The 1,153,433-nt window shown below is 41.5% G+C and overlaps 2 protein-coding genes and 1 long non-coding RNA gene across 7 annotated transcripts; 2 read left to right on the plus strand and 1 right to left on the minus strand.

Moving 5' to 3' along the window:
• Positions 1-44,863: 44,863 nt before the first annotated feature.
• Positions 44,864-569,098, plus strand: TRPS1 (transcriptional repressor GATA binding 1). Of its 5 annotated transcripts, none has more exons than XM_033933036.1 (7): positions 44,864-45,005; positions 45,659-45,848; positions 130,574-131,490; positions 248,701-249,827; positions 293,743-294,352; positions 551,688-551,810; positions 567,698-569,098. In XM_033933036.1, exons 2-7 carry the CDS (start codon positions 45,839-45,841, stop codon positions 568,757-568,759), a joined length of 3,849 nt encoding a protein of 1,282 aa, XP_033788927.1. In that variant the 5' UTR covers positions 44,864-45,005; positions 45,659-45,838; the 3' UTR covers positions 568,760-569,098. The 5 variants fall into 5 exon arrangements, with proteins under 5 accessions (XP_033788927.1, XP_033788929.1, XP_033788928.1 ...); XM_033933038.1 differs by having other exon boundaries at positions 45,659-45,845; XM_033933037.1 differs by having other exon boundaries at positions 44,868-45,005; positions 45,669-45,848.
• Positions 512,957-515,163, minus strand: LOC117355067. Its single transcript, XM_033933041.1, has 2 exons — positions 515,098-515,163; positions 512,957-515,001 (listed from the first exon to the last, which is right to left on the minus strand). The coding sequence occupies exon 2, from the start codon at positions 514,981-514,983 to the stop codon at positions 513,601-513,603; it is 1,383 nt and encodes a 460-aa protein (XP_033788932.1). The 5' UTR covers positions 514,984-515,001; positions 515,098-515,163; the 3' UTR covers positions 512,957-513,600.
• Positions 569,099-1,118,945: 549,847 nt separating the features above from the next.
• On the plus strand, positions 1,118,946-1,146,431 carry LOC117356026. Its single transcript, XR_004538516.1, has 3 exons — positions 1,118,946-1,119,160; positions 1,142,552-1,142,663; positions 1,145,218-1,146,431. It is a non-coding gene; the product is annotated as an uncharacterized LOC117356026 (long non-coding RNA).
• Positions 1,146,432-1,153,433: the final 7,002 nt, after the last annotated feature.

Below are 1,153,433 nucleotides of genomic sequence, written 5' to 3' on the forward strand. Positions count from 1 at the left end.
TACTCATCCATTTGTGAAGGCCAAGAATACATCTATGGTGAGGATAGTTTTAAAGACAGCAGAGGTGCCTATGGCCTTTATTTTAAAATCATCTCCATATGTAAATAGTGGTATGCACACGTGTTTATCAGCAATGTGAAAATAGCAGTTTTAGAAAGCTGCTGTTTATACATGGAGATCCACAGTATGCAGAAATTTCAGTGGGGCATGGATAGGTTGTGGTTTGGGCAGACCCAAAACAGAGATGAGTATTTTACAAGGAAAATACATATACTAGGTGCAAATAAATAGGATGATTGTTTATAGAAACATGAAGGCAGATAAAAGCCAAATGGCCCCTCCAGTCTGTCCATCCACAGCAACCATTATCTCTTCCTCTCTTTAAGTGATCCCACGTGCCTATCCCAGGCTTTCTTGAATTCAGACACAGTCTATGTCTCCACCACCTCTACCAGGAGACTGTTCCACGCATCTACCACCCTTTTTGTATAAAAGTATTTCCTTAGATTACTCCGGAACCTATCACCTCTTAACTTCATCCTATGCCCTCTCATTCCAGAGCTTCCTTTCAAATGAAAGAGGCTCGACTCATGCGCATTTATATCACGTAGGTATTTAAAAGTTTCAATCATATCTCCCCTTTCCTCCCTTATCAGTGCCACTTGACTCAAACGATTAAGTGGCACGTGCAATGTGGTCATGTGGCCACATTTGCACGCACAGCTTTAGTCACCTTTTATAGAATCTGGGAGTTTATGCTCCATGGCTTTGGGTTGTACAAGGGAATTACTGTAAAAATAATAAAATAAAAATACAAGGTGGGTATTTGGGCTTACTTTATTAAAGAAAAGAGATCGTATGAAAACAAGACCTCCTCTTTTCAACATCGATATTCTTGTGTGTTTTTCCCCACTCTTATTCAATATCTTTCTAGACCCTTTGTTGACACTAGGACAATCTATCTGATTTATATCGTATGCAGATGATATTCAGCTTCTCCATCCCTGCAACCCGAATGGCCAAACTGAGATTGCTAATATCAACCAAAAATTGGATATAATAAGCCAAGGGTTAAAGAACAACATCCTGGCCTTGAACATCTCCAAGTCAACAACAATGTTATTCCCCTGCAAAGACAGTATTCAATTAAATACCCCAATAGGTCTCAGTTCCATACCATTTCAAGAAACATCATCGATAAAACTCCTGGGGGTTATATTAGATAACAAATTAACATATTATAAATAAATCAGTTCCGTTGTACAAAGATGCTTTTATAGGTTACGAATGATACGGTCTCTCTCTAAGGTGTTAGATTCTTCTGTGTTGAATATTCTCATCCATTCCCTTTTTTATATCCAGTCTTGATTACAGTAATGCGCTTTACAAAGGAATCACGCAAAAGGAGCTAAGGCGCTTACAAATTATTAAGAACACTGCTATAAAGATAATTGAGAATGCAAAAATATTTGATCACGTCACCCCACTTTTAATAAAATCTCATCGACTGCCAGTAACACACAGAATTACATATAAAATTCTACTTCTAACATTTAAAACATGCAACAAGAAATTCTTAAACAGACTTTTGATCCCTTATACCCAGGCTAGAACCCTGAGATGTAATGCCCATCAGTATGTCAGTTTAGCATTCATCAATCATCAATGTTTTCCGTTACAGCTCCCACGCTTTAGAATGCTATGCCTGCTGATCTATGAGAAGAATCATCTTTGGAACGATTTAAGACATTTCCATTTAAAAATGCTTTCGAGCTTTAATTTAACATACTCACACTTACTTTTCTTCTCTCTTGATCAGCACTTACAGAAGGGTCCCAACCAACTGTTCTTCCCTTTAATGTCTCCCTTTTCTATCGGTTATATAGTTCTACCCCTCTACCCTAGTGTACCAGTACATTAGTATGTCTTAACGCTCGTGTCCCCAGAGTTTACTTATTAATGTAAACTTGTACTCCACTTAGAAATTCAAAAAGCAGAATAAACTTGGAAACTTGGTAATGAAAGACTGAATGTTGCAGAACGATCAATGAGCAACCAGTCCTGAACTTTAACCCGTTGTGAACATCACTGCTTCTGGTTTCATAATGCAGATCGCAGCTAAGAGCAACAAATGTGTTTCCATACATTCAGCCAAGCTACAAAAGAGCACATTTATGAAACTTTATGTAGACTTAGCATTGTCCTAGTTGTTCAGAAAATCATTTGAGAGCTACGATTATTTAATTAAGCCCAAGGGACATATTGAAGTTATGTCTAATGCGAACTTAAATAGAGTTCATCTGCTTGTGTTACATAATTCAAGTTCAGGAGAAATGAACATCAGTGGCCCTTGTGAAAACAACCTTGATGCTGAAACACTCCTGGCTCTGCCATGAAGCTGCCATGAACCTGTGCCAGGTTAGATTTGACCATCTTTATGCAATACACACAAAATAGATCTTTTCTGTCTTCCAACTGATCTTTATTAGAAAAAAAATCCCAATATATCTAAATAGTTGAATATGTTCTGCCCCCACTTTATGTGAGCATTTACTCAGTTCTTGTATATACAAGTGCCTGTATTACAAGCAGACCCCGGGTTAAGAACGAGTTCCGTTTTTTAAACCGTTCTTAAGCTGAATTTGTATGTAACTCGGATCCTGTACAGTACACAGTCCATAAAAGCATTAAAGAACATTAAACATTAAAGAAACAGTCCCTCTCGTCTCTCTCTTCCCCATACATCCCTCTCTTCCCTCACGCCTCTCCCACCATCATGTGCAATATTTCCCTCTCCCTCCCTATGCCCAACAATTCTTTTTTCATTTCTCCATGTGCACCATCTCTCTTTCCCTCTCACTCAAACACCCATGCCCAACAATTCTCCCTTTCTATTCCCCCACCTCAGCATCTTTTTCCCTCACTCCCTCTATTCTTCCATCCTATGTCCCTCCATTCTGTGTCCCAATTCATGCTCCATCCCTCCTTACTTCTCTCCTTTTTCTGAGGTTTGTGCTCCCTCCCTTCCTTCTGTGCCCTAATGCGACCCTGCCTCTCCCTTCCTGTGCCAATGCAACCCTTCTTCCTCCCTTCCTGACATAACGTGACCATCCACCTCCCTTCAGTGTCCCAACATGACCTTCGTCGTCTTTCCCTCCGTTCAGCATCGTAATTTTTTTTTCCTCTCGCAGGTGTTTACCTCCTCTGGCCGTCTCTCTCCTCCAAGTCGCACTTTGCAAAGCTGCAGCCACTGGTTCCTTCATGCGGATCCCGGCTACCCGGAAGTTTTTCTTCACATCAAAGGGAAGGCTTCTGGGTCAGCTGTGAACCACAGGAACCAGTGGCTGCAGCGTTGCAAAGTGAGACTGGGAGGAGAGAGCCGGCCAGAGGAGGTAAACTCCTGTGAGAGGCACAAATTTAGTTCAATCACTAAATTAAAAATAAAATCATATTCCCTACCTTTGTTGTCTGGTGATTTATTTTTCTAATCATCTTTTCCCAGTCTTTGATTGAACATCCTTCTGTCTGTACTCTTAACTATGTTTCCAGGGCCTTCTTATCCATTTGCTGTTTTTCTCTCCTTCTTCACTTGCTGCCCTACATCCATCTTTGGCATTAAATTTTAATATTCAACTTTCTTACATTTTTCTGCATTCTTCTCAAAATCAATCTACTTTTCCATGTCTTCCCTTCCCATCTATCTATGTGTACTATCTCTTACCTCTTTCTTCTCTTCTATTCCCATCTATCCATAAGAAGCATTTTTTCTATCTCTCTCCCCTTCCCTCCCTGTGCACCATCTCCTCCCTCTCTCTCCCTTTCCCCTTCCCTCCCTGTGTTCCAGACAGAAGGGGAAGAGATGCCCGAACCACATACTGGCCATGGTCACGTGAGGTCTAAAAATATTGGGGGTGCTCAGGTACCCACAGCACCCACAGAGCTCACCACCACCACGAAAACTGGGAAAAGCACAAACAACATCAGGTGCCATAAGGCGGTAAGAGGGGCCAAAAGAGACTACAAGGAAAAAATAGCCAAGGAGGCAAAAAACCTCAAGCTGTTCTTTCAATATATCAAGGGGAAACGACCCGCAAAGGAAGCAGTGAGGCCATTGGATGACCATGGAATAAAGAGAGTAATAAAAGAGGACAAAGCCATCACCGACAAACTGAACAGATTTTTTTGCGTCTGTATTTACCGAAGAGGATATACACAACATACCAGAAGCCGACAGGCTATACACAGGAAATGAAGACGGGAAACTGATAGGGTTGACGGTAAGTATAGAAGAGGTGTGCAGGCAGATTGATAGGCTTAATAACAATAAATCCCCGGGACTGGACGGCATCCATCCAAGGGTAATCAAGGAACTGAAAGGGGTTATAGCTGAACTTCTCCATCTAATAGCCAATCTGTCAATTAAATCAGGAAGGATTTCGAAGACTGGAAAGTGGCGAATGTTACGCCGATCTTCAAGAAAGGTTCGAGGGGAGATCCGAGAAACTATAGACCGGTGAGACTGACCTCGGTACCAGAAAAGATGGTAGAGGCACTGATAAAGAACCGCATCATTGATCACCTTGATGGACACAATCTGATGAGGACCAGCCAGCACAACTTCAGCAAAGGAAGATCTTGCTTGACAAACTTACTGCACTTTTTTGAGGGAGTAAACAGGCAGATAGACAATGGTGACCCGGGCGACATTGTATATCTGGATTTTCTGAAGGCTTTCGAGAAGGTCCCGCATGAACGACTACTTCGAAAAATTGCGAGCCATGGAATCGAGGGTGAAATACTCACGTGGATTAAAAACTGATTGGCGGATAGGAAACAGAGAGTGGAGGTAAATGGCCAATACTCGGACTGGAAAAGCGTCACGAGTAACGTGCTGCAGAGTTCGGTGCTTGGACCCGTGCTCTTCAACATATTTATAAACGACCTGGAAATTGGTACGATGAGCGAGGTGATTAAATTTACAGACAATACAAAGTTATGCAGAATAGTGAAGACACAGAAGTATTGCGAAGACCTGCAATGTGACATAAACACACTTGAGAAATGGTCCGCGACATGGCAAATGAGGTTTAGCATGGATAAGTGTAAGGCGATACATGTCGGTAACAAAAATCTTATACAGGATGTCCAGTGCAGTACTCGGAGAGATCCCCCAGTAAAGAGACTTGAGATTATTGGTAGAAAGGTCAATGAAGACGTCCGCGTAATGCACGGTGGCAGCAAAAAAGGCAAACAGAATGCTAGGAATGATTAAAAAGGGGATCACAAACAGATTGGAGGTTATCCTGCCACTGTACCAGGCCAAGGTATGCCCCCACCTGGAATACTGCGTCCAGCGCTGGTCGCCATACATGAAGATGGACCTAGTAATACTCAAAAAGGTCCAGAGAAGATTTACTAAAATGGTTAATGAGCAGGAGGAGTTGCCGTACAGTTAGAGATTAGAGAAACTGGGCCTCTTCTCCCTTGAAAGAGGAGACTGAGAGAGGATATGATCGAAACATTCAAGATAATGAAGGGAATAGACTTAGTAGATAAAGACAGATTGTTCACCCTCTCCAACTTAGAGAGAACGAGAGGCACTCTCGAAAGTTAAAAGGGGATAGATTCTTCACCCAGAGAGTGCTAGAAATCTGGAACGCTCTTCCGGAGGCTGTTATAGGGGAAAACATCCTCCAGGGATTCAAGACAAAGTTGGACAAGTTCCTGTTGAACCAGAAAGTACGCAGGTAAGGCTTGACTCAGTTAGAGCACTGGTCTTTGACCTAAGGGCCACTGCGGGAGCAGACTGCTGGGCACGATGGACCACTGGTCTGACCCAGCAGCGGCAATTCTTATGTTCTTATGTAAATACCTATCTGTGTTTACAAACATCTCTTGAAAGTTTGCTCCTGTGACAGCTATTATATATTTGTTTCCCACTCTGTATGCTGCAAAAGTCCAAAATGACATGCCTCCTCACATCCATTCAGAATCCTATAGCTTGGAAAAGAGACGGCTGAGGGGAGATATAATCGAAGTCTACAAAATCCTGAGTGATATAGAACGTGTACAAGTCAATTGATTTTTTTTACTCCATCAATGAAGTTATAGGGAAATACTTTTAAAACTAATAGGAGGTAATATTTTTTCACTCAGAGAAAATTAAGCTTTGAAATGTGTTGCCAGAGAATGTGGTTTTAAAAAAGGTTTGGACATGTTCCTGGAGGAAAAGTCCATAAACTGCCAGGTACTTGTGACTTAGATTGGCCTCCGTGAAGACGGGATGCTGGGCTAGATAGACCATTGGTCTGATCCAGTAAGGCTATTCTTATGTTTTCTTACCCCAAGTTCGAATCACTCCTCAAAACCCACCTGTTTATAGAATCCTTTGGACCAACTGCTATATAACTTTTTCTATGACTCCCCCCACCCCTCCTCCTTTCTGTCTGTCTTTTCCTGTTTTTATTGTAAACCACATAGTTGCCACTACAGATCATTTGTGGTATATCAAGCCTCTGGAAATAAATAAAATGTGTCTGGGTGCATCAGTTCCTTATTTTCTGGACTGCAATTTTTTATCTATAGAATTGTTTACTAATAACTGTTAAATCTATATTAATTAATTGGAAAGATTTCTCTAAATTAGATTATAACATCTGGTGGAATATGCTGTGTTTGTATGCTAAATATAGAAAAAAAATTGCTATTCAGTGTGGTAATTTGAGTACATAAGAACATAAGTAGTGCCTCCGCCGGGTCAGACCATAGGTCCATCCTGCCCGGCAGTCCGCTCCCGCGGCGGCCCAAACAGGTCACGACCTGTCTGAATCACCAGAAGGGGCTCCCTTGCCACCTTGGTTTCTCATTGAAGTCCTATCTTCCCATCGTAGTCCTAACCCTCCGGTCTTGCACATGCACGACCTGTTGGGTTTCTATACTTATTACCTGGTTAGCTTTCTATACTTGTGTTACATCCCAGCTCCTCCCTCAGTATCCCACGATCCCTTTATCCCTCAGGAATCCGTCTAATCCCTGTTTGAATCCCTGTACCGTACTCTGCCTGATCACTTCCTCCGGTAGCGCATTCCAAGTGTCCACGACCCTTTGGGTGAAAAAAAACTTCCTTGCATTTGTTTTGAACCTATCTCCCTTCAGTTTCTCCGAATGCCCCCTCGTACTTGTTGTCCCCTTCAGTCTGAAGAATCTGTCCCTATCCACCCTCTCTATGCCCCTCATGATCTTGAAGGTCTCTATCATATCTCCCCTGAGCCTCCTTTTTTCCAGAGAGAAGAGCCCCAGCCTATCCAACCTCTCGGCGTATGGGCAGTAAATTTAGGAAAGTATAGGAATCTGTTAGTAGATATGGTAACATATTTATTTAAGATTTAACAGAAAATTATAAACACAGTATTTAAATAATTTATTAGAATTGGATCCAATGACGATTGGGAGCATAAAGCCCGGCACTATGAAAGAAGTTTGAGTGCCTGGTGGCCCACTGAGGATCAATAAGACAGCTTGTATTTCTGATGAATGAAATGCTGCATAAATGTTAGATTAGTTATGACATTTTCTGATTGATAGTTATTTGATGGTTCTTCATTTAAGTTTATTTAAATAGTGCCAAAGTCTAACAACGTTTGTAATATATGCATATATTTATCTGATTGTGTTATAATTTGAGAGTAAATGTGATTCAGTTTAACTTTTGTCTATATATTTTATTTTGGGTCTATGATTACTTACTGGTCTTGATTCCTCCACCCCTCTCCCCCATATCATCTATGATTCTTCATTTAAGATCATATTTTCTCCGTAACAGCCCCTATGCTTTGGAATTCAGCTCCTGCCCGCCTAAGAGAGGATACGTCACTAAACACTTTCAAGAGTAGCTTTAAAACATTCCTGTTCAAAGAATCCTTCGGACTATAATTGTCCTTTTAAGGATGTTTTACATGCATTTTAATCCCACATTACTGCTGGTTATTTTGTTCTCTCTTCCTTTTGTTCTTCCCTACTTCTTCTTTTGTCTATAAATATTGTAGTTCTTCCCCTTATCCTTTCATTTCAGTCCTGTCTGTGGAGTACTGTAATTTATTATTATTTATGTCCTGTCCATTTGATTATATATACTTTTATGCTTCCCTTTTTTATCTTTGTAAACCGCTTTAAAGTTTGATCAGGCGGTATAACAAATTTTTATGAAACTTGAAACCTCCCAGGACTAATTGGAAATTCATATTATAAGTATTGTTATATTTGTATACTTTTAGGCTTGCTGTTATTTGTGTTGTGGGTTTTTTATGTGGGGTTTTTTTGTTTAAAATTTCAATAAATTATGAAAGAAAAAAAAATACTTAGAGCTATGGATAGGAGACAGTTCAATTTTCCATCTATGTTACAAGCTAATTAGAGTGATATCATACCTTCAAAATCTGCTTAAATTGTGCTGATATTTAATTTTATGATTGCATATCTCTCCATTGCCTAACCAATAATCATATATGCTTGTATTGGTCTTGAATAAAAAAACAAAACATGGCAGCGTCTGATTGGTAGCAAGCTTTAATCACCCAAATATCTGGAATAGGTGTATATCAATTCTATCAGTCACATCATTCATATTTTTTTACATTTGAAATATGTAATCATAATTTCTATATTTTATATCTCTATTAATTAAGCATGCATTATCTGTCATCATGTGTCTATGTTTCTATTAGAGAGAGGTTAGTGCGGATGGGCAGACTGAATGGGCCATTTGGCCTTTATCTGCCATCAAGTTTCTATGTTTCTATGAATCACAATAGCATGTACCTGTATATAATAAAAGGCTAAATAATAGCATCTATTTATCTTTCCATTATGGGTGTAGCAAGACATTTATGCTCATTGAGACAAACCCAGTGAAATATCAGGGCAGCACCCACTGATAATTTTGTACACTGTAACAACACGTTATGAAGATAAGCTGATTAAGGCTTCATTTCTATGAAATTCAGAGATGTGTAGAAATTTAGACATAAATCTCAGTAGGGCAGGAATAGATGCCCTAAGCCAGCCCAGTAAGTTGTTTATCTCTAGAAAAAATGCCACAGAGGGAATATTGATAGATTTCTCTAAAATTTTACAAACCTTCTCATCTCCCTACCCCTCTCCACACAAAGAGAGATAATGGAACATAAATTGCTCTTATGAAAGTCTCCAATGACCTACTCCTGGCCAAATCCATCCTCATCCTCCTTGATCCATATGCAGCTTTTGATAGAGTAAATCACCACCTACTCATCGATACGCTGTCCTCAATTGGATTTCAGGGCTCTATTATCACATGGTTTTCTTCCTATCTTTCCCATTGCACCTTTAGCTTATGCTGTGGTGGATCCTCCTTCACCGCCATCCCACTATCAGTCAGTGTACCTCAAGGCTCTGTCCTGAGACCATATCTTTTTTCCATCTACACTTCTTCCCTTGGTGCTCGAATCTACTCCCATGGCTTTCTGTGCCAAGAACTCGCAGATCTATCTCTCTAAATTTGAAATCTTGACAAACATTCAGTCCCGGGTTTCAACCTGCTTGTCTGACATTGCGACCTGGATGGCTCACTGCCATCTAAAATTAAGCATGTCCAAGGCTGAGTTCCTTATCTTTTCACCTAAATTGGTCTCTTCTCTTCCCCATTCTCAATTTTTGTGAACAACACCCTCATCCTCCCTGACTTGTCAGCTCACAACCTTGGGGTAATCTTTAACTCTTCTCTCTCCTCTTCACATTTCCAACAGACTGCCATATCCTGTCATTTCTTTTTCTACAATGTTGCTAAAATGAGACCTTTCCTTTCTGAGTGCACTGCCAAGACCCTCATTCATACCCTCATCCCCTTTTGCCTAGACTACTGCAACCTGCTGCTCACTGGCTTTCCGCTAAACCATCTCTCTCCCCTTCAAGAACTCTGCCGCATGCCTCATGTTCCACCAGTGTCACTATGCCCACATTACCCCTCTCCTCACTTCTTTGGCTCCCTGTCCCTATTAATATTAGTAATAGTAAAATAAAATATGTAGTAAACCAAAAACCTTTGAGTCAATTTATTAAGCTTATACATTAGCTGTTAATGCAGGTGCATCATAAACAGTTCATCTAGTGCCTTAGCAGTAAACTTGTGTTATATGCCACATTAACATCTAATGTAGAACAGGGAGGAGAATGGGTGGAGGCTAGGTGGGGACTGTTTCTTGCTCATCATACAGAGGTAGTTACCATGCCTTAACTGTTAAAGCCTCTGCATATCTTGTAATCATTAATCCAGTTCAGCAATTCTACAACATTTTTATATTGTTATTCATCAGTGGTACAACATATTTCCATATAAAAGTGTTAACTATAACTCTTAAATTGGATGGAGGATATTTGATATGAAGACAGTCAGTGAAACATGATCCATACAACACCCCCCCCCCCCAGAATAGTATTATAATCCATGTAATAACAGTTATGTACATAGATGGAAATAGTAGTTAATAAGGAACACTAATATGTTTGGATTACATATACTCAGAATTGGAGATTAAAGAATGACATGATAATAAAATTCATCACAGTTCCCATCCCTGCGGAAAAACTGTGGGAAGCAATCCCATGTCATTCTTTCATGTCTATCTCATCCTCAGTCCTTCTATATCAGCATTCTTCAATGCAAGGCTTGAGAGTCAGTAGTTGTGCCCATTAAGAACATAAGAAGACATGGTCCATCAAGCATGTTCTCACGGTGGCCAATCCAGGTCACTAGTACCTGGCCAAAACCCAAGGAGTAGTAATATTCCATGCTACCGATCCAGGGCAAGCAGTGGCTTCCCCCATGCCTTTCTCAATAACAGACTATGGACTTTTCCTCCAGGAAATTGTCCAAACCTTTCTTAAAACCAGCTACGCTATCCGCTCTTACCACAACGTCTGGAAACCTCTGAGTGAAAAAATTTTTCCTCCTATTGGTTTTAAAAGTATTTCCCTGTAATTTCATCGAGGGTCCTCTAGTCTTTGTAATTTTCGACGGAGTGAAAAATCAATCCACTTGAATCCGTTCTACTCCATTCAGGATTTTGTAGACTTCAATCATATCTCCCCTCAGCCATCTCTTTTCCAAGCTAAAGTGCCCTAACCTTTTTAGTCTTTCCTCATGCAAGAGGAGTTCCATCCCCTTTACCATCTTAGTTGCTCTTCTTTGAACCCTTTCTAGTGCCACTATATCTTTCTTGAGATAAGGAGACCAGAATTGAATGCAATACTCCAGATGAGGTCGAACCATGGAGCAATACAGGGGCATTATAACATTCTTAGTCTTGTTAACCATCCCTTTATAAATAATTCTTAGCATCCTGTTTCCTTTTGGGCACTGCCACATGTTGGGCAGAAGGTTTCATCATATTGTTTACGATGACACCCAGATTCTTTTCTTGGACGCTAAACTCCAAGGTGGACCTAGCATCCGATAACTATGATTTGGGTTATTCTTTCCAATGTGCATCACTTTGCATTTGCCACATTAAATTTCCTCTGCCACTTGGGAAATGGTAAGGAAGAAACAAGAACACTTCAAAAAAATGGCAAACGGTAGAACATGCCTGGTATTTTTTCAAGGACACCGTGAGCGAGGCGCAAAATCTGTATATCCTCAGATTCAGAAAGGGGTACAAAAAGAGTCGAACAAAAGAGGAAGCGATAGGCAATAAGAAAAATTCATTTAGGAAATGGAAAAAGGACAAAACTGAGGGGAACTGGAAAGAACACAGGAAGTATCAAAAAGAATGTCACCGTGTGGTTCGAAAAGCAAAAAGAGAGTATGAAGAAAGGCTAGCCAGGAAAGCACGAAATTTCAAACCGTTCTTTAGATATGTTAAAGGGAAGCAGCTGGTTAGGGAGGAGGTGGGACCGCTGGACGACAGAGACAGGAAGGGAGTGGTGAAGGAGGAGAAAGAAGTAGCAGAAAGACTTATGTTCTTTTTGTCTGTATTTACAAATGAAGACACATCCAACATACCGGAACCTAAGCAAATCTTCAATGGAGATCAAGCAGAAAAATTAACATCCATGGAAGTGAGCCTTGAAGACATACACAGACAGCTAGAAAAACTAAAAACTGACAAATCCCCGGGTCTGGACGGAATCCATCCAAGGGCTCTGAAGGAACTAAAGGAGGAGATAGCGGAACTACTGCAGCAAATTTGCAATCTATCCCTGAAAACAAGCGTGATCCCGGAGGATTGGAAGATAGCCAACATTACACCCATCTTTAAAAAGGGATCAAGATGTGACCTGGGAAACTACAGACCGGTGTGTCTGTTCTCGGTTCTGGGGAAAATGGCGGAAGCACTGATAAAAGACATCGATGAACATTTTGAAAGAAACAAACTTCTGAAAACCAGCCAACATGGTTTCTGCAAGGGGAGATCGTGCCTAACAAATTCATTGCACTTCTTCAAAGAAATTAAAAAACGGATGTACAGAGGAGACCCCATAGACATCATATATCTAGATTTCCAAAAAGCCTTTGACAAGGTACCCCACGAACGTCTACTTCGGAAACTGAAGAACCATGGGGTGGAAGGAGACGTACATAGATGGATCAGAAACTGGTTGGCAGGTAGAAAACAGAGGGTAGGAGTGAAGGGCCACTACTCAAATTGGAGGAGGGTCACGAGTGGAGTCCTGCAGAGCTCGATGCTCGGGCCACTGCTATTTAATATATTTATAAATGATCTAGAAACAGGGACAAAGTGTGAGATAATAAAATTTGCGGATGACACCAAACTATTTAGTGGAGCTCGGACTAAGGAGGATTGCGAAGAATTACAAAGGGACTTGAACAAACTAGGAGAATGGGCGACGAGATGGCAGATGAAGTTCAACGTTGAGAAATGTAAAGTACTACATGTGGGAAGCAGAAACCCAAGGTACAACTATAGGATGGGAGGGATGTTATTGAAGGAGAGTACCCAAGAAAGGAACTGGGGGAATGGTGGACATGACAATGAAGCCGACAGCACAGTGCACAGCGGCCGCTAAGAGAGCGAACAGAATGCTAGGTATAATCAAGAAGGGTATTACTACCAGAACGAAAGAAGTTATCCTGCCATTGTATCGGGTGATGGTGCGTCCACATCTGGAGTACTGCGTCCAATATTGGTTGCCATACCTTAAGAAGGATATGGCGTTACTCGAGAGGGTTCAGAGGAGAGCGACATGTCTGATAAAAGGTATGGAAAACCTTTCATACGCTGAGAGATTGGAGAAACTGGGACTCTTTTCCCTGGAGAAGAGGAGACTTAGAGGGGACATGATAGAGACTTACAAGATCATGAAGGGCATAAAGTGGAAAGGGACAGATTCTTCAAACTTTCGAAAAATAAAAGTACAAGAGGACATTAAGAAAAGTTGAAAGGGGACAGATTCAAAACGAATGCTAGGAAGTTCTTCTTTAGCCAACGTGTGGTGGACACCTGGAATGCGCTTCCAGAGGGCGTAATAGGGCAGAGTATGGTACTGGGATTCAAGAAAGGATTAGACAATTTCCTGCTGGAAAAGGGGATAGAGGGGTATAGACAGAGGATTACTGCACAGGTCCTGGACCTGTTGGGCCGCCGCGTGAGCAGACTGCTGGGCATGATGGACCTCAGGTCTGACCCAGTAGAGGCATTGCTTATGTTCTTATGTTCTTCCAATTTCCTAAGGTCCACCTGTAATTTTTCACAATCTGCATGCGTTTTAACAACTTTGAAGAGTTTAGTGTCATCTGATGGAGATGGAGACAGCAAACTACAGACCAGTGAGTCTAACATCGATAGTGAGCAAACTAATGGAAACTCTAATCAAACACCAATTAGATAAGATCCTGGATGAGGAGAATCTACGGGATCCCCGACAACATGGATTTACTAAGGGGAGATCCTGCCAATCCAACCTGATCAGCTTCTTTGACTGGGTAACAGGGAAGCTGGATATAGGGGAGTCCCTGGACATCGTGTACCTGGACTTTAGCAAAGCATTCGATAGCGTACCACACCGCAGGTTACTGAGCAAGATGAGTTCTATAGGATTAGGTAACACATTGACGAAATGGGTTGGGAGCTGGCTTGGAGGTAGGCTCCAAAGGGTGGTGGTGAACGGCACCCCCTCCGAAATGACGGAGGTGATTAGTGGAGTACCACAGGGCTCAGTCTTGGGCCCAATCCTATTCAACATCTTTATAAGAGACTTGGCAGAAGGGCTTCGAGGTAAAATAACATTATTCGCCGATGACGCCAAACTGAGTAATGTAGTGGGCAAATGCACAACAGACGAAGATTCAGTGCCCGACAACATGATGCACGACCTACTCCTACTGGAGCGATGGTCTAGGACATGGCAACTCAACTTCAATGCCAAAAAATGCAAAGTTATGCACCTGGGCAGCCAGAATCCATGCAAGTCTTATACCCTTAATGGCGAGATCCTAGCAAAAACGGTAGCAGAACGAGACTTGGGGGTAATCGTCAGTGCACCATTCCCGACCCTCAAATTTAAGAGAAGAGTTCTCCTTCCCGGCTGGCTGAGGGGGGGGGGGGGCGGCGGAGCGAAGCTCTCACACCTGGCAGGAACGGGCTGGTGTGCTTCCTGAGAGGCAATGGCTGGTCCCGCCGCTCGAATTTAAAAGAAGAATTCTCCTTCCCGGCTGGCTGCAGGGGGGAGGGCGGAGCGAAGCTCTCACGCCCGGCAGGAAGGGGCTGGTGTGCTTCCTGAGTGGCAATGGCTGATCCCACTGCTCAAATTTACCTTGTTTAGGAAGGGCCTTAAACAACTTAGGCCAATCAGAGCCTTAGGCCCCTCGCCAGCGCATCCCAGGATGCACCAAGGAGGGGAAGGCCTGCCATTTTGAAAAGGCTTGCTGGCCGGAGGGAGTAGGCATCCCTCCGGCCAGCCATTATAAACAAAGTAAGGAGGAGGAGCTGTGGGTCTTCAGAGCCACGGGTGGGGGGACATGGGGTATGTTGCTTGGTGGTGGGAGGGTGTTGGTATCTCTCCCACTGCCTGGGGAAGGTGTCAGGTGGTTGCTTGACGGCGGCAAAATTTTATGACAGGTCTGAGCTGTCAAGCCTTACTTCCCTGTCAGTGCCTGAGCCAATCAGTGCTCAGGCACTGATCAGAGAGTAAGGTAACGACAGCTCGGACTTGTCGGCACATTTTGTCTGCAAATGTGGCACAATGAGGTTTAGAAAATCACTCAGCGATTATAGAGAATCGCTTGTTGTACTACATTTGCATGGCAGTATCAGAGAATGCTAGAAAACTCGGAAAAGATCACGGTAAGCTGTTTTTAACAATCCGCCGCTAAAATACATCCACTCTAAATCAGCTGGACCTAGTTGAGTGAGCACTTTAAAGGCTTTTTGAGAATCTGCCCCTGATTGAATTATGCTTATATTTGTTCATTTTACTATTGTTTAGCTGTTGACATGATATTTTTTATTTTTAATGGTATCTGTTGTATACTGTCTTGGGCAAATCTGTTCATGAAGGGAGTTAATAAATCCTAATAAATAAATAACAAATAGCTGCAAAAGGCCATTCTGCTTTCTTAATACTCGAGTATTCTGCGAGTGTCTGTCCAGCGACTTCTTCAGTGATTGTACACGGCAAATAATGTATTTGTTGAGCTGAGCTCAAAACTCGCCTGATCCTCACCCTCTGCGCCTGACACAGTGACCATTAAAACGTTCTCAGAATCACAACCCAATTATTCAGCAAGCCAGGAAACCACTGAAAGACTGTCCTTTGGAATTTAGCAAACATCACATATAATGGGGGTTGTCTATTCACAGGTTGCCAGGTTCTACAGCACTGACATGTTTATAATCATGGGTTTAAGAAATGTGGAAATTTAAGCTACATCAGCATTCCCTCATTCTAGTGGAGCATATGATCTTCAGTCAAGGTGCATTTGTATGCAAAGGAGAGTTAGTATTTGTCTGCAAATTGCATTAATTTGAAGGGAAAAAGAGGGAAGGGGTGGGGGTGGTTCCCTGAGCAATTCAGATCTGCAACCAGCTTAGTAAAAGCCCTTAAGGTCTTCCACTTCGATAATAAGAAAAGCTCAACTTTTCGCTGCAGTGTGTTCAAGGGGTGTCATTCGATGCATAGTTAGAAATGTGCATATTTTAACTGATGTGTGCATCTATGTCCGAAGCATGTCACATTAATTTGCCCTGTTCACGTGCAGAATTTATGTACATACTTTATTTTTTTGAGGGCGCGTGTAAGGGGCAGAGAGTAGGCTTTGTTGCGCTAACCAGTTAATGCATCTGCATTACCGCATGGGCACAGATAATAATAATTTTATTTTTTATATACCACCAAAGCCAAAGTAGTTTGAGGCGGTTTACAACAAGAAGAGCTGGACAGTCAGCGAAGAAATAACAATGAAGTCCTGTTATTGAGTGAGAGTCCCCAAGAAAGGGACTTGGGGGTAATAGTGGACATGACAATGAAGCCATCGGCACAATGCGCAGCGGCTGCTAAGAAAGCAAATAGAATGCTAGGAATAATCAAGAAGGGTATTACAAGCAGAACGAAAGAAGTTATCCTGCCGTTGTATCGGGCGATGGTGCGCCCACATCTGGAGTACTGCGTCCAATATCGGTCGCCGTACCTAAAGAAGGCTATAGCGATACTCGAGAGGGTTCAGAAGAGAGCGACGCGTTTGATAAAAGGTATAGAAAACCTTTCATACGCTGAAAGATTAGAGAGACTGGGGCTTTAATCTCTGGAGAAGCGAAGACTTAGAGGGGATATGATAGAGACTTATAAGATCACGAAGGGCATAGAGAAAGTGGAGAGGGACAGATTCTTCAAACTTTCGACAACTACAAGAACGAGAGGGCATTCCGAAAAATTAAAAGGGGACAGATTCAGAACCAATGCTAGGAAGTTCTTCCAGAGGGAGTGATAAGACAGGGTACGGTATTGGAGTTCAAGAAGGGATTGGACAATTTTCTGAAGGAAAAGGGGATAGAAGGGTATAGATAGAAGGCTAGTATACAGGTCCTGGACCTAATGGGCCGCCGCGTGAGCGGACTGCTGGGCATGATGGACTTCAGGTCTGACCCAGCAGAGGCACGGCTTATGTTCTTATGAAGTCTTAGAATAACAATGATGTCTTGGAATACATGAATATTTGTAGGGAGGAAGAGAGAGAGTGAGAGTCACATTGTAGGGACGTCAAGTGCAAGTAAGTAGAGTACAGGGGTGAGGTTTTTTAAGAGTTCTTGTTTACAAATCGGTTGAACAGGTTGGTTTTAACTAGTTTTCTGAAGTTAAGGTAGGATGAGGAGTGCTTGATGAGATTGCCTAGCCAGCCGTTCTGTTGACTTGCTTGGAAAGCAAGAGTTCTGTCAAGGAATCTTTTGTATCAGCAGTTTTTTATTAATGGGTAGCTAAACATATGTATTCTGCGTGTGGGCCTGGTGGGACAGTCCAATTTAAAATGGGCGACTAAGTATAGTGGGACCAAACCAAGAATGGATTTGAAACAGAGGCAGGCAAATTTGAACAGCACTCTTGCTTCTAGGGATAATGCGGGAGCCCTTAGGGCCTGATTCTAACTTGTAGATGCCACTCTGTGCAGTTGTCAATCAACTAGGCATCCTTTATAGAATCACACCTAGCGGCCCCTTTGTGGTAGATGCCAGTATATTAGGCCAGGGTTTTCCTGGCCTAATTTACCAGCACCTAACCACAATGCCTAGTGACACCTAAGTATGCCTAATTAGATATTTTTAAGATGCCTGTTAACAGAGGCATTTTGACTGAAATGCTTGAGAGCGAGCTTTTTTTTTTTTTGCATGCAGAAGGGTGATAGCAGACGGCTATTACATATTGTAACATGCATGTTCCATCAAGTACAATCTGTGTGATTGCAGGCTCTAGTGCTCTGTGTCAATACTGAAAGGTTGAAACTCTAAAACAAGCACGCTTCTGCTTAACTGTTAATCCCCCTTTATGTCTGCGCTGAATAAACTACATGAAAAACAAAACTAAGTTAAACAGTGCAGGTATGAATGGCATGTCATCCCTTTCTGCCAAGTAAGGAGCCCTGTACACTCTCTTGCTCTTTGCTTAGCATTTTTACTGTACCTGCCAGGACCCAATGTAGTGGAGTTAAAAATAATAATTAAATGCTAATAAAGCGTTCCAATCTTTTTCTGTTAAAACCTGCTGCATTCTTTGTTTACTGGCTTTCTAAGGTTGTCTTTTTTTCTTTTGTAATTTAAGTATTTCTTTGAATTTTCCATTGCATACAAACAGTAAGCGTACTTAAGTTTTTCAACTGCTATTCATATTGATTGATCTTCACCAATATAAAAGAACTCCATAGTACTGTATTATAAACAAGACAGATACTCCTTCTATCACCCCTTTCTCTCCACATCTCTTCAAAGCTAAGACTGTGTGTCTAGTTATTATCTACAATCCTGGCTTTCTAGGTATTGATGTACCTCAGAAACCCATCACTGTACAGTATGCTCAAAAATATTAAACAGCACAGTTGTATCTAGCATGGGTTTAAAGAAATGGAAAAAAAGAGAACAACAAAAAAGTTAGTCTTTAAAAAGTGAGTGTGCCTAAGAAAGAGAATATTCTAAATTTTTTTAAGAGGAAAAAAAACCTCTTCATAATTTCTCTTAATGCATCTTAAGCCATGTAAATGTCAGGAGGATAAAATGAATCAACAAACATTTGAATGAAAACAATATATATAAGTTATTTTATATATTAGAAACAACTGTCAAAGAGTTATGACCTCATGTCCCAGTTGGTTGTTTTGAAATATTCCTGTGAAGATTAAAAAAACAAACAAAAAATGCTGTAAAGGGCCTTTGAGTCCGAACATGTTGTGTCAATCTTGAGCATATGCGACATATCGAAGGCATAAGGGAAACATTTTCTTTTGAAATAATTGCAGAAATAAATAAAGTGATTTGCCTGACCAAAATAAAACAGTTAATGAAAATATTTGGTGCTGTTATTAAGTTCTCCCCCTGGATCCTTTTGCGGTTGCTGTAAATAAATTGATCCGGACAGCATCTGAAGCTGCTTTTATTTTAACTTGCAGTACAAAATGTGACATGCAAGTGATTCTCGTACTGTACAAATCCAACAGCTGCAAGTGAAGTGGTCAGATCAAGGTTTCCATGAAAACAGTGAAGGAAAAACAAAGCTGTCTTCCGTGCATTTCCAGGTGTCGGTGAAGAGGGACCCAAAGTTTTGCTGCAGAGAAATTCACGGTAGCGTACCCTGCAAAAACTACCTTACAAAGTGTGAATCTTTTATATCATCGCATAGGCTTAGTGTAAAAAACAAAACAAAACAATAAAAGTAAATTAAATAGGACTTCAATTGGTATTTATATATTGCTTTGCTCAAAGATCTACAAATATTGAACATCACAAAAATATGAATTCTTTATTTTCCCAAATATATTCTTTCTACAGAGTAAACATTTATTACAATGTTAGTGGTTACTTTCTGTTTTAGATACCTTATCTTAACTTATAATGTATAATTTTATATAGCACATATAGCTCTATGTAGCATGTATGATTCTATGTATAATTCAGTGTAGCAATATGGGAAAGGGATTAGGATTTATATACCGCCTTCTTATAGTTTTACAACTACATTCAAAGCAATTTACATACAGGTACTTCAAGCATTTTCCCTATTTGTCCCTGTGGAGTATTAAGTGACTTGCCCAGAGGTCACAAGGAGCAGCGCACACATTAAGCCATGAACTCCGATTTGCAAGGATTCGGCAGGATATAAGAATGCACATAACATAACAAGGGAAAAGCTGGAAAAATGGAACTATGTGGCATGACTCAAGCACTAGCATATGCTTATTGCAGCAAAAATGGCGCACCACGGGATATGCTGAGATGTCCAACAGTAATGTTGCCTTGTGCGCGCGCTACCCGCATACTGTAAAATAAAAATTATTTTTGGGGTGCAGAGGTGCATGTTCTGTGCTAATCAGCATAGCTACATTGCCAAGCATGCTTAGCGCATGAGCCCTTCCCACCTACTTAATGGATGGCAGTAAGGGCTTACGCACTAATCTGTTTTAATGTCGGTGCACTAATGGCAAAATTGACATATAGCCGTTAATGCACAAAAAAGGAAATTCATCCATTTTACTCAATTGATAAAAATGGCCTTAGTGCACAGGTTCCAAAATGGGCCACAATGACATCCAAAAGGTTATCATACTGCTATACCGGACCATGGTACGCCCCCACCTGGAATACTGTGTCCAGCCCTGGTCGCCGTACATGAAGAAGGACATAGTACTACTCGAAAGGGTCCAGAGAAGAGCGACTAAAATGGTTAAGGGGCTGGAGGAGTTGCCGTACAGCGAGAGATTAGAGAAACTGGGCCTCTTCTCCCTTGAAAAGAGGAGACTGAGAGGGGCCATGATCGAAACATTCTAGATAATGAAGGGAATAGATTTAGTAGATAAAGACAGGTTGTTCACCTTCTCCAAGGTAGAAAGAACGAGAGGGCACTCTCTAAAATTAAAAGGGGATAGATTCCGTACGAACGTAAGGAAGTTCTTCTTCACCCAGAGAGTGGTAGAAATCTGGAACGCTCTTCTGGAGGCTGTTATAGGGGAAAACACCCTCTAGGGATTCAAGACAAAGTTAGACATGTTCCTGCTGAACCAGAACGTACGCAGGTAAGGCTTGACTCAGTTAGGGCACTGGTCTTTGACCTAAGGGCCACCCCATGAGTGGACATATGTTGATCTATTTATATATTGCAAGGATTTTAAGTGATATATAAAGTGTAAAATGAATTTTTCTTGTATTCACTTAATGAAAGTGTTAAAAATGAATAAAGATATTTAAAGATTATCTCATGAACCCTTCCCCCCCCCCCCCTTTTACAAAAGCTGCATGGCAATGGCACCGATGCCCATTCATTTCCAATTGGTTTCTATGTGATTACCGTAGGCTACTGCGGTAATTGACTTCCCCCCCTTATACAAACTTGTAGCGTGGTTTTTATCACCAGCCGTGGCAGTAACAGCTTGGATGCTGATAGGAATTCTATGAGTGTCAGAGCTGTTAGTCTGGCGGCCAGCGCTAAAAACGCTAGCGCGGCTTTATAAAGGAGGGAGTACATTTTTTGGGATCCACTTCAAATTGAACAATTTTTGAAAGACTCTGAAAATAAAATATCTTGACAAATGAATATTTATGCAAACGCAATGCTGATAGATAATGTTGGGAAGGTATATCCTAACATCTTTTTCCTTATGTTGATTTCTTTAAGTTATTGGAGGCAACTTCTCCATTGATGGGGGCTGTTTGATATTTCTTTAAATTGTGTTTTCTTTTCCTTTGTATAATTGAAATGATTACCATTTTTCTTATAAGCTTTTTGGATTGTATGTTACAATTTGATAAAATAAAAAAAAAAGCTCTCCTCATATCTAGGGCCCTAAATTAGGTATATATTTCGGAATATCTAAAAGACTTGAAAAGATACATATGAGACAATTAAAAAAAACCCCAAACTATGGGGTCCTTTTACTAAGCTGTACTAAGAAATGGGCTTTGCACATCATTAAGGGGTCTTTCCTGTGCAGCCATAAAAAAAAAGCTTTTATAAAAAATATGTTTCATGAAATGGCTGTGCACTAATTTTAGCATTAGAGTGCAGTGCAGTTATTTTAAAAAATTAGGGCAGGAACACATCCTATTTATGTGGTGTTAAAGGCTTCGGCGTTATGGATGCGCTAACCAGTTAGCATGGCTTAATGTGTGTACCCACTAGCTGATTAGTGTGTCAGGCCCATTCTCCAACCCCTCCCAAAATACCTATCTTTTTTAGGCACCAATTACAGAATCTGGCCCATAGTGTTTGAACACTGGCCACACGTATGTCAGTCTCATTAGAAAGGTATCGCCCACAACTCGTTTGACTTTTATATCTAAAGAAAGCAAGCAGCTATCGATATAAGCTATCGAATATAAGAACATAGAACATAGAACATAAGAACATAAGAAGTTGCCTCCGCTGAGGCAGACCATAGGTCCATCCTGCCCAGCGGTCCGCTCCCGCGGCGGCCCATCAGGCCCATTGCCTGAGTAGTGGTCTATACCTATCTATACCCTTCAATCCCTTTTTCTTCTAGGAATCTATCCAAACCTTCTTTGAAACCATTTAATGTTTTCTTGTCTACAACAGCCTCTGGAAGCGCGTTCCATGTATCCACCACCCTCTGAGTGAAAAAGTACTTCCTAGCGTTTGTTCTAAACCTGTCCCCTTTCAATTTCTCCGAGTGCCCCCTTGTACTTGTGGTGCCCCATAATTTGAAAAATCTGTCCCTGTCTACTTTTTCTATGCCCTTCAGGATCTTGAAGGTTTCTATCATGTCTATCATTCAGAAAACTCTTTTGTATGTGCAAAAAGAAGACTTTACTAACATTTTTATTGATAAATGATACGAGTTCCATATTTCTAGTAAAATTCCCTTCTCTTCCTGGCACTAATATGTTTCAGCATTTTGCCCTGTCAAATTCACCTTTCTCAATGATGACTGATTTTCTGTTTCTGAGCTACTTGTTTGTTTTTATCGTAAATGTTTTAAATTATAACATGTGTTATATTATAACATTTTATTGCATGAAATGATTGGCGGCTGCTTACATTGTTTTTAAATTAGTATTGATGATAGAAAACTATTTATAAAAGCTGAATAAAGAAACCATCCTATCAGAAAATTCAACTCAAGTATTTAATGGAAAATTTGTGAAATTTTGCATATCTGATAGTGTAATTTGGCAAACCTCCTCTGTAGCCTCTATTCAATTATTAGGAAAGATGTAAGAGTATATTAAATTTAAAAAAAAATAATTGAAAAGAGTATACATGTATTATCAACTAATCCCATATCCTCAACAGATTTCAATAAACAATAAATATCATGACGCCTTGATGTGCTATAGATTATATGGTCTAATGTTTCACCTTTAACAAGAATTTAAGAATTTTTAAAGAAAACTCTAGGGAAATCACAGTCATTTGCCTGAGAATTAACTAAATGAGTTCAACTAAAGCTCACAGGAACACCTTTGCACATTATCATTGTGTGTAAACTCTAGGAACCAGTGCTCAAATCTAATGCCTGCTTTGACATGCTGTCAATGCCAGGTTTGCATGCACATTATTGTGGGCCAAATAGTTTCAGTGCAGACGGAAACTATCACCACAGACCACATTAAAATGCATTTGAATGCATATCCATGTGGTCATTATCCTCCCTGCAGCCATGCTAAAAAAAAAGTTTCTCATGTATATTTAGCATGGGAAATATTTTACCAGGTTTGGGGCAGCGTAATAGGGTTGGCTAGAACCATATAAACATGACGGCAGATAAAGGCCAAATAGTCCATCCAGTCTGCCCATCCACAGCATCCTCTCTCTCCTCCTTTCCCTAAGGGATCCCATGTGCCTGTCCCACACTTTCTTGAATTCAGACACAGTCTTTGTCTCCACTAGCGGATGACACAGTGGCAGTTACCCGCGGCTAACCGCGGGTAACCCACCGAAACGGTGGTGGGGGTTGGAAAGTGCTGACTGCGAGCACGGGGACAAGGCCATCCACCGCCACGTGGAGCGGTGAATGGCCTTGTCCCCGCAGTTAAGGGAGGGAAGGCGTGCAGTCACCGATCGCGCACGGCCCTCTCCCTCCCTCCCTATCTACCTACGGCCAAATCTATCTCCCTCCCTCCCCCTTACCTTCGTGGTGCTTTAGTAAAGAAACTTACTGAAGCCGGCGAAGCCTACCTGCCTGCAGTCGCGTGTGTGTGGGCGGAAGCTTCTCCTCTAAAGCAACTTTCTGTAAAGAAGGATTTCCTTAGATCAGTGTTTCTCAGCTCGGTCCCGGAGTACCCCCTTGCCAGTCAGGTTTTCAAGATATCCATAATGAATATGCATCAACTTGATTTGCACATACTGTCTCCATTATATGCAAATTTCTTTCATGCATATGCATTGTAGATACCCTGAAAACCTGACTGGCAAGGGGGTACTCCAGGTCCGAGTTGATAAACACTGCCTTAGATTACTCCTGAGTCTGTCACCTCTTAACTTCATCCTATGCCCTCTCCTTCCAGAGTTTTCCTTCATTTGAAAAAGACTCACTTCCTGTACATTGATGACAGGGAGACATTTAAAGGTCTCTATCATATTTTCTTTCTCTCATTTTTCTTCCAGAGTATACATATTAAGGTCTTTAAGTCTGTTCTCAGATGACTTATGACAAAGACCACTATCCAATTTTGTAGCAACCCTCTGAACTGACTCCATCCTATTTATATCTTTTTGAAGGTGCATTCTCCAGAGTTGCACACAGTATTTCAAATTGGGCCTCACCAGAGACTTATACAATGACACTATCACTTCCCTTTTCTTACTGGCACTTATGCACTTACTTATGCACTTAAGCATCTTCCTGGTTGAGATGAGAGGTGTCTAGTGGCATCCCTTTGCTTTCTCCAATGTGACCACTCTGCCCTGGACTGCTGTGTGCAGCATCCCCAACCTACCCGAGCACTCCCCTTATCAAGCTTAGAAATTCAGCCCTCCTCTTCTCCCCCTCCCTTTATCCAAATATTTTAAAAAAAATCCTTGGTGGTCTAATGGACCCTTGGCCGTTCCTCCCTCCCTACCTCCTGAAGTCCCCCTCCAAATCCCTGGTAGTCTAGTAGAACCCCGACCTGAAGCCCCCTTCACTTCTTTACCAACTCAATCCTGCCTCCGAGCACTACCATCTACAAAATTGCGATGCCTCAACCCTGCCCCACCAGGTGTATCTTCCTCCTCAAAAAGCTAAGCATAACAAGAGGCCTTTATTGAGGCAGAGTTTCTTGAGATTGTGTACAAAGTGGAATTTTTTGGATTGCAATATCAATGAAAGATTATGGACAGCTACAAGATAAGTTTATATTTTTGGACTTTGAAATGTTTCTGTGTGGATTGTTTTTTTGGTAATTATTCAGAACTTTTGGTTGCTACACAGGTAGTTATGCTCACTTACCCTCCCCCCCCTTAATTAAGCTTCAGTAGAGGTTTTTACTGCGGCCTAGAGCGCTAAATGCTCTGACGCTGCTCCGATTCTTATAGAATTCCTTTGATCATTTAGGCCCTGATTCTCTAAAGTGCATCCCAATTTTAGGCGTCCTACAGCTGTCTAATCAGCCAATCGGGATGCACGTTTTTTTAAAAAAAATGCTCCCCAGGCAAGCCTGAAGGCACCTCCGGGAGCCTAGGGAGACCCGCAAGATGCCTAAGCTCGTCTAAGGGCCTTAGGCGGGCCTTAGGCTGAACCTAGGCGGCCCTACGCATCTCCCTAGTAGAGGAGAAGCTTAAAATGTACATTGTAAGTAGATGCGGCCACTATACTTATCGCGGCAAGGGATCTCTCTGCCGCTATAAGTATAGCGGGCCGCGGCCCCCTGACCAGGATGGTGCCCAAACCCTCTGCCCGAAGACGCACTCCCCCCGACACTACCGACCGCCCCCCCCGACACTACCGACCCCCCCCCCCCGACATTACCAATCCCCCCTCCCCCCCAACAATATCGATAGCTGGCAGGAGAGTGCCCAAATCCCTCCTGCCCGAAGACGCACCCCCCCCGGCGCTAACCCCCCCCCAAACCTCCACTCCACCAAATCTGTTCTTAGAAGGGTCTTGCACGTCTTGAGCCGGCAGGCACGCCTTGTCGAAATGAAGCAGGCCCGCCCCTTCCCGGCCCATCCCGCCGAAGCCTAAGGCCTGATTGGCCCAGGCTCTAGAAGCCTGGGCCAATCAGGCCTTAGGCATAGCGGGTCCGCTCATCCCCACTTAATCTAAGGCCTGGGCTTCGGCGGGATGGGCAGGGAAGGGGCGGGCCCGCTTCATTTCGACGAGGCGTGCCTGCCGGCTCAAGACGTGCAAGACCCTTCTAAGAACAGGTTTGGTGGAGTGGAGGTTTGGGGGGGTTAGCACCGGGGGGGTGCGTCTTCGGGCAGGAGGGATTGGGCACCCTCCTGCCAGCTATCGATATTGTCGGGGGGGAGGGGGGGATCGGTAATGTTGGGAGGGGCACTCGGTAGTGTGTGTGGGGGGGTGCGTCTCCGGGCAGAGGGTTTGGGCACCCTCCTGGTCAGGGGGCCGCGGCCCGCTATACTTATAGCGGCAGAGAGATCCCTTGCCGCGATAAGTGTAGCGGGCTGTTTCTAATCTAACCCGTTTCTCTAACCCGCGTCTGTAACATGGACGCTGGTTACAGAATCGGGGTTTAGTTTAGGCCGATTCTGAATAGGACGCCTCTCCCGGGCGTCCTATTCAGAATCAGGGCCTAGGTGTCTTGCGGGCCTCGCCTTCAATATAGGCGGCCTGCCTGGGGAGCATTTTTTTTAAAAAACGTGCATCCCGATTGGCTGATTAGACAGCTGTAGGACGCCTACAGCTGCCTAAAATTGGGACGCACTTTTAGAGAATCAGGCCCTTAGTACTCTGGGCTGTGGTAGAAACCTCTACTGTGGCTTAGAAAAAGAGGGCCTTAATTTTTATTCTTATTACTATTCAAAATTGGAGTTTTTAGGGACAGAAGATTTTTCTCCATATTTTTGATACACAATGTTTTTTTTTCTTCATGTTAATTGAAACCATTGATAGTAACAAGAACTCTCTATAAGACTGGTGCAATTAGGCATGGTATGGTTCAACCTTAGGAAAGGATTCCCTAAATCAATCACAAAAACAAAGGTACTTAACTTCCGGGGCACCGACTTCACACGCATGGGAGATTTCGTCCATCAGACGCAGCAGGACCAAGCAGAGACCGGTAATGTGGAAGCTATGTGGTCGTACCTGAAATCTTCCATACACGAAGCTACTAATCGCTACATAAAATCGGTAGACAAACGGCAAAGAAACAATAAACCCCAATGGTTCACTGAGGAGATCTCGCACCTCATTAAGGAGAAGAAAACAGCATTTCTTTCCTACAAACGTACGCAGAGAAGGGAAACCAAAGTAGAATATAAGACCAGGTCTGCAGCGGTCAAAACAGCAGTTAGGGAGGCCAAACTTCGAGTGGAAGAAACTTTGGCAAAAAACATTAAAAAAGGGGACAAATCTTTCTTCAGGTATATTAGTGATAGGAAAAGGAACACAGACGGCATAGTACACCTTAGAAGACCAGACGGAAACTACGCAGTGGCGGATTCTGAAAAAGCCGAAATACTAAATGAATATTTCTGTTCAGTCTTCACCTGTGAGGCACCGGGACACGGACCACAGCTGAAGGCAAAACAAATTGCGGAAGACCCGTTTCAGAATTTTGAGTTCACACCTGAAGACATCTACAGTGAGCTGACAAGGCTCAAGGAGAACAAGGCCATGGGACCGGACAATTTACACCCAAGAGTGCTTAGAGAATTGAGAGATGTTCTGGCGGAACCGTTGGCCGTACTCTTCAATCTCTCACTAAGCACGGGGAAAGTTCCGTTGGACTGGAAAACAGCCAACGTCATTCCTCTGCATAAAAAGGGTTGCAAGGCTGAGGCTGCGAACTATAGACCGGTGAGTCTCACTTCAATAGCGTGTAAACTCATGGAAACACTAATTAAGCATAAATTAGATACGGTCTTGAATGAGGGGAATCTCCGGGATCCCAGTCAGCATGGATTCACAAAGGGTAGGTCCTGCCAATCCAATCTCATCAACTTCTTTGACTGGGTAACAAGAAAGTTGGACTTGAGAGAGTCTTTGGACGTCGTATACCTTGACTTCAGCAAGGCTTTTGACAGTGTCCCACACCGCAGACTGCTGAACAAGATGGAATTAATGGGGTTAGGAGTAACACTAACTGCATGGGTTAAAGATTGGTTAAGTGGCAGACTTCAGAGGGTGATGGTTAACGGCACCCTCTCCAAAACATCGGAAGTGACCAGCGGAGTGCCGCAGGGCTCAGTCCTGGGTCCACTCCTCTTCAACATATTCATTAGAGATTTGACTCAAGGGCTTCAAGGTAAGGTAACCTTATTCGCTGATGATGCCAAACTATGCAATATCATAAACGGCTACAATCTGCAGAATACTATGGAACAGGACCTCCGTACTTTAGAAAGCTGGTCCTCTGTCTGGCAGCTGGGCTTCAACGCCAAGAAATGTAAGGTCATGCATCTCGGAAATGGAAATCCATGCAGAACTTACACCTTGAATGGAGAAACTTTGACCAAGACTACAGCAGAACGAGACCTGGGAGTGATCATCAGTGCAGACATGAAGACTGCTACTCAAGTGGAGAAGGCTTCATCTAAGGCACGGCAGATGATGGGTTGTATCAAGAGAAGTTTCGTCAACAGGAAGCCTGAGGTCATGATGCCATTGTACAGAGCCATGGTGAGACCTCATCTGGAATACTGTGTGCAATTTTGGAGGCCACATTACCGTAAAGATGTGCTCAGAATTGAGTCGGTTCAGCGGATGGCCACCAGGATGGTCTCGGGGCTAAAAGGTCTCTCATACGAAGAGAGACTGAACAAATTGCAGCTCTATACTCTCGAGGAGCGTAGGGAGAGGGGAGACATGATTGAGACATTTAAGTACATCACGGGACGGGTCGAGGTGGAAGATGATATCTTTCTTCTCAAAGGACCCTCGAACACAAGAGGACATCTGCTCAAACTCAGGGGAGGGAAGTTTCGTGGAGACGTCAGGAAGTACTTCTTCACGGAACGAGTGATAGAGCATTGGAACAAGCTTCCAGTACAGGTGATCGAGGCCTGCAGTATCCCAGACTTCAAGAATAAATGGGATACCTATGTGGGATCACTGCGAGAGTCATACCAATGAATAGGGTCGCTAGGATATAGACTTAATAGAGCAGGTCAGTAGAGTTAAGGGGGCCAGTAGACTTAAAAGGGGGTCAATGGTATGGGCAGACTTGATGGGCTGTAGCCCTTATCTGCCGTCATCTTTCTATGTTTCTAGGCATTTCCAATGTGTGAGTTTTGAGGTTTCTTATATATTATTGTTTGTCAGAGTGGTGGGTAAAGTTCTTCACTGTTGTCTTTAAGCAAGTTGTTTTTTTGGGTTTTTTTTTTTTTTAAATAAAAAGGCCCATAATTTTTTTAAGGTGGGTTAACTAAATAAGATCCAAAAATACAAAACAGTTGAAATCACCAGTACAGGGGATCTGGAAACCTGTATGCTTAAAGAAAAAAAAAAAAAAAAAAATGAAGCCAAACCTTAGAACTAAACACCACCCACAGAAATTAATGTTCCAATCTGGGGGGGCTTCTGTTGAATAATCATTGGTTCAGAAGATTCAAACAGGCAATTTCAAATGAAAAAAGTGGAAGAAAAAGCTACAGGTAGAAAATACTCCACTTATGTCATAGTTCAAAGATCTCCCAAATGAATAAATATATAACTGCAATGCAAGCAAAAATTTGTTCCGTAGAAAAGAGAGAATGAAGTACTTATATAAAAAGCTAGATAGAGATTTAATAGTAGACATTCAGAATATATCTAAAAAAGGGGAAGTCTTGCTAATAGGTGATTTTAACATGCCGGTTGTTGATTGGAGTATCCCTATTGCAGGGTCTTCTAGAAGTAGGGAGATTCTGGATTCTCTACAAGGAGAACTGTTCCAGCAGTTGGTAATGGAACCCAAACAGGATGGGGGTCATACTGGACTTAGTGCTTACAAACGGGGAAAGTATTTCTGATGTTACAGTGGGTGACCATCTAGCATCCAGTGATCACTGCATGGTATGGTTTAATATTAAGATGGGTATATAGGGGGCTCATTCAAAAGCAAAGATTCTAGACTTTAAAAAAACTAACTTTGTTCGGATGGGGGTTTACGTCAAGGAATCATTGTCTGTATGGGAACGTCTGGAAGGAGTTGAAATGCGGTGGGCATAACTGAAAGGAGCGATTGTAAGGGCAACAAAACTTTTTGTGAGGCAAGTTAGTAAAAGTAAGAGGAAAAGAAGGTTACTTTGGTTCTCAAAAGTAGTAGCTGAGAAGGTAAGGAATAAGAGGTTAGCTTTCATAAACTACAAAATATCACAGAAAGAGGAAGACAGGCAAAAATTTCTGGAAAAGTTAAGAGAGGCTGGTCTTGTAGTCAGGAAAGCAAAGATGCAAATGGAAGAAAAAATAGCTGACATGGTAAAACGGGGAGACAAGACATTTTTTTTAGATATATTAGTGATAGGAAGAAGTGCAAAAGTAGCATTGTGAGACTCAAAGGTGAAGGGAAGGAATATGTAGAAACTGATAAAGAAAAGGCAGAATTGCTTAACAGATATTTCTGTTCTGTGTTCACGGCTGAAGCGCCAAGATTGGGACCATAGAAGACAAATGTGAATAGGGATGGAGGAGTAATCGACCCTGATCGATTTTCATAGAGTTGTATTTGTGATTTGCTAGCTAAAATAAAGATAGACAAAGTAATGGGGCCGGATGGTATACATCCTAGGGCAGGGGTGTCCAATGTCGGTCCTCGAGGGCCGCAATCCAGTCGGGTTTTCAGGATTTCCCCAATGAATATGCATTGAAAGCAGTGCATGCACATAGATCTCATGCATATTCATTGGGGAAATCCTGAAAACCCGACTGGATTGCGGCCCTCGAGGACCGACATTGGACACCCCTGTCCTAGGGTGTTGTGTGCCTAGGGGTCCTCGAAGAATTAAGCTTGCCCTGCATATCCGCTTTGGCCGCTTTGGCAGTTTACCGTATCCATGACCCTTTACAACAATTATGTGGAGCTGCAGATCCTGGAACTCCTGTGATTATGGAAGAGCACACCAGACCCTGAGGAGACATCCTGAAAATTGCTCACATGATATAATTGCATGCCTCAACAGCTTTGCTATTATGGAGGAAATCTTTTAACGAGCACAAAACCTGAATAATTGTAGTTGGAAAAGAGTGAGAGTTGATCTCTGTCAAGACACGTCTCCTATCACATTGCAACATCATAGAGACCTTCAAGGGATGACCTGGTATCTTAGAATAAAGGGTCTGCATTATAAATGGCTTCACCTTTTTGCTCTGGCCTATACCATTAAGCATATGATTAAGAGGATTAAGACCCAAGGAGGTGTGGTCTGAATTAGTGACCCTTTGAGTTGAGAACCTGCTGGAGGAAACATGTGCAGCAACCAGAAAGTGTAGGGACATACAGAGGCCCCCCAATATGGCAGCGAGTGCATAGAGATAAGTGCCTCAGATGTGGTGCAGTAGGGATTGGGACTTGTATACCACTTTTTGTAGTTTTACAACCACACTCAAAGCTGTTTACATACATGTACTTTCAGCATTTTTCCTATCAGCTTACAATCTATCTAATGTACCTGGGACAGTGGAGGATTAATTGACTTTCCCAGGGTCACAAGGAGCAGCGCAGGGTTTGAACCCACAACCTCAGGGCGCTGAGGATGTAGCTCTAACCACTACGTCACACTCTCCTCATTGGAGATTCATCTTTGACTGTGGATACCCTCAGGAGAGGCTGGCCATTACTGCTGGATTATAATGCTGAATTTGCTGAAATACTTTCAGGGATATGAAATTTATAGACTCAAAGCCAGAAAAAGCTATCAATATACACCGAAAAACTGGCCTTGTAAATAATAAGACACAACAACTGGGTGTAGAGTAAACAAATTATTGTTCCAAAAGGTAATAATCACAAAAAACGTAAAGGGAACAATACAAAGAAATTTTTCAACACCTTTTTAAACCCAAATGGTGCTCAGAATCCACAAGTGGATAGGAAAAAGCTTTAACATGGGGAATAAACCCCTAAGGCATTTTCACGGAATCTATCATTGCACCACCGATTTTGGTAGAAAGGTGAATAAAATGTCTCTAAAAAACCGGTGTAGTAATTGTTATATATCCATAAAGTGAAAAGATGTCCAATATGTAAAACTTCAAAACTAGTGAACTTAATTAAACTTATCTTAAATGTCCATGCAGCGATGTTTTTTGTGCTTGTAAATAATAAACCAGTGAAGGGTGATTGAAACAAAATTATAAGAAAGCTCAGAGATTTGAAACTCTGAAGGGAAGGTTTTGAGGCCTCCCTTAGGGAAAGAGTTTACCTTCCAGTCATAGTCCTCTTATGAAAAATGTTTAAACAAACATTTTTCATAAGAGGACTATGACTGGAAGGTAAACTCTTTCCCTAAGGGAGGCCTCAAAACCTTCCCTTCAGAGTTTCAAATCTCTGAGCTTTCTTATAATTTTGTTTCAATCACCCTTCACTGGTTTATTATTTACAAGGCCAGTTTTTCGGTGTATATGGATTATAATGCTGAGCATTTCAGATTCTCACTTGAAGAGCTCTTTATTCCCATCACAAAAGAATCTGTATGCTCCTTGGTAACTACCAGAAGAGGACTTTGGAGGCTGGGGATTTGTGAGTGTAGGGATATGAATGCATAATTGTGGGTGAGTAGATTACTAAAAGATATGCTGGGCGGGGAAAGGGGATTTATTTTTGGTGTTTGATGTGTGGCTGTCTGGATTTTGTAACTCCTACCAGCAATGGGAGCATTGGCTGAGCAGGCTCAGCTAGAAATGAGGGGATAGTTAATGGGGGGGGAGGGGGGGAAGAGAAGGGTCTAGTAAAATGATGGGTAGGATGTCTCTGAAGGAGTTGGGCCTGGGAAAAAGGACAAAGGGGTAGAGTTCAAGGTAATAATATGGGCTCAGTCAGGACCATTAAATGCAAGCTAGTTACTTTTAATGTGAAATGTCTAAGTTCACCATGAAAGGAGTTTACTCTTTAAGGAACTCCGTACCTGTTTTTATGAGAACTGCTATAGGGTTTCTTCAAGATTTAAAAAAAAAAAAATTATCCTCAAAATTAGCTTTAATAAAAAGGGAAGAATAACGCAGGCGTAGTCATCCTAATCAAAAAGGATTTTCCTTTTACTGTAGTATTAGATATGGTGCATGATTCAGAGGGGAGATCCTTTTTCCTCTAGGGAGAGCTTATGATGGAGAGTTACCTTGCTTAATGTTTATGCACCCAGCGAATCTCAATCTGATTTTTGGAAGACCTTGTTAAGATCCTTTGAAGGAGGGAAGAAAGTCAGCTAGTGATAGGGGGAGACTAATCTTAAGACCCTAAATGAGATAGGCATCCTTCAGGGCATATTGGGTGAGCTACTCAAATGGTTATAATAAATTTATGAATGATCAACAATTGGTTGATTTATAGAGAAGTCAGCATTCCAGGTTCAGGAGCCATTCCTTTTTCTCCCCTCCCCATAATATCTATTCAAGGATTCATTTTATTCTAAGAGATAAATACCATATTGATATCTAAATGTGGTCAGATCCTGCACCTGTTTGGACTGAATTTGTATTTGGAGAGGAGGAAAGGAGCAGAGGGATGTGGCACTTGAATGAAAGTCTCTTAAGGGATGAGGAAACAGTAAGAGATATAAAGGAAAACATTTAAAAAACTTATTTGGAATTTAATAATATGGAGGTGGTGAGGGATGGGATGGTATAAGAAAGACAAAGTAATAGTAAGGGGGGAGGGGTCTTAACTAAATTGGGAATGATTAATAAAAAGGCAGAAGATAGCCAGTGAGCGTGATTTGATGGAACAAATTTGGAATTTAGAGGTAGAGGTTTCCCCTTTAACAAAGGTGTGGTAGCGGCTGCTACATGGCAAACGTTCCGACGCCCATTAAATCCATATGGGCGATGGAGCGATTACCCCCACATCCCATCTCGATAATCACCTTTGTAAAAGGGAACCTTAGGATGAAGCTTAATCAACTATATGAGTATACTGAGGATATTGAACATAAGTTACAATAGTAACCACTATACCACTCGCAGGAAGCATATACTGGAGGGCAACTTAGGTATGTCAGACCTTAAGGCCTATTATGAGACAGCCCAGTTGTGCTATTTCTAGGAATGGTGAGAAGTCATTTAGGATCAATGGTAGGTTTGCTCGGAACAGCATTTTTGGGGGGACATATCTCTGTATAACTTAATGTGGGTGAGGTGCAAGTAAAGGCCTGGTGTTCCCATATCCAATCTTTACACTCACCTCCTTTTACAACTATAGTGGAAAATCTTGTGGGAGAGAGTGATTAAATCAATTTTAGCTCCATTTAACTGGGAGATTCCTGCAGGAGGGAGGCGAGGTTGTGGTGGTAACGTTAGATGGTATCAATATGGTACAGAGTGGAGCTTCCAACTTTTGGAGCAAGGCTCCATAAAATCATTTCCTACATTCAAAAAGCATTTTGGAATCTCCACGAGATTTCTACAATTATCTCTAAGGCAGGCATTTTATACAACAATGGGAGTGGAGGGAATTTTGGCCGAGGGCTCTACCCAAAGAGAAACTTTTATGATTAACATATCAGGGGGACAGAGCTTAATATCCTTGATATATGCTCTTATTTCCCAGGGCTTTAATAGATTATCCTGTATGATGGACTGGGAGTTAGATCTAGAGATCATGAGTTTGGTGATGATGCTCTGGAAGGATATTTTACTCAGTAAAGTTCCTTTCATATTAATGTTGATGTCTTGAAACTGACATAATGATTGGAGATAAGGTCCTGATAAAAGCCATGATCTTTGCTGCCATCCAGCCCATCTGCTTCCATGAGCCAAGCCGGGTTCTTGGTACAGAGATGAGTCTCTCCTACCTTATCTCTGGATCTCTATTACTACTAGTATTTAGTATTTCTATAGCACTACCAGATGCACGCAGCACTGTACATTAAACATGCAAGAGACAGTCCCTGCTCAAAAGAGCTTAAATCTAATTATGACAGACACACAGGAAAAAAGGGCGAATCTCCTCCTCTCTGGTGCACACAGTGGGCAATGGAAAGAACCCTCCCCAATTCTTCCACTCCCCCCCCCCAATCATCACTATCAAGACCACCACCACAAATACAATCCAGGATCAAGTCTTCCAAGAACAGAAAACATTTCATGGCTTTAGGCAAAGTTCCACCATCTTCTAGCCTGTCCGGATTATTGCCAATTAATTCAATAAGTACATAGAGCATGACTGCATTATATTAAAAAAAAACAAAAAAAACAACAGCCCAAAACAAAACAGAAAGGCAGGATAAAGGTGCAAATGCAAATACAAAAACAATCATTTGGGGGAGTAGGATAAATTAGCCTTTTTAGTTAGTTGAGGACTTTTCTTTTTTTGCTTCTTGTGTATGTAAATATTGTGCAGGGATGCCAAGGGTTTCCCATCCCAAAGTTGAGTAGAGTTTTCTGGAGGTGCATCTGATTTGCATGTTTTGCTGACTCCAGGGCAATAGTTTGGTGACCCTAACACAAAGGACTAGCCTTGCACCTTCACTCTCCCTCTCCCTGGTTCATTTTACCCTCTCTACCTCCCATGGTCCAGCATCTTTCCTTCTCTATTTGCCCCCCACCTTCTTTATGGTCTAGCTGTTACCTGCCTTCTTGGCCCCTGTGGTCCAACATTTCTCCTTCCCTTCTAAGCCTGGGTTCAACACCTCTTTCTCTGTCTTCCCTCCTATTGACCAGCATCTCTCTGCCACTTCTCCTGCTCTTGGTCCATTCTCTCTCCATATCCATGCCCTATCTTGAAACATGTGTTTAGCATTAGAGGTCATTAGCACAGCACTTCACACATGCAGTCTGCAGCCAACACTGTTTCCTGTGAGGCAGGATGTGCAGAAGACTCAAAGGCTGGTTGCAGGCAGTGTGTGAATTGTTGCTGCTTTCAGTGAACTCTAGCACTGAACACTATTTAAGGTAAGACAGAGATGGAATGAGGGTGGGAGTTCAGAGAAAGGGACTAGACTGTGAAGGGGGAGAAGAAATGCTAGACTGTGGAGGAAGTGAGGGATGAAGAAATGCTGGACAATGGGAGGGAGAGATGCTGGACCATGGGGGTGGTGAGGAAAGCAAGAGGGAAAGAGAAGCTGGACCATAGGTGTGTGTGTGTGTGGGGGTGGGGGGAGAGTGGATAGGGAAGAGAGAAAGAGAGATGCAAGATACCCTCTATGCTACAGGACCCAAAACTATTGCCTTAGAGAAGTGATCTTCACTCATATATAAGTGGGGACCAGTTTGGATCCAAATATGAGGCCTCGACAGACACTACTGATCAGTGTGTGCCAATAACATTCACCAATGTCTTCAAACTTTTCATTGGATGTATCCTCAAGAGGTCAACTTTTCCAAACACATTTTGTCTAATGAAAAATGCCTTGTCCTTCATGCATATGGCTCTTCCCCCCATCTACTTCCCCCTTTCTGCTATGAACTTGGTTAGAAAGGCAGAGAGTAGCAAAAAAAAAAAAAAGCCAGAACATAGTAACATAGTAGATGACAGCAGATAAAGACCCGAATGATCCATCCAGTCTGCCCAACCTGATTCAATTTAAATTTTAAAATTTTTTTTCTAAGCTATTTCTGGTCAAGAATCCAAAGCTCTACCCGGTACTGTGCTTGGGTTTCAACTGCCGAAATCTCCGTTAAAACTTACTCCAGCCCATCTATACCCTCCCAGCCACTGAAGCCCTCCCCAGCCCATCTCCCACCAAAAGAATAATGATGAGGGCTGCCTTAGAGGTCTCCAAGAGTCAACATGACCTCCAAGGTCTTGCACTGAAGAATACTGCCCTAGAGACTTGGCAGCATTTGTAGATATTTCCAAAAGTATACCCTAGGTGCACTGCTAGAAAACCTTAGTTATTGGTATTTTATCTTACTTATTATTGTGGTGAACCTCATTCTTGAGGATGGGCTACCCTTGGCATCTCTTTATATAGCTGCTGTGCTTTTGTTTTAAGCAACAATAAAAATTCACCATCACAAGTACAGATTACTTTACAGATCGAATATATGAGAAGTGCTCAGCTGTAATGGTCCTCATTTATCAACTTGTTTTGGTCTTTGCTCCCTTTTTTCTTGCAGCGGGCTTTGCTGGAGAAATATCTTCTCTGAGATACACCCCAAGCACCACAGTACCGAGATATTGCTCCTTTAGCACAGACTCAAAAGGCCCTGCTAGACAGATCTGTTATGCCAAAGACCATAACAGTCTAGCCAGAGTCAGGCACTGGTCCAATTTATATTCAGATCTGAAGATAGAATGCCAAGTTGGCTATGGCAGGCCTGGAACTTATGAAACACAGGTTTAGAGAGATGGCATTAGATAGCTATCACATTCCAACAGGTGAGAAAAAACTGCATTAAAAAAGTCATAAACTTTCAGTAATATTTTTTGAGCAGGGAAGTGAGCCTAAAGCTGCACTTCTTCAAGGGAGTAAACAGGCGGCTAGACAAGGGCGACCCGGTCGACATTGTATATCTGGATTTTCAGAAGGCGATCAACAAGGTTCCACATGAACGACTTCAGAAAATTGTGAGCCATGGAATCGAGGGTGAAATACTCATGTGGAGCATAGGAAACAGAGTGGGGGTTAATGGACAATACTCGGACTAGAGGAGCGTCACCAGTGGGGTGCCGCTGGGCTCGGTGCTTGGACCCATGCTCTTCAACATCTTTATAAACGATCTGGACATTGGTACGAGTGAGGTGATTAAATTTGCAGACGATATGAAGTTATTCAGAGTAGTGAAGACACAAGGGGACTGTGAAGATCTGCAACGTGACATAATCAAGCTTGAGAAATGGGCATCGACATGGCAAATGAGGTTCAATGTGGATAGGTGTAAAGTGATGCATGTCGGTAACAAAAATCTCATGCACGAATACAGGATGTCCGGGGCAGTACTTGGAGAGACTTCCCAGGAAAGAGACTTGGGAGTTCTGATCGATAAGTCAATGTGCTGCGGCGGCAAAAAGGGCGAACTGAATGCTAGGAATGATTAAAAAGGGGATCACAAACTGATTGGAGAGGGTTATCATGCCGCTGTACCGGGCCATGGTGCACCCTCACTTGGAGTACTGCATCCAGCACTGGTTGTCATACACGAAGGAGGACAGGGTACTCAAAAGGGTCCAGAGAAGAGCGACTAAAATGGTTAAGGGGCTGGAGGAGTTGTCGTACAGTGAGAGATTGGAGAAACTGGGCCTCTTCTCCCTTCAAAAGAGGAGATTGAGAGGGGACTTGATAGAAACGTTCAAAATACTGAAGGGAATAGACTTAGTAGATAAAGACAGACTGTTCACCCTCTCCAAAGTAGGGAGAATGAGAGGGCACTCTCTAAAGTTGAAAGGGGATACAAACATAAGGAAGTTCTTCTTCACCCAGAGAGTGGTGGAAAACTGGAATGCTTTTCTGGAGTCTGTTATAGGGGAAAACACCCTCCAGGGTTTCAAGACAAAGTTGGACAAGTTACTGCTAAACTGGAACGTACACAGGTGAGTCTGGACTCATTTAAAGTACTGGTCTATGACCTGAGGGCCGCCGTGTGAGCAGACTGCTGGGCAGGATGGACCACTGGTCTGACCCAGCAGCAGCAATTCTTATATTCTTATGTAAGCTATACTAAACGCTGTTGGCACTGGAGAAGAGGCTTTTTTTTACATTGAGGGCTTTTAATAGGAGAAATGGTTGAAATCAAGCGGGTTTTGTGAAACAGTAGTTCTGATGCGGAAGGTTGTGTGCAAAGGATGTGGCGCATAAGATCCTTGAGTTTAAAGTTCTTATAATTCACTCCATTTCAGAGGTGTAAAACCGAGGAATACCCGACAAAAGAAAGAAGAAAATTACTGCTAGTAGACAGCTTTGATTGTCAGAAACATCTACCTCAATCAAGACTTTGTTTAGGAAATGATGATTTCTGAACAAAAGAGAGAACCAAGTCAAAAATTTACAAACTTAAAATACTATTTTATTTATTTATTACATTTATATTCCACCTACATCCTATGCAGATTCCAATATAATTTCAGTGTTTGTTTCCTTTAAAGATTTTATACAAAGAGTGCAAGATCCAGACTCTATCGTCCTCTTAGGCAGGTGGATGCTCTGGCCATTCCAGCTGGCTACATAACCTGTATAGATTACACCAGCTACATCAAAGTGAGGTTAAAAAAAGGTTTCCTACAAGCTGGTAAAGCTCTACAGCAAGTGTCCAGTTAGAGAGCCAGTGTGTCCTTGATCAGTCTCCTCACCATAGTGGTGATAGAAACATGATGGCAGTTAAAGACCAAATGTCCCATCTAGTCTGCCCATCCAAAGTAACCATTATCTCTTTCTCTCTCTGAGAGATCCCATGTGCCTATCCCAAGCCCTCTTGAATTCAGACACAGTCTCTGTTTCCACCACTTCTACCGGGAGACTGTTCCATGCATCTACCACCCTTTCCGTAAAAAAGTATTTCCTCAGATTACTCTGGAGCATATCATCTCTTAATTTCATCCTATGCCCTCTCATTGCAGTTTCCTTTCAAATGAAAGAGACTCATGCACATTTATGTTATGTAGGTATTTAAACTACTCTATCATATCTCCCCTCTCCTGCCTTTCCTCCAAAGTATACAGATTGAGATCTTTAAGTCTGTCCCCAAACGCCTTATCACGAAGACTACACACCATTTTAGTAGCCTTCTTCTGGACCGACTCCATCCTTTTTATATCTTTTTGAGGGTGCGGCCTCCAGAATTGTACATAGTATTCTAAATGAGGTCTCACCAGAGTCTTATACAGAGGCATCAATACCTCCTTTTTTCTACTGGCCATACCTATCTCTATGCAACCTAGCACCCTTCTAGCTTTCGCTAGAAGGATGCCATGTGAATCTTTAACTTCGTAGTAGATTTTGAACAAAGGCTGAACTTCCTTTAAACTCCTGTCAAAACCACTGTCCAATTTACATGCAAAATGTATAGTCAAATACAATTCTATGCAGTATATTTTTCAAGCCTTCACAGTCCCCTTTAATAGTAAGAGGTAGTTTTGAGTGTAGATTCACTGTTGTAAATCTGCTGTAAATCTAAGTGCTTCTGGACCATAATGCTTTTTTGTTACTTTTTCTTATGTAAGCCAATAATTAACTATTTTTTCTCAGTTTTCTGTCATTGCCTTCCTCCTATTGTGGGCTTGATATATTGCTATTGAGGTATTTGGTTTTGTTCATGATATGTAACTTCAGTTTTAACAGTTTATATCTTAAACATGTTTTGTAAAATGCATAAATACAAAATACAAAAAAAATAAAAAAATATATATCTAGTCCATCTCTCCCCCTGTGTTGGCATCCTTGGCAGGTATGCATGTCTGTTCATCACTTCCACAATATTGTTGAACTTTTCACCAAGTTTCTCCCCCACCATTTCCTGGCACATCTGCTGCTCTTCCTCATTGGCAAAGTTCACCATATTGACCTTGATGGTCCACACCTCTCAAGGGATGCACTCATCTAAGACTAACGTCAATTTTGTTAGTAAAAATCCAGGAATTTCTGTCCTGATCCATCACTTCCAGCACTCTGAAGGACATTCTAGAAAAGAAGGGAAAACAATTATTGAATTACAACAGAAATATGCCCTAAGATAAATATTGCTGGAATTCTAGTTAACTATACAAATGACTATTCAATTTTCGGGGTATGTACATGATCATCTCTCCCTTCCTCTCCTTCACCCCAATTCTTCCTCTTTCCTTTCTCTCCCCAACATGTGCAACATCTTTCCTCCCCTCTCACCCATCCCCTTGTGCCTTCCCTCTGCAGGATCTTTCTATCCCTCCCATCCACCTGTGCAGCAGAACTCTTGCCCAGCTTCCATCCTTCCCTCCCTCCCATCCCTTGTGCAGAACACAGACAAAGTTTTATTTTATTTTTCTTTCCAGCTTATGATTTATCTTTAATCTTATCTATTGTTTTGCATTTTGTCTTTGTTTTGTTCTATTTCTATCATTTAAATTTCTCCAGAATTCTACTGTTCAACGTCTCCCCCTTCTGCTTCTATTCCTTTCTCTCCTCTCTTCTACCTCCCAAAGTATTTAGATCAATGCTGTCTTGTTAAAATGTTTATTTTATTTTTATTTTTCCTCTAACTCTACTTTTCACTTCTCTATTACCCTCCAGGTACTTTAGTTAGATTGTGAGCCTTCGGGACAGTAAGGGAATTTTTCAAGTACCTTTCCTATTTCTAATCTTAATGTATATTTTCTGTAAACCGCTTAGAACCTAACGGATGTAGCGGTATATAAGAAATAAATTACATTACATTACATTACATTACATTACACTGCTCCCTGCTGCTGCGCAGCCATCCTACCCTCCCATCCAAACCGCCAATCGCGAGCGAGCTCTACATACCGGCAACTCCCTCCAAATCAGCTTTGGGCCTGCAGCACTCTAAACAGGCTGCTTTGGCCTTGTCCACCAGTGAATTCTCTCTGCCATGTCACTGATGATGTCATCAGTAACGCGGCAGAGAGAATTCACTGGTGGACAAGGCTGAAGCAACCTGTTTAAAGTGCTGTTGGCCCGACAATGATTTGGAAGGAGGTACCGGTATGTAGGGCTCGCTCGCAGTCAGCGGTTTGGATGGCTGCTCGGCGGGGGAAAGCGCTGCCAGAGAATCCCAACTAGGGCTTATTTTGGGGGTAGGGCTTATATTAAGACCTACCCCATAAATCATGCTAGGGCTTATTTTTGGGGAAACATGGTAGTATTTAAATTACCAGTCAAAGATGTCTTTCCCCTCCCCGAGTTACACAGCACCCTCACTCATGCCACGTAATGTGTTCCCCCCTACATTTCATTATCTTACTTCGATTTAGATCTCATTTGCTGCCCTTTTGAAAATGGAGTTCTTTTCCTGTAAATTATATGCTGTAATTTTTAGTTTTGTGAACTGCAAAAGGCGGTACAGAAAATACCTAATAAATCCTCTCAGGGACTTTACTAAGTTGACTATAGCACATCACCCACTAGACCAGGACTGGGCAACTATGGCCTTTTAGGGCCAAAACACAGCCAGCTTTTCAGGATTTCCACAATGAATATGCATGAGATCTATTTAAATTGCCCACCCCTGGATTAGGCTAAGGCAGTTGTTAATACATTCATGGAGCTCCTCTCATTAGGAAGAAAACATCCTTTACAGATTCAAAAATCTTTATTGGCCTAACATATGTTGCAAAAGTAATGGAAAATAATTTTACAACAAAGTGCCAATCAAAATAATCAACTCACACTTCTATTTTATAAAGATAAATTCTGTGTTTAGCTCCATATACCCCCTCCCCCGAGACCTCCGTTCTTCAGACAAATCCTTTCTCCTCTACTGCCAACTCCTGTCTTCATCCCTTCTACCTTGCTGCGCCGCATGCCTGGAACAACCTGCCTGGATCGTTACGTCAGACTTCATCTCTGGCGGTATTCAAATCCAGGCTGAAAGCCCACTTATTTGAAGTTGCGTTTAAATCCTAACCTTACCATCATTTCTGCTATCACCTCTCAATAGTCCCTACCACCACTTCAGTCCCCTTCTAATCCCCTACATGATCACTGCTCTGACTCCCTTTTGTCCTGTATGTTTGTCATTATTAGATTAAAAGCTCCTCTGAGCAGGGACCGTCCAACACTGCATGTGCCTAGGAGCACTATAGAAATAATAAATTGTTGTTACTGTTTATAAAAGAAGCTCCTACTACCGTGTTTCCCCGAAAATAAGCCCTAGCATGATTTTTGGGGCTCAGTCTTAATATAAGCCCTACCCCCAAAAATAAGCCCTAGTCACTGGCAGCAGCAGCGCTCCCCCCCCCGAGCCATCTCTCCCCCCCATCCGAACCGCAAGACAGAAATAAATACCTTATAACAAACCGGCAGCGTTGGCAGCAATCTAGACATGCTTCTTTGCAGACTGAGCCATTCTTCTGTCACGTTGCTGATGTCATCAGTGATGCGGCAGAGGAATGGCCCAGGCCATGAAGAAGCCTGTCTAGATTGTTGCTGATGCTGCTGATTTGTTATAAGGTATTTATTTCTGTCTCGCGGTTAGGATGGGAGGGAGAGATGGGTTGGCGGGGAGGAGGCAGAGGGGATAGAAAGATGCTACATGGGGGATGGGAGGGATAGAAGCTGCAAGGGTTCTGCTGCACAAGGGATGGGAGGGAGGGATAGAAACTGCAAGGGGTCTGCTACACAGGGGATGGGAGGGAGGGATAGAAGTTGCAAGGGTTCTGCTGCATACAGGATGGGAGGGAGGGATAGAAAGATACTGCTCAAGGGGATGGGTGAGAGGGGAGGAAAGATGCTGTACATGTGGGGGAGAGAAAGGAAATAGGAAGAATTGGGGTGGAGGAGAGGAAAGGAGAGATGATCATTTTACATGAAAAAAATAAGACATCCCCGAAAATAAGACCTAGTGCCTTTTTTGGGCCCAAAATTAAGACTATAATCCTCAGCAGTGCACAAATGCTTTCAAAGTTACATCTGATTTAAGGAAACTGCAATGTTTGCCCTTGGCACCGTCATGGTGAGGGCGCAGGCACCCGTCTTCCTCTTTGCACCCCTGCTCCTTCCCCAACCCCTACTGCCATGCATATTCGCTGTTTCCCTTCCCCCATATCTCTGTAATGTTCTTGGTGCGAGCAGCAACACCCAACCTGCTGTCCCGCCAGCTCTTCCTCTGACATCACTTCCTGGACCCGCGCCTAGGAAGTGACATCAGAGGAAGAGCCGATGCTGGTGCGACAGCAGCTTGGAGGTTGCTGCTCACAGCAGGAACATTACAGAGTTACGGTGAAGGGAAGCAGTGCACGTGCACATGCGGCAGGGAAGGTTGTGGAGGTGGGGGGTGAGGAAACAGCGCAAGGGAGGGGTGCTACCGCCACAGACAGATCTCATCCTCACTACACCACTGAATATGTGCATATTCCTTAATGCAGCTGATGGCTATTTTATAAAATAAAATCCACAGGTACACAAAGGCTCACCCAAAGACAGACAAACCTCTTACAAACAAGTATATGAGGGTCTGCTGAAAAGTTCTCAGCCCAACCAAGAAGACAATGAAGTGGAGCCATGAAACTTACAAGTCATTCCACACTTTTCGTTTCATTTCATATCACTGGACTGAGAACTTTTCAGCAGCCCCTCATATGTTTTTGTTTCCACATGTATGTAGATATATATGAACATCCAAACAATTATATAAAAGCCATTTCTATATGTACATGCCTCTTACAGAGGATACTCTATAAAATTACATTCAAAATGATTTAATAGGACAATCATTTTCCAAAATTGCAACAACACTAAAATAATGCTATAGGGTATAGAAAGGGCTTGCATTTACAGATTAAAAGGCGGTAAGCGTGGGAAGAACAGTACATGTGGAAATCCATGCATGCATATTATGTAAACCAGTACCACTGCAAGGAGTCTAGGGGCCGCTCTGCAGGCTTGTGATGCTCTTCAAGGACCTGTTGCAAACGGCGGTTCTAGAGGAGCGCTCTCTCCCTAGGGATGTCAAAGGACTGGTCCTGCGCCTTTCCTCCAGGCAGCAACCAGACAGGATCCTCAACGAAGTCGGAGCCGGCCCGATCCATCAACGTCCCCGGCGCGGTGAAAGGCAAAGCAGACCCTCAACAAGCAACGTGCGCCACCCCCCTTCCCCGCCCCCCACCTCGTCTTACCTCCAAACTTCTTTAGGATCGACGGCAGCAGCACTAATTCATACAGGTTGCCTAGGACCGGCCCCGAAGCCTTCCTTCTCCGGCGCCCCGCCCCCCCTCTGACGTAACTTCTTTCCCTCGGCCGCGTCCTGCCCTGCAGTAAATAGTAAGTCGCGTCAGAGGGGGGCAGGACGCGGCCGAGGGAAACAAGTTGCGTCAGAGGGGGCGGGGCGCCGGAGAAGGAAAGCTCCGGGGCCGGTCACAGGCGACCTGTATGAATCGCTACCGCTGCCGGCGACCTCAAAGACAAGTTTGAAGGTAGGACGCGGGGGAGGGGTGTTAGAGAATGAGGGAGAGATGCCGGGCCGCGGGCGGGGGAGGGGAGCGGAGGGATAGATGCCGGAGCGTTCGCAGGGGGGGAGGGGGGGGAGGCATGCTGGACCGGGGAGAGGGAAAGAGAAAGGGAGAGACGCCAGACCGCGGGGGAGGGGAGAGGAAGGGTCCCGGGTGCCCGGTTCTCCGAATGCATGGGGAGAAGGGGTGCGCTGCGCGTGAGGGCAGTTAAATGCGCGTGTCACACGCCTAATGCGTGTGACTGGGCAGCTCTGATTGCGGCGTGCGTGGCGCTGGCGAGCGTGCAGGAGCTGCTGCTGCTGTCTGAAATGTGGGGGATCGGGAGCCCGGGGGGAGGCGAAGGGAAAGTGAGTTTCACTCGGAAGAAGACGGCGAGCCGGAGGGGGAGGGGAGGAGAGAAAGCGCAGCAAAAGGGCTTCTCGGGTTTCACAGCCACTTCCATTCTTGTTGGGTCAAAGGCAGGAGACATGGAAATTGGCTTCTTCAAACTGCAGTAGCCCCTGGATTAAGGGGTCAAGTTCAGACGCAGAGGAAAAACGAGGCTTTTTGTTTTTTCTTCCCCCCCCCTCTCTCCCTCTCTTTTTTTTCCTCTCTCTTTTTTTCCTCTCTCTCTCAAGTAACTTTCAGGTCTCTTGCTGTGTGAGGAGAGAGAGAGAGAGAGCCCCTGAGCTGGAAAGCTGATTTCCAGCCTGGACTCCGTGCACAGTCTCTGCCCGCCCCTCTCCCGAGCCTAGTAGTACAAACTCCTGGAAGTTGGTGGAGACCATGAGCGGCTGCAGGGGCACGGAGGGACAATCATGAATGGTAGTAAGTTTTGCAAAACTTTGTTTTGGTGCTTTCAACTTCATTTGTTTAGTCCTATCAGGAGAAGCCACCCTGGTGACTTCTACAAGAGATTAAAGAGCAGTTAAAGAGCGGCAACCATCTTTCCCTTACCCCCTCTCCCCATCCTAAAAAGGAAATGATCCCCTCTACTAACAACTTAAGCTTTCTGTCAAAAGTAAAGTTCTGCTAAAAGAAGTGATGGGTAGTGGCATGAGTTCAGGGAATTTAAGAAAAGTCTGATGTGCCTTTTCCACTGCACTTCTGTCTGACCCATATGCAAAGAACAGAATGAATGGTGACTTCCTAAGTTGGTGAAAAGAATTGCTGATTATTAAAACAGTTATTTTATTTTATTTTTTTGTTCTTTCTAACTGGTTTGCAGTAGCTGCTGTTCAGTCACAACATGAAATGAGTCATTGGGCTTTATTTGTAATGCTTGGCCATCAGTAACTTCTCAGAAGGAATACAGTGAAAGGCAATATGACTTAACAGCATTGCTTTACTGTATCTTTATAAAGAACAAGTTATTAGACTACTTGAGGATGCTGGTGTGTGTTCCCCCCCCCCCCCCCCAAGAGTTGTTTTGGCATTTCACATGGGAATGTACACACATCAATGTGTGTATTTGTATATAATATATACAATCTAAATTTTGTAGTTAAAAAACACATTGTTTATAGTAGTATATTTCTTTCTTTACACTAAAGAAAATGATTCTCAGCTGTTCAGGCACCTTGGAAAGCACACTTTAAAAGTGAAGGGAGTAGAGGGGAGGAAGGAGTGTTGCTGATCGAAAAGCCAAGCGCTGAAGTTAAGCCACACCATTTAGAGTCTGGAAATGTATTTTTAAACCTTATATAAATACATTGTATAGTAAGGAGGTGAGGTCAGAAAGACATAAGTGTAAATGGAGCATTCCAGAGAGGACTTGGTTGGAAAATATAAATAAATGTAAATCACAGGCCTGGGCTTCATTACACCAGGCTGAGCAGAGCTTAAAAAAAAGTCCGGAAACTCCAAACCATACAGTCAGCCTGGTTTTGAAACCCTGCATATAAAAACTTAGTGATCAGTGTGGCATCATGTTACTTTCACATTGGTTTTAGGAAAAAGTGGATCAAGTGAAGAAAGCTGCCAAAGAATGAAGGAAAGTAGAGCAGGGAGCCAGTTCCCGACGTGGACAAAATGAGAATGAAAAAGTTCCTGGGTTCCTTCACGTCCCGTTATTCTTACTGGCTTCTGTGAATGTGTTCATTTATTTTATTTTAATTAATTTTTTTTTTTTTTTAACTTTCCACCTTAGCAACTCTGAGGCGAGGGAAATGCATAATGTTGAACTTGTATTTCTCTTTTCAAGCAAACCTGTAAGTAAATATACACCTTGCTTGATCAGATGACTGTACAGCGCTGCGTAAATCTGGTAGCGCTAAGGAAATAATAGTAGTTATAGTAGATACTCTTTCTGGTAAACTGCCATGGTAGCAAGACTTTGGAAATACCATTATTTGGGTGAAATACATGTAGTTTTATTTTCTTTCAGTATCATCATTTAATCAAATAAATGAAACATACTCTTTTTGGAGGAAGATGGATCAGGCCTCTCTTCTTTTTAAGTTACCAGATACTTAGGGGGTAGCTTAGTCTGCTGCTTGTGGATATGCAGGAACTCTGGAGAGACAACAGTACTTTATTTCAGCCCTTGGTATAGTACATACAGATGATGGATTGTGAATAGTCTGGGACGCCCAACTTGTGAAATAGTTTATGGTTAAGTTTGTGGACATGGCCGCGTAGAAGGGAGAGCAAGCTGATCAGTATGATAAGTTTGTATCAACAGTTGCAAATTTGTAGTAAATGCTGGTCATGAGCACAGATATGTTCAGATGAAGGTATTCTTCTAAAGTGTAAAATGAAGCTATTCATTCAGGCAGACTGATGACTTTCCAGTCAATGTTTGCCTTTGCTTAATTTAGTTTCCACAGGACGACCAGTGTGGAAGTCTGGATTTTCTGTTTTGGCAGGCTCAAACGCTGTAACCATTGACATTTCTTTCCCAAATATGACACCTTACAAGTCAAAGCACAGCTCTTAATGCTAGACAGGTACTTGAAAACAGAAGGAAGAAAAGGCATCAAAACATCTTGCTTGCTTCTGTGTTACGGGGACAGTTACAGTTAGTTATTTTATTTGATATATTGCCATTTTTAACAAAAAAAAAAAAAAAAAAGGTCAAATCAAAGCGGCATACAATAAATAAAAATAGTGGTCAATATTTAGAACAAAAACATAACAAGGGGAATGTACACAAATTAACCAAACTGGACAAAAAGGACAGGAAAGGTTTACAATATTTTAAGAGAAAAACAAGCAAGATAGGAACAAGATAAGCATAAAGATAAGCATAAGATAGTTACTACCTGGTCACAAGTAATATGAAAAAGTTACAAGGAAATTAACTACCTAGTCAGAATTATGAGAAAATATTGCAGAGATAAAGACTCCCTAGCCACAAGTCATGGCAAAAGTTGCGACCTGGTAGATTTTTCAGTAGCCGAAAATTAATTTTGTTCAGTGGAATTAAAATCTTAAAATTAGATTCATATATTTTTCAATGCCTATTGATGTTTTAGAGGAATGAAATAATTGCATTGTATTTGCTCTTAGTGTTTCAATTTTTCATTTAGTAAAGAAATAGGAATCTTTGATATGTTGTCCCATGGATTCTTCCCGTTTAGATAATTTAAATTAAAGGTACTTGCCAGCATAATTTTAATACCCTGAATAGTGTCTTGTCATCAAGAGTATACAGATTTTTTTTTTAAAATCTACTATGTAGATATAAGCATTATAATTGGTTCTCAGTTCCACCTTGCAATTTTTCTGTGCTAATGTTAGCACTGGGTAATTTATAAAGATGTGACATGTTCATCTAGTATTTTTAGATCTGGTTTATCCAGGGTGATAATGGCCTAGTCATAGAAAGCTTGTTTTAATTTAACAATCCTCTCTCCTCGGTGGACACATGTTTACAGATGTAAACACTATGAATGAGTGAACAGTTGCATTGTTTGAATTCCAACACAGGTGAGCTGTCCCTTCCTTTGAATTTTATCTGAATTTCACAGTTAATTTGAATTAGAGCTTGATAAATATATTTTGTGTGGTTTTTATTATTGACTATTAGTTATTTGTTCTGTTGAAGTTTCCTCATATGATCTGGCTTGGGTTTGCCTGATTCATCAGGTTGGATCGAAGGTTTGTTGTGATCTAAGTGACTTTCCTACTAGCCTGTAAGTTTTGGAGGTTATACTCAGTTAGCAATTTTCCTCTTAAAGAGGGCATCTGATACTGGTCCAGTCCACAGTGATTTTAAGATCTGAGAAAAAATGTAAAGCTGAGTTATATTTATTTATTCAATTTTCTATACCGTTTTCCCAGGGGAGCTCAGAACGCTTTACATTAATTTATTCAGGTACTCAAGCATTTTTCCCTGTCTGTCCAGGCGGGCTCACAATCTACCTAATATACCTGGGGCAATCGGGGGATTAAGTGACTTGCCCAGGGTCACAAGGAGCAGCATGGGTTTTCTTGGCTAACCTTTCTTGTGGTGGACCTCATCATGCTCGTTTGGATGTAATCTAAGTTTTTTTTATCGGATCCGTGCTGGCTGTTTCTTGAGAAATTGTAAAAATTGAATCTCGTTGGTTAAAAGAGCCCAGAGTCGGAATTATTTGTCCATTGCAAACATAAGAACATCTGAATTTGTAGATTGAATAGTTGGGGAGGTTTTAGTATCTTTTGTCTTCTAGAGGTGGTCATTCTAGGTTTGATCGACCATTTGATTTAGCAGTAGAAGGATGCTTGGTTTGCTGTTGTCTGTCGTGTTTAATTTCTGATGTATGCATTGAGGATTTTTTGTTTTTGTTTTTTTGTTGAAAGTGCATTTAGTTATTCCATTTTGGCTTTCTCTGGCACGTATACATGAAGTCCTGCCAATTTAAAAGTACACAGAATGAAAGTGATGTAGAAAAGGAGGAGTAACCTAGTGGTTGGGGCACTGGGCTGACAACCAGGGAAGCCCTGTTCAGATTTTCCTTATGATCTTGGGCAAATCATATAACGCTGCATTGCCTTAGGTACAGACTTTGAGCTCGTTTTTATTAAACAGCGCTAGAGGTTTATAGTGTGGGTCAGCAAGGCAAATGCTCAGACGCTCATAGAATTCTTCTAGCGCCGTTTAGTGAAACCCAGTGTTAGATTATAAGCCTTCCAGAGATGGAAATACTAATGTATCTGAATGCAAATCACCTTGAGTTAGTATTGAAAAGATGTGAACTAAAATTAAATTACTATTACTACTACTAAAATATATTTTCAGGTGTTGTGAAAAGGAAAATTTAAATGCTATGTTGAGGGCTTTGACTTCTATAATCCTACAGTGGCAGTTGGAACATTCATGGATAATATTTGATATACACACAAATGCACATCTAAATAGTACTTTATTTTTTAATGACGTCAATTCAGAATCAGTCGAGTGCAGGAGAATATGTACAACGTATTATCTTGTTTGCAAGTGCAGTCTGTACTTTCCAGTAATGTTTCGGGGGGTTTTTTATTTTGGTTTTTTTTTTCATCTGCTCTCCCCCCCCACACAATCATAATAGAACCCATGAAAATCGAACATCTGGCTGACTAGAGATATGTGCAGCCTGGAAAGGATTGCAGCTTTATAATGAATGGATGAGACTCTTGGCTTATTCTTATCGAGGACTGTCCCATTCTAAATTTGGCAAAATTAAGTGTGAGGGTCTTCCATGCTTGCTCTTAATGTTGTTCTACAACTGCCAAGTCAATACAAGTGCCAATCTGCTGCTGAAGTTGCATCTGTGTTTGAAATCTAAATATACATGGGTCTTAGAAAAACACAGAAGAATAAACATGGACTGGTGCTTTATTCTGTGTTGTCTATATGCAATAAAACACAGGCAGTTGCTGAAATGTTTCTTGTTCTGTAAATACTTGAACCAGTGGCTAGACATGTTCCCTAGTGGTTTAATTTATACAGGCAGGAAACTTTCTCTGCTCCCCCCCCTACTCTTCTGCTTCCTCTCCTCCTTCTCTTTAGTCCTAGTTGATAAAATGCCAAAACTTGCTTTAAAAGAACAGACAGAAGTAATTGGTAGCTTTTAACTTTTTAATAATGTTCTGAATTTTGGTTTTAGTAGCTATACTGCCCTGTTCTTCCCCCCCACTACCCCCAAACACACTTAATGACACAATTATGTAAAAGGAGTTTGGGGCCTGAGGAAATAAAGGCTTGCAGTTGATATAGGTGGGTTTAACCATTTAAGAAAAAAAATAATCTCCTGTTAAAGTAATATCTTCCCTGCCTCACTGTGCTGAATCTTTCCAGGTTTCTCTTTTCTGCATTGTGCAGTTCAGATTGTGGTAACTTACTTACACCTTTTGGATCTCTTGCATGCATTACTCTTACTACAACAGAGAATCGATATTTGTGTATATGCTATAGATAATTATTGCCAGTATTAATCGGGATTATGAAACTTTGCTTTTTCTGTGGTCCCAGCCTGGAGAATATCTGAACATGAGAACTGTTAGAAGTGGAAGGAATAAATGCTTGAAGATTGTAACTGCTGGACTAGTAGGTTGCAAAGCCCTTAAATTTTCACTTTGACAATCTGTATGTCAATTATTACTTCAAATCAAGGTGTTTTTAATTTAGAATTTGAAGACTCGTTAAGCAATTACCCTTTTTCCCCCTAATTTTCTTTTTTGATATGGGGGGAGAGGGGAAGAAAATTTTTCCTCCCATATAGCTATACTATAACACACCAAAAACATATATATGGTCCTTTGCAGGAGAAAGTTGAGCAACAGATTTCCCAGCAGAACTGACGTCAGTCCGATCTTGCATGTTGACAAGTAGGGATAATGCTCAAATATACCATGTCAACTTAAGCCAGACTTCCTTTCCTCTAGGGGTAACACTCCACCTAGCAGGAGTGTGTTCCACCCTTTATAAGAGATTGAAGTTTAGGAGGAACACTGTTACATTGGCATTCTCTGGGGTTTGAACCCAACATGCTCTGGCTGTGAACTTCTTTTGTAATTCTATTTTTACATAATACAGTATAACACTTCACTTTTCCTTCAAGAAACATCTTGAAGTAGCTCGGCAATCAAAAAACAGAACTACAGGAAATATTTTTTAAAAAAGGCCAGAAAGGCAGCACTTTGCAGTCCACAAGTAAATTGATAGGAAAGACCAATTCCACAGTTCTTAAGAGAACTTTTGAAAAAGAGAAAATATTGGCATAACAGCATGAACGGGATTATTCATAATAACAATCAGTACACTAACTGTTTTTAAGATTCAGAAATCGTAGAGGGAGCAGAAAATAATGTAGTGGCAACTTTAGAAGAAAGAAAGAAATCTAACCAGAGAGTTCAAAAAATATAGTTTACACCGCTATACTTAATGACACATTTACAAAGAAAATTGAGCCAGAACAATATTTTCAACTGTGGAACTTTTGCGGGAGAAAGAACTCCCTTCTTTGTTTCTGAGCAACTTTGCACATATCCGGCTATACTCTATTTTCAACTCATATAACAACGAATTGTTATAATAGGGAAATCTTACTGAGACTTTTTTTTTTTTTTTTTTTTAATCTGAGTGTAATGACAAACCCCACTCTTTTACAAAAGCCAGCAATGCAGGCTGGCACGGTAAATGCTTTGCCCCGACGCCCATAGGAATTGAATGGGCGTCGGAGCATTTGCTGCGTGGCACTTGGTTGCGCAGCTTTGTAAAAGGGAGCCAAAGAGGGGGTTAGGTAAGGGTCATGGATTTGATATACTGCCTTTCTGTAGATACAACCAAAGCAATTTACATATATGCAAGTACTTTCTGTCCTTAGTGGGCTCACAATCCTAAGTTTTATACCTGGGACAGTTGAGGGTAGGTGACTTGTTCAGGTCCATAACGAGCTGCAGTAAGAATCTAACCCAGTTCCCCAGCCCATTGAATGAACCATAAGGCTACTCCTCCATTCCAGTGGGTAAGGGGACAGTATTTCAATAAGATATTTCTTCAATATATTGAGTAAAGTAACCAAGCTTTTTATTCTAGGAAAATTTTAATTGGCCAAAGATTCTTCTGTTCCACATTTTCTATTTTTTTCCAATTTATTTTGAAAGAAATTCTGGTTGTTAAGTTTCAAGTTTATTAAAAAGTTTGGTTATATTGCTTTTTCAAAATTTCAAAGCGATGTACAATAAAAATGGGGGAGACAAAGTGTTTTGGTAGACAATGATGTGAACACGGACAACAGGTATCTATTTTAAAACAAGAGGGAAACGGGAAGAACTACAATCAATATAGGATAGAGTACAAAAAAGGACCCCCCCATAAGGTTTAAACATATCTGTTAGCGAAAGCCTCGTAAGGATTAAGATTCAAAAGCATTTTTAAACAAAAAACTTTTTAGTTTCCCTTTGAATTTATCTAGGATTTTTTTCCTCCCTCAGCTGAGCCGGTAATAAATTCCAGGTCTGAGGGCCTGTAACTGAAAAAAGGGTATTACGCCTTGTGTTTTTGAACCTCAGGGAACGTACCGAAGATTTTTATCCTCTGAGCTTAGTATTCTTGAGGGTTTATAAGGGATGAATACTCTTTCCAAGAATAATGGAGCTTTAAACATTTGTACCTTAAATGTTATTAAAGCTATTTTATAAGTGATTCTATGATTTATGGGTAACCAGTGGGCGTTCTTTAAGAGGGGCATAGCATGGTTGCCTGCGGTTTAATAGGTCCCTATTCAAAACAGTGACCTTCTTAAGATGACCTACGTCAAACCATAAATTTGATATTCTATTCTTACAGCTTTATTTTAAAAATTTATAGCCCGCAGGTTACAAAAATAATAGTATAACAAACAAACGATTGTCTCTCAGAATATATGCTAAAATCTCTTACAAAAATTCTCTCTCAACTAACATTCATTTAGCACTTTTTTTGAAAACAGCAATAAACTAAAAAAAATCTTGCTGAATATCAATTAAGACATCTATTTATGTATATTCTCTTTCAGACAACATTGTTTTTACACTTTTTCTAAATTGCAAAACACTAGAAGCCTGCTTGATCTCGATGGGTATCCTTTCAGTGCAGGCTGTATTTGCTCCATAAGCAATGACACTGATTAACTTACAAACTTTATAGGAAACAATTTTTAGCTTCAATTCCAAAAGAAAAGTCAAAGTAGGGGTTACCTCTCCTGTGTCGATGTCCATAGTAGAGGAGACCACAGTTGCTAGATCAACAGCCAGTTAGATAAGACACCAGTCCTGCCTCCCCAATTCTTCCTCTAAACTGGTTGGAGTGGGGATAAAAGCCATCAACTCTATCCAGTTCCCTTCATTGTTCTTCTCTACTGCAAAAGTGGCCATTAGCAACCTCTTCAAGTTACCTGGCCCCCCTGATGACATTGAGTGAGGTGGTATGTACATCTAGGTCCTGAGAACATCAGTTTGAGCTGCACCCAGGCATGATGCTCGCGAAATGCTGATCATTTGTATCATGCTGGACCTCTGCAGCTGGGTAGAACCATTTAGCCTTACACTTCCCCATTCAGCTTGCATAGAAAAAAGTGAGCTCCATCTACATGTCTCATACTGATGCCATCTTGCTGTTATATCCACCCACGCTACCCCTTGTGATCCTGGGCAAGTCACTTAATCCCCCCATTGCCCCAAGTACGTTAGATAGATTGTGAGCCCACCGGTACAGACAGGGAAATATGCTTGAGTACCTGAATAAACTCATGTGAACTGTTCTGAGCTCCCCTGGGAGAACAGTATAGAAAATTGAATGAATAAATAAATATCAGAGAGGAGATATTCCCTGGCTGTGAACTTAAAGTAGAGAAGCTAGCAAAAATTGTATTTGAATGTTCATCTTGCGGTCAAAATTGTTTTTTGAGATTACCTTCTTGTTCTGATTTACTTGACTTTTGAAGGAAGTATTTGTGTTCATGAGTTTTGAAAGTTTTCCTCTACTCTGCCATTCCAGTCGTTCTCGGTTGAAATAAATTTAAAAATTCTACGTTGAACCTCATTGAGATTCCCTGAAGGGTTGTGCATTTAAAGTGTGGATACAGGGAGATTTTTAAAATGCATGCTACTTAAGAAGTACATAATGTTTAGAACATAATAACCAAACTAGATCAGAACAACGGTCCCTTTAGCCCAGTATCCTTTTTCCAACAATGGTCAATCTAGGTCACAAATACCTGGCAGAAAGCCAAATAATAGCAACATTCCATGCTGTCGATCCATTGCAAGCAATGGCTTCTTCTGTGTCTGTAATAGCAGACCGTACTTCTCCCTCCGAATGTGCGAGGGTTAGGGGCAGAGCTGAGAATATGGAAAAATCACAAATAACTTTTAGGGCTGACTCTGACCCACCCCCGCCTCCCTCGCCTCCCTCTTGCATACCGGATCTTCCCAGACCTTATCTGGTGGTCTAATGGTGACACTGGGCAGGAGCGATCTTCCTATGCTCCTGCCCTGTGCAGAGCCATCTTAAAAAATGGCTGCCATGAGTTCCTGTAGTAGTTTCATGAGACCACAGGAACTCACGGCATCCATTTTTGATGATGGCTCTGCACGGGGCAGGAGCGTAAGAAGATCGCTCCTGTCCCACGTCACTGCTAGACCATCAGGTAAGGTCTAGGGAGGTCCGGGATGCAGTGATTCAGCCTTTAAAAACTAGGGGGAGTTCCATGACAAAAAAATCGCAAATAACCGAATTCACAGGTACTAAACCTACGGATTTGGAGGGAGAAGTATATGGACTTTTCTTCCAAGAACTTTTCAACCTTTTTTAAACCCCACTGTTGCAACCTCTGTTTTCCCATTCTCTGGCAATGAGTTCTAGAGCTTAACTAATTGAGTGAAAAAATATTTCCTCTTATCTGTTTTAAAAGTATTTCCATGTAATTTTGTTGTGTTCCCTGGTCTTTGTACTTTTTGAAACAGCAAAAAATCAATTTACTTTTACCCGTTTTATACCACTTGGAATTTTTAGACCTCAATCCTATTCCCCCTCACCTGCCTTCTCTTCCAGGCTGAAGAGTCCTATCCTTTTTAGCCTTTCCTTATGACAAGAGACATTTCATCCCTTTATCATTTTGACCTCTTTTTTTGAAACTTTTTTTTTTTTAGTTTTTCTAACTTCATAGGGCTCCTTTTACTAAGTTTGGTTGTCCTTAATGCAGGACATTCCAGTACACTGTGTAACTGGTTCCAGACGAGAATAATATTTTAGTGAAGTGTACTGTAGATGTTTTTTCTTGAATTTTAATCTAAATCTGTATAAACATACTTTTAAAAAGGAACACTCCAAGTCGGTGTGTAAAGAATATATAGATAGCATAGAACACATTTTTAAGTAAATCATTATAAACAATTTTTTTTTTAATTTTGACACATTTGCCCTTCAGTTGGTAGAAAGTGTTAATAGCTACTGCTGGATCCAGTAAAGATGTGTCCTCTAAACAGAGAGTGGAGATGTGCCTTGAGGGATTGCAATTTGCTGTCTTCAAATGTGATCATTTAGCTTTTGCAGCGACTCTAGAATCCTGGTTCTTCAGATAAGTCGGCATAATAGAAAATTTACTCTGCAGTATATACCATTTTAGAGTTGTTTCATTCTTTTGGAGGCAGGCTACAAATTTTTGGCATGTCTGAAACAATTTTTTTTCAAATGTTATTTACTTTACTCTTAATAACATGTCCTTTCTGAAGATCTTAGAGCAAGCCACAATAATATATGATGATTTTTTTTTTTTAAATTACAATACTATATAACATACATTTTTAACTTTTGTGCTTTGCATATGAAGGGTTCATATTATTTACAAGTGAAGATTGCCCAATTATATTTCAGGGATCCCAGGGTGGCATAACCATTGAGCAAACAAAGCTGCTGCCTATGGTGACATTTGGGGAGGGCTAAGGGGAGATATGACAAGAGCAGCTACAGTTTAAGTGAAATAGATCCTGACAGTACACACTGTCAGAACCATCAACATATGCTTTAAAATTTTTAATATTTAAGGACTTCCTTTTACAAAGCCGCAGTAGCGATGCTGCCTTGATAAATGCACTGTTTTAAGTGTACCGCAGGCTGTAGGAATTGAATGGACTACCATGGCAGCTTTGCTTCTACAGCTTTGTAAAAGGGGCCCTAAGTTGCTCTGGGATCTGCATCCAACTTTGGGCATGAGGATTTACACTAGCAAAACTGGTAGAAATCCTGATGCATTATAGGCATGGATCCCATACTGTGCTCATCTTTAGTGAACATCCCCTGATCCTCCTATGGCCATACTTCCTTTTAAGTTGCATGCTATAAGATTTGTGTGCAGATGTTTCTAGAATAGTACTTAGCAAGATGTGCAAATGCAAATCAAAAATGGTACTAATTAACGCCAATAGCACCCAGTTAGTTTGATATGTCTCATTAGCCAGTTTAGTTGTGCATACATCTCAGGATTACATACATTCAGAAATTTGCGTGCCATTCATAGAACCTGGCCTATTATGTCCAATTTATCCTTAGAGGATCATTCTTGAAGGAATGAGACTGAGGTAATCTTGATTGCAAGCTTAAAATCTAGTGATGGTTGTGGGGTTCTTTGGAGCCTGAAAGAAAGGGGAGGGTTTGATTAGGGTGCTGAATGCTTTTGCAAAGGCCCTGAGTAAGACGTTTCCAAAACTTTCTGTGAGTGCCTCATCTTTATTGAATGGTATGCTAGAGGATTTGCAATTAGAACTAACTTACCATATGCTGTTCAGAAAAAGAAAGACCTGGCTTTTCTCAAGGTAAATTACAAATTACAACATAGTGATTGGTGGAAGAGTAGTGCAGTTGTGTCATCTAATGAGGGCAATGTTATCTTAGAAGATGAGGTGTTAGCTGTAATAAACATGTGATGGGTGTATTGGCTTTTAAGATGGTTTGTTTTTTTACTAGATAAATTTTTTAAAAATTTGTAACCTATTTTTAGTTTGGAAGGTAGCATTTAACATTTTTTTAAACCACAGTGGGCTAGATGCACTAAAGTCAATGATTGTCGCTAAACCAGTTTTCACAGCTTTAGCAACGATCGCTATTACCGACCCGATTCACAAAATGGCTCACCGCATATTTTTCCCCTCAATTGCCCATTTTCTGATCCGGTCATGCAAATTAGCTAAAACCCCTTGTAAAGTAGCCAAGTGATGCACTAACATCGCTTGGCTATGCAGAAAAACAAAACAGGGGTTTTAGCTGTTGGAAAAAATGATGGGTTAAACCTGTTGGTTGGTTTTTTTTTTTCCCCTTTTTCAATGGCACAGATATTTTGCGTGCGCTATACATACAAAATATCCCATAAAAAAAAAAAAAGCACCTCCACCCCACCAATGACAACCCTCCTGGATGAACTGTAACCATGAAATGACCCCCCCCACCCCTGCACCAGCGAAAACCGCAGGAAGAATGCTCACTTCCTCCTGCTATGCTGAAGCCCCTCCTCCCTGTGAAAGAAAATTGGTAGGAGGGATACCCACTCCCTCCTGCCAACGTGACTCGCCCCATGGTGGTGATATGGCAGAGGGATGCTCACTCGCTCCTGCCACTGGAGGTCCTCCACCACCCCCTTGAACCTCACCCCCGTACCTTCTCAGAGATGTTGGAGCATGACGTAAGCTCAGTCCGTCCTGCTTGTAGGCTCACTGCTTCCGAAAGGTGGGGCTTTCCCTCCCTGGTGACTCATGTGATATACGGGTAGAGCTCTAAGGCCCTGACTGGCTCATACACCTAAGGCCCCTCCCAAGAGGCCAGAGAGGGAAAGCTCCGCTATTTGGAAGCAGCGAGCGTACAAATAGGATGGACTGAGCTTCCATTCTGTTACAACGTCTTTGAGAAGGTGGGGGGGGGTTTGGATGGGGGACATGGACCCTCTGGTGGCAGGAGGGAATGGACATCCTAACTGCCTTTTTTGTCGGAGAGAAGGGGGAGGGTAGAGGATGTTTGGGGGGGGGCACCTGGCATGAGAGTGGGCCTTCAGTGGCAGGAGGGAGTGGGCATTGCTGCATTGCTGCTGTGGGGGAGTCGCTTTGGCAGGAGGGAGTAGGCATCTCTCCTATCATTTTTTGCTGCCCTGGGGGGGATCATGGTGCCCTAACAGCAATGACAGGAGGCGCAGAGCCCTGTCACTGTTAGGGCTCTGCGCTTGTGTCAATCGCTCACTTGCATGCAAACTTGGTAGTGCATTGATAGCTAGTTCAGAATTGGCCAAGAGCGATCCAGTCGATATTACCAACTGTGTTTAGTGCATCCAGACCAATATTCTTTAAAAAATGCTGTTAACTGCGTTTTCTTGAAATGGGTAAAACAAGGGCCATGACTTTGAAAGACTGGATATGTAGGAACTTGGGAGGGAGTTGCTGTGTATGCTACAGAATTTTTTTATTTGGCTGATTACTGGCGAGTTAACTGCTTTTATTTACACAGATACCATATATTGCAAAGGTATGGCTGAACTCCAGAATGTAACTGGGCAAACAAGACATATGCAGCATATTATTTGGCAGAATGCTTAGGGATAGGAAAACGTGCAGATTTTAGTTTGATATTCTACATTGTCTGTAGTATTTATAGAATTGGTGAAAAATTTTCCCTTGGCAGCAATGCGAACTGGAAGTCAGAAACTGGCCGAACACTTTAAAAATGTTGTAGAAGTTGTCAGAATGCAAATAAACTTTGCTGAAAATGCATTACCCAGTACTATCCTCTTATGTACTGTAAATACATTTTTTGCTGAGCTTACCTGGTGAAATGGCCGAGTGGGCATCCCAAATAATCCATGCAGGAAAGCTGGCAAAAGATTCCTGTTTTTATTTGCCGCAATGCAAGGTGCATTTTCCTGACGTGGCGATAAACTGCCGGAATGGGTTGTATCCGGTCCCACGTTGCCTGTGTTCTACTGTTTTGCTCAGCGGGCCTGCAAAAACATCTTGGGCTGACAAACTTGCTAATTAAGTGGCATCTAGTTTCCCTTTATTTGTTTTCCACAAACAATAGTATGTTGAGATTGTGCTACCATTTGGCTGAAATTGAAGTTGAACAGGATCCTTGGTGCAGTCATACTTAAAGAAACTTAAATAAAACAGCAGCCAGCCAATTGAAACCACCCCCCTCTCCCCAGATGAAGAGAGATTGCAAACCTGGGCACCCTTACTTTACCTTCAACACACTGGTTCTTAGAATTTTTTTTTTTTTTTTTAACGTGTTGGCTCATCTCTTGTTCTTTGGTTTCTTTTTTTTTTTTTATGAGATTGCCTAGGCTTTGAACAATGCACTTCAGTTTTGCCTGAAACCATTTGAAAAAGCGCCTCGGCTTCAAGAATTTGCCAGTTCTGGGCTCTTGCGAGGTGAAAGTCTGACAGTTTCTTTCTGTTCCATAATGAACAGCGGCATTGTTTGAACAGAAGTAACACATCTTGATTTGTGTACCTCTCTCTTTTTTTGGCAGTTGGCACCAGCACAGCTGTGAAACGAGGGGGTGATCTAACAATGTAAATATCTGAAGATACTGGGAACATACAGTATATGTGTAATGTGTTTAAATCATTGCTTCGTATGTATATACAAAGCCCAAAAAGGTCTGTTCTGTCGGTAGCTGCAAAGCAGAGTCTCATCTGTCTTTATGGAGTTTGAAACGGGGAAGGTTAGACTTGGAAAATGAAGCTGGTCAGTATCTGGTGGTGATTTTTTTTGGGTTTTTTAATTAAATTGTACTGGGCAGCACTGTGTGACTAGAAGTTGTGAAGGTGATGCTAATCTTCACCCGTAGTAAATGGTAGTGTATTTGTGCTTTTGCACTGATATCTTTTGTGTTTTGACATTTTAGCATCATTCCTGAGGGATAGAAATATCCCTCGTAAAAGGAAAGTGCTTTTGTAAATTGGATGGATGGCTAAAAGTGTATCTAACTTTCGGTAAAGTTTGTTCCAAATAAAGGCATATTGTATTTTGTGTGGGATATGCATGCATTTAGTCTTGGGTGCTGTTTACTTCTATCCAACCAATTGCCTTTATAGACAGACAATCAATATTCTCGCACAAAGGAGTCTTATATGGTGTTTATCCTTATCCTATGTCTAGCGGAAAAAGCTTAGTAAAGGAGACCCAAAATCAACTTATGGTGGGAGGAATGAGAATCCAGAAAGAGGATGGAATCTGGATTTACCTTTCACAGTAGGTAATCCCCTGTCCTTGGAGGATTTATAACATTTAGGTTTGTACCTGAGGCAATGAAAAGTTAACCCCCTCCCCCCACTTTAGCAAGCTGCACTAGAGGTTTTTAGCTTAGCCAGTGCTGTAAATGCTCTAACGCTCATAGAATTTCTGTGAGCATCGGAGCACTTGCCTCACCAGCCCGTGCTAAAAACCTGTAGTGCAGCTTGATTAAAGAGTCCCTAAGTGACTTTCCACTGGCCTCCTTATCATCTTGGTAATTGAATTGGATTTCCCTGGTTCTTAGCCTGCTGCTTTAACCTAAACTTCTCTTCTACATAACACAATTATCTTTTAAATTGTAGTATTATAGCACAACCACATTTACATAGTCATTGGAGATGATGGTCAAGTAAAATTTTGATATACTGTATGGCAAAAAAATGCACCCCCAAACCCCCCCCAAACAACCAAAAACAAACCCCCCAAAAAATTTTGTTGGATGCTGCATGACAACTCTTACTAGAACATGCTTGGTTCAGGTTCTTTCTTTGGTTCTGCTGGAGTGTCTGTAATAAAGTAAAATTTATTTGGGCTTTTGGATTTAATTGAAAAACAAATTTATGGCATAAGATTTGGAATTAGGCATGTGATCATGAAATAATAGGCGTGAACTCCTGACAATGCTTGAAACATTTCTATGTTTTGCCTATTTGAAATTGGTTATGCTATAATTGATTTATAAGCTCTTTCAGTTTTTATTTATTGTTTCGCTTCTCTTATAATACTGATAATTACTTATAATACTTATAATAATGGCAAACATCCCAAACTTTTCATATAAGTAGACTTTTTTGTGTGATTTACTCAATCTACAGTATCTGTTTAAAAAAAAAAAAAAGTGAGATATTTTAGCCTTTTGAAATAAGACATTTTTTGAAGGTTGAGGATTTTTCATATATTAAGACACATTTATTGAAAACTTTTTTTTAAACTAATGCATCTATATACAGTCCTAAAGAATTTGGCAGGATTTCTAAAGGTATTCTGAGCAAGTTAAAATGCTGGGTTTACTTTATCCCCCAAACTAATCCATAACAGTGTGTTGTGTTTTTTTTGGTTTTGAAAAACTGTTTAAATTTCAAGAGTTCTTGAAATGGAAATCTGTGAAAGTTGAAGTGTAACGTATACCATTGAAATATTTTATACAGATACACATACACATTTATGCATACATGCCTAGTTGCATATGAGGTTGGGTTCTAAATCTATTGCATGGCTGTGTTTTTTTTTTTTTTTCTTTCTTGCATAAAAGAAAATAAATTAGCATTTGCATTGTGTCTTCTGAGCGCTTAATGAGAAAGTACTTTTTCTATCTGGAGCGAGTTCTAATTCTGGTTAGGAAACTGAGACTAATGAAAGAGCAGGAGAAGAAATTAAAAGGCAACTTTATGCTTGTGGTTGCTCTGTGATGTTTCAGATGCAGTGGGACTACAAATGCTGGAAAAGTTTAGAAACTCAGGCAAGAGTCCATTTTTTAGTGCTGCTGTTAAAGCTGTTTACAACAGCCCCAAAACGCTCTCGGGGAGAAGCAGAGCATGCAGCAAAATTCGCTGTTTGCTTTGGGCTAACTTTCAGAGGATAGATTTATGGCTTTGCAAAAGCCGAACCTAAATGTTTTTTTGGTTCTGAAAACTTAAGAGTCTTTCACCAGTGACGAGGTGAAATGGAGACAAACCCATCTTAACTTCAGTGTAACCAAAATTCAGTAAAATATAACCCGCATTGTGCTCCTCCCTGACGCAGTCTAGTTTCATCTTCAAATACATTTTCTATTTATTTTTTTTGTAATCCTGTTTTTACATGTGTTTATGGACAACTTCAAAATGTAGTGAAGTATGTCTTGGAGTAGCACATTATATATTCAGATGCATATTTGTTATATGCACAACAAATATAATTTTTATGAATTCTATGTGATGGTTGTGGCCAATATATACGTAGTGTTATTCCACTGGACACTTCAGTGCAGAAGCATTTTCTTCATTATGATGATTTACATTGCAAAACCCAGACCACCTCCTTAGCTTAAGATACTGCATTATAAAAAAAATATTCTCTCTGTGAGGTCCTGAATGATGGTGTTAAGTAACATGAGGATTTATTTTGTGCATCGTTTCAAAAGGTGAAGTAATGGTTTTGCCCAATCAGTTAATAAATGGGAATAAAATTGATTAGAGTTTAGCAACTGAGATGCTAAGGAGTTTTCTTATCTTGTATGTATTGGAGAAACATACTGTACTTGTCTAGTTTTTAGCTTCAGGCCATTTTATAGCATGTATCTGCTCTGAATCTATCTAACTTTTGGGGAGGGGAGGGGGGTCTCCAAGTTTAAGGGCTGTCAGGAAGGGTTAGTATGTTGTCAGTAATTAAAAGCTCTGCTGGTCACTGGTTTGTGGAATATTACCGGCAGATTTGGATTTATCTTGTATTTAACTGAAAACGTGCACCCAGCAGCTTAATGGTGCAGTATGAATTTCCGGTGCTCTTTTTGCCCACTTACCTGTTTTCCAAAATTTAGATGCAGGCATATACACAATACTGTATATTCAAGAATACTTAGACTACATTCAGCATTTTTACAGTAATAGCACAAAATGCAAACAGTAAAATAGACCTAAAAAGAACATAAGAATATAATAAAATGGTCACGTAAACATTCATTTCAGAAGGCGACAGGAGAATTTACTGCTGGAAACTTTTTTTTTTTGCTATGTATGACTTTTATTATTTTTCCCCCCGGATTTTTGTGTCGACAGAAACAAAAGTTCAATATCTTTCTGAAAGCTGTTAGAATAGTTTTCACAAACTCTCGGCATTAAATGCAGAATATTCTATGTTCACGTATTGTAGCTCCAGTTTTCAACCTCCTCTAGTGAAACTTGTGGCTTTTTGGAGTCCCTCGAAAGTCTGGCAGCAGTGGATTTCTTCTCAAATCAGATGGAGATTTTTCCATTAGAAAATACGTTATCCAGGAAAAGGAAAGACTTCTTATCAGAGTGCTGCACATCTGGATAGTACCCTCTGTTATTTATCACTTGGGTACCGAGTTGAATTTCATAGTGCTAGAGCTCCAGGGATCTCTTGGGGGATGACCCAGCATTGGTTGTTGCATCTGACCTGCATATTCCCTAGTTAGTTCCAAAATGTTTTGTGCCAGCAACACTCAGCTGTTCGAGCTTAAGGATCCCCATATTCTCGGAGGAAACTTTTTTTTTTATTTTTTTTTGGTATTTGGAATCGAGAAGTTTTGCTATCCATTTTTCCCCTTTCTAGTTTTTCCTTAAATATTTGGAACATATATAAGGCTGGGTTTGCCTGGAGGGGGGCTCTGAAGGGAGGAGGAATTAATATGCATGTCTATACGTCATATAAAACACAAGGCAAGAGATTTACTGTTTATTGTTTGCTGTTAAGGCAACCAGCACAATTAACCTTCTGTGAAGAAGCACATAATTGCTTGCCTGGAATTAAGTTGTGGTATCAACCCAAGAAACTTTTAAGCTTTGTTTGTCAGATTCCTGGCAAAATGTTTATCAGGTTTTGCAGTGTAGTCTGTGTGTTCTCCAGACCTTTACAGGGAGATTTGAATGGTGTTTTTTTTTTTAAGCCTTTTGACTATGAATGGTACCTGACATCCTTTTTTTTTATTGCCATCTTGCTTTAACAAAGGACATTTTTATGATTACAGACTCTCGCATTTCTTTGACTTCTTCTTTGGGACTGGGGATGTGATGGAATGAAGTGTTACCTCCTGTAGCTAAGTACTATAGCAGAGCACACAGTTCATCTTTTTTTTGCCTTCTTTTAAGTCTGGTCAGTGAACACACTTATAGAATACATTTTAAAAACCAAAACCCTGACATGTTTGAGTATTTTATACAGTGGTGAGCAGTGTGATGGCTAAGATTTGGGAAAGGTTTGTTGGTACTCTGGATTAAATGCCACTTGTTTGTGCAGAGCAAACAGGAAAGGGCATCTTTTTCTGCATTTGGAAACTGTTTTTATTAATCAAAGGAGAGGTGCCAGTTTGTTTACCTTTTCTAAATCTGAACCTGGCTGTGTGGGTTTAGGGAAAATCCTACGGAATATTTTTAGGAATGCTCTTGGAGTCTCCATCCTCCAGTGGTGGTATGAAATGCTAGCAAGCTCTGTTTACTTTGTTAGACTCGTTTATTAATAGCTGTGTGTTTCTACAGATTTCACAGTTCTTAAACAGATTTGACAGCTGGATTCTAAAATGTTGCTTCACACTTAAAAAAAAAAAAAAAAAAAAGCATAGCCTTAGAACAATCTAAATACTATAGAATATCTTACTGTATAGCCTGGCATCACAGTTTCTCAAAGGCCAATTTAAAATTCTAATTACTACAGAAAATCCAGGCTACCACTGGGATTAAATTTGCCTTTCAGTGTCCTAATCAGATTACCATTTGCAGTTAAAATTTGGGGACAGATTATAACAAAGGAGGCAAACCTGTAGAACCTCAGTCCCCAACCTTTTTTGTACCACGGACTGGTTTCTTCATATAAGACCATTTTTTCATGGACTGCGTAGTGGGGGGTGGGGAGGGATTCAAGCGCATAATAAAGTGCATAATATATAATTTTATTATCACATATATAATGTAAATGTAATTATTACATTTTATATTATACACTTTATTTCTATTATTATTACATTGTAACACACACAGTATATTAATACAGCTTATCATAATGCGGAATCAGAGGGAGCCCTGAGTTTATTTCTCTGCATCTAGATCAGGGCAGGTGTTAGGGGAGGGCAAACAGGGCAGCTGCCCTAGGCCCCATGGCCTGACACCTTTTCCCCAGCACAGCCTGGAGCTGCTCTCTATCTTTCTGTCTGTCTTGATCTTTTTGGAGCTCCTGTCTGTGTCTTTCTCTCTCTTTCTGGAACTCCTAAACTACCTCAGTCACTGCTGGCAGAGACACCACAGCGATTGAAAGGAGCTGACCTGGGGCTTCAGTCTTCCCCATGATGCTCCTCCCTACCTGCAACAGGAAGTTGTATCTGAGGAGGCAACTTCCTGTTCTGTGTAGGCTGGACACATTATGGGGAAGATTGAGGCCCCAGGGCGTCTTTGCCGGTAGTGATTGAGGCAAGTTTGCACACAAAAGAGATAAGTACATTACAGAGTCAATAACCTGCTACAGGATCAAAACACAAAGCTATAGAATAAATCTCTTACAACTTATAGAGAATGTGACTAAGAACACATGCTTTGCAGAATCTAAGAAAATAAATCATAGAGCCACAAATAACAGTAGAAGAACTGGTTAGCAGGTACAGGTGTTCTGAGGTAAGGTACGTTGAAGCGAGGTCTGTCAAAGTTTGAGACCAGGATTGATCGGGTCTATGAAAAGAAGCATCTTTACTGCTTTCTGGAAGGTCAGTAGGTTATCAGTTGCCCTAATGACAAGAGGGAGTTGATTCTATAGTTTAGGTATGCTATAGGAATATGATCGCTTTCAGGCTGTCTCCCGGTGGAGACTGTTTGCTGGAGGGTTGGAAAGTCTGAGTTCCTGTTGCGAACTGAGGGATCGCTGAGAATGATATATTGGGAGTTTCTTTTGCTACGTAGTCATCTGAAGATATTGTGTTGTTGTATTTGGGAGCCAGTGGACCTGGATCAGTGCTGAGGAGATATATGTGGTTAAAGTCACTTACAAAGCCAAAAAATACGACAACGTCACCCGCTTCTCCGTCAATCTCATTGGTTGCCAGTCACACAGAACAACATATAAAATATTTCTACTTGTCTTTAAAATTAAACTTTCCCATTCTCCTGCTTTCTTGAACAAATACCTTATCCCACATGCTCTATCCAGGGCTCTCAGATCCTCCAACCAGAACCTATTAACTCTATTAGCAGTTCCCTCAATCAAAGACTTATACTACACCAGAAACACCATTTTTTCTGTAATTGCCCCTTCCCTCTGGAATGCAATGCCATCGCATATCTGCAGCGAAAACTCTTTAACCAAATTTAAAATCAATCTCAAAACATTTTTATTTAAAGATGCATATCAAAATAGCAGTTAACCATCTTAATCATGGATAAATTAAATAAATAAATAAACAAACAACATAGAACCTCTTCCTACTTTCCTTTCGTTTTATTTTCATAATGTAATTAAAACTTTCCTTCCCCCCCCTTGCTCCCCACAAATTATACCTATGTCTTGGTCTTCACTACCCAATTTTTATTTCCATTTTATTTTTTTTACTTTAAAGATATTTAAAATTTTTAATATTGTAAACTGGCCAGATACTTGTGATGGTCGGTTTATCAAATTAAGAATAAACTTGGAAACTTTAATTTCTTGGGGTTCCCAGTTTAATTCTGGTCTTCATATTTCTATTTGCAGTCCCTTGTTCTGTATTTGGTGAAGGACTGTGTTTTGTGTATGAAGAAGTCATCTCATTTAAAGTTTTATGTGTGGTAATAATGGCAGGTGGTGAAATCAGGGGGTTGGGGTGGTGAGAAGCAGGGAGAAGAGAAATCTGGGGTCCCTGTCTTAATTTCTGCCCTGGGCTTCAGGATATCTAAAACTGGCCCTGAACTAAATGGTCCCATCTGGGGGTGATTGGAGACAGTGACACTTGAAGAATGTTCCTTTTGTCCAGCCTACTCTATAATCTCGTGTTTGGTTGCTGTCACTGCAGAAACCCCACTCACAAAGATAGAATGTTGATAGTGGAAACAGCGTTTTCAGTGCATTTGTGGTGATCTCAGGATATTCTGTCTTGACTTTAATCCAGAACATATGGAGATTTGAAGTCTTAACCTTCATTCCTACCAGAACACCTGGCCTTGGTCACACATGCAGAACCCAGATAACTCCTATGCAAATGCAGGACTACAAACTAAAAGTACGGTACTAATATACACAAAGAAAATACTAAGATGTCAGACTCTACAAGCAGTACAAAACCAGAGAAATAGAAAGAAATTAATTTCTTCCTGAATAGTGCAAAATATACCACCACCCCCTTTTATGAAGCTGCATTTTTTATCGCCGGCCGTGACTGTAAAAGTCTGACGCTCATAGGATTTCTTTGAGTGTCGGAGCTTTAACCACCGTGGCTGGCGATAAAAACTCCCTGCTAATGCGGCTTCATAAAAGGGGGTATAGACAACAGATATAAATTCTCAAAACAGACGCATTTCAGTAACTAAGGGCTCCTTTTACTAAGCCGCGTTACGGCTTTAATGCATGGAATAGCGCATGCTAAATTACCACCCGCGCTAGACCTTAACACCAGCATTGAGCTGGCGTTAGTTCTAGCAGCATAGCACGGGTTTAGCGTGCGCTAAAATGCTGCGTGTGCTAAAACCACTAACACAGCTTAGTAAAAGGAGCCCTAAATTAAAAATAAAATCATTTTCCCTACCTTTGTCTGAACGGTAATTTTTATTTTTCTAATCATCTTTTCACAGTCTTTGGTGGTTGTTCTTCTGTTTGTGCTCTTAACTCTGTTTTCAGCGTCTTCATATTCATTTGCAGTTTTTCTCTCCTCCTTTACTTTCTGCCTTATATCCATCTTTGATCCAAACAGAACGGGGATTTTAAATTACAGTACACATGAGGGGGCAATACTTTCAAAACAGAACAAAACACAAAAGCCCCCCCCCCCCTCATCAATACTGGGCAAGTTTCTCAAATAATATCATGATATAACATTTAAAGGCTTTAAACTATTTAAATGTGCTCATAAGCTCTTCAGCAAGGCACCACAGCAGCGGCACAATGTCGCTGGAAAGGTGCTTGAATTTTAATTATAACACATTGCATGGAGCAAGGATTCTTGCTTCTACTGGAGTGGCAAATGTTATGGCTCTACAAAAGCTGTTTAACAGTAGACCACTTACGTGAAAAAGTCAGTTCACGGCTCCAACACAGTCTGTGTTTCGCCTTGCTACATCAGGAAGCCGGAAGGATAAGCTTTTTATATTGATTTTATTTGCAGTGTGCAGTGCCTGAGTCCTTTTGGTCTACACACTTGATGTTGAAAAAAGACGCCCTTTTTTCAACATCAAGTGTTATATGATGATATTATTTGAGAAACTTGCCCAGTATTGATGAGAGGGGGGTCTTTTGTATTTTGTTCTATATCCATCTTTGGCATTTTTCGCTCCATAAGGCGCAGTTTTTCCACCCAAAAAAGTGGGTGGAAAAAAGGGTGCGTCCTATGGACCGCCCCTCGCCTTCCGCCGCTGCTGGTTGCTCACTGCCAAAATTAGAAGGGAAAGGCTAGGTGGGTGCAGCAATTGCATGCCGCCGGCCCAGAAACCTAACCCCCAATGTCAATCTCCTTTCCATTTCTTCCTTTCCCTTATATGCACGTGTACCGTTTTTACTCGGATATAGGATGAAATTTTTGGGCCAAAAAATGGTCCAAAAATGGGGGTCTCGTCCTATATTTGGGTCATTACCCGACCCTCTCCTGGACTTGATGTAGGCCTCTGTTAGGCCAGAACAGGAGGGATCCCTCCTGTCTCCCATCCTGGCCGATACTAGTAATAATTAATTTTTACTCTCCCCTGATAGGCCAGGAATAGTAGAGATCCCTCCCATCTTCCATCTCGTCCGATACTAGTAATAATTAATTTTTACTCCCTCTTGATAGGCAGGGAATAGTAGGGATCCCTCCCGTCTCCCGTCCCGGCCTGAAGATACTACTAATAATGTATTTTTACCCCCCTCCCCCTGCATACCTTTTCTAGTATCCCTGGTGGTCCAGCGGTGCAACTACTTCCAGGCTTGAGGCTCGCGGCACACAGATACACAGGAGCGAGTTTCTCGAGTTCCCGCTTGGCCCTGCGCCGCTCGCTGAATGTCTGGCGCCAGGTCCCGCAAGAACTGGCGGCAGCCATTCAGCGAACCGCGCTGGGCCGGGTGTGAGCTCGAGAAGCTCGCTCCTATATGCCTGTGTGCCACGAGCCCCGAGCTGGACCACCAGGGATAATAGAAAAGGTACGCAGGGGGTATAAATAATTAGTATCGGTCAGGACGGGAGACAAAGGATATCTCCTGTCCTGGCCTACCACTAGATCAGGTGAGACCTCATCTGGAATACTGTGTGCAATTCTGGAAGCCACATTACTGTAAAGATGTGCTCAGAATTGAATCGGTTCAGCGGATGGCCACCAGGATGGTCTCGGGACTCAAGGGTCTCTCGTACGAAGAAAGACTGAACAAATTGCAGCTCTACACTCTCGAGGAACGTAGGGAGAGGGGAGACATGATTGAGACATTTAAGTATATCATGGGACGTGTCGAGGTGGAAGATGATATTTTCCTTCTCAAAGGACCCTCGGCCACAAGAAGGCATCCGCTCAAACTCAAGGGAGGGAAATTTCGTTGAGACGCCAGGAAGTACTTCTTCACGGAAAGAGTGAATGATCATTAGAACAAGCTTCCAGTGCAGGTGATCGAGGCCAGCAGCATCCCAGACTTTAAGAATAAATGGGATACCTATGTGGGATCCCTACGAGGGTCAAGTCAAGGAATAGCGTCACTAGGGTATAGACTTGAAGGGGCAGGTCAGTAGAGTGGCAGTATACTTAAGGAGGTCAGTAGACTTAAAAGGGTGGGTCAATAGAGTGGGCAGTCTTGATGGGCTATAGCCCTTTTCTGCCGTCATCTTTCTATGTTTCTATATTCGGATCAACTTATATTCGAGTATATACAGTACCCATCTTTTCCCCTATTCCCTTCTATCCATAAGAAGCATTTCTTCTCTTCCCTTTCCTCTGCACCATCTCCTTCCTCTCTCTCCCCCTCCCTTGGTATGACATCTGTGTATTCCTCCTTTCCTCTCTCCTATGTTCTGGCATCTTTCTTCTCTCTTTCCCCACAGTCCTCTCTCCTTATCTCCCTCTTCCTGTGGTCTAACATCTCTCTCCTTTCCCCTTCCCATGGTCTGATATCTCTCTCCATCCCACAGTTTGGGATCTCTCTCCCCTCCTTCCCATCCCTCTTCTCCCCTTACTGTGGTCTGGCATCTCTGTCCTTCCCCCTCTACCATTCTGGAATCTCTCTCCTTCCCTGGTCTTTCATCTTTCTGTCCTTCCTTCCATCCCTCCCAGTGGTCCAGCATCTCTCCCCTTCCTATGGTCTGATATCTCCCTCTTCCCCCCCCTCCTTCTTTGGTCTAGTCTGGCATCGCTCTATCTGCCCCTCCAAATCTAGAATTTCTCTCCTCCTTCTCTGGTTTCACATCCGTCTCCCCTTCCTCTCTCCCTTCCTGTGGTCTGATATCTCTCTCTCCTCTCCCTCTTATAGTGTGGCATTTCTTTCTTCCCTCCTTCCCTTCCATTCTCTGGTCTGGCATCTCTCTCTCCTTCCCCTTCCAGTGGTCTGACATTTCTTTCTCCCTCCTTCCATCACCCTTCTCTGGAATCTGACATCTTTCCCTTCCTTGAGTCATCTCGCCTCCCCCCAATATAATATTTCTCCCTTCCTCCTTTCTGCCCCCTGCAGTCCAAAATTTCCCCTTCCTTCCTCCTTTGAGGCCCTCTCCTAGTTCAAAATTTTCCTCCTTTCCCTTCACCAGTCCAACATTTTTTTCTCTGCCACCTGCACACTTCTTCCACGGTCCTCATTCCCTACCCCAAACTACGGTACATCTCTCCCTTTCCCTCCTTGAGTCCAGTTTTTCACTCCTGAGTGTGACATTTCTCCTTCCCTCCTTTCTGCCCTCCACATCCATCTGTCTCTCTCTCTCTCTCAAAGTCTAACACTTTCTGCCTCCTGCACACTTTCTCTCCTCGCTTCCATACTGCCCCCCTCCCCCAAGTCCATCTCTCCCTCTCTGTCTCCTTGTGTGCTTTCTCTGCCCTGGCTCTTTTCTACCACGCCTCACGATCTACCTTCATTTGTGGCCCAAAGGATGCTGCCAGCGGCAGCCAATCACATATACTACACTGTCACCAGCACTGGCGTTTCTCCTCTACTGTAGGCCTGCCTCTGATGAAATGGAAGTTATGTCAGAGAGGGTGGTCCACAGTAGTGAGAAGGTGACGGTAGCAGGGCAGCATATGTGAGTGGCTGCTGCCAGTAATGCCCTTTGGGCTGCAAATGAAGGTAGGACCATCCCCTGCTCTGGAGGATGATCTTACCAACTTGGGGGGGGGGGGAGGCATGACTCCCCTGTTCTGATACCTATGTTGCAAACTAATGTAAATTAAAATAAAAATCATTCTTTCTGTGTGGCCCGGTTTGGCACAGGCCACAGCCCGGTACTGGTCCATGGCCTGGTGGTTAGAGACCCCTACGGTAGAGTGTTGACTTTTTTTTTTTCTTAAAATTTATAGGAAGAATAACACATTTGTAACTTCATTCTACTAGTATTGTGCTTCAGTAAGGAGTGGGATTTGGCACAGTTGGAGGGCATAATTTCAACTAGCAAGTAGGGATATGTATTTCTCCATTTTATCACATTTGCACTGTCAAAAAGGAAATGTAAACCACACATTACATTTCACATGATCCACTATGTTTTCGACTGCTTTCCTTTCACTTCTTTGCTAAATCTATCAGTCTATCTTGGCATTCCAGTTGAAATCTGTGCCTCTTATTTTCCTGTGAATATTGATATCCAATCAGTTTATTACAGGAGTTTGATACCTTCATTCCAGACTAAATCTTTTTACAAGGTCAGTATAAAAATATGTAATTAAAAGTATTTTTGGACTGACTGCTTCCTCATGCTATTTCCATATCTAGAGCTGGATTCTGATACTATGAACCTTCATTTTGAATTAACCTAAGGATTTCCTTCCTCCCTCCTCCAGCATACCTAGTTTTGTCATTTCAGTAACAGCTCTTCAGTCATCATTCATGCATGAGAGCTGCTTCCTGCAGGAATTGGTCCTGTATCTTTCCACTAGGTATCACCCTTGAGCAGTGACAGATTCCTTCTTTGAAGGACTATGAACGCTGCCTTCATAGTATTGACTGCCAGCCAGGTGGTGGAAAGGTTGATTTAGAGATTCAACTGGAGATTGAATTATTGCATGGACCAGGTAGGATTGTGGATATCATCAAATGGATTGCAATTTAAATGTTAACAAAACTGAAGTTATGTTTGTGGGACATGATTTAGACTGGATCTGCAAGTAGATTCTTTAGATGTGTTGGGGTTACAAGTGAAAGTGAAACAGGAATTGAGAATTCTGGGTATCTGTTTAGATTCGGTATTAAAATTAAGCAAACGGATCTGTAAAACTATCCAAGGGAGATCGCACCATTGCGAAACTTGTATAGATTGAAACCAATGCTAACATCATATGATTTTAGGATGGTGGCACAGGGTTTAATCCTGCCAAAACTGGATTATTGTAATTCACTTTACCTGGGACTGACTCAAGCAAAGAATAAGGCTTTGCAGCTAGTAATGAACTCGGCTGTAAGGCCGATTACAAACACACCAAGAATGGCACACATCTCACCGGCTTTGAAACGGCTTCATTGGCTCCCAGTAAGACAGAGAGTACAGCACAGAATACTTACAATAGTCCACCAGGTTCTGTATAGGTCGACCCCAGCCTATTTTGGGGCATTGTGGGAGATATACAAACCATGAAGGGCATTAACCCCCCCTCTTTTACTAAGGTGCAGTAGCCATTTTAGTGTGCGCTAAATGCTAACGCGTGCCAACTCGTCTATAGGATATAATGGACACGGCACTCGTTAGCGTTTATCGCACGCTAAAATGTCTACCGCACCTTAGTAAAAGGACTGTAAGATCAGAGGGAGGGATGAAACTAACAGCAATAAAAGAAATGGGAGTACAATATGTGACTTACAAAACATTTTTGTTTTTGATTGCTGGTGTACATCTGTGGAACAGTCTTCCTGGGCATCTGAGATTGCGCACAGAATGTGTCACAGCTTTAAGAAACTACTAAAAGCTCGATTATTTGTCGATGCCTATATGTAAGAGGTATAAATGATTCCATGCTGCCTTGGATATGTGACCGCCATATGTATGCGATCAGTGAATGATGGTCATGTTCATGTGCTTATTGATATGCAGATAAATTGTAATTATATCATGCTAGTTTGCCCCTCACTTAGCTCAATCTCACTTGAAATGTTTGTTGTTTAGGTGATGTTCCGTGTCATGCTAATGCCTGGATGTAAGACATTTTTAAAAAATTATACTTTTTAAGGACAGACCTGATAGCTCACCAGCAGCACTGTGTATTGTTCTATGGGAAGTCCACAGATTTTTTTTATTTATCTATTTATTTAATACATTTATATACCGCCTTAAGTCTAGGCAGTTTCCAGTATCAAAAACAAATCATAAAATTACATAAAATAGACAGACATAACACACATTGGGGCTCATAATCGAAAGTGAAAAATGTCTAATAAACGGCCTAAGTCGGAACTTGGACGAACATTGTCAAAATTCGTCCAAGTGCCAATAATAAAAATCGGGTTTTGGATGTATTTAAAAATGACCTAGGCCTTCACAGTGCTGCTGAATGACCAGAGCTAAACGGTAGTTTCAGGAGGAGAGTCGAGGGCGGGAATTGGGCGGGACGTGGGCCGGCTTAGACTTAGTCATATTGCATGTGTAACCGAACGTTTTACAACACAGCAAAGACGAAACTGGGACGTTGTGACTTAGACTATTTAAAACATGGTCTAAGTCACAAAAACCCACCTAAAGTGACCAGATGAGCACTGCAAACACATAACACAGACCCCACACAATACCCCAGTGATCACCGCCCCCCCCCCATAAAAATCATAATCGCAACTTTTAAATTCTGCCTCCAGAACATCAGCACCTGGCAGCCTGGCATAGGAAAGCCTAGTCGTGCTGCACAGAGGTGTCTTAAGTGGTCTTGGGGGTTAGGGACCCAGGGGAAGGAGGACCCATGCCCATAAGCCACTGTAATGACTGCATTGATGGTGAAACGTGCACTCCTCTAAAAACCTTCCAAACCCTTTTGTACTGCCCTATAATTGGCTCCTGCAGCAATAAGGGCTATTGGAGTGGTAGAAAGGTGGGTCTAGGAGATTCTGGAGGTGGTTTGGGGGGGCTCACCATTAACTATAAGGGAGCTGTAATTACGGTAGATGATTACGTGACACCCTTTTTGTGAAGTTCAAAGCAGTGCCCTGTAAGGTAGCTCACTATTTAGGTGCCCTGTGTGGGTGTCATCACTTTGCAGACCCCTTCCACGTCCAAAAGGTCTGTTTCTAGGCGTTTTGGACTTGGATGAAAATGTGGTATAAAGATGGACGATGTAGCAATCTGGACGATCAGGCGGCTGGATGTATTTTTCGAAAATGTGTCCTAGGCTGTTTTTTACTTTGGATGACTTGTGACATAGACGAAAATGGACATAGATGTTCCTTTCGATTATGCCCCTCATTGTCTGCATATCAATAAGTACATGAACATGCTGTAATTACAATATGGAATCCTTAATGATAAATTTACTGTAAAAATCAATTTTGTTTGGCTGAAATCTGTTTTTACTGTGGGCTTTGAGAGGGGTTTTGGTCTGTGGTCCCCCCCCTCATTTTTAAATGCCCATACCTGAATGACATGCAAATTAATTTGCAGAAAGATGAGTGATTTATTATAATTCCCTTTTTACTACTAATAATTAGCATTTGACTTAGAACTTCAGAAGTTTAAATGACTTTGATTTAAGATGATACATTCAAGAAGAATGATTGCGACCAGGTAGTTTGTGGCACAGTGTGAACACTTCAGTAGTCTCTACTTCTTACATTTCAGTGAAGATGAGTAGGATCTATTTTGCTGTTAAAATATCTTGGCAAATTGTAGTGTTATTGGGAGGTGAGGTTCAGGGTTTCTGCTAAGGGTATGGGGTATCTGGCAAGATGAGAGTACAGTCTGTGTTTGAAAGAAAACTTGAATATTTTTAGCAGGGTTCACTTTTCTCTAATGCCTGTTTCTGTTCTAATCTGGCTGGTTATTTCAGCTTATAGCATGTCTGTCTTTTCCATGTGGCTTCAGCCATAGTTTTGGATTATACCACACATTTGTTCTGAAACAAGACCAAGAGCCAATATATGTCCATGAGGTGAAATGTGTTTAAAAAAATCATGTAAAACTCTTTATTTGGTGACATACAGGCAGACGGAACTGTACACACACAGTGCATCATATATAAGATTTTATACATGAATGTTACTTGCTTTACTATTATTGAAAAGTCATGAGCTATGTATAAACCAATGTGCTCTTTTGTCTTCATTGGCCATTTTTTCTAAAACTCAAGAATGCTAACGACAGGGGGTATCATTAAAAAAAAGGGGGTATCATTAAAAAGGGTATCACGACCAGGACGAAGGAAGTCATCCTGCCACTGTATCGTGTACTGTGTTCAGTACTGGTCGCCACACCTCAAGAAGGACATGGCAGTACTTGAGAAAGTCCAGAGAAGAGCAACTAAACTAATAAAGGGCATGGAGGACCTCTCATATACTGACAGACTGAAAAAGTTGGGGCTTTTCTCCCTGGAAAAGCGGAGACTTAGAGGAGACATGATAGAAACCTTCAAGATCATGAAGGGTATAGAAAAAATAGACAGGGACAGACTTTTCAAATTAAGGGGAATCACAAGTACAAGGGGGCACTCAGAGAAATTGAAAGGGGAGAGGTTTAGATAAAACGCCAGGAAGTTCTTCACACAGAGGGTGGTGGATACATGGAATGCGCTGCCGGAGGATGTAGTAAGCAGGAACACGCTACAGGGCTTCAAAGAAGCTTTGGATAGGTACTTGGAGGACAAAGGGATAGAAGGGTACAGAAAAGAATAGAAGTAGAGGTAAGTTATAAAATTAGTCTGGGAACACTGTTTCAGGCAATAGGCCTGATGGGCCGCCGCGGGTGCGGACCGCTGGGCAAGATGGACCTATGGTCTGCCCCAGCGGAGGCAACTCTTATGTTCTTATGACAAAAAACTTTTTAGTGGGGTTAGGAATAAAGAGGACTGTGAAGATCTACAAAGGGACCTGAACTAACTAGGAGAGTGGGCAAATAAATGGCAGATGAGGTTTAATATAGAGAAATGTAAAGTCTTTCATGTAGGAAACAGAATCCCGATGTAGCTATATGATGGGAGGGCTAGAAATGAGTGAAAGTAGCCTATAGAAGGACTTAGGGGTACTGCTGGACAAAACAATGAAGCCGTCGGCACAGTGCGCAGCAGCCTCTAAGAAGGCGAACAGAATGCTAGGTATTATCAAGAAAAGTATCACAACCAGAACGAAGGATGTTATCCTGCCGTTGTATCGGGTGATGGTGCGCCCGCATCTGAAGTACTGTGTCCAATATTGGTCGCCGTACCTTAAGAAGGATATGGCGATATTCGAGAGGGTTCAAAGGAGAGCTACGCGACTGATAAAGGGTATGGAAAACCTTTCATATGCTGAAAAATTGGAGAAACTGGGCCTCTTCTCCCTGGAGAAGCGAAGGCTTAGAGGGGACATGATAGACACTTACAAGATCATGAAGGGCATGGAGAAAGTGAGAGGGACAGATTTTTCAAACTTTCAAAAACTACAAGAACGTGAGGGCATTCGGAAAAATTAAGAGGGGACAGATTCAGAACCAATGCTAGGAAGTTCTTCTTCACTCAAAGAGTGGTGGACATCTGGAATGCGCTTCCAGAGGGCGTGATACGACAAAGTACGCTACTGGGTTTCAAGAAGGGATTGGATGATTTCCTGAAGGAAAAGGGGATTGAAGGGTACAGATAAAGGATTACTATGCAGGTCCTGGACCTGATGGGCCGCTGCGTGGGTGGACTGCTGGGCGTGATGGACCTCTGGTCTGACCCAGCAGAGGCACTGCTTATGTTCTTATTTTTTTCATATATAAACTGATGCTGCATTTTAAAAAGCCTGGTGAAAAATAAATAATTATGAAAACAACTTGGTTAACTTTGTAACAAAGTATTTGGTTAGTCTTACTTGCTGCTGCAATAATTTTTATCATATATTTTTATTGGCTTTTTTTCTATTGGGATTGGAAGATGTTGTGTAACACTTCAACCTGTATTAGTGACCCCATGAACTCAGAGTGAAAAACTCAATCATTCATGCTAACAAGCTGTAGATTTTGAATGTTCTAGCCAAAACGCTTTTGTAAGTACAATTCTGGAAGAGCAAAAGTGACAATGAAAACATTCTAAAAAAACTTAGTTGGTGGTATGTCCTGCACTAGTGATGAGTTCTACTTCCTTTGGCTCTCAGAAAGAGTTTCCTGATATTCTCAAGTAGCTTCAAACTACTGTGCTGGACTGAAGATAGCTGAATAATGGACTCGGAAAAAAGAAAAAAGTTGTAAATGTTGGCAATGTAAAAAGCCCAATTCATCATGTATTCAAGAGAGGTGTACTTTGCCTAGAGTGCCAGGACTTGGCAGAAGGTTGATGAACATGATATGTGAACTAAAGCTTTCTTATAACTAGCTGTAGAGTACTTGAGTGACAGCCATTAACCTGGTCTTTTTTTTTTTTTTTAATTGAAAATTTGGAAATGTAAACAAAGAAACCTGGTAAAGGAATTCTGTAGAAAACTTTATTTATTTAACAATTTATATACCGCATAAAACTATGCGGTTTACACATTGCATACATGCTGGTCGCCCTTTAGTCATTCAACATATGACACAAACCATAGACAATGTTAACCCATGGAACTAGTTTAACAAACTTGAATGAAGAACTATCAAGTAATTGTCAGTCAAAAAATGTCAGAACTAATCTAACATTTGTGCTGTACTTCATTCACCATAGTATAAACTGTCTTATTGATCCTCAGCGGACCACCAGGCACCCATACCTCTTTCATAGTGCCGGGCTTTATGCTCCTGAATCGTCATCGGATCATCGGGTTCAATTAAATTTTTTAATTTACTTATACTTTTATTTTTATTTTGTATACTCTCTTAAATAGATATGTACTGAAAGTACTTAGCTGTGCAAAGACGCTTCATGCGGGGATAGATTCACCAGCATGAAGCGTCTTTGCACAGCTAAGTGCTTTTAGTACATATGTATTTAAAAGAGTATACAAAATAAATATAAAAGTATAAGTAAATTAAAAAATTTAATTGAACCCGATGATCCGATGACGATTCGGGAGCATAAAGCCCGACACTATGAAAGAGGTATGAGTGCCTGGTGGCCTGCTGAGGATCAATAAGACAGTTTATACTATGGTGAATGAAGTGCAGCACAAATGTTAGATTAGTTCTGACATTTTTTGACTGACAAACCATAGACAAACACAAATTTCCCATCCCCCCCAGGAAAAATGATATAGTATCAGTACAAACATTTTCAAATCATAGTTTCAACAATTAGAATGCAGAAGAGCATTGAATGTTATAAATTGCTATCTGAACTGTCTCCATCTTACCTTCTTTCTCATTTTAAATTGTATACAGTACTCCCCCGATATTCGCGGGGATTCTATTCCAGGAACCCCCGCGAATCTTGAAAAACCGTGAATATGTTTTTTTGTGAGGGAGACTGGAGAGGGCAGTGGGAGAGGCAGAAGAGAGCAGCCGGAGTGCCGGCGAGTGAAGGAAATCACTCGCTGTGTGTTCCGACCGCCTCTTCCTGTACTAAAGTCGGGCCTTACCAATCAGGAGCTGCATAGAAATTAGTTAAGATTTATGTGTTAAAAAAAATTTGTTACCTGACTGATGATTATATCATAGTATTCATACTATAGTTTTATAAAATGATATATTGTACTGTGCTGCTTTTTTATTATTTTTTATTTTTTTAATTAAAATTTTAATAAACATATAACGGCACAAAACAGAATGCAAGCAGAATGCCACATACAAAGCATATAGCACCCCCACCCCAAGTTAGCCTAACTAATACAAATAATCATAGGCCAGCAAACAACTGTGTTTCTTATGTGTTTTGTTTCATCACTGAATGGTTCAGTCCTCTTACTTTGTGAACCGCCTAGAACTCTTTCGGTATTGGCAGTATAGAAAAATAAAGTTATTATTATTAGTTAACCCTAAGGTCTCCTTTTACAAAGCCGCGCTTGGGCCTTAACGCGCGGAATAGCGCGCGCGCTAGCCGCTACTGCCTCCTTTTGAGCAGGAGGTAGATTTTCGGCTAGTGCGCTAAAACCGGTGCATGCGCTAAAACCACTAGCGCACCTTTGTAAAAGGAGCCCAAAATATAAAATCTGAAGAGACTAGTGAAATATTAGCATAAGAAAGCATTGACAAAAAGCTGCTTTTTTTTTTTTTTTAACATTTTCTTAAAATTGATCTTCCCTGCACAGAATTGCAGAATACCAGGCAGGGCATTCCAAAGTTTCACACTAGCCACAGACATTGATGCTCCAATCCTGACATGCACAATAGACATCTGACCCTCTATACTCAATTTCATTGTATTTTCAGATCTTAGATTTCTTCTGGGTTGGTAAATTTCAAACATATCTTGTAGTACCCTTGGAGAGACATGGTACAGTATCTGATGAATAATTGCAAGAATCTTAAAATGCACTCTTTGCTGCATAGGCAACCAATACAATTGTTTAAATACAGGAGATATATGTGCACTCCTTGGAACCCCTGTGATCAATCTTGTGGCAGAATTAACACCTGCAACGCCCTCAATTTCCCTTTAACAACTCCCAAGTAAAGTGAATTACAATAGTCCACTCTACTCAGGATTAAATTCTGAACAACACTGAAAATTGAATGCTGGCAACAATGTTTTCCATCTATAAAGTAATTGCAATTGCATATAGCCCTGCCAGATCGTTTTCAAAATTTGCTTTCCCATCATCAGACAACTATCCAAACACACTCCCAAAATAGTCATTCCTTTTTTACGGGCAGTTTCTCCCACATCACAACCACATTTTCTATTTCAAAATTGTCTTTGGCTTTTTACCACCATTACCTCTGTTTTGTTGATATTTAACTTCAAATCATGATCATCCATCCACTTCACAATTGTTCCTGTGTATGTTTGTAAACACAATTGTGTGTTAGAGACATCATTAATCGAGAAGAAAAACTGAATATCATCAGCATATATTCTGTATTGCACTCCCATCTCCTGAAGCTCCCTCCCCAGAGAGGCCATGTAGATGTTGAACAAAATTGCAAATAGGGCTGATCTCTGAGGGACCCTCTTTACCTCTGCTTTTCTAGATACAGTTTCCTTACTCCTTACCCGCGAAACTCTTTTCTTTAAATAGGATGTGAACCAATGCAAAACATTGCCTGCTAGTCCTAACTCTTTCAACATCCCCAATAAAGTTTCAAGTTTATTTCGTATTTGATAAAATCGCTTTTTAAAGATTACAAAGCGATGAACAATAAACAAAAAATCTGGTAAAAGAGGGAGACATACAATAAAGGGATAGACAGACGTACATTTCATGGGAAGAACTACAATTTGATATAGGAAAGAGAACAAATTTACAGTATCGAACGCCCCAGAAACATCAAGGGTTGTCATCAGAAATTTTTTCTGTTTATCAATCCCCTCTTTCAAGACCTCCAATACTGAGAGCAGCAGCAACTCCACATTATGTGCATGATGAAATCCAAATTGGAACTCGTCTAAACAGTTTTTTGAAAGATGTATTCATTTAGTTGGTTTAACACTACTTTCTCAATTATCTTCCCAAAAAAAGGCGCAAGCTAAATGGGACAAAAGTTTTTTTAGATCCTCCTAATCAAATCCCTTTTTCTTTAACACCGGCGTTACTGTTGATTCTTTACACGCTATGCATAGGTAATTCTCTTCCAACCAATGATTTATTAACAAAAGCACTTAACGTTGCGGGTATCTGACGTAGAATGTTTGAATTATAGGGATTCAAAACGGCATGAGCTGGAGAGATATGAGTAATTATTTCACAAATCTCCTCCTTATTTACAAGCTCAAAAGATTGCCACTGTTCAATAGGTTCAACACTATCAATCTCTGCACATATCTCACTAATAAAAGCAATAAGACAAGCCTTCCCTACCTTTTCTGTAAATAGCTAGCATATTTATTAGCATCTGGTTGTTCATCACTATTTGCGAGGCATTTCCCCTGTAGAAGAAATTTAACTGTCCGAAATAACTCCTTAGACTTGTTTTGTGCGTTATTCATTTTATCCTGAAGATATCTGCTACACTCATTATCACACAGAATCTTATATTCCATTAATCTAATACTAAACCATCTTTATCTTCTGGATCCCTCGTTTTTCTCCATTTCCTCTCTGCTTTCCTAACCTCTCTTCTTACCTGAACAACCATGTCGGATCTCCATGGACAAGGCGTTGTAGAAGAACGGTCAATAATTGATTCCTGTGGTGCTGCTACTACAAGAGTAAATGTTAAAGAGGAGTGCCATAGTTCCACATCCTCATTTACAGGCTAATTATCATCCACAATTATTCTTTTTCAACAACACAGCTAAATTGCTAGTCTCAAACTTAGGCCTTACCACTTTAATTCTTTTTTCATTCCCTATTTGAGGTGTATTAGCAAAGCAAAAAGTGATCTGACCAAATAATGACCTTAACCCTTACTGATCCCTCCAACCTTTCCACCATAAAACATGATAGGAACAAAAGATCAAGAGCATTCCCTGCTTTATGAGTACTTTTTGTCATTAACTGAGATAACTCCATACCTTCCATACTGCAAAAAAGCTCATCCACTTGCTCAAATACATTCTCTTCAGGAGAAAGAGGCACATTAAAATCACCTATCACACATAAATTTCCCATATTTATTGTTAAACCCAATAAAAATTCTAAAAAGGGGAATCCTTCAGAAACAATGATACCTGGTGGCACATAACTCACACACAAATCCAGCCATCCATTTCTTAACACTAAACATTCTCCTAACTCACATACCATTGATCCCACTTCCTTCATTCCTATTTCTTTCTTAACAAACATTACTACTCCTCCCCATCTTTTTCTTTTTTAACAAACATTACTACTCCTCCCCATCTTTTTCTTTCCCGACACGCCCAAAATCACTCATACCCGGGTGGGCAACATTGTCTCACCACCACATATTAGTCTTCAACTTGATGCTTTTTTCCCCATAACATTTTAAGAAATCCTCAGTGGAAGTTCTTATATTGAGCACCAGTTGTAGAAAATGCTTTATCAAATATCAGTACTTTTTCATAGTCTATTTTGCTGCCTTTATTGATTTACATTTCTACTATAAATCTGTGGAGGCTGAGTTAAGTTCTTGCTTAAAGTTTATACATCCAGAACAAACAAGTGTGTATAAGTTATATGGTAAAAACTAGCACTATGGGTTATTTTTTATTTTTGATTAATTCCTTTAAGTTTACAGTATTCTCACCAGTAATACATTAGTATTTTTCTACTATTGGCTCATCGAGTCTGCACACTCTATAAAGATTATATTCCAGCTATGAGCTCTAGAGTGACACCCTGCAAGATATTGCTCCTTATTAGGGTGTATCATAGTTTTAAAAGCACTAGTGAAAAATGGTACAATTTCATGTGGAAATCACAACTAGCTCTACATTTTACACAATATGTTTATTTACCTACCTGGAATGAATTTCTAGGAAATTATGCAAAAATATGTGTAAGTGCTCTGATAATGTGTTCTTTTAGGCTTCCATGGCTGGCATCATGATTGTAGCAGGTTTCCGGTTCTCGCTGTATCTGTGTAGAAAGAACTGACGTTTCAGCCATCACGATGTGGCTTTCTTCATGGTATGCTGTAAGGTCTGCGGTGGTATCTATCTATCGATCTATCTATCGTCTTTGGGTCAAGAAATTGAAGTTTTGGTGGGAACATTTGTTGGGCTGACCTGAAAAAAGTCACAGCATGATGGCTGAAATGTTGATTCTTTCTACACAGACATGGCAAGACCCGGAAATCTGCTACAGTGCTCTGATAATACTTCGTATATGTTTATATTACATACTAATGCCGTTTGTGCCTCAATTATCAATTTCTTATGTACCCAAATTGACACTAACGCATTAGTTTCATTTTCTCATTCACAGGTTTTCGTCATAGCGATAATCTAATATTGAAAATGTCCATACTAAAAACAAGACTACAAGTTTGGACTCATTTACATCATTTGGTGGGATCAGCCAGAGAGCTACCTGTAGCTGACTACCAGAGATTCTTAACTGAGGACTGATTTAATTTATTGCAAAAAATTTTTATTCCCTTTATTATTATTTTATATTATATTCTTTTAAACTTTGTTAACCGGCTCGAGTCCTTGCTGGAATGATCCGGTATATAAGATGGAAATTAGATTAGATTAGATTAGCTGTTGGGTATATCATTAGAAATGGGTTGTATTTGAGAGACATCAGCGATCAAGACAAACAAAATTACAGCATTGATGAACTGGTCAATGACCTAATGACTGGATTATTTGCTCAGTGGTACAAAGCAAATCTAAAATTCAGTGATCCTGTTAAACAGCCATGTAGGATTAAAGCAAAGTTGATATCCATGTGGGAACAAACCAGCAAAGTTTCTGTGGGCAGAGCTAAATAGGAAAAAGAAAGGTTTATGGAGAAGCTTGACACTCTGAAGGACATAGTTACCTGCAAGTGTGAAATAAACATTATACTGATATGGGATGGAATTCTGCTTGTGTCGGTGAAATACACATACTCTGTGACTGCAGCAGAGAGAAGATTCCTGTGATTGAGTTAGCCTTTATAAAAGGTCAAAGAGACAAAGTTGGGAGTGTTGGACCAGTTGACCTCCCCGAGACCAGTTTATAAGAACTCCAGAAGGAAAGGCAAACTAAAAGGAAGGAGGATGCCCTTGTATCGCTGTATAGTATGCCGCACCTTGAATACTATGTGCAATTCTGGTCCCATAACTCAAAAAAGATATAGTATAATTAGGGTACAGAGAAAGGTGATGAAAATGATGAGAGGGATGGGATGACATCCCTATGAGGAGAGGCTGAAATGACTAGGGCTCTTCAGCTTGGAAAAGAGATGGCTCAGGGGTGATATAATAGAGATCTATAAAATACTGAGTGGAGTGGAAAAGGTAGATGTGAATTGCTTGTTTAGTCTTTCCAAAAATACTAGGACTAGGGGACATGCAATGAAGCTACTAATTAGTTGATTTAAAACAAACTAGATAAAATATTTCTTCACACAACATCTAATTAAACTCTGGAATTCATTGTCGGAGAATGTGGTGAAATTGGTTAGCTTAGCAGGATTTAAAAAAGGTTTGGATAATTTTCTAAAAGAGAAGTCCATAGATGGCTTGGGGAAATCCACTGTGTATTCCTAAGAAAAGCAGCATAAAATCTGTTTTACTACTTGGGATCTAGTTAGGTACAACAACCAATGGGCAGGTCTTTTTGGAAAAATGCTGGATTATGCTACCGAACTGGAAATAAAGCCTGATTTTACTAAGATCTCTGTTGGCCCTGATCTTCCTCAGCTCAGCAATGAAGTGATCAAAGACTTAAGCACAGATCATAGCTATGGCTATAGAATTGTAACTACCATTAGAACAGGTATGTTGCCAAGGATCTAGCCCTGTTGGAAATAGGATCTGTGCCACTTAGCAGATGGCTCACAACAGCTCTAAGGTTCATAAAATGGATTTCCAAGCATGATTTGAAAAACTTAAGAATATTTGTAGAGTTCTGTGTTGGGATTTACATAATAAATTGGTTCAGTATAAAAATATTTATATATATTTGCTATACTGCCTTTGCTGAAAAAAAGGTCAAAGCGGTGTACATAAAACCAAAGCTATCATTCTTTAAAAGGCTTAGAAAGGTCCCAGGCATCTCTCTTACATCTGCAACTGTTGAAAGAACAATGTGAAGAAGTAAATTAGATAGTCATGCCTACAGTGAAAAGGTCGGCTTGCTATGGTTATAGAGAGTCTGTTCTGCAAGCTATGTTGTACAATGAAGAGGAACAAGAGAGAAGAGATGCAGTGGAGAAGATCAGAGAAGTGAAAGAGATGAGAAGACACAGCTTGGAGAGTGAGACCCCCAGGAATACACAATCCATCAACACCGAGACAACTACACTCATCCAATTACTTGACGAGTTCCGGAGTCTCTCAACCTGTACCACAATAGCAGCAGACATCAAGCTGTATAAAATGATGATTAGCAGGGAACTCATGAGCTGAAAAAGAAACAAGCAAGATATGGCCCATTTGCTGGATTTTGTTAAATAACCATTAAATTAACTGCATAAATGACATTTTAAAGACAAATATGTGGCTACAGATATAGTTCAGACTATTTGTACATTCAAATAAATATTACCTAATTTCTCTTTTTTTTAAAAATCTTTTAATTCTTTATTGATTTTTAATCAAAAACAGTGTCATATAAATGAAAGAACAAAAGATATTCTACATATTACACTATTATCTATACAGGTAACATAAATATCATTCAATAATTTCATTTTCCTGCATTTAATAATATCATAATATATCCTAATATATACAATACAAATAAAGAATAAAGTTACCCAAATATCACTATCAATATTTATTCCCCTCCCTCCAACCTCCCACCCCCCTGGATGTGTAAATATAAATAAACCAAAGAAAAGAAGAGATATGATGAAAATACATTATTATGTTTTACAAATTTAGTCAATGAGCTCCAAATTTTATTAAATACCTCATTAAAATCCCTACATTCTGCGTTAATTCGTTCATATCTATATGTAGTGCACACATTCACCCACCAAAATGTATAATTAATTCTATCATGGTTTTTCTAATTACTTGTAATCAATTGAATGGCTATACCTGTTAGGATCATAAATAGACGACTCTTATATTTATCTAGAGTGGGTTTCACATGTTAAATTGTTCCACAAATTATAGCCTCATATGACATTGGGACATTTGAATCTAGTACTAAATTTATTTGTCCCCAAATTGACTTCCAAAAAATTCACTGTTCCCTCTAAGCTGAGCAGGAGTCCTCCACCCACAGTCTCACCAATAGAGGGTGTTGTTTTACTGTCACATTTTCAATTGTGAGGGACAGGCAAGTTCTGCAGGACTTCAGGGAACATACCTGTTCTTAGCGACTGAAAATATTCCACCCCCTAGTGGTAGCAATGCAGCTGGAGGACACCTGCTCAGCTTAGAGGGAACAGTGAATTTATATAAATGGACAAAAATACAACAGATGATCCAAAGTCCCTATACCAGTATGACAATACCAGCATTTATTAGACTTAGAACTATCTATTTTATTTAATCGAACTGGGGTCCAGAAAATCCTATGTAACAAAAATAACCATGTTTGTCTCATAGATGCTGACACTACATTTCAATCTCCAAGTCCAAATTCGTGGCCAATGAGACACATAAATATACTGTTTTATCTCGATGCTCTAGATGTCTCTTAAGACTATTTTTTGGCTTTTTGTTCAAAAATCCAGAAATCAATTTGTACCACAGATCAGCCTGATGACCTACTAAATCAGTTTGGTAGCAAAGGATTTGCAGGCTAAAATATGTTTTAAAATTTTTCTATTCAGGGAACCCATTCTGAATAGCCTGCTTCAACTGCAACCACCTATATTGTTGAGATTTTAAAATTCCAAATGACTGTTGCAATTGTGAAAAATCAAGCAGATTTCCATTAGACATAATGTCATCTAATATCCAAATACCTGCCTGCATCCAATTCTTCCAAGTGATTGTAGCACTGCCTATTTGAATCTTGGAGTTTAACCAAAAGGACTGCAAAGTAGACTTTATTATGGGAACATCTGTTAACTTATCAATAAATTTAATTGTTTTCCATGTGTCCCATAAAATCACATTATCCTTAGCGTACCTAGGTATTTTAATACTTAATATATGAGACAGACTCATTGGGGACATGATTTTTCACTCAAGATATAGCCAGTCTGGGTAATGTTCTAAGAGCTCAGGGAGGATCCAATATATACCTTGACGCATTATATAGGCTTGATGATACCTATAAAAATTGGGAAAATTTACCCCACCCTAATTTCTAAATATTTCAACTGTGATTTGATATAGGTAAGACTCACTATAAATAGTTTCTGAAGATAGCTTCAGATTCAGCATGCAAAACTGCATAATTTGGTCACTAATAGTTTGTAAAGTTTGAAAAAATTAAAATTGACATGTTCTACTCTTTATCCAGAACAGTTGTAATCCATCTCTTGAGCAGATCAGCTTGAAAGATCCCCTATTTAGTTCACTCATAACATAGAGTTTTATTTGTAAACCATGATACACCATGGAGTTCAATGCGGTTAACAAGAATTATCTAAAGACCGTATATAATCAGTGAAGGTACAAATACAAACAGCCTAGAAGTAGGACAAGATCATCGTCAGATACAATCATGGTTAATTAATAAGAAAGTCTAAATAGGTAAACACCCTGAGATACAGTTAAAGTTATGGATAGAGATACCCAAATATGGGTAGCAAGGGGAGAGGTTAGGAAATAGTGAGTACTAGAAGTATCTATGCATGGAGAATTTACATCTGAGGGGTTGCATGTGAGTAACATGCAGAGAGAGTGCAAGGTTTAATGCTCTGCTAGAAACTTATTGAACAGGTAGGTTTTTATGCTTTGCCAAAAATGATGGGGAGTAATTGTTTAAGTGAGCTGCTTGGTAGGATAGCAATTTTGTAATGTAAGCTTTTTTTAGGCCTTCCTTGCAGGAATGGAGTTGGATTACAAAAGGCGGGCTGGAGAGGCAAATTTGAATACTTCCATCATGTAGCTTGGTAGGAGACTGAACAGCCTCATACATAAAGCAACCCAGTTGGAACAATAAGCAGGCCTCAATCTGGAGCAAAGTGAAGTTGCTTATAGTAAGGCGTGACATGATTGGTTTTTCTTAGTCTGAAGATTGGGTGCACAGCTGTGTTGAATTGTTCAGAGTCTATTGTATTACTTCTGTGGGCATGAAAGATAGATAAGATTATCCCAGGACAAGCAGGCAGGTATTCTCACTAGTGGGTGATGTCATCAGACAGAGCCCCGGTACGGACGTCTCACAAGCACGTGTTGCTTGTAGAAACTTAAAGTTTCTAGATGCCCGCACCGCGCATGCGCCGGTGCCTTCCTACCCGGAGATCCGGGCGTGTCTCCTCAGTTCTTTCTTTTCCGCGGAGCTGAGAAGTTCAACTTCTTCATGCGCTAGCTGAATTCAGTTAAATTTGCCTTCCTTGTCCGCGTTTTCGCTTTCTTTTAATTACAGTTAACAGTTCTTTTCTTTTTCAGTTAAAAAAAAAAAAAAAAAGAAGATTATTTCCTCCGGCGGGTCGAACGGGCCGGCCACGTGGCTCAGGCCCACTGGCTTCGACCTCGCGGCGGAGATTTTCCGGCCTATGTCCCGGCCAATCACCGGGTTTAAAAAGTGCAGCAAGTGCCAACGCGCGATTTCACTCACGGACCCTCACTGGCGCTGTTTGCAGTGTTTGGGCCCTGACCACATCCCGAAATCGTGCAGGCCTTGCTCTACCCTTACGGCACGCTCATTCAAGCGGCATTGCCTATTGTGGGAATCGATGTTCAAGATGGACGCAGCTAAGGATCCCTCAGCCTCCACTTCATCTGATACCTCCCCGGTTCGGGCGAAACCGGCATCGACCCCTCCTGCATCGAGTGTGGTGAAACCGGCATCGCTCACCCCGACACCATCCACGAGCTCGACGTCGGTGCCTGCCCCGGTCTCCTCGGTTCAGGTACCTCTTCCTTCCACAGTGCCACCAATGGTCATCAAAGTGCCGAAAGCTACTAAGCAGAAGCACTCGGCCTCGAAGGAGCGCGATGTCCGTGCAGGAGGACCCCCTTTCGGTGCGGATCCCTCCTTATCGGCTTCGCTACGGTCCGTGCTGGAAGCTCAATTCGTTGAGCTCATGCAGACCATCGGACCCGGGCTCATCGCTGCCATACAGGGTGACCTCCCGGTACCGGTCCAAAGGGGCGGTCCGCCCCCTCCCCCTCCCCCACACCGTTCGACCTCGACAACCGACGAGGACGAACGGGGGAGGGCGGCGATGCCCGCGCGGCAAGCCTCGCTTACCGATATGCCGCCATTAGAACCCATTACGCCTCCGCGCCAACATGGGACCAGACCTCCGATCGATACTCGAAGCCCTGGGCATAGTCAGGAAGAGTTCTTCCGTACTCCTTACCAGACTTGGGTAGCATCGCAAGAACCCGCATCGCAAACCCAGTTGCGATCCACTGCTTCCAGCCCTATCCACTTGGGGGCCTCGGGAGACCATGCGATGCACAGACGATCCCGATCCCCGTCCCGCCACCGAGACGGGCACCGATCGAGACACTCATCCTGGCACTCCTCACGCCATTCGGAGGTGTCACCGCAGAAAAAACTGCAACGTAGGGGATACTCCTCATCAGAGGTGTCCCCTCCGAGGGGCCCGGAGTACGAGGAGACACCGGTGCCCGATTCTCCTTGTCACACCCCGATGTCCACGGACCTGGAGGCCTCCTCCTCCTCCAGCCCGTCCCACAGACCGACGCTGGCGGAACAATTGTCCTTCTCATCATTCCTCCGACAAATGGCGGATGATCTGGATGTGACCCTTGACACGGGCTCCCGATACTCCAAAGAGTATCTGGACACCATGCATTTACCTAACCCTCCAACGGAGTCGCTTCGGCTCCCCTTGCATAAATTACTGGACCAGACCTTCATGCAGTGCTTCGAAACACCGTATTCCATACCGGCGATCCCCAGCAAACTCGATGCTCGATACCGCATCGTGCACCATAAAGGGTTCGAGGGCCCTCAACTCTCCCACCAATCCCTACTGGTCGAGTCCTCCCTTAAACGCTCTCATCCCTCCCAGGTCTACGCCTCTGTACCGCCGGGCCGAGAGGGGAGAACGATGGACAAATTTGGTAGAAAATTCTACCAAAACTCCATGATGGCGTCACGGGTGCTAAACTACAACTTCTTTTTCTCTTCCTATCTGGAGTTCTTCTTGCCGGTGCTCCGCAAGTTCACTCCGTTCATAGACAACCAAGCTCGATTCGAGTTCGAGGAAGTGGTAGCCTCCCTCTCCCAATTACGCCTCCAGCTGATGCAATCCTCCTTCGATGCATTCGAACTCTCGGCACGCGCCGCCGCAAGCGCGGTAGCTATGCGTCGCCTGGCATGGCTCCGTACTATCGATATGGATCCCAACCTACAGGACAGACTCGCCAACGTACCATGTGCTGGAGCTGACCTGTTCGATGAGTCTATCGAAACTGTTACCAAGAAGCTGTCGGATCATGAAAAATCCTTTCAATCCATCCTGCGGCCCAAACCCAAACCTCAACAGTCTCGACCTTCCAGGCCACCCCTGATTTACCAGCGGCGTTACATGCCCAGACAAACGCCTGCTGCGAGACAGCCTGCGAAGAGACAACCTCCCCAGAAGTCTCAGCAAAAACCTCAGCCACCGGCTGTACCTAAGGCTCCCCAGCCCTTTTGACGCCCCTCCCGGGAGCATAACCTCGGCCTCTCCCATAGGGGGCCGCCTCCATCTTTTTTACCATCGATGGGAGGCCATAACCACGGACCTATGGGTCCTCACCATCATAAGAGAAGGATACTCTCTTCAATTCCACCGGGTCCCCCCGGACCATCCTCCAAGAGAGTATCCTTCAAGCTCGACGCAGACCGCCCTTCTTCTTCAGGAAGTCCAAACCTTACTTCAGCTTCGGGCTGTCGAGCCGGTCCCGTCAGACCAATTGAACCGAGGGTTTTACTCCCGGTACTTCCTCGTCCCGAAGAAAACGGGCGACCTGCGACCCATTTTAGACCTTCGGGCCCTCAACAAGTTCCTGGTCAAAGAGAAGTTTCGCATGTTGACTTTGGCTTCTCTATACCCCCTCCTCGAGCAGAACGACTGGTTATGCTCCCTGGATCTCAAGGAGGCCTACACTCACATCCCCATTCACCCGGCCTCCCGAAAGTTCCTCAGATTTCGGGTGGGAAATCTGCACCTACAGTATCGAGTGCTACCATTCGGCCTATCTTCATCCCCCAGAGTCTTCACAAAGTGCCTGGTGGTAGTGGCCGCAGCACTCCGGGACAGGGGTCTACAGGTGTTCCCATACCTCGACGACTGGCTCATCAAGGCCCCGTCAGCCCCAGAGGTCACTTCGGCGGCCTTGGCTACAACCTACTTCCTCCAGAATTTGGGCTTCGAGATCAACTTCTCCAAGTCTCATCTACAACCCACCCAGTCCCTCCCCTTCATCGGAGCGGTCCTGGACACCACCCGACTCCGAGCATTCCTGCCTCGGCAACGCATGGAGTCTCTTCTTCATCTCTGCCAGTCGGTGTCTACTCGCCAAACCCTACCGGCGAGACAACTGATGGTGCTCCTGGGCCATATGGCCTCCACAGTACATGTGACACCCTTTGCCAGACTCCACCTCAGGATCCCCCAGTGGACCCTGGCATCACAGTGGAATCAGACGTTCGATCCACTATCCAAACGCATCTTAGTCACACCTGCTCTTCGGCAGTCCCTACTTTGGTGGATGACCTCTTCGAATCTATCCAGAGGTTTGCTGATGCACTCTCCCCCCCATCAGAAAGTTCTCACAACCGATTCGTCGAATTACGCATGGGGGGCCCACCTGGAGGGTCTCCGCACCCAAGGATTCTGGACCAGTGCGGAAAGACTACACCAAATCAATCTACTGGAACTCAGAGCCATCTTCAATGCGCTCCAAGCTTTCCAACACCTACTCCACGACATGGTAATCCTCATTCGCACAGACAATCAGGCCGCCATGTATTATATCAACAAGCAAGGAGGCACGGGCTCGGCCCTCCTTTGCCAGGAAGCTCTACGAGTCTGGGACTGGGCGGTGCGCCACAACACCCTACTCAGAGCAGTATACATCCAGGGGGAGAACAACGTCTTAGCAGACAAACTAAGCCGTCTGCTACAACCGCACGAATGGACTCTCCATTCCAGCCCCCTTCACCAAATCTTCACGCAATGGGGGACGCCTCAGATAGACCTCTTTGCGGCTCCCCACAACGCCAAACTGCCTCAGTTTTGCTCCAGGATCTACACTCCTCATCGCCTCGAGGCAGATGCTTTTCTACTGAACTGGGGGAAACGATTTCTATATGCGTTCCCACCATTCCCGCTGATCCAGAAGACTCTGGTCAAGCTGAAACTCGAACGGGCCACCATGATTCTAATAGCTCCTCGGTGGCCCAGACAACCTTGGTTCTCCCTCCTACTTCAACTCAGCAGCAGGGAACCAGTACCACTTCCAGTGTTTCCTTCACTACTTACTCAACATCAAGGATCACTACTTCATCCCAACCTGCAGTCTCTCCACCTGACAGCTTGGTTCCTCTCAACGTAACCCCTCACCAATTCTCACAAGAAGTGAGGGAGGTCTTGGAAGCTTCCAGGAAGCCCGCCACTCGACAATGCTACTCCCAGAAATGGACCAGATTCTCCTCATGGTGTGTTTCTAAGTCAAAGGAACCTCAGCGAGCTTCCTTATCCTCCGTGCTGGACTATCTCCTACACCTATCTCAATCTGGGCTCAAGTCCACATCCATACGAGTCCACCTGAGCGCTATTGCGGCGTTCCACCAGCCCCTACAAGGGAAACCCCTCTCGGCCCATCCGGTGGTCGCCAGATTTATGAAAGGACTCTTCCATGTTAACCCTCCTCTCAAACCACCCCCAGTAGTTTGGGACCTCAATGTAGTCCTTTCCCATCTCATGAAGCCCCCGTTTGAACCACTCAACAGGGCCCCTCTGAAGTATCTCACCTGGAAAGTGCTTTTCCTTGTAGCCCTTACGTCCGCTCGCAGAGTCAGCGAACTCCAGGCATTGATGGCGGATCCACCATTCACAGTATTCCACCATGACAAGGTGGTCCTCCGCACTCACCCGAAATTCCTGCCTAAGGTGGTCTCCGAATTTCATCTCAACCAATCCATTGTACTTCCAGTATTCTTCCCTAAGCCTCATTCTCACCACGGAGAATCGGCCCTTCACACTCTAGACTGTAAACGTGCCTTGGCTTTCTACCTGGATCGCACCAAGCCACACAGAACCACTCCTCAACTTTTTGTCTCCTTCGATCCTAACAAGTTGGGAAGACCCGTATCAAAGCGCACCATCTCTAATTGGATGGCGGCTTGTATCTCTTTCTGCTATGCCCAGGCTGGATTATCACTTCCTTGTAAGGTCACAGCCCATAAGGTCAGAGCAATGGCAGCCTCAGTAGCATTCCTCAGATCAACACCAATCGAGGAAATTTGCAAGGCTGCCACCTGGTCCTCGGTTCACACATTCACCTCACATTATTGTCTGGATACCCTCTCCAGACGGGATGGACAGTTTGGCCAAACAGTATTGAAAAATTTATTCTCTTAAGTCGCCAACTCCCCCTCCATCCCACTGAGGTTAGCTTGGAGGTCACCCACTAGTGAGAATACCTGCCTGCTTGTCCTGGGATAAAGCAATGTTACTTACCGTAACAGTTGTTATCCAGGGACAGCAGGCAGCTATTCTCACGTCCCACCCACCTCCCCTGGGTTGGCTTCTCAGGCTAGCTACCTGAACTGAGGAGACACGCCCGGATCTCCGGGTAGGAAGGCACCGGCGCATGCGCGGTGCGGGCATCTAGAAACTTTAAGTTTCTACAAGCAACACGTGCTTGTGAGACGTCCGTACCGGGGCTCTGTCTGATGACATCACCCACTAGTGAGAATAGCTGCCTGCTGTCCCTGGATAACAACTGTTACGGTAAGTAACATTGCTTTATAGTAGTCTAGCATACTGAGGATCAGGGCTTGGCATAGAGTTTCAAAAGGAAGGGCATCAAAGTAAGATTGAATGGATCGCAGTTTCCAGAGTGCTGCAAAAGCTTTGCGAACTACAGCAGCTACTTGTGTTTCCATGGTCATCTTTTGATCTAATGTCATTCCCAGGATTTTAATAGTGGACTGTAGTGGTAGAGTTTTGCTCCTTATCACGATGTTTAACTCGTTCAGGTTTAAGGGGTTTGAGAGAGAACTTTTTTTTTTTTTCAAGGTTTAATGTCAGTTTTTCGGCATCCAGTCTTCCATTGTTGTAATAACCTCCTTGATTCGTTATGACTCCTTTGAAGGCAGAGGGGATTGGGAGAAGGACTGTGATGTTGTCAGCATAACTATGGGGTCCTTTTACTAAGGCGGGTTGTCAGCATAACTATGGGGTCCTTTTACTAAGGCGCACTAGCCATTTTAGCATGCGCTGAACGCTAACGCGTCCACAGACTATAATGGATGCGTTAGCGTTTAGCGAGCTCTAAAATGGCTAGCACACTTTAGTAAAAGGACCCCTATAATTCTTAACTCAATTTCTTTTCTTTTTTTTAATTGAATTTTTCAAATTGTGCCATACAATCCAAAAAGCTTATAAGAAAAATGGTAATCATTTCAATTAAATTGTTTTTTTTTTCTTTTCCTTTGTATAATTGAAATACCAAACAGTCCCCATCAATGGAGAAGTTGCCTACAATAACTTAAAGAAATCAATATAAGGAAAAGATGTTAGGATATACCTTCCCAACATTATTTTTCAGCATTGCAATTGCTTAAATATTCATTTGTCAAGATATTTTATTCTCACTCTTTCAAGAACTGTTCTAATTTATTTAAAAATGTATATACTGCTTTAAACCAAAGTAGTGTACAAGCAACATACAAAATACATTTACAGGGATAATGATGTTTTAATTAAACATTTACAGGGAAATTTCAGAAAATAAGTAGCACTTGGAGCAACCATTCCAGGCTTCAAAGCTAAAAAGGCCTTCCGTCTTAATTGGGTTGCTCTGGCTACATCCGGAAATATCATTACCTTAGCTCCACAGCAATTCTCGTCTTTCTTTTTAAAGTATAACTTCATTATCAATTATTTTTCACCTTCATTAAGACAAGTTATCAAAAGGGTTGATCTTTTCTGTATCTTATGTTGAGAATCCTCTTAAAAAAAAACAAAACAGTGAGCTCTAATTCTGAAGATAGTAGATGATCAACTCCTTGATCATCTGGGAGCTTTTTCTTATCAGGAATTTAATAACATTTTAAAAAAGTCATTGTAGCAGCATTTTCCATACCTAGAATCTCTTTGAGGTATTTCCTCAATAGGATCTCAGGTGAAAGTAAATCTATAATAGGAAATTTAATAAATCTCAGGTTTCTAGCTCTATCTGCATTCTCAAGCATATCCATTTTAAAATGTATATTACAAGAATCTTTTATTGCAGGAGCTGAAACAGCCTGTAGAGCTGAGACCTGAGATTCAACCATGCTGCAACGTTTATCCAATAAAGTAACATTTGAATCCACATTAACAAATTTTTCGACCACTTCTTGTGAAAAAACCTTATTCTGAGAAATAACTGATCTTAACATCCCTTCCATTCTTTGATTAATATCCTACAAATCTTTAAGGGTAACATCTTGCTTGTCTTCAGATACTGGGTCATTCAATGAAGGATCTAACAAAGTCACCATCTGAGGTATTTTTAGTAAAAGATAATTTTGTCAGTCTTTGTACGTCCTTCAGAGATCCAGTTTCTGATAAAGGGCCTTCTAATAAAGTCCTCTTATCGGAAGTAATAGAAGGAGGAGAGGGAGGAATATGCTCCAGAGGGGACAATGAGACCTCTGTTGGGAGGCAACCTCAGTTTGCCTGGCAGTGTTGGCAATTCGGAGCAAGCCCAACAGACACCAAGATAGCTGGAAACTCAGGCTCAGCGATCCCCATTCAGGTATGTTGCAAGGAAACAACTTCTTATATATTCACAGGAGCGCAGGTCTCTTATAGGGAACTGCGAGGCCTCCTATGATGTCATTGGGTGATGACCTCGGTTTGTCTGGCAGCATCGGCAACTTGGAGCAAGCCCAACAGACGCTAAGATAGCTGGAAACTCAGGTATGCTGCAAGGAAATACTTCTCCTCTGAACTCCATTTCTAATGATATTACTTTTTAGAGTAACCTAAATAGCTACTAACACTAGTGTGGCTGTTACCATATACCATGTAATATTTCACAGTTTAGTTCATTCATTTTGTAATATACTGCTTTTTGATCCATAAGGCCAGCAAAACAGTTCACAAGAACAAACAAAACAAGACTGAGCAAAATAAAGGCCATTTTGAGTAGTATAGTTTATTTCTAGTCTGCCTTTATCCAAGGCAGATCACAAAACTAAGCTGAGAGCTTTACAGGTTATGATGAACTCCGTGGCCAGATTGATTAGTGAGATAACGAGAACATCTCACATTACTCCTGTATTAAAATGTCTACACTGGTTACCAATCAAACAGAATTCATTTTAAAGTATTATCTTTGGTGCACCAAACTTTGCATCGAACGGTATCATATTGGTTTCAGAGTCTCTGGGAAATGTACAGACCCGCTAAAGCCTTGCCATCTACAAAAACGAAAGTGTTTAAGATTGCTGGGATGTCGTTATGGAATATCTTATCCGGTCAAATAAGATTGTGTGGAGTATTCTATTTTTTAAAAAATTGCTTAAAACTAAGCTATTCGATGCTTACTTATGATATGGTATGACAATCATTCCTTTGAAATTGTTTTGCTTTCACTTTACTGTAATTGATGAGTACTTGTTGAAAGTATTGTTAAGGGCATTTTTCTTATGTCATTAACTTATATGTATGACGATTTTGGATTACTGTGTGTGTGTATTTTTATGCTTTTATGTATGTTACTTTGGAAACCACTGAGACTTTTGGCGGTATAAAAATGTTTTAAATAAATAAATTACAATTACCCTTATATTGACTGGGAAAATGTATCATCAGGACATGCTAGGGAAATAAAATTTCTTGATGAAATCAAGGACTGCTTTATGGAGCAGCTAGTTCTGGAACTGACAAGAGGTGAAAATTCTAGATCTAGTCATTAGTGGGGCACATGAATTGGTGAGGGAGATAATTGTGTTGTGGCTGCTTGATAACAGTGATGATAGCACAGCCAAATTTGATATAATCTCTGGAATAAGTATACACAGGAAATCCAATAAAACAGCACTTAACTTTAAAAAAAAAAAGGAGACTATGGTAACATGAGGGGGAATGGTACAAAAAGAAACTTAAAGATGCAGCTGCTAAGGTAAAAATATACATCAGGCCTGGATGCTATTTAAAAATTCCATCCTGGAAGCCCAGAATAGATAAATTCCATGTATTAAAAAGGAGGAAAGAGGACCAAATGGCAGCCAGTGTGGTTAACAAGTGAGGTGAAAGAAGCTATTAGAGCCAAAAGAAAATCCTTCAGAAAGTGGAAGAAGGATGCAACTGAAAATAATTGTAAATAACACAAGGAATGTCAAGTCAAATACAAGGCGCTAATAAAGAAGGCGAAGAGAGATCTTGAAAAGAAGATTGAGCTGGAAGCAAAAACACACAGTAAAAACGTTTTTATATATATTAAAAGCAAGAAGCTGGGAAGAGAATCCATTGGACTCCTAGACGACCAAGGAATAAAAGGGGCTCTCGGGGAAGACAAGGACATAGTGGAGAGATTAAATGAATTCTTTGCCTCGGTCTTCTCTGAGGAAGATGTGGGGAAGATACCGGTACCAGAAATTATATTCAATTCTAATGAATAAGAGAACTTGTACAAATCTCTATAACACTGGATGATATAATGGGTCAATTTGACAAATTGAACAGTAGCAAATTACCTGGACCGGATAGTATATGTCCCAGAGTGCTGATAGAATTGAAAAATGAACTTGCAGAGCTATTAGTAATTTTGTAATTTTTCAGTAAAAACCAGCATAGAAGACTGGAGGGTGGCCAACATGACGCTGATTTTTAAAAAGGGTTCCAGAGGTGATCTGGGAAATTATAGACCGGTGAGTCTGAGGTTAATGCCTGGCAAAATGATAGAGGCTATTATAAAGAACAAAAACGACAGAACATATACATAAGCCATTTCTTTGAAGGGGTGAATAAACATGTGAATATATTGTAAGTGAACCGGTTGATATTGTGTATTTGGATTTTCAAAAGGCATGAGACAAAAGTACCTCATGAAAGAAAGTTATGGGATAGTAGGTAATGTCTTTTTATGGACTGAGAACTAGTTGAAAGACAGAAAACAGAATGGGTTTAAATGGTCAAAATTCTCAATGGAGAAAGGTAAATAGTGGGGTTCACTCAAAATATAAGCTGGATCAGTGCTTTAGAATCAACAGAAGCAATACAGAAACAATGGATGGGGCAGGAAAATAAGCTTGCATAGAGCCAGAGATAAGATTGTGACCCACAGCCTGCATAAGAGCCACAGATAAGTTTTTGTAGTTTTGTTGATACAATGTTCCATATCTGCATTTAAGAACTGTTTGAAGGTAGCATTTACATTTGGTTATGTGAACATTTGACCAGCACTTTGAGAAGCACTTTGAAAGCACTTTAAAATGTCAGCACTTTAAGATGCATTTAGCAATGCACTGTTGAATATAATTTTGACTGCAGTAACAAATGCAGCTCTTTAAAATTCAGCAGTTGTAAGAGTTTCAAGTTTATTTAAGATTTCTTATGTCGCCCAATCAGTCTTCTAGGCGGTGTACAATGTCAGAAAAACATGTATTAAAACCAACATTTAAGATGACAGATCTTTTAAAACAATAATTATTAAAAACATTTTAAAAACAAAGACAAACAGGAACAAAAGGGAAAAGGGCAAGAACTACAATAATCAAGTAGAGAGAAAAACATATAGGGAAGAAAACAAAAGGAAGGGTAGCTAAAAATAAAATAAAGCTACGTAGCCCTGAAAAGGACATTTAGGTCTCGAATGCGTCAAGAAAAAGAAATATTTTTAACTTTGTCTTAAAATTATTAAGAATTGATTCTTTCCGTAAATGAGACGGAATATTATTCCAAAGAGATGGAGCGCTAACAGAGAAAATGGTAGACCTCATTGTATTGATATTCTTCAGAGACAGGATAGAAAGAAGATTTTTGGCAGACGAATTTAGAGTCTTAGAAGGACTATAGGGGATAGGAAGATTATTAATAAATTTGGGTTGGTTATTTTATCTAGTTTTAAAAGTTAGTAAAATAGTTTTATAAGTGATTCTGTGTTCTACTGGCAACCAATGAGCTTTTATGTAGGAGGGGGGTGACATGGTCAAACTTCTTTGCATTAAATATAATCTTTACTGCAGTGTTCTGTATAATCTGAAGTCTTCTTATTTCTTTCTTAGTTATATCTTTGTAGAGAGAATTACAATAATCAATGCAGGAAATCACAAGAGAGTGGATCAAAATATTCAGAGATATGGGCTCTAACAATTTGGATATGGACCTAATCATGCGTATCCGATAAAAGCAGCGCTGGTCCACTGTGTGATTCCGAGTAGTTTTAAATAAGGCACAACTTTAAGAGATTGAGTTTTAAATGTAATAGAAGTTTGCAGAGAAAGTCCATCCTTATTGGGAAAGATCATTAAATTGGACTTTTCGATGTTCAAAGAGAGAATAGGTAAATCTATCCAGGAATTGATTTTTTCCAATTTTTGGTTCATGAGATTTATTTCAGTTAAGTTGTTTAAGTCTATAGGATGAACTAATGGTACGTCATCGGCATAAGCGAACATTGTGAAACGAATAGATTGCCCTTGTGATATGCAAGGTATGCCTGCTAGGGCTGTGCATAGTAGAAATCCCACTGTTAGAGCAGATATCCTTGTGCCTACTATTACTCCTGTGTCCAGCAGAGGGAGTGCAGGTGTCAGAAGGCAGATTTCCCTTCCCCCACCTAGTCAGGGAAAGGAAGGGAGGATTTCCGGCACACCTGAGAGTTTGGGGCGTGGTCCCAAGTTCCTAAACCTCAGGGCTGCCTGGCTGGAGGGAGAGAAGCAAGCAGGCAGTGAAGGCAAACAGTCTCCAAGCTCAGGGCTGAGGGCTCTGCAAGGCTGTTATGTTCCAGAGCAGATGGAACTGGTAGAGGCCGGGGCAGAGCCACCTGAAGAGCCTTTCTCAGAGTTCCAGGAAATGGAACTAGACTTTGTACCGGAGTCCTGCACGGAGGTACCTGCCAACCCACAGCCCATGGAAGTTTGCTAACCAAAGGCAAGTGGTCACTGTGGATTACAAATGTACCAGTTTTTCAGTATGGACTATTCTTGAGCAAGTCTGACAGTGTTTGTTGAAAGGTGGTGGGGGGATTAGCCCCACGTTAATTGTGGAGGGATAGAGGGCCATATCTTGGCAATATTCCAGCACGTGGAGCACACCACCTTCTCCAGCACTACTGCGGCTGGAGAAATCAGTGCGGGTGCACTGGTTCAAGCTTAAGTCTGTTGTTTGTTGGAAGAAAATAAAGACTTAGGCCAGGACTTTATTTTGGATGTGCAGCAATCCTTTACTGGGGAAAAAGGAAGAAGAAATTTGTTGTTTTTTTTTCTTTTTTGAGTTTTAAAACCTCTTTGCTGTTTGGAGAAATACTGGTTTGCAATAAGACTCTTAAAGTTACTTAAACTGGAGGTTCAAGGACTTACCGATGAGCGGCTATGACCTGACAAAGTTTAATGTGCTTGATTACTTTATTTTTGAAGATTGATATCAAGTTGTTTTGTAAAGTAACCCATTTTGTGTGGGGAATCGCTCCATTAAATCCAGTCCAGTTTTTGTTAGTTTCCATACTTACCAGTTTGCAGTGTGTTTTTTTTTTGGTCGTGTTGAATCCTGACATTAATTATCCCTGTGTTGCTAGCCGCAGCACACAGGAGCCAAAACTTCTATGTCCCAGCGGCACAGGACGCATTGCCTTAACCCCGCTGGTGACACCCTAAAGTTAGAAGGGGTGCAAGGAAAATATTAAAAAGTAGGGGAGATGAAATTGAACTCTGTGGGATACCATAGTCAGTTGTAACTGGATCTGATGATGTTATATTGAAAACTACCTTGGAGGACTGATCGATAAAAAAAGATGAGAACCAATCCAAGATCTGATCTGTGATTCCAATTTCATACAGACATGCCAGAAGAAGCTTGTGATCAATCATATCAAATGCATATGGTAGGTCTAAAGAAATGAGCAAAATGGACCGATGGTGATCAAGATGATAAAGAAATTTAGTAGTCAACCCAATAAGTGAAAGTTCTGTGGAGTGATGTTGGCGGAATCCTGTTTGGTTTGGATGTAATACATTTGTTTGTTCAATGAAATCTGAGATTTGGCGGAAGACAATTTTCTCTGTAAGCTTAGCCAAAAAAGGGGTATTTGAAATGGGTCGATAATTTGAAACTTCATGTGCACTAATTTTGTAGTCTTTAATTATTGGGTGGATGATTGCTTCTTTCCATTCTTTTGGAAATGTTCTTGTGGTTAAAGTAGTGCATATCAGATTTAAAATGTCTGGACCAAAAAATGAAAAAAAGCGTTTCAGAAAGAGTGGTGGAATAGTCTCTGATTTGGAACCTTTTATGTTTAGTGTATTCAAAGTTCTCTGTAGATCCTGAAGAGTAGGTAGGTTAAATCTTGAACATTTAGAAAGAGGAAGGTTTATGAGTACAGACTTATTAACAGAGTCCACTGAACAGGGGGAGCTGGCAGCACTTGCTTTGGAAATGGAGCCTCTAATATTTTGAACTTTTATAATAAAATAAGAGGCAATAGTTTGAGCAGTAGGTAATTTTGACTCTGTGTGCTGTGTAGATAATGTTTTTGCTATGGTATATAATGCAGAAGAGTTTTTAGCTTTTTTTATTTGTTTGGAGTAGTATTCCTTCTTAGATTGGTTTATTTGGGCTCTATAATAGCTAGCCTGTTCCTTGAATTTGTTTAGGTTTTGTAGTCTTGTTATGCTGCCATTTTCTCTCAAATGATCTCAGTTGTCGTTTGATAAGGGTGAGATGAGGGCTGTATTAAGGATTTCTTTGGTACGTGGAGAAATAGTATAAGTAACAGTGGGAGCTACCGAGTCTAAAAATTTGGTTATAGTAGCTTTCTATGAGGCAACTTTCTCATCTATGGATGATTCTGATAGTTCTGCTAGATTGGACTCAAAATTAGAAGAGATGGAAACATCATCCAGCTTTGAGTAGTGGACAGGAGGGTAATGCAATTTCTAGCTGATATAGGGTTTTGGTTTTGATGATAAATAGTGGGGCCTGTGCTGGGACCGCTGCTTTTTAACATATTTATCAAAGATTTAGAAATGGGAATAACTAGTGAGATAATTAAATTTGCTGATGACACAAAGTTGCTAAATCACAAGAGGATTGTGAAAAATTGCAAGAGGACCATGTCAGACTGGAAGACTGGGTGTCAAAATGTGAGCACGTGCAAAGTGATGCATGTGGGAAAGAGGAACCCAAACCCAAACTATAGCTATGTGATGCTGGGTTAAAAGGAGGAAAAATGCTTGTGTTTGATTACCTGTTGATAGTTTAGTATTCAGCTTAGTGGTCTTCTATGCATATGTAACGTGACCATACGCCCTGTTTTGAATGGGACCATGCTGTTTTTAGGTAGCCTGTCCGGTTGTCCCCAAGCACAGCTTCAGGAAGCCAAAATGTCCCGTTTTCAGAAAGAGAGCAACTAGAGTCTAGTTGCTTTCTTTCTGAAAACGGGACATTTTGTCACAGAGGCTACGAGAGTCTATCGCGGAGCCTCGGTTCTCTTCATGCTCCCCGCTGAAGCCACCGCAAGGAAGGGCCAGGCGCATGCAGCGATTGCATGCCACGGCCCACAAGCCTTCCCACCCGACGTCAATTCTGACGTCTGACAGAAAGTTCTGGTTCCTCTCCGACGTCAGAATTGATGCTGGGGGTAGGCTTGTGGGCCGGCTGTTGTGCAGTTGCTGCACGCGCCTGACCTGGCCTTGTTGCTGCGTTGGCGTTGGTGGCGGGGAAGCAGGGAAAATTGCCGGCGGTAGCATAGGGGGTCAGGCAGGGATAGAAAAAGTGAACAGAGAGAAAAAGTGAATGGGAAAGTTGGAGCTGGAAGCAATTTGAGGAGCTCAGTGTGTCAAAAAGATGGCAAGGATTGGAGCCAAGAGAGAGTTTATCAAATTGATGTAGTTGTCAAGAAAGTCATGGCAGGGAGAGAGAGAGAAAGAAAAAGTTTGGGGAGGGAATGGAGTGTGGCAGGGGGCAGGCAGGGAGAGAGGAAGAAAAAGTTGGACTCGTGGAGGAACAAAAAGAGATGTTGGTTAGGGAATGGAATAAGGTCTAGAGGAGAGGAAGCATGCAGAAGGCAGAAAGAAATATTGGATTTACAATCAGAAGAAGAAAGTGCAAAGAGAGACTCATGAAATCACCAGACATAAAGGTAGGAAAAATGATTTTATTTTCAATTTAGTGATCACAATGTGTCTGTTTTGAGAATTTATATCTGCTGTCTATATTTTATACAATGGCTCCCTTTTACTAAACTGCGATAGCAATTGTTAGCGCAGGGAGCTGTGCTGAATGCCCTGTGCAGCTCCCGATGCTCATAGAGTTCCTATGAGCGTTGGGAGCAGCGCAGGGCATTCAGCGCAGCTCCTTGTGCTAAAAACTGAAACAGGAAGTAGATGTCCCGTTTTGAGGAAAAAAATAAATGGGTCACGTTATGCATATGGTGTGGGAGAGGGGATAAAAGGAAATCCCTGAACCTTTCAATTGACTTGAAATGTACCAATCTGAATATCAGTTTGCCAGTTTTTGATTTGTATCTTATTTTAGTGACTTGTTTACTACTCTTTCCTTTAATTTTACACTTGTTATAGTCACATGTATTTAAAATAAAAAAGTAATTAGAAATCTCCTTCTCTAGCTCTGTTTTACACCATTTGGTGTGGTACCATTTTTTTCTGTAGTTGCTATGATCCATATGTGGCATTCTGCAGAGGGTCAACTCAGCTTTCCCTATATACTTAAATTCCTGCTGCTTGGCATGACTAAGAGAAAAATAAACTTTAAAAACTAATATCTCCTCAGGGATCAGGCAAAAATCACAATTTTTTTTTAAAAATTATTTTTAAATTGCCAATTGAATTAAGAAACACACAAGCATGATCTTTTTTTAAAAAATATTATTTTTAAATTCCAGTTGCATTATTAGGAAACTGTTGCTTATACAGCCAAGTTGAGTTTTTACTTTTTTTGTTTAAAATGTGCCTAGAATGGTAGTATTGGAAGTATTTTCTTAATTTAATTGGCAATTAAAAATATTTATTTTTCAAGGGATGGTTTTGAAGACATATAACCCATACACATTATGCTACAGTTTCATAATAAATTTACGCGTTAAAGGCTTCAAAATGGTGAAGTCTCTATAGAAGGGTAAATCATATGCAATACTTGAAAGGGTTGTTGTGGTTCAAACCTCCCTTAAACACCTCCTATTCCAATGTGATCTTATCAAAAAGTTACCCAGGCCCTCAGCGGTGCCACCAAAGGTTCAATAAGTTTTCATAACCATTGGATTTATGCCCCTAATCGACATCGGGTACCTGGTGTTCTAGAAATCTGATATTTTATCTTTTTTTATATATTTTTCCAATAAATTAAATAAGTTAAATACTTTAAATAGTAGAAATGCTTAGATAGTAAATACTATGCACTTAGCTTGGGTGGTTAGCCTAGAGGGACAGAGTCGCCAACATGTTTCACCCCGTTAAGGTTTCCTCAGGGCAAAATCCCTCATAACTATACACTCAACACGACGTGGCCATCCGTAATGTGATCAAAGATTTGATCACATTACGGGTGGCCACATCGTGTTGAGTATATAGTTATGAGGGATTTTGCCCTGAGGAAACCTTAACGGGGTGAAACATGTTGGCGACTCTGTCCCTCTAGGCTAACCACCCAAGCTAAGTGCATAGTATTTACTATCTAAGCATTTCTACTATTTAAAGTATTTAACTTATTTAATTTATTGGAAAAAATATATAAAAAAAGATAAAATATCAGATTTCTAGAACACCAGGTACCCGATGACGATTAGGGGCATAAATCCAATGGTTATGAAAACTTATTGAACCTTTGGTGGCACCGCTGAGGGCCTGGGTAACTTTTTGATAAGATCACATTGGAATAGGAGGTGTTTAAGGGAGGTTTGAACCACAGCAACCCTTTCAAGTATTGCATACAGTTTCATAATAAACACTACCTTCTTGTCACCCCTGCAATTCCTGAGAAAATGGTTTGGGGGTAACGCTCTGCTTTCTTTGTCACTGTTTTGGTTTAGGAAGAAAGGAATCTTCTTGTGCTGGAATGTTTTTTGACTCTTGCTTAATATAACAAGACCTGATGCAGTGGACTTATAAGAACGAGATTAAAAATTTAGCAGAGGGCAAAATGCCACCTAAGTCTGCATACAAAAGCCCTAATATGGAGTTATTGCTAGAATCCCCCAGACTGGTTTAGGAAAACTAATCTTCAAGAAAGCATAACTTTAGTTTGTGGAAATGAGTGTCAGCAATCCAGTTGTAGGTGTTATGTCTGTTGGATCAGGTGACATCTTTAGTGCATTCTTAGTAAATTCTCTACAGTATTGTGTAGAAGCACTAAACAAATGTTAATGATTTTACAGTGTTAATAGAGTATACTAATCAAGATAATCATTTGGAAGTACAGTACTGAGTTAGCCATTAAGGGCTTCTTTTACTAAGGTGCGCTAGCGTTTTTAGCGCATGCACAAGATTAGTGCGCGGAGCCAAAAAATTACTGCCTGCTTAAAAGGAGGCTGTAGTGGCTAGTGCGCCTTTTGTAAAAGGAGCCCTAAATTGTAGCAACAAAAGAGCTTAAAAAGAATCATATCTGACACACAATCTACTTTTTTGATGTGTGTTTTTAATGTTTGGGATGAAAACTTTGATGGAAAATATGTAAAAGAAGCATATAATTTGTTGATGACTTGGACCCAAAGAATCTAGGATCGTATGTCTAGCACTCCTACCACATCAAAATTTGAAGCTTTATTCATACCAAATGCAGAAACAGTTTCCTAGGAATTGCCAAAATATTGTCTGTTGTTTCCTATTTGTTTTATTTTAGTTAATGTAATGTGTTTGACATGGAAGGGTCTGTGGAATATTAAAAGCAACAGGCAATTCTGCTCTGGAAACTGTGCTCTGGTCTCGGTTCAATACAAATTTTCCCAATTGACACAAAATTAAGGAAAACAAAACCCTTACTGGAATGGTCTAGTTTATTTTACACGGAAGATTCGTTATGTTTTTGCACCTAGCATTTCAAAATGTGATTACGGATTGCCAATATGATTTCAGACACAGAGGTACATTACTGCATGAAGATATCCTGTGGTTGCTTAAATGAGCACTGCTGCCACATGTCATATTAGCTGATTCAATGTTTTCCAGGTTCTACTAAGTTTTCCAGTATGTTGAGATAGTTTGAACTGACATATCCATAAGCTCAAACCTTTCACTAGAGATACATGATGGAACTGCAATTTCATTTAATTCTTTGTTGGTAGGATCTTGAATAGATAGGCAGATATGGCCTATCCAGTTTGCCTATCCATGCCATCTACTATCCTTTTCTTTCCCTTAGAGATCCAATGTACATATTCCATGCTTTCTTGAAATTGATTACAGTTTTCATCTCCTTCATTTCAGCTGGGAGGCTGTTCCAAGATGATAAAGGGGATGGAACTCCTCTCGTATGAGGAAGGACTAAAACGGTTAGGGCTCTTCAGCTTGGAAAAGAGATGGCTCAGGGGAGATATGATTGAAGTCTACAAAATCGTGAGTGGAGTAGAAGAGGTTCAAGTGGATCGATTTTTCACTTTGTCAAAAATTACAAAGACTAGGGGACACTCGGTGAAGTTACAGGGAAATACTTTTAAAACCAATAGGAGGAAATTTTTTTTCACTCAAGAGAATAGTTAAGCTCTTGAATGCATTGCCAGAGGTTGTGGTAAGAGTGGATAGCCTAGCTGGTTTTAAGAAATGTTTGGACAAGTTCCTGGAGGAAAAGTCCATAGTCTGTGATTGAAAAAGATATGGGGAAGCCACTGCTTGCCCTTAATCGGTAGCATGGAATATTGCTCCTCCTTGGGTTTTGGCCAGGTATTAGTGACTTGGATTAGCCACTGTGAGAACGGGCTACTGGGCTTGACGGACCATTGGTCTGACCCAGTAAGGCTATTCTTATGTTCTATACATTCACCACCTTTTCTCTGAAAAAGTATTTTCTAAGATTACTTTTGAGTCTATCCCCTTTCACTTTCAACCTATTCCCCCTCATTCCAGAGTTTTTCAATTGACTCGCTTCATGTGCCTTTATACTATGTAGGTATTTAAACATCTCTAATCTATTTCCCCTATCCCACCTTTCCTTCAAAATATATCTATTGAGATCTTCAATTTTGTCCCAATATGCTTTATGATTAAGACAACTGACCATTTTATTAACTGTCCTCTGGCCCAAATCTACCCTGTTTTATCCTTTTTGAAGGTGCCATTTCCAGAATTGTACACAACATTCTAAATCAGGTCTCACCAGTCTTTTATGGGGGCATCATTAGCTCCTTTTTCCTACTGGCCATTCCTCTCCTTGTGCACTCAAGCATCCTTTTTTCGTCATCACCTGTTTACCTGCTTAGCCACCTAAAGATTAACATATACGATCACATCCAAGTCCTGCTTCTCTTTTTTTGCACAAAAGTTCTTCATCCTCTCTAAACTGTACCATTCAGTTGGGTTTTTACAGCCCACATGCATTATCCTGCATTTCTTGACATTAAAAACTTAGCTGCCAAATTCCGGCCCATTATTCAAGCTTCTCTAGGCTCTTCTTCATGTTATCCACACCATCAAGATGTCTACCCTATTGTAGATTTTAGTATCTGCATAGAGGCAAACATTATCAGATAACTATAAAACAATATAATTTAAAAATATGTTAAAGAACAGCCCAGGATCCGAATTTTACAACACATTACTAATTTAATTTAATTTAATAGATTTATATTCTGCACTAATCAATAGATTCAAGGCGGATCACAAATTGCAGTGATCAAAACAACAATCTCAGTTATTGCAAAACATATAGCTTAATACAGATACATAAGAGAGTGATTTTAACGGTGGACAAATAAAAAACATTCTACTAAAAACATCCCTTTCCTCAAGAGCGAGCTCCGTTTTTACCACTACCCTCTGTCATCTTCTGCTCCTAACCTACGGTAGTCCATCACTTTGGAGCCTATATTGAGGGTACTCAGTTTATTTATTAGACATCTGTGTGGAACAGTGTCAAAAGCTTTGCCGAGTTCTAAATATACCACAATTAGCACTCTCCCGCTTTCTAACTCTTTCTGGTCACCCAGTCAAAGAAATTGTTCAGATTTTTCTGACAAGACCTGGCTCTGAAACCATGTTGCCGAGAGTCCTGTAATCTCATTATTCTCTGTTTTAATTGTTTCCATTAATTTACTTACCACAAGTCAGACTTACTGTAGTTCCATACCTCTTGCTTATTTCCGCTTTGGTGGAGAGGGATCACATCTGCCCTTCTCCAGCCTTCCAATACCACTCTCAATTCCATAGAAGCATTGAAAAAGGTCAGCCAGTGGAGCTGCCAGAACTTCTCTAAGTTATTTTTCAGGACCCTCAGATGAATGCCATCCGGCCTCAAGAGTTCAACCAAGTTTCAGTTAATGGTGCTGAAACTGGGCCAAAATCTTTTTCTGCCTGGTTTCAATTTTGGCCAAAAAGCTTTCTCCATGGTATCGATTTTTGACAAAACAGATGGTGTGTATTTGGTGGAAACCAAAAATTTGTGTTTTGTCCTTTTTGTCTCCCTCCCCTCACCTTTGAACAGAAGTTGGTGCCTCCCTCTGGCCTATCTTTCCTTCCCTTACTATATTCCTAGATTGCTAGGAATTGTGTGATCCCCAGTTTCTCCTGTCCATGCTGGCTTTGCTCTCAAAATGGCTACCATGACTTATAGTGGCCATCTCAAAAGAGGTCACAGCAGCCATTTTGACAGTAGAGCCAACATGGGCAATCCTGCCCTGACTACACCACTAGAGCACAGGACTATCCCAAAAACCTGACTGGCTAGTGGTCCTCCAGGACTGGGTTGGGAACCACTGTTCTAAAGAATTTCCAAGCTCTATTGGGTATGATGAATGAAACATTTTAATCAAACTTGTGTGCAGAAGCTAGATTCTACGAGGGGAAATGTGCAGTGATTGTTTTCAAGCACAAATGTTAGTAAGGAAATATTATTACAATAAAATGAAAATTATATATTTTGAAAAATTACAGTCAAAAGCAATACACATCTCAAATTATTTTCTGAGCATTCAGTAACATCAATGTGCTTTTTTAAATTCTAAATTGTGCATCAAGCTAGAACAAGGTGTTTCTGCCCAACTCACACCAGGAGAAGCTTCGACAGCTGATACGTGCCTTTCTGGAGACTCTGGCTTTGGCAGCCTTGGCAGTTCCTGCATGTCCTGGGATCCATGGTTGCGACCATAGATGTGGTTCCCTGGGTGAGGGCCCACCAATGCCAGCTGCAAGATGCGCTTATTTCCCATTGGAATCCGCAGGGGGATCCGTTGCATGCCTGTCTCCCTCAGAACAGTCTGGCCTGGTGGTTGAATCCTCTTCCTATCTCCTCGGGTCTTCCCCTCCGGGTCCCCACCTGGGTTATCTTGATGATGGATGCCAGCCTGTATGGCTGGGGGGGGGGGACTCTTGGACAAACTGGTTCAGGGCCAGTGGTTCCTGTCTGAGAGGAAGTGGTTGATCAATCGCCTGGAGCTTTGGGCTATCCAGTTGGCTCTCTGGCACTATGCATGTCTTCTCGGTCAGTGCCACAGTGGTGGCCTATGTCAATCATCAGGGAGGCACCAGGAGCTCGTCCCTGCGCTTGGAAACCTAGCTTCTCTTCCGTTGGGTGGAAACCACCTTTTAGCAATTTCTGTGGTGCACATTGCCAGAGTGGACAACTTGCAGGCAGATCAGACTCTGGATCCGTGGAATGGTCACTGTCCCAGAGAGCCTTCAGATGCATAGTAGAGCAACGGGATTGCCCAACGTTCGACTTCATGGCATCGGCAGCAAACAAAAAGGCAGATCAGTTTTTCAGCTGCCATCATGAGCCAGGAAACGTAGGCTTGGATGCGCTGGTGCAGTGCTGGCTGCTGGATGGTCATCTTTATGTCTTCCCTCTGTTGTCCATGATAGGCCATCTGCTGAGACGGATCAAGGCACACAGAGATCAGGTGATTCTCGTGGCGCCTCTCTGGCCGAGGTAGCCATGGTTTGCTGACCTAGTTAGCTTATAGCTGGATCAGGGGCTCCGGCTTCTCTGTCATTGTCATCTCTTTATGCAGGGTCCAGTTGCGCTCCAGGATCTGGACCACTTTGGTCTTATGGCTTGGCTTTTGAGCATGCAGTCTTAGTCCGCAGAGGCTATTCTTTGGGAATGATAGCCACTCTCTTAAGCAGTAGGAAGAAGTCGACTGTGGCGACCTATGCTAATGATTGGAGATGTTATCAATCTTGGTATGTCCAGAGGAATGAGAATCCATTCTTGCCTTCAATACCACTGATTCTAGTGTTCTTCAAGACGGGCTGGAAAAGAGTTTGGCTGTCAGCTCTCCGAGGGTTCAGATTGCCGGTCTTTCTTGTCTTCGTCCTAAGCCTCTGAGAGACTCTCTGGCCACTCATCTGGACTTTGTCAGGCTTCTTAGAGGCACATCGAGGCTTTGGCCCCTGCTGCGGCTAGCCTGTCCGACTTGGAATCTCAATCTAGTTCTCCAGTCACTGGCTTGTCCACCCTATAAGTCTCTGAAGCAGGCTTCCTTAATGAATTTTCGCCATATAGACAGTTTTCCTGGTGGCTATAACTTTGGCCTGCAGAGTTTCCAAGCTTCAGGCTTTATCTTGCAGAGATTCCTTTCTTTGGATTATGAATTCCTGCGTGTTTTTGTGCACTGTTCCTTCCTTTCTTCCAAAGATGGTCTCTAGTTTCCACATCAACAAGGAGGTCCGATTTCCTACTTTTACTCCCTCAGGTTTGAGGAAACATGATCGAGTGCTGGGATAGGTGGATGTGCACAGATTTTTATTGCGGTACTTGAAAGTCACAAATGAGTTTTGGGTTTCTGATCACATGTTCATATTGGTAGGTCCTGCCCATAATGGCAGGCTGGCTTCGAAGGCCACCATTTTGAGATGGATCCATATGGCTATTTCTTCTGCCTATATTGCTGCGAGAAAGAATCCCCCTCTTTCTGTGAGAGCTCATTCTACTAGAGGCATTTCCTTCTCATGGGCAGAGCCGTTTGCAATTTTCTCTTGATTTGCAGAGCCACTACCTGGTCCTCCTTGCATATTTTTACAAAGTTTTCCAGGATCGATGTGGCAACCAAGCAGAATGCTGCTTTTAGTTCCTCTGTTTTTGCAGCAGGCTCATCAGTCCCACCCTGACTGTGCGGGACTGCTCTGTTATGTTCCACTTGTCCAGGAATAGAGTGGGATTGTACAAGAATGAAAGATTAGGTTCTTATCTTTGCTAATCTTCTAGATTGTGAGCCCGCCGGGACAGACAGGGAAAAATGCTTGAGTCTGAATAAATTCATGTAAACCGTTCTGAGCTCTCCTGGGAGAACAGTATAGAAAATTCAATAAATAAAAAAAAAAAAATAAAAAAAAATATATATATATTCCTGGAACCCTCCCTGGGAGTTGCTGATTCGCCTATTGTCTGCTTTGATAAGTACTGGTAAGATGGACTTATGGTTTCTTGACCAGCCTTTCTAAGAGTACTATCCGAACATGTTATACAGTTTGCCTTGGGGTCTGTAGCTGTAGCGCTGTGCCCCCCCCCCTTCTGTTAGTGCCGGCTGTTTCATCTTATAGCACAGTTCTTTTTAGGTATTTCCTGTTTGTTAATCCAGAGGTTCTCAACACATGGTACATGTACCCCAGGGTTATGCATGCCATTGTCAGGTGGTACAGGGCACCGGCGCTGTATGTCTCCCAACTTCCTTCTGCCGTTGCGTATCTCCCGACTTCCTCATCTTCTCTCCTCTCTCCCCCCGGACCAGCATTGGCAGCTCAATGTGTGCTTTTAACTTCCCCTACACTGCTAGCGTTAGTTTATCCGGCGATTCCATCAGGCAGCCTCGGGCATTTGCTAGGCATGCCTGCCTCTCATGAAAGTGGAAGTTGCATCATTGGAGGTGGGCCGGCCTAGCAAAGGCCCTGAAGCTGCCTGATGGAATCGCAGGCTAAACTAATGCTAGCGACAACTGTGTGTGGAATTTTAAAAGCACACAGTGCTGGACATGGAGAAAGGCCGGGGGAAGGAGAAGGGATACTACTGGACATGGGAAGAGGGAGAAGTGCTGCTGGACAAGAGGAAGTGAAAGGGAAGGGAGAAGAGGTGCTGCTGGACCTGGCAAAAGGGGAGGGAAGGGAAAGGTGCTGCTGGACTTGAAGGAGAAGAGGAGGGAAAGCAAAGGTGCTGTAAGCTGGAGGGGAGGATGAGATGGTGCATGGGGAGAGAGCATATTAGTTGCGAGTGGGGTTGGGGGAAGCGAAGGAATGAAAATTGTTGTAGGATGAGCGAGAGTGATGAGAGAGGGAGAAATGGTGCATGGGGAGAGAGCATGTTGTGAGTGTGGTTAGGGAGAGATGGACTGGGTTGTGGGAAGGAGGGATGTCACACTTGAGGGAAGGGGCGAGGAGAAAGAGAAAGCATGCAGGAGGCAGAAAGTGTTGGACTCATGGAAAGAGAGAGGGAGAGATGGGGAGTGCAGAAAGGAGGGAAGGAGAAATGTCACACTCGGGGGAAGGGGAGAGAGCAGAGAGTAAACAGTTGGACTCGTGGAGGGAGAGAGAGAGAGATGGTTGGGGAGGGAATGAGGACTGGAGGAGAGGAAGCATGCAGGAGGCAGAGAAAAAGAAATATTGGACTGGTGGAAAGGAGGGAGAAATGTTGGATGTAGCAGTAGAGGGCGTGAGATAGATGTACCCTAGATCTCTCTCTGTCTCCCCCTACTCCCTTTGCAGCAAGGGAGGGAATGAGAGAAGGACAGTGAGAGAGGGAGACATGTTGCCGATGCGGGTGGAAGAGAGAGGAAGAAAAGTTGGACTCATGGAGGAGAGGAAGCATGCAGGAGGCAGAAAGAAAGAAATATTGGATGCACAATCAGAAGGAAGTGCAACCAGAGACTCATGAAATCACCAGACAACAAAGGTAGGAAAAATGATTTTATTTTCAGTTTTAGTGTTCAAAATGTCTAATATAACTGACTGTATGTGTTTACTGTAATCTACTGTGAATATTCTTTTGTAACCCGTTCTGAGCTCATGGGTGGATGGGATAGAAATCTAAATAAATAAATTATATCTGCTTTCTATATTTTGTACTATATTTGTTTATTTTTCTATAGTTGTTACTGAGGTAACATTGCATATTTTAAAGTCATCTGCCTTGACCTCTTTGAAAACATAACAAATATAAATGATAATTAACATTTTCTCTGTGTACAGTGTTATTTTTAATTTTGTGATTACCATTCTGTATTAATAAGATTATAGTGTATATATATGAAAAATGGATGGAAGAAATTACATTACAATTAGTACTATTATTATGGGGGTGGATTGGGGCGGAGCTTGGGCGGGATACTCGGTTGATATTTGTTATACTTAGGGGGTACTTGGCTTGAAGAAGATGAGACTGTTTCAATTCATAAAATTTTGTTGTTATGAGAAGATTAGACTTGTTTATAGGGGAGTTTCCCCATATCCCTTCCTTTTATCGAACTGGAGACTAGAGGGCAGTTCTGAGGTAAGAGAGGATGGTCTGAAATTATGTAAATGAAGCTTCTTACAAGCAGTCTCACGACATGGGATGCATAGCGCACTTGCCCTGGAATAGAGTGTGGATTTACAAGAAAGAAGATTAGCAAAGGTAAGAACCTGATTTTTCGTTGGTCTTATTTGCCATCCCTTTCCTAATAATGCCTTGCATCTTGTTTTCTTAGTGTGTGGCTGCAGCAAAAAATATTTCAGCATAGTGTCTACAATGACACCCAGGTGTCTTAAGGTAACTGTGACTTGTATCACTTTGTATTTTCCATGTTAAATTTCATCTGCCATTTGGATGCACATTTATGACTGGGATAGCTATGCAGATGGTGACTCGTAATTGGAAAAATTATGATCACGTCAATTTTCCTTTTTGGTGGGCGAATTTATGCTCCAGCTATAGGTATGAAAAAATGAATGCTGACATGTTGGGGCATGGTAATTTATTTAAACTGGTTTGGGGCCCGTTGACATCTTTTATTACTTCATTATAGTTGTCTTTTGTGTTTAATTTTTGTTTATTTCCATACACATCCAGGAAAGGGTGGGGGGTGGGGGGCTATTTCTATCTTAATCTTAGCCCTTTGAGTATATACATCCAGGGTGGGTGTGAGGAGGGTGGGTTTACATTACTATTTTAAATAGGAAAAGGTTATTGAAAGAATCTATGTATTTGTGTTTTTATTGATTAGTCATTGGGTGGTGGGATAAAATGGTTGCTCATGTATGTCTGTAAGATGAATGTGTTTTTCTTGATTATATACTTGTGTATTGCACTATTAATATTTGGAAAATCAATAAAGAATTTTTTTTTTTAAAGAATCTCAACACAATATAATATAACATAGATTATATGTATGAATAAAAAGGGAAAAAACCCCAAAACAATTGTAATGATCATTAATACTATCATAAATAAAGTAAAAAGACAGTATGAATATACACCTTATTCAGACAAACCAAAGTATAATAGAACATGGATGGCGAATAGTATGATATAGTGTGGTAGAACATTGCATAGTCAAACATAGGACGAAGCACATCATCGTTTGAGACTTGAGACAGTGGAGGGTCAGGGCCCTTTGTCAGAAGGTCTGCAAATTTGGATTGGCGCGCACTCATAGAAGGTCAGGGGAAGAGGTGAGTTTTATTGCCTTCCTGAAGTTCAGTAGATCTTCTAATGATTTGATGTGGGTAGGTAGTTGGTTCTAGATTCACGATAGGTAGTGTAAGATCTTTTTGGGCATCCTCAAAGTGGAGGGCACATCCTGAAGGTGTGTGCAATTGCTTTTCTTCTTGCAAGTAGAAGTGGTCAATTTGGGTTGTAGGGCGAAAGTTTGGAGATCATATTGGCTGGTACCATGTCATGGAAGAGTTTTAGGCCATTACTAGGCCTTTGACTATACATCGTTTGTCGATCGGCAGCCAGTGGACTGTGCACAATGCTGGGATGATCGGGTCTCGTATGTGGCGATTTTTTTGGAGTCGGATGGAGACATTTTGTACTTGTAGTCGATGGAGGATTATTGTAGTGAGCCCATTTAGGAGCACGTTGCAGTAGTCCATAAGGGAGAGGGCATAGACATAGAGCAGGGCTGCCCAAGTCCAGTCTTCGAGATCTACTGGCAGGCCAGGTTTTCAGGATATGAACAATGAACATACATGAGATAGATTTGCATACAAAGAAGGCAGTGCAGGCAAATTTCTCTCATGCATATTCATTGTGGATATCCTGAAAACCCGGCCTGCCAGTAGATCTCGAGGACCGGACTTGGGCAGCCCTGGCAAAGAGTAATTGAGAGAAGTCCGGTTCTGAGAAGTGTCATCTGATTTTCTGTAGTTGCTGGAGGTAGTAGAATGAGGCAGATACTACTTGGGAGATATAGTCGGAGAGCAAAAGGTCACTATCAAGGACAGGGGTGTCCAATGTCGGTCCTCGAGGGCCGCAGTCCAGTCAGATTTTCAGGATTTCCCCAATGAATATACATGAGATCTATTTGCATGCACTGCTTTCATTGTATGCTAATAGATCTCATGCATATTCATTGGGGAAATCCTGAAAACCCGACTGGATTGTGGCCCTCGAGGACTGACATTGGACACCCCTGATCAAGGATCACCCCTAGGCTGTGTACTTTGTTTTTGGCCGTCAGGGTAGCTGTTTCCCAAGAGACTTATGCTAGCGAGTATTTAAAACATTATTTTCTAAGCCCTGTAGTTGTAGTAGCCATTTACACTTATGAAATACTATCCATATTTAGGTAGTGTGCTTCAGACATTTCATTATTTCAGAGGCTCTGGATTTTCTCTCTTTCTTTTTATAACATTTCCATTCCTCAAAATGCCTCTGTATGAAAAGCTAAACAAAGAGTTTGTGGTGAATGACTAGGCTGTTCCGTCTCCTGGGAGAAAGAAAGACTAAGAGATGGCAGTTATTTCACTGCAGTGAGTAATTAACTTGGATTTTCTCTATAGCAAAATAACAGATTGGAGGTCACAAATAAACAACATCTATTCATATTAAAGTGCAGTTAATGCACCAAACTTTCTCATATAATAAGCAGAAATATAAATGTGAGTTGATATACAGGATAGATATAAAGGATAATTCAGATGTAGAGATGAGAACAGAGGTTTTCTGTTCAGGTATATTCTCTTATGGTGGCCAGTTTATATACAGGTAAAATTTGAGCCTGTTTGGACAGATTGATGCATTAAGACTTTTCCCTGGATTTTGGCCGTTTTTCTTAGTGCTAAGTTAAAACAATTTCCCAGTTGATGTGAAGGGAATGGTGAAGTTTAGCTGTGTAGTACAGAGAAAAGCTATTGCAATGATCTTCGCTAGTTTTTAAACGAGGGCTAATTTGGGTCCGAAAGGGTTGATGGACAGCCGACAAATATCTTCCAACTTGGGACCATGACACCAATAACACTTCATGGCATTTATTCTTATCAAAACACATGGCCTTGGTCACACATGCAGAACACAGATAAACCCTTTGCAAATACAGAATCATAAACTAAAAGTCCTAATATACACAAAACCCTAAGATGCTGGTCTCTGCATGCAGTACAGCACCAGAGAGCGGTAGGGGACACTAGATAAAAAATTGTTTGACCAAACTCTTTGAAATAAGAGTTAACTATGTATATATTATCTTTGTAGAGCAGTCTAGTTTATTATAGTAGTTAGAAGACTACTGTTGTTTCCTATATGTGCTGAAGTATTTTTTGAGACCATCTTTTTCAGTTTGATCAGATGTGTATTATGAAGAGATTTAATTGCTTTGAGCCATCTGAAGGAGATTTCACTTTACATTTCATTGGGTTAAGATACCCGAAAGCATTATTTTGTTTACAAATAATTTTAGGATAGAACGAGGCCTTTGCGTTCTTATTTATAAATGCTGGGTTTTACTAAGCTGCTTTGGAGGTTTCTACTGCGGCCTGGTGAGGTAACTGCTCCAACACTCGTAGAATTCCTTTGAGCATTGGAACAGCTACCTCGCTGGACCTTGGTAGAGATCTCTACCGCAGCTTAATAAAAGGAGCCCAAAGTTTGCAGCATGTTTTTAGAGGACTGATTTGTTTTTCAGTTATTGTCTTTGGGCAAGATGCTTTAATCAAAATTTATTTATTTTTAAGTACTATATGTGATTTCTGGGTAAAGGTAACTATAAAGTAACGGATCTAAAATGTTGAAAGTGGCTGGCGTCTTTTTTTTTTTCCCCCCTATATCATAGCTCCACAAGCAAACTGAAAAGATGGGGATTGGACTGCTGTATTACAAATTTTTTGCTCTAACAGAATTCATTAAAACCTCATGTTTTGTTTCTGGAGGTGTTCACTACCTTTTCCTAGAGATGGTCACATATGACAGTAAATATAGGATATGAAAGCAGGAGAATATTTCAAAAACTGGGAGAAACGGATTTTAAATTTGTTAAAGGAAAACGTGGAGCAGTTGAAAACTGCAAGAGTGGAGGAGTAGCCTTAGTGAAACTGGGTTTGATTTTCACTGCAGCTCTTGTGACTCTGAGCAGGCCACTTAACCTTCTATTCCCCAGGTACAAAATAAGTTACTTGTATATAATATGTAAAACGCTTTGATTGTAACCATAGAAAAATGATATATCAAGATTCAAGTTTATAAAAAAATTTGATTTGATCGCATATCAGATTTCTAAGAATGTACAATAACTGGAATGAAGCAGTTGAGAAGTTAAATATAGTTGCTTCATGAAGAATTAAGTTTGTAATAGGAAGATGGCCGCTGGGTTTCATATTAATAAGAAAGTTAAAGAAATAGAAATTGGAAAAGGCTGGAAAACAATGACTGAGGCATGTGCTTGATGAACATGCTTTAAGCAGGCATTTTATATTGGTGATCCTGTTATTTGTCCAGTAATGTTAGAAAGATGCAATAGACTGAGCACCTCTTGCTTCTGTTGGGCCAAATCCAAGCAAAAAAGCCTACCTTTTCCCCTTGTTCAGTACCCATGTTTTAATCATTCTCATAATTGAAAACTTCTTAATTCTTTTTGTCCTATCCATCTTGCTTAGACTCTAAGTTAGAGGTCTGCATGGGGATCGCAGGAATCCTGTGGGGATCTCCCCCACAGATCATGAGGACCCCTCCAAGGCTGACGGGACTCCCACGGGATGGACCCGAGGTTCCTATCCCGAGGCCTACCTAATTTCAGCTTCAGATGAGACTGGTCCGGCGCTGTGGCGGGAACATGTATGCTAAGCAGTGAGCTCAGCACGTAGGCACACAGACTCTGTGTGCCTACGTGCTGAGTTCACTGCCAACGTGCTGAGCTCACTGCCTACGTGACAGAGGCTGTTGCTGCTGATTCGTCAGGAGGTGTCAAGCGCAGGCTAGAGTGGGTGGACAGCCTGCATTTAGTGAGCCGCCCGAGCCCCCCAAATGCCCTGATACTAGCAACTGAGAGAGAGACCAGAGGAGGAGACCAGAATTTAGATTCAGCAGCGGCGGGGATTTTAAAATAGAAAGGAGGCTTTCTCCAGAAGCCAGCATGAGCAGCAGAGAGACTATAGTCTACACTTCTAAAAAGTAAGTGCACTGAAGTAATGTGGCTTTTTTTCTAATATCTGAGTAATGTGGTTTCTTTTCTAAGATTTGATCAGTGCCACATTACTCAGATCTTAGAAAAGAAGCCACATTACTCAGATCTTAGAAAAGAAGTCACAGATTCTGTGGCTTCTTTTCTAAGATCTTAGTAATGTGCCCTATTGCCCAAATAACGCCCCTAGTCTTCAGTAGGGCATTCTACCGAGGATACCAAAAACCCACACAATTTTGTGGTTTTTTTTTTCTGTCGTGTGTTAATGACAACATGAGACGTGTCGTTGGCATTTCCTATGATTTCAGCTCTGGACCTGAATTTAGGTTATATGATGGAGCGCTGGTCGCTTATTTGCTTGTATTATTCAAAACTTTCTGAAGTAATTGCTGCTTATTATAGGGACAGGTAACTTTTATGGGGAGACGGGCGGTGACGGGAGGGGATTTTAGTGGGGATGGGTGGGATTTCTGTCCCCGCGCAACTCTCTACTGGGTCATTCCATGTCAAGTGGACCAATACTGAAAACTGCCCATGCTTGACCCACTTGAAATCCAACCAAATTTTACAGGGGTGTTTAGGGTCTCAAATGAAACTCTGTAAAAAATTTTGGATCTATCTCAATTTGGATCTATCTCAATTTGGAGCTAGGGGTGGTTGAACAAAAGCAATCGATCACTCCCATGCCTCGTGTGACCTAAAATGCCAACTTTGCTTAAGTACTGCGGCAGAAGGAAACTACCTAGGAGTCTGAAATTGTGCAGTTTGGTACAACACCTTGGGGCAAGTTTCTGTGCCAAGTTTGAAATCTTTCGCAAACGTGTTTCCATTTCTACAGGTCAGCAAAGTAGGCAAAAGAATTTATGAATGAAAATTTTTGACAAAGTTTGGCTCCATACTGCTGCTGGTAGGTAAGTCAGCTGAGGGTACAACTTTACCAGCAGACATGTATCATGAGGTGCTTCCAAGATTTGCAATATGAGCTTTTACAGTGAAGTGAAGCTGAATATATGACCAACCCAAAAAATATGGCTTTATGCATTTATGCAAATTTTCACTGTTTTTCAGATTCAAATATCTGTGTAGTTTTTTTTTGTTTTTGTTTTTATGTCATTTGAAAGAGCGTATTATTTTTTGCTTCAGAAGCTATCCTGTTTCATCTTGGACCCGACCTTTCTTTGGTGAGAATTAAAGCTTCAAAAATACCCATTAGTTTCTTTAAACTCGAAAGGAAGCTGTAGAAGAACAAGTTATAAGATGGAGGATAGACTCAAGTTATCTAAGGAAATATTTTACGGAAATGGTGTTAGATGCATGGAACGATCTCCTAGTGGAGGTGGTGGAGATGAGGACTATATCTGAATTGAAAAGAAACACAGGACATGATTTCTTTGGGGGGGGGGGGAGAGGAGAGCAAATAATGGCCATCCAGTGTACTGTAATTTTCTATAGGGTCCTTATTAAGATGCATTAATGATTAGTGTCCATTAAATGCTAAGAAGCCTGTAGGAATAAAATAGGCTTTTCAGCACTTAGCATGTGCTAATCATTAGCACACCTTAATAAGAGGAGCCCTGTGTTTCTATGTTTATATTTGCTTTCACTGATTTGACTTACCCTTTCACATTAATACCCCGTAACCTCAAAGAAGACTAAACAGTTTGCTAAAGAATAGAGTTAAGAAATAACAGTTCAAAAAATAAACTCAATAAAATACTGCTACTATTTATTATTTCTAGAGCACTACTAGATGTATACAGCACTGTACAGAGTTGCAAAGGAGACAGTCCCTGCTCGAATGAGCTTACAGTCTAATCAATATAGTGTAATATCTTATCCAGAAATCCTCTCTAGGAGAGATAGTATGGTGGGTGGGGAACAGGGTTCTTCTATCAAAACGCATATTTTAAATTTGTAATTAAATATAGGGATTAGAGTTTAAGTTAAATAGGACAAATATAGGTGTTTTTTTTATTTTTAGGATGCTGGTTCTGTTTTTACTGAACACTGCTGGGAGCAATGTTAATAGCAATTGTGGTATTGTGTCTGATTGTAGGAGTTAAAAGGGTGGTGTTCAGGTTAAGGATAGTAAGATTGTCCTTTGTTCTGGTAACAGTTGTTTATCCAGCCTCTCCTTGCCACGGTGATCATTAGTCATATGTGAAGGTTATTTGGGGACATCTTTTTAGTCCATGGATGTGACCTAGTCACATAATTATGTATGTAAGAAATTATATTATTCCTTGACACGAAGCCCTGTCTTGGCTGGTTTTGTACTATCTTAAATATCTTCATTTGTCAGTGAGACTTGAATGTTCTAACTTCATGCTTGTTGAACTGCATATAAATAATGCTTAACCTCCAATTTAATTTAATTGGCACTTGTATTCCACTTTTACCAGTAAGGACTGGCTCAATCTAATAATCACCTAGGGTGACAGCTATTAAAATGTATTTTTTTATAAATTTACTAAGTTGGTTATGAGTTCTTTCCTGGCTTTGCATATACAATTTTTTTTGTTGTTGTTTTTTTAATCTAGATGTGCTTCTACTAAAATATTTTTGTAGCTACCTGTAAAAACATTTATACTTGTCATGAGTAAGATGATTACTGTAGAACATGCAGCCTACTAATAAGATACTAGCGGGTAAGTAACTCTTGGTGTACTCTGCCCTTTTGTACCTGCCTATTGGGCTGTAAGAGCTGTTACATGATTTTAGGTCGTCACACTTTTTCCCCTATGTTGTTCTGTGTCTTTCCCAAATATGCTTGCATTATGAAACTAAACATTGTGATATCCTGTAAACTTGACTGGCTAGGGTCCCACAAGATAGATTTGGGAACCATTGTTCTAGAGCAGTGGTCTCAAACTCAAACCCTTTGCGGGGCCACATTTTGGATTTGTAGGTACTTGGAGGGCCGCAGAAAAAATAGTTAATGTCTTATTAAAGAAATGACAATTTTGCATGAGGTAAAACTCTTTATAGTTTATATATCTTTCCTTTTAACTGTTAACGGAAAGTTTTATAAACTATAAAGAGTTTTACCTCATGCAAAATTGTCATTTCTTTAATAAGACATTAACTATTTTTTCTGCGGCCCTCCAAGTACTCTATTTTTTTCTGCAGCACTCACATTTAAAGTTCAATATCTTTTCTTTCTCTAAACTGACACATTTCAATCACTAAATTGAAAATAAAATCATTTTCCTACCTTTGTTTGGTAATTTCATCAGTCTCTGGTTGCACTTTATTCTTCTGACTGTGCATCCAATACTTCTTCCCTTCTTTCAGCCTCCTGTATGCTTCCTCTCCTCCAGACCTCATTCCCTCCCCCAACTTTTTCTTTCTTTCTCTGTCTGTATTTCTCCGATTCCGTGCCCCATTTTTTGCTTTGTTTCTGGTTCGCTGTCCCCCCCTCCTTCTTTCCTTCTTTCTTCCTTCCTCCGCGCCCCATTTTTTGCTTTTTTTTCTGGCTCCCTGTCCCCACCCCACCTTCTTTCTTTCTTTCTTCCTTCCTTCCTGCCCTCCCCATGCCACCGCCGCCACGGAATAGGCTGCTGCCGCTGCCGCTATCGGGAACAGGCAGAGATCTCCCTGCTTCTCTTCTGCACGGGGCCGACCAACTCTCGCCGCCCAACATCAATTCTAACATCGGAAAGGACGTTCCGGGCAGCCAGGCAGCAATTGGCTAGCCAGAACGTCCTCTCGACGTCAGAATTGACGTCGGGCCTCGAGAGTTGGTCGACCCCGCAGGGAAGAGAAGCAGGGAGATCAAAGAACACGGTGCCGGCCTGATCCCCGATGGCAGCAGTGAGAAGGGAAGGGAAGCAGGTTCGGCACCACTGCTTTAGACGAGCCGCGAGCCGCACTCTAGGGAGAACAGTGGACCGGGGCCCCTTGGTACGCCACTGGAGCAGCAGCGTGTCTGGCCGCCTCGTTCGTTCAAAGCTGCGGGTGGCGGCTCCTTGCGAGATCCGTGCCTGCGTCTGAAGCCTCTCTGATGTTGTGACATCAGAGAGGCTTCCGATGCAGGAGTGGATAGCGCAAGGAGCCGCCAACCCGCGGCTTTGAACGACGAGCCGGCTGCTGCTCCAAAAGGAAGAGAATGATGCCTCCAGACCGCGGGCCCGCGGGCCACCTGTTTGAGACCACTGTTCTAGAGTATATGTTCAATTTCTTTAGTTTGAAAGTATGGCTTGCATTATTTTGGTGGTTCCTTATTGAATTCTTTCTACCTTATCAGTGTCATTGTTCAATTATGATTTTGAGAAGTATAAAACATAAGAACATAAGAATTGCCGCTGCTGGCTCAGACCAGTGGTCGATTGTGCCCAGCAGTCCGCTCACGCGGCGGCCCTTAGGTCAAAGACCAGTGCTCTAAATGAGTCCAGACTCACCTGCGTACGTTCCAGTTTAGCAGGAACTTGTCCAATTTTGTCTTGAATCCCTGGAGGGTGTTTTCCCCTATAACAGACTCTCTGGATGAAGAAGGAACTTCCTTACATTTTATGGAATCTTTCCTCTTTTAACTTTAGAGAGTGCCCTCTCATTCTCCCTACCTTGGAGAGGGTGAACAACCTGTCTTTATCTACTAAGTCTATTCCCTTCCGTATTTTGAATGTTTTGATCAAGTCCCCTCTCAGTCTCCTCTTTTCAAGGGAGAAGAGGCCCAGTTTCTCCAATCTCTCACTGTACGGCAACTCCTCCAGCCCCTTAACCATTTTAGTTGCTCTTCTCTTTCGAGTGGTACTGTGTCATTCATGTATGGCAACCAGTGCTGGATGCAGTACTCCAGGTGAGGGTGCACCATGGCCCAGTACAGTGGCATGATAACCTCTGATCTGTTCGTGATCCCCTCTTTATCATTCTTAGCATTGTGTTTGTCCTTTTCGCTGCTGCCGCCGCGCATTGCACGGACGGCTTAATCGACTTGTCGATCAGAACTCCCAAGTCTTTTTCCTGGAAGGTCTCTCCAAGTACCACCTTGGACATCCTGTATTCGTGCATGAGATTTTTGTTACCAACATGCATCATTTTACACTTATCTACGTTGAACCTCATTTGCCATGTCGATGCCCATTTCTTGAGCTTGATTGTCACGTTGCAAATCTTCGCAATCCCCCTGTGTCTTCACTACTCTGAATAACTTCGTATCGTCCACAAAGTTAATCACCTCACTCTTCGTACCAATGTCCAGATCATTTAGAAAGATGTTGAAGAGCACATGTCCGAGCACCGAGCCCTGTGGCACCCCACTGGTGATACTCTTCCAGTCCGAATGTTGTCCATTTACTCCCACTCTCTGTTTCCTATGCTCTAGCCAGTTTTTAATCCACGTGAGTATTTCACCCTTGATTCCATGGCTTGCAATTTTCTGAAGTAGTCGTTCATGTGGAACCTTGTCGAATGCCTTCTGAAAATCCAGATAATAGAATGTCGACCGGGTCGCTCTTATCTATCTGCCTATTTACTCCCTCGAAGAAGAGCAGCAAGTTTGTCAAACAAGATCTGCCTTTGCTGAAACCGTGCTCCCTCATCAGATTGTGTCCGTCAAGGTGATCAATGATGCGGTTCTTTTATCCTGGTACCAAGGTCAGACTCACCGTTCTGTAGTTTCCCGGGTCTCCCCTCAAACCTTTTTTGAAGATTGGCGTAACATTCGCCACCTTCCAGTCTTCAGAATCTTTCCCGATTTGATCGATGGATTGGCTATTATTTGAAGCAGTTCAGCTATAGTCCCATTCAGTTCCTTGATGACCCTCCCAGGGATTTATTGCTCTTAAGCCTATCGATCTGCCTGCATACCTCTTCTAGACTGACCGTCAACCCTATCAGTTTCCCGGTATGCTGTGTATATCCTCTTCGGTAAATACAGACGCAAAAAATGTGTTCAGTTTGTCGGCGATTGCTTTGTCCTCCTTTAGCACTCCCTTTATTCCATGGTTATCCAATGGTCCCACCGCTTCCTTCGTGGGTCTTTACCCCTTAATATATCGAAAGAACGGCTTGAAGTTTTTCGCCTCCTTGGCTATTTTTTTCCTCATAGTCTCTTTTGGCCCCTTTTACCGCCTTATGGCACCTGTGATGAAGTTCGTGCTTATTCCAGTTTTTGTCTGTTTTTGACCTTTTCCATTCCTTAAAAGAAGTTTTCTTGTCTCTGATCTCTTCCTTCACCTCTACAGTGAGCCAAACCGGCTCTTTGTTCTTTTTCCTCTTAGATCCCTTGTTGATACGTGGTATATATAAATTTTGTGCCTCGGTGACTGTGTCCTTAAAAAAGGACAAAGCTTGCTCTAACATTTTTATAGTGCTTATCCTCTTCTTAATCATCTTCCCCACTATGAGTCTCATCCCTTCGTAATTCCCTTTTCAGAAGTTCAGTGCCGTGGCCGTCGTTCAGGACCGATGTTTCGCCCCTATGTCCAGGTCGAAGCGGATCATATTGTGATAGCTGTTTCCCGGCATCCCTTCTACTTCTACACCTCGTGCTGGTCCTCGCAGTCCATTTAGAATTAAGTCTAGAGAGGGTTCACGTGATGACAACGCTCTGATTGGACACCTGTTGCTCGAGTTCCGACTCTCTTTTGAGCAAAAACCCCCAATGTAGCGCTTGTCAGCATTACTATAGCACTCTTTTAGTGTTATCTGCTCCTGATTAGCACTCGCTTTCTTTGAAGGGCCACAGGGAGATTCAGCTGTCCCGACTAGGCAGTTATGCCTATTAAAGCATCGTTGCCAGGAAGAGAAAAACTCACTAAGCCTTCCATCATGGTGGCTGCCGCCCCGGAGCCTAGCGGCACGCCCTCGCACGAGGCCAACATGCAGGTCTCTGTCCGTCACCTCTCTACCCTGCTAGATGAAAAACTCTCTAAACTCCATGCCATGCTAGATGAAGTGAAGGATAGCATAGCCTGCCATGCAGCTCGCATCCAGCAGACGGAAGAGCGCATCTCGGCGCAGGAAGACCGGGTAGAGACGGCGGCACAGCGTATCGCTGTATTGGAGACCCAGGTGAAAAACTTGGAGGAGAGGGCGGAGGATGCCGAAAATCGTAGCCGCAGAAACAACCTCTGCATCATTGAGCTGCCGGAGACGTTAAAAAACGCGGAGCTGCGTGCTTAGTTGGAAATCTGGCTGCCGCAGACTCTGGGGCTGGTGTCTTCTTTGGGCCCAGTACACGTGGAGCGGGCCCACCTGAGGGATTAGCTCTCAAGAAGATGAAACAACAGCTCAAGCTGGACGCCTTGTCCATTGTGGCAGGCGTACAGGCCATCATTTTTGGGGGCTATGGGGCTTGAGCCAAGTTGCACTGATTGGAGTACTGCAAATGTCCTCAGAGGTGATCCAGCTGGAATCAGCAGAAGTTCTCTGATTTGATGTGAATAACCTCTCATTCTGTGACCTCCATTGTCGTGGCATTGGCTGCAACACTGGGTGGCAGATGCAACCTCCACAAAGCATCTTCCAATTTCCTTTCATGAGCCATCTTCTTTATGGGGTGATCTGAAGAAGCTGGTCAAGAACCTTGGGGAGGCTTGCTCCCTCTGTCTTCCAGAGTTGTGACAGAAAGGGTCCCAATGCACCTTCTTGGTCAAGCTTTGTTCTAGGGGAGGAAAGGGGTAGGTAACTAACTTGGTTACATTTTCCAGCTAGGGGGAAAGAGAGAGAGCGTGCAATTCTTCTGACAGTTGAGCGTTTATAGTTGACTGCTGAGAATATGCTTATTATGCAGGAAGGCGCAGAGTATGTTTACGGATAAAGAATAGTCATAGCTAGAAGAATGAGAATGATTAAGCTTGTATGGCTAGAAAAAGGGAGAATTAACGCAACATGGCACTTCTTGAACACAGTAATTTCAGCTAAGCATTTTCTTTAACTGTTGATTAGTCTCTTATTGTCCTTGAGGAATTTATTTGGCCTGTTCTATATAGAACTTGTTCAACTTGGTGACGTTTGAGGGCTTCTGGTCTTACGTTTGTGCCAGATTTAGGGTGGTTTATTGTCTTGGTCAGTTTAAAACACTCTTCTATAGTGTTTTCAAGTAGGTTTATTTACTTGATGTTTATGATTAGTGTCTTGCTGGAGGACCCACTTTTAACTCAGCTTGAGCTCATATATGGAAGGCCTGACATTCTTCTTTCAAAGTTTCTGATTATAAAGCAATGCCACCCCATGAAACCTCCACCATCTTCCATAACATTTGAGATAAAGTTCTTACTTTGGAAGACAGTGTTTGGTTTACATCAAATAAGTTAAATTTTTGACTCATTTTGTCTAGAGAACAATATTCAAAAGTCTTGTGGATCATTCAAATGGCCATTGGTGAATCTGAGGCAGGTAACAATGTTAATGTTAATTTTGGAGAGCAAGTTAAATTTTTGACTCATTTTGTCTAGAGAACAGTATTCAAAAGTCTTATGGATCATTCAAATGGTCATTGATGAATCTGAGGCAGGTAACAATGTTAATGTTAATTTTGGGGAGCAATGGTTTCTTCCTAGCTATATCTTTTATGAACACCATTCCCATTCAGATCTGCTTGTGGTCGATGCATGACTTTTATATCAGAGTAGTAATATAGGGCTTTTTTGCTGCACCTTACACCTTGAGGTGAAGAGAGTGATGCTTAAGTGTGCCTGCTTTCTTTATAAAATTATGCTATAAAAGCTCTAGAATTGTGGTACAAATAAAATTGCAGACATTTTGTATATGTTGGGGAGTAGGCATAAATGTTCATGTATAGTTTATAAAATACCTGCATAAATGACTCCACCTAAAACTTGCCAACACCTAACTCATGTAAAAGATTATACAATCTTGTCATTTCACATATTAGTAGTATCACTTTGAGAATAGCTGGTAAAGAGATACTTGAATCACAAAAATAATAGTTTTAAGGCCCTTGTGGCAACCAATTCAAGTTAAATTAAAGTATTAAATCCATTGTACATCAAATATCAAAGTAAGAACAGCATAGGCAAATTACCAGATCTAAAGAGACTGGGCACTTGTCAACAAACTTCAAGGGGGAGCCATCTGTTCTGCAGACTCTGAAGGGGGACTCTTCTGGAACCCTGTCAGTGATTTTAAAATGTCTTACTTTGAATGTTGGGAGATTCACCCTTTTAAGGCAAGAATTGAACCAATACTCATCTTGCAACAATGCTGAATGGATCTCGTTATACCAATAAGATTTGTATTTGAGAAAAAAATAGGGAAACAGTTGATCATCATTGGGAACTCCACTAACTTGGAATATGAGGATGTTACTGGCCAGACTTTACAGTAGCTATTCTGCAAACAATGGGAAAGTTGGATAGGCTGGAGTGAGCTTAGATGGCAACTTCAGCAGTTGGAACCTAAGATATTACCAGGTGGACTTTAGTCTATGGCCCAGAAATATCATAGAAGAGACAAGCTAACTTAATCATGTATTTCTAATGAGAATAACTAATGGGCAGACTGGATGGACCATTCAGGTCTTTATCTGCCATCATTTACTATGTTGCTATGGTGGGCACTAGATGGTGAAACCATAAAGGTCCGGATTCTCAAAAAAGTCAGCTAAAGTTATGCACCAGTAGGCGCATATTTCACGCCTGCTGGCACCTAACTTGTGTGTTAATTGGTTTAAGTGGTGTGATATTGGTCACGCAATTAAAAAACAATTTTATAACTCATAAAAAAATATTAAGCACTGCTAGGCACCTTCTGGGACTGGTGCCTGGGTCCATGGTGCCTTGCAGCGACTAGTGACATCTAAGCTTAGAAATGAGTGTGTTTAGGGGCGGCACCAGACTTCAGCGTCACTGGATGTGATTCAGCAAGGAACTGGAACTGTAGGCCTCTAAAACCCTGGCCTACATTTCCAGTGTCTAGGGTCTTTGCTGGGCTTTGGTATCCCCGATTCTAGAAGTGGCGCCTGTCCGTGATTGACACAAGGCAGGTGCCACTTACAGAATCAGCCCCAAAGAACACAGTTTATTAGCATATTGGAAACAATTATGTTAAAGAGTTGATAAAGAGAACATTTTAAAAATCAATACTGGTACATGGCTTTCTCTAAGATATATTGAAAAGGAAATGAAAGTTCGATCAGTTGCTTGCTCATATAATGCATAGTGGTGTTTGTAAAATGTTCAGAATTCATTAGTTGGTGAAGAGGAATTATTAAAAAATATTTTTACTGCATTATCTTGTACATTCCATGAACTAAGCTTTTTCGACAATCCGCATATATTATTTATTTAGAAATGTTCCTTTTAAATAAGATTATTTTTTCCATTATTTTTGTAGATATGGTCCGAAAAAAGAATCCCCCTCTGAGAAACGTCGCTAGCAAAGGTGAGGCACAGGACCTTGAATCTGCTGATATTGAGAGTGTGCACTCTGAGCGGAACAAGGAATTCTCTGCTGAGCAGATGCAAGAAAACAATAACCAAGGTAGTGCTGTTGAGCTCAACAACATTAAAGATAATTGCATGCTTGTCCAAGAAACATCTGCAAGCACTAAAAAAAACTCTGCATTGAGTGAAAAGATTGGCTTCAATTATGAAAGTCACAGCAAGGGTGGAAATGCTCCTTCCTTCCAGCATGAAGAGGTAGCAGACAAAAATATGCGGTCTCTCCCATCTCCAGCTGTTGGAGGAGTAGGTGAGCCCTTGAAGTCTCCTTTGAGATCAGACACAGATGACACCCAAGATGTGGTTTCTGCCTCCTCTGAGGATTCAGGGGAAAAGAAAGAACATCCGATTTCACCAAAGTCTATGAATGATGCAGTGCACATGAAAAGTGGTCAAGTGGACTATCAAGGCTCAAGTCCAACCTCTGTGGCCTCAGAAAATCCACAAGTGCCTTCCGAGGGGGGTGCAGGACTAAATAAATCAAAAACTGATTTGTCTCTCAGTGATAATCCAGATTCAGCTCCCCTGTCTCCAGAGCTTCAGGACTTCAAATGCAACATCTGTGGCTATGGCTACTATGGGAATGACCCTACAGATCTGATCAAACACTTCCGCAAGTATCACCTTGGACTGCACAATCGTACAAGGCAAGATGCTGAGCTTGATACCAAGATCCTAGCCCTTCACAACATGGTGCAGTTTAGTCAGTCCAAAGAGTTCCCAAAGGTCAACCGGTCTGTGCTTGCAGGTGTACTTCCTGACATCAACTCCCAGAGGCCTGCACTACCGAATGGGACATATGATGTACAGGTTGGTATTATTTAGTGTGTTACATTTGTGCAACTGCAGTTATGAAACATGAGCAGGATTAGGTGACCAGTTATAGGCTAGGAGCTGAGCTAGTATTGATGGCTATTTTGAATTAGGATGGGACCTTTCGTTTCAACTTGGGAGGGAAAGGTGGTAAGTGTAAACTGAAAAAGGAATTCTAGTTCCCAGGAGGATGTAGTACAATGGAGGCAGACAACAAAAGTCTTGGATAAGGAGAGAAATCCCAAAAGAAGTCATGCTCTATAGATGACAGCTGAAAATGTATCCTTGGCAGCGTGTGCAGGAATAACTAGGTAAACTGGATGGACCAGCTATTTTTTTTTTTTTTTGCTGCTATCATTTAATATGTTACTGTAAAATGATTCGTATAAAGCAAGTAAAGAATGTGCACTATAAATATGTCTTCCTTCTATGTTTAAGTGCTGTAGATACTTTTCTGGCTCATGAGTATATCATCTTTACTGCTTGTTGTCTTAGAAGATTAAAATTGTTAAAAGGGAAGAGAGCCAATTTCTAAAATCATATTTCAAAATACAATAGCATGATCACTTAAAAAATATAATCTGTGTACTTGTATACACGACACATACTTTATTCTTAGGGGTGATTCCCCCCCCCAAACCCAAGATGGTTAAGTCTGTAGATATGTTTTGGTCATTGTGAAGAGAGATTACTGGGTGCACAGCTTGGTATGGGATGAAAAGCTATGTGCATCTACTGTATATAATATAAAACATATAAATATACATTTTACATTTACAATTGGAAGCATCTTAAATTACCTACATTCTTATTTGCAAAACCACCCGATTGACAACATAATCTGTTAAGAAATATCAGTGTGTTTACATTGTGTTAGTACATCAGATATCCATACATTAAAAGATGAATGTTTTTCCCATTCATGCATGCATGCACCTTCTCTTCCCTTTCCATCTTCCCTGCTTTACAGGGGAAAATGTTTTTTGGCATGCAAAGCATATACTTCAAACTCCAAATTAAATGTATCAATTGGATTAGTCCACAGTCTATTTCTCTGAGTCAGTATTTAGTAGTAACATAAGAATAGCCTTACTGGGTCAGACCAAAGGTCCATCAAGCCCAGTAGCCCGTTCTCACAGTGACCAATCCAGGTTCCTAGTACCTGGCCAAAACCCAAGGAGTAGAAATCCATGCTACCAATCCAGGGTAAGCAATGGCTTCCCCAATAACAGACTATGGACTTTTCCTCCAGGAAATTGTCCAAACCTTTCTTAAAACAAGCTATGCTATTCGCTCTTACTATAACCTCTGGCAATGCATTCCAGAGCTTAACTATTCTCTGAGTGAAAAAATATTTTCTCATATTGGTTTTAAAAGTATTTCCCTTTAACTTAGTGTTGCCTGTAATTTTTGATGGGGTAAAAATTGATTCACTTGTTTTCTATGATGTGGATGCATTTTTCTTGACAGTGGTGAGGGTATTGACTAATGCAGCAATTAGAGGCAGTATGATCGTTATGTGTGCATAGGTGAAATGTGTGAGATCTAGGCTGGCTTCCAAAGATTGCATTAGGAGGTTGAACGCTGATTGTGAAAGTGGAGATCCTTTGGGGACCCCACTGGGAGGGTGTCTGCTATCAGAAAGATTACCATCCTTACGTACAGCATAGTGCTGAGTGGTTAGGAATCCTTGGAACCAGGAGAGGACTGGGCCACTAAATCCAAAATCACTGAATATCTCCGCCATTTGATCAAAGTCTACTAGGTCAAATGTGCTGCTTAGGTTGAATTTGATTGTGATTACGTTGTGACCCTTGCTTAGTAGTTCATTGCTGTATGTTACTAGTTCTGTGACCACACGCCTCAGTGCTGTGATTGTCCTGAATCCCGATTGTGAAAGATGGAAACTATTAAAGCATAAGTAGCTTTTAAATCGTTCTGTGACATATCCCTCCATCATTTTGATGAATAGGGGGATTGAAGCTGCTGGAAAATGACAGCCACCAGAGGTTTGTTAAACCCAATGGAATTCTGGTCACACTACGATATCTCGTCAGACTCAGACTGCCTCTCTGTAGACTCTTGGACCAAAATGAGCATGCAGATTCTTAACAAGATGGCCCCCATCAAATTAAGAAAAACGAGAAATAAAAACCTGGATGGCTGGTTTGACGCTGAACTAGGAACAGCAAAAAGAGAATTACGAAAACTGGAAGACAATGGCTGAAATCGGGAGATAACAAAAAAAGAACAAATTGGAGACAAATTAAAAGAATACAAAAAACTTATAACTATAAAACGCACAAATTTTTATGCAAAAAAAAAAATAGACTTCCCCAACACCAACACCAAGAATCTATTTAAACTAGTGACCAACCTTTACGATATATAGGCCTTTTCTCGCCCCACTACAGACTCCCCACTGTCAGCCGATGCACTGGCTTAATTTTTTAACCACAAATTCAATAACCTAAGATCCAATCTATCAACCTCCACAACAAATCTTTTGAACTACCCAGTTGCCCAACACATTGACGAACCCTGGGTAGACATGTACTGGAATAATTTTGCTATCCCCACCTGGAATTAATTCTGCAAACTCTACTCAAAATATGCCGATTCATACTGCAGATTAGACAGTTGCCCACCAAACGTCATGAAAGACGCTCCAATCACCTTCAAAGCCAAGTTACACAATTGGCTCTCCTCTCTATTACTGTCTAGTACATTTCCCGAGGAGTTAAGTCAGATACTAATCACACCAATTATAAAAAATCCCAAGGAATCTATCAAGTTGACATCGAATTACAGACCCATTGCAAAAATTCCCTTTTTTGTAAAGCTGATGGAAGGCTTGGTAAACCAGGATTTAGTATCATACCTGGACAAATTCAGCATACTTCATGGCAACCAATCAGGTTTTCGTTACGGGTTCAGCATGGAAACAGTTATAGCTTCATTGCTGGATTCCCTCCTGAACCTGTTCAGCCAATGTTCTAATGTTCAGTTAGACTTGAGTAGTGCCTTTGATTTAGTCGATCATGCCAGCCTAATTGACTGCTTGGAGACAATTGGACTCACTGGTAATGTATTAAAATGGTTCCAAGGTTTCTTGACTAAACGATCATATCTGGTCCATAGCGATAATAATCAATCCTCCAGCTGGGTAAACTCATGCAGAGTCCCACAGGGTTCCCCCCTATCCCCCACTCTGTTCAACATTTACCTAGCCTCATTGGCAAATCTACTGCAAAAACTAAAAATCAAATTTTACATCTACGATGATGACATCACCATAGTCCTTCCCCTAACAAGCCTGACCCCTGAGACAAGGAATCATCTAACATTAACTTTAAATCAAATTGAATCATGGATGACTAAGTTCAAACTGAAACTGAACTCTGAAAAACCCAAATTCTTCCTGATAAGCCCGAATGACAAAATCGAAGACACTTCAATTTCCCTGAATGGACATAACTTCCCTATAGTCGACACCGTAAAAATCCCGGGATTGACGCTGGACTGTTATCACTCTAGATATTCACACAAAGCAACTGATCAAAAAAGGCTTCTCGACACTATGGAAGCTAAGAACCATCAGAAAGTTCTTTGACGCAGCATCATTCCGCTTACTGGTGCAATTCTCCATTTTAAGCCTGCTCGACTATTGTAACATCATTTATCTGGGGTCTTTCAAGAAAACCATTCAAAGACTCCGAATCATACAAAATTCAGCAGTGCGACTGATTTTCGGTATAAAAAAAATGGGACCACATAACCCCCTACTATCAAAAACTCCATTGGCTGCCCCTAGAAGCAAGAGTACTGTTCAAATTTGCCTGCCTTTGTTTTAAATCCATTCTTGGTTTGGCGCCCCTATACCTGGTCTCCCATTTTAAATTGGACTGTTCCACCATGCCTACACGCAGAATACATATGTTTAGCCACCCAATAATAAAAACCTGCCGATACAAAAGATTCCTTGACAGAACTCTTGCTTTCCAAGCAAGTCAACAGAACGGCTGGCTAGGTAACATCATCAAGCACTCCTCATCCTACCTTAACTTCAGAAAACTAGTCAAAACCAACCTTTTTAACAGACTTGTAACCAAGAACTCTTAAAGCCTTACCCCGCGCATGTCCCCCGGTATTGTACTTACATGCGACTCTTACTCTGTCTCTCTTCCCCCCCCACAAATATTCATGTATTCTAAGACTTCATTGTTATTTTTTTCACTGACTGTTCAGCTCTTCTTATTGTAAACCGCCTCAAACTACTTTGGCGGTATATAAAAATAAAATTATTATTATTATTTTTCACATCAGTGGGGCTGAATTTGGGGTTCTTGGGAATGGGCGTTAGGATAATTCCTCCTGATTTGGGGAAAAAGGCCAATTTTTAGGTGATAGTTGAGCCATTGGGTTATTTTTCCTAGGGTTCTTGGGATGGCTTCTTTGATCAGGTAAGGTGGGCAGGTGTTGAGGCTGCAGTATACTTTGGATAATTTTTAGGAGTAGCCATTTTGTGTCATTGAATGTAATCTGTTCAAAGTCATTCCAAGATCTGTCTACTGGTATTTCCATAGATGGTTTTGTTGTAGTGGATCTGGCTGATTGGTGGATGGGGTGGGGTGGGGGTGGGGGCAGCTGGTTTCATGTGGATTGAATCTTTGTTTTAAAATAGTTAGCAATTTCTGAGGTTGTTGGAATAGAAGGGTTGTCACCATTTGTGATCTTGTTCATGTTAGTTAGGTTATCTTATATTGAGAACAGTTTGTTGATTTTAAGATTATCTGTTAAAAAGAACAGGCCCAAGAACAGAACCTTGAGGCACATCACTGGTAACATTCCTTTCCTCAGAGCGATCTCCAATAACCACTACCCTCTGTCTTTTGCCACTCAACCAGTTCTTGACCCAGCCTGTCACTTTGGGGCCCATCCTGAGGCACTCAGTTTATTTATTGGATGTCTGTGTGGAACACTGTCAAAGGCTTTGCTAAATCCTAAATACATCACATCTAGCGCACATCCTCTATCCAATTCTCTGGTCACCCAGTCAAAGAAATTGATCAGATTTGTCTGACAAGACTTACCTCTAGTGAATCCATGTTGCCTCCGGTCCTGTAATCCACCGGATTCCAGAAACTTCAGTTTGTGTTTTAAAAGCGTTTCCATTAATTTGCTTACTACAGAAGTCAGACTTACTGGCCTGTAATTCCCTACTTTTTCCTTGCTTCCACTTTTGTGTAGAGAGACCACATCTGCCCTTCTAGTTCTCCGGTACCACTCCCGACTCTAGAGAAGCACTGAATAGGTCAATCAGCGGAGCCACCAGAACTTCCCTAAGTTTCTTCAGCACCCTCGGACATATACCATCCAGTGCCATCATTTTGTCTACCTTTAATTTAGCTAGCTCCTCACTAACACAACCCTCTGAAAATCGATCAGATCAGCGTCTACTACTTCTCCATCCCTATTCACACTTCTCTTCTGTGATCCCGCTCCCAGTGCATCAGCCATGAATACAGAACAGAAATATTTGTTAAGCAATGCAGCCTTTTTTTATCAGCTTCTACATATGCCTTGTCTTCATTTTTGAGTCTCACAATGCCACTTTTGCACTTCTTCCTATCACTGATATATCTAAAAAAAAGTCTTGTCTCACCATTTTAACTTGTCAGCTATTTTTTCTTCCATTTGTCTTTGCTTTCCTGACTACTCGACCGGTCTCTCTTAACTTTTCCAGATATTTTTGCCCGTCTTCCTCTTTCTACGATCTTTTGTAGTTATAGAAAGCTAACTTCTTATTCCTTACCTTCTTAGCTACTACTTTTGAGAACCAAAGTGGCCTTTTCCTCTTTTACTTACTTGTCTCACAAAAAAGTTTGTTGCCCTTACAGTGCATTTCCACTCCTTCCAGACATTCCCATCCAGACAATTCCTTGACGTAATCCCCCATCCAAATAATGTCAGTTTTCATAAAGTCTAGAACTTTACTTTTGAATGAGCCATCATAATATTAAACCGTAGCATGTAGTGATCACTGGATACCAGATGATCACCCACTGTAACTTCAGAAAAAACTTTCCTCGTTTGTAAGCACTAAGTTTAGTATGATTCCATCCTGCATGGGTTCCATTACCAGTTGCTGGAACAGTTCTCCTTGTAGACAATCCAGGATCTTCCTACTTCTAGAAGATCCTGCAATAGGGATACCCCAGTCAACATCCTGCATGTTAAAATCACCTGTTAGTAAAACTTCCCCTTTTTTAGATATACAATGGAACCTTGATTTGCGAGTAACACGGTTTATGAGTGTTTTGCAAGACGAGCAAAACACTCAGCAAACTTTTGTCTCACAAACCGAGCACTGCCCCGATAAATGAGCACTTACAGCTGCAGGAAGTGCCGCTTCAGGGGGATTCCTCTTCCATCTGCCGGCCAGCCTTCCATGCCGGGTGCCTTCCGCATGTTGGAGAGCCTCTATCTAAGCCTACGCAGCCAAGTGCCATCCCAACTGCACGTTGCGTATGATCACGCACAACGTCAATCATCGACATGCGTGATCATACGCAACGTGCAGGTGGGACGGCACTCGGCTGCGTGGGCTCTCATAGGCTCTCCAACATGCGGAAGGCACCCGGCATGGAAGGCTGACCGGCGGACGGAAGATGAATTCCCCTGAAGTGGCGCTGTGTGGGCTGGCGGACAGAAGAGGCATCCACCTGAAATGGCACAGGAGGGTTCTCCAGCAGCTGGCGGACGGAGGAGGCATTTCCTAGAGACTCGGCACCTGACAGCCGGCACCCACAGGTACACACTCCTGGGCCACCCCTCGCCACTTCCTCGGCACCTTTTGGGTTCTGGAATGAATTGTCAACGTTGCCATTAAGGCCTATGGAGAAAGTTGCTTTGATATACGAGTACTTTGGATTACGAGCATGCTTCTGGAATGAATTATGCTCGTAAACCAAGGTACTACTGTATTCTGAATGTCTACTATTAAATCTCTGTCCACTTCTTCCATCTGTGAAGGAGGCCTGTATATCACACCAATGTAAATATATTTACCATTCTTTCTCTCCAAATTGATTAACAGTGCCTCTTCTTTGCCCTGCAGATCCTGCAATTGTGTGGCTTTAATATGATCTTTAACATATAATGCTACTCCTCCCCTCCTTTTCTTCCTCCCCTATCTTTTCTGAACAAATAGCCCAGTATAACTACAGTCTCAGTCATGGTTCTCCGTGATCTCCACTATATCCAACTCATCTTCTTCCATCATTGCTTCTAGATCCAGAATCTTGTTTCCCATATTTCTAGCATTAGTATATACTGCTTTCCAGACATTACCCCCTTTTTCCATCTGTGTAGAGGTATTCAGTGCTTTACTTACCTGAGGGCTTATACTCATCCAGGGGCTTTGATCACCCTATCCCATCATTGCTAGTTTAAAGCCCTCTTCAGTGCCAAAGACACTTCTTCCCTTCTTTGATAGATATATACCCTCCCTGCTCAGCAGCCCTTGGAAAATCATACTAAAGTCCAGGAAACCAAAATGCTCTCAATGACACCATCTACGTAGCCACACATTCATCTCCAGGATGCATGCTTCTCTGACCTGATTCTTTCCCTCGAAAGGGAGGATGATCAAGAATTCCACCTGCGTATCTGACTGCTTCTCTCTCAGAGCCACAAAGTCACTTTTGATACTTTCGTAAGGGTACCTGACAGTATCATTAGAGCCAACGTGGATCAGCAGCATCTGATGTCATTAGGCTTGATGAGTTTTGGCAATCTTTCAGACATCATGTCTGGTCTGCAAATGGACTATTCTCAGTAGGGAATCATCAACCACATTACCTTATGCCTTCTAGTGGTCATAGATCAAACAATTTTTAGGATTTCAAGCCTTTGTCCGTCCTCTCCCTGGGATGCTCTCATCACCTCCACTTCCAGGGTAGCATGCTGGTTCTTCAGTTCCAGATCAGATGGAGTCATAGTACTAATCCTGCAGGGTTTTGTAATCTGAGCCAAGTTGTCTTCCCTCCGCACTGCCTTCTTCTTCACCACTGCTGGAAATCTTTGATGCCTCATGAACCATTTCATCGATGTACCTCTCATTCTCATTCTCAGATGCTTCTCAGACTTGCCACTTCATCTCGCGGTTCCTTTACTTCCTTTATGAGAGATTCAAACTGAAGACAGATTGCACATGGGACCACTCCCTCTGCCGGGGTACCATTTTCTGTCTGCACAGAGACAGACTTAAGCTATAACCTGAGCAGCAGCTTTGGTGACATGATGTTTACCAAAATGTTTACCAGCCATATTGTGGTTGCAGAAGTACTTATACCTGGAAGAAAAAAGAAAGAACAGAAAAATCCTACCAAAATCCTACCCTGTTCCTGTAAATTGTAGATTGGTTTCTATATATAGGATAAGAGTGAGTCTGTGATAGTTAAGTGGGGTAATGAGAGGCTTGGAAGTAGGATACTCAGTGTCTTATAATTTATTTTGGTATTGTCTAGTATCCCTAACGTTTACATTTGTTCTTATGTAATTTTAATATTGTATACCGCTTAGAAACCTGATTAAGCGGTTAAATTTTTTTTTTTTTTTTAATAAACGAAACTTGAATAAACTTGAAGATTTTCCTTAGTCAGGATCTCCTGGAGGATTGAGAGTAATGCATACTGTAGTTATATAAATGTAATGTGAGCCAAGGGGTAGGTGGGATGAGGAATATTAATAGAAGTACAAGGTGAGAGGAATCTTAATATGAATAGCTTGGCTGAATATTTTTATGCTTAATTTTCCATGGGCTTAAGAAATGTTAATCACTTGACTTGCTGGTTGAATTGTGTGGATGTATGTACAAACATATTTAAAATAGTGTTTTATTTTCAGGCTATGAGGGAACAGAAGATGAATGATTTGGTAAGGGATGTAGGTTTTTTTGTAGCATACTATTTGAAGATCAGTTTGTTTTTCAGTTAATCGCATGATAAAGTACATGTACAAAAATGTTTCTTAATGTTTAAGCCTAAAATAATAATCTTTGATGTACATTTTGGAGTTTTGGATATTTTTTTGAGCGACATTACAGGGAAACAAATACTGGGTGGAGTTTTGGATCTTTTCCAAAGTGGTTCATGGCATGTGATAAGTTGAATATCCCTGAATCATATTAAGAAAACAGTGACCTTTTTGTCTGACACCATGGAAGAAAGTTCTGTTCTATGGGTCATTCCATGTCTAGTGGGTTAATGGTCCACATCAATGTGTTTCATATTTTGTTCAAAATTTGTACATAGGAAAATTCTCTCTTAGTGCCCTGACTATTCTAACTGCAATAGTCACTGAGCTAGATCCACTTGTGTGGCTGGATGTTGGCAACATTGTGCACAGTGATAAATAAAGCGTCATCTTTAACTGCTTGTAAAATTGACAATAATTGGTCAAGTGCTAATATTTGGTAGTCCAACATAATTTTTTGTGCTACTTGCAATGATGCTCGTATGAGCATCATGGATACAAAAGCCCACCTGAAAAATTTGCTCAAAATGTGCCCAAAAATTTGTTGCAGTTTATTGCAACAGATTTTGAACAGTTTATCAGCTGTTATAGCTCCAGAGCAAGAGTAAATGCAGACTTCATATTTTTATTATAGATTATCCTTGCATTGGACATTACACTCTCAAATTTGCAGCAATTCTGCATGAATAGCAGCATCATAACATTCCTTCAAATTTGGCATCTTTGACACAGGGGCTGAAATTTGTCAATTTTCAGAGTCAATTATAAAAAAAGGAGTCTGCCTATATCTTCCTAAAAGCAACATTGTTTGAAAGAGAAACTTTTACTTTATAAGATAAGTGCCTTTTGGTTTTGTCACAAATGTACAAATTCACCTCACAGTTAGGAATTCTTTACATTTGTGTGATATGCAATACAGTAAAACCTTGGATTGCAGGTAACTTGGTTTGCAAGTATTTTGCAAGACAAAACATTATTAAATTTTAATTTGATATATAAGCAATGTCTTGCAATACAAGTAAATACAGTAAACACACATCACAACTGAGCAAATGGTACTTCTCTCTCTGACACTGCAAGAGTGTAGTGACTGTTCTAAATGAGCAAGGTCTTGCAATACAAGTACGTATAGTATTTTGTATTAAAAGTTTTTTGGGTTGTGGAGTTTCCATTATTTCTTATGGGGAAATTCGCTTTGATATACGAGTGTTTTAGATTACACTTCTCCCTCTGTATTCGCGGTTTCAGCATTCGTGGTTTCGATTATTTGCGGTTTTTAATTTGCTGGCTATTCCCCCCCCCCCACAATTACATTAGTTTGCATAGAGAAATCGCTGATTCCAAGTGTTTACAGAGAAAATCGCTGATACCCAGCACTTTCTTCACCGTGTTTTGCCTCTCCTTCAGGAACAGGCCAGGTCTCCCACCATGTTATTCGTGGTTTCTCCATATTTACGATAGTTTTTAATAGAAAACAGCGAATAACATATGAAAAAGTTATTCACGGTTTTTCTGTATTCACATGTCTGTTAATCCCCTATCACAGCGAGTACGGAGGGAGAAGTGTACAAGCATGTTTTCGGAATGAATTATGCTCGTAAACCAAGGTTTTATTGTATTTGCATTTTTGAATACCATTGTATTTCTAACTTTTTTATGCTTGTCAAAGATTTCTAAAGGTTCTACAGTATTGTTGTAATATGTGAGTTTAGTGATTGGCACTATATTTTGTACTTTATTTGCTGTTCATTCTCCAGTGAAGGCAGCGCTGGGTTTATCAGTCGGTTGCTATGTATAACATTTGTGTACCATTCATATTTTCCAGGTATTAAAATAGTTTTTACACTCAGAATTGATAGGTTTAAGTAGGCCTTTTTGAACCTATTACCAATAATTTTAGCCATTTGTTTATTGCTTTGGCTCCATTCAAGTGCTTTAGTCAGGTATTATAAAATTTTTGAACCTGTGCCAAGATATCCGATTCAGACTGTTTTCTTCGATATTTAGGTTATAGATTCCAGATTTTAAAGGGGATATAATTTTCCATGTACACAAGGCTGCATTGAAAAGATTTGATGATTTTACTGATCATGAGCAGAAGCTACTGATCAGACGCTCAGGAGCAAAGCTAGATCAAGCGTCCAAGTTTGCCTCCTTCATGAAGCTCTCTTCTCACCAAATATGAGTCTTTACAGAAGAAATGCTGTAATCCTTTTGGCAAAATAAACGAGGTTTGAGATCCTGTGGAAAAGAAACCCACCCGTGGTTGTTGCATGGCTATTGGCCCTATGGCGATGGGGATACTGGTTTGGTCATTTGGAAACCAGTAGTGGCAAAGCCACCATGGACAACGCAACATCTATTTCATATACATTTTCTAGCCTTGTGATGTATATATTATGGGCCATGCACACAAAATATCACAATGAAAAACCAAGAGGACTGGAGGGAAAATCACAGACAAAATAATTTTATCAACACTCCAGTGTCAACAACACTACATAAAAAAGCCAGAAAATATATTTCTTAAAGCTCTACCGTCCTAGAATCACAGGCAGAAAAACTTTCGTAAGTGATTATTAAATGCTGACAGGTGGGAGCAAAAATGTAGCCAAAACAACTGAATGCTGTGGAAAAAAACCACAAACGCTAGGCAGACCAATCAAGGCAGAGGGAAAATCTCATTCAAAAAACGTCGCATCTATCGGTTGTTTTTTGTTTGTTTATTGAATGAGATTTTCCCTCTGCCTTGATTGGTCTGCTTAGCGTCTTATGTACCAATCATGTGATTGGTCACCTGATCAGCTGGGACGGTGCTTAATATACCTCACTGGAGCCTGTGTGGTACTAATTGGCAGTTGGTCTCCACAAACTGTGAGTAAAGGAAAGTTACTTTTGCTCCTTAATGACTTTATTTTTGAACAATTTGTGATAGACGTTACTTTCCATTTTAGATTAGCCTGACTTGTTAGTGTTCAAGGCCCTGAAGCAGTGGTTTTGTACCACGAAATGATCGTCGGCCTGTTTCCCTGCTTGTGTTTTTTTCCACAGCATTCAGTTGTTTTGGCTACATTTTTGCTCCTACCTGCCAGTATTTAATAATTTTATGCAAAAGTTTTTCTGCCTGTAATGCTAGGGCGGTAGAGCGTGGGCACACCTCTACGCATATCTGAAGCTTTTTCTTTCACTTTAAAAAATATATTTTCTGGCCTTTTTGTGTAGTGCTGTTGACACTGAAGTGTTCACAAAATATCACACACATTTAAACAAATTTATATTTCAATAAGGGTTGCATTTCAAAATAAATAAATATAAATCTTGTAGAGAAATAATTCCTTTTTCAGATGATACTAGTTAGAAAATGATCCAGGCAGACTCATTATAAGTATAATTGACCATGAAAATTGACAAATTTCAGCCCTTGTGTCAATGGTGCAAAATTTGAAGGAATGTTCTGATGCAGCTATTCAAACTGAATTGCTGCAAATTTAACAGTGTAGTGTCCAGTACAAGGATAATTTATAATAAAAATCTGAAGTCTGCATTTACTTTTGTTCTGGAGATATAGCAACTGATTAACTGGTCAAAATCTGTCATGACAAACTGCGACAAGTTATAAGGCATACCTTGAGCAAACATTTTATGCGGGTTTTTGCATCCATGATGCTCATACCAGCATTGCTGAAAATAACATAAAAAGTTATGCTGGACTGCAAAAAAAATTAGTATTTTTCATCAATTATTGTCAGCTTTATGAGCAGCTAAAAGTGCCATTGTATTCACTGCTGTGCACGATGCTACCAGCACCCAGTAAAATGAGGGGGTCTAGCACGGTGACTATTGTAATTAGGGATCTGATATTTTGGGAAACTTTTTTTTTTTTTAATGCTGTGTTAGTTCTGCATACAAATTTTTAACAAAATCTGGGACATAATGGTGGGGAGGTTTTTTCCCCCCCCCCCCCCCTCCAATCACTTGGCATGGAATGACCCTTATACTTGTCATTTAAAATGGGAAATTAAATCCTTAAAAAACTTGTAAAACCAGTATGTCTGCTCTGTTCCCCCCCCCCCCCACTGTAATGGGATGGACAACTGTGAGTATCGGTACTATCTGTAGTGAGCAACAACATTACATAATTCTGAACATATTTGTAGTATAAACAAATAAAACAAAACAAGAAAACCCCCCAAAGGAAATAAGGTGATACCTTTTTATATTGGATTAACTCAATGCATTTTATGATGAGTTTTCAAAGGTAACCTTCTTAGATATTTATGAAATACAATATTTTAAACTCGGGTCAATGTCATTTTTAGTGGTATACTTCCATGATCTTGTAGGCTGCATAAAATTCAGTGGCAGGCTGCGTTTGGCCTATGTGCTACAGGTTGCTCATCCTTGCATGTAATCAGTAAGGCAGTGGCCTTCACTAATTTTTAAATGAGGACCATTTTAGTTCTGAAAGGGCTTTAGAAGAGCCAACAAGTATCTTCCTAATTGGGTCTATTATGCCAATCGCGCTTCTTGACATTCATTCCTACCAGAACACCTGGCCTTGGTCACCGTGCAGAACACAGACAAACCCTATGCAAATACAGGCCCACAAACTAAAAGTCCTAATATATACAAATGAAGCCCTAAGATGCAAGACTCTGCATGCAGTACACCCCCTAGAAAAATAGAAACAAATGCAGATGTAATTTCTCAAAACTGACATATTTCAATTACTAGATTGAAAATAAAACCATTTTCCTACCTTTTTATTGTTTGATGATTTTATTTTACTAATCATGTTTTCCCAGTCTCTGGCTGCACTTCCTTCTGTCTGTGCTCTTAACTCTGTTTCCAGAACCTTCCAGAACCTTCTTATCCATTTGCTATTTATCTCTCCTTCACTTTCTGCCCTATATTCATCTTTTGGCATTAACTTTTAACATTCAACTTTTTTCCATTTTTCTTCCTTCTCAACCTATTTTTCCATGTCTTCCCCTCCACTCCATGCATATGCGCCATCTCCTCTCCATTTCTGCCCTTTCCCTCCACTCCATGCATGTGTGCCATCGCCTCCCCCCTTTCTGCCCTGCCCCTCCACTCTATGCATGTGCGCCATCGCCTCCCCCTATCTGCCCTGCCCCTCCACTCCATGCATGTGTGCCATCTCCTTCCTCTCTCTCCCCTATTCCTATCAATCCTAAACAACGCTTCTTCCATCTGTCTTTGCTTCCCCACTCCTCACATTCTTGTGTACCTTCTCTTTCTTTCTCTCTTTGGCGTCCCCAGAAGCTTTTTCTTTACTATAGCTTTCTACAAGAGGACAGAAAGCTGAAGCAAAGGGAAAGCTGCTGTGGCTGCCGAAGACAGTGTGTTTACCACTGTAGAAATTGAACTTGCATTTGAAGTTTATACAGAAACTGAAAACCTTCCACCTTTTTCCTCAAAGACTGCATCTAGCAAGGCATGCCTTTAGCTCACCTCTGTGTTCGTTTATCCAGTGATACACGGAATTGATATAACGGAAATGCGACTTTGACTTGTTATTATTACACATTCCAGCTTGATGTCTTATCTAGGGGTAAGTTGATCCATTTGGACAAAGTGGAACCACAACATTCTAGGGGCTGCAGACTGAACCAAGGAAGTGGGAATTTAAGTGGATGTAACATGGAGTATGGAAAGCATCAGTTTTTAGAGGAGACCTGAATTCAAAAGACTGACGATGAACCTTTCAGAGGGCTCTTGGTCCCTAGCACCCATTATCTCAGAATGTGTGTGGTGTGGTTGTGGTAGTGGTGGGTGGGGGGGGTGGGGGGGGTGGGCTGTGGCGTGTTGCTAGTTCCTGCTTCTGAGGCCTTTCAGCTATGTAATGCCTGATCCTCACCCTGAAAAATATGCCAATATTTAGACTACACAAAAAAGGGGGCTAATAACTCATCCAAAGTACATCTATTGAGTGACTCAAAATGGCTATAATAAAAATATGCAAAAAGAAGTCACTCTATATTCTATAGCAGAGAACTAGAAGCAAATGTACTACAGAAGGGATGGACTACACCTCAACAAGGAAGGAGCAAGAGTTTTGGCAGGCAACATGAAGAAAGCAATAGAGAAGGCTTTAAACTGAAGGGCAGGGGAAAGCCGACAGTCGACCACCGGTCGATGGTATGGACAACAGGATGCCCCGACGTAGGAACAAAGGACTACTACTCATACATAAGAGAGGTCGACCTCACAGCTAACAAAGGAGAACAAGCAGGAAGGGACAACTCAGACACAGGAGGGGAAGACCACACAGCAAACATGGAAGATAACACAGGAGCAGTAAAGGATACCGTAAATAAAACTGTAAGGACAGCCAAGAGTAGAAGGTCCAATAAGGTAACACGAAGGGAACTTAGATGCATATATACAAATGCTAGAAGTATAGGAAACAAAATGGGAGAACTAGAGATGATAGCAAGACATGAGAACATGGATATCATTGGCATAACAGAAACATGGTGGAATGAAGAAAACAAATGGGACACAGTACTACAGGGATACAAACTATATAGAAGGGATCGAGAAGGGCAGAAAGGTGGAGGTATTGCCCTATATGTTAAGGAAGAAATAGATTCTGTTGGAATGATTACAACAGACAGGAAAGAGAAGCTGGAGTCCCTCTGGATCAAAATTCCTGGTCAAAATGGCGCAGATACAAAAATTGGCCTTTACTATCGTCCCCCAGGACAGGCGGTAGACACTGACTCAGAAATGATGGAGGAAATCAAACAAGTATGCAGGACAGGCAATGTAGTTATATTGGGAGACTTCAATCTCCCAGGAATAGACTGGAAACTAGGAGCCTCCAACTGCGGCAAGGAGGCCAAGTTCCTGGAGGTGCTAGGGGATTGCTTCCTGGAGCAAATGGTAAAAGAGCCGACAAGAGGCGACGCCATCTTGGACTTAGTCTTAAATGGTCTCAAGGGACCGATAACAGAAGTAGAAGTCAGGGCTCCATTGGGAACGAGTGATCACAATGTAATCAACTTTAAACTGGACATCGGGAAAAGGAAACATGCCAAAACCTTAACCACCACCTTAAACTTTAAAAAGGGTAAATACGATTGCATGAGAGCCATGGTAACAAAACGACTCGAGAAGATGGTGGACAAACTTGAAACAGTAGATCAGGCATGGTGCCTATTGAAAAATACTATTGCAGAAGCACAAGATCTCTACATTCCGAGGATTTCTAAAGATCGGAGAACTAAAGGCAAAGGAGAACCGGCATGGCTTACCATACAGGTGAAGGAAGCCATAAAAGAAAAGAAGGACTCTTTCAAAATATGGAAATGCACGAAGACAACCGAAGCCTGGAACAAACATAAAGATGAGCAGAAGAAATGTCACAAAGCGGTGAGGGATGCAAAACAGGACTATGAGGAAAAAATAGCCCGGGAGGCCAAAAACTTCAAGCCCTTTTTTAGATACGTGAAGGGGAAAAAACCTGCAAAAGAGGCAGTGGGACCCCTGGACGACAAGGGAATAAAAGGGTACATCAAGGAAGATAAACAAATCGCAGACAAACTAAATTCCTTCTTTGCCTCCGTCTTTACGAAGGAGGACACCTCAACAATACCTGAAGCGGAGAAACTGTTTACAGGAGAAATAGAGGACAGCCTCACCACAGTTGAAGTGAACTTGGATCAGATATACTACCAGATCGACAAACTTAAAAGTGACAAATCCCCTGGACCGGATGAAATTCACCCGAGAGTCTTGAAGGAATTGAAGGTTGAAATCGGAGAGTTATTGCAAAAACTTGCAAACCTGTCAATCAGAACTGGACAGATACCAGACGACTGGAAGAAAGCAAACGTCACACCAATTTTCAAAAAAGGATCGAGAGGAGAACCGGGCAACTATAGACCTGTGAGTCTTACGTCTGTCCCCGGCAAGATGATTGAATCACTGATCAAGGATAGCATAGTTCAGCACTTGGACACACACGACTTGATGAAACCCAGTCAACATGGATTCAGGAAAGGGAAATCGTGTTTGACGAATTTACTCCAATTCTTTGAGACCGTGAACGAGCAAATTGATAGTGGAAAGCCGGTGGACATAATATACTTGGATTTCCAGAAAGCGTTCGACAAAGTTCCACACGAAAGACTTCTCAGGAAACTACAAAGCCATGGCATAGAGGGAGATATACAAAGATGGATAGGCAAATGGCTGGAAAACCGAAAGCAGAGAGTGGGCATAAATGGGAAGTTCTCTGACTGGGAGAAAGTGACTAGTGGTGTACCCCAGGGCTCGGTACTTGGGCCGATCCTTTTTAATATTTATATCAATGACTTGGAAAACGGAATATCCAGTGAGATCATCAAGTTTGCAGACGACACAAAACTCTGCCGGGCAATCAGATCGCAGGAGGATAGTGAGGAACTCCAGAGCGATTTGTGTCGGTTAGAAAAATGGGCGGAGAAATGGCAAATGAGGTTCAACGTGGAGAAATGCAAGGTAATGCATTTAGGCAGTAAGAATAAGGAATACGAGTACAAAATGACAGGTGCAACTCTGGGAAAAAGTGAACAAGAAAGAGACCTGGGTGTACTGATAGATAGGACCCTGAAGCCGTCGGCACAATGCGCGGCAGCGGCAAAGAAGGCAAATAGAATGTTGGGCATGATAAAGAAAGGAATCTCGAGTAGATCGGAGAAAGTAATAATGCCGCTTTATAGGGCAATGGTCAGACCTCACTTGGAATACTGCGTCCAACATTGGTCTCCCTACCTAAAGAAGGATATAAAACTGCTGGAGAGGGTGCAGAGACGAGCAACTAAACTAGTGAAGGGTATGGAGAAACTGGTATATGAGGATCGACTTAAAACACTGGGATTGTTCTCCCTTGAGAAAAGGAGACTGCGGGGGGATATGATCGAGACCTTCAAAATACTGAAAGGAATCGACAAAATAGAGCAGAGAAGATTATTTACATTGTCCAATTTGACACGGACAAGAGGACATGAAATGAAGCTAAGGGGGGACAAGTTCAGGACTAATGTCAGGAAGTTCTGCTTCACACAGAGAGTGGTGGACATCTGGAATACTCTCCCAGGGGAGATTATTGCGGAATCGACAGTCCCAGGCTTCAAAAGCAAACTAGATGCATATCTCCTTGAGAAAGGCATATAAAGATATGGTGGCTATAAATAAACCAGGTGTATACCTGGCGGGGCCTCCGCGTGTGCGGATCGCCGGACTTGATGGACCGAAGGTCTGATCCGGAGATGGCGCTTCTTATGTTCTTATGTTCTAACTGTTGTTAGAACTAATGCTCAGAGATATGAAGGCAGATAAAACCGCCTCACCACCCAATCATTGCATTGCTCAATACAGTGTCAAAACAATGACAGTGGTAGATGTTGAACTTGCAATTGCCTAATTGGCTATAAGCTCTATATCTTAAATAGATAACTTAAGATGGTCAAACTTAACTTCAGATTAACTGGTTCTGACGTGCCACGTTTCAATACTGCTTCAGGGAACCGACATAGCACTGCTAAACCACCTCAAACAGGGTAATGAAGTCTCATTAAATTTCACTGCTTAAATTTCAACGCTAGGAAGCAGTGAAATTTCCTGACTTGACTATGGCTAGCTGCTTATCAGGAGAAGCTTTTCAGTGCCTGTTAGAGCCTAATGAGAACTAAATCCACCTCTGGAATGTAAACTTTTATCGGTGAAACTAGCACATCTGTTGTTTAGACTAAGCAGAGGTTTTGGCCATAACTCTCATGACCTGTTTTTCTCTCTTTATGGGAAATGACTTGTTTTTATTCATTTTGTGTAACCTAGATATAACCTGATATTTTTGAAACATTTATTAATTTCATATTTTGAACATGTACCATACTGAGTTTGTTTAGGAGGTAAACATCACATAAGAATATTACTATAAGAAAATCCACTTAGCATGGTTATGTTTGAGGTTCGCCTGCAGGGTAAGTGCACTTGCAGTTGCAGGGCCCTCCCATGAGCTCTTCTGGCCAGACCATGCTTTGGGGCTTCCCAGTCTTTGAGAAGCTAGAAGATGCAGCCAATTTTCATGGTGATGTATTATTTCTTTTTGTTGTAAATACTCTGCCATTTCTTTGTTTCAAGTTCAAGTTTAATAAGGTTTTTGATTGATCGCTTAATCGTATTTCTAAGCGATGAACATAATAAAATTACAATATTTAGGGAACAATACAATACTTAATAAATTAAGTCCGTGAGGACTTTTAACAAACTTAACAAACCCATTAACACAAGGAAAAAAAAAGGAAAGTAAAATACAAAATTATTAAAAGAAAGCAAAACAATCAGGGAAAAAAATATAAGGCAGGGAAAACAGAAAGTTGCCATAATATTGTACAGTAGAAGTAAAATTAACCAGAGAACTGGTTAATTAATTATCAAAGGCATCTTTAAAAAGAAAAGTTTTTAAATTACTCTTAAATTTCTCCAGATTACGCTCTTCCCTTAAATAAATAGGAAGAGAATTCCAAATTTGAGGTGCTGTAACAGAAAAAATAAATTGCCGTCTAGTATTAATAACCTTAAGAGAAGGGATCGTCAATAAATTCTGTTCATTGGATCTCAATGTTCTATTTGAAGTATAGGGGATTAATAGTTTATAAATAAATGCTGGGGTTTTATAAAGGAGGGATTTAAAAGTAAGCAGACATAATTTATATGTTATCCGGTGAGATACAGGAAGCCAATGCGCTTTCCAAAGAAGGGGAGTTACATGGTCAAATTTCCTAGTTTTTGTTATAAGTTTAATGGAAGCATTTTGAATAATTTGTAAACGTTTTATTTCGTTCAGAGAAATTCCCTTAAAAAGGGCATTGCAATAATCAATTTTAGAAATTACCAAAGAGTGAATGAGGATATTAAGAGATTTTGAGCAAAGAAATTGTGAAAGTGAACGGATTTGACGCAGCCTATAAAAGATTGCTTTAATAATTTGTTTTATCAATCTTTTACTAATAAATGCTATATTCAGTTGTAAGAAACAACTAGCGTGGACAATTCTGTCTTACCCTGAGAATCAGTGGGCTAGTAGATTGCTTTGGCTCCAACTATTGGCCTTTAGGTAAAACACTCACTCACGCTGCCTACAGCCTGAAGAGTGCAGCGCTACAGAAAAAGGGGGTAAAAAATGCCAGATTATGCCCGGGGGTGGGGGTGAGGGAGAATGAAATTTTGGACAGTCTCTGCAGGCTGCCTCAGCGGTTTTAGACGGCCACCATTGTCTTGTGGGCCTTCCAATAAAGACCATTGCAGTAAGGTGTATAGCATGTTGGAATCATGGTAATCTTCCTTTTTTTTTTCTGAGCAGCTATGGTATACAATCATGTTTCAAATGATGAAAAAGTTAGGAACTCTTTATCAGTTCTTAAGAAAAATGATTATTGCATACTAATTTGTTTCAGCAGCAATAGGTATCATTCTTTAAGGCTGATAAAACATGTAAATAATTCTTTATAGTACAAAATGTTTAATGGTTTTGTACAAGGGCTTGTTAATTGTTGGCTTATAGTCTAAATTAAGTTTGACAACATTCAGTCCAGCTGTCTCTCTGTATATCTTTGATTAGAAGTTATGCTCAGAAAGACCTCCCCTCTCCCCCTACTCCCCCCAAAAAAACCCCCCAAACAAACAGCAGGAGGAATGCCCACTCCCTCCTGCCAGGAAGACCTTCCCCCCTCCCCCCAAAGTATGTCCTCTTCTTCCTGCCACCGGATGCCCCCCCTCCCCCTTTCCAGGTCCCGTGCCCTGTACCTTAAAGAGGTACTGAAAACACCTCCTTCTCTTGCTCCTCGACGACACTGGGCCTTAGGCCCCTCCCTGGTGCATCATGTGATACACGGGGAGGGACCCAAGGCCCTGATTGGCCTTAGGGGATTTCCAGCAGATGTTTGTTCAGTCGAAAGTGGGTTCACTGCTGTTGCAGGTCCAAAACAAACCTCCTTGCCTAGTGGAGGAGGAATGATGTTAAAGGATACTCAAGACTGTAAAGTGGATGTTATCCTCGAGACAATTTGAAGCTTTGGCCTTAGGGATTAAGGTGGCAGCCGTGGCTTCCTTTGTGGCACTTGCTTGCAACACTCAACTGTCTCGAGTCCCGGTCTTGGAGGAAGACTATGAGCCCCAAATGCTCCTATCTAGACTGAATTATATAGCGGATGCTCTATATAGAATATGATGGCAGAAGAGGGCCGGCGGCCCAACAAGTCTGCCCATTCAACATAGAAACATAGAATATGACGGCAGAAGAGGGCCGATATGAGCAAGGTGTCAACTATGCTATCTCCGTCCGGTGGATGCTCTGTATCAGCCAGTGGACAGGAGATTCATCCTGTAAAGTCACACTGAGCAGGCTTTTCCTTTCAGGGGCAGATTCTGTTTTGGCAAGAGTCTTGATGACCTTATGGGGCAGTGTTATGGACCCTTACCCTAAGGCCTTGCCGGGTAACATTCCCCAGATGGTTCAGGGTCTAGGTTGTGGGAATTTTTGAGGCTCTCAAAGATTCCATCCTTATGTAGGAGGCCAAGCGACACAGAGGTCCTTTCAAGGGTCATGGCAGAGGTTCAACGAGAGCAAAAGAAGCTCCAGAAACAGAGTTTAGACCTGCTAGAGAGTCCAACTTCAACTGTGTGGCATTATCCTAGGACAAGCAGGTAGCATGTTCTCACATATAGGTGACGTCATCCATGGAACCTGGTACGGAAAGTCTGAAAAGTGAACTGCCACTTTAAATTTTAAGAGCTTCGCGACTACCCGCACCACACATGCGCAACTGCCTTCCTGCCTGAAGAGACTCGAGGTACCTCTGTTCTTCGTTTTCTGCAGAGCTAAGAAGTATTTTTTTGAATGAACTCCTTTCAGTCAGCGTTGCATTCCCGCTTCGTGTAATTTTCTTCTTTTTTCTTATGTTTTTATTTCCTTTAATTAAAGATAAGTAAGAAGAGAAATCTTTGTCATTTTGTTCCCATGTATTGGGGTATTTTTCCTTGGCAAGTTTCGTGCTTCGAAATTGAATTTCATAGCACCAAGAAAATTTTTCCGTCCATGTTGAAACTTTTGACGGATTTTAAGAAGGGCAGTATGTGCCAGCTGTCTATTTCTGTAACAGACACTCATAACAGGTGGCTTCACAGTTTAAACCCTGGACTCTGCATTGAGACCTATACTCTGTGTTCCTCTTTAAATTGTGCAGTCTTAAGGCCCATCAAGCAGGAGCAGTTCTTGGGTGTGACCATGGCTATTGCCAGATCTTCTTAGCCGTTCACATCGACAGCTTCTGCATTGGCATCGACTTCGAACTTCCAGCATCGAGGGAGCCAGCTCAGAAGCATCCACTCCCCAACAAGCGTCATAGGTCCCTACAGCATCGAGTCTCTCTTAATGCAGACCAATCAATGACGCCAACACTCCCCAGCTTCACAGGTTGTCTCTTCCTCATGGTATGCATCCTCATTGAGATCATCCATTTTGAGACAACCTGCTGCACCGATTGTACTGGCTGTTGAACCATCGGTACCAGTGCATGCTTCCTAGCATCACAGGTCTCAATGGCATCGAGTCTCTTGATGCAGACTGAACATCGATGCCAGCGCTTCCCAGCATAACAGGTTGTCTCTCCCTCATGGTATGTATCCTCATCGAAGTCATCCATTTCAAGACACCCCGCTGCACCAATGGTACCGGCTCTTGAGCCATAAGTACCGGTGCATTCTTTTAAGGCATCACAGGTCTAAACTGCATTGAGTCTTTTGATGCAGACCGAACGGCAACATCAGAGACTGTCTGAATTCAAGAGGGCCTGGGATAGGCAAGTGGGATCTCTAAGAGAGATAAAGAGATAATGGTTACTGCGGATGGGCAGCTAGTTGGGCCATTGGCCTTTATCTGTTGTCATGTTTCTATGTTTCTATCATTGTTCTTCATTTATAGGTCGTTTCTCTTTCACGCTGTGCGCTCATCGAGGCACTCTCTTAAAAGCAGCCTGCTGCATCGAGGGTACCGTCTGTTGAACCATCGGTACCGGTGCATATTTTCTTGGAGACACTCCATGAGTTCTTACGGAGGGAGCTTTGTAATATGCTTAATTTGCAAAAAAAATGCTGCTGCTAGCATCAACTCCCTCTGTACTGCCTCACTTAAGCATAGTGCTACGAGACTTCAAGGTACTGATGTCAGCTGTCCATCGGAGCATCATGCTATTTCTCATTGGATCTTCTCTGAGATTGACATTTCTCCATCAAAAATTTGATCCACTGCTTTGAAGCATCGGCACTCTTCTTCAAGATGTCCAAGCTGAGGTATTATCCTTTCTCATCGTGTTGATCTTATGCATCTGACCGAATAAGAGAGATTCATAGATCTTCATCATTGTCTTCATGGGATTGGTACTGAGGATGTTGTAAGATTTTTTTTGAAGAGACAAACTTCTCCATAAATCAAATTTTCAATGGGACTCAGATGGTGCACTTTATATAAGTCTGAGTCTTATGGCATTCCTTTCAAACTGTTCCAGGAAGTCCTTTTGGGAGAAGTTCTTAAGTGGATCTTTCTTTTCTTGGATATATTTGGCAGCAGGGCACAACCCTGCCTGTTAATTTGGAAGCTGACACTAAACCTAATGCTTCGTTCATACATGTTTGAGCTATGATGAGTCTTCCAAAGAGCATCTCAGGTTGCCATTATATAGCAAGCTTACTGAGATGCCTCTCAACAAATTGGGGCACATCTTTAAGTATCATGGTTGCTCCAAGAACACTGGACTCAGTCTTTTCTATGGCCCACATCACTCATTACTGATGGACTCAACCCTTAACAAATATTCCAGTACGCAAGTTTATGCCTCAGTATCACTAAGGTGTCAAGGCCAAATTTGGATGTCGCCTTTATCAAAATTCTAGACTGGTGACCAGAATCCTTTCTTACACTTTCTATGTGCCCATTTATTTAAAGCAACTGATCAGGAAATGGCCTGCCTTTGAGCAGTATATTTCTTCAGAGCAGTGAAGTTCCCTCTAAGCTGAGCAGGTGTCCTCCAGCTGCATTGCTACCACTAGGGGGTGGAATATTTTCAGTCGCTAAGGACAGGTATGTTCCCTGGAGTCCTGCAGAACTTGCCTGTCCCTCACAATTGAAAAATGTGACAGTAAAACAGCACTCTCTATTGGTGAGACTGTGGGTGGAGGACTCCTGCTCAGCTTAGAGGGAACAGTGCTTCTAGGATATCATCAAATTCTAGACAGGCTGACCTTGATATATATATGCCAATCATGCTTTAGAGAGGTCATCTAGACCAGTGATCCCCAATGCTGTCCTGGAGGATCACCAGGCCAATTGGGTTTTAAGGCTAGCCCTAATGAATATGCATGAGAGTGATTTGCATATAATGGAATTGACAGGTATGCAAATCTGCTCCATGCATATTCATTAGTGCTATCCTGAAAACCCAATTGGCGTGGTGGACCTCCAGGACAGGGTTGGGGACCACTGATCTAGATCTTCTGCAATATCAGGGTCTAAGAGACGCCTAGAATGGCTAACAATCTCTTGTACCAGTGTGGTGGCCACAGTATGAACAGAATGGGAATGCAATGAATAGCACAAAGTCTACTTCCTATTCATATCAGGGGCGATATACCTTTACATCTCATAAAAGCAGCAAAACTAACAGAAGCCTCAGCAAACTCACATGGCAGCTCCTTCTGAACATGCTTAGCCTTTTTCATTTGCCTCTGAAGAGCAATGCTCTTTCTTTCTCTTTTTCTGACGCTTCCTCAATCAATCTGAGGTCTACAATGTTGATTTCTGATTACACCGGTGGGTTCTTAAAGTTATCAACAACGCTTACTATATCTCATTTCAAAGTGAGGCCTCGTCAACCCTCGGCAGATGCCCTTCTCCTTTGACAGAAGCTGACTCTACTTCAATTACATGCTGTAGGGGTAGCTTCCCCTTCTCAAAATCATCAGGGACTCTAGACAAATGATCTACGTCTACTTGACCTCTGAGACTTACAACTGCAGTTGCAGACTCGCCTTCATTATTTTCAATACAGAGTTTTGCCTTTGAGTTTCAGCCTAGCCTCTTTCCCAAGAAAGCTTGCTACCTTTCAGCTTGACCTCAACAGATGCTAATCTCTCTGATCCTGTTAGTTATTTTAGCTGCATCCAGAAAACCTTCCACGTGGCAGTGCTACCAACAGAAGTGGACATGGTTTTCAGTATGGTGTGATCTTCACCTACCGTATTTTCACGCATATAACGCGCGCGTTATACGCGTTTTTACCTACCGCGCATACCCCTCGCGCGTTATATGCGTGAGCGCGGTATACAAAAGTTTTAAAACATAGTTCCCACCCCGCCCGATTCACCCTCCCAGCAGGACCACTCGCACCCCCACCCCGAACGACCACTCGCACGCGCTCCCACCCGCATCCACGATCGGAGCAAGAGGGAGCCCAAGCCCTCTTGCCCGGCCGACTCCCCGACGTCCGATACATCCCCCCCCCCCGGCAGGACCACTCGCACCCCCACCCCGAACGACCGCTCGCACGCGCTCCCACCCGCACCCGCATCCACGATCGGAGCAAGAGGGAGCCCAAGCCCTCTTGCCCGGCCGACTCCCCGACGTCCGATACATCCCCCCCCCGGCAGGACCACTCGCACCCCCACCCCGAACGACCGCTCGCACGCGCTCCCACCCGCACCCGCATCCACGATCGGAGCAAGAGGGAGCCCAAGCCCTCTTGCCCGGCCGACTCCCCGACGTCCGATACATCCCCCCCCCCGGCAGGACCACTCGCACCCCCACCCCGAAGGACCGCCGACTTCCCGACAATATCGGGCCAGAAGGGAGCCCAAACCCTCCTGGCCACGGCGACCCCCTAACCCCACCCCGCACTACATTACGGGCAGGAGGGATCCCAGGCCCTCCTGCCCTCGACGCAAACCCCCCCCCCCCCCACCGACCGTCCCCCCCCACGAACCCCCGACCGCCCCCCAGCCGACCCGCGATCCCCCTGGCGACCCCCACGACCCCCCCACCCCCCTTCCCCGTACCTTTGGTAGTTGGCCGGACAGACGGGAGCCAAACCCGCCTGTCCGGCAGGCAGCCAACGAAGGAATGAGGCCGGATTGGCCCATCCATCCTAAAGCTCCGCCTACTGGTGGGGCCTAAGGCGTGTGGGCCAATCAGAATAGGCCCTGGAGCCTTAGGTCCCACCTGGGGGCGCGGCCTGAGGCACATGGGCCCAACCCGACCATGTGCCTCAGGCCGCGCCCCCAGGTGGGACCTAAGGCTCCAGGGCCTATTCTGATTGGCCCACGCGCCTTAGGCCCCACCAGTAGGCGGAGCTTTAGGATGGATGGGCCAATCCGGCCTCATTCCTTCGTTGGCTGCCTGCCGGACAGGCGGGTTTGGCTCCCGTCTGTCCGGCCAACTACCAAAGGTACGGGGAAGGGGGGTGGGGGGGTCGTGGGGGTCGCCAGGGGGGTCGCGGGTCGGCTGGGGGGGCGGTCGGAGGTTCTTGGGGGGGGGCGGTCGTTGGGGGGGAGGGGGGTTTGCGTCGAGGGCAGGAGGGCCTGGGATCCCTCCTGCCCGTAATGTAGTGCGGGGTGGGGTTAGGGGGTCGCCGTGGCCAGGAGGGTTTGGGCTCCCTTCTGGCCCAACTACCAAAGGTACGGGGAAGGGGGGTGGGGGGGTCGTGGGGGTCGCCAGGGTGGTCGCGGGTCGGCTGGGGGGGCGGTCGTTGGGGGGAGGGGGGTTTGCGTCGAGGGCAGGAGGGCCTGGGATCCCTCCTGCCCGTAATGTAGTGCGGGGTGGGGTTAGGGGGTCGCCGTGGCCAGGAGGATTTGGGCTCCCTCCTGGCCCGATATTGTTGGGGAATCGGCGGTCCTTCGGGGGGAGGGATGTATCGGACGTCGGGGGGGGGGGCATCAGGCTTTCAGGATGAGGACAGACCTTCAAGGGGGGACAGTGCACGGAAGTCAGGGGGGGTGAACGGAGAGTCGGGACAGCGCACGGAAAGTCAGGGCAGTGCACGGAAGTCAGGGGGGGTGAACGGAGAGTCGGGACAGCGCACGGAAAGTCGGGGCAGTGCACGGAAGTCAGGGGGGGGTGAACGGAGAGTCGGGACAGCGCACGGAGAGGCGGGGCAGTGCACGGAAGTCAGGGGGGTGAACGGAGAGTCGGGCAGCATGCGCGGTATAATCGTGAGCGCGTTATACCAAAGTTTTTGTGCTTATCATCGTGATTTCTGCGCGCTATACACGTGTGCGCGTTTTATACGGGTGCGTGTTATTTGCGTGAAAATACGGTATATCTTCAGTGTTGGGATATCTTCTTCACTTCTCCAACTCCACTCTTAACACCACTTCAGTCAGATTCCATCAGAGTACTATCAATGCTTTCCATGTTCAGATAAACAATAAATCTCTGGCTGCGCATTTTCTTGTTTCCAGATTTCAGACAGGCCTTTTTAATATCAAACCACCTTTTAAACCGCTTCCAATAGTTTGAGATCTTACTGTTGTTCTCACTGCTCATCTTAAATTTCTTGCTCGGATAGTGGTATTTTAATTTCCATCACCTCTGCACATCGCATGAGTGAGCTTTAAGTGTTGGTGTGGGATCTACCCTTTACCGTATTCCACCATGATACAGTAGTCCTACGCACCCATCCCAAATTTCATTTCAATCAATTGATTGTGCTTCCAGTTTTCTTTCTAAAACTTCTTTTTCATCCTGGTGTAACAGCTCTTCATATCTTGGTCTGCTAATGGGCCTCTGCTTATTACTCCAACTTTTCATCTCCTTTAATCTTACCAGATTGGGCTGCCCTGTATCCAAAAGAGCTATTTCCACATAGCTGGCGTCCTGTATTTCATTTCACTATGCTCAAGCTAAGCTGCAGCTCGGAGGTTGTCTAACAGCACATAGGTCCAAACTATTGCAGCTTCGGTTGCATTATTGCATTCCACTCCCATTGATTGAATCTGCAAAGCAGCTACTTAGTCCTCAGTTCTTAGTCCTCAGTTCTCACGTTCACCTCTCATTACTATCTGGAATCCTATTTCAGACTGGATGGTCACTTCAGTCAAGCAGTATTATAAAACTTATTCTAGGAATGGCCAGCTCTCCCTCCATCCCATTCCAGTAAGCTAGGGAGTCCCATATGTGAGAATACACTACCTGCATGTCCTAGGATTTGGAGACTTCTCTGTCTCTCAGATAAGCTGAAAAAGTAAAAAAAGCACGCAAGACAGTAAAGTCTGGGCTAACACTCTGCTCGATAGCAAGATATGCGAGTAGCTACAAGCTCTATATAATATTAGTGCTGGTTACATATAGTTTTGGCATCTGTTTTGATCAATTAGTTGAATGTTATAATGTTAACTGATATGTTTGTTACAGAGCAGACTATTTAAAATTATATCATGTCTTTTGAACAATATTTAAACCACATGTGGGGAATCTCAGAACGCCACCTGTCCGCTATCATATCATGCAGTACAGTGTGGCAGCACTCGTCACTGGCTCACCCAATCGTGTTTTTTGACCTATTTTTTTCTTCTTTTTTTTCTCAAAGTTGTAAATTGTTGTCTTTATTTCATATTTTTGCTCTTCATGCTATTTCCTATAATGCTCAATAAATAAATAAATACTCTAATAGTGCATATCAAAACCATTTCCAGGATTTCAATTCATCATAGATTATCTATTCCATATTAATTCTTTGTCATTTCATTTCAATAGACTTTCATTCATTTCAATGAATTTTCAATAGTTTTTCTAATTTTTTAATTTCCCCTAGATAACTTAGCTTATTGGTTCAATGTCGCTGTTACACTACACCCCACTAACGCGTTTCGTATGTTCCTCAGGACGGGAGAAGTGCCTTAACTACAACAAAGCAAACAAGACAAAACGAGCCTTAGTCATGGGGAAAATAACCAAATTGCTTTTCTACAAACTAGAGGGGCAGGAGCAGCTTCCTGGGAAGGAGGCGGAGTTCAAAGATGATTGACGGCATTCTGCAATGGTGGCACAATGTAAGAATTTTTTTGTTTTTCACCTGGTCCAAGGCAGCATACAAAAGCTAGTGAGTTTGTCTTTGGCAGCTCCTCCTCCTTCCCCCCTGACCTAAGTTCCCTATCCCCAGCAGATTTTTGCATCAGTTGTATCTAGTAGGGGCCTCCTCTCCCTCCCTGCCTTGACTTGTTTCTTTAAAAAGAACAAAAAATCCCTTGGTGTCTAGGAAGGGCTCTACTTAAGAAGAATTCCCTGGTGTCTAGTGGCATCCTGTATGCCTCCCTGAGATAGGAGCAATGTCCACTTCTCTTGTCTTGGGTACCACCATCTTGGAAAATGGTTGCATCTGACCCTGTTAGGTACATACTGGCAGGGTGCACTGCATGGGGGTCAGGCACCACTGTTTTCCAAGATGGTGGCTGTGTACACAGGTATAAGTGGGTATTGCTCCTGCTTCTTTTAAGGTACACTATTCAGGGAGGGAGGTGGGGTTGATGCAGGTGTCTTTTTTTATTTTTTTTATTCTCACCTTCCTATCAAGTGAGTAAGCCAGTCATTACACATACACATTTTTTGACATTGCAATAATTAGCGTGCTTATTGCTTACTGCATAGGGTGGAATTTTTTTCATTGTTAATTTCATTGTAGAAGCTGCATTGAGCTCGCTCTACTTGGGGCTTTATAATTTTTAGAGGAGAGTCTTCACTTCATATTTGTATCATTATTAGACCATTCACTTTTCCTAGAAAAGCATACTCCTTTTTCAGGTGCTTGTAAATTAGTTTTTCTAAAAAATAAATATATTGGGGCAAAAAATTTGTGATTGTGAGCTCACTAGTGGTGACTGGAAATTCATAATGGGCAAAGGAGTTCCACTGCTGTTGTCATGCTGGAGCTGTAGTATGGATGGGCTGCAGGATCTAGGAGACAAATGCTGCTTTCTTCCCTCCTCCCATGGCATATTGCATATTGTCACATGTGCTCAATCTATGCTTAGACCAGCAATCTTCCATAAGAGAAACTCATCCTTCTTTGAGTACTATGGTACCACCAAGCTGAATGGTGCAAGAGATGTGTGTGTTTGTGTATGTGAGGTGGTGGGGAGAGATTGGGGGGAAATAGAGAGCATGGGGGACAAATAACTTTAGGAGTGCCAACAGATTCCCGTGCAAAGCAATCAGAAGCCAAGAAAATGTGGGGAGAAAGATAAAGAAATTTATTCTTTTTACTGGGCACTTCCAACCTGTAAAGATGTGCTTGCACATTTTATTTAACCTTTTAGTATCCAATATTCCCAATTGAACAAAAATTTGTTGCATAAAATACCTACTGAATCAATAGGGGCAAAATACATATTTTCCTATTATCAAGTAAGAATCACTCTTTGTTTAAATCAAATTGGAACTCGTGTAACTTTCTGCAACCTCAAAGTTAGTAAAACAAACAAACAAAAAGAATAAATTTACCAGTTTAACTAATTTTTGTATATCATGAAACCCATGCTGTAGCTTATGGTCTAGCTTTCACAGAAAATTGTCAGGGAGGAATTTCTAATTATTTTGACACATCGCATGCCAATATTTATACAGCATGTGAAAAGCTATGATACAGATTGTTGATGTTCCTGTTGGGAATGTTGGCTCCCCGGAGGACAATAATTTGCAGTTTCTTAGCAATTACTCAGAAATAGAAGGAATGCAACAAATATCATGTTAGCACTGTCAACAAAAGCCAATTAAGTAACTACATTATTGCTTTGCTATATAGGCATACTGTAATACACAGAAACATAGAAACATGACGGCAGTTAAAGGTCAAATGGCCCATCTAGTCTGCAGTAACCATTTTCTCTTTCTCTATCTGAGTGATCCCACATGCCTATCCCATGCCCTTCTGAATTCAGACACAGTCTCTTGTTTCCACCACCTCTTCTTGGAGACTGTTCCATGCAGTTACCACCCTTTCCGGGAAAAAAAAGTATTTCCTTAGATTACTCCGGAGCCTATCACCTCTTAACTTCATGCTATTCCCTCTCATTGCAGAGTTTCCTTTCAAATGAAAGAGACTTAACTCTTGCACATTTATATTATGTAGATATTTAAAGGACTTTATCATATCTCCCCTCTCTCACCTTTCCTCCAAAGTATACAGATTGAAATCTTTACCTGTCCCCATACGCCTTATCATGAAGACCACACACCATTTTGGTAGCCTTCCTCTGGACCGACTCCATCCTTTTTATATATTTTTGAAGGTGTGGCATCCAGAATTGTACACAATATTCTAAATGAGGTCTCACCACAGTCTCATTCAGGGGCATCAATATCTCCTTTTTTCTACTTGGCTATACCTCTCCCTATTCAACCTAGTATCCTTCTAGCTTTCACCGTCACCTTTTCAACCTGTTTTGCCACCTTAAGATCATCACATACAATCGCACCCAAGTCCTGCTCTTCTGTCATGCACATAAGTTCTTCACCCCCTAAACTGTACCATTCTCTCTGGTTTTTGCAGCCCAAATACATGACCTTGCATGACATATTATAATAAAGTAGCCCTCAATACCTTGTTTTTCAGGTATATTATGTTGTATGACATAGCTGTACAGAATTTTCTCAAATGGTCAGCAGCACAGGATCTGTCTAACAACATTGTGCCAATAGTAATGTCCAGAAAGCAATTCAAAGAACTCAATAATTATTTTCACTTGGTTGACAACACAAAGTTGGAAGAAGGAAAGGCTGCTAGTGGACGGATGAAAGTTACCCTATTCTACCACCACCTTGCAAAAATGTTTGTTGAAGTTGCTGGAGTATTTACTGAGAATTTAAGCATTGATGAATCATTGGTACTTTATTATGGCCATCATTACTGGCAAATGTTTATTTGTGGAAATCCAATACACTTTGGTTATAAGATCTGGATGATGTGCAGTCCAGACGGTACCCATTTACCATGCAACTATACACTGGTGCAAAACAAACTAATCCATCAGGTTCCAAAGAAAGGATGCCCTTTAGCCACAGTATTTGCTCCAACGCCCATAGGGATTTGGTGGGCTTCGTACTGCTTGTCACACGGCAGCCCCTACCACACTTTTGTAAAAAAAAAAGGGGGGGTTTAGTTTTGTGATTTTATTTTATTTTTTTGTATAAAATACTGATAAAGGAGCAATCAGCATTTTGGTAGTTGTAGCGGCCCACCTGCACAGGATGGGTGTCCAGGTGCATCCTTTCCTAGACAATTGGCTGATCATGATCCCCTTTCTGGAGGACAACGAGTACACAGCTCAGCAAGTGGTGAAACTTCTACAGAACCTGGGTTGGATAGTCAACTTCCAAAAGAGTCACCTTCATCCAACTTTATCTCGGACTGTGATTCTATACGGCACAGGGCTGTGTTTTGCTCCTGAGCCTTGCAAGCAGCTCAGGAAGCAGATCATGGAGATCTGGGCTCTTCTGAGCCCCCACTGCCTGGCATTACCTGCAGGTGCTACACTCGATGATGGACTCCCTGGAGGCTGCTCCTTGTGTGAGAGCTCATATGTGCCCACTTCAGTACTTCCTTCTGTTCAGGTGGTCTCCGCAGTGCCACAGCTCCCCTGGACTGTGGAGGCAAAGTGCAGCTTGCGTTGGTGGTTCCAGGAGAGGCCTTGTTGAGGCGTATGCAGATCGTGGAGATCTGGGCTCTTCCGAGCCTCAAGGCCTGGCATTACCTGCAGGTGGTAGGCTCGATGGTGGCCTTCCTGGAGGTTATTTCTTGTGCCACTGCTCATTTGTGTTTGCTTCAGTACTTCATTCTGTCTAGGTGGTCTCTGCAGCGCCACTCCCTGCTCCCCTGGACTGCAGAGGCAAAGCACAGCTTGTGTTGGTGGTTCCAGGGGAGGCCTTGTCGAGGGGTATGCTTCTCAGAATCAACACATGGAGTGACCTTATCAACGCCAGCCTAAACAACTCGCCAGCCTAAGCAACTGGGGGGCTCCCTGCTGTTTTTTCCCTCTCCAGGGCTTGTGGTCCCCATCAGAAAACAAGTGATCCATAAATTGTCTGGAATTGAGAGCCATTTGTTTGGCCTTGCTGGAGTTGCAATCCTTCCTGTCAGGGGAGGCAGTCGGGGTGTTTTCAGACAATTCCACCACAGTTGCTGATGTAAATGGACAAAGAGACACCAGAAGTGCTTCCCTTTGCCTAGAGGCACAGATGTTATTCTAGTGGGTGGAACTACACTTGCAAGCTCTCTCAGCCATCTACATGGCAAGGGTAGAGAATGTCCAGGCCGACTTTGTCAGCTGGCAGACTCTGGACCCATGGGCGTGGTCTCAGAGTATCCTAGAGAATGTTTTCCCTCATTATTCAGAATTGTGTCAAACCGGACATGTATCTTATGGCCACAGCCAAAAATGCAAAGGCAGTTCACGTGTACAGTCAGAAGAGTTGAATGTGGAAGCGCAGGGCTAGACACCCTAGTTTAGCCCTGGTCCACATAGCAGCTTCTCTCTTTTTCTGCCTTGAGCCATGGTGGGTCGGATCATTCACAGGAAAGTGACTCTTCAGGAGCTGGTGATTCTGGTGGACCAGATGGGCTTGCAGATCTTGATATGCGGATCTAGTGCATCTGCAGAGAGGCAGATGCCTGAAACTGCTGGTCCATCCAGGGCTCCTCAGAAAAGAGAGGCCAGCACATGAGCCGGGAAACTGAATATGTAATTAATATTGTGTAATACTTTAATTCCCATTTTGAATTCCTATAAATAAATAAAATGTTTTCCAGATACAAGGGTTACTGTATTTTTCACTCCATTAGACACACCTGAACGTAAGACATACCCTAGATTTAGAGGATGAAAACAAGAAAAAAAAACATTCTGAACCAAATTCTCCTTGCCAGGCTCTGCACTCAACCCCACACTCCTTGCCAAGCTCTGTACCCTGTCCCCTCTCTGGTGATGTAATGGTAGGCCAGGGCAGGGACAGGGCAGGCAGTCCTAGTGGCTGGTAGGCAGGTAGGCCTCTCCCCACCCCCCCAGGAGGCAGCAGGCAGACCCCAGCCTCTCCATCCTCCATCCCTGTTTTTAATTTGACAAGCAGGCAGTACCCGGCCTCTCCCTCCTCACCCCCCAGGCAGGCGGTAGGCATCAGGTAGGCAGGATGATGTATACATGTTCTGAAGAAATGCCAGCAGCCTCTGCTATCTCATTTTGGGTCAATCGACAATCTTCCATTAAGGTTCGGTGAACTTCATCAACCATTTTGTTGGTTCTGTTTTTGGATGTCCTGCATATTCATCAATAATGCTTGCACGGCCACTTGGCAACCCACACTTTCACCATTGAAAATGAAGTTGATGCATCACTTTACACTGTGTCTAACTCAGATTTAATTTCAGTAGGCGATTTTCCTTTCAAATGAAGGAATTTTATCATGGAGCAATACTCAATTTTGTCCATTTTTTATAAAGTGGAGCAATTTACTTTAAAAGGCTGACATGACAAAAGTAGACGTCAGACTAAAAAATGTAGCTGTAGACATTTGTGAATGGAACGTGCTGATCTTTAAAATGGGAAGACCACGTAGATATATAGGAACCTGCACTAATAAAAACATAATATGGAGCCATGTCTTGTAAAAAAAAAAAAAATTGTTTAACCATACAGGCTATTTTCAGATAGATTCATGCCTCATCCGTCAACCAATATAGGTAATTTAACATAAAGGAACTTTCTCAAAAATATGTGCATTACAAATCTACTCCGTTGCTGCATTCTGCAAAAATTGTAATGTATATTTTGCTCCATAAGACGTACTTTTTTCCCCCCAAAAGTGGGTGGAAAAGTCTGTGCGTCTTATGGAGAGAATTTAACCCCTGCTTTAAATTCTGGTGGTCCAGTGGTTTATCAACAGGAGTGAGCTTTCCGCTGGACGGCTGCCTCATTATCTTGGGGCCAGCAGCGCACATGGCAGGAGCGAGATTTTCATGCTCCAGCCTGGCCCCATGCCGTTTCCTGAAAGGCTGCCATCAGTTCTCATGAGTCACGCTATTCAGAGAGTGGTGCGGCCCAGGCTGGAGCGCAAAAAGCTCGTTCCTGCATTGTGCGCTGCTGGCCCTGAGATAATGAGGCAGCCATCCATCAAGGGAAGGGCAGAAACATGAAAAGCTTGCTCCTGCCGATACACTGCTGGACCACCAGAATTTAAAGGTAGTGGGGGTTGGGACTGCTTATCACTTAGACCTGCCCTACCATTTAGACCTATCCTGTACCTTGTCCTGGCCTACCACTAGACCATGGGTACAGGGCAGGGATAGGGGGGACAGGGTGCAGAGCCTGGCAGGGATTGAGAGGGGCTGAGTGCAAAGCCTGGTATATATTAGTACACAATTTGGTTCAGAATGGGCTTTTTTTTTTTCTTGTTTTCATCCTCTAAACCTAGGGTGCGCCTTATGGTCAGGTGTGTCTTATAGTGCAAAAAATACAGTAATTTTCTTAGGCAGGTTTTTACAGAGCTGTGCTGCCAAGAAGCACATGCTAAATGCTAAGTGGTATCTTCCTTCTGCACTGTGATTTTGGCTCTCTAAGCTTGAGTTGTGGCACTGAAATTGCGAGATCAGCCCAAACTTCCCTCACTATGCAGCTCAAGCTTAGAGAGCCAAATCGCAGTGCAGAAGTTTTACTTGAGAGCTGAATTTCAGAGCAGGACTAGGAGGCATGCCATTTCTTTTAGAATTGCAACCAGTGAGGTGAGGGGAATAGATGTAGGAGTTTGAGAGAGAGATTGGGTGAAAGATGAAAGTTCTCCAATCCCAGTAGATCTCTGCTCACCAAGTTACAGAATGATTCATTGCCCTAGAAAATTGAAAAAGGAAGAGGTCTCCTTAATATACACATCTTTTCTCTCACTAACTATAGTAGACAGCTGCAGTGATCGGGGATTAGAGTATATGGAAAGGACCAGTGATCCAAATGTCTTAAAAAGAAAAAAAAAAAAAAAACTCAACAAAAAAACTCAACCAAACTTCCTTACTTTCCAACTCATAAAGATGGTCACTTCTTAGACTTTCCAGTGCAATAGGTATGTCATTCTAGACAGGCGGGTTATCTCTCCATGTCCATGAGCCATCTGCAGAAGGAATCCACTCTGGATTTTTTCTATAACCCTCTTACTTCACTGAGAGCTTTAATGCCACCTACAGTTTTTCCCTTGTGCACTCGAGCTTGGAGTGTTTCTGTTCTGCTCTCCCTTTTTTCTTTATTTTATTAGATGTTTTTCAGTTAATTTTTCACAGTTTCTGTGCTCAGAGCTAACCAATTTCAGGGTTGGCTCTGCCTGCATGGAGAAGCAGACTGATGTCTGCAGCTGACAGGCCACTTGTGGTGCCTGTTGGTCAGCCTGCAAAAGTATTTTGGAGCTTGGGGTTGTCCCCGTTTTGCTGCTGTGAGTTCCAGCGGCAGTGTCATGAGACTGCTGCAGGAACTTGTGGCAGCCATTTTTAATTACAATTTTCATGGGGCAGGAGCATAGGAAGAGCGCTTCTGCCCCGTTTGACTCTGGTCAGAGAGTTGGTCGTAAGTTCGGGCAGTCATTAACCAAGTAGATTGTTAAATGAGGAGTAGCTGTATATAGAATATTGAAGCAGTTAACACCTTTTTAAAAGTATAACTTTTCAATGGGAGAAGTGAAGAGACAAGTTTAGGTAGAAAGATAAGGAGCTCAGTCTTGGATATGTTTTAATTTTAGATGGCAGCAAGTCATCCAGGTAGTGATGTCAGACAAGCAGGTTGAAACCCAGGATTGAATGTCTGTCGAGATTTCAGGTGTAGAGAGAGAGAGAGAGAGATCTGCGAGTTGTTGGCATAGCAGTGATACTGAAAACTATGAGAGGAGATTAGAGCACCAAGGGAAGAAGTATAGATGGAAAAAAAGAAGTGGTCCCAGGACAGAGCCCTGAGGTACACCGACTGACATGGTATGGCAGCAGAGGAGCATATGCTTAAAGGTGTGATGGGAAAGATAAGAAGAAAAATGCGATAACAGAGCCCTGAAATCCAAATGAGGACAGCGTATCGATGAGTAGGTGTTGATTTACCGTGTCAAAAGCTGCAGATAGATCAAGAAGGATGAGGATATAATAGAGACCTTTGGATTTTACCAGGAGCAGGTCATTGGAGATTTTTTTCGTAAGGGCAGTTTCTATAGAATGAAGAGAGTAAAAGCTCAATTGAAGTGGGTCAAGGATATCTTGAGATGAAAGAAAGTCAAGACAATGGCGGTGAACAGCACGCTCAAGTAGCTTGGATAAGAAGAGGAAGAGGGAGACGAGATGATAGTTGGAAGGGCAAGTAGGGTCCAGTGAGGCTTTTGAGGAGTGGTGTAACAACAGCATGTTTTGAAGGTGTCGGACATAGTTGAGGATATAGCAGATAGAGGGGATGATAGTAGGATAGACAGTGGTAAGTAGATGGGTGGGGATAGGATCAGAGGAACAGGTGGTGACTGGAGGAAGAAATAAATTGTGTAGTTTCCTCAGTAACTTCAGGAAAGGAAGATAAGGTGGCAGTGGACGAGGGGGAGGATTGATAGGGGGCAGGGGAAAGTGGTTCGGTTGAAAACTGAAGGTTAATTTTGTGAACCTTGTCATAGAATTACTCAGCCATAGTCTGGGGGGAGAGTGGTGGTGGTTGGGACCTTGAGTAAGAAGTTTAGGGTGGCAAAGAGGCAACAAGGGTTGGAGTCAAGAGAGCCAGGTGGGTGTAGTAATCTTGTTTGGCAAGTGAGAGCACAGATTAAATGAAGTCAGGAGAAATTTAAAATGAATGAAGTCAACATGAGTATGGGATTTGAACCAGAGCCATTCTGCAGACCAGGTATAGAAGCATAAGTAGTGGATCATAGAGTTTTTAGCCAGGACTGGGGTTTGGAGCACCTTACAGTGTATGGAATAGGGGGAGCGAGGATATTTAGAACGGTGTCAGGTCAAAAGCGCGCCGGGACAAAGGCGCGCGCAGACAACTGAGCGCAATGTGGAGGCGTGCGCCGAAGAAAATGACTGTTTTAAAGGACTCCGACAGGGGGTGTGTGGGGGGAACCCCCCCCACTTTACTTTATACAGATCGCGCCGCATTGTGGGGGCATTGTGGGGGGTTTGGGGGATTGTAACCCCCCACATTTTACTGAAAACTTCACTTTTTCCCAAAAAACAGGGAAACAGTTAAGTTTCCAGTATAATAAGGGTGGTTACAACCCCCCAAACCCTTCACAACGCCGCCGCGATCTGTATTAAGTAAAGTGGGGGGGTTCCCCAACAAAACACCCCGTCGGAGCCCCTAAAAACACTCTTTTTCTTCGGCACGCGCTTCCATCTTGCGCTCAGTTGTCGGCACGCGCCTTTGTCTTCCGCGGTTTTGTCTATGAACCATTTAGAACACAGGAGAGAGTGATGTTATTGGAGGAGACAGCCTCTTTTACAAACTTGTGTAGTATAGTGGTAGAGCCTACATGGTTGCAATGTTTCAACCTCACCGTTTTTTGCCATTTCTAATGGCATTCTTCAGTTAACTTAGGCATCTGTAGGGCACCTACCAGCACCTAAGTTTAGACGCTGGTTTTAGAATTTCCACCTAAATGTTGCTGGGTTTAAAAAAAAAAAAAGGTTTGGACAAATTCCTGAAGGAAAAGTCAATAAACCCATTATTAACTAGTGGCTTTCACCAGATTTGCCTTCTCTGCTACTTGTTTAGGATTCTACCAGGTATTTGTGCCTGGACTAGCCTCTGGAAACATGATACTGGTCTTGATGAATGATTGGTCTGAACCAGTATGACAATAACTATGTTCTTATTAAGAAATACAAATATGGAGGTCCCACTTTTCTGCAATCAGCTGCTGTTTCCAAAATCATAACTTCCCATAGAAAGTGATTTCAGGTTCATTTATGTAAAAATTCAAATAAAAATGTCTGATCTCCCTTTAAAACTACTGGTAGCTTCTGATGTTACACAGGTGTGTTCCATGTTACCAAGACAACCTGTTATCTGTGCTATTGTAGTCCCTGAAGCCTCAGAGGAATGTCACATCTTCTGGACACAAACCTTTTACTATTCAATAATTGCCATCAGCGTAACATGGACGGTACTGTAGCAATGGTTTTCTTTTTTATTCTTTATTTTACTCTATGTATGTTATGTGACATAAAATAGAACAAGTTTTTGCATAGGTCATGTGACTAAACATTTTGGAGGCAATTTTATAAAGGATTTTGTGCACTTAAATACTTTTTTATTTCTGTTATGAACAGGCATAAATGTGTGCAGCTTCAATCTAAGCCTTATTTGTGCCATTTAGCCCTTAGTATTTTAAGATATGTGGAGAGGAATTTTTGAAAGAATGTCCAAAATAGAATTGAATTATCTTTTTCATAACATCCAACCCCTCCCCCTGCCCCGTCTACCACAGCCATTTTCATATAGGAAAAACATCAAAAATACAAGAAAAGGATGTTCTGATGCTGAAAACATCCAAAATGAATAGCCATTTTCCACATTGAAATGTGTAAAATAAAAACACCTTAAAAACAGGCACAAGAAGTCTGGCATCATTTTGTATGCATTTTAACAACTTTGAACAGGAATTTGTCATTTGCAAATTTAATCACCTCGTGTGTCATTCCAATTTCCAGATCATTTATAAATAAGTTAAATAGCACCGGTCCCAATACAGACCCCCTGCGGAACTCTACTGTTTATTCTCCTCCATTGAAAAAAAATGACCATTTAACCCTACCCTCAGTTTTATATCCGATAACCAATTCCTAATCCATAACTGAACTTTGCCACCTATCCCATGACTCTTTAATTTTCTTAGGAGCTTCTCATGAAGACCTTTATCTAAAGCTTTCTGAAAATCTAGATATGCTACATCAACCGGCTCATCTTTATCCACATATTTATTCACACCTTCAAAGAAGTCAAACAAATTGCTGAGGCAAGATCTCCCTTGGCTGAATCCATGCTAACTCTGTGTCATTAAATCATGTTTGTCTACATGTTCCACAATTTTATTTTTTATAATCGTTTCCATCATTTTAACCATCACTGAAGTGAGACTTACTGGTCTGTAATTTACCGATACTTTTCAAACCAATAGGAGGAAATTTTTTTTCACTTAAGAGAATAATTAAGCTCTGGAACGCATTGCCAGAGAATGTGGTAAGAGCAGATAGAGTAGCTGGTTTTAAGAAAGGTCTGGACAGTTTCTTGGAGGAAAAACCCATACTCTGTTATTGAGAAAGACATGGGGCAAGCCACTGCTTGCCCTGGATTGGTAGCATGGAATGTTGCTACTCTTTGAGTTTTTGCCAAGAACTAGTGACCTGGATTGGCCACATTGAGAACGGGCTGGCTGGCCTGGAACTTCATTTCTGTAGTCAGAATTTATGTGGGGGGGGGGGAGGGGGAGAGGAAGGCTTGTTGAACCGGCGCTTGTACGCGCTGGGCCTGGCATCGGGGAAGCAGGGAAAAATTGGCGGTAGTGGCTTGGGGGGCAGGGAGAGAGAAAGACAGAAAGGGGGGCAGGGAGAGAAAAAGAAAACAAAGAAAGAAGGGGGCAAGGAGCGTGAAAGAAAGGGGGGGGCATGGAGAGAGAAAGGGGGCAGAGATAAAGAAAGGGGAGGGGGCAGGGAGAGAGGAAGAAAAAGTTGGACTCATGGAGGGACAGAAAGAGATGTTGGTTGGGGAATGGAATGAGGTCTGGAGGAGAGGAAGCATGCAAGAGGCAGAAAGAAGAAATATTGGATTTATAGTCAGAAGAAGGAAATGCAACCAGAGGCTCATGAAATCACCAGAGAGCAAAGGTAGGAAAAATGATTTTATTTTAAATTTAGTGATCAAAATGTGTCCGAATTTATATCTGCTGTCTATATTTTGAACTATGGCCCCCTTTTACTAAATCGTGATAGCAATTTTTAGTGCAGGGAGCCTATGAACGTCGGGAGCAGCGGGGAGCATTCAACACAGCTCTCTGTGCTATAAACCACTATTGCAATTTAGTAAAAGGAGAGGGGGGTATATTTGCCAATTTTTGTATAGTTGTTACTGAGGTGACATTGAATATTTTAAAGTCATCTGCCTTGACCTCTTTGAAAACCCCCCTAAATATAAATGATAATTAACATTTTCTCTGCGTAAAGTGTGGTTTGTTTTTTTTTTTTTAAATTATTGTTGGTAGATCATTTTGACTTAGTCATTTTAAAAGTAGCTCACAAGCCAAAAAAGTGTGGGCACCTCTTTGCTAGCATGATCCACAATGTCAAAAGCTGCTGAGAAATCTAACAGTATTAACACTGTTGCAAATTCCTTGTCAATTTTCTGTGAAGATCATCTAGTAGGGATAGAAAGATTTATTTTTTGTTCCATAACTGGGCCTGAATCCAGATTGACATGGATTAAGCCAGTGGTTCTCAACCCTGTCCTAGAGGACCCCCCTGGCCAGTCGGGTTTTCAAGATATCCCTAATGAATATGCATGAGAGAGATTTGCATACCTATCACTTCCACCATATGCAAATTAGAGAATGACACAGTGGTAGTTACCCACGGCTAGCTGCAGGTAACCCGCCAAAAGCGTGGTGGGGAAAAGTGCTCACTGCGGGCACGGGGACAAGGCCATCCACTGCCCCATGGAGAGGTGAATGGCCTTGTCCTCGCAGTTAATGGAGGGAAGGCGCGCGGCCCCCTCCCTACCTCCGGCGAAATCTATCTCCTTCCCTACCTCCCCCTTACCTTCGCGGCGCTTTAGAAAATAAACCGAAGCCGACAATGCCTGCCTATGCTTCCGGTTGTATCAGAGGGGAAGCTTCCACCCCCACACACACGACTGCAGGGTGGCACAGGCAGGCTTTGCCGGCATCAGTTTATTTTCTAAAGCTCCGAGAAGGTAAGGGGTAAGAAGATAGATTTTGCCGGAGGGAGGGAGGGAGGGAAGGGACCGTGCGCCTTCCCTCCCTTAAGTTTTTTTTACGCCGTGAAGGTAAGGGCGAGGGAGATTCTCAGGCCGCTGAAGGGCGGTGAGGTGGCAAGAGGGAAGGGTTGATACTGCGGGGACGAGGTGGTGAAAGAGACGGTGGGTTCGGGGATGGAACGGTGAAGGGAACGGCAGGGATGGGGCGGTTGAAGAGGATGGTGGTCTGGTGACAGGGACAGATTTTGTGCCCATGTCATTCTCTAATGCAAATCTCTCTCATGCATATTCATTAGGGATATCTTGAAAACCCAACTGGCTGGGGGGTCTTCTAGGACAGGGTTGAGAACCACTGGATTAAGCAGTTTCTCTCTTCTAGTTGGATGCAGACTGTTTGCTTTATAAGTTTTCCTAGGAATGGAATATTAGATTCTAGCCAATAACTTTCCAGTTTGTCCTGATTGTTTGTTCTTCTTTAGCAGAGGGTGCACCACTGCCCTTTTTATTGTTGTTGGTAGTTGCCCATTTGAAAGAGAGGAGTTCACAATTTTTGTGGCACCTTCTATGAGGCAACTACTTGTCTGTTGTACTATCTTTGATGGCAAGGATTGAAGGAGCAGGTAGTTTGTCATAGATCTCTTAGGATTTTGCCAATATCCTCCTGTGCTACTGGGTTAAGAGTCCCATATGTACGAGGGTGGTTTGAAAGCTGGTGATAGTGATGGGCACATGCGTAGAATAAACATAAAAAGAAAAAAACCCCAAAAGCACAATGAGAGAGATGCCCACTCTGCTCTGCCGCCAAGTGACACTCCCCCCAGCAGCGGGAGAGATGCCCATACTCTGCTGTCACAAACACCATCACCCTCTGCAGTGGGAGAGATGCCCATTCTCTCCTGCTGCTACGCAACCCCCCCCCCCCCCGTGCCTCCGACGACCGGCTCCCTGTCCCCCTTTCCTTAATTTAGATGGCTGACTGGAGGGATGCCTACTCCCTTCAGCCAGCTGGCCTGCCTCTTCAAAATAGGCCTTCCCTGGTGCATGCTTGGATACACTGGGGAGGAGCATGGGGCGCTGATTGGCCCAGGTTGTTTAAGGCCCCTCCTATGGGTGGGATCTTAGGCGTCAAAGCCAATCAGAGCCTTAGGCTCCTTGCTGATGTATCTGTGGAGGGACCTAAGGCTGTGATTGGTCCAAACGCATAAGGCCCGTCCCATAGGAGGGGCCTTAAACAGCCTGGGCCAATCAGTGCCTCATGCCCATCCCCTGTGTATCCCAGGATGCATAGGGGAGGGGAAGGCCCATTTTGAAGAGACTGGCTGCAGGAAGTAGGCATCCCTCCTGTCACATATCTAAATCAAGGTAAGGGGGAGAGGGTACCGGTCATCAGAGGCACAGTAGGGGGAGGGTGGGTTGGCAGTGGGAGGGAATGGGCATTTCTGCCGCTGCTGGGGTGGTCGCTTGATGGCAGGAGAGAGTGGGCATCACTCCCGCTACGGGAGGGGGGTGTTTGGCAGGAGTGAATGGGCATCTCTCCTGCTGGGGGGAGAAGAGTGCCACTTAGTGGCAGGAGAGAGTGGACATCTGTCCTGCAGCAAGGGGGATGTTTGCGGTGGGAGAGAATGGGCATCTCTCCCGCTACCGGGGTTTTAAAGAGTGCTATCAATGTACTGGCACCCCTGGACAAGTTGCTGAATTTTGTTGCCAAAAGCCGATGCCACTCTTGGAGAATGCCTCAATGATTTTTAAGAATCCACCGGAGTGCTCATTTCAATATTGAAGAGCCCATTTGCATGGCAGTGTCAGAGACTGCTAGAAAGCTCACTAAATGCCAAGATAAGCTGTTTTGATAATCCATCTCTAAAATGCATGCAGGCTAAACCATTGGAAACCAGTTTAGTGACTGCGTTAAAATTCGGAGAAACTGGCCCTTAGTCCAATGAGTTTCCAGTTTTTTCGTATCATAGGAAAAATAGCTTATGACAAAAACTGGAAACTCACTAGACTGTGTATAGCCCTCGATGGAGAGTACGTTATTTAACTTGCTTTCTAACCAAGCTTTTCAAACCACCCTCATACTTGTCAGGAGGGGACGAGCTTGTGAGCTCTATGTTACCTGAATGGAGACTGGGTGGGACTGCCTGTAAATCCTAGAGGAGACTTAATTTTGTTGGCAAAGTATGCAGCAAAATCACCACAGCTCAGTTTTGAATCGTATATTAAATAGGCAGACAGTGGTGAAGAAATTGAAACGGTCACATGATCATATTTTTTGGCATGACACAGGATTCTGATTGCAGTACTGTGCAGTTTTAATGTTTAAATAAAGTCCACAATAGATAATGTGTCATAGCTGAATTACTGCAACAATTAAGACATATAAAAGGTGCTGTTGCAATATAGGCTTCTGTAACTATTTATGACACTACCCTATCAAAACAGACCTAATCTTCATTCAGAAAATTTCATCTACTGACACAGTAACTCCAAGCTGCTCCATTAAACCAGTATCCTGGCCGACCATCATCTAATCACATTCAACCACATATACACAGAGAACCAACCATCAACCATGAAACAGCCCCGAAATAGAAAATTTACGACAACTCAAATCAACCTAGGGGATCTCTCCTCAGGCCTTTCCAACCTAGCGAGAACATTAAATCCTAATCCTAAAGCCATTGACGAAGTTGTCATTGCTTGGTACACCAAAGTAAAAGCCCTTTATGAAGGCTTAGCCTAAGTCAAAGAAATCAAATACCATCCCTGCAATCTCCTCCCCCTAGTTTACTGACAACCTAAGAACTAAGAAGAGTGGAAAGGGAATTGTGCCAAATTTATACCAAATGGTAACAAATCCAGTTGGAAGATACTACACGAAGAATAAGCTACTCTCGATGCCAAAAAGGTCTGTTGCTCCCAACAACAACTAAAGACCTCCAACAGATCAAGAAACCTTTTAACACTAACTAAAAAGATATTCACAGCATCATAAGGAGACAACCAAATCCTAAACACCAACCTTGACAGTGAAACACTTTCTGACTTCTTTGCTGATAAAATAGGTATAATACGATCTCATCTTGACACTATCGCTCAACAAACATCAATCTCCCACTACCCAAACAGAACATTCAAACCTACATCTGAAAGACTAACCCACTTCCAAACTGTCTCATATGATGATCTTACCATGATTCTAGTGTCCAGTCACCCTTCCTGCTCCGTCTTAGATCCCTGCCCATCACACCTCCTAGTTTGTGAAAGACTCTTTTGTATGCTCAATCCTTCCACTTATCAACACCTCTTTACAAACAGGGTCAGTACCTACAAACTGGAAATCAGCAATCATCAGACCACTTTAAAAAAACCTACACTCAATCCAGGGGTGCCCAGCAACTCCAACCTACCATTTATTTCCAAGATCTTGGAAAAAAATGTTCTCATCCAACTACACTTCTTCATCGAAAACCAGAAAGCCCTATCCACCTTCCAGTCGGGATTCAGGAAATTTCACAGTACTGAAACTGTCCTTCTTGACTTTAATGACTGCTGGAAACTCATGGATAAAGGAAACGATGTCCTATTGGTGATATTAGATTTTAGTGCAGCCTTCAACACCATCAACCATCCTTTCCTCATCACACGACTCACGGAGCTTGGCATCCGAGATATTGCACTACTCTGGTTCACATCCTTCCTAAGCAGTAGATCCCAAAGCATAATACTTGACACTACCCCTTCGAAGCCCAAACCAATCACAGGGGGCTTTACTATCTCCTCTTTTGTTTAATCTCTACTGTACATTACACCTGGATGTCCCAAAGCAAACTGCAATTAAATGCCTCTACAACAGATCTCCTTTGGATCCACAAAGAGCACTCCACCTACACCTGTCCCTCTCTTCTCTGGGAATCAACTACCATAATTAAGGTGACCATTTATTTTTTTCATCAAAAGGGGACATCTATTAATTGTCAGTCCTGCCCCCAATCCCGCCCCCAATTTCTTCCATTCATTTTTCATGTACACATAATATCTTCATATTAATTCATAATGGTAACCTTAAAATTTTTTAAAAAAACTACAAAGCACACTATACACAGAGAAAATGTTAATTATCATTTATATTTGGGGAGTCAAGGCAAATGACTTTAAAATATGCAATGTCATCTCAGTAACTATAGAAAAATAGATAAATATAGTGCAAAATATAGACAGCAGATATAAATTCTCAAAACTGACACGTTTTGATCACTAAATTAAAAATAAAATCATTTTTCCTACCTTTGCTGTCTGGTGATTTCATGAGTCTCTGGTTGTGTTTCCTTCTGACTGTGATAAAATGATAAAAGGTATGGAAAACCTTTCATATGCAGACAGGTTGGAAAGGCTGGGGCTCTTCCCCCTTGAAAAGCGGAGACTCAGAGGAGACATGATAGAGACTTTCAAGATCATGAAAGGCATAGAGAAGGTAGAAAGGGACAGATTCTTCAGACTATTGGGAACCACAAGCACAAGGGGGCACTCAGAGAAACTGAAAGGGGACAATTTTAGAACCAATGCTAGGAAGTTCTTGTTTACTCAGAGGGTGGTGGACACCTGGAATGCGCTTCCGGAGGTTGTGATAGGACAGAGTACACTATGGGGGTTCAAAGAAGGATTGGATAAATTACTGAACGATAGGGGGATTGAGGGATACGGATAGAGGTAGAGGTAGGTTATAGATAGAGTATAGATAGAAGGATAAAAGGGATCAAAGGGCTTAGAAAAGGATCACCTTACAGGTCATGGGCCTGATGGGCCGCCGCGGGTGTGGAATGCTGGGCGCGATGGACCTCTAGTCTGACCCAGCGGAGGCAACTTCTTATGTTCTTATCCTTTCTTTCTGCACTCAGGCCCAACAATTGTCCCTTTCTATTCTCTCCTTCCTTCCTTCTTATGTCCTTAGTTCCCCCAGTGCCTCCTTCCTATGTCCTTAGTTCCCCCAGTGCCTCCTTCCTATGTCCTTAGTTCCCCCAGTGCCTCCTTCCCATGTCCCTAGTGCCCACGGTGCCTGTTCTGTGTCCCTAGTGCCCGTCCAGTGTCCCTAGTGCCCCCAGTGCCTCTGTTCAGTGTACTTAGTGCCCCCAGTGCCTCCTTCCCATGTCCATAGTGCCCCAGTGCCTCCTTCCCATGTCCCTAGTGCCCCAGTGCCTGTCCTGTGTCCCTATTGCCCCCAGTGCCTCTGTCCTGTGTCCCTATTGCCCCCAGTGCCTCTGTCCTGTGTCCCTATTGCCCCCAGTTCCTCTGTCCTGTGTCCCTATTGCCCTCAGTGCCTCTGTCCTGTGTCCCTATTGCCCCGAGTGCCTCCTTCCCATGTCCCTAGTGCCCCCAGTGCCTCTGTTCTGTGTTCCTAGTGCCCCCAGTGCCTCTGTCTTGTGTCCCTAGTGCCCCCAGTGCCTCTGTCTTGTGTCCCTAGTGCCCCCAGTGCCTCTGTCCCGTGTCCCTAGTGCCCCCAGTGCCTCTGTCCCATGTCCCTAGTGCCCCCAGTGCCTCTGTCCCATGTCCCTAGTGCCCCCAGTGCCTCTGTCCCGTGTCCCTAGTGCCCCCAGTGCCTCTGTCCCGTGTTCCTAGTGCCCCCAGTGCCTCTGTCCCGTGTCCCTAGTGCCCCCGTCCCGTGTCCCTAGTGCCCCCAGTGCCTCCATCCCGTATCCCTAGTGCCCCCAGTGCCTCCGTCCCGTGTTCCTAGTGCCCCCAGTGCCTGTCCTGTGTCTCTAGTTCCCCCAGTGCCTCCTTCCCATGTCCCTAGTGCCCCCAGTGCCTCCTTCCCATGTCCCTAGTGCCCCCAGTGCCTCCGTCCCGTATCCCTAGTGCCCCCAGTGCCTCCGTCCCGTGTTCCTAGTGCCCCCAGTGCCTGTCCTATGTCCCTAGTTCCCCCAGTGCCTCCTTCCCATGTCCCTAGTGCCCCCAGTGCCTGTCCTGTGTCCCTAGTGCCTCCAGTACCTCCTTCCCATGTCCATAGTGCCCCTAGTGCCGGTCCTGTGCCCCTAGTGCCACCAGTGCCTCCTTCCCATGTCCATAGTGCTCCCAGTGCCTCCCTTGCCTTTGTCCCTTCCCTGAAGCCAGCCTGCCTGCCTGTCAAAATTGACGTCGGGAAGAAGCAGCAGTGGCGGCCCAGGGTTAGAATCGGCGCGGCAGGGAGGGAAAGTGATCGTCCGTCCTGGTGTCCCCGCGCATAGCTTCGGGACGCTGTCCCTGAAAACGGAACATTTCGGTGTCCCGAAGTGGTGAGTCGGGACAACGGAACGGTTGGTCCGAAAACGGGACTGTCCCGTTGAAAACGGGACGTATGGTCACCTTAACCATAACTGCAAAAGATCAAGCACGCAACTTAGGGATACTCCTCGACTCTAACCTATTACTTTCCAACAATGTCTCTCAAGTGGTCTCTTCTTCATTCTAGTATCTCTGACAACTCCAGAAAATAAGAAACTGCTTCTTTGAACCCAGCTTTACCCAACTTCTCTATGTCTTCATCCTTTCCCGCATGGACTACTGCAATACACTGTTCAATGTTCTGACAGCTAAACATCTTCAACATCTCCAATGTGTACAAAATGCAGCAATTAGACTTCTAAAGAACCTTTGCACCCACAACCCCGTATCACAAGTACTGTCGTCAGCCCACTGGCTACCCATAGCCAAATGCTGCATCTTTAAAAGCCTAGTGCTAGCGTACAAGTCCTTACATAACATGGTACCCTGCTACATATCAGCCAAGCTTGCACCTTACTTCCCAAACAGACTGCTACGTTCCCAGGAGGAAATGTGTCTACAATTACCCTCTTGCCATAGTGCCAGATGCCTATCCTACTCCCATTTCTTACCAAGTTATTGCAATCAACTGCCTCTACATATCGGATCCCTCAATGGGCTTTTGAGCTTTAGGAAAGCAATGAAAACTTACCTCTTCACCTAATTCTCTTAGCCTAGTATCCTTATGGTAAAGTATCTAGACCTCCAGCACCCTCTTCACCTCAACATTATTAAATAGACTAATAGAGCATCTAACCCACCAATCTTCCTTCTTCAGTTTAAACGACCATCCAGTCTGTAATTACCAAGCAAATGTATACCACATGCATGTTGAACTAATTTTTCTCTATGAATGTTAATTTAGGATGAACAAACTATATTATATGAATGCCATTGTAACACGTTTGTTTAATTATTATGTATGTTACCTTGTAACCGAACTGTGCTCTCTGGGGAGGACATGATATAAAACAAAATAAATAAAAGTGCACAAATTATCTCATAAAGTCTATTTCAGCTTCATGGCAGGCACAGCTATGTATGCGTACTCTGTGGGAATATGCATATTTTATAAAGTCATGTATATTTCATAACTTCACTCTAGTTCCATCCAGATGCTGACCCCTGGAATGCCAGTGCCTAGACTGCATGGACATGTGTTCTTTAGGTACACATACTTGCAAGCACATATACATCCACACTATATTAAACCATTTTCTTCATGTAAAAATATGCTTTACATGTAGAAAATGCATTATAAAATTACCCCATAGTGACTCACTGTAGGATATGAAAAGATTCAGTATCAGAGCTGAGATTACAGTTGAGAATTCTGATTGTTCCCACTTTTTCTCTAACTATTCCTGACTTCTTACCTATGCTGTAGAACTGTTTTGAAAATGATACTACATTGCTAAAACCCAAACTATAAAAAATGAATAGCAAAAAAAATATTAAATAATCCATAGCACATATTTTAAACTTGTGGACATTTAAGGGGGAAAAGAGTGAAAACAGTTTCAAATATTTTCTTTTTCCTATTTCAGTAGAAGTGTTCAGCCTATTTTATTCATCTCCTGGTTTTGCCTCAACTGATTGGTGGCATCTATAATAACTGTAATTGTGTAGCTTTGTGTCTTGATTTGGAACTCATACTGTTAACAGTAGGATACCTTGCAGAATCCGATTTCCTTCATCTGCTTGTCAATTTTTAATTAACTGAACTTCACAACTACAATGTATAATTAATAACTTATCAGTTGTATAGTGTCATTTTTAATTGAATTATGTTTGTTTTGTTTGGCATGTATATACTTTGCCTGTAATGCAATGCCTGGAACTGATATTACCATTTTATGTATGACTTTTTGAAATTGAAAGATATGCACTGTGCCTGAAAGGAACACAGTGAAGCAGAAGGGAGAAAGTGTTCATGTGAGAATGTACTTTTTTGTGGTAGTTGATATCAAATAGATTAAAGGCAGTATAATAATACAGAATATGTTGATATGTAAAGATGACTTGACTCGCTTTGTCACTTTAGACCCTTGACCCTAACACCATTCTGTAGGTCAGATTTCAGGGAAGATATGAGGTTGAAAATGCATTTAAGGAAAAAAAAAAATACTTTGCAGACACTTTTTTGATTTCATCATCTTCATTGTCCAAGCTTCCTATTTCCGGAAATTATCTGAGACTAAATTCTTAGAGATCCATCCTAGAGTATTGAGGGAACTCAGGAAAGTTCTTGTGGGACCTCTTGCGGATTTGTTTAATAAATCCTTGGAGATGAGAGAGGTTCTATGGGATTGGAGAAGAGTGAATGTGGTCCCTCTTCACAAAAGTGGGAACAGAGAAGAAAACAGAAACTACAGACTGATATGTCTCACTTCGATGGTTGGAAAAATAATGGAAGCTCTGCTGGAAAAAATAGTGAACTACCTGGAATCCAGTGGGTTACAAGATCTGAGACAACATGGTTTCACCAAGGGGAAATCATGCTAAATGAATCTGATGGATTTCTTTGACTTGATGACTGGAGAACTGGATAGAGGATGTGCACTAGATGTAGTCTACTTGGATTTCAATAAAGCCTTTGACATTTGTTCCTCATAGAAGGTTCATTAATAAGCTTAGTGGGCTGCAGTTAGGATCCAAAGTGGTGACCTGAATTAGAAATTGGTTGATGGACAGATGAGAGAGAGTGGTGGTGAATTGAATTTGCTCAGAGGAAAGAAAGGTGAGTAGTGGTGTGCCTCAGGGATCGGTATTGGGGCCCATTCTGTTCAATATATTTCTGAGTGATATTTTTGAAGGATTGGAAGAAAGAGTGTATCTTTTGGAGATGCCACAAAGATTTGGAATAGAGTAGACATCCTGGAAGGAATAGAAAGCATGAGAAGAGATCTGCGAATATTGGAAGAATAATCTAATGTCTGGCAGTTAAAATTTTAAAGCAAAGAAGTGAAGTGATGCACTTTTGGGGTGTAAAAATCCAAAGGAACTGTATGTGCTTGTGGGTGAGAAGCTGATATGCACAGACAGGGAGAGGGACCTTGGCGTGATTGTTTTGCAGTCTTGAGATCCTCAGATGCAATGTGACAAAACAGTGGCCATAGCCAGAAGGATGCTGGGCTGCATAGAGAGAGGAATTGCTAGCAGAAAAAGAGAAGTGTTGATGCCCCTGTAGAAGTCATTGGTGAGGCTCCACTTGGAATACTGTGCTCAGTTCTGGAGGCTGTACCTTGCTAAGGATATTAGAAGACTTGAAGCGGTTCAGAGGAAGGCAATGAAAATAATATTGAGATTGCACCAATGAGAAACATAGAAACCTGATGGCAGATATGTTGACAGCATAATATAGCAATAGTTGATGCCTGAGCACTGGCCCTGAAGCAGCGGATAAGAGTAAACTCTGCAAAACGCTGGCCGCATCTGCATTTTTAAGAACAAGCAGCATTGCTGAAGATAAGTAGTTTTTTTGTCAATCTTTTTCAACCAGATGGATAAGTGCACACTAACAAATTGTTGAATATGTGGACACTGGTGAAGAGATATGGTGAAGAAAATACCATTGTAAATAAGATTTAAAAATGGTTTAATAGAATATTTATGAATTTTGAGAATAGATATATAAAAAACCAAATTTTATTTAAAAAAGTAGAAATAACATCCGTTGATTGGAGCAGGAGCAAGAACACTACGCTGAGGATCTCAGTTTGTGATGTCACAACTGTGCATAGGCTCCAACTCTGAGGCCTGTAAAAAATACCTGCAAGACTAGCTGAAAGCTGTTAGATGTACTTTTCTAATTGGTGCATATCATGAAGGTAGAAAGCTTTGGCTTAGTCTGCCCATAGAAGTTTAAAATGATGTTCGATTTTGGCAATTATGGATGTTAGACCTGATACAAGAAATGAGGCTACTATTAACATCAGATTCCAAACAGCATTGGTGATTTTCAAACATTTTTTGAGTGGAAATATTTTGATATTTATACTGACACATTTTGGAAAAAAATGTTTGTTTATACTAGAATGAAGATTAAAAAACAACTTTACTATGTCTGTCCAAATTACACCTAGTGTAGTTTTGCACATGCAAAAGCTGCACATAATTTTGCATATGCTGTGTAGAATTCAGCACAGGCAGCAGCTCTTCTCCTTTTCTCTTCTCCTCCAGCACTAAATACCCGTGGCAAGAAGAGAAGGAAGTGACCTGCTGCAATCCCGCTATTCATATAAAATAGTCTAAGTTGGCAGAGGGGGAGGAAGTGACCTATTGTGCAGCAAGTCACTTCCTCCTTGCTGTGGGAGCTCAGCAGGGGAGGGGAAGAGAGTGAGCAGAGTTATTGCTATGGCTAAAAATGAGAGAGAATCAGAAAAAAAGATGTGTACAATGGGGAACTGGGGGACAGAGGAAAAGGGTGTGTCATGAGGGAAAGGGATTTTGGAGCAGTAGAGCATGACAAATTTGTCCCTGTCAATGCAGGATCTCAATTTCCCCGTCCTGTTCTCATGAGTTTTGTCTCTGTCCCTGCCCCATTCCTGTAAGCTCTGCCTTAACCATACAAGTCTCGAACACTTGTGATTTTAAAGTGTTTGAGGCTTGTGCAGATGAGGATTGAGCTTGCAGGAACACAGGGCAGGAACAGGAAAAGAACTCGTGGGGACGGGATGGGAAAATGAGTTCCCGGGGGGACAGGGAATAATTTGCCCCAGTGTCATTCTCTATGGGGAAGACAAAAGGGTGAGGAGTGTTGTATGGGGTGGGAACAATAAGCTGATGGAGGGGAGGACAAATACAGTGATAGCTGGGTAGGTGAGGATAAAAAAATGAGAAGAGATATTGCATGTGGGAAAAGGCTTTAGGAAAAGACAATTATGGGTTATGTTGGGATTTAGAGGGAAGCAGAACTGTAGTTGGAGTGAGAAGGAGAACTGTGGAGGCTGGAGCCTGAGAAAGGAAAAGGCAGGATGGGATTTTAGGCCTTATGATGGGCTAATTCCTACACAAAACACTATAAATATACCATATTTTTTGTGCCAAAAGAAGCACCTGACCATAAGACGCACCCTAGATTTAGAGGAGGAAAACAAGAAGAAAAACATTCTGAACCAAATTCTCCCTGCCAGACTCTGCACCCAACCCCATACTCCTTGCCAGGCTCTGCACCATGTTCTCCCTCCCTGCCAGGCTCTGTATCTTGTCCCCTCTCTGGTAGTCTAGTGGTAGGCAAGGACAACAGGGCACAGGATGGGCAGGGATAGGACACAGAGCAGGCAGGGACAGGGCTCCATTGCTAAAAGGACACCAGAAATGGCACAAAACAAGGGTGCAATGACAAACCATATCTCAGAGCATGTTACAGAGCAATCGTCAATAAAAGAAATAGTACAAGGCAAAGGATTAATCAAAATGCATATCAACAGAACCAAAGCAGCAAAATAAAAGTGCAGATTAATAAAACATACCACAAAGCATAACAAAGAGCAAAGGATCAACTAGATTGCAATAGAATAAAGTCATATCGCCAAATGCAGGAATAATGGAACAAAACATATCCACTAAGCAACCATATGTGGACTAAAATATAAAATAAGATATATAAAAGTATCAGAGCACAAGACAACAGATAAGTTAAAACACAGGGTAGAGACCCAGCCGACCAGAAGTGAAAAAATGGGCTGTCCCAGGCAATAAGTTAATTAACAGAGCATGCTGAGCCCATCAGAATTCCAGTGAAACAGAACATGAACACAGAAGACAAACACATGCAGGATCAAAGACCCGGAGCAATAAAGCAAAATACTGCAGCGTGGTGCCCAAAGCTAATGAAGAACTAGACGAGACCCGCTCAAGGCCAAGGAAACACCGTTGACTGCAAACCAAATCGGATTTCTCCATGGTGCGACCCAGGCTGAAAATGCTTTGATTTTCCTGCAGGGGGATGCCGACTCCAGCTGTATCAGCAATCAGTCTTCCTTCAGTGTCGACGAAGCCCTGGCCTCTCCCTTGCTCTCTCCTTGCTGGTGGCCGCTGCGCGCAGATGACAACTATTATGCACTGCTTCCCTTCGGGTGGAGTCTGCCCTAGGATTAACGGCGTTGATAAGCTTTCTCCCCTCTCTGCCGCCATCCCTGGCCTGCCGTGCTTTTCCTCCTAGATGTCTGCGGCAGTCTCCGCTTTGTCAGTTGAGAGTGTCACCAATGCCGATCTCCTACTTTGCCTGATGAAGTGTCGCGGTCCTAGGCATTAGCACGCTTGTGCGCCACTGGCCCCGAGGCAGCCATCCAGCGACCACAATTTAAAGGTACCACCGGGGGGGGGGGGGGTTGTGTCTAGTCACTCCATAAGACGCACCCTTATTTCCATCCACTTTGGAGGGGAAAAAAGAGCGTCTTATGGAGCGAAAAATATGGTATATTGCAGAATTTTAAAACTTTTGTGCAGAAATCTCAATTTGCACGGAATTCTACCAGGAATACCAAATAATACACTCTTGAAGAATGTTAATCTGGAACTCTCTTTCAGGATATTCAAACAAAAAAAAAGAAAATGTATTTTCATTCTCTCCTCTAACTTTGGTTTGTCATCTTATGAAATTTCTAATAATGTTTATGCTTGGTTAGAAAGAGCTGGGTACTTTCCCTTTTCAGTATTTTCAGAAATAAAACAGACGTTTGAGTTGTCTGAATTTAAACTAATGGAATTAGAAACCAAACAACTCACTAGACTGCTTCTGCGATAACAAAACTGAGGATGGGGGAAGAGAGAGAATACAAAAAGCAGTAGGAAACAAACTTGGTTATCTCTGTGCTGTCTCATCTCTGACCAGGAGTATCTTGTAAAATAGAAACAAGCATGAGCTGTCCAAAGAATTAATGCCTCTGAAGTATTCTTTCTTTTTTTTTTTTTTTTAAACCATGCAAATTTTCTCAGAGTGAATTGAGAACAGAAAATGAAATGAGCTTATCTGCCAAATTCTAAACTTTATCACTCGCATGTACAACAGATGTTGTAGAGCAAATTGGACAATAAGTGACTGATTAGTATTTCTGTGCTTTACTAAATAGTTGTACAACATTATTAAACATACCCGTGTTTCCCCGAAAATAAGACCTACCCTGTAAATAAGCCTTAGCATGATTTCGGGGTAGGTCTTAATATAAGCCCTACCCCCGAAAATAAGCCCTAGTCACCGGCAGCAGCAGCGCTTCCCATCCCCCAACCCATATCTCCTTCCCATCCAAACCGCAAGACCGAAATAAATACCTTATAACAAACTGGCAACATCGGCAGCAATCTAGACAGGCAAATCACAATGTAGATAGCAAACTCTTAGTGGAGAGTGATAAGGGTAGTAATAGATGCTGGGCGCTTCTGCAATTTGGATTCAACTCAAAAGGGAGGGCTCTTATTTGATCTGATTAACCATAATTAATAATCATAAGCTTAGAAACCATTTGGTGAGTATGTTGGGATTGGTTTGTTTAAGCTATGAAGGGCAAAAGGATGTTGTATGCGAATGTATGGTCATATTTGGTAGCTAAGAAATACAAGGTCATGAATTTGGGCTGCAAAAACCCAAGGGAATGGTATAGTTTGAGGTGAAGAAAGTTTGTGCACAAAAGAGGAGTGGGACTTGGGTGTGATAGTGTGTAGTGATCTTAAGGTGGCCAAACAGGTTGAAAAGGTAACAGCAAAAGCTAGAAGGATACTTGGCTACATAGGGAGAGGAATGGACAGTAGGAAAGAGGAGGTATTAATTACCCCGGTATAGGGTTATCAAACATTCAGATTTACCCTGATATGTCCTCTTTTTAGAGGACTTTCCAGGTGTCTGGACGGGTTTTCAAAACCCGGCAGTTTGTCCGGGTTTTGAAAGCCATTGAGCTTGGAACTGTGTCTGAAGGGCAGTGGAGTGCCACAGGGGTCGGTACTGGGACCGGTGCTATTTTACTTATTTATAAATGATCTGGAAATTGGAATGAGTGAGATGATTAAATTTGCAGATGACACTGAACTGTTCAAAGTTGTTAAAACGCATGTGGATTGTGAAAAATTGCAGGCAGACCTTAGGAAATTGGAAGACTGGGCGTCCAATTTGGAGATGAAATTTTATGTGGACAAATGCAAACTGACAAATTAAAACTTATTAATGTAACTCCAGTGAATTTCGCTGGGGATATCTGCCTTTACAGCTCAAACCAAATGCTTTTAGAAAACAGACATATTTAAAGAACAGGATTATTAATTTTCAGAAGCCACGGGGCAAAGACGTTGCACTGGATCTATGAAAGGGAGTTTAAAGACTACTGTAGCCCCCCCCTTCAAAATTCTATCATTGGCCTTAGTGCTCCTTGTTTCTCTAGAGCACTAACTGGCAACTGTTCCTTTTCTATTTAATTAATTCTAATCTAATCTAAGACTTGGCTTTATATACTGAGTCATCAGTCTAAGAAAGCTCGACTCTGTTTAGAATAATTAACTTAACAAATAAAAACCATAAAAAATATGACTAAATTTCGGGAAATTAATTTTCAAAGTGTTTAGCAAATAAAGTAGTTTTTAAAGATTTGCGAAAAAATTGAAGTGAGCCGGAACTCCTTAAAAGAAATGGAAGATCATTCCAAAGTTGAGAAAACTTAAAGATCAGAGATTGACTAAAAATCTTGACTCCTTTAATCCCTTGTTTGGAAGGAAGAGATAATATAAATTGTTGGTTAACTCTTGCAAAAGAAAGTCTGTAAGCATTCCAAGATAAAGGAAGGAGAGAAGTAAAGATACCATAAAAACAACACAAGCACATTTAAATTGAACTCTAAAATAAACCGGGAGCCAGTGGAGACTCTGGAGCAATGGAGTCACGTGATCAAATTTATGTTTCCCAAAGATCAATTTCGCAGCAATATTTTGAATCGGTTGCAATCTAGAAAGACAAGTTTTTGTGGTACTGAGGTAGATAACATTGCAGTAATCAAGGCGAGATAATATAATTGACTTAACTAATATGGAAAAATGACGATGATGAAAGAGGTGTCTGACCTTCCTCAACAAACGCAGGTTAAAAAAACATTTATTGACCACAGAGTTAATTTGATCCTTAGAAGAGAGAGAGGAGTCAAAGAGGACTCCCAAAACCTTGGCAGAAAACTCAATCTGTAAGGAGGATCCAGAAACCAAAGCTGCAGAAAGGGGAAGACAATCCAATTTTGGGCCTAACCATAATAATTTGGTTTTAGTTGTATTAAGCTTCATCTGGACCGAATGAGCCCAGACTTGAAGTTTTGATATACAGAGGTTCGCTTTAGATACTAGGTCAGTAATATCCAGATCTATCTTTAGCAATATGAAAATATAATCCGCATAAGCAATGGCAGTTGCAGAACTCAATATCAGCAAATGTAGCACAAATATCAATGAAGCAAGCCTGTCTTATCTTTTTTGACATATGCTGCTTGTTGGTTTCTCCACTCCTCTTTGTCCTGTGCAGATCAAATTAGTTACGGGATATCTTACTAATTCTATTCTACCGACGTTGGCCAGCGTTTCATGAGAAAACTCATTTCTTCAGGGCTCTGCACACAAGAATAAAGAAATTACCACAATACCAACAAAAAATTGCTAAAAAGTCGCTGAAAACAAACTTTTAGATCACCTGAAGTGTTCTGGTCGCTGCTGCTGTCTCAGAGGTAGAGCCATAATGGCGCCCCAGTGTTTATTTGAATGATGTGCTCAGAGCCAGTCACGTTATGACCATCACGTGATAGGAACAAGCACACTTACTTCTCCTGAAATCAGGTGATGAATTTCAGCTGCAGTTTCAATTTTGGCCAAAAGCTTTTAGACAGTTTAGGTTTTGATGAAAATGAAAAAGCAGTTTTGATTGGCCTCTAGCTCCAGTTTTGTATACTGATATTGTTTGCAAAACAATTGCTGCTTTGACGTAGTTTTTCTGACCTGAAGTTGTACAGCATTAAACAATCACTACAATACAAACTCTTACATTATCTTTGTCTCTGAACCCTTCCTTGCACCAGGGCAAACCTTTTTTCCCTTCTGAATGAAATAGTCTCTCCTTTCTAGAATCCACTTCCACACAAATTATTATTTCAGGATTTATATACCATATCTGCGAGTAACAAATCACACACACACAATTTGAAAATAAAAAACTATAATCTAAAACAGTTTTTTAACTTTTTTTTTCTGTAGATACCCATTGCCAGTTGGGCAGGATTACCTTGATGAATATGCATGAAAGAGATTTGTATGCAATGGATCTCTGCATGAGATACATTTCCATACAGTGAATTCTTTGTGTAAAAAAAGTTGAGGATTTAACTTTGTCAGACTGATATATTAAGGTTTCCCAAATAGCTGAAGAAATGGGCATCTCGGCAGGTACAGTTTAGAAAATAATTCATGAAAAGTTGGGCATGTGCAAGATGGATTCCAAGAATTCTGACACCATGTCAGAAGGCCATGAGGCTCCAGTGCTGTCAGGAGAACTTTGAGATGCTCCGTGATGACCAAGTAAATTTTTTTTTCAATGTTTGGTGACTGGAGATAAGACTTGGGTTTATCATAGAGATTCTGAGTCCAAAATGGAGTCAATGCAGTAGAAGCACAAGTCAGCTCCCACCCCAAAAAAGTTCAGAACAGAAAATCTGCAGGCAAAGTCATGGCACTGTCTTCTGGGATGATGAAGGATTTTTGCTTCTGGAATTCATGCCACACAAGGCAACCATAACTGGGGAGAGTTATGCCAACACAATGATTGCTTTGTGGGAATCAAGGAGAAAAGAAGAGGAAAACTCATAGCAGATGTGCTGCTTTTTCACGACAATGTGCACATGTCACAACAATCAAAGGCTGCCATCCGAGAATGTGGGTTTCAGCAACTGAACCATCTACCCTGACCTGATCTACAGTCCTGACCTGGCTCCCTTGGATTATTTCCTGTTCCAAGTTTTGAAGAAATCTTTCTGTGGACAGCGGATTTCAAGTGATGAAGATGTCAAGGAAGCTGTGATGTCCTGGTTTAAAGGTCAAACAGAATAATAATTATTAAAGCGGTTAAAGTCCTTGCAGGAAAAGTGGATGAAGTGTATGAGGACTATATTAAAAAAAATAAAACAAAATATTTTTGAAAACTTCTTTTCTTTCCTACTGAGGTAGATAAATTATTGAATGCCCCTCATAGTTATGATTTGGTGTGCTTCCAGGGGAGGGTTGAGAAGCACTGATCTAAAGCTTATAGCACTTACTAGATGCATATAAATTGATATTACAGGCCTATTATGAAAAGCTCCAGATTGCATTCCCCATGACTCAGCCTGTTTCTTTTCTATTGTTGCCCTATAAACATTAATTGAACATGAGAGAGCCTGTCTAAACAATCATACTTTCAGTTTTCTAAAGTCATTGACATCTCCGATGGCAATCTATTCCATGCCACTCTTGAAGATTTATCTTTTCATCTCTCCATCGACACATCAAGGTCCGAAAAACTGTTATTGCAATGTTGCTGTTAATTATAATACCATCAATCATCATTAAAGCACACCAAGCCAACTCACAATGGAGTAAAGCATATTTGTGACCTCAGCAGTGCTGATGTTTAGAAAGTTGTTGTTTTTTTTTCTAATAGATTCATGCACCAGCCTCTTCATCGGTCTATATATATATATATTTTTGTATATTCATTATCAATTGTTTCTCACTTATTCCTATTTAAATTTTATCGATATTAAACTTATAAATATTGAAAGGCAATATTCATCTTTAAAAGATCTAACAGCAGGGGTAGATTATCTGACATGGAATCTACGTTTTGCTACCACTTTTTCAAGGAAATCCCTGTAAAACATGACGGCATATTGTTACAAAATCATTTCTTATTATAAACTTTTTCTTAAATTACTTCAAAGCTAAAAAATAGAAATAGAACCATACCGTTCATAGCCATCATTATCACTCTTGCCTCTAACTCTTAGCAAAGTTGGTGGCAATATTCTTTACACACTATTTAATGTCTTAATGATCAATAATTATCTCATCTGAATACTAAATTTGCCAGAGACAAAAAACTAAGGGCTCCTTTTACTAAGGTGTGCTAGCGTATTTAGCGCACGCGCGCTAGCCGAAAAACTACTGCCTGCTTAAAAGGAGGCAGTAGCGGCTAGCGTGTGCTTAGCACACACTAAAACCGCTAGTGCACCTTTGTAAAAGGCGACCTAAATAAGGGTCATCCACTCTAATTCCAAATTTATTGCTGAGGTAAAACTGAATTAAGGTGAAAAATCTACCTTTGTTCCATAAAATTTAATTTGTACTCAGAATTCCCACCCTCTCACTCTATTGTCAAACCATCTATTATTCTCCTTCTTAAATCCTCAACTTTATGATTATGATTCATCCAAATCTGCACTAAAGGTGCCTGAACTACTTGATTAACAACCCGCGATTTACATTCATTCAAGCATATTTTAATCTGTCTACTCAATCTCCCTGTATAAGTCATCTCACAGGGACATTTAATCAAGTAAATAATAATACTTTACAAGTGGATGTCCACACGACTCATCAGAATAAACATTCTGATCATCGTTAGAAAATTGATCATTCCTATTTAATGCCAAAACTTTACCTAGTGTACGGCCCTTTTTATAAGACAGATAGGATATTCATTAAAGACAGAATACAACTATAATACTGACCAGTGCTGCTTAATAATTTTTAAAGAATTCCCCACTCAGTTGAGAAAAAGCTCACAAACACTAATAGGCTCTCTTCAGTTTCCTTTTCTCATTCAAGCAACAATAATTCCCTTTGGGCATATCTAGCTCTTAAATATGCTGTTTGTATTGATTTATAAGGGTAACCTAGTTTAAACCTGAGTTTTAGATCTTAAGTTTTGGCATTAAATAGGGATAATCTATTTTCTAACGATGATCAGAATGTTTATTCTTATTAGCCATGTGAACAATGCCAATGGTTTTCCCAGATTATGATTGTGATAATAAATACAGGTACTTGTCGAGTTACGACTGTAATTGGTTCAGACTGACAGATCGTAAGTTGATCAGCACGTAAGTCAGCCTATGTTAGACTAAGGTAAGAATACTGTATTGTAAAGTAATATTTTATCAACATTTTCTTACTTTCTAAATCAAGCACATCACAATCCTTTTGTGGTGAACATTTGTTGTGGCGTCTCCTCCTCTTTATATTATTACTGCTGCGTAGCGAGACTTGAGAGTGTGGGAGACTGGGGCTGCTAACAGCTGGTGGGGGAAACTGTGGTAAACGTGTCATAAAATCGAACAGTCATAACTTGAATAGGTTGTAAGTCGACGAGTGCCTGTATACAAAAAAATTTATAGACCGATGAAGAGGCTGATGCATGAATCTGTTTGAAAAAAACAGCTTTTTAAACAGTGGCGCTGCTGAGGTCACAAATATGCTTTACTCCATTGTGAGTTGACTTGGTTTGCTTTGGAGGTGATTGATGGTGTTTGGATTGATTAAATACTTCAGAGAATAAATTATTTGGTGCTTGTTGAAAAATTGCTGTTAATTATAAGGCATCCTTGGTCATTAAGATTTCAAACACCTCACTACCTGACAGGCTTAAATTGGTATTGGCGCTACCAATGCCTCATGGGCCTTTGCCAACATTGGTACCACTCCTACCCCTAGCCACCAGGTACCCTCCTTGGTATTGGCGGTTACTGCTACATGATATGGATGTTGATCAGGAGGGGACTTTAATGAATGGAAGGGAAATGAAGGTGTTACTCTTCTAGTCCTAGCCTCTTTTAGAGGCTCCCCAGTGGGCCGATGCTCAAAGGTTTGGAGTAGAATAAAATTCTACTCCAAATCTTCTGCCACAAAATTACCATGGCATGGTGATTAGAATAGTGAACATGCAAATTTAATGCTGCATTAAATACATGGTATTAATTAGCTGCTCACTAATCTGCACTGATTGGCTCAGACACTGAAAGGAAAGTTGACCCCCCAAAAAGCATGTTGCAACAAAAAAAACTGGCCCTGGCCTGAATTTCCTGCAAATAACCAAAGCCCTGGTAATCCAATGGGACCCCTGAAGCAGGCCAGACACCTACCTCTGCTGAGGTAGCTCACCCCTACCACCCTGTGGCCCCCAACTTACCTAGCGGAAAGCAGGGAGAAGAGGGTAGGCATTCTTCTCTCCTCCCTCTAGGGCAGTGTCCTAAAAATGGCAGTGTTGTGCCCTGCTTAGTGCATTCTGAGATGCACTGGGCAAGGCCCAGCTACCAAATAAGGCAGGGTGCTGCCATTTTGATGATACCACCTCAGAGGGAGGAGAGGAGGATACCTACTCCTTCCTCCTTGCTTTCTACCAGGTATGCAGTGGGGTGGGTCTATGTCTAGGCCACGGTGGGGGAGGTTTCACTGGACCACCAGGGCTTTAGCTATGAGTTTTGAGGGAGTCATGGTCCACTGGACCACCAGGACCTTTTGTGAAGGGGACCAGGAGGAGTCTACTGGACCTCCAGGGATATTTTTGTAGTTGATTGGTGGGGGGAGAGTGGCATGGGAAGTCCATTTGAGGCAGAATGGTAGTGGGTTGTTGTTTATTTTTTTTTTTTTCTGGCACTAAATGTACCTGACAGTTCTCTCTTTTTTTATTTTTAGCATGCTGTGCCCTCACTGAAACCATTAGATTATTGGGCAACACACTAATGCTAGCGCTAATCTCTTTTAGCACCTGTAGGGTTTTGAGTATCAGGGTGCAAATTGTGTTTGTTATCTATGCTTTGCATTTCATTATTATTTTTTAAACTTCCATTGTGGCAGGATAATGTGTTAAATGGCAAAATTGTGTGTTGTTTCTCTTTGGTGTGTATTATTTTCATGAAAAAGGCATTGTTCCCTTCACACATTAGGTACTGCCCTAAAATGTTTTATCTTGGATTAACAATTTTTCTCGTTAATGCAAGTCTCAGGTGCACATAACTGTTTATTTTCAGAAAAGACAATATTGGACAACTATAGAATAAGGTTACAACTAAGTCCTAAATTTTTTCCAATTTTTACCTATCTCAAAAAATCCAAGACTAATTCAAGTCTGTAGATGTTTTATGTGTGTGAATGTAAGACTTCCATTTGATCCAAGATTTGTATTTTTCAAGAGGATAACATTCTAAGAAGCAGATAAGGGATATCTGAAATATTTTTAGAAGACTTGGCAACTGGCCTGAATATTTTGGCAACTTTTGGAATGTCTGGTTTTCCTTGTGAAAAGAAAAGACAACTTTTGATTGGAATATGTAAAGCTTAGTAGTACACAAGTAGTTTCACATGTATGGCCTTGAAAATTACCAAAAGAGTTACATTATTAGGATGATGGCTTGCACAGCTTACCTAGAGAAGTAGGCAAGATTGCTTCAAAGTTCAAAGTATTTTATCACTTAGAAATACTGCTGAAACAAGCTGTAGTTTATCAGGTTTTAAAGATTTTATTAAATAATATCACTAGACTTACAAGAGAATTTATTTTATTAACAGAGTATAACATAAGAACATAAGCATTGTCATACTAGGACAGACCTATGGTACATGAAGCTTAGTGTCCTGTTTGTAGCAGTGTCCAATTCAGATCACAAGTACCTGGCAAGATCCCAAAAGAGTAAAGCAGATTTTATGCTGCTTATCCTATATATAAACAGTGGATTTTCTCAAGTCCATCTTAATAATGGTTTATGGACTTTTAGGAAAATATCCAAATCTTTTTAAACCATGCTAAGCTAACTACATTTACCACATTCTCTGCAACAAATTCCAGAGTTTAATTGCACATTGTGTGAAGCAATATTTTCTCTGGTAGCTTCATTGCATGCCCCCTAGTCCCAGTATTTTTGGAAAGAGTAAACATATGATTCAGGTCTACTCATTCTACTCCACTCATTGTTTTATAATCTCTATCATATCTCTCTATATTCATCTCTTCTCCAAGCTGAAGAACCCAAGCCAGTTTAGGTTTCCTCATAGTGAAATCATCTCATCCTTTTTATCATTTTCATTGCCCTGCTCTATACCTTTTCTAATTCTGCTGTATTATTTTTGAGATTCGGTGACCAAATTGCACACAGTATTCAAGGTAAGATTGCATCATTGAGGGATACAAAGACATTACAACCAACAAGCTGGAATTGCTATGGGTTAAAATACCAGGAAGGAAAGGGCCTGAAATAAAGATGGGCCTATACCAGCGATGGCGAACCTATGGCACGCGTGCCAACTGTGGCACGCGAAGGCCTTGCAGCTGGCACGCGGGAAGGTCCGCAATTAAGATATGCGGCGTGGCGGGAGGCGAGTGTGCCTGTGTCTGCTTTGCAGCTCACCTGGCAACAGGGCCGGACTGGCCATTGGGAGGACCGGGTATTGTCCCGGTGGGCTGCGGCCCATCCTCCTGTGCTGGCTGCAGTCCTGTGAGTGGATGTTTAGCCTGCCTGTCTTCCCCTTAGTATCCTATGAGCCAGGCAGTGTGTGAGAGGGAAGTGGGGGGAGGAAGAGAAGCTTCACACTGAGTCTGTCACAGGAACTCAGTGAGGCTGTAGTGTGACTCCACATGTGACATCTGTAATCAGGAACAGTTCCTAGTGCTCCCATGCTAGAGAGGTGAGGATATGGATCTTCTCTCCCCCCCCTTCCATGTCCCATCTTCTCTCTCTCCCCTCCCCCATGTCACATCTTCTTGTGTGTTGGCTGTTGCACTCCTTACTTATTAGTGGCTGGCCGTGCCTCTCAAGTGTGCTTCTGCATTTTAGCCCTGCCCCTGGACTTCAATGGGCGGGGCCTGCATGAGGTCATGTGATTGGGCTGCTCAACCTAAAATGCCCGGGCCTATTTTTTGTCCCAGTCTGGCCCTGCCTGGCAATGTGTTCCTCGCGGCTGCCTGAACCGCCGCGGGGCTGTGAGAAGCAAAGTCTCACTCCCCGCCTCCGCCTCTGAACCCGCCCAGGTACTCGCCTACAGCACCGAGCGTTCTTCTGTCACGCCCTCCCACCCTGGCGGGAGACTTGAGGAGAACAGGAGACGCAATCTGCATTCTACATCATTTATTATTAGGTAAACTTCTACTTTGCCCTACCTGTGCTGCCTAAGTTTAATTGGACCAATAATACTAATGTTAATTATAAACTTGCCTGGGCTCCTTTTTAAAAACCTATTAAATTATCTGGCTATTTGTCTAGGTGTCCAGGTTAGGGTTGCACAAGTCCGGTTTTCACCCGGACAGTATATTTTTTGACCAAAACGGATGTCTACAATTAGTAAAATTCCCCATTCACATATTTTTTTATGGGGCCGGATTTGTATACAGCACTTCATTAGATTTTTTTTATTATACAAATTTTATCTTTTTGTAGACTTGAAGTCTTGAACAAAGAAAATGAGTACAGCAAAAAAAGCAAAAACAGATAGTGGAAGACCATTCCAAGAGGCCTGGACAGAGACATATGGAGTGATTGAACGCAGTGGGAAAGCATTGTGTATTATGTGAAATGAAAGTGTTGTGTCTCGCACATCAAGTGTCAAACGTCACTTTGAGACCAACCATAACAGTGTTGCTGAACTTGGTTTAGCTCAAAGAAAAGAGTTCCTTGTAGGAAAATTAAAGAAATATCACTCCCAGTCTCTTAGTTTTAGCAACTATCTTTCAAAAACTAATCATCTTACAGTTGCCAGCTTTCAAATTTCACTGTGCACGGCAAAACATGGTAAGCCCCTCTCTGATGGAGATTTTATCAAAAAGGCAATTTTGGCTGGGAGTAATTCACTCTTCCATGATTTCCAAAACAAGGATAAAATTGTGCAGTGCATCTCTGAGATGCCGCTAAGCAGAAATACTGCAAAAGATAGGGTTCTGCGAATGGCTGCTGATGTTAGTCAACAGCTTACTTGCGACTTACAAAAAGCACCCTTCTACTCCATGTGCTTGGATGAAAGTACAGATATTACTAACCATGCAAGACTAGCGCTCATTTTGCGTTATGCTACTGGTGACATCATGAGAGAAGAGCTGGTAAAACTGCTGTCTTTGCCTGGAAGAACACAAGGGATAGATATCCACAATGCTGTGATGGAGGCTTTTTCATCACTAGACATAAGTCCAGAAAAAGTGGTTTCAGTTACTAGCGATGGAGCACCTAGCATGGTGGGGACAACATCAGGATTCATTCATTTCTTTGCTAAGGAAGCAAAACATCCACTGATTCAATTTCACTGAATAATACATCAAGAGGCTCTCTGCGCCAAAGAAAGCAGCAAAAAACTTGACGATGTCCTCAAAGATGTAACAAAAATGGTGAACTTCATCATGGCGCATGCTCTTAATTTTCAACAATTTCAAGCCCTTCTTGATGAGGTTCAGGCACAATATAACACTTTACTGATGTACAATAATGTTCGGTGGCTGAGCAGAGGACGAGTGTTAGAGAGATTTGTGGCCTGCTTGGAAGAAGTTAGGCTATTTATGAACGAAAAGGGGGAAGACTATCCTCAACTCACCAACATGGCCTGGCTTACCAACCTCATGTTCTTTACAGATTTTACTAACCACTTTAATGTACTAAACAAAAAATTACAAGGCATGGGAAAAACAGCAGAAAGCATGTTTAGTGATATCAAAGCTTTTGAGAGAAAATTGCATGTTTTTGAAAAAGATCTTGAGAGTGGACAGCTAAAATATTTTCCCAACCTAAAAATACATTTGGATAATTCTACAACATTTGTGGACAGTCATAAAAAACACCAGAAAATCCACAAAGCATATTCCACCATTGTAGCCGAAGCAAAGGAGAATTTTAGTAAAAGATTTTCTCAGTTCCATAAGATGGAGACAACCCTTTCATTTATAACTTCCCCAGAAAAGTCCACATTTGAAGATCTTTCCTGCTTACAGTGGTTGGATATTCAAAATTTGGAAATGGAGCTACTGGAATTTCAAGAAAGCTCTATCTGGAAAAGTAAATTCAATGACCTGCGTGCGGCTCTTGAACGTATTGAGTGTGAAAGGGTGACAAATGAAATCACTGCTAGCAGTTCTGAAAATGAAATCCTAAAAGCGTGGAATTCTCTGCCAGACAATTTTAAGTCCATGAATGCACTTGGGATTGCTCTTCTTACTTTGTTTGGGTCATCCTATGCTTGTGAGCAGCTGTTTTCGGCTTTGAATCATATAAAATCTGATGCTAGAAACAGATTAATGGATGACATGAGTGCTACATGTGTTGCTCTGAAATCAACGCACTATGAGCCAAGGATTGACAAGTTATCAGCATGCATGCAACAACAAAAATCACATTAATTTTTTTCAGAGCATGCCCAATGCATATGTTTACATGAAGCAGTGTTTTCAGTTTGCAGTTAAGACACTTTCTAAGTTATTTAAATATTTTTTAAAGATGTTATTTAAAAAAGGGACTTTACATGGCCCTGTTGTATTCCAATCTGGAATTGTTTAATTGAAAGCTCTTTTGTTTTCTTTACATCATATTATTAGAAATGTAATGATTTAACTATTTTCAAATTTGATTGTAAATTTTACAAAAAAACATGTATAGACTCTTTGGGAATACACACCGAGTCTTGACACAGTTAACAGTTTTAAGAAGTTTATCTTTTTTTTTACTCAGGATACATTTGACATGTTATGTGAATAATACATTTAAAATATATTGTGTAACTGAATCAAATTCTTCCTAAATTCATTAAATTGAATGAAATCATTAAAACATTATAAATTGCCAATAAATTGAAATGAAAACCAAAGGATTGTGAATCAAATTGATTCTCTGACAATACAAAGATTCCAACCTTTAAAAATGATGTTACATAGTTCAGGCAACTTTATAAAGAGTTTTTAGATACTAAAATCTTGTTATTAAGGTTTAATTGACGTGCTGGCACTTTGAGGAAATTCTTTGGTTTTGTGCAGCAGTTTGGGCACTCGGACTCAAAAAGGTTAGCCATCACTGGCCTATACTATCATCCACCCGGGCAAACTGGAGATATCGATGAAGAAATGGAAGCCGAGATGAAGCGAGAATGCAAAAGCGGTAACACGGTTATTATGGGAGATTTTAACTATCCCGGGATAGACTGGAGTCTTGGAAGCTCAAAATGTGCTAGGGAGACAGAATTATTGGAGGCTACACAAGATTACTTCATGGAGCAGCTTGTTAAAGAACCAACGAGAGGAAATGCCACTCTGGATCTAATCCTAAATGGGTTAAGGGGACCTGCAAAGGAAGTGAAAGTAGTGGGACTGTTGGGAAACAGCAATCATAATATGATCAAGTTGAAGGTTGAAGTAGGAACACTAGAAACAGTAGCAACCTGGATGAAAGATCACAAACTGAAAATCAAATCAGACAAAACTAAATTCATCCTCCTCAAAAAAGACAAAGTCCCAACCATAACCAATATAGAAATTAACACAATCAACTATCCCATTCAAACTACCATAAAACTACTAGGAATGACTATAGACCGATGCTGCACCATGCAACCACAAATAAATAAAACAATATAGAAATCCTTCGCAGTGATGAGAAACCTAAGACAAGTCAAGAAATTATTCGAAAAAACACAATTCCAGCTTATAGTACAATCCCTAATACTAAGTCTACTAGATTACTGCAACATCCTCTACCTCCCCTGCCCTGCTACAATGACTAAACAACTACAAACAATCTAAAATACAGCTCTGAGACTCATCTACTCATTGAGAAAACACGACTGTATTGCAGACGCATACATCAACTCACATTGGCTACCAATCCAAGAAAGAATACTATTTAAATTCTACTGTATGTTATTTAAAGCCTTAAACGGAGACAGCCCAACCTACCTGAACAACCGCCTCATCCAATCCACCTCAATCAGACATAGAAAAACACACACCCCATTCACACACCCCTCGATCAAAGAAGTAAAATGGAAAAAACTATACGATGGCCTCCTGGCTACTCAAGCAGCTAAACTAGATAATCAAATCTCCAGTCTACTGATAACGACACCAGACCACAAGACGTTCAGAAAATAAATAAAAACTATACTCTTCAAGAAATTCCTGAAACAGCCTTAACTTCAAACTTACCGTACTTCCCCCCTCCCTCTTCCCGCCACACTGAAACTACATAACCTACGCTTTACCTCTCTAGAAAGGACAAATGTTCTGTTTTTTTTAATCTCTTTTGTAACCCGCCTTGAACTGCAAAGTAATGGCGGAATAGAAATCTCTAATGTAATGTAATGTAATACCGAAAGGAAAAAGAACCAGAGCGACAACTTTCAACTTCAAGAAAGGAAACTACGAAGCAATGAGGGAAATGGTAAGAAAGAAACTTAGGAATACTTCCAAGAAATGGCAGACGGTAGAACATGCCTGGTCTTTTTTCCAAGGACACGGTGAGCAAGGCACAAAATCTGTATATCCCCAGATTCAGAAAGGGGCGCAAAAAGAATTGAACAACTATCCGGCATGGATAACTAAAATAATGAAGGAAGCGATAGGCAATAAGAAAAATTCATTCAGGAAATAGAAATAGGACAAAACTGAGGAGAACTGGAAAGAGCACAGGAAGTATCAAAAAGAATGTCACCATGCGGTTCGAAAAGCCAAAAGTGAGTATGAAGAGAGGCTAGCCAGGGAAGCATGAAATTTCAAACCATTCTTTAGATGTGTTAAAGGGAAGCAGCCAGCTAGGGAGGAGGTGGGACTGCTGGACGACGGAGACAGGAAGGGAGTGGTGAAGGAGGAGAAAGAAGTGGCAGAAAGACTTAACATGTTCTTTTCATCTGTATTTACAAATGAAGACACATCAAACATACCGTAACCTGAGCAAATCTTCAATGGAGATCAAGCAGAAAAATTAGCATCCATGGAAGTGAGCCTTGAAGACATACGCAGGCAGATAGAAAAATTAAAAACTGACAAATCTCCGGGTTCGGACGGAGTCCATCCAAGGGTTCTGAAGGAACTAAAGGAGGAAATAGCGGAACTACTGCAGCAAATTTGCAATCTATCCCTGAAAACAGGTGTGATCCCGGAGGATTGGAAGATAGCCAACGTTACACCCATCTTTAAAAAGGGATCAAGAGGTGACCCGGGAAATTACAGACCGGTGAGTCTGACCTCGATTCCGGGGAAAATGGCGGAAGCACTGATAAAAGACAACATCGATGAACATTTTGAAAGAAACAAACTTCTGATAACCAGCCAACATGGATTCTGCAAGGGGAGATCGTACCTAACGAACTTATTGCACTTCTTCAAAGGAATTAACAAACAGATGGACAGAGGAGATCCCATAGACATCATATATCTAGATTTCCAAAAAGCCTTTGACAAGGTACCCCATGAATGCCTGCTTCGGAAACTGAAAGCCATGGGGTGGCTTGTGCTTGTGTGTATACCTGGAGGGGGCATGGAAATGTGGACAGAGTGAGGGGGACTGAAGCATAGAGAGGTGGCAATTAGGGGGCTGGATAAAAGTGGTTTGTGTGTGTACAAGTTTTGTTTATTGAATTGATCTGTAGAAGAAATAAATAGCAATATAGGATGCTCATAGGTTTAAAATTTACTTGAGATTCCAGTGAAGAGACATTGCTTCAAGAATTTGCAAAGATCACCATCTTGGGGATCTGTCCTTCTCTCCCTAAACCAGTTATATTTTGTGTGTGTGTTTGTGTGAAACTGAGAAGGTGGAGGAGGTAAAAAGGATCTGTTTTACACGATCATGCACATTTTGGAATCAGTGTCTCTCCAGTGAATCAGGATTCCATAATCACAATACGGTATTGCTTGTTAACCTACTAGATTCTGTGGTCCAACTTAAGAATTCTTTATACGTTGACGGACAAAGAACAAATCCAACAGATCTGCAGTGAAGATACAATAGAAAAAAGGCAAGAAAAGAATTGCAGACAGATTTACAAGATGCATGTAGTCTATTTAAACCAACAAACTATTTGTTGCGTATAAACAGACCACTTGGTACAAATTATGGGACCCAACACGGTCCGTGTTCCGATCAACATGTCTTCATCAGGGGTCCTAATAAAGAAATATGTATTTTATCACTAAAATATATACAAAACTTCCTGATCTACTCGTTATCTTCCCTGGAAATGACCAGATATCTTCTTTTGTAATCCGCCTTGAACCACAAGGTAATAGCGGAATAGAAATCTCTAATGTAATGTAATTTACAAAAGTAGCTTTATGAGCTGTACTTTTTTATTAAATGAATCACCTTGATAATGGAATACCTGTCATCTGGTTTGATAGGACAAGCATTGGTACAAGTGACTATGTTATTGAAAGTTTTATCTCCTACCTCAGTTTTCATCTATCTCCCTATCCTGAAAGAGCCATCATCTTCAGGAAAACTCACAGAATGAGAGAGAGCTGTAGGAACATGTTCATTTTTGGGAGTGACACTAAATGATATTCCAGTGCAATAGGTGAGACATTCTAGACAGGTAATATTTCCATAGTTGTGTGCATTTGCAGAAGGAATCCACACTGGATTTTTCATTTTGCCTCTGCTGTACTTCACTGGGCTTCTTAGATCTACCTACAGTTGTTTCCTTCTGCACATGTTCCTGTAGGAATGTTTGTTCTGCTCTCCCTATTTTATTATTTTATTCAGTGCATTTTTCATTCCTTTTTCAGAGATTCTGCTGCTTGGAGCGTTTTTTCCAGCTCTGCCTGCTTTGAGAACACACAGACTTCGGTCTGTAGCTGACAGGCCAATCCCACTGGGTACCTATTAGCCAGTCTGCATAGTTTTCTTTGGAGCTCAGGGCTATCCCTGAAGTGGTCTCACCTACTGTTAAGCAAGGGTCGAGCATATGCTGTTGGGCGTCCTTAGGAGACTCGGTGATGTCTCGCAGAGTGCCGGCTTTGTCTTCTCACCTCTGTCCATTCTGGTGCGCATCTGTTGATAGGACAGTTGGGAGGTTCAGTTGGGCATAGGGTCTGACTGGCAGCCTGAAGATCAGCTTTGCAGAAGCATTCTCAGCACTGAGGCAGTGATTCTCCCTTTCAGCTACTGTGAGAGAGCTGAGGCAGACAACAGCACAGATCCTCAGACAGGTCACAGTGAATACAGGCTGTCACAGCCTATGAGGTGAACTGGAGGTGGCTGGAAAAGTGGGGTTTTAAGTGTTTCTGCATGTTTTCCTGCTCCTGGAAAAAAATCTTAAAATCACTGTTTTTTGAGTTTGGGAAGTGTTAAAAAAAATATTGCTATTTTAATGCAAATTTCTTGACGGTAGCCATCTTTGATTTTTATCGATCATTTTCTCTACAACAACCTGCTTCTCTAATACTACAAATTTTGCCTAGAAACTTGTTGGGATGGAGTCCTTGGGCTCTCCTCATGTGGATTCTTGCCTGGATTGTACAAATTTAGCGCTTTTAGAATGTCCTTGCGCTGCATGGTGCAGCTAGGGAAGGTGACAGTGTCCCGCTTAACCTCTCCCCTGCTGAAGCAGGTGACCGAACACTTAACTAGCCCAGCGGGTCTGCCTTCTTTGCTTTTGGGGCTCAGCATGGCTGTTAGTTACGTCTGACCTCATGGATTCAATGATGGACCGTCGCCCTAAGACTCTGCCTGATAGCAGACCCAAGACTTCTAGGGGTTCTGGTTGCTCTAATTTTTGTGGCTCATGGCGATGCCAACCGTATGCATGTGCAATGTTGTAGAGATTTTCACAGGGCTCCTGGTGATGGTATGCTGGCTACAGGCATTCCCTACCTTCCACCCTCCATTCTGTGCCCTCTCCCAAAAAGGCACAATGACGCCAGGCTGAGGGATGCCATTCTACAGATAGAGCCAGGCTCTTGACTTTTCTTCTCACCTGAATTCATCTTACATCCGTCCAGTGGCTCTTGGACATTATTTGGTCAGTCTACAAACTGGACTTTGCCCAGCTTCTGTGAAATTGGTTTGGGGACTCTCCTACAGGTCGCTCGGACAAAGCGCTCAAGATTCATGCCATTGTTCAGTACTTGCTGGATATTCAAGCTATAGAGCTGGTGTCGCCCAAACACTCGGGCTCAGGCAAATACTCTAAATCAGGGGTGTCCAACCTGCAGCCCAAGGGCCGTATGCAGCCCTGTGAAGTATTTTGTGCGGCCCCGATCGAGGGCGATGCAGTGCTTTCCTCTGCTGCCCCGGGTGTTTACCGTCTTGACGGCTCCCTCCTCTGTCTTGCTGCAGCGTTTGCGCGTTTGTGTGGCCCCAGAAACATTTTTTTGGGCCTATGCGGCCCAGGGAAGCCAAAAGGTTGGACATCCCTGCTCTAAATACTTTATCATGCCAAAGAAGAACTCCAAAGATTGGAGACCTATTCTGGCTCTTCAGCACTTGAATGTGGCTCTAAAGGTTCCACGCTTTTGCATTGAATACACTGTGGTTGGTCATTGCAGCAGTGGCTTCAGGAGAGTTTTTTGCCTCTCCGGATCTCACGGAGGCGTACATGTGCATTTTTTCTGGTCCACTGCAAATTTTTGTGGTTTCATGTTTTGGTACAGCATTACCAATTCTTGGCTCTATCTTTTGGGCTTGCGACAGCGCCCTGGACCTTCACCAAGGTGATGATGGTTGTGGTGGCTTACCTGTGGAAAATGGGTCTCCAGGTTCACCTTACTTAGACGACTGGCTAGTAAGAGCTCCCTCATTGTCAAAGGGACGACGATGGTGAAGCGAGTGCTCCAGGTGCTGGAGGACCTGGGATGGATTGTCAACTTCAGAAAGAGCATTCTGACATCCATGCAGTTGCTATAATATCTGGGAGTCCTCTTCGATACAGCTGAGTGCCACATCTATCTACCAGAAGCCCGCAGGCAGAAATTGTGCCCAAATTTCTTCCCTTATAGAGCAGCTGACTCCTGTGGCATGGGACTGTCTTCAGGTTTTAGGATCTATGTTTGCAAAGTTGGATATGATTTCTTTGGCGAGGGCATACTTACGTCCTCTTCAACATGCTTTGCTTTCTTGCACAGAGATGCGTTACCGGCTTGTCTTCCTTGGACTCTGGAATCTTGAACAGCATGGACTGGTGGCTTCTCCCACAGTCACTTTGCAGGATCATGGTGATGGCAGATGACAGTCTTCGGGACTGGGGAGCCCACTACAATTGTTGTCCTATTCAGGGGTGTTGGTTAGCAGAAATGGTCAATCAGAAGGGTGGAGCTCATAGCCATTCAGCTACCTCTGATGTGATTGCAGAAGACTTTTGGAAAGCCAAGTGTTCAAGGTCTTCTCTGACATTGCGACGGCAGTAGCCTGTGTCAATCGCCAGGGAGGGTCAAAAGCACTTCTCTGGCTCAGGAAGCCCGTCTTCTTTTTCTTTTGGCAGAACGTCACCTCCAAGCGCTAATAGCAGTGTATGTAGCGGGAGTTGACAATATTCAGCCAGCTTTCCTTAGACTCTGGATCAGGGTGAGTGGACTCTGTTCACAGTGGTGTTCTGAGCTCTATTGTGGTGCTGCAGTCAGATGCACTTTGACCTAGTGGCCAAGGCGAGAAACCAAGAAATCAGATCGATTCTTCAGTTGAAGATCCAAACTCAGAAGCGAGGAGCTCGATGCTCTGGTGCAGCCGTGGGCTCAGGAGATTCTTCTGCATGTCTTTCCTCCTTGTTCAATGATATGCTGGGTCATTTGGTGGATGTGGTCGATCTGGGCCATTTAATTCTTGTGGTTCCAGCTTGATCTCGCAGACCGTGGTTTACTGATCTGATGTGCCTATGAAGGGGTTGCAGCCTTCAGCTGAACACCCATCCGGACTTGTTCATGCAGGGTCCCATCTGCATGGAGGATCTGGGTCATTTTGCTCTTACGGCATGGCTATTGGGTGCACAGCCTTAGAGCCCAAAGGATATTCTGCTATGGTTATTGATGATCTTTTCTCAAATCTAAGAAGTCGTCCACAGTTTCTGCTTACACTAAGGTGTGGAAGGCCTTCCAACATTGATGCGCACAGGCCCAGCTGGACCCTTATTCAGTTCCAATATGGCTGATTCTTGCCTTTCTACAGGCTGGCCAGGATAGTGGCCTCACTGTGGAATTTCTTCAGGTTCCAGGGGCTAGTCTCTTGTTTTGGACACCGAGTTCGTCAATCCTCATTGGCGTTTCATCCTGATGTCGCTAGATTTCTGAAGGTGGCTCTTTGTCAGATTGCCGGTTCAGCAACTTTCCCTTCCTGGGACCTTAACTTGGTGCTGTCTAGCCTTACCAAGACTCCTTTAAAGTCCCTTCAAGAGGCTTCCCTCTTGGACTTGACGCTCAAGACTGTTTTTCTGGTTGCCATTACTTCAGCGCGACGTGTGTCGGAACTACAGGTTCTTTCTTGCAGAGACCCGTTTCTCTGTATCTTGGAGATGGGGCTTTTCCTAAGGAAGGTTTCTTTCTTCTTGCTGAAGGTGGTTTTGGCTTTCCATGTTAATTAGGAAGTGTGTGTGCCTGCCTTTCAACCTACTGGTTCCAGGTCACAAGATCGCTTAGTAAATCTAAATAAGCGATTCATCAAATTAAAATAAAACTTGAAACTTGTAAATAAAAAAAAATAAACTTGTTGAAGAAACTGGATGTGCACATAGTGCTTCTGCATTATCTGGAGGTCACTAACGAGTTTCGTCTCTGATCATCTGTTTGTGCTGACTCATTCGATTCGGCAGGGCACTCCCGCTTCCAAAGCCACAATTTCCAGATGGATCAGTAGGGCCATTTTGTCAGCCTACATTCTTTCTGGGAAACAGCCCCCTGCTTCCGTCAAGACACATTCTACCACAATTGTGGCTTCTTAGTAGGCTGAAGGAGGAGAGTGTGACGCAGTGGTTAGAGCTACAGCTTCAGCACCCTGAGGTTGTGGGTTCAAACCCCGCACTACTTCCTGTGATCCTAGGCTAGTCACTTAATCCTCCACTGCCCCGGGTACATTAGATAGACTACGAGCCCACTAGTCAAATATCTTGGGGGCTGGGAAGAATACTGTATATATGCTTCCGTTTTATATGGGAGTAGTTATGAGCTCCTTTGAAGCCTTTGTTGGCGGTTGACATTACTGTCAGATTTACTTCTTGAGCAGAACAGTTTGTTTCTAAGCTTGTTGCTACAGGTGCCTCTACTTCACGTGTAGCTCCATTGTAGGTGGAGCTAAGGAGCCCAGTGAAATACAGCAGAGGCAAAATGAAAAATCTGTAGTGGATTCTTTCTGCAAATGCATTCAGCTGTGTGGATATTACTCATCTGTAGAATGTCTCGCATATCTTTTGGAAAAGAGCTTACCAGGGTAAGTACATAATCTCTTTTTGCAGACTTCTCAAAACTTTGCTTGTATCTCTGTGCAATGCACAATATATTATGAGCAGCCTTTTTGGATTGAAAAAACAAGAAGGAAGTTTAATGTGCAAATTTTCATCAGTGATAAATTAGCAAGATTAAAGTTTAGTCAAAATAAACTATAATTTACAACTCCTCAGCTGTAGAGCATAATAACATGTTTTTCTGACATTCAAAAAAGTAATTAAAAATAAACAGCTGGGATTATTGTTACTCATGCTTTTTGGTCTTGATGCCCAAAGGATGCCTTAAAATATGAGTGTATAAATTCTAAATGGACTCTTAAGGATAATAGATGTGTTTAATCATTAGAACCACTTAAGGTAAAGTGTGCCGGCTCATTTTGTAAGCATGAGTGAAAAGCAAAAATGAAACATAAATAGCTTGTGAATTTTAGATATGCATTGTATCTTATCTATATCTATACTTCATGCACGCATATGCATTTTTTTCTAATCCCTCTACTACAACAGTGGGCTCCTTTTACTAACTAACTGATTTAGCATGTGCTAAATCCTAAGGCACCCATTATATTCTATGGGCGACTTATCATTTAGTGTGCGCTAAATCGATTAGCGTGCCTTAGTAAAAGGACCCCAGTATTATCTAAATTAAAGATTTTTTAATGTTCGTGAAAGCAAAGATATTCTTGACATTAAACAAGGTTCCACATGAACGACTACTTCGGAAAATTGCGAGCCATGGAATTGAGGGTGAAATAGTCACATGGATTAAAAACTGGCTAGAGCATAGGAAACAGAGAGTGGGGGGTAAATGGACAATAGTCGGACTGGAAGAGTGTCACCAGTGGGGTGCCACAGGGCTCGGTGCTTGGACCCTTGCTCTTCAACATCTTTATAAATGATCTGGACATTGGTACGACGAGTGGTAGCATCAAAGATGTTAACTCACTCTATCCACAATTACATTCAATCCATTACCTGATTTATCAATCAAGCATATAATTAACCCACAAGAAGACAGGATAAATGATATTAATGTAATCTCAAATAAAGGAAGACATCAACGAACCCTTAAAAAAAGAATAAAGGAAGTAACACCTATCAGAACCACTACTCCTACCAAACCTATCACATCCGCCTCTATTCCCTGTGCATATCTTAATACTAGATCTATCGGGAATAAAGCTTTTCTAATTAAAGATTGGATTATCAGCAAGCAAAGAGCCTGTTTTTTTCTAACCAAAACATGGCTATTGTCTGAAGATAATTGATCTTCTACCAGATAATTTTAAAATCCTTACGCTAAATCGTGAGGGTAGAAAAGGCGGAGGATTAGCAATTATTCTTAAGGAAGGATTTGAGTTTGAACTATTGGATTCCAAAATGACCAATAAGTTAGAAATATTAGCCTGTAAAATCAGTAATAAGGAACTAGAAGAATCCCTATCTTCCATATTATCTATGTCCCACCGAAAAGCTGGCCAAAAGCCAAGGAGGACTTTTGTGAATTTGTTCTACATAATTCAATTATTCCTTCTTAAAATATCATCGCAGGTGACATAAACATACACCTAGATGAAGAGGACAATCCAGATATGAAAGACTTCAAAAACTTTCTATCCCTACTCAATTACAATATCCCTGTTTTTCAAAATGGGATTGGATGATTTCCTGAAGGAAAAGGGGATTGAAGGGTATAGATAGAGGGTTACTAAACAGGATATTAAATGATTAGGGGATAAAAAGTTTTAGGTAAAGGATCACTTACAGGTCATGGACCTGGGGGGGGGGGGCGTGGGAGTGGACTGCTGGGCATGATGGACCCATGGTCTGACTCGGCAGAGGCAATGCTTATGTTCTTATGTTCTTTACCCACACAAACACATGATAAAGGTCATCACTTAGATGTGGTAGCTATGTCCACAAAGGAAATATTAGACCCTGCCATCTCGCTACCTGATGGCACCTGGTGTCACAATATCTGGTCTGACCATTTTACTTATTATTTTAAGTTCATCTGGATTCATTTAAAATCTAAAACACATCCAAGGATAAAAAGAGAACATCACACAAGAGGTTATATTAATCTAGAAGAATATTGGTCAAAATATGAACTACAAGTGGAGATAGGTGAAGGAGTCGATTTCTGGGATCACTGGATGAAAATTAGCACATTCATTTTAGATAAAATTGCCCCTAAATGAAATAGCAAAATCTGCACAAATAAATATAACAAATGGTTTGACACCAAACTTCGAAAAATGAAACAACTAGTAAGACGACTGGAAAGAATTTGGAAAAAAACAGAATTGTCAGACCGTAACAACTGGAGATCTAACATAAAATCTAACATAAAAATCTACAAACAACTGATAAAAGACAAACGTAAAGCATTCTAATCTTCTAAAATCAACTTATCTAGCACTAGTTCAAAAGGAATCAATACAAAAGAGCTGTTCAACTTGGTTATGAATTTATTTGACACCACACTCTACACTCAACTCGTGCACAATATTAAACTACCTTCAGCATTTCGATTAAAAAAAATTTAAAACCTAAGAAACAAATGTTCGACAAATGACACTAATGATCATCAAATAGCTAACATACAAGGAAATGAAATACCAGCAGACATGATCTGGAGTTCCTTTCAAGATTTAGAATGGAATAATTATATCAAACTATATAACAAATACTCTAAATCAGGGGTGCCCAACGCGTCGATCGCGATCGACCAGTAGCTCAGGAAGGCAACGCGAGTCGATCGCGGAGCCTATCCCGGGCTCTGTGATAGACTCGTGTTGCCGTCCTGATCTACGGGCCGATCAGCCTTCCTCTCCAGTTTTCTTTCTCCCTAGGGCCTTTTAGCTGGGCGATCCGCCCAGCTGTCATCTGCCGCTGCTGAACAAAAAACCGGGTCCTGCCTTCGCGGAAACAGAAAGTAGGCAGGACCCGGCAGGAAGAAGAACAAATGCTTGTCTCCCGCATTAGCCCGTAGCGAACGCTTGCTTCAGGGCTCTCAACATGTGCGTGCCGGCTTCTCTTCTCTTCCCTCCGAAACCGGAAGTTATGTCCGGGGGGGGGAGGGGAGAAGGGAAGCCGGCGCGCACATGTTGAGAGCCCTGAAGCAAGCGTTCGCTACGGGCTAATGCGGGAGACAAGCATTTGTTCTTCTTCCTGCCGGGTCCTGCTTACTTTCTGTTTCCGCGAAGGCAGGACCCGGCAGCATTTCCCCTAATAGGTCGATCGCGATCTTGGGCTGATCAGCCTTCCTCTTCCCGATGGCAGAATTGACGTCAGGGAGAGGAATGCTGGTTGGCCGAAGCAGGGAGAGCTTGGGGCCTGTTATTGGTGGCGTTTGGGTCCTGGTCCCCGATGGCAATGGCAGTGGCAGTGGCTTGGGGGAGGGCAGGGAGAAAGAAAGAAAAAGGGCAGGCAGGGAGACAGAAGGAAAGAAGAGAAACAGAAAAAAATGAAAGGGAGGCAGAGAGAAAGAAAGGGCAGGGAAGAGGAAGGAAAAGTTGGGGGGAAGAAATGAGGTCTGGAGGAGAAGAAGCATACAGGCTAAAAGAAGGGAAGAAAGATTGTATGCACAGTCAGAAGAAGAAAGTGCAACCAGAGACTCATGAAATCACCAGACAAGGTAGGGAAAATGATTTTATTTTAAATTTTGTGATCAAAATGTGTCTGAATTTATATCTGCTGTCTATATTTTACACTATGGTCCCCTTTTACTAAACCACAATAGAGGTTTTTAGCGCAGGGAGCCTAGGAGTGTCGAGAGCAGCGCTGGGCATTCAGCGCAGCTCCCTGCACTAAAAACTGCTAACGTGGTTTAGTAAAAAGGGAGGGGGTGGGTATTTGTCTACTTTTGTATGGTTGTTACTGAGGTGACAGTGCATAGAGTCATCTGCTTTGACCTCTTTGAAAACCCTGGAATAGGAATGATGATTAACATTTTCTATGCGTACAGTGTGCATTGTGTTTTTTTAAAATTTTATTGTTGGTAGATCATTGTGACTTGGTCATTTAAAAAGTAGCTCGCAAGCCCAAAAAGTGTGGGCACCCCTGCTCTAAATCATACTGCGGTCTGGACTCATGTCCCCCGGAAATTATGAAAGCGGCTCCATTAGAATTTAAACTATCTTTGCTGCATTTCTTAGCCCATAACCTAAAAAATGGAAAGTTCCTCACATGGTCACATAATAATAACCCCAAGTCCAAAAAATAGTAAAGAATCATCAGCACCGGTAACCAACTATAGACCAGTAGCATCCATTCCATTTATTGTAAAAATCATGGAAGGATTGGTACATACCCAATTGATAGAATATCTTGATCAGTTCTCTTCTCTTGCATGAAACTCAATCCTGTTTTAGACCTTTGTTCAGTACTGAGACAGTAATTGCGGCTATCTTAGATAATCTGTGTCTCTTGTTCAGCAAGGGCCTTAATGCCCATATCATGCAATTTGATATGAGCTCTGCCTTTGACCTAGTTGACCATGGGAAAATGCTACAATGCCTAGATGCAATTGGTATTAGGGAAGAGGTGTTGGACTGGTTTCGAAGCTTCCTTATGTCCCGAACCTATCAAGTACATTTCAATTATGATCTCTCCGATACCTGGAGCAATCCATCTGGAGTACCGCAAGGGTCACCACTATCCCCATTGCTTTCCAATGTATACATGTCCTCACTAGGTGCGCAATTGACCAAGCTGCGAATAAAATTATTCAGTTACGCAGATGACTTTACGATCATCATCCCATTTGCTAACTCTCTCTCAGAAGTTACTCCCAAGGCATCAGAAGCACTAAATTTGATGGAGCAATGGATGACTGAATTAAAACTGAAAGTTAATTCAGAAAAAACAAAATTTTTTGTAGCTTCACCATACCCGCTTGACACCAAAACACCACTATGCATCAATAAACTTAGTTATCCTATTCAGACTACTATGGTATTGGGTGTAACACTAGATCAGTGCCTAACCATGAAAGACCAAGTAGACTCTTTAATCAGAAAGGGTTTTTTCACTCTGTGGAAACTCCGATGCTTGCATATTTTGATATGTCAGCATTTAGAATCCTAGTACAATCCCTCGTACTGAGTCAACTTGATTACTGCAACATCGCCTATTTAGCAATTTCCCAAAAGAATATGCGACGATTACAATTAATGCAAAATGCAGCAGTCAAACTGATTTTCGGGCTGAAGAAATTTGATCATGTGACACCTTACTACCAACAGCTGCATTGGCTACCGATGGAGGCATGGGTAAAGTTTAAGTTCGCCTGTCTCTGCTTTAAAGTACTATACGGTCTAGCCCCTAAATACATAACTGACCTTTTTTTCTTCTCAGCCAACAGACATAAGAGAAGCTCACATTTGAACTTCGTTTCCCCCCCAGTTAGAGGATGCAAACTCAAAAGACACCATCAAATCCTTTTCTCACATCAGGCAGCATTATGGGGTAAAGATCTAGAACAATTGCTTATGCCTACTACTTATGAGGAATTCAGGAAATGCCTAAAAACATATCTGTGTCCTGAAGTATCTAGACAGCTGACCCGTACAACTCTTTCTCTTCAATAACTGTTCCCTTGAGCTGTTAACCACTATCTTTCACCCCTGTTAAGTTCAATCAATTTGTACCATTTTTTAATCTTTGTAAACCGCATAGAACTTCACGGTCCTGAGGTATATAAACTGTTGTTATTATTATTATTATTAAATTTGCAGACGATACAAAGTTATTCAGAGTAGTGAAGACACAGGGGGATTGTGAAGATCTGCAACATGACATAATCAAGCTTGAGAAATGGGCATTGACATGGCAAATGAGGTTCAATGTGGATAAGTGTAAAGTGATGAATGTCGGTAACAAAAATCTCATGTACGAATACAGGATGTCTGGGGTGGTACTTGGAGAGACCTTACAGGAAAGAAACTTGGGAGTTCTGATCGATAAGTTGATGAAGCCATCCGCGCAATGCGCGGCGGTGGTGAAAAAGGCGAACAGAATGCTAGGAATGATTAAGAAGGGGATTACAAACAGATCAGAGAAGGTTATCATGCCGCTGTACCAGGCCATGGTGCACCGTCACGTGGAGTACTGTTTCCAACACGGGTCGCCATAAATGAAGGCACTATTCGAAAGGGTCCAGAGAAGAGCGACTAAAATGGTTAAGGGGCTGAAGGAGTTGCCATACAGTAAGAGATTGGAAAAACTGGGCCTCTTCTCCCTTGAAAAGGAGACTGAGAAGGGGACACTATCAAAACATTCAAAATACTGAAGGAAATAGATTTAACAGATAAAGACAGATTGTTCACCCTCTCAAGTAGAAAGGGGATAGATTCCGTACAAACGTAAGGAAGTTCTTCTTCACCCAGAGAGTAGTGGAAAACTGGAACGCTCTTCCGGAGTCTGTTATAGGGGAAAACACCCTCCAGGGATTCAAGACAAAGTTGGACAAGTTCCTGCTAAACTGGAATGTACGCAGGTGAGGCTGGACTCATTTAGAGTACTGGTCTTTGACCTGGGGGCCACCACGTGAGCGGACTGCTGGGCATGATGGACCAATGGTCTGACCCAGCAGCGGCAATTCTTATGTTCTTAATTTAGATGATTAATTTTGTATTTGAAATGGCTCTGAGCTGCAAAGCCTGGAGCCCTGTGTTCCCTCTAAGCTGAGCACTTGAGGAGTTGCTCATATGTTCTAGGAGCGTTGCTCACAGGTTTTACATGATCGCTCACAAAGATATTTGCAATTCTAGAAAATTGTTGGCTTTTAGAACTTATCGCTCACAAAGATATTTGCAATTCTGGAAAATTGTTGGCTTTTAGAACTTGTCGCTCACATGAGAAAAAATTTGCATGCACTCGACCAATCCTGAGGGAGCATTGCTAGAGCCTTGCATTTCTTTAGCAACTGCTTTCCTTTGAGAATGAAATCCAGCTGTCTGTGCTTTGTATTTCTGATTTATATCAGACCTGTATTCAGTCATATATCTATATAACAAGAAATATGGACAACAATGCATTATTCCATTAAATTCAATGGAAAAATATTGTAATGAGTAGACATCACTTTTTATGGGAGATTATATTTTACGTATTGGGGGTGGGGGGTGGTATATTTTCCATTGAGAGTTTGTTTTTATTTCTTTAGGTAGGGCGGGAGGGAGGGGATTAATATTTTTATTTAGATGATTTGGAAAGATGTTTAAGTGTTGTATTGAAAGTATAATGATTATATTTCTGTACACTTATTGTCTGTTTGAAAATGATTCATGAATTTTAATTTCAGTAGGGTGGGGGGTGGGGATATATTATTTTGTTCTTGATGATATGATTAAGATTTTCAAGTGTTACATTGAAATTTAATGGATATATTATTGCACACTTGTTTATGATTTAAAATGAATAAAGAATTTATAAACAAAAGTGGAAAAATGTTCCCGTTTTGGACAATTTTTTAAATTGTGATGTAAGAGAGAAGAAAAAGGCTTAATACGTCTACCCCCCGGATTTTAATTTTTAGAGCTAGACTCTTCACCTATGATTATCCCCTTAAGGTCCAAAAAGGATCTTAGATGATCAGGTGCATAAAACCCATATACTTAATTATGCACTTACAAGGATGTGCTAAAGTAAAAGTAGTCCCCAGCTTCTTTGTATCTTCTTGCATTGCTAAAAATAGCTTATACCTTTCTTGTGTTGGTTTTGTAACATCATGGTATAGCCATATACGTTGACCACAGAAAGGTGTGCCTATTTTCTTAAAAAGTAACCTCATAATTGAATTGAGATCCTGCTCAAATATAAAATTTACAATTAATGTAGCTCTATCTGTTACATACATAAAATAATTTTCCAAAACTGCTGTTACATTTTGAAGTCCATATCAGCTGGTAAATTTTCAGAAACTGGTAAATTTTCAGAAACAAGTCATTCTTCTGAGCCACTTTTTCTTTTTTGTGTTGGTAAGTAATAAGCCTTATTTATAGGTGGTAATTGATCTGGTGGAAAAGACAAATTCTCCACTAGAAATTTTTTGAAGACATCAATCGGTGAGATAGAAAAGATTTTAGGGCAATTCAGTACTCAAGACGACGATTGTAATTTTCAATCATTTCTATCTTGCGTGAAAAAGTGGTTTGGTCTCTAATTATAGTAGTAATGGAATTTGTCAAAGAAGTAGTCTGAGTCTACCTTCTCTAGACATTCCTGTTTCACTTTTTCAATGCTTGAAGTAAAGGAGTCTACTTTAGTTACCAATGCTTGAACATCTGAAGCAGTTTTCCATTCTCCTTATGGCCTCCAGAAGGATATCCAGGGTGTTAGCAGAGGTTTTTGCTGAGGCTTCGACTCCCTCAGAGTTCTTCCTCCAGGCGAGAGTGTAGCTACGCCTGCTACCTGCTCTGGGACAACTCCCTCCTCCCTTCTGGAGAACGAATCGCTGCTCTGGTCGCCCGCTAGCAGAACGGTGCAGAGATTGTAGGCGGTGACAGAGATGTCTCCAATTCTAATGGCTCGAGTGCTCCCTCACTCAAAGCTGACACGGAGGTCTGCCGCCACTGGAAAGTCCGAGGGTCAGCAGCGTTCCACGGCTCAGAGAAACACTGAAGTGTTTGTTGCATCAGTAAAGAGGTAAGGGCCGCGGGTTGAGATACTCTCACGGTCCCTTTCCTCTTAGTATTGGGGCATGTTGGTAATGTCTCTGAGAAGCAAAAAGCAATATATCTAATATAATAAAATGGTAGACGCGCATGCGCACTAAAAAAATCGTGTTCCCTGAGCTGTCCCGTTTTTTTTTAGTGCGCATGCGCGGGTTGTACGTCACCAGTCAATCCCCTCCACAGGTGCAGTGCTGAGGTCCCGCCTCCGCCCTACACGGCGCCGCCAGACCCGGCCCTACACTGAGATCCGCAATCGGGTTGCCATGGAAACCCCGCCGCAGCCTCGCGGCTAGGTAGGGGGACAACAATCGCGCTTATGTTCAAGCCGCCGCCACGACTCCTCTCTCGAACCGCACCAGGATCGAGAGAGGAGCTGCGGCGGGGGCTTGAGCATAAGCGCCATTGTTATCCCCCTACCTAGCAGGCGGCCTTCCTCACCCGGCCCCACCGTTCCTTCCCTTCAGTTCAGCTCCGCCTATGTTAAAAAGAGCTGCTTTGAAATTGGAGCCCTGCCGCCATCGTAACACGTTCCCTTTGCCGCGGTCCCATATGTCAGAGAAGGAGCGGGACCAAGGCAGAGGGGAATGTGCTACGGCAGTGGCAAGCCTCCGATTTCGACGCGGCTCCTTTTAACATTGGTGGAGCTGCACTGCACTTGATGGAGGGAGGGAAGGAAAGGTGGTTGTGCGCTGTTGAGCCCCTCTTTGCCCTCAGACCCTCTCCTAACTGCTCCCTCCTGTCTCAGACCACTGGGGGGAGGTGCCTGTCTTCAGCTGCCAGGATGGAGGGAGGGAAGAAGAAAGAAGGGGCCCTGGCAAGCGAGTTATCAAAAGCCAACCATAGCCTGGGACCCCTACATGATATGAATAATGACCAGACAACAAAAGGTAAGAAAAATAATTTTATTTTCTGTTTTGTGATTACAATATGTCAGATTTGAAATGTGTCTTGAGGGAGGCTGCTGCCACGGCTTTGGACAGAGGGGTATCATTTTCGTGGGAGCCGGTCTTCGGAGAGGCTTGGGACATGGGGACGGATGCGGGAGGGGCTGCCGCTGCGAAGGGCTTTGGTGGGGGAGCCAGCCAGACCGCAAGTATGGGGACGTTGTAAGCGCGGATTGGTCAAGGAGCCGCCGCTGCTGAGGCTTTGAAATTGCTCTCCCACCGTCACTCCCTCCCGCCCCGGCTCTGCCTCTGCCCAAGTTCAAAAGCAGGAGACATCTAGCACCCGTTAATCTAACGGGCTTAAACACTAGTATATATATATATATATATATATATATATATATACATATATACACATACATTTTTTTTTTGGGGGGGGGGGCAGAAGCAGAAAGGGTCTATGTTTCAGCCCACCATATCACCACCAATCATCTATGGGTAGGTCTCAGGGGTGCTGGAGGGGTGAGAGCAGGGTTCTAGATGTCTTGTGTAGACAGGGCTTGGGTTCAGGGAAAGGCCTATTCAGATGTGAGTTCTGGTGGTGGCAGAAGGTTGTGATGAGGTGGGTGGTGTAGGATGTCCAGGAGGAAGGCAGGGGTCCTCTGAACTGCCACCACTGCTTTGTAGCCATGCTACTAGATTGCTGGTAGCACAGTTTCGATTAGTGCAACTATTCTATCAGTCATGATAGCTAGCACACAGTACTGACCGAAGCAATGGCCATCACAGCCAGAAACACCTCCAGCTTACCCCGTCATGCCTGTTTTATTTATTTGAATATATATTTTTCACCTAAAACATAGGCGAGTTAGGCAGCTTCTGTGGATTTGTTACTATGCTGCTGGTTTTAACATAAGGTAGGACATAATATGGAAGCTCTTGTTACATTTTTGTGTCGCTTGATATGTTATCTGCATTTCATACTCTGGATTATGGTATTTTGTTATAGTGTTTGTGGGATTTATTTTGTATGTTAATATGTTACTCGCCCTGGATAAAGGCGGTGAGAAATAAACAAACAAGTCTGAGGGGGAAGTCTATGGGTGATTGTCCTCATATTTGGAGACTCACAAGATGATAGTGAAATGGGCTGATATGGTATCTGAGGTTCATCTGTTGAATCTGGAGGTGACACAGGGGTCTGTCCTATTGGCAGATACAAATTTGTATTTGAAGCCATTATGTGATGTTTTAAGAAGTTAAAATGTAGAATCTAGGGTTTATGCTGACAATATTGTAGTTTTCCTATTGATGATTATTTTGTAATTGGTTGTATTAAATTGCAGCATTTTATGCAAGTTATTCAACTGTTGATAAAGGATAATAGATTATCGTTGAATTTGGCAAAAACAAAAATTATGCTTGCTTACTGGGAGGTTGTAATTAGATGAACCCAGTACAGTTCCAAGACCTGTTTTATTCCAGTTAAGCATCCAATTGTCTTGGAGTGATACTTGATGCACAGCTAATTTTAAAGCATAGGTAAAGAGTAGTATAAACCTGTTTTATAACTGCATGTTTTAAGTATAACTAATGGACCTTTTACAAAGCTGTGGTAGTTATTCTTGTGCAGCAAATATGACACAGCCCATTCAGTTTCTATGGGCTGCATTGCATTTGCCTCGCTGGGACTCACTACTTCAGCTTTGTAAAAGGGACCCTAAATCTGATTCCTTGATCTAATTTCAGGATAGTAGTTCAAAGTTTGATTATGTCTAGATTAGACTACTGTAATAGCCTTTATCTGGGTCTATTTAAATCTTGTTGAAGTGTTTCACAGGTTGTATCACAAGCTGTTGTGCACTTGATTGTGGATTTACTGTGTAGTGATCATGTTGCATCATCTATGAAGGTTTTACAAAGGTTACCTGTGCAGTTTAGAGCACATTACAAAGTGGAGTTTCTTATTTTTAAGAACTTGACCAGTACTACTAATGAATAGTAATACTAGATTGTAAACTCTTTAGAGCAGGGACTGTCTCTCTTGTGTTTTGATGTACAGTGTTGCATATGTCTAGTAGTGCTATAGAAATGATTAGTAGTAGTAGTGATATTTAAGAAAACCCTGAAGCTCTGTGAATCAACTTGCTCCCTGAGATTGACAGAAACTCGGCTTTTGGTGCCGCTCTCTTAGCAAGAATTAGTTATGTTGACACCTGTGATAGTGCGCTAACCCTTGTTGGACTGTTCTTATGGAATAAACTTCCCAGAAATATTTGGATTCTATCATCTATTTCAGAATTTAAGGAAAAAGGTAAAAACACATTTTTTTTGTTTTGGGAATAAACTGTCCAAGTTGACTGTGTATACTGTTACATGTATCATAATTTGAAAAAGACGGGTAAAAATGCACCTGTTTGTTTAGGTTTATAATTAGTGTATATAATATATGGTGTCTCTCTTAATATTTAATTATATGTATTTTATTATGTGCGTGGTGTTGTCTCTCGCCTAGTTAATCTAACAAGCTGCAAACTATGCCAACCCATTTCATAGGACCCCCACAGTCGCTCACATGGGAAAAACATTCATTATCCTTCACATGCTCATCTTCTAATGTGGTATATATCATTCAATGCAAAAAGTGTAAAGAAGAGTGCTTTATTGGAGCAACAAACTAGATAGGACTAGGATCAATCTACTAAGATATCATATTAACATTGTAATGCCAATCAGGAAATCACCTCTGTAGGACAACTCTTCAGAAAACCAGAACACTGCATCAATGATTTTGGGGTGAGAATACTAAAAGGAAATTTTAAGACAATCCAGGAATGTAAGACCTTTGAAATCAAAATAAAATATTTTGACACCCATCAGACAGGACTTAACAAATATCTTGATTTTCTGTCGCATTACAAATCATAAAATTATACTACTTTGTCACCTTATACAAACCTAAGGATTAGATTAGATTATCATGCATCTATATCCCTGTCTCTCGCCCACCTAGTCCTCCCTGTTTCTCAGTCTACCCACCCCTTTCCTCTTCCTGTGAGATTGCCACTGAAATGCTTTTATGTTTCACTTATATTTACTGATATGTGTTAACATTTGCTTATTTCTGATTTGAAGAATGATTACTTTCAAAAGTTAGTCCAATCACCATATTTTTGTTTTGTTTTATTTCTATATGTTACCACTGAATGTGGAAAATCTCCTCAAAATTCAGTGTATTAGAAAAGGTGAAAATCTTTTTAGTTTGATTTCAGTCTTATGTTTGACACATCTCTCTTTTTGTTAGAAAGTGTAAAAAAAACCCCAACTGCTTCTGAAGATTTAAAGATTACCACCTGGTTCCTTGAAAATAAGCATAATTTTGAAAGGAATTTGAATTACCCTTTTCTTCATTAATCATTAATTCCATTTTAGCAAGAGGTACACTATAAAAATCTGGTTACACATTACCATCAAGAGGGCAGTTCTATAAAGGGTCACCTAATTGGGGCCTATACTATAATGGCAAGTAGGTATCTTTTTTTCTTTATAGAATATTAGTATAACAGGAACAACATGCATGTATAATTTAGGGATGACTCTTAAACCAGCCAAAGAGCTGGTGCAAATTGTTTACACTAATTAATTAATTAATTTTTAAAAAAAGTTTGACTCAATATTCTACAGTATAACATAAGTGCATTAATGTGTCCCCTGCCCAGAACCTGTACATGTTTATGCCTACCTTCAAACTATGTACCATTTTATAGAATAGCAAATAACAGGAATATATGCAAATGACAGTATTCTAGTGATTTTTGTATGTTCTTGTTATATAAATGTTGGAGCTTTCTTTATAAAATTATCCATTCTATCCTTAGGTCCATAAAAATAGCTGCTACCACCTTGTAAATCTGCTCAAAAAAACCTTATTTCACTTCAAGAGGAAAACAGAATCTAAAAAGATAAATGAACATTTTGGTTTTATTCATTCTGTTTCCACAGAATACTTAATCACTGCTGCTTTCGATGCATAATGTTCTTGCTTGATGTCAGTGAAAATGTATCACACTGGGGGAAAACAAAATGAAACGAGCAAATTCTACAATTTTTCTCTTCTGATCTTTGCTTATTCAACAGCATTACATGACGCCCTATGCTTTTTCTTTAGGCACTTGATCTGTCATTATTCTTGTAAAATGGAAAACAAGCAGCAGGGCCAAGGATTAGTGTTCTAAGATAATTCAGTTGGTATTTTAAATAAACAAGATCACTATGTGCCCTGATTTGGCACTCTGATTTTCATGTCATTCCTTAGGAGATGTTGGTGTTAGCAAAAATGTATTTTTATTAAGGAATAATTTTTCTGGTTGTTAAAACAGAGATAGGGCCATCCCCTTTCTGTGTTATGTTTATTTTAAAAAAATGTATACCGTTTTACCAGAACAAAGTGGTTTACATCTTAAAAACAAATCTTCATTAAAAACTAAGAACTCCATTTATATACAGAAAAGCCTAACCATCATACATACCAAACTCATCATGATCATATTATCCCATCATGTAAAAACATCCATTATTCAAATTATGATTACATTTCCCAGAATTACTAAATTATTCTTATACTATCCCCTGAGTCTGTATTAAATGCTAACAAAAATAGTCTTCAGTAAAATTTTGAGTTTCTTAAAATTTATTTCTCTTAAATAAGGGGGAAGGCCATTCCACAAGGAAGGAACATAAGAATAGCCTTACTGGGTCAAACCAATGGTCCATCGAGCCCAGTAGCCCGTTCTCACAGTGGCCAATCCAGGTCACTAGTACCTGGCCAAAACCCAAGGTGTAGCAATATTGCATGCTACCGATACAGGGCAATCAGTGGCTTTCCCCGTGTATTTCTCAATAACAGACTATGGACTTTTCCTCCAGGAACTTATCCAAACCTTTCTTAAAACCAGCTATGCTATCCGCTCTTATCGCATCCTCTGGCAATGCGTTCCAGAGCTTAACTATTCTCTGAGTGAAAAAAAAAATTTCCTCCTATTGGTTTTAAAAGTATTTCCCCATAACTTCATTGAGTGTCCTAGTCTTTGTAATTTTTGACGGAGTGAAAATTCGATCTACCTGTACCTGTTCTACTCCACTCAGGATTTGTAAACTTCAGTCATATCTCCAATCTGAAGAGCCCTAACCGTTTTTGTCTTTCCTCATAGGAGAGGAGTTCCATCCCCTTTACCATCTTGGTTGATCTTCTTTGAACCTTTTCTAGCACCACTATATCTTTCCTGAGATAAGGAGACCAGAATTGAACGCAATACTCCAGATGAGGTTGCACCTTTTTTTGTGTGTGTGTCTCCAAAAGTTTTATTGGTATATATGATATAAACAAAATATTTAGTAATACAAAGTAAACAAAATGTACAACTTTTTGGATGTGAAATTGATGATTTAAATCTTGTAAAGAGCTTAAAACTCTAGCAGAAGAATATGGAATAACCATTACAGTTTTATTTAATTTATGAGGTATTGGTGTTTGAGAATTCTTCCTGCATAACCACTCCAGACATTACATGCATAAGTCTCAATGTAGAGAATTTTTTTTTTTTTTTAATTATTTATTTATCAAGTTTTCACATTTTACAAATCAAGTATCCACTTGTACAGAAAGTTGAAGAAAAGCAGGAAAATAATACTCAAGATTTAAAATACATGATAGTTAAATAAAATAAATATTTAGCTTAAATTCAGCTCAAGTCCTCCATTTAGATCCAAGAAAGATTAGGCGAACGTATTAACAAATATTAACAAAATATTAAATCAAATATATAGGAAAACAAGATCCCTTTAGCTGAGAAAGGATACCATTATTCAATTGCACTTCACTTTACTTTCCCTTCATCCAGTCAAATTTCTGCCAGAAGGGCTCAAAGAATACATATTTTTTCATATGATATTGTATTACACATTTACAAGGGTGCCGTAGAAAAAAAGTCCCTCCAAGAGATGTAACCCCTGGCTTCATCAAAATAAATTCTCGCCTTCTTCTTTGAGTGTCCCGTGCCAAATCTGGAAACATTAAAATTTTATATCCAAGAAATTCTTTCATTTTATTTCTAAAGAAAAGTCTAAGCAACCAGTTTTTATCTGGTGCAAGAGCCACAGTGAGAAGCAGTGTTGCCGGAGATGCGGCCTCTCTGTCTGAGAGTTCCAGCATTGCTGAAACATTAAGTGGTTGATTATCCTCCTGTGGTTTAGATGGTGATTTAATAGCTTTCACTGGCAAATAATAGACTTGAGTAAGTGGTGGTAATGTATCCTCTGGAATACCTAAAATCTCCAACATATAACGTTTCAACATATCCCTAGGTGTCACAGAAGCTATCCTGGGGAAATTAATCAGTCGGAGATTATTATTACGAGAAAAGTTCTCCAAAGTTTCCACTTTTCTGCGTAAATTTGTATTATCTTTTACTAATAAATCACTAAGCTGTTTTGATACTTTTAGTTCCTGTTGTATATTCACAATAGAATTCTTGGATTCGTCAATTTCAACCTTTATATTTTTTATCTCAGTTTCTTGAAGTATAATTTTATTTTCCAGCTGCAAAAGCTGGGGCTTAACAGACTTGGCCAGGTCAGCAACTAGGTCCCAAATTGAATCCAGTGTTACTTTTCTGGGTTTTTCTATAACATATGAAACGTTAGAAACTTGAATAGTCTCACCAATTGCTAGCTGTTCCTGGCAATCCTTCTGCTGGGCTGGGGTAATCCCTGATGTTTCCAAATCCTCAGTACTTCTTGGACTCGCCTGAAAACTCAGGGAGTCCATCTCCTGGCTCCTCTCCATGTTCTTCCTAGCCTCCGAGGGTAGGTGCATGCCTTCTTCCGGTAGCTCCTCCACTCATGGGGAGCTAGTAACCTGAGGAGGTGGAGGAGGTGCCCTAGCTTCGGGGCTCAACGTTGTCTCTAGCCCCAGGGAGATCGCCTCATTTCCGCCCCTCTGAGGCGTCTCCAGCGGGGATACCGATGCTGCTGGGATATCCTGCATCCGATGAAGGAGTTCTTCAATATTGCCGAAAGAGGACACCGCAGAACGCCGCGAGGCTCCAGCGGCACTGCGACCTCTCCTCTTCGGCATGTTCAGGTAAGTAATTCCCCTCCAAGGAAAATTTTAAACAGTCTCCTCCGGCGTGCTACTCAGCCTCAAGGACCGTCGGCCATCTTGGATCAGTCAATGTAGAGAAATTTTGAACCAACAAACATTACCATTTGCCTTCTCTGATGTACTGTAGATGGTTTCATTTGAAACATAGTGCAATGCAGATTTTGAATAGGCAACTATAATAGACAGTATAAATAAAACTTATTTTGATATGCTTTGTATTTTCACAGATAAATAAATGCAAAGCTAACAGGTCAAGTTTTTTTAATGAATGGGACCATGAATGAACTATTACTTTATGGGGCTCATAGTCGAAACAAAAATACGTGTAAAAACTTGCCCAAGTAAGCATTTGGACAATCTAAAAGACAGATCATTCAAGTGCCGATAATTGAAACGGCTTTTTGGACATATCTAGGGACATTTTAGGCCTATGAAGCCCGCTGTGCACCCAGAGCTGAAAGGGTCATTTTTGGAGAAGTGAAGTGGTTGGGATGTGGGCCAACCTAGACTGTCATCCTGCAGGGATAATCAAATGTTTGACGAGACTGCCTAGGCGAAACTTATACGTTGTGAATTAGATAATGTAAAGACAAGTATAAGTACCCAAAAGGCATCCAAAGTGACCAGATAACCACAGCAGAGACAAAGTAAAGACCCCCCCCACACTCCCTCAGTGTTCACTGACCCCAATGTACCCCCCCCCCCCAAGTTCAGAATAAAAATGTACATTGGCATAGGAAAGCCTAGTAGAGATGCACAAAGGTGGTTTAAGTAGTCTTGGGGGGAGGGGAGGGGCGGCGGCGGCTAGTGAACCCTAGAGAGGAGGACACAGGCCCATAAGCCACTCTAACTACTACATTCATGGTGGAAAATATGAGCCCTCCAAAACCCTGCTGTACTGCCATATAGGTGCCATATAAGGCTATTGGGGCTGTAGACAGGTGGGTATAGTGGATTTTGGGGGACTCACCATAATGTATAAGGGAGTTCTGGTTAGATGTTTGTGGCACCCTTTTTGTGAAGTTCAAAGCAGTGTCCTGTAAGGTGGCCTACTGTTCTGTTGCCTTATCTGGGTGTCCAGTCCATCATAATACTGGCCCCTCCCATGTCCAAAAGGTTTTGTTCTGGGTATTTGGGACGTGGACAAATTTTTGGTTGAGAATGTGGTATAAAGATAGACATAGTGGCGGTCTGGACAATCAAATGCCTGGACGTACAGATAGACGATTTTCAAAAAATGGAAGAGTTTAGACGTACTTTTCGAGGATGGACATTTTACTGGTGCTGACTTTGGGCGACTAGTGCCCTATGTCCAAATCGGACTTAAATGTTTCTTTTGATTATGGCCCACAATGTAGCTATTTTATTGCTTTGAGATTCATGGTCCTACAAACATTTGGATGCAGATTCAAGAACCACACACTAATTAATGAGACAATTAGGTACTGATACTAACAATGTCACTGGAGTTAACAAGCACATAATTGGCAGTATATGTATATGTACATATACCTTTGTATCATTTCTAATATTACGTAAGCTGCAATGATTCCTTGTCAACATTTGTGAGATACAAGAATCAGTATTATATGGTATGGTAATTAAGACTCATTCTCAGATCTGGAGTTCCTTTCTACCCTAACTCTTGTTAACCGTGTCGAGCTTTACGAATGTAGAGATGATGCGGTATACAAACCTAAGGTTTAGATTAGATTAGATTAGATTAGATCTGCCATATGCCTTATTCTATAACATGCAGGCTTAAATTCCATAGTGCGCAACTCAAAAGGGGGCATGACCATAGGCAGAACATGGATGGATCTGGAACATTCCCTGAAATTAGGCATGGTATAGAATACCTGCATTTGTGTGCTTGTCATCAGTTGGGTGTGAGCATTTACACCAACCTGTGGCATGTGTAAATGGTTGAATTCCAAGTTAGGTACAGAATGCATGCTAAGCTAGTATTCTATAAATAACACTGCACAGATCACCCTTAACAGAATACTAGCTTAAGCACAGGGATAATCCTCCATTTATTGAATTTACCCGTACTACGCAGTGGAGCATAATTTCATAAAGGGCCTCTTGGTTAATTGCTTTGTTTGCTACCACTTTACACTAAGCATAGGGTTTTAACTTAAACCCAGTGCTGACACCTACATCATTGTATTGGGTGGTGATTCCTTTTTTTAAATTTCTTTTATCAATTTTACGTAATTTTAACAAGCATAAAACATCTTGTAGATTGCTTAAATTAAGAACTTTATTATAAACATAGAAAAGAAAATGTTATATTCACAATACATTAATTTAAACAATCTCCAGTCCACCATGTGGATCCAAAACTTTCTTTTTTTTTTTTATTCTTTATTTATCATTTTAAAAATTTTAACAAAATCAAACATTTTGTACAGAAAGATTGTCAGATTGATCACAAAATAATAAGTAAATTATTAACATAAAAAGAACAAAATTCAAATCGGACAATCTCAAGTCCTCAATAATTATGTGATCCAAGATATATATAAGAGTGAACTTTTAAGGAAATCAATTATAAATTCTATATAATAAAGAACAGTATCATGTGTCTGACTTGAGGAATTAATCTATTACCAAGTCCAACAATTACTTAGTTGTTATTGTGGTAGTTGTTGTTATACCCTCTTTTTCCAGACGTTTCAGTGTCAGAAAAGCTGTAAGTTGAGATGGCTCAAAAAACACATACTTATTATCACGATATCTTACTATACATTTACATGGGAAACGTAAAAAGAAAATGCCACCCAGCTGTGTAACTCCTGCTTTCAACAAAAGAAACTGACGTCTACGATTCTGAGTTTCTCTGCTAACATCTGGAAACATTTGAATTTTCAAACCCAGAAACTCCTTACTCTTGTTCCTAAAGAACATTTTCAAAATCCAATCTTTATCCGGCAACAATGCCACAGATAGTATAAGAGTTGCTGGTTTAACCAAATCTTTATCTGATGTTTCCAAAATTGCTGTCAAATTTTGTTGAAGGTCTTGTATTTCCTGTCTCTTATCCTCCGAATGTTGACCCCTTACATTCATAGGCAAATAATATACTCGAGTGAGAGGAGGCAATGATTCCTCAGGAATATTAAATATCTCCATGAAGTACCTTTTTATCATCTCTCTCGGGTTTACTGATAAGATTTTAGGAAAATTTAACAGTCGTAGGTTATTGGTCCGATAGTTGTTTTCCATAATTTCCAATTTTTTTCTAATACTTTGATTATCTTGTATTATTGTAGATTGAACTTGTTTAATCATTTTCACTTCATTTTCGATACCTCCCAATTTTTCTTTGACATTAGAAATTTCCTGTTTATTTTCCTCTATTGTCTGTTTTTGAATTTTTATATTCTTTTCACCTTCTTTAATTTGTTTAGTTAGTGAGTCTCCCAGTTTGGAAACTAAGTCCCAAATTGAATCAAGAGTCACTTCAGCTGGTTTCTCATATTTAAAGAAAGTCTCATGTAAAGTTAGGGAAGACTCACCTTGACTGCCTTCTGTCTGTTGGTCTGGACTTTTTTCTCCTTCTGCTCTATCCGCTGGAACCATCTCTGGACTTAACAAAGCCATAGAGACTTCACCTTGCTGGCTCCCTGATGTTACAGCCTCATGATCAAAGAGTGCTGCTACTTCTGGCCCACTCCTTTCACATGGGGAACTCGCACTCAGCGGTGGGGGAGGTGGACTCCTCTGGTCGGGGCTCAGTGTGGTATCCAGCCCAAGGACTTCCGATCCGGCGTCACTCCACGTCGCAGAGTCCAGCGGGCGATTCCCCGAACCTACTGTCTCCCTCTGAAGACGCTGAAGAAAATGTTCAATTGAAGCGAGAGGGGGGTGTTCAAGACGTCGTGAGGCTGCAGCGGCGCTCTTACCCCGTCTCTTCGGCATCGCGACTGACAAATAGTCTGATCGCTGTTGAAATATAAACAATCGTGCCCTCAGCGTCTCACCAGTCACTGATACAAATCAAATCATATATCCTGGATCTGAAGATCTCCTGTATTCGTTCCTATATTCCAATAGGCAAATCAATAATCTCCAACTCCCTGGCTCCTCGTGGCTCCAAGGGGCTCCCAAGGGGCCTGGCGAGCCCCTTAGGGCACGCCCCTTCGGCCACGCCCTGCGGCCGCGCGGCTGCGGCCGCAACCGCGGCGGCGTTCTGTTTTTAAATTGTTGGAGACGGACCCGGTGACGTCAGGGGTCCGTCTCTGAAGATGCCTGCTAGGAACCAGTGGAAAAAAGCAGAACCGCTGCTACAGGAAGCCAGGGAGAGAGGCACAATCCCCTCAGATGAAAAGCTCCGATGCAGGAGATCTCCCGAGTCTCCCGCGGCGGCGTTCTGTTTTTAAATTGTTGGAGACGGACCCGGTGACGTCAGGGGTCCGTCTCTGAAGATGCCTGCTAGGAACCAGTGGAAAAAAGCAGAACCGCTGCTACAGGAAGCCAGGGAGAGAGGCACAATCCCCTCAGATGAAAAGCTCCGATGCAGGAGATCTCCCCGATCCAAAACTTTCAGAGTTACCAATCAAAAAAATTTAAACAAGAAAAAATAAGTGACTGCAAGCTGAACTTGGGAGTCAATTTGTACATTTAGATCTTTGTTGTTCCCTCTTTCTCAAGACGTTTCAAGGCTATGAAATTAGAAAGGTGAGTGGGATCAAAGAAAACATACTTATTAGAACCATATTTAACAATACACTTATAAGGAAATCTAAGAAAGGATATACTCCCCACTGAGATTACACCAGGCTTTAGTAATAGGAACTGTCGTCTTCTCTTCTGAGTGTCTTGGGAGATGTCGGGAAAAATCTGTACCTTCTGACCTAGAAACTCTTTACTTCTATTTTTAAAGAAAAGTTTAATTATCCAATTTTTGTCCAGCATTAATGCCACAGTTACCAAAAGGGCTGCTGGTTTTGCCAGACCTTTAATTGAAATTTCCAAGAGTGTGGTAATATCTAATTGAACTTCTTGTTGCACTTGATCTGTTACCTGTTGATCCAATACTTTAGCAGGCAAATAGTATACTTGAGTAAATGGTGGAATTAATTCTTCAGAAACATTTATAATTTCTAGAAAATATTATTTCAGCATTTCTCTAGGAGATATGGAGAGAACCCTTGGGAAATTTAACAACCGTTAATTATTGGCTCGATAGCCATTTCAATCATATCCAACTTTCTCCTTAAGTTTACATTATCCTTGCCCATAATTTCTTGCACTTGTTTAACCTCTTACTCAACTTCAATTTTTTCCACATTAGATTTTACTAAAGTTGATTCTTGCATTAACTCTCTTAGTTCTTGGTCTTGTTTATTTAACTTTTTTCCCGCCTCTTTAATTTGCGGGATTCAAAGAGTTTCACAATTTAATTACTAGGTCCCAAAGAGCATCCATAGTAACTTCAGTGGGCTTTTCAACTTTAAAGGTACTATCGTGTTTTGTTACCAAAAGCTCATCTTCCATATTTTCTACTTGTTCATCTTGTTCCTCCTTTCCCATCGCTGTTCTGGCTGCAGTAACCATCTTAGGACTCAAATGTCCTACAAGGTATCCACTACCAAGCTCCCAGATGAAAGAGCCTCTTGGTCAACCAGCACTGTCTCTTCGGACGTGCTTGATTCCCGTGGTGAGCTGGTACACTGTGGTTGAGGGTGAGTGTCTCTAGCTTTGGGGCTCAGCATGACATCCAACCCTGAGACTTCTGTGACGGCATCACCTTGCACCAACAGGTCTAGCGGGCGACTTCCTGATGCAACGGACTCCCGTTAAAGGCGACTCAGGAACTGCTCAATTGCCGCTAGAGGGGGATTCTCCGGTTGTTGCGAGGCTCCTGCGGCGCTTCTTCCCCTTCTTTTTGGCATTGCAAAGGAGAATGTAGGCAAGCTGCAAAATAATCAGGTAAAATGATAAAAGTACTAGAGAGTACTCCAGAACAAACTTCCAGCGTTCAGTCACTTGCGGCCATCTTGGATCGATCTCTCGGTGATTCCTAATGTGGTACCTTTCATCATGTAGCTATATTTTGGATTCGTCTTTCCCATATGCATCGCTTTACACTTGCTCATATTAAATGTCAGCTGCTATTTTGATGACCAATCTTCAAGTCATGCAAGGTCCTTTTGCAATTTTTCATAATTATTTTGATTTAAAGGATATAGAAGTGAAAATAACTAGTGAGTTAATTAAATATACTGTCACTTTGTGTCATTAGCACTAGTTATTCCCATCTGTAGATCATTTATAAATATACTTAAAAGGCAGTGATATCAGCACAAATGCATGGGGAAACCCCACTATCTACCCTTCTCCATTGAGAATACAGAACATTTAACCCTACTCTGTTTTCTATCTTTTAACCAGTTCTTAATCCAAAATAGGACATTACCTCCTATTCAATAACTTTCTAATTTGTTCCGTAGTCTTTCATTAGGTACTTTTGAAAATCCAGATATACACATTTATCCACATGTTTTTTAACCTTTTATCAGAAATTACATTGGTTGCCAGTCTATTATCGGATACAGTTTAAGATTTTGAAAATAATCCATCTTGGAATATATGACACCCTTCCAGACTATCTGACCAAATGCTTGAAAATGTATAAACCCAAAAGAGTTTTGAGATTAAAAAAAAAAAATAAGATGATATTAAATGCAAGAATAAGAGACAAAATTAAGTATGCCTCCACTAGAAAGTCTTGTTTTTCAATTGTTTTGGAATGGTCTGTCCGCAGCAATACATTTTTGTAACAATGTACTATTTTGAAAATTACTTAAGGCTCATTTTTTCGTCTTAGCTTTTAGCTGTCCTTATGACATCTAATAAAATGTTTGAGAATGACTACAATTTTTTGTTTAACAATGTAAACAAAGCTGATTGATGTTTGTAATATATTGGAAAATGTATGGTAAAATTTGACCTCTACTGTGTATATTTACGCGTAAGCCGCTTAGGAGATAAGTGGATAATAAGTTATTTGAATAAATAAATAAATAAACCTCTTAAAGAAATGTAGTAGATTGATGAGGCAAGATTTCCCTTGACTAATCCATGTTGGCTTTGTCTCATTTAATTCATGCCTACACATATGCTCAGCAATTTTGTTATTTATATATCCCCTCTTTTATTAAACCGCGATAGCGTTTTTTAGTGCAGGGAGCCGCACTGAATGTCCTGCGCTGCTCCTGACACTCATAGAAACTCTATCAGCGTCAGGTGCAGTGCAGCTCCCTGTGCTAATAACTGCTATCGCGGTTTAGTAAAAGGGGAAGATAGTCTCTATTATTTTGCCTTATGGCAACATCTGGCTCGCTGGTCTGTAGTTTCCTAGATCACCTTTGGAATCCTTTTAAAAACTGGTATGACATCGGCCATCCTCCAGTCTTCCAGTACATGCTGGATTTTTAAAGATAAATTATAAATTTTTACCAATAACTCTGCAAGTTTATTTTTCAAATCTATCCGTACTCTGGAATGTATATCATACAGTCCAGGTGATTTGCTTCTCTTCAATTTGTCAAATTGCCCCATTACATATGTTAGTGTTAGAGATTTGTTTCAGGTTCGCTAACTCATCAGCGTTGAATACTATTTTGGCACTGGTATCTCCCCCACATCTTCATCGGTAAAAACCAAAGCAAATAATTTGTTTCATCTCGCCGCTATGGCCTTTTCTTCCCTGAGTGCCCCTTGTACGCCTTGGTCATTTAACCGGCCAACTGATTCTTTTACTTACTTTTTGCTGCTAATATTTCCTAAAAAAGGGCCTCTTTTACAAAGCCATGGTAGCGAATCTTAGTGTGAATAAGAATTGAATGGGTTGTGTCGCTATTGGTGCAGGGTACTCACTACCACAGCTTTGTAAAAGGGACCCAAAGTTTTACTTTGTGTGATTTTCCTCCAACCATCTTGCATATTATAACTATCTTTTTTGTGTAATATATTTTAACTATCCCATCTTTCTGTGCCTTATCAGCGTCTTGCATTTTCTTTAAAGATTTTTTTTTTTAAGTCTAATACCTTCCTTCATCTCAGTTGTTAACCATACCAGCTGTCTTTTTACCTGTCTTCCTCCTTTTTGAGAACATGGCATATCTGGTCTGCGCTTTCAGGATGGTATTTTTAAATAACATGTATGCCTGATGTAAATTTTTGACCTTTGCAGCTGCTTCCTCTTTTTTTCTACCATTCTCATTTTGTCATTTTAACATTGTAAACCAGCTAGGTGTCCGTCGATGGTCGGTATATTAAAATTAATAAATTTGAACTTGAACTATCATAGTCTCCTTTTTGAGAGTTTAAATCCTAGTGTGTTAGATTTCCTGTGGATATTTACTTCAGAGATTACCGGTATATCAAATATGATCAGGTTATGATCACTGTTCTTAAGAGGCCCTAACACCACCTCTCACACCAAATTATGTTTTTCAGTAGACACTATAGAATTGTTTTCCCTCTTGTTCCTGAGCCTGCTATTTCATAAAGTAGTCCTTGATTTCATCAAACAATTTTACCTCTCTAGCATGTTACATTTATCTAGTCAGTATTAGGGTAATAGAAATTACCTATTAGTATTAGCCTGCCTAATTTCTGATGGCTTCAGATTTTCAGTCTGGTTTCAGATCACTCCACAGTAGAACTGTACTTGTTTCTTTAATAAATCACTTATTTAGCATTTTATCTTTGGGACAATATGCCTTGATTTTACAATTTGATTTGAGTTGCACCTTTGATTTAGTTGGTCACAATATTTTATCTCACTCTGGATTCATTTGGTCTATCAGGTAATGTTCTACAATCTCTGATATATCTGGTTAGAAGAGATGAAATTTTCTCTCATAGAATATACCATGTGGAGTTCCTCAGGGATTTCCCCTTCCTTCTTTAACGTATATCTTCATTGATTAAGGAATTAACTGAATTACAAGTCTTACACTGCTGTATATTTATACACTGCTGTATATTTATGGTATTATCTTGATATTACCTGTTTCCTCAAATTTACCATTAGAAGTATCTTGGATAGAAAAGGTTTTACTGTTGATACATGATTGGATGGCCGGTTTTAAGTTAAAATTAAAGGAAAAAGCTAGAGTTTTCTTTGCTTCTAATAAGACAGATGAAAAAAGTTACAATTAAATGGAATTACATCATTCTGACAATAAAAATTGTAGGGGTCCAATTAGATTGGAATTTATCAATTAAATCACAAGTAGATTCAGTAGCTTGAAAAGGATTTGTAACGCTATGGAAGTTAAAGGTCCTTTCATTCTTATTTTGAACCTCATCCATTTCAACTATTGATGCAATCTCTTTTATTAAGTATCCTAGATTATTGCAATATAATATACTATAAAAATTTCAAAAAGTTACAAATTAGCCAAAATTCTACAGTGTCTGATATTTAATCTGAAGTAATTTGATCATCCTTTGGTTTTTGGGTTGATATTTTTTTTTTTTATACCAGAAATTACATTGGCAATACTGGCCAGGGTATTATTCAACTTGGAATATTTTGTTATAAGATCATTGGTTTAGTTCAGTGTTTCTCAACTCAGTCCTGGAGTACCCCCTTGCCACTTAGATTTTCAGGATATCCATAATTAATATGCATGAAATAAATTTGCACATAATGGAGGCAGTGTATAAAAATCAAGTTTATGCATATTAATTGTGGATATCCTGAAAACCTGAGTGGCAAGGGGGTACTACAGGACTGAGTTGAGAAACACTGGTTTAATTCCTTCTTACTAATATGCACATCTTTCATTTTCTTTACCAAAATGATCTTTCTGACATATTACCATATATACTCAAATATAAACCGAGATTTGTTTTGGCCAAAAAATGGCCCCAAAATGGGGGTCTCAGCTTATATCTGGGCCATCACCCACTTGCCCCCCTCCAGAACTTGTTGCAGGCCTACGTTGGGCCTGCCATATGGCTTGAAGGGATGGGCTGAGACAGGCGAGATCCCTCCCATCTCCTGTCCCAGCCTACTGTCAATTTTTTTTTTTTTTTTACTTCTCTCCCGCCTCCCCCACATACCTTTTTGAATCCCTGGTGGTCCAGCGGTGTACTGGACAGGAGCGAACTTTCCACGCTCCTGCCCTGCGCTGAGCCCCTCCCTGAATAGCCGCCTTGAGTTCTCGTGGCCCAGCGGTGTACTGGCATGAGCGAGCTATCCTCGCTCCTGCCCAGCGCTCATCCACTTGCTGAATGGCTGCACCAAATTCTTTTGGGACTTGTGGGAACTCAAGGCAGCCATTCAGTGAGCAGCTCAGTGCTGAGCAGGAGCGAGGATAGCTCACTTATGTCCGGTACACCGCTGGGCTGCAATTCAGGGAAGGGGTTCAGCGCGACAGGAGCACAGAAAGCTCGCTCCTGCTATCAAGCTGTTACTGTAAACACTGTACTATTTGTGATTTGAAAACTTAAAAAAAACTAAGACTGAAAAAAAAGAAGGTATGCGGGAGGAAGGTTAAAAAAGATTGACACAGTTGACCGGGACAGGAGACGGAAGGGATCCCTCTTATTCCGGCCCACCAGGTCTTATGGCAGGCCCAATGAAGGCCTGGAAGACATCGGGAGAGAGGATGAACAGGGTATGGGGCAGGGTGCAGAGTCTGACTAGAAGGGAGGGGGGCTTTGTGCAGAGCCTGGCTGGGAGGGAGGGGGACATGGTGGAGAGCCTGGCAGGAGTGAGAGGGCCAGGGCACAGATCCTGGCAGGACACATGAATATTAACCCCCCCCCCCCTTGTCTTATATTCAAGTCAACCTTTTTTCCTCCTTTTTTGGGGGAAAAAGGGTACCTCATCTTATACTTGGATCGACTTATATTTGAGTATATAAGATACTTCGCTTTTCCATCAGTAAAGGAATGAAAGATTGTTTATATAATGTTTATACTACTTTCCTACCAAGTGGCTAAATGGGAGTTTATAATTTGACTGTTAATTTCACTATCATTCTCTTACTTGCATTTTAGATTATTGAAAACTTTTGTTTAGTAAATTCAGAAAATTATTATTGTATGATTTTAATTGATTGTAAATTCAACAGTTAATGTGCATGTTTTAGCTTTTGTAAATTGCATAGGACCACAAAGTATCTGCGATTCATAAATAAAGTTTTATATTATCTTAGAAGTTGGACTTAGACATGGGGGAAGTCACTGCTTGCCCTGGATTGGTACCATGACATGTTGCTACTGTTTGATTATTGCCAGGTACTTGTGACCAGGGTTGGCCACCATGAAGACTGTTTACTGGGCTAGATGGACTGTTGGTCTGACCCAGTAAGGCTATTCTTATACTATGCTCTTATGTTGTGGAGGGAGGTAGGGAGAGATGCTGGATGGAAGGGCAGTTGGGAAGAGAAAGGTGGACTTGAAGGTGGTAGGAAGAGATTGTGGATGGGCATGTAGTCTGGAAAAGAGACATGTTGGATCTGGGGATGGGAGGAGGGAGGGAAGACAGGGAGATAGATGTTGAATTTGGGGGTAGAAAGGAGGGTAACATGCTGAACAGTGGGATGAAGGAAATTAAGAGATAGGGATGTTGCTTCAAAGGGAAAGAACAGAAAAGAGAGGGAACATCACTGGACTATGAGGGATGGGAGTGAGAGGAGGAGAAATGGACCCCTATGATGGGATAGGAGGAAAGAGGTAGGACAAGGAAGAAGCTGGTGGGGTGGAGGGGGAGGGAAAGGAATAAGGAGATGTCAGGCAATGAGGTAGAGTGAGGTGGGCTGCATGAATGGAGAGAGGAAAGGAGATACTGGAATTGGTAGGGCCATGTGGGAGAGGTTAAAAGGGGATGGCCAGAAGGTTAGTGAGAGGAGGATAGTGAGTACAGAAGTAGAAAAGTCATAGTGGGGTATAGATGGAAGGGAATAGGAGCCTGGGAAAGGAGTGAGGTGGGAAATGGGAGCTCAGGACTGAGAGGAGATGGAAAGTTGATAGGTAGGGAATAAAACAAAAGAGAAGAGAGGAGAAAATAAAAAAGGACATCAGACATTGGAAAGAGTATTTGTAGAAGGCAGAAAAGAGAAACTGGGACTAAAAAAATGTTAAACCAAAATGTCCAGACAACATAGGTAGAATGATTCAAGTTGCATTTATTAACTGGAATATGTTAGCTTTGGGATATAAGTATCTCACATGTTTTTGTATTGTATTCAGTTTCATAACTAGATGGCTGATGTGAGGAGGTTGGGGCACTTGATCCCAAAATTGGTGGGCACCACATTTTCTCTTCACTTGAATGCAAAATATAAATATCTGAGATGGTGGGGATCCCCCATACTTCAAACTCTTTCAACTAAAGACCTTCTCCTCCAAGGTGGTGGAGGCACTTGATCCCCAAATTGATGGGCACCAAATTGTCTCTTCACCTGAGTGCAAAATATAAATATAGATCATTCCATGCCAAGTGTCTAATGGTCCCCACTAGTATTTTTCAGATTTTGTTCAAAATTTGCACATAGAATAGTCAGGGTACTAAGAGAATTTTCCTAACTGCAATAATCACTGAGCTAGATCCACTTGTCTGGCTGGATGTTGGCAGCATTGTGCACAGTGATGAATAAAGTGCAACATTTTTAGCTGCTTGTAAAATTGAAAATAATTGATCAAGAGTGATAATTTTTGGTAGTCCAGCAAAACTTTTTGTGCTAGTTGCAATGATGCTAGTATGAATATCAGAGATGCAAAAGGTTACCTGAAAATTTTGCTCAAACTATGCCTAAAAATTTGTTGCAGTTTGTTAACAATAGAATTTGACCAGTTTATCAGCTGCTATAACTCCAGAGCAAGAGTAAATAGAGACTAGAGGTCTGCACGGGAACGGGGATCGCGGGAATCCCCCCTTAACCCATGGGACTCCCACAGGGACCCGCCTATGGCCCACGGGACTCCCACGGAGGCCCCCCTCTAGCCAACGGGACTCCCACGGGGATGGAAGGCTTTGGAAGCAGGGTTCATCCATATAATATAATGGACACAGCAGCCTTAGTAAAAGAGGGGGTTTATAAGTTAATTACCTGAACAGAAAACAAAAAAAGGGTTCCACCAAACACAAAAGAAACTGTGGAATTGATGATCCTGTCAGAAGTAATTGCTGCTTTTTATGGGGACGGGCGGGGATGGAGGTAATTCCTTGCGGGTCCGGAGAGGATCCTGACGGGGACAGGTGGGGGCGGAGAGGATACAGGTGGGGACGGAGAGGATCCTAGCGGGGACGGGCGGTGATGGATGGGATTTCTGTCCCCGCGCAACTCTCTAATAGAGACTTCAGATTTATATCACAGATTATCCTTGCATTGGACACTACACTCTCAAATTTACAGCAATTCTACATGAATAGCTGCATCATAACATTCCTTCAAATTTGACAACTTTGACACGGGCTGAAATTTGTCAATTCTCAGGGTCAATTATAAAGAGAGTCTGCCTGAATCTTCCTAAAAACAACAGTTTGAAATAAAAAAAATGTACTCTTAAGATACATGCCTTTTGGTTTTGCAGTGCCACTGTTATAAATGTACAAATTCACCTCAAAGTTAGGAATGCTTAGCAGTGTGACATGCAATATTTGTATTTTGCATTTATGTTTGAGAATTTGAATACCACTGTGTTTGTAAGGGCTCCTTTTACAAAGCTGCGCTAGGGCCTTAACGCGTGGAATAGTGCACGCGAAATTGTCGCACCTGCTAGCCGCTACCGCCTCCTTTGGAACAGGTGGTAGATTTCCAGCTAGTGCGGGCTAATCTGGTACATGCGTTAAAACCGCTTGCCTGGCTTTGTAAAAGGAGCCCTAAGTGTTTTATGCTTGTCAAAGATTTCTAAAACTTCTATAGTATTGTTGTAATATGTGTTTTTCTGGTGGTGAGTGAGTTTAGTGATTGGTACTATATTTTGTGCTTCATTTGCTGTTCATTCTCCAGTGAAGTCAGTGCTGGGTTTATCAGTTGGTAGCTATGTGTAACATTTGTGTATCATTCATATTATCCAAGTATTAAAATCATTTTTACACTTACCCCCTCTTCTACGAAACTACGCTAGCGTTTTTTTAGCGCAGAGAGCCACGCTGAATGGCCCGCGCTGCTCCCGACGCTCATTGAGTTCCTATGAGCGTCGGGAGCAGTGCGGGCCATTCAGCGCGACTCTCTGCACTAAAAAATGCTAGCGTGGTTTCGTAGAAGAGGGGGTTAGAATTGATAGGCTTAATTAAGTAGGTCTTGTTGAACCCATTATTTCCAATCATTTTAGCCATTTGTTTATTGCTTTGACTCCATTCACATGCTTTGGTCAGGTATTTTTAAAATTTTTGAACCTGTGCCAAGATATCTGTATTTGTTGACTTTGAAGAGGGATATAACTATGCCTCCTTGTTCAAATTGGGCAAGGTACTGGTGCATCAAAATGCCATGTAATTTTCCATGCAAAAAAAAAAAAGAAAAAAAGGCTATATAGAAAAGATTTGAGGATTTTAGTGATCTTGAGCAGAAGCTGTTGATCAGACACTCAGGAGCAAAGCTAGATCAAGCATGCCGAGTTTGGCTTCATCATGGAGCTCATTTCCTCACTAAATATGAGTCTTTACAGAAGAAATGTTGTACCATATATGCTCTAATATAAACCGGGATTTATTGGCCCAAAAATGGGGGTCCCGGTTTATATTTGGACCAGTACCCACCCGTTCCCCTCACAGACTTTTGCAGACCTCTGCTGGGCTACCAGGCTGTACACCCTGTCCCCCCTCCCTGCCCTGTCCATCGTACTTCTGCCACTGGAATCCCTGGTGGTCCAGAGGTTTAGCGGGCAGGAGCGAGGTTTCCATACTTCTGCCCTGCTGCTAACCCAGTCAGTCGCTGCCGCGAGTTTTCCCCATCCCTGCAGGAATTCAATTTCCCTGTCCTATCCCCGTGAGTTTTATCGCTGTTCCTGTCCCATTCCTGTAAGCTCGGCCTTAACCTCACAAGCCTCAAACACTTATAATTTTAAACTATTTGAGGTTTGTGCAGATGAGGATGGAGCTTGCAGGATGGGGCAGGGACAGGAAAAGAACTCACTGGGATATGACGGGAAAATGAGTGACAGGGAAAAATTTGTCCCCTTGTCATTCTCTACTCTCTCTGTTAGGTCCTAGCTCACGCTCACTGTCTGGTCATTTTATTATTCAAATCACGTTGGTCCCAGGCTCTGGTTTCTGTTTGTCTTCTATTAACTCGCTTTCCAGGGTCTCCTGCCCATTTGACGTATTCTTCTTTTTCCGTGCTCACCATACATCTTCCATCTCTGGACCTTCCTATCCACTGCCATATCTTTTGGTAAATTGGGGAATTCTTATATTTTCAAGCTAACGGAGATTTGGAATTGTATTCCATTGAAGATAAGAGGATTAGATTATTTTCAATCATTTCTTAAAACACTGCTGTTTTCAAAGCAGTTAATGAACTAGCTCTGTTAAGTAGTCTTTCTCTTTTATGTCAATGATTTTTTTGGCTCTGTTTCTTTATTGTAATTTAACTAATGATTGTTAACCGAGTTGAGCTCCAACTTATGGGGATGATCCGGCCTATAAACTTAAGTTTTAGTTTAGTTTCTTTTCTCTCTCTCCCCACTCTGCACCATCTGTCCCAGCCCTCTTTTTCTCTCATTCTCCTCCGTGTACCAACTATGTAGCAGCTTTTCATCCCTCCTATTCCCCTGTGCAGCACCTCCTGACCGACTCCCCCCCTTTGGTCCTCCTAAAGTAGCAGCAGTGGTGGTGGCTTTATGTGCAGCTCCCCATCATTATGTCTCAGATTATGTTCAAAATTTGTATGCAGAACTACCACAGCATTAAAAAATGTTTCCCAAAATATCAGATCCTTAGTTGTGATAGTCACTGAGCCATAGTAGTGAATACATATAATTTATAGCTGCTCATAAAGCCACGGTGATTGGCTTGGCAGAAGCAGCGTGGTAAACAGGCTTCTCGTGGCCTGCCCACAAAGGCTTATCTCTGCTGCTTCATTGGTGACGAGGCAGAGGGAAGGCCCTGGCGGGACAGGCCAGGAGAAGCCTGTTAATCGCTTTGCTTCTGCCAAGCCAGTCACCGCCACCACTGCTGCTACGTTTGGACGCCTGGAGGCATATCAGGAGTCACTGAATCGGTGAGTCTGCTTTTTTTTGAAAGTGCATTACCTTCCACATCCACATCTGTGTAATGTAGAACCTAGGGGCTAACATTATATAAACTGCAAATTAGGGCCACTTAGTGTCAGTTATCTCCGATATTAACCAATTATTGGTTTGCACGTAATTAGACAATTAAGGTGCACCGGCAGTATTTTATAACCCATACTTACAATTTTGTATGTTAAGTGCAAAAATATGCATGTAAGATTATACAGTGGAATAGGAGTATTATCTGTATAACTGGAGTGCTCTTGTACTCTCTATTCATCTAGGAAATATGGAATACAGGATGTGAAGCTGCTGGACTGCTGTGCTAGTTCTTCCAAAAGGGACTAGGCAGAAGAGTATTATGTGGGTGTTTAAGTGTTTTGAACTTTAATGTAGATTTCCACACCTCAGAAATAATGTGCTGTCTTCTTGAAAGGATTCTTCTCACGATGTGCTTAAAAGCTTAATAGCAACCTCCCATCACCATTTCCACAGCATCTTTGCTCTTTGCTCTGCTCTCTTCTCACTCTGTGACATAATGGCACAGGTGGTGTTCGCTCATGGGAAAGGTAGGAGACTGCTATGACAACACTGATTTTAATGATGTGTGCTCCGGTAACCTTTCTTGCTTTCTTGCAGTTGGTGTTCTTTAATTAATAAGAACAGTTAAAGAGAATGATATTCCGGAGTGCATGAGGTTGTGTTGGAGAGCTTTTTAAGTTTTCTGACATCTACCTTTGCTTTATTTAAAACTGTTTTCTTTAATTAAGAAACTACTATAAAGGACAGAATAGCTGTGTAAAACCACTTGGATAGAATGACTCAGTATATCTATTTCCCAGTATACTGCTCGATTGTTGGTGTTTGTGTCAGGTTCTGTGGTCCTGAGGCAGTGGTAGAACGCCAAGAAACAATCGTTGACCCACTCTCCGATTTGAATCCTGTATGCTATAATAGAAAGTTTTGTTAGTAGAAAATCTTTTTCACTTATTTTTCACATGACACATTAAACAAATAATGAAATTGTGCGTTCATGAAAGATTTTTATTCCTATGATGGGGAGGAGGTAGGGTCTTGTGACTCACTCGATAGTAAGGCTTTTTCTTTCATGTGCACAAATTTGTTTGGTGTTTGAATTTGATTATTTTTCTGTGGAGTGTTTTTTTGGTTTTTGCTGTGATATTATCACCTCCACACCTCACACTTTATTGATATTGTGTTACACGTTTTTGGCTTTAATACATGAACAGCAAGAAAAGATATACCAGACTTTTAGTCTTGACCTTTTGCTTTATTTTTCATGTATCTCTTCATTCCCAGACCTGCACAGGCTTTGATTACAACAGTGGCAGCTTTTTTTCTCTCTTCCTTAGAGCTCAGATGTGTCACTTCCTCAAACACCTCATAGTATTTTAACCTCGGTACCATAGCATAAAATGTGTTTTGTTTTATTTTTTGAGGGGGGGGGCCTTGGGGGGGTCCAATATTCTGAAGACTTCAGAATGCATATAAGTTCAGAATGGTCATATAAATTTAAATATGGTTGGGATTTATTGTATAGGAAGAGGAATTACATAGGGATGAAATCCATTTATTACTAAGTAAATTCTACAGTATAATCTAGGTGCCTACATTTACCCACATGATAAACATAAATGTTTAGAATAATGGCAGATAACATGTGTACGAGCTCACATATTCACATACAGTAAATGCAGAAATTCTGCCTAAATACTATTCTGCAAATACCCACTTAACTCACAGAGTATGTATTTGCAGGGGGGAATGGCATGCACAGGGACACAGCATGGGTGGGACATAAACTGGATTCCCAGTACTATGAGTTATGCAAGTATCTTTTGGCCTTTTAGGTGCTTGCACTTAACACAAGCTTTATGGCTGGCGTAAGTACAGAAACCTTACACATTAGATACATCAATATTGGATTATGCTAGTATTCTACAATATAAACAAACCTAGAAACATAGGTTCCCTTTATACTATAGATAGGCCCTGATTCTACAAAATGCGTCTAAAGTTAGGCGCCTAAGAATCGCGCTGAGCAGCATTCAGCCCGTTTAGATGCCTAACTTTTTAGGCATCCTTTAGAGAATTAGATTTAGGTGAGATTTAGACGTCCAAACAATGTCCTTAATGTTATAATATTATTATGTTATTAGAATGGTGATTTTATGCTGTTTTTCATTATAATTGCAATACTGGGAGTTGGATCTCTTTAATGCTTTTATTTATTTCTCTTCTATCAGACAGAGTGATTGGGATTCGAAACAGCAACATTAGGGTAGAAGGCTGTAGGTTTAACCAGTGTGCTACAGAATGAGCTAGCAAGCTGCATAGCAATTGTAAAACTGGGTCTTATAGGCCTTGTAAGGAAGTCTACTTTTGAGCATAGTTTAGGCTTCAGATAGACCTGAGTTCTAAGGACGGAACATAGGCACAGTTTGGATGTCCTTAATGCGATCTGCTAAAAAGCTCTTTGTTTTTTATTTTTGCTGTATTAAGCTCAAAATACATTTAATAAGCCAATACATAAACAGGGCACATCAATACAAAAATATTGCATGCAAAACCTTCTATTTTTCTGGGCAAACAGTAATGGTATTTGCTAATTAGAGGAAAAGATTCAGGGCTCCTTTTACGAAGCCACATTAGCAGCTTTATTGCACGTACATTTTTAGTGCGCGCTAACCCCCGCGCTAGCCAAAAAACTACCGCCTGCTCAAGAGGAGGCTGTAGTGGCTAGCGCAGCCGGCAAATTAGCACGCGCTATTACATGCATTAAACCGCTAACGCGGCTTTGTAAAAGGAACCCTCATTAACTGAAGCACAGCACATGAAAAAAAAAATCAGCTTTATGTTTTTTGCTAAAAAGCTACCCTTTTTTTCTCACGAAAGATTGCTCCAATGAGGTCATTCTTGAAACAGATGGATTCAGTAAATAAAGCACATGACAAAAATATATAGATTGCATACATAACTTCATTTGCAAAAGGTTAAAAACAGAAAAAAACAAATACAGACCTTAGTATGGCTTCTACTTCATTGCAAATGGAGGTTTGCAGCTGCACAGTGGTGACCTCATTGTGAGATTATCAAGGTGCACCTGCAAGGTAGAATGCCACAATTAAAATATGTACTAGGGAGGGGGGGTTGAGATTCAAATCCATGATCTCTGGAAGAGGAGCACAGGGCTTTTACTTATTGAGCTATAGCAGCTTCCAGGCAGGTGTCTCTGACTGCCCTGTGATATGATAGCATAGCAGATCCCTAAACGATCATCTCACAGGGCAGTCAGAGACACAGTGCAGTCAGGTGCTCCTTGACTATGCTAAGGTCTATATCTGTTTTTAATTTTTTGTAAATGAAGTTACATATGCAATCTATATATTTTTGTCATGTGCTTTTTTTGCTTTCAAGAATGAGCTGATTGCAGCAACTGTTTAGTCAGAAAAAAGGGTAACTTTTTAGCAAGAAAACTAAAGCTATATTTTTCATGTGCTGTGCTTAAGTTAATGGATCTTTTCCTCTAATTAGCAAATAACATTGCTGTTTGTCCACAAAAATAGAAGGTTTTGCTTGCAATATATCTGTTTTGATGTGCCCTGTTTATGTGGTGCCTTATTAAATGTATTGTGAGATTAATAAAGCAAAAATAAATCCCAGAGAGCTATTTAGCAGATCACATTAAGAATGTCCAAAGAGTACCTAAGTTCCGTCCATAGAACTCAGATCTATTTGAAGCTCAAACTAAGTTCAAAAGTAGACCTGGTTTTCATTCGCCTACAATAAAGGCATGATATGGACGCCCTAGGTCGCTTAGGGCTCCTTTTACTAAGGTGCGCTAGGGCTTTAACACGCGGAATAGTGCGTGCTAGACCTTAATACCAGCATTGAGCTAGCGTTAGTTCTAGAAGCATAGCGTGCGGTAATTTCCTTTGTGCGCTAAAAACGCTAGCACACCTTAGTAAAAGGAGCCCTTAGTGTTATGTAAATGAATCGAAGGACGCCCAAATTGAGTCATTGCTGAAACCACACCCATTCCATGCCTATGCCTATTCAGTTAGGTGCAAATTTTAAACATGGACGTCCCTGAAATTGTGGCTGCGCCTAAGTGGCGTCTATGTCCTTTGGACGCCTAAATACCAATTATCACTTGTTAAGACCCTTAATTTGCTCATTAACCACTTAGATTGGGTGCCTAAAGCACGCCTAACTTTAGGCTTGATTTGGGCGCCTTTTATAGAACCAGGGCCTTACCGTACACACTCAGGGTGCCTAAATGTAATTGCCCTCTATTGGTATAACACGTGCAGAAGAGTCTCACTTGTACAACCTTCACATCTGTGACCACCTGGATTATCTGACATACCTAGATAACATCGAAGTATCACTGAGATGCATGCATGTTCCTCTCTTGACATTATATTTAGTTTAAAGGCAGCACTGCTAGGTAAGACTTTTGGACACAATCATGTAAACTCTTGTTACTGCTTCCTTTAAAACATTCCTTCAATATGCCTTTTATTCCTCATCTAAACTAAACTAAACTAAATCTTGGTTTTATATACTGCATCATCCATTTTTTTCTATATTATCTGACTTTTCACTTATCCAATAACCTATCAGTTCCATTTGTCAGATAATTGTGTCTCTCAAACTTTCTTGAGCTAGGGCACACTAAAGGTAGTGGCCAGTGCTTGTGGCACCCAGAAGTGCGTGGACGTTGCCTTGATGACATCATGCATTTGTGTGACATCATCACGTCGATGTCTGCACATGTGCAGAGGCCCTCCAGATGGGCCCTGAGATACCAGTAGGGAAGAGGGCTGGAGAGAAGGCGAGGCACTGGCGCCAGCTGATTGCCTACAGCAGTGTTTCTCAACTACTTCAAGCTAAGTACCCCCTAAGTCTAACAAATATCAACTGAGTACCCCAACCACAGACCTCCCCAGGCCCACCCAAATGCTGCCCCAGATCCCATCCCCTTTACTAATTATAATGCAATGTTTTCCATTCATTTTTCATATACACAGCAGATATAAATTCTCAAAACTGACGCATTTCAGTCACTATTGAAAATAAAATCATTTTACCTACCGGTGATCCTCTGCAGACTGCTGTAATTAGCTTTAAAGGTGAGGCCAGGGGGATAACAGAGGATGCTAGAGAGAAGGGGGAAACATGCAGGCCTTCAGTGAATCGGGAAGCACTGGCGCTATACCATGTAGGGAAGTCAGCTGGCAGGTGCCTCTCTTCCTCTTCAGTGTGCCGTGGCATACTTGGAATCTCAGGAGGCACACAGTTTGAGATATACTGCTCTAAATATACTCTAGCTCAATGCCTATAATAACTTGACCTATTTAAATGTAGACGGATGGTTATAATTTCATATGGTTAACTTATCTGTAGAAGATTTTACGTTTTGTAATCTGTTGAATATCGCTCTCCTATTGTTTTCCTTTCCCTGTTAAAACTCATCTAATTCAGCAGCGTGATTCAAAATTAAAACGTGGATTTCTTTTCTCATTTGTATGCAGTCAGATTTCTTTTAAATCCATCCATTCTGCGTGCACTTTATTAAAATAAAAGTTTTCCAGATAATAAATTGACATTTTATTGGCTTGAAGTTAAATGTGTTAATGCATTTAATAGAATTCCTTTATATTCAATTATAGCTTCATCTAATTTGGGTGGCATATGGGTGTGGTATGCATGCTATTGTGACAAGACCTCGGTGATTGGGGCTGCAGATGCCAATTCTCAGGTGGGAGTCAACTGGTTGATGGAGCCAGTGCCTTTGGCACAATTCACCCATGTAGTTCTGAGGGGATTTCACCATCGAGGTTTTTGACCATATAGACCTGTGAGTTTAGAGTAACATGCTGGTATGTGAATAGAGATAGGAGATAGGTGCTGGGGTTGACAGAAGTATAGAACAGTAGGGTGAAGCGAACAATCCTCTGCGGAATTTCATCAAGTGTTGACTAGTATAATCTTATCTTTTATCTAAGTAGTTGTTAAAACTAATGGCAACACTGGCATGATTAACTGGTTAATCCATGCCATGGATTAACTGGTTATGAACCTTTTACATGTACACCTGTCATATAAGAGGATAATCCTTTAAAAGGATTCAAGTGTATAGATCAGCAATTTATGTGCTTAAGTAGGTGCTTATGAAATTGTCTATAGGCATATAGGTGTAAAAAGTAAGCATACAGGAATCTTATATACAATGTATATGCTTCTGCAGAAGTATGATTGATATTTACTAAATACACACCTTTTCTTACTGGTGTATGCACACATATAATAATGCATGACTTGTAGTAAGTATAAATATTTTTGTCTAATTAGGTTTAATTTGTAAAGCTGCATAGGCATTTAAAATTTTTTTTTACAAAGGAAACATAACTCCAAAGTTGTGTGAGAAAATATTCAAACACTTATCAGCAAAACTCATATCCTCAAAAATCTAACTTCTAAATTATCTCGACACAATACTGCTTTGAGCATATAGCTTTGCTTCAGGGTCTCCAATAATGTCAGCTGCAGATCTCCTCTTTGTAAGGCAAAGAAAACAGCATCAGCACATTCCTTCTTGCATATCACATGATCAACTGTGCCCATCTTAAATCAACATCATTTAATCGAAGTCTCCCTTTAGTTTCATGGAAGTAACTAGAGAGTATAAATCCAAAAATGTTCTGACAATTTAATTGAAAATCATGATCACTGCCTAGTAAGTGATAATCTCCCAATATCCTCGTACATTTCCAATTCCATGTTTTTCTTACTGATAGGCTACCAAAGAAGACAATACATACCAATGTCAAGATATTGTGGAACTTACAGTAGGTTGAATAACAATTGGTTTCTACCCTCTTCTGATGGTCCTAAATTTTTTCTTAGAAGATGTTTTTAAGGATTTGAGTTTTGTTGATGGGTCCTTTATAAAATAGGCCACCTAAAAAATCAGCGCCAAGTATAATTCTATAAAAGATGCACTGTATAGAATAGTGCTTAGCGCTGCCTAAGCGGTGTTGAGCATTGCTAAGCATCCTAATTTTTTGATGCACCATTGTTATGCTGGTTTTCTTGGCCTAAATATATGCATCTATGTTAGGCGCACAGTTGTGCTTAAGTCAATAACAGGTAGCTAACTGCAAAACACTCCCACATTCCATCCCTAATCATGCCTACTTTTAGGTAGGTGCTTTGGACTAGGAACCTAACTTTCAATCAACTCCAATTAATGTCAATTTTGAGGTGTTAAATGCCAATTAAGTGCAGATGGAAGTGCCTAACTTTAAGCACACTTTATAGAATTTGGGGGTGTATGCCTTTCATATTCATGTATTCTCTTATAAAATTACCTTCTGTATTGGTTTGTTCTAAGGGTGTGGGTTTGGGTGTGGGTATTTCATTCTGCTGTGAGTTTATTGTATCATTAAAATCATTCCTACCCTTTTCCCCCTATTTCTCTTAGGTTGTCTTAGCTGGAACCTTTATTGGCATTGGGCGCAAAACTCCAGATTGCCAAGGCAACACCAAGTACTTTCGCTGCAAGTTCTGCAACTTTACCTACATGGGAAACTCGTCAACTGAGCTGGAGCAGCACTTCTTACAGACGCACCCAAATAAAATTAAAGTGGCCCTTTCTTCCTCAGACAGTAGTAAACCTGCTGAGAAAACCTCCAATAAATGCAGCCCAACCCCTAAATTTTGTGATTCCACAGATATGGGAAAATGGCAGGACAAAATCACTGTCAAAGCAGCAGATGATACCCCAGTGGGATACGCTGTGTCCATCAAACCAATTGATTCATCTAAGCAAAATGGCACTGAGGGCACCAGTTATTATTGGTGCAAATTTTGTAGTTTCAGCTGTGAGTCCTCCAGTATGTTAAAGCTTTTAGAACATCATAGCAATCAGCATGGTGTTGGCCATTCAGGAAGCCTTAATTCAGATTCAAATAAACTGTCTAGGGAATTGGTCAACAATCAAAATGATATGGTTAAAGATGCTGATGTTGAGATCACTGTAAAAACAGAAAAGGGCGCTAGCATGACAAAAAAGAAAGATTTCTCCAGCAAAACAGCAGAGGATAGCATGGTGACCAGCTATAATTGTCAATTTTGTGACTATAGGTACTCTAAGAATCATGGCCCTGACGTTATAGTGGTGGGGCCACTGTTGCGTCATTACCAGCAGTTGCACAATATTCACAAATGTACAATTAAGCACTGTCAGTTCTGTCCTCGAGGCCTCTGCACGCCTGAAAAACACCTTGGAGAAATTACGTACCCCTTTGCATGCCGAAAGGGCAGTTGTTCCCACTGTGCTCTCTTGCTGTTGCATTTGTCTGCTGGAGTAACGGGAAGTGCAAGAGTCAAACACCAGTGTGATCAGTGCTCATTCTCCGTTCCTGATGTAGATGTACTCCTCCTCCATTATGAGAATGCACATGAAGCCCAGGCATCTACTGTCAAACAGGAAGTGAATCACTTGCAGGTGATGGAGGGACAAGGAAATGTCCAGGAGAACAAAGAACATTCATGCACCAAATGTGACTTTATTACCCAGGTAGAAGAGGAGATTTCACGACACTACAGGTAAGGAAGAAGTGGGAAAACAACCAATATAGCCATGCTCCAGGTGCTGGTGTTAATTAGGTATAAATGTTAAGCCACCTTAACTCAGAACTTTAAAATTTTGTGTCTCATTTCAAATACCACATGTAGTTCCCCATTTTCATCATTAACCATATTTGTCATTTGATTGCTTGGGATGGAAAGGGGGAATTTCTCAACGTAGGCTACCATTAAGGGGGTAACCCCAGTTATTAGTAACTAGATCTCATTAAATAAAATGAGACCAGTGCTAAAATAGCACAAGTTATTGGTAAAATAACACATCTGAATGGTAATCTGTATTTTTGTAACACACTGTTTTCTTGTTGCAATTTAAGAATTATAGGATCCTGAAGAATTTTTAGAACATGATCATCTTTTCCTCACTGATTAACTGCATTTTCATGTTGCTGTTGGTCTGGCAATGGAATCAGGCTTCAATTTTATTCCGTCATGTAATGGTCTACGAGCCCAATTATAATACATTCTTCTAGTGCAATAGGCACATCATTCTTGAACTTGTGGGTTGTGTACTTCTGATCACAAGATCTGGTGTAGAGAACCTCATTTACATTTTTCTGCTCTGCGTCCCCTTCACTCCAAGCTGTTCTATAATTCCTCAGTTTTATGCCATTCACATAAGATGGTAAGAGCCTTTCTGTTGTGCTTGTGTTTATTTTTCCTCTAATTTTGGGGTTTTCCTAATCATGAGGCTTTTTGGTGCTACAGACTATCCCAGAGACATCTCTGGCTGCAGGAGAACAGGCTCTGAGAACAGTAGTCTGAAGCCAAGAGGCAGCCTGCTTTGCAGGGTACTTGCTTGACTTACTGTACTATCAGTTCAGGGACTCAGGGACCATTCCCTTGGGAGCTAGGCTCGCTTCAGGTTTTGTCTTCAGAAAGCTTGAGTGCAGGCTGAGTGGCCCTGTGGTGGTTTTTCATCAAGATCAGGTGTTGACTGGGGATCCTCCCCGACTTCGTGCACGGGATCCAGTAGGGGTTGAGGTTTTAGTCCAGCTGGTTGGACTGAGGGGCAGTCTGAAGAAGAAAGCTATCTGGGTTTCCAGGCTTGTCTGAGGCAGAAATTCTCTGGATGCCATTTCAGCCAGAGCAGCTTCCAACACCTGCATGGCACAATGAGTACAGGCTGTGACAGAGGCCTATCTGCATATTCCTAGTTTTTTGGATCACAGGAAGTTCTTGAGACTCCATGTTGTAGAGCAGCACTTCTAGTTCTCGACCATTCCAGTGCTACACACCTTCACCAAGATGATGATCGTAGTAGCAGTACACCTCCACAAGAAGAGGGTACAGGTGCATCTTTACCTAGTTGATTGGCTAATATGAGCTCTGTTCAAATCTGAAGGAAGGACAGCCATCTGGAGCTGACACAATCCTGGAGTATCTGGGTGTTGAATTCAACACAAAGGAAAACAAAGTTTTTCTTTTGGAAGTCCACAGAAGAAAGTTCACACATTAGATCAGGGAGTTTCAGGACAGGCCAACACCGACAGCTTGACATTACTTGCACGTGTTGGGGTCCATGGTAGCAAGTGTTCCCCTGGATGAGAGCACATTTATGCCCTCTCCAGGATGCATTCTTATCCTGTTGGTCTCCACAAATGGTTGTGTTACAGATGCCCCCTACCTTGAACAATGGAAGTGTGTCACAGTCTGAACTGGTGGCTAGAGCCGCAGTCGCTATCTCAGGGAGTGCCGCTTCACATCTCCACATGGGTTATTTTGATGACAGCTGCCAGCCTATTCTATATGGCTGGGGAGCGCATTGCAAGGGTCATCAGGTGCAGGAATGTTGGAACCCCAAATAGAGGAAATGGTTGATCAACCGCTTAGAGCTGAGAGCCATTCGCCTGGCACTGCAGGCATTCAGAAGCTCACTGCTGGGCAAAGTGGTATGAATTTTCTTAGACAATGCAATGGCTGTAGCCTATGTCAATTTGCAGGTAGATACCAAGAGTGCTCCACTATACTTGGAAGTTCAAATGTTGTTTCAGTGGGCAGAGATCCATTTTTTAACTCTTTCGTTGGCACATGTAGCAGGAATAGATAATGTGCAAGCAAATTTTCTCAACCGGCAGACTCTAGACCCCGCAGAATGGGCTATATATCTCAGGAGGTATTTCACAGCATTGTAGGTTGTTTGGACACCCAGCGTTCGATCTGATGGTGTCAGCGGCCAACAGGAAAGTGGCTTGGATTTTCAGCCAAAGATACGAGCCAGGAAGCGCCGGCTTGGATGCCCTGGTGCAGCCTTGGCCACAAGGAGGGCTTTTGTATGTGTTCTCTCCATGGTTCATGATAGGCAGAATCCTGTGGAGAAGGTCACACCAGGACTGGTAGTTCTTGTTTCACCAGACTGTCTTAGGTGCCCGTGTTATGCAGATCTGGTACGTTTACAGAGGGACCAGGGCCTCGGACTACCTTGTCATCCAGTTACTATTACAGGGCCCAATCACCTTGTCTGATTCAGAGTACTTTGGTCCTATGGTATGGCTCTTGAGCGCGCAACGACTATTCAGAAGTGGATACTGCCATTCTTCTAAGGTCTAAGAAGCAGACAACATTGGCCACCTTCCAGGGCTGGTGTGCACAGAAGAACGAAGACCCGGGCACGGCTCAGATTCCTTTGGTTCATAGAAACATAATGGCAGATAAAGGCCAAATGGCCTATCCAGTCTGCCCATTCGGAGTAACCATAATCTCTTCCTCTCTCTAAGAGATCCCATGTGACTCTCCCATGCTTTCTTGAAATCAAACACAGAGACTAGGACACAGTCTCTGTCTCCACCACCTCTACTGGGAGACGGTTCCACGCATCTACCACCCTTTCTGTAAAAAAGTATTTCCTTAGATTACTCCTGAGCCTATCACCTCTTAACTTCATCTATGCCTTTCAAATGAAAGAGACTCGATTTATGCACATTTACATCACGTAGGTATTTAATCGTCTCTATCATATCTCCTCGACTTCATCCTTTTTATATCTTTTTGAAGGTGCAGCTTCCAGAGTTATACACAATATTCTTAATGAGGTCTCACCAGAGTCTTGTACAGGGGCATCAATACCTCCTTTTTCCTACTGTCCATATCTCTCCCTCTGCACCCTAGCATCCTTCTAGCTTTGCAGTCACCTTTTCAATCTGTTTGGCCACCTTAAGATCATCACATACAATCACATCCAAGTCCTGCTCTTCTGTCATGCACTTAAGTTCTTCACCCCCTAAACTGTACTGTTCCCTCGATTTTTGCAGCCCAAATGCATGACCTTGCATTTCTTAGCATTAAAGTTTAGCTGCCAAATTTCAGACCATTCTTCAAGCTTTGCCAGGTCTTTCTTCATGTTGTTCACACCATCCTGGATGTTTACTCTATTGCAGATTTTGCTATCATCTAGAGTCAAATCTTACCCGACAACCCTGCAGCAATATCATTTATAAAAATGTTAAAAAGAATAGGCCCAAGAACAAAACCTTGAGGCACACCACTGGTAATATCCCTTTCTCAGAGCAATCTCCATTGATCACTACCTTCTGTCGCCTTCCACTCAACCAGTTCTTGACCCAGCCCAACAGTTTGGGACCCATCCTGAGCACACTCAGTTTATTTATTAGACGTCAGTGTCAAAGGATTTGCTAAAATCTAATTACTCCACATCTAGCACACTCCCTCTATCCAATTTTCTGGTCACCCAGTCAAAGAAATTGATCAGATTTGTCTGATGAGACCTACCTCTAGTGAATCCATGTTGCCTTCACTCCTATAATCCGCTGGATTCCCAAAACTTCACCATTCTCTGTTTTAAAAGTGTTTCCATTAATTTGCTTACCACAGAAGTCAGATTTACTGGCCTGTAATTCCCTACATCTTCCTTACTTCCACTTTTGTGGAGAGGGTCCACATCCGCCCTTCTCCAGTACCACTCCTGACTCAAGAGACTCATTGAAATGGTCAGTCAGTGGAGCCACCAGAACTTCCCCAGGTTTCTTCAGCATCCTAGGATGTACACCATTCAGCCCCATCGCTTTGTCTACTTTTATTTTAGCTAGCTCTTCACAAACACAACCCTCTGAAAATCGAAAAGGGTCTACCACTCCTCCATCCTATTCATGTTTGTCTTTTGTGTTGCTGCTCCTAGCGCTTCAGAGGGGCTTGAAAAAGGCCTGTTGGTTGGATCCCTCAAAATACAGAGAGCAGGTATTTTGTGCTCCAGGCCCTAGATTAATAGAAGGCCATTGGCCTCTCACCCAGGTGTGTCCAGATTCTCGAAGGGAGCGTTATGTATACATCCTCCAGTACGTCGGCCTTTTCCATCGTGGAATGTTAATGTCATTCTGCTGGCTCTTACTAGAGCTCCATATGATCTTTTAGAGAAGGCTTCAGTTAAAACAGTGTTTTTAGTGGTGGTCACATCTACATGATTGAGCTGCAAGCTTTATTCTGCAAAAAAATCTGGGATAGCCTTGCAAACAGCCCCCTCTTTCTTACCGAAAGTAGTCTCAAGTTTACATATCAACCAAGAAGTACAATTGCCTGCCTTCATGCCCTTGGAGGTCCAAGAAGAGTGGCAAAGTTCTTAAATTCTTGGATGTTCGCAGAGTGTTGCTTCGTTATCCAGAAGTGACTAATGAGTTTCAACTGTCTGATCATCGCTTTGTACTGGTGGGTACTAGCCGCTGGGGCCAGCCAGCTTCTAAAGTGACTATTTCTAGATGGATTCATACCAACATTTCTTTGGCTTATATCGGCAGTGGAATGCGACCTCCTGTATCCTTAAAGGCACATTCCATTAGGAGTGTAGCATCCTCCTGGGCACAGTTCATAGTAGTTTTCCCTGAAGTAATTTATAACATGGCCTTAAGGTCCTTCCCTCATACTTTAACAAAGTTTTTTTATAGAGTGGATGCAGTGGCCAAATTGGATATCGTGTTCGGACCTTAAGTACTTTCAGCAGGCTCATCTGTCCCACTTTAGACTCAGGAGATTGCTTTGGTATGTCCCACAGGTTTAAGAATGATGTGTCTATTGCATTAGATGTGAAGATTAGGTACTTATCTTGATGATCTTTTTTCTAGTAAATTGGCACATCATTCTTGAAGCCCATCATGAAGATGTACATTATCCTGCTTTCTTTTTGACGTGTCCATATTACCAGATAACTTGTTTTTTTCATCTGCCCAACAAATGCAAGGATAGGGGAGACCACTTCTTTTTTGAAGAGTCCGTGAAACATTCTCCAAAGCTCCAAGATTGTTAGTGCAGGTTGCACCCAGGTAGGTGGCTTGTTCGTTCCACCTCATTATATGTTATATGGTTCATCTTATAAATGGTTGAAAAGGTGATGATGAAAGCTAGAAGGATGCTAGGTTGCATAGGGAGAGGTATGGCCAGTAGGAAAAAGGAGGTACTGATGCCCCTGTATAAGACTTTGTTTGGTGAGACCTCATTTAGAATATTGTGTACAATTCTGGAGGACATACCTTCGAAAAGATATAAAAAGGAGCCTTGTAGAAATAGCCACGAAGGTGCAACATTTCTCATATATCGGGGGAGTCAAAATGGCGGTGGTATGTGAGCCGAGAGTAAGACGCAGTTAAGAGCTTTCAACTGCTGAATTTCCTGTCTCTATTACCTGTTTTTCAATCGCTGTAACTTTTCAGCATTGCCAGTATGCCGCATGCGAAGAGGAAGGGGGTGATTAGAGCCATACCCTCAATGGCACTAGTGTCTAACCCAGTCCAGCAGACGGTCGATTGCTTCTTTGTGACACTATCAACGACGATGCAAGTATCCGGAGATTTGGATAACCCGGCTTTGGACGTAGGTCTGGGAGAGCCTATCGCCCTTTCAGGCCTGGAAACATCATTTTCACCTCCGCCTACCTTTAACCCTCCGTGTCAAGCTGCAACCAGGACTCTGGGGCAGGAGACTCGTGATCCAGGAAGTGGATACATGGGGTCTCCCTGCGAGAGCACAACGTCAATGGCAGAACACCTGATGTCTACAGTCAGGAGAGCTGAGACAGTATCAGGTCCCACTGAGGCTTCCTTGAATGATATCTGGCAACTGCTGCAACAAATGGAGACTAAAATGTCCAAGTCCACAGAAGTGGTAACTAATATTACAACTAAGTTGGATACCTTAACTAAGACTGTGGACTTGATGAAAATGGAGTTTTCAGTCCAGGCCAGGCAAACACAGGAAGAGATACTACATTTACAGCAGTTTGAAGCAACTACAATTAAGGATAATACCTTAATTCATAAGAAACTTGAACAGATAGAAAATTATAATCGGCGGTTAAATCTTCATTTCCTGAATTTTCCTTTGGCCCCAGGTGTTACCTATTGATTTTCTTAAGAGATACTTATCTGAGAATTTGAAAATGCCCCTAAATAATATTCCTCCAATTAATAAAATTTATTATCTGCCAAATAGAAAGGCTTTACAAAAGGAATCAGGAAGAAAGAATGGTCAAGAGACAGGATTGATTTTGAAAATGTGTCTTTACTTCTTGAACAAACTTTAACAGCTGACACGGGAAAAAGCTACTCTCTTGGTGTTTTTTGTTTTTGAACAGGACGCTAATATGATTCTGGAACTATATTTTAATATTCTCAGAAATTATTTGGAGGTCATAAAATATGGTTATACCTCAATGTTTCTAAAACCATTCAGGAACGAAGAAAGGATTTTCTTTCCTTATGTTAAGAGACAATCAAGTTAGGTGCTACATTTCTCTTTGTGTATCCCTGTAAGTGCCTGGTTAGGTACTTGGATGTCAAATATACATTTTATTCTCCAGAACACCTGAAGCAGATCCTAGATATTAAGAAAATCGTCAAGGAATGATTGGAAAAGGGGACTTTTTTTGAATAATTCAGTCATTGATTCACACTAAGCTTTTTCTGCAAATGATATGTATTTAATTTCTCCTTGTAATATACGTTGACTACCCCTATTGTTGTTGTTGTCTAAGAAAGGGGATTAAGATTTGGTTATATTATAAGAAATTTTCTTTTTTTTCCTTCTTGAATAATTTCCTTCTCTGTGTTTCATGCAGCAAGATGTATTCTTGTGAATTTTATTTGAAAGTTATAAATAAATAAATAACAAAAATATATAAAAAGGATGGAGTCTGTCCAGAGGAAGGCTACTAAAATGGTGTGTGGTCTTCATCATAAGGATTATGGGGACAGACTCAATCTGTATACTTTGGAGGAAAGGCGGGAGAGGGGAGATATGATAGAGACATTTAAATACCTACATAATATAAATGTGCATGAGTCGAGTCTCTTTCATTTGAAAGGAAGCTCTGGAATGAAAAGGCATAGGATGTAATGTAATGTAATGTAATTTATTTCTTATATACCGCTACATCCGTTAGGTTCTAAGCGGTTTACAGAAAATATACATTAAGATTAGAAGTTAAAAGGTGATAGGTTCAGGAGTAATCTAAGGAAATACTTTTTTTACAGAAAGGGTGGTAAAAGTGTGGAACAGTCTCCCAGAAGAGGTGGTGGAGACAGAGACAGTGTCTGAATTCAAGAGGGCCTGGGATAGGAACGTAGGATCTCTGAGAGAGAAAGAGATAATGGTTATTGCGGATGGGCATAAATGGGCCATTTGGCCTTTATCTACCATCATGTTTCTATGTTCTATGAGCAGAACAGACTTGTTCCTTGGATAGAGTCCCGTACCCCTCCCTATTATATTTTCTTCTCTAGGCCTAACCATCTGCTTTGATACAACTGAGGAAATTACAGTGTAGCCCAGAATGAGGGAAGTCATAACAGAGGTGCACACACCACAGGTTCAAGAATGATGTGCCTATTTACAAAAAGAAAGTTTATCAAGGTAAGTACCTAATCTTCCCTTTTTACAAGAAAGCTCACCTTTGTTATTGAACTTAGAAGATTACAGACTGAACAATGTGTACATTATGACTTTAAAGATCAAACTGTCATATCCTACACTATTTCTTCATTCTAGCTCAGAACATTCATTAAATGTAGTTTGTGACAATTTCACCTGTGCTATAACAAACCAGCTTATTGTTGAAATTACTCTGCTGATGAAAACATGTCAGTACCCCCATGGTTCCTATATGCAGCTTTGATTAGTTGCCTTATCTGGGCTAACCAACAGTTGTAAGCAACATAAAGTAATATATCATCTTGTTTGGTTAGATTTCATATAATGAGCAGACCATTGATGGTTTGTAAACCAAACTAATAATTCATGCATGGTTGAAGACATTCTTGATTGATGTTGCTCCTAGTTGTGTGCTTGGGAGACAGGGACAAGGACAAAAGAAAATCCATGGAGATGGTGAGGGAATGATAGCAATATGATGAGGATAGGGTCAAGGACCAGATTATGTTCTGTGCATATATGTAGTTGTTTCATTTAATTTTGGTAGGCCAGAAGAGAAAACTTTCAAATATAAGGGTTCATGTTAAAAACTCTGCATTGATCCAATTGAAGATCATTATGCAAAGTCAATACATGCCAAATGATGATAGCTTGAACAGTTTTATGTGAAAATTATATTCATAGACTTATTGATTCATAATCTACATGCAGCTCATATTCCAACAAGGTACAGGTTGCTAGACTTAAGAGTAACATCAGAAAATACTTTTTCATGGAGAGGGTGTTAGATAGGTGATATGGACAAAAACAGTAGTGGGATAAACTGGGTGGCTTTAAAAAATGTTCTCGATGTACAGGTCTCCCTCCATAATTGCGGTTTGGGGATTCCCTTTCTCCACAGCTTACCTTTAAAGCCCTGGTGGTATAGCGGTGAAGCAGGGCAGGAGTGATTTTCATACACTCCTGCCCCATGCAGATTTGCTCTCAGTAATGGCTACCTCAAATTCCTGCATCGGTCTCATGAGTTCCCACAGTCTTGCGAGACCGACATGGGAACTTGAGACAGCTACAAGGACAGCTACAAGGAGAAATGTAGCACCTAACTTGATTGTCTCTTAACATAAGGAAAGAAAATCCTTTCTTCGTTCCTGAATGGTTTTAGAAACATTGAGGTATAACCATATTTTCTGACCTCCAAATAATTTCTGAGAATTTTAAAAATATAGTTCCAGAATCATATTAGCGTCCTGTTCAAAAACAAAAGACACCAAGAGAGTAGCTTTTTCCCATGTCAGCTGTTAAAGTTTGTTCAAGAAGTAAAGACACATTTTCAAAATCAATCCTGTCTCTTGACCATTCTTTTTTCCTGATTCCTTTTGTAAAGCCTTTCTATTGGGCAGATAATAAATTGTATTAATTGAAGGAATATTATTTAGGGGCATTTTCAAATTCTCAGATAAGTATCTCTTAAGAAAATAGCACGGGGCAGGAGCGTAGGAAAATCGCTTTTGTCCCGCTTCATTGCTGGACCACCAGAGTTTTAAAAGTAAGCTGTGGAGGGGACTGGGAGATGGGAGGGAGTTGGGGTGGGGACCCTAAAGTTATTTGCAAATTTTTAATATTCACAATGGAGCTGTGCCTCTAACCCCTGGGTCCTGAACACTGGGATAGTCACCGTCTTATAGTGAACATTGGGATAATCACTGTCTCCACACACTAAAGAAGTCTCTAAAAGGCTGAAAACTTCACTTTGAAAAAGTTTTCAGTACTGCATTGGCATAGACGTTGAACATGGTGGAGGACTCAGAATCCACTGGTTCTCCACTATCAATATATCTGTTCACTGTCTCAAAAAAATTGAAGTAGGTTCGTCAAACATGATTTCCCTTTCCTGAACCCATGTTGATTGGCTCTCATCAGGTCGTGTGTGTCTAGGTGCCGGACTATGCTATCTTTGATCAGCGCCTCAACCATCTTTCCAGGGACCAAACGTGAGACTCACAGGTCTGTAGTTGCCTGGCACTCCTCTCGATCCTTTTTAAAATATTGGCGTGACGTTCACAATCTTCCAGTCATCCGGTATCTGTCCTGTTTTAATTGACAGGTTGGCAAGTTTTTGCAATAGTTCTCCGATTTCAAATTTCAGTTCTTTTAGGAATCTCGGATGAATTCCGTCCGGTCCAGGAGATTTATCACTTAAGTTTGTTGATCTGGTGGTAAATCTAGTCCAAGTCTACTTCTACTGTGGTGAGGATGTCCTGTATGACTCCCTTGAACACTTTCATTCCAACATAATTTTTTGGACATGGACAAATGATTATGTAAACAACATAATCAGTTTTACATGTACTAAAATTATTAAGTTTATATGTCTTGTTGGTAACAACATTGGTGAATTCCTTAGTTTGAAGAGAAAGTCACAAAAAGAACAATTTCCACATTTGAAATGACCTGCTGGAAGAACATTAGTTTTCATTTTATCAATGGGCTGTTGTCTAAAAAATTATTTCAAATTTTTTCCCCTAGAAAAAGCAAATCTCAAACCAACTTGTTTAAAAAAGGGATAGATTGAATAATGTCCCATCTCTGTCTGATGACCTTGGTAATGTCTGCACTTAATGTAGAATGTTGTAACACACATGTGACAATTTGATCATGATCAGAAGAAGAGCTTTTTTTATTCAAATGTAAAAGATCTCTGTTATTATATTTTGCTCTCCTGTATGCTTGATTAATAATTTGATCAGGACAGCCTCTATGTCTTAACTTTAAACTCAAATCTTTAGATTGTATCTTAAAATCTTTAAGCTGCGAACAATTTTTTCTAAGCCTCAACATTTGTGAAAATGGTAAACTTTTTTTTAAAGATGTTTCTGATGGCAAATCGTGTATTCTAAAAAAGTATTTTTTGCCATTGGTTTATTAAATGTTTTAGTAACAAACATATTGTTTTCCCAAATCGCAATATCTAGAAAATGGATGTTTAAAGAGGAAAAATTCATCGTGAATTGTATATTGGTATTACATGAATTGAGCCAAATCACAAAATTGTTGAGTTGAGACACAGAGCCAATCCAAAGGAGAAAAATGTCATCTATATAACGCCACCATGTATGTATTTTTTCTTGAAATGGTGAGTGATATATCCATAGATTTTCAAAAGAGATCATGAACAGGTTTGCTATAGAGGGGGCAAAAGTTGCCCCCATTGCAACACCTTGGATTTGCTTGTAAAGATCTCCATCAAAAGAAAAAAAGTTTTCACACATCGCTAATCTTGTGATTGATGTAAAAAATTCAGTCAGTATGCTGTGCGGTTTGCTTCGCAATTCCAAGGTATTCTTGATTACATCCAAGGCATCCTGTTGGGGAATTGATGTGTATAGGGCTGTAACATCAAGAGTGGCCATAATGAATGGCCCTTTAGTAGTATCTATAGATTCTAATTTTCTCAAAAAATCTTTGGAGTCCTGTATGAACGATTTGCATTTTGGAACTTCAATTTTTAAAAATTCATCTACAAATACAGAGAGTGGCTCTAAAAGTGAGCCGCGCATTGTAATAATCGGTCTAATTGGAGGGTTCTGACCATCTATGTGTAATTTAGGTAAAAAATAAATATACGGGATTACTGGATATGTTCTATTTAAAAAAAAACAATATTTCTTCTTTGTAAGGAACCCATTTTTAACTCCTTTGTTTGTCAAAGTTCTTATGATGTTCTGCAAACGTTTCGTTGGATCAAGATGAATTTTCAAATATGCCTGAGTATAGTTCAGATGTTCGATTGCTTTGAAGTTATATGTAGATTTGTCCTGAATGGCAATGGCTCTGCCTTTATCAGCATGTTTGATAGTGATCTGATTGTTTCTCTGTAAAGTGTACAAGGCTTGATGTTCTTTATGAGATAAATTTGATTTAAATTTGTGCTTAGTAGGATGTTTGAAAAACTCGTTACAATCTTGAATTAGTAGTTGTTTGAAAACGGTCAACATTGGGTCCATAGGACCAGGAGGTTTCCAGACAAATTTTGTGCAATAACTGTTTTATCGATATTGCATGATTTATCTGCAAAAAAACAGTTGCAATTCCAATCTTCTCATGACCCTTCCAAAGTCTGTGGTAAATTGAAACTCATTGCTCTGTACTGTCGGTACAAACGATAGTCCATGAGAAAGGAGATTTTTTTTCTGCACATGTTAATTGATGTTTAGATAGATTAACAATTACGGATTGTTGAACTGTTGGGATCGTGTTCATGGTCTTCCTCGTTGTTGATTTCTTACTCTTCTCCCTCTTCTTTGTTGGAAACTCTGACTTTTCCCTTAAAAGTGCTTCCAGAACTAGCACTACTAAGTGAGCTAGCACTAGACGAGGAGATTGCTTGATTACTTGGTGGATTTTGGAAAGACACTTGTTGCTCTTGTCTAGGAACCATCCAAAGATACACTCTATTATTAAGATAGTCTTTTTCATCCCTATGGAACTTTTTAAGCTTAAATTTTTTGATGCTCTTCTTAAATTTCTCAAGTGCATCTTTAGTTTTCATCATCTGATTGTCAAATGCTTCAACAGAATTCGATTCCTTCAAAGAGTTTTATCATTTTATCCAAATCTTTTTTTCTAATTATCCATAATTTGTCTACTTTTTCAATGATCAATAGCATTAAATCAAATGAACATTTGTTCAGAATCATGTTCCATTTTGATAGAAATTTAGGATCGTCTTTAAAATTTTGTGGCTCTTTATTAACCCTTAAGCCTCTTGGTATACGTTCACATTTACAGTACTCGATTAGAATGCCACTATTGAGATCTAATTTGATGATCTTATTTGAATTGATCAAAGTAATTGTTCCAGTCATTGGACAGATTACCTTCTGTTTGAGAATTATTTCAAAATTAGAAGGAATACTTACTAAAGATTCCGTTTGTTCAGAGTTGAAACCAAAAGTTGCATTCCAGTTGTTTGAAGACATAATTGTATAAATAGTGGAAAATCCAAAAATACAAATACAATTGGGTGTGTTTTGGGTATTAACTATTTATTTGAACACCCTTCATTGTATTTGTATTTTATGATCTTAAGGTGGCCAAACAGGTTGAAAAGGTGACGGCAAAAGCTAGAAGGATGCTTGGGTGCATAGGGAGAGGTATGGCCAGTAGGAAAAAGGAGGTATTGCTGCTGCTGTATAAGACTCTGGTGAGACCTTATTTTGAATATTGTGGGCAGTTCTGAAGACCACACCTTCAAAAAGATATAAACATGATGGAGTCGGTTCAGAGGAAGGCTAATAAAATAATGCGTGATCTTCATCATAAGGCATATGGGGACTGACTTAAAGATCTCAATATGTATACTTTGGAGGAAAGGCGGGAGAATGGAGATATGATAGAGATGTTTAAGAACCTATATGGCATAAATGTGCATGAGGCGAGTCTTTCTTTTTAAAGGAAATTCTGGAATGAGAAGACATAGGCCCGCCAGGTACTATTTTGAGGCCCTCGGTATGTTAACATTGTTCTGGAATGTTGCCCGCGTCACTTCTGTAACCTCACGCAAGCGCTTTCCTGCATCTGTATGTGATTGTAGAGTGAAGATGACAATCTCGTAGAGACGCAGGAAAGTGCTTGCGTGACGTTACAGCAGTGAGGCAGGCAACATTCCAGAATGTAAGGTAACCATTGGAGGCAGTACAGCTTGTGCATGTTTATGTAATCTTGTGAACTCTTTTGAAATTTGGCACCTCTCCTGGTGGTGACTGTTTAATGTAAGATGACGGTTGTGTCTGGTGCTGAAGGTGGTTGTGGATGCGACCACCGGACACTTAAGGCACAAGTTTTCCAGGCACAAGTCGGATATTGATTCTCCCCTCAACAAAAAAAAGCCTAGAGGACTACACCAAAATCTTGTCTCTTGCAGTTGATACTTTAGAATCTACCGTAAATCACAATTTTGCATGAGGGTAAACTCTTTATAGTTTATAAATCTTTCCTTAATTGCTTCTGATAATTTCAGCTATACACAGCTGAAAGCAGTGCATCATGCAGAAAGTGAAAAACTATCTAAATTTCACTTTCTGCATATTGCACTGCTTTCAGCTGTGTATAGCTGAAATTATCAGAAGCAATTAAGGAAAGATTTATAAACTATAACGAGTACCTCATGCAAAGTTGTCATTTCTTTAATAAGACATTAACTATTTTTTTCTGCCTACAAATCCAAAATGTGGCCCTGCAAAAGGTTTCAGTTTGAAACCACTGAGTTAAAAACCTGAGTTCTTAAATACTTATATATGCTCCTAAATTTGTGAATTATTTTCAGCCAAATTTATGAGCACAGGTTTTCAGTTGCCACTGTGGTAACTGCTCCGAAGCCCATATGGATTTAAAGGGCTTGGTGGGTTTTGCTGTGCGGCTTTGTAAAACAGGGGCTTAATTTAGAAGCTTAGTGCTCCTTTTATCAAGCCGCGCTAGCGGGGTTAACGCGCGTGACTTTTTATCACGCATTAACCCCTACTCTGGCCTAAAAACTACTTCCTGCTCAAGGGAGGCGGTAGCGGCTAGCAGTTTAGCGTGTGCTATTACATGCGTTAAACCGCTAGCGCAGCTTGATAAAAGGAGCCCTTAATTTATACTCATAAAGTTAGGACTTGCCAAGTGAGAAATCATAGTGGGCCTTCCAAGGATAGGTTGGCATCTAATCAAAGGACCTGACATGGGCTGTTTTTTTGGCAAAGCTGTTGCATCAGAACTCAATAAGAAAATTATAACAGTTATAATGATTTTAGACATTTTGTTTTTAATTTTATAACTTTCAAATGTAAATATTCAAATTCAGACATGATATAATGACATCTTGGCAAAATAAAACAGGAAAGGTATCAGATGTAAATGTAAAAAAGTACAGTTAATAAAATTACTATTAAATAAAGTTCTTTGTTCTTTCTAAGACTGGTGTTAACACATACAGTGATTAAAGGATAAATTAAAAAAAAGATTTTGACTTTTACTTACATATGACATTCATTTGCCTAGATTTGAGTCTAATGTATGAGCCTAGTGCTGAAAATTAGTGCTAAGCTATTTATCCCCATCATAAATCTACCCCTGTTGCCAATTACTTTTTATGCTTCTATATTCCAAAATTTCATTGCACCCCTAAATTTAGTTATGTACACCATCCTAGGAAATTTTTAAATGGGTCGGTTAATGAGCATAACTCTGTTAGGAACATAAATCTTTTGAATATGGGCTCATAGTTCTTAAATTGCACTAGCAAACAATGTTCTTAAAGACTGAATGATCAAATGACAAATGGCATTTACTGTGGTTATTACAGCAAAAATTAATGCGTCGTAAGTTCAAAGGCTGTATGGAAACTTTTAGAAAGTGCTCAGCATGTTTGTATTTATTTATATATCCTGTCTTTCCCAAGGCGTGTCACAATAGAGTACATATACAAACAGAATCACATACATTACAACAAATCGAATATCAATAAAACATAATAGTGATTAATGTAAAGCCTCTTAAAATTACAAAGAGGCAGTTACCACACAAAACTTATCTGTGCATTGTTTGTTCACTGATACACTTAATGCTTCCTCTTGAAGAAGATGGTCAATACACCCAACTGCACAAGTGATAGTGCACAGTACTATGCTCTCTGTAAATTTCACATTCGTTCTTCTGCAATAAGATGTTCAGTTACTTCTTTTAACATTCTATAAAAGGCTCCCCCTAAATAATGAATTGCTGTACTTTGCAAAACATTTGGGTGCACTCATTTAAGCCAAGTAGAAAACCCCTTTTCAGATTCATGCACTAGAACCAATTTATTACCACTTTATAGAATGTGCCTACCACATTGTGCATGTTTTCTTTTTATTAGTAAAAATCACCACTCAAAAATCAATGAAAAATAAAAAAATACTAAAGCTGTGAGCTCCAATACCACAAACAAATAGAACCAAATAGAGCAGGGGTGCCCACACTTTTTGGGCTTGCGAGCTACTTTTTAAATGACCAAGTCAAAATGATCTACCAACAATAAAATAAAAAAAACCCACAAAGCACACTGTATGCATAGAAAATGTTAATCATCATTCCTATTCCAGGGTTTTTCAAAGAGGTCAAAGCAGATGACTCTAAGCACTATCACCTCAGTAACAACCATACAAAAATAGACAAATATACCCCCTCCCTTTTTACTAAACCACGATAGCAGTTTTTAAGTGCAGGGAGGTGCGCTGAATGCCCAGCGCTGCTCTCGACACTCATAGGCTCCCTGCGCTAAAAACCTCTATTGCTGTTTAGTAAAAGGGGACATTAGTGTAAAATATAGACAGCAGATATAAATTCAGACACATTTTGATCACTAAATTTAAAATAAAATCATTTTCCCTACCTTGTCTGGTGATTTCATGAGTCTCTGGTTGCACTTTCTTCTTCTGACTGTGCATACAATCTTTCTTCCCTTCTTTTAGCCCAGGGGTGTCAAAGTCCCTCCTCGAGGGCCGTAATCCAGTCGGGTTTTCAGGATTTCCCCAATGAATATGCATTGAAAGCAGTGCATGCACATAGATCTCATGCATATTCATTGGGGAAATCCTGAAAACCCGACTGGATTCCGGCCCTCGAGGACCGACTTTGACACCTGTGCTTTAGCCTGTATGCTTCTTTTCCTCCAGACCTCATTCCTTCCCCCCAACTTTTCCTTCCTCTTCCCTGCCCTTTCTTTCTCTCTGCCTCCCTTTTGTTTTTTTCTGTTTCTCTTCTTTCCTTCTGTATCCCTGCCTGCCCTTTTTCTTTCTTTCTCCCTGCCCTCCCCCAAGCCACTGCCACTGCCATTACCATCAGGGACCAGGACCCAAACACCACCAATAACAGGCCCCAAGCTCTCCCTGCTTCGGCCAACCAGCATTCCTCTCCCCGACGTCAATTCTTCCGTCGGGAAGAGGAAGGCTGATCAGCCCAAGATCGTGATCAACCTATTGGGGGAAATGCTGCCGGGTCCTGCCTTCGCGGAAACAGAAAGTAGGCAGGACCCGACAGGAACAAGAACAAATGCTTCACTAACCTGTCTCCCGCATTAGCCCGTAGCGAACACTTGCTTCAGGGCTCTCAACATGTGCGTGCAGGCTTCCCTTCTCCCCCCCCCCCTCCCCGGACATAACTTCCGGTTTCGGAGGGAAGAGAAGAGAAGCCTGCACGTACACGTTAGAGCCCGGAGCATAAGTTCGCTAGGGGCTGAAATCTCCAAGCCGTTTTTTTGGTTTTTTTTTTTAATGTTCAGTAGCGGCAGATGACAGCTGGGCAGACCGCCCAGCTAAAAGGCCCTAGGGAGAACACTGGAGAGGAAGGCTGATCGGCCCGTAGATCAGGACGGCAACACGAGTGCGATTGACTCGAGTTGCCTTCCTGAGCTACTGGTCGATCGCGATTGACGCGTTGGGCACCCCTGAAATAGAGAGTAGCAAATATCATGGGAGGAGGAAAAGACCTCAAGAGCCCAGTAAAACAGAACTGTGAAGCCAAATAGCATTCATGTACTAATCACATACTTGGAGCAATCATTTAATCTAATCGAGTCTTCAATTTATATACCGGGTCATCTCTAACGGAGCTCGACTCGGTTCACATCTAATTAAGACTAGAGTACATAAGAAAGAGAGCATAAAAGAAAGAAAGCTGGATTATCGTCAATTCTTTGATACTATAGTTAAGCCATTTAAATGTGTGAACAGCAGAGTTTTCAGGGCTTTATGAAATTGTTGTATCTCACCTATCAGTCTAATGGAGTCAGGAAGTCCATTCCACATCTCTACCAGCTTGAAGGCAAAAGATTAACTAAGCTTTCCTACAGATTTAATACCCTTAAAAGAAGGGAAAGATAGTTTATATCTCTGTGTATTCCTCAAATGACAAGATCTGAAGGGGTTCCAATATAAGGGAACTAAATCCCCACAATTTAAATTGAAAACTCCCTTTTAACTTATTATACTGTATATATTTTCTTTTTATCAGTGTTCATACAAAGCAACGTATTTAAAGTCCATCCCATATACCAAAAAAGAGAGCCACGGAAGAACTATGTTCACCCAAACAGTATAAGTTCACTTAGCTGAAAGATATAGTTAGTCCAACAGTTGAAACAGTCCAATGTGCCACACAGGTCTTGTAAAGTTGTTAATTAAATGCTCAATGGAGCATCTCCGTTTCACTCATAAATCAAAAACTTCATCAGGAGCAGGGCATCATTACTGATCATGTAAATTGCGAACTTGAGTGCAGCAGTAACCAGCAAAACAGGTAGGCACTTCCTCTCTCTCTGACACGCTGAAAAAGGAATTCCTAATTGTCCTTTTAAGGACTGCTCAAAGAGTTCCCAGTACTCTATTCCTTTCCTTTTGTTTCTGCCATAATGGCACTTTCTTTTCAAGATTCTAGTTCTTCCCCTTTTCCTTCTGTTCCAGTTTGTCTAGAATTTGTTTATGTCCTACTACCCTCCCCTGTATCGTCTATTTCCTTTTTTAAAAAACAATATTTTATTGAATGTAACTTATGTATGCAGTGTCCTTTTTTTTAAAAAAAACAATATTTTATTGAATGTAACTTATGTATGCAGTGTCCTTTTTTTTTAAAAAAAAACAAAACAACAACTAATGTACACCGCCTAGATGCAAGATTAGGCATATCAAACTTTTTAATAAACTTGGCTCCCCCTCCCACCCACCCCTTTTTCTGGTATATGGGAAGGACTTTAAATATGTTGCTTTCTATGAATACTGAAAAAGAGAAAAAGAAAAAAATATATATAGTATAATAAGTTAAAAGGAAGTTTTCAATATAAATAAGGGGGAGGTTTTTCTGACCAATGATTGCTCCAAGTATGTGACAATGTACATGAACACTATTTGGCTTCGCAGTTCTGCTTCACTGAGCTTTTGAGGTCTTTTCCTCCTCCCATGATAATTGCTACTCCCTTTTTTGTTCTATTTGTTTGTGGTATTGGAGCTCACAGCTTTAGTACTTTTTGTTCTTTTAATTAGTGCTGATTAGCCTCAATTATAGAAACATGATGGCAGATAAAGGCCAAATGGCCCATCCAGTCAGCCCATCTGCAACATCCACTATCTCCTCTTCTCCCTATAAGATCCCATATGCCTGTCCCATGCTTGCTTGAATTCAGACACAGTTTTGGCATCCACCACCTCTGCTAGGAGACTATTCCATGCATCTACCACCCTTTCTGTAAAAAAAAAAAGTATTTCTATAGATTACTCCTGAGCCTATCACCTCTTAACCTCATTCTATACCCTCTCACTCTGGAGTTTTGTTTTTCAATTGAAACAGACTTGCCTTGTGTATATTTATACCACATAGGTATTTAAGCGTCTCCATCATATCTCCCCTCTCTTGCCTTTCCTCCAAAGTATACATATTGAGAGTTTTAAGTCTGTCCTTATGACTTAGACCAGAGTTTCTTAACTTCAAGCCAAATAGCCCCTAAGTCTAACAAATATCAACCAAGTATCCCCAAATAAGCTCTGCCCCAGACCCACCCAATCTCCACCCCTAACCCCATCCCCATAATAATACTAATTGTATACAGTTTTTTCTATTCATTTTTCATATACCCATAATATAATCTTAATATATAATGGTAATCACAAAATAAAAAAAAACATAAAGCACACTTTATGCAGAGAAAATGTTAATTGCACAAGGCAACAAATTTTTTTATTTTCAGAATCTGACAACATAGCACATTTTTCTAAATCAGTTTTTTTCACTCTGATTCTTCAGATCTGTTATTAGTTTTTTTAAAGCATTTTAGCATATAGGGTTTTAAGAATTGCAGCATCAACTTAAAGAAATGTTGCAGTATCTTTGGTCCAAAGTCAAATAAGTACACAGCATAGCATAATTATACTGGACTGTGTCACTTAGCAACCAATATTTCTTCAAAAATGCTTAGAGTATGATTTATTTTTGTGAGTTGTGTCTGGATTGTTATGGCACAACATCCAGCAGTAGTCGGCCATCATACTCTCATTCCAGAAACCTTGGTAGCGACGCTCCATTAATTGAATGTCCTGGTGAAAACATTCTCCTTGCTCATCACTCTCCATACCAAGATTGTCTGGAAAAAAGTCAAGATGAGTGCAAAAAGTATATTTTTAATTACATGTAACAGCCAAGTTTCTGATATGAGTCAAGGAGATTCTGAACTCCCTCATTGTATGAAGGAGATTTATGGTTGCCCAGAAAGTTTTCCACTAACCACTTGAATGTCTCCCAAGCTTCAAGCTCAGCTGTTAAGAGTGATTGCTTAAAATCTTCGTCCTGCATAACGAACTTGATCTGTGGTCCTATAAATACCCCTGCCTTTAGTTTCACAGTGATGATTTTTGGGAAATTTCTTAACAAGATATTGAAAACCTGGCAAGTTTGCTTTTACCCATGGCCTTTACCAGGTTCTTCATCAGCCCCAGCTGGATATGAAGAGGTAGAAGAAATATTTTATGAGGATCCACCAATGGCATAAATTTTACACTGCTTGTCCCTGGGTTATAGGTATCCCTCAGCTGCCAGACATGCTTGACATCATGTTCAGCTGTAGATTTGCTATCCCACAAGCACAGGAAACATAGTATTTAGTGAATCCTCCTTGCATTCCCATTAGCATGCCAATGACCTTCAGATCACCACAGATGTTCCACTGGTGTGTTTTATAACTGATTGCTTGTAGTAAATTCTTCATATTCTCATAAGACTCCTTTAGATAAGCTGAATGGGCAATTGGTATACTTGGTTTGGAATTTCCGTTGTGCAGTAACACTGACTTCAAGCTTCTCTGTGAAGAATCAATGAAGAGATGCCATTCATCTGGACAATGCATTTGTGACAAACTGTTAAAGAGCCATTTACAGTGAAAAATGTTGTTAAGTTATGATTCCATTTTCTGTAATGAGCTATATTAGCATCTTTTGCAAGCAAGTGCTTTTGCTTAACCCTTTCAGGACCATAAGGATCGTAGGCCAATTTTTGTGGTTTTGACGACATTTTTATGGTAAAAAGGGCTTGCAGATGCCAAAAAATTGATTTTTTTTGTGAAATATCATTATTTTTATTTAAAAAAATCACACTTCTGGCTTATGGACAGTGTGGCAAGTGAATCTTCTCGTCAATCTAGCAACGACGCTAATGAATGAATGTCGGAACCAGTTTGTTTACATAAAGGCAGTATCATGGAATCCGTACATATCAAATTTAGAACTGTAGACTATCCCAATCAAAATTTATAGGATTTTAAAGTTATGGGACAAATATGTCCCTTGGTCCTGAAAGGGTTAAGCTTTGAAGCAAGAAGTTCTGCTTTTTCTTTTGAAAGATTTAGAACACAAATAAGATCATTGAGCTCAGCTTGTGTAAAGGTTTCTGGTTCTGAATCTTCATCATTCACATCAGAATCAGATAATTCTGCATTGTGACCAGCTGCTGCATCATCATCACATTCCTCATCATGTTCCACAGAAGCAAGTCCATCTTGTGGAGGTACAGGGACAGGCAGTGAGTCATCATGAAGAACAGGCCTAATAGCAGAATCTAGAGTAGGATATATAATTTTGTGCTTAGTTTTAGCTGAGAATCCACTTGTGTTCACAAGACAAAAGTAGTAATCTTTAATATGGTCTTGCGGTTCCCTCCATATCATTGGGATTGCAAATGACATCGCTGCCTTTTGTCAATTGAGCCAGTCACAAAGTCCATTGGAACAACTGGTACAGATAATATGTAGAGCCCATGACATCCTGGTCACTCAGTAGACAGCCAAAGTACAATTTGTATACCTTCTTCAAATCTATGGTAATTGGGTGACGTGATTTTGTCGTGACTACAGACATAACAAACTATCTGGATGATTAGTACAATGTTTTGGCATGATAAAGACTGATATTAATCACCATCTGTAGCATAAAAAAAAACAAAGACAGCTGTAGTTAACCCTCCTTATACACATAAGATATATCACCCAATTAACATTTATAATTATATACGAGTCTCATTACAAAAATGTGACGTGCTAGTGAAAAACTAAACACAGATTTGAAATCAGCATGAACAATATTACAAAACCTACCCAACATTATCTCTGATGAAAATGATGTGTTGACCTGTGTTATTTATATTGGGTTTTTTTTACAGAGAGGTCAGGGCAAATTTCTTAAAAATATGCAATGTCACCTCAGGAACAACTTGGAGACCTGGTGGAAGGAGGACAATCAATGGGACACTGTGATACCTGGATACAAATTATATTGCAAGGATAGAATAGATCAGATTGGAGGGGGGGGTGCGCTATATTTTAAAGAGGGAATTAAATCAAATCGAATAAACATTCTGTATGACATAGATAATAGTGTGTAATCCTTATGGATAGAAATTCTCTGTGTGAAGAGAATGAATATAAAGGTAGGTTTATACTACCGTCTCCCAGGACAAAATGTGCAGACAGATGAAGAAATGTTTTCAGAGATTAGGAAAGCTGGAGAATTGGGCAACAGTATAATAATGGGTGATTTCAATTACCCAAAATTGACTGGTTAAATGTGACATCAGAGAGTGCTAGGGAGGTATAATTCCTAGATGTCATAAATGACTGCTTCTTGGAGCAACTGGACTAGGAGCCGACAAGAAGGGGGAGCTATTTTAGATTCGGTCTAGGAACCAACATGAAGGGCAGCTATTTTAGATTTGGTCCTTAGTGGGTCCGCTGGGAAAGAGTGATCATAATGTGAACAAATTTGAATTGATACCGGGAGTGACGTCGGAAAAGAAATCTACTGTCGAGGCGGTTAATTTTGAAAAGGGTGACTATGTGAAATGAGGAAAATGGTTAAAAGAAGCTAAAAGGATCAGTTGCAAAGGTTAGGACTCTAAACCAGGCATGGATGTTATTTAAAAATCCAAAAAAATACAAAGAGAAAATATGTATATCTAAATAAATTCTCAAATAATATCTATAATGACTTGAGAATTTAAATAAAATCAAAATAAATAAGTATCATTAAATTAATAGATGTGTGCTCAGTGACAAACATCAACCACTCCAGCTGGACAGCTGTAAATATGTTAAACCTGTTACATCATGGTACACACCCTCCCTACCTTCCTAACAATATACTATCTCAACCAATATCATCTTTAAAGAGTAAAAAATTACTTATCTTAGTTGTTTCTTTAATGTCCTGATTGAAAAGGCAATGAGCAGTTAAAGTACTGTAACATTGCATACCAGCTGGCAGCAGAAACCATGTGCTCCCATTTCCCCCAATATCCACAGTGAAATAATCAAATTCACAATCCAAAAATAATTCAAAAATAATCCATACAAATTTCACATCCATGATTGTAAAATGTAGTGTCAGTGCAAATTCCACTCTGCTTCTCTGCTTCCTTACTCTACTTCCTCGACACAGATCATGTTTTAAAAGAGTCTTTCTCAAGAGGAAGAAATAAATATGGGTTGAGAGAAAAAAAATTACCATCGTGGAAACCCAGACCAGATGTATTCCACGTATTGGCAAAGGTGGAAAGAAGAGGAAAGAGAGCCGGCGTGGTTAAAAGGTGGAGTGAAAAAGGCTGAGCCAAAAAAGCATCCTTTAAAGAATGGTCAAAAGAATCTGAATGAAGAAAATAATAAGAGGCACAAGCACTGGCAAGTTAGATGCAAAGCATTGATCAAGACAGCTAAGAGGAGTTTAAACTCATAACAATTTTTTTTTAGGTACATCAGAAGCAGAAAACCTGTGAGTGAATCCTTAGGACCCTTGGATGATCAAGGAGCAAAATTGGCGCTGAGGGAGGATAAGACCATAGCGGAGAGACTGAATGAATTATTTGCTTTTGGTAGCCAGTGCTACACCAATTTTAAAAAAGAGTTTCATGAGAGATCTGGGAAATTACAGACCGATAAACCTGACTTCATTGCTGGGCAAAATGATGAAAACAATTATAAAAAAATAAAATTGTGGAACACGTAGACAAACATGATTTAATGAGACGGAGTTAGCAGGGTTCAGCCGAGGGAGATCATGCTTCACCAATTTGCTTGACTTCTTTGAAGGTGTGAATAAACATGTGGATAAAGGTGATCTGGTTGATTCAGAATATCTAGATTTTCAAAAAGCTTTTGATAAAGTTCCTCATGAGATGCTCTTGAGAAAATTAAAGAGTCATGGCATAGGTAGCAAAGTTTAGTTGTGGATTAGGAATTGGTTATCGAATAGAAAACAGAGAGTAGGGTTAAATATTCATTTTTCTCAATGGAGGGGAGTAAACAGTGGAGTGCCTTAGGGGTCTGTACTGGGAACAGTGCTATTTAACTTATTTATAAATGATCTGGAAACTGGAATGATGAGTGAGGTGATTAAATTTGCAGATGACACTAAACTGTTCAAAGTTGTTAAAACACATGTGGATTGTGAAACATTGCAGGTAGACCTTAGGATATTGGAAGACTGGGTATCCAAATAGAAGATTAAATTTAATGTGGACAAATGCAAAGTAATGCACATTGGGAAGAATAATCCAAATTATAGTTATCAGATGCTAGGGTCCACCTTGGGGATTAGCGCACAAGAAAAGGATCTGGGTGTCATCGTAGACAATATGATGAAACCTGCCTAGAAACATAGAAAGATGATGGCAGAAAAGGGCCAAGGCCCATCAAGTCTGCCCACTCTATAGACCCTCCCCTTAAGATTAGCCAATGTTTTACCCTGACCCACGTAGGGATCCCACATGGGCGTCCCATTTATTCTTAAAATCTGGCACGCTGCTGGCCTCGATTACCTGTACTGGAAGCTTGTTCCATTGCTCAATCACTCGCTCCGTGAAGAAATACTTCCTGGTGTCGCCGTGAAATTTTCCGCCCTTGAGTTTGAGCGGGTGCCCCCTTGTGGTTGAGGGGCCTCTGAGAAGGAAAATGTTATCTTCCACTTCTATACGTCCGGTGACGTATTTAAACGTCTCAATCATGTCTCCCCTCTCCCTGCGTTCCTCGAGAGTGTAGAGCTGCAAATTGTTTAGTCTTGCTTCGTACGAGATACCTTTAAGCCCTGAGACCATTCTGGTGGCCATCCTTTGGACCGACTCGACCCTCTGCATGTCTTTGCGATAATGTGGCTTCCAGAATTGCACGCAGTATTCCAGATGAGGTCTCACCATGGTCCTGTATAATGGCATTATGACTGCAGGCTTTCTGCTGACGAAACTTCTACGGATGCAACTCAGCATCTGCCTTGCCCTTGAGGAAGCCTTCTCCACCTGATTGGCAGATTTCATGTCCGCGCTAATGATTACTCCTAAATCTCGTTCTGCTGAAGTCCTGGTCAAGGTCTCCCCGTACAAGGTATAAGTTCTGCACGGGTTTCTGCTACCCAGGTGCATGACCTTACACTTTCCAGCATTGAAGCCTAGCTGCCAGGTTGAGGACCAGCATTCCAATGTACGCAGGTCCTGCGCCATACTATCTTGTAGATTGCCCTCGCTTACCATATTACATAGTTTGGCGTTGTCGGCGAATAATGTTACTTTACCTTGAAGCCCTTGAGTCAGATCTCCTATGAATATGTTGAAGAGGAGCGGACCCAAGACCGAGCCCTGCGGCACCCCGCTGGTCACCTCCGATGTCTCAGAGAAAGTACCGTTAACCATCACCCTCTGAAGTCTGCCACTCAGCCAATCATTGACCCATGCCATCAGAGTCTCTCCTAACCCCATCGATTTCATCTTGTTTAACAGTCTGCGGTGTGGGACGCTGTCAAAAGCTTTACTGAAGTCTAGGTACACTATGTCCAGTGAATCTCCTTCGTCCAGTCTTTTTGTTACCCAGTCAAAGAAGCTGATGAGGTTTGATTGGCAGGACCTACCCTTGGTGAAACCATGTTGATTGGGGTCCCGTAGATTCCCTTCGTCCAAGACCGTGTCCAATTGGCGTTTGATCAGTGTTTCCATGAGTTTGCATACTATCGATGTCAGACTCACCGGTCTGTAATTTGCAGCCTCTGTCCTGCAACCTTTTTGTGTAGAGGAACGACGTTAGCTGTTTTCCAGTCCAAGGGGACTGTCCCTGTACTCAGTGAGAGATTGAAGAGCACGGCTAACGGTTCTGCCAGGACATCACCTAACTCCCTGAGCACTCTGGGGTGCAGATTGTCCGGTCCCATGGCTTTGTCCACCTTGAGTTTTGTTAGCTCAAAGTAAACCTCGCTGGGTGTGAATTTAAAATTCCGAAATGGGTCTTTTGTGTTTGACTGTGGCTTCAATTGAGGGCCGGACCCTGGCGCCTCGCAGGTGAAGACCGAACAGAAGTATTCATTTAGTAGTGTGCCTAATGTGCAGTGGCATTCAAAACAGCAAATAGGATGCTAAGAATTATTAAAGAAGGGATGATTAACAAGACTAAGAATGTTATAATGCCCCTATATCGCTCCATCATAGAAACATAGAAGATGACGGCAGAAAAGGGCCATAGCCCATCAAGTCTGCCCACTCCAATGACCTACCCCCCCTTGATTTTAACCCCTAGAGATCCCACATGTGTATCCCATTTCCTCATAAAATTCGGCACGTTGCTGGCCTCAATCACCTGACGCGGAAGATCATTCCAATGATCAACTATCCGTTCGGTGAAGAAATACTTCCTGGTGTCGCCATGAAATTTCCCACCCTTGATTTTCAGCAGATGCCCTCTTGTGGCCGAGGGACCTTTAAGAAAGAAAATATCATCCTCCACCTCAATGCGGCCCATGATATATTTAAACGTCTCTATCATGTCTTCTCTCTCTCTATGTTTCTCGAGTGAGTATAGCTGCAATTTATTCAGCCTTTCCCCTACGGGAGATCTTTGTGTCCCGAGACCATCCTGGTGGCCATTCATTGAACCGACTCAACTCTCAGCACATCTTTTTGGTAATGTGGCCTCCAGAATTGTACACAATATTCCAGATGAAGCCTCACCATGGATCTCTACAACGGCATTATAACTTCGGGCTTCCGGCTGATAAAACTTCTACGGATACAACCCATCATTTGTCTTGCCTTCGATGAAGCCTTCTCCACTTGATTGGCAGTCTTCATGTCTTCGCTAATGATCACGTTCTGCCTTAGTCCTAGCTAAGGTCTCACCATTTAGTGTGTAAGTTCTGCATGGATTCCTGCTGCCAAGGTGCATGACCTTACATTTTTTAGCATTGAAGCTTAGCTGCCAAGTCGAGGACCAATGTTCCAATAGAAGTAGGTCCTGCATCATACTGTCTGGCAAAGTGCTCTTACTTACTATGTTGCATAGTTTGTCGTCATCAGCGAATAATGCGATTTTACCCTGAAGCCCCTGAGTCAGATCTATGAATATTTTGAAAAGGATCGGGCCCAAGACCGAGCCCTGCGGCACTCCACTGGTCACCTCCGACGTTTTTGAAGGGGCACCGTTCACCACCACTCTCTGAAGTCTACCTTTTAGCCAATCATTGACCCATGCAGTTAATGTTCCTCCCAGTCCCATTGATTTCATCTTGCTCAATAGTCTGCGGTGTGGGACGCTATCAAAAGCTTTACTGAAGTCCAAGTACATGACGTCTAGGGACTCCCCCACATCCAGCTTCCTTGTTACCCAGTCAAAGAAGATAATTAGATTGGATTGGCAGGACCTTCCCATGGTAAATCCATGTTGGCGGGGATCCCGTAGATTCTTCTCATCCAGGATCGCATCTAATTTATGCTTAATTAGTGTTTCCATGAGTTTACTCACTATGGATGTGAGACTCACCGGTCTGTAATTCTCAGCCTCTGTCCTGCAGCCCTTTTTGTGGAGTGGGATGACATTAGCTGTTTTCCAGTCCAAGGGGACTCTTCCGGTACTCAAGGAAAGATTGAAGAGCACGGATAACGACTCTGCCAGGACATCACACAGCTCTCTAAGCACCCTGGGATGTAGATTGTCCGATCCCATGGCTTTGTTCACTTTGAGCGCAAATAACAGGGGAAACTCCGGGGCTGATTGTAGCGAAGCTGAATGAATTGTTGCCGCCACCACCGCCGCTGCCGGCGGCTACCTTTAAGACAAGTTTGAAGTTGTGCTCCAAGAACCCTTCACGTTTAAGAGGACCTTTGTACAAGCAGCTGACAAATGTGTAAACTCTGAAACATAAACGGCATTCCAAGTGGTTTACATTATTGTTCATATATCCAAAGATCTTCAAGACTCCTGACGCAGGCCTTAGGGCCGAAACATGTACGTGTCGGGTCGAGTAACTTTGGATGAATAAAGATCAATCAGATGAGTTGAAAGACACTTTTATCTGTGCACCTTTCTGATTGGACAATTCCACTCATTTTTGCTACTTTGTTCACTTTGAGTCTTGATAGTTCGCAGTAGACGCTGCTGGGTCTTTTCCTATCACTGATGTCCCTGAAGAAGGATTTATCCCCTTTCTTAATGTCCTTTGCTAGATTCTCCTCTATTCGAAGCTTGGTCTCTCTGACTGCTGTTTTGACAGCTTTGGACCTGGCCAGATAGTCTTCTTTTGCCTCTCCTCTTCCTGATTGTTTGTAGGAAACAAATGCTTTTTTCTTTTTTTAACGAGGTCCGAGATTTCTGTAGTGAACCACTGGGGTCTGTTATTTCTCCATCGTTTGCTTACTGTTTTTATATAGCGATTTGTTGCTTCATGTAGGGTAGATTTCAGGTTTGACCACATAGCCTCTACATTATTGGTTTCAGCTTGGTCTTACAGCGCCCGACGGACTAAATCTCCCATGCGTTTGAAGTCAGTGGCCTGAAAATTGAGGACCTTTGTTGTTGTGTTTGATTTGGTGAAACCTTTCCTAAGGTTGAACCAAACCATGTTTATGGTCGCTGGAGGCCAGCATATCACCTACCGAAACTTCCGATACGCTTTCTCCGTTGGCGAGTACCAGGTCCAGTATCGCCTGGTCCCTAGTGGGCTCCATTACCAATTGTTTGAGCCGTGCACCCTTTATGGAGGTTAACAACCTTCTGCTGCCGCTGGTTGTTGCGGAAAGTGCGTTCCAATCTGCATCGGGCATATTGAAGTCCCCTAACAGTAATGTGTCCCCACGCAAAGTGATGTTTTCTATGTCTTCGATTAATTCCATATCCTTGTCTTCCTGTTGTCTTGGAGGTCTGTATACCACACCAAGATACAGGCATTTTATGTTTCCTCTAGCCAGGTTCACCCAGAGGGATTCCCCGGTGTACTTGACATCTGTGATTGTGGTAGTTTTGATGTCTTCTCTAGTGTATAGAGCTACCCCTCCTCCTAACTTGCCCTCCCTGTCTCAAAGAAGTAAATTGTAACCCGGTACAACCATATCCCACCCGTGTGAGTCTGTGAACCAAGTCTCGGATATCGTCACTATGTCTAGGTCGGCGTTCATTATTTCCGTCTCTAAATCCAGAATTTTATTGCCCAAACTGTGTGCATTGACATACATAGCCCTCCATACTTTATGTTTGCTAAGTCCCTGTGCAGAGTTTCCCGCCTGAATTAATGTGATCCCTGTTTTCTGTGTGTGTACTTACCTCGGACTCAGAGTGGCGACTCACCTCCTCAGAATAGTTACTTACTGCTCCGGAGTATGAGTGGGTACCCTCCCCCAACTTACCTAGTTTAAAGCCCTTCGAAGTAGGCAGGCTAGTCGACATCTGAAGACGTTCTTACCTCTTCTGGTCAGGTGGAGTCGTCTGGTCCCTGAAGTGCCTCTCCATGGTCTAGAAATCCAAAGTTCATCTCCTTGCACCATCCATGTAGCCACTCGTTAGTCCTCTGGATACGCTCCTCCTGGGCTCTATCCTTGCCTCTTACTGGGAGGATCAATGAGAAGACCACCTGTGCTCCCAACTGCCTCAGCTTCTCACCCAGGGCTCCAAAGTCTTTGGGTATGTTCTCCGGGGTGTTCCTGGCAGTGTCGTTTGTTCCAACGTGGATGAGAAGCATGGGGAAGTGGTCCTGGGGTTTGAGAAGTCTATCCAGAGAGGTGGTGACATCCCGGATTCTGGCTCCAGGCAGACAGTAAACTTCCCTTGATTGCATATCCGGTCTGCAGATTGGTCTCTCGGTGCCCCTCAGCATGGAGTCCCCAATAACTACCACCCTTTGCTTCTTTGGAGGAAGCCGTTCAGTCGTCCCTGGATTTGGAGTCATGCGTTGGACATCTTCCTGTACCTCGTCGGCAGTCCCTTCCTGTAAGATTTGGAATCTGTTCCTCAGGGTGATTTGTGGGGTTGATGTAAAACTGCCCTGTTTGAGAGAAAAGGAAGAAGAAGAAATTGAGAAAGGGAGGGGTCTTCTGTGCTTGCCTGTGGAAGAGGTTACCAGCTGCCAGGAGTCGGCGTCCCCAGCCATTTCCTCATCTGGAGTATTGCATTCAATTCTGGTCTCCTTAGCACAAGAAAGATATAACGGCGCTAGAAAAGGTTCAAAGAAGAGCGACCAAGATGATAAAGGGGATGGAACTCCTCTCGTATGAGGAAAGACTAAAAAGGTTAGGACTCTTCAGCTTGGAAAAGAAACGGCTGAGGGGGAGATATGATTGAAGTCTACAAAATCCTGAGTGGAGTAGGATGGGTACAAGTGGATTGATTTTTCACTCCATCAAAAATTACAAAGACTAGGGGACACTCAAAGTTACAGGGAAATACTTTTAAAAACAATAGGAGTAAAAACAATAGGAGAGAATACTTAAGCTCTGAAACGCATTGCCAGAGGTTGTGGTAAGAGCAGATAGCTTAGCTGGTTTTAAGAAAGGTTTGGACAATTTCCTGGAGGGAAAGTCCATAGTCTGTTATTGAGAAAGACATGGGGGAAGCCACTGCTTGCCCTGGATTGGTAGCATGGAATATTGTTCCTTGAGTTTTGGCCAGTTACTAGGGACCTGGATTGGCCACTGTGAGAAGGAGCTACTGGGCTTGATGGACCATTTGTCTGACCCAGTAAGGCTATTCTTATGTTCTTATGTCCTTTGTTTTTTAGTATTTGACTAATTGTTTTATATTCACCTCTTGTTAAAAAGTAGCTGTCTTGTTTATTTTGAGCTACTTATGAGGGGTGTACAATAATTTATCTACCTCAGCAGGAAAGAAAATAATTTTCAAATTTTTTTTTATTTTTCAGTATAGTCCCCTGATAACTTCATCTACTTTTCCTTCAATGACTTTAACCCCTTTGAAAAGAATTATTTTTGACTCAGACCAGGCCATCACAGCTTCCTTAACATTTTCATCACTTCAAAACTCGGAACAGGAAATAATCCAAAAGAGCCAAGTCAGAATTGTAGGGTAGATGGTTCAGCTGCTGAAACCCACATTCTTGGAATGTCAGCCTGTGATTGTAGTGACATGTGCACAGGCACATTGTCATAAAGAAGCAGCATGCCTGCTATGAGTTTGCCTCATCTTTTCTCCTTGATTGACTCCCGCAAAGCGATCATTGTGTTGGTGTAACTCTCCCCAATTATGGTTGTCTTGTTTGGCAGGAACTCCAGAAACAATGTCCTTTATCATCCCAGAAGACAGTTGTCATGAGTTTGCCTGCAGATTTTTTGTCTTGAACTTTTTTGGGGCAGGGGATGACTTGTGCTTCCACTACATTGACTCCATTTTGGACTCAGGCTCTCTGTGATAGATCCAAGTCTCATCTTCAGTCACTAAACAATGAAAAAAATCACTTGGTCTTCACAAAGCATCTCCAAGTTCTTCTGACAGCATTGGAGCCTTGTGGCCTTCGGACATGGCAATGGCATTCTTGGAACCCATCTTGCACTAACCTTGGACATGCCCAACTTTTCATGAATTGTTTTACAAACTTACCTGCCAGGATGCCCATTTTTTCAAATATTCGAGAAACCTTAATTTGTCTGGCAAAATTAAATTCTTAACTTTTTTGCACATTTCTATGGAAGTTGCTTCCACAGGCCATTCACTGTGAGAGTTATCTTCAATGGGGATTCTACCTCACTTAAACTGCTTGTTCCAAAATTTTAATTTGTAGAATGGTGGAACAGATTCACCATAAACTGCAGTCATGCATTAATGCATCTCTTTTGGCTTTTCCCCTTCTTTTGTGAGAAATTTTATCACTGAACAGTGCTCCTAATCTAGCAGTTTCTTAATTGATTCGCACAAGGACTCTCCTGACATTCTGACTCTTGGAATGTTAGACTCACACGGAGCCACAGCTGTGTATGAGTAACCTTGTGACATGTCACAACATGCACAAACTTGTTTAAACACGTTTGCCACTTTCTTTCATATTTGGGTAGATAGTGTGATTGGGCGTGGCCAACTGGGCACGTCCAGGAACCAATACCCTAAGTCGCACAAACTTCAGCTGAGATATGGGGTAGCTTGGAATGTCTGCAATAATGTTTAAGAATTGTACAAAACATTCAGGTGTCACAAAAAAAACCAAAACCAAGCTTTATTCCATACCAGAACTGGTGTACCCAAACACATGTCAGCAAAATTTTTTTTAAAAAAACTTCAAATGCAGACAAAAGTCTTTTCACAACCCCCACCCCAGCCCCACACACATACAAAAAAAAAAAAATCCACTTTGCAACCTTTGTCCAACTTTTAGCTAACTGCTGGCTTCTCTCACTGTCTTTCAGTGGCTTTTCTCTAAAGCCCACAAGCATGCAACTGCCACACTGTGTTGGACCCTTCCAGGGCCGTACTGCAGCCAACAAGGCTAGCTCAAAACACTGCTGCTAATGGCTTCTTGCTAGACTTTTCATTGGGGATTTCCCCTTGGGATTTTATTAAACAAACAGCACCCCCAAGGACTTGTGATCTGTATCCATCCTGAAGATTTTGTATACAAAATCCCATCCAATATCCCAATAGATTTTGGCCTATAATCCACACAGTGACTTCTGAACAGCAATGCCCGTTTACATTCACAGGCTTAATTAGCAAGTCCTTTATGCAATGCACAAACAGAACCAAAAACAGTTCTGCCTGGTTTTATCTGTGCAGTCTTTCTTCAAGGTTTAATGTAGCAAAAGATAAGAAAACAACACTTTCAACTTGTAGCTTTAACAATTGCAGCACTGACAGCTTGGATTTTAACCACAAACAGTTCCTGTAAGCCACCATACCATTTCCTAGGAGCACTACCTCGCCTCCATTTGTTCAGGGTCAGTAGTAGCTGCAAAATTCTCATCCATTTCCGCAACACTTTCTTTAACACTTAATTTATCCTCCATTTCAATTTCATTTTCAACAGTGTATGGAATATCTCCCAAATCCTCCCAGTCAGGGGTTCCTACCTGACTCTGCAGAGTGTATGGTTCTGGAGCTCTTCTGGTTTTTGGCAGAGAAGGCCTGGCAACCTTCTCTCTCTCTCTTGCTATCTTCCCAGTGTTTGGCTGCTTGAAAGTGTGATCCCCACCCTTTTCTTTCCCTGAACCTAAATGATTGAGCTGGAGTGCAGGTGTTCTCCTGATTCTGGCTGCTTCTGTGCTCAGCTGTTCGTTGGGCTGGCTCAAACCAGTTCTAGATTTATAAGAAACTGGTGCTGTAGAAACTGGTGCTATAAGAGTCCTGGCTTTGGAATTCTTCAGTCCCTGGCCTGATGGAATTTGAAATCCTGCCACCTTTTCTTTTACTTGCTTCCTAGAAAAAGGTAAACAGGCATGAGTAGTTTCTAACTCATTTTGTGCACTGTTTTGCAAAGAAATTTTTCTTGCTGGCAATGTCCTAGGTGGAACTTTAGGTCTATTTAATGTTGACCTTTGGGACCATTCACTACATTTATCATCTGTTCTTGGGCACTGCAAGGATTCATTTACCTTCAAAGGGACTTCCCTGTGACACTACATTATTGAACACCCCTCGTAAAATAAGTATATCTGTCATGGATTTGACCTTTCCTTGCACTAGTTCATCAAGATTCACTTAGTAAATTTTTCTTTGTAGTATTTTCCTTCTTTAACTCCAACAGTGAGTGAGTTGGGTTAAACACACACTGCTGTTTGTATGGTGCAGCTACTTGTTTTTCCGATTGATACTACTTGCAAAAGGAATGCCTTGAGAAATGTGTTCTGGTTGTTTTCTATTGTCACTTTCTATGTAGGGTTATTTTGTACAGGTAAAGCTTATTTTGTTTCTTAACTAGAAAGGAATGCATCAATTTAACAAGCCATTCCCTCTATCCCACAACAGGACAGTCAATTCTCTTTGAAACATCTCTTCAATTTGCAAAGTAAGGACTTGTGCTGCAGATAATTACCCTGAACAATGACAGTGAAAACCAATAAGCCCAAAAAGCAAAACAAAGCTTATTTTCAAAGGATTCTTGTTTGGAAGTTGAGTGCAATGATGTCACTGCTAAAATTTTCAATTTGTAAACTCCACTGATAGAATAAGCATGCACAGACCCTTTGCAATGGTTTGTCTAGATTTCACTAATTTAGAACACCAAACTGACAACAGAAGACTTGAGAGTTGATGATTCTCTCATTTTTGGAAGAAAAATGAATCCTTTTTCTTAAGACTTTTAATAAGTTATACATATTTCAGAAAATATTTTATTTCATTGTTTTGAAAAATATTATCTATATAACATTCTACCCATCCATTCTTCTTTATTTCATTTATAAAAAGGGATATTTTGAGTTTCTAGCAAATTGTAGTTAAGCATTGCTACAGACCAGGACTGTTTCTTCAGCATTTGTAGAAGCTGTTTTTGACACCAGCTGATTGTATGTCCATGACCCAGCTGTGTAGGCAAAACACGGCCATGTCGAGGGTGTGTTTTTTGAGAGTGGGTTTGATAATAGCTGACTTCCAGCTGAGAGGTACTGTCCCTGTGGAGAGGGAAAAGTTAATGATGGAGAGGATAGATTCTGCATGGCGTCTTCTGTGGACAGTAGAAAGCTGAATGGGCAGGTGTTGAGGATGGTGCGGGAGGGCTTGAGTTCTCTCAGGATGTCGAGAACCTCAGCTTAGGTAGCCAGATGAAGTTGGGAGAGAGTGGTAGAGGATGGGGTATTTGTGTTAGGTTGGGGATGTGCTGGTGGAGGTTTGGTGCTGGTGGTGGTGTCAAGATTATCGCAAATTGTTTGTACCTTGGACTGGAAGAAGTCCGAGAGAGTCTCACTATCAAGTTCTGTTGGGTTGACCGATGCAAATGTTTAATGAGCAATAAAACTTGTGCCAGCTGCTTAGCACAGCTTAGTAAAAAGGCTCCAAAATGGTAACTACCGTCTGAAAAAATTGCAACTATTTTTAATTTTTTCTAAGCATGGGCAGGCTAAATTAGTGCAATTTTTTTCAGTACAAGGTCTGAGGACCAATGGATACTTCTGGGGAGGTCCTCATCATTCTGGATTTTCTTCTGCTACTCTTGACTGTTTATTCAAGCTCACAACAGAAAGGAGGAAGTGAATGAGAGGAAGAGCCACATGCTTCAAATGCAAGGCATTTCTCAGTAGACAAAGAGAATGTAATTAGAAATGCCCAACTTCTTGAGGATACATGTAATAAAATGTTTGAAAGTAGACTGGTGGGTTGGATATCACTGACACACACTGGTGAGCAGTTTTGAGGTCTTGCACAGGAAGATATTTTGTGGCTCTCCTTCAACTTGTTTGAGTACAAAGTGAACCCAGCTTAAAAATTAGTGAAGAACACTGAATTAGGAGATCATGTGTATTGGGTCATACCAAGGTACTTTGAATTCAGGATCCTGTCTCTGATGATGGCCATTCTGGGTTACTAGTACTAGGCAGATCCTAAAATATACTCGTAGATCCATTTCTTATAGTTCATTACCAGAAATGAGCAATGTTTTTCCTTGGTCTATCTGAGACAGTTTCATTTTTTGCAAGCCTAGGATATCTGGACTGACAAATTGAGAACAAGTTTGTATGCATCTTTATTCTTATTGTCACCTAATTTCACAGGAGATTTTGAGTTGATTTTGGTATATATGCTGAGCAGATTTTCCAGATTAGTTTTTTCTTTGGGTAGAAATATCTGTCTGTAATGCAGACCCTATCAGCTCTGCCTTGCATTGCTTTCCTTATAATAAAACAGAAAATAAATGTTTCTTTCCCTCTAGTCGTTTCTGGATATAACTAACTGAAGAAATGCAATCAAAAGAAAATGCGATTAATTTTTCACATTGTATTCTCTGTAAGAAGAAAGATGTACTTCTTTTAACCTCACATTTATTTTTCTTGACATTCACTTCTACGTTGGTTTATTGAATTTTCAGGTAATAAATAGCACTGTGTTGGAATTTAGTAGCTTATAATACGCATGCTATGTCGTCAGGAAAACAAATTTAAACCAGTTCCAGTACATTTCCTGTTTGCCTATCTGTCTTATTTTTTTGCAGATGACTAGCTCAGCAGGTTCTTATGTTTCTTTTTTTTTTTATGTGTACATGAAGAGCTGTAGATCTCAAATTTAAAGGAAAATATTCTTTTTTTAAATTTAAATCTTTATTGATTTTCCAAACCAACAACAGTGCAATAAACAATTAGATGTACATATAATAAATCAAGAAAAAGCACATTTATCTTTCAGAAAAACATGAACAATCACTTTTACCCTTCCCATCCACCCACCCAATTGACTGAACAAAAAAAAAATGATATAAAGATTCCTTCAATATTCATTCCCAATTTAACATCTATGAAAATCTAAGATATCCCCAGCCCTCCCACCCACCCCTTGGATATGTAAGTTATAACTGGAAGTATATTAATAAATCAGTCAATTATTAATAAAGTTAGTTAATGGACCCCACGTTAATTGAAATACTAAGTAATACCCCGTTGATCATTAATCATTTTTTCCATCCTGTAACAAAGACATAATGAGTACCACCAAAAACTAAAATTCAAGCGATCAAAGTTTTTCCAATTTTTTTGACCATTTGGATGGCTATCCCAGTCATAATTCCTAATAGCCTATTTTTATGTTTATCAATTTTTTGGCTTAAGGGATAATAATGATCCACAGATTACTGTTTCATAAGATAACGGAATCACAGTCTCTAAAATCAAATTAATATGTCCCCATATTGACTTCCAAAAGTTGAGTATCAAAGGACAATAGAACAGTAGATGATCCAGTGTCCCTATATCAAGATGACAGTGCCAGCATCTATTAGATTTGGAACTATCTAATTTCTGTAAATGAACAGGGGTCCAGAAACTTCTATGTAACAAAAAAAATCCCCATATTTGTCTCATAGATGCTGATGCCGCACATCTCATCCTCCAAGTCCAAATTCGTGGCCATTGAGACACAGAAATCTGCTGCTTGATCTCAATGCTCCAAATGTCTCTAAGCCTGGTTTTTGGTTTCTTATTCATATAACCAGATATTAATTTATACCACTGGGTGGCCTGATGCCCTAAGAAATCTGTCTTGGTAGGGGAGAGTCCAAACGGTTAAGATGATGATTTTGCCTGTGGTTTGCTACCAAATGAGTATGTTGCCAGTTTATTTTCAGGGGTCCTTTTAGAAGAAGTTGAATTGCATTCTTACCAAATTTATTTGGCTAGGTAAAACTTATGGAATTGCTGTAGTATCTTTACAAAAACCAATTGCGGTGGGTGGGGTAAATTTCCTAAACTTTTATAGGTACCATCAGGCCTATATACTACTTCAGGGTATGTATTTGGTCCTTCCTGAGCTCATGGAACATCTTCCTGATTGGTTGTACTTAGAGTGGCAACTTATGTCCCCATTATGGCTGTCTCATGTGTTCAGTATCAAGTTACCTTGTTATGTTAAGGACAATAGTATTATATTTGACACCTGGAAAACCTTGAAATTTATTAACAATTTAACAAATTCCTGTAGAGAAATCCATGTGTCAATCCTTATGGCTAAATTCCAAGATTCAAATTGGCGAGTCTAAGATCGCCTGGAAGCACTGGATGCAGGCAGGCATACGTATACTAGATGATGTTATATGAAATGGGAAAATGCTTAATTTTTCACGACTGCAACAATCTTTTGGTATTTCAAAGTCTCAAATTTATAAGTGGTTGCAGTTGAAGCAAGCCATTCAGAAGGGTTTCCCTGATTGGCAAAATTTAAAAAAATCAGTATAACTTGCAGGTCCTATGCTTCCAGACAGATTTCCTAGGGGGGAAAATATTCTTTTGGTGGCAGTATTTATACCTTGAGTACCAAATATCTATTCATGTTAATATTGTGTAAGCTGCAGTGATTCCTAGCTGACATTTGCGGGATACAAGAGTAGGTATGGTATGGTATATCTGTTCATTCTAAGCACATTCTGATCACATTGTAAAGAGTCTTTCACTCAACAAAGGTTGTGGATATAGAGCATTAAGAAAGCATAAGAAAATGTTTTACAAAAATAATAAAAATAATAAGAATCATTACAGCATTATATTTTTGATGCATTCTAAATGTTCAAAATTCTGCTAGGTCCGGGGATTACATCTTTGGCCATCAAGAGATGTCCACAGACCTATGGCTTCTTTTACAAAGCCATGCAGCCCTTTAAATCTCTATGGGTTTCGGTGCCATTAGCGCAGCACAGCCGCTAGTTCGGCTTTGTAAAAGAGACCACTAGTCTTCAAGGTATACATGATGAATAGTTGGCAGGTATAATTTATAACCTTATCTTGAAAGTAAATGACATAGAACATAAGAATTGCCTTACTGGGTCAGACCAATGGTCCACCAAGCTTAGTAGCCTGTTCTCACAGTGGCCAATCCATGTCCTTAGTACCTGGCCAAAATCCAAAGAGTAACAACATTCCATGCTACCGATCCAGGGCTTCCCCCATGTCTTTCTCAATAACAGACTATGGACTTTTCCTCCAGGAAATTGTCCAAACCTTTCTTAAAACCAGCTACGATATCTGCTCTTACCATAATCTCTGGTAATGCGTTTCAGAGCTTAACTATTCTCTGAGTGAAAAAAATATTTCCTCCTATTGGTTTTAAAAGTATTTCCCTGTAACTTTGATTGTCCCCTAGTCTTTGTATTTTTTAACAGAATGAAAAATTGATCCACTTGTACCTGTTCTACTCCACTCAGGATTTTGTAGACTTCAGTCATTTCTCCCCTCATCCGTCTCTTTTCCAAGCTGAAGAGCCCTAACCTTTTTAGTCTTTCTCCATACGAGAGGAGTTTCATCCCCTTTATCATCTTGGTTGCTCCACTTTGAACCTTTTCTGGCTCTGTTATATATTTCTTGAGATAAGGAGACCAGAATTGAACACAATACTCCAGATGAGGTTGTTTGAAAAATTCATTTCCTAGTGTGGTTGCGTCATTATGAACTGTTATTCTAAGTAAAAGTTTATATAGTATTGTCTTAAAGAACATTTGCACTTTTAAGAATTATTTTGTATTTTCCTACCATCTTGTATTTTACTGATTGTCCAGTCTTCTTTGGTGTAAACCGCCTAGAAATCAGCCTTTTATGGTGGTATAGAAGAATAAAGTTATGTTATGTTGCACCATGGAGCGATACAGGGACATTATAACATTCTTCGTCTTGTTAACCAACCCTTTTTAAATAATTCCTAGTTGGCTTTTTTGGCCGCCGCCACCACACATTGGTCAGATCCTTTTCATGGGCGCTAGCCTCCAAGTTGGACCCTACCATCCAGAAACTGTGATTCGTGTTATTCTTCCCAATGTACATCACTTTGCATTTGTCCATGTTAAATTTCATCTGCCACTTGGACTTCCAGTCTTCCAATTTCCTAAGGTCTACCTGTCATTTTTCACAATCCGCAAATCTGCAAATCTGCAAATTTTATCACCTCACTCGTCGTTCCAATGTCCAGATCTTTTATAAATAAATTAAATAGCACCGGTTCCAGTACAGATTCCTGCGGCACTCCACTATTTACTCCCCTCCATTGAGAAAAATGGCTATTTATTCCTACCTTCTATTTTCTATCCGTTAACCAATTCCTAATCCACAACTGAATTTTGCCAGCTATCCCATGACTCTTTAATTTTCTCAGGAGCCTTTCATGAGGAACTTTATCAAAAGTTTTCTGAAAATCTAGATACACTACATCAACTGGCTCACCTTTATCCATATATTTTTTTGTTACCCTCAAAGAAGTGAAGCAAATTGGTGAGACAAGATCTCCGTCAGCTGAACCCATGCTGACTTTGTCTCATTAAATCATGTTTGTTTACGTGTTCCACAATTTAATTTTTTATTATTTTTTCCACCATTTTGCCCAACACTGAAGTCAGGGTTACCAATCTCCCCTTTAACCCTTTGTAAAAATTGGTGTAACATGGCCACCCTCCAGTCTTCAGGTACTATAACCTCTAATTTATTATTATGTCCTTCCTTCATTTATTGAATTACCTGTAAACCGTGTCGAGCTCTATCTTTATGGAGATGATGTGGTATAGAAACTTAAGGTTTAGTTTGGTTTACTATAGACAATTTTAGCGACAGGTTACAAATCACAAACAGCAGGTCTGCAATTTCATGTTTGAGTTTTTTTAGTACCCTAATTTATTTATTTATTTTTTAAATAAAAAGTTGTCTAGGCTGTCAAGGTACAGTATTCTTCTGGGAAAGAGATGGATTGAGCCACACTAGTAAATACCAAAACTAGAAGAAATGAAAAATAATTGCTATAATTTATTACTATTTTGTTATTTTTATTTTCCCTTATTTATTTTGTTCTACCACACAGCATAAGAATTGCCACTGCTGGGTCAGACCAGTGGTCCATCGTGCCCAGCAATCCTCTCACGCGGCAGCCCGCAGATCAAAGACCAGTGCTCTTAAATGAGTCCAACCTCACCTGTGTATGTTCCAGTTTAGCAGGAACTTATCCAACTTTGTCTTGAATCCCTGGAGGGGTTTTTTCCCTATAACAGACTCCAGAAAAACATTCCAGTTTTCTACTACTCTTTGGGTGAAGTAGAACTTCCTTACGTTTTTATGGAATCTATCCCCTTTCAACTTTAGAGAGTGCCCTCTCGTTCTCCCTACCTTGGAGAGGGTGAACAATCTCTTTATCTGCTTAGTCTATTCCCTTCAGTATTTTGAATGTTTTGATCATGTCCCCTCTCAATCTCTTCTTTTCAAGGGAAAAGAGGCCCAGTTTCTCCAATCTCTCACTGTACGGCAACTCCTCTAGCCCCTTAACCATTTTAGTCGCTCTTCTCTGGACCCTTTCGAGAAGTACCGTGTCCTTCCTCATGTATGGCGACCAATGCTGGACGCAGTACTCCAGTTGAGTGCGCACTATGGCCCGGTACAGCGGCAGGATTACCTTCTCCGATCTGTTTGTGATCCCCTTCTTTATCATTCCTAGCATTCTGTTTGCCCTTTTTGCTGCTGCCGTGCATTGTGCGGACGGCTTCATCGACTTGTCGATCAGAACTCTCAAGTCTCTTTCCTAGGAGGTCTCTCCAAGTACTGCCCCGGACATCCTGTATTCGTGCATGAGATTTTTGTTACTGACATGCATTACTTTACACTTATCCATGTTGAACCTCATTTGCCATGTCGATGCCCATTTCTCGAGCTTGATTATGTCACGTTGCAGATCTTCGCAATCCCTCTGTGTCTTCACTACTCTGAATAACTTCGTATCGTCTGCAAATTTAATCACCTCACGTGTCGTATCAATGTCCAGATCTTTTATAAAGATGTTGAAGAGCACGGGTCCAAGCACTGAGCCCTGCGGCGCCGAGTATTGTCCATTTACCCCCACTCTCTGTTTCCTATGCTCCAGCCAGTTTTTAATCCACGTGAGTATTTCACCCTTGATTCCATGGCTCGCAATTTTCCGAAGTAGTCGTTCATTCAGAACCTTGTCGAACACCTTCTGAAAGTCCAGATATACAATGTCGACTGGGTCACCCTTGTCTATCTGCCTGTTTACTCCCTCGAAGAAATGCAGCAAATTCGTCAAACAAGATCTGCCTTTGCTGAAACCATGCTGGCTGGTCCTCATCAGACCCTGTCCATCAAGGTGATCAATGAAGCAGTCCTTTATCAGTGCCTCTACTATCTTTCCCGGTACCGAGGTCTGACTTGCCGGTCTGTAGTTTCCCAGATCTCCCCTCAAATCTTTTTTGAAGATCGGCGTAACATTCACCACCTTCCAGTCTTCCGGAATCTTTCCCGATTTGATCGACAAATTGGCTATTAGTTGAAGCAGTTCAGCTATAGTCCCTTTCAGTTCCTTGATGATCCTCTGATGGATGCCATCTGGTCCCAGGGATTTATCGTTCTTAAGCCTATCGATCTGCCTGCATACCTCTTCTAGACTGACCATCAACCCTGTCATTTTCCCGTCTTCATTTCCAGGATATAGCCTGATATAGTATGCTGTGTATATCCTCTTCGGTAAATACAGATGCAAAAAATAAAATAAGGGGCTAGTCCAGTGGCTCAAATGGTAAGTTCTGTGCTCCTACTGCTATTCTCAGTCTGGTTGAGGATGCTGCAAAGGCAGGGTTCACAACCCCACCGGATGAGGAGAGCTGTGGCCTTTGTATGGTGAGATACTTAGCCAATTAGAGGTGCATGACTGCTGAAAACAAAATAGCTGGTATGATACTTGGTTGGTATGTCCCATTATCTATTTGTGTTCTTTAGGTAAAAGTATTATGATTTAGAAATCAGTTTAAACATGCCTGGTACATATAAAGGAGATGATTACAGGATGGTTAAACATCATTTACTGTATGTGTGTAAAATACTGATGTACTTCAGCATACACATATAAGTAGCAATTTTAGAATAGATGCTAACCATATTGGTGGGATGCAGAAGTCTGTAGGTAGCATTCACATCTGTGGCCTTTGTATGGGAAGACACTTGGATGCCCAATTTAAAGTACACCATTGTTGGGTTCCAAATGAAGGAAATATATGACTGGTGTTGTTATAGTGGTACTACAGTATTTCTTTTTTTTTTTTTTTGTGGGGGGAGGGATGGTAATAGTGTAATAATCCCTAGTTACTGCACATGAAGCTTTATAGCATAAGATTCTAGCCTGGTTCCAATTATCTGGAGGAAACAAGATTAGAAGACTCCCAGGTTTTAAAAAAAAAGTCAGACTTACTGGCCTGTAATTCCCTACTTATTCCTTATTTCCACTTTTGTGTAGAGGGACCACATCAGCCCTTCTCCAGTCCTCTGGTACCATTCTCGACTCTAGAGAAGCTTCAGATGTACACCATTCAGCCCCATCGCTTTGTTATAATGTGACAAAATGAAGTGTGTTTGTTTCCTCTGTTTACAAACTCATGCATTTCTGTTCAGGGACTGAAGTGACAGACATAAAGTATGTGTCTTGCTAGGGTTACAGGGCTGTATGAAGTCGGCATGAATATGCACCTAGGAGTACAGACAGATAAATGAATGGCACCTCCACAATGGACATTATTGCTTGGGCAAAACATGCCTTTAAATACTCTAGCTTTTCTACAATGTATGTGCAGAGGAAAATGGGTTCTTTTTCTAGTTTTTTCAGAAAATAAGCCTAATATGTTTAGTAATCATTCCTGGTCCCCTTCAGATTAGTTAGTTTGTCCCTTTATTTCAGCATTTTTTAAATGTTTGAAAAGTAACATCTTACATTGGATAGCTCCTAACAGTGGAAGTTCTACAGAAGTACAATGGAAAAGAATTCAATCACAAACTGTACTCTAATCAGAATGATCAGATTCTAGTTCAGTTAGTTGGAGAGCCAGCAAACCAGTTATTCCAGTATTTTATCAGCTTTGTATTAATTTACATGTTAACTAAAACATAGCAAAACAATTTGCATTCCTCATCTTGCATTCCTTTCTGATTTCACTTAAGGATTCATATTGCCATGTTTTAGGATATATAAAAAAAATAAATAAATCTGTGTACATGAAAATAATACAGCCTTGTGTAAAATGTTGTTTGTTTTTCATCATTTTAGGAGAGCACACAACTGCTACAAATGCCGGCAGTGCAGTTTCACAGCTGCTGATACTCGGTCTTTGTTGGAACACTTCAATACTGTGCACTGTCAGGAGATGGATGTCGCTGCAACTAACGGAGGAGGGGACACTCATAGCACATCTCCTGTCAAGGAAGAGTCCAAAGCTGATGTAAAGGTGTACAACCTGGTTAATTCCGACTCCAAAACAGCAAATTCTGTTTGCGACAGTATAGTGAAGAAGGAAAAGATAGAAGAGAAAGAAGGGATGAAAGAGAAAGATTGGGCTGATGCCTCCAGCGAAGACCTTCGAAGTATGTCTTGGAGAGGAACGGAGATTCTGAGGGGGAGCCCATCTTACACGCAAGTGGGTTTGGGTCTCCTGACAACAGTTTCGGTCAACCAAGAACAACCAAAGCCTTCGAGAGAGAGTCCAAATGTAGAGGCTGCCCATCTGGTGCGCCCTGTGTATGGTTTGACTGCAGAGCCCAAGGGCTACCTGCAGGGTGTGCCAGGAGGAGGAGGGGGAGAGAAGCTTGGATCAGTCGCTTCACAGTATCCTACATCAGCAGATAATAAATCAAAAGATGAATCCCAGTCACTTCTACGGGTAAGATTCTTTCTTGACTTATTAAATTTTGTATTTATTTGAAAAGAAAACTTAACTTTGGAATAGCCTAGTATGATGTTGGAGTAGGTGTGATGTTCATTTGTGATCTTTTGACACCACAGAGTTAAAATTAGTTGCAAATACTTTGCAAACTTGTGTCGGTTTTGTCCTGTGATAAAATGCCTCTTTGCCTTTGCTGTTAACTGTGTTTGAATTTCTTTTAATATTCCTGATGATCAGGCAAGATGAAACTTTTGGAAGGAGATTTTAGAGACCCAGAATGCTGCACATCTGTTATGCTAAAATATCCAAATGCTTTTAAAGTGTAAGGCAATGTGACTGTGCATATTTAATGAGCAAATTATCATCAGACAAAATGTCTGGTGAGTTGATAATGTAAAACCTGAATGTGGTGATAATGGAGAAACGCAATGCTTTCAGAACACAGGATTCCAACAAAACTGCTGTGCTGGCTACTTTTAGCTTATTTATGAAGGTACCCATGTTGATATAAATGTGCCAGGGTCTGGTATCCAAAATTAGAAAATTGTATCTTTTTTTTAATAAGAAAAATAGCTCATTATCTCACTAAATACTTTATTTGGGAGAAGTAGATCTGTTTGCTTCACTGGGCAGTTTGTAGAAATGTATCTGCTTTTGAAAGTACTTCCAAATTTTGTTTTTGCCCTTTTCTCATATTTTTATTGGATGTACAAGAGTAAGATAACAAAATAATCCAGTAGACAGGACCTGCTCACCAGTGGATGAGCAGACAGATGAAGAAATGTTTACAATGATTAGGAAAGTTGGTAAATTGGGGAAACAGTGTAATAGTGATTTCAGTTACCACACATCAAAAGGGTCTTTGATATATGTCAAACAAAAATCAAAACATAAGCTCTAAGGAATCATCCACATCTTTTAACTTAAGAAAAATAAAATGTGGCGAGAGAGCCTCAGTTTAAAAAAAAGAGCTCATAACTAGTCAAAACCATAGACCTGCTCATTCTTTTATAGGCTAAAAAAAACCCTCCATACTAGAAAAACTTATAATAATTATTCAAAAAGTAGTTTCACATGAAAAAAATATTGCTGTTCCTCAAAACATAGTCCAGTCTCATACACAACATCCTATAGGCAGCTATAGGCGTTCTACAGCTGTCTAAATCAGTCAATCGGGAGGCATGTTTTCTCAAAAAAATGATCCCCAGGCAGGCCGCCTATATTGGAGGCACCTCCAGGAGCCTAGGGAGGCCCTCAAGCCTGCCTAAGCTTGCCTAAGGCTAGGCGGTAGCCTTAGGTGAACCTAGGCGGCCCTATGCATTTCCCTAGTAGAGCGGGAGACGCTTACAATGTAGGCCAGCAAAATGCTGGCCTACATTGTAAGTAGACGCAGCTGCTATACTTAATCGCGGCAAGGGATCTCCCTGCCGCGATTAGTATAGCATCCGTGGTTACGGCCGCCAGTCTCCCCTCCCCCCACCCCCTAAATGAATGAGGCAGGAGGGATGCCCAATTCCTCCTGCCGAAAGCCCCCCCCCCTTCTTCAAGCTTCGCTAGGTCTTTCTTCTTGTTATTCACACTATCTGATGTGCCTACTCTATTGCAGATTTTGGTATCATCCACAAAGAGGCACATCTTACCTGACAACCCTTCAGCAATATTGCTTATAAAAATGTTAAAAAAAGAACAGGCCCAAGAACAGAAACTTGAGGCACACCACTGGTAACATCCCTGTCCTCAGAGCGATCTCCATTAACCACTAATCTCTGTCATCTTCCACTTAACCAGTTCTTGACCCAGTCCGTCACTTTTGGCCCATCCTGAGGGCACTATGTTTATTTATTAGACGTCTGTGTAGAACACTGTCAAAGGCTTTGCTAAAATCTAAATATACCAAATCTAGTGGACTCCCTCTATTCAATTCTCTGGTCACTCAGTCAAAGAAACTGATCAGATTTGTCTGACAAGATCTACCTCTAGTGAATCCATGTTGCCTCTGGTCCTGCAATCCACCAGATTTCAGAAACATCGCCACTCTCTGTTTTAAAATTGTTTCCATTAATTTCCTTACCACAGAAGTCAGACTTACTGGTCTGTTATTCCCTACTTCTTCCTTACTTCCACTTTTGTGTAGAGGGACCGAATCTGCCCTTCTCCAGTCCTCTGGAACCACTCTTGACTCTAGAGAAGCATTGAAAAGGTAAGTCAGCGGAGCCACCAGAACTTCCCTAAGTTCTTTCAGCACTCTTAGATGTAAACCATATGGCCCCATCGCTTTTTCTACCTTTAATTTAGCCAGCTCTTTACGAACACAACCTTCTGAAAATCGATCAGAGTCTACCACTCCTCCATCCTTATTTACATTTGTCTTTTGCAGTCCCGCGCCCTGTGCTTCAGCCATGATCATAGAATAGAAATATTTGTTAAGCGATTCAGCTTTTTCTTTATCAGCTTCTACATATTCCTCCCCTTCGCTTTTGAGTCTCACAATGCCACTTTTGTACTTCTTCCTATCACTGATATATCTAAAACATGTCTTGTCTCTTCGTTTTACCTTGTCAACTGTTCTTCCATTTGTATCTTTGCTTTCCTGACTACTTGACCAGTCTCTCTTAATTATATTTTTGCCTGTCTTCCCCTTTCTGTGATCTTTTGTAGTTTATGAAAGCTAACCTCTTATTCCTTACTTTCTCAACTACTACTTTTGAGAACCAAAGTGGCCTTCTTTTCCTCTTACTTTTACTTACTTGCCTCACAAAAAGGTTTTTTGCCCTTACCATAACTCTTTTCAGTTTGCCCACTTCATTTCTAGTTCTTCCAGATGTTCCCATCCAGACAACAATTCCTTGACGTAATCCCCCATCCGAACAAAGTTAGTTTTTTTTTTGTTTTTTTTTTTTTTGGGGGGGGGGGTTAAGCCTAGAACCTTTACTTTTGAATGAGCCTTCTATATACCAGACTTAATATTAAACCGTAGCATGCAGTGACCAGTGGATGCCAGATGATTACCTACTGTAACATCAGAAACACTTTCTCCGTTTGTAAATACTAAGTCCAGTATGACCTTACCCTTTGTGGGTTCCATTACCAACTGCTGGAATAGTCCTCCTTGTAGAGAATCCAAGATCGCCCTACTTCCAGAAGACCCTGTAATAGGGATTCCCCAATCAACATCCGGCATGTTAAAATCACTTATTAGTAAAACTTCCCCTTTTTTAGATATATTCTGAATGTCTACTATGTTTAGCGCCCCAAAATTATAGACGGGGAGGGGGGGAAAAACTTATCACACAACGCTGAATCCAAAATTGCAGAATAATCCACTTCATGAAAAATCACTTTAGTAATGCTCACTGTATAGCTTAAGAAGTGCTCAGAACCTTTTACAGTAGAAAAACCACAAACTGGGGTCATGTCCCTAAATGTGCCTGAATGTGCTTCTAGGTCAGCCGCGGGCAGGATTTGCTGCATGTGTCTTTGTGAAGAGAAGTATGACAGGGAGGAGGGAGCCGGCCAGAGGAGGCAAATACCCTTGGGATGGAGGCATGAATTTGGAACAGAGGGGAAGAAGAATGACGAGGGGTGTGTTGGGATATGGAAGGGAGAATCAGGACCCCTGTTCGTAAGTACGAGTCCGATGTAAGTCGGAAGATCCTAACCCCGAGACTGCCTTTACTATCACCCTGTTACTGGGTATTTCCCATTGGCTGGAGTTTCAATTAGATCAGATAGAATTTAGCTTCAAATATTATAGCAAGAAAATTATATTCTTTCTCGTATTCCTACCATAAAAGAAAATAAAAACCATAAATCTTACTCTAAGATAACCAGGAGCTATTCTGCACATGACTGACTGGAGGGTGGAGGGTGAAAATGCCTCAAAATTATGTACACCAGTGAATTCCAAGGGTAACTAGTAATAGAAGTAATTGTTGGAATTGATATTCAGCCTGGGATATTCAATACCAAAAGCCATATAGTGACCAGCACTGAATATCCAGGAATTAATGCTGACTTGTGGAGCTGTATAGTTAGACTGCTAAACCATATAGCTAACAGAATAAAGTTCAGATAGCCTTTTTACTGACCTAACTTGATGTGGTTAGTTATCACAGCTAACCAAAATAACCTCGGCACTATCTGAATATGTTAAAAGCTCTTGCATAGATTATTTCTCTAAAAACATTTTCTTTTTATCTATTTTTGTCTGCATTTTATGCTATGATTTCTGTAATAGTCACGGTGCATGTCAGCAGATAGTGAAAACTATGGAACGTGTATAACATGATAGGTTTTTGGGATCAAAAGTAATATGAAAATGAACATTAGGATCTACAATATTGCTCTGGCTCGATGCCATGCTTGTCATTAAGAATAGCTTTGCTATTCAGTGTGAAAGTATTGTTTTACAAATTTCAAACTCTTCAACTCCTTATTTGCTACGTTAGAATCTCAGCAACTAAATGTCCTATATTTATATTTAAGGCTAGAGTTAATTTTTAATTTTCTTACACGGACACAGCGTGAAGGTACTGTCAACTGCATCATGAATTACATTTAATAAGTGGATAAAATAAATTATTACGCTAGCTTGTAATTATCAAGCCTTGAGACAGGAAGTAAGCTTTCTTAAATTAGGGGGCCTCGATTTGTCAGCCTTCACATATGGCAAGCATTATTTCAAAGATTGCAGATAATGTCCCTTTTTCATTCACAAGCATACTGTAGCTATTTAAGAGGGGTTCATCTGACCTACACACTAGTCATCGTTTATTATCTGTGGTATATTAAAAAGGAGTATCATATGAACTGTAGGAAAGTAAAACTAATTTTGAAAACTCATGAAGTATTGGATATGGAGGATGTCTTTATCAGGCCAGCAGACCTAGACACAGGGATCTGGGAGAATTTGATTTTAACACTATATGCAGAAACACAAACTTTACTGTTAAGCTGTCTTATTTTGAGGGGCAGTTTCCAAAAATTCTCAGGTTTGGGATAAAGTCCATGGGTGCTTTTCTCCACTGATTTTGCACCAAGATTCAAGGGAGAAAATATTCCTGTGTTTTCAAACTTGCTATGGGTATGTACTTTAGCACCTGCTTTTTGTGGGGGAAGATTTTCTATGGACAATGTAGGTAGACTTGATAATTCTGTCCAAAACATGGTCCTAGGAATGGCTGCCCTAAAGGTAGCTAAAATGTGGGAGAATGCAGATACTCAGGAGTTTTACTAAGCTGCAGTAAGCACTTGCAAGCTTACAACAGCTTGAAAAGGCTCACATCAAGATGTGCTCAGGCATCCTATGATAATTCCCAAATCTGAATTCTAGGCATAAGTTAAAAATGTATTTTTTATTTTTTGGTTGGGGGGGGGGGTGGTCAAAAAAGGACATTTCAGTGCATCAACATTAGTGTGTGCTGTTAACGTGGGATTACCATGTAAGCCCTTAGGCTATGATTCTATAAAGTCTACCTAAAGTTAGGTGGTGATATCAGCGCCCAATTTTAATTGAGCAGTAGTACTTAATCTGTGCCTATATTGACACTTAACACTGCACAGTCAGCTTTAATTGGACTTAATTGAAAGTTAGGTGCCTAACTAGAAAAATGCAATCCTATTAAAAAATAGGCATCTAGCCAAAAGTGGGCACTAAAAGTGGGCAAGGTTAGGGGTGCATTATGGGTATGTTTTTGAGTTAGGCGCCTCTTTGTGAATCAGGTGTCATTAGGCTCTGATATCGAAGATAAGGCTCAAAGGTTGACATGAATTGGAGCTATTTTAATGCTCCTGATTGGCATCAATTTCTTATGCTTTACTCTAAATATGTAAAGTCCAATTGTTTATTAGACAACTGTCCACCCAACATTATGAAAACTGCTATTTTTTTTCTTTTAAAGCTGAATTATTTAACTGCATCACTTTATTACTGAGCAACAATATGTTTCCTGATATTCTTGGCCACATTCTTATCACTCCCATTACTAAAAGCTCAAAGGAGCCTGTCTCTTCCATAGCTAATTATAGACCTATCGCCAATATCCCTCTTTCTGTTAAATTGATGTTGCTAACTATTTAGAGACATTTAATATTTTGCATGTTGGCCAGTCTGGATTTCAGACACTGAAAAAGTCCTAGCTTCTATGACTTATTACCTTTATCGCTTGTTTAGTTTGGGCAAAAGTGCATTAATTTTACAGCTTGACTTGAATAGTGCTTTTGATTTTAGTAGATCACAATATGCTATTCAAATGCTTGGATTCGATTGGTATGTCAGGGAATGTACTGAATTAGTTTCAGGATTTCTAAAAGAAAAGATCGTACCAGGTGTTTAGCGAAGTTAGTTATTTCTATTCTTGGACCAATTCCTGTGGATCACCACTATCCCCTTCGCTTTTCAACATCTATTTAGTCTCACTGGGAAATCTGTTGTCCGCTTTAAACTTGAAATTTTACGTTTATGTGAATGATATCAGACGTTTACAGATCATCCAAAATGCATCAATCAAAGTTATAATGAAAGCTCAGAAATTCGATCACGTGACTCCCCTTCTTAAGAAAGCGCACTGGCTCCCAGTTGCGCACCGTATAATGTATAAATTAAGTCTGCTTACCTTCAAATCTTTGCTGATAATTCCCATCACTTTAGAGATAAAGAATTATATTTCATCCGTACTTAGGTTGAACAATGGAAAATGGGTTTTCCAAGAGAGAATATATTGATAATACTGATACAAGTACTAATTTACAAGAAACAAAAGGAAAAAGAACATTCAAGGTAAAAACACTGAGGAAGGGAGGGGAATTTAGCCTTAAAAGGCTAGTTTCTGGTTGTTGAAGAGTCTGTCTATCTCTGTAAATATATATTATAAATCCAAAAGTTCTCCCATTTCAGTGCTTAACTCTGAAAGGCATCATTAAATAGGAAACTTTTAAGTTTACTTTTAAATTTATCTAATTGTTTTTCTTCTCTTTAAAAAGACAGAAGGCAATTCCAAATTTGTGGTGCTGTTTAGAGAAAATCTCTGCTCTTCTTGTATTATTATTTTAAGTTAAAAAACTCGGACAAGATGAAAATATTTTTGACTAGTCCAAATGATAAAATCAAAGAGACCGTACTGGGATTGAATGGTCAGGATTATTTGATAAATTCCATTATTAAAATACTCAGGGTTATATTGGACCACCATCTAACCTTTGATTAGCACATTGACTCATTGGTTAAAAAATGTTTCTTTGTATTATGGAAACTCCATACTATCAAAAAATATTTTGATTCAGTATCTTTCAGACTCTTGGTTCAGTATTTAATATTAAGTATCCTTGACTATTGTAACATAATATAACTTGGATCTTTATAAGAGAATCATCAAAAGATTGAGCATCATTCAGAATTCGGCAGTTTGCCTTATTTTTGGCTTGGAAAAAAAAACCAAAAACAGATCACGTTGGCCCCTATTACAAAAAATTGCATTGGCTACCGGTAGAGGCCAGAATTATTTTTAAGTTTGCTTGTATTTGCTTCAAAACTTTAACTGGCTTGGCTCCAAATTCTTTTCTACCGTTTTGAGTTGGCTTGTACCATCAGATGCACTAGCAAATCTCACTTGTTTTCCTTCCCTACATTGAAAGGTTGCCTTTACAAGAGATTCCTAGATAGGACTCTTTCATTTCAAGCAGGTAAAATTAATGATTGGTTAAGTGAAATTATTTTGAAAGCTTTTTCCTACCAATTCTTTAGAAGATCAGTAAAGACTTTTCTCTGATAAATTTGTAACTTAATAATTATGATGTTGTATTTCCCTTACTGTTTAAGAACATAAGAATTGCAGCTGCTGGGTCAGATCAGTGGACCATCACGCCCAGCAGTCAAAGACCTGTGCCCTAACCCAGAACAGCCCTACCTGCGTTGTAACTCCGCTGCTTGTCAGTTGTCTCTTTTATTGTGAACTACTTAGAACTGTTATGGTATTGCGGTATACAAAAATAAAGGTTATTATTATTATCAGTGCCTAACTTTAGGCATATAAAACCCTGGCATAAAATGGGGGATGCCTAAATATTAGAATGCTGAGCTTGCCTAAGCATGCTTAGGTGATGCTAAGCGTGATTCTATAATGGGCGCCTAAAGTTTTATAGAATCAGTGCCTATATCAGCGCCTAGCTTTAGCCTTAGTGCACAGGAAAGACCTGTGTAAGGATGCACTAAGAGCACTCTAATACACTTAATGAAAGAACCCCCTTAATGGGTAAGACGGGTTTTTAGGGGGTGGAGTCCACAGCGAAGTTTCAAGTTTATTATAAATTTGATTGATCGCTTATTCAAAATTCTAAGCGATGAACATCTCAGTAAAATTACAAAATTAAGAGGGCAACAAAACAAACAGAGAACTAAACCTTATGAAACATATTGAAAACTAATTTATAAACATAATAAAACACGAGGAAAGGATGGGAAAAGAAATACAAATTAATTGATAAAAGAGAAGACAATTATGGTAAAAGAACAATAGGAAGGGAAAGAACAACAAATCTCAGAGAAGTTATGGGATTGAAATGAAACTGCTAGTCAGGTTTTCTAATTATTAAATGCATCTTTAAAAAGAAAACTTTTTAGTTTTCTCTTAAATTTATCCAAATTTTTTTCTTCCCTTAAGTAAATAGGGAGGGAATTCCATGTTTGAGGAGCTGTAACGGAAAAGATGAAATGCTGCCGTGTGTTAATAATTTTAAGTGAGGGAATAACTAGTAGATGTTGATCATTAGACCTCAGTGGTCTGGTTGAGGTATAGGGAATCAAGGATTTGTAAATGAAAGCCGGAGTTTTGAATAGCAAAGATTTGTCGGTAAGCAGACTTAATTTATACATTATACGGTGTGCGACTGGGAGCCCAGTGCGCTTTGTTAAGAAGGGGAGTCACGTGATCGAAAATTTCTGAGCTTTCATTATAACTTTGATTGATGCATTTTGGATGATCTGTAAACGTCTGATTTCATTTTGGGCTAAATAGGGCATTGCAATAATACTCTGTGAATGGAGGGCAGTTTTCAGACAGCTAACTTAACGCATATAAATCGATATTCATCTACAAAATTGGCTTTGAAAATTATCCTCTGAATGCTTAAGCATTTAAGTTTTAATTTATCACTTCTACTTTTTTTTTTTTGTATTTTTTATCCCATAAGTACTAGGCTCTGTTGGTATGCATACATGTGTGTTTAAGTAATTTGGTCAGCAATTAGAAAACAGAAATAAGCTCATACATTTCTTCCTTTGGTTCTGGGGTTTTTTTTTTCCTCTAGGCAAAATAACATTTCTGAAAGATGTCTATTCATATCCTTCACGTCTTCCACTGTTACTGAACTAAGTAAATTTTGAGTGCATGTCTATTGTTCTCTGTCTGACACACATTGTGGATGTTCTCTAACATTCATTGGAACAAATTTTCCTTCATTTAAAAAGTGAGATGTTAGGTTTTCAAACTCTGCCGTCAGAGTTATTTCAGCTTTCCCTTCTCTTTCCAATACATGTGATTGTACTGTGGTATGGGCTCCAGCTCAGCTGGAATCAGCTCCTGCCAGGGTTTAAAACACTAACGGCCTCGTTTACAAAGTCGCGCTGCGCTAACGGCCCCAAAGCCCATAGAGTTTTAAAGGGCTTGGGGGCTGTTGCCGCGTGGCAGACGCTAGCACGGCTTTGTAAATGAGGCCATAAGTCTTCTTTCTTAGCTATCAGGGTGACTGTATTCAGACAGCTATATCCTTTAAGATCCCTGAAGAGTTACACTCTTAATCCTAGCATCTTGGAGTCACCATTGTGAAACAAATGATATCCCTCCTTCTTATATTTCAGATAATCTGGTAATCTGAAGGACAGTTCTCTGAGGATCACACTGGTTTACATAATTTATAACACAATTAGTAGTGCAAGGACAGCTAGAGATCTCAAAAATGAATTAAATTGATTATTTTGAAGCAAAGAACCTTTGAAATTAAATTGTGAGGGTTTTTTGTTTTATTTTTTTTGTCACTTGGGATTGCAATTGCTGCTTTTCTCCCCTCTAGTTTTTCTGATGAACAGAAGTCAGGCTCGGGTAGCAGCCAATATTATGCAGGGCACCTCGTACCATTGCCGTTGAGTCATTGGCCTGGCCCTTCCAAGTAATATACACTTTATTGTAAGAAGATGAGAACAGGGCTGAGGTGACCTCGGTATCCTCTTCTAGATGTAATTTAATCATACGGATCTACATGTACTAATCAGGCAGTAAAGATTCCCATTTTGTTATGAGGGATTTTTGGAAAGTATCTGTAGTCTAGGTCTAGTCTAGCGAATAACATTAAAAAGGGGGACAAATCTTTCTTCAGGTATATTAGTGATAGAAAAAGAAACAAGATGGAATAGTACGCCTCAGAAAACCTGACGGAAATTATGCAGAATCGAACACAGATAAAGCCGAACTACTAAATAAGTACTTCTGCTCAGTCTTCACCTGCGAGGCGCCAGGGTCAGGTCCAAAGTTAAAGGTGAAGCATAACTCGGGAGACCCATTTCAGAACCACGAGTTTACACCCAGTGACGTATACGACGAACTATCAAAACTCAAGGTGAACAAAGCTATGGGACCGGACAATCTGCACCCAAGGGTGCTCAGAGAGCTGTGTGACGTCCTGGCGGAACCGTTAGCCGTACTCTTCAATCTCTCTCTCAGTACGGGAAAAGTCCCATTGGACTGGAAAACAGCTAACGTCGTTCCTCTGCACAAAAAGGGTTGCAAGGCAGAAGCTGCAAATTACAGACCGGTGAGTCTCACTTCGATTGTGAATAAGCTCATGGAAACACTAGTCAAACACAAACTAGACACGATCCTTGATGAGGAGAACCTACGCAACCCCCACCAACACGGTTTCACCAAGGGTAGGTCATGCCAATCCAATCTTATCAGCTTCTTTGACTGGGTAACTAGGAGGCTGGACCTGGGAGAGTCCCTAGACGTCGTGTACTTGGACTTCAGCAAAGCTTTTGACAGTGTCCCCCACCGTAGATTACTGAGCAAGATGAAATCAATGGGATTAGGTGATACACTAACTGCATGGGTCAGCGACTGGCTAAGCGGGAGACTTCAGAGAGTGTTGGTTAACGGTACCCTCTCTGAAACGTCGAGGGTGACCAGTGGAGTGCCACAGGGATCAGTCTTGGGCCCGATCCTTTTCAACATATTTATAGGAGACATGACTCAGGGGCTTCAAGGTAAAATAGCATTATTTGCCGACGATGCCAAATTATGTAACACTGTGAGTGACACCGCAAGTAAAAATGATTTGTCCGACAGCATGAGGCAGGACCTGCTTTTACTGGAACATTGGTCCACAACCTGGCAGCTGGGCTTTAATGCGAAAAAATGCAAGGTCATGCACCTTGGTAACAATAATCCGTGTAAGACATACACACTGAATGGTGAAACCTTGTCCAGGACTACAGCAGAGCGGGATTTGGGGGTAATCATTAGTGGAGACATGAAATCAGCCAATCAAGTGGAGAAGGCTTCATCTAAGGCTAGACAAATGCTGGGATGTATCCGTAGAGGCTTTGTTAGCAGGAAGCCAGAGGTCATTATGCCGTTGTACAGAAGCATGGTGAGACCTCATCTGGAGTACTGTGTGCAATTCTGGAGGCCGCACTACCGTAAGGATGTGCTGAGAGTTGAGTCGGTTCAGCGAATGGCCACCAGGATGATCCTGGGGCTCAAGGATCTCTCGTATGAAGACAGGCTGCACAAGTTGCGGCTATACTCTCTCGAGGAGAGGGGAGATATGATAGAGACGTTTAAGTACATCACTGGTCGAATAGAGGTGGAAGACGACATTTTCCTTCTAAAAGGACCCTCGTCCACAAGGGGACATCCGTTGAAAATCAGGGGGGGAAATTTCATGGGGATACCAGGAAGTACTTCTTCACTGAAAGAGTGGTGGACCATTGGAACTAGCTCCCGGAGCAGGTGATCATGGCCAGCAGCATACAAGATTTTAAGAATAAATGGGATGCTCATGTCGGATCCCTACGAGGGTAGCATAGAGGAGGGCAGCTTGGGGACGAGTGATAGAGTGTAGACTAGGGGAGGGTTGTTGGAGTGGGCAGACTTGATGGGCTATGGCCCTTTTCTGTCGTCATTTTCTATGTTTCTATGTTAGGTTGGTCATGCCGCTTAGAAGTTTGATTTAATAAACTTGCACAGTTTATTTCTACATACAGCTTCAGTGCACTGAGGTAAGGATTAGCTGTGTTCTGACATCTTTGTAAGAATACTTATTCATAGAGTATGATAGCTGAAAAATGTACATTGTTATGTATTTTAAATATAGCACTAGAAAACTTCAACTCTGGGAGGTAACTTACTGTAAAAGAGATGGAAATCAGCAAAGTAGCTGGGTGGAAAAGTACTACTATTACTTATTTCTGCAGCACTGCCAGACACACAGCAGCACCATGTGTGTAATTCTTTTAGACTGTGACGCTTCCTCCTTTGAGAGGAAGTGACATCACTACCCCCAATTTAAGAAATTCTGGTTTCTAAGGCTTGATACTTTCAGCTCTTCCTTTAGTGTGAGAGACTGTGCCATCAATTTTTTTTCCACTTTAGTGAGTAAAATTGGACTCCCAATACAGGTGTGAGTGAGAAGTGACACGACTACCCCTGATTTAAGAAACACTGGTTTCTGAAGTGTCAAACCAAAGGGGCATGTTTTGCCCCTTCGTTTGCAGATATATATAGTGGTATATTGTTTAATTCAGGGGTCCCCAAAAGTCCCCCCTTGAGGGCCGAATCCAGTCGGGGTTTTCAGGATTTCCCCAATGAATATGCATGAGATCTATGTGCATGCACTGCTTCCCCAATTCATTGGGGAAATCCTGAAAACCCGACTGGATTCGGCCCTTAAGGAGGGACTTTGGGGACCCCCTGGTTTAATTCATAGGAAATAAGTGCAGCAATTCCAGTTATTTGGGGTAGAAGAAGTAGGACTAAAAGCAGAGGCTTTGTTTCTCCTGTTCAGTCTGGTATTGTTTTACTGATTCAAATATTAAATTGCACATTGGACTATTGAATACTACTAGAACAGTGAATTATAAGAAATGTCAGCTTGAAATTTCCTACCGGTCCACAGGGCTGGCACATGCGTCGAGCCCCAGACAGTGCTGTTCAGCCGCCGATCCATGGTGCGATTGATGTGACATCTTCGGGCCGGCTCCCTCTTCCTCAGTGCTGAGGTGCACAAAGCTGTGAGCAGAGGCTCCTATGCCTGAACCAGAAGCCTTCTCTCTGATGTCACAATGTCAGAGGGAAGGCTTCCAGATGAGGCGCAGGATGCTGCCCATGGCTTTATGCACTGCAGCACTGAGGAAGAGGAGCCCTTAGATAACACTGGGGGGCAGGCCAGAAGGCAAGGCACAGCATGGAGGGAGGGAGACAACAAAGGTAGGGGGAATGATTTTATTTTTTAATTTAGTGATTGATTTACATCTGCTGTCTGTTCAAGAAGAAATGCATTTGTTTCTTTTCCTCTGGGGTTGTCTGCATGCAGAGTCTTGCACCTTAGGGTTTGTTTGTATATACAGTAAAACCTTGGCTTGCAAGTAACTTGGTTTGCAAGTGTTTTGCAAGACAAGCAAAACATTTTATTAAATTTTAACTTGATATACAAGCAGTGTCTTGCAATACAAGTACATACAGTATAGACACATCACAACTGAGCTGGTGGTACTTCTCTCTGACACTGCAAGAGTGTAGTGACTTTACAGTCTACGGCCCAGAAATATCAAAGAAGAGACAAGTTAATCTAATCATGTATTTTTTAATGAGTATAACTTATGAGCAGACTGAATGGACTGTTCAGATCTTTACCTGCTGTCATTTACTATGTTACTATGACTGTTCTAATCAAGCAAAGTTTTGTAATATGAGTACATATGTATACATGCGTCACATCATCACAACTGAGCCAATGGTTCTTCTCTCTCTGACGCTGCGGGAGTGTAGTGATTGTTCTAAATGAGCGAGGTTTTGCAGTACAAGTACGTGTAGTATTTTCTATTAAAATTTTTGGGTTGTGGAATGAATCGTCTGAGTTTCCATTACTTCCTATGGGGAAATTTGCTTTGCTATTCGAGTGCTTTGGATTACAAGCATGCTTCTGGAACGAATTATGCTCGCAAACCAAGGTTTTTACTGTATTAGTACTTTTCGTTTTTGGTCCCATATTTGCATGGGGTTATCTGTGTTCTGGTAGGAATGAATATTGAGAAGCATACATAAAGTGTGCTTTGTGTAGTTTAATTTTGTGGTTAACCATTATGTGTTGTTAATACGATTATATTGTGTGTGTGTATATATGAAAAATGAATTGAAAAAATGGTGTTACAATTAATACTATTATGGGGGTGGGGTCTGGGGCGGAGATTGAGTGGAAATGGGTGGGGTCTGGCCCGCGACTTAGCCCACTGTTCTTCAACTATCGGTCCACAAAATAATTATTTTATTTCCGCCGGTCCATAGGTGTCAAAAGGATGAAGAACACTGGTCTAGATTGTGTGGGTTTAAATGAAACTTAGCTTATTGAGGATGACACTATCTCACCATTACAAATGTGCCCCTTAGATTATCAATGTATGTCACTGACAAGAGATGAAAAGGGTTTGGTGGGTCGACCTTTATTTTCAAAAAAATATTATTAGTTTTATAAAAGAGAGATTATAAATGTGTTTCCTATAGAATGCTCGCTTGTTTCATCAGACCTTTAGGTCATTCTACTATTGACATTTTTCCATTTGTAAAAACAACCATTTAGTCTTACTATTTGTGGGGGTTAAATTCTTCCCTGCCATAATATCCTCAGTGTATCCCAGACTTCAGTATATTTCTAATCCTCTATGTTGGAATGTAATTTTGCACTGTACACAAACTTCCTGGACATGCCTGCCTTGCATCTAAGAAAGACTCCTATCTATCCAGTAACACATCTAGGTCAGACTGAAGACATGTAGTAACCTTAGGCAAGGACATTTATCTGCTTCATCCCCCAGATTGATTAGACCTCAGTAACTGGAGGGATATCTAGATAGTGTCAAAAATAATTAGGCATGGACTAATCACATATCAAGATGCTATCATGATTTTAAGGACACTTCTGATAAGACTGTGTATAAAAGATGTACCTGCAAAGGGCACAGGGCAACACTCACTTGGAGCACCAAGATTATCAACTATACATCAAAAGGGGTGTCAAACTCAATCACATAAGGGGCTGAAATCTAAAACACAGGCTAAGTCGCGGGCCAAATTTTTTTATTAAGATACTTAGGGGTCCTTTATATTAAGGTTTGCTAACTGATTTAGTGCGTGCTAAGTGCGCACCTTAATAAAAGGACCCCTTAGTCTTAGAAGTATAGGGTTACAACCTCTCCAACCCCACGCCGGCTCTGTGATGTAAACAAAATAAATAAAAAAGACTTTTCCTCTCTCTCTTAGGACCTAGTTCACGCTTGCTGTCTAACACCAGCTCTGGCAAGAAACACATTTCAAATCTGACATGTTGTAATTCCAAAACAGAAAATAAAATTATTTTTTTCTACCTTTAGTTGTCTGGTCATTAGTCAAATTAAAAAAAAAAAGAGAGCAAAGCGTGAGATGTAAAAGGAATCACGTTGTCATGGAAATCGGAACTACCTTTACCTTGAAGTAACAGAAAACTATTGATCTGTATCTAACATCTACTTATGTAAAGGATATTGCATATTCAAATGTAAGGCACAGAATTAAAGAGACAGCCTTTAGCCAAGTAACTACAACAAGCCTATTACTACCCACTACAACGGTTGTAACGGTTTTCTTAGCCCACTCATGATCCCTCATCTGTTGTGCTATTCCCAGACACCTAGCCTCACCTCATCCAGGTCCACATAAGGCCCTGCACCCCCTGGGAACATTTCATCCACCGCCGGCTTCATGGTGCACGCAGCTTCGGGCAAAATAAAAACACCACCAAGCTCTAGCGATCACTGAGCTACGGACATCTGGATGCTCTCTTCCGGTCAGATGACCTCACGCAAGCAAACACTCCCAGAGTGAAGGCGTGAGGCAAGAAAAACAGAAAGCCTCTGCAGGCTGCTTCAACGTCCGAATCTTCCTTGTAAGTTCCCAGATGCTCGTGAAGAGCAGCAGCAGACGTGATTACGCCGACGGCAGGCAGGGTGCAGGCAGCCAGGAGAACCAGGAAGCCTGGATGGAGGGAGAGAAGGAACGGCAGGCCAAATCTCAGCGATGGCAGGAATTGTCTGGTGGGCAAAATTTTATCACTCCGCGGGCCAGACAGAGTTTGACATGTCTGACCTAGACCATCAATCAGAAGAAGATTCTCACTACCTGCCTTCATTGGAAACTAGCTAAAAGATAGGAAACGTGTGGGGGTTAAACCCCTCCCCAGCCATAATGTTTTCTGTGGATCACAAATTTTAGTATATTTACAATCTGTTTTGATGACATCCTAAGCTAGTATAACATATTGGAATAATATAAATACATAGAAAGTTAAAATAAACCGTTCCCAGAATTTTAGAATAAAAAGGTATATGACCTTGGCCTGTATTCCTAGACAGCTTGTGTTTCATGTGACATCAGTTTGAGATAATACAAATATGTAGAACGATAAAATCTGCTATGCCGGCTTGGGATATGTATCATCATAGCAGATCAGTGTGTTATTCACTTTAGAAATATACTAAAGATGTATATAGCCGGGGGGAGAAGTTTTACCACCACATATTTCCTATCTTTTAGCTAGTTGCCATTCCGTAGTAGGGCATTGCCACCTATCCTGTGGATTTTTTAATGTCCCCAGCAAGCATCTCATGAAAAACTTGGTCAAATACCTTCTGAAAATACAAATATGTTATAGCAACCAGTTCACTTTTATCCACATTTCTTTGCACTAATTAAAATTTGTAATAAATTAATAAGACATGACTTACCTTTGCTAAACCTTTCAGCATTAGCATGTTCGAATATTGGATTTCATATCAGCAGTCTGGCTAAAAGCTAAGGGGCTCATAATCGAAAAAGAAAAACATCCAAACACTAGCCTAAGTTGGCACTTGGATGAACATTGTCAAAATGCCGGTACTAAAAACTGATTTTAGACGTATTTCTACACAACCTAGGCCTTCATAGTGCCGCTGAACAACCAAAGCTAAACAGGGTGTTTCAGGAGGAGTGTCGAGGGCAGGAGTTGGGTGGGACATGGGCCGGCTTAGACTTAGTTGTACAGCATGTATAACCGAAAGTTATACAGCCCAGGATCGACGGAACTTGGACATTGTGACTTAGACCATTTAAAACATGGTCTAAGTCACAAAAACCCACCTAAACTCATCAGATAAGCACTGCAAACACATAATACAGACCCCCACACACTACCCCAGTGATCACTGACCCCCCCCAAACCCATAAAAATCATAATCACATCTTCAAAATTCAGCCTCCAGACCATTATCACCTGGCAGCCTGGCATAGGAAAGCCTAGTTGTTCAGCACAGAGGCAGCTTAAGCCATCTTGGGGGTGGGTTAGGGACTCATGGAGAGGACGACCCATGCCCATAAGCCCCTGTAATCACTGCATTGATACTTAAACATGTACACTCCCCTATACACCCCAAAACCCATTTTTACTGGCATATAAGTGGCTCCTGCAGCCATAAGGGCTATTGGTGTGATAGATAAGTGGGTATTCTGGAGGTGGTTTGGGGGGCTCAACATGACCTATAAGGGAGCTGTAGTGAGAAGAAGACATGGCACCCTTTTTGTGAAGTTCACAGCAGTGCCCTGTAAGGTACCCCACTATTTAGATGCCATGTCTGGATGTTTAGTCCATCACTTTGCAGACCCATCCCATGTCCAACAGGGCTTGTTCTAGGCGTTTTAGACTTGGACGAAAAGTTGGACAAAAATGTGGTATAAAGATGGACGGTTTTGCGACTTGGACGATCAGATCGGCAGGACGTATAGTTAGACGATTTTCGAAACAAAAAAAAATTTGGACCTATTTTTTGAAAATGTGTCCTAGGCTGTTATTTACTTTGGACGACTTGCGACTTAAACGAAAACTGACTTGGATGTTCCTTTTGAATATGCCCCGCCATGTAATTTACTGTCTACTATTAATCAATTATTTGGACATATCTAGAAAATAAGCCAGTAAAATAATAAGCTGATCAGAGGGGAGGTTTTATGACTAATGATGGCTCCAATATAAGGAAACAAGGTAAGAATTTTCTAAAGCCTTGATTTCTGGAGCACTTGAAGTCTTTTGGATAGCTAAAAAAAAAGATTTTAACATGACTGTGAGAGGGAAAGGAGGAACTATAATGTATATAGAAAAGTGGGGAGGGAAGTACAATAGGGGAGCTAAATGTGTCCTGGATATTCATCCAGAGTTGAGAGAAAGGACAAAATTTAATTTAGTTTAAACAATATACATCTCTAAAAAGAAATATATTTTTAAATCTGATTTGAATCTTTCAACGAGGTGTGAAGGTGTAAACTAACAGGGAATAAGTTCCAGAAAGTTGGGCCATACACAAAAAAGGAGGATTCGTGGATATGTTCATGGATGATTTGTTGGTAGGTTAGGATGACTAGTTGTCTTTGATGCATATCATATCCTACGAGGGGCATAAGGTGTAAGTAGTCAGAAAAGACATAGGATTCATCTGTTTGTAGAATTTTGTAGACAAGTAGTAATGTTTTCTATGTTATACAGTAGGGAATAAGGAGCCAATGGGATTGTTTTAGTTTTAATGAGGTGAAGTGATCATGTTTTCCAGCATTATATATTGGATGGCAGTATTGTGGATGTAGCCATTATACATATGAGCTCAAGTTCTTATGACCAAAAGGCACTATGATAAAAACCCCTATGATCAACTGTCCTTTGGCCAAGTAGGTATGACCAATTGTCCTATGATAATAGTCCATACACAGGGATCTCAAAAGTGGTTTCATGAATGTTTATAAGTTTCTATTTTTTTAAAAAAAGTGTTTTTATTTACATTACATTACATTAGGGACTTCTATTCCGCCTATACCTTGCAGTTCAAGGCGGATTACAAAAGAGCTAACTGGACATTTCCAGTGAAGTTACAACAGTTTTGGGGTTTTTTTGTTTTTTGTTTTTTTTTTTAATACAAGGGAGGAGAGGTAGCTGGATTAATTCCGGAAGAACTTGCAAATTGGATATTAAATTGACTGTACGTTACTGTGTGATATAACAAATAGATTACAGTTAGAGTACAAATAAGATTACGTTACATTTCAGGGATCTGAATACTTGGTTGGTGTTTTGGGGAGGAAGTGATTATTTAAGTGGAGGTATTCAAACATATTTAGCATTTTTAATTAATGAAGATACTTGCAGTAACTTGCTAATCACAAACACACAAAAAGAAGCGAGATCGGCATCCACTCCTCCCCCAGCTGATATAATTTTCAAGCACCATTCTGAATTCATTTGCAACTACGAGGTCATGCCAAGGGATAGGGTCACTCGGACTGAATGAGCGGGTCAGTAGAGTGACAGTATAATTACAAGGGATAGGGTCACTAGGACTGAATGAGCGGGTCAGTAGAGTGACAGTATAATTACAATTATTCTTTAGGGGGTCAGTAGATTTAAGAGGGTGGGTAAATAGTGTGGGCAGACTTGATGGGCTATGGCCCTTATCTGCCGTCATCTTTCTATGTTTCTATGTTTCTATGTTTCTTCAAATTAGTCCTCTTATTGTCTGACTGTTGTTACTCTGTCTTGTCTATCTTTAATTTATTCTCCATCTTTGCTTACACCCTTTATTGTCTATTAAAATGTTTTATTGTGTATTGTGTTAACATTGTAATGTAGCATACTATGCCATACAATACTTTGGATTGTAATTTGAATATTTTTAGTGCTGGAATTTTCTTTTGCTTATGTTTGACTTATTTTAGCTAAACACTGCCTTGAGTGAATTCCTTCAAAAAGGCAATAAATAAATCTTAATAAATAAAAATAAAAGAAATACATACTTGCCTGAATATAGTTCTTCTTGAGCTATTGATGAAAAGGCATTAATTCTTAACAGGTATTGAAAAACATGGAAGTTCTCAACATTTTGCATGTAACAATTGTCATCAGTTCAATAAAACAGTCACGCTACAGGAAAAAAAAAATCTTATCTATATGGAGACTCATAATATGAAAGCCTGGAACAGCATATGGCTCTGTGCAAAAGATAGATCTTTAATTTGAATTGCCATACTGAAAGAAGCAAGGTGTCAAGGATCTTTTGATAAGTGGCATATTTATACCATTCATGATAAATTACATTAGAATTACCTTAAAATATTAATTTGAGGAGTGAGGATTATATTGGATCAAAGAAGTTAAGAGGGGCAATTATATAGTCAAACCACCTCGCCCATTGCAACTACACACACACCCATAGCTATGTGAATTTCTAGATAAAGATAAGGGTGTAATGCAGCTTAAATACTAAAATCTTCATTTGGGTAGTTATTACATCAGAACCTGGAGAAAAAATGAATCATATTTCAGAACTGAGAGCAAGAGACCTCATTTTAAACCTGCTGCCCTGTTTTGTAAACAACAATGCAGGTTGCAGTTGCTAGGTGCAGTCATGCGATGGAACTGGGACTAAACTGCATGGCAGCCTTTGCTATATGGAATCGAGCCTAGCCTAGCCTTGAAGCAGAGCAAACAGCTGACATGGCTAGACATGCAATTTCTCATTTAAATAATATGTATTTAAAGTCTCAACTAGTGGCTCACATGATAGAAATGGAGGAATTCCTATATTTGAACACTTCATATGACCACAAAAAGTAGCTCTGCTATTGTAGCTCCCTTCAAGATGAAAATTCCCTTGTTTAGCTTGGTAAATAAAGGTAGTTCATTTCCATTCATAAACTATTCTTTATTTTTCTCTACAGAAGTAGTATCCAAACTCTAGCTACAGGGGAACTTGCAGCCTGCTCAGAAACTCATTAAATATGTTGTGGAGAAGGGTATGTTAATGTACCAGTGAAATAACCCCTTACTCAAGGATTTAGAATACATTTTCTTTAAGGCTGTAAAATGTCAGAACCAAAATAACAGCATGGCAGAGAGACTGTAGGAATATAAGAAATCTAAAACAGTGCACGTCTGATGGTGTAATTTATAAGTAACCAATTCAGTGGTAGTCTCTGCCTTGGTAATGCACCTGATGTATTAAAAACAAAACACAATAGACTTCACTTTCTACAACAAATACTTACATTAACACAACCAATGCATTACATAGTAAATGACAGCAGATAAAGACCTGAACGGTCCATCCAATCTGCCCTTTAATTACTTGCATTACAATTTTATGATTAAATTAAAATGACATTTTTCTTTATTTCTGGGCCATAGACCTTAGAAGTCTACCCGGTACTGTCCTTAGGTTCCAACTACTGGAGTTGCCGTTGAAGCTCACTCCAGCCTATCCAAACTATCTCCTTTGTGGGATTCAGTTCATGAAAGTTTGCCCATGCATTTTCTAATTAGAGATCCTCTTTGTTCATACCATGCTTTTTTTAAAAAATTCTGTCACCGTTTTCCTCTCCATCTCTCTCAAGAGAGTGTTCCAGGCATCCATCACCCTCTCCATGAAAAAGAATTTCCTAACATTACTCTTAAGCCTACCACCACACAACCTCAATTTATGTCCTCTGGTTTTACCAATTTCCCTTCTCTGGAAAAGATTTGGTTCTATATTAATACCTTTCAAATATTTAAATGTCCATATCATATCACCCATGTCCCTCCTCCCCTCCAGAGTATATAGGTTTAGGTCTTCTAGTCTTTTCTCATACTTTTTTTGCTGCAAACTCCTACCATTTTTGTAACCTTCCTCTGGACTGCTTCAAGAAGTCTTAGATCCTTGACCAGATACAGTCTCCAAAACTGAACACACTACTCCAAGTAGGGCCTCACCAAAGACCTGTACAGGGGCATCAACACCTCCTTTCTTTTGCTAGTTACACCTCTCTCTATATAGCCTAGCATCTTTCTGGCTACAGCCACCGCCTTGTCACACTGCTTTGTCGCCTTCAGATACTCGGACACTATCTCTTCAAGGACCATCTCCCCGTCTGTCCATATCAGCCTCTTGCCTCCCAGCACATACATCTCCCTTGGATTTCTTCTCCCCAAATACATCACTCTGCACTTCTTTGCTTTGAATTTTAGTTGCCAGACATTAGACCATTCTTCCAACTTTTGTAGATCCTTTATCGTGTTTTCCACTCCATCCTGCATGCCTACTGTGTTACCAATTTTGATATCATCCATAAAAAGGCAAACGTTTCCTTTTAACCCTTTGGTAATATCGCTTACAAACATATTGAACAGAATAGGTCCCAGCACCGATCTTTGAGTCATTCCACTACTCACCTTTCCTTCCTCCAAGCAATTCCGTTAACCACCACCCTCTGACATCTGTCTGCCAACCAGTTTCTAATCCAGTTTGGGTCCTAACTTCAGCCAGTCAAGTTTGTTCTAATTCTCTGGTCACCCAGTCAAAGAATTCAATCAAATTTGTTTTACAGTTTACCTTTAATAAAGCCATGTTGTCTTGGATCATGTAACCCATTAGATTCTAGGAATTTCACTATCCTCTGCTTCAGCAACACTTCCATTATTTTTCCAATAACTGAAGTGAGGCCTACTGGCCTGTAGTTTCCAGATTCATCAATGCGATCATGTTTGTGTGAAGAGGAACCACATCTGCTCTTCTCCAATCCCATGGAACCACTCCCATCTCCAGGGATTTATTGAATAAATCTTTAAGTAGAGTTTCCAGAACCTTTCTGAGCTACCTCAGTATCCTGGGATGGATCCCATCTGACCCCATGGATTTGTCTACCTTTGATTTTTCAAGTTGTTCATAAACACTTTCTTGCATGAATGCCAAAGTATCCTCTCCATTCTCATGTGTAATTTTGCCTGCCAATCGCTGTCCAGGATTTTCTTCCTTGAATACAGAACAGAAGTATTTGTCTAGCACGCTTGCTTTTTCCTTATCACTCTCCACTTAGCAGTTCATAGCTTCTTTCAGTCTCACAATTCCATTTTTCATCTTCCTTCTTTCACTAATATGCCTGAACATTTTTTTGTCTCCTTTTTTTATATTTCTAGCCATTTGCTTTTCTACCTGCGCTTTCACTAGATATATCTCTCTTGGCTTTTTTCATTTTCATCCAATATTTCATCCAGTGCTCCTCTTTTGGAGTATTTTTATATTTCATAATCACCAACTCTCTTGTCTTTATTTTTTCCACAACTAATTTGGAGAACCATATTGGTTTCCTTTCTCTCTTGTTTTTATTTATTTTCCTCACAAAGGTTGGTAGTCATTTTTATTGCTCTGCAGTTTGTATTCATGACGTTTTATAAATTTTAATAGATTAAACATTATAGTTGGAGATTTAATATTTTCAGTAAAACCAAATTACTGTTTTAATAAAAATATTTTGTGTGTGTATGTATATATATACATTATATATATATATATATATATATATATATATATATATATATATATATATATATATATATATATATATATATATATATATAATGTATATGTGTATATATGTAACATAACATTAAATGTCAAGAAGCTGCAGCTTGATAACTCCAGATATAGAGCAGCTTGGTTTTGGACAAACACAGACATCCTTTAAACTTTCAGCCCTTGTAACTAATAGAGATAATGGATACCTTGTTTAGTAGATTGATATCATGAATGATCGCAAATGGTGTTTCCTGTTCTTAGAACCTATAGTTAAAACAGCAATGAATTTGAAGAGAACCAGATGCCATGAGTATGACAGCCATAAGAATTTCAAAGCCCTAAATGCAAAAAGCAAATCAGTCTGAGATTTCATATAGACATTTTACAGAGGAGTTAATCTGTCTGATTGATGAAGGGTTGCTGTCTTGTGTTTAGTGGAGTCTAGGCAGCAAAGAAACGGATGCTAAACTTGTGTTTTCCCCAATAATCTCTAGCTTTTATGGTAATGATGCAGTGGAGTCACTCTTTTAGGCTACAATGATATGTAGAAATATTTCCTGGTCATGAGCTGATGTTTACTAACCTGTAGAACCCACTTTAGAGCTGCCCAGAAAGCCTAAAATTGGAAATACTGTGTGAATTGTAGTTTTTCCCATGAATTTGATTGTGCTTGATCAGAAAATAAAATTTGAAACCTTTTCAGAGGTTCCTCAAAGCCACTGATTACATAAAGAACAGTTTATCTTAAAATTTGATATTATTTTTGCTTAAGGGAGCAAATTTCTTAGTATTATAACTATAACTTTTATGTTTTCACACTCGGGAATGGTACATTGATAAAAATTCATTTTGGGCCAGATTTTCTAAAGGGTGCCTAAAGTTAGAAACATAGAAATATGATGGCAGATAAAGGCCAAATGGCCCATCTGGTCTGCCCATCCGCAGTAACCATTATCTCTTTCTCTCTCTGAGAGATCCCATGTGCCTATCCCATGCCTAACTTAATTGGCAAAATCCTCTTAATAGCTTCAATAATTTAAAAAAAAAAAAAAAAATTGGGTGATTAGGCATCTATCCAATTCTATAAAAAGTAGGTGCATAGCGACACCTAATGCCTAAATGGGCATTTTTATGGGCAGAGTATGACTTGGGTTCCGCTAATCATGATTCTTCTAACACGTAGTCACCAGAAAGATAGGTCTTTAAAACCCTGGCCTTCATTTCCAGTACCTAACTTTTTACATAGGTACCGCTAGGCACAATTCTGTAAAAGGCACCTAAGCGTGATTGACATGCGGCTGGTACCATTTTTCTAGGCGCTATTTACAGAAACTGGGCTTTTATGAAAAAAAAAAATCTAGTAGTATTTTATTAAATGAACCTTCAATATCTGCACTTATTGTGGAAAATAACAGAAATTTAACATGCTTTGCTAATAGCTAAACACGTACACTTTGGTGTAGTCATCTACCAATAGCGTCCCATACATTCAAGCATTCAATATATTCTTGACATAAGATAAAGCCTGGGATGCTGTTCAACTCCTTGCAACAAGGCCTCATTTTACATTGGTTCTGTGATGATGCCAGTGGAAAGTCAGTTATCAGATTAGCACCTTGCTTGGCTGTATCATTAACCATCCTGTGACAACACTGACTTTGCCACTGGCATCACCACAGATCCAGTGGTTAATGACACAGCAGCTAAATCAGACCCGTGCTTTCTGAGCGCACTGCTAAAACCCTCATCCATACCTTCATTACCTCTCACCTAGACTGCTGCAACCTGCTTCTCATTGGCTTTCCACTAAGCAACCTCTCTTCCCTTAAGTTTGCTGCATGCCTCATATTCCATCAATGTCGCTATATCCACATTACTGCTCTCCTCAAGTCACTTTATCGGCTCCCTATCCATTTCTGCATACAGTTCAAACTCCTCTTAATGACCAACAAGTGTATTTGCTCTTCAGCTCCTCATCTCCTATCTCTTCTCTCTCGTCTCCCCCCACACTCTGCTCATTGGGTAAATCTTCTACTTTACTGCACCATTTGCCTGCAACAAACTGCCTGACTCGTTTCATCAAGCTCCATCTCTGACAGTATTCAAATCCAGACTCAAAGCCCACTTCTTTAAAGCTGCTTTCAATTCCAAACTCCAAACCACCTGCTGAGCACCAATATCTGTCTTATCATTCGCTCTGTAATTCTCTGTTTTTCTTGACTAGTTTGTAAGCTCTTTAGAGTAGGGACTGCCTCGTTTATGTTTTATTGTACGTATGTCTAGTAGTGTTATAGAAGTAAGTAGTAGCAGTAGTAGTAGTAACAGCAGCAGTTGAAGCAATATATTCAAATAAGTCTCATCTATATTCACTGCAGATATTCTGAAGATGTGACTGGTTGAGGTTCTCCCAGGGAAGGCTTTGGGAATCACTAGTAAAGTAATAGCTCTACTTTGTATTACATAAAGGCAATGATGCAGGAACGGGTAGTGCCAGAATCCTCGGGTAATCAGAAACAACGTAAACAAAATGCAGAACAGAACCTCGTCAAATTGGAATCTTAGGAACTCCAGCAAGATAGGCAAACCAGAGTGATGAACCAACAGAGGGCAATTCCAGAGGCTCACTTCTACCTTGACAAGCAAACAAGAGATGAAGACCTTCAAAAACGTAAAGCAGCACAACATGAAGCAGACCAACAAGTGTGCAAAATGTATGGATTATTGAACAAAGCACCTGATGTGGACATGTTTCGCTCTAAGGCTGCATCAGGTAAAATCCAAAACTGGGCAGACAAATACTTTTCCCTAATAGCGAATCAATTCCACAGCAAATCACAAACCAGACACGCACTTCTTATTCAGAGCAGCAGCATTTCACCTTACCAGGCAGAATAAATGATTAGGTACTTTTGTAGTGTCAAGATCAGAATCAAGAGTCTTCAAAAGTGCATTCAAGTACTGCAGACTTGATAGGTTCAGACTCGAGACTCACTGAAGAGGAGTAGGTGGCCCAGCTAGAGCCAGAATCTAAACTAAACTAAACCTTAAGTTTATATACCTCATCCTCTCCATAATTATAGAGCTTGGCATGGTTTATAAAAGCTTAATATAAGGAAGGAGCAGCATAATGGGGTTGGAGGTTGAGTATAGGGGGGAAAGAGACCCTTATATTTTTGTGAATAGCCTAGTTTTTAGAATCTCTGAACTATGTTGCCACTACTACTACTACTACTACTCATTTCTATAGCACTACTAGACATACACTGCACTGTATACATATTCAGATACTTTCTCTGTCCCTAGTGAACTTAGATTCTAAGTTTTTGTACCTGGGGGGGGAGGGTTAAGTGACTTACCCTTGATCAAAAGGAGCTGCAGTGGGGATTTTATTAGTTTTATATGTAAACTGCATAGATGTTCTTCCATTGTGGTATATCAAGAGACTTGGAAACCCAATTCCCCATTAGGCTGCTTCTGGTACAGGAGCACGAATGGTCAGGGTCAGATCCCCTACAGCTGTGTTTTTCTGGTGCAAGATCCAGGAGCAGGCAGAGCCAGATTTTCTGTAGCTAGAATCTCTATCTCCACACACAACATAACCAGAGAGCTGTAGTCAGTGCCAGTTCTGCCTCCTTGTTAGCACCGGTTCCCTATTTCGATCACTACAATCTGATCTACTGAAACTTAAAAAAATAAATAAATAAATTCCCTCCATCAGAATATGACTGGTTAACCTTGGTTTTTTTTGCAATATCAACAATCTTTTTACGAGATAGTCTTGAGGGTTAAAGACGGGTGTTGAATTATCTATTTGTCAAAGTTTGCAGTGCTGCACTGAGAGAAGGGGAAGGAGACATCTCACTTGTGCTAAGTTCCTACAGTATGGAAGAACAGTGCTCTCCTATCCTCTCTGGAAGAAGTGGCAGAGGGTAGGCTATAGAGACAGTCTCCCTGCATAAGGTTACCATATTTGTGAAGCCAAAAAAGAAGACACGAGGCCCCACCCCTGCCCCTATCCTCCTTTACGCCCAGTCAGGGTTGCAGCAAGCTATTATTGCACTCTGTGCGACTTGCCCTCCATGATGCCCCCATCCTTTGTTGTGCTGCACCAATGATATATGAGACTTTTAGTTGTGAGTTTATAAAATACTGAGGCCCAGATCCACTAGACAGCAATCGTCACTAAAACTGATTTGACAGCTTTAGCGACAATCACATTTGCTGACCCAATGCAGGAAATATCTCACTGTGTGGTTTTCTGCACAATCACTCATTCCTCGATCCAACCATGCAAATATTAAAATACCCTGTAAACTAGTAAAGCGATTGATGCTCTAACATGGCTTCCCGATGCATTAAAAAAAGTGATTGCTTACCTGTTTAGCCTCTTTTTTTAAAATGGGCACAGATGCTGTGCATTTTACACATGTACAATATCTGCCCCATTAGGGGAAAAAAGCACCCCTCCCCCGCCGATGACAGCTCTCCCCAATGCACCAGCACCACAAACTGACCTCCCCCCCACCCATGACAGTGAAAACAGCAGGAGGAATGCCCACTTCCTCCTGCCATACCAACTCCCCCTATGAAAGAAAATTGGCAGGAGCAATGCCATGGCTTCTCCCCCACCATGCAAAAAAAAAATTGCCTACTGAGTCCCTGTGAACCATCCCCTATCCTCCCTGTTCCCCCCCCAAAAAAAAAAAAAGGCAGGAGGGATGCCCATTTCCTGCTGCCACTGGGTGCTCCCCTGAACCTTTGTCCCCGGTACCACCCTGGGTACCTTTGTCCATTGGAAGGAGGAGGGAAGTACAGTCGTTTCTCCTTCAAGGTCCGCCAATCCTAAATGGCGGGCTTTCTCTCCTCGATGCATTATTCGATGCATGGGGAGGGGCCCAAGGCCCTGATTGGCTCAGATGCCTAAGGCCCCTCCCAAGTGGAGGGGCCTTAGGCATCTGAGCCAATCTGGGCCTTGGGCTCCTCCTTCTCTATCCCACATGGACCCCTCCCTCTGTATCCCACATGGACCCCTCCCCATGCATCACACGATGCACCGAGGAGGGATGGCCCACCATTTAGGATTGGTGGGCCTTGAATGAGGAGGAATCGTGCTTCCCCCCTCCTTACAATGGACAAAGGTACGGGGGGGGGGGGGGGTTATGGGGGTTCAGAGGAGCATCTTTCTTGTCCTTATCTTCTCCCTTTTTTTTAGCTTTGCTTCTGTGTCTCTATTTCACCTCTCCTTTTACAGCATTATCCCCCTTCAACATTGTTTCCTCTCTGTGTCCTTATCTCCTCTCCCCTTTTGAGCATTGCCCCATCTGTATACCAATTAATCTTCCATTTCAGTATTATTCCCTTTTGTTTGGCCATCTAGCCTCTTTCAGCTTTGCCTCCCTCTGTAAACCCCTCTACCTCCATTTCATCATTGTTCCCTCTTGTGTTCCTATATACTCCTCCTTTCAGAATTTCCCCTCTGTATCCCTATCCTTATATTCCTGCTTGCCCCTTCTCTGTTACTGTTTGTCTCCATTTTCATCATATCCCCTCTTCCCTTGTTCCCGCACCCTGTAGCCAGCCTGGTATGACATTATTCTTTTCCCTCCCCACGAGTCCTGAATTTGTCCCTCTGCCTTCCACCCACACTTACTTCCCCATGGCCCTCTTTGATGACTCTGCATTGGTGGCGATCAAGACAGGCTGTTGATGTCTTGACCTTCCCTCTGTGAGTCCTTCCTCTTTGTTTCAACTTCCTGTTTCTGCAAATCACACCCATGACGGCCTTAGGCATCCCTATGCGCCTCCGTAGGCACAAGACTAGCACCTTAGAATGGCATTTTCAATTTTTTTTTTTTTTTTTTAAGTACCCCCTGATTGGTCAGTTAGGCAGCCTAACTGCAGTGTGTCATTTACAGAATTTGGAACTTAAGGTGTCAGTGGTGGAAATTTGGATTTGAACATTAGCCTGTCCATTATTCTCATCACTAGATTTATGGATGTTTTGAGGATGTCTGCAAGACCTGCAAGCCCATATTCAAAGGAAAATTATGTTATTTCCCTGTGAAACCAATGGCCAGCTACTGGAACAGGCTTTCCATTTCAGTATCCTTTGCTCTCCCCTCTCGTACTATTCTGTAAAAATATATATGCCAGTCTTATCCTGTGTTTTTACACACTGTGGGAGGAGAGGTAGATAATCCAAGTAGATTTTCAGTAGATAAGCTTTTGCTATGGAAGTTCTTTTGATATTTTAATTATTTTTTTTTGTTGATAATGAAGAAAACTGTTATAGCAATGGGTGTTTGGAATCAATAGGTGGTTGTAAAGTTGTGAGTGAAAGCTCATGGTGCCAGATTAGTTCCTGTTCTGATGAAATAAGAAACTTAAACTAGCAGGGATTTAGAGAGTCTAGTTTTGTGAAGCATTTTGAAAAGATTTTATCTTTAAAACGTTTCTTTTACATTTGTCTGTTATTGAAAATATAATTCTATTGGATAAAAATCGTGTAAGCTATGTTAATTTTAAACAGTTCTATTATGCCCTGAGGGATTCTAGATTTTATCATTGCCCAGTTTGACCCTATGTTCTAATAGCTAACAAAACTATTGAAGGATAGAGGGCATAATGAATAGATAGCTATACAATAAATTGGCTAACTTTGCAGGATAAAGATAAAAGCATTAGTTAAATTTGACTTCTCCATTTTAAAAGAATATAAGCTACAATAGCCTTATCTATACATTTTTCATGTTCTTCTGCAGTCAGTCAATAGATGTAAAGGGCAACAGAAATTTTATCTTTTCACTTGCACAGAATTATGCATATGGATGTTTGATTAGATCCAGAAAAAAATATTTGCCCACTAGTATATGAAAAACATAAATGAGAAGACAAGACTTCTAATGCCCCCTAGCTTAGCTGATAACTTGTCAGGATAAGAACATAAGAATTGCTATACTGGGACAGACCAAAGGTCCATCAAACCCAGTATCCTGTTTATAACAGTGGCCAGCCCAGGTCACATGTATCTGGCAAGGTCCCAAGTAGTAAACATATTTTATGCTACTTATCCTAGGAATAAGCATTGAATTTCCCCAAGCCATCTCAATCATTTATTTATACCTTTATTTATTTATTTCATTTTCTATCCCGTTCTCCCCAAAGAGCTCAGAACAGGGTACAGGTTAAACATACAGAATACACAATACTGGCCTATAGACCTCTCTTTTAGGAAATTGTCCAAATCTTTTTTATAACCCTGCTAAGTTAACTGATTTCTCGACATTCTCTGGCAACGAATTCCAGTTTAATTTCAATCATTGGTCACAGAAACTCCTCAATAATATACATAAAGTGCATTTGCAATAATATATAACAAGTTTCTAACAACCACTATTCAAATGGATATTTTGAAAACTCAGCTAACGGCCACATTCAAATAAAAATTCTGTACTTATAATACAAACTAGTATCTTACATATCACAATTCTTTACAAGGAATCTATGTGGTTTACAATAAAAATGAAATCAAGTTCTTGACGTTACATTTTTAAACCTGATCTTCCGGTTGTTAGAAGTTAAGAGTTCATTGCTACTATTTAGGTTTCTGCTAAGTACTTGTGACCTGGATTGGCCACTGTGGAAACAGGATACTGGACTAGATTGACCATTGGTCTGACCCAGTAAAGCTAGTCTTATGATGTTATTCTTATCCTCTTTAACTACTGCATCTGTGGTAGAAAATCCTGAACAACCCCTTTTCACCAATAGCTACTTCAGGGGTATTTCTGATAAACCATCTTACAAGCTTTTACACTCTTCTGGAACTTTGGAAGACATTGGTTTACCAGGAACCAATGATAGAGACAGGTTGGTCTCACAATCACTAAGTGGAACTCCTTGCTTCTTTCCCTTACTTTCCCTGGAGGCTTGCAGCTGATGCTGTCTCCTGATCAGCTGTTTTCATAACTACATGACTGTGATTGAATGCGAGTTTGGATTTGAATCGTGTCAAATTTGAACTCTCTTTCTATCTTGTGAGATTATGAGAACAATGGCAGAAGTTCAGCAGAGAACTGATTAGTGCAGGAATAAAATATATATATGCCTCCAGAGAAGGGGGAATAACAATCTGGGGAGGAGATCCTTCTTGGAAAATAAGGTTGATGGAGGACAATTGGTGAGAGCGGCAGGTTGGGGTTAGGGAGTGTGGTATTGCAGTATAGGTTTAAGATTGGATTACATGCGTTGATACATCAGGCCAAATGTATTGAGGGGTAAGCGAATAGGGAAGTGTGCTCATGTGGGAGAGGGAAGAGTGGCTGAACTAAATGATGCATGTCTATGGGGAGGGGGTGGAGTAGGCCAGGAGAGAGAGGTATGGGATAGCAAATTTCATTTTAGTTTGAGTTGATTTTCCTGACCTAAAGTGTCAGACATTATTGTAGCTGCTTCTGCCACTGTTGCAAACGTGAAATAAGCCTTTATGCTGCTTTGATATATTGCTGTCCTGAATGCTGCTGTAACTTTTATTTTGTGCAATCAAATGAAAAGAAGCCTTGTTTCTGAGGGAACCAAAGTTGCAGCAGTTTAAGAAAAGCTCTTAGCTCTCTTTTTCACTCTAAAGGCAGTTGACCACCTCTAAGTTACTGAATAAATCTACTGTATTCTCATACTTTTCTCACTGAGACAGGCCATTTGTATAATAAATAATGAATACTAAATAATCTAATTCCATGGATCCTTTTATATTTCTATTCTGAAAGATGTGTATTTACTTTGACTATGCTTCTTAACTGGTTGGACATTATACATACACGTAACTCTGTGTGTGTGTGTATATATATATATATATACATACATACACACACACACACAGACACAGTATATATATATAGTATATATACTATATATATATTTATATATAGTATATATATATATATATATATATATATATATATATATATATACACACACACACACAGACACACACACAGACACACAAACACAGACACACACACAGACAGACACACAAACACAGACACACACACAGACAGACACACAAACACAGACAGACACACAGACACAGACAAGCACAGACACACACACAGACACAGACAGACACACACACACACTCACAATGTAGAGTGTAATGTAGTGGTTAGAGCTACAGCCTCAGCACCCTGAGGTTATAGGGGCAAGTCGCTTATTCCTCAACTACCCCTGATACATTAGATAGCTTGAGAGCCCACTGGGACAAATGGGGAAAAGGCCTTTAGGAGGACAGGCTAAAAAACTGAATATATGTGTATGTATGTATATATACATACACACCCACCCACCGCTATATACACCTAGCTTTGAGTTTTTTTCAAATCATTGCAATCAGGGAAGGGTAATCCTATTGGTCTTTTGCAGGCATCAAAACAATGATAAGATCTGTCTCAGAATGATCATACACATTAGCCTGATATTGGGTGTTGCATAAAAGAGCCAAAAGATTAAAAAGACACTAGTATTGTGTACAATAAAAAAATTATTGGACACACCCGATGTCATGTTTCAGCAAATGACTGCATCAGGGATAGTGTCCATGGTTATTGAAGGAAAGACATACTAGAAACAAATGGGTTACAATCTCTGATCCAGGTTTCACCAAATGCATGCACTGATCACTTAGAAGGCACTTTTATGATACTCCTAGTATCTCCGTACTCGTTATGTTGATCATCACTGATGGACCATTGCCTTTCGTTTGAACTTCAGAATGATCAGATGCAGATAAGAATAGTAAATACTGCTTCTAACATACACATCAGCTTTCATTGACAAACTTTTGATTCCCTATATTCCCTCATGGACACTTTGATCTAACAATCAAAATCTGTTAACCATTTCATCTATACTGGAAGTATTTTATGATATAAACCATAAAATCATCTTTTCGGTCACCACCCCCTCTCTGTGGAACGCTGTCCCACTAGATACCTGAATCGAACCTTCCCTAGACAAATTCAAGTTTAAACTCAAAACCTTCCTCTTCAAAGATGCTTATAACATCTGAAATGAACCTCTTCTAGCAGCGTTCATGTAACATCAAACTTAGATGTCGATAAAATGCTTCTCTAGAAGCGAACCTATCCCTACTGTATTCTTCCCTCCATTTACTACCTTCCTTTTTTTTTTCAATCTCTATGTATTTATTTACCTTTCCTGTCCCTCCTTCCTTCTGCCCAATATGTCATTTTGTTACATATTCCCCATTATCAATTTTTTTTTACTATACTATTTTCTGGTATGTTTTTTATTTCTTTTTATTTATCCATTGTAAACTGTTTAGGTATTATTTGATAAACGGTATAGCAAACAATGAATAAACTTGGAAACTTGCAATAAGAGATCTTATATACCATCTCCAAGAAGCAGTATCTAATGCGTCCAATGTTTTCTTTCATAAGTCTTGACCCACCACTATTTTGCTGTAATCTGTTGTGTGTACCAGTTTGATCCCAGTAAGGGATTACATAGAAACATAGAAAAATCATGATAGATAAAGAATGCATGGCCTATCAAGTCTTCTGATGGTGATCTGAACCATAGCACCCAGAACAGTGAAACCTCAGTGGTTGAAACTGACTTAAGTATGAAGAACTTAAGTCTGACTTTTCACAGGGGATATCTGTAATTAAGGAAAACATGAATTAAACAAGTAAATCCTAATAATTGTAATGGAAGTCTGATAAGAATGCCTTCTTTTGATCCCTAATTCTCTTACTGTAAAGAATGTTTCCCTTCTGTCTCCCTTTTTTGTCTGGGGGAAATGGCAAGAAAAGAAAAATATTTTCTTGACTTGCAGCACTTGATTTAGATTTTGACAAATGCTTAAAAACAAATGTTTGCATGATCTAAGATTATGACCTTTTTATTTAAAAAAAAAAAAGAGAGAAAACAGCTGGACAGGCTATTATGAGCTGCTCATTTCTTCCTTCCATCCTTGCCTGACCTGCCTCACTCTGGCTTTGTGGATACAGAAGCAGAATGAGTATGTTTTGTCGGTGCTTAATGAAGACATTTCCAGCACTCTTTGCCGTAAGAGATTCTGAATTTCTGGAGATGTTCACACTTTTATGTAAATTGGGGATCTCAAGATTTGGTCCTGTTTTCCTGCTCCAAGAACTGGTGGGATTAGTAGAAGGGCTGGATCAAACAGTCCACATCTAAGAGGCAAATGCTTTTGCAGTAACTGTTGCCAACTGAGTGATCTGGGCATCCAAATTACTTTCTTGCCAGAGGGGTTAGGAACATAAGAGCCCACTCTCCAAACAGCTCATTTGCAAAGGAATGTTTTTACTAGTTTGGGGCCAGTTTTCTTATCTACATTGCCTCTCTGGGTAGAATAGTTCTTATCTGCACCTTTTCAGAATAAATATCCTTTTCAATTGCTGGATTCTTTTGCTTCCCTCAGGGATGTACTGTAACTTCTTTCTGAGAAGAGCAGCATTCTCTGCCGGTTGGCACCCTGAGGTTATTGTTCCATATGTGTGCAACGTGTCTCGGAAAATCATAGTTCAGGACCAGGTCTACTAAATACAGTATAGGACAGTGCTATGGGATGCTAATATCTGCCTGTGGCAGAGAAACTGTACATTTAGGGCTCCTTTTTCAAAGGTGCGTTAGGGCCTTAATGCGCGGAATAGCGCGCGCTAAAATGTCACGTGCACTAGCCGCTACCGCATCCTTTTAAGCAGGCAGCAATTTTTCAGCTAGCGCGCGCTAATCTTGTGCGTGCACTAAAAACGCTAGCACACCTTAGTAAAAGGAGCCCTTAGTTTTGAACAGCTACTCCTCTCTAAATAATTGAAATGAAATCAGAATGTAGCAATAGTTGGTGATAAAGGTTTAGAAATGTCTGATATTGAAAGAGTAAAGAAGACATTTTTTTTTTTTCAATCCTTGTATGTATTCTATTCCTTTTGGTCCTTGAAGTTATAGAATTTTTAGCTTTGTTTTTTTAATGCTTCATATGTTTGGTGATGATCTTTCTTTTTTTATTCTCTCTTAACATTTCCTTTATTGATTACATTTGCAATTGATAAGGCAAAAATGAACAACATTCTCTAATCTTCAGTATAGATTAATGTGCTTATAATTGAATTACTAAAACAAAAAAATAAGAATAAAAAAGAAACTAGGCCAGAACGTTCAAGCCAAGCTCCTTCAATTATGTTCCATTTCCAATACTGGCACTGGCCTAATGTTGGAGCCCTTACCTATAACACGGTTAGCACTGAAGATTACTGCCAAGTAAGAACACGCTAATAATTCAATATTGCAGATACAGATGATTTTTGAGCACAGAACAGTTCTTAGAGGACTTCTGATTTGGTCTTTTTCTTGTTTTGATGTTTTTTTCTTTAAAAATTGGCGAAATCAGGAATTCAGTACTTGTGAATTTGTCACTACGTCGCAACTTGCTGGCCAATGAAGGTTCTTTGTATCTTCCTCTTTGTGTGAGATCATCTTTCAATTTTATCTGGGCTGCAGTGGAGGGATCCGAAGAGACAAGATTGGTACTTGTTAAATCTCGGAGTACAGTGGAACCTTGGTTTACGAGCATAATTCGTTCCAGAAGCATGCTCGTAAACCAAATTGCTCGTATATCAAAGCAAGTTTCCCCATAGGAAGTAAGGGAAACTGCTTTGATTGGTTCCACCTCCTCCCCCCCCCCTCCGCGAGGCTACCGGCGCTGCTCCATTCTCCCCCCCCCTTGAGGAATCCGACGCTGTTCCAAACCCTTCCCCGCGATCCAGCTTCACCCCCCCTGTGAACCGGCATCCACCCCCCGCTCGCTCAAAGCAAGTCCAGCCCAGACCAGACCAGAAGAAGGAGGATCTCCAATGCACCGCCCAGCCCAGGCCGTGCCAGAAGAGGGAGGATCTTCGGCCACCGGCACTGGTGCCAAGTCGGGTAAAGGGTGTCATTGACTGCTCGGGGGGGGGGGGAAGTAGGATCACGGTGGAGGGGGGGCAATGCGAGCGGGGGGGGATGCCGGATCGCTGGGGGGATGCCGGATCGCCGGGGGGGGGGGGGGCGCTCGTACAGCGAGGCAAGCTCGGTTTACGAGGCACCAAGTTTGCAAATGTTTTGCTCGTCTTGCAAAACACTCGCAAACTGGTGCACTCGTAAACCGAGGTACCACTGTACTTTGCTTCCTGTCAGTGTTCCTGGAATGTCAGCCTTTTGAATGAAATTCTTAGTAATGAAATCTGCTTTCTTCAACTCATTTCTATGGTGTGTTTGTTCATTAGTTGCACCATTCATGCACCCTCCAATCAAAAACTTCAAACGAAAAAAAAATGTACGATGCCCTCCTAGCCACCCTAGCAGCAAAACTAGACCACCAACTCTCCAACTTACTGATCTCAACCGCAGACTAGAAAACCTTCAGAAAAGAAATAAAAACTCTGCTATTCAAAAACTCCATAAAGACAAACTAACACAGAAAGATCCATCTGAAGCCCCATTTGCAATCCACTTCACCCTTTAGCACCTCCGAAAATGTCCAGACAACTCATATGTAATCCGCCTTAAACCGCAAGGTAATGGCGGAATAGAAATCACTAATGTAATATAATTTAATCAACAAAGCAGAGGATTTTATGTTATTGTCATCAGAAATGTGGTTTTCTGAAACTGTCAGACTCTCCATTAAAAAACTGATCAGATTAGAGCACGATGATCTATTAGACATAGCTGAGTATTCAACCATATTTGAATTTTGTAGAACATAATTCAAATATCCCAAATCACTCAAAATCCTGTTCTGATTTTGTACCGTCACAGGTTTTGTTGAATGATCTTCAACAGACTCGATATTTTGTTTATCTGTACATTCCTCTGAAGGAACAGGAGTTTTTGGTTTTCTTATTTTGGAAGAGATTTTTTTCAGCACTTTTACACTGTTCTTAGTTTGTTCACTTATCTTATTCAAGGAGCAGCTATGCAGTTCTTTATTTATATTTTCGACTCTGGATAATTTGTCCTCAATAGTGGACACTTTTACATCATCACTTCCCTTTTTTTTTTAAGGTGCTCAGTGTATGCAATTTCACTACCTTCCAAACACGAGTCTATAGAAATCAAAGGTATTTTAGGATATGAAACAGCCTCATCCAAAATCGGCTCAACAGTAATAGGGACCAGTGCAGGGTCTGGTGCATGAACAAAATAAGTTCCCCTTTTTGGTTTGTCAATATTTTTTGAATAAGGTTCTATAGAAACTAGATTTCTAGCTTTTGGTTTAATGTTACCTTGCAAAAAAGGTTCCATAGAAAGATTTGGTGTTTGTACAAAATAAGTTCCCCTTCTAGGTTTTGAAATGTCACTATTCAAAACTGGTACTACAGCTGCTGGATCTAAAATGGAGTCTTGTACATGTACAAAATAAGATTTTTTTTTTATTTTTATTTTTTACTGTTTGCATCATCATCTTCCAAAACAGGCTCTACAGCAGGGATCTCAAAGTCCCTCTTTGAGGGCCACAATCTAGTCTGGTTTTCAGGATTTCCCCAATGAATATGCATTGAAAGCAATGCATGCACATAGATCTCATGCATATTCATTGGGGAAATCCTGAAAACCTGACTGGATTGCGGCCCTCAAGGAGGGACTTTGAGATCCCTGCTCTATAGAGAAAGCTGGTTTATATACTTATATATGTAAATATTCCTTTGATGTTGATTAAGTCAAAGGTGGAACTCGTATCAAATTGCTTAATCAGAGCATTGAGGCCTCTACTAAACAAGGAGCGTAAATTATCCAATATGGCTGCAATTACTGTCACATTGCTAAATAAAGGTCTGAAACCAGATTGGGTTTCATGTAGGAGAGAAAACTGGTCGAGATATTCCATCAATTGGGTGTGCACTAATCCTTCCATGATTTTTGCAAAAAATGGAATGGAAGCTACTTGTCTGTAGTTGGTTACTAATGCTAGATTTAGATTGGCCCACAGGGTGTTTAAAGTGATGTGAGTAGGTAATGTCTGCCGGGCACCCTTGTGCTACTGGCGGTATTGAACCCTGGTGAACTAGAGAAAAATGTTTATCTGAGTTCCCATTTACTGATTTAACACCCTGCATGTAAGAATTAAGTATGAATTTTGGTAAAAAACCTAGTTGGCCCGTAACCCTACAGGTGTCCTAAGAAGAAAAAGAGAACAGGTCTCATTTTGGAATTGTAGTGATATGTGATATTCACACTAATTTAAATATTAAAATATATTCATGTAGTAATATGTGAATATTCATACATGAATCTAGCTAATTATATTGATCTAATTGCAATATTTACATGCATAATATAGCCCAGGGGTGTCAAAGTCCCTCCTTGAGGGCTGCAATCCAGTTGGGTTTTCAGGATTAACCTAATGAATATGCATGAGATCTATTAGCGTACAATGAAAGCAGTGCATGCAAATAGATCTCATGCATATTCATTGGGGAAATCCTGAAAACACGACTGGATTGCGGCCCTCGAGGAGGGGCTTTGACACCCCTGATATAACCTATGATTATTGATTTGCTATATACTAAAACCCTTAGCCGAACATGAGCGATTGAAACTCCGTGCCTGTGTTCCTCTGTGCCACAAACGCATGCACAGTACAATAGAACTGCCGAGCAGGCAAGCCGAAATTGTGTGATTCTGGAAGCCTTTTCACAGGTGAACAGACAACCCAGAAAAGTCTGTCTTAAGCTCCCTCCTTCCACCCAACTCACACTCAGTCCTTCCCCTTCCCAACCTTAACAGCACAAAGGTGCATTTACCCACCTGAGAAAGAAAGCACAAAAATAAGGCGGTTTCCACCAGTCTCTCTCCCCCCCCCTCCCGAGGTCTTGTGGCCTACTCTGGGGCTACAGTGTCCTGCAAACCCTCTTCCGCATCCCCAGAGGTGGCCTGTGAGGAGCTGCACCCGGTTCTGCGCTTATCTATCCGCTGCCAGGCCTGGAAGAGTCCACACAGCAGCCCTTTCCAGTCTTTAGTGCCCCCAGTGCCTCCTTCCTATGTCCCTCTCACTGCCTTCCACACTTTGTCCCACCCCCACCCCAGAAGCCTGCCTGCCTGTCTACCTCTCTCCCTCCTTCCCTGGCCAAAGCCAGCCTGCTTTCCTGCCTACCTCCTTCCCTCCCTGTCGCGCAAACAAACAAACCTCCCTCCTTCCTTTCCCCGGGTCGGCTACTAGCCCCGGCGGTAGCCCTGCTGCTGCTACTGCTAAAGCGACTGGAAGTCTTCTTTCCGATGTCAATTCTGACGTCGGAGAGGACGTTCTGGGCCAGCCAGGCAGCGATTGGCTGGCCCAGAACGTCCTCTCCGACGTCAGAATTGACATCGGAAAGGAGACTTCCTGTCGGCTTTAGCAGCAGCAGCAATCTTACCAGCCCTGCGCAGACTGGCAGAAATTTCCTGTGGACCGGCGGTTGAAGAACAATGGACTAGAGTATTTAAATCTGTTTGATCTGCGGCAGTCCTTCAATCAATATATTTCCTGGACTCCACAGAAACTCGTCAGATTTTCTAATAAAGGCTCCAACCTATGCCTCACATGATATTTCATTGTCCACACCTTAAGACATATTGGGACAGAGTTTGGAATACTATATCCACTATCTTAAACATTCATGAACTCTTACACCTTAACATCATCATTCTAGGACAACATGGCCTTACACAACATTTGCTCGAACCTAATGCCCATCTGCTCAATATCTTATTGTTCTTGGCTATAAAAACCATAATACATAACTGGAAAACTCTATCCAAAGTAGAATGCGTTGTATGGTGGAATACTGTTTGCATAACTATCATATGTGAAAGAATTATTGCTGAAAAACATAGTTCCATTAGTTCATTCCACAGAATATGGAGTCCAGTCTTACTGTGATTTGGATCGTTGATATACAGTGCTTCAGTGTAAAATCCAATGTTATTGTAAATTAAGTTGCTTAAAGATTCTCATTGGGAAATCTCGCACATTTTCTACTAAAATTACATGTACTGGTTTTGCTATACTGTATACATCTGACAGGAGACACTAATTGTACAGTCTGATAATCTACATTCAGCTACAGAGTGTTGTTGATGATTGTTACAATTAGATGTGAATGTGGTCTTTCTGATGATGGATCAGTGTTATCTTGTTATGTGTTGTGTGTGTTTTATTTATTTTATTTATTTATTTAGTTTTCTATACCATTCTCACAGGGGAGCTCAGAATTGTTTACTTGAATTTGTTCAGGTTCTCAAGCATTTTCCCCTGTCTGTCCCAGTGGGCTCACAATCTGTCTAATATACAGGGAGCAATGGGGGACAAGTGACTTGCCCAGGGTCACAAGGAGCAGCGCGAGTCTGAGCCCAAGGCTGTAGCTATAGTGTGGTAGGAGGTAGCATGGCAAGCATTATCAGACAGAGATGGCAAAACATTCCAAACATGACAAACGTGGTGTGGTGAGACATAGCATGGTGAGCATTGTATTGTACTATAGAACATAGCATGGCAAACATGGTATTATGAAGCATGACTTACATAGCATGACAGGACTTGGCAGAAATAGTATCAAGTGTGCATGATGACGCATAACCATGGAAGACATAGAATGGTAAACATGGTATGAGAGATTGTAGTATGTTACTCATAGGACGGCAAACACAATATGGTAAATATGATGTATAATATATTATAATGTAGTAGGACAAAGATGGTGAATAGTATGACAGAGTGTCGAGGAACATCATATGAGAAAACATGGTATGGTGTGACATAGGACAAAGTGCATAGCATTTGAGACTCGAGACAGTGGGGGTTGGGGCACTTTGTCAGGTTTGGGGAATTTGGATCGGCACAGAGGGTCAGGGAAAGAGGTGGGTTTTTATTCCCTTCCTATTCAGTAGACCTTCTGGTGATCTTATGCGGGCAGGTAGTTTGTTTCAGAGGTGCAGTAGGTGGTGCGAATAAGATCTTTTTCGGGCGTTCTCAAGGTGGAGGGCGAATCCCCAGAGTGCATGTAGTCACTTTACTTCTTGCGAGCGAAGTGGTTGATTCGGGGTGGAGGGCAGAAGTTTGGAGGCAATATAGGCTGGTGCCATGTTGTAGGCTACTACTAGGCCTTTGAATATGCATACTCCATCCAGAGTCCTGAGAAGAAAGAAAAGCTGGTGTAAATGTGTGTATCTTAAGTGCAAGAGAGAACCTTTGTAATTTACAGAATACAGGGTTGTGCTAGCATTCTATAAAGGAAAGTAGATGCCTAAGGCGAAAGTGTGGCACAGTGGTTAAATCTACAGCCTCAGCACCCTGAGGTTATGGGTTCAAACCCACACTGCTCCTTGTGACCCTGAGCAAGTCACTTAGTCCTCCCATTGCCCGAGGTACATTAGATAGATTTTGAGCCCGCCAGTACAGACAGGGGAAATTGTTTGAGTACCTGAATAAATTCATGTAAACCATTCTGAGCTCCCTTGGGAGAACTGAATAGAAAATTGAATGAATAAATAAGTAAATAAATAAATAAAGTTCCTTTATATAGAATAGGCTCCCATCAGGTACCCTCTCATAGAAAAACTACCTTGATGACATAAGCTGATTTCAAGCACAAGTAAGCTGGGGAGAAGATGACACAATACAATATTCTAGATGCTCTTTGATCTTTTCCTTCTTTCTTATCAATATGATTCAAGGATTCTGGATGCTGCAGTAAAGAAAAAAACCCAACAAAACTTTATAGAAATTCTGTAGCTTCAAGAACCAAAGGTACAGAACACATACAGAGCTTTGAAAAAGCAGCCCTGTTTTCTTTACTCTTTCAGTATTACAGAATTTCTAGACCTGTGCTACTAAGGATGACACCAGAGTTATCTGGTGGAAATTAGCTGAGCTGGTCACCAAGGTTAGGAACTTTTGAGATAGGTGGGGAGAGGTGAAGGGAGTTAAAAAGGGTGAGAGAGAATAAGGAGTATATGGTAGAGTAAGGTAGGGACTCATAGAAGAAATTTGTATGGTGAGTTGCAATTGGTGGAAGTGGAGAGAGCATTGTTGAGAAGGATGCTGGATGGGAGTGGTTGGGAGTTTTTGGCGGGTTGGGAAGGTTTTGTGGTGAAAAGGACGGGTAAGGTAGGATGGGATTAGGACATTTTCCCTCCCTCCCTCCCTTGGTTGAATGGTGTTTATTTTGTTTAAAGGGCTATGTTGGGTTGGTGATAGTGGGTGAGGGTCACAGCTTATTTCTATAAGTAAAGTAATACGGGGGTGCGTAAAGAGTGCTTTGGTACATTTGGGGCAGGTAAATATACAGTTGAGAAATGAGGAAATGTGAACCTCGTAGGTAGCACCGCTGTGAGGGAAGCATGGCCTGGCGTTTCCTTCAAAATTCTAACATTAACACACAAAACACGTCATGCCAACCAGCCTCCTTGCCTTTCCTCACTAATCATTCCCTACATCCCGTCGCGAACACTGCACTCATTAAATGGAAATTGTTTGGTGCTCCCTGGATCACGTCAGGCCGAATATGAATCCAGCAGAGATGCTGCCTTTGTTTTTATCGCTCCTAAATCCTGGAATGATCTCCTTCCTTATATCCGTACAGAGCCAAACTTCCCTAAGTTCAGAACCTTGGTGAAAATGCCCTTTTATGAAAGGGCTTTTTACGTCATCCCTTCGGTGTGACCCTATATTCAAAACTCATTTGACACTTGGGGAGACAGGGATGAATACATATATTGTAACCATGTTTCTGAAAATGTATTTTATATTTAACTGTCAGTTCTTTTCTCTATTTTAAACTAGTGACTATAAACCGCATTGATCCTTGCATAGGAAAAGGCGGTATATTAAGAAAGAATAAACATAAACATTTCCAAAAATACTAGGATTGGGGTGCATGCAATGAAGCTACTAAGTAGTAAATTTAAAACAAGCTGGAGAAAGTATTTCTTCATTCAGCATGTAAATAAACTGGCATTTGTTGCCAGAGAATGTGGTGAAAGCAGTTAACGTAGCAGAGTTTTAAAAAGGTTTGGATAATTTCCTAAAAGAAAATCCATAAGCCATTATTAAGATGGACATGAGAAAACCCACTGCTTATTTCTAGGGTAAACAGCATAAAATCTATTTTACTCTCTTTAGATTTTGCCAGGTACTTGTGACCTTGATTGGCCACTGTTGGAAACAGGATACTGGGTTTGATAGACCTTCAGTCTGGTCCAGAAAGTCAACTATTATATTCCTATGAATACTCTGAGTCATTATTAGAACTTTATAGGGAGCCAGTGAGCATTTTGAAGTAAAGAGGTAACATTGTGGTCTTACCCCAAAATTAATTAATGGCTGCATTTTCAACCAATTGTATACACTGCAGCAGCAAGTTAAGGAGCCTGTTACATACAGTATTGTAGTAATCACTTCTCCCTCCGGATTCGCGGGAGATAGGGGCAGAGCCGGACCGCAAATGGTGAAAAACCGCAAATATCCGGCTCTAACCCACCCCCGCCTCCTTCCCGCCTTCCCGGCCTTACCTGGTGGTCTAGCGGGCTTTCGGGGAAGGAGTGATCTTCCTATGCTCCTGCCCCGTGCAGATCGCCATTAGGAAATGGCTGCTGTGAGTTCCCGTAGTCTCTCGAGACTACGACGAGAACTCCCTACAGCTATTTCCTAATGGCGATCTGCATGGAGCAGGAGTGTAGGAAGATCGCTCCTGCCCCGAAAGCCCGCTAGACCACCAGGTAAGGCCGGGATGCCGGGGGGAAGACTTAACAATGTTTTTTTTTTTCTTTTTTCCCCCTCCCCCAAAAATCGTGAATATGTGAAATCGCAATTACCGAAACCGCGAATGGGGAGGGGGAAGTGTAGTCAATTGGTGCAAAACCCGAATAATCTAATGAAAAATGGATTTACTGCCCTAATGTATTTAAAAAATGTAAATCTAACTCTTTAACACTAAAGAGGTTTGGACTGGGAGCTCTAAGGGGAAGATTCTCAAAACACACTGTGCCTTTAATGATGGTTGCTAAACCAGTTCCATCCAGTTTAGCATGGACTTATTCTACCAGCCAATTCTCAAAAGGGCTCACCATTGTCTTTTCTGAGTTTCCTGGCAGACTCCAATTCTGCCATGTAAATATATTACAGCGTGGTCATTAATATTGAAACGAGCACGATTCTCTTTTTTTGCTGAGTGATTCCCTAACCTCACTGTCCTACATTTGCAGGAAAAATTTCCCAGCAGGTCTGAGCTGTCATAGCTTTATTTTCTGGTCAGTGCCTGAGCGCTGATTGGCTCAGACATTGACAGCTCAAACCTGCCAGAAAATTTTGCCCCTACCCCCAACACCTCTGGCAGGAGGGATGCTCACTCCCTCCTGCTACCACCATCAAGCAACTCCCCCCTACCCCCCGGCAGCAAGGCAGATTCCCAGGCCCTCCCGTCACTGCCATCGTGCACCAATGTTCATGAAGGCCAGCTAAAGGAATGCCTACTCCCTCCAGCCAGTAGGCTCGGCACTTCAAAATGGCAGGCCTTCCCCTCCGCATCCTGATTGGCGTAAGGCCCTTCCTATGGGGCCCAGAAGTCCACAGACTTCTTAATCACCTCTGAGTCATCACTCTCAACTGAGCCTTTACATGCAGAATGTCTGAATTAAAAGCTTTGGGGGATGGGGGAGGATTAGCCTTTTGTGCAGAGTGTACAAGATACCTTGACTAGAGAGCTGCACGTTAACGGGGACGACGGGAATCCCGCGGGACCCACGGGCATCCTGCGGATTCCCCCTTCGGGTCACGGGGATCCCGTGGGGACGCCCCCTAGGGTCGCAGGAATCCCGTGGGGACGCCCCTCTAGGGTCGTGGGGATCCCGTGGGGACGCCTCCAAGGGTCACGAGGTTCCTGCGGGGCTGGATGTAGTCAGTCGCACGGCTCCTCTTCTCCCTACCTGCTCTGCTTGCAGCACAGAGCCGAACGGAAGTCTTCCCGACGTCAGCGCTGACGTCGGGAAGACTTCCGTTCGGCTCTCTGTGCTGCAGGCAGGGCAGGTAAGGAGAAGGAGAGTAGCCTCGCAGCTCGAGTGGTGTACCAAGGGAGGGGGGCGGTCTGCCCCGGGTGCAACACAGCCGGCCAGGTCCCCTTACTTTTGTGGCGCTTCCCCGACCGACCAATCGACAACAGCCCCGGTCCGACAAACCTCCCTGCCCTGTAGCTGCGAATCTAAATTACCTTCTTACAGCAGCTGTAAGAAGGTAATTTAGATTTGCGATTAAGGGTAGGGAGGTTTGTCGGACTGGGCCTGTTCTGTTGTCGGTCGGGCGGGGAAGCGCCACGAAGGTAAGGGGGCAGGGAGAGAGAAAGGGAGGAAAGGTGGAGTGGAGAGGAAAAGACGCTTAAGGGAAATGGGTAAAACTGAGGGGGGAGAAGGACGCTGAAGGCACTGGGGAAGACAAAGGGGTGGAGAAGGACGCTGAAAGGACATTGGGAAGATGGGGGGGTGCAGAAGGACGCTGAAAGGACATGGGGAAGACAGAGGAGGAAGAAGGACACTGAAAGCACATGTTGAAGACAGAGGGGGGAGAAGGACGCTGACAGGACATGGGGAAGATGGAGGGGGGATAAGGGCGCTGAAAGGAAATGGGGAAGAGAGAGTGGGGAGAAGACGCTGGCAAGGAAGAAGACAGAGATGCCAGACTATGGTGGGAGCTGAGGGAAGAAGATGGGTGCCAGACCAATTTGGAAGGGGGAGAAAGGGAGAGGCACAGTAACAGAGCAAATGGAAGACGCAGAGGGAAGAGAGACAGTGGATGGAAGGAATTGAATGAGAACATGAGGAAAGCAGAAACCAGGCAACAAAGGTAGGAAAAGAATTCTGTTTCTTTTCTTTTTTTTTTTTTTTGCTTCAGGATAAAATAGTATATTAGTTGTGTTGATAAAAATTTATAAACATTAGAGGCTCTGGTAGAAACCCGTTTACAAAGTATGTATTCTTCCCAATTAATATTTCCAAATTAATAAAGTCTTTTTGCTTATTTGTAAATGGGTTTCTACCAGAGCCTTTAATTCAGTAGCATAATTAAATGAAATAACTATTTCTGAAGTTTATAGGGACGGGCGGGGACGGAGGGGATTCCTCGCGGGGACGGGTGGGACTTTGGCGGGGATGGGTGGGGACGGGTAGGATTTCTGTCCCCGCTCAACTCTCTAACCTTGACTGGCCAGGTTTGGTATAGACACCTGAACTAAGTGCCTTTATGAAAGAAAAATAAAATTCTCTCTGAAAAGGCATCCTCTAGGTTACTTAACTGCTATGAAAGTGGTGATTCTCCTGAAGATTGAACATTGCAAGCTTGATTCTTGAGAAATATCTATTGTAACTTAATGTAATGTGCCTTGAGATACTACTGAAATGTCCAAAATCTTAATGCATATTTTATAATCTTCCTAGCAGTTTTGAGCAACATATTTAGTAATTTTGAGTCTGTGCATAGAAGAGACGGGCATCTCAAATCATAGAATCTGCACTTGGCTTGTTCAGACTGGTAAATTCTAATTTACCTAATCTGTTTGATCCTGTTATTTGCCTTAGGTAATCAGCAACCTTTAAAGTAATTCCTAGCCAATGTTATAAAACTACTAGAGGGAAAAAAAACAGCAAGAGCTTTAGTGAAGTCTTCACTGTGAATAGCAGCACTGTCATAGAAAGCTAGATAAAGTATGCATTGTGTTTTCGTATACACCTCCTTTTCTCTTTCTTTTGTAAAGAAGTTGCTCTTTAACAAATGGAAATGGTATCTTACCACATTGCCTTGGGCATCATACTTCAATAAACACCTACAGTTTAATTCCTCCAGAGTTTCACACAGTGCATCACATTAACTCGCAACTCTAGAAGTTGTGTTTTTAGTGATGCTTCTCAATTCGTTTATAACAACCTTCCCTGATAATTAGAATTAGTGCATCAGTAATTGGAGTTATACATGACAGCTGTATCAGCAAAATGCATCTGGTGATTTGGAATAGTTATCTGGGTTTGTTTTTTTTAAATGAAAGCTACACTAACTGTTGAATAATAACAGTATTTTAACAGGGGATCTAAATTAATTCAGCAACGTCTGATTAAAATATGAAAAGCAAGAACAAAGTGCAAACGATGACCTCCCTGTTCAGTCGGGATGGTGAAAATCAGTGGGGGATGCCTTGGGACCTCTGATTCTACAGAGACTTAACTTGATAGTTTCACACATTTGCCTTTTTAATGGAGGCTTTGACCTCAGAGTGAAATGGAGTCTAGGTCTCAGCATTGTCTAAGGCCAGAGATAAATCAAGGAGGACAAAAATGAGCAACAATTATCCTTGTGAGCCATCCGTGCTAAACTCATTCCTCATTCCTTTCTGGGAATTATTTTCCATTATGAAACCACTCCATAATAGAATTATAACTATGATTTATAGGCTACACCAGTTTTTAGAACATTTTTATTTCTTAAAAGTATTAAAACTATTTGAAAGGTAGAAGAATGCCTACATTTACTAAGGCCCTCTTTAACTAAGTCACAGTAGAGGTTTCGACTGCGGCCCAGGGTGCTAAATGCTCCAATGCTCATGGGTGTCAGAGCAACGTTAGAGCATTTAGCTCTCCGCGCCGTGGTAGAAACTTGCACCACAGCTTAGTAAAAGAGGGTTTAAATGATCTTTTTTTTTTTCTTTTCTTTTGTGGTCACAAAGGGTGCTGTTTAAAAATTTAGGGTAGCTAAAACAAAAATACAATTATGTTGAAATCATATTTATTGAATTTCACAATAGTAACATTACAGTCAAGAAAAAAGTATAAAACTCCAGTTAAACAATAATCAACAACCCATCTAAACCTCTAGAATCTCCACCCCCACCACCCTCCCTCCCTCCACCCACCCACTCCCAGGAGCAGCAGCAGCAATATAAAGCAAGAGAAAAACAACCTAGCTATCAACTATACCAAATTTTTCCCTAAGATATGGAGTCAAAGTAGTATAAAAGGGAGTCCAACATTGTACGAAAAGATGACCTAAGCGAGAGTTCAAATCAAGAATATCTCTACGCTCCAAGAGGGCTTGCTGTATCATGAAGGATCTCCATTGAGAGAGTGTAGGCGGGTGCGATGAAATCCAGCAGGCCAAGATACTCTTCCATCCCAGCATAATAGCCCTACGAAGGAAAGCCTTACAGCCAGGCCTTAAAGGATGGAGTCGTGCATTCAAAATAAAAAAGAAAGTTAGTGTGTAGTTGCCAAACACAGTTCCAAAGGCCCGCTACATAAGTCAAGAGTTGCATCCAAAATGTAGAAATGTAAGGACAAGTCCAAAACATGTGTCCCAATGTAGCATGTGCCTGAAAACATTTAATACAATGATCACTGCCACAAATCTTTATCTTGTAAGCTCAATTGGGAGCACAATAAGCTCTTAACAAAAATTTGTAATTTCATTCCTTTTCTGTCGCTTGAAAAATATACTTGACATCCAGGCGAATCCCTTGATGATTCATTTCAAGTGTGATTGGAACTTGTAGATCCAGTGTCCACTTTCAGGCAAGTTCTGCAAAATCCAACTCTCCCGCCATTTCCTGAAGATATTTGTGATGGAATTTCAATGGGCTAGGAACTTGAGCAGTGAGACACAATGCCTCTGACAGCTTCTCCTGCACTTTCTCAGTTAAAACAGAAGATGATAATTGTGTTAAATAATGGTATAACTGTCTATATGCATACCAATCTGCAGCTGGTAAATTGTGGATCCTCTGTAAATCCGCAAAGTCAAATGGTATGCCCTCAGAGGACACCACCTGGGATACAAAAATAAGTCATTTGCGGGCCCAATTCGCAAAAGAGGATTGATGCAGACTGGGAACAAAATCTGCATTGCCACCAATGGCAAACAAGGGGTAGCAAATGGCAATATATGTAACATCTTACAGAATCTTTTCCAAACCCACTGCATTGCAGGCAAAAACAAATCTGCCTGCAAAAGCGGTGAATTCGGTAACTTCCCAGTATGTAACAAATAACTAAAATGATAAGGGTGATAAGGAACACATTCAAGCTCTGGCAGGGGAAAAATAAGCAGTATTACAAAACCAATCATTAATGTGTCTTAATTGACAGGCCACATTAAACCTAGCAATACACAACAATCCCAGGCCTCCCTGATCTTTAGGTAACATCAAAATAGAAATAGGTATACGTGCACGCCTCTCCTTCCACAAAAATGCAGACAGGGAAGCAACATGATGAGCTAAATGTCGAGTAGATAACGTAAGTGGAAGCATTTGGAACAAGTAAAGCCACTGGGGCACCACCAGCATATTATAAAGAGCTGTTCTTCCCAATAAAGAAAGAGAATAATCCCGCCATGCCTTCAATTTTGCATTAGTGCGCTCTAACAAAGGAAATACATTCAGATGGTATAATTGGGTCATATCTTGTGGTATCTTAACCCCTAAATACACTAAGTACTGTTCTGCCAACTGTAAGGGAAAAATCCCCACCCATCCCTCCCTAACGGAGGACTCCGTAGGGAGCGCCATAGATTTTTGCATATTTAAAGTTAAGCCAGAATAGATATGAAATTCATCTAGTATCTCTAAAGTTCTCCGCAGAGAATGTTGAGGGCTCCTCAGAGTAAGCATGAGATCATCACAAAAGCCAAAACTCAAAGTTGTGAGTTGCCCTCTGGTAAGCCCTCAAGCTCATCATCTTTCTGAAGCATGCGGAGCAGTGGGTCCAAATACAAAATGAACAGCAAAGGGGATAACGGACACCCCTGTCTTGTCCCCCTCCCAACAGGAAAGGGAGCCGTGGGAATTCCATTTACTATCACCGATGCTCGGAGTTCCCTATATAAAGCCTGTAATGAGGCAAAATACCAGCCATTAATTCCCAGATAAATTAATAATTGGAACAAATAATGCCAATTGACCTTATCAAAGGCCTTAGCCACGTCAAGACCTACCAACAAACCAGGCTGATGGGTACCCTGATCACGAGAGTAAGCCATCAGCACTCGACGCACATTTAGGACTGATTGGCGCATCCTCACAAAGCCCGCCTGTTCAGGAGTCACTATCTCAGGTAAAAGGGGGTGCCAATCGATCCGCCAATATGCGAGCAAAAATTTTAATATCTACGTTTAAAAGCGAGATTGGACGATAAGATTCTAATTCAAATTTAGGCTTAGCCGGTTTTGGTATTAAAGAAATCAAAGCTGTATTAGCAAAACGCGGTAATGTCCCCTGAGACTGAATAGTGTCAAAATACGCTAAGAGTGGACTATGGATGGAAAATGACAAAATTTTATAAAATTCAGGGGAGTTACCATTAGGACCTGGCGCCATGCAAGGCTTCTGAGATTTAATCGCCTTTAACACCTCCTTAGGTCTATTAAGAAGGGCTATCTGGTCCTCTGTTAGTTTTGGCATACCAGCATCCTCCAAATAGTCTAACACAGTGGTTCCCAACCTTGTCCTGGAGGATCACCAGGCCAATCGGGTTTTCAGGCTAGTCCTAATGAATATGCATGAGAGAGATTTGCATATAATGGAAGTGAGAGGCATGCAAATCTGCTCCATGCTTATTCATTAGGGCTAGCCTGAAAACCCGATTGGCCTGGTGGTCCTCCAGGACAGGGTTGGGGACCACTGGTCTAACACATCCGGGCCATCATAAGAGGCTGAAGCCGCATAAAAAGTTTTTAAATATCGATAGAAACAATCAGATATCTCCTCTGGTCTAGTCAAAGTCCGACCTTCCCCATCTCGTATAGCCGAGATATATCTTGACCCCTGCCAGCTTTTTGTGATCTGTCCATATGGTCCCACAAGGAATCCGAAAGTAAATACACTGCAAGAGTGACTGAAAAAACGATAATTCGTTCAATATGACAGAATAGTCCAGGAGCAAGCAAAGCACCTGTCTTTACCCGCTCATTGCGTCACGTGACTTCCAGAAAAATACAATTAAACACAGTCGGTACTCCAGTCCTCTGCAATTCCATTGCTGAGGAAAAGACCCCAAATTCCAACTCTTGACAGGAAATGCGTCAGTCCCTCAGAAATTAAGGTCCTGAGCACATTGGTAAATGGGGATTAGGTAGCTGCCGAGCACATATGTTTGCAACCCATTCTTCACACTTCTTCAGTCCACAAATTAGCCTAACCATTGCATTTTGTACCAGTTGCAATCGCCACATAACTTTGATATTTACAGTTCAAAATATCCATGTGAGTTTATCTCCAATTCTTTCCCCTCCAACCCATAATTCAAAAAGAAAAAAATTCACCTTCCAGTTCAGTGTTGGTCCACCAGAGTATCAGGAAACAGTATGTGCTCATTTCCATCTGATTCTCTTACATTCCAGAGTCTTATCACAGAGTCCTCAAGATTCTATCCCATCCCAGAACAGGGGATTTCCACTGACACAATGGCTGTCCTGCCAGATGTTAGGAACTCCCCTCTCCCCCCCCCCCATTCAACATCCCCCCCATTCAACATTAACCCTCTGTCTCTCTCGTTGTACCATAACCAGATAGCCCCTCTTTCCCACCATTCAGCATTGCTCATTCCCTACCTCCCACAATCCAGCTTTGACCCTCTCTTTTCTCTTCCCTAGCTTTTAGCTTTGCCCCTTGGGCTCTTCCCCACTATGTCCTCTCTCTCTCTCTCATCCCATTTTTTTGCCTTCAACATTACTCTTTATTTTCCCTCCCCTGGCCCCCAAAATAGAAAAACAAACTGAACCCTAAATCTGTTATCCTTAAGTAATGATGATAATCCCTATTGCTCAGTCCTAATCAACTTGTGAGAGCAAAAGACTCAGTTTGGGGATTGAATTGCCAACTTTCCATATAGCGCTGTACAGTGATGCCTGCAAATGACCAGTTGCAATTTTTTTTTTTTTACTCGACCAGTTTTCTTCTTGCCATTTCTGTTTTGGTAAACTACACAAGTGTCTGGTGAGAAGTATTCATCAAATGTCAGAAGAGCTAAATATTGTTGCAGAAAAGGACACTTGTATGCCTGCAATATTTTTGTTTTGTTCTCTAATGTTATAGTGCAATTTTGAGAGTTCCTTGAGGCATGTACTTTTAAAACCTGTCTGAAAATATGATCCTACATGGTTAAGTGACACATAGTAAAACTATGGTTTGAGAACAACTTCATTGACTAAGGTTGGTGGCAAAAAATGTATCTCCTCATAGAAAGAATTTGTAAGATGCAGATATCAGCTGAGGCTAAAGTGTTAGCTGTTCTGTTCCTTCTTAATATATGAGTTACTTTTTTTTTTTTTTTAAAGTGAAGGTTTTGTTCATTTTACATTAAAGGCATATCTTGGCATCCAAGTTAATAATTCCATATGAAGCTTACCATGTGATTTTTCATTAAGTACGCACTTTCCAATATTGCATCCATTTGTAGATACATGCTTTGGTAGGTCCCACCCATAAGCCAGTTCATCTGCTGATTTCCAAGTCCACCTGTCTTTCTCCATGAACTGTACATAATTTTCTACACCCACACTTTCATGTACAGTAAATCTGTGTCATAATTAATGTCTTTAAAGTAGACTAATTTTCGATTAGGATTCCACAAGATCATTTCAAATGTTACTTCTGAGCTTAGCACACACACTATAAAATATTATTCCAGGCAACACAGAGACAGTGCATTACAGCAAGCCATACCTTGTAGAAAGGGTGTTTGCAATAAGACGGTGGAGTTATGATTTAATGTTAAACATCAAATAAGGCAGGAATATAACTCCTTTAATCCAAGCATTTATTGAAAAACTTGGGAAAGCATTCTGATGTTACATCATAGGAGCCAGCCCTGTGGGTGCTGAATCATCTCAAGTATTGGGCAATCTCCTTGACTTTATCCAGGGAAAGATATTTTCCATTGGTTTTAGCCTCTCAATAATTTTAAAAGTTGGTTCTTATGTGTCACGCTAAGTGGTCACTTGAGGTCCAGTGTTTACTAGATATTGTGGTTTACTACAGAAACAAATATATTAATGCAGGGGTTCTTAACCAGGGGTGCCCACAGGCCTAAGAGGTATGGGAAGAGGTCTTGAAATTTGAGGCAATTTAATGAAACTTTCTAGACAGCGTAAAGACAATTCTTGTGCAACAGGACTGGTAGTCTTGACCATCGGGTTTTAACCACCACTAGTTGTGGGGGTTGTAGAGAGCTCACTGATTCTTTTCATTCTCCACCTCCTTTCACTCTGAGATGAGCTCCTCCCCCTCAGTCTTATTCTTTACAATCGAGGAGTAGAAAGCTTGTCATACTCGAATGTAATCTTTTTTTTTTTCGTATTTTTTATTATCCAGTCGAGGCTTTCGGTGCTGCAAAGGATCCCAGTCACCCCAGGGCATCTTTGACTGCAAGAAGATACAGACTTTCAGGGCTGAGGTTTGTAGCCCGCATGTACATGCTTTGCATGATTCCTGTGTGGCCAGTCTGCATCAGTAGTTCTCAGAGCTCAAGGTCCGTCATATTACCCCAGGTTCTGTCCACAGTAGGCTTGATTACAGACTGAGCAGGTCTTAGGGCAGTTTATCCAGGATCGGGGCTGATTGCATTCCTCCCCCCCATGACGTTGCATGGCTCCAGTGGAGATCTGAGGGTCAAGTCTCACTTGGGGACTCGATGGCAGTCTGAAGAAACAAGCCATCTGTTGGACTCAAGGCTTGTCTGAGGCACAGATCTTCTCTTACCTCTGATCTGCATTTTTTGAGTTTACATTTTTTCTCCACAAGCTTTTTAGAACCAGAATTGCTTTTACATTTTTTCTCCACAAGCCGTTTTAGACATCAGAATTACTATTGTGGTGGCCTGCTTGGATTTCCTGATTTTATTTTAAAAGCCTCCATCTGCCTCAACACCCCTTAATTTTGACATAAAACAGAATAAATAGACTCCTCGGGTGGGGATACTTCAGATTCATGTCAAATTTGCAGCAGATGCCTATCTAAAAGAGGTCGTGCTGTGCGGCACATGTGGGGGTGGGAGCTTTGGACTTTACCTCCCCTTCTGTTTCTGGTGGCTTAAGTGCTCGTTGGAATTTTTTTGGGGGGCCAATAATTCCAGCAGGAGCTGGACAAAACAGACTTGGTGTCTCTGGCAAAGCGCAGCTTCGTGCCGATAGACAAACACCAGAAGCCACCATGGGAGACCCTACCAGGACCCTCTGAGCAACTTAGAAACATGAAGGCAGAAAAAGGTCAAATGGCCCATTTAGTCTGCCCATCTGCAATAGACATGATCTCTTCCTCTCTCTGAGATCCCACATGCCTATCCCACGCTCTCTTGAATTTGGACACAGTCTCAGGCTCCACCACCTCTTCTGGGAGACTGTTTCATGCATCTATCACCCTTTCTGTAAAAAAGTATTTCCTTAGATTACTCCAGAACCTAACACCTCTTAACTTCATCCTATGCCTTCTCATTCCAGAGCTGCCTTTCAAATGAAAGAGACTCGACTCATGTGCATTTACGCTATGTAGGCATTTAAACCTCTCTATCATATCTCCCTTCTCCTGCATTTCCTCCAAAGTATATTAAGTCTGTCCCCATATGCCTTATGACGAAGACCACACATCATTTTAGTAGCCTTCCTCTTTACCGACTCCATCCTTTTATATCTTTTAGAAGGTGCAGTTTCCACAATTGTACACAATATTCTAAATGAGGTCTCACCAGAGTCGTATACAGGGGTATCAGTACCTCCTTTTTCCTACTGGTCATACCTTTCCCTATTCACCCTAGCATCCTTCTGGCTTTCATCATCACCTTTTTGCCCTGTTTGGCCACTTTAAGATCATCACATAAAATCACACATACCCCGCTCATCTTTGTGCATATAAATTCTTCACCCCCTAAACTGTACTGTTCCCTCAGGTTTTTGGAGCCCAAATGCATGTCCTTGCATTTCTTAGCATTAAATCTTATTTGCCAAATTTCAGACCATTCTTCAAGCTTCTCTAGGTCTTTCTTCATGTTATTCACACAATCCGGGGTGTCAGCTCTATTGCAGATTTTGGTATCATCCACAAAGAGGCAAATCTTACCCGGCAGCCCTTCAGCATGCCTTTGTCTGTTCATTCTTTAATGACCCATTTTATGAAAGGCTTATTCCATATGAAACCGCCTATTAAGCATCCTCCAGTCGCTTGGGATCTAGATATAGTTTTCTCTGTTCTCATGAAATGTAAAAATGAACAGGCCCAAGAACAGAACCTTGAGGCATGCCATTGATAACATCCCTTTCCTCAGAGCGATCTCCATGAAATCTCCCTTTGAGTCACTTCCATCTTGCTCTTTCAAATTCCTCACTTAAAAAGCTGTTTTCACATAAACATTTGCTCGATGAGTCAGCAGATCCCCTTTATACAAGATTCTGTTTATCTCCCTGAGACCCAACTTGCCAAATGTATTAGGAGGAAAAAAGACCTCAGTGGGATAGCTGCAATGGTGCAAATCACCATTATAGCTCGCTCATTCTGAGGTCTTTTTTCCTCCTAATATATTTAGCAAGTTTGGGACTTAAGGTCACGTTTGATGTTTGCTTATTTCACAATAATTTTTGCAGGTGAACTCTGGTCCCCAATTGAACTTTTACTATTTCTATTGAGGACATCTGCAAAGTGGCTACTTTGTCCTCAATACACATGGTTACCTCTTATTACTGTTTAGAGCAAAACTCCAGAAGAGGCAGTTGATTTTGATAAGCAGTACTGCAAAATCATTTTACTTCCTAAGTGCCAACTTTCCCTCCAACCTTATTGGATTTCATCAGGCTATCTTTATCCCATGTATAACCTCTTCCAGTCATTATCCTGGCAATTTGGAAATTCCACATGCAAGAATATGTGCCTGCTGTCCTCGGAGAATATATGCTACAGGTAAGCAACCTTGTTTTATGGTATTATGGACAATGTGAGCATGGAAAACTCATTTTATCAATAAATTTATGTCAAGAAATGTTTGGTGTTGGCCGTGGTTTGGAACTGATAGAAAATAGCAGGGTTCTGTTTATCCTAACATGCATTTCCTTATTAATACATCCTTCTTATAGCTTATTATTATTATTAAGGAAATAGCTTCACTAATCAATGATTTAGAAATCACATGTACTAAATGCATAATTTTTGGATAGGGCTTAAACTATTTAATTTAGATTTAATCTGCTAATTTCTAGTAATAATGTATATTATTTTCAATTTAAAGACAGGGTCTTGAGTTAAAGTGTAACTGATACCCAAGTAATTTTTGGGATATTGTTAAATAAAGCACCCCTCAGACCTCCAATGGAGAGAAGTCTAATGTGCCTATTTGAACATGTCACTAGGGAGTACGCTTGGTTAAGCCGATTCCCATTATGTTGATGCCTCAGGAATCAGTAATTAAAACTGAAGAGGATGCTCATTAGTGCCTAGGAAATGATTCAGCCAGTATGAGGGAGAATCCTTGAGGCACACCTGCTGAAAACTGGTGTTGCATAGCTGATGACTGTTATGGAGGTAGCATTTTCTTTTGCAAAACAGTTAGATGAACATAATTATAGATAAAATCTGTTCCTTTTTATTCAAAGAAATCTTTTGTTTTGCTTCTTCACTGAAGATAATTTACAGTGCAGTTTGTCTTTTGCACAATGATGTTTTAAGGTTCAAACAATTTTTATTGATGCAAACAACAGAGTAAGCAAAACAATGGAACACAAAGGGTTCACATCGCAAACAATAATGCATCGTACTCAACATTATATCAAGCATTAACGGGAAAAGAGTAACGGCAACAACCCCCCCCCCCCTCAATTCTACTCTTGGCAAGTGAGGCCAGAGTCAACAGAATGGCACTCTGAGGCCCTAGACTCTGATGAGCCCCGAAGAAGCCACTCCACCTCCCTCCCTCCAATCATCCCCCAAAGAGTATACACGTGACTAAGTGCCAGAACTGTACTCTCCACCCCGCCCCCCCATATCTCACCATTGCTCTCTCACCCCAGCAAGCTGAGCACCCAGATTAGGACACCCATCGTAAAACCTCACTTCGTCCCTTTGGATGTAAGGACTGCAGATATGGCTCTCAGATATTCAAGAACACCATCTTCCGCTTTCGAGACCCTCCCACATTCCTTGCCTCCCAGGTAGCCAACTGGTTCCTCCAATGCCAAAATGCCAGAGGGTCCGGGACCGTCCAGTATTGAAGAATACATTTCCTGGCCAGCAAGCTCATCTTCTTGCAGAGAGCCCAGTTCCCCCCAGGCAAATGGCCATAAGCTTCTGACAAATCCAATACTAAGTGGGCCGGGGTACTGCGCAAGGCTCTTCCAATCAACCCTAACATGTAAGAGACTATATGCCTCCAGAAGCACTGGATTATGGGACAAGGTCAAAGGGCATGCCTCAAAGTGTGTCTCCACCCCCCCCGTCCCACATTTATGACAGATTGGTGTGAGGAGACCTCCACTGTGTACGAGTATAAAAGGTGCATAAGGTCACCCTGTAATACGTCTCCCGCAACCAAGCACACAGGGTCACCCCAGGCATCGCCCTCAAAGTACGGGCAACATCCCATTGTCCCAAATTAATCTGCAATTCCATCTCCCATTTACCCCTGACTAAATAATAGTCCTTACCAGGTTGTAAGTCTTGCAAACTAGAATGGATGCTGGACACCGAGAGGGAAACGCCCTCCTCCCGGCCGAAAAACTCCTGCAGCTGGGCCCCCAAATGCTTGCTCAATTGTGCTCTGTCGAGGGATCCCACATAATGCTTCACTTGATGACACGCATACTGCGCTCCCCAGGTATCTCCCACCACAGCTTGCAAATCAGCATGGGCCAACATCTCCCAATCGGCCCCTAAGAGTTTCCAAGTTTATTATATAATTTGATTAATCGCCTATCACAGTTTCTAGGCGATGTACAATTTCATAAATAATCAAATACGGGTAACAAATCAAGCAAACAATAGTCATATCAAATTAAAATAACAAATACAAACATTCCTATACATAGTTTAACCTATACATATAATATCAAACAAAGGGAAAATTATTAATGGGTTACAATCAATATTTAATTTAAATATGTTTAAGGAAAAAACAATAGGAGGGGAAACAGATAAAATTTATAATAAAATATAAAGTAAAAAGAGACCGAATCTTTGAATTTATTCACTAAAAGCATCTATAAAAAGAGACCGAATCTTTGAATTTATTCACTAAAAACATCTATAAAAAGGAAACTCTTAAGTTTGGACTTGAGTTTGTCTAAGTGCTTTTCCTTTCTAATAAATAGTGGGAGGTCATTCCAAGACTGGGGAGCTGTTATTGAGAAAATGGTGTGACGCCTCGTATTGATAACTTTCAATGAAGGAATGGCCAATAAGTGTTGATCTTGTGATCTTAACTGTCTTGAGGTAAAATGAGGAATTAGGACTCTAAAAATAAAAGCAGGGGTTTTAAATAATAATGATTTAAAAGTAAGCAAGCAAGAGAGGTGTTCTAACCGGGAAACTCCTCTCTCTCCCCAGGACAAATACTCCCATGATTCTCTACCCGGAGGAAAGGCTGGATTACCCCACAAAGGCAAAAGATCCATGACCGTCTGATCCACCCCTCCCCCCCCCCCCAGTGCTTGCACAAGCCAACGCCAGGCAGCTTGCAATGTACAAAATAACACACTGGTTCTGATACAAGATGGCAGTTCCTTCCGGAGACTATGGAGTAGCGCGAACACATCGAAGGGAGCAAAAAACTCACTTTTCATCTGAAGAGGGGTGTAACTACTAGACAAATTCACCAAGTCCCCCAAATGGCGTAGCAAGCACGCATAATTATAAACCCGAACATCCGGTAAACCTAATCCCCCTCCTATGCCAATTCCCCCAAAATATATTTTACAGTAAAAAAAAAATAATGTATATATTAATACCTGTTTTTGGTTATCTTACTAATGTCACAAAAGTTTTGTAACAACAAAGAAGGAATTGGCTCACAGTAGGAATTCTCCCAGGAGGGAAAGATTGAAAGGAAAAAAATAAAATTGAGATTAAGTTTAAATAATGTTAAGCAGGCCTGTAATTCATAAGCCCCTTATATATAATGGACATCAGTATGAGCCTTTTGGATGGCACACACAGTTTTTTGAGGGCTCAGGCAGTAACTCACTGATGACTAGCATCAACCAGACAAACGTCTAGATAAGAACTACCTCATACATCATATTGTCCTTTATAATATGTGAACAAAACAAACATAAATAAATAAATACCTTTCAACTATTCACTCCTGGAATAAGGCGAATAATCTCCCAAAACGTAATGAAATAAAGTGTCAATGGCTATATAGTGCTGTGCAAAGTTAAAAATTATATCAAAAAAGGTAATAAGATTACGCCCTAGTGAAATATAAAAGATGTAAAAGAGAATAGAAAAATGGAAAACAGTTCATCAAAGTGTCCGGTGAAAAAAATCAAATCCTTCCTCGTGCAAGTTCATAAATAGAGAATTCATTTAAAAAGTTCATGGACTAGGTGTTAATAACAATTCATTGGATGAATGTCGATTCCCTTGTTTGAAAAACGTGCTGAAATTCATAAGATTCATGCATTTATACTTTCTATAGTAGTTGATAAATGCTATAGCAGTTCAAGAAAAGTTTAAATAACGTCCATCATAACCAGATTGCACACTAGCCCAAATTTGAAAAAATAAATACTTAGCTGAACAATAAAAAGCAGAATGTTGCCTGTAGAAATCTCCACTCAACAGAGCTCCGTTTCGTCACCTTCATCAGGAGCGGGGATTAAAAAAGTGCTGTTTGTAATTGCTCCGGGATATGTGGCTGATGGCATTATTATTTAACCGTCGCCCTCTTTGACTTTATGTGGCTGACGGCCTTATCAGTGGTTTGTCGCCCTTCCAAATATTTTTTGGCCCCCGCTCCTGGTTTAAGCATGGGTGACTGGGGTCTGCACAGAGTGGTGGCCATAGCTCTGGTCACCTTGTTGGGCAAAATAGATATCTGCCATAATAGATATCTGCCATAATTTGCTGTGTTAATGTTTCCATTTTTGAGTAGATGATCATGATCTGCAGAGAATGGACTCATCAATTTTAAATTTTTAGCACTGCTTATCTGAATATTCATCAAGGGGCTCTTTTCTAAAGTGCAATAAGCAGTTAATGCATGAATTAGTATGCATTGATACCACATGATCATAGTGTGTGGTGGGGAGGGGGGACGTTTATCATCATGGGCCACTGTTGTTATAACGCAAGTTGGATTATTTTAGCACAGGGTCTCACTTCATTAAAAGGGACCCTGTGCTAAAATAGCCTGACTTAACAGTAGCCCATATTAATACTTCCCTCTAAATATTCCTGTAATAGCATGATAGTGTGCGCTGATTTTTTTTTTTTTTTTGTTAAACGCATGTTCTGTTAGTGGGAAGAAAGAAGCTGGGTAGGTTATAGGTAGAGAATGCTGGGGAGATCTTGCAGCCCATCTACATATTCCTCCCAGCATTCTCCAGTGTGACTTGCAGGTCCAACCCAATCCACTCAGGGCCTCTGCCCCAGGTGCCCAGGGCTCCCACCAGCTGCTTCCAAGGTACTGAGGAGGTCTTGCAGTCCATCTGCATATTCCTCCCAGCATTCTCTGGGGTGACTCGCAGGTCCTCCTTGATCCACTGTTTCTATTGCTTTTCCCCTTAATCTGTTTCCATGGCTTCAGTACACATTCTCTTCTTAATGCCAAATTTTCCAAATCTTTCTCCATCTCAAACCACTACATCCTCAAGACCATATTGCCCAGCTTTTGAATTTATCACCTCACCTTTCTTTTTATCTCCTACCTTCTCAGATCTGAAGCTTTAACATTTCATCCTCTCAATCAACCATCCCCACTTTGTCTGAGTGCATCTCTTCTGCTGTGCTGTTGTCATGCCTCTCTTACTCTTGTCCATACTCTCTTGTTCCTTCTTTTGCTCTCTGCTGCGGATATCAATCCCAATCCTGGTCCTCTTTTCAATTTTCACTCTACTCATGCAGGTCATATTGCAATGTCTCCAATCTTATTTCTGTTCCTCTCCCCCACTCCCCACTTTCTCTGCCTTTCTCATATGCCCTGTGGAATGCCCACTCTGTCTCCAACAAGCTTGCTTACAACAATGGCCTCTTTATTTCTCAAACTCTCTGTCTGCTTGCAATAACTGAGACCTGGCTCTGCCCTGAAGATTCTGCTTCAATTGCAGCCCTATGACATGGAGGTTACCTTTTCCTCCCATACACCTTGCCCAGTTGGTCACAGAGATGGTGTTGGGCTGTTACTCTCACCTTTTTATAGATTTCAACCTCTTCTTCCATCTCAGCTTTCTACTTTGGTCTCGCCACTTTCAGTACAAAGTCCTACCCCTTTGGTCTGGCTTCAGCTCCATGAATTTTCACTAATTGCCTTGTAGTAGTGTCGGCAGCCCTTCACTCATGGAGGGGTGGGGGTGTTCACATATTTCCCTAATTAGATGACTGGTTGATCAAGGCTTCATAATAGCTACTATCTCAGCATGCCATCAATGCAACAGTTCATCTCCTAGAACTCTTGGGGTTTTCCATGAACTAGCAAAAATCAAATCTGTATCTGACTTAGACATTAAAGTTCATAGGAGCTCTCTTGGAAACTGTTCAAGGTCAGACTTTCCTTTCGCAGTAGAGGGTCGACAATCTCCACCTGTGTTAGTCAGTTTCCACCCTACCAAGCTACACCTTCTAGGTCACATGGCCTCCACAGTACACGTCATTCCATTTGCATGTCTCCACCTCAGAAGCCCCCAATAGTCTTGGGCCACATGATTTCTGCCCTCTCCAATCCAAGTCACTTTGGACCTTTAACATTCTCTCCAGTGGTGAATGATTCCTTCCAACCTCACTCGAAGTCTTTTCTTTCAACCCCCACACCATCAAAAACTCCTCACCACAGATGTTTTAATGTTAGGCTGTGGTGTTCATCTAGACAGCATCCATGCACAAGGAGTCTGGTTTTCTCACAAAAAAACCTCTCCATATAAATATACTCAAGCTCCAAGCAATATGGAATTATCTCCAGACTTTCCAGGACCAACCTCTCCGACAGGTAGTCCTCATTTGAACCGATACTCAAGTTGCCATGTTATATCTGAACAAACAAGGAGGCATGGGCTCTCACCCCCTTTGCATGGAAACAATCCAGATTTGGACTTGGGCAAATAACTCATGATTCTTCTTCAAGCAATTTACCTAGTTGAGAAGCAAAATGTATTAGCAGACAGATTCAGCAGATTCCTCCAACCTCACGAATGGTCTCTTAGCATGTTGATCTTGCAACAGAATTTCTGCAATTGGGAGAATCCAGACATAGATCTCCTTCCCCCCAGAACTACAAATTTTCTCTCTTCTGCTCCAGACTGTATTGTCCCCCATTTGAGGAGGAAGCTATTGGATTCCAGAAGATTGGGGGCAGATTTTTTAAATACATTTTTTTCTAGTACCTCTCTTAGGGAATACTTTAATCAAACTTTACCAAGATATGGGAACAGTGATACTCATAGCATCTCATTGACCACATCAACCTTGGTTCCTTCTCCTTCTATACCTGTCGATCCAAGAACCCTTGCAGCCATAACCAACACTACTAACACAAAACAAAGGCTCTATCCTTCATCTCTATCCTCACTTTTTAGGACTCATGGCATGGTTTCCACTACTGAACAAGTAGTCTTCAACCTCTCTGCTGATGTCTCTGATATCATTCATGCATTTAGGAAACCATCCACTCAGCAATGTTATTTCAAATGGACCAGATTTTCTGCCTAGTACTACATTCTCTTAAACCTGTCATATGTCCACTCCATCCATTCTAGACTTCCTTCTCCATCTCTCTAATTCTGACCTAAAGACAGACTCTAAGTACATCTCAATTGCATCTGTGCATTTTATACTCTTTGGACAAGAAACCTCTATCAGTTTATCCCTTGATAGCCAGGTTCATGAAAGACCTTTTTACTACAGAAAACTACCTATCAAGCCTCCACCTGTTGCCTGGGATCTTAACGTGATATTGTCTGCTCTTATGAAGTCTCCTTTTGAGCCATTCTCAACTTGCTCTCTCAAACATCTCACTAGGAAAGTGTTTTGTTTTTTTCTCATAGCCTTCACATTTGCATATAACATTAGTGAACTTCAAGCATGTGTAGCAGATCCTACCTGTATAAGATTTTACTGTGACAGAGTAGTCCTTTCAGCTCATCCTAAATTCTTCCCTAAAGTAGTTTTGGAATTCCATCTTAACCAGTCCATTGTTCTCCCTGTTTTCTCCCCAAAACCACATTACTACTACTACTACTATTAATTATTTCTATAGCACTACCAGACGTAGGCAGTGCTGTACAGAGTCACAAAGAATAAAATAATCTCTGCTTGAAAGAACAGCACCTCAAACCTTAGGCTGTAAACGTGCTCTAGCATGCTATATGGACTGGCCTAAACTTGTTGACGTCGACCTTAACATACTCAACAGATGAGGCCTTGTTGCAAGGAGCTGAACAGCATTGTAGGCTTTATCCTGACTATCTTGAGAAGACATTGAGGGGCAAATTCTGTAAAAGATGCCTAAAGTTACTCATCTACAATGTGGACATCCAGCAGCTTAGGCGTCCAAATACATTGGATAATAAGCCAAATTAACGACTTTAACAAGTAATAATTGAAAGTTAGACATCCAAAGGCTGTGCACGATTCACAAAATAGGCGTCCACAATTTTGTGGACACCCATTAGGAAAAGCTGCATCTAATGGGATAAACGTGGGCGTGACTTTGATATAGACATCCATTTACAGAATTGCATGCCGCTCAGGATCCTAACGCGTCTACATTCTTGCCTAAAATGTAGGCATTGCAGAAGCAGGTCTACTTTTGAGCATTAGTTGGGCGTGAATTATGTGGATGCGACTTAGGCGTGTCAGAGGTGTCCACATATAGGTGAATGGGGCTCCTATTTTGGGGAGTATAGTGGACTCCAATTTGATATTAAGGTCAAAAGATATTTAATAATGCATTATTTAAACAAAGAACTTGAAAAATATATACATTATATACTAAACCTTCTATTTGGGGGTGGGAGGGTAAAGAGGACTCTTCTTTGGTAATAGAAAAAGATGTTTATAAAATATGAAATATAAGATTGGGCTGCCTTCTGCATGCCATTTTACTGCATATAATTTTAATGTAATAAACAGCATGAAATTGCCATTCTAATGACATCATGATGCTAAAATGCGAAAATATTATAGATGTTGTGAAGACCTAAAAGGCAATTCTATAAAGCACACCTAACTATATAGACACTCTTACATTTGCTGAGCGCTGCTGAGTATGATTCTCTATTGTGTGTCTATGCTTAATAGAATTATACTCAGCATTGTGCTGCTGGACGTTTAAACGATGTCTAACTTTTAGATGTCCTTTACAGAATTTGCCCTTGAGGTTTGGAACACCATTTGTAGATGACTACACCAAAGTGTATGTGTTTAGCTATTAGAAAAGTATATTCAATTTCTGTTATTTTCCATTATAAAGCGCGGATATTGAAGGTTAATTTAATAAAATACACCAGATCTTTTGCATAAAATGACTTTTCACCATTGTTTGATGACAGGAAAATGTTTTCCTATTCTTTTGTGATTGTAACACTATACTAATATGGTTCTAAGGAATTCATCCCCACTTGTTATAATAAAGTGTATTGAAGACTCTGTAGTGTTATTTATGTACTGATTTATTGTTATTTTTCAATAGAACAGACTTGACATAAAATGTCTTTTTATCAGTGTATCATTGCTGAGTGTGAAAACATAAGTTATATCTATAATATAAGAACATAAGATTTGCCGCTGCTGGGTCAGACCAGTGGTCCATCATGCCCAGCAGTCCGCTCACACGGCAGCCCTTAGGTCAAAGACCAGTGCCCTATTTGAGTCTAGCCTTACCTGTGTATGTCCTGTTCCAGTAGGAAATTATCCAACCTTTTTTGACTCCCTGAAGAGTGCTTTCCCCTATAACAACCTCCGGAAGAGCTTTCCAGATTTTTACCACTCTCTGGGTGAAGACAAAGTTCCTTACGTTTGTGCAGACTTATTTTCCCTTCTAACTTTAGCGAGTGCCCTCTCGTTCTCTTCACCTTGAAGAGGGTAAACAATCTCTCTTTCTCTACCAAGTCAATTCCCTTCAATATCTTGAATATTTCGATCATGTCCCTCCTGTCTCCTCTTTTCAAGGGAGAAGAGACCCAGTTTCTCTAGCCTCTCATTGTACTGCAATTCCCCCAGTCCCTTAAACATTTTTGTTGCTCTTCTCTGGACCCTTTCAAGTAGTACTATGTCCTTTTTCACGTACAGCGACCAGTGTTGGACACAGTATTCCAGGTGGGGGCGTACCATGGCCCAGTATAACGGCATGATAATTTTTTCAGATCTGTTTGTGATCCCCTTCTTAATCATTCCTAACATTCTGTTTGCCCTTTTCGCCGCTGCCGCACATTGCATGGACGGTTTCATTGACTTGTCTACAAATACTCCCAAGTCTCTTTCCTGGGGGCTCTCTTCAAGTATATCACCAGACATCCTGTATTCATGCATATGATTTTTTTTACCGACATGCATCACCTTGCACTTATCCATGTTGAACCTCATTTGCCATTTCGCAGCCCATTCCTCAAGTGTATGTATGTCTCATTGTAGGTCTTCGCAATCCTTCTGTGTCCTCACTACTCTGAATAACTTTGTATCGTCTGCAAATTCAATCACCCCACTCGTGCCAATTTCTAGGTCATTTATAAATATGTTGAAGAGCACAGGCCCTAGCACCGAACCCTGCGGCACTCCACTCGTGACACTTTAACAGTCCGAGTATTGTCCATTCTCCCCCACTCTCTCTTTCCTATCTGCCAACCAGTTTTTAATCCACGTGAGTATTCCATAGCTCGCAATTTTTCAAAGTAGACTTTCATGCGGGACCTTGTCGAACGCCTTTGAAAATCTGGATATACGATGTCGACTGGGTCACCCTTGTCTATCTGCCCATTTACTCCTTCGAAGAAGTGCAGTAAGTTTGTCAAGCAAGATCTTCCTTTGCTCCATTAATCAAACATAATAGCAAATTTTAAGAAAAACAGAGCTTTATATAATCAGGTGCTTTGAGGGACCCTAGGATGGGCTTTAAATTTTTAAAAAAAATTATTTCTGATCAAACACAATCAAATTCATGGGAAAGACATCATTACACACAGTTTTCCAACTTTAGGGTTTTCTGGACAACCTTATTGTGGAGGGGAATAATGCCCTGCAGAAATCAGTTACCTGGGTTCAGTAAACTGATTTAAGTTTATGTTTAGTTCACATTCACTTTGAAGTAGGCAATTTTATATTTAGGCTGAATAATGCACCACAAATAATAATAGTAATAAAAAAAAAACTTCTCTAAAGCAATCAACAAGTAATTTATGTGCTTTTCTGTAAAATTCAGTCTTGCTAGCTATACAGATCTGTTCAACAGTGCTGTTAAAGAAATGGTAAGAAGAATAATTTTATTAAATCGGAAAAATAAAACCCAGTGTTCCTCTGATGTAGCTCATTTCAATCTAATAAAGTACAACAGACAATGAAACTAATAATGGCAAGATAAGACTATACAAGATCTGTGGGGAAAAAAAGCACAAAGAAACGATCATTCTTTCAGCTCAGTAATTTGCCTTGAGCAAAATGAGACTTTCTGGATTATATAAAGAATAAACTTGGCACGGATTCTTTTAAGTATTCCGGCACAGTTGGGAAATGTCTGTTATTGTGCCAACAGTGGGCAGTAACTTTAAGACACTCCATTATCTAATGACTATTATCGTTCTAAAGTTGATAGCACCACATGGGTTCCAGTACCTTCTTCAGGGCTATTTTGGCTTTTAATATTTAATCTTATAATGTTTAGTAATTATTTCCAATATATTCTTCGGTACAGGGCCAAAATGTTTTTTTTTAAGGCATACCATAATGCCATCAATAAGAATTTATTTTCTTTTTTATGCAATACATTGCACAGTTCCCTGAGGTGTTTTATAATGACAATCAACCTCTTATATCTTGAAAGAGCTACAGTCCAAATCTTGGATCTGAAAGAAGATACTGTGCACGTGGCAGTTAATTATAAACCATTTTGCAGATGCAGAATTATCTAAAATTAAAGGAAGGTAGTTGGTCAAGCAGTCAGAATAAAAAAAAGTGAGCAAAACAGGAAGAAAATGTTCATGCCCCCCTAAACATGGCCGCAATAATAACAGTTTAAACTAACCACTGGCTTTTAAAATTATTATTTATATATATTTGTGAAAATATTTCTTCAATTTTTTCAAATAAATGATGAATGTGAAAACAAAATCTAAAATTTTTTGTGAATATGTGTATTATTATATATTATTTTATAAGTGTTCAGTGCCCAATCTCCTGCATTGGAGCCACAGGGAGATCATTTTGGGACTATCATAACACTTATGAGTCCCTTTAGCTCAGGGATCTCAAAGTCCCTCGCAATCCAGTTGGGATTTCAGGATTTCCCCAATGAATATGCTTTGAAAGCAGTGCATGCACATAGATCTCATGCATATTCATTGGGGAAATCCTGAAAACCTGACTGGATTGTGGCCCTCAAGGAGGGACTTTGAGATCCCTGCTTTAGCTGGTACATATGTATATCTCAATGTTGATCTTGTTTTGATCACCAGAGTTGGAACTGCATTTTTTCCTCTATTCTTTACGATGTTAAAATAACACTTATCTCATTCTCTCCAGCCTTGGTGGTTATACACTGTGGCTCCGCAGGATTCCTTCACCTTGTGTCAGTATATGTGAATAACTCTCATGGTAACTCCTCAACTCAGTCCTGAGTTTCAGTCCTGAGTGTCAACAAAAAAGACATCAGAAGATCTTTAGCAGGATACACTGTCCTGCCGCTCTGGCAAAATAGGGCAGAAATATTGCAGAAATATTTTCATAAATATATATAAATAATCAAAATAAACCGTAGTTTAAATAGTATAATTCATACACTAGTATTGAATATTTTGAACTCCTGATAGTAATAAGTTGAGCAATAATAACTGTACAGAAATGTTGTTGATAGACTGAAAATCTCAGGAAACTTGTTATCTATACATTTCCACTGTTAAAAGTACAGATAAAAGGAAAGGCTGATCCATAGCACTTTAAATGGAGATGGTATCTCCAGGGACCAGATAGATACCTACCTGAGCTAGGAAAAGAATCAGTTGGACAACTAAGGGGTAAAAGAGGCTCTCAGGAAAGACAAGGCCATAGCAGACAGATTAAATTATTTATTTGCTTCGATCTCCACCGAGGAAGATGTGGAAGAGATACCAGTGCCAGAAATGGTATTCACTGCAGATGTATCGGAGAAACTCAAACAAATATCTGTAACTGGAAGATGTAATGGGTCAATTTGACAAACTGAACAATAGTAAATTGCATGGACCAGATGATAAACATCCCAGAATGCTGATAGAATTGAAAAATGAACTTGTATAGCTATTGGTATTTTATAGTTTATCTTTAAAATCAAGCTTAGTACCGGAAGACTAGAGGGTGACTAATGTGACACTGATTTTTGAAAAGGGTTCCATAGGTGATCTGGAAAATTATAGACTAGTGAGTCTAATGTCGGTACTGGAAAAAATGGTAGAGAATAATTATAAAGGACAAAATGACATAACATATACATGAACATGGATTAATGAGAGAAAGCCAATATGGATTTAGTCAATGGAAATCTTGCCTCACTGATCTACTACATTTCTTTGAAGGGGTGAATGAACATGTGGATAAAGGTGAGCTGGTTAAAATTGTGTATTTGGATTTTTAAAAGGCATTTGACAAAGTACCTCATGAAATACTTCTGAGGAAATTAGAAAGTCATGAGATAGGAGGTGATATTTTATTCTGGATTAAGAACTGGTTGAAAGATAGAAAACAGAGAGTAGGTTTAAATGATCAATATTCTCGATGGCGAAGGGTAAATAGTAGGGATTCCCCAGGGGTCTGTGCTGGAACAGCTGCTTTTTAACATATTTATCAATGATCTAGAAATGGGAATAACTAGTAAGATAATTAGATTTGCTGATGACACACAGTTGTAAAATCACAAAAAAATTGTAAAAAATTGCAAAAGGACTTTTGAGACTGGGAGATTGGGCATCTAAATGGCAGAAGAACTTAGGCCCCGATTCTGTAAACTGCGCCTAGTTTTAGGTGTGGTTTAGATGTCCGCATAGGGCAAGTTGCAATGAGCGTTAGATAGGCGTCGGGTAGACGTCTGATACCCATTCCCAAAAATCACACTTTTTCTGATGTAGACGCCAGATAGACGTCCCTACAATGTTAGTTATATATAAAAATGTGTTTTTTACTGATTTGTTATCATTATTTCAGGATTGTAAGCTTTAACATAATAAACCCAAAGTATACCATCATTAAAAGGATAATAAAAACACAGTATACCATGTTTAAAAGAATATTTATAATATATTAGTTTCAGTGGGAGTTGAACTGGGACTATCAGTGTGAATTTTGAAAAATTGTGACATGCTTACATGCTAACCTTCATTCTAATCCGCTGTGCTAGACAATGAGCCATACAATAATAGCAATTCCGATTTGATTATACTGCTCCTTATAGGTAGTGAATATCAGTTAATTCTGCTAGGAGACGGCACAAGGTAGATCTCACTGCCCTGTTATATCCTTTTTCTTCATTATTTCAGAATTGTATACTTCAACAGTATAAAAACAAAAAAAGTAACAAAGTATGCCATGTTTAAAACGATAAGTATAATATTACTTTTTGACTGAGAGGTACTGTTTTGTGGTTGAATTGGAAACATCAGTGTAGAAGGGTGTAAGCTTCACACCTGTGCTACACAGAAACTTGTATAGTAATGGTAAAATTAGTTGCTATAAGAAGTGTAAAGCATAGGAGTTTGGGCATTGTATAGGCTTTACATAGACGTGGTTTAAGCTTCAGAAAGGCTTTAGCAGGATATATGCTATATAGGCAGCCTAGGTCATCCAATGAGCTTTCTCTGGGCATCCCATAGATGTTATTTGAGAGATGTTTTTAGACGTTTCCAAAGTGATCTTTTAAATACAGTTCATGGATTTTTATTTTGTTATTCAGGCACCACAAAAACAGGACACATCCATAAAGGCATATTGAATTTAAAATTGCTTAAAGAAGCAATGTTATTAGCTAATTGCAGCACATGAAAATCTCAGCTTTAGGTTCCTTGCTCTAAATAACCCTCTCTTTCTCATTAAACATTGCTACAATCAGCTCATTCTTCAAAACAAAGAGAAAGCCCATAACTTCATTTGGCCGAGCTTAAAAACAGAATAAAACACAGAACAGACCTGAAGGTGGCTTCTAGTTCATTGCAAATGGAGCTCTGAAGTTCCAAAATGCTGATCTCATTGTGAGATCATCAAGGTGCACCTGTTTGAGCAGCACACAGCTTTTACACATTGAGCTATACCAGCTTCCACACAGTTTAAAGCACCTGACTTTGAATCATTGCCTTCACGATTGGCTTGCCAGAAACTTCCTCTCCGACGGCAGAATTGACGACGGAGAGAGGAAGGCTGATTGGCCTGGTAGATTATAAAGGCAACACGAGTCTATCACGGAGCCCAGGATGGGCTCCGCGATCGACTCACTTTGCCTTCGCGATCTATTGGTTGATCACGATCGACATATTGGGCACCCCTGCCCTAGTTACTCTATCTCACTTTTGTCATTTATTTAGTCTGTGTAGCTTGTACTTATTTGTTAAAATGTGTATTGTGTGAGCTGAAGTACATGAGGGAGTCGAACTCAGACCAGGCTCACACACCAAACTTCATTGCTACACAATGAGCCATAAAATCATAGCAATTCTGGTTTGATTATACTGTTCCGTTTAGGCATCATTACGGTAGTAGTTACAGCATGCTTGTGTCTCCATAGCAGAGCGCCCAAAGCACGCCGTAACAGCTGTAGTTAAGCATATCTTAAGCTGTCAGGGTAGGAAACTTCTCCCCTGACTGAAAAAAGCCATTTCTGGCGCACCAAGTTAAGGCACCTTGTTGCACCTTTTCATCCTCTCCAGCTCTCATATAATCTCATTTTCTCAAATATTATGCTGGTTGCAAGCTGGGAGGCAGGAGACATGGCTGCTACCCTGTTTGCCACCCCCTAAGGGCCTCCCCACTTCTCTCCTTTGCAGCCTGGGCCTCATGGAACACTAGATAAGACAAAGGTCAGTGTGATGAAGTAGCTGAAGTGGTGCTTATTAAGGAAACACTAATGCCCGGCTGCTACTCAAAGTAAATAAGCACAAGGCGAAAAATGGTTTAACATTTTTATTGCACAGTCTAGGAAAGCAGCATGCAAGTGTAATATCAGGTAACTGCAGTTCGATGAGAAGGATGACAGGTATGCAGAGTAAGCCACTCCTAGGTCCAAGTTGTTACTGTGGTAGAATTGTTAAGGTCCCATAATCTGCTCCTGGTAGGAGAAAGCAAGCTGTAGAAAAAAGAACATGGATTGAGACAAATTATGAGTTTATTGGTGAATTTTAGGATCTCTCTTACGAAGGTGCGCTAAATCAACGCATGCGCTAACTGCTAACATGTACATAGGATAACACGCAAGCGCTAACATTTAGCACACGCTAACATCACCCTAAACAGCACTGCTTTAAGCGTGTGGTAAATGTTAACATGTGCATGTTCCTACGGATGCGTTAACAGCGCATTTGTTTATTTAACACACCTTTTTAAAAGAGAGCCTAAAACTCACCAATTTATTGTTCTCTCAGAAAATCATCAATAACTACACCCATCTGTAGGAAAAAAGTGTGAAACATGTTAGTATTGTGAAAATGTATATAATTCGTCACAAGGGCAAACAAAGGTTGTAGTACATCATTCTCGCCTATTCTTTCTGTTTTGGTATTTGAGCTTTGGCCAGGTGCAAGCTGGTGTGCTAAACCCAGTTTGAACAGACCTGCTCTGGCCTCTGGGAAACACAAGGGGAGTCATTAGCCACTCTGGGAACTTGAAATCAGGAGAAAAAGGTGAAAATGTTGGATATCTGTGGCAAAAATAAAAAGTAGAAGTCTTGAGAGAATATGTCACAGCACAGTCTCAGAATGAAGAGAAGCACAAACTGTTCCCTTTTTATAAGGATACCTAAGAATTATGACTCTAAAAAATTTACCTTTAGCTCTATGAGGAAAAGCACTTCTATAGGTTCCACATAGTCTTCCACATAACTTGCATATCCATTTTGCTGGCACCAAAGTTTCAAACAGCATGGGGGGTTTTCAGCCAACACTCCTGGAACCAATTTTTATCATCACTAATTCTCAGACCAGCTAATGACCCTATGGAATGGAGAGAGTAGAGTATAGGCACCAATAGATGCTTAAATATAAGCACATTGTTATAGAACTGTCAAGTTCAAGTTCACGTTTATTTGATTAATCGCCTATATAAGAAATTCTAAGCGATGTACAGTTAAAACAAATTAAGGGAAGACTAACTGTCTAATTATTAAAAAGTTAAAAAACATATAACAAATTGTTAACAGCTTATATAAAAGAAACAAGTTTAAATTAAAAAAAACATATATCTCGTTAAAAACACATAAAACAATAATAACCTGCAATTTAAAGAAAACACTGTCCATTGTTAGACAACCAACACCTACAGCAAGGCCAAGCTATTTATTTATTTATTTATTTTATTTTTAGTACAGAAACCTCTGATCTATATAAATAGTAGAGAGACCTCTTGTGGCTCTTCCAATGTTGCATTTTTAACTTGTGAATACCCTTCAGCTTCCAGAAGAAAGGGAAGGCTCTCATGGCTATGAATATATTTATTATTATATTTCAGTTAAGATCCTGCTCATAGCAATTGATTTTAATTGTGGAATATTACAAGATGAACTTTGTAGAGAGGCAGAAGTGGTTGCCTTTTGATGGGATGTAGCATAGCTGAGGTATGCCAGAGGTTTATATGGCTTCTGTTTGAGAAAATCCTCATGAGTTCCTATAATTTTGTATCATATGAATCTTTATCATGTCAGAATATGCCTATCACTGAAGGTAACGTTATGTAAGAGTATGAATTCCATCACATTAATTACAGTTGACACTAAATATTTGGTATGGATTTGATGGAGGATTTTAGAGAGAACAAAAGACTAAAGAAACTGTGGAGCTTTAGCTCTGTTCATTTGGCCAAAGCAGTAAGTCCCCCTCTGAACTGTGTAGTAGTACCATCAGGAGAAAGCTGATAGTTTTAGCACATCAGAAGCTGGAACATTGGCCTTTGATTTTTTTTTTTTTAAGCTCAACAGGTACCAGGATGCTGTTGAATATGTTCATAAGTAACAATGATGCACCTGGCACAGCCGTGAAGAAGGCAGTTATGGCCTTCCCCTTCCTAGCCTTAAGGGAAACTCTTGTGAATCTCGCATGCCTGGACTGGTCTGGCAAAGATGAAAAGGAAGGTGAATTCTGCTTACTTAGTAATTTAATATTCCTTGAGCTCTGCCAGCCCAACCTGGTACCCTGGAAGGCTGCAGCACCAGGAAGATTGGGATACTAGAAATCCTAAGACACATTAGGCTAGTTTACTGTAACACATTAGACAAATACAGTGGTACCTCGGTTTACGAGTGCACCGGTTTGCGAGTATTTTGCAAGAAGAGCAAAACATTTGCAAAATCGGTGCCTCGGAAACCGAGCATGGCTCGATTTACGAACACCCCCCCCCCCCCCCGGCAATCCGGCACCCCCCCCTGCGATCCGGCACCCCCCCTGCCTCGAACCGGCACCCCCCCCCCGCCACGATCCGACCCCCTCCCCCCCGACACGATTGGGCACCCCCCCCGCCGCTTCTTACCCTCATCTGGGCACTCTTGAAAATCGGCCTTCTCCTCTGCTGGGCCTTGAGCATGCTCAGATCCATTATTTTCTATGGGGAAATTCGCTTTGATAAACGAGCATTTTGGATTACGAGCATGCTCCTGGAACGGATTATGCTCGTAATCCAAGGTATCACTGTAAAAGTAAATAGTAGCGAAACGGTAACTTTTTTCATAGAGATTGTTGCTCTTTTGAGAGGAAGCAAGGATCTGGATCTTATAGAAGTCATTGCCTATAAGAGCAGGGACATACCTAGCTTTGGCATAAGAATGCTAACAGACTGCTGTTTGCACCAGCTCATATACAAAAACCAGAGTTCAGCTCTATCTCTGTCTACTGGCAAAAGAAACATTAACTTATTGCATCCAGACTGATCTGGAAAGGAAATGATCAAATTGATATGTATAATTTAGCTATGCTTTCATCAAATATGTTCTGTTTTATTTTTGTTTGCTTTCCATCTTATTTTTCCCCGTTGTGCTGCTTTATTTTGATGTTTCTATCAACTTCTAAAATCATGTTTTCCTCCATTTCAAATGTTAATTTTGCTGTCCCCAGGGAGGCATACCAAGGTATTTTGCACGATGCCAATTACTTTCTTTATATGATAGTGTATAAAACATTGTTGGCAGCATTCATAAACATATCATATTTTAAGTCGGATAATTTTATAGCTTTGCAGATATTCTTCCTCAGCAGGCCACTTGCCTTATCAATTTTCATTTTTCCAGTCTTTACCAGTTACTGCATGAAAACAATTAGTATTTCCAGAATGTTTGCTTTTCATGAGGCTTTGATGCATTCCAAGTATGACATCACTTGTAATGAAGTGGAACTTAGGTAGGCATATCTCAGTTACTCAGAATCCTATCACTGTTTCACAATTAAAATATTACTTTAAAAAAAGCATCTGAAAACTATACAAATGCACGAATTAGGAAAGGAAGAACAAAACCCAATAAAACAAGTAGAAAAATCTTCATAAAAATGGATGAAAACCAAACATCAAATAAAAACAAAAAACTGAATTATGCAGAAAAATATTATAGATCTAGCCCTAGCATCCTGCCCTGCCATGAGGAGGGACACACCTCCCACTCTGTACTGGGGCTCACAAAAAATATTGAATTTTCTATTCACAGTCACTCATAGTTCTTTCATGAGGTTGGGTGCAAGCTGGGACCAGATGATTCAGGATCGTCAAATTCCAGGATCTTACCCCACTCAAACTCTTCACCCTTTCAAATGAAGGACAGCTCAATTCAAGGTGTAAGTGAAAACAACTGGAACATTTATTAAACTTTTAACTGTTTACCATCTCTATCAATATCAGTAGTCAGCAGAGGTTTCACAAAGTTCTTAGAGCACCAGTCACCGTCAAATCGTTTTCTTTGTTGGTCTTTACCCGCTACTAAGATCCAATGAGAAGTATTATCCTTTATTGCTCTGTTCTTGGGAACCACCATAAGTACCCTATTTTCCTCTCTTGGTGGTTTTCATGTGGCAGCCGGATTAGGACTCTCTCTCCCACTAGAATCCAGGAACTTCCCTCTAGGTTAGAGCTCAGGTGGGAGATTTAGACAACCAGTCTTTGTTTTCGCCTCAGTTCCCTTCCAAACTTATTCAGGAATCTCCCTTGTTCTCAGGGCTCTGGTGGGAGAAAGGAACAACCAAAAGCCTAGATTACACTCCCTCCTTACTCCAGGGAAAAAAGGACCTCCAACTCCTCCCACAGGTCTTCTCTACCCCTGGTGACTCAGCTCTGTGTCAGTGACCCTCTGAAAATCTATAGTCTTTGTCTATACAGCTGAGAGATTTTCAGGTGGGCGGGGCACTTTCAAGCAACTGTACTGGCACTTTTCAAGCAACTGGCAAAAAATATCCTACCAAAACCACATTCACTGCTACCCTCCACTCCAAACCCTCCTCGTTAAGCCCCCGTCACTGCTATCCTCCACTCCAAACCCTCCTCATGAGACTACCATCGCTGCTACCCTCCACTCCAAACCCTTCTTTTGAGGCCACCGTCACTTCTATCCTCCACTCCAACCCCCCCTTCCAAAGACTATCTTCTCAAGATGATCAGTGTTGCTGTCCTCCTCCTCCCACTGACTGGCACTGTGATTACCATATTTGTACCTTTGCTGAAAAAGCCTGTCGCTGATGATCAGTGCTAGACCACTGTGGGGCCTTGAGCATCTGCATATGCTCAAGGCCTTCCTCCCTCTCTGAGAATCTTGAAAACAGCAGGAGTCAGAAGACCTTGAGCATGTCCAGATGCTCAATGTTGAACATGGTTGGTAGGCTCTTTCAGCACTGGCATGTGTATGATAAGCACAATGCCAGTCAGTGGGGGAATGAGGTTGAGAGCAGCGCCGGTGGCCTCAGGTGTGTGTGGGAGATTGGAGTGGAGGGTGCAGTGACAGTGGCTTTGGGGGGGGGGAGTTTGGAGTGGAGGGTAGCAGTGACAGTGGCCTCAGTGGGAGGGGGAAGTTTGGAATGGGAGAACAGTGGTTTTCAGTGAGGGGGGTCAAAAATGAACTGAGCCCCTATTTAGGGCCCAAAATTTCAGTTTATATTCAAGTACAGTGTATACGGAAGTTAAGACTTCTTTTTTTGTATATAAATTTTCAATAAATATATAACATAACAGATTAAATATGACAATAGCTGCATTAATAATATAAATTGCAAATGTATACATAACAACCTCAAAAGTTAACCAGGTCAATGAGTACAATATGGGGCTCATAATCGAAAGAGAAAAACGTCCAAAAACCGGCCTAAGTCGGCACGTGGACGAACATTGTCAAAATACATCCAAGTGCCGATAATAAAACCAGGTTTTGGACGTATTTCTAAACGACCTAGGCCTTCATAGTGCCGCTGAACGACCATAGTTAAATGGGGCGTTTCAGGAGGAGTGTCGAGGGCGGAATTTGGGCGGGACGTGGGCAGGCTTAGACTTGGTTGTACTGCATGTATAACCGAAAGTTATACTGCACAGGATCGACGGAACTTGGACGTTGTGACTTAGACCATTTAAAATGTAATGTAATGTAATGTAATTTAACATGGTCTATCACAAAAACCCACCTAAAATGACCAGATAAGCACTGCAAACACATAATACCGACCCCCACACACTACCCCAGTGATCACCAACCCCCCCCCCATCCCCATAAAAATATTAATCACAACTTGAAAATTGTGCCTCCAGAACATCATCACCTGGCAGCCTGGCATAGAAAAGCCTAGTCGTGCTGCACAGAGGCGTCTTAAGCCATCTTAGGGGGTGGGTTAGGGACCCATGGAGAGGAGGACTCATGCCCATAAGCCCCTGTAATCACTGCATTGATATTGAAACATGTGCATTCCCCTATACACCCCCAAACTCTTTTGTACTGGCATATATGTGGCTCTTGCAGCCATAAGGGCTATTGGGGTGGTAGATAAGTGGGTCTAGGGGATTCTGGAGGTTGTTTAGTGGGCTCACCATGACCTATAAGGGAGCTGTAGTAAGGGGAAGACATGGCACCCTTTTTGTGAAGTTCACAGCAGTGCCCTGTAAGGTACCCCACTATTTAGGTGCCATGTCTGTGTATTCAGTCCATCACTTTGCAGACCCCTCCCACGTCCCAACAGGGCTTGTTCTAGGCGTTTTTGACTTGGATGAAAAGTTGGACGAAAATGTGGTATAAAGATAGACGATTTAGCGACTTGGACGATCAGATCAGCAGGATGTATAGTTAGACGATTTTCGAAATGAATTTGGATGTATTTTTCAAAAATGTGTCCAAAGCTATTTTTTACTTTGGACGACTTACGACTTGGACGAAAACGGACTTAGACGTTCCTTTCGATTATGCCCCTCCACGTGTCTAAGATGTTCCTAATAAAGATGATATATGATTGTGCTTTAATGCTATAATCTCTTCATATTTCCTATATGCACATAAGTTATTCCACCATTCATGATAGTTGACATACTGATTATTCTTCCAATGGAGGATCACAATATGCAGAGCCAGAGCTATCATAAAATCAAATAACCTGGAACTAGTGGATCTTAGGATTAGTTAAGACTATTTTTAATAGTAAGTCTCAAGCAACCAGAAACTACGGTGATGGGACAAAAGCGCGCAAGACAAACGCGTGCTGACAATTCAGCACAAGACTTCAGCATGCCGCAGGAAAACCTTCTTTTAAAGGGCTCCGACAGGGCGCGTGGGGGGGAACCCCTCTCTACTTAATAGGGATCGTGCTGCCTCGCGCTGCTGTGTTGGGGGGGGTGTGGGTACCCCCCACATTATACTGAAAACTTAACTTTTTCCCCACCAACAGCCCCCGTCGGAGCCCTTTAAAAGAAGGTTTTACTGCGGCATGCTGAAGTCTTGCGCTGAATTGTCGGTGCTCGTTTGTCGGCGCACGTTTGTCTCTCGTGCTTAAGACTATAAACCGAAACTACACTTATCTGTCATCTACCAACCCTCATGAGTGCTCATTTTCAAATATTCATGCCAGTGGTCATATAAAACATTATTTAAACAGTAAGGTACTGTTTATATGTGTATGTGAGGTAGAAATCCATAACTTAGATTGCGTTTATGAAAATAGTGATTACATTTATAAAGAGTGAAATAGTAATTGTCATTAGTTAAGCCCTGCCAGTGCATCTTTGCCACTCTGACTGATATGTAGAGATTAAAATTCAAGTTAGCTCATTTGAATTGTAAATTGTCGCCTCGTTCATGCTGAAGTCTTATTGTGTGGTATGACAGATTGCAAAATGGAATATTGGCCGAGCTTTCCTCTTAGTCTTTCTCTGCTAGTCGTTTCTGTTATTATCATTAGTCTGTTTTTGAGGAGCTGTATAGCGGTTCTTGACATGGAAAGTACATTAAATTGCATTTTTGGCTGCTTTGACCTGTGACACTTCCCTCTTGGTTTTTAATTCAGTACAGTTGCTACTAGTTTTTTGCCCTGCTGTGTGTGGATGTTGGAAGTTCTGGCACTGCCTATGCCCGACAGCTCATGTCATAAATATGAGATAAGTTTTGCTAAATTGCTTCTCAAAGCTTATAAATGGGTGATGGAATGTAATCGTTTTAAGATACAAAGACACGTTAGCGTTTCTGTGGCTGAGGTCATAGCAATTTTACTTGATGTATCAAGGGAACTTGTTAGGATCAATGTCTGTAAGATGATAGTATTGAAATTACTTATGAAAATGGAATGCCAGTGAGCTTACTCCTGATCTCATACTGAAGTTTAACCTTCAAAATAAAGTAGTATACATTAATATTTTTATATAAATACTAGTGTTTAAGCCCGTTAGATTAACGGGTGCTAGATGTCTCCTGCTTTTGAACCTGGGCAGGGGCAGAGGCAGAGCCGGGGCGGGAGGGAGTGACGGTGGGAGAGCAATTTCAAAGCTTCAGCATCGGCGGCTCCTTGACCAATCCGCGCTTACAATGTCCCCACACTTGTGGTCTGGCTGGCTCCCCCACCAAAGCCCTTCGCAGCGGCAGCCCCTCCCGCATCCGTCCCCGTGTCCCAAGCCTCTCCGAAGGCCGGCTCCCACGAAAATGGTACCCCTCTGTCCAAAGCCGCGGCGGAAGCCTCCCTCAAGACACATTTCAAATCTGACATATTGTAATCACAAAACAGAAAATAAAATTATTTTTCTTACCTTTTGTTGTCTGGTCATTATTCATATCATGTAGGGGTCCCAGGCTATGGTTGGCTTTTGATAACTCGCTTGCCAGGGCCCCTTCTTTCTTCTTCCCTCCCTCCATCCCTGCAGCTGAAGACAGGCACCTCCCCCCAGTGGTCTGAGACAGGAGGGAGCAGTTAGGAGAGGGTCTGAGGGCAAAGAGGGGCTCAACAGCACACAACCACCTTTCCTTCCCTCCCTCCATCAGGTGCTCCAGTGGTCTGAGACAGGAGGGAGCAGTTAGGAGAGGGTCTGAGGCTAAAGAGGGGCTCAACAGCGTCCAACCACCTTTCCTTCCCTCCCTCCATCAGGTGCAGTGAATCCACCAATGTTAAAAGGAGCCGCGTCGAAATCGGAGGCCTGCCACTGCCGTAGCACGTTCCCCTCTGCCTTGGTCCCGCCCCTTCTCTGACATATGGGACCGCGGCAGAGGGAATGTGTTACGGTGGGGGCAGGGCTCCAATTTCAAAGCAACTCCTTTTAACATAGGCGGAGGTAAACTGTACCTGATGGAGGAAGGGAAGGAACGGTGGGTCAAATTTTGGCAACGGCAGGAATTGTTTTACGGGCCAAGCACCGTGAAACTTTGTTTCTTTAGGCAGCCCCAGTTATTTACTTGGATTCAATGTGAGCCGGGTGAGGAAGGCCGCCGCAGCCTCGCGGCTAGGTAGGGGAACAACAATGGCGCTTATGCTCAAGCCCCCGCCGCAGCTCCTCTCTCGATCCTGATGCGGTTCGAGAGGGGAGTCGTGGCGGCGGCTTGAACATAAGCGCGATTGTTGTCCCCCTACCTAGCTGCGAGGCTGCGGCGGGGTTTCCATGGCAACCCGATCACGGATCTCAGTGTAGGGCCGGGTCTGGCGGCGCCGTATAGTGCGGAAGCGGGAGGCGGGACCTCAGCACAGCGCCGCCGGCCCCCAGGAGCTCGAGGCCGGCTGCGGACATGCCTGGCGTGGCATGGTGCAGGAGGAACAGTGATCGGTGGAGAGCAGGTGATGAATAGGTGGCGCGAGGTGGAGAGTAGGTGATGACGTAAAACGTGCGCATGCGCACTTGTGTTTTCGGGACGGATCAGGGAACACGTTTTTTTTAGTGCGCATGCGCGGCTAGCATTTTATTATATTAGATGCACATCTTGAGCAGCACCCATAGGAGTAAATTTGCATTGATTGCACTGTAGTTGGGAAAAAGAATTTATAAAATATTAACAATAACTTTAAAAGTCTAGGAATATATAGTAGTCTGAAATTCAAGCTACTAATTTGTGACTGTTCCTACAAGTGAGCTTTAAAAGAGTGAGGAAATGTGTATATACAGAAGAGAAAATATCTTAAGCTGACCAGATCAGTGGTGGTTGCGTTTTGTGGTTGTTGTTTTTTTTTTTTTTTGGGGGGGGGGGTTTGGAGGGGAGGGGGATTAACTCTGTTCAACATTCCTATATGTTGATGGGGAAAGCTTTCTAGCCTTTGATACTTTCCACAGAAGTAAAAATTGATACACAATGTCCATCCAATTTAGTCTGGCAGAGATAGATGTTGCATTAAAGTGCTTAGCATGATGATGAAAGTGACTTTTCTTATTTTATGAATAATGTAGGAGATTCCTGCCAAAAGAGCTAATTTGGCTCACTGGCAGAGAGAATTCATGACTAGTTTCTTCCTGACCAGATTCCTAATCTCACTTGTATGAACACTGACATAGGTATGAACTTAAGTATAGACCAATGGTTCATCTAGCCCACTATTCCATCTTCATGGAGGTCAATCGAAGTCACAAGTACCTGGCAAAACCGAAATAGTAGCAGCATTCCATGCCACCGATCCAGGACAAGCCTCAGCTTTGGTATAGATCACTGTCACAAACCAAATGGACAGGAAAAATATTAAGGCTCAGATTCTATAAACAGCGCCATTGACGGCAGCCACTTTAAAAGTGGCCATCAATCGTGTGTCAATCACGTGACTTCATTGTTTATAGAATCATTCTTTTGGAAAAGGTAGGTGCCAGAAATGTATACCAGAATTTTCAAGACCTACATTTCTGGCACCTACCTTTAATGTGAATTGCTGAACCACCACATTTGAAAGGTATGCGGGGGAGGCAGGAGGGAGGTAAATGTTCTTAGTCAGCCGGGACAAGAAGCCAGGAGGCGGGAGGGATCTCTCCTGTCCCAACCCACCAGGGATTTAAAAGGTAAGCGGGTGGGGGAATAAAAATTGTTAAAGCCGGCTGGGGCAGGAAATGGGAGGGATCACTTCTGTCCCAGCCAATTGCGGGATTACCAGGTTTTATGGCAGGCCCGGCAGAGGCCTGCATCAGGTTTGGGAGGGGGATGGGTTAGTGCTGACCTGAATATAAACAGAGATCCCCATTTTAGGCCATTTTTTAGTCCAAAAATCTCTATTTATATTCGAGTATATATGATATAAAGGGCAATTCTATAATCTAGGCACCGAGAATGCGAACACAGGTTTATGTGCACATAACCTTATAAGTGCTAGCAAGATGCATGAGCACTATTCTGTAAAATGTCTAGTTAACTTACATAAAATGTATTTGCAAGGGGAGGCATATACAGAGGTGGAACATATGCAGGGACCCCAGTTATACTTACTGAATAATTTACACATGCCGCTGCCAAACTCTAAAATAGCTCTATCTTCGTTGTTTTGGTAAGACTCATGCGTTCAGCACAGAAAATTATCACTATATAAGTCTTATGTATCACTATAGACCTCAGATGTTTACAAGTTACTATGGCAGCAATTCTATGAGTAGGTGACATTATTTAGTGTCCCAAGACTGCACAGTGGAATCCTAAGTGTAACCTAGTATTGGTGTGTCTAACATTAAGAACCTGCACTTACATCAGCCATAAAGCAGGTATGAGTGTAGATGCCTAAATGTGGCAACACCACCCGTATGTGCATTAGACTTTGTACACATACAGAAACTGGGCACCAAAGTTCTTCATTGGTCTCAATATTTCAACTATTTTTTGAATGTTTTATATATATATTCTTTTATAAAGAAATATAAATACTCATCTTAATCTACGCGGAGGGGGGTAGGCACTGGAGTGGGTGGACTACGCTCTACTAGAATGCGTACCCCCACCCGCATAGGTTAAGATGAGTATTTATATTTCTTTATAAAAGAACATCTATATAAAATTCAAAAGATAGTTGAAATATTGAGACCAATGAAGAACTTTGGGGCCCAATTTCTGTATGTGTACAAAGTCTAATGCACATACGGGTGGTGCCCTTTTCTGCCGTCATCATCTTCTATGTTTCTACACTCATACCTGCTTTATGGCTGATGTAAGTGCAGGTTCTTAATGTTAGACACACCAATACTAGGTTACACTTAGGATTCCACTGTGCAGTCTTGGGATACTAAATGATGTCACCTACTTATAGAATTGCTGCCATAGTAACTTGTAAACATCTTCACACCTTTTATAAGAACATAAGAATTTGCCTCCGCTGGGTCAGACCAGAGGTCCATCATGCCCAGCAGTCCGCACCCGCGGTGGCCCATCAGGTCCAGGGCCTGTCAGGTTATCTTGGTGTTTTTATCTATACTCTTTCCATTCTGCTATCAAAAAATACAATTCCAAAATGCATTAAAATAAGTTTTCATTTGCCTATGCAGCATAAACTAATTTTAAGTGTTACATACTTTTTGAATAGTTACATAATCGCTTTTAATATTTAATGTGACTTAAGGCTCCTTTTATTAAGCCGCGTTAGGGAGGTTAACGCACGTGACTTTTCATCATGCGCTAACCCCCGCGCTGGCCTAAAAACTACCGCCTGCTAAAGAGGAGGCGGTTGCGGCTAGTGCGGCCAGCGATTTAGCGCACGGTATTACGCGCGTTAAACCACTAGCGCACCTTTGTAAAAGGAGCCCTTAGCATTTTGTTTTCATACTGTATATTTCTTTGTAAATGCTATGTAGTACATTGTGCCTTTCTTCAGCAAGGCTTTCTTCTTTCCACCCTCCCTACACCCATGTTTGGGTAGTAATTTGGAAACTGTTAATCAGCATTTTCATTAGTTTCAGCCAGAGACTTCTGTTCTTTCAAAGTAATCGTAACCCTTTTAGTGATCTTCCTCAGCAGTTTCATTAACCCATGGCTGCTGACTTTGGAGGAAGGCCTGGTTTCACTATGCTTAGTATTTCTTTTCAAATATCCTTTTGGGCACCATTGAATTCATCTATGTAAACATTAGGCCTGATATTCCAAAAAATAACTCTGTGGTCAACAATAATGCCAATCACGTGTTGTTGGTTTTTTTTGTTTGTTGTTTTTTTTTTTTTTTTTTCCTTCTTTAAATTTCCAGCAGAATGTATCACAGATTATGCATGCATGGTGATTTACCTGTTTTGTTTGTTTATCCATTTATTATGTGCTTATAGCCTAGTGGAGTACAAAATGAAATGCATAAATCATAGAAAATATGCTATTCCTTTATGTTAGGTTGGTGAACTAGCAGGCTGCTACCTTTACATACATACATAAATACATACATACTACTAAACTGTGCTACTTAACTGTATAATTGAGAATAAAAATAAAGAGCCAGTGTTGGCTCTTTAACTTATCAGTGGCCACTGCTACTGATGGCCTTCCCCCAATCTGTGCTATTGAATAATTTATACTGGAGACCAAGCAGCAGCTCAGTGTTAGCACGTTAAGACCTTTGCTTCAAACTCAACCACTTAATCCTTCATCTAGGAGTATTCAGAATAGCTCATCTAATTAGATGTAGTTGATTCCTATTTCTCTTTTTATGGACTTTGAAAATAAGTTTTTGAAAATGGAGCTAATTTGGGTTTCATGTGACATAAGGTGTAAAGACTTCTCCAATTCCTAACATAGTAAATAATAGCAGATAAAGACCTGAATGGTCCATCCAGTCTGCCCAACCATATACTATCTATAAACTGATAATTTAATAAATTGTTCTTATTCTTAGAAACTCAGTCCAGTACTGTGCTTAGGTTCCGTCTACTGGCTTCAAAGCTCACTTCAGCCCATCTAAATCATCCCAGCCATCAAAGTCCTCCCTAGCCCATCATCAAATGAAATGGCTATATATGGGATATAGACCTTGCAAGTCTGCCCAGTACTGACATTAGTTCTTCAATATACACCATTGTTTTCAGCGTAACTTAGATGATGGCCTGATGCTACCATGGAGACACTGTTGTCCCTGCAATAAGCTTTTTTCCTGATACTGGATGGTAAAACATAAATCTGAAGTCCAGGTGTTACCGGACAAAACTGTTTTACCTACAGGCACAATGGATGCCTTTGTGGAGCATAGCTCTGGAACACGGCAATCAGAGATATCCACGGCTGGAGAGACCGCACAAACTGAGGTGCGGGATCTCTCCTTCGAGGGCGTCACACTATCCTCCGATGAGTGTAGTCCACCCAGTTGTCCTGGTGCGACGGGACGGTCCTTGTTGGATGAGCCGGCCCAGGAATCCTTCTTGCTGGTCCCACGGAGTGGGAGGACCGACTCTGGCAGGGGGCAAGAGGAGGTACTAACTTCTTCCCAGTTGGAGACGGGAACACAGCAAACTCAGGAAGAATTTTCTACAGCTGAGGCAGTTATTGATCTTTTAGGCGCTGCACAGAGCTCTCGAGTAGAAGTAGTTCCCTTACAGAGGCCTAAAGTCTTCACAATGGAAACTATATGGGATGCGATATCCAATATGCAATCTTCTCTAGGGAATCAAATCCAGCAACTTTCCACGAAATGTACTACAGTACTTTCAGAAAATCTGGAACTTAAGACCAAGGTAACTTCTTTAGATAGTAAAGTGACTGAATTGGAGACTAAGACAAAATCCTTGGAATTACAAGCTTTAACTTGGGCGAAGGACAGTGCTAGTTTGCACTTCAAGCAAGAAATGATGGAAAATTCTATTAGGAGATGCAATCTACGGGTTATTAATTTTCCTAAAGTCCATACTACGACTGCCTTAGCAATGTTTAAAAGATATTTGAGTGAAATTCTGAAAGTGCCTGAAACCTCATACCGACCTCTCTCAAAAATTTATTACCTTCCTACGAAAGCTAAATCTCAAAATCCTAACCAGCAGAATGTTTCTGCTGATAGTTTGGATCTGAAGAACTTCCTAGAGAGGTCGGATACAGAGGTTCAGGTTTCAGCCACATTGATTGTACAGTTTGCTATTGACTCTGATAGAGAATGGATGCTTAAGATGTTTTTTAAATATAAAGATGTTCCTTTTATGACGAATACAATAACAATGTATCCAGATGTCTCTCGTTCTACACAAAAGAGAAGGAAACAATTTCTCATTTTGAGACCTCAGGTAGTTCATTTCGGGGCAACTTTTGCTTTAAGATACCCCTGCAAGTGCGTATTGGTATATAAAGAAAATAGATATGTTTTCTACAAACCGCAAAAGCTGTCTAAATTTATTTCTACGAGCCGCAACAGCTGTCTAAATTTATTTCGGCTAGAGAACAGCCTGTATCTAACTTATGAGTTTTGCTGTTTTTCAAGAAAGCTCAGGAAAAGAATTGTTCTAAGAGCAATCAGACCTCCATTTGATTTCCTTTGATTTAATTTCCTATGTTCTATTTCAGTTTTAATTTAGCTATGTCCTCCAGAATATTGTGGACTAACTATACTTTGTATTAATAAGAAGATGTCTTCGAACAATTTGGTATATTATAATTATAGTTTACATTGTATTTTTCTTGTTTGACTTGTAAGAATGCCAATTATTAAAATTATAAATAAAGAAAAAAAAAAAATTAAAAAAAAAAAAAAAATATATATATATATATATATATATATATATATATATATATATATATATATATAGTGGTACCTTGGTTTACGAGCATGATCCGTTCCAGCAGCATGCTCATAATCCAAAATGCTCGTTTATCAAAGCAAAGTTCCCCATAGGATATAATGGAGACTCAGACAATTCGTTGCTACTGCTGCCAGCGACCGACATAAGCATAACAGAACTGGGGCACTGGGGCTCTTTCCACAGCCGAACCAATCTCACTGGGGCCTTGCAGCTTTAACTTCTTTTTTGTTCGTTTTATGCCGTGGGTGCCTACATTCATGCCGGCTTTCTCCTCCTTCTTGCCGCAGTGCTCATTCAAAGCCGCGAGCAGCGGTTCCCACGTGCCCCCCGAGGCCGACCCGGAAGCCCACCCTGTGCCGCGGTGCCTACCTTCATGCTGGCTTTCTCCTCCTTCTTGCCACAGTGCTCGTTCAAAGCCACAGACAGTGGTTCCCAAGTGCCCCCCCCTCCCACCGCGGCCGACCCGGAAGCCCTCTCTCTGATGTCGCAACGTCAGAGGGAACGTCTACGGGCCAGCCGCAGGAGGCATGCAGGAGCTGCTGCCCGCGGCCCTGAGCAAACACAGCAAGGAAGAGGGAGCCGGCAAGAAGGCAATCATCCAGGGGCGGCAGAGGATACAAACGCATTGCCCTGGAGCGGGCCGCACAGGGCAGCAGGTTGGACATCCTAAAAGGCAAAACTGAAGTGGAAGAGAATCAGAAAGAAAATCTGCAGTCGGTGTGTGTGCATTGCAAGGTATGGAGAGGGGGATGCAGAATGTTTTACTTTGGGACACGCTCGTATAGCGAGTCAAGCTTGGTTTACGAGTCACAGATTTTACAAATGTTTTGCTTGTCTTGCAAAACACTCGTAAACCGCGGTACTCGTAAACCGAGGTTTGACTGTATATATATATATATATATACATCATTGTTTTTTGATTAGAGATCTTCTGTTTTCATCTGATGCTTTTTTGAACTCTGTCACCGTTTTCCTCTCCACCACCTCCTTCAGGAGCGCAATCCAGGCATCAACCACCCTCTCCATAAAGAAGAATTTCCTAACATTACTTTTGAGTTTACCACCCCTCAACCTGAAGTTATGCCCTCTGGTTTTACCATTTTCCTTTCTATGTAAAAGATTGTGTTCTATGTTAATAGCTTTCAAGTATTTGAACATCTGAATCATATCTCCCCTGCCCCTCCTTTCCTCTAGGGTTTACATATTCAGGGCTTCCAGTCTCTCCTCGTACGTCTTTTGGTGCAAACCTCCTACCATTTTTGTTGCCTTTCTCTGGACTGCTTCACATCTTCCCATGACCTTTGCCAGATACGGTCTCCAAAATTGAACACAATACTCCAAATGGGGACTCACCAACAAACTGTACAGGAGCATCAACACCTTCGGCAGCGTCTCTCTCTATACAGCCTAGCATCCTTCTGGCAACTGCCACCGCCTTGTCATATTGTTTCTTTGTCTTTAGATCTTCTGACACTATCACCCCAAGGTCCCTCTCCCCATCCGTGCATATCAACTTCTCACCTCCCAGCACATACGCCTCCTTTTGATTTCTAATCCCAAAATTCAATACTCTGCACTTCTTTGCATTGAATTTTAGTTGCCAGGTATTAGACCATTCCTCTACCTTTTACAGTTTCTTTTTCATGTTTTCCACTCCCTCCTTAGTGTCTACTCTATTACAAATCTTGGTATCATCCGTAAAAAGGCAAACTTTTCCTTCCAACTCTTCAGCGATGTCACTCACAAACATATTGAACAAGATCAGCCCTAATTACCTTTCCTTCCACTGAGTGAATTCCATTAATCACCACCCTTTGGTGTCTGGCCGCCAACCAGTTTCCAATCCAGTTCACCAGTCGCACAGTGCCAGATCCAAGGTGGATGAGAACATGCCATATTTTTGTGACAGAAATTGTCATACCAGAAGCAATGTGTGACACAGAGCGTTGTCATGATGGAGGATGAAACCGTTTACCCATTTCTCAGGTCGTACTCACTTACCTAATGTTCAAATCTGTTATTAAAATGTTTTGAATGGAACCATAAGAGATGTTCAGATCTTCAGAAATTTCCCTAATAGTCAATCGCCTGTTTGATCGAATTATGTTGCTTACTCTTTCAACATTCTCTTGGGTTTTTGATGTTGAAGGACGTCCCGATCTTTCCTCATCTTCAACTGATTCACAACCATTATGAAATTGCTCAAATCACTTATAAACCATCTTCATGGCCACTGCAGCATCACCATAAACTAATTTTAACATTTTTTTGTGTTTCTTTAGCACTTTTATGCAGTTTGAAACAAAATTTCATGTTGTTCGTGATCCATGATTTACGTCACATTTAAAAACACACATTCTCTCAACCATAGCTCACAACCGACTGACTGCACTGAATAAGCTGAAACTTGTCACAGTTACTAAAGTTCGATGCACTGCTTCCTATATTGAAGACTCCTGCCTTTCTGTTGGATGGCGCTTAGCAGCAGCATTCACTGTATTTTTTAAATCACAATCATATTAATGCAGACTTCCTAATATAGAATTGTGTGTGGTTTTTATTTCTTGGAATACTCTGTTGGTAAAATGTAGCAGAATCCATGGATTTATCAAAGTAATTAGTCAATGTTTTTTAAAGTAATAGACCAGTTACTGAGAAAATTTAGCAGATTCACAGACATCTAGTTCCATTTTATTTTATGTCACTAGATACATCATCTTGGATTTAAATGGATTTTACCAAGATAAGTAAAAACATAGATGGATATTCCCTTACATGTCAGGGAAATCCATGGATTTTGTTTAATGTGAAGCAGCTGAAATTTGCATAGCATATTTCCTTAATTTTAATGTTTCTGTAATAGTAGTCATGCTTCTTTTCACCAGGACTGGTGTTTGCATTTTTTCTTTTTTTTTTATTTCCTCCTTTACTTACATGGAATTAGGAATCATTAGAGAATTGGGGCACTTTTTTAGCTCAATAATATTGAATAACCATAAACAGAATAACAGTAATAATCACAGACATATTACATATGACTACTGAAGTTTCACAATTTAAATCTCAAATATGCAATTTAGAAATCAAATCCTAGATGGCAGAAAACATCATCAAAACCTTACAGCGTCAGATTGAGCATTTTAAAATTGGGAAGTATTGTAGCTTCTGATATTTCTGCATTACATGGTGAACCTTCTCAGTGTGTGGCCTCTATCTAGCTCATGATGTTGACATTGAGCAGGTATTGCTACATGTCGAGAATGGGATTATAAGAGCATGTATCGAGTAGTGAAGATAATCATTTATTATGTGATTGAGCTGGTGCTGGCCTAAAAGCTTGCAAAATGAGGATTGATTCTGTTTTCTCAAAATATACAGGTCCTCTGAACTATGGTCTTTTAACGTAGGATAGGATTAATTTTTACCAAATTAGCTTAGTATCTTTCTTCTGGAAATTCTGTTGTGAATGACTGAAACTGTTTTGTAAATTTCTTCCTTAAAATTCGGTGGTTTTTATCATCCACTTTAAATTTGCTTTGAAGAAGAGCAAATAAATATAGTAGAATCTGTTTAACTTTTTTCTCTCAATGAGTTTGAATATAGATTCAAGTTGAAACTGTGATTGACTTCATTTGCTGTGGAATGTGTTTAAATGTTCTAGAAGGGCTTTCAAATGAGTTACAGGAAAGCTAAGTGAGGATTTCATTGTATCTAAATGGAATATTTCAGCTCATGAGACACACTTTTGTGATCTAACATGTTTTACTTCTTTTTTCTTTTTTTCTTTGTCTATCTATTAATTTTACTTGTCTGGATAAGACAAAAAAGATAACGAAGAATGGTTTAACAAAAGACAAGAGCGAAATAACAATTCCAGCCTTATATTTCAAAGAATATCCTCAAAATCTTATACAAAACGGAGATGATAAAAGTCTTCTCGTGCTGTGTAATTAACAGATGTGATTTGTTTGCCTGAGTTTAGAAACAAGTGACTTATTTTGCAGAATAGGTGAACTGGCTAAAGGGTCCGTTTACTAAGATACTTTAAGTTCTTGAGGTATAAATTAGCTTGTTTTGCTCATGAATGTGGTAACTGTTACCATGGTAACATGACGGCACATTCTAATCGCACATGTTAGGGTGGGAACTGGGTAGGATATTAAGAAACTTAAGAATAGGCATGGCGTGCACATTGCAGTTAGTCCATGGTGTTTACTGTGCCTTATACAGTTAGTATTGGTGCACTTATGCCTCTTGAAAAGGAAGCGTTAAATGCATTTGCACTAATTGAAATCAGTCTGAACATATGATAAATAGCATTTCAGCATGGTAACACCACAGGGCATGCTGTAGGCATATCCCCAACAATTTCCACACAGCCTTTCCAATTCCTGCATGTTAATTTTTGCAGTTAAATTCAAGAACTTGGGCCTGATCTGTTTCTGGCTCCAGCCTGTTTTGCTTCTGGCCCAGCCTGTTTTGCTTCTGGGCTGGAACCCTTGGTTCACTATTGCCCAAATCTACCTGACCTGTTTTGCTATAATTTGGCAGTAAATGCCTAAATGTATGCTGTCTTTATTTGTTCCTCAGGGATAGGGTTACCAGATTTTTGTTCAGAAAAACCCGGACACATGGTCCCACCCTGTTCTACCCCTAACCCCACCCTGTTCCGTGTCCAGCCCCTTCTTATTCCACCTTTCACCCCGCCCTGTTCTACCTCCAGCCCCCCTCCCCCAACCACATCTGTTTTCTGACCTTTGGGCCGCACCTGGAGGGTTTTTGAGGATGCGTACGATGTCATCCGTGCATACTAAGAGGCCCTCTAGACACGGCCGAGAGGTTGGGGCTTTCCAAAACCTGGACAAACTACCGAGTTTTGGAAAGTCTGTCTGGGCACCCAGACATCTAGTAACTCTACTCAGGAACTTGTCAGTATACCCCACATGATTCATTTAAGACCCATGAATTTTAAATCAATGTTAATCCAAATTAGAAAAATCTAAAATTGCATCTTCCTCCAGAGAGAAATAGTAACATAGTAAATGACGGCAGATAAAGACCCAATTGATCTATCCAGTCTGCCTAACCATACACACTTTATAAATTCATTATTTAATTTAAATGGTCCTTTTTCTTAGATATTTCTGGGCCATAAACCCAGAGCTCTGCCCGGTAGTGCGCTTAGTTTCTATCAAAGCTCATTCCAGCCCATCTAAACCATCCGAGCCATCAAAGCCCTTCCCAGCCCATCCTTAACTGAATGACCATGCAACTCCACCTTAGTTCCTTCAATATATACCCATTATTTTCTGATTAGAGATCCTCTGTGTTCATCCCATGCTTGTTTGAACTCTGTCATTGTTTTCTTCTCCTCTACCTCCCTCCTTGGAGGCATGGTTCATCATATCCAGTTTTTTGTCTCTGATCTTGTCTGGTGTGAGTCAAATGAAAGTGTCAGAAAGATCACCTCACTGTTACTCATTCCCAGATATAGGTGCTAACAAATTCAAGGCTGTCCACCAGAAACTTGTCCAAATACTGCTATACTGTAACTTTGGCCACATCTTTCAGCAACAAATTTCCAAGTTTATTTATAATTTGATAGACCGGCCATCAACAAATATCTGGTCGGTTTACAAAGCTAAAATTTCCAATTAAAAAAAAAAAGATAGATAAAAATGAATAAATAAATAAAAAAGGGGGTGGGGGGAGTGACTTGACAAAGACTATTGGGAAGGGAAGGGTTGTTACATAAGGTAATAGGGGAGGGAAGATATTAGAAATACATCTAAGTGAAAATAAAATTAAAAAGAAGGAAGGAAGGAGGGGGAGGGGAAAATGTTCTCAGGTTTGTTTTTGATTGGGGCTTCTATGATAACAGAGAACTAATTGAGCATCCACTTCTTGCCTTGGTTTTGCTTATGACTTCCCTCCTTCCCACACACACAAAAAAACAACAAACCTTACTTAAAACTCCTCATTCACTTAGGCCTATGTGTTTGGAGATCAGCTGATATATTTTGATGAATGGTGGCAGGAATCAGAAGATTGATATTGAGGTATGACGTAAAGATTCTATAAAAGTCTAATTTGTTGGAAATTAATTTTACTGGTAGCAACTTACAATGTATATCAGAAATACAACTGTGCTCCCTATATTTTCTCTTCTATATTTAATATCAATTTTCTTTAATAGAAGACAAAGCCACACCAAAATTGTCATCGATCTGCTGTATTTTTTCTTTGTTTTTACATTTAAATTGAATTGTATTCTTTTAAACTCATTATCTCCCCTCCCCCTTTTACTAAACTGCGTTAGCGGTTATTAGCACAGGGAGCCACACTGAATGCTCCGCACTGCTTCCGACACTCATAGGAACTCTGTGAGCATCAGGAGTTGTGCAAAACCATGTAAAATGTTTTGGCTGGATCTCTGTTGGTTTGAGACTTACAATCAGCTGAATGGAGGTCACCTTCAAAGTGCCATGCTCCTCATAACACAAAATAACCACTTTGTCCAGGTGCAGTAGCCCAACAAAACTTGTCAGGGGAATGAAATTTTTTGGATTAGTATAACCCTTGATATCAAGTTCCTGTACAAAGTTTGGAATATAATATGAGCTTGCCTCCCTCCCTTTTTTTATGGCCCAGCAAATTATGTGATAAATGTTGCAATAAGAAATTTAATTTTCTATACCATTCTCCCGAGGAAGCTCAGTATGGTTTATGTGAATTTATTCAGGTACAGTACTCAACCATTTTCCCTTTCTGTCCCAGTGGACTGGCAATCTATCTAACATTCCTGGGACAGTGGGGGAATTAAGTGACTTGCCCAGGATCACAAGGCACAGCGTAGGTTTGAACCCACAATCTCAAGGTGTTGAGATTGTAGTTTTAACCACTGTGCCATACTCTCCCCTATTTTGACTCCTCATTGCTCCTGACCTATGCTTTTATTCAGGCCATAAACAGACCAGTGGCCCATGATGTACATTGAGATTTGATATACACTTCTCCCTCGTCATTCGCTGGGGATACGGGCAGAGCCGGACTGCGAATGCCGAAAAACCACGATTATCCGGCTCTGACCCACCCCCACCTCCCTGCCGCCTTCCCGACCTTACCTGGTGGTCTAGAGGGCTTTCGGGGCAGGCGCGATCTTCCTACACTCCTGCCCCGTGCAGATCGCCATGAGGAAATGGCTGCTGGGAGTTCCCGTAGTCTCTCGAGACTACGTTGGAAACTCCCTACAGCCATTTCCTGATGGCGATCTGCACGGGGCAGGAGTGTAGGAAGATCGCTCCTGCCCCGAAAGCCCTCTAGACCACCAGGTAAGGTCGGGAAGGCGGCAGGGAGGTGGGGGTGGGTCAGAGCCGGATAATCGCGGTTTTTCGGCATTCGCAGTCCGGCTCTGCCCGTATCCCCAGCGAATGACGAGGGAGAAGTGTATACCAAATCTCAATTCCTTTACCCTAATGATGGACGTAGAGTTTTACAGGCAGTATCAGTGTGTTTACTTAATTTTTCAGAATAACACCATCTTTATAGTTCAGCCCAAATTAAAAGGTTCTGGCTAATGCAAACATCATCTCATACAGACTAATTGATTTATTCCTGTGGCCAGAGAGTTAGTTTTAAATGCTTTAGAACGCAACTTTTCAAGTTAGTGATGTATATGGTTAATTATAAACAATGAGGCTTCTAATTAACCCCCCTTTTTTAATTTTTTTTTACAAAACCATAGCATGGTTTTTAGCACCGGATGTGGCAGTAACAACTCCAGTGCTGATATGAGCATCAGAGCTGATACCGCCGTGGCCAGCACTAAAAACTACATTACAGTTTTGTAAGATGATGGGAAATCATTTGATGAAAAGTTTAAGTTGTCAATTATGAATTTAGAGGTAAAGTAGGGAAATCATGTATTATGTATAATTATAAGCACTTGGAACTAATTTAAATGAAAGAATTCTAAAAATGTTCCATTCTTCTATATAGGGAGTTTTTTTACTTCTTCGGATATGAATTACAGTATTAGTCTCATTGTTCTTTCATGTTACTAAGGAAATAATAAACCAGTAGCGACAACTATATATTAATAGTTTAGAATTGGGCTAAAGTTTATTTTTATTTTTTTAATTTAGCTCATACATTTTCAGTAGTAGCTCAAGATGAGTTATATTCAGGTGCACTAGATATTAAATATTAAATCACCTGAGAACAGTATAAACAATTTTGCATGGCTGCTTATATATGTGCATATTTTATGGATACGAGTATATATTTTATGCACATCTGTGATATTTATGATATAAAGAAGATATGGTCCTGTTTGTCCTTGGAAGTTTTATCTTCTATGTGGTGCTCACCAGTAAAAGGATTGTAATAGCTACTACTTACTCCCTACTTATGTTTATTAGAAGCTCACTTAGACCATACCTAGACAAAATATCCCAAGAACACCATACGACCATACCAGGCACATTATCAGACCTCAGGAAAATGAGTCCAACTAACATAGACATTATATCACAAAATATCTTGCCAACTGGTGATAACAATACAGCACATAATATAGAAGTAACTACATACATGAGAAAATCAAAACACAGCAACAAAAACAAAAGAACTCGTAGAACATTGAGACCAATCAAATACGAGAATTCCAAGCAACACCAACAACCACTATCAATATCATGCTGCTATTTAAATGCAAGATCTATTTGCAATTGAACAATATTAATCTGTGACATAATAATAGAATCAGAACTTAATATTACTTTTCTTGTAGAAACACGGTTAAAGAACAGGACCCAGCAGGGTTCAAAATAATGCATTTAAACAGACAAAAGGAAAAAGGAGGCGGTTTATCTATAATGTACAAAAATGCCTTGGAGATAAAGAGAATCAACTCACTAAGTGACCCTGATATAGAAAACCGACTATGCCAACTAAAATGTGGCCCAGCACAACAGCCACCAGGCATGATGCTATGCTATAGACTTCCCCGGTTCCTAGTCTAAATCAGACCCAACTGTATGTCTTTTGTCTACCTAAATATTAGACCTGCTAGAAATAAGGCTCAATTAATCAGGGATTGGCTAGAAGAGAAACAGCCAGGATGTCTATTCTTAACAGAAATCTGGTTCTTATCCGAAAATGATCCTATTATAGGAGATAAAACATTCTCTAAATTGCATTTTGTTTTACATCCCACCAGGTAGTTGGGCAAAGGCAGAGGAGGACTTCTTTGAGTTTCTTTGATAATTCTGCTTCCACCTTATATAGTATGTTATTAAGGGATATCAATCTGCATTTAGAAATTGAAGACGATGCCGCAGTGAGAGATGTGAAAGCATTTTTTATATCCTTAGATTATGCATTGCCAAAGCCTACTAAAACACATCAGAAAGGCCATAATCTCTCACCTAGGGGTCCTTTTATTAAGGTGTGCTAACTGATTTAGCACACACTAAAGATTAGTGCATGCTAAATGATAAGATGCCCATAGGAATTTCATGGATGTCTTAGCATTTAGCACACGCTAAATCGATTAGCATACCTTAATATAAGGACCCCCCTAATATTTATCCAATTCATGGTACCTGGAGCTCAAACATTTGCTCAGACAATTTGATATATTGTTTTGATTTAAATAGGTTGATATTACAACATTTAAAAGGTCAAAAAACTAAGAAAGATGTTTTAACAAGAAGCCCAATATATGTTAACTGATTTTTGGACATGCTATGAAACCACTCTTTTGACAGATCATTCTATAGATTTTCATTCACATTGAGAGAAGTTCAGTAGACCTACTCTTGATGTTACAGCCCTCATGCACCCACACAGAAAAAAAACGACTTTGAAAGTCTGATGGTTAACCAAATATCTATTCAGGGCCTTTAAGTCTTGGGGCGATGTTGTCCCAGTTATGAGGAAGACTGGGCGTCCAAATGGCAGATGATATTTAATGTGGACAAATGCAAAGTGTTGCACATTGGGAAGAATAACCTGAATCACAGTTACCAGATGCTAGGGTCCACTTTGGGGATTAGCGCCCAAGAAAAGGATCTGGGAATCATCGTAGACAATATGATGAATCCTTCTGCCCAACGTGCGGCAGTGGCTAAAAAAGCAAACAGGATGCTAGGAATTATTTTAAAAGGGATGGTTAACAAGACAAAGAATGTTATAATGCCCCTGTTTCTCTCCATGGTGCACCCTCATCTGGAGTATTGCGTTCAAGTCTGGTCTCCTTATCTCAAGAAAGATATAGTGGCACTAGAAAAGGTTCAAAGAAGAGCGACCAAATTGCTAAAGGGGATGGAACTCCTCTCGTATGAGGAAAGATTAAAACGGTTAGGGCTCTTCAGCTTGGAAAAGAGAAGGCTGAGGGGGGGAGATATGATTAAAATCTACAAAATCCTGAGTGGAATAGAACTGGTACAAGTGGATCGATTTTTCACTCTGTCAAAAATTACAAAGACTAGGGGGACACTCGATGAAGTTACAGGGAAATACTTTTAAGACCAATAGGAGGACATTTTTTTCACTCAGAAAAATAGTTAAGCTCTGGAATGCATTGCCGGAGGATGTGGTAAGAGCGGATAGTGTAGCTGGTTTTAAGGAAGGTTTGGACAAGTTCTGGAGGAAAAATCCATAGTCTATTATTGAGAAAGACACGGGGGAAGCCACTGCTTGCCCTGTATCGGTAGCATGGAATGTTGCTACTTCTTGAGATTCTTAAATCTTGCTACTCTTTGTGGATTCGGCTACTATTTGAGGTTCTGCTACTATTTGAGGTTCTGAAATCTTGCTTACTCTGAGATAATGGAATGTTGCTACTCCTTGGGTTTTGGCCAGGTACTAGTGACCTGGATTGGCCACCGTGAGAACGGGTTACTGGGCTTGATGGACCATGGGTGTGACCCAGTAAGGCTATTCTTATGTTCTTATGGTGGGACAGGCTTGACCACTTGGGACCTGAAGAAGGGCAGGAAGTTACTCTAGAAGTACCTGCTCATGCTACTACTAAATGCTGAGAAGTGCTCGTGGTGGACAATTTAGAGGCATTAGTTGCCAATTGAGAGTTTACCCTACTCGGACTATTTGGAGTACCCACCAGTCAGAGGTTACAAGGGACCACCTTTCTTTGGGAAAAAGTCAGCAGTTCATCCGGAATAGATACTTTGACAGAAGCTATGCTGTCCTGTAACTGGTCAAAAGCTTACCCCCACTTTTCCCTGATGAGCAGGTTGTCACTTTTGTGTATGCTGCTGACAGGCCCAAGGACGCTGCAGCTGGGACTGCTGTTGAGGACAGGTGGAAAAAGAAAACCTATGCCCAAGCCTACAGCATCCCTCCACACCAAGATTTTGCTAATTGAACTCAATCATCCCCACACACATTATTGAAACCTGCATTTTTAATAATAATAATAACCTTATTTTTATATACCGCAATACCACAAACAGTTCAGAGCAGTTTACAGAGGAAGAGACTGTATACATACAGACAGCGATATTACAAAAAACTTTCAAAATTACATTAACGTGGTAAGATTAATCAATTTTTCCAGGATGTGTTTTAGAAGTACATCATGGTAGAAATGGAGTCAGAGAAATTTGTTAAAGAGATAAGTTTTGATTGACTTCCTAAAAGTTTGGTAAGAAAGAGCATTTGAGATAAAGTTGGTTAAACATTTATTTCTTGCTTGGCAGTGAGGGTCTATTTAGCTTTAGATTAAATTGCTTTGTTGCTATGTTTAAAAATCTACTGCCCTTGGTGAACATATAATTTTGCCTAATGATTGGGCAGCGCTCAACTGGGGGGAGAGCACATGAGCAATTTATGAATAAACTGCATGGCCCCTAAAGTGACTGTCAGCAACTATAGGTATTGGTAAATGGTATTTAGGATACTCACAATGAATATGCATGAGAAAAATTTGCATGTGCTACCCTTCATTGCATTTGTATGCAAATCTCATGCATATTCATTGTGGATATCTTAAAAACAGACTGGGTTGTGGGCCCCAATAATTGGATCAAGAACCCCTGGTCTAAGTATATATACTTTGGAGGAGATATGAGATATTTAAATGCTGTATTGTATAAATGCACAGGAGACAGGTCTTTTCAGTTGAAAGGGGTCATAGGATGAGGGTGAAAATATTTACACTGGAGTGGAGTAGAGCTTCGTAGCTGTGCTGATGGGCATACCAGATAGGCCATGTGGTTTTTGTCTGCTTCATTTTATACATTATATGCTTTTAATTGAGGGAGAATAGAACAATTATCATACAAGCCCAACAATCAGATTTTTGGTGAGAGCTCTATTCTGAATGATTGATTATTCAAGAACCATTTCTACCTTCTTCCAGAATTTGAGAACACAATGACAGGATCATCACATGTCAAGATAAAGACTTAATTCATCATATTCTCTTTAGCTCAAAGGCCAGAAAATTGTGTAAAGAATGTTTTTGTCTGTATATAAGGTGTAATAAATATTTCATTTCTGTTACAATAAGAAATCTTAAGTGCCTCTGTCCATACACTAAGGCAGCCAGTGTTATCCAATTTTAATTGTAAATCATTATTTTTTTGAAACAGGTCTAATTATAGCAAGTCATCACAAATGAGTAGACTCTGGTACAACAGAGTTAATAGTCTGGATCAATTGATTGTCAACCTAGTCTGGGGCAGATCCAGCAAGTTAAGTTTTCAGGATGTCCACTATGAATATGCATGAGAGAGATTTGCATGTACTACCTCTACTGAGTGGAGATCTGTATCATGCATATTCATTATAGATATCCTGAAACAACAAAACGTGCTAACATTATTATCGGCTGTCCGTTAGCATTGCTGTTGTTAGTCAAGGTGCGGCAATATTTCTCTTGACACCCGCAACTTCAGCTTCCACCCCAAGACATCCTTTTTGAATGCCCCTCACCATTCTACATATGTGCACAAATCCCACCCCATCCTAAAGCAGTTTGGGGTAGGATTTTAGTATGGTGCAGGGTTTGTACACTAGGATGGTATAGGACTGATGAGGACCTTTAGGGGGGAGGGATGTGCGAGAGGGGATCAAGGAAGATTGGATGTGTGGATGGCCTTTGGAGTGCAAATGGGGAAAGGATGGCTCAGGTTGTCTGAGCTGAGGTTGGGGGGTCTTAGGAAGGTAGATCAGATGTAAGGAGGAGATGGTTGGGTGTTCTGCCTTGGAAGTGCTTTCTTAGTGATTATTTTTTTAGCAGACTTTCATCATGTTAGCCCGCAGTATCTGCCTCTACAGGTATCTGGTACAGTAAGCAGCATGATTCCATGAAGTATGTTTGTGCCGTGTGTGGTAGATGCAGGGCAGACGCTCAACATGCCCTCTGCATTTACCACACAAGTTTTGCACTTATTATGCACTAGTTGTAAACTTTAGCGCACTTTAATCAAAGAGTCCCTAAATATATGCATTCAAACTAAGAAGTTCACAGTTTTTGGAAGATCCAATGACTTAAGGCCAGGCATCATGTCCTTATTGGTTAGAATAAGAATATTAGTGGGAATTCTGAGAAAAGAAGCCTCATTGGTAAGTGAATATTACTTTGCTGGGAGATTTGATGGAAGTCTGTGATATCCAGTTTTAATTGTAAACATTCCTTTTTTAAACAGATTTGTCTAATTAAAATAAGTAATCACAAATGAGTATACTCCTGTACAACAGGGTTAATAGTCTAGGACAGGTCAAAGATTCTCAACTCAGTCTTTGGGATGGATCCAGCCAGTGAGGTTTTCTGAATATCCATAATGAATATGCCCAAAAAGAGATTTACATGTAAGTTTATTGATAATTTTTTTTTATTTCATTAAAAAAGGCTAACATTGGCTAATATTAGGCTTGTTTAAATAGTTTAACATTCTTTTGCTTTACTTTTATTGGTAGATCCCTAGAGCAGCAAAAGTAGTTAGTTAGGGATTGGGACTTGTAGTTTTACAACCACATTCAAAGCGGTTTACGTACAGGTACTCAAAACATTTTCCCTATCTGTCCCAGTGGGCTCACAATCTATCTAATGTACCTGGGGCAATAGAGGATTAAGTGACTTGCCCAGGGTCACAAGGAGCAGTACGGGGTTTGAACCCACAACCTCAGGATGCTGAGGATGTAACTCTAACCAATGTGCCACACTCTGCAAAAGTGGAGTTAGTTAATGGTTAGTGCAGTAGCCTGAGAATCAGGGGAACTAGGTTCAATTCCCACTGCAGCTCTTTTTGACTCTGGGTAAGTTGCTTAACCTTCTATTGACCCAGATACAAAAAAAGGACTTGTATATAATGTAAACTGCTTTGATTGTAACCACAGAAAAGTTATATAAAATCCCATTCCCTTTTCTCTAAATACTCATCAGGTCTACATTTTTTTTCCCTTAGTTTAGTTGTCTTTTGCCCACATACAGCATCTTAACCTATAGCATTGGTACCACAAGACTACATCTAGGGGTCATCAGCACCATTTAAACCCAACACCAGGAAGGGGTAGGAATGACTGGAGATTGCTCTTGCTGTAACCCTGAAGGTAGGCCTGTAAAAAGAGCCTATGGGAGAATGGGGGTGCTTTATTGACACTGGGAGGGGGTCCTTTTGGAGCAAAGGGTCATAGTTTGAGAGAGGTCTTTAGTGCTGGGGGCATGTATTGAAGCCCATCAGGAAGGGAAATGTGCAGAGGGCATTATCAGGGTGGGAGGAGAGAGTAGATTTGGGGGCAACTGCTGAATTCTCACTGGCCCATTTAAGAAGTGTCCAGTAGTGCTGCCCAATTTCCGATTCAAATCAATTAACCGATTCACTTCGGGTGAATCGATTTGAATCAATTTCTTTTTTTAAAAAATCAGCCTCCCGATTTGGTGCTCTCCTCCCCGTGCCTTCATGTAATTTTGCCTTGGTTCCCCCCTTTTGCACTGCCCACAATACGGCTGATAGTTTTGGCAAAGCTCCTTACTCTCTCCTCCAATCATGTGCCTCCACGTCACATTCCTCTAGCATATCCTTGCTTTCTGTTTCCCACGGCATCTTTTTACACTGCATATCTTGTGCCCTTTTGCGGCTCTATTTGGGTAAGTCCTATTTATTTATTCACTTTTTAGTTGGTCTATATCTTCTCTTGTTTGGATCGTTTCTAGCATATCAGTGCTAACACTACTTCGTTTTACATTTATATTTATTGTTGGATTTCCTGCATGGTCGTTTTTATCTTTCTAGCTTCTTGTATGCATGCTGCGTCCTGCCTCCTTTCACATATCCTCATACTGTTTGTTAGGAGCGGCTTGTCACTTGAGTTCCTGTGCACATGTTTGTGCTTTTACTCTCTTGTGGCGGTTCCCTTTATTTTTGTGTTTCCTGCGCTCAGATTCTGTGCTATTTGGTGGCCAGATTAGGTTTAGACCATTTTTATTTAGGTTTCCCATCATTTCACTCAGATCGCTCTAGCACATTGGTGCTTGTATCACAATATATGTACAGGTTGATCTCTGCACATCCCTCTGTGGACTTTTAGTTTCTTTGCTGTCGTGTTTTTGTCCCTTTTCACTAATTCTCTCTTCACATATTAGTATTCATTACTATTATTTTTCCATATAGCTCATCAGGAACGTATTGTTCCACACACATGTTTTTATAAGATTTTATTTTATATTTTAACCTATATTAGTACTGTTGTTTTAAGCCATGCTACGCTGTATACTATAATTACGTTTTAATGTCATGGTATTTTATTTTTTAGTTATATGATTGGTTTTCCATTTATCAGGTTTAAATTGGGTTCATTTTGGTAATCCCTTGTGCTTGAGGCTCCTCCTTTTATCACTTTGTGATTGTACATGTCCCAGCCCTTTTTGTACTCCACATTTTTGAGTCAGCATTTTCTCACCTAATTTTACTTTTATGACACCATATATCTCTATTTTTTACTTTTTTTTTTTTTTTTTACTTTTGTTTCTCTTTTTTATGTTATGCAGCTTTACACATTTTTTGGTCTTTTAGTTGTTTAGCTTTCTAAAGGCTAACCTAGCCTTTGACGTTATCCCACATTTGTAAGGTCACGTTATCATTTCAGTAGGTTCATTTTATCTTGTCTAATTCCTCATATAATCCTGCATGATTAGCAATCTTTTACCGTGATATATCACACACACTCTCTTGTGCGATCCTTGTGATTACAATATGTCAGATTTGAAATGTGTATCCTGCCAAAGCTAGTATTAGACCGCGAACATGAGCTAGGATTTAACAGAGAGAAGAAAAGTTTTTTGTTTGTTTGTTTATTTTGTTTACACCACAGTGCTAGTGTGGGTGGGAGAGGGCAAAGGGGATGGAGTGGGTGAAGAGGCTATAAAATAAACCTACCAGGATGTTTGAAATAAACACCCAATTGAGCAGGAAAATTGAATCAAATTTTTTTTTCCTGAATCAGGCAGCACTAGTATCCTGGGTACTATAAATTGTGCAATATGTGAGGTTGATTGCCATTTGTGGTGTTCATACATCATGAGAGTGACTAACCTGTGATGCTGAACTTACTGCTGTTTAGCCCCCTTTATTCCAAATGTGGATAGGAGCAGAAACATAATCCATCCTGTTTCATAATCAGACAATTTTAAATAGAACAGTTTGCTATCATTGACAAATTAACTAGGAACAATTTCCATATCATTAAATGTTTGTCTTTTTCTCTACATGGAAATTAGTAAGATCTTAAATTGTTGGTCAGTGATTTCAAGCAGCAGGGAGGAAAGTACAAATAGAAGTTTTGGATTTTGCCAAGTAGTTTAACAGATAATGCAAGCAGCTATATTTAAAAAAAAAAAAAAAGAATACCTAAATCAAAGTTTTACAAAAATACTAATTCAAATGAGTTGAGTAATCAGTGCTGACATTACACAGTAGTCTGCATTAGAAAACATCTTTTTGTAATTTGGTATGTCAGAAGATGTCTACAAGTTAGCCAGATTGGAAAATGGATCTCGATGTTCATGCAAGGAAAAATGTCTTCCTGGGAAATGAAATGTAGTTTGCTGTTCAGTTCTAGAACAAGAAAGAATGTTTTGTTTTTTTTCTCTCAGTCCCTGTCTAAACATCTTTGTTTGATTTGTATTTGCCATGCATTGCCAAAAATGTGCTTGGCAAACTGCAAGACTTAAAGAGTATAGGACAAGAATGTTTTTAAAGCATAGGAAGAGTTGTGGAAAACAGTATCGTACCTGCCATCTGATTTTCTTTTAAAGTATATATAGAACAGGATATGGAGCAGAAGTGCATTACATCATAAGCTTGGCCATTCTCTGGATAATGTTAAGTTTGTTTGTTTTTCTAAACAATTGTCTTTTTAGCTTGATAATCACTGGTACTTTTTTTATAACCTTTTAAAACTACTACCGTATTTTCACGCATATAACGCGTGCGTTATACACAATTTTTACAAATCGTGCGCGTTATACGTGTGAGCGCGTTTTACAACTTTTTTTTTTCAATCCGATCCGGCATCCCCCTGCGAACCGGCATCCTCCCCCCTGCTCGCGTCACCCCCCTCCCCCGAGATCCTACATCCCCCCCAGCACCGCAAAACATCTCTTACCCGATTGGGCACCGGCACCAGCACCAGTGCACAGGATGTGCCAATGCCAGTGCCCAAAGATCCTCCCTCATTGGGTTGGGCTGGGCTGTGCTGGGATTATCTCGGAGAGAGCGAGACCAGAAGGCTTTGAGCATGCGCAAATGCTCAAAGCCTAGTCCAGCCCGGTGCAGGAAGAAGGAGGATCTCTCTCGCACAGCACTGCCCAGCCCAGCCCAACCCAACGAGGGAGGATCTTCGGGCACTGACACTGGCACATCCTGTGCATTGGTGCTGGTGCCGGTGCCCAATCGGGTAAGAGATGTTTTGCGGTGCTGGGGGGGATGTAGGATCGCGGTGGAGGGGGGGGTGATGCGAGCGGGGGGGGGAGGATGCCGGTTCGCAGGGGGAATGCCGGATTCGAATGAAAAAAAAATGCTCTCTCGGGTAAGCGAGCGGGGAGGAGGATGCCGGTTCGGAGTAGGCGGGAGGAGGTTTTAGCATGCGCGGTATACGCATGTGTGCGCGCTATATTAAAATTTTTTTACATAAATTTGTGTTCCCTGCGCGCTATACCCGTGTGCGCGTTTTACATGGGTGCGCGGTATATGGGTGAAAATACGGTAATGCATTTAATATCCTACATTATCTGTTTACTCTTTCTGTCCTTTTTAAATTATTTTTATCCTTTGAACTAGCGAATGACATGGGGACAAATTTTTTCCCATCCCCACGGGAACTCATTTTCCCGTCCCATGCCCACGAGTTATTTTCCTGTCCCTGCCCCATTCCTGCAAGCTCCATCCTCAACTGCACAAGCCTCAAAACACTTTAAAATCATGTGTTCAAGGCTTGTGCGGTTAAGGCAGAGCTTACAGGGACAGCGACAAAACGAACGGGACGGGGAAATTGAGTTCCTGTGGTGGAGGGGACAAATTTGTCCCCCTGTCATTCTCTACTTTGAACCCTTTTGGCAACATTTCAAAACCATGTAGGTGGGTTGTGCTCTCTGCAACTGAATGGCACAGTTCAGGCATCAACAGAACCTCCCTACAAAAGAAGGCAATATACTCAGAGCTAAGGTCAAATCCTCAAGAAGGGCAAGTGCAAGGCTGCTTCTAGTGCAAAAGGCTTGGCCAATAGCTTATACTCCTTTACTCGCAAATTTGTAGAAAGCATCAGCAACCATTTTCTCTTGGCTCCACCTCTTGCATCTCTGGGCTGTGCCCCATCTTCTCAGTTTTTCCTTCTAAGCGAGTTGGTAGGTGTCTTTCTTATTTGTTCTAATTTAGATTTTTTTTAATTTTCGGCCCTGAATTGTGAGGCTTGTGGTGTTCCAGAGTAGAAAATGACACTAGGAAAAATTTGGCTCCAACCCTGCAGGACCTATCTCTCTGCAACTGAATGGCACAGTTCAGGCATCTACAGAACCTCCCTACACATAATGGTCTTTGGCAAAAGAAGGCAATATACTCAGAGCTAAGGTCAAATCCTCAAGAAGGGCAACTGCAAGGCTGCTTCTAGTGCAAAAGGCATATGAGTCTTGGCCAATAGCTTATACTCCTTTACTCGCAAATTTGTAGAAAGCATCAGCAACCATTTTCTCGTGGCTCTGCCTCTTGCATCTCTGGGCTGTGCCCCATCTTCTCAGTTTTTCCTTCTAAGCGAGTTGGAAGGTGTCTTTCTTATTTGTTCTGATTTAGATTTTTTTTTAATTTTCGACCCTGAATTGTGAGGCTTGTGGTGCTCCAGAGTAGAAAATGACACTGGGAAAAATTTGTCCTTAACCCTGCAGGACCTATCTCCATCCCTGCAAGTTCTGTCTTCATCTGCACAAACCAGAAAGACTTGCAGGGATGGAACAAGAACAAAACTCATAGGGACGGGACGAGAATGGAGATAGATCCCGCAGGGATGGGGACAAATTTGTCCCTGTGTCATTCTCTATTCCAGAGATTCCCAGTATGACTGGGACAGATCTGCCTAGGAAAATATACAGATTCTGTGGTTAGAAGTATGTAGCCGGGAAGGCTACCCTTTTACAGGGAACCTGTCTGGCCAGCCTGCCCTAACACTTTTTTGGCTCAGGGAATTTTTTCCTGGGACCGCAGCTCACCCTGATTTTATCAGAGCTTGAGCACAGGCTGTGTGGCCCTATTCCAGTCCTGAAGGCTTGAACAGGTGCCAGATGTGTTCCCTTCCCCCCTCCCCGAAGATATATAAGTTGTGGGGGTCTAGGGTCTTAGACTTGTTCAGGGTCTGACTGGCATCCCGAAGAAACAAACATTTGGTGTGAGATTTCATGCATGTTTGAGGTAGCTTTCTTTTCCATTGTCAGACTCTAGTTTCAGCTGAAGTAGGCTCAGCACCAGTACAGTGAGTACAGGCTATTGTAGCCTATGGGAGACATTGAAGTGGTCTACAAATTTAAGTTTTGGAGCTTTATAAGGCTGGTATTTGGGTCCCCCACCCCCAAAAACTCCTTGGTTAAATTTCCTTTTCTTTTATTTAGCTCTTCCAGGCTGTTTTCTGGTGCTAAAACGCTGCCGCAGTGCCCATCTTGGATTTCCCAATTTGAATTTAAAAGCCCCTGTATGTCTCAAAATACCTCAATTTTGCTTAAAATCATTCCAGATGGACTCTTTGGGTTATTCTAATCTGGATTCATGTCAGATTTGTGCTTGATGGCCAACTGAGGAGCATCCATGTTCAACATGCTGTGGGGTACGTGAGGGGGCAGGAGCACTGGGCTTGGCCCTCTCTCATCTCTCTAGAGCAGGGGTGTCAAATGTTGGTCCTCGAGGGCTGCAATTCAGTCGGGTTTTCAGGATTTCCCCAATGAATATGCATGAGATCTATTAACATACAATGAAAGCAGTGCATGCAAATATGCTTGTATACCGCAGCTACCTCTCAGTTCTGTGCGGTTTACAGAGTAAAGATACTGGACATTCACAGTGAATTACATTCTTTTAGTTTAAAAAATTGACCAAACAAATATGTTTTTTTAAATTTTCTAAATGCCAGATAGGTTTTGGAACTTAATATAAAATTACCAAGATGTTTATCTCGTATACCGGCCTGACAAGATAGAATTCTGCCAAATAATTGTTTATAAATACATCCCTTAATAGATGGAAAGTCAAATATCCGCAAACCCCGTGCAGGACATTTTCTATTAACAAATTCAAAATGGTCAAGAAAATAACTAGGTAGAAGACCATGTAAAGACTTAAAACAACCAAACTTAAACAATATTCTCACCTCAGTTGGTTATATCAAGGCAATGACTGGCAGAAGGAAGAAACACTGGTGGTCAATTTAAGTGCAACTTATAAATATTAGGACTGAACAATTAACACGTTAATAACACGATTAACTTATTTATTTAATGGAGACAAAAAATTTGAACATGATTGAGTGGCTGACACACTTCCTGTGCGCTCTGTCGGAAGTAAATTCAGGCCAAAGATTACGTTCGAGGAACATTGTGTTACTGATTCCTCTCTATCGCCACTGCCCACCCCCAGAGAGCTTTCTTGCTACCATCACCCACCCCTGGAGAGTTGCCATTGCTGCCACTGCCCATCCCCGGAGAGCTGCTTTGCAACTGTTACTACTGCTGCAGTCTGCTATGGTCCATTGCAGCCCCTCTCTCCTGCCCTCCCACTAACTTTTTATAGCCTGCTAGCAATGCTAGCGCTTAAAGTACAGCACTGCTGGTAAGCTCGTCAGCTCCAGTCTCTCTCAATCTCTTCAGACTCTGCTACACCGGAACAGCTGTTCCAGGGTAAGGAGGGACTAAAGAGACCTTAAGAGGTTGTGGAGTAGGAGAGCATTCCGGCAGTGCTCTCCTTAAATTGCTAGCACTGTGGCAGGCTATAAAAGGTTAGTTAGAGAAAGGGAAAGAGAGCACCCAACCTGGTTCTGGGAGGTGAGGATGGAGGGAGGAAGGAGAGAGACACACAGACCCCAGACCATACGGGAGAGTGGGAGAAAGAGAGACCCAACCACGGAGGGAGTAAAGAGAGAGAGACCCAACCAAGGAGGGAGGCAAGAGAGAGAGACCCAACCACGGAGGGAGGAAAGAGGCAGTGAGGGTGACCCAACCATGGAGGGAGGAAAGAGAGAGAGAGATCCAACTATGGAGCAAGGGAGGAGAGAGAGAGACCAAACTATGGAGGGAGAGGAGGGAGGAAAGGTAATGAGGGAAACTCAACCATGGAAGGAGGAGAGAGGGAGGAAGGAGAGAGAGACCCAACCACTGAGTAAGAGAGGAAAGAGTGAGTGAGTGAGACCCAACCATGGAGGAAGGAGAGAGAGAGGAAGGATAAAGAGAGGAACCCAACCTTGGAGGGAGAGGGAGGGAGAGGAGAGAGAGAGAGATCAATCTATGGAGGGAGGAAATAGAGGCAGGAAATAGAGGCAGCTAGAGATCCAACCGTGGAAGGAGGGAGGAGTTTGAAAGGGTAGGATCACAGGAAGATTTGCTAGAAGAAAGAGGTGCAGATGGGGGAGATAGGGTGAGGGCTAGATTCTGGAAATAGGGATGGAAATGATGAACACAGAGTGGTGGGGAAGGGAAGGAATAGAGAAGGGAAGAGAGGGTGCCCATGGAAAGGAAAGCAAAGGGAGGAAGATGATGGTGCCAATGAAGGGAAGAGACAGAAACTAGACAGATTTGAAAAGAAGGAAGATTATGAAAGATGGATATAGGACAGAAAGTAAAAAGGAGAAAAAAAAAGAAAAAATGAATAGACAGAGCACAGGGAAGCAGAACCAGAGATGTGAAATGAGATGATTAGAAAGATAAAATCAACAGACAACAAAGAAATTATTTTATTTTGAGTTTAGTAAGGAGGGTGGATAATGGGATTTGAAATACCACCTTTCTTTGGGACAACTGAATTGAAATATGTCAGTTTTGAGAATTTGTCTGCTATGTATATATTACACTATAATAGGAGGAAATGTGAGGGAGCGCTTTATGCAATTAATCACACGATTAAAAATTTTAACTGTGATTAATCGTGCAATTGAAAATTTTAATCGATGTATAGCCCTAAAAATATATTTATATAAGATCTACCTAAAGCAGCAGTCTCAAACTCAAACCCTTTACAGGGCCACATTTTGGATTTGTAGGTACTTGGAGGGCCGCAGAAAAAAAAATAGTTAATGTCTTATTAAAGAAATGACAACTTTGCATGAGGTAAAACTCGTTATCTCTATAATAAAACCCTAAGCTGCGCATGCACACTTCTACTTACATGTTCCGTATGTCCGTGGCTGGAAGAAATGCGCATGCGCGCCTACAACTGCCCCACACTCGCGGCCCTCTTTGCATTCCAGTGGCAGCAACTGAATGGTGGAGAGCAGCCCCGCTCCGCCCGTTGACTCTCCACAAACCTCCCGGCTCCAGCAGCGTAGGCAGCACTTTAAACACGCTGCTTCGTGCCCTTCTACTGCTGATTTCCTCTGCCGCGTCTCTGATGACATCATTGGAGACAGACGCGGGAGAGAAAATCGGCAGTAGAAGGCCGCGAAGCAGCGTGTTTAAAGTGCTGCCTACACAGCTGGAGCCAGGAGGTTTGTCGGCGGTGGGAGGGTCAGGAGCAGGCCAGATCGAGCAGGACAACGCAGTAAAAGAAGGGGGAGGGGCCGAATAGAGCAGGCCAGATCACAGTAAGAGAAGGGAAAGGGGGGGGTGGAAAATGCTGCTACTGCTACACAGGGACCTGGAGGGGAAGGGAAATACCGCTGCTGCTTCTGCACAGGAAAGGGGGGGAGATAGGAGGGAAATGCTGTTGCTGCTCATTGGGAAGTGGGATGGAAATGCTGCTGCACAGGGAAATGGGAAAAAATGACAGACAGACAGTGGGAGGGAGACAGAAAGAAAGAAAGATACAGGGGCAGGGAGAGGGACAGAAAGACAGACAGAGAAAGGGGGCCAGGGAGAGAGAGAGAGAGTCAGCGGGAGGGAGACAGACAGACATATATTCTAGCACCCGTTAATGTAACGAGCTTAATGACTAGATAAAACCCTAAGCGGCGCATACACACTCCTACCTGCGTGTTCCGTATGTCCGTGGCCGGAAGGAGTGTGCATGCGCGCCTACAACTGCCCCACACTCGCGAAGGGAGAAGATACAGAAACAAAGAAAGACTGACAGACAGCCAGGGAGAGAGACAGTAAGACAGGGGGCCAGGGAAGAGACATAGACACACAGGGGGACAGAGACAGAAAGAAAGGGGGGCAGGGAGAGAGATTAAAAACATAAAGTAAGAAAGTAAGAAACGCCTCAGCGACCCATTGTGCTAAAAGTCTACACATCTGTTCTAGCACCCGTTAATGTAACAGGCTTAAACACTAGTAGTTTATAAATATTTTCTTAATTGCTTCTGATAATTTCAGCAGTACAACATGCAGAAAGTTTAGATAGTTTTCACTTTCTGCATGTTGCACTGCTGAAATTATCAGAAGCAATTTAGGTTATAAACTATAAAGAGTTTTACCTCATGCAAAATTGTGATTTAGATTCTAATCTAAAGTATCAACTGCAAGAGACATAATTTTGGTGTAGTCCTCTAGGCTTTTTTGTAGATGGGAAGAATCAATATCCAACTTGTGCCTTAAGTGTCCGGTGGTCGCGTCCGCAACTGCCTTCAGCTCTCACCTCCTCCATCTTCAATCAAGCAGTCACCGCCAGGAGAGGTGATGAATTTCACAAGAGTTCACGAGATTACTTACACATTTACAAGCTGCACCTTCCTCCAATCGTTACCTTACGTTTTGGAACATTGACCACCTCACTGTTGTAACCTCACGCAAGCGCTTTCCCTCATCTGTATGCAATTGTCCTGTCCACTCCACCTCACAATCACATACAGACACAGGAAAGCGCTTGCATGAGGTTACAGCAGTGAGGCGAGCAATGTTCCAAAACAATGGTAACATACCGAGGGCCTCAAAATAGTACATGGTGGGCTGCAAGTTTGAGACCACTGACATAAAGCATGTGTGTTTTTTGTAGAAATTTTGCCTTGTGCTTTGGGGAGTAATAAAATCAGATGACTGCTAAATATGTACACATTGTCACAGATCTTTTTCTTTCACATACAAGAGGAGAGGGCTTGTTAGTTTAAAAACTATTTACAAAATCAAAGTATTAGAAAATGATTTATAGCAAACAGAAGAAACTAGGAAATTTCTACGTAAATTGAAAAATTTGAAACTCTTTCTATAAAAGCTTGGCAGTTTGCGTCGCCCCTTGAGAAATAAAGAACGCAGGTAGCCCTCTAAAACCAAATGATATGCTTCTGTTTTCTCATTTGAATGTCGGTGAAGTTGATTACTGTACATAGTAGTTATTCTCTTTTTAACCTCCCTATTATTCTGATATTTTCCTATGTCTAAAAAGTCTGACTCATCATTCTGCAGGGTATTTAAAAAAAATGTTTGTATGCAGTTCTTTGTATTTTATAGGATAATAAAGTTCTAACAAGAAAACTTAGTTGTTAGATAATATCCAGAGTCCAAAGATATGTAGCTTTTATGAAATTATTTTATCTGTTTTCCTTCCTTTGTGATCGTATAAGACAGTAAAGGCACTTAATCCTCTTCCAGTGTCAGTAGGCCTCTGTGGGGGAGTGTTCTAACAAGCCGCTTCCTAAAAACTTCAAAAGATTCTTTATAAATTTAGACCTCCCAAGATGAAGACGTTTTTGTTTTTCATGAGCATTAATTTCAATGAACTTTGAAAGTTGCCACTTTGACTGCAGTGGAAGCTGAAACCCTCCATTTGTCAGCACAGTAGGTTTTAGTAGTGACTGTGCAGGATTCCTCACACCGCCAGACCTGGAAGGGCCATGTTTCTGGAAGAATGCCATCTAATCTCTGTGTCTGTTCAGTCTTTGAGCTATTTATTGGAACTGTTTGGGGGTGTCAGAACTATACTGAGCACCTACTCATTTTACATAAATTTACTTGCAAAATGATTTTGAACTAGTGACCTGAAGGTGAAAAGTTCTGTAAAGTTCTCCCCATCATAACTCGATAACTCAGAGATTAATTAGTGTAGATATATAATTAATAAGACTCCCTCCCCAACTTAGATTTTTCATTTATAATGCTGCATTCTGAGATCACTCTTATAATCTTGACGTCAGTACAGACAGATGGAAGAAACCAGTGGAACATTTCTTAGTTTAGCAGCACATGAGAAATGATTGGTTATCTGCTATTGATATTCTGAATATACATATATATTAGAATTGAAGCCCGTTACATTAACGGGTGCTAGAATATGTCTATCTGTCTTTATTTATGTCTCTCTCTCTCTCCCACTGTTTTTCTTTCTGTCTGTCTCTCTCCCTGGCACCCTTTGTCTGTCTGTCTTTCTGTGTCTCTCCCTGCCCCTGTGTCTTTCTTCTTTTCTTTCTGTCTCCCTCCCTCCCACTGTCTGTCATTCCTTCTATCCCTCCCCCTCCATTTTTCTGTGCAGCAGCAGCAGCATTTCCCTCCCCCCCCACTTCCCTGTACAGCAGCCGCAGTAGCATTCCCTCCCCCTCCTTTTTCTTCCCCCCACACCACTTCCCTGTGCAGCAGCAGCATTTTCCCCTACTCCCCCTTTCCCTTCCTGTGGTCTGGCCGGCTCCCTTATCAGGGCAGTAGAAGGCCTCCGAAGCAGTGTGTTTAGAGTGCTGTGGACGCTGCTGGAGTCGGCAGGTTTGTTGGGGCCGCAGGAAGGGAAGGGGGCGGCAAGGGACTAAGTGAACCTGTCAGATGGCAGGAAAGGATGAGAGGGTCAGACTGCCATGGGAGGGTCAACGGGGGTTCGGGTGCTTCGAGGAGGGGTGCGACGGGGGGGGGGGGTGCCGATGAAGAAATTACTTTCTGTGAGTGAAGGGGGAGCTGGCAAGATCGCAGGGACCATTTTATGTGCGCATGCGCACTCCTGCCTGCCACAGACATACGGATCACAGAACACGCAGGTAGGAGTGCGCATGCACGCTTAGCGTTTTATTATAATAGATATATATAAGAATTTTGTTTGAACCAATTGTCGAGTTTTTTTCCCTAATTGGGTCTTTCAGTTTTTTTGAAGGCACAGATTTCAAAGCATACCTCACTCCCTAGTGAAGGGAGAGTGGTGTTGAAAGATGCACAGGACTGCAGACTGGATTTTGTCCTTAAGAGGCAATTTGAGGCCATGGCATTGGGGTTGAAGGCAGTAGCAGTGGCATACATTGGGATTATGTCAGGCTCTGGGGACGGATACTGACACATCTTCTCAGTTTCTGATGTTGAAAGTAGATTTTGATCTGTTCAGAGTCCTGAGCAAGGTTTCTGCATATGCAGTTTCTGCCCATAGAATGCTTTGGATCAGACAGTGAGCAGGAGATTCATCCTTTAAGGTTACACTGAGCAAGTTGGCTTTTAAGGTCAATTGTTCTTTTTTAAAAGGCATGACTATCTTACGACCAGTGTGCAGGATTGCAAACCAAAGTCTTTAGAAGGCTGCAGACCAAGGGCTCCTAGGGGGTCAGGTAGATGTTATTTTCATGTTTCTACGCGCTTTTGCCAGTACTCAGGAGGACCTTCAGTCCAGAGAGCCAGGTCAAGGCTTGAGGCAAAGATTTGGAGGTGCTAAGCATCCCCAGTCTTCAGGATCTTGCCGCATGGTGATCCCTAAGAAGCAGTTCTGGTGCCAGGTCAGGAGCTGTACCTCCAAGGATAGGAGGGAGGTTGTTGGCTTACTGGGAAGCTTGGCGAGGATCACATCAGACCAGTGGGTGCTGGAGATTATTCTTGAGGAATACAAGCTCGAGTTCTTTCATCCATATCCAGACTTCTTTGTAAATTCTCCTGCGGGGAAGCCAGAGAAAAGTGGGCAGAGTCCATGTGATAGTAAAGAGGCTACTAGATCTAGCAGCCATAGAAGCTGTCCCAGACGCAGAGTCAGGCTTGGGCAGATACTCCATATACTTCATTGTGCCCAAAATAGACTCAGTAGATCCGAAGTCTGTCAATGCTGCTTTTAAGATGCCATGCTTCTGCATTAAAACGGTGAGGCCAGTCATTGCCTCTGTGGCGCCATGGGAATTTCTCACCTTGCTGGATTTGACAGAGGTCTACCTGTATATGCCCATTTTCCTGGATCACAAGAAGATCCTGAGGTTCCACGTGCTGGAGCAGCACTTCAGTTCTTGGCCCTTCCATTTGGGCTGGCCACAGTGCCATGCACCTTCATGAAGGTGATGGTTGTAACAATGCACCTCTACAAGTACGTGATACAAGTACATCTAAACCTAGACAATTGACTGATATGTACCCCATCCCAATCCAAAGGAAGAACAGCAGTGAAGTGTGTGGTCCAGCTTTTACAGAGCCTGAACTGGCTCATAAACTTCTGAAAAAGCTGCCTGGAACAAAAACACAGTCCCTGGAATATCTGGGAGTCTGGTTCAGCATGAAGTTCAGCAGTCTTTCTCCCGGAAACCTGCTCACACATCAGATCATGAAATTTTGGGACAGACCATACCAACAGCTTGGCATTATTTGCAGGTTCTGGGATCTGTGTTGGCAATGATAGATGTGATCCCTCGGGTGAGGGCCCATTTAAGCCCTCTCCAGGATGCGCTCTTTTCCCACTGGGCCCCACAAACAGATGTGTTGCAGGTGCCCCTATCGTGGACAATAGAACCGTGTCATAGTCTGAACTGGTGGCTGGAGCCGCTTCATTTCTCCACATGGCTGATCCTGATGACAGATGCCAGCCTTTACAGCTGGAAAGTTAATTGTGAGTGTCGCCTGGTGCAGGGACATTGGTCCCCCTCACAGAGGAAGTGGTCAATCAACCTGTTGAAGCTGAGAGCCATCCATCTGATAATGTGGGCACTCAGAAGCTTGCTGCAGGGCAAAATGGTATGAGCTTTCTCAGACAGTGCAATGCCAGTGACCTATGTTAGCAGGGAGGCTTCAAGAGTGCTCCACCTGTTAGCCCTCTCGGCGGCAGAAGTAGACAGTGTGCTAGTGGATTTCCTCAGCTGGCAGACTCTCGATCCTGGAGAATGGGCTTCTCAGGAAATGTTCAACACCATTGTGTATCAGTGAGGGTGTCCAATATTCAACCTCATAGCATCAGCAGAGAACAAGAAGATGGCTCAGTTTTTCAGTCGAAGATATGAGCCAGGAAGCACAGGCTTGGATGCCATGATACAGCCATGGCCACAGATAGGGCTGCTCTGTGTGTTCCTACCATGGCCCATGATAGACAGAGTCCTTCAAAGAACAATGTCACACCCAGGGCTGGTAGTTCTTACTCCACCAGATTGGCTGAAGCATCCCTGGTATGCAAGTTTGGTCTATCTAAAGAGGAACCAGGTCCTCTGACTTCCCTGTCCTCTGGGATTGCTCTCATAGGGCCCAACCTCCCTGGATGATCCAGAGCGCTTTGGTCTTACAGCATGGCTCTTGAGCATGGAGCCTTAATTGCAAAAACTCTATTTGGAGGTGGTGATTGCCATTCTCATAAAGTTCAAGAAGCAGTCAATTTTGGCCGCCTTGGTGTGCCTTGGTGTGCCCAAGAGAATGAGGACCTATCACAGCACCAGTGTTGCTGGTTCTAGCTTCCTTCAAGAAAGACTTGACAAAGGATTAGAAGTTGGCTACCTCAAAGTACAGATAGAGGGTCTCTAATGCTTTAGATCCCAGATTAATAGAAGGACATTGGCCTCTCACCAAGATGTGTCCACATTTTAGAAGGGAGCATTACGCCTAAGCTTGCTCATTAGAAAAGGTTTATGGGAGGATGTAATCTCGTTGTGTGGGCTCTTATTAGAGCTCTGTATGAGCCTTTGGAGACAGCATCATTGATGGACCTGACTGTTAAAACAATGTGTTTAGTGGTGGTCTTATCAGCATGACAGGTGTCTAAGCTACAGGCCTTATCCTGCAGAAAACCTTTTCTCGAAAGGTCTGTCCCCTCTTACCAAAAGTAGTCTTCAGCTTTTATGTCAACCAAGAAGTATGGTTACTGGCCTTCATGCCCTCAGGGTCCAAGAAGAGTGATAAGACTCTGAAATTGTTGGATGTTTCCAGAGTGTTGCTTCATTATCTGGAAGTGACAAATGAGTTTTGACTGTCAGATCGTATCTTTGCTGGTGAAAACTAGCCGCTAGGGCTGGTTAACTTCAAAAGCGACCATTTCTAGATGGATTTGTACAGCCATTTCTTCAGCTTATATCAGCAGCGGTAAAGTAGCCTCCAGTAAACGTAAAGGCCCATTCCACTAGGAGTGTAGCTTCTTCCTGGGTGGAGTCCAGAATAGTTTACCCTAAGGAAATTTGTAGAGTGGCCACATGGTCTTCCCTTCATACTTTCACAAAGTTTTATAGGGTGGATGTAGCAGCCAAATTGGATACCACGTTTGGATCTTCAGTACTTTCAGTAGGCTCATCTGTCCCACCCTAAATTCTGGGGGACTGCTTTGATATGTCTCACAGGTTCCAGAATGATATGCCTATTGCACTAGAAGGGAAGGTTAGGTACTTATCTTGATAATCTTCTTTCTAGTAAATAGGCACATCATTCTGAAAGCAGAACCTGTTCATTAGCCTGCTTGCTGTCTCAGACATGTCCATATTACCAGATACCTTGTTTCTTTCCTCTGTCTAGCGCTGTCAAGGATAGGAGAAACTACTATTTTAAAGAGACTAGGGAGTATCTTTCAGAACTCTAGCATTGTTAGTGCAGGTTGCACTCAGTCAGCCTGTCCATTCCACCTCATTGTATCATTAAATGTTTTCATGCTTCATGATTTTTTTTTGTGTTAAATGTTGAGATATGAGCAGAACAGCCTTGTTTCTCAGGGAATTTCCATGTTATGTTTTTTCTCTAGGGCTGATCATCTGCTTTGATACAACCTGAAGAGTTACAGGACAGCCCAGAATGATAGGAAGCGGAGCCAAAAAATATAAATGAGGCACTCTTTACCAGATTTCACAATCAGGGGATGACAACCCATAGGTTCAAGAATGATGTGCTTACTTACTATAAAGAAGATTATCAAGGTAAGCACCTAATCTTCCCTTTTTGTTTGTAGCTATCAATTTTTTTAAACAATGTGAAGAAGACAGGGGAAAAAAACCAGTTGGTGATCACCGAGAAGCAGAAAAATATACAAAAGCTTTAATATTTTTTCAACCAAATTTGTAAAAGAGAAGTGCCATGAAAAATGCTACCATGCTTTTAGTTTGACACATTTTGCTTGGCCATGTACTTTTATAAATGATCCTTCAAAATGGACATTAAGTTGTGCTGTGTAGAGAATGACACAGGGCCAAATTTTTCCCCATCCCCGCAGGAACTCAATTTTCCCGTCCTGTGAGTTTTGTCCCTGTCCCTATTCCTGTAAGGTCTGCCTTAACTGCACAAGCCTCGAACACTCATGATTTTAAAGTGTTTGGGGCTCATGCAAATGAGAACAGAGCTTACAGGAATGGGGCAGAGACAGGAAAATAATTCGCCAGGATGGGAAAATGAGTTCCCGCAAGGACAGGGAAAAATTTGTCCCCGTGTGTTATTTACTGCATGCAAGCCTAGACATGCTTTGCAAGAAACTGTGATGTCATATTAGCAGTGTGTGGAGGCAGAGATTTTGGGAACATGCCCTGGCCTGTGACACCATTATGCCCTTTATGATACAATGTCTTCCTTGATGGTTAGGTTCTGACCCATCCTGGAGTTTTGTTTTTCTTGATGAAACCATGACTTAAGCATCCTATTTTCATCTGTTCCTTTCTTCAAAATACTTAGGGTTTTTTTGCTATTGTTTTACAGACATCACTTCTGTTTTCTTATTATGTTCTTATAAATTTTCCTTGATTTGTTCCAAATTTCTTTTATTATTGTTTTCTTTAGGTGACCATTTATTCTATCTTATGAAGGTTAACAACAAATTAAGGGCTAGATTCACAAAGCGTACCGATCGGTTTGCGACCCCTTAGCGACTCCGGCCCGATTCATTTACCTCTCTGCCAACCATCCTCCGATCCGCATGTGCAAATGAGGGCAACGGCATGCAAAGTAGGCATGGACCCGATTCACTATCCAAAACCTTCAACACCAACTGGGCTGGCCAATCACTCCCAAGTGACTGCTGAGGACCATTCGCTCAAGCCCTTTCCGGCTGCCCTGCCTTCTGCTGCCCTGCTTCTGCCCGGTCAGCCCCGATCTCCAGCCTGCCACGAACTCCGATCTCTCCTGCCGCCCCAACTCTCCCACCCTTCCCTGTGTGTGCACAAAACCCTTCCCGTAAGAAGAGGGAATAGTAGTGTCCCGGCGAGTCCTACGCCCGTTGCTCGGTCTCTATCAAGCCCCTCGTCCCGCTCCAGCACACCAAGATCTTGGGGCTTGATTCCCCATAGTGCAAGCCTGCCTGTTTTACATTCCCTTTCCCTCTACCCTAGAAAAAAAAAAGTTAAGTTTAAAAAAAAAAACCAGCCCCAGCTCAGACGGGCATGCGCAGACTATCTACAGATGGTCTGCACATGCTCACAGATCGCACAACAGCAATCCATCAGGTAGATGGGGGCGTTCCTCTGATTGCCCCCATCTGTATATTTTTCCCTTCAGAATTCATCAGACCTGCCCAGATTGGGTCCAATCAGGCAGGTTGATGAATCTAGCCCTAAGTCCTTGTAGGGGATTTATTATGGTTTATGATGGTTTTGAATGCCATAAGCCATCAGGTTTTTATTCTGGCCAAAGTAGCTTAAATTCCGTTAATGATTTCTATTCAGAAGATCAATAATTAATAATAAAAAAAGATGCTCTGGACTTTTGAGTTTCTATGGAATCTAGTATTTGTTCTTACCATGAAGCTTTGATTCTGACCAAATTTGAATTTCTACAGAAATTCTGCTGTAATCCCTTCAAGAAGCAAAATCACAGAAATGTCAATGGTCTGTGATCAATTGACCTTGCTAAAGGTGATCATCTGAAAGCTTTTACAAAACAAAACTGTAAACCAGACCAAAAATTTTGTCCACATTGTAGGAAAGGCCTTAATTTAAAATTGGAAGAAGTAGAAGGTTCTCAATCTGATTCTGGTAGTTAATGACCCCATTAATGCAGCTGAAAACCTCAATGCCAGCTTTACACCTCTTGAAATTTCCCTTTGAAAAATTCAGTGGGTTAGCAGACAAAATTATTTGATATACCAAGCACAAATTCAGTGAATCCCAAGGGGCCATTGCTAATCAAATTGAAACTGTTAGTAAAAATTGTACCGACTGTGACCCTTTGGCTGAAGGAATTGAAGCAAAAGTTGGAACTTTTTCAACCAGAAGTAAAAAATAAAAATTTTGACCATGGCTCCAAATAGTTGGATCTTTGAAAAAATTGTGAAAGAATTTACACCCGCCCTTTTATCAAGCAGTGCTGCTGAGCAGTGCAAGCCAAATGCCGAGTCACTCATTCTGTTCCTATGGGCAGCCCAGCATTTAGCTCTTGCTGATTGACAACATGGCTTGATAAAAAAAATGGGGGGAGGGGAGGAATTTGGTGTCTCAGCCAGGAAGCTAAAACAGGAGGACAATATTCTTGCTGTTCCAACACCAAAATGAGGGGAAATGCTTGCTGAGCAAGTTAAGAAAAATTTTTAGATTTATACTAAAATTAAGTTCCAGGCAAAAGGGATTACTGTAGAGATCCCAAAGGACTGGAAAATAGCAAATGTCACGCCAATCTTCAAGAAGGGTTCAAGGGGCGACCCGGGAAACTACAGGCCGGTGAGCTTGACCTCGGTCCCGGGAAAGATGATGGAAGCGCTGATCAAGGACAGCATCTGTGAACACATCGAAACCAATGGACAGCTTAAATCAAGTCAGCATGGCTTCTGCAAGGGTAGGTCATACCTCACTAACTTATTACACTTCTTTGAAGGGGTGAACAGACAGGTGGATAAAGGGGAATCCATAGACATCATTTACCTTGACTTCCAAAAAGCCTTCGACAAGGTACCACACGAAAGACTGCTTAAGAAACTATGGAACCACGGGGTACAAGGGGAGGTCCACCGATGGATCAAAAACTGGCTGGCAGGCAGAAAACAGAGGGTTGGAGTGAAGGGTCACTATTCAGATTGAAAATGGGTCACGAGTGGGGTGCCGCAGGGGTTGGTGTTGGGACCGCTCCTTTTCAATATATTTATAAATGACCTGGAGGCGGGAACACAATGCAAGGTCATTAAATTTGCAGACGACACCAAACTATACAGCAGGGTTGAAACAACGGAAGACTGCGAAAATCTCCAAAAGGATCTGACGACACTGGAAGAGTGGGCCAAAAAGTGGCAAATGAGCTTTAACATAGTGAAGTGTAAGGTCGTGCATGTAGGAAAAAAGAACCCGATGTTCAGCTACAAAATGGGGGGATCACTGCTGGGGGTAAGTAACCTTGAAAGAGACCTGGGAGTAATGGTGGACACAACACTGAAGGCATCGGCACAATGCGCCACATCCTCAAGGAAAGCAAACAAAATGCTTGGAATCATTAAGAAGGGCATCACGGCCAGGACGAAGGAAGTCATCCTGCCACTTTATCGCGCAATGGTGCGCCCACATCTGGAGTACTGTGTCCAGTATTGGTCACCGCACCTCAAGAAAGACATGGCAGTACTCGAGGGAGTCCAGAGAAGAGCAACTAAACTGATAAAGGGTATGGAAAACCTCTCATATACTGACAGGCTAAAAAAGCTGGGGCTATTCTCCCTTGAGAATCGGAGACTTAGAGGAGACATGATAGAAACCTTCAAGATCCTGAAGGGCATAGAAAAAGTGGACAGGGACAGATTTTTCAGATTATGGGGAAGCACAAGTACAAGGGGGCACTCAGAGAAATTGAAAGGGGACAGGTTTAGAACAAACGTTAGGAAGTACTTTTTCACCCAGAGGGTGGTGGATATGTGGAATGCACTTCCAGAAGCTGTGATAGGCCAGAACAAGTTACATGGCTTCAAAGAAGGTTTGGATAGGTTCCTAGAGAACAAGGAAATTGAGGGGTACAGACAAGGATTAAGGATAGGGATAGGAGTAGAGATAGGTTATAAAAATAGTCAAGGACCACTGCTCAGGCAATGGGCCTGATGGGCCGCCGTGGGAGCGGACCGCTGGGCGCGATGGACCTCTGGTCTGACTCAGCGGAGGCAACTTCTTATGTTCTTATAAGACGCACTTTTTCCAGCCCCAAAAAGGGGGTGGAAATTAGGGTGCGTTTTATGGAGCAAATACCCTAAGTGTGCGCCCCACCCCAACCCCCACCCCCTCCTCGTTACCTTATTCCAATGAAGCGCACAAAGCAGGCCCTGGCCCTCTTCCTCCTCCCTGACGCCTCTCACACGTACCTTTTTTTTTTTTAACTTCTGGATGCGGCTCTAGAGTGGCGCATCAGGCTGGCTGCCTAATTCCCGCCGCTTCCTCCGACTGCCGGCTGACTCCTTTTTCGTTCTCTCGCGTAGCGTCGCACCAGGTTGCCTGCCTGGTACCACGCCGCTTCTTGCGAGAGCTCTTCTAAATCTGGGGTGCGTCTTATGGTCAGGTGTGTCTTATGGAGCGAAAAATACAGTATGTTTTTATAAATTTATAGTAAAAAAAATAAAAAGTAGCAAAGCAGAAAAGATTGTTATTGTGCATCCTGAAGAAACTTTACACCATTTATTGGGAACAGTACGGACCTGAAATTGGTTTCTCAAAATTCTGTGAGCTTAGGCCAAAATGGTGTGTTAGTTCATCAGGAACTTATTCAGTCTGTGTCTGTACAACTTATCAAAATGTGAAATTTATGCTTTCTGCTATTTCACTTCCAGATGACAAAAAAATATTGCTTTTGAGCAAAACTGTTTGTGATGTTAACTCAAAAGCCTACATGTTGCAGTTGTGTGAAAAATGCCCTGTGAGGATTTTTTTTAGAGGAATATGTTGCTGATTATTTTAAAGAAAGTGACCCTGATTATATAATTGCATTTAAGCAATGGATTCACACAGATCAGAATACCTTAGAAACTTGGCAGTTATCCTTGAAACTTTAATATTAACCCCCTCTCCCCAAGTTTATATTCAAGCCAACTATTTTTCCTCCTTTTTTGGATGGGAAAAAGGTTACCTCAGTTTATATTTGGGTTGATTTATATTTGAGTATATACGGTATAGCACTTGTGAGAGAGGCTTCTGTGCCTGTCAACTCCTATTTTTTTCTGCTCTGAACTGCTGAACTGTGTACAAAGTACTGTTCCCGCTGCAAGAGTGCTGGCCCCGCCTACCAGTGACATCGGTAGCATGTGGATTAAGAGCAGACTGAGCACGCTAGAGCAAGGAGCGCGACTAAGGAGCTCCTTAGTTTGCTTCTTGTTTGAACCTATGTTTGGCCAGTTTGACACTGGAGAGATGCAGTTGATCCCTGTGATTACTGGCCAGGGGTATTATGGACCTCTGGAGGGGATAAGAAGAACTGTTTGTTGTGAGAGCCCTGTAAATTTGATACCTGTGTCCATGACTGAATATAGGGTTAATTAATGCATGATCAGTTAAAACAAAGACCGTTTTGATAAATGGAATGATTGAGCAATATGGGTTTGATGTTCCTGGAGTGACTTAGTCGTGGTTGGAAGACACAGATATGGTGCTGGTGAATGAGTGTTGTCCTGAGGGTTATGTATGGGGTTGGCAGTGTTGTGGGTTTAAGAGGAAAGGAGGGGTTTTGTTAGTATTTTAGCAGAAATTTGCCTTTAAAGTATTATGTCAGGATACAGTTGATTCAATTGATATCTTGGTGATGAAGAATATTGATTTACTGTATGCCTTGTGTATTGTCCACCAGGTGATTTATTGAGGGACTGTTCACGTTTTTTTAGTCTTTTTTTTATCTCTGCAGTTAGATTTGTGACAGACAATTTTATTTTGTGATTTTAATATGCCACTACAACCTACCAGTCAACATACTTTAGTTTTGATGGACGCTTTGGAATCTTTAGGTTGCAAGCAATGGGTTGAAGGGCCAACCCATTGGGCAGGAAATACATTGGACCTGTTTTCTTTTTTTCCAGATCAGATGTCAAGGTTGAGGTTATTTTTCAACCCTGGACAGATCATGCCTTAATTTGAATACAATTTATCTTATAAGGGTATATACCAGCAGGGTATGGTGTTAAAAAGAGTGGCATGACCAAGAGTGGCAGCGGACAATCTATGGAGTGAACACATAGTCAATATTGATTTTTCATCTTAATCCATGGCCGTGGAGAGTTGGCAAGCAGCTATGTGTACGGCCCTAGACAGGATTGCTCCCTGTATTGAGATACGTCAGTGAGGGGGTGTCAGAAGGATTGCCACTTTACTGAAGAGCGTAGATGATTGTGGATAAAAAGAACGTGAGTGGCAAAGTATAGATTCGTGGAAGTGAGAGAGGAGTATATCTGTATGTGTAAGTCTGTTAAAGGCATTAATGAATTATTCATAACAATGAAACAAGTATGACCGATGAGGAGGCTTGCTACATTTACTCAAACTATACATGAAAGAGACAGTTTGAGTGTAGCCACTGACGTCATTATATTCTAAGTTACTGAAATGATTTTTGACCACGAGTACATCTAAGACAAATGAAGTCTCCTTGAAACATTATTGGAAGATTGATTATTTATTTTTATTTAATCAAAGAAACAAGTTTATGAGTGTGGCTTAAGTATTTGGACTGATTTGTTGGTTTACAGAAGTCATGTTGACATTACAAGAAAAAAGTACTATCAGGAAAAGTTAGCAGTGGCACTACATCACTACTACTAACTTTTCCAGATAGTACTTTTTGCAGTGGCCAACAGTTGATTAAGAATGAAGCTAAGCTTCATTCAGAGATGCCTTATTCTGCTGACGAGTTGAATATTTTTTTTAGTCGAAAGTGAGTACAATTATTGCTGCACTACCTCCATCTACAGTGCCCCATAGTTGTCAAAGGGTTTCCTCTGGAGTTTGGGATACAGAATGAGAAAGTCAAGAAAATCTTATGTGGTTTTAGGCCGACGATATCATCGAGGGACCCTTGTGCTCCCTACGTACTCCAAGAGCTGAGGAAGCAGATTTGTCCTGTTATGACACGAATGATGAATGTTATGATTGGTGAGGGTATTCTACCAGAAAGATTAAAAATATTGATTGTTAAACCCTTATTAAAGGATAAAAGTGTGGGTGTTGAAGAAATTAAGAACTTTCAGCCTGTTGCAGCATTGCTGTTGCTTGCTAAAATTATGGAGAAGTTGGTGTATGTACAGCTGGAACAATATATTTCACAGAATGACATTTTGGATAGTCATCAGTACACGTTTCAGAAAAACCACTGTATTGAAACGGTGTTGGTTTCATTGCTGGATGAACTCTGGAGAGGTTTTGACCATGGGTGTCCATATATCATGATCTGTCTTGATCTATCTGCTGCGTTCGATACTTTGGATCATGTGATCCTTATGTCTAGACTGTGCATGTGGTTTGGATGGAATAGATTGTTTTTACAAGACTGGTCACAGGAAGTGGTCGGCCTTGTCAGCCATGCTGTTTAATTTTTTCTGGGACCACTGTGTAACCTATTGCAAACTCTCGTTGATGATATTCAATTATTTTTTCCCGTTGGAGACTTGAAGTCTTGTTACGTTTTTGAGTGAAACTATGAGGCATATTAAAGGGTGGTTGGATAATAGGATAAGACTGAATGCTAACAAGACAACCCACAGCAGCATTTGATATCTCTAGTGATGAAGTTGGATTCAATGATAGAAGCGTCATCTGAAAAACACTTATATCAGAGCCGCAAATCCATCTTAAGCCAATATAACGTGATGTAATAGGCAGATACATGTTCACCTTTTGTTAATCTCACGTGCATTTTGTTGTATCGATAGTATATAAAAACAGTATCCATTCAGAAACTTCCTGATCTCTTTATATTTGCAGGTGTTAAAAAAACTCTGTATGGAGGGGGACAGAGAGATGTATTTATTTGTTTTATTTTTTTATGGGGCTATGGTTATTTTGGATATGTTAGTTTTTATGTTAAAAATTCCCTTGCTCTATTTTCTCACCTTATTTTCTACTTTTTTCATTTTCATAACTCACTCTTCCATGCTCCAAATTATCCTCCTCAACCAGCTGCTCCCCGCCCGTCGCCCCCTTTCACTATTGATATGTGGCCCAGTGGTGGAGGTAGACTTGATCCAATGTCCCTGTTTTTGGGGTTGGATCTGCTGGAATGGCAATACTCTTCAGGTTCAACCTCTTCCCCCCCCCCCCTTAATAAAATTGCCAGTCATTAATTTGTAGGTGCCTGGGAAAGATGGGATGAGAATTATTTCAGTCCTCAATCTTTAATAATATATGTATAGAATGATTACTTTCCCAGAAACCTGTATTCAGAGTGGTTTGTAAAACAAATCTGCATATATTGAGTAATATATGTAATTCAGGTAGCTCCTTTTTTTAAATAAGCATGCAGGTTGTTTTTCTGCTGCTCATGAGAACATGATAGTGTTTCAGAAAAGAATTCTGAATTCACAGCAAGTCAATGGCTGTGACAATACAATGTAGTAACTTAGCCATTATATTAGCATTTATAGTCCATTCAGAAGTTTTGCCCCCAGGCAAGACCTATAGTGGCATAAAGAGAATGATTTACGCATTCTAATAAATGTTGCTGCTCAATCCGTTTGCTTGTTCAATGGTTAAAGTCCCCAAAGAAAGGTCTATCTCAAATTAGGGTTGGCATGTATTATCTATCAACTTTATATAGTACTGTAAAAGTCACTGAGCTGATGGAAATATTGCTGGACTGTTTTATAGGTTGTGCACTGCATGGAGCTTTCTGTGATGAAGAGAGATGGTGGGCTGTGGTGGAAAATTAAAGTGGCATGTAGAGAAATAGTTTCTCTCGCTGCCTGGCTGCAAATGAACATCTGGGCTCCATATTGATACCATGTGTGAAAATGAGATCAGCCCAAATAATGACCAGAATCAATCATTCTTCAGCATAGCTGTAATGCGCACTGGTACTGATTTGTTAGACAACTAGAATTGGCAACATCTTGCATAATTTGGCACCAATTACCATAGATTAGAGACTGTATTTGGGCTCTGCCCAGGTAATAACTTGATTCCCCCACCCTACCCCACCCCCTTCCATGTTTTAAAAAGTAGCTGTAACTTATTTGTCTAGACTTTCTCCATTTTGTACTGGCTCTAATTGTTTTAGACATCCAAGTGAGCTTGCAGCCTGTTCACTTTGTGCAGAAAGACATGAATTCTTTGATCCATACAATATTCCTCGGCTTAGCCTTGGAGCAATTTACTGAGGAGATTTATTTGCAGACAGGCAGCAGAGCAGTTCTTCATGAATGGGAATGAGTTCATTTTTATGAGATTTTCGCTTAGGTTTCTCTCTTAAAAATCCGAGAAAAAAAAAGAAAGAAATATTTCCTACTAGCTAGTATTCATTCCTGAGTCTTCCTGCATGGCATTCAGCACCATGAGGTTTTCCTGCATAGCCCAGCAGGGGGAAGCAAAGAAGTTCTGTAGGCTGTGTTAAATACAGACTAGACTTCTATTATGCTAGCTGAAAAACTGAATATGGTCTCCTTAACAAGTTTAATGTTAATGGGTGAACCAAGCTCTAAAGATACATAGCCATAGTAGTCTGGGAGAAAAACCTTTTTTTGTTTGTTTTTGCTTTATATATAATATATATATATATATATATATATATATATATATATATATATATATATATATATATATATATATATATATATATATATATATAAAGCAAAATATCTTTAGAGCTTGGTTCACCCATTAACATTAAACTTGTTAAGGAGACCATATTCAGTTATATATATTCAGTTATATATATATAAAGCAAAAACAAACAAAAAAAGGTTTTTCTCCCAGACTACTATGAAAGCTGTTATTTTATACTATGAGCCCATTACTGTGTATCTTTAGAGCTTCTGAGGATAGAGAGATACTGAGGATAGAGGATACTGTGTATCTTTAGAGCTTCTGAGGAAAAAAAGTTGCTGTACTTGACCTTTTACGAGCACACAGGCCTTTCTTTAGATGCAAACTTAGCACAATACATTCTCCAGGTTTTTCTCTGTAGCCTTTTCTTCTTTTGGGGGAAGTTTAAGATAATTTTCGTTATCCCCCTTGCCTGAGGATTGTAAATATTTTTCATACTCATAACAAGCATTATGAAAGAGATCCATTGATACAGTACATTGTATGTCATTGTGTTTCCATTCTTATGACTGACTTCTTTTCTTCATATACTGTATATACTCAAATATAAACTTAGATATGGGGCCCCAAAATAGGGGTCTCGGTTTATATTTGGGTCAGCACTGACCCGCCCCCCTTCCGAACCTGTAGCAGGCCTTTGCCGGGCCTGCCGTGAGACCTGGTGGTCCAGCGGTGGCCGGGACAGGAGGGATCACTCCCGTCTCAGTCGATTCTAAACATTTATACCTCCCTCCCGCCTCCCCCACATACCTTTAGTATCCCTGATGGTCTAGCAGTGAATGACAGCAGGAGTGACCTTCCTTCACTCTAGCCCATGCAGAGCTGCTATGTTGGCATAACTAGCATTCACTTTCTTACCTATCTAGCAGGTGGAATGAAAACAAATCTGTATTTATTTTTGTTTCACATTGTTTACATAAAATTTTTAAATTGAGATGATCAAATGCTCTGAAGTATTTCTTAATTTTACCTCTATTCTACAAAATTTGGAGGTATGAATTAAAATCAGAGAACCACTCCTATTCTAATTTTCCTTCTGTCTTCATAGCGTGGTTATAAATTTTAGAATGTGAAACAGCACAACATTGAAGAAAGTTAGGAGAGATAAAGGGGTTTATTGTAAATAATAGTAAGGTGGTGGTCTCAAACTTTTGAGGGTCCAGGTCATGTGCTGTCTTTCAGTATAAGATCCTTTATCCGAAATTCCAAAAATTGAAAAGCTCCAAAAACTGAAATTTATATGAACCGAAATGACACACACTGAAACCAACAGAGGTGAATGTTTTTCTCCTAATCTCAGCGCAGATCAGGTCAGAGGGCTGGAAAATGGCAAAGAAGAGCTGCAGATTCCACTCAGGGTTGGGTGTGAGAAGCAGAAAAGGAAGTGTTTATCTCTGTCAATAGTACAGAAAGTTGAGGTATTGAAGAAATTTGATGTAGAGAATGACATGGGGACAAATTTGTTCCTGTCACCATGGGATCTTTCTCCATCAAAACAACTCAAATCAGAACCCTATATGGAAAAAGATACACCCTCTGCAACACTAAAAGGCCTTACTCACATACACTCATCAACCATACAACAAACAAGAAGAAAAAGAAGTGGAGAAAAAGGCCTCAGTTCGGCTTCATTTGACCAAAAAACTCCACTCCTTAAAAAACACCACTCCTGCATGAAAGACAAAAAAATGTACAGAGAAAAAGCAACTGTAATAGCCTGCAGAGCGATATCAAAAAACAGTATGCCAGGGCACTCACGCCCAATAATGGTGACATCAGTGGATAAAATGAAAACTGTAGCAATATGGTCCAGGTATTGGGTGCAGCGGCTGCCTGGCTTTACTGAAGCAGCCAGTAGTAGCTAAGTGGTTTACTTCCAGGTTTTTTTTTGTTGTTTTTTTTTGCTTTTTCATGTTATGTACTGGACCATATTGCTACAGTTTTCACTTTATCCACTGATGTCACCATTATTGGGCGTGAGTACCCTGGCGTGCTGTTTTTGATATCGCTCTGCAGGCTATTACAGTTGCTTTTTCTCTGTACATTTTTTGTCTTTCATGCAGGAGTGTTAAGGCCCTAGGGCGGCTTTGTAAAAGGAGCCCTATGTTTGGGACAAGTTTGTGTTTGAAGTGCTTAAAATGTTTAATTTTGTGATTCCCAAATAATGTATACTCTTTATAATAAGGACACATGCAATTTGATGATGTATGAAGATCAAATGGAAGAACTCTACTCTTACCTCATTATGGAATAATAACACTTTCAAAATTAAAAACATCGCCTTGAATTGGCCCATATGGCAAAATTGTGATATATGGTCATTACAAGATCTTCTTGGGAATAATCGCTGGTTGTCTTTTGAAGAAGTATGTGATAAATTCAGTTTACCTGTCAATAAAATAATTGGTTTCAATTGAAACACTATGTTTGCGCTTCAATACCTGACCTCCTTAAATTGAAATCTATACTTGATCTTCTTCAGTATATTGTCACTATAACCCCACTTAAGAGTGAAGCCTCTATATTAGGGGTGTCAAAGTCCCTCCTCGAGAACCGCAATCCAGTCGGGTTTTCAGGATTTCCCCAATGAATATGCATGAGATCTATTTGCATGCACTGCTTTCATTGTATGCTAATAGATCTCATGCATATTCATTGGGGAAATCCTGAAAACCCAACTGGATTGCGGCCCTCGAGGAGAGACTTTGACACATACCCCTGCTCTAAATGGTACGCATTGTTGAGGTAAACCTCTTCTGTGTCTATATCACAATGATGAGTGCATGGCATCCGGACTTAGAACTCTCAGCTAATGATGAGATTTGGCAAAAAGTGTGAACTAGAGTATTTAAATCTCCTCTATCGGCTGCAGTCCTACAATCAATATGCTTTCTACTGCATCGATCACATTGGACTCCACAGAAAATCGTTAAATTTTCTAGCCCTGTGGAAAATCTTTAGGTACGCTACATCACATGATATATCTATGCCCACATCTTAAATTGCATTGGGATAAAGTTTGGAACACTATATCCACCATCTTAAACATTAATGAACCCTTACACCTGAAAATTATTATTCATGGTCAACAGGGCCTTGCGCATTCTTTGTCTGATCCAATGCTCATTTGCTTAATATATTACTGTTTTTGGCTATAAAAACTATCCATTATATAGTGATAGTGGAACACTACTTATAACTCAAATGGAAGAAACATCAGGGTAAACACATAATCAAAAAACAGGTTTCTGTAACACAACTCAAGTGTTATATGTAATGGGAGGAAAAGGTCTCAGAACTCCTTCGCTTTCAATGAATGATCATTTGAATAGCTAATGCAGGTCAGGTTATCACTCATCAACCAAAAACCTCTTTCTATTCCTGTCCTTTTATTACTATTTACTTACTATGACTTCTGTTATCCTTATTTCTCCGTATGGATTATATATTGATATTCATATATTGCTCTTTTTGTATACTTCATTCAATACAATACCTTTCAATTATCATGGTAATTAGTACTTCTGCTTTACTTGCTCTGCATATGTACATTTACTACTCTCCGCAATTTGATGTACTTAGCTTGTGCTAATGTTTATTATTCTCTTGTGCTTCCCTTGGGAGCACTGCCATTGTTGGTTCTATGTTTTCTTCCTAAAATCAATAAAAATTATTTGAACTAAAACAAAAAATTCCAAAAAACAAAATATGCCTGGTCCCAAGAATTTCTGATAAGGATCTTGTACTTGTGCTAAAAGAAAGTCTTATTTGAGGTAAAAGACAAGGATGAGAATGGCAGTTTGAAGAAATGATGCCTTAAAATAATGTGTATGTATATATATATTCATATACATATCTATTTAATTTTTTTTAGTCTGTTCTTTCGAAGGAGCTCAGAACAGGTTACAAATCAGGTACTTAACCATTTTCCCTATCTGTCCTGGTGGGCTCACATTCTATCTAATGTACCTGGGGTAACAGAGGATTGTAACTTGCCCAGGGTCACAAGGAGCAACTCGAGGTTTCAACCCACAACCTCAAGGTACTGACGCTTTAGCTCTAACCACTACCCCACATTCTCCTCTACTATACACATACACACACCCATATATGTAAACACAGATATTACTACTACTATTAATTATTTCAAGAACACTACCAGATGTACACAGTGTTGTACAAAGTCACAAAGATGATAGTTCCTGCTCAAATGAGCTCATAATCTAATCAATCAAGACAGGCAAACAGGTTGCCTGGGTAGGGTTTGAAGTTAGTGGGGATGGTTAAACTACTGGCTAGGGTGGAGAGCAGAGGGGAATATGGTTATGAGTTGAAGGCTATCTCAGAAAGGTGGGTTTTCAGCCTACTTTTGAACTAGGTAAAGGAAGAAGCATGATGTACTAGTTTATTCCAGACATAGAGGGTAGTGAGATGAAAGGAATTGGGAATGAGTAAAAATTTTATTTTATTTTTTTTTCTTTTCATTCCAGAATGAATATCAAAAGGGCACTCCCTTTGCAAAGAAGTGCACACGTTATGAAAGAGGGGTAAATTCTATAGATGTCACTAAAAAGGTGTCAGAAACATAAGAATATAAGAGTTGCCATACTGGGATAGATCAAAGGTCCATCAAGCCTAGTATCCTGTCTCCAACAGTGGCCAACCCAGGTCACAAGTACCTGGCAAGATCCCAAGGAGAAAAACAGATTCTATGCTGCTTATCCTAGGAATTAACAGTGGATTTCCCCAAGTCCATCTTAATCTCTTTAAATAATATATATATTCCACATATCCTACATAACACCAGGAAAATGGAATGCAAATAAACAAGTACTTGAGGATTTCATTTACCAGAACTCTCTAACATCACCTCATAACCTGCTTCTTGGAGACATAAACCTCCACCTAGAAGACCATACCTCCAAACAAGTTGAAAATATACTGTCATACCTCAAAGCACTAACCTACCAGATTCTTAACCCCCAACCCACACACGAAAAAGGCCACCAACTAGATATCGCAGCTTACGTGACCCAAAACCCTCACAATCCCGAAATCCACATCTCAAACGGGGCCTGGCACCCCTCCCTCTGGTCAGACCACTACACATACACCTTTAACATCAACTGGGCTCAATGCAACAACAAACTACATCCCCTCAAAACACGCCAAAAAATTGAACCCACCACATTCTGGGACAAAGCAGACCTCCTAATCGACACCATAGCCCCCAACAAATTCATACCCCAATGGCGAATCTTAAGCAAAACCATTCTTCCCTTTGTTCAATCCTCCCCCCCACTCTCTCCTTCTCACCTATACAATGTAACTTTTTTCCCTTTCCTCTCTTACTGCCCTCACACTCCAGTACGTCAAGTCTTTGTCATTTATGTTTAACTTAGACATTTTTTTGCACAAACTACTATATTTAATTCTTTTTTTAATTTTATTGTTAACCGGCCAGACAATTGTTTGATGGTCGGGATATTAAAAATCAATAAACTTGGAAACTTGAAAGAACTCGCCCCAGAAAAATCAAAACTCAGAATCTGTAGATCGTCAGACAAATGGTTCGACACCGAACTTCTCCAACTAAAAAAGCATTGCAGACAACTAGAAAGAGAATGGAAAAAAAAGAACCTAGAACACACCAAAATAGCATGGAGAAGCCTAATCAAACAATACAAGATCAAACTCAAGGAAAAACGGAAAGCCTACTACTCCAAAATGGTAGGCATGGAAACCCAAGACACAAAAAAGCTATTCAATCTAGTAAAAAAAACCTCACTGATACCAAACCTTTCCTAGCTACACAAGGAAATCATCCACCGACAGCCATCCAACTTGCAGACCACTTCAAAAACAAGATCACCAAGATCAGAACCACTTTCAACAACACACACCCCCACCTCGAAGAGATAACTACAAACCCTACAATAAGAGAAGCCATCGGTGCTGACAGAAGCTGGACCAACTTCCCAGTAGTACATTGGTTTGATATGAATCGACTCTACAGAAAATACAGTCAAGCATCATGCGACCTAAACAATTGTCCCACATACCTGATAGCAAATTCCTCCACCAAATTCAGAGCTAGCCTCATGCAATGGATACAAACCACGTTAACGGAAGGACAATTCCCACAGGACCTAGGAGAGATCATAACCACCCCAATTGTGAAAGATCACAAAGGCCCAATGGACATCCCCTCCAACTACAGACAAATATACGTTAAAATAATAGGTCTAGTCGCACAATTCCTCACTAACTAACTGGAAGACCACAACCTACTTCATCCCTCACAATCAGGATTCCAAACCAACCATAGCACAGAGACACTACTAGTAACCCTACTAGACACAGCTCGACAGCATCTTAGCAAAGGCAAAAAGATGTTGGTAATTCAACTAGATCTTTCTGCTGCATTTGACCTGGTCGACCACTCCATACTACTACAGATACTTGAAGCCATAGGGATCTCAGGCAGGGTATACAACTGGTTCCAAGGATTCCTAAAATCAAGAACCTAAAGAGTAAAGTCCAACGATCTCAAATCAGACCCATGGTCCCACCTCTGCGGAGTTCCACACGAATCTCCACTATCACCCACGCTCTTCAACCTCTTTATCTCCTCCTTCGGAACCACTTTAGACAACTTAAATGTAACATCTTTCAGCTACGCAGACGACATCTCCATACTCCTCCCCTTTGACTCACCAGATCCCACCTCAACAATAAAACTGGAAAAAACACTAGATGTAGTGGAAAAATGGATGGTAGCCAACAAACTGAAACTAAACACAGACAAAACAAAATTCCTCCTGCTCGAAAAGGCCAAAACCCCCACCATCACAGAATTAGAAATTAAAGCTATCAAATACCCAATACAGCCCGAACTTAAACTCCTAGGAGTAACGATAGTCAGATGCTGCACAATGCAGGCCTAAATCAATAAGACAACCCAGAAAGCTTTTTTAAAAATGAGAAATCTACGTAAAATAAGAAAATTCTTCGACATAGAGCAATATAGGCTCATTGTCCAATCCCTAGTCTTAGGTCTACTAGACCAGTGATTCCCAACCCTGTCCTGGAGGAACACCAGGCCAATCGGGTTTTCAGGCTAGCCCTAATGAATATGCATGAGAGAGATTTACATATGATGGAAGTGATAGGCATGCAAATTTGCTTCATGCATATTCATTAGGGCTAGCCTGAAAACCCAATTGGCCTGGTGTTCCTCCAGGACAGGGTTGGGAACCACTGTACTAGACTATTGCAATTCCCTCTATCTGCCATGCCCTGCCAACATGCTAAACAACTACAGACTATACAAAACACTGCTCTCAGATTGATCTACTCACTGAGAAAATATGACCACATCACTGCTTACCTAGACTCACACTGGTTACCAATACAGGCACAAATTCAATTCAGACTTTACTGCCTATTATTCAAAGCATTAAATGGCTCTGCCCCCCCCTACTTAAACAACCGCCTAAATCAGATCCTCACTACTAGACAAAGAAGAACTCTAACCCCATTTACCTACCCTCCACTCAAAGGTATTCAGCGCAAGAAGCAGCAAAACTCGACAACTCCATTTCCAACCTGCAGACAACAACGAGCGACCTCAAAACATTTTGAAGAGAGATCAAAACCCTGCTCTTCAAGAAATTTGTCTAGATACCTTAACTCTCACCCTCATCCCTCTCCTCCCTGGTAAAATCCCCTCTCAAAGCCTCCACTTCTCTGGTAATCTTTTCCTCTTCTAAATATCAACCAAGAATACAGTTCCCTAAAATGTAAAGCTCCTGGAAATGTCCAGCTTTCCTAATTGTTATCCTATTTGTAATATTGCCTAGAAATGTCCAATTATCTTATTTGTTATCTAATTCGCAATTCCTCCTGGAAATATCCAGCTTTCTTATCTCACTTGTAACCAAAAAAATTGTAACTATCCTGGAAATATCCAGTTAGATCTTTTGTAATCCACCTAGAACTGCAAGATACAGGCGGAATAGAAGTCACTAATGTAATGTAATGTAAAATGCCTATGATAAAGAAATGTCAGATTAAGCCAGATAAAGAGAAAAACATAGGAAGGAGGAAAATATGGAAATAAATTTAATCCAAAGTAATGGTAAAGAAGATAATTTACCTTTCTTTATCATAGGCATTTTATATACAGAAATCTTTTTATTGTTGAACCATGAAAAGCAAACAAATTGTATATACAATCAGGCCAAGTTAAAAAAGGACAGTATTTCCATACACATCCCACAATCCCCAAGCCCCCTTAATCCCCCACTCCAGAACAGTATGTCAGATTAAGCCAGATAAAGAGAAAAACATAGGAAGGAGGAAAACGAAAATTTGATAAAGATTATTCAGGGCTACCCTATATACTAGAAACTGAACCTCTGAATTAAAATATGGAAACAAATTTAATCCAAAGTAATGGTAAAGAAGATAATTTACCTATGTAATTTACCAATTACCTTTGTCAGTAAACTAAGATAGTCATATCTTCTCAGTAAACCTTGTGAAGTGTAGAAAATTTTGTGGAGCTATAAAGAACTATTAAGATGGTGGTAGACTGATTAAGATGGCTATATGAAGTAGGTATGCTTACCCATTATGTTTATATTTTTAATTTATTTACTGTAGCTGATGTTATAATAATGCCAGTTCTAAGATGCTGAAGCATCTTGAAACTGAGAGAAAAACGTGTTATCACTGGGTAGGAAATCAGGATTCAAATCTAATCATATTTTCTTATCTAAGCACCAGCATAACTCTCCCACACAATAGAAACAGCCCAGCAAAAGTGTGGAAACAAAGTATTCATGCCTTTATTTTGTCTATAAATGAACACTAAATCCAGAATAGCTTCTAGCACCCAAAGAGAAGATATTTTCTTAGTGTCAGCCGAGGAACGAAGAAAACAAAAATAAAAAAGGAACCAGTCTCCACAACTTGGAATACAACAGAACTTAAGGTAAATGCTCTGGCCACATGTATGTTATGTGAATTGTCAGTAAAAGACTTTTTTTGCTCTACCTTTGGCTACCTACTAGTAGCCATCTCCAGAGTTAAGAGGGGTCCTCCTTCCTACCTCCCTCGGGCTCTTAGGCATCCCGAGTGGTTTTTTGATCCAGAGCATGACCCAGATGGTCAAGCAAGCCCTGTTGGCAGATGAGGATTTTCCCTCTGATTGGGGCTAAGCAGGCCCCAGAGGGAGATCAGTTTTGGGGCCAACTGGCACAGGACAGAATGTCAGGCTCAGGAGGCATCGGGTACCTTCAAAGGGAGCAGGGCCATATTTAGAGGTCCTGTCAGACTTTATCTAATCTTTGATTTTTTTTTATACCGATTCATCCTAACATGAGGTCTCAATTCAGTTAACAAAATTTTGCTAAAATTATACAGGAGATTAGAGCAGAAACGATATCTTTTATGATTGATTATTAGAAAAAAGATCATTAGTAAATTTCTGAAATAAATATGTCTTCAGTATTTTACAAAAAGTGGGTAGATGAGAGAGAACTCTAATTATAGAAGGAAGGTCATTCCAAACTTTTACAAATAAAAAAGAAAATAATCCTCCAGGTTTAGAACTGGAGAATACCTCATCACCAGATCCACATCTTCCCTCCCTGCCCTGCTAGGTTCTGCTTTCAGCCTCCCTCCCTCCTTTGCCAGGCTCTGCATCCAGCCCCCTTCCTTACTCCCTCATCTGCCATGACAGTTTCTACACTCAGCCCCCCTCCCTCCCTGCCCTGCCAGGCTCTGCATCCATCCTCCTTCCTCCCTCCCTTGCCGATCACGCAACAGCCATTTAGCTAGTGGCTCTGCACTGGCAGGAGCGAAGGAAGGTCGATCCTGCTACAGTTAACCACTACACCACCAAGAATAATGGGCCAAAACATGTATGACATTCAGAAAATATTAAAATATGAATTTCCAATTCTGGTTTGTACTGTGGTTTGATTCAGTTTTGCTTGAAATTAGATCCATCGTGGTCCAATTTAGATTGAACCCCCCCCCCCCCCAACCAGAAAACAGCTTGTTTCCTTGGGAGCAATCTATAAACAGAGTAAAATCACCACATTGTTTTTAAAAGTTGGATGGAATCGATGGGGTTAGGAGAGACACTAACTGCATGGGTCAATGATTGGCTGAGTGGCAGACTTCAGAGGGTGATGGTTAATGGTACCCTCTCTAAAACATCGGAGGTGACCAGTGGAGTGCCGCAGGGCTCGGTCCTGGGTCCACTCCTTTTCAACATATTCATAGGGGATCTGACTCAAGGGCTTCAAGGTAAAATAACACTATTCGCCGATGACGCCAAACTATGTAATATAGTAAGTGAATGCAGTTTATATGGCGCAGGACCTGCTTACATTGGAAAGTTGGTCCTCAACCTGGCAGCTAGGCTTCAATGCTAAGAAATGTAAGGTCATGCACCTCGGAAGCGGAAATCCATGCATGACGTACTTCTTGAACGGAGAAACTTTAACTAGGACTTCAGCAGAACGAGATTTAGGAGTAATCATCAGTGCATACATGAAAACTGGCAATCAAGTGGAGAAGGCTTCATCTAAGAAGGCAAGGCAGATATTGGGTTATATCAATAGAAGTTTCGTCAGCCGAAAGCTTGAAGTCATAATGCCGTTGTACAGGGCCATGGTGAGACCTCATCTGGAGTACTGTGTGCAATTCTGGAGGCCACATTACAGTAAAGATGTGCGCAGAATTAAATCGGTTCAACGGACGGCCACCAGGATGATCTCGGGGCTCAAGGGTCTCTTGTACGAAGAGAGACTGAACAAATTGCAGCTCTACACTCTTGAGGAACGTAGGGAGAGGGGAGACATGATCGAAACATTTAAGTACCTCACGGGACGTGTCGAAGTGGAAGATAATATTTTCTTTCTCAAGGGACCCTCGGCCACAAGAGGGCACCTGCTCAAACTCAGGGGCGGAAAATTTCATGGCGACACCAGAAAGTATTTCTTCACAGAAAGAGTGGTTGATCATTGGAACAAGCTTCCAGTACAGGTGATCAAGGCAGACAGCGTGCCAGACTTTAAGAATAAATGGGATACCCATGTGGGATCCCTACGAGGGTCAAGATAAGGAAATTGGGTCATTAGGGCATAGACAGGGTGTGGATAAGCAGAGTGGGCAGACTTGATGGGCTGTAGCCCTTTTCTGCCGTCATCTTCTATGTTTCTATGTTGTCATGGTAATAAAGTTACATAGAGTTATCTTGACAACTAATATTAAAATCACCTTTCAGTGATAACCTTTTAATATTGGAAAATGAATACTGTAATGTTGTTCTACATGTCTGTTGTAAGATATCTACTTTAATTTTAATTGATTTACACAAATAGGCTAGAGGGCCAAATCGTAAGTCTTTTCAGATCAATTACAGTAGAAATCATTGAGGAGAGGAGCCAGGAAGAATGTATAGGGTAAAATGTGGTTTTGATTTTTTTTGTTTCATTTTTTTAGTTTAGTCTATGCTAAATGGTTTTAGTACATAATAAAGTAATTTAGTACATGCTAGCCATTTTAGAGTATAGTAAATGTAATAAAACAAATGAGCCAATGGAACTGAGCAGTGAAACTGACAAAACCTCTACTCCAGGTGTTTTTTATTGCAGTGTTCTCGGGCTACAAGTTTCAGGATATCCTATTGTTGCATGTTAGACTCAGTTATCACTAATTGTCATAGCAACAGGAGATATTTTTTCTGTATTGATCCTGATAGCAGCATAGATATACATGCCCCAGGAATTTTCTGATTGATTCCCAAAACTAGAAATAGAAAAACCAGGGAACGAGCAAGGACCTAAGAGGTCATATAGATTAAAATGTTGGACCAAAAAGGGTTTATTCTTCTGTTCTGCCACCCAGAGGCAAAGAGAGCAGTAGTCTGTGTCTCGAGCCTTGTAAGAGTTGAGTCTGGAAGTACCACCTAGGTCTTAGGACAAAAAAAAAGAGTGATAAATACTCTTGAAGGAAGTAGAGGCATACCTAACAAAATGAGGTCAAAGAATTGTTCTCCACAAAAGGTCCTTGGAAGCAATCTCTCTCCCCTCCTCCCCCTGCCAACTGAGGATTCTACACAAATAAAATAATGGGTTTCGCTAAGGAACACTCTTAAACATGCATTGGTTCAATGGTTTGCAAAGTAATCTTTTATGTATTGTGACATTTCCGCTCCCCGAGACGGTCATGTCAGAGTGAAACCCCAGCCTAAATCCTGTGCCCGAGACCAGAGACTGACCGAGAATGATCAGGCAGGGGTTACTGAAAGCAGAGCTGCCTATCCTGAGTCATCTGAACCTGATCAGGAGCCAGAATACGAGTTAGCTCCACGGCCCAGTAAAAACCCCAGCTACAGTAAGAGGTTTAATCAGGCTCCCAGAGGTATTCTGCCTAGCAACCTGGGGGGGAGCCCAAGAGCACGAAAGCTAGGCACTCAAACACCTAGTACAGGGTGTGGCCCAAAGACTCTTAAGCAGCTCTCCAAGGCAGTAAGACAGGCTGCACACGAGGCCCTGGCAGAGAAGGTTCTCCGGGCCAGGAAAAGGCCAGACCTCGCTCAGGAACCCATGGAGTGTGAGGATTCCATTGCTCAGGAGCCAACAGAGCAGCTGGGTATTCCAGAAAATATGGACACGGATGAATGGACAATGCCTGAAGCTGACATCAAGGAAGCCATAGATGTGAGCTTGGCAGCTTCTCACTAAGTACTGCAGGTACGGAGCTGTATAAGAATATAGTGGTGAAGATTGATAGAAAATTATTTTTGGTTGTTTGGTGTGTAAAGCCAAGCTCAGAGCAGTGCTGCACCAGCTTGATTACGTTGCTGCACTCCAGCTGTGCAAAAGCCCAGAGAAACTGAAGAAAGTTTTCTGGCTTGTGAAGCAGTTTCCCAGTTACCTATTTAAGTTCAAAGGACTTACAGAATTGGGGTAGGAGCCCCGAAGATCTGAGGGTTGGGATTCAGAGGGAGCTTGTTGAAGCTAAGTAATAAAAAGGGAACCAGCAATTCTGTGGCCCAACAGGGGGAGAGACTGAAAACTGATTATTGCTGGAATAACAAGAGCCTGCAGTAAGGCTTTATTTTTTTTTTTCTTTTCACGATTAAAGTTTGCTTGACAATGTGAAATGTAAGTGCCTGGTGAAGAATCCGGATTTTTGGATTGAAAGTCCAGGGCTCAAGAGTATTCTTGAGAACTTCTTATGGGACTAATTTTGTGTGCTCTTACGGAGACTGTGGTTCAGTGCGGGGTGGAGCCCCTAGAACCTGGACTGTGAACTTACCTAACCTAAGAACTGCTGTTCTTTCATTGAACTGTTTGAAAGATAGAAATCTGTTTTTTTTTTTGTATTTCTTTTTGGAACCAAAGGAAGAGTGTACGCTAGTGCTTCCTTATATGATTTTTGGTTTTCTAATCATTGTGTTTTGGTGACAAATTAAACTTTGAACATTGTTTTTGATTTTGACTTGGCTCGCTGTGCTTTATTTTAGCGAAGCCCAAAGTATTGGGACACCAGTGAGGTCTTCCACTTTGGGAGCCACGCCAGGGTCGTGCTGCCGCCTGTCGGTGGTCTTTCTCAAGCTTCTAGAGACCCCGGCAGGTGACAGTATTTACTCCCGATATCTTGAAAACCAGACAGTTTGTGACTCTCAAGGACTGCTATTTGGTACACTATTCTGCTCTATAAAAAGTTAAGTCTTGTCTCTGCCATTTTACAGTGCATATTTAATAGAAGATCTTCATTAATTCATCATTTCCTCTTTCCAGGAAACCCGGCTCATGAAAATGTATTTTGAATTCTTGTATTTTGGCAACTTTGAATTTATTATTTTTTTTAAATAGAATACACCTGTTTTATCTGTAGCTTGAGAGGGTGAAAAAGTCCAAATACAGTAGTTTAATTAACTTTGTAATATAAGAGTTTTACTGTTTCATGTTTCACTTCCATAAAACACATTTACGTCCTGGGGGAGGGAATGGGGTGGTAGACTCCAACTTGAAATACTTTTGATGTTGCTTTGTTTTTCAATCAATTTTCTTGATCTTGGTATGAATGAGACATTTTGGCCAATACCACTGCATACTCCTAGTATACCTTGAGTATTTTCCCTCCTGTACAGTATTCACTATTAACAAATCAGTTAAGCACTGTGAAAGCTGTTGCTGGTTTCAGGCAAAAGTATTAGCTAGTTAGTATTTTTCCATTTTTAATGAATGCCTGTTGTCTAATCTTTGCCATGCTTTCTTTGGAAAGAGGCCCATGAAACAAAGCTTTAAGAAAACATACTACTGCCCTGGAATGTGTGTATTAATTGCAGATTATTTCCTATTAGTTGTGAGGCTATGGTTTTTTTTTAAAGTCTTTGCAACTGATTTCAAGCCATGGGAGAGAGTTGCCACCATGAAGAATTGGCTACTGTTGCTATGGACACTGGAGATCACAGTTCCATTGTTAAAACTAGCTCTCCAGAATGAAATGCCACAGCATGAGTTCTGGCTTTGTTAAAGAAATTATAGGAAAATATACTGGATTTATATTTTTTTTAACCTTGAAATTCCCACATAAAGAATATGCAAAACAGATCTTATATGCAAAATTTAGCAATCAGTTTAAAACCCAGCATGTACTTTTAAGGTAATTTCTTTAATAAGGTTTTTAGATTAGGAATGCGTAATTCTGTCCAATTTTGATTGTAATTTGTATGCTGGACTCTGTAGAGACAAAGTTACAAGTTATTTTATTGTAGAAAAGCTATACTTACTGTTAAAAAAAAAGTCATAAACTGAGATTTGAAAGATTGTCATTTTATGCACAATACATGCCTTTGTTAAATTTGCAGGGCGGATAATGTATGAAAAGACAAAATACAGTACCAAAGGATCTCATCACATATCTGATATCAGAATATGTTTTGAGTTGTACTGGAATGAATGCTATGTACTGTATTTAGTGTAGTGTACAGTACAGCACCTTTTATTTGAAAATTCATTGTCCAAAATATCTCTCTACTCTGCTGCTCCTGCTGCTTCCCCTTCCCATGCTCTTCAATCTGAATTCAGTTATTGAATGGCACAATGCTACATATATTAATCCAGGGGTGTCTAACTTTTTGGCTTCCCTGGGCCGTATTGGCCCAAAAAAATTTTCTGGGGCTGCACAAATGCGCAAACGTTGCAGCACGACAGAGGGGGGAGCCGGTAAACATCTGGGGGCAGCAGAGGAAAACACTGCATCGCCCTCGACCGGGGCCGCATGCGGCCCTCGGGCCACAGGTTGGACACCCCTGTATTAATCTATGCATGTTGCCACACATTTTGGGCAGCCAACCTATGGCGTAGCATATGTTGCAGTTGACCAAGAGACCACATAGAAGGAAAAGACAGCAGCAGAAGCTGTGAGTCGGCAGAGCACTGGACTTACCATTTTGAGCTATGCAAGTGCCACATGGGTTAGATAAACTGAGTGTGAACACAAGGGAGAGAGGGGCAGATGAAGTCCTGGGACAGGAATTCATATTACCCAGAAAATTCTATTTTTCTGAATTGTCACGGTCTGATTATTCTGAATCAAAGAAGTCAAACGGAAAAAACTATATGATGGCCTCTTAGCCACACAAGCAGCAAAACTCGACAACCAAACCTCCATTATGACCCCAGACTACAAAACATTCAGAAAAGAAATAAAGACTCTACTCTTCAAGAAATTCCTGCAAACACTGACTCGACATGCACGTTTCAGCCCAACGGTCTGCATTAGAAGTCTCAACGGTTTGTCTAAAAGTAAACAAATTCACATCCGATGATTGCTTCAACCACACCAAAGTTGGTCAAAAGAAATGCAATATGAATATCACTATGAAGAACGGCATTTCTTTTGACCAACTTTGGTGTGGTTGAAGCAATCATCGGATGTGAATTCGTTTACTTTTAGACAAACCATTGAGACTCCTGATGCAGGCCTTTGGGCCGAAACATGTGCATGTCGAGTTGGTGTTTTATTGGAAAATAAAGGAAAGGTGTTTGTGAAATATCTGGAGTTCACCAGTCTTTTATTTGGACTTTTCCACTCCATGCCTAAATATTTAGTTGCAACATAGGACTGTTCATTTGTTGTAATTGATTTTTCTATCTTTCATTTGTTGAAAATAGAGTGGAGCAAAAACCTCATTTTCTGCGGGGTTCTTCAGTATACGTATCCCATTTCTCCTGGGACCTTTTTAAGCAAGCCTCTCCACCATATGCAATAGCAGTCATCTCAAGTAAACTCTAGTTAGAGATAAAGAGCTGCTATTTTATTTTTGAAACTCTGTTTCATTGAGTCATCAGATATCTGTAACATGAGTTTTGGTGCTTGCAAATTACAAGCCTGCACAAAAATGTTTTACAGAGCATGATTTAATACTGTCTCATAACAGAGCTCCAGATGTTAACATGTTCAGTAGACATGATGAATTAAAATGAGCCATTGGGGATACTTTTGTCACTTTACAATACATTGGTCACACCACTTCTGATATACAGATTTTAGATTTGGTCTCCTTTTCTCATTTTTATATGGTAATTTGTCTTCAATTCTGCTGTCATTTTTTTCCAGCTTCCAAGCTTTCTTAATGTTTGTTGTGAACAAAGACCTTTCCCTTAACTATATAGCCTTAGGGAACATATAATGTTTATGTTAGCATTTCTCTATTGTCATTATAGTCTTCATATTTTTCAAAAAGGCCTGTATGGTTTCTGTGCAAAAAAGAAAAAAACTTTCAAAAATGTTTTTTTATGATCCAAGGTATAGTAGATATTTAAAGGCACAAAGAATAATGGCCACCCTGAGAATGGGCTACTGGGCTTGATGGACCGTTGGTCTGACCCAGTAAGGCTATTCTTCTCTTTGTGAACATGGAGTAGAGTATAGTCTGGCAGTGTAACAGAACCTATTTTTCATTGACTGACTACGTGAGATTATTATGTCAACTAAGAATCAGCTTTTGCAAGAGCCTGGAGTAAAAGACCTTTGAGTAAAAAAAAATAATAATAATTTACTTGCATTAGGTGTATGCCATAAGGCCCAACCATTCTTCCCATCCTCACCTTCCATTCAATTCTTCCTCCATGGAATTTCTGCTGGTCCCATATTTTCTTGAACTCTGACATAATTTCCACTACCTTCCTTGGAAGGCCATTCAAGGCATCTAGAACCCTATTTGTCAAAAAATATTTCCTTGGAGTACATCTGAGTTCAGTCATATCTCTACCAGGAAAGATACCCCACATCAGATCTCGTAATGTCTAGTTGATGTTACTTTCTTTGTTCAAAACACTCCCCTAAACTGGTTTTCATATAAAAATTACTTCCAATACTGAGAAGTCAAGAATTTTCCCTGATATTCTTTAGGGACAGTTGTGTGCACTGTGTAGGTTATATTTTAAAAATCAATGATTAAAAAAAAAAAAAAAAAAATCAAGAAAATAAGATTTTTTTTTTCTAAAGCAGTTTTTTTAAATTGCTTTTTTTAAACTTAAATTGGATTTTTTTAATAAAATGATTTTTTGAGGAAAAATCTATCTAAAGATTGTTTTCTATTTAAGATGCATTATAGGCTAAAAGTTATTCATCATCAAATATGGATTTGTTTTTAATTATGTGGCTTGAGGCTGTATATTCATGCAATGTTTAAATTTTTTGGTAAATGAATTCCATTAATCCATTCATAATGTCACAGGCAATTTTTCTAGCTAGAAGATATCAGAGATGCTTGTTTTACATTTATCAAAACTGAATTTGTTTCTGCAGAGATATCATGCTTCTTCACAGCAAAAATGTTATAAAATATACAGAGTTGAGAAAAAGACCTTAGTCCTATTCTTCCTTTGCAAATCATTATACACAGAATCAACCACTTACCTCTTAAGTGCTAAGATATTTTGTTTAATCACATCAGTTAACATGGAAGTTTAAGCAAATTCAAAAATTATATATGTTTTGGTTAAATAAAACTATTAAAATTATATCCTTTACAATCATACTGTCTGTTTTTTTGTTTGTTTTTTGAGACTTTCTTTCTAAGATGGGAGAATCCTTTTTAGTAAGCATCAGCACTGTTGATTTGCTTAGCAGAGTAATCACATTATCTAACCCAGTCTTGCTTTAATTTGGCTCTTATGTGAGGAGATGTCAGAAGCTTTTTACTAGGGTTGCCATATTTCTGAAGATAAAAAAAGGACATAAGGCCCTGTCCCGGCCCCCCACACACACAAACTAAGCCACCTATCCTCCTCTCCCCCCGTGGGATGGGTACCTCTCGTGGCAGCGGGAGTCACCCATGGGTGGGAACTGCAACAATCACGGTCCCACCATGGGTACAAGTGGTTCAGGGGTAGGAGCTGCTGGAGGCTTGTTTAGCACTGGTTGGAGATGGCAGGAAAGGTGCTGACTCTGCCTGAGATCGGGGCCACATCTGGAGATCCTCCGAGCATGTGCATATACAATGATGTCACGCGCATGCATAGACATCCTCCAGACACGGCATCCGAGCTCAGGTACCGAGCCAGGGTCTTTCCTAACGAGCCTTTAGCAGCTTGCAACAGCAGCTTTTGCCCCAGTACTACCAGTAACTGTGGTGGGATCCTGATTGATGTGGCTCTCACCCATGGGTTCCCACCGAAGGTTAAAAGAAATATTTTGACTTAGAGCCCAGACAAATTGCCAGGTTTTAGAAAACTGTCCAGACAGTCCTCTAAAATAGGATGTGTCCGGGTAAATCTGGACATATGGTAACCCTAGTGTTTCCTAGCTCCATTTTCAGCATTTCTGCTTCAAGCTTAAATGTGGACCCTTTCAAGTTGGAGAAATAAAGGTATTGATCTTATATTGATTGTTGCATATGTCTGTGTCTTGCTGTGTCTGAATAAGTGGAACCGACATTTCAGTCTTTGTGCTGTGGCTTTCTTTAGTGTATTTCCCCTATATGGCTCTCTTTCATATTTTATAATGTAATTCTTTACTTTCATCCTATCGTTCCAGTAGGTCCTGTATGTTTTAATGTATGTTGCCCTATTTTACTATTTTTATTATGTACAAACCGCTTAGAAGACTGATATTTATTAAATTTGAAACTATGCCTTGAGGTCTGCAGTTTCTTTCTGTATTGTGGGTTCTCAAACCTGATTGGTTGAAGTTTGAGATGGGTTGTTTTCCTCAGAAAGGCAGGAGATTTAGGTGGGAAATTGAGGCAGGAAAGTTTGCTGAAATTTGGTCTGAGCCACTGGATCAAGTCATAATAACATAACATAGTAGATGACGGCAGATAAAGACCCGAATGGTCCATCCAGTCTGCCCAACCTAATTCAATTTTTTTTTATTTAATTTTATTTTTAATTTAATTTTTTTTCTTCTTAGCTATTTCTGGGCGAGAATCCAAAGCTTTACCCGGTACTATGCTTGGGTTCCAACTGCCAAAATCTCTGTTAAGACTTACTCCAGCCCATCTACACCCTCCCAGCCATTGAAGCCCTCCCCTGCCCATCCTCCACCAAACGGCCATACACAGACACAGACCGTACAAGTCTGCCCAGTAACTGGCCTAGTTCAATATTTAATATTATTTTCTGATTCTAAATCTTCTGTGTTCATCCCACGCTTCTTTGAACTCAGTCACAGTTTTACTCTCCACCACCTCTCTCAGGAGTGCATTCCAGGCATCCACCACCCTCTCCGTAAAGTAGAATTTCCTAACATTGCCCCTAAATCTACCACCCCTCAACCTCAAATTATGTCCTCTGGTTTTACCATTTTCCTTTCTCTGGAAAAGATTTTGTTCTACATTAATACCCTTTAAGTATTTGAACGTCTGAATCATATCTCCCCTGTCTCTCCTTTCCTCTAGGGTATACATATTCAGGGCTTCCAGTCTCTCCTCATACGTCTTCTGGCGCAAGCCTCCTATCATTTTCGTCGCCCTCCTCTGGACCGCCTCAAGTCTTCTTACGTCTTTCGCCAGATACGGTCTCCAAAACTGAACACAATACTCCAAGTGGGGCCTCACCAATGACCTGTACAGGGGCATCAACACCTTCTTCCTTCTACTGACTACGCCTCTCTTTATACAGCCCAGAATCCTTCTGGCAGCAGCCACTGCCTTGTCACACTGTTTTTTCGCCTTTAGATCTTCGGACACTATCACCCCAAGGTCCCTCTCCCCGTCCGTGCATATCAGCTTCTCTCCTCCCAGCATATACGGTTCCTTCCTATTATTAATCCCCAAATGCATTACTCTGCATTTCTTTGCATTGAATTTTAGTTGCCAGGCATTAGACCATTCCTCTAACTTTTGCAGATCCTTTTTCATATTTTCCACTCCCTCTTCGGTGTCTACTCTGTTACAAATCTTGGTATCATCTGCAAAAAGGCACACTTTTCCTTCTAACCCTTCAGCAATGTCACTTACATACATATTGAACAGGATTGGCCCAGCACCGAACCCTGAGGGACTCCACTAGTCACTTTTCTCTTGTCGGGAAGCCTGAATTTTTCAATAACATCAAACGGAGTTCACAGCACAAACATCATAGCTGGAATATGGAGTGCTGTCACAGGATTACCTGAAAACATCTTGCCACAATTTACCACATCAGGATCAATTAGCACAATAATCCTTACAAAAACGACAAGACATAGTAATTCTCCAATTCTCCTTCTGGACAAAGGGAATATGAGATTGTTAGTATCAGAGGGTTGTTGATATCAGAGATTTGGCACCCAAAGATATCCAGTCTTCTAGCAGAGGACCTACATGATTTTCTCCCCAACAACTGGGAAATTCACAGAAAATTAACAAGCCAAATAGTTAAAGCCATTTTTTATCAAGCTAGAGATAAAATCCAGTCTGGAGCAAGATAATCATCCAACCTACAGATTCTATTGCCTATCTAAGATCCACAAACTGGACGTTCTATTATGACCCATTGTGAATGTAATTAATACCCCTAATCCACCCCCTAGCATTGTATGTGGCCTGACAGTTAAGAACTTGAATGAACAACAAAGCCTCAAATGTCAGAAATTCTGCCCATCTCATAGAAATCATTGGTGGCTTGTGACTAAGCAACAGACATTGGGGTTGGTATTGGTTTCCCTCTTCATCAAAGCCCTAGTAGATGAAGCAGTCCAGGTCATAAACAGACACTAGATGCTACAAGCATATGGATTACCAAGGAAATGAGCTAAACTAAAAGCATTCTGTATAAAGACAGTATTTGTTCTGTACCGGGAACAATACTATGCCCAAATAGAAGGCAAATATGGAATTCTCCCACTTACCAGTGGTAGCCAACTTATTCATAGAGTCTCTCAAATCCATCTTAAAGGAGAGTGCCAAGCTAAAACTTACCCTGTAGATCTGCCATGTAGGTGACAACATTTTTCATCTGGTCCTATGGATAAAAAAAACCCCAAAACTCTGACTTTCTAAAACAGCTGAACAGTAGCCATCCCAACATGGAGACTGAGATCAAGGATTAGAAAATGGACAGATGGAAGCCTGAGTCGCACTGTATACAGAAAACCCACACAACTGTTATCGATATGCAGAGCCCAGTCATCATCTAGCCACAAAAAGAGGTGTTTTATGTACACTAGTGAACAGAGCACTAAGGGTTTATGGTCTGGACAGTCTTCAGATAGAAAAGACCACCCTCCAAGACACATTTTTAGCTAATAACTATAGCAGAAGAGTCACTTCTCAGGCTCTAAAACTTCTGGACAATCCAAACTCAGGTTTGAGAGCCCACTATATATAAAGACCTCACAGCATACCCTGAAGAAATCCACAGCATGAAACATTGGTTGCACTTATTCAGATGTGACAAGATCCGGACAACCACACCAATCATTATGCCAGCCACAGAAGCCTAAGTGATCCTGTATTATTAACCACTGTGCAAAGCAAGTGGAAATGGAGAAAAAACAATTTTGCCCTGTATGAAGGCATCAAATTAGAGAAGAGTCATTTGTGAGTCTGACCCCAGTGAGCAATCATATAATGCAAAAAAAAAAAAAAATGGAGAAACTGGAGTATGCATACACTATCAACAACTAACCTCCAGTATTATATACTGAGTGTATCGCCTTTAATTTCTATGGCGCTAATGAAACGATTCTAAAAGGAGGAAAAAGGCCTCAGGAGAGCAAATGCTACATCACAGCTATAAAGGGAAGAGCCTGACAATGAGTAGCTGCAGCCGACAATGGCCATCATTTCAAAATCTAATTGTTGCTTTAGGATTCTGAAATGTGTTAGCTATACATGACAAGAACTCATGTAGCGCTAACGCCTTTCAGAGCCCTGAAGCAGCGATTTGATTGTGAAATGATGGCTATCGTCGGCTACAGCTACATTTGGATTTGTGGAAAGCATTAAAATTGTGGGGACAGCGAGTGAGGACACATTCTGGCAGGAACCTTTGAGATAAGCACTTATTATTTTTATTTGTGTACCTGCTTTTTTGCCTACCTGTTTGAAGTAGAAATATCCAAAATCTACGCTCAGATACTATGTATGCAATCTGCGTTTCTAATTCACGTTTTCAATTTGCGTGTATACAAGGAGGTTTTTTTATGGAGGGGAGCCAGTAAAGTGTATTGTTCTTCTCTTCATAGCTGCAGTGTAGCATTTGCTCTCTAGCTTCTGAGGCCTTTTTCCTCCTTTTAGAAACATATCATTAGAGACAAAGAAATTAAAGGTGATACACTCGGTATATGATACTGGAGGTTAGTTGTTGTCTATCATATAATGCAGAGATGAAAAGATTAGCTAGGAAGTTAATTACAGGTATATAGAAACAGAAAAATAAAAGTAGATAAAGACCATATGGCCTATCTAGTCTACCCATCTATGCCATTCGCTCTCCCTTACACCCTTAGAGATCCTATGTAATGGTCTCAATCTTTCTTGAATTCAGATAGTGTTCATCTCCACCACTTCTACCAAGAGGCTGTATCACAAATTCACCATTCTTTCCATGACAAAGTATTTTCTCAGTTTACTTTAGTCTGATGCTTTTTCATTGTCCATGTCCAGGAAACGTTCCCTGTAAGCGAATGCAGTGGGTCATTCAGGTCCAGTAACCTGTGGTCATTTGTAGCATGGTATCATCAAACCTTCTGTGTTGATTTATTGTCCTGTTGACATGAAGGACATACATTTCAGAAACTATAGAGGAGTGATATTACTTAACATGCCTGGAGTGGAGCTCATTTGCAGAATGGATGGTTGTAGAATGTTCTGAATGATTGTGCACATATATATGGTTGTGTAATCATTTTTGAGAGCGTGCACAATTGGCTTAAGTCAGTGACTTCCTTCATAGGAAAATGGATCATAGTAGTCTGGAGCCTGCAAAGTGGTGTCCAGCTTACTCTCATAGTCTAGTCACATATAAGCAGCCTATTCTCTACCTATAATATGTACCATATATATTTATAAATATGGATAAAAATAATTTTCTTTTATGCCCTATTTATCAAGGTCAAATTTAAACCTTTTTCCCACTGATGAAAAAAGGATGTGGAAAATAAAAACTTTTAGAGATAGTAGAAGATAATTACTAAGCAAAGAAGCATTTTCTAAATAAGGAGAAGCTCTAGAACAGGGATCTCAAAGTCCCTCCTTGAAGGCCGCAATCCAGTCGGGTTTTCAGGATTTCCCCAATGAATATGCATTGAAAGCAGTGCATGCACGTAGATCTCATGCATATTCATTGGGGAAATCTTGAAAACCCGACTGGATTGCGGCCCTCAAGGAGGGACTTTGAGACCCCTGCTCTAGAACTAGAGGACATGCTATGAGACTAAAGAGATGTAGAATCAAAAGGAACATAAAATTTTATTTATTTATTTTTTTTTTTTTACAGAAGAGGTAGTGTATGCCAAAATTATCCTCCTGAAAGAAATAGTTGAAGCAAAAAATAAAAAATAAAAAAAGTGCTGGACTTCAAAAAAGAGTGGGATAATTCATTGGCAAGAAGAAGTAAGCTAAGCATAAAGCACTTTGATTATGTACCGTATTTCCTCATGTATAGGCCGCAGGAAATGTAGATTTAGGTTTTAAAACACTTAGATAAGCCATTCCATGTTACTAGCCGAGGCTTATCTAAGTGTTTTAAAACCTAAAACGGACTATACAATGGGGCAGCGTATACATCCCTCCCCCCCTCCCCCCCCCCCCCCCAGTAAATATCGTTGCGGCCAGTGGTGCAGGACAGGAGCATTCTTTTCTGCATCCAGCCGGCGCCGCACTGCTTCCTCAATGCCTGCATCAGTTCTCACCAGACTCGTGTGTCCTGCGAAAACTGGCACAGACATTGAGGAAGCAGCGCGGGGCTGGCTGGATGCTAAAAAGAATGCTCCTGCCCTGCACCGCTGGCCGCGACGAGGCAGGAGCCAGCCAGTAGCCGTCCAGGAGGGAGCTGCAGGTACAGGGGACTCCGCGGCTGATCTTCCAATGGGGCGGCTTATCTATGTTGTCTTTAGATAGGCCACCCCGTATAAGGAAGCTGCACCCAGTGCAGGGGATTGTAAAATCCATGTATAGGCCGCAGCCTATACATGGGGAAATATGGTAATAATTGCACGTCTAAGAAATTATGGAGAAAGTAACCTGTACTGCACAGCAGGTAAATCCCAAACACAAGAATGGGAGAAGTAACTTGCACAATGTGGCAGGCACAGCTCCAACAACATGACCATGGGGAAGGTAATCTGAACAAATTCAGTAGGCATGTTGGACTTTCTCTGTCATTTACTATGTTACAGTTACCTATCCAATGTGACTGTTCAGTTTGCAATGAGGGTACAAGTCCTTAGACATAAAGAAGAAACAGCGTATTCCATTGTGCTGCTTTAAGCTACGAAACATAAAATATTAATGAACCTCTCCTAAACCCGCTATAAAATACACACTCCCTTTGTGCTGAGAAATGCCAGGCATTTTATGGTAGTTCCCTTAAAAACAGGCTAATCGGAAACTGAGTCATAAAATAGTAATTAATACAGTTCAGAACTCAGCTGTTTTATTGCTTAGATGCTAATTAAGCATGATAGATGATAGCAATTGAGTGAAGTATAATACATTTGGTCAGCATAAGTGAAAGTTTAGATATCTTGATTTGTCTTACAAGAAAGAAATGCCTTATTTTGTATTACACAGCTTTTCAAAGCTAGTCATTGTCTTTTATTTAGAAAGCTTACATTTTTTTTTTAATTTATTTCAAAATTGTTTAAGCAGCAGTTCATAAATTGCATTTCAGTTTTGTGGTAGGTAAGGTTTTGTAACTCAGTAGTTTTACAAATGAAATCAAATGAACCAATCTTGTTCCCTTCCGTAGAATATAAATTATGACTCAGGACCAGCTCAAGGGACTGTGGTGCCCTGAGCCTACATTTGCATTGGTGCCCCCAGCCCCACAATGTAGTATCTCTTTCCTCCCCCCGCCCCACCTGTGATCCAAAATATCTACCTCTCTCTGAAGTCTCCCCCTCCTCCTGGACCAGGTGACACCCTGGCTCATGGCACTGATGATAAAAGGTTGTAAAATCCCAGGCTGGCATCTATCCCTCTTGAAGGTAGATTGAACTGGGATTTTGGTGCCTGAGCCAGGTCCTCACCTTGTCCAGCTGAGCTAGCCCTGTTATAACTATTCTGCATGTCTGCTTCTTTTTAGTATAAAAGTTGCTTAAAGTATGTCAAAAATGATTTACCAGCAATATTTTTAAATAAAATATGTTTTCCTTTGGTCGGTTTTGAACTGTTCCATGACATTTTCATGTAAATAGGGAAATCTTTATTTTCCCCTTACTTTAGAGATCATTAAATGTCCTTATTTTAATATAAGATTACTGATCTATCATACTTTTTTAGGCTTGAATTAAGTAAAGTTTACAAATTCTAATTGCACTGCATGGAAGAAATTATAGCCCTAATTTTTTTTTTAATGAAAATTTACTTCTGGATGGTTGTTAACAAATTTTAAATAATTGCTAAGTTTTCACTAAATGTGGCCTTAGTATGCCATAATGCAGGTCTTTCCTGGGTTCTAAGGCTATTTTGATCACAGTCATAAAATGACCTGTTTTTCTGGGGGGGTTTTGTATTAAATAGCCATGCACTAATGTTGACATTAGCACGTAAAGAACAAGGAAACTAACCCCACGGAAAACCAACAGAAAATGCCAAAGTGGGGATGGAACTGTACACATCAACCAGAGATAAAACCAATGAATAAATATTTATTAAGAACCAATAAAACAGAAGATAGCGGATGGAAGAGTCAGCTGAGCGGTTCGGTGCAGTCACTCGAGCGATTTTCCTGTTTCCCTTTGCCTGTGAGAGAATATTACCTTTTGCAATGCCGAAGAGGAGGGGACCGTAGTTCCGCTGGAGCCTCGCGGCGACCTGGCCTGGCCCGACTCGGCAATATCGACAAGCTCCTGCGCCGAATGCAGGAAGTGTCAGCGGCGTGGGCAACCCCATTGGAGGCGCCCTGTAGCAAGGCAGAGGCGGTCTCCCTGGGACTAGGGATCACATTGAGTCCTGACGCAAGAGCACCTCCCCCTCTCTCTCAGACTGCCAGCTCCCCGCGGGAGGAGGAGCAATCGGAAGGTAGTGTGCTTCCTTCCCCGGAGGCCTCGGACATGAGAGAGGGGAGTTTGGACTTGGACTCCCTACAGCTGCAGGAGAGTCCTTTGGAGCCTGAGGTTTCTACCCAGAGGGTAAACCGCAAACAGAAGAGTCCTCATCAGGAGGAGAGGTCGACTGGTGAGGATATTAAAACCCAACTTGAAAAATCTTTCTCTATATTAAAGAAACCTCAAGAGGTAACTCTGGACACTATTTGGGATCTCATGGCAGACCTGGCTAAATCAATTAAGCCCCAATTGTTCCAGTTGGAGCAAAAAGTAAATGTTCAAGAAGTTGATATTAAAACCTTAAAATTGAACTACAAGACCTTAAAACATCCAATGTTACTTTTAAACAGATCACAGAAACATTGGTGAGAGATAATACAAATCTGAGAAGGAAATTGGAGACTTTAGAACATTTATTAACCTCAGATTGATTAACTTTCGCAACAACAACTCCTAGAGATATGTTAAAATGTTATTTGACAGAGGTTTTAGAAATTTTAGAAGAACTGTTGCCACTATTTACCCAGGTTTACTATTTACCTAAAAGGAGAGAAGAACAATAAGGGGAAAAATTACAAGGTGATCAACAGCCATCAAATATTACAATGTTACTGGAACGCTTAGATAGGGAAATGGCAGTACCAGAAACACTTCTCCTTACAGTAGCATTAGCACCAGATAAAAACTGGTTGCTTGCACTTTTCATTAAAAATAAATTAAAATAATTTCTTGGATATAAAATACAAATGTTTCCAGACCTGGCACGAGACACACAAAAACTTCTGGCTCCCGCCTCTCTCCGAGATTCTCAGAGAGAATGAGAGCCAGAAGGCCTTGAGCATGCGCAGATGCTCAAGGCCCAGTCGGAGGAGAGCCACAATCTTTGGGCACTGGCACCTCCTGTGGGTTGGAGCTGCGTGCCGGTGCCACATTGGGGGATAAGCTATCAGTTTGGGTGGGCAGGGGATGCCAATTCGCGTGGAGGGGCGGGCATTTGCGAGGTGGGGCGATGCCAGTTCACGGGGGGGGCAGCGTTTGCGGGCGGGGGCGATGCCAGTTAGCAGGTGAGGAGACTCGCAAATCGAGTCAATGCTCGGTTTGCGAATCACAATTTGTGAGAATGTTTTGCTCGTCTTGCAAAACACTCACAAACCGGTGCACTCGTAAACCGAGGTTTGACTGTATACAGTACATGTAGAATGGCATACTATGTAATTGCCATGTACATGTCTACCTTCATAGTACACACCATGTCAAAGCACATACTTTCCACATATAAGGCTTTTATAACAGGCCATTTACATTTATGCAGTAAAACCTTGATTTGCAAGTAACTTGGTTTGCAAGTGTTTTGCAAGACAAGCAAAACATTTGATTAAATTTTAACTTGATATATAAGCAATGTCTTACAATACGAGCATACAGTATACACACTTCACATCACAACTGAGCCGATGGTTCTTCTCTCTCTGACGCTGTGGGAATGTAGTGACTGTTCTAAACAAGCAAAGTCTTGCTATACGAGTACATACAGTATACACATGTCACATCATCACAATTGAGCCGATGGTTCTTCTCTCTCTGATGCTACAAGAGTGTAGTGACTGTTCTAAATGAGTGAGGTCTTGCAATACAAGTATGTATAGTATTTTGTATTAAAGTTTTTGGGTTGTGGACCGAATCGTCTGAGTTTTTATTATTTCCTATGGGGAAATTTGCTTTGATATACGAGTGCTTTGGATTACAAGCAAGCTTCTGGAACGAATTATGCTCGCAAACCAAGGTTTTACTGTATATGGCCACATTTGGGAAGTAGAAATCGAAGGGTGAGAGACTAATATGCATGGATAGGAAGAGGGACCTTGAGGTGATAGTGTCTAAGGATCTGAAGACTACAAAAGAATGTGACAAGATGGTGGCTATAGCCAGAATGATGATAGGCTGTGTAGATAGAGGTGCAACCAGCAGAAGAAAGGCGGTATTGATGCCCCTGTACAAATCATTGGTGAGACCAAACTTGGAGTATTGTGTTTAGTTTTGGAGGCTATATCTGGCCAAGGATATAAGACGACTTGAAGTAGTCTAGAGGAAGGTGATGAAAATGGTAGGGGGTTTGTGTCAAAAGATGTTTGAAAAGATACTAGAAGACCTGAATATGTATGTATACTATGGAGGAGAGGAGGGATAGAGTTAATATACAGATGTTTAAAAACCAAATCATTTCCTGAGAAGGGAAAATGGTAAAACTACAGGGCATGAATTGACATTTCAGGGTGGTAGACTTGGGAGTAATGTTAGGAAATTCTTTTTTACAGAGAGGGTGGTTGATGCCTGGAATGGCCTTCCGAAAGAGTGATGCAATTAATGGCCCACAAAAAGGAAGATGTTAGATTGTAGATACCTGCAACCTCATGCTTAGATCACTGCAATCTACTTCTAACTAGCATCCCGCAGTGTCGCCTCTCCCCCTTGCAATCTGTGCAAAATACTGCTGCATGTCTCATCTTCTACCAACCTCGCTGCGCTCTTGTCACCCCTCTCCTTAAGTCACTTCACTGGTTCCCTATCTGCCATCGCATACAGTTCAAGATATTATTGCTGACCTACAAGTGTGTTCATTCTGCTGCCCCTCAATAACTCTTCTCACTCTTTATACATCTCCCAGAGAACTCAATTCCTCAGAAAAGCTGCTCTTAGCTTTACCCTTCTCCTCCACTGCCAATTCCAAACTTTGTTCCTTTCATCTAGCTTCCCCCTGTGCCTGGAATAAATTACCTGAGTTTGTCCATCAAGCCCCTTCCCTTCCTTTGTTTAAAAGCAGACTGAAAACCCTTTTGATATAGCCTTCAATCCTTAACCCTACTCCTCTGCCCTCCTACCCAGCCTGCTGATTAACCGTTCCCCTTAACTGTATCCATGACATCCTGTTTGTCTTGGCTGTTTAGATTATAAGCTCTTTCAAGCAGGGACTGTTTTTTTCTGCTTCTTTGTGACTCTGTGCAGCGCTGCATGCATTTGGTAGCGCTATAGAAATAGTAGTAGTAATATAAAGCAAACCTTCAAATAACTGCCCTTATCAGATTTTAGCATTCTTAAAGACTTTTAAAAGTTGCTTTGGGGTAAAACTGATGGTTTCAACTTCCTTTTCATTAGAATCATGTGTCATGGTTCTAGAAGGAAAAGGTGTCTCCCTTTTAGTTTTCATCCTCTTGTCTATCAGATTCATAAGAGAAGAGTAATAAGTTGTTGGGTTTTTTTGTTTGTCAGTTGGTTTTGTTTTGTTTTTCTTGGGGGGGGGGGGGGGTTACCGTAATTATTTTCTTGTTTGGACATTGCCTGATTCCATTTCTCCATGGGTGTGATTCTTGTTACCTCTAGTTTGTGGAATATAAAATTTAGATTTGTCCTGATATTTTTGGGCTTTTTTCCTTGGATATTTCCTTGTTACAATTCTGTTCTTTCCTCTTAAAGATGATTTATTTTGAATTTGTATATTTAATAAAGCAAAAGAAAAAAATAATTGTGTCATGGTGGTTTTATTTGTTTTAAATTAATAGATGTTGTTCAGGTTTTCAATCCCTTTTTGGGGTGTACCTGTACTTGTGAATGTTGGTACACGTGTAACTACAGATTGGCAGTTATAATAGCTAGGCAGACATAGTACACAACTTCAACAGTGCTTGCCTTTCCTTGGTTTGCATGAATATTTGGACTAAAAATCGGGTTATACTGGTATGGCACAGACAGCATTGCATGATCAAAAATGTAGGTCGTATTAGGTGTCTCATCTTGATAATTAGTGTGTACGCTTTGATCTATACTTAACTAATTATGATGATCAGTATGACTCAAGCTGGAACATCGCTCACATGTTGGCAACTTAGAAAAATGTATTACAGTACATTGCACTGATTAATAGTTAAAGCAAAGACTTTGTCCACATTGTAATCATCGTTCCATATTTTAATATGGTACTATATTTCAGTCATTTGAAATAAATGGTCTAATTTGTTGTTTTTTCAAAACCAAGATACGTCTTCTCTTTTTCCCTTTGTTAATTCACTTTCAACGCATGATGATAAATTCAGCATAAGTTGTGTCCTTTAATAGGTGATTTAAGGGAAAAACTTGCATAAAAATCAATGCACTGTGGATACTGAGTATGGTTAGTGTTCATTTTTCATCACAAAGAAGACATAGGAGATCATTTTAGAAGGTTTGTTCAGTTGGGAACTGCAATATGACCTTTGTCTTCTCTCCCTACCTTTTCATGCCTTATTCTACCTTGTTTAGATCTAATCTAATCTGAATTTCTGTATCACACTTATCCAGAATAGGCTCAAGGCGATTTACAAGAGACCCATACATTATTATGAGAAATTGTAATCACAGTGACATGGGGGCACTCGCTCAAACTCAGAGGAGGGAAATTTAATGGTGACACCAGGAAGTATTTCTTCACAGAAAGGGTAGTAGATCACTGGAACAAGCTTCCAATGCAGGTGATCAAGGCCACCAGCGTGCTTGACTTTAAGAATAAATGGGACATACACATGGGATCCCTACGAGGGTAGAGTTAAGGAACTTGGTCATTAGAACTCAGACTTAATGGGGTGGGTCAGAAGAGTGGGCAGACTTGATGGGCTATAGCCCTATTCTGTCGTCATCTTTCTATGTTTCTATGTTGAATAAAATAAGGACGTTCCTGACATGTAATTTGCATTTTTTTAAGGTTGTCCATGATAAATTTACAGTGTCCATGATAAATTTGGTGTGATATTAGTAACTTTCTTCTTGAGATGGTGTTCTTGGAATAGCAGTGGTGATTGTTTTGTTATGATTAAGTTATAGGTCGTCAAGGTCAGTTGTAAAAGTGGGTTTTCAGGTTTGGTTTGGTTTTTTATCTGAGCTAGTTCAGTTCTGTTCTAATGGTTGTTGGGAGACCTCTAGGATCTGATGGTTGTATAGGTGAGTAGAGGAGTTACGTATTTGTTTGTATTTGACTCCTTTGGGTCAAGGAGAATGACATGGGGACACATTTTTCCCTTCCCCCACGGGAACTCATTTTCCCGTCCCATCCTGGCAAGTTCTTTTCCTGTCCCTGCCCCATTCCTGCAAGCTCTATCCTCATCTGCAGAAGCCTCAAACACTTTTAAAATCATAAGTGTTCAAGGTTTGTGCAGTTAAGACTGAGCTTACAGGAATGGGAAACGGACAGCTACAAAACTTGTGGGTACAGGATGTGAAAATTGAGTTCCTGCGGGGATGGGGAAAAATTTGTCCCCGTGTCATTCTCTATTTAGTAGATTTGTACCTTGGATCCTGGATGATAAGTGTGATTTGGAGAAGAGTTGAAATTATTTGTTCTAAGGTATTGGCGTGTAAGGTATGGAACATGATGCAGGATAGTGTGAATGTAATTTGTGCATGTATAGGTAATATTCTGGTATAGCACTGTATTAAACTTTCTTTTTGTTGGTTCCCGCTATTGCTTCTATTTCTCATTGTTTAGTTATTTCCTTATTCTTCTCTTAAATTAAAAAAATGTAAACTACCTAGATTTTTAGAGAATGAAGCAAATCTATTAATTGTGGAATTATGATAGATCAAATTAAGTTCAGCAACATTTAGCCTTCTGGTCCTTTTTACTAAGCTGCAATAAAAAGTAATCTTAGGGCATCCTTATGTGGGTTTTTCTCCAATGCAAAGGCCATTCTTCTTACAGCTATAAAATGGCCAATTTTACATTTTTTGAATTAATGGCCATATATTAATGTTGTCATTAGCTTTCAGTTATTAAAAAATACTGTGTTAGCACTTACTGCCACCTATTTATTTAGTGGTAAAAACTCATGTGGTAGTCCTGCACAAATCATGTACATCAAACTTTTGCTCTTTTTTGTGTCTTCCCTCACTTATTTTTCTGTGTTTTCCTCATAATTTATTGTTTTTATCATGTTCAGTATTTTACCTGTATTTGGTTCACTTTTGTCAACTTTTTTAGTTTGTGGTCTTTGAACTACTCTGAACCCTTTTTTCCTCCTGGGAATGTCAAATGTTTTTTTGGCATCCTAGTTACTTGACCTCCCTGAGCCATTGAGCTCTTTGGCTTATAATTGGCCATTTTTCCCTCCATGTCAAAGAGGGTACTGAGAACATAAGAATTACTGCTGCTGGGTCAGACCAGTGGTCCATTGTGCCCAGCAGTCCGCTCCCGTGGGGGCCCCCAGGTCAAAGACCAGTGCCCCAACCGAGACCAACCCTACCTGTGTACGCTCCAGTCCAGCAGGAACTCGTCTAACTTTGTCTTGAATCCCCTGGAGGCTGTTTTCCTCTATAACAGCCTCTGGAAGAGCGTTCCACTTTCCACCACTCTCTGGGTGAAGAAGAACTTCCTTACGTTTGTACAGAATCTATCCCCTTTTAACTTTAGAGAATGCCCTCTCATTCTCCCTACCTTGGAGAGGGTGAACAACCTGTCTTTATCTACTACGTCTATTCCCTTCATTATCTTGAACGTTTCAATCATGTCCCCTCTCAGTCTCCTCTTTTCAAGGGAGAAGAGGCCCAGTTTCTCTAATCTTTCACTGTACGACAACTCCTCCTGTCCCTTAACCATTTTAGTCGCTTTTCTCTGGACCCTTTCGAGTAGTGCCATGTCCTTCTTCAAGTACGGTGACCAGTGCTGGACGCAGTATTCCAGGTGGGGTCGCACCATGGCCCGGTACAGCGGTATGATAACCTTCTCCGATCTGTTCGTGATCCCCTTCTTAATCATTCCAAGCATTCTGTTCGCCCTTTTTGCCAACACTGCGCATTGCGTGGATGGCTTCATCGACTTGTTGACCAGTACTCCCAAGTCTCTTTCCTGGGGGGTCTCTCTGAGTACTGCACCAGTCATCCTGTATTGGTGTACAAGATTTTTGTTACCAACATGCATCATCTTACACTTATCCACGTTAAATTTCATTTGCCATGTCGTGACCCATTTCTCGAGCGTGTTTATGTCCTATTGCTAGTCTTCGCAATCCTCCTGCGTCTTCACTACTCGGAATAACTTCGTATCGTCTGCAAATTTAATTACCTCACTCGTTCCAATTTTCAGGTCGTTTATAAATATGTTGAAGAGCACAGGCCCAAGCTTTAAGAAATGTTTTCTATGTAACTGGACAATTTCAGGCTCTGATCCACTTAATTGGTACGTCCAGTGTCTGAGTCATGAACATTGGGACATTCGCTGTGTAACCTCTGCTCCTGCATGCAAAAGAGGTTCCTGAAAACTCAAAAACTTCAGTTAGAAAACCTTTTTGAACATGGTGGAAGACCTTTTATCAAATTCAACCCCAAGAATCTTCATTATGTGGTGGTTTTGTTTTTGAAGGAAAGCTGCAATAGAATCTGCACAAAATGTATTATCAGGCTATTGCCCCATGCACTCTGTCTGCCATAGTCTTCCCCCCCCCCCCCCCCACCCCTCCTCTCCAACAGTAAACTGTAAATCTATCAATGAAGCAGTATCTTCTTAATACTATTCTATCCTCTGCTCTTGACACCCTTGCTCCACCCATGTCACGTCCTGAAATACGTGCCAAACCCTAGCCCTGGCTGACTTCTAATATTCACTACTTATTTTCCTGTGCACAAAATTCGGAATATCACTGGCTGAAATACCGCGCTCATGGTAACTTTGTTCAAATTCCTGCTAACATCCTTCCAATCTGCTGTTTTGCTTGCAAAACAAGACTACTATGCCTGCTTAATGAATTCTCTTGTAAACCTTCATTACTAAAGTCTCCAATGATTTGCTCCTGTCCAAATCCAAAGGCCTCTACTCCATCCTCATGCTTGATCTATCTGTGGCGTTTGACACCGTAGATCACCTGTCCTCACTTGTATTCCAGGGCTCTGTTATCTCTTTGTTCTTTTCCTATCTTTCCCATCACATCTTTAGTGTATGCTCCGGAGAATCCTCCTCCACTGCCATTCCGCTATCGGTCAGTATACCTCAGGGCTCAGTCCTCTTCTTTTCTCCATCTACAATTCCTCCCATGGCTTCCAGTACCATCTCTTTGCTGATGACTCACAAATCTACCCCTCTATACCTAAACTTTCTACAGGAATCCACACCCCAGTCTCTGCTGCCTGTCTGACATTGCTACCTTGATGTCTCACCGCCATCTAAAATTAATTAAACATGGACAAGACTGAACTCTTTATCTTTCCTCCTAAACCTGCCTCTCCCATTCCTCCATTCTCTATTTCAGTAAATAATATATTCATCCTCCCTGTCTCGATGGCTCACAATCTCAAGGTCATCTTTGACTCATCTCTCTCCTTATCTTCGCATATCTAACAGACTGCCAAAATATTGCTAAAATCCAGACCTTCCTCTCTGAACACACTTCCAAAACCATCATCCATTTTCTTATCACCTCTCACCTAGATTATTGCAATGTGCTTCTGGCAGGTCTTCTGCTAAACCATCTCTCTCCCCTTTTATCTGTTCAGAATTCTGCTGTACACCTCATATTCCACTAAGGTTGTTATGCTCATGTTACCCCCCTCCTCAAGTCAGTTTGTTGGCTTCCACATACAGTTCAAACTCCTTTTACTGACCTACAAGTGTATATTCACTCTGCGGCTCCTCTATCTCTCCTCTCTTCTCTCTCCCTCTATACTCTGCCCCAGGAACTCCATTGATTGGGTAAATCTCTCTTGCCTGTACCCTTCTCCTCTACTGCCAGTCCCTAACTCCATCCCTTCTGCCTTGCTGCGCTGTATGCCTGAAACAACCTACCTGACTCGGTACAATGAGCTCCATCTCTGGTGGTATTCAAGTCCAGGCTGAAGGCCCACTTTTTTGAAACTGTTTTTAAGTCTTAACCCTGCCAATTTGTAAAGCACCACATTTGTTTGTCATTCCCTCTGCAGCCCCCTACCCTCTCTACTACTTCTCTTTTTGTATTTCCCCACATGAACAGCATATATTGATTTACAATTTTTGTCCAGTCTATCTTTTATAATTAGATTATAAGCTCTTTTGGGGAGGGACTGCCTCTTGTGTTTAATCTACACTGTTGCATACATCTGGTAGTGCTATAGAAATAATAAATAGTAATAGTATCAGTCAGTTTAGAGAAATTTGGGTAGTTTCATTCTCAGTTGCTGGTGCAAGCATAAATTTCAAATGTAGTTAAAGTATTTCTAGTTTTTGGTTTTTAATCCTAAGGAACAGTCACAGCTTTAATCATTTTTGGCAAAGGATGCATTTATCACAATATGCCTTTACTACCTTAGTGCTCTTTATGCTGATCTTCTGAAAAATAAACCATAGATTATAGTGCAGAACCTAGTAGCCCATTTTATACTTGGTGTTAAATCATTTCCTCACTGCACTGGCTTCCAGTGTTATCTAGAACTGGTTTTAAAGTCCTTATGCTATGATATTTAGGGTCTCCTTATTCTGGAATTTAAGGCCCTTAATGTCTCAGTCTATATAATCTGAAGAATCACCTTGCACGTAATGCTACTGGAAAGTTTTTAGGCCCTCATTCTGCAAACTAATTTGCATTAACAAATTATACGAGGACACACAACATATAATGATTCAAAATGTATGATCGTGGCACCGAGGTACCCCCACTCTTCAAACCCAGCATGCACCCAAAAAGAGGGAGAAAAAGCCTCAGACTAATGTAGCAGTATAGAACCAAAAGGTACAAATCAAAACTGTTTTTGATACTTTCACTGGCAAAAAAAACTCCCTCACAGAACAGCTCAGGTTTATAAAATGGCAAAGTCACCCAGAGGCATGTTCAAGGACTTAGCTGACAAAAGATGACTTGAGCTCCAACACTGTCACATCTTTTTTTACTTGCATTGCAAGCTAGTTAAGCACAGATTTGAAGATTTTAAATGTGCAGTGATAGACTCCTTGGTTCCTCCATTGTGCAGGGAAGACTTGAAGAAAAAAACTTTACCAAACTGAACAACATTTGATATTTTCTTTGCAAACAGTGTGGCCATTGGGTCTTAATCAGAGAGTGGAGTGGCAAGCATATTTTTAAGGTGGAAATCATTTACATTGTTGCTTTTTCTTTTTTTTTTTTTTTTTTTGTTCTTTTTTGATGTTTTGATTTTCTCCATTCAGTTGTGTTTGATAAGAGCTGAGCTGAGTGCTGATTGGTTGATTCGGACCAGAAATGAGGTCTGTATTGGAGGGAAGGCTTTAAGTACTCTTGTCTGTTTCCTTTGTTCTGGGGCTAGTCTCAGCGTAGCTGTACTTTTCAAGGCTGTATTGTTTGTTCCCCTGATGAGCCAAATATTGGTAAAACAAGGTTGCTTGTTGGAAAGATTGGAGAAGATGTGACAGCATTGGAGCTCAAGTTGTCTTTTGTCAGCTAAGTCCTTGAACATGCCTTCGGATAACTTTGCCCTTTTCTAAACCTGAGCTGTTCTGTGAGGGAGTTTTTTGCCAGTTGAAAGTATTAAAAGCAGTTTTGATTTGTACCTTTTGTTTCTAGTCTGAAACTAATTTGCATGCCATGAAGGTGCTGTTAACACATGCATTCTAACGTTAAACACGTTAACAGTGCTTCCTTGAGCTTTTTGTTTCCTTTTGCCCCATTATACTTCTGAGTTGGAACCAGGACTGGAGTTAGGCCTTAATAGTTTATCTAGGAATTGTTTCCTATTTTACTTAACCCAGTCTCTCCACCTCCCTTCCCTCCCAGTCTTGTATCACAGCAATGATCCCAGGCCAGGTTCCATGTACCAGGTCTCATTACTCTGTGATTCCTTTTTAAAAGAGAGAGAGAGAAAAAAAAAAAGATAGCCTGCATTTCTTGATACTTGAGTGAGACTAAAAAAATGTCAGGTACAGAAATATTTCCCATTATTTTGCATGTCACAGGCTTGATCAAAAGAACTTCCAAGTGTTACAGCATATGAACTGTAGCGGGAAGCTCTCTCTGGAACAATATAATTTTTACAGTGAGCATTGGCAGTAAATTTGAGAGACTGAGCTCATACTCCACATACCCTGGTTTAGGAGAGAGGATCATTCTTGTCATAGTATGTGCAAAACTAACACAGCCAACTGTAATTGTTACCAAAATGTAAGTCAATGGGTGTCACACCAAAGACAAAAAAGTTAAAACTGGGTGGAGAAAAAAAGCCTCAAACTTATATAACAGCTAGAATATAATTTCAGTTTAAAAGCTGTCATCAGTAATATCATTAGCATAGAAAAACTCCACCTTATGATAAAAGTCTATCCCAAAGTGAAACAGCCTAAGACTATTCTTAAAATCACCACCCTGGGCAAGTCACTTAATTCCCCCCATTGCCCCAGATACATTAGATAGATTGTAAGCCCGCCAGGAGAGACAGGGAAAAATACTTGAGTATCTGAATAAATGCATGTAAACCTTTCTGAGCACCTTTGGGAGAACGGTATAGAAAATTGAATAAATAAATAAAACTTACCTTATCACTGTGGAGCTTGCTTAATCCAGTCTTCTCACAATGCACTTGCACATGCTGATCTCCCATATCCTAACTGTACAGTCCCACAATTATGATTCCTGCCAAGGATCCTCATTTTCCCAACTTAACTGGCTGCTTCAGGGGATATACAGACTTGTAATTTGTGCACCAACGTTACATAATGGAGACTTGAAATAAAAAGGCACCATCTATCTCACTTCCAGTCTACAGCACCTAATATTTCTGGAATGACATTAGACTAATAAAACGCATACCAATCAATCTTCTGATTTAACCCCTTAGGCCAGGGGTGCCCACACTTTTTTGGCTTGCAAAATACTTTTAAAATGACCAAGTCAAAATGATCTACCAACAATAAAATTTTAGAAAACACAAAGCAAACTAAACTAAACCTTAAGTTTGTATACCGCATCATCTTCACAGAAGTAGAGCTCGGCATGGTTTACAGGAATTGGTATAGAAAGGAACTACAATGAAAAGTAAAAGGACTTAGAAAGAGACGTTTAGAGGGACTTAGTATATCGATGAGGGAGGGGTCATTGCATTTTAGAGAAAAGCCAAGTTTTTAAATGTTTTCGGAAGAGTTGGAGGGAGGTTAGGCTCCGAAGCGGGGTAGTAAAGCTACACAGAGAAAATGTTAATTATCATTTACATTCCGGGGTTTTTTCAAAGAGGTCAAGGCAGATGACTTTATGTAATGTCACCTCAGTAACAACTATACAAAAATAGACAAATATACCCCCTCCTTTTTTACTAAACCACGATAGCAGTTTTTAGCACAGGGAACTGCGCTGAATGCCCCGTGCTGCTCTCGATGCTCATAGGCTCCCTGCGTTAAAAACTGCTATAATGGTTTAGTAAAAGGGGGCCATATTGCAAAATATAGACAGCAGATATAAATTCTCAAAAGGGACACATTTTGATCACCAAATTAAAAAAAAATAATAATTTTTCCTACCTTTGTTGTCTGGTGATTTCATGAGTCTCTGGTTGCACTTTCTTCTTCTGACTGTGCATCCAATATTTCTTCCCTTCTTTCAGCCTCCTTCCTGTATGCTTTGTCTCCTCCAGACATCATTCCCTCCTCCAACTTTTTCTTCCTCTCTCCCTGCCCCCTCCCCTTTTTCTTTCTCCCTGCCCCCTTCGTTCTTTCTGTCTGTCTTTCTCTCTCCATGCCCACTTTCTTTTTCTGTCTCCCCCTTTTTTTCTGCTTCCCTTCTTTCTTTCTGTCTCCCTGCCTGTCCCCTTTCTTTCTTTGTCTTTCTTTCTCCCTGCCTTCCCCCAAGCCACCAACGCTGCCATTAGGGAACAGGCCCCCAAACCTCCCACCGACGAGTTTTGAGTTCTCCCTGCTTCCCGACGCGGTAAACAGAAGTGCCGGCCCGACCAGCCTTCCCCACAACATCAATTCTGATGTCGGAGAGAAAGTTCCAAGCCAGCCAGGCAGTGATTGGCTCGCCCGGAACTTCCTCTCCAATGTCAGAATTGACATTGGGGGGGGGGAAGCTGGTCAGCCCGGCATGTCTGCTTACCGCATCGGGAAGCAGGTAGAATGCGAAGGCAACGCGAGTCTATCACAGAGCCCGGGATGGGCTCCACGATTGACTTGTGTTGCCTTTTTGATCTACTGGTCAATTTCGATTGACCTTTTGGGCACCCCTGCCTTAGGCCATACTGTGAATATCCTGGAGGAAAAGTCCATAGTCTGTTATTGAGAAAGACATGGGGGAAACCACTGCTTGCCCTGGATTGGTAGCATGGAATATTGCTACTCCTTGGGTTTTGACCAGGTACTAGTGACCTGGATTGGCCACTGTGAGAACAGGTTACTGGGCTTGATTGACCATCGGTCTGACCCAGTAAGGCTATTCTTATGTCCATTGTTCTGTTGATGAAGCTTCTTTCTAATGTTGCCATGCTGTTGAGAAGGAACCACCTGTAAGCTGCTTTGATATTTGAAAAAGCAGGATAACAAAATTTTAATAAACTTGAAACTTCAAGCACCACACATTTGAATGCAGCAAAAGAATGATTCTGATCAACCCCCTTCCTATGGTTGGTGTTATAATGATAATCAAATAAATGTGTTTTAATTGTCTTTAAGTCTGACCCACATAACAAATAAATCACATGTGTGATAAAAGTGGTAAGAGGGTGACTTCTAGCTTCCAAAACTACTACTCCTGTGGAATATAAGTGTATAAAGATTGAACATCTAAGATAGCCATGATGACTAGTAAATTCTTCTGTTTCTTCTTCAACCTTTTTACACCTATGGACCGACGGAAATAAAATAATTATTTTGTGGACCGCCGGTTGAAGAACACTGGGCTAAGTCGTGGGCCAGACCCAGCCCATCTCCACCCTAGACCCCGCCCCATAATAGTACTAATTGTAATATTTTTTTCCATTCATTTTTCATATATACACAATATAATCTCATTAACAACACATAATGGTTAACCACAAAATTAAACTACAGAAAGCACACTGTATGCTTCTCAACATTCATTCCTACCAGAACACAGATAACCCCTATGCAAATACAGGACCAAAAACTAAAAGTACTAATATATAGAAACAAACCCTAAGCTTCAAGACGCTGTATGTTGTACAACTCCAGAGAAAAAGAAACAAATGCATTTCTTCCTGAACAGTGCAAAATACAGACAGCAGATGTAAATTCTCAAAATTGACACTATTCAATCACTAAATTCAAAAATAAAGTCTTTCCCCCTACCTTTGTTGCATCCCTCCCTCCATGCAGCACATTATATTGTATCTTACCACCAGGTGGGAAACGTAAGTTAACGAGAGACAAAATGACCCAGGGCCAGCGCAGGAACATCAGCTTCAAGTTAGTCAAGAAAACCAAATCATATCATTCTGTCTCCTTCTATTGCCATTTCTGTAGCAAATAACGTTTACTTTCCTACTATCATTCTATTTCTTCTCACCATTTCAATTTCTTGGAACACGTCTATTTTGGGATATTTTAACCACCTTCCTACAAAAAAAGTCCTATAAAACTTTGACAGTTAAGTATAAACTAACTTGCTTAGGAAACCCACAGGTACTATAGCGGCAATCCTCCTACAATGTGCTGCCCAAGTCTCAAAGGTCGTGCCCGCCACACCACATCCGTGTTTACAATCCTCTCCTCTTCCCTCCCACAAATTCATCATAAGTCTTAAAAAAATCTACAAATTTGCAAACCCACTCCGACAAAGAAAACCATGAGGGAACTGAGGCATCCCGGAGGATTGATGGCATCTTTATGAATTTTAGGTAGTAAATATAAAACCAGGACTTAAATTCTGATAACCCAAATATTTATGTTCAGTGGATGTCAAAAATCCCAACTCTTTACTCTTTTTCTAAATGCTCAACAAAGCAGAAAATATTTCATCTGAAGGATTCAGATAGTTGAGAATATGCTTCTGAAAGTTATTTTTCCTTATCCGTAACTTTAATGGCACCTCCCTTACCCGCTCTCCGAAATGCAATAGAGAAATCCAAGTTTAACTACTACTACTCTGCCTCAGTCAAATTACTCTTCACCAATTGACTTATGTTTTGATAACAATTATAGGGGTGCTTTTACTAAACTGTAATAAGTGCTATTGCGAGCTTGTCATATATTTAAAAAAGCTTACTGCGGGACTTCACTACTATCCCTCAGTAAAAATGCTTATCTTCGCACGTACACTGCATACTAAAGTAATTTTCAGATTTTTCTTTAAGGGGGGTATTTGGAGTGTGGAGAGTGGGTGTGGCAGTGTTAATCAGTTAGCTTATGAGGCATTGCCACGCCCTGATTAGTGCAGGGTTAGTGGGTAGACCCTATGGCCCATATTCTATAAATAGTGCCTTAACTTAGGCACCAGTAGGCGCCCTACTGATGTCTAAGTTATGTTTTAAAAAAAATGGTGCTGGAATCACGCCTATAGAGGCGCTTTGCCTAATGCCACTGTAGGTGAGGCTAACGCCAGAAGTGGTGTTAGGCATGATTCACATCAAAGGTAGGTGGCAGAAATGTAGGCCTTGCCTACATATCCGACGCCTATCTTTCCCAAAGATGTGATTCTCTAAACAGCACCATTGCACGACTGACACATGATCAGCAGCTGCTTTTAACTCACCATTTATAAAATCCAAGCTTTACTGCCTATAAAATAGGTGTCAGTAAGGGTTCACACAGTAACTATTTTTAATGACTGCACACCAATGGTGAAATTAATGTGTGGCCTCTAGCGATTCTGTACGGGCAGGAATGAAGGTAGGTTGCTCCTACCGCAATTCACCGCTGGACTACCCAGGGATATTTAAAGTACACGGTGGAAGTGGGAGGAAGATAAAAATAATTTGAATCAGGCTGAGGCAGGAGGATCCCTCCTGTCCCAGCCACTGCTGGACCACCAGGGATACTTAAGGTACGCGGGGAAGGCGGGAGGGAGATAAAAATAATTAGAATCATGCTGGGACAGGAAGCGGGAGGGATCCCTCTGGACCAGGCCACCGCTGGACCATTAGGTCTTATGGCAGGCCTGGCAGAGGCCTGCAAACAGGTTTGGGAGGGGGGCGAGTTAGTGCTGACCGGAATATAAACCAAGACCCCCATTTTTGGGCCATTTTTTGGCACAAAAATCTTGATTTATATTTGAGTATATACGGTAGCCTTCTCAAAAATGATCCTGATTTTTGCTTATTTTATAAAGGCTTCTACAATAATCATTACCACTACTCAAAAGCACTCACACAAATTTGCGACTGCCCCAAGGCAGGTGTAATTGTGTGCATGTGTATTTTGTATAGTGTATTTTGTATAGTGTATAGTGTATTTTGTATAGTGTAGATCCGGTCTCAAACTCAAACCCTTTGCAGGGCCACATTTTGTATTTGTAGGTACTTGGAGGGCCTCAGAAAAAATAATTAATGTCTTATTAAAGAAATGACAATTTTGCAGGAGGTAAAACTCTTTATAGTTTATAAATCTTTCCTTTTGGCTAAGTCTTAATAATAATATTGTAATTTATAGCTAAAGACACAAGATATCAAGATATTGAAGGGAATTGACTTAGTAGAGACAGAGAGATTGTTCACCCTCTCCAAGGTGAAGAGAACGAGAGGGCATTCGCTAAAGTTAGAAGGGAAAAGATTCCGTGCAAACGTAAGGAAGTTCTTCTTCGCCCAGAGAGCGGTGGAGGTCTGGAACGCTCTCCCGGAGGCTGTTATAGGGGAAAGCACCCTTCAGGGATTCAAGACAAGGTTGGATAAGTTACTTGCTAGACTCAAATAGGGCACTGGTCTTTGACCTAAGGGCCGCCGTATGAGCGGACTGCTGGGCACAATGGACTACTGGTCTGACCCAGCAGTTGCAAATCTTATGATCAAGAAACTTTTATTTTACTTTTGTGATTATGATTAACATACTGAGGGCCTCAAAATAGTACCTAGCGGGCCACATGTGGTCCCCGGGCCGCGAGTTTGAGACCACTGGTGTAGATGTACATCTAAACCTACCCCTGCTTTGTCCAAACTGCATCCACAGAAATGCCCTTGCACCTATCATACTGTATATGTGCTCTTTTCAGCACATGTACTTGTATGTGCACATATACCTGAACAAGTGCCATTTTGTATGGATAAATCATTTTCAAATGCTTTATAAAATTACCCCATAATGCAGAGATATTAATGTACATGTGCTGCTTTATTTCCTAGTGTTTGTATGTGTTAAAACTTAAGCTTGCAATTCTTATTACTCTGCTTTTTCTAAATAGATATGGGTTTACATAATTTCAAATAATTACAATTAAACGTTTTGGTCTTTGGGTTGGGTTTTTTTTCAAATCTGGCTGCCTTTGATTTCATTGTGCTTGCTTTATATACTCAACTCACCATATTAAAAGCTGTGCTGTGATAGACTGCATATTGTTTGACTTTATTCTTGTGATCTGACAAGCTTCATTATGTAATAAACTAGTTTAAATAAATCTTAAAGACATAAAAGTAGTTCCTGACAGTAAGAAAAAAAAAAAAAATATAAAGCGCACAAATGATATATCGTTTAGATGTTCCAGACAGTCAAAAAGTCCTTTTTCATTCAGATCTTTGAACATATGTTTTGAATAAAGCTGAAAGGCATTTTCCAGTAACCAGTGTTGTATTACAATATGAGTAAAGGAAAACAGAAGGAAAACATGTTTCAACGTTTTATTTAGTATTGTCACACATTGTTGCACTTTTACTGCTGGAAGTAACTGTGACGTTTTGTAATGATTTTTCAAACCCATTTTTTTTTTCTTTTTATTATTATAATAACCTGTGTTATTTATAGATGGTGATGTACTGGTGGGAAGAGCAAGAGTAACGAACTACTCAAATCAGGGTTCAATTGGATTCCTAAAGGCTTTAGTGCAACTAGATTACAGCTTTGTAGCAATCAATCAAAACCTTTTTTTGAGCTGTTTCTTTTAAGCATTCTGTAGAAATAGCCACTGATATTTCTGGTTGTGAACCATTTGGCATAGTTTACCACATGTGATGTTGCTTTTACCCATGTGAGCAGAAATCCATTTACTTTGGTATTATATCTACGTATATATTTATGTACTTGGATGCCTATGTTTATGTACCAGAACTCGGGTGGGTGCGCAAATAGATATGTTATGACACAAAGGAGGCTAAAAATAAAGCATGTTATCACTATTTCATCCCATAGAGTAAAATGAAGTATAGTAATTAGTTCTCAAAGGCGGAATTTTCAGGAAGAATGTGTAGTTTCCTAAATCATCAGAATGACAAATTGGCAGCTTTTTGCCTCACAGGCTGAAGGACCTTTGGGGCACATGCAAGCAATTTGGTTATTTAAAACACCAAATCTAAAAAAATAATCCAAAACTTGTGAGACTGTCTAGGATATTTTTTGAGGGGGAAGAAAGAGAGAATGGAAAGATGAGATCAAGTGTTTAACTTAGATCAGGGGTGTCCAATGTCGGTCCTCGAGGGCCGCAATCCAGTCGGGTTTTCAGAATTTCCCCAATAAATATGCATTGAAAGCAGTGCATGCACATAGATCTCATGCATATTCATTGGGGAAATCCTGAAAACCCGACTGGACTGCGGCCCTCGAGGACCGACATTGGACATCCCTGACTTAGATGAATAAGACCTTTACATTCAGTAATAGTAGCAAAATGCAATCTGAATTATTTGGTCATGATGGCTGTTTTTTTTTTCTGTGCAAACATTCTCAGCAGGAAAAAGAATTGGACAAATTGTAGATTATCTCTTAAAACAGTGGTCTCAAACTCAAACCCTTTGCAGGGCCACATTTTGGATTTGTAGGTACTCGGAGGGCCGCAGAAAAAATAGTTAATGTCTTATTAAAGAAATGACAATTTTGCATGAGGTAAAACTCTTTATAGTTTATAAAACTTTCCTTTAACAGTTAAAAGGAAAGATATATAAACTATAAAGAGTTTTAACTTATACAAAATTGTCATTAACTAATTTTTTCTGCGGCCCACCAAGTACCCTATTTTTTCTGCAGCCCTCACATTTAAAGTTTAATATCTTTCCTTTCTCAAAACTGACACATTTCAATCACTATATTGAAAATAAAATCATTTTCCCTACCTTTGTTGGCGGGTGACTTTATTTTTCTGTGCTTTTTACTATGTTTCCAGGGACTTCTTGTCCTTTGACTGTTTTTTCTCTTCGTCTTCACTTTCTGCCTTGCATCCATCTTTGGCATTAACTTAATATTCAATTTTTCTGCTTTCTTTTTTTCAAAATCTATGTTTCCATGTCTTACCTTCCTTTCCTATCTCTCTCTTCTTCCGTCCTATTTCCATGGTCTGATATCTCTTTCCTTCCTTTCTCTCCCTCCCTCCTTCCTTCCTTTCCCCTAGTCTGGCATCTGTCTCCTTCCCTCCCCCCATGCCCTGTCATCTCCCCCTCCCCCTCTATGGTCTGATATCTCCTTTCTTTCCCTCCCTCCCATGAACTTGGCATCTCTTGTTCCTCTCCTCTCCCTTGTCTTCCTTCTCCTTCCTTCCCCCTTTCCTGTGCAGCAGAAGCATTTCTCTTCCCCTTTCCTTCCCCCTCCTTTTCCCTATGCAGCAGCAGCAGAAGCAACATTTCCCTCCCCCCTTTCCTGTGCAGGAGAGGCATTTCTCTTCCCCCTTCCCTCCCTCTCCCTTTCCCTGTGCAGCAGCATTTCCCTAGGGTCATCCTTTCATATGCAGCAGAGCATTTCTCTTTCCCCTCCCCTACTGTTCCCTTCCTTGTGGAGCAGCAGCGTGTCTGGCCGGCTCCCAGTCGATCGTTCTGTTCAAAGCCGCGGATGGTGGCTCCTCGCGAGATCCGCGCCTGCGTTAGAAGCCTCTCTGATGTTGTGACGTCAGAGAGGCTTCTGATGCAGGAGTGGATAGCGCAAGGAGCCGCCACTCGCGGCTTTGAACGGATCGATCAACTGAGCCGGCCAGACACACTGCTGCTCCACAAGAGAAGGGAGAAGAGAAATGCTGGTGTGAATGGCGTGAGGAGCCGCCGGCGGCCGCAGCTTTACAGTTGATCATCGCGTCCAGACCACGGGCCGCAAAATAGCACCTGGAGAGCCACATGCGGACCACGGACCGCGTGTTTGAGACCGCTGCCTTAAAATATGTTACTAAATATTGAAAATATTTGAAATAAAGGTTTAATATTCAGTACCCAGATAGCTCCCCTGTTTACTAAGGACAGCCTTTTTGTTCTTCTTAGTTATTCAGGTAGATAGTCATGTACCATGCTGAATATTAGCAGTGCCTGGGTAACTCCCAACTCTGCCCCCAGATCACCCCAAAACCTAGACGGCAGTGCTGTAGTTGATCCCCCCTTGAAAAGTATTGCTAAAGATCCAGGTTGAAACATTTGACAATTACCTCCAATATAAATTAATAGCCTTCTAGCGCAGTAGTATTCAACCCAGTCCTCAGGGACCACCTGGCCAGTTGGGTTTCAGGATATCCACAATGAATATGGATGACGGAGACTTTGAAAACCTGACTGGCCAGGTGGTCCCTGAGGACTGGGTTGAATACCACTGCTCTAGGGTATGCAATGTAGGATTCTTAGACCTGTTCTGGGGGAATCTTGCACCTTGACCAGGATATTGATTGTATTCAAGAAATGGAAAAATAGCCTAGTGGTTAGAGTAGCAGGCTGAGAAATAGGAAAGTCAGGGTTCAGAATCCAGTGATCCTTAGTCACTCCTTGGGTATGGTAGAGTCTTGATTACACTATGTAACAAAATTTTCCAGTGAAATAGGTGAGACATTCTAAACAATAGGATTATTTCGCCATACAGTGGTACCTCGGTTTATGAGTGCACCGGTTTGCGAGTGTTTTGCAAAACATTTGCAAAATCGGTGCCTCAGAAACCGAGCATGGCTCTATTTACGAGCGCCCCCCCCAATCCGGCACCCTCCCCCTGCGATCCAGCAACCCCCCCCCCCCCCGTGATCCGGCACCCCCCCGATGCAATTGGGCACCCCCCGCCACGATCTGGCATCCCCCTGACGCTTCTTACAATAACAATAAAAGACATCAGCTGTACCACGCCGAAAACATCTGTTCACACCATTCGAGGACCACGCTTCCCTCCCCGGTCCAACATGTCTCCCCCTCTCTCTCAAAACCGCTTGCCCACCTCCCCTCCTCCTCCTCCCGTCAAACTAATACCTGAGATCGCCCACCACCAGCCCTGCAACTTTCCTTCTCCAACGCACCATCCCCTCAGATTCACTGTCTCTCCCTCGGAGACGTCCAGCCTTGCCGGAAACAGGAAGTTGCATCAGAGAAGGCAGGCTGAAGGAGATTTGGAAGACTTTTGTGCCAGAAGAGAGCGGGACCCTGGAGAAAGGAAGTGGCGGGATTTGTAGCGGGGATCTGAAAGACAAGGTGGAAACAGAGCGTAACACGGGAACGGGGATTTGCTGGAATTGAAGTAACTGGGAGGGTACAAGCCTCTCGGTAATTAACTACCTACCCGGGGTCTTTCAAGAGGTCTAAATACCACCTCGAGGCATAAAAGCACTCTGGGCCAACTTGCTTTGCGGATAAGAAGTGTCGGGGGGGTGCCCAATCGTGTCGGAGGGGGGTTGCCAGATCGCAGGGGGGGTGTCTTTGGGGGGAGCAATGCTGGTTCTCGGGAGGGGGGGAAAACGCATCAAAGCGAGTTTCCATTATTTCCTATGGGGAAACTCGCTTTGATAAACGAGCATTTTGGATTACGAGCATGCTCCTGGAACGGATTATGCTCGTAATCCAAGGTACCACTGTACTTTTATGCTCTGCAGAAGGAATCTATACTGGATTTTTCACTCTGCCTCTGTAGTACATCATTGATCGGTTTAGCGCCCTCTACAGACTTTCCTTCTGCATGCATGTCTGCAGCTGTGTCTGTTCTGCTCTCCCCATTTTATTGTTTTAAATTTGATGTAGTTTCATCCAATTTGCATGTATTTTCGCATTTGAAGCAACTTTGGAGCTGTTCCTGCTTGAGAATTCACAGACTTCGGACTGTAGCTGACAATCCGATCCCTTTTGGGTACCTGTTAGCCAGTCTGCATAGTTTTCCTTGGAGCTCAGGATCGTCCCTGAAGTATTCTCACCTTCTGTTAAGCAGGGGTCGAGCGCAGACTGTTAGATATGCTTAGGGGGCTCAGCGGTGTTCCACAGTGTTCCACTGCATTTTTCCGCTTCTGCCCATCCTGGTGCGCATCCGGTGATCCGCTGGGGTGGAGGCATAGTCAGACAGTGGAGTTCGACCAGCAGCCCGAAGATCAGCTTTGTGAGAGCATCCTCAGCATTGTGGCTGTGAATTCTTATACAGCTACTGAGCAAGAGCTGTGAGCATGTGGATTCCAGTGTATCAGGTCACAGTGAGTACAAGAAGCTGACAGCTTGTGAGAGACGTCAGGGAAAGTTTAAAAAGTATGGTTTTCTAAGTTTCCACATGTTACCCTGTGTTCCCCCTTCTAAAAAAAATCCCCAAATCTCCATTTTTGGACCTTGGGCAGTGTGCCAGTGGCCATCTTGGATTTTTAGTGATTTTTTTCTGCTTCTTCCTGCTTCTTCAAAACTGCAATTTTTGCCTGGAAAACTACTGGGATGGAGTCCTTGGCGTCTTCTCATGTTAATTCATGCTAGGATTGCACAAATTTAGTACTTTTAGAGCATCCTTGCGCCACATGACATGTGGCACAGCTGGGGGGCTGTAGCGACTGGCTTAGCTTTCCCCCACAGAAGCGGGTGATCAGATGCTCAGCCAGCTCAGAGGGATGGCCTCCATTACATTTGGGGCTCAGCACAGCTGGTTCTTCGGTCAGCCTGGCTGCAAACTCTCTGTAGTCTAAGACACAGTTCTTCAACCGAAGGATTCGGGTCCCCGCCGCAGCAAAAAGTGCCGGCGTCAGCTGACGTGCAACTTCCTGTTGCTGTCGCTATGCCGGCACTCCTGCCTTCCACCTCCTACTCCTGCCGCGTGTCTCCGCACCCCCAGACTAGCAGGGGCAGCTCTGTGTGCTTTTAACTTCGGCACACAGCTGCCCCTAAGCAGTATTTTAGCCGCGGTTTCATGAGGCAGCCTCGGGGCCTTTGGTAGGCCGGCTCGTTTTGATGATGCGATGTGGGCCGGCCTACCAAAGGCCGGCCCGAGGCTGCCTCATGAAACTGCGGCTAAAATACAGCTTAGGGGCAGCTGTGTGCCGAAGTTAAAAGTACACAGAGCTGCCGCTAGCCTACATAGAGGAAACATTTGCTGGAGAGGGAAGGGAGTAGGGGTGCTCCTGGACAAGGGAGGGGAAGGGGCTACTGCTGACAGAGGAGAAGGGAAAGGGAAGGGATGAGAATTACTGTTGGATAAGGGGAGGAGAAAATGGAGAAGGGGTACTCCTGGACAAGGGAGGGGAAGGGGCTACTGCTGACAGGGGAGAAGGGAAAGGGAACGGACGAGAATGAGGAGGAAAGGGAGAAGGGGTACTCCTGGACAAGGGAGGGGAAGGAGTTACTGCTGACAGGGGAGAAGGGAAAGGGAAGGGACGAGAATTACTGTTGGATAAGAGGAGGAGGAAAGGGAGAAGGGGTACTCATGGACAAGGGAGGGGAAGGGGCTACTGCTGACAGGGGAGAAGGGAAAGGGAAGAGACGAGAGTTACTGTTGGATAAGAGGAGGAGGAAAGGGAGAAGGGGTACTCTTGGACAAGGGAGGGGAAGGGGTACTGCTGACAGGGGAGAAGGGGAAGGGACGGAAATTACTGTTGGATAAGGGGAGGAAGAAAGGGAGAAGGTATTGCTGGACAGGGGAGGAGGAACATTGGAAGGAAACAGCTGGCAGGGAGATTAGAGGAGGGGAAGGAGTCAGGATGGAATGGAGAGATCAGATGAGAGAAAGGGAGAGACAGAGGAATGACAAAGTAGAAAGAGATTGATGCTGGGAAGGGGGGTCAGATGAAAAATAAGGAAAGAGGGACAAAGATGCTAGATCTGGAGTAGGAGAGAGGGGCATAGAAAGAACGCAGATACCATATGGAAGGGGGAGGGGTAGAGGGCAGACAGTGGATGGAAGAGGCAGACGCTGGATGGAAGAGAGTGAAAAGAAGATGAAAGCAGAAACCAGAGACGACAAAAGGTAGAAAAAAATAATTTTATTTCTATCTTGTGATTAGAATATATCAGATTTAAAATATGTATCCTGCTAGAGCTGATGTTAGACATAACTGGGGAGTGCAAAGCCCAGGCAGTACGTCTTTAGCTTCCAGCTGGCTTAGGGCTCTCTCTGACCAGGAGGCAGTTGCCCTAGTTCCACTCTCCTAACACCATTCCTGCCATGTGTGACTGTGGTATTCTGTTACCATGATATTTGTGTAGCATTCTGTAATAATTTGGCTTATTCAATTTTCTTGATAGTAGAGGGGATATATGTGAAGGGGAGGGGAGACGTAGACGGGGGTTTTGTTGATCCTTGCCCTGTATTATTTATATTTATAAAATGACAATTGTACAGAATATTGTTTCTTTTTATACTTTAATAAAATATGTTCAATATAAAATCATAACTATTTGAGGCTTGTGCGGATGGGATCAGATGGTTAACGGGACCGAGCTCACGGGGATGGGGTGGCAATGGGGTTTTTTAAAATTTCAGTCTTATTAGTTTGCCGGTCCACGAAATAATTATTTTATTTCCACCGGTCCATAGGTGTAAAAAGGTTGAAGAACACTGGTCTAAGATACGCAAATTTAAGTCATCTAAGGGTTACTCTATGTCCCATGAGCCGGATACCTTCTCTAAAATCATGAGGTTTTGTACTCGGAGTTAAAAAAAAAAAAAGTGTGTCCTTCTCCTGAGCAGTCTCCTTTCCCTCCCAGGGTGTTTTTGGGTGGGGTGGTGCCTTTGGGAATGTCCTTGCCTCCGCCTGATCTGGCTGTTGAGCTGTCTGCTACTGATTTGGGGGATCTGGCTACTGATTCTGACCTCTCTGATTCCTTGTTTGACAGTGCAGCCCTTCCTAGATCAGGGGATCCGGGCTTATGTGCTGGATCCACGGATCCTATGGGGGCTTCAGATCCTGGTGATGATCCTGCTGTCTTGCACTTAATTAAGTTTGTGGCTCTGTCTGTTCTTACTACTGCATCTTTGCAGGACTTGAGCTTAGCCACTCAGCTAGCTCAGGCCAGGCTTTGTAGTGGATGCTTGCATACTGTGACCTTTCCCTTACATCTGGATATGAGTTTTAAGGTCTCTGACTCTTCGAAAGGTACTTTGAAGAGGCTAGAACTATGTCCCACTTGTATCCCCTGGCACAGGAGTATCAGCAGTTTTTGGGGCAGCCCAAGGTGGAATCCTTGGTGGCACAAGTGACTAAACATACTTCTCTTCCCAGTGCACGAGGTGTTGGGTTGAAAGCTATTTAGGACCGCCATGTGGCTGTGGTCCTCGAGAAACCTTTTGAAACAGCCAACATCTTTTGTTGCGCGCACCTGTTTCAGCTGCATATGCTAAAGATTGACGCGATGGAGCCTCCTCCTCTACTGCTGCTGGCTGGGGCGTTTTATATAGCAGTTGCCTTATGTGACTTTTTAACAGTACTGGCAAAGGTCCCTTTTGGCCCACCAAATGCTCTGGGTCAGGCGGTGGGCTGGTGTTTCCACTTCCACGGCAACTTTAGCGAGGCTGTCTTTTGAGGGACAGATATTATTTGGCACAGGCCAGGACGTCCTCATGGATTTGGTAATGGACCGTTGCCCAAAGTCCCTGCCTGATAGTATACCCAGACTCTCCAGGGGTTCTGGGCATTCTAATTTTATGGCTCCAGACAGTATGCACATTCCATGTCACAGAGAGTTTCCCAGAGCTCCCAAGATTGGTATACGAGCTACAGGCGTTCCCAACCTTCTGCTGCTCATCCTGCACAACCTACCAGAAAGATACAATGATGCCAGGACGCCAAATGCCCCTCTGCGAATAGGGGGCTGACTCAGAGTTTCTGCCTTCCTGAAGGCGCATTGCAGCAGACCAGGTGTTGGGCATTTTTAGATGAGGATACAAGTTGGAATTTGCCCAGCCTCTGTTAGATTCGTAGTTTATCCATCCGGATGACTGGACATGGCGCTCAGAGTCCAGGCTACTGTTCAGTGCTTGCTGGATATTCAAGCTATAGAGCCAGTGTCACTGACCTCTCGGGCTCAGGCAGATATTCTGTATACTTTAGCATGCCAAAGAATGACTCCGATTGTTCCACCAGACCCACACGTAGAATACGTTTGTTCAACCACCCTTCAATAAAAACCTGCCAATACAAAAGATTCCTAAACAGAACGCTAGCCTTCCAAGCAAGTCAACAAAACAACTGGCTAGGCAACTTCATCAAACTCTCCTCATAAGAACATAAGAAGTGCCTCCGCCGGGTCAGACCATAGGTCCATCCTGCCCGGCAGTCCGCTCCCGCGGCGGCCCAAACAGGTCACGACCTGTCTGAATCACCAGAAGGGGCTCCCTTGCCACCTTGGTTTCTCATTGAAGTCCTATCTTCCCATCGTAGTCCTAACCCTCTGGTCTTGCACATGCACGACCTGTTGGGTTTCTATACTTATTACCTGGTTAGCTTTCTATACTTGTGTTACATCCCAGCTCCTCCCTCAGTATCCCATGATCCCTTTATCCCTCAGGAATCCGTCCAATCCCTGTTTGAATCCCTGTACCGTACTCTGCCTGATCACTTCCTCCGGTAGCGCATTCCAAGTGTCCACGACCCTTTGGGTGAAAAAAAACTTCCTTGCATTTGTTTTGAACCTATCTCCCTTCAGTTTCTCCGAATGCCCCCTCGTACTTGTTGTCCCCTTCAGTCTGAAGAATCTGTCCCTATCCACCCTCTCTATGCCCCTCATGATCTTAAAGGTCTCTATCATATCTCCCCTGAGCCTCCTTTTTTCCAGAGAGAAGAGCCCCAGCCTATCCAACCTCTCGGCGTATGGGCAGTGTTCCAGCCCTTTTACCAGTTTTGTTGCTCTCCTTTGGACTCTCTCAAGTACCGCCATGTCCTTCTTGAGGTGTGGCGACCAATACTGAACGCAGTATTCCACTCCCCCACTCCCTCCCCCCCCCCCCCCCCCCGCACAGCCTCTTTTGCATTTTTTTTGCTCCTCTGAAGAGAACGAACCAGATAACTGGCTGGTTGCTGTTGATTTACTCTCCTCTTTAAATGAATCTGTTTTCAGCTTCCTGGTAAACTACAGGGTATTGGAGACTATGAGGAATTTGATGTAGCATTTCTCAGACGCTCAAGGTGAGTTTTATTTAGATACAGTACTTATTTTTTGTACGTCTGAAGGCATTCTATCAGTGGGAGAAGCAGCATTCAAGTTTGGGGTGACTACTGAGGATGTCGATGTTCCAGACTTTAAAAGCACACTAACTTCTGCAGCATCTTGCCAAAGAGGCATGCCAAAGGTGCACATCTTGCCCTTTAGTGCGCAACATCGGAGCAACAAAAACTTAAGTATATTGAAGTTGAGCCTTTTTTTGTAATATAGCTGTGGACTGTGTAAATTTGGTTTATTTTAAATGATTTTGCTTCACAGCAATTTGTTTTTTTCTAGAGGGGTCTAATTAAATCTTAGATACAATCTTAAATGGTGGTATGTATTGGATGCTAATCATTAGTATGATTTTAAACAACCTGTTTTAAGTTGTAATTATTATTTTGTTTTGTTTTGAGTTTTTTTTTCTAAATACGCCCAGTAACTTTGCATAATAACATAGTAAATGATGGCAGGCAGATAAATAGTCCACCAGTCTGCCCAATAGCTACATTTATTATATGCATTATAAATTCATGATTAAATTGTCTTATATTTCTGGGTCATAGACTGTAGAAGTCTGTCTGGTACAGTCCTTAGGTTCCAAATACTGGAGTTGCAGTTGAAGCTCACTCCAGCCTATCTAAACCATCCCAAATTACTGGAATTACCAAATCCCTCCCCAGCCCAGCCCAAACTGACTAGCCATATACAGGATACAGACCATGTAAATCTGCCCAGTTCCAGCCCTATTTTTCAATTTATATCCTTCACTTTCTAATTAGAGATCCTCTGTGTCTGTGCCACACTTAAAAAAAAAAAAATAAATTCTGTCACTGTTTTGCTCTCTACCACCTCTCTAGGGATGGCATTCCAGGCATCCACCACTTTTTCTGTAAAAAAGAATTTCCTAACATTACTCTTAAGTCTACCACCCCACAATCGCAGATCATGCCCTCTAGTTGTACCCTTTTCCCTTCTCTGGAAAAGATTTGGTTCTATATTAATAACTTCTAAGTATTTAAACATCTGTTTCATATCTTCCTGTTCCTCCTGTCCTCTAGAGTATACATATTTAGATCTTCCAGTCTCTTCTTCTACACCTGTTGGCTCAAACCACTTACCATTTTTGTTGCCTTTCTCTGGACCCCTCAAGTCTTATATCCTTTTCCATATACGGTCTCCAAAATTGAACACAGTAATCCGACTGGGACCTCACCAATAACCTGTACAGGGCATCAACAACACTTTTCTTCTGCTGGTTATACCTTTCTATGTATACAGCATCCTTCTGGCTAAAGCCACTGCCTTATTACATTATTTCTTCACCTTCAGATCCTCGGACTCTATTGCCCCAAGGTCCCTCTCCCCATCCATGCTTGTCTGCCTCTCAGCTCCCAGTACATATGGCTCCCTCTGATTTCCACTCCCCAAATGTATCATGCTGCACTTTTTTGGTCTAATGTCTAGCAACTAAAATTCAATGCATTCTTCTAACTTTTGCAGATCCTTTTTCATATTTTCCACTCCCTCCAGAGTGCCCACTCTGTTACAAATCTTGAAATTGTATGCAAAAAGACAAATCTTCAGCATTGTTGCTCACAAGTATATTGAATAATAAGGGATAATAAATTTGGCTTAGATTGTAGAGATAAATTAATTAAAATGGCACCCATTCTAAAGTGGTTGTTTTGTCATAGTACTAACATGGCTATTAACATAGGAGGCTATGGCTTTGGAGGGGGAAATAGGCTAGATTTACGATTGTAAGTAATTAGTACTGGAATCCTGATTCCTGATACGAGCAGATTGTGAGATAGTTACAACCAGTATGGAGTTTAAGATAATTTTCATGAGGACACTAGTTGTTGTTGTTTATTTTAATTTAATGGGAAACAAAAAGGTACATAGGATAAGGGTAAACATCAACACAATTATCAATTAATTGAAGTGAGGCAGTTCAATATTACCTCCAATTCTGTGGTTTTGGTGCCTGTTGCTTATATAAATGCTAGATTGATTGGTAATAAGGCAAATATAATTAAGGGCCAGCTTGAAGAAGAATTTGGTTTAGTGTATATATACTGGAAATCTGGTTACATTCAATGATGATCCTTTCATCAAAGATACATGCCTGATGGATATAAATTTTTTATCTGCCTATAAATCAGAAAAAGAGAGGATGTATTGCAACTGTGTATAAAACTTTTTTAAAGTTGAGTTAAATTGGAATTTGTCATATTCTTTGGAAATTTTGAAATGTACTATTAATGATGAAGCATTGTGTGATCAATTGTGCTACATATTGTTTTATCATTCACCAGGTAATTTTAATTTAATGCAGACAGATTTATGGAATTTTTAAATCCAATATGTCTATCAAAAATGCAAATGTTATTTTATTAGGTGATATAAACCTGCATCTGTAAAAGGTTAATGATTTAAATGTTAAATATATATTGGATTTTTTTTTATGTCTTTAGGATTCTGTTGTCAACACACCTTTTCCTCTCATGCTGGAAGTCATCCATTGGATATGATGGCCTCCAGATTTATGATATCATAAACAGTTTCTGTAAAGGAACATCTATTGGATATTATGCCTTAGTCAGAGCATATCACATTAAATTTTATTATTCTTTAGAAGGAGATGATTAGGGAAGAATCAGGTTATATAAGTAGCACAGTTTGAATCTAGAGGGAAAGTTGATCAGTAAGAGATTTGATCTAAAATATTTTTCTGAAGAGTGTCGGCATTGCTTGGAATCTATTAATTCCCTAATTGACTGGGATGATATGAGTAAAAAGATCTTAGATGAGCTAGCTCCTGTCGTAGTGAGACGCTGCCCACTCATTAAGAAGTCCCCTTGGTTTAATCAATAGTTGCTATGCGCCAAGCATCTGTGTAGAAAATTACAGAGCAAATGGAATAAAGATTGCTCTGAGGTTATCAAAGGGGTTTGGATGAGAGCAGTATGTGATTATAAATGTAAAATTAGGTAGGATAAAATTAATTATCAAGATACCTATGTAGGAAAGAATACTTTGTATACCAGTTTGGATTAGTAAATAATTTAGTAAATATCCAGGAGTTATTAGCAGTAAATGATGTTCCTCCTCCATCTAAAGAATTAGCTCAATATTTAAGAGATAAAATAAAGAACATTAGACAATTTCTCTTACAGTCATGTTATGATCTATTGGACTGGGTTAATAATTGGTCTGCAAGTGGAGAATATATAGTAGGGGATAGGGTTTGATCCATTTTTACACCCACAGTTGAGAGGTATGCTGAGATATTTAACTTTTTGTAAGCTGAATATATGCCCCAATAACCTCTTACATGAGGTCATTTCATAATTTAGTGGATTCCTTATTACGAGGGCTGATTAATAAGTAATGATTGGTTTTTTTTATTATTATTATTATTATTCAGAATCAGGTGACTCCACAGGATCTGAACATTTTTGTTTTTCAAAGTAGCTTCCTTCACATTCAAAGAAAGACTAAAACGGTTAGGGCTCTTCAGCTTGGAAAAGAGACTGCCGAGGGGAGATATAACTGAAGTCTACAAAATCTTGAGTGGAGTAGAACAGGTACAAGCGGATCGATTTTTCACTCTGTCAAAAATTACAAAGATTAGGGGACGCTCGATGAAGTTACTTTGAAATACTTTTAAAATCAATAGGAGGACATTTTTTTTCTCTCAGAGAATAGTTAAGCTCTGGAACGCGTTGCCAGAGGATGTGGTAAGAGCAGATAGCGTAACTGGTTTTAAGAAAGGTTTAGAGAAGTTCCTGAAGGAAAAGTCCATAGTCTGTTATTGAGAAAGACATTGGGAAAACCACTGCTTGCCCTGTATCGTTGGCATGGAATATCTAATCTAATCTAATCTTTGGTTTATGTACCGGGTCATCTCCCAGTGGAGCTCGACTCGGTTCACATGTGATTAAGATTAGAGTACATAGCAAAACACATAGGAGAAGGAAGAACTAATTAAAAACTAAAGTACATAAGAAAAGCATAAGGAAAATAACTATAATATTATCATTTCATTGAGACTGTAGTTAAACCATTTAAAAATTGCGAGAGCAACAAAGTTTTCAGGAATTTATAAAATAATTGCAGCTGGCCTAAAAGCCTAATGGAGTCAGGAAGTTCATTCCAGATTCTACAAACTTGAAAACAAAATATCGACTGAACTTTCCAGCAGATTTAATTCCCTTAAAGCAGGGGTAGGCAATTCCGGTCCTCGAGAGCCGGAGCCAGGTCAAGTTTTCAGGATATCCACAATAAAAATGCAAGAGATAGATTTGCATCTCAAGGAGGTAGTGCATGCAAATCCATCTCATACATATTCATTGTGGATATCCTGAAAACTTGACCTAGCTCGGCACTCAAGGACCGGAATTGCCTACCCCTGCCTTAAAGGAAGGGAAGGCTAACTTATATCTTTGTGTGTTTCTCAAATGACGGATACGTCTTGTATTCATGGGATAGGTGAGCCTATCATATCTAAGCTTTTGCTAGAGGCCACGGAAAGAAGCAAACTGTCCGGTGCAACAGACAAGTCCAATAAAGAATGGCAAGCTAGGAATCATCTGATAGGGTGGGCTTCAAGACTGACATTCCTATCTCCTAGAAAGAAAATTGTTTAACAAAGTAGGTACATAATCTTCCCTTCTAGTTAAATAGAAACATCAGTCTTGAACCACGGAGGTATAACAAAGCAGTCCTTTGAACCTAGAGTGGGACAGATGATCCTGCTGTTAGCTTTGAAGCTCCAAAAGGGATATCCAATTTTGCTGCTACATCAAACCTGTAAAATTTTGTAAAAGTATGGAGAGAGGATGAAGTGGCCGCTCTACAAATTTCTCCCACCCACTGTCTAATCCACAGCATTCTATTGCGGGGGGGGGGGGGGACATAACATATGCAGAGATTTTGCTGAGTACTTGAACAGATCATGCAGTATGTCTGCCACATAATTCATTCCATCCAACAGAAATTGAGTGTCGGTGTTGTTCTCCTATGCAGGGGTGCACCATAGCTTCAAGTGGCATTCATGCACAACATAGGACACTGCTGCTAATGCCTTTAATCCCAACTCTGCAGCTTCAAATTGCCTCATATGGACAAAATATAGTCTGAGATCTTGCATGTTCTTTAACATGACTCCCCTTTCACTGGGGAGGGAGGTATGTTTGGTAACTTTCACCACCAGAGAATCCACCTAGGCAAGAGGAACAGCTGTTGGAATTTGGCATCCATAGGATACAGCTTTGTCATGGCCTCTGCTACCCGAAGGGGACTCTCTGGAATATTCCAATGGTCCGTTAGCATCTTAGTGAAAGCACCTAGTTTGAGCTTTTGTGCTGCTCATCAGCAAGCACTGAGCTATAGAAGATTGGGGCTGCTCCATCTTTAATTCCAAGAGAGATTCAATGATTACCTCTAATAGCGCTGAGGGCTTAAAAAGCCTGCACACTGTTGGTGTGAAGTCATCTCTGTGTTTTTCTATAATTTGACTTTTCTCCTCCATTTCTCAGATTCTGGTCTCAAATTCACTTCTATTAGAGTTTGTTTTAGTACTATTACTGCCTTTCTTTGGCCAATGGATGGTACATCTATTTCTGCTCAACCTTGTATTCCTAGATTTATGTAAAATCTTTTCAATGTGCAACCACTTTTCAGTGGTATAGGATCTCAATGTGGTTCCTGTCCACTTATGGAAGTTTCATTTGAATCACAACCTTCCATTTTCTCCCTTGAAAAGTCATTTTTCTCATCTCTCTTGCACTCCTATCAAACGAGTGAATGGACTTGAGCCATGAGTAACGAATCCACGTTTTACAGTGTTTCTTACACGGCAACATTGTGCTTCATACTCATTCACAGTTCTTATCACTGCTTGTCACTGATTTCACAATTCTCATTTATTACTGATTTTTATTCCAATCAGTCTATTGTATTATTATTTTTTCCAACTCTTATTCTTATCTAGAATAATCTACTCTTCATATTATTGCCTGCAATTGAGCATTAGCTGCTAATATGCAGAAGACTATATCATACAGATCATCTCTACAACTTTTTGTCTCTTTCGACATTAACAAGTTGGGACATCCTGTTTCCAGGGGACTAATATTCAAGAAGTTGGCTGCATGCATCTTGTTTTGTTATATTTCAGCTGGGCTGTTCTTATTCAGTTGAGTCCCAGCTCTTCCACAGTTCCAGTTTTGCAGCTTCAGTATTTTTTCCTCAGTCTTCTCAATCTATTTCGATTCACAGAATAGATGAAGCTGCTCTTTTTTTTTCTCCTCAGTTCATTTCTTTCACCTTTCATTATTGTCTGGAACTTTTGTTCAGACGGTATGGGCCTTTCTGCCTCTCAGGTTTTCAACTTTGATTTTCTACAAAGCCAACACTCCCACCATCCCATTCTGGTTAGCTTAGAGGTCACCCATAAGTGAGAATATGTTGCCTGATTGTCCTGGGATAAAGCACAGTTACTTATCGTAACGGGTGTTATCCAGGGATAGCAGGCAGATATTCTCATAACCCACCCACCTCCTCAGGTTGGCTTCTTAGTTGACTATCTAAACTGAGGAGACACATGCCCTGCATCGGGAGGGAAGGCACTCTCTCATGTGTGGTGCGGTCAGTCACAAACTTTCTAAAGTTCTTCAAGCAAGAATGCTTGTGCAGCTGTCCACATCGGGGCTCCGTGGATGACGTCACCCATACGTAAGAATATCTGCCTGCTGTCCCTCGATAATACCTGCCACAGTAAGTAACTGTGCTTTCTGTTCCTAAAAAAGCTGAAAACTTTATTTAGTAAGTTTCTGAAGTTTTCTTAGTATATTTTGATTTTCTTTTATGTTAGATGAATTAGATTGACTACAGTGGTCTATAAATTACATTTTAATTCTAAGCTAAATTGAATTTCTTGGCTAACATGGGATACAAATGTCGAGTAATATAATGTAATGTTCCCATAAGGTTTATAACCTCAATTTGTACCTGAAGCAATGGAAAGTTTAGTGACTTGTTCAAGATCACAAGGAGCCACAACGAGATTTGAACCTGGCTTCCCTGGTTCTCAGTCTGATGCTACGCTACTTCTCTACTCTAACCCCCCGCCCCCCCCCCCCCCAATCCCAAGCTTCTGTTCCATCACTTAGTAAATACAGTTAATGACCAGCCTTAAGGTCCATATGAGCTGGGTCAAGAGATCTGTATGCTGGGTCGAGAGATCTGTATGGCTGAGAGCTATTGCTGCATTTTCCATAGCAGGCTAGAAAAAGGATATAAAACAGTTGCAAATGGAAGACTATAGCCCAACAGAGGCCATTTCCACTAAAGCTGAAGTCCAAAGGAACAGGAGAAGACTAGCCGAATTTTATAGCAGCAGTGGCTCTTCAGTACCATGGAAGCACAGATATCTTCTGGATTCCAATTCCTACCCAGTTGGAGATCCGAGGTTAACTCATTCCTCATTGTTTCTCCTGATGAAGCAAGATATGTGAAACACAATCGGGATAGAGGAAGCAGTGGATTTTTGTGTTTAAGGGATTTTCACTTGTACATCATTTTTTTGGAGCACATTTGGATTGAGAGCACTTGGAAACTAACCAGCAGCAGAGACTTTACTAAATAAGACTCTCTCACCCCCTACCGGAAGTCGATCACGGAACGCATCTTCTGGCTCGTAGGACCCTCGACCACCAGAGGGCATCCGCTGAAAATCAGGGGAGGGAAGTTTCATGGCGACTCCAGGAAGTACTTCTTCACTGAAAGAGTAGTGGATCATTGGAACAGATTCCCACTCCAGGTGATAAAGGCCAGCAGCGTGACGGATTTTAAGAGAAAATGGGATACTCATGTGGGATCTTTAAGGGAGTAAATTCAGGGGAGGGGATACTTGGAATGGGCAGACTTGGTGGGCTATAGCCCTTTTCTGCTGCTTTTTTCTATGTTTCTATGTTTCTAACATTTTCATCAAAGTTAAGTGTAACTTCTATACAATACTTGACCTTATAAGCTTGCTTAACAGGTTCACATTAACTATATCAGTGTTCAAGGCAGGCAGGTGGGTGTGATGATGTCTTGGTCTAACATCACAATATGACACTGCTGCTTTGTTTAGATGGTGTTTTAAACTGAGCACTCACAATATAATATTTTATGGTAGTTGATATTTAATTTTTTTTTTTCCACATATATTTACATAATACATCTTTTAAAAGGAAAAATTATTTTTTGTTTCATTGAATTCTAATATACATTAATAGCTTTGAGGTTACCCACATTTGAGAATTTGCTGCCTGCTTGTCCTGGGATAAAGCACAGTTACTTACCGTAACAGGTGTTATCCAGGGACAGCAGGCATTCTCACAACCCACCCACCTCCCCTGGTTGGCTTCTTAGTTGGCTTACTGAACTGAGGAACCGCGTGCCTACGTCGGGCGGGAAGGCACTCGCTCATGCACGGTGTGGTCAGTCGCAAACTTTCTAAAGTGCAAGTCCACTTTAGCAGCTGTCCGTACCAGGGCTCTGTGGATGACATCAACCATATGTGAGAATATCTGCCTGCTGTCCCTGGATAACACCTGTTAGGTAAGTAACTGTGCTATACTGTAGGTTTTTATCTGCTGTCATCTGCTATGTTACTATGTTCTGAGGCCTGGGTTAAGAACTCTCGGTTTGTAATACAATTAATGACCTTTACAGAAGTATCACTCTTTACTGTACAAGGAATATGAAGCCTTTTTGTTTATTGAGAGCCACAAGCACATCTAGTAAATTAATTATGTTCTTTGTAAGAAATGTATTGATGCATTTAATAAATTGTTAATAGCAAATATCCCAATGACCAGTATTCACAGCCCTGGAGGGCTAGTGTTCCATTTCCTGATGATAAAACTTTATTCCAATTTTGAGATACTTTGTTTCCTTAAATTTATTTGAAAAACAATTCTTACATTTGAAAGCCCAAAGTTTCATTTTCTTCTCATGCAATAACAAAAATGAAGATAACAGACTTTTAGACAGCGGCTTGTTGGAATATTTTTGATAAAAGATGAGTTTCTTCAGTTATGGTGTTTCTTGTTTACACAGATATTTTTCAAGTGTGCCTTCATGCTTAAAATGCTCTTTGCTTTGCTCCCTCAAAATGTGGAAGGGTGAGTCCTTTGCAAAAAGCAGAGTTTTAACATAATTACATCAAAGGGAACTACACCATTGTCTAAGAACCGTCTTAGATCTTCTCATGGTAAATCAATTACAGTTCCTGAATTAATTTATTGTACTCTTTCAAACAAGAGACTCCCATTTCCTCTTTAGAACGTAGAAAGTTTTGTGTGTGTGTGTGTTTTGTGAAAAGATACCGGTAAAGTGATAACATCTGGCTGGTGCAAATCGCTGCCAGCTAAAGAATCTTTTCCTCTCTGTGGGCCTGGCCCAAGTCTGATGTTATGCAGATGTGCAGCCAGGCCTGACTGTAAAAGTTATAAACATTGTCAAAACATTGTTCGACTTCTCTAGTATTTCCTGTCTTCTGCTTAGCACTTTATTACCAAGCCTGGCTAGCTGCCAAATGCTGAGCAGGGAATTAGGGTCTATGGCCTGAAATTTAAATCGAGTCCAGAAATTCATAGGGTTTAATTTGATATGCAAAGTCTGATAATTCTCACTTTTTATATTAATGCTGCTTACAACGCTGGTTGGATTTACACAGCTTTAAACAAAACACAGGACAAATTAAGAAAATGCTCCCATTTCTCATTAGTTTAATATTTTGGCATTCAGGTATTAGATTTAAATACAGGATTAGATTTTGAGTGTGGAACAGCTGATTCAGAAGCTGGACAGCTTACAAAAACTTGTCTTCATTTCCTGTATTAGATACAGTTCCCCAGGCAGAGCATAGACCTTTCTTTCAACACTTCTGAGCACGTTTTTTCTCTTGGCTCCTTTTCAGATTAGGAAGGCCACATGAGGCTAGTTGCCTATATATCATAACAAAATGGTGAGGTGAAAACAAATGAATGATACACCACCACCCCAGCTTTCTTCAAAGCATACATTGCGCCAGAGTTGAGCAGAACATTATTAAAGCACCAGCCTGCTGACATGTTAGCCTCAATTTTTTTCTTATAGCATACCCATGATTAATTGTCCATTGTGGACCACAGGCTGTGGTTAAGTTTGCATCAATCAGGAAGCAGAAACTCTCAAGAGACTTTCCTTAAATGATCTAGTGTTCACTGATGAAAGTGGTTGTGTGGTTGTGCTCTTTCTTTCATGTGTTGATCAGTTCCATTCCTGCTTTGCATGTTGCTTCATTTAGTAGACTTGTCTTTAAACTTGCTTGAAGAATAATACATTAGTATTTCAAAATAATATAGTCAATCATGGTACTTTTAAAGATAAAAATGGTCCATCTAGTCTGCTCAGTTTGAGATTCATTCTCTGGTAGTAAATATAGTATGCACCAAACTGCAAATGACTTAATAGGGGCTGCCAGGAGCAAGACTGTTTCCTTGGCAGGCCATAAGTAGGGCAGGTTGCCAGTACCGCTCCCAGCCATCCCAATGCAAAGGAGAATGACGTTTCTTGCCTAAGGTCACAAGGAATTGGTGTGGGATTTGAACCTTGGCCCTGCAGTTCCCAGCCCGCTGCCTTAGCCATTAGGCTTCTCCGCCACCACCTCTCTTGATAGATTTATTTATTTAATTTTTTAAAAATTATAATCCGCTTGCATCCTAAGCAGCTAAAAGTAAACATGCACAATTATAAACAAAGATATACAATGCACTTTGCATTATATTACTAGACCAAAAAGTAGTAAAAATAGGAGAAAAAACATCCTTCAGACCAGATGACCAGCACCAGCTGCCACATTGCCCATGTTCACGTGGGCTCTTAACCCTCTGTAGAAGCGTGCTTAAAATTTGTCATGGTGATGTCAACCTTATACTTACCTAAAGCTCTGATGTAATTATCTCTCCTCTGTTTAGTGTTGTATCCACCACTCTATACAGTTTCTCACAATACGTTCTTGATAATTGCCATTCTATGTAGATTACCTAACTGCACTTCATTTCTGTCTTCGTGCCATTATGGATCCAGGTTTATTCAACTCTTCAAGTTTTGTTGTTGTTGTTGTTTTTAATTATGTCAGTTTGACTTCAATACTACCTCCACAAGGCTTTTCTAGTAAGCATTACTTTTCCCATGAAAAATATTTTATGATGATATTCCTTAGTCTTTCTCCTCAGAACGTCACATCATGATCCCTAGTTCTACATCTTCCCTTCTGTTGAAAATGGGCTGTCTTTTTGGGAACCTTCAATACATTTCAGATATTTAAATACTTCTATGATCTGTTCTAGAGCAGAAGTACTCAACCATGGGACCGGCACATAGTAGCATTTTTTTGTTTTTGTAGGTATGTGGTGTATCTTTTTCTCCCCTTTCTCACTACACAGACCACCACTGGTCTCCTTCTTCTTCCCTCAACCACCCCCCAGACCAGCACCGCTTTCTTGTCTCCATCCCTATGGCAAACCTGCATTCTCTGCTAGCCCCTGCAGCATTAACAGGCTGTCTGGGCAAGCTCAGATTTCTTCCCTGTGCCATATCCTGCCCATGTATACACAGAAAGCTGTGTCAGAAAGCTGTGTCAGGTGGGCAGAATGCAGCAGAGGGAAGCATCCTATGCTGGCCCAGACAGCCTGTTAACGCTGAAAGGTTTGCAGACAACACAACTTTGATGGACCAAAGGGTGTGGAGGGAGAAGAAAAGGCAGTTCTGGACTTTGGGGGGGGGGGGGTGATGGAAGGAGAAGGAGCGGCGTTGGGGGGAGGATTGAAAGAAGGAGAGGGAGTGGTGATGGACTCATGGGTTAAGGGAAGATGAAGGAGCATTGCTGGATTCATAGGGTGTTGAGGAAGAAGAGGGGGAGATTTTGGATCCAGGGAGTGGGGAAAATGTTCTGAACCCTTGGGAGTAAGTGGCAGAAGGGGCAGAGGTGTTAGATCTGCAGGGGGAGGAGGACGAGAGATGCCAGATTAAGGATGAGGGATCTGGAAGAGAAAATGAAAATGGTAAACCATTGGGAGATGTTGCTGGGCAGAGGGGGGAGATAGTAGTGGGACATGGAGGCAAGGGGAGATGACTTTTGGGGAGGGGAGATAGTGGACACGAAGCTGTTGAACCATAGGTGGTAGAAGGGACAGAGAATTGCTGGACCATAAGGAAGTAGGGGGGGGGGGGCAGGGGGGACAGGAAAGTGCAGGGCTACAAGGGTGTAAGAAGGGAAAGAGAGGGAAGAAATGTGGCATGGTGGAACCATGTGTGAGAGATCATTGAGGTTCTCATGAAAATGAGAGAGAAGAGAATGAGGAGTGAGTAAAAGAGAAGGGAAGGGCCACAAAAGGAGTGAGACAGTAGAGGTGTAGGGGGTGAGAAGAGGTGATGAAAAGTTGATAGATACCAGTAAGTGAAATATAATTAGTGAACTAAAGAGTGAGAAGGTGAAATTTGAGGGGGAAGAAAGGAGAGAGAGTGTGTGTATAGATAGATAGATAGAAAAGAGAGAGCTATAGTGAGGGAATAGAATTTAAGAGAAAAGTGAAGAAAGGACATATGAACTGCACCCAATGGAAAAAGAGCAGAAGTCAGGAAAACAGAAAAAAATAAAAAATAAACTGGGACAAATATGCTTGGAGAAATAAGGTACCCAAACAACAAAGATAGAAAAATGTTTTGTTTTGAATTTATTTGGTGGAATATGTCAACATTAGGAAATGTGCATCATGGATGTCTATGTATTTTGTTTAGTACAAGAGGAATTGTGTTTTCCTGTTTTTATGTCTCTTATTTTGTGGTACATTGCCCTCTTTGACTTTGGGGTTTCCAGTTCAATTTTTGTCTTTTATATTTCTATTTCTCATATGTGATCTATTGTTCTGTATTTGGTATGGATTTGCCTGTACTTTGTGAGTGATGGAGGTGTGTTCTGTTTGCAGATAGCTTCTGCATAGAACTCTAGCAGTCTCACTTGTTCTGTTTTACCAGTAGTAGGTGTATTGGTGGTGGTTCTTCAACCGCTAGTCTGCAAAAATTTTCTGCCTGTCCGTGGCCCAATGAGCTGGATACCCGCGTGTGTCCCTCCCTCCGCCGACGTTTTGCTTTCCTCTCTCTCCCACCCTCCCAGAACAGTAGTGGCTTCCTCCCCCTCCCGTACCAGCAGCTCTCAGTATTCTAACTTGTCTGCAGCAGTGCCAGTAGCGTCAGAGCAGCGATTCACTTAGGAAGCCTTGGGGCTTTTGCTGAGTTGTGGCCCACCTCTGATGCGACCCATCAAAGGACCCAAGGTTGCCTAAGTGAATCATTGTGCTGACGCTACTGACACTGCTGAAGGCAAGCTACTAACACTGCTGAAGGCAAGTTAAAACACTGAGCTGCTGCTAGTCCAGGTAAGGGAAGGTGCTGTTGTCACTGGTTTGAGGTGAAAAGGGGAGCTGTTGCTGGTACGATGAAAGGGGGAAGGAGAGCTAGAGCTGATTGGGGGGAAGGGGGCACTGCTTCTGCTGGTCAGGAGAGTTGCCACACTGGACTGGAAATGGAGGATAGTGAAGGGGGAGCTGCTGCTGGACACAGAAAAAGAAAGGGAGAGCTGCCACTGGACCTAGAGGGAGGGAGAGATGCTGCTGGACTGTGGGGAGGGCAGTGGAGAAGGGGGCAGAGAGAGTGAATTGGTGGACGGGGACAGTGGACTCAGGGAGGGAGAGATGCTAACAACAGGGGGAGAGCAAGGAAGGCATATAAGCCATAGGGTGGGGGGCATGGGTTTCGGGCAGAAAAGAATAGAGATGATAGCCCAGAGAAGAGATACTGTGCATAGAGAATAGGGACAGACACAGAGGGGAAATGCTGGATGGAGAAGGGATGAGGACACAGAAGGGCAATACTGATCACGTGGGTACAAAGGGACAAAGATGCAGAGGGTAGATGCTAGAAAGGATAGACAGAGATGCAGAGGGAAGATATACATTGGAATGTTGTGTAGGAAATTTAAACAATGTCAATTACTATAAATTTAAATTGTTATTTAATTAATAAATAAAAATACTATCTACATTGGTTTTTATTTCAGTCTTAGTAGTTTGCTGGTCCACAAAATAATTATTTTATTTCCACCAGTCTAGGTGTAAAAAGGTTGAAGAACACCGGTCTAGAGCCCTGTATGATATTTGTAGTGCTTAAGTAGGGTTCTTCTTTATATCTAAGGAATCTGCAATTGTTCTATGGTAATTTGCTACATGTATGTTGAATTAGGAATTTTTCAGATTATGTGTTATTTCACAGTGTACCTGGTAGTAGAGAGAATTATTTTGCTATTATTGCAGTGACATGGGAATCAAAAAGGAGGATTTGTTTGTTTTTCTGGTATGGTAATTTCCATGGAGAAAATGCACTATTTATGATTTGCACCTGTTGTTAGGGGGGGGGGGAGATAGGTGCAAACATGCTCTGCATCTACAAAATTCCTAATAGATAAGAACTGAAATATTGTGTCAGATCAAAGGTCCATGAGGTTCAAGTATGCAGTGTGCCTAGGATGTGAGCACCATCCATCAGGTGTGTCCTGACTGAAAAAAAGTTGAGAACCTCTGCTCTAGAATATACATACTTAAGTTATTTTGTTTGTTCTCTTAAAGCATATGTTAGAGACCACTTTACTTGACTATCTCTGAACAATTTCTAGCCTATATCCTTCTGAGATATGGTCTCTAGAACTGAACACAGTATTCCAAGTAACAAAAATGGCAGGCAGATGGCACCTTATAGACCAGTGGTCTCAAACTCAAACCCTTTGCAAGGCCACATTTTGGATTTGTAGGTACTTGGAGGGCCTCAGAAAAAATAGTTATTGTCTTATTAAAGAAATGACAATTTTGCATGAGGTAAAACTCTTTATGGTTTATAAATCTTTCCTTTTGGCTAAGTCTTAATAATATTGCCATTTATAGCTAAAGAGACATATGATCAAGAAACTGTTTTATTTTACTTTTGTGATTATGATAAACATACCGAGGACCTCAAAATAGTACCTGGCGGGCCGCATGTGGCCCCCTGGGCTGCGAGTTTGAGACCACTGTTGTAGACTAATCAGTTCATCAAGACACAAGCTTTTAAGAACTACAGGCTACTTGGTCAATATTTGTGAGGCTTTATCCAGCAAGCTGTGCAAAGGTCTTATTACCTCTTTCTTTCTTCTGTTTATGCCCCTCCCTTAGAACTCTGTATCCTTTTGACTCAGGCCACTACCTTTTGCACTATTTCACCATCTTAAGATGAGACACCAGCACCTCAAGATATCTCTATTGGTTAATGCATATTTTCACTTCTCATTGTATAAAGCTCCCTCAGATTTCTACATAACAGATGTGTACCTCTGCTCATTCTTCTACTGAATATTTACTGCTTGGCATTGGATCAGTTGTCAAGCTTTTTTAGATCACTTGAGTCTATAGGAGAAAGAAACGAAGCAGGTGATAACTTAGTACAGTTCTGCAAAATGAACCAACTGTCAATCATGAATACACATTTCCCAGCACCACAAATGTCGCCATTACACCAGGTATCTAAATCAAATTGACTACATCTGCATAGGACAGAGATGAAAATTTATAGTTTTGACAGCAAGGACTGAACCAGGAGCTGATTGTGGAAGTGACCATGAATTTTTGACATGTGAGATCAAAGTAAAGCTTTGGAAGAAAATCATTAGAGACCTCCCAGAATATGACACTAAAAATATTCCATCAGACTATTGGGTAAAACTAGATAACAAACAGATTTGCCTGTCTTGATACAGGAGATAGAGAGCCTGAAGAGTTATAGAATGACATCAAAACTGTAAATAGTGATGAAGCTAAAATCACACTCCAGAAGAGAAAGAAAGCCAAGAAATTGCCTTTTATGTCAGAAGAAAGAACCCAAAAAAGTAGCAGAACAAAGAATACAAGCAAAACTTTCCAATGATAGTGAAAAAGTATCACAAATCAATCAAGTGTTTCAATGTCAAGTTTGACAAGACAAAGAGTGATAACTAAAGGATATTTTTCAGAAAATTGAATCAGAAAATATAAACAGGAAAACCAGATTAGCATAGTAGGAGGTTAAGATATTGTGACAGAAATTCCAGCCTCGATTGAGGATGCTTAAAGACACCAATGGAATGATACTGAATGACCCAGAAAGCATTAAAAAGAAATGGAAAAAATGTACAGAAAATCTATACAAAAAAGGCAGTAAGGATAGCATTGGGGAAATTGAACAGGAAGCTGACGCCAAAGAAGAACCAGATATTTTAAAAGAATTTGTCATAGCAGCAATTAAAACTTTATTGAAAAACAAGTCAAAGGCTCTGTAGGTACTATTATGGCCCTTACTCAACTGTGTCAACAGATTTGGAAGAAAAAATCATGGCCAACTGATTGGAGAGGATCACTCCTAATACCTATAACGAAGAAAGGTGATGCCAAGAACTGTAACAGCTACAGAATGATTGCATTAATTCCACATTCCAGCAAAATATTGGTGAAAAATAATATAACAAAGGCTACAATCATATGTTGAGCAAGAACTACGCGAAGTTCAGGTTTGTTTCAGAAAAGATCAAGGAACAAGAGACATTATTTCCAGTTAGATGGATATTAGAAAAGAGCAAAGAATATCAAAAGCCCCTATACTTTTGCTTCATCGACTAGCAAAGCTTTTGACTGTGTGGATCACGAGAAATTATGGAGAACTCTAGCTAAATTCATAACTAACTGATAAAGAGCATCTACGAAAATCAAGATGCTGAAGTGAGAACAGAATTTGGCAAGTGATTGATTTCCAATAAAATGTGACATCAAGCAAGGATGCACCTTGTCACCTTACATGCTCAAACTTTAAAGCAAATTCATCTTCAGAAGAGCAAATTTGGAAGAAGAGAGCATTGGTTTCAAAGTTAGTGGCCATACTATAAACAACCTTTGCTATGAAGATGATACAACACTCATCACCAGCAGCAAAAAAGACATGCTATATCTACTGAGAAAAGTCAAAGTTGACAGTCATAACATGGGATTAGATCTGAACATATACTGGACGAAGGTCATAAACACAGAAAATGATGAAGATTTTGAGCTTCAAGGTCCTTTACAATTTATATTTTATCTCCTGGGCTGTTTCATAAAGAAGCAACTAGCAGGGAAGAAATACTCCACAGAATAGCATTGGTTCGCTCTTCAGTGAATGCTCTTGACAAAGTATTCGAAGGCAAGTAAATAACATTCCAAATGAAGATCAGATTGGTCACACGCTCATTTTCCCAATGGTCAATTATGGATGCGAAACCTGGACACTGTGTAAACAAGACAGAAAGAAGATTGACTCATTTGAGCTTTGGTGCTGAAGAAGGATTTATTATGTGCTTTGGACTGACAGAAAAACTTAACAAATCGATTCTGGAAGAAATCAAACCTGCTATGTCACTCGAAGCCCAAATGATTAAATTACAACTGTCTTATTTTGGTCACACTGTCAGAAGAGAAAGATCATTGGAGGAGGTCATTATATTTGGGAAGATCGAAGGAGCTAGGCGAAAAGGGCACCTGCAATCAGATGGTTGAATATGTTGAAAACAACCATGGAGATGATGTTGGAGGATCTTACCTTCAAAACCGATCTCTTTTTAGATCTGTAGTTCAAGTCGCTAGGGCTAGAACATGAGTTGATGGCACCTAACTGTCTGTCTAAAGATACTCTGGCAGGGATATGCATTTTACAAACTTAGATCCTACTGCAGCGTGTAGGTGATTACAGTTCTGCTTTTGATCATTTAATCAACAGTAGAAAAGCCTTAGTTTACAGTCATTGTGGCTTATACCAACCATGAAGCACGTGTGTATTAACATTTGTTCTGCATTGCCATTCATATAATCTTATCTCGGATTGCTGTCATATAAAAGGTGAACACTTTCATTATTATAAGTACCCAGCTGACCACAGTGGAGCATGTATTCAAATCTGGATAACTTCAGATTTGAATAAATCTTTACTTTTAAATTTCCCAGTATAGATGAATAAGGACATCAGAAATTATACTCTTATAAAAAGCTTAGAGGACAATAGCTAGGGTAAAACGTCTAACAAGACCTAACCTTCTCACATAATTTTAATCACATGTTCTATCTGTGTCATTCAAAACCTGTTTTCATTAGTGTTTGTCTTCCAGACTTCTAGCTATTAATGTCATCAGTCATATGAAGTTCAAAACAAGCTTTAAAGTTCAAACTTCTTTACCATTATATCTTCCAGTCTCATATCACCTGCTAACAAAAAATATTTTCTAAAATGTCAATACTTAACTATAACAGCATTGATCAGATAGCCTTTTCTTTAGTCCACCACCATATGTTACAGGCTCTAGCACCTAATTCCAAAGGACAGATGTTTGTAGTATAAGCTGTTTGTATCTAGGGAAAAAAACCCACCCACTGGTATAATTTTGGAATAATTTGTTGTCATTTTACTACTGTTAGCAAAATTGTAAGTTTTATATACCTGCTGTACATACCCTTAGGTGAATCTCTTTATAAAGTCAGTTAATAAATTAAAAAATATACATAAATCACAAAATTTGATCTCATGGCAATAGACAAAACAAGATGGCATTTATCAAAATAATGCTTTTAAACACTGTCCATTGTTGAAATCTTCTAACCTTCTAATCTGGTATGGTGCAACCTTTAATTTTTAATCAGAGCCCTAAGTTTCCTGAGATTATGCACATTTCAAATTTATCAGTTTTGTATGGATTTAAGGGAACAATGAATAAGGTAACATCAAGCTGAACCTGAAACCAATGTTTTTAAAAATGATAGTACAAAGCAAACTCAACAATACAATATTGATCTCTCATGTGATGCACCTCTTGACATCATCAATATGCATCTTACCCTCACAGTCAGTCTTGATTAGCCAGGTTGACTTTGTAACACTATATGCTTATTACTAATGCTAAAACTAGGTTAAAATAAAATAAAAGCTAATTATATCTATCCATCCAAAACTTTTTATGTATATTGCCAGTTTATTTCTTTATTTGTTGATGATGGGGAAATCAGAAAATGTGGGAATGGAGCATGGTTCTGTACTGTATATTTTTTTTATTGTGCTTATTATGTAGCATGCTGTTGGACCACTCTAGGTCTGATACATTTGTTTTCTGCTTGTTTTTTATGACAGGCCTTGTTTGATATGTTACTTTTACTGTACTTGTGCGTGCTGTGTTCTATTTTTGACAATAAAAAGATATTTAAAAAAAAAAAAAAACTTGATAGAGCTACTTTATTCAGCTGATAGATCTTTCCTTATCCAAGAACATTGCAATATGGGAACACCATATCAAAAGCTCTGGAAAAGGTGGAGAACTGTTCCAGCAGTTGGTAATGGAACCCAAAGAGGATGGGTCCCTACTGGACTTAGTACTTACAAACGGAGAAAGTGTTTCTGATGTTACAATGGGTGATCATCTGGCATCCACTGATCAACACATGTTGTAGTTTAATATACCAAAGGTGTAGAGAGGGCTTATTCAAAAATAAAGGTTCTAGACTTTTAAAAAAATCCTAACTTTGTTCAGATTGGGGATTACATCAAAGAATTGCTGATGGGAACATCTGGAAGAAGTTGGAAAGCAGTGGGCAAAACTGAAAGGAACTATTATAAGGGCAACAAACCATTTTGTAAGGAAAGTAAGGAAAAGTGAGAGGAAAAGACTGTTTTGGTTCTCAAAGAGGTTAGCTTCCATAAATTACAAAATATCACAGAAACAGGAACGCGGGCTAAAATTTCTGGAAAAGTTAAGAGAAGCTGGTCAAGTAGTCAGGAAAGCAAAGATACAAATGGAAGAAAAAATAACCAATATGGTAAAACAGGGGACAAGACATTTTTTTAGGTATATTAGTGATAGGAATAAGTTCAAAAGTGTCATTGTGAGACTCAAAGGTGAAGGGGAGAAATATGTAGAATCTGATAAAGATAAGGCTGAATTGCTTAACAAATATTTATGTTCTATGTTCCAGGCTGAAGCGCCAGGAGCAGGAAAACAGAAGACAAATGCAAATAGTGATAAATGTGTGGCAGACCCTGATAGATTTTCAAAGGATTGTGTTTGTGAGGAGCTAGCTGAACTGAAGGTGGACAAAGCAATGGGGCCAGATGATGTACATCTGAAGGTACTGAAGGAACTTAGGAAAGTTCTGGCAGCTCCATTGGCTGACCTCTTCAATGCTTCCCTTGAACTGTAAGTGGTCCCGAGGACTGGAGAAGGGCGAATGTGGTCCCTCTTCACAAAAGTGGAAGTAAGGAAGAAGTAGGGAACTACTGGCCAGTAAGTCTGGCTTCTGTGGTAAGTAAATTAATGGAAACACTTTTAAAATAGAGAATAGTGAAGTTTCTGGAATCCAGGGGATTTTAGGACCAGAGACAACATGGATTCACTAGACACAGGTCTTGTCAGACAAATCTGATCAATTTCTTTGACTGGGTGACCAGTGAATTAGATAGAAGGAATGCGCTAGATGTGGTATATTTAGATTTTAGCAAAGCCTTCGACAGTGTTCCATAGAGGCATTTAATAAACTGGGTGTCCTCGGGATGGCCCCAAATTAGCAGACTGTGTCAGAAACTGGTTGAGTGGAAGGCAACAGACGGTAGTGGTTAATGGAGATCTCTCTGAGGAAAGGGGTGGTACCAGTGGTATATACGATTCTGGAGACTGCACCTTCAAAAAGATATAAACAGGATGGTGTCGGTCCAGAGGAAGTCTACTAAAATGGTCATTGGTCTTCATTATAGAGCGTATAGGGACAGACTTAAAGATCTCAATATGTATACTTTGAAGGAAAGGCAGGAAAGAGGAAATACGATAGAGACGTTTAACTACTTATATGGCATAAATGTTCATGAGACAAGTTTCATTTGAAAGGAAGCTCCGGAATGAGAAGGCATAGGATGAAGTTAAAAACTGATAGTTCAGGAGTAATCTAAGAAAGTAATTTTTTTAATATAGCAAGTGTGGTAGAGATGGTGGATTTAAAGACTATGTCTAAATTCAAGAAAACATGGGACAGGCATGTGGGATCTATTAAGGAGAGGAGATAGCAGATGGTGTGGATAGACAGTCTGGATCCATTTGGCCTTTATCTGCCATCATATTTCTATTCTGCTGTGTTTAAACGAAAGGCTAAATAAATACATTTTAAGATGATTATTACTGATCTGCATAGTCAATTTGATTTTATCAATGCAAAACCAACAGATGAACTAATAAAAAAAATAATTAATCCAAGCGACAGAAACCCCAAAAGTCTTCAATAACCATAACCCTACACAAAGCTGCTCTACTTATAGTGTATCTATCTGACAATATCATTGATGTATATACACTGTAGATAGAGCAGGTTTTTTGTTTTGGCTTTTTTTTGAACGGTTATGTTTCTTGAGACCTACAGATGAGGCAATTTCTAATAAAGCCAAGCATTTTTTCTTAAGAAAACATTTTGGACCTGATTCTGTATAGAATGCCCAGTCTGAGCTGCCACCTAAGTGGCTTTAGAAAATCGCACACAGGCATCCTATACAGAATTGTGTCTGTCCTAATGGACAGACACCTATCCCCTCTCCTATTCTCTAACCGGCATCTGTGTCACAGGCGCCGTTTAGAGAATCCTGGTGCTGCTGAGCTGCTCACGGCAAGGGAATCTCCCTGGCATGATTTTACGGTGACAGTTTCACCACACTCAAAGATGGCACTTCCAAACATAACTTATCCATTGATCTTAACAGTGGTAATGGATGATAAAAGTGCAACAATGACCTCACCAATGATGGGCCATCATCGTTCACAAGCTTGAAAATTACACACAGCACTTTAAACTCAATTCACGCACTAATCGGCAACCAATATGGATCCTGTAAAAGTATAGTCACATGATCAAATTTTGACACGCGCACAATAGTACTCCAATACTAACTCAGGTGGAAACAAAGACAGCTGTTGTATCTCGACTCGCACATAATACTTCAGGCTTTAAATTAACCCGAGGCTCTTTTCACCTTTATCTTATGATCCCACGATTCAGGGGTTTTCTATCTAGAGAAGCCTACCTCCTGTGCATTTATACCATGGAGGTATGTAAATGTGGCTCTTATATCTCTACTCTTATCTTTCTTTCAAAGTATTCACATTTAAGCATTTGTCTGTATATTATATACACAGACACAAAACAAAATGTAATGTTGAAAAGCATAATGTCTTGAGGGGGGGCAGATTAGGAGCCTGAAAATTAATTGAGGGGGGACATAAGACTAAAGGCTCCCTTAGGGCACCCAATACACTTGCACCAGCTCTGGATTTAGCATCATTTCCATTAATTTACTCACCAACAAGGTCAGCCTAAAGTTCCCATCCTCCTCTTTTCCTTCTCTTTTGTTGAGATGAGCCGTATCTGCCCATTTCCAATCCTCCCAGACCACTTTCCAACTCTAAATTATTGAAACCATCAGCGTGTGGAGCAGCCAGAACTTCACTAAATCCCTTCAACATATTCAAATATATCCTATTTGACCCCATCACTGTCTACTCTTAGTTTCACTAGTTCCTCTTAAATACTGTAGTCTTCTGAAATACATTTATGAAGAACTAGTCAAACTAAGGGCTCCTTTTATAAAGCATTGAGCTGGCTTTAGTTCTAGCCACGTAGCCTGGGTTTAGTGTGCGCTAAAAAGCTGCGTGCGCTAAAACCGCTAACGGGGCTTCATAAAAGGAGCCCTAAGAGATGATATGATGTACAGAAATGTCTTTAATAAAATAGTTACCTTTAATTTGGCATGAGATTCTTTGATTGCAACAATAGTCACTATACTCAACACTCAAAATATATGCAATTGTAACTAAATCAATTCAACCTTATTTAATGATCCTCGAAGTGTAATATAGTGATCTTTCCTTCATTTGATTTTTAGAAATGACTGCTTCAATCATCATCGATAATCAATGATGATTGAAGCAGTCTTTTCTAAAAATCAAATGACGGAAAGATCACTGCATTATACTCCAAGGATCATTAAATAAGGTTGAATTGATTTAGTTATTTTGAGTGTTGAGTTTAATAAAATAGTTGCATAATAAGATTGTAAGCCAGAAAGATGGTCAGATATTCTGCAGGAGCATTTCAAGATGTTTTGTTGAATCACATAGCAGCAGAACATTTGGGGGGACTCTCAGATTGGGGGACTCTCAGATTGGGAGACAACGACACACTACTGCACCTGCTTCTTTTAGATTTTGTTAGAAGAAGCAAAAAAATGTGTTTAATAAAAACCTTGTATGTTTGAACAGATATGCTCAAAGTGTGTGGCGCAGTGGTTGGATTTACAGCCTCAGCACCCTGGGGTTGTGGGTTCAAACCCCACGCTGCTCCTTGTGACCCTAGGCAAGTCACTCAGTCCTCTATAACCCCAGGTACGTTAGATAGATTGTGAGCCCACGGGGACAGATAGGGAAAATGCTTGAGTACCTGATTGTAAAAACTGCTTAGATAACCTTGACAAGCGGTATATCAAATCCTAATAAACTTGATAAAACTGGATAATATATGAGCTATAGAAATTCAGTGCTTTATTATATCTGAACTTTCCATGAATATATCTTATTTTTATTACATCCATCTCTTATTCCTTTGCAATCATAATGGAATTTTAAAAAACATGTCTGCAAAGCCTACGTGCCCCTTGTTTGGTTTAGTAAAACCATCTGCTTGCATCTCAGACCTCAATTTTTCAGGGCTTTGTTTGACTGAGTGCATTAAGCAGCTGATCCATGTTTATCACTATTGTGTGAATACTAGGATGGAGGCATGTGTCTGCCTCACCTTCATCTGATTCTCTTCATCCCCTGCAGGTTATTACAGGAAGGGCTATATTGCAAAGGATAAAGAAAAAGAAAATGAAATTACTAAATCTTGGGATGAGGCCAGCAGATGGATGGCATAGAAGCTTTCTGCTGTCAGGATCAACATTACTCTGGATTTGTTTGCAATGAGAGATTTGTTGTGGATTTTTAAGGCTCCACTTTGTGTGTGTGTACCATGCTTACTAAGTATTGGACTTGGATATATTTTTTACTCACTTTGCAAAAATAGACCATCCTTTCTCATATTTTCATCACTGTTGAGATTTCAACATGATTTCTTGCAGCACTGCTGTAGCAAAAAAACACATAACAACAACCCACCCAGCCAAATGCATATTTACACATACATAGACATAATCAGAGCTATTCTAAAAGCCACTTACCTGGGTAAATAGACTGTTTAAAACCTTTCTATCTTCCCTGTGAGTAAAAATGTATGTATATACAGACATGTTTTGAGCTTATATAGCTATCAGGACCTAGTATTTTGCTTTGATTGTTACTACTATCACTCCGTCCTGCCCACCCACCCAGATGATTCCAGCCTAGGCAATCACCTGTTTCCTTGGGGGATGGGGGTAAGGAACAATAAATATGCCGGATACCGGGAAAGATGGTAGAGGTGCTGATAAAGGACCGCCTTGACGGACACGATCTGATGAGGACCAGCCAGCACGACTTCAGTAAAGGAAGATCTTGCTTGACGAACTTCCTGCACTTCTTCGAGGGAGTAAACAGACAGATAGACAAGGGTGACCCGGTTGGCACTGTATATCTGGACTTTCATAAGGTGTTCGACAAGGTCCCGCATGAACGACTGCTTTGAAAAATTGCGAGCCATGGAATCGAGGGTGAAATACTCACATGGATTAAAAACTGGCTGGCAGATAGGAAACATAGAGTGGGGGTAAATGGACAATACTCGGACTGGAATAGCATCATGAGTGGAGTGCCGCAGGGTTCGGTGCTTGGACCCTTGCTCTTCAACATATTTATTAAACGACCTGGAAATTGGAACAACAAGCGAGGTGATTAAATTTGCAGATGGTATGAAGTTATTCAGAATAGTGAAGACACAGAAGTATTGCGAAGACGTGCAATGTGACATAAACACGCTTGAGAAATGGGCTGCAACATGGCAAATGAGGTTTAACGTGAATAAGTGTAAGATGATGCATGTCGGTAACAAGAATCTTATACACGAATACAGGATGTCCGGTGCAGTACTCGGAGAGACCCCCCAGGAAAGAGACTTGGGAGTACTGGTCGACAAGTCAATGAAGCAGTCCGCACAATGTGTAGCGGTGGCAAAAAGGGCAAACAGAATGCTAGGAATGATTAAGAAGGGGATCACGAACAGATCGGAAAAGGTTATCATGCCGCTGTACTGGGCCATGGTACGCCCCCACCTGGAATACTGTGTCCAGCACTGGTCGCCATACTTAAAGAAGGACACAGGGTTCATAGACAATTGCGCGCAAGACAATTTCGCGCAAGACAATCGCGCGCGGACAAAATCGCGCAGACAATGGAGCGCGAGACAACTGAGCGCAAGACAAATGAGCGTGAAGACAACTGAGCGCAAGACAACTGAGCGCAAGACAATTGAGCACAAGACAATTGAGCGCAAATTATTTTCACAAATGTGCACGAGCGAGACAACTGAGCGCAAGACAACTGAGCGCAAGATAACTGAGCGCAAGACAACTGAGCTCAAAACAACTGAGCGCAAGACAACTGAGCGCAAGACAACTGAGCGCAAGACAACTGAGCGCGAGCAACTGAGCTCAAAACAACTGAGCGCAAGACAACTGAGCTCAAAACAACTGAGCGCAAGACAACTGAGCGCAAGACAACTGAGCGTGAGCAACTGAGCTCAAAACAACTGAGCGCAAGACAACTGAGCGCAAGACAACTGAGCGCGAGCAACTGAGCTCAAAACAACTGAGCGCAAGACAACTGAGCGCAAGACAACTGAGCTCAAAACAACTGAGCGCAAGACAACTGAGCGCAAGACAACTGAGCTCAAGACAACTGAGCGTGAGCAACTGAGCTCAAAACAACTGAGCGCAAGACAACTGAGCGCAAGACAACTGAGCGCGAGCAACTGAGCTCAAAACAACTGAGCGCAAGACAACTGAGCGCAAGACAACTGAGCTCAAAACAACTGAGCGCAAGACAACTGAGCGCAAGACAACTGAGCGCAAGACAACTGAGCGCAAGACAACTGAGCTCAAAACAACTGAGCGCAAGACAACTGAGCGCAAGACAACTGAGCGCAAGACAACTGAGCGCGAGCAACTGAGCTCAAAGACAACTGAGCGCAAGACAACTGAGCGCAAGACAACTGAGCGCGAGCAACTGAGCTCAAAACGGTTCATAGACAACTGAGCGCGGGCAACTCAGCGCGAGGCAAGGCAACTTCCCTCATTATTTTGGAGACCTTAAAAATGCATTATTAATTTTGTTAGGCACATGCCTCTGCCCTGCGCTCAGCGGCCTTTGTCTTGGTGTGGTCTTGACCTGACACTGTTAAAGCAGAGATGATAGGAATGGGAGAGGGACAAGGACAGCTACATAACTCATATGGACAGGATGGTGAATTTAGTTCCTGTGTCATTCTCATATTGGAAAAAATAGTTTAATAAATCAAAGTAACAGGGTGGCCAGGTTACCCAGTTCCAGGCTGCAGATTTTGGGATAGTTCCAAATTTTTTTCCCAGGTGTTTTTGTCCCGTTACCAGACACATTAATTGTGGACTGTGAGACCTGTAATAGTGGAAGGTAAATGGGCATAGTGGGTGTTTGCATTGGGGTCATAATGAAATGCCCATAGTCTGATGCCTGCAGTGTCTATTCATCTGATCCATCTGTCAAATGCTAAGTTTCATTATTTCTGTTTGTCTTGCATGATATGTTTGTTGTATGAATTGTAAAAATTTGTAAAGCTGAATTAGCTTAATAATCGTTATATGACATAATATATGTTTTAAGTGTTTATGACGATCATTATGTCATTTTCTTTGTTTGTTTAAATCGTTATTCATGTTCAAACTTACAAGTGTCTTCATGCTCTGTCGTCTTCACGCTGAGTTGTCTTCAGGCCCAACAGATTTCAAAGATTAAAGACAAGCTTCACTGCCCCTCCCCACCGAATAAAACCCAAACAAAACTGTCCACAATTTGTTTGCAGCTTTCTAGTTATTGATTTTATGAAGTGTTTTAATATGTTAAAAGACAATAATAAACAATTTGTTAAATGACGTTAGTCATTATAAGTTCATAATGTCATTGGAGTTTGTGAGTGTAAAATAAATTCTGGAATCAATAGTTGTGTTATAATGTTTTTATTTCTGAGTAACTGTATTATTGAAGAAAGCATAATACAGTGAACATATAGAATGGATAACATAGATCTCCCAGGGCAAAGTTAAATGCAAAGTAAGTATTATTGAACACAAGTAAACATGATGTGAACAGCAAATAATAACATTGAATGATAAAGATTATTATAAGAATTTTGAAATTGAAAAGATTTTGAAATTGGTCTAAAAATAGGATGATGATGAGGGCGAAAGCATAAATTCACAGAAAGAAAAGTATTCTGTATGCTTGAGATTCAGTGTTTGAACTGGAGGATGTAAAAGGCTATGAACTTTAAAAGATCATATATAGAGAAACATACATAAATTTAGTCCATATAGAGTATGTTTTGTGCAATGCTAAAGTATTGTTTCCCCATCAAGCACAGGAACATTTGAAAAATGGACATAGTGTGGAGAAAACTGACTCTTTGGCTCTCATTCAGTCAGTGTGTGTGTGTCTGTGTGCAGTGTGAGCCACAATTGTGGTGAGGTACTTAGAATAACTGAGTACTTTGCAAAAATGTCATAGATTCACAGAGAAGATGGCTTCCTATTATGGATGTTGTGTGCCAAAACACAAGTTCTCCAAGCGTGAAGTACTCTGATTAACTGAGTACATGTCGCTCAATGCTAAACTGCTATTCCCCATCAAGAGGAAAGTTAGAAATATAGGTGAAATGGACTGGGCCTGGGCCAAACTGGCGCACCTGTTCAATGCTAGTGTTTTGACACTGCACTCAGGAAGTACTTAGATTAACTGAGTACTTTGCAAAAATGTCATAGATACACAGAGAAGATGGCTTCCTATTATGTATTTTGTGTGCCAAAACACAAGTTCTCCAAGCGTGAAGTACTCTGATTAACTGAGTACATGTCGCTCAATGCTAAACTGCTATTCCCCATCAATAGGAAAGTTAGAAATATAGGTGAAATGGACTGGGCCTGGGCCAAACTGGCGCACCTGTTCAATGCTAGTGTTTTGACACTGCACTCAGGAAGTACTTAGATTAACTGAGTACTTTGCAAAAATGTCATAGATACACAGAGAAGATGGCTTCCTATTATGTATTTTGTGTGCCGAAACACAAGTTCTCCAAGCGTGAAGTACTCTGATTAACTGAGTACATGTCGCTCAATGCTAAACTGCTATTCCCCATCAAGAGGAAAGTTAGAAATATAGGTGAAATCGATTGGGTCTGGGGGAAACTGGCGCACCTGTTCAATGCTAGTGCTTTGACACAGCACTCAGGAAGTACGTATTAAATACATGCTATTACGTCAGGAGACCAGTGCCCCTGTTTTATTGATGGTAAGTAGTTCAGGATTTAAAGCAAACTAAATGTGCATCTCCTTACAAGAGGCATACAGGGAGATGGGTGACTAAAATTATGTCAGGTGTACACCTTATACATCTATCACATTTTGTGTGCACGAAAGGAAAGATGTTAACATATCACCTCAATGCATTTCATCTAATTTATACTTAAAGGATTAAGCATGATAAGTGTTATACTCTATTAAGAACATCTCTAAACAAGATAAGGTGTCAATCATGTAGCATTACAAATTCTACCTAGTTGACACAGCCATGTAAATTAACACTTATGTTTGATAAGGTTTTGCATTTATCCAGTACGCAGTTGTCCTTTATTTTCAATAAGTTGTATATTAAAATGTATTTTTAAAAGTATCATAGATATGATGTCAGATTTTTCTGATCATCGAAGGAGAGCTGGCAAGCCAAGTCCAGATGTGGGAGCTGAGACGGTAGGAGGCAGGCGAGTCATGATGCTGGAGACATGAATTGTGAAGTTGTAGTCACCACTGCTGCGACACAGGAGGCTGGAGGGCAAAGAAAACACTGTGGTAAGGGAGAGAGAGGGAGGGAGGGAGGGAGAGAGAGAGAGAGAGAGAGAGAGACACTCACAGGAGGACTGAAGATCCCACGAGACGGTAGGAGGCAGGCGAGTCATGATGCTGGAGACATGAATTGTGAAGTTGTAGTCACCACTGCTGCGACACAGGAGGCTGGAGGGCAAAGAAAACACTGTGGTAAGGGAGAGAGAGGGAGGGAGAGAGAGAGAGAGAGAGAGAGAGACACTCACAGGAGGACTGAAGATCCCACGAGACGGTAGGAGGCAGGCGAGTCATGATGCTGGAGACATGAATTGTGAAGTTGTAGTCACCACTGCTGCGACACAGGAGGCTGGAGGGCAAAGAAAACACTGTGGTAAGGGAGAGAGAGGGAGGGAGGGAGAGAGAGAGAGAGAGAGACACTCACAGGAGGACTGAAGATCCCACGAGACGGTAGGAGGCAGGCGAGTCATGATGCTGGAGACATGAATTGTGAAGTTGTAGTCACCACTGCTGCGACACAGGAGGCTGGAGGGCAAAGAAAACACTGTGGTAAGGGAGAGAGAGGGAGGGAGGGAGAGAGAGAGAGAGAGAGAGAGAGACACTCACAGGAGGACTGAAGATCCCACGAGACGGTAGGAGGCAGGCGAGTCATGATGCTGGAGACATGAATTGTGAAGTTGTAGTCACCACTGCTGCGACACAGGAGGCTGGAGGGCAAAGAAAACACTGTGGTAAGGGAGAGAGAGGGAGGGAGAGAGAGAGAGAGAGAGAGAGAGACACTCACAGGAGGACTGAAGATCCCACGAGACGGTAGGAGGCAGGCGAGTCATGATGCTGGAGACTGTGGGTGGAGTGGGGTGGGTATGGTGTGAATGGATGTGAAGGGGTGGGAGTGTGGAGGGGGGTGGATGGAAAGGGGGGGAAGAAGGGGAGGGAGTTGTTTTTATACTCTTTTTGTATTTTTTCTGGGAGGGCGAAGGGCAGGAGGGGGAGGGAGTGAGGCAGGGGTGGAAGAAGGGGAGGGAGTTGTTTTTATACTTTTTTTGTATTTTTTCTGGGAGGGCGAAGGGCAGGAGGGGGAGGGAGTGAGGCAGGGGGGGAAGAAGGGGAGGGAGTTGTTTTTATACTTTTTTTGTATTTTTTCTGGGAGGGCGAAGGGCAGGAGGGGGAGGGAGTGAGGCAGGGGGGAAGAAGGGGAGGGAGTTGTTTTTATACTTTTTTGTATTTTTTCTGGGAGGGCGAAGGGCAGGAGGGGGAGGGAGTGAGGCGGGGGGGAAGAAGGGGAGGGAGTTGTTTTTATACTTTTTTTGTATTTTTTCTGGGAGGGCGAAGGGCAGGAGGGGGAGGGAGTGAGGCAGGGGGGGAAGAAGGGGAGGGAGTTGTTTTTATACTTTTTTTGTATTTTTTCTGGGAGGGCGAAGGGCAGGAGGGGGAGGGAGTGAGGCAGGGGGGAAGAAGGGGAGGGAGTTGTTTTTATACTTTTTTTGTATTTTTTCTGGGAGGGCGAAGGGCAGGAGGGGGAGGGAGTGAGGTAGGGGGGGAAGAAGGGGAGGGAGGAGTGGTGACAAGAGGGTGCAGCTCCCTCGTTAACAGTGGAGCCATTCACGGGGTGGGAGGGGTACCGCGAAGTGCTTCTAGCAAGACCTGCAGTGCCCCTGTCACGTGACGAATGTGTCGAACGGATTCTTCAGCACAGTCGTTCATGTGCTCCACCCCTGCTAAGATGGTAACCACCGCCGTGTAAATGTCCTCCACTGTTACAGAACTGGGCGGAGGATCTGTGTTTGTGGCAGCGTGAGCCACAATAGTGGTCGCTGCAACAGGGGTGGTGGCCGTTGCAGGGTTGGTCCCACAATCTCTGGTTGAGGGTCGGAGGGGGGCAAAACAGGTGGAACAACGGTTGGGGCTTTGAATGGGGAGTGGGGATGTTGACAAAGGCGGCGAAGAGGAGGGGGATGCCAATATATCTGTAATGAAAAAGAGCATGAAAAGCAGGTGGACATTGAAAAGACAATTATGTACAGTGGAAGCATCTATGAGACAAACTTGGTTCTTTTTGTTACATATGAACAAACCTAAGCATTTTATATTATATTATTAAAATTCAAGTGATGTCTTAAATCATAAATGTGTTTATTAATTGTACACTTGATGTACGTTGTAAAAATGAATAAAAGCTTTTACAGTACAAAAATTACAGAATAAAAATATCATAACACTTACCGGACTGGACAGAGAGGTCGCTAAATCTGTCCAGGATGGGGGTTGAGGCAGTACTCATTGAGGTACGTGGGAGGGCTGGGGGAGAGGCGATGACAGAGGGTCGAATTTCAGGGAAAAGTTTAAGGCAGAACTTGGGTTTAGGGGGTGGGAGGGAGGGGGAACAGGGCATTGGGAATGAAGGGGCAGGGCAGGGTTTGGGGCGTTTTTTTAGGGGGATCCTAGAGGGTGGTCTAGGGCGTCGGTGGGGGGAAGTTGGATGAGACTGGGCGGAGGTGGAAGGGGGTTGGGACGTTGGATGGGACTGGGTGGAGGTGGAAGGGGGTTGGGACGTTGGATGGGACTGGGCGGAGGTGGAAGGGGGTTGGGACGTTGGATGGGACTGGGCGGAGGTGGAAGGGGATTGGGAGGTGGGGCGTCTGCGGGGGATAAGGAACGGCCGGTCAGGGATAGGGGTGTCTTCCTCCTCCTCCTCCTCCTCCTCCTCCTCCTCTTCCTGATCCTCCTCCTCCTCTTCCTCCTCACTCGCATCTGAAGACATAAATGCATGTAGTGTCAGAAGTATATGAAAAACTGTTAATGTTTAAAATGTTTGTCTGCGCGCGATTGTCTTTCGAGTTTTTGACCTGTCAACGTTTAAAATACATGATTGTTCAACACAGATATTATGACTGCACACCTTATACCCACCCGATATTTTACTGTAACATACCTGGGGTGTTGTACAGATTGCGGCGGACAGCCCGGACCCATGCAGGGTGATGTAGCCTGAGCTCGCGGGCTTTTTTCTTCAAATCCTCAACCTATTACATAATGGAGAGACATGAGTGAGCCATGATATATGGTTCATAGAGAATAGCACGTGGACAAATCGCGCAGACATGATATATATATATGCATTGAAAGCAGTGCATGGAAATAGATTGCAAGCATAATAATTATGTAAATTTTGAAAACCCGACTGGAATACAGCTAATTAAATCAAATAAGTACATGAGAGACACCATTATCAACTGCACAATTTTTCAGCAGATGTATGATGACGCAGTGCGCGATTTCAGGAGATGCGTATCCATTTTTGCCTTCCGCGCAAAAAAAAAAATTCTTTATCCGCGCCAATTTGTCAGCGCGCAATTGTCTATGAACAACATGTATTTGATAAATACTTACGGAGCGCGGTGTGATAGCGCGGGCGTTGAACAGCTGCGCAAGTTTTCCCCAGGCCCTGTCCATTTCACCTATATTGCGTCTTTTCCCCTTAACGGGGAAAAGCAGTTTAGCATTGAGCGTGAAGTACTCAGTTAATATGAGTACTTCACGCTCGGAGAAGTTGGGCTTCCGCCCACGGAAACCCACATAGGATGCCATCTTCTCTGTGAATCTATGACGTTTTTGCAAAGCTTAAATACCAGTCACATGACCGATGTTGTGTGAATATCGTGAGATTTCCCCTTTTCAGCGCTGCTATTGGTTATCTAAAACACGTGTTAAATGGTCAATAGTCAAACAGATTTTACTACATTGTAGTGATGAAATGCACATATTAATTGAGTATGTGTGTATTTTATAGTATATAGTTTTGTAGTCCTTGATTGAAACACAATTAGCGTTAGCATGGCGCGCATATGTGTTGAAACGCGTGATGACATCAGCTTGTCTCCATTAGTGCATAATGATGACGTATATCATCATATTAAAGTTATAGTACTTTTTCGCGCAATTGACGGATTAGTTTCCCAGTGCGCAATTGACGGGTTTTAGTATAATGAGCGCAAGTTAAAAATGCGGACGAACAGAGTTAATGGGAAATCTGAATAAATAAATAAATAAGCTATTACAGTGTTTGTATATGGGAAACACATAAGAACAATAAAATTATATTAATTTTAAAAAGATCAGGGAGTCATGAGTAAATTATTGTAATTATTACACATCATTTTCCACTCCTAATATATTAATACAGTCATACATCACATATGTTTGTGAAGAGGGATGCAGAGAAAATACATTATCCCAGGACAAGCAGGCAGCATATTCTTAACGCATGGGTGACATCACTGACGGAGCCCCGGTACAGACCTTTTTAACTAGAAAGTTCTAGTTGGCCGCACCATGCGCGAGTGCCTTCACGCCCGACGGAGGAGAGCGTGGTCCCCAGTTAGGATAAGCCAGCTAAGAAGCCAACCCGGGGAGGAGGGTGGGACGTAAGAATATCTAGTGAATAGTGTGTAACGTCACCCATGCGTTAAGAATATCTGCCTGCTGTCCCTGGATAACACCTGTTACGGTAAGTAACTGTGCTTTACTGCTCAATGCAGAAAGTAGGTATCATTACCCAAAGGTGTGTATCGGGTCGTTTGTTCATTCTTATCTTTGTCCTAAAGTTAAGTGACCTAATGTTAACATGAAAATGGAATCTAAGTCACTCTGCACTGATAATATGCCACCAGGTCAATTGTACAGGAGATGATTTAACCTACATAAATGAAGGAATTGAAAATTATATTTTTCTATTGGAATTGTGAACTTGAAAATGGATGAAATAAACCTTTTAGAAAATGTACATTTAGTGGAAGAACTTCAGATGTATTCATTTGGAAGCATTGGATGTTGGCAGGGATATGTACTTTAGAGGATGTAATAACTAATAGTAAACTGCTTGACTTTTCACAATTGCAACATATATTTGGTCTAAATCTGCTATCGGTCCCCTCTCTTAAATTCATAAATACTCGACGACAAGTTATCTTTTCTGTTTCAGCACCCCAAATCTGGAATTCTCTCCCTATTTATCTAAGGGAAGAAACAAACATAGAAAAATTCAAAGGTAACCTGAAGAGTTTTCTCTTTAAAGATGCCTTTTCTATTTAATCCTTTCTACACAAATTAATAACAATTCTTTTACCTCTAATCTTTTACTGAAACATTTAGTTTTTTCCCTTCCTCATGTATTTTCCTTACCTGTTTTTTCCTTCTCTAACATATATTGTAACTTTTACCCCTCCTTTTCCTTATGTATCATGTTTCGTTTCGTTTCGTTTTGTTTTTTGTTTTTTTTTTGTCAATAATGTGTTCAGTCTTATTTAGTATATTATTCCCCTTTTTCATTGTAATTTTAATAACATGTACATCGCTTAGAATGTAGATTAAGCGATTAATCAAATTTTTAATAAACTTGAAACTTGAAACTAAATAAATCACAATATTTTATGCTTTCAGGTGGTATAACTTAATAGCTGGACTTGTAAATAAAACACCAAAACATGGTCTTAGAGACATTTGGAGCATTGAGATTAAGCATTCAATTGATGCATCTCAATGGCCACAACTTTGGCCTAAAAAATATTGCCACTATCATCTTGAGGCTGGGACATTAGATCATCTTTTATTGTATTGTCCATATATATTATTAGTTTAGAAATCAATGTTGCCTCAAATAAATAGGATGAAGGACAATCCAGTAGCCTTGACTTATTATTGTATTATGGCAAATTATGTATTTAATTATGTCGGAATAAATATGATTTCAGGAAATGTTATTCATGTTTTAATCTTACATCAAGTGTTAAAAAAAAAAACAAATTTTAATTTAAATGCAGCACTTGCAATTCTTTCTAACACTTAATTGTTTCCATTGTGTCCTTACGTGTTACTTAGTTGGATAGTACAATACAAATTTACATTTAATGGCATAGTTATTAATGTCATACTAACATAAAGAAAACAACAAAATGTTTTAAACATTGGTAAATGTTTATTAAAATATTGCATATGTGATAAACATGTAATACACATATGTTCAAATGCAGTGTCAACAACACAAAATCTTTCAGTTCACCATTCATGATCTTTTATGTACAACATACTGAATTATATCTTTATTCGTTTTAAATCATAAACAAGTGTGCAATAATATATCCATTAAAGGTGGCACAGCAGTTAAACATCAGTGACAGTGAGTAAGGATGTGGTTATAGCAGTGAAAAAACATCAGGAGCAAATTAACAGACAGTTTAAGTGAAACAGTAGAAACAACAGTCTGGACCACCAAAAGGAGTGGGGGACATAGACAATTTAAAGTGTATCATCTGTTCATGCACCATGTGTGGAAATCACACATTTTGCTATACGACCTTTGAAAAAGAAAGACCATACACACCCTTCAAATTAAATGAGCAACAGTGGGAGAGAGTGAGATATTGGCAGAGCAGTTAACCAACATCTGTGGGAGTGAGAGCAACAGTTGGCAGAGCAGTTAACCAACAGTAGTGGGAGAGAGAGATATTGGCAGAGCAGTTAACCAACATCTGTGGAGTGAGAGCAACAGTTGGCAGAGCAGTTAACCAACAGTAGTGGGAGAGAGAGATATTGGCAGAGCAGTTAACCAACATCTGTGGAGTGAAAGCAACAGTTGGCAGAGCAGTTAACCAACAGTAGTGGGAGAGAGAGATATTGGCAGAGCAGTTAACCAACATCTGTGGAGTGAGAGCAACAGTTGGCAGAGCAGTTAACCAACAGTAGTGGGAGAGTGAGATATTGGCAGAGCAGTTAACCAACATCTGTGGAGTGAGAGCAACAGTTGGCAGAGCAGTTAACCAACAGTAGTGGGAGAGAGAGATATTGGCAGAGCAGTTAACCAACATCTGTGGGAGTGAGAGCAACAGTTGGCAGAGCAGTTAACCAACAGTAGTGGGAGAGAGAGATATTGGCAGAGCAGTTAACCAACATCTGTGGGAGTGAGAGCAACAGTTGGCAGAGCAGTTAACCAACAGTAGTGGGAGAGAGAGATATTGGCAGAGCAGTTAACCAACATCTGTGGGAGTGAGAGCAACAGTTGGCAGAGCAGTTAACCAACAGTAGTGGGAGAGTGAGATATTGGCAGAGCAGTGGTTTCAGAGACAGCACCTGATTGACATTTTGCTGGGGGGGGGACTCTGCTTCTGGGTCCTGCAAAGGCCAACACCTGACTGCCACCATCACGTTTGCACCCTTGTCAACCCATTCTGGGTCCTGCAAAGGCCAACACATGACTGCCACCATCAGGTTTGCACCCCTGTCAACCCATTCTGGGTCCTCATCTTTTTCTGAATCTCATGGCTTCAGAGACAGCACCTGACTGACATTTTGCTGGGGGGGGACTCTGCTTCTGGGTCCTGCAAAGGCCAACACCTGACTGCCACCATCACGTTTGCACCCTTGTCAACCCATTCTGGGTCCTGCAAAGGCCAACACATGACTGCCACCATCAGGTTTGCACCCCTGTCAACCCATTCTGGGTCCTCATCTTTTTCTGAATCTCATGGCTTCAGAGACAGCACCTGACTGACATTTCTGCTTATGTACTTTCTAGGCCACCAAAAACAAGGGAGGAAATGTACAATTTCAAGTTTTTCAAATTTTCCTTAACACAGCCGCTTTCCCTGAAGCCGCTCCATCCAAGACACCATCTGACCTTCCCTACGTGAAGGAAAAAGCCTTTGAACACCACCCACAACACCTTGAAAATGTCAAAGCGAGTACAGTATGCTTGAGTGGGTTACCTTGCTCGGCATAAAAAACCTTCACGCTTGGCACATGTCAGAGCAGTGGATACTAGGATAGGTAGGGGTCAGAGGAGGGCTTCAGAGAAACTCCTGGGGGAGAGATCCTGAGCACAACAGTTTGCAGGCCTGTAGCTTTCGGGCCACCAAAAGGAGAGGGGGACATAGACATTTCAAAGTGTCTCTCCTGTTCCTGCAGCATATGTGCTTGGGAGACCATATGGACATGTCAAAGCAAATTTCAAATCACAAAGTGCACACAATTGTAGCATAGCAACAGGAAAACCTGAACTTCAACATCAAACTCTACAGTTCCAGATTATGTGCTATACCACGGAGATATTGAAAGAGAGGTGTTTGTCCATATGTTGGCAGCAGCGTTGTTAGTCTTTGCGTCACTCTCACATACGTGCTCTTACTGCTGGGTGGTGCGCGGTTACCAGCCTGGAATCGAGCAAGCAGCTGTTCTGTGTGATCTTGCTCACGCTGTATATGTTCAAGGAGTTTAAAGATGGTTGGATGGTGGCATGCAACAGAGGATTGAAATGCATGGTGCCAACCTTCAACGGAATTATTGGTCCGAGGCAGTCCATCTTCCACACGGGAGCGCATATTCCACAGAGGAATAGGAAAAGGTGGCACCCGTCTCCCATTTGGCCGCAATCTCCCGATGTAATTGTCTTCCCAATAGTCATACACCAGGGTCAGTTCATCTGGTCGACTCTCCTCCAAGGTCTGGAAACACTCAGCAACATCATCCACAGGAACAAAACTTAATGCTAACAGCATTTTGGTGAACATTCTTACTCTCTCCTCATCTCTATAGCTGGCGGTCAGTCCCTCATGTTGAATTCTGCGCCACAATGATTGACCCAGATGGAACAGGCAGCCAGAAACTGTAGCATTGGGAAATACAGTGCGGGCAGCTTGCAGACTTGCTCTCTCAAAGTCCATCAAGATTGTCAATGGTGCCAACGTGTTTCTGGTTTCCAGCAGTTTCCTCAACACACGTTCATAGTCCTCCTCCCTTTTACTGTTCAACAACACGTAGACCATGGGAAGTGCACGATTGTCTACAAATGCATGGATGGTAAAGACTTGGACAAACAAATGGGGGGCAACTTTGAATGTCCCATCCATGAACCAATGTCCATGTTGCTCCAACACCTCAAGATTAGATTCTGTAGTGAAAATGAATATGCGTCTTTCATCATTTTCACCTGAATCCCACAACAGTAATTGTTCACCACGTGTGCTTCTTTGTAGCGGCTCAGGAATTTGTATGTCTCTTATGCACCTGGGATTACCCATTGCTAGATGGCCTGCATTTCTCTTTCTATTAACTGTTCTCTGCATGGAGGTGTATGCAGGCAATAATGTAGCGGCTTCTAAACTTGTACCAGCTGTTGTGCCATGAATGATCTGACGTGGCCTTTCAACCGTAGCCACAGCTCTTTCACGTATGTCTCCCATCATTCGATCAGCTTCAATTCTAGCATTGTTGGGTGCATGCACATGCGCCGTTATCTCAACAGAAGATCCATCAACGAGCCTCTTTCTTCTTCCCACACAGTCACGGCGCACACACCTCCAGGACGTGGATCCGTCTGCCATCACTCGGTCACGCCGATATCGATAGCCCTCATTAACCCAGTGCTCTCTCCCACGCTGTGAAGTTATTACTTCCATGTCTATGTCAAATCACTCCTGAAACCATACAATTAATAACATTATCCTATTTTGACTTGCAATTGATATACAATTGCCTATATCATGAATGCACTACTCAAAAGAACATCATACCTGTAAGACTGGAAGTATATCGATGAAACCCTCAGGAACTGTAGTCAACCTTCAACCCTGAACCAGTACCTGCAAGAATTATAACATGCATGTAAACTTAATGTTCACCCCCCACCAATCTCCAGCACACAAAAAAACATGCAAAGGTCAAATAGGTGAGGTTAGGCCATACATATGTAGAGTTTAGTGCTATGGCACAACACCATATACCTGCAAGGGTGCGATCCCTGTCAGGAAAACACTGAAGATGTCTGTCCTCTGTTGACTGTGGTGTCTTGATTGTAGTCTGTTGATTGTAGTCACCTTCAGTAGTAGATTAGATAAGGTTATTATATACATAGGACATACAAATCCCTATAGGTAAAGTTCAGTGCTATGGCACAACACCATATACCTGCAAGGGTGCGATTCCTGTCAGCAAAACACTGAAGATGTGTGTCCTCTGTTGATCGTGGTCTCTTGAATGTCCTCTGTTGATTGTAGTCACCTTCAGTAGTAGATTAGATAAGGTTATTATATACATAGGACATACAAATCCCTATATGTAAAGTTCAGTGCTATGGCACAACACCATATACCTGCAAGGGTGCGATTCCTGTCAGCAAAACACTGAAGATGTGTGTCCTCTGTTGATCGTGGTCTCTTGAATGTCCTCTGTTGATTGTAGTCACCTTCAGTAGTAGATTAGATAAGGTTATTATATACATAGGACATACAAATCCCTATACCTCTGTACTTACGTTGCCTCCAAGATTGAACTTCTAGACAACACTAGGGTTTCAGCAAATTCATATCCCTCAGCACATGACTGCAAGACTAAAATTTATAAGGTTAGCACATAGATATAACAAACAACACCCACTATGTCTGTACTTACCTTTGCAATCATACCTGTAATAGTTAAAATCTGGCTTGCCAACAATCATGGATTAAGAACGTCATTATACCTAATCGCAGACAGAAGGAAGGCAGAGAGGCCCAAAACAAGGACCCACAACAATTGTATACAATCACCCTCACTACACACCCAAGGCTAAAAGTGTACCCCAATAAGCCCTACCATCAGACTATTTATCCTATCCTATTGTTCCAATTTAGCAAAACCAAAAAATGAAGCTATGCATATACCTGTAAATGTGAATATCCTCTTATGTATGATACCTGCAAAAGAAAATGGTACCCAATGCCTTTATAAAACTATAAACCGTGAGCACACTCGGTTTTTTAAAAAATCTTTATTCATTTTAAATGACACATCATGTGTACAAGAATCAAAACATTAAAATGAAATACATCACATGTCAATCAAGTACCTCCCTTCCCAACCCACTTCCCCACTCTTACTTTTCCCAATATGAATGATAATAGTATAATTTAGACACCCTCCCAACAATAAGACAGTGTATCTTTAAATAGAAAATAGTGTATATTCATTACAGTAAGATGTTAATGTCTCCCTTTTTTATTGTTACTGTTCTTTCCATTTTGATAATGTGACATAATGAATTGTACCCAAAACTAGATACTTTCAAATTATTACTTATATGTTGAATGGTGACTCCTGTGCTGATATTTTCCTTTTTTTTTCTCATGCACTTACCCAATAATATTGCATCATTACATCATGATACAATCCTCAAATTAAACATATTCAGATACTAGTGTTGCTGGCATAAGAGTTTTTACCTCATGCCAACAAGTTTTTTTAGATATTTATTACTTTTAAAATCTATAACTCCATCCAATTATGCTTCCAATTAATATCCATCATCACATTATACATAATCTTAATACCATACCTCAACCTTCTCGCTCTTTTAACATGCGGGAAAACTAAGCGCAAGACGGGGTGTCCTTAAAAATCCGCGTTCCGTGCCCCTTTTCAGGTCCCTGCCCCTGACAGGGCTGGATGAGAAGGTTCATAGACAACGGCGCGAAAGACGAAAGCCAATTTAAGGCAAGGCGCGCCGCCGCACCGCACCAAATTACAGTTTTTAGGGGCTCCGACGGGGGGTTTTGTTCGGGAACCCCCTTCTGTTTACTTAATAGACATCGCGCCGGCGTTATCGGGGGTTTGGGGGTCGTAACCCTCCACATTATAGTAAAGTGGGGGGTTCCCCCCCCCCTCGCCCTCCGTCGGAGCCCTAAAAACGGTCATTTAGAGCGGCGCGGCTTGCGCGCAATCGTCTATGAACCCGTCGGAGCCCTAAAAACAGTAATTTAGAAAGGTGCGGCGTCGCGCGCTGCGCTCAATAGGGTGGGCACGCCTTTGACCCGGCGCGCCGGCGCGCTTTGGTTCATAGACAATTGCGCGCAAGACAAGATTTTTAAGGACCTGTGCGTTTAGATACGGGACCAAATCGCGGTTCATAGACAATTGCGCGTAAATATCACTGGTTCATAGACAATTGCGCGCAATACAAGAACTGAAAATGTAAATATCAACATACCTATATAAACTTGAGGATCAATTGCGCTGAGTTTTATGATCGCGATTGTCTTGCGCGCAATTGTCTATGAACCATACCCCCCTCCCTTTTCTTGCGCGTGAAGCGTAAATATAAACATACCTGTAAATGAAGAAATGTGGACGTTCGCTCTCACCAGAGGCGAGAAAAATCCGCGCAAGACAAATATTCGTTATAGATCAAGTACCAGCAAAACCAGATCTTTACCTATAACGGACACGGTCAGGCAGCGAAAGGAAGGCGGGAAAGGAAGGAGGACATATATAATGTAGAAACGTAACCATAGTAACGAAAATGCATTCACGTGACTTGTATTTAAATGCTGTTCGGAGAATATATATCATGAGATAACGTAACCATGGTAACGAAAATGCATTCACGTGACTTGTATTTTAATGCTGTTCGGAGAATATATATCATGAGATAACGTAACCATGGTAACGAAAATGCATTCACGTGATTTATGTTGAAAACGCAAAGAGTCAAGGGAATCATACATAACACACGTTGACGTGATGACGTGTTCACGTGCTGTACGTGCGCGTGTCCTCCGATGGTCAAGCGGCCTCTAGTGGCGCGCTCAGTTGTCTTGCGCTGAGTTGTCTTGCGCTCAATTGTCTTGCGCTCAATTGTCTTGCGCGGAGTTGTCGCTGCGCTGAATTGTCTTGCGCTGAGTTGTCGCTGCGCTGAATTGTCTTGCGCGCAATTGTCTTTGCGCTTATTTGTCTGCGCTATTTTGTCTGCGCGCGATTGTCTTGCGCGTTTTTGACCTGTCACCAGGACACAGTACTACTCGAAAGGGTCCAGAGAAGAGCAACTAAAATGGTTAAGGGGCTGGAGGAGTTGCCGTACAGTGAGAGATTAGAGAAACTGGGCCTCTTCTCCCTTGAAAAGAGGAGACTGAGAGGGAACATGATTGAAACGTTCAAGATAATGAAGGGGAATAGACTTAGTAGATAAGACAGATTGTTCACCCTCTCCAAGGTAGGGAGAACGAGAAGGCACTCTCTAAAGTTGAAAGGGGATAGATTCCATACAAACTTAAGGAAGTTCTTCGTCACCCAGAGAGTGGTAGAAAACTGGAACACTCTTCCGGAGTCTGTTATAGGGGAAAACACCCTCTAGGGATTCAAGACAAAGTTAGACGAGTTCCTGCTGAACCAGAAAGTACGCAGGTAAGGTTAGACTCGGGCAGGGCACTGGTCTTTGACCTACGGGCTGCCGTGGGAGCGGACTGCTGGGCACGATGGAAAGAAAATTCTACTCTCATTGCTCCTCTCACCATAAAAAATGTTCCCCTACAAATAGTTAATAATATAAAAATCTTAGGGGTGATTTTTGACACCAAACTGAATTTCCATGATCATATCAGTAATACTGTTAAAACCACCTTTTACAGATTATGTAGGAATCGATCTATCTCAAAATTTTTATGTCCAAAATCATTAAACATTCTTTTTCACTCTTTAGTGATTTCTAAATTAGATTACTGTAATGCTCTCTTTAAAGGTATATCACTAAACGAACTCAAACGCCTACAAATTATTCAAAATGTTTCCATAAAACTCATCACTAAATCCAGAAAATTCGATCACTTTACTCCCCTTTTAAAAAATGCACATTGGCTTCCAGTTATCCATCGGATAACATATAAACTTTGTTTGCTTTTCTTTAAGTCTCTATTCTATAAGACTCCAGCATTCATATACAAGCTATTAATACCATATCACCCAAGCAGAACCTTAAGATCTAATGAGCAAAATTTATTGACCATTCCTTCATTGAAGATTATTAATACCAGATGGCAGTTTATCTTTTCGGTAACCGCTCCACAGACTTGGAACGCTCTTCCAATTTATTTACGAAAGGAGCAGGATTTAGGAAAATTTAAAAGTAATCTAGAAACATTTCTTTTTAATGATGCTTTTAATATTTAATTCAATAATTTTAAGGCCAGTGATTTTATTATTTTATGTTTTAGCATTATATGTTTCCCTATTGTGCTTTTCCTTTGTTTTGCTTTTCTTTAATCAATTGTATTTCAAAACCCTATCTTACCTTATGTAATGAGAACATGTACCCGATATTATTACTTAAGTTTGTACTGTTTGTCTCTCATTGAATGTATTTTAAAATGTTCATCGCTTAGAATTTGATTAAGCGATTAATCAAGAGAAATAATAAACTTGAAACTTGAAACCACTGGTCTGACCCAGCAGCGGCAATTCTTATGTTCTTATTGATCATATTGCTTTAATATTCTCATGTTGTGTTATTGTAAGTATTAGGATTGATTTATAAGACTAATTCTCCACCTTAAAATATATTTCTCTGACAGAGAAAAGCCATGGCTCTGTGACATATATATAGATATATATTCAAGAACCGAAACTTAGAACATTTACAAGCAACCTGGAATTTTATTTCTTACAGAGCAGAATTAATTATATGATTAAACAGACAATGCACTAGATGTAGTTATAGATAGGATCTTTAAAAACAAGGGAAATGTGCCACAAGATAAAATATTGCTAAAGCAGAATGATTAATTTAGCTGGGTTCAAAAGATACTCACGGTAATGAGGGCCTTGCTGGTGATTTCATCTTATCAGACTTATAAATTCTGCCTTACTATCAGGTCTATTTACTGCAGAGATAGGCCACATTGCTCTGACCCCATTACTGAAAAAAACTGATCTAGACCCATCCTCATCGTCCATTTATCGACCCATAGCGAATATTCCTCTCCTGACCAAAATGTTAGAGTCTATAATATCTGCTCAGTTGTCATCATACTTAAAGAGATTTTCCATTCTTCTACCTTGCCAATATGGTTTCAGACCCAACTTCAGTACCGAATCTCTATTGGTCTCACTAATTTCAAAGGTTCAGCAACTACATTCATGTAACAAGTTCGCAATCCTATTACAATTTGATCTATCTGCGGCCTTTGACGTTGTTCACCACGATATCTTGATCTACCAACTTTCTGAGATAAGCATTGATTCTACAGTCTTAGACTGGTTCTCAAAATTCCTACGATCTCACTCATATACTGTTAATATGAATGGCACCATGTCATCTTCTTGAAAGACTCTATGTGGAGTCCCACAGGGATCACTTCTATCCCCTATCCTCTTCAACATCTATATGTCTACTTTAAAACTTTTTCATCTATTCCCCTTTGAAACATTATACACATATGCAGATGACATAATGGTCCTTCTTTAGATAGATTCAAATCTCACAAACCTCGCTGAAAATATAATAGCATGCATAATGAAACTTAAATCTTGGGCCCTTACTGTGCAAATGAAGCTGAATGAGTCTAAAACCAAACTAATATGGCTTGGCCCTGAAATAGATCAACTACCTTCATCCATTTCATTGCCAAATGGATCTTCACTGCAGATTGAATTATCAAGTAAAGTTCTGGGTGTCATTATAGACTCAACACTTTCATTCAATGAACATCTTAATTCTCTGGTAAAAAAAAAAATGCTTCTTTAGTCTCCATATGCTGAGGAAAGTGAGATCCTGCTTCCACCAACAACATTTTGTTGTCCTCATACAATCAATCATTCTTTCGAGGTTGGATTATTGTAATTCGGTCTATCTAAGTCTAACCAAGAAAAGTCTTCAAAGACTTCAACAGATCCAGAATACTGCAGCTAAGTTGATCTTTGCAAAAAGCAAATATGATCATGTTTCCCTGCTTTTGTTAAAACTTCACTGGCTCCCAGTAATCAATAAGGTTTACTTTAAATGTGCCTGCCTAACATTTCAGATCTTGCATGGCACTCTTCCCCCTTTAATTCTTCTGGTCCTGGAACTCTGGGAGATCTGATATTACCAGATCTATCCAAAAGCTTAAATTATCTTTCCCTCGTTAAAAGGCGTTATCTATATCAGAAAACTAGAGACATTTCTCTACTTTAAAATTAATGAGCTTTGGAATAACTTTCCTGTCAAGCTGTGTAATTTGGGCTGTTTCCAATTATTTCTAAAACATCTGAAAATGTGGCTATTTTCAAAAATGTAATTTCTGCTGCTCTCTATATAACCACTAATTCTTATTATATTTTCCTTTCTTAAACTTTTGTAAACCGTGTCGCACTCTATCCTTATAGAGAAGATGCGGTATATAAGCATAAGGTTTAGTTTAGTTTTAGTTTAGCTCAGTACACCTATAGGTAAAACAAAAAAATCTAGTTCAATACAGATCAATCCTGCATACACATTCATTGTAGAGAATGACACGGGGAAAAAATCAGTCCCCGGCCCACCGTCCCCTTCACCGCCCCGTCACCGACACTGCCATCCCATTCACTGCCCCATTCCTGCAGCATCCATACAAGCCTCAGTACTGCAATATTTAGCTTATTCCTTCCTTATAAATCAAAGTTCTGACTGCTGAACTGGAGAAAGAGATGTTCAGCTGGCAAGGCTTTGTTTATAAATTTTTATCAACACAACTAATATAGTACTTTATCCTAAAGCAAAAAAAGAAATATAATTTTTTTTTTCTACCTTTGTAGTTTGGTTTCTGCTTCCCTCATCTTCTCATTCAATTCCTTCATCCACTGTCTCTCTGCGTCTTCCATTTGCTCTGTTACTGTGCCTCTCCCTTTCTCCCCCCATCTTCTTTCCATCCTCTCCCCCCATAGTCTGGCATCTCTGTCTTCTTCCCTGCCAGCATCTTCTCCCCACTCTCTCTTCCCCATTTCCTTTCAGCGTCTTCTCCCAATCTCTCTTCCCCATTTCCTTTCAGCGTCTTCTCCCAATCTCTCTTCCCCATTTCCCTTCAGCGTCTTCTCCCCACTCTCTCTTCCCCATTTCCCTTCAGCGTCTTCTCCCCACTCTCTCTTCCCCATTTCCCTTCAGTGTCTTCTCCCCACTCTCTCTTCCCCATGTCCCTTCAGCGTCTTCTCCCCACTCTCTCTTCCCCATGTCCCTTCAGCGTCTTCTCCCCACTCTGTCTTACCCATGTCCCTTCAGCGTCTTCTCCCCACTCTTTCTTCCCCATTTCCCTTCAGTGTCTTTTCCCAATCTCTCTTCCCCATTTCCCTTCAGCGTCTTCTCCCCACTCTCTCTTCCCCATGTCCCTTCAGTTCCTTCTCCCCACTCTCTCTTCCCCATGTCCCTTCAGCGCCTTCTCCCCACTCTCTCTTCCCCATGTCCCTTCAGCGCCTTCTCCCCACTCTCTCTTCCCCATGTCCCTTCAGCGCCTTCTCCCCACTCTCTCTTCCCCATGTCCCTTCAGCGTCTTCTCCCCACTCTGTCATCCCCATGTCTCTTCAGCATCTTTTCCCCACTCTGTCTTCCCCATGTCCCTTCAGCGTCTTCTCCCCACTCTGTCTTCCCCATGTCCCTTCAGCGTCTTCTCCCCACTCTGTCTTCCCCATGTCCCTTCAGCGTCTTCTCCCCACTCTGACTTCCCTATGTCCTTTCAGCGTCTTCTCCCCACTCTGTCTTCCCCCATGTCCTTTCGGCGTCTTCTCCCCACTCTGTCTTCCCCCATGTCCTTTCGGCATCTTCTCCCCACTCTGTCTTCCCCCATGTCCTTTCGGCATCTTCTCCCCACTCTGTCTTCCCCCATGTCCTTTCGGCATCTTCTCCTCACTCTGTCTTCCCCCATGTCCTTTCAGCATATTCTCCCCACTCTGTCTTCCCACATGTCCCTTCAGCGTCTGTTCCTCTCCACCCCACCTTTCCTCCCTTTCTCCCTCCCTGCCCCTTACCTTCATGGCACTTTCAGCCCCACCCCCCCCGCAGCGAGAAACCTCGTAGCTGCTTCCGCCATGCACCCATGCTCCCCCCTCCGGACAACAGGCCCAGTCCAACAACTGTGCTGATAAACCTCCCTGCCCTTTACTTTCGTGGCTGGCGATTTCTAAACTGCCTTCTTACAGCAGCCGGAGCGTTGAAGTTGCATATGTCTGCCGGAAAGGTCGTCTCTGATGCAACTTCCGGTTGTGTCAGAGATGACCTTTACAGCATCCACACGCAGCTTCAATGCTCCGGCTGCTGTAAGAAGGCAGTTTAGAAATCGCAGCCACGTAGGTAAGGAGCAAGGAGGGAATAGGGAGATGTTTAGACTTGGCGGCAGTAAGGAGGGCGGGAGCACAATAGGTGAATGGCCTTCTCCCCGTAGCCACGGTGAACACAGTTTTTTCCCCACCTTTTTGGCAGGTTACCCGCAGCGCCACCATGTCAATTTCTAATTCATTGCTCACAGAATACCTGGCCTTACATGCAGAGTGATTACATTTTTATTAGACTAGGTTTTAAAAGCCATAAACAGTTCCTCAAGCCAGGGCCTATATTAACATTGAAGTACAGTCAGTAGGACATATATCACATGGAAGTCAGATGATTGCTAGTGCAGTTACAATATTTTCAGTAGATTTATAGGGCAGAAATACCACACACATATTAAGGAGGCAATTCTATATAGAGTACCAGAGTGCAGTGCACTAAGTGCTAATTCTATAAAGGCACCTGGGCACCCAGATTCAGTAGAATGTTAGCCTAAATGGGCATTACATACCAGCATTTAGGTACACCCACTTGCGCCATGTCAGTAGACATAAATGCATGCACATAAATACTGTACTTTAGAGTATAACTTATAGTATCTGTAATTTACATGTTTAAATGTTGGACCCACTGTTGCCCTTCCCTTGTCTATGCCCCTTTAGATTTTACTCTAAGCTTAACTGCAACAATTGTACATAAATGCTAATATTACATGCACAACTGGCACCTAGGTGTCCAGTTTTAGAAATGAGGGGTAAGAGACTTTTGATCAGTGGTCTCAAACTCACAGCCCAGGGGCCACATGCGCACCGCCAGGTACTACTGAAACCCTTGATATGTTTATCATAATCAGAAAAGTAAAATAAAACAGTTTCTTGATCCTGTCTCTTTAGCTATAAATTACAATATTATTATTAAGACTTAGCCAAAAGGAAAGATTTATTTATTTTGTTCAATTTTCTATACCGTTCTCCCAGGAGAGCTCAGAACGGTTTACATAAATTTATTCAGGTACTCAAGCATTTTTCCCTGTCTGTCCCGGTGGGCTCACAATCTATCTAGTGTACCTTAAAATGCATTTATAAACTATAAAGAGTTTTACCACTGCTTTATATGGACTGTTGGCAGGAAAAGATGATATAAAGAACACATCATGAACTGTTGGAGCCGAAAAAAAGTTTCTTTTTCAGGGACACACATTTAGTGAGGTAGGATAATATTGTCTCAAAATATGCTATGCTTTTTGCAGCTTATGATGTTTTCCCTGCCATTTCATTATTTCTAGGCCTGTTTTGAAAAAAAGTGGTATTGCCAACACAGGTGCGCCAACTCAACTTGAATTTGTTAAATGTAAGAAAGCAGTCACTGTTGATGCCTGTGTTAAAAAGATTGAAATCTGTTTGTAGAGTAGACTTTTTTGAGTTCAGAAGTGATGAGTGAGTTATGGTTCAGATGATAGGTGCTTTACCACAAGGACGCAATACATTTGCATTAATAGAAGTACTAATTAATTCCAAATACACACTCCACACCTGCTCCCTCTTCAGCCTATATAATCATATCCAAACAGTAGAATATTTCCCTATGCATGTCAAAACATTCATGAGGCTGGTGAGTACTAGTCTTGGAAGAAATATGCAAAACAGCTAGAGAAAAGCCAGTTTGGACCTCCCAGAAATAGTACAAGGGATATACATTAATTAGAAGTAGCCCAGGGATTAGAGCATTGAGCTAACAAACGGGAAAGCCAAATTTAAATCCTGCTGCTGCTACTTGTGATCTTGGGCAAGTCACAGCCCTCTATTGCCTCAGGTACAAGCTTAGCTTATAAGCCCTCTAGGGACATGGAAGTATGTAGCATACCTGAATGCAACACACCTTTAGCTGAAAAGGTTGTGAGCTAAATTAAAATAAATTAATGCACCTTAAAATGCATTTATAGAATATGAGTCATAGTGTTTTGTATCCCACCCCCCCTTTTATGAAATCACATTAATAAAATGTTTATTCCTCCCCCCCTTTTTTGTAATCATCAGCCGCAATGGTAAAAACTCAAACATTCATAGAATTCCTATGAGCGTGGGAAACTTTACTGCCACAGTCAGCGATAAAAAAACACTATCGCAGCTTCATAAAAGGGGGATTTGCAAAAGTGGGTGCGTCTTATGGATTGAAGATGACTCGCCCCCCCTCCTCCCGGCACCTTTTTAAAACACCGCCCGCCCTTTAAAAACACTACCTGCCCAACCGCAGCCATTCAGAAAGCGGGGTGGGCCCAGGCAGCAGCGCAGAAAGCACGCTCCTGCCGGCCCATACACTGTTGAACCACCAGGCTTACGAAGCGTTTTAAAAGGTACTGTAGGGAAGATTGCATGCAATTTGCTGCTGCCATAGTAAGGAGGAAAATGGGAATGGGGAAGAGCAGGTGGACAGGAAAGAAAGGGACTGCATTGGAGGAGCAAAAGAGGGGAAAAGATGCTAGCATCGGGGGGGGGGGGGGGAGGGCAGGCCAGGCCGGGAAGATATGTGGCCTTGAGGTGAGATGGGGTGGGGGAGGGGATCTTTAGAAGAAGGGAAGAGAGGGGAGAAGCTGAACATGGGGAGAGATAAGAACATAGAAGAAAGATGTTGGGTGAGGTGGGATAGCAGGGTCAGGGATGCAGATTGTCAATGGTAGACAGGGAGAGAGGGTAGGAACAGTGGAACATAGAGGCAATGCTGGAAAATAGAGGAGATTAGGGCACTGAGGGACAATGCTGGATAAAGGGCAGATGGGGACATGGAGGTAGGATAGGGACAGAGAAGGAAGATGCTGGATAGGGCAATAGGGGTGCAGAAGGAACAAGGATGTTGGACCTGGGAATAGAAGAAATGTCAGAGGGACAGGAGACCCTGCAGAAACAGAAAAGAGACACATGGAATCAAAGTAAATTACCCACACACACACACAAAAAAAAACAAAAAAAGTGTTCAAACAACAAAGGTAGATAAAAGTGTTTTATTTTGCATTTATTAATTTAAATGTTAGCTTTTGGAAATAAACATCTCTGATATCTTGCATTAAAAAAAGGTACTGTGGGACAGGGGTGTTTTAAAAGGAAGGGTGGGGGAGGGGTGTTTTACAAGGGTGGGTGGGATTGTTTTAAAAAGGTACCGGGAGGGGGGGCAGGTTACATTTCAGGGCAGTGATTCAGGGTACAGAGCCTGGCAAGGAAGGGGGGACAGGGTGCAGAGCCTGGCTGGGAGGAGAGCCTGGCAGGGAGGGGGGGACAGGGTGCAGAGCCTGATTGTGGGGTTGGGTGCAGAGCCTGGCAGGGAGTGAGGGAGGCTGGGTGCACAATTTGGTTCAGTATGATTTTTGTCTTGTTTTCCTCCTCTAAATCTAAGGTGTGTCTTATTTTTATTTATTCAATTTTCTATACCGTTCTCCCAGGGGAGCTCAGAACGGTTTACATGCATTTATTCAGGTACTCGAGCAGTTTTTCCCTCTCTGGCCCAGCAAGCTCACAATCTATCTAACATGCCTGGGGCAGTGGGGGGATTAAGTGACTTGCCCAGGGTCACAAGGAGCAGCGTGGGTTTGAACCCACAACCTCAGGGTGCTGAGGCTGTAGCTTTAACCACTGTGCCACACTCTCCTCTAAATCTAGGGTGTGTCTTATGGTCAGGTGCGTCTTATGGAGCGAAAAATACGGTAGCTCACATTAACCTAAATTTGTAAAATGAAAAACTGATTTGTGTGAATTTAATTCAAACGCAAATATGTGAAACAAAAATCCAGAAATCAGTAAAAATAAAAAATCTTTTTCCTTTTGCAAGTACTTGAAGGATATTATGAGCAACAGATTCTGATCTTTTACTGCACATTGTTATCTGTGCATGTGATGATTCTTTCCCAGCCCCTAGTAATATATACTTTTCACCCTGATTCCTGTTATTCTCATTCTTCCAGCTCTTACTGTCCTGCCCCTCCTGATCAAACCTTTTCCTATCCCATATTTTCCTTTTGTATACTTCTTCCATGACCACTCAGCTGTTTTCTATCACTCTTCTTTCATGCCCCAATTTTACTCTTTTGCATACCCTAATACAAAAAAAATGACAAACGAGTGCAAAGGAAAAACACTTCTGCCAAACTGTCATACTCACAGGAAGGAAACAGACAAAAGGAGAGAAGATCAGTCAAGGAAAACAGTTATGACAAAATACAGAGCCCTTAAATTCACTACAGTTCACTCTCTACTCTGCTCAGCAGACTGTCACTAGAGTCCAGAGTTCAGTTCCTGTCTGACAGCAATAACCAGGAGTGTGGTTGTGCAGCCTGTATAATGTAGAGGGAGAAGCAGTGGTGCCCCACATGCATAATAAATCTTGAAGCAGCACATATTTCCACATGTGTATTACACATTTGCTTTATCTCCACACCTTCATGGGCATGAGTTGATATCACATGGTAGTGATGCTGTTTTAATCCCTACATTAAGAGGATATTTTTATTAAATTTTTTTCCATATGCAAAGAGTTTTACATGCAGAAAAGGCCTTTCATAAAATTTCCTTGTGGTGAACACATGTATGCCAGCAAGAAGATGCATACTTAAATGAAGCATTCCCCAGGTCATAATTTGAAAAGTCTCAAGGAAGGGAGTAGCAAGGACCAATTTAATTCCAACAAACTATACAGGTAAAGGTGAATAAACATCCAAAAGGAGGTTTTTTTTTTTTTTTTAATAATGGCCTGCCTCTATGTTCAGCTGTTTAAACGCCCAGAACACCACTACGTCTAAACTTATACCATATAATCAACCTAAAAAAAGCCTAAGCAGGCCATTATCAAAAAAAACCTCCTTTTGGACTTTTTTTGATAATGGACATTTTCTCTGTTTCTACTTTCAACGTTTAAGGCCTTAGGCCAAAAGGGGACTTAGACTTTTTTTTAAAATTATGCCCCTCCACGCGTGTTTACATGATGGCATGTACTTTGATAGTGGGAGTGTGCATGGGTGGAGTGTTTGAATTTTGTGTTAAACTTGCTGTAACATTTCAAGTCTTTCATTAACAATCTTTCCAAGGTTAACACAAAATTCAATCACACTCCTCTGGTGTATTCTTACAGACACATCTTCCTCATCTGCCATGACAAAATATACAAAGTTCTTCCTTTCACTGTGACCCAACAATGAAGACTACAGCAGTCAAACTGCAGGTTCAGAAATGTTAATGTATGAGCTTCACAAAAATCAGCTCAGCATTGCCACGTCTAATTCTTGGAAAAAAACCAGAGGCAGTCTCATTACGTTTCAATCTGCCTCGTAAAACCATTCCCAATACTTCAGCTGTTTATTCAGTGTTAAACATCAATTCATCTAAACTCAAAGATGGAATGGGAATTTTGTCATGTTTCATACTGAACCACAGAATTTTTATTTTATCAGCATTAAGTTTTAAACATAGAATAGACATCAACAAGCAGACCATATGGAGATTAAAACCAGGTTTAATCGGGGGCACGTGATGCCGGGAGAGTGATCGGACGTGCCTCTGTGTAGCTCCGGGCCGCGCGCACATTTCCTGCTAAAACTCACTGCTTTTCTTTGACCGCCGGTCCCGTTCTACAAGCGACATCGCTCCTGCTTGATTGGCCGAGATCTTTTCCTCCTTTTCACGTGCAGCGGGACGTGTTGATGGCCGCTAAACCCGCACGAACCGCGCGGGACAAAACGAAGGGAACGGACGCCAAAATGGCGGACGGACACGAGGCGCCGGTTTTTACCCTGGAGGCAGCAGCAGTTCAGGAGCTGACCAGATCCCTCACACTGGTCATGGAGGATAAGCTGGCCACCATCCACACCTTCATGGAGGGCATCAAGGAAGGCCTTGACTCCCAGGCTGGGCGGCTGCAGAGAGCTGAAGACCGCATTGCTCAGCAGGAGGACGCTGTGGCTAACCATGAAGAGCGGCTGCGAACACTGGAATCTACAAATAAAACTTTATTGGACCGCCTCGAAGATCAGGAGAACAGAAGCCGACGTAACAATCTCCGATTTGTGGGGGTCCCTAACTCTGTTCGCGATGTGGATCTGAGGTGTTGGCTGGAGGAATGGCTGCCAAAGACTGTTGGCCTACCTGACACGCCGGCGCCGTTCTTTATTGAGCGTGCCCACAGGCTGGGAGCACGGCGAGAGGATGACATCAGGCCACGACCGGTCATTGCAAGGTTCCACAACTACGCTGTGAAGGAAAGGGTGCTTGCTGCCTACCGTCGTGACAAAAATATGACCTTGCAATTTGAGGGGCAAAAGATTCTTCTCTTCCAAGATTTCTCCCCTCAGGTTTCATCTAAACGCCGGGCCATGGCGCCTTACTGCGGCGAGCTCTTCAAGCGCAACATCCGCTTTGCCCTCTTGTACCCAGCTAGGGCTCGAGTATCTTATAACAACACCATCACTTTCTATGATACTCCGGAGGCGTTGGAGGGCTTCATCAAATCTCTTCCTGCGATGGCACGCGGGGACCGGGGGGTCTCTTGATCTGTGAGGGACTCCTTCTTTTCCTGACCCCCAGACTGCCCCCATGTGCCTTGTTCTCTTGTTCCATGTTGGGCGAGCAGTCTGGCGGGGAGCTGCTGATGTTGATGCTGGTATGTAGACCCCTCACTTTGCAATGATGTGCCAGGGGCGTCTCTTTTGAAAATACTATGCTGGGCAGCGATACGCTGAGGCTGCCAACTCCTGCATGTTCCCGGCATGGGGTGACCCTGCAGCTGAGCCTGGACATCTGTGTCCTATTGGGGACCACCTCTGGGTAACGCTCGGCCCTTCATCTAATGCTCGGGCGCGGCTGCCTGTTACACTGGGCTCCCTGTTTTTTCAGTCTTGCTCGCACTGTGGTGCAAATGTTTCTGCTGTATCTACCCAATGGTACCTGTGCCCCATATTTGCCTTATGGAATTTATCAGCCTTAGTTGCTTTCCTCTGATTAGAATGTACTTCCTCATGTAAATAACAGAATAACAAAAAACACTTTTTCTTTTTAGGAGGCCTGAGTGTCTGATATCTCGCTCCCATCTGTCCTTTATATATATATATACTCATATTTATTTTTATTCTTATTTTGTTGTTGCCACTCTCTGGGTCTGGTCCGCCTTATCTCTTATCTCTGCAAGGGCCCTGGTCGTGATGTAACAGCCCTTATCTTGCATTGCCGCGGCCCGGGGCTACCTGTTGGTTTCAGCCATAAAAGTTGGGGATTAGCGAGGATCTTCCTCGCTGTGATGTATACCGGGTGGGTTGGGAGGGGAGGGAGATTGAGTGTTTGGGTGCCTGTGGATTGCACGGTTTGTATGTTTCTTTGGGGAGGGTTGTGAGGAGGGGGGAGGGACGAATGAGAATGACTGGGGGAGTGTGTATGTGTATGGCTCGGGTATGTATGAGGGGTATGTATGATGGATGGCTTAGCCTGAGCAGGTTAACTTGGTATTTCGGGAGCGGGTGGAGGCATTGGCTGGGACGGCCTCCACAGCTCGTCCTATGGTTTTTCACTGTTTTTTATATGCATTTCTGTAAGTTCCATGGTACAACTGCATGTTAAATCACTGAATGTGGATGGAATTCATTCACCCATTAAGCGTACAAAAATCCTAGCATACCTTAAGCGTGAACACACTGACATTGCATTCTTACAGGAGACTCATCTGAGCTCTGGGGAGCACGGGAAGCTGCGCAGGGGCTGGGTGGGCCAGGTACACGCGGCACCATTTACTTCTCGTAAATGCGGAGTAGCTATTCTTATCCATAAGAACATACCCTTCCACGTCCACAGCCAAATCGATGATCCCAATGGGAGATTTCTAATTTTGGTGGGTGAACTCTGGGGCAAACCTTTAATCTTATGCAATATTTACGCCCCTAATACTTACACCCATGCTTTCTTCACCTCAGTGGTGGGTCATTTGGCACCTCTCATGCCCCAACCGACCATCATGGGGGGTGACTTCAATTTTGTTGCTAATCCTCAATGGGATCGTAGACCGGCCAGACCGGTACCGAGGGGCCACTTCTCTAGGGGTATACACTTCCTCATTAAAGAACTGGGATTGTTGGACACCTGGCGCACACTACACCCCACTGAATTTGATTTTTCTTTCTACTCGCACCCTCACAAGTCTCACTCGCGCATTGACTATTTCCTACTCTCCGCCTCTCTATTTTCGACCCTATCGGCCTCGACGATCATGCCACCTCTTGTATCTGATCATGCTATGCTCAGCCTTGACTTACATTTCGGGACACAGGTTGAGGGACGTATTTGGCGGATGTCTCCTTTCCTATACAAAGACGCGGAATTCCGTGAATTCTTTCATAAACGATGGGAGGAGTTCCATAACACTAACTCGCCTTCAGACGTGGACCCCGTTGTCTACTGGGAGGCGGCTAAAGCGGTCCTGCGTGGCCATATACTGGCATACGCGGCGTCCATGAATAAAAAACGAGACGGGGAACTCTTGGCTCTGTCGAGGGACCTCGCCAGCTTTCGTTCTCTCCATATCTCTCGCTTGGACGATGTCTCCAGACAGGCTATGCATGACGTTAAGCAAAAAATTAATCTTCTGTTGGACCAAAGAGCTAACCGTAACATCTATTGTTATAAATACAAACTTCACCGCTGGGGGGATAAAACGGGGAGATTGTTAGCTAACCTGGTGCGCCCACACAGAACCCGCCACACCATTACCTCCATTACAGATAAAGGGGGCGTTACACATGTTACTCACTCAGCCGTCACAGACCAATTCGTACGCTTTTACACAGACCTCTACTCCGCGCAACCTTATGACAAACCTGCTAGTGATTGTTTCTTCCAGGGCCTCTGTCTACCAACCTTGACGGACGCACAATGCCAAGCCCTTAACGGTCCCATCTTAGGAGAAGAACTACAGACTGCTATCAAAAAGCTCAGGCTGGCCAAAACTCCAGGCCCAGACGGCTTTGGCCCTGAATTCTATAAATTGTTGGACCCCCCCGGCACTAGCTTCTCTTCAACAATACTTTATGGGACTGCGGAGCGTCCTACCTCCTGGAAATTCGCATAACAGGGCACATGTGATTCTTCTTCCTAAGCCCGGACGCCCAATGGATGCTTTGGGGTCGTACCGTCCCATCTCCCTGCTTAACCAGGACGTAAAACTCTTGGCTAGCATCTTGGCGGCGCGCCTTAATAAATTCTTACCAGCGCTCATTCATGAAGATCAGGTTGGTTTTGTGCCTGGTAGGCATGCGTCCATGAATCTCCTACGGGTCCTTGCTGTGTTACAACAACCACGTACCGCTTCCGACAGGGCCCTTATCACTAGTTTGGATGTAGAAAAAGCGTTCGACATGGTCTCTTGGCCCCATCTCTTTCAGACACTGGGTAGATTTGGGATTCAGGGAGACTTCATGGCCTGGCTGTCAGCTCTGTATCATTGTCCCACGTCCCAACTCCTGGTAAATGGAGGACTTTCCCAACCATTTTCTCTGGGACGGGGTACTCGCCAGGGTTGCCCACTCTCACCCCTCCTTTTCCTCCTCTCGCTGGAACCTCTGGCGGCGCGTATTCGCCAAGATGCGAAGTTGGAGGGTTTAGGGGTGGGCTCTAATGAATTTCGCATAAGTATGTTCGCGGACGACATGCTCTTATATGTCAACCATGCTGACCGGACGATGCCCGCCCTGATGTCCATCTTCCAGGCGTATGGAGTCTTTTCTGGTTTGAAGATTAATTTTGAGAAAACGGAGGCTCTAATTTTAGGGGGCTCCCGGATGGAGCCGTGGTGTCAGAATTTTGGAGTAGGTATTGCACCTGGAAAGCTGAAATACTTGGGTATTATGCTTTTTCAGGATCCACGCAAATTGTACGAGGCTAACATATCCGCTACTATTGGAAAGATCAAAACCTTATGCCTTAAATGGCAGTCGCTGCCTCTTTCGCTTATGGGGCGTGTAGCCTTGGTTAAAATGGTGATGTTCCCGAAACTACTTTACCCACTACAAACTATACCCGTCTGGGTGACCCGTGCGGATGAGAGAGTCTACCAGTCTACTATTAGCTCTTTTGTGTGGAGGGGGAGGAAAGCACGTATTAATGTCGTTAAACTGTCCCAGAGTCGAGAGCGTGGGGGCCTGGGCTTACCATCCCTTCGCTTATACAATGTGGCCGCGCTCCTTCGCTGGATTCATGAGCAACTAGTCTCTTCACGCCGCTATTCCCCTGACTCTTTACTAGAGGACTGTTGTTTACCGTGGACCTTTTCCTCCTTTCTTCATGGAACAGGGAGGGGAGGTGCGCGACCCTGCTCAGCCGCTTTACCATTCCTCCTTCCATTCAGACGGGCATGGCGTTGGTGGCGATCTCTTCAGGGTAGGTCGCCCACTGTATCGCCCTTTCTTTCTCTCTTTGGGAATCCTAGTTTTGCGTCTGGGGTGGGGGGCCTGGCGGGATTGAGGGATAGAACCGCACGTACTACGACTGTGGGGGATGTCTTAGCCCTGGGCGGGGGGGAATTCCCTTCCTTTGCACAAATGCGGAAAGCATGGCACCTACCTCCAGCACACATGTACACTTATTTGCAAATTCATCACTATTTTCACTCCTGGGCTCGTGCGCATGGGGATGCCTGGAGAGGTGGCCCCTTGGACTTAGTTTTCCTTACCACCCCTACTGCTTCGAACAAAATTTCCACGTGGTATAAGGCGGGGAGGGACCATCTAGGAGAGGGATGCCTACGTATTGTGGGGGGAGAGTGGTCCACAGAGCTTGGTATGCAGGTGACGGGTGACGATCTTAGGCATCTATTTCAAACCTTGTACCTATATGTGAAGGCATCCGGCCTGCAGGAAACCCAATACAAAATATTACATAGGTACTACCTCACTAGGGCTAGAGGCCATCACATGGGCTTGTGGGGTACTGACATATGCACTAAATGTACGTCTCATAGGGGTGATTATGTTCATTCCTTTTTCACATGCCCCAAACTACTTTTTTGGAGTCAGGTACAGCTCCATTTGGCGACCGTCTTGCAGCGTGCTGTACCGTGGAACCCACCCGCCCTGTTATTGGGAGATATCACAGATTTTACCCACCATGGACTTGAGTTTTCGGCCCACAAATACATTCTCCACGCGATCCTCGTGGGCAAACAACTCGTCCTACAGTCCTGGGCTGCCGCAGAGGTTCCGACCTATTGTATGTGGACAGCGAGGATGCAACTTCAAGCACGATTCGAATTGGACACTTATGAATCCCGCCTCCAGCCCCACTGGAAGCAATATTGCTTCCTTTGGAGGGAATCTTTGGCTCGGATTGCTTAGCTTTTCGATGGATAGAGTGCTTAAGTATTTCTGTATTGCATTTCTGTACTGCATGACCCTATATATTCCATCCTAGTCCCTCTCGACTCCTACTTTTGTGTCTCATATTTCTGTACCTCCTTACAATGCACTGTTATGTTTTTATCATGTACTCCTCTCTCGAACAGGGTGCAGCAGGTTCACGTCTGTTTCATTGCATCTTATTGTTATGTAATAATCGAAGGTCATTCCATTCTTGCTCGGGCGGCTAGGGCCCATCTGAATACTTTGCTGAAGTATAAGAGTGCGTATGTGGGGTTGATTGTGGTTCGCTTGGAGTTGTGCGTGTTTGAATGTGGTATGCTTGTTGTGCGTTTGTGGAGGATCGTTTGGGGATCCCTGATGCTGTCATAGGTTAATTACTGAGAAACTGTGAACGAGGAATGCTGAACGGTTCACTGTTTTTCTTTCTCTCCACTGTTTACTACTTCACGGTGTGCCGGGCAATTCTTTTGCATTATCTCCCAAGAGCATATTCTGTTCCTGCACATGTTTATGACCTGCTCTTACTTACATTGTTTGTTTGTGTGGGTGAGCTTACTGACCTTACGGGTTGTGTCTTCGCTCCCCAGGTACATTGTTAAGTACTGTTGTATTTATGCATTGATTTCTCGATGTACCACTGTTTCTCGGTGTACCACTGTTGTTTGTGGATGTTCATGCGTTTCTTGTTTAATAAAAATGATATTTAAAAAAAAAAAAAAAAAAAAAACCAGGTTTAATCAAGATGCTCCCAGGAACAATACCTGATGTGTTTCACCAACAAGACTGCCTCGGGGCATATAACTTGCTGGAATAACAGAGCAGCTTCCACAAACAGTAACGGTAAGCTGGTATCCCAAAAAACAGCTTCCCAAATAAAAAGAGTCCTAGGCCTGTTCTGACTGGTTGAAATGGCACCTGATAATTACATGCTCAGATAGCCATGTAGTGTCCCAAACCTGCAAGAATCAAGATGGTATTTGAAACAGAAGTGTTGTGAGTCAGCTCCTATGTTGGTGCCTTTTTAAACTATTTTCCCTCTGTGCTGGTTACAATGGGAAAAGAAAGATATTAGTGGTGCAAGATTGAACTGATTCAGAACATCTTTTAAGTTGCTGGTGGCATGATTTATGGATTCACTACAGTGCCTTCGGAATGCCTGACATTAAATGAGTCAGGCCTTAATATAGAGTAGGCATCTTTGAGCCCTGAAGATAGCCTGGTTCCACTGAGATCAGGAAACAGTTTGTTGGCTTCCACACTGTCTGCGAAGGGGCAGGAGAAGTTAGTCAACCTCAACAAGTGGGGAGCCAGTGTGTGGAATGTCCCATTCTCTTCCAAGTTGGCTGGAAGAGAGGTTATCTGGAATCAAGGGTTAACACTGCGACAATTTCTGGTGCTGCTGGGCTGGTTAAGCAAGGCATTGCCCTCAGTGAAGTCTACAAAACTTAGGTAGTCAATTGTGACACCTTATGGGAAGCCATCAAGATGTTGCACTTGTCCCTATAGCAAACTATGAAGGTATTTCTGGAGATGTCTGGGGATATCCAGGCCAAAGAGGAAGAACAGGGTGATTAGATCTACATCTACCCTGTTAGAAACCTTTGCCTGGAACTGGACAGAAATTTGAGGTTATATAACTTCAGATATGTGTATGAACAATTTCTGATTTCTAATGTTTTCCGATCTCTCTTTGATGTCATCAAGGTACCATAAGGAATTCTTCCCAAGGGTCTTAGCGATGGGCCATGTTTGTTAAATGGTGGTGATTTATTTCTTGAATCTAAACAATTGTTGGAGTTTTGGTGCCTTGGGAGGGAGGTCTGACTGCAATGGTAACTCCCTTAGGTTAACACCTAATCTGGCTGTCACTGTATAAGATTCATCTACTTTGTAGTTAAGGTCATTTTTTTCCTTTTTCTATATGTATGTCTCCTGCTTGACTCCAGAAATATTAAGGACTAATGCATGATGTTTGTTTCCTGTATTAAAGGGTTTCCCTGTATTTCTGTGTCTTTTTTCCTATTTCTTTTTCAAGTACATGCTTTATTTAAAAAAATCATCTTACAGATCACCCTGGATTGCTATTTTATAGTCACAGAGATATGCTTGTTAGCAACATTGCTGATCCAAGTCTGAACGGTTGTTTAGATTAGATGATAGTCCATAGACGACTGCAGATCAAGCTGTAGTCAAGGAGTGGTTGGAAACAGCTACAGTGATTGACATGTCTTTTAGTACCTACTGGCAACAGAGGTCCCATGTGTGGCTGAAACTGACATGTGTTACCTGTTATCTGCTTGGAACTCCTTCCATCAGTACATTATCAGAATGTTCTTTAAAAAAAAAAATTTAGTTCATTTAAATTATACATATCAAGTATAGATATACAAGAAAAGAATAACATTGGTAAAACATATTTTACAAGAAATATTACAAATAGAAAGAAACTAATTCTAAAATCCACTTCATGAAGAGATTTGTGAGGATAAACTAAAAGTATATAATCTTTTTTTTGTTTAAATCTTTATTGATTTTCAAACTTTGATAGTGCAATACAATTGGTAAATCAGAAATATTGCATAAAACACACTAATAACTATACAGTTATTACATTAAACAATCATTTACTCCCATCCTCATCTTAATTATTAGTACAATAATATATATGATGTGATTTCAATATTATAATTAAATAATTTAACTCCTCAACGTACATTTCCCTTCCCCCACCCACCCTCCTTGGATGTGTAAAGAAATCTAATGAAAAGGGAAGAAACATGACCCTTACTGTAAAGCAACAAAAGTAGTCAATGGACTCCATACATCATTAAAGGACTTACTAGTCCCCAAACGTTCCGCCATCATTCTTTCATACTTATATGTGGTATACACATTTACCCACCAAAAAGTATAATTAATCCTGTCATGGTTCTTTCAATTATGTGTGATCAGTTGAACAGTTATTCCTGTCATGATCAGGAAAAGGCAACTTTTATACTTATCTAAAGTAGGCTTAACGTGTAGTAACGTGACACAAATTACAGCTTCATAGGTTAAGGGAAAAGATGACTCAAGAATAAGATTTATTTGTCCCCAAATTGACTTCCAGAAAGATATGACCATCCAAAAAATATGGCTTTATGCATTTATGCAAAGTTGACGTTTTAGGTCACATGGAGCATGGGAGTGCTTATCTTTGAAGCTTTAATTCTCACCAAAGAAATGTCGGGTCCAAGATGAAACAGGATAGCTTTTGTAGCAAAAAAAATGCTCTTTCAAATGATATTAAAAATAACTTTTTTAAAAACTACACATTAGAGATATTTGAATCTGAAAAACTGAAAATTTGCATAAAGCTATATTTTTTGGATGGTCATATCTTCAACTTCACTTGACTGTAAAAGCTCATATTGCAAATCTTGGAAGTACCTCATGGTACATGTCTGCTAGTAAAGTTGTAATCTCAGCTGATTTACCTACCAGCAGCAGTATGGAGCCAAACTGTGCCAAAAATTTTCATTTGTGAATGTTTTTGCCTATTTTGCTGACCTGTAGAAATGGAAGCATGTTCGCAAAAGATTTCAAACTTGACACAGAAACTTGCCCCAAACTGCAAAATTTCAGATTCCTAGGTAGTTTCCTTCTGCCGCAGTGCTTAAGCAAAGTTGGCGTTTTAGGTCACACGAGGCATAGGAGTGGATCAATTGCTTTTGTTCAACCACTCCTAGCTCCTGACCAAATTGAGATAGATCCCAAAAATGTTGCATAGTTTCATTTTAGACACTAGACAACACCCCTATAAAATGTGGTTGGATTTCAAGGGGGTCAAGCATGGGCTCCTGGTCCACTTGACATGGAATGACCCGAGTGGAAATTATAACTTGAGTGTCCTCTAAGAAGGCAGTGAGTTCCCCAGCTGCTAATGCTGGGGCTGCATCCACCACTCCTCTAGTTGACATTGCTAGTGATGATGTCAGATACATAATCTTCTGAAATACAATTGACTCAGATATTTCTAGTTTTAAAATTTTCCTAAAATATTTTTTAAGCAATATTTCAGCTGAAAGTAAAGGTGAAGAAGGGAAATTTTAAAAACATAGACTATTAACATGCCGGTGACAACTCGCCAAATATCTTATAAGGACCTATCACCCTCATGAACATCTTGAGTGGAAACCATCTCAACCGTATCAAAACTGACCGGCTGCAGTTTAGCTAAGTTATCAGTCCCTTGAAATTCTACAATGGGATTTTGCACTATTTCAGGTTTATCCTGCAACCCATTAGGTACGAACTCCACCTGAATATTTACTTCTGCAGGCAGGGGTGGAGGGGATCTAGTGCTGGGACTCAGAGATAACCCATCTGAAAAGAGAGAGTGTGAAAAAGTACTTACTGTTTGAGTAATTCTAGTCAAATGTTTGTCCATAGGACCTTTAATCCTGGTGTAGATGCCTCAAGTTTTTTTCACACATCCCTTCGTTTCCCCATAACTTACTCACTCTATAGCACAGCTGGCTAATATACCTCACTCTGTAACAGAGATGGTGATATACAAAGTGAGGGACGTGAAAACTAAACACTGCAGGCAGAGATGGAAAGCTCTTTCCTCAATTCCAATACTCTCCAGAATCTCCTGTCCTCAAACTCTCTCATCTCACTCTGAAACAACTGGCTGATATACCGGGAGAGAGGGGTGGAGTCTGTAAACGCTGCAGACAGAGATAGAAGGCTCTTTCCTCAATTCCAACACTTTCCAGAACCTCCTGTCCTCAAACTTTCCAGAGAACATTCTTTTTCAGTTGCAGGATAAATAATTGAGGAATGTAGAACAGAACTTATCTCTGGCTCTGTGAATGGTTTATTATTTTTATATAGATTGACATGATTGTTTTCTCACAGCCCATGTTCATAAAAATCTTTTTCTTGCATATTTATGCCTATTTTGTGTTAAAACAAGTTACAAGGTGCATTTTATATTTTGGTTGAATGTACAAGGTACAAGGATAGCGAAGAAAACAGGAGATGAGTTGGGTATGGAATATAATTGATTGTGGACGGTAGGGTTGAGGACCACATTATGAACACACACCTGCAGTGAAAACTGCTGTTTGCTTTCCAGTCCCTAAAAGAAAAGCAACTGGATAAGATTTGCATAAGTGTTTCTCAGTGAGAAAACTCTAAGCTTTTTGATTAATTCTCAAACCTGTAAGTTGTAAATTTGTTCTTTTTCAACCTGCCCTTGCTGAAAGTCCACCTGAATGATTCTAAAAGGTGGTAAACAGTGGGAGAAAAAAAATAAACATGAGAATCAAAGAAAATGTGAAGTTGATAATCTGGTTAAACAATTATGTTAATTGAAGGTTTTGATATTAAAATGGAAAAATCAAAAGGTTAAGTGTTCATGATAGTTTAGAAATGTATGATTAAGCTGACTAGTGAACAGCTACTTTGCAATGAACTTATTGAACAATTCATGTGAACTGAACTTTTAGTAATATATTACACACTGGCTCCCAGTACAAGCACGCATACAATACAAATTCTACTGTACCCTATTCAAAGCCCTAAATGGAAATGAACCAAGCTATCTGAGCAACCGCCAAATCAGGAAAAACACATCCAGACCAAGGAGAACTCATGCATACTTTACCCACCCCCCAATCAAAGGTATACAAAGCAAAAAAAAATATGACAGACTATTAGCCACCAGAGCAGCGAAACTAGACCGCCACCTCTCCAATCTGCTGACTATGACGCCCAACTACAAAACATTCAGGAAAGAACTTAAAACTTTTCTATTCAAGAAATTTGTCAAATGATCTAACTAAACCTGATCGACCCTCCACAGATCCCGACGCATACTACATCTTTATTAACTATGTATTCTCCCTGGAAATGCCCAGGCCAACTCTTGTTGTAAACCGCCTAGAACTGAAAGGTATTGGCGGGATAGAAGACACCAATGTAATGTAATGTAATTACATCTGGAGCAACAATTGACATGTGGGATTTTAAGGAGGCAGCAGCTCTCCTATTGAATATGGATATACTGCAGTGAACAAAGCTCAAGTTGCGTAGGAAGAAGGCTACCTCCTTCTGTTTCACTCTGCACCCACGCAAAAGCAGTGCATTGCCTTCTCTTTAAGTCTACATCTATTTTTCTCCTCTGCCTTGAAAGCATAAAGTAAACACAAACAATTGTATCAAGTCAAGTAATAGTAGTGCAGAAGAAAAAATTGGCAGCAGAAGATAGCTGATCACTTTTACAGATGACACTGAATTGTAATTGAAAAGGATGTGATATGTGAGCTATTTGTTGCGGGTGAAGAAAGGTGAGCCTCATTGATCTTTAATTTTGTGTGATTGATGATGTGAGATTTTAAAGAGTTTGTTCTCTCATGAATAGATTTCTGTTTCTAAAACATGGCACAATAATCTTTGTGAAAGCTTGGGTGTTTATACAAATATTCAGTTATCTCTTAAACTTTACCATTTTAAAACTTTTTAGGATTTTGTTTAGTTATGTTGTAATTTTGATTGTGATCAACTTGTTTTTCTGATTGTTTAGAGTTTTACATGATAGTGTCAATACAAATGTTTTCAAATTAATGAAAATTCATATTGCAAAAATGTATTTTAAAATTGTATTGAAATATTTTCTGAAAAGTAACCCCCCCCCTTTTTTTTTTTTTTTTTTACAAAGCCATGCTAGTAACTGTCCCGAAGCCCATAGAGCTATAAAGGGCTTTGGGACTTTTGCCACGTGGCTTTATAAAATGGGAGGGAGGGGTTTAGTTAACATTTGCCTCTGTGTAGTATCAGTAGTGACCCTTATTGACCCTAAGTATGGCTCCCTGACTCTCTGTTCCTCATGATATGCTCTCCCCTGCCTTCTTTGTAGGTTTGAAAACACTGTGTCCAAGTTGTTTTGTACCTGAAATAATGGATTCTCAGTTGGTTTGATCTGTATAGTGTTTAAAATTCTACCTGTTCTCATGAACACTGAGAACAAAGGTGGAGTCTTAAGCCTCATATAGCTGAAACCCACCAAAAGCTGTGTGGTGCTTATAGAATATAAATTGTATTCATATGGTCATGTTTTCTCTTCTCAGTGTTTTATTTATTTTTATTTATTCATTGTTTTTTGGTATGTTTTTAGCATTGATTTTAATGGTTGTTTTAACTTACATGTATGATGTACAGGTTTTCTTTATTAAAGTTTTTAATGGTTGTTTTCATATACATGTATGTTTCTGCTAATCATCTCTGTGCATCAATGTTTATAGACTCCTGATGCAGGCCAGTGTACATGTCGAGTCGTTGAATAAAAGAGAGCCAAATAATATACCTGCTCACTTGTTTTCATTGGACATATGATGCTCTATTTGGCCTTTGTCTGCCGTCATGTTTCTATGTCCACTGTTTGTTTGGTTAGGTTGAGGATATGACAGATTGGAGGGATAACATTATGTGAGATGGAGTTAGATAGGTGGGAATAGGGTAAGGACATGTAATGGACTTAGCTAAGGACAGAAGTTGTGCAATTTCTTCCTTTGCGATTTCAGAGAAGGAAGAAAAGTCAGTAGGAGTTGGACGGTCGAGAGGGTGGGACCGAGCAAGGGGAGGTGGTTCCAGAAGGGGAGGATGTGTGAGTTCCTCCTGGGTTTGGGTGAAAGAAGAAAGGATGGTGGGAGCTGGAAGGTCAGGAGAGTGGATGGGAGAAAGGGGAGAAGGATGTGACTTTGCAGCAAATTCAAGGGCAATATTGTGAACCTTGTCATGGAAGTATTTAGCCATAAAAACATAAGAATTGCCGCTGCTGGGTCAGACCAGTGGTCCATCTTGCCCAGCTGTCCGCTCACGTGGCAGCCCTCAGGTCAAAGACCAGTGCTCTCAATGAGTCCAGCCTCACCTGCATACATTTCAATTTAGCAGGAACTTGTCCAACTTTGTCTTGAAATCCTGGAGGGTGTTTTCCCCTATAACAGATTCCGGAAGAGCGTTCCAGCTTTCCACCACTCTCTGGGTGAAGAAGAATTTCCTTATATTTATACGGAATCTATCCCCTTTCAACTTTAGAGAGTACCCCCTCATTCTCCCTACCTTGGAAATTGTGAACAGTCTGTCTTTATTTACTAAGTCTATTCCCTTCAGTATTTTGAATGTTTCAATCAAATCCCCTCTGTCTCCTCTTTTCAAGGGAGAAAAGGCCCAGTTTCTCCAATCTCTCATTGTATGGCAACTCCTCCAGCCCCTTAACCATTTTAGTCGCTCTTCTCTGGACCCTTTCGAGTAGTACCGTATCCTTCTTCATGTACGGCGACCAGTGCTGTACGCAGTGCTCCAGGTGAGGGCGCATCATGACCCGGTACAGCGGCATGATAACCCTCTCCGATCTGTTCGTGATCCCCTTCTTTATCATTCCTAGCATTCTGTTCGCCCTTTTCGCCACTGCCACACATTGCACAGACGGCTTTATCGACTTGTCAATCAGAACTCCCAAGTACCGTCCCGGACATCCTGTATTCATGCATGAGATTTTTGTTACCGACATGCATCACTTTACACTTATCTACATTGAACCTCATCTGCCATGTCGATGCCCATTCCTCGAGCCATGGTCTGAGGAGAGAGGAAAGGAGGTATCAGAAGAGGGGGTGGGGCTTTTGAGGAGAGAGATCAGCATGGAAAAGAGACAGTGGGGGGTTGGAAGAAAGAGTTAGCTAACTGGGTTTGGTAGTCTTGCTTAGCCAGTGTAAGAGCAGAATTGAAGGAGGTAGGCATAAGTTTAAAGTGTAGGAAGTCAGTATGTGTGTGAGATTTAAACCAAAGGTGCTCTGCGGAACGGGAACATGAGTAGCAGATACTGGCAGTGAGCTAAGACTTGGTGTGCCTGACAGAGTGGGAAATGTGGGGGGGAGCAAGGGTGTCCAGAGCAGAGAAGATAAGAGTCGACAGACTTGGATAACATAGTGGATGTAAGGAGAGGTGAAACAGTGATGGAGAGCATGGAAGGATCGAGGTATTGAAGATTTTAAAACCTGTTGTTGATGACTGGGCATGGCTGAAGGGGAAGGAGAGTAAGTGTAAAGGTTAACAGGTGATAGAGATGGGGAGTAGTGAAGTGCAGAAGTTAGAGGGGAAGCAGTTAGAGAAGAAGACAAGATTGACCACGCTGATGAGTACTGGTAGTCAAGCATAACTGGAGGTCAAATAAGGATGTTAAATCAAGAAACTTAGAGGCATAAGTGTAGAAAGGATCATTAGCTTGAATGTTAAAATCCCCAAGGAGGTAGGGAAAAGATGAATCAAGGAAGACAGAAAGCTAGGAATCAAACTCTGAGAAAGGTGGAAGTTGACTTGTCGGGAGGATGATAAATGACCACTATCCAGAGAGGTAGAGGAGTAAATAACAGATGGAGTGGACATCAAATTAGAGAATGACAAGGGGAAAAATTTGTCACCATAGGAACCCAATTTTCCATGCCTGTGAGTTTTGTCGCTGTCCCTGACCCATTTCTGTAAACTCTGCCTTAACCGCACAAGCCTCGAACACTTATGATTTAAAGTGTTTGAGGCTTGTGCAGATGAGGACAGAGCTTGCAGAATGGGACAGGGGCAGGAAAAGAACTCACGGGAATGGGATGGGAAAATGAGTTTCGCTGGGACGGGAAAAATATTTGTCCCCGTGTCATTCTCTACTTCAGATTTTTCAAATTCTGCCTCCCCAATCGCACTGCTTTTCTTCATTTGAATAACTATTGTATGATGTCTGTCTCAAAAAAATATTTCTACTACTGAAAGACCTTGCAGTGAAAACTGAAGCCAAACCATAATTTTATTAAATAACCAAATAGAGAAACAGAGAATAATATGTTTTATCCTTTAAGATCATGCCACAAAATCCCTTTAACTGATTACAAGGCCACAAATCATAATTAGAACAAGTCTTAAAATATTTAAATGGCAATGGTTTGGCTTTCCTGCAGCCTGATAGCGAAACAAATTCATTTTATACACATGAAAATCAATCTTAATTCTCATCATAATTACTCTAGACTTCTACTGCATCTCTTATTTGGCCTACATCAGAAACCACATATAGTATTAAACCTCCATCTCCAATACCATATTCAAAAAGTAATTGATAGCAGTGTACAAAAGAAAATTGATTGCACTAGTATGCTGTATTCAAAGGTTAGTGAGAAAAGTTTCCTAATTGACAGGAGTCTCTTATCATTTATAAAACTTTCCAATTAATTTTAAAGGAAGACCATGCTTTGTAGGGTTGTGCATTTATTTGAAATGACATGAGAAATTTTTGCCATGTTTCATGTTGTTTTCAAGCTGAAATGACTGGGAAAAATATTGGAGTTCACACTTTGACATTGTAGGGGTTGTTCCTTCTTCTCACTCCTGGAGTTAGGCCTCTATGATGTCACAAAGCATGAACCATTTTTTTGCAAGAATAGAAGAAATCATCTTTGTCATCTCTGCTCCCTGCCAGGTGCATTCTGGACTTGTTTACAAGAACTCTGTGTTTCTTTAGTCAAGGACATCTGCCCGGCTCAGCTATTGGGAAAGTTGTAGGAGGGATGAGCTGACATGATTGGTATGTGTCTCTCTCTTATCTACTGAGGCACCTCTCTCTGAAGGCTGGTACACGAATAATCAGAAAGGCTACTAATTGGGATTGTTTCTGGATTGGTTAGAGGGAGGTCATCTGATGAGAACTAAGGAGAAGGTCCTAATTAATTGTTAGTCTGTGCTGAGGTGTAAGGAAGCTTGGATCTTAGCATAGGTCTCTCTGCACACCTTCTATAATAATAAAAAAAATCTGATGTTACCTCTTGTGATTAGCTCTCTTCCAGAGAGTGAAGAAAACAGGACTTAGATACAGACCTGGTTTTCACCTCACATAAGGAAACTGTGGCAGACCTAATTTGCAGCTTTTCCAGTGACTAACAGACTCTTCCTGAACAGAAGAATTCTATCCACTGCTGCGCTGAGGAAAGAAGGATTCAGTTTCCCCAATTCTGCTAAGGCCTAATCTGAGGGTGAGAGAAAGGAATTCTATTGTCTTTGGGATAAGGAAAGTTAAGCTCTGTGGTGATAAGCTATTTTTAGATTGCTGCTATTTAGGAATTATTATTATAAGGAATTATACCTAGTGTGTAAGAAGTACCGGTAGTTATATTTGCTCATTTACTTAGGGATTATTGTGTAATAATTATGTAATGAGATATATGTATGTATTCAGAGATATTGTAAACAAATAATTAGTTATTTACTGCTGGCTTGTGAATTATATTTTTCTATTTCTATAATAAAATATTTCATATAGCTCTGGTCTCTGTCTTAATATAAACTGGCAAAAATTACAGAATCCATGGTAAGGTATTTATGGTGTCCTAGATATGAGATATGCACTTGACTTGTTTATGTAGCACTAATTTGTTATACCCATAAATCTACCTACATTACTCCCAAAACAAAGCAAAAAAAAAAAAATATCCCACTAAACAGATCAAAAATTCCCATACACAACACCAGGAAACTAAACAAAATGAAAATTTTAGGGCTACATATCCTTATTGTTCTGTAGTATCACCACCTTCACGTGAGTCAGCTCTTATCTACCAGAACTCTTAAGAAATGAAATAATAATAATAATAATTTATTTTTATATACCACCATACCTGAAAGTTCTAGGCGGTTTACAACAATCAAACACAGTACATACAATGCAATATAAGCAATACAAATGCATACATCAGATTAAAAACTTCTAAAAGTTCTTCATAATAAAATATTAACTATATTGAGAAGTACAAACAGTTTAAAAGGTAAAAGATGGATTAAAAAATAACATTAAGATCCTAGCCTGTTAAATAGATCTGTTTTTATCTGTTTTCTTTTTTTTTCTTTTTTCTTTTTTTAATCTTTATTCATTTTATTTCTTTCAACAAGTGTACAATATTATTACAAATGATTCACATAACTCACTTGACATTCTTAAACAACGTTATTATACATATTTTCATTCCCACACCCACCTCCCGTCCCTCCCCATATCCACAAAATAATCTATCCAAACATATACATACCTAGACATCTCTCTTCTATATTACAATCTGTTTTCTAAAGTCTAGATAGGAGGAAGATTCTAAAACAATTTTTGCAAGCCATGTATTCATTTTGGCCGACAGAAAAGAAAAGGTTCTCTCAAGGAACCTTTTATAGTGACAGAGTTTTATTGAAGGATATGCGAACAGGTGTTCAAGTTGTTCTTACAGGAGAAACCTTTACAACATTGGAATCTGTTGAACATGTATTTTAATTACTATTTAAAAGACTAATTCATCTGCACATATTTCTTTAACCAGTCATTTTTATACCTGTTTGATACAGATTTGATTCTGATCTCGGTTTGGATTGATGTAACTAATTTTGTTCTTGGTTTTTATCCATGCATCCAGTGAGGTTTTCACTTAATATCAGGTGTGCCTTTCTGCTCTGCACACTGGTCTCTATGTACACAAATGTTAGTTAACTTGACAGCAGGATGCTTTTTATAGACTTGCAAAAAGGTATATCATACCATAAAGTACTGCCCAATATGACTGAATTGAGTAATCAGTGGGATTGAAATTTAGACAAATGCAAATCATTCATAAATATGCCTTCTAAAAGAAAAGGACAGGGAGCGTGAATTAATGACAAAACTATATTTATTTTATCATTGAAAGCAGTATAGCCTGCTGAACTGAAAAAAAATGCTCCTGGTTTCAAAAGGTAATTGTCAGCCTGACTTTGTGCTTACTAAAAACATTTCCCCCAATCTTTATTACACTCATCCTTGATTTTTATAGCTTTGCAGCTCACCAGCCTTCATTTCTTTGCATTTCATTCATTTCCTTTGTGTTGGTGATTGATGGAGAATGTCAGATGTTAGAGAACGTGCATCACCAACTGCAAGATCACAATTAGTGTAGCTGTTGAGGACCTCTGATAGCACTTGCATCTGGATGGAAAAATGACTCTATAGGGAACTGGCTGCTCACCAGAACATTTTAGTGATATCTTCATTGGGTGTTCCACAATGTAGCTAATACCCTTTCCATGCCAAGAAAATGCTCCAGTGTTGAAGCCAAAATTGTGTGAGGAAAGCATGCCATTTGAAATATATCAGAGTACAATTATAACCATTGTATTATTTTGGCAGCTACTAGACTACAATGGAGTCTGAAGTTAAATTGCTTATACTGTATTTGATCAAATCCTGAAATTTGCAGTCTCTGTTGCTGGTAAATTTTTTTAGCTTTTAATGAAATTAGTTTCTGCTCCCTGATTATCCCTTCCCTTATCTTGTTAGCCTTTATCAAGGAACTTTCTTTATTGTTGGAAGACATCAGAGTTGAAGGTTTTGCTTTGGTTCAACAGCAAGAGAATGCAGTTTCCTGCTACGTAGCATTTGTAATGACTGGCAATACAGTCTGACTCTTGTTTAAATGAGAAACTTTATGAAGTAATTTTCTCTTTAAACGAATGACAACCCACATAAATGTGTCTGTGTCTTTTGGATTATTACTTCAACTTGATGAATATACGATTTAGCCTGCTATAAAATCAGCTCATATGATGAGGTAGCTGAATTCTCCTTTGCTTGAAAGAAGGAAAATAAAATCAAAGAAATATTTAAATGAAAAATATCCATTGTTTTGAACTGTGGAAAGTGTTTAAAGAGGGCTCTTTAGCTACAATTTGTATTACATTACATTAGGGATTTCTATTCCGCCATTACCTTGTGGTTCAAGGCGGATTACAAAAGAGTTAAAGAGGGTGTTTTACAAAAAGATTTCTGGTCCTTTTTGGGGAAAAAAAAGAGTAGAGCAGGTTGATTTGGGAGTTCGGGGGATTAGAGGGATGAAAGAAGGAAGCTTGAGAGATTAGGACTTTTTCAGGGATTTTTTGAAAAGTATAGTCTTTATTTCTTTTCTGAAAGTTTTGTAATCTATAAAACTATAAAGAGGGCATTACCAATATGTGTGTAAATGATTAGAATACCAGCATATACTGTATACATAGGCATATACTAGGTACTCTTCTGTAAACATGCATATCTTCCATAGCATAGATTTTACTGGCGGGCATAAATATGAATGTTGTCTGGGCAGAACTCACACTTAGGCACAGAATACGATCAGTTTCCCACTTATCTCTAGCATCTAGGCATGAACATTTACACCAGCCCTATTGCACTAAACCTGCACATTTTAGATACATGAAATAGTCTCACACGTTAGAGGTGGTGGAGACAGACTGTGTCTAAAATCAAAGTGTGTGACAGGTTCATGGGATCTCATAGGAAAAAGAGGAGAAAGTGGATACTGTGGTTGGGCAAACTGGACGGGTCATTTGGCATTTATCTGCCATCATGTATCTATGTTTCTACGGTAGTGTGCAAAAGTCTGAAACCAGTTGCGAATTTTGCATTCTTTCAACTTCCTTACCTTTTATTTGAATTTCTTTGTTGACCCAATAGATTTGTTTGTGTACTGCATTATAAGCGATAATTTGGCTATTTGGCTCAACTTTTTAAGATCACTTGTTTCTAATTTTACAATTTTATTGCTACTGGAAAATAGATATAATAGTTTTTGCAGATCATGCTTCAAAACTGGATCTAGGTTGTCTTATCAACACACATTATTTCTGACCAATCAGAAGCCAGATATCTGCAGGGCAGCTATAAAAAGCACAGGCTTTTGGGTTTCACACACTTTCTGCATCAACCATGAACAAGACGAGGAACCTGATTTTGGAGGAGTGTGTTCATGTGCCAGTGATGAGTGAGGAAGGATTTTCATGCCGCCAGATTGCCAGCAAAGTTGACTGCAATCACAGTGTGGTAGTAAATTTAGATTGTACAAAATAAGAAAGTAATGGGTTCAATGGTAGACAAGCCTCAGTCCAGTTGTCCACATGCATTAACATCATGCCAAGACCATGCTTTGACACATTTAGTTGACCATTCGCAAGTTGAATTCGCCTCAGCTCTACGTGAGTGGTCAGAGTGTCATGTCAGTGTCAGCTCATTAACAGTTTGTCACTGGTACCTGCAGTTTGGTCTGTGTGGCTGCAAAGTATGATGACTGACGTCCAAAGGCACTCCTGGATTGATTGGATGTGAAAGGACTCAAGCTGGACATGTGAAGCGTGGGAAAAGGTGCTTTTCAGACATGAAAGCACCTTCTTCCTATTTGGTAACCAATCCCACACCTATGTGAAGAGGTTTCCTGGAGAGGAGTTAAAGCCTCACTGTGAAACATCCTTTGAAAGTTATGGTCTGTGCTTCATGACTGACAGTGGTGTTAGATGTCTACACATCGTTGATGGAATAGTCAATGGGACCAAGTACATCACAATACTGCAAAAGTGCATGATACCATCATCTCAGCAGCTGTTTCCAGGTCAGTTCCTGGTCCAAGATGACAATGCACCTTGCCATCACTCCAAACATCGAGTCCATCGACTAGCCTGCCCAATCTCTGGATCTGAATCCAATCAAGAATGTGTGGCACAAGATTGCCTGGAGATTCCCAAGAGATATCCAACATCAAAATGTAAGTTGACTGAGTCACTCCTTGCAGTCTGGTCTGCATTGTCACCCATGATTACCTCATCAAACTGGTTCATTCAATGCAGACATGGTGCAGACAAGTGATCAAGAACAGAGGGTGGCCCACCAAATACTGAGCCATCATTGACACACAAAAAAGCCTTTTTCAAGGTCACCTACATGAATATGAAGGATAGATGACACTTGTATGTACTTTTTGGCCAGTGAAGTACATTACTCGATTTATGCAGAAAATCTATTAACATGGCAACTTTAACAAATAAACTCCAAAACTGAAGGCCAAGCTAGAATAAAAAGTTGAATGTAATAGCCATATGTATCACTTATAATGTGATACACAAACAAATTTATTGGATCATCAAAAAAAATTAAAAGGTCAAAAAGTTGAAAGAATGCAAAATTCACAAGTGGTTCCAGACTTTTGCACTCCACTGTATATACCTGGTTATGCGAAAAACTATAAAAGGAAGTAGGCTCCAATTTGATACCTTTATAGAATTGTTCCCTTTATATGCAAATTGTAGCTAAACAGATTGTAAGGCTACACCTTGTAAAATTTGTGAATTGCAGAGAAAATCAAAGCAGATTTCAACTGGATGTCTTGGTCTACTAAAAAAATAAAAATAAAGTTTCTTACCAAATGCTGAGATAGAAATGTGTCATATTGTCCCTGTGATCATACTTAATTACACTGTTACTAATTTGTTTGCTACTATGTAAATCATATCAGAATTTTGGTTTCATTTGAAAATCAATTTTAAAAGAACAAAACTCAGAATTTTAAAAGAAAGGAAATGTTATACAATAAGCACACACTCCTAAAGTTCAAAAAGTTAAAACTCTTACTGTGGAAAAAGGCCTTAGTGTTTTGGGCACCTCATCCATCATTCTAGGATTAATTATAATGAAAATAAGCGGTGCCTCAGAATCATAACTGAACCTGACCTTCTTAAAGGCATTGCTGCCAGTGGAAAGATAAAATGTCTGTTTTGATTAGGCCTCACTTCACAGATCATGTGACTCACCCTTGACCCGCTTTGTCTTTCTCTCTTTGCTGTTTCAGAGGCGTAGAGGCTCCGGTGTTTTCTGTGCCAATTGCCTAACCACAAAGACTTCTCTCTGGCGAAAGAATGCAAATGGTGGATATGTATGCAATGCATGTGGCCTATACCAGAAGCTTCATTCGGTAAGAAGTGTCTACTAGATTGTTTGGCGGTGGGGAGGAGATTTGAACAGCTACCTTACAACTAGTCATCTGTATTAGGGTTTAGCTCAGCAGTTAACTTTCTCATAGTATTGTCTCCCTGAAATTTTGTGATCAGCTGTGAGGGACAATGGATAAACACTTCAGAAATTTCCAGTGAAGCATATATTTTAACCAATCAGAAAGGTGATTTATTTTTGAGAACTTACTTCGATATCAACGTTATAACAGGGATGAAGAAATCCTAAAAGATTTGTTTTTGGTAAGATGCAGCCAAAAATGTTCTATATGACTTTGTAACAGAATGTTAAAATTCAGATATATTTTAATGCTCCTTTTTAATAATTATCCTTCAAGAAATTATTTTCTTGAGAAATTCTTCCCCCTGCACATTAATACCGGGATATAAAATTTGATAATGTATAAACAAACAGAAATTGACCTTGGTACGCCACAGAATCAAAGAGCAAACAAAAACACTATGGACAAGATATCCAAGATGCAGGCTTTATTGAAGATACTGTCATAAGATCCACATGATAAAATGTCTAGGACCCATAAAATGGGAACTGTGGACCCAACACTATCCGTGTTTTGACGACCCTGTCTTCCTCAGGGGTCCCTAAGAGTCCTAAGTCAAAGAATGTGGATCAGAGGCTGAAAACAATCCTGCTTGAGAGCTCTAGCTTTCGAGCAGGATTGTTCTCAGTCTTTGATTCACGTTCTTTGACTTAGAACTCTTAGGGACCCCTGAGGAAGACAGGGTCATCGAAACACGGACTATGTTGGGTCCATAGTTCCCATCTTATGGGTCCTAGACATTTTATTATGTGGATTTTATGACTGTATCTTCAATAAGGCCTGCATCTTGGACATCTTCTCCACAATGTATGCATTTTGAGAACAATTTTATAACAGGACACATGATTTATGGGGGCAAGGAGATGCCTACTTAAGTACTATTTTAAAAAGACTTCTAGATACTTATAAAGGCAATTCTGTACCTATTGTATATATAAATGTCTAGAATGCTAGCACTTAAAACAGGTATTTGTGCAGTTACCTGCCTAAGTGCTATTCTGCAAATACCTGCTTTGTTTACATACTACTTATTTGCAGGGAGGGGGGAAGCATGGGACAGGGCTCCCTCTTAATTCATGTAACTTACAAAATATTGTAGGTTATATATGTCCCTGCTGCTTTATGACTAGGATAATTGCAAGCCTAAATGTTAGGTATGCCAATACCACATTAGGCTAATATTCTGTTACAGATTATGACCATCCAAATTCCATGTTAGAACAGGCCTTGCGGTGAGCAAGTAGAGGAACCCTTTTATAGAATTTCCACACAAATGTCTTTATTAAATACTATTGAGCAGCAGAAATTCACCTTCCTTGTGAGGGCAGACATTTAACATCTGCTCTCAAATAGATATAAATGATTTTGCTTAATTATGCAAGTAAGCCTATAGTTTACTGTACAGGGTGCCCACAAAAACACTCCTTGATTTTAAAAGGTTACAAAATCAAAACTTATTAGAATATGTTTATAATTAAGATGACAGCAAATACAAGTCCCAAAAACACAGTTAGCAAGATTTTACACAATCACTTGCACTTTCACCCTTATAAGTTGCAACTGGTGCAGAAGTTACAACCTTCAGACAATGCAATGCGACAAAATGACCAGGTGTTCCTCAAGTGGCCCCCGAGATTACCGGACATTACTGTTTATGACTTTTTTCCTTTGGGGTACGTGAAAGATAGATTGTACGTACCTCCACTACCTACAACTATGGATGATCTTTAGGAACGCATCACTGAAGCTATAAGCGTGATCACGCCGGATATTCTTTGGAGTCTGGTACAACATAAGAACATAAGCAGTGCCTCCGCCGGGTCAGACCATAGGTCCATCCTGCCCAGCAGTCCGCTCCCGCGGCGGCCCAAACAGGTCACGACCTGTTTAAATCACCAGAAGGGACCCCATGCCACCTCGGTTTCCTAATTGAGTCCTATCTTCCCATCAAAGTCCTAGCCCTCCGGTCTTGCACCTGCACGACCTGGTTGGGTTTCTACATTTATTTTCTGGTTAGCTTTCTCAGTATCCCATGATCCCTTTATCCCTCAGGAATCCATCCAGTCTCTGTTTGAATCCCTGTACCGTACTCTGCCTGATCACTTCCTCTGGTAGCGCATTCCAAGTGTCCACGACCCTCTGGGTGAAAAAAAACTTCCTTGCATTCGTTCTGAACCTATCTCCCTTCAGTTTCTCCGAGTGCCCCCTCGTACCTGTTGTCCCCTTCAGCCTGAAGAATCTGTCCCTATCCACCCTCTCTATGCCCCTCATGATCTTGAAGGTCTCTATCATATCACCCCTGAGCCTCCTTTTTTCCAGAGAGAAGAGCCCCAGCCTATCTAACCTCTCAGCATATGAGTAGTGTTCCAGCCCTCTTACCAGTTTCGTTGCTCTCCTTTGGACTCTCTCAAGTACCTCCATGTCTTTCTTGAGGTACGGCGACCAATATTGAACGCAGTATTCCAGATGCGGACGCACCATCGCTCGATACAGTGGCATGATGACTTCCCGCGTCCTGGTAGTTATGCCCCTCTTTATGATGCCCAGCATCCTGTTGGCTTTTTTTGAGGCCGCTGCGCACTGTGCAGATGGCTTCAGTGATGCATCCACCAGCACACCCAAGTCTCTCTCAAGATTGCTTTCTCCCAACAATGCCCCCCCCAATTTGTAGTTGAACAACGGGTTCTTTTTCCCTATATGCATGACTTTGCATTTTTCCACGTTAAAGCGCATTTGCCATTTGTTTGCCCAGTCTTCCAGCTTGTCTAGGTCCCTTTGCAGGTCCTCACACTCCTCCCTGGAGTTAACTCTGCCGCACAGTTTCGTATCGTCTGCAAATTTTATAACCTCGCACTTTGCCTCTTTTTCCAGGTCATTGATAAATATGTTGAAGAGTAACGGCCCCAGCACCGATCCCTGTGGCACACCGCTCGTGACTCCCCGCCAGTCAGAATATTGGCCCTTTACTCCGACCCTCTGCAGTCTACCCGACAGCCAGTGCTCGATCCATCTGTGCACATCCCCTCCCACCCCGTGATTCCACAGTTTCCTAAGCAGCCTTTCATGTGGTACCTTGTCGAAAGCCTTTTGAAAATCGAGGTAAATGATGTCGATGGGTTCCCCATTGTCCACCCGACTGCTTATTCCCTCAAAGAAGTACAGAAGGTTCGTTAGGCACGACCTTCCCTTACAGAATCCGTGCTGGCTTGTTCTCAGTAGGCCATTTCTCTCAATGTGCTCACAAATGCCGTCTTTTATCATAGCTTCCACCATCTTCCCTATAATTGAAGTCAGGCTCACCGGCCTGTAGTTCCCGGGGTCACCCCTCGATCCCTTCTTGAATATAGGTGTGACATTCGCCAATTTCCAGTCCTCTGGTACCTCTCCAGTTTTCAAGGATAGGTTACAAACATGCTGGATTGTGCCCACTATTTCTTGTCTTAGTTCCTTCAGAACCCTTGGGTGGATCCCGTCCGGACCCGGTGATTTGCCGCATTTTAATCTGTCTATCTGTTTGAGGACATCCTCCTTACTGACCTCTATATGCTCCAATTTTTCAACCTGTTCCCCACTCATGAGCTCCTCTGAGTCTGGTATATTAGATGTGTCTTCTCTCGTGAAAACTGACGAGAAGAACGTGTTCAACCTCTCAGCTACCTCTTTATCCTCCTTAATCACTCCCTTCCTTTCCCCATCGTCCAGCGGCCCCACCTCCTCTCTCGCTGGTCGTTTCCCCTTTACGTAACTGAAGAATGCCTTGAAGTTTTTTGCTTCCCTGGCCAGCCCCTCTTCGTATTTCCCTTTTGCTTTTCTAACCTCTCGGTGGCATTCTTTTTGGCATTTCCTGTGCGCCTGGTGATTTTCCTCAGTTGGATCCTTTTTCCATCTCCGGAAGGACACTTTTTTGTCATTTATTGCCTTCTTTACTTCTGCTGAGATCCAAATCGGGTCCTTTGTCCGCTTGTTCTTGCATCCTTTCCTGAAACTGGGGACGTACGTTTTTTGTGCTTCCTGCAGGGTGTCCCTGAATAGGGTCCAGGCGCTTTCCACAGTCTCCATCCTAAAGATGTTTCTGAGCTTCCTCCCCACCGTTTCCCTCATAGCAACATAGTTCCCTTTCTTGAAGTTGAGCGCAGTTGTTGCGGTTCTCCTTACTATGGGTGTCCCCCTTTCTAATGTGAATCTGATTGCATTGTGGTCACTGTTGCCTAGTGGTCCTCCTACTTCTACCCCTCTTGCAGGCCCCCCTAATCCGTTCAGGATGAGGTCAAGGGTAGCACACCCCCGCGTCGGTTCCCTGACCAGTTGCTCCATGAAGCAGTCCCTCACAGCTTCTACAAATCCTGTTTCCCTAGTGCAGTTGGAGTGACCCGTACTCCAGTCTATCCCTGGGTAGTTGAAGTCTCCCATCACTGTTACACTTCCAGTCCTGCACTCCTGTCTCAGTTCAGCTTCCAGGTCGTGTCCGAGTCCTTCCGGCGTGCCAGGTGGGCGATAGTACAGTCCCAGTTTTATGCCTGCACCATTGTTTCCCGGCAATTTGACCCATAGCGATTCCAGCCCCTCTGCCTTCGTTGCTATATCCATCCCGACCGAGTAGATAGAGTCCTTTATGTATAGTGCTATGCCTCCCCCCTTCTTGTGGGTCCTGTCTCTCCTGTAGAGCTTGTACCCCGGCAGCGCCACATCCCATTGATTCTCCTCTGTCCACCATGTTTCTGTAATTCCAATTATATCCAGGTCTTCCCCCTTGGCCACGACCTCAAGTTCACTCATCTTAGCCATGAGGCTTCTTGCATTTGCGTATAAGCACCGCAGGTCCCGTCGTTTTTCCTCCACCTCTGCATTCACCTCTGCATTCACCTGGGCCGCCTCTCCTGTTCCCTGTACTTCTGTTTTGCCCATAGCCTTTACCCTCGTAGCTTTCAGCTTCCCCACATTTCCGCCACCCCACTTCCCCGCTTTTCCTCTGGGTTTTCTTGTCCCCTCCTGGGCCCCGGCCTCTGTTCGATCCCCCTCGCCTTGTGTAGCCCCTATAATGCCCTCAGCTTTTGCCCTATTGCCACCCAGTCCCCCTGTGTCTCCATGCCCCTTAGTCTCCACCCAGCAAGCTCCCTTTACCTGTTGTTTCCTTCGCTGTCTGATCCTGAGATCCACTGGTCTCTCTACTTCCTCCGTGCAGTCAGCCCGTTCAGCATCTGTTCTGGATACTGTTGTCCAAAGCGTCAACATCAGATCAGCTGTCGGCTTTCCCCCTCTCCTCAGTTTAAAGCCCTCTCGATCTCCTTCCTCACATTGGCAGCCAGTAGTCTAGCTCGATTGTCGCATTGATGTTTGCCAAGTAACAGGTGGGGTGCACATCAAGTGTATGTAATCAACAGATACCATATGAAACTTTATAAGTTGAACCTGTAGCTTCAAAGGTGAAAGAATATTCCAATGAATTTTAGTTTTGTAACCATTTAAAATCAAGGAATGTTTTTGTGGGCACCCTGTATTTTATAATGAGCACATGTGCATGCAAACTTCACCCATGATTCACAAAATACCACCCCTGTACATGCAAAGTATGAACTAGTCATTGCATGTACTTTTACACTGATTGCTGTTCTATAAGAGACCTATATGTGGCCACCATATACCTATATGTGGCCACCATATACCTGCAAAATAGCATTCTGGTGTGCTTGTCTCTGCAAAACGAAAACTTTTCTTTTCATAGCTACAGATTCTAACAACAGGCACAGCTTGATACCCAGAACAGCAGTAGGAGAAAACACTATCTTGTACCTAGCACCAAAGCAGCAGTGCCTGAACGAGTTTTCTCCTTGTACTGATGTTTCTGATGCTGCCACAAGTTAGCTAGAGAATCTGCAGAAAGAATAAAGCTAAAAGGCTGCTGCTTGCCCTTTTGTTTTGTTTGGTGTTTTTGCATTATAAACTGAAGATACTGCACTTATCCCAGTTACACATCCAAAATGACCCTTGCCAAAACATAATAAATAACCATAAATTAAATAGAAATATGCAGACAATTGTGAACTGAAAACCCCAAGAAGTCATACAATGCAACAAGAGAAATTTTTTTACAAAAACCCTACTCTTCAAAAAAATACATAAAACCAATATAACACAACCAAACATATTCCGAACTCCTCCTGAAATACCAACTACTCCTTAGCAAATTAGAAAATGTTCAAACTATTGCTTAAGTACTTCTTAATATTTTAACAATATGTACTCCTTAATATCATAACAATTCTTATGTAATCCGCCTTGAATCGCAAGGTAAAGGCAGACTAGAAATCACTAATGTAATGTAATTTGCAACTTCCCCAAACAGTAGTCAAATGCTTTTCCTTCTATATTGTGCAAAATGTACAATTTCTGGGAAAAAGTGACTAAAGTCACCCGAATCAAAAATCTTCCCCCAGGTTAAAAATATAATAGAAATTGACATACCAGAAATTTTTCCTGAATCTGTATGCTATATAATCTACTACATACTAACAGAATGTCACTTCGGTTAGGGTCACAGACATACCATATACAGTACATACCACCCTTGCCCAAATATGGAATAGATAGTTCATTACAAATGTGCACCCAGAAACAGAAATGAAACCCACAAGAAGCCAGACTCAATAATTTTTACAGTACTTTACTAAGATGAGTCCAAATCATTGCACTTCTGGGGAGTGAGGGTATAATATTATGTCCTCATAAGAATAGCACTGGGGGCTCAGTAGACCTTCCTTCCCACTACACACAACAAAAATGATGGAGATTTGACTACCCCCAATATCTCAACCCCTGTAAAGCCTTGGCAGTTCCAATCTAACTCTTCTTATCCTTTGTATCACTTTTACTTCCTCTCTTCCTATCCTTAGCCAAATGCAACTCCTTTGTCTCCTCCCCCTCTTTTTTTTCTGTACCCCCATCTCCCCTCTTTCTCTCTCTCTCCTTCTTATGTGCCTTACCCATCTCTTCTATCTTCTGTTTTTCCTCACCTTTGTCTCTCTCTTCCCTCATGATCCTCTCTACCTCCTTTCTCACTCCGGATCTCACCATCTTAATTTTTCTCCCCACTGCTCTCAGCACCTTCTCTCTGTCTGCCTACTCTTTTTTTTTCTCCTGCTTCCATCCCCAACATCCACTCTTCCTTTAAACTTGTCTTAATATTACACTGAATTATATGTCTCTTCAAGCATAATGGGGGAAATAGTAGGGGTCACAATTGCTGAAAGCAGAGGACTGCCGGTGATAACATCAGGTCTGACTCCCAGGGTTGTACAACAGTACTGCATGATAGCTTTTTTGTGGAAGTAGCATGCAACACTGACATATAATGGTTCTTCTTTTTCATACTAAGTAGCTTGCAACAGAAGTTACAAATTCTCTAACTTGTGCTATGGCTGCTCAAAAGATGAGGACCAGCTGTCAGCACAGGGCTGGCTTCTGAAAAACAGTGAGCAAGGAGGAAATTGGAAAGGACTTGCTCAACCTTTATGGTGCCACAACTCATTACAGACGAGATAGACCTTAAGTCTGTCCCATTATGGCAACCCTTATGTTATGAGAAGTTACCCCACAGCTATTGCTCCACCTCAGAGCAATAGAACCATTTCCTGTCTGGATTAGGAATGAGTGTCATACTCAATTTATTTTATCATTCCCGAGAAAGGTGCTGCATCGTTGACTAGAAAGGAATTGATACCTCCCTGAGGATCCCTCACTTTCACATAGAGACTCTATGGTCAATGATAATTTTTCTGGCCAGGTGCGTTCCTTACCTCCCTGGATCTGATGGAGGCTTATCTGCATATTGCAATCAGGGAAGTACAAAGGCACATGGAAAAATGAAGGCCAATAATGATCATCTGGCCTATCCAGTCTGTCCATCCATGCTATCCCATCTTCTATCTTAGAGATCCTATATATTTGTCCTAAGCTTTCTTGAATTCAGATACGTTTTCATCTATACCACCTCTACTGGGAGTCTGTTCCACAAATTCACCACTCTTTCCTGAAGAAGAATTTCCTCAGGTTACTTCTGAATCTATCCCCTTTCACCTTCATCCTGTGCCCCCTCATTCCAGTTCTTTCTTGCACTTGAAAGAGACTTGCCTCCTGTGCATTTATGCCACATAGGTATTTAAACATCTCTATCATATCTCTTTCCCGCCTTTCTTCCACAGTATCAAGTTTTATTTAAAATTTGATAAATCGCTTAATCACATTTCAAAGCGATGCACATTGATAAAAAATAAATTTACAACATTAAAAGGGACCAAAAAGGGAAGAAGGGGAGGAAATACAATATTAGATAGGAAAGAAGATGAATAGGGGAAGAACAGCAGGAAGGATAAGGAGAAATCAAAGAGAATGGAGAGAATATAAGGAAGATGACCTCTGCAAGAAGAAGAAACATCAAATGTAGTGAAGATGGCTTGAATAACTGAGCTAAATATCATTTTAAGTTGCTCTTAAATCTATCCAGTGAGCGTTCTTCTCTTGAATGAATTGGTAGAGAATTCCACGTTTGTGGTGCCGTGACTGAGAAGTTTGTCCCACATGTTTTATGACAAAGACCACTGACTATTTTACTATCCACCCTCTGAACCAGCTCCATCCAGTTAGAAAATTTGAAAGAGCTTCACCTCTTTTGCTCAAATTGCACTGGCTTCCAGTTAAATACAGGATTAAATTTAAGGTATCATATCTAGTTCATAAAGCTTTATATGGTAATGCTCCAAAACAATTAACATCTCTTTTATATATTCCAGCTAATTTTATTACTACACGGAGTACCTGTAGTTTTAAATTTCAGTTTCCAACTGTTTTTAGAGCGATTAGGAAGTCAGCTGGTACAACTATTTTCTTATCAGGCAGTTCAGATGTAGAACAGTCTTCTTTTAGAAATAAGAAGCCTGAATTTGTACATTATTTTTCATAAAGTTTTAAAGACCTACTTTTTTTGATAAATGTTATTCTTGATATTTTATTTCTTTGCACAATAATTTTAAGTATATGTGCTCTCTTTAATAGAGTGGTGGTTGTTATAATCCACTCTGAATTTGAATTGAAAAATAGCAGAATATAAGACTGATTAGATCTTTTTTTGAAGGTGTGGTCTCCAGAATTGTACACAATAGTCTAATGGGATCTCACCAGAGTCTTATACGGGAGTATCATTGCTTCCTTTTTCCTACTAACCTTTCCTCTCCCTATGCACACAAGCATCCCTCTAGCTTTCACCATTGACTTTTCTTTGGTTATGGACTGTCAACCATATGTTCAGATGAGAGCCAGCACATGGTGCTGCAGTACCTTTGCCCCTGTTTAAATGACAAAGCAGTCTGGATGATGTCCGACAATGTCACAGTAGTGACTTAGATCAACAGACCGGTAAACATAGAGGTATTCACATCTCTCTTCTCATACATATTCTGGTAACCCTAGAGGCCATCTTCTGACTGCAGCTGGGCAGAGTGGCATCTTGTGATGTTCTTGGTGGTGCGCATCACAGAGATGGAAAACCCACAAGCAGAATGTTTCAGTCAAAAATCTTATATCCAGGGGAGTGGGAGCTGAGTTCCTTTGCATCTTAATCCCTGGTGAACTGCTGTGATCAAATGCAAAATGTCCCCTATTCTTCAGCCAAAGATGCACTCGTTCAGCTTGGGCCACAATAGGAGTCTGTCTTTCTGCCCTGACCCCTTATTAACAGGACCCTTTGGAGGGTGTCCAGAAATGGCCATTTGGACACCCTCCAAATGGTCCTGTTAATAAGGTTCCAGACTAGCCAGATTGTCCTTGATTTGTCTTCTGGCAGGTCCCACTCTCCCTTTTCCAGGTGATCTTGAAACAGGGTCCTGTGTTCATGGAGGACCCAGATCTCTTCTGGCTTACAGACTGGTCTTTGAGAAGCATCACCTGAGAAATAGGAGCTACCCAATTTCTGTTTGTATAATGCTGGAGGCTTAAAGACAGTTTACATCCCTAGCCTAAACTGGAAGTGACATGTTTTCAGAGGTGGTGCGCAAGTAGATCTGATCTCAAACTGGAGTTTTTTTAACAGAGCTTGGAGTAGGGATTGGTTTAGTTTTCTGAAGATCCATCTTACATCCCTTTCTTGAATCAGAGGCAAGGTGCAAGGTTACTCCCTTCCCTGTATTCCTTTCTTTAGAGTTGCTAACTGCTGTTTTGTGCAGTTTACGTTCCTTTCACCACTTTATTTTAGGTTTGTATCTGTAGCTTTCTCCTCCCTCCCTCCTTCCATGCCACATTAAGAGGTGCAAAATTCAATTCACCTCTCTTTCAAGATGAAGCACATAGTGGTTTGGTTTCCATGGGCTTACTATTGAGGAATCTTCTGTTTATTCCTCTTATGTTTGATTTCCATTTCAGGCATTAGCCACCCTTTCCTTTAATATACTGTATGTATTGACTGCTCCTGAGTCTACCTGCCTGCAATTTCATATAAGGTCCCCCTTGTTCTGTAACTTCCTTTCGTTTGAAAAAGTTTTGTTACTTGTGTATTAATATTGCCCATGCCCCTCCTTTCCTCTAGGGCAGGGATGTCCAATGTCGGTCCTCGAGGGCCGCAGTCCAGTCGGGTTTTCAGGATTTCCCCAATGAATATGCATGAGATCTATTTGCATGCACTACTTTCAATGTATATTCATTGGGGAAATCCTGAAAACCCGACTGGACTGCAGCCCTCGAGGACCGACATTGGACACCCCTGCTCTAGGGTATCCATACTTATATCCTTAAGCAGGGCTACTCAATTCCAGTCCTTGAGGTCCACAGGCAGAATATCCACAATGAACATGCATGAGAGAAATTTGCTTATCAAGAAGGCAGTGCATGCAAATTTTTCTCATGCATATTCATTATGGATATCCTGAAAACATGGCTTGCCTGTGGACCTTGAGGATCAGAATTGAGTAGCCCTGTTCTTAAGCCTCTTCTTAATGTCTTCCTAAACAAACCTGCCATTTTGGTTGCTTTCTTTTGAAGTGCCTCTAGCCTCTTTATCTCTTGACTGAGGGCTAGCCTCTAAAACTAAGCACATTAACAAACTGTACAGGGAAATTCAATGCCTAATCCACCTTGGCCCGTTGGTCAGATAGGCAGTATATCAAGTTGACAATAAATATAAGCAACCTTCCTTTTTCCTACTGGTTATTCCTCTCTAGGCAGCCAAGCATCCCATTGTCTTTCATCATTGTCTTGTCACATTGTTTTGCTACCTTCCAAGTTTTATTAAAATTTGATACTATCGCTTATACAACTTCTAAGCAATTTACAGTTAAAAATCAGAGAAACAAACTGAAATTAAAAAGCACCAGTAACATTACAATTAAAAAGATTAAAACAACTTAAGTAAATGGCGTAGCATAAAAAGGACAAGAACGAACCTAACATGATAAAGAAGGAATTGGGGTAGAAATACAATTAATATAGGATAGAGAACAAAAAAGGAAGGGGAGTACAGTGATCTGATTCTTTAGAAGAAGAGCAAGAGTATTCAAAGGGATAATTTAAATATTAAAGGCATCTTTAAATAAATGGGTTTTAAGAAGACCTTTAAAATGGTCTAAGTTGTTTTCCTTCTGGTGTCTCTTTCTAGGTACATATCTAGAGCTGTTTAGACTTATTCACAGATATAATGTATCTAGCAGAGGGTGAACCTGGCAAAAAAGCCCAGGGCTGACTAATACCTGTCACAATACCCTCTAGTTCATTGGTTGTCTAGTGCTCTATCCTCTCCCTTCCCTCTGCCCCATTGGAGATCCAGTGTCTTTCTGTGACCCTCTGCCCCCACCAAACGGTCCTCCAACTTGGTGCTTGCAGCATTGACAATATCCTCTGACTAGCCCTGCCAGGCCTTTTCCTCTACTTTTTTCCACCCACAGAAAGTTAAATCTGAGAAGGTGGACCCAACAGAAAAAAGGCAAGGATCTGGAAAGAGATGCCAGACTTAGGAGGGAGAGAGAGGAAGATTGAGATGCTAGACCTGTATGGAAGGTAGGGAATTGAGAGAGATACCAGGCCAGGGGGTAGGGCTGGGGAGAACACAGATGGTAGAAATGCTTGGCCTGTGAGTAGGGGAAAGAGAGAGTGTGTGGCACAGTGGTTGGAGACATAGCCTCAGCATCCTGGGATTGTGGGTTCAAACCCTGCGCTGCTCCTTGTGATCTTGGGCAAGTCACTCAGTCCTCCATAGCCCCAGGTACATTTAGATAGATTGTGAGCCCACCAGGACAGATAAGGAAAAATGCTTCAGTACTTGAGTGTAAAAAAAACCCGCTTAGATAACCTTAATAGGCGGTATATAAAAACCTAATAAACTTGAACCTTGATTAAAAAAGCCAGCTCAAAAGGGAGGAGGAAGAGAGAGAGACTGGACCAGAAGTGAAAGAGGGGGATAGATACTGGACCAGTGGAGGGAGGGAGAGAGAGAAGCCAGACTATGGTGAGGTAAGCAAGGGAAAGGTGCTGACCCAGAGGTAGGAGGTGACAAATGGGCACACAAGAAAGACGAAGATATGCTAGCTCAAGTTTCAAGTTTATTAGGTGACTTGATTAATCGCTTAATCAGGATTTCTAAGCGATGTACACTTTAAAATTCACATTTGTTTAGGGGACAATACAATACGTACAAATACTTAAATAGGGCTAATTTACATTAAATTAACATTACTAAACAGTGGGTAAGGAGGGAAGAAATACAATTCTTAAAGTAAAGAGAAGACATTAAGGGAAAATACAAAGGGGTAATAATTAACAAAAGTATAGCAAAGTTAAATAAGACAATAAAGTAGTAAAATTAAGTTGCGAAGGCATCTTTGAAAAGGAAGGTTTTTAACTCATATTTAAATTTCCCAAACTCCTTCTCCTCCCGTAAAAAAATAGGGAGGGCGTTCCAAGTCTGCGGTGCAGTACAAGAAAAGATAAATTGTCGTCTCGTATTAATAATTTTTAGTGAGGGAATAGATAATAAATTTTGTTCACTAGATCGTAAAATTCTCTTTGCAGTATATGGAATTAGAAACCTAAATAAAAATGCAGGGGTCTTGTTATATAGGATTGTTATATAGCTCCAGGATGGGTGATGCGGAATGAAAGAAAGAAAGGGGAGAAACGGGATATGGGAAGGAACAGGGACACAGAAGAGAATCTGTGCATGGAGGCGATACAGGACAGTGTGAAATGGGGACACAGAAGGGCATTGATGGACAGGATGGATAAGGGGTGAAGAAGTAAATTAGATGGCACACAGTGAAAAGGAGAGTCAGTAGGACAGGTGAGTAAAGTTAAAGCAGAAAAGAGATACTGGAAGCACAGTAATGCTCAGACAGCGAAAGCAGGAAAGTGTGGGGGGGTCTTAGGATTTATTAATTCTAATATGTTTCCACACATTTCAAATTATGAAACACTAGTTCTGACATGTAAGCGAAAAAAGAAATGCTGAATGGATCTATATAGGAATTTTATGGATTTAGCATAAGCCTTTTCAGTAGGATCTATATTTAGATACAATAGGGATTTAGGGCTCATTTTATAAAGCTGTGCTAGTGATTCCCACATGGCAAATGCAGCAAAGTCCATTCAGTTCCTATGGACTTCATCACATTGCCGCACAGGAATCCCTGGCGCAACTTTGTGAAAGGAACTCATAATGATCTTGCCCCTTGCTTCTAAAAATAAGTACTGTTACACTATTTATGCCACCAACACACACTTTTAATATAAATTATTTTGTATAAATTATAGTATACTAGTGTTTAAGCCCATTACATTAACGGATGCTAGAATAGATGTCTGTCTGTCTTTCTCCTGCCCCCCTGTCTCTTTCTTCCTTTCTTTCTGTCTCTCTCCCTGCCCCGTCTATCTTTTTTCTTTCTGTCTCTCTCCCTACCCTATGTTTCTTTATTTATTTCTATCTTTCTTTCTCCCTCCCGCTATCTTTATTTCTTTCTTTCTATCTTTTTTTCTTTCTGTCACTCTCCCTGCCCAGACCCTCACTGAAGCTGCCTTCCAGTGGTGCCAGCTAAGGGATCCCTTGCCCTTTCCTCAATCCAGCTGTGGTCAGTTGCCCACACACTCCTGGCAGGGGAGGGGAGGGGTTCCTTTAGCTCCCATTCGCTGAGGTGGGGGTGGGCCACCCCAACCATGCACTCTCTCTCTCCTACCTGTACTCCAAATGCCTGCTTCTCTCACCAGCCCAAAGCCTCTCTCTCTAGTGGCTATCCCATGTCTCTCTTCTCCTCACCAATGCAGGCCCCAACTCCCAATCAGGCATCTCTTTCCGCCCCCACCAACTATCATTCTCCTCCTTGTCCTCCACCCTCATCTTATGATTGATTCCCTTGCTCCTACCCTCAGCTGACCGTCTAATCTGCCGTTTCCTTCTTCGGACAGATGGGAATGACCTCCCTCTCCCCCCTTGCTCCAGGGGAGTTTACTTTGGGGGGGGTCACAGTCGCGGGCATTGGGAGTTTTTATTGTCGCAAGCTCCCCTTTCCCCCTACATGCCAGCGATTGTTGGGGTTGTTGTAGTTTGTTTTTTTTTGTAGACAGAGAGAGGGCGGGAGGGGGGAGTGGCTTCCGTGGTGATCTGGCCGACTCCCTTACCGGAGCTATTTTTCAGTTTAAAGGTGCCGCGGCGGCTCCTCTAATGATCCCCGCCTGCATTAGAAGTCTTCTTTGAAGCAGGTGTGGCTCGTGACAGGAGCCGCGGCGGCACCTTTAAACTGAAAAAATAACTCCGGCAAGGGAGCCGGCCAACTGGCAGTTCAAGTCGGAGCTTCGGTATGGCCCTGTTCGTCTTGCCGTAATGTATTTAATCTGATCCCTGCACCTCATGGCCAGAGAAAGAGGAGCGGAAGTGCTGGTTCAAGATACCCGTAACTCTCAGCTAAAGCCTTGGTCCTTCGGCCCCGGGTATGTTTGTCGGCTGCGCCTCTGCCCGGGTTGGGAGGGAGAGAAGGGGGGGAGGGGGACCTGAGGAATGACGCTGTCTCCAACCCGCCGCTAAGCCAACAGCCGCCTCGGGAAATTCACGCGCATGCGCACTCCTACATGCGGGTCGCTACAGCTTACGGAAAACCAGCGCACGCATAGGGAGTGCGCATGCGCGGCCTAGCGTTTTATTATATTAGATATAGTAACGTAACTTGCTGAAATTCTTGTGAACAATTTGTACCACTGGTTTGACATTTTAGTGAAATTTCTCAGCAAGAAATTGTTGAAGCACCTCACTTTTACCTTACCTATGACAATCTTGCTGCACTGCTAGCAATTATTTAAATTTTCCAAATATACTTAATATTTTACATAACATTTTCTTAAGCACAAGGTATATCTGCAGCAGAAGAATAATTTTTATCTTGACCTTGGAATGTCAGTTCTACAGAATCAGCAATTCAGAAAGTTAACAAAAAAAACAAAATGTCTTGCTAATGACTGTTGAGTTTGGTTTGTTTATGAATGAATCTTCACTCGCTTCGCTCCCTCCACCCCCTCCAAAAAAGGGACTGCACACACTGTCTTCAAAGCACTCCCAAGCCTAGATGACCTAAGAATACTGCATGATAACATGCAGCACTGCAAATGAGCCACCACAGCAGCCCTAAACTGTCTTTAATAGTGGTATAATGTCACGAATCTCTTTTATGACTCAAAGCACCTCTTAACTGATGTATAACTGACATGTGCATGATCATTCTTGTTAAGCTATTTTTAATGCTTTTTACTTATTAATGTGTTTCTTCCAGACTCCCAGGCCTTTGAACATCATCAAGCAGAATAATGGTGAGCAGATCATTAGAAGACGAACAAGGAAGCGTCTTAACCCAGAGGCACTGCAGACAGATCAGCTTAACAAACAGCACAGGGGCAGCAGTGAGGAACAAGTCAATGGAAGTCCATTAGAGAGACGGTCAGAGGATCATTCAACGGAAGGCCATCAGAGAGAGAGTCAGCAACCTAGCCTAAGTAAATATGAGGCTCCAGCTTCATTGACTAAAAGCCATTCTTCTCAACAGCCAATAATTGTCAACCAAACTTTGGATATTCACAAAAGGATGCAACCTTTGCACATTCAGATAAAAAGTCCTCAGGAAAGCAGTGGAGACCCAGGTAATAGTTCATCTGTATCTGATGGGAAAGGAAACTCAGAGAGAGGTAGCCCAATAGAAAAATACATGAGACCTACAAAACACCCTAACTATTCACCACCAGGAAGCCCTATTGAAAAGTATCAGTACCCACTTTTTCGACTTCCATTTGTACAAAACGACTTCCAGAATGAAGCAGATTGGCTAAGGTTCTGGGGTAAATATAAGCTGTCAGTTCCTGGGAATCCACACTACTTGAGTCATGTGCCTGGCCTACCAAATCCTTGTCAAAATTATGTGCCTTACCCTGCTTTTAATCTGCCTCCTCCTATTTCAGCTGTTGGATCGGATAATGACATTCCACTAGATTTGGCAATTAAGCATTCCAGACCTGGGCCAACTACAAATGGTGCCTCCAAGGAGAAGAATAAGGCACCATCAAATTCCAAGGATGAAGGTCCGTTGAATGTAGTAAAACCAGAGAAAGTTGATAGAAGTACTCAAGATGAACTTTCAACAAAATGTGTGCACTGTGGCATTGTCTTTCTGGATGAAGTGATGTATGCTTTGCATATGAGTTGTCATGGTGACAGTGGACCTTTCCAGTGCAGCATATGTCAGCATTTTTGCACGGACAAATATGACTTTACAACTCATATCCAGAGGGGCCTACACAGGAACATTGCACAAGTTGAAAAGGATGGAAAATCTAAAGAATAAAACTTTAGCACTTAGCACAATTGAAAAGAAATAGGTTTTATTGATGGAGATTTAGTAGCTTGTAATGTCTTAAGGGCTGTAAAGCACTTCGTAGAGCAGTAGTATTTACTTCCAGTCCTCAAAGGATCCAGTTTACTGGTTATCCCTCATGAACATGGATTAGAGATTTGTTATATGTAACAACTCTTTCTCGTGTATTCTTTATGGATAGCCTGAAAACTTGACCTGTACGTAGCTCTTGAGGACCTTTGTAAATACCACTGTCATAGCGCATGCCTTTTCTTAAAAAAAAATTTTTTTTAATCCCTTTTTTAAAAAACTTTTATAAGTCTAGGATTTTACAAAGAACAAATTAAATGGATTATGGCCAGTGAAAATAATATAAATGTTTGAAACCTGGTAAGCAATCTAGATGTGCAAGTATAATTATTTCTGACTACATCATCAGGAAACTAATATTTAATATTTTTTTAATGTTATAAATTTGCTTGGGAGCAATGTCTGAACACATTGAAAGATAGAGGAAATCAATTAATTGAAGGACATCAAAAGTGAAGAATTCATAAAGCAAAAATAAGCAATGAATTATTTCTGACATGATGGCATACAATCCTTAGCTTTAAATATACAATATTAAAAAGCTAGCAATTCCTTTAACTTACTGAGTTTATAAAGCAATCTTTCAAAGTGTTTGCCTCTCCCAATAAATTTCAGACCCGTGAAATATGTTAGTTTACCTGAACATATTAATTCTTGACTTACGTAAATGTAGATATTTATGAAACACAAATATCAGTTAATTCCCCAGATGTTCTTAAACCATCCAGTATTTAATTAGGATAAATAGTTGCCTTTAAGCGTACCTTGGCAGCGTTATCCCCTCAGAAGCATAGGCAATTCTTTCTTCCAGATTTGTGTTTTTGTTGTTCTGGTTGTCACTACAATTTACGCAGTACATTAGCAGCCAAGGGATCTGCTGCTGTCTGTTCGGTTCTAATGTGTATCGTACAGAGTGTAGGCTGCAGATCCTTTGTACCTTTTGGGCACCAGTAGTGTGGTCAAATGAAGACAAAATGTTGTTTTGCAATCGACTAATGGTTGACATTGATATCAGTGTAACTCTTCTATGGATTTCTACCAGCTTTGTCTAAACCAGAAAACCGTCTTAGAACTATAATCTTCATAATTCATTTAATATGCAAATGCTTTGTACAGTTAGCAATGAAGGGAAAGCACCTCAGCGTGACTGCTCAGGGAAATAGGGCTAAATAAGTATTTAACAATTGGTTAAAGGTGCTGTTAGATGAGCCTCCATCTATGCTATAAATATGTTAGTTAGTAGGACTTAACTTTTATAAATTTGCTCATGCTGTTCTTAACCATAGCTTACTTTTCCAAGGAAGGAAGAGTAGAAGATATTACAAGCTACTGGATGTGCTATCATATTAACTTATTTCATTAAAGAAGTTGGGAGAACAAATAGAAAAAAAAAACTTATTTTTCTAGTAAATATTAATGTATTGCATTTCAAATAATGGTGCCTGACATGTTGAATAATTATTTTCTACAGTGTATGTATGCAACAAAGATACTCCATCATGCATTAGAGCCCATATGGGCTCTGCCTCGCTGTTTACATTTGCAAATGTAGCAAACAAGGTAATGAAGCAACTATTTCTATTGCAGTAGGTATCTTTTTTGTGTGTGTGCATCAAAGTTGTAAACGGTAACATGAAATGAATGAATTTATTCATTTAACGGTATAGAAAACGAGAAGGAAATGGAACTATTTTTATGCCTACTTAGGAAAAAAAAGGGTAGCACTATTCATTCCAAGTACTTTTGTATTCTTAAGCTCTTAACTCACATTGTTATGCTTAAAATGATAAAACATATATTCTCTTTGTATTGCTTTGTCTATGTTTCCAGCTAAAGCACTTCAGAAATTATTTTAAGAAGTGCTGTGTGGCTGCAGCACTAATTATCTGTATCGCATTCTGTAGTAGCATTGCACTCCATTTTACAATATTACATGATTTTTATTTTTTTTTTTTTTTGTTCCTGTTCAGTTTGGGGTTTCTATTTGTTCTGTTTGTTTTTTGTTCTGTTTTCCACAGTGCAGGGTCTCCATTTCTCAAGGCTGGTTGGCAATCACAGCTCATTGGGTTTATGAATGTCACAGTAAATGAAGTTCAAGGCATTTTTCTTCCTTTCATCCATTCTACTTTTAAAATTAGCTGAAAATAAAACAATATAAAATAAAATCAGGGTTAAATCTTTTGGTTTTTTTTGTGTGTCAATTGGTTGCATTCTACCTGGTTGGGGGGGGGGTAGAATAAACTAGTCCTCTTTGTTCTCTACAGAGCATATTAACATGTTCTAAAAAAATTTAGTGGCCTATTTAGTCAGTTGTGGTAGCTGGTTAATGTGAGAATTAATGTGTATGAACTGCCATTTGAAACATCTAATGTGGAAATTGCCATTAGGGGCAGCGAAGGGACAGAGACTGGCTTATAATGAACACAGGGGTCATTGATGTACATTATCTGCCGAGGTAGCAGATAACACAAAGCAGTTAACACCATCTCAAGAGGACACTAACTAAATTCTACAGTATCAGCTATGCCATTAAGGTGTGGTGGTGAACCTTGCATTGCATTAAAGGCACAACCACTCTCTCAAAATTCCAGAAACACCCCAAAAAGCTGTTGTACTGGTTTTGCATTTGATAAGACATATCAAATGTAAAACCTCCACAAGGAAAGTTAGGACATCAGTTAATGTGTGTTGGTTGCAAAACCTTAGCTTTCCTTGGTCAATAGGCCCATTAAAATTTCTGATTAAGGACGTGATGTACCCAACTCATCACTATAAGGTAAAAATATACACTTTAAAAAAAATGAACCTGAATTCATTGCCAAAGTAACAATGAAAAGAATCGGGGCAGTTCCAATTATTCCTAGGATAAACAGTATAAAATGTTTTATTCTTTGGGATCTTGCCAGGTACTTGTGACCTAGGATGGCCACTGCTGAAAACAGGATACTGGGCTCAGTGGACCTGCAGTCTGTCCCAGTATGGCAGCTGGTATGTTCTTATGCGGTATATTGTTTTAATGATCATCTGCATGCACAGAATAATTATGATTCAATTAAATAACTCCAAAATGTAAAATATGCATTACCTAGATTTCCAAAGGGAAATCAAATGTTACTTTTGGGGAGAGTATGAATATTCTGCTGTAACTGGGAATTCACACACTTTTATGGAACAGTGTTGGTGCCTTACAATATCTTTCAGGATGTGAAAGGCAAAATATTTTAACCAGAGCATTTTGTAGTTGTAATTAGATTTATTATTCATAATGCTAATAGGTCACATGGCATATATGATTTAGCAAAAAAATATAATAAATACAAGTTGAATATATAAATATTTCACTTCACCACACAAAATATGTTCAAAAACCTCATTGCTTTAGAGGTACATAGAGATAATTTCCTACCATTAACGGAGAAAAGACCTCAGTTCTTTCCAGGGATACTTATCACCTGAAAAAACTCTGCTAGCTATGCTCTGCTATATAGCTGCATAGGGAGAAACATCCTAGGTCTACAAAAACTCCGTATACTTTAAAAATTTCATATAGTATAAATCAATCTTTCATACAGATCTAAGTAACTAATAGGTAGGAAAAACTTAGTGAGGTTTTTGAATATATTTTGTGTAGTGAAGTGATATATAATTAAGCAACATAATAACAGAGTTGGTATTTTTAATAAATTTGATCTTAAATATTTATTATATTGTTCCTATTACTTAGGGCTTTCACAATAGATTCCTTCATTCTAGTTCTGAGCTATAGCTCTTAGCCCCCATTATCCTACACACCAGTATCACTGATGATCATTTCCATTTTTAGTGATCTATGGCATCATTTGTTTCCGCTGCTGCATCCAGCTGATTTTAGAATGAGAAGCAGGAAAAGCCCCATATTTTCTGTTTACAAGTAAAATCACTATAAGTTTACTCTTAAATGTTGTCCACTTGCCTTAGGTGTGTTAATAAGACATAGGGTATATCTTAGTAAATTCCATCCATTGTTTTTCCTTGTACCTATCTCCTGTTAATGAATGAATTCTCTTTCATAGAGTAATACTGTACATGACCTGAAACCTTGCTTTAAATGATGAGTGGTAAAAAGAATACCCATTTCACTTTCAAAATATTTTCAGTAATCTGAAGCTGTACATTGATACTAAAATGCAGTGTTGCGTAAAATTTACTAAGAGAATGGTAACATCTTAATATGCCAATGTGAAGTTTGTCTGGTATCTTTATTACCAATGCAAAATCTTACTTGCACCTACACTCACCAGCAGAAAATGTTTGTTATTTTTAATAAGTCTGAATTTATTTTCCTGGTTTGAATTTCAAAACTTAGCTATATTGTGTTAATATGTTTTTTTTGTTTTGTTGCTGTTTTGGAGGGGTTGTTGGGGGGGAGGGACATTTTTGCAGGAGGAGGAGGGATTTTGATAGTGCATGTTCATTTTTTATTCACAAACATGTTGGTGTATTTCATGAAAATATTCAGGCAGCAAAGATGTCTGTTACTTCTAAACTTGAATAATAAAATTTTACCACCAGTTAGTAAATATTTGGTATTATGTAAACAATGTGTGAAGTACATGTTCTCAAAAACATCATCTATGGTGGCAGGTGAAAACTTAAGGGGTCTTTTACTAAGGCATGCTAGCTGATTTAGCACACGCTAAATGCTAACACATCCATTGACTATAATGGATGCGTTAGCATTTAGGGCACGCTAAATCGGCTAACGTGCCTTAGTAAAAGGACCCCTTAGTTCTCAAGTCTTCCATTTTGTCCAAGACTCCAAGAGTGAATTTTGTACACGGGATTTTTAGATTTAATTGCCGTTCCAAATCTGAGCTCCGGTTGTAAGGTTCATTTTAATTATGGCTTTAAATACATTTACAAATTATTTACCTTAATATCTTATGGAAGTTACAGGAATCAGAAAGAAATAAAAACAGGGGTACGTGCCCTAGTCCTCTCAGCCAATACAGAAGCCAGTGTAATAATCCATGCAGTAGAACAGTGCAGTATGCTTCCTACACATGCAAAAACAATTTTTTTACTCCCTATGCAGTAGATTAATCACATACAGATTACTGTGGCATTACAAAATGTGCACTCAACAAGCCAGTCAAGACGGCATCGGGAGCAGACGTGTGCGCTGAGCTGCGCCACTAAGCTCCTCTAGAACTGTCCAAACTCCAAACTTACTCATTCACATTGCTTCTTTCATGATGGGAAAGAGGAAAGGATCCTTGCGGTCAGTACCTCCAGCGACCGGGACTCTGAGTTGATTAGTTCAGATGACTTTCGAGGGCACAGCCAGCTTCAGGAGAAGTTCCGTTTTCAACAGAGGTTCTTAGCATCGAAGGGGCTTCGTTTAGCCCCGAAGTGAGACAGCCACCTATCCAGCCTGGAAGTTCCAGCCCTGTCCTGCAGGCAACACTGATGTCCCTGGAAGTGGAAACGGAAGTGTGGAGCCCTGGAGGAGAGGCTGGGAGACCCCATTGGGTCGACGTGCAAGCCGGAGATCTAACAACAATCTCCAGCACAGAGATTGGAGAAGGATAACCCGGGGAAGAAATACCATCATCTTTTGGAAGGTTGGAAAAACCAGCTGTCATCAAATTAGAAGGGCAATAGAGGTAATGGACTCCAACCTTAAAAAAGCCATTGAATTTCTAAGGAAGGATTGTGGTAGTATCAGTGCTAAAGTAGAACACCATGGGGAAATCCTGAAGGAATATGGTGAGACTGTTCAGAAGAATGAGAGGCAGATTTCTCAGGTGAATGATCTTCAAGTAGACATAGGTAAAGAGAGATCTGTCATAAAAAAAAAAATAGAGTATATTGAAAATTATCAAAGAAAAAATAATTTGAGAATTTTAAATTTTCCAAGGTCACCAGTAATCTGAGCTATAAATATATGTGTGAAATTTTGCTTTTGCCTGGAGAAAATCTACCACCAATAGTGAGAGTGCAATATTTGACCATTAAAGCTTAGCCAGCTAGCTCTACACCAACGGAAACTGAGATGCCTGGAGCTGAAATTAACTTAACAAACTTTTTGGAAAATTCTTTGGAAGTTATAATGGAAAGGACTACTCTTGTGGTGGCTTTTCCACTTGAGTTTGATAGAGATTTAATACTTAAGACTTATTTCTGACATATCAGTGACCAATTTATGGGCTCAAAAATACGTATATTTCCTGATCTTTCACAAATATTGAAATGTAGAAGAAGGGACTTTCTGGTTTATCGACCGAGAGTCACTTCATTAGGTGCTACGTTTGTACTTAAATATCCTTCAAAATGTTGAATTACTTATTTGGGTAAAAATTTTCTTTTCTTTGAGCCCAAACAATTGTTAGAATTTATTGTGGCTAGAGAAGGTGGAGAGATCATAATTGGCTCTGTTCCCATTCCAAAAGAGTTACGTGAACTGATTGCTAACAGTGCCCTCTTTATATTGCTCCCATGTAATGAAATTGTTTTCTCTTTTTTTCTTTATTTCTTCTTTTTTATTTCTAGTTCTTGACTCCAAAAATATTTGTGGACTAAATAATGATAGTTTTCTTTCTTAATTTTTATAATGTTAGGGATTAATTTCCCTATTTAATTTGGTGAATCTGTATTCAAGTGTGTAAATGATACTTGTTTGATTAATTAAAAAATGATTTAAAAAAATAATAATAATTAAAAATAAAACCCAAAATGTGCACCCACAGAAAACAGCATACACTGCTATGGTAATCAGGTGGAAATGTCTCTTCCTGTGAGTATATGACTAGGAATTGTTTCATAAAATGACAAGAAACATAGAAACGTGATGGCAGATAAAGGCCAAATGGCCCATCTAGTCTGCCCATCCACAGTAACCATTATCTCTTTCTCTCTCTGAGAGATCCCACGTGCCTATCCTAGGACCTTTTGAATTCAGACACAGTCTCTGTCTCCACCACAGAAGAGAAACAAATGATGGGGGAGCTCAGACTCCTTGACCCTCACCCCACAAAAATTCCCTGGTAGGCCAGTAGGCCCTGGAACTTTTGACCCTTGCACATTGAGGCACTCAACCAGAAATTCTCCATGCCATGTTGCACCTACAGACCAATATATTACTAACCTATTCTGAGGAGGCATCCAGTGGCGTCCTATTTCCTCCTCTGCCATCTTGGAAAATGGCACTGCTGGACCCTTAGGGCATCAGGATTAAGCACTAGGGGTTATTCTGCCAAATAAAGCAAGGCAGTTAAGATTTGCAACCTATTACTTTTTCCAGCCTATCTCTGTTAGTGTATCATAGATGAAGCCGTTATCCAAGTGCTCCCATATACATTTTCTTCTAGTCAAGATTCAAAATATATATGTTTAGGCTACAATATTCATATGCTTTTGACAATACATTTATAAGGCTTTCATATCGGCTCAATCTATAAAAATTAAAAATGAAATTAAGTGCTTTTGGCAAAATGGGTTCAGAAATTGTCCCTCCAGCAGATTGTTTCCCTTTGCCTGAAATTCAGGCATGTCATCTTGGGAGTTTAGGCGGTTGGAAACTGACATGAGCTTATACCCTGTACCCAGTTTTACCATATGGCATGACAAACCAGATCTAAGGAAGTTATTCTGATTACTGATGAAGCTAACAGATTGCTCTCATATGGACCCCTCATATTAACTCTTCCATACTTAACACACTGCCCCAGTACTTCTCAAATAAAATCAAAACTATATTTAAGATATTTGAAAATGATGCAGACAATATATCAGACAATACCATTTCTAAGAGCAGTTTAGTTAATATCTCAACAGACAGAATATGGACAACTTTTAACACAGTCACAAGTGAATTAAGATCTCTAGTAAACAGATTGCTGGAAATTGCAGGCTGCAAATTGGGACTCTGCCCACCTTATCTATATCATGATATATCAGAAAAAGGACTCAAATGGTTAACTGATATGATAAACTCTAACATACACAGTATAGAGACATGTTTAATAGACCTGGTGTCCAGAGTAAGATCAGCACTTAATAAAGGTAGACAAATGATCTGGAAACTTCCGTTCAAAAATGCCTTTCCAGTGTTCCTTGTAAGGGCGGCGACCTGTTTGGGGATAAAATTGAGGTGACAGATAAGATAAAAAAACACAGATACTATCACACACAGATAAGATCAAAAAACACTCAGATACTACCAAAGAGATGGCTATGACCACCTTATCTAAACAACAAACCTCTCAAGCTTCATCTTCTAGAAGATATTCTGCTTCATCCAGATGTCCGTATTACTATAGCACCAAAAGGCGTTACAATCAGCCATCTCCATCTTCTAGGCTACCTGCTCAGTGACCCTGTGCAAGGCAACAAAGGATACAGAAATCAGAAACTCAGTTTCAGTCCAAACAGCAGTCATTTTGATTCCTTTCTAGACAGCAATGGCAACATTTCCCTGCTTCTTTCAATCTCCGCATCAGAGGTAGATTAATGTACTTTCATCAACATTGGACTCATAGATCAGTAGGTGCTTTGGGTCAGCATAGCTATGCCTTACACTTTCTCCAGCTAAACAGAATAGAATATGTTCCTCTGTAGGAGAGGGGCTAGTGTTCTACTTGAAGTGTTTCAATACCACAAAAGACCGGAGACCTTCAGCCAATTATAGACTTTCAGAACCTCAACAAATGCTTGTTCAAGGAGTTTTGTGTGGTCTCTCTGGGAATCCTTCTACTTCTACCAGAAAAAGGCAATTGGCTTTGCTCTCTCGATCTCAAAGAGGCTTACTCTCACATATCCATCCTACCAGTTCACAGAAAGTATCTTCGCTTTAGCATTGGATCTCTACATTTCCAAATAAAAGTTATGCCCTTGAGATGGGCTTCAGCCCCTCATGTCTTCACAAAATGCCTAGTGGTAGTAGCAGTAGACATTCGCACATAGGGGTTTCACATATTTTCCTACTTAGATAACTGGTTGATCAAGGCTTCATCATTGCAAACAGCTCAGCATGCTATCAATTTGTTTCCTGGAGCTGCTAGGGTTTGTCGTCGACTACCCTTCTCAAACACTGGAGTTCATAGGGGCTCTCCTGCATACTTCTCAGTGACAAACTTTTCTATGAAGCAGAGTGTGGACAATCTCATTCACCTGTGTCAGATAGTCTGCTCCCTTCAACACACTTCTGCATGTCAAAAGTTAAGCCTTCTCAATCACATGGCATCCACGGTACATGTCACTCATTTTGCACATCTTCACTTCAGAGTTCCACAATAGACCCATGAGCATCTATCAACTACAATCCAACTCACCTCGGACCTCTGTCACTCTCTACAATGGTGGATGGTTCCTCACAATCTCACTTAAGGTCTTTACTACCAGCCCCCTCACCATCACAAACTTCTAACCACAGATCTTCAGTGTTAGGATGGGGGTGCTCATCTAGATGGCCTCCACACTCAAGGGGTATTACCTCACCACAATCAAACCCTCCATGTCAAACTCTTGAACTGCAAGCAATAAGCAGTACTCTCAAAACATTCCAGGACCGTTTCCTCCAACAGGTAGTCCTTTTTCATACAGACAATCAAGTTGCCATGTTCTACCTGAATAAGGGGGCAAAGGATCTTACCTATTTTGCATGGAAGCAATAGAGATTTAAAATTGAGCAATTGCTTGCGGCATACTTCACAGAGCAATTTACTTAGCGGGAAAGTAGCATATTATGGCAGACAAATTGAGCAGACTCCTTCAGCCTCAAGAATGATCTGTTAGCACATCAATCTTATATCAAATTTTCTCTAAATGGGAACTCAGGACATAGATCTCTTCACTTTCACGTCCCCCACCCCCACAAAAGCGAACTTCTATGATTCTGCTCCAGGCTCTATACCCCCAATCACATAGCATTAGATGCCTTCCTCATTCATTGGGGGGAACAGATTCCTCTATGCATTTCCTCCAGTACCTCTCATTGGGAAAATTGTAAAACTTTGCTAAGATTGAGGCACCATGTTATTTGTAGCATCACATCGGCCATGCCAGTTTTTGTTTCCACTCCTCCTAGAGCTCTCAACCAAGAAACTGTACAAGTTGAAACCATTCTTAGCATTACTGATGCAGAACGAGAGATTCCTCCTTCACCCCAACTCCTGCTCGTTAACACTAACAAAATGGTTTCTTTCACCAACCAATTAAATATTTTCTCCCTCTTGGCTGCAGTATCTGTCATTGCAGCATCTAGAAAACCTTTTACTCAGCTCTGTTACCACTTCAAATGGACAAGAGTTTCTTCTTGGTGTGCCTTGCATTCTCTGGAACCCGTTAAATGTCCACTTCCATCCATAGTAGACTATCTTCTCTACCTTTCTAACTCTGGTCTAAAAAACAATTTGGTTCAAGTACATATTGGTGCTATTAGTGCATTTCACTCTTCCCTGGACAAGAAACCTCTATCTGTATATTCCTTGGTAGCCTATTTCATGAAAGGCTGTTTCACATGAAACCACCTATCAAGCCTCCCCCTTGATTGGAATCTGCTCCTATGAAGTCTCTCTTTGAGCCACTTACATCTTGCTCTTTCAAACTTTTCACTTGGAAAGTCGTTATCCTCATTGCTCTCACCTTTGCATACAGCGTGAGTAAACTTCAAACTCTTGAGTTTGATCCTCCCTAAAGAAGATTCTACCATGACAGAGTAGTACTTCATACTCATCCAGAATTCCTAACCAAGTTGATTCAGAATTCATAGAAACATGAAGGCAGATGAAGGCCAAATACCCCATTCAGTCTACCCCTCCACAGCATCCACTATCTCCTCCTCTCCCTAAGAGATCCTGCATGCCTGTCCAATGCTTTCTTAAACTCATACAGTTCTTGTCTCCACCACCTCTACTGGGAGACTATTCCATATGTCTACCACACTTTTTGTAGAAAAATGTATTTCCTTAGATTACTCTTGAGCCTATCACCTTTTAACTTCATTCTATGCCTTCTATTTCTAAAGCTTCCTATAAATGAAAGAGACTCACCTCATGTTCATTTATGCCACAAAGGTATTCAAACATCTCTATCATATCTCCCCTTTCCCACCTTTCCTCCAAAGTATACATAGTGAGATTTTTAAGTCTTTCCTCATACACCTTATGACGTAGACCATCAGCCATTTTAGTTGCCTGCTCTGGACCGACTCCTTCCTGTCTATATCTTTTTTTAAAGTGTGGTCTACAGAATTGTATACAGTATTCTAAATGAGGTCTCATCAGTCTTATAAAGGGGTATCAATACATCCTTTTTCCTACTGGCCATACATCTCCCTATGCACCCTAAGCATTCTTTTAGAGTTTGCCGTCACCTTTTCAACCTGTTTGGCCACCTTTAGATCATAAAATACTATCATACCCAAGTCCCACTCCTCTTTTGTGCATAAAGTTTTTTACCTCCTAAACTGTACTGATCCCTCAGGTTTTGCAGCCCAAATGCATGACCTTGCATTTCTTAGCATTAAATCCTAGCTGCCAAATTCTAGAAAATTATTTAATCTTCACTAGGTCCTTCCTCGTGTTATTCACACCATCAGGGATGTCTACTCTTTTGCAGATTTTGGTATCATCCACAAAGTAGCAAATCTTACTTGATGGCACACTTCTGGTAACATCCCTTACTCAGAGAGATCACCATTGACCAGTACCATCTGTTGCCTTCCATTCAACCAGTTCCTGACCAGTCCATCATGTTGGGGCCCATCCCAAGGGCACTCAGTTTATTAGATGCCTATGTTGGAACACTGTCAAAGGCTTTATTAAAATCTAAATATGCAACATCTAGCACACTCCCTCTACCCAATTCTCTAGTCTCCCAGTCAAACAAATTGATCAGATTTCTCTGACAAAACCTCTCTAGTGGATCCATGTTGCCTTGTGTCCTGTAATTCACAGGATTCCAGTAATGTCACTATTTGTTTTAAAAGTGTTTCCATTAATTTATTACAGAAGTCACTTACCGGCCTGAAGTTCCCTACTTCTTCCTTACTTCCACTTTGTGTAGAGGGACCACATCCACCCTTCTCCAGTCCTCCAGTACCATTCCTAAGTCTAGAGAAGCATTGAAAAGGTCAGCCAGTGGAGCAGCCAGAACTTCCCTTAGTTATTTCAGTACCCTTAGATGTATACCACCCTCATTGCTTTGTCCACCTTTAGCTAGCTTATCACGAACATAATCCTCTGAAAATCAATCAAGGTCTGTCTCACTAACATCCCAACTTGCTTCCAGGTAATTTATCACTCTTTAATTTGTCAATTTGGCTTACAGGTTCACCGAGATTTCTTTTCGTTCCTCCACATCATCACCCTTGAAGACCATTTCCCATTTAGGTAGATCTCCTACATATTCTTCTGTAAAGACCGAAGCAAAAAATTATTTCATCCTCTCCACTATGGCCTTACACCCCTGAGCACATTTTGCGCTGTGATCCTCCAGTAGTCCTATGGATTCCCTCATAGGTTTTCTGTTTCTGATGAGCCTAAAAAATTGTTACTATGAGTTTCTGCCTCTTCAGCAAGTTTTTCTTCATATTCTTTGTTTAGTGACATAGTAGATGATGGCAGATAAAGACCCGAATGGTCCTTCTAGTCTGCCCAACCTGATTCAATCTAAAAAAAATTTGGGTTTTTTTTTGGTGGGGGTTATTCTTCTATTTCTGGGCAAGAATCTAAAGCTCTGCCCGGTACTGTTGTTAGGTTCCAACTACTGAAGTCTCCGTCAAAACTCACTCCAGTCCATCTATACCCTCACAGCCATTGAAGCCCTCCCCAGCCCATCCTTCCTCAAACAGCCATATACAGACACAGACTGTGGAAGTCTGCCCAGTACTGGCCTTAGTTCTTCAATATTTACTATTATTTTCTAATTCTAGATCCTCTGTGTTCATCCCACGCTTTTTTGAACTCCGCCACTGTTTTTCTCTCCACTACCTCTCTCAGGAGCACATTCTAGGCATCCACCACCCTCTCTCTGTAAAGAAGAATTTCCTTACATTGCTCTTGAGTTTCCCACCCCTCAACCTCAAATTATGTCCTCTATTTTCCTTTCTCTGGAAAAGATTTTGTTCTACATTAATTCCTTTCAAGTATTTGAACATCTGAATCATATCTCCTCTGTCCCTACTTTCCTCTAAGGTATACATATTCAGGGCTTCCAGTTTCTCCTCATACGTGTTTGGTCACAAACCTCATATAATTTTTGTCTCCCTCCTCTGGACCGCTTCATGCCTTTTTGTGTCCTTTGCCAGATACAGTCTCCAAAACTGAACACAATACTCCAAGTGGGGCCTTACCAACGACCTGTACAGGGGCATCAACACCTTCGCTCTACTGGTTACACCTCTCTTTATACAACCCAGCATCCTTCTGGCAGCAGCCATCTTGTCGTACTGTTTTTTTCATCTTTAGATCTTCGGACTCTATCACCCCAAGGTCCCTCTCCCCATCCATGCATATCAGCCTCTCCCCTCCCAGCATATATGGCTCCTTCTGATTATTAATCCCCAAATGCATTACTCTGCATTTCTTTGCATTGAATTTTAGTTACCAGATTTTAGACCATTCCTCTAACTTTTCTAGATCCTTTTTCATGTTTTCCACTCCCTCCTCGGTGTCTACTCTGTTACAAATCTTTGTATCATCCGCAAAAAGGCAAACCTTTCCTTCTAACCCTTCAGCAATGTCACTCACAAACATATTGAACAAGATCGGCCCCAGCACCAAACCCTGAGGGACTCCACTACTCACCTTTCCTTCCTCTGAGCGACTTCCATTAACCACCACCCTCTGGCATCTGTCCATCAATCAGTTTCTAATCCAGTTCTCCACTTTGGGTCCTAACCAGCCCTTCAAGTTTGTTCAAGAGTCTCCTATGAGGAACCGTGTCAAAGGCCTTCACTTTTATCCGTTATATTAAACCAAACTGATGATCGCTACTTCCCAGGTGAGCACCCACTCGTACATTAGATATACTCTGTCCATTTGTGAGGACCAGATCCAATATCGCTTTTACTCTCGTAGGTTCCGTCTCCATTTGTCTGAGCAGAGCCTCTTAAAAGGCATCCACATTCTCCCTACTTCTTTCCGATTCCGCAGATGGAACTTTCCAGTCTGCATCCGGCAGGTTGAAATCTCCCAACAGCAGCACCTCCACTTTCTTTCCAAACTTTTGGATATCCTCAATCAGATCTTTATCAATTTGCTGTAGACTACACCCACGTAGACAGAAGTTCATCTTCTCTTTTTAGAGCAATCCATATCGCTTCTTCCTCTCCCCAGGTCCCTTGCATTTCAGTCACTTGGATATCAATCCTTACATAGAGAGCTACTCCTCCACCTTTTTGACAATATCTGTCCTTTCTAAAAAGATCCTGGTATGTTTGCATCCCATCCATGTTTGCATCCCATCCATGGGATTCACTGAACCACATCTCTGTGATAGGAACAATATCCATGTCTCCCTCTAACATCAAGGCTTGCAGATCATGAACTTTATTGCTTAGACTGTGAGCATTTGTGGTCATCGCTTTCCAGCTATTTTTCAGCAGTGATCTTTTTTGTATAGTTTGTTGTTTTGTTTCACTTCCCGTTGCAACGCTAAGAAGTGAGTTGCTAATATTGGTTGTGTTGCAATCTGTACTACCATCACATCTTGTCTTTTGCCGGGGATGGTTTCTATAATTGTCCTTCATACATATGCCACCCCCACCTTCTAGTTTAAATGCTTAGAAACATATTGTCTAAATTTCCCCGCAAGGATTTTTTTTCCTGCTGTAGTAATATGTAGCCTGTCAGCACAATATAGCTTCTTGTCCTTCCATGTATTTCCCCATCCTCCTATGTACCTAAAGCCTTCTTGATGACACCAGGCTTTGAGCCACCTATTGAAGTCCTCTGTGTTTTTAATTCTTTGCTCTCCCTTTCCATATGCTGGCAGTACTTCTGAAAAAGCTACAGTCTTTGCAAAAGGTTTCAAGCCCTCACCAAGCTCCCAAAAGGCTTTCTGAGCTGCAAGTGTGGAGTTGTTGGCTAGGTCATTTGTTCCCAGATGGATAACAACATCAGCTTTAGACTTTTAGTTTCTTCCTTAATTATAGATAATATTTGTTGGTTACTTCTGGTAGCCGAAGATCCTGGGAGACACTTCACTATTTTAGGCTCCTTGTCTTGCATTTCAATGTCAATGTCTCTGATGATAGAATCTCCTAAAAACAATAATTTATTGGCTTGAGGTTTCTTACTCTTCCTTTGTGAGTGCTTTACTTCATAAGTTACCTTCACTGGTTCCAGTTCGATTTCAGTTCTTTCTTGAGTACTGCAATGCTCTAATGAAGCAAAGGAATTCTGTAGGTACAATTGTGAGGTTGTATGCTTTTCTCCAAAACGTAAAGCTATCTATTTAAGATGTAATGCTAGCTATCCTCTTCATACCTCTAATTTCTTATTATGTCCTTCCCTCATTTATTGAATTTACCTGTAAACCGTACCGAGCTCTATCTTTATGGAGATGATGCGGTATACAAACTTAAAGTTTAGTTTAGTGTGTTTCTGTGTCACGTGTCGCAGTCTACCTGACCCTACTGTGATCCATTTATTCCTTGATTGCATTACTCTTTGTGGCAGTGATGGCAAATTGGTATGGTTCAGTGGAGTGTTGGAAGTTGCTTTGATTGCATTCAATTCCTGCTTAAGATTTCTGAGCTCCTCCTTAATACTAGAAATCTGAAGACAGATGGTGCAAGCCCTAAGTCTCCAGATGGTGCGCCACAGTGATTGCACTTAATAAAGGTCATCTTGATTGGCTGGTATAGGAAGTGACTGATCTATAGACAAGAAAAATACTTATCAGTGATAATCCAGGGTTGGGTGGAACAATTTGTCCTTAATTCAGCAGGGAAACAAGCAAATGAGAATTGGGTATTTAAGTAATGTAAGCACAGGGATGGGTGGGTTGAGGGAAGGGTGGGAGGGTCTAAGCCACCAGAGATCTGTGAGCTGTGTTAGCAATGAAACCTATCTTCAATGTAAATTTTGTATTAAAACACCTTTCTATACCTTGCCTACAGTCAAGATGTGTGAGGAACAGGCTAGCTGATATATATTCCAAGTTCCTGTTCAATAAACCAGCTGCCAAAATTAATCTGCCACCTATCCAAGCTATGGCAATGTAAAATAAAACCTTACAGAGCTTATCTAGAACCCAAGTTAGGAAAGTTTAGAAAATGTTAGCAGCTCAAGAAAGACTCTTGTACCAGGGTTAGCCAGAAAAGGAAGGAAAAGACTTTTTTTGTTTGTCTGTTTTATGAGGAATAAAGTCTAGGTTAGAAAGCAGAACAATATAGAACAATTAGATATATAGAGAGAACACCAAACAGATTACAATATCAAAAGAGCACTTCACAGACTTTAAGAACATAAGAATTGCCACTGCTGGGTCAGACCAGTGGTCCATCGTGCCCAGCAGACCGCTCCCGCGGCAGCCCTTAGGTCAAAGACCAGTGCCTTAACTGAGTCTAGGCTACCTGCGTACGTTCTGGTTCAGCAGGAACTTGTCTAACTTTGTCTTGAATCCCTGGAGGGTGTTTTCCCCTATAACAGCCTCTGAAGAGCATTCCAGATTTTTACCACTCTATGGGTGAAGAATAACTTCCTTACATTTGTACGGAATCTATCCCCTTTTAACTTTAGAGAGAGCCCTCTCATTCTCTCTGCCTTGGAGAGGGTGAACAACCTGTCTTTATCTGCTAAGTCTATTCCCTTCATTATCTTGAACATTTTGATCATGTCTCCTCTCCTCCTCTTTTCAAGGGAGAAGAGGCCCAGTTTCTCTAATCTCTCACTGTATGGCAACTCCTCCAGCCCCTTAACCATTTTAGTCGCTCTTCTCTGTACCCTTTCGAGTAATACTGTGTCCTTCTTCATATACGGCGACCAGTGCAGGATGCAGTATTCCAGGTGGGGACAACAGTGCATGGCCCAGTATAGCAGCATGATAACCTTTTCTGATCTGTTTGTGATCCCCTTCTTTATCATTCCTAGCATTCTTTTTGCCGCCACGCATTGCGCGGACGGCTTCCTTGACTTGTCTACCAGTACTCCCAAGTCTCTTTCCTGGAGGGTCTCTCCGAGTACTGCACCAGACATCCTGTATTCGTGTATAAGATTTTTGTTGCCGACATACATCACCTTACACTTAAACACGTTAAACCTCATTTGACATGTCGCAGCCCATTTCTCGAGCGTGTTTGTCACATTGCAGGTCTTCGCTACTCTGAATAACTTTGTATCATCTGCAAATTTCATCACTTCGCTCAATGTACAAATTTCCAGGTCATTTATAAATATGTTGAAGAGCACAGGTCCAACACCGAACCCTGCAGCACTCCACTCATGATGCTTTTTTAGTCCGAGTATTGTCCATTTACCTCCACTCTCTGTTTCCTATCCGCCAACCAGTTTTTAATCCATGTTAGTATTTCACCTTCAATTTCATGGCTCGAAATTTTTCAAAGTAGTCGTTCATGCGGGACCCTGTCGAACGCCTTCTGAAAATCCAGATATACATTGTCGACCGAGTTATCCTTATCTATTTGCCTGTTTACTCCCTCGAAGAAGTGCAGTAAGTTCATCAAGCAAGATCTTCCTTTGCTGAAGCTGTACTGGCTGGTCCTCATTAGATCGTGTCCGTCAAGGTGATCAATGATGCGGTCCTTTTTCAGCGCCTCTACCATCTTTCCCGATACTGAGGTCAGACTCACCGGTGTGTAGTTTCCCGGATCTCCCCTCAAACCTTTCTTGAAGATCGGTATAACATTTGCCACTTTCCAGTCTTCCGGAATCCTTCCTGATTTTTTTTTTTATTTTAATTTTTATTAAATTTAACATAATTTACAAGTTTAAACTACTTGATATAGAAATACAGAGTCATGTTGAAGTAAAACAAAATCATTAGGCATTAAACATATAAATGAAAAATCATGAAACTTGACTCTTCCTAAGGCCCCAATAAAGAGAAGGAAAGAAAACACAGAGATTATTGGGAGTAAAATTAGAATAATATGCAAAAAGAAAGAAAAGGCTTAAACCCTAGAACCCAGTATTATTCCTGAGCTGTACTCCCACCATTAGATAAACCCTTGAGATATAAAAAAAGATCGTAGATGGTCTGGTTCAAAGAACACATACTTTATACCCATATATTTTATAATACATTTGCATGGATAGGCTAACAAGAAAGTAGCCCCTAGCTTCCTTGTCTCTTCTCTCATACTCAAAAACATTTTTCGCCTTTCCTGGGTTATTCTAGTTACATCATGATAGAACCATAAACGTTGACCACAAAAGAGTATTCTAGACTTTTTAAAGAATAACCTCATAACAGAATTGAGATCTTGTTCAAAGATAAAGTTAATGATTAAAGTTCCTCTTTCTTTAACATCGGTGGATGAATCCTCTAATATTGCCGTAAGATTTTGCAAGTCTTTATCAAAGTCCAAATTCTCACCCCTTCGTTCATCAGGATTTTTTTTTTGAAACAGGTAAAAAGTATGCTTTGTTTAAGGGCTGGATCTGGTCTTGCGGGAAATTCAAACATTCTACCAGGAACTTTTTAAAGATCTCAATCGGTAATATTGCTGGTATCCTTGGACAATTTAACATTCTCAAGTTCAATCTTCTATTAAAATTCTCTTATCATTTCTATTTTACGAGCTGTAGAGTTTTGTTCTTTAATAATAGTGGCAATTGAGGTTTTTAAGGAAGCTGACTCAGTTTGTATCTTTTCCATACATTCTTGCTTAACCTTTACCAAACTGTCTGAAAAGATATCGATTTTCTTAACTAATACCTCAATATCTAAGGCAGTCATCTCCACCTTCACATCAACTTTCTTGATAGCCTCAAATAGTATCTCCAGTGTTACTGCTGGGATATTTGCTGTACCTCCTTTTCCTTCAGCGTTCTTTCGACCCAGCTGGAGCAGTAGCTCCTCCCAATGCCTGCTCCGGGGTCTCCTGCTCCACTCCCTCAGGGTCAGGATCCAAACTCTGCACTTCTGCTGGACATGGAGGTGCAGAGTGAGGCGGCGGAGATAACGATGTTAGAAGGTCCAAAGACTCGAGTGCTCCCTCACTCAAGTCCAACGTGGAACTCTCCTGCCGCGAGGTTAACCGGGAATCGGCTAGGCTCAGCGGCTGTAAAAAATGCTGAATCGTCTGTTGGGCCGGAGACGACGTGAGCAGCGGTAACTGTCCCGCTCTCACATTCCCCTTCCTCTTTGTATGAGGCATATCAATAAGGTATGTAGCAAGTTTCAATTATTAATGGTTTTGATGAAAAACGCTAAGCCTCCCGAGCTCAGCTAAATAGCATCTGCCATCTTGGATTTCCTCTCCCTGGAATCCTTCCTGATTTGATCGACAAATTGGCTATTAGTTGGAGAAGTTCAGCTATAAACCCTTTCAGTTCCTTGATTACCCTCAGATGGATGCTGTCTGGTCCCGGGGATTTATCATTTTTAAGCCTATAATCTGCCTGCATACCTCTTTTAGACTGACCGTTAACTCCATCAGTTTCCCATCTTCGTTTCCTGCATATAGCCTCTCGGCTTCTGGTATGTTGTGTAAATCCTCTTCAGTAAATACAGACACAAAAAATGTGTTCAGTTTGTCGGCAATGGCTTTGTCCTCCTTTAGTATTCCCTTTATTCCATGGTCATTCAACGGCCCCACCGCTTCCTTCGCGAGTCGTCTCCCCTTGATATATCGAAAGAATGACTTGATGTTTTTTGCCTCCTTAGCTATTTTTTCCTTGTAGTCTCTTTTGCCCCTCTCACTGCCTTATGGCACTTGCTTTGATGTTTGTGTTTTTTCCCAGTTTTCATCCATTTTTGACCTTTTCCATTCCTTAAACAAAGTCTTCTTGTCTCTGATCGCTTCCTTCACCGCTACAGTGAGCCACGCCGGTTCTTTGTTCTTTTTCCTCTTGGATCCCTTGTTGATACGCTGTATATATAGATTTTGCGACTCGGTAACTGTGTCCTTAAAAAGGGACATGTTTGCTCTAGCGTTTTTACAGTGCTTATCCTCTTCTTAATCTTCTTCCCCACCATGAGACTTATCTCTTTGTAATTCCCTTTTCGGAAGTTCAGTGCCATGGCCATCGTTCTGGATCAGTGTTTCACCCCTGCATCTAGGTCAAAGCGGATCATATTGTGATCACTAGTTCCCAGCGTCCCCTCTACTTCTACACTTTGTGCCAGTCCTCGTAGTCCATTTAGAATTACCCATTGTTTTTTTTCTTTCTTTTTTTTTTTTATTATTTATTTAATTTTATAGATATACATTCATACAATATGAATTTAAATCTATAAAATTAAATAAATAATAATAAAAAAAAAAATTGTGGAGAAGCAAGATGGCCGCGGTGCAGTGAGGACGCTCATTATCGGTTCTCCTGCGTTTACTATTTTCCTCGCCGATCGCACGTCCCCCGTGAGTCGGCTTGATATGCCAAAAAGAAGGGGAAGAGCGGCTGCCACAGCCCGGCAGGCTGAACTTACCCCGAGAAGACAGGAGACGATTTCGAGCTTCTTCTCTTCTTCCCCCTGGGGCGAACCGGCTCAGCCGAGGCAGAGGGAGGTCTCGGCTATCGGGAGTGATATCTCACTTAGCCCTGCAGGACCCGAGCCTCCCCAACAGCCGCGAGACCAGGGAACTACAGCGGCTCTACAGGGACAGGAAGGATCCATCCTGAGAGAGCTGGAGGGCTCACCGGTATCCCTGGTTGCTCAGGCAGAGACTTCAGCGTTGGAGAAGGCAGAGTTGGCATCAGAGGTTGGGGGACAAATTCCATCGGTCCCCCCACTGGTAAGGCCAACTGAATTCACTCTGGAATCTATCTGGACTGCTTTAGACTCACTATACAAATTATGTGCAGGAACTCTTCCTTTGGTAAATGCACATAATATAAAGATTAACTCTATGCAGGAGGAAATAAAAACTCAGGGGGAAAAGATGGATTGCCTGGATCAACGGGTCCAAGGCATTCAATTAACACAGACTATTTTAATGAAGAACAAATTGCTATTAGTAAGGAAAGTAGAAAATTTGGAAAATTATATTAAATGTTGAATTTAAGATTACTTAACTTTCCTAAAACTTTAGCAATGACGCCTAAAGATTTATTCTACAAATTTCTGAAAGAGATATTTAAATATCCTGAGAATGGTTTTCCTCCATTACACAAAGTTTATTACCTTCCAGTTTCAAAGAAGGCTTCTAAAACTGAGGCTTCAGCTAATTTAAGCCCTATGGATGTTACAAAAATTTTGGAAACCTCAGAGGATGAAGTCATCTCATATTCTACACTTCTGGTGACATTTGTTTTTCAGCAAGATAAAGAGGCACTTCTTAGGCTGTTTTTTAGGCTTAAAGAGGTGACCTTTATGGACTCAAAGATTTCCATGTTTCCGGATGTATCTAAATTAACTCAATCCCAAAGGAAACAGTTCCTGGAAATGAGACAATTTGTATTAACTTTGGGGGCTAAGTTTCAACTCAGATATCCCTGCAAATGTTTGATCTTGTTGGATCAACATTCATATATTTTTTTTGATCCCCCCCAATTACGATTTTTTCTTGAGTCTAAAGGGGTAATGCTGTCCAGTGCTCCCACAGTGGAATAAGGTCTAGTTTTCATTTATTTGAAGAAGTAACACTGCATTTTCGTATTATAAATTTCTGTATAATATAAGGCCCTACTAATGTGAATTGCTTTTCCAATAATGTGGACTTTTTGTTGAGAGATGATTTATATTGTATTGGAAGTTGTTTAGTTTTCTTCTTTTTCCTTTTTCTTTTTAATTAATGTGTTTAATCTCTCTTTCTCATATACATATTGTATGAATGTATATCTATAAAATTAAATAAATAATTTAAAAAAAAAAAAATAGAATTACCCATTGTATCGAGCCTTCTACTAGAAACTCCCGAATCCTGAGATGTCCTGTCTGTCTAAATTAGATTGTAAGCTCTTCTGAGCAGAGACCATCTATTGAATGTTAAATGTACAGCACTGTGTAAGCTAAACTAAAACTTAGGAGCTCGACTCGGTTAACACCTTTCAATGCTTTAGAAGTAGTAGTAGTAGTAGTAGTAGTAGAATCTGTGCTTAACTGCATATCATAACAAATCTAGGTGGTCAACTTGACGTTATGCTTCCAAAATATGGGCCTCACTTCAGTATCATTTTTTTCATCTAAAACCATTTATTGAAAGGAAAACAGTCTTCTATGTTTGGAAAGTTGGACAGTTTTATACATCTGGAAATGTTAATGTAAAATGGAAAGGATGAATATCAGTTACCTAATATTTGGCATTCACAATTGGCTACAGCTGTTTCAGCAGGAAAAAATATTTTCACGTTATCATTCAAATCACGCCAGTAACTAGATTTACTGTAGGCCCAGTATACTTAGCATTTTCCCATAGCCCCAAATGGAAGAAACTATTTAATACCAAGGCTCATTTCTCTTCCCACTACAATAATACAGATTACTTTATACCTTAAGGGGTAATTTTCAAATCAGTTCCATGGGTAAAACAATCCTTTATGCTCAAAAATGAGCAGTTAAAAAGTTGCCCACATAGTCTCCGTGTATAAATTGGCTTATACTATTGAATTTGGATGAATTTACATTTGAATAAATTTCTACTTATGTTCACGCTTCTGAAAATTACTTGTGTGTATATTTTAACCCAGAAATACTGTGTTTCCCTGAAAATAAGACAGTGTCTTATATTAATTTTGGGTTGAAAAAAACGCATTAGGGCTTATTTTCGGGGGATGTCTTATTTTTTTCATTTATTTTTATTTATTACATTACATTACATTACAGATTTCTATTCTGCCATTACCTTTTGGTTCAAAGCGGATTACAAAAAAAGTTATGGAAGAAGGGTTACAACGTTAGATCAGAGAAGGTTTCCAAGAGAGGGAAAAGTAGGGGTTAGGGAGGGGATGGTAAGAGGGAGGTTAAGCTTTATCATGGTATTAAGCTTTATTAAGGGATTTCTTGAAGAGTATAGTTTTTATTTCCTTTCTGAACATCTTGTAGTCTGGGGTTGTCAGTTTTCTATACCGTTCTCCCAGGAGAGCTCAGAACAGTTTACATGAATTTATTCGGGTACTCAAGCATTTTTCCCTGTCTGTCCCGGTGGGCTCACAATCTATCTAGTGTACCTGGGGCAATGGGGGGATTAAGTGACCTGCCCAGGGTCACAAGGTGTAGCGTGAGTTTGAACCCGGAACCCCAGGGTGCTGAGGCTGTAGCTTTAACCACTGCGCCACACTCTCCCCTAACAAAACAAAATCCATGTACAACAATCATCTCTCCCTTCCTCTTATCTACCCCAATTTTTCCTCTTTCCTTCCCTCCCCCCCTTGTGCAGCATCTTTCTATCCCTCCCTCCTATCCCCCTGGGCAGCAGAACCCTACCAGCCCTCCCACCGTGAGACTGACATACCTCTGCTACGAGGCCTCCTAAAGCAGCAGCGGCAGCAGTGCTCTGAACTGACTGCTTCGTGGCCTTCCCTATGCTGCAAAGCATTCAGAGCGCTGCCACCGCCGCTGCTGTAGGAGACCTCGGAGCGGAGGTATGTCAGGTCTCACTGGGGTGACAAGTCTGATTTTTTTCAGCGAATTGGGCAGGGATGAAGTCAGGGATATTCGGGGCGGGGGGGGCTTCAGGGGTCGATCTTAACTAGGGCTTATTTTTGGAGTAAGGCTTATATTAGGAGCATCTTTAAAAATAATGCTAGGGCTTATTTTCGGGATAGGTCTTATTTTCAGGGAAAAAGGATATTGTAAGGGAATGTTAACTAAAGTGCTGTAAAATCTTGCTCTTGTATGGCAGTTTGACTCCTAGCAGTAGTCCCACACAACTACTGCTAGGACTCAGACTGCACCATTTTGAACTCAATTCTGGAGTGCCTGGGATTCATTCCTGAATTGTTACCCTATACCAGTGTCTCTCAAACATTTTAAGCTCTGGCACATTAAATAAGAACATAAGCAGTGCCTCTGTTGGGTCAGACCAAGGGATCCATCATGCCCAGCAGTCCGCTCACGCGGTGGCCCATCAGGTCCAGGACCTGTATAGTAATTAGTAATCTATATATATAAAATCGGAGGTATGTGTGTGTGTATGTGCCGCGATCACGCAAAAACGGCTTGACCGATTTGAACGAAACTTGGTATGCAGATCCCTCACTACCTGGGATGATATGTTCTGGGGGTCTCGCGGCCCACCTGCACACGTGGACGGAGCTACAAACAGAAAATCAGATTTCACCCATTCATGTCAATGGAAAAAATGTAAAAAGCTGCCATTCTCACAGTAATTCAAAAACGGCTTGACCGATTTGAACGAAACTTGGTATGCAGATCCCTCACTACCTGGAGTGATATGTTCTGGGGGTCTCGCAGCCCACCTGCACACGTGGGCGGAGCTACAAACAGAACATCAGATTTCATCCATTCATGTCAATGGAAAAAATGTAAAAAGCTGCCATTCTCACAGTAATTCAAAAACGGCTTGACCGATTTGAACGAAACTTGGTATGCAGATCCCTCACTACCTGGGGTGATATGTTCTGGGGGTCTCGCGGACCACCTGCACACGTGGGCGGAGCTACAAACAGAAAATCAGATTTCACCCATTCATGTCAATGGAAAAAATGTAAAAAGCTGCCATTCTCACAGTAATTCAAAAACGGCTTGACCGATTTGAACGAAACTTTGTATGCAGGTCCCTCACTACCTGGGCTGATATGTTCTGGGGGTCTTGTGGTCCACCTGCACACATGGGCGGAGCTACAAACAGAAAATCAGATATCACCCATTCATGTCAATGGAAAAAATGTAAAAAGCTGCCATTCTCACAGTAATTCAAAAACGGCTTGACCGATTTGAACGAAACTTGGTATGCAGATCCCTCACTACCTGGGGTGATATGTTCTGGGGGTCTCTCGGCCCACAACTCTATGTTGCTTGCTCAAGGGTGGGTTCACCCAACAATTTATATGTTCTTGCTCCTGGAAGTGAAACTAAAAATGTTGTTTATAATCACGTTTTGCATTAGTTGTATTGTATTCATTTTGTCAAATATTTCACATTATAATTTGAATATTGTACTTTTTATTAAGCTGTAAAACAATAATTTCATTCACCACTATAAAGTATCTTTATTTGAATCCATTTACAGTGTTATTGCTATAATTAAATACCCGTGCAACGCCGGGGCATCAGCTAGTCCTCTATATATAACCTTCTATCCCTTTTCATTCAGGAAATCATCAAATCCCTTCTTGAACCCCAATACCATACTCTGTCCTATCACATCCTCTGGAACCAAATTCTAGGTGTCCACCACCCTTTGGGTGAAGAAGAACCTCCTAGCATTGGTTCTGAATCTGTCCCCTCTTAATTTTTCGAATGCCCTTTCATTCTTGTAGTTATTGAAAGTTTGAAGAATCTGTCCCTCTCCATTTTCTCTATGCCCTTCATGATCAGAGCAAATGTTTTTCGTTGCACATTATAATTGAAATTATAAAATTGTAAAACCAACAAAAAATTAAATTTGAGTTATTTATTTAAAATTCTTTAAGCTATGTATGGGTAACAATGATGAAACTAGATAGAATTGCTAATCAATGCGATGGATGTGCTTGTTTTTGAGTGCAAATTAACTCAAAACATGGCTCAATAGTCAACAAGCATACACTCATTTTATCACCCAGTCGTTCACAAAGATAAGATCCAAATAGTAACAAAGCCTTGGTTGCTTTGTTGCTCAATAAAAACAAAGCTAAAATTACTTGTTATTAGTTTTCAAGGACCAATCACGTGAAAGAATGATGCTTGGAAGGCTGGGTGGCTGTATCCTTATACACACAAACACTCATAATATTGACAGACATATGTTATCTATTCTAGTGTATACATATGAAGGGAATTTTTAAAAATAAAGTAAAATTCTTGAATCTCTCATGGCACACCCAGAATCTCTTTGGGGCACACTACTTGCCTTGGCACACAGTTTGAGAGACACTGCCTTAGACCTCCAAGAAGTTCCTGAGGTAGGCCCAGGAGTGTATATGAGGGTGGGGAATCATTTTCCAAGGAAAGAGGTTCTGCAGGGTGATTGAGGGAGGCTTCTAGTTGGGTTAGGGGGGGTCTCAGCTGAGGGAGAGAGGAGGAGAGATCCATACATTTTTCACATTTTTCATAGGCACCTGTTTTTAAGAGAAGCTTCCCAGGAGTGGGCTCTGCATTATTTTCCTTGTAGAATGTTAGTATAAATAGGTTCATATGTGCCTGCAATATAGGATGAGCACTTATACCAGCCATAGAGGGCCCCCTAGAATGGAATACATGGGCTCCCTGTGACTATTCAACATCAGAAGAACTTGTATTTAAGAAACTGTTAAAACGACATGTATGTTGTTTGATGACAGCAGCCCATTGAGGCTTTAGCTTTTGGACTTTTCAATATTTTGCTGGTTTATAAACTTTTTTCTTAAATGTTGGGTTTTCTTTTAATCCACCTTGAATAAAGGCGGAATATAAGTTAATAAACCATAAAACAATAGAACTGGAGCAATTGCTAATGCATGAATGCTGGAAAAACATGTAATTTTTAGTATTCTATAAGTTATGCACTTAAGTGAGAATTCTGCTCCTGCTGTGCCAAGAATTCTACCTCTGTGTTGGCCTACCTATAAAATAACAATAAAGCCTCATGGGAAAAAAACAAGATACTTAAAAGTCACAATACAACAAGGAAGGGCTTATCATGGGGATTGGATGAACGAATCATCTATGAACATTTGAATGCATTTTGGGTGTTAACTAGCTTCAAACCCAGCTAAGTACTTGCATTGATTTTTAAATCTGTTCGCTGGTGGGTCTGCGGGTTTGGTATTAGTAGGGTTTTGTATATCATATGGGAGTTATTCTTTTTGTCACTATTTTTTAATATGAACGTTTTTCACTGAATTAAGTTATAGGACAAATTGCGCACACGGAGCGGCCCGATGATGGTGTGCGGCTGGTCCATTTGGTGGTGCTGGCTCTGTTCTATTAAGAGCATTGGAACGGCTCAGTGGAGCAGGTCTTCAGAGCTTCCAACCCCACATTGAGTGCGCTCCTTCACTATTCAAATATTTAGATCAGTGGTCTCAAACATGCGGCCCGGGGGCCACAAGCGGTCAGGTACTATTTTGAGGCCCTCAGTATGTTTATCATAATCACAAAAGTAAAATAAAACAGTATCTTCATCATATGTCTCTTTAGCTATAAATTACAATATTATTATTAAGACTTAAACAAAAGGAAAGATTTATGAGTATAAAGAGTTTTACCTCATACAAAATTGTCATTTCTTTAATAAGACATTAACTATTTTTTCTGCGGCCCTCCAAGTACCTACAAATCCAAAATGTGGCCCTGCAAAGGGTTTGAGTTTGAGACCACTGATTTAGATTATATATACACATTTGTGTAACTTCTTTGTGACTGCAGCTCCATATGGTATACAGTTTCCAAGGCAAGCTCTTCTTGTATTGCTACCTGTATAATATGCATTATGTAATGTGTGGATTTATAGAATAGTGCTTGGGTGCATTTGTGGAAAAGATTGGGGCTATGTGCTATTCTATAAAGGGTTTGTGCTCTTTAAAGGACAGTACTTGGTGCCAGTTCTTGTGCCCAACTCTGGGCACCAGACTTAACACCTAGTGAAACCTTGTAAATCCTGGTGCCTATACTGGACATGGAAACCCAATATCTTATAACACTGCCTGGAGCCTTTTGGACTGCTCATACCCCCCTCCCATGGCCATGCCCCTTTTGCGTTGTATGCTCTAAGACTTAGGTGCCCAGCATTATAGAATAGTTTGCAGCTAGATGTGCATGCAAATACTAATTAATATCTAATTGGTTAGCATCCCAATTAATGATTCTTAACGACTTGTTAGCCAATTACATTGTACACACATCTGAGAAGGGCACTCAAATCTGTATGCCATATATACAATCAGGGGGATAGTTTTTATAGGGCAATTTGCAAAATAGATGTCCTAAAAGGAAAACATAAGTAACTACTTTCTACCTGTGCCCATAGTTATATTACCAGCTAGAAAGTGAGTAAAGGGGAGAGGAATGGATAGCGAGGTACTTAATATATGATTATGTTGACTTCTTTAGGGGTTTTTTTCCTTTTCTCCCATGTTTTTCTGTTTAAGATTTTATTAGATCTGCAGTTACTCTTATGTGCTGGTATCTGTTTCCTGTGAGGTCGCGTATATAAAACTGATATCTTCATAAGCCTAACAAAGAAAAACCTTCACAGACTCCAACGGATCCAAAATGCCGCTGCCAAGCTTATCTTTGCAAAAAGTAAATTCGATCACGTCTCGCCGCTCCTTTCCAAGCTTCATTGGCTCCCGATAATTTCCAGAGTTCACTTCAAATGTATCTGCCTAACTTTCAAGATCCTCCACAGCATCCTTCCTCCTTTAATTCCAATTTCTTGGAATTCCTCAAATCTTAATACCACCAGACCTACCCAAAAATCGAAATTATCCTTCCCCTCATTAAAAGACATTTCCCACCCAGGAAAACTGGGGACTTCCCTCTCCTTCAGATTCATCGAGCTCTGGAACAATCTTACCTCCCCTCTTCTAAACCTGATTGCTCTTCAACCCTTCCGTAAACATCTGAAAACCTGGCTCTTCTCCAAAACCTAACACTCCCCCCTCTTCTGACATCCTAGCCCTCTAACATTCTTCTCCCCTCTGATCCTCATCTAGCCCTTCCATGGAGTTCCTTTCTCTTTACAATTCCTGTAAACCGTGCTGAGCTCCACAACTATGGAGATGGTGCGGTATACAAACCCAAGGTTTAGTTTAGTTTAGTTTAGTTTAGTGATATTTTTTTTCCATCTATTGTATCAGACCTAATTAAAACTGTGAATATAGAATTGTTCCCTTACATCAAAGAGAGGCTTAGTTACTTTATATCTTTCATTGTCTAGTGAGGAGCACCTGTTTCGCATGAGTGAAGTGTGTATACTTCTAAGAGTTGCCCTCACTTAGCTTTAACGTGCTGACTAAACCAGTTCCAGATGGTTTAGCATGCATGTATTTTAGCAGCAGATTATCCAAATGGCTTACCGAGTTTATGAGCTTTCTAGCATTCTCCGATACTGCCATGCAAATGTAGTACAAGGTCATTTAATATTAAAATGATCACTCTGAACAATTCTCTATAATCACGGAGTGATTGTCTAACCTCGTTGTACCACATTTGTGGCCAAAATTTGCCGACATGTCTCAGCTGTCGTTGCCTTACTTTCTGATCAGTGCCTGAGCTCTGATTGGCTCAGGCACTGATGAAAAAGTAAGGTTTGACAGCTCAGAACCCCCCTCCCTCATTCAGATTAAAATAAAAACCAAAATGAAGATTGGCAGAAGAGATGCCCACCCCTCCTGCCACCAAGCAATAACCACCTCCCACAAAACCCCTTACCTCTGACGACCCCCTCCCCTTTGCCTTATGTATGATGGTTGGCCAGAGGGATGCCTGCTCCCTTTGGCTAGCAGGCCAACCTCTTCATAATGGCGGGCCTTCCCCTCCCTGGTGCATCCTAGGATGCACCAGGGAGGGGCCTGAGGCTCTGATTAGCCCAGGTTGTTTAAAGTCCCTCCCATGGGAGGGGCCTTAAATGTCTAGACCAGGGTCTGGAAGGATGTCAAGCAAAGACTGATTATCACATATATTCCATGTCTCAATAGATGATTGTATTCAATAAACTCACTTTTATCTCAGGTTGATTTGTACAGTCCTTTTCCCCACTTTTTTTTCTTTGCTATATTTATCATGGGGTGTTCGCCTTGGTTTATTTGGATTGTAGAAACCTTTACTGTCATTTAGTATAAGGATCCCAGAGACAGATAAAAGGCAGTTAAAGCAAAATTTTACATCACAAGGAGCGATACAGATGTATCAAATTTAAAAGATAAATCAAAAGAAACCTTATGCCGGGATACCACCTTTAACTAGCTATCCCTATTCCATGCTACTGCCAACATAATGGGGACATTTATGAAGCATAACATCTTCAGAATTAGCAAGTTGGAAGCTTTCCTTGAAATACTTCATAAGCCACATTTCTGGTTAAAGCAAATATAGAAAAATTTAGGAGCCTGAGGTTCTTAGCTTTCATTGTATTCTCTAAAATATTCCAACTTGTAATGAAGGCCGAGGTTGTCTTTAATTCCATACTCCCCAACAGACAACCAGAAGTTCCACTGAATTCTGTATCAATTTATTTTAGAGACCAGATTCTGAAATGTAGTCACCACCTCCACTGAAGTTGTATAAATGAGCAACAAATCCCTTCAGCATTCCTCTTGTCATGATCATAACTTTCCAAATATCTAATATGGATGCCACCTGAGAAGAGAGCATGTCCTGGTGCCAGCATTCAACTGAAGCTGGCAAAGGTACAACTTGTGGTAAATGAGAGGTAACCTGTCCAGTTGAAGACTGAGGGGAATCCCTTACTACTAACAGCAACTCAGACAAATGGTCAACCAAGGGATACTCCAAACCAGCCTCATTCATGGACATATTACAGCTAAATAAGTTTGGATCATTATAAAGTACACATATTTAAAATCTAAGAAAATAGAACTATTATGTAGGGAAAAATATTCAAGTAACCTGTAGCACTTGAAAGTAATTTTATAAGAGAATGCTTAGGTTGAAGTATCTAAAAAGGAGCCTATTTGTGTCTATTTTATCAATGCATCAGCTTGTAAAAGAATCCCCACAAATACACAAAATAATCTTGCAGAAATGTACAGTATAGCTGCTCCAAAGGAGGTAAATGTATGCATGTACTCTATGCAAGTACTTAGAAAATGCTCATGGGCTGGACCATGGGCGCATTAACTGGGGCTGAGTATATACGAGTAGGTTTTGGGTAGGCTAGGTGCTGGACAGTAAAGGGTTAAGTTTTGGGAATATGAAGTTATGTAAGGGAAGGGTGGAGAAGGTTGATTGCATGGTAAGGGAGAACCAGGGGGCAAAGTATTGTGGAGAATTGGCGTGCTTGGGTTGTGAGGGAAGGTGGTGGGGAATGGTGATAAAGAAAAGGCTGTTAAAAAAAAAAAAAGGTCCTGCCCATCCCTCCCTGACTTATGGGTAGATGTGGGTGGATATTGGGTTGTTTCACTTTTGTCACAGCTTTGGTAGAATGAGGAGTGGGTTTTGAGATTGTGGGTCTGTCAACTTGGATGATAAAAGGTTATGGTTTGTTGGAATGCAGTTTGGGTTTTGGGATTTGAGGTTCCAAGGGCCTGTGGAGCATAGATGATCTTAACAACTAGTACGTCACTGTCTAGCTGGGGAGGAAAGGGATATGACAATGTTTATGTTAAATAATATAAAGTTTGATGTATTAATATGCTATGTTGGGTATGTTTACAGGTTAAAAAAGCTGCGGCCAAGTTTTTGCCGCCATAAAGTGTCAAGTGTTATTGGATATGTTAAAATGTGAGTGGGGCATGAAGATGAAGGTGTGCAAGTGGCTAAGTTATAAAATACTACCTTGCAACTCTGATGAACCTATTCCTTTGTGGGAGTACAAGAAGGTCACATATTCAAAATATTGGGAAAAATCAACTGAAATACACCACTGACATGATATCTGCTTTATCCATAGGCATATACAGGGATAGAATATATCTAAAAATTAAAGATGCAGACAGTTACCCCTGCTACAAAATAGGCCTGATTTCTGCACTTACTCTAGTCTTTCGTAACGACAAGTAAGGGCCTCTTGTCTTTATAAAACACCTATCCCCTACCTTATTTAAATTAAGTCCTAAAGACCTCAAATTAAGTCCAGTCCTAAAGACCTACCCCTCATTCAAAGGAACTCAGCGCAGGCAGCGAAACTAGACCCCTCCATCTCCAACCTGCTGACAGCAACAAGCGACTTCAAATCATTTCGAAAAGAAATCAAAACCCTGCTATTCAAAAAATTTATCCAGATATCTTAACTCCCCCCCTTGTCCTTCCCCCTCCCCTGTAAAATTCCCCCTCAAATCTCTTCTCCTCCTGTAATTTCCCCTCTAAGACTCAACTATGTAACCAGCCTCCTAAACTGTAATTTCCCTGGAAATGTCCAGTTTTCTTCTGATGTAATCTTAAATTTTCCACCTATCTTGTAATTTCTCCCCAAGACTCAATTATGTAACCAGCTCCCTAAATTGTAATTTTTCCTGGAAATGTTCAGTTATCTTCTGATGTAATCTGCCTAGAACTGCAAGGTACTTGCAGAATAGAAGTCAGTAATGGAATGGAATGTAAATAGACACTAAAGAGTATAAATTACAAGATCCCATGGGACACTTCACTGCCTTCACACCACTGTGAATGTTTGTTTGTAGGCCTTTCTGAGCTATTGGGAGAATGGGATATAAATCGAAATAAATGAATATCTGAGGAGGTGTGGTTAATTGGGAGGGGGAAGACCCATTGCCGCAGCACATGGCTCTGTAGGCAGGAGGGAGTGGGCTTCCCTTCTGCTGATCTGTTGTTGGAAGGTATATGGGGTCCAGGGAGGGGGCTTCAGTAATGTTGGAGGATGTGGGTGAGATGTTGGGAAGGGTCCAGAGATGTCAGGGTGATCCAACAATGTTGGGGGATCTGAGAAATGTCAGGGAGGGTCCGGGTATGTTAGGTGTATCCAGTAATGGGGGGGGGGGGGGGGTAGGGCTCTGTGGCTCAGCTTATCCTAGCAGGGAGAATCCCCAACCTTGCCCTTTATGACTGTGTATGTATTGTATAATATTGTATTGTATCACCAAATGTACTGTCCAATGTAACTTGTGAATGTTGGCTTGTAACCCATTCTGAGCTCCTGGGAGGATGGAATAGAAATCGAATAAAATAAATAAGCTGAGCCAGCAGGAATCCCCGAAACTGGCTCAACTGATGGGGATTCCTCTGCCTTCATCGTGGTGGCCTTCTCCTTCCCAGTGCATCCTGGAATGCACCAGGAAGGGGCCTAGGTGCCTAGGCCAATCAGGGCCTCTTATGACCCTTCTAGTGCAGGGAGGGACCTAAGGGGCCATGATTGGCATAGGCACCTAAGGTCCCTCCCATAGGAGGGGTCTTAGGCACCTGGGCCAATCATAGCCTTAGGATGCACTGCAAAGAGGAAAGCCATTATGAAGGTGGGCCTACCAGAGGAAGGGAGTGGGCATTCCTCCCGCCCGATTGTCATTGAAGGTATAGGGTTGATGTCGGGGTGAGATACTGGGAGTTTGAGGAGTGTTAGGGTGGGGTGCCATCAGTGGCGTACCTAGGGTATGTGGCACCCGGGGCCCATCATTTTTTGACACCCCCCCCCCCCCTCATGGAAAAATTTTTTTTTTTTTTTTTTGCAATAACCATGAAATGGAATAAATGGTCAGAATAGAAACAGGCAGTGAAAATTTTCTTTTATTGAACCTCATTTATGTAACCATTATTCCAAACATAACATAACATAAATTATGTCGGAATTGTCATGACATCAGAAGTACATATGGAGTAGTTGCAGGTGATGCTTGGGACAGTTCTGATTATGTTAGTTTGGTTTTATGTGTTTTTTGAATAGAAGGGTTTTTATTTCTTTTTTTAAGGTTTTGTAGTTTGTGGTCGAGGTCAATAGGTTGTAGAGTTGTGGGTCAAGTGTTGCAGCTCGAATGGCTAGGAGGTTGTCGAACAGTTTTTTTCTTTTGACGTTTTTGGTTGGAGGGTGTGTGAATGGTGCGTGAGTTCTCCTATGTCTGTTTGAAGTGGATTGAATTATTTAGCTGAAGAAATTAGTTACCCCCCCATTCCACACACATTAATTCTCTTCCATTTTTGTTCCCATTATAAAAAAACACTGATAAGTTCCCAGGAAAAAAATACATTAAAATAAGAAGTGAAAACAAAGGCCCCTACAGATGAGAACATAACATAAGAATAGCCTAACTGGGTCACACCAATGGTCCATCATGCCCAGTAGCCCATTCTCATGGTAGCCAATAGTGCTGCCCGATTCAGAGAAAAATATTTCATTCGATTCGATTCACCCTGTTGAATCGATTTTTCGATTAGATTCACTGTTAATGACACCGCTTTTTAAGTTTAAACAAAGTATAACAATAAATTTCACAACAACAATAAATTTCACAAAGTACTTAAAAAAAAAAAATCACATTTTTCCATTAAAGCAGTTCTGGAGACATTTGCTTGAACAGTCTTTTTTCCCAGTCCATAAGCAAGCAATATGAAAAAGATTTCCTTAATTATCTACTCAAACATTTTTGCTATTTACTTTCATTGTACCTAGACTATTATTCAGTAGAAAAAATTTAGTTTGTTCAATCAAGCAGAACATTCACTCATAGAAGTCCAATGTCCACACAGGATTTGATTGAACAAACCATATTTTTTCTACTGAATAATAGTTTAGGTATACTGAATAGCAAAAATGTTAAAGCCACACAGAAAAGCAGTAAAAGTCAATAGGTTCTCCAAGTGGGAACAACCTGATGTCTCAGCACTTGAGGAAAAGACCACGTAATAATGTTTATAAGATAAATCATATAAATGATTATACTGAAGCAGGGTGTCCTCAGCGTGAGAGGTAAGCGAGAGGAGAGAATTCTCCAGTGCTTTACACAATAAGGCTCCTCTGCCTGCAGTGCACACCATCATAGGACACCTCAGGTGTGCTCAAATTAATCAATGTGATAAATTAAACAGTGATAAACAATTGGTCAATCACAAGAGTGCAAGATCAAACAGGTTGTTCCCACTCAGAGAACCTATTGACTTTACTGCTTTTCTGTGTGAGTAGATAATTAAGCAAATTTCTGATAGCCTACAGAACTGATTCTCACCTTCCATCCCCAGCCCCCAAGACTTACCAGACCCCCCCTGCCGATGCATTTACTTACTGCCTGAACTGGATATTAAATCGTGGGGAAGAGAGGAGAAATGCGAGGAAAGAGCCAGCCAAAACTAGTATTTGTTGCTGCTGAGTGCACCAATCCAGGGCAAGCAGACGCTTCCCCCATGTCTTAATAACAGACAATGGACTTTTCCTCCAGGAATTTGTCCAAACCTTTCTTAAAACCAGCTACGCTATCTACTTTTAACATAACTTCTGGCCACTTCATTTTTAAGCTTAGATCTTTCCTTCCAAACAGAGATCTTGCTAGATGTCAAATACAGCACAAGGTAACTTCACATGGACTTAACTGTGCAGGAAATGAATCTCCTCATACACCCACCATATAGTGCAAAAATGTGCAAAGGTCTGTTTTTTTCTTTCGATCACTACATAGCCTAATGCCACACAAGCAGCGCTGTTACAAACATATTCTGAAGGTCAATGCTAAGGTTGACAAAGTTTCCTTCCTTGGACCAGAAGGAGATACTGACAAACCACTGGAAGAGATTCTAAAACAACTACCCAGAAATAACACCCAAAGACCCACTCAGTGTGTGAACCAGTTGAGTGGAGTGGACTAACTGGGGGTGGAAATGGGCCCAGAGTTTGCTCAGCAGAATTTCCCAGACTACCTCTTCCTCTCAACACACTGACATGCTACCACCACCACCAACACTAGGAACACCTCACCGAGTATGCCAGCAATGCTTATAAACTTTATAAAACACATTATTATATTTTCTTATAAAGCATATATTTTAACTGAACTCAGCCTTGCCATTCACAAAAATAGAAAAGTTCCCATTTCAAGCTGTCTCATGTACACTTTTCAAATCTAACATATTGTAATCACAAAACAGAAAATAAAATTATTTTTTCTACCTTTTGTTCTCTGATCAATATTCAAATCTTGTTGGTCCCAGGCTCTTGTTGTCTTGCTTGCCAGGGTCTCCTTTCTCCGTGCTAACCATCCGTCTGCCATCTCTGTTCTCCCCTTCCGTTTCCCTTCCCTCTCCCGGAGATCTGGCATCTTTCCTTTTTTTTGTCTCCATCCACAGATTCACCTTTTCTCAACTCCCCACCACCCCAGGATCCACCATCTCTCCCTTTCTGTTCCCAACTATCCTCCTATCCAGTATCTCTATCCCCCCTCCACACCATCCCCTGTTTCCAAGTTCTCTCCCTAAATCCCATTATGCACCATCTCTCTCCCACTCCTCTGTTTTTAGACCCATTATTTCTAACCCCCAAAGTCTGGCATATGCACGTATCTTTGAACCCCCCCTTCCCTCTCTCCCTCTGACGTCAGAGGAGGGACGGGACCGCGGCGCAGGAAGCAGCGCCCAAGCAGCTGAGGGATTGCTGACGTCGCGATCCTGCTGCGGGCTGCTTCATAGGTGTGCTGGAAGGTCAGTGGGGCGAGCGGTCCTTCGGGCGTGGGGGGGGGGACTGAGCGGCAAGGCCGGGAACACCCCCTCAGGGCTGGTACCCGGGGCGGCCCGCCCCCCCCCCGCCCTCCTAGGTACGCCACTGGGTGCCATGTGTTTGGGGAGTGCTGCGGTTTGGAGTGGGGTGTCGGGGTTTAATGGGGCCCAGCGGCAGGAATGGGTATTCCTCCTGCTGCTTATGCTGAGAAAGGTATGGGGGTTGTCAGGGGATTTTGGGGGGAGGAGTGTAGGGCGGAGGTCTCTGTGTAGTAGGCTGCAGGATCAGTGAGTGTGAGGGAGGGAGAGAGGAATCGGATCTCCCTGCCAGTTCAGCTGATCCTGGCAGGTGAATCCCCCTAAACCGGCAGGACTCCTTGTAACTGACTCAGATGATCAGGGTTCACCTGCGATCAGCTGATGGGAATCCTATTTTTTTTTCTGGTCTTTGGGTGGTGGGAGGGGGTCATGACCACTGGGGGAGTAAGAGGGGGGGTCATACCGTAAACCCTCCAGTGGTCATTTTGTCAATTTGGTCACTTTTGGGACACTTAGATCTGTTTTACATTCCTCTAAGTCCTGGCGTGTAAGTTCCGCCTAGGATGTCCTGAGAAAGCTTTATTGCTTCAGGACATCTAGGTTTAAGCCCGCTCATAAAACACCTCTCAACACACCCCTTTGAGCTCTAGGCGCACAGCAACTTAGAAGTGCTGCTGAGCATCCAGAAAGTTTGTTTTGATTATCGGCACATGGACGTCCCTGCTATTAGGATGTCCAAGTGCTAACTTAGGCAGGTTTTTAGACATTTTAAAGTTTTGATTATGCCCCCCTAAAATTAGCCTGTTTGGGTTTTAGTGATAAGTTTCTGGCATTTTGTATCAGTTGTAGGCTTCAAAGATATGTTCTGTTATGTCCTTGAAACAGAGTATTACAATAGTCCATATTATTTATTACAAGTGCATGCACCAGGATCCATAGACTTTTCTGTCAAAAAGGTTTCAGATTGAGTGGATCATTTTCAATTTGAAAAAAGGATTCTCTTACTAGGAAGGAAATAAGAAGTTGGAAATTTAATTTGAGGTTATTCTCAATAAATTTTTTTTTCTGAGGTTGTGAGAGGAATCTGAGTGTCAGACTTGAGAATGTTGTAATTCCCTTACTGGAAAACAGAAGGGCATTTCAGTTACTGGGATTCAGTTTCATCCTATTGGTTTTCAGTCTTTTGGCAATAAAGAGAATGTCCTGAGATTGTAGAGCATTGGGAGAAGAAAATGGTCACCTGAACCGTCGCTCTCCTCACAACCATAGTAACATAGTAACATAGTAGATGACGGCAGATAAAGACCCGAATGGTCCATCCAGTCTGCCCAACCTGATTCAATTTAAATTATTATTATTTTTTTTTTCTTCTTAGCTATTTCTGGGCGAGAATCCAAAGCTTTACCCGGTACTGTGCTTGGGTTCCAACTGCCGAAATCTCTGTTAAGACTTACTCCAGCCCATCTACACCCTCCCAGCCATTGAAGCCCTCCCCTGCCCATCCTCCTCCAAACGGCCATGCACAGACACAGACCGTACAAGTCTGCCCAGTAACTGGCCTAGTTCAATCTTTAATATTATTTTCTGATTCTAAATCTTCTGTGTTCATCCCACGCTTCTTTGAACTCAGTCACAGTTTTACTCTCCACCACCTCTCTCGGGAGCGCATTCCAGGCATCCACCACCCTCTCCGTAAAGTAGAATTTCCTAACATTGCCCCTGAATCTACCACCCCTCAACCTCAAATTATGTCCTCTGGTTTTACCATTTTCCTTTCTCTGGAAAAGATTTTGTTCTACGTTAATACCCTTTAAGTATTTGAACGTCTGAATCATATCTCCCCTGTCTCTCCTTTCCTCTAGGGTATACATATTCAGGGCTTCCAGTCTCTCCTCATACGTCTTCTGGCGCAAGCCTCCTATCATTTTCGTCGCCCTCCTCTGGACCACCTCAAGTCTTTTTACGTCTTTCGCCAGATACGGTCTCCAAAACTGAACACAATACTCCAAGTGGGGCCTCACCAATGACCTGTACAGGGGCATCAACACCTTCTTCCTTCTACCGACTACGCCTCTCTTTATACAGCCCAGAATCCTTCTGGCAGCAGCCACTGCCTTGTCACACTGTTTTTTCGCCTTTAGATCTTCGGACACTATCACCCCAAGGTCCCTCTCCCCGTCCGTGCATATCAGCTTCTCTCCTCCCAGCATATACGGTTCCTTCCTATTATTAATCCCCAAATGCATTACTCTGCATTTCTTTGCATTGAATTTTAGTTGCCAGGCATTAGACCATTCCTCTAACTTTTGCAGATCCTTTTTCATATTTTCCACTCCCTCTTCGGTGTCTACTCTGTTACAAATCTTGGTATCATCTGCAAAAAGGCACACTTTTCCTTCTAACCCTTCAGCAATGTCACTTACATACATATTGAACAGGATTGGCCCCAGCACCGAACCCTGAGGGACTCCACTAGTCACCTATCCTTCCTTCGAGCGACTTCCATTAACCACCACCCTCTGGCGTCTGTCCGACAGCCAGTTTCTGACCCAGTTCACCACTTTGGGTCCTAACTTCAGCCCTTCAAGTTTGTTCAACAGCCTCTTTTGAGGAACTGTATCAAAGGCTTTGCTGAAATCCAAGTAAATTACATCTAGCATATGTCCTCGATCCAGCTCTCTGGTCACCCAATCAAAAAATTCAGCACTAATTGTGTGATAGAGAGGGATCATGAGTTACTCTATAAAATCAGATCTATCGGATGACTAAAGGACAGTGGAGGAGTGTGTGGCGCAGTGGTTGGAGCTACAGCCTCAGCACCCTGGGGTTGTGGGTTCAAACCCTGCGCTGCTCCTTGTGACCCTGGGCAAGTCACTCAGTCCTCCATAGCCCCAGGTACGTTAGATAGATTGTAAGCCCACTGGGACAGATATGGAAAATGCTTGAGTACCTGATTGTAAAACCGCTTAGATAACCTTGATAGGCGGTATATAAAAACCTAATAAAACTTGAAAAAACTATACATCAAAACATTTCTACAAAAGATGACTTCTAACAAAGTGAGTAAGCGAAACACACAGGATCCAAGTTCTCCTAATGCATTGCTGCCATTTACGGATAACAAAGGGGCTAATGGGGCTAACTTAGAAATATTAGAAGAACTGTGGGCTTTAAAATATATTATGACTCACACTAGGGATGACATGAATGAAAAACTAACCAACATCAACACGGAGGTTTTACAAATTAAATCCAAACTCACATCTCTTGAAACGAAGACTTAACATAGCTGAAGATAACCTCAAACTTCTTCAAAGAGAATGTCCTGCAAACTCAGTGGGTCCATGGTGCACATGGTCTGGGTATCATCAGCATAGATAGAGTTAATGCTAACCCAAGGACTGGCCCAAGAAGGCCAAAAAGTATTAAATACCTTTGATAACACAATCTGAATAATAGGGGCATTTTTGATCCGATTCTTATGTCCATTTTAGTATGTTTTACTGAAAATGTCCAAAAAAAATCAAGTGAACTTAGTGACCAGAAAAACATCTTTTTGTTTCGGAAACCACCATTTTCTAGCTTTATTTTTTATTAGGTATTTACTGTATATACCACCTATAAAGGTTATCTAAGCAGTTTCAATCAGGAACTCAAGTATTTTCCCTTTCTGTCCCAGTGGGCTCACAATCTAACATACTTGGGGCAATGGAGGACTGAGTGACTTGCCCAGGCTTGAACCCACAACCTCAGGGTGCTTAGGCTGTAGCTCTAACCACTAGACCACTCCTTCCTTGTGCTCAATGTGTCTATCTTTTGATGTGCCATTTGTGAAAAATAGTCCTAGGAACAAATGCATTAAAAAAGCCATTGGGATAACTGGAGGCCAGGATTCTTAGTAGACTGGTCACACAGACATCCCAACAGAGCAATGGAGCAGCCTAGGGGGCACTGCAGGAATAGCAAAAAATGTATTATATTCATCTGTACACTACTACAATAGCCCTTATGCCTGCTTGTGCCACCTCCATGTGGGCTTGGGGAGTGTGTGGCACAGTAATTAGAACCACAGTCTCAGCACCCTAAGGTTGTGGGTTCAAATTTTGGGCAAGTCACCTAATCCCCCATTGCCCCAGGTACATTGGATAGAGTGTGAGCCAACAAGGACAGATAGAGAAGAATGCTTGAATACCCGAATGTAAACCTTTTAGGCTATAACTGGTACATACACTTAAATAAATTTTGTGGGTTTTGGCAGCTCACATTTTCCAAACAAAGTGTACTAGTTAGAGTGGGAAATTAATCTGGGTTCCCTTCTCTTTTTTTTTATGTCTTTATTAGCAATTGCAAAGGGACATACAACCAAAAAGGAAAGCAGATAAAAGCAAGGCAAAACAACCAAGTAATTCAACAAGCGAAAGAACATGGTAACAATGAGACAAAGTACAAAATCCCCTCGATTGGATGCCCAACACAATTGACATTTTGAGTAATAGAAAACCCCCAGACAAACTCAGGCAAAGATGTCTGGTGAGTGATTGTGACTTGAGACTGGCTATGTGGGGGGGGGTTCCCTTTTCTATAGTCCACTGCACCAACCACTAGGCTGCTTAAAGGATCTGTTTTGCTGTTCTAAGAGGAATGCCTATTACACCTGCAGCTGCCATAGAGACTGGCATGTTCTGTCACTTTTATCTCTTGGGGGGATGGGGAGCTAGGGTCAGTGATCACCGGTGAATTACCGTATTTTCACATAGATAACGCGCACCCGTGTAAAACGCGCACACAGGTATAGCGCGCAAAAAACACATATTTATGTACATAAATTTTTATATACCGCGCACACCCGTATACCGCGCATGCTGCCCGACTCTCCTTTCGCCCGCCCCGACTCTCCTCTGGAGTCCCTGACTCTGTTTTCGCCCGCCCCGACTCTCCTTTCCTCCTTGAAGTCCTGTCCCTACCCTGAAAGCCTGATGCCCCCCCTGACGTTCGATTCACCCCCCCCCCGCAGGACCGCTCGCACCCCCACCCCGAAGGACTGCTCGCACGCACCCGCACCCCCACCCTGAAGGACCGCTCGCACCCCCACCCCGAAGGAGCGCTCGCACTCCCACCCCGAAGGAGCGCTCGCACTCCCACCCCGAAGGACCACTCGCACCCCCACCCGAAGAACCGCTCGCACCCCCACAGCCTCCCCCCCTCCCCCATGGAGAAGCTGTCTACCTTGTTTCCGGATACCAGCGAGCCCAGCTGTTTCCTCTGCCGGCGGTCCCGCCCCTTCTCTGAGCCCTGCTGTGCTGCTTTTTCTTCCGGCGGTCCCGCCCTTTCTCTGACATCAGAGAAAGGGCGGGACCGCCTGAAGAGGAAGCAGCGCAGCACAGGGCTCTGAGAAGGGGCAGGACCGCCGGCAGACGAAGCAGCTGGGCTGGCATCCGGAAACAAGGTAGACAGCTTCTCCATGGGGGAGGGGGGGAGGCTGTGGGGGTGCGAGTGGTCCTTCGGGTGGGGGTGCGAGCGGTCCTTCGGGGTGGGAGTGCGAGCGCTCCTTCCGGGTGATGAATCGGGCGTCGGGGGGGGGGGGGGAAACTATGTAAAAAAATTTTTGTACAACGCGCAAGGGTATGCGCGGTTTGTAAAAACCACGTATAACGCGCGCGTTATATGTGAGAAAATACGGTAATGGGGAGGGTCATGTCTTCATCCCTCCTATGTTCATCTGGTCATTTTGGATATGTAGTCATTATTGAAACAGGTCTACAGAAAAATGTCCTAATTTTTTTGACATGGATTTTATGTCCATGTTCCATTATCGCTGAAAAATGTCCAAATTGTAAACCTGTCCTGTAAACACACCTCCAACATGCTCCCCTTGTGAATTAGATGAACCCCAGAGAAAAAAGTCCCAAATATAAGTTTCAAGAATTGTAATTTGGATATTTTTAGTGCATTCCCTAATCCTATCTCAACTAAACTACTGTAATATAACACTAATTATTTGCTCTACAATGTTGCTATCGCATCTACAACTAGTTTAAAATGCAGCGGTGAGACTCATATACGGATTATGGAAATCAGAACACGTACAACATTGGTTTCCCATATCCACAATGATTAATTTTAAATTAGGCCTTTAAGATTCCGGGAGGGAATGCCCCTGACTACCTAACAGTTGGCCGTCTTACTCCAGGGTGCTTCCAACAGATATTCCACCAGAAATCTTTTTCACTTAAAATTCCCAGCCTGCAACAATATAAAGTCTAACCGGCAAATTACCTTATCCATCCAATATCAATTAGAAAACTGCTGGAATCAACTGTCACTTGCACTACGATCTTGTGACTACTACCTCAGAGTCAGAAAACTTTTAAAAGCATTTCTCTACCAAGACAGAGAGCCAACCCTGAAGTAACTGAAATAGGAATGTTAAAAGCCCATTTCTAAACTGTCTAATGCAACTCCTGGGACAAAATGAAGAGCCAACGATGACTTGTAACTATGTATTTGAAACTATGACCTGACTGTATTAATAGTTGTACTGATCTACCTGTACTAGCAACCCTATTGAATGTCCATATCAGGCTATCCATTGTAACATCCTGGGTAACTGACTCAACCTCTTGTAATGTAATCCAACTTTGTACTGAATAGGTAAAAGTGGAATAGAAAACCTGGTTAACATGCCATAACATAACATTTTTTCCAAGAAAAACATTCATCTAATCTAATCTAATCCTTAGGTTTGTATACCGCATCATCTCCACGTTCGTAGAGCTCGACGCGGTTTACAGTAGGAGAAATAGGAAGGAACTACAACAGAGGGTTAGAGGAAGAAGTGTGAAGAAAATTTAGAGGACTTGGGATGCCAAGATATAAGAGTTTCTTTGATTCCTAAGTTGGAGGGAGACTTACATTTTTTGAGAAAAGCCAGGTTTTCAGATGTTTGCGGAAAACTTGGAGAGAGCTCAAGTTCCGAAGAGGGGAGGTAAAGTTGTTCCAGAGCTCAGTGATTTTGAAGTGGAGGGAGGTCCCTAGCTTTCCTGTGTGGGAAATGCCTTTTAGCGAGGAGAAGGACACTTTATTGATTTATTTATTGGGGGGGGGGGGGGTTCTGTTTTTCTGTTTCGAAAAAGAGCCCCATAGTCTGCTGTTTCCCATATACATTCTTCCTCTCCTCCATCCAACTTTCCCAGAACTTTGGGTGCTAGATCGTAACAGTTTCTCAACAATCTTTGAATGTATAAGAACATAACATAAGAATTGCCATACAGGGACAGACTGAAGGTCCATCAAGCCCAATATCCTGTTTCCAACTGTGGCTAACCCAGGTCACAGGTACCTGGCAAGATCCCAAGGAGCAAAACAGATTTTATGCTTCTTATCCCAGGAATAAACAGTGGTGTCTCCAAGCCATCTCAAAACTCAAAATAAATTCTGTATACTAGCAGAACTCTCTGCAATTCTTATTGCCCAATAATATCATTCCTTTGTCTTAAAAAATGGCTTTTTATGTCCTCATATCTCCACTTTCAAATAGTAGGGCCACAAAAGACATGTAACCCCTTTGGACTTTGCTGATTGTGTCGCCTTAGTAAGTACCGCTGCTGCTTTCATATTGTGAAGCCTGTGAACCTAATTAGCCTTTCTGCTTTTGCAGTTGCTAAACATAAGAGAAAAAAAAAAAAGGCAAAATTTTCTCCATGGTTCAGAACTAGCTGCAGGCAGGAAATGTGTATGGCAGGCCGGAAAAATAAGCACTGAAGATCACATCCAGCCCCAGAGCTGTAATTTGGGAAGCTTTGCAATAAAGGATCCTTGTGCTTTATGTAAAAGATATGAGAAATATTTTTCCTGTTGACTGCATTATGATGACATTTTTCCTTGTTTGTAATTTTGAGTGAGTTTTTGTTCGAAGCACTTTCGAGCAGACTTTCATTGTTGCAGTGAGGAACATGGGTCCTTCCAATATGCAAACTGCTCTCGTAATTGTTTATTACAATGAGTAACCAGTCATTCTCTTTTGTATAGTCTTCTTTCATATTATACGAAGGTTGTACTAATAGAAGCACAATATTATTGTAATGCTTTTAAGTACATTTTGAGCATGAGTAATTTGTTGTGCTTGCCTCATCTTTCTCTCTCCCTCCTCAAATAGCTCTGAGGTTAAGTAAGTTTCTTCTGACTTGTGACCAGGCACAATATATCACTTTGCAGCTCTTTTTTCCTTTAGTATAAAGAATACCAGAAAAAGTATATTATTATCTAAAATATGCAATTCAAAATGTATTACAGCAGAAGTTTGTTTCACTGAATTAGATAAAGCAATGTTGCTTACTAGTAATAAATATTTTTTTTTTGTAGACAGCAGGATTGCTAAGGTGATGTCATTCAATGGTACCGGGTTGGAACTGCTAGCCTATAAGTTATCTTAGGCTTCAGCGGCTGGTGTCATGATTGTAGCCTGAAGAATAGCCACAGACGTGGCGAGACCTGGAAACCTGCCACAATCATGGTAGCCTTAACTCCAATTCTGCTTCCTATTTTGTAATCTTGCATGCAGGTTTTTGCATTTAGCATTGCAAACTTGCATATAAACTTTAAGACATCAGAATATAAGAGCAGCTATATAATCCAGGTCACAAGTATCTGGCAGAAACCCAGAGAGTAGCAGCATTCCATACCGCTGATCCCAGGGCAAGCAGTGGCTTCCCCCATGTCTATCTCAATAACAAAATATGGACTTTTCCTCCAGGAACTTGTCCATACCTTTTTATAAAATCCAAGTACACTAATTGCTATTAATACATCCTCTGGCAACAAGTTCCAGAGCTTAATTATTCATTGAGAAAATGTTTCCTTATATTTTTTTAAGCATTTCCATGTAAATTTATCGAGTGTCTCCTAGTCTTTGTAATTTTTGAAAGAGTAAAAAATTGATTCTCTTGTTCCTACTACTACTATTAATTATTTCTACAGTGTTACCAGATGCACGCAGCACTGCACAGAGTCACAAAGAGTAAGTAAACAGTTCCTGCTCGAAAGAGCTTACAATCTAAACAGGAAAGACAGACAAACAGGATCTCATGGATACAGTAAAGGGGAACGGTTAATCAGCGTTATATGCTATATTTAATTTATTTGAAACGTACCCAGTTTCTAAATCCAAATAGAAACACATGCTAATGAAATTGTCCACTTAGCAAATTAGATATGCAAACACTTATATGCTAAATTTATAGAGTCGGGACCCAAATACCTGTGTTTGTTACAAAATGCTAGTGCATACCTGGTAAGAGACAGCTCTAATTGGCACTCGATTCTAAAAAATACACACATATTCACTTTAGCACAGTGGTCTCAAACTCAAATCCTTTACGGGGCCACATTTTGGATTTGTAGGTACTTGGAGGGCCGCAGAAAAAAATAGTTAATGTCTTATTAAAGAAATGACAATTTTGCATGAGGTAAAACTCTTTTTAGTTTATAAATCTTTCCTTTTGACTAAGTCTTAATAATAATATTGTCATTTATAGCTAAAGAGACATATGATCAAGAAACTGTTATATTTTACTTTTGTGATTATGATAAACATACCAAGGGCCTCAAAATAGTACCTGGCGGGCCGCATGTGGCCCCCGGGCCGCGTGTTTGAGACCACTGCTTTAGCATGTATGTTCTACACCACTCAGGATTTGATAGGCTTCAATCATGTCCCCCCTCATCTATCTCTTTTCCAAGCTGAAGAGCCCTAATCTCTTTTGCTTTTCCTCATTTGAGAAGAGTTCCATCCCTTTATCATCTTAGTCCCTCTTCTTTGAAAATCTTCTAATTCTGCTATTTTTTTTTTTTAGATACAGTGACCAGAATCTAATACAATACTCAAGGTGAGGTCGAATCATAAAGCAATACAAAGGCATTATAATTCTTGCCTTTATTTACCATCCCTTTCCTAATAATTCTTAGCAACCTGTTTGCTTTTATCACTGCTGTGCACATTGATCTTTATCTGTCTTCAGATTTCTATGTTTCTATATGCCATAAAGTTGTCCAAACTGACTAGATGACTATGGACCACTGCAACTCTCTACTTCTTAACATCTCTCAAAAAGAAAAAAAGAAGACTCCAAATTATCCAAAATACAGCCATAAAATTAATCTATAATGCCAAGAAATATGACCATGTTACGCCACTCTTGATCGACTCCCACTGGCTTCCCATCAGTCATCACATCTTCTTTAAGGTCATGCTTTTAACATTTAAAACCCTAATCTACAACGAACCTCAATTTATAGCCAGAATGTTAACACCCCATAATACCACGCGACCACTTAGATCATCCTCCCAGAATCTCTTAACAATACCATCCTTGAAAATAATTGGTACAAGAAGATCCGACATGTTTTCCCGTAATGGGCCCCCATTACCACAATATATTAAAAACGAAAAAGATCCCACCTCTTTTAAAAAATCTCTAAAAACTCATCTTTTTAAAGATGCTTTTAACATTTAAATTTTAGACTCGTTTTTTATACTTAGATTTTTAATTCTCCCGACCCCCTTTGTTCTTCCCCTTTTTTGTTCTTTCTGCGCAATGAAAAAGCTGTAACTTTCCCCATCTCTCCTCCCATTTCAAGTTAGTCTTGTCGTCAAATATTTGTCATTTGGTTTGTCCTTTTTGTATCTCTGTCCTTTTTTTTTTTTTACAATTTTGTACATCACTTAGCAAACCGATTAACCCTTTCAGGACCATAAGGATCGTAGGCCAATTTTTGTGGTTTTGATGACATTTTTATGGTAAAAAGGGCTTGCAGATGCCAATAAATTGATTTTTTTTGTGAAATATCATTATTTTTATTTAAAAAAATCACACTTCTGGCTTATGGACAGTGTGGCAAGTGAATCTTCTCGTCAATCTAGCAACGACGCTAATGAATGAATGTCGGAACCAGTTTGTTTACATAAAGGCAGTATCATATGGAATCCGTACATATCAAATTTAGAACTGTAGACTATCCCAATCAAAATTTATAGGATTTTAAAGTTATGGGACAAATATGTCCCTTGGTCCTGAAAGGGTTAAGCGATACATCAAATATTAATAAACTTGAACTTGAACTAGATGAGGGAGTAAGGGGCGGGGCCATGCCTTAATCCCTCCACTGGTCATCTAGTCAGTTTGAATAACTTTATGGCATATAGAAACATGATGGTAGATAAAGGCCAAATGGCTCATCTAGTCTGCCCATCCGCGGTAAACATTATCTCTTTCTAAGAGATCCCACGTGCCTATCCATGCCTTCTTGAATTCAGACACATGTGTCTCCATCACTTCTTCCGGGAGACTTTTCCACACATCGATCATCCTTTCTGTAAAAAAGTATCTCCTTCTATTACTCCGGAGCCTATCACCCCTTAACTTCATCCTATGCCCTCTCAATTGAAAGAGACTCAACTCAAGCACATTTACGCCACGTAAGGACATGAGAATAGCCTTACTGGGTCAGACCAATGGTCCATCAAGCCAGGTAGCCCGTTCTCACAGTGGCCAATCCAGGTCCCTAGTACCTGGTCAAAACCCAAGGAGTAGCAATATTCCATGCTACCGATACAAAAAGAGAATACGAAGAGAGACTGGCAGAGGAAGCAACAAACTTCAAGTCGTTCTTCAAATACGTCAAGGGGAAGCAACCGACGAGAGAAGAAGTGGGACCATTGGACGATGGTGACAGAAAGGGAGTAGTAAAAGGAGAGAAAGAGATAGCTGACAGGTTAAATGAGTTTTTCACGTCAGTCTTCACAATGGAAAATATAACCAACATTCCGGAACCCGAGGAGATCGTTATAGGAGACCAAGACGATAAGCTGGTCGATTTAGAAGTAAGCCAAGAGGATGTACTCAAGCAGATTGACAGACTAAAGGGAGACAAATCGCCAGGTCCGGACGGCATTCATCCAAGGGTACTCAAGGAGCTAAAAAACGAAATAGCGGAGCCATTTCGACAGATATGCAACCTATCCTTAAAAACCGGAGAGATCCCGGAGGATTGGAAATTAGCAAATGTCACGCCCATCTTCAAGAAGGGCGCAAGAGGAGACCCAGGAAACTACAGGCCGGTGAGCCTGACCTCAGTCCCGGGAAAGATGATGGAGGCACTAATTAAAGACAGCATCTGTGAGCACATCGAAAAAAATGGGCAGCTAAAACCGAGTCAACACGGCTTCTGTAAGGGTAGGTCATGCCTCACTAACTTATTGTACTTCTTTGAGGGGGTGAGCAGCCAGATGGATAAAGGGGAATCTATAGACATCATTTACCTTGACTTCCAAAAAGCCTTCGACAAGATGCCACACGAGAGACTGCTTAAAAAGATATGGAACCACGGGGTACAAGGGGAGGTCCACCGATGGATCAAAATCTGGTTGGCAAACAGGAAACAGAGGGTTGGCGTAAAGGGCCACTACTCAGACTGGAAAGGGGTCACAAGCGGAGTTCCGCAGGGGTCAGTGCTGGGACCGCTCCTGTTCAATATCTACATAAACGACCTAGAGGCGGGAACCAAGTGTGAGGTCATTAAATTTGCAGATGACACCAAACTATACAGCAGGGCTCAAACCAGGGAAGACTGCGAAGATCTTCAAAAGGATCTAACACAGCTGGAAAAGTGGGCCGAAAAATGGCAGATGAGCTTCAACGTGGGGAAATGCAAGGTCATGCACATGGGGAAAAAGAACGTGATGTTCACATACAAAATGGGGGGAACACCACTAGGGGTCAGCAACCTGGAGAGAGACCTGGGAGTGATGGTAGATGCAACACTGAAGGCATCGGCGCAATGCGCCACGGCCTCAAGGAAAGCAAACAGAATGTTGGGTATCATTAAGAAGGGTATTACAACCAGGACGAAAGAAGTCATCATGCCGCTGTATCGTGCAATGGTGCGGCCGCATCTGGAGTACTGCGTCCAGTACTGGTCACCGTACCTCAAGAAAGACATGGCGGTACTTGAGGGAGTACAAAGAAGAGCAACTAGACTGATAAAGGGAATGGAAAATCTCCCATATACCGAAAGATTGAAGCAGTTGGGACTTTTCTCCCTGGAGAAACGAAGACTTAGAGGAGACATGATAGAAACCTTCAAGATCCTGAAGGGCATAGAAAAAGTAGACAGGGGCAGATTTTTCAAATTAAGGGGCGCCACAAGTACAAGGGGGCACTCGGAGAAATTGAAAGGGGACAAGTTTAGAACAAATGCTAGGAAGTTCTTTTTCACTCAGAGGGTGGTGGATACATGGAACGCGCTTCCAGAGGCTGTTGTAGACAAGAAAACATTAAATGGTTTCAAAGAAGGTTTGGATAGATTCCTAGAAGAAAAAGGGATTGAGGGGTATAGATAGGTATAGACCATTGCTCAGGCAATGGGCCTTATGGGCCACCGCGGGAGCGGACCGCTGAGCAGGATGGACCTAGGGTCTGCCTCAGCGGAGGCAACTTCTTATGTTCTTATGTTCTTACAGGGCAAGCAGTGGTTTTCCCCATGTCTTTCTCAATAACAGACTATGAACTTTTCCTCCAGGAACTTATCCAAACTTTTCTTAAAACCAGCTACGCTATCTGCTCTTACCACAACCTCTGGCAACGCATTCCAAAGCTTAAAAATTCTCTTGAGTGAAAAAAATTTCCTCCTATTGGTTTTAAAAGTATTTCCCTGTAACTTCATCGAGTATCCCCTAGTCTTTGTAATTTTTGACAGAGTGAAAAATCGATTCACTTGTACCCGTTCTCCTCCACTCAGGATTTTGTAGACTTCAATCATATCTCCCCTCAGCCGTCTCTTTTCCAAGCCGAAGGTATTTAAACATCTCTATTATATCTCCTCTCTCCCACCTTTCCAGATTGGGCAGATTTTACGTATCTGTTTCTGTGTAATCTGTGTGGCCCATAGTTTCTCATATCTGCACCTGAGTAATTTTTTGTTGGTTCTGATTAGTTTAGATTAGGACCTTGCCAATTGACTTATGCTTATCTATCACAATAAACATTTAGACCTAGAGCTATCTTGAACTTGTGTGTGGAAAACACTACTAGAATTGTCATTTTAAAATGGAAATAAACTGCAAAGTAAATTTCCTGTGAATGAGGGTGTTAATGTCACATAATGAAAATAACTGTTGGGGGGTGGGGGTGATGGGACAATCTTGATTCTTTTTTTAGGCCTAGATACACTGACCATAGTCGTTAAGACTGTGTGGGTCACTGTGGATTGATATTTTGGCCAATTTCCAAACAGAGATCCATGCTCAAAAGGCTTTCCATGCAAATGAGTTGAGTCAGATATCTGCCCTAATCTCATCCCAATAGTCATTGGAAAACCAACTCAACACACACCTAGAGCTGTTAGGGGAATCCTGAACAGCTGAGCTGCAGGGGAAGCCCTGAAGCAGCCTCCTGCCACTCAGCTGTCCGGGGCAGTAAGCCTTTTTAAAATTTTATTGGGCACAGATGTTGTGCATGTGTTACCTATGCACAATATTTGTCCCCATAAAAAAACAGTTGTGCTGCCCATCCCCTCTGACAATGACCCCGAACAAGAAAAGAAATAGGAGGGATGCCCAGGGCAGGATTAATTCTTCAAGGGCCCCTAGGCACCCAAGTATGCTGGGCTTTCCTGTCCCTGCCCCTCCCCTACCCCGCCCCTGTCCCGCCCCCATTTATATGTTTTCTTATTTACTTCTTTATTTCCCTTAGTATTTCTTTTTTCTTTTCTTTTTTTTTAAATTCAAAACAAAGATTAGCATACCAGTGCACAGTTTTTCTTCTATGCAACCCCCAAACATCTCTGAACAAATCCCCCTTCCTTCCCACCTACTTACCCAGGACTTTAATTCTGAACCCTTTCCATGCATATATAAAAGTGTTCAAATATTTGTAAAGCAGTAATACTATCCGAAATATGTGTATATTAATAACCAAGTTTACAACGCCTCTCAACTGCCTCACTCTACATCAACCAGCTGTAACCCATATGTTCAAAGAAGTGTGGGATGAACACAGAGGATCTAGAATCCGAAAATAATATTAAATATTGAACTTGGCAGACTTGCACGGTCTGTATATGGCAGTTTGGGGGAGGATGGGCTGGAGAGGGCTTCAATGGCTGGGAGGGTGTAGATGGGCTGCAGTAGGTTTTGACGGAGATTTTGGCAGTTGGAACCCAAGCACAGTACCAGGTAGAGCTTTGGATTCTTGCCCAGAAATAGCTAAAAAGAAAAAATTTAAAAAAAAATGTAAATTGAATCATGTTGGGCAGACTGGATGGACCATTCGGGTCTTCATCTGCCGTCATCTACTATGTTACTATGTATAAACAACCAAATCTGTAACTCCTCTAGCACGTTCCACTCCATGTATGTTAACTTGCAACGAAACAACAAGGCAAGCAGTTTACCAAAGAATCCAACATGAAACAAAAGAAGATTGTCAGAAAAATAAGGAGATTCAAATCGGGTTAATTCACGGAGAAGAAAAAAGCGTTTCTCTCCTACAAACGCACGGAGAAAAGAGAGGCAAAGGTAGAATATAGGACCAGGTCTACAGCGGTCAAAATGGCAGTTAGGGAGGCAAAACTTCGAGTGGAAGAAATTCTGGCAAAAAATATTAAAAAGGGGGACAAATCCTTCTTCAGGTATATTAGTGACAGAAAAAGGAACACAGGCGGGATAGTACGCCTTAGAAGATCGGACGGAAGTTATGTGGAAGCAGATTCCGATAAAGCCGAACTACTGAATGAATACTTCTGCTCAGTCTTCATCTGTGGGGCACCGGGACATGGTCCGCAGTTGAAGGCAACACAAAGCACAGAAGACCCGTTTCAGAATTTTGAGTTCACACCAGGTGAAGTTTACAGTAAACTGGCAAGACTCAAGGTGAACAAAGCCATGGGACCAGACAATTTGCACCCAAGAGTGCTCAGAGAATTGAGCGATGTCCTGGCGAAACCGTTGGCTGAGCTATTCAATCTCTCCCTAAGTAAGGGGAAAGTTCCCCTGGACTGGAAATTAGCTAATGTCGTTCCTCTGCATAAAAAGGGTTGCAGGGCAGAGGCTGCGAATTATAGACCGGTGAGTCTCACATCAATAGTGTGCAAACTCATGGAATCACTAATTAAAAGCAAATTGGACACGATCTTGAATGAAGGGAATCTTCGGGATCCCAGTCAGCATGGATTCACCAAGGGTAGGTCATGCCAATCCAATCTCATCAGCTTCTTTGATTGGGTAACAAGAAAGTTGGACTTGGGAGAGTCTTTGGACGTCGTGTACCTGGACTTCAGTAAAGCTTTTGACAGTGTCCCACACCGCAGGCTGCTAAGCAAGATGGAATCGATGGGGTTAGGAGAGACACTAACTGCATGGGTCAATGATTGGCTGAGTGGCAGACTTCAGAGGGTGGTGGTTAATGGTACCCTCTCTAAAACATCGGAGGTGACCAGTGGAGTGCCACAGGGCTTGGTCCTGGGTCCACTCCTTTTCAACATATTCATAGGGGATCTGACTCAAGGGCTTCAAGGTAAAATAACACTATTCGCCGATGACGCCAAACTATGTAAAATAGTAAGTGAATGCAGTTTACAGAATTATATGGCGCAGGACCTGCTTACATTGGAAAGTTGGTCCTCAACCTGGCAGCTAGGCTTCAATGCTAAGAAATGTAAGGTCATGCACCTCGGAAGCGGAAATCCATGCAGGACGTACTTCTTGAACGGAGAAACTTTAACTAGGACTTCAGCTGAACGAGATTTAGGAGTAATCATCAGTGCAGACATGAAAACTGCCAATCAAGTGGAGAAGGCTTCATCTAAGGCAAGGCAGATATTGGGTTGTATCAATAGAAGTTTCGTCAGCCGAAAGCCTGAAGTCATAATGCCGTTGTACAGGGCCATGGTGAGACCTCATCTGGAGTACTGTGTGCAATTCTGGAGGCCACATTACAGTAAAGATGTGCGCAGAATTGAATCGGTTCAGCGGACGGCCACCAGGATGATCTCGGGGCTCAAGGGTCTCTCGTATGAAGAGAGACTGAACAAATTGCAGCTCTACACTCTCGAGGAATGTAGGGAGAGGGGAGACATGATCGAAACATTTAAGTACCTCACGGGATGTGTCGAAGTGGAAGATGATATTTTCTTTCTCAAGGGACCCTCGGCCACAAGAGGGCACCCGCTCAAACTCAGGGGCGGAAAATTTCATGGCGACACCAGAAAGTATTTCTTCACAGAGAGAGTGGTTGATCATTGGAACAAGCTTCCAGTGCAGGTGATCGAGGCAGACAGCGTGCCAGACTTTAAGAATAAATGGGATACCCATGTGGGATCCCTATGAGGGTCAAGATAAGAAAATTGGGTCAGGGCATAGACAGGGGGTGGGTAAGCAGAGTGGGCAGACTTGATGGGCTGTAGCCCTTTTCTGCCATCATCTTCTATGTTTCTAAGGTGCTCCCAAGAACCATGCCTGATGCATTTCGCCAAACAAGGCTAGTCAGCTCTAACAAAAAACCATGTCTTTCATACAAACAGAACACAGAAAACACCTTTACCTAGTATGGAATATGTAATCACAAACTAACCTCTCCCCCTTTTACAAAACTGTAGTATGGTTTTTAGCCAGTGCTAAAAAATGCTCTACAGTTTTGTAAAGGGGGGATAAAATATAAATACGTAGACAAAGGTTAAATAAAACCACCAAGAAGCTGGACTCTGCATACAATGCAATACCACAGAAACAGCAATGTCCCCTAAAACAACAAGGATGTCCCCTAAAGCAAAAAAATAAATAATTAGAAATTTTTTTTCTACCTTTGTCTTCTCTGGTTTCTGCTCTCCTCATCTTCTTTTCATTTGTCCTTCTGTGCCTCTTCTAGAAATTGTCTGCCTCTCCCTTCCATCTCTTCTTCCTCCTCCCCCCCTCCCATTGGTGTGGCATCCATCATCTTCTCTTCCCTTCTCCAATGGTCTGGCATCTCTCTCCTCTCCTTCCCTTTCCCACATCCCCATGATCGGGCATTTCACTCTCTTCTGTCCTTTTCTCCCACTTCCATCAGCATCTGCCCCCTTTCTCTCCCTTCAACCCAATTCCATCCAGTATCCTTCCCCTTACATCTCTCCTCTTCCCCTGCACACCAATTCCATCAGCCCCTTTCTCTCCTTCCACCACCCTTCCATACCACCTTGCTCCATTTCTCTCCCTCCACCACCCTTCCATCCTCCTTTTTCTCTCCCCCACGGCAACGCCTCTCCCCCGCATCAACAGCATCGCCCCCCAGCAACGGCAATGGGCCCCCCTGTGGCAATGCCCCCCCGCAATAACAGCAATGGGCCCCCCTGCAGTAACGGAAACGGCCCCCCCCCCCGCAGTAACGGCAACGAGTCCTCCCTGCCCGCAGCAACAGCAACATCAATGCGGCCAAATGTGTTACAAGAAAGTCCCGCGATGACTGCTTCTGCCAGTCCAGCCCCCTCCAACGTCACTACTTCCAGAGCAAGTAAGTGACATCGGAGGGGCTGGACCAGCAGAAGCAGTAATTGTGGGACCTTCCAGTAACACATCTGGCCACATTGCTGTTGCTATGGGCGGGCAGTCCATTGCCGTTACTGTGTGGGGGGGTCCATTGCCGTTACTGCGTGGGGGCCCGTTGCCATTGAAAAATAGCAAGGTGAGTCGCCCTCCTTCACCGGACCCCCTCACAGTTTTGGGCCCTAGTCACGTGCCTAGTTGGCCTAGTGATTAATCCGGCCCTGGGGATGCCCACTTTCTCCTGCCACTGCCACTGGCTCCCCTATGACCCCCCCTGCGAACATCGTAACCACCTGGATACCTTTCCCCTCTCTGAACTTTGCAGCCCTGACACACACCCTCTAAAGCAGGGGTCAGAAACCTTTTTGGATGAGAGAGCCATAAACCCAACAAATTTTAAAATGTAATTCCGTGAGAGCCATACAATATGTTTAAAACTAAATACAAGTAAATGTATGCATTTTATGTAAGACCAACACTTTTAAAGTACAATAAGTCTCTGAATTCTTTTTAATAATGTTGTTATGCTGTTGCTAACCAATGATGAATAAAGTAGTTCTTACCATTAATGCGACTTCTGGTGCTACATGGTTTTGCTGATGGCTTTGTAGTCTGGTTGATACGTGGTGAGGTTAAGTTTCATCCAGGCGTTGAGACTTCCATCCGTTAAACGTGCTACAGTGCAAGTCTTGGAGAAGATTTTTCTCCGCTGCAGCAGAGGAGCTCGTAGTGTGTGCGGCCGCTCTCCTTGGCTCCGCCCCCAGAAGTCAGAGTGTCACTTTGGCAGAGAGCCAGATGCAGCCATCAAAAGAGCCACATCTGGCTCGTGAGGCATAGGTTCCTGACCCCTGCTCTGAAGATTCTTTGCAGGAGGGTTGCCCACTCCATCCTGCCGCTGGCTCCCCCATGGCCCCCCTCGTGAACATTGCGACCACCTGGACACCCTCCCACCCTCTCTGCAAACATTATGGCCCTGACACCCCCTTCTGAAGATCCTTGGCAGGAGGTATGCCCACTCCTTCCTGCCACTGGCTTCACCTACACCTCCACCCCACCCCATACCTTATTTTGTAGAAGGGAACAGGAGGGATACCCATTCCTTCCTGTGTCAGGCCCACCTTTCCAAAATTGTGGACCTTCCTCTTCCTGGTGTGGGGGGAGCGGGGAGAGGTGTGTTGGGGCTGTGATGTTCATGGGGATGGGTGTCTGAGGTTACAATGTTCACAGGGAAAGGTCAGTGAGAGTGTGGAGGGCTCTAGAGGAGATGGCATGGCACCACTTTTGCATGACATTTTTGGGGGGACATATATTGTGCATGTGTAACACACACACACACACATCTGTGGCCATATAAAAAAAAAGAAAAATAGGGCAGACCGGTCGGTATTTTTAGGTTTTTAGCAGCCGCTACTAGATGCCTTAGCAGTGTTAGAGCATCAATTGGAGGGCTCATTTTAATATTAATGACCTCGTTTTAATACGAATGAGGTCCTGTGCATGGCAGTCGGAGAATGAATGAACACACGGAAAAGCACGTGGTGGGCCATTTTGTACATCGGGTCGGCAAATTAGGTCTGCCACTAAACCAGTCAAACTGGTTTAGTGACGATCGTTAGATGGTCAGAGCATCCTGCTCTTACCCCCCATCCTTTACTAACGCGTAGTGTGGGTTTTAGCAGTGGCAGTAACTGATAAGAACATAAGAAATGCCTTCTCCGGATCAGACCTAGGTCCATCTAGTCCGGTGAATGCAGTGCCCAAGAAAGTGAGTCAGCTCTCGAGTGTTAACCTCCTACACCCAGAAGCACCCTGTGGCGAAAACATCTGCGGACCTTTTAACGTAACTGTCGACAGAAGCAAACAAAGCAGAGCGAAAATTAAAAAGTGCATAAGCAGGCATGGTGCAGCAAATGCTATTTCATTTCATCTTCTCAGTTAAAGAGCTTAATAGACTGTGGTAGATCATTCCACAGCAGGGGAACTCCATAAGTAAGAGACACATGCACCAACAGGCTTGCTGAAACCTAAAACAGGAAAAAAGTGTGTTTGTGTTCTCTTGCTCGCAAAGCTGATTATACATGCAGAAGGCATTGATAGGTAGATTCTTAAAAAAAATAAAATCAACTTGGCCGAGTATCTTTTTGCTTTTGTCACTGTAATTCGAGGCCTCCTTTACGGGGTTCACGCCTTAATTTCCTACATTTTCATATGTGAAATATATATTTATGCTTTGTGTACTTTTTCACATTTTTAAAAAAAGATATACTTGCTGCTGTAAATCATTGCTTGACAACTACTAATTACTGCTTTGTTAATTAAGCAACTAGATATTATTATTTACTTTTAGTCTTATTTGAAATTAAGATTTTTCTGTATGGGAATCGTTTTTCTTGTTAGCAGTATGAGCTGCGCAGCTGTGTAAGAGGCCGTAGATTCCATAAAAGAGGCATTCAAAATACCCTCACCTCCTCCCTCAAATCCCAGCACAAATGACAAATAAATTCCATGGCAGAACTGGCTACAGCTTTATTGCAACAAGTGAATGCTACATTAGCCTAGTAACCTAGTGGTCAGTGACGTGGATTGCAAACCAGGGGACACAGGCTTAATTTCCCTTCAGCTCTGTCTCCAGCCCCAGCAGAGGGACCACAGGGGGGGAAAGACCCCATCTAGCAAACGAGACTTGGGGATCTCTTCTTGGGCAATACTGAGAGGCTTCCTTTCAGAGAGAGAGCATAAGCTATGCTATTTTGTTGAAACTTTGATTACACAGACACTTTGAACAGTACTGATGGCACAGGCAGCAAAGCAAAAAGGAAAACTTTTGGTACACTAAGCAAATATATTTTATTGATCCAGTGTGGAAGCATTCTAGGATAATATCTTACTGAGTAATGAAATTGTAGCCTTCTTTTTAATAAGAACATAAGTAAAATTGTTAATTAAATTCTATAATTCTAATTGATGTGAAGTAAAGAAGTAATTATAAACTAATGCTAGTTATCATGAGTCATAAGGTCTACGGTTATTTATATTTTTCTTTATCCCTATACACATGAGAGTTTAGCTTACTAGGGCACCGATACCAAAGAGGCACCCCCATAAAATAATTCCCAACAAAATTGCTCTCAAAGGAAGGGTTTCTTTTCGAAAGCCCCGGCAAATGCACCAAAGTCCATAGGAACTGAATGGACTTTGGTGCATTTGCCGTGAGGAATCTCTACCATGACTTTGTAAGAGGAGCCCCTAAAATAGTATCAGTACCCTGGACTAGAGGTCTGCACGTGAACGGGGATCACGGGAATCCCATGGGACCCGTGGGGTTCCCCCCTAGGTCAACAGTACTCCCACGGGGACCCCTCCCAGACCCACGGGACTCCCGCAGAGACTCCTCCAAGGCCCAAGGGACTCCCATGGGGATGGAACTGGGGTTCCTATCTTCCCAACTCGAAGCCTACCTTATTTCCAGTCTGGCGCTGCGCTGAGCTCCGTCCGAGTCCCAACAAATCAGCAGCATGTCACGTAGGCATGGAGCTTATCACGTAGGCAGTAAGGTCAGCACAGGCACACATTGGTTCAGCTGCAGCACAATGGGCCAATCACAAATGAATTCAGAGTTCTAAGGTCGTTTGTGATTGGCCCATTTTGCTACAGCTGTACCAATGTGTGCCTGTGCTGAGCTTACTGGCTACGTGATGAGCTCCAGAGTCCAGACTGGAACGCTGCTTGCTTCTGTGTCTCTTCGCAGCCCCGGCGTTCTTGGCCAGGTGAGTCCCGTGCAGGGGAAGGGTTGAAATGCTGCTTCTGTTACAGGAGGATGGCAGTTGTTGTATTGATCTCAGACTGACCATCTTCTACCATCCCTTAGCAGCTCATAACAGGGTAAAATAGGTCCTTTACCGGGCAAAGTGGTGAAGGTGCTCGGCAGGAGTCAGGCACTTAAAAAGACATGGTTTTGCCTCCCTGGCATGCTTGGTAAAAAATCAGAGTGGTATAACTGATGCCATGGGAAAACCCAGGAGTGGATCAACTTCTTTGGTTGGCCTGCATTAAGGTAGTAACCATGAGCCTGCTGAGGGGGAAGGGAAGGAAAAGAAAGTTGTAATAGAGATGCCAAGTTATCCAGTTTAAGGCTGAAGGCTTTATAGCCAGGTCTGGTTTAGCACTTACATCCCCATGCAGTGTGAGATTTATAATCTCTGATTCTACCCATTAGAATTGGTGCAGCATATGGATTATTACGAAAAATATTTTTTTATATTGAGGAGGGGTATTAAAAAAAAGGAGGGGGTGTTAAAAATGATTGTATTTTATTGTTTGCTTAAATAAACTAAGGCTTAAAAAAAATCAAAGCTTTCTGAAGTAATTGCTGCTTTTTATGGAGACAGGTAGCTTTTAATAATAATCTATATAATAAAACCGTAGGCGGCGCATGCGCAGTCTTATCAGCGTGCTTCCATGATCCGTATGTCCGTGGCCGCCAAGACTGCAGCATGCCCCGCGCTTACTACGGCCCCACGTGCAGCTGAGTTCGGCACGGCGGTTTCCCCAGATAGGGGAAGTCGAACAACTCACTCCCGACGTGCAGCTGAGTTCGGCACGGTGGTTTCCCCAAATAGGGGAAGTCGAAAAACTCACTCCCGGCTCTCCTCGGCACGGCAGTTTCCCCAGATAGGGGAAGCCGAACAGCTCACTCCCGCCTCATGGTCCTGCCGCCGCTCCTGTTCACAGCGGCCTGTAGGACCAACGACTCCCCCCCCCCATCCTCCCGCAACAGCCGCTACCGCTCATGTTCAAAGCGGCCTGCTGAGGTTCGCGGCCGGCTGTAGCGAACCTCTCAGGCCGCTCTCCACATGGTAGCACGTTCCCTCTGACGCGATTGCGTCAGAGGGAACATGCTACCGAGTTGGAGAGCGGCCTGCGAGGTTCGTTACAGCCAGCCGCGAACCTCAGCAGGCCGCTTTGAACAGGAGCGGTTGCGGGAAGGGGGGGGAGTTTTAACAGGATTAGAATTTTAACAGGAGGAGTCGCCGAAAAAAACCTTCAGCAGCAGCAGGCCAGCACGCGGGAAGGGAAGGGGGAGGGGCCGAACGGAGCAGGGCAGCTCACGGTAAGAGAAGGGAATGGGGGGTGGGGGAAAATGCTTCTACTACTCAGTAGGGACCTGGAGGGGAAGGGAAATACCGCTGCTGCTTATGCAAAGGAAAGTGGTGGTGGGGGAAGAGAAGGGAATGGGGGGGGGGGTGGGGGGGAAATGCTGCTACTACTTCACAGGGATCTGGAGGGGAAGGGAAATACCGCTGCTGCTTCTGTAAAGGAAAGTGGGGTGGGCGGGGGGGAGACACAGAAAGAAATACAGACAGACAAAGGAGGCTAGGGAGAGAGACAGACAGAAAGAAAGACAGACAGGGGACCAAAGAGAGACAGAAAGAAAGACAGACAGACAGACAAAGGGTGCCAGGGAGAGAGAGAGAAAAATTGCAGGAGGGAGAGAGACAGAAAGAAAGGAAGAAAGAGACAGGAGCAGGGAGAGAGACATAAATAAAGAAAGACAGCCAGCCATATATTCTAGCACCCGTTAATGTAACGGGCTTAAATACTAGTAATAATAATAATAATAATAATTTTATTTCTTATATACCGCTATACCCTAAGTTCGAAGCGGTTTACAGTGAGAGTCATGTCAGGAGAGAGTACAGTGTTAACAATAGGATACAGGATAACACAAATGAGTAGGTACTGGGGTGTTTACAATGGTACAAGATGTTAACAAGAGAGCAGTTACAGGATGTTTATGATATGATACAGGATACTACAAAGAGAGCAGGTACAGGGGTGTTACAATAAGGTACAAGATAGAAACAAGGGAACAGTTGTCGGATGGACAGGACCCGATACAATACAATACAATAAGATATGATACAGTATGAGCAATTACAAGAGATCAATGCTGTTTACAGTTAGATATCTACAATGTGCGTGAGAGAGGTGCAGCTTAAGGGAAAGGGGGGGGGACTTTCGGAGAGGATTATAACTGGTGGGGGGGGGGGAGAGATTGGGTGGAGTTGAAGAGACGGGTCTTCAGAGATTTTCTGAAGTCAGCGTATGATGTGGCTTCGAGTATTGGTTTTGCTAGCCATGTGTTCAATCGGGCTTCCTGGAAAGAAAACATTCTGTTTAGGTACTTCTTGTAGTGACATGATTTCAGGGGTGGGTAAGTAAAGAGGTTTGTTCTGCGGGAGGTCTTTTTTGGGCAGGAGGTGAGGAATTGGGACGCTAGGTAAGATGGTAGCATCCCGAATATCGCTTTAAAGCTGATGCAGGCAAACTTGAAAAGTATTCTGGATTCAACTGGTAACCAGTGGAGTGTTTGGAGATATGGAGAGATGTGTTCCCATTTCTTGAGTCTGAAGATGAGACTTTTAGGGGTTATGGGCAGAGATGGAGAGGATTCCTCGCGGGGACAGAGGGATTCCTCATGGGGACGGGTGGGATTTCTGTCCCCGCGCAACACTCTACCCTGGACACCCTTCCTTTAGTCGCTACTTCCCTTATTACCTAGCGTAAAAGGTCCTACCTTAATTACATTACTCATAATCAAACATCTCGTGTTTATGTAACCCCCCCCCCCTCACACACACACACATTTCCCAGCTTTGGTCTCTGAAAATGACTCATAGTCTCCGTCCCTTAAGACTTATTCATGTCTGTTGCAGGCTGATTTCTGCTGGGTGGTAACTCTTGCTTGCCATGTATTCTACTGATTACTGCCTAAGTCATAATCCAAACTCCTTCTGGCCATTTCACCCTCTGAACCATTGCACCTTGGCTTGCCTCTCTGGTATTACTCTAATTGCTTCTTCCTTCTGTTTAAAAACCCCTGGAACTATGTGCAACATGTTTTTCGGCTTGCCCCCTCCACTAGGCTACACCTCGGCCACATTACTAACCTACAAAACAAATAAATGCAGCATCTCATAGTGGGTGTCTTTTAGAAACATAGAAACATAGAAATTGACGGCAGAAAAGGGCTATAGCCCATCGAGTAGTTCCCCTTGGGAAGACTCTGAAGGGTATTTGCAGGTGGTATTTCCCTTCTTATCCCCCAGGAAAACAAAAATGAGTGTAACTGTGAACAAGGTTGGTTGGCAGTATTTACAAATTTTATTAATTTTTTCAGCTATAATGTTTGTAGCATGTAAGAACAGTGCACTTAACCAACTGAGGTGTTGAACTCCTTGAAATGTACCGCATTTTTTGCTCCATAAGACGCACTTTTTATCCACGCAAAAGTGGGTGGAAATCTCAGTACGTCTTATGGAACGAAGGCACAATTTTGTAACCTCCCCTTACCGTTAAAAAAAATCCACCCCCCACATGCCACTTTTTCAAACATCCCCCCACATGCCTGCTGCTACACCATTTTAAAACATCCCCCTCGGAAACACCCGTCACCGCACCTTTATCACCCCCCGCGCAAACACCCGTCACCGCACCTTTTTAAAACATCCCCCCTCCGCAAACACCCACCGCCGTCATACCTTGTTAAAAACATCCTGGTGGTCTAGTGTGATTCCTCCCTTGCTAGCCGTCTCCTATTTCCCAGGCAGGAGCAGCAGAGGTCAGGCGTGAGCTTTCCGCACTCCTGCCTGGCCCTGCACTACTTTCTGATTGGTTGCCGTCAATTCTCATGGGACACGGGATGCGAGAACTGACGGAGGAAAAAGAGATAGCTGACAGGTTAAAAAAGTTCTTCTTCTCAGTCTTCACGAGAGAGGACACATCCAATATCCCAGAACCCGAGGAGATCATAAACGGAGACCACGATTAAAAACTGATCCAACTAGAGGCGAGCCGAGAGGATATCCTCCGACAGATAGACAGACTGAAGAGCGACAAATCACCAGGTCTGGACGGCATCCACCCAAGGGTACTAAAAGAACTGAGAAACGAAATAGCGGAAACACTTCGCCAAATATGTAATCTATCCTTGAAAACTGGGGAGATCCCAGAGGACTGGAAAATAGCAAATGTCACGCCCATCTTTAAGAAGGGACCAAGGGGGGACCCGGGAAACTGCAGGCTGATGAGCTTGACCTCGGTCCCGGGAAAGATGATGGAAGCACTGGTTAAGGACACAATCTGCGAACACATAGAAAAAAATGGACAACTGAAGGCGAGCCAGCAAGGCTTCTGCAAGGGTAGGTCGTGCCTCACAAACTTACTGTACTTCTTTGAGGGAATAAACAGCCAGATGGATAAAGGGGAAGCCATAGACATCATTTACCTTGACTTCCAAAAAGCCTTAGACAAGGTACCCCACAAAAGGCTGCTTAAGAAGCTGTGGAATCACGGGGTGCAAGGGGATGTCCACCGATGGATCAGACACTGGCTAGCAGGCAGGAAACAGAGGGTTGGAGTAAAAGGCCATTACTCAGACTGGCAATGGGTCACGAGCGGAGTTCCACAGGGATCGATGTTGAGACCGCTCCTGTTCAATATATTTATCAACGACCTGGAGACGGGGATGAAATGTGAGGTCATTAAATTTGCTGATGACACCAAATTCTGTAGCAGGGTCAAAACCACGGAAGACTGAAGACCAGCAAAGGGACCTGACGAGACTGGAGGAGTGGGCAAAAAAGTGGCAAATGAGTTTTAACATAGAGAAATGCAAGGTCATGCATGTAGGGAAAAAGAACCCGATGTTCAGCTACAAAATGGGAGGAATATTGCTAGGGGTGAGCAACCTTGAAAGAGACCTGGGGGTGATGGTGGACACAACATTGAAACCATCGGCACAGTGTGCGACAGCCTCAAAGAAAGCAAACAGAATGCTGGGCATCATCAAAAAGGGTATCACAACCAGGACAAAGGAAGTCATCATGCCGCTGTATCGCGCAATGGTGTGCCCACACCTGGAGTACTGTGTCCAGTACTGGTCGCTGTACCTTAAGAAAGACATGGCAGTACTCGAGGGGGTCTAGAGAAGAGCGACTAAACTGATAAGAGGTATGGAAAATTTTTCATACGCTGACAGGTTGAAAATGCTGGGGCTGTTCTCCCTGGAGAAGAGGAGACTTAGAGGAGACATGATAGAAACCTTCAAAATCCTGAAGGGCATAGAGAAAGTGGATAAGGACAGATTCTTCAAACTGTGGGGAACCACAAGCACTAGGGGTCACTCGTAGAAATTGAAAGGGGACAGGTTTAGAACAAATGCTACAAAGTTCTTTTTTACCCAGAGGGTGGTAAACACATGGAACGCGCTTCCAGAGGTTGTGATAGGCCAGAGCACAGTACAGGGGTTCAAGGAAGGTTTAGATAGGTTCCTAAAGGATAAAGGGATTGAGGGGTACAGATAGAAGCAGAGGTAGGTTATAAAAATGGTCAAACCACTTCACAGGTCATGGACCTGATGGGCCGCCGCGGAAGCGGACCGCTAGGCAGGATGGACCTCTGGTTTGACCCAGTGGAGGCAACTTCTTATGTTCTTATGTCCCTCCTCAGGTCCAGTGATCAGAACAAGCTTTGCAGCCAGCAGCAGAATTTAAGAGCTGCTGTGGCCCCCCACCCCATTCATGCATGAAAACTGAACATGCATACTGGGAAAGGGATGGCTGTGAAAACTTGGGGATGCTGCAACTAGCTACAGTGCTTGGCAATTAGCCAGAACCTTAAGACCACTCCCATGAGCCACTCTTTGGGTGAGCTTAAGCGTCCCTACCTTGCCTTTCTGCACCTGTAACAGACACCTATAGTGTAGGCGACCTACCTTGGGCAGTTTTTTGTTTTTGTTTTTTTTAAGAAAACGTTCATCCCAATTGGCTGGATAGACAGCGGTAGGGCCTACAATCGGGACGCTGTTTATAGAATTTGGTCCCATGTCTGCATTTTGACTAAAACTAAAAGCAATGCAACTCATATAAGTTGCAGTTGGATGTTCTTCCCAGTCCTGAGACTCATGCAGTGTATGTGCTATTTCAAATCACAGTGGCTATTTAGTCTTCTGCTATAACTGTACATTATTATGGATGCAAAGCATGGCATATGACATTTTTCAGGTTTCAATATGCCTCATGGAGTATTATGAGTATATTAGAACAAATATGTTTCTCTCTGCAAAGTGATTCAACATAGTGGTTAACCTCAAAGGCAAAAGAATTGATTTTTAGACCTGAATAGAGTCCATTCAATAGAAAATAGTAAGCTATCATCATGTCCTTCTAATATAAAAAGCATTCTGATACGGCTTACAAATAGCTTTAGGTCATCAAGAACATTATCTTCAGGTCATATCTTTTAACTGGCACAATCCATTTTGACTCTATTAGCACTGTTTGTCTTACCTAGAAAAAAAGCATTTTAAATATTCTACCTTATTAAAATATATATTATAGATTGATATGCATATAATATATTTATTTTAGAAGGGTGGGAATACACACACAAAAAAAGATCACTGTAATGCATCCAATCTCCTGGTGGGAAATATGCTGAGAGTCTTCAGTTGGTGGGATGGAGGATCCCTGCCTAGCCCATCCTTGCTCCCCCCCCCCCCCATATTAGTGAAATCAGATAACATATTTTTCAGATAAGTCATTGGCAAAGAAAAATCACAGAAAGAGAGTAGCGGATGCAAAGCAGATGAAGGGAGGGATGAAAGAATGCAAAAGGAAGTTCTGTGTTGTTCAATAGACCCCTATTTTATTTTACTTTGCACTGCGGTATTTAAAAACTAGAGGTAGAAGCCATAATTATGATTTGTCACGTATGCCAATATAGAAAAATTATGCTGCTTTTCAGAACACATTCTGTATTTAAATGTCTTCTAGGTTGCCCTGCCTTACCCCTCCCCAGTTCCTCCCTTGATACAGGATGGAGAGTGTGGCTCAGTGGTTAAAGCTACTGCCTCAGCACCCTGAAGTTGTGGGTTCAAATCACACTCCCCCAGGTACATTAGATATTGTGAGCCCGCCAGAGCAGACAGGGAAAAATGATTGAGTATCTGACTAAATCCATATAAAAGGTTCTGAGCTCTTCTGGGAGAATGGTATCAAATGAATAAATAAATAAATGCATTTGTGTGCACCCAAGGTGAGATAGAAACTTGAGTAATGTTTGTGTAGGGTCATGAAATGGTTAACTGTTGTTTAAAATATTGCTCTGGTCTACATAGCTGAAGAAAGTTTACAATCTATTGACTTCATCTGCCTAAAATGTATGTCCCTACCTTACCACATTGTAAGCTGAATAGATAAAAGTTTGAGCCATGATGTGCCCTGCCCTTCTGTACATGTAGCATTTAGACCTGTAAGATTTAGATAAGCAGAGAAATGAGCTAGTTTCCTATAGGACTATAAGTTGTACCCCTGAACCTATCATAAGTGCTGGCTTAGGACCAATAATAATTGTAGAAAGTTATAGAAGTAACAAATGAAAATTGTAGTTTTTGCATATATTAGTTTGCGAAAAGGGCATAAAAGTCCGTGTATTTCCTGTTTCTGACACTCTAGTAGGCAGGCTATTAACTGCACTAGAGTCCCAGCATGCTGTGAATAAAATTTCTTGTACTTTCTTCACGCCTCTGACATTGTGTGTCCAAGTGACCTTTCATTTGCAGCTCTGGTTTACGCATCTCAAAACCAATAATGAGGAAAAGTTCAGAGAAGGCTGATGAAAATAATATAGGGGAAGGCATAACTCCCTTATGGAGGTTAAAGTTCTTCAGCTTGGACAAGAGAAGATTGAGAAGTAATATGATAGAATTCAGGGCCTCAGTCTGCTGTAATTTCACAGCTGAGGTAGGGGGCCACAAATTTTAATCCCTGTCATGGAATTGACTCCTTCTCACAGTAGGCCAGGGGCCTCTGCATAGATACAATGGCAGTAGTAGCTGACTGAAGAAAAAATAGGCCTTCTTTTGTTTTCACCCTCTTCCCTGCCATGATTCTCTCATGCCAAAGGAGGTCTTGCAGCTTGAGTAGCAGTAACATATTTGGTAGCATCTTCCTCTTCTACTCAGGGTCTGAATGTTATGCTTTGTACATGTGTTCAGGATGTGGTGTTCAAGCCCCAGACAGGAAGCTCGGTAGACATGGCCCAATTCATGTGCTTCAACTATCTTCCTCTGAGCCCTGAACCATGGGAAATAGGTTGAAGTGGTAGGACTGGAAGTAGCTGTAGAACAGGAAGACTGGGTGCACATGGGGCGAAGATGATGTAGAGCAGTGGTCTTCAACCTTTTTCATGTAAAGGGCCACAATGTGAACACAAGAAAGCTCCGAGGGCCACCAAATGATTTCAAGCTTACACATTATGCATCATTGAAAATTGTTTTCATGTAGTGTTGTGGCAAAATTTTAGCATGGTTTCCACAATTCTCTGAACACAAGTGTTTCATGGTTTCTCTAGCATTGTCATACCACTACAATACACATGCATCTAAATACAAATTCTGACCTTTGACCTGTCTTACAGCCATATGTACATTTGGAGCAGGCATAGTAGGTACTTCAACTAGCCTACACAGCTGCCCCAAATGGCATTCATGTAAATTGGTATAACCCTTGCAGTGTCCTGAATGCTGTCTTGGTCTTGGATGCCTCCTCTAAGGGGGATTTGCCAGTATCCTGTGCAAAGATCAAATGTAGACAAATATCGAGCCTTCCCCAATCTATCTAATAGATCTTCAATCCTAGGCATTGGATAAGAATCAAATTCAGAGATGGCATTAACTGTCTGAAAATCAATGCAAAAGTGGGTGCTGCCATCTTTCTTAGGAACTAAGAAAATGGGGCTACACCAAGGGCTATAAGGTTCTTCTATGACCCCCATGTCTAGCATCCCTTTTACTAGTTCTGCTACCATATTTTACCTACTTTCTGGTAGCCGGTAAGATATTTGCCTCATAATTTTACCAGGGGCATAATGATTTCATGCTGAACAATAGCTGTATGTCCTGGCCTAGATGATAGTACTGTGAAGAACTGTCCCAATACATTTGTTAGTTGTCTCTTCTGCCCTTCTGACAATTCATTCACTATCTACACCATACTCTCTTGTTCCAGGTCAGCTATTTGTGGGCATAAATCATCTTCACCATCCTGCTTAACCTGAGTATACATGACTTCCTTTTCTTGCCACAATTTTAATACATTGATATGAAAGGTTTGCTCTTGGTCTTTATCATCCTGGACTTTATAATCCACTTTGTTCAACTTTTGAACCACCTCCATAGGTCCTTTCCATCTAGCTGTAAACTTATGGGGGTCTGAGGGAATTAATACTAGAACTTTCTGATCCACTTGCAGCTCCTGAGCTTGAGTTTTCCTATCATAATACCTTTTTTGTTTCTCCTGCTTGCCCTCCCAGTTAAGCTGTTTAATCCTTGTCATTTTCTTAATTTATCCCCTCAACTCTTGGATAAAGGAGACTATATTCTGGCCAGTCATGTCCCACAGCTCGTGGAGGTCTGCCATAAAACAGTTTGAATGGGGATACTCCCAAGGATTTTTGAATATTTTCCCTAGCTGCATACAGGACAAAATGTACAAACAAATCCTAATTGCCTAGGTCCCCTTCGGCTCCCTTCCTAACCATCCTTTCCATGGTCTGGTTGAATTTCTCAACCAGACCATTTCCTTGTAGATGATATGCTAAGGTTCTTACATGTTTTATGCCAAAGGCAGTGTAAAAGGACTTCAATACCCTGGACTGAAATTAGAGCTAATAAAGTCAGTCCAGGGTGTTCATGAGTTAGACGTAGTGCTGTCTCCCTGAAAATCTGAGGAACCAGCAAATGTTTCTATGAGTTCTGTCGTCTATTCCAGGTTTCTCTATAAAGTAGTTCCCCCTCCACTTTAAATCTCGAGGAGATGAGCTACAAGGTTTTAGCTTGCTCCCAGGCCCTAGTGTAGGATCTTCTTTTTGTCCTTTCCAAATGTAGGAAATTTAGTTAATACTTCTCCCTGCTTGGGTCTTCTCTCTCTGTTGGAGGCCTCTAAGTACCCTTTCATTGGCATACACCTGTTTTTTACTCTTGTATGTCTCAAATAATGGGCAATCCCTACCCAAAATTAAGGGCTGCGGAAGCCTAGGGAGAGTGCTACTGCCAATTTACTTTACCCTGATATTGCAATATTATCCTTCGTAACAGATAAATAGAGGCTGTACCATGAATATATATGATTCTTGAGAAACATTGGGGTCTGATATAATGTGCTCCCACCTGCTTGACCACTTTTTCCCAAGCAGATACAGAGATTATAGATTGTTCAGCCCTACTTTGCAATAAGGCCTGTATCATGACACCTTCCACCTGGACTGGGACATGAAATTCCTGAATCCCTGCCTCTTTTGAAATTGAAGTTACATTCATACAGACCTTCCTGTCTTCCATGGGGCCCATACTAAGATCTGTCTTTTCCTCACTTGTACTTCTCTTAGTTACCTGGGCCCCTTCCTTCGAGTGTCTTACATTCATATCAGATTTCATTTCCACCCTAAGAAAATTTTCAGCCATAGTGACTACCTCTTCCAGCTGGTACGTCCCCTTCTAAACAATCCACCTATTGAAAGTGCTAGGGACAGCCTCCAGGAACTGATCTCTAATGATTTCTGCTAGCAAGGCCTAAGCATTGTGCATGTGTTGTGCTAGCCACCTTTCTGCTAGTCTCCTTAGTCTCTGGACTAATGCTTTGGGCCTCACATTCTCTTTCATCCTTGCCCCTCTGAACTGAGTTCTATAGTATTCAGGAGTAAACCCCATGTAATCTAAGAGTGTCTTTTAAATGATTTTTTTGTCTATAGCTTGTTCAGGACTTAGGGTTCTAAAAGCCTCTAAAGCTTTGCCTGTCAAACAGATGGCAAAGACCTTATGGTCTATCCAGTCTTGTCTATCTATACCATCTATTTTCCTCTCCTTATTTGAATGTTCTTATTGGTTTTCTCATATCTTTCCCTCTCTCTTTCACTTTAAAAAAAACAAACACAAACCTATGGCTTTACTTGGATCAGATTCATATATATATTGTGATAAGGGAAGTATGGTCCCAGGGATATGGGACCCTTCAGTTGAAAACCTCCATGGAAAATCACAGTACACTAAGGACCCACCTAAGATGCCACCTTTAAGTCAGAGGCCACCATGACCATTCCTTAGCTCCTGGAAAAAGTTTACCCAATCCAGATGTAGGAGTCATGAGGAAGGCCAGGGATCTAAGGGGAAACCTAAGGAAAAGCCCTTAAAGGATAAGACTCTGGGAAAAGAAGAGAGGTTGATTTGTGATGAACACCTTGAGGAGAAAGAGGAAATGGTATGGGAGACTCAGCAGGAGAAAAATAGGGAGGATTTTCCTATAGAATTTGAGGAATTATTGGGCTAAGAAAAAGATATGGAAATAGACAACTAACCTTAGAGATACCCTAGAGCAGGGATCTCAAAGTCCCTCCTTGAGGGCCGCAATCCAGTCGGGTTTTCAGGATTTCCTCAATGAATATGCATGAGATCTATGTGCATGCACTGCTTTCAATGCCTATTCATTGGGGAAATCCTGAAAACTCGACTGGATTGCGGCCCTCAAGGAGGGACTTTGAGATCTCTGCCCTAGAGGGAGGGGACAAGAGGGAATTGTGGAGGAGAACCATATGATTGTTCTATAGGGGCAGTGACTCTCTCCTAGCGCCTATGCCCTGGTGGAGGGTGAGGATTGGGTGGGCGTATGGGAAAACCCTGGGCACCAATCCAAAGAAGTGGACTTGGGAATCTCTTATTAACTGATAATTCATTGGACTTCACAAAGCCCTATATGACCCAGGGTGAGTTTCAGAATAAATTTGCTTGAGGACTAATTTGCATATTTTGCAATCAAGTATGTTTTGTTTGCTAACCTAAAGTGAGAGACTGAGATCTTGGGGGGACAAATCACTAGGTTACTGGAATGCATTGGACTATTAAGTGATTAAAGGAATGTTCGCCATTTATAAAATTTTTCTCTCACCCTGGTGAATATAATACTGTTTGAATATGACCCTCAGAGGCATGAATTCTGGTAATTGCATAACCCCCGGAAAGCCTTTTCTCAAATGACTAGTTTTCTCAAAAGGACCAGAGTGACCCAAAGTGACCAGAGAGATCCCAGTGTCTAGAGGACAACCTGGTGACTATATATATACTGTATATATATATCATGATAAATAGATGACCATTTGAACTATTATCTACCACAGGCTAAAGTAAATATTGAGTAATGGTTAGAAGGTTAACACATGCATATATTTCAGTGAATCAGTGGCAGGTGGGTCTGTAGGCAGCATAAGCACTGTATTAACTTTGTAGAAGTGCATAAATATTGAATTGTAATAGTTGATGGTGTTAGTGTTTTAGGGTTTTCTATGTATTTTATTATGATACATACATAGTCCCTTCTTTGAAACAACCTCATGGTAGATGGTGTGTGATGTGTTTCTCCTTGATGTTTCCAGATCCAAAAACTAAGGGCAGTAGACTGTGAAAAACAGCACTTTAAATAAAGTTCCCGAAGAACAACAGCTTGTAGATAAAGTTAATGGGTTGTAAACAACACCATTATGAATGAAGCTGTTTAAAGGCAGACCGAGACGCAGTGAGATGCTGCAGCCTGTCAGGATCAATTCACCCAGTCCTAGACTGAGATTAAAGGCTAAGGACAAGAGTAATTTAATTCATTTCATTTCATGCATTGAATTAAAATTCACCTATCTTATGGTGTCCTTCAATTGGAAAGGAGATAGCAATTCAGAGAGATTATGTTTCACTATGAGATGAGAGTAAACTTCTTTATTTGTCAGTCTAACCTCTAGTGATAGTTCTGTGACACCATTTTATATGCAGCATCAGTTACTGGGACAAAATCCATTGGGGTCACCCTTGTTCCTCATTACCCAGCAGGAAAACTGGTAGGTGGTAGTGGAGATTAAGGTATGGTAACAGGGTCAGAAGCTATCAGGGATCACAAATATTTTTACAAATTTATCAGGTGGGTGTCATCATACTTCTAGAAGGGATCAGGATAGGGTATGCATGTAGTGACCAGTGAGGGACAGACTTTCTTTTTACAAGGGATAAAGGGTACATGGTACATTTATTTATTTAATCCAATCTATATCCTGTCCTCTCCAGGGAGCTCAGAATGGGTTACAAGGTAACAGACATAATAATTAGACAAAATGGGTTACAGTGAAATCCATATAAAACAGTTTGTTCATCTAAAATTAACATTCATGGAGACAAATTAGTTCAGCATGCATGTGGTATACATTTGTTTTGGAATTACAGATTGGATGGTCCTTTAAACTGAAGGAAGAATAGTGGGTTATATATTGTATATAATATGTCATGCCACTGGGGCTTGCATGCATCTATGAAGCTGAAAGCTTTGCCATCAGTAGGGCCTCCCAAGGCGGACAGGTTTCAGTGGAGATGTCAGAGTAATAATGTTTTACAAAATACATAAAAATTGGTAAATATCAAAGTAAATGACTAACAATGTATCACCCATCTGGACAGCAGCAGATGGGCAGTGTTGGAGGCGGAGAATCATGTTTGATGCAACAACGGTTACAACATTGAATTTATACTGTGCAGAAGAAAGGCCTGGCAATCTACTTCTGTATTCTGCCATGAAAACTTGATATCATTAACAAGTCGCTAGGACCCGAACACAAGTCGATGGCACCTAACCTAAAGGGATGGGTTAGTTTGCGGTAGAACTTTGATATTTTAAACTATAAAGTATTGGGGATTGTTGGAGAAGGTATACATTTTGTAAAAGGAAACAGGAATGGAGCTGATTTTAGTAAATCAGTGGACTCGTCACAAGCATCAACCCTTGTGTAACTTAATATCTCGTAAGGTGTAGTTAACTTTAGAACATAAGTACAGCCTTACTGGGTCAGACCAATGGTCCATCAAGCCCAGTAGCCCATTCTCACGGTGGCCAATCCAGATCACTAGTACCTGGCCAAAACCCAAAGAGTAGCAATATTCCACGCTACTGATCCAGGGCAAGCAATGGCTTCCCCCATGTCTTTCTCAATAACAGACTATGGACTTTTCCTCCAGGAAATTGTCCAAACTTTTCTTAAAACTAGCTACGCTATCCGCTCTTACCACAATCTCTGGCAATGCGTTCCAGAGCTTAACTATTCTCTGAGTGAAAAAATATTTCCTCCTAATGATTTTAAAAGTATTTCCCTCTAACTTCATCGAGTGTCCCCTAGTCTTTGCAATTTTTGATGGAGTGAAAAAATGATCCACTTGTACCCGTTCTACTCCACTCAAGATTTTGTAGACTTCAATCATATTTCCTCTCAACCTTCTCTTTTCCATGCTGAAGAGCCCTAACCTTTTTAGTCTTTCCTCATATGACAAGAGTTCCATCCCCTTTATCATCTTGGTCGCTCTTCTTTGAACCTTTTCTAGTGCTGCTATATTTTTCTTGAGATAAGGAGACTAGAATTGAATGCAACACTTTAGGTGAGATCACACCACATTATAACATTCTTATTCTTGTTAACCATCCCTTTTTTAAAATAATTCCTAGCATCTTGTTTGCTTTTTTTGCCTCCGCCACACATTGGGCAGAAGGTTTCATCGTATTGTCTACAGTGACACCCAGACCTTTTTCTTGGGCGCTAACCCCTATGGTGGACCCTATCATCTGGTAACTGTGATTTGGGTTATTCTTCCCAATGTTCATTACTTAGCATTTGTCCACATTAAATTTCATCTGTCACTTGGACGCCCAGCCTTCCAATTTCCTAAGGTCTGCCTGCAATTTTTCACAATTTGCATGCATTTTAAGAACTTTGAACTGTTTAGTGTCATCTGCAAATTTAATCATCTCACTTGTTATTCCAATTTTGAGATCATTTATAAATAAGTTAAATAGCACCGGTCCCAATACCGATCCCTGCAGCACTCCACTGTTTACTCTCCTCCATTGAGAAAAATGACCATTTAACCTTTCCCTCTGTTTTCTATCCGATAACCAATTCCTAAGCCACAACTGAACTTTGTCACCTATCCCATTACTCTTTAATTTTTTTCAGGAGCCTCTCATGAGGAACTTTGTCAAAAGCTTTCTGAAAATCTAGATGCAATACATCAACCGGCTCACCTTTATCCACATGTTTATTCACACCTTCAAAGAAGTCAAACAAATTGATGAGGCAAAATCTCCTTCGGCTGAACCCATGCTGACTCTGTCTCATTAAATCATGTTTGTCTACATGTTCCAAAATTTTATTTTTTAGAATTGTTTCCACCATTTTGCCTGGCACTGAAGTCAGGCTTACTGGTCTGCAATTTCCCGGATCTCCCCTGGAATCCTTTTTGAAAATTGGAGTAGCATTGGCCACCCTCCAATCTTCAGTACTACAGACGATTTTAGTGACAGGTTACAGATCACTGACAGCAGGTCAGCAATTTCATGTCTGACTTTTTTTAAGTACCCTGGGATGTATACCATCCAGTCCAGGTGATTTTTTACTTTTTAACTTGTCAATCTGGCTTAGTACATCTTCCAGATTCACCAAGATTTGTTTTAGTTCGTCCGCATCATCACTCTTGAAAACCATTTCCGGTTCAGATAGGTCTCTTACATCATCTTCCGTAAAGACAGAAGCAAAGAATTCATTCAGTCTTTCCACTAAGGCCTTTTCCTCCCTGAGCGCCCCTTTTGCTCTTTGATCATCCAAAAGTTCCACGGATTACCTCACAGGTTTTCTGCTTCTAATGTACCTAAAAAAATTGTTATGAGTTTATGCTTCTTTGGCAGGATTCTCTTCATATTCTTTCTTAGTTTTCTTTATCAGTGCTTTGTATCTAACTTGCCAGCGTTTGCGTCTCTTCTAATTTTCTTAATTTGGACCCTTTTTACATTCTTTAAAGGATTTTTTTTTTTGGCTCTAATAGCCTCTTTCACTTCACTTTTTAACCTTGTCGGCTCTCATTTCCTCTTCTTTCCACCTTTGCTAATACGTTGAATACATCTGGTCTGGGCTTCCACAATGGTATTTTTAAATAACATCCGTGCCTGATTTGCAATCCTAACCTTTGCAACTGATCCCTTTAGCTTCATAGCTAGTTTACTAAGGGTAACTAGAAAATCAGTTGGAGCAACATGAGGTCTTGGTCTACCGTCCAAAAAATCTTCCAATATTTTCAAAGCCTCCTCGAGAGAAGGAGGTGTATAAGGAGGATATATCCAAAGTAATTAGGTAGTTCACCTGTTGACTGTCCCAGGTTCCCAATAACTGAAGAAAATGAGTAGAGTCTTTCACCAAAGCCCACACCTCCTGAATACAGGGTCTCAGATGTAAATCCACATATTTACACACGCGTTCTAAGAAAGAGCCAAGAGCTGATACAATCGGGTATCCCGGGCGGTGTTATCTTTTGTAGAAGGAACAGCGCTGGATACATGAACTGCAATCAGTCCATCCAGGGGATTTAAATGCCCATATTGAATGGGCGGTTCTTTTATGAAAATGTTTCTACAAGGCAGAAGGCGAGTCCCTATTGGCTGAGTAAACTGTGGGCAGAGTTATTTACTGGCAAACGTATTTCCACTCAGTGGAGAGTGAATCTCAGTGCCGCTTTGAAGCCACGTTTGCGGTTTTTTTACATTTTGCTTTTGTTTTGCAATTGTGCTGTCCAGTATCTAAGAAGACTGAAGCAGGAGGTCCCTGAAGAAGCTTGTGGGCAAAACGGGGATGACCCTGTTGGATCTCTGCTTATTGCTTGGATTAACAGAGACTTGGCAGTTGGAAATGCTGCCGAATTTACAGCCTGTGGAAAGGCACTGACGGACAGACCAGAATTAAAAGTAAGCTAAGTGTTTGGTTTCAACATTTCTTTGATGTTGGCTTTAAGGAAGATAAGTAAATTTTGTTGCTGTGGAGTAGCAGTTTTGGAGACCTGAAAAGCAAATATAGTATAGTATTTGTTAAGTCTAGTAATTTCCAAAGTGGCAGTACAATGAACCTTTATTGTACCAAGGTTAAAATGCAGTAATATAAAAACCTTTTTACCAACCAAGGGTCTCTTGGTTGGTAAAAAGGTTTTTATATTACTGCATTTTAACCTTGGTACAATAAATTTTTGCCTGCATCATGTACATTGTCTGCAGTTTTTGTTTGGTTTTCCTGTTTCGGTGGTTTTTCTGCAGATTTGGTTGGATTTTTTCTTTTTTGTTGCTCTTAGTACAATGAACCTTTACATAGTTAAAGATGACTAACGGCTCCTTTTACTAAGGTGCGCTAACATTTTTAGCGCACGCACAAGATTAGCGTGCGCTAGCTGAAAAATTACCACCTGCTTAAAAGAAGACGGTAGCGGCTAGCGCACACAGCATTTTAGTGTGCGCTAAAACCGCTAGCGTACCTTTGTAAAAGGAGCGCTATATATTAGTATGATGTAAGGGTGATGAATTCCGGTCAAAGAATCCACACTATTAAAGCAGAAACTTTATACTATAGTATACAGTAAGAAGTGTTTTTGTTTTTATTTAATTGTTGGATGTTGCGGAGCATAAATTTTTAAAGAAATAAAGCAGAAACATTTAAGATGTGTGATATTCCAGCTCAGGAAACAATGGAAAAAAAAAAATCATTCCAGTTTAAAATCATGGCTCATGACTCAGGATATCCTTTTAAAATACAGGAAAGCTGGTCAAATGAAATTGTGATAAGGATGGTAGCTATTAAGCTATTAAGATATAGTGAAAGTCGTCATATTTTGAGCCGTTCCTTCCACGTCCTTTATGCATCTCCAATTCTAGACCCCCAGAGCTCTTCCCTTTCCCAGATCACCCCTCCAAAGGCCCACCTGACACCTTGATGCCCATGGAGATTTAGGGAAGGATCTCCAGTCACTCCTGCCCCTTGCTAGTGCCGTGTTACAAAAATGGTTGCCAAAACCCCTTTAGTCATGTAATTTTATATCTGTATATAGAAAGCTTCTGATCATGTGAATTACCTTACCTTTCAAAGCTACCATCCATGGTGTTTGAAGATGGGGATACCCCCTAGTCAGTTCTTGAGGATCAGGATAATTTATTCTTCAGAGTCTGAAGTGGAAGCACAAGAGTTATAATGGCAATTCCTGCAATGTGGCTACCACTTAAATTTGATGTAAAAACATATAAGTGGGCAAAATTTATAAACCATGATTTATTGCTATATTACAGATAAATTGTCTCAAGGGAGATTGCAATTTATTTTACTATATTTAGTTAGTTAAAAAAATATCTGCTTCAATCCATATTTAATTATTAGGGAGTAGTCTTTATTTTCTGAATTTAATATATCTCTTCTTACAGCTTACTGATGGGGAAGCAATATTGGTGATTTTTAACTAATCAACTTCATATGTCTTCGGCATTGTTAATGTCTTTTTAAACATTCTCTCTGTAATCACTGCTTTTGGTGTGTTTACTATTGAAGGCTGTGATTTGAAATGATCGAATATTGGAGTATTAATGAAAATTTGATGTGCGACAAACTGTACCTCTGATTATGTGGTATACTGTAACTGATTATAACATGGTGTTCTATCCATAAAAAAAAATCATCACCACTTATTGAGCGCTGGCTTTAGAAGAATCATATTTTAGATGACGTAATATGAAGAATCATTGAGAACATGGAGGAACATTGGCACGGAGGTGATCAAGAGCAGCAGCTGAATTTTAGAGAACCATACTGGACATTGTGGCGGGGTTAAGCCCCGCCACGCACGCTTGGATCTAGTCCTTACAGAGTGCCAATGAGGTGAGCAGATTTCACAAAATAAACAGCCTTTTTTTTTTTTTTTCTTCCTTTTTTGCACTTTCAAACCCAAAAGGTTTATTGTCCTTGAAATTTCTTTTTACAGTTAAACTAGCAGCAAAATCCCCTTTGCTGTTTTCAACACAGTCCACGCTTCAAAAACACAGCAAACGTTTAAAATCCAACAGTCCAGGATTTCTGTATTCTTCAGTCAAAACCAGCAAACTTATTTCACAGCTTTTGTCCCCTGGGCTGCTGCTCTAACACAGTCCAAGCAGCCTTTGCAAATAGGACCCAAGTTTGCTTCTTCATGCCCACAGGCAACTCTAGGCAGTGCTCCTGCCTGCCCTCAATTCTCAGGCTGTAACTACTATCCACAGTCAAATAAAGGACACTCTCTTGTGCCCAGCTCCAAAGAGCTCTTTCACCGTACTGCCCTGACTCTCTCTAGCTGGTCCAGTAGGTGTGGGAACAAGCTCCACCCAATTACAGAAAAATGGACCCTGTACACCTCCCGTGTTCCCAATTAATCAGTGTCTCAGGACAGGGACAAACCTGGCTTTCTCCTGCAGTGATGCTGGGCTCTCCTCCCCCCACTGCTCCAAAGATCATTCACATACCTGTCCCCACACTCAGACAAATCTCCGTTTCAAATCCCTTAGTAACAGGATCCTTGCTTCACATTTAAGCAGGAAGGTTTCTTGTTTAAATCAGGTTTATTCATACATGCTTTCATCACACATTCCTTCCTCTGGTTCGTAACTGTAATCCATGTCATAGTCTAAAGCAGTGTTCTTCAACCACCGGTCCACCGAAATTTCCTGCCGGTCCACAGGGCCGGCATGTTCATCGGGCCTGAGACAGTGTTCTTCAGCCGCTGGTCCGCAGTGCAATCGATGTGGCATAATCTTCAGGCTGGCTCCTTCTTCCTCACTGTCGCAGTGCACAAAGCCGCGGGCAGCGGCTCCTATGTGCGCCCTGCGCCTGAACTGAAGCCTTCTCTCTGACGTTCCGTCAGAGGAAAGGTTTCTGGATGAGGCGCAGAACGTGCAAGGAGCCGCTGCCCGCGGTTTTGTGCACTGTATCAGTGAGAAAGAGGGAGCCAGTCTAAAGATAATGCCGGGGGTGTCATAAAATGGCCAGGCGGGAGCAGGTCAAAAGGTAGGGCATAGCATGGAGGGAGGGAGACAACAAAGGTAGGGGGGTAATGATTTTATTTTTAAATTTAGTGATTGAATTGTGTCAATTTTGAGAATTTACATCTGCTGTCTGTATTTTGCACTGTTCTGGAAGAAATACATTTGTTACTTTTACTATGGGGTTATACTGCATGTAGAGTCTTGCATCTTAGGGTTTGTTTGTATGTATTAGTACTTTTAGTTTTTGGTCCCGTATTTGCATGGGGTTATCTGTTTTCTGGTAAGAATGAATGTTGAGAAACATACATGCTTTATGTAGTCTAATTTTGTGGTTAACCATTGCATGTTGTTAATATGACTATATTGTGTGTGTGCGTGTATATATGAAAAATGAATAGAAAAAAATGGTGTTACAATTAGTACTCTTATGGGGGCAGTGTCTGGGGGGGAGATTGGGTGGGGATGGGCAGGGTCTGGTCCATGACTTAGCCCAGTGTTTTTCAACCAGCCAGCCTATACAAACTTCTCCTCAGAATCCTCCCCCACCCAAGCTTACCTTGCTTTGGGAAATGGATTTTTGCCTTGTCTGGGAGTTCCTGATGGCAGTTTCCAAGAGGCAGTGGTACTGGAATGGAAACTTTCTCAATGTTCCCTGAGATGCCTGGCAGAGTTTTCAGCTTTGCAGCTTTGCCTTGCCATTTTTCCTGCTGCTCTGGCTCTTCCTGTTCCTGCCACTCCTCCCTCCAGCTCTCAGCTGTGGAAGCTTTATTCTTCCCCAGGTTCTAGCCCTGCTTGATGCACATCAGCCCTGATGACTCCTCCCCTTTCTTTAACCCTCTGTGTGTCAGCTTGTATAGCTGCAGGTTTAAAAGGAGTTTTTACTTCTGTAGTTTTGAATACGAAATAATAGCGTTAATTGAAGGAATTCTGAGCTGCTGCTGCACTCTGTCCTATTCTCTGCCCTTCTGGTTTGTGAGCTGTCTGCTTGCCAGAACTGACAGTTTGCTTTCTTGATCTGGGAATAGGCAATGGCTTATCGGGAATAAGGTTAGCAGCAGAGTCTCTGCATGAGATAGGTTCTTGCCTGTCACAACATTTGCTCTGAGAATGGTTTATCCCCTGGATCTGAACATGGAAATTGAATGGTTTATCCCCTGGATCTGAACATGGAAATTGAATGGTTATCTCTGGTTCGATTATTCATTTAGGGGCAAATTCTATAAACAGCATCCTGATTGTAGGCGGTGATAGACATCCTACTACTATCTTACCAGCCAATCAGGATGCTTGTCACCTCCCGAGACATCCCCCGGCCCGTCTCCATAGAATGGGAATGGCCTAAGGGATCTGCATAATCAGAATCGTAGGCTACTCCTAATGCATCCCAGAATGCTATGCACTCCTATGTGAGGGGCCTTAGGCACCTGGGCCAATCACCTCCTCCCCAGTGCATCCCAGGATGCACCGGGAAGGGGAAGGCCTACCATTCTGTGAAGGTGGGCCTGCTGGAAGGTGGGAATGGGAATCCCTCTTGTTGGTCAGCAGAGAAGGATACAGGGGGTATTCGGGGGGAGTGGCAGGGGGATCGTGGGGGTTTTGGGGAATGATGCAGCCAGCAGCAGAAGGGAGTGGGCACCCACCTGCCTGGGGATGTCTTGGGGGGTGGAAGCAAGAGGGAGTGAGCATCCCTCCTGCTGAGGGATATCTCGGGGAGGTGGCAGCAGGAGAGAGTGAACATCCCTCCTACCAAAGGATGTCTGGGGGTGGGGGTGGCAACAGGAGGGAGCCTACCTCCCTCCCTATCTGCTGCGCTAAAGTCAGCCTGCCTCCTTCCAGCACCGAAGCTGAAGCCTGCCCCCCTCCCCTGTACCGGCCCCCACTGCTGCTACCTACCATATGACCTACTGCTTCTTCAAACCCCCCCCCCCCGGTCCGCTGCCGCTGCCGCATGCTACAACTAATTCAAGGGAAAAGGGTCCACCACACACAAACCGCCACAGGCTCCAGCTGAACGCGTTGTACAATGCCACGGAGCTACAGATCACGGAAGCAGGGATCACGAAGTTGTATGTGCGCATGCGCGCTTATGGTTTTATAATGATACATTCTATCAAGTATCACTGCCTGACATACTCTCGTTAGTTTAAGTCGTTGAAGTTCTTCTTCCTCAGTAAACAGGTTTGTGATCACCGTACACTCATTTAAATTCCCTGTATGCTGCCCTAGGATCACCACCTTCCCTTTCTGCTGTACAAAATAACTTGTTTAAAATATTTGCCTTGTTCCTACCCTCTTCTCATTAATCACAACCCTTTCCTTTTTGCTTATAATATTCCCACTTTGGTTTTATGCTTGTCCCTTAGATTTCTAAGGAAGGTTTATCTCATCTTTTCTGATTGTGCAGTTTTCTCCTTCGGGTTTTGCTTGTCTAATTGCATTCCTAACTTCTCTTTGTCTTTCCTGATAATTATGCTTGCCCTCACCCTCCCTTGTTGTTTGTGCATCTTCTGAATGCTAATTTTTGCTCTTGTCATTCTGTTTCATCTTCCTCTTCCTTTTACTAACTTTCCTTCCACAGATCTGATGCTTTTTCTACATTTTATTGCTGCTCATAGTTCCTGTGCATCCTACAAATCATGGGTTCTCGATGACCTTCTCCTTGAAGTTATTCTTTCTGATGTTCAGATGGGTTATATTAATATTGTTCCATTCTGGTCTGCCTAAATCTTACTGTGCCATTATATTTACTAGTACAGTGGTTCTTAAACCTGTCCTGGAGTCCCCAGACGGTCGGGTTTTCAAGAAATCCCTAATGAATATGCATGAGGCAGATTTGCTTGCCTGTTACCTTTACTATGCAAACCTGCCTCATACATGTTCATTAGGGATATCTTTAAAACCTGACTAGCTGGGGGTCCCCCAGGACAGGTTTAAGAACCACTGTACTAGAACATTATGTCAGTGACACTGTTTATATTTGCCAATACCAGTGTTGTTTTTCCCTTAAATGACTTCCTCAAGCTCAGGAGAGAAAGCCCAAAAGACCTCTATAACAAAGACAATAATCCAAAGAAGAAAGTCATGAGGAAAAGATATCAATCACTCAGCAGCGGACTGTCCAAAATGCACCTTACGAACTTGTAGACGCGACACCGATACTGTTTCGGCAAATATACCTTTGTCAAGAGTCTAATGAATCATAACAATTCATACAGTAAATCAGTACTCATAAATACACATATTAAAATAAACATGTCAAAAACCAAATATGTTAAAGCAAGGAGTCTCAAAGTCCCTTCTTGAGGGCCGCAATCCAGTCGGGTTTTCAGGATTTCCCCAATGAATATGCATGAGATCTATGTGCATCTATGTGCATGCACTGCTTTTAATGCATATTCATTGGGGAAATCCTGAAAACCCTACTGGATTGCAACCCTCAAGGAGGGACTTTGAGATCCCTAAATCTATTAAAATTAATATATTAAAACAAAAATATTGAAACAATATTGCGCTTGTGATACATGAAGAAAAACATTGCTAAAAACAAATGAATCAACATAAATAGTTAAAACCAAAAGACCAAAAACAATATACATACATACATCAATTGAAAACATCATTTAAAGAATAAAAACCAATCAAAAGCAGAAATCAAAGATATCGCAACTGATATTAAAGGTTATGCATAGAGCCATGACTGGCAAATCTCAGTTTCAAAGAATTAAAGAAAAAACTGCAGGAATGGTGTACAAGACGCCAAGTCTTTAACAAACAAACATAGATATAATCATAAAACAGTTTGTATCCAAAAAGGCTGGTGAATCAGGACCCCTGAGGAAGGAGTGTTTCTTCGAACCATGAACCGTGTCGGATCCATTTCACCAACCTTTTTGGATACAAACTGTTTTATGATTATATCTGTGTTTGTTTATTAAAGACTTGGCGTCTTGTACACCATTCCTGTAGTTTTTTCTTTTGTTCTTCGATTCGATATATCACTTTGTTGGATTCTTTGCTTATGTTTAAATCTCACTTTCATACAAATATGGATATTTGGTTAATGCAGGCCTACCTCAAACACAGTTCTATATTCACAAAATGCTGTGGCGTTAGCTGTAATGGTTGGGTTTTTTTTTTTTCAGTTCAAACGTTTTATCGAGTTTATAATAAAGCAAAAAAAAAAAATACTACAAGATCAAAGGATGCATAATACAAATACAATTGATAAATAAATACATGGAGCTCAATTACATCCAACGATCAAGGAACAAGACAAAATATAAGGGAAAGGAAAGTAAGGGAAGAAATCGTACAGAAAAAGAAGTAAAGAGTCATAGCTTGTCAATCATACATAAACACTAGCAATATATAACAAAGAGCCATGAGTGTAACAAGAACTCTGGTAGTCCAAACTGGATGTCAATAGTAAGAGACAGACAGCAAGTAACAATAGGAAAAGCAGCTGAGAAAGAAGTAAGGTAGCAGTAACTCAAATGGTTGATCATAGTCCGTGATTAATTAACCAGTGGTTTGACATGGCAATATAGAGTATTCCAATAGCGGAGTTCACATTTTGTTAAATCGGTCAAGTGCATGAGAGCGTTCCACAGCTACATGTTCAAATTTAGCTATCAAGCATACTGAATTCCACCAGAAGCTACGTTCTGCTTTAGCTAAATTTTTCCAATTAGATAGAATAATTTTAATAGCTATCAGGAGCAACAAATGGAGTAAATTATTTGCATCATCAGAAAGCCCTAGATGGCCTAATTCATCCCCAAGTATGAGTATGGAAAAAGTGAGGGGCGACGTTATTGGTAATATCGCGCAGATGTCCAACCAAATTGCCTTCCAAAAGTCATGCAATAACGGGCATTCTAGTAGCAGATGACGTAGAGAACCAGTGTCTTGGTTGCAGGACCAACATTTGCTCTCCGCATTAGTATTGAGTTTAGATAGTTTCTGAAGAGTCCAATATGCATCAGAAAAAAGAACGTCTGCCTATATGTGGAAGAGCGACATATTTTCGAAATCCTGGTCCAAGTGGTAGCCATATCTCAGTAGCAATTTCCATGTCCACATCCCGTGACCAACTAGTCTCCAGAGCTGTTAATTGCTGGATTTTCTCGGACCTTATCCACTTATACCACTGAGATGCTTTACGATGTTGCGATACAGTGGAACTAACTTGGAGAATATCAGGAATTGCACCCAGCAAGATCTTATTTTTTAAAACCAACTTTAATGAATGTTGTAATTGAAGCCATTGGTAGTAACACATAGGTGGTAACTAGTAGAGCAATGACAATGTATGAAATGGAATCCACTCATCTCCATCCAATAATTGATGAATTCTTCACATGCCCGCTTGCTGCCACCGTTTCCAAGCAATAGAGGCATTCTGTATTTTAATATCAGGATTGTGCCAGATGGGAGCATGAAGAGTTGACAACAAAGGAATTTGTAATGAGCTTTCAATAATATGAACAACTTGTTTCATAGAGGTGTATATATGATCATTAGCACATACTGACTTATCTTTCTTGATAAAAGGTAGTGAGGGCAAGGAGAAAAGGCCATAATTTTCTTCTTCAAATTGACACCAGATAGTATTGAGGTCAGACGAAACATCATGTAGTAACCAACGAACAGCTTGTCGCATGAGAAAGGCACAGAGAGTAATGGCTGCTTAATTACAACACTCCAGCTTTTCAACTTAGAATCGATCAAACATTGGTGTTTAGACTGCATTTACCTGCTTTTTCTTTCACCTCTGGATTGCTTAATATGGCTACAACGAAAATAAATAAAAGGCATAAGCCCGACCCTGCATCCCCTGCTAAAAAACCGGAAGATAAGGAAGAAGCTGAGAGCCTTCTTACTGTCCTAGCAGAGATCCGTGCCATGCGGGACACCATTAATGAAACCAGGGATGAGGTGGTTGAAATGAGAACAGATTTGGCATCCCTGCGGACGGACTTTTCTGCAATGGTTAACATAAGAGAAAATTTTAGAAAAAGGTCACCAGACTATTGTAAACACAAATAAATAGGACCAAGTCTTAAAAAACATGTGAAATGTTTAAAAAAATTTAAAAACAAATTGCCGCTTTTGTTTGTTTGCCTTTGTATTCTTTGTATATCCTGTGTTACTCTGGTTGACCTCAATAAACATGATTAAAAAAAAAACCCTAGCAAATTAAGAACTTAAAGGAGGCCTGGGACTGCATGGTGAAGAAGGATGATAAAACTAGCTGGGCATGTGGTTGTGTCGACACCATGTGTGAAGGATAGCTATATCTAATTGCTAAAACAAAATGGGATCAAGAGAGTAGCCAGCATGAAAATGAAAAACTTAGGGGTTCTTTTATCAAGCTGCGGTAGGGGTTTAATGTGTGTAATACCGCACGTTAAACCGCTTGCCATGCTAGCCGCTAACGCCTACATTTTAGCCGGCCATGGGGGTTAGCGCGTGATGAAATGTCCGACGCGCTAACCCCGCTAGAGTGGCTTGATAAAAGGACCCCTTAAAATGGCTCACAAGAATTGTGAGGCTAGCGAGTCTAGGTAACCAATACAGAAATTGGCAGAGTTGGGCGGAGTGAAAAGACTAAATGACTTGCAGAGGTAATGTAAATATGTGGTGGTAAGTGAATAGCCAAAACAATTCGTAACGCATTATAACTAGTAAATAGCATAAACATTGGCATAACATAAAACTATTGGGTCACCCTCAGAGGCAAACAGTGAAGCAATGAGTAAATATAGTAAAAACTGATTTCCTGTATGTGTTTTTATGATTCATTAGACTCTCGACAAAGGCATATTTGCCAAAACACTCAGGGGTCCTTTTACTAACAGATTTAGTTTGCGCTAATGATTAGCATATTCTAAATGCTAAGGCACCCGTAGAATATAATGGGCGCCTTAGCATTTAGTGCACACTAATCTTTAGCATGTGCTAAATCAGTTAGCGCACCTTAGTAAAAGTACCCCCTCAGTGTCGAGTCTACACGTTCGTATGGTGCTACCATTTAATAAAGTGCATTTTGGACTTTCCTCAAGCTCAGGCCACCTAGGATTGCTTCATTTCTAGCTGCAGTTGATAGACTGATTCACATTTTTAATGAGGTTTAACGAGGGGTAAGGGTAGGGGTTCAGCGCACAAGCCAGTCGTGCCCATACAACAAGCATTGCAGGCAGATGATGATATGTAGCAAATGTACCAGTGATAGTGATGAACCTGAAGACACAGGAAACAAAAACCATCCTGTCACTCATGGTCACCGTGGAGGAGTTTGAGGACGAAGAACATCTGTGCACGGAAGAAGAGCAGGTGGCAAAACAAGTAGAAAAGCCAGAAGGATGCTTGGGTGCATAAGGAGAGGAATGACCTTTAGGAAAAGGGAGGTGATCATGCTGTTATATAAGTCTCTGGTGAGGCTCCATTTGGAACATTGTATGCAATTTTGGAGAACCCACCTTCAAAAAGATATAAATAGGACGGAGTCGGTCCAGAGGGCTGCTACAAAATTGGTTAGTGGTCTTTGACATAAATTCTATGGGGACAGACTTAGAGACCTGGAAGAAAGACAGGAGAGATGGGATATGATAAGAGATGTTTAAATGTCTCTGTGGCATTAAGGTACAGGAGGTCAATCTTTTTCAAATGAAGGAAAACTCCAGAAGGAGAGGGCATAGGATGAAGTTAAGAGGTGATAGGCTCAAGTGTAATGTAAAAAAACCAAACCAAAACAAACTTCTTTACAAAAAGGGTGGTAGATGCATGGAATAGTCACCCAGTGGAGTTGGTGGATATGAAGATTTTATCTGAATGAAGATAACATGGGACAGACATGTAGGATCTCTTAGGGAGAGGATGCTGTGGAGGGGCAAACTGGATGGGCCAATTTTCCTTTATCTGCCATTGTGTTTCTATGTTTCTATATGGGGCTGGGAAGAGACAAGGGTATAGTGCTTATGGGAAGTGATCTGGTGGACGGAGGGGAGATGGGATCTCAGGGAAGAAAATGGGAGTGCTGCCTTAGTAGACCCTTTCTTTTTGCAATGCTTATTAGTTAACATTTAAATGCATCATTTTAGCAACCTTTCTAAGTGTACCACATGGCTTTTTCTCGCTGTGCTGAACCTTCCTCCTCTCTGTCTGGCTATTTCATTAATATAAATTACAATAAATTTTTCTCTGATGTTCAAAACCCCTTTTCAGCATAAGCTCGTTAATTTACCATGTACTGCTTGCGATAGCATTTTGTCTTTTCTCTTTGCTCCTTATATATTTTATTTTCCACAATGATTTAGATGTTTTAGAATGCTGCCCTAGTGGACCCTCTTAGAAGTATTCTCTTTAGTTGTTTTTTTTCTGTGATTTCATCAGTTAACATTTAAGTACATCATTTTAGTGGCTTTTTAAAGGGCTCCTTTTACGAAGCCGCGTTAGCGGTTTTAACGCACACAGTTTTTTAGCGTGCCAAACCCGCGCTACGTGGCTAGAACTAACACCAGCTCAATGCTGGCGTTAGCATCTAGTGCGGCCGGCAGTTTAACGCGCGCTATTACGCGCATTAAACCGCTAATGTGGCTTTGTAAAAGGAGCTCAAAGTGTATCATGTTTCTATCTCTATATATGGCAAAAAAAACTCGGATATGGTGAACACCACTAATAATCACAAAAACACTTTCACCAAAAGGAATAAATAAAGGTATGATAAATAGTGAAACACAAGCAGAAACCAATCTTAACGGAGGAAAAAGCCTCAGACAGGGGCCCACCCATCTCCACAATGCTGGAATAGCGGTGTTCGGGCGGTCACTTCACTGGCACAAAACCTCCTATTTTGATGGTCCTAGCAATGTGTTTGAAAATTGCTTTCAGAGTTGAGTGATATAGAAGATAGTAACTTAGCTTTCTCCTTTAAGGATCGGTACACCAATGATGGCCAGCGTTTCACTGTCAAGCTGCCTCAGGGTGTAACAAGTCCGATCACACTCTCATCCGGACGCCGCTTTCGTCTCAAAAGTTCTATCTCTATATATGCCAATTTTTAAAGATTTTTTGTTTTTTAAACATCAGTTGTGGTTTCATTTATGCCTTTACTTGTGGTTGTTCTCATTATTTATGCAAACTGTTATGTCTGCCTTTTAGACTCCGCCTTTTGGGCTTGACCTACCATTTTTTCCAATGTTCATATGGTATATGTAAGTACATTTTTCATAAATCATACCATTTTTTATCTTCCACCCATACAATGCAAGGTTTTCACTAGCCCCCTCTTTTATTAAGGTGTTTTAACGGATTAACGTGCGCTAAACGCTAACGCATCCATAGACTAACATGCACGTGTTAGCGTTTAGCACACACTAATCGGTTAGTACACCTTAGTAAAAGAGGGCCCTGGTCTTTCCTAGCAGCATGCTAAATATATGAGCTTTCTTTCTGCAATGAAAATATATTTTTCGTTAAAACTATAGCTCTTTGGCAATGCATTGGATACTAGTATGTTTCCTTTTTGCTGTTTCTCCCTTCAATTTCATTATCACATTTTTTTACATTTGTTATCACATTGTGGTCTAAGCGATTTATGTATTTGTATTATAATCATTTACGTTTTTATGTATGTTTTTATTTTCAATAGCGCTGAGTGTGCCCTGAGGAAGGCAATCTAGCATTGCCAAAACTAGGATCCTTTTTCCAAAGGAACGTATGATTGCAGACATTTTCTCTATTAGCATGCTGGTCTTCTAAAGGAAGCTCTGAAATTCCTGACTGATGAGAGGCTCGGAGCTAAGGGGATTAATCTTTTTGTGCAATAGACAGTGTTTGCAATTTAAAATTACCAGTTGCCAGGGACAATGTGTGTTTGAGCCAATCGAGTTACATTGAACAAATGGATACAGAAAGGCCAAATGGCCCATCTAGTCTGCCCATCCGCAGTAACCATTATCTCTTTCTCTCTTCGAGAGATCCCATGTGCCTATCCCAGGCCCTTTTGAATTCAGAAACAGTCTCTGTCTCCACCACGCTATCTGCTCTTACCACAACCTCTGGCAATTCAACTTCTACTGTCCGGAAGGTATGGCTCACTGGCTGTGGCCTCTGTACCCAGAGGTTGTGAGATCAAGTCCCAATGCTGCTCCTTGTGACCCTGGGTAAGTCACTTAGTCCTCCACTTCACACTGCTTTGAAAAGCCACAAAAAGGTGGTATACAAGTCCTCATTCCCTTTCAGTACAGAAGACAACTCCAGAATGCCTTATGTTTACAATTCCTACATGGGAACATTTTCTTCATTTTATGTGTCAATGACTGTATTGCATTGTGAGGCCATGCTCCCTATTACTATAAACATTAAAACAGGTCCTAAGAGCATGATAGTTTTATCTGACCCTTGAGCTTTCAAGGCATTGGGACCTACTTCAGCCCCTCTTTTTCTTCAATATGCAGGTAGATTTAAATGGTTAATTTATATTTTTGCTTCCCACTGCTATAGTTATTCTCTGTAAGATACAAGGGAGGTCATTTATGTGTATAAGTGGCTACGATTACAAAATTACCTCCTTAGTGTCAATAGTAAAATACTTAGTAAACAGGACCTTAAATTTGTACCTATGAGAGAGTATAAGAGCAAAAGAAGACAGATATTTTCGTCTAGAAAGATCTAATCTCTAACCTCGTAAATTAAGTGACTAGATCTTTTGAATTTTAGCTTCAGAGTCATCAGAGTATGCTGAAGGAGGAGTTAAAAAAACACAAACAAAGAGAACTTATGAAAATTCAGACAGGAAAGATGAATATGTAGACAGGATGGGAAAACACGAAAGACTGAGAAAATAGATTTATTTCTTTAAAGGATAAGTAGCAATTCCCATCTGTGCTGGAGAATAAGTACAGCATGCAATACACATGGAATGTCTGACAGAATTATGTAAAAGGAGACTATGTTTGTCTGGCCATCTGGTGACTAAATATCTCTCAAAAAAAGGGGTGGAAATCACCCTGGATGAAAATAGTAATATCTTTGAAGAGATTCAACACCTACATTTTTTGGAGAACAGAGCTTCCAAAAGAAACTCTATTGATTTTTTTTCTATATGTACCTTCCCATACACCATTTCCCTCAGTCATCATCCATATGCACTCCTTCCGGATAGACTTATAATGGTGGTAGTTACCAAGGCATGGTAAAAGATGGGCTTAAGTTTCTGAGGGAGTCACCAACCTGCAGTATTTTGAATATAACTACTGTGTTTGATTGGGTCTGCAGGCATTCATCAGTGACCTTGCCTGATGTTCTCTGCCTGGAGCTGCCTCCTGCGATGGCTGCGGGGAGTTTGGCTTGATGTTTTTACATCTTGATGGCTTGTGTTGGAGTTCCAGAGGTTTATCCTTCCTGCTCTTCTACCCTGGATCCTTCCTTGCTCTGCCGGCCTTCCATGGGTGAAGATGAGGCGGATATGATGCTCTATTGTAAAGGAATGAAACCTGGATCTGAAAATGGTCTGGAATTTTTAACTTATTTTATTCTATTTACTTCAGTTTGTTCCTGTCAGGGAGGGTGGGGGTTGTTCGGGCAGTAGGGCTTGGGCTCCCTCCTGCCGGGCTCCCTCCTACCCCGGTCGTGTCGGGGAGGATGGGGGTTGTTTGGGCAGGACGGCTTGGGCTCCTTCCTGCCCCAGTCATGTCGGGGAGGGTGGGGGTTGTTCGGGCAGGAAGGCTTGGGCTCCCTCCTGCCCCAGTCATGTCGGGGGGGGGGGGACGATCACGGCAGGAAAGATTGGCTATCTCTCCTGCCGCAATAGCAATCCAAAGTGTCGCGGTTGGTGGCACATCGGGATCGTTATTGCAGCAGGGGAGATGAACCATCTCTCCTGCCATGATCCTTGCTGGGGGGAGGGGTGCTGTGAATTCTGTAACCGGTGTTCTTTTTGACAGACACCGGTTACAGAATCCAGCTTTTAGGTTAAGAACGGGCTCTTCTGCCTAAAAGGTCTGGTTTTGGGCGTTTGGGACTTAGGCTTTTTTTGGGTTCATTATTCTGTTGTATTTAAATAGCTGAACGTAGAGGCAGGCCATTATTTAAAAAAAACAACTAAAAACCTCCTTTTGGATGTTTTTTTTGAGAATGGACATTTTCCCTGATTCTACTTTCAGCGTTTAGGGCCTAGGCCAAAAGAAGACTTAGATGTTTTTTTTATTATGCCCCTCTATACATTTTATAAATAAATAAATAAATTTGAGAAAGATATAGCAAACCTAGAAAATGTTCAGAGAAGGTAAAAAAATATAAAAGTGATATAACATTATGAAGAAAGGCTAAACACCATATATACTTGAATACAAACCATCCCGACTATAAACCGAGGTAACCTTTTTTCTCCGAAATAGGTTGACTTGAGTATAAACTGCAGGGCCTAATTCTGTCCAGATTAGACTACTGCAATTCCCTCTGTTTGGGCATGACAAAATCGAAGATCAAGTCCTTACAATTGCTGATGAATTCAGTGACCAGATTAATCAGTGGCACCCCAAGAACGGCTCATATTACTCCAATTCTAAAACAATTACATTGGCTAACCAGAAAACAATGAGTGCAATACAAGGTGTTATCATTAGTGCACCAGGTGTTATATGGGATTGCCTCTGTCTGGTTTCTAACACAGTAGGAGGTTTCCAAACTGGAAGAGACTTGAAATCGGTTGGAGCCATGAAATTAATAGCTAACATGGATAGGGGGTTATGTTATGTGGCCATGAAATCTAAAATGTTTTCAGTGGCGGGAGTGAACTTATGGAATGCTTTGGTTGGACAATTAAGGCTATGTATGGACTTCCCTAAATTCAAGAAATTATTAAAAACTGTTGTTCATTGACGCTTATATGTAGAGGTCGCAGTAAGTTCTATTTATTTCAGTTTTTGGAAACATTATTATGTAGGATATTCATCATCGCCTGCTTGTAGGCTTTAGAACATATTTTTTTTTTATGGGGGGTATATTCCAGTGCCCTGACTTGCACCCAGCCCTCCTTTCCTCCATCCTTCCTTTGCTTCCTAACCAGTCCCCGATGCCCACTACAGGCTTCCTGAAGGAGGTGATCCTTCCCACATCCTATCCCATCCAACTCTAAACCACTCTGCTTCCATGACCCCTACAGACCCTACCTTTAAAGCCCTGGTAGTCTAGCAGTGAAGCAGGGCAGGAGTGATCTTTCTACACTCCTGCCGTGCGAGAGCCTGCCTTCAGTTCCTGTTGCAGACTTGCGAGACTGCAATAGGAACTCGCCAAATAGAATGAGCTTCTCGGCATTTAACTCACTCTGCTTGGTAGTACAACTTGATAAAAGGGGAGTAAATTTGTACCTGAGGCAATGGAAGATTAAGTGACTTGCCCAAGGCCTTAAGGAGTGCGGTGGGACTCAAACCCTGGTGTGTCTGTTTCATAACCATTAGGCTACTCCTCCATGTCAAAAAGCTGCTGAGAAGGAAAGTTTGCCCCACAATTTTGTCTTCTTACCTTTATTCAGATAGTCAGCAAGTTTTCAAATGAGGTTAAATTATACCTAGAAGTTAGCCAGACAACTTTATGTGGCCATCTTTAGGCCACTCTTTATCTACTCAGACATATACAAGCACATCCTTGCGATAATGCGGCCTCCAGAATTGCACCTGGAATACTGTGTGCAATTCTGGAGGCCGCATTATCGCAAGGATGTGCTGAGACTGGAGTCGGTGCAAAGAATGGCCACCCGGATGGTCTCGGGACTCAAGGATCTACCATACGAAAAACGGCTTGACAAATTACAGCTATACTCGCTCGAGGAGCGCAGAGAGAGGGGGGACATGATCGAGACGTTCAAGTATCTTACGGGCCGCATCGAGGCGGAGGAAGATATCTTCTTTTTCAAGGGTCCCACGACAACAAGAGGGCATCCGTTGAAAATCAGGGGCGGGAAACTACGAGGTGACACCAGGAAATTCTTTTTCACTGAAAGAGTGGTTGATCGCTGGAATAGTCTTCCACTACAGGTGATTGAGGCCAGCAGCGTGCCTGATTTTAAGGCCAAATGGGATCGGCACATGGGATCTATTCACAGGGCAAAGGTAGGGGAGGGACATTAGGGTGGGCAGATTAGATGGGCCGTGGGCCCTTATCTGCTGTCTATTTCTATGTTTCTATGTTAAGTAGGGCTAATTTTGTCCAGCCAGTGCTGTTTATCTATGCTAAGCAAAATGAAACCACACCCTTGGAATGCCTTCAGCACTATATCTTTTCATCCAGGTAAATTTTATGCATGCTTTTCTGCATGAAATTTGGTTGCTTGGAAGTAGGGAAAGAAAGATGAATTATTACAATGAACATTTGTCTGGCTAAGTCCCAAAGTTAACAGGACTAATCTTTTGAATATCAACCTGTAAATAAATGTCATAAAGCTAACAAAATCTTCTACCTACTCTTGATAAGTATGAATTTATTGACTGTTAGAAAGAGTCACTCAGCTCATAAAAGATTAACAGTTCAGAATAACATGCTTTAACCTGCTGCACTGTGGAGCATATTAAACTGACGCATATGTATTTTTGATGAACTAACGAATAGCAAATGCAAATTGTTTTCTCACCTGTTGTAATCATGCACTTTAAAATGTCTTTTATCTGCAGTTTACTGTTCTTTATTGTCATATCATAACGTCATTTGAGATAAATACCACCCTGAGTTTATTGATATAAGTTTATTGTGTACTAATCAACTGCATTTAAATGGTAGCATTCTGCTTGCCGAACAAAAAGATCATGGAAATTGCACTGATCGCTCACCTCCTGTAGACTGCTTATTATTTAGGACAATAGAAAGAATATATCTGGCTTATTTGGATAATTTTATTGGATTTCTTCAGAGTGTACCGCTGCGATGGGATATAAATTCTCTGCTAGTGAGGAATCATGTGATTTATGTCAAGCTCCTAGGAAAAAAAACCATTGCAATAAACTTCCAAGGAGAACAAAAATGATAAAATGACAGTGGGGCTTTAGGACTTAGACTACCAAAAGGGTGGCAGACCAGGGCCCTCCTATCCAAAGTTCTGTGTCTGGTTCTTATTTATTAAAAAAAAGAACCCCCCCCCCCAAAAAAAAACCCCAACAACTTCTAACCCGCTTAAATCCTAAGCGGGTTACAAAATCACATACACAAAATACAGATAGCATATAAAATACATAATAAGCACCATAAAACAATAAAACAGTAATACAAGAGTCATTTCATAAATAATGCACACTTTTTTAAAAAATGTACATATTTTATTACTTTTTTTCAAGTATTTCTTTACAATTCTTCAATATAGTCTCCCTGCTTTGAAATGATTGAGTCCTAATGTCCGGGAAGCTTCATTATTTCATTATTCTATCCAAGACACTGTTTTTGTTCAGTTGCCGAATGGCTCGGGTAACGGTGAAAGAAAGCTCTTCCAGAGATGCAAAACAATGTCCACACATAGGTTGTATAGTAATATTCTAATACAAGGCAAGCTCAGCACACTGACCTTTCACCCTTGTGTATGAATACTGAATCATTCCTCATTCCCCCCTCCCTTCTTGACACAAAAACCCTTATCTTAATTGAGCAGTCCTTATTTAGAAAAGAAATCAGCTGACAGGCCTTGAGGATGTGCAAAGACTCAGGTTCTGTCCACATGTTAATCAGGCCCTTGTCTAAGTGCTGAGTTGGAGGATGATCACGAGGTAAAAGCACGAGGTAAAGGGAGGGTGGTCACGAGGTAAAAGCTTGTACCCACCAATCATGAGATGTGTAAATGAGGGTGTTACTATGATGTCATTAGCTTAGAAGCATAATAAAAAGGGACTCGGAGCTAGCCCATGGCAGCACCTCCATCCCGACTCTAAGACTGCATGTGTGTGTTTCCTGTGTGACATCCCTACAAGGTTGTTTCAACTTTGGAAAAAGGTCGAAGTCTGGTGGAATCATGTCTAGACTGTAGGGAATCATGTCGGGACTGTGGCGGAATCATGTCTGGACTCCTCCCAGCCGTATTCATGTAATTTTTCAATGATGACATTCCCTATGTGCGGGCAAGTGTTGTGAATGATGAGTGGCCCAGCCATGAGCAATCAAGGTCGGGTTTTGTGCATTTTTTGCAAAAAATCACGATAATACACTGCTGTGATGCTTCTTCCACATGGAACTTTGTGATGATAATACCTTCATGATCATAAGCAAAAATCATCATTTGTTTGACTTTTGATTGAGCTCATCAAAATTTTTTTGGTTGTGGGGAAGATGGAGCTATCTACTCGTTGGATTGTGATTTCAGCTCCGCGAATAGAGTTACCTCATGCTCCCTACAGTCCAGACGTGAGTCCACCAGACTTCGACCTTTTTCCTCTGGTATATTAGATATATCCTCTTCAGTAAATACAGACACAAAAAAAATGAGTTCAGTTTGTCGGCGATGGCTTTGTCCTCCTTTAGTACTCCCTTTATTTCATGGTCATCTAAAGACCCCACTGCTTCCTTTGTGGATTGTTTCCCCATAATATATCGAAAGAACGGCTTAAAATTTTTTGCCTCCTTGGCTATTTTTTCCTCATAGTCTCTTTTGGCCCCTCTTATCAGAGGTGGGCCCTGAAAGAAATTAGGCATTTTTGTACCACATCCATTTTTCATGGGTTTTTCACAATTCGTGGTCACTCCTGGAACGTAACCCCCATGAATTTCGGGGGAGTATTGTATTTAGTACATGGTGCTATTTTATGATCATGTGATTTGTAAATTTTTTTTCTTAAGGCCATATTTGTGGATATGCCAAAGTTCCTTTCTGATATGATAGCCAAACAAGATCATCAACAAACTTTACGTTCTTCACAATGTTGCCTATTAAAGCTTCCTTCGGTGTGAATGATTAAAATAAACCACCACGAGAAATAACATCGTAATGGTGATGGCAGATAAAGACCTGTGTGGTCCAGCCAGTCTGCCTAACAACCCATTCATTTTTGAGTCAATGTTAAACCAGCAATCCAGTACTTATTAATTTTACTTGCTAAGTTCTACTATAAGACGCTTTCCCCTTTCCCATGAGATAGGCAAGACCTGTACTGTAGGGGTGTTTCCTTATTTGCACCTGAAGGTTAGGCCTCTCTGACATCAAAAAGCCTGAACCATTGTTTGCAAGAAATCATTCCAGCCTAAATCTAGCAAGAAGAGAAAGAAGAAAACATCTTTGCTGTTTCTGCCTGATGCATTCTGGGTATGTACCCGAACTGTATTCTAGTCAAGAACATCCAGCTATGCCTACATGCTCTGCCTATGTGAATCTTGGGGGAGTTATGGCTCATGCGCTAGTCTTATCTAACGAAGGCGCCTCTGTTTCACGGCCTGAGCGAGACTCTATACAGAAAGGCTATTCATCTAAGTTACGTTTCTGGATTGGTCCGGAGAGGTCATCTGACGAGATCCAAGTGAAACATGCTAATTATAATTTAGTCTATGCTAGGATGTGAGTGAACTTGCATCTTATCATAGGTTTCTCTGCACATCTTATAATAACTAAGACCTGAAAAGTTACCTCTTGTGACTCTGCCTGAGAGAGAGAGAACCGGACTTTAAACAGATCTGAATTCCATCACATAAAGGAAACCTTTGCTGCCAACCTAATTTACAGCTGGACCAGTGGCTGACGAACTCTTGTTCCTGTACCAAGGGAATTCAAATCTTTTATACTAAGAAGAATAATTCCATCTCCCAGGCTAAGGCCTAATTGGATGGTGAGAGTAAGGAACTTATCTATCTTTTCAGCTGGGTTATAGAGGGAATCCTATTGTCTATAGGATAAGGATTTGTAAAGCTACTCTTGGTGATAAACTATAATAGTTTGCTGCTAATCAGGAATTATTATTATAAGGAATTATTTAGAGTGTAAGAATTAGTTTTACTTATTTATCTAGCAAGTGTGTTGTAATAATTATGTACTGAGTTTCATATATGTATTCGGATATTTTGTGAACAATAATCAGTTATTGCTGCTGGCTTATGAACTATATTTTTCTATTTTCATAATAAAAGTATTTCATAAACTGGCAAAATAACGAACCTTGGGTAAGGAGATTATGGTTTTCCCTAGCATCTGACTAAAACAGGCACGTATTTGTTTATGTAACTGATTAGTCATCCATAAGTCTTTCTACAGTATTTAGACTATATGAACGTGGCAAAAAAAAAGTGCTTTCTTGCTCCTAATCCATATTGCCGCACACAAGACACAGGTCATAGAAGTCTGCCCAGCATCGGCCACAGTGCCTCACTGCTGGAGTCACCATCCAAGCTAACTCCAGACTATCCCAGTCTGTCTTGCTGCATACTGGACCCAGACCGTAGAAATCTGTCTGTATATTGGCTTCATTGCTGGGGCTGCCATTTAAGTAGAAAATAAATATGGCTTCTAATAACAAATAAAAGGTGTTTAGTTGTATATGAGAGGAAAAAGGTTCTCAGAAACCTGCTCAGATGAAATACTAAAAGATTTAAGTCTGAGACTTATCTGTTCCAGATTTCAGTCACTAATCCTGTAAAAAACCTCTCATATTTACAAACAGCTGACATTAAAAAAAAATCTTTTTGAGCCAGTCCTGTATAATTCAATCCTGTATGTATCCCCGGAAGAAGCCGACACAAGTTTGGCGAAACGGGCACTGTCGGGATTAGACTAATGAAAAACTTTTGAGATAAGTTTGAAGGCTCTTTATTTTTCTGTCAGCTGTTACCAGTCAATGTGCATTTGATCATATTCCAGGAAAAACTTCATTCGCTACATATAAAAGGGTTTAATGAATGCACAGTAGTGCCTGAAGATAGCTGCTAAGAGCTCCTAGCTCTCAGAGAATGAGGGCGTTCCCTTGAGGCTAGAGTAGCAGACTTGGAGGAGCTGAGGGAGACAAGAGAAGTACATAGAGGAGACCTACAGGGAAGAAGTCCCACCTCTAGTCTGGTAGCCCGTGTGCTGCCTTGGAGGAGAGAGGTCTCCTAGAAGGAGAGCATCACCCTGGTGAAGTAGGTAATAATCCTGTAGCTAGGATCCACCCACCAGGGGATGCAATATCCTCTCACACCGAGGATGTGTCTCCAGAGGCTTCTGCCCAGGAGGGAAAAGTTAGGACAGCAGTTGTAGTTGGTAATTCAATTATTAGGCATATAGATAGCTGAGTGGCTGGTGGGCGTGAGGATTGCCTGATCACTTGACTGCCTATTGCAAAGGTGGTGGACCTCATGCATCACATAGATAGGATTTTAGATAGTGCTGTGGAGGAGACATCTGTTGTGGTGCATGTAGGTACCAATGACATAGGATAATGTGGGACGGAAGTTCTGGAAGTCAAATTTAGGCTCTTAGGTAGAAGGCTGAAATCCAGGGTTGCATTTTCCGAAATGCTCCCAGTTCCACATGCAGGACCCAAGAGGCAGGTAGAGCTCCAAAGTCTCAATGCATGATTAGGACAATGGTGCAGGGATGAGGGATTAAGATTTGTTAGGAACTGGGCATCTTCTGGGAAAGGGGGAGCTTGTTCCGAAAGGATGGACTCCACCTTAACAGGGATGGAACCATGCTGCTGGTGCTAACGTTTAAAAAGGAGATAAAGCAGCTTTTAAACTGAGATGTGGGGGAAAGCCGACAGTCCCCCGGGAGCGGATGGTTCAGTGCAAGGTATCCTTGGAGGATATTTAGGGAGTGCTGGTAGAGAGGTTCCAATAATGGTGAAAGAAAGCCAGGAGGATTTAAGAGGAAGGCAGACTAAAAGACTCAAATTTTCCATGTCTTCTCAGCAGCCTGCAGCTGCAAGGAAAAAACACAATTTGAAGTGTCTGTATGCAAATGTTAGAAGCCTAAAAAATAAAATAGGAGAGTATATAGTACTGAATGATGAGATAGATTTAATAGGCATCTCAGAGACCTGGTGGAAGGAGGACAATCAATGGGACACTGTGTTACCTGGGTACAAATTATATCGCAAGGATAGAGTGGATCAAATTGGAGGGGGGTTGTGCTATATGTTAAAGAGGGAATTGAATCAAATCAAATAAACATTCCTTATGGATAGAAATTCCATGTGTGAAGGGAAGGAATATAAAGGATGGGTTATACTACCATCCAATTATTCACTTTCCTTGTCCTTTTAGTTATCTTTTTGTGAACCGGATCAAGCCCCATAGTCGGGATGACTCGGTATACAAGACTAAGGATTGGATTGGATTAAATTTTAAAAAGTATAAAAACTGCGGCGAGATATAATTAAGACATGAACCAAAACAAGACAGATTGAAACAAATAGGAAAGGGAGGTAGAACTATAGTCTTAATAGGAAAGAGAGACAAAGAAGGTCGAAACAGTGGGGGAGGGAGGCGATGATGATCCTTATCTAATTTTTAAGGGGAGTTGGTGATCTAGGATAGAAAGGATATAATCCTTTTTTTTGTAAAGGAAAATTTTTTTTAAAGGAAAATTTTTTGGGTATCAATATCACATGCTTTTTAGGGAATTTTTAGGGAATTCATATCACCATTTGGGGACAAGGATTGGGTCTTGTATACCACTTTTATAGTTTTACAGCCACACTCAAAGCGGTTTACATACAGGCATTTTATCTATCTGTCCTGGTGGGCTCACAATCTATCTAATGTACCTGGGGCAGTGGAGGATTAAGTGACTTGCCTAAGGTCACAGGGATCAACCTTTAGGGTGCTGAGGCTGTAGTTCTAACCACTATGCCACACTCTCCAGCGAGGAATCTAATCTTTGCAGGTGATGTCTCTGGATCAAGCTATTCATTGTTTAAATGAGAATTTAAGGACTAAATGGAGACAGTACACTGAATACTAAAACTTCTGTTGTCTGACAGTACTGTAGGCAGTGTCAGTTATTTATTGAGGCAGGAACTTAATTCTTAAACTTCCACTGAGTTTGGGTAATGATATAAGGGTTGATATCTTTATAGGTTCCTCAAAGGGGACCCCCTACCCCCCGAGATTAAACTGTTTCTAACATCTCTTTTATTAAATAGCTGTTTTTTCTGAAGCTATTTATGTCAGATCTTATAGATTTCCTCTTCTATTATGGATAGAACATTGCCATCATTCTGCTTTATTTCTTAATGAATGTACCCATAAAGTGTATACTGTATTCTTCTTTTTTTTCTTATTAGCGAAAAAGAAATGCTTTCCTATAATGAAATGCCAATAAATTAGTCCTACTTGGGTATTTTATATGATTAATGCTTTATCATTCATTATTATGCAGACATTTTGACCAGCACCAATTTTTGGACATCTTTATGAGTAAGGAATCATTATAGTAAGTTGTTCAGTTAATAATGCATTTATTATACATCATTGCACATGAATACTCTGTCAAATAAGTTATTAATATTTAAACATGTTGTAAGAATAGGATTACAGGACATTGCTTTTGACTCTGTATAACTCTGTATTTTCAGGATCCTCTCTGCTCGCCATATCATGTTTTGCCATATTATATTTTTACCATGCTTTGTCATCTTTGTCAGACAATATTTGCCCTGCTATCTTTTGCCATATTATGTCTGTAAATGTGGTGCAGTGGTTAGAACTGCGGGTTTTAGATTCCAACCCATACTGCTCCTTGTGACCCTGGGCAGGTCACCAGATTCCCCATTGCCCCGGGTATATTAGATAGATTGTGAGCCCACCTGGACAGACAGGAAAAAATGTTTGAGTAGCTGAATAAATTCATGTAAACCGTTCTAAGTTCCAATGGGAGAATGGTATAGAAAATTGAATGACTGAATAAATAAATAGATTATGGATTCAAGTGACAGTACCATTCAGCAGCCTTAGAAGAAGCAGCTTTAGCTTTCAAGAGGAAATGCATGTTCCTTTTATCAGTGGTAGCTCAAGGCCATTTGCTTCCTGAAGATGGTACCCTACTCTAAGGCACCTAAAAGGGAAGAACCTTTTAGAGCTCAGAGAACGAGGTGTGTCTCTCTATGGGTGGCATGGTGGTGGTGAGGGAAGGGGTCCTTCACTCGGAACACTTGTCAAGTAGTTGCCTGAAGAAAACAAAAGTAAGCTAAACCTTAAGGGGGTAATAATAATTAAAAAAAACATCTAAAAAGTGTCCTAAGTGGCTACTGGGACGATCAAAAAGCCTTATCGTCCAAGTACCCATAACTAAAGCTGGTTTTTAGACGTATCTAAAACCAACTTAGGCCTTTCCCCTGCCTCTAAACGCACAGAGATAAAAGGTGTGTTTAGAGGAGGGGAAAGGGCGGGAGGTGGGCCGACCTACACCTAGCCGTACAACAGGTATAACTAAAACATTAACAGGTTGCCTAGTCGGCACTTAGACCTTTTTCACTTAGACAAAATAAAACCAGGTCTAAGTGCCAAAAAACGGGCCGCTGAGCTGATGGCCGCTGGCGCCATCAGTTCAGCAGCCCGGCAACCTAACCAACGCAGCAGGAGAGATGCCTCATCTCCCCTACCGCGATGCCATCACTCTTCTACCCGAACTGCCGCGACCCGCCTAAAAGCCCTTCTGTTGGACGTTTTTGGCTTAGGCATGTTTTTTTTTCATTATTGCTGAAAAGTGTAGACGTGCTGTGGGGGTACTTTTAGACGTAGTGGAGATTGGGCGTTTAGGCAGAGGAAGGCCATAATCAAAACATGGACGTTTGTTTTGGTTATGGACACTTTCTCTGCTTTTGGGTTGAACATTTAGGGACTTAGGCCAAAAGGAAACTTAGACGCTTTTTTTGATTATGCCCCTCCATGTTTATATACCGCATCCTCTCCACGGAAGTGGAGCTCGGCACGGTTTAGAAGAATTTAAAATATAAGAAGAGAAAGGAAAATGTTTACATGAGCTTATATATAGAATGGAAGAGTAAGGGGAAAATAGAATTACATGTTAGAGAAGAGCCAAGTTTTAAGTTGTTTGCGGAATAGTTGGAGAGAGCTCAGGTTCCGCAACGGGATAGTAAGTCGTTCCAGAGACCTGTGATTTTGAAGAGAAGAGATTTTCCCAGTTTAATAATAATAATAATAATAATAATTTTATTCTTATATACCGCCAAAGCCATAGTAGTTCGAGGCGGTTTACAATAAGAGCTGGACAATCAGCAAAATAATTACAATGAAAATTAGATGGCCATCCATCACAAATTTGGCATGAATCCAAGGTATCCTGGACTGAGGAGTCCAGCACACCAATTTTAAGGAAAATCAAGGTGTTTTGAGGCAGATAGAGACTTTTTGTTTTCAAATTCTGAAATCCATGATGACCACAGTGACAGTGATTTTAGTGCCAAAAACTGCCCGAGGAAGTACACTGGGGTCCAAAAATTAGTGATTTGGGATTTTAGAGGTGGGGGAACTTGACTCTAACCCCAGAGCCCCTCATAACCCCCCTCCCGATTACCTGTAGCCTAGCAGTCTTAACACGAAAAATACGGACCCTGAACTTGAGACTATCACAATGTTACATGTAAACATATAGGGCTCCTTTTACAAAGCTGCGATAGCATTTTTAGCACACATAGAATTATGGCACACGCTAAACCCACGCTACATGGCTAGAACTAATGCCAGCTCAATACTGGCGTTAGCATCTAGCAAAGCTTTGTAAAAGGAGCCCATAGTCTGCATCTGCAGAAGACTCCTTCACCTAACAGTGGATGTGGAGCAGAAGTAGGGCATTTCTCCAAGGAGCTCACCATATAAAATAAAATTTCTGACTCAAATGCCTTCTCAATAACAGCAATATACCCAATTCAAAAAATTTTTGTTTAAGGAGAAAACCCAAACTCAGTGAGTGAAATGTTCAGAGAGACTTCTGTACTTAGATACTTCAAAGAGGGAGTGATGATGTGTGGATTGCTGATATAGTTTTGTCATTGTTATGAAGATTGTTTTATATTTTATATTTGTTTTATTGTAACCTGCGTAGGCCTTAAAATAAACAAATCTTGCAAAAACTCTCTTATGCTACCTCAACACCATGCTATCACAGCTTAGTAAAAGGAGCCCTATGAATGTAATAATGCCTCTGTATTGCACAATGGTGCAGCCTCACTATGAGTATTGCAATCAATTCTGGTTGCCTTATCTATAAAAAAACATATAGTGGAACTAGAAAAGGTTCAAAGAAGAGTGACCAAGATGATAAAGGGGATGGAGCTCCTCTCATATGAGGAAAGATTAAAGAGGTTAGGGCTCTTCAGCTTGGAAAAGAGATGCTGAGGGGGAGATATGATCGAAGTCTACAAAATCCTGAGTGCTATAGAACGGGTACAAGTGGACTGATATTTTACTCTGTCAAAAATTACAAAGTCTAGGGGACACTCGTTGAAGTTACAGGGAAGTACTTTTACTACTCAGAGAATAGTTAAGCTCTGGAACGCAGTGCCAGAGGCTGTGTTAAGAGTGGATAGGTTTGGACAATTTTCTGGAGGAAAAGACCATAGACTGCTATTGAGACGGACATGGGGGAAGCCACTGCTTGCCTTGGATCAGTTTCATGGCATGTTGCTACTATTTGAGATTTTCCCAGGTACTAATGACCTGGGTTGGTCACTGTGAAGTTGGGCTACTGGGCTAGATGGACCATTGGTCTGATCCAGTAAGGCTATTCCTATGTTCATATGTTAAGCTTTTTAAATAATTAACCCACCCCCCACCCTTTTTACAATACCTCGATAGTGGTTTTTAGCACAGGCCGGCACGCTGAATGTTCTGCGTTGCTCCCAACACTCATAGAGTTCCTGTGGAGCATCAGGAGCAGCGCATAGCATTCAGCATGCCGGCCTGCACTAAAAAGTGCTAGCATGGTTTTGTAAAATGAGGGGGGGGGGGGCGAGGAGGTTAAGTCAGGCACCTAGATTGGCTAGGTACACAGATTTAGGCACCTAACTTTAGGCGTCTTTTATGGAAACTTCCAGATTTCTTAGAATACTGTAAATTTAGGCACATTATACAGTGTACTTGGGCACACCTATTTATACCTGCCATGAACTTGGCATAAATGGTAATGCCTAAAATGTAGGCACACCAGTTCAGTGTTATGCTAATATTTATGCTTAATCAAGTTTGTATATTACCGTATTTTCACCCATATACCGCGCACCCGTGTAAAACGTGCACACGGGTATAGCGCACGGGAAACCGAAATTTATGTTAAAAAATTTTACTATAGCGCGCACATGCGTATACTGCGCATGCCGCCCCGACTCTCCTCTCACCTCCCCGACTCTCCGTTCGCCGCCCCGACTCTCCTTTCACCCGCCCCGACTCTCCTTTCCGAAGGACCGCTCGCACCCCCACCCGAAAGACCACTCGCACCCCCACAGCCTCCCCCCCTCCCCCTCCCGCATGGAGAAGCTGCTTACCGTTGTTTCCGGATGCCAGTGAGCCCAGCTGCTTCCTCTGCCGGCGGTCCCGCCCCTTCTCTGAGCCCTGCGCTACGCTGCTTCCTCTTCCGGTGGTCCCGCCCTTTCTCTGACATCAGAGAAAGGGCGAGACCGCCGGAAGAGGAAGCAGCGCAGCGCAGGGCTCAGAGAAGGCGCAGGACCGCCGGCAGAGGAAGCAGCTGGGTTCACTGGCATCCGGAAACAACGGTAGGCAGCTTCTCCATGCGGGAGGGGGAGGGGGGAGGCTGTGGGGGTGCGAGCGGTCCTTCGGGGTGGGGGTGCGAGCGGTCCTTCGGGGTGGGGGTACGAGCAGTCCTTCGGGGTGATGAATCGGACGTCGGGGGGGGGGGAACTATGTAAAAAAAAATTTGTACAACGCGCTCACGCGTATAACACGCATGGTTTTGCACGGTTTGTAAAATCGTGTATAACGCTCACGTTATATGCGTGAAAATACAGTAATCATTTTTGTAAATCCCTTCATAGAGAAGGTTTCTTTTGTTACTGTAATCCGTTCTGAATTTTTTATACTAATCTGTTAGAGCGATGGCTTATCCTTCTGATCAAAGTTGACCTTGAAAGCTTTCCCCATTTTATTTTGAAAGGAAAAAAAAAAAAAGATTTTATTTCAGAAAATAAGAAGAGGGCTACTTTTTAAAATCAGTTTTATCAAAACAGATTTTTTAAATTAAATTCAATGCAAATAAAACATATTTGTAGCAAGTCAAAAAAATGCAAACATCACAAAATGATGCATAATTAATATAAGACATTTTTACTAAACTGTGTTAAGTAGCTAAGGCGGGTTTTACCCTGAGGTAGACATTAGCATGGACCTGTGTTAATGTCTTCTGTGCTAAAAAGGCATTTTCATGGTAAAAAATCTCACATTAGCATCCTTACATGGGAGTGAGTGGAGGATGGGCATGACATGGGGATGAAGGTGTTGTCATCTGTGACAGAGCATAGGTCTGTACTGCTGTCACAAATACCACCACCTCAAGAGGCAGAAAGTGCAAATACAGATGTGCTACCAGCAGTCTATCGTAAGAGGTGTGAAGGTGCTCCACCTGATTCCACCAATCAAAGCTCTGATACCCCCTGATCAGATCATGACATCCCCCAAAGATACATCCCACCGTGCCACTCAGATCCCGACACCCTAGATGCCAACCTAGACCCTAATCATACCCCCGACCCTTGGATTGGAGTGTATTGGATTTAATAATTTTATATACCGCATATACTATATACAAGCGGTTTACAAGTTACAACAATAGTATAGTTTACAATATCAATCTAGTATACAAATGAACAGTGTTTTGTTTTGTTATTTTTATTTTCTACAACATTAAAATGTTCAAACAACCAAGTTTTTAAAAGTTGGCAAAACATAAGGTTCTAAGAAGTGTTGTGCAGTTCCTCTACCCCTCAAAGGACTTGCCTGGGGGTCTGCATTGGTGGGGTAGTGGCCTCAAGAAGTAGCAATTCTCCTCCACTGCTGCCTGGGTCGGTGAGTAATTCAAAATGATCCCTAGCAGCAATAACACTAACAAAGTAAATGACAGCAGATAAAGACCCACATGGTCCATCCAGTCTTCCTCAAAGGTGGCCAGAGTCATGTCCCATACTCTTTGTGGGCCCCAGTCCCCCATGCTTAAATGCTTGTTGTTTGGCCTCCACCATGCCAACAAGGATGGGAGTCTTGGTTATAACCATATATCATCCCCAAGTATTGCTGACAGTATTCAGCTTACCAATCAAGATAGATAGGACCCTAGCATTTCAAGCTGATAGGCAACATTCTTGGTTAGGTAAATGTATTCAGCAAGCTATGTTATCCTATTGCTGTTTTTGGAAATTAATTAAGACCACTTTGTTCGATAAGTTTATTACTTAGTGAGTTTTATTATTGAAATTCTATTTTATAAATATTTGTATTTTTTACTGTATTATTGTATTTTGCTGATTGTCCAGCTCTTTATAGTGTAAACCGCTTATAACTTTAGGTTGTGGCGGTATAAAAGAATAAAGGAAGCTCCCTGACTGAATCGGTGGGCTGATAACATTGAATGAGCCTCTGAACAACCACAGGAGTTGAATTGCTTGATTGGCTAAGAGTGAGTGAGGGGTAGAAGGATTGTGATTGGGGAATGGTGTTGTGGGAGTCTATAAGAAAGAAAAGCCAGGGATTGGGTGTAGGAAAATGAAGCGGATTGGGTGTAAGAAAAAGAAGCTGATTGGTTGATTTAGGCGTGAGTTGCGGGAAAGATTGTGTGAGAAATTTTGTGGGATAACGGGAGGGTAGGAGACAGAGGAAGAATTGGGTTGCAGGGATTAGAGGGAGTTTTGGGCAGTTTTAAGTTGCCCTCCCATCCCACCCAGTCTTGGGTTGGTGGGGTGGGAATGTTAGTTTGGGTCAGTTTAAGGGAAGTTCCTTGGGGGGAGGGGGCGGTCACAGCACTGCGGTAAAATGGGGTTCTGCCAGGCGGCCACTAGTTGGGTGATGGGTGTAATAAGTATTCTAAGTTTATTATTCTGTGTGCGGCACCGCCACAGATAATTGTGAGGCCTGGCGACACCGCAGGTCTCGCAAAAGGGATTTGTGAAAGTGAAAATGATTACTGGAATTGGGGGTTGAGCAGCTAGGTTGTGATCGACTAGCTGAAGGAGGGAATAGGAGAGTTGGGTGGGGGTGTGGTCACCTAGGAAGAAGGCGATAAATTGTAGAACATTGTTATTAAGACTTGTTGAAGTTAAATAAAGCTGCGGCTAAATTATTGCCAAGACTTGAGTTGGATCATTATTTATTTATTTAATGTACATTTGGTTAATGGTTGTGGAGTGCAGTTGTGCGAATGTCAAATGTTAAGTTGTGACTATTTCAGAATCTTCAGTAGATTTGGCAATAGTTGGTTTCAACAGCAATTCTCTCTGAGCGAACTTAGCTCTTTTATAAGCCCTCTGGACCACCTCAACCGGGTAACCCCTTTCATAAAAACGTTGTTTCATCACGTTGTTTCATCACGTTGTTTCAAACAAAGTTTTTATGAAAGGGGTTACCCGGTTGAGGTGGTCCAGAGGGCTTATAAAAGAGCTAAGTTCGCTCAGAGAGAATTGCTGTTGAAACCAACTATTGCCAAATCTACTGAAGATTCTGAAATAGTCACATTTGTTCAGAATTTTTCCACCCATGCTCCTGAAATTGCCCGCATGGAACGAAACCACTGGCACATTGTCCAACTTGCCATCCCTACCTTGGTTGAATACCCGATATGTTCTTATCTCCGAGGGAAAAACTTAGGGGAAAGTTTAGGGCATTATATTCTCAGGGACTCTCCATTCAAAAGTAAGGGGAGTCATGAACCCTGTGGTCAGTGCCAGTGGTGTCCGTTTGTGCTGGCAGGCGAGACCTGGACTCATCTCATTTAAGGGACCAAGTATATTGCTAGACATAACACCAATTGCAATTCGGACTATGTTATATATTTAATCCAGTGCCCATGCCCCAAACTTTATGTGGGTCATACCACCAGGGCTATTAAGACCCGTCTCACTGAGCACAAATCTAGAGTGAACACGAGTTGTGAAGCTTCTCCTCTAGTTAGACACTGGAAATTATGTAAACATGGTTTGAAGGACCTGAAATGGAGAATATTAGATAAGATCATTGTTGGGTGAGAGGGAGGGAACATTGAGCGTACTTTAAATTTGCGGGAGTTGCGCTGGATGTTTCAACTTCAAACTATGGCTCCATCCGGGTTAAATGAAGCCTCAGATTGGATGGCTCAAGTAGATTGCTGATGTCAAAAATTAGGGGCCTTTTGTTTTGAATTTTCTCTTTGGATCGTTTGGGTTGCTAGGATACTGAGTATGACGAGGGGGGTGGGACTATTTAATGCTCTGAATGAACGCCGCGGCCATCTTTCTTGATAGCCAGTGGCAGTAAATGTATGGCTGAGGATTAACCTTATCTCTTGGTGAGTTGAATACTTAGAAGACTTAAATGTTTTAGAGATTGTTTGGGTGTGATTTCTTATGGTGTGTGTGTTGCTTTTCAGTTCCCCCGACCTTGAAAAAGAATTCCGAAACGCGTCGGGAAGGGGAACCGATAAGGATTTAAGTTAAGTGATGCACTTTTAAACCTTTTTCTATATACAAGCTATTTAAGCTCTAATAAGTTATATTGATGTGAAAGTAGAAAAAAATCTTTAATAAAAAAAAAATCTATAAAAATATATATCTCTAAAAAAACATATTGAGTACTTTCCATGTATTGGGAATGATGAAGAATTCCAACACCACTGACTCGTTTTGAGAAAGTGGAATCAGAATTCCCATTGGATTGTATAAGGTGTTTTGAGCATAACTATTATTGAGGATATCTTTTTACAACTTGAAGTGAGTCATAATAGTTTGGGGTTTTTTTTTTGGCCATTTGCAGGACACAGATCATAGAAGTCTGTCCAGTATAGACTAGGGGACTTTCTTCCATATACTGGGAGATATCCCTGGCCCCTTTAAGTTGCTCCCCGGGGGCACTGGCAAATACATTAGAGCCCTACACTCTCGGAGAAATAAAATAACTACACATGCTGAAGTGGTGTTACTTTTCCTTGAATAATATGTAGCTAGTTAGGTTCATTTTGCATAACAATGAGTCTTTGCATGCCTCACAGCTCATTATCATTTAATGTGAGTTGTGCTAAATTTTCCATGCTAAGCTGTGTTACTGACAAGTTGTGTGTATAATTGCCAATTACCTTCACACAGTATAGTAAATAGAGCCCTAACTGATCAATATACAGCTCATGGTGATCAGCATTTTTTTTTCATAGCGCTTCTAGATTAATTTAACCTCTAGTTTAATCATTTTAGTTATGGGGATGGGAAGTATTCTACATCTTCTCTCTTGCAGTGACATTGCGGTTTTTAGTAGGATCAGATAGAGCTGGTTTGCAATAGATGAGATTGGCAGGAATCTTGGTTTCTCTCAGAACAGCCAAAAGTCCATAGAAATGCAGGGAGACGGAAGGGCAAACAGGTCCTGAAGGAGATAGGTGGTGATGGTGATAGTGTCATTAATGATCTTTCCAAAGCCCTTGTTTTAGCTTTTAAGGATTGAAGAATATATTAGAGGTCCTCCTATTGATCAATTCCTTTTTTTTTTAATCTCTGATCTTCTATGCTGAGGCTTCAGTATTAAGATTTATCTCAGCACTTGTTCAGAGACATGTATACGGCAATCATTGATTGGCCTAGCAGACTGCTTATTTGCAGAAGATTTAAGCAGGGAAGCCAGCTGGTAAGGTGATGATTTTCTATGGCATATTGTTTTAGTCCTTGAGAACTTGCAAGATAATGAAATATTGGAAATATTTCCAGCTTATTAGGCTGGCCCCCATGAAATAGGTTCTACTATAATGGCTTGAAAATGATTTGTATGGGACCGTAAACCAGGCTCATGGAATATAGTCTTCAATGATGACAAGATGGACCGAGGTGCTCCTCCAATGTGCTAAACAATAGCAAAAATACTCAACATTTGTTCAGTGGTGTACCAAGGGGTGGGGGTGGTCAGGGGGTAGTCCTCCCGGGCGCAGACCATAAGGGGGTGTTCCCAGGGTCAGCATCATGGTCCAGGAACTTCACTGCTCTGCTGGTCAGGTCCTACCTTTGCAGAAGCAGGAGGAAGACCTGATGCCGGCAGAGCAGCGAGTTAAGGCTGCCGACAATGAGAGAAAGTTCTGAACAGACTTCTTGTAGCCCGCTGGGGCCTTCCCTCTACTGCATCACTGATGATGTGGCAGAGAGAAGCCCTCACTCGTTGCCGCTGACAGCTGATCAAAGGTTTAAAAAGAAATCAGCCGGTGAGGAGATGGGAGGTGAGTCAGGAGAGCCATAACTCTTCTGACCTCTGACCACCAATTTTTTAGGGGGGGAGCCATGGCCCCTATTCTGAAGCCCATGGAAAGGAATTTTCAAATGACATTTACATATGCAAATTAAGCCAAGTAAACCAATTATTTGAGAACTGCCCAGCCTCCCTGTGGAGCAGAGATTCATGAGCCAGTCCTTGGGACACACCCAGCCAGTTAAGTTTTCATGATATTCACAATGAATGCGCATTCGATAAATTTGCATGAACGACCTCCATTTTATACACATCTATCTCATATTCATTGTGTGTATCCTGAAAAAATTGACAGGCTAGGTGTCCCCCAAGACAGGGTTGAGAACCACTGCAGTGGGGGAATTCCCCACTGTTGGCACTGCATCCGAAGAAGGGCTGTGGCTCACTGGTTGACCTGCTGCCTCTGCACCCAGAGATTGTGAGATCAAATCCCGGTGCTGCTCCTTGTGACCCTGGGCAAGTCACTCAGTCCTCCAGCGCCCACCACTTTGAATGTCAGCTTTGAAATGCCAAAGCGACAAACAGACAGTATACAAGTCCCCTTTTCTATTCCCTTACTAGGACTACTATTAATTATTTCTATAGCGCTACCAGACATATGTGCAGAGTCACAAGGGAGATGGTCCCTGCTCGAGGAGCTTACAATTTAAACAATCAAGAGAGACAGACAGGAATGCTGCAACAAACTGAGTTTACAGTTGTGAAATTACACATGTTGGAAAGGAAAAAGCTGATGCAAATCATTATGGGTATTTTGCAGCTACACATACATTTCCTTTGTGAATCGTGCAAAGCCCACAGACTGAAATACTATGGGTTTTCCAAGTACCTCAGTTGTTTTGATTACAGTTTTTGCATATTGTAAAGAAAACAAACATTTGCTGTAATATTATTTTTTTGACAAAATGCTCTGCAGAGTGATATCTACTGATGCTGTATTGGTTCCTAGATCTGAAACTTTGTTAGAACTTCTGTAATACAGTCGTATATTGGATTACGAGCATATTCCGTTCCAGGAGCATGCTCGTAATCCAAAATGCTCGTTTATCAAAACAAAGTTCCCCATAGACAATAGTGGCAACAGCAAGGATTGGTTCCAAAACCCAGGGTCTGTACCTGTCAGGGCCGGGTGCTGCAGCGCCGTCTCCTCCATCTGCCTCCTCCGTCCATCATCGGAAGAAGAACCCGACAGTGTCGCTTCGGTGGGGATGCCAGCCGCCGGAGAACCTCGCAGTGCCTTCAGAGGGATGCCTCCTCCATCCGCCTGCTAGCCCTCCACGTCGGATGCCCCTCGCATGCTGGAGAGCCCACGCAGCCGAGTGCCGCCCCACCCACAAGCCGTGCACGACATGCACAATGCTGATGATTGACACGGTGCGCGTCACATGCAACGCACAGGAGGGACAGCACCCGGCCGTGCAGGCCCAGACAGAGGTCCTCTAACCTGCGGAAGGCACCCGATGTAGAAGGCTGGCCGGAAGACGGAAGAGGCATCCCCTGTAAGTGCTCGTTGATCGTGGCAGTGATCGGTTTGAGAGTCAAAAGTTTGCTGAGTGTTTTGCTCGTCTGGCAAAACACTCGCAAACCGGGTTACTCGCAAACCGAGGTACCACTGTATACAGTATATGTCAAGTCACAACAGCATCATCAGAGATTGCAGCTACAAGACTGTGTAAATGGTGAGTTTTTTTACTGTCACATAAGTCAATAAAATGTTCACTTTTAGAGTCTTCAAAAACAACAGGTTTGCAATAAAAATAAAATCAATCGTCATTCAAGTTTTATTAAAACCTTAAAAGCTCAGTGACAGGGGCCAGTTGTTCATAGTAAATAAATACCTTTTAGTTTGATGACTGATTTTCTCTCTGTTAGATACATTTTTGGAAAACAGTCTAAATCTTATTGCTTTTAAAGACATATTAGGTAGGTGCAATCTTGGACTTTTAATCTGTCAGGTTAATTTTTAGCAGTGGCAATAAGCCTACTTTTTAAAACACTGGCTGTCCGCTAAAAGGTAGGGAGGGGGGGGATCCTTTTTTGGTTGGTTTTGTGGAGGGTTCTAGTTCATTCTTCATCTGAAGTTATCAGATTGCCTTGATCTGCCCCTGGGATTGGTGGCTGCCTTAACCCTTTAATTGGCAAATGGTGAAAAGTTGTAGGAAAAAAAATTTGGGCTGCACATATTAAGTAAGCAGGATATATATTTTAATTTATTTACAAAAATAAAGAACGTTGCTTGCAAACAACTTTATTCATTCTACGACAAAATTTGAATTTTCACTAGGGGTCCTTTTAGTAAGGCGCGCTAGCCATTTTGGCGTGCGCTAAACATTAACGCGTCCATAGAATATAATAGACACGTTAGCATTTAGTGCGCTGTTTAGCGCGTGCTAAAGCGCCTTAGTGAAAGGACCCCTAAGTTTTATTTTAGTTTTTGTGAAATAACATAACATAAGAATCTATTTCTAAATTGCAGTTACCGTAAAGTTCAATGTGGTTTACAAGAGATTAGCTACAAGACATAATTCAAAAAGATGAATACGTTAATATGGAGAACCAAGAAATTTGAGAACAAGAAAGTCTTAAGTTGTTTGCTATAGTGAAGATTAGAAACAGATGAAGATAAGAGCCGCATAAAATCTTTCTCCCATAATGCAGTCTAAAAACAGAGTAATAACTTTTATACCTAAAGCCCTTGAATGGTAGAAAAACAAAGAAAGCTTTAGTAGTACGTGAATAGTGTGTAGAGCAGGGGTCCTCAAAGTCCCTCCTTGAGGGCCGAATCCAGTCGGGTTTTCAGGATTTCCCCAATGAATATGCATGAGATCTATGTGCATGCACTGCTTTCAATGCATATTCATTGGGGAAATCCTGAAAACCCGACTGGATTCGGCCCTCAAGGAGGGACTTTGGGGACCCCTGGTGTAGAGGAATAACAAAACAAGTCTGCCATGTAGGAAAGGGACCAGACCCATCAGTACCTTAGAATAAAGACATCCCAATTTAAAAATAATTTGTGCCTTCACTTGCATCCAGTGCAGTTCACGATAACAATGTGTGATGTGGTCATATTTCTTCAGTCCATAAATAAGCCTTGAAACAGTTTCTATTAGGCACAAAACAAGAACCAAATTGCATTTTGAGCATCTGATAGTTGAGAAACCCTGTTGGGCAATATTGGCACTTGCCTTTAGGTCCACGTTTTGGAAAATGATCCAAATTGTCGAATCTTGCATCTTGGTCTGGAATTGGAACTACTATTATTTTTTTCCCCTCTGTGGTTGTGATGAAGATTCTGTAGAAGGTTTGCCCGCTGTTCTCTTACCAGCGGTCATCAGGGCATTAGCAATACTGCCCCTGAAAGCTTTCAGTGACGTCTTTTTATCATTTGTTTCCCTCCTACAGACTAACCAGGAATTTACTGAGCACAGTGGGCAATGCAGTATACAAGCAACACATTTTTTTCAGTACATTATGTATTATTAGAATTATACTATTGTTTAATATAATGTGTGAAAACTCATCTCCAAATCGTCCTGAACCGAGAAATGCAGAGATCACTTGAAGTTATTGCGATGCGCATTCAGTGCAAGTAAAACCAAAACACATGCCGCTGCACATGTACGTGATGTAGCAGCAGCCAATGGAACCAAGATGACAGCTGCTGGCTGCTTTACATTACATTGATGTTGAATGTTTTAAATTATGAGCCCCCTAATATATATATATATATATATATATATATATATATATATATATATATATATATATATATACACAAAACAAAACAACAAGCGGACAATACTAATGCTATAAATACAAAACAGTCGTGAGTAGTTGTAAGAGTATCATAATATCATAAGTATATTAATTACAGAATTTAAGCATGGAAAGAACATTAGCCATTTGAAAAGGGAATTTTAATAAATTTCAGGATGTGTGGAGGCCATTATCAGAATATTGTAAAGAATAAGTATATATTTTTCATCCCTGTTTAGTACAAATGGAAAATAGGGCGGGGGAAGGGAAGATTTTATTATTGAAGAAAATGATTTTATGAAATATAAAATGAAGGGAGGGAGGGAGATAAATTTAATTTGATAAAGATCAATTGTAAAATCTCAATTAAATTATCTATGTTACAATGTTAATATCAATATTGATGTAAGTTATAAAATGAATAAAGAATTATAAAAAAAAAAAAAAAGCATAGGTTCCCATATTCGGTCAAATCTCAAATTGCCACACTTAACTGCAAACATTTTTTTCATATTTAGCATATAAAGCCACCAAATTCCACCAATTGCTATAAAGTAGTATTAATTTTTAATGTTTACATAGTAACATAGTAACATAGTAGATGACAGCAGATAAAGACCCGAATGGTCCATCCAGTCTGCCCAACCTGATTCAATTTAAATTTTTTTTTTTTAATTTTTCTTCTTAGCTATTACTGGGCAAGAATCCAAAGCTTTACCCGGTACTGTGCTTGGGTTCCAACTGCCAAAATCTCTGTTAAGACTTACTCCAGCCCATCTACACCCTCCCAGCCATTGAAGCCCTCCCCTGCCCATCCTCCACCAAACGGCCATACACAGACACAGACCGTGCAAGTCTGCCCAGTAACTGACTAGTTCAATATTTAATATTATTTTCTGATTCTAAATCTTCTGTGTTCATCCCACGCTTCTTTGAACTCAGTCACAGTTTTACTCTCCACCACCTCTCTCGGGAGCGCATTCCAGGCATCCACTACCCTCTCCGTAAAGTAGAATTTCCTAACATTGCCCCTGAATCTACCACCCCTCAATCTCAAATTATGTCCTCTGATTTTACCATTTTCCTTTCTCTGGAAAAGATTTTGTTCTACGTTAATACCCTTCAAGTATTTGAACGTCTGAATCATATCTCCCCTGTCTCTCCTTTCCTCTAGGGTATACATATTCAGGGCTTCCAGTCTCTCCTCATACGTCTTCTGGCGCAAGCCTTCTATCATTTTTGTCGCCCTCCTCTGGACCGCCTCAAGTCTTCTTACGTCTTTCGCCAGATACGGTCTCCAAAACTGAACACAATACTCCAAGTGGGGCCTCACCAATGACCTGTACAGGGGCATCAACACCTTCTTCCTTCTACTGACTATGCCTCTCTTTATACAGCCCAGCATCCTTCTGGCAGCAGCCACTGCCTTGTCACACTGTTTTTTCGCCTTTAGATCTTCGGACACTATCACCCCAAGGTCCCTCTCCCCGTCCGTGCATATCAGCTTCTCTCCTCCCAGCATATACGGTTCCTTCCTATTATTAATCCCCAAATGCATTACTCTGCATTTCTTTGCATTGAATTTTAATTGCCAGGCATTAGACCATTCCTCTAACTTTTGCAGATCCTTTTTCATATTTTCCACTCCCTCTTCGGTGTCTACTCTGTTACAAATCTTGGTATCATCTGCAAAAAGGCACACTTTTCCTTCTAACCCTTCAGCAATGTCACTCACATACATATTGAACAGGATTGGCCCCAGCACCGAACCCTGAGGGACTCCACTAGTCACCTTTCCTTCCTTCGAGCGACTTCCATTAACCACCACCCTCTGGCGTCTGTCCGACAGCCAGTTTCTGACCCAGTTCACCACTTTGGGTCCTAACTTCAGCCCTTCAAGTTTGTTCAACAGCCTCCTATGAGGAACTGTATCAAAGGCTTTGCTGAAATCCAAGTAAATTACATCTAGCATATGTCCTCGATCCAGCTCTCTGGTCACCCAATCAAAAAATTCAATCAGGTTCGTTTGGCACGATTTACCTTTTGTAAAGCCATGTTGCCTCTGATCCTGTAACCCATTAGATTCAAGGAAGTACACTATCCTTTCTTTCAGCAACACTTCCATTATTTTTCCAACAACTGAAGAGAGGCTCACCGGCCTGTAGTTTCCTGCTTCATCCCTGTGACCACTTTTATGAATAGGGACCACATCTGCTCTCCTCCAATCCCCAGGAATCACTCCCGTCTCCAGAGATTTGTTGAACAAGTCTTTAATAGGACTCGCCAGAACCTCTCTGAGCTCCCTTAGTATCCTGGGATGGATCCCGTCTGGTCCCATCGCTTTGTCCACCTTCAGTTTTTCAAGTTGCTCATAAACACCCTCCTCCGTGAACGGCGCAGAATCTACTCCATTTTCTCGTGTAACTTTGCCAGACAATCTCGGTCCTTCTCCAGGATTTTCTTCTGTGAACACAGAACAGAAGTATTTGTTTAGCACATTTGCTTTCTCCTCATCACTCTCCACATATTTTTTCCCAGCATCTTTTAGCCTAGCAATTCCATTTTTTATCTTCCTCCTTTCACTAATATATCAGAAAAAATTTTTATCTCCTTTTTTACATTTTTAGCCATTTGTTCTTCCGCCTGTGCCTTCGCCAAACATATCTCTCTCTTGGCTTCTTTCAGTTTCACCCTGTAGTCCTTTCTGCTCTCCTCTTCTTGGGTTTTTTTATATTTCATGAAAGCCAACTCTTTCGCCTTTATTTTCTCAGCCACTAGGTTGGAGAACCATATCGGCTTCCTTTTTCTCTTGTTTTTATTGATTTTCTTCACATAAAGGTCCGCAGCCATTTTTATCGCTCCTTTCAGCTTAGACCACTGTCTTTCCACTTCTCTTATGTCCTCCCATCCTATCAGCTCTTTCTTCAGGTACTTTCCCATTGCATTAAAGTCCATACGTTTGAAATCTAGGACTTTAAGTATCGTGTGGCCGCTCCCCATTTTAGCCGTTATATCAAACCAATACTGGATGCAGTACTCCAGATGCGGACGCACCATCGCCCAATACAACGGCAGGACAACTTCTCTGAATTGACTCCCCAGTCATTAGTAGCGATATAGAGGCTTTCAATAAATAATTAGCACCGATAATTGGGCACTAATAATTCTTGGCACTAATTGGCATTGATGTAAATTTGCATGCACATCTTTAGGTGCTGGGATCTGCTTGTAAATTCTACATGTGGATCCAAAAAGGGGGTATAGGCGGATCTGGGGTGTTCCTGAAATCTGCACATATTTTTATCGAATAAGGGAGATATGTGCCTCATTTAGGCATGAGAGTTTATACCAGGTTTTAATTGTTGTAAATCCTCAAGCCCAAAATTAGGCATGGATCCTGGTGCCAAATGCTATTCTAACAATGGTATCCAACTCTGAACGCCTTTTAAAGAATAGCACTTAGCACTAATTTTGATTGGCGCCCAAATGTAGGCGCCATTATAGAATTCAGTTCGACCCGCATCGTGCTGTGGTGGCTAGAGAGATTTTCAGCAACACTATTCCAAACAGTGCCATTGAAAATCCACGAAAAGAGAAATATGTTAAATTGGAGCAGCTGAACCTATAGGTTCTTATCAATGTCTATCTATTTATCAGGAGAAGCCCTTTGTTCATCTGTCTGTTCATGCAGATGGAGTGTGCAACACATGCTATATCATCGTCACACTCACAACTCTCTCTCTCATGTGCCAAACTTCCCACATATCTCTCCTCACCCACCAAACAGTCTATGGGGCTCAATTTCAAAAGAGAAAAGCGTCCAAAAATGGCACACAGTTGCATTTAGATGTTTTTACTGCTACTGTTACTACTAATCTTTTCTACAGCACTATTAAACAATCACAGAACATAAAAATAACCTTACTGGGTCAGCCCAATGGTCCATCAAGCCCAGTAGACCGTTCTCACATTGGTCAATCCAGGTCCTTAGTACCTGGCCAAAACCCAAGGAATAGCAATATTCCATGCTACCGATCCAAGGCAAGCAGTGGCTTCCCCCATGATTTTCTCAATAACCAACTATGGACTTTTCCTCCGGGAAATTGTCCCAACCTTTCTTAAAACCAGCTACTCTTTCTGCTCTTACCACAACTTCTGGCAACGCATTCCAGAGCTTAACTATTCTCTGAGTGAAAAAAAATGTCCTATTGGTTTTAAAAGTATTTCCCTGTAACTTCATAGAGTGTCCCCTAATCTTTGTAATTTTTGATGGAGTGAAAAATTGATCCACTTGTATCCATTCTACTCCACACAGGATTTTGTAGACTTCAATCGTATCTCCCCTCAGCCGTCTCTTTTCCAAGCTAAAGAGCCCCAACCTTTTTAGTCTTTCCTCATACGAGAAGAGTTCCATCCCCTTTATCATCTTGGTCGCTCTTCTTTGAACCTTTTCTAGTGCCACTATATCTTTCTTGAGATAAGGAGACCAGAAATGAACATAATACTCCAGATGAAGTCGCACCATGGAGCGATACAGGGGCATTATAACATTCTTCGTCTTGTTAACCATCTTTTAAAAAATAATTCCTAGCATCCTGTTTGCTTTTTTGGCCGTCGTTGCCACACATTGAATAGAAGGTTTCATCATATTGTCTAAGACGACACCCAGATCCTTTTCTTCGGTGCTAACCCCCAAGGTGCACCCTAGCATCCGGTAACTGTGATTTGGGTTATTCTTCCCAATGTGCATTATTTTGCATTTGTCCACATTAAATTTTATCTGCCACTTGGATGCCCAGTCTTCCACTTTTCTGCCTGCAGAAGAGAGATAGATAGATATAGACATTTTTATTGCTAAATGACCAAAAGATGTTTTTCCTTACTAAAAATAACTATTTTTGAAACCCACATTTTAGATGCTTTTCTATGCAGTTGATCTGCAGTGCATTTATATCTCAAGGGTGTGTGTTGAGGATGTGGTTTGGATGGGACTAAGGCGGGCTTATGATTTGGACATTTTTCTGCATTGTGAATAAACATCCAGAGCAAAAATTGGATATTTTAGGTTAGACCTATTTCAAAAATGAATAAGTGCCAAAAATGTATCGAAATGACCAGATGACCACTAGAGGGGTTAAGGCATTATCCCCCCTCCCTTTACTCATCGGCCCACTCTCACCACCCAAAGATATGAATGAAACAGTACATACCAGCCTGTATGACAGCTTCAGATGTTATGGCAATCCTATTAGAGCAGCAACCAGGTTCTTGGAATAGCCTAGTGGTCAGTGAAGTGGACTATTCAGATGGAGACCTAGGCCCATATCCCAGTCTACCTAATATACTTTTGGTGAAATGTGTGAGTCTTCCAAAACCCACCCAAAACCTAATGTACCTACATAAAAATGACACCTTCAGGCATAAGGGCTATTGTTTTGTATGGTGGGTACAGTAAGTTTTGGGTAGGTTTTGGTGGGCTCGCCATACTATACAAGCAGGCTTTGGTGAGATATGTACCTGGGACCTTTTATGTGAGCTTTTAACTGTTAAATTGGGGTCCTGTTGGGTAAAGATTTGTGAAACAATGGTGTATGCATTTATTGAGTCTATAACATCTCTGCCTAAAACCACTTACCTCGTGTTGTTTGTTAGATTAAAATGCAAATCTACATCTTTTAAAAATTGTGTAATGGTGAAAAGCCTCCACTAGATAAGCCTGACAGAGGAACCTGTCAGTTTTTGTTTTGGATTCACCCAAATTTAGGACAACATTTTTCTACTAAAATGTACTTTGCCTGCTAAGGCAGAATATATGCAAACAGCCAGTGTTTTAAAAAAATGCTGCTCAGAGGTCCTTTGTATTGCAGGGAAACTGAATAAATCCCCTTTTATTGGTTTTAGTAGACTGGCTCCCACTCAGAATTGCGTAATACATCACCAGCCTCATTACAATATGCATGACCCTCATTATCCCTTTCTTGATATGCAGTTAGTCACTTGAGATCACCAACATCTGGAGTTGGGCTTAGGAAACCCATTAATCATGCTTATACCATTATTTTGCAATGAAGAAAGGGCAAGAAGATAAAAATGTTTGACTATTAGTTAAATGTGCTACAGACCACTTATCAGGCTAAACTCCATATGAAGCAACCAAGAAAATAGCATTCTGAAGTCATTAATGTAAAACCTTACAATTTTTTCACAGAAAGAATGGCAAATGCTTGGAATGGAATCCCTGTGGAGGGTGATGGAGACATACATTTTAACATAATTCAAGGAGTCATTCAGGCCCCAGCTGAACAATTAGGGAAGCCAGGCAATCGCCTAGGGTGGAAATCTTGGGGGAGGAGAAGAAGAAGCAAAGAGCAGCTGCAGTCAGTACAAAACAATGGATCTTAGCAGACAACTCAAACATAACTTGAGTTGAAAGGAGGTTAAGCAATTTTCAAATAGTGTATTTACCTGGATAAATTGCATATGTAACTATAAAACAAAGCTTAATATTCTAAAGTCCAGTGTATTTCTACAGGATTGTTCAGATGGGATAATTATGATTGCTGAGTTTAATTAGGAAAATCTCAGGAAGACCTTTGGGCATGATATATAACCGAGTGTGTGTGTGTATGGTAGGGGGTGAAAGCATGGGATAAGCACAAAGGATTCCTAGTGGCAAAGAGACAAAGAGAAAGCTCTGAATCACTTGGGGATCTCTGTTTTCCCCCCAGGAGTGAGGTGGAGTGGACTGCATGGGCCTAATGCTCCAAATCACCAAAGGCTTGTGTGGCGCAGTGGTTAAAGCTACAGTCTCAGCACTATGCTGCTCCTTGTGACCCTGGGTAAGTCACTTAATCTCCTCATTGCCCCAGGTACATTAGATAGATTGTGAGCCCACCAGGACAGATAGGGGAAAATGCTTGAGTACCCGAATAAACTCATGTAAACCATTCTGAGCTCTCCTGGAAGAACAGTATAAAAAACTGAATAAATAAATAATAAATAAATGTGCAATCTTATGTCTTTCCAAATCTTCATTAATTAGAGTTCTAGGCAGGTTAAAGACAACAATCATTTTCTATCACAGTAGTAAGAACAGGGTGGGAGGATGTAAATTACTCACTGTTTACTCTCTGTCTCTAGGGAAGACCAGAGATGAGATGATAAATACAAAAGGCAGAAGAGAAGCAAAACTACCGGTAGCTATTTTGGAACTATTAGGCTACAGCACCTGAAATATCAACTGGATCATTGCTGGCAGACTGTATATGACTACTGGGTATCATCCTGGAAGTTCACTGGGAACCACAAAGTCTGATCTGTAGGCAATAGCCTCACTAAGGCTCCTTGTACTAAGGTGCTCTATTGTTTTTAGCACGCACTACAATGCTGCTTGCGCTAGACGCTAACGCTTCCATAGAGCTTGCATTAGTATTTTCTGTTTAGCGCGGGGTTTGTGTGTGCTAATCTTCAGCGCATGCTAAAAACGCTAGCGCACCTTAGTAAAAGGAGCCCTAGGTTTGGTAACTCTCTTTTTTTATTTATTATTCTTTATTGATTTTCAAATTTTAACAGTGCAATACACAGGAATATCAACATATAACAAACAAATCAAGAAAAGCACATTCAACTTACCTATGTACATGAACAATCATTTTTTTTACCCCCCCCATGCCCCCTAAAAATTAATCAGTGAAATCACTAATACATATATTTTTTCAAAAACCTTCTCCTTTATTGAATAATCTTGCAAACCTACCCTTTCAAATTTGTGAAAATCCCAGTACTTTCCAGCCTGTCTTATAAATTCACATAGCTCATATACAGCTCCACAGCAGAACAGAAGGGCACTCAGGGCCGCCATCAGGGCAGTACTACCAGTCCTGCATTCAGGGGCCCGGAGCTGACAGGGGGCCCCGGGCTCCCCCAGGGTCCTAGGCCACAGTTCTTCAACCGCCGGTCTGCGGACTGGTGTCAGTCCGCAGGAAATTTTTGCCGGTCTGCACAGGGCCGGCAAGATTGACTCCCTTCAATTTCCTGCCGGTCCGCGCAGGGCCAGCAAGATCAACAGCTGAAGTCTGCGCTGGGCTGGAGAGATCTTGGGGAGCCTCCGATAGTGGCTTTCTCCCTTCCCAGCGCAGCGATTCACGAAGGCAGCCTCGGGGCTTTTGCTGAGTCGCGGCTACCTCTGATGATGCAACTTCCTCTTTCCACAGAGGTGGCGCGACCCAACAAAGGACCTGAGACTGCCTTCCTGAATCGCTGCGCTGGGAAGTAAGGAGAGCTGCTGGGAGGGGAGAAAGCCACTATTGGGAGTCTGGGAAGCTGCTGGGCAAGGGGAAACAGGGACAGCTGCTACTGGAGAGGGAGAAGGAAAGATGCTGCTGGGAGGTGAGGAGGGAAAGGAATCTGGGAAGCTGCTGGGCAAGGAAAAAAAGGGACAGCTGCTATTGGACCTGGAGGGAAGGAGAAGGAGAGATGCTGCTGGGAGGGGAGGAGGGAAAGGAGTCTGGGAAGCTGCTGGGCAAGGGAAAAAAAGGGACAGCTGCTACTGGACCTGGAGGGAAGCTTGTGGGCAAGGGAAAAAAAGGGACAGCTGCTGAATCGGGTTGCCAGAGCAAAGGAGAAGAAGGCAGCGTGCTCTGGTAGCCGGACTGAGAGAGGGAGAGTCGGAGACACAGAGTTCTGCGCAGGGGAAGGAGGCAGGAAGAAGCACAGGACTCGGGGAAGCGGCGAGAGTACGCTCCGCCCACCCCCACCGCGTCAGAGGCAGCGTCGGACTCCCCCTTGAAAGGGGGCGGAGCCAACGTGGCGAGCGCTGAATCGGGTTGCCAGAGCAAAGGAGAAGAAGGCAGCGTGCTCTGGTAGCCGGACTGAGAGAGGGAGAGTCGGAGACACAGAGTTCTACGCAGGGGAAGGAGGCAGGAAGAAGCACAGGACTCGGGGAAGCGGCAAGAGTACGCTCCGCCCACCCCCACCGCGTCAGAGGCAACGTCGGACTCCCCCTTGAAAGGGGGCGGAGCCAACGGCGCGCAGCCGTTCGGCGCGCGGCGAAGGCAAGCGGCAAAGGCGCTCGCCTTAGCGAGAGCGCCTTTGCGAAGGGCCTTTGAGAAGGGACAAGGCAACGGAGTAAGACAGAAGGTAAAGAAGCGACAAGTACAGAAGGAAAGCACAGAAGGTAAGAAAGAGACAGACACAAAGGGCCAAGCCGTTCACACAAGTATAACAAGAAGGCAGAGGGAGAGAGTGAGAGAGAGGACACCAGCGGCTGGTAGAGAGAGAGAGGACCCCAGCAGCAGGTAGAGAGAGAGAGAGAGACACCAGCACAGAGCACCAACACAGAGAGAGAAGAGACAGAGAGGACACCACCAACAGGCAGTGAGCGAGAGGACACCAGAGACAGTTAGTGAAAGAAAGAGAGGGCACCAGCACAAAGAGAGAGTCAGGGAGGACACCAACAGCAGATAGGGAGAGAGAAAGGACACAAAGCGGGCACAAGTCACAAGTAATCTCAACTGATATCTTAAAGAAGGAACAACAATGGAAGCAGAAGGAAGCCAGAAGATGAGCTTTCCAGTGTTCTGCACAGACTGTCATATGTAAGACTATCTCCCCTCGGGGAGACAGTCGTATGTATGCAGTCGGTGTCAGGAACTGAAAAGCTTGAAGAAGGAGGTCAAGCGACTAGAGGACAAGATTCAGGAGCTAGAAGGATTTCACGCCACGGAGAGACACATTGAGGAGGAAGTCAGGGAACTCGAGAGATTCATTGAAGAGGCATACAGGACGAAGGTGGAAGAGAACGAACTTCAGATGAAAGAAGAAGCTACACGGATACCAACATGCAAGGGAGAGCAAGAAGAAGATTACCTCAAGGATGATACCCACAGAGGGCTATCGCAAGAGGGGGAGATTTTGGCTAGTCGAGGCCCAAAAGAAGAAAGAGTGAAGTACATTGAGGACATTGACCTGAGACCGAAGCGAAAATTGAAGAGAGGAAAGTCAGCGATCCTAGTGGGAGACTCGATCCTTAGGCATGTGGACAGCCACATAGCAGGAGGGAGAGAGGACCGACTGGTGACCTGCCTTCCGGGAGCAAGAACCAAGGACATCGTGGACAAAATTGAAATGATCCTGGAAGGGGCGGAGACAGAAGAGACCGCTGTAGTGATCCACATCGGGACGAACGATGTCAGCAGGAGAGACTACAAAAGAAGCACGCTGTTAGAACAATTCAAGATTCTGGGAAGGAAGCTGAAGATGAGGGCCCAGAAGATAGTGTTCTCAGAGATCCTACCAGTACCGAGGGCAGATGTGAAAAGGCAGGAGGAACTACAATCAATAAATACGTGGATGAGGAGATGGTGTGAGGAAGAAGGATTCCACTTCGTGAGGTACTGGACGGCGTTCTGGGGCAAGAGCAAGCTATACAGGAAAGATGGACTGCACCTGAGCGCAGCAGGAACTAGACTCCTAGCAAACAATGTCAAGAGAGGAATAGAACAGGCTTTAAACTAAGAAGAAGGGGAAAGCCGACAGTTGACAAAGGGTCGACGATTCGGAAGACGGTATCCTGTGAAGATACCGAGGGGAAAAATGGCTGGGAAGGAACAAGGGACAAACTGCAGGAGTCGACTAACCCAGAAGAAGTGGTTACAATGTCTGCAGCAAAAGAGAAGAAAATATGGACCGAAGCACAGGGAAAAGAAAGGAGGACAGCAAAATACCAGGATCTAAAGTGCATATATGCTAATGCAAGGAGCCTAAGAAACAAAATGGGGGAACTAGAAGCCTTGGCCAACGCAGAAGACATCGACATCATTGGAATCTCTGAAACATGGTGGAATGAGGAAAGCAAATGGGATACAGCACTACCGGGATACAAGCTCTATCGCCAGGACAGAACAAGACAAAAAGGAGGTGGAATAGCCCTATACATAAAAGAAGGCATACAATCCACACAAATGGACACAGCAGAGACGGCCAGCAAGCCGGAATCTCTATGGGTTAAAATACCGGGAAGGAAAGGGCCTGAAATAAAGATGGGCCTATTTTATCGCCCACCGGGGCAAACCAGAGATATCGATGAGGAAATGGAAGTCGAGATGAAGCGTGAATGCAAAAGCGGCAACACGGTTATTATGGGAGACTTCAACTACCCTGGGATAGACTGGAGGCTTGGAAGCTCGAAATGCACTAGGGAGACAAAATTCCTGGAAGCTACACAGGATTGTTTCATGGAACAGCTTGTTAGAGAACCGACGAGAGGAAATGCCACTCTGGATCTAATCCTAAATGGGTTAAGGGGACCTGCAAAGGAAGTAGAAGTAGTGGGACCGTTGGGAAACAGCGATCATAATATGATCAAGTTCAAGGTTGAGGTAGGAGTGTCAAAAGGCAAGAGATCCATTGCGACAACTTTTAACTTCAGGAAAGGAAACTACGAAGCAATGAGGGAATTGGTAAGGAAGAAACTTAGGAACACTTCCAAAACATGGCTAACGGTAAATCATGCCTGGTCCTTCTTCAGGGACATGGTGAGCGAGGCGCAAAATCTGTATATCCCCAGATTCAGGAAGGGGTGTAAAAAGAATCGAACAAAAGACCCGGCGTGGATAACCAAAACAGTGAAGGAAGCGATAGGCAATAAGAAAAAATCATTCAAGAAATGGAAAAAGGACAAAACTGAGGGGAACTGGAAAGAGCACAAGAAGCATCAAAAAGAATGTCACCGTGAGGTTCGGAAAGCCAAAAGAGAGTATGAAGAGAGGCTAGCCAGGGAAGCAAGAAATTTCAAACCATTCTTCAGATATGTTAAAGGGAAGCAGCCGGCTAGAGAGGAAGTGGGACCGCTGGACGACGGAGACAGGAAGGGAGTGGTGAAGGAGGAGAAGGTAGTGGCAGAAAGGCTTAACATGTTCTTCTCGTCTGTATTTACAAACGAAAACACGTCCAACATACCGGAACCTGAGCAATTCTTCAACGGAAGTCAGGCAGAAAAACTAACATCCATAGAAGTGAGCCTTGAGGACGTTCGTAGGCAGATAGAAAAACTAAAAACTGACAAATCCCCAGGTCCGGATGGCATACATCCAAGGGTTCTGAAGGAATTAAAGGAGGAGATAGCGGAACTACTGCAGCAAATTTGCAACTTATCCCTGAAAACAGGCGAGATCCCGGAAGATTGGAAGATAGCCAACGTTACGCCCATCTTTAAAAAGGGATCAAGAGGTGACCCAGGAAACTACAGGCTGGTGAGCCTGACTTCGGTTCCGGGGAAAATGGCAGAAGCACTGATAAAAGAAAACATCGATCAACATTTTGAAAAAAATGAACTTCTGATAACCTGCCAGCATGGTTTCTGCAAGGGAAGATCGTGCCTAACGAACTTATTGCACTTCTTCGAAGGGATCAACAAACGGATGGACAAAGTAGACCCCATAGACATCATATATCTAGATTTCCAAAAAGCCTTTGACAAGGTGCCACATGAACGTCTACTCCGGAAACTGAAGAACCATGGGGTGGAAGGAGACGTACATAGATGGATCAGAAACTGGTTGGAGGGTAGAAAACAAAGGGTAGGAGTGAAGGGTCACTACTCCGACTGGAGGAGGGTCACGAGTGGTGTCCCGCAGGGCTCGGTGCTCGGGCCGCTGCTATTTAATATCTTCATAAATGATCTAGAAACAGGAACGAAGTGCGAGATAATAAAATTTGTGGACGACACCAAACTATTTAATGGAGCTCGGACTACAGAGGACTGCGAAAAGTTGCAAAGGGACTTGAACAAATTAGAAGAATGGGCGGCGAAATGGCAGATGAAGTTCAACATTGAAAAATGTAAAGTATTACATGTGGGGAGCAGAAACTCGAGGTACAACTATACAATGGGAGGGATGTTATTGAATAAGAGTACCCAGGAAAGGGACTTGGGGGTAATGGTGGACATGACAATGAAGCCGTCGGCACAGTGTGCAGCGGCCGCTAAGAGAGCGAATAGAATGCTTGGTATAATCAAAAAGGGTATTACAGCCAGAACGAAAGAAGTTATCCTGCCGTTGTATCGGGCGATGGTGCGCCCGCATTTGGAGTACTGCGTCCAATATTGGTCGCCGTATCTTAAGAAGGATATGGCATTAGTCGAGAGGGTTCAAAGGAGAGCAACACGTCTGATAATAGGTATGGAAAACCTGTCATATTCTGAGAGATTGGAGAAGCTGGGTCTCTTTTCCCTGGAGAAGAGGAGACTTAGAGGGGATATGATAGAGACTTACAAGATCATGAAGGGCATAGAGAGAGTAGAGAGGGACAGATTCTTCGAACTTTCGAAAAATAAGAGAACAAGAGGGCATTCGGAAAAGTTGAAAGGGGACAGATTCAAAACAAATGCTAGGAAGTTCTTCTTTACCCAACGTGTGGTGGACACCTGGAATGCGCTTCCAGAGGACGTTATAAGGCAGAGTACGGTACTGGGGTTCAAGAAAGGATTGGACAAATTCCTACTGGAAATGGGGATAGAGGGGTATAGATAGAAGATTACTGCACAGGTCCTGGACCTGTTGGGCCGCCGCGTGAGCGGACTGCTGGGCACGATGGACCTCGGGTCTGACCCAGCAGAGGCATTTCTTATGTTCTTATGTTCTTATGTACTGGAAAGGGAGAAGGAGAGATGCTGCTGGGAGGGGAGGAAGGGAAGAGAGTTACTGCTGGACAGGAGGAGGAGGTAAGGGAGAATGAAAAAAGGAAGGAAACAGCTGGCAGAGAGATTAGAGGAGGGGAAGGGGAGACACAGGCATGAGAAAGTAGAGAGATTGATGATAGGAAGGGGTCAGCACAAAAATAAGCAGAGAGGGACAACGATGATAAATCTGGTGTAGGAGAGATAAAAATGAAGAGAGCAGTGAAGCTGGAATGAATCATGTAAAAAGGAGAGAGGGGGCACAAGCTGGATGGAAAGGGGAGAGGGGCATAGAAAGAAGACAGATACCATATGGAAGGCGGAGAGGACAGACAGTGGATGGAAGGGGCAGATGCTGGATTGAAGAGACAGAGAGGGCAGGCGCTGGAAGGAAGAGATTGAAAAGAAGATTGAAAGTAGAAACCAGAGACGACAAAAGGTAGAAAAAAATAATTTTATTTCTATTTGTGATTAGAATATATCAGATTTGAAATATATATCCTGCTAGAGCTGGTGTTAGACATAACTGGGGACTGCAAAACCCAGACAGTGCTTCTTTAGCTTCCAGCTGGCTTAGGGCGCTCTCTGACTAGTTGCACTCCCCTAAAACTATTCCTGTCATGTGTGACTGCAGTATTCTGTTAGCATGATATTTCTGTGTAGCATTCTGTAATAATTTGGCTTGTTCAGTTTTCTTGATAGTAGAGGGGATATATGTGAAGGGGAGGGGAGACAGGGGTTTTGTTGATCCTTGCTCTGAATTATTTGTATTTATAAAATTACAATTGTACAGAATATTGTTTATTTTTATACTTTAATAAAATACATTCAATATAAAATCATAATTGAGGCTTGTGTGGATGGGATCAGATGATTTGTGGGGACCGAGCTCGCAGAGATGGGGCGGAAACGGGGTTTTAAAATTTTAGTCCTAGTAATTTGCCGGTCCACAAAATAATTCTTTTTTTTCTGCCGGTCCACGGGTATAAAAAGGTTGAAGAACACTGTCCTAGGCCACCATAGCACAAATTCCTGTATTATGCTTCTGCTGTGCACAACAATAAACAATAAACACTGCTATCATACTTTTTTTTGTCCCCTGCCGATTTCCTGATAGCACTCCCCCGGACAAAAGTGGATCCGTCTACCTGGCCCGCGGCCGCAGCCGGCGATATACTAGGAGCGTGCCTCTCGTCTCCTGACTCCTTCACCAAGGCCTGCCCTGTCTCCACTCCGATTGGCTTGGGCTTAGAGTGCCTAGCCAATCAGGAGACACATCACTTGCCTGCCACTGAATCTGCGAGAGCGGATCGGCCGGATGACGTCATCACGTCTCTAGGAGGACAGGACGAGAGGAGCAGCACGAGGAGCTGCAGAACTAGTAAGGCAGTGATCAATTTAAACATGCACCTTTCTTCCTCCATCCCATGCATCTTTCTTCCTCCATCCCATAACACACACAGTCTGGTGGTGATGATTATCAGATTGATTCATGAATATATAATGATGTTATGAGTGTGCACCTCTTCCTTCCCATCCCCCTTAGCATGTCACATACAGCATGTTACATTACACAAAGTCTGTGTAATGTAACATGCTGTATGTGACATGTTGAGGAGGATGGGAAGGAAGAGGTGCACATTCATAACATCATTATATATTCATCCATAGCTGCATGTTAATGATGTGCTCATATGCACTTATTTATCATCATAACATATACATCATCATTAACATGCAGCTGTGGATGTGTAAGGACAGGCTGAGGAGGATGGATGGGAAGGAAGGAAGGTGCACATATCAACATATCGTACATTTTTAACATGCATGATGCAGCTATAGGCAAGCTGAGGATGGGATCATACAGATGTGTATGTTCAGATATGCGCTCAGATGTGTAGTTTTTTCTGATATATTTATTAAGCTTACAGTATTTATAAAAACACATTTAATACTTGTTACAAAAAATATTGTGCAATTGTGATCTACTTCTGTCCTACAAAGGTCAAAAGAAATCCTTAACTGAGATTTTACATTCAAAAGTGAATTATAGCTACTAGCACTATTATTTATTAGTTATTTATTATGCAGATGTTTGTTAGTTTGTTATTAGTTCAGTATTAGACATATGTTAGTTTAGAATAGATAGGTATAGATTAGTTTAGTTTAGGTTAAGTTAGGGCTCTGCTGAAAGAGTCTACCTTGACGTGGTTGCAGGCTTACAAATCTTTTGGTCAAAGAGTGCGGCGACAGAGAAAAGTATATGTGTATTCGGCCCATGGAAGAAGGGGGGGGGGATTCGGGGGGGAAGGGGTGTGTGGGGGGCCCAATAGGATTGCTCAGTAAGGGGCCCAGAAATTTCTGATGGCGGCCCTGAGGGCACTGTAAGGTTTACTGCAGTGAATGTTACATCAAAAGTCCCAGGTCAGATGTCACTATAACTTGTATGGTGAGCCACCTGTAGACATAAGGGTTATTGTGGTGTACAGGTGGGTACAGTAAGTTTTGGGTGGGTTCACCATACAATATAAGCAGGTTCTAGTGGCATGTGTACCTTGGACTTTTTAATGTGACATTCACTACAATAACCTCTTAGAGTGCCCCTCTGTTCTGCTCAGCTGTTTGTGAACAGTTTGTTAAGAATGCTGGCTGCTTAGACGTCCAAAAAGCTTGCTTTTGCTCGTTTTTCATGTGGACATCTTTATATTCGTGAATGACCAGATCAGATAGCCGTACTAAGGACCAAAATGTCTAGATAAGCCATTAAAAAACAACAACCAACAGACATCTTGTAGTTCTGAAAATGATCATTCTCTCTACTGAATTTCTGGATGTGTTTCTCAAAACATCCAAACTCAGACCTAGACATCTTTTTGAAAATACCCCTCCATGTTATCAGGGTACATACTATATCACAATGATAGGATGGATCAAATTGGAGAGAAGATGTGCTATATATTAAAGAGGAAATTAAGTCTAACGGGATCAAAATGCAGTAGGAAAAAGATAGCAACTTGGAATCCATATTGATTTATGCATAGAAATTCCATGTGTGAAAAGAAAGAGAATACTGATAGGGTTATATTACCATCTGCCAGGCTGGAATGAACAGAATGACGCAGAAATGACAGACTCTTGAGAAAACTGGAAAGCCATGGACTAGAAGGCAATGTTCTCTTGTGGATTGGGAACTGATTAAAAGATAGAAAACAGAGAGTAGAGTTAAACAGCCATTTCTCTTGGTGGATGAAGGTAAATAGTACATTGTCCAAGGAATCTGTACTGGGAATGGGAATGAAGGAAGATGATTACATTTACAGATGACACAAAAAAAACATTTCAAGTTCTTATATTACATGCAGGGTGTGAGAAATTGCAGGAGAACCTTAGGAAATTGGAAGCCTGAGCATCCAAATAGTTGACAAAATTTAAAGTGGACAAATCCAAATAATGGGCAAAATAATCTAAATCATAGTTACTTGATGCTACCGTAGGTTTCCGCATTAGGAGCTACCGCCCAAGAAAAAGATCTAGGGCTCCTTTTACTAAGGTGTGCTAGCATTTTTAGCGCACGCACAAGATTAGCGCGTGCTATAGCATGCGCTAGCTGAAAAATTAACGCCTGCAGTAGCGGCTAGCGCGCAGGGCAATTTAGCGTGCATTATTCCGCGCATTAAGGCCCTAACGCACCTTTGTAAAAGGAGCCCCTAGTTGTCATTGTGGACAATACATTGGAACAATCTACTCAGTGTGTGGTGGCAGCCAAAAGAGCAAACAGAATGCTTGGAGAGGAAATAAGGCAAATAATATTACTGTACAATGCTTCTCTATCACTCCAAAGTGCAATCTCACCTTGAATATTGTGTACAATTCTGGTTGGAATGACAAGTGGGAACGGACAATGAGCACTCCACTGAAGAACACTGATGTAAAACCAACTTGTTTATTTCATAAAGGACGCAAGCAGAAGCTGTGGACCCGACACAACACTGTGTTTCGGCGTCTGAGGAATGCCTGAATCAGGGGTCACTCGGTCCAACTAATATGCCAGAGTAACCAAAATCACTGAAAAGCTATGGAAGCATCAGGTCCACAGCTTCTGCTTGTGTCCTTTTATGAAATAAACAAGTTAGTTTTACATCAGTGTTCTTCAGTGGAGTGCTCATTGTCTGTTCCCACTTCCTTTTGTACAATTCTGGTTGCCATATCTATAAAAAAAAGAAAAAAAAAGGATATAAAGGAATTAGAAAAAGTTCAAAGAAGAGTGACCAACATGAATAAGGGGATAGAACTCTTCTTATATGAGGAAAGGCTTAAAAGAACATAAGAATAGCCATACTAGGTCATCTAGCCCAGTATCTGTTTCCACAGTGACCAATCCAGGTCTCAAGTTCCTGGTAAAAATCCAAATAACAGCAAGATTCCATGCTACTGATCCCAGGGCAAGCATTGGGTTCTCCAATGTCTGTCTCAATAGCAGACTATGGATTCTTCCTCCAGGAACATGCCCAAATATTTTTTAAACTTATGTACATTAATTGCAGTTACCACATCCTATGGCAATGCATTCTAGAGCTTAACTCTTCTCTGAGTGAAAAAATATTTCCTCCTATTGGTTTTAAATGTATTTTCCTGTAACTTCATTGAGTGTCCCCCCAGTCTTTGTAATTTTTTTATGGAGTAAAAAATTGATTCATTTGTATCTGTTATATACCACTCAGAGGTTAGAGCTCTTCAGCTTGGAGAAGAGAGGGCTGAAGGGAGATATTATATATCTGGATTTTCAGAAGGCGTTTGACAAGTTCCACATGAACGACTACTTCGTAAAATTGCGAGCCACGGAATCGAGGGTGAAATACTCACGTGGATTAAAAGTGTGGCTGGAGCATAGGAAACAGAGAGTGGGGGTATATGGACAATACTCGGACTGGAAGAACGTCACCAGTGGAGTGCCACAGGGCTCGGTGCTTGGACCCGTGCTCTTCAACATCTTTATAAATGATCTGGACACTGGTACGACGAGTGAGGTGATTAAATTTGCGGACGATACGAAGTTATTCAGAGTAGTGAAGACACAGGGAGATTGTGAAGATCTGCAACGTGACATAATCAGGCTCGAGGAATGGGCATCAACATGGCAGATGAGGTTCAATGTGGATAAGTGTAAAGTGATGCATGTAGGTAACAAAAATCTCATGCATGAATACAGGATGTCCGGGGCAGTACTTGGAGAGACCTCCCAGGAAAGAGACTTGGGAGTTCTGCTCGACAAGTCGATGAAGCCATCAATGCAATGTGCAGCGGCAATGAAAAGGGCGAACAGAATGCTAGGTACCGGGCTATGGTGCGCCCTCACCTGGAATACTGCGTCCAGCACTGGTCGCCGTACATGAAGAAGGACACGGTACTACTCGAAAGGGTCCAGAGAAGAGTGACTAAGATGGTTAAGGGGCTGGAGGAGTTGCCATACAGCGAAAGATTAGAGAAACTGGGCCTTTTCTCCCTCAAACAGAGGAGATTGAGAGGGGACATGATCGAAACATTCAAGGTACTGAAGGGAATAGACTTAGTAGATAAGGACAACAGGTTGTTCACCCTCTCCAAGGTAGGGAGGACAAGAGGGCACTGTAAAATTGAAAGGGGATAGATTCCATACGAACATAAGGAAGTTCTTCTTCACCCAGAGAGTGGTAGAAAACTGGAACGCTCTTCCGGAGTCTGTCATAGGGGAGAACACCCTCCAGGGATTCAAGACAAAGTTAGACAAGTTCCTGCTGAACCAGGACGTACGCAGGTAGGGCTAGTCTTAGTTAGGGCGCTGGTCTTTGACCAGAGGGCTACCGCGTGAGCGGACTGCTGGGCACGATGTCTGACCCAGCAGCGGCAATTCTTAAAGGATTAGAATGAGTAAATCGATTACTCTTTCAAGAAATACAAAGACTAGGGGACACTCCATGAAATTACATGCTGATACTTTTAAAATGAATAGGAGAATTTTTTTTTTCACTGAATGAATAGTTAAGTTGTGGAACTTGACAGAAAATAGAGTAGAAGCAGTTCAATTATCTGGATTTAAAAAAGGGTTGAACAAGTCCTTAGATAAAAAGTATATAATCTGCTTTTTAGATAAAATTGGGAAAGTCACTACCTATCCCTATCTAAAAAAATATTGGGTGTAACTCTTGACAAGCATCTGACTCTGGAAAAACATATAGACCTACTGTTTAAGAAATGTATCTCAGTTTTATGGAAGCTCCGCACCATCAAGAAGATTTTTTTTTTTTTTTTGCCAGCAGAATAATTTATGGTTTTAATTTATGTATTGTTAATGTTCTGATATCTGCATGTTTGGTTGTTTTTTTCTAATATTCTTTATTCATTTTCAAAATTACATTAAGTGTAAAATATATTCATTCACAGTAGCAATAAATATATCACTTATAAACAATCATTGGTACATTATATAAATTTTTATCCCTTCCCCTTTCCCATCCCTCCCATCCATATCTTCCATTATTATATAATATATGTAATAATAAAAATACCCCCCTCCCTATATCCTGAACTGATAATTAAAAGGGAAATAATTTTACTTAATCCTTACAATATTTTGTTAATGGTTTCCACACATTCTGAAATTTCTTAAAGTATCCCCTTTGTAAAGCAATAAATCTTTCCATTTTATAGATATGGCATAAAGAATTCCACCAAAAGTTATACATATTGAGATCTTTAAGTCTGTCCTCATACTCTTTATGACAAAAACCACCAGCCATTTTAGTAGCTTTCATCTGGCCAACTCCATCCTATTTATATCTTTTTGATGGTGCGGTCTCCAGAATATTCTAAATGAGGTTTCACAAGAGTCTTATATAGGGGCATCATTGCCTCCTTTTTACTACTGGCCATTCCTTTCCATACACGATCCATGTGAGCGGGCGAGAGTATAACACTGAACAATCTGACTCTGGAAAAACATATAGACCTACTGTTCAAGAAATGTATCTCGGTTTTATGGAAGCTCCGCACCATCAAGAAGTTTTTTGATGAACCTTCATTTCGTTTGCTGGTGCAGACATCCATTTTGAGTATTCTAGATTATTGTAATATTATATATTTAGGGGGTTTAGAAAAAAATAGTCAAAAAACTGAGACTAATTCAGAACACCGTGGTTTGCCTCATTTTTGGACTAAAAAAATGGGAGCACATTACCCCTTTTTATCAAAAACTTGACTGGTTGCCAGAAGAATCCAGAATTCTGTTCAAGTTTTCCTGTATTTGTTACAAAGCAGTTTTTGAGATGCTTTCAGATTATCTTGCTTTTCAGTTTTCTTTGAACTATTCTAATAAGAGTATATGTAGAATAAATCTATTTAACTACCCTTTTCTAAAATCATGTCAATATAAGAAGTTTTATGACAGAATTTTATCATTCCAGGCTGCTAAATTGAATACATGGCTTGGAAAACCTATATTAGAGGCTACTTCCTATTCTGATTTTAGAAAATCACTAAAGACACGCCTGTTTGACATGTTTACATCTTAGTTGTGGTACTGTTTAACTTCTCCTTGCTTTTTAACTTTTTAATTGATGCATTTTTTGACCGTTTTAATGTACTCTATATATATTGATTGTATGTGTTTTTTACTTTGTTATGAACCGCTTTGAACTTTTGGTATAGCGGTATACCAAAAAAAAATTATTATTATTATCTATAGCAGTGGTTCCCAACCCTGTCCTGGAGGAACACCAGGCCAATTGGGTTTTCAGGCTAGCCCTAATGAATATGCATGAAGCAAATTTGCATGCCTATCACTTCCATCATATGCAAATCTCTCTCATGCATATTCATTAGGGCTAGCCTGAAAACCCATTTGGCCTGGTGTTCCTCCAGGACAGGGTTGGGAATCACTGATCTATAGCACAGACAGACGGGGAAAAATGCTAAAGTCCCTGAATAGATTCATGTAAACCATTCTGAGCTCCCCTGGGAGAACAGTATAGAAAGTTGAATAATTAAATATATTGGAAGCAGGATATTGGGCTTTACGAACCATTCATTTGATCTAGCATTGTTATTTTTATGTTCTTAATTCATACATTAGAAATAGTCACATGTTGAAAGGAAAGGTGATAAAATGGAGTCTTGAGGTACTTTATAACGTTTATAGTAGAAACCATATTCCTTAAAAAAAAATACTTTAATTTTAATACAATATGGGGCTCATAATAATAATTTAAAAAAAATGTCTAAAAAGTGGCCTAAATGGGTACTTGGATGATCAAAAAGCCTGATCGTCCAAGTACCCATAATCAAAGCTGGTTTTAGACATATCTAAAACCAGCTTAGGCCTTTCCCCTGCCCCTAAACGCATAGAGCCAAAAGAGGCGTTTTTAGAGGAGGGGAAAGGGTAGGCGGTGGGTGGGCCGACCTAGACCTAGGCGAACAGCAGGTATAACCAAAACTTTAGGCAGGTTGCCTAGTCGGCACTTATACGTTTTGACTTAGACCAAGTCAAAACAGGTATAAGTGCTGAAAAAGGGGCCGCTGAGCTGATCGCTGCAGCTCAGTGGCCCTAGCAACCTGCCTATTGCTGTAGGAGAGATAGCTCATCTCTCCTGCCAAGATGGTGATTGCCCACCCCCCTCCGAACTGCGGCAACTCGGGGTGAGCATCGCGGCAGGGCATCTCCATTCATCCAATCACTAACACAGTCACTTTAGGGCCCATTCTGAGGGTGCTCAGTTTATTTATAAGTCATCCATGTGGAACTGTGTCAAAGGATTTGTTAAAAATCTAAGTACACCACATCTAGCACTCTCCCTTGTTCCAACTCTCAGGTTATCCCATCATAGAAACTAACCAGCCTCTAGTGAAAGCATGCTGCCTCAAGTCATGCAATTCATTGGATTCCATAAACTTTACCATTCTCTGTTTTATAAGCACTTCCATTAAGTTACTTAACACCAAAGTCAAACTAACCAGCTTGTAGTTCTTCCCAATCTCTTCCTTAGCTTTGGTAGCTAAGTTTCAAAGCTTAAAAATGGAGGGTAATGCATTTGGGCTACAAAAACCCAAGGGAGCAGTAGAGTTTAGGGTAAAGTACTTCTGTGCATGAAAGAGGGTCAGTACTTGGGTGCAATTGTGATGATTTTAAGGTGGCTGAACAAGATGAAAATGTGCTGTCAAAGCCAGAAGGATGCTTAGATGTACTGTATATGGAGAGAAGAAGCCAGCAGGAAAAAGGATGTGCCGATACTTCTTTCTAAGTCTCTGTTTAAGCTTCATTTAGAGTACTGTGTACAGTTCTGGAGACCTAACGTTCAAAAAGATATAAACAAGATGGAGTTAGTTCAGAGGGAAGCTTCATCACAGAACATATGTAGATAGACTTAAAGATCTCAATATGTATACTTTGGAAGAGAGAAAAGGGAGCTATGATAGAGACATTTACGTAAATACCTCTGTGCATAAATGCATAGGAGGCAAGTCTCTTTCAATGGAAAATAAATGAAAATATCTTAAGTACTTGTTGAGGAGAAAACAAAACAAAGAACTTTGTACTGGAAATGATTGGATTGAAGGGAAAATTTGAGGTACTTCTTGTAAGAAGGATGGATTAGAATATACGTATATGCATCTTTGAGAATCAGAGTACATATCCAGTTTCCTTTACTGAGTAAAAGAATAATTTAAGAAAGGTTAGAAATTCTGCATTTCTCTGATTGCAAACTGGATCCACATTTGTTCAACAAGGTTGATTCAATCCTGGGTTAATCTCTTTGCATGCAGAGGCTTGTAGTCTTACTTTTCTTATGAGCTGCAATGGAAAAATCAGAATGTATTTCTCCAGGGGTTAAACTCAAGACTGGATCAACCCTGTCCTGTGAATCTGGATCCAGTTGGGAACCCTAAGCAGGTAACCTCCTGTATGTTTTGGAATGGGAAAGTATTTTGAGCAGAAACCTTGATCCCCTTTCCTAAGGTGGGACGTTCTAGAAAGAAAAAGCAGGTGGATTTCCTCCTACACTATAGCTAGATGACTGGAAATGGGTTGTGATCCTGGAAGGGGGTGATCTGGGGGACTGGATGATTAATTTGAGGTAATAGCCTTTCCAAATAATAGAAAGGATCCTTGCATCTGTAGCTATTGTCAAGCCAATAGAAAAAAAAACAAAACAAAAAAAAAACACTTAGAAACCTTCCTTTAACATGGATGAATGTTTTGAAGAGTTTGAATGCAAGGAGTATAGTCAAAAAGAAGACTCCTGCTTAGGTTTGGTACTGTTACCTGCTTAAGCTGAGCTCTCTCTTTCTCTTTGCTTAACTTAGTTGAGATTGTTTTTGGAAATACAAGTAGTTTTCTTTAAACTAATAGGCTTATAAAGCTACAAATCTTTCAATTATTTTCCATCTAAGGAACTTTAAATAATTGCATGGAAAAGTGAAGCATAATATGTTATCCAATATATGATTTATGAATTTTGGATTCAATTCACGACATTTATTTGGCCTCTGGAGGGCAATATAGCTTCAAATATTCTGATTAGGCAAATAGCAACTGTCAAAAGGTTAATATTTCGGAAACATTTAGCAGAAAATATTTTGTATGATTTAAAAGAAGATATTTAGAGCTTGTTGGAAGAAGAACTCCCCATAGGCTCTCCATTAACACCCTTTATCTCATCCACAGACTTGCCCACATATATCCACTTATATATAAATATATTCACTTTTATTCATATCCTAGGGTTCCATGATCCAAATGAATTGCTACTCCAGGTTTTCTTGTCCTGGAGAACTAAAGTCACATCTATGAGCACCCACTTTTTCTTTAACCCTTGCAAATCTTTATTATCATTAATAATAAATTAATGCAGTTTTTCATTTCATGTATCCTGGTGAAGTGTCTTTAAGCAGATTATTTTTTTCTAGGAGCAGAACATTAGGTCTGTAAGTTTCCTTTCTCTGATGTCAGAGCAAAGCATTGGACTTTCATACAAATCTGATGCACCTGAAAAGCAAGGTGAATTTATGTCAGTTGTAAAACACTGGCAAAAGCAGGACCTGAGTGGCATAGAACGGGTACAAGTGGATCGATTTTTCACTCCGTCAAAAATTACAAACACTAGGGGGACACTTGATGAAGTTACAGGGAAATACTTTTTTAAAACCAATAGGAGGAAAATTTTTTTCACTCAGAGAATAGTAAAGCTTTGGAACACATTGACAGAGGTTGTGGTAAGAGCGGATAGCTTAGCTGGTTTTAAGAAAGGTTTGGACAATTTCCTGGAGGAAAAGTCCATAGTCTGTTATTGAGAAAGACATGGGGGAAGTTACTGCTTGCCCTGGATTAGTAGCATGGAATATTGCTACTCCATGGGTTTTGGCCAGGTACTAGTGACCTGGATTGACCACTGTGAGAATGGGCTACTTGGCTCGATGGACCATTGGTCTAACCCAGTAAGGCTATTCATATGTTCATCTTATGTTCTTAGGATCCCTTCCTTGTCTGAATAGTTATGATCCCTTATACTCTGACTCTCATTTTGGGGAAGGGATTTTGGATTTAGTTCATGCATTTTTAGCAGTAGTTCAAGGTGTGTTACATTGAGTGACAGTAGGTATTTTCCTATCCCCCAAAAGGCTTATTTTCTAAGAGGTTCATAATCGAAACAGAAATACGTCTAAAAACCCGCCTAAATCAGCACGTGGATGATCAAAAAGACAGGTCGTCCAAGTGCCAATAATCGAAACGGGTTTTAGACATATCTAAAAGCAGATTAGGCCTTTTCAGTGCCGCTGTGCTCCCAGAGTGAAAAGGGGCATTTTTGAAGGAGTGGTTAGGGTGGGAGGAAGGCAGGATGTGAACTGACTTAGACTTAGTTGTCCTGCAGCGATAATCAAAAGTTTAATGAGACTGACTAGATGGAACTAGACCAGGGATCTCAAAGTCCCTCCTTGAGGGCCGCAATCCAGTCGGGTTTTCAGGATTTCCCCAATGAATATGTATTGAAAGCAGTGCATGCACATAGATCTCATGCATATTCATTGGGGAAATCCTGAAAACCCGACTGGATTGCGGCCCTCAAGGAGGGACTTTGAGACCCCTGAACTAGACTGACTTAGGTGATCTAAAAACAGGTATAAGTGCCCAGAAGATATCCAAAGTGACCAGATAACCACTGCAGGGACAATGTACAGACCCGCACACACTCCCCCAGTGATCACTGATCCCACCCCCCGCCATAGAATTTTGAAAAAAAAAGGACATACCTACCTCTATAACATCAGCACCTGGCACAGGAAAGCCTAGTAGAGCTGCACAGAGGTGGCTTAAGTAGTCTGGGGGGTGGGCTAGTGAACCATAGAGAGGAGGACCCAGGATCATAAGCCACTCTAACCACTGCATTCATGGTGGAAAATATGAGCCCACCAACTTCCCCCCAAAGCCTACTGTACTGCCATATAGGTGCCACCAGCAGCCATAAGGGCAATTGGGGTGGTAGACAGATGGGTATAGTAGGTTATGGGGGTGTTTTAGGGGCTACTATGACCTATAAGGGAGTTGTGGTGAGATGTTTATGTGACACCGTTTTTGTGAAGTTCACAGCAGTGCCTTGTAAGGTTCCCCACTACTCTGTTGCCATGTCTGGGTGGCCAGTCCATTACTTTGCTGACCCCTCCCATGTCCAAAAGGTCTTTTTCTAGGTGTTTTATGCTTGGATGATTTTTTTGGACGAGAATGGGGTATAAAGATAGATGACTTAGCGGTCTGGCCGATCAAAGGGTTGGACGTAGAAGTAGACAATTCTCGAAAACCCCCCCCAACTATTTTGGACATATTTTTTGAGAATGGATGTTGGATACTGTCAACTTTGGATGACTAGCGTCTTAGGCCCAAAACGGACTTGGACTTTTTTTAAAATTATTATGCTGCTCCACATTTCTACCTGAGGCTGCAGGGTTAAGTGACTTGCCCAAGATCAATAAGTGCAGCACTAACCATTAGGCATATTTGTTTTTTGGGCTTTTTCTTCTGGTGATGGTGGTGGTAATGATTTAGGGGACAGGGACATTTTATCCTTTACAAGGGGCAAAGGATAGAAACCAGAACAAGTACTAAAGCACTTCCTTCCCTTTAGTTGCCAGAATCATCACGTAATACTAAAAGTAAAAATTGGCAATCAGCAAGTCTATTTACTTTGATGAAGTAGTGGTGGTTTGCTTTTAAGGGGCTAAGATAGACTTCCGAATGATAAGTACATAAGCATTGTCTCTGCCGAGTCAGACCATAGGTCCGTCATGTCCAGCAGTCTGCTCCCGTGGCGGCCCCCCCAGGTCAATGACCTGCAGTGATCCATTACTCTACTACTCTTTTACTCTATAGCCTTTTGTACTATATAGTAACCCTCTAATTGTACCCCTGGATCCCCTTTTTCTTCAGGAACTTGTCCAATCCATTTTTAAACCCCAAAGTCGTACTCTGCTCTACCACCTCCTCTGGAAGCGCATTCCAGGTGTCCACCACCCTCTGTGTGAAGAAGAACTTCCTAGCATTTGTTCTGAACCTATCTCCCATCAATTTTTTTGAGTGCCCTCTAGTTTTTGATGCCCCCGCCAGTCTGAAGAATCTGTCCCTCTCCACCTTCACTACACCCTTCATGATCTTATAAGTTTCTATCATATCTCCTCTAAGTCTCCGCTTTTCCAGGGAAAAGAGCCCCAGCCTCTCAGCATATGAGAGGTTTTCCATGCCCTTTATCATTTTTGTTGCTCTTCTCTGGACCCTCTCGAATATCGCCATATCCTTCTTAAGGTATGGCGACCAGTACTGAATGCAGGACTCCAGATGCGGTCGCACCATCGCCCTATACAGCGGGAAGATAGGGCGATGGTGCGACCGCATCTGGAGTACTGCGAAGTACTGATGAAGATATAATCGTGCTCCTTGGTTGCCATATACCACAATCCTGTCAGACTGCCTTGTATCTTTTATATTTTCATCTCAGGCTTATTTCAGGGTTTTGTGCTACCACTGAAGAAATGTTTCAATACATTCAGTTATGATGTTTCTAGGAAATGTTAGAAGATCTTCCTAGAGGTCTAAACAGCATATTTTCCCCACTGATCTCTAGGCCATGAAAGTTCTTTTTATCCCATCTCCACCTGTGCTATAGATTTTTTAATATATATTTATATATATATATTTTTTTCCTTTAATAGTGAAGAAAATGTAAAGAATACACAGGTAGTTACCATTCTTAATTAAAAAAAAAAAAAAAAAAATATTGAAAAACCACATGATTAATTTTTAGAGACCATTACATTTTTTGGCTCACAATTCATGTATGTATAGAAGGCAATCTGCAATCTCCTTGTAAAATTGGATCTAATATTTAGATGAAATATGACTTGCATAGACAGTCACTACTAGAATCATAAAGGTTCCGATTCTATAGAATCAGCCTAAACTTAGGTGCTGATGTCGGCACAGATTCTATAAAACTCAGGCACCCATTATAGAATCTCATGCTCAGCATTCTAATATTTAGCCCAATCTTCCAGGGGAGCTCAGACGGGTTTACATCTCTAGCATTCCAAGCTGGCCAATGGAATAAATGCCTAACCGCCTTCATCTCTAACTCGCCATCCTACCAAACGTTTAGAAAGTCAATCAAAACCTATCTCTTTGATAAATTCCTCCGACTCCTCCCCCCCCCCCCCTGCTTCCTTGCTTGCTGCCTGATCTTTGATATGCCTCCGGATCTACCGACTTCTCCCGTCTGGTTAAGCTAACTTAATGTCCAAGCTAAACTGTTCGCTTAGTTTAACTGAATGCCTTATCTTTTAACGCCATTATCTTATATGCTTCATCACTGTCGTGTATGTAACATCACTGTAAATGTACAGTCTCTTCCTCTTTTAACCGCTTTGAACTGCGGTATACAAAAATAAAGTTATTATTATTAAATTATATGGATTTATTCAGGCACTCATACATTTTTTTCCTGTCTGTCCCAACAGGCTCACAATCTATCCAATACAGTATACCTGAGGCAATGGGGACTAAGTAACTTGTCCAAGATCAGAAGGGGCTGTGTGGGTTTGAACCCTCAACCTCAGGGTGCTGAGGCTGTAGCTTTAACCCCTGCACCACACTCTCCGACATAGCATGGTATAAGATAGCATAGTAAACATTGTCTGACAGAGTTGGAAAAAAAACTTATCTCCTGTTTTACAAAGGTGCGTTAGCCGTTTTAGCGCACGCTAAATCTGCACGCGCACTAAACGCTAGCGCGTCCATAGACTAACATGCACACGTTGGTGGTTAGCATGTGGTTAGCATGCGCTAAAACGCTTAGCGCACCTTTATAAAAGGACCCCTTAATTAACAAAGGAATGTAAAACATAATATGACAAAATATGGTATGGTGAGATATAGCATGGCGAGCATAGCACGGCAAGCCTAGTATTACAAAGCATGGCTAACATAGTATGACACGACTTGGCAAAAATGGTAAGGCCAGTGTGCATAATGAAACATAGCATGGAATACATGGAGAGACAAACGTGTGGCAAACATGGCAGACATAATATAATAAATATGGTGAATAGTATATTATGTGGAACAGCATTTTAGAAAGGATGTCCAACTCAGAATATGGACATCTTACGTGTATTTTAGAACTGAATGCAGCTTGTTCTAAAATGCATGAGATGGACAGCTATGTACTGAAAAATGTCCAGCATGAACATCCATGTTACAAACTGGAATGTCCAAATTATGAATGGGGGGGGGGGGGGGGGAGGAACGAAAGGATATACGTAGTTGTCTGTGTGGTAACATAGGAACTTCCATCTTATACAATGACCACACAGAGATCCATGCAAAGTAAGCGGGTAACCTAAAGGTTAGAGCAGTGAGTTGAGAATTAAGGGAGCCACATTCAAATCCCACTTCAGAAGGTGTGTGATTTATGGTTTTGTTTTTTTTTATAAATTGTGAGCCTTCCAGAAACAGAAAAATACCTACTGTACCTGAATACAAGATACCTACAGGCTTGAAGGTTATTGAAGTGGTGTACATTCAAGCACAGTATGTATTTTTCTATCCCTAGAAGGGTCACTATTTAAAATAAAAGACGAAGCGGGATTTGAATCTGGGTCCCTTGGGTCCTAATGCTGTAACCATTAAGCTACTTCTCAGATCTGCATGCTATTCTCTTAAGGATGTCCATAGTACTGGATGCTGTCAGAGAACTTATTATCCCGTGTTGGTTTCACAATTGAGTGGAAGATAACTGGAACACAAACCATTGGGGGATTAAGAAGGTGTCGTGCTTTAAATTCCACAGCGGAGAGCTGCTCAATCAGAGCATCTTTCTGTAACATGGATGTGACAAGTACTGGGTCTAAATAACAATGTTCATCTTTTTAGACTTGGCATCCCTTTCACTTCTATGACTGGAGTTGGACATCCATATTTTGGACCCTCCCTAGTCCCACCCAAAACATGCACCGACCACACCCCCTCACCATATGGACATACTTTAGTGTTAGACATCCACATTTACCAAATGTTGTTATAGTCCAGGAAGAAGCCATGATGATTTCCTGCAAACTAAACATCCAGAATTAGTGGCAAAATTTTTGATAAAAATAAGTGCCAATAGAGATGATGAACAAGAAAATATGAATTCTGAACATCTCAAACTCCAATTTCATTTCTACAACTTTGAGAGATGGTATAAACCAGTAGCCTCTGGCTGGTATGGAGGAAAGTGATTCTCAAATTATTTGGGAATGGCATAGGATCTATTTAAAAAAGTTGAAGAGACAGAAGAAGCAATGTGCACAGTGCACTTATTTCACCTTTCAAAGAATCATCTGAAGGAGTGGCAAGAGAAACAATTTTAAAGGTGTGGTTGTCAATGTAGGCCACCATTAAGTCATGCTATTTTACTATTAACTTATACAGTTTTAATACAGGTCCCATTTTATGCAGTGACCTAGTTAGGAGGCTTGCGCCAGAAGACGTATGAGGAGAGACTGGAAGCCCTGAATATGTATACCCTAGAGGAAAGGAGAGACAGGGGAGATATGATTCAGACGTTCAAATACTTAAAGGGTATTAACGTAGAACAAAATCTTTTCCAGAGAAAGGAAAATGGTAAAACCAGAGGACATAATTTGAGGTTGAGGGGTGGTAGATTCAAGAGCAATGTTAGGAAATTCTACTTTACGGAGAGGGTGGTGGATGCCTGGAATGCGCTCCCGAGAGAGGTGGTGGAGAGTAAAACTGTGACTGAGTTCAAAGAAGCGTGGGATGAACACAGAAGATTTAGAATCAGAAATAATATTAAAGATTGAACTAGGCCAGTTACTGGGCAGACTTGTACGGTCTGTGTCTGTGTATGGCCGTTTGGAGGAGGATGGGCAGGGGAGGGCTTCAATGGCTGGGAGGGTGTAGATGGGCTGGAGTAAGTCTTAACAGAGATTTCGGCAGTTGGAACCCAAGCACAGTACCGGGTAAAGCTTTGGATTCTCGCCCAGAAATAGCTAAGAAGAAAAAAAAAAAAAAAATTTAAATTGAATCAGGTTGGACAGACTGGATGGACCATTCGGGTCTTTATCTGCCGTCATCTACTATGTTACTATGTTACTAATAACTGGCTTTAGTAATGAAATAACACATTTTGACAGTAGCTCATGTTGATAACTTCCCCTTTACCTGAAGCTTTAATTGAGATTTAGAGCTACTATTTATTTATTTATTCAGGTTTTCTATACTGTTGTCCCAGGGGAGCTCAGAACAGCTTTACATGAATTTATTCAGGTACTCAAGCATTTTTTCCCTGTCCATTCCAGCAGGCTCACAATCCATCTAATGCACCTGGGACAATGGTGGGATTAAGTGACTTGTCCACAGTCACAGGGAGCAGTGTGGGTTTGAAACCACAACCTCAGGATGCTGAGGCTGTAACTTTAACCACTGCACCACTCTAGAAATCAAAATATATTAAAAGCGATCCAACTATAGGACAATCAAGCCATTGTGACATCACTGATGAGGTTGGCTCTTAGGCAGTGGTGGAATGAGGCATTATGACATCATAATACCAGCTCTGGTTATCTGAGGCTGATGCTTTTCACACTATTTATTTATTCAATTTTCTATACTGTTCTCCCAGGGGAGCTCACAATGGTTTACATGAATTTATTCAGATAATTAAGCATTTTTCCCTGTCTGTCCTGGTGATCTCACAATTTATCTAATATACCTGGGGCAATGGGGGAAGATTAAGTGACTTGCCCAGGGTCACAAGGAACAGTACAGGTTTGAACCCACAACCTCAGGGTGATGCACTACACACTCACATTTCATTTCTATAGTGCTACTAGATGTACAGAGTGCTGTACACATTATGGCCCTGTTTTACTAAAGGTGCGTTAACCAATTAGCGTGCACTAATCGATTTAGCACATGCTAAATGCTAACGTATGCATGTTAGTCTATAGTTGTGTTAGCGTTTAGGCCACGCTAATTTGATTAGCGTGCGCTAATCGGTTAGTGCACCTTAGTAAAACAGGGGGTATATGTAGGTATTTTGTCTCTAGTGGGTTCACTAGTTTTTGTACCTGGGGCATGGAGGGTTAAGTGTCTTACCTAGGGTCACAAGGAGCTACAGTGGGAATTGAGCCCAGTTCCCTGGGAACATGGTCTACTGCACTAACCATTATGCTACCCCAAGGCACTGTAGCTCCCAACCCCTCCAAAGAAACTAATCCCCCTTGAAACATCTAATTCCCTTTAGAAGAAGTTCCCCACCTGATTCCTTCCGGAAGAGGAATACACCCAAGACCTTACTCAGGCAGATCTCCCACTCTTCCAAGCTCCTTACAGTAGACCTCCCTTCCCCTGAAACCTCCTCAGAAGTTCCCTGCATCCCTAATCCTTATCCCCAGCCTTAATGGGATCTATGGGGTTTAGTTGGAGAAAGACCAATGTCTACCTATTCCTGCTTCTTCACCTAAGGGCCTCAGAATGGCTGTCACAACCTTTAGCAGTAATTTTGTGGTATTACTACAAGGGTTCAGGCTTCCAAATTAGGATATTTCTGCTGGGCAGGCAGGAGGATCTGCCAGGGAGTGACTTCAGGGGGTGTTTTTCTGCTGAGGGTGGGGGTTGAGAGAATCTTCATATTGCAGAAATCTTAAGGCAACCCAAAACGCTTTTTTAAGTGACCTCCCCAGCCTAATTGTACCTCCCTTTCCCATTTTCCTCTTTTATTTTTATCTCAATATATTTATTAATCTTTCCTTCCCATCCTCTCCTAATATATCATGTATGCCCAAGCATAAATGTTCCCCCTTTTATAGTTTAGATAAGTTTTTCTTCTTTTTTTTAATTTTTAAAAATTTATACTACATTTTATTGTACACCGTTTAGATACCTGTATGATAAATGGTATATCAAAAATAAAGAAACTTGAAACTTGGATGAAGATGCATCAAGGGGATTGCAGGTGGGGAATTGGGGGGGGGGGGAGTTGTTTGGCAGGGAAGAGTTAAAGTCAACTTGGACATATTCAAGGAAAAGTCTACACTTCAAATGACTATATCAGAAATCTGTTGATTGGAACAACTATTTGGATTTCAAAGTTTTCATCTGTACAAATTAAAGTCTATACAAATTCAATAATAAATCTCTATTGACCTTAAAAGCTTTCTTATATGTCTGATTCACAACCTTAACTGGGTATCTGCACTACAGAAAATGCTGTCTCGTTCCTTGTATTTAAACAGCAAACTCAGAGAGGGGACAGATGGCATCATTTTTGAAAAAGAAGCCGCTAAGGCAGCAATGACCAAGGCTTTTTCCTGTCCCACTGGACACTAGAAATGCTCTAGATGGTGCTGGGATATTATGGTGTGTGTGTGTTAAGGAGGGAAGGGTGGATCTGCAGGAGGTAGATGTTATACAAGGAGTGATTGTAAGTATGTGTTGTGTAATTCGCCTAGATAATAGATGGGATATACATTATAGAAATAAACCCCTCTTTTACAGAAGAAGGCAGCACGGGCCGGTGCGGTAAATGCTCCGATGCCCATAGGAATTGAATGGACTTCGGAGCATTTGCCGCTCGGTACTCGGCTGTGTGGCTTTCTAAAATGGGGCCTAAATAAATAATGCCATCTTTTAAGGTACTGTTAAATTTCAAGGAATAAAGTTGGCTGCAAGTTATGTTGTTTGATTTGCAAAATAATGAATATGCATTTCCATTATTCTTTAACATGTTAAAGTGCTGCTGCACGGTTGATTTGTGGTCGGGGAAAAATCAGCCATATAACACCGTGGTTTAAAAAACTTCATTGGCTGCCTCTATGATCATGTATTATTTTTAAGACAATAGTGTTGGTATTTAAGGCCATTTACCAAGGGATCTCATGTTATCTGTCACAGGCTATGGCACTTTATAGGCCACACAGAGCATTGCGACCTGAGGGGGCAGTACGATTGTCGCTGACAGGCTTCTCAGCAGTGCACTATGAGAGTATCTCTTTCATGGGAGTAACGTTGTGGAATAAGTTGACTGGACCGCTAAAAGCTCTTGTAGATTTTCAGAAGTTTAAGAAACTACTAAAAAATTACATTATTTGTAGAAGCATTTCAATAAATGTCTATCCTGGGTCATGAATGTTCTTGTATTCATAAATAATGGCTGATATGAAGGAATTGCTGTATTTATTGTTTGTATAACATATGTTATATGTTGTATGTTTTTTTTTAAATGACTTTTTTTAACTGTTTTTTGTAAAACCACCTAGTTATAGGCGGTTAAGAAATCTTTTAAATAAATCAATAAATTGCACCAATTACTCCTAACCAAACTCTTGGAAATCGGAATAACAGGAACTGTACTAAAATGGTTCACTGACTTTCTACAAAATCGCGAATACTTGATCAAAAGGCAAGAATCAACTCCAATCCTTGGAAGGCATTCTGTGGCATCCAAAAAGGCTCCCCATTATCCCCAATCCTATTCAATTTATTCATGAGCTCGCTGGGACACTTCAAAATGGAAGATGAAACTTATGCCGATGACATTCTCTTCCTTATCCCCATAACCAAAAACTATCCTAATATTGCAAAAAAAAATCTCAAACAATATAGATAAAATTCAAACCTGAGAATCGAGTCGGTTCAGCGAATGGCCACAAAGATGGTCTGGGGGCTCAAGGATCTCACATATGAAGAAAGACTGAATAAACTGAGGCTGTACTCACTTGAGGAACGGAGAGAGAGGGGTGATATGATTGAATCGTTTAAGTACATCACGGGCCGTATCGAGTTGGAAGAAGATATCTTCTACCTCATGGGACCCTCGACCACCAGGGGGCATCCGCTAAAAATCAGGGGAGGGAAGTTCCATAGCGACTCCAGAAAATACTTCTTCACTGAAAGAGTGGTGGATCATTGGAACAAACTCCCACTGCAGGTGATTGAGGCCAACAGCGTGTCGGACTTTAAGAGAAGGTGGGATATTCACAGGGGATCCCTAGGGGAGTGAAATCAGAGGGAGGGTATTTGGAGTGGGCAGACTTGGTGGGCTATAGCCCTTTTCTGCCGTCTTTTTCTATGTTTCTATGTTTCTATGAACAACAAGCTGAAACTGAAAGCCATTAAGACAAAAGCCATTGGTTTCCACACCACACAAAAGAATGTTATTTCTAACCTCACTCTTCCATAAGGCATCTCTCTCATCATGGAAAAATCCATCAAGGTACTAGGCTGCTTCTTAGATGACACTCTTACATTAGATAACCGCAAAAAACAATAAAGGAACAAAACTGAAGAACTTTTAATACCTTTTTAACCCTGGTGGCGTTCAGAATCCATGGATGGAATGGAAAAAGCTCAGCGTGGGGAACAAACCCCTAAAGAGTTTTTCACAGAATCTATCATTGCACCAACTTATGTGGTAGAAAGGTGATTAAAAATGCTTCTTAAAGAACAATATAGTATTCTACATGTCCATAAAGTGAATGAATGTCCAACACTTTGAAACTTCAAAAAAAGTGAAAGCAAACAAACTTAACTTAACAAACTTAAGTTAATGTCCATACAGCGATGGTCTAGCAAGGTTCTGACGCGTTTCGCCGAATTGGCTTTCTCAGAGAACCCGCTGCGCTGTGTGCGACTCAATTTTAAATCCTTCCTGATTCAAAGGAAAAAGTCTCTCATTTCCTGTGACTCTTACATTAGAACCACAAATTTCTAACCTTTGGAAAAAGACCATCTACACTATGCGTCAATTGCAACTCACAAGACTTCCACCAACAGCATTTTGCTCTGATCGTTCAGATGATGGTCCTATCTCAACTGGACTATTGCAAATCCACCTACCTTGGCATCAACACTACTCTCATCCGCAAACTGCAACTCATTCAGAACACAGCCGTTAGACTAATCTACAAATTAAAGAAATTTGTTTCAATCACAACCTTCATCAGGCAACTACATTGGCTCCCAATTTCATCCCGGATAATTTTCAAATCGTCATGTATCCTACACCAGATTCTATACGGAAACTCAGCAGCCCCTTTTATTCAACTATTCTCTAATGTTTGGTCGACATCAAAAAGAATCCTTAACAGAATCCAACTAAACCTGCCATCCAGAAAATACCTCCACTATAAACAAATTTTCTACTCTATGCTAACTTATCTAGGTGTAAAAACCTGGAATGACCTACCAGAAACATCAGGAAAGAAACAAACTACACCACATTCAGAAAAAACCTGAAGACTTACCTCTTTGACAATTAACTGTGTTCATATCTAAATAGCACCCTCTACTTCTTGGTCTCTCCTCTTGCTTCTCCATACCCTCTCCCCTACTGCTGTCTTTGATTGTAACCTCTTTGCTGACTTCGCTGACTTTGATTGTAACCTCTTCGCTGACTTTGACTGTAACCTCTTTGCTGATTGTCCAGCGCTTTTTGCTGTAAACCGCCTCAAACTTCTACGGCTTTGGCAGTATATAGGAATAAAATTATTATTATTACTCTCCTCTTCCACTTTGATCTGTCACCTTGAGCCTATATAGGTATATGTTACTCACAAATGGAAGATTAGGTTAGATTAGACTCCTAAATAAATAAATACTATTGCCAAAAGGCAGCTCAAGAATTAGGCCCCTTAGATTGCAAGTTGTCTGCAATAGAGAAATATCTTTTTTTCTTGATTATGAGTTGCCTTGAGCTCAGATTTGGAAAAGCGACTAATTACATCTGAAATCCAAATCCGGATCAACTATGATGGCATGTTATTATTCACTGATTACACTGTATCTACCCTTGACTCTAATTGGTTCAAGGCTTCTTCAAATATTTCTGCAGCACCTTTTGATTCTTCAAATATAGTACAAAGTAATGTATGTGCAAATGTAGATATTTAAGTGTATTTATCATCTGCAGATTAGTTTCCTTTGATGTGAACAAACCTGTCAAAGTACAGACCAGATCAGATGACATTTTTTAAAATGACTATAACAATTTCAGCATTTCAGGAAGTATTTTTCATTTACAGCTATTTAAAGAAATATTTCCATATGGTGTGGGAACATGGACAGCTTTCAAAAAATATTTCTAAAACTAGATATGAACTTTGGCACTCATTATTATAACGATGAATTACTGATTTCTTCTTGGTCAATATTCAGCTGGAGCAATGACAGTGTTTATTTTTTAAATGCCAGCTGACGCAGCTGAATTAGACACTGATATTCAGCACTGGTGTCTGGACAATGGTTGGTGCTGAATATCTGGACATAATATTCCCCCTGATGTCTAGATAGCTACCTGGATAAAATTAGGACAACTTTTTCACTATCCAACTTCATCTGGATACCGTATTTTCACGTAGATAACGCGCACCCGTGTAAAACGCGCACACGGGTATAGCACGCGGGAAAATGTAATTTATGTAAAGAAATTTTTATATACCGCGCACACCCGTATACCGCGCATGCCGCCCCGACTCTCCTCTGGCCCGCCCCGACTCTCCTCTCCCCCTTGAAGTCCTGTCCCCACCCTGAAAGCCTGATGCCCCCCCCCCAACGTCCAATTCACCCCGCAGGACCGCTCGCACCACCCCCCGACGTCCGATTCACCCCCCCGCAGGACCGCTCACACCCCCACCCCGAAGGACCGCTCGCACCCCCACAGCCTCCTCACCCCCCCCCCCATCATGGAGAAGCTCCTACCGTTCTCCTGCTGCTTTCTCTGCCGGCGGTCCCGGCCCTTCTGTTAGTCCTGCTCTGAAATGCTTCCTCTTCCGGCGGTCCTGGCCCTTCTGTGAGCCCTGCGTCTGCGCTGCTTCCTCTTCCGGCGGTCCTGCCCTTTCTATGATGTCAGAGAAAGGGCGGGACCACCGGGGTGGGGGTGGGAGTGGTCCTGTGCGGGGGGTGAATCGGACGTCGGGGGGGGGGATGCGAGCGGTCCTGCGGGGTGAATCGGACGTCGGGGGGGAAACTATGTAAAAAAAAAGTTGTAAAACGCGCTCACGCTTATAACGCGCAAGGTTATGCACGGTTTGTAAAAATATATGCGTGAAAATACGGTAGTTATCCGGTTAGTGTCAGGCCAGTCTAAGAATATTGAGTAGTACTATCTAGAAAATACTGCTGAATAAGGGGCCCTTTTACCCTTTTACTAATCTATGGTAAGCACTTATACCCAGATTTTATAAACGGTGCTGGTAGATGCCCTACTAGCACCAAACTTAAGTTGACAATTCCGTTTAAAATAAGAAAAAAAGCATTTAAAAGAAACAATGGTGGCACCTACTGGTGCCTAAAAAAACAGCATTTAAATTGTGCCTACAGAGTGAGGGCCTAAGGAATCTGGCCAATCAAAATTTTAGGCCACTCCCAGTGCATCCCACAATGCACTGGGAGACAGGCCTATGATTCCAATTGGCCTAGGTGCCTAATGCCCCTCCTATGGGAGGGTCCTTAGGTACCTGGGCCAATCAGGCCCTTGGGCCCGTCCCTAGTGTATCCCATAATGCACCGGGAAGGGGCAGGCCCACCATTCAGATGAAGGCGGACCTGCCAGCCGGAGGAAGCATTCGGCCAGCCAGCCATTTACTAAAGGTAGGGGGGAGGTTCGGGTGGGCTAGGGAGGGGGTTCTGGCTGGGCTGGGGGGGGTTCCAGCTGGGGGTCAGCAGCCTACCTTTACGGAGGTGCGATCATTACAGCGGTTGTCCGGCAGGAAGGACTGAGCATCCCTATGAGCATTTGGAGCAGCACGGAGCTTTTGGCGCAGCTCCCTGTACTAATAACCACTATCATGGTTTAGTAAAAGGGGGGAGGGGGGATAGTTAACAAAATGTCAGACAAATTTATCAAAGAGATAAGTTTTAACATTTTTTTCTAAAATCTTGATAAGAATAAGAAGCCACAATTAGGCCACTTAAAATTTTACTCCATTTACTTCTTGGAAAGATAATGTTCTTTCAAGAAATCTTTTATACATGCATCCTTTTGAGGATGGAGCGGAGAGTAAAGAACAGCCACGGCTATGGCAGTCAGTTGTCCTTTTACTAAGGCGCGTTAACCGATTTAGTGCATGATAACTGATTTAACGCATGCTAAATGTTAGGGCGCCCATTAGATTCTATAGGCGCCTTAGCATTTAGCATGCGCTAAATCGGCTAGCGGGCCTTAGTAAAAGGACACTACTGTTAGGTAATGCACCATGTTACATGCTAAAACATTTCAGTCTTTAGGGATCCTTTTACTAAGGCCCGCTAGCCGATTTAATGCGCACTAAACGCTAACACGTCCATTATATTCTATGGACGCATTAGCGTTTAGTGCACACTAATATTTAGCGCATGCTAAATCGGCTAGCACGCCTTAGTAAAAGAGGGGGCATGTCTTATAGCTGAAACAAGCAAATTTGAAAGTATTCTCGCTTCAACTGGAAGCCAATGTAATTTTCTAAATTAAGGTGTTATAAGAGTATGTTCAGATTTTTTCAGATTATAGATTAGACCAGGGGTAGGGAACTCCGGTCCTCGAGAGCCGTATTCCAGTCGGGTTTTCAGGATTTCCCCAATGAATATGCATGAGATCTATTTGCATGCACTGCTTTCAATGCGTATTCATTGGGGAAATCCTGAAAACCTGACTGGAGTACAGCTCTCGAGGACCGGAGTTCCCTACCCCTAGATTAGACGAACCGCTGTATTTTGAATAACTTTCATCTTCCTAATAGTTTTCATATAAGAGCCTAAATAAATAATATTACAGTAATCGAGTAGGTCCAAGACTGAGATGAAGTCAAAATACAATTTTATGGTACGGAGTTTCCATAGAACAAGGACTTGCTTATTTTAAGCAAGGCATCTACTTGAGCATCAAGTGACAGGGCACAATGTAGAATAACTCCCAGTTTTTTGATGGTATAATCCGTTCCATTTAACCTCAAGGAAGTAGCCTTAATTTTGTCCATTGGGCTTCCTAGAAATGTTTTTGTTTTATTAGCATTTAATTTTAGTCTAAATTCTTTAGCCCACTGTTCTACTATTTCCAAAATAGAATAAACAAAATGTTGTGTTTCTAATGGTAAAGAGGTAATGGGAACAATTATAGTTTTGTTGTTAGCATCTACTATAATAAAACGCTAAGCGCGCATGCGCACTCTTACCTGCATGATCCATGATCCGTAGGTCCCTGGCCGGCAGGAGTGCGCATGTGCGATTACAACGGCCCCATACTCGCGGATCCCAAGGTAATGTTTCTCACACCATGAAGCAAGCAGCCGACTCTGACCACAGCCCAAAAAGCTCAAGCTGGAGGAGAAAGGGCAACTGCCGAGGTAATTCCCCTTCACTTCAGGGAGTGATCGGGTATGGTGGGGAGACAACCAACTTCAGGGGGCCATGGTCGCTTCACCTCTTTTAGCTTCGACTCCCCCCCACACTGTAAGGCAGCAGTTCGTCATCGTCGCCCCCCCTCCCTGGCACACACCTCCCCAATGCACCCGACCCTCCCACCATGTGATGACCACAAACCTCCCGGCTTCAGCAGCGTCTGCAGTATTTTAAACACGCTGCTTCGCGTCCTTCTACTGCCCTGATTTCCTCTGCCGCATCCCTGATGACATCGAGACAGAGATGCAGCAGAGGAAATCACGGGCAGTAGAAGGCCGCGAAGCAGCATGTTTAGAGTGCTGTTGATGCTGCTGGAGCCGGGAGGTTTGTAGGACATCTCGCAGTGAGAGGGTCGGATGGCAGGGTCAGTGGGATCTGCTGCACGGCGGTGTAAGGGCGGGGTGGGGCGGAGATGGAAACATGCTACACAACCATTCTACTGCACAGGGAGATGGGAGGGAGGGATAGAAAAATGCCGAGTTCTACTGTATGGGGGGATTGGGGGGGTTACAAAAGGAAAGATGCTGCTCAAGGGTTCTACTGTACAGGGGAATGGGAAGGAGGCAGGCAGGCTGGCTTTGGGGGGGGTGACGACAGTCTGGAAGGCAGTGAGGGAGACATAGGAAGGAGGCACTGGGGTCACTAAGGACATAGGGGGCACTAAGGACGTAGGAAGGAATAATAAGGACATGCGAAGGAGGCACTGAGGGCACTAAGGACATAGGAAGGGGCACTAAGGACATAGGAAGTAGTCATTGAGGGCACTAAGGACATAGGAGGCACTGAGGGCACTAAGGACATAGGAAAGAGGCACTGAGGGCACTAAGGACATAGGATGAGACACTATGGACATAGGAAGGGGGCTACGGAGAGACAGGCAGGCATGGCGCAACAGAGAAATTCAGGCAGGCAGAGGGCCAGGGAGACAGAGACAGAAAGAATGACAGACAGACAGTGTCCAAGGAGAGAGAGACAAAGAAAAAAAAACCCAGACAGACAGAACATAACATAAGAACATAAGCAGTGCCTCCGCTGGGTCAGACCAGAGGTCCATCGTGCCCAGCAGTCCGCACACGAGGTGGCCCAACAGGTCCAGGACCTGGACTGTAATCCTCTATCTATACCCCTCTAACCCCTTTTCCAACAGGAAATTGTCCAATCCTTTCTTGAACCCCAGTACCGTACTCTGCCCTATTACGTCCTCTGGAAGCACATTCCAGGTGTCCCACCACACGTTGGGTAAAGAAGAACTTCCTAGCATTCGTTCTGAATCTGTCCCCTTTCAACTTTTCCGAGTGCCCTCTTGTTCTTTTATTATTCGAAAGTTTGAAGAATCTGTCCCTCTCCACTCTCTCTATGCCCTTCATGATCTTGTAAGTCTCTATCATATCCCCTCTAAGTCTCCTCTTCTCCAGGGAAAAGAGTCCCAGTTTTTCTAATCTCTCAGCGTATGAAAGGTTTTCTATCCCTTTTATTAGACGTGTCGCTCTTCTCTGAACCCTCTCGAGTAACGCCATATCTTTCTTAAGGTACGGCGACCAATATTGGACGCAGTACTCCAGATGAGGACGCACCATCGCCCGATACAACGGCAGGATAACTTCTTTTGTTCTGGTTGTAATACCCTTCTTGATTATGCCTAGCATTCTATTCGCCTTCTTAGCGGCCGCTGCGCACTGTGCCGTCGGCTTCATTGTCATGTCCACCATTACCCCCAAGTCCCTTTCTTGGGTACTCTCCTTCAATAATATCCCTCCCATCGTATAGCTGCACCTTGGGTTTCTGCTACCCACATGTAGTACTTTACATTTCTCAACGTTGAACTTCATCTGCCATCTCGTCGCCCATTCCCCTAGTTTGTTCAAGTCTCTTTGCAATTCTTCGCAGTCCTCTTTAGTCCGAGCTCCACTAAATAGTTTTGTGTCGTCCGCAAATTTTATTATCTCGTACTTCATCCCTGTTTCTAGATCATTTATGAATATATTAAATAGCAGCGGCCCAAGCACCGAGCCCTGTGGGACACCACTCGTGACCCTCCTCCAGTCTGAGTAGTGGCCCTTCACTCCCACCCTCTGTTTCCTACCCGCTAACCAGTTTCTGATCCATCTATGTACATCTCCTTCCACCCCATGGTTCTTCAGTTTTCGAAGTAGGCGTTCGTGGGGTACTTTGTCAAAGGCTTTTTGGAAGTCTAGATATATGATGTCTACTCTAGCACAGACATCTACTCTAGCACCCGTTAATGTAACGGGCTTAAATAGCAGTAACTATATAATCTCAGGTTCTGCTTGGAGAATTTATTGCCTAGAAAAGCCATATAGATATTAAAGAGAAAGAGAAAGCGGGTAGCCCTGCGGAACTCCACAAACATTTTTCCACAAATGACAGTAAACTCCCTCACAAATAAACCTTTAAATCACATCAGTACATAACACGCTCATAAATTTCTGAACATCAGAATGCAATCTAAGCGCTCCTGTCAAATTATTTCACAAAAGCGCTCCTGCCACTGAGATCATTGAAGCTGTTATCCTTGCATAGTGAACACTACTAAGCCCATTACTAACCAATCTTAATGTCCACTCGAACTCATAATTTTGATACGTTAGAAACCTGAAGGTCAGTTTATCAAATTTTAATAAAACTTGAAACTTGAACACCCGACAATACAATATTGCAGTAATCAAGGCTTGACAGTATTATTGTCTTAAGTACATTCTTAGAATCATTCCACTGAAGATTCTGGTAGAGATTGTTTTAATCTTTTATGTGGCGAGATAATTGATCAGGCCATTAAAAGCCAATTTTAAAAAAACAACAAAAACTAGGTGCTACTAGGTGCCTCCCGGGCCACTTATTGATGCTGCACACCTAAGTAGACATATTTAGGGGCGGAATTGGCCTTAGGCATCACTAAGCACCACAGCACGAATCTGTGATGAACCTAGGCACCAGAAATGTAGGCCTTTAAACCCCTGGCCTACATTATCAGCACCTAGGTTCATCATTAGGCGCAAGTAGCGGTGATTCTATGTGGCGCCTGATTGTGATTGACACGCAACAGACACCATTTTTCTAGGCGCTCGCTGTTTCAGGCACCACTTATAGAATTGGCACCTTACTGCCTACGGACTAGGTGTTGGTAAGTCTTCGTGTGGCTAATGGGAAATGTAGTGTGTGGCCATTACTGATGAAATAGAAAATATTTCCCAGCAGCGCTAGAGTGGCCTTAGCATATAGAAAAGACCTGATAGTGCAAGCTAATTTTTAGCACTGCCTAGTAAAAGGTCCCCATTTATCTGGAAAACAGCAGATATTTTCTGGATAAATGGCTTTGAATATTGACTGGCCAATATTTTATTCTTAAAGCATTATGAACGTTGTTTAGAATCTATATATGAGTATTCACTAACAAATGATGATTATGTTTGTAATCAATCTATTTTTTTGTTCTGGTTTATGATCTGGTTATGGTGGACCCATAACAATAGCTTGCTTGGGGTTGTCTGCACTGGTATTTCTCAGGAAAGAATATTCTCTCTTTTAATTTTCCTCAAACATTAAGAACATTAGAATTGCCTTACTGGGACAAACCTAAGGTCCATCAGGCCCAGTATCCTGTTTCCAGCAGTGGCCAACCCAGGTCCTAAGCACCTAGCTAGATCCCAAGTAGCAAACTAGATTATATGCTGCTTATCCTAGGAATAAGCAATGGATTTTCCTAAGCTAACTCAATAATAGCCTATGGATTTCTCTTTTAAGAAATTATCCAAACCTTTTTTTAAACCCTGCTAATCTAACTGATTTTATCACATTCTAAGGCAATGAATTCCAGAGTTTAATTACACGTTTTGTGAAGAAATATTTCCTCCAGTTTGATTTAAATCTACTACTTAGTAGCTTCATCGCATGCCTCCTAGTTCTAGTATGATTGGAAAGAATGAGCAAGTGATTCACATCTACCCTTTCTACTCCACTCATTATTTCATAGACCTCTATCATATCACCCCTGAGCAATCTCTTCTCCAAGCTGAAAAGCCCTAGCCACTTTAGCATTTCCTCATAGGGAACTCGTCCCATCCCTTTTATCATTTTTTTCATCCTGTGTACCTTTTCTAATTCCACTATATCTTTTTTGAGATATGGTGACCTGATCTGCACATAGTATTCAAGGTGCGGCCATACTATATAGCAATACAAGGGCATTAGGCTTATTTTATGAAAAGTTAAGCTAGGTATGAGGGTCTATAGCTGCCCCCTTCTCTTCACTAAAATTTTTTTACAAAACAAAAATGATGGGAGAAAAAGATAGAAGGTAAGGAGAGACCATTAACTGGCATAAAATCATAGCAAACTTCCCTCATTACAAGCAATGTCTGTGAAAACCTTCTGGATAAGATGATCATAACAAGCTCATGTGAGGTCAGTAAAAACTGTAAATACAACCGTTAGTATACAAAAAAACCCCAATCCTTTTTTTTTTTCAATCTTAGCATATTTGCAATGCTTCAGGCATACCTGAATGGAGAAAAATAAAATGGTATTCAACATCATTGTTTTCAAGATATTTGCATTTTGGTTTTCATATAATTGTTATAGCTGAAGTACACATAGGGCAATTTTTTCTCCAGCTAATTCAAGCTCTGTCTGTAGATCCTTGAATGGTGCACTGCTACTGAATAGAACTATGTAATTTAGTATTGAAAGGAAATGAAATATTGCTTTTTATAAAAATGTTGTTAAAAGTCAGAATAATTGTCCACCTCCATGCAGAGCTGAATTATAAAGCAAAGTACCATACAGAAAGCAACTGCTGAAATATGAGTAACTAATCAGAAAGGTCTTTTTTTGATTGGCTATCAGCTCTGCTCTTTAAGGTTGAGAAGAAATGATTTTTTTTTTTTTTTTAATTATTCTTTTACTTATGGCCTTGTTTTTTTTTTCTACATTTAGAGACAGACAAGGGCAAACATGGTGCAAAAATTCTGTTAGTTTTCTAGTGCAATTTTGAAATATCACAGTCACAGTCCTTTTGGCTCCTTTGACAAAGGTGCGCTAAGCGTTTTAGCGCGCGCTAAATATTAGCACGCGCTAACCACGTGCTTAACCCTAACGCATGCGTGTTAGTCTATGGACGCGGTTAGTGTGCGTATATTTAGCACACGCTAAACATGCGCTAAAACGCCTAGCGCACCTTTGTAAAAGCGGGCCTAAGTATTCATAGTTAGGATCTGCCCTCAGCGTTTAAACACACTCCTTTCTATAAATATAAGAAATCCTTTGCAGTGACCTTAATCCCTTCATCTGAATCATTTTATCCATACCCCCCCCTTTGATTTCATTTTTTTTTCAGTTCCAAAATTGTATTTAAATTTTATATAGTAACGTACAATAAAGCAGGAGAAACATATTAAACAAATTGCTCATAATACTATTAACACAAACCTTAGGATATTAAAAGACAAAATCCTTGAAATGAAACTCCAACCCCCCAGCCCCCCATCCCATTTGCAGAGGGTGAAAATCCAACATACATCCATATCTATACATCTCCATTCTTTCACTATAATTCAATTACTATCTGCAAACTCTTGTATGGACGCCCATAATGGTCTAAATTTGGCCCCTTTACCTCTCTTCTCCATTATGACCGCCTCATTTTTCCCAACTAAACACACTGAATTCCACCAAAATTGGAAAGACAACGAGGACACATTGTTCCATGTTTTCAAAATGGTTTGGATTGCTACCGCAATAAGTATAGCTGCCAGACTTTTATGAATATTAGTAATATCAACAGAAGTAACCCCCCTTTTTTCACTCAGGGGCCAATGCAATAAAGAGAGCTAGGTTTTGTGCACTAGATAGCTCGTAGGCCGAAGTATACAGCACATTTAGATCCATGCTAATGAAACTTTTAACTATTCAACACAGTTTCTGAAAAGTTTGCAGGGGACCAAAAGGCCAAGTGTAATGCTGGGCTTTAACATAAGGTCTAAGGACGTGAAAAAGGATGGCTCATTCTTCTGTAGACGGCATTACTGAAGATTTCATGCCTGTTTACAAAACCCACAAATCTTCAGGTTTCCATAAAGAGCATGGGTAAAAAATAAAAAAAAAGAACTGTGGGTGCACAATAAAAGTAACATTCAATATGTAAAAGCGTGCAAAATAAATGAATAAATAAATACATAAAGGGAGGAATATTACCTTTAAACAAAATGCTCAGGGCGAATTTCTATATTTACACTAGAGAATGACACGGTGAAAAAATTGGTCCCCGTCACCGCCCCGTCCCCGTCTCACCATCCCAGTCACCGCCCCGTCCCCGTCTCACCATCCCCGTCACCGCCCCGTCCCCGTCTCACCATCCTCTTCACCGCCCCATCACCGCCACTGCCACCCCATTCACCGCCCCGTCACCGCCACTGCAATCCCATTCACTTTTCTTTATTTACGTATAAAGGAAACATTCTTTAAAACTTTAAAACTTAGTTAAATATTAGTTAATAACTATACAAAAACAAAACACGCAGAGAAAAAATTAATTAATATAAATTCTCAAAACTGACACATTTTGATCACTAAATTTAAAATAGTTATTTTTCATACAGTTTTTCAATCACTAATCTTCCACCACCCCTGGGGCTAGCAATGCAAAAACAAACACGACATGTACTTTAAATGCTTACAATGTTAGCCTATATGGTAATTAGACGCGGCCGCTGTACCTAATCGCGGCAAAGATCTCCCTGCCGTGATTAGCATAGTGACCGCGGCTACGGCTGCAAGTCTCCCCTCCCCCCAGCGATCACGGCAGGAGGGCACCCAACCCCTCCTGTAGACCCCCCCAACAGCCCTCCCGACAATCGCAGCAGAAGGGTACCCAACCCCTCCTGCCGGTCCTCCCAATGGCCTCCCCTAAGATCGCCGGCAGGAGGGTACCCAACCCCTCCTGCTGGACCCCCCCCCCCAATGAACCCTCCCACCCCGGAACCCCCTTAGTCTTACTTTCCAAGTTGGACCGGACGGCTCCTCACACGTATGGCCAGCAGGCTTGCCTCCGTCCAAATGAGGCGGGCCCCGCCCCTACCCTGCCCAACCCACAGGATCCTAGGGCCTGATTGGTCTAGGCACCTAAAGCCACTCCCGCTATAGGAGGGGCCTTAGGTGCTTGGGCCAATCAGGCCCTAGGATCCTGTGGGTTAGGCAGGGGAGGGGAGGGGCGGGCCCGCCTCATTTGGACGGAGGCAGGCCTGCTGGCCAGACGAGCGAGGAGCTGTCCGGTCCAACTTGGAAAGTAAGACTAAGGGGGTTCCGGGGTGGGAGGGTTCGTTGGGGGGGGTCCAGCAGGAGGGGTTGGGTACCCTCCTGCCGGCGATCTTAGGGGAGGCCATTGGGAGGACCGGCAGGAGGGGTTGGGTACCCTTCTGCTGCGATTGGCAGGAAGGGTTGATCTGACAAATGAGGAGCACGGTGAAACACAGGTAAATAGCGGTTCCTAGAAGGGGGTACATTGGCCCGCGGGGACAAACCTGTTCACCGTTTCCGCGGTCGGTGAATGGCCTTGTCCCCGTCACCGCAGCGACTGCTAGTTTTCTTCCCCGTTTTCGGCGGTGACCCGCGGCTTAAATGCGGTGGCCGCGAGTAAACCGTCACCGTGTCATTCTCTAATTTACACCTAAAAAGGTAGGCACCTAAAGTTAGGCGCCGAGGGGCTGCGTTAGGCATCCTACCACTGTCTAGCAGCCAATCGAGATGCACGTCTAAAAAAAACAAGCCTGGAGGCAGACCGCCTACACTGTAGGCGTTTGTCACAGTTGAGGGAGATGTGTTGGGACACTTAAGCTTGCCCAAGGCTGGGCGTAATTTGGCACGTAAGTGGCCTTGGGCAAGCTTAAATAGCCCTTGGCGTCTCCATAGGCCATGACAAATACATGAAATGTAGGTTAGCAATATGCTGGCCTACTTTTCAAATAGACACTGCCGTTGAGCTGATCGTGGCAAGGGAATCCCCTGGCTGCGATCAGCTGATCATCTGAATGGCTGCAGCAGGGAACTCCCCTTGAAGTACCCTGGCAGTAGGGATGCCCACTCCCTCCTGCTGTTACCCCCTGGAACTTCCCACTACTCCCACCAACCAGTGACACCCCCCCTCCAGACCCCCCAAACCTGAAGACCACCTGGCACCCCCCAAACCTGTAGATACCCCAGCCCCCCTAAGTCCCCACACACCCCTCCATACCTTTCCAGAAGAAAGTCCAGCCAGAGGGTTGCTTACACCCTCCAGCTGGAAGGCCCGCCATTCCAAAATGGCAGGCCTTCCCCTTCCTGATGCATTTTGGGATGCACTGGGGAGGAGCCTAAGGCCCTGATTGGTTCAGAGAATCAAGGCAGTTAGGTGGGTTTAGGCATCTGTCCGTTAGGACAGATGCAAATTTGTATAGGAAATTGGTCTGCGATTCTCAGCCACTTCTTAGGCGGCTGCTGAGACCGGCATTCTATACGGATGCTTAAATTAGACTTAGGTGCTGGCAGGCATCAAACTCTTAGGTGCCCCCTATTTTTGCTAGGGTTTTCAAGGCCTAAATACTGGCACCTAAGTTCAATTTAGGCACCTAGGTGCAAATCACACCCAAGACCCACCCCTAACCATACCCTCTTTCTAGTAGGCACCTTGAGCTAGACGCCTACTAAGTTAAGCACCTACCACCCAATTAATTTAAATTTTTGCTAATTAAGTGCTCACTGTCCACTAATAGCACTGATTAAGCTAATTAAAAATTCTATTAAGTGCCTAGATTGGCTAGGCACACGGATCTAGGCGCCCAACTTCCGGCACCCTTTATAAAACCTGTGTCTTAATTCCTAAAGTTAGAAATCTAGTTCTTTTTTAACTTCACCTTTTACAAAACTGAAGCGTGGTTTTTAGCGCCGGCCGTGGCAGTTGCACCTCTGAAACTCATAGTACCGTTGCGCCTGGCACTAAAAACCACGCTACAGTTTTGTAAAAAATCAAAATAAAAAAAGGGTGGGGGGGGGTAAGTGAGAAAGCATAAGTAGGAAAAGCACTTTTCATTTAATTGTTAAGTTTCAGAGTGATTACAATATTTTAAGTTATTTAGCAGTTCAGAAGAGGGCGATGAAAATGATAGGCCTGCGCCAGAAGTCGTATGAGGAGAGACTGGAAGCCCTGAATATGTATACTCTAGAGCAGGGCTGCCCAAGTCCGGTCCTTGAGATCTACTGGCAGGCCAGGTTTTCAGGATATCCACAATGAATATGCATGAGAGAGAGATTTGCATACCAAGAAAGCAGTGCAGGCAAATCTCTCTCATGCATATTCATTGTGGATATCCTGAAAACCTGGCCTGCCAGTAGATCTCGAGGACCGGACTTGGGCAGCCCTGCCCTAGAGGAAAGGAGGGACAGGGGAGATATGATTTAGACGTTCAAATACTTGAAGGGTATTAACGTAGAACAAAATCTTTTCCAGAGAAAGGAAAATGGTAAAACCAGAGGACATAATTTGAGGTTGAGGGGTGGTAGATTCAAGAGCAATGTTAGGAAATTCTACTTTACGGAGAGGGTGGTGGATGCCTGGAATGCGCTCCTGAGAGAGGTGGTGAAGAGTAAAACTGTGACTGAGTTCAAAGAAGCGTGGGATGAACACAGAGGATCCAGAATCAGAAAATAATATTAAATATTGAACTAAGGCCAGTACTGGGCAGACTTGCACGGTTTGTGTCTGTATATGACCGTTTGGGGGAGGATGGGCTGGAGAGGGCTTTAATGGCTGGGAGGGTGTAGATGGGCTGGAGTTGGTTTTGATGGAGATTTCGGCAGTTGGATCCCAAGCACAGTACCGGGTAGAGCTTTGGATTCTTGCCCAGAAATAGCTAAGAAAAAAAATTTAAAAATTTAAATTGAATCAGGTTGGGCAGACTGGATGGATCATTCTGGTCTTTATCTGCCGTCTTCTACTATGTTACTATGTAGATCTGTGCTAAGTAACCATTAATGAAGTTGTTCCATTTTTCTTAAAGGAACAAGAACTAGAAGACCTTTCTGGGGGGTGGGGGTGGAGAGATTAAAAACATAACTAGCTTACGGATTTAAAGTTCAGAAATGAATAGAATTTATTTATCAATTCTTATTACTGGTACATATGGTATCATTATGAAGTTGTAAACTGTATTTACAGTCTCTGCATTTCAACTAGAACATATTAATTGCTGTAATAAAGATGAGATGTACATCATTAATTTTATTTGATTTAACTTGGAATGATTAATTTTAAGGCTAAGCAACGACTCAAAATAATCCTGACTGAATGATATGATTGAATTTGAAAGTAAATAATAATAATGATATGATTGAATTTGAAAGTAAATAATAATAATTTGGTGGCATTGCAAGGCAAGCAGTTCTAAACTCCTTATAAAGCATCACAGTAATGGCTGATAGCACATAAAAGAATCTACACCAGCACCCCAGCATACATAGGATCCAAGCTAACCCTGTACACCCCCACCCGCCTCCTCCGCTCTGAAACGGAGAAACGCCAGGAAGGTCTCTCCTTTCAGAAACTGCCCGCAAACGCTCCTACAGCCACTTCATCCCCCATCTCTGGAACCAACTCCCCCCACAAATCAGACTACAGAACTCTTTGATGAACTTCCGGAAAGCAGTAAAGACCCTCTTCAACTGAAATTCTAACTGCAAACTACCCCTTGGTGTCAGGTCAAAAGCGAGCCGGGACAAAGGCGCGAGCAGACAACTGAGCGCAGTGCGAAGGCGCGCGCCGAAGAAAAAGACTGTTTCTAGGGGCTACGACGGGGGGTGTGGTGGGGGAACCCTCCCACTTTACTTTATACAGATTGCGCCGCGTTGTGGGGGTGTTATGGGGGGGTTTGAGGGGTTGTAACCCTCCCCCATTTTAATGAAAACTTAACTTTTTCCCTGTTTTTAGGGAAAAAGTTAGGTTTTCACTAAAATGTGGGGGGTTACAACCCCCCAAACCACCCCACAACGCCGCCGCGATCTGTATTAAGTAAAGTGGGGGGGCTCCCCAACAAACCCCCCCGTCGCAGCCCCTAAAAACAGTCTTTTTCTTCGGCGCGCGCCTCCTTCTTGCGCTCAGTTGTCAGCGCGCGCCTTTGTCTTCCGCGTTACTGTCTATGAACCCTACCCCTTGACCCCCTTATATTCCCCCTCCTTTCTGCACTCTCCTGTACTTAAGTTAATGTATAGTTTTTGAACTGTCTAAAATGTACTTAAGTTGCTGTATAGTCTTGTACTGTTCAAAATGTTTTCCATTGTGAATGTTGGCTTGTAACCCATTCTGAGCTACTGGGAGGATGGGATAGAAATCTAAATAAATAATAAATAAAAGAGTTATCTTGTTCCAATATACAAAGAAAACAAAACAACTACTACCACTACTAATAATTTTTTCTATAGCGCTACCAGAAACACACAGCGCTGCACAGAGTCACAAAGAATAAGAAATCTAGTCTAAACAGAGAAATTGAACAAGAAGGTGCATCAATACGGTGACGGGTCAAAAATGCGCAAGGCAAAGACGCCCAGACAATCGTGCGCAGGATATCTGCACGCTGGATTTAAACACTATTTTAAAACGCTCCAAGGGTGGGTGTGTGTGTGTGGGGGGGAACCCCCCATTTTACTTACAAATGTTGGTGTTCCCTTTGGGGTAAGGGGTGGAGGGACCCCCCATTACAGAGAAAACTGGGAAAAAGGTTGTTTCCTCTCTAATGGGGTGTTTCCCCCAACACCCCCCACAACGGGAGTGCCAACAGTTCTAAATAAAGTGAGGGGGTTCCCCCCTCAACCCCCTCGGAGTGCTTTAAAATACTGTTTAAATCCAGCACGCAGACGTCCTGCATGCGATTGGGCGGCACTGTCGGCGCGTCTTTGTCTCGTGCGCTTTTGCCCATGTACCCATCAATACACAGTGCTCAGGTGGAGGAATTACAGAGATAATGATAAGACAGATATTGGTGCTTAGCAAGTGTGTTGGAGGGGCCCTTTTACTAATGGGTCTTTCCCACATACTGAGGTCATTTTCCGAAATAATGGTCACTTGCTAATGTTGCATTATCTCATTACCATTAAAAAAATTGACTGTATGAGCCCCTCTTGCCACCTATTTTGGAGGTGGTAAGTTCCCTAAAGCTAACCCAGTGCTAATTAATTAGTATGCAGCAATGCCTAATGCGCTAATTAGCACTGTCACACCAACTCTCTACTTCCTAACATGTCTCCTTGGAGGAAAATAAGAAATAATTTAGCACACAGTGTGTGTGTGTACAAGCAGGCAAATTTACAGTGGATGTCAGCACACATCCACGGTAAGATTTTTTTTTAAATGTGAGAAAATGCCATTTTGAACTAATCAGGTCCTTAGGCCCCTCCCTCTGTATCCCAAGATGCATTGGGAGGGGGAAGGGCTGTCATTCTGAAGAGGTGGCCCTTATGGCAGGAGGGCTTTCCTCCTGCCGATGTTTCATTGGAAAGTATGGGGGTTTTGGGTGGATGTGAGGAAATGTCAACAGGACTCCTCGAAATTGGCTCAGCTGATGCGTATTCCCCCTGCCAGAATCAGCTGAACTAGCAGGGAGATTCCTCTTTCCCTCCCTCCCACAGACCCACTGATCCCCCCTCCATATATCCTCTGAGCCTTACATACCCTCCTCCCCACTGTCCACCAACCCAGCCATCAGATTAACTGTTCCCTTTAACAGTATCCATGACATCCTGTTTGTCCGTCTTGTCTGTTTAGATTGTAAGCTCTTTCAAACAGGGACTGTCTTCTTTGTAACTCTGTACTGTGCTGACAGATGTTGTGCCAAATTCACCTCAGTCAATTCACAAGAGATCTTGAGCTGGCTGAAGAGAATAACCAAAAAGCATTATTACTTATATGCACAGCTAACCTGTTAACTCATGCCCCCCCCCCCCCCCCTCAGCTCCCTGCTATGGTTGGCAAACCTAGTAAATGCATGCTTAGAAAACAGACTCTATCCCAAATCTATATCAGCTATAGCATTGACACCCATACCTAAAGCTGCAAACCTCAACCTGACTAAAGTAGAAAATTTCAGGCTGGTAGCAGGGATTCCATGACCTGCCAGACTACAAGAATTCTGTGTTAGCACAGAACTAGATAAATTCACGGACCAAACAGATGGTTTCCACAAATCACAACATGGCTTCAGGCCAAGGCACAGCATTATTATTTGAACATCTAAAGTAAGATATCAGCTCAGCAAAGGCAAGCAATCCATACTACTACAATTCAACATTTCGACAGCTTTCAATGCACTCTACCACTCACTCATATTTCTCAAATTAAATGAACTTTGCATACAGGGTGTAGTACTACAATGGTTCTGACAAGTCTTAAAAAATAGAACATGTGATGTTTGGAAAGACAGCAAAACATCCCAGCAATGGAAGGCCATCTGCGGTGTTCCACAAGGCTCATAGAAACATAGAACAGACGGCAGATAAGGGCCACGGCCCATCTAGTCTGCCAACCCCAATAACCCTCCCCTACCTTTCTCTGTGAAGAGATCCCACGTGACAATCCCATTTGGTCTTAAAATCAGGCATGCTGCTGGCCTCAATTACCTGTAGTGGAAGATTATTCCAGCGATCAGCCACCCTTTCGGTGAAGAAGTATTTCCTGGTGTCACCGTGTAGTTTCCCGTCCCTGATTTTCCATGGATGCCCCCTTGTTGCCGTGGGGCCTTTGAAAAAGAAGATATCCTCTTCCACCTTGATACACCCCGTGAGATATTTGAACGTCTCGATCATGTCTCCTCTCTCTCTACGTTCCTCGCGTGAGTATAGCTGCAATTTATCCAGCCGTTCCTCATATGGGAGATCCTTGAGACCCGAGACCATCCGAGTGGCCATTCGCTGGACCGACTCAAGTCTCAGCACATCTTTGCGGTAATGTGGCCTCCAGAATTGTACGCAGTATTCCAGATGGGGTCTCACCATGGATCTATACAATGGCATAATGACTTTGGGCTTACTGCTGATGAAACTCCTACGTATACAACCTATGATTTGTCTAGCCTTAGACGAAGCTTTCTCCACTTGCTTGGCAGTCTTCATGTCCTCACTGATGATCTTCACCAGGGGTGCCCACACTTTTATGGATTGCGAGCTACTTTTAAAATGACCAAGTCAAAATGATCTACCAACAATAAAATTTAAAAAAACACAAAGCACACTGTACGCAGAGAAAATATTAATTATCATTTTTATTCCAGGGTTTTTTCAAAGAGGTCAAGGCAGATGACTCTATGCAATGTCACCTCAGTAACAACCATATAAAAATAGACAAATATACCCCCTCCCATTTTACTAAACTGCAATAGCAGTTTTTAGCGCAGGGAGCTGCCCATCGCAGCTTCCGACGCTCATAGGCTCCCTGCACTAAAAACCATTATCACGGTTTAATAAAAGGGGGCTATAGTGCAAAATATAGATAGCAGATATAAATTCTCAAAACGGACACATTTTGATCACTAAATTGAAAATAAAATAATTTTTCCTACCTTTTTGTCTGGTGATTTCATGAGTCTCCCCTCTGGTTGCACTTTCTTCTTCTGTAAATCTAATATTTCTTTCTTTCTGTCCCCTCCCCTTTTCTTTCTCTCTCTCTTTCTTTCTCTCTCCCCCTGCCCCCTCTTTCTTTCTGTCTTTCTTTCTTTCTCTCTCCCCCTACATGTCTTTCTTTCTCTCTCCCCCTGCCCCCCCCAAGCCATCGCGCCGATTTCTCTATTTCCCCTATCTTTCTCTCTCCCTGCCCCCCCTGAAGCCACCATGCCGATTTCTCCCTGCTTCTCCGAGCCAGGCCTGGCGTGTTCAAGCGCCGGGCCCACAAGCCTTCCCCCCTGCCCCCTCCCCCAACATCAATTCTGACATCGGAGAGGAAGTTCCAGACCATCCAGGCAGCAATTGGCTGGCTCAGCACTTCCTCTCAATTGATGTCGGAGGTGAAGGCCTGTAGGTCTGGCGCTTGTATGTGCCTGGCCTGGCTCGGGAGGCAGGAAAAACAAGATCGCAAAGGCAACGTGATCGACTCGCGTTGCCTTTGCGATCTACTGGTTGATTGCGATCTACCATTTGGGCACCCCTGCTCTCCACTATCACCTGTGCTATTTAACATCTATTTGAAAGCTTTAGGAAATAATCTGCCCTCAACCCAGGATCACATCTTCTCCTATGCAGATGATATATTAATTCTTTGTATAGCCAAAGAATCCTTTGATAATCCCCTACAGTACTTGAAAAACACTATCGACGACCTAAGTGAACGGATGATGAGAAACTTCTTCAAACTAAGCAAATCAAAGACAAGAATAATATGGTTTGGAGACCATAACTTTCTATTTACTTATTTATTTTAAAAATGTCCATACCGTTTAAAACCTAAACGGTTTGCATGATATTAAATACATAAGTTTATAAAACAAAATAAAAACACATAAACATAAGTAAACAAATTCTAAAAAAAATAAGCAGCAGGAAAACCGATGCCAGAAAAGGCCTACACGAGCAATTACATACAGGATCTCAGATTATTTACCTAGCACAGAACTAGAACTGTCTGCAGGCAAGAGACTAAAGATGGAAAGTTCCTCCAAAATACTGGGAATTACACTAGACTTGAATTTAACTTTCAACACACAAATTCTTCTTTAAGATGAGACAATTGAATGCAATACTACCAGTCCTAATGCAGGCCAGTTGTAGGACAGTAGCATACCTGGTCTATTGTAATTCATTATATTGTAGCATTACAGAAAAAGAATGCAAGAGAGTACAACTACTACAAGACGGTGTCACCAGACTAATTTTCAGAATGAGGGCAAGAGGTACAAGAACAACTGCATTAGCTGCCGATTAAAAAGCAAATCCAGTTCAAGATAGCCTGTATGGTTCACTAAGCGATCTATGAAGAAAACATGAATGGACTAACTTCTTGAATTCATGAGTATCGCAATGCTTCAAATTATCCTTCCACTTGCAACAAGTTCAGCAGAAGAAGATGTTTGAGGCTACCTTTGAATACCAAAGACCTCTTATCTGTCACCCCTAGACACCTAACTGGCTTGGTTAGGGCGTCTGGGCCTTGACAATATTCTCCCCAGTGTGCCCTCTATAGCTTGAGGGTCCCCCTCAGGTCTTTCATCCAACTAGGCAACCGCCTAACAGTGGGCGTACAGGTAAGTAACGTGAGTTTCATTTAACAAACGGACACCAAGTCAGAATGGCTTCCAAAATAAAAATAAAGATTTTATTCAGGCCACCAGCCAGATAAGCGTTAGATCTTGTGTTATGTTTCTTGCACACAGCACAAATAATGTTCATGGAAAAAACATCCAGCAAATAGTTCAGTTTTTATCATATGGTAAAAGTCCTTGCAAAGGAAAAGCACCTTGACCCACAGACTCCAGTTCACTGCACTGGAGCAGTTCCAAAATACAAAGGAAAAGTAGCAATGTTCTGATGGCATACAGTTTAAACAGTTCTTTTGAGACACAGAGAAGTCCTTATGGCAGAGAAACAGGTATGCTTTAACAGTAGGTAGCAGGGAACGGTTTACACAGTTTGCAGCTCTGGCTCTGCTCTCAGTAGCCATAGCAACCTCACTGAGTTAAACCCAGCTGCACGCAGCACATTAATCAGCACCAACATGGGAAAGAGAAACTTCAGTGTAAAGCAAAGATTAAAAAATTATTTCTCTTCTGAATCACAGAAAGTATTGTGCTTTCCCACACACAGATAACCAGCACCTAATATCAGCAAACCAGCAAGTTAAATGCAATTTCAAACTTACAGTTTTAGCTGATCTGCATGGCTTCAGCTGGTTCCTGACATACAGGGAAATCTCCATACCTTCAGGCTGTGTGAGAAACTCTGACTCTGGGCTGAGAGGAGATTCTTCCTCCATATCCCAGTGGGTCAGAAGGGAAATCTTTAGAAGGAGACTCACACTGGACTTCTGCTGGGCTCCTGGACGATATGTGCTCAGACCAGCTCTCCTTGCCCTGCCTTCAGCTTTCTTCCTGCTCTCTGAGGCTCCCAGAACTTTGCCTTCCATGATTCTGTGTCTCCCCTCTCTGTAATCTGAGCTGGCTTTTCAGGAGCTCGCCTCCTAAGCCAGGGCAGGAAATCAGCCTCAGGCATTACCCTGGTAGGTTTTTTTCCTTTGCTTTTAACAGCCCTCTGCCTTAAAGGACAGAACTCTTACCAAGCGGACTCTGGCTCATCTCAGCCAGATCCATGCTCTCCCAGGGCCAGTCAGTATTACCTGGAGACCCAGCACTCACTTGGTCTGCCCTCTTACAATGTCTTTCCTTGAGGCAAACCTTGACTTGGCCCTAGGTATGTCACGCAACATACCTAAGACAACCCACCACTTCCCTTGACTTCTGGAAGAAACTAAAGACATATTTTTTCTCTCTATAGCCAACCTCCTATCCTACCTTTCCCCTTTAACTACCACAAGATCTGACAAAATATGTAACTTCAAGACTTGATTTGACTCTTATTGTAAACCACATAGATTCCTTGTAGAGACCTGAGGGATATAAGACACTTTATAAAACCATAAGGCAGCAAATGCATCCTTCACCATTCTGTATATCATTGAAATATCAAAACATGATGGCAGATAAAGGTCAAATGGCTCACCCAGTCTGCCCATCCACAGCATTCGCTATCTCTTCCTCTCCCTAAGAGATCCCACATGCCTGTCCCACACTTTCTTGAATTCAGACACAGTCATTGCCTCTAACACTGGATATTATTCATTCATATATGAGGTCTGTTCAGAAAGTTCCAGGACTGATTTTATAAAAAATTATTAAACAATGTTATAACTTATTACATTGAATGGCCTTCAAAGTACTCCCGTTCCTTACGTATACACTTTTTCCAACGTCATTTCCACTTCTGAAAACAGTCCTTAAACGCATCTTCAGGAATCGCCAAACTTGCTGCGTTGAATTATGCTTCAATGGTGTTGAATCGCTTTCCATTCAGCATAGATTTCAGTTTAGGAAACAAGAACAAGTCAGCAGGGGCCAAGTCAGGAGAGTAAGGTGGCTGGGGAAGAACTATCATCACATTTTTTGTGGTTGTTTTTCTGGTTGGCAGTCATCAACCATGGAACAAACTTTGCCACAACACGAAACATCCCCAACTTCTCTGTTAGAATGTTGTGGCATGAACCAATGGAGATGTTGCATTCCTCTGCCAATTCTCTAACAGTTAATCACTGATTAGCATGCACAAGAACTCTCATTTGATCAACATGATCATCTTCAGTTGACGTTGATGGGATTCCAGTTCGTGAATTGTCTACTACTAATTTGAAGCATGAATACCATTCAAAACACCTTCCATTACTCATGACATGTTCCCCATAAGCCACTTTCAATATAATTTTCTATAGTAGTCTTACCCGATATAAAACAGAATTTCATGCTATAGCACTGCGCATTGAGGTCGCACATGATGAAAAATAGCCGATCACAAAAACACACTTTCACAAAAACTGCTACAGCTTGGAGACGAAAACAGATATCAACAAATGGAAAAAAGGAGGTTACTTGTCAGATTTCAATCTACTCAACACCACCTAGTGCATCTCAAAAGAACTTTCCATTGGTGCACAATTCAAACTGTCCTGGAACTTTTTGAACAGACCTTGCATAACTACTAGACCCACTGAGACATTTTAGTAGCACACTTTAAATCTGTTGTCAATTTGTGTTTTTCATGTATAAGCATTTGTACATTTCCTTTTACCTTTAAAATACCATTTACAGTCATAGAACAATTTACCATATAAGTGTAAGAGGGAGTGAGAAAATCCCTTACTAATTTGCTTTATTTTCACATTGCATTACAGCAGTTCTTGTTATGAATAACTACTGTAATGCATTCTATCTTTGGCTGCCTGATTTGACTTTGAAAGATTTACAATTAATTCATCATGCAGCAGCGAGTTTTGAATACTTTATTACATGATCACATTATACCACTGTTAAAATTCTTGCACTGGCTTTCAATACTAGCACAAATTAGATTTAAGGGTTTACTTTTGATTTTCATATATTTATGGCTTGGCTATACAATTCCTTTATCATTTCCCTTGAAATAATATTTTTTTCTAAGTTTTTGCAATCTTAAGATTAGGCTTTCTTTTGTTTTTCTATCTATTGGTCTGTGTAGGGAAAAAAATGCTTGAGTACCTGAATGTAAACTGCTTAGACAACCTCCATTGATAGGCGGTATATATATTAAAAGTCAATACAAAATAAGAACAAAAGCAGGCAGATTCAATCTTACATAAAGTCAATTGCTCAGAGAAATGCATCTCCAAATAATTGAGTCTTTAACATTTTCCTAAATGAGTTCCTCTCTCCATATTTTCGAATCTGGCCAACGCCATTCCACAGCTTGACTCCTGCACATGTAAAAGTCATCAAAATAAGAAAACACGAATTGTACTAGAACAGCACTAATATAGTGAACAGAAGAGTTCTAGATGATACTAGCTTGAGACAGAAAAATGTGTACTGCAACAATATATATATGTATATAACACTAATATCAGTAATAATAAAAACATTTTTTGTAGTGAGAAGATCTCAGTGTGGATTGGTCAGTCAAATGAACGTTCAATCCTTCAATCCGTGCGCGGGTGACAACCCAGCACATCACACCATCATAGACTCTTTACTCATGTGTAGTGAATCAAAACAACAGTGCACAAAAACACTCGTGATAAATCATACAAAATTATATAAAGTTGCAGTAACACATTAACTGACAACAAGGTAGAATAACTGCACAGTCTATCCAAAAAGCAGTCAAAAAACTTAACTTAAGTGGACGGCCTGCAAAAGCAGGAACTCCCTAAATGAATTTCACAAGGGGTCCAATTGCAGAAGCTGTACTCCAGGAAACAAAGATGGTTCAGCTGATTCAGTTTCGGAAATAATCCTTCTTCAGGAACCTGGAGGAATTAGAGGAGGTATACTTCCTTAATCCTTCAATGGTTGATTTTTCCTGCCCCCTCGCCTCCCCCCCTAAAAAAAAAAAAAAAAATACAAATTGACTTGAGACACTGGACTTTATGACAGCTTTGGAAAAATGACCATTTACATTCCTAAAATGGCTAACGCATAATTATATTGCAGCACATAAATACTAACGTTGTTATTCTATAATACAAATGTTTATTTACCCATTTTGATCCATAGATATTGTAGACATGAATGTCATAAACTGGAAGCTCCTTATGCATATAACTTGCACATAAATGTCTATGTTCCATGTATTTTAGAAAAGGCTCTATGTTGGAAGATCCTGCTTTAAAATATTTATATTTATTTATTAGGATTTATTTATTGCCTTTTTGAAGGAGCTCATTCAAAGCAGTATACAGCAAGAATATATCAGACATAAGCTATAGACAATTATAGCAGTAAAAGAAAAAATATTCAAATTTCCAAAGTATGACATACTGGGCTCCTTTTACGAAGCCGCGTTAGCGGCTTTATCACACGTTCCTTTTTAGCGCGTACTAACCCCTGCACTAGCCGAAAAACTACCACCTACTCAAGAGGAGGCTGTAGTGGCTAGCGTAGCCGGCAAATTAACACGTGCTATTATGTGCATTAAACCGCTAACGCGGCTTCGTAAAAGGAGCCCAGTATGTTACATTATAATGTCAGCACAATGTGCAATAAAACATTTTAATAGAAAGAAAAGGGTGTAGGCAAAGAGAGTATACAGCCTCTTGCTTATGTAAATCGCACCGATCTGGAAGGTTTTGCGGTCTATAAATGTACTGTACTGTAATGAAGAGATAGAGTAACTGAAGTCAGAAAAATAGACTGATTTGAAGAAAGTTACATATGAGGTCAGTCTGGTGCTTTAAAATGATCTCATCCAGGGTAGGAGTGGACAAACATGTCCTGGTATAGAATTCCTATGAAAGTCGGTGCATTTACCTCGCTGGACCGCAATAGAAACCTCTACCACTGCTTTGTAAAAGGAGCCCTTTATTTGTTGAAGAGGATTTTCCCTCTATTCTTCTTTGGAGATTAAAATAAATATTTGTAATGAGATTTCAAGTGAAAGCTCCCAAAATAAATCACCTCAGAGAAATCTCTGCAGCGCAGAGCCAGTGCAAGGCATAACAGCTCCCTTCGGCAAGACCTTAAAAACAATTGAATTGAACCAACCTGTATCTCCATTCTGATTTATGTCCTTTCTAAAATGTTACTCCATATTCTATGAGGGCCACAACTTCTGTCATATTACCGTGCCCATATCAGTTTGTGAAGAACTCTTTTTCGGGCCTACTCCTGTTCATCTTCATTATGATTAATACAAGTTTAGACACAGGACAGGCCCCCAAGGCTTTGAAATAAGCTGCTATTTGCCCAGGTCTGAAGAAGCACAGTCTTGGTTCAATGTTTTGTTTATTTCTAATAGCTGAGAAGAATATTTTTTGGTTAACTGTGGGCTTCTATACAAAAATCTAATATTCTGTACCTGAGACAATTAGATTTTCATCTGGGCTACCTTATGGCACCAATTCTGACGACTTAATAAATAAACTAACAATTTTGAAAATATTCTAAGCAGTGAACACTCATTCTTCAAAAGAAATACAAAATTATCTTCATAAATATCTGTCCTAACAAGGTGCCTATGTAAAAAGTCTAAAAAGGCCTAGGTAGCTTTGTAAAATCAGTTCTCAGAACCATCCTTAAAAGCATGCAAGTGCTAACCCAGACACTTGCATATGCTTTTTAAAAAAAGGTATAAATGTGGGCATGTATTTGTAATGCCCCCTTGTAAGCATTCCTAGGTACAGAGCTGTCTTCTGGAGGAGCCTCTGGGGGGGGAGGGGGGTCACTTTTTTTCTACCACTTTTTTTTTAACTGTTTTATTTTCAATTTAGCAAATGGAAACAAATAAAAACAATATACACTTTACCAAGCAAATATCACAAAAAGAATAATACAAGCATATAACACCAGACCCCCCAACCCAAAATATGAAAGTATAAATAAAGATTTCCCCACTATCATATCACCCACAAAATCATACAATAAAAAGCATCAAGAGCAAACTGGTACAACTAGAAAGAAAAAATATATTAAGAGGTTAAAGATGCAGATTCTCTCCAGTGCACATAAATGTCCCAAACTTTATGAAAGGCTTGTAGACACCCATATTTAGAAGCAGTCAATTTTAACATTAGACAACCCCCTCTTTTACTAAGGTGCACTATGCTTTTTAGTACACATTAATCAAGTGCTAAACGCTAACACGTGCATGTTATCCTATGGATGCGTTAGTGTACGCGTTAATTTAGCGTGCACTAAAATGCTTAGTAAAAGAGGGCCAAAGTCCAATTTTCGCAACAAATGGGTCAAAGTAGGTGTATAATTCTTCATCCAGTGGGATGCTATAAGCAATTTACCAGATGTAAAAAAACAACAAGCTAGAATGTGTCGGCCTTTAGACACATGTGGAGGCCTCACATGCAACAAACAGTATATCGGATCCTGCGGATAAAGATCTCTGGTAACAAGATGAGAAGTAAAAAGTAAATGTGCCCAAAACCTGTTAATAATGGGGCACGTCCACCAAATATGAAGAAAATCCCCCACCACATCACAATCTCTCCAACACAATGGACTAACATCCCTATAAATCTTATGTAGTCGATGAGGAGTATAGTACCATCTATATAAGAGTTTATGACCATTTTCATTCAAATTGCTTGAAAGAGAAGTCTTTAACAAACTCCTAAAACTTTATTTAATTTACAATTTAATTTACAAATTAATTTACAACAAGGGAATATACATAAATTTAAGAAAATATGGGAACCATTGACTAAATATTCTAATGATCAGATATCTTAACACATTGATATATTATTAAAGGGTTAGGGTGGGATATAAAGAATTCTTGTATATAAATATGGAAAAAAAATAAATAAATAAATAAAAGGGGTGGGTTACATTATTTATGATATGATATAGTAAATATATTTATAATAATTATGAAATAATCAAATATAATATATGTGAAATATTTATTGTATGAATATAAAATTATAAATAAAAAAAAAAAAAAAAAAAACTCCTAAAACTTCTACCCCATTGCTCAGTTGTCAGGGTAATTCCCAAATCTCTTTCCCATTGGGTTTTATAGTGTCGCACAGGATCCTCCCTCATTAACAGTACTCGATACAAAGAAGATAATGACCCTCTGCAATGATTTTCCACAACTTTTAACTCTTTCAAATCTGTGGCCCGCACTTCCAGAGTTTCCCTAATTAAAAAAAAAAAAGTCTCCTCTCTAAGCCAAAAGACCATGAGATAAAGATAACTAACCAGAATCTTTGTATATCCAAGAGATTGATTCTAGGTCTGAATTCCAGGGAGATCATGGCTAGACCACCCCAAAAATATTCTGGTGATAAATTTTCCCTAACTCCAAACCAGCTTCAGATACATTTATTTATTGTATGTGCATTATTTAATCCGAACTTTACTTATCAACTTTAATCGATAATCATTTTCAAATTGTGTAAATGCTGATTGTTAGTCGAGCAATTTACATGTTATTGAATATATCAAAACTAATCATTAAGCCCGTTACATTAACGGGTGGTAGAATACTGTTCACCCTCTATGTTGCCCCTTCCATTCACTGCCCTCTCTTCTCTTTCCATCCAGTGTCCGCCCCCTCTCTCTCTGTCCCATATGGCCTCTCTCCATCTCCTCTTTCCTTTTCCCTTTTCCCTTGGTCTGGCATATCTTCCTCCTTCCCTCCATGCCCTGCCATCTGTTCTTCCCTACAAGCCATTCTCTCCCCCTCTGCTCACTTTCCTCCTTGAACTACTTCATCGGGCAGCAGCAGCATTGACAATTCATTGCTGTTGCTGGCTTCAGGTCTTCCTCTCTGGCGGGTCCTGTGTTCATGAAAACAGGAAGTAGGCAGGACCGGCCAGAGAGGAAGGCCTGAAGCCGCAACAGCAGCCAATTGTAAACGCTGCTGCTGCCTGAAGCACCCGAGGCAGACGCTTCTCTCCCCTCCCAGCCCAACCCCCGCTGACTCTGCGACCCTCCCGGCGAGATGACTTTAATAACAAACCTCCTCCAGCGTTGGCAGCCGCAGCACGCTAAACAGGCTGGTTTGCGACTTTCTTCTGCCATTGAGTCTCTCTGTCGCGTCATTGATGACATCATTAGTGATGCGGCAGAGGGACTCAACTGCAGGAGAAAGTCGCGAAGCAGCCTGTTTAACGTGCTGCGGCTGCCAACGCTGGAGGGAGGTTTGTACCGGTATGTGCAGAAGCGATATGTCTCTCCCCCTCCAGTACCTGTGCAGCACTTTGCTGCGGAGCATCCTCCCATCCTGAGTCGGCCACAGCGCTCAAGTCTGTTTCTCCCGCTTTGTCTAGCCGCCGCATATGCACTCTGGCCACGGACCTACAGATCACGGAGCAGGGATTACAGATCATGCAGGTCTGAGTGCACATGCGCGGCTAGCATTTTATTATATAGGATGTTACTTTTTCCAGATGCCTGCTATGAGCAGCATAGAGTGTGTCAATTAGAATGCTCTTTTTTAATCTCTGAGAATTTACTTCAGCCAGAGACTCTTCCTGCTTTCCTAAAATCATTTTTACCAAAGATTTCCCTTTCTTCCTGTTTTCAAAAACCCTTTCCTTTAGGGGGAGGGGGATTCATATTTTATGCATGTATCAGTGCATTTTATAAAATATATGCTATAGTATTCACCATAAATCGTCAACTAATGTTGCAAACATCCTTCACAACAATTTCTCTAGTGGTGCATCCTGACCCATCAGAAGCGGCACCCCAAATACATCAAGTATTGGCTTAATTGCAAATCTATAGTAATAATTTTCAGCTGGTTTAATTGATACTATTCACCATGGCATCTATTTTATCTGGGCTTGAGTTTCCTCTTTCACAATATTCCCTTGGCAGGAACTCGCTGGCAATTAGGCTGCAACAGCCCTAATTTGAATGACAAGGCCAAAATTTTCCTGTGTGATGGAACAAGCTCCCCAAATGGCTTTAATCATCAATATTTTATATATCTATCAATCCAAATGGACAGATCCAATAGTAGCTATGTTATGATAAGAGTCATTATCACTTTTAAAACCTGTGTGTTGCTTCTAAGAAGTCTATTCCAGATCATATAGCAGGCACAATGTATTTTAGGTTACAGAGGCCAACAAAAAATTTCTCTGTGCCTTGGGTTTTTTGACCTGTTCCTGGGGTTATTTAGGGTGCTGATTCAGAAAATTGCATTGAATAGATCATGTCAGCTCTAGTTTCTTACATATGGCTGAATTTATTAATTTTGTTTTACTGCTATTTAAAAGATTTCTTCTGCAGAATCGGGATGTCATAAGATTGGCCTCCAAGGGAATATATGGTGGTTGGAGGATAAAATGTAATCAATGTAGCATGAGATAGAATCATACCACTACATATAAAGCTAGGCCTGATGAAACAATTTGTAAAGGCTTTGAATAAGAGGACAGTTTGTACATTGATTATATAGCACATATGTTACCTGGACTTATCATGGAAAAAATGAAAGCAGGAGTTTTCAATGGTCCACAAATCAGACATCTTATAAATGACATACATTTCATAGTATCAATGAATGAAATCAAATCATGTGCCTGATCTTCATTTGTTCTTGTTGTGAAAAACTTTCTTGGCAATAAAGCGGCAGACAACTGCACACAATTAGTAGAGGATATGCTCTTTCATTTCAACAGGCTTGGCTGTAATATGAGGGTTTAAAGTCTATTATCTGCACAGTCACTTAGATCGCTTTGCACAGAACCTTGGTGACTTAAGCGAAGAGCAAGGTAAAAGATTTCACCAAGACATAAAAACAATGGAAGCCAGATACCAAGGAAGATGGGATGCACACATGATGGCAGACTATTGTTGGAATCTTATGTGGCATTGTCCTGGTAGATCCCACGCTCGGGAGTCTTACAAAAGGAGCTTCTTATGTGTCGAATGACTAGAAAGTTTGTATCATAAACTTGTGCTTTTGGTATGAAAGAAGTAGATTTTCATATTGTACACTTTTCTTTTCATTTTTAATATATTTCTTTCATGCTTAAAAGATATTAAACACTACACTAAAATATCCTGATTTTTTTAATGGGCAAGCAAAGTAAAGAGTGATGTATGGCACATGTCCTGTATTTCAAAAATGAGAGCTGATAGGAGAAAACTGGCACCATTTTTGGAATCAGCAGGTCAAATATACCCAGAAACAGGTCTAACATAAGAGGCACCAAAATGAGTGTTGGCCAGTGCTATTGCAGGCAGCTTATAAGTTCAGGAACTGCTTCACTTTGTTACTTTATGACTGTATTCAGACTTGAGGCCTCGCAGTACTCGTTTTCAGGTTTATTCTATGTATTCCACTTCATAGGTGTTAGGGCACACGGTCAGGAATTTCCATTTCCATATCCATGCCCATTCCATCTTCTTTAAACATAATTGCTCATACCCAGTTACAGAGTTGTCAGTCTGCCTAATAATGTGTACCAGCGTTGAACGTGGCACTCTGAGTAGATTCCACTTCTTCATGATTAAACACTGGTATATTAACTCTCTGTCTCTCTTTTGGGGGCATAGAATGTAGAAGTCTGCCCGACTCCCAGTCCTATTTTTCAACTACTGGGTTTGCCATTGAAGCCCACTTCAGCCTTGATCATAAATAAATACTTCAACTGAACAGTGCCAACAAACTGCTTCCTCCTTGCTCTCCTTCCTTAACTCCCTCTCTCCTCCCTTTCTCCTGTTCCATGCCCTCCTTCCTGTCCCTTTGCTCTCCTCCCACTCCTCCTCAATCTCTACCGTCTTCCCATTCCGTGCTATCCTTGCTACCCCTCCTCTTCACTTTCAACATTTTAACTTCACCTTTCTCTTTTTTGAATGCCTTTGTCCTGTAATTTTATTGTGAATGTCAATTATAACCTGTTCTGAGCTCCCGGGAGAACGGGATAGAAACAGGGCCGGATTTAGATGAAAAGAGGCCCTAGGCTATTCCACTTATGAGGCCCTTTCACCTCCCATTTTTAAGTTTGTAAATTACATGAGAGATAATAAAATACATCATTACTGTGATATATATCAATATGTTAAATGAAACATATTGTTATTGGTACTAACCTATATAAAAAATGTGACACGGATAATAAATAAAAAAAAGTCGAGAACATTTGGACATTTAGTCTCAGCACCATATATAGTACTTGTAACAATAACTAATCAAACATAACACACAACATTGCCCATTCCTATGTCCATAGTGCCCCCAGTGCGTCCTTCCTCACCTCACCTCCCTCCGATGCCCGCCTGCCTCCCATCCCCCTTCCATTGAACACCCCCCCGATGCCATCCTGCCTGCCTGCCTTCCATTGAACCCCCCAACTCCCCTCCGATACTAGCCTGTCTGCCTTCCATCCCCCTTCCACTGAAACCCCTCACCCCCCAATGCCAGTCTGGGCCGCCCTGTCCTGATGGATCCACGTTTTGCTTCTCTCCCTGCGGGGCTGGGCTTTGCCCAGCTGTTTCCGGACTGACCTCTTTCCCTCCCTGATCCTCCTCCAAGGGTGAGAAAAAGAAAGGGAGAAGCCAAGTCGGCGCCCCGTTGCAGCCGGAGCTGGTTCCGATCCCGAAGCGTAGAATTTCTCCTTATTTTCGGTTCAGTGTTTTAGTGTTCACTGTTTTTAGAATAGAGTAATTTTAATTTTGCTAACAATTTGAATGTAGGCTTAGTTAGCCTATAGGAAAATCTGGCCCTGGATAGAAATAAAAATAAATAAATAAATCTGGGTTTTGTTTTTTTTTGCTATTTATGGGACCCACACTGTAGAAGTCGTCCCAGCATTGCTTTTATTTCCCAACCTCTGAAGCTACTGTGAAAGCCATGCTAGTTATGAGGACATTTAAGGACTCCTTTGACTAAGCTGAGATATTGGTTTTAGTGCACGCTAGACGCTAACGCCAGCATTGAGCGCGTGGCAATTCTGCGCACGCTAAAAATGCTATCGCAGCTTAGCAAAAGGAGCCCTAAGTTTTGCTTAAATTGGATTCCATTCCTTTTCTAAATTATGGGCTAGATATTCAGTCAGTAGTGGTGAGTGTTTTGCTTACCGCGGCCAGCATTATTTCCAGCTATTGAATGCAGGGCCACAGCTAGGCTTTGGCACAGAATACCCAGTTTATGCGAAGCCGGCTAACACGTAGCTGGCTAAGTCGATATTCAGAACTTAAGCAGCTGTAAGTTAGCACATAAAGATAGGACTGTGATTTATGCAAACCCATTTAAGCGGTGACCCTGGCTGGTTAAGTGCTGAATATTGACACTTAACTGGCTAATTTGATGCTAACTGATCATTTTCAGCAGCGATAACAGGTCAAGTGCTGCTGAAAATTAGCAGATAGCTATGAACAAGTGGATTTAACAAGTAAGTGACTAGTTAAATCATTTTAATTCTAGATCAGAGTGTTCTTTTTTTTGTTTATCCCATGCATGCTTGAATTCCATCACTGTTTTTGTCTTCACAATCTTCCACACGACCTCATTCTAGGCATCCATCATCCTTTCTGTGAAAAAGTATTTCCTACCTTTGGGTGCCTGGAATGGGCAGAGAGTGGGCACAGATGCGTTAGCCAGCTATTACATTATACTTAATGTGTGCTAACTGGCTTTATTGCCTCCTAAACATTCAGTAACTAACACGTGCTAATGGTAACATTAGCACATGACCTGCAGAAAACCTGGAAAAGCCCTCATAAAGTGCCACATAAAACTTGCAGTTATTGTGTGGTAAAATCCCACATTAATATACATTTGAGGTGCGGCTGCACCATAGGTCGTCTGTTTCAATTGTCTCAGAAACACCCCCCCCCCCCAGTAGCAACCACTCCAAATAGGAGATTCTCATGAGAAGACTATCCTGACACACCACCTATACCAACACCCCATGTGGTAAACAAGCACCCATCAAATTGGTACTCACCCACTGAGGCAAAAAGCTACCTTAAGGGCAGAAGAAAGGGGAAGATGATAGTATTTAATATACTGCCTGTGGTTACAATCAAAGTAGTTTACATATTATATATATAGGTACAGTGATACCTTGGAATCTGAACTTAATCTGTTCCAGAACCCCATTCGAGTTCCAAATCGTTCGAGTTCCAAGACAATTTTTCCCATTTAAAATAATAGAAACTGGATTAATCCATTCCTGGGTCTCACAAATTCAAATTTTAACATTAAATACACTGGATTTTAAGGTAAAATATTAACAAATAATAATAATAATACAGTACAATATTTTCCTCAGTACACTACAAAAAGGCGAAAATCACACGAGATGCTTTCACTACAGCTTCCGACAATGAACTGAATGACATATGGGTGGCATGAGCGCTGGGGAAACGTATGCACAAACACACACGAGCAACATTCAGGGCGTTCGTATTCCAAAGAAGCGTTCAGATTCTGGGGCACAAACACACACGTACAACGCGCAGGACATTGGGATTCCAAAGCAGCATTTGGATTCTGGGGCAAAATTTGCTTGAATTTTTTGTTCGGATTCCAAGTTGTTCAAGTACTGGGGCGTTCGGATTCCAAGGTATCTCTGTACTTACTTAACTATTGCCCCAGATACAAAAAACTTGCCCAGAGTCACAAGGAGCTGCAGTGGGAATTGAACGACGTTCTCCAGGTTCTCAGGCTGCTGCACTAACCACAAGGCTACTCCTCCACTCCCTGCTTGCAGCAGCACCCCCCACCCCCTACCCCTGCCCCACTACCTGGACTTACTGGGTGATGGGGGTTCCCTGGAGTCTATTGGGGTGGAAGTGATGCCCACCCACTCCCAGCTTGACAATGCTGGTCCTCAAAATGGCCACTGAGATCTCTGGTGGTAATATTGCGGTATTACCATTAGGGGGGGTTCAGGATTCCATAAATGGGCAAAATTCAGCAGTATTACAGCTGGAGCAAGTGGGCATTTTTCCTGCACTATTAGACTGTAGGTAACCTAGGGAGTGAATTGGGATGGGGGAGGACTGAGCTGCAGGGGAAAGCTTCTTTGGTTCTTGGGTTGTGAGTACCATGTGAGTGATTAGGGACATTTGTATCAGGGGGTGCCAGGAGAGAGTCTCCTGTCATGGAGGGATTTGGCTGAGAGGTCTGCTGTCATGGGAGTATTAAGTGATGGGGGGGGGGAGCAGGGAGATATGATGTAGCGATAAATTTAAGACAAGTTCATTAATGTTCATGTTATGTTATTCACTAACGGGTTCTTTTACTAAGGTGCGGTAGCCGTTTTAATGCGTGCTAAACGCTAACGTGTGCTAATGCATCCATTATGGATACGTTAGCATTTAGCGCGCTAAGATGCACTAATGCGCCTTAGTAAAAGGACCCCAAAGTTATATACCGTGTTTCCATGAAAATAAGACCTACCCTGAAAATAAGCCCTAGAATCATTTTTAGGGGTAGGTCTTAATATAAGCCCTACTCCAATGGTCCTTATGGCTGCAATATATGGCAGTATAGTAGAGTTTTGGTGAACTCATACTTAACACCATAGATGTTGTGGTTAGAATGCCTTATGGGTCTGGCTCCGCTTCTCTATGGTTCAATAATCCCGGGATTCGCCGGCAACTCTTCAAACCGGCCCCCACCCCCCACCGTGCAGTCGAATCCCTGCTGACCCTACATCCTTTCCTCCCTGCCAACCGTGAGCAAGCTTCATCTGAAGCAGCATCGGTCCGGCAGCACTCTAAACAGGCTGCTTCGGCCTTGTCCATCAGTAATATGGCAGTGAATTCCCCGACGGACAAGGCCAAGGCCAAGCAGCCTGTTTAGAGTGCTGCCGGACCGATGATTCTTCGAATGAAGGTGAGGCTCACTCACGGTCGGTAGGGAGGGAAGGATGGAGGGTCAGCAGGGGTTTGGCTATGTGGTGAGGCGGGGCGGGGTGGGGGGTGCTCATGGGTTCTGCTGCACAAGGGATGGGAGGGAGGTAAGGCTAGAAGCTGGGCAAGGCAGCACGAGAGATGGGAGGGAGGGAAGGATAGAAGCTGGGCAAACTTCTGTTGTACAGGGGGATGGGAGGGAGGTAAGGCTAGAAGCTGGGCAAGGCTGTACGAGAGATGGGAGGGTGAGAAGGATAGAAGCTGGGCAAACTTCTGTTGTACAGGGGGATGGGAGGGAGGTAAGGCTAGAAGCTGGGAAGGCTGCACGAGAGATAGGAGGGAGGGAAGGATAGAAGCTGGGCAAACTTCTGTTGTACAGGGGGATGGGAGAGAGGTAAGACTAAAAGCTGGGCAAGGCTGCACAAGAGATGGGAGAGAGGGAAGGATAGAAGCTGGGCAAACATCTGCTGCATAGGGGGATGGGAGGGAGGGGAGGAAAGATGCTGTACATGTGTGTTAGAGAAAGGAAAGAGGAAGAATTGGGGTGAAGGAGAGGAAGGGAGAAATGGTCATGTGCAAACCCTGAAAAAAGACCTAGTGCCTTTTTTGGGCCCCAGATGAATATAAGATACTGTCTTATTTTCGGGGAAACACGGACATATCATAAAAAACCATTAATGTGCGATTTTAGCATAGCTTCAAGAACAGGCCCTTTAAATACCTAAACTTTAACAATCCAATAAATTTTTCTAACAAAATACTGAGATAAGAACAAAGTATTACAAAGCAGTAAAATAAATAAATAAAGACTGGAATTGGGGTTACATTTTACAGTTTATGAATCGTCCTGTCTTAAATTCATTTTAATAATTAAACTTAATGAGCCCGATATCAAGCAGGACATTGAGAGAAGTGTCTTATCTAGACGTTTCAAATTATTTGCTTATCCAACAACATTATATGTGCAGCAGGTAATTTTCTAAAGGCATTTTTGTATGCATCTGACAAGATGTGTGTAAAATGGTGCATTGCTGAAATGTCTAAGACAAATATATGCGCAAATGTCAAGCTTGCCGAGCTATAGCATAAATTATTCAGCAAGCTATCTGCATAATGTTTATTAAATTTTAATACAGCTGATCTCATCCTTTGAAATTGAGAAAGGGAGCATTTTGGTATAGATCCATCTAAGGGCTTATGTACAAAACCTGTGTAGGGCACAATGGGGATAATTCTATAACTGCGCACCTATATTCAGATGCCCAAAAGGCACCTATGTGACATAAGTTCTGTTAAGGAAGTAGGCACCTACTTTCTCTTATAGAATACTAATGTAACTGGGTATATATGTACATACGAACTTAAAGCAGCTCTTACATCAGCCATGGGTGACATTCCTCAATCCCTCCAGTGGACAGCTGCTCAAACAACCACCTAATCAGGAAAAACACATCCAGACCAAGGAGAACACAAGTACACTTTAACCACCCTCCAGTCAAAGGCATACAAAGCAAAAAAAAAAAAAAAAAATGACAGACTTTTAGCCACAAAAGCAGCAAAACAAGACACCACCTCTCCAACCTGCCGCCCACGATGCCCAACAACAAAACTTTCAGGAAAGAATTGAAAACTATGCTATTCAAGAAATTTGTCAAATGAACTAACTAAACCTTATTGATCCTTTCCCAGATCCCAATGCATATTCTATCTATCAACCTTGTAATCTCTCTGGGAATGCTCAGGCCAATTCTGTTTGTAAACCGCCTAGAACTGAAAGGTATTGCGGGATACAAGACACCAATGTAATGTAATGTAATCTTTCGGTAACCTGGGTGTGTCAAAAGTACCAGATCTAAATAATGTCCATCTTTTAGACATGAATGTCCCTTTCCCTTCTAAAATAGAAGTTGGGAGTCCATATTTTGGCCCCCCCAAATACTCCCTAACCACACTCCCTTGCCATAGCAACATAGTCCAGCTTTATAAAATCTGGATTTGGACATGTATGCAATATGGATGTCTAAATGCTGGTTTTTCAATATACAAAATAAGAATGGAGTTTCTAAAATAAACACCTGGGCATGAAGACAAAATAGGTACTTATTTCAAGCCTACTTTAAAAATAGCCCTTGGCACGGATTCTAAAGTAACTATACCTGGGTCTGAAACTGGTTGATTGTAAGGTGATAAAAATAATAGTAAATGGAGGGGCATAATCAAAAGGAATGTCTGTCTGTTTTGGGCCTAAGCCACAAGTTGCCCAAAGTCAGACATAGGAAAAGGTCCATTTTTGAAAAATACATCCAACATATATTCTTTTTAAAAAAAATTGTCTAACTGTACGTCCAGCCGTCTGATCGCCCAGACCGCTAAGTAGTCCATCTTTATACTCCATTTTCGTCCAAAAATTCATCCAAGTCACAAACGCCTAGAAAAAGACATTTTGGGCATGGGGAGGGGAGGGGGGTGCAGAAAAGTGATGGACTGGACACCCAGACATGGCACCAGAGTAGTGGGGTACTTTACCGGGCACTGCTGTAAACTTCACATAAAGGGTCCCATATACACTTCTCACCACAACTTCCTTATAGGTCATGGTAAGCTGCCAAAATACCCCTAGAATCTACTAGACCAGGGGTGTCCAACCTGCGGCCTGAGGGCCTCATGTGGCCCCGTGAAGTATTTTGTGCGGCCCCAGTTGAGGGCGATGCAGTATTTTCCTCTGCTGCCCCTAGGTGTTTACCATCTTGCTGGCTCCCTCCTCTGTCTTGCTGCAGCGTTTGTGTGTTTGTGTGGCCCCAGAAACATTTTTTTGGGCCAATGAGGCCCAGGGAAGCCAAAAGGTTGGACACCCCAATAGCCTTTATGGCTGCAGGAGCCATTTATAAGGCAGTACAAAAGGGTTAGGGTTTTTTTTGGGGGGTGAACATTTTTCACCATGAATACAGTGATTAGAGTGGCTTATGGGCCTGGGTCCTCCTCTCTATGGTTCGCTAACCCACCCCCAAGACCACTTAAGCCACCTCTGTGCAGCTCTACTAGGCTTTCATATGCCAGGCTGCCAGGTGCTGATGTTCTGGAGGCAGATATGTAAAGGTGTTATTATGACTTTTATGGGGGGGGTGTCAGTGATCACTGGGGCAGGGTGTGGGGGTCTGTACTTTGTGTCTGCAGTGCTTATCTGGTCACTTTGGATACCTTCTTGTGACTTTAGATGGCTTAAGTCACAACATCCAGGTTCCGTCTAGGCAGTGTTGTAAAACTTTTGGTTATACATGCAGTACGACTAAGTCTAGAACAGTCCACGGCCCGCCCAAATCCCACCCTCTACACTCCTCCTGACACGCCCCTTTTAGCTCTGGTCGTTCAGCAGCACTGTGAATGCCTAGGCCATTTTTAAATACGTCTAAAACCCGGTTCGATTATTGGCACTTGGATGACTTGTATTTTAGATCGTCCAAGTGCCGATTCAGGCCGTTTTTTAGACAGTTTTCTGTTTCGATTATGAGCCCCATAGAGTTCACTCTGAGGATAAGAACATTATCAGTTAGTAAGTCATTTGTGGATAGGTAGTCAATTAAATTTTGACTCTTTGTGGACAAGTCTAAAATGTTCACTAGGCTAGGCATACTTAAAGATGTAGATCAGTGTTTTTCAACCTTTTTACACCTATGGACCGGCAGAAATATAAGAATTATTCTGTGGACCGGCATCGGTCTGTGGACCAGTGGTTGAAGAACACTGGGCTAAGTTGTGGGTCAGATCCTGCCCATCTCTACCCAATCTCCACCCCAGACACTGCCCCCATAATGGTACTAATTGCACCTTGCATGTCCCATGCCTCATCTGGAAGCCTTCACGCTGATGTTGCAACGTCAGAGAGAAGGCTTCCAGTTCAGGCGCAGGATGCCCATAGGAGCCATTGCCTGTGACTTTGTGCACTGAATCAGTTAGGAAGAGGGAGTTGGCTTGAAGATAACGCCGCATCGATCGCACTTTGGACCGACGGTAGAAGAACACTGTTTTGGGCCTGATGCACATGCTGGCCTTGTGGACCGGCAGGAAATTTCTGTGGACCGGCACTGGTCCATGGACCGGTGGTTGAAGAACACTGATGTAGATAACAAAACAAGGGACCTAGCAAAATTTGAAGAAAATTCTAAAATTTAGCAGCTAGGTTTTAGTGCGAAACAAAGCAAGGTCATATATTTGGACTCCAGAAACCCAAAGTAGTGGACCAGTATAGGTTTGATGTATTTCTGTGTATCAAAGAAGAGCAGGACCTCGGGGTGATCATATTTGATGATCTTAAGATGGCCAAACTGGTAGAAAAGACGATGCAAAAACCAGGAGGATGCTTGGTTGCATAGGGAAATGAATAGCCAGTAGGTATAGAAGTGATACTGCCTACCTATTAGACTCTGATCAGGCCTAATATGTAGTACTGTATACAATTCTGAAAAACAGCTACTAAAGTGGTCAGCAGTCTTTGTCATAAGAATAACCATACTGGGTCAGACTAATAGAAACATAGAAAGATGATGGCAGATTAAGGCCAAATGGCCCATCTAGTCTGCCCATCTGCAGTAACCATTATCTCTTTCTCTCTCCAAGAGATCCCATGTGCCTATCCAATGCCCTCTTGAATTCAGACATAGTCTCTTTCTCCACCACCTCTTCCGGGAGACTGTTCCACGTATCTACCACCCTTTCTGTAAAAAAGTATTTCCTTAGATTACTCCTGAGCTTATCACCTTTTAACTTCATCCTATGCCCTCATTGCAGTTTCCTTTCAAATGAAAGAGACTTGATTCATGCACATTTACATTACATAGGTATTTAAACGTCTCTCAAATAATAAATCATAGTGACAGAAAAACAACAAAATATGAAAATGTCACTCACCAGCATTGGACTCAATTTCTCAGATCCCCCATTCAATCCAAAAAGGTGGAGAAAAAACCTCAAGAAATACTTTATCATGTAGCAATCATTGATGATTTTTAAGCTAGCATTGTTTTTGTCATTAGCAAAAACCTCACACCAAAAGGAATGTAGAGATCCAGAGAGATACAAAACTCACTACTTGAGGCTTTTTCTCCACCTTTTTGATTGAATGGGGATATGAGAAATTGAGTCCACTGCTGGTGAATGACATTTTCATATTTTGTTATTTAAACATCTCTATCATATCTCCCCTCTCCCGGTCCATTTAGTCCACCATCCTGTTTTCACAGTGGCCAAGTACCTGGCAAAAACCCAAATAGTAGCAACATTCCATGTAACTGATCCCAGGTCAAACAATGGCTTGCCCCATGTCTGTATCAATAGCAGACTATGGACTTTTTCTCCAGGAACATGTCTAAACCTTTTTTAAACCTATCTACGTTAACAACTGTTACCCCATCCTCTGGAAACTCTTCCCCCCGTATTGGCACCAGGACCCCCTCCTGCCCCCTCAATCAGCATTGAAAGCTCCTCCCACCTCTCCTTTGAGAAATCTTAGGGACACATGGTGCAACCAAAGGTTTCTTAGATGGACAAATATTCTCAGATTTCATAGAATTTAACTTCAGACAACATGATGTTAATGGCATTGCATCACAGATTTAAATTAGCCATGGACTAATATGACAGTCTAATCTCTAGTGGTCGTACTGCAGGACTATTGCTACAGGTCACAGATGCCAGTTTGAACCCAGTGCTGACAGGGTCAGGAGTGATAGATAGCTCCTACCTAGACAGGCCGCTAGGGATGGCTTAAGGAAGATCTGAAGGCACATATGATGCATATGTTTGGGGTGGAGGACTTTAATAATAATAATAACTTTTATTTGTATACCGCAATACCACAAGCAGTTCAGAGAGGTTTACATAGGAAGAGTTGTTTACAGAGAATATTGTCAAGTACCGTATTTTCGCGGATATAACGCGCGCGTTATACGTGATTTTACGTACCGCGCATACCCCTCGCGCGTTATATGCCTGAGCGCGGTATACAAAAGTTTTTAAACATAGTTCCCACCCCGCCCGACGCCCGATTCACCCCCCCAGCAGGACCGCTCGCACCCCCACCCCGAACGACCGCTCGCACGCGCTCCCACCCGCACCCGCATCCACGATCGGAGCAAGAGGGAGCCCAAGCCCTCTTGCCCGGCCGACTCCCCGACGTCCGATACATCCCCCCCCCCCGGCAGGACCACTCGCACCCTCACCCCGAAGGACCGCCGACTCCCCAACAATATCGGGCCAGGAGGGAGCACAAACCCTCCTGGCCACGGCGACCCCCTAACCCCACCCCGCACTACATTACGGGCAGGAGGGATCCCAGGCCCTCCTGCCCTCGACGCAAACCCTCTCCCCCCAACGACCGCCCCCCCCCAAGAACCTCCGCCCGTCCCTCAGCCGACCCGCGACCCCCCTGGCCGACCCCCACGACACCCCCACCCGCCTTCCCCGTACTTTGTGTAGTTGGGCCAGAAGGGAGCCCAAACCCTCCTGGCCACGGCGACCCCCTAACCCCACCCCGCACTACATTACGGGCAGGAGGGATCCCAGGCCCTCCTGCCCTCGACGCAAACCCCCCTCCCTCCAACGACCGTCCCCCCCCAAGAACCTCCGACCGACCCGCGACCCCCCTGGCCGACCCCCCCACCCCCCTTCCCCGTACCTTTGGAAGTTGGCCGGACAGACGGGAGCCAAACCCGCCTGTCCGGCAGGCAGCCAACGAAGGAATGAGGCCGGATTGGCCCATCCGTCCTAAAGCTCCGCCTACTGGTGGGGCCTAAGGCGCGTGGGCCAATCAGAATAGGCCCTGGAGCCTTAGGTCCCACCTGGGGGCGCGGCCTGAGACACATGGGCCAAACCCGACCATGTGTCTCAGGCCGCGCCCCCAGGTGGGACCTAAGGCTCCAGGGCCTATTCTGATTGGCCCACGCGCCTTAGGCCCCACCAGTAGGCGGAGCTTTAGGACGGATGGGCCAATCCGGCCTCATTCCTTCGTTGGCTGCCTGCCGGACAGGCGGGTTTGGCTCCCGTCTGTCCGGCCAACTTCCAAAGGTACGGGGAAGGGGGGTGGGGGGGTCGGCCAGGGGGGTCGCGGGTCGGTCGGAGGTTCTTGGGGGGGGCGGTCGTTGGGGGGGGGGGGTTTGCGTCGAGGGCAGGAGGGCCTGGGATCCCTCCTGCCCGTAATGTAGTGCGGGGTGGGGTTAGGGGGTCGCCGTGGCCAGGAGGGTTTGGGCTCCCTTCTGGCCCAACTACACAAAGTACGGGGAAGGCGGGTGGGGGTGTCGTGGGGGTCGGCCAGGGGGGTCGCGGGTCGGCTGGGGGACGGGCGGAGGTTCTTGGGGGGGGGCGGTCGTTGGGGAGAGGGGGTTTGCGTCGAGGGCAGGAGGGCCTGGGATCCCTCCTGCCCGTAATGTAGTGCGGGGTGGGGTTAGGGGGTCGCCGTGGCCAGGAGGATTTGGGCTCCCTCCTGGCCCAATATAGTCGGGGAGTCGGCGGTCCTTCGGGGTGGGGGTGCGAGTGGTCCTGCCGAGGGGGGAGAAGAATCGGACGTCGAGGGGGGGCATCAGGCTTTCAGGATGGGGACAGGACTTCAAGGGGGGACAGGCAGACCTTCAAGGGGGGACAGGCAGACCTTCAAGGGGGGACAGGACTTCAAGGGGGGACAGGCACGGAGAGGCGGGGCAGTGCACCGAAAGTCAGGGCGGGTGAACGGTGAGTCGGGGCAACCAGAGGAGAGTCGGGGCAGTGCACCGAAAGTCAGGGTGAGTCGGGGCAACCAGATGAGAGTCGGGGAGGGCGAAAGGAGAGTCGGGGTGGCCAGAGGAGAGTCGGGCAGCATGCGCGTTATATGCCTGAGCGCGGTATAGAAAAGTTTTTGTACATATCATCGTGATTTCTGCGCGCTATACCCCTGTGCGCGTTTTACAATGGTGCGCGTTATATCCGCGAAAATACGGTACATTGGTAACAAATTTCAATTACATTAGTGAGCCGAAAAAGGTTAGGTATAATCGGAAAAATGTCAGAGATACAGCAGGTAATGCGGTGATATAGCAAGGAAGGAAGGAGTCAGAGAAATTTATCAAAGAGATAGGTTTTAACCGATTTCCTGAAGAATTGGTAGGAGGGTGCACTTGAAATGAGGGTCGTTAGACAATTATTCCATTTGCCAGCTTAGAATGACAGTGTTCTATCAAGGAATTTCTTGTATACACAGCCCTTCAAGGAGGGGAAATAGATAGGCACTACGTGTGCAAGTGGTGCCTGGAAACACAAAGTGATGCGACAGGTAATTGGAGATGAATCCATTAAGGTTTTGAAGCAAAGGCAGGCAAACTTGAAGATGACTCTTGCCTCCATTGGCAACCAGTGACGTTTTCTGTAGAATGGGCTTACATGATCTGACTTTTTGAGACCATAAATGAGACGGACGGCGGTATTCTGGATGATTCTCAGACGTTTGATGGTTTTCTTGAAGGATCCCAAATATATGAATTCAATTCAAATTCCACTGCCTATTATTCAAAGCAGTACACGGCTCTTCCCCATCCTACCTAAACAACCGCATAAACCAGATCTCCAACACAAGACACAGAAGAACCCCGAACCCTTTTGCCTTCCCCCCCACTCAAAGGCACACAACGCAAGAAAATGTTTGACAACCTTCTGGCAACACAAGCAGCAAAACTCAACCATTCCATCTCCAACCTGCTGACAACATCGGACGCCTTGAAAACATTCCGTAAAGAAATCAAAACCCTGCTTTTCAAAAAATTCATCCAAATATCTTAAACCCTCTTCTCCTACCTCCAGCTAATTTCACCTACCTCCATTGAATTCACCTACCGCCAGATAATTCTCCCCCAAATATCCCACCTAAACACCTTTCAAGTAAACAGACCCCTAAAATAGATTGTAATCTTGCCTACTCTAACTGTATTCCATTTGCTAATATCACACAGCTCGGCACTGTCAATTTACTATCCAACCCATAAGATCCCCTAGAATTCTTTCCAGCTACCCCCTCTAAAAAAAAAAAAAATAAAAATGTATCCTCACTGGAAAATGTCCAGTAAAATCCTCTGTAATGTGATCATCACTGGAAATGTCCAGTCAAATCTTTTGTAATCCGCCTTGAACTGCAAGGTATAGGCGGAATAGAAATCCGTAATGTAATGTAATGTAATGTAATATGATATTGCAGTAATCTAAGGTGCTCAAGATTAGAGACTGAACCAGCAATCGAAAGGAGGGGAAGTCGAAGTAGTGTTTGATGGTATGGAGTTTCCAGAGGGTGCAAAAGCATTTTTTAACCTGAGCATTGGTATGATCTTCAAAAGTCAGGCATTGGTCCAGGATGACTCCAAGGATTATAATGGTGGAATTGATTGGGTAAGTTAGCCCGTTTAGGTTCAGAGAGGTATTTGTTAGTTTGTGGTTGGGACTTGCGAGGAAAAGCTTCATTTTTTTCTGGGTTTAATTTTAGTTTGAACTGTGTAGTCCATTGTTCTACCATAGTGAGAACAGAGGAGGTGAGTTGTTCAGTTTCTTTTTAGAAGGAGGGGATATGGATCTTTGTCAGAGGGTCCTACTGCGGTGGGGTCAGGCACATTATGTAATGTGTCTTAGAGGGTGGAGAGACTTGATGGTCTGAAATGAAAAAGTGATGAGTCTCAAAAAGGTTTTTCCTTCCCTCCCCCTGCAAACTTCTAAGATGAATGTGAGGAAAAGAGGGGTGCTGAAAGGTTCTCAGCCCAACCATGAAGGGAATGACGTGGAGTCAAGTTATTATACATATTCACGCTTAAGTTCAACACATTTGGCACATTGTGTCTGATGTTTCTGTAAACCTTCCAAAAAATACGGTGTCAGGTCAAAAGCGCGCTGGGAAAAAGGCGCGCCCAGACAATTGAGCGCAGCGCGCGCCGCTGCGCCGCTCTAAATTACTGTTTTTAGTGCTCCGACGAGGGGGCGTGGGGGGAACCCCCCCACTTTACTTAATAGACATTGCGCCGCATTGTGGGGGCGTTGTGGGGGGTGTGGGGGGTTGAAACCCCCCACATTTTACTGAAAACGTCACTTTTTCCCTGTTTTTAGGGAAAAAGTTCAGTTTACAGTAAAATGTGGAGGGTTACAACCCCCCAAACCCCCCATAACGCCGGCGCGATGTCTATTAAGTAAACTGGGGGGGCTCCCCAACAAAACCCCCCATCGGAGCCCCTAAAAACTGTAACTTAGAGCGGTGCGGCGGCGCGCGCTGTGCTCAATTGTCGGCGCGCGCTTTTGTCTTTCGCGCCGTTGTCTATGAACCAAAAATACTCTGGCTACTGAAATACTGCCCTGCTGCTGCAATCACCTCTGAATCACTCAAAAATTGTTGCCCTTTCAAACTCTTTTTAATGTTTGGATATGCCAAAGTCCTTATACTGGACAATCCCACAACTCCTACTGGAATTCCTCCAGTCACAGAGAGAACGCCTACCAACTTTGTGGAAATGAGATGTAATTGCCTTCACTTCACCTAGAACTTGAGAGATCAGAGCCCATGGACTGCCCCTCATGTCTGTGTTTAGAGCATTGGATAGGGTTACCATATGGCTCCAGAAAAAAGGAGTATGGGTTGAGATATTTGGGTTTTACTTCCATTGAAAGCAATAGAAGTAAAACCTGGATGTCTCAATTCATCCTCCTTTTTCTGGAGCCATATGGAAACCCTATTTCAGTTGCCTGAATGACACTTCCCTGGTGACTCGTGCACTGAACTTTATAACTTCAGATCCAAAGGATGGGGATGGGCTGATGCACAATTCAAAACTACCTCGTTACTATGGAACCACCCTACCTAGAAGTTTCTCCAGATTAATCTATGGAATTGCATCCCTCTATGGCAGTGCCCCACAAACTTTGTCAAGCTGTGGCACACTAAACATAGTGGCTGCGGATCGAGGCATCCAGAAGTGCGCGGACATCATCGTGATGACATCATGTCAACGTTCATGCATGCGCGAAGGCCCTCCAGATGGGCCTGGAGCCGCCAGTGGGAGTGTGCCAGCAGGGAAGAGGGCCAGAGAGAAGGAGAGGTGATGGTGCTGGCTGATTGCCTGCAGGACATGCCTCTTGTCACGAGAGGCACATCCTGTAGGCAGTCAGCCAGCACCGGCGCCTCTCCTCCCCAGTGTGTCGCGGCATACCTGAAATCTCAGGAGGCACTCTGGTTACTATATATTATTAGCCATAAACTGCAAAATCATACACTCTGCATTAAAAACAAATACTCTTAATGAACATTACACATTTGTTAATGATTACTTAAGCCACCACAGATAAACAAAATGATTTGATATTTCCTATTTTTGAAAACGGAAATCTTAAATGACGTGATAAATAGCACCTAATCATGGCCTTCTTCCCATCTGATGTCTAAGAATAAATGGCTTAGTAAATCAGGCCCACTGTGAATTTAAGTATGAAATCAGTACTAAATGACTAATGCTTCAAAATTTTTATCTGTGTGCCATAAATGAGTGTGCCACCATCCTAACAGCAAAGACCTCCTAGTTATTTCTAATCATTTTATTTCCATTTCATTGTTGATTCCTGAAAGTTTAATATATAAGTTCCAATTTAAAATACCAGGCTGCAAAATGTCCACGAATGTTGGCTTTTAAACTTTTTTTTTTTTTTCAGTGTGCCAACTGTTTTTCCACTTCCTTAGAACTGTGTAGGAGTTTGGAATGAACTGTGAACCACTTCCCACTAAGATTGCTTCATTTACATTTTGGCGATGGGTGAGCATATACACCCACTCTTTTCCAGCAAGGATTGTTTCCCATCCATTAAGAGAGAAGGCAGACCTCAGAAGGATTACCTGGCTGTGTTTCAAATGACCACCTATCTTGATCAAGCAAGTAATGGCAAGCTTCTGAGCCAACAATAATGAATTTCATAGAAAGTCATTGAAGTTGAGGTCTTCTGACTCACCCTTTTCAGCAACATTATTAAAAACGGGCATGCCAGTTATTTTAATAAGGAAACATAAGGATACTGCATGAACTGGAAATAAAAGATGTAACTGAAGACATCTTTCTTAGGCCAGATACACCAAGCTTAATGCTGCGGAACAGAAATGGTAGAATCATAAATGATAAATATGTAGCATTACAATTTAAACACTGGAAATGAATTGTGGGTTTAACTTTCAAGTAACACAAGTTTGGGTACATCTGTGGGTACTTTCTACCTGCAAATTTTACATTAAGGGGGAATTCAAAGGGTGCTAACTGATTTAGCACACGCTAAATGCAAAGATGCCCATTATATTCCTATGAGCGTCTTGGAATTTAGCGCAAAAGGATTGTGAAAAATTGCAAGAGGACCTTGTGAAACTGGGCATGAAAATAGCAGATAATGTTTAATGTGAGCAAGTGCAAAGTGATGCATATGGGAAAGAGGAACCCGAACTATAGCTACATGATGCAGTTTTCCACATTAGGAGTCACTGTCCAGGAAAAAGGATCTAGGTGTCATCTTTGAGGATACATTGAAACCCTCAGCTCAGTGTGCAGTGGCAGCTAAGAGAAGCAAATAGAATATTAGAATTTAGCAGGAAAGGAATGGAAAGCAAAGATGAAAATGTCATAATGCCCTAGTATCAGTCTATGGTACAGCTGCACCTTGAATACTATGTGCAATTCTGATTGCCTTGACTCAAAAAGATTGAAGCAGAATTAAAGAAGGCACAGAGAAGGGCAATGAAAATGATAAAAGGGATGGGATGCCTTCCCTATGAGGAAAGGCTAAAGTAGCTAAGGCTCTTATGCTTGGAGAAGAGACGGATCAGGGGTGATGTGATAGAGGTCTACTGAGTGGAGTGGAGAGGGTAGATGTGAATCACTTGTTTACTCTTTCTAAAAAATACTAGGACTAGGGGGCATGCAATGAAGCTCAAAGTAGTAGATTTAAAACAAACCGGAGAAAATATAATGAAATAAGTTACTTAGCAGGGTTTAAAAAAGGTTTGGATAATTTCCTACAAAAGAAGTCTGTAGGCTATTATTGAGATGGCTTGGAGAGATCCATTGCTTATTCCTAGGACAAGCAGCATAAAATCTGTTTTACTACTTGGGATCTAGCTAGATACTTGGGACCTGTTGGAAACAGGATACTGGGCCTGATGGACATTATAGCCTAGATTCTGTATAGGACGTCTAACTTTAGGCATGGTTTAGATGTTCAGCTGAGTGTGATTCTATAATGTATAGACACACTATAGAGAATCGTGTCCAGTGCCACTGAACGAGTTTAGATGTGTCTAAAAAGTTAGACATCCTTTATAAAATCGCATAAATGTCTATGCAATGTCTATAACATTATCACGTCTCATTATTATGACATCATTAGAATGGCGATTTTATGCTGTTTTTCATTAAAATTGTATGCAGTGAAATGCTGGCACCACTGTATATTATATACATATAAAGCTTCTATTTTTTTGCCCTAAAGAGGACTCCAGGTTAATATTAAAGTAAAAATATGTTTATTAATGCATTACTCAACCAAAGCACATGAAAAATATATATTGCATGCTAAATCTCATTTCCAAAAGGTTAAGAACATAAAAGGAAATACACTACTCACACAATAGCTTACCTTCAGAGCAAATGGACGTGCCTGGTGCACAGTCTTGACATCACTGTGACATCATCAATATGCACCTAGATGGCAGATTGTCACTAAAAAATACTGGAAAATCTGCTTGGGGTATCTGACCATGCTTGGGATTTCAACCAAAGACCTTCAGAACATGGAAGAGGTGTTAACTACTGAGCCATAGGTATTTCCTTTCAGTTAGGGGTTCCTACCATGATAGCTTAGGAGATCCTAGTCATGGTAATATTCAAAACATTTTGGCAATTAAGGAAGGCAATTAAGTGATGGATCTTTAAACTGAGCTCTCTTGCACCAGGGGACCTGAATGAAGAGATTGAGTAGTTATCATATAACTGACTGTATATATGTAAGAATACAGTGGTTAAAGAATATTCTTATTTGCCTGTAAACTCTGGGAGTAAAAAATCTTTTAAAAGACTGTATGGCTGCTTGCAGGGTTTCGTAGCTCTTTGGTAATGAATTTGACAATTAAGTACGTCATGATGTTGATGTCAAATTAGCTGTTTGTTTAAATCAGCAGAGGAAACGTCACTGCCATTTTTTGATGTCCATCTGAACTTGGAAAAGGTAAGCGCTTGTAGTTGATTTTTTTGAGTTAAAAGAATTATTGAGTTAAAAGAATCATTGACTCCACATATTGAATTTTATTTTAAACTGAAAATTTTGCTTCTGATATTATATTATGTTTTTGTTATAGATTTGACTTTAATACCTCTTGACCCTGAAGAAAATCTGCACTGAAACATGAATGTTGGGAGAGGTGGCAAAATTAAAGAAAGAGTTCATTAGGATAAATGCACAAGATAAGTGGTGAATTGAGAAATTTTAATTAAAGCACAGCTATATGAATAAGTAAACACGAAATAAGGATGTTTGGTTAACCACAGTAATTAGATCAATGAAGATCAAAGCCGTTGGGAGATTTTGTTCCTTGGTGGCGTTCCGGAGATCCATACAAAAAAAAATATAAAGAAATATATAAAAAATTGTGAATAATGAATTTTAGTGAACTTTGGTGAAAACCAAAAAATAATGGTAAATTAGATGTATATATCACAGTAAGTTATGGTATGTGGATGTGGTATATTCAGAATTTGTAATCAGCACACTTTATTGGGAAGATTTATGAATGTGTGCTGACAGGAGTAGTGAATATATATATATATATATAAGAGCATTTTAAGTGGGGATTGGGCATTACTTAGGTGGATCCTCAATTCTGATTGGCAACCACAATTGAAAGTGGGCATGTTTACCTGTCAAAATATACAAATTAGGTTTGACAAAAGGGGGCGAACCTTTCTATTCGCATACTCTTATCCCCTCAATTTACTACTACTATTATTTCTATAGCGCTACCAGACATATGCAGCGCCGTACAGAGTCAAAAAGAAGACAGTCCCTGCTCAAAAGAGCTTACAATCCAAACAGACAAGACAGTTAACAGATAATTATCCCTAAAATATTCAAATGGTCAATATTAGTGTTTCTTTCCTTATAGTGATCCCAGCAATCTGCAAATCCAGTTCCTTGCTTTCATCTTTACCCTAATTCATTGTAGTCCAGGCTATGGTCTTGTTGAGACTTGATTACTGCCCTGCACCTTGGCATAACAAAAGCAAGGTGTTGGGTATTGCAGGTTTTACAAAATGAAGCAGCAAGATTGATAATGGGATTGGCAAAATATGATCACATTTCGCCATATCTTCAACAACTGTATTGGCTACCAATTGCCTTCAGAATACAATATATAGCAGTAGTGATCTGCCATCAATTCTTGTATGGAAACATACCAAAATTGTTTAAAAATAATATGCTTAGCTATACACCAAACAGATCACTACGTTCTGAGAATTTAGCTCTACTGAAGACAAATGTTAACCCAAGGCTTGTTGAGACTGGCAAATTGACTTTATGTTGTGCAGGAGTTAAAATATGGAATTCCCTTGTAGGCCAAATATGAAACTGTAGTGAAAAGGGCATGTTTAGAAAAATACTCAAGATACAATTATTTGTAGATGCTTTTTTAGCCAATAATTTTCCTCTCTGCACAGTTGAAGAATTATTCATGATTTTCATTATATAACTATGGTATTAGTTTGTAGATATGATTTCTGATTGTTTGTGTGTCTGTTTTATTATGTTTTTACAAAATTATGTATGTAAATTGTGTAAACCGTTTAGTTTTAAATGGTATAGAAATTTTTAAAATAAATAAATACTTTTCAGAGCCGCTGCTGACAGAACAGACCATGTCAGTTTTAAAGCTCAGTTTTTCTCTCAAATAGTTTACTTTAGCCAGAGATTTCTTCTGCTTTCCAAAATCTCTACTTGTAGGGTGGGGGGAGGGGGGGTCTTCTAGGCTTGTTATACAGAGCTGAACTAGATGTTATGGAGGCCATTTTTCAATTGGCAAATAGACATTTGGCACTGCCAGTAAGAGGTGGTGCTTAAAAATTATGTTTTCAAGGGCTAGAAACAAGCAGGTTCCCAGGAGTCCTGCAGAGCTTGCCTTCCGTCACTACTGAAAATGTGATAGGGAAACAGCACCACCTACTGACAGGACTGGAGGAGGAGGACTGCTGATCAGCTTAGAGGGAACAGTGCTGGACATTTTATTTAAAAGTTGACCCATGTGGGGTCCATATTAGCCCACTTGATTATAGATTATATCTTTTCATAGATACCATAGAACTAGAAAACACTATAATTGCTTTTATTATGTAGTATGCAATAATGAATCTCAGTTGAGGAAAGAATAACAAGAAATTAAAAATTCTAATCAATTTGTTGATATATGAGAAGTTCTTGATCAAAAAACACATTTAAGAGGGCTTTTTTGGTTAAATGAACATAACCTTTTATAATTACAATGAAAATTTTTCCAGACCAAATCATCATACTCACTAGACACCATGTCTGGAATTCAAAATCTCTAAATTGCTTCTCTGTATATACTATACCTCACTGATTACAAAAATTGTGCAGAAGACAATAGTTCATTTTTTCATTATAAAAAATAATTACAGAGAAGACTTTAAACTATTAGAATATCTGTTTTCTTGAAACACATGTGCTCTGCATAATGATCAGTTTAATGAGGTAGCTTAGGCTGCGTATAAACTATGTACTCAAATAAAAACCACAAGTAAATATCAAATAGTGGAAGCCCAGAATGATGTTTCATAACTTGCCATGTTGCATAGAACAAATGCTGCCAGAGTACATCTGATTAAGGAAACATGAAGAATAAGAAGGCAATTTATTAGCAAACAACAATTGGATTATAAAATCTAATTATAGTTTAGAAAATATTTGCATGGAACTAAATGGATATCTGTCAGAGCTGCTCAGATAAAAGGTCTTCTTTAATTTCAGCAGTTCCTTTCCTTGTAGTTTCTTGCAATGTGGAAGGAAGGCTCAGAGAAAACATGGAGAAATTATTATTTTTTTTTACAGAGAGGGTAGTTGATGCTTAGAGTAGCCTATTAGCAGTGGCGTACCAAGGTGGGGCGGGGGGGATGGTCTGCCCCAGGTGCAAGGCCCGAGAGGGTGTACAGCTGGCCACTTACCGGGGAATAGGCTGCCGCCGGGGAAAGGCTGCCATTGCCATCATCAGAAAGAAGCCGGCGCCGAATTCTCCCTCCCTGCTTCTCTCCCCTGAGCCGAGCAACTCTAGCCGTCCCTGGCTCCCCCCCCCCGATGGCCAGTGGCAGCCTATCCCCGGCGGTGGTGGTAGCATGGTGGTGGTAGCAGCGGTGGCATGGGGGAGGGAAGGGAGAAAGAAAGAAAGGGGGGGAGCCAGGGAGCCAGAAAGAAAGCAAGGGGAGGGGGATAGGGATCCAGAAAGAAAGAAAGGGGGCAGGGTGAAAGAAAGAAAGAAAAAAATGGGGCATGGGGAAAGAGAAAGACAGACATAGAGAAAGAAAGGGGGCATGGAAAGAGAAAGAAAGAAGGGGGCAGGGTGAAAGAAAGAAAAAGTTGAGGGAGGGAATGAGGTCTGGAGGAGAGGAAGCATACAGGAGGCTGAAAGAAGGGAAGAAATATTGGATACACAGTCAGAAGAATAAAGTGCAACCAGAGACTGATGAAATTACCAAACAAAGGTAGGAAATATGATTTTATTTTCAATTTAGTGATCAAAATGTATCTGTTTTGAGAATTTATATATGCTGTCTATATTTTGCACTTTGGGCCCCTTTTACTAAACTGCAATAGCAGTTTTTAGCGCAGGGAGCGTCGAGAGCAGTGTGGGGCATTTAGCGCAGCTCCTTGCGCTAAAAAACGCTATCACGGTTTAATAAAAAGGGAGGGGGTATATTTGTCTATTTTTGTATAGTTGTTACTGAGGTGACATTGCATAAAGTCATCTGCCTTGACCTCTTTGAAAACCTGCGGAATATAAATGATAATTAACATTTTCTCTGCGTACAATGTGCTTTGTGTTTTTAAAATTTTATTGTTGGTAGATCATTTTGACTTGGCCACGAAGGTAACGGGGAGGGAGGGGAGCTGCTGAAAGACATCTAGTAATCCTTGCAGGCTTGACTGCAGGGAATTATTTTTGTAAAATCATGTTTTGTTATGTGACTGGCATTATTTAGACTTTAATTTCTATGAATGAATAGAATGAAAATGATATAAAATTACTTGCTTGTTTTATGTGCGTGCGCTGAAGGAAAGTGGAGAGAGAGTGGGTTGAGGACGCTGAAGGGAAATGGGAAAGAGAGAGTGGGGAGAAGATGCTGATTTATAAATTGACAATTGTACAGAATATTGGTTCTTTTTATACTTTAATATAAACAATTCAAGGCTTGTGTGGATGGAATCAGGTGGTTTGAGGGGATGGGGACCGAGCTTACGGGATTAATCCAATAAAATGGTATTTTTTTATTTCTCATTATTTTTTTTATTTTTATTTGTTAATTTGTAAAGTGGTGATTGTTATGTATCAGTTTTTTCAAATTTACATCTACTGTCTTTATATTTTGCACTGTATTAGAGGACATGTGTTACTGTTTTTGTGGTGTTGCATTGTATCCAGGGTCTGGTTTCTTGGCGGTTCAGTTTAACTTTTGTCTACATATTTCTATTTTTAGTTTGTGATTATTCCATATTGGGCGAGGGTGTATCTGTGTGTATGAAAAGAACATAGTTTTCAGTTGGCATTGACTACAGGATCAATTGACTGTTTACAGGATCAATTGGCTTGTTTAGTTTTACAATGTATGTGTTGGTGTTCTAGTGCTCACTGCAGTGTTTAAGATGCTGCCTTTTCCTAGGTACATTCTTGTTGTGCGATATGTGGATTGTTACTAAAAATCATATTTTTCATATAGATGGGGGGTGGGGTGTCAAAAAATGATGGGCCCCGGGTGCCACATACCCTAGGTACACCACCGCCTATTAGTGCAGATAGCAGTAATCAGAACAATGATGCAATTCAAGTATGCTTGGGAAAGACACAGAGAGTGAAGGAAGGGAAGATTGGTATAGTAGGTAAAATGATGGAAACCAATATATTCAACTGCTTGGAACAAAAGGAGAGCAAAAAAAATAGCTAAGACAAAAAGCTAAGACACACACATCCGGATTCTCAAAAACAGGCCGAAAGTTAGTTGCCAGCGGGTGCCTAGATTGTGCCTACTGGCGACTAACTTAAGGGTTTCAATTGATTCTAAATGGTGTGAAAACTGACCATGCCATTAAAAACCAATTAAAACCTAATTTTAAAAAATTAGGCAGCGCTAGATGGCCTCCGAGACTGGTGCCTAGGTCCATGGTCCCTAGCATTTCCTAGTGATGTTAAATACTGGAAATGGGCGTGTTTAGGGGCAGCGCTTGGCTTTGGAATCACTAAGCCAGCACATTCAGCAAGGACCCTGGCCTATATTTTTGGTACCTAGGGTCTTTCGGAGCCATGATTCTGGAAGCAGCACCTGTTGATAATTGACATGACTATTCACTGACTGCCAGTTCTTATGGCGTAGAATACTTTGATTGACAACGTTTAGTGAAGTTTCCCCAAAGAAGATCTAGTTGGTCAAAATGATGATGAGTGTTGGGAATCAAAGGAGATAAACCAACGCTGGACTATTAAGTTTTACCTTTTACATATAAGAATGTGAAGTTGTCTCATGTAGTTGCAATAGATGGAGGGAACAGATGATTTAATAGACCTGATCTCAGGATGGGGATCTGAAATAACTGGACATTATAAGAAATCCTATGATCTGATTGCCTACTTATGTATGATGTTTCCTCCATTTAAGAAGTTGTTGATATTTGATAGATAAAGAAGATAGATGTTTAACTCATCACCTAGTGCTTAGACTACTGCAACTCACTACTCTGAGGCTTTCCTCTTAGCCATCTCCAATCCGTCCAGAATTCAGCTGGACAACTCATATTCCAGGAGAGCCACTTTTCTCACGATCCTGCCCTGTGTCACCGCTAGACCACCAGGTAAGGGAGGCGGGTGTGGGTCAGAGCTGGCCCTAAAAATTACCTGTGATTTTTCAATATTCGCAGGCCGGCTCTACCCCTAACCCCTGCAAATATTGAGGTTCTGCTGTATGTGCAAAAAGTAGGTGCTCAGTAAACCTAGCATCTATTTTTGTGTATTATGCTGTTAGACATTGCTAAGGCATTAAAAAAAACCCCTCTTATGCCAATAATTTAAGGGTGGCTTCAAGCAATGCTTCAAATAATCATGTTTCAGAAAGTAAAATGCATATTGTTCTCTCAGGGTTTCCGCAACTGGCATTGTGCTTGTTGCAGGTTTCCGGGTCTCGCTGCATCTTGTCTGGTAGAAACCAATGTTTCAGCCACCATGCTGTGGCTTTCTTCAGGGTATGCACTGAAGTCTGCAGTTTGACTAGGGCAGTCCACCAATTTGAATTTTGGTGGGAAAGTCAGTTGGTCAGAAATTTGAATTTTGCTGTAAATGTCCATAGAGTGGAAAAGTGTCTAGCAGGTTTAAAGATGCTCTTTCCCATGGAGCTGGGTTAGATGCTCTCTCAGGGTTTCCGCAGCTGGCATTGTGCTTGTTAAAGGTTTCCAGGTCTCATCTTGTCAGGTAGAAACTGACATTTCAGCCACCATGCACCAAACACTAGTCCTAAGCATCATAGATTAATGCAACATCATCTATCTAGCAGGACTACGCAAACACTTCTGGAAACTAAGCGTCATCCAAAATACCCACAGTGAGGCTCATATTCAACCTGAAAAAATTCAACCACATCACACTGTGACAAACCCAGTGCCCATGCAGGGTTTGCCCCTAGTTAACAGTAAGATCCTGTGCAGAAGAGCTGACCAGGTTAGCTCTATTGAGCAGCTTGAGACTGACCTCCCTTGCCTGTGCTGTAAGAGCAGAAGTGGAGCTGGTCAGGATGACTTTGAGCAGGCAGACAGACAGTATGCTAATCCTGCTAGTAAACCAGCTATGTCCAGCCAGTAAACCTTATGTTCAGGAAGCTCAGTGTCAACTGTTGGATGATACTTATTATAAGCAAATGGATTTTGATCCTACGAAGGATCTGGTGGAAGATATTTCACATGTGTTATTACAGGCCTTGGAAGCGGGGGTCATAACTGAAGGTGAATACAAATTTTTGCAATGTACTCATCCTGTTACACCAGTAATCTACTTTGTCCCTAAAATACACAAGTCATTAAATAATCCGCCTGGACGTCCGATAGTGGCAGGAATTGGATCTGTGTTGGAACCACTATCGGAGTTTATTGATTTATAGCTAAAAGAAGAAGTGCCAAAGATTACCTCTTATGTAAAAGACACAACAAGTATGATAACTCTATTGAGTTCATTCTATGATGTGCCCTCTCATGCTATCTTAATATCACTTGTTGTAACTGCGTTATATACCAACATTCCACGAGAGGCTGCGACAACTTGCAACAACTAGAGTTGTCTCCCCGGAAGATAGAATTTTTGATGAAAATAGCACAGATTGCATTGAACAAGAACTATTTTCAATTTGATAAATCTTATTTTCTACAAATTAAGGGTACCGTCATGGGGGCAAAAATGGCCCCCACGGTAGCTTGTTTGTATGTAGCATCATTTGAAAACGAATATCTGTATCCTTCAGCATATTTTAGCAAGTTGATATTGTGGAAGAGATATATAGATGATGTTTTTGCGGTATGGCTTGGGACTGAATTGGAACTATCAGAATTCTTAGTATGGTTAAATCAGGGAGACCAAAATTTACAGTTTTCAGCTAATTGTCATTCTCCACAATAGTAATTTTTGGATATTAACATTTCAGTAAGTAATGGAGAATTTAGTACCACCATTTACAGGAAATCCACTGATAGTAATAACCTGTTAAGATATGAAAGTTACCATCCTAAGCACTTGTGCAACAATATCCCCATGGGTCAATTTTTGAGATTGCGACATTTGTGCACCTCACGCCAAGAATTTGTTGATAAAGTGGTAGAAATGACAGATTGCTTTAAGGAAAGATGGTATCCTCATGCAGTTAAGAAGGTATATAAGAGAACATTCTATACACAACGAGAGATCCTGTTGACTGCAGGGGCTAAGACAAGTGATACATCTATGGTATGTGTGCTTCCCTAAACACACATTGCGTTTAAAATCAAGGAAATCATTAAAGCTCATTGGGGTATTCTTCAATGCAATACCATATTTACAGATGCTCCCTGGTTTACTTACTCCAGAGGACACAATCTAAAACAACATTTGATGAGAGCCTAATTCTGTTCAAGAAATGTTCGAGCTATAGGATCTATATCAGGCCATGCAGCTTGCGCGAAGTGCAAGATATGCCAATACAGTAGAGAATTAAAAGAGATGAATGTTCCAGACTGGGTACACAAATGGAAATCAAGAGTGGCGACTAACTACTCTACATGTGGAATAGTCTATGTGATCCAATGCCCTTGTAAGTTATTGTGCATTGGACATACGACCAGAAGTGTGAGAATACGTATTGGGGAACACATCAGCAGAATCACCACACAATTATTGGAAGCCCCTCTTGTGCAGCATTGGTTAGATAATCACCATTCCATTACAATGTTGCAATTTTCTGTTTTGGAGGTGCCCATACTCCCTACGGGGGGGGGGGGGCAATCTAAAAGCACAACTCAGTGGCGTACCTAGGGTATGTGGCACCCGGGGCCCATCATTTTTTGACACCCCCCCCCATCTATATGAAAAATATGATTTTTAGTAACAATCCACATATCGCACAACAAGAGTGTACCTAGGAAAAGGCAGCATCTTAAACACTGCAGTGAGCACTAGAACACCAACACATACATTGTAAAACTAAACAAGCCAGATCCCACACAGTCAATTGATCCTGTAGTCAATGCCAACTGAAAACTATGCTCTTTTCATACACACAGAACAGAGATACACCCTCGCCCAATATGGAATAATCACAAACTAAAAATAGAAATATGTAGACAAAAGTTAAACTGAACCGCCAAGAAACCAGACCCTGGATACAATGCAACACCACAAAAACAGTAACACATGTCCTCTAATACAGTGCAAAATATAAAGATAGTAGATGTAAATTTGAAAAACCTGATACATAACAATCACCACTTTATAAATTAACAAATAAAAATAAAACAAATAATGAGAAATAAAAAAATACCATTTTATTGGATTAATCCCGTAAGCTCGGTCCCCATCCCCGCAAACCACCTGATTCCATCCACACAAGTCTTGAATTGTTTATATTAAAGTATAAAAAGAACCAATATTCTGTACAATTGTCAATTTATAAATCAGCGTCTTCTCCCCACTCTCTCTTCCCCATTTCCCTTTAGTGTCCTCAACCCACTCTCTCTCCACTTTCCTTCAGCGCACGCACATAAAAACAAGCAAGTAATTTATATCATTTTCATTCTATTCATTCATAGAAATTAAAGTCTAAATAATGCCAGTCACATAACAAAACATGATTTTACAAAAATAATTCCCTGCACAGTCAAGTCTGCAAGGATTACTAGATGTCTTTCAGCAGCTCCCCTCCCTCCCTCCCCCTTACCTTTGTGGCCAAGTCAAAATGATCTACTAGCAATAAAATTTTAAAAACACAAAGCACACTGTACGCAGAGAAAATGTTAATTATCATTTATATTCCACGGGTTTTCAAAGAGGTCAAGGCAGATGACAGAAGAAAAGAGCATTTGTATCCCACAAACTATCACGTCGACCAGAAGATAAAGAAGCTTATCTAGAAAAATCTAGAACTGTCAAAACGGCGGTCAGATACGCCAAACTCAGGATGGAAGAAGATTTAGCTAGGAATATTAAAAAAGGGGATAAGTCCTTCTTCAGGTATGTTAGTGATAGAAAGAGGAATACAGACGGGATAGTGAGCCTAAGGAAACCTGACGGCAACTTTGCAGAATCGGACCCCGATAAAGCCGACCTACTGAACAAATACTTCTGCTCAGTATTTACCTGTGAGGCACCAGGATCCGGCACACAGCTGCAAACAAGAGAGAGCTCAGAAGACCCGTTCAAGAATTTTGAATTTTCCACCAGCAGCATCTACCAAGAATTGTCAAGGCTCAAAGTGTATAAAGCCATGGGACCAGATAATTTGCACTCCAGAGTGCTTAGGGAATTGAGAGATGTCCTGGCAGAACCATTAGCCGCGCTCTTCAATCTTTCCCTGGGCACGGGAAAAGTTCCACTAGACTGGAAAACAGCTAACGTCATTCCGCTCCACAAAAAGGGATGCAGGTCAGACACTGCAAATTACAGACCAATAAGTCTCACGTCAATAGTGTGCAAGCTTATGGAAACATTGATTAAACACAAATTAGACACGGTTATGGATGACGAGAGACTGAGGGATCCACACCAGCATGGATTTACTAAGGGGAGATCCTGCCAATCCAACTTGATCAGCTTCTTTGACGGGGTAACAAAAGAACTGGATAAAGGAGAGTCCCTGGATGTGTTGTATCTGGACTTCAGCAAGGCTTTTGACAGCGTCCCACACCGTAGACTTTTGAACAAGATGAGTTCATTGGGGCTAGGAGGAATATTAACTGCATGGGTTAAAGACTGGCTCAGTGGTAAACATCAGAGGGTGGTGGTAAATGGTACCCCCTCTGAAAAGTCGGAAGTGCACAGTGGAGTACCGCAGGGCTCGGTCTTGGGCCCAATCCTATTTAATATCTTCATACAAGATCTGCCTCAGGGACTTCGGGGAAAAATTGCATTATTTGCCGATGATGCTAAATTGTGCAACATAGTGAGCGGAGATACCATGCCTGACGCTATGACACAGGACATACTTGTTCTGGAACACTGGTCTACTCTTTGGCAGCTGAATTTCAATGCCAAAAAGTGTAAGATAATGCACCTTGGTGGCAGAAACCCGTGCAGAACCTACACTCTGAATGGTGAGACCTTGACCAGAACTGTGGCAGAACGAGACCTGGGAGTAATCATTAGTGATGATATGAAGGCAGTCAATCAGGTGGAGAAAGCCTCATCTAAAGCTAGACAAATGCTAGGTTGCATCCGGAGAAGCTTTGTCAGCCGAAGGCCCGAGGTGGTGATGCCGCTGTACAGGTCCATGGTGAGACCACATCTGGAGTACTGTGTACAGTTTTGGAGGCCACACTATCGGAAGGATGTGCTAAGAATGGAATCGGTTCAACGATTGGCCACCAAGTTGGTCTCAGGGCTCAAGGATGTCCCTTATGAAGAACGACTAGGTAAGTTGCACCTTTACTCTCTCGAGGAACGCAGAGAGAGGGGTGACATGATAGAGACGTTCAAATACGTTACTGGCCGCATTGAGGTGGAAGAAGATATCTTCTTCCTTCAGGCCCTACGGCGACAAGGGGGCATCCGCTGAAAATCAGAGGCGGGAGATTCTATGGTGACACTAGGAAGTACTTCTTCACCGAAAGAGTGGTCGACCGTTGGAATAATCTTCCACTTCAGGTAGTTGAGGCCAGTAACGTGACTGATTTTAAGATCAAATGGGATCAACACGTGGGCTCACTTCAAAGAGGAACTTAGAGCGGAGGGTTATTTGAGTGGGCAGACTTGTTGGGCCGTAGGCCCTTTTCTGCAGTCATATTCTATGTTTCTATGTTTCTATGACTTTATGCAATGACACCTCAGTAACAACTATACAAAAATAGACAAATATTCCCCTCCCTTTTTACTAAAATGCGATAGCGGTTTTTAGCGCAGGGAGCTGCGCTGAATGCCCCACGGTGCTTTCAACGCTCATAGGCTCCCTGCGCTAAAAAACGCCATTGCGGTTTAGTAAAAGGGGGCCATAGTGCAAAATATAGACAGCATATATAAATTCTCAAGGCAGACACATTTTGATCACTAAATTGAAAATAAAATCATTTTTCCTACCTTTGGTAATTTCATCAGTCTCTGGTTGCACTTTATTCTTCTGACTGTGCATCCAATATTTCTTCCCTTCTTTCAGCCTCCTGTATGCTTCCTCTACTCCAGACCTCATTCCCTCCCCAAACTTTTTCTTTGTTTCACCCTGCCCCTTCTTTCTTTTTCTCTCTCTCCATACCCCCTTTCTTTCTGTATGTCTGTTTTTCTCTCTCTCTCCGTGCCCCATTTTTCTTTGTTTCACCCTGCCCCCTTTCTTTCATTCTGGCTCCCTGTCCCCCCTTTCTTTCTTTCTCCCTGCCCTCCCCTATGCCACCACCATTGGTAAAATGCTGCCACCGCCACTGGGGAATAGGCTGCCACTGCCGCCATCGGGAACAGGCCGGCGCTGAATTCGCCCTGCTTCTCTTCCCCGCGGGGCCGACCAACTCTCGCCACCCGACGTCAATTCTAACGTCGGAGAGGGTGTTCTAGGCCAGTCAGGCAGTGATTGGCTAGCCCAAAACGTCCTCTCCGAAGTCAGAGTTGACGCGGGTGGCGAGAGTTGGTTGGCCCCACAGGGAAAAACAGGGAGAACTCGGCGCCGGACTGTTCCCGATGGCGCCGGTGGCACTCAAGTGACTAAAGAGCCGCAGTTTGCCGGCCTAGGGAGAACACTGGAGGGTGGCCAGCTGTGCACCCCCTTGGGACGTAAACCCGGGGCGGACAACCCCCCCCCCTCACCTTGGTATGCCACTATCTGTACCTCACTCCCTCCCTATGACCAAAAATTCTCCTTTCTTCTATTCCCCGTGTATACAACCATCTCTTTCCCTCCCTTCCTCTCTCCCAAGTCCATGCCTTCTGTGTCCAAAAACACATTCCCTCCCCCACCTCAACATCTCTTTCCCTCCCTTCCTCTCTCCCAAGTCCATGCCTTCTGTGTCCAAAAACCCATTCCCTCCCCCACCTCAGCATCTCTTTCCCTCCCTTCTTCTCTCCCAAGTCCATGCCTTCTGTGTCCAAAAACCCATTCCAACCCCTACCTCAGCATCTCTTTCCCTCCCTTCCTCTCTCCCAAGTTCATGCCTTGTGTCCAAAACGCACTCCCTCCTCCCTTTTGTGTTCCACGTTTGCCTCCCAGCCCATCTTTGCAACTTTCTCAGCAAAATGGAGCTCGAGCTGCGAGGCTTGTCTTCTGTTTCCTGCCTGCCCTGCCATGCACAAATAGCCGACCGGAAGTATTCTCCGACGTCAGCGCTGACATCGGGGAAGACTTCCGATCGGCTATATGTGAGCGGCAGGGCAGGTAGGAACAGAAGATGAGCCTCGCGGTGAGAGGAAAAAGAGGATAAGAAGAAGAAGAAGAAGTCCTGGTGTGATACAGGTGAAGCAGGATAAGTCCTTTGGATAAAGGTGAAGTAACCAGACCTCACAGGAGAAAAACCCCCTCCCCTCCCTCTTGCTCTAATAAATCAGTATATTAACTGTAAAAGATATTTCATAACCCACTTGCCAGCTGGCCTATAGTGATTGAGAAATATTCTGTTTCTGAGTTAGCTATGGTAAGCAAAAACTTGTAAGAAACAAGACTTAAATTCCGATGCATGGCACCTGGCCGGATATTATGCAAAGAGGAACACAGCTCATGGTCAGAAAAACAGAGTACTCAGGAACATTATTTAGCAAGATATATCATGTGTTACCACAGCAGAGAAAGAATTTTGGACTCGGAATTACATATATGGTAAAGGGAAAAGGGCATTTGGGGGAAACTGAACAGACATATAAGATGACACAAATAGATAAGCCAATAAATGAATCTACTTATGTATTGACGTATAAGAAAAATAACCAATAAAGATGTATCATGTGATTTAGGCTAACGTGGTATTGACCACCAAGAAATGTATAAAACCAGGCCTATAAGCAGAAGTAAGCAGAACAGACATCAGAGGACCCTCAGGTCTGAGGATCACATCTGTTACATTATATGCTGAATGATTTGTTCTTGTAAGCTGTTACTGATTTGTTAATAAATATATACCTATTGAAACCAGTATATAGTGTGTGGAGTCTCCATTTCGAGGTAGGCCTAGACAGCGGCCTACTTCAGTGGCTCCAGATGTATTTAACTCCGCGGATCCCCCGTCCAGCTCTCTCCTGTGCATCCCCTTGGGGCGTGCACCTGGGGTGGACCGCCCCCCCCTAGGTACACCACTGGCACAACTATATGTAAAAGAACAGAGTTGGATTTATAATCTGGGTACTCTCCAGCCAGGGGGCCTTAATAATGAGATCGAATGGCGTGCCTTATTGTGAGCCCACCCTGTGAAGATACACTATCATTGAGGCATCCTCTTTATTTTCTTTTTTTATTTTCCTTTTAATCTTATCCTGTCTATTTTTGTATACGATCTTGAGTACATTGAATATAGTGGTTTTTCACCATCTAACGTTTGTACTAACTAACGTTTCCATTTTTTCATTTTTTGCACTTAATAATGTTTGGCTACTTGTTAGCCCTGAGCCATACTGCTTTACAAACTTTTTTTTACATTTTTTCATGTTCACATTTCTCCTTTGCTGTAGTACTCCAAAATATTTTAAAAGTGAGGCAAGTCGCTTCCCCTTTAAATATTAAAACGTATAGCACTGGTGTAGCACGCATCTGATGTCGTGCTGACGTCGGGCTATCAGCTGTTTTTAAAGAGAATGATTCACGGCGTTCTTTTAGCCGTTAACCTCGGTGAAGGGAAAAAGTTTTTCCGGCTACAGCCATAAATGGAATGAAATGAAACTAAATTGTTGGTGAGTGCCTTCTGTGCTAGCCACAATGTTGTTATTTACAATAAAAATTTATATTTTTTAAATGTTTTTCTAAATAAATGACTTTGTAAATTATTGTGTGTTTCAGAGACATTCTCACCCTTGGAGTAACATTTTGAGTTCAGATTTTTGGTTCCCTGATGCAGGGCCACGTTGGAACCTGCCATTAAAGATAAGTTTGCCTTCTGAATAGTTTTTCAACAACTTGCTGAACAATATATGAAATAATGATTTTCTAAATATCAACTAAATATATTGAACATGCGATTATTGGGTGGTGAGGTGATAGTTTTGGGGTTCGTCCCTTGTTTACACCTCAGTGTCTCTGAGCACTGATTTCTTTATAAGTTGATATGACTCTCAATAAATGTTGTTGATATATGTGAGTGAATCTACATTACATTTGTTGTCACTGTGTATTTGTTCTCTGGTTCATATTAGTTTTGTTTTGAACAAATTTCTATTTTCTTCAATCTTATTTGATATATTTTATACAAACATTACCTCCAACCAGATTGTTATTAATATATTGAGAAATGAGATCCAATCATCAAAGAAGGAATGGACATACAAGCCAACTTTAATAAATGTTCTATCTCTATGCATTATTGTATTTCTGTTCTATGTCACACAATAAATTTGTTGCAGTCTAAGAAGTGGTACCAAGTCTTAGTGCATGCTTACTTGAGAAACGAGGCAACAATGTCGGTTGGGTTCTATTTATCAGATACAACAATTTGTTAATTGAAATGGATCTCTGGCAAATGAAATGATAGTCAGATGAATCAGCATGTTCTTGATTACTTAGCCAGCTGAATAACTCAACTTCTAAGACTTGGTCCCTTTTATTGTATTATGATACAAATGTACGATATTCTACATACTGTACTCACAGGGTAGTCTTAAATTTTAACATATATGCATCTTATAGCAGGTACTGGAATGTATGTGTCTCTGAGGTTTTCTGCTGTTAATTGCAGCTCAGGTAGGTTTTTAATTGAGTAGAGTTTCTTTTAGGTATGCTAATGAATTTCTGTACTATGTATGTACAGTATATATGATGGTGTCAGAAATTTTTCTACGAGTGTGCCTCAATAAAAGTCAAGGAGAAAACCAACTGAGTATAGTACAAAAAATGGAACATATTGAACAGGCCTGCAATTTGGTAAAATGTTACCTTGGTGGCTTATAAAGTCACAGATTTCAAAAACCATTTTCGGTATATAATTTAAAACCTATGTAAAACAGTTAATGAAGCTGAGTTTAAAAGTGTCACTGGACACAACCAGAATGGTTTGAAAGGCACCATTAGTTAGCAAACAGCAGTGTAACATTTGCTAACAGTGAAAGAGAAAAATTATTGAATTGAAAACCTAGCAAAGAGATTTCAGGATAATATGGCTAATAAGCCTAGGCTTAATTATATTTTTTGTAGCAGCCTAAACAGGGTTATGTGGTTTTATAAATCTTCTGTCTTCCTCTCTTCCTCCTATCTGTGTCTTGCTCTCTCAACCAAATTTAATGGTTCCCTAATCGCTGACATTGAGCCAGAAATGAAAAGCATTTTTTTTGCATTCACACAAAATGGGAAAAATAATGAAATATATATCGCTTATAATGCCATCCAAGCATGCCAAAACTCGCAGAAAACGATTTTTGCATCTTTACTCTGAATTGAATATTTGTACCAATGGCTCACAGAAATACAGAGGAAAATAAATCCCTGGGAAAAATTAACTTTAAACAGGTGGGGACAATGTTGGGGGATATGTGTTTAAGACTATTCCTAAATATGAAAATACTCTATTAGAATTACAACTTTAAATATGAGGGCACCACTTGAAAGAGGAGACATTTACAAACCCTGGGCTGGATTTTCTAATGGGAAATTAATTTAAATTCAAAGCCCAAGGCATTTATGCCACTTTTTATCAAGCCACGTTAGGGTATTTTTTTATCACTGGCTGCTACAGTAAAAGCTCTGACCCTTATAGAATTCCTTTTCGTGTCAGAGATTTTATTACGGTGGCCGGCAACAAAAAGCCCTAATGAGGGTTTTTTTTGTTAGAAAGAGTTCCCAGAGTAGAGCAGTTTTAGTGTTTCAAAACAATAACAAACAATATTTACTTGAGAAATTCTTCTAAAAGAGCATAACAGTGCATTTCTTACTATACCATACAATTTCTTATATCCTGTAAAATTTCTACAAAGATTCATTGTAACTTACAATAAGGTTTTTCAGAGGTTACAGAACAATTAAAGTAAGATTCTGGATCTACAATTGGATGGTAATCATGAGAATGACAAAGAGAGAGATATTTCTTTAAACATTTTCCTGAAATGGCAGTAAGAAGTTTCAAATAGTTTTTTTTCCCGATGGACTTGTTGAGGGAGCAAGAAATGTCAGTTTAAAGTGTCGTGTTGTTTTGGAGTAACAAGTAACTTTAGTGAGAGATATTAGTTCTTGAGAGTTTTGGCTTCATGGACCATACAGGCAATATTAAATTACGTTCTTTTCTTTTTTGGCAGCCAGTGTTGCTCTTTCAATAGTGGGCTTGCCCTCTCAAAGTGATTAATCTGGCTGCCAAATTCTGAAGTAGTTGTATTCCTTCTCTGTGATACCAGAGTACAAGCAATTGCAGTAATCTAAGTAAGGAAATAGGACTGCCTGAACAATTGTCCTAAAGCTATTCTGACTTAAGACAGGTCTAATTGTTCTTAATTGTCTAAGTCTGAAGAAGATTTTTTTTTTAAATCAAGGAATCAATTTGGGTTTCAAAGGTTAGTTAGGAATCCAGGAAGATGCCCAGAACTTTGGATGTTTTCTCAATCTTAAGATGTTCTCCTGTAATCAAGACCAAGGGCCAAGTTCTATAAAAGGTGTCCTGATTGTAGGCAGCGGTACGTGTCCTACAGCTGTCTAACCAGTCAATTCAGATGCATGTTTTCTAAAAACAAAACAACCCAAGCAGGCTGCCTACACTGTAGGTGTCTTTTTGGGGGGGGCATGGAGGCACCTAGGGATACTTAAGCTCATCCAAAGCTGGGTGTGGGCATGGTCGCACCTGGAAGTGACCTTATGTGAGCTTAAGGGGCCCTAGGCGTCTCCCTAGGGCTATGATAGGCATCTGAAATGTAGGCCATTGGAATGCTGGCCTACATTTCAAATAGATGCAGCTGCTAAACTGATCACAGCAAGGAAATCTTCCTGCTACAATCAGCTGAGTGGCTACGGCAGGGAACCCCCAAACCCCACCACAAGATAGCTGGCAGGAGGGATGCCCACTCCCTCCCACTGCCACCTCTGACCCCCCCCCACACACATTGTCTGCAATAGGAGGGATGCCCCCACCCTACTGCTGGCAACCTCCCAACATCCCCGGCATGGCCTTAGGGATCTGGCCAATCAGAGTCTTAGGCCACTCCCAGTGCATCCCAGAATGCATTGGGAAGGAGGCCTAAGACTCCTGTTGGCCTATGGGAGAGGCCTTAGGTGCCTGGGCCAATCAAGGCCTTAGGTCCCTCCACGGTACATCCCAAAATGCACCGGGAAGGGGAAGGCCTGCCTTTCTGAAGAGGTGGGTCTACTGACCAGAGAGATTAGGCATCCCTTTGACTGGCTTTGCTTATAAAGGTAGGAGGGGGGGAATCCGGGGGGGATTGAGAGGTCATGTGTTTATGTTTATGTGTGTGTGTGGGGGGGAGTGCTTGCAGGAGGGAGTGGGCATCCTTCTTGCCAAGGTTGTTGGGGGGGTGCCAGCAGAAGGGAGTGGGCATTAGAGAATGACACGGTGGAGATTTACCCGCGGCTACTGCGTTTAGCTGCGGGTAACCCGCCAAAAACGGGGAATGAAAATTAGCAGCCTCTGCGGGGACGGGGACAAGGCCATCATCGCCCCGTGGAGCGGTGAATGGTCTTGTCACCGCAGTGAGGCATAAAGGATCGTGCGGTCCCCGCAGCGCCCACCTGCACGTCGGCTCGATCGTTTAACCAGCTTCCTCTCTCCACCTCACCTTAGTTTGCCGGCTTTCTTTTTCGGCGACCGGAACGCTTTCAAAAGAGCCACGCACGCGCGGCTGCTCAGTATTCAATCTTCTGCTCTGACCCAACCGGAAACAGGAAGTTGCAGCAGAGCAGAAGATTGGACTTTGAGCAGCCGCACGTGCGCGGCTCTTTGAAAGCATGCTGGTCGCCGAAAAAGAAAACCGGCAAACTAAGGAGAGCTGGAGAGCAGTAGCGTACCAAGGGGGGGGGGGGGCAGGAGGGGTGAAAAAGGTAATGGCACCAGGCCTTGGAGCACCGAGGCAGACCACTTCTCCCCCCTCCCAGCCGAACCCCCACTGACCCTCCTATCTCTCCCCCCCCCAAGTGAACCTTTCCGACCCTCCCAGCGAAAGCAGCAAACCTCCCTCCAGTAGCGTCGGCTTTCTCCTCCCTCTGCCGCATCACTGATGACGTCATCAGTGACGCGGCAGAGGGAGGAGAAAGTCACGAAGGAGGTTTGCTGCTCTCGCTGGGAGGGTTGGAAAGGTTCACGGGGGGGGAGATAGGAGGGTCAGCGGGGGTTCGGCTGGGAAGGGGGAGAAGCGGTCTGCCTCGGTGCTCCATTACCTTCTTCGGGCAACAGCAGCGTTTACAATTCGTTGCTGTTGCCGGCTTCAAGCCTTGTTCTCTGCCGGGTCCTGCCTACTTCCTGTTTTCATGAAGACAGGACCCGACAGAGAGGAAGGCCTGAAGCGGGCAACAGCAGTGAATTGTGAATGCTGCTGCTGCCCGATGAAGTTCAGGACATCGGGGAAGGAGCAGGGAGAAATCGGCTGCTGGCTTGGAGATGAGGGTAGGGAAAGAATTGTGGAAGTGGAGAAATTGGCACGATGGCTTTGTGGATGCTAGGGGGAGAGATAAAGAAAGGAAAAAATAAAGAGGGGGGCCAGGGGGAGAGAGAAAGAAAGGCAGAAATAAAGAGGGGTCAGAGGAGAGAGAAAGAAAGGCAGAAAGAAAGAGGGGGACCAAGGGGAGAGAGAAAGAAAGGCAGAAATAAAGAGGGGGTCAAGAGGGAGAGAAAGAAAGAGGAGGGCCAGGGGGAGAGAGAAATAAAGAGGGAGGCCAGGGGAAGAGAGAAAGAAAGGCAGAAATAAAGAGGGGGGCCAGAGGGAGAGAGAAAGAAAGGCAGAAATAAAGAGGGGGTCAAGGGGGAGAGAAAGAAAGGCAGAAAGAAAGAGGAGGGCCAGGGGGAGAGAGAAATAAAGAGGGAGGCCAGGGGGAGAGAGAAAGAAAGGCAGAAATAAAGAGGGGGGCCAGGGGGAGAGAGAAAGAAAGGCAGAAATAAAGAGGAGAGCCAGGGGGAGAGAGAAAGAAAGAGGGGGGGGGGGCAGGAGAAGAAAGAAGAAGGATCAGAAGAAGGACCAGAGACTCATGAAATCACCAGACAAAAAGGTAGGAAAAATGATTTTATTTTCAACTTAGTGATCAAAATGTGTCCGTTTTGAGAATTTATATCTGCTGTCTATATTTTGCACTATGGCCCCCTTTTACTAAAACGCAATAGCGGTTTTTAGCGCAGGGAGCCTATGAGCGTCGAGAGCAGCATGAGGCATTCAGCGCAGCTCCCTGCACTAAAAACCGCTATCGCAGTTTAGTAAAAAGGGAGGGGGAATATTTGTTTATTTTTGTATAGTTGTTACTGAGGTGACATTGCATAAAGTCATCTGCCTTGACCTCTTTGAAAACCCGCAGAATATAAATGATAATTAACATTTTCTCTGCGTACAGCGTGCTTTGTGTTTTTAAAATTTTATTGTTGGTAGATCATTTTGACTTGGCCACAAAGGTAAGGGGGAGGGAGGGAGGGGAGCTGCTGAAAGACATCTAGTAATCCTTGCAGGCTTGACTGTGCAGGGAATTATTTTTGTAAAATCATGTTTTGTTATGTGACTGGCATTATCTAGACTTTAATTTCTATGAATGAATAGAATGAAAATGATATAAAATTACTTGCTTGTTCCGGCTCACACAAGGAAGGAGGGGGTGAAAGGGAAAAAGTTTTTCTTCCTTGGAAATAGATTCTGAAGTGACCTCATCAAAGAAGACCAGCACTAAATGTACAAGAAATCCTTTAAACAATGTCAAAAGAGCCCAAAATAGAAAACTGCTACTGCCTTGAGACTCCATTATTGAAGGAATCAACTTGAAATCACAGAAGAGACAGGAAAAGGTTAAATGCCTCATGGAATCCTCAGGTACAAAACACAAACCAAATTGTGAATGAAATCAGAGCAGACAGTAAGAATTATAAAATTTAATGTCATTATCCATCTGGAAAAAAAGGCGTACTAGAAATAATGCCTCAGCAATACAATTTTCAGAAGTTCTATTTGCTCATGGTAAGGGAGAAGAGAGACTGCTAGTGATGGTGGGGGGACTGATAGAAGATATGAAAGAAGGGTGGTAGAAAGGAACAGATGGTAAAGGAGGGAGGGAAGGGTGGTGGTGGAAAGGACTAGAACAGACATTGAAAGAGGGTAGAGAGGAACAGACCCTGAAAGGAAATGTGGAAGGCAGAGTGGGGAGAAGACGCTGGAAGGGAAGAAGACAGATGCCAGACTATGGGGGAGCGGAGGGAAGAAGATGGGTGCTAGACGGTGACGGTGACGGGGCGGTGAATGGGATGGCAGTGGCGGTGACGGGGCGGTGAAAGGGATGGCGGTGACGGTGACGGGGCGGTGAAGGGAACGGCGGTGACGGGGCGGTGCAGAGGATGGTGGGCCGGGGACGGTGCAGTGACGGGGACAGATTTTTTCCCCGTGTCATTCTCTAGTGAGCATCCCTTATGCTGCAGAAAGTGTGGGAGGGTTCAGGGGTGGCAGCAGGAAGGAATGGGCATCCCTCCTGCTGGCCGACTTCTGCTGGGGTTCAGGGGTTCCATGCCGTTTCCGCTCAGCTGATTGTGGCAGGGAGATTCTCTTGCTGGGATCAGCTCAGTGGCAACACCATTCTCTAAACAGCGCCTGTGACATGGACGCCAGTTAGATAATCAGGGTGGTTAGGCGGCTGCTGAGACCGGGCATCCTATATAAAATCAGTCCCTAAATCTGTATCCGGAAATGAGTTTCAATCACTCTGATCTTCTGTTTATTAAGTTTCGGGAAGTTCTTCTATGTTTATGTATTCATGTCCTCAATCTTTGTTAAGTATTGTATTGTACCCTTAAAATAATATTTAACTAGGCAGAGCAAGAAAATATCTACATAAGAAAAAGCATGAACTTGAGGAATGGCAAATCTCTTACTCAAGGCTCTTAGGTATAAGGTAAACAGGGAGGGGGATAGTCATGATCATTGTGGTATACCACAGAAGGTGTTCTAGCATGGGTATTTCTTATAGTCTTTTCTTATTTCATATGCTCTATTCTCTAGGAATTCTTTAAACTAGTTCATTTAGCTTCAGAAGTAGTAGGGAGCGATCAAGTGCATCAAATGCGGCTGAGATGTTGAATTTCAGCAGGTCAGACTGTTTACCCTTACTTTGATATGATTTGGCTTTTGATGTTAATTCTAGCAGTAATGTTTCTGTACTGTACATGGCTCTATATTAACATAAATTCTAACAACTTCACAGGCCATGGTATTCTGGCCACTTGTCTGAAGGTTTCAGCTTCAGTTAGGTCTGCTCCTATGGACCTAGGTATAGGGGGCTCAATGCAATAGCTGATATTGCTTTTGGATATACAGTATACCCTTTTCTAAGCATGTGTTGACAAGATCTGTATGCCAGAACAAAAAAACAACAGGAATATGTTCCAACATTCTGGCTGGGCAGATGTCTAAGCAGCTAGATTTTTAGATAGCCTTCTCAATAAGTTTTTTTATTTATTTATTTATTTATTTAGATTTTTATCCCGTCCTCCCAGTAGCTCAGAACGGTCTACAAGTGAACATACACAATTGAGGGTAATTAGACATATAAGAAGTGCAACAGGTTTGGATGATTGGACTTACAAGACTGTGATGTGAGTTTAAGTACAGGCAATACAGCAATTTAAGAGGAGAGTTCAAATATAAGTAGTTAGTTTAAGTACAGTTATGTGAGATTAGGTAGTTGTGTAGTTTAAGTACAGTTTGTCAGAGGATAGACTAAGATAAGATTGTACTGGAATTTAGGGGGAAGGTAGGAGAGAGGATTGGGGGGTGCTTAAGGGGGGGGAGAGACAGAGGGGATCTTTAGTTGAAGAGGAGGGTCTTTACCAATTTGCGGAATGTTAATAATGAGTTCTGTTGTCTGAGTTGGGGAGGGAGTTGGTTCCAGAGGTGTGGAATGAAGTGACTGTAGGATCGTTTGCGGGCAGTTTCTGTGAGGAGGGACCTTCCGGGGGGGGGGTGCATAGACGTATCTCCGATTTTGAACGGAGGGTGCGAGTGGGGGTGTAGATGGGAAGCTTGGATTTTATGTAGGAGGGGGTGGTGGAATGAATTCTTTTGTGGGCGATTGCCAGGGCCTTGAAAGCACATCGCTGGCTAATTGGGAGCCAGTGTTCAGTACGGAGTGCTGGGGAGATGGGATCGTGGTAGTTGAGATTGTGTAGGAGGCGGATGGCTGCATTTTGGACCCGTTGGAGGCGTTTGAGATTATTTTTGGTTAGTCCATTAAATAGGGAGTTACAATAATCCATTCTGGAGAGGACATATGCGTAGAGGAGTTGGGTGAGGTCAGGTTTGGAGATGTAGGGTTTGATCCTTTTCAGCTGGCGAAGGTAGTAGAAGGAGGTGGAGATTACTTGGGATATGTGGGCAGATAGGGATAGGTGTCCGTCTAGGGTTACTCCTAGGCTGCGAACCTGATCTGTTGCCGTTAGTAGAGTGGAGTCCCATGCTAGTGTAGGACGTGGGTATTTGGTGTTTTTTTTTCTGATCCATAAGAGTTCGGTTTTAGAGGCGTTAAGTTGAAGTTTGTTGTTCGACATCCAAGTTTTCATGTCAGTGAGGCAGTGTTGGAGGTTAGCAATTTGGGATTGCCGGTTCTCACCTAGAGGGAGGAGCAGCTGGATGTCATCTGAGACTATAGCTGAAGTAACAGCTGAGAAATTTTGTCCAGTATCTATCAGCTGGATCCTTTCCTTCATATTTTTAGCTACATCTTCTTCAATACTGTTTTCCAGGCTATGTGTAAAAGACTCTCCTACCAATCTAATCTTTTCCTGGAAATACCATGCCAGGCTACTTTTATCAGGTTGTTGCAAAGTGGGATTGGAAGTTATATCTCTGGTAGATATCAGTGAGTTAAATATCTTAAATAAGCATTTTGAGGAGTTTCTTGATTGGCATTGGTGGAATGAGGCATTATGACATCACAATCTCAACTCCAGAATGTTGCTACTCTTTGGGTTTCTGCCAGGTACTTGGCTTGGTAACAGGATACTGGGCTTGATGGACCTTCAGTCTGTCCCAGTATGACAATTCTTATGTTCTTATGTTTGTATGATTCTATAAAAAGTGTGCGCCAGTTGCAGTATGAAAATTTGAAAAGGAGGCATGTCCAGTTGCAGATTGTGGCATTCCTAATAGTTATGCGCATTATTATAGAATATGCATGATCCATGCACTTTTTAGGCAAAGGCATTTGGACCTGGTTTCAGCTGGCCTAAATGGGTGCGCCTAAAAGTTATATGACCCACTGGCAGTTAGCGCAATTCTGTAGAAGGTACATATACCTTATAGAATTGCACTAAGCGCTATTATAGTCAGCACCAATTTTTTAGCTGCTATATATAGAATGAGGCCGATACTGCATAATGTATATGTACTAGTAGACTGAATAATTCCACATATAAATGATAGATAAATCTTAGGTGCCCCAATGCTGCACATACAGATGTTCATATTATTTGATTACTTTAAATTACTTAAAAATAAAAACATTTGAAATTATTTGAACTAATGACTGCAAGACACCATTACATTAAAGGTCATTTGTAAACCTCATAATACCAACTAGAGTTCAAAGTGGTTAATGAAAGAAGGAACAACCATGAAAAATTCCATAAAAACAATCTAACCTTAATCAGACAGAAACTACTACTACATATCATTTCTATAGTATTACCAGACTCATGCAGCACTTTACAATAACAAGACTATTTTACATTGACATTTTACATTGACTCCTAAAAACAATCCTCTTCTCAAATTAAATCATCCTAAATAATAACTTCTTGTCCCTCATTATTGGGAAAATTCTTCCATTCTTTTTCCATCCTTACTTTTCAATTGTTGCACGTTTTAATTTGTCACACTTGATGCTATTATGTACATCTCTGTTGCATTGCTTTTATCCAGTAAATCGCTTCAAACTGTAAGGCTCATGTGGGATATAAATAAAAAATTATGTTATGTCTTACCTGTATTTCTTCACATAAACAACTCCTGTACTCAGTAGATCCTAGCAATAAACTGCTTTTAGAGAAGACAATGATTCTGCCCAGAAGCCTTTTTAAAAGTGATTTTCCTGCCATCTGTTCACTGACTGACAGCATGCAAATGGGCAAATAACCTTGACTGATTATGCACTGATATGAAAAGAAAATTGGAAGTAGAAATAATCTTACAGTAATCGTGCCAGTAGAGGAAACCAACAAAATTGGAAGAACATGGTTTTAGCCATTACTTTCATCCAACTGCAAATGAATAAATTGAATGCAGAATACGAGTACTTGCTGTAAAATATCAATTATAAATAAAACAAAGGAAATAAGAGAACCTGTAGTTACAGTATAAGGAATGTTTAAAGTTAAGGGAGCAGAGGCTATAAAATTGATAATTCAAGATGCTGTATATGTAAGAAAATAAAGAAGGAAGGCTGAAGGCATTCTACCATTATTGAAAGAGTGATATAGAAACCTGGGGACTCTTCCAAATAACAAGTCCATAACATACTTCTAGAATACTCTGTCAAGAATAAAATGCTATGAAAGGTGAGACCGTTAGGCCAGCTGAAATACAGAGAGGCCATAATCTCTCATTTCCAGGACATTTCAATTTTCACACTAGCAAGAAGAAGAGAGATATAACCACTAATCAAGGTATAATTAATAAGGGGGGGGGGGAATCAAATATAAATGGATTTTCTATTTCCATTTGGGTGCTGATATCTGATAAGATTGTGTGGTACCACCCCGATAACCTAAAGGATGTCAATGCGTCGGCATTGCATTTTTGCATCAATGGTAAAGCTTATATGGAAATATAAAATCCATTTATATTTGATTTTTTCCCCTTATCAATGCAATCTCAATAAAAGGAAAAACCTGAATAGAATTGTTGAAGAACATCCATGATGTGTGTCTAGAACACGTCTATGATAATGGTCTCTCTCATATTTTATGAGGTAAAAAAGCACTTCTAATGGATTCCCTCATAAGTGCTGGGGGAGTATATTTTGGGACAGGTTAGAAACATAGAAATAGACGGCAGATAAGGGCCACGGCCCATCAAGTCTGCCCACCTTAATGACCCACCCCTACCTTTCTTTGTGAAGAGAACCCACGTGACGATCCCATTTTGTCTTAAAATCGGGCACGCTGCTGGCCTCAATCACCTGAAGTGGAAGACCATTCCAGCGATCTACCACTCTCTCGGTGAAAAAGTACTTTCTGGTGTCACCGTGCAGCTTCCCTCCCCTGATTTTCCACGGATGCCCTCTTGTAGCCGTGGGACCTTTGAAAAAGAAGATATCTTCTTCCACCTTGATGCGGCCCGTGAGATATTTGAACGTCTCGATCATGTCTCCCCTCTCTCTGCGTTCCTCGAGTGAGTATAGCCGCAACTTATCCAGCCGTTCCTCGTATGGGAGGTCCTTGAGTCCCGAGACCATCCGAGTGGCCATTCGCTGGACCGACTCCAGTCTCAGCACATCTTTGCGGTAATGAGGCCTCCAGAATTGTACACAGTATTCCAGATGGGGTCTCACCATGGATCTATACAATGGCATAATGACTTCAGGCTTATGATTGATGAAACCCCTACGTAAACACCCTATGATTTGTCTAGCCTTAGATGAAGCCTGCTCCACTTGATTGGCAGTCTTCATGTCTTCACTGATGATCACCCCTAAGTCCCGTTCTGCTACAGTCCTTGCTAGGATCTCGCCATTAAGGGTGTAACTTTTGCATGGATTTTGGCTGCCAAGGTGCATGACCTTGCATTTTTTGGCATTGAAACCTAGTTGCCAGATCCTAGACCAGCGCTCCAATAGGAGTAGGTCGTGCGTCATATTGTCGTATATTGAGTTTTTGACCGTTGCACTCCTTTCTACTACATTGCATAGTTTGGCGTCATCTGCGAATAACGTTATTTTACCTCGAAGCCCTTCTGCTAAGTCTCTTATAAAGATATTGAACAGGATCGGGCCCAAGACTGATCCCTGCGGCACTCCACTGATCACCTCTGTCATTTCAGAGGGGGTGCCATTCACCACCACCCGCTGTAGCCTGCCTCCAAGCCAGTTCTCAACCCATTTTGTCAAAGTGTCACCCAATCCTATAGAACTCATCTTGTTCAACAGCCTGCGGTGTGGTACGCTATCGAAAGCCTTGCTGAAGTCTAAGTATACGATGTCCAGGGGCTCCCCAACATCCAGCTTCCTCGTCACCCAGTCAAAGAAGCTGATCAGGTTGGATTGGCAGGATCTCCCCATGGTAAATCCATGTTGACGGGGATCCCGTAGATTCTCCTCGTTCAGGATCGTATCCAATTGACGTTTGATTAGAGTTTCCATCAGCTTGCTCACTATTGATGTGAGACTCACCGGTCTATAGTTTGCAGCCTCCATTTTGCAACCTTTTTTATGGAGTGGAATGACGTTAGCCGTTTTCCAGTCCAACGGGACTATACCCGTACTAAGGGAGAGATTGAAGAGCGCGGATAGTGGTTCCGCCAAGACATCACTTAACTCCCTGAGCACCTTGGGGTGTAGGTTGTCTGGCCCCATCGCTTTGTTAACCTTAAGTTTAGACAGCTCACAGTAGACACTGCCTGGCGTAAACTCGAAGCTACTAAATGGGTCTACTGAACAATCCCTTGTCTGTAGCAGAGGGCCAGATCCCGGCTCCTCGCGGGTGAAGACCGAGCAGAAGTATTCGTTTAAAAGTTTAGCCTTTTCCGAGTCCGCTTCTACCTAGTTCCCGTCTGGTTTCCTAAGGCGTACTATCCCGCCTGTGTTTCTGTTTCTGTCGCTAATATACCTGAAGAAGGATTTATCGCCCTTCTTGATGTTCTTCGCTAACGTCTCCTCGTTTCGGAATTTGGCCTCTCTAACTGCTGTTTTGACGGCTCTTGCCTTGGCCAGGTAGTCTTCTCTCGAGTCCTGATTCCCTGATTGTTTGTAAGAAATGAACGCTCTTTTCTTTTCTTTTATGAGGCCCGAGATCTCCACAGAGAACCACTGTGGCCTATTGTTCCTTCGCTGTTTACTTACTGATTTTATATATCGGTTGGTTGCCTCCTGTATGGTATCTTTCAGAGCTGACCACATTTCTTCTACGTTATCTGTTACCGCTTGGTTTTGTAGCGCTTGATGGATGAATTCCCCCATGCCCTCGAAGTTGGCGTCCTTGAAGCATAGGACCTTGGTCAATGTGTTAGATTTGGCAAACCCCTTTTTGAGATTGAACCATACCATATTGTGGTCACTGGAGGCCAACGCTTCGCCCACTGAGACCTCTGTGACACTTTCGCCATTGGTAAGTAACAGGTCCAGTATTGCCTGCTTCCTTGTTGGCTCCAGTACCAGTTGTTTCAGTCTTGCTCCCTTTATAGAGTTCAATAGCCTCCTGCTGCTGCTGGATGCAGAGGAAAGTGTGTTCCAATCCATACCAGGCATATTGAAGTCACCTAACAGTACTGTATCCCCACGCAAAGTGATATTCTCTATGTCTCCGATCAATTCCATATCCAGGTCCTCCTGTTGACTTGGGGGTCTGTATATTATGCCAAGATACAGGCATTTGTCTTTCCCCCTGGCCAAATTTACCCAAAGGGATTCCCCTGTGTACCTGACATCTGCAATTCTGGTGACTTTAATGTCATCTTTAGTATATAGTGCTACACCTCCTCCCATTTTGCCCTCCCTGTCACGGCGAAGTAAATTGAAGCCTGGTATGACCATGTCCCACCCGTGGGAATCCGTGAGCCAGGTCTCAGATATCGCCACCACATCCAGGTCAGCGTTCCTCATTTCAGTCTCTAATTCTAGGATCTTGTTGCCCAAACTGTGGGCGTTGATGTACATGGCTTTCCATGTCGCATGTTCGCTTTTAGTGCTAGTTTTAATGTGAGATCTACCCCAGACACAGAAATGTGTGTACCCTGTGGGGGAATTCCCGCTTGAGCTATTTGGACTCTTTTGGTACAATTTGCAAGGTGTATACCCTCCCTAGACCCCAAATCACAACATGTACCCACCCCAGACTTGGAAATGTGTGTACTCGCCCCAGTCCCGGACCCAGAATTTCGGTGTCCACTTACCCCAGTCTCCAAAAAGTGTTGGCAGCCTAGCTCGCCAGGTGGGTTGATTGAGCCTGTACCCTCCCCCAACTTACCTAGTTTAAAGCCCTGTGAAGTAGGCGGGCTAGTCGGTGTCCTAGGACGTTCTTTCCTCTTCTGGTCAGGTGTAGCCCGTCTGATCCTTGTAGTCCTTGTAGCGTCTCTCCATGGTGCAGAAACCCGAAGTTCATCTCCTTGCACCATCCTCGCAGCCAGTCATTAGCCCTCAGGGAAGAACGTTGCATGAGTCCGTAAGATAGTCTGCCCTCATCACAGCATAACACCATTGAGCTCAAACAATGGGATTTGAGCAGTTACTATGCAAAGTTTTTTTTTTTTTCTTTTCTATGCAGGTTGTTGAGCAAACGAGAGTCAATGTTGACTCAGTATGGGACTGTGATGGAGGTCAGGGTTGTAGGCTCCAAATACTCTGGCCTGTGGAAAGTAACTCCAGGATCCCAAACTCTTCATAGAATTCTGGACATTATTTTGGCTGAACCATTTGTTTTGTTGTACTTGAATTACTTGTTCAGACAGTCTCCCTGGAAAGATGTGAATGGATTGCCATCTACTGGACAGTATATAACCCCAGCAATATAATTTACTTAAAGTGCTCTAAGGTGGCGATGGGGATATATGAGGTAGGAGCTATGCTGTTCATAGGCTATCACATAGATTATCTCACTGTACTTTGATAACATGATAAAATTAGTTTCCTCTAATATAAGTGACCTGAACCCTTCCCTCACTCCTACACAAGACAGATACCTTCTATTTAAAGAGGTCAAATAGTAAATCAAACACCTTACTAAGACCTAAATGCTTCAACATTTAATAGCTATGGTCTAAATAGACAGTGACAATAAAGGCACCTGGTACGAAAAATGAAGGAGATGAGATAGTGAAATTTAAGGAAACTTGCAAGGAGGTCAGAGAATCTTAAGAAGAAACTCAGATCTATCTTAATTCAAACTAGTCCATAGGGCAGTGTTCATGTCAAAGATCAGTCCTTACAGTTCTCTCTGTAGAATATGATATGTATTCCCTCCATATAAGAACATAAGAATTGCCATGCTGGTGTAGACCGAAGATCCATCAAACCCAGTATCCTGTTTCTAACATTGGCTAACCCAGCTAGATCCCAAGTAATCAGATTATATGCTGCTTATCCTAATAAACTGTGGATTTCCTCAAGCCATCTCAATAATGGCCTATGGACTTCCCTTTTGGGAAATTATCCAAACCTTGTTTAACCCCTGCTAAGCTAAGCTAGCTTATTTCACCACATTCTCTAGCAATGAATTCCTGAGCGTCGGAGCAGCGTCAGAGCATTTAGTGCCCTTCTTGATGTTCTTCGCTATACCACGGCTTAGTAAAAGGGGGCCAAAGTATTGTAGAATTTAATTAAAGTTTCACCTGGATTGTAATTTGTATATCATATAATGCCTGCAACATTCTAATTTAAACTTATGAAATGTTTAAGGGACAGTAACCTTTACCTACTTCTACACTTATTAACATAATGGGCCCCTTTTACAAAGCTGCAGTAGCGATTCCTGAGCAACAAATGCGATGCAGCCCATTCAGTTCCTACTGGCTGCATTGCATTTGCCACACTGGGACTCACTACTGTGGCTTTGTAAAAGGAGATCAATATGAATTATACAGTTTCATTGAGGAGTAGTAAAGTGGTCATAACATTAATGTAAGCCAACCTTAAATTTCTTGAACATTTGATTTTCCGATGCTGAAATATACATAGGTAGAAAAGACACATTTTGGATAAAGTTCTTCCAGCTTTTAGTAGGAACTGGTGTTCTAGTTGAAGCTATTTGAAGAGCATTTGATATAATAAATGCCATCTAAGAAAAAAAAACTTAAAGGAGAACATAAATAGATCATGATGAATTTATAAGGTCTGCAGAATGAGCTTAAATTCAGAGGACAAAGTTATGATAATCAGCAAAAAGAATGCTAGTGCTTTAGAAATATTTGATAAAGGAATAACATTGGTACAAATAGAATATAAATATCAAGTAACTGAACCACAGAAGAAGAAAAATGTTTAATAGAATTCTACAAAATGCAAAAAATTGAATTTTGTTACTCAAAGGATTTTCTTAGGAGGATCAAAGGGAAACTAGAAATGGAAATTTTTTTCACTGAAAGTTTTAGGATGGGCAGATTGCCTAATAGCAAGTGACTCAAAGTGATCTAAGTGTTCTTGGAACTGAAATGTAACTATAGCTTCCGAGAACTTAGCCAGAAACAAATGCCACATGACTGTAGTTGGAGCAATTAGATTTATGTCTACTAGGGACTTTTCAAAATTGGTGACAAATAATACTGCTAATTTCAGCAGGGAAAACTCCTAGTTGAAAGCCTTTAAGTAAAAAGAAACAATTGTTCTAAACTTTCCAAAGTCAAATATTAGAGCATTCTGTCACGAGGAAAATCCCTGCTCTAAAACCCTCAATCCCTAAAGCTAAGCCAGTTCAGCAGCTAGAAAATAGAATTCTAGGCAGAGTAAAACAAGCAGGGTTAAAACAAGAGAGCTATCCAACAGGAAACCTAGTAGGGAGGACTCCCAGACCACAGTTTAATTGCCAATATTCCTTTTCCAAGAGCAGAGAAGTTTCCCTGCAAGATCAAGCTGTGAAACAGAGAATCAACCCAGAAGTGGGCGGGGCTATACCTGGGAAGCTGCAAGCACCTAAGCCTTCAGAGTGAAGCAGATGGGAAATAAATTAAACCCAGCTGAGGCTGGAAAGGAGATTCGAGCCCAGCCCACAGCTCCACGCTGGACATTCCCTCCACAGAGACAGAAAGGCAGTTCTTTGCCAACCAGAGAAGGACAAACAGAAATTACCCAAGCAGCTAAGTACTGGGACCTTGCAGAGGGATTTGTATGGGAAAGGCAAAGTTATGGTACATAGGGGGAAGGGGAGGCTTGGGAAGACAGCTCCTCTAACTCTCCTGAAGGGGGAGGGAGAATGGGAAATGTAAATGAAGAAGGTATGGAAATAACTGATTATGAATGTGACTCCAGTAATATGGGGTGGGAGAGCCATACTAACACCCAGGAAGAATATAATGTGCCAGAGGAAAGTATGGAGCTTTAATGTAACCTCTTTTCAGCACTGTTCTTTCAAATGTTTCTCCAGCCTGCATATTAAATGAAATGGGAGGTCTGTGTGCTGGGGGAGGGCTGAAGAGTGCTGACAAGGAATAGGGACTGAACAGAACCAGGGAGACTGGCAGTTCCCTAAATAGACCTCTAAATTGCCTTGAAGTTGAAAGGGGACCCTGGAAACTCGGGTGGGGCATAAAACAACTCTATGCACAGGAAGAGTTGTTTGTTTCCACCTCCATTGCTAGGCAAAATGGGAAAGGTCCCAAGAAATAAAAGCAGTGAAACCGAGAAGTTGGAAAGCCAATGAAAAGTGTCTTTTTCCTTTGATTGTTTCTGGACTGGCTAGAATGTACCAGTTATTGCATTGAGGAAGGGGAGTAAGCAGGTACAGTGCTCCCAAAGTACAGACCCAGCTACTTGGGGGTAGGGGTCCAAATACAAGCTACACTATTGTTTTGCTTTATTATTGTAGGCAACTGAAGCCCTGAGAAATATGAACTTTAAACTGGAATGCAGCACAATAGAAATGATTGCTTAACCCATGTGATAGTGAGGACTGAACTGTCTAGAATTATCACTGGGTTTAAACCTGATATTCTTTTGTTTTTTCTTGTGATTGGTGGAGAGTGACAAACAAAATCTAACCACTATTTTGAACTGAATCCACAATATTCCCTGTTTTTCTTTTCACCAACCAAATCAAAGGGTCCAAAAGCTTGCTTGTGGTCCGAGCCGGGTCTTCCACTAGCCAAGGACCTAGCCCAGCCACAATACGAAGGGGTGCTGAAACGTTCTCAACCCAGCCAACCAATTTCCTAAATTCTGAGCATTATTTTGCCCCTATAGCTGAAAAGACTGTTATCTTATTTTGTTAAATGCCAATTTGCAGAAATGAAATTCTCTGTTTTGACATTGTTTCATATCATTGATTGAACCATAACCATGTCATTCTCTTCTTGGTTGGGCTGAGAACTTTTCACTAACCTCTCGTAGTGGTAGGAAATGGGTCCAAAACCACTCATGCTCCTAAAAATTTCTTAACAAGAGGAGTTAGTTGATCTAAATCAGTGTTTCTCGACTTCTTCAAGCCATGTACCCCCTAAGGGGTCCTTCTATTAAGGTGCGTCAACTGATTTAGAGTGTGCTAACCGATTTAGCATGGAATAAAGATTATCATGTGCTAAATGCTAAGGCGCCCATTATATTCTATATAAATTGGTTAGTGTGCCTTAGTAAAAGGACCCTTAAGTCTAACAAATATCAACCGAGTACCCCTGCCTAGGCTTTGCCCCAGACCCCACCCCATAACAATAGTACTAATTGTAATGCAATTTCTTCCATCCATTTTTCATATACACACAATATAATTTTATTAATACATAATGGTAACCACAAATTTTTTTTAAAAAAGTACACTGTATGCAGAGACAATGTTAATTATCATTTATATTCAGAGTTTTGTTTCAAAGAAGTCAAGGCAGATGACTTTAAAATATGCAATGTCATCTCAGTTAACAACTATAGAAAAACAGAAAAATATAGTGCAAAATATAGACAGCAGATTTAAATTCTCAAAACTGACACATTTTGATCCTAAATTGAAAATAAAATCATTTTTCCTACCTTTGTTGGCTGGTGATTTCATGAGCCTCTGGTTGCACTTCCTTCTGACTGTGCGTCCAATATTTCTTTCTGCCTCCTGCCCACTTCCTCTCCTCATTCCCTTCCCCAACCAACATCTCTCTCTCTGTCCCTCCATGAGTCCAACATTTCTCCATCTCTCATCCCCCAGATCATGTGCAGCATTTTTCACCATTGCCCATCAGCCCCATGCCAATTTCTCCTTCTGTTACCCCTCTCCAGCACCATGCTACATCTTTCCCTCCATCACTATGTCCAACATTCCTCCCCCTTGCATCCCTTCCAATCTATCCCTCTGTTCCCTCTCCACCAACATTTCTCCCTCTTTGTTTACTCCTGGCAGTATTCTGTGTATCTCTCCATCACTTCATTCTGCTCCTGGATCCAACATCTCCCTCCTTCTCCCCTTCCACTTCCTGTATATCTCTATCTCCCTCTCATCTACCCCCATGCCCAACACCTCTCTCTCCCTTTCTGTGCCATGTCAAATCTCTCTATCCCCCTCCATGCACCATCTTCCCTTCCTCTCCTCCTTTATTTGCAATTTCTTTTCCCCTCACCATACATGTCTCCCTCAACTCTCCCATCTTTCCTTCTTCTCACCCTCTTTTCCCCCTGTGCCACCAGATTTTCTTCTTCTTACCTCTTCCCTCCTCCTGTGCCATCAGATATCCTTCCTCTCCTTCCCTGTACTTCAAGGCTTGTTTCTTTGTGTCACGGTATCGTCACTGACTCTCATGTGCTACCTGCTGCTAACCAAGAAGTTTCCCCTCTTCTACAGAGAGACTTCCAAGTCAGCTTCAGGCAGTGTATGGGAATTGCTGCCAATACTGCAACAAGATTTAATGATGATTTGCACCCCCGCCCCAATTAGATGCTGATTCAGCTCACCTCCAACTCCAATCTAAAGTAGCAGCGGTATACAGGCTGTTCCTGGCCTGCCCGCCAGGGCGTCCCTCTGCTGTGTCATCAGTGATGTCATCAGCAATGCAGCAGAGGCAGGGTCAGGTCAGGAGCAGTTTGTTTACCGCTGCTATTTTAGGTTGGAGTTGGAGGTGAGCCAAATCAGCATTGAATCGGGGGCGGGTAGGAGCGAATCATCATTGAATCTCGTTACGGTATCGGCAGCAATTCCCACAAGCTGACTGGGGGGGGAGGGGGAGAAAGAAAACAGGTCTATTTAATTGAATTGGGCAGCGCTACTGCCTACCCCCAGCAAGCGGTTCACGTACCTGTACCGTATGTTGAGAAACACTGGTATAGAAAATTCAATAAATAAATAGTGTGAAAAGTTTCTGTCTCTGGTAACCAGAGCTGGTTTTGTGAAGTCATAATGCCTCATTCCACCAATGCCAAGAGCCAACCTCATCAGTGATGTCACACATCACAATGGCTCACTTTTACTACATTATGATTTCTAGAGTGGTACAGTGGTTAAAGTTACATCCTCAGCACCCTGAGGTTGTGGGTTCAAACTCACACTGCACTCTGTGACCCTGGACAAGTCACTTAATCCCCCCATTGCTTCAGGTACATTAAATAGATTGTGAGCCCACTGGAACAGACAGGGAAAAATGCTTGAGTACCTGAATAAATTCATATAAACTGTTCTGAGAATGGTATAGAAAATGGTATAGAAAATTGAATGAATGTGTTTGAGTCTTTTCTTTTTCTTTTTGATTAGTCAGTATGCAGTTAGTATCTCTGCTGACAGAAGATCCAGGAAGGCATTTGTTTGGACTTAAGGACTGAGTCCCTAAGTTAATGCCTCTGATAATGGAGTCCCCTAATATCTAGAGGTCTTTTTTGCATTTTGCTGCTTTGTCTCTTATTTTGATTAATATACTTTGGTCTTTCATCAAGCTGCGCTAGGGTTTTTTTTTTAAAATCACAGGTCGCTGGGGTAAAAGCTCTGACGTTCATAGGAATTCTATGAGCATCAGAGCTTTTACCGCAGCGACCTACGATAAAAAACCTTGACGCAGCTTGATTAAAGGAAGTGTTTGTAAACACAACACAGAGTATGGGAAGCATGATTGATAGTACAAAGAGTATATATATGTGTATATTTGTCTTTTTTTGGAGACAATTAGTGTTATTTATTCTATGAAAGTACAAAATAGCCAAAAAGGCATGTTTTGGATATTCCACTTATAAAATCAAGCCCATATCATATTACCCATGTCTATTTCCTGCATGGTGGCATAAAATTGTAATTGGTCTAAGTTAGTGCATTACAATACAGAGTTACATTTTGTATGCTAAGCCCATAATTTCCTTTATAAATGAGTCTGAAATGTATTTCATTTGTGTTTCAAGCCAATTTGTTTGAAATACAGATAGAACGATGGCAAACTCATCTGAGTGAAATTTAAATGCGTACTGTATTAGTACTTTAATACAGATTTATATTTGATTGCTACTAGGTGCACTAATATCTGTGCTTAGCCATACTAGATTATATTGCTTTTGTTCCTTTATTGGATGGTCCTACATTTGCTCTTTTTGTTCATATACATGGAAAATAATCACATAAGAGAAAAAAAGAAGCTCTTACAAATAAATGGAAATCATTTATATGCAAATCAAAATCATTATTGTATCTACCATAGAGGTGATCTGCAGTAGAACTGGTGATACCTGTCTACATGGAAACTGTATTTTAACAATTTACATAAAGAAAGAACTACTACCTGTTATGAGAATAGCACAATTGGAAGATGGTAGAATACGTGATGGCTTGTATATAAGTTCTTGCTGGGGGCTTGTATACAAGTTCTTGCCGGGGGTGTGACATAATGATTGATAAAGTATTAGCTAAATCAGAGCACTGTATTGCGCCTAGCCTACAAATGTTCCCTTATCAGCAATACTCCCTCTAAGCTGTGATGGAGTCCTCCAGCTACATTTCTACCAGTGGTGGCGCTGTTTCAATATCACCTTTTTAATAGTGAAAGACAGGCATTTTTTTGCAGGACTCCAAAGAATCTAACTGTCCCTAGTGATTAAAAACATGATATTGAAGCTGCCCTCCCCATCAGGGATGTGGTTAGAGTCCCACACTTTGTTTATCGGCTGATGAGTACTGTGACAAAGTGTTCATAACTAGTATGACAATCAATAGAACTGTTTTCTGTGACTAGTAATGCCACATAACATTTCTATAATACTGCCCATTGGCAGCGGAATGCTTTTTTTGTTGGGGAAGGGCCACAAGCACTGCCCCAGACCCAACCAAACTCCACCCCAGACTACGCCCCCATAATCATAGTACTTGTAAATGTCATTTCTTCCATTCAATTTTCATATACTGTACCCACAATATAATCTTATTAACAATACATAATGGTAACTGCAAAATTAAACGTTCTTCTGCTCTTCCAGAGGCTGTTATAGGGATTCAAGACAAAGTTAGACAAGTTCCTGCTGAACCAGAATGTACACAGGTAAGGCTAGTCTCAGTTAGGGCACTGGTCTTTGACCTAAGGGCCGCTGCGGAAGCAGTGGCAATTCTTATATTTTTATGTTAAACTACACAAAGCACACTCATTACCCTTACCCTCTACTCACCCTTCTTCCTCTCTCTTCCACCCCCATATGCAATGTCTCCCTCTCTTTCACTGTCCACCATCTCTTTCTCTCATTCCCTCCTTTGCTGCAAAGGGAGTAAGGAGAGAGAGAGAGGGAGGGAGAGAGAGATCCAGGGTGCATTTCTCCAACTCCCTTTACTGCCACATCCAACATTTCTCCCTCTCTTATCCCCCAGACTGTGTTCAACATTTTTTGCCCCTGCCCACCAGCCCCAGTGCCCAACATTTCTCCTTCTACCATCCCTCTCCAGCACCATGCCACATCTTTTCCTCCATTCCCTCCACCACCATGTCCAAAATTCCTCCCTCTTGCATCCCTTTCCATCTGACCCACTGTTCCCTCTCCATCACCACTTCCAACATTTCTCTCTCTCATCGCTCTCAACCTCACTCCTCTCCCACTACCATGTTCAACAATTCTCTCCCTCCCTATGCCCAACAATTCTCCTCTTTCTTCCTTTCCCCATGTATACCATCTCTTTCCCTTTCACACCCATGTTCATCAATTCTCCATTTCTATTCCCTCCCCCACCTCAACATCTTTCCCTCCCTCCATCCTATGTCTCATATGATGTAGCAAGTTAGAAGGGGCGGAGTCTGGATTGGCAGTAGAGGAGTAGGATACAGATAAGAGACACCTGGAGTTCCTGGAGAAGAGTATAGGGAGAGATGAGAGAGGAGTGATCCTGAGGAGCTGCAGAGTGAATGCACTTGTAAGTCAATAAGAAACTTGGAAATTTGAAACTGTATGCAGAAACTGATAGGGAGTCAATGAATTGTTTATTGAAAGCTTCTATACCGCTACTAATGATTGGGGTGTCAATTCAGAGTTTTTTACATGAGCTTCTGTAAAGGTGTTACTATAAACCCGGTCTCTCTTTCAGTAAAATTTCTCTGACACTTTCACTAGGTAGTTGTGATAACACCGAGAATTCTTCAGTAAACATTTCCCTTAAGAGAAGACCAGGTTAACATCAAGATTTACTTCACCCAAATAATTGCTTATGAGGGTGAAATAAAATTAAAGAGTCAGCCCTCTGACAGGTAAGTGCAATTAACACAATTTTGCACTGATATATATATGACAAATTTAAATTTCTTTTTCTAATAAAATGGTTTAACATAAATGTGTTTCTCAATTTTTTTTTTTCAAAGTCTATGAAAATTAACCATTTAACATGGCTTTTGTTCTTCTTAACAGAAATATTTTGTTATATTTGGTTATCCCAGCAAACCTCCTAGAGAACTTTATCAGATAAATATTTTCCCCTCCTTCATTAATCAATAAGTGTTATGTTATTAAAACAAGAATACATTTATTTACCCTGTTTTTCCTTTCAGGTAAGTATAGCTTCTTTTGAAAAAAAACAACACAAAAACAAAACAAAACCCTGAGTACTCAGTCTTTTCTTAAAAACATTATCCTTCAAAAATTAATTTAAAAATATAAATGTAAGTGTGCACATTAAAATCTATATATATAAAATCGGAGGTATGTATGTATGTATGTGTGTGTGTGTGTATGTGCCGCGATCACGCAAAAACGGCTTGACCGATTTGAACGAAACTTGGTATGCAGATCCCTCACTACCTGGGATGATATGTTCTGGGGGTCTCGCGGCCCACCTGCTCACGTGGGCGGAGCTACAAACAGAAAATCAGATTTCACCCATTCATGTCAATGGAAAAAATGTAAAAAGCTGCCATTCTCACAGAAATTCAAAAACGGCTTGACCGATTTGAACTAAACTTGGTATGCAGATCCCTCACTACCTGGGGTGATATGTTCTGGGGGTCTCGCGGCCCACAACTCTATGTTGCTTGCTCAAGGCTGGGTTCACCCAATAATTTATATGTTCTTGCTCCAGGAGGTGAAACTAAAATTGTTGTTTATAATCACGTTTTGCGTTAGTTGTATTGTATTCATTTTGTCAAATATTTCAGATTATAATTTGAATATTGTACTTTTTATTAAGCTGTAAAAAAATAATTTCATTCACCACTATAAAGTATCTTTATTTGAATCCATTTACAGTGTTATTGCTATAATTAAATACCCATGCAACGCCGGGGCATCAGCTAGTAATGAATAATAACCCCCCTCCAAACTCCCCCCCCCAAAAAAAAAAAACCCCAAAACAAAACACCCTCTCTATTCTTTCTTCAGGCCCACCTTTAAGCTGTGCACAATGTGGCTGCCCCCTCAATTCAGTTCATGTGATCACCTCTGCGGGCACTTCGCCCTGCTGGTCTGCCAGCCGGCATGATTGAACAGCCTCCTGTTTTACTTTTTCCCTGCAGGAGCTATGAAACAGTTCTGGGACCAAGCTTTCTTTGAAGCACTGAAATACTTTCATCTAACTGACCTTTCCCTCATGCTAAGGCCAGAAGGTGTGGAAACTTGTAGTAATTTTGTGATCCTGTACCTGCCCAGTGTTCCCCTAATATTCAGTGTCAAACCTTGGAGCTTTAAAAGCAAGTTGTATTTGCTTCCTAATCTTTAAACCAGGCTACCACTAGCAGCAGTGCTGGCTATCTCAGATTCTCGCCACTCCCACAGCTTTGCATATTCCAATCCAGGTTTTATAAGTAGTTCATTTCACATTCTCTAATTCTTAGAATCATTCTAGTTAAATGCAAACATTCAGATTTGCTCCCTAACCAGTTCATTCACTCATACATTCATCCACTACATTTTCTTCTGGTTCTGGGCACCAGTCCATATATTCTGGGTTATTTAAATCTTGGAAATCGTCTCCCATTTCCACATAGCTTTCTTCCTCAGCTAGCTGTTCCCAACCTCCTCCCAATGGGTACCAATGTATTCCATAAGCAGTCTTTGGGAACTCCTCACCTGAGAACTCCTTACCCCAGGAAAGCTTCTGTTTAGGAGCCTTGCACCTGACTTCCATGTTCCATTCAGAGAGAGTTCTGCTATGGGGCAGAGGTAAAAGAACCCAGTTTCTCTCCTGAGCTTCTCACATGGCTGGGAGGTTTCTCAGCTCTCTGGTTTTGTGCTGCTCTTTTCCTTTGAGGCCCAATTCTTGTTTTTAGACCATTACTTTTCCCCCATATTTTATTGTAAATCGCTTAGAATTCTATGTAAAGTGATCAAATAAATTTTTAATAAACTTGAAACTTCTATGCATCTTAGTTTAGCAGTGTGTGTTGGACTAGATTGAAGGCTGCCGAGAGGACCAGGAACCCCAGCAGTATGTCTTCTCCTTTTGCATGGTCGTTGAAGACTGAGTCCTGTACTGCTACTAAAATAGTTTGTGCTTAGGTGTCTTTGTAACCTGATTGGACCTGGTCTAGCTTTGAGTTTTCTAGGAAGTCTGATATTTGTTGCCAGGCTAGTTTGTCTATTAGTTTAGATATCCACGATTGGTTGGCTACCTGCCTGTAGTTGGAGTGATCTTCTAGGTCTTTTTCTTTACTCTTTAGGATGGGCTTGATGACTGAGAGTTTCCATTTAAGTGGAACATGTCTGGACTGTAATGATTCATTGATAAGGTCTGTGAGGTAGGAGAGTCCTGGGCCTTTGAGCTCTCTTGTCGGGTATATCAGGAATGTGTCAAGGGATGGTGGGACTGGTTTCACTCTTCTCAGAAGTTTCTTCACCTGGATCTCTGTGATGAATTCATACTCTTCCACTAAGTCTCCCATTTCCCTTGTATGTTTGTCTATTAATATGTTATTTAGGCCTTTTGTCTTTCTGTGGTTTCATTATTTTCTTTCTCAAGATCTACTATCAGTCCCATCTTTAAAAATAGTGGGTACAAGGAGAAACAAAATGTTTTCTGTTTTAGCTCCTCAAACTTGGAACGCTCTGCCACTCTTTATAAGAAAAGAAAAAGATCTCATCTCTTTTAAAAAACTTTTTAAAACATTTTTATATAATGATGCTTTTACTAACTAATCATTCAAGACTATGATCATTTTTATAAACAAAATTTTTTTTTCTTCTTTTCCTTCCTATTCTTCCCCCCCCTTTGTGTTTTTACCCCTTTTTATATTTTTTTTCTAGACTGAGACAAATGTAACTTTTCCCCCTTCCTCCTTGTGTACCCTGTTTGTCACTAAACTACATACTTAAAGAAACCTTATGTGTTTTAATATTGTTTGTTTTCTAAACTAATGTTTTTAAAATTTGTTAAATTTTGTTTTAAGATTGTTTGTTTCCCCATAAGCTGTTTTTAAACTGTACATCGCTTAGAATATTTTATATAGGCGATTTATCAAATAAACTTGAACTTGAACTTGTGAAGAAGTTGCTGAATTCTTTACTGATTAGGGAACATTTGTTGTGATTTCTTTCTGGTTTTCCCCCCCAGTAAACCATACACTACTTGGTATAGGGATTTTATGGAGTGTCTGGCTATAAGGATCTTTTTTGAGAGGAATTATTTATTTCTTTTCTTATTATCTTGAATTATGAAGAAAAGCCAGGTTTTTCTGGCTTCTTCATCTTCATCTGATTTCCTCCATTTCCTTCCGAGTTTTCCTTTCTCTCTTTATAGCTTCATGATTTCATATGAGGGGGGTGAAAACCATCTTTTCTTTTGTTTTTTGTACTTTTAATGGGGCTGCATCCTCTAAATTATGATCCAGTGCCATAGGCTCATCCATTCTGTAAGGTCTCTGATCTCGGGTTTTACTTCTCTGAGATGTGTGTCCAGTCTGTTTTGAATTTGATGCTGTCTATGAATCCTCTCCCTATTTTTTGGCACATTCCAGAGGTTTTTGATTGTTTCCTACTTTCTAGTTATCTTATCTCAAAGCGTAGAAGGATGAAGAATACCAGAGAAGGAAGTGGTGGTGATCTGTCTATAACACTTTCATAGAAGTAGGGTTGCAGTCCACTATATCTTCCTCTCTGCCAAACAGAACATCAAATGTGTGTCCTTTAGCGTGGTTTTTCAACTTCACTGTTTGGTGTAATCCTAGACCTTCCAGTTTTTGGATTATTTGTTGGCCTTTTTGGCATGCAGGGTTGTCTACATGTAGACTAAAGTTACCACATACACAGAATAAGGAGAATATTAGGTTGACTTCTGCAATGAGTTTCACAATGTTTTGCCACTCTTCTATGTCTAGGTCGGGGATGACATATTTATTTTAGAAATTTATATACTGTCTATCAAAATTATCTAAGCAGTTAATAATCAGGCACTCAAGCTTTACCTCTATCTGCCCCGGTGGGCTCACACCATTATGCCCACTGTGTTTGTGTTTCCTACTCTATGAAGTAGACATTCTGCTCTTGTTGGCTGGGTAGTTTTCATTTGGATTTGTGTATTACTGCTACCCCCCTCCTCTCTTACCTAATCTATTTTGGAGCATAATGTGGAAGTCTGGTGGGCATGCTTCACTTATGATGACCCCACTGTTGCCTGTGAGCCAGGATTCTGTTACCACTAGGAAGTCCTGTATGTGTTCCTCTATTAAGTCTGTGACCTGAGTTCCCTTCTTATTCATGGATCTCGTGTTTAGTAGGCCTCCTCTCTGTGGTGTATTTTGTTTTTGTGCATGCTGATTGATATTTTTTTGTGTATTCCTTTGTCACCAGCCCTCTCCCTGTTGGTGTTGACCTTATTGATCCCTTTCCAAAGCATATTATTTGATTGAGGAGTGATCCTATTTACCCTTCTTATGCTGTAGGTGTATTTTGTTTTTGTGCTTGCTGGTTGGTGTGCACTGGTTGTCTGTTTTGTTTTTTCTTTTTATGCATGCCTTTGTTACCGGTCCTCTCCCTGTTGGTGTTGATCTTAAGAGTGAGTCTATGATGGTAGGTGAGGTAATGGGAGGGGACCAATTAAGTGAATCTTTGAATTCATAGAAGGTAAATATTGATAAAATTGCTGAAACAAATGGATTTGATTTCTTTTAGTGCCTTTCTTGCTATGTAGGTAGGTTGGTTTCTATGTATAGGGTGACTTGAAGTGACTTGAGGAGAGGGGCAAAGTGGGTATATTGACACTAGCAGAGGACAGATATATTAAGTAATGAGTGGTAGAAAATTCTGCACAACAGTCTTCAATACTTTTTGGCAATTCTGCAGTATATTTGCATACATCTGAATAATTCATGTCATGCAACAACACAGTTTCCAGCCTATTTGGACATCAAGATTGCTTTATATATATTTTTTTATTTTTTTCCTGTATTGTGAGTTCTATGCTATAAATTCCTTTTTTTTTTAAATCATACTTCTTTTTCTCTCTTCTCTTCTCCAACTCTAACCACTTTGCAGCAGCCTGTCTTTATTTTTCCAAAGTTGCTGCATGAGATCTATTAGCATACAATGAAAGCAGTGCATGCAAATAGATCTCATGCATATTCATTGGGGAAATCCTGAAAACCTGACTGGATTGCGGCCCTCGAGGAGGGACTTTGACACCCCTGCTCTAAAGGCACTCCAGAAACTATCCATACTCTTTTTCTCTCTGTGCTGCATTTCTTTTGTCACTAACTCACCAGGCCAATGATGTATGAAAAATGGAGGCATTAAAATATTTTCTCTGCCATGCTCCCTAGTAAATGAGTCAAATCAAAGTGAGCCAGGTGAATCAGAGCCTGACACAAACATCTGCATATTAATGTAGTGTTAATTCCCAATATTATGGAAAACAATCACAGGTGATTTAAAGATGCTCAACAAATCTCAATATAAAGTATTTATCTTTTGGAAGAGACATTAAAAAGAATACATTTTTTTTATTTGCTTATTTTTCTTTATTTATACAGCACTCAAACAGGGTTGTTAAGGGGTTTACAATTAAAAAAAAATCAACAATAAAATATCAATTAAACTAAGGGCTCCTTTTACAAAGGTGCGCTAGCGTTTTTAGCGCACGCACCGGATTAGCGCGCACTGCCTGAAAAACTACCACCTGCTCAAGAGGAGGCGCTATTCTGCACGTCAAGGCCCTAGCGCACCTTTGTAAAAGGAGCCCTAAATACCAATATTGGAATAGTAAATTTCCTCTCTGATCAAACGAAATATTTGGTTAAAGAGCTATAATGGGCTTTGACAAAAGTGTGCCACCCATAGGAACATAATAGGTTGCTCCACATTTAGTGTGCGCTGCTTGACGGTGTACCTTTGTAAAAACGCCTGTATGTATATATTTAAAAATATTTGTATCCCATCCATTTCAGCTTTCAAAGTAAAGCACAGATTAAAAATATATCAGCATTTAAACAGACAAACTCATAGGAATTCTATGAGCGTCGGAGCAGTTACCGCTGCTGCTGGCACTAAAACCCACGCTATGCGTTCATAACAGAGGGGGAAAATGAAGTACAATAAAATCCAGTCTGTGAAAGACCATCGCATCTGTCCAATCTAGTGAGGCACCACATCCGTGTCTGTTCTGTGAATGGTCATCGTTTCACTGAAACAGGAGGCAGCTCCATGCCGACCAACATCAAGCAAGGCCACACAACACGGCCATTTGGGCTGTAGGTCAGATCAAAGACTCAGGGACGAACATCAAAACTCTCCACCAGCCTCTGCACCAGTATTAAAGGGCTAGATTCACTAAACTCACCGGTGTGGGCGATCCGTGTTCGAGTCTTGCCGGGCGACTGATTCACTACAGATTCTACATGCAAATGATCTGATCGGACGTACACCCACAAGCGATCGCATGGATCGCTGTAAGAGTGATCCAAACGCATGCGCAGAGTAACTTCTTGGCTATTGACTCAATTTACGCATGCGTTAGCTCTTTGCCCTTTACTGCATAGTTAGTGGGTGGGGTTTATTCACGGACATCATTGGCAGTTGTCGAATGCGCCGCCCGCAAAGCAATGTTGTTGTAAAAAATGCAATATAAACAACCGCAAAAGAGAGAGATCTCTTCTCTAAGTAAAGAAGTTCTGGGAGACCGCAGCAAGTAGTTTGCAACTTGAAAACAAATAAGCATGCACGTGTAAAGTTTTTTTTTGCATCTGAAGATCATTTTGAGAAGAGCAAAGTGAAGAAAAAATAAAATAGGGGTTGCATAACTGATTGAAAATACATAGGAGTGATAACATAATATGCTTTTTATGTCAGGCTTGTCCAATTTCAGTCAAAATATCCTTAATGAATATACATGAAGAAGATTAACATACAATGGAGGTAGCGGGCAGGCATATCTCTCCCAAGGATAGTCATTAGAGATATGGCAGCAGAAAGGAGGCAGGGATCTGTAACACTATGACCAAAAGCCACAACAGCAGACCACCAAATGATGACCAGGTAGTAGCATAAAAGGTTTTATTACATAAAAACAAATGCTGTGTCTTACATGGCCACATGTTGCCTACGCAAGACTGCATCAAGGGAAACAACCGTCAATGAAAATTAATTCATATAGGGGTCCTTTTACTAAGGTGTGATAAATGCTAACGTGTCCATAGGATATAATGGGCGCATTAGCATTTAGCGCACGCTAAATCAGTTAACGCAGCTTGGTAAAAGGACCCCAAAATCTTAAATAATAGATAGTTTTAAAAATCAAAAATAAAAGTAATAAATAATAGAAAATGTAGTTTTAATCTCAAATATGAATTAAAAGAACATGCAGAATATCTTAAAATAAATGATTTAAAAACCAAACAGCTAGCACTGTTGTATTATGAAGGTTGTGATCAATTTGCACAAGGGCCCAGATTCTATAAAAGGCACCTGAAGCTAGGTGCCTAACTTATTTTTAAAATTCCCTTAATTGGCATCATTAATTGAAAGCACCTTTAAAAAAAAATAATTTAAAAACAATTAAAAAAATTAACTCACTGATAGGCGCTTACCACTTCAAGGTAGGCCTTTGTATCGAGGCACCTACCAGTACGTAGACATGGTTGGGGGGGGGATTATAGATGGTTTTGGGGTGGATTTTGGTATGACTTAGGTGCTTAATTAAGCGCAATCATTTAGGCCAAGAAAACCCTGGTCTAAACTGCAGTTAGGATTTAATGCCTACTGGTCCTAAGGCCGCTAGGTGCAATTCTATGAATGGCGCCTAATGAATGATTGATTGACAATTGAACTCAGTGGTATCTAGGAGTTAGGTGTTGTTTACAGAATCAGGGCTAAAGTGTTTAATATATTCTATTAAAATAATGTAATCAGATGTCTAAACAGCTCAATGTTTATAAAGAACTACAAAAGATTTTAAATACAGTACTAGAAATTGCACAAAGAGTGCACTGCACTTCCAAAGGTGAATGGTGAATGTTGTTGCAACAATACAATATGAAAACTGAAAATGACACCTACCTGGAGGGGGGAGTGTGTGAGCAAAATTGCTTCCCTCTAAGCCAGTGGTTCTTAACCTGGGTTCGACTGAACCCCAGGGGTTTGGTGAGTCAGTCTCGCGGGTTCGGCGGAGGTCAAAACACACCTCCGACTCATATAGCACTTCGGTCACGTTCAATCATCTATCAGTTATTCAGTGATTTTGATCAAGACTGATCGTGTACTCGGTTTCTTGATCTATCAATCTGTAACTAACGCCTTATATACATCAATCAATTCCTGATCAAAATTTGTGATTTAATTGATAGATGATTGAACGTGACCGAAGCGCTTATGATTCGTGATGATACGCCCCGCTTGTCCATAATTGGCTGCAGGTGATCACGCAACATCGCTTGGCCTATCTGTGCTGCAGAGGATTTGATGCGCACAGTAATAGAATTGTAACTGTTGTGATGGTACGTCGTGTGATACCTATCTTAATATTTTAATCCCTTACTAACTATGTCGAGCAAAATACGAAAGTGGTCGGACGAATATGTACAATATGGATTCACGTGTATAACGGAACGTGATGCGAGTCAGCGTCCTAATTGCATGATTTGCAATGCCAATTTGAGTAATTCTAGTCTAGCTCCGGCAAAACTAAGGGAACTAAGGGAATAAAGGGAACTAAGGGAATAAAGGGAATAAAGGGAACTAAGGGAATAAAGAAGGGTTCGGTGAACACGCATGTGAAACTGGTGGGGTTCAGTACCTCCAACAAGGTTAAGAACCACTGCTCTAAGCTAACAAAACACTGACATATCTGAAAACATGTAAGAAAAAACAAAAACCTCTTGCCAGTACTACCGTGTTTTCCCGAAAATAAGACCTACCCCAAAAATAAGCCTTAGTCAGGATTTGCTGGCAGTGCTTCCCCCCGCCTCTGCCGCCACCCCCTGCCGTGTAGCTATCCTTCCCTCCCATCTGAACTGCTGACCGCGAGTGCTACATACCGGTACCTCCCTCCAAATCAGCGTTGGACTGGCAGCACTCTAAACGGGCTGCTTCGGCCCTGTCTGCCGGTGAATTCTCTCTGCTGTGTTACTGATGACATCAGGACTTGCTTGTGGTCGGTGGGGTTTGGATGGAAGGGAGGGAAGGATGGAGGGTCAGAGGGGGTTTGGCTGCGTGGTGGGGGCGGGTGGTATGGGGGTTCTCAAGGTTTCAGCTGCACAAGGGATGGGAGGGAGGGAGGGAAGAATAGAAGCTGGGCAAGGGTTCTTCTGCACGAGGGATGGGAGGGAGGGAGGAATGGATAGAAGCTGGGCAAGAGTTCTACTGCACGGGGATGGAAGGGAGGGGAGGAAAGATGCTGTACATGTGTGTTGGAGAAAGGAAAGAGGAAGAATTGGGGTGAAGGAGAGGAAAGGAGAGATGATCATGTACATACCCCGAAAATAAGACTTAGGGCTCCTTTTATTAATGTGCGCTGGAGGTTTTAGCACATGCTTAGCACGCACTACAATACCGCACGTGCTAAATGCTAACGCCTCCATAGAGCTTGCATTAGTATTTTTTGTTTAGCGTTTGCTAATCTTTAGTGCACGCTAAAAACGCTAGTGCACCTTCGTAAAAGGAGCCCCTAGTGTGTTTTTTGGGCCCCAAATTAATAGAAGACACTGTCTTATTTTTGAGGAAACATGGTAGTTGGAAAGCAGCAATAGCAATAAATGAACAACATTGCAGAGCAAGACAATCTAAAAACTGACTTTTATAAAGACACAATACAATCATCAGTCAATATTAGTTTAAAAGCATCAGTAAAAATAGTGCAAAGCAAGGAACTTACATCCACTAGTTGTGCATCAGGAGTTTCTGTAGTGCGCAACCAAGCATGATGTTTGGTAGAGCCTATATGTGCTCCTTAAGGGTCAATGGGTATTTCTGATAAAACTATTATTAAAAAATACTCAAAACAGAAAAATTGTGTGTAAATACTCTTAAAAATGGTAATTAGATTTTTTAACAGTCATTTCAAGGAAACATCTAGAATTGCTAGAAGTCTTCTTGAAATGCTCAAAAAATGTTAAAATGCTAAAAATGTTCTGTGCATTCCAGTAGCCATTTTGTGCATTCCAATGAAGCTACAGCAATGTTATTGGTATGGGGCAATGTAAAAAGCTGTGAAAGAATCTCTACAAGATATTCTTAGCATATAAAAATAAGAAAGAACCTTATAAATTTTGGCATGTTAGCAACACATAAAATTGTATAAAACAACATGTACAAATAAAATTGAAAGTCATGGGAGCAAAACTGCAGTTATGAACAAACAAGATTGCTAACAAAGATATAAAAGCCCAAACATATAAAAATGAATTAAAATTATACAGAAATTAATTAAAATTACATATGGTGCCAAGATCAAGCAATCCAAGAGCTCCAACACCCAGGGTCAAGATTTTTCCTAGGATTTCTAATCAACCTGACAAAAGAAGCCAGTGGAAAGGACTTTATGAACAAGGCTTCTGAGCAAGAAGATCCTCTTTACCAGACCCTTTTCCCATTAGGGTGAATGTAATAAAAACAATTTATACAGAGTCCTGCTATAATAAATTACAGCACCCAGAGTAACTTTTCATCATCTTATGCTTATTGCAGCTTTCAATTTCACCATTAAACTGGCAAAAGCTGATTGTATGCCGCTTCTTTTATCCACAAGGGAGTGGTTATGCAAATGAGATAATTTGTCAGCGCAGCAGTTTAAAAATACCCCTCAAAAGTCCCCAGCTCAAGACAAACTTTACTTTTAAACATTTTTTTTCTTACTGAAAATGCACCCTTAAGCTTTGCCAGTGAGCTAGGGCCTCTCCTTCTTTCTTTTCACCTTTAATATGCCAAAGTTTGTGGAAAAACAAAAACAGCTTCACTTAGTTTAAGTCCATTTCTCCAGCTCTTGGATTTGTTAGGATTAAAAAGTCAACCCTAACAGATTCAATTGCTCAACTCTTCTTTTCAGTAGGGGATCAATTCCTGGTGGTTCAATGACCATTCCATAGAGTCCATCTGTTCAGCAACCCAGTCCTGATGCATTTCAGGGGAAACTTCTGGTAAAATCCCGCCCTTCCCCCCTTCTTTGCATTGGAACTTATAATTTACAGTTTGCCAGAGGAGCTCTAACTCCTCCCCTTTCCTTCATTAGCAGCTGATACTCAGCTGGGGACCTGCAGGCTGGGATTTTTTTCCAACCCCCTCCAAAGGAGCCCTGTGAGAAAATTAGGAACATGGGTAAGAGGCTGTTTAACTGAACCTAACCTACTCTGTTCTTGTCTTGGGAGTTATCTTGCGGTCAATACAAAGTTATTCAGAGTAGTGAAGACACAGAAGGATTGCAAAGACCTACAATGAGACATAAACACACTCGATGAATGGGCAGCGAAATGGCAAATGAGATTCAACGTGGATAAGTTCAAGGTGATGCATGTCGGTAACAAAAATCATATGCACGATAACAAGATGTCCGGTGCTGTACTCGGAGAGAACCCCCAGGAAAGGGACTTGGGAGTACTTGTAGTTAAGTCAATGAAACCGTCCACGCAATGTGTAGCGGCGGCGGCAGCGAAAAGGATGAATAGAATGCTAGGAATGATCAAGAAGGGGATCACAAACAGATCTGAGAAGGTTATCATGTCACTGTACTGGGCCATGGTGCGCCCCCACCTTGAATACTGCGTCCAACACTGGTCGTTGTACATGAAAAAGGACATAGTACTACTTGAAAGGGTCCAGAGAAGAGTGACAAAAATGGTTTAGGGACTGGAGGAGTTGCCGTACAATGAGAGATTAGAGAAACTGGGCCTCTTCTCCCTTGAAAAGAGGAGACTGAGAGGGGATATGATCGAAACATTCAAGATAATGAAGAGAATAGACTTAGTAGATAAAGACAGGTTGTTCACCCTCTCCAAGGTAGAGAGAATGAGAGGGCACTCTCTAAAGTTAAAAGGGGATAGATTCCGTATAAACGTAAAGAAGTTCTTCTTCACCCAGAGAGTGGTAGAAATCTGGAACGCTCTTCCAGAGGCTGTTATAGGGGAAAGCACCCTCCAGGGATTCAAGAAAAGGTTAGATAAATTCTTGCTGAACCAGAATGTATGCAGGTAAGGCTAGACTCAAATAGAGCACTGGTCTTTGACCTAAGGGCTGCTGCGCGAGCGGACTGCTGGGCACGATGGACCACTGGTCTGACCCATCAGCGGCAATTCTTATGTTCTACCATGACTGGACCTTATTTTCCTTTGTTACCCTTTTCCTTGTCACAACAATCAGAAAAGCTGACAATATATCAAAATCAACAAATCAATAAAATATGTGAGTTTTTTTTTGTGCCAGTATGCGCCAGAATGGATGGCAGCATCTTTTTTACCTGCTCCAAGGGGCGCTTTTCATGGAGTGGCATGTCACTCAGCTGGCCTACCTGCCTGCTTACTATTTCCCTATTCTGCATCCTCCTTTTATCCCCTTCCTCCCAGACTAACATCACTCTTTCACCCTCCCGTAGCCATGGTCTAGCATGCCCTGAGGGGCATCGAAAAGGTTGACAAGGACAGATTTTTCAATTTGAAAGAAACCACAAGAACAAGGGGTCACTCGATGAAATTGAAGGGGGACAGGTTTAGAACAAACGCAAGGAAATTCTTTTTCACACAGAGGGTGGTGGACACATGGAACACCCTTCCGGAGGCCGTGATAGGAAATAGCACAGTACAGGGTTTCAAGGAAGACCTGGATAGGTTCCTGGAGGACAAAGGGATTGAGGGGTACAGATAAGAGCAGTGGAAGGTTTAGAGATAAGTGTAGAGGTAGGCATAAAATTAGTCAGGGACCGCTGCTCAGACAATATGCCTGATGGGCCGCCGCGTGAGCGGACCGCTGGGCAGGATGGACCTCTGGTCTGCCCCGGCGGAGGCGACTACTTATGTACTTATGTACTTATCTCCTCCCTTCCATCTTCAAACCTTTCCCCAAGTATAACCATCCTTTTGGCTTTCTAAACACTGATAGTGCCGACAGCAGTTCTCAAATGCTGTCCTGTTCCCAGCCCTGGTCTTTTCTTTCTACCGCAGTCTGCATCTGAAGAAACAGGAACAGTGGCATAGTAAGGGTGAGTGGTGCCCAGGGTGGTGGTGCCCCTCCCCCACCCTCTTCCCTGCCATGTGCACGCTCCCTTCCCTTTCCCCGTACCTTTTTAAACTTGTCCGGCGTCAATAGCACGCCCATGTCGGTGCTGGCTTGCCCTTTGATGTCACTTCCTAGGCCCGGGTCCCAGAAATGACATCAGAGAGAGCACCGATGCCGATGTGGGCAGCAACCTCATACCAGGGAAGTAAAAAAGGTGTAGGGAAGGCAAGGGGCATGCACTTATGGCAAGGAGAGGAGCAGGGGGTGGAGTGGAGGAGGGGGTGCCTTGCCCTTAGCAGGGGCCGACTATCCCCATGCCACTGAACAAGAAGTGTGTCAGAGAGACAGGCAGTGGTAGAAAGAAAAGGCCAGGGCGGGTATCAGGGCAGCATTTGGGAATCTGCCACCACCACCACCACCTTTTGTAAAGCCAAAAGGAAAGTTAGACACAAGGGGGTTAAGGACAGAAGGGAGGAGATGCCAGAACACGACTTTGGGAGCGGGAAGTTAGGGGAGAGAGAGAGAGAGTGAGTTTGTGTATAAGTGAAAGAGTGAGGAGAGAGATGTTGGGCTCTGTAGGGGAGCTAGAAAGAAGGGAAGGAGATGTCAATGAGGATGGGGTAATGAAAGAGACAATGTCAGATTCAAGGGGAGGGGGAGATGTCATATTTGAAGGAGAGGGCAGAAGAGGGAGAGATGGATTGGGAGGGTGGGGGAAGAAGAGATATCAAGATTTGAGGAGGGGAAAAAGGATGGGAGAGTGGAAAGGAGATTTGGAGAGTTGGACTAATGGAGAGCAGAAGGGGGGAAGAAGAGATGGACTTATAGAAATATAGAAACATGATGGCTAATAAAGGCCAAATGGCCCTCCACTCTGCCCATCTACAACATCTACAAGCTCCTCCTCTCCCGAAGAGATCCTATGTGCCTATCCCATGCTTCTTATGGGAGGGAAGAGGGTGGGATGGACTCAGGAGTGGAAGGGAGGGAGAGAGACGGCAGAGCCATAGATAGTGACTCTGTGCTTAAGGTTGCCCATTTTTCCTACAAACAAGTCACTATTCATATGTGATCAGAAATATACAGATGTGAAATGTTGGTTTAATGTGTGCCTGTATTTAAAAGATCATATGCCATTGTTAGTTGCATATTGATATTACAGAAAAACTGAAAGGTCTGATCCTTCACTGAGTCCATTCAGTGAAGCTGTATTGAATCTAAGTATAAATTTTAGTTCTTCCTCTAACAATAGTCTATCAATACCTCCTCCTCTCCATGACAGAACAGGCTTATCGATCACCACAAAACATAATTAATTGAATGCGTGTTTGATCTTGATGCCATGTTCTATTAGTGGTTTATCTACCACTTTGCAATTTATTGCGCTTCTGTGTTCAGCGATTCTTGTTCTAAGCTGCCTTTTAGTCTTACTAACATATTGTCATTTACATGGGCATGTTACTCCTTATTTGCAGTCTGAAAAATTTCTCAGTGAATAATTTTCACCTGTCATGAGATACCGGAATGATTTTGTTTTCAAATTAATATAACATGTAGTAGGCAAGGCAGATAGAGCTAGAAGGTCTTTTAATTTTTTATGACTTTTGTAATCCACAGTCAGTTTTTTCTTAGAACAATGACTGATACCTTGAAAAGTGCCCTGTGCTATGACTAGTGCAAGGGTTTCAAGCGTGCTGAGAGCACTTTTGGCACATCTGTAAAATGGCTGCATTTCTTTTTTCCACATTAATGGCTACGTGTTAGTTTCCCAATTAATGTGTGGACTTTAGCTCAGGAGCCTTTACTGATGCCTATTTTTAGGTTGATGCATGGCAATATAGCTGCACTAACTGATTAGCATGAGGCATTGGGCCTACTCTCTTCCTCCAAACATGTATAGGAAGCATGCCACTGATCTGAAAACTACTATGCCTCATGGTACAAGTTTCAAATTTTATTAGGATTTTATATACCGCCTATCAAGGTTATCTAAGCGGTTTTACAATCAAGTACTCAAGCAATTTCTCTATCTGTCCCGGTGGGCTCACAATCTATCTAATGTACCTGGGGCTATTAAGTATTAATAAGTGACTTGCCCAGGATCACAAGGAGCAGCACAGGGTTTGAACCCACAACCCCAGGGTGCCGAGGCTGTAGCTTCAACCACTGCGCCACACACTCCTCCAGTGCTTTTTGGCCAGCTGCAAACATATAAGTGCTTACCACAGCTTAGGAAAAGGGCTCCTTGATGTTCTTTATAAACATTGAACTGTTAATTCATCATCTGGTCACATTGTCTTAACTGAATAATTGGCCCACCCTCTATGAATGGTGCCAGAAGTTAGGCATTTAGATTGGCACATCTAGGCATCTAACTTAATTTTTTAAATTGGCTTAATCAAGACTGATAATTGAAAGAACCATTAAAAACCAAATTTGACTGTAGGCGCCTACCTCGGTAGGCATCTACTCCAAGGTGTCTACTGTCAAGTAGGCATGGTTAAGGGCAGATCTGGGGTGGAGTATGGGCATGGATTGACTTAGGCTCACTCATTTAGGCCACGGAAATCCTGGCCTAAATGGCAGTGTGCCTAAGGATTCAATAACTACTGCCACCAGAATGCTTAGGTGCTTCTAGATGGCACCTTGTAGATAGAAACATGATGGCAGATAAAGGCCAAATGGCTCATCCAGTCTACCCTTTGAAGGGCTGACTGAGCTCGTACTGAGGTCCCTTTATCTTTATTGTTAACATATATTTTTCTTTATTAGATTGGATGCTGGTGTCTATTCTTATCGGGAGTTTAAAGCTTTTGCACTGAGAAATTTTTTTGTTTAGTGTGTATTCATGGGCCTTCCTCCAATCCTCACTCAGGCTATCACGTGCACATTGATCACAAACATCATAATAATATAGTTTTGGCTTTTTAAGTTGGTTTGCTTTACAATTTTCTGCATGTTCTTCTAAATGTTTGTATGCAATTTTTAAATTAATGCTTGAGATTAGAACTATGCTTTTTATTTTTTATTACTAGATAATATGGAGATAAGATGGATAATATGGAGATGGTGGCTCATTGATGGCAACGGGTTGATCTTCTGAGCTTGCCCCTGAGGAAGGACACAAAACAGGGGGTCTCTGTAGGGCATTCAGCTAAGGCAACCTTGAATGAACTGAACAGCTGCCTTCATCTCCAGATAAGTTTAAGCAACGTTTTAATGGAGAGTTGCTTTTTTTCTAATTATTTATTTTATTAAATAATCACAGTGACACACTATATATCAAATGTTTTAAAAGTTTTTATTGTACTGGGCACTTTCTCCCCAAAATAAATATGTTGGTGATTAAAAACGATGTTTTTGGGTAAGGCCTACAGTATACCTTGTGTGAACGATTGCTGTGGGATATACCCGGGAGAAAACCTATTATACATAAGGTTATTCCCCAGAAACTGATACTTACCTTCATTATTAAATTCAATTTGATTCAGTGTTAAGTGCCGTGAGCAAGCTAAAAAAAACTTGGAAGCTGTTCTTTGTTGAGGACATTTCATGTATTGATTTATATTGTTATACCTGGTTGATGCAGCCTTACACGTGCAAAATATGGCCACATCAGTCATAGTATTTGTTGTGGAGCAAAAAAGTATTTTATGCTACTGCCTGGTCATGGGTGGTCCGCTGTTGTGGTGGAGTGGCCTAGTGGTTAGAGGAGCTGCTTCAGCATCCTGAGATTATGAGTTTGATTCCCTCTGCAGCTCCTTGTAACTCTGGGGAAAGTCATTTAACACTTCAATGCTCCTTGTAAACCACGTTGATTGTGTAAACCACACAGAAAAAGCAAATATATCAAGTTCAACCCCTTTACTATTTCTGCTGCTATTCATTAGAGATAGTGGTACCTCGGAATCCAAATGCCCCAGAACTCGAACGATTTGGAATCCGAACTTTTTTTTTCTTCATTTTTGCCCCGGAATCTGAACGCTGCTTTGGAATCCGAACTGCAAGCAGTGCTCAGCCCACAACTTCCCCTCTGATGCAGCTTCCTGTTTCTGCCTGGGAGGGAAGCTTTGGGCTGAATACCACTTGCAGCGGCTGTTGCTGATCTTGCTGTCTTGCCGCTGGGGATCCCAATCTTGTTGCCTCTGCCGCTGGGGGTCCTGATCTTGCTGCTTCTGCTACTGGGGATCCCGATCTTGCCAGGTAGGCCCGATCTTGAAGTTTGTGGGACCAAGGAACGGATTAATCTAGTTTCTATTCTTTTCAATGGGAAAAATTGTCTTAGAACTCAAACATTTTGGAACTCGAACGGGGTTCTGGAACAGCTGACCCACTTCCCTCTTTCCCCTCTCTTGCCCTTTCTCCCCATTGTTCCCACATCCCTTAAGTTAACTCAACTTGTACGTCAACTCAACTTGTACTCCACTAAACTTCTGTAAACCGCATAGAACTTAACGGTATTGCGGTATATAAACTGTTATTATTATTATTATTAAGTTCGGATTCCAAGGAACCACTGTATCCTCAAAACAAGACCTGTTTACGGTCTTTGAGGACTAAACTTGTACAAGCTTGCTTTTAATAGCATCAGCAATTTAAATGGGATATGTGCAACTACTGGCTACCAATGAAGCATGTAAAAAGGTGCAAGAAGGTGCAATAATATATTCAGAATGTGCACATCCAGTAAGCATCAAAACTGTAGCATTCTGCACAAATGGGAAAACCCAAATGGACATACAATAACTAGTAGACCAACATATACACTATATTAATTCCCAAATTCTGTATATGGAGCACAAGGTTTTGCGTGCACATCAGCACGTATAACCAATGTGAGTGCACAACTAAATTGATTAATTGGGCTAATTAGTGCCAATTGGAAATTATCATCTTGTAATTGACACTAATTGGTACTAATTAAAAGTTATATTCACAACTTGGAAAGCACAATTCTTTAATAAGTATGCACTTGTTTAAAGGGAGGGTGGCCAGGGGTGGATTGTGGGTAGTTTATGGGCATTCCTAAAAGTTATGTGCATCTATAAATAATGCACCCAATGTGTGCTCAGTCTAGGTACAAGCATTTAGGCTGGTTTTAGCTTTCCTAAATGGGTGTGCCTAACTTATGCAATGCACACAGGCACTAAATGTGATTCTATAAAAGGTGCATTCACCATGTAGAATTGCGCTAAGTGCCATTCTAGTAGTGACCATATATAGAATATGACCCTAATATAATCAGTGATGTTCAGATACAATGGCTGCAGCAATTTCAAGACATCAAATTTCTTCATAAATAACAATTGCACACTTATTAAGCATCAGGTTATCAGGTATCATAGAAGAAAAACAGGTAGAACAATCTAAAACATCTGGTTACAGTCAATTCATAGCTGTTTAATTAGGGAAATCATTGTCACAGTCAGTAGGAGTCAACAGTTGTTCAGAATATTGCTGATGCTCTGTGACAAAGATCATGATTTCATCTACATCCCCTGCCTATGACTGATAGATTCCAAAGAAATGTATATCGGTACTATATCTCGGGATGCATCATGACATAATCAGGCTCGAGGAATGGGCATCGACATGACAGACGTGGTTCAACGTGGACAAGTGTAAAGTGATACATGTCAGTAATAAAAATCTCATGCACGAATACAGGATGTCCGGGGCGGTACTTGGAAAGACCTCCCAGGAAAGGGACTTAGGAGTTCTGATTGACAAGTCGATGAAGCCGTACACGCAATGTGCGGTGGCAGCGAAAAGGGCGAACAGAATGCTAGGAATGATAAAGAAGGGGATCACGAACAGATCGGAGAAGGTTATCATGCCGCTGTACCGGGCCATGGTGCGCCCTCACCTGGAGTACTGCGTACAGCACTGGTCGCTGTACATGAAGAAGGACATGGTACTACTTGAAAGGGTCCAGAGAAGAGCGACTAATATGGTTAAGGGTTTGGAGGAGTGAAAGATTAGAGAAACTGGGCCTCTTCTCCCACAAACAGAAGAGATTGAGAGGGGACATTCAAGGTACTGAAGGGAATAAACTTAGTAGATAAGGACAGGTTGTTCACCCTCTCCAAGGTAGGGAGAACGAGAGGGCACTCTCTAAAGTTGAAAGAGGATAGATTCTGTACAAACGTAAGGAAGTTCTTCTTCATCCAGAGAGTGGTAGAAAACTGGAACGCTCTTCCGGAGTCTGTCATAGGGGAAAACACCCTCCAGAGATTCAAGACAAAATTAGACAAGTTCATGCTGAACAAAAACGTATGCTAATAGGGCTAGTCTCACTTAGGGCGCTGGTCTTTGACCAGAGGGCAGCCCCGTGAGTGGGCTGCTGGGCATGATGGACCACTGGTCTGACCCAGCAGCGGCAATTCTTATGTTTTTATGTTCTTAAGATACTGAAGGGAATAGACTTAGTAGATAAAGATAGGTTGTTCACCCTTTCCAAGGAAGGGGGAATGAGAGGGCACTCTCTAAAGTTGAAAGGGGATAGATTCCGTATGAACGTAAGGAAGTTCTTCTTCCCTCAGAGAGTGGGAGAAAACTGGAATGCTCTTCCGGAGTCAATTGTAGGGGAAAACACCATCCAGGGATTCAAGACAAAGTTGGACAAGTTCCTGCTCAACTGGAAAGTATGCCGGTGAGGCTGGGCTTTGACCTAGGGGCCGCCGCGTGAGCGGACTGCTGGCATGATGGACCACTGGTCTGACCCAGCAGCAGCAATTGTTATGTTCTATTATTAGGATATAAACTTGTATTGAAAAACTATAACCTATAACTGTACATTATGTACCTGTATATTAGTATTAGATCCCTAGTGTGTGTCTAGTTAGGATAAAAATTTGTATTGGAAAAGCTTACTCTGTTAAGAATAACTATTGAAAATTGTAACCTGTAAACTTTATATTATATTTATTGGTATTAGACCCCTAGTATGTATTGAATTAGGACATAACCTTGTATCGTAAACTTGTACTGTAATTATCAAGTTTCAAGTTTAATAATTGTTTTTATTAATCGCTTAATCATATTTCAAAGCGATGAACAAATTAAAATTACAATTTATGGGAAATAATACTTTACAGAACAATACATAATGACATTCGAAATTTAAAATTTAACATTACAAACTTATATTCACAAGGAAGGGGGGGAGATGAAATACAAAATCAATATAGAAAAGTAGAACAAAAAGGGAAAAATACAAAATGAGCAACAGAAAGACAATATAATATAGTACAATAAAATAATCTGAGCTGCAGAGAGTTTCGTTAATTATCAAAAGCATCTTTAAAGAGAAATGTTTTTAAATTACTTTTGAATTTCTCAAGATTCTGTAACCTGATAACTGTATTTTATGTACTTTATGCTTAACCTGTAACCCGTTCTGAGCCCTTTGGGGAGAATGGGATAGAAAATAATTACATAAATAAATGCAAAGTTCCAAAATGAAATTTTCTGTTTCTATTATAACATATGTCATAGGAGCAGATAGATAATAAACAGGAGTACTGGCACAATAGAGTCTTGAGAAATGAAAGTGATATTTATGTAGAGACAATTTTACCAGTGATGCAGTAAGAGAGGGGGGAGGGGGGGTTTGCCCTGGGCACAGTCATGGTGTGGGCGCTGGCAACCCTCCTCTCTGCCCCCTGTCTTTTCCCACTCCTCTCCCCTCCCCCCCGCCGTGTGCATCCCCTCTCTTTCCGCATAACTCTAGCTGTTCACTACTGCAAACAACAACTTCAACGTGCTCCTCGTGACTGCGTCGGCTCCCGCTGACCATAGGAAGTGACATTAGAGGGAGAGTTGACGTGGTTGCGAGGAGCACATTGAAGTTGTTGCTCGAGCGGTGACCTACTAGAGATATAAGAGAAAGAAAGGGAGGTGCGCGTGTGGCGGGGGAGGGGCTTCACCAACCCAGGCATTTCTCACCCTTGCTACGCCACTGAATCTTACCAACCTTGTCTTACTGCAACCTCTCATCCACAAATGACTAAAACAAGACCAGAATTAGCTGCCCTATGCTGATTTCTCAGCCTATGCATCAATATTTTATGATCAAAGTTATCAAAAACTGGAAAGAAAACCACTACAGAAATTCTATTTTGCTGATCCATGCTACAATACGGTGCATCCAGGATATCGTTGCTACAGTATGTGAGGTCCTAACGCCATATTGGTGCATATCTAGAATTTTATTATCCTGCAGATAATTTTGCAATTGTACTAAAAGCAGCTTGCTCCATTTTGTATTTGTAGTTTTTAGTAAAACAACTTGCTCTATGAGATTTAAGAGTCCAATTTCAGCAAATAATAATAAACTTTTATTAATACTGACGGGGGTTGCCATTCAACATATTACTGGAAATTGGAAGATTTATACTAAACTTAATTATACCTTTTGGTGGAATTCAGTTTGTCATATTTATAAAATGGAGAAGGTGCTTGCTATACAGCAAGGAAATTATCATAATTTTAAAAAGATTTTGGGGCCATTGATTACATATTCTAATGATCAGACACCTTAAACACCTTGTTATTATATAAGATATAGGTGGGGTGGGATTGGGAAATATGATATTTGATAATTGATTTATTGTTAATGGGTGGGGTGGGTGGGAAGGGATTCTTTTATACTTTAATGATTATAAGTAAGATTGTCAAGTCATTTGTAAAAATTATTTTGATTGATTATTATACACTTGTTGTAAGAGATGAAAATGAATAAAGATTTACAAACAAAAAAAAACAACTTGCTCCAACACTTTTGCAAAAAGAAAAAAAAAAAGGCCTCTTCTTTGTCCTATGGGTGACTTGTACATGCTTGTCTTTCATATATTCTGTATTTTGAGTGGGTAAACATGGGGTAGGATGGGAGCTGATTAGGTATTGTGATGAAAATTGGGAAGACACCAATTATGCAGTTCTGTATTTGATGTTGTGCTGTATCCATTGTGCTGTCTTCAATAAAAATTGTTTGACTATTAAAAAAAAAAAAGTAAATATCATATTTGCCAACAACTCTATGAGTCAAAAAAACCTCCAACCATTCTCTTTTATATTACATGTACACAAGTGCAGGAAACCACTCCTTCAGAAAAGGATATGCTAAGAATACCTTGCAAATGCTGAGCAATCACTTCACAAATTTATTTCTTTATAGTTATGCTACAGGCCTCAAATTTACAGCTAAAAAGTCTTTCCTTTTGTTGAACCGCCTGCATCACTGTTGCAGTAGAAATATCATCAAAATGCTACAGCGATCCAGAAGAAATCACATTAGTGACACCGTCATTTCTCAGTGCTGATTGAGATACAACACTAGTATGCAAACTTTCTCAGTAATCAGAAAATCTCTCAGGATCAAGCCCAATTTCATTGTTTTGATCATGTACACTCCATGATAATTGCTTTAGAGAAAACACTCTTGCTTTAATATGCACAGACTGAATATGCCTAGTAAAATAATCCTCCTTAGGAAGCTAGACCTTTACCTAATATGCTTCCAATAATGTAGAATAGGATCACTTTTCATTTGAAGAGTAAAGTTTCCGCCACCTGCGCTCCTCTTGGCAGAGATGACTCTGTATTCCGCCCAGCTTGTTAGAATACCGATTTGCTATTCTAATCTGTTTCACTTTATTGCTCTAGAGGGAACCACTTCGTCTAAAGCTGAATTCATGGTTATTTTTCCACTTAGACACCATTTTGGCAAAGTTATTTTCAGAGAATGGAGGAATTTGTAGAATTTAATGAAGGCCCTGCAATGGGGCTTCTGCTCTTCCCACTGAGCGAAGAACCATAGAAAGCCTAGTCTGACGTGCTGGGTCTGCCAGAACATGCTGCTCCTCCAAGCTTAAGGTTGTTTCTGCCACAAGTGGAGGAGCCAAAACTCCTGCTCCTGATCTCCCAGCAGTGCAGCACTAGCTCCAGCACTTCGAACAGTGTCGCTGGTCACATAGTAATCCATCGATCCTGCCAGCAATGGAGCAGATGGCAGATGGTATTCTGCGATTTTGTGATGGAAGACTGAATTTTAAGAAAATGTTGAAAACACAATTACAGTATTTGTTAATGCCTTCTTGTGCTAGTGTTATTTGCTGCTGAAGCTGTGGAGGGGCATAATTGAAAGGGATGTCTAAGTCCGTTTACGTCCATCTTGCAAGTCGTCCAAAGTTAAAATAAGCCTAAGACACATTTTCGAAAGATACGTCCAACTTTTTTTTACTTTAGAAAATCGTCTAATTATACGTCCTGCTGATCTGATCGTCCAAGCTGCTAAATCGTCCATCTTTATACCACATTTCCGTCCAACTTTCCATCCAAGTCCAAAATGCCTAGAACAAGCCCTGTTGGACATGGGAGGGGTCTGTAAAGTGATGGACTGAACACCCAGACATGCCACCTAAATAGTGGGGTACCTTACAGAGCACTGCTGTGAACTTCACAAAAAGGGTGCCATGGTTTCTCCTGACTACAGATCCCTTATAGGTGATGGTGAGCCCCCCAAACCACCTCCAGAATCCCCTACACCCACTTATCTACCACTCCAATAGCCCTTATGGCTGCAGGAGCCACTTATATGCCAGTAAAAAAGGGTTTTGGGGTGTATAGGGGAGTGCACATGTTTAAGTATCAATGCAGTGATTACAGGGGCTTATGGGCATGGATCCTCCTCTCTATGGGTCCCTAACACACCCCCAAGATGAATTAAGCTGCCTCTGGGCTGGACGACTAGGCTTTCCTATGCCAGGCGGCTAGGTGATGATGGTCTGGAGGCTGAAATTTAAAGTTGTGAATAAAATTTTTATGGGGGTGGGGGGGGGGGGTTGGTGATCACTGGGGTAGTGTGTGAGGGTCTGTGTTATGTGTTTGCAGTGCTTATCTGGTGAGCTTAGGTGGGTTTTGTGACTTAGACCATGTTTTACAAGGTCTAAGTCACAACGTCCAAGTTCCGTCTAGGCTCTGTTGTTAAACTTTCGGTTATACATGCTGTACGACTAAGTCTAAGCTGGCCAACGTCTCGCCCTCGACACGCCTCCCGAAATGTCCTGTTTAGCTTTGGACGTTGAGCGGCACTATGAAGGCCTAGGTTGTTTAGAAATACATCCAAACCCATTTTTATTATCGGCACTTGGACGTTTTTGAGAAATGTTCGTCCAAGTGCCGACTTAGGCCGGTTTTTGGACGTTTTTCTCTTTCGATTATGAGGCCCTTACCGTCCTGTAAATGTTTTTATGGGATTTTGTCTTTCCATCTTGTTGGATGAATTTGAAAAAAAGGTTTTATTAATGCTACAGTTAATGTTTTATTGTGTTTGTTCTGTCTGCCTGATAGGGAGAGAGTGCTTCGCATGCTGCCTATACAGCTGCCATCTTGTCCCCTTTTGATGGTGCCTTTAAAGAGATATCTCCTGTGGCTCTGGCACAGGAGCACCAGGAGCTCTGTTTCTGGCAGCAAGTAATTTGGTTCACTTCTCATAGACATATCTACCACATAGACAAAGATGGCAAAAACATACTTAACAAAGCATATTAAAACATAAAATGATAAAACATGATATGGTGAGACATAGCATGGCGAGTATAATTTGGCAAAACATAGCACGGCAAACGTAGTATTACAAAGCATGGCTAATATAGTGTGACACGACTTGGCAAAATGGTAAGGCAAGTTTGCATGACAAAACATAGCATGGTAGACATGGGGCACCAAACATGGCATGTTCTGTACGTGGTTGGGACATCTTGATGTTCCTGCCTCTAGTGTACCAAGGACACAGTGGTCCGCCCCTGGTGCAGGCAGTGTGTATGGGGGAACGTGGCATGGTTGTGGGATTACAATCATATGCACATAGCCATCAACTCTGCCGGCTCCCCACCCCCTCTGATGTCAATTTCCTGTTCCAGGGCAGGGGACAGTCAGAACCGATGACCGCACACAAGCAGACCATGGTCTCTTGATCACTCCATGCACCCGCTCTAATACCTGGAAAAGTCATGTATGCCATTGGTTCCTGTGGACCTTTCTCAATGTGGGAACTAGGCCCACCAAAGTACATTTTACATTGTGTAGTGGTACCTCGGACTCTGAACTTAATCCGTTCCAGAACCCCATTCGAGTTCCAAAACGTTCGAGTTCCAAGACAATTTTTCCTATTGAAAATAATAGAAACTGGATTAATCCGTTCCTTGGTCCCACAAACAGCAAGATCGGGCACCCCAACCAGCATAGACAGCAAGATCGGGCTCCCCTGGCAGAGACAGCAAGATCGGGCACCCCAACTGGCATAGGCAGCAAGATCAGCAACGGCAACTGCAAGTGGTGCTCAGCCCAAAGCTTCCCTTATGCTCAATCGATAGATACTCCAGGGAAGAACGGTCCTTGAGCAGGCAGACTAGTTGGAGGGAGGTTTCTTGAGTGGGCAGACTTGTTGGGCCATCGGCCCTTTTCTGCCATCATGTTCTATGTTTCTATGTTTCTCTGACGCGAACCGCCCAGGTGGAAACAGGAAGCTGCATCAGAGGGAAAGCTTTGGGCTGAGCAACGCTTGCAGTTCCCGTACATTCGGATTCCAGGGCAAAATTTAATTTAAAAAAAATAGTTTGGATTCCAAGTTGTTCGAGTTCTGGGGCATTCGGATTCTGAGGCACCACTGTATTTTCAGATACTGAGATGATAATGTCTTCTCATTTATTTCATGCATGTTTATTGTGGATCTCCTCAAAACCTGATAGGTTGTATGATCACCAGAATACAATTTTGGAAGCCATGCCTTGTATTGGTTGTTTAGAGCAGTGTTTTTCAAGTCGATCCTGGTGTACTCCCTTACCAGTCAGCAATGACTATCAATGAGGTTAATTTGCATATACTGCCTCCAATGTATGCAAATGTATTCCATGAATATTCATTGTGGATATCCTGAAAACCTGACTGGCAAGAGGGTACTGCAGGACCAACTTGGGAAACACCAGTTTAGAGGGTACTGATTATCCGAGCACCTAAGCTTATTTCTAAAAATGCCCTAATGGTTACAGCACAGTAGAACATGAGGCACAGCAAAATAGAGGTTTTCCTTTTTAACCGTATTTTCAAAGCAGCCTCTGAATAAAACATTTTCCATTTCATTTCACAATTTCCATGCACTCAAAGATTTCCAGTGTTTTCCTCTGTGGGTAGCCAGCTATAGCCCAAGTTTGATCCTAGATGTTAAATCCGTTTGCTTCATTTTAGTAATGCTCTTGCTTGACAGATTCAATCTATTAAGAAAGAATATGCAATGGGCGTAGTTTTTTTTCAAAAGGAAATGGAAATACGTTTTCAATGAGTACAAAATTGAAAATTCAAAAGTGTTAGTTGCTCTCTGGGAAAAATAAAATCACAAAAGCCATAACCATCTTTCCACACGGAAAACTCCATTTTAAATGAGTGCCTTTGAATTGTCAGTATTGTTATGTGATTGTCCTGCTTCAGACATGAAGCATTTTCTACAGCTTCGTATCCAAATAGCAATTAGATAATAAAAAGAACCATACATTTTTACCATTTTAGAGAAAAAAAATCTACCACCAACAATTAACTTGTATTAATACAATGGCCTCTATTCATTAGATTTTACTGCAGGGTAAACAAGAACAGGCAATTAAGGCTACAGTTTTAATTAAGCCAATTTAATCAAGGCTACTTTATAATCAAATTAGAAGTTAATATCACTATTATTTTCTTCACTGCCTGTTAGTGTTAAATGGTTTACCCTTTCCAACAAATTGCTTATTTTTCACTGCTCGGTGCCGTGTGTATTTTGAAATGGAAATGTACAATTTACTCATTTATAATTGTAATATATAGCTTTGGGATTATAAACTATTATTTTAAGGGTAAACAAAACAAACTAGCACTACCAATTAACTGGGTCATTTATAGGCCATCTTCTCATGTGTCATTGGCAATGTTGTCATTTTAAATGTGATGGAGCAAGTCTCACCCTCCCACTATTTTTGGGGGGGTTGATTTATCTATTATTTATTTTAATTAATTAAGAGTCCCTTTTAGTAACGAGCATTAAGGGGAAGATTCTCAAAACTTCACGATAAAATCCGATGGGCTGCTACTAATGCTACTATTGTAACGATTTGAAAAAGGTGAGTCAGTTTCAAAAGGACCTGCATGTAAATGAGGTTTGCGGATGTTCATCTAGGCTCGCTAAATTTACTTGAGATGAGTCACTGGTGGTAGCAATCAGCACATGCGCAGAATACATCCGCATATTAAAAACCAATAAAATCCGCCAAGCCAAATCAAATATTGGCAGAGAGATGCCCACTCTCTCCCACCGCGCTTGCACAACCTCTGGACACTTACCCCTGGCAGCAGGAGGATGCCCACTCTCTCCCACTGCATTGCACAATCCCCTGACACTTCTAGCCATCCCTACCCACTCCACAGTGGGAGAGAGGCTCACTATCTCCAGCCACGTTGCACAATCCCCTGATACTACTACCCCCCCCACTCCTCACCCAACAGCAGGAGAGATTCCCATTTCTACTGCACAGGCCACTAACAACCCCCTCCCCCCCCGACATTCCCTACCTTATTCATTAAGTCCGGCTGGAATGATTGCTACCTGCACCAGCTGGCAGGCCCACCTCTTACAAAATGTTGGGCCTTCCCCTTCCTGGTGCATCCTTGGATGTGCAGGGGAGGGGCTTAAGACTCTGACTGGCCCAGGCACTTAAGGCCCTTCCTATCTAAACTGTTATACAGTAGAATATTAATGCAAAGCTGTGGCATTACAGCTTGTCACATCAGTGGTTGATATAACTTGGCGTGCCTAAGTTCACAATTCAACATATTGAATTGATGGCACTCTGTAAGTTGTATGCTTTGCCTGGCAACATGTTATATTAATCAGGTTTTCTATTCTACCTTTATCTATTCAGTTCAAGGTCAGATTACATTACAAGAAGTTGGGTAAATTACTCAGGAAGTTACAATGGTCAGTTTGACATGGACATTCAATAGAGCTGCTAGTACAGGTAGATCAGTGCAGTTGTTAATACCGTTAGGGCATAGTTATAAATACATAGTTAAATGTTCAAGTAGGTCTTCATTGGCTCATGTTATGTCCCAGGAATTGCATTGGACAGTTTAGAAGTGGGCTTTTACAATTCCCATTTCAGTTACTTCAAGGTTGGCTCCCTGTCTTGATACAGAAATGCTTTTAAAAGTTTTCTGAATCTGAGATAGTGGTCACAAGATTGTAGTATAACTGGTAGTTGGGTCCAGAACTATGATAATTGATATTGGTAGATTTTATATTGTTGCGCGCTGGGAATTTTAAGTGGAAAAGATTTCTGGCGGAATATGTGTTGGAAGCGCCTTGGAGTAGGATGGTCAACTCTGTTAGATAGGCGGGGGGCATTGCCTGTCAGGATCTTAAAATCAGTGATGACTAATTTAAACATAATTCTTGTGGTTATGGGCAGCTAATATAGTTTCATATAGCAGGGTTGCAGTTGTTCCGATTCCCATAGTCCATATAGGAGTCTTACTACTGCATTTTGAACTAGCTTTAGACCCAATAGCAACGTATTAGAGCAAGGAACTAGTGTTACATTACATTAATCTAGTCAATATAGGATTAGGGATTGCACTAGAATTTGCAGTGCCTCTGTTTCAAAGTATTTTCGGATGGATCTTACTGTAGGTTTCTCATCAAAAGGAAAGATTGTTTTATTATTGATTGTAGTTGGCTCTTCATGGATATATGGTTATCAATATCTACTCCTAAAATTCGGGATTGTAGTTCTAATGGAAAGTCTGTGTCATCTACTGTAATTCTTGGAATGTAGCATGGGTCAGGCGAGGGTCCTAGGCTCCTAGCCCAAGGAATTTGGTTTTGTTTAGTTTGAGGTGGAAGCAGCTTTTCAAATGTTAAACACAAATATCAGCTCAAGATCACAAAAATTAAAAGGCAGCACGAAAAGAGGGGAAGGGTTTAAAGATTGTGTTTCCCTATCAATGATTATCTGAACAGATTACATTCCTGCTTTTTCTTCTTAAAATTCCAGCACATTGATCATTTATCATAACAGGCAGAGAGATTCACTGGGATAGTTCATGACAGCAAGATATGTAAACTGAGTTCTCCCTAGTCCATTGGAAATTTTCTACATCAATAGTAGTTTCCGAAGCTCCATACTCTAGGTATTCTAGGTTTTTGAAAGGTTATAAAATTATTTGGAAGCAAACCTGCCAGCTACACTGTTCTTTCTTAGTAATGAGTAACTACAGGACCCTAAGCTATAAGCAGAAACTGAGGACAATTCTTTGAAATGCTAATGCAGTGAAAAAAAAGAGATTAAAAATTATCAGACTAATTTGGTAAAGGCACTAGGACTCAGTTTGACCCTCATCTGAGTAGACCTCATTATGCTTGCAGTATTCCAGAAAGTGGCCTTTGAAAAATAGATTAACAGTTTAACAACATTCTGAAGAAGTGTACTTAATTAAGTATGAAAAATATCACAGAAAGTCAAGATATCTGAACTATAAATAGCTAGATTTAATCTGTGTTTGCTACTGCAAGTGAGTTGTAAGGCTAGAGAATAATGGACCAATCTTGTGCAGCTGGAACATTTACAGATATAACCTTAGCTACCATTAGATGTGGCAACATTCCTAATACATGCTGGCTTTTACAAAGCTGCGGTAGAGGCCTCCACCGCGGGCAGGTGAGGCAAATGCTCTCTGACACCCATAGAATTCCTAAGAGTGTCAGAGCATCCATCTCGCTGGCCCGTGGCAGAAACCTCCACCACAGCCCTGTAAAATGATCCCAAAATGAATTAAAGAAAAGCACACTGGAAGGAGGCAAGCAGGATAGGATGAAGGCAGTTTTTAGAAAGCAAATAATCAGAAGGATGGATGGAGGCAAATGGCATGAAGAGGTTATTAATGACCCCCTCCCACCCCCAAAAATCTGAATGGAACCGTACATACCTAGCTCTAGAACAGCAGCACCTGGTATGGGAAAGCTTAATAGAGCATCACACAGGTATCTTAAGTAGCCTGGTGAGTAGGTTAGTGAGCCATAGAGAAGAGGACCCAGGCCCACAAGCCACTCTAGCTACTACATTTATGGTGGAAAATGTGAGCCCACCAAAATCCTACTATAGTGCCATATAGATGCCACCTATAGCCATAAGGGCTATTGGTGTGGTAGACAGGTGGGTCTAGTAGGTTTTGGGGGGCTCACCATACATTAGAAAGGGGTTGTGGTGAGATGTAATTCTGGCATACTTTATATGAAGTTTACAGCAGTGCCCTCTAAGGGAGCCCATTACAATGCTGACCCCTCCCATGCCCAAATAGTCTGGATTTGAACGTTTTGAACTTGGATAGTTTTGTGATCAAAAATGCAAATAAAATCGGATGTCCTAAGGGTTGGATGTCTTGGTGGCCAAGATGTCTAACTATGCGATTTAAAAAAAAAAAAAAAAAAAAAAAAGGACAACTTGCAATGTTGCTGGTTTTAAAAATGGCAGTTTTTCCACCTCCGACTTTGAACATCTTGCAGGAAATGTCCAAAGTCAGACTTAGATGTCCAATCGAAAATGGCCCCCACACCACCGCAAGAGGGACAATTATTACATACTCAGAACGTAAAACAAAGACGATTAAATTAAACTTTTCAAATTAGTGGAAGAAATAAAGCCTTTGTAGACTTATTACATATCAAGGCAAGGTAGTGGGACAATTTTATATTTGCAGTAGCATGTACTGTATATGCTTATAATATTCTGCTGAGCAGACAGACCAATAATTCTATCATTTTTCTGAAGATACTGTACCATTCTGAATATATTAAGGCAGGAAACCTATCAGCAAAACATTTAATTGGTGATTCTATATATAGCGTGAAACTTAGACACCAAAACGATTGGCACTGAGTCCTTATTTTATAAAAGGCATCTGACCTATTTAGAATAGTGGCATAACACACAGGTTGCACCTAACTTTGCCGGACTTATGCCTGATAGAACAGGTGTAAGTCTGATGTCCAAAGCTAGGCATAGATAGACACTATTGTATAACTTGGGGCCTAATCTTTTGGAATGCCAATGACCCGCCTAAGCCTTTTCCATGGCTATATCCCCTTTTGGGTTGTGCATGGGAAAGTTTAGTCACCAAGCTATAGAACAGTACCTAATCTAATCTTCATTTTATATACCGAATCTACTCCCTAAGGAGCTCGACTCGTTTTACAGTTCATTAAAAAATGAAACATAACAAGTAAAAACTGTGGGATAAAAACAGAGATTGGTTAGATTAGATGGATGGAAAAAGTTAGAAAAAAGTATGTTGAATTGCTTAAAATTACTATACTAGCAAAAAACAAAAAAGGCAGACCTAGTCACTTCAAGATTCGTTAAGGGGACGCTCAGGAACACAGGCTGTACAAACCACACAAACCACCTACAATAGTGTGGATGATATGATAAAAGGTAAAGGGTGCTCTCAGTGTGAACCACCAGCGATAGGAGTCCAGCTCCAACACTTCACTTCAAGGTAGAGGTGATAACCCCCACCCCCATACGACAGCTAAAATCAGATTAACTATTGTGAAAACAACCAGGTTTTTAAACTTTTTCGAAATTGAAATAATTGATCTACCAGTCTTAGAGAATCTGGAAGTCCATTCCAAGTTCTCACCAATTTAAAAGTAAAAGATTTACTAAGCTTCCCAGTGCTTTTAATACCTTTCAGAGAAGGAAATGCTAATTTGTGAATTGTTGTAATTCTTGAATAGCAGGATCTAAAGGAATTCCCAGGATCTAAAGGGGAATCAAAGAATCAAATATTCCATAAAGGAGTTTGAAAATCACACATGCACACTTGAACTGTATGCTGTGATGGACTGGAAGCCAATGAAGTTTTCTCAGCAATGGGGAAACATGGCTGTACTTTCTCTTTCCAAAAATAAGTTTGGCCTAGGGGAGATCTATGCGCAACTTCAGTCAGGCACCAATTAGCTCCTATTAAGTGGCCAAATAGTGTCCATTTCCTTATGTTGCACACAGATCTTGGATATGTGCACAAACTCTGGTGCCTAATTTTCAGCACTATATATAGACTATGGGGGTTAATACTTAGGTATACTAGGAATAGGGTGCATGCTCTTCTTATCCTACTCTAAATGAGCATGGATACAGAGATAGCACAACAATTTTAGGAATATTGTCATCATTTGAAATCTTTAGACATTGCTTATGACTGAAGTACTTCAGAACAATTCTTATCAGTTCTGGATCATTGGACCATATCAGATGCTGATAGGAAGACATTGGAGAAAGAAATTACTATAGATGAAATTTGAAATGCCATCAATATGTTCCAATTACATAAGTCCCCAGGACTGGATGGCCTCACTGTTGAATTTTATCTAGATTTGTAGAATGTCTAGCTCCTAAATTATAATACTTATACTTTCTTTTATTTTTTTTTTAGTAGATTTGTTAGGTCTTTCACTGAAGCTAATATTGTAGTTCTGGAAAACCAGGGAAAGATTATGCACAGAACTGTAGACTCTGGTTAAGTTTCAAATGAATCAAGAACCAATTCTTAGTTTTCTTTGGAATCTTATGTTAGTTGATATAGTGGTATGGCTCCCCAGTCTTGTGGGCTTGAAAAGGAATTTTGTATTATATGTATAATTATTGTAAAACTTTGTGTAAGAATCCTTTTTCTTTGGTATCATTTGATATTATAAATTGTTAAATTTGCATAAATTAAAAAAAAAAGAACTGTAGACTCATCTTCCTTATCAATATAAATTGTATGGCATATGCTAAGTTACCCCTCCCCCTTTTATCAAGCTGCACTAGAGGTTTTTAGCATGGGCCGATGAGGTAACTGCTCCGATGCTAATAGGAATTCTATGAGAGTCAGCGCATTTACTATGCTGGCTCATGCTAAAAGCCTCTAGTGCAGCTTGATAAAAGGGGCCCTTAATGTTGAATAAAGTGATAGGATCCAATGGACATCGAGATCAGAATGGGTCAATCAATGGAATATTAGCCTCTGATAATTCTTGGTTATTTTTCAATCTCAAAAACACCTTGAAGACAGTGGTAAGAAGAACAACCCACTATGCAAAAGAACACCCACTGTATAATTTTTTTTTTTAAATTATCAAAGTTAGAGAAAAATACTGCTGATAAATAAGATAGCGATACAGCATCTTGAACAATTTCCTGATGCAATGGCTGGAAAATCACGAAGCACCGGCAGCATCCAATTGTCAGTAAAGCTGCTTTCAGTCTGCAACGAGGCTGCCCTCACGAGATAAAAAGATATGTAAGTTTTATTGTTACTATATACTGATAAATTAAATGGTCCCATAATGGCCTGTGCTAAATTTTGTAGAAGATAATGTATATAAAAGAAGAGGGGAGGGGGTTTTATAGCTTGTGATTGAATCATAGCTTAAACTGATAGAGCTATATGTGTTTTGAGGCTTTTTTCCTGCCCCATTTTTTGGGTTGATGAATCGATAAATAAGGATAAAAATGAAAAGTTATATGGAGAGACATATAGGGCCAAATTCTATAAACAGCATCGTAATTGTAGGTGGCGGTAGGCGTCCCACTGCTGTCTAAGCAGCCAATCGGGATGCATGTTTTCTAAAAAAACCAACTCGAGGCAGGTTGCCTACACTGTAGGCGTCTCTCGTGGGTGCAGGGAGGCGCCTAGGGATGCTTAAGCTTGCCAAAGGCTGGGCGTGGGTGTGATTTTGCTCAGAAGTGGCCTTAGGTGAGCTTAAGTGGCCCTAGGCATCTCCCTAGGGCCAAGATAGGTGCCTGAAATATAGGCCAGCAAAATGCTGGCCTACATTTTAAATAGATGCAGTCGCTAAACCGATCGCTGCAAGGTAATCTCCCTGCCATGATCAGCTGAGCGGCCACAGCAGGGAACCCCCAAACCCCACCACAAGTTGGCCGGCAGGAGGGATTGCCCACTCCCTCCTGCTGCCAACCACAACCCCCCCTACTGTCTGCGGCATCCTCCTGCTGCAGACAGTGTGTATGTGTGTGTGGGTTCGGGGTGGTGGCAGGAGGGAGTGGGCATCCCTCCTGCTGGCCGACTTGTGGTGTGGTTCAGGGGTTCACTGCTTCTGCCGCTTAATTGATCACGACAGAGAGATTCCCTTACCGCAATCAACTCAGTGGCAACTCGATTTTAGGCGAGTTTAGGCGCAATTCTCAAAAGCCGCTTAGGCAGCTGCTGAGACCAAACATCCTGTACAGAATCAGGCCCATACTGTTGATGGTCAGGAGCAGACATATACTGTTGATGATTAAGAATAGTGGATCTTGGGACTGCCAAACTCTCAATATAAGGTAGATTGTTCCTTAGATGCTTGCCCTCATTATTATTTATGTTCTTCAAAACCACCATCATGTGTTAACTGCTTGACTGTGGTATTACCTCAGATACTGTAAGATTTTATGTGTTGGTGATACAGTGACATTTAACCTGGTGGATTCTATACTGATATATACCCCATTACATGGATTTGGGGTCTTTTTTTCATATCAAGCTGTGAAACATTGGAATTCTTTACCACCAAGGATCAGACAAGAACCCTCATATCTTAAATGTAGGAAGATTTTGAAAGCTTTTTTTTTTTTTTTTTAATAAGCTTTTCTTGTAATGTTAAATGATCTTTGTAAGTTATTTTTAAGTCTAGAGAATATCTTTGCAATTTTTACTGTAATTAGAAACAGAAACATGATGGCAGATAAAGGCCAAATGGCAAATCTAGTCTGCCCATCCGTACCTGAATTATTATTATTATTATTATAGAGGAATTTGGGCTCAATCAAGACTTGCTAAGCTTTCAAGCATTGGATGTGCATCTTCTGTGCAAATTTAATACCATACAACAGGAATTCTCAACTTATTCCTCAGAACAGGGGTGCCCACACTTTTTTGGCTTGCAAGCTACTTTTAAAATGACCAAGTCAAAATAATCTACCAACAATAACATTTTAAAAAACACAAAGCACACTGTACGCAGAGAAAATGCTATTTATAATTTATATTCAGGGAGGGGGGGGGGTTCAAAGAGGTCAAGGCAGATGACTTTAAAATATGCAATGTTACCTCAGTAACAACTATACAAAAATAGACAAATATACCCCCTCACCTTTTACTAAACCACAATAGTGGTTTTTAGCGCAGGGAGCTGTGCTGAATGCCCTGTGCTGCTCACGACGCTCATAGGTTCCCTGTGCTAAAAACCACTATTGCAGTTTAGTAAAAGGGGGCCATAGTGCAAAATATAGACAGCAGATATAAATTCTCATAACGGACACATTTTGATCACTAAATTGAAAATAAAATAATTTTTCCTACCTTTGTTGTATGGTGATTTCATGAGTCTCTGGTTGCACTTTCTTCTTCTGACTGTGCATCTAATCTTTCTTTCTTTCTTCCTCCTGCATACTTCCTCTCCTCCAGACCTTATTCCAACCAACATCTCTCTCTGTCCGTCCATGAATCCAACTTTTTCTTCCTCTCTCCCTGCCTGCCCCCTGCCACCTGACATACTCCATTCCCTCCCCTGACTTTTTCTTCCTCTCTCCCTGCCTCCTTCCCTTTCTTTCTCTCTCCCTGCCCATCCTTTCTTTCTTTCTTTCTTTCTGTCTGCCTTTCTTTCTCTCTTGTCTCTCTCCAGAGAAGGCAGCACTGTTAGTTGATCAATGGAGGAACAGCAGCTTGTTTAATTCCAGGAAGTATGAAGCTCTGTGTCTTTCACTATTCCTGCCTCCCCTCTCCCCCGCAAGCCATCATCTTTCTTTCTCTCTCCCTGCCCCCCTCCTAAGCTGCCACCACCGCCAAATTCTCCCTGCTTCCCTGATGCATAAAAGCCAGGCCCGTGCAGCCATTACACAAGCGTTCCCTCCCCCCACCCCCATGACACCAATTCTGGCATCAGAGATGAAGTTCTGGGCTAGCCAGGCAGCGATTGGCTGGCCCAGAATTTTCTCTCCGCTGCCAGTATTGACGTTGGAGGAGGGGGGGGAACGCTTGTGTAGTGGCTGCATAGGCCTGGCTTTTGCGCATTGGGGAAGCAGGGAGAACGCAAAGGCAATGCGAGTCTATCGCGGAGCCCGGGATGTGCTCCGCAATCGACTCGCGTTGCCCTTGCGATCTACTGGTTAATCGTGATCGACCTTTTGGGCACCCCTGCCTCAGAACATACCTAGCTAGTTGGATTTTCAGAACACCCATAATGAATATCCCTAAGATCCTGGAGGGAATCCTTAACTCTGATCTTACATTCAATGACCACATTAACATACTGGTCAGGAAATTTTTCTTCAGACGCAGACAACTGAGAGTAGTCAGATCCGTTGTGAGCCAGATAAACTTCAGAACAATCACACAAGTGGTTCTTCTCCACTACCTGGATCATTGCAATTCCTTATACTGTGGTGTTCCAGATACAGTAAAGATTGCAAAAAAATTACAACTACTTCAAAACACAGCTGCTAGGTTGATCTTCTGACAGGGTATATTTGACAGTGTATGGCTCCCCACGCTAGAAACTGCTTGCGTAGTTTTGTAGAAGGGTTAGTGTTCCAGGTCACGGTAGAAACTTCTACTGCAGCTTAGTAAAAGTGTGTGTGTGTGTGTGTGTGTGTGTGTGTGTGTGTGGGGTGAATTTAAGCTAAAAAGAAGAAGTAGAAATTAGGCTGCTTTCCCAAATTAGCAACAATGGCAGTAAACTTTAAATTCATCCATCGCAGGACCTTCCTGCACCTCCCTGCAGCTGCTGATCCACTCCCTCTGACATCACTTCCTTGTTCTAGAACAGAGTCGGCAACCGCAGGAAGGTTCCTCGATGACTGCATTAAAGTTTATAGCCGCTATTAGTTTGAGAAGCATATAGCAGCAGTGGGGAGGTGATAGGGCAGGTTACTGGATGGCATTAGGATGGAGGGAGAGATAAGGGAGCATGTTACTGGTATGGGAGGGTGGTGGAGGGAGAGGAAATTGGGGTGGCGGAAAAGAGAGGGAACAAATGCTGATGGAATTGGGGAGCAGGGAGAGAGAGAGAGAAAGATAGAAGGGGAAGGATACTGGATAGGATTAGGTTAGAGGGAGCAAGAGGGGGCAGATGCTGCTGGAAGTAGGGTGAAGGGAAAGAGAAGGGGCAGATGCTGATGGAAGTGGGGTGGATGAAGAGAGAGAGAGAAGGGGCAGACATTGGATATTAGTGGGAAGAGGAGAGGGGGAGCAGATGCTGGATGGAAGTGGGGATGGGAGAGAGAAAAAGAGGGGAGTAGTTACAGGAAGGAAGTAGGGAGGAGAGAAAGAAGAGAGAAGACACTGATGGAAGTGGAGAAGGGGATGGCAAAAGATGGAAATGCAGAGGACAGAGAGAGGAGAAGATGCTGGATGGAAGGGGTAGAGGGAAAGAGGTGGCAAGCTGTAGGTTGACACAATGCAAAGAAGGAAATTTGAGGACTGGATAGTAAGAAATTATTTAATCTAGACAGATACAGAAAATAAATTGAGATGGAAGATGAGAGAAGGAAATGGAAGGGAGAGGAAAGAACAAAATCCCAGACCATTGGTGGGGGGAGGGGTGGTAAAGAGAGGAGAAAGATGCTAATGAGGGGAGGGGTGGTAAGGAGAGAAGAAAGATGTCAATGGGAGTCTAGGGAGAGATGGAAGGGGCATAGAAGAGAAGATGTCAAAATGAAGGGACAAAGAGAGGGCAGACAGTGGATGGAAGAAGAGAGTGACGAGAAGATGAGGAAAACAGAAATCAGAGACAACAAAGATAGAAAAAAAAATTATATTTCTTTTAGTCATTTTTTTGCTTTAGGATAAAGTAGTATTGTAGCTGTGTTGATAAACATAAATAAATGGAAATTAGGTGATCCTTTTATTGGACTAATTTTAATACATTTTTTTGACCAATTCAGAGACTAAAATCCCTTTCTTTAGGTCAGGACAGGATACTGTAACATCAGTATGCTTTACTGACCAGAGGAAAGAGGTTTTGGCCTCTGAAAGCTAATTGAAAATGTATTAGTCCAATAAAATGGTATTTTGGGGTCTACGTTTTGTGTGTGCATATATAAGCACTGGCCACAGATTTGTTTACTGTTCATAGGCCTGTACTCTCTGTATTAGTGTTTTTGCATTTTTATATTTTGTATGTATTTATTGTGACCCACTTTGTATAAAAAGGGATATAAATGAATAAATTACAAATTATTATCTTGTTTTCCATTTTTTGTCTTAGTTTTATTTGTTAATTTGTAAAGTGATGATAGATGTTTCTCTGTGTTTGGTTGTTTTTTTTTTTAATTTATATTTGCTATCTTTATATTTTGCACAGTAGTAGGGGACATGCAGTTTCTGTTTCTGTGGTATTGCATTGTATGCAGAGTCCGGCTCCTTGGCGGTTCAGTTTAACTTTTGACTACATATTTCTATTTTTAGTTTGTGAATGCATATTCCATACTGGGCGAGGGTGTTTCTGTGTTCTAAGTGTCCGAAAGGCATGGGGGATCCTTTTATCAAGCCACGCTAGCAGGGTTAGCGCGTCGACATTTCATCAAGCGCTAACCCCCGCGGCCGGCTAAACAACTAACACCTTCTCAATGCAGGCGTTAGTGGCTAGCACGACAGGCAATTTAACGCGTTTTAAACCCCTACCACAGCTTGATAAAAGGACTCCATGGTTTTCTGTTAGCATTGACTGTGCAGGCTCAATCTGTACTAGTCAGGCTTGTTTAGTTTTACAATGGGTGCATTGATGGTCTACTGCTCACTGCAGTATGTAAGATGCTGCCTTTTCCTAGGTACCCTCTTGTTGTGCGACATGGATTATTACTAAAAATCTTATTTTTCATATGGGGGGGGGTGTTAAAAAATGATGGGTCCCGGGTGTCACATATGCTAGGTATGCCACTGCCCTGTCAACACATTCTTTCAATTGTAATAGGCAACAGTCTTCTAAGAAAGGCCTTGGCAATGCAGTCATAATAGTTTGTCAGTGAAAGTGATAAGGGAAAGGAAGAATATATTCCTTGCAACAAACAGTGCCTATCAATTATTCTAATGTTACCAGAAAGAGTTATGCCATTTGTGAAACAGCTGTCCTTATGGAGTTTGTTAGAATAGTTTTTACTGCTTTTTGTTTCTTCTTTGATTTGTAAATACATAACAATGAGCCAAAAGTTGCATTCTTTCTATTATGGCCATACTAATCTAATTAGGATTTCTGTACCTCTCTTATCCAGTACAAGTTCAAGGCGATTTACAAAGAGACCCATATAGAGATGGGGATAGAAGTTACTTCACATCAGAGGTAAAGATACCTATTTCCAAGAAGAAGAGGTGATGGGAGGGAGATATACAATGCATGGGGTATATAGTTTATTTATTCAATTTCCTATACTGTTCTCCCAGGAGAGCTCAGAACGGTTTACATGAATTTATTCAGGTACTCAAACATTTTTCTCTGTCTGTCCCGGCAGGCTCACAATCTATCTAATGCACCTGGGGCAATGATGGGATTAAGTGACTTGCCCATGGTCACTAGTGCTGCCCGATTCAGGAAAAAAAAAATTTGAATACTGAATTGATTTTTTTTGATTCGATTCGATTCAATTTTCCTGCCAAATTGGGTGTTTTTTCAAACATCCTGGTGGGTTTATTTTATAGCCCTTTGCCTTCTCTTAACCACACTGGCATTGTTGTGTAAACAAAATAAACAAACAAAAACACTTTTCCTCTCTCTCTTAAATCCTAACCCACGTTTGCGGTCTAACACCAGCTCTGGCAGGATACACGTTTCAAATCTGCCATATTGTAATCACAAAATGGAAAATAAAATTAGTTTTTCTACCTTTTGTTGTCTTGTCATTATTCAAATCTTGTTGGTCCCAGACTCTGGTTGTCTTCTGATAACTTGCTTGCCAGGGTCTCCTTCTTTCTTCTTTCTGCATGCTAACCATCCATCTGCCATCTCTGTCCTCCCCTTCTGTTTCCCTTCCCTCCCCCAGAGGTCTTGCATCTTTCCATTTTTTTTGTCTCCCTCCACAGATCCACCTTTTCTTAACTACCCTTTCATCCAGCATCTCTCCCTCCTTCCCCACCACCCCAGGGTCCACCATCTCTCCTTTTCTTTTCCCAACTACCCTTCTATTCAATATCTCTATCCCCCCTCCACACCATCCCTTGTGTCCAACTTCTCTCCCTTTATGTTCCTTCCCTCCCTAAATCCCATTGTCCATCATCTCTCTCCCTCTCCTCTATTTTTAGACCCATTATTTCTTCCCCCCCAAAGTCCGGCAAATGCACATCTCTTTGAACCCCCCTTCCCTCCCTCCATGTACTTCTACACCAGGGCCCCCTCCCCTGAAGGTCTGTCCCCCCTGAAGGCCTGTCCCCCACTTGAAGGCCTGCCTGTTCCCCCTGAAGGCCTATGCCACCATCCCTGGCCTGTCCCCCTTAAGGCTGTCCCACCCCCTGAAGGACTGCCCCCGAAGGACTGACCCCCAAAAGACTACACCCCCCAAAAATACTGCCCCCCCGAAGGACTGCCCCCCCCCCGGGAAGGCCTCCGTGTTGCTCCTGGCCTCCCCGAACCGTTTACCTTATTGTTGGAGCCTGCAGCCGAAGATCGTGGTTACAGTGTCTTTGTGCTCTGATCTGTTTCCTCCACTGCGATCCTGCCTCTGACATCAGAGGAGGGCGGGACCGCAGCAGAGGAAACAGCTCAGAGCACAAAGACGCTGTAACCGCGATCTTCGGCTGCAGGCTCCAGCAATAAGGTAAATGGTTTGGGGAGGCCAGGAGCAACACGGAGGCCTTTCTGGGGGAGAGGGGAATTTTTTTTGGGGGGGCAATCCTTTGGGGGGGCAGTCTTTTGGGGGGTAGTCCTTCGGGGAGGCCAGGAGGGAATCCGGACTGCAACACTTCCCGACTGACCCTCCTTCCTCCCCCTCTAAAACAGGTGCAGCAGCGGCCAGCCAGCAAGAGCAGCGCTGCCACTCCTGCTTTGGGGGGCAAGGGGAGAGGGTCTGAATCGGGAAGCCGATTTTTTTAAAACTTAAATCGATTTGAATTGATTCACCCAAAGTGAATCGGTGAACCGATTTGAATCGTGAATCGGGCAGCACTAGTCTGCACCCACAACTTCAGGGTGCTAAAGCTGTAGCCAGCTCACTCCTGCATTTTTCTATGCATTATAGGATGGTTGGTCTACGACTTATTATTTGAAGGAGTATATTTGCTTTAGCTACTGCACCATACTCTCCCACCTTGCATGAGGTTCAGAGGGCAGACAATGAAGTCGATTCATAGTTCAAAGGGAGGTACTGTTATTGAGTGGCAGAGGATGTGTCAAACAAGTCGGATTTCAGCTTTTTTCCTGAAGGTGAGGTAGTTTGTCTCAGTACTTATGTGTGTAGAAAGGCCGTTCCAAGTTCTTGTGGCTGAGTAGATGAAAAGGGAGTTGAACATTTGTTTATATTTCACTTCCTTGGATGAAGGGGATAATCAGCTGGTGGATGTTATTGATTCTGGGTGAGGCGAAGGAGTTGGAGAACAGGTGAATTATTTGCTCAGGTGAGTTGGTGTTGAGAGCATGATAAACAATGCAGGATAGCTTAAACAGTATTCATGCATTTATGGGTAACTAGTGCAGTGTTTGACGAAAGGCATAGACTGAGTCAAATCTTTTTAAGCAGATCAATCTGACTGCAGTGCTCTGGATCATTTGGAGTTTGTGCATCTTGGAAGAGGTTATGCTAGTTTAGAGGGCATTGCAGTAATCTAGTTGGGACAGGACTAGCATTTGGACTAGTATGGCAAAATTCCTTTGATTCAACAATCTAATAAAGTTTTGTGACCTTAATGGAAAAGCAGAAAATGGAATTAATTGCATTTATAAATGCTCTAAAGTGCAGACTCAGAATCTTGGTGCATAGAGAGTAATTTTATAAAAGGTCTTCTAGGTTTGGAAGCCAAGTAAGTAGAATGTTAGAGTGATTCAAATGTGGCAGCACTGGATGACATTGCTAGTAGAAGAGGTTAAATTAAGTAGGAGACAGGGAAGATAACTATGAGGGAGTGCTGAAAAGTCCTCAGCTCGGGCACAACAAAGGATTCTTGAGGATGAGATGTCAATAATTCAGCCACAGGTGCAGAGTTCAAAGTTCACTTTATTGATAGTAGCACTGTGAGGACTCAAAGACTTGACACTGACAGTGTTTCGGCATCTATGCCTTTGCCAAGAGTCTCAATGGCTTGTAGTTCTATCCCGCTGACGTCGGGAAGACTTCCGTTCGGCTCTGTGCTGCAAGCAGAGCAGGTAGGGAGAAGAGCCACGCGACTGAGTACATCCAGCCCCGCAGGAACCCCGCGACCCTAGGGTCAACCCCACGGGATTCCCGTGACCCTAGGGGGCATCCCCATGGGATCATCCGTGACCCGAAGGGGCAACCCTCGGGATGCCCATCGTCCCCGTTCCCGTGCAGATCTCTACTCTGGAACTCATTGCCAGAGGATGTGGTAAGAGTGGATAGTATAGATGGTTTTAAGAAAGGTTTGAAGAAGTTCCTGGAGGAAAAGTCCATAGTCTGTTATTGATAAAGACAAGGGGGAAGCCACTGCTTGTCCTATATTGGTAGCATGGAAAATTTCTACACCTTGGGTTTTGGTCAGACACTAGTGACCTGGATCGGCCACCGTGAGAACGGGTTACTGGGCTTTGACCATTGGTCTGACCCAGTAAAGTTATTCATATGTTCTTAGAAGCTGTCAGTCAAGTGGGAGCCCAAATGTTTGAATGCCAACGAGAAATGACGTTGAATGGACACTTCCAAGTTGATTTTGTAGCATTTTCAGTGAGCTGGTACCAATATTTTGGAAGGACTAATTACTGTTGATGAAATATAGTGGTTATACCACTATGATCCTGAGACAAAACAACGGTCCATGCAATGGCGGCACTCAGGTTCTCCAAGGCCAAGGAAAATTCAAGACCCAAAAGTCAGCAGGTATGGTCATGGCCACAGTGTATGGACCAGGAAGGTGTTGTAATGACTGACTATCTTCCAAGGGGTCAAACAGTTAATGCAGAATACTACTGTAATTTTGCTGTGCTGTTTAAAGGAGGCATTGAAAGAATAAAAGGAGAGGGAAGCTGCAAAATGAGTTATCTTTTTGCAAGCCAATGCACCTCCTCACAAAGCTGTCAAAACAATGGATGTTTTGATGCAGTGGGGTTTCAATGCATATAAATCACCAAAAAACTAGAGGAAGCAAACCCACGCAGAACAAACTAAGAAAAAAAAAAGTGGGGAATGGGACAGTGCACGTCAACCTTGGAAACAATAGATTTTATTTATATAGACTCAAATAAAATACATTATATATAAATACATAAATGTGAAGGGGCATAATAAAAAAAAGTCTAAGCCTCTAAACACTGAAAGTAGCAGCAGGGAAAATGTCCATTCTCAAAAAAAAAGTCCAAAATGAGGGTTTTTTTTTTTAGAATGGCCTACCTCTGCATTCAGCAGTTTAATCACCCAGACTACCACTACGTCTAACCTTAGAACACATTATCAACCAAAAAATTGCCCAAGTCCCAAATGCCCAAAACAAGACCTTTTAAGTGAAGGAGGGGCCAGTTCTTGGGCTCCCTCCTGCCGGTATTGTCAAGGTTTGGGGGGGGTGTTGCAATAGCGGCAGGGGAGATTAGGCATCTCTCCTGCCGCGATCGTTGCAGTGGGGGGTGGGCAGGTTGCTGGGGCTGCTGAGCTGATCACAGCAGCCGCAATCAGCTTAGTGGCCCCCTATTTGGAACTTATATCTGTTTTGACTTGGTATAAATCAAAACATATAAGTTCCAACTGGGCAACCTTGTTAAAATTTGGATTATACTTGCTGTATGATTAAGTCTAAGTTGGCCCACCTCCCGCCCACCTCCTGCCCTTTCCCCTGCTTTAAAAATGCCTCTTTTCACTCTAGGCGTTTACAGGCAGGGTAAAGGCCTAAGCTGGTTTTAGATACGTCTAAAACCAGCTTTGATTATCGGTACTTGGATGATCTGTCTTTGTGATTGTCCAAGTACCGATTTAGGCACTTTTTGAACATTTTTAAAATTATTATTATGTCCATGTATTGGCGACCCAACACAGTCCGTGCTTCAGCCTCCAAATGTAACAGTCTTCTAAAAAAAAGGACAAGTTTGGGTTTTCCAAGACATCTGGTAACTTTAACCCTTTATCTGGCATTGTTGCTCTTATGGTGAGATCTGCATTTCCAAATGCCTGTTACTTGGCATTGCTGCTCTCATTCAACATCAAGTTATGTAAAGCAGTTGTTTCACTATCTGGCAATTAAAGGACTAATTGCGGGCCACACTGTTCCTACAGCTGCTACATCTGCCCTGGAACAGGAAGTGATGTCAGAGGGGGGTGTGACCGGTAGACACAAGTGTGAACAGTTTGGCCCCACAATCACTCCTAATCCGAAGAAGATACTACCTTTGAAAGCTCATTTAAAAAAATGTATTGTTAATCTAATAAAAAGGTATCTTATTTTATTTCTATGTATTACCTTTAAAAGTGGACTAACATGGCTACCATTCCACTTTATTCATAAAAGGGCATACATGTCAGAAATGAGATGTATAGGCTTGAATGTTTTAAGTTCCGCTCGTATTTTAGAGCAGGATATGTTGACATAGATTCTAGAGTAAAATGCATGGTGAACTAGAAGTTTATGGGACAGTTATTTGCAGCAGGAGCATCCATTTTAGAATCATAAACATCTATAAAATGAATGAGGCAACATGGGAACATAAACATTTCTGTGTTGGCATGAAACAACAACATAAATATTTATGTGCCAGAATGTAAATGGTTATGCCAGTCATTTTAGAATCATAAATATTCTTTTTACCAAAGATGCCACAGAGTCCTGTATCCATTGCCAGTTTCGCTTTTTAAAAGGGATATGTGTGTGTGTGGGGGGGGGGGGGGGAAGGGGGAGGGCTACCTTCCCTATTCCATCCAGTGGTGTGCTGCTCAATAGGTGCACTTTTCTGAAACTTAGGCATCCTAGGTACCAGGTGAAAATTCCAACACTGATGTTTTTGGACATGAGTGTGCTTTCTCCTTCCAAAATGGGGAATACATATTTAATTTTTAGACCTTCCTTACTCCTGCCTAGAACATAGTTTAGAGTTTTAGGGAGGAAGTTATCAACATCAACTAACATTAAGTTGTAACATAGTAACATTTTTATTTATTTAGGAATTATATACCGCCTATCAAGGTTATCTAGGCGGTTTACAAACAGATTCTCAAGCATTTTCCCAGTGGGCTCACAATCTATCTAACGTACCTGGAGCAATGGAGGATTGAGTGACTTGCGCAGGGTCACATAGTAATATAGTAACTGACTGCAGATACAGACTTGAATGATCCATACAGTCCAACCGTCACATCCATTATTAATTCATGATTAAATTGTCTTTCTATCTCTGACATTTCTGGGACATAGACCTGGTACTGCCCTTAGGTTCCAACTACTGGAGTTGCTGTCAAAGCTCATTCCAGCCTATCCAAACCATCTTGTCATTTGCAGGATATAGATAGACTGTAGAAGTCTGCCTAGTAATAATAATAATAAGCAACGGCTACAGCCGCATGTGTCATGCGCCTATGACGTGAGCATATATTATGCTCAAATAAGGCACGGACACGATATGTGTGTGCTTACGGCGTTGCTTTCCCTGGCACATGCACACATTTTCGCCTCTTTCGTGGTGTATTCTGTGCATGTGCCGATCGCTAGCACCGGTGACTCATTGCATGTAAGTTTAGCAAACTTTTGTTACTCTCCGCCAACCTCATTTGCATGCGTGGCTTTTTTTGAGAATGAGTCGCCTTTTTTGAAATCACTACAATAACGGTCCATCAATTTTTACCGCAAAGTTTTGAGAATCCAGCCCTAACTCCTTTCACCGGTGGACTCGCAGCATTGGCCAGAGGAGCACAGTGGAAATTTGAACGGAGTGAAACTTTCTCAGGGTAGGACAGGCTTTCTTTCCTTGCGCCACCAGTGAAGATTTTCCACGTGAACCATTATCTCCTCTGCTGTTTGATATTATTTTGGAACCCTTGTTATTAGCCATTCAACAGGCAGAGGAGATTCAGGGTATTCCTTATGCAGGTCGGGAATATAAAGTCTCAGCTTATGCAGATGATATTTTGCTTCATTTGAGGAATCCAGAAACAGCCATTCCACATTTACTTGAGCTGATTGATAGATTTGGTAAATTTTCAGGATATAAGATAAATTGGAGTAAATCAGAGGTTCTTCCTTTAAACGTTCACTGTCCAAAAGGATTATTTGATAAATTCCCTTTCCTATGGAAGGAAGAGGGTATAAAATATTTAGGCATTTGGATTCAGAAAACGTTGGAAGAAATGATAAAAGTAAATGAAAAATCCTTATTACTAAAGGTCTCAGAAATGTGTGAGCATTGGAACCCATTACATCTTTCTTGGTGGGGGAGAGTTCAGACAGTAAAAATGACGATTTTGCCTGTAGTTTGCTATCAAATGGGAATGTTGCCAGTGTATTTTCAGGGGTCCTTTTACAAGAAACTGAATAGTATAGAAACTGAATAGTATTCTAACAAAATTTGACTGGGTAAAAATGTTAGAATTGCTTTAGTATCTTTACAAAAGCAGATTGCGGAGGGTGGGGTAAATTTTCCTAACTTTTATAGGTATCATCAGGCCTATATAATCTCTCAGATTGGCTTTACTTAGAAAGGAAACATAGTCACGGGCTAATGTGTAATGGCAGACCAGTCAAGTACAGATGCCGAGGGTTAAACTTAGACCTAATGGTGTAACGAGGATGAGAGGTTTCTGGGGTGGTGGTGCCCCTCCCCTGCCCTCATCTCTAACTCCCCGCTCCTTCCCCGCTGCTCCCTGCCATACGTGCGCCCTCCCTTCCTTTTCCTTCCCTGTACCTCTAGTTGTTCACCGCTGCGAACAACAAGAACTTCAACATGCTCCTCATGACCCCCTTGTCTCTCCCGCCGATGTCACTTCCTATGTGCGGCAGCCGGAAGTGACATCAGCAGGAAAGACAATACGATTGCGAAGAACATGTTAAAGTTGTTGCTCGTGGCGGTGAACAACTAGAGGTGTGGGGGAAGGAAAGTGGGGTGCGTGCTTGGCGAGGGGAGGAGTGGGAAGAGGTGGGGGCAGAGAGGAGGATGGGTGCCAGCGTCCGGGCCAGACTGACCCCCTCCCCACCTTACTATGCCACTGCCTACACCCTGCCTTTTGCCAATTAGTGAGGAAAGGAAAAATTTACAACAAATTGCAATGGCCAATCAAGCAGCCTGTTCACACATTCTGGCCAGACATCTTGGATTCCCCTGCTGTTAAAACTTACTTTTTTTTGAGAAAGGTTCAAAGTTCTGATTATTTGATAACTCGCTTTAGTTAAATCTATCAAAACAACATTTGTGTGAAATTAATGATCTCGGAAATTAGTATGGCATTTAAGAATTCCTGTGAACCATACATCCTACTTTGAACATAGGCTTGTTTAAATATCTTCTGTCTTATGATTGAGTTTTGTGGCTTTATGCTGTTTGTTTGTTTTTACTGATTGTGCACCATGTTGAAAATTAAGAGACCCTTTCACTAAAGCAGGGGGAAATTCTATAAGAGGCACCTAAAAATAGGCACCTAACTTACTCCCCCTTTTACAAAACTGTAGCTCATTTTTTTAGCACCGGCTGCACTTCCATCCAGCATAGGCTCCCCACTACCATCCAATGTCTGCCCTTTCTCTCTCCATCCACCCCTCTTCAATCAGCATCTGCCCCCTTTCTTTCCCTCCCTCCAATATCCTTCCCCCTTATGTCTCTCCCCTTTATATGTACATCAATTCCATCAGCACCACCCTTCCATACCACCCTGCCCCTTTTCTTTCCCTCCAGCAGTCCTGCTCCTTTCTCTCTCTCCCTTCATTCAACAAGGTCCCGCGATGACTGTAGCTGCCAGCTGCCAGTCCACCCCATTCCGACGTACTTGCTCTGGAGCAGACTCGGCAGCTGCATGTTGGAAGGTCCCGCGATGACTCGTCTGTTGGCTCTGCTCCGGAAGAAGTAACTTACTTCTGCAGCGGTAACAGCTCTGATGCTCATAGGAATTTTTTGAGCGTCAGAACTGTTACCACCGTGGCCAGCCTAAAAAACGTGCTATGGTTTTATAAAAGTGTGTGTGTGTGTGTGTGGGGGGGGGGGGGGGTTAATTAGCTTCAATTATGATCTTTTACAAGCTCATAATTAAAAAAAAAAAATTAATTGGGTGATAGGCACCCATCTTAGTCGCGAGGATGGTCAAACATCTCTTTCATCACCGTCACTTTTCTATTTTAGTTCAGTCAATTATATCATCACAGCTTGATTATTGTAATGTCATGTAATACATGTAATGTGTTACAAAAATCTGCCTTTATAGATTACAACTGGTCCAGAATACTGCAGCAAAACTGATTTTTGGGAAATGTAAGTTCGATCACGTGACACCGTTGCTTCAGATTCTTCATTGGCTTCCTGTTTATTTTAGAGTTCAGTTTAAATGTGCTTGTGTTATTTTTAAAATTCTTTATGGTATCTTCACTCCTCTTGTTCCTTTATCCTGGAATCTTTACAGATTCTCTTTTGCAAGGGGCAACCAACAATATAAATCATTTCTCCTTTCCAGAAAAGGGATTAGTAGAGTTAAGATTTTTGGCCAATCTTTGATTTCTAAGTTTTCTCAACTTTGGAACGATCTTCCACTCCTTATAAGAAACTCTGGTTCTCTTCTATTTTTTTGGTAAGCTTCTGAAAACTATTTTATTCACTAAACATTATAGAAATTCATTATTTTTGAAATTTTTCTTTTATGGTTTATATTTTTTTAAGTTAATTATTGTAAACCGGGTCGAGCTTTCTTAGAATGAAGACTCGGTATATAAAGCCAAGTATTAGATTAGAATAGATAGGCGCCTATTGCATGGTGCCTGGCAGTGCTTAACCCACAAGTAGGCATGATTAGGGGTGAAGGAGGACTTAGGTGCCACTAGGTGCAATTATCTTCTATTTATCACCTGTAAATCATTCCCTGTTTAAAGGACTTTGTTGTGGATAATGTAAGCCTTTAAAATTTTGGCCTACATTATAGGCGCCTAAGCTTTAAGTTAGGTGTGATTCTGTAATAGGCCCCTAAGTGTGGTCAATAAGAAACAGGCAGCCAATGTTTTCAGACGGCATTTACAGAATTTCCCCCTTAGGGTCAGCTTCTATAAGGGGCGCCTAAAGTAAGGTGCCTACGTTAATTGCTCAAACCACCTTAATAGCTTCAATTATAAGCTTTAACAAGCTCATAATTTTTTTTTTTTTAAAGTTTGAATTGGCCGATAGGTACCTATCCAGTTTTACAAAAGGTAGTCAGTTGTCTGTCGCACAGCTCCTAGTGCCCAAGTGGGCATGTTTGAGGGCGGAGACAGACATAAGTGCTGATAGGCACAATTCTCTAAAGAACTTAGGTGCCTGCAATATAGGCCAGTAAAAACCTGGCCTGCATTACCAGCGCTTAACTTTTTTGATAGGCATCGTTAGGCGCGGTTCTGTAAATTGCACCTAAGCGTGACCGATACGCAGCCAGTACCTTTTTTTCTAGGTGCTGTCAACATGCAGAAACAGGGTATCATGTTACCTGAAAAAGGTTTATGGTTGTTTGCCTGTACTGACAGTCACTTAATTTTTGCAAATTTTTCAGTCAGGGGGTGTGCTATTGGATGTCGAAGGCATTTGGCAGTTAACTGCCTAGTACAGAATTAACACAGGACCACTTACTTCCTCCTAAATAGGAGACAGTGAGTATTTCTGTGTTATGGATCAGGCACTGTTAAGGCAGCCAAATGTTAATGCACAACCTGCCATCAAAATAGTGGGACTGCCCATTCTTCATGCAGGGTTAATTTTGGGCTTGCTGTACATTAAGATCTTCTGATATAGCAGTCTTGACTAATCTTTGGAAGATTAAGTAAAAGGGCCCCCAAATAATTCATATTGGTCCAGTGCCCATTACAACCTGCAGTTAATACAGGACAAATACTTCTATCGGAAGAGCTCCCAAATCATTTACCCCCCTCCCTTTTACAAAACCGCGTAAGTTTTTAGCGCCAGCTGATGTGCTGAATGCTCTGCAGTACTCCCGATGCTCATAGAGTTCCTATGAGCATTGAGAGCAGCGCAGTGCATTCAGCACGCCGGCTGGCGCTAAAAAACACATTCATGGTTCTGTAAAAAAGGGAGGGGCTTATATTTCTAATATAATTTTAATATCTAGTAAAAAAATATTTAAAAAAAACCCCACTTTGAACTTTATATTGAAGAAACATGACCTACAAATCACAGAACAATTTTTTTTATAAGTAAGTAAGTGATTGTATCTCTGCCTTCTATAACTACAATGATGGATATGAAAACACCATGAATAAAATATAATGTTTGGTTGATGTTGTACCTAATTACAGTAGAGGCAATCTTATGTTTGTTTTGTACTATCTGTCAACACAGATGGTGATAATGCTTCAAGTCCACAGCTGCCTTTTTTTTTTTTTTGAATCGTGATTTTCTTTTTATATCAAGGAAGTTTGCTGAAGCCAGTAAGCCACTATGCACAAAAAAATCTTTCCAGAATTTCATTACACAACAAACTAAGCAATTTTTCTTATTTGCACACTGACAATTAATCATGATTTTTTTTTAAATAAGTTGTGATTTTCTTACAAAACTAATAAGTAGGGCTCTGAGGTTATAGAATGATTTCCTTTTAACTTCAAACTTCTTCACTGATTTTTTGCTTACAGCATAGAAAAGAAAAGCAATCAACCAACATGAAAAATACACTGCAGATTATGTCATGTTTATAAACAAAAAATTCTCTAGGTATCCAAATACTCAGAAGTGGTCATTGCTGCTCTGCTCAGAGTCAAAAAGCCTACATTGGTCTCTGCTTATACTAAGGCATGGGAAATTTTCCAATTCTGGTGCATTAAAGAGAAGGCGGAGCCTTTCTCTGCTCTGATCTCTGTGGTGTTAGCCTTCATCTGGGCTGGCTTTGACAAGGGTCTTACAGTGACGGCCCTCAGAGTCCAAGTGGCGGGATTCTCTTGTTTCAGGGCATGAGAGTGTAAGGCTTCGTTGGCATCTTATCTGGACATAGCCAGGTCCCTGATAAAATACTTGTTTCCTTCTTCATGGAACCTTAACATGGTTTTGCAAGGTCTCAGTCAGGCTCCATAGATCTGCTGAAGGATCTGACGCTCATGACGGTTTTTCTTGTGGCTATTACCTCATCAAAAAGAGTCTCAGCTACAGACTCTTTCTTGCAGAGAGCCTTTCCTCAAGTTCTCTGAGGCCGGAGTCACTGTTCTGTCCTTTTTGCTGAAGGTTGTTTTGAGTTTTCATGTTAATCAAAGAAGTCAGATTGCCGCCATTCTAGTCCTCAGGTTCTAAGAAGATGGACTGGATTCTGAAAAAGTTGGATGTGAGAAGAGTGCTTCTACAATATCATGAGGTCATCAGTGAGTTCAGGCTATCTGACCATCCTGTTGTGCTCACTAGTCAGGCTACATGGGGAGCACTGGTTGCCAAGGCCATGATATTCAGAGGGATCCATAAGCCATTTTGTCAACATATATTGCCTTTGGAACACAATCACTAGTCTCCATAAAGGTGCATTAGATTAGAAGCTTGGCTTCTTCATGGGTGGAAACTTGGGCAGCCTCTCCTGAGGAGACTGGTAGGACAGCACCTGGGTCCACTCTACATACATTGTCCAAATTTTACTGAGTGGATATAGCGATAAGGGAGGACTCTGCCTTTGGGCCATCAATATTACAAACCAGCGCAGTGGACTCGCCCTAGATTTGTATGTTCTGTTCGTTCTAAATGACACACCTGTTGCATTAGAAAAAGAGATTAAGTTCTTACCTTTTCTAGTAGATAGGTGTGTCATTCTGGAGCCCTGCCCTGCCAGTTATCTCCTGCGCCTATTTACTATTTCACTCAGAAAGTTCGAATCGAAACTGAAATTTGGATGTCAATCAGTCCTTAAGGGTATAAAGACTAAGGGCTCCTTTTACGAAGGTGCATTAAGCATTTTAGCGCATGCACCGGATTAGCGCGAACTATAGTACGCGCTAGCTGAAAATCTACCACCTGCTCATAAGGAGGCGGTAGCGGCTATTGCGCATGGCAATTTATCGTGCGCTATTCCGCGCGTTAAGGCCCTAATGCGCCTTCGTAAAAGGAGCCCTAAACTATTGCTATAAAATATTGGGGTTATACTTGAGTTACATACATATTTCTGTTTTCATTGTTTAATGACAATGTTTAACATGTTTAATATGATTTCAGAGCAGAACAGAGTTTATTTATTCAGTTTTCTATACCGTTCTCCCAAGAGTTGTAGTTTCTATATGGGGCTATTGCCTGCTTTGGTACAAACTAAAGAAGGCAGCAGAACCCTCTAGTGAAGGAGGAGGGATTCAAAAGCTGGAGTGGATTCTTTTTGCATGGTTCACGAGCATGAGGATATTACCCGTCCGTCCAGAATATCTACTAGAAAAGATATTAGCAAGGTAAGAAACAAATCTCTTTTTGTTACTTCAGCATGGTGGCTCCAGTTGGTAAAGGTTTGTCAAAGGTAAAAAGTGGACTGCTCAATATCCAAACATTATGTACTTCATGGAGAAGGACTTCTGGTTCCTGATGCACCAGAATTATTCTCCCTTGAGTCTAATAAGGAAGAAAAATAGGATGAAACTTCTGGTTCAGAACAAATCAATGTCACATGATCTAGATGTCTTCTCATCCTCCTCATTTGAACCACACTTTATAACACAAGGTGAACTATAGCTATGTGATGCAGGATTCCACATTAGGAGTAGCTAGCATATGTGATACCCGGGGCACATCATTTTTTGACACTCCCCTCCCATCTGTATAAAAACATGATTTTTTTAGTAACAATCCACATGTCACACAAGAGTGTACCTAGGAAAAGGCAGCATCTTACATATGGCAATGAGCAGTACAACATCAATACACCCATTGTAAAACTAAACAAGCCAGACTAGTACAGATCAATCCTAACAAAAAAACATGTCTTTCGAACACACAAAACACCTTCACCTAGTATGGAATATGTAATCACAAACTAACCCCTCCCTCTTTTACAAAACTGTAGTGTGGATTTTAGCTATGGAGGTAACAGCTCTGACGCTCATAGAATTCTGAACATCAGAGCTGCTACCACCACGGCTGGCACTAAAAAACACTCCACAGTTTTGTAAAAGGGGGGATAAAATAGAAATACATAGACAAAGGTTAAATTGAACCAGCAAGAAGCTGGACTCTGCATACAATGCACCACAGAAACAGTGACACTTGTCTCCTAAAGCACAGTTCTTCAACCGCCGGTCCGCGGACCGGTATCGGTCCGCAGGAAATTTTTGCCGGTCCGCGCAGGACCGGCAAGATTGACTCATTTGAACTTCCTGCCGGTCCGCGCAGGACCGGCAAGATCAGCATCGGAAGCGTGCGCTGGGCCGGAGAGATCTTGGGGAGCCTCCGACAGTGGCTTTCTCCCCTCTCTGCAGCTCTCCTTTACTTCCCAGCGCAGCGATTCACGAAGGCAGCCTCGGGGCTTTTGCTGAGTCGCGGCTGCCTCTGATGATGCAACTTCCTCTTTCCTCAGAGGCGGCGCGACACAACAAAGGACCCGAGGCTGCCTTCGTGAATCGCTGCGCTGGGAAGTAAGAAGAGCTGCTGGGAGGGGAGAAAACCACTATCAGTCTGGGAAGCTGCTGGGCAGGGGAAAAAAGGAACAGCTGCTACTGGAAAGGGAGAAGGAGAGATGCTTCTGGGAGGGGAGGAGGGAAAGGAATCTGGGAAGCTGCTGGGCCAGGAAAAAAAAGGGACAGCTGCTACTGGAGAGGGAGAAGGAGAAGGAGAGATGCATCTGGGAGGGGAGGAGGGAAAGGAATCTGGGAAGCTGCTGGGCCAGGAAAAAAAAGGACAGCTGCTACTGGAGAGGGAGAAGAAGGAGAGATGCTTCTGGGAGGGGAGGAGGGAAAGGAATCTGGGAAGCTGCTGGGCTAGGAAAAAAAGGTACAGCTGCTACTGGAGAGGGAGAAGGAGAGATGCTTCTGGGAGGGGAGGAGGGAAAGGAATCTGGGAAGCTGCTGGGCAAGGAAAAAAAAGGGACAGCTGCTACTGGAGAGGGAGACGGAGAGATGCTGCTGGGAGGGGAGGAAGGGAAGAGAGTTACTGCTGGACAGGAGGAGGAGGGAAGGGAGAATGAAAAAAGGAAGGAAACAGCTGGCAGAGAGATTAGAGGAGGGGAAGGGGAGACACAGGCATGAGAAAGTAGAGAGATTGATGATAGGAAGGGGTCAGCAGAAAAATAAGCAGAGGGACAACGATGATAGATCTGGTGTAGGAGAGATAAAAATGAAGAGAGCAGTGAAGCTGGAATGAATCATGTAAATAGGAGAGAGGGGCACAAGCTGGATGGAAAGGGGAGAGGGACACAGAAAGAAGACAGATACCATATGGAAGGGGGAGAGGACAGATAGTGGATGGAAGGGGCAGATGCTGGATTGAAGAGACAGAGAGGGCATACGCTGGAAGGAAGAGAGTGAAAAAAAGATTGAAAGCAGAAACCAGAGACGACAAAAGGTAGAAAAAAATAATTTTATTTCTATTTTGTGATTAGAATATATCAGATTTGAAATATATATCCTGCTAGAGCTGGTGTTAGACATAACTGGGGACTGCAAAACCCAGGCAGTGCTTCTTTAGCTTTCAGCTGGCTTAGGGCGCTCTCTGACCAGGGGGCAGTTGCCCTAGTTGCACTCCCCTAAAACTATTCCTGTCATGTGTTACTTCAGTATTCTGTTAGCATGATATTTCTGTGTAGCATTCTGTAATAATTTGGCTTGTTCAGTTTTCTTGATAGTAGAGGGGATATATGTGAAGGGGAGGGGAGACAGGGGTTTTGTTGATCCTTGCTCTGAATTATTTGTATTTATAAAATGACAATTCTACAGAATATTGTTTCTTTTTATACTTTAATAAAATACATTCAATATAAAATCATAACTGAGGCTTGTGTGGATGGGATCAGATGATTTGTGGGGACCGAGCTCGCGGAGATGGGGCGGAAACGGGATTTTTAAATTTTAGTCCTAGTAGTTTGCCGGTCCACAAAATAATTATTTTTTTTCTGCCGGTCCACGGGTGTAAAAAGGTTGAAGAACACTGTCCTAAAGCAATAAATAAATAGAAAATGTTTTTCTACCTTTATCTTCTGTGGTTTCTGCTTTCCTCATCTTCTTGTAACTCTCTTCATTCCATCCACTGTCTGCCATCTCTCTTCCCCTATATGACATCTTCTCTCCTTCTATGCCCCTTCCAGAAACTGTATGCCTCCCCCTTCCATCTCTCCTTTCACTCCCATTGGTCTGGCATCTCTCTCTTCTCCTTCTCTCTCCCACACCTCTCCTCTGCAATCCCTTTCCATTTTTTTCCCTTTTTTCCCTCATTTTCCTTTTCAATTTATTTTCTGCATCTGTCTAGATTACATTCTTACTACCCTCTCATCAATTTCCTTTTTTACTGTCTACCTAAAGCTTGCCACCTCTTTCCCTCACCCCTCCAGTGTTTCCCTAACTCAATCCTTTTCTCCCCATCATGTGCCCTCCTTTTATTTATCTCCTCCTTCCATCATGTATCCTCTTTCTCTAACCCTTCCATCCAGTACCTTCTCCTCTCTCTGTCCACTTCCAAATAGCGTCTGCTCCCCTCTTTCTCTCCTTCCATTTCCTTCCTGCATTTGTTCCCTTATCTCTCCATTTGCACTTCCATCAAGCATAGGATCCCCACTACCATCCAATGTCTGCCCTTTCTCTCTCCATCCACCCCTCTTCAATCAGCATCTGCCCCCTTTCTTTCCCTTCAATATCATTCTCCCTTATGCCTCTCCCCTTTCTCTGTACATCAATTCCATCAGCACCACCGTTCCATACCACCCTGCCCCCTTTCTTTCTCTCCACCACTCTTCCATTCCAGCAGTCCTGCTCCTTTCTCTCCCTTCATGCAGCAAGGTCCCGCGATGACTATAACTGCCGGCTGCCAGTCCACCCCACTCCGATGTACTTTCTCTGGAGCGGACTTGGCAGCCACATGCTGGAAGGTCCTGCGATGACTCGTCTGTTGGCTCTGCTCCGGAAGAAGTAAATTATGTCAGAAGGGGTAGACCCGACAGACGCAGGGAGTTGTGGCACAGTCCCGCAATGACTGCATCTGCTGGGCCCACGCCCTCCGACGTAACTTACTTCTTCCAGAGCAGAGCTGCCAGACGAGTCATCGCGGGACCTTCCTGTATCTCACCGCGGCTGCCAACTCTGCTGCAGAGAAAATAAGTCAGAGGTAACCTGACCATTTGTTTTTTCATCAAAAGGGAGAACTATTAATTGACTGTGTATCCTTTCTTTCATTTCTTTCTGCACTCAGGCCCAACAATTGTCTCTTTCTATTCTCTCCCTCCTTCCTTCCCATGTCCTTAGTGCCCCCAGTGCCTCCTTCCCATGTCCATAGTGCCCCCAGTGCCTCCGTCCTGGGTCCATAGTACCCCCAGTGCCTCCTTCCCATGTCCTTAGTGCCTTCAGTGCCACTGTCCTGTTTCCATAGTGCCCCCAGTGCCACTGTCCTGTGTCCATAGTGCCCCCAGTGCTCCATCCTGTGTCCATAGTACCCCCAGTGCCTCCTTCCCATGTCGTTAGTGCCTCCAGTGCCTCCGTCCTGTGTCCATAGTGCCCCCAGTGCTTCCTTCCTGTGTCCTTAGTGCCCCCGTACTTCCTTATGTCCCCCACTGCCTTCCAGATTTTGTCCACCCCCAAAGTCAGCCAGCTTGCCTGCCTACATCCTTCCCCCCCAGCCGCGGAAAAAAAAAAAGAGCTCTCTCCTTCCTTTCCCCCGGTCCGCGCCGCTGCAGTCTTACCTCCCCACTGCTGCTGCTAATCGCCAGCAAGAAGTCTTCTTTCCGACATCAATTCTGATGTCGGAGATGACGTTCCGGGCCAGCCAGGCAGTGATTGGCTGGCCCAGAATTGACATCGGGAAGAAGACTTCTTGTCAGCGATTAGCAGCAGCAGCGGGGAGATAAGACTGCAGCGGCGTGGTCCAGGGGAAAGAAAGGAGGTGCAGGTCCAGTTGCACAGTAGGGCAGGAGGACCCGGATCTGGCCTGCTGTGCACCCCCCCAAGGCGTGCACCCGGGGCGGACTTCCTCCCCTGAGCCACCAATGCTCGTACCTGCACATGCTCACTTTGTAGTGCATGTGCAAAACCTTAGTGTGTGCCAGTGTTACTGATTCAGAGAGCTGTTCCACATTGCTGAGGTGGTGAGCAGTGTTTTCAGTACCATGGTGTGGGGGAGATCTTCAGCTACTAAGGCTTGGAATTTTTATTTATTTATTTATACTTTTATTTCCAACTTACTATACCGCTTTAACTGTCTGGCAGAACATACCAGTTTACAAATTAAACAATATCAAAAGAAAGGAACTCCAAATAAAATCGGAAAGATATACAGCCATACCATATGGACAACATCTTCATAGGAACTAGAGATCCCCATCAGTTCAGATATTTTTTTTTAAGTTAAATTGGGGGGAGGGGTGGACAGCAGGTGGAATATAACACTTGGTGCTTACCCACTTCTTGTTTAGGCTCAATGAAAATCTGCTGTCTAGCTATGCCTCTACAGTGATCTAGAATAACACCAGTGAAGTTGTTTTGGGGGAAAAAAAAGCTCAGAAATTTTTTAAAAAAGTTCCACATATATATCAGGAAAAAGTATAAATTTGAAAAAAAGTATAAATCAGAAAAAGTATAAATTAGAAAAAAAGTTCCATGTATATATCAATTAAATGTATATAAATATCCAAAAGGAAATGTCCATAATCAATAATTCAAAATTTCATATCCAATGCTGCTCTGATGCTTATAGAATTCCTAAGAGCATCGGAACAGTGTCGGAACATTTAGCGCTCTGGGCCATTGTAGAAACCTCTACTGTGGCTTAGTAAAAGGCAGAGTTAAATTTCAGATCTCCAAAGTTGTTATCCTAGGGCTGACATCAGTAGCAAAGATGATTATGTATTCCCAACAGAGTCCCTATTTCACCTAAGCTTCATCAGAAGAACATATGTCCACTAGTAAAAAGGTCTGACACTGACAGTCATTGATATATTTACTAGTGGAGGTGATAATGCCTTTTATTAGTCTCTGGGGAGACCTCAATTAGAGTACTGTGTTTAATTCTGAAGACCACACCTTCAAGAAGATAGAAACATAGAAAATGAAGACAGATGGCCTGTCTAGCGTGCCCATCTGTGCTATCTGTTATTCCTTCCTCTTCCTTAGAGATCTGATATACTTGTCCAAGCTTTCTTCAATTTAGATACAGTCTTTGTCTCCACCCACTCCAAAAGGAAGACTATTTCATGTGTTCACTTCCCTTTCCACAAAGAAATATGTTTGCTTAGGTTACTCCTGAATCTGTCCCCTTTCATCTTCCTCTTATGCCCCCTCATTCCAGAACTTCCTTTCAATTGAAAAATAGTTGCCTCCTGTGCATTTATGGCATGGAGGTATTTAAATGCCTCTTTCATATCTCCCCTCTTCTGTCTCTCTTCCAAAATATACGAGGCCTGTTGAAAAAGTATCAGACCTTAATTTTTCTTGCATAAACAAATAAAGCTAGGGAGGTGTGGTTTGGTGTATGTATATAGGCGATCCTAATGCATGTGCCTGAATTTTTTTCTTGCTTACAGAAGCTGTCAGTTGCCGGCAAACCGCCGATGAGTGAGGAAGTGTAAAGGAGCGCCGTCTGATTTTCATTTTTGATAAAATGACAGAAAAAGTTGAATAATGCTACTGCATTAAATTTTGTGTAAAGCTTGGCGATTCCCAAGTGGAAACGATCCGCAAGATTCGGGTTTGAAACAATGGGTACCACACAGATAAAGGAGTGATACAACCGCTTTAGAGATGGCCGCACATCAGTGGAGTGAAGAATGTTGCGGTAGGCCCTCAACATCCAGAAATGAGATCGGCATTGACCAAGTGAGGACCCTGGTGATGCAGGATTGTCGAATCATGATCAGAGAACTTACAGACAAGGCGAGCATCAGCATTGGATCCATTCATTCCATTTTGACAGAGGATTTGGGCTTCAGGAGAATTTCAGCGAAGTTCATACCAAAGCTGCTAAAGATCAAACAGAAGCAACTCCCTTTGGAGATTGCACAAGACATATTGGGGACTGTGAACAGTGATCCCAACTTCCTCAGCACAGTGATCACTGGCGATGAGTCCTGGATTTATGGGTACGACCCTGAAAGGGACCAGATTTCAGTCAAGAGAAGACATCATGCAGAATGCGACAGACCAGTTGAGAGCAATCTCAAAAGAGGTATTCCAGCGCTGCTTCCAACAGTGGCAGAACCGTTGAAAGAAGTGTATGGCAGCCCAAGGGGACTACTTTGAAGGAGATTGGTATAAGATTGTTATATCTGAATGCGAGTATTTTTTATGAATAAAGGTCTGATACTTTTTGAACAGCCCTTGTATATATTGAGATTTTTTTTAATTTATTTATGTTTTCAATTTATACAATCAAGATAAACTTGTACAGAAAGAGGATTCATGATAACAAAAAAAATTATCAAAAGACAATTAAACAAGCAATTAAAATAACTTGACATAAATCTTCTCAAGTCCTCAAATAGATCCAAGATGTAAATCAAATGCGAATACATCAAAAAGAAACAATCTTTATAAAATCATAAGCTATCAGAGAGTAAGGATGTCTAATCTATTTAGCACTCTCCTTCTCCAGTCGGGACAAGGACAGGAAGGTCGTCAGTTGGGGAGGTTCAAAGAAAACATACTTCTGAGTTTTATAATGAATTACACATTTACAAGGATGTCTAAGAAAAAAGGTTGCCCCTAGGGCCAGAACACCAGGTTTTAACAAAAGAAATTCTCTTCTACGCTTTTGAGTCTCCCTTGCTAAGTCTGGAAACATTTGTATCTTATAACCAAGAAATTATTTTTGTTTATGTTTATAGAACATTCTCATTAACCAACTCTTATCGGAGGTAAGTGCAAGCGTTAAAAGTAAAGTAGATGGAACAGATATTATATTGAGATTTTTAGGTGTGTCTCCTTATGCTTTATGACAAAGACCACTGACTGTACTAGTAGCCACCCAGTGGCGTAGTGAGGGTGAGAGGTGCCTGGGGTGGTGGTGCTCCTCCCCCACCCTCATTTCCACCCCTTGCACCTTCCCCAGTCACCCTGCCTCATGCACACCCCTTCCCTTGTACCTCTACTTGTTTACCACCGCGAGCAACAAGAGCTTCAATGTGCTCATTGCGACCCTCATTGACTCTCCCTCTGACATCACTTCCTATGTGCGGCACCCAGAAGTGGCATCAGAGGGAGAGATGATGCGGTCATGAGGAGCACATTGAAGTTGTTGCTCGTGGCAGTGAACCACTAGAGGTACAGGGGAAAGGAAGAGGGGATGGCACTTGTGACAAGGGGAGGAGTGTGAAAAGGCAGGGGATGGAGAGGAGGAGGGGAGACGGTGGCCCCACTAACATCGCACCTGGGCGGACTGCCCCCCTTACTATTCCACTGTAGCCACCCTCTTTTTGATGGTCTCCAGAACCGTACAGCAAAGTAAATTATTTTCATTAGAAGTCAGGACTGTTACTTGTTGGTATACAGTAAACTAGTGGTCTCGAACTCGCGGCCCGCCAGGTACTATTTTGAGGCCCTCGGTATGTTTATCATAATCAAAAAAGTAAAATAAAACATTTCTTGATCATATGTCTCTTTAGCTTTAAATTACAATATTATTATTAAGACTTAGCCAAAAGGAAAGATTTATAAACTATAAAGAGTTTTTACCTCATGCAAAATTGTCATTTCTTTGATAAGGCATTAACTTATAAAGGGCATGGAGGACCTCTCATATACTGACAGACTGAAAAAGCTAGGGCTTTTCTCCCTGGAAAAGCGGAGACTTAGAGGAGACATGATAGAAACCTTCAAGATCATGAAGGGCATAGAAAAAATAGACAGGGACAGATTTTTCAAATTAAGGGGATCAACAAGTACAAGGGGGCACTCAGAGAAATTGAAAGGGGAGAGGTTTAGAACGAACGCCAGGAAGTTCTTTTTCACACAGAGGGTGGTGGATACATGGAACGCGCTACCTGAGGATGTGATAAACAGGAGCACGCTACAGGGGTTCAAAGAAGCTTTGGATAGGTACTTGGAAGACAAAGGGATTGAGGGGTACAGATAAGAGTAGAGGTAGATTATAGGGATGGGATTAGAGGTAAGTTACAAAATTAATCAGGGACCACTGTTCAAGCACTAGGCCTGATGGGCCGCCGCGGGAGCGGACTGTTGAGCAGGATGGACCTCTGGTCTGACTCAGCGGGGGCAACTTCTTATGTTCTTATGTTCTTAACTATTTTTTCTGAGGGCCTTCAAAATGTGACCCTGCAAAGGGTTTGAGATTGAGACCACTGGTATAAACTGTTCTTGGAAACCTGAACAGTAGGGCAATGTGCAGCCATTACTCATTCTTGGCCTAGACTTATGCCAGTTGGCCTCTTTCAGGCATCTCCGTACAGACTCGGATTAAAATCATGTACATATACCCCTGGATTCTATAAAGTTGGGCACTCAAATTTTCAATTTATCCCCACTTTTACTATGCTGTGGTAGAGGTTTCTACCGTGGCCTGGAGCGCTAAATATTCTGACACTACTCTGATGCTCATAGAATTCATATGAGCACTGGAGCATTTAGCACTCTGAGCTGCAGTAGAAACCTCTATTGTGACTTAGTAAAAGAAGGTTAATTGCCAAATAAGGTACCAATAGCCATTAAATATCAATAATAGCCCTTATTTGGGCTTAATTGGTGCTAATTCACACTAATTATAGTTACATTATGCAAATTAAAGTACAAATATAATCAGCTTCTTAGTGCACAGGAGATAAGATCATCTTTCTGAATAAAGCAGGACAGTATATAGGAGAGCCTCAAGCACAATATTTAAAAGATGAAAACTCAAATTGTAGTTCTGAAGGGTGAATAAGTGGCACCTGTTTCTTTGATACAGGCTGTTTCAAAGCTTTTTGTTGCTCTTTTTCTCCAATATTGTTTTGATCTGATGCTGAAGCTTCACTTGAATTGAGGGACCGATGTTTAATCGTTTTCCACATCCTGCGTTTCCCAAGGGTGATCAAGAAAAGCTAGGAGTGCCATTTATGTTTCAAGAAATTTTTAGATGTTATTAGTTTGCTCTCGTGTAATAAAGCACCAGGCCTTAAGGGTTATATGTTGAATTCTACAAACAATTTTCCCAGATACTGGTACCCCGCACTGAATGACTTTTTCAAGCTCTATATAGAATAAAGAAGATTTGCAGAGGCGAATATTGTTTTAGGCCCAAAACCTGGTAGGAATTCAACTAAAAGTACAGACCAATGTTGTTACTCAATATGGATTATAAAGTTTTAATGAATAACTAGCTATAATGTCACTCTATAAGCTAATGAGATCTCTGGTATGAGAGGCCGCTGAAAAGTTCTCAGCACAATCAAGAAGAAAATGACAGAAGTAGATGCAGAAAACAAGGAACCAGTGCAAAAAATGGCATCTGCTTAAGAATAAAGAAGTTCATCACTCTCCAGCTGAATAGAACCTATTTTAAACATAAAAAATATCATGAGCTAAATAAGGCAAATTCTGAAACAATTGGATGTTGTCCCCCATGTGTCAACTTTGCAAACACAGACTTGATCCATATGCATGAGGGGCCGCTGAAAAGTTCCTAGCCCAACCAAGAAGAGAATGATGTAGAGCAATGAAACCTACAAGCTATTCCACATTTTTCTTGACACTTTTCACTACTATGAGATGAAATGAAAAGTGTCAAGAAAAGTGTGGTATACAAAGCAAAAAAATATACGACGGACTATTAGCCACCAGAGCAGCGAAACTAGACTGCCACCTTTCCAATCTGCTGACTATGACGCCCAACTACAAAACATTCAGGAAAGAACTTAAAACTTTCCTATTCAAGAAATTTGTCAAATGATCTAACTAAACCTGATCGACCCTCCACAGATCCTGACGCATACTATATCTATTAACCATGTATTCTCCCTGGAAATGCCCAGGCCAATTCTTGTTGTAAACTGCCTAGAATTGAAAGGTATTGGTGGGATAGAAGACACCAATGTCATGTAATAGCTTATTGTTATACTCGTGTAATTCTATAACTAGAAGAGTTGAAATTCTTCAGGACACTACCGCCAAGCTGATATTTAAATCAAAGAGATTTGATAAAGCCATTCCTCTATTAATGAAGCTTCATCTTCTGTTGGTTGAATTAATACTTTTACATTGGTATGTTTTAAAAAATTTATTCATGGTTTATTAGTGCTTCATCTGACTAAATTGATTGTGGTACCTGGTGACAGATTAAAGTCATGCTGAACGTAATAAAAGCATCAAAAACAAGTGAGATCTTGCAATACAAGCACATACAGTGCTGCATTTTCTATTAAAGTTTTTGGGACGTGGAATGAATCATCTGAGTTTCCATTATTTCCTAAGGGGAAATTGACTTTGATATATGAGTGCTTTGGATTACAAGCAAGCTTCTGGAATGAATTATGCTCGCAAACCAAGGTACCACTGTATATTGTAAGTCAAAAGTGAAGGAAAACAACAAAAGGGAAAAGGAAAAAAAATTAAAAATGGAAACACAGGCCACCTTTTAACACAGCTTAGAAAAAGGGCCTCTATGTTGTTGTGTTGTTTTCAGGGATATAATAATATTTTTACACAGCTTTGCTATTGCTGTCACTTTGTGCCCATCTGGGCATTGACACATTGCAGTTTCAAGAAACTTTAACTTCAGTTAGTTGTTTTGATTAAAATCAAATTTTCCAAACTCAAATATAACAATAGCAGTTCAGCAATTCATGGGTTATGTTACAAGCCTGAAAAAAAAGTCACTGTTATTTAACAGAGGGCTATTGTAATAGGTACCTGCTATCAAATATGAGTGGCATCTCATTTATGCTATACATGCCAGAACTGCAAAACCGCATATAATAATCCTCCCACGCATACCATCCGTAAGTCAATGGCATTATTATTTCAAAGAGGTTTCTCTAGTGGAACCAATTATTGTAACATTTAAATGTGGCTTTTCTATGTTTGGCACAAGTTCAATATTATATGCTTCAAATAAGATGAAATATACTCGTTAGCAGACTGGGTTGGGAGCCATCACTTTCTATACTAATTTCAGCATTATTTTGAATGACAGTATGGATTAAAAAAAAAAAAAAGGCAACGCTGAACACTTTAATACATGGAGGGGCATAATCAAAAAAAACGTCTAAGTCCCCTTTTGGCCTAAGGTCTTAAACATTGAAAGTAGAAGCAGGGAAAATGTCCATAAAAAAAAAAAACGTCCAAAAAGGAGGGTTTATTTTATAATGGCCTGCTCTACGTTCAGCTGTTTAAATGCCCAGACCACCACACTACGTCTAAACTTATACCCCATAATGAACCTAAAAAATGCCTAAGCCCCAAACATCCAACACAAGGGCTTTTAGGCGAAGGTGGAGCCAGTCCTTTGCCTACAAGCTGGATTCTGTAACCGGTGTCTGTCAAAAACAACACCGGTTACAGAATCAACCCCCCCCCCCCACGACATCGGAGCAAGAGGGAGTCCAAGCCCTCTTGCTCCGCGATCCCTAACCCCCCCCTGAGTCCGATCCGGCCAGGAGGGAGCCCAAGCCCTTCTGCCCAGGTGGACCCCCTATCCCCCACCCCACACTACAATACGGGCAGGAGGAATCCCAGGCCCTCCTGCCCTCGACACAACCCCCCCCAACGACCGCCCCAACCCCTGATCACCCCCCCGCCGACCCGTGACCCCCCCGCTGACCCCACGACATCCCCACCCCCATACCTGTTAAATGTTGGACGGACGGACGGGTGCCAAGCCCGCCCGTCCAGCCGGCTCTGGAATGGGGCCGGATTGGCCCAGGCAGCTGATACCCCTCCCACAGGTGGGGCCTAAGGCACCTGGGCCAACCAGAATAGGCCCGGGAGCCTTAGGCCCCTCCTGTGGGCGGGGTTTCAGCCAGCTGTCCTGCCGGATGGGCGGGCTTGCCACCCGTCCATCCGGCCAACATTTAACAGGTATGGGGTTGGGCTTGGGAGTGGGGGGGTCGTGGGGTTGGTGGGGGGGTTGCGGGTCGGCGGGGGGCCATCGGAGGTTAGGGGGGCGCTCGTTGGGGGGTTGTGTCGAGGGCAGAAGGGCCTGGGATCCCTTCTGCCCGTATTGTAGTGGGGGGTGGGGGGTAGGGGGTCTGCCTGGGCAGGAGGGGTTGGGCTCCCTCCTGCCTGATCTTGTAAGGGGTGGGGGGCGAGAGGCCAGGAGGGCTTGGGCTCCCTCCTGGTTTTCCCTAAGCTGGTTTTACATACGTCTAAAACCAGCTTTGATTATGGGTACTTGGATGATCAGGTTTTTTGATCGTCCAAGTAGCCATTTTTTTCTTTTGATTATGAGCCCCTTAGAGTGTCATACTATTTCTTCTTTGTCAGGCATAAATCTTCATAGGATTAAATAGAAACTGTGGTCACTTAATCAGCGTTTCTCCAGATAAGCTCAGATCCTGCAGCTGCTTCAGCCCAATTCAGGTATGCTTGAATTCTAGAATCTAAATCTTAGCTAATTTCTCTTTCAATTTTCTTTCATTTTTCTTTACAGTTTAACCTAAGTATTCCCGCAAAAGTCCATGAGTGAATGTATCATGCAATTTGTGAGTATTATAATATAGACATACTGACTCCCCCCTCTGAATCCGCAGTTTCAGTATCTGAGGATTCGGTTATTCATGGTTTTTTGGGCCGAGACCCCCCTAGTGAATTGCTCTGTCCCCGACCCCCCCAGAACTTACCTGGTGGTCTAGCGGTGACGTGAGACAGGAGCGATCTTCCTACACGCCTGCCCCGTGCATAAGCATCATAAAAAATGGCTGCTGCGAGTTCTCGTGGTCTCAAGAGACTACAACGGGAACTCATGGCAGCCATTTTTGATGACGGCTCTGCACGGGGCAGCATCACCGCTAGACCACCAGGTAAGGTACGAGACGCAGGAGGGAGGTGGGAGGTGGGTTAGAGTCAGCCCAAAAGTTATTGGCAAATTTTCCATATTTGCGGTCCGGCTCTGCCCCTAACCCCTGTGAATACGGAGGGAGGAGTGTACTAAACCAAACGTATCTTTGCAGCGGAACCTCTTTTGGCGTGGCACACATTTTAGTGGCTTTCTTTAGGGATGAGGTGAAATTGAAGTATAAGTGTATTTTCTGCTTGTTCATAAGAATAGAAATTATCTTGCCAAGCTGGCTATTCTTAAGAACAAGCAGAAAATGCACAAATACTTGAATTTCCTTTGGCTTTTGATTTATGGTCCCTTTTTATGTTTCTTTTGTTTTATTATCTTTATGTTTTTCTTTTAATTATTGATAACCGAGTCAAGCTCCTCTTTTGATGATAACCCGATCTACACATCCATGTTTTCTTTAGTGATATCGAAAATGCCCCTCTTCCCCCCCCACACACACACTTTTACTAAACCGCGATAGCGGTTATTAGCGCAGGGAGCCGCGCTAAATGCTCCACGCTGCTCCCGACACTCATAGAGTTCCTATGAGTGGCGGTAGCAGTGCAGAGCATTCAGCGCGGCTCCCTGCGCTAATAACGGCTATAGCGGTTTAGTAAAAGGGATGGGGTACTGTGGAGTCTTTATGGCATGCCTGATATCAGAGTGCAGAGTGACACAGGAGAATCAAATCCACAAACACAATACGTAGGCACGAAGGAGTGGAAGAGTACAAATAAAAGATGGTGAACTCTGAATATTTCACAAAAACACCCTTCCTTTATTTCTCAATAAAACACCGACTCGACATGCACATGTTTCGGCCAGACGGCCTGCCTCAGGAGCCTCAACGGTTTGTGTAAAAGTAAACAGATTCACATCCGATGGTTACTTCAAACTCACACTAGTGGATCAAAAGGAATACAATATAACTATCGCTCTGAAAAACACCACCAATAGCAATCTGCGTCTGCAACTCTTCCACTCCTTCGTGCCTCCTTATATCAGAGCAGTGGCGTACCTAGGGTATGTGGCACCCGGGGCCCATCATTTTTTGACACCCCCCCCCCCCCATGTAAAAAAATTTTTTTATTTTTTTTTTTGCAATAACCATGAAATGGAATAAATGGTCAGAATAGAAACAGGCAGTGAAAATTTTCTTTTATTGAACCTCATATATGTAACCATTATTCCAAACATAACATAACATAAATTATGTCTAAAGAATTTTTCTCTCAGATCATATATATTTAGATGCATTACCTTTTGAAAGCTTGATCTTATTGTTATTGTTTTGATTGCTGTTTATTGAAAATATAATAAAATATTTGAACTTAAATTGTCATGACATTAGAAGTACATATGGAGTAAGTTGCAGGTGATGCTTGGGACAGTTCTGATTGTGTTAGTTCGGTTTTATGTGTTTTTTGAATAGAAGGGTTTTTATTTCTTTTTGAAGGTTTTGCAGTCTGTGGTTGATATCAATTGGTTGTAGAGTTGGGGGTCGAGTGTTGCAGCTCGAATGGCTAGGAGGTTGTCGAACAGTTTTTTTCTTTTGACGTTTTTGGTTGGAGGGTGTGTGAATGGTGCACAAGTTCTCCTATGTCTGTTTGAAGTGGATTGAATTATTTAGCTGAAGAAATTAGTTACCCCCCATTCCACACACATTAATTCTCTTCCATTTTTGTTCCCATTATAAAAAACACTGATAAGTTCCCAGAAAAAAAATACATTAAAATAAGAAGTGAAAACAAAGGCCCCTACAGATGAGAACATAACATAAGAATAGCCTAACTGGGTCAGACCAATGGTCCATCATGCCCAGTAGCCCATTCTCATGGTAGCCAATCCAGGACACTAATACCTGGTCAAAACCCAAAGAGTAGCAACATTCCATGCTACCGATCCAGGGCAAGCAGACACTTCCCCCATGTCTTAATAACAGATTATGGACTTTTCCTCCAGGAATTTGTCCAAATCTTTCTTAAAACCAGCTACACTATCTGCTTTTACCATAACTTCTGGCCACTTCATTTTTAAGTTTAGATCTTTCCTTTCAAACAGAGACCTTGCTAGATGTCAAATACAGCACAAGGTAACTTCACATGGTCTTAGCTGTGCAGGAAATGTGAATCTCCTCATACACCCACCATATAGTGCAAAAATGTGCAAAGGTCTGTTTTTTTCTTTCGATCACTACATAGCCTAATGCCACACAAGCAGCGCTGTTACAAACATATTCTGTAGGTCAATGCTAAGGATAACAAAGTTTCCTTCCTTGGACCAGAAGGAGATAAACCACTGGAAGAGATCCCAAAACAACACCCAAAGACCCACTCAGTGTGTGAATCAGTTGAGTGGAGTGGACTAACTGGGGGGTGGAAATGGGCCCGTAGTTTGCTCAGCAGAATTTCCCAGACCACCTCTTCCTCTCAACACATTGACACGCTGCCACCATCACCACTAGGAACACCTCACTGGGTAGGCCAGCTATGCTATAAACTTTATAAAACACATTATTATATTTTCTTATAAAGCACATATTTTAACTGACCTCTCTGACATCCTCAGCCTTTCCATTCACAAAAATAGAAGGAAGAAAAGTTCCCATTTCCTGCTGTCTCATGTCCCCGGCCTATACAATATTTTTTTTCTGCAGACCCTTCAAAAGTCTGACCAAATCCTCGTTTCACTTGCATTATAAAGTACTGAGGATGCCATCTCTCCCCAATCCCAGGTCCTAAAGTCTAAGACAGTAGCGCAAACTAATGCTGCCAGATACAGGAAAAAAAAATTTTGATTCGATTCAGCCCTATTGAATTGGTTTTTCAATTCGATTTTCCTGCCCAGTTGGGTGATTTTTTTCAAAACTCCTGGTGGGTTTTATAGCTTTTTCACCCCCTTTGGCTTCTCCTAACCACACTGGCGCTGTGGTGTAAATAAAATAAAGAAACAAAAAGGACTTTTCCTCTTTCTGTTAAATCCTAGCTCACGTTTGCAGTCCAACACCAGCTCTGGCAGGATACACATTTCAAATCTGACATGTTATAATCACAAAACAGAAAATAAAATTAATTTTTCTACCTTTTGTTGTCTGGTTATATTTCAAATTTTGTTGGTCCAAGGCTCTGGTTTTCTTCTGATAACTTGCTTGCCAGGGTCTCCTTCTTTCTGCATGCTAACCATCCATCTGCCAACTCTGTCCTCCCTTTCCATTTCCCTTCCCTTCCCAGGAAGTCTGGTATCTTTCCTTTTTTTCATCTCCCTCCACAGATCCACCTTTTCTTAAATACCCTTTCATCCGGCATCTCTCCCTCCTTCCCCACCATCCCAGAGTCCACCATCTCTCCGTTTCTTTTCCTAATTACCCTCCTATCCAGTATCTCTATCCCTCCTCCACACCATCCCTTGTGTCCAATTTCTCTCCCTTTCTGTTCCTTCCCTCCCTAAATCCCATGGTCCATCATCTCTCTCCCTCTCCTCTATTTTCAGACCCATTATTTCTTCCCCCCCCAAAGTTTGGCATATGCATGTCTCTTTGAACACCCCCTTCCCTCTGTGTACTTCTAAATCATGGTCCCCCCCCAAAGGCCTGTCCCCCCTTAAAGGTCTGCCTGTCCCACCTTGAAGGCCTGCACCCCCCTTGAAGGCCTGTCCCTTCCCCTTGTAGGCCTGTCCCCCCCTTGAAGGCCTGCCTGCCTGTCCCCCCCTTGAAGGTCTGCACCCCCCGAAGGCCTGCACCCCCCGAAGGCCTGTCCCCCACTTGAAGGCCTGTCCCACCCCCTTGTAGCTTCTCCCCCCCCCCTTGTAGGCCTGTCCCCCCTTGAAGGCCTGCCTGCCTGCCTTTCCCCCCTTGAAGGCCTGTCCCCCCTTGAAGGCCTGCACCCCCTTGAAGGCCTGCACCACCCCCCTCGAAGGCCTGCACTCCCTTGAAGGTCTGCACCCCCCCCGAAGGCCTGTCCCCCACTTGAAGGCTTGTACCACCCCCTTGTAGCTTCTCCCCCCCTTGTAGGCCTGTCCCCCCCTTGAAGGCCTGCCTGCCTGCCTTTCCCCCCCTTGAAGGCCTGCACCCCCCCCCCGAAGGCCTGCACTCCCTTGAAGGTCTGCACCCCCCCGAAGGCCTGTCCCCCCCTTGAAGGCCTGTCCCACCCCCTTGTAGGCCTGTCCCCCCCTTGTAGGCCTGTCCCCCCTTTAAGGCCTGCCTGCCTGCCTTTCCCCCCCTTGAAGGCCTGTCTCCCCCTTGAAGGCCTGCACCCCCCTTGAAGGCCTGCCCCCCCCCTTGAAGGCCTGTCCCCCCCCTTGTAGGCCTGTCCCCCCCCTTGTAGGCCTGTCCCCCCCTTGAAGGCCTGCCTGCCTTTCCCCCCCTTGAAGGCCTGTCCCCCCCTTGAAGGCCTGTCTCCCCCTTGAAGGCCTGCACCCCCCTTGAAGGCCTGCACCCCCCCTTGAAGGCCTGTCCCCCCCCCTTGTAGGCCTGTCCCCCCCCTTGTAGGCCTGTCCCCCCCTTGTAGGCCTGTCCCCCCCTTGAAGGCCTGCCTGCCTTTCCCCCCTTGAAGGCCTGCACCCCCTTGAAGGTCTGCACCCCCCCAAAGGCCTACACCCCCCCCCGAAGGCCTGCACCCCCCTGAAGGCCTGCCTGCCCCCCCCCCGAAGGCCTGTCCCCCCTTGAAGGCCTGCCTGCCTGCCTGTCACCCCCTCCCCCTTGAAAGCTTGCTTGCCTGCCCGCCCGCCCCACCCTGAAGGCCTGATGCCCCGACCCACCCCGAAGGACCGCTCGCCCCCCTGGCCTCCCCGCACCACCTATGAACAGCCGCAGCAGGATCGCGAAGTCAGCGTCAGCGATCCCTGCGCTGCTTCCTGCGCCACGGTCCCGCCCCTCCTCTGTCAGAGGAGGGGCGGGATCGCGGCGCAGGAAGCAGCGCAGGGATGCTGACGCTGACTTCGCGATCCTGCTGCGGCTGTTCATAGGTGGTGCGGGGAGGCCAGGGGGGCGAGCGGTCCTTCGGGGTGGGTCGGGGCATCAGGCCTTCAGGGTGGGGCGGGATCGCGGCGCAGGAAGCAGCGCAGGGATGCTGACGCTGACTTCGCGATCCTGCTGCGGGCTGCTTCACAGATGGTGCAGGAAGGTCAGTGGGGCGAGCGGTCCTTCGGGGGTGGCGGGGGACTGAACGGCAAGGCCGGGAACACCCCCTTAGGGCTGGTACCCGGGGCGGCCCGCCCCCCCCGCCCCCCCCTAGGTACGCCACTGTATCAGAGTGCAAAATTGTTTACCCCATTGAATTTAACGGGTACGAATGATACATATCATTCAGAATCGGAAAAGGATCCAAAATGAATGATTGACTTGAATATGGCCTGGGCCTAAATTTCTCTCAAGCAGATCCCTCAATAATTCTCAAACTGATATCAACAGACAATAAAAGAAAATGAATACAGTTTTATCTACAAGAACTGATATAAAGTGTTAGAAAGCAGCCTTGAACTTTAAAAGATGCTTAATTATGCTGATGTGTCAGCAAGAACAAGCAGAAGATTAATTTGCCATTTTTGCTGCTCTCTTTTGTGTTCCTGTTATGCTTTATCCTGTAACTTATTGTTGCTGGAAATTTCCCAGTATCATTTATTAAATTCCTAGTGTCTTTACAAAAGAACGAGTATAGATATAGCACTGCAGCAGCTCCCACGTACAAATAGGCCTAAGTAACTTGCTTCATGTTGCAGAGAGGCTGCTAGAATCAGGTAATTTTTCTGTACCCAAACACAGATGTTGACAACACATTTTTTCCGTCTGGAACATTTTGATTGCCCTATACTTAACTGAATAAAATAGAGGTGGGATTGCATCTTAATACATGACATACAGCTAATGATTTAACTCTCCGTTCATTATCAGGTTTAAATTTGCTGTAAGGACTTGCAATTATCTTAATTCTATGCCATCCGTTTAGATTCAATATGGGACTATTACTAAAAAGGCAATTCTGTAAGGTATGACTAAATGTAGGTGTTAGCAGTGTGCAGTAAGGCAAGGGGGGGGGGTCTGCCCCAGGCACCATGTTAGTTGGGGGCACTGGCACCCCCCCTCCTCCCATTCCTCCCCTCACTATTAATACGCTCCTCGTGACCGTGTATAGCGTGTAACCAAAAGTGGGCCATAGCTGTGGCAGAGCATGAGCGTGTCACAGGTGTATACAGGCCTATGTTGCAATGTGCCATAGCCACTTTGGCCCCAATTCTATAAACATAGACGCCGAGGAACGCAGCGCATAGCGTATGTCAATCATGAATTAGACACCATTTACAGACTCATGCCAAGTGGCCTTAAATTGGACTTAGGCACTTGTAGGCGTCAAACCCTTAGGCTTCCCCTATTTATGCCAGGGTTTTCTTGGCCAAAATACCAGGGCCTATGTCCAATTTAGGCGCCTGCACAGAAAACACGCCCATGATCCACCCTTAAACATGCCCACTTTCTGGTAGGCGCCTAGCTGAAAGTGGTAAGCATCTACTGAGTTCGGCACCTAGGAAGCAATTAATTTTAATTTACGCCAGTTAACATTGTTATCAGCACCAATTAAACTTTTTAAATAATTAAGTTAGGTGCCTAGATTGGCTAGGCACACTGATCTAGGCGCCTAACTTTAGTCGTCTTTGATAGGATCTGGCCTTTATGCTTGTGTTTTGATGGTGCTTTGGGGTCCACAGAGTCATTGAGGTGCCAGTATAGGTGGGTGTGGAGGGAGAATCTGGGCCTCATCTGGTGACTGAGATGGCGCCTCAGAGCTCAACGTAAGTACCCCAACATAGTAACCCTACAACCTCCCAGGTCCCCCGTCATGTCCTAGATATGATGCACATACCTCTTTTCTGCACCTGCAACCCCCAGGAGCTCAAACAATGAGATGACATGGGAATGACAGCCGTGGGGGGGGGGGGGAAGGCATATATCCACCAGTACCCATCAGTTCCAAAAGAATACATTCTCCCACACACTCATATATAGATCATTGTTTCAGCTGGAAGGGAGTGGGGGAGGGGAAGAGAGGGGAAGGGGGAAGGAGGAAATAAATGCAGTCACCACAAACAGCGGATATTGAACTCCAAAATCTTGGCACAGCAACACCTCTAGCCCAAACCACAATGTCACATAATCAGTTGACGGAAGGGAAAGGGATGAACAACAGTATAATGACAGACGGCACTCACTATATCTCTGACCCCTCAAATTGATAACCCCTCACACCCACCAAACCACACTTAAATTCAGACTGAACTTGGTAATATGTAGAAATAAAAGAAAAACATAAAGGAAAAAATAATTACCTTTTTTATTGGACTAACAATGTAGTTTATAATTGGACTAACTTAACCCCTCTTCTACAAAGCCGCGCTAGAGGCCCCGAAGCCCATAGAGATTTAAAGGGCTTCGGGGCTGTTGCCGCGCGGCAGTCACTAGTGCGGCTTTGTAGAAGAGTGGGTTAATGTAGTATATGATTAACTTTGAAAGGTCAAAAACTTTCAACAGTTCATACCAGTTACATAATAATTTATATATAGTAGCTAGATTTTTCAATAGAATTCTTGCTTACCAGGCGGCTCTATGGGATAAGAACTTTGGTAATTTGATTTTAAGATCAGATACCTATTTACTTTGTAGGAAATTGATAAAAACTTATCTTTTTGATAAATTTCTAAATAGTTGAATTGTAATTCACTGTGAATGTGCACTATTTTAGCATTGTAAACTGCACTGAACTCCAAGATAGTTACAGTGTATAAATGGATTATGTTATGTTTTTATTGGTTTGTTCCTTTCAGTTAATTGTGTCCAGTACCCACAGAAACGGTGTGGTGTCTCAAAACAACACTGTGCAATAAAGGGTTAAACCAAAGAAAAACACTGCTAGAAAGTTCTAATGAATCTAAACAATAAAGCAAAGTCTCATGATCAACCAAACCACACGCACTACTCGGATCCAAATGTAAAATGAAGACATTCTGGCTCTTACTTAAACCCCCCCCCCAGTGCATTTTTTAGCACTGGCTGCAGCGGTAAAAGCTCTGACGGTCATAGAATTCCTATGAGCGTCAGAGCTGTTACCGCCATGGCTGACACTAAAAACCACGCTATGGTTTTGTAAAAAGAGGAGGGGGGCGGTAATGCAATATATATTTTTAAAGTGAAGTAAGGACAGCTTCCATGCTATGTAATGGTATGAAACCTGATTGGAAACTTGACAATGAAATGAAACGATCCAAGTAATCTGATAACTGCGTACAAACCTGAGGAATTAAAGCAACGGGTTGATAATTTGATACCTACGTAACTGGCAATTTTATATCCTTAATAAAGGGGAGAAATTATTATATGACTTAATTCCACTGGAAAAGTACCATGTTCTAAAAGGATAGATATCCATTTAAAAAGGTCTACAGTACTCCCCTGAAATTCGCGGGGGTTACGTTCGCGGAGTGACCGCAAATGTTGAAAAACTGTGAATATCAGAAGAGTACTGTAATCGGCACTCCCCCTCTTCCTCTCTTGCTCCGCTTACCTGGTCGCCTTAGTCATCGGCATCTCAGCTTTCCTTGTTGCCTGTTCCGGCGCACTCAGCCTCTTCCTCCTGCACAACCCCGCACAGGAAGCATGCTCCAAGTTTCCTCAAGAAGAGGCTGACATCGGGAGTGATGCAATCGCCATGTTGGTGGTGGCAGGAGGGAATTTGTAGTTCTGCTTTCCCCTCTCACTGCATTGTGGGAGGGTGCACGGGATGTGCGTGGCCAGGGAAAACAGAGAGCTTTTCCATTAGTCAGTCATTCACATTATTTTCTGACCGGAACAAGCGGTCAGAAAATACCGCAAATGACTGAGTCCGCGAATTGCCGACCGCAAATTTGCGAGGGTGTGCTGTACTAGAATCTTAGAAGAAGCTTGTTGTATAACTGATGATAAGCAAGAGTCTAAAGGACAGTAAGAGTGTGCATATTTTTTCCCCAGAAATTTTTTTTTGTATGCACTGTGGCCCTGATTCTCAAAAAGTGCGTCCCGATTTTAGGCAGCTTTAGACGTCCTACAGCTGTCTAATCAGCCAATTGGGATGCACGTTTTAAAAAAAAAAATGCTCCCCAGGCAGGCCTGAAGGCGCCTCCGGGAGCCTAGGGAGGCCCGCAAGATGCCTAAGCTCGCCTACAGGCCTTAGGCGAACTTAGGCGGCCCTATGCGTCTCCCTAGTAGAGGAAGAGACGCTTAAAATGTAGGCCAGCAAAATGCTGGTCTACATTGTAAGTAGACGCGGCCGCTATACTGATCGCGGCAAGGGATCTCCCTGCTGCAATAAAGTATAGCGGCCGCGGCTGCCTGTCCCATCACCGATAGGAGGATGCCTAACTCCTCCTGTCGGAACCCCGAACCCCGGAACCCCCTCCCCCCCAACTCGTAATCGCCGACAGGAGGATGCCCAACTCCTCCTGTCGGAACCCCGGAACCCCCCCCCCCCCCCAAACTCGTAATCGCCGACAGGAGGATGCCCAACTCCTGTTGGAACCCCGGAACCCCCTCCCCCCCAAACTTGTAATCGCCGACAGGAGGATGCCCAACTCCTCCTGTTGGAACCCCGGAACCCCCTCCCCCCCAAACGCGTAATCGCCGACAGGAGGATGCCCAACTCCTCCTGCCGGAAAGCCCAACGACCCCCCCGCCCCAACTAATCTCCCTCCCCCAACTAACCTTTCAATGTTGGTCAGCTGGACGGGTCTTGCTGCCGTCCAGCCGACGGGTCTGCCTCGTGGAAATGAGACGGCACGCCCCTTCCCGGCCCATCCCCGCTAAATCTAAGGCCTGATTGGCCCAGGCTGTAGAAGCCTGGACCAATCAGGCCTTAGGCATAGCGGGTCCGCCCATCCCCACTAATCCTAAGGCCTGATTGGCCAAGGTGCCTAGCCTGGGCCAATCAGGCCTTAGATTTAGCGGGGATGGGCCGGGAAGGGGCGTGCCGTCTCATTTCCACGAGGCAGACCCATCGGTTGGACGGCAGCAAGACCCGTCCAGCTGACCAACATTGAAAGGTTAGTTGGGGGAGGGAGATTAGTTGGGGCGGGGGGTCGTTGGGCTTTCCGGCTTTAGAACCCATCCTCTGCCATCCAATGAACTGGCTAAAGGCTAAAGGGTAGCAAACCTCATTGGCATAAAAAAAATCTCCTTAGTTCATAAAAATAGCTCTGTGCACAATTAGTGACAGAAGATGAGATCTGCGGCTTTTTCCTCCTTATTAGTTATTTAATAGCTTGTGCTTTATATGTACTTACATTTATATTTATACATAGGGTTACCAGACGTCCGCGAAAACTCAAACATGTCCTCTTTTTAGAGGACTGTCTGGTCTCCTGGACGGACTTTCCAAAACATGGCATTTGTCTGGGTTTTGGAAAGCCCCCAACAAGCTCTGGCTGCATCTGGAGGGCCTCTGAGCATGCATGGATGATGTCACACACATCCGTGCATGCTCCAAGCTCTCCAGATACGGCTGGAGCTCGTCCGGTAGAAGAGAGGAGGCTTTGTGGAGGTGGGGCTGGAGCCAGAACTGGGCAGGGTTGGGGCAGAATGGGGTGGAGCCGGAGGTAGAACAGGGCAGGATTATGTGTCCAAGGTTTCCCGAAAAAAAATATGGTAACCCTATTTATACGCAAAATGTAATTGGAGTATCAATATATAAATATGTATCTTCTGTATATAAATACTTATTCTTCAAAAAAGAAAATTCCTTATTCTAAAAATATTCTACTTATATAATAAATACATAAATAATTAATAGTGCTCAGTGATAGCCAATACGAACTCCAAGAGCACATGACTCTGCCAGTTCAGGCTTATATACATCATAGCACTCCTCCCTTCCTACCTCTAAAACAGCTAAAGTTCAAAAGACTAAAACTTTAAATAAATATCAAAAAGAGAGGGTACTTATCTCGGTTCATAGACAACCCCGCGAAAGAACAAAGGCGCGCGCCTACATTAATAAATCCCCCACACACTAATTATCTTACATTTAGAAAATTATTTAAAGCTTAATTATTCTAATCATCTACTTTCCTTTTTAGCTTAGAGGAAGATGCATTCATTTTTTTATTTTTGCTCCTGTGTGCTCTGTTTTATGATTCCTGCATGGTTTTTATTTTACTTTTTAAGGCAGGGTGGAATACGGTATTGATTGATTTAACTTTTATTGAACTGGAATCATGTTCAGAGATATTTTATTAGGTATGTAATTAAACTGAATGAACCAGAGACAAGTTGAGAAAGGATGTAAATAGTCAAAGCAATTTAAATGAACAGAAATGGTTCCTGGCCATTTAAATCACTTGTCCAGTGCTAATTAGGAATATTCAGTGACACTTAACTGGATAATGCCACTGAAAATACCTGGTTAACACCTAAGCCAAAGCTGCCTACTTTATAGGCATTCCAGGGTAGAGTCAGCACTTTGTCGGTTAAGTTCCAATATTTAACCCTTAACCAGCTAAAGTAACCACATAAACAGGACCACATAAACCACAGTCTGATCTTTATGTGGTTCATTCGAACTGGTTAACTCCCCCTTTTACTAACCTAACTGCAGTAGAGGTTTGTACCGTGGCCCAGAGCGCTAAATGCTCTGATGCTGCTCCGGCACTCATAGAATTCCTATGAGCGTTGGAGCAGCATCAGAGCATTTAGTGCTCTGGGCCATGGTAGAAACCTCTACCACGGCTTAGTAAAAGGGGGGTAAGCATAGGCAGCGGAACGCTGCTTCGTTTGGAGGGGCCTAGGAGCTCCCGAGTCTCCCACCCACTTCCTCCCGGTGTCGTGCAGCTTCCACAAGCAGGCCTACTCCCGGAAGTAGAATAAAGGGTTCCGGGGCAGGCCTGCTGTCTGATGCTGTGCGGCGGCTGTGCGGTAGACTCCCAATAGGATTTAAACAAGTCACCCGGGAGAAGGAGGGGAGGGCAAAAACGGAAGAAGAAAAAAACAACCGAGAATTTTTGAGGAGGCCATGGCCCCTGTGGCCTCCCCCGTTCCTACGCCTATGGGGTATCACATTTAGTTAACCAGATATTCAATGCTGGTGCCCGGATATGACCTGGGAATAAATATTCAATAATAAAGCCAGCAATGGTCAGCAAATTGCTGAGCACCATTAGCTGAATATCAATCATAGCAGCATAGTAGATGGTAGCAGATGATGCACGGTCCATTCAGAATGCCCAATGAGATAAAACTCCTAATAAATGGGTATGATGCAATACTACAAATGCATACTTAATCTTGGTTGTCCATGCCATTTTATTTATTTATTTCATTCGTTTTCTAGCCCCTTCTCCCCAAAGAGTTCAGAACGAGTTAGAGGTTTAAAAATCATAATTTCTGTACAAGTTTACGATACAAGTTTATATCCTAACTTGATACATGCTAGGGGCTAATGATAATATATACTTTACGATGCAAGGTTTCCAGTACAAGTTATACCTAATTCGACACATAGAAGGTTACAGTGTATGATACAAGTTATTCTTATGTGACACATACTGGTCCTGGTACCAATATACATCTCTTTGAAATCTATCGGTCAAGGGTAGGGGTTTAGGTGAAGAGGTATGCTTTTATTGCTTTTCTAAAGCTGAGGAGTCCTTCGAGGGATCTGATCTGCAGGGGCAGTAGATTCCAGTGGCTCGGTATGAAGTGGGAACAGGACCTTTGCTTTGTGGTTTGCAGTTGAAGGGCAAGACCAGGACGCGTTTTGATATATATTTCATCCTGGGAGCAGAGGGACTGGTTCGGCACATATGGAGGGCATAGGCGGTAAAAAGCTGTCTGCCACTGGCCTTATTCTCCCACTACTGAAGCTAGTCCAGCCAAATCTGTCCAGCCATGATTGCTGCACAGAAGTCTGCCCAGCACTGGCTTTGCTCCCCCCCCCCCCCTTGCTGTAGTTGCCATCTAATCACTGTTAAATTTGTTTGGTTCATTCTTTCCATAAAGGAAAGAATGGCACCAAACCCATATTGTGTGCTACATTTGCTAATATCTGGTAACAGGGTGCAGAACCTGGAACCAAAACATAAGATTATTTCCAGAATTCCACGGTTACAATTCTCATCTCACTACAGGCTTTGCAAAAAACTCTATCAGTAGTGAGACATGTAGCAAATTAAGAACTAGTTGTAACCCTTCAGAAAATCTGACTTTTCTATTTCAGAGGGACCTGGAAGGGCAAGGTGTGAGCTATCTGCGTTTGATAGCATCCCACACCGCAGGTTATTAGCAAGATGGGTTCGATGGGACTGGGTGAAACATTAACCACATGGGTTAGGGACTGGCTTAGAGGTAGACTTCAGAGGGTAGTGGTAAATGGTACCCTCTCCGATACGATGGAAGTGATCAGCGGAGTGCAGCAGGGCTCGGTCTTGGGCCCGATCCTATTTAACATCTTCATAAGAGACTTGGCTGAGGGGCTTCGAGGTAAAATTATATTATTCGCCGATGACGCCAAACTATGCAACATAGTAGGCAACCGCACAACAGATGAAAGCATAGTGCCCGACAAAAGCTCAATGCCCGACAATATGACGCAGGACCTACTCCTGCTGGAGCATTGGTCAAAGACTTGGCAACTAAGTTTCAATGCCAAAAAATGCAAGGTCATGTACCTTGGCGGCAAAAATCCATGCAGGCTTACACCCTAAATGGTGAGATCCTAGCAAGGACTGTAGCAGGGGGTGATCATTAGCGAAGACATGAAGACTGCCAATCAAGTAGAGAAAGCTTCATCCAGGGCTAGACAAATCATGGGTTGTATCCGTAGAAGTTTTGTCAGCCTTAAGCCCGAGGTCATAATGCAGTTGTACAGATCCATGGTGAGACCACATCTGGAATACTACAATTCTGGAGGCCGCATTATCAAAAAGATGTGCGGAGAGTTGAGTCGGTTCAGCGAATGGCCACCAGGATGGTCTCAGGTCCCAAGGATCTCCCGTATGAGGAACGACTGGGTAAGTTGCAGCTGTACTCACTCGAGGAACGCATAGAGAGGGGAGACATGATCGAGACGTTCAAATATGTCACAGGCCGTATCGAGGTGGAAGGACCCACTGCAACAAGAGGGCATCCGTTGAAAATCAGGGGTGGGAAATTTAATGGCGAAACCAGAAAATATTTCTTCACTGAAAGGGTGGTTGATCGCTGGAATAATCTTTCACAACAGGTAATTGAGGCCAGCAGCGTGCCAGATTGTAAGAAAAGATGGGATTGGCATGTGGGATCTCTTTATGGAGGTAGTTAGGGGGTGGGCCATTAGTGTGGGCAGACTAGATGGGCCGTGGCCCTTTTCTGCTGTCATGTTCTATGTTTCTATGTTTCTAAGGAAGAACTGCTAGAATACAAAAGGAGCTGAGTGCTCTGGGGTTCCCTGGATAGTACTTCTATTTGAGCCCCATGATGATAATTAATTGTATCAGGGGACAAATATGGTCATTCTCATGGGAACACACTCTGCATGACCATGAATAAGGAAAAATGCCAGGGAATGAAGATGATTTCACTCTGTCGAAAATTACAAAGACTAGGGAACACTCATTGAAGTTGCAGGGAAATACTTTTAAAACCAATAGGAGGAAATATTTTTTCACTCGGAGAATAGTTAAGGTCTGGAACGCATTGCCAGAGGTTGTGGTAAGAGCAGATAGCGTAGCTGGTTTTAAGAAAGGTTTAGACAATTTACTGGAGGAAACATCCATAGTCTGTTATTGAGATGGACATGGGATAAGTCATTTCTTCTTCTGGATCGGTAGCATGAAATGTTGCTACTTTTTGGGTTTTGGCCAATTACTAGTGACCTGGTTTGGCCACTGTGAGAACAGTCTACTGGGCTAAATGGACCATTGGTCTGACCCAGTAAAGCTATTCTTATGTTCTTTGTTTTACACAAAAAAGTGAATTTATGAATATGGAACACTCGGATAACGATAATGCACTGTATTTTGCCTGTTTCCATGTACTGTATTAATCCATGCGGCAATAATTTTTTCAAAATATTTTTGGAAGGGGGCATTATGATTAATGTCTACCAACTGGTTACAGAAAATGAATGTTGGAGCACTTAGGAGGCGTTAGGTGCTGCCATATCCAAGTTTTGTAGGTCTCATGTGCTAATAACAATATTAGCCTAAGTACTGTAAAAAATAAAATAGAAAATGCCTGAAAAAATGAAGAATTAACCCCCCACCCCACCCCTTTATGAGTGTCAGAGCATTTATCACCCCGGGCCCCGGTAGAAACCTTTTTCCTTATGTGATAATTTGAAGGAATGGGGGGGGGGGGGTTATGATAATCTAAATAAATATTTGCATATTTTAACTGATTAATACACATAGGAATTATAATATAATATGTATGTATGGATATGGAAGGGGGTGGGAAAAAAAATTTTTTTGGAAATATATTGTTATAGAATTTCAAGTGATAATGTAATATAATGAGTTATATTTATTGAACACTTGATGTATATGTTAAAATGAATAAAGATTTGGAAAAAAAAAAAAAAGAGAAACCTTTATGACAGCTTAATAAAACGAGACCTAAGGTTACAGTTAGCAGATGGGAAATTTCAACATTAAACTGCATTTAACTGCAAAAGTTTAGTACATTTTAGTAACAGGGCCCCTAGTTATCAATGTGGGATGCTATTAAAATGTGTTATTTAGCACCTACTCATGCTATTTTAGTATATTTCTCATGTTAAGTAACGCGACCTACACCGTCCTTTACAAAGCTGCGCTAGCATTTTTTTACTGGCCGCCACAGTAACAGCTCCGACACTCTGAGAATTCCTAGGAGCGTCCGAGCTGTCGCCGCAGCGGCTGGCACTAAAAATGCTAGTGCGGCTTCGAAAAGGAGGGGGCTAGTTACTAATAACAGATGCTGTCAGCAATTGGTATTTGTAAACCACTGTGATCTGTTCGTCAGTAACAGCAGTATACCAAGGCCCTCTTTTATGAAGGGCGCTAACCAATTAGCGCACACTAATTGATTTAGCACGTGCTTAACGCTAATGCGTGCATGTTAGTCTGTGGACACGTTAGCATTTAGCGCACGCGCTAATTTGATTAGCGTGCGCTAATCGGTTAGCACAGCTTAGCATAACAGGGAGCAAGTTTGGAAATTAATTAATTAATTAATTAATTAATTAACATGTCTAAATGGTACAGCGTGCTGATAACTTCGCCCCTAAGTAACATCGGTTGCATTAGCAACATTAGTAGCAAATTTCTCATAAACTAATTTCCCCAAATGAGGATCCAGGAAAATATATTTCCTTTTCATCTGATCAGACACTGGACAATTTAAGGAAAAATGTAGCTCCCAGAGACAAGACTCAAGGTCTCAGCTCTAGACACACTTTCAGGCACCACACATATTAGCCATAATTCTTACAGGAATCAATGCAGGATAACGTTAAGACTAGAAAAATTGCTTGAATTCATCACTATTTGAGTCCTAACTCGTACGAGGTAATGAATTGCAGAATACATTTTCAGCTTACTGACTGAAATTTAACTGTGTCAATGATCACAATTTCGTTTTACTTTCAACTAGCAGCGAAATAAAAAAAAAAAAAACCATAAATTGCTCACCTTCCGTAAAGAAATAAAAGAATTGCAATCTTGTTAAAGTAATTTACTTTTCTTTTAAAGCTTATTGAGTTTGAGGAATATTTCACCTTTGTAGTCTTATCAAAGGCTACCCTGAACTGACAGCAAACAGCAACAAGAAGGCAAATGGAATCAGCCAGGATCTTAAGGGGATCTCAGCATGACAATGAAAGAAATCGTAATGGGGGTTAGAGTGATATCCTACGAGGGCATATTCTAGTTAAAAATAGAGCAGTGGAGCTGCCTACCTTTCCTCTAAACAAAATTTGCAAGCAGGTCACAATCTGGTGCCAACTCGAAGAGCGACAAGTGCCTCTACCTCCCCAGAGAAGACTTACACATTAGGAAAAGCTGATTAGTAAACTAATACTGTTCTTTCCCTTTGTAATCAAAATAGTAAAACCATTTTTAAAAATATACAGCTGGTAAAGATTCAGATTCTTCTGCTGTCATTTACTATGTTAATGCAATCCAAGGCTGAGGCTATTACTCTGGAAAAAATGGGCATTGCTAAAAATGGTCCCTTGAAAGGGGGGGGGGGGAGGCATCAGGTTTCTGAAACATGAAAAATAATTTAGACTAACTACAGGCTTTGATCCCCTATAACAGATTAGTAAACTAGACACTTGTCTCAAGTCACCTACTCATAGTATTCTTCTGGATATATAGAGGGATGCAAGAAGAATCATGCAAACATAGGAATTACCATGGTGGGTCAGACCAAAGGTCCATCAAACCCAGTATCCTGTGGTCACTACAGGTAAAAAGTATTTGGCAGAATCCCCCCCCCCCCAAAGTAACAATATTCCATAATACTTCTCCAGGCCTTCCGTAATAAAGGTTTATGGACTTTTACTTCCAGGAATTCGTCTGCAAAAAATTTTCTTTTAACCCTGCTATGCAACTGCTTTTCAACACATCCTATGGTAATGAGTTCGGGATCTTAACTACTCCTTAACATAAGAACATAAGAATTTCCATACTGGGACAGTCCGAAGGTCCATCAAGCCCAATATCCTGTTTCCAAGAGTGGCCAACCCAGGTCCCAAGTAGATCACAAGTAGTAAAATTGATTTTATGCTGTTTATCCTAAGAATAAGCAGTGGATTTCCCTATGCCAACTCAATAATGGCCTATGGATTTCTCTTTTAGGAAATTATCCAAGCCTTTTTTAGACCTATCAATCTAACTGATTTTGCCACGTTCTGTTTAATTTCATGCTGTGAGAAAAAATATTTTCTCCAGTTTGTTTTAAATCTACTACTTACTAGCTTCATCTTATGCCCCCTAGTCCTAGTATTTTTTGGAAAGAGTAAACAAGCGATTTACATCTACCCTTTTCACTCCACTCAGTACTTTATAGACCTCTATCATATCACCCCTGAGCTGTCTGTTCTCCAAGCTGAAGAGTCCTAGGTGCTTTAGCCTTTCCTCATAGGGAAGGCATCCCAAAGTTTTTATCATTTTTGCACCATTCTCTGTACCTTTTCTAATTCTGCTATATATTTTTTTGAGATACGGCGACCAGAACTGCGCACAGTATTCAAGTGTGGACGTACTATAGAGTGATACAAGGGTATTATGGCATTTTCATCTTTGCTTTCAAGTTTCAAGTTTATTTAAAATTTGATATCCCGCTTATTAAATATCTAAGCAGTGTACAAAATTATACAAATTTAATATAAATATGGGGTATCAAGTACAGATTCTCAGTTCATAGACAAAATTGCGCTAGACAACGGCGCGCCGACAACTGAGCGCAGACAACTGAGCGCAAGGTTGACGGCACGCCGAAGAAAAGCACTATTTTAAAGGGTTCCGACGGGGGGTGTTGGTGGGGAACCCCCCTATTTTACTTAACAGACATCGTGCTGGCATTGTGGGGGGTTTGGGGGGTTGTAACCCTCCTCATTATACTTGAAACCAAACTTTTTGGCTGTTTTTTAGGGAAAAAGTTCAATTTTAAGTATAATGTGGGGGGTTACAACCCCCCAAACCCCCCACAACGCCAGCGCAATGTCTGTTAAGTAAAGTAGGGGGGTTCTCCCCCACCCCCCATCGGAGCCCTTTAAAATAGTGCTTTTCTTCGGTGCGCCGTCAACCTTGCGCTCAGTTGTCTGCGCTCAGATGTCGGCGCGCCGTTGTCTCACGCAATTTAGTCCCGTCACCCAGATTCTCAGACTAAGATATACAATATCATACATGTTGTAAGGTGGGGGAAATACAATGATTAATAGGACAGAGATACAAAAAAAGGGAAAAACACAGTAGGGAAGGCATATGTTCTTAATATGTAAAAGATTGTCTGAAGAGGAAAGTGTTCATAAATGTTTGTAAATAAAATGCCTCTTTAAACAGAAAAGTTTTTAGATTAGATTTAAATTTGTTTAAAGAAGAGTCATCATGGAGGAATGATAGCAACAAATTCCATAGTGAAGGAGCAATTACTGAGAAAACTGATTTGTGCGTAGGGTTAACAGACGTCCGGATTTCCCCAGGCATGTCCTCCTTTTGAGGACTTGTCCGGGGATCTGGACGGCTTTTCAAAACCCGGCACTTTGTCTGGATTTTGAAAAGCCTCCTCAAATTGCGTCAGGCAGGGAGGAAGTCCGCGCTGTAGGGAATGATTAATCTATCGATGAATCCTGGTGTGTGGAACATTCTTGATTTATAGGTTAGAAGTAATATTTTGTAGGTTATTCTGTGGGAAAGTGGTAACTAGTAAGCATTAATCAAGAGTGGGGTCACATGGTCAAAATTTTTTGGCCCTAGATAAAAGATAATTCCTAACATTCTATTTACTTTCTTAGCCGCCACCACCACACTTTGAGCTGAGGGTTTCAATGTATCCTCAACAATGACACCTAGATTCTTTTCCTGGGCAGTGACTCCTAACATAGAACCGAGCATCACATAGCTATAGTTTGGGTTCCTCTTTCCCACATGCATCACTTTGCACTTGCTCACATTAAACGTCATCTGCCATTTTGATACCCGGTCTTCCAGTCTCACAAGGTCCTCTTGCAATTTTTCACAATCCGCTTGCGATTTAACAACTTTGAACAACTTTGTACCTTCATGGGGCATTCACTAGTCTTTGTACTGTTTGATGCATGTTTACCCATTCCATTTCACTCAGTATTTTATAAACCGCTATCATATCTCCCTTCAGCCATCTCTTTTCCGCACTGTCTTCATTCTCTTTAGCCTTTTCTCATGAGTCATTTCCATCTCATTTATGATGTCACTTGCCCCTGCACCTATTACTGTTTCTGCTACATGTTTTTTTATGATGTGATCAGAATTACACAAATACTCCCTATTATTCTGTTTGCTTTTTTGGCCACCACTGTACAGGAAGCAGATTTCAACATATTGTTTATTGGATGGTGGCTCCTAATAGGAAGACTAGCATCATGTAGTTTTAATTAGGGTTATTAGGGTTATATTATACATTTCGTTTATTCTTATTCTTTTAATGAATTTAGTTTTATTCATAATTGCATTTATATAATTTGTTTTTATATTTATTTTTAATGTTTGTTCACAGACTCCTGAAGAAGGCACCCTTAGGTTGTCGAAACAGCCATGTATAATCATGTGTTCAAAGTTAGGGTCTGGTGGGCTACTAAGGAATAGAAATACAGAGGACCAAATGACATGGTCTTTGTAGGACATGGCTCACATCTCTTAGGTCTCTCTCTTCCTCTGCTGCCTGAGGGGCATAATCCATTTATTCTAGACTAGTCTGATTGGACTTAAGGAAAGAAAATTAGCTGATGTGATTATATTTTCTCTTAGTATACAGTACACAGTGGAAGGTTTATTGTTTACTGAAAAAAAAATCTTAATTCTGCGTTATCTCAAAAAATTCTAAGTGAGTTACAATTTTACTTGCATACATTTTGATAAAAACAAAACAGTAACAATTTCAATACATTAATAAAAGCAATATAGCATCATATAAATATAAAATATATAAAAATAAAAACATTTGAACTTCTATACTTATGCTTCATCAACTTATCCCCTCTTTTACTAAGGTGCACTAATCGATTAGCGTGCACAAACTGACAGCGCGTGCTATCATTTTAGTGCACGTTAAATGCTAACACATCCATTATATTCTATGTACACATTAGCATGCGCTATATTGATTAGTGCACGTTAATAAGTTAGTGCACCTTAGTAAAAGAGGGGGTTAACCATTATTAGGAATCTCACCAAACGTCTGTTGAAACAAAGTTGTCTTTAAAATCTTTTTAAAAGCAGGCACAGATCTAGTAGTCCAAATTTGCTTGCATCACTTTCAAGGCACTGGCTAGCCAATGTCCATCGTCAATAATTGAGCACTGTCATATCTACTTCACAGCACAGGCTCGTCTGAGTGAAATTGATATTAAAGACCAGGTCTTAGACTGGTTTTTATCTTTTTTTTACAGATCGTTCTTCCAAGGTAGTGTTCAATTCTACATCATCTGGCTCATTTACAACTGATTATGGTATTCCTCAGGGTTCTATTTTATCTTCCTTACTTTTCAATATTTTTCTGGCCCCCCTTTTAACATTGGGGTAATCTGTCGGGTTTACAATGTTTGCTTATGCCGATGATGTCCAACTAATACACCCGATAGATCTAAATAATCCTTCAGTAATAAAGTTTATAAACCAAAAATTGGAAAAGATTAACTCCTGGTTGGACGTACATATGCTTTTGTTGAACATTAAAAAATCCAAAGTAATGATTTTTCCCAACAAGGAAGGACTTTCTTTGCAGACCCCCTCTTACATTCAAATCTCAATCTATTAAAACCGTACCTTCACTTAAATTACTTGGAGTAACTTTTGATAACACATTTAATTATCATCTTCATATTAGTACAGTGGTCTAACGTTGCTTTAATCGGCTACGTATGATCAGATCATTATCCAAATCATTAGATGCCTCATCCTTGAACATTTTGATTCACTGTCTCGTGATCTCGTGCATTGACTCTTGTAATGCCCTTTATAAAGGTATAACCAAAAAAGAAATACGAAGACTTCAGATAATACAAAACACCGCCGTAAAAATCATATTCAATGCAAAGAAATCCCACCATGTCACCCCCTTGTTGCAAGAAGTCCACTGGTTGCCAGTGGAACACAGAATCACTTACAAAATTCTGTTAACATTTAAGACTAGACAAAACAATCAACCTGAATTTATAAATAATCTTCTTACCCCTTATATTCCTTCTAGGTCCCTACGATCAACAGCTAATAACCTTTTCTCTATACCGTCACTGAAGTTTATCTATACAATGAGGTCTTTTATCTTCTCTATCACTGTCCCCTCTCTTTGGAATAGTATTCCAAATTATTTACGCGAAAAATCAAATCTTAATAACTTTAAGATGAAGCTAAAGACATTTCTCTTCCTGGATGCCTTTGAGGCCTAACTGTCCTTTTAAGGACAATCGAGCGAAAATACTATTGAGTTTAACAGCAGCCCTCCCTCTTGTTTTTTCCTTAATTGTTCTCTTTTACTTTGCCTAATGTAGTTCTTGCCTTTTACCTTTTGTTCTTGTTTGTTTTTGTTTTTAATAGTTTTTAAAAGTTTTTATAGTTAAAGTTTGGTGAAGTATTGTCACCTCAAACTTGCATTTTAGTTAAAGTTTGTTCTCTGTTTTTACAAATTTGTACACCGCCTAGAAGGCTGATTGGACGGTATAAGAAATTTTAAATAAACTTGAAACTTGAAACTTGCAAGGTCTTATATCCAACTTTTAAAAACTGGCAGATATAAAAGACACCATGAATGCACTTTTGATTATTTGGGAGCTAAAATCTGGAATTAGATCTATACCTACTTACTGCTTTTTTTGCAAATTGCTGAAAATCTATTTTAAAAATGAACCTTGCTCAGCATATGATGCCTTATTCACTTGTTGTTCTTAATTTATTCTTTATAAGCTTTTTACAATTTTTTGTAAACTGCTTTGAATCCAGTTGGCGATATAGTGGTATATAAGATTCCATTAGCATTAGCATAATAAATAATGAGTGTCAGTAGGCAGAAGTATGTTTGTCTGAAAAAGGATGAGTTGTGAGGTGATGTTGTGTTGGGTGTATGTTTGCCCTTAGCTGTAGATTTTCAGCATAAGTCATTCCAGCCTTGGTTTTACATCATGATCTAGTAGTCTTTATTTCTGTAAAAGCAAGCAAAGTAAAATTAAGTCATGTGACTTTAATTCTACCAATTTGATACATAAATTTATATTGAAATAATTTTGCTCATATTATAAAATAATAATAATAATAACAGTTTATATACTGCAGTACCGTGAAGTTCTATGCGGTTTACAAAAGAATAAAAGAAGGTACAAATCGATTGAACTTAAAAGAGGTGAAAGAAGTGGTTGATAGGTCAAGAGAACCGTTAATGAGGAGAGAGATGTATGGGTCAGCTGTCTAGATACTTCAGGAACAGATGTGTTTTTAGGCTCTTCCTGAATTCCTCATAAGTAGTGGACGAAAGCAATTGTTCTAGATCTTTACCCCATAATGCTGCCTGATGTGTGAGAAGGTGTTCATGGTGCTTTTTTAGTTTACATCCTCTAACTGGGGGGGAAACGAAGTTCAAATGTGAGCTTCTCTTGTGTCTGTTGGCTGAGAAGGAGAAAAGGTCAGATATGTATTTAGGGGCTAGTCCATATAGTACTTTAAAGCAGAGGCAGGCGAACTTAAACTTTACACGTGCTTCCATCGGTAGCCAGTGTAACTGCCGGTAGTAAGGTGTCACATGATCAAATTTCTTTAGCCCTAAGATTATATATGTGGTTTGTTTAAAAAGTTTCAGGACAGTTTGAATTGCACACCAATGGGAAGTTATTTTGAGACACACTAGATGGCATTGAGTAGCTTGAAACCCCATGAGTAATCTCCTTTTTTCCGTTTGTTGATATCTGGTTTTGTCTCTAAGCTTCAGCAGTTTTTGTAAAAGTGCGTTTCCATGATTGGCTATTTTTTTATCATGTGCGACCTCAATGAGCAGCATGACGTTCTGTTTTAAATTGGGTGCAGAAACTTATGAAATGTTGAAAGTGGCTTATGGGGAACACGCCATGAGTCATGGAAGGTGTTTTGAATACGTCAAAATTCATTAATTTTGCGCAAAAACAGAATGACAGTTCTTCCCCAGCCACTTTACTCTCCTGACTTGGCCCCTGCTGACTTTTTCTTGTTTCCTAAACTTAAATCCACACTGAAAGAAAAGCGATTTGACACCATTGAAGACATATAGCAAAATTTGATGCAGCAACTTTTGGCGATTTCTGAGGATGCATTTAAGGACTGTTTCCAGAAGTGGAAAAGACTTTGGGAAAAGTGTATAAATAGGGAAGGAAAGTATTTTGAAGGGAACCCAATGGAATAAGTTGTAAGATTCTTTAATACATTTTTATAAAATCAATCCTTATACTTAGGGGTTAAGATTCCACAGGATCTGACACATTTATATAAGTTGAATGTGCTCCCTTTATTAGATAAGACCATAGTTAAATTACGAGCGTGGCAGGATTACCCTCTTTCCTTATTGAGTCGCATAGCCCTTTATAATATGATGGTGGTACCCCAATGGCTATATTTATTGCAAATGCTTCCTCTGATGCTGACTCATTGCCATGTGGCCCAACATATGGCTTCTTTGTCTACTTTTCTATGGCGGGTAGACGTAGCCGTATACCTATATCCATTTTGTAGTTACCTAAAGATCAGGGAGGATTGGGTTTGCTGAGTATATCTAGATTTAATATAGCTTGTCAATTTAGACATATTAATGACTGGTATTGTAATACTGCTTATTTTTCAGTCCCTGAGACAGAATGCCTTGTTTATAGCCCTTATCATTTCAGTTACTTATTGCATGCTAAGAAGCTACCGTACCAGACTCTTCTCATCTACAACATGATTTATTTTTACCAGCGATGCGTCTGACCTGGAAAAAACTGTGCAAACTTCTCCATGTTTCTCCACATGCTACACCTTGTTACCGCTGGTGGATAATGGTTTCTTTGGCCCTAGCTTGCTTCAAGCTACTTTTAAAATGTGGGCGGATAATGGACTGCAATATGTTTCACGGGTGGTATCCTCGGAGGGAACTCCACTTGGATTTGAGCAATTACAAAGGACATATGGAATATCAGCTGCAGATTGGTCCGCATATAGGCAGTTGCATCATTATTTAACGGCTTTAACACCAGAGGTATTAAAAGAAGAGATACAGGAAAAGATGTCAGAGGCGTTATGTCTCACAGAACAGGTTCCTATCCCGCTGCGTTTTCATCACAAGTACTTGCAGGAGATGACGGGAGACCTGGATTATGTGGACCTTGCCCGTAAGTGGCCTACTTACTTACATGTTCCCATCACTGCTGAGATGATTAAACAGGGTATACAGCTTGGCCTTAAACACATTTTCCAAGCAGCTGAGAAGTAGCAGAACCGGGATGTAAGGCATTTCTTCGAAAAGCCCTTCTGTTTGGAAGAAAGAGTATTTTGGCCTGTTGGCTGTCTCCTCGCCCACCAACCATGTCTCAGTGGAGAGCACTCATGATGCAACAAATCTTATTGGAGCGCCGAGATATTCGTTTCTTAGACTCACATGCTGGTCAACTTTTTACTCAGTGTTGGACTCCTTTTAGTAACACACTGACGTCCTATGTTAGAGGACGAATTTGGTACTGACTTGATTGGATACTTCCTTGTTTCCTGTACTGCTACCTGGCTTTTCATGTTGTCTAACTCACAGTTGCTGCTGTTCCTGGGGGTGGAGGGTGAGGGTAGGTGGCATGGGTGGGGGGATGTTGTGTCTTTGGAGTGTTTTACATTGCTATTGTGTATTGTCTGTTATCCTTTGTTAAAACTAATAAAAAAGATTTAAACATAAAATCAGTCCTAGAACTTTTTGAACAGACCTCATATATTTGAAAGTGTAGTCTGATAAACTTATATTTCAATTGTGCCAATCAGTCATTTACTGTACTTTCATAGCTCTATGATACTGATAGTCTTATCTTGTCATCACATTTTCAAATTAATTCATTAATCATTTATCCTGATTTCTTTGTGTTCTGCCCAATTACTTTTGTACTGAATTCTACTTCAGCATTTTTGCTGGCCCATTAGTTCCATAGCATGTTCATTTTGGACTCCTCTTTTCCACTATGGAATAATTGCAGTGCCTTTAAGCATCTTTATAACCTTGGGGCATAAATTGTTTCTTCTCTAAATTTGGAACCAGTTCTTAAATGATGTTTTTTCTCTTGGAGCTTATTTTAAAAATAACTACTCTTTCCCCACTTGTTCCAGAGTCAGACTCTTCTTGTTGTATGCTGTCATTAGGGTACTAAGGCCCGGATTGCGTCCTATACAGAATCGGAACAAAACCCGCCCAAACTAAAGCCGATTCTGTAACCGACGTTCATGTTGCAGTTGCTGGTTATAGAATCGGGTTTGTTTAGACGCGGCCGCTATATCTAATTGTGGCAAGGGATCTCCCTGTTGCAATTAGTATAGCGGCCGCGGCTACGGCCGCCATTCTCCACTTCCCCCCTTACGATCGCGGCAGGAGGGTGCCCAACCCCTCCTGCCCACAGAACCCATGATCGCCGGCAGGAAGACGCTCAACCCTTCCTGCTAGTAGATCTTGCCCCAAAGATCGCTGGCAGGAGGGTATCCAACCTCTCCTGCCGGACCCCCAACAACCAACCCCCTCAAAATGCCTCAACCCCCCTCCCTAGTCCCCCCCACAAAACCCCCCACCGTGGAACCTCCCCCTCGGCTTACCCGCAAATTGGCCGGACAGATCCTCGCACCGTCTGGCCAGCAGGCCCGCCTCTATCCAAATAAGGCGGGCCCACCCCTCCCCTGCCCAACCCACAGGATTCTAGGGCCAGATTGGCCCAGGTGCCTAAGGAAACAAATTATTTATTTATTTGGTTTTATATCCCATCCTCCCAGGAGAGCTCAGAAATGGGTTACAAATTTACATACATATTAAAGTGTATTTATACAAAATGATGATAAAATGGCAGGACATTGTCTGATAAAGATGGCAAAACATAGATAACAAAGCATGGTAAAACATAACATGACAATAAACATGGTATAGTGAGACATAGCATGATAGGCTTAGTATGGCAAAACATAGCATGGAAAACTTAGTATTACAAGCGTTACTGACCCAGTATGCACTTGTGCTGCCTGCTTCAGGGAAATATTTTTCAATTCAATTCAGCCTATTCAATTGATTTTTCAATTTGATTTGATTTTCCTGCGCAAGTGGCCTTTCCAGATCAGTAGTCTCTAGCCAAAACCCAAAGAGCAGCAATATTCCATGCTACTAATACAGGGCAAGCAGTGGCTTGCCCCATGTCTTTCTCAATAAAAGACTATGGACTTTTACTCTAGAAATTTGTCCAAACCTTTCTTAAAACCAGCTATGCTATTTGCTTTTACCACAACATCTGGTAATGTGTTCCAGAGCTTAACTATTCCCTGAGTGAAAAAGTATTTCCTTCTATTTGTTTTAAAAGTATTTCCCTATAACTTTGAGTGTCCCCTAGTCTTTGTAATTTTTGACGGAGTGAAAAATCGATCCACTTGTACCCCTCCTACACCACTTAGGATTTTGTAGACTTCAATCATATCTCCCCTCAGCCATCTCTTTTCCAAGCTGAAGAGCCCTAACCTTTTTAGTCTTTCTTCATATGAGAGGAGTTCCATTTCCTTTATCATCTTGGTCTATTTGAACATTTTCTAGTGCCACTATATCTTTTGTGAGATAAGAAGACCAGAACTGAATGCAATACTCCAGGTGAGGTCACACCATGGAGCAATACATAGGTATTATAACATTCTTAGTCTTGGTAACCATCCCTTTTAAAATAATTCCTAGCGTCTTGTTTGCTTTTTTGGCCGCTGCTGCACATTGTGTGTAAGGTTTCATTTTATTGTCTACAATGACACACAGATCCTTTCCTTGGGTTCTAACCCCCAAGGTGGACCCTAGCATCTGGTAACTGTGATTTGGGTTATTCTTCCCAATGTGCATCACTTTGCATCTATCCACATTAAATTTCATCTACCACTTGGACATCCAGTCTTCAAATTTCCTAAGGTCTGCAATTTTTCATAATATGCATACGTTGTAGTCTTTTTACCAACCCCACCCCCCTTTGTCCTCTCAAACCCCAAACTGACACTGTGGTGTAAACAAAAAATACATTTCCTCTCTTAGTTAGGTCCTAGCTCATGCTCCCTAACACTAGCTCTGGTAGGATACACATTTCAAATCTGACATATTGTAATCACAAAAAGGAAAATAAAATTATTTTTTCTACCTTTTGTTGTCTGGTCAAATTATTCAAATCATGTTGGTCCCAGGCTCTACTTTCTGTTTGTCTTCTGTTAACTCACTCACCAGGGTCTCCTGCTCATTTGACATTTTCTTCTTTCTCCATGCTCACCATCTATCTTCCATCTCTGTACCTTCCCTTCTACTGCCATATCCAACATCTCTTTCCTACTGTCTACCATCTTTCTTCTTTCTCTCTTTACTACTACTACTATTTAACATTTCCATAGCTCTGATAGGCTCTGTTAATTTCTGAGGATCTTCTGATGGTAGATTAACTGGTCCAAGTTCAGTTGAAGTCTGACAGTTTTCAGAGCTCCATGTAGCCTCAAGGTGGAAGGACGTTTTCTCATCCAAAATGGCAATGAAGGCTACTCCTGAAATGAGTGTGAATACTAATCTCAACATCTGTGGTAACATCTTTTGGATCATCAGAGAGGGGGCCTCCAGTTTTATTGTTGGAGTCTGCTTTCCTCTTCACCATCATATAGTACTCAAAATGCATAAGACAAAGGTAAGAGTGGGTGAGAGTTCAGATGGGCGTATCCTACATGGTCACTGCCATCTTTACTCCTCCCCCACCATGGGGTGAGGTTGTAAATGTTTATGGGCTTTATATCTGGTTCTGTGGTGGGGAAATCTGACCTCTAGAAGTATTGATTTAGGAAGAAACCCAGTTGTAATGGATATGTTTCTTTTGCTTTTCTAAAATTGAGGAGTTCTTTAAGAGATATGATCTGCGGGGGCAGTTGATTCCAGTGGCTCGGTATGAAGTGGGTGTACAAACGTCATATAGCATGCACTGTAACTATGTCAAATTTATCCTGTAAACTGCATATTATATATATTGGTATTAGATCCCTAGTATATGGATAGGATAAAGTTAGGATAACATTTGTATTGAAAAATCCTGCACTGTAACTATAACAAAGGGGTTAGGATACAGAATGGTAAAAACAGCAGTACTGTATCTCTATGTTAATGTGATTGCAAACAGAGAGAAATATTGGTGATTAAAGGTTTTAGCAATAACAGGGCTGTTGGGAGCTTTTCTAATCAATCAGAAGCATACAAACAGAATAGAAACATAATGGCAGATAAAGGTCAAATGGCCCATCCAGTCTGCCCATCCATAGCATTCACTATTTCCTTCTCTCCCTAAAAGATCCCATATGCCTGTCCCATGCTTTCTTGAATTCAGACACAGTCTTTGTTTCCATCACCTCTACTGGAAGATTATTCCATGCATCTACCCCCCCTTTCTGTAAAAAAATATTTTCTTAGATTACTCCTGAGCCTATCACCTCTTAACCTCATCCTATGCTTTCTCATTTTGGAGCTTCTTTTCAAATGAAAGATACTCTCTTCATGTGCATTTATGCCACATAGGTATTTAAACATCTTTATCATATCTTCCCTCTCCTACCTTTCCTCCAAAGTATACACATTGAGATCTTTAAGTCTATCCCTGTACATCTTATGATGAAGACCACCAACCATTTTAGTAGCCTTCCTCTGGATTGACTCCATCCTGTTTCTATCTTTTTGAAGGTGTGGTCTCCAGAAAGATGTTTGGGTTTATAGGTAGAGGAATGGCCAGTAAGAAAAAGGAGGTATTGATGCCCCAGTATAAGACTCTGTGAGACCTCATTTAGAATATTGGACCTTCAAAAAGATATAAACAGTAGAGTTTGTCCAGAGGAAGACTACTAAAATGTTCGGTGGTCTGTGTCATGAAGCATATGAGGACAGACTTGAAGATCTCAATATGTATACTTTTGAGGAAAGGCGGGAAATGGAATACAATATATGATAGAGATCAACTGCTTTCGCCCATTACTTATGAGGAATTCAGAAAACGTCTAAAAACTCAACTGTTTCTAAAGTATCTAGACAATTGACCCACTCATCTTCTTTCTCCTCCATAGTGATTCCTCTGTCCTATTAATCTCTTTCTCCTCAACAACGCATTTCCGGTCCTATTAACTCTCCTTTTCTCCCCTCTTAAATTCAATCAATTTGTACCTCGCTTAATCTATTGTAAACCGCATAGAACTTAATGGTATTCCTCCTCTCTTAATATTCTTATATATTCTCTAGTCATCTTTCAATTGGACAATTGTAATGCTTTATACCAAGGAATTACCCAAAAAGAACTTAGGCAATTACATATAATTAAAAATACTATCATAAAACTTCTATTCAAAGCAAAAAAATTTGATCATGTAACCTCCCTCCTAATTAAAGCACATGGCTACCCATATCCCATCCATTGACTTACAAAATTCTACTTCTAACTTTCCAAAACCAGAATGACACAATCCCCAGGATTCACCTTACCCTATATACACCTACACAATCACTACATTCAAGCATTCAAAATCTCTTAGCAATTCCATCACCACACCATATAACATACGATATGACCAGAAAATCATTTTTTTCTGTCACTGCTCCATCTTTATGGAACAGTATGCCTATGTACCTCCGTGAAGACTCTCCTCTCACCAAATTTAAACCAAACTTAAAAACATTTCTATTTAAAGATGCATTTGACTGTTAATATACATTTATAAACTCCTACTATTTAACAGGATTTTAATATCCTCCCTATCATATTACCCTTTTGATGTCACCCTGTCCTTTCGATAATTGTATTTCTCCACCTCTCCTACCCCTGTGCCTTTTGTATTGGTCATTGTGATTACCTTTTAATTTTTAGACTTGTAAACGTGTACACCACTTAGATATTTTGATAATACGGTATATCAAATTTTAATAAACTTGACACTTGCATGTCTTGGCTGGTCTAATTAAATAGAAGAATAGCTGCAGAAAACATTGTGAGCTTAGCTAGCCAACCAGATAATACAGGGGACTGATGAAGCCAGTCAACGCTCAAGAGTTTTGTTTCACTGTATGCATCTATTTATTTATTCATCCATTTGTCTTCTAAACTGTTTCTTTCAGTAGGATACAAATAGTTTATGAATTTGAAGTGGAATTCACCTAGGTATTATGAACAATTGAAACAACTGGACTTCAATTTTTTGCTTGAGCAGAGTGCTACATCCTATAATCTGCTTATGCAGACATTAATGCAACTAATCCTGCCTTGCAAGCCAGTTCCTGAAATACTGTTTAATATTCTGCCTAAAGAGGGCAACCTTACTTTTTCAATCTACTGTCATTCCGTGCATTCCCTTGCTGATTATTTGTGTATCACTATATTTTATAGAACTGTAGCAGTATCACATTTATTTCATTTACACTACCCATCTACCAAATCTTAAAGCGGGTAACAAACAAAACAATCATAAAAACAAATAACAAATTAGTTGTCCAATAAACCATGGGGGAGGGGGGGGTAGTACGACAAAGAGACTGAAATCAAAAACTGGATGTCCGTCAACAAATTGCAACTAAATGCCTCCAAAACGGAACTTCTTTGGATCTGCAAAGAACACTGCAACTGCTTCTGTCCCTTGCTACACTGGGATTCAGTGGCATAGTAAAGGGGGGGGGAGGGTGTCTGACCTGGCTGCTGTCTTGGTGGGGGTGCCAGCACCCATCCTCTTCTCCGCCCTCTTCGCTCTTTCCCTGCCCACCCACTACTGCGTGCACACACAGCTTCCCTTCCCCCGTACCTCTACAATGTTCACAGCATGAGCAGTAACCCCATCCTGCTGCTCATGCCAGTGCTGGCTTTTCCTCTGATGTCACTTCCTGGACCCGTGCTTAGGAAGTGACATCAGAGGAAGAGCCAACGATGGCATGAGCAGCAACTTGAGGTTGCTGTTTGCGCCAGGAACATTAAAGAGGTATGGGGGAAGGGAAGAGGTGTGCGCATGTGACAGGAGGGAGCAGGGAAGGATCAGGTGGAGGTGGGGAGGGGAAGAGGGCAGGGGTAGGGGTGCTACTACCCTGGGCACCTCTCACCCTCACTACGCCATTGCTGGGACTCAACTACCATAACTGTGAAGGACCAAGCATGGAGCCTAGGAATACTTCTTGATTCCAACCTGTTGCTTTCTAACCATATCTCTCAGGTGGTATCTTCCTTATTTTACTACCTGCGTCATCTTCAAAAAATAAGGAACTACTTCTCTGAGTCTGACTTCACCCACCACATGGACTGCTGCAACACCCAATTCAATGGTCTCATGGCGAAAAACATACATCTCCAGCATGTACAAAACCCAATCAGACTTCTTGAAAACCTCTATGCCCATGACCCTGTCTTCCAGGCTCTATAATCGACTCACTGGCTGCCCATAACCAAACATTGTGTCTTCAAGGACCTGGTGCTAATGTTCAAAACCTTGCATGACATGGCGCTGGGCTACATGATGACTAAGCTTCCTCTGTACGTGCTAAACAGGTCCATCCACTCCCTGGATGAAAAACAACTCAAAATGCCCCCTGGTCATGCCCTTCAACTGACATTCATACTCCCACTGGAATCAACTGCCCCCGCAGATCAGTTCCCTTAAAGGATTCTTGAACTTTAGAAAAGCAATAACCTGCCTAAGGCTAATAGATTACATAGAAATATTAATTTATATTGGTACTAGATCCTCGGTATGTGGCAAGTTAAGATAAAACTTGTACTGATAAAACTTGCACTGCAACTATGTCAAATTTACCCTGTAAACTGCATATTATATATGAGTATATTGGTATTAGATCCCTAGTATATGTCAAATTAGGATAAAACTTTTATTGAAAAACCCTGCACTGTACTATGGTAAATTGTAATCTGTTAACCGTATATTATGTATGTTAACCTGTAACCCGTTCTGAGCTCTTTGGGGAGGACGGGAGAGAAGACAAATTAAATAAATAAATAAATGGTTAGGGTGCTATGTCCATTAGTCAGCTGAATTTAAACTTCCCAAAGTAGTATTTGGTAATTAGACCAGCATTTAGAATATTGTGTACAATTCTGAAGGCCGCACCTTCAAAAAGATATAAAAAGGATGGAGTTGGTCCAGAGGAAGACTACTAAAATGGTATGTGATCTTCATCATAAGGCGTATGGGGATAGACTTAAAGATCTCAATCTATATACTTTGGAGGAAATGTGGGAGAGGGGAGATATGATAGAGATATTTAAATACCTACGTAAAGTAAATACGCATGAGTGGAGTCTCTTTAAATTGAAAGGAAACTGCAATGAGAGGGTATAGGATGAAGTTAAAAGGTGATAGGCTCTGGAGTAATCTAAGCAAATACTTTTTTACAGAAAGGGTGGTAGATGCGTGGAACAGTCTCCCAGAAGAGGTAGTGGAGACAGAGACTCTGTCTGAATTCAAGAGGGCCTGGGATAGGCACGTGGGATCTGTGAATGGGCAGACTAGATGGGGCATTAGACCTTTATCTGCCATCATGTTTCAATGTTTCTATTTTCAAAAGAAAAAAATGCCCAAAAATGACACAATTTTCCTTATGAGATGGCGGGGATGTCACTAGTGAAAACTAGAAGAAGTCAGAAATTGCTTTGATAAATAATATATGAACTGACTTCGCATTCAACACAAACCTGTCTATGAAGTGTAATCAATATGTTTTAAGTTGCTCAGAAATGTGAAACTCAACAAGGGGGGAACCATTCTAACCACCCGGTACAGGCTGGTCAGAATGGCAACCGGGTGCTACGCACAAACATAGTCCTGGACGTGCCTTCACGAATTGAAAGGCCCTGCTGGTGGTCACAAAGTCAGTAAACACAAAAATCAGGATACATAAGTTCTTCAAAAATAACAGTGCTTTATTTAACCACAGCGTTGTAGTCAACCATATAGTCACTGTGATGAAGTTCAAATCAAACAGGTAAAATAAACAAAACACGGCTCAGAAGGTTCAGCTCTTAAATTAGCCTAAATCTGAGCAGCCCTTTCTTCAGGGTAAGTCTTTATCAAGTATACCAAGTTTTCAACACTCAGAGCAGAGCAATAATTGGTAGTCCTTGTTACTGGTAATAAAAGTCAATTGGTTTTAGCAAGCACACTGTGTTAGCCTGAGATCACAACAGGCTTCCCCTACCAAACCAGGCATGCTGGCGGGGGTGGGGAGTTGTTGAATCCACTTAAACAAACTTGCCAGAAAATGGCCCCTCAATCCCAACCCAGGATCTTTGTGGATTCAGACCCCACAACTCCCACTAAGAACACATCTTAGGTAAACTTCTCCTTATCATAAAAGGGGGGTGCGTTCCCCCCTTGTTGAGTTTCACATTTCTGAGCAACTTAAAACATATTGATTACACTTCATAGACAGGTTTGTGTTGAATGCGAAGTCAGTTCAAAAATGACACAAAGCAGCAAATGGACATTTTTGTCAGCAAAACATTCAAATAGCTATTTTCAGAAAACATTTTTAGATGATTTTCTCTGCAGTTTGTATGCAGTATATCTCAATCTCAAGGGGTTCTGTTATGGGTGTGTTGGGGAGGGACTATGGTGATCTTATGATTTGGATGTCTGTCTATAATAATGGGACATTGTAGAAAAAGCCAGGGCAAAAATTAAATGTTTGAGTCTAGACCTGTTTCAATAACAAATAAGTACCAAAAAGGTGCCTAAACTGGCCAGCTGACCACTGGAGGGATTAAGACATGATTCCCCCTTACTCCTCCAGTGGTCACTGATCCCTTCTCAAATCCTCCCCCAAAGATGTGATCAGATATGATCAGTCCTATTAGAAAAGCAAGCAGGTCCCCAGAGTAGCCTAGTGGTTGGTACAGTAGACAACAGAGATGGGGACCCAGGTCCATATCCCACGCTAACTATTACACTTGTGGTAGAACATGTGAGCCTTCCAAAATCCACAAAAAACCTACAATACCCAACTGTACACCTCAACAATAACCCTTATGTCTGTAGGTGCCACCTATATGTAGGTAAAATAGAATTTTGTTGAGGTTTGGAGAGCTCCTCATACAATATAAGGGAGTAATGGTGAGATATGTACCTGGGACCTTTTATGTGAAATCCATGCAGTGCTCCCAAGGGATGTCTGTGATGTATGTATGCCTAGTCTATTAAGAATACTGTCCCCTCCCCCATACATCTTAATGGCTTGTTTTTGTGCATTTTCCCTTGGACCTTTTTTTCTTCTTCTTGAAAATAGCCCTAAAACATAGATTCACCAAGATCAGAAACATCTAGCACAGCATTAGGCAATTCCGGTCCTTGAGAGCCACAGGCAGGTCAGGTTTTCAGGATATCCACAATGAATATGTATGAGATGGACTGCCTCCTTGAGATGCAAATCTATCTCATGCATATTTATTGGGGATATCCTGAAAACATGACCTGGCTCCAGCTCTCGAGGACCAGAATTGCCTACCCCTGTTCTAGCAAATGGCCATTTTTGAAACAAAGTTGGATATTGTTCTGGTTTGAAAATGACTATTTTATCTACAGGATTTTTGGACATTGCAGGTTTTCCATTTGGGATTGGTTGGAATGAACCTCTGGATCAGATATAGAGGGGCTAAGTCCATTGAAAACTCTGTAGAGAATGCTGACAAATTTGAACTTAATTCTGGCTCGGATAAGTAGCCAGTGTAGTTTCTTATAGCATTTGGTTATGTGGTTGTGGTTTTTTCAGAGAGACTATAAGACTTGACTGTGGTATTTTGGACTGATTGTAAATATTTAAGCAGGTACATCCTAGGTAGATTAAGGGGCATCCTAGGTAGATTAGTTTGCAGTAGTCCAAGATTCATAAGAGTTTGAACTCTGATTTTAAAGTGGGTCCCATGGAAATGATTTCTGATTTTATGTAGTTTTCATAGCGTTAAGAAGACTTTCTTAATGACTGTAGAGGTATAAAACTGCAATGTCAGACTGAGATCCAGATACACTCCTAGTATTCTTATCATGAGCACAAAAGCAGTAAAGGATTGTCGGACCATGATGCCAGATTCCATTTTATCTGGTGTTCAGGACACCAAGAAGAATTTGTTTTTTTCTGGATTTAGTTTCTCTCTGAATTTTTGCATCCAGGATTCCATTAGAGATAATAAGTTGTTGACTCGAGGGGGAAACTGATGCTATATATTGATAGATTGAACATCAGGAACGATATAAATCTATAGGTCACAGATATGGATGTTTGCTACAAGTCCTTCACAATTTAAGTTCACAATTAAACTATGATCCATCCAAGATAAAACATGCAGATTTGCTTGAACAAGTGAATTAGGTTTAATGAGTTCAGATGAGTAAAACAAAAATGGAATAAAATGAAATTGAGGGTGGGTCCTTTTATAAGTGGACAGAAGTGAGCTGTAACTGTGAGAGTTTGCTGCCAGATGTTCTGGATGCTCTGCAGAAAGGTCTAAGCCTGCTGTGGCATGTGCATCCATGTGGCTTTTCCCTAATTGTGATGCCATATGTGAACACTTGGTACTGACTGGCATCTTTCTTCAATTATGCCCAGACCTTCTTCAGCCAGTCCTGTTGATGCAGGTGCAGGAATCTTGTCTCTCTTTTTCAGATCCTCAATCTGCATGGGGAGTTGGGGAGGAAGTTTGAGTCATACTATTGGATTAGAGGAATCTTTTCTGCTACTTTATTGGCCTCATCATGTACTCTGGATGCTTCTCTTCATTTTCACGTTTATATGCTCAGCCCTCATAATGATGGCTTCAGGGATATTTATATCTAGTATAGTTGATTAATGTATCTCGGCTGATTATTTCTACTATAACAGGGGTAGGCAATTCCGGTCCTCGATAGCCATAGGCAGGTCAAGTTTTCAGGATATCCACAATAAATGTGCACAAGATAGATTTGCATCTCAAGGAGGCAGTGCATGCAAATCCATCTCATATATATTCATTCTGGATATCCTGAAAACCTGACCTGCCTGTGGATCTCGAGGACCGGAATTGCCTACCCCTGTACTTTATATACATAGTCACCTAGTGTATCTCAGATGTTCTCTATTTACCATAACTTGATCATTGTACCACTAGCTTTCCAAATACGTCTTGTCCATATTTGTCTTGACTATACTGTGTATGTACTCCTGTAATCTGTTCTGGGTTTTTGGGGGGAGGATGGGCTAAATAAATAAATATATAATTAAAATAAAAAATAAATAAATATGATAAAAATTCAATGTGCTCTAGTAGCCGGGGTAAGAGTCTTTGCCTTTAAAGCGGCAAACTGCTTAGTGACATGCCATCCGCTTGCACTTCCTTTTCGACATCAGTGGGAATGGAGGGGGAAGAGGTTGTGACAGTGTGGGATTGTGGTTGGCAGCTTGGCCAGTCATGAAGCCGCTGCCTGGCCTTGCACACACATTGTTCCTTGGAATGTAAGTGCTCCCCTTTTTATCTCTCCTCTCCTGCATCTCCAGGCCAACCCTTTTCAGAACAGGGTATTGACATTTTTTAGAGATGTGTCATGGACTGATTATACTATCCTGCTGGGAGAGAGTGAGAAGGACCTCAGGAAGTTGCTGAAGCTGAAAAAGAAAGTGAGAAGATGGGACTTTACCTGAACATCAAGAAGACCAAAATTATGACTAACAACAACAAGAAAGTCCACATAAAGATCCACATAAAGATCAACAATGAAGACATAAGTGGTTGACAGCTTCATTTTCCTTGGGTCCCTCATTGATCACAGTGGTGGTTCGACAGCAGAGATCAAACGTTGATTAGCAATGGGGCGTGCAACCCTAGTGAGCATGGACCAAATGTGGAAGTGCAAGGATATCTCAGTCACCATCAAACAAAGACTGATCACTGTCATTGTGTTCCCCAATTGCGACATATGGCTATGAAACATGGACACTCAAGAAAGCAGAAAAAAGAAAAATCAACACCTTTGAGCTGTGGTGCTGAAGAAGATTTCTACGAATCCCATGGACAGCTAGGATCACTCTTTATTTTAATTTATTTTATTTTAATTTCAAATCCCACAAAAATATATTTCCTACCTATTCGTAACTTGTCACGGCAGCTTATGTTTGAAGGGCTCGAAATCCGGGCAAACACGGAAACCACCGTCTGAACTACTCTATTTATACTTCCTGCATCTTATGACCCGGAAATGACATCCACAATAGGGGTATTGTTATAGATTAAACCACTCTATTGGGTTTAAATTCAGAGGTGGAGTGGTTTAATAGGATACAGGAAGTATAAATAGAGTAGTTCAGACGGTGGTTTCTGTGTTTGCCCGGATTTCGAGCCCTTTGAGCATAAGCTGCCGTGACAAGTTACGAATAGGTAGGAAATATATTTTTGTATGATTTGAAATTAAAATAAAATAAATTAAAATAAAGAGTAAAAGAAATAGGAGAGTGATGACGAGGCATGGCTATAGTAGAATAGATTAAATAACATGAAAATGTTTAAATTTTTAAATTATGTTTTAAAAGCCCCTCCTGATGAAGAGTCAGAACTCGAGTCGGGGGGCCACGGAGGTTGTTATGAGAAAAACATGAACAATGCACTTTAAAGCACGGGTTGCACTGGTTTACATTTCACTGCCGCGGAAGGAACAGTACCCAACCTGCTAATGCTTACAGCTAAGTAAAAACTATACTGTTGTTTATAATCTGTCTACAATATAGTTAACATTACTATCATCAGTGGTTGGGCTAGGGACAGTAAAAATGCTATGATGATCCCTACATTAACCGCGGTTTGGTGTTATCACTAAACAATTTGGTTAAATGGTCTGAGCACTTTTACAAATTTATATATATATATATATATATATATATATATATATATATATATATATAATTTTTTTTTTTAAATTTATTTATTTATAAGTTTTCACATTATTTAACAAGCATATCATCTTGTACAGAAAGTGTAATTAAGATAACATAATATTAAAATTACTTTCCATCCAGAAAATAAATCAAATTATAATAGGAAATTATTTCTCTACTTAATCACACACTAGTCCTCAAAATTAGGATCCATGATTAAAGAATAGGAGTGATTGAACTATCTAATAATAAACAAGAAAGCTCATTATCTGATGCTGAAATAGAACTAAATTATTACTTGGACATAGATATTATTCCATTTCAAGGCACTTAGTGGAGAGGAAAGCCGTCAAATGAGCCGGTTCAAAGAACACATATTTTAAAGTACGATACCTCACTACACATTTGCAAGGATATCTAAGGAAAAATAAACCTCCAATTTGAGTCACACCTGGTTTCAATAATAGCAATTCCCTTCTTCTCTTTTGAGTCTCCCTAGAGACATCAGGAAAAATTTGGATATGGAAACCCAGGAAGTCTCTGGATCTATTTTTAAAGAAAAGTTTAAGGATCCAATCTTTGTCTGGAGCCAAAGCCACAGACAATAAGAGAGTGGCTGAGATAGCCACTTCTCAATCTGATTGTTCCAATAAAGCGGAAACGTCCAGGGAGCTTTCCTGAGGTTTTCCAACACCTTCTTTCTTCTGAGAATCCTGAGTCTTTGTAGGTAAATAATGCACTCTTGACAAAGGTGGTAAAGAGTTCTCAGGAATTTTAAGTATTTCCAGAAAGTAACGCTTTATCATTTCACTTGGGGAAATTGACGGAACCCTTGGAAAGTTAATTAAGCGTAAATTATTAATACGACTATTGTTTTCAAGTACTTCCAATTTTCTCCTTATAATCAAATTATCCTTTACAAGTAAATCATGATGGCTTCCAACCATTTTTATATCCTTCTTTTCTTCTTGCATATCTAATTTCAATAATATAATATCCTCTTTCAAAGTATTTATTTCTTCTTTCTGGTCTTTCAATTCTTTATCTAGATTTTTAATTTGAGGATTCAAGGAATTCCCCAAAGCCAATACTAATTCCCAAAGTGAGTCTAGTGTAACTTCTGGGGGCTTAACTGGAGCAAAAGGAACTATTAGTGTAGAATAAGCAGGCTCAGATGATTGGTTTACCTCCCCAGTGCCTTGTTCCTCCATAGCTAAAGGTGATCCGGTCGCTGGTTTCTCCAAAAGAAGCAAATATATATAAATATTTAAGAGCTGTGATTAGTTGAGCAACTGAAGAGTTTCATCACAGGTTTATATTGATTATCTCCCTTGTTGGTTGTGATATTTGCTTCAATTGCAACCATCTAAAACTTTGTGATTTACTAAGACCAAATTTATGTTGCAACTGTGAAAACTCAAGCAGCTTACCATTAGATAATACATTTTTCAGTGTACGTATACCTGCCATCATCCAATGCTTCCAGATGATTTTAAAACCGCCAATTTGAATCTTGGAGTTTAGCCAAATAGTTTGATTTGTTGATTTATGTATTGGAATAGGTGTTAGATTATTTACATATCTTAAAGTTTTCCATGTATCAACTAATATTCTGAATTTTTTTTTTGACATTGAAGTATGATTTAAAGCTTGTTTGTACTTCTCAATTGATCAATTTTGTGCTCTATCCCTATAACAGGGATGATTAACGATGTTGTCTTGATATGTCTATGTTATACTTGATAATCGAAGGGAAACAAGGTTCTATGTATGTCATATGGAAACCGCATTGTTGTTAATAAATAAATGTACAGTATATAGATGTCCTCATATATATATATCCCCCATTTGTGTCTATCTCCTCCTCTTCCCTACAGTGCCCCCTTTCATTTTCCATGTGTATGATTTTTGTAGATCTTTCTATTATGTGTAACCTAAAAATGATGCCACATTGTTCTTATCTGTCTCCCACCCTCTCCTCTCCCCTCCCTCTTCCTGTAAGACCATCATTTAAATACTTTAATATTTTACTCTTATATACTGTGGGAGGGACCTTAGGCACCTGGGCCAACTGGAGTCTTAGGCCTCCTTCCCATCCCAGGATGCACTGAAGAGGCGGGCCTGCCAGACAGAGTAGGCATCCCTCTGGCTAGCCTTGCTTTTAAAGGCGTAGAGGGGTATGGGTGGGCGTTCATGAGGTCATGGGTTCAGAGGGGTGCTAGCAGGATGGAATAGGCATCCCTCCTTCTTGGGATGTTGTGGGGGGGGGAGGGTGTTGGCAGGAGGGAGTGAGCATCCTTCCTGCCGAGGATTGTTTCGCGGTTTGTAGCAGGATGAAGTGGGCATCTCTCCTGCCGCGGATAGTGCAGGGGGGCTTGGGGCTGGTGGCTGAAGGGAGTGGGCATCACTCCTACCAGCCAACTTACGGTGGGATTTGGGGATATTTCCTTTGTACAATCAGTTTTTTTGGCCGCATCTTTTTGACATGTAGGCCAGCATTTTTCACAGAAACTCTCAAACTCTGGTTTGTACCACCAGTATAGAAACTCATGTATTGCAACACTATTACAGAAGCTCATGTATTGTACCACCATTCAGAAGCTTATGTAAACCACTCTGAATTGACTCCCCAGTCATTAGTAGGAGTATAGAAGCTTTCAATAAACAATAAGGTGACCAAACAGGTTGAAAAATTAGCACATTATTAGCATAAATTCAGAACTGGTATCCCTTTGTATATAAAAATGCTGTTAATAGCTGCAAATGGATGTTAAATAATACATTTAAAAGCACTGATCCTTAAGGATCTTTTGACAGCATTGTCTCCCTAGCTGATATAAATTAACAAAATTAGGTTAATATATTCCTTTGCAGCTTCAGCACAACAGACACTCTACCAATTATTATACAGGCCACTATGTCAAAAACTGCCAATTCTGAATTCTGCCCTAATGTTATTTTATTTTATTTTTTACAAGTATCATCTTAGAGGCATTTTACTAATCTAACATTGACAATAATGTCTTATTACAGTGTTATATTAACCTCATTTTCTTTCTTTTGTAGCTTAGATATTAATTACAATGATTATATGTTGTTCTCTACACTCATGTTATTGGTTAATATTTTGTAACAGCCACCCATCTTATATTAGGTACAGTGTTATAGAATACCCATGTTTGCACACCTAGCTGCCTTCCGTTGTGCACTAGCATTTATACCACAAAATGCATGCTAAACCAATATTCTGTTACGGTTGTTTCACAGAGAACACCCTTTACAAAATACTAGCTTAGCACGCATCATATTAGCACTTACCTTTGAATGCTCTTTAGAAAATCTAGCCTTTGTATGTAAATATTTAAAATAATGGTATTTGCTCTCCTATATACACACATCCATGTATGAATGCAAAAATTATGCCCAAGCAGTACTCTGCAAATACCTGCTTAACATTTATATTAGCAATGGGGATACATATAGAAGCAGAGCATGAGCGAGACGTAGACAGGCCTCCCACTGCATGCACTGCTTTCTTGATATAGAAATAAGAACATAAGAATAACCTTACTGGGTCAGACCAATGGTCCATCAAGCCCAGTAGCTCATTCTCACAGTGGCCAATCCAGGTCACTAGTACCTGGATAAAACCCAAAGAGTAGCAACATTTCATGCTACCGATCCAGGTCAAGCAGAGGCTTCCTCCATGGACTTTTCCTCCAGGAATTTGTCTAAACCTTTCTTAAATCCAGCTACGCTATCCGCTTATACCACAACCTTTGGCAATGCATTCCAGAGCTTAGCTATTCTTTGAGTGAAAAATATTTCCTCCTATTGGTTTTAAAAGTATTTCCCTGCAGTTTCATTGAGTCTCCCCTAGTCTTTATAATTTTTGACGGAGTGAAAAATTGGTCCACTTGTTTCCATTCTACTCCACTCAGGATTTTGTAGACTTCAATCATATCTCCCCTCAGCCTTCTCTTTTCTAAGCTGAAGAGCCCTAACCCTTTTAGTCTTTCCTCATACAAGAGGAATTCCATCCCCTTTATTGTCTTGGTCGCTCTTCTTTGAACCTTTTCTAGCGCCACTATATCTTTCTTGAGATAAGAAGACCAGAAATGAACACAATACTCCAGGTGAGGTTGCACCATGGAGCAATACAGAGGCATTATAATATCTTTAGTCTTGTTAACCATCCCTTTTAAAAATAATTGTTAGCATCTTTTTTGGCCGCCACCACACATTGGGCTGAAGGTTTCATCATATTGTCTCTCTCATAAATATTTATTGTGGATATCCTGAAACCCTGGCCTGTCTGCGTACCTTGAGGACTGGAATAAAGTAGCTCTGACTTATAAAATATCATAAAATACACATGTACCTACTTCATTTAGGCACTCACATTTATGTTGGTTCCATTGATACAGAACTAGGGTGCCTAGATTCATAAGAACATAAGAATAGCCTTATTGGGTCAGACTAATAGTCTATTTAGCCCAGTAGCCCATCTTCACTGTGGCCAAGCCAGGTCACTAGTACCTTGCAAAATTCAGTAGCAACATTCCATGCTAACAATCCCAGGAAAGCAGGAGCTTCTCCCATGTCTATGGACTTTTCCTCCAGGAAATTGTCCAAACCTTTCTTAAAGCCAGCTATGTTAACTACTCTTACCAATACATCTGGCAATGCGTTCTACAGCATAAGAATTCTCTGAGTGAAAAAATATTTCCTCCTTTATAGCATAGATTCCCCCCCCCCCAAATGAGCTCTCAGGACTTCTAAATAGAGGTGCCCAGTTGTAGAATTTGCTACCTAAAGACTAATTTTATAAGTGTTTTTTTATGTGTGTTTAAAGCCTATTTTATTCTTGAAAAAGGGCTTTTATAAAATTGCATGACCATACATATGTAAAACCATGTGTATGAAGGGGTGCTAAAAAGTTCTCAGCCCAACCAAGAGAATGATGTGGATAGGGTTGAATCAATGATCTGAAACAATGTCAAAAACCAGAGAATTTAATTTCTGCAAATTGGCACTTAACAAAAATAAGATAACTCTCTTTTCAGCTACAGTGGCAAAATAATGCTCAGAATTTATCTTGGGCTGAGAACTTTTCAGTATCCTTTTGTATGGTTTAGTTTATTAATTTATATTTTGCATAATTAATTATTCAGATAGCAAAAATCAACATAGAAAGCCCCCGACATAACTAAAAACAACAAATAAGGCAAAAGATCCTTTGCCTAGAATCTTCAAAATAAATCTTTCTCATAGCTGAAATAATTGACAAGTACCCACAGACTTTAGGCACATAAAAAAGCATCTTACTTTAATGCAATTTGTGCATAGACACTAGAAAAGAAGGTGCTACTCGGAATGGTCAGTGGTAAAAGGAAGCACGGGGACCAAAAGCCTGTTGGCTGGACACCATCAAGAATGACACGGGAATGAACATCAAGCAATTGAAAGAAGCCATGGAAAACAGGGAAGCATAGTGAGGTCTGGCCTACAAAGTATCCAAGGGTCGGACACGACTGAATGGATAGTAGTCATAGTAGAAAACTCACCTGTTTGATATAGCTTTCAATCCTTAACCCTATTCCTCTGCCCTTCAACCCAGCCTGCTGATTAACCATTCCCCTTAACTGTGTCCATGACATCCAGTTTGTCTGTCTTTTCTGCTTAGATTGTAAGCTCTTTCGAGCAGGGACTGTCTCCTTCGTGACAGTACAGTGCTGTGTACGTCTGTTAGTGCTATAGAAATAATTCATAGTAGTAGTAGTAGTAGTAGTGTGAAGAGTTTCAGTCTTTGGGAAGCAGAGCTGAGAATGTGATGTCACAATGCCTTTGTCCACCAATAAGAGTAAACCTCATTAGTAATGTCACAATGGCTTGATTGTCCTGTACTCCCCTCTGCCATCCAACCCAGCCAGCAGATTAACCGTTCCCTTAACTGTATCCATGACATCCTGTTTGTCTGTCTTGCCTGTTCAGATTGTAAGCTCTTTTGAGCAGGGACTGTTTTCTTATTGTTTGTGACTCTGTGCAGCGTTGCGTGCATCTGGTAGCACTATAGAAAAAATTAATATTAGTAGTAGTGCGTAGACATTTCAGAGTGTGCAGTTTGGGCAGAGTGAAGGCAAAGCTATTTTATAAAATACACAAGTACATGAATAGAGTACATGCATACTGTATTTATACTTTTTTGGGGAGCAAGTTCAAATTTGGGCATGGACATTTGTATACTATTGGAGTTGTCTTTGGGAAACAATTTAAGGCACATAGGATTTTAGATTGCCTTTATACTTTAAGCTTAAAATAGGAGCCTTTGTGAACTTCTCACATGGGTACATTGCTATAAAATTATCCCCTCCCTCAAACACATCCATCCAACAAAGGAACTGACAGAGCTCTGATCGACCAAGTTTAAATCTGGGAAAAGGTTAATTACCTGAAAATTTAAAATAACATAATACTCTTGTTTAGATTTTCCTGTGATCTGCAAATCAAATGAGCTCAGACAGTTGAAGGAGTTTAAAATAGAAATCTTTATAAAGAGATTTGACAAGCTCTTTATTGCACCTATGCAAAAAATCATCTAGCTGTAACTAGAACTTTATTGGAACTGGTATGACTGTTATGATAAGCTCATATAACTTCATTTCTGAGCTAATAAGATTTGGAATAATAGAGCAGCCTCGTGACACTACTAAAGTATTGTGAGGCAACCGCAAAAGGTTGTGACAGCCATTCTATATAGACAGTTGTTAGGGGCAGAAATGAGTAAGGCTTGCTTCTGTTCCCATTGCATTGTTGAACCACTAGTGTAGGGGTAGGGAACTCCGGTCCTCGAGAGCCGTATTCCAGTCGGGGTTTCAGGATTTCCCAAGTGAATATGCATGAGATCTATTTGCATGCACTGCTTTCAATGCATATTCATTAGGGAAATCCTGAAAACCCGACTAGAATATGGCTCTCGAGGACCGGAGTTCCCTACCCCTGCACTAGTGAATTTAGGTAGGCCCTGAGGGTAGGGTTACCAGATTTTCTGTCTGGAAAATCCAGACCCGTAGTCCTGTCCCCAGACCCGCCTATCCCACCCCCGGTTTCGCCCAGTCATGCCCCTGATCCGGACAAAATGCAGGGTTTTGAAAAGCTGTCCGGAGCCCCGGACATGTCCTCAAAAGGAGGACATGTCCGGGGAAATCCGGACATCGGGTAAGTCTTCCTGAGGAGGATGGGGGGATCTGGACCTGTGGAGATGGTAGGAGAGTTCTGCAGGGGAGTGAGTGAGCAGAGGGCACCTTTTTATGTCATGTGCCTCCCAGTCAATATTCAGCTGGGGCACTCATAACTATCTTATTTGGGCCCCCGCTGAATATCAGCGGGGACCTGTATATACTCTGGTGAACACTAGGGGGCTCATAATCGAAAGAAAAACTTCCAAAAACCGGCCTAAGTCAGCACTTGGACGAACATTTCTCAAATACGTCCAAGTGCCGATAATAAAAACATATTTTGGCGGAATTTCTAGATGACCTAGGCCTACATAGTGCCGCTGAATGACCAAAGCTAAATGGGGCGTTTCAGGAGGAGCGTCCAGGGCGGGAGTTGGGCGGTACGTGGGCCAGCTTAGACTTAGTCTTAGTTATACAGCCCACAATCGACAGAACTTGGATGTTGTGACTTAGACCATGTAAAACATGGTCTAAGTCACAAAACCCACCTAAGATCACCAGATAAGGACTGCAAACACATAAAACACACACACTACCCCAGTGATCACCGATCCCCCCTCATAAAAATATTAATCACACCTTTAAAATTCAGCCTCCAGACCATCATCACCTGGCCGCCTGACACAGGAAAGCCTAGTCGTCTAGCACAAAGGCAGCTTAAGTTGTCTTGGGGTGGGTTAGAGACCCATAGAGAGGAGAACCCATGCCCATAAGCCCCTGTAATCACTGCATTGATAATGAAACATGTGTACTCCCCTATACACCCCCAAAACCCTTTTTTACTGGCATATAAGTGGCTCTTACAGCCATAAGGGCTTTTGGGGTGGTAGATAAGTTGGTCTAGGGGATTCTGGAGGTGGTTCGGGGGGCTCACCGTGACCTATAAGGGAGTTGTAATGAGGAGAAGCCATGGCACCCTTTTTGTGAAGTTCACAGCAGTGCCCTGTTAGGTACCCCATTATTTAGGTGCCATGTCTGGGTGTTCAGTCCATCAGTTTGCAGACCCCTCCCACGTCCAACAGGGCTTGGACGAAAAGTTGGTCAGAAATGTGGTATAAAGATGGACGATTTAGCGGCTTGGACGATCAGATCGGCAGGACGTATAATTACACGATTTTCGAAACAAAAAAAATTTTTGGACGTATTTTTCGAAAATGTGTCTTAGGTTGTTTTTTTACTTTGGACGACTTGCGAGTTGGACGCAAACGGACTTAGACATCCCTTTTGATTATGCCCCTCCACGTTGTCTAAGTACATTTGTACGATGACTGGCAATGTGAACTAAATTGCAGTAGGCCAAGGTACTGAGTATCAAAGACTGAACAAGCAATCCCGCTAACCTGTACCTCCTCAGTAAGATGTCTCTTCATTCCAGGTTGTATATAGCTCTGTTTTATACCTATTTGGGATCTTAAAAGGCTCAGTAGCTTATCTTTTCTATCTCCCCTGTCCCATCTTTCCCTTTTTCCATTAGTTGTTTGAGTATATGTTCTCTCCTGCCTGACTTTGTAGTTTTTTTCTTTTTGCATTTTATTGTGCTTTCTATATTATAAACAGCTTTTAGCTTGTATAAGACAAGGTAGTATATTACATTTTATTTAACATAAGCATAAGTTCAGCCTGTAGAGTAATCGCATGTTTACTCTGAAATGAGTAATTACACAATAGTACAATAAGGTTTATTGTTTTCCTGAGCATCCTAGTTCAGTGCATAAATCACATTCCAGTTATTCTGTTTTGATCACTTTAACTACCACTTGCTTTAAAAAATTAAATGTATCTATTTTTTTAAATAATATCTGGCCTGGCTTCTTGTTTATCCGTATCGTGGTTCAGGGGCTAGAAGTTAGATTGTGTATATGTGTGGGGGTGGAGGGTTGAAAGTAAGAACATAAGAATAGCCTTACTGGGTCAAACCAATGGCCATCAAGGTGTAGCAATATTCCATGCTGATGCAGAGCAAGCAGTGGCTTCCCCCGTGTCTTAATACCAGCCTAAATAATAATAATCAGAGTGCTATAAATAAATTTCATTACACACGTTTATATTCCTCGTTGCACTGGTTTTCAATAGGGAACCAGGAGCCATGTGGGGCACCCTGGACTGATCCTAAAATGCCTACTCACATACATATGAACCTTCCCTATTATTTCTTCAATAATATTTCCTATAAACATGAACTTCAGGGGTGAGAGACACATCTTTTTCAATTTCATTTCAAAAATGAGCATATCTCTAATGTAGCATCTCACATTGATGTCCATGTATGTGCAAAGGCCCTTAGCTGCCAGTGGGGATGCCAGAAGGGAAGATGCGTGGAGAGGAGATGCACCAGTATCGGATGATTGCGTACAGGCACTTCCCCTCCTCCTTGGCGTCTCGCGGCACACCTGAAATCTCTGGAGGCACAAAGTTTCTGATGCAAAGCTTTAATGAATATATTAACTAGACTTGGCTTTAAAAGTGATTTCTAAGTCATGGCACATAACATTCTTTTTTCCTAGCACAACAAACAAGGTAACTTTATGTCAGCTAAATAAATTACATCAAAAACCTACTCTGACAAAATAACTTAGACACTAGGGAGAGTAAACTTCACCTAAGTTAAACAATCCTTTTATCCAAAACGAGCCTCAGAGCAACAGGCCCGGCTAAGAACGCCAGAGCCTCTGATTTCAGCTATACAGCTGACCTGCTATAATCATCGACTCCTGTTACAGCCAGCACTTAGCCAGGAAAAAACTCCACCCATGGGAGAAAAAAACCTAAGGTATTGCTAGCTGTAGAGACAAAATCAAACCAAAAGCACTAAACTCCCCAGTGATAGTACAAAGAATAAACACTTAACAAAATAAACACATAGACAAACCAAGTACTTAGCTGCTCAGTTCCGGGACCTCAACAGAAACAAAGTTTTCACACAGCAGAGGGTTCAGAGGAGAGTGACACGTCTGATAAAAGGGATGGAAAACCTTTCATACGCTGAGAGATTGGAGAAACTGGGTCTCTTTTCCCTGGAGAAGAGGAGACTTAGAGGGGATATGATAGAGACTTACAAGATTATGAAGGGCATAGAGAGAGTAGAGAGGGACAGATTCTTCAAACTTTCAATAAATAAAAGAACAAGAGGGCATTCGGAAAAGTTGAAAGGGGACAGATTCAAAATGAATGCTAAGAAGTTCTTCTTTACCCAACACGTGGTGGACACCTGGAATGCACTTCCAGAGGACGTAATAGGGCAGAGTTCGGTACTGGGGTTTAAGAAAGGATTGGACAATTTCCTGCTGGAAAAGGGGATAGAGGGGTATAGATAGAGGATTACTGCACAGATCCTGGACCTGTTAGGCCGCCGCGTGAGCGGACTGCTAGGCACGATGGACCTCAGGTCTGACCCAGCTGAGGCATTGCTTATGTTCTTGTGTTCAGATCTGCAAACACTGACGTTATCTCCTCTTCATCATAGTTCACAGTTGCAAATCTTCAATGTCTCTCTTTAAACAAACAAATTCAAAGTTCACAGATCCCTGGAAGGCTTCAAACCACTGAAGGCACACATTTCCTTAAACAAATCACTCAGTCCTGAGGCTCCTGTGCAGCTTCAATCTATAATTCCCTACTAACTAATCTCCTCCCCTTTTGCACAAGCTCTCCCTCTCTTGAATAACACATTAGTCAACTCTAGAACCTTTCCTTCCAAAAATATTCTTATTCCTAAATAAGCATCTATCTCACTATCCAACAAACTTCTTACGTCATTGTTAGGTAACTTCTCGTCTGTAACCCGTATATACTGATATTCTCCACTGTACCCTGTTATCACTTGATTCTCTGCTATGTAATTCTTATTATTGAATCCTCTACCACACCATGTAAAGTACATGAATCACTGTTATGTAATTCTCTAGATAATCTTTGTTACGAAATTCTCTCGGTAATGTCCAGATCTCTTATAATTTGTAATCCGCCTAGAACCGCAAGGCACAGGCAGAATAGAAATCACTAATGTAATGTAATGTACTTCTGACAAGAAGCCAAAAAAATCCAAAACAAATCCCTTTCTCTACAAGAGCCTTGTTTCACTCCATTCCATTTCTTCAGGAGAAAAGGATTTAATACATACACAGCATTCCTTCTACCACCACAGCATTTGCTCAGGAGAAGCCAGCAAGATTAAGTAACCCCCCCACCCCTCCCCCACCCACATCATGTGCTCCATTGCACGTGATAAACCTAGGGAGACAAATTTAAAGGAATAGCAGGACTTTAGTAAAATGCTTGCCATTCGATGGTGCTATTCAGCCCCAGTGGTTCCATTGACTGCAAAGTATATATCCAAAATTGCGTGTCAAAGCAAAGCAGCCTCTGATTGGTGAGGCCCGACTTTAATGCAGAAAGAGGCGGGTGGAGCATACTGCGAGTGATTTCCTTCACTTGCCGGCACTCTGGCTGCTTTCTCCTGCCTATCCGGATGCCCTCTCCTATCTCCCCCGCTAAAAACCGTATTCGCAGTTTTTCAGCATTCGCTGGGGTTCCTAGAATGGAACTCCAGCGAATATCGGGGGAGTACTGTATATTCTTTTTTCCATAGCATGACTATTAGTCAAACAGTTTATGACCCATTTTAATACCTTAGAACTTACCACCAGGTTGAACAGCCTTTTAATGAGTATCTTGCATGGACAATATAAAAGGCATTAGTGAAATCCATATACAGCATTACAATTGAACTCAGTAAGACAGAGTTCAGTATGATTTAAGTTTAATAGAAAGTGAAGATTTTCCTACAGTCTATTCATAGTAACAGAAAATGATGGCAGATAAAGACCAGCATGGCCCATCCAATCTGCCCAGAGGGGTGGCCAGGCTGTGCCTGCAGCTATGTGTGGGTTATTACTATGGTGCTACTATATTTTTGAGTGCAGGGCAGTACACATTATATACAGGCACTTTTTTCTGTCCCTAGTGGGCTCACAATCTAAGTTCTCGTACCTGGGATGGAGGGGGGGGGTGTGTGTGTGGCTTGTCCAGGGTCAAGGGGAGCTGCAGTGGAAATTGAACCTAGTTCCCCAGGATCAAGGCCTGCTGCATTAGCCACTAGGCTACTCCCCCCCCCCCCCTTTTCTCTTTAGGGTTGTGATTCATGCTCAGTGCAGTCTATCACTCTTTATGCTTTTTTTTATCCTTTAAAATGTAAAAGCTATTTAAGTTTTACTGTAAATAGAAATGCTCCATACTTTCATTTTGTCTTCATGCCATAGAGGGAACATCTGTGTTTATCTCATGCCTTTTTGAATTTTGTCATAGTTTTTGATCCCACCAATTCCACTAATCTCTCCATAAAAAAAGTATTTCTTGATGCTACCTTCGAGTTTCCCTTCTTGTAATTTCATGTCTTCTAGTTCTATAACTTCCCCAGTATCTTTGGTGGTTTCATCTGAATAGCTTTGAGGGTTTTTTATGTCCTTGGCAAGATATTCTCTTCAAACCTGAACACAGTACTCTATATGTGGTTTCATCAACAACTTGAATAGGGGCATTTTCATCTCCTTTTATTTTTTTTCTGCTGTTATGCTCCTTCTTATGCAGCCAAACATTTTTCTGACCTTGCCTGCTACAGAAGGGCTGTGGCTCATTGGTTGAGCTGCTGTCTCTGCACCCAGAGGTTGTGAGATCAAATCATGGTACTGCTTCTTGTGACCCTGGGCAAGACACTTAGTCCTCCAGTGCCCACCACTTTGAAACGCAGCTTTGAAATGCCAAAAAGGCAGTATACAAGTCCCCATTCTCTTTCCCTTCTCTTATTGTTTTGCTAGTTTGAGATCCTCAGACACTGTCACCCCAAGGTATCTTTCTTGGACTATATGCTGAAACCTTCTGCCCATTGTGTGGTAGTGGCCATGAAAGCAAACAAGATGCTAAGAATTATTAGAAAATGGATGGTAAACAAGACTAAGAATGTTATAATGCCTCTTTATTATTCAACCTCACCTGGAGTATTGTGTTCCATTCTGGTCTCCTTATCTCAAAAAAGATATAGCTGCATTAGAAAAGGTTCAAAGAAGAATGACCAATATGATAAAAGGGATGGAACTCCTTTCGTATGAGGAAAGGATAGGGTTCTTCAGCTTGGAAAAGTGATGACTGAGGGGAAATATAAGAACATAAGATTTGCCGCTGCTGGGTCAGACCAGTGGTACATCATGCCCAGCAGTCCGCTCACATGGTGGCCCTTAGGTCAAAGACCAGTGCCCTAATTAACTCTAGCCTTACTTGCATATGTTCTGTTCCAATAGGAATTTATCCAACCTTGCCTTGAATCCCTGAAGGGTGCTTTCCCTTATAACAGCCTCTGGAAGAGTGTTCCAGATTTCTACCACTCTCTGGGTGAAGAACTTCCTTACGATTGTATGATCAAAGTCTATAAAATCCTGAGTGGTATGGAATGGGAACAAGTGGATCAATTTTATTTTATTTATTTTTTACTGTATCAAGATTTACAAAGACTAGGAGACACTCAATGAAGTTACAGAATAATACTTTAAAAAAAAATAGGAGGAAATATATTTCCACTCAGAGAATAGTTAAGCTCTGGAATGTGTTGCCAGAGGATGTGGTAAGAGCGATTAATGCAGCTGGTTTAAAAAAAAGGTTTGGACATGTTTCTGGCGAAAAAGTTCATAAACTCCTTGTTCTGGATTGGTGGCATGGAATGCTACAACTATTTGGGGTTTTATTAAAAATGCACCAAAGCTTTATGTCTACCCCAGATAATATAACCATCAAAGAAAATGAGGTAGCATTATGCACTGTGTCTTCTTTAAAATGGGTGCTGAGACCTCCCTGAGTCTTTATAATGGAGAATTTTTGGTTTGTTCTTATATAACACCTTTACAAAATATTTCTTCAAAAAGATTATATTTTCTATGGAACATCCCAAAACCCAAGGAGTATATTTGTATGCAATAGGGATGAAATAAAGATGAAGGAGAGAAACATCAGAACTTCAATTGGACCGGGATCATGGGCCCTCTTATAGCCCTCAGCTGTTTCAGTACCCACTTCACTGGTCTCAAGCTTGTTTAATCATTTGTTTTTCCCCCCACCCTGCCCTTTATACACAAAACTGTAATAAATACACTCCAGCTACAATGGAACTTTAATAAATTTTGCTCCAGCTACAATGGACTCTAAAATAGCAGTAAGCAACGTGTGAGGCTTAACTGTCTACTAGGACTCCAATTCGGATCAAATTACTCTCCCGATGCCAGGGTATAGCTAATATACTGACCGTTTAAAAGCATTTCGGTCAGTGGACCTGCATCGGGGGATTCACTGGCACACACGTTTATTAGATGGTATCTCGCTCAAGAAAATGACTGGCTTCCAAACACACTAACAGATTCAGCGTTCCACTATCTTTATTTCATCCCTTTTGCATATAAGAACATAAGAACATAAGAACATAAGCAGTGCCTCCGCCGGGTCAGACCACAGGTCCATCCCGCCCAGCAGTCCGCTCCCGCGGCGGCCCAAACAGGTCACGACCTGTCAGAATCATCAGAAGGGGCTCCCTTGCCACCTTGGCTTCCCATTTAAGTCCTGCCTTCCTATCGAAGCCCTAGCCCACCGGTCTTTCACATGCACGACCTGGTTGGTTTTTACTCATTACCTGGTTAACTTTCTATACTTGTGTTACATCCCAGCTCCTCCTTCAGTATCCCATGATCCCTTTATCCCTCAGGAATCCGTCCAATCCCTGTTTGAATCCCTGGACCGTACTCTGCCTGATCACTTCCTCCGGTAATGCATTCCAAGTGTCCACGACCCTCTGGGTGAAAAAAAACTTCCTTGCGTTTGTTTTGAACCTATCTCCCTTCAGTTTCTCAGAATGCCCCCTCGTATTAGCTGTCCCCTTCAGTCTGAAGAATCTGTCCCTATCCACCCTCTCTATGCCCCTCATGATCTTGAAGGTTTCTATCATATCTCCCCTGAGCCTCCTTTTCTCCAGAGAGAAGAGCCCCAGCCTATCCAGCCTCTCGGCGTATGGGCAGTGTTCCAGCCCTCTTACCATTCTCGTTGCTCTCCTTTGGACTCTTTCAAGTACCGCCATGTCCTTCTTGAGGTGCGGCGACCAATACTGAACGCAGTATTCCAGATGTGGGCGCACCATCGCTCGATACAGTGGCATGATGACTTCCTGTGTTCTGGTTGTTATGCCCTTCTTTATGATGCCCAGCATCCTGTTGGCTTTTTTTCGAGGCTGCCGCGCACTGTGCAGATGGCTTCAGTGATGCATCCACCAGCACACCCAAGTCTCTCTCGAGTCTGCTGTCTCCCAACAATACCCCCCCCAATTTATAGCTGAACAGCGGGTTCTTTTTCCCTATATGCATGACCTTGCATTTGTCCACGTTGAAGCGCATTTGCCATTTGTTTGCCCAGTCTTCCTGGGTCCCTTTGCAGGTCCTCACACTCCTCCCTAGTCCTAACTCTGCCGCACAGTTTGGTATCGTCTGCGAATTTTATAACCTCACACTTTACCTCCCTTTCCAGGTCATTGATGAATATATTAAAGAGTATCGGCCCCAGCACCGATCCCTGTGGCACACCGCTCGTGACTCCCCGCCAGTCAGAATATTGACCCTTTACTCCGACCCTCTGCAGGGTTTTGGGATGTTCCATAGAAAATATAATCTTTTTGAAGAAATTCTTTGTAAAGGTGTTATAGAAGAACAAACAAAAAAATCTCCATTATAAAAAATCAGGAAGGACTCAGCACCCATTTTGAAGAAGATACAGTGCATAATGCTACCTCATTTTCTTTGACTATTTGGGGTTTTACCAGGTACTTGTGACCTGGATTGGCCTCAGTGAAGACAGGATACTGGGCTAGATGGACCATTGGTCTGATCCAGTAAGACTGTCCTTATGTTTTCTCACCTCCCAAAAGCATCACTCTACATTTCTTCAAATTAATGATTATCTGCCAAGCATTAGCCCTAGCATCCAGCCCACTTTCTTGCCAATCTTCATGTCATCCGCAAAAAATGGTTTATTTTTTTCTAACATTTTGGCAATATTGCTCACAAATATATTGAACAAAATCAGCCCCAGGGTGGATTATTTAGGCACTCCTTTACTCACCTTTCTTTCTTATGAGCAAATTTCATTTACCACCACCTTCTGTTCCCTATCAAATCAGCCAATTCTTGATCCAGTTTACCATCTTGGGTTCCTTCAAGCTGTTCAGTTTATTTAGAAGTATCCTATAAGGATTAATATTGAAGGCTTTGTTGAAATTTAAGTGAACCACATCCTGTGCATACCCTTGAACCAGTTCTTTTGTCACCCAATTGAAGAAATCATTCTTCAATCAGATTTGTTTCACATGATTTGAAGTCCTTACACCCCAATATATTATAGATCATTCACTATCCTTTCCTTCAGTAGTGTCTCTATTATCTTTCCTTGAGACTTACTGAACTGCAGTTTTTCCACTTCTGCTCTGTTCCTACTTTTGTGAAGAGGGGACCACCTCAGCTTATCTTTCTCTAGTCCCATGTAAGGTCTCCCATTTCCAAGGATCTATTAAACTCATTCTTTAAAGGATCTCCCAATACCTCTTAAATCTCTTGGCAGCATTAAAAAAGAGTAAAACATTCCCCCCACCACCACCAAATCTGAGAAATATGTGCAAATATTAAAAATGGTTCTGTGAAAAAACAAACAAACCCTACAACAGACATATTGATTGAAGAAATTCAAAGATTTTCTTAGATTTACTTTAGATTTTTTTCATAAATGCATTTGTTCTTCAGGAGAGATTTATACTTTTATTTTTAGAGATTCATATATCCATACATACTTTCCAAGCCTGCATTATTACTCAATTGGGTTACTGTAATGCAATTTATGCAGGATGTCCTAAGAAAATAACGATAAAGCTTCAGACAATGCAAAAGATTTACCCTAGATTTATTTGTAATGTGTGAAAATGGAAGCCAGTCACCTCTTTTTTGAAGTATTTATATCGACTACCAATGCAATCTTGTGCATTGTTCAAATTGAGCTGTCTGGTTTTTAGAATTATTGATGGCTTGGTGCTTCTTTATTTTCTGCCATTAGCTTATTTTTATTCTTCTGCAAAGACACAACATACTATAAACCAAATGATCTTACATTTTCCATGAATGTAAACCATAAACTGGCCTATATTCAGTGATATTTAGTCAGTTGGGAATGGTTTCCAGCTGGCTAAATACCGCTAAGATGGCTCACAGCCAATATTCAGCAGGAAATAGCTGTCTATCTCCTGCTGAATATTTCAGTCAACAGATTAGCCAGTCACCAGCTATGCTGCATGAAATAGCTGGTCACTACCAATATTCATTGGCTGTCCAGATAAGTCTAGTGACTAGACAGAATCACCTAAAATGCAGGTGTATATTAAACCACTATACTTTAGCCAGTCTGCCTATGAATATCGGCTTGGCCAGCTAAGTGTTTGGTGGCTACATTGAACCCCAAAATTCAATGCCGGTGGCTGTATATAGCCCAACATTTAAAAGCCAGGCTCACCACTGACCCTGGGGGGGGGGGGGAAGAGAAATACAGTTAATGTTTGTGCTATATCTGGTATGGTGCAGGGTCTGCAGAATTATGAGAAACATATTAGCACAGGCATACTGCTGGTTGCCATGGTAACTAGGGTAAACATTTTGGTTGCTGCTGTTGCCTGATATTGTCGGTTGGGAGGGCTTGAAGATGTGAGACAGACTTTGACTGAGGAGTGCCTGAAATTGGCTTGTTTTAAGAAATCGGGAAAGAGATGGCAAATTGAAAGTTTGGAAGTCTAATTAAAGATTGAGCTTCATAGGTTTACTGGTCTCAAGGTATGTGTATGTTAAGTACACCAGATAATGATAAAGGGGAATTGTGAAGTAAAAAAAAAAAAATCAGATTAGCCAGTCACCAGCTATGCCAGTGTTAATTCTGATGGTCAGGCCATTATAGAATTGTTTGCTGACTGTGTGAACTAAAGTAATAGAAATGCCAAAGAAGCAGCAACCATGTTCTGGTGTAAAATAGAACATTTGTTAGAAAGTGGGTTAGTGTAAGCACAATCTGAGTTTTTTGTGGGAGGGCTAGTTAGCAGAAAAGAAAAATCTGTTCATTTACAAGGGCTAACCAGAATAAAATCAATCAGAAGTGGTATATAGGAAACAGGGAGACTGGGTTTTCCATCCTTTCATTTATTTAAAGTTAGGGAGGCAAATGTTACCTGAGTGGAACCCTTGAAAGAGGAAAAACAGCTAAGTGACTGAGATTCTTGAGAATATTCGATACAGAATCCTCAAGATGTCTGAGGTATGGAACCTGAAAGAGAAAAGTGACCCCCCCCCCCACTACCACCATCAAATCCTTTATAGAAGCTCTCATATTTTACAAAGTGAATTTATCCAAATAGCTCTAAGTACATTATTTATGTAATTAGCACTTATACTTGTCTGAGAATGTTTTTTATGTACTTGATGACATACCCTTGCTACCCTGTAATTGAAAAGCATATGTTAATTTGCCACTTGCAAGTTATGAAATTAGGTTGAAGATTATCTAACATCTAATAATTAACAAAATAATACCATATTTTTAATGTTAAATTCCTTGGTTTAACATTGAAATTATTTGGGGAAACCACTGTGATATATTTTAATATAATTTTATAAGTGTAATATCTTGCTCTGTCACCAGGGGGTTTATAATAACATAGCATCATATAAGTTATTATACCATATTGTACTGTAATATTGGTTTGCAATCCATCTGCAAATAATAATAAATGATTTGATTTGATGCCAACCTATCTTGATTATTTCAATAGGGATTTTTAGTTTTGAAAATTACTTGAAATCTATCTGGGCAGTTCTATAAATTGATGCCCAAATGATGAAGCTATGACTGTCTTATTTTGGTCACACCATCAGATGAGAGAGAGATCACTGGAGAAGGAGCTCATGTTTGGGAAGATTGAAGGAACCGGGCAAAGAGGGCGACTTGCAATCAGGTGGCTGGGCACGTTGAGAACAACCTTTCTGGACTAGCACAAAACCGATTTCTTTTTAGATCCAAATATCAAGTCGCTAACACTCAAACACGAGTCGATGGCACCTGTGTGTCTTTCATAATTAGATTATATACCCTTTTGAGCAGGGACAGCCTCTTGAATGTCCAATGTACAGCACTGTGTGCACCTGATAGTGCTATAGAAATAATAAGTTGGATAATAGGCTTAAACAATAGCTTTTTACAAGGTACAATATCAACTTTATCCCAAGGTGATGCTGTAAATCACCCTTAATGCCTTGTAACAAAGAAGTAACAATCAATTTTCTCGGCCCTCAGACTGAGATGCCACCTGGGGATCAAACAATCATATCCCCCGGCTTTACGCACCTAATCGTCATCGGGTCGGTGCAAGGTGTGAGACTGGTATATCATTTTTTTTCTTTTCCTCTTTTGTTTTTTATATATATGTGATTAACTCTTATACTGATTTAAAACAATAAATATTACTAATGAGTTTGAAATAAATACTTAGCTTAACCGGGATGGTAAATGGCGGTTGACAAGGGATAAACAAGCCAACATGTTTCACCCGTAGAGGGGGTTTCCTCAGGGCTACTATCCCTGCAACAAGAAACCTCGGTTTAGTATGGAAAACGCTAAGTATAATATAGAGTATAAAATATAAAATAACATTCACACCATTAATGTATCTAAATTCATACCTTTTTGTGCTAGTTATACACGACTTGGCCACCCGATCTAAGTTCTCAAGATGGCCGCGGCGTGGTAAAAGGTGTCTTTAAATTTCCCGGGACCCGGTATGAATTTAGATACATTAATGGTGTGAATGTTATTTTATATTTTATACTCTATATTATACTTAGCGTTTTCCATACTAATCCGAGGTTTCTTGTTGCAGGGATAGTAGCCCTGAGGAAACCCCCTCTACGGGTGAAACATGTTGGCTTGTTTATCCCTTGTCAACCGCCATTTACCATCCCGGTTAAGCTAAGTATTTATTTCAAACTCATTAGTAATATTTATTGTTTTAAATCAGTATAAGAGTTAATCACATATATATAAAAAACAAAAGAGGAAAAGAAAAAAATGATATACCAGTCTCACACCTTGCACCGACCCGATGACGATTAGGTGCGTAAAGCCGGGGGATATGATTGTTTGATCCCCAGGTGGCATCTCTGAGGGCCGAGAAAATTGATTGTTACTTCTTTGTTACAAGGCATTAAGGGTGATTTACAGCATCACCTTGGGATAAAATAGAAATAATAAGAACATAAGAACATAAGCAGTGACTCCGCTGGGTCAGACCAGAGGTCCATCATGCCCAGCAGTCCGCTCACGCGGCAGCCCATCAGATCCAGGACCTGTATAGTAATCCTCTATCTGTACCCTTCTATCCCCTTTTCCTTCAGGAAATTATCTAATCCCTTCTTGAACCCCAATACCGTACTCTGTCCTATCACACCCTCTGGAAGCGCATTCCAGGCGTCCACCACCCTTTGGGTGAAGAAGAACTTCCTAGCATTGTTTTTGAATCTGTCCCCTCTTAATTTTTCTGAATGCCCTCTCGTTCTTGTAGTTTTCGAAAGTTTGAAGAATCTGTCCCTCTCCATTTCTCTATGCCCTTCATGATCTTGTAAGTCTCTATCATGTCCCCTCTAAGTCTCCACTTTTCCAGGGAAAAGAGCCCTAGTTTTTCTAATCTTTCAGCATAAGAAAGGTTATTCATACCTTTTATCAATTGTGTCACTCTTTTCTGAACCCTCTCAAGTATCGCCATATCCTTCTTAAGGTACGGCGACGAATATTGGACGCAGAACTCCAGGTGCAGTTGCACCATCGCCCGATACAACGGCAGGATAACTTCTTTCATTCTGGTTGTAATATCTTTCTTCATAATACCTAGCATCCTGTTTGCCTTCTTAGAGGCCGCTGCACACTGTAACGACAGCTTCATTGTCTTGTCCACTATTACCCCCAAGTCCTTTTCTTGGGTACTTTCACCCATTACCAGCCCTCCTATTGTATAGCTGTACTTCAGGTTTCTGTTTCCTACATGCAAGACTGCATTTCTCTACATTAAACTTCATCTGCCATCTCATCGCCCACTCTTCTGGTTTGTTCAGGTCCCTTTGTAAATCTTCACAGTCCTCTTTTGTCCTAACTTCACTAAATAGTTTGCTGTCGTCTACGAATTTTATTACTTCGTACTTCATCCCTGTTTCTAGATCATTTATGAATACATTGAACAGCAGCGGTCCGAGTACCGACCCATGCGGAACACCACTCATGACCCTCCTCCAGTCCGAGTAATGGCCTTTCACTTCTACACTTTGCTTTCTACCCGCCAACCAATTTTTGATCCATCTGTGTACATCTCCTTCTACCCCATGGTTCTTCAGTTTCCGTAGTAGGCGTTCGTGGGGTACCTTGTCAAAGGCTTTTTGGAAATCTAAGTATACAATGTCTATGGGGTCCCCTTTGTCCATTTGTCTGTTAATTCCTTCGAAGAAGTGCAATAAGTTCGTTATGATCTTCCTTTGCAGAAGCCGCTTGTTTTCATCAGATTATTCCTTTCTAGATGCTCATTGATGCTTTCTTTTATCAGCGCTTCCACCATCTTCCCCGGAACCGAGGTCAAACTTACCGGTCTGTAGTTTCCCGGGTTACCTCTCAACCCTTTTTTAAAGATGGGCATAACATTAGCTATCTTTCAATCCTCCGGGATCACGCCTGTTTTCAGGGATAGATTGCAGCCCCACTGTAGTAGTTCCGCTATTTCCTCCTTTAGTTCTTTCAATACCCTAGGGTGGATTCCGTCCGGGCCAGGAGATTTGTCAGTTTTTCATCTATCTATCTGCTTGTTTACGTCTTCAAGGCTTACCTCCATGGATGTTAAGTTTTCTGCTTGATCTCCTTTGAAAATTTTTTCAGGTTCCGGCACATTGGCTGGGTCCTCTTTTGTAAATACTGATGAAAAGAACATGTTTAGTCTATCCACCACTTCTTTTTCCTCCTTCACCATTCCTTTCCTATCTCCGTCATCCAGCGGTCCCACCTCCTCCCTTGCCGGCTGCTTCCCTTTAACATATCTGAAGAATGGTTTGAAATTTCGTGCTTCCCTGGCTAGCCTCTCTTCATATTCTCTTTTTGCTCTTCTAACCATGAGGTGACATTCCTTTTGATGCTTCCTGTGTTCTTTCCAGTTCTCCCCAGTTTTGTCCTTTTTCCACTTCCAAATGAATTTTTCTTATCTCCTATCGCTTTCTTCACTTCTTTAGTTATCCACGCCGGGTCTTTTGTTCGGCTCTTTTTGCATCCTTTTCTAAATCTGGGGATATACAGATTTTGCGCCTCGCTCACCGTGTCCTTGAATAAAGACCAGGCTTGCTCTACAGTATGCGATTTCTTTGAGCTGTTCCTAAGTTTCTTCCTTACCATTACTCTCATCGCTTTGTAGTTTCCTTTCTTGAAGTTAAAAGTTGTCGCTGTGGTTCTCTTACCCTTTGATATTCCTACTTCGACTTTGAACTTGATCATATTGTGATCGGTTTCCCAACAGTCCCACTACTTCTACTTCCTTTACAGAACTTCCTAGCCCATTTAGGATTAGATCCAGAGTGGCATTCCCTCTCGTCAGTTCTCTGACAAGCTGCTCCATGAAGCAGTCCTATATAGCCTCCAGGAATCCCTAGCGCATTGTGAGTTTCCAAGACTCCAGTCTATCCCGGGATAATTGAAGTCTCCCATAACAATCGTGTTACCACTTTTGCATTCTCGTTTCATCTCGGCTTTCATTTCTTCATCGTTTGCCCAGGTGGACAATAGTACAGGCCCATCTTTATCTTGGACCCTTTCCTTCCCGGTATTTTAACCCATAGTGATTCCAATTTGTTGGCCATCGCTGCTGTGTCCACTCTGGTCGAGTGTATGTTTTCCTTTATGTATAGGGCTATTCCTCCTCCTTTCTGACCTGACCTGTCTTTGCGATAGAGTTTGTACCCCGGCAGTGCTATGTTCCATTTGTTTTCTTCATTCCACCATGTTTCAGAGACCCCAATGATGTATAGGTTCTCTTTTTTGGCCATGACTTCCAATTCTCCCATTTTATTCCTTAAGCTCCTTGCATTAGTATACATGAAATTTAAGTCCTGGTATTTTTTTGTCTTCATTTTCTTTTCCTGTGCTTCGATCTTTACTTTCTTTTCCTGTGCTGCAATCTTCTTATCATCCTCTTCTTGATCTGTCAACTCTTGTTTTTTGCCCGTTGTGTCTTCCCAGCATTTTTCCCACTCAGTATCCTCATGGGATACCTTCTTCCGAATCGTCGACACTTCGTCGACTGTCGGCTTTCCCCTTCTTCTTAGTTTAAAGCCTGCTCAATTCCTCTCCTGACGTTGTTTGCTAGAAGTCTCGTTCCCGTCGCGCTCAGATACAGTCCATCTCTCCTGAAGAGCTTGCTCTTGCCCCAAAATGTCCAGTTCTTCACTGGAACTGGAATCCCTCTTCCTCACACTATCTCCTCATCCATGCATTTATTGACTGTAGTTCCGTCTGTCTCTTCACATCTGCCCTCGGTACTGGTAAGATCTCTGAAAACGCTATCTTCTGAGTCCTCATCTTCAACTTCCTTCCCAGAATCTTGAACTGTTCAATCAGTGCATTTCTACTGTAGTCTCTCCTGCTGACATCATTTGTCCCGATATGGATCATTACTGTTGTCTGTTCCGTCTCTGCTCCTTCCAGGATTTTTTCAATTTTGTCAACGATGTCTTTTGCTCTTGCTCCTGGGAGGCAGGTCACTAGTCGATCCTCTCTTCCTCCTGCTATGTGGCTATCTACTTGCCTTAGGATTGAGTCTCCCACTAGTAGTAGTTGTTGTTGTTAATGCCATATGCTTAGCATCAATTCTATAACATAATCTTGGCAAATATCAGAACTGGCACTTCATATCTAGGTGTGCCCTCTTATATGACGTCAATGGCAGGCATAAGCTGGCATACCTAAATGTACCAAGTGATGTGCATAATTTATAGAATTCTATAAACTATGCAGCCTGTAGCCCCTCCCTCATGCTCTGCCCAGATGTATGCCATCTTGCAGTTAGGCACTATAAAATTTAGACACTACCTTATAGAATAGCTCCTAGTGCACATATGAGGTGCCTGACACCCATAAGTGGTGCTTGCTGTACCTCTAGGCAGCGTTTTATAGATTTGCCCTGTATGTGTATACTTTTAGCCAGTGGCTAGAGGGCAATTTTCAGCCCACATCCTATTTGCCTTCATTCTATCTGCATCATTTCAGAGGCTCCATAAACAAGCAGATGGTGCTTTTTTTCCCCCCTTGAGTGAAAAGCAAAACTAGTCTTAAATCTTTCTAGATTTATACCCTGGATGCATGCAGCAGCATAGCAAGGGAAGGAGGTGCTCAGGTTGGTGGCACCTGAGATCACTGAGCCGTGCTCCCTCTGCACTTTTCCCCACCATACCTGTTCCTTCCCCACCATGTGCGCCTCACCCCGGCTCCTTCCCTGCTAGGTATGTGCAATGTATTTGTTTAATGAGTCAATAAGTGCTGATAATTGGGTGCCAACAATCAATAATTGGAATCTACACATGCATTCTTAAAGTCGATGTTCTATAAAAGTGTGCGTGTGAATTTTTCAGCGCAGATCTGAAAAAGGGGCATGGGCAGGTTAGGGACATTTCTAGGATTTGCGAGCATTGTTACAGAAATTAGGGGAACCAGGTAGAATTTAGGCACAGGGCTTTATACTAGGGTTCAATTGGTTTAAAGCCTTGCATCCCGCACTAAGAGCTTTAAATGGTTCCCAATTTTAAGTGCTCTTCATAGAATAGTGTACAATCCATTTACAAAATTAAGTTCTTAGCATGCAAAGTTGTGTCCTTGAATTATAGAGTCATGCTAACAGCTATAATTAGTGCTGGCACTAAGGCCAAAATGTTCAAAACTGCATTGAAAGGCAGCATTAGAAACCCTACCGCCGCCTGGTTTAATTGGTGATCAATGATGCAGTAATTGACCACATCATTTAAAACCGATTAGAAAGCAATTAAAAGAAAAAATATATAGGCGTCTGCAGACGCCTACTAAAAACACCACCAGACTGCGTTAATAGAGGTGCCTAAGGCTGCCTACATCTAAAGCAGGTGTGGCTTATGCTGGAAGTTAACGTAGTGCCTCCATGGCACGATTCTTTTTTAAAGTAGGCATCGGAAATGTAGGCCTGTAAATCCCTGGCCTACATTTCTGGCGCCTACTTTAGACGTGGCCGCAGTTCTGAAAACAGCGCTGTTGCATGATGGACATGTGAATGGTGCTGCTTTTGCAGGTAGCCATTGCTAACAGTGCCATTTACAGAATCCGGGCCTAAGGGCCATATTCTGTTAAAAATGCTGAAAGTTCAGCGCCTAGATTGTACCTATCAACTCCTAGTTTAATTGCATTAATCAACGCTAGCTAGCACAATAGAAAACAGGTTTTTTCAAACATAACTTATGTGAAAAAGAGAAGAAAAGACCTTCGATGCCTGCGCTATTAAAGAATATAAATTCACAAATAGCTTCTGCAGGGTCAGGATCTCTTTCATTGGTCAAAAACCTCTCGGGCTGATTAAAACCAACTTATTGTATGAATTAAACACTGAATCTTATCTAGGTGCGAGTCAGGTAATGTTTCATCCCGATGGGACCCGTTTCACCAATTACCTGACTCACACCTAGATAAGATTCAGGGTAGAATCCTGTTTGACACTGGTACACCACCCTGCCTCTCTTTTGTAATCTACTGCATGGGCGCTTTACTTCTTTTGTTTCAAGTTTTTCAGTATTCTGAAGGCAGACGGCCTAGGTTCATTCAGAGTTTAGTGTAAGAAATTATACACTTGAGATATAATTCTTAGGTTCAGACATCCAGCAAATTAAGAAATAAATTTCTTAGATCCAGATATCCAGCAAATTAAGAAATACGTTTTATAATTCTTAGATTCAGATATCCAGCAAAATTCATCTTAACACCAATGGAATGTTATCCCCCTTAACGTGGAGCTGTATGTGTGCTCCTACTCTCCACCGAAACATACCAGATATTTTAAGTGAATCGCTTTCTTTCTCCCATTCCTCTTGTTCCTTTTGACCACAGTTTATAATCTGGAAAAAAATACTACCTTAAAGAAGGAAATAGGATATAAAGTTCAGCTATATATATATATATATATATATATATATATATATATTTATTTATTTGGGGGGGGGGGGAGGTAGACAATATAGAACACATCATATTTCATCCATGACATTCTGTTACAATCATATTATTCTTGGGGTGTCACTTACACATGCACTCCATGTAGACCCTACCCATGTACCATGTGAGCTAGATTCACTATATGGCACAAAAAAAAATTGGTGCTGAACTGTATTTTATAAAGGGTATTTAAAATGGGCACTCTTTATAGAATGACACAAAGCACCAAATTCCATACCTAACTTTGGGCACCTAAGAGATTGTCTTTCGTACAATGCTACGCTTCTCCAAATGCATTCCTCAGGACACCAGGACTAGTCTGTTCCCTCAAGAAAAAAAGATCACAATGCAAACAATGAGGGTGAGAGTTTTTTTCCTGTTTTGGACATGAGGCATGGAACAAGCTTCCACAGAATATACAACAACAAAGGGAGCTAATAAAATGAAAAAAATTGCTAAAGTGTCATCTTTTCTCTGCGATGAAGTATGGTTGAAGGTACAATGCTGGATTGGCGCAGTGCTCCTGACTCTTTGGGTTTTGCTGTATGGGACATTATTTTATGCTTTGTATTTTATTGTTTGATCTATTTTGCTGTTTGTACGTTTCTATGTTGAAATATATTATGTATGTCAATCTGTGATTCGCTTTGTATAAGGTGAATAATAAACAATACCATACAAGGATTTATACCAACTAAACCAGGTATAAATCCCAGTGCATAAGTTGTATACAGATTCCCCAAATTCTGTCACACTGTGTATTTTTTTAAGGGAATGCTCTTGCTTACGTTATAGAATTTCCTCCTCTATTTCCCAAGAAATACTATCCCCCTTCTTTTACTAAGGTGCACTAACCGATTAGTGTGCACTAATTAAATTAGCGCACGCTAAATGCTAACGCGTTGTCACAAACCCGAGCCCAATGCCGGCCTTGTGCCAGTTAAACCCTGGAGAAAACATCCCCTGAAACTGGTCCGGGCTAATCACTGTGTCCCTGATAGGCAGGAACAGGACTAGGAAGCACAGGCTGTGTTCAGACCTGCTGCAGAACACAGCCTGGTGAAAACTGGCAGGGCCCCTTTAAATCCTCCATTTTGTGAGAAGCTGGCTAAGCAGGGGAGAAGGCAGCCTCAGCTGAAGGAAGTTCAGCCCCTGAGTAGGGCTGGGCGTGGTACAGCAGCTTTGCAGCATTTGGAGAGCTGGCTGACCAGGAGGAAGGGAGAGAGAGGAGAAGCTCTCAGGTGGAAGGAGCCTCCAAGTCCCCCAGAGCCTAAGGACATTGAAATGCTGGACTCTGAACCAGAAGGAACAACACTGGTAAACCCAGATTATGAAGCTATGGATTGCAGTACTTTACCAGAGGTGGGATTGATTGAAGAAATGGATATTAATTAGTTTGAGTTGCTTTCTGAGTTTATATTTTTTTGTGAATGTTTCCATTTCTGCTGGGCATAAGGATTTTCCTTGAGCCTGCTAGCTAAAGGAATGTATGCTAGCGAAGTGTTTGCTTTGTTGAGAAGTTTTTTTTTTCTCTTTTTGCCAAGATGGCTGCTGGGTTAAAACTCCAGCAATTGCTTTCATAAGGAGTGAATATCCTGAAAGCTGGGGCAGGATTTGCCTTGCACCTTGGTGAATAGTTTACGGGTTATTTTGCTCTTGGTAACAAGGAGCCCCTTTGACAAATCCGCCAGCCTTGCTGCCACTACTTTTGATAGGGCAGCACTGCACAGTGCAGTGTGACACAGTTTATTTGTCAATTAACAAGTAAGACTCTGGGAGAGTCAAGGACTGTCAGAGACTCTGTTATACCTGGGACATTGATAAAAGAACTTTGGGAAAGTTATCCAGACCAGGCTGGTAATTACAATATATTTTATTTTCATGATTATGACCAAGATCTTTGGAGTACATTTTCTTTTGATGCATTTTTGTTTGGACCTGTTCAGTTGAACAATAAATTTGATTTCTTGATTTCATAACTTACCTGTGTGAGGCCATTTTGTTTTAGTCACATAGGATAGTTTATCAACAACAGGGTCTTCCTCCCTCTTGGGGAAGCACGCTGGGAGAATATTGTAAGCGTGGGCCGGTTACCGCAAGCCTCGAGGGCCGGCCATGCTACAGCGTCCATAGACTAACATGCATGAGGCGTTTAGCGCGTGCTAAATCAATTAGCGCACCTTAGTAAAAGAGGGCCTATGTGCAGATTGCATTTTAATAGGTGTACTTTTCTGTGTGCCCACTTTTTTATATATACATGGTCCTCAACATTGTATAAAAGCCCTTTTCTGCATGTAAAATGTTTAAAAATACGACTTCTTTCTGTCTCTATACATCAAAGGATGCTTTAATATCTATCTAGCTATGTATCTATCTATCTTAAAAAATATTATTTGTTTTAAGAAACTAGATTTTCATTGTGAAAAGTACCATATTTTAAAGTTGGCCAGGAAAATTTAATTGGCCATGTAACAGAATATCCAGTATGTAGCATTTTAAGTGGGTGATAAAATAAAATACAGCCACAATTATTTTGCAGCAGGTGGGAAGTCGCTTATTGTATTTTACTCAGAGAAATTATACAAGTCTTTCAGTTAACATTGAGCACCTTGAAAAAAAGCACATTTAATTAAAGACATTAGCATGTAGGGGGGCACACGGTATATTAATTCAACTAGCCATTTTTTGCATTACTGCATAAACGTCATTCACAGATACACTGACAAAGGCTGGTAGCACATTGCAATTTAATAAGGCATGAGCTTTCTAGGACAAGAGGCCACTTCAGAAGTTACATGACGTATTGTATAGAATGAAGATGCAATAGATTTGGAGGGAGAAGCAATAAAGAGTGCAGAGAAGGTAGTGAGAAGTGTATGGCAGGGTAAGGAAAAGGAGAGATTAGAGCAGCATAGTTGCCAATGAGAGAGGATTCTTCAGTCGTTCATGTTTTCTCATCTATCTCTTCTTCAAATGCCTATAATTTTATTGGCCTGTAACTTTATTGTATATGTCAATTGTAACCCATTCTGAGCTTCCGGGAGAATGGGATAGAAATCTAAACAAATAAATATAAAAAATGCTTTCCATAAGAATGAGCTGCAGGAGCTCATTGACAAGGTGGAGTTTATTTTGTGCTTTAAGGAGGTGGCTAAGGATGCGCCATGAGTGATTGATCACTCCTAATGATATCTGAGATGTAATTCATGCTCAGTTTAAGGCTCGGTATGCTTCTTTTCAGGTGGCCCAATCCATGGTGCACCTGTATCCTATTCCTGATATAGATATAGAAACATAGAAACATGATGACAGATAAAGATCAAATAGCTCATCCACAGTAACCATTATCTCTTCCTCTCTCTAAGTCAGGGGTGTCCAATTTCGGTCCTCGAGGGCCGCAGTCCAGTCGGGTTTTCAGGATTTCCCCAGTGAATATGCATGAGATCTATTAGCATACAATGAAAGCAGTGCATGCAAATAGACCTCATGTATATTCATTGGGGAAATCCTGAAAACCCGACTGGACTGCGGCCCTCGAGGACCGACATTGGACACCCCTGCTCTAAGTGATCCCACATGCCTATCCCACATGCCTATCCCAGGCTTTCTTGAATTCAGACATAGTATCTGCCTCCACTACCTCTTCCAGGAGACTGTTCCATGCATCTACCACCCTTTGTGTAAAAAAGTATTTCCTTTGATTACTCTGGAAGGAGGTAAAGGGTAGGGGAATGACTACAGAGAGAAGAGGTATGTCTTAAGTTTTTTTCTGGAATTCAAGGTAAGTGGTGGGTTGTCGTAGATATGTGGGCAGTTTGTTCCAGATACGAGGTCCGTAGTATTCAAAGGTAACCTCAGACATCTTCTTCCACCAAACTTGTTGAGATGATGGGAAGGTTAGTTTGTAGCACTGCGATATTTATGAACTGAAGGAGTGTGGAACTTTAATATCAGAGGTTAGTCCATCTGATTTTTCTCCATAGATCACTTTATGAACCATGCAGGCTATCTTGATTTGGATTTGCTTTTTCATTGACAGCCAGTGAAGTTTTTCTAATAATGGACTTGTCCTTTCATAAGAACATAAGAATTGCTGCTGCTGGGTCAGACCAGTGGTCCATCGTGCCCAGCAGTCCGTTCACGCAGCGGCCCTCTGGTCAAAGACCAGTGCCCTAACTGAGACTAGCCCTACCTGCGTATGTTTCAGTTCAGCAGGAACTTGCCTAACTTTGTCTTGAATTCCTGGAGGGTGTTCTCCCCTATGACAGACTCCGGAAGAGCGTTCCAGTTTTCTACCACTCTCTGGGTGAAGAAGAACTTCCTTATGTTCATATGGAATCTATCCCCTTTCAATTTTAGAGAGTGCCCTCTCGTTCTTCCTACCTTGGAGAGGGTGAACAACCTGTCCTTATCTACCAAGTCTATTCCCTTCAGTACCTTGAATGTTTTGATCATGTCCCCTCTCTATTCAAGAGAGAAGAGGCCCAGTTTCTCTAATCTTTCGCTGTACGGCAACTCCTCCAGCCCTTTAACCATCTTAGTCGCTCTTCTCTGGACCCTTTTAAGTAGTACCGTGTCCTTCTTCATTACGGCGACCAGTGCTGGATGCAGTACTCCAGGTAAGGGCGCACCATAGCCCAGTACAGCGGCATGATAACCCTCTCCAATCTGTTTGTGATCCCCTTCTTTAACATTCCTAGCATTCTGTTCGCTCTTTTCGCCGCCGCCACACATTACGTGGACAGCTTCATCGACTTGTCGATCAGAACTCCCAAGTCTCTTTCCTGGGAGGTCTCTCCAAGTACCGCCCCGGACATTCTGTATTCGTGCATGAGATTTTTATTACCTACATTTATCACTTTACATTTATCCACGTTGAACCACATCTGCCACGTTGATGCCCATTCCTCGAGCCTGATTATGTCACGTTGCAGATCATCACAATGCCCCTGTGTTTTCACTACTCTGAATAACTTCGTATCGTCTGCATTTTTAATTACCTCATGGGGTGCGGCTTAGCAAGATGGCTGCGAGTAGCTGGAGTTAAGCACTCACGGAGGCGTTGGAGCTGTTGGTTCTCACCTTAAGATGGTAAACACAAGTCTAAGCTCCGGGTTTTCCCGGAAGAACCTTTGGCAACAGCTGCAGGCCCGATGGATGTTTTCCTCCAGCGTGGGGCTGGAACGAGTTATCCGCAGCTTTCTTCGGCTAGGAGAAACACGCCGGCTGAAGCGTCAGTTCTCTCCCTCGAAGCAACATCGCTGTCTCTGGAGAAGCGGAGTCCTCCGAGTCGCCCGGGGGCGTTAGATCAGCAGATGGAGGTCGAAGCGTCCCAGGGTGTTCCCTTACCAGCACAACCGCGTTCAGGAGACGGCTCGGCGGGCGGAGAAGGGAAGCCAAACCAGACATCTGTGCACCCGGAGAGATTGGAGCGGCAAATTCCTCAAGATTTCCTGAGGCTGAATATATCTTCAGCTGAGGTTTTAGGTAATTTATCTGTAACAGAGGGTCTGGGGTCTGAACTAACACCTATGCAGAGGCCCAAAGTTTTCACTATGGAAACATTATGGGAAGCAATATCTACTTACAACTTTCTTTAGGATCTCAAATGCAGCAACTTACTACACGATATACTACTGTTGTTTCTGAAAATTTGGAACTGAAAAATAGACTATCTAGTGTGGAAACAAAAGTGGAGGGTCATGAGACCAGAATAAAATCTGTGGAGTCCCAGGCCTGGGTTAGGGACAGTGGAAATCTTAATTTTAAGGTTGAAATGCTGGAAAACATGACCAGAAGATGTAATCTTCGGATTATAAATTTTCCAAAACTACCATTTATTTCCCCAAAAGATATGTTTAAGAAATACCTGAAAGAGACTTTGAAAGTTCCCAAAACCTCTTATCCACCTCTCACTAAAATATATTATTTACCAACTAGATCACCTGTTCAGAAACCAGACCAGCAGAATTTGTCTGCTGATAGTTTGGACTTGACAAATTTCCTTGAGAGGTCAGATAATGAGGCACCGGCAACTGCAACGCTGCTAGTACAGTTTGCTATAGACTCTGACAGAGAATGGATGCTTAAGTTGTTTTTCAAGTTCAAGGACATCCTGATGTATCAAGGATGACCCAAAAGAGAAGAAAACAGTTTCTCATTTTGAGACCGAGGGTCCTACAGTTGGGTGCTACATTCGTACACAGATACCATGTAAATGTGTGATGGTCTATCAGGGGAATAGACATGTTTATTTTGAACCTCAGCAGCTGATAAAATTTATTTCTGCGAAAGAGCAAACTTAATATTCTTGAGAGAATTGTTGCTCCAACCTGCTTAGTTTAATTAGGTTCTTGTCCCCGCTCAATGCTATCCTTATTTTCTTAGTAATGTTTGATTGAAATTCAGCGAATGTAGCTTTTTCCCCTCTTATTGAGGTCTAATTTTTCAATCCAGCATATTTAGAATTGTAAAAGAAAAATTTTCCTATTGTATTTTTGTTTTGCTTTCTTTTATCTTTTTGATTATCTTGTTAAGTATTGTTGAGACTGGTATTGGAATATTTCTTTGAATTGACTGATTATTATGTCAAATTATAAAATTAAATAAAGAATTAAAAAAAAAAATAAAAAAATAATCACCTCACTCATCGTACCAATGTCCAGATCGTTTATAAAGATTTTGAAGAGCATGGGTCCAAGCACCACCCCCATTCTGAAAATTAGGCTGTTTTGTAATAGTTGTAGTCTCTTATGTTCTTTTTCTGTAATATAATGAGTTGTAATAGTCCAGGTATGGTATTAGGACAGACTGTTCTACTGTCCTGAAACTATCTTGGGTTAGGCCTGGTCTTATTGTCCTTAGTTGTCTCATATACTATACTATAACATTAGAAACGCTATCTCCATTTGTCAGAACTAAGTGCAGTATGGCCTCACTTTGCATGGGTCCCGTTACCAACTGTTGAAATAATTTGCCCTACAGAGAATCCAGATCTCTTCATTTCTAGACAACTCTGCAAAAGGGATATCCCAATCAAAATCTGGCATATTAAAATCACCTATTTATAGTACTTTCCCTTTCATAGTTATATTGCGGCACAGTGGTTAAAGCTACAGCCTCAACACCCTGAGATTGTAGCTTCAAACCCACGCTGCTCCTTGTGACCCTGGGAAAGTCACTTAATCCCCCCATTGCCTCAGGTACATTAGACAGATTGTGAGCCCGCCGGAACAGACTGTGAAAAATGCTTAACTCCCTGAATAAATTCATGCAAACTGCTCTGAGCTCCCCTGGGAGAACAGTATAGAAAATTGAATAAATAAATAAATACTTTCCATCCACTTCTGCCTGTATAAATACACTTTCCATTCTCTTTTTTACAGCTTTACCCACAGCACTTTTTCCTTAATATTTTAAGTCAGGGGTGGGTAACCATAATCCTCGGAGGCCATAATCCAGCTGGGTTTTCAAGATTTCTACAACGAACAGGCACGAGATTGCACAGAATGGAAGCAGTCAATGCAAATCAATCTCATGCCTATTCATTGTGGAAATCTTGAAAACCTGACTGGGTTATGGCCCTTGAAAACCACGATAACCCACCCCTGGTATAAGACCTGAAATATTTCTGCTTTTGCACTTTAATGTTATTTTTAAAATATAATGTAGATCCCTTTCTTTCTACCCTGTCTTTCCTAAATAGAATATACTGTATATATATATGAAGTAAAAAGATCAAAGCTTCATGACGGCCTCCTAGCCACTCAAGCCGCAAAACTGGATACCAGGATCTCTAACCTGCTGATGACCACATCAGACTATAAGACATTCAGAAAAGAAATAAAAACAATACTTTTTAAGAAATTCCTAAATCAGCCCTAACTTCACCTACTATTAACAACGCCAAAATAGACAAAAAATCTACCTTCACTACACCAGCAATAACAACTATGCTACTAATGTAACCTCCATTTACACACTTCCTGTAAACTGTACTTATCCTTGCCCGAAATTATCTATTTACCACCCTAATTTATCATCGGTTCCTCCATTGTAACCCAGTTTATAAATCTTTTGTAAGCTGCCTTGAACCGCAAGGTAAGGGCGGAATAGAAATCCCTAATGTAATGTAATGTAATATATATATCTATGATTATACCCATTTTTAAAATCCTGTTTAGTAAATTAAAAAAAAAATAAAACTTGTTTAAAAGTTTGCCTTTGTAAAGATACTGAATTTACTGAAAAGAGACTTTTTCCTATTATGTTCCTAAGAGGAAAAAGACATCTTTATTGAAGAAGTCCTATTGTTTCTAGAAGAGAAAAGAAAGTGGGTCACGCAGAAACATAAATCTTCCTGCAAGTGAATCAAGATGCTAATATTTGCACTTTCTTTAGCATGTAGATGTAGTATCTGAACAATAAAGTATCTTAGCATGCCATATATTTTCTGAAACTATACAAAGTGAGGATTTTAGCAATGGGTGAGAATTTTTCACTAATAACAGTTTCGAAAAGCCCTCTTGAATTATAGAGAAGGATTGATAATGCATTTTCAGTAATAACGCTTCATCCCATGGTAAGTTATAGGCAACAAATCTTTGTAAAGGGGAGAACTGCCATCCATTTCTCAAGACCTCATTCTGTTTAGTTGAAGGAAATGTACAGTAACTCTTGGCAGAGAAAAGTGCTCTGTAAACTCAGTTTTAACACAGAAAAAAACTGAGTTCAAAACTGCTTCTACTGTAGGCGATGTTCAAATCACTGTGGTTTCCTTGGATCCAATTTTTTTTCCTGTAAACTTTATGGAGCAAATTAAAAATCTTAGCTCACTTAACATGTAAAAGATGGATTTACATGCATAAATTGTCATCTTCATAGAAGTAATGATTTTGGGAAAGGTGCTACTTATACATCTATGTAAGACTATGTAAGCATTTAAAATGAACAGTTTCTGGGTGTGGTTTGGGTGGTCCTTCATATTTTAGAATGCCAGTATACATAAAGGAGAAAATTCTATATATGACGCAGAAAAAAATGAACACTAACTTTAAAGCCTTGATGCAGGTGTCTACATTTTTTTTTAATGCAATTATTTGTATTTCAAAGGCATTTTCCACTTAAGTTAGGTGCTGGTAAGGTGCCTACCAGCATCTAACTTAAGGCGCCATTAGAATATGGGCCTAATTATACAGCAAATGCATCAACAGGTTGCATGGAAAGTCTGCCCTGTCTGGTAACTGTAGATGCTGGCTATACAACTAACGGTTACTATATAGGCTTTGCACTTACATTTACATGTATTTATATTTATTATACCGCAAATTCTGTTCTGGACAGACCTAAGTGGTTAACATACAGTAAGTGCAAAACTTGCTGCATTTTCATAAAAAGGCCTCTTTATTTACCAAGAATAAGTTATACGGATGGCTAGGCAATATACACTGTTGAGTATGAAGGGGTGCTGAAAAGTTACCAGCCCAACCAACTTCTTAATTTCTGAGCATTATTTTGTCACGGTAGCTGAAAAGAGTGTTATTTTATTTTGCAAAGTGCCAATTTGCAGAATTATAATGTTTTGTTTTGACATTGTTTCAGATTATTGATTGAACCATGTCGACGAAAAGTGTGGCACTTTGAGCCATCATGAAGTTCCTATTCATGCAGAAGAAAACTCCAAAGGAAATCCATGAATATATGATGCAACCATTGAGTGACAAATGCCCATCATACTCCACAGTGAAGAAGTGGTGTACAAACTTTCAGTGTGGGAATTTCAAGACCGAAGGTGCAGCAATGTCTGGGAGGTCTCAACTGTGTTAACTCCTGAAATTGTTGACCATGTCCATGACCTGATTTTGGCAGATCGGTGAATATCAGCTGAAACAATTGTTGAGACACTACAAATATCCAGTGAATGTGTTAGGTGTATAATCCTTGATCATCTGGGTATGCAGAAGCTTTCAGTTAAGTGAGTGCCCAAATGTTTGAATGCTGACAAGAAATGGCGTTGAGTGGACATTTCCAAGTTGATTTTGTAGCATTTTCAGTGATGTGGTGCAAACTGTTTGGAATGACTAGTTACTGTTGATGAAACATGGTTACGCCACTTTGTTCTTGAGACAAAACATCAGTACATACAATGGTGGCATTCAGGTTCTCCAAGGCCAAAGAAATTCAAGACCCAAAAGTCATCAGGAAAGGTCATGGCCACAATGTTTTGGGCCACAAAGAAACAGGAGATAACGTCCACTCAATAACAGAAAGCAAAAAACAACAGCAAAGGTGACCTCTGCTGCTACGTCCCTTGATTGAATAGTCAAGACGCAACACAAACGTGTTTCGGCCTAAAAGGCCTGCCTCAGGAGTCTGGGTATTGTTTGTAAAAGTATCGAAGAATGTGGATATTGTATAATATTGTTCTAATGGAGAATTTTTTTTTTTTATTGGAGCAGCAATGAATGCCTAAGTAACATTGATTATCTGCTACTTAGAGATATATTGTACTTGACTTTGCAAAAACAAGTGTCTCTTATGCCAATTTGTGTGGACTACTGTCCATACAAAAGTGAAAGGTTTCACTTTTACCATTGCGTGGACACCTTCACTATTGTTTTTGTACATTGTTTTTGGATCAGGAAGGGGTTGTAATGACTATCTTCCAAGGAGCCAAACAGTTAATTCAGAATACTACTGTAACTTGCTGTGCTGATTAAAGGAGACATTGAAAGAAAAAAAGGAGAGAGAATCTGTGAAAAGGAGTTCTCTTTTTGCAATACAATGCACCTGCTCACAAGGCTGATAAAACGATGGATGCTTTGATGCAGTTGGGGTTTCAGTGCATAGTCCATTCACCCTACTCACCAGATCTTGCTCAATCTGACTATTTTCTGTTTCCAAACCTTAAAAAGAGTTGGAAAGAGTGACAATTTTCAAGTGGTTCAGCGATGATTGCAGCAGCAGAGCAGTATTTTAGTGACCAGCCATCAAGAGTATTTTTTGGAAGGGTTACAGAAACTTCAGACAAGATGTGCTAAATGTGTTGAACTTAGGGGTGAATAACGTGGAATAACTTGTAAGTTTCATGGTTCCACGTCATTCCCTTCTTGGTTGGGCTGAGAACTTTTCAGCACCCCCTCGTAATTAAATAGATAAATTTTGGTGTTCATATAGATTTAACTCTATCAAATAGATTTGAATTGAGGGCTATTTAAGTTTAAAATCATTGACAGAATTTTAAGTACAGACCAATTAAATGCATTTCAAACTCATTGTGGATTTAATAGTGACTACAGTAGTTTCCTTACTAAAGACCTTAATAGAGCTATTATATTTTATAGTAGATTACATGGGTAGAAAAACAGTTGGTAGCTTGATCTTTAGGTGACATTTTGTTTTAAAAAAGCAAATTTGTCTCTGTAGCATTTAACTATAGAGTTAGTTTAATTAAGCTATAAAATGTCAAAGGCACCAAAATTATGATCATATTTTCCTGGGCGCTGTGAAAAAATGAAAGAAATTCTTAATAAATACACCTTAAAATCTAAAATTTCAAAACAAATTGCCATTAGAGCAAGGACTGCTTTACTTTTACTAGCAAAGTAGTCTACTGAAATAATGTTTCTAGAATGAATTACCATAAAAATGCAAACTGCAAAATATAAAGATTAGTTTTCTTTTACCAATAATTATATGGGGTCAGTATCCAGTAGCAGTGCTGGCCAGATTAATTTAAATGCTGGCGCTGGTTTTAAAAAATGTAATATACCACCTATCTATAAGTCTAAGTGGTGTACATACAAAATTAAAATAAATATAAGTTAAATGGGTAATGGAAGAAGAGAAAGGGGAAGGATCCAAGATGGCATTGAGGACAGACGAGTGATGCAGAGCTCTCCTCTAACGCTAGTCTGGTTTCCTGTTTCATCCTTACCTCTGTCTTTCACTCGGGAGTGGCTGTGTGCCGCCCGATTAATGTTTCCTCAGCGTGTTGCAGTTAAAACCGCGTTGAAATGGGGAAAAAGAAGGGATCTACCCGGCCAGTTCCTCTGACTTACTTAGACATGTAAATGATAAATTTTTCGGTTCATCAGTTCGATTGTTTCCTGATATATCTCAGATGACTCAAAAGAGAAGAAAAGATTTCCTGCTATATAGATCAAGGATTTTAGCCTTGGGAGCACCTTTTATAATGAAATTTCCTGCAAAGTGTTGTGTTTCTTTAGAGGGGAAAAATTTTCTTTTTTTTTTAAATGAAAAAACTTTTGGAAATTATTTTGGGTACAGAGGGAGGGGGAGTGACTATTAGCCAAATAACATCACCCACAGTATAACGAACTGGCTGTCGGAATTTGTTTTCAATGCTGTCCTCTAGATTTTATTTTAAAATTTCTGTTTTTGACTTTTTTCTAATATCTGGATCTCTAAATCTCCTTGGATTTTGGCCAGGTACTAGTAATCTGGATTGGCCACCATGAGAATGGGTTACTGGGCTTGATGGACTTCATTATGTTCTTATGTTCTTAATGAGAATCATTTCTTGATATTTATTTTCTTTATTTCTCATTCAGTGAATTTCATTTACTAAATCTGTATTCAAGTAAAGTTTGCTTGTTTGTAATTTTGAAAATTCAATTTAAAATAAAGAAAAAGAAAAATACAAGGATATTATACCCCTATAAGTATAATTAGAAGTATGGAGATAATTTTGTATAGATTGCCCAAAGTTAGGTACCAGATTGATACACGGTAAGGGCCATAATCGAAAGATGGCACCTAAAAAATCAGCACCAACTAGATTGGTGCTTAGCAATATTCTACAAGGTGAACGTATCTTTTATAGAATTATGTTTAGATAGATTATTATAACGAGTAAATAACATTTTTCCCTTAATTATACAATTGCAAATGAAAGGGTGGGGGTGGGAGTGGGGTTTCTGATCTTATATTAATTGTTTGGATTAGTAGAAAATAATATATTATATGATATACGTGATTATATATGATATGGTAAGGGTGGGAGGGGGATAAATTTCATTAATTTAAAATGATTGTAACAGAAATTCAAGTGATGTTTGTAAGTTTAAATGTTATTTCCGATTACACTTGTTGCAAGTGTTAAAAATGAATAAAGAATTTAAAAAAAGAATCATGTTTAGGGCCTGATTCTATAAACGGTGTCTAAATCGGTAGCCACTATTGAAAATGGCACCTACCACATGTCAATCAAAGTTAGGTGCCATTTATAGAATCATGTCTAGTGAAGCCTAACTTGACTTAGGCATCAGTAGGCGTCATAATATTAGGCGCCAATATATTAGGCCAGAGTTGTCCTGGCCTAATTTATCGGCGCTTAACACAGTTGGCTAAACTCCACCCCTAACCTTACCCACTTTTCATGTTGGCATCGGTAGGCGCTATGCTGATTTCCACATGGAGCTTTAGTTAATCATTTTAAATATTTTTTAAAAATTGGCTTTCAATGGCATTTTCAATTATCACACCATTTAAACTCATTTAAAAATATAGGTTCTGCGCGGAAAATCGGCTAGGCACCACTGATCTAGGCACCTTCCAGCGCCTAAGAAGCCATTTAAAGAATCAGAGCCTTAGTGCTTGCGTGCAGTGTATAACTTAGGTGAACCTGTTTAGGTCAACAAAAACCAGACCTAAATGCCTGTGCCTAAGTTGTGCACGCATCGGGCATATTCTATAATAATGTGTACAACTTTTAGGAATACCCCCGATCTTCCCCGACCATTGCAACTGGTGCATACTTTTTTATAGGATTGCGCTTCTGGAGCTGTGTACATTATATTTTAATTAGTTCCTAGTAGCATCAATTATGAGGTGTTAATTGCAAATTATCAGCACCAATTAGGCCAATTAATTGCATGCATACATCTGCTCTGCGTACCGATATACATGCATAACTTTAAGCGCCATATGCAAAATTTGGGAGTAAGGGTGAATTCGATTGTGTTATAGAACAGTAGTGTAAGTCCACATTTACCGTATTTTCGCGGATATAACGCGCGCGTTATACGCGATTTTACCTACCGCGCATACCCCTCGCGCGTTATATGCCTGAGCGCGGTATAGAAAAGTTTTTAAACATAGTTCCCACCCCGCCCGACGCCCGATTCACCCCCCCAGCAGGACCGCTCGCACCCCCACCCCGAACGACCGCTCGCACGCGCTCCCACCCGCACCCGCATCCACGATCGGAGCAAGAGGGAGCCCAAGCCCTCTTGCCCGGCCGACTCCCCGACGTCCGATACATCCCCCCCCCCCCGAAGGACCGCCGACTTCCCGACAATATCGGGCCAGGAGGGAGCCCAAACCCTCCTGGCCACGGCGACCCCCTACCCCCACCCCGCACTACATTACGGGCAGGAGGGATCCCAGGCCCTCCTGCCCTCGACGCAAACCCCCCTCCCTCCAACGACCGCCCCCCCCCAAGAACCTCCGACCACCCCCCCAGCCGACCCGCGACCCCCCTGGCCGACCCCCACGACCCCCCCACCCCCCTTCCCTGTACCTTTGGAAGTTGGCCGGACAGACGGGAGCCAAACCCGCCTGTCCGGCAGGCAGCCAACGAAGGAATGAGGCCGGATTGGCCCATCCGTCCTAAAGCTCCGCCTACTGGTGGGGCCTAAGGCGCGTGGGCCAATCAGAATAGGCCCTGGAGCCTTAGGTCCCACCTGGGGGCGCGGCCTGAGACACATGGTCGGGTTTGGCCCATGTGCCTCAGGCCGCGCCCCCAGGTGGGACCTAAGGCTCCAGGGCCTATTCTGATTGGCCCACGCGCCTTAGGCCCCACCAGTAGGCGGAGCTTTAGGACGGATGGGCCAATCCGGCCTCATTCCTTCGTTGGCTGCCTGCCGGACAGGCGGGTTTGGCTCCCGTCTGTCCGGCCAACTTCCAAAGGTACGGGGAAGGGGGGGGGGGGGGTCGGCCAGGGGGGTCGCGGGTCGGCTGGGGGACGGGCGGAGGTTCTTGGGGGGGGGCGGTCGGTGGGGGGGGAGGGGGGTTTGCGTCGAGGGCAGGAGGGCCTGGGATCCCTCCTGCCTGTAATGTAGTGCGGGGTGGGGTTAGGGGGTCGCCGTGGCCAGGAGGGTTTGGGCTCCCTCCTGGCCCGATATTGTTGGGGAGTCGGCGGTCCTTCGGGGTGAGGGTGCGAGTGGTCCTGCCGGGGGGGGGATGTATCGGACGTCGGGGGGGGGGGCATCAGGCTTTCAGGATGGGGACAGACCTTCAAGGGGGGACAGGACTTCAAGGGGGGACAGTGCACGGAAGTCAGGGGGGGTGAACGGAGAGTCGGGACAGCGCACGGAAAGTCAGGGCGGGCGAAAGGAGCGTCGGGCATCATGCGCGTTATATGCCTGAGCGCGGTATAGAAAAGTTTTGGTACATATCATCGTGATTTCTGCGCGCTATACCCCTGTGCGCGTTTTACACAGGTGCGCGTTATATCCGCGAAAATACGGTACATGCCTAACTTGAAGTGCGGGCACCCATGGCAGCTCAAAGGCTGGTGCAAATGCTTGTTTGTTTTTTATTCATTTATAATCCCCTTTTTACAGAGCATGTACACACAACCAACACATGTACACACAACCAACATGGTTAAAACACCAATAAATCAGCTTGTGCTTAAATGAAAAAAAGTCGTGAGGTGACAGATAAATCCCCTTAAAATGCCCATTCAAAAGAATATAACATGAAGATTCAACGGAATTTAGGGAGTCTTTAGTGCTTCTTCTGCAACTCTTTAAAAAATAGTGGCTTGGCTTTGCCAACATATGAATGTAACATAACATAATATAAAAACTTGTGGTTTACAAAAGAATAAGACAATCAAGAGGAACATATTAATTACCCAGAAATCTAGAAAACAGATATGTTTTTAGATGTTTCCTAAACTGTTGGTATGTATTAGCATCCAAAATCAGGGAATTCAAGTCTTTGTCCCAGGAGGCTGCTCGGTAAGCTAAAAGACGGTGATATTTCTTTAAATTTACATCCCTTGACAGGCGGAAAAGAAAAAAAAGAGTATCTAACCGTCTTGACCATTTTACATTAACAAAAGTAAAGGAATCCATGAGGTATTCAGGTGTGAGACCAGCTAACACTTTAAAGCATTTACAGCCAGGCTTAAACATCATATGTGCCTCCACCGTCAGCCAATGTAATTCACGCAGAAAAGGTGTGATATGATCAAACGTTTCCAACCCAAAGATCAGTCAAATAGCTGCATTCTGAATGATGCACAATCTATAAAGATTTTTGAGAGTACCATCCAAATATACAATGTTACAATAATCTAGACTACTGCAGGCTAATCATGATGTGGTGGCGATATCAGAAACATGGTTCTCGGAGTCCCACAGATGGGATATGGTCTTACCAGGATACAACTTACTCCGTCACGACAGAGAAGGTAAATCAGGGGGAGGAGTAGCTCTATACATTAGAGAGGACATCAAAGTTACTAAAATCACAGACATCAAGTATACGGGAGAATCTTTCTGGGTTAACCTTGCCAGGGGCAATAGCAAAAGCCTGTATCTTGGTGTTGTGTACAGACCATCAAGACAAAAGGATGATGCAGACAAGGAACTAATTGAGGACATTGAGACTATCACACTGCGAGGAGACACAGTGCTGTTGGGAGACTTCAATATGCCTGAACAAACTTTCCGCTATGAACAGCAGCAGCAAGAGGCTACTAACTTCCATATGAGGAGCACGCCTCAAACAGATGGTATTAGAACCCACCAGGGATCAGGCGATCCTGGACCTGCTACTCACCAATGGAGACAGTGGGAGAAGCTTTGGCCTCCAGTGACCACAACATGGTGTGGTTCCACCTGAAGAAAGGAATCACTAGGTCAAATACTATCGACTAAGGTCTTAAATTTTAAAGGAACTAACTTTCAGTGCATGGGAGACTATGTCTACAAAGAGCTGCAAAACCAAAGCGCGACGGACAATGTGGAGGTACTATGGTCGGCTCTGAAATCAACCCTGCAAAAAAGCAACAAACATATACATAAAGACCGTGATCAAACGGCGCAGAAAAAATAGACCACAGTGGTTTTCTGCGGAGATCTCAGAACTAGTAAAGCAAAAGAAAAAGGCATTCGTAACATACAAACAATTACAACGACCGGAAGCTAAAGAAAAATATCTGGCGAATTCTAGAAATGTTAAAACGGCAATCAGGAAGGCCAAACTCCGGATGGAAGAAAATATAGCAAAACAGGTTAAAAAAGGGGATAAATCCTTTTTTAAGTACGTTAGCGACAGGAAAAATAACACAAGCGGTATTGTGCACCTAAAGAAACCTGATGGTAACTTCGTTGACTTGGACGCAGACAAGGCAGAACTACTCAATAACTACTTCTGCTCAGTCTTCACCTGCGAAGCGCCAGGATACGGACCTCAGCTACAGACAAAGGGGTGCTCGGAGGACCCATTCCGGGACCTTGAATTTACCATGAACAATGTCTACCATGAGCTATCAAACCTAAAAGTAAACAAAGCTATGGGCCTGGATAATCTACACCCCAGAGTACTTCGGGAATTGAGAGATGTCATGACTGAACCGTTAGCTGATCTTTTCAATCTTTCCCTACGCAAGGGAAAAGTCCCCTTGGACTGGAAAACTGCCAATGTTATTCCACTCCACAAAAAAGGGATGCAGGGCAGAGGCTGAAAATTTCAGACTGGTGAGTCTCACATCAATAGTGTGTAAACTCATGGAAATATTGATAAAAAAAAATATTGGACGCAATTCTAGATGACGAAAAATTAAGGAATCCACACCAGCATGGCTTTACGAAGGGAAGATCTTGTCAATCCAATCTGATAAGCTTTTTTGACTGGGTAACAAAAAAACTGGATGGGGAAGAGTCCCTGGACATCATGTATTTGGACTTCAGCAAGGCCTTTGATAGTGTTATTAAACAAGATGAATGCAATGGACCTAGGAGATACACTGACTGCATGGGTAGAAGACTAGCTTAGCAGCAGACTTCAAAAGGTGATGGTAAACGGTGTTCCCTCAAAAAACATCGGAAGTGACCAGTGGAGTGCCACAGGGCTCGGTTTTGAGCCCGATACTATTTAATATCTTCGTAAGGGATCTGCCTCAGGGACTTCGTGGAAAAATTACATTACTTGCCGATGACGCTAAACTATTTTAATAATAATAATAATAACAGTTTATATACCGCAGGACCGTGAAGTTCTATGCGGTTTACAATTATCAGAAATGTTACAGATTAAATGGAATAAACAAAGTACAGACTTAATTATTGATAGTTCTAGCGATCATTTGTTGAGGACTGAGATTGTATAGGTTGGTTTCCTAAGTATTTCAGGAACAGATGTGTTTTTAGGCGTTTCCTGAATTCCACATAGGTAGTGGGCACAAACAATTGTTCAAGGTCTTTACCCCATAGTGCTGCTTGATGTACGAGAAGATGTTGGTGATGACTTTTAAATTTACAACCTCTGACCGGTGGAGAGACAAAGTTCAGATGTGAGCTTCATTTGTGTCTGTTGGTTGTGAAAGAGAAAAGGTCTGTTATCTATTTAGGGGCTAGGCCGTAAAGTACCTTGAAGCAGAAACAACCAAACTTGAATTTCACGCGTGCCTCCATCGGCAGCCAGTGTAAAAGTCGATAGGAAGATGTCACGTGATCAAACTTTTTCAGTCCACAGAGTAGTCTGATCGCTGCATTTTGAACTAGTTGGGCAACGCAGCAGAACCAGATAACGCAACCATGCCCGACACTATGAAGCAGGACCTGCTTTTGCTGGAACAATGGTCCAGTACTTGGCAACTGAATTTTAATGCCAAAAAATGTAAGGTGATGCACCTTGGTAGCGGAAATCCATGCAGAACATATATCCTGAAAGGTGAAAACCTAACAAGAACTGTAGTAGAATGGGACTTGGGAGTAATCATGTGGGAAGATATGAAAGCTGCCAATCAGGTGGAGAAAGCTTCAAAAAAGGCAAGACAAATGCGGGGTTGCATCAGAAGGAGCTTTATCAGCCGAAAGCCTGAAGTCATACTGCCGTTATACAGATCAGATGGTGAGACCTCACCTGGAGTACTGTGTTCAGTTTTAGATGCCACATTATATAAAAGACGTGAAGAGGATGGAGTCGATTCAGCAAATGGCCACTAGGATGGTCTCAGGACTTAAAGATCTCCCATATGTAGAACGTCTGAGCAGACTACGCTTATATTCTCTTGAAGAGCGCAGAGAAAGGGGGGACATGATAGAAACATTCAAATACATCACGGGCCGCATTGAGGTGGAGGATGAAATCTTTTTTCCTATGGGTCCCATGGCGACAAGAGAGCATCCGCTAAAATTTGGGGGGGGGGGAGGTTTCATGGGGACACCAGGAAATACTTTTTCACCGAAAGGGTAATTGATCGATGGAATAGTCTTCAATGTCAGGTAGTCGAGGCCAGTAACACGCTAGACTTCAAGGGACGATGGGACAGACAGGTGAACTCACTCAAGAGGAATGCTTAATAGATGGATTCTCGAGGGAAGGAGGGTTCTTGAGTGGGCAGACTTGTTGGGCAGTCGGCCCTTTCTGCCGTCATACTCTATGTTTCTATGTTTCTATCAGACTTAGGGCTAGATTCACAAAGCAAACAGATCGTGTACAGATCCGTTTGCGACACCTTAGTGACCTGATTTCCCTCCGGCCCGATTCACTAACCTCTCCTGCAATCCACTTCCAATCTGTGTATGCAAAATGAGGGGAACTGCATGCAAACACGATTCACTAAACAAATTTCCCGATCCAACTGGGCTGGCCGATCAACCCAAAAAGCGACTGCTGGAAACCAGTTAAAAACGTCTTTTCAACTCTCCAGCTCCATTAAAAAGCTTTGTTCTCTGCCGGCCCTGCTCTCTGCTGCCCCGAATCTCTCCTGTCCTTCTCCGCACTCGAGCCCGTGGTTTTAACCCATAGGTTAAAGCGGGTTAAAACCACGGGCCCCCGGCTTAAATGTAAAAAAGTTAAAATAAAAAAACATGCATGCCCCTCTGCGCCGATGCCCCCCCCACGCGACAATGCCCCACAAAAGGCAGGAGGAATGCCAACAATTCCCTCTTGCCATGTGAAACTTCTCACCGGCCTGGCCGACCTCCCTCCCTCCCTGTACCTTAACCTAGGCCGACTCACCCCCTCCCCGTACCTTAGTATATCATAGGGAGCAAGAGAAATGCTCAGTCCCTCCTGCTCCAGGCCTCCTCCGAGGCCGGCCGGATGACTGGCCAAGGCCCACCCCCTCCTTGTACCTTAGTATATCATTGGAAGCAGGAGGGATGCTCAGTCCCTCCTGCTCCAGGCCTCTTCCGAGGCCGGCCGGATTACCGGGCAAGGCCCACCCCTTCCCCGTACCTTAGTATATCGTTGGAAGCAGGAAGGGTGCTCAGTCCCTCCGGCTTCATGCATCCTCTGACACAAGTGCGGCCTTAGGCCACGCCCTGATGCATCATCAGATGTACGGGGAGGGGCCTAAGGCCCTGATTGGCTGAGGTGCCTCGGGCTCCTCCCTTTGGAGGGGCCTGGGGTGCCTTAACCAATCAAGGACTTCCTTAGGGAGGAGTCTAAGGAAATCCCTGATTTGCATGCAGATGGTTGGCGAATTGGTTGGCCTGCCTCCAATTGCCCATGGATTGGCTATGAATCGGAGGGTTAGTGAATCTAGCCCTTAGTTTGTTTTTTTGGCACCCATGCACCACATGTACTCCATTTCACAAATCAGTGGCAAGAGTGAAAAAAATCAGTCTGAAAAATCACACAAATATAGATGCATTGCTGGCCTAATTCTATATGTAATGCTAGAAATTTCATGCAGAAATTTGAGTGCATGCCCAATTTCCACGTGTACTTTAATTAAACAACAAGCCAATTAGCACCAATAATTGGGCATTAATAATCAATTATTAATGCTAATTAGTATTACAATTTATGTGCTTATTTCGAGGCACTGGTATCCATCCAATTCAAAACAGGCACAGCCATGGTTGAGGCATGGGTAGATCAGGGGCATTCCTGGAATTTATATGTAGTTTTATAAAATAAGGGAGATCCTTTCATAATATAGGTGTAAGAATTTGCACCAGATTTAACTCAGTGTATATCTGCTACTTTAGAGTCTGGAATGGTCCTGGAGGACTGGAGAAGGACGGATGAGGTCCCTCTGCACAAAAGCAGAAATAAAGAAGAGGTTGGGAATTAACCTAGGCCGGTTAGTACGACTTCGGTAGTGAACAGTGACATAACGAGGGAGGTTGGCCCATCACCATGTACCCCCTACTCTTTCCTGCTGTATGGGTGCCCCCCACTTTTTCCCACTGCTTGAGTGCCCCCCCTGCCCCCCACACATCTCTTAAATGCTCACCGGCATGAGCAAAAAATTCCACCTGCTCCTCACACCAACCTTGGCTTCCTTCTGATTCACGTCCTGGTCCCACAACCATAAAGTGACGTCAGAAAAGAACCGAGGCAGGTGTGAGCAGCAGGTGGAAAATTATGCTCATGCTGATGAACATTTAAATAGGTACGTGGGAGGTAGAGAGAAGTAGAGGTGTTGGCGCAACCCCCTCCTCAAAGATGGCACCTGGAGAGATACACCCCCCCCCTTACTATGCTACTGTAGTGAACAGTGACATAACGAGGGAGGTTGGCCCAACATCACCATGTACCCCCTACTCTTTCCTGCTGCATGGGTGCCCCCCACTTTTTCCCGCTGCTTGAGTGCCCCCCTGCCACCCACGCACCTCTTAAATGCTCACCGGCATGAGCAAAAAATTCCACCTGCTCCTCACACCAACCTTGGCTTCCTTCTGATTCACGTCCTGGTCCCACAACCATAAAGTGACGTCAGAAGAGAACTGAGGCAGGTGTGAGCAGCAAGTGGAAAATTATGCTCATGCTGATGAACATTTAAATAGGTACGTGGGAGGTAGAGAGAAGTAGAGGTGTTGGCACAACCCCCTCCTCAAAGATGGCACCTGGAGAGATACACCCCACCCCCTTTCTATGCTACTGTAGTGAATAAACTAACGCTTCTTAAGTGGAGGATGGTGAGATTTCTAAAACTGAATGGATGGCAGGACTCGAGGCAGCATGGCTTTTCGAGAGGCAGGTCTTGTCAGCCAAATCTGGTTGATTTCTTTGACTGGGTGGCCAAACAGTTGGGTATGGGAGGGATGCTAGATATGATGTACTTGGGTTTTAGCAAAACCTTTGATACGGTTCTGAATCGGGGATTGATAAATAAACTGAATGCCCTCGTTATGGAACCTAAATTGACTGACTGGATTAAACACTGGAAAAGTAGGAGGAGACAGAGGGTAGTAGTACATGGAGTTTGCTTAGAGGAAATGGATGTTGTTGGCAGCATGTCGCAAGGATCTGTCCTATGTCGCAAGGATCTGTCCTTAGATTGGCTCTTTTTAACATCTTTCTGATTGATATTTTCAGAAGGTCTGTCTGTTAAAGTTTGGGGTTTTTTTGTGGATGATACCAAACTCTGTAATAAGGCAGACATTTTGGAAGGTATGGACAATATGAGGCTGAATCTAGTGAAGTTTGAAGAAAGGTCAAGTAATTGGCAACTAAGATTTAATGCTAAAAGTTACAGGGTCATGTGCTTGGGCTGCAAAAATCCAGGAGAATTGTATAGTAGAGGGGACGAAGTACTTCTGTGAATGAAACAAAAGCAGAACTTGTGTCTGATGACCTTAAGTTGGCAAAACAGGTAGAAAATGTAACCGTCAAAGCCAGGAGGAATCCTGGTTACATAAGGAGAGGAATGGCCAGTAGGAAAAAGGAGGTGATAGTGCTGTTGTATAAGTCTCTGGTGAGGTCCCATTTGGAATACTGTGTGCAAATCTGAAGGTTCCACCTTTGAAAAAATATAAAGAGCATGGAATCGGTCCAGAAGGCTGCTACAAAATTGGTTAGTGGTCTTTGTCATAAAGTATATGAGGACAGACTTAGAGACCTCAATATCTATACTCTGTAAGAAAGTTGGGAGAGAGGGGATATGATAGAGACATTTAAATCAACTTACAATCAAAAAATGTTATTAGCCGAGTTTTGGAAATGCTCACTGAAAAACCATTTCATTAAAGTGGAGAAAAAGCCTCAACTTGATTAATATGCAGACAGCAACCCAATGAGGTTTTCAGCCGTTCTTATACTGTATCATGGGCAAACAACTCCACTATTTTTCAAAATGCAATCTTGATATCTTTGGATTTGTCCTCAGCATTTGATTTGATTGAACCTGATAATTTAATGTGATACTGTCATTCTATGGTGATTAATGGACCAGTATGGAAGTGGTTAAACTCTTTTTATTTATTTTTTTTTTTTAAATGATCAAATGAAAATGGGTAGGTAAAATTTGATTATAAAAAATATAATTGGAAATAGGCTGTCTCTCAAACTTCTTCACTTTTCCCCTTATTATTTTAATATTTATTTATAACCTTTAAGTCATTTGATTAAGAAATATGGAATTTTAGTTTGTATGTACAAAAATGGGACTGTGGATCTTCTCAATTCTTTTTTTTAAATTTTATTTATTAATTTTATACAAATTTACAAGATCAACTTTTGTTACAGCAACACAGTGGGGCTCATAATAAAAATTTAAAAAAACGTTCAAAAAGTGGCCTAAATTGGTACTTGGACGATCAAAAAGCCAGATCATCCAAGTACCGATAATCAAAGCTGGTTTTAGATGTATCTAAAACCAGCTTAGGCCTTTACCCTGCCTCTAAACGCCTAGAGCGAAAAGAGGGGTTTTTACAGGAGGGGAAAGGGCGGGAGGTGGGCTTACCTAGACTCAGTCGTACAGCAAGTATAACCAAAAACTTTGCCCAGTCGGAACTTATACGCTTTGACTTAGACCAAGTCAAAACAGGTATAAGTTCCAAATAGAGGCTGCTGAGCTGATTGCGGCTGCCGCAATCAGCTCAGCAGCCCCAGCATCCTCCCATCCCCCCACCCCCCACCGCAATAATCGCGGCAGGAGAGAAGGCTCATCTCCCCTGCCACAATTGTGATCTCCCCCGAACTTCTGCGAATCGCAGCAGGAGAGATGCCCAATCTCTCCTGCCGTGGTTCGCAGCAGTTCTGGGGGGGGGGGGGTCGCGATCATGGCAGGAGAGATGCCCAATCTCTCCACCCCTATCCCCGAACCCCGACAATACCAGAAGGAGGGAACCCAACCCCTTCTGCTGAGGTGTGAGCCCCCGAACCCCCCTGATTCTCTCAAATACCGGCAGGAGGGAGACCAACCCCTCCTGCTGAAGCGTGAGCCCCCCGAACACCCACGACTCCTTCAAATACCAGCAGGAGGTAGCCCAACCCCTCCAACCAGAAGGTGACCCCCCACACCCCTCAAATATGGGCAGGAGGGATCCCAGGCTCTCCTGCTCACGGTGCACTCCCCATGACTGTCCCTGAACCCCAGATCGCTCCCCGAACCCCTGATATCCCCTCAAACCCCCCAAACCCCATGACCCTGACACCCCCCTGAACTTACGTTAAGTTGGCCGGACGGATGGGTCCCAAGCCCATCCAAGCCCATCCAACCGGCAGGCCCGGCATCCATTGAATGGCAGGCCTAGGGCCTGATTGGGCCAACCACCTGGGCCAACCAGAAATGGCCTTGTGGGCACTGGTGCTTCTCGTCCTCACCAGCATCTTGGGGCACACCTGGAATCCTTCGGGGCACACAGTTTGCAACACACTGGCTTAGACTTTACCAGGAATTATTCCAGCCCTTTGACACACATCGTCCTAGGCTGGACAATAGGTTAGTACATTGTCATAGTCTTGGAGTGGAAGTATAGCCTAATAATGCATCTGCTTACAAGCCTGGAGAAGGTGGTTTGCTTCCCACTTCAGCTCTTTGTGACTCTGGGTGAGTTATTTAACCATCTGTTGCCCTGGGTGCAAATAAGTACATACTGTATATACCATATATGTAAACTGCTTTGATTGTAGCCACAGAAAGACAGTTTATCAAGTCCCATTCCCTTTTAATGAGAAGAAAATCTGCTCAGCTTCTTTTGTATAGAAAAAAACATTAAATCCTTTGAAGTATGCACACAGAGGTTACTTCTATAATAGACACCTAAAATTAAGGAGATCGTGGTGTCCAATGTCTCTGAGTATTGATGTCAAATGAAGGAATTGAATACTAGATTTCTTAGTTCTTAGCCCATTGCTCAAACCACTAGACCATTTTTTTCTCTCCTAGGTTATTTCCTCGTCCCCATCTTTCTCATTTATAAGCTCTCTGCTCCTTGCCTCTTCCCTTATAAAATAGACAGATCGGACTGTTAATATTGAGTTCTGCATAGCTATGACATTATGGAAGCATGGGTGATTAATGGAACATGACAACAAGGTTACTAAGAGCATGATTGTTATCACAAATCACTAGTGCCTTAATAGAGTGGAAAATCTATGTGTTTCTCTACATTTATTTGGCTAACAAAGTGCACAAGGTCTGCAAACTATATATGGTCAATTTATTGTTCCTACAATAAGACATCTTTGTATTGTTCACACCAAAAAAAAATTCCATGGGTTATACATCTTGTTTTCACTAAGCTACTTAATGAGATACTCTATCGTGCAGTGGTAAAATATGATACATTTGCTGCAGGAAATACATTTATTGGAATGAGTTTAATTAATTAAAAGCTGGTATACAAGCACATTAGAGGATGGGTTTTTTTTTTCATTAGAGAATTTAAAATTCTGTACTAAATTCAGAATGGCCCATATTTTAGTTCCCTGTCATTGAAACAGTAATTTTCACATTGCCTTTACTGTTGTAAAGTCCATGAGTACTTTTGTGCCCACAGATTTTGCATTCATTTCCAAAGCACGCAGAGGCTTTAATTTTCAACATTCACCAAGGAAGAAGTATGCTCATATTCTTATACTTTTTTTTTTCTGTGAGTACTTTCTCCAAGTGAAATAGGCATAGTTGTCAAAATGAAAAAAACAAACAAACCACGTGTCCTGACACTCTGATGTTAGACCTAGAAAAGCTTCCACTCTGAACAGATTGTATGTTTTGGAACAATATGTAGACGTTCAGTACTAGAGAAGGTTTTCAAAAATGAGAGAGGCAAACCCTCTGTAGGTATAAATTTGACAGCAAAAGGAACAGTGGGTCCACTATTCCAAAAGATGAACCAGAAAATAAAAAAAAAATCACTTTATTACTTTATGTGACCTCGGAAAAACTGTGTAACTAAAATCATAAAAAGTAAGAATCTTTAATTCAAGACCCACACATGTTTTGTTATGAAGAACAGCTTGCGATAGCCAACACCTTCTCTCTTTCTCTCAATACAAAGAGTTCCTTTTAGTAAGGTGCGCTAGCGTTTTTAGCACACGCAGGAAATTACCGTGTGCTACGCTTCTAGAACTAACGCCAGCTCAATGCTGGGTTAAGGTCTAGCTTGCGGGGGCAATGTAGCACGAGCTATTCCGCGCGTTAAAGTCCTAGCGCACCTTAGTAAAAGGAGCCAAAAGTGATAGCAGTTAACGAGAATTTGGTTCATAGAACAAGAATCTATGGAGAGACAAAGAAAGAACATAAATATAAGTATCTTAAGAGATCATTCTAATATCAGAGAACATCATTTTCTCAAAACCTACAAACATTATTTTTTTTTTTTTTCAAATCTTTATTCATTTTAACATATACATCAAGTGTACATTAAAATATGAACACAACATATTACATTATCACTTGATAATTCCATAACAATATATAACTAAAAGATTTATATCCCACCCCCATCTCATAACTATACATGAATAATATAATTCCTATGTATATTAATCAATTAAATTATGCACATATATATTAAATTATCATAACCCACCCATCCCCCATCCCCCCATTCTTTCAATTATCATATAAGGAAAAAGAATAATAAATTAACATTCTCTGAAAAATAAACACCATTTGGTTAAAGATTTAATTATAGAAGCCTCCTACGATATTCTCTGTTTGGTAGAAACTTGGCTTAAACAGGGAGATGAAGCCTACCTTACTTACGCCTGTCCCCCAGGTTTTTCTTTTATATTTAACCATCGCTTACAAAAGAAGGGAGGCGGTTTAGCAGTCATTTTCAGAAACTCTTTGGTCAAAAGCATTGATGCTTCTTCGCTAAACTCTCCAATAGAATATTTACAATTTTCGTTAAGTACAAAGCCTAAGTTAGATGTCCTTCTGATCTATCTCCCTCCACCTGTTAACAGCAATAACCTTTACCAGTTACAATCCTTACTATTCGACTTTGGCTCTTCAACCAATAATCCATTGATTTTAGGAGATTTTAACATTCATTTCGAAGATTCTAACAACAACTATACAAAAGACATTCTCTCACATCTAAGACTACTTGACCTATTTCCTCTACTATCAGTTCCTACACACGTAGCGGGCCATACGATAGACATGATCTTTACCTCTACATCGATAGCTAATAAATTTCAAATCCTATTTCATTCCTCTCAACCTCTTCCATGGTCTGATCACTTTTTATTAACTTTTACGTTCCAAATTAAATTAACCAAAACAATAGAAATCTCTCAAACCAAGAAATTTAAAGATTTAAGTAAACTCTCATCTGAATTAATAGCATCAAATTTTAACCTTGATTTTGGAAATCTTAGTTCACCTTTATTAGATGATCTAGTATTAAATTGGCAAAATACTACCCAAGCATTGATGGACAAATTAGCCCCAACCCAAATAAAAAATATCACATTAAGAAAAAAAACCAATCCATGGTTTAATGCAGAGTTAGGCATGATAAAAAAACAACTTCGTTCATTGGAAAGAATATGGAGGAAAAATAAAAATACATACAACTTAGAAAAATTTAAAGAACAAGCAACATATTACAAAGAAAGAATAATCCAAGCAAAATCATCTTATTATTCAAAAAAAATTATACAATCTAAAAATACATCTACACTATATAACATTTTAAAATCCATCAATCACCAATCCAAAAATCTACCTCATGAATCTAAATCTCTTCCAACAGCTCAAGATTTAGCTGATTGCTTTGTCGAGAAAGTTCAAAATATACGGAAACATTTCAAAACTAATCAACACATTACTTCTGTTTTAGAACTTGATAAGTTATCATTATTATCCTCAAAATGTTCTCATTTCAATCCACTTAGTCTTAATGATTTAGAGCTGGTTTTTAAATCAGTAAACCTCAAAGGGTCTTATATGGAATCTATTCCACCTACCGTCATTAAAAAATATTTCCCTATTTTTGGGCCTTATATACATACACTAATTAATATTAGCTTACAACAAGGCATTGTTCCTACAGTCTGGAAAAAATCGATCATACGACCAGTCCTTAAGGATTTAAAAATTGGCCCTGACATTAAATCTAACTATAGACCAATAGCCAATATTCCATATCTAGCAAAAATAACGGAAAAAATTGTATACAATCAACTATTAGAATACATAGAAAAAACTAACATACTTCATCCAAATCAAACAGGATTCAGACAAAATCACTCTACTGAATATTCTTTGATAGGATTGACCTCAACAATTTTGTACCACTTAGATCACCATTCTTCGGTTATTTTGATCTCATTAGACTTATCATCTGCCTTCGATACGATCGACCATATTCTTTTGATTCAAAGACTTCAGTCCATTGGCATAACTGACCAAGTTTTAAACTGGTTCAAATCTTATTTCCATAATCGTTCATCAAATGTCATTTTTAATAATAGCACCTCCAATAGTTTTTCAGTACCGTATGGAATACCACAAGGATCAATACTCTCTCCAATATTATTTAACATTTTTCTTGCTCCTCTTTTGACCTTATGTCAATCTATCGGATTTTCTGTTTACGCCTACGCTGACGATATTCAGTTATTACACCCAATTGACCCTGACAGCTCACAAGATATAACAATAATAAACGAGAAATTGGATCAAATTCACCATTGGTTAGATGTTAATAAGCTATCTTTAAATATTCTTAAAACCAAGGTTATGCTTTTTCCTTGGAAAGACTGTAGTAAACCAATTATCCCGATTTCTATTAATCATACTCCTCTGCTGATTCACCAAAATATTAAGATTCTAGGTATAACATTCGACACTAAATTATCATACCACGATCATATAAGCAATGTGGTCAAATCTACCTTTTTTAGATTACGCCAAATTCGATCTGTTGCAAAATTCTTATGCGAAAAATCTTTAAATATCCTAATACATTCCCTTATCATTTCCAAATTAGATTATTGCAATGCTTTGTTCATGGGCATATCCCAAAAAGAAATTAGACGCCTTCAAATCATACAGAACGCTTCCATAAAAATAATTTATAAAGCTAAGAAATTCGACCACGTCACTCCTTTACTTAAAGAGTCCCACTGGCTTCCCGTGGTACATCGTATTCTATATAAAATTTGTTTGCTTACGTTTAAATCAATAATGTCCCAAACCCCAGCTTTTATTTTTAGAGTTCTAATTTCCTATATAACTTCAAGAACACTTAGATCTCAGGACCAACATCTATTGGCTATTCCATCATTGAAAGTTATAAACACTAGACGGCTTACTATTTTTTCAGTGACCGCACCACAATCTTGGAATAATCTTCCTATTTATATTAGAGAAGAAAAGAACTTAGTTAATTTTAAGACTAAGCTTAAAAGTTTCTTATTCAATGATGCTTTTAATTAATATTCAATGATGTTTTTAGTTGATATACAACTTTATAATCTTTCTTATCTTTTACATTTTTATTTATGTTTTTATTCCCTCCCTATTGTTGTAATCCTGAAATATAAAATTTGATACATAATGTAACCCTTTAAATATCGTTTTCCTAATGTTTCATGATTGTAAGTTTTTGTAATTATGTAATTTTATTTGTCTATGTAATAACCTCCCCAAGTTTTTATTTATTCATTATTGATTGTATATCGCCTAGAATGTAGAATAGGCGATTAATCAAATTGCATAATAAACTTGATAAACTTGATAATCATTATGATAATTTATTATTGGCCTCCACACATCTTTAAATCTATTAAAATGACCATTTTGTATTGCAAGTAAACGTTCCATTTTGTACAGATGACACACTGAGTTCCACCAGAAACTGTAATTTGGTCTAGAACAATTTTTCCAATTCAATGTTATTTGTTGTATCCCTACTCCTGTAAGGATCATCAAAGCTTATTATTTACTGCAGATATTTGGCTTTTATTTCTCATACACATTCTAAATAATACTGTATCATATGACAGTGCCACATGATTTTCCATAAAGAGGTTAACTTGATCCCATATTAATAACCAAAAATGCCTGAATATATGGACAATAAAATAAAAGATGATCCAGAGTTCCAACTTCAATTTTACAATGCAAGCACCTATTAGACTTAGAGCAATCTAATTTTTGTAATCTAGTAGGGGTCCAGAATGCTCTATGCAACAAAAAGAACCATGTTTGTCTAATAGATGCCAACATCGTACCTTTAATTCTCCAAGACCAAATCCGTGGCCATTGAGAAGCATTAATCTGATGCTTAATCTCAATGCTCCAAATATCCCTTAATCCATTTTTAGATTTCTTATTCTTATATCAATAAAATTGCCTTAAAAAAGCAACCAAACAGTGATGCACTTATAACCAGCCATTCCAGTTAAGGCTCTAAGCTATGCTTCAAAGGAATATCTTAATTCACTAATATCATATGCACAACATCATTCACTCCAGCTCAAACTTTAAATATACATTCTCATTCTGACATTGCTCCTCATCTGGAACTGTACAAATTACTTTGAAATAACTCTTAAAAATTAAAGTAATTAAATTAACACAACCAGGTCATAAATCCGAGAATCTCGGCGAGAGGGAGAATTAGAAGTCCTTGAGCATGCACAGATGCATGCTCAAGGCCGGCAGAAGCAGGAAGATCTTCTAGCGGCACCGGCACATCCTGTGGGCTGCGTGCCGGTTCCAGATGGGGGGGGGTAAGTTTAAGTTGTTCGGGCGGGGGGGGGGGGGGTGCCGGTTATCGAGGGGGGGGGGGGTGTGCTCGCAAATCGTCTTGCAAAACACTCGCAAACCGGGTTACTCGCAAACCGAGGTTTGACTGTATATATAAAACTTGCTCTTGGACATTACTGTGTCTTCTTAGTGTGCTAAGTGCTTTTGTTGTTGGACATTGTATTCTTGTCCGTTGTTGCCTTTGTTTGCTATTTTATCCATGTAATTCGCTTGTTTCTCTTGTTGACTCCTTAATAAAAATGATTTCCCCCCCCCAAAAAAAAATGTAAACCACTTTGGCTGTATTACAGAAAGACAGTATATCAAATGAATTACCCCGTGCACACTATAACCTATCAGCCTTCTCTTCTTCAAGCTGAGCACCATAAGCTCTTTAGCTTTTCCTCATTTGAAGAGTTCCATCCTCTTAATCATTTTGCTTGTCCTTTTCTAATTCTGTTGTATCTGGTTTTGAGATGACATCACCAGAACTTCACACAGTACTTGGGTGCAGATGCAACATGGAGCTATAAATACGTATTATGATATCCATTCTTTAATTCTCTATTTCTTTCCTAAAATATACAGTGGTGCCTCACACAACGAACTTAATTCGTTCCAGGAGCAAGTTTGTTATGCGAAAAGTTCGTTATGTGAAACGCGTTTTCCCATAACAATACATGTTAAAAAAAATAATTCGTTCTGCAGCATAAAATATGCTAAGATGACATAAAAAAAGATAAATTTGTGAAAATGGTGGTCTTGCTGAGGCCAAACTCTTTGACGAGGTCACACTGTTTTACCCCACATTCACTCCTTCTAATTATTTCCCGTTTCATTTCAACAGAAATCACCTTCCTGCTTTTTTTAGAAGCCATGATATATAAAAAATATTGAGTTTATCTTAAAAGGACGACTGTATACAGTGAGAGAGGGCAGTTAAGCGCAGTGACTAACGACTGCCTGCAGTGCCTGCGCGGAAGGATGCAATACATCGGCAGCTCGGGCGACTTCGTTGTGTGAAACGAAGTTCGTTGTGTGAAACGAAGTTCGTTGTGTGAAGTTCGTTGTGTGAAACGAAGTTCGTTGTGTGAATCAAGACATGAAGTTCGTTGTGTGCAGCGTTCGTTGTGCGAGGCGTTCGTTATGCGAGGCACCACTGTACTCTGTTTCGGTCTATTTCGTTCCTAAAATATCCTGTTTCGGTTGACTGAATCAGCTATAAGCATTTCCCTCTGAGATCATGCAGGGGATAGTGAAGGTAGAAAGGGACAGATTCTTCAGACTGGCGGGGGGCAACAAAAACAAGAGGGCACTCAAAAAAATTGAAGGGAGACAGATTCAGAACAAATGCTAGGAAGCTCTTCTTCACTCAAAGGGTGGTGGATGACTGGAATGCACTTCCAGAGGAAGTGGTAGAGCAGAGTACAATTTTGAGTTTCAAAAAGGGATTGGATGAATTCCTGAAGGAAAAGGGGATTAAAGGGTATAATTAGAAGGATACTATACAGGATAAGATGTCTTAGTAAAGGATCACTTACAGGTCATTGACCTGGGGAGCCGCCGCGGGAGCGGACTGCTGGGCACGATGGACCTATGATCTGACTCGGCAGAGGCGATGCTTATGTTCTTATGTCATGTTAGATAATGCTACTATCCCGTGTTGTGGCAATAAAAATATTTGGGTGTCATACTAGATTTCACATTGTATTTTAAGGCACAAATAAAAGCAGTGGTCTTGGGGTTATTCTATCGGCTACGCGTTTTACGGAGATGACGAGATTAACTGTCTGAGGATAATTTTAAAACCATAGTGCTGATAATTAATCCTGTGCTGGATTAGTATGCTCCCAGTTTTGACTGGGAGCACATAACACTGGCTGAGCCAGTAAGTTCGGTAGGGTAGGAAGGGTAAGGGTTAATTAAATTTAGTGAGGAAGGGTTGTGGAGTCGGGAGGAGATGAGAAAAGGTTTAGGATTGGTGAAATAGAACAAAAAGTGTCAAGAAAAGTGTGGAATAACTTGTAAGTTTCATGGCTCCACATCATTCTCGTCTTGGTTGGGCTGGCAACTTTTCAGCGGCCCCTCGTATATATTAACGTGATCATAATCTTGTCATGTTCAGCTATTTATCTTTAGCACTTCTTTTGCTAGTGACTTCACATCAATCTTTTTATATTTTAAACAGATCTTCGGTGCTTTCTTGCAATGATTTTGAGTGTACTGATTCAAGACAAAGGAAAATTAATATGCTAATATTCTTGTAGAAGCTAATGCTTGTTTTTCAGTGTCATTATTATTTTGCCTTTGCTTTATTACAGTGCTGACTGAGTCACACACACGCACACTTAATAGACCTTTACAAATGCATTCTGCATCATTAAAACAATATTTCATTAGTATCCACTCCATAGCCTCAGTTTGCTCAGTGTCGATTTTTTTGTGGTTTAAAAGAATTATAAACTTGAATGACAGGTGCTGTAAAGCAGATATTTGCAACATATTTCACTAGCATAGGTGGGAGGTCACTTTTAGAGCTTTGCATGGCTTCTACTCATGTAACATTTACAATTGAAAGGCCCTACCTGTTCCTTGCCACTTAATCCTCCATTGCTCCAAGTACGTTAAATAAATTGTGAAGCCACCGGGACAGGTAGGGAAAACTGCTTCCGCACTTGAATGTAAACTGCTTAGACAACCTCTATTGATAGGCAGTATATAAATAACTTCAATAGATAAAAAGCAATTTTAGAAAGCCACTATTTGCATATGTAAAAGCCACAGCGTGCGTTGTTTGGAAGAGGGCATGTTGTGGGCAAGTTTTGTGTGAGACCAGTACTTTATACCTGTGTTACCAGTTCACAACAGCAATATACATACCCTGTATTTAAAAAAAAAAAAATACGGAGATTAAGATTTATACCTGCTGCAAAGTGGGCATATAGGCTAACTGATTATTTGAGCCTGGGCTTTTTAGCTGTTATTCAGAACTGTACATAGTATTCAAGTTGTGGCTGTACCATAGAGCGATACAAAGACATTATAACCTTTTCATCTTTGTTTTCCATTCCTTTCCTTGATAATTCCTAAACTAATCTAAACTACTAAACTAAACCTTAGGTTTGTATACCGCGCCATCTCCACAAGCGTAGAGCTCGGCACGGTTTACAGGGTTAGGTTGAAAAGGAGCTACAATGAAGGGTTATAGGAAAGGAGCTAGGAAGATAAAGAGGGACAGGGTAGCAAAGAGCGGGTGGTGTTAGATTTTTGAAAAGAGCCAAGTTTTCAGGTGTTTACGGAAGGATTGGAGGGAGCTTGAAATTCTGAGCGGGGATGTGAGGTTGTTCCGGAGTTCTGTGGTTCTAAAGGGGAGGGATGTTCCTAGTTTTCCTACGCGGGATATACCTTTTGCAGAGGGGAATGATAGTTTCAGTTTTTGGGAGGATCTAGTGGAATTAGGGTTAGAGGAGTTCCAGAAGAGTGGGATAACGGGAGGGAGGATGCCATGTAGGATTTTGAAAGCTAAACAGGCACATTTAAAGAGGACTCTGGATTCCTAACATTCTATTTGCTTCCTTAGCCGCTGTCGAACATTGAGCTGAGGGTTTGAATGTATCCTCAGCAATGACACCTAAATCCTTTTCCTGGGCAGTGACTCCTAACATAGAACCCAGTTTCATGTATCTATAATTCAGGTTCCTCTTTCCCACATGCATCACTTTGCACTTGCTCACATTAGTCATTTGCCATTTTGATGCCCAGTCTTCCAGTCTCACAAGGTCCTCTTTGTCATTTTTCACAATCCTCTTGTGATTTAACATCTTTAAACAATCTTGTGTCATCAGTAAATGTTATTATCTCACTAGTTATTCCTTTCTCTAGATCAGCGGTTCTCAACCTGTGGGTCCTGACCCCTTTGGGGTCGAACGACCCTTTCACAGGGGTCGCCTAAGACCATCGGAAAACACATATTTCCGATGGTCTTAGGCAGTGTTCTTCAACCGCCGGTCCATGGACCGGTGTTGGTCCGCAGGACTGGCACGTCCATCGGGCCCAAGACACAGTTCTTCAGCTGCCGGTCCACGGTGCAATCAACGCGGCATCTTCGGGCCAGATCCCTGAGTGCCGCAGTGCACAAAGCCGTGGGAAAAGGCTCCTACGCGCGACCTGTGCCTGAACCGAAAGCCTTCCCTCTCACGTCGCAAGGAGCCGCTGCCCACAGCTTTGTGCAATGCAGCACTCAGGGAGCCGGCCCGAAGATGCTGTGTTGATTGCACAGTGGACCGGCCCAAAGATAACACCGGGGGGGCAGGCCAGAAGGCAAGGCACATGGAGGGAGAGAGACAACAATGGTAGGGGAAACGCTTCTATTTTTTTTAATTTAGTGATTGATTTGTCTGTTGAGGAAGGAATGCATTTGTTTCTTTTCCTCTGGGGTTGTACTGATTTCAGAGTCTTGCATCTTAGGGTTTGTTTGTAAATATTAGTACTTTTAGTTTTTGGTCCTGCATTTGCATGGGGTTATCTGTTTTCTGGTAGGAATGAATGTTAAAAAGCATACAGTGTGCTTTGTGTATTTTAATTTTGTGGTTAACCATTATGCTTTGTTAATACAATTATATTGTGTGTATATATGAAAAATGAATGGAAAAAATGGTGTTACAATTAGTACTATTATGGGGGCGGTGTCTGGGGCGGAGACTGAATGGAGATGGGCATGACTTAGCCCAGTGCTGTTCAACTGCCAGTCCATGGACTGGTGCCGGTCCATAAAATAATTATTTTATTTCCGCCGGTCCATAGGTGTCAAAAGTTTGAAGAACACTGGTCTTAGGAACCGAGACACCGCTCCTCTATCCGTCTCCAGGCGGGTCCGCCCACATGCAGATATGCCCACATACATTTATTTGTAATTAGAAATAAATATTTCACAATATATAATTACATATTGTTTTTGTGATTAATCACTATGCTTTAATTATGTTAAGTTTGTAACAATGATAATACATCCTGCATATCAGATATTTACATTACGATTCATAACAGTAGCAAAATTACAGTTATGAAGTAGCAATGAAAATAATTTTATGGTTGGGGGTCACCACAACATGAGGAACTGTATTAAAGGGTCGCGGCATTAGGAAGGTTGAGAACCACTGCTCTAGATTATTGATAAATATGGTAAAAAAGCAGTGGGTCCAGCACAGACCCCTGCAGAACTCTACTATTTACCCTTCTCCATTGAGAATATTGACCATTTACACCCACTTTCTATTTTATGTCTTTCAATCAGTTCTTAATTCATAATAGGATATTATCTCATATCCCACGACTTTCTAACTTTCTCAGAAGTCTTTCATGAGGTATTTTGTCACATGACTTTTGAAAATCCAAATACACAGTGTCAACTGATTCACTTTTATCTACATGTTCCTTCACCCCTTCAAAGAAATACAGTAGATTGGTGAGGCAAGATTTCCCTTGACTAAAACTGTGTTGGTTTCTCTCATTAATTCATAATAATTGAGAAAGGTGGCTTCTGGCTGGATTCAGGGCCTTCTCTCAGCTGTGACCTGCTAATGAAACAAGACATTATAGGAGATGTGTTGTGGACAAGGGAAGGCCCCAGATCCAGCCAGAATCTACTTGTCTCAATCCCTGTGGCTACCAAAAATCTGGAAAGCATGTTTTTCAAACATGTTTTCAAGAACAAGGGGAAAAGCTGGTGGGAGGGAGAGGAAAAGGAGGAGAGATGTCAGCACCTCTGGGCCACAGTATCAGGGAGGCATCCCCATATTTCCTGTACCTGAGGTGGGCCACTCCCACCATCCTTCCCTTGGTACACACTATTCTCACCAATCCTCCTGTGGAGTCATGTTTCAAGTTTCTTTTTATTTGATATACCACGTTTAGAGACAAAGCGCTACACAATACAATCATGAAAGTAAGGCTAAGAAGATTGAGCTACAAATTTGACAGGATAGAGAGAGAAGAAAGAAAATTCTACTGCGGTGCTCCCCTGCCTACACATATCTCTATGGACTCACAGAGCCAGCAAATGAGCCATGCTAATGAAATTAGCACTCAAAAGCTTTTTGAAACAGGTATGTTTTAAGAGTGGTTTCAATGTCTGATGAGATGTTTCCAAATGTAATGACAAAGAAAGACTATTTAACAGAGTGAGACCAGGATTGCTATACATGCAATCGTGAAAAAGTGTCTAAAAAGACGTACTAGAAAGATGGGATGAGTACGAGCTTCTGCTGAGCACAATGTATTTTTTATTAAAGCATTTGTATTCCACATAAAATTTACATTCTAAGCAGAGAACAATACACATACACAATAAAAGCATTCTCACAGAATATAGGGAGCTTGAAACAAAGTATGGGATCAGATAACATGAAAAAAAGAGTGACAGTATAGAATGATACATTTTATGTCCTAATATCAAGATTTTATCTACATATTATATCAACAATGTTCAATAGGCAAAAGTGTTCTATTTTTAAAAGTGGAGTCACAATCATTTTTTTGTGTTTCTTTGTGCAGTGTGTTGAATATACTGTACATTGCTCTAATTTCTATCCTCATTCCATTAAAATTAATCCAAAAGATAATAATAATAATAATAATAGTTTATTTTTATATACCGCCATACCCATGCGAGTTCAAGGCGGTTTACATTGAGTTACATTAGGGTCTGCTTAGACAGGCAGATTTACAATTATTTGTCAGAATTACAGATTTGTTATTTGAAGTACAGAATAACAGAGTTTCAATTATTTATCAGCTTTATTTGAACTAGACAGAGGATGCGGAAAGAGGGGAAAAAAGGGGGGAAGGCCTCATAAGGGGGCCGGATTGGGGAGAAATTGTCAGGGGGGGGAACAGTTTGGGTCTTGTTTGCGGAATAGGTAAGTTTTAAGTGATTTTCTGAAACCGAGGTAAGTGGGGGCCTCTAGTATCATTTGTGCTAGCCATGGGTTCAGCTTGGCAGCTTGGAAGGCGAAAGTTCTATCAAGGAATCTTTTGAAGTGACAAAGTTTGGGTGAGGGGAAGGCGAACAGCTGAATACGACGGGATTTCTTGTTGGTGCGGTAGAGGTTGAAGTGAGGGTTGATGTAACTTGGTGAGGAACCATTTACCGCCCTGTAACAGAAGCATGCGAATTTGTAAAGGACTCTAGACTCGAAAGGCAGCCAGTGGAGTTGGTGGTAGAATGGGGTGACATGTTCCCATTTCTTTAGGCCAAAGATGAGGCGCACGGCGGTATTCTGGATTATTTTTAGTCTTCTGGTTGTTTTCTTCGTGGCGTTAAGGTATATGATGTTGCAATAATCTAGAATGCTGAGGATAGAGGATTGTACAAGAAGGCGGAAGGAAGTGTCATTGAAGTATTTTTTTATAGTGCGAAGTTTCCAAAGTGCAGAGAAGCTTTTCCTGATGACGAGGTCGGTGTGATTTTCTAAAGAAAGATTTTTATCCAGCGTGACTCCCAGGATTTTTAAGGTTGGTTCGAGTGGGAAGGTCATTCCTTTCAGTTGAATTGTAGTTTCTTTGATTTTGTCGTTGGGGGTGGCTAGGAAGAATTTAGATTTATCGGGGTTTAGTTTCAGTCTGAATGCTAGCATCCAGAGTTCGATCTGGTTGAGGATGTTTGTAGTGTGGTCGAGTATTTCATGTGAAAAGTTGGTGAGTGGGATGGATATTGTGATGTCGTCTGCATAAATGAAGAATTTGAGCTTGAGGTTATGAAGAAGGTTGCCTAGGGAGGCCAGGTAGATGTTGAATAGGGTGGGGGATAAGGGGGAGCCCTGCGGGACCCCGCAGGTGTTGTCCCAGCTGTAAGAGAAAGAGTTGTTCTTGCATACTTTGTAGGATCTATTTCTTAGGAACCCCTGAAACCAGTTAAGGACCTGGTCTGAGATGCCGATGTGAGCCAGGCATTCAAGGAGAATGGTGTGGTCTACCAGGTCAAAAGCGCTGCACAGGGCTAACTAGGAAAACACATGCTTATACAATAGGCATCTTCCTGGCTAGACATTCATCTTTGATCTGACCATCTGGATTTCTAAAAAGATTCTTTTGATGAAAAGGGACATGCATTCTAAGGGCGGAATCTTCAGGACTTTGGTTGGTTTGGGTACATGGTAACCTCAACTAGGTCCCAAGTAGTAAAACAGATTTTATGCTGCTTATCCTAGGAATAAGCAGTGGAGTTTCCCAAGCCATCTCAATAATGGCCTATGGACTTCTCTTTTAGGAAATTATCTCAGCCTTTTTTAAACCCCACTAAACTGATTTCACCACATTATGTGGGAACAGATTCCCAGAGTTTAATTGCTTTTGTGTGAAGAAATATTTTCTCCAGTTTGTTTTAAATCTACTACATAGCAGTTTCTAATCTAATCTAATCTTTGGTTTATATACTGGGTCATCTCCCAGTGGAGCTCGACTCGGTTCACATATAATTAAGACTAGAGTACCAAACTAAAGTACATAACAAAAGCATAAGAAAAATAACTGTAATAATATCATTTTGTTGAGGCTGTAGTTAAACCATTTAAAAATTGTGAGAACAACAAAGTTTTCAGGAATTTACAAAATAATTGCAGCTGGCCTAAAAGCCTAATGGAGTCAGGAAGTTCATTCCAGATCTCTACAAACTTAAAAACAAAAGATCGACTGAGCTTCCCAAGTGGCGTAATGACTAAGGAGGGAAGTGGGCTACTGATAAGACATTCTGTTTTACCTCTAACTAATGTTATTATAGTAGAGCTCCTATTTTATGCAATGAGACCTAAATAACTGGGGTTAACAGTAAAACAACATGTCTTAATAGTAGCCCATGTTGATAACATCACCTCTACGCCATTCTCCCTTCAGATGTTAACTCTTGAAAACTCTTGAGCTTTCAGTACAATAGGCCTATAATTTGGAGCTTTCAACCATATATCCTATACCTTCAATAATAACTTGCATGACTGGGTGATTTAAACAGCAGCTTTCAACAGTTTCTTAATTCCTTCTAATTCTGATGGTTTATTTTTCTACCATTAATGAATGATTTACGTATATTTACCTTTACATCTTTTTTCTCCTTTTTATTGGTTGCTATAGAGAAAGGCCATGACAACAAGATTTGGAAATGGTCATATGTCAGTGTAGCAAATAATTTTAGTCATTCTTTTTTAATTGGTTTCTATTGCCTAAATACAGAGGTCGGTAACATTAATCAAGAAAGTCTGCATTTCCACAAGGATATCATATGGTCCATGAATGGTGAAATGAGTCTGATAGTATATTAAATACGTTAGGGCATAGACAGGCTTAAAAAGCTGCATAGAGGGAGTTATTTATTTTCCTTCTGTATATGTGAGCACTGAGTTGCATTTTTCTCATACAAGACATATTGATTATAATCTACTTAACTCAGGAAAGAAAGCTTTATAATCGAGAGTTGAATAAATCAAGCATAATATGAGGTTAATCTTAAAATCCCCCCACTAAAAATAAGGCCATTGATTGCCTTTAGTGGACAACTTAACATAGAACCATTCAAAAAAGAAAACAAAGGCAGAGATTTGGTGAGAACATTAGGGAAAAGATTAATAATTCTTCAAGTAACATAACATAAGAACATAAGAAGTGCCTCTGCTGGGTCAGACCAGAGGTCCATCATGCCCAGCAGTCCACTCACGCAGCGGCCCATCAGGTCCAGGACTTGTATAGTAATCCTCTATCTATACCTTTCTACCCCCTTTTCCTTCAGAAAATTGTCCAATCCCTTATATGTCCCCTATATTCTGTAGAATCAGATAATATATTTTCTCTGGACAAAGTTGTATATTACTTCTAACTGGGATGCCTCTGTAGTAAACTGCTTGTAGTATCATACATACTGTAAAACTTTATTTTTCAGCTGATAAAAAAAACTTGCAGTGAAAACTACCTAAAGCTGAAGAATAATTATTTGCCAGCATAGTTAAACTGCCCACCATAAATGTTGCATAAAATGCATGCATTAGAATGGATCTATGAATTATTAAATTATTAATATGCCTATTAGTTACTCACATAAACATTTTTAGTGTTTAAGTATTTAAGAGTTATTTAACAATTTGAAATGCAAAACACTTTGCTAATAGATCTTTTGGACGGAACTGTATGCTTTTATTATAATTTGGCGCATTATATAATAAAATCTCTCTCTCTCTCTATGTGCTTCTTAGTTAAAAAGTACTTCACTACTTTTTTTTTTTTGCTCACTAGTCAAAACATCCCCTAATTGAACTAAACCCCTTTCTTTTACTTCCTTCATCTGGGGACCGATCTTCATTTAGTTCTGTCAGAAATATCATTAATGCATCCCTAGTGAACCAAAGTTTTAATCAATTAGCATGATAACCATGGGACATTTTTCCTGCACCCTTGCTCACCTCATAACCCTCCTTAGCCTTTTTCTTGCTCTGTAAAGATCTCCTCCCCTCAACAAATACAGATAGTCAACTCACAGTTCAAAGCAGTCTTGGAATCCTTTTCACAAGAAGAAACCCCCCCCCCTAGTTTTAAGAACTTTCCTGGCAACACACCACATGCCTCTAAAGCAGGGCTTCTTAAACTTTTTTTGCTTCCCCCACCTCATTCACTGAGCAATGAAACCATATGTCTAGTAGTGACTGCTGACAGCTACATATGTCACTGTTAGCCACTAACGTGCTAATTTCTAACTTGTTGCTAAAATTATAGCAGTAAACATTCTATCAGTGATGGTCTTAATAACTGCCTTCACTCAGAAAGTTCCAGTAAATTGCCACAAATTTCAAAACCCTTCTCTTCCTCCACCGATTCCAGACTCTGTCCCTTCTACCTTGCTGTGCCGTATGCTTGGAACAAGCTGCCTGAATCCCTGCAGCACGCTCTGTCTCTGGCAGTGTTCAAGGCCCATTTAAAAGCCCACCTCTTTGAGACGGCTTTCAACTCCTTCAGTAACTTCTCTCACCTTGCATTCTGCATCCTTAACCATATACAGTATGTCGTGTCTGTCTGTCCAAGTTAGATTGTAAACTCTTCTGAGAAGGAACCGTCTATTAATGTAAAAATGTTCAGTGCTGCGTATGCCTTTCAGCACTATATAAGGGATAAAAAGTAGTAGTAGTTCTCTGCACCCCATTTGACTTCTTCCTGCAATCTTTGGGGGTGCATGCTCCACTGGTTAAGAACTCCTGTTCTACATTATGCTGGGAAGCTCCACCCTCTCTTCTTTCAGTTTTTCTTCCCCCATTTCTTTGTCAGCTGATTTCCCTCCTTAACAAGGCTGATTGGGAATTTCTTGTCCAGGGAGATAGATGGCTCTGTACTATAGAAATATAGAAACATGATGGCAGATAAAGGCCAAATGGCCCACCCAGTCTGCCCATCCACATCCAATCACAACTATTCTAAAATATTAAATCATACAATTAGCATTATGGGACTCTGTTTCTCCACTTAGAAAGTCATGGGATAGGAGCTAATGTGGATTAGGAACTAGAAAAAAAATAGACGACAGAGAATAAGGTTAAATGGTCAATATTCTCAAAGGAGAATATTGACCATTTCTGGGACTGGGACTGTGCTGGGACTGCTGCTTTTTAAAATATTTATAAATGATCCAGAGATGGGAATAACTAATGAGGTAATTCAATTTGCTGATGACACAAAGGGCTCCTTTTACTAAGGCGCGCTAGCGTTTTTAGCGCACGCACGAAATTACCATGTGCTAAACTGCATGGTATGTTTCCAGAATAATGCCAGCTCAATGCTGGTGTTAAGGTCTAGCGTGCAGGGCAATTTAGCGTGCACTATTCCGCGCATTAAGTAAAAGGAGCCCAAAGTTGTAAAATTGCAAGAGGATTGTGAAAAATTGCAAGAGGGTCTTGTAAGACTTGCAGATTGGGCATCAAAATGGCAGGTGACATTTAATGTGAGCATGTGGGAAGGAGAAACCCCAAACTGTACCTATGTGATGCAGAATTCCACATTAGGAGTCAGGGCCGGATTTAGATGAAAAGAGGCCCTAGGCTATTCCACTTATGAGGCCCTTTCACCTCCCATTTTTAAGTTTGTAAATTACATGAGAGATAATAAAATACATCATTACTGTGATATATATCAATATGTTAAATGAAACATGTTGTTATTGGTACTAACCTTTATAAAAAATGTGACACGGATCTTGAGGTCCTAGGCTGAAGCCTAGTTAGCCTAATTAGCCTATAGGAAAATACGGCCCTGTTAGAAGTCATCATTCAGGTAAATGATCTAGGTGTCATTGTTGAAGATCCATTGGAACCCTCTGCAGCAGTGGCTAAGAAAGTAAATAGAATGTTAGGAACTATTAGGAAAGGACTGCACCTCAAAAAAGATTAAGCTCTTACCTCAGTAATTTTCTTTCTTGTAGATGTGTCATGAATGCTAGGGTCCTGTATCTAAACCAGCAAGTTGCTTGCAGAAAACTGTCAATCATGCTTTTCCAACTCCACCTCCTTCCTAGGAAGCTGTTCCTGCCCCCTTAGTTTATCTATATATATAAAATCGGATTTATGTATGTATGTGCTGCGATCACGCAAAAACGGCTTGACCGATTTGATCGAAACTTGGTATGCAGATCCCTCACTACCTGGGGTGATATGTTCTGGGGGTCTCGCGGCCCACCTGCACACGTGGGCGGAGCTACAAACAGAACATCAGATTTCACCCATTCATGTCAATGGAAAAAATGTAAAACGCTTCCATTCTCACAGTAATTCAAAAATGGCTTGACCGATTTGAACGAAACTTGGTATGCAGATCCCTCACTACCTGGGGTGATATGTTCTGGGGGTCTCGCGGCCCACCTGCACATGTGGGCGGAGCTACAAACAGAACATCAGATTATACCCATTCATGTCAATGGAAAAAATGTAAAACGCTGCCATTCTCACAGTAATTCAAAAATGGCTTGACCGATTTGAACGAAACTTGGTATGCAGATCCCTCACTAACTGGGGTGATATGTTCTGGGGGTCTCTTCACCCAAGAATTTATATGTTCTTGCTCCAGGAGGTGAAACTAAAATTGTTGTTTATAATCACGTTTTGCGTTAGTTGTATTGTATTCATTTTGTCAAATATTTCACTTTTTAATTTGAATATTGTACTTTTTATTAAGCTGTAAAAAAATACTTTCATTCACCACTATAAAGTATCTTTATTTGAATCCATTTACAGTGTTATTGCTATAATTAAATACCCGTGCAACGCCGGGGCATCAGCTAGTAGAAAAATAATCAAGTAGCACTGTAATAAAAAAAATATAACAGGAAGAAGGAAAGTGGGGAAAAATCCTCGACATTACAATTTTGTTCTACTCTGTGACAAACATAGGAAATAACACTATAACATTCAAACTTGTAAAGCCAGCAGCAAATATGTATAGAGCTCATAGTTACCGTATTTTCGCGGATATAACGCGCGTGTTATACGTGTTTTTACCTACCGCGCATACCCCTCGCGCGTTATATGCCTGAGCGCGGTATACAAAAGTTTTTAAACATAGTTCCCACCCCGCCCGATGCCCGATTCACCCCCCCAGCAGGACCGCTCGCACCCCCACCCCGAACGACCGCTCGCACGCGCTCCCACCCGCACCCGCATCCACGATCGGAGCAAGAGGGAGCCCAAGCCCTCTTGCCTGGCCGACTCCCCGACGTCCGATACATCCCCCCCCCGGCAGGACCACTCGCACCCCCACCCCGAAGGACCGCCGACTTCCCGACAATATCGGGCCAGAAGGGAGCCCAAACCCTCCTGGCCACGGCGACCCCCTAACCCCACCCCGCACTACATTACGGGCAGGAGGGATCCCAGGCCCTCTTGCCCTCGACGCAAACCCCCCTCCCCCCCAACGACCGCCCCCCCAGCCGACCCGCGACCCCCCTGGCCGACCCCCACGACCCCCCCACCCCCCTTCCCCGTACCTTTGGTAGTTGGCCGGACAGACGGGAGCCAAACCCGCCTGTCCGGCAGGCAGCCAACGAAGGAATGAGGCCGGATTGGCCCATCCGTCCTAAAGCTCCGCCTACTGGTGGGGCCTAAGGCGCGTGGGCCAATCAGAATAGGCCCTGGAGCCTTAGGTCCCACCTGGGGGCGCGGCCTGAGGCACATGGGCACAACCCGACCATGTGCCTCAGGCCGCGCCCCCAGGTGGGACCTAAGGCTCCAGGGCCTATTCTGATTGGCCCACGCGCCTTAGGCCCCACCAGTCGGCGGAGCTTTAGGACGGATGGGCCAATCCGGCCTCATTCCTTCGTTGGCTGCCTGCCGGACAGGCGGGTTTGGCTCCCGTCTGTCCGGCCAACTACCAAAGGTACGGGGAAGGGGGGTGGGGGGGTCGTGGGGGTCGCGGGTCGGCTGGGGGGGCAGTCGGAGGTTCTTGGGGGGGGCGGTCGTTGGGGGGGGAGGGGGGTTTGCGTCGAGGGCAGGAGGGCCTGGGATCCCTCCTGCCCGTAATGTAGTGCGGGGTGGGGTTAGGGGGTCGCCGTGGCCAGGAGGGTTTGGGCTCCCTTCTGGCCCAACTACACAAAGGTACGGGGAAGGCGGGTGGGGGTGTCGTGGGGGTCGGCCAGGGGGGTCGCGGGTCGGCTGGGGGACGGGCGGAGGTTCTTGGGGGGGGGGGGCGGTCGTTGGGGGGAGGGGGTTTGCGTCGAGGGCAGGAGGGCCTGGGATCCCTCCTGCCCGTAATGTAGTGCGGGGTGGGGTTAGGGGGTCGCCGTGGCCAGGAGGGTTTGGGCTCCCTCCTGGCCCGATATTGTTGGGGAGTCGGCGGTCCTTCGGGGTGGGGGTGCGAGTGGTCCTGCCGGGGGGGGGATGTATCGGACGTCGGGGGGGGGGCATCAGGCTTTCAGGATGGGGACAGACCTTCAAGGGGGGACAGGACTTCAAGGGGGGACAGTGCACGGAAAGTCAGGGGGGGGGAACGGAGAGTCGGGACAGCACACGGAAAGTCAGGGCAGTGCACGGAAGTCAGGGGGGGTGAACGGAGAGTCGGGACAGCGCACGGAAAGTCAGGGCAGTGCACGGAAGTCAGGGGGGGTGAACGGAGAGTCGGGACAGCGCACGGAAAGTCAGGGCGGGCGAAAGGAGCGTCGGGCATCATGTGCGGTATACCCGTGAGCGCGGTATACAAAAGTTTTTGTACATATCATCGTGATTTCTGCGCGCTATACCCGTGTGCGCGTTTTACACGGGTGCGCGTTATATCCGCGAAAATACGGTACTTGCATAACCTGCTAATAAGCAGAGACTTAAACCAGACTGCATCATCCTTTCTTTGTTTTTTTTTCCTCAGCTCCTCTGAGAGACAGAAAATTATTCCAATCAAGACTGATCTTCAGGCTAAAGGCAGGCACAGCCCATACACAGGGCAGGGTTTCAGGACCACTAGACACATCTACAAGAAATAAGATTACTGAGTTAAGAACCTAATCTAAGAACATAAGACCATAACATAAGAATAGCCTTACTAGGTCAGACCAATGGTCCATCAAGCTCAGTAGCCCATGCTCACAGTGGCCAATCCAGATCCCTAGTACCTGTCCAAAACCCAAGGAGTAGCAATATTCCATGCTACCAATCCAGGGTAAGCAGTGGCTTCCCCCATGTCTTTCTCAATAACAGACTTTGGACTTTTTCTCCAGGAAATTGTCCAGACCTTTCTTAAAACCAGCTACGCTATCCACTCTTACCACATAGCTATGCTATCCGCTCTTTCTTTCTGATGCAATGTGTCTAGTGGTCCAGAATGCTAGAGATGTACCAAAGCAGTCCCCAGAGTCAAGGGTGAACCCGCTGTGCCTGACTATAAGCCCTAAAAGTACCACTCTTCCCATCTGCTACATCCACCCTATAAAACCTGGTAAAGGTATGAAGGTATGAAGGGTAGATCGTGTAGCCACTTTACAAATTTCCTTGGACGAGACAGCTCTAGTCTTTGCCCATGAGGTAGCAACTACTCTAGTGGAGTATGCTTTTCAACATGATTTGGTGGTTGTTTACCACAGCCCACATATATAGAGGAAATGGCCATTTTAATCAATCTGGAAATTGAGGCTTTAGACACTGACCTCCCTTTCATGGCATGACTGGTGAGAACAAAAAGGTAATGATCCAAATGGTGAAACTTGGTAACTTTGAGGTACTGAAGAAGCACTCACTTGACATTAAGCAAATACAACATTGTATCCTTTTTCTTAGACCATGTAGGGTGAAAAGCGGGCAAGTGGACTTCCTGATTTGAAAGATGGGACTGTGCATGACGAGAGCCTTGCTTCCTTGACCCTAAGTAATGGCTCCCTGCAGGAAAGAGCTTGTAACTAGGAAACCCATCTTTACAACATAATTGCCACCATTAACACTATATTGATTGTAAGATCCAATAGGGAAGCCTCCCATAAAGGCTCATACAGGGCAGTACTGAGACCTTGCAACATGATGTTAAGGTTCCAGGGAGGGAAAGGGGTATACACTGGAGAGTACAACTGTAGAACCCCTTTAATGAACCGAGCAACATAACATAATATAACATAAAAACTCACTTTTATACTGGAATTACCGCTAAGTTCTATGCAGTTCACAAAAGGTTAGGAGTACAAAAGATGAGAAAGAGAGGCTGAGCATACCTAATTTCCAAAGAATTCAGTAATAAGATACGTTTTTAAAGCACATCGAAATTGTGGATAAGAGTCAGTCGACATAATTAAGAAATTCAAATCCTTATTCCATAATGCCGCTTGAAAGGATAGCAGATGTTGAAATCTTTTAAATTTACAACATCTGGGTGAGAGGCAAGGAACCTCATTCCCTTCAAGCTTGGAAACAGGAAAGACATGGTACCTGCACTTTGAGATGACCTACTGAAAGTCCCTCCTGCAACAAATCCAGGACTACCAAAATCGGATCTCGCCAGAGCTCTACATACTTCACCACACACCCTCGCTGAAAGGACATCTAGGCCATAGCACAGGCTGCCACTGTGGATGGCTTCTTCACTCTGAGCAATGTGGTAATGACCATGTCTGAATAACCCTTATGCGTTGGGGCTGCCTGTGCAAGAGCCAAGCAGTAAGCCCAAAGTGTTCTGGATTCTCAATAGGAACCAGTCCCTGAGAAAGAATATCCACTTGGACTGGAAGACTGAGGCCTTCATCTTTCTGGAGACTAACTAGGTCTGCATACCATGATCTGTGAGGCCAATCGGGTGCCACTAGGACTACCAAGCTAGGATGTGTCAAAAAACTTGTGAATGACTTGACCGAACATTGGCCATGGGGAAAACTCATTCTTCAGCGCTTCAGCTGTAAAAAAGAGGCATCTTGACATTCATTGCTGCGGCCATCAAATCCATCTGTGGAGACCCTACCACTGAACTATGGTATCAAAAATCTGTGGAGACAGAAGCCATTCCCTCAGGCCTAGTCTGCTAACTGAGAAAGTTGGCCTGCACATTTTCCACTCCTGCCATATGCACAGCCAAGAGAGCCTGCAAGTGAGCCTCTCCCACCAAAAAAGAAGTTGAGCTTCTAGATTCAACAGGGCACTTCTGGTGCCGCTTTGCTGTCGACATATGCTATTGCTGTCGCATTGTCTGAGAAGACTCTGACTGCCTCGCCCTCCAGAGACTTCCCCAGTACCCGGAGTGCTAGACAAATGGCTCTAAGTTCCAGGCAATTTATGGACCACTTCAGCTGAGCCAGAGTCCAGTGCCCCTGGAATTGGTGTCCATTGCAGTTGTCAACCTTACATTACTGAATGCTGCTTGTTGGCATATGAGATGGCCTAGTCAGAGCATCAGCAAAGGTCTCTAGGATATTAAACATTGTGACTCTGTAATGTTAATGTAGATAGACCCTGCCCAGAACACATATACCTTAAGTATCCAGCCAGCCTGGATTTATCAAGAAGATATGTTAACTGCAAGTACTTGAATGGAACAAAAGATGTCAGACAGACTGATTACATCTGCTATTCCTGTAAGAGTGTCACACCTTCCTTATCAATTAAGGACCATTGTCTCAAGTAAGGTACAGAATGATGCTGGAAAATATGTACTTAACAGCAGATGATATTTCTAGAACAAGACTCAAACTTATAAATGTAGGAGGTTAAAATCCCTCCCTCTCTCTCTCTCTTTTGTCTCTCTCTACCTCCTTTCTCTCTCTCTTCTCCCCATCTCACAACTAGACACATACATTCATGTAAGTAAATCACAATCTCTCTCTGTTCTTGGAAAGCCTTATGTTTTTTTCTATACACACAGAAGCAGTTCTATAACAACTCCTCCAGAGCTAGGGCTGATAGTCAACTTCAACAACCACTATGGACCTCACTTATTTAGGGTTCAATTGTATTATGACATATAAGCCATTAATTCTGTTTATATGTAGCTTATATTGTCTTTCTTCAAAATAAATAAAGACTAGAAAACAGCATATGTTTCATTTTTTACTTATCATTGCATGCAGTGCCTCCAGCTTTATGGAGGTGCACTGCTACCACCACTATCACTTTGGTAAAGGTATGAGGTGCCATGGCCAGGCCGAAGGGGAGCACCCAGAATTGAAAATGCTGCTCCAGCACATGAAATCTCCTAGGGAATGTGAAGATAGGCCTCCATCAGATCGAGGGAGGTGAGCAATTCTCCCTGCACCACCGCCGCTATGACCAATTGAATAGTCTCCATACAGAAGTGCAGTATCTTCAGTGTCACATTGACTGACTTCAGGTCTAGAATCAGTCTGCTATCATCTGAGTGTTTCTTTAGCACAATGAAATGAAGTATATGGAGTAACTGTTCAAGCCAACGTCTGTGTCCAAGACCTGCTCTATGGCCCAAAGATCCAGTAGCCTTTTCACTGTATCCTGAACTTTGAGGGCTCTCTCTGGCTGGCCAGCTGGAGACATTAGAAAGCATTCTGGCAGGGGGATACAGAACTTGATTTTGTACTCCTCCCAGATTACATCTAGAATCCAGTGGTCTTTACTAATCTGAGTTCAAACTGATCAAAAGGCCAACAGCCTGCCCCCTATCTGGGAGAGCTCGGCCTCTGGCCTGGCATCATTGTGCTTTCTTAGTGGTTGGGGAGGGGCGAGAGCCCAAGGCTTGCTGTCTCCTGCCTCTTCTCTGCCATGATCCCTGAAAGGTCTTTTTGTCGATTAGCCTCCTGAATATGAACAAAATCTTCGGTACACTCAAGAATTCCCCTGACCCAAACTATGGGCTAGCCCAGTCTGCTGTCCGGTAAGGACTTGGGATAATGATCCATCACACTGGCCATGATGTCATCTAGGCCTTTGTCAAAGATCATCTGCCCCTGAAAGTGAAGCCTGCTTAGTGCAGGTTTAGAGGTAGCATCTGCTGCCCACTGTTTGATCCAGAGCATCCAGAGCATAGGCTGAGACCTTGCTCATAACTCTGATGAGATCATACAGAGCATCCACAATATAATTCACCCCAGAGAAGAGGCTTTGGGGATCTTCTCCAGTTATTGGGTCTAAGGCTCAAGACAGGCAAGTGTTACAAGCACATGCCACAAAGGAAGACATAGGCTGTCACCTTAATCCCTAGGACCAAAGTTTTAAATTGATGCTTGAAGAGTAAGTCCATTTTGTGGTCCAGAGGATCCTTTAACATCACCCTCCCTTCATTAGGAAAGGAGGTTCATTTAGTGATCTATGCTACCAGTGAATCCACTTTTGGCCTAACAAATAGCTGCTGGAAATCTGGCGCTATTGAAAACAGCTTGGCCATTGTCTTAGCCAGTCAAAGGAATTCCTCTGGTGACTCCCAGTGGGCAGTAACTAGCTTAGTGATGTCTGGATGTAAGGGAAAAATTGCAGTCGAAGCCACAGAATTGCTCATAACTAAGCATTGAGAAGAAGCAGCTGGTGGGACTTCCAGCTTTAACTCCTGCAGTGCGGTGGAAATAATGCTTGAAAGTGCAGAGGTTCTGAACAACTGGTGCACTGTGGGGTCTTCCCCCAATCCAGTGTCACCACTACCTTTTGACTGCTGTCCTCCTGCAAGGAAACAGACACTGCCAAGAAGACTTTATCCTGGGATAAAAGTGGCATGGAATTGGACTTGCTATCCTCTCAGTCCATGACAGACTCACTCTCCTGGACCAAGTCTACATCCTTATCTGGTTGGGGTGCCTGTCAAGAGGAGAGCCCCTATGCTGCCACCACTGGCAGTTCAAATAAACATTCCACATAAGGCTCACAAAATCTAGGGTGAAGCCTTGTACTGGGGGTCTCTCCGACCCCGACAGGGACCTTTGCCAATCCTCCTGGGCTCTGTGGCCCCCATATGACTGCACTTGGCCAATATAAAGTTAGAGGCCTCTTGCATATCCCCAGCCCTAGAGGACTCAGAGGTTGAGTCCTAGGCTCCTGTCCTTCCCTGCATGCTCCGTTGCATGCAGGACATGGGTGCTCCTCAGCTGGCCATCCAGTGCAAACCTGGCATAATATAGGGGTAAAAAGGCCTGAGGAGTGTATCTCAGTTGATCTTGAAGCAGATGGAGGCAAAATAAAAATAAAGATAGTTTAAAATCTAAAATGGCCGCTGCCAGAAAAATTGCTTCAAAAATTTCCCATGAAGACCTCACTGAAGGAAAAAAAATCACAAGGAAAGGGGATTTAGAGGAGGGGGACCTGGGGTCTGGGGTCAGAAACCCTCAAAATCAACTTTTAGAGACTCCCCTGAATTTCCTCATAGGCTTCAATAGCCTTATTCACTGTGCCATGTGGTGCCTGCTTGCTTCAGCATAGAATTTCAGCTGGAATTAAAGGCAGAAGAAATCTGCCTCACATATTCATTGGACAAACCTAGTCTTCTGGCTGCCATTCAGATTGAGTTTAGACTGAACTTCAACTCCTGGAAAATCACGCTGCAAAAGGGGGGAGAACCATGCAGACAGCTCACTGTTAGTCTCAACCGAGCTGGGAAAAAACCCACTCAGCCTGCGCTCAAGCTCCTAACAATCAGGGATGTGAGCAGCTATGCAGGGAATGGCTCCTGAGCTCTAAAAAATACCAGCAGGCTGGCTAGCTAGGTGTCCCCAAGGGGCATCTCCTAGGTAGAGGTCCCACCAAGTGGGAACTTCTGGGCACCAAGCCTCCAAAGATCACTGAGCAAAAATACCCTAAAATAATAAAACTACAGAGCAGATAAAAACACTTCTGAGCAACTTGCTTGCAGAAAACAAACTGAGGCGGTAGGAGTAGCTCCCTAGGAAGGAGGTGAGTTGGAAACATGATTAGCAGTTTTCTGTAAGCAACTTGCTGGTTCAGATACAAGAACCTAGTGTTCAGGACCACTAAACACACTACACTAGAAATACTATTTATAGTTCTGGTTACTGCATATCAATAAAGATACAGTGAAATTAGAAAAAGATACAGAAAAGGACAATGAAAATAATAATGGGGATGGAATAACTTCCCTATGAGGAAAGGCTAAAGTGACTAAGGATCTTCAGCTTGCAGTAGAGATGGCTCAGGTGAGGTATGATAGAGATCTATAAAATACTAAGTGGAGTGGAATGAGTAGACGCAAATCACTTGTTTATTCTTTCTAAAAATACTAGGACTAGGGGATGTGCAATGAAGTTATTAAGTAGTAAATTTAAAATAAACGAGAGGCTAGAGAAACAGCCTCTTCTCCCTTGAAAAGAGAAAACTGAGAGGGGACATGATCAAAACATTCAAGATATTGAAGGGAATTGACTTAGTAGAGAAAGAGAGATTGTTCACCCTCTCCAAGGTGAAGAGAACGAGAGGGCACTCACTAAAGTTAGAAGGGAAAAGATTCCGTACAAACGTAAGGAAGTTCTTCTTCACCCAGAGAGTGGTAGAAATCTGGAACGCTCTTCCGGAGGCTGTTATAGGGGAAAGCACCCTTCAGGGATTCAAGACAAGGTTGGATAAGTTCCTACTGGAGCAGAACATACGCAAGTAAGGCTAGACTCAAACAGGGCACTGGTCTTTGACCTAAGGGCTGCCGTGTGAGTGGACTGCTGGCACAATGGACCACTGGTCTGACCCAGCAGCGGCAAATCTTATGTTCTTATATTCTTATATTTCTTCACTCAATGTGCAATTAAACTCAGGAATTTATTGCCAAAGAATGTGGTGAAAGCAGTTAGCTTAGGAGGGTTTAAAAAAAGGTTTGGCTAATTTCCTAAATAAAAAGCCCATAAATCATTATTAAGATAGATTTGGAAAATCCACTGCTTATTTCTGGGATAAGCAGCATAAAAACTGTTTAACTCTTTATGGGGTCTTGCCAGGTACTTGTGACCTGGACTGGCCCCTGTTGGAAACATTTCAGTCTATCTGCTGACAAGGAGGAGGGACATTTTCAGTCATTAATTTTACTTAGATAACTGCTTAGTTACCAAGTAAAATCTAAAAAATTAGTCTCCCTTAAGAGAGGCCATATTTGTATGCTATGAGTTTTTGGCTCCCTTTCATCAAGCTGTATTAGGGCTTTTTATCACCAGCCACTGTGGTAAAAGCTCCCACACTCATAGAACTCCTATGACTATTGGAGCTTTTACCGCACCAGTCGACTATAAAAAATCTCTAATGTGGCTTGATAAAAAGGGGCATTTGTGCCTAGGCTCTTTTGTTTCAGAATTGCACAAACTTATTGTGCACAAGCATCTTTATCTTAATATATAGTTATACAGAACATATAGATTTGTAGAGTATTACATTTTTTTTACTGTTACTCTGCAATACAGTAAACATTTGCAAATTCCTACTTTTTAATGAAAAATACAGATTGACAGAGGAAAAATAGAACTATTTAAAACACATCCATTTTATATTTAATAGAAAATGGGTTTTATTTGGTTTATTTTCTTAAAAATGAATATTTTTTAAGCATATCAGCAAGACATCACCAAGTATCGATGGGTACTTCAAATCCATTAATTCAATGTTTTTACCCCTAGGGACAGTATAATCAATATACGCTTGCTTGTTTAAATTTGGAATTTAATTAACCTTTTGAAAAGGCTATTCCTTCGATGAGATTTAGTCCCATCACAATTTCTAAACCTGCCTCTGCATTTAATAGAAACTGTGTACCTTTGGCATTCATTCTATTAAGTTAGTGTACTGTATGCTATATAAAATCAACAAGCACTAGACAATCCAATTGCTGGGTTGCAAATAACTTGTATAGGATATTTTGAATATTAAGGATTAATTTAACTATTTATAGGTATATAGTTTTTCATTATATCCCGCTTTATACAAAGCTGGCCACAGCAAATACATACATAATAAAACAACATCACTCCCACAATGAAAACATTAATTAGCATCCAGCGTGTAATCCTAAAACAAAATATTCAATTCCCATACTTCATTATGCTAAATAGATATCTTTTCAATAATCATTTAAAATTTTGTAAACTTCCCTGCTGACGTATATACAACGGTCATTTTCTCTGTCTTTATATTTAAACAGATCTGTTTAAAATGCTAAAATATTTACAGAAATATGAGAGGGTGCTGAAAAGTTCTCAGTCCAACCAAGAAACTTCCCAGATTCTGAGTGATATTTTACCACTGTAGCTGAAGAGTGTTATCTTATTTTGTTAAGTGCCAATTTGCAGAAACAAAATTCGGTGTTTTTTTTACATTGTTTCAGATCATTGATTGAACCATATCCACATCATTCTCTTCCTTGGTTGGGCTGAGAACTTTTCAGCATCCCTCTCGTACTTATTAGAACCATAAAGTGCTGGAGTTGTATTTCCTTTGCATGATTTACCCTTCCATCCTTGGTATTATAGCCTGGCAGTATGATAGGAGGACAAAAGATAAAAAAAGGACCCAAAAGGAACCAGATAATAGTGAAATAAACACAGGTACAGGTAGAATCTGTTTGTTGATAGAGGGGGTAGTGGCTAAAGGGTAATTCTTAGGTCTGGGGAAGGTGGTATTTATTTTACATTTACACATGATTGACTCCTGCACATTACTCGTATGTAGTCCCCTGTAGACCAATGTACAGAAAGATCAAGTTGCAAATTTTTTTTCATGGGAGGGACAGTACCTACACTTTTGCTGGCTTTTTAGAAGGCTGCAGTAGAAACCTCTATCATGGCTTTGTGAAAGGAGCCTTATTAGTCAAATTTTCAAATTTAAACTCCATGGGAAGTGCCCCTTTGAAAATTATCTTGAAGGACCATGGATAGAAAGTACCCATGAACTTTGCACCAGATATTTGTGAACCTGAAAATTGTTCCGTTTGAGTTCATTATTATCATGTATAGTTTGTTTTTATTGTTAATCTGTATAACTTGTGGAACTTCAAATTTCTCCTTTCATTTCCTCCTAATCTACTGTATTCTCCCTTCCTTCATGCCAACCTCCTCCTGCCTGTCTTCATTTTGATTCTGTCAAGGATCATCCACATCAATCCATTTGTTCTATTCCACTTAGGTACAGAAGGTACACTTTAAGGTACAGAAGGGAAAGAAAATCACATAACAATTACATATAAACTCAGGATAGACTCACTGAATTATACAGTGTCTCAAAAAATAAAATAAATTATAAATTGAATAAAATAATTAGCTTATTTCCCCCCCCCTTTTTTGTTTTTGTTTTACTATGCTCCAGTAGAGGTTTTACTGTGGCACAGAGTGCTAAATGTTCCGACACTCATATAATTCCTATGAACGTCAGAGCTACATTAGAGCATTTATCACCATGAGCCATGGCTACCGTGGCTTGTTAAAAGAGTCTTAATAATGAAAAGAGTATCATGCAGGAGTCTTATGGGTGAGCAATTCCCAACAAGGACTTCTGTTTCACCAAGGCTGCATCAGGGAACTTCTGCTCATAAACAGATGAAGAGATTTTAAAAAAATGAATCTAAAAACAGGAGAGAAAATATTCATATAATCTCTCAACCACCCTCTCCCAAAAAAACAATGCTTACCAACAGCAAATAGACTAATTTTCAGCAATGTTCTCCCACCTTCCATGATGACTCTTCCAGCTGTTACTACTGCTGAAGATTTCCTGCATGTTACTCTCTTCATTATTAACAAAATTGCTATCAAACTCCTCTAGAGCACATAAATTTGATCACATAACTCCTCTTTTAATAAAAGCTCATTGGCTGCCAATCAGTTACAGAATTACTTATAAAACTGCTCTCCTGTCATTTAAAATTCTAATAACTAATGTACAAATCTTCTTAGAAAAAAATTTTGACTCCCTTTGCACCTGCTCGCCCTCTTAGATCAGCTGATTAATCATTGCTTTCTGTTCTATATTTGAAGATAATTAGTACAAAATGCCCCATCTTTTCAGTTACAGCACCTCAAATATGGAATGCGTTACCTGCCTATATTAGAGAAGAAAAAATGGAGGATCGATTCAAAAGCAAACTAAAATGCTGCTTATTTAAAGATGCCTTCAATCTATAAGAATATAAGAATTGCCGCTGTTGGGTCAGACCAGTGGTCCATCGTGCCCAGCAGTCCGCTCACGCGGCAGCCCTTGGTCAAATACCAGCGCCCTAACTGAGACTAGCCCTACCTGCGTACATTCTGGTTCAGCAGGAATTTGTCTAACTTTGCCTTGAATCCCTGGAGGGTGTATTCCCCTATAACAGACTCTGGAAGAGCGTTCCAGTTTTCTACCACTCTCTGGGTGAAGAAGAACTTCCTTACGCTCGTACAGAATCTATCCCCTTTCAATTTTAGAGAGTGCCCTCTCGTTCTTCCTACCTTGGAGAGGGTAAACAACCTGTCCTTATCTACTAAGTCTATTCCCTTCAGTACCTTGAATGTTTCAATCATGTCATAAGAACATAAGAACTGCCATCTCCGGATCAGACCTTCGGTCCATCAAGTCTGGCGATCCGCACACGCGGAGGCCCAGCTAGGTGTACACCTGGTGTAATTTTAGTCACCATATTCCTCTATGCTTCTCGTAAAGAGATGTGCATCTAGTTTGCTTTTAAATCCTAGAACGGTGGATTCCGCAATAACCTCCTCAGAGAGAACATTCCAGATGTCCACCACTCGTTGCGTGAAGCAGAACTTCCTGATATTTGTCCTGGACTTGTCCCCCCTTAGCTTCAGTCCATGTCCTCTTGTCCGTGTCACATTGGACATTGCAAATAATTTTTTTCCTGCTCTATTTTGTCGATTCTTTTCAGTATTTTGAAAGTCTCGATCATATCCCCTCGCAGTCTCCTTTTCTCAAGGGAGAACAATCCCAGTCTCTTAAGTCGTTCCTTGTATTCCAAGTTCTCCATACCTTTTATTAGCTTCGTTGCTCGTCTCTGCACCATCTCCAGCAGTTTTATATCCTTCTCTAGGTTGGGAGACCAATGTTGGCCACAGTATTCCAAGTATGGTCTGACCATTGCCCTATAAAGCGGTATTATAACTTTCTCCGATCTACTCGTGATTCCTTTCTTTATCATGCCTAACATTCTATTTGCTTTCTTTGCCGCTGCCACGCATTGTGCCGACAGTTTCAGGGTCCTATCTATCAGTATACCCAGGTCCTTTTCTTGTTCACTCTTACCCAGAGTTGCACCTGACATTCTATACTCGTGTTCCTTGTTCTTTCTGCCTAAATGCATTACTTTGCACTTTTCCACATCAAACTTCATCTGCCATTTCTCCGCCCATTTCTCTAACTGACACAAGTCACTCTGGAGTTCCTCGCTATCCTTCTGTGATCTGATTGCCCGGCATAGCTTTGTATCGTCTGCAAACTTGATGATCTTACTGGATGTTCCTTCTTCTAGGTCATTGATGAAAATATTAAATAAGATGGGCCCAAGTACTGAGCCCTGGGGCACACCGCTAGTCACTTTCTCCCAGTCTCAGAACTTCCCATTTATGCCCACTCTATGCTTTCTGTTCTCCAGCCATTTGCCTATCCATCTTAGTATATCTCCCTCTATTCCATGGCTTTGTAGTTTCCTGAGAAGTCTTTCATGTGGAACCTTGTCGAATGCTTTCTGGAAGTCCAAGTATATTATGTTCTCCACTATCAATTTGTTTGTTCACGGTCTCAAAAAATTGAAGTAAATTTGTCAAACATGACCTTTCTTCTCTAATAATTGAGCCTGTCCCATGGTCAGACCATAGTTTAATCACTTTCAATTATGTACATAAATGCACCACTAATGATTATCAGGGAGAGAAAAAACCTATAGTTATCATGACAACAGCAAGCTAGACGAACTTAAATTGAACGCAATAATTGACCTATCCATAGAAGATTTTTAAAAACTATCAAGTGATGAGCAAATAAGTGGGAGAGTCTTTGCGAGACACTACGCAACAAATTAGCCCAAATAGTAACAAAAACAATTTCAGTTAAAAAAACCCAAAAAAACCTTGGTATACGCCAAAATTATCATTTATCAAAAAACAACTGCGTTCTTTAGAAAAAAAATGGCGTAGGGAAAAAACATCTGCCAATCAAGTTAGATATCTAAGCCAAGCACAATATCTATAATAATAAAATGGTAGCCCGCGCATGCGCACTTGTGACGCGTGTTCCCTGATCCCTGTTCTGTCGCGCTGTGCCAGCTTAATGCGTATGCGCGCATACTACATCACCAGACACGCGTTGCAAGTGCAGGACCGCAGCCAGCCAACGATCGCCTCCACAGCGGAAGGACTGGACCCAAGCGCTGGACATCCTGCTCTCCTGTCGGCTCCTCTCACGAGCCGCACCAGCATCGGAGAAGGCTTCCGATGCTGGCGGGGATCGAGAGGAGCCGCGGCGCACCTCAAGGGGCGGGAAGGGAAGCGCAAAAAAAAAGTCCAGCTGATATTTTCTTTGCGGGCCCCAATCCAAACGCCGATTCAAGCAGCGTGTGCAGCACTCTCCACACGCTGCTTCGGGGCCTTCTACTGCCCTGATTTGCTCTGCCGCATCTCTGATGATGTCATCAGGGACGTGCCAGAGTAAATCAGGCCAGTACACGGCCCCGAAGCAGTGTGTGGAGAGTGCTGCACACGAAAAGTCACCGTGCCTCAGAGCGGCCAGCGAGGTTCCTTACAGCCGGTAGGCTGTTTTAAAGAAGAGAAGCCGCATGCTGGACAGGGGGAGCAGGTAAGAGGGTCAGGGGGAGAAAGTAAAGAGTGCTGCTGGACAGGGGGAGCAGGTAAGAGGGTTGGGGGAGAAAGTAAGGAGTGCTGCTGGACAGGGGGAGCAGGGAAGAGGGTCAGGGGGAGAAAGTAAGGAGTGCTGCTGGACAGGGGGAGCAGGGAAGAGGGTCAGGGGGAGAAAGTAAGGAGTGCTGCTGGACAGGGGGAGCAGGGAAGAGGAATAGAGGAGCAGGTAAGAAGTGCTGCTGGACAGGGGGAGCAGGGAAGAGGGACTGGGGAGCAGGGAAGAATTGCTGCTGGACAGGGGGAGCAGGGAAGAAGGACAGGGGGAGCAGGTAAGAGGGTTGGGGGAGAAATTAAGGAGTGCTGCTGGACAGGGGGAGCAGGGAAGAGCGTCAGGGGAGAAAGTAAGGAGTGCTGCTGGACAGGGGGAGCAGGGAAGAGGAACAGAGGAGCAGGTAAGAAGTGCTGCTGGACAGGGAGATCAGGGAAAAGGGACTGGGGAGCAGGGAAGAAGTGCTGCTGGACAGGGGGAGAAGGTAAGGAGTGCTGCTGGACAGGGGGAGGTAAAAGGAAGGGAGTAGGCCTACTGCTGGACTGGTGGAACAGGCAAGGGGTGATGGTGGACAGCCGAGTAAAAAGAGAGACAGAAAGCGGCCAAGGAGAGAGAGAAAGAAAGAAAGACACACAAATCTATTCTAGCACCTGGCTAAAGAGAGAAAAAGAAATAAAACCACACACACACACATATATATTCTAGGACCCGTTAATGTAACGGGCTATAAAACTAGTTATAAAAATAAAATCAATGAGACAAAAAAAATTCTGCAACATTATTCTCTATATTAAAATCCTTAACAACATTCAAATCACGTTCAGCACAGGGTGCAATCAGCACCCTGACTGCTCAGGAGTTGGCTAATTATTTTGTAGATAAGATTCAAGGGATAAGGAAAACATTCAGTAACAACATAGATCCAGAAATGGACTACTCAGTTCCAGATTCCTGTATTCTAACATCAAAATGCTCCCACTTTACATTACCCTCATTATCAGATCTGAGAAGCTTGTTTACCTCACTGAATACAAGGGGGAATAAAGAAGACTCACTCCCCCCACGTATTATGAAAAAATTCTTTAACATTTTCGGCAAAAACATTCACCAATTAATCTCTTCCTCACTTGAGAAAGGGACTATACCTCAAAACTGGAAAAACTCAAGCATTCACCCAATACCCAAAGATGATAAAGGGAATCTGAATGATTCCAGTAATTTTAAGCCAATAGCAACCATTCCATTTTTAGCAAAAATGACGGAAAAAAATAGTTTTTAATCAAGTTTCAGAATTCATAGAGAAAACCGGAGCATTACACCCTCACCAAACAGGATTTCGACAATTTTATTCAACCGAGCACTCTTTAATCGGCCTGACATCCACTGTACTATATTTTTGGGATCAGCATCAATCAGTTCTCCTTATATCCTTAGACCTATCATCAGCGTTCGACACCATTGATCACTACCTTCTTTTACGTAGACTAAGATCTATGGGAATCTCGGAAGTTGTTCTTCAGTGGTTTCAATCATATTTTCACGAATGTTCATCTAAGGTTATATTTAATAACTCTTCGACAAGGATAACTTCGACAAACTTTGGGATTCCGCAAGGTTCAATTTTATCTCCACTATTATTTAACATATTCCTGACACCACTGCTAACACTCAGTCAGTCAATTGGGTTTGTCCCATTTGCATATGCAGATGATGTACAACTGTTATACCCCATAGACTCTAATGCTGTTGGAGAAATTACAGCAATTAATGAGAAACTTTCTAAAATATCAAAATGGTTGCATGACAATAAATTGGCCCTCAACACATCCAAAACTGAGATTATGCTCTTTCCGTGCAGGGAGAGTCAGAAACTAGGAGCAAATATAACCATAAATACAATTAATCTTAAAGTAGTTACTAAGGTAAAGATTCTCGGGGTCATATTAGACCAAAAGCTCAACTACCACGATCAAATTAGCTCACTGGTAAGAACTTGTTTCTACAGGTTAAGATTAATTAGATCACTGTCCGCATTTCTCGATAAATCATCACTAAACATCTTAATACATTCCCTAGTCATTTCTAAAATTGACTATTGCAATGCCCTATACAAAGGGACTACCTTTAAAGAAATATGTAGACTACAAATTCTCCAAAACTATGAAAAGAAAAAAATTTGATCATGTAACCCCACTGTTAAAAGAAAATCATTGGTTACCGGTAAACCATAGAATTACTTACAAAATAGCCTTACTCACACATAAAATATTAGTAAATAAAGCCCCAGCATTTTTAGAAAGATTTCCAATTCCATACACCCCTGTAAAATCTCTAAGTTCTGAAGAAAAATCTCTGTTAGTAATTCCCTCATTAAAAATCATCTATTCAAGGAGGGATATGATATTTTTTATTACAGCTCCTCAAATTTGGAACTTGCTTCCTTTCAAGATAAGAGAAGAAAAATTACTTAACAAGTTCAAAGGCCTACTAAAAAGTTGGCTGTTTAAGGACACCTTTAACTGACCCAATTAAAATCACATGACCTCATTCTGGAATATATCTGGACAAGGAACACTGTTAAGTAGAAATTAAGTGGGTAACGTTCCCAAGCTTTTGTCTCTTTACCCATCCTTTTTCATTTATTTTGGAATTGTATTTACTCCAATTTTTTTAACCCCCCCCTCAACTGCATCTTTATGTTATAATTGTTTTTATGTGTCCTGTTTGTTGGAGGGTTTTTTTTTTTTTTTTTTTTAATCTTTGTAAATCGCATTGGATTTGGATATTGTAATCATATCAAATATTTTAAATAAACTTGAAACTGAAGCCATGTTTACTGGCTCTCATCAGGTCATATGTATCCAAGTGCCGGACTATGCTATCTTTAATCAGTGCTTTAACCATCTTTCCAGGGACAGACGTAAGACTCACAGGTCTGTAGTTGCCCGGTTCTCCTCTTGATCCTTTTTTGAAAATTGGCGTGACGTTCGCTATCTTCCAATCGTCCGGTATCTGTCCAGTTCTAATTGACAGGTTGGCAAGTTTTTGCAAAAGCTCTCCGATTTCAACCTTCAGTTCTTTTAAGACTCTCGGGTGAATTCCATCAGGTCCAGGGGATTTGTTGCTTTTAAGATTGTCGATCTGGTAGTATATCTGGTCCAAGTCCACTTCTACTGTGGTGAGGCTGTCCTCTATTATTCCTTTGAACACTTTCAATGCTTCTGGTATTGTTGCGGCGTCCTCCTTTGTAAAGACAGATGCAAAGAAGGAATTTAGTCTGTCTGCAATTTGCTTGTCTTGCTTGATGTACCCTTTTTTTCCCTGGTCATCCAGCGGTCCCCTTTCAATCTCCTTTGTTCGAAGGAGAAAAGGCCCAGTTTCTCTAATCTCTCACTGTACGGCATCTCCTCCAGCCCCTTAACCATTTTAGTCGCTCTTCTCTGAACCCTTTTGAGTAGTACTGTGTCCTTCTTCATGCACGGCGACCAGTCCTGGACGCAGTACTCCGGGTGAGGGCGCACCAAAGCCCGGTACAGCGACATGATAACCTCCGATCTGTTCGTGATCCCCTTCTTTATCATTCCTAGCAATCTGTTCGCCCTTTCTACCATTGCCGCGAATTGCGCGGATGGCTTCATCGACTTGTCGATCATAACTCCCAAGTCTCTTTCCTGGGAGGTCTCTCCAAGTACCGCCCCGGACATCCTGTATTCATGCATGAGATTTTTCTTACCTACATGCATCATTTTACACTTATCCACGCTGAACCTCATCTGCCATGTTGATGCCCATTCCTCGAACCTGATTATGTCACGTTGCAGATTTTTGTAATCCCCCTGTGTCTTCACTACTCTGAATAACTTCGTATCGTCCGCAAATTTAATCACCTCACTCATCGTACCAATGTCTAGATCGTTTAAAAAAGATGTTGAAGAGCATGGGTCCAAGCACCGAGCCCTGCGGCACCCCACTGGTGACGCTCTTCCAGTTCGAATATTGTCCATTTACCCCCACTCTCTGTTTCCTATGATCCAGCCAGTTTTTTTCCACATGAGTATTTCACCCTCGATTCTATGGCTCAGAATTTTTCAAAGTAGTTGTTCATGTGGAACCTTGTGAAACGCCTTCTGAATCTTTTGTTCTGAAGAGACTATAATTATGGAGAGTTTATACGAATTTTATGCTGCTGCTGTTATAAACCTACATTCCCAAGAGACCACTTTAGGATTGAGGGATCAAAAGGAATTTTGTGGCTAGTTGCTACTACTGCTGAAGAGTTTATTCTCTTATATCAGAATTTATTTCTGATACGGCTGGGTGACTGCTGTTTAGTCTGCACAATTTTTTGTACTGCTAAGAGAAATGTATCCTTTCTGTCAGAACCTTTATTTGAAGTTTGCTGTGGATAATTTTAAAATTTAAAAAGGTCATTGTTATTGTTGTTTTATTTATTTATGAGTGAGGGATTTGATTAGGGAATATAAATTATCCTTTCCTTTGAAATAGATTAGTTAGGGAAGAATTTTGTAGATAGAATTAGGTTTCTCTCCTTTAAGTTTTAAAAGGTAGGGACTAGGTATCTGAGAACTTCATGCAAGAGCGTGCTATAAAGAAGGGGATAACGGATAGATCGGAGAAGGTTATCATGCCGCTGTACCGGGCTATGGTGCGCCCTCACCTGGAGTACTGCGTCCAGCACTGGTCACTTTACATGAAGAAGGACATGGTACTACTCGAAAGGATCCAGAGAAGAGCGAATAAGAAGATTAAGGGGCTAGAGGAGTTGCCATACAGCAAAAGATTAGAGAAACTTGGCCTTTTCTACCTCAAACAGAGGATATTGAGAGGGGACATGATTGAAACATTAAAGATAGTGAAGGAAATAGACTTAGTAGATAAGGACAGGTTGTTCACCCTCTCCAAGGTAGGTAGAACCAGAGGGCACTCTCTAAAATTGAAAGAGGATAGATTCCGTACAAACATAAGGAAGTTCTTTGTCACCCAGAGAGTGGTAGAAAACTGGAACACTCTTCCAGAGTCTGTCATAGGGAAGAACACCCTCCAGGGATTCAAGACAAAGTTAGACAAGTTCCTGCTGAACCAGAACGTACACAGGTAGGGCTAGTCTCAGTTAGGGCACTGGTCTTCAACCAGAGGGCCGCCGCGTGAACGGACAGCTGGGCACGATGGACCACTCATCTGACCCAGCAGCAGCAATTCTTATGTTCTTATACAGCCGGTGCTCTAGTACATTAACCAAGGTTAAAGAGAAAAAAATGTCACTATACCAAAAATAGAAAGGTGAATTCTTATCAGTGGTAAAAGCTTTGATGCTCATAGAATTCCTACGAGTGTTGGAGCATTTACCGCAGCGACCCGTGATAAAAAACCTCTAATTCAGATTGATAAAAGAGGGCCAAAAAGTGTTAGCATGCATACGTGGATATCTAAAACAAAAGAACATCAACAAGAAAAACACATGGAAATGTGGAAATATTCTAAAACTATATAACAACATTTTTTTTTTAGCTTTTGTCTCTGTGTGTTCCTAATGAATTGTGCTGTACAAATGTGGTGAATAGAAACATACCCCCTCTTTTACAAAGGTGCGCTATGATTTTTAGCTAAACACACACTAAACGCTAACATGTATATGTTATCCTATGGATGCATTAGTGGTTAGCGCATGTGTTGATTCAGCGCACGCTAAACACGCACTAAAACGCTTAGCACACTTTTGTAAAAGGAGTCCATAGACTTATTCCTTCAAAATTATTGTCACTGACTAATCACCCTTTACCAAGTTGATGGAAACTGTAGAATGGTATAATCTTCCTTCGCTGTACTTATCTTATATAACTTCTTTAACACTAACTCCCTCTTTTACAAATGTGCACTATGATTTTTAGCGCATGCTAAAATGCTTAGTGCACCTTTGTAAAAGGAGCCCTAAATATTTTAATGATTTATTATAGTGTAACATGGGGAAAAGGTGACCTCAAGTGCTTGCGGCTATGGCAGATCAAGTCTTATCATAACAGCCTATTGCAAGCTATAATTGGTTCCTTATGTTTCCCCTATTTTCTTCCTATTTTTCTTTTTTTCTTATTTGAGATTCATTTGTGTTTATTAGTAAAAATGTTTATACTCCTTAGGCGCCTGGGCCAATCAGGCCCTAGGATCCTGCAGGTTGGGTAGGTGAGGGGCGGGCCCACCTCATTTGGATGGAGGCGGGCATGCTGGCCAGACGGTGTAAGGACCTGTCCAGCCAACTTGCGGGTAAGCCCAAAGGGGGTGTTCTGTGATGGGGGGTTTTGTTGGGTGTTTCCAGGGAGGGGGGTTGGGGCATTTTGTTGGGGGGGGGGGGTCCGACAGGATGGGTTGGGCATCCACCTGCTGGCGATCTTCGGGGGGAGCCTACCGGCAGGAAGGGTTGACCACCTTCCTGCTGGCAATCGTGGGGTTCTTTCAGCAGGAGGGGTTGGGCACCCTCCCGCTCTACTAGGGAGATGCATAAGGCCGCCTAGGTTCGACTAAGGCTACCGCCTAGCCTTAGGCGAGCTTAGGCAGGCTTGCGGGCCTCCCTAGGCTCCCAGAGGCGCCTTCAATATAGGTGGCCTGCCTGGGGAACATTTTTTTTAGAAAACGTGCCTCCCAATTGGCTGATTAGACCGCTGTAGGATGCTTACATCTGCCTACAATTGGGACACACTTTGTAGAATCCGAGCCAAAGAGTCCACGTCTAAAGAGGAAAGCTCAGACATCAGAATTTAAATCTTCTCCCTGCCACAACTAAATGCTTGCATTAGGAGCAATAGTACATTCTGAGGTATGGGGTCCAATGAGCCCAGTCTTTCCCCCCTAACTACAACACACCAAATTAGAACTCTCTTGACATCACTTACCTCTCTGCTAGTTAGAAACTCCCCTGCACATACCCTGAAGCCCCCAGCCATTCAGAAGTCTCTTGCACACAAGCCAACTCCCCCACCATTCAAAGCACCCCACACTCCTCTCTGCACATAGTCTAAATCAGGGGTGTCAAAGTCCCTCCTCGAGGGCCGCAATCCAGTTGGGTTTTCAGGATTTCCCCAATGAATATGCATGTGATCCATTAGCATACAATGAAAGCAGTGCATGCAAATAGATCTCATGCATATTCATTGGGGAAACCCTGAAAACCCGACTTAATTGTAGCCCTCGAGGAGGGACTTTGACACCCCTGGTCTAAACCTCTGGCCAGTAGAAAGACCCCCACCCCCCCCAACAGGCTGAACTCTCTGCCAAGTTGGGAAGATTCCTATGTATGGGCAGGAGCTCAATATGTGCCAGAATCCTGAGCCCTTCCCCAGTCCAAGGCCTTCACAATAGCTCTGCTGGGTATAAGAGCCCCCTATCTCTACTCTCTACCCTTTGACCCAGTTCCCAGACATAGTGAAGGCTTCCTCATGGCTAATGGGACAGAGGTGATAGCCTATCATTCCTACCTCATAGCCTTTCACTACACAAAAGAGCCACTGAGACCTCTAGTTATAAAACCATATTACCACTAGGGGGCATGCATTCATATATGCCTGACCCTTAGTGGTAATATTGCAGAGGCTCCAACCCCACTAGCCACTAGGGGCCCTCACTAAGTCTGGGGAATGGAACAGAAGTGTACCTTGTGCCTGGCAAAGCTATTGTGAGGACCTTGTGTTAGGTATGGGTTCTCTGAGGCTGCCACATATTAGGATCCCACAGAAGAGGGTCTCTCTATTTGCAGAGGGGCAGGGTTATTCAGGGAAGTTTTCTTATTGACAGCGAGTTCAGCCAGTATGTGAGGGGCCTCTGAATGGCAAGGGATTGGTATCTGTGCTGGGTATTAACTGGTGGGACATTTGGGATGTATTCAGGGGGCCTCTAATTGGCAGGAAGTTACAGGCTGTGTGTGTATGAGGAGGGCACCTGACTAGTGGTGGTGTTTGGGCAGTTTTGGATGGTGTGATGGAGTGGTGATGGTCAGCTGTTACCATGGGTCTGCAATATTTGGCATTGTTACTTCTGTTTTTTCTCCTTGGGTTCTTGCCAAGTACTTGTGACCTGGGTTGACCACTGTTGAAAACAGAATACTAGGCTTGATGGACCTTCAGTCTGTCCCAGTATGGCAACTCTTATGTTCTTATGGTATAAAATCACCACATGGAGTGGGGGATGGGTTATTAGTTTTATCTTTGTGCCATTTACTTTAGCAAAATGAGTATTTCCATTGGACATTCTGCCACATGCACTAGATTTGTTAGCAGACTTGATAAGATTAGTGCATGCAAAATTGATTTTATGTACATTAACCCAGGCCTTAACAAATGTTCATTAAATAAAGGAGACAGTTCTAAAACATAGGAGTCAGGGATGACCTCTCTCACTTCTCCTTCTCCATCCTTCCAACATTGTTCCCAGTAAAGTTTTGAGATGACTTACTGAATCTCTTTTTCTGAGCAAAGAAACTTTAATAAATCAGTTCCTTGAGTGCCTCTGCAAATCACCAGCAGAAGACAGTAGTCTCCCTTCTCAGAGGGTGTGACAGCAACCTCTAGATAAGCGAAGCAGAGACAATTGCCTCTCTTATCAGGCAGCATTATGGGGTAAAGATCTGGAACAATTACTTATGCTTGATAACACTTATGGGGAATTTAGGAGACACCTAAAAACATATCTGTTCCAGAAGTACTTAGGTACTGATTTGCACAATCTTTCCTACAATAACTGATCTCTAGAGCTGTCAGTCACTAGTTTTTAACTTTGTTAGTTCTACTCAATTTGTAACTTTCTTTAATCATTGTAAACCGTATAGAACTTCACAGTCCTGCGGTATATAAACTGTTATTATTATTATTATTTATTTCACATGTCATCATAGCCTGGGTCCCCTCCAGTCTCTGTGTCGTTCACACATACCCACCTCATGGAATTCACCCTGTCTTCTTCTTGCTCAGAGATACCCACCCCCAGCCTTCACCCAGTATCACTCATACCACCTCCACCTTCACCCAGTCTCTCTAATACCACCCTTTATCCAGTCTCTTTCATACTCCTGCCTTTACCCAGTCCTTCTCTCATCGTCTCCACTTTCACCCAGTTTTTCTCTCTCTCTCTCTCTCTCTCATACCCCCCCACCCCAGCCTTCACCCAGTCTTTTTTTTTCTCTCTCTCTGACACTGCGACCTTTGAAACTTCCCAAAGTTCAAGTTTAAATACAAAGTTGAATTCTGGCGCAGAAGCAGGGAATGTACCTTTTGAGGCAGCACTACTTAAAACTCTAATATTTTTGGGGGGGAGAGAGGGGGTGAAATCCCTGGTGCCAGCATGCAACTTCTAGATGCCATGGTGACCTGGTACCTGGGATTGGTTGATCCCTACAGTAACCTTCAAATAACTGCTTGTAAAAAGATATAACACACATTATATATATTGTGGCCGGGCTAGACCCCAAGTAGGTGGGAAACCCCGGCTCGGATCACAGGTAAGATTTTTAGGAGCGCCTTTTATATGGTTGGTCAAAGGAAAAACCCGGAGACTGGACTTTTAGCAAAACTTCCTCGGGTTTATTAACGTGCAAAACAAAACATCACTGCATGCACATTTGTCACAGGGCACAGTCATTGAGTTCACGGTATATTACATAAGTCCCGGGCACGCTGGATGTGCCTCAGCCTGTGACTGTCAATAATCCTCAGTGCTTTGAAATCATACACAAAAAAAAACAGGAAAAAAAAATGCTTCTGCAGCCTCTTCACTGCCTCTGTAGCGTCCCCTCTCAGGACTAAGACTTCTCCCCAACCAGAGCTGGTTTACTGATTCACAGCTGAGCACAACAGGTGCTAGTAAGCTGTCCACTATACTTTGCAGAATTTAAAAAAAAACGTTTTTGGCTTTTATTATTTTTCCTCTTTCTCTCCTAGTCCCTCCCTTTGAAGGACGTTCACAACCTGAACCCAGGTTGTGCGGGCAAGCCTCCCTTATGCTAAAGGTCTTATCACCCACCCGAACATGCCCACAACATCCAGAACTCTAATTCAAAGGGCCCCTAGGAGAACTGAGGTTCAAGGAATTATTTTGGCATTACTTAATTAGGCACTGCTGTCATGCCTTTTCCAGCTTCAGGACTCCATGTTCACGTCTTCCTCAAATATGTATTCTCCAGAGCCTTCCTCACTGAGCATTTCCCAGGCTGGCTCCAGGGGCTTAGGGCTCTCAATGAAGTCCTGCACTTCTGCTGGTTCTTCCCATCCCCCTCTCTGAATGCCTGCCAGCCTTCTCAACTCGTTTTCCCCTTCAGGGACAACCTCCAGCCCTTCACCCCAAAATGTGTTAGGAAAGTGATTGTACTTCCCTGGAGTTAATCTCTCTCCCTGGGTGGGCTGGCGTCCTGGAAACTTTCCTAGCTGGCTTCTGGCAGAAGGGAGATAGCAGCTATCGTGGTTTGCTGCTGGGCTCCTACAATCAGGCACAGGTGAGCCTCCTCCTCCTCCCTGATTACTCTGCCTTCTGCCTATTTGAGGTTTGCATGGTTGCAGGGCTCGGTGACCAGCTCCATCCCCTTCTACCTGGATTTCTCTAACCTGGGGAAAGGAGTAATAGGGACTGGCTTGTGGTTTCAGTGCCCTCCCCTCCAGAATCCTGGGCTGACTCCACCCCTGCTTTTCCCCCAGGTTCTTTGGTTGTGCTACCCTGCTGCTTTTATCAGGAGAAATAGGCTTTAGTTTAGAGCTGGCAGCCTTAAGGGCTGTATTTCTGATGGGTCCCACCGTCTTTTCCCCTGGGACAGGAGCTTCCCTGTCACAATATATATATATATATATATATATATATATATATATATATACACATACACACACACTAAAATGAGAAATCAGCTGAAAAGGGGGGGAGGTCTCATGATCGTAAACTAAGGTGAAAATTTGTATTGTGCATATGTCTATTCCACATCACTTCTACCGTGGTCAAATAATTTAATTACACTGGCCAACAATCAATTATAAATCATATAAAATCAAAATTGCAAGTCATGCATCTCAAACATCTTAATCATAGTGATGTATATCAAGTTGTTAATGCTAATGCTTCTGCATATCAAGTTGTTAAGACTTCCACATGAGGTCTCCTTATGTCTATTTCACAGACAGATTGGAAATGAAATATCCATGTCTTAACACACACAACTTCCAAACTATTTTACAAAAGGCCTGCTGAACACAGAGCCTTTATGAAATACATACTGTATAGAGGCCATAGGGATATACAGTATATATAGTCCCCCCTTTCCTGTGTAGTTTAAAAGTGAAAGGAAACAGTTCTAGCCCCTGAATTGAAATGCATTCAGTACTACCGGAATCGTTCAATGCAGCCAAGAGAAAAAAGGAAGTTATAATGCCAATGTAGAGGTCACCGATGAGGTACATTGGAAGCAAGCAGTTTATACAAATGCATGTTTGTAAAAGTTCAGTATGACTCAGTAAGGGGTATGTGATGGGACTTACTCATATATGCATAGCACTTGCATTTAAGAAATTGCACTTATAAAAGCCACCAATTAAGAATCCAAGCTTCCAAAAGCACATTTTAAAGGTCATAGAATACCAAAGTCTTAAGCACAATTAGCCCTCAATCAATCTACTAAAGCCCTGGCTGACACAAGCATTTTACTGTCATTAATGCATCCTTCAGAGGAAGTACAAAAACCAACAGACATGCCCCTTTGAATTTATGCATCAGCCTAATGGTTAGAGTAACATAGAAACATAGAAATAGACGTCAGATAAGGGCCACGGCCCACCAAGTCTGCCCACCCCAATAACCCTCCCCTACCTTTCTCTGTGAAGAGATCCCACGTGGCGATCCCATTTTGACTTAAAATCAGGCACGTTCCTGGCCTCGACCACCTGCAGTGGAAGATCATTCCAGTGATCAACCACCCTCTCGGTGAAGAAGTATTTCCTGGTATCACCGTGTAGTTTCCCGCCCCTGATTTTCCACGGATGCCCTCTTGTTGCCGTGGGGCCTTTGAATCAGGGGAGCCTAGTTCAGATCTCCCTGCTGTTCCTTGTGACCTTAGACACATCATTTGAGTGGGGAGGGAGGGGAGGTTATCAGCATATAAGAACGCAAGTATTATCATAATGGGTCAGACCGAAGGTCCATCAAGCCCAGTATCCTATTTCCAACAGTGGTCAGCTCAGGATCCAAGAACCTAGCTAGATTCCAAACAATAAAACAGACTCTATGCTGCTTATCCTAGGAATAAGCAGTGGGTTTCCCCCAAGCTATCTCAATAATGGCCTATGGACTTCTTTTTTAGGAAATTATCCAAGCATTTTTAAACCCCGGTAAGCTAAGTGATTTCACCACATTATCCAACAACGAATTCCAGAGTTTAATTACACGTTGTGTGAAGAAATATTTTCTCTGGTTTGTTTTAAATCTACTACTTAGTAGCTTCATCGCATGCCCCCTAGTCCTAATATTTTTGGAAAGAGTGAACAAGCGATTCACATCTACCCTTTCCACTCCACTCAGTATTTTATAGACTTCTATCATATCACCCCTGAGCCATCTCTTCTCCAAGCTGAAGAGCGCTAGCCGCTTTAGCCTCTCCTCATAGGGAAGTTACTCCAAACCTTTTATCATGAGGTACTATTAAGTCAAGTCACTTTAACACAAATTGGGTTATTTTAGCATAGGGTCCCATTTTATGTAATGAGACCCTGTGCTAATATAACCCGACTTGCGGTAGAATAACTCAACTTAATAGCAGCCCACATTGATAACGTACCCTATTAATTCTTCATTTCTTTGAGACATAAAAATACCCACTGAACCTGAATGCACACTACTTTAATAATTTGCAGATGGTATATACCTTGTATAAGAGAAACAAATAGGAACATTCTAAAGACAACATTTTCACAAGTATGCCATTAATGCATATCAATGAACAGTTATTTAGATGCAAAATTGCTGTGCAATGGTTCTACACTACCCCCTTTATTGTGCCAACGTTCAAATATTTTGCCTTGGAAAATTTTCAGCACATTAAACTAAAGAAGGAGAAACAAGAAATGATAATTTACCTATAGTTTAAAAAGACAAGCTCTCAACAAAATGCTCTCAACTCTGTTCATTTAGATTTTTTTTTTTTTTTTAAATATACATGGAAAAGATGCAAGCTTTTAACTTTCCCTTTTACTAAGCTGTGGTAGAGGTTTCTACTGTGACCCAGAGCGCTAAATGCTCCAACGCTGTTCCAACGCTCATAGGAATTCTATGAGTGTCAGAATGTTTAGCACTCTGGGCAATGGTAGAAACCTCTATCACGGTTTAGTAAAAGGGGTAAGTCAGCCTCTTTGTCTAATGTGTTGTATTAGAATTCACTTTATTTTTTTAATTTGACAAATAGCTTTTATTGTACAGTATCAGCAACCAAGCAAACATAATCCAAAATATAAACAACCATGTCAATACACAGCCAGTAGTAACAACCAACCAATCAGGACAAATAATAGTCAAAATGTATACCAAACCCAGCTTCTTTATTCCCCAACTCCTCCCTCACCTCCCCACCCAAACCACAGATACAAGAAACATAAAAGAAAAGCATATCTCTAGTGAAAGTCTGGTACCTTTGGTATTCTCATTTTTGATTAGACAGGTATTTCAGACTTTTGACTTCAACCTATATTCTTAGATGGGAATGTAAAATGGGAGAGAGTAGATTCAATGTTTGGATGAGTTTATAGTGGGGAGGGGGTGTAATTGTGGAAATTATGTATGAGGGATTAAAAAAAGAGTTTTCAGAACAAAATTCCAAATACTGAGGGACAGAGAAAGGCATTAATTAAATGGATAACTGGCAAAAGTTGCCCAAATTAATTTAGGCAGATTCTCTTTAATAGAATACATAGAAAAAAAGATACTACATATTTTCAACTAGCCTTCTAGCTTACTTGGTATGGATTAGAATACAAGATTTTAATCAAGAGTTGAAGACAGAAAATTAGATGACTCAGGGAAATATAAGTGCAAAGAAGATAAGGAAGACAAAGGTGATTCTAAAAATACTGTAAATAAATAAGGCAAAATCATGTTAGTATAGCATTTCTGTGGACGTTAGCTTTTGATTTATTAGCTTACAAGATATTAGGTCATGCAAGGTGGACTAGCATTTTGCAGCAATAAAATGAAAACGCATCTACTTATTGCATTAATATTCTTCAGGCATTAGCAATTCACGGAGTGAAACATAATGCTTGCAAAACTGAAATTTTTTTTCAGCTCACAGATGGACTGGTAGTGCATCATCTTAACTGACATTTGGACGTGCTGGCAAGGAGGTACTCTTTTCTTGTTATTCCTGTAACAACACATTGGATCATTCTTTATTTCTTTCATTCAAAGAGATATCCTGCTCGAGAAAACGACTCTTTAGTCTGAATGGGAAATTTCTTGGCCAATCAGACTCCAGACAATAGCTAAAAGGTATTGTCAAAAACTGCTGGCTCACATCATGGAGCTTCGCTCCCAATCTCATTGTTACTGGCAATGCTTTAGACATAAGTAATTGCAGCTCAAAAAAAGCTTCTAGCCTTTAGCCTTTTAAAAGTTGCTTGAAGGGACCAAAAAAAAAAAAAAAAAAGGGATATCAAACCATTTCCAAAGCAAATTGAATCTCTTCTCGCTTTAACCATTCAGGGTAAAAGAAGAAAATGGTCAGAATTGCATTTCTCAAAAGGAAAGAAACAGTTTCTCAATCACACTTGTACTATAGGGAGAACTCTACAGGGTGCACTGTATAGATATACATTCAGAACATATTAGAAATAAAAGCATAAGAAAAACAGAGTCATACAAATAAAAAATCTAACATAAAATACAGTGTTCTTTAACAGTACAGCAATTGTTTGGTGTTTATTGGAAGCTTCTATACCGCTACTAATGACTAGGAAGTCAATTCTAAGCGGCTTACATGAGCTTCAGTAAAGGTGTTACAATACATTAACTAAATCTTACCTCTTTATACCACCTATATAAGGGGCCACCCAATTTAAGACTCCTGAGAAAATTCAAGAATCATGGGATAGGTGATAATGTTCTGTTTGGCTATGAAGCCGTCCACACAATGTTTGGCTATGAAGCCGTCCATGCAATGTGCGGCAGCGGCAAAAAGGGCGAATACAATGCTAGGAATGATAAAGAAGGGGATCACGAACAGATCGGAGAAGGTTATCATGTCGCTGTACCGGGCTTTGGAGCGTCATCACCTAGAGTACTGCCTCCAGCACTGGTCGCCGTACATGAAGAAGGACATGGTACTACTCGAAAGGGTCCAGAGAAGAGCGACTAAGATGGTTGGGGACTGGAGGAGTTGCCGTACAGTGAAAGATTAGAGAAACTGGGCCGTTTCTCCCTCGAACAGCGGAGATTGAAAGGGGACATGATCGAAACATTCAAGGTACTGAAGGGAATAGACTCAGTTGATAAGGACAAATTGTTCACCCTCTCCAAGGTAGGGAGAATGAGAGGGCACTCTCTAAAATTGAAAGGGGATAGATTCCGTACGAACATAAGGAAGTTCTTCTTCACCCAGAGAGTGGTAGAAAACTGGAACGCTCTTCTGGAGTCTGTCATAGGGGAAAACACCCTCCAGGGATTCAAGACAAAGTTAGATAAGTTCCTGCTGAATCGGAACGTGCTCGGGTAGAACTAGTCTCAGGTTGCTGATCTTTGATCAGAGGGCTGCCATGTGAGCGGACTGCTGGGCATGATGGACCACTGGTCTGATCCAGCGGCAGCAATTCTTATGTTATTATGGACAAAAAGCAGAAGGTAGGGTTAAATGGCCATTTTTTCAATGGAGCAGGTAGAATAGTGGAGTGGGACCACTGCCATTTAACATATTTACTGTATTTTTCAGGCCATAAGACGTACTTTTTCCACCCCAAAAAAGGGGTGCGTCTTATGGAGTGAAGATGACAATACCACCTTCCCCCCGGTATCTTTTTAAAATACCGCCTGCCCTTCCTTTTAAAACACCCCCCACCCTGCAGTACCTTTTTAAGCGCCCCTTAAGCCTGGTGGTCCTGTGGTGTATGGGCTGGCAGAAGCGTGCTGTCTGTGCTGCTGCCTGGACCCGCCCCACTTTCAGAATGACTGCGTCAGTTCTCACAGGACTGCAGCCATTCTGAAAGCAGCCTAGGCAGTAGTGCAGACAGCATGCTTTTGCCAGCCCATACACCACTGGACCACCAGGCTTAAGTGGCGCTTAAAAAGGTCCTGTGGGGCGGGGGGTGTTTTAAAGGAAGGGCAGGCAGGCAGACGGGGGTGTTTTAAAATGAAGGGTGTGCGTGTTTGCCGTGTTTTAAAAAGTAGTACTGTGAAGGGGGGGAGGAGGAAAAGAATTGTTAGTCTTTTGGGACAGATCCCTCTTGTCCAAACCTATCACTAAATCACCAGATGTGAGGGGGTTGGGAGGTTACAGGTCAGGGAAGGAGGGATAGGGTGAAGAGCCTGGCAGGAAGTGAGGGAGGCTGGGTGCACAATTTGGTTCAGAATGTTTTTGTTTTTTTTCTTGTTTTCCTCCTCTAAATCTGGGGTGCGTCTTATGGTGAGGTGTGTCTTTTGGATCGAAAAATATGGTATAAATGATCTGTAAATTGGAATGACAAGTGAGGTGATTACATTTGCAGATGACACAGCTATTCAAAGTTGTCAAATCACGTGGTCTATGAAAAATTGCAGAAAGACCTTAAGAATTAGAAGACTGGGCATCCAAATGGCAGATGAAATTTAATATGGAGAAATTCAAAGTGATGCATATTGGGATGAATAATCCAAATCATAGTTACTTTATGATATGGACCACCTTAGAAGTCAGCACCCAAGAAAAAGATCTGGGTGTCATTGTAAACACTACACTGAAATCTGCACAATGCGCAGCTGTGGGGAAATAAAAAGGCAAATAGGATGCTAGGAAATATTAGGAAAGGGATGATAAATCAGACTGAGAATATTATAATGACTTTGTATCTCTCCATGGTGCATCCTCTCCTTCAGTATTGCACACAGTTTTGGTCACTGTATCTCAAGAAAAGGTATTGTGGAATTAGAAAAGTCTCAAAGTGAACAAAAGTTCAAAAGAGATGGAACACCTCTTGTATGAGTTTGGGGCTTAAAAATAGTTAGATTCTGACTCCATAAACAAGCTAAATAATTTCATCCAGATAACAGCACAACATGGTTTGGATGAAGGCTTCAAGTTTCAAGTTTATTATAAAATTTTTATACCGCTCAATCAGGCTTCTTGACCCCTTAAGAATTCAGATTCCTGTGTTCTCGAACCCACACCATTTCAGTACTTTACATGCTTCCCAAGATATACCAAGAGCTGTGTAAACCCCTGGGTTGCCCAATTATTTCTAGGAAAGGTTCTGTTTTAGAACCCTTATCTTCTTTTGAGGATATTTTTTTGAAACCATTTGTAGAGCTTTCCCGTTCACACATCAAATACACCAAACCCTTTTTTGTACAGATACCGTCCATAGTGGAGTTTCATGATGTTCGACAGTTTGTAATGGGGACCCTGGACATTAAGGCCCCGATTCTGTAAAGTGCACCTAACTTTCAGCGTGGTTTAGGCATCCGAATAAAGTGGTTAACGAGCGATTGAAGGGTCTTAAGCATTAATTGGGACTTAGATGGGGTTTGGCGTCACCTAGGTGTCGTCAGAATATAGACACGAAGTAGATGCGAGTTTTTGGAAAACTCGTGTCCAAGTAAGTAGACGGCATAACGAGGGTGTAACATGGGTGTGGTTAAGGATAGACGCCACACAGATGCTAGTTGGTCGGTGGACCGCTTGTAAACATCGCGGAAATTATAGACAAATTAAAAACTGGTCTAAGTGTGGTTTCTGCTTGGGCTGAACTCGGGTTTCTATGGGCGGAATATAGACGTGCTTTGGGCTTCTGAAATGATATATTCTTCATAAACTTCAGGAATCGTTTCCCCCCCCCCCCCATTTTTCCCCTCCTAATAGATTTAATAAGCCACCATATCAATAGGGCACATCAATACAAACATAATGCATGCAAAACATAGTACTTTTCTGCCCAAACAGCACTATGATTTACTAATTACACCACCTTTGGATTTCCTGCTTAAAAACAACCCTCTTTTTTCTCACCAAATAGTGCTGCAATCAGCTATTTCTTGAGAGCAAAGAAAGAACACGAAAAAGATATCAATATTGCACACATTACTTCATTTCTCAAAGCTTAAAAATAGAAAAACCAGATATAGACCTTAACATGCATTTTCCTTCCTTGAAAATGGAGGTGTGCAACTGCACAAAGCTGATCTCATTGTGAGATTATCAAGGTACACCTTCAAGGTAGAATGCCACAATTAAAAGATGCAGTGGTTGTTGAACTCACAACCTCTGTATGATCAGCATAGGATTTTAACACATTGAGTTACATCAGCTTCTGCTCAGGTGGATCTCAATGCCCTGTCATATCATAGTTGACTGACATGCCTATGTATCATATGCTTAGGAATGATATCACAATCACCACAAAGAAAGCATTTGTAGCTCACCAAGTTAATGTGTCTTGTTGCACCTTGTCCATCTTCTCAAGCTCACTGGTTCAAATCCCACCTTCACTAATACTAACAGCTTGCTATTAGCTGTCGTAAGAGGGTCTAGATGGTATTTTTATCAGAACATTTCCCTTTCCAGGCAAACTTATTTTCACCTTCCCATGGCTAGGACATCCTAAGCTGTCATGAGAGGAAACTTCTCCTCTGACAGCATAAAGCCATTTGTGGTGCACCAAGTTAATGCACCTTGTGGCACCTTGTCCATCTTCTCAAGCTCACTGGTTCAAATCCCACCCTCACCTTCACTCATTTTAACAGCTCTCATAAGTGGTGGACTTTGCTGTTTTTCATCAGCATTCTTCAGTTTGCAGGCACAGGTGCATCAGATACATTCATCTGCTCTCAGCTACAAGCCATTGTGGTAGAAATGTATTTGTTTTTATGCAATATCCACGCTGGGCAACAGGTATAAGAGTTTACTAAAACTTCAGAGGGCTTGGACAGGTATTGAAGGAAGGTACATGTTTTTTTAGCTAATAATAATAATAATAATAATTTATTTCTTATATACTGCTATACCGTGAAGTTCGAAGCGGTTTACAATAAAGATACATTTGACAGTACATGGGATAGAAACGGTTTACAATAAAGATACGTTTAGTCAGTACATGGGATGCAAGTGGTTTACATTAAAGATTCATTTTGTCAGTACATGGGATACAAGTGTACATGGGATACAAGATGTATCCTAGAGACATTCCTGTTGGTAAATTCAGCTTGGCTGGTTGTGGTTTCATGCCTGAGGAGTGTGTGTTGGGGTAGGGGAAGGGGTTTAGGATGAGAGAGAACAGGCTGCTTTAGACATCTGAGAATTGCTGCAGATCATTTTAAAGATCAACTCAAATATGTTTAAGCAAAGGAATGGCTAAAGAGTTTGAAGGTTTTCTGGTAGAAAAATGAATATCAAATATGTGCTAACCACACTCAAGACTTGAACCCCTGATGCATGGAAGATAAAAAATAGTACCTTAAGGCATAGAGCTATAGAGGGAACTTTGTTTAGAGTTTGGTAACAGAGCCTCTACAGATTAAGCAGATGAGAAATGGCTTCTTGTCAAAGCTTTGAGAAGTGAAGGAAATTATTAAGTCAGTACAGGTGCGTTTGCCCAAACCATACCCAAAGCACGCCCAATCAGATTTGAAAGTTTTCTGTTGGGAAGTCCTAACAGTGCCTATGACGTCAGATACTACTTAGGCATGCTTAGTATAAGAAGGTCCATCACAGCAGTGTTTTCTCTTTTAGGACTCCTCTGTTATTGCTTATGCTGATTTCTGAGACTTTACTTTTCTTGATTATCTACCTTTTCATTCCTATATCTGCCACAACTCTCTCCATTTCACAGGACCATTAGCAGCTATAGTAATTTGCAATTTTGATGTCTTTCTAACCTTTTTCATTTTTCCAGGTGACTATTCTGTACCTATACAAGGAACTCCTTGCTAGCAGCTCAGATACCAAATCCAGGTGAGAATGATATATTGCTAGCTACTTAGGTGTCTTTATTAGATAAAAGCTCAGGTAGAACTGATTTATTCTTTTGGACTCCCAATTCTGTGTTATTGCTTATGGTGATTCTCCATTAACTTTTTGTCCCCATGATATCTGCCACAACTCTCTCCATTCCACAGGGTCATTAGCAGGTCTGAGAATTAGTGATGATAAAAATTGGTTCCAGGAGTGTTGGCTGAAAAAAACCCATGCTGTTTGAAACTTTGGTACCAGCAAAATGGATATGCAAGTTACATGAATATGTGGAACCTATGATGTTGGGAAGATGAAAGCAGTGCTTTTACTCATAGAGCTAAAGGTAATTCTTTTTAAAGTCATAATTGTTAGGCATCTTTATTATATAAAAGGAACAGTGTTTGTGCTTCTGTTCATTCTAGCTGTTATTCTGAGACTATGCTATGACATATTCTCCCAAGACTTCTGTTTTTTTATTTTTGCCACAGATGTCTAACATTTCCCCCCTTTTCTCCTGATTTCAGGTTCCCAGAGTGGCTAATGAATCCCCTTGTGTTTCTCAAAGGCCAGAGCAAGTCTGTTTAAACTGGGTATAGCACACCAGCTTGCCTGGCCAAAGCTCAAATACCAACACAGAAACAATAGGTAAGAATGATGTACTGCAACCTTTGTTTGCCCTTGTGATGTATTATATACATTTTCACAATACTAACATTTCACACATTTTTTTCCTTCAGAAGGGTGTAGTTATTGATGATTTTCTGACAGAACAGTAAATTGGTGAGTTTTAGACTCTCTTTTATAAAGGTGCGCTAAATCAACGCATGCGCTAGTAACTCATCCATAGGATAACATGCATGCGTAAACATTTATCACACACTTAAAGTGGTGCGTTTAGTGTGCTGTTAACGTGTGCTAAATATTAATGCTTGCATTTTATCTTATGGACGCGTTAGCAGTTAGCGCATGCATTGATTTAGCGCACCTTTGTAAAAGAGAGCCTAAAACTCACCAATACTCTTAATTTATCTCAATCCATCTTCCTTTTTCTACAGCTTGCCTTCTCATACCAGGAGCAGATTATGGGACCTTAACAATTCTACCACATAATAACTTGGACCTAGGAGTGGCTTACTTTGCATACCTGTCTTCCATCTCATTGAACTGCAGTTGGCTGATATTATACTTGCATGCTGCTTTCCTAGACTATGCAATACATATCTTAAACCATTTTTTACCTTGTGCTTATTTACGTTGAGTAGCAGCCGGGCATTAGTGTTTCCTTAATAAGCTTCAACTACTTCATCACATTGACCTTTGTCTTATCTAGTGTTCCATGAGGCCCAGGCTGCAAAGGGGGGGGTGGCAAACAGGATAGCTGGCATGTCTCCTGCCTCACAGCCTGCAACCAGTATAATATTTGAGAAAATTAGATTATATGAGAGCTGAAGAAGATGAAAAGGTGCAACGAGGTGCCTTAACTTGGTGAGCCAGAAATGGCTTCTTTCAGTCAGGGGAGAGGTTTTCTACCCTGACAGCTTGGAAATATGCTTAACTGCAGCCGATACTGCATGCTTCAGGCACTCCGCTATGGAGCTGCAAGCACGCCGAACCTACAGCCCAAATGACTTCTAAATGGAACAGTATAATCAAGCCAGAATTGCTATGGTTTTATGGCTTATTGTGTAGCACAGTTGTTAGGATGAAGGTTGGGGTGTGAGCCTTTTCTGGGTTTGACTCCCTCATGTGCTTCAGATGACACAATACTCATTTTAATAAAAATTACAAGCTACAGCCCAATCAAATCTAATTTTCATCTCAAACAGCACAACATTAACAATACTAGAAGTAATCTATTCCAAAAGTGGAGTTTGCATTTGATAAAAACAGCAGTATTTGACTCCATGTCACATTTATTGAACCATACTTGAGATTCTGGCTTTAAGCCATTGAGCTAGCAGTCTTTTGTCTCAGCTAACTGTGATATGATAGCTAAGCAGATGATACGCTAGCAGATTACTAAACTATGATATGACAGGGGAGTCATAGAAACTGGAGTGGAAGGTGGTGTAGCTCAATGAGTAAAAGATCTGTGCTAATCTTGAAGAGGTTGTGAGTTCAGTTCTTGGTCTGTCTTTTACTTGTGGCATTGTACCTTGTAGGTGCACCTTGATGATCTCACAATGAGGTCAGCATTGTGCAGCTGCACACCTCCCTTTGCAATGAACTAGAAGCCACATTCAGGTCTGTTCTGTGTTTTATTCTGTTTTTAAGTTTGGCCAAATGAAGTTATGGGCTTTCTCTTTGCTTTGAAGAATGAGCTGATTATAGCAAAGTTTAATGAGAAAGAGAGTGTTATTTAGAGCAAGGAATCACTTTTGAAACATCTAAAAACATCTCTCAAATAACATCTATGGGATGCCCAGAGAAAGCTCATTGGATGACCTAGGCTGCCTAAATAGCATGTATCCTACTAAAGCCTTTCTGGAGCTTAAACCACGTCTATCTAAAGCCTATATGATGCTCAAACTCCTATACTTTACACCTCTTATAGGAGCTAATTTTACCATTACTATACAAGTTTCTGTATCGCACAGGAGTGAAGCTTCTACCCTTCTACCCTGATGTTTCCAGTTCAATTCCCAATCAGTGCCTCTCAGTCAAAAAGTAATCTTATACTTATCCTTTTAAACATGGCATACTTTGTGACTTTTTTGTTTTTATACTATTGAAGTATACAATTCTGAAATAATGAAGAAAAAGGATATAACAGGGCAGTGAGATCTACCTCGTTCTGTCTCCTAGCAGAATTAACTGCCATTCACTACCTATAAGGAGCAGTATAATCAAATCAGAATTGCTATTATTGTATGGCTCGTTGTCTAGCACAGCGGATTAGAATAAAAGTTAGCGTGTAAGCATGTCACTTTTTTTTTTTTCAAACTTCACACTGTTGTTCCCAGATCAACTCCCACTGAAACTAATATATTATAAATATCATTTTAAACATGGTGTACTGTGTTTTTATTATCCTTTTAATGATTGTATACTTTGGGTTTATTAAAGCTTACAATCCTGAAATAATGATAACAAATCAGTAAAAAACACATTTTTATATATGTAACTAACATCATAGGGACGTCTATCTGGTGTCTATATCAGAAAAAGTGTAATTTTTGGGAATGGCCATCGGACGCCTATATAATGCTGATTGCAACTTGTGCCACGCGGACGTCTAAAGCACGCCTAAAACTAGATGCAGTTTACAGAATCGGGGCCTAAATCCTTATATACTTCCATCCCTCAAAAAGCTGTTATCACACAGTTCTTGGAAAGGAAACTTAGGGCAATTTTCTAGCGTGGTGAGCCGCGCTGAATGGCCTGCGCTGCTCCCGACGCTGATAGAGTGCTTATGAGCAGCGGGAGCAGCACAGGCCATTCAGCATGGATCTCTGCGCTAAAAACTGCTAGCGCAGTTTAATAGAAGAGGGGGCTTGATCACATGATGTTCCTACAGACTTTCTCATGACATTAGCAAAGAGAGCCCTTTGTGAGAATTATTTTCTATTTATGGATAAAATATATCTACAGATATCAGGAGTGGTTAAGGGTGCCACATTTGCACTATCCATCATGAATTTATAAATGGACAATTTTGAGGATCAATGGATCACCAATTCCCCCTATAGAGACAAAATCTTTTTATTTATTTATTCAGTTTTCTATACCATTCTCCCAGGGGAGCTCAGAACGGTTTACATGCATTTATTCAGGTACTCAAGCAGTTTCTCCCTCTCTGTCTCCCAGCAGGCTCACAATCTATCTAACTTACTTGGGGCAATGGGGGGATTAAGTGACTTGCCCAGAGTCTCAAGGAGCAGAGTGGGTTTAAACACACAACCTCAGGGTGCTGAGGCTGTAGCTTTAACCACTGTGCCACACTCTCCCTTTATGGTGTCAGTATGTTGACAATGTCTTTATGTTATGGATGGGAGAACAAGAGACTTTACAAGAGTTTTCACAGTGGCTTAACATTCAGTCATCCAGTTTTCCATGGGTTATTTGTTGACTCAGATACATTTTCTAGATGTTAAAATTGTTCAAATAGACTCTGGTTTTCATACTAAAGTTTTCAAGAAATCTACAGATTGTAACACAGTTAAATAAATAAATGTAACACTCGTAGGCGACACTGCTGCGAGGGGGGAAGCTTGGTCTGGTGTCACCGTGGGTCATGTTTGGAGGGAAGGGAAGCATAGCCTAGCATTACCGTGAGTCATGTTTGGGGGACTGTTATAAGTTTAAAGACTTAACGGGAGCTAGTTTTGACACCGAGAAGATGCCGGGGAGGGGGGAGGGGTTGAAATATGTATGGGGTTTGTTGGTTTTGGACATGGATTGTATTGCAAGTGGAGATAATATTAAGACAGATAATAAAGCTGCGGCCAAATATTTAATCCTATCAAATTGAGTTGTGTGATTATTGATTGATGGTGATTAGCTTTCAGTTGCAGGTGACAGGAATATGAATGCTAATGTTATATATTAAAATCCACAGAGCAAAATTCATAAAGCTCTGTTACTTGTTCTTCGGAACATCACAATCAGTTCCATAAGAAAAAAGCTTTGCAGCAATGTTCTTAACTCATAGGTCATTCACATGCAGCAGAACTTCAAAGCAGTCTGCTATTTTTTTCCTTTGTTTGCCCGTAAATTTTGTTTGGCCCTTTTACTGAAAGTCAAGGCAAAAGTGGCCTTAGCATGCCCCTTACTCATCTCTTTCCTGTGCACTAAGGTCATATGCTATGGATGGAAAATAGCTGATTTTCCCTTTTTTTTTGAAATAATGACCATGTGCTAATTTTGTATTTAAAAAAAACAAAACAATACAAAGGAAAAGTACAACCCCACGTGTAAATGTAGAGAACAAATGAAGTGAGGAAGAGACAATATTCAAACCGCTGTAAGGACAATCAATAGAGTTAGGGCTTTTTTTACTAAGCTGCGTTAGTGATTTTAGCACGTGCGCTACACACTAGCCTCCATAGAGCTTGTGTTAGTATTTTTGTGTAGTGCGGGGTTAGCGCATGCCAAAAATGCTAGCTCAACTTAGTAAAAGGGGCCCTTAGTAGATAAAGACAGGTTGTTCACCCTCTCCAAGGTAGGGAGAATGAGAGGGCACAAACATACGGAAGTTCTTCTTCACCAGAGAGTGGTGGAAAACTGGAACGCTCTTCCGGAGGCTGTTATAAGGGAAAAAAACCCTCCAGGGATTCAAGGCAAAGTTAGAAAAGTTCCTGCTGAACCGGAGCGTACACAGGTAGGGCTGATTTCAGTTAGGGCAGTGGTCTTTGACCTGGGGGCCTCCGCGGGAGCGGACTGCTAGGTGCGATGGACCACTGGTCTGACCCAGCAGCGGCAGTTCCTATGTCCTTATTAAAATATCCACAAATTTCAAAATTAAAATTACAAGTGCATGTATGTAGCAGTGCAAGATATGGCAGGCATTCAACAAGTCCTTTATAATGAAATATATACTGGACCCCAGTCCTTCGGATTGTAATATACACTGGATCCCAACACGGTTCGTGTTTCGGCCTCAGGGGTGCAAATAAAGCCCAGTAGATGGCGCCAGATTTCAAGAGAAAGCAAGTAGAATATTGCACACTGACCAAATCATATTGCTTGACACAAATTTTCAGAAAACCACACTCTGAAAATGCTGCATTAACTCGGGAGTTGCTGCTGTGTTGGGGTCCAGTGTATATTACAATCCGAAGGACTGGGGTCCAGTATATATTTCATTATAACGGACTTGTTGAATGTCTGCCACATCTTGCACTGCTATATATGTGTACTTGTAATTTTAATTTTGAAATTTGTGGATATTTTAATAAATTGATTGTCCTTACAGCGGTTTGATTAGTGTCAAGTTTCAAGTTTATTAAAAAAAAATTTAAAACGCTTAATCAGATTTCTAAGCGGTGTACAATCTAAATCTAAAATTTACATAAAAACATATTAAAAATCAGGATACTAGATAAAATCTAAAACACTTAATAAGACATATAGACCAACTTCAAACAATAGGAAGAGAGGGGAAGAACTACAATCATAAAAGAAAAGTGAAACAAAAAAGGAAAACACATTGGCTTAGGGTAAAAAAGTAATAATTTTAAGTTTTTTGTCCTTAAGAGGACAGTTGTTGTCCAAAGGCATCCCAGAACAAGAATGTTTTTAATTTTGCTTTGAATTGTTTTATTTCGGATTAATTGCGCAAATAGTTAAGCAGTGAATTCCAGAGAGTAGGGGCAGTGACAGCAAAATTATTGGAACGTAATATATTGATTAATTTTAAAGAAGGTATAACGAGAAGATTTTGAGACATTGAACGAAGCGATTTTAAAGTATTATAAGCAATTAAAAGTCTGTTAATGAACTCTGGTTGATGATTTAATCTTGTTGTAAATGTTAAAAATAAGATTTTGTAACTAATTCTATGTTCGACTGGTAAACCAATGTGCACTGATTAGAAGAGGTGAAACGTGATCGTATTTCTTTGCGCCGCAAATGATCTTAATAGCTGTGTTTTGTACAATCTGAAGCCCTCTAATTTCCTTTTTTGTAATGCCTTTGTACAGGGCATTACAGTAGTCTATGCAAGAAATTACTAGAGAGTGGATCAATGTGTGCAAAGAGGCTGGTTCTAGTAACTTTGCAAGGGAACGTATCATCCTAAGTCGAAAGAAGCATTTCTGAACAACCGTACTAATGTGAATATGATAAGAAAATTTACTGTGGAAAGTAACTCCTAACAGTTTTAGAGTAGGGACAATTTTGATGGGGAGCGATTCAAGCTTCAGGGGGGCCTCTTTAAAAGAAAAATCATAAGTTTCGATTTGTTGATGTTAAGAGACAATTTGTTTGAGTTTAACCATGATTTAATTTTTCCTAATATATGGTTAATGGATGAAACCTCCTCTATATTGTTAAGGTCGATGGGATGGATTAATTGCACATCGTCGGCGTAAGCAAACGTGGTAAAGCCAATAGATTGGCCCACCGTCAGAAGAGGTGACATAAAGATGTTAAAGAGAAACGGTGACAAAATAGAACCTTGTGTTATTCCATGTTTGGTGATAAAAGGTTCAGACGATGTGCCATTAAAAATGACCTTAGATGATCTGTCAGGATTAGCATGCCGGGCACGTAAATAAGCCCGTCTGATAGTCCATTCCGGGTATCCTCTTTCCAAAAAACATTGAGATAAATCTCTGGCCTGGATTTTGAATTCAGCCAGAGAAGAACAAATCCGGCGAATTCTCAAAAATTGACCGACCGGAATAGCCTGTTTAAGTCTGAAAGGATGACAACTAGTAAAATGTAAATAGGTATTCCGGTTGGTCACTTTTCTAAACACAGACGTTGACAACTTTCCCGCACTCTTAGTCACCACCGTATCCAAATAAGTCACTGAAATAGCACTTGTAGTGGCAGTGAACTTCAAATGAGTATCCACTGAATTAAGCCACTGAATTTCAGTGACTTATTTGGATACGGTGGTGACTAAGAGTGCGGGAAAGTTGACAACGTCTGTGTTTAGAAAAGTGACCGACCGGAATACCTATTTACATTTTACTAGTTGTCATCCTTTCAGACTTAAACAGGCTATTCCGGTTGGTCAATTTTTGAGAATTCGCCGGATTTGTTCTTCTCTGGCTGAATTCAAAATCCAGGCCAGAGATTTATCTCAACGTTTTTTGGAAAGAGGATACCCGGAGTGGACTATCAGACGGGCTTATTTACGTGCCCGGCATGCTAATCCTGAACTATTGCTCCATCATGTTCAGCGTTCTGATCCAGAACGTCAAGTATGTGTGGTCACATATTCCCCTCGGGCTCAACAAATGGCTGCCCTCATCAGACAACATTGGCAGGTTTTGAGTTTCCACTCTATCTTTCAGGAACCCCCCCTCATTGCATTCTCGCGTCCCAAGAATTAAAAAAATTTGTTGTCTACTCGTGTCACTAAGAGCAGTCCTGGCTCTCATCTACCTTGTGGGCGTTGTTCCATGTGTGCAAATACTATCACTGCATCTTGCTGGCATGATCCTCATACCCACAGGGAATTTCAGTTAAGGAGTCACACCACTTGTGAATCACGGTGGGTTGTGTATGTCATCAACTGCCCCTGTGGGTTATCCTACGTAGGTCGCACATGCAGAATGATCAAAACCAGGTTGACGGAACACAAGAGTAGACTTCACCAGGCTGTCGAGTCGGTTCCTATGGTCTCCCATTGTTTACAATTGGGCCATGAGTTCCAACACTTAACATGGATGGTGCTGGAATAAATCCCTGATACCTACAGAGGAGACAGAATGACACAACTCCAATTGAGAGAACAACATTGGATTTTTAAGCTTGGCACGGTCATTCCGGGGGGTCTCAATGAATTTGTGGAGTGGAATACTATTGTTTGATCTTTTGGTGACTCCTCCTTGTTTTTTCTTCTTTTTTGTTTTTTGTTTTTGATTGGTTGAAAGTGTCTGATGTCATTTCGGATCTGCTTTTAAGCCCGGTCAGTTGCCTCTGCTGGCTCTCCTGCTTCCCTCCCAGCCGGTTCTGCTCCAGCCTTAAGATCCTGATGAAGGGTTTCACCCGAAACCGGTTGATCCAATGACTATTCTGGTCTCCTACAATTCTCATTGACTTCATTTGGCTCGCTTTAAAAGCTAAGTTGGCTGTGGTTTCATTTTGTATCTTGGGGATTAGGCTGGGGAGGACTCTATGAGTGGGTTTTGAGTTTGATTCACTCTCTCACTAGTTCATTGTTTGTGACTTATTTATTGTTATTAATTCTGCACAGTTGATTTTGCACACTAGGGACGCCTGATGATGGTGTGTAGGCGGGGTGATTCACCTCCGTCTTTGTAGTGGAAGCGCTGGAGTTTGTTCTCCCGTCGCTAATAACCTCACACTGAGAGCGTCCCTACTCCTTAATTGACATTTGGTATTTGTGTGGTTTGGTTTGTTAGTAGTGATTAGCTGATAGACACACTCATAGAGTCCTTACTGACATCTTTTGCCTTCTTTTTTGTATCTTTTTAAGCACCTTTTGGCAAACGTAGAGGAGTCTATTATAAAATCAAGCATCAAGTAACTGTTTGATTTGACCGCCACAATTTTGTGGGTACTTTGAAACAAACAGCACCATGTGGAATTCTATTCTGCAAAATAAATACATAAAAATAATAGTCTAATAATGTAGAAGAAAAAAAAACATAGCTTTAAATAATTTTAAAACAGATATTGCAGAAATAAAATATGTTCATCGATACCATAGAAAGTCCATCCACAAATATGATGCACAACTTTAGACAAACATGAGCAGTAATGATGGCTCTTTTAATTTTTAAACTATAATTTTGAAAGAAAAATCCGTGAAATTAGCAGCAATATTGTATAGCCTTTGAACACTTTCTCATGTCACTGAATGTCAGACACAGCACAAATGCAAATCAGTGGCACCTTAGAGTCAGTCTCTATAGCCTATAAAAGCTATATAGTAGACAATAAAAGAGCTGGCATTTTGTAAGGCCTCCAGAGATTTTTGCTTTGCTTTTTACAAATATTTTATCTTCTTTTTTTTTTTTTTCATTGCTGTCTGTGCAGTAAATAGAGAAAGCTGCATCTTTCTTTTTTAATTATTGTTCCCAACTCAACAACTGTACTAACGTTTAAATTAAAATATCACCGAGTATAGGCCAGATGGCCTTGTCTTCCTGCTTCTGGAGCTTTCCTTTTTCTTATATTCTGCATTTTATGCCTGTTTGCAATGCTTATAGATAGATACTGCATATATGTACTGTATATAGATAGATATACTGTAGATATAAATTTTGAACAGTTTATTCAATTAAAATGTTTGCCTTTATAGTATTTCTAACATATTGGAAGCATGAAAGTCTATATCCAGCAAGAACATAATATACGTATGTTAAGTTATGTTATGATATGTTAGAAACATAGAAATATGATGGCAGATAAAGGCCAAATGGCCTATCCAGTCTGCCCATCTACAGCATTCACTATCTCCTCCTCTCCCTAAGAGATCCCATGTACCTGTCCCATGCTTTCATGAATTCAGATATAGTCTGTCTCCAAAACCTCTACTGGGAGCTTATTCCATGTATCTACCACCTTTTCTGTAAAATGTATTTTCTTAGATTACTCCTGAGCCTAACACCTTTTAACGTCATCTTATGCCCTCTAATTTTGGAGCTTCCTTACAAATGAAAGAGACCCACCTCATGTGCATTTATGCCATGTACATATTTAAACATCTCTATCATAACTCCCCTTTCCTGCCTTTCCTCCAAAGTATACAGATTGTGTTCTTTAAGTCTGTCCCCATACGCTTTATGATAAAAACCACTGACCATTTTAGTAGCCTTCCTCTGGACCGACTCTATCCTTTTTATATCTTTTTGAAGGTGCGGCCTCCAGAATTGTACACAATATTCTAAATGAGGTCTCAAAAGAGTCTTATACAGGGGCATCAATGCCTTCTTTTTCTTAATGTCCACACCGCTCCCTATGCACCCTAGTATCATTCTAGCTTTTGCCGTCACCTTTTCAACCTATTTGTTATGTTAATCAGGTTTTCTATTCTTCCTTTATCTGTTCAGTTCAAGGTTAGATTATATTACAAGAGGTTGGGTCAGTTACCCAGGAAGTTACAATGGACAGTTTAACATGGACATTCAATAGGGTTGCTAGTATCAGTACCGTTATTAATACAGTTAGGTGATAGTTAAAATATGTAGTTACAAGTTCAAGGAGGTCATCATTGACACATTGTTATGTCCAAGGAGTTGCATTAGACAGTTTAGAAATGGGCTTTTACAATTACCATTTCAGTTACTTCAGGGTTGGCTCCATGTCTTGGTAAAGAAATGCTTTTAAAAGTGTTCTAAACCTTAGATAATGGTCACAAGATCATAGTGCAAGTGGTATTTGGTTCCAGCATTTTGCTAATTGAAATTGGATGGATAAGGTAATTTCCCTGGTAGACTTTATATTGTTGCATGCTTAGAATTTTAAATGGAAAAGATTTCTGTTGGAATATCTGTCGGAGGCACTCTGGAGTAGGGTGGCGTAACAGAGTTGTTACCTAATTTACCCCCACCCCTACCCTTTTACAAAAGTGCACCAGCCGGCGCAGTGAATGCTCTGCACTACTCCGATGGTCATAGAGTTCCTGTGAGCATTGGAGCAGCACAGAGTATTTAATGCACTATTTATTTATTTAATTTGATTTCTATCCTGTCCTTCTGGGACCTCAGAACCTCTTCCGCACTTTTGTAAAAAGGGGGGGGGGGGGGTTTAGACTTGACCCTTGCGGTTTAGGGGGGTGAAGAACTTATTTGCATGACAGAAGAGCGGGACTTGAGTATGATTGTATGTGATGATCGTAAGGTGACCAAACAGGTTGAAAAGGTGACAGCGGAAGCTAGAAGGATGCTAGGTTGCATAGGGAGAGGTATGACCAGTAGGAAAAAGGAAGTATTGATGCCCCTAAATAAGACTTTGGTGAGACCTCATTCAGAATATTGTATACAATTCTGGAGGCCACACATTCAAAAAGATATAAAAAGGATGGAGTTGGTCCAGAGGAAGGCTACTAAAATGGCATGTGGTCTTCATCATAAGGTACATGGGGCCAGATTTAAAGATCTCAATCTGTATACTTTGGAGGAAAGGCGGGAGAGGGGAGATTTGATAGAGACGTTTAAATACCTACGCAATATAAATGCACATGAGTCAAGTCTCTTTCATTTGAAAGTAAACTGTAATGAGAGGGCATAGGATGAAGTTAAGAGGTAATAGGCTCCAGAGTAATCTAAGGAAATACTTTTTATAGAAAGGGTGGTAGATGCAGGAAACAATCTCACAGAAGAGGTGGTGGAGACAGAGACTGTGTCTGAATTCAAAAGGCCTGGGATAGGCAAGTGGGATCTCTCAGAGAGAGAAAGAGATAATAGTTACTGCGGATGGACAGACTAGATGGGTCATTTGGCCTTTATCTGCCATCATGTTTCTATGTATCTATATAGTGGGGCTATAGGTGTTCTGATTTCCATAGTCCATATATGTCTTACTGTTGCATTTTGAGCTAATTGTAGCCATGATAGCATCATTTTAGAGCAAAGAACTGGTGTTATATTATATTAGTTTTGCCGAGATAGGATTAGGGATTGCACTAAAATTTGGAAAGCCTCTGTTTCGAAGTATTTTCTGATAAACCTTAGATTTCTTATCACCAGGAAATATTATTTTATTATTGATTGTATGTGACTCTTCATGGATATGTGGTTATCAATTTCTACTCCTAAGATTCGGGATTGTAGTTCTAATGGAAAGTCTTTGTCTTCTACTGTAATCATTAGAGTGGAGTGTGGGTCACTTGTGGGTCCTAGCAAAAGTAATTTAGTTTTATTCTTATTTAGTTTGAGGTGGTGGGTTGAGGTCTAGTTTTCTATGATGTGGACACATATTTTGGCAGTGGTAAGTGTGACAAACCTATGGCCAGATCAAGTTTGCCCCCAGGAAAAACAGGTTTTTCCTAAACCTCATTGTAAAACGGCAGATCAGGTGAGTGCTGTGTCTCCAAGTAATTCTGACTGGCCCTGAGATAGCATAGACCTGGCTGAGATGAGCCAGAGTCCGCCTGTTAAGTTAGTACATGGTAGGAGTTCTGTCCCTTTAAGGCTGAGTGCTGTTAAAATCAAGGGAAAGAAACCTAACAGAGAAATGCCTGAGTCTGCTTTCCCACCCTGGGTTAGGGGACGTGGCTTAAAACTCCTGAAAAGCCAGCTCAGATTACATAGAGAGTAAATACAGCATCATGGAAGGCAGAGCTATGAGAGCCTCAGAGACCAGGAAGCTACAGACCAGGAATGAATCTGGAGGCAGGGCAAGGAGAATTGGTCTGAGCACAGACAGTCCAGAAACACAGCTGAAGTCCAGTATGAGTCTCCTTCCAAAGATTTCCCTTCTGACTGGGACATGCAAGAAGAAGGAGAATCTCCTCTCTGGCTAGGGTCAGAGTTTCTCCCACAGCCTGAAGCTATGGAGATTAGTAGAGGCTTATCAGAGTTTCAGGAACCAGCTGAAGCCATGCAAATCAGCTAAAACTGTAAAATTTAGATTTGCATTTAACTTTCCTGCTTGCTGCTATTTGGTTCTTGTTTACTGTGTGTTACTGAGAAGAGAAAGCGTTTTGAATTTTGCCTTACATTGGAGTCAGTAGCCCTTTCCCACGTTGGTACTGATTAGGGTACTGTGTGCAGCTGAGATTAGCTCAGTGAGGTTTTCACGGCTACTGCAAGCAGAGCTGGAACTGCAAGTTGTATGTCTCAAGGCTGTATTATATGCCATTAAACTTACCTGTGGCTCTATAATAGGATATTCTCTGTCTCCTAAGGAACTGCCTAAATTCTGTATGTCTCCAACATAAGTCTGCTAAAAGATTGTATGAGCAGAGTTGATAGAAACTACCTTATCAAACTTAACTTATCAGCACAGCCATTAAAACCTGCTAGAAAGCATAGCCAAGGTTTCATCTGCGATGGTGAAGCCCTTATTTTGAGTTTTTTGATGTTTTGTTTTTCCATCTTTTTGTCCATGCCAGTGCAGTAAACTGGAGTTTTGGAATTATAAAAATATTTGCTTATGCGAAGACTGTTTCCAGGGCATAAACCCTGGACTATTTAATTGAATGAATTTCATGAATCTTGCTTGTGAAGTATATAAGAACTATAACCAAAGAGTTGAAACTTATCTGGCCGGTGGCCTGAATAAGCCTTTATTTTATTTTGAAGCCATTCTGACTGGGTGTCTGTTTTTTGGAAAGACTGTCTCTCTTACCTGTACTTGCACTGTTAGGCAGTTGCTTAGTCTTGATAAAAGTCCCGAGGGGGCCCCTCAAGCTTTAGAGGGCACACTGGGGAGAATATTGTCACGGCCTAAATGCATTAACCAAGCCAGTTAGGTGCCTAGGGGTGACATGAGGATGTTGGCTAATGGAGCCATTACAGGTATTAAATCATCTGTAGGTGAAATGATTTATTCATACAAGATCTAGATTGGCTCACAAGGGTTGCATTAGAAGGTTGAACACGGATGGTGAAGTGGGGAGCCTTGGGGAACCCCACAGGGAGGTTCCCCATATATAAATTAAAGAAAATAAAAAATAAATAACCCCCTCTAAGAGCATCGGAGCAGTTACCGCCACTGCCAACACTAAAACCTGTGCTATGCGAGGGATAAGAGTGCTTCAGTTGGTGGCTAATTTTATCTTAAAATTTCCGTGTTTGTATAGTGTTTTATTAGGGTAAAACATATTCTTTCTTTGACCTTAAACAGCTATTAGAATTTATTTGTGTTAGAGAGGAAATGAAAGGATTTATATAATATCTAGAGTTTTGAATTCTTTGATGTTTATTAGTAATAGGGGTTTGAAGACTATGGGGTTCATAATAAAAAAAAACCATCTAAAAAGTGTCCTAAATGGCTACTTGGACGATCAAAAAACTTGATCGTCCAAGTACCCATAACCAAAGCTGGTTTTTAGACGTATCTAAAACCAGCTTAGGCCTTTCCTCTGTCTCTAAATGCACAGAGAGAAAAGAGGCGTGTTTAGAGGAGGAGAAAGGGCGGGCGGTGGGCGGGAGGTGGGCCGACCTACACCTAGGCGTGCAGCAGGTATAACCAAAACCTTAGGCAGGTTGCCTAGTCGGCACTTATACCTTTTTGACTTAGACAAATTCAAACCAGGTCTAAATGCCAAAAAAGGGGCCGCTGAGTTGATGGCCGCTGGCACGATCAGTTCAGCGGCCCAGCAACCTACCCACCCACCCATCGCAACCATCGCTGCAGGAGAGATGCCTCATATCCCCTACCATGATGCGATCATCCCTCTATCCGAACTGCCGTGACCCGCAGCAGGAGAGAGGACTTGGGCTCCCTCATGCCCCGATGTCATCAGGGGGTGCCGCGGGTGCCCGGGGGTCATTTGGGTACAATTGTAGACGTAGTGATGGTCTGGGCGTTTAAACAGCTGAATGTAGAGGCAGGCCATTATCAAAACAAGGACGTTTGTTTTGGTTATGGACACTTTCCCTGCTTCTGCTTTCAACGTTTAAGGCCTTAGGCCAAAAAGGGACTTAGACGTTTTTTTTTTATTATGCCCCTCCACGTAGCTTTTTCTCCTTTTTTGATTTTTCTTTTTTTACTTACTTTTTTTTATTTGGACATCTTTATATTTTCCTTACATTACGGTCAATATTCCGATTTTTCTCTAGTTTATTATTGTAATACAAGGCTTCCCTGTTTCTTTTTTTCAATTTATTGCAAGGTGTAATAATGATATTGAAATTCTATAAAAATATGTTTTAATATATTTGTCTTTAATAAATTATGTATGTTTGTTAGAATCTATTTAGAAATGTGGATAGAGTGAAATATAATTTTTTAAAATAAATAAATAAAATGAAGAAGTAATTGGATAGCATGTAATGAGGGGCATTTTCGATAGGACATCTAAGTCTGACTTTGGACATTTCCTGCAAGACGTCCAAAGTTGGAGGCAGAGAAACGGCCATTTTCGAAACCAACAAACTGCTAGACATCAAAAAAAAAAAAAATATATATATATATATATTTTTTTTATTTTTTTATTGCCTACTTAGACATCTTGGCCAGGACATTCAACCTTAAGATATCTAACTTTGTTCACCATTTTCGACTATAATAACAACCAAGTTCAAAGCATCCAAATCCAAACCATTTGGATATGTGAGGGGCCAGCATTGTAATGGACTGACCATACAGACATACCAATGAGGCACCTTACTGTGAACTTCAAATAAAGTATGCCAGATGTACATCTCACCATAACCCCCTTATAATTTATCCTGAGCTCTCCAAAACTTCCCTTAAACCTACTATACCCACTTGCCTCCCACTTCAACAGCCCTTATGGCTGCAGGTGATACTTATATAGCAATATAGTAGGAATTTGGTGGGTTAACACTTTCCACCATAAATGTAGTGGTTAGAGTGGCTTATGAGCCTGGGCCCTTCTCTCTATGGCTTACTAGATCACCTACCAGGCTACTTAAAATACCTGTATGATACTCTACTAGGCTTTCCCATACCAGGTTCTGCTGTTCTAGACACAGGTATGTACTGTTTCATTCAGATCTTTTTAGAGTGAGTCAGGGTTAGTGATCACTGGGGGAGTGTGTGGGGGGCCATAACTTAATGCCTTAAGTGGTCTTCTGGTCACTATGGGTACCTTTTTGGCATTTAGATGCTTTTAAAACAGGTATAGCTTAGATCAACTAATTTCCATTCATGACATCTTGGACAAAGGTTTGATTTTTACCACAAGATGGCCAAATATAAGCCCACCCAAAGCTCACCCAGAAAATGCCCCTAACACACCTTCCCCCTTTTAGTTTAGGACACACAGTGACTAGGATGCCTCACAAGATATCCAGAAATTCGGTTTTAAAAACTGACACTTGGACTTCCTGGAGATTTGGATGCCCAAGTGTCAATTTATACCATTTTTTTTTATGTCTTAGTATTTCAAAAATGCACCTAAATGTTCTTATTGTGGATTGTGAGGGAGTTGGTTAAAAGAAAACAAAGATTAGAACTAAATGATTAATTTTTGTAAATTTTACAGTGTCCCAGGGACACTCAGAGGTTAGCATTTCTTCATGCAAAATTCTTGCAGAGGCCAAAAACTGTGAAGAATTAGCAAAGAATAATCTGATCAGATCACTTCTTCTATTGAGAAGAGTACCCAAGTGTCAGTATTTTCACTGCTCTTTTTAATCTATTGTGACAAGGAGAACCCTGTCATACTAGAAGAAACCCTGCAACACTCTAAAACTGCCCCTAAACCTGCTCTTAGAAGTAGGCAGGTTAGGGAAACAGCCCTGCAGAATATACCCCAAAGGAAAGGCAGCCCTAATTTGACCTGATTATACTTGCCTAGCTCTAGTTTAGGAACTGCTAAGAGCCAAGTACTACAAGTCCCATCAGGCATGGGGAAGCAAAACCCAAAAATGGATTATCTTCTGCAGTCAGCCCTGCTGGGGGCAGGGCTAATCAGCAGGGAAGCTACCCAGGCTCAGAGCCAAAGAAACACAGGTGAACCTAGAGACAATCATTACAGGGTTAGAGAAAAGGGTATGGTCTCTAGGCAATGGAGCAGCCACAAACCTTTAGCCTGCCTGAACCCTTGGAGAGAGGCAGACTGGTGCAGTCCAGGGGACAGAAGCCAGAAATCAGCATTTCCCACAGGAAACAGGGAGAAAATTTCAGGACTGAAACTTGTAAGTACTCTTCTGAAGGTAACAATACTTTTGATGTAGAAATGCCAGAAGAAATGTGTACAATTGATTATGAAATGAAACCTGAGAATTCCTGTTTGTCTGACATGCTTATAGAGTAAAAGCTTGGGGAAAACAATATGCTGTTTTGATAAGGTGGAATTGCTTTACAACCCTGATAATAGAAGAGTGTAGAATCACTACTTCTGATTAAATTAGGGGGACAGAAGAGTGGGAAGCATTACTTCTGATATTGTACAAAGCACAGGAGCACTGTGAGAGAACTGGGCGGCGTACGTCCAGCTGGTTCCTGTACTTTGATATTGAAATTTTGGATTTTTTTGTTTTGTGATATAAAGACTGGCAGAGCAGAGCTTGCTGAAAGCACATGGTTTTGTGGAAAATTGCCAGATTGTCGAACTGTAAAACTGTTGAAGCCTAGTTGGGCTAACAGGGTATTTAGCCACGAGAGCATGTTTGTGTTTTGTTTTTCATTTCAGCAAATTACAAGCAAGAAAATAAAGAAACAATAATTCACACTAAACACTTTTGCTGGATATTTTTATTTAATGCAAACACCTCTCTACCATCCATGCCTTCCTCAACCGCTCGGCTGAGGCTTAGATGAACAAGGTAAAGACTCTGGATAACCCAATCAAGGTCTTACTCGATCACACTATACATCCACTAAGTTTTTCAACTGTATGCAGACAACATAATAACTTGTATTTATTATGTGAAAGTGTCATTTCCATCATACTGAACCTTTTGTTATAAGCTATGACATCTCTAAGTGGGTGAAAAATAATGGCCTATAGTAGATGACGACAGATAAAGACCTGAATGGTCCATCCAGTATGCCTATTAGAAAACTCAGATTTTGCTGATTTCACAACACCTGGTGGCAGGTTTCCACAAATGGTCACAGTGATAGCAAATGCCTCACCAGCTTCTATTAGAAAACATTATAGGTCATCAATACACTTCACTGTGATAATATTTTTATCAGCTAGATACAATTTAATAATGCCAGTGAGGTTCACCATGAACCAAACTCAATACAAACAAAACTGTGGTACAGAGTTTCTCAGATCTAAGGCATGGTGTCTAAAATTCAAGAACGGCTGTCTAAAATCTATCATCATTTCTCTGTTATGGTGTGTTTTTAATTGGGGTATAGTATTCCATGTGGTAAAGGACCCCTTTTATGGAATAAGTGAATTCTAGTGATTGTACTCTAAGTCTACCATTAGGGATCTCTAGCAATATTTTGAACCTCAATGCTGGTTAGGATAGGAGTAAGTGGGAACCGCTAGTGACCAGATCTGCATTAATCCCCCAGTGTTTATGGAAATTAGACCAGGGGAGCTTACAGGTGGGTGGGTGGCCTTTTTAAAACGGGATTTTCAGGAGGAAGGTTATGGCTGGGAAATATGCATGGAGGAACTTGAAAAGGGCAGGGAATATGACTGGAAGGTTATCAGTGGTGTGTGCTAGGGAGAGTGTTGAGGCTATTTACATTGCATGTGAGTGTTTTCCATTTAAGATGTAGCCCATCAGCACTGGGCAGTAGCTTGGTTGCCCTATGCTTCTGGGAACAAAAGAAAATAAGAATATCTCTACTGGGTCAGACCAATGGTCCATCAAGCCCAGTAGCCCTTTCTCATGCTGGCCTATCCAGGTCCCTAGAACCTGGCCAAAACCCAAGGAGTAGCAATATTCCATGCTACTGATCCATGGCAAGCAGTGGCTTCCCCCATGTCTTTCTCAATAACAGACTATGGACTTTTCCTCCAGGAAATTGCCAAACCTTTCTTAAAACTAGCTATGCTATCCGCTGTTACCACAATCTCTGGCAATGCGTTACAGAGCTTAACTATTCTCTGAGTGAAATTTTTTTTCCTCCTATTGTTTTTAAAAGTATTTCCCTGTAACTTCATCAAGTGTCCCCCAGTCTTTCTAATACTTTTAGCTGGGGTTATACTGTTGGCTATATAATGACCTATGATATGCACCTTGTGCATAACACAAGTCACACTATGTGATTTACATAGTAAAGGACTGCTTTACATGCATTTGCATATTTTGCATCTCATTACTATGTTCACCGTGTTGACTTAAAAAACATTTCCTTAGGGCAAGACAACTTGTATTAGTGCTCTTTAACTCATGTTAGGGGCACATAATTTAAGTTATTGCCCTAAAACAGTTTAACAATGTTCTCCTTAAATTGTTTATTCATGTCTATATACATCCCTAAAACTGACCTTAATCCTGTCCACTCCTCCTTTATTGTCACATAGGGATTCCAAAAAGTAGCCAGGAAGCATTAAATATATCCTGATCCAATTTATAGACAGAGCTTGTTTATTTTAGTAAACTATTAATTGGTGCTTCATAGTGATCATATTTTCAATGCCCACATCCTGTCAGATTTGCTAGAGATTTATTTATGAATCTGAAACACTAAGCTTGTGAGATGACAAATGCACAGCTTCAGGTGGTATGACAAGCACAATGCTGGCTTGCTGAGCTACTTATTGTATTTGTTCAGTGACATGAGGTGTTATAACATTATGTTTTCCCTAGATTTGGTCTACAGAATGTACCTAGTTTATATATAAAAAAGAGAAATAAATGAAAATAGAACTTAATGAAAAGTACACAAGAAAAAAGCGTGAGATAGCATGTGGTTGTGTTCAAAAGGAAAGTAAAAATTCATTTAAAGAAGGCAGAAAATAATAGTATTACGGACAACAATTTCCAGAGCTTTTTATATGACTGGATTTTCAGTGATTTTACAGAATAGCAATGAGTAGAGAGGGTACTTCTTGCCACTGCCTGACCATGTGTGGGACAAAGGAAGGGCCAACTTCATTAAAGGGATGGCACAATTCAAGTTTCAAGTTTAATAAAAATTTAATATACTGCCTATCATACTTCTAGGCAGTCTTACATTTTTAAACAATTAAATAATTAAAATGATTAAACAAGAAAATCAGTAATGAAAAAAGGAGTTGATGAACAAGAGACTAACAGGACTAACTGGAACAAAAAGGGTATGGAGGTAGGAAATCCTTCTTAAAATAGAAAAGTAATCTAAGCAAGGGAAAATACAAAAGAGGATTCTCATCTGAAAGCCGGAGCAAGAAGGGGTCAAGATAAGACAGAAGAGCTTTAAAGATTAAAGGCATCTTTAAAGAGAAATGATTTAAGTTTTCCTTTACATTTTTCTAGGAAGTTATTGTTGCATAGTTCAGTTGGCAATGAATTCCAAAGAGTTGGGGCAGTAACTGCAAAATTCATTGTACGTGTGGTGCTCAAGATACGAAGTGATGGAATGGCGAGTAGATATTGAGACTGGGATCTGAGTATTCTGGACTGAGAATATGGAATTAAAATATTGTTTAGGAAAAATGGTTGGCATGAATCACTTTGAAAGTTAAGAGTGTGATTTTATAGGTTATGCTATGTGGTTTTGGTAGCCAGTGTGCTTTTATTAAGAGTGGTGTGACATGATCATATTTTTTATCATTCATCTAAAAGGCTAAAGAGCTTAAGATTCTATAGCTTGGAGAAGAGCTAGCTGAGGAGAGATGAGCTAGAAGTCTATACAGAGTGGAGGAGATAAATTTGCATCATTTGGTCTTTCAAAAGGTACAAAGACTAGGGGATACTTCATGATGTTACTAAGGGACCTTTTTACAAAGCGCTGTACAAAGTAGCCTTTGCTTTACACGGGTATTTCCTGTATGCTAAAGCCATTGTTGCTGTCTAACTTCTACTATACAGATATAGTTCTCTGCATAGTCCTCAGGTTTTTGTACTGAAGCAAGGACTTCTCTAAGTTACTGGCCACTGTAAGAGTTTCCTGTTCAGTCAACTCCTAATTCCTAAATCTTGATATCACCAGTCAGACTCTGAATCAATTGAACAGTTCTTTAATAACAAAGCAAACAATTTACAGTCAGATCTAATCTAATCTAATCTAATCTTCAGTTTATATACCAGGTCATTGCCCGAAGGAGCTCAACTGGGTTTACAGTTGATTAAATCAGAATAACATAAGAGCAAGCCTATGAAGGAGAAACCTAAGAGTAGACAACGTGGAAATTAAAGTTAAAATATAAAATTAGTTTAAAAATTAAAAGAGTAAAAAGATTAGGGTAAGTTGTTGCTATAGCACTTCAGCAGATAGACCTTCCAAATATAGTGTAAACAGCCAGGTTTTTAGAGCTTTCCGGAATTGTAAAAACTGTCCTATCAGTCTAGTGGAATCAGGAAGCCCATTCCAAATTTCAACCAATTTGAAAGCCATAGATTTGCTAAGCCTCCCAGTACATTTAAGTCCTCTAAAAGAAGAATATGATAGTTTATATATTGTTGTAGTCCTTGAATAACAGGATCTAATAGCATTCCAACATAGAGGGATAGATAGTTCAATGTAGTTCAATCCTGTACATTCCTTCTCACTCCACTAACATATCACATCTATGCTAGGAGTGTTCAGACTGTGGAGATGACATCGTTCTCCAGACTTAGAAGTAATCTAAGCTGTATTTGATTGTAAGAATTAAAGTGGTGAAAAACCTGGTGGGAGAACACCACTCTCAGGCTCTCACTCTAGCATGCGCTTAGCAAATATGGCCCCTGCTCTTCTCTGACTGAAGAAGGAGGCGGGCCCATGCTCTGTGGAAGCAGCCCAGACTACTGGAAGCAAAGCTCTCTGAGTAGTTGAGTACACAGAGCACCCATAACTACTACACATTTAAACAAACATTAACTGAGTAAATGCCCACATAGCATGGGGGCATAACAGCCATTTTTACTACAGTAGTAAAATTTCCAGTTTTCTATTTTTTTTGTATTAAAGGCCATTAGGTAATGTTAAAAAGAAAGGGTAAAAAGTAAAAAAATAAACCCACAACCCCCCAAATACTATTAAATAAAATAGAGTTTGTCAAACAGTAATTTAAATATATATAAATTTATATAATTAACCCCCTCCCACTTTTACAAAGTCATGTTAGTGGCTGACACTGTGGTAACTGCCCTGAAGCCCATAGAGATTTAAAGGACTTCAGGGCTTTTGAGCGCATGGCTTTGTATAAGGGGGGTGTAAATGTAAGGAGGTCATTATAAGCATATCAGCTTTTGACCTGTATGATGGCCCTGATTCTACAAATGGTGCCTAGGATGGCAGTGCCTAGCAGTGCCTAGCCAATTTCCACCCAAAACCTAAGCTTTTTAAATTGGCTTAATTGGCATAATAATTGAAAATTCAATTAAAAGTCAAATTAAAAAAACAATTAAAATGACTAATTTATGTTCTGTGTGGAAATTGGAGTGGTGCCTACCAGCACCTAGACCAGGGGTGAGCAACTACAGTCCTTGAGGGCCGGAATCCAGTTGGGTTTTCAGGATTTCCCCAATGAAAATGCATGAAATCTATTTGCATACACTGCTTTCAATGCATATTCATTAAGGAAATCCTGAAAACCCGACTATATTCCAGCCCTTGAGGACCGGAGTTGCCCACCCCTGACCTAGACCGAGCTTCTATGCTGTTACTAATGACTAGGGAGTCAATTCAGAGTGGTATACATGAGCTTCTGTAATAGTATTACAATACAAAATTAGCATTTCTATAGATGGTTTTCAATACAGACACACTTATACCATAATCAATCATCCTACATACAGTATAAACACATATATACTTTGTTTCCCTAATAATAAGACACTGTCTTATATTAATTTTGGGCCCAAAAAAGATACAAGGTCATATTTTCATTGTTTTTCATGTACAATGATTCTCTCTCCCTTCCTCTCCTCCACCCAAATTCTTCCTATTTCCTTTATCTCCCCCACATGTGAAGCATCTTTCCTCCCCTCTCACCCATCCCCTTGTGCAGTATCTTTCTATCCCTCCCCCTCCTTTCCATCCCCCTGTGCAACAGAACCCTTGCAACCTTTATCCCTCCCTCCCCTTGTGCAGCAGAACCCTTGCAGCTTCTATACCTCCCTCCTTCCCATCCCTTGTGCAGCAGAACCCTTGCAGCTTATATCCATCCCTTTCTCCCATCCCCCCCTGGAGCATTTTTTTAAATCCCTCCCATCCCCCCCACCACCGCTGCGTACCCCCCTCTCCCTGCTGACCCTTTCATCACTCCCTCCCATCCAAACCCTGACCCTGAGACTGAAATACAGTACCTTATAACAAACCGCAACAAAGGCCCTATCATGACTTTCTCATCAGCAACGTGGCAGAGGAATACCTGGGCGTGAGAAAGCCGCGATGGGGCCTCTGCTACCGACGATGCAGTTTGTTACAAGGTACTGTATTTCGGTCTCACGGTAGGGGTTCGGATGGGTGGGAGAGATGAAGCCGTCTGCACAATGCGCAGCAGCGGCAAAAAGGGCGAACAGAATGTTAGGAATGATTAAGAAGGGGATCACGAACAGATCAGAGAAGGTTATCATGCCGCTGTACCTGGCCATTGTACACCCTCACCTGGAATACTGCGTCCAGCACTGGTCGCTGAACATGAAGAAGGACATGGTACTACTCAAAAGGGTCCAGAGAAGAGCGACTAAAATGGTTAAGGGGCTGGAGGAGTTGCCGCACAGTGAGAGATTAGAGAAACTGGGCCTTATGTTCTTATGTTCTTATGTTCTTATGTTCTTATGTTCTTCTCCCTTGAAAAGAGGAGACTGAGAGGGGACTTGATCGAAACGTTCAAAATACTGAAGGGAATAGACTTAGTAGATAAAGACAAGTTGTTCACCCTCTCCAAGGTAGAGAAAACAAGAGGGCACTCTCTAAATTTAAAAGGGGATAGATTCCGTACAAACATAAGGAAGTTCTTCATCCAGAGAGTGGTAGAGAACTGGAATGCTCTTCTGAAATCTGTTATAGGGGAAAACACCCTGCAGGGATTCAAGACAAGTTTGGACATGTTCCTGCTGAACCTGAACGAATGCAGATAGAGCTGGTTTCAGTTAGGGCACTGGTCTTTGACCTGGGGGCCGCCGCATGAGCGGACTGCTGGGCGCGATGGACCACTTGGTCTGACCCAGCAGCGGCAATTCTTTTGTTCTTAAGATGTATTGTCTTAGAAAATAGATGATATGGTTTCTGATGGTTCTTAAAATTAATTTAAAAATTTGTTATATCCACTCTTTCATACCAAGGGGTTAAAGTATAGAATTGTTTGCTTTCTGTTGTAAGAAAGGTTTGTAATTATAATATTTTTATGAAATCTGTAAAAAATATATAAATATTTCAGAAATTCTTGAACTTTTCATGATTTTGCAATGTTTTGGTTTCAATTATAGAAAGATGTATACAAAGTTGATGGCACATATTACTTGGCACGTTCAAGAACTTAGCTGACAAAAAGACGACTTGAGCTCCAATGCTGTCATGTCTTCTCCAATCTTCCCAGACAGAACCCGAGTAAAGAATCAGCAGGATACATGAACTAATATAAGAACATAAAAGTTGTCATAGTGGGACAGACTAAAGGTCCTTCAATCCCGCACTCCTGTTACTAACAGTGGCAAATTCAGGTTACATATACCTGGAAAACTTTACCAAACTGAACGTGAGATCTTTTCTTTACAAACAGTGTGGTCATTAGGTCTTAATCAGAGAGTAAAGTGGCAAGCATTTTTTAAGATGGAAATCTTTTATATTGCTGCTTTTTCTTTTTTGATGTTTTGATTTTCTTCAATCAGCTGTGTTTGAGAAGAACTGAGCTGAATGCTGATTAGTCAATTCAGACCGGAAGTGAGGTCTGTGTTGGAGGGAGGGCTTTAAGTGCTCTTGTCCGTTTCCTTTGTTCTGGGGCTGGTCTCAGCGTGGCTGCACTTTCAAAGCTGTATTGTTTGTTTCCCTGATGAAACAAACATTGGTGAAACAAGGTCACTTGGGAAGATTGAAGAAGACATGACAGCGTTGGAGCTCAAGTCGTCTTTTGTCAGCTAAGTCCTTGGATGTGCCTCCGGGTGACTTTGCCCTTTTCTAAACCTGAGCTGTTCTGTGAGGGAGTTTTTTTTTGTCAGTGAAAGTATTTAAAGCAGTTTTGATTTGAACCTTTTGGTACTATACAGTACTGCTACATTAGTCTAAGGCTTTTTCTCCCTCTTTTTGGGTGCATGCTGGGTTTGAAGAAGGGGGGTACCTCGGTGCCACGATCACACAACATTTTGATACATTTTATTTTCAAACCTATGTTCACTGTTTTATCCCCTGATTCATTGCCTGCAAAAAAGTAGGCATAAAGCATCTGTGTATTTCTACATGTGTATTTATGGATAATTTTTTTTTTTTTTTTTAAATCCTACCCAAGATTTTTCATTTGATCAGTATTCACACTATACACATCATAAGCTGTACCCAACACCCAAGCAGCCTGATTCTTTTTTTTTTTCTTTTTTGTACCTAGTGACAACTTAGTGAATCAAGTCCCAAGTAAAGCGGAGGGGGTGGTACTTTAAGGCCTAAGTACTTTTAGTACCACGAGGCTCTAAGCCAATTATATTTAACATACTGCACAGAAGACATAAGATTAGCCTAGAACACAAAATGGTCTGCAATTCATAATCGATGAAAGCTGAAAGAGACAGGCACTTAAGTTTGTTTTTTTTTTCAAATGATATTGTTGAGTAACATTTATTATAAAACTGCTATATGGTTCTTTAATTTCTCTACATTAATCATTGTCACCACATAAATCATTTTATAAACATTTCTTTGCAGTGCGCTGTTATGTATCTGTAACTTATGGTTATGCAGATACTTTATCCAGCTCAAATATACAATAGAGTTAAGTTAAAACAAAACATGTATCATTTGTCTTCAAACACATTTGCTTTCCTGTTTCAGTTATTTGGGCCCCCTCCTTTAATACATTTATCCTTGACGGAAATGTTTTGCTCAGTGACGAAGCTTTGGTATATCACACTTTTTTCTCTTTCATATAACATTAATATATAGTATTTATATGCTAGTAATGCAGGTAATTTGAATATAAGGGCCAACATATGACTAGTGCTATTTTTGTCAATGGGCTCCTTTTACAAAGGTGCGCTAGCGGTTTAATGCGTGTAATACCGCACGCTAAACTGCCGGCCGCATTAGCCGCTACCGCCTCCTCTTGAGCAGGCGGTAGTTTTTAGGCCAGCGCGGGGGTTAGCGTGTGATAAAAAGTCACGTGCGTTAAGCCCACTAGCGCGGCTTAATAAAAGGAGCCCTATGTTTCACTCAAATTTCTTTTGACTGAGATGTGGAGTAAAATCAAATATATTGCTTTGTCAAGATCATCCAATTCACTACATTTTTTAAAATAAATAAAATCAAAGTTCTCAACTATCTTTTTTTAAAAAAAAAAACTTTTTGAAAATATTATATATGTGCTCAGATCCCAGTGCCCAAACCACTCAAGGTGACCATCCAACATCATCAATGCACTTATGAGTACCTAATATATACCACATAACCCCCTCCTACCGACTCCTACACTGGCTGCCAATGGGAGCACGCACGAAGTTCAAACTAGGATGTCTCTGCTTCAAGGTACTAAATGGCTTAGCCCCTAAATACATTACAGACCTCTTCTCATTCCCAACCAACAGACACGAAAGAAAAACTCACCTGAAATTTGTCTCCCCACCGGCTAGAGGGTGCAAATATAAGAGATACCATCAACAACTACTATCGTATCAAGCAGCCATATGGGGTAAAGACTTAGTAAAACTAATCGCACACACAAACAATTATGGAGAATTTAGGAAACACCTAAAAACTTACCTGTTCTTGAAATACCTAGGCAACGAACCAGGACATCAGCCCCCCTTGTAACACCATCACATACCTGAACTTGTAAACTATTAGCCCTAACCCCCAATCACTAACTATGAACCACCCCACTCAATCCATGAACTATTTCCAATTCTTTGTAAGCAGCACGGCACTTCTTGGTCCTGCAGCACACAAACTATTGTTATCATCATTAATGTTGGTATTTTCAGATGTATACTACTAGACTCTTTAATTCGTTGTATTTACAGCTTCTCTTTATTGCATTTACTTACAGTCTCTATTGTAAACCGCCTAGAAGTCGCAAGATTGTTGGCGGTATATAAGAATAAAGTTATTATTATTATTATTATAATATAGTATCCCTTTTACAGAGCCGCAGTAGCGATTCCTATGCAGTAAATGCAACAAAGTCCATTCAGTCTCTACGAGCTTGGTTGCATTTGCCAAGCCAGCAGTCGCTGTTGTGGCTTTATATATTTTATTTTTAAAAAAAATTCTTTATTCATTTTCAGACTTACAATAAGTGTGACAATATGTTTGAACAAATTAACAATAAATAAATCACTTAATAATCATCAATGATACAAATAATATGCCTTTATCCCCCCTCCTTCCCACCCATTCTTATCCTATAGTCAAATATCATGTACAATATGTAATTATAAAATTACTCCCCTCCCCCCTTACCATTAAACTCGTAAATTTAAGGGAAACAATGTCATCTACTCAGTACTATACTTTGTTAATGGCTCCCACACATCTTGAAATTTCCTGAAACATCCTCACTGTATTGCAAGAACTCTTTCCATTTTATAAACATGATATAAGGAATTCCACCAGAAATTATAATTTAATCTACTCCAGTTTTTCCAATTATACGTTATTTGTTGAATGGCAACACCAGTCATTATGAGTAATAATTTGTTATTATTTGTAGAAATCTGACTTTTTGCTCTCATTGCCATACCAAATAGCACAGTATCATATGATAATGCCACTGGGTTGTCCAATAAACAATTAATTTGGTCCCAAATTGATTTCCAAAAATTCATAATAAATGGACAATAGAATAATAAATGATCTAAAGTCCCTGCTTCGAGATGACAATGCCAACATTTATTAGACTTAGAGCTATCCAATTTTTGTATCCTAACAGGGGTCCATAATGCTCTATATAACAGAAAAAAACAAGTTTGTCTCATAGATGCTGACATTGTACATCTCATCCTCCAAGACCAAATGCGTGGCCATTGAGATGCAGTAATTTGATGCTTAATTTCAATGCTCCAAATGTCTCTCAGACCCGTGTTTGGTTTCTTTTTAATAAATCCAGTTAGTAATTATAAAAGGGCCATACAATCTTTCAAATCAACAGTCCATATTGCAAACACCAAAAATTATATAACTGTTAAACTTATCTTGGACTTTTCCATGAATGACAAGTAGACAATTTATAGGTTGTCTTAGTTCTCCAAGGTAGAATAAATATATTATGTGCTTCAAAGCAAATTTCCCAACACAGGTTGTGTTTCACTGATGCTTCTTCAGTGGGGATAATGTCTATATCCTTTTATAATTAGAAAGGACACAGCGAGCCCAAAATAGGATCTACTTAGTAAGAGGTAATTGTTTGGGATTAGAGGAGAAAACTGCACAGATCCTATGGTTGATAGATGTGAGGGAGCAGCCGGAAGTGTAGTACTGAATTCTTGTAATAATCTGGAAATAACTGGAGAAGAAGACTTGTATCTAGAGGCATTTGGGAGCAGGTATATGACCAGTGCAGGCCCCATGCTGGCAATGATGTCTAGAATGATTTTGCATCAAGGTTTGTCAAATAGGGGGTTGTCAAATAGGAATCCCCTGGGTTACAAAAATCTGTGAGATTGTGAAGTCTGTCATTTCAGATCCCCAATAAAGAAGTGTCTAAGAGTAGAAAACTAGAGTGAAATACTATTCAGGGATCGCTCCAAAGTGGAGAAGAACAGATAGACTTCAGTCATGGACTTTAATAAATATAGGGCTCCTTTTACTAAGCTGCAATAGCGGTTTTAGCACACGTATCAGATTAGCACGTGCTAACCCCGTGCTACGCAGCTAGAACTACCACCAGCTCAATGCTGGCATTATCATCTAGTGCGCGCGGCCTTGTAGCGCGCGTCATTCCGCACGTTAATGCCCTAATGCAGCTTAGTAAAAGAAGCCCATAGTTAATGTTCATATATTGCTGGAATGCATTTTTTCTTTAATTTCATATGTGATGTAAATGCTTAGTTTTGTAAAAATTGCATATATATATATATATATATATATATGCAATTTTATATATATAAAGACTTCTAAACTTAAAAACTAAGGAGTCAATTTCCAGCCAGGACAGTCACAATATTGTTTCAAGCTTCAAGTTTATTTAATTTTTGATATACCACCCATCAAGAACATCTGACTGGTGTAAAGCATAACAGATCAAAAGGGAGGGGGGGGGAATAAAATAGAGGGCTAAGAAGGGTATAGAGTTTGGGAAGATAAGAGGAAATATAATAGTTGATAGGAAAGAAGAGTGGAAAGAAGAAGGGAGATATATGTACACAGGCCAACATTACAAGAGGGTCTCCATGTTACCACACATAAGAGTGTCAGGTGGCTATCATAACCTTTGAGTAGAGGAATTGGTTGAATCGAAGGCATCAGTAGACAAAAAAGTCTTAAGTGCTTCTTTGAATCTATCTAGGAAAGTTTTCATTTGAAGGGTCATCAGGAGAGCATTCCCCAAAGGGTAGGAGCACTTACAGAAAAAAATATTGTGTCAAGTAGTGTCATAAGTGATTTTCCATGAGGATGGGATGACTAAGGGCTCCTTTTACCAAGCTGCGCTAGTGATTTTAGTGCGCGCTACAGTGCTACATGCACTAGACGCTAATGCTTCCATAGAGCTGGCGTTAGTTTTGCTGCGCAGCGTGGGGGTTAGCGTGTGCTAATTTGCAGCGCGTGCTAAAAACGCTACCGCAGCTTAGTAAAAGGAGCCCCAAGAGATTTTGCTGAAGAGAGTGAAGGGTTCAAGATCTGTTGGCAATTGGGAGCCAATGAGTTAATTTCAGAAGCAGAATGATGTGATCAAATATTTTAGCTCCTGAGATCAATTTTATCAATTTATCAATTTTGAATTAATTGTAAATGGTGGAGATCTTTGTGCCTAATACCCTGATAAAGTGCATTTCAGTAATCCAGATGGCTTATGACTAAGAAGTGGATCAGAATGCTGAGGGCTAACAGTTATAAGAATGATTGAATCGAGCGTGTCATACATAGCTTGAAAAATCACCATTTAACCACCATAGAAATTAATTAATGCATTAATTAATTTAAGCACCAGTTGTGGACTATGAGGCATATTTATTGTAAACCACTTTGTTCTATAGAAGTTAAGTTGTATATTAATTTTTTAATAAACATAAATAAACATGTTCTAAGTGGAGTTGTGGGAGTATGTGGTTAGAGCTATAGCCTTCGCACCCTATGGTTGTGGGTTCAAATCCTGCACTGCTCCTTGTGACCCTCAGCAAGTCACTTAATCCCCAGGTACATTAAATAGAGTGGGAGTCCGCCGGGACAGTTATAGAAAAATGCTTGAATACCTGAATAATTTGTAATCCACATAGAATTTTAGGATATGCGGAATATAAATTATTAAAATTAAATTAAATTAATATTCTATGTGGAGTCTCACAAAAGATTTATACAGAGGCATAATCACATCTTTTTTTTCCTGCTAACCATTCCTCTTCCTGTGCACCTAAACATTCTTCTGGCTTTTGACATCTTATTTTTTTTTTTTTACCTATTTGTCCATCTTAAGATCATGTGATATGTCTAAGTCCCACACTTCCTTCATGCATAGTACATCACCCTTAAAATGTACCACTCCCTTGGATTTTTGTAGCCCAGATGCATGGTTCTGCATTTTTTTTAGCATTAAATCTTGGCTGCCAAATTCTAGACCCCTCTTCAAGCATCAATAGATTTATCTTTATGCTAGCTACACCATCAAGGTCATCTATGCTATTGGAAATTTTGTTTTCTTCCATATGGAGGCAAATCTTTCCAGATATGAGTGAACTTCCACAATGTCACTCACAAAAAATGTTAAAATAAGATAGATCAAGGACTGATCCCTGTGACACACTCCTGGTACCATCCTTTTCTATTTACCACTACCCTTCCATTCAACCAGTTTCTAACCTATTCAGCCACTTTATGGTCCATACTAAGGGCATTCCATTTATAAACTTGTTTGTCAAAGGTTTTGCTAAAATCTAAGTACACCACATCCAACACTTTTCATTGGTCCAACTTTCTGGCCACCCAGTCAAATAAATTGATCAGATTTTTCTGACAAGAGGACTGATGGTTTCCTGCTCAAGCTAAGTAAACTTTTCTTGCAATTTCCAGAAATGGTTATGGACTCCACCCGCCACCCAAGGTGAAAAATATTGAAAAATAATTTCATAAGTAGTGGTGTAATTTAATACCATAGTGCAGTTTTTTTGAGACCAGTAATAGCTCACAAGTGGGTGATCTGACTAAAAAAAATTCAGCACCTGTGAGCACTTGAAGTCTCTTTTTTTTCTCTTTGATATATTTACTACAGTACTGCATAAGAATGATTTAGGAAACCTAGCGGTTTGATCCAACAATTTCCCATATTATTTGTATTGAGTTGTCATTGTTTGCCTTTAGTAAGCTCTTATCATTTTCACAAAGCTTCCTAATCATTAATCATACAAAATATGGGGCTCATTAAAAAAAATTAAAAAAAATGTTCAAAAAGTAGCCTAAGTTGGTACTTGGACGATCAAAAAGACAGATCGTCCAAGTACTGATAATCAAAGTTGGTTTTAGACGTATCTAAAACCGGTGTCAGGTCAAAAGCGCGCCGGGACAAGGGTGCGAGCAGACAACTGAGCGCAGTGTGGAGGCGTGCGCTGAAGAAAAAGACTGTTTTTAGGGGCTATGACGGGGGGTGTGGGGGGGAACCCCCACACTTTACTTAATACAGATCGTGCTGCATTGTGGGGGCGTTGTGGGGGGTTTGGGGGTTGTAACCCCCCCACATTTTACTGAAAACTTAACTTTTTCCCTGTTTTTAGGGAAAAAGTTACATTTTCACTAAATTTTGGGGGGTTACAACCCCCAAAACTCCCAATGCCACCGCGATATGTATTAAGTAAAGTGGGGGGGGGGGGCTCCCCAACATAACCCCTCGTCGCAGCCCTTAAAAACAGTCTTTTTCTTTGGCGCGTGCCTCCGTCTTGCGCTCAGTTGTCGGCGCGCGTCTTTGTCTTCCGCGTTACTGTCTATGAACCCTAAAACTAGCTTAGGCCTTTACCCTGCCTTTATACACCTAGAGCAAAAAGGGGCATTTTTGAAGGAGTGGATAGAGCAGGAGGTGGGCGTGAGGTGGGCCAACCTAGACTTAGTTGTCTGGAAGCCATAACTAAAAAGGTTTGACAGGTTGCCAGACAGAACTTATATATTTTGACTTAGAACAAGTCAAAACAAGTATAAGTTCCTAATCGGGCCGCTGAGCTGATTGCGGTCAGCTTAGGGTTACCAAATGGCTTCAGAAAAAGGAGGATTGCTTTCAATTGAAGTAAAACCCAGATGTCTCATCTGTCCTCCTTACTTACATTGCTTGTGTTCAGCCAGTTAGGAACGAGGAAGTGATGTCAGCAAGACAGAATGTGGCAGACAAGAGCTTGTAGGTCTGCAGCAGGTATGGATCGCTATAGCCACTGGTGACACCTCATTCCAAAAACTCTGGTCCCGAGCATTTCAGATGAAGGATTGTGAACCTGTATTTATTTGTTTATACTTATAGTCGATACACCGTCATTCACAATAAGAATCACATCAAAGCAGTTTACATAGTTGTGGAGAAGCTGGGACAATACAGATCTATCTCAACACGTAAACAATAATGGCATCATCTCAAGACTAGGGAAAGATTGCCAACAGCCATTATGGAGGGGGAAGGGATGGCACAATATCAAATTACTAGTAAAAAAAAGAAAAAAAAAAGAAAAAAGAAGCTTAGAAGAACATAGGCAAAGCAGGCTCTGTCTATTTAGAAAACATTATTCATAAAGCCAGGTCTTGACCCCAAGAGAATGCTCAGCCCACAAATATTCAAGTAAGCAGCTCTACAGAGAGGGTACAAAAAAATTAAAAGGATATACATCTTGACGTCTCCAAGATCAATATCTTTGGAGATGGTATAACTAATAGATTGGCAGGCAAGGACTGTAGGGAGTGTTCTGGAATATAGGGAATGGGAAGGGAATGCAGATAAACCGTGGACCCCAGAAAAAAAACCCCAAATACAATATATCAAGATGGCAGTCAGCTTTCCTGTATTACAGATCTTTAAACATTTGTACCATATCCTGCTATGTTTTGCTATTTTCGAAACTCTAAATCATTTATTGCACTGTGAACAAGTATTTTACTTTTTTTAATCTAGCTAGTATTGCAGCAGCAGTTACAACATTGGGAAACATTTCATGCAACAGCGTAGAGTAGTGACACGTTAACTAAAAAACTGTCTATGGGAGGGCATGATAGGAATAACAATGTGCGACACATGCTGATGCAGCCAGATGTTATTGTTCCCCGTGGAAAAGACGGTGCTGTTCTGCTTGACAGAATCTGATAATCAGAATTCTCAGCAGCATAATTTTGTCATTTTTTTCCAGTTTATGGAGGTCACAATTATAGTCCAAATACGCATAGCAATAACTTTCTTTACATACCAGCTCCAGGTTTGATTTAACAATCTATGACCCTTTTACATAGCATCTTAGCGTGGACTGGTGCGGTAAATGCCCCCAAAGCCCTTAGAGATTTAAAGGGCTGTGGGGCTTTTGCCACACAGCACTCGCACGTGCCACTTAGTAAAAGGGGGCCTATGTCATGTTTATTTTAAAATAGTTTCCTCTTGGTATTTTTTAATATTTAAACTCTAAATTCTAAATGTGTGTGCATACACATGTGCGTTGATATTTAAGAATGATGTTTGTCATATGGTGAGCAGGATTGCTAATTTAAACAAGGATCCTTTTCACCCTGAAGCAGCGTTTGACAGCAAAACGCTGGCCTTTGTCAGCATTTTTGGATCCCTCATCTTTTTGAAATTTTCTTCAAATGTGTCAAGGAGCCTTGTGATCACATGAATAGACTAAACATTAAAGAAACATAGAAACACGAAGGCAGATAAAGGCCAAATGGCCCATCTAGTCTGCCCATCCACGGCATCCAGTAACGCCTCCTCTCCCTATTGGCTGAGGCTCTTTACACCTGCATTGTGATGTCATATAACTTTATGGTTATAGAAACATAATACTATTCAGTTGACAAAACTCACAAAGACACTGTGTTGTCATGCACTAGTGGCCATATGGAAATACCATTATCAAAATGAGCCTCAGAGGAACAAGCTGGACTACTCATTCCAAGCTAGACAGTTCAAGCCGCTTAGGCTAAAATCCAATAATCATAAGCTCCTCTTGTGCCCAGGGGTGAGTCATAGTAAAAAACTCAGGCACCTGAGAAAAACCTGTGCTGCCCCCGAATGCAGAGTCAAAAATTCACAGAGCTACAGTACAAAACAGTACGTGGTAGCACAAAAAACACAAAATATAAAAAAACAAAACAAAACAGTAACACAAAAGCTTGTTGGTGGTATCAGGAGAAATGCTCTTTTCTTTTTTGTTTTGAGTTGAGCCCTTTTTCCTGATGCAGTGCAAGGGCACAAAACAAGACTCTTCTAGATGAAGGGTTTATTATTTTTCCTGCCATTGGCCTGGTGTACAATCTGAGAAAGCGGAGGAGCGAAAGTGAAGAGCTAGGGCAGGGCTGAAGTGATTTTTAGCCATGACCTGTTGCAGCACAGCCTGAATTGGAGGCTGTTTAAACTACAACAAGATCGTGGGGAAGGAATCTAAAGCCAAAAGAAAAGCAACAATGGAGGTTCTGAATCGCTAAAGTGTGAATGTTGCAGTGTTTGTTTGGCAAATTTTGCCTAGTGATGCTCCAACTGTTCTCAGCTAAAGTACTTGGCTTTTTTGTGTGTTTTTGTTTTACTGTTTTGTTTTTGATATTTTGTATTTTTTTGTGCTACCACGTGTTGAGACACTGTTTTGTACTGTAGCTCTATGAATTTTTGACTGCGTTCGGGGGCAGCACAAGTATTTCTCAGGCACCTGAGTTTTTTTTTACTGTGACTCCCCCCCGGACACAAGAGGAGCCTATGATTATTAGATTTTAGCCTATGCGGCTTGAACTGTCTAACTTGGACTGAGTGGTCCAGCTTATTCCTCTGAGGCTCATTTTCATAATGGTATTTCTATATGGCCAGTAGTGCATGACAATACAGTGTCTTTGTGAGTTTTGTCAACTGAGCAGTTTTACTACAAGTATTTAAATTGTTGTGACAAAATTACCTTATTGATAGTTTTTGCAAGTATAGAAACATAGTAACATGATGGCAGTTAAAAGCCAAATGGCCCATCTAGTCTGCCCATCCGCAATAACCATTAATATGAGAAAAATCAGCTGTTAAAAAAATAAGTATTAACTATTTGATACAGCTTTGAGTTATAAATCTGAACATTACAGCTCTTAGTTAGATCACAGAAGGTTTTTTATGCCAATGAGGAGGCACATTTCTATACGCTTGTGAGGACAACTGAGTTCCAAGCTGTGCCCTGAGGCTTTTTTCCTTCTCTGATGATAACTAGCAATTTATGATTTCTTAATTTTGAGTTTTGAATGATTATATGTATGGGTTTGAAGTGAAATATTGCTGATATTTTAACATATCAAGTTCCCCCAAGAACCAGGCACTGTTGTGTCTCACCCAGCAGTACAGTTGCAGTTATTTAAAAACACAATTTTGTTATTAAAAACTTATGGGTTGATAGTCAAAGTGATTTAACTGGCCAGACATGGCTCCTGGAAGGTTAAATTGCTTTTTTAGGGTTAACAGGCCACCGGTGAGTGTCACTGAAAATATCCAGTTAGCACCAATCTCAAAACCAGCTATTTAGGAGGTTTTTTTGGAGCAGAGTCAGCACTTGGCTGGTTAAGTTCAGATATTTAGGTAAACGCATAAATAGATCCATGTAAAAGTCAGTCCTAACTTTATGTGATGCTCCATAAACATTTAAGTGCTGAATATCACATTTGGACCATAAAAGCATGATGGCAGATAAAGGCTAAACGGCCTATCCAGTTTGCCCATCTGCAGCATCCACTATCTCCTCTACTCCCTATAGGTTAAAGGGCTCATAATCGAAAGAGAAAAATGTCCAAAAACTAGCCTAAGTCGGCACTTGGACAATCATCATTTAAAAACGTCCAAGTGCCGATAATAAAACCGGGTTTTGGACATATTTAAAAATGACCTAGGCCTTCATAATGCTGCTGAACGACCATAGCTATATGGGGCATGTCAGGAGGAGTGTCGAGGGCGGAAGTTGGGTGGGACGTAGGGCGGCTTAGAATTAGTCGTACTGCATGTATAACTGAAAGTTATACAGCACAGGATCGATGGAACTTGGACGTTGTGACTTAGACCATTTAAAACATGGTCTAAGTCACAAAAACCCACCTAAAGTGACCTGATAAGCACTGCAAACACATAATAAAGACTCCCACACACTACCCCAGTGATCACAGACCCCCCCCCCCCCACCACCATCATAAAAATATTAATCACAACTTGAAAACTGTGCCTCTAGAACATCATCACCTGGCTAGTAATTCTGCACAGAGGCGTCTTAAGCCATCTTAGGGGTGGATTAGGGACCCATGGAGAGGAGGACCCATGCCCATAAGCCCCTGTAATCACTGCATTGATATTGAAACATGTGCATTCCCCTATACACCCCCAAAACTCTTTTGTACTGGCACATATGTGGCTCTTGCAGCCATAAGGGCTATTGGGGTGGTAGATAAGTGGGTCTAGGGGATTCTAGAGGAGGTTTGGGGGGCTCACCATGACCTATAAGGGAGCTGTAATGAGATGATGACATGGCACCCTTTTTGTGAAGTTAACAGCAGTGCCCTGTAAGGTACTCCACTATTTAGGTGCCATGTCTGGGTGTTCAATCCATCAGTTTGCAGACCCCTCCCACATCCAACAGGGCTTGTTCTAGGTATTTTTGACTTGGATGAAAAGTTGGACGAAAATATATAAATACTAGTGTTAAAGCCTGTTACATTAACGGGTGCTAGAAAGCAGCCCCCTTTCCCTCTCCCCCTCCCTGACTGTCTCTCTGTGGGCCCCTAGTATTTAAGCCCATTACATTAACGGGTGCTAGAATCTATGTCTGTCTGTCTTTCTTTATTTCTGTCTCTCCCTCCCACTGTTTTTCTTTCTGCCTGTCTCTCCCTTGCCCCCTTTGTCTCAGTCTTTCTGTGTCTCTCCCTGCCCCTGTATCTTTCTTCTTTTCTTTCTGTCTCCCTCCCTCCCACTGTCTGTCTTTTCTTCTATCCCTCCCCCTCCATTTTTCTGTGCAGCAGCAGCAGTATTTTCCTCCCCCAGCCCACTTCCCTGTGCAGCCGCACCAGCATTTCCCTTCCCCCCACTTCCCTGTATAGCAGCCGCACCAGCATTCCCTCCCCCTCCATTTCCCTTCCCCCACACCACTTCCCTGTGCAGCAGCAGCATTTTCCCCTACCACCCCTTTCCCTTCCCGCGGTCTGGCTGGCTCCCTTAGTCCCTTGCCGCCCCCCCTTCCCTTCCCATGGTCCCGACAAACCTACCGACTGAAGCAGCGCAGTACTCTACACACGCTGCTTCGGGGCCTTCTACTGCTCTGATTTACTCTGGCACGTCCATGATGACATCATCAGAGATGCAGAAGAGCAAATCAGGGCATTAGAAGACCCTGAAGCAGCATGTGTAGAGTGCTTTGGACACTGCTGGAGTGGGCAGGTTTGTCGGGACCGCAGGAAGGGGGGCGGCAAGGGACTAAGTCAGTCAGACTAAGTCAGTCAGACAGTGGGAAGGGATGGGAAGGTCATATCATGATGGGAGGGTCAACAGTCAGGACCACGGGAAGGGAAGGGTGGCGTCAAGGGACTAAGTGAGCCAGTCAGACGGCGGGAAGGGATGAGAGGGTCAGACCGTGATGGAAGGGTCAACGGGGGTTCAGGTGCTTCAAGGAGGGGTGCGAAAGGGGATTGCCGACAAAGAAATTACTTACTGTGAGTGAGGGGGAGCCGGCAAGACCGCAGGGACCATTTTATGCGCGCAGGGTGCTAGAGTAGATGTCTGTCTGTCTGTCTGTTTTTTTTTTTTTTTTAATTTGTCTCTCTCCTTGGATGCTGTCATTCTTTCTGTCTGTGTCTTTTCCTGACCCCCTGTCTATCTTTATTTCTAACTCTATCCTCTTCCCTCAATCCTGCATGCTGCTCCCCCTGTCCTCCACACTTCCATTCAGTGTCTGTCTCCCTCTCTCTACCCCTTCCATCTACTGTTCACCCTCTGTCTTGCCCCTTCCATTCACTGCCCTCTCTTCTCTTTCCATCCAATGTCCGCCCTCTCTCTCTCTGTTCCATATGGCCTCTCTCCTTCCTTTTCCCTTGGTCTGGCATTCCTTCCTCCTTCCCTCCATGCCCTGCCATCTCTTCTTCCCTCCAAGCCATTATCTCCCCCTCTGCTCCCTTTCCTCATTGAACTACTTCATCAGGCAGCAGCAGCATTCACAATTCATTGCTGTTGCTGGCTTCAGGTCTTTCTCTCTGGCGGGTTCTGTCTTCATGAAAACAGGAAGTAGGCAGGACCGGCCAGAGAGGAAGGCCTGAAGCCCCAACAGCAGCGAATTGTAAACGCTGCTGCTGCCTGAAGCACCCGAGGCAGATGCTTCTCTCCCCTCCCAGCCCAACCCCCGCAGACTCTGCGACCCTCCCAGCGAGATGACTTTTAATAACAAACCTCCCTCGAGCGTTAGCGTTAAACAGCCTGCTTCCCGGCTTTCTTCTGCCATTGAGTCTCTCTGTCATGTCATTGATGACGTCATCAGTGATGCGGCAGAGGGACTCAATTGCAGGAGAAAGCCGAGAAGTAGCCTGTTTAACGTGCTGCGGCGGCCAACGCTGGAGGGAGGTTTGTACCGTTATGTGCAGAAGCGAAATGTACCTCCCCCTCCGGCATCCCTCCGGCGCATCCTCCCACGATCCTGAGTCGGCCACAGCGCTCGAGTCTGTTTCTCGCGCTTTGTCTGGCCGCCGCATACGCACTCTGGCCACGGACCTACAGATCAGGGAACAGGGATCACAGATCACGCAGGTCTGAGTGCGCATGCTCGGCTAGCGTTTTATTATATAGGATAAAGATATACCAAATATATAAATATATCTTGGTATAAAGATGGACGATTTAGCAATTTGAATGATCAGATCGACAGGACGTATACTTAGATAATTTTTGAAGTTAAAAAAAAATTTTCAAAAATGTGTCCTAAGCTGTTTTTTACTTTGGACGATTTGCAACTTAGATGAAAACGGACTTAAACATTCCTTTCAATTATGCCCCTCCACGGCTCTTTACACCTACATTGTGAGGTCATAGAACTTTAAGTATATAGAAACATGATTGCAAATAAAGGCCAAATGACCCATCCAGTCTGTCCATCCGCAGCAACCACTCTCCTCCTCTCCTTAAAAGAGATCCCATGTGCCTATCCCACACTTTCATGAATTCAGACAGTCTTTGTCTCCACCACCTCTACCAGGAGACTATTTCACACATCTACCACCCTTTCTGTAAAAAAGGTGCTTACATTTTTTGTTTTTAAACTATTTTAACATTGTTTTTAAATGATTTTGGTAGGGCGCCTATCGGTGCCTAACTTAAGACACACTTTATTCTTTACCTTTACTTTCAGCAAATTATGAACATTGCAATAAGGTTTGGCAACATCAGGCCCAATATTCAATAAATTTATGCTTCTAACTTTGGGGGTCTTTTACTAAGTCGCAATAGCTGATTTAGCAGGTGCTAAATGCTAATGCATCCATAGAATATAATGGACGCGTTGGCATTTTAGTGCAAGCTAAATCAGCTATTGCGGCTTAGTAAAAGACCCCCCCTTTGAGAATTATGCTCAGAAATTGCTTTTCAAAAAGACCAATTTCTAAGAATAATTCAAAAGTTAGAAGCATAAATTCACTGAATATTGAGCCTTGTGTTGCCAAACCTTACTGCAATATTCATGATTTGCTGAAAGTAAAGGTAAAGGATAAAGGGTCATGGTTTTGATATACTTCAATTATGTGGTACATTTGTTATATGGAGGTATTTTTCTCTATCTCTAATGGGCTCACAAAGTAAGTTCTTATACTTGGGGAAATGGAGGGTTAAGTGGAGCACATAGGCAGCAGAATGTTTTTTTTGTTTGGGGGGGTGCACAAGCTCCGCCCCAGATCCCGCCCCATAATAGTACTACTGTATTTGTAATACAATTTTTCCACTCATTTTCCATATATACACACAAAATAATCTTATTAACAATACATAATGGTTAACCACAAAATTAAACTACACAAAGCACACTGTAAGTTTCTCAACATTCATTCCTACCAGAATACCTGGCCTTGGTCAGATATGAGATGTAATTTCTCAAAACTGACACAATTCAATCACTATATTGAAAATGAACTAATTTCCCCTATCTTTGTTGCCTGTTGATTTTAGTTTTTAAACCATCTTTCCCAGTCTCTGGCTGCAAGTCCTTCTGTCTGTGCTCTTAACTGTGTATCCAGGGCTACCTTATCCATTTGCTGTTTTTCTCTCCTTCACTTTCTGCCATACATCCATCTTTGCCATTAACTTTTAACATTCAACTTTCTTCCATTTTTCTGCTTTCTTCTCAAAATCTACTTTTCCATGCCTTCCCTTCCCATCTATCCATGTGTACCATCTCCTCCCTCTTTCTTCTCCCCTACTCCCATCTATCCATAAGAAGCTTTTCTTCTTGCGATTTGTGAGAATTCGTGGGAGCCAATCAAAGAAGCCGCTGAGCGCTGAGCCGGCAGCATCATAGCGCACTCCTGCTTGTTGCCGCTCAGCAGAATAAGAAATCAGCTGCCCTCCGACCAGGTTAGAAGCAGGCAGGAGCGCAGAAAGCTTGCTCCTGCCCGCTGCTCCCCTGGACCACCAGGGATCATATTTTTGGGGAGGCTTTGATCCATGTGGCCCCCCTCCCCCCGTTCTGGCACCTAAGATGGAGCTGTCATGTGGAAGAAGAGAATGACACAGGGACAACTTTTTCCCCATTCTCCGCAGGAACTCATTTTCCCATCCCATCCCCACGAGTTCTTTTCCTGTCCCTGCCCTATTCCTACAAGCTCCGTCCTCATCTGCACGAGCCTGAAACACTTTAAAAATCATAAGTGTTCGAGGCTTGTGAGGTTAAGGTAGAGCTTACAGGAATGGGGCAGGGACGGGGGAACTGAGTTCCTGCGGGGACGGGGGAAAAATTGTCCCCGTGTCATTCTCTATGTGGAAGTTTGCTGAAGCTACTAAAGGAGAAGCTTCTTCGAAAGTTCTTTAAGACTTTTTAAATGTTATTTTAAATTAGCTTTCTTGATCCTTTAAGATAGTGACAACAGGAGTGCAATCTTTGCCATTCAAAGATTCGCAAAGAATGGTGAATGGAATGCAGAACATCATAATTAGCCCAAGCAGTCTAAAACATTTTATCGCAGCACAGAGAAGGAGGGGGCACAGCAGACATTCCTCTAATGCACTCCACTCAATCCATAGTTACCATCAATATTGCAATCACATTCACTTCACAACCTACTGCTCTCAAGCTCTTTCCTCCCCCCAAAGAAGCGCAGAGTAATAGTCATCGGGGATTCCATGCTGAGGGGCACCGAGGGACCAATTTGCAGACCGGATATGCAATCTAGGGAGGTCTGCTGTCTGCCTGGAGCCAGGATACAAGATGTCACCGCCAGTCTGGATAGACTACTCACGCCCCGAGACCACTTTCCTATGCTTCTTGTCCACATAGGAACCAACGACACTGCCAGGAACACACCGGAGACCATCACCAGAGACTTTGGAGCCAGAGATGAACGTATCCTGAGGACGAACGAGTGGCTACAGGGATGGTGCCGGGATATGAACTTCGGATTCCTAAACCATGGGGAAGCGCTACAAGGACTTCAGGGACCAGACGGACTCCATCTGACCAGTAGGGGTAAGAACGTCTTCGGACACCGACTAGCCCGCCTGCTTCACAGGGCTTTAAACTAGGTAAGTTGGGGGGAGGGTACCCATTCACATATTAGGGCAGAAAGGAATTATCCTGATGAGGTGAATCGAAACTCCGCTTCCATGTCCAAGGTAAGTACCCACATTGCAAACAGTTCTTTGGGAGTCACACCGACTCGGGTAGGATACGCCTCACAGGGACTTAGCAAACACAAGATATGGAGGGCCATGTATGTCAATGCACACAGTTTAGGTAACAAAATTCTAGAATTGGAGGCTGAAATAAGGAATGCCGACCTAGATGTGGTGGCAATATCTGAAACTTGGTTCACGGACTCACATGGGTGGGATATGGCTATACCGGGCTACAATCTACTTCGTCAGGACAGAGAGGGCAGGTTAGGAAGGGGGGTAGCTCTATACATTAAAGAGGACATCAAAACCACCAGGATCACAGATGTCAAGTACACCGGGGAGTCCCTCTGGGTAAATCTGGCAAGAGGCAGAGAAAAATCCTGTATCTAGGTGTGGTATACAGACCCCCAAGACAACTGGAAGACATGGACGCAGAATTAATTGAAGACATAGAGAATATCACTCTACAAGGAGAAGCTGTACTGCTAGGGGACTTCAATATGCCTGATGCAGACTGGAACTCATTTTCAGCGACAACCAGCGGTAGCAGGAGGCTCTTAACCTCCATAAAGGGAGCACATCTCAAACAAATGGTAACGGAGCCCACTAGGGCCCAGGCAATCCTCGACCTGGTACTCACCAACGGGGAAAGCGTCTCAGAGGTCTCAGTAGGAGATACGCTAGCCTCCAGCGACCACAACATAGTATGGTTCAACCTTAGGAAAGGCTTCCCTAGATCAAACATGAAAACAAAGGTACTCAATTTCCGGGGCACAGACTTCGCACGCATGGGAGATTTCGTCCATCAGACGCTGCAGGACCAAGCGGAGACCGATGATGTAGAAGCTAAGTGGTTAACACTGAAATCAACCATACATGAAGCAACTAGCCACTTCATAAAATCAGTAAATAAACGACAAAGAAACAATAAACCCCAATGGTTCACCGTGGAGATCTCGCACCTCATTAAGGAGAAGAAAAAAGTGTTTCTCTCCTACAAGCGCACGGAGAAAAGAGAGGCAAAAGTAGAATATAGGACCAGGTCTACAGCGGTCAAAATGGCAGTTAGGGAGGCAAAACTTCGAGTGGAAGAAATTCTGGCAAAAAACATTAAAAAGGGGGACAAATCCTTCTTCAGGTATATTAGTGACAGAAAAAGGAACACAGGCGGGATAGTACGCCTTAGAAAACCGGACGGAAGTTACGTGGAAGCAGATTCCGATAAAGCCGAACTACTGAATGAATACTTCTGCTCAGTCTTCACCTGTGAGGCACCGGGACACGGTCCGCAGTTGAAGGCAACACAAAGCACAGAAGACCCGTTTCAGAATTTTGAGTTCACACCAGGTGAAGTTTACAGTGAACTGGCAAGACTCAAGGTGAACAAAGCCATGGAACCAGACAATTTGCACCCAAGAGTGCTCAGAGAATTGAGCGATGTCCTAGCGAAACCGTTGGCTGAGCTATTCAATCTCTCCCTAAGTAAGGGGAAAGTTCCCCTGGACTGGAAATTAGCTAATGTCATTCCTCTACATAAAAAGGGTTGCAGGGCAGAGGCTGCGAATTATAGACCAGTGAGTCTCACATCAATAGTGTGCAAACTCATGGAAACACTAATTAAAAGTAAATTGGACACGATCTTGAATGAAGGGAATCTTCGGGATCACAGTCAGCATGGATTCACCAAGGGTAGGTCCTGCCAATCCAATCTCATCAGCTTCTTTGACTGGGTAACAAGAAAGTTGGACTTGGGAGAGTCTTTGGACGTCGTGTACCTGGACTTCAGTAAAGCTTTTGACAGTGTCCTACACCGCAGGCTGCTAAGCAAGATGGAATCGATGGGGTTAGGAGAGACACTAACTGCATGGGTCAATGATTGGCTGAGTGGCAGACTTCAGAGGGTGGTGGCTAATGGTACCCTCTCTAAAACATCGGAGGTGACCAGTGGAGTGCCGCAGGGCTCGGTCCTGGGTCCACTCCTTTTCAACATATTCATAGGGGATCTGACTCAAGGGCTTCAAGGTAAAATAACACTATTCGCCGATGACGCCAAACTATGTAATATAGTAAGTGAATGCAGTTTACAGAATTATATGGTGCAGGACCTGCTTACATTGGAAAGTTGGTCCTCAACCTGGCAGCTAGGCTTCAATGCTAAGAAATGTAAGGTCATAAGAACATAAGAACATAAGAAGTTGCCCCCAGAGGTCCATCTTGCTCAGCGGTCCGCTCCCGCGGCGGCCCATCAGGCCTAGTGCCTGAACAGTGATCCCTGATTAATTTTATAACTTACCTCTAATCCCATCCCTATAATCTACCTCTACTCTTATCTGTACCCCTCAATCCCTTTGTCTTCCAAGTACCTATCCAAAGCTTCTTTGAACCCCTGTAGCGTGCTCCTGTTTATCAAATCCTCCAGTAGTGCGTTCCATGTATCCACCACCCTCTGTGTGAAAAAGAACTTCCTAGCGTTTGTTCTAAACTTCTCCCCTTTCAATTTCTCTGAGTGCCCCCTTGTACTTGTTGATCCCCTTAATTTGAAAAATCTGTCCCTGTCTATTTTTTCTATGCCCTTCATGATCTTGAAGGTTTCTATCATGTCTCCTCTAAGTCTCCGCTTTTCCAGGGAGAAAAGCCCTAGCCTTTTCAGTCTGTCAGTATATGAGAGGTCCTCCATACCCTTTATTAGCTTAGTTGCTCTTCTTTGAACTCTCTCAAGTACCTCCATGTCCTTCTTGAGGTACGGCAACCAGAATTGAACACAGTACTCCAGGTGCGGGCGCACCATAGCACGATACAGTGGCAGGATGACTTCCTTCTTTCTGGTCGTGATACCCTTCTTAATGATACCCAACATTTTGTTTGTTTTCCTTGAGGCTGTTGCACACTGTGCCGACGCCTTCAATGTTGTGCCTACCATCACTCTTTCAAGGTCGCTCACCTCTAGCGCTGATCCCCCCATTTTGTAAGTGAACATTGGGTTTTTTTTCCCCTATATGTACGACTTTGCACTTCCCTATGTTGAAACTCATTTGCCATTTTTTGGCCCATTCTTCCAGTGTTGTCAGATCTTTTTGGAGATCTTCGCAGTCCTCCATGTTATTTACCTTGCGATATAGTTTGGTGTCATCCGCAAATTTAATAACCTCACATTTTGTTCCTGCCTCCAGGTCGTTAATGAATATGTTGAAAAGTAGCGGTCCCAGCACCGACCCCTGTGGAACTCCACTCGTGACCCATTGCCAGTCTGAGTAATGGCCCTTTACTCCAACCCTCTGTTTCCTGTCCGCCAACCAGTTTTTGATCCATCGGTGGACCGCCCCTTGCACCCCGTGGTTCCATAGCTTCCTTAGTAGTCTTTCATGTGGCACCTTGTCGAAGGCTTTTTGGAAGTCAAGGTAAATGATATCTATGGATTCCCCTTTATCCACCTGGCTGGTTACCCCCTCAAAGAAGTATAATAAGTTTGTGAGGCATGACCTGCCCTTGCAGAAGCCATGCTGGCTCGACTTTAGCTGCCCAAAGTTGTCGATGTGTTCCCAGATGCTGTCTTTAATCAGTGCTTCCATCATCTTTCCCGGGACCGAGGTCAAGCTCACCGGCCTGTAGTTTCCTGGGTCTCCCCTTGAGCCTTTCTTGAAGATGGGCGTAACATTTGCTATTTTCCAGTCTTCCAGAATCTCTCCAGTTTTTAAGGATAGGTTGCATATTTGTCGAAGTGGTTCAGCTATTTCGTTCCTTAGTTCCTTGAGTACCCTTGGGTGGATGCCATCTGGACCTGGCGATTTGTTGCTCTTTAGCCTGTCTATCTGCCGGAGGATATCCACCTTGCTTACCTCTAGTTGAACCAGATTTTCATCCTGCTCCCCCTTTACGATCTCCTCAGGTTCCGGAATGTTGGTTGTGTCCTCCCTCATGAAGACTGACGTGAAGAACTTATTTAGCCTGTCAGCTATCTCCTTTTCTTCTTTTACCACTCCCTTTCTGTCCCCATCATCCAAGGGTCCCACTTCCTCCCTTGCTGGTTGCTTCCCCTTAATGTACCTGAAGAATGATTTGCACCTCGGAAGCAGAAATCCATGCAGGACGTACTTCTTGAACGGAGAAACTTTAACTAGGACTTCATCAGAACGAGATTTAGGAGTAATCATCAGTGCAGACATGAAAACTGCCAATCAAGTGGAGAAGGCTTCATCTAAGGCAAGGCAGATATTGGGTTGTATCAATAGAAGTTTCATCAGCCGAAAGCCTGAAGTCATAATGCCGTTGTACAGGGCCATGGTGAGACCTCATCTGGAGTACTGTGTGCAATTCTGGAGGCCACATTACAGTAAAGATGTGCGCAGAATTGAATCGGTTCAACGGACGGCCACCAGGATGATCTCGGGGCTCAAGGGTCTCTCGTATGAAGAGAGACTGAACAAATTGCAGCTCTACACTCTTGAGGAACGTAGGGAGAGGGAAGACATGATCGAAACATTTAAGTACCTCACGGGACGTGTCGAAGTGGAAGATGATATTTTCCTTCTCAAGGGACCCTCGGCCACAAGAGGGCACCCGCTCAAACTCAGGGGAGGAAAATTTCATGGCAACACCAGAAAGTATTTCTTCACAGAGAGAGTGGTTGATCATTGGAACAAGCTTCCAGTGCAGGTGATCGAGGCAGACAGCGTGCCAGACTTTAAGAATAAATGGGATACCCCCTTCGAGGGTCAAGATAAGGAAATTGGGTCATTAGGACATAGACAGGGGGTGGGTAAGCAGAGTGGGCAGACTTGATGGGCTGTAGCCCTTTTCTGCCGTCATCTTCTATGTTTCTATGTTTCTATGGTTGTAGTTTTATGACCTATAAGGTTCTTGTAATCAAAGAAACTATAACAGACAGAAATAGAGACCCCACAGCTGATCAACTGTATTCTTAAACAGTTTATTGTATGTCCCGAGCTTAGTATTACTTTTGACACGTGGTGTCAGTACAGGCAATAAGAAACACGAGATTAAATACAAAGGCTGAATGGAAATCTGATAGAACACTTAATATGCACTTTGGATTGCAGTTGATTGAAGATATATTCTTATAAAAAAAACAACACAGTTTATGAATGACAACTATACAACTACTTTTCCTTGAAAATACATAAAACCATTTAGCTGTTTTGGAAAAGAAAGAGTAATGCTAAGTAAATAGGCGTTTCAGCAGCAGTCATTAACAAGGATATAAGAATATAACACCCTTCTTTACAAAGCTGCGCTAGTGTTTTTAGAGCCGGTCGCCACAGTAACAGTAGATTTCTCATAACACATTTCCAGAGATAACTGATGTCATTACTCAAGTGTACCTGGATAATAACTTTTTTTTATATATATAAACCTTTCCTTTAGGAACCTGTCCAAATCTCTGTTAGTCACCTTTAGATACCATAGTTTAATTATGCATTGTGTGAAAATCACTTTCTAGATAGAGAGTGAACAAAAGAGAGATTTTTTTCAACATGGTCATCTCTTTTCTAGAAAAAAAAATATCTGAATTTTTATAGAATTTTCATGGATCCTGCTTTAGGGGAAGAGAAAATCTGCGGCAAGAATCAAAATGAGTTAAGAACTTAAGAATTGCCACTGCTGGGTCAGACCAGTGGTCCATCGTACCCAGCAGTCCGCTCACGCGGCGGCCCTCTGGTCAAAGACCAGTACCCTAACTGAGACTAGCCCTACCTGCGTATGTTCTGGTTCAGCAGGAACTTGTCTAACTTTGTCTTGAATCCCTAGAGGGTGTTTCCCCTATGACAGACTCTGAAAGAGCATTCCAGTTTTCTACCACTCTCTGGGTGAGAAGAACTTCCTTATGTTCGTACGGAATCTAACCCTTTCAATTTTAGAGAGTGCCCTCTCGTTCTCCCTACCTTGGAGAGGGTGAACAACCTGTCCTTATCTACTAAAAGTATTCCCTTGAATGTTTCGATCATGTCTCCTCCCAATCTCTTCTGTTCGAGGGAGAAAAGGCCCAGTTTCTCTAATCTTTCACTGTACGGCAACTCCTCCAGCCCCTTAACCATCTTAGTCGCTCTTCTCTGGACCCTTTTGAGTAATACCGTGTCCTTCTTCATGTACGGCGACCAGTGCTGGACGCAGTACTTCAGGTGAGAAGGCACCATGGCCCGGTAAAGCGGCATGATAACCTTCTCCGATCTGTTCATGATCTCCTTCTTTATCATTCCTAGTATTCTGATCGCCCTTTTCGCCGCCATCGCATATTGCGTAGACGGCTTCATCGACTTGTCGATCATAACAGCCAAGTCTCTTTCCTGGGAGGTCTCTCCAAGTACTGCCCCAGACATCTTGTATTCGTGCATGAGATTTTTGTTACCTACATGCATCACTTTACACTTATCCACGTTGAATATCATCTGCCATGTTGATGCCCATTCCTTGAGACTGATTATGTCCCATTGCAGATCTTCGCAATCCCCCTGTGTCTTCACTACTCTGAATAACTGTGTATCGTCCACAAATTTAATCACCTCACTCGTCATACCAATGTCCAGAACGTTTATAAAGATGTTGAAGAGCATGGGTCCAAGCACCGAGCCCTGTGGCACCCCACTAGTGATGCTCTTCCAGTCCGAGTATTGTCTATTTACCCCCACTCTCTGTTTCCTATGCTCCAGCCAGTTTTTAAACCACTATTTCACCCTCAATTCCATGGCTTGCAATTTTCCAAAGTAGTCGTTCATGTGGAACCTTGTCAAATGCCTTCTGAAAGTCCAGATATACAATGTCGACCAGGTCGCCCTTATCTATCTCTCTGTTTACTCCCTCAAAGAAGTGCAGCAAGTTAATCAAACACAATCTGCCTTTGCTAAAACCATGCTGACTGGTCCTCATCAGCCAGTGTCCGTCAAGGTGATCAATGATGCAGTCCTTTATCAGCAACTCTACCATCTTTCCCGGTACCGAGGTCAGACTCACCGGTCTGTAGTTTCTTGGATCTCCCCTCAAACTTTTCTTGAAGAACGGGGTAACATTCGCCACCTTCCAGTCTTACGGAATCTTTCCCGATTTGATCGACAGATTGGCTATTAGTTGAAGCAGTTCAGCTATGGTCCCTTTCAGTTCCTTGATGACCTTCGGATGGATGCCATCCGGTCCTGGGGATTTATCACTCTTAAGCCTATCAATCTGCCTACACACCTCCTCTAGACTGACTGTTAATCTTGTCAGCTTTCAGTCTTCATTTCCAGCATATAGCCTGATGGGTTCCAGTATGCTGTGTAAATCTTCTTCGGTAAATACAGCCATCTACCACATTTAGAACATCAACAAAATGCTTAAGACGCTTCCTATCGGCCTTAAGCCTGTCTCCCCCAGCCCCGGTAGAATCCCAACGGGGGTCAACCACCAGATTAAAGTCCCCGCCCACCAGCAACGCTCCCTTTTTAACCAACAGTACTTTGGCCAATACCTCGTCAAAAAAGGCACCCTGTTGAGCATTCGGGGCATACAGATTCACCAACATAACCACTTCCCCATTGATTTGACCCAACCAAATAACCCAATGCCCCCCCTCATCCCTCCATTCCTGTTCGGGGACCAATTTAAGATGTCTAGCAAACAAAATACCCACCCCCGCCTTCTTCCTCTCCTTCCTATTAGAGGCCCAAATCCTGTCCGGATATTCTTTATATTGTATCAACTTTTCCCCAGTTTTCAAAAAATGGGTTTCTTGCACAAAACTAATATCAATCCTCAACCTCTTTAATTCTTTTAACAATAACTGGAGTTTACGGGGCATGTTGAGACCCTTGACATTAAAGCTGCCCACTCTCAATTTAGCAACCGCCATAACCCCAAATATCAAAACCACACAAGTCACCCCTCGTTCTCCTCCCCCCGCACCATCCCCCAAATCCCATGCTGTCACCCCCCAGCCCTCCAGCCCCCCTCCACCCCACCCCCCTCCCCACCAAACCCACCCCCACCACCTCCTACTCCCTTCCATTACTTCGGGTGACCCCACCAAAGCCCATGTCCCCATCATGCACCCCCCTCCCAAAAGTACCGCCCAACTCACACTCACTGCAACCACTCCCCCCTACAAAATGCCCCTCACCCAAACCCCCAGGCATGCCGCCATACACAGGATACAGTCCATGTTTTCCAAAAGTCTCAAGTCCCCAGGAGTCCTCCATAAGGTAAGACCGCCACAGTCTCAGCTTCGCCTCAAGTCGCTGGCCCTGCTCCACGTCCCGCTGAGGCCCCTATGCCTTCTCCACCATCTAGCCGTCGTTTGCGGGACCGCGGTGATCTAGCTTGCCACTGGAATCGCTCCGCCAGCTGGCCCAAGGATTTCCCCAGAGGGGGATCCTCCGCGTTCATGAGACCTTCCCTCCGCAGCAGCGCCCCCGCGTCGGACAGAGTTGTGACTCTCTTGTGTGCCCCATTGATGGTAATCAGGAGCCCAAATGGAAAGAGCCAGCGGTATTTCAAATTATGCTTTCTCAGAATCTGCACCACAGGACGAAATTCCCGCCTCCTCTGCAGTGTAATTGCCGAAAGATCTTGAAAAACTTCCACTTTATGCCCCTTCCAATCAAACGTGCCCAGCTCTCTGGCCTTTCGCACCATCCGATCCTTGTCCACAAAAGCATGAAGGCAGGCGATGATATCTCGAGGACTATCATCCTTTTTGGGTCCCAGAGCCCGGTGGGCCCTGTCCACCTTCACCGCCCTTGCACCAACCGCTGCCTCCTCCTGCGGGCAAAGGGTCCCAAAGATCTCCTGGACCACATGTACAGCATCCTGATACTCAGCCAGCTCAGGCACCCCTCTGATGCGCACATTATTTCTGCGGGACCGGTTCTCCAGGTCCTCAAGGCGGGTAAAACAGTTCTGCCAGTCCTTCTGAGCTGCTGTAAAAGCCCCACTCAGATCTTGCACCACCACCTCTTGGTCCCCAATACACCTCTCGGTCTCCTCCACTCTCCCCAGGAGGTCAGCAAAGTCCTTCCGGATTTCTTTTACTGCATCCTTAATCTTACCCTTCACGGCTGCCACCTCTTGTTTAATATCTAAAGCCCACTGCTAAAGATCTGCTTTAGTGACAGCCGCAGCGCATTCCTGCCGTCTCAATCTCAGAGAGGCGCCCCTCTCCGACTCGTCCTCCGATGCGCTCTCCCCTGACTCGCGCTCGGGCGCTCTGGAGGCCCCGCGCACATGACGCAGGCCGCACTGCTCTCCGCCTGTGTCGGGCCGACGCCCCTCTGCATACTGCTTTTTTGACGGCATTGTTCACATGCGATCCGCTCCGGACTTAAAATAACCGGGTTCCAGGCCAGGAGGAAGTGCCAAAGCACCTTTGGGAAGGAGGTAAATGCCCACGGAGGTCAGAGCTCTTACTCTAACCGTCCACCATGCTTCGTGACGTCACCGGAAGCTCCCTATACGTAATATATAACAGCTGTAAATGCTGACGTTTGTGGACCACCCTCCATGCTGGTGTGCTTTTCAAAATATATTCCACATTTGTAAACCACTGCACTGACCACACCACGTTCTCAGTATATCTCATTTAAATATGTGGAAATGTAGATGCAGCCGGCATGTCCACATGTAAATCATAGTCTTTACAAAATTGTGATTTCCATATGGATGCCTTTTACAAGTGTAAATACTCGTATTTCTGCATAAAAATCATGACTAAAGCTTCTTAATTAATCATCGAAGAGCATCTGGATGAACATCTAGAACTTTATTATTACAGTACTGTTTTTTTATCCAGCTTATGATTTTTCTTTTATTCTAATTATGCCTTCCCCAGTATCATAACCCATGCTCTCAAACAGGCATTTGTGTGATCTCCTTTTCAAATACCATGAGATAATTTTCTGCTCTAGCAAATGGAACATCATAGCCTTATATTCTAAATTGGCAGAATTTGTAATTTGATTAACATACTGATTACTGTTTAAACAGGATATTAATTAAAAACTAGGATACATTAAACACACCTGTGGCCTTTGGAATAGTCTTCCTATTTCTCTCACTTCTTGGGTACCGTTTCCTAAGCAAGAAAGCATGGCTCTTATTATCTAATTATAATTCAGTCCTTTGGATGGAAAACATTTGTAAGAACCTCTACAGGCATAATCACACATTAACATACAGGTCTTAAAAATTCATTCTGACAGTTTCTCCAAATTCACAGATTGCCCTGCCCTGTTAAAGGTCTTCAAGTTCATGGGTCAAGAAAGAAAGTTTTCTCAAATTGCTCTCACACACCTCCTTCTGGCAAGCATGATCTCACACTATTAATATTCCAATTGAATGCCACATGGTCTTGAATATTGATCTGCAGTGGGAATGCAAATACTACGGATACAATATTTTTCTTACATATGGAGCATTAGCAGAATAGGATCACATATCCATTTTAAAAATACTGCTTTCATTTTTAGTTCACATTTAGAGTAGATTCAAGAAAATGTGACAAAATGTAAGTGTCCAAAATATGGGCGCTAAGGGAGGAATTCATCAAAGGACACTATCGCGTTAGCACTCGCTAATTGCATTAGTGCACCAAATGCTAAAGATGCCCAAAGGAATATAATATGTGCTAATCATTAGCAAGCATTAATATTGCATTACATAATAACATTGTGCTTGTTAACCACGTAACCATAAGTTCAACGCGGTTTACAAAAGATTATTAACAGTAGACATAGTGCATGGATTAGTTAATCAAGTTAATTAATCAAATACTCTCACATTTATTAATCGCCTGTAACCAAAAAAGATCAAGGCGATTTACAATTCACGATTAGCGCTCTAACATGGTAGTATCCTTTGATGGATTCCCACAAAGTGCCAATTCTATAATGGTAATTGAGATTGAAACTGCTATTAGAGATCGTAAGTCGGCATGTGCATGCCTAGGTATAGGTGTGAAACACTTAGGGAGGATTCTATAAATGGCACCTAAATTGTCCAGCATCTCAAAATATGGCGTCAGCTGCATGTCAATCACACTTACCCCCCTCTCCCCCTTTTACTAAACCGCAATAGCAGTTATTAGTGCAGAGAGCCACGCTGAATTCTCTGCGCTGCTCCCGATGCTCTTAGAGTTCCTATGAGCGTCAGGAGCAGTGTGGAGCATTCTCAGCGGCTCCTGCGCTAATAACCACTATCGCGGTTTAATAAAAGGATCGGTTAATAACTTTTTACAGAATTGCAGCTAGCAGCACCTATATAAAAACTTAGGTGCCTGAAATGTAGGTGAGGGTTTTAAAGACCTATATTTCAGGTGCCAAAGTTTTTGGAGAATCGCACTTAGCGGCACCTAATTCACGCTCCGCCTATAGAAACGCCCACTTAGGAATTAGGCGCCACCAAGTGCCATGAGATAGGTGCCTATTGTCCAATTATTTATTCAATTTTTTTTTAGCAGTTATTGAGGCTATTAAGGGTATTTTGCCAATTAAGTTAGGCGCCCTTTAGAGAATCTGGTCCTTATTCCGTCTCAAAGGTTGATATAAATATTGATGCCTAAAGTAGGAGATTGTGTGCGTAAGTGATTGCATTGTAAAACTAACGTGCGCAACTGCAAGCATTTTTCCCTACCAGCCTTGATCTGCCCATGTTCATGCCCCCTTTGTAGCTGCATACTATAGAATTTAGGCACTAAGTTTAAAAAAAAATAGCACTTAAATGCAGTTCCTTATGGAAGTGAGGGGAGCATGTGCTGCAGTGGTTAAAACCACAGCCTCAGCACCTTGAGGTTGCAGGTTTAGAGGAAAGGGCTCAGAGGAAAAATATCATTGTTCGCCGACAACGCCAAACTGTGCAACATAGTAGGTAAAAGCACTATGCCTGACAGTATGACACAGGACCTACTACTATTGGAACAATGGTCATCGACATGGCAGCTCAACTTCAATGCTAAAAAATGTAAAGTGATGCACCTGGGTAAAAGAAATCTATGCAGGACTTACACGTTAAATTGTGAGACCTTAGCTAGGACCACGGAAGAACGGGATTTAGGAGTAATCATTAGTGATGACATGAAAGCTGCCAATCAAGTGGAAAAGGCTTCCTCCAAGGCAAGGCATATGATGGGTTGCATCCGTAGAGGTTTTATCAGCAGGATGCCAGAAGTCATAATGCCACTGTACAGATCCATGGTGAGACCTCATTTGGAATATTGTGTTCAATTCTGGAGACCACATTACCGGAAAGATGTGCTGAGAATAGAGTCAGTTCAGCGGATGGCCACCAGGATGGTCTCGGGGCTCAAGGATCTCCCGTATGAAGTAAGGCTGAATAAATTGCAGCTGTACTCACTTGAGGAACGAAGAGAGAGAGGGGACATGATTGAGACATTTAAATATATCACGGGCCGTATCGAGGTGGAAGAGGATATCTTCCGTCTTATAGGACCTTCGTCCACCAGAGGGCATCCGCTGAAAATTAGGGGAGGAAAATTTCATGGTTACTTCAGAAAGTATTTCTTCACCGAGAGGGTGGTCGATCATTGGAACGAACTCCCACTGCAGGTGATTGAGGCCAACAGCGTGGCAGATTTTAAAAATGAATGGGATATTCATGTGGGATCTCTAATGATGTAAAGGCAGGGGGTGGTGAACAAATTCAAGGCGAAGGGTCACTAGAGTGGGCAGACTTGATGGGCTTTGGCCCTTTTCTGCCGTCATTTTTCTATGTTTCTATGTTCAAATCCCACACTGCTCCTTATGACCCTGGGAAAAGTCAGCTAATCCTCCATTACATAGAAACATAGAAACATAGAGTATGATGGCAGAAAAGGGCCATCGGCCCAACAAGTCTGCCCACTCGACGAACCCTCCCTACTAAACATTCCCTTGAAGTGACCCCGCATGTTTGTCCCATTTTTTCTTAAAATCAAGCACGTTGTTGACCTCAACTACCTGAAGTAGTAGATCATTCCAATGATCAACCACCCTTTCGGTGAAGAAATACTTCCTGATGTCACCATGAAATCTCCCACCCTTGATTTTTAATGGGTGCACTCTTGTAGTCGTAGGTCTTGTGAGGAAAAAGATGTCTTCTTCTACCTCAATACGGCCAGTAACATATTTGAACGTCTCTATCATGTCACCCCCACATACATTAGATAGTGTGAGCCCAATAGGACTGATAGGGAAAAATGCTTAAGTACCTGAATGTAAACCAGGCTATAAGCGGTATATAAATATAAATACTTAACTAAATAACTATAAATTAGTGCCACTTAAGGTGCTATTATTAGTACTTAAGACCAATTGGCACCTAATTTAACAATTAAGTTAGACAGGCAACTGGAACTATTCTATAATTTGGGCACACAACTTTATCAAACCTGGCCCGATGTGTTCCTTTTACTAAGCTGCAATAGTGTTTTTAGTGCACGCAGAATTTTAGCGCGCACTAAACCCACGCTACGTGGCTAGAACTAATGCCAGCTCAATGCTGGTGTTAATGCTTCCCTAACTGCATATATATTGAAACTGCAGTATATCCTATCTGTACATCATCCCGAATTGTATATCCACTGGAATAGCCCAATCCTCCTTGCCTTATCCCATTCCCTAAAATATACTACACCATTCTTCTTGTAACTCCTCTGGAAATGTTCTTCTTCTTGTAACTCTTCTGGAAAAGTCCAGAAGTCTCTTTGTAATTATCCTGGAAATGTCCAGATGTCTCTTTTGTAATCCGCCCAGAACTGCAAAGTTGAGGCGGAATAGAAATCAGTAATGTAATGTAAGGTCTAGAGCGTGTGGCAATTCAGCGCGCGCTAAAACCGCTATCGCAGCTTAGTAAAAGGAGCCCTATGTGTCACTCATGGGAACACAACATTGAGTTCATCCATCTTGAGTACTCTGGACTACTGTAATATTATATACCTAGGAGCTTATAAAAAGATACTTAATAAGCTGAGATTAATTCAGAACACCGCGGTCTGTTTAGTCTTTGGTTAAAAAAAAAATGGGAACACATTACCCCTTATTTTCAGAAACTTCACTGGTTGCCTGTGGAATCTAGAGTCCTCTTCAAGTTTGCCTGCATTAGCTACAAAGCTGCCTTTGGGATGCTACCAGCTTACCTCGCCTCAGTTCACTCTAAACTGTTCGAACAAGAGCACCCGCCAAATAAATCTATTTAATTACCCCTCCCTGAAATCATGTCAATACAAGAAGTTTTTCGATAGAATGTTATCATTCCAGGCAGCTAAATTGAACACATGGCTTGGAAAACCCATACTTGGGGCCACTTCATACGCTGACTTCAGAAAATCACTGAAGACGCGTCTGTTTAACAAGTTCTAAATCCCAAATCATGTCCTACTTATCCCTATCTCTATCAATTCCTATCAGCTGTCCTCATCTTAATTACGCCACTGTTCTAACTTTTTATGCCACTGTCCTAACTTTTAGATTTTAGATTACTTACGTACTCCTTCAACTGTAATTGTATTCCAGATTGAATGCTTATTACCTGCATCTCAATCACTGACTGTATGTTTCTTTGCTGTAAACCGCTTTGAACTTATGGTATAGCGGTATGTAAGAAATAAAATTATTATTATTACTATTTATTTGAAACTTTATTGGTAGTTACCTAGTCAGCAGACCAAAATCCATCGCTAATTGTATAACTCCCAGCTCTGCTCAGATGCTGCCCCAGACCACTCTGGCACTAACTAGATAGAGTTGAGATCTGAACAGATGGTCTGTGGCATTAGTTGCTTAAGTGCTGCTTAATATCTGGATAGGACCCAGTCAGCATTAGTTAAACAGGTAGAAGCCACTACTACCCACTTAACTCATTCTGAATAGGGATCACACATTGTTTAAATAATTGATGTCATTGGACTTATAAAGAACAATGTGCATCAGCCCCTCTCTGTGCTGGTTATACTTTACTGCTTACCATTGATTTTCCTCAGTTATTTCATTTTTAGAGACCCTGCAGAGAAAAGCATTTCATAGCTTGATAAGCATAACTGTGAAAGGATATGAAGAAGTAAATCAAATTAGAAAATAGATGCAAAAATGTTGAAAAGTGAATCTTTACCTAAAATATATGTACCGGTAGGTGTTTGTGGAATAACTCTTTCATCTATTGTAATTATGAACAGTTAGGGGCTCATAATCAAAAGAGAAAAACTTTCAAAAACCGGCCTAAATTGGAACTTGGACGATCATCAGTCAAAAACGTCCAACTGCGGATAATAAAACCGGGTTTTGGACATATTTAAAAATGACCCAGGCCTTCATATTGCCGCTGAACGACCATATCTAAACAGGGCATTTCAGGAGGAGTGTCGAGGGTGGGATTTGGGCGGGACGTGGGCAGGCTTAGACTTAGTCGTACTGCATATATAACCAAAAGTTATACATTATAGGATCGACGGAACTTGAACGTTGTGACTTAGACCATTTAAAACATGGTCTAAGTCACAAAAAACCACCTAAAGTCACCAGATAAGCACTGCAAACATATAATATAGACCCCCACACACTACCCTAGTAATCACCGACCCCCCTTAAAATTATTAATCACAACTTGAAAATTGTGCCTCCAGAACATCATCATCTGGCAGCCTGGCATAGGAAAGCCTAATCATCCAGCACAAAGGCTGCTTAAGCCATCTTGGGTGTGGGTTAGGGCCCCATGGAGAGGAGGACCCATGCTCATAAGCCCCTCTAATCACTGCAATGATATTTAAACATGTTCACTCCCGTATACACCCCAAAACCCTTTTGTACTGGCATATAAGTGGCTCCTGCAGCCATAGGGGCTATTGGGGTGGTAGATAAATTGGTCTAGGGGATTCTAGAGGTGGTTTGGGGGGCTCAATATGACCAATAAGGGAGCTGTAATGTAGTTCACAGCAGTGCCCTGTAATATACCCCACTATTTAGGTGCCATGTCTAGGTGTTCAGTCCATCACTTTGCAGACCCTTCCCACATCCAACAGGGCTTGTTCTAGGCGTTTTTGACTTGGACGAAAAGTTGGACGAAAATGTGGTATAAAGATGGACGATTTAGCAGCTTGGACGAAATGAAAAAAAAATCTGGACATATTTTTCGAAAATATGTCCTGAGCTGTTTTTTACTTTGGATGACTTGCCACAGGCAAAAACAGACTTAGACGTTCCTTTCGATTATGCTCCTCTTAGGATATTCTGTGTGACTATCAAAGTGCCTGTGAGCAAAAGTTTTCATTGTTGCTTGCTTTTGTATATTTCGGAATATCCTGAGTTTAAAAATTTCAATAAGAATACAAATTACCAAAAAGTTATGTTAGAACAATTCTAGAATATAGGAAAGAAAAATGTGCAAGTATATATTGACAACATGGTAATACATGTGCAGCAGGGGTATACCTACATATTTGATACCTGGACTGAATCATTTTTTTAACACTGTCCTCCTCAAAACATTAAAATTATTTTCAGTAATAACCATGAAATTAAATGAATAGTAATGGTCAGAAAGAATGCAGACAGTTCAAGCATACTGTGAAGTAATAGAAAACACTAATAATATCACTCAGCACCTACAGAGCAATTCTGCCATGTCATAATAGCAGAAACTTCCATGAGTCCTATTACAAGAGCCTTTCTGTGAAAAGGCGGCACCATAAAGATTGCAGTGGGCACTAGAACATCAATAAACCTATTGGAAAACTAAACCAGCCATATTTGTACAGATGGATCCTGCACAGTCGGTGTTAACAGAAAGTTATGGCTCCTTCACAGTCACAGAACACAGGTAGTTTATCTGTACTGGGTAAGGGCCTAAGTTACCACAGACAGAAATACAAGGTCTGTTCAAAAAATCCCAGGATTCATTTTATAAAAAATTCTTAGACAATCTTGCAACTTATTCCATTGGAGCCTCTTTAAAGTACTCCCCTTCCCTATGTATACACTTTCCCCAATGTTGTTTCCACTTCTGGAAACAGTCCTTAAATGCATATTCAGGAATCACCAAAAGTTGCTGTATCAGATTTTGCTTTATGTCTTCAATGTTTTCAATTTGCTTTCCTTTCAGCGTGGATTTAAGCTTAGGAAACAAGAAGAAATCAGCAGAGGCCAAGTCAGGAGAGTAAAATGGCTGGAGAAGAACTGTCATTGTGCTTTTTGCACAAAATTTGCAGTTGTTCTGGTCATCAGGCATCCACTGTGGAACAAACTTTGCCGCAACATGAGTCATCCCCAACTTCTTTGTTAGAATGTTGTAGCATGAATCAATGGAGATGTTCTGCCAATTTTCTAACACAAGAACTATGACTTGATTAACATAATCATCATCAGTTGACATTGATGGTTTTCCAGTTCGCAAATTCTTTCACTGATGTACGACCACTTTTGAAGCATGAATACCATTCAAAACACCTTCCACGACTCATAATATGTTCCCCATAAGCCACTTTCAACATTTTGTACGTTTCTGTAGAAGTCTTACCAAATTTAAAACATAACTTCATGCTGTAGCACTGCTCATTGAGGTTGCACATGATTAAAAATAGCCGATTACGAAAACACACTTTCACACAAACTACTGTAGCTCGGAGATGAAAACAGAAATCAACAAACGGAAAAAAGGAGGTTACTCATGAGGTTTCAAACTGTTCGCCACCTAGTGCATCTCAAAAGAATGTCCGATTGGCGCACAATTCAAACTGTCCTGGAACTTTTTGAACAGACCTAGTATGTAGACTCAAATTAAACTTAATTCCCAAGAAGCCAGACTGTGCATACAGTGCAGCACTAGATAAAGAGAAACAGTGATGCATTTCCTCCTGTTCTGTACAAAATATAAAGCTAGCAGATGTAAATTTCAAACACTGAAATATTCCAATCACTGTGGAGCCATTTTACTAAAGCTTAGCATGTGCTAAATGCCAAACATCCCACTTTATACCTATGGACCATTTGGCACTTAGCATATAATAATGTCAACACTTGCTAAGCTTTAGTAAAATGCCCCCTACATAACAAATGAACAAATAAAAATAAATAGAAAACAAGATGATACCATTTAATTGGACTAAATACATTTTTGGAATTACCTTGCATAGGTCAAAACCTCTTTCCTCAGGTCAGGACAGCATACTGCTGTTATGGTTTCTCGTGACCTAAGAATGGAGATTTTTAGGGTTCCTTTCATGAAGCCGCATTAGTGGATTAATGTGTGTAATAGCCTCCTCTTGAGCAGGCGGTAGTTTTTCAGCTAGCGCAGGGGGTTAGCGCGTGCTAAAAAGTTGTGTGTGATAAAGCCGTTAATGTGGCTTTGTAAAAGAAGACCTTAGTCTCCAATTGTTAGTCAAAGATATATGAAAATTAGTCCAATTATTTTCATTTTTACTACTTTATCCTAAACTAAACTAAACAAATATATATATTTGTACATTATCCTATATAATAAAACGCTAGCCGCGCATGCGCACTCAGACCTGCGTGATCTGTAATCCCTGATCCGTGATCTGTAGGTCTGTGGCCAGAGTGCGTATGCGGCGGCTAGACAAAGCAAGAAACAGACTCGAGCGCTTTGGCCGACTCAGGATGGGAGGATGCGCCGCAAAGTGCTGCACAGATACTGGAGGGGGAGAGACATATCGCTTCTGCACATACCGGTACAAACCTCCCTCCAGCGTTGGCAGTCGCTGCACGTTAAACAGGTTGCTTTGCGACTTTCTCCTGCAGTTGAGTCCCTCTGCCGCGTCACTAATGTCATCAATGACGCGACATAGAGACTCAACGGCAGAAAAAAGCCACGAACCAGCCTGTTTAGCGTGCTGCGGCTGCCAACGCTGGAAGGAGGTTTGTTATTAAAGTCCCTGTTCTACATCTCACAATACAGACCGCACCACGCCGCCCCTTCACAATGGCTGCCACAAGCATCGCCGCCAAGCGCACCCGAGGGCAGAGGCAGCCCACGCGCACGGTGGACGGAGCGTGAGGACGGCCGCCTGACTGCAAACTGTAAATTCAAGCTCCTGCCGCGGCTCTGCCCCCGACGACAGCAGCCCTTCATTGACTGCCGGTGACCTGTTCAGCTACTCTCTAGAAACCTTCCCACGGTCCCGACTCCAGCAGCACTGTATACACGCTGCTTCAGGGCCTTCTACTGCCCTGATTTACTCTGGCACAGAAGCAGAACGAATCAGGGCAGTAGAAGACCCCAAAGCAGCGTGTGTACAATGCTGCAGACGCTGCTGGTGTAGCAAGTTTGTTGGGACCGCGGGAAGGGAAGGAGGTGCCAGAAAGGGACTAAGGGAGCCAACCTGACCGCGGTAAGGGAAAGGGGGGGTAGGGAAAATGCTGCTGCTGCACAGGAAAGTAGTGTGGGGGGAGGGAAATGAAGAGGGAAGAAATGCTGGTAATATACATTAAAAAAAAAAAAAAAACTTACTCTGTGAAACTTCAGTTATTACAAAAAAAAAAAAAATAGGTGACATATGACACCTCCATATACAAACAGAGAGAGACACACACAGGAAAAAAAAAAACCTTAAAGACAAGGAGCAATAGAGAAAGATTGAAAGAAAGAAAAAAATAAAAGGAGAGAGAGACACAGAAAAAAAAAAATCCACATACATCAGTCAAAGAGACAAACACCAAAACAAACACAGGGCAGGGAAGCACCAACAAAAAAGACTTCAGCCGCGAGCCGCTCAATGGGACCAGGCAGGCAGCCATGCGAGGGAGGGCAACAATTAAAAAAGGTAACGTGCAGGGAGAAGCTGGGCCTGCCTGCGGGGAACACAATAAGTGAAGGGGGGGGGGCCCTTGGAGCAGGCTAGATCGCGGGAATGGAAGGCGGAGGGGCCAAAAGAAGCAGGCCACTTCGTGGTAAGAGTAGGGAAGGGGGTGGGGGAAAATGCTGCTACTGCTGCACAGGGACCCGGAGGGGGAGAGAAATGCGAGCAGGATGAGGTGATGATGGACAGGGGGAAAAAAGGAAGGGAGGCTTATTGCTGGACAGGGGGAACAGGAAAAGATGATGATGGATACGGGGGGGGGAGAAATGAAGGGAGGCCTACTGCTGGACAGGGGGAGCAGGAAGAGGTGCTGATGGACAGGGGAGAGGTAAAACAAAGAGAGAAGGGCTGCTGCTAGATAAGGGGAGCAGTGAAGGGGTGGTGGTGAACATAGGGGAGGTAAAAAGAAGGGAGAATGGACACGAAAAAGCGGCTAAGGAGACAGAGAGAGAAAGAAATAAAGACAGACACACACACACATATATTCTAGCACCCGTTAATGTAACGGGCTATAAAGCTAGTATTATATATATATATAATATACTAGTCATTAAGCCCGTTACATTAACGGGTGCTAGAATACTGTTCACCCTCTATGTTGCCCCTTCCATTCACTGCCCTCTCTTCTCTTTCCATCCAGTGTCCGCCCCCTCTCTCTCTGTCCCAAATGGCCTCTATCCATCTCCTCTTTCCTTTTCCCTTGGTCTGGCATACCTTCCTCCTTCCCTCCATGCCCTGCCATCTGTTCTTCCCTCCAAGCCATTCTCTCCCCCTCTGCTCACTTTCCTCCTTCAACTACGGTACTTCATCGGGCAACAGCAGCATTCACAATTCATTGCTGTTGCTGGCTTCAGGTATTCCTCTCTGGGGGGTCCTGTGTTCATGAAAACAGGAAGTAGGCAGGACCGGCCAGAGTGGAAGGCCTGAAGGCGCAACAGCAGCGAATTGTAAACGCTGCTGCTGCCTGAAGCACCCGAGGCAGACGCTTCTCTCCCCTCCCAGCCCAACTCCTGCTGACTCTGCAACCCTCCCGGCAAAATGACTTTAATAACAAACCTCCCTCCAGGGTTGGCAGCCGCAGCACGCTAAACAGGCTGGTTCGCAGCTTTCTTCTGCCGTTGAGTCTCTCTGTCGCATCATTGATGACATCATTAGTGATGCGGCAGAGGGACTCAACTGCAGGAGAAAGCCCCGAAGCAGCCTGTTTAACGTGCTGCGGCTGCCAACGCTGGAGGGAGGTTTGTACCGGTATGTGCAGAAGCGATATGTCTCTCCCCCTCCAGTACCTGTGCAGCACTTTGCTGCGGCGCATCCTCCCATCCTGAGTCGGCCACAGCGCTCGAGTCTGTTTCTCCCGCTTTATCTAGCCGCCGCATACGCACTCTGGCCATGGACCTACAGATCATGGATCAGGGATTACAGATCACGCAGGTCTGAGTGCGCATGCGCGGCTAGCATTTTATTATATAGGATATATATATATATATAGTGTTAACAAATTATATGAGGACGCACAACATATAATATGTTCATATAATGAGTCAAAATGTTGTGTGATCGTGACACCAAGGTAACCCCCTCTTCAAATCCAGCATGCACCCAAAAAGAGGGAGAAAAAGCCTTAGACTAATGTAACAATACTATATAGAACCAAAAAGTTCAAATCAAAACTGCTTTAAATACTTTCACTGGCAAAAAAACTCCCTCACAGAACAGCTCAGGTTTAGAAAAGGACAAAGTCACCCGGAGGCACGTTCAAGGACTTAGCTGAAAAAAGATGACTTGAGCTCCAACGCTGTTATGTCTTCTCCAATCTACCCAACAAGAAACCTTGTTTCACCAATGTTTGGCTCATCAGGGGAACAAACAATACAGCCTTGAAAAGTGCAGCCATGCTGAGACCAGCCCCAGAACAAAGGAAACAGACAAGAGCACTTAAAGCCCTCCCTCCAACACAGACCTCACTTCCGGTCTGAATCAACTAATCAGCACTCAGTTCAGCTCTTCTCAAACACAGTTGATTGAAGAAAATCAAAACAGCAAAAAAGAAAAAACAGCAATATAAAAGATTTCCCCCTTAAAAAAATGCTTACTACTCCTCTCTCTCTGATTAAGACCCAATGGCTACACTATTTGTAAAGAAAATATCAAAAGCTTAAAAGCTTGTCAAAAAATAAATCAAGTTAGTCTAGTGGAAAAAGTATCACTTTATTTTCCTTTTTTTTGGTTGGTTTGACTTCTGTTTATTTCATTTAAAAATGGATTAGCACAGCAATCGTGCAACTTTATCACAAAAGGGAAGCCTTTGACCAACTAGCTCCTAGCTCCATTTTGGATATCAGCACCTGTGGGGCAGGAGCATCTTAGAATTTCTTTTGTCCTGTTTCACCTGGATATTCTAACACTACAACACCCTCAAAAACACCACAGCATACATATGCACATGATAGACATTACTGGGCTTTCAGATAGATGTATACAGTAACAATGATATTGTTCAAAAACCAGAGAACTAGCACCTAGGCCAAGCGTCAAAGCCAAAAATCCACAAGGTAGGAAAAAGCTTCAGAACCCCTCCTCTACCAGCCAATAATGTAACTAGAATAGTGGAGAACTACACTGAGGTAAAGTTACTTCATCGGCATAAAAAACCTCCTCAGGTGGCTATTTTAACATGAAAAGGGTCTTGTGCAAAGCATAGCTTCTGGTATTGAACAAATCGCCACAGAATAATACAAAGGCAGAGATGCACTTATCCAGTGTTAAGTCCATCACACACTAATGATGGCCAGCGTTTCGCTAAATTCCAGCTGCCTCAGGATGTGGAGGTGTTAATTCTTCCTTCTCAAGAAACTCTGTATGTCATTATGGCATCTCCCCAAACAGTATCACCTAGATATTTTGCCATGTAAGGGAAAGTGTATTGGTGGGGAGGGAATAGAGAAGGAATTGAATAAAGTTGTATCTTTTTGATATTGTGAGCAGGAACAAGGTTATCTCTTTGGGGCTGGAGCTACGGCTGTAGATAGACAGCCTGTGAGGGTTGTTTTGTTATGTTTTTTAAATAAAACTCTAAGCAGTGAGAGTGTTGGGGGTTATGATCACAGGGGAAAGCAAATGACGTACAAGAGGTTTCAAGTGCTTTTAACTTTTTCAAAGTTTAGGTTCCATGAGCATTTGCAGGTTTAAAGGACTGCCAATGATTTCTGCAATTGTTAAAAAGTGAGAATGCCTTTCTTAAAAAAAATCAGGCTTGATTGAAGTGGCAAATTTTGTAGATATGCCATGCTGTGATCCTTGATTTCTATGATTCTTTTTTTACATCATCCATCAGAAGACATAGACCTATAACAGAATCTTAACACAGAACAGGCACAAAGAGGCCTGATTCTGTATAGGATGCTGGTATCGGTGGCCGCCTAAGAAGCGACCACTGATCGCATGTAAATCACGCACCGGTGTCCTCTACAGAATCGTGCCTACACTCCTGGGCAGACATATGAAATGTAGGCCAGCATTTCTCAGGCCTATATTCGTCTCCCGTCTATAGAGATGTGTGCTGATGCTTAATCCCACCCAAGGCCTCTTCTGGGTGAAGCCATGCCCATGCCCCACCTTGGGTGTGCTTAAGTGTCACTACGAATCACCGGAGATGTGTTCTGTAGGCCTACAATGTTGGTGTCCTGCATCGGGGAGATTTATTTTATATAAAATTAAGGGCTCATTTGCAGTGGCGTACCAAAGGGGGAGCGGTCTGCCACTGGTGCATGCCCCAAGGGGGTGCACAGCCAGCCACCCTCCCTATTCTGCTGCTGCTGCCTTTCCTTAACCAGCAGCAGCAGCAGTAAACAGGGGTGTCCGCGGGTGTTCACCAGCATTGCTCAGCTTCTGGCCGGCTCCCCTACTGAAAGCTGCGGGTGTCCGATCTGTGGCTGCATCACAGGGAAGGGGGGAGGGTAGAAATACTGCACAGGGAAGGGGAGAGACATGCTGCTGCTGCTACTGCACAGGCAAGGGGGGGGGGAGAAATGCTGCTGCTACACAGGGAAGGGGGAGAGAAATGCTGATGCTGCAGCACCCAATTGGGGAGAGAGAGGGAAGGAGGGAGAAGGAAGACAAGGGAGAGGAACCAAAGATGCCAAGTCCATGGGAGGGAGGGAAAGGAAAAAAGGAAAGGAGATACCAGACCAGGGAGGGGGAGGAAGAAATGCCATGGCATGAGGGAAGGGAAAGAGATAGAGATACCACACCATGGTGTGGAGTGGGAAGGAAGGAATGAAAGGAGAAGAGAAAGAGAGAGATGCCAAAGCATAGGGGAGGGGGTAGAGACAGAAAAATGGAGAGGGGTAAAGCTGAAATGAATCATGTGCAAAGGAGAGAAGGGACCACAGATATACAGTTTATTGAAGGGACATAGAAAGAGGGAAGATGCCATATGGAAGAGAGAGAGAGTAGACAGTAGATGGAAGGGGTAGAGAGAGTGTGGGCAGTAGATGAAAGAGGTAGAGAGAGAGGGCAGAAGCTTGGTGGAAGGGGCAAAGAGAGGGCAGATGTTGCATGGAAGGGAGAGAGGACAAATGCTGTATAGAAAGAAGAGAGAAAAGAGAACATGATTAAAGCAGAAATGATAAAAGGTAGAAAGATTTTTTTGTTGCTTTACTTAGAATCAAGTAGTATTGTAACTGTATTGATAAAAGTTTATAAATAAGAAATGGAAATAAGGCAATTTTTTGGACTAAACCCCTTTCCTCAGGACAGGATACCATAACAGCAGTATACTGTACTGTTCTGAAGAAAGATTTGGCCTCTCAAAGCTAATTGAAAAATGGATTAGTCCAACAAAATGGTATTTTCTTATTTCTCATTATTTGTTTTATTTTTATTTGTTAATTTGTAAAGTGGTGATTGTTATGTATCAGTTTTTTCAAATTTACATCTTCTGTCTTTATATTTTGCACACTATTAGGGGACATGTGTCACTGTTTTTGTGGTGTGGTGTTGCATTGTATGCAGAGTCTGGTTTCTTGACGGTTCAGGTTAACTTTTGTCTACTACATATTTCTATTTTTAGTTTGTGATTATTCCATATTGGGCGAGGGTGTATCTCTGTTCTGTGTGTATGACAAGGACATAGTTTTCAGTTGGCATTGACTGCAGGATCAATTGACTGTGCAGGATCTGGCTTGTTTAGTTTTACAATGTACGTGTTAGTGTTCTAGTGCTCACTGCAGTGTTTAAGATGCTGCCTTTTCCTAGGTACACTTTTGTTGTGCGATATGTGGATTGTTACTAAAAATCATATTTTTCATATAGATGGGGGGTGTCAAAAAATGATGGCCCCCGGGTGTCACATATGCTAGGTATGCCACTGCTTCTTTGAAACTTAATTAGGAAACGTCCCAAACAAATCTAACCAATATCATTTGTTATCACATTGTCAATCTACTGGTCGATTACTGCTGTTTATCATAAAATGCAAATGTCAATAAAGATGATTGAACTTAAAAAAAGGGCTCCTTTTACATAGCCACTCTAGGGCCTTAACGTGCAGACTAGTGCGCGCTAAATTGCCGCATGTGCTAGTAGCTATCGCCTCCTTTTGAGCAGGCGATAGATTTTCAGCTAGCACACACTATAGCACGTACCAATCAGGTGTGTGCGTTAAGAAAGCTAGCGCACCTTTGGAAAAGGAGCCTTAAATGTGCATCCCGATTGGCTGCCCGATGGTGGTAGGATGTCTATAGCTTCCTGCTATCAGGACACATGTTACCGAGAATCACAAGACCAGCAAGAATTGCTAGTTACAATGTTCAATCTCTCATCTTGTATTTTATCACTAGTTGAGGAGTCGCTCCTACAGTTAGAATTCTCCTTTATGCCAGTATTGTTCTATGACTCATATGATATCCATGTGTATTTACATACATTTTTCAGAATAAAATTAAAATTATATTTTGGGTGGAAAGAAGCACAATCTCATGATATTGAAAATGAAGGAACTAGATAATTTTTGGAAATCCATCATATTCCATCATCTTGGACTCCCCCTGTACTAATGGATAATATGAGTGCCGCTTTTGAGAAATTAATGATTAGGAATCTACAACTTGAGGAACAGAAGGTAATTTATCCAAATCTTAAAGCATTGAGATTCCTAATTACAGATAACTCCATTATCATCATTAGAGTAGACAAAGGAGATGGGGTGGTGTTATTAGATATTGATTTAAAAAATTTATAGACCACCTAAAACTAAGCGGTTTACAAGAAACATACACAAAGTAAACATAACAGCATATAAAGCAAAGCCATTATCTGATCACATATATAAATGAAGGCTATCAACAATTACGGGATAAGAATGTATATGAAGTAATACAATTTCCAAAAATCTATATATGAATTACTAATGCAAGCTATCTTTGATGGAATTATTTCCGCTAAAGAATTTAGATATTTGTATTGTAAATGTTCTAACATCCCTGTTATCTATTTCCTTCCCAAAATTCACAAATTGATTCATAATTCTCCTGTACATTCCATAGTATCATGTTGTAACTCCTTATTTTGAACCTTTATCTCAGCTATTAATTCTTATCTGTTGTAGAGATTCCATTTGATTTGCAGGATAGAATATTACTATATTACTATATTACTATATTACTAGTGACATTGGACATTATGGGCTCCTTTTACTAAGGTGCGCCAGCATTTTTAGTGCATGCACAAGATTAGTGCATGCTATAGCACGTGCTAGCTGAAAAATTACCACCTGCTTAAAAGGAGGCGGTAACGGCTAGCACATGTGGCATTTTAGCACGCGCTAAGCGCGTGCTAAAACCGCTAGCTCGCCTTTGTAAAAGGAGCCCCATATCTCTTTATGTTAGTATACCTCAGACAGATGCCATTAATTTGATAGAAAAACATCTTGCTAAATCAACATTGGTGGGCAACAAGTTGGAATTACTTTTAGTCATTGAGAAGAATTATTTTGTTTTTGAAGATCAATACATTATACAGTACAAACTAAGGGAGTGGCTATGGTACCATCGGTCGCTCCATCTATTCTATTGCATGCCTTTATATGTTTGATTTTGAAGAACAATTTGTGTACCCTTCTGGAAACGTTTTATAGATGATATACTTTTTATATGGAAAGGGATGCATGATTTATTAATATAATTTATTCAATATCTCAATGGTTGAAATAAACATCTAGTTTTACAGAAACAATATATACAATTAATATAAACTTATTAGATATCAATATTTTGTATGCTATGGGGAAGTTTGAGACCACTAATTTTAGGAAAGTCACAGATAGGAATACACTTTTACATTATCGTAGTTATCATCCCAAACAACATAGAGATAGCATTCCAGTTGGACAAATGCTCAGATTAAAGCGGCTTTGTTCCTCTCAGCAAGAATTCAATATTCAAACTGCTGAGATGAAAAAAAGATTCCAACAGAGAGGATATCCAAGACGCAGCTTGAATATGGCTTATAAATGGGATAAGCTTGCTAATCATGAATGGCTGTTGTTCCCTAAATGTCGCACAGATCATAGTACTAAAAGTTTGGTATGTGTGCTACCTTTTGCTCCTCAAGCATTACAATTGCGACAAGTGATCTACAAACATTGGGAAATTTTACATTTCCATCCTATTTTTGCCAAGATCCCTAGAATTGCATTCAAACATAGTAAAAATTTAGGAGAATTATTGAACTATAAGAATTAAGCAAAGTCATACAGTAGCTGCTCGAGGACACACAATATGTGGCAAATGTACTTACTGCAAATATGCTTTAATTATCAACCAATTTGTTATTCCTTTTAATGGAAGACCTTTTTACCTGCAGAGTTACACTAACTGTGATTCAGCCCAGGTTATCTATGGCATTTGTTGTCCTCATCAGAAATTAATTCTATATAGGACTAACTAAACATCCTATTAAGTTAAGGAGAGCAGAACACCTGAGCTGCCTACACATTAGCAAAATGGAAGCTCCCCTCATAGCTCATTGGTGGGTGATGAATCATCAGATCTCTGATTTGAGATTTCCTTTTTTTAATGTATTTGATGTAATATTAGCTTGAATTTTTCCATTATTATTTATGTTTGCTCTTTGAATGATTAAGATAAATGATTATAAATAAATAAATAATAATAATAATAATAGTAAAAAGAACACTGTGTCAAAATATGTGGGTAAAAGGTAACTAGAAATTTTGCCCAGAATGCACATATCTAGATGTTTCTCAGCAATAATAAAGTGAAAAGACTGTATCATGCTAATTGATTTTGAGGTGACTGAGATGCTACAATATCACCAGTAGTACAATCATTAACAAAGATAGAATCATAAGACAAACTGTGACAAATCTAGCTCTCCTCCTAACTTAGTCACAAAATGGTCTAGGAAGAACAGTAAACCCATATGCAGGAGAGCTGACCAGGTTGGCCTTGCTGAATATGACAGCACTGACCTCCCTTGCACTGATATTGATGAGCCAGATAGTGACTGCCAGGGAGAGTTCAGGCCAGCTGTAGGTCACTCTACCAAGCCTGCTGTTAGCTCAAATAAGACTTCAGGAGCCAAGAAACTACATCTCCCAGAAAGGCAGAGAACCAGCAGGAAGCTGTCACATGACCAGTCACAGCATGGAGGGGTGGCTTGGAGCCAGTTAAAACGAGGCAGCTGAGAACTAGAGAGGAGGAGGAGCAGAGAGGCTGGGAACGGGAGCTTCAGAGGCAGCAAGACTTATCTCCCCAGCTGAATGCTGACGAGGGGGAAAAGGACTGTGAAATGGTAGACATTTCAGAGGTGTCTGATCCCACCGTTGAGAGGCAACTAGAAAGCTGGGAGCCTATGGACAGTGGTGTGACAATTATTCCTGGTGGGAGATTGGAGGAAATGGACACAAGCTAAACCAGGTTGGAAGTGCTTTGACTAGTTGTAATACTTGCCAGTATTCTGAAAGTTTTGGACTATGTTTGCTGCCTGTTCAGAGTTACTTGAACTTCCCCATAGCTAGACTCTGAAGAAGGCCTTAAACTGCCTAACTCTTTACCCTGCATTTTTTGTTTTCCTCCCCTCCACACAGCAGGAGGCTAATTAGCAGTGATAAGTCTTTGCTGGAAACATCAGTCACGGAGTGCCTCCATTTGCATGAATTCATTAGCTGCAGGAAGCCTGTGGAAGGCTTCCAAGTTGGTCAGTTTACTTTTGGGTTTGTTTTGTTTTGTGAAGTTTCATTTTTTCCTTTATGCAACAAATACCTTGAGGGCTTCTCTCTGCTGCTACTTCATAGGCAGAGAGCCTTGTTAAAATTAGTTATACCATTTATGGCTGGTAAAGAGGACTTAGTTACTTAGTTGCAAAGACCAAAGTCCAGCCAAAAGACTGGTATGTGTTTGTTTTCCCATTTTTGTGAAAATAAGAAGCATACTAACATTTGTGAAACCAGGACAGCCAGGGGGGGGGTTCAACATTTATGTTTTTGTCCCTGAATAAATGTGTTAACATTATTGCATCTTACTGATAACATCTAAGCCGCCTGATTCAGGGTCCAGAATAAAAGTATATTTGGATTTTGGACATTGCTGGGTGTATGTGATTTTCATTACCTATTTTCACTAGGGCCATTTACCTGATATTTTCACCCTAGGCCGGTGCCTAGATAGCCTAAAGGATTCCTTGGTTGGAAGGAACGCGCTGGGAGCAGACATAGTCGCGATATACCAGGCTCGCTGCGCCTATTAGGACCACGGGTTGCAACAAAACACATTGTCTTTTACTGTGACAAGAGGAAAGATGAATGATAAATGCGCTGCTTGCAAGCAAAGGAGTTACAGTACAATCCTGCTGATACATAATCCAAATTTATGTATTTCTCTTCCCCCCTAGAGTTTTATAAATACTAAATGGGTTTTTTTTTGTATGCAAGAAATCAGATCGCCCCCCAACCATGATACTCTCTCTTCTTTCTCATTCTCTTTGCTTTGTTGATAATTATATATATACAAGATAATAGATGGTGTGCTGTGTGTACAAGTCTGGAAGGTTAATAAAGCTCCTTTCACTCAATAGAAATATAGAAACATAGAAAAGTGACGGCAGAAAAGGACCAAGGCCCATCAAGTCTGCCCACTCTATTGACCCTCCCTCCTAGCTACCCTTTAAGATATCGTGCTCTGATGACCCATCCCCTTAACTCTACCCTCCAAGAGATCCGACCTGGACATCCCATCTGTTTTTAAAATCTGACACACTGCTGGCCTCGATCACCTGCACTGGAAGCTCATTCCAATTGTTAACCACTCTTTCGGTGAAGAAATACTTCCTGGTGTCACCATGAAACTTCCCACCCCTGATTTTTAGCGTATGCCCTCTTGTGGTCGAGGTGGAAAAGAACATAGCCTCTTCCACCTCGATACGACCAGTGATATACCTAAATGTCTCAATCAATGTTTCCCCTCTCCCTACGTTCTTTGAGAGAGTATAGTCGCAATTTGTTCAGCCTTTTTCCGTACGTGGTTGAACTCTTTTTTTTGCCTTACAGCTGCACAAACAACATCAGTCAATGGTAGCTGCACCCCACTAGGATATAAATACAGTAAAACTTTGGTTTGCGAGCATAATTCGTTCCAAAACCATGCTTGTAATCCAAAACACTCTTATAGCAAAGCGAATTTCCCCATAAGAAATAATGGAAACTCAGATGATTCATTCCACAACCCAAAAACTTTAATACAAAATACCATATGTACTTGTTTTACAAGACCTCGCTCGTTTAGAACAGTCACTACACTCCTGCAGCGTTAGAGAGAGAAGAACCATCAGCTCAGTTGTGATGTGTGTATACTGTATGTACTTGTATTGCAAGACATTGCTTGTATTTCAAGTTAAAATGGAATAGATTCTGCGCCGTTCACGGAGGAGGGTGTTTATGAGCAACTTGAAAAACTGAAGGTGGACAAAGCGATGGGACCAGACGGGATCCATCCCAGGATACTAAGGGAGCTCAGAGAGGTTCTGGCGAGTCCTATTAAAGACTTGTTCAACAAATCTCTGGAGACGGGAGTGATTCCTGGAGATTGGAGGAGAGTGGATGTGGTCCCTATTCATAAAAGTGGTCACAGGGATGAAGCAGGAAACTACAGGCCGGTGAGCCTCACTTCAGTTGTTGGAAAAATAATGGAAGTGTTGCTAAAAGAAAGGATAGTGTACTTCCTTGAATCTAATGGGTTACAGGATCTGAGGCAACATGGCTTTACATAAGGTAAAACGTGCCAAACGAACCTGATTGAATTTTTTGATTGGGTGACCAGAGAGCTGGATCTAGGACATATGCTAGATGTAATTTACTTGAATTTCAGCAAAGCCTTTGATACAGTTCCTCATAGGAGGCTGTTGAACAAACTTGAAGGGCTGAAGTTAGGACCCAAAGTGGTGAACTGGGTCAGAAACTGGCTGTTGGACAGACGCCAGAGGGTGGTGGTTAATGGAAGTCGCTCGAAGGAAGGAAAGGTGACTAGTGGAGTCCCTCAGGGTTCGGTGCTGGGGCCAATCCTGTTCAATATGTTTGTGAGTGACATTGCTGAAGGGTTAGAAGGAAAAGTGTGCCTTTTTGCAGATGATACCAAGATTTGTAACAGAGTAGACACCGAAGAGGGAGTGAGTGGAAAATATGAAAAAGGATCTGCAAAAGTTAGAGGAATGGTCTAATGCCTGGCAACTAAAATTCAATGCAAAGAAATGCAGAGTAATGCATTTGGGGATTAATAATAGGAAGGAACCGTATATGCTGGGAGGAGAGAAGCTGATATGCACGGACGGGGAGAGGGACCTTGGGGTTATAGTGTCCGAAGATCTAAAGGCAAAAAAACAGTGTGACAAGGCAGTGGCTGCTGCCAGAAGGATGCTGGGCTGTATAAAGAGAGGCGTAGTCAGTAGAAGGAAGAAGGTGTTGATGCCCCTGTACAGGTCATTGGTGAGGCCCCACTTGGAGTATTGTGTTCAGTTTTGGAGACCGTATCTGGCGAAAGACGTAAGAAGACTTGAGGCGGTCCAGAGGAGGGTGACGAAAATGATAGGAGGCTTGCGCCAGAAGACGTATGAGGAGAGACTGGAAGCCCTGAATATGTATACCCTAGAGGAAAGGAGAGACAGGGTAGATATGATTCAGACGTTCAAATACTTGAAGGGTATTAACGTAGAACAAAATCTTTTCCAGAGAAAGGAAAATGGTAAAACCAGAGGACATAATTTGAGGTTGAGGGTTGGTAGATTCAGGGGCAATGTTAGGAAATTCTACTTTACGGAGAGGGTAGTGGATGCCTGGAATGCGCTTCCGAGAGAGGTGGTGGAGAGTAAAACTGTGACTGAGTTCAAAGAAGCAAGGGATGAACACAGAGGATTTAGAATCAGAAAATAATATTAAATATTGAACTAGGCCAGTTACTGGGCAGACTTGCACGGTCTGTGTCTGTGTATGGCCGTTTGGTGTAGGATGGGCAGGGGATGGGCTTCAATGGCTGGGAGGGTGTAGATGGGCTGGAGTAAGTCTTAACAGAGATTTTGGCAGTTGGAACCCAAGCACAGCACCGGGTAAAGCTTTGGATTCTTGCACAGAAATAGCTAAGAATAAAAAATAAAAATAAAAAAATAAAAAAATTTAAATTGAATCAGGATGGGCAGACTGGATGGACCATTCGGGTCTTTATCTGCCGTCATCTACTATGTTACTATATGTTACTATGTTAATTTAATCAAATGTTTTGCTTGTCTTGAAAAACACTTGCAAACCAAGTTACTTGCAATCCAAGGTTTTACTGTATATAAAAATGAATCCACCAAAACTATTCAGTAATTATTCTGAGCTAGGCAAGACTGCACTTTGCAGTTGCTACATGGCACTTACTATTCATTGTCTCTTATACAGTTAGATGAGTATACTTGCTGCCTCCCTAAAGAGAAACAGTTAAGTGCATCCAATTTAATTGCAAGTAAACGTAACATGAGGCAAATAACTTTTCTATTACATTAGTGACTTAAATTCCGCCTGTACCTTTTTCTATGCAGTCATTGTTGGGACATGTTAGATACCCCCACCCCCCCAATGGTTACTGCATGCCTTTGCACTTTCTGTGCATTAATTTTCCCAGTTAAATTTATATAGTGCATAAGTTTACCTCACCTTAGTAAATAGGACCTTGATTTCTTGGAAAGAAAGAGAAATTGTTGCTTTGTAGATATATTATCTATTTGTCTCAAATGTATTTTTTTAAAAGCTATTATCTTGTTTAAATCACTATTAAACAATTTTGGATGTAATTAGCTGCACATGATGCACAATAATTATGGGGGGCCCAGCCTTTGTCTTGATCACCAAAATACTTTTTATAGACCTTCTTTAAAAGTGGAATCATGATTCTTTTTTGCGCCTTCAGAAATAACTCGACACAAAAGCAGCAGAAGATATCAGTATGATTAGTACATTTCTACAATATTTTCAGTTTAATTAACCATCAGTTCATGCAATAACTAGCTAGTCATCAATTTCTCTGGGAAGCGAAACATAAAAATAGAACTAGAGGGCCATTTCTGATTTGCGGAAGGAGCACAAAAATCCAGTACCATACATGTCATTTTCAAAACTGCAAAACGTCTATCTTGGGGTTTTGTTTTGTTTTTAATAGCCATTTTACACATGTACATCTATCTTTTTGAACCTTTTTTCTTTTTTTTTTTTTTTTTAAAGCCCACATCCAAATGATAAGCATATAAAACAAGCCTTTGGGATGTAGCAGAGGCCAGCATAGTTTGTAGACTGGTCACTCAGACAGCCCAGCAGAGCAGTGGACCATTTCAGGAGGCATTGCAGTGAACTTCACATTAGAGAATGACATGGGGATAAACTTTTCCCCGTCCCTTCGGGAACTCATTTTCCCGTCCTGTCCCAGCAAGTTCTTTTCCTGTCCCTGCCCCATTTCTGCAAGCTCTTTCCTCATCTGCATAAGCCTCAAACACTTTAAAATCATAAGTGTTTGAGGCTTGTGCAGTTAAGACATAGCTTGCAAGAATGGGGCAGAAACAGGGACAGTGACAAAACTCAAGGGGACAGGACAAGGAAATTGAGTTCCTGTGGGGATGGGGAAACATTTGTCCCCATGTCATTCTCTAATGTGAAGTTCACATAAAAAGGTACAATTATCACCATAACCCTCTTATATTATGTGGTGTGTCCTCCAAAACACACCCTAAACCTACTGTACCTAACTGCACACCACAAAAATAGCCCTTATGCCTGCAAGTTGCATCTATATACCCAAAGTGTTCTGGATTCTTGCTAGAAACTGGATCCTGAGTGAGGAGGTCTGCTTGAATCAGCAGCCTGAGGCTGTCTACCCTCTGGAGACGGTCTAGGGCCACATACCACAGCCTGCGGAGCTAATCGGACACCACTAAGCCTACCAATTCCTGATGCCTTGTATTCCTATGAATGACTCACCCGGGTATGGGCCATGGGGGGAACACGTATAAGAGCACTTTCTCCGGCCTCAGTTGGACTAATGCCAAATAGCATCTACCCATTAAAGGGGAGCCTGCTCAGTGTGGCTTTAGAGCCAGAATCTCCTGCTTACTATCTGTTCCAGAGCATCCGTCGAGAGGAGATCGCATAGGTTGACACCTTGCTCATGACTCTGATGAGATCACACAATGCATCTGCTATATAATTCACCCCAGCTAGGAGCATTTGGGGATCCTCGTCATCCTCTGGGACTGATGCTTGAGACTTTGGGTATAGGTTTGGGGTGGGTTTTGGTGAGTTCATATGCTCCACCACAAGAGTAGTAGTTAGTGTGGAATATAGACCTAGGTCTCTTTCTATGTAGTCTACTGCACTGACCACCAAAACTACTCCATGAACCTGCTTGCTGTTCTTGTTGAACAGCCATAACATCTGAAGCTGTCATATAGGCAGGAATGTACTATTTCATTTATATCTTTGGGGGATGGGAGGGGGGATCAGTGACCACTGTGAGAGTATGTGTGGGAGGGGGGGTCTTGCTTTCATCCCTTCTGTGGCCACCTGCTCAGTATGGACACTTTTTTTTCACACTTATTTGTTGTTAAAATAGGTCTAGCCCAAACACCCAGATTGTGCTCTGGCCATTTTCTAAAATGTTTGATTATTTTAGAAAAACATCAAGGTTATAAGCTTGCCCTAGCTCCACCCACACCAAGCCTCTAACATGCCTTCTTGAAACTTAGATGAGTTCCAGATAAATAGCATAGAAATTTGTCTAGAAAATAGGTTTTGAAAATAGCGAATTGGAAGGATCTGATGAGAAAAACATCCATATTCCTCTTTATACCACTTTTTGGACACTTTTTTTTTGGGGGGGGGGAAATAGGAACTTAAGAATTTGCCGCTGCTAGGTCATACCAGTGGTCCATCATGCCCAGCAGTCCGCTCCCGTGTACCAGTGCCCTGAGACCAGCCCTACCTGCATACGTTCCGGTTCAACAGGAACCCGTCCAACTTTGTCTTAAATCCTTGGAGGGTGTTTTCCCCTATAACAGCCTCTGGAAGAGCGTTCCAGTTTTCTACCACTCTCTAGGTGAAAAAGAACTTCGTTACGTTTCTACAGAATCTATCCCCTTTTAACTTTAGAGTGCCCTCGTTCTTCCTACCTTAGAGAGGGTGAACAACCTGTCTTTATCTACTAAGTCTATTCCCTTCAGTATCTTGAATGTTTCTATCATGTTCCCTCTCAGTTCCCTCTTTTCAAGGGAGAAGAGGCCCAGTTTCTCTAATCTCTCACTGTATGGCAACTCCTCCAGCCCCTTTACCATTTTAGTCGCTCTTCTCTGGACCCTTTCGAGTAGTACCATGTTCTTCTTCATGAGCCCCATATTATAATTAAATTTAATGGTGTTCATTTCCTTGTGATGTCATATTGATACTTATATTATAATAAATATTGTGTCTTTTTTCCCTCTCATCCTCCACACTTCTTAATTTATAGTCTGTTATCCCAATTAAAATGACACAAGGGCTTTTTTCTTTTTACATCTGACAATCAGGGAGTTCACCAAACAATCAGATTAATTATACTCATCTTAAAAGTCATTGATTAAATAGTCCCATTTTAGAAAGGCCATGGATATGTCCTCGTATAGTGATGTGCTAGAGAAAACAAGCAGAACATAGGATATATGGGATATATTTTATATTAATACATCTGTACATGTATGTGTCAAATAAAATTGTATCTCCACCCCACAGCAAAAACATATTAAAAACAGAATAAATGTAAAGGAGATAGCAGTGGCATACTTAGCATATGTGACACCCGGGGCCCATCATTATTTGACCCCCCCCCCTATCTATATGAAAAATATGATTTTTAGTAACAATCCACATATCACACAACAAGAGTGTACCTAGGAAAAGGCAGCATCTTAAATACTGCAGTGAGCACTAGAACACCAACACATACATTGTAAAACTAAACAAGCCAGATCCCGCACAGTCAATTGATCCTGCAGTCAATGCCAACTGAAAACTATGTTCTTTTCATACACATAGAACAGAGATACACCCTCGCCCAATATGGAATGATCACAAACTAAAAATAGAAATATGTAGACAAAAGTTAAACTGAACCGCCAAGAAACCAGACTCTGCATACAATGCAACACCACAAAAACAGTAACACATGTCCTCTAATTCTGTGCAAAATATAAAGCCAGTAGATGTAAATTTTAAAAAACTGATACATAACAATCACCACTTTAAAAATTAACAAACAAAAATAAAACAAATAATGAGAAATAAGAAAATATCATTTTATTGGACTAATCCCCATAAGCTCAGTCCCCATCCCCTCAAACCACCTGATTCCATCCACACATGCCTTGAATTGTTTTATATTGAACTTATTATATTAAAGTATAAAAAGAAACAATATTCTGTATAATTGTCAATTTATAAATCAGCGACTTCTCCCCACTCTCTCGTCCCCATTTCCCTTCAGCGTCCTCAACCCACTCTCTCTCCACTTTCCTTCAGCGCACGCACATAAAAACAAGCAAGTAATTTTATATCATTTTCATTCTTTTCATTCATAGAAATTAAAGTCTAAATAATGCCAGTCATATAACAAAACATGATTTTACAAAAATAATTCCCTGTACAGTCAAGCCTGCAAGGATTACTAAATGTCTTTCAGAAGCTTCCCTCTCTCCCTCTCCCTTAATTTTGTAGCCAAGTCAAAATGATCTACCAACAATAAAATTTTAAAAACACAAAGCACACTGTACACAGAGAAAATGTTAATTATCATTTATATTCCACGGGTTTTCAAAGAGGTCAAAGCAGATGACTTTATGCAATGTCACCTCAGTAACAACTATCCAAAAACAGACAAATATACCCCCTCCCTTTTTACTAAACCGCGATAGTGTTTTTTAGCGCAGGGAGCTGCGCTGAATGCCCCACGCTGCTCTCAACGCTATTGCGGTTTAGTAAAAGGGGGCCATAGTGCAAAATATAGACAGCATATATAAATTCTCAAAATGGACACATTTTGATCACTAAATTGAAAATAAAATCATTTTTCCTACCTTTGTTTGGTAATTTCATCAGCCTCTGGTTGCATTTTATTCTTCTGACTGTGGATCTAATATTTCTTCCCTACTTTCAGCCTCCTGTATGCTTCCTCTCCTCCAGATCTCATTCCCTCCCCCAACTTTTTGCTTTGTTTCATCCTGCCCCCGTCTTTCTCTCTCTCTCCATGCCCCATTTCTTTCTTTCTCTCTCCATGCCCCCTTTCTTTCTCTATGTCTGTCTTTCTCTCTCTCCGTGCCACATTTCTTTCTTTCTTCCTTTCCCCTTCTTTCTTTCTCTCTCCATGCCCATTTTTTTCTTTCTTTCTTTGTTTCACCCTGCCCCCTTTCTTTTTTTCTGGCTCCCTGTCCCCCCCCCCTTTCTTTCTCCCTGCCCTCCTCAATGCCACCGTCATTGGGAAACATGCTGCAGCCACCACCGCCAGGGAAAGCCTGCTACCACCGCCATTGGGAACAGGCCGGCGCCAAGTTCCCCCTCTCTGCTTTTCTTCCCCGTGGGGCCGACCAATTCTCGCTGCCCAATGTCAATTCTAACGTCAGAGAGGACGTTCCGGGCCAGCCAGGCAGGGAGTGGCTGGCCCAGAATGTCCTCTCTGATGTCAGAATTGACATCGGTTGGCGAGAGTTGGTCGGTCTCGCAGGGAAGAAAAGCAGGGAGAACTCGGCGCCGGCTTGTTCCTGATGGTAGCAGTGGCAGCCTTTCCCCGGCAGCAGCCTATTCCCCGGTGGGTGGCCAGCTGTGCACCCCTTTGGGGCATGCACCTGGGGCAGACCGCCCCCCTCCCTTGGTATGCCACTGGGAGATAGTATTTTGTAAGATTCCTGTTTGGTATAACACATGTGCCAATCCTGAGGAGTCATAAAGAGAGGCAGGTAAACATGCATAAAGTGGATTCAAATACTGCAAACTGAGTCCATACATATGCGGGATTCAGTGTCTCTGAGAGCCCTTTGCCATGGAAGCAGGCCATATAGTGCATGAAAGGACGACTGGGTATCATACAGATTCCTGTATCACATAACATCATCTGTCTAGGCCTCTACACATCAGTAAACATTGTGATCGGTGGTAGAATGTCCATGCCAGGCAGAATGTAGACAGCTTTTCTTAGCAATGCCCATAAGGTGGCAGCTGGAGCCATATGCAGAAGAGACAAGTACCACAATGAATATGCAAGAGATCTATTTGCATACAATGGAGGCAATGCATGCAAATAATGTCATGCATATTCATTGGTGAAATCCTGAAAATCCAACTAGATTGAGGCTGTCAAGGACCGAGGCTGGACATGCCTGTACTTGTCTTCCATAACTTTGCACTGCATGGGGGTGTTGAACCCTAGCGCTGAGCCTTCAGGCAGGGTCTAGTCATCTCTATCTATAATCAATAGTTACATCCCTTCTTTTTGACAACAAAGTGACTTAAAGAGGTTAAGCAATAACCTTACAACCAACATAAATTAAAACACCAGCTTCTAAAATACAGCACAAATTCAGAAGAAAACAATCCTGGCCTTAACTTATCTCCTCTTTTACTAACATGTAGCGTGGGTTTTAGCGTCGGCAGTAGTGGTAACTGCTCTGGCACTCATAGGAATTCTATGAGCGTAGGAGCAGTTGCCACTGCTGCCGGCGCTAAAACCCAGGCTGCGCGTTAGTAAAGGAAGGGGGTTAGTTAACCACTTACAACAATGCACACCTAAGATTCCCTATCCCTAATTTCACCTCTGCACTCACTGTAGGCCAAATCAATAAAGCAGAATCCAAATCAACAACCAAAATAAAGCATCTGTGGCCTAAAGTTTAAACAGTTAAGCCTACATACTCGAAAGGGCAATGCAAAGAAGAAAAGTCCAACGAAGTCTGCATACGGCAAACAGCAAGCAAACAACAAAACAAAAACTGCAGACCAATATGTACAAGATGCAGGCAATGCTTATTATACCAATATTTAAATGAAACAAACCGCAGTAAAAAGGTATAAAACAAGCACCTGTGTATACCGAATCCTCAAACCGAGTATGCGTTGCAAAGACGCTTGCTTTATACCTTTTTACTGTGGTTTGTTTCATACCTTATCCACCATGGACCCCTGAGGAAGGCGTGTTGTCCGAAACACGGACCGTGTCGGGTCCCTTGGTTGGGAATAAGGTGGTATTTTTACTGCATTCAAATATTGGTATAATAAGCATTGCCTGCATCTTGCAGTTTTTGTTTTGTTGTAAGCCTACATACTCTCCATCAAATAAACTTGCCCTAGTAATTTGTTCCACAGATTTGGGATGACACAGGAAAATTCAATAAACTTCACCTTATAACAAACTTCCTGCTCCGTGCTAAAGGATATGTTGTGCCTCTACAGAAAAGATTTCTGAAGTAAAGACATTTGCGGGTTTACTGTGCAGGCTTAATGAGGAAAACATTTGTTTATGTGTTGCTTTTCTCACAGTTTCTTGGCTTTTACATGCAGTTACTTGACTCCTTGACTGCTTTCACATGTGTTGGTGTTTGCAGAGGAGACCACTGGAGCTTTGATGACGTACTCAATATTGTGAATGCTCACCACGGACCCTCGGGGACATCTTAGGGATTCACTGGTTGGGATGGCATGCTGAAAGAAGCCTGTGGTCTCCTCCTCTTCCGTAGGTAGCACAGGGTCGATTAACTGGCTTTCTGGGGTTTTGTTGAAAGGTTTGAAGTCCACCGCTTTGATTGAGCTAGACAGGTCCTTTTTTCATTTCAGGTCCCACTGAGTGGGAGGAGGCAGAGGAGAGAAGTTGGGCAATGGGCCGTGGTGGCACCATGGTAATGTAAGGCAGCAGCAGGCTATCTCTAATGATATCTGGGCATTTGCACATGCTTCGGGTTCCAACAGCTTGGGGCTGAAATGGGCAGCTTCCCACCCCACTGCCTTCCCACTTGTGTCAGAGAAGAGAGGAGTAGGAGGCAACTGGTTAGAGGGTGGGGCAGGGCTATGGATTCCATGATTCCCCACAAAGGCCCTGAGGGCATGTCTCTGTTGGTTACTGCAATTCTAGGGCATTTTCCTCCTGAGGATTATGAATGAGAGAATGGCAGCGATAACATTGGGACTCGTACTTCAGCCATGCTCTTACATGCCATCTCATATTCCCCACCCACCCCACCCCCCACTCTTCCCACTTCATCAATAATACAAATACAGTATAGTCTTTTATTGGTCGCAGCTTTATTTAACATCATTTTCAATAAAATTCTATTATAAGATTTAATATGCAACCAAATATCAACAATTTCAAAACTTTTGTCAAAACGGTCTCCTGAAGCTAATTGGTGTCGAACTAGCTCCAATATCAACCTAACATTCCTGTATAGTTTACGGTGACCCATGGTGTCATTGAGCCACCTGAACTCGTTGCAGTGCCACCCACGAGGATATAATTCAACTCCCTGCCTTAATGGCGCCGCTGGAAAAGGGAGGTTTATTCTGAGAGACATTAGCGTTGGAATTGTACTGAAAGAGCAGGGTGACCTCCTTTTAATGTTATCGAATTTGGGGCATAGGGTAAAAGACTAGTAGAGAGACCCTGACCAATGTTGTGCGACATAAAAGGGGGAAAATGTAAACGTTTTTTTAGTTTTCGCCAGCTCAGCTATGCTATGCTTGTGAAAACGGATTGCAAGTGGGAATGGAAAGAGTTTGCCTTGCTGTGTTGGTATCTAAGGGTAAACTGTATACAAGCGTTTATAAATTCTCTAGCAAAAGTTTCTTACATTTTGTGCATTATTATATATGCAAGAATGCCACATCTTATTGAAGAAAGTGATTTTTTTTAAGGATGTTGTTTAAATCTGTAACATTACTAATCTGTAACATTTCTAATAATTGTAAACCGCATAGAACTTCACGGTCCTGCGGTATATAAACTGTTGTTATTATTATTATTATTATATATTTTACAATTTCAACCACTTCTGATCAAATGCTCACCTCTAGGCCACATCTCCCAGCTGCGACCCCCCTCCCCATTACCCCCTCTCATATCCCATCCCACCCAAACCCACCATTAAGCATCCTCCCTTGTCAGGGTGGGAGGGAGGGAACGCCAATTACTCCCGCACCGTTCTCCTCTTCCTCTTTCCCCCCCCACAAAATGATTTTTTGCCCAACAATTTCTACTTCTCTATGCCTATCCTAGTCCCTACCCCCTTCTCATCTACCAATCCCTGCCTCCCGAGATCCACCAATCCTATTCCCCCTTTCTCTGTCTCAAATCTAACCTTCTTTTCCCCTTCCTCAGCCCCACCCTACTTTCTTTTCCATTGGTGCCTCGACTTTGCCCAATGTTATTAGCCACCCAGCCTAAACTGGGTGGCCCCTTTTACTAGTAGATCACTGTATGAATACTCTCTCTGTCATTTCCTTGTCATAAATGTTTGAATTGTGCTTTCTATTGCTAAAGGAGTTCTTTTCAAATTTCTTTTGATTTGATTTGGTAAATCGCATAGATTTTCTGTAATTCATCAAATGTATTAAATCAATATAAACATAATTGACCCTGATTGATATAATTATGGCGGTTCAAATTTACCATAGGTTCACTTAATTATACTGTCTAGTTGAAGCTAAAATCATAGTCAAACATGCTTAAAGCATTGCCTGTACCCTATTCTAAATGTTACTAGTATCTGGAGAATGAATGTACGTCTCTAAAATGGGGGTAATCAATTGTAAAGAATATAGTAACATATTACATGATTCATAAAGGGACTGATAGAAAGCCCATTTAGTGGGGATTTATATGTTTTCCCAAGCTACACAAGATCAACGAGCCGTGCTTTTAAACAAAGGATTTGAACATTTCTGTTTTGCTGAAAATGACAAATATTTTCCTAGTAGATATGTTCCCTGAGTCCTGATTTTGGGTGAACCGTGTCCACAATGAAAGAAAACCAAAACCAAAACATATGTCAGTAAGTTTACAAAAGAAATTCCTTTGGCCATTTGTCTTTTTTATTTCCCTTTATACAGTGGTATGAGTTTACATTATGAATTTACATAGCATGATTATCTATCATGAAATTTAGATAACTGACATTTTTATACAGTGCTAATGTGAACTCCCCTCTCTAATATACTATGGATGCCTTACTCATGCCTCTGAGGCAGCATCAGTGTACACATGATTGATCCAGTTTGCTGCACTTCAATTGGCCTATAAATCAAAAGAAAAATACAGACACTAGTAAGAATAAGCTCTTCATTGAGTCCATCACATCCCTGTTAAGGAATCATATTTACTGATCCTTTCTACCTTGAGGTCAACATATATTATGCATATGTTTGTTTATTAATATATTTATTTATTCAATTTTTTTTTTACTGTTCTGAGTTCAGAATGGTTTACATGAATTTATTCAGATACTCAAGCATTTTTCCCTGTCTGTCCCACAATCTATCTAATGCACCTGGGGCAATGGGGGGATTAAGTGACTTGCCCAGGGTCACAAGGAGAAGCGTGGGTTTGAACCCACAGCCTCAGGGTGCTGAGTCTGTAGATTTAACCACTGCGCCACACTTTCCTTTATTACAATTGGTTGATAGGCTGCAAAATGGCCAAATAAATAAAGCTATGCTTTAATAAGCAAGTCAGTTCAGTGGTTTAGAAATGTTTTTTTTTTCAAACTTAAAATGATTTGTTCCCTTTCGTCACTCACAAGGAAATCAGAAGGCTTCAGATAATACAGAACACAGCTATAAAAAATTATCTTCAGGGCAAACCCAAAAATGACCATGTTACTCCCCTCCTGAAAAATGCACACTGGTTGTCTATCACCCACAGAATTAAATTCAAATGACTTTTTCTTACCTTTAAGGTAAAAACAGATCACTCGCCAGCTTTCATTGATAGACTGTAGATTCCGTACACGACTTGAGCTCTTCAATTGGCTCAACAAAAGCTGTTTGCAATTCCTTCAATTCACCAGATAGTCTACGACACAACTCGCAAAACAATCTTTTCGGTCATAGCACCCATACTGTGGAGCTCCCTCCCTTTAAATATGAGACAAGAAACTAATATTGCCTAATTTAAAGCAAGCCTCAAACCCTTTTTTAAAAATGCGTTTGGGGTATAAATTAGGATTCTAATTTCAGTTTATTCACCCTCCCTTTCATTTTTTCCTTCGCCCTATCAATTTTTTTAAATTCAATTTGGCTGTTTTCCTCTTGTATCCTGTGTTTATCACCTCATTATCTTAATTGTCTATGTTAGTCTCCCTGTTTTAAATTAATTTTTATATTATGTTTTTATGTAAACCTCTTAGGATAAATTTTAAGTGGTATATCAAACTGAAATAAAACTTAAAACATGTGCTTCAATGCAGTTTATATATAAATAAACAATCAGGAATGGGCGAAGAACATGAGGCAAAAGTAAAAAGGGGTTGGCTATGTACCCCTATATACATATGCTATATGAGGAGGAGCTGAAAGTTCTCAGCCCAACTAAGAGATTGATGTGGATATGGTTCAATCAATGATCTGAAACAATGTCAAAAACACAGAATTTCATTTCTGCAAATTGGCACTTAATGAAATAAGATAACACTTTTTAGCTACTGTGGCAAAATAATGCTCAGAATTTAGTAAGTTGGTTGGTTGGGGTGAGAACTTTTCAGCACCCCCTCATATCTATCTATCTATAGGATAAGGAGAAATGGGCTAGATTATAAATGTTAGACTGGTAATTTGTTGTACGAGAGCGAATCAAAAATTAAAGGCAACTGTTAAATTACGTGATATCCTGAACAGAGTTAGCAAAATATAACATACCAAATTTTTTGCTCCATAAGATGCACTTTTTTCCCCCCAAAAATTTGATGGATATAAGGGTGTGTCCTATGGAGCGAATAGCCAACCCCCCCTCCATCCTCCGGTTACCTTTTTTTTAATGTTGGTGCCCTCCCTCGCTGGACGCAGCTTTCTCTCTAGCAGCAGAGCAGCGCCCAAGGCTGCCTGCCTGGTCGGCTGATGCGGCTGCCTCCTCTTCCCTTCTGTAGCAGCAGAGCAGCACACAAGGCTGCCTGCCTAGTCCCGTGCCACTTCCGTTCTCGCGGGAAGTAACGCGGGACCAGGCAGGCAGCCTTGCGCGCCACTCTGCCGCTGGAAAGACAGCTGGAGATAGTGAGTCCTACTTCCCACACAGTCACCGCGGGCCGGGCACGAGCAGTAGACATCGGATCCAGAAGCCGCTGGGAGTCCCGGCATGGCAGCACAACCCTTAAAAGAGTGAGCAGCTATGGAAATACTGGTGGCTGGTTCCACCCTCCCATTTTCCTCCCTCCTATCCCCCATGGCAGCGCTGGGTGGCACATCCGAGCCTCAGCTGCCTCCACCGCTGCTCCTCTGACTCCCTATGCATTCGGGCGAGACATGGAGAAACGGGCCCGTCAAGCTGTGCCGGAGGAACTAAATGTATGGGGGAGAGGTCGGATGGGGCACGGAGTCCTGCCTGCCTGCCTGCCTCGGGGTGGGGGGTGAGGAGTAGGAGTACAGGAGGAAGGAAATGACAATCCCAGCATAAGAACCAGGGCAACCAGAGGAGGGAAAGAGACAGAGCAAAGAAATGCTGAAGGAGGAGGGAGCATAGGGACAGAGATATGGAATAATGCTGGAAAGGGGAGGAATAAAGATACAGAGATGTGATACTTAATGGAAGGGGAGGAAATGGTACACATGAATAGTGAAGAAGAGAAGAAAGATTATGCACTTGGGGGGGCCCTGCCTACCTGGTTGCTTGCATCAGGGTGGAGGGGTCCTACCTACTAGGCCACTAGGCCTGCCTGCTACTAGGCTTGCCTGCCCTGTGCCCTGTCCCTGCCTACCAATAGACTACCAGAAGGGGGACAGGGTACAGAGCATGGCAGGGAGAATTTGGTTCAGAATGGGTTTTTTCTTGTTTTCCTCCTCTAAATCTAGGGTGCGTCTTATGGTCAGGTGCATCTTATGGAGTGAAAAATACAGTATGTACTTGTATATTGCCTGTTGGTAGTTTGTCCATGCACAGTGAAGCGTTTGGCTTTTAGTCATGTGGCAACCACGAGGTCAGAAAACAGATGCTCCATTGCAAGATTGCACCATCAAAGAACAAAGTGCAGTGTGGGGAATGGCAGGAGGGATTCGGGACGGCAGGCAGGAGAGATTCGGGGAAGAGTAGGGTGGTGATTTGGGAGAGAGCAGGATTGCGATTCGGGGCAGAGCATCAGGGCGGCAGGCAGGAGAGATTCGGGATAGAGCAGGTAGGACAGATTCGGGGCAGAGCATCGGGACGGCAGGCAGGAGAGATTTGGGGCAGCAGAGAGCAGGGCATGCAGAGAGCAGGGCGGCAATGGAGCTGGAGAGTTGGAAAGGACGTTTACGACTGGTCCCCAGCAGTCACTTCTTGGGTTGATCGGCCAGCCCAGTTGGATCGCAAAATTTGTTTTGTGAATCGCGTCCCTGCCCACTTTGCATGCCGTTCCCCTCATTTGCATGCGCAAATCGGAATCGGATCAGCAGAGAGGTAAGTGAATTGGGCTGAAGTAAAATCGGGTCGCAAAGTGGTCGCAAACTGATCGGTACACGATCGGTTTGCTTAGTGAATCTAGCCCTTAGCTTTTATCTGTGGTCTCAGAGATAAGCATGAATGGTATGAATCTGAGGGCAAACACTCTCCCCCCCCCCAAAGATTTTATTATTGAAGACACTGGGAACCAAAAGCTTATTCTTAATCACAAACAACACTAAGAATCTTGAAAACTGAAGATAATGTAATAGCTTGTCCCAAATGAAAGGAGTGCAGGAAGGGACAGAATTTGAGCCAGTAAACCGTGTAGCCTGACATTTGTAAGAGATCGAACTGACTGATATTCTTTAAGCCTGTGGGCTACCTTAGTGGGATTGTTGTTAAGCTTAATACTGTATATCGCTCCTCAAAACTTTGCCCAGATCAGCACACAAATCAAAATAATACAATAAAGGAGATAATAGCAAAGAATGCCGCTTCAACAGGAAAGCGAAGAAGAGAGAAAATAAAGTGTGTTTTGTTTGGTTCACTCCAGGACTGACAACAAAGGCTGGCAGATCAAACATTATTGGCTTACTGAAAGAGAGAAGATTTTTAAAGATATTTCAAATTTAAGAAAAGATGGCTCTATTTGAAAAGCCGTAGGCATAGAATTCCATAATGAAGGAACTGCAACAACAAAAAAAACCACTCTGATGGGTTGCAACCAGATGGGCCAGATGTGTAACTGTGTAGAGAGCATGATGCTCTCTTGCGAATATGTAAAGTGGGGCTGCAGGCTAAATAAGCCGGGACACCAGTGTGGAGTACTTATGTGCCAAGGTAAGGATTTTGTATTTAATATGAAAATGAACAGGTGAGCAGTGCTATTGCTTAACTGGGTGACACGGTTCCGCTTTGGAACACGAGAAAAGATTCTTATGGCTGCATTCTGAATTGTTGGTAGGAGTTTGACTATATAGAGAGGTAACCTAGGCTCTCTTTTACTAAGGCGCGCTAACCGATTAGCGTCTTTGGACGCGTTAGCGTTTAGTGCGTGCTAATTCGATTAGCACACCTTAGTAAAAGAGGGGGATAGTGCAAATAATATTGCAGTAATCCTGTATATAGAGCTCCTTTTACTAAGCTGCACTAGAGTTTTAGCACGCGCTTAGCACGTGATAAATTGCTACGCATGCTAGATGCTAATGCCTCCCTTGAGCTGGCGTTAGTTTCCCCTAATCTGCAGCACGCACTAAAAACGCTACCGCAGCTTAATAAAAGGAGCCCATAGACCCAGGACCTAATTCCTTGACTTCACCTATATATTAGCAGGATTGTATTGTCAGCGAAAAGAAAGAAGGAAACTCTGTGCCTCGAAACTACAAACAGTACAGCAGGAGAGGCAAGGGAGGAGTCCAATCAGCCAAGGAAAACTGTCTTTATAGAGAGAGTTTTCCTTGGCTGATTGGACTCCTCCCTTGCCTCTCCTGCTAGTCTACTGTAGGATTGTATTGTGCCATATGTTCCATCTAGGTTACTGCATTCTGCAGGTCATTTTGACCTAGTTATTTAATCTAATACAAATTTTACAGCATGAAACATTTAATAAAAGTGTTTTCTCTTGTGCTGGTCCAATGGAGTGGAACAAGCTTCCAGTGCATCTTCGACAGCAGAAAGACTTGTGTCAATTTAAAGAACTGCTGAAGTGACATATTTTTTGCCAGATGAAATATGCCTCTTAATGCTGTGGACTTTTGTAGTATTGACTGGTAATCAGCTTATCTTCCTTTTGGAAATCTAATGTGTTGAAGCTCCAGTGGAGGTAATTTTATTCAATAGTTTTGCTGTATGTATATATGTGTGTGTGTGTGTATATATATATATATATATATATATATATATATACTAGTCATTAAGCCCGTTACATAAACGGGTGCTAGAATATATGTATGTTTGTCTTTCTGTCTCTCTCCTTCCCACTGTCTCTCTCTCTCCCTGACCCCCTTTCTCTGTCTTTCTGTCCCTCTCCCTGTGTCTTTCCTCCAGGTATTTCCCTTCCCCTCCAAGTCCCTGTGCAGCAGTATCAGCATTTTCCACCACCCCCCTTCCCTACTCTTAGCACGATGTGGCCTGCTCCTTTTGGCCCCTCCCCTTCCCTCCCGCGGTGTAGCCTGCTCCAAGGGCCCCCCCCTTCCCTTATCGTGTTTCCCGCAGGCAGGCCCAGCTGCTCCCTGCATGTATCGTTTTTTTTTTTTCTGTTTCCCTCCCTCGCGAGGGCTTCAAGGAAGCCGGCAGTCGGCGGAGGGCAGACGCAGGCCCAGGACAGACTTGCTCCAGCTCGCGCCACCTTCAAAATTACGGCCCCACACCGCCTCCCTGCTCGCGCAGACCTCCATCAACGAAAAACGGCACTACAATGTGAATTATATTTTTAAATGTTAAAGTCGCTGTGGCTCCTCTCATGAGCCGCACCTGCATCAGAGAAGGCTTCCGACGCAGGCAGCGATCGTGAGAGGAGCCGCCGCGTCAACTTTAAACTTTAAAAATATACTTCACATGGTAGTGCCATTTTTCCATTTCCGGCTGTGTCCTTGCTTTCTCCCTAGCTCCCAGTGGCCTACCTGTCTGTACACCACGATCTGGAGAGCAGGGAGTCCAACACTGGTGGCTTGAAAGCAGTGCGGCTGGGCAGCAGTAAGGCTGGGGACTCACGCATGTGCACTCCTGCAAAGCCACGGACATACAGATCATGGAAAACAGAAGCACGCAGTTGAGTGCGCATGCGCGGCTAGCGTTTTATTATTTTAGATATATATATTTAAGTGTTTTGTATTTTTGTACCTTTTTAAATTATGTATGTGATGTTGTGATCTGCTTTTTTAAAGGCAGAATATAAATAATTAACTATAAACTAAAATCTATATGAGATATATTTCATGTAATATCTCCATTCTAAGCAAATGTATCTCATATATATTCATTATGGGTATTCTCCAGAGACAAGCAGGGTGAATGCAGTCATACTTGGTGAAGTCCTCTGACTGAGCCTGTGTGTCAGTGCTCTCCCCTAGCTATAGTAAGTCTTTTGGCTTACTGAGCATGTGCAGGGACTCCCACCATTTGTGGCTCCTCCCCTTGGCAGTCAATTTTTTTATTTTGCTCCTGATAGGTTGCAGCTCTACCCTCTCTCTCTCACTTACTCCAAGGGAAAAAAAACTAAAACTAATAATAATTAGGAAATTTATTCAATTATTGCATTTAAGTTTCCATTCAACAAACACACAGAAAAAATTAAAATAAGATAAAGGAATCTGATGATAAAAAAGCATATAACTGGCAATTTTTATTTTGCAGGTGAACCCGACTACCTGTAGGACCATGAGGGCTCCTCTCAATACTCTCCTGGAACCTGACAGAGCAGCTCTCTTTCAGTGGCTCTTCCCACCAATGGTAACCTGGCGTGGCCGAGGCCCAGGGCCGGATTTTCCTATAGGCTAACTAGGCTTCAGCCTAGGGCCTCAAGATCAAGAGGGGCCTACATTCAAATTGTTAGCAAAATTAAAATTACACTATTCTAAAAACAGTGAACACTAAAACACTGAACCGAAAATAAGGAGAAATTCTACGCATATGACTAATAAACAAACATAAAAATGTATTGGTTAAGATCAACGCGTTCGGCTCATTGGGTCTGTTCGTTTGTATATACTAGATTGCACCAAAGTATAGTTCATACGTTCACTGATTGCTATGGCAAATATTGACGTGCCTTATGCTCCTAAGCTCTGGTTTGTTCTTGCATAAATAAAGTGCAGATTGGTGTAGATTGGAACAGACAAACGAACAGACCTATTGATATCCCGACGTTCGGTTATATTCATGTTACTTCGATAATATGAAACACGTGTTAATTTTATTAGAAAAGATTCTTATTTTAGGATTGCGTACACGATCATTTGATTCTCGCCTTTTGAGTTCAGTAGGTTCAATACTTTAGTGAAGTGTTTATAGACTATTGAAAAAATTTTTTGTGACAATATCTTCATTTCGCGGAATTCTAAGTAAGTTCTTAACATATGTTTTAATTTGCATATTTTAAAATGTATATTGCGTGCTTTATTTTATATTTTCATGATTATATCATAAATAATAAAATCCTAGAGCGCGCATGTGCTGTTGAAATATCGTGAGTCCTGGTGGCGTGAGGTGTGCTTCTGTGTCACTCCTCACGGCGCCTGCGCCAGCGACTCATCAAAATTCAGCCGGGGGTGGGGAATCCGAATTGCACACGTGCTCCAGCTCTGGATCGGATCCCGCTGCTCCTCTCTCCCCACTCCCCCACCCCTTTCCCGGCTCTGGAGGGGAATCGGTCTCAACCCCGGGTGATGTATTTTATTTTCTCTCATGTAATTTACAAACTTAAAAATAGGAGGTGAAAGGGCCTCATAAGTGGAATAGCCTAGGGCCTCTTTTCATCTAAATCCGGCCCTGCCGAGGCCACAGACTGTGCTGCTCGCTCACTCACCCCAAGACCCTCAGAGCCCTAAAGCAGATAAACCCTGATGCCAATGATAAGGGAAAAACTCCATTGATAATAGCTCAGTGAGAAACAAAGCAATGAAAGAGGTTTTTGCTCCTCTTACTCCCACCTCCCAAGGGCCTATCTCGACCTGCTGGAGGAGATAAATCACTACTCCCTCCACCCAAGGTCCTTTTTCATCCCACTGTGGGAGATGAATCACCCTCACTAATAACGATTCATCTGAGGAGAATAAAGGATCATCACAGCTTCAATACAGCATTTCCATTTCATCTCCGAACATCCGTGAAGCCCTGCCAAGTCTCGGTCTTGCGTAAGGTGACCATACGTCCCGTTTTGAATGGGACAGTCCCTTTTTCACATCCCCTGTCCCATTGTCCCCACTCACAGCTTCAGGACACCCAAAATGTCCCGTTTTCAGAGAGGGTCCCAAAGCTGTAAGTGGGGACAACGGGACAGGGTATTGCAGCCTCCTATCTCTCCCTCCCGACCCTCCCAGCAAGTTGACAACCTCCCTCCAATAGCATCGGCAGCCGCAGCAAGCTAAACAGGCTGCTTCGCGGCTTTCTACTGTCGGTGAAGCGTCACTGATGATGTCATCAGTGACGCGGCAGAGGGATTCGCGGGCAGGAGAAAGCCGCGAAGCAGCCTGTTTAGCTTGCTGCGGCTGCCGACGCTACTGCAGGGAGGTTGTCAACTCGCTGGGAGTGTCGGGAGGGATAGATAGGAGGGTCAGCGGGGGTTGGCCTGGGAGGGGAGAAAAGCGTCTGCCTCGGGTGCTTCAGGCAGCAGCAGCATTTACAATTCGCTGCTGTTGCCGGCTTCAGGCCTTGCTCTCTGCCGGGTCCTGCCTACTTCTTGTTTTCATGAAGACAGGACCCGACAGAGAGGAAGGCCTGAAGCCGGCAATAGCAGTGAATTGTGAATGCTGCTGCTGCCCGATGAAGTTCTTGGGTGACAAGGAGGAAAGGGAGCAGAGGGGGAGAGAATTGGGGAGAGTGTTGAAGGAAGATGAGGGAGGGAATGAAAAGAAATGCCAGGGCTTGGAGGGAAGGAGGAAGGTATGCCAGCCCAAGGGAAAAGGAAGGAGGAGATGTCAGAGCATGGAGGGGGGAGGGAGAGATGGAAGAAAAGGAAAGGAGAGAGATGCCGGAAATCAAAGAAGGGATGATGCCAGACCATGGGGGAAGGAAAGAAAGGAGAAGAGAGAGAAGCCAGAGCATAAGGGAGGGGGTGGAGACAGAGAGAGAAAAACGGAGAGGTGACAGAGCTGAAATCAATCATGTACAAAGGAAAGAAGGGGCACGGGATAGATAGTTTATGGAAGGAGCATAGAAAGAGGGAAGATGCCATATGGAAGAGAGAGGGTAGACACTGAATGGAAAGAGCACAGAGGGCAGTGAATGGAAGGGGCGAGATAGAGGGTGAACAGTAGATGGAAGGGATAGAGAGAGAGAGAAACAGACACTGAATGGAAGTGTGGGGGAGAGGAGGGACAGCCGCTGAATGGAAATGTGAGGGACAGGGAGAGCAGACACTGGAAGGGAGGAGAAAGAAAAAAGGGCACATGCAGGATTGAGGGAAGAGATAGAGTTAGTTACTGGAAGGGGAGAGGGAAAGAGGTGGCAAGCTATAGGTAGACACAGTGAAAGAGGGAAATTGAGGACTGAATAGTAAAAAAGAATTTAGATAGAGGCAGAAAATAAATTGAGAAGGAAGACCGGGGAAGAACAGGAGGAAGGGAGTGGAGAGAGAGATGCCAGAGCAGGGGGGAAGGAGAGGAGACAGATACCAGACCTGGGAGGAGGAAAAGAGGAAGGAGACAGATACTAGATCCGAGGGGAAAAAAGGAGGAGAGAGATATGCTAAAATCTGCTGGGAGGGAAGAAGGAAAGAAAGAGGCAGAGAAAGGGGGGGTTGTAAGCACATTAGAAAGACTACAGAGAAAAAGGCTTTGACGAAAGTGGAAAGACAGGAGGCAGATGCATGACTATGGGAGGTTCAAACAGAGGGGGAGAGAGAGGGAGACCTGGAACAAAGGTAGAAAGGAGAACTGACACTGAATCTGGGGAGGGTAACAGAGGGAAAAGAGAGAGAGCCCTGGACCCAAAGGGGATGAGGCTGTATTCTGAAAGAAATGTTGAATGCAAAAGAAAGAAAGATTGGATGCACGGTCAGAAGGAAGTGCAACCAGAGACTCATGAAATCACCAGACAACAAAGGTAGGAAAAATGATTTTATTATCAATTTAGTAATCAAAATGTGTCTGTTTTGAGAATTTATATCTGCTGTCTATATTTTGCATTATATTTGTCTATTTTTCTATAGTTACTGAGGTGACATTGCATATTTTAAAGTAATCTGCCTTGACATCTTTGAAAAAACCCTGAAACTCGTAAATGATGATTAATATTTTCTCTGCGTGCATTGTGGGTTTTTTTTATATTTTATGTTTATCATTATGAATTAATAAGATATTGTGTATACAAGAAAATGAATGGAAGAAATTGGGGGCGGGGCTAGGGTGGGGCTGGGGGGGACTGAATATTAATAGATGTCCCGTTTTGATGAAAAAAATAAATGGTCACATTAGTCTTGCGTCCTCTCCCATGTCACAGCAGTAGAACTAACTTCAGCCTAAGAGGTCCCCTGTGGGCCAGGCTTCGGCCTCACAATTTTCTCTTTCATTCAAAACAGCAGCAGTCTCCAAGGAAAGGTAAGCACCCTCATCAACAGAAAACCCCTCCCCCCCACCCAGGGCTCAGATCAAGCGCTGCAAAGGGAGGTGAAATCAAGAGACCTTTTTTCAGCCTCAAGTCCTACACCCTCCTACACCAAGCTTCAATGATGGGGGAAGACATCAGTTTGGGGACAAATCCAGCAAAGGGGGTCGCTGCTTTCACCCCATCACAAGGAGCCCAGCATTGACTTCTCCTGCAGGCTCACAGAGACTAAACATTTTTACATCAGGCTCCTTTCAGTTACCCTGCTTCCTACTCTAACTTTTCTGGGCATATAGCAGATAAAAAGCAAAAATAAAATTAAGCAACTCAGAACACCACACCAGTAGGCCCCTCTGAGAAATTAGCTCCTTCTATCAGTCCTACGCCAGATTTTTGCTATCAGGGACATGTTCAGGCACCCTTTTTCTGCAGAATGCTGCAGCCTAGTGGCAGCTGCACAACTATCTGCTTTTCTCTTACAAAATAGATATTTTCCCATCTGGTCTAGCTCCTCTAGATATATTCTCAGAGTTTCACTCAGTACAGAAATTAGTGCTTCAAATATCTGCACATAAGCATATTTATTTTACTTCTGATCGTCATTCTTTTTTTAGCAATCATATCCTCTTAAGAATTTCATATCCTTCATTAAATCCTTGCCTTTTGCTTATTTATCTCCTGAACAGTAACTGATTTTATTATCCTAACTCAGTACAAGAAGCCAAATGCTGCAGATCACCCTAGGTTACTGTCGCATGCAATGAAAGAGAAAAATCTTCTAGTTTTTTCTCCAATCAGGTGCTACCTTTTCCACGGCCAATCTGCCTTGAAAGTATTTTGAATTAAAACTTAAAGGATAACGAGCATCCTCTATAACTTCAGGTTCTGTGAATAAATAATTTAATACCATATAATATATTCGATCAACAGGGTTTTTCCAAGGTCAGAGCTAGTCTCCTGGACCCCCTTAGTGTGAGCATCTACTGCAGATCTGGATTAGTTCTTTCAATACTGGTGAATTGCTACCAAGAGCTTCTCTAACACTATTCCATTCTCCTTTAATTTGAAAATCAACAAGAACGCCTAGGGCTCCTTTTACTAAGCTGAATTTTAGCGCGCGCTAAACCCGCGCTACGCAGCTAGAACTAACACCAGCTCAATGCTGGCGTTAGCGTCTCGCACGTGTGGCAATTTAGCACGCGCTAAGTGTGCGCTAAAACCGCTATCGCAGCTTAGTAAAAGGAGCCCCTAATGCCATACAAAGCATGCTATGTTTTCATTCATACTGGTTAGCAGATACCTATGGAACCAGATGCAGCTATTAGGTAGATTCAATTTGAGTTCTTAGCAATCCATTCACATACCCAAAGAGTACCATAAATATTTCCACAGTTCAAATACATTATGGTATCTTTTTTTCAATAGAGTAGCTTAGCCTCTACCTGCACATAGGGGATCTTTTACTAAAGCGTGCTACCCAATTTAGCACACGCTAAATGTTAACGCGTCTATAGAATATAATGGGCGTGGTCAGGGCAGGATTAACCAATAGGCCAAGTAGGCACGTGCCTAGGGCCCGAAATTGTCGGGAGGCCCGATGAAGGAGGGTATCAACATTGTTTTTTCCAAATGGCAATGGGCCCCTCCAGCATCGATCGGCAACGCGGGGCCCCCCTATCGACGGAAAGTAAGACAAGCAAGCAACATGGGTAAGAAAGGCAGTGGGAACTGTAATTGTGCAAGCGGTGCTGCTTGCCCAAAGCTTCCCTCTGATGCAGCTTCCTGTTTCCGCCTGGGCGCATGGTGGGGTGGGGCGGGGCAGGGGGGCCCAGTGTACTTGTGTGCCTATGGGCCCTCGACGAATTAATCCTGCCCTGGGCGCGGTAGCATTTAGCGCACACTAAATCGGCTAGCGCGTCTTAGTAAAAGACCCCCATAATTTGCTACTGTTAAGCTATTCTAACTATCACTGCTCTTCAAGTGAATTGTAAAACGTTCATTCCCTGACTGTCCCAAAAAAGCTATTCATCTCCAGTACTGAGGAGTAAATTGAGCTTTACATTAGGTCTATGGTTTTTCAGTAGCATTGTTGATATACTAGAGTAATATTTTTTTAACCTAAAAAAATCCAAGTATACCAAATGTCAGTCACTGATTAACCTAATAAAAGCAGGTTGGACATGTAATGTCTGTAACTTATGTAAGGACAGATATAGTAGATTAAAGAAGAGTGATATAATTAGTTCAAAATACATTTCGCTATTTCTAGATAAAGGACATATTTTCTCAGTGATAAGCTATTCAATGTCTCCTCTTCTCCTGATTAGCATTTCTGTTGAACAGCAATAAAGGGTCAAGACAATGTCAGGATGCAGTAATAAGCATCTATTTGAAAGAGTGTAGAATTCACTCAGAAATATATCAGCAATGAATGTTTAGTATTATATGCCATTAGTTTAATGAAGTTGCCAGGTCTCTAGAGACACGGGTTAGCTCAAGTATAAATAAGAACATAAGGCTACTGTGTGCAAGTGAGAAGGAATATGCTTTTCATTTGAGGAATAAAAAACTGATTATGTGCATCATTTTTCTTCCTGTAGCTTATCTATTAAAGATATAAGTGGAGAAGAGATGTCAATTTTAGAGGCATGCATTTGTAATAACTAAAGGGTCTTTCAAAAACTCCTAAGTTTATGACTTAGACATAAACCTCCTAATTCTATAAACTTACATACTCAATGTTCTGACTAGTGTACAAATTTGTGCAAGCAAGTTATAGAATAAGGTCCGTTGCTTACATGGTAACATAGTAAATGACAGCAGATAAAAGACCTGAATGGTCCATCTAGTCTGCCCTGTAACTTAATTCAATAACAGGCCATGTTAACTCCAACAGTATTGGCTAGAAGTGATCTTTTTTTTTTTTTTAACTTTATTTAAATCAACTCGGAACAGAATACAACCAAAGTGTACAGGGCACAGCAATAAGATAACATAAGCAACAAAGTGAAGTATACATCTCGAGAACTAAGCAGAAAAGCATCATAGACCACAATTGAACAAAAAATAGCTGAACTATAGTCCCCAGTTCCAAGCTGCACATTTTTACATTTTTCCCTTCCCTCCTCCACTCTCCCACCTATTCTACCCAACCCTACCCCCTGCCCCCCTCAACCCTTCTTCCCCTGAGTCTGTGGAGCAGACATTGTGCAGAGCTCTGAACTGCATATATCAATTGATCTTAATTGACAGCAACTAGCGGTGAATGCATGACTGTCCTTAATTCACTATTCTATAAGATGTGCTCTCAAATTCCAGAATGTACAACTTCAAGGGGGCGTGGACCAGGGATACTTACAAGCCAAGCCTTCCAGCAATGAAACCTCCTAAAGTAGGCAGATCTGGTTTAGCTTTACCAAAGCCAGTTATAGGAAAACAGATGGAAAGACTACATCTCCCAGCAGGCGTAGGGTCAGGGAAAGGAAAGAGCAGGGCTGGAATACAAGCCACTCCCAATCAGGCTCAAATTGGTTTAGACCAGGTGAGAAGGGCTCTAAGGGTAGGCTACCCTAACACACCTGCAGGGAGGACTAATCAGCTTCCTGCAGTGAAAGAAAAGGGAGTAGTTTTCTCAAAGCAGCGGAGCCAGCTCCAGAAGCATTTGGAAAGCCAGCCTCAGAGTACACATCTGCTCCCAACCCAGCATGCCAGATCTAATCAGTAGGTTGCAAGCCACAGTTTGCAAGCCCAGAGAATCAGGAAGCCACAGTCTACCAGCCCAGGCAGAGGTTGGTGAGATATAAGCCACAGAGAATGGTGAGTCTGTGTTTGGATAAGACAATAAGACGGCTGATGAGGACCTTGCTTATAATATGGAAATAGAAGAAAAAGAGTTGCCCATTATAGAAGGAATGTACATAATCTAATCTTTTCCTGTTAAGGAGAGCTGGGATAAATTTGGACTGTACTAGATTAAGAGAAGGCTGAAATTTTTGTTTGAAGAAAACTTTACAGTTGGGACAAGTTTTTTTTTTCTCTTTTGAGATATAATTGGCTTGGAACTGACAATTGTTTGTGTTTTGAATGCTACAATGATATACCAGGTGATATAAACCTGAAGAAGCCTGTTTGAAAGTTTGTTTTGTTTTTGATCAATAAAGTATACCAGGAAATTGCACCTCTGTCATTGAACCTGTTTTTTTTATTATTCCAATACCACGCTACCAATATAACCTCACGTAACCGCTTGGCTGAGGTTTTGTGTGCACTGGGTAATAATAATAATAATAACTTTATTTTGTATACCGCCATACCCAGAGAATTCTAGGCGGTTCACAACAATTAAATTAAGATTACAAACGATGAAGTCATTGGAAATTAACATTTTAAAATGTACAGAACATTGAGAATTGACAGGAATATATGAGTGTACACTGGGAGATTAGTATTTTATTTTCAGTAATATACCGGTCATTGAGGTTAATAGGATTGGTGGGTACGATAAAAAGGGAAGGTGGAGGTTCGAGTGTATTGATGGGAGTTGAAGAGGTGCAAGGGGTGTGTTAAGGGTTCGGTCCGTGGAATAAGTGAGTTTTGAGTTTTTTTCTGAAGTCAAGGTAGGTGGTGGCGTCGAGTACAATTTGGGCTAGCCATGAGTTTAGTTTGGCTACCTGGAAGGAGAAGGTTTTGTTGAGGAACCTTTTGAGCTGACCTAATTTTAGGGAGGGGAAGGCGAACAGGTGAATTCTGCGAGAGTTCCTATTGTAGTGACTTAGCTTGAAGTGAGGGTTTAGGTAGCTTGGGGATAAGCCAAATACAGTTTTGTAGCAGAGGCATGCAAACTTGAGGCCACATGCTGATCCTATCTTGGCCGCTCCCGGTCACAATATATATATATATTAGAGTGGAAGGTGAGAGGGGAAGTGTGATTGCATTCCACTGCTGTCTATAGAGAATCTCTATTATAGGTAAGCAAATTCATATTCTTTGGAGGCAAGCAGGGCATATGCAGTCACACTTGTTGGTGAGTCCCTAGCTATCTGTAACTAAAAAAAAGGGTGGTGGTAATAGATTTTAAAAAAAATAATTCTTTATTGATTTTCCAAACTTCAGTAGGGCAATACACAAATATATCACATATAATTAGCAATATAAGCACATTTAACTTACCAATATACATAACCAACCATTTTCTCCCATCCACCCACCATGAATCTATATATATAAAATTGGATGTATGTATGTATGTGCCGCGATCACGCAAAAACGGCTTGACCGATTTGAACGAAACTTGGTATGCAGATCCCTCACTACCCGGGATGATATGTTCTGGGGGTCTCGCGGCCCACCTGCACACGTGTGCGGAGCTACAAACAGATAATCGGATTTCACCCATTCATGTCAATGGAAAAAATGTAAAGAGCTGCCAACGCAAAAACGGCTTGCCCGATTTGAACGAAACTTGGTATGCCGCTCCCTCACTACCTGGGGTGATATGTTCTGGGGGTATCGCGGCCAACCTGCACACCTGGGTGGAGCTACAAACAGAAAATCAGATTTCACCCATTCATGTCAATGGAAAAAATGTAAAAACTGCCTCTGCAAAACCGGCTTGCCCGATTTGAACGAAACTTGGTATGCAGATCCCTCACTACCTGGGGTGATATGTTCTGGGGGTCTCGCGGCCCAACTGCACATGTGGGCAGAGCTACAAACAGAACATCAGATTTCACCCATTCATGTCAATGGAAAAAATGTAAACAGCTGCCATTCTCACAGTAAATCTAAAACGGCTTGACCGATTTGAACAAAACTTGGTATGCAGATCCCTCACTAACTGGTGTGATATGTTCTGGGGGTCTCTTCACCCAAGAATTTATATGTTCTTGCTCCTGGAGGTGAAACTAAAAATGTTGTTTATAATCAAGTTTTGTGTTAGTTGTATTGTATTCATTTTGTCAAATATTTCACATTATAATTTGAATATTGTACTTTTTATAAAGCTGTAAAAAAATAATTTCATTCACCATTATAAAGTATCTTTATTTGAATCCATTTACAGTGTTATTGCTATAATTAAATACCCGTGCAACGCCGGGGCATCAGCTAGTATTTAATAAAACACAGAAGCATAGATTTCCCCAGTTACCTAAATTAGTCATATCCTTCCATCCTCTCCCCATCCCAAGTATAAATACTCAAAGATCCAATTATGACAAGAATATCCCCCCCCCCCACACACACCCTTCCCTGGATGTATACAAAAATAAACAAAAGCTGACTCAATCAAAGACCTATTATACTATAGTGAGGTAATATAAGATGTCAACGGGCCCTAAACCAATTTAAATGTATTACCATACCCCAAACTATCAGCGTTCATCCTTTCATATCTATAATTGGAGCAAAGATTTGCCCACCAGAAAGGAAAATTTAAACGATCATAGTTCTTCCAATTACGGGTAGTCATCTGCATGGCTATCCCGGACATGATAAAGAACAGATGGCATTTATATTGATCCATAGGGGGCTTAACATGTAATAAAGTTCCACAAATGACTGCATCAGGGTGGTGGTAATAGATTAAAGAACAAATAGAGTATTGATTGATGAAAGAATGTTGAAAATTCACAACGGGGTCATGTGTTGACCCAAGTCAGAAAGGTTAGTAAAGGCATGGACTGAAGGTTAAGATGCCCCGTAACAGCATCTAACTAAAGAAGCTGTTGCCTGGAAGGGGGGAATATGTACATTATGTGAAGAAGTAATTGTTCTGTTTAAGAGGACTAGAATTCCTCTGAACGCTAAAGCTATATGGAAAACAGCAGTGGAGTTTGTGTTTTCCCATTATCTGGATCTATATTATTAGGTCCGTTAGTGCTACTCTATGCACAGGTTTTTTTGTTTGTTTGTTTTTTTTTCATGTCCGTGGCACATTGTAGCCTAGTGATATAAAGGATTTATTTGCCATTTTTCAACCATGTTGTTTGTTGCTCCTCAGAAGGCTGTCTTGTGATGCAAGGAACAGCTGCAATGTTGACATCTTCCTCTCACAGCGTACTGAGTGTCTACGTCAACACAGATCCAATGCCTGCTAATAGCATACCTATGTACTTGAGAGTTATTTTGGCCAGCATTGCCATTTTAATACGTAGTTTTTGTTTGTTTGCTTTTTAATTCTTTATAAATTTTAACATTTGACATCCTTACAAGTCAAAAAAAAAATAATACAATGTAAACTGAAAATAACATTCCATCAACTTGTTCTTAGAGGATAACATCTTATCTTATTTTAGAGTATAATTAGCCCACAATATTATCTGAGACAGAGATGGAAATAAGCTGAATAATAATGTTAGGAAAACGAAAGAGGAGGACTGACTGCCCTAGAAAATTTACTCTGAGCTATCTTGATAACAGGAAGATTCATGTAGCAGATGAAGATTGTTCTCTATCAGAAATAAATTTAGATAACAGCTGAAGCTCAGAAAAAAACATACCTATTTTACTTATACACCAAAACGCACTTACAGGGGTATCTCAAAGCAAAAGTTGCCCCCAACTGTATGACCTGAGGCCTCAAAATGAGAGAAACTGTTTCCTTCACCTCTGAGTAGGACGAGACACATCAGGATACACTTTTATAGTATCGTGCTTCCCCAAAAATGAGACCTAGTGCCTTTTTTGGGGTAGGTCTTACTTTTTTCATGTACAATGATCATCTTTCCTTTCTTCTCCTCCACCACAATTCTTCCTATTTCCTTTCTCTCCCCCACATGTGCAGCATCTTTCCTCCCATCTCACCCATTCCCTTATGCAGTTCTTTCTATTCCTCCCTCCCACCCCTTATGCAGCAGAACCCTTGCAGCTTCTATACCTCCCTCCCTCCCATCCCTTGTGCAGCAGAACCATTGCAGCTTCTATTACTCCCTACCAGCCCCCCCCACCGTACCCTCCCCCCGATGACCCTTCTATCTTTCCCCTGCCAACCGCAAGACCGAAATACCTTGTAACAAATGGCAACGTCAGCAGCAATCTAGACAGGCTGCTACGTGGCCTTCTCTCGCCCGGGTGTTCTCTGCCTGTCTAGATTGTTGCCGTTTGTTAAAAGGTATTTCGGTCTCGCGGTTGGCGGGGGAGAGATGGAAGGAGCAGGGGGAAATGCTGCTGCCGGTGACTAAGGCTTATTTTGGGGGGTATGGCTTATATTAAGATCTACGATGAAAATCATGCTAGGGCTTATTTTCCAGGTAACACGGTACTTTCAGATGTTTCTCTCCAGGCAACAATTCCTTGACTTTATCCTCCATCTGAATAATATTAGTTTTCTTTAAAGTCTAGAACCTTCACTTTCGAATGAGCCCTATCTTAATATTAACCCACACCATGTGGTGATCACTGGATGCCACATGATCCCACACTATAACATCAGAAACACTTTCCTGTGTGGATTCCACTACCAACTGCTGTAACAGTTTTCCTTATAGAGAATCTAGGATCTCCCTACTTCTAAGATAAACATTTGGCATATTAAAATCACTATTAGGAGTACTTCCCCTTTTGCGTCTATATTTTGAAAGTTTTCTATTAAATCTCTGCCAATTCTGCTTGTGAAGGAAGCCTGTATATTACATCAATGTAAATACATTGATTGGTAAAGAGATGGCTGAAGGGAGATATGATTGAAGTCTACAAAATCCTGAGTGGAGTAGAACGGGTACAAATGGATCAGGTTTTTTGTTTGTTTTTTTCACTCTGTCAAAAATTACAAAAACTAGGGGATACTCGACGAAGTAATAGGGAAATACTTTTAAAAATAGGAGGAAATTTTTTTTCACTCAGAGAATAGTTAAGCTCTGGAACACATTGCCAGAGGTTGTGGTAAGAGCAGATTGCGTAGCTGGTTTTAAGAAGAGTATAGACAAATTTCTGGAGTGTAAAGTCCATAGTCTGTTATTTAGAAAAACATGGGGGAAGCCACTCCTTACCCTGGATCAGTAGCATGGAATGTTGCTACTCTTTGGGTTTTGGCTAGGTACTAGTGACCTGGATTGGCCACTGTGAGAACGGGCTACTAGGCTTGATGGACCTTTGGTCTGACTCAGTAAAGCTATTGTTATTGTAACCCAAGAAAAAAAAAGAAAGAAAAATATTTAGAGCTATTTAAGGGGAGATTAGCCTGTCACTGTAGCGTTAAGAATTCAGAGCTGCTTGTGTCACCTTTAGAATTCTGGACAGCACAGTTTTCTCTCCAGGAGAGTTCTTAACTGCCAAGTGAGTCAGTTGAGTTGGGAGGTTAGTCTGTTAGTGAAAGGAATTTTATGTTTTTGCTCTTGTGAAATTTATCTTTTAAATGGTAAATTGTCACTTTTTTGATTTAATTAGTTTTGAGAGGAATGATGTACCAAGGGGAGGCCACCCCGGGTGTACACCTCAAGGGGGTACACAGCTGGCCATCCTCCTATTCTGCCGCTGCTGCTTTCCGTAACCTACAGCAGCGGCAGTAAACTTTAAATCAGGGGTGTCCATGGCCCAGCTTGTGCTCCCTCCAGTCGGTGTTTATTTCTGGCCAGTTCTACCACTCAAAGCTGCAGCCGTCGGCTCCTTACACGATCCGTGGCTGCGTCGAAAGTGTTCCCTCTGACATCACGATGTCAGAGAGCAGGCTTCCATTGCAGTTGCGGATCGTGCAAGGTGTCGACGCCTGTGGCTTTGAATCGAAAACCGGCTGCAGCAAGGAACCGCCCAGAAACGCTGTTGCTGCACAGGATAGTGAATAGAAATGTTGCTGCTGCACAGGCAAGGTGTGGGGGGGGGGGGAGAGAAATGCAGCTGCTGCACAGGGAAGTGGTGGGGAGAAATCCTGCTGCTGCTGATTCACAGGGAAGGGGGGGGAGAAAGAAATGCTGCTGCTGTAGCACCCAATTGGGGAGAGAGATGGAAGGAGGGAGAAGGAAGACAAGGGAGAGGAATCAGAGATGCCAAATCCATGGGAAGGAGAAGAAGGAAAGGAGATACTAGACTGTGGAGGGGGAGGGAGAGATGCCAGGGCATTGGGGGGGGGAAGGAGACTGATGCAAGACCAGGGGAAAGGAAGGAATGAGGGAGGGAGAAAAAGGAAGAAGAGGAGATGACAGATAATGGAAGGGAGGGGGAATTGGAAGGAGAGGAGAGAGATGACAGGGCATGGAGGGAGGGAAAGGAAACTAAAGAGACAAATGCCAGACCAGAGGAAGGAGGAGTTGCCAGAACATGGAGGGAGAGAGATGCCAGGGCATGAGGGGAGGGAAGAGAAGGAGATAGAAATACCAGACCATGGTGTGGAGTGGGAAGGAAGGAAGGAAAAGAGAAAGAGAGAGAGAGAGATGCCAAAGCATAGGGGAGGGGATAGAGACAGAAAAATAGAGAGGGGTGAAGCTAAAATGAATCATTTTACAAAGGAGAGAAGGGACACAGGATATTTAAGGGACATAGAAAGAGGGACGATGCCAAATGGAAGGGGCAAAGAGAGTGTGGGCAGTGGATGGAAGGGGCAAAGAGAGTGTGGGCAGTGGATGGAAGGGGTAGAGAGATAGAGGGCAGAAGCTGGGTGAAAGGGGCAAAAGGGGGTGCAGATGTTGCATGGAAGGGAGAGAGGACAATGCTGTATAGAAAGAAGAGAGCAAAAAGAAGATGATTAAAGCAGAAATGACAAAAGGTAGAAAGGTTTTTTTGGGGTTTTTTGTTGCTTTACTTTCTTATTTCTCATTATTTGTTTTATTTCTATTAATTTGTAAAGTGGTGATTATTATGTATCAGGTTTTTTTCAAATTTACATCTACTGGCTTTATATTTTGCACAGTATTAGGGGACATGTGTCACTGTTTCTGTGGTGTGGTGTTGCATTATATGCAGAGTCTGGTTTCTTGGCGGTTCAGTTTAACTTTTGTCTACATATTTCTATTTTTAATTTGTGATTATTCCATATTGGGCGAGGGTGTATCTTTGTCCTGTGTGTATGAAAAGGACATGGTTTTCTGTTGGCATTGACTGTATAGGATCAATTGACTCTGCAGGATCTGGCTTGTTTAATTTTACAATGTATGTGTTGGTGTTCTAGTGCTCACTGCAGTATTTAAGATGCTGCCTTTTCCTAAGTACACTCTTGTGCGATATGTAGATTGTTCCTAAAAATCATTTTTCATATAGATGAGTGTGGTGTCAAAAAATGATGGGCCCTGGATGTCACATATGCTAGGTATGTCACTGTGTGAGAGTACTAGGATTAAGTTGGAAGGGTTTGACTGCAAAGAGGCAGTGGTGTATTTGGACTGTCTCTGGTGTTTTTGGTAACTTTGGAATACTTTTTGTAAAGAACATTTGGGGTTAATTGATTGATTGAGAGTGTCTGAATTAAACTATTGATTGGGTCTGCGTTGATTATTAGCCCAAAGTTGTGCAAGAGAGAAAAATTTTATTTGGCTGCAGTATAACAGCAGGTGTTTAAAATTACATAAAAGAAGTTAAAGGTTAAACTTGGTAGTGGCCACTTTAGACCTCGAGTGTTTCCTTTTTGATAAATCGGTCTGAGACTTTATACTAAACATTTTGTTGGACTAAGCTCCAAGTTTAATGTATATGATTCTCATTTGGTAACTCTTGGTTACATATGTCACAGCGGTAAAATTTAACTTTAGAAAAAACAGAGAATCTTGTTGGGTTTTAAAAATAAAATTGTTTGGGTGGACTATAGCTTAGGGATCTTGATTATCTGGTTGTTGGGGGTTTTTTTAACATGTGGAGGAGCATAATTTAAAAAAAGTCTAAGTCCCCTTTTGGCCTAAGGCCCTAAATGCTGAAAGTAGCAGCAAGGAAAATTTCCATTCTCAAAAAAAAAACGTCCAAAATGAGGGTGTTTTTTATTTTTATTTTTGTTGTTGTTTTTGGGTTTTTTTTGAGAATACGTTCAGCAGTTTAAATGCCCAGACCACCACTGTGTCTAAACTTACAACACATTATCAACCAAAACTAACCTAAGTCCCAAACCCCCAAAACAAGAGCTTTTAGGCGAAGGAGGGCCAGTCCTTCGCCTAAAAGCAGGATTCTGTAACCGGCGTCTGTCAAAAACAACACTGGTTACAGAATCCACCCCCCCCCCCCCCACACCATATACACACACAACGATCACGGCAGGAGAGATGGCTCATCTCTCCTGCCACAATCGCCCCCCCCTACCCCGAATTGCTACGACCCGCGGCAGGAGAGATGCCCAATCTCTCCTGCCGTGGTTCGTGGCAGTTTGGAGAGGGATGATCGCGGCAGGGGAGATGAGCCATCTCTCCTGCTACGATAATTGCGGTTGGGGGGTGGGTAGGTTGCTGTGGCCGCAGAGCTGATCACGGCAGCTGCGATCAGCTCAGCTGCCCCTTTTCGGAACTTACATCTGTTTGATTTAAGTCAAAACGTATAAGCTCCGACTGGGTAACCTGCTCAAGTTCTTGGTTATACTTGCTGTACGACTAAGTCTAGGTCTGCCCACCTCCCGCCCTTTTTCCTCCTCTAAAAACACCTCTTTTCGTTCTAGGCATTTAGAGGCAGGGGAAAGGCCTAAGCTGGGTTTAGGTAGGTCTGAAATCAGCTTTGAATATTGGGACTTGGACGATCTGGTTTTTTGATCGTTCAAGTACCAATTTAGGCCACTTTTGTGAATTTTTTTTTTAAATTATGAGCTCCATATAAAGAAGTCTTGCTGCACAAGATACTATCCTTAATAGATATCTTAGATTCTAGTTAGGGTTGTCCTTTATTGATTTATTTTAAAGTTAGAATAGTAGCTTGCAGCGTGATCTTCAATCAATTGTTAGCCACCGCATGCAAGAAGAAGAGGAGAATAAACAACTACTCACCTGATCACCAAGATCCGTGGAATGAAACCTTCTAAAAGGCCTGTAAAAAAAAAAAGAAAGAAAAGAAAATTATACAAAAAGAATCCGAATTTAGACACTTTTTTCCATCTTGAATGCAACAGAAAAACTAAAGAGAAACATATTGAGGAGAATACTTATCTGACAGTGCCAGATGTAAGAATTTTATTTTTGAAACTCAGAGGTGAAAAAATCTATTTCAAAAAGAAAAAGTTGAGAATTATAACTGTCAAGATACTGAGAAATTGTTGAGATATCAATACAATTTTATGCAAATAAACATTAATATACTATAAAAAAAATATAAAATCCTTAAGGGCTCCTTTTACAAAGTTGCGCTAAGCGTTTTAGCGCGCGCTAAATATTAGTGTATGCTAACCATGTGCTAAACGCTAATGGGTACATGTTAGTCTATGGTCGAATTAGCGGTTAGCATGTACATATATTTAGCGTGCTAAAACGTATAGCACACCTTAGTATAACAGGGGGAAGTGTTATTTTTCACCTGGTGAAATTTATTGGGTGAAATACTTTATTTTATGTTGCTTTCTTCTCCCTCCAGGAGAGAAGTTCCTACTCTGACACTCGGTATCCCTGACTACAAAAAGTACAAACAGTAGGAGTTCTCTCTTAGGAGGAGGAGGGTTACATTATGTTTTTATATTTTCCGTTCCCTCTTTCCAGACTGACCCACCGTGCCTCTTCCTTGCCTGGTAGATCCTGCAATCGTGTGGTTTTAATGATATTTAACATCTAACACTATACCCCCTCATTTTCTAACTACCCTATCTTTCCCGAATAGGTTATAGACCATTATAATTATATCTCAGTTATGGTTCTCCGTAACCATTTCTCCATGATCACGGAGAAATCCAACTCAGCTTCTTCCATCGCAGCCTCTAGATCCAGAACTTTATTTCCCATACTTCAATCATTAGTATATACTTCTTTCCAGATACTGACCCCTTTTTCCCATATGTTTAGAGGTATTTAATGATTCACTTACCTGGGGGCTTGATCACTGTGCCCCAATGATTCTAGTGTAAATCCCTCTTCAGTACATAAGAATAATCTTATTGGGTTAGACCAATGGCCCATCAAGCCCAGTAGCCCATTCTCATGGTCACTAGTACCTGGCCAAAACCCAAGGATTAGCCATATTCCATGCTACTAATACAGGGCAAGCAGTGGCTTTCCCCATGTCTTTCTCAATAACAGACTATGGACTTTTCCTCCAGGAACTTGTCCAAACCTTTCTTAAAATCAGCCACACTATCTACTCTTACCACATCCTCTGTCAACGTGTTCCAGAGCTTAACTATTCTCTGAGTGAAAAATAAAATTCCTTCTATTGGTTTTGAGAGTATTTCCCTGTAACTTCGAGTGTCCCCTAGTCTTTGTAATTTTTGATAGAGTGAAAAATTGATCCACTTGTACCCGTTCTACTCCACTTAGTATTTTGTAGACTTCAATCATATGTCCCCTCAACCGTCTCTTTTCCAAGGTGAAGAGCCATAATCGTTTTAGTCTTTCCTCATATGAGAGGAGTTCCATCCTCTTTAACATCTTGGTCGCTCTTCTTTGAACTTTTTCTAGCACCACTATATCTTTCTTGAGATAAGGAGACCAGAATTAAACGCAGTACTCCAAATGAAGTCGCACCATGGTGCGATAGAGGGGCATTATGAAATTCTTAGTCTTGTTAACCATCCCTTTTTAAAATAATTTCTAGCATCCTGTTAGCTTTTTTGGCCCCTGCTGCACATTGGGTGGAAGGTTTCATCATATTGTCTACGATGATACCCACATCCTTTTCTTGGGCGCTAACCCCCAAGGTAGACCCTAGCATCTGGTAACTGTGATTCAGGTTATTCTTCCCAATGTGCATCACTTTGCATTTGTCCACATTAAATTTCATCTGCCACTTGGACGCCCAGTCTTCCAATTTCCTAGGGTCTGCCTGCAATTTTTCACAATCCACATGCGTGTTAACAACTTTGAACAGTTTAGTGTCATCTGCAAATGTAATCACCTCACTCATCGTTCCAATTTACAGATCATTTATAAATAAGTTAAATAACACCAGTCCCAGTACAGACCCCTGCAGTACTCCACTGTTTACTCTCCTCCATTGAGAAAAATTATCATTTAACCCTACCCTTTGTTTTCTATCCGATAACCAATTCCTAATCCACAAATGAACTTTGCCACCTATCCCATGACTCTTTAATTTTCTCAGGAGCGTCTCGTGAGGAACTTTATCAAAAGCTTTAGGAAAATATAAATATTATATCAACCGACTCACCTTTATCCACATGTTTATTCACACCTTCAAAGAAGTCAAGCAAATTTGTGAGGCAAAATCTCCCTCGGCTAAACCCATGCTGACTCCGTCTCATTATATCATGTTTGTCTGTGTTTCACAATTTTTATTTTTTATAATCGTTTCTACCATTTTGCCTGGCACCGAAGTGAGGCTTACCAGTCTGTAATTTCCTGGATCTCCCCTGGAGCCTTTTTAAAAAATCGGCGTAGATTAGTCAGTTCTAATTGGATGTGGATAGGATCATGATCAGAGAAAGAAGTGGCAAGAATTTTAGAATTTGTGATTAAGGGTATCAGAGTACTTGAAATTAAAAAAAAAAAATCAATATGAGAATAGGTATTATGTGGGAGAGAAATAAAGAGTATAATCTAGCTTATTTGAGTGGAAAAATCTGCAAACATCAATTAAACAGAGTTCAAAAACTGTTATGAAGGAGATTTCTACTTTTTAAAAATTGATGGAGGACATTTGGATTTTCTATCAAGTATAGCGGATGAAGACCCTCCCAAGCTAACCCAGCTGGGGATAAAACTATTTAGTTATGCAGATGATTTTACGATTATCATCCCATTTACCAATTCTGTCTCCGAAACTATTCCCAAAGCTTCAGAAGCCATAAACATGATGGAACAATGGATGACAAACTTTAGGCTCAAACTTAATTCAGAAAAAATGACTTTTTTCATTGCTTCACCACATCCACTTGACATTAAATCACCCCTCTGTATCAATAACCTTAGTTACCCTATCCAGCCCTCCATAAAGATGCTAGGTGTAACTCTGGATCAATGCCTAACCATGAAATACCAAGTAGACTCCTTAATCAGAAAGGGATTTTTTACTCTCTGGAAACTCAGATCCCTTAAAGCTTATTTTGTTACATCGGTTTTTAGAATCCTAGTCCAATCCCTCGTGCTAAGCCTGCTTGACTACTGTAACATCGCCTATTTGGCAATTTCCCCCAAAAATATGCGACGCCTACAACTGTTGCAAAATGCGGCAGTTAGACTAATCTTTGGACTAAAGAAATTTGACCACGTGACACCCTACTACCGGCAGCTACATTGGCTGCTGATGGAGGCACGCGTAAAGTTCAAATTTGCCTGTTTCTGCTTTAAAGCATTACACGGACTTGCCCCTAAATACATTACTGACCTTTTCTCCTTCTCAGCCAACAGACACAAGAGAAGTTTACATTCCAACTTCGTTTCCCCCCCAGTGAGAGGTTGAAAACTGAAAAAACACCATGAATTCCTTCTCTCACACCAAGCAGCATCATGGGGTAAAGACCTAGAACAATTACTTTCGCCCTCTACTTATGAGGAATTTAGGAAACGTCTAAAAACACACCTGTTCCTAAAACATCTTGACAACTGATCCACTTATCTCTTTCCCCTCAATAGCGACCTACTGTCCTTTTGATCACTTTTCTCCTCAACAATGAATTTCCTGTCTTATTACTTCTCTTTCTTCTTCCCCTCTTGAAGTCAGTCAATTTGTACCTTTGCTTAATCTTTTGTAAACCGCATAGAACTTCACGGTATTGCGGTATATAAGCTGTTATTATTATTATTATTATAATTATGGGTAACTTAGAAAATTGCATTAAATGATTTGCTAGGTTTACAAAAAAAGGTACACAGTATACTATACTTATCACTTATCATACTAGACTCACACAGCACTATACATTAAACATGTGGAGGGGCATAATAGAAAGGAACATCTAAGTCCGTTTTCGTCTAAGTCGCAAGTTGTCCAAAGTAAAAAACAGTCTAGGACACATTTTCTAAAAATATGTCCAAAATTTGTTTTGCTTCGAAAATCGTCTAACTATACGCCCTGCTGATTTATCGTCCAAGTCGCTAAATCGTCCATCTTTATACCACATTTTCGTCCAACTTTACGTCCAAGTAAAAAAAAACCTAGAACAAGCCCTGTTGGACATAGGAGGGGTCTGCAAAGTGATGGACTGAACACCCAGACATGGCACATAAATAGTGGGTTACCTTATAGGGCACTGCTGTGAACTTCACAAAAGGGTGCCATGTCTTCTCATTATAGCTCCCTTATAGTTCATGGTGAGCCCCCCAAACCACCTCCAAAATCCCCTAGACCCATTTATCTACCACCCCAATAGCCTTATGGCTGCAGAAACCACTTATATGCCATTACAAAAGGGTTTTGTGGGTGTATAGGGGAGTGCACATGTTTCAGTATTAATACAGTAATTACAGGGGCTTATGGGCATAGGTCCTCCTCTCCATGAGTCCCTAACCCACCCTCAAGATGGCTTAAGCCGCCTTTGTGCTGGATGACTAGGCTTTCCTATGCCAGACTGCCAGGTGGCTGAATTTTAAAGGTGTGATTAATATTTTTATTGGGGGGGGGGGTCGGTGATCACTGGGGTAGTTTGTGGGAGTCTGTTTTATGTGTTTTCAGTGCTTATCTGGTGACTTTAGGAGGATTTTTGTGACTTAGACCATGTTTTAAATGGTCTAAGCCACAACGTCCAAGTTCTGTCGATTCTGGGCTGTATAACTTTCGGTTATACATACTGTACGACTAAGTCTAAGCCAGCCCACATCCCGCCCAAATCTCACCCTCAACACTCCTCCTGAAATGCACCATTTAGCTATTGTCGTTCAGCAGCACTATGAAGGCCTAGGTCGTTTAGAAATACGTCCAAAGCCCGGTTTGATTATGGGCACTTGGACGTCTTTCATTTATGATCGTCCAAGTGCCGACTTAGGCTGGTTTTTGGACGTTTTTCTCTTGATTATAAGCCCCATAAGGCTCCTCTTACTAAGGTGCGCTAAGGCTTTAACGCGCATGCTACATTGCCGTGTGCACTAGACCTTAATTGCAGCATTGAGTTGACATTAGTTCTAGAAGCGTAGCGCGCAGTAATTTCCTGTGTAAGCTAAAAACGCTAGCGTACCTTAGTAAAAGGAGCCCATAATATTTTAATACTACTTTTTAATTTGTATCACCATAATTATTTATGTAAACTGTTGTGAACTTCATGGAGGTATCAGTGGTATACAAATAAAGATTGTATTGTATAAGAAACAGTCCTTACTTGATAGAACTTACAATCTAATCAAAATACACAAATGGGCCAAATAGATAAAATCATTAGTGGAAAATTGGTTTTGTAAAGAATAGCAGTGACACATTTGTGTATTGATAGCTGGACAATCTGCTGCCAGTGTATATATACTTTTTGTGCTGTAGTAAATGAAAAAAGTTAGCATTCAAATGTGTTTCTTTTAAGTACATAATATCTGATTAAATTTTTGAAAAATAACGCCAAAATTCTTTGCTCCTTTTACTAAGCTGCGGTAGGGCTTTAACACGCAGAATAGCGCACGATACAATGCCGCACATGCTAAACGCTAAAGCAAGCATTGAGCATAGCGTGGGTTAGTGCGCACTAATCTGCGTACGCTAAAAAACACTAGCGCACCTTAGTAAAAGGAGCCCTCTGTCTTTGAAAATAATTGTTTAAATCTGAGTTAATATTCAAAAATCTAGTTGCCTTTATATCAAATAAGGAAAATTATTGATAAATCAATTATAGAATTCAGAATAATATCGACATGAAAACTATATTGTACATAATGAGTATAATTCTGCTCATGTACTGTACAACAGAATAAACAGATGTAAAACAAATGTTCTGTAACATTCTAAGTGCATTTGCGAGGTCAAACCTAACTGCCTGCAACACTAGACCCTTGAAATATAAAGAGATGCTGAAATTAAACAGACTATTAGCATAATACAGTTCCATGAATAAAGCTATAATTGTGTGCATTTAATTTTGTTAGATGTTGGCAATATTGTCAGAGAAATTAACATGACATTTACCGTAAAGATAGCTCCTGAAGAATGATAAGAGCAAAGCTCATCATGCCACAACAGATTAATTAATGAGAGCTGAAGAGAGATTTGCAGTATCTGCCAAAATATCAAGCATCCTCCTCTGTTGCAACTCGTTGAGACACAGGGATCATGGTCAGCTTCCATCATATTAAGAACTTGTTGCTACTACTACTGCAGGTTCAAGATCCTTTATCCGAAATTCCGAAAACTGAAATTTGACGCAAACCAGAACTGGTTAATTTCTCTGACATGACACACTTTGAAACCAATGCAGGTGCATATGTTTCTCCTGCTCTCTCTGCACAATTCAGACCAGAGGGCTGGAAAGTGGAGAGGTGATTAAATGTGCAGATGACACTAAAATGTTCAAAGTTGTTAAAACACATGCGAATTGTGAAAAATTGCAGGCGGACCTTAGGAAATTGGAAGGCTGGGCGTCCAAATGGCAGATGAAATATAATGTAGACAAATGCAAAGTGATGCGCATTGGAAAGAATAACCTAGATCATAGTTGCCGGATGCTAGGGTCCACCTTGGGGGTTAGTGACCAAGAAAAGGATCTGGGTGTCATCGTAGACAATGGGCTCCTTTTACGAAGGTGCGCCACGTGTTTTAGCGCATGTACCGGATTAGCACGCTAGCCAAAAATCTAGCGCCTGCTCAAAAGGAGGCGGTAGCAGGTAGCGCACGTGTCAATTTAGTGTGTGCTATTCCATGCGTTAAGGCACTAACGCTCGTTTCTAAAAGGAGCCCTATATGATTAAACATTCCACCCAATGTGTGGCGGCGGCCATTAAAGCAAACAGGATGCTAGGAATTATTTTAAAAAAGGATGGTTAACAAGACTAAGAATGTTATAATGCCCCTGTATCGCTCCATGGTGTGACCTCATTTGGAGTATTGCGTTCAATTCTGGTCTCCTTATCTCAAGAAAGATATAGGGGCGCTACAAAAGATTCAAAGAAGGGCGACCAAGATGGTAAAGGGGGATGGAACTCCTCTCGTATGAGGAAAGACTAAAATGGTTAGGGCTCTTCAGCTTGGAAAAGAGATGACTGAGGGGAGATATGATTGAAGTCTACAAAATCCTGAGTGGAGTAGAACGGGTTCAAGTGGATCGATTTTTCACTTCGTTAAAAACTACAAAGACTAGGGGACACTTGATGAAGTTACAGGAAAATACCTTTAAAACCAATAGGAGGAAATATTTTCTCACTCAGAACAATTAAGCTCTGGAAAGCATTGCCAGAGGATGTGGTAAGAGCAGATTGCGTAGCTGGTTTTAAGAAAGGTTTGGACAAGTTCCTGGAGGAAAAGTCCATAGTCTGTTATTGAGAGAGACATGGGGGAAGCCACTGCTTGCCCTGTATCAGTAGCATTGAATATTGCTACTCCTTGGGTTTTGGCCAGGTACTAGTGACCTGGATTGGCCACCATGATAACGAGCTACTGGGCTTGATGGACCATTGGTCTGACCCAGTAAGGTTATTCTTATGTTCTTATGCAGATTCTAGGCTGACAATGAGAAGCAGAAAATGAAATCTACTTTTCAGTCCTTATGATTAAACTCCAAGATCCAAATAGGCTTTGCTGGGATCTCCTGGAAAAATTGGATGCAGGCATTGGATGATGTTATTTCTAATGGAAAACTGCTTGAGTTTTCACGACTTCAACAATCATTTGGCATTTTAAAATCTCAATAGTATAGGCGGTTGCAGTTGAAACAGAATATTCAGAGTGGGTTACCGGAATGAAAAAACTTATTATAGCTTACAGATCCTTTGCTACCAGACAGATTTAGTAGGATATCAGACTGCCCAGTGGTACAAATTAATTTCTTAATTTTTGAATAAGAAACCAAAAAAATAGTCTTAGAGACATTTGGAACACTGAGATAAAACAGTATATTTCTGCATCTCGATGGCCACGAATTTGGACTTGGAGGTTAAAATGTACAGCGTCAGAATCTATGAGACAAACTTGGTTATTTTTATTACATAGGATTTTTTGGACCCCAGTTCATTTACAAAACTTAAGACAGTTCCAAGTCTAGTAGGGACTTTGGATCATCTGTTATATTATTGTCCTTTGATACTTAATTTCTGGAAGTCAATTTGGGGACAAATTAATCTTATTCTTGATTCAGCAATTCCCTTAACCTATGAAGCCATAATTTGTGGTACACTTTTACATGTCAAGCCTTCTTTGGATAAATGTAAGTCGTCTTTTTTTGATCATGACGGGAATAGCTATTCAAATGGTTACACATAATTGGAAGAGCTATGACAAACTGAATTACACGTTTTGGTGGACAAATGTTTGTACCACGTATAAATATGAGAGAATGAATGCGGAGTGTTTGGGGTTTAGTAGTACATTTAATAGAGTGTGGAGCCCATTGCCTGTATTTGTTACATCGTAATAATTGTCATGTATTAATTAATTTTTTTTGTTGTTGGTTTTCCTTACACATCGAGGGGAGGGTGGGGGGAGTAAAATGTATTTTGATTATTAAAATTACTTAATTATAATTTTGTAAACACATAATTGTCTTGTATTAATAATTGGGAGGAGGGGAGAAAATGATTGTTTTATATATAAATTGTGTATTTAATAGTGTGTTTTATGAAATATTTATGTTCAAGTAATTGTATTGCACTGTCAAAGTTTAAAAATCAATAAAGATTTATATAAAAGAAAAGGCTGGAAAGTGGCCAACATTGTCATTCTGAAAACTGAAAAATTCCAAAAATTGAAATATGCCTGGTCCCAAGGATTTCAGATGAAGGATCTTGTATGTGTACTATTTTACTATTACTACTACTTATCATTTATATAGCTCTTCTAGTGCTGTATATCAAGCATGGAATAGACAGTCCCTGTTTGGAAGAGCTTATGACAGACAAACTGAACTAAAAGGTACATCTATACACAGTGATCAGATGGGGAATTACAGAGGGAACACAAGACAGATGGGTGCTAGCAGATGGCTTGGAATTAGGAATTGAGAGCAGTTTCAAAGAAGTGGGCTTTGAGCATGGATTTGAATACTGCCAGAGACAGAGCTTGACATTAGAGAATGGCATGGGGACAAATTTTTCCCCATGATATCTCCGCAGCCCCATTCCTGTAAGCTCTGCCTTAACTGTACAAGCCTTGAACACTTATGTTTTTAAAGCGTTTGAGGCTTGTAAAGATTAGGGCAGAGCTTGCAGGAATGGGGCAGGGACAGGAAAAGAACTCTCCAGGACAGACGGGAAAATGAGTTCTCGCGGGGATGGGGAAAAATGTGTCCCTGGGTTGTTCCCTACTTGACTTACTGAGTCAGGTAGTTTGATCCAGGCATACAGTGCAGCAAAGAAGAGGGGATGGACTCTGGAGTTGGCCGTAGAGGAGAATGGTACGGCAGTTAGGGAGGCCAAACTTCGAAGGGAAGAAACTCTAGCGAAGAACATCAAGAAAGGGGACAAATCATTCTTCAGGTATATTAGTGACAGGAAAAAGAACGCAAACGGGATAGTACGCCTTAGAACGCCAGACGGGAATTATGTGGAAACAGATTCTGAAAAAGCCAAACTACTGAATGATTACTTCTGCTCGGTCTTTACCTGCGAGGCACCAGGACACGGGCCACAGCTGGAAGCAATGCAAAGCAAGGAAGACCCATTTCAGAATTTTGAGTTCACACCAGCTGATGTTTACAGAGAACTGTCAGGACTCAAGGTGAACAAAGCCATGGGACCGGACAAGTTGCATCCAAGAGTGCTCAGGGAACTAGGCGATGTTCTGGCAAAACCGTTAGCCATGCTCTTCAATCTCTCCCTAAGTACAGGGAGAGTACCCCTGGACTGGAAAACAGCAAACGTCGTTCCTCTGCACAAAAAGGGTTGCAGAGCAGAGGCAGCGAACTACAGACCTGTGAGTCTCACATCAATAGTGTGTAAACTCATGGAAACTCTACTCAAAGGTAAATTAGACTCGATATTGGATGAAGGGAATCTAAGGGATCCCTGTCAACATGGATTCACAAGAGGCAGGTCATGCCAATCTAATCTTATAAGCTTCTTTGATTGGGTGACAGGAAAACTAGACTCAGGAGAGGCTCTGGACATAGTATACTTGGATTTCAGTAAAGCTTTCGACAGTGTCCCACACCGTAGACTATTAAACAAGATGAAATCAATGGGGTTGGGTGAGAAACTAACTGCATGGGTCAATGATTGGCTGAGTGGAAGACTTCAGAGGGTGGTGGTCAACGGCACCCTCTCTGAGACTTCGGAGGTGACTAGCGGAGTGCCGCAGGGCTCAGTCCTGGGACCATCCCTTTTTAACATATTCATAAGAGACCTAACCCGGGGGCTTCAGGGTAAAGTATCACTGTTTGCCGATGATGCCAAACTGTGTAACATAGTAAGTGAAAGCAACCTCAAGGACAGTATGACGCAGGATCTGATCACGCTGGAAAACTGGTCCTCGACATGGCAGCTGGGCTTCAACGCTAATAAATGTAAGGTCATGCATCTCGGCAGCGGAAATCCATGCAGAACATACTCCTTGAATGGAGAAACGCTAGCTAGGACGTCAGAGGAACGGGACTTGGGGGTAATCATCAGTGCAGACATGAAAGCTGCTAAACAAGTAGAGAAGGCCTCATCTAAGGCAAGGCAAATGATGGGATGTATCAATCGAAGCTTTGTCAGCCGCAAACCTGAAGTCATAATGCCACTCTACAGAACCATGGTGAGACCTCATCTAGAATACTGTGTGCAATTCTGGAGGCCACATTACCGGAAAGACGTGCTTCGAGCTGAATTGGTCCAGCGGATGGCCACCAGGATGGTCGCCGGACTCAAGGGTCTCTCATACGAAGAAAGACTGGGCAAACTGCAGCTCTATACCCTGGAGGAGCGCAGAGAACGGGGCGACATGATTGAGACATTTAAGTACGTCACTGGTCGCATCGAGATGGAAAACGATATATTCTTTCCCAAGGGACCCTCGGTCACAAGGGGGCACCCCCTCAAACTCAGAGGGGGGAAATTTAGTGGTGACACAAGGAAGTATTTCTTCACGGAAAGGGTGGTAGATCACTGGAACAAACTTCCGGTGCAGGTGATCAAGGCCACCAGCGTGCTTGATTTTAAGAATAAATGGGACATACACGTGGGATCCCTACGAGGGTCAAGTTAAGGAACTGGGTCACTAGCACTCAATGGGGTGGGTCAATAGAGTGGGCAGACTTGATGGGCTGTGGCCCTTTTCTGCCGTCATCTTTCTATGTTTCTATGAAAGACTTACCTGATGATCAGAGTTCCCAGGGTCAAGTTTCTGGAAAGTGGAATGAAGGACCTGAGTCAACATCTGATCAATTTCTTTGACTGGGTGACCAGAGAATTGGATAGAGGATGTGTGCTAGATGTGGTATGTTTAGATTTTAGCAAAGCCTTTGACAAGTGTTCCACACAGACGTCTAATAAATAAACTGAGTGCCCTCGGGATGGATCCCAAAGTGACGGGCTGGGTCAAGAACTAATTGAGTGGAAGGTGACAGAGGGTAGTGATCAGTGGAGATTGCTCTGAGGAAAGGGATGTTACCAGTGGTGTGCCTCAAGGTTCTGGTCTTGGGCCTGTTCTTTTTTAACATTTTTCTAGGTGATATTGCTGAACAGTTGTCAGGTAACATTTGCCTCTTTGCGGATGATACCAAAAAGTGCAATAGAGTAGACATGCCAGATGGTGTGAATAACATGAAGAAAGACTTAGTGAAGCTTGAAGAATGGTCTGAAATTTGGCAGCTAAAATTTAATGCTAAGAAATGCAAGGTCATGCATTTGGGCTGCAGAAACCCAAGGGAATGGTACAGATTGTACAGTTTAGGAGGAGAATAACTTATGTGCACAACAGAAGAGCGGGACTTGGGTGTGATTGTATGTGATGATCTTAAGGTGGCCAAACAGGTTGAAAAGGTGATGACGAAAGCTAGAAGGATGCTAGGTTGCATAGGGAAAGGTATGGCCAACAGGAAAAAAGGAGGTATTGATGCTTCTGTATAAGACTTTGGTGAGACCTTATTTAGAATATTGTGTGCAATTCCGGAGGCTGCACCATCAAAAAGATATAAAAAGGATGGAGTTGGTCCAGAGGAAGGCTACTAAAATAGTATGTGGCCTTCACCATAAGACGTATGGGGGACAGACTTAAAGATCTCAATCTGTATGCTTTTGAGGAAAGGTGGGAGAGGGGAGATATAGAGACGTTTAAATACCTACGTAATGTAAATGCGGATGAGTCAAGTCTCTTTCTTTTATTTGAAAGAAAACTCTGCAATGAGAGGGCATAGGATGAAGTTAAGTGGTGATAGGCTCAGGAATAATCTAAGGAAATACTTTTTTTACAGAAAAGGTGGTAGATGCATGGAACAGTCTCCAGGAAGAGGTGGTAGAGACAGACTGTGTCTGAATTCAAGAAAACGTGGGATAGGCACATGGGAGAGGAAGAGATAATGGTTACTGTGGATGGGCAGACTAGAAGGGCCATTTGGCCTTTATCTGCCATCAGGAGTCTATCTCCATCTCACTCTTTTGAATATGGACCTGTCTATAATGGCATCATTTACTATCTGTATTATTTATTCTGTATTTTTATTCAGATCATGTCAAAATGTTCTCTTTTTTTGCTGAATGGCTCCATAGCTTTAACAATAGTTGCTATTTTGGATTTTCCACTATTTACCTCCGGATAGCTAAAGAAATAGGAGTATGTGATAACTATTCATTGGACTATTTATGTATTTAAAAAAAAAGGCTATTAACAACAGCAGGGTTCAAAGAAGCATATACTTTTAGTTTTCATTAAACAAAGCCCAAGATGGCAAATCTTTTTTTTTTTCAATTGCATTTGCCATGGTTAACATACTGTATGTACGGTAGCAATTTTTTAAAATTTAACTGTTGCAACCTTGTTGTTTAATGTAAAGAGTGAAATTAATTTTGGGGCCTTTTACTAAGCTGCAGTAAGTAGTAATACTTGCATACCGCAGGTTTAAAACCACTACTGCATGGCACGCTTAGGCGTCTTCATGGTAGTTTTGTGTTCGGTGCATGCTACCCATAAGCTAAAAAATATTTTCTGTTTTTTAGTGTTGGGGTTGGGTCCTGGGGCAAATAGCAGACATTCCTGCGCTAATCTGTTAGCGCAGCTACATCATTATGTGCTAACCAATTAGCATGTGGTTAGCGTGGAAACCGTTACCACCTAGTAAATAGGTGACAGTAAAGGCTCATAGACTAATGGCATTTGCTAATGGGGAAATTAGCACATTTTACAGTCATGCTAAAAGTGGCCTCAGAACGTGCTAGTGATAGTGATGGCCACTTTTTAGCATAGCTTAGTAAAAGGGCCCTTTAGTTTTATCATGTGAAAGGAGATTTCAACATTAGTTAAAAATACAACTCTTTATTTTCAGATGATAAGAAATTATATTTATTTACTCTCGGCTAGCGGCACATAGTGATGCCAAAGCCCAGAAGTGGGCATGGCTGATGCAATTCTGACAGGACCCCAGGCCTGTGAAATCCTGGTGCCTAGGGTCCCATCGAACCAGGATTCTGGAAGTGGCACCTGTCAATGATTGACGCGCAGTTGGCGCCCATTTTGTAGACGCCTGCTGTGGCGGGTGCCGCTTAAGGAATCGGCTCCTTTGTGTCATTAATCTTTTCTTCCGACCAGAAGGCACACTTATTATTGTCTAAGTCATATCAAACTGGTTTGATTTTTGTTTGAGCCCGCGTACCATTCATTTTTTGCAATGACATGAATTATTTAGAAGCATTGATACTGAGATAAGAGGAAAACAGAGACAAGAATATTAGTTTTATCAAAGATTTTCTATGCAAATGTCTTAATGACTGAGTAAAAAAATAATACAGCATTCAAGAAATGAAAAGAGTTCTAGAAGAAAGCAAGGGGGAAAATGTAGAATAATGAATAATTGGTGTAGTATCACAGTGCTACAGAGAAGCGTATCTATTTATTTAAAGAAACTCTGACATTCTTAAGAACTGTTGATTACAATCAAGTGTTCTTTTACAGAGCCAGCTCAATGGCATAATGGCAGAGCTGTAAACTATTCTGAAAATCTGCATTATATCCACAAGCCCAGCTTCTGCTCCTTGTACTGGCTGCTGCTATGGATGCTACAAAGGTAATGCTTACAGTTATTATAAAATGGTGGTAGATACAGAAAGTGAATATACAGGGCCTTTACTGGAGACTGTTGCAATGCTGACTGAGCTAGAACAAGAGACACTGAAATAATTGTTAACTAGGAATAGAAACATGATGGCAGATAAAAGCCAAATAGCCCATCCAGTCTGCCCATCTGCAGTAACCATGATCTCTTCCTCTCTCTGAGATCCCACATGACTACCCCAGGCTTTCTTGAAATCAGACACAGTCTCTGTCTTCACCACCTCCACTGGGAGACTGTTCCACGCATCTACCACCTTTTCTGTAAAAAAAGGATTTCCTTTGATTTACTCCTAAAACTATCAGCTCTTAACTTCATCCTATGCCCTCTCATTACGGAGCTTCCTTTCAAATAACAGACTCGCCTCATGCGCATTTACATCATGTAGGTATTTAAACATTTCTATCATATCTCCCCTCTCCTGCCTTTCCTCCAAAGTATACAGATTGAGATCTGTAAGTCTGTCCCCATTCGCCTTATGACGAAGACCATGCACCAGGTGGGTTTGTTTTAAAAAAAATATATTTTTGTTTGCATTCATCTTAAATTTGTGCCTTCTGTGTGCACTAATATATTTTATACACACAAATTTTACACCTGTTAATGCATATGTATATCAGTAATGTTATATTATACCTGCCTTAATAATGACTTGCAGTGGGTTAATACATTATTATATTATATATATAGTTTACTGACCACCTAATATTTTATCTAAAGTTTAGTGATGTCACTACCACATCTCTATTCACGTTTCTGTTTGTTTCTATAAAGGCAGACTTGGGAAAAATCCACTGTCTGTTCCTAGGATAAACAGTATAAAATCTGTTTTACTGTTTTGGGATCTTGCCAGGTAGTTGTGACCTGGGTTGACTACTGTTGGAAACAGGATACTGGGCTTGATGGACTTCCGGTCTGTCCCAGTATGGTCATTCTTATGTTCTTATATGAGTTAAGTATAGGACAATCAAGCCATTGTGGCATCACTGATGAGTTTGGCTCTTAGGCATTGGTAAAATGAGGCATTATGACATCAGTCTCTGTAATGTTGCTACTCTTTGGGATTCTAGCTAGGTGCTTGGGACCTGGGTTGGCCACTGTTGGAAATAGGATACTGGGCTTGATGGACTTTCGGTCTGTCCCAGTATGGCAACTTTTATGTTCTCATGTATCATTTCCTTGCTGTTTTAAAAAAGTTTCCATTAATTTATTTACCATAGAAGTCTGTCTTACTGGCTTATAGTTTCCTACTTTTCCTTTCTTCCACTTTTGTGGAAAGGGACCACATCCGCTTTTCTCCGGTGCCATTCCCAATTCTAGAGATACATTGAAAAGGTCAGCCAGCATAGCTGCCAAGCCTTCCCTAATTTCCTGCAGTGTCCTGAGATATATGCCATTTGGCCCCATCACTTTGTCCACCTTTAGTTTAGCTAGCTCCTCACGAACATAGTCTTCTGAAAATAACTCATGTTTTACCACATCTCTCTCTATAATATAATAATGTATTAACCCACCACAGATGACCTGTAGCATTATATTATACCAAATCTAGTCTTCTTTTACAAAGGGGAGGAAAAGCCTCAGATTTGGAACACTCACCTTGATCAGTAAAGCACTGGGTAAAGTAAGTCAGCTCCAGCTATAATCATCAGCATGAAAACCTCCACCTCCAAATTTTTAAATTATTATTATTGTTTAGTCTTCTCGTATTCAAAATATTATTAATTACCAGCTTTACTGTTCATTAGCCTAAACATTCTTCAACCAGCTTTCTCATTGGATAATATCACTCAGATTCATGTCACCAGTGAATAAAGAAGTAAAATTCATAAAGTTCAAAAGAGGAGAAAACTTATCTCTATGAAGTTGAGTTAAATCATTTTTTCCACTCTTAATCTTGGTCTTCAAATGTTTCCATTTTCCACTCTCCATTCATAGAACAAATACAACATTATGACCTCTTCTGCCATTGCTTTCAAATCATTATTTACTGTTGCTTTAGTTAAGTAAATCTGAGGCTTTTCTTCTCCTTTGTAAAAGAAGACTAGTCCACCTTTTTATAAAAGTACAGAAGAAATTTTTAGTGCCTGCTGGTGCGCAGAATGTACTGCAATGCTCCCATGGTCATAGAGTTCCTATGAGCGTTGGAACAGCGCAGAACATTTAATCTGCCAGATGACACTAAAAACCTCTTCTGCCCTTTTGTAAAAGGGGGAAGATTTGGTATAATATAACATTACTAGTCATATGTGGTGGATTAATACATTATTATATTATATATACAGTTTACTGACCACCTTATATTTTATCTATAGTTTAGTGATGTTACTATCACATCTCTATTCATTTTTCTATTTGTCTTCTGTGGTCCTGTTCGAGACTCTTCAGTTGTGAATATTGTTAGGTGCCATTGACTTATGTTCGAGTCTTAGCGACTTGATGAATTATGGATCTAAAAAGAAATCAGTTTTGTGCCAGTCCCCTTAGATGTCCAGTCATCTGATTGCAGGTTGCCCTCTTCGCCTGGTTCCTTCGATCTTCCCAAACATGATGTCCTTCTTCAGTGATCTCTCTCTTCTGATGGTGTGACAAAAATAAGAGAGTCGTAACTTCATCATTTGGGCTTCGAGTGACATAGCTGGTTTGATCTCTTCCAGAATCGATTTGTTATTTCTTCTGGCAGTCTAAGACACAACTAAAATCCTTCTCCACCACCAAAGCTCAAAGGAGTCAATCTTCTTTCTGTCTTGTTTCTGTAGCCTTCAGCTTTCGCATCTGTAACTGAGGAAATGAGTGCGTCACCAAGTCTGCTCTTCATCTGGAGTGTTATTTCCTTGCCTTCGAATGCTTTGTCAAGAGCCTTCACTGAAGAGCAACCAAGTGCTATTCTGTGAATACAGAACAGAAATATTTGTTAAGCAAGTCAGCCTTTTATTTATAAGAACATAAGAAATGCCTTCACCGGATCAGTCTGGCGACCCACACACGAGGAGGCTACGTAGGTGTTCCTTGATGAAGACCTTGTTTACTTGTATCCCTCAATGTGATTTGCAAGAAGGTGTGCATCCAACTTGCCCTTGAATCCTAGAATGGTGGTCTCCGTCACAACCTCTCCTTAACCTATGAGTCTCACAAGGCCACACGTACTTCTTCCTATCACTACTATATCTAAAAAAGTGTTTTGTCCCCCCCCCTCCATTTTACCATGTTAACTATTTTTCTTCCATTTGCATCTTTGCTTTCCTTATTGCTCTTATAGTTTATCTTAACTTTTCTAGATGTTTTTGCCTTTCCTCCTTTTTCTGCAATCTTTTGTGGTTTATGAAGGTTAACCTCTTTTTCCTTATCTTTTCAGCTACTAGTTTTGAGAACCAAAGGAGCTACCTTTTCCTCTTACTATCTATCTATCTCTGGGGTCCTTTTACTAAGGCGCTCTAACCGATTTAGCATGCACTAATCAATTTAGCACGCACTAATTGATTTAGCACACGCTAAATGCTAAGGTGCTTTAGCATTTAATGCACACTAATCTATAGCGCTTGCTAAATCAGTTAGCACGCCTTAATAAACAGACCCCGATTTCCTCCCCCCCCCCCCCCAGTTTGCAAGATGGAAATCACAGATGGAGTTTCTTTGGTGTTTCTTCCTGCTGCACAGATAACATTATTCAGATAGTATTAAATATGGTTTTTTTTCTTTAATAAACATCTTACAAATACCTACTTTTATTATAAATATGATTGATTTTTTCTTGTGGTCCTCCTTAGCTCGAATATAATACAGTTGAATTTAATCCTTGAAGTCACGTAGTAATCATTGTAGAAAATCTTTCCCAAAGAGGGACCGAGGATCAGGGATAGTGTCATGTTTTATTATTTATTTAATTGAATTGTCAAACGTGCTGAGCCATTCCACAATCTCTTTTGCCCTGTTACAAAAGATTAAGGGCTTCTTCTGTCAAACTTGCTAGCAGTTTGTAGTGTGGTGAGCAGCGCTGAATAGCTCACGCTGATCCCGATGCTCATAGTGTTCCTATGAGTGTCAAGAGCAGCGCGGGCCTAAGTATTGTAAAGATTAATTTGAATTTGTTTCCCTTATATTTATCAACTTAAGGTATAGGGAGGGGGGGAAGTTTATTATTATATGTTTTATATGATAATGGAATATATGGGAGGGAGGGATGGGAAAGGGGAAGGGATAAGAATTTATAAAATATATCAATGATTGTTTGTAAGTGATGTATTTATTGTTAATATGAATGAATATATTTAACACTTAATGTATTTTTGAAAATGAATAAAGAATTAATAATAAAAAAAAAAGAGCAGCGCGGGCCATTCAGCACAGCTCTCTGCACTAAAAACTGCTAGCGCATTTTGATAGAAGAGGTCCTATGAGCGTCGGGAGCAGCGTAGACCATTCAGTGCGGCTCACCGTGCTACAAACTGCTAGTGCAGTTTGATAGAAGAGGCCCTAAGTCTTCCAGTAGGAAATAATAGCAGACAAACTGAAAAAGAAAGAAGGAAACGGAGAGAAATGAAATGCATGAGTAAACTGAATGTCAAAAATTAAAATTCGTTTGGCAGTTTTCCCTGGTCTCCTGCTATTTAATTGGAAAATTACTTTTTATGCAGACCTTGGAGAACTACAAGCTGTGAATATATGTTAATTAAACTTTATTTTAACTGTTAAATACAATTAATTCCATTGTGCTTCTTCCCCATTGTGCTGAAATATCAGTATTGTAGGAGTACTTTTCCAGATGCACTGCAAAAGAGCATAATTCTGTGCTAGCAGATACCAAATTGACCTAGGGTAAAAATGAAACCAAACAAGAGAGCAATTTATCCAAGAAACAATGAATTCTCTAGCTTCTTAGTACTACTAAGGGTTCTATTTTTGTAAATTTAAAGTAAATTTGCCTCTGTTGAAATACAAATGATAACTAACTAACGCCGGGTTTTACTAAACCGCGGAAGAACTTCTTACTGTGGGCCAGCGAGGTAAATAGGAATTGAATTAGCATCCGAGTATTTATCTTGCCGGCCCGTGATAAGAAGCTCTTTCGCAGTTTATTAAAAGAAGCCCTATAATAATAAAGAAAAACACTCAAAAATGCTATATTTTGTTAATGTATGGTATTGATATTAAATCTTTGATAGATCATACCAAAGATGTTCTTTACATCATCAAAAACCCAGGGATATTCCTCCATATAAATGACTTCATATATTTAAAAAAATGAACATGATTACACTTTTAAAACATTGGGGCCCTTTTATCAGTAAAAAGTGTCATTAGCATGTCCTTACACAGATCATTCCCTTGTGTTAAGGACATGTTTTACTGCTGGAGTAAAATGACTGATTTTTCTATTTTTCATATTAGTGGTCACATGCTAATTTTCCCATTAGCACATGAGCTCCTACCGGCATCTATTTTGTAGGTAGTAGAGACTCAAATGCTAAGGGGCTCATAATCAAAACGGAAATACGTCTAAAAACTGGCCTAAATCGGCACTTGGACGATCAGTAAGACAAGTTGTCCAAGTGCTGATAATCAAACCGGGTTTTAGAGGTATCTAAATGCCCAGAACTGAAAGGGGCATTTTAGGGTGGGATTTGGGTGGGGCATGGACTGACCTAGACTTAAGTCGTACTACAAGTATAACCGAAAGTTTAACAAGGATGCCTAGGCGGAACTTATACGTAGCAACTTAGGCGATTGAAAACCAGGTCTAAATGCCCAGAAGGTATCCAAAATGATCAGGTAATCACTGCAAACACAAAATACAGTCCCTCACACACTCCCCCAGTGATCACTGATCCCCTCCCCACAACTGCCATAAAAATCGTAATATAAACTTTACATATCTGCCACCAGAACATCAGCACCTCGCATAGGAAAGCCTAGTAGAGCAGTACAGAGATAGCTTAAGTAGTCTGGGGCTATTAGGGTTGTAGACAGGTGGGTCTAGTAGGTTTTGGGAGGTTCAGCATGACCTATAAGGGAGTTGTGGTAAGATGTGTATATGGCACCCTTTTTGTGAAGTTTGCAGATGTGCCTATAAGGTGCCCCACTACTGTGTTGCCATGTCTGGGTGTCCAATCCATCACTTTGCTGGCCCCTCCCACATCCAAAAGGTCTTGTTCTAGGCGTTTTTGACTTGGGACAAATTTTGGGATGAGAATGGGGTATAAAGATAGACGACTTAGTGGTCTGGCCGACCAAACGGCTGGACTTATACTTAGACGATTTTAGAAAAAGAAAAATATTTTGGACATATTTTTCGAGAATGGACTTTAAACACTGCCGACTTTTGGTGACTAGCAACTTAGGCCCAAATGGGCTTAGATGTTTCTTTTGATTATGCCCCTCCACATTTGTACTAACAGATTGTGAAGAGGTGGGCCTGCTGGCCGGAGAGTGTAGGCATCCCTCCGGCTGGCCTTACTACAAAAGATCTATTTTCTTTTCACCTGTAATTTAAAGCATGCATCATCCAGAATGGGAACAGTCAGATATGATATATAGCAGACATCCTCAGCATAACAACAGGGTCTGTCATATCCTTACAAAACATGGTGCCGGACTATGTGATAACCAAGCTTCTTCCTCATGCCGAACAGGTCCCTCTGCTCCCAGGATGAAATATGCCTCAAAACACGCCCTGGTTGTGCCCTTTAACTGCAAACCGCCAAATGACATTCCTACTCCCACTTCATACCAAGCCACTGGAATCAACTGCCCCCACAGACCAGATCCCTGAACTTTAGGAAAGCAATAAAAACATATCCCTTCACCTAACTCCCCTGCCCATGAATAATGAATTAAAAAGAAATATTGAAACTAGATCCCGGAATGTGCCACATTAGGATAAAAACTTATATTAAAAAATCTTGCACTTAATCCACCTCTGTGCAGCTCTATTAGCTTTCCTATGCCAGGTGCTGATGTTCTGGAGGCAGATGTGTATGTTTTTATTTCGATTTATATGGTGTTATGTGTGTGTGTATGGGGAGGGGTGTCAGTGATCACTGGGGCAGTGTGTTGGGGTCTGTACTTTGTGTCTGAAGTGCTTATCTGGTCACTTTGGATACCTTTTTGGCACTTAGACCTGGTTTTACATGGCCTAAGTCACAACGTACAACTTCCGTCCATGCAGCCTCGTTAAACTTTCGGTTATACTTGCAGTACAACTAAGTTTAGATCAGCCCACATCCCGCCATCACAACTCCTCCTAAAATGCCCCTTTTAGCTCTGGTCCTACAGCAACACTGACAAGGCCTAAGTCATTTTTAGGTACGTCTAAAACCCATTTCGATTATCAGCACATGGACCACTTGCCTTTTAGTTTGTCCAAGTACCGATTTAGGTGGGTTTTCAGACGTATTTATTTTTTGATTATGAGCCCCTTGGGGTGTTCGGTTCTCAATTCAAAAATCCATTTTTGCTCTCTCTGTTGTAAAATCAAATGTCTGTTACCACCTCATATGTTCGCTGGGATATGGTCCAACACAAAACAACAAAGTCGAAAGAAATCATGTGAACACAGAATGCAGTGTTATACTAGAGGTGCTTGCCCAATACCTCTCCCCACTGCACTACGATGTTTATTCAGTCTTAAACGTAGTTTCCTAGAAGTCTGCCCTATATACAGTACAGCTTCCTGAACGGATGCATTAAGCAATAAATTACATAGTCTGTTTCACAGTTTGTTTCATAATGTGTCGTCACGATCCAGCAAATGGAATTGAAGGGATTGAGATAGGAGCAACTCTTTAAAAGATAGCCTGAGTTGGGGCTCACTCTACTGATATTGCTGTGGTCAGGAAAGCATAATATTTCCAGCTACAACAAAATAAAACAAAATTACCATGAGATGCATTAACCTGTGGTACCACTGTTAATGAATCCCATGTGAACCAGCATTCAAGCATATTATTTTGTTGCAGATGGTAAATAGAAGACCTATAGGAAGGTAAATCAAATTGCCAAAAATTTCAAAGATCATTAGTGACAGAAGTTGGATTTGAAATCTTGCTTCCTTGAATCTCACAGGTGAACAGTAAGGCATTCCCCCACTCTTGAGTATGGTATGTGGTCTTCATCATAAGGCGTATGGGGACAGACTTAAAGATTTCAATCTGTATACTTTGGAGGAAAGGCAGGAGATTTGATAGAGACGTTTAAATTCCTACGTAATGTAAGAACATAAGAACATGAAGAAGGACATGGTACTACTCAAAAGGATCCAGAGAAGAGCGACTAAGATGGTTAAGAGGCTGAAGGAGTTGCCATACAGTGAGAGATTAGAGAAACTAGGCCTTTTCTCCCTTGAACAGAGGAGATTGAGAGGAGACATGATCAAAATATTCAAGGTACTGAAGGGAATAGACTTAGTAGATAAGGACAGGTTGTTCACTCTCTCCAAGGGAGGGAGAACGAGAGGGTACTCTCTAAAATTGAAAGGGGATAGATTCCGTACGAACATAAGGAAGTTCTTCTTCACTCAGAGTGGTAGAAAACTGGAATGCTCTTCTGGAGTCTGTAATAGAGGAAAACACCCTCCAGGGATTCAAGACAAAGTTAGACAAGTTCCTGCAGAACCAGAACATACGCAGATAGGGCTAGTCTCAGTTAGGGCGCTGGTCTTTGACCTGAGGGCCACCATGTGAGTGGACTGCTGGGCATGATGGACCACTGGTCTGACTCAGCAGCGGCAATTCTTATGTTCTTATGTACACTCCAAATAGCTGTTCTCATGTTTAGATTTTTGTAACCATGATTATAATATAATTTTTTGTGATTCATTATTCACATTCTCACTGCCTCTCTATTGGAGGAGATGAAGAAACGTTCTCAGCCCAACCAACCCAATTCCTAAATTCTGAGTGTTATTTCGTTAAGTGCCAATTTGCAGGACAATTCTATGCTTTGACATTGTTTCAGATCATTGATTGCATCATATCTTCAACTAAGCTTCAACTAAAGGACAAGAGAAAAGCACACTACACTAGCCTGATAGGCACAGAAACCCAGGATACCAAAAAACTATTTCAAATACTAAAAGACCTAACAGACACCAAACCCCATCTAACCACAATCAATACCCACCCCCCTCCCCCCTCAGCCACCCTATTAGCAGAACACTTCCAGAACAAAATAAAAAATGCCAGAGCTACCATCAATGATGCCCCAACCCACAATGACCACCCCAACCCACATCACAATAAATCCCCACAGATAAAGACTCAACTGCAGCAGACAGAACATGGTCCCAATTCCCCAACATACAATGGCCCAAATTCAACAAACTCTACAAAAAGTACAGCCATGTTTCATGTGATCTCAATCACTGTCCTCCATATCTCTTAAAATCCTCCAGCACTAAATACTGAGCTCTTCTCCTACACTGGATACAAACCATGCACACAAACGGCATCTTCCCAACTGAACTCAGCGAAATCATCATCACCCCGATCCTAAAGGACCAACAGACCAACCATCCAACTACAGACCCATTGCCTCCTTACCGCTATATGTCAAAATAATAGAAGGGCTAGTAGCCAAACTCCTTTCCAAATATCTAGAAGACCACAACATACTCCACCCCACGCAATCCGGTTTCAGAACCAACTTTAGCACAGAGACGCTACTAGGATCCCTCATGGACACTTCTATATAACACCTCAGTACAGGGAAAAAAAATGATGCTCATACAACTGGACCTGACCGCTGCATTTGACCTGGTGGACCATAACACCCTACTATAAATTTTGGACACAATAGGTATCACAGATAAAGTATACTCATGGTTCGAAGGATTCCTAAAATCCAGAACCTACAGAGTAAAATCAGATAAAGAAAAATCAGAAACTTGGTCAAACCCCTGCGACGTACCCCAAGGATCACCACTGTCCCCTACTATTTTGAACTTCTACACTGCCTCCCTCGGTGCCCACCTGGACAAACTAGGCATATCTTCCACCAGTTATGCAAATGACATCACCATTCTCATACCTTTTGATCAACCAAAGCCTTCCATGACAGACACACTACACCAAATACTTGAAACAGTAGCGACTTGGATGAAAGATCACAAACTGAAACTGAACCCAGACAAAACAAAATTTATCCTCCTTGAAAATAACAAAACCCAAACTATAACCAACATAGATATCAACGCAATTAACTACCCCATACAAACCACTCTAAAACTACTAGGAATAACAATAGACAAATGCTGCACCATGCAACCGCAAATCAATAAAACAATATAGAAATCATTCGCAGTTATGAGAAACTTAAAACAAGTCAGAAAATTATTCGAAAAAACACAATTTCAGCTTATAGTACAATCACTAATACTAGGACTACTAGACTATTGCAACATCCTCTATCTAGCGTGCCCTGCTACAATAACAAAACAATTACAAACAATTCAAAACACAGCTCTAAGACTCATCTACTCATTGAGGAAACATGACCACTCTCACTGGCTTCCAATTCCAGCAAGAATACTATTCTAATTCTACTGTCTACTATTTAAAACTTTAAATGGAGATAACCGTCTCATCCAAACCACCTCAACCAGACATAGGAAAACTCACACCCCATTCACACACCCGCCAATCAAAGAAGTTAAAAGGAAAAAAACTATATGATGGCCTCCTAGTCACTCAAGCAGCAAAAATAGACAACCAAATTGCCAACCTTCTGATG

This window comes from Geotrypetes seraphini, chromosome 2 (genome assembly GCF_902459505.1).
Source record: "Geotrypetes seraphini chromosome 2, aGeoSer1.1, whole genome shotgun sequence".
NCBI lineage: Eukaryota > Metazoa > Chordata > Amphibia > Gymnophiona > Dermophiidae > Geotrypetes > Geotrypetes seraphini.

Bases quoted from the DNA above. Each gene is read 5' to 3' on its own strand.
- TRPS1 (XM_033933036.1), top strand. The intron at 249,828-293,742 runs GTAAGGAAGAAG...TCATCATTTTAG, and splicing joins GAGATTTCACGACACTACAG to GAGAGCACACAACTGCTACA. The intron at 294,353-551,687 runs GTAAGATTCTTT...TTGCTGTTTCAG, and splicing joins AATCCCAGTCACTTCTACGG to AGGCGTAGAGGCTCCGGTGT.
- LOC117355067 (XM_033933041.1), bottom strand. From the start codon at position 514,983: ATGGAAGTAATAACTTCACAGCGTGGGAGAGAGCACTGGGTTAATGAG.